The sequence below is a fragment of the Pseudorca crassidens genome, chromosome 6 (genome assembly GCF_039906515.1).
Source record: "Pseudorca crassidens isolate mPseCra1 chromosome 6, mPseCra1.hap1, whole genome shotgun sequence".
NCBI classification, from domain to species: Eukaryota; Metazoa; Chordata; class Mammalia; order Artiodactyla; family Delphinidae; genus Pseudorca; species Pseudorca crassidens.
In genome coordinates, this window is record NC_090301.1 from 70317001 (window position 1) to 71292175 (window position 975175).

Genomic DNA, 975175 nt, shown 5'->3' on the forward strand with positions numbered 1-975175 from the left:
CACCGAAAGCTTTAAAAGTGTTCACAGCTTTTGACCCAGTAAGTCAACTTTGGGAAATTTTCCTAATAATCAGAGAACGTCACAAAGACATGGTTATGGATGTTCACCCAACATTTATTTATATTATAAAAAATTGGAAATTGCCTAAATGTCCACAGAAGCTGGGACTGCTGGGTAATATACTGTTTCCATCATATAATATGATGGATATAATCCAGTCATTAAAAACATCATGTTCTTGAAGCATACTTAAAGATATTGAAAGAACATCATGATAAATGGTAAACAAAAAAAATCAGATCTACAGAATATTATGTATGATATAATCCCAATTTGTAAGAAAACTATATACAGATCTAGAAAGAAGATTATAAAGATAGAGAAATGTTAACCATTGTTATTTCTGGGTAGTGCCATTATGATCCAATTTTACTTTCTTTACACTTGGCTGTGTTTTCCAAATTTCTACCATGAACTTATATAACAGAAATATGCAAAACAAAAATTTTATTGAAAATATAGTTTGGATGGACCTTTAAAAGAATTTATAGCCCCATTCTTTAGACAGAGGAACATTTGTCTCAAACAGGGAAAAATACCTAGACTTTTTGCCCTCCAGAGGGACTTGAAAAGAGGGACAAAGCACCTTGGACAGACCTGATGGAAATGCCCTTACTCAATATAAGTGAGGCTCTTAGGTCACAACACAGAAGAGTAAACATCTTAAAAGTGCACAGGGGTGGGAATATCTGAGCCCAAGACAGAAAACCAAGTTGGAAAAGCATTAAGTTTAGATGCTAAGCATTATTTCTAAACTACTAGCCTTGGTGTCTAAGCCTACACATTTCTGAAGTTTATAGAGAGCCTTTAAATGTCAGCATCATTTTTAGCCCAGAGCTCTTTTCTTACACAACATCTAAAAATATCTATTAGTTTAAATTGTCAGCATGTAAAACATTTGCTATGACTTTTTCTCATCATATCACTCAAATCATGTCAGAGCTAGAAAGAAAAATAAAAGCCTGGTATAATCTGGCAGTTACTAATATTATTCGATGAGGTTTTCATGGGAATATTTAATAGCAAATTAATAATACTATTTATAATCATAAGCAGCCTAACCAAACAGCACTATCTACTGCACATTTCCCCTTAGATGTCCCATAAGCACTTCAAAATTACAATGTCCCAAACTAAAGTCATAATCTTCCCCATTATCGTTTATACCCTCTGAACTCTCCATCTCTCTACCAGTATCTATTTAGTTACCTAAACCATGAATTTATCCTCTAATTTCTAGGTTTCTGGCCTGGATTACTCTAAAAGTATCTAAACGGCCTCTCTAAATCTAGGCTTGACCACTTCTGATCCATTCTCCATTCTGCAGATGAAGCGAATGCTCTGAAAAGGAAATCAGATTATGTTATTTCTTGTTTATAAGCCTTTTTTGGAGTCCCGTTGCCTTCAGGTCCAAATGTAAGCTTGGCCTTCAAGACTCTACCTGATCTCTATTCTGCTTACATCTTTAGCCTCAATGCTTTCTAGTTCCTCAGACATGCCATGCTCTCAATTGCCACAGGACTGGCTCCTTCTCAACTTTTAGGACCCAGCTCGATGTTGCCTTTTTTGGGACTCAAGGCTGGTTGGGTGCCCCATCCAAGGAGCTTCCCTGGCACCGTGATATAACACTCTATGTTGTAATTGCCTGTTTACTTGTGTTTCTTCTCTCTTAAAACTGTAAGTTCCTGGAGAAGAGAGGTTAGGTCCTGTCCACTATTATATCCTCAGCATCGATCACAGTGTCTGTCACCATCTTCAATTACAAAAGAATCCTCCCTCTTTTCATGTCATTAACAACATGGGAATTGGAGCAGAGAAGATTGCCTACCCAACATTCATGCCGCACACCCCACTCTTACCCCCATCCCTGCCCTGTCTCCACTCCTAATCTCCTTTTTTCACAGCAGAACCCAGATTGTGTCCACATAGCCATCCTCCAAGTGTTTCAGGGGAAGCAACTCCATGGCTGATTTGTCTCTGATAATTATGTTAATCTCCTTCTCCTTGCCATTGATTTAAGAATGGCCACATGACCCAGTTCTGGTCAAGGAGGTTTGAGGAGTAGTCTGATGAGAGCTTCTGTGAAAGTTTCCTTGCTTCTTAGAAAGAGACCAGTAAGAGATGGTTCATTTTATTCTCCTTGATATTTTTATGACTAAAACCGCTGTAGCCCTCGTGTTCCCATGAAAGGAACCAGCCTGGGAACAAAGCTGACACGTTAGCAATGACTGCATGAGAAGTAGACGGATTTGAGCTTCTTTTGGCATAACTGAGCCATTGATCATACTACCTGGAGCCCCCCAAGCTCCAGACTTCTTACGTGGGGCAACAAATTTCTTCATTGTTCAAATAAATGAGTTGGGGATCTCTGTTATTTGTAGCCAAGTATACAAGAAATGATTCAAAGATGAATTATAAATAGGCCTCTTCCCACTAAGAATTATTATCCTGGTATAAAAAAGTAAGCTTTGCTCTATTCAGAAGTATAACACTAGACTTAATATAATTGTACAATTGTCAGATCTGGAATGGCAAATTATTATTAAAGGGAAATTATTATTATTGTTGTTGATAAATTGGCATATATCTTATTTACATGCTCTCATCAGGTTGATTGGCGGTTTATGTAGTACCCAAAGGAAAACATGACATTTGAGTTTGGGGAATTTGAAGTGACAGAGAAACCAGACTTTGAATTTTAAGTTGCTGAAGTCAGTCTTAACAGAGTTGGATAAGTCATAACCTGACTATAAAAATTAAATTAAATTTAATTTAAAAAGCAACTTTTAAAATATTTTAGTATCTCATTCCTTTATTGAGGTAGAGGTAGCCATAAAGTCTACTAGATGCCAACAATTGTAGGAAAATTGGAAAATACCAACAAATGTAAAAGAGAAAGTAAAAAGTAGCATATAAATTTATTATACAGAGCTAACTAATTTTATTCTTTGATGTATTCTTCAAATCTTTTAAAACTCAACTATGTAAATATAAATGAATATATATTTATTCTTTATATATACTCATATATGAAAACATATATGAGCACATACATAGAGTTGAACCATGAACATTAATATTTCACTTAATATTTTTATGAACTTTTTTCATGCAATTATTTACTTGTCAAAATTATGTTTTTAAATGGTTATATAATACTCTATCACCTAGACAGACATGTCATCATTTGTTGGCATCACTCTCTTTGGTTGGCTATTTCAAGGGTTTCTTAAGATTTTTAAGAAAATGTGAAAGCCAATAATTTGGGTACAAATCTTGGACTATGTCTTTAGGGTAAATTTTAATTTATACTGGTCTGTCTTTGGGCCATCTATTCTGTTTCACTGATTTTCTGCATACTCTTATATTAGTCAGGATCACTTTTAAAAAATTATTTTATTTTATAATATATGTCAGTTTCTAATAGAACAAGTTTACCCCAAAGAAATCTTCTAAGTATATTTCTTATTCCCATGTTTTTTCTTCTAGATAATTTTTAAAAAATTGGCCAAAATTCCAAAAAATCTTATTGGACTTTTGATTAAATTGTATTAAACCTATATATTGACTTGGTGATAATTAACATCTCCACAATATTGAATCTTCTTATCTCATTTCCTCATACATCTCTCTATTTATTGAGGCTTCTTTTTATGTCTCTCAGAAATATCTGCAGTTTCCCCTGCTTAATACTCTTTAAGTATTTTTCTTCAAATGATTTTCTTTAAAATTTTTTTTTTTTGCAATTGTAGATCTGTGGACAAAATCCTTAAAAGTATCTTACTGAAACCTCTGCCATTTTATTGTCAGGCTATTTTTCTTTCTTTTTTCTTTTGGCCGCACTGCACAATTTGTGGGATCTTAGTTCCCCGACCAGGGGTTGAACCCGGGCCCTTGACAGTGAAAGCACAGAGTCCTAACCACTGGGCTGCCAGGGAATTCCACAGGCTATTTTTCTTGAGATGTTCACTTTGGTATTTTCTGGTAACAAAATGTAACTTCCACTATGTATGAGACAGGAATCAGAGCATGCTCTGAGTCCCAGTTCTACCACTAATGGTAACAATATATGTCATTTCTTATCTCATTTTATAATTCTGAGTTTATAAATATATAATATGCCTGTGGAACATATGCCATTTAAAATTTTAATTATTCCTTTAAAAAAATTAAAACTACACTCTAAAAAAGGTAAGTTATAAAGCAACAGAATTTTTTTCTTTTCTTCTTTCTATATAAAGCAATATAAGACCAGTTACATTTGCTTTTAGAGACTTGATGGCACACATAATTATGCAGAACTAATTAATTCAAAATCTGTTTATCAACAGTAGTCTGTAGGTACAGCATTTTCTCCCAGAGGCATTAACAAAGGCTTATCACCTGCTCTCTTGTTGCAGTTTGTCTCAAAGGCAAATCAATACAAAAAATATAAAAATGCTACTCCCAGAACTAACACTTCCAACAACTTACAAGAACTTTTAGTATCTGATACCAATTAGTTTTCTTAGCTTAAATTAAAAGTTTTATTTAGCAATGAAATGTGTCAAAATAATAAGAATTTTAAGGTATAATAAAGTTTTCCCCAAGATTTTTTTTAAAATTTAGGTTATATATAATTATTACATTTTTTCAGGATAAATAATTGTAACAGATGGTTGAGGACAAGAGGTTATAAAAGAAAGCTATTATATGCTTTATAGATTAAACAATATAGTGTTCCTTGCCCATACCCACATATACATGCATATAGAAATAAAAGTATCTATATCATGGGCAATATCTTCCTTGATATAAGATTAGCACAACAGCAGAAATGAGTTGTCAATGAGTGTATGTGTCTGGTTTTTCATAGGTTTTTCTGATCAATTAGATTCCCTCAAACTGTATTCCAATTACAATGTTTCTGGATGTTCATTTGATAGGGAGAATGCTAGTTAGAATAAAATGTGTCTTGGGTTAGAGAGCCAGTATTTATTTATTTAAAAAAAGGAAAATGAATTTCAGGAATTGAAATTCTCCTCTCCCTCTGTTTTTTTAAGGTGTGTTTGTCTTTTGAAAAATGAAAAGTGCTTCCTGTAAAGTAAGTTAACTTTCGGATAACGGGAACTTGTTTTTATAGTTGGCTTTGCAGGCTTGGGGAAAGGGTTCACATAAAGTTCTTGCTCACTAACTTCAGGATGCCTGTGGTTTGGACCCTTGGTCTTATCCTTCTTGCAACACGACTCAAGAAACTGTTAGGAGTTTCCGTCTGCCAGGTCCCAAATAAACGAGAATCCTGTTACATACCAAACCGGGCACCTGCACCTCATGGTTGAGATTGTTCAAGTAGCGAGTATCCTGTATTGATGAGATGCAGTTGTACCAGGGAATGGGCATGAGTTCCGACCCCCTTGAGAGGGCTGCATTGTTAGCTAGGCATAAACGCTGAAGCCGCCTCAGAACTGATGGCTTCCTTGAGCTGAGAGGGTCAGTGTCCACTCAACTTCATCTGTCACTGTGACCATGCCTGTCCCAAGTATCTAGGGACGGGGACATTAGGAGCTGTCCCCAGGAGTCATGAGACCTCTACTACATGTTATTTGTATACTGTGCTGTTACTTGTTCTGATGCTTTCTTAAAACAAAGTAAATCTGGAAATGGGTGAAGTCTTCTGTGTCTCATGAGTTTTTTAAGTTGAACCCAAGTCAAACAGAGTGAGTGTTGAAAAGGCAAATTACCAGAGCAAGAAATTATCCTCTGTATTCTGCCTGAATCCTTTCATCCCCAATCCCTAAAGTCCCAAGTGTCTACAGAGAGGAAAAACCTACTTAATTAATGGGTAGGTGGATTCTCATTATAATTTAACAGAAATGTCCCTCCCCGCCTTAGCTTAGCATCTTCAAATACTGAATTGCCAGTGACTCAATGATTTTTGGAGATTGTAGAAAGTTTAATAAAGAAAGAGTCTAAAAAAGGGGGTATAAACTCTATGACAAAATGGCGTGCAAATATTAGCCCCAGATTCAGTTTCTCTCAATCTCACACTAAAATGTCTATGAAACATTGACAAAAAGACAATACCTCACATTACCTCATGCAAAAAACCTAAAACTGACAGATAATCTATTGCTAAAACGTGTGAAGAATTTACCCATTATCACAAGCCACATAAATTGAAAAAAACAATTTGTGACCTAACTAACCTTTGCCTCCTGCAATAGAATAGTACAGCTAAGCTGAAAGAAGGTAAAAAGCAATGTGTTTTTCCACTGACCTCAGGTGAATTGATCTGGGGTTTAGAACAACTGGGAAAAAATGGACAGCATAAGTGCTTTTTGAGGCATACATTTTTCCTTCATTCCCACTTGCTACATCAGTTCATAAACATCCTGGAAGGAAATGGGATTGGTGGTATGTCATTGCATCTAGGGAGGTCCGACCCTCACACACAAAGCATGGTAGTTGTGTAAGGTACTTAAGGGCAAGACAGACTTGCCACTTATCAGCTGGGTGACTTTGGGCAGTTTATTTAACCTGTCTTTACTCAATTTCCTCATTTGGGGTTGCTATATGTATTAAATGAGATAATGAATGTAGAGCTCAAAGCACAGGGCCTGGTATGATGCTTTGTTCAATAGAAGGTAGATATTATTTTTATTATGACAAAGAAGGGCAGAAAATGGGAAAGTTTGAACAGTTCTAGGAAGTGTGTATGTGTGTGTATTGTAGATTTGGCTATGTTTTAAGCCCTCTCTATGTTCAGTGTGTCAAAGAGTCTAGCCGTGGGATGAGCGTGGTTCTCCCTCAGTCTAGCACCGTCACACAAGTTGAATATCTGTCAGACATCGGCCATGGCCAGGCACTGTTCACATCAGCCACATCTCTAGCTACATAGTCAATGAGGGGATCATACCAATGCCCAAGTGGATAGGATTGTGCAAGCTACACAGCTTGTCTTTTGGCAAAAGACAAGCATGAACGCTACAACAAAAAAATTAACATGGGTTTTGGGTCTATGAAAAAAATACTGCAAGAAGAAAAAGGTTTGGAAGCCTAAGTAATACGTAAGAAGACATGGCGTCTATGAAACAGCAGAACTGGTTAGCCAATCCCTTAATCACTAAAGAGTTTAGTACCTCGTTCACCCTCTTCATCTCTACCTTGCAGTGTACCAACATTTTGAGTGCCTTCAGCCTTTTGTGGGTGACCCACCTGTTATGGGCTGAATTGTGTCCTCCCAAAATTCATATGTTGAAGTCCAAACTTCTGGTATGTCAGAATATGATTATATTTGACGATGGGGTCTTTAAAGAGTAATTAAGGTAAATACAGATCATTGAGATGGGCCCTAATCCAGTATGACTGGTGTCCTTACAAGAAGAGGAGATTAGGACGTAGACATGCACAGAAGAAAGGCGATATGAGAGCATTGGGAGAAAAACAGCCACATAAAAGTTGAGGAGAGAGGCCTCAGAAGAAACCAACCCTACTGACACCTTGTTCTTGGATTTCTAGCCTCTAGAGCTATGAGGAAATAAATTTCTGCTGTTTAAGCCACCCAGTCTTCGTGCTTTGTAATGGCAGCCTTAGTAAACTAATACATCATCCAGTTGCCTGGACTCTTGGTTTTTTTTGTGGTACGCGGGCCTCTCCCTGTTGTGGCCTCTCCCGCTGCGAAGCACAGGCTCCGGACACGCAGGCTCAGTGGCCATGGCTCAAGGGCCCAGCCGCTCCGCAGCATGTGGGACCTTCCCAGACCGGGGCACGAACCCGTGTCCCCTGCATCGGCAGGCGGACTCTCAACCACTGCGCCAGCAGGGAAGCCCTGGACTCTTGGTTTTTAAAACTTTTTCATCTCCAGGAACCTTCACTTTTGCTCCTCATCAACACTCCCTCCCAACCCCCCAGGTCAGCACCCTGATGTTGTCATCATCCAGAACTGCTAACTTCTGAAATACTATATTCAAGCCTGTACTGTACTGTTTACCAATCCCTGACTGTAATTACATGGCCTTGCAACTTCATGCTAGGCTATTCCCACCTAATCCATTCTTTAATCACATTGAAATTCCCAGATAAACCCCACTTCCTTCCCTCCAATTCCCTTCCTTCTTCCTCCTTCTCCGCTTAATCTAGATGGTTTATCACTTCATCCTATGTCTTGTCAATATCTTCAAACTTCTATTTTCCTTCCATTGCAACAGCCTTGCAAAATCCCCACCCAGCTGTCCTGGCCGTGTCCATATAGCATTTCTGAGCACGGCTGAAGGAAACCACACAACCCCACCGTGTCTGCTGAGCCACAGTGAAGTCATATAGGCCCTCAGCACTGCCCGTCGTCTCTCTCCTTCCCCACAGCCACTATTTCAAACTTCCTCTCTTCTCTTCTTCAAAACCCAGACTTCCCCACTTCCACCCTCGCTACCGGCAGATGACTTCACTTCCTATTTTGTAGGGGAAATTGAGGTCACGGGAGAGAAATTTCCCCACATTCCGTCAGCAAACCTGCAAACTTCCCAACATTCTCAGCACTTTCTTACCTCATTTTACAGAGGAAGATGTGCTCCTCTTCGCTAAAGTTAACGCCTTAACAGCTGCTAGGAATTTCATTCCTCACAGTTCCTCCAAGCCTCACTCTTTTCATCCTTCTTTATTTCTCTTTCATGTCTAATTCTCTCTCCCCTCTCTCCCCTATTTGTTCTTTCTGCTCACCATCTACATAGTCTCAAATATATCAATAGACCCTGCTGCTACTCCCGGGCATGTGCCTCATGCCTCAGTATGCTGGGACAAAACAAAAGCAAAACGTTGGGGTGAGCCCCACTTGTTTGTAAAAATTTTGAAGCATTCAAAGCAGTAACCCAACGGTTCATACTGAGCTGAATTTTTATTCACGAGTGAAAGAAATGAAAGGATTTTCCTCATGTGTTGGGAGGCTCAGAAAATACACCACAGGTAATAAGAATAAGAATAATAAATGATGGGGATGATATAGTAGCAAACAGAATTTACTTGGTGTCAGGCATCGTACTAAATGCCTTCCATATTTCAACTCATCTAATGCTCAGTAAACCTCTGAGGAAGGTACTATTTTTCTCCTATTGGAGAGCTCAGAAAATAAACCACACCTAACAACAATACCAACAAAAGCAAATATTTACATGGCATTTACTATTATAAGTGCTTTACATGAATAACTCATTTATTCCTTATCCTAACCCTGTAAGAGCCGTACTATGACTCTCTCTGCTTTACAGAGTGAGCTTTCCAAGGTCATGCGGTTGGTAAGTGGTAGAGGTAGGATTTGAACCCAAGCACTTTCGACATTCTCTACATGCTCCTCAAATTTACTTTAAAAAATTATTTTGTAAGGGATCCAAAAGCAAATCAAAATTGAGAACTGAAGGAGAACATCGTAAAATAAAAAGATCATGACTAATGTATGTCCTGTGAGTGAAAGCTCTAGTACTTTCTCGTTTTAAGTACTGGCTCCACCCTACCAGCTCTGTGACCTGAAGCAAGTTGCTTAACCTTCGTATGTCTCGATTTTCTTTTTTATTGAAGGATAGTTGATTTACAATGTTGTGTTAATTTCTGCTGTACAGCAAAGTGATTCAGTTATACATATATATGCATTCTTCTTTTTTTTTTTTTTCGCTGTACGCGGGCCTCTCACTGTTGTGACCTCCCCCGTTGTGGAGCACAGGCTCCGGACGCGCAGACCCAGCGGCCATGGCTCACGGGCCCAGCCGCTCCGTGGCATGTGGGATTCTCCCGGACCGGGGCACGAACCGGTGACCCCTGCATTGGCAGGTGGACTCCCAACCACTGCGCCACCAGGGGAGCCCCATGTGAATTCTTAAAGTCAATCCTTCATTGACCAAGAAGGCTGGGTGGCTGGCTTGGTGCGATTATCTTTCTTCATTCATCCTCCTCAAACTGTCGGCCTAAAGCCTGACATTTCTTCATCAGAATCTACTTCTTAGGTTAATTCCAAATAATTTTATCTTCTCTTTTCAAATGTAAAGAAACATTAAGTATACTATAATTTTAGCGTGTTCATCTGATGGTTTTGGAGAGCTGGTTGTTGCAGGGCTCTTGAGGGTGGAAAAGTTGTTTTTGAAAGACTACAACCCCTTTCTATGAAGGGAAGAAAGATGGCTGAAGGTAAGTCATCTACTTCAATATATTGCCCAGAGTGGGTCCTGACTATGGGTATGGGGATTTACAGGGTTCTGCATCACGTATGGCTTTGCAGTTGCAAGCCTTGGAGAAGTCACAGGATCCATTCCTGTCCATTTTAGGAAACAGGCCCCAGGAGTCCCTGGTTTGGGATGCTTCCAGCACAAAACGACAAGGTGCGTGCTGAACTATGCTGCCCAGTACAAACAGAATTCTGCTTTTCTCTTCTGCTAGATGTCCAGGAACTAAAACACCTCTTCTCTTGAACATTTAAAAGTGCTTCCCATTATCTTTAAAAACATCTTAGAAAAATATATTCTAGGTTGTTTTCTAATTATGCAACAAAATCACTCCCAGTTCTGGTATGTTGGTTAAAAGTCAAAACAGCTTGTATTTGAATACAGCTACACACATTCAACATTCAAAAGCTGTTTTCGTCGTGATAATTAGACATTAAATTGTGATTTATATTGTTAAATACTGATTTGGAGTTAACTACGTAACGGTCTGGAAATTTAGAAGTATTGATACTTTAGGGTATTATGTTATAGTAAAGTATGCCTGTGATAGATCACAGTTTTTCTCCAAATTTAACAGATTATTTAAATTTTTATCTTAAGATATTTTGAATAGGTAAGATGTATATGTAATACAAATAGCTAAAGTTACAAAAGGATTTTTTCGTGGAAAGTGTTCCTCCCATCCTTGTTCCCTAATCCTTAAATTCCTCCCCCCAGAGATAACCACCTTTGTCAGTTTATTGTGTTTTCTTCCAAAGATATTCCATACTGCTATGAATTTTCAAATGTGTCTTTGTGAGTGTATTTGTTTGCTTTTACGCTTTGTTTTTCACTTAACAGTATATCTTGGAGACTGTTTCAGATCATTATATACAGATCTGCTTTATTCACTAACCAACTACATAGTATTCTATTGTATTGATCTATCATAATTTATTTACCTGGTTCTCTATCGATGGGTATTCATGTTGTTTCAAATCTTTTGTTTTATGGAGAGTCCTGGAAATAATATTCTTGTATTTAAGTCTTTCTATATATGTGTGATTTCACTGTAGGACGTAATTCTAGAAGTGGCATTGCCAGATCAAAGGCAGATTTTCTTAATGGAAATGTAATTAACATGAATTAAATTCTAAACTGTGACAGCATAAAATCGAAAAAGTTTTCTATCAAGGTGAAATATTTGTCCACTCTATTGTGCAACTCTGGGTTAGCAGTCAAATGAGACACAGTTCTGGACCTCAAGGGACTTAAATACTTTAGATGAAATGGCAGCCGTTTAGAAATCATGTATCTTGAAAACAATTCTTACATTATCCTTATAAGATTTGTTTATAAATAATAAAAGTGAATCTAAAAGAGATATTTAAATGTTCCTATGCACATGTCTGAACTATGAAAATTCCTTAACTGTGGAAAATTATTATAATATTTCTCCTTCAAAATGAAATGCATTTTCAAATAATGTTCTAGTAAAACTCTCACCAGGAATAATAATATTAAAACCTGCCTTGGAATTTTACAAAGTCAAAACAGTGATATGCTTTTGTAGGGGATCTCACTGAGAACTTCTTTTAACTAGAAAATTCCCTGCTCCACTGTTCCATACGTCCAAGAAGATACTGGACTCTTTAGAAAACCTTGCATGATTAGGGATGATTTAAAAAGTTTCATGGGCAAACCATCGCAATCCATTTCCTAGAGAAGAAAGGGTAGGGTTTCCCAGAGCAGCACCAGAAGAGTTAAACTATCACTCTTTCCTATTTCATATCATTTGTATAAAATTGCTAATGTCAAAAAGTGTTTTTTTTTTTTTTTTGCTAACAGTATAAAACTGAACATACTGTGAGACATAAGGTAGCAGGTGTCTTGGCTCTAAACTATCAAGTCTGTGGGCATTCTGTTGTAACAGGTGCTCTAAAAAATTTGAACAGATTTTAACAAGAGCTGTATGGGCTTTTTAATTAGCCTGGTTATTCGGCATGTGTAACAAGCATTAGGTATATGCTTAAAACATCATAGGGTCTAAAAAACAAATGCTTCACATAGTCACTCTCTCTTTCTGGCTTCTCTTTGCTTTCTGCTATTACATTTGACGTATGTGCTTCTTTTATCACAGAATTTCCCCCACCTGAAGGAGGAGTGTGACAAAAAACGACCATTAGTAACAGTAATAGAATAGGAGATCCAGACAACTGTCTGAATGTTACACAGATGCTCTGTGCCATTTTAGTAGAAATCAAGTTCCATACATATTAAGAAGCGGCCTAACCCTCCCTGGAATAGCCTGTTTTCATTCATATGTCTCATAACTTGACTATTAGCAGAAGGACTTTTCACTAATTTCTGCAATTTGAAAAGATGAGCTCTTACTTGGGACTCATGTTTAGGATTTTAGGGATAAATAATGACAAAACCAAACTCAATTTTATCTATATTTTAGTTCCTTTTCTAGGTCATCATGTTAACACAGATATTAATTCGATGAATTTCCTTTTGTTTTTATGTGCTACTGTTATATTTGATCTTTGGAATCCAACTTTGCAGCATTAGTTCATTTATTGAACAAATACTGAAAATCTATTATGTTGAGTGTGTGTGTAACATAGAGGAATAAAACAGAGTTCCCATGCTTAAGATACTTAAAATCTATATAAACTACAAAGCAGAATGTTTTCAAACACCTTAATTGTGCTGTGAACAGAGTACACTATAGGAATTGAAAGAATGGGGAGATTTATATTTGGTAAAACTGGGGAAAGTTTCATTGAAGCAGGTGACATTTGATGGTGGTCTTGAAAGTCAGAGAGAATTTTGAAGTCGTGATAAGGCTAGCATTTGGGGTAAGGCTACATTCCTGGCACATGCGAAAGCCTGTTATAGGTTTTTGACTCATTGATTACAAGTATTGCACGTGTTACTTTGATCAGTGTTTCATCTTTTAGATATACAGATGTCCTGTTTAGATTTGTTTTAATTAAGCAAATGAAAAGGTGCTAATGATTGGTTGCTTCCAGTGTGCCAGGTCCAGTGCTAGGGGTTTTACCCACTTTGCTGTAGCCAGTGAGATACCCCATGAGACATATCATTACAGTTGTTTAACAAGCGAGGATAAGTTACATAACTTATGTAAGGTCATGCGATAAGATGTGGTAGAGTCAAGATCTGGTGCCTAGGTACACACATTTCCCCACTGCACTGGACCACTTCCTCAGTTTTACAATTAGAAGGAAACTTGAGGGTCCTTCTTGTGGATATAATTCATGCATTTTCAATCTGGGCAAAATTTGGTTCTTAGGGGTTGTCTTAGTCAGGTTGCTCCAGGGAAACAGAACAAATGGATAGATAGAAAGACAGGTAGATAGATAGATAAGTAGATAGATAATTATAAAGGGAGATTTATTACAAGAGTTGCTTTACGTGATTATGGAGGTCAAGAAGTCCCACCATCTACTGTCTGAAAGCTGGAGAAACAGGAAAGCTAGTGATGTAACTTAGTCTTATTTTGAAAGCCTGGGAATTAGGAGCGTAAACGTATGAGGCAGGAGAAGATGACGTCCCAGCTCAAGTAAAAAGAACACATTCATCCTTCCTCTGCCTTTTTTGTTCTATTCGGACCCTCAGCAAGTTGGAGGACGCCCACCTGCATTGGTGAGGAGACCTTCCTTACTCAGCCTAAGGATTCAAGTACTAACCTTTTGCAGAAACACCCTCACAGATACACCACCAAATAATGTTTCACCAGCTATCTGGGCATCCTTAGCCCAGTCAAGTTCCCACATTAAAACTAATCAGCACAGGGGGCAAAAAGGGACTTTTTACGTAAAGCACAGATATACATACGGTACATACACTATATGCTGTATACGTGTGGTATCAACATTTTATGGTGGAAGGTGATTGGAGAAAAAAAGAGTCTAAAGAGGCTTCTTGTGGGGGGGGCTGTAGGGAGGTGATAATGAAAACAGGTTGAGAAACGCTGCTCTAACTCAAGCTCCCTCATTTTTCAGAGGACAGATAAGGAAAGTCAGAGAGTGAAAACAGCTGCCCAGTCACACAGCTAGTCGGTGATGTATGTGCATGTGTTTAGTTTTAAAAATCCACCATTCTTAGGAACAAAAAGGTCTAAGAACCATTTATCACAGCGCCAAGCTCAACGATCCCCTTACGATGTCCTTCCCTTTGACTTCACTCCTTTCTGGGTTTGTAGGTGGGCTTATTTACACCATCTCACCCTGAAGCAATAAATAACTAAATTTCAACTTCTTGGTGGTCAACGAGGAGTGGGCTGGCCCCGGGGGTAAGTCTGGACCCTAGAATGTACATCGTTCAAGCTACTGTGTTTTGGGAGTACTCATGGACTGTCTATTCCGACACCCCCAGAATAGCACCTAGTAGTGGGTGCTCATAATTATGAATGAATGTGTGAATACTGGCAGCAAAGGAAGAAAAAGGCTCAGAAAGACTGAGTACTGTGTGTCTTTTAAATTATTTAAGTATTAGTTAAACTCATTTCACACGGAAAGAAGCAACACCGACTCATTAGCCTGCTGTTGGACATCGGCTCATGCTAAACGTGGCTCGAGGTCTTAAAGAAAAGCCAGGCACTCAGCAGAGCTCTTATCTTGGGGTCAGGGCCTCTACTTCATCTCAAATTCTGTTATCGTCAGTGTGTGGGAAAGCAACACCCTTAGCTTGTTGGGCTCAGACAAGGGGTTTGGCAGTAAGGAATCAGTATTAATGCAGCTTTTAAACAGTTTAACTTACAGTCTTCCTACACATCAACACACAATTCATTACATTTGTTGAAGATGAAAGAAGGGATTCTTTTTTGAACCTACTGCACAAATGATTTATTACACTTAATGTTTGTATATGTGAGGCTTTCATATATTCCTCCTTTCCCCATAAGAGTGTAGTGAAATGTTTTCTTCCCACAATCTGCCTTTTTCATTAACCAATGTTATTACTTTTTTGGGTATCCTTCTAGAGTTTATTTATGTTTATAAAGCAAAAAACAAATTCTGTAACTATAAAGTGGCATTTTATGCACACTTTTTAACCTTGTGTTTGATTTTTTCAAGTAATTTATCTTGGAGATGGCTCTACATGGAGAACTTTCTATTTTTTTCTTAGCTGCATAATATTCCATTATATGGAGGTACTTTTATTTAACTGTATTCTTTTTTTTAAGAGTTTTAAAAAATTGAGGTACAACTGACATATAATATTATATTAGTTTCAGGTACACACATAATAATTTGATATTTGTATATACGGGCATACCCTGGAGATATTGTGGGTTTGATTCCAGACCACAACAATAAAGTGAATATTGCAATAAAGGGAGTCATACAAACTTTTTGGTTTCCCAGTGCATATAAAAGTTATGTTTATGCTATACTGTAGTCTATTAAGTGTGACATAGCATTATGTCTAAAAAAACAATGTATATACCTTAATTTAAAAATACTTTATGGCAAAAAAGATGCTAACCAACATTTTTGCCTTCAGAGAGTCGTAATCTTTTTGCAATAGGAACATCAAAGTTCGCTGATCACAGATCACCATAACGAATATGATAATAATGAAAATGCTTGAAATTTGCAAGAATTACCAAAATGACACAGAGACATGAAGTGAGCAAATGCTGCCGGAAAAATGGCGCGGATAGACTCACTCGATGCAGGGTTGGTGCAAACCTTCAATTTGTAGAAAAGAAAAAACAAAAGAAAACCCCACAGTACCTGCAAAGCACAATGAAGTGAAGCTCAATAAAATGAGGTATGTCTCTATTTGTCTTTCTCTGACTTATTTCACTTAACATAATGCCCTCAAGGTCTATTCATGTTGTCACAAATGGCAAGATTTCATTTTTTATGGCTGAATAATATTCCATTGCATATATTTATACCACATTTTCTTTATCCGTTCATTTGTCACAGAAGTGGGATTGCTGGATCAGTTCTATTTTGCTGGTAGTTCTAAATCTATTTTGCTGATTAATTCTAAATTGCTGGTAGTTCTGTTTTTCATCTTTTGAGGAAGCTTCAGACTGTTTCCACAATGGCTGCACCAATTTACATTGTCACCAACAGTACACAAGTGTTCCCTTTTCACATCCTCACCAACACTTGTTATTTCTTGTCTTTTTGATAATAGCCATCCTAATAGATGTGAGATATCTCAATGTGGTTTTGATTTGCATTCCCCTGATGATTAGTGATGTAACTGTATTCTTCTTGACTTTATGTTGTTTGAAATTTTGTGCTATTATATGTAATCTGCAAATAATATCATTTTTATACATATCATATTATATTTGTACAAGCCTATCTGTAGACTATATCTACCAGACATGAAAGTTGTCAGGACCTGGAGTGTATATATATTTATGGTGTTGATAGTTTTTGCTAACTTGACTTTTCTAGGAAGTGTACCCCAAATTATACTTATACCAGAAATGTTATGAGTGCCTGTTTCTTCATAACTTTGCCAAGAGTGTGTCAACAAAGTTTTTAATTTTTGCCATTCTGAGAAGCGGAAATGATATCTCAATGTAGGTTTAATTTTCATTGCTCTAAGTTTGAGAAACGTTGAGCTTTTTTTCATGTGTTATAGCCATTTAAAAAAAAACACGTGAATTGTCTGATCATTTTCTTTGCCATACTGAGTTTCTGGTCTTTTTTTCTCATTGATTTCTAGAAGCTCTTTATTTATTGTAAAGACTGTCTGATATGAGTTTACAGATGTGCCACTGACAACAGTGATTTTGAATATTGAATAGTTAAACATAAAATTTTATTTTAAGATTTTGTTAGCATGATAAAAAAGATTGCTTAACATAATTCATCACACACTATTTAATTTCTCATATTAAAAAGCCTAAATAAAGTGCCTAAATAAATCAGACACTCACAAAAATAATCACATCTATGAGAAAGATGTGGCACTCCATTTAGCATTACCGTATTTGCTCTGCCTCAGGTAAAGAAGCCTGTTCAGAATACCAGCTACTTGTGCTGGGGTAGAGGTAGTTTTGTCATTTATTTGGCAAATGCTCCTTAACAAATAAATGACAGATCTAGGGACGCCTGCTTTTTATAATCACTGCCAAGTGACCAAGAAACGTGAGAAGGTTATGTTCAGAACTTGGCAGAATATCTAGCATTCAGGGCTTTAAAAGTATTTATTTATTGTGTTTAAAAATTCTCACTGTAGTTACTAGAATAGAAAGGATTTCCATTCTTGGCTGGTATTCATAGGGCTCAGTTAAAACCACAGAAGCTGGCAGAAGTTTCCCTGTCTGGCTTATCTTTATGTATTACATTGAGTTGTATGAAATTGCCATTTTATAGAATAAAAAAGGTTGACTATCGGCAATTTCACGTGTTTCAAAATATATCTGAAAGCCTGATGCAGTTAGAGAAGATTTAGCTCTCACAGCAAGATGTCACAACTTTCTACGCTCTCGGCTGACTAGAGTTCCTAGTATCCTCCCAGGTCTATGTGCAGGAAGTTGTCTGATATTTGACGCGCTCCTGGGGGAAGCTAGAGCTGCAGTATTCAGAAGCCACCACAAGAGGGGGCATTTCTCTCGGAAATGTGAAGGTTCTGACTGGCTTTCAGAATAAGTAATAGTAGAGGCAGGCTGGGGGTGTGCCAACAGGGCGGCAATAAACATTGCGTGGGAGAGGGAACAGGGGTGGGCAGTGACTACACGTTAGGTCACTGTCTAGCTCAGAGGAAACCCCAGCAGTTTTCTATCTGGCAACCTAGAGAATAATGAGAACAGGCAAGCCAAAAAGAGTCGGGACCACAGCAATAGCAGGTCCTCCTTAGGTGGCCTAATTGCTAATCTGGTAACCAGAATCAAAACATCAAAAATGACAAGCAGAGGGGCTTCCCTGGTGGCGCAGTGGTTGGGAGTCCGCCTGCCGATGCAGGGGACGCCGGTTCGTGCCCCGGTCCGGGAAGATCCCATATGCCGCGGAGCGGCTGGGCCCGTGAGCCATGGCCGCTGAGCCTGCGCGTCCGGAGCCTGTGCTCCGCAACGGGAGAGGCCACAACAGTGAGAGGCCCGCGTACCGCAAACAAACAACAACAAAAATGACAAGCAGAAAGGGTTGAAGGCTTATCTCACACACATTAGAAATAGCCGCTGCTTGGAAAAAGCTCAGGATGACGTAAGAGATACACTGCGCTGGCCTGTTGCACAGCCTGTCCTGTCTGAGATTCTCATCGCCTTGCTGAAAGTACAGGACACACTGGAAACAGGCCCCTTTGCACGGATGTCACATAGGCCCTTACACTAGGCATATGATGCAAAAAGTATTTTCTTTTTTATCAGCACAGCTGTTCAGATTGTGGAGCCCTTGTTTAACAAGAGGCTTGTCCTTTGTTTGGCTCAGGAAGTTTGCTTTAAATGAGAGAGATACAGGCTGCTCATTTCCTTGGGAAATAACACATGGCAAGTGGGTGCCGACCAAGGGGAGTCCCGTCTACCAGGACTGGTTGGCTTTTACAGTCACATCCCCAGTAGACAAACATCGCAACAGCCAAGCCCCCTAAATGAGAACATCAAGTGACCCTAAAGAAGTTGCTCAACTAGACTCATTCTTATTAGAAAAACTAAGAAACAGGAAAAAGAGAGAGAATTAATGCAAGTTATGGCATCTTCTTCTGACGTCCTGACTGATGGCAATCCTGGCCAGCCTTCACCGCCCAGCATCTGAGGTCAATTAGAATTCAGGGTTCTTGCATACAGCTAGTGAATCGGTAGAATTTGATCGAGAGATAATAAACAGGTGACGATTTCTTTTCTGTACTTCCCTTTCCCCCTATCCACACAAATATCCAAGTTAACTGGAATCATTTGCTGGGATTCTTTTGTGGTTTGTTGGGAGTCTGTCTCCTCCAGCTCCCAGATAAGCCGTTGTGCTTTTCAATTGTTACTCTGAGACAGAAATATGGTTGTTCTGTTAGAACATTCGAGCTCCCGCTTGTTACTGTGGAGAGGCATGAAAATGGCTGTTTGATCCATCACAGCAAGTGCGAGCTGCCCTATCTCACGCTAAAAGGAAGCAATTTACCGGGAATGCTGGTGCCAGATTAAGATTCTCAGCGCATTGCAAGTGAATTACCACATCTATAATTTTCAAGAAGAAAAGAAAACAACGAAAACACAAAGCCAAGAAATGTAAGAAGGGGGATACTGGGCCAAGCTTTGGCAAGAGACACATAATTCACTTCTGAGCTAATCGCTGGCTAGACTGCCCTGTTTCATTTCTAAAACAAAATGATTTTGCAGGTGAGCTGTGTGTAAGAAATTGTCAATCACCCTTGGGGCTGTTTTGAGTTCTTAGAGCCCAAAGATGAGTAATATTCAGAGAACAGGTTTTGCAGATTTTGTGTGTATGTTCTAGAAAAATACACGTGGAGGGAAACATTTTAATACACTGATGTGGAATAATAAATCTCTGTAAATGTGTGTTTAAAACAATGAATTCAAGGGGATAGTTCTTAGGGAGCTCTACTACATAGAGCTTATGAAGTGCATCCCAGATATTAATTGCAATAAATATGGAGATGTAGAGGAAAGAGACAATTTCTGTTGGGGGAAAGTGGGTGGGACGCAGCTGGTGTCTTCTTCCAGCTCAGACCCCTTGGAATATGAGCTGTGGCTTCCCTCTCCCTACAAGTCCCACTGTAATTCCTAGAGCAAAGCAAGGGAAAGGAGATGAGGATTGAAAGAAGCGGCAAGGAGCATTTATTAGGGTACAGAGACGGTGGGGTGACAGCAAGACACCCTTGGAATAGTCCGGAGGCTTTCATTTTAATCCTTTTTTGGGAGATCACTCTGACCACAGCTGTTCATGATGCTATCCTATTAGCAAAGGGGAAGAGGCAGTGCTTCTGGGATAAAGACCCAGCTGGGGCCAGAGGGCTAGCAAGTTAGAGTACAGGTGGTTTGGATCAACAGGTGCTTTCTGTTATTGTGATTCAGCCCTCGCCTGCAGTCAGGTCCAGCCAGACCTGCTGTAAGTGCTGTAAGCATTCATCGCTGAGAGGGAAATAGAACATCTGGACTGCTCTTTGTTTTTCTTACCTTGCTCTTACATTTCACAGTGACCTTTTGTTCTAGTTCCCTTCAAATGGAAACAAGTTTTAGTTCAGGGCATTTCTCTGCCTTATTTGTATTTCACAGGAATGTGGGCTTTCTTACAAGGAACTCAAGAGTATTCGAAATTCTAGGTCTTCTTGATGAGGATAAGCCAGCTGTGACGTTATATGCATTTTCCCAAGAGGACTTGTAGAAAATGGGAAATGGGTGTGTTCTTCACGCTCCTATAACTCGTGGTGGGATCCCCATAAGGCTCAGATTCTTATTAAGTTTCTAGACGGGAGGCAGCTTAGACCTTAGCATCTTGTTCATTCTCTCTGCTGAGGAGGTGATGATCCTCTTGCATGCTTATGAAGAATGCGCGGAGGCACAGGATAGAAACGGAACAGAGGCCCTAGATGACTGCAAGTGTATCTTTGCATCTCTAAGTGAATTCCAAGGCCTAAAAATGAGTCCTATTCTGGAAGAGAGCTACCTAATGGAACTCTTATGAGAATCCCAGGTTTCATCCTCAAGGGTCAGGCCAGTGGCGTTTCTCGCCATGGACCTGTATCACCGAGACTGTGCTTGTCTTTGAGGGCCAGATCCTAAAATCAGGACATGCCATTGTGCCATGACAGCAGCACAGCCACACATGCATGTTGATGGCTGCTCTGTGGAGAGACCTTGTGTATATTCAAGGGGGCTTCACTTTCTGTATCTTTCCCAACATTCCCCGTATTAATCCTGGCAATTGCTTTGCATTGATAAGGCAGTTTTTTAGCATCCTTCCACCACCTATTTTCTAAATATTTTGGAATTCTAGCCTGATGCTAAGTTTCTGCCCCAGGAAGAGGAAAGACTGGAAAATTTGAGTTCTCACAAAATTTCTAAGGATGAGGAGAATATATTTCCATGAAGATAGAATTCTTCTTTGGGGGCTTTTGTCAGGCTAGAAGATTGTTCTCCCTCCTGGGGGGAACCAGAGATTCATGGGGGCATGGGGATGCTTTCCAACATCATAGGTACAAAGATGGTGGTTCCTTTAAGACCTAGAGAGTTCCAGGAGGAATCTGAGCTAATGAATCTTCCAGGTCACCTTCTCTAACAAAAACCTAGAACAAGAACAGAGCCTGGAGCTTTCCCTGCTTGGTGGCCAGTGTCTGAGCTCCGGCCTCTGTGTGTTCTGAGGTGAAGCCACTGCAACCCATGTCCTACCTGGCTGGACTAATTCCAGGGCAACTACTCGTCTCAAACTATGTCCAACCTCCTTTGACTTATGCCAGACCCCTGTGCCACCCTTAACCAGCTTCAATTCCTGTCTAACCCCATTGCCTGCCTCAAGCTGTTTGCTAGCAGTTTGCTTCCCTTAAACACGCTCCTATTTCTTTTGCTGTGGTACACACACATCTTGTTCAATGTCAGGAAAGATGACATTTGAAAATCAAAACCTAAAATCTGATGGCCTAGGCGGGGCTCCTTGTTCTAGGCGGGAGCAATAAGCTTAGCTGAGCAGCTGAGAATCCAAGGTGTGAACAAGGTTGGGATGGCAGGTGGGGTCAGAGTGGGTCACAGCTCAACGCTAACATTAGCCACCTTGAGCAAGTGTCCTAATGGCCTCAGGGGAAGTTCCTAGGAGTTAGGGCTTTATCTGGAGCCTGAGGCAGAAGGAGCCTTTTATTCCCAGTCTCTGGCTTATCCTGAAGTCCTCAAAGAACTTCCAGGACAAGTGTGGTTCCTGGGAGAAGGAATCCTAGAGTTCTTAGCTTCTGTGTCTAAATGGGGGTCAAGTCAGCTCTTCGCTGTGTCATGCTTCTGTGGAGTCTGATCTCTCTCAGGAGAATGCACGCCCTGACCCCTTCCTGAAGGGGCAACTAGCATTTATTAAGCCCGTACTAAAATGCAGGCACACTTAGGTGTTTTGTGTAGGCTGCTTCCTCGAATTCAATTCTACAGCATTGCGTGAATGTGTGTCATCATCACCATTTGACTGCTAAGGAAATTGAGGCTCAGTGAGGAAAAATAACTCACCCAGGATCACACAGGCAATAAGAAGTGGAGCTTGGTTTGAATCCAGGTCTGCGGGCCTCCGAAGCCTGTAACTGCTCTACAGAACAGGAAGAGAAGTTCCTGTAAGGAGACCTTGACTTGGTAGCAGTATTGATACCAGAAAGGGGGATGTTTTGTTTTGTCGTTTTAATGTACATACACGTTAAACACACAGAATTCCCCTAAACAGTGAAATCTATTAGTGAATTTCGAACATTTCATTTTGAAAGGATCAAGGTATGCCACTCTACAGGAAAGTGCCTTATTGCACAAAGCAAATGACAGCTTGCCACTTTTGCATGTCTGTCTTCTTGACGACGCTCAAGAATGGTTTTTCTTTATTTAATTACTTCCAGTCCTTTTCTTTGAGTTGCTTTATCCTTCGTTTCCCCACACGACCATCTTCATTAAGCTTTCCCTATGTGATCATACCTTTGCATAAATTCTTTGGAATCCACGGTTTTCACCACAATGATATTTTATTCTGGAAACAGAGAGATAACACAAGCAATCTCGGATTCCAGAAGAGGCTTTGAAAATACTGGAAAGTAAAAGCAGCAGCTCAAAAAGAACTTCATCACAAACTGCCCCACCCCCTTCTTCCACTTCACAGCAGCCTCCTCTGCTGGTGACCTCGCTGGCAGGAGCCGGTGCTGGCCCCCCTTCTGCCGTGGACCCTAATCGCATTTAGTCCATTAATGATCCGTTCGTTTCTTCTCCTCCTGCTTCCACAAAAGGAAATGCATTATTCATTGATAACCTTTCTCCTCTCTCCTTTTGTGTTTTATCAATACTGCAGACTACTGGAGTTTTATGTTGTCTCACAGAGTATGATACTGGCTCTTCTAGTGGCTCTGATGTGAAATGACTCCATTGTCATCAGATATTAACGGGGCTCGAGACTACATTTGGCAGCAGCTCTCGGTTTCTTTTTGAGCTCCAGTCGACCTTCCAAATGGCTCTCAACTGACACACTTCAGCAGAAAGCTGGCTGAACCTCTGTTCTGTTCACCTGGGGATATGCCACTTGCCTCTTGTTTATCTAACAAATATCCTACCAGATACTGAAACCTCCTTTGGAATTACAGGGGCCATGAGCACATCTTCTCTCCGTACTATCTTAGCTCATCAGCACCAACAAAATAAGGCTGAGTCCTAAGAGTTACAACCGTATCATTACTTGGTTGGGTCTGTTCTACACTATTTGAGGACTAGGGTCCTTGGAGTATGGACTCCAGTGTCTTTTTTCATACCCATAAAACCCTGTTTAAAATGGTTGCTCCTTCTTCTGCAGGGCCAAACGTGGCTATTTAATTGAAATGAGTAAAAATTAAAATTTCAGTTACCCTAGCCACAGTTCCAGAGCTCAGTGGCCACGTGTGGCTAGTGGCTACCGCGTGGGAGGGCACAGTGGACATTTCCACCGCTTCAGAAAGTTCTAGTAAATAGCACCGGTCTAATATTAATAAGAATTAACATTTTTGAGTATGTGTTACGTGCCAGACACTGTTCTCAGTACCTTAGAGGGATTCATTTTTTTACACCTCATCACAAACCTATGAGTTAAGTACTATTATTTGTCCTGTTTCTAGATGAGCAAACCTAGAGACAGAGAGATTATTGATATCATAAAGCCTTGCGCATCTGCTGCTAATATGCGGAACAGACAAGACAACCCAGGTACTCTGGCTTCAGACCCCAGGCTCTCCACCTTCTGGATGAATTGTTTCTCACCCTATATGCACTAGGAAGAGACTGAGCCCCGCACCACCTTTGATTTAAATAAATGCTTTTATTTAAAAAGAATGAAAGACTATTAATCTAGTAATCATCACTTCTCTGCCCTCCCCAGACCCCACCCTGTTCTCAGCAGATGGTTGACCTTCCATTGTTCAAAGAGGAATGAGGCAGAATCCCTGGCTCCCCCGCCTCTTTCCTTACTGCTTGAACGTCACCCCATTTCTTCATCAATTTCTGTCTTCTTCCCTGTCGTCTTTTCCCAGGAAAGGCAAATTCCTTTACTGGCCTGCTTGATCTCATCCTTTCCCATCTCAGAACTCAACTGCCTTTATTTACTCTCTTTCTCATCAGCTTCTGCTTTTCTTTCCTGTTAAGTTTCTTTGTCTTTGCAGAAAACATATGAAGTATTCTCTTTCCCACTCTTTTATTCAAACAGGCCAATCTGTCTCCTTCCTAGTCCTTCAAGACTCACGTGGCAGTCCCTGTCCAGGGGGTCCTTTGGCACCATCTCCTCCCTTGTCCCAGACCAGGCTAAGCCCCTCCCCGGTGCTCCCACAGCTTTCCACCTACCTTGATCGCCGTCCTTACCACACTGTGTTGAGCAACGTATGTAAATTTCTAGTTTATCCACTAAATTGTTTACTGCTTGAGCATAGGATCAAGTTCTAATCATCTGTGGATTTCGCCCATGACCACAAGGGCGCAAGGTAGGCACTAGAGACTAAACACTGATTGGAGTATAACCATTTGTTCTAAAAAGAAAAAAAAAAGCAACAAACACCTAAACACATCAACGTTCTTTTGACTCTATTCCTCCTCAGATATTGGCTTCTGGTGTTTTACCCTTAAACTTCTTGAATCATTTATCTACAATCCTTATTCATTACCAATTAGTCTTTATCTCCTTGCAGTTTGGCCCCTGTGTCCATTGAAAAAAAAACGACCTCCTAAACACAGATGCAATCTGTGCCTTGATAATACATTTTTTGAAATTTGCAATATTTGATATTGATGACCCTTCCATGAAATCCCCTTCTGCCTTGAGTTCTGTTCTTTTCAGCATTTGGACTCTTCTTACTTCTTTGGTGAAATCACTTCTTGGTCCCAGTCTTCTTGGCTAGCTTCTACCCTTCCACCATTCATTAATTATGGATGTTCCTTAAGCTTTAGGATATTCTCTCTCTCCCTTTGTGATGTCATAAATCTCTATGATTTCAGTAATTTTCTCCATGGAATGTTTCTTGCATTTATGTTCCAATCATGTCTTTTCTTGGCATCTTTATTTTATGTCCTGCTGGTTCTTGAAATTTAACACCTGCAAACTAAGTTAATCACTTTTGCTGTTAAACTTGTTCCTCCTCCTGACTTTCCAAATTCTTCCACTGGCATCACTGGATCACGTTATCGTATCTTAAACTCATCTCTGACTCCTCCTATATCTCCAGTCCCCTATACCCAATAAGTCATTGTATCCTATTGAGTTTTCCTTTGAAATTGCTCTCACTTCTTCTGTTCCTTTCACACGCCTTTCACATGGCTGTCTTCCTAATCAAGACCCCTATTTAGCTCTTGGCTGTATTATTGCAGTGATCTTTGAGCATCTAGCCTCCCCCGCCTTCTTTCACACCCCTGCCGGAGTAATCTTCCCAAACAACTCTGATTATGTGTGATTATGTCTTTTCTTTATTCAAAATATCTTTAACAACAGCTCCATGCCTATTTAATAAATTCCTTATCATTTCCTTCATAGTTGAGGACCACATATCACAATTTTCCTTTTCATTTTTATCTTCCACTGTTCTCTTGCATATACCCTGAATCTCTTGTTGTTACCCAATACAAGTCATAGTCTTTCCCCTCTACAGTTTTGTATATATTCTCCTTTCTGCTTACGTTACCTTTGCCCACATTCCCCCTCTTCTCCACCTCCAGCTCTACTTAGTAAAGAACTTTAGTTTCAATGCCCCATTCAAATGCCAGCTGCTCCATGAATTCTTTCCTGATGCCTTTAGCCAGGAATGCTTTCTCTTGCTCTAACACCCCACAGCATCTCTGGACCATTAAAGACACACTGCCTTGAATTTGTCACCTGATTGCATCATCTACGAGATGCTAGCTCCCTGAGTATGAATGCATGTCTAATTCATCTTCATATTCCTCAAAATATTTTGCAAAGGGCAGATGCTGAGTCAATATTTGTTGATTATGGGCAGCACCCAGCTTTTCTTACTCTGTTCCTTTTGTCCAGTGTGTAGCATTAGCATCTGCGCTAGAGAACTTCAGCAGGAGTGAAAGAAGAAATGAAAAACTGTTACTTAAATAATGGGAAGAAGCTCTGTGGTGTATCTGTCACTTAATCTCTCAAATTCATTTTGGAAGATAACGAAGTATAGATAATAAAGAATAGCCAGGACATGGAAACAACCTAAGTGTTCATCGACAGATGAATGGATAAAGAAGATGTGGCATATATATAAAATGAATATTACTCAGCCATAAAAAGAAACGAAACTGAGTTATTTGTAGTGAGGTGGATGGACCTAGAGTCTGTCACACAGAGTGAAGTAACTCAGAAAGAGAAAAACAAATACCATATGCTAACACATATATATACAGAATCTAAAAAAAAAAGGTTCTGAAGAACCTAGGGGCAGGACAGGAATAAAGACACAGATGTAGAGAATGGACTTGAGGACACGGGGAGAGGAAAGGATAAGCTGGGATGAAATGGGAGAGTAGCATGGACATATATACACTACCAAATGTAAGGTAGATAGCTAGTGGGAAGCAGCCGCACAGCACAGGGAGATCAGCTCGGTGCTTTGTGACCACCTAGAGGGGTGGAATGCGGAGGGTGGAAGGGAGATGCAAGAGGGAGGGGATATGGGGATATATGTATACATATAGCTGATTCACTTTGTTATACAGCAGAAACTAACACACCATTTTAAAGCAATTATACTCCAATAAAGATAGTATAAAAAAAAAGGATAGAGGAGAGGAGAGTTAAATTTCGATCGCAACCTCATCACTAGTGTTTCTGTAACATGCACATGTTCCTTCCATTCCTTAGTTTCTTCAATGGGATCAGCATCTCTGTGCTACCTCAAAGGGGCCATTACCAAAACAAAAGGGTTCATATGCATGATAGCAAATTACCTTGACACTTTGAAGTGTTAAGGCTCTGTGGCCATCACTCCAACCCTTTGTCCCCCTTCCTCTGAATTTCCATGACTCTTCTTGGATACCCCACTAACCGACACCTGTTGTACTTTTGAAAACAGGTCCACATCCTCATACCTGGAACCTGTGAATATTACACTATATGGTAAAAGAGTAAATGTTATCTTATAGGGTAAAGAATATGATTAAATTAAGGATCTTGAGAGAGACGTTTACCTTGAGTTAGCCTGGTGGGTACTAAATTCGATCACATATATCCTTGTAAGACAGACACACAGAGAAGAAGACATTCAGAGGTGAAGTCAATGTGATGATGGAGGAAGAGATTGGGGTGATGCAGTTAAAAGCTAAGGAACACTTAGGATTGCCAGCAGCTATCAGAAGCTAGGAGAGAGGCAGGCAAAGAATTCTACTCCAGAGGCCCTGCAGTGAGTGTGGGCTGCACCTTGATTCTGGACTTCTGGTTACCAGAACCAGAAGAGAATAAACTTCTGTTTCAAGACACCACATTTGTGGTAATTTTTATGGCAGATATAGGAAGCTAATATACTTATCCCATCCTGTGATACATCTTATCCCAATGTTTAATATTTGCATCCAGGTTTTGGTTTTCTTATGAGCTACTTGAGGAGTTGTTAACAACCACTGTATTTGAAACTTTTTCATTCAACAGTTGTGTATTGAGACTATTGGGTGTCAGGTACTGTTTTGAATCCCAAGGCTATGAAAACAATTCAGATCTCATTCCTGTCCTCAAGAAAGTCATAGATTTTAAGGAGGTAAGGAAGTCTAAGTGGGGAGAGGGGTAAAAAAGTCTTCTTGGAGGAAGTGACATTTAAACTGAGTTCTGAAAGTTGAATCGGGGTTAACTAGGCTGGGGGGTTAAGAGATAAAAACAACTTTAGGCAAAGAAGACCGTTTGAGCTGGGTCACAGATGCCATACTTCATGTTATGTGTTCACGTGTGAGAAACTACAGAGCTGCTGGAAACAGTGGGGTCAGAGGTAGGTGGGAACCAAAGCTGGAAAGTTTGGGAGAAGCTAGATGAAAGAGGGCTTCATATGCTAAGATGAAGGGGAGAAACCAACAGTTTTAATCTTAGTTAAATCATACAGAGTGGATAGGAGGTTTTAACCATATAGGTGGTACATAGGAGCTGTTCCCTGAATGCCTTTATATTAAAATGGACACAATTTATAATGAAAGCTATTAGCATTACTATGAAAAATATACTTTTTTTTTTTTTACTGAATGGTTGTCTGAACCTGTTGGTTATCATGTGTGAGAATGTAGTGAGGATAAATGTGAGGTAACTAAAATGTACAGATACATGTGTTTAAACATAGGACAGAACAATGAATATTTTACAACTTGCTACCTTCAGATCGCTGTTATGAGGTCCATAGAGCAAGTTTGTTCACTGTATGGGTACTGATTCAAAACCTCTTAGTAACAAGACAAAAACTTCAAATTCTCTCTATATGAGCACTTATTCTTGAGAGAAAGCAGGTGTCATTGTTTATCTGGTCTATTTACTGCAATGAAAGATGGAGACGTTGTTTAGGCAATGAGATGCAATACTGCTCTAACTAAGGTAGGTGAGCTGTCCCCACATGGTATGATTATGACTTACATGCTGTTAGTACCAAATTCCATGGAATCAGGATGGAGTGGAAAAGTAGGCATCAGGTGAGCTCGCTGTGCTGGCAAGATAGAAATAAATGAAATTAGGTGCTTACTATTACTGGTAAGATATGCAGAAATCTGCATATCTGATCTCTGATACTAGCTGAAATCAACTATGTCACACACACAGAAATTTGCTAATCCTGTCACATAAGTAGATTAGAAATATTCTACATGGAAAACACCTCCAAGTGGTCATTTTAAAGTGAAGTGAGTACGTTCCTGAGAATCGTTCACTATGTATGCATTGTCTTCTGCTTTGCCAGACACAAAGACAACACGATTTCAGCTTGTGAAGGGCTCAGAGTTTTGTTGGGAAAGAAAATGATAAGATATTTGACAAAAATACATAATTATATGAAGCATAGTGTGACATTTGGAAGTCCCTAAGTGGAAAACCCTGTTGGACAACCAGATTAAAAGGTGAAAGAGGTGGGACCTGGGTCTGACTCAGCCTTGGAGGACCAGCTTTGAGTTGGTATGGCAAGAGAAATCTTGAGTGGAGGGACAGTATCGGATTAATGACAAATGGGCATGTTATGGACTGAAGGTAGACAGGTTGGAGAGAGCAGTGGATACAGTGTTCAGAGCAATGGGATGTTTTGGGTATATAAGTTGAATCCAGTTTGCTAAAGGTCTTGAATTATTTTTCTATTGCTGTCATGACAAACTGTCACAAATTTAGCAGTTTTGTGTGACACAAAGTTATTATCTTGTGGTTTTGTAGGTCAGAAGTCCAGTGGGCTTGACTGGTTTCTCCCTTTTGAGCTCATATGGCCAAGGTTAAGGTCTGGTGTGGCTGGACTCTGGGGGAAAGCCCACTTCCAGGCTCACTCAGGTTGTGGGCAGAGTTAACCTCCTGTGGTTCTAGGACTGAGGTATCACTCTCCTTGCTGGCTGTTGGAGGGAAGCTGTCCTCAGCTTCTAGAGGCCACCTGCATTCTTTGCTTGTTGTCCCTTTCCTCCATCTTCAAAGCCGACAGTGGCAGTCTGAGTCTCTTTCACACCTTGAATCGCCCCTATGCCTCCCTCTTCTGCTATGTCTCTCTGATTCTTCTGCTTTCGTATTCCTCTTTTAAAGGCCCATATGATTGATTACATTGGGCCTAATCAGATAATCTCCTAAACTCCCTATTTTACGGTCTGTAATCTTAATTCCATATGCAAAGTCCCTTGTGCCATGTAAAGGAATACAGTGGGGTTCCAGGGATTGAGTGCGAAAGCTGAGGAGTTTGAATGGGATCCAAAAGGTAACTGAAAAGCACTGTAGGTCCTTAAACAGAGGAGACGTATGTGGGTACACAGGGCAGGCGGATGACGTGGCACTCCTTCAAACCAGTATTATTTAACTCTGCATGCAACATTAATGTAGAAGAGAGGCTGAGCAGAACATAGGGAAGGGAGGGGAAGAAGAACCACCGGTGGCTGTTTTTGGTCTCTCTTAGTTAGACCCAGGCAATTCTGCTTTGACCCAAACTTGTGAACTCCACTCCGTAAAAGAAAAGCCTTTAGAGTTAATTGTACTCACCCTCCTCAGAGGGTAGTTTATCTAACACTTCCGTTGGAGGAGGCTCATTCTCCCCCAGCCTCATGTGGTTAATCCAATTCTTCATTTGATATATGTATATGTGTAACTGAATCACTTTGCTGTACACCTGCAACTAACACAACATTGTAAATCAACGATACTTCAATTAAAGAAATGTGGAAGGAAAAAAATGTACAAGATTTTTCTTGAGAGCTCTAAGGTAAATACTGTCCATCTCATTACTTTTCCAGGGATGTCTGTGCCACCTGTTATCGGTTGACGCCTGAGGCAGCCACCCCTGTTGCACCCCTAGCCTTAAACTGGCTCTGGTGCCATCCATTCATTTACTCCCTCCTGAGCACTTACCTTGTGCGAGTACCATTCCGGGTGCTGAGGTTACAGCAGTGAACAAAGTCCCTTGTGCCCACAGCTTATCTCCGAGTAGGAGAAGACAGTCAAGAATCAAATGAATATGTATCAGAAGATATGCAGAAAGTGACTAGTAGGTTAGGAGGAGAGAGGATGCTGGAGGAAGATGTAAGGTGGCATTTGAGCAGACACTTGAAAGAAGTGAGGGCTTAACGTGGCTACCTGGGGCAGGAAGGTCTCAGGCAGAGGAAAGGGCAAGGGCAGTGACCCTGCGGCCAAGCAGAGGGAGCATATTTGGGCCACTCGCGGGAAGGAGGTGGGTCCGCATGGCTGCAGCAGCGAGAGTGAGTAGAGGAGGGTGTTGAGAAAGGAGGTCAGAGAGGTGTGAGCGCTGCCGCGGTAAAGTCATCTGTCACCCGTCTGCACTAAGCGCCATTCTAAACCAGGCCTGTACGCTCTTATATGCTGTTTACTCCAAGATTTCAGTGTGATTACTGTGCAGAAGGATTTATTTGTCTCAAGAAATTTGGACCAAAGAACAAAATAGCATATTTCAAGTTCTGGGTACGGATTGCTGTGAAAAATTAACTTGTTATGTGCATTTATTGACTATTGTTTATGACATAAACAAAGCTGCTCTTCTTTCTATAATAAGAAGAGTTGGTAAACTTGTACCTTTCTTATTTTCCGCCCTCAGCATTATTATACGATAAAGAGCCGAATATATAATACAGTGCCGAGAGGGTGATGAACAGGATTCAATCACACATTTAAATGAATGAAAAAAAACTCTGAACCGTGTCCAAGTTCTCCCATCTAAGCATCACTTAAGAATCTGTTTGTTCAGTTGAGCTTCGTCTCTGCAGCTGCCAAGCCACTTCAGTTCTGCCAGCTCGACTCTCCGATTGCAAAATAAAGGGTGGTCACTTAACCGTGGACGCGAAGAACACAAGTGTTCTGTGAAAAGAACGCCATGACGAGAAAACCTGATCATAGAAAACTGGAGGCTTCCCTCCTATGCACCCCCTTAGCCCAAGGGCAGTTGATTTCGAGGGGGCGTTCTCACCTTCCCCACATCTAAGCAGTCTTGGGCGGGGGGTGTGTGCTTTTGGAAGGTGGATGCACTTTGCCGCAGCTTACATTCATCAATATTTTTGTAGTATAATGGATTGTCAAAACAAATCTGTGTTTTCCATTTGTGTGTGCGTGAGTGTGTCACTACGCCTCTTAATCTTTTTGTCCATCTAGAGGTAGAGCACAAATAAGTCGCTTTCCTTGTTGTGAACTTTCCCGTATGGTATAGATCTGTGCCCAAGGGCGTCATGAAGAATAGGTAAATAGATAGATGGCCATACGATCTGGGGAAACAGCTCCTCTGTCTTTCTTTTCTTTTTTTTTTTTTAACATCTTTATTGGAGTATAATTACTTTACAATGGTGTGTTCCTCTCTCTTTACTTTAGTGGTTCTGTGTCTGTACTGAAAACCCGTTGTTGCTTTTAAACATTTTCAGTGGAAAATCCCCCCTGAAGCTTGGCATTAACTACATCATTGAAGCGTGGAGGGACAGTCAAGGTGGTCTTATTGACAACGCTGTTGTGCCTGTGAGAATATAGTGCGCGTTCTGAGCACAGGCACTGTTGCATGGCTTTTGAGTCAGGGAAGAGATAGACCTGGGTTGATGGCCATCCAGTCATATTAGCTGTGTGACCTTAGGTGAGTTCCTTAACATCACCGAGTCTCCATTCCTTAGTGTGTAAAATGAGGGAAATGATGCCTCCGTCCTAGGGTGGTTGTGAGAATGTAAATAAATTTCTCAGTGTAGTGCCTGCATCTGCTAAGGGCTCTATAAATGGTGGTCATTTTTATTATCATCATTTTTCTTTAGCTTATTTCATTTTGATGGCATAGCAGGTAGACTTGGCATAAAGCTTCCTGGCGAAGTCTTCCTGGTGCGTGGAAACGTAGGCCCCCGGAGGATAGCACATCAGACCCTGAAAGCCAACATACACCTTCCTTTGCATTTTTCACAATATTTTTCTCTCTTCAGGTAAACCTGGAGAAAACATTTTGCTGCTTGCTGCCTGAATTGGCCAGGAATTCTAGTTTCCAAGGAGATTGTAAATGGCTGTATCTGTGTATGCTGATTTGCCTCAACTTTAGAAGAATTCCTCAGGGAATTCTTCAAAGGAAGCAGAACATAATGGAAATGCTTTTTCTTTTTTTATAAGCCATAGAAAATTGTGTGTGTGTGTGTGTGTGTGTGTGTGTGTCCTTAGTGATCTAAAAGTTACTTGGAAGCGGTCAGGCAAAATGGAAAGATTTGCTAATGAAAGCCTTATCTCCCTATGATTGCAATTTTATATGTCCTTTCAAATTAATTTATCTGGGGTTTTGGCTATTTAGAAAAGCATTTAGTGCAATTTGGAATTGTAATTAGGATATTCTATACCATCTGCAGTGCTTGATGTAATTCTCTAGCTTCACTATGGTTACATCACAAAGGAGGCCGGAGCTGAAGTCTGTTTTTCTACTCTAGAAAACCCAAAAGCACCTGCATAGTGTCTGTCCTATATAGGGATTCAGTACTGGTTAATTGATAATAAAGGTTTCCTCCTGGTGCACAGTTTCCATTAGTGTTTGGGGTGAATAACTGTACATTAGTATTTGAAAAATTATGAGTGGCTGAGAAGAGGATGCAGCTTGCAAAAGCTCTCGGTTCTAATTCTAGATTGACAACAACGGCCCGTGTGACATTGACCCAGGCCTCTCATCCCTAAGTCTCTCTGTTTCCATTCAGTCAATTGTCAGATGGGATAATAAAATTGATATGACTTCTAGCCTTATAGGGAGAATTGTTGCTGTGCAGTTTTTTACATATCTAAATGCTGACAATTTAAATTAGAACCCAATGTTGTTCTTTTCACAGAACACTCATGTTGTTCCACATCCATGGTTAAGTGACCACCCTTTATTCTGCAATCAGAGAGTCGAGCTGGCAGAACTGAAGTGCCTTGGATCCAGGATTGATTGATCCATTCACCATTCAGCATGCATTTGTTCAGCACTGTGTGGCATAATGTGGTGTAAAGAATACGTGTTTTAGAGTTAAGAAAACTGGAGTTTGCATCCAGGCTCTCTTACTAGCTCTGTGATTTCAGTAAAATTACTTCACCTTTATGACATCTATGGCATGATGACATCTATGGACATAGGTTGCTCTGATGGATACCCAAGAATATGTAAGTGAAATGCTTGCACAGTGTATTGGTCTACAAACATAGCTTGCTTTCCACCTACTATGTACACCATGCATCCCATGCCAGGAGATTAACATAGTCCTTGTCCTCAAAAGAGTTTACAAAGTCTAGATGGGGGATACATAAAGAGGAATAATTATAACATTAAGAATAAGCAACAGCTGTCCTGGCTTATCATAAAATGGGTCTGTGGGGCTTCCCTGGTGGCGCAGTGGTTGAGAGTCCGCCTGCCGATGCAGGGGACGCGGGTTTGTGCCCCGGTCCGGGAAGATCCCACATGCCGCGGAGCGGCTGGGCCCGTGAGCCCTGGCCGCTGAGCCTGCATGTCCGGAGCCTGTGCTCCGCAACGGGAGAGGCCACAACAGTGAGAAGCCCGCATAGCGAAAAACAAAACAAAAACAACAACAACAACCAAAAAAATGGGTCTGTGGCTTGTTGGGGTGGAAAGAGCAGGGGGTAACCAGGGTTCAAGAAGAAAGTCTAAAGGAAACATGGCTGGCAGCCAACCTCAACTTCCTGGGCTGGAGCTACTCCTTTGCCAATGCCTTCTCCACCAATGGCTAAGTTGTAGTGAGACCAGAGAAGCTAAATCTTCATAGCTGTTTGCTATCAAGGAGATTATGTTTAGCTATATGTTAGTTGTGTTGGATTAAGTATTAGTAAAGAGTTTGTTTTCTCACCTACCCCTAAATTGATTAAATGACACATCAATGTGCTTCTAATTCCATTATCGTTCATATTTTTAATTCAGAATGTATGCAGTGGGCTGCGACTGCTGGGGGGTGTGTACCAGCCCCCACGAGCAGATTTGTTACCGCAGCATCTGCCACCCCAAATGCTAACTCCCAGGAACACCACTGCTTTGCAGTATGTTATATTTTACAAGACTTTGAGGAAAGAGAAACACAGAAAGATAGTGACAATCACTGTGGAGCTAGAGAGACAGAGACCATAAGGTTAGAGCTAAAACTTCTAAAAAGCAACTGGAGTGTTGGAGAAAAGGAACAGAGGGAAGAATTGAATATATTTACCAAGGAATTAATGAACAGGCTAAAGGTATTTATGTAGGCAGAGAGCATATGGAAAAGGGGGAAATGAATCATGGAAGAAGGCAGCCAGTGTTGCCGTACAATTTATTTCATCTTGAGACTTGTGTGTGTGTGTACATACACACATATGTGCACACACACAAGTTAACTTTTTTCACATATATGTGATTGGAGGAAGAAAAAGTTTCTAAGTCCAGTCCATACTATTGAGGGAGGAAAAATGTGTCTACCATGAGGTTGTGATGATGGTTAATGTTCTCTGTGGCACTATATCTAACCTATATCTTGTAGGGGAATTCTTCAGTAAATATGAAGAGAAAGCCATATAGCAAGGGGAGGGGTTGAAGAGAGCTGAGATCTGTATGAATATGGTAATCTCCTTCACTTCCTGGCACTTCTATTGCCCCCCACCCCCGCTTCCTGGATTCAGGACTTGCTGTCATGCCAAGTGATTGGTGGTGCCAAAGCCCAAATAGCTTCTGGTATCAGTGTCTCTTGCAAGGATTCCTGTAGAGGGAAATGAGGGGCTTTGAGAGATTGTAGGTTTTTGAGCGTATGGCATGACAGGTTTGTAAGCTTCTGCAGCTTGGGGCTAGAGAGGTCAGGAGGGGAAAACAAATGTGTCCCTAAGTATTTCTGATAAAGACTATCTTGTTTCGTTAAGTGAAAGTATAATGCTAAGGACAGAGTTAAGGGGAAAACTTGGAACAAGGGAGGGTGGGAAGAGGTAAAGCATACAGGAGGAGCCTGAGAATGAAACCAAAGAGAAAAATGCCAGGTCAGGCTCAGAGCAGTTGAATGAATAAGTGGCTGAACTGGAAGACGTAAGAAAAGGGTCCAAGAAGGTAGGTCTGCACGCAGCCAGAGGGTGGAACTGCCCTGCCAGTCTGCCAATGGGAACCAGCTGAAGCTAGAGCTGGGCAGCCAGCACAAGGCCAGGAGTCAGAATAGCAACACCTGTGTTCTCACTAGAGTGTGTTGCACCTGCAGGAACAAGGTCTGGAACCATACCTCCTGGCAGGGTGTCCTTTCCACGGCTACCTGAGCAAGCTTGTGTATCCATGCTATGCCCTGCTCAAACTTTGTATGTGGAAATGGTAATCCAGCAGAGAGCCTTGAAAAACTCTCCTGACTGTAATGAGTCCATAGCTAACACCCTCCAGATATAAAGGGAAAACATAATAAAAGAAAGAATTTACACCCGAGGAAGTAAAGAAGTAGCAAAAACTGTAAATATATTTAATAACCTTGAGGAGATAAAGGAGTGAAAGCATGTATAAAACAAGAACAAGAGCTTATGAAGTAAGAATAAGATTCTTATGAATCCAGAATAGAATATTATGGCAAAGAACCAATTTAATGAAAAATAAGGTTGTTGAAAGAACAAAACTAAACATAATGGACTGGACATAACTGAAGAGTGAATTAGTGAACCATAAAATTGAGCTGAAGAAAAACTAATGTTATCTAATATATATTGAGTGCTTACTATGTTCCAGGTATTATTCAAGCATTTACCATGTATTATCTCATTTAATTCTCACAAGAATTATATGTCCCCACTTTACTGATTAGGAAACCAAGACAAAGAGAAGATAAGTAATTTACCCAAAGTCATATAACTAGTCTTGAATTCAGGGAGAGCCCTTGTATTTAATCACTGCACTATAATACCAACTCTCAAAATTTCTCAAAATACAGCACAAAGAGATAAAGAGATGGAAAAAAAAAGTTAAGAGACAAGGAATAAATCCTAGCCCTCGTGAATAAAAATCTGCATTTTAACAAATCCCTGGTGATTCATGGGCACTTGAAAGATCTATAAGACTGCTTAAGGGACTTCCCTGGTGGCTCAGTGGTTAAGAATCCACCTGCCAATGCCAGGGATATGGTTCGATCCCTTGTCAGGGAAGATCCCATATGCCACAGAGCAACTAAGCCTGTGCGCCACAACTACTGAGCCTGCGCTCTAGAGCCCGTGAGCCACAACTACTGAAGCCCATGCGCCTAGGGCCGGTGCTCCACAACAAGAGAAGCCACTGCAGTGAGAAGCCCACGCACCGCAACGAAGAGTAGCCCTCACTAGCCACAACTAGAGAAAGCCGGCGTGTAGCAACAAAGACCCAACACAGCCAAAAAAAAAAAAAAAAAGACTGCTTAGGTAATTAGTCCCAGCTGGCAATGCTGAAACCAAAATACTTGGGCTGAGAAAAAAAATTTTCTTATTGAAGTTTCAAGAAGTCTGGGAGAAAAATCTGGAAACTTGAAAATCAAGTGGAACTCCTTACCAGATCATGTGTTAATTAATCAGAGGAGCACACATTCCCTAGCTTCTGTATATTTCAGTCTGTCCAAGTAGCTTTCTGATGCAAGAATAATAGTTCTTGTGAAACAAGAAAGAGGGATGAGTTTCCTCAGGCAGTTAGGTGTGAATGTATGGAAGTGGTGGTGGTGGTGGTGGTGGTGGTGGGGTGTGTGTGTGTGTGTGTGTGTGTGTGTGTGTGTGTGTGTGTAAGTAGATAAGGGTTGTGCCTCCTTTTGGCCTTGCTGATTGAGGTGTAGCTATCAGAGAACACATAAGGATTTACTTGTTTCTATCTCTTTCTAGACTGTGAGCACCTTAATAAGAAAAATGTTTTACTCTTCTTTGTATCTGTAAAGAATAGTACAGTGCCTAGAACATAGAAGCAGACATTTTGTTATTGTTAAATGCTTGAGTAAATTATTTTCAAGTCTTTTTTTTTTAAGGTAGTAATTAACAAAACTCTTCTTTCATCTCCTATTGGATGTTTCTCTGAACAATGGTTCAGATTCTGGGAGGATGGGCACACAAAAACATTTGACAAGGGGTTTTGAAACACTGTTGAGAAGTGCCTAGGGCAATTTAGCAAAATAGATTTCCTTTTGAGTGCCAACTCCAAATGATTGGTAGTGGTTGCCTGGAGCTGTGCTGAGAAGGATTCTGAGGCTGCATTTGGCCTCAGCAGGAAACAGCGCTATAATCAATTAGTGGTGGGTGCCGGGGCAAAGGGGTGGGAGGTAGCATCCTGTGACCCGCATTTGTCCTGGGGAGAATCCTATCTACCAGCCATCTCTGGAGCCAATCAAGGATGGAGTTGGAGGGGGATGGGCAGTCCTTTCACAGAGATCTTAAATACTGGGTTACCAAACTTTCAAAAGAGTACCTTTGTTTTGAGATGACAATGAGAAAGTCCTATTTGTACCAACGTGGACTTGGGGGCTTCTTAAACTGAACCACACCTCTTTATTCCAAATCCTAGAACCCAAGAGAGCCATAGCAGGACCAGCTGATCAGAAGACTCCCTGCTCCAGGGTATGTGAACTGGATTTCTGACCTCCCAAGATCTCTGTTGACAAGACAGGATTTCTCGAATGAATTTGTCACCATTTATTATGGGTGTAGAACTGAGGACAATTACCAATTGATCAGGGCTTTCGACATCTTGCTCAGTTCCTCATTTCTTCCCCATTTTTATGAAACTGACCCGGCATCTGGGGCTGAAACAGTTTTCAGGAAGTTGCTCCCCACCCCCCGCCATGTCCTGTCACCCTTGTCAAGCCATAGGATGTTATTACACCATGGATTTTACATGGACAGTTATTTTACTTTATTTTTGCTTTTTTTAAAAGTGTTTCTATTTCCCAAGATATTTTTGAATCTCTGATATTTTTCATCAAGGCAAAGTCTTTCTACAGGCAAATACTGGCTTACTGACAAAGAATTAAAGGGTCTGATGGTGCTAGACAAGGGGCTTAAAGAATGGAATTGTGGAATCAGAGGGCTATAATGAAATGATAACATGGCCCTCTTTGGATGAATTGCTGTACTGGAAAAATCATGAACTTTGATATCTGACAGCTTTAGGTAGAATTTTGACTTTCTGTTTTAAAATGTATGAATTTGAGAAAGTTACTCTTTCTTCACCTGTAAAATGTAGGTACCTTAATACCTCCCTCACAGTGCAGAGGGTATAAGTGACATAAGCCATTAGTCATATCTAAGCAAGAAATGTGAGTTTCTCTTCCTTCTATTATCTAGTTTCATTGCACATGACGGGCTGTTAGCAACCTTAATCTGAAAGGAGTCCAGACGAACATCCCATTAATGTTTTAGTGTTCAAACTCCCAACTAGGAAATTCTTCCTTACGGTAACTTGTTATCTAATCCAAATATTTCCTGTTTTAATTTATTCTGTAAAATGTGAAAAAAAACTGATTCTTATGCTGATCAGGCTGCCCCCCCCAAGGCTTAGATGTGGGGGCTGAAAACATAAAGTTTATGCAGGGTGGAGCCTAGTTGGTGCACTTTCTTTTGGTAGCAAGATAAACTACGCTTGTTTGCCGGGCTGGCGGAGGGAGGTGAAGTGCTTGATCCGGTCAGTAGCAGAGAAGACTTGCCTGTGATGCCCAGTTAAGGAAATCCTCCATGAAAAGACATGCCATGCAGACTTCAGCGCATGGCAGAGGTTATTACAGAGTCATCGTCACAAAGTTTGTAATAGTTAAGGATTTGGGAGCTGAGAGGTGGGGTATTTGGAGCAGGTTATAATGTACCAAGAATCATTTTGGTTTTGGTGGCAGCAAAAATGCTAGTGAGACCAAACTAGTCACAACTAACTCCAGAGGGTCCATTATTTGCAGGAAATAAGTTCCCACAAGAAAGCCTCAGTGCCAGTAGGGTGACAGTCACGAGCATTTCTATGTCTACTTCATTCCATGAACATCCAGAGACTCCAGCCTGTGGTCAAGATACTTGCTCATAGCTGGTTCATGGTCCTGACATTAAAGGGAAGAAAATATCTGAAAATCAAGAGGGGTATCCCCTAGATTAGTTAATGATGCCTCCTTTGGGGACCAAACCAAACAGTAAACAAAACAAAACGAGAACAAAAGCGCGAAACCCAGAAAATAGAGAAAAAGAAAAATTAGCATGGGTGTATCAAGGCTATATGAAACTCTGGAGCTTCCTGGAAAGGAAATGATGTGAAATATTACCAGCAAATTACTAGGTGGAATCTTTTTTTTTTTCTTATTGGAGTATAATTGCTTTACAATGGTGTGTTAGTTTCTGCTTTATAACAAAGTGAATCAGTTATACATAAACATATGTTCCCATATCTCTTCCCTCTTGCGTCTCCCTCCCTCCCACCCTCCCTATCCCACCCCTCCAGGCGGTCACAAAGCATGGAGCTGATCTCCCTGTGCTATGCAGCTGCTTCCCACTAGCTATCTACCTTAACTTTGGTAGTGTATATATGTCCATGCCTCTCTCTCGTTTTGTCACAGCTTACCCTTCCCCCTAGCTATCTACCTTACCTTTGGTAGTGTATATATGTCCATGCCTCTTTCTCGCTTTGTCACAGCTTACCCTTCCTCCTCCCCATATCCTCAAGTCCATGCTCTAGTAGGTCTGTGTCTTTATTACTGTCTTACCTCTAGGTTCTTCATGACATTTTTTCCCTTAAATTCCATATATATGTGTTAGCATACGGTATTTGTCTTTCTCTTTCTGACTTACTTCACTCTGTATGACAGACTCTAGGTCTATCCACCTCATTACAAATAGCTCAATTTCGTTTCTTTTTATGGCTGAGTAATATTCCATTGTATATATGTGCCACATCTTCTTTATCCATTCATCTGATGATGGACACTTAAGTTGTTTCCATCTCCGGGCTATTGTAAATAGAGCTGCAATGAACATTTTGATACATGACTCTTTTTGAATTATGGTTTTCTCAGGGTATATGCCCAGCAGTGGGATTGCTGGGTCATACGGTAGTTCTATTTGTAGTTTTTTAAGGAACCTCCATACTGTTCTCCACAGTGGCTGTATCAATTTACATTCCCACCAACAGTGCAAGAGTGTTCCCTTTTCTCCACACCCTCTCCAGCATTTATTGTTTCTAGATTTTTTGATGATGGCCATTCTAACTGGTGTGAGATGATATTTCATTGTAGTTTTGATTTGCATTTCTCTAATGATTAATGATGTTGAGCATTCTTTCATGTGTTTGTTGGCAGTCTGCATATCTTCTTTGGAGAAATGTTTATTTAGGTCTTCTGCCCATTTTTGGATTGGGTTGTTTGTATTTTTGTTATTGAGCTGCACGAGCTGCTTATAAATATTGGAGATTAATCCTTTGTCAGCTGCTGCATTTGCAAATATTTTCTCCCATTCTGAGGGTTGTCTTTTGGTCTTGTTTATGGTTTCTTTTGCTGTGCAAAAGCTTTTAAGTTTCATTAGGTCCCATTTGTTTATTTTTGTTTTTATTTCCATTTCTCTAGGGGGTAGGTCAAAAAGGATCTTGCTGTGATATATGTCATAGAGTGTTCTGCCTATGTTTTCCTCTAAGAGTTTGATAGTTTCTGGCCTTATATTTAGGTCTTTAATCCATTTTGAGCTTATTTTTGTGTATGGTGTTAGGGAATGATCTAATCTCATACTTTTACATGTACCTGTCCAGTTTTCCCAGCACCACTTATTGAAGAGGCTGTCCTTTCTCCACTGTACATTCCTGCCTCCTTTATCAAAGATAAGGTGACCATATGTGTGTGGGTTTGTCTCTGGGCTTTCTATCCTGTTCCATTGATCTATCTTTCTGTTTTTGTGCCATTAGCATACTGTCTTGATTACTGTAGCTTTGTAGTATACTCTGAAGTCAGGGAGCCTGATTCCTCCAGCTCCGTTTTTCATTCTCAAGATTGCTTTGGCTATTCAGGGTCTTTTGTGTTTCCATACAAATTGTGAAACTTTTTGTTCTAGTTCTGTGAAAAATGCCAGTGGTAGTTTGATAGTTATTGCATTGAATCTGTAGATTGCTTTGGGTAGTAGAGTCAATTTCACAATGTTGATTCTTCCAATCCAAGAACATGGTATATCTCTCCATCTATTTGTATCATCTTTAATTTCTTTCATCAGTGTCTTATACTTTTCTGCATACAGGTCTTTTGTCTCCTTAGGTAGGTTTATTCCTAGGTATTTTATTCTTATTGTTGCAGTGGTAAATGGGAGTGTTTTCTTGATTTCACTTTCAGATTTTTCATCATTAGTGTATAGAAATGCCAGAGATTTCTGTGCATTAATTTTGTATCCTGCTACTTTACCAAATTCATTGATTAGCTGTAGTAGCTTTCTGGTAGCATCTTTAGGATTCTCTATGTATAGTATCATTTCATCTGCAAACTGTGACAGCTTTACTTCTTCTTTTCCAATTTGGATTCCTTTTATTTCCTTTTCTTCTCTGATTGCTGTGGCTAAAACTTCCAAAACTATGTTGAATAAGAGTGGTGAGAGTGGGCAACCTTGTCTTATTCCTGATCTTAGTGGAAATGCTTTCAGTTTTTCACCATTGAGGATGATGTTGGCTGTGGGTTTGTCATATATGGCCTTTATTATGTTGAGGAAAGTTCCCTCTATGCCTACTTTCTGCAGGGTTTTTATCATAAATGGGTGTTGAATTTTGTCGAGAGCTTTCTCTACATCTATTGAGATGATCATATCGTTTTTCTCCTTCAATTTGTTAATATGGTGTATCACGTTGATTGATTTGCGTATATTGAAGAATCATTGCATTCCTGGAATAAACCCCACTTGGTCATGGTGTATGATCTGTTTAATGTGCTGTTGGATTCTGTTTGCTAGTATTTTGTTGAGGATTTTTGCATCTATGTTCATCAGTGATATTGGCCTATAGTTTTCTTTCTTTGTGACATCTTTGTCTGGTTTTGGTATCAGGGTGATGGTGGCCTCATAGAATGAGTTTTGGAGTGTTCCTCCCTCTGCTATATTTTGGAAGAGTTTGAGAAGGATAGGTGTTAGCTCTTCTCTAAATGTTTGATAGAATTCGCCTGTGAAGCCATCTGGTCCAGGGCTTTTGTTTGTTGGAAGATTTTTAATCACAGTTTCAATTTCACTGCTTGTGACTGGTCTGTTCATATTTTCTATTTCTTCCTGATTCAGTCTTGGCAGGTTGTGCATTTCTAAGAATTTGTCCATTTCTTCCAGGTTGTCCATTTTATTGGCATAGAGTTGCTTGTAGTAATCTCCCATGATCTTTTGTATTTCTGCAGTGTCAGTTGTTACTTCTCCTTTTTCATTTCTAATTCTATTGATTTGAGTCTTCTCCCTATTTTTCTTGATGCGTCTGGCTAATGGTTTATCAATTTTGTTTATCTTCTCATAGAACCAGCTTTTAGTTTTATTGATCTTTGCTATCGTTTCCTTCATTTCTTTTTCATTTATTTCTGATCTGATTTTTATGATTTCTTTCCTTCTGCTAACTTTGTGGGTTTTTTGTTCTTCTTTCTCTAATTGCTTTAGGTGCAAGGTTAGGTTGTTTATTCAAGATGTTTCTTGTTTCTTAAGGTAGGATTGTATTGTTATAAACTTCCCTCTTAGAACTGCTTTTGCTGCATCCCATAGATTTTGGGTCATCGTGTCTCCATTGTCATTTGTTTCTAGGTATTTTTTTATTTCCTCTTTGATTTCTTCAGTGATCACTTCGTTATTAAGTAGTGTATTGTTTAGCCTCCATGTGTTTGTATTTTTTACAGATCTTTTCCTGTAGTTGATATCTAGTCTCATAGCGTTGTGGTCGGAAAAGATACTTGATACAATTTCAATTTTCTTAAATTTACCAAGGCTTGATTTGTGACCCAAGATATGATCTATCCTGGAGAATGTTCCATGAGCACTTGAGAAAAATGTGTATTCTGTTGTTTTTGGATGGAATGTCCTATAAATATCAATTAAGTCCGTCTTGTTTAATGTATTATTTAAAGCTTTTGTTCCTTATTTATTTTCATTTTGGATGATCTGTCCATTGGTGAAAGTGGGGTGTTAAAGTCCCCTACTATGAATGTGTTACTGTCGATTTCCCCTTTTATGGCTGTTAGTATTTGCCTTATGTATTGAGGTGCTCCTATGTTGGGTGCATAAATATTTACAATTGTTATATCTTCTTCTTGGATCGATCCCTTGGTCATTATGTAGTGTCCTTCTTTGTCTCTTCTAATAGTCTTTATTTTAAAGTCTATTTTGTCTGATATGAGAATTGCTACTCCAGCTTTCTTTTGGTTTCCATTTGCATGGAATATCTTTTTCCATCCCCTTACTTTCAGTCTGTATGTGTCTTTAGGTCTGAAGTGGGTCTCTTGTAGACAGCAAATATATGGGTCTTGTTTTTGTATCCATTCAGCCAATCTGTGTCTTTTGGTGGGAGCATTTAGTCCATTTACATTTAAGGTAATTATTGATACGTATGTTCCTATTCCCATTTTCTTAATGGTTTTGGGTTCGTTATTGTAGGTCTTTTCCTTCTCTTGTGTTTCTTGCCTAGAGAAGTTCCTTTAGCAGTTGTTGTAAAGCTGGTTTGTTGGTGCTGAACTCTCTCAGCTTTTGCTTGTCTGTAAAGGTTTTAATTTCTCCATCAAATCTGAATGAGATCCTTGCTGGGTAGAATAATCTTGGTTGCAGGTTTTTCTCCTTCATCACTTTAAATATGTCCTGCCAGTCCCTTCTGGCTTGCAGAGTTTCTGCTGAAAGATCAGCTGTTAACCTTATGGGGATTCCCTTGTGTGTTATTTGTTGTTTTTCCCTTGCTGCTTTTAATATGTTTTCTTTGTATTTAATTTTTGACAGTTTGATTAATATGTGTCTTGGTGTATTTCTCCTTGGATTTATCCTGTATGGGACTCTCTGTGTTTCCTGGACTTGATTAACTATCTCCTTTCCCATATTAGGGAAGTTTTCAAGTATAATCTCTTCAAATATCTTCTCAGTCCCTTTCTTTTTCTCTTCTTCTCCTGGAACCCCTATAATTCGAATGTTGTTGCGTTTAATATTGTCCCAGAGGTCTCTGAGACTGTCCTCAGTCCTTTTCATTATTTTTTCTTTATTCTGCTCTGCAGTAGTTATTTCCACTATTTTATATTCCAGGTCACTTATCTGTTCTTCTGTCTCAGTTATTCTGCTATTGATCCCATCTAGAGTATTTTTCATTTCATTTATTGTGTTGTTCATCACTGTTTGTTTCATCTTTAGTTTTTCTAGGTCCTTGTAAATGTTTCTTGCATTTTGTCTATTCTATTTCCAAGATTTTGGATCATCTTTACTATCATTATTCTGAATTCTTTTTCAGGTAGACTGCCTATTTCCTCTTCATTTGTTAGGTCTGGTGGGTTTTTATCTTGCTCCTTCATCTGCTGTGTGCTTTTCTGTCTTCTCATTTTGCTTATCTTACTGTGTTTGGGGGTCTCCTTTTTTGCAGGCTGCAGGTTCGTAGTTCCCCTTGTTTTTGGTGTCTGTCCCCAGTGGCTAAGGTTGGTTCAGTGGGTTGTGTAGGCTTCCTGGTGGAGGGGAGTAGTGCCTGTGTTTTGGTGGATGAGGCTGGATCTTGTCTTTCTGGTGGGCAGGTCCACGTCTGCTGCTGTGTTTTGGGGTGTCTGTGGACTTATGATTTTAGGCAGCCTCCCTGCTAACGGGTGGGGTTGTGTTCCTGTGTTGCTAGTTGTTTGGCATAGGATGTCCAGCACTGTAGCTTGCTGGTCATTGAGTGAAGCTGGGTGCTGGTGTTGAGATGGAGATCTCTGGGAGATTTTCGCCGTTTGATATTATGTGGAGCTGGGAGGTCTCTTGTGGACCAGTGTCCTCAAGTTGGGTCTCCCACCTCAGAGGCACAGCACTGACTCCTGGCTGCAGCACCAAGAGCCTTTCATCCACACGGCTCAGGATAAAAGGGAGAAAAAGTAGAAAGAAAGAATTAGTAGAAGTAGAAAGAAAGAAAGAAAGAAAGAAAGAAAGAAAGAAAGAAAGGAGGGAGGGAGGGAGGGAGGAAGGAAGGAAGGAGGGAAGAAAGGAAAAAAGAAAGAAAGAAGATAAGGTAAAATAAAATAAAGATAAAATATAATAAAGTTATAAAAATAAAAAAATAATTATTAAGGAAAAAAACAACCCCCCCCCCAAAAACCAAAAAAAAACCAACCAAACAAACAAAAAACGCACGGATAGAACCCTAGGACAAATGGTGGGAGCAAAGGTATACAGACAAAATCTCACACAGAAGCATACACACACACACTCACAAAAAGAGGAAAAGGGGAAAAAATCATAAATCTTGCTATCAAAGTCCACCTCCTTAATTTGGGATGATTGGTTGTCTATTCATGTATTCCACAGATGCAGGGTACATCAAGTTGATTGTGGATCTTTAAACCGCTGCTTCTGAGGCTGCTGGGAGAGATTTCCCTTTCTCTTCTTTGCTCTCACAGCTCCCAGGGGCTCAGCTTTGGATTTGGCCCCGCCTGTGCGTGTAGGTTGCTGGAGGGCATCTGTTCTTCGCTCAGACAGGACGGGGTTAAAGGAGCCGCTGATTCGGGGGCTCTGGCTCACTCAGGCCGGGGAGGAGGGAGGGGCACGGAGTGCGGGGCGGGCCTGCGGCGGCAGAGGCGGGCGTGACGTTTCACCAGCCTGAGGCGCGCCGTGCGTTCTCCCGGGGAAGTTGTCCCTGGATCCCGGGACCCTGGCAGTGGCGGGCTGCACAGGCTCCCCGGAAGAGGGGTGTGGAGAGTGACCTGTGCTCGCACACAGGCCCCTTGGTGGCGGCAGCAGCAGCCTTAGCGTCTCCCACCTGTCTCTGGGGTCCGCGCTTTTAGCCGCGGCTCGCGCCTGTCTCTGGAACTCCTTTAAGCAGCGCTCTTAATCCCCTCTCCTCGCGCACCAGGAAACAAAGAGGTAGGAAAAAGTCTCTTGCCTCTTCGGCAGGTCCAGACTTTTCCCCGGGCTCCCTCCCGGCTAGCCGTGGCGCACTAACCCCCTTCAGGCTGTGTTCACGCCGCCAACCCCAGTCCTCTCCCTGCCTCTGACCGAATCCCGAGCCTCAGCTCCCAGCCCCACCCGCCCCGGCGGGTGAGCAGACAAGCCTCTCGGGCTGGTGAGTGCCGGTCGGCCCTGATCCTCTGTGCAGGAATCTCTTCGCTTTGCCCTCCACACCCCGGTGGCTGCGCTCTCCTCCGTGGCTCCGAAGCTTCCCGCCTCTGCCACCCGCAGTCTCCGCCCGCGAAGGGGTTTCCTAGTGTGTGGAAACTTTTCCTCCTTCACAGCTCCCACTGGTGCAGGTCCCGTCCTTATTCTTTTGTCTCTGTTTATTTTTTTCTTTTGCCCTACCCAGGTACGTGGGGGGGTTTCTTGCCTTTTGGGAGGTCTGAGGTCTTCTGCCCGCGTTCAGTAGGTGTTCTGTAGGAGTTGTTCCACGTGTAGATGTATTTCTGGTGTATCTGTGGGGAGGAAGGTGATATGCGTGTCTTACTCTTCCGCCATCTTCCTAGGTGGAATCTTTTGCCAGAGTTGGGGAGGGGACAGAACCAAGGAGGAATGAACTTCCTCTTTGTTAAGCGATCATTTCAAAGCTTAATTAGGCCTCCTTGACTCTGATTTCTTGGCTGTGGACAAGTTGTGTGGTGTTCACATTCTTTTCCCTGCTGCTGCCAAGCGTGCCCTGCACTGTGTCCTTAGGTGTCACCTGATGACATCCTGAACCTGAGACATCTGAGTTCACACTTGCTCAGACAGGACTACAGCCAAACCGGCTCAATCTAGACTGAATTTTCAATTGTCTCTTCAGAGCCTCAGTCCCCTGGATCAGGTACTGGCGATCTCTGTGCCTCTCCCAGTTATCTCAGGAGGCTATGTGCTGAAGGGCTTTCATAGAACGGTGGGTCTATCAGCGCCTCAGCTAAGCTAAGTAGGCGTCTCTGCTGGGTCCCTGTGATAACCCTCCTCCCCAGACATATGTACCTCAGTGACACACCACCAAGGGACAAGAGCAAATGGCCTCTCTCAATGTTTAGGGTATAAGGGCATAGTGGTGTTCGGGGCACAAGAATGGATAGGAAAATTTTCTTTTCATAAACCTCTCATGACTATAGAGGAATCAAATGGGTTTCGGAGTCAGGAAACTTGGGTTCTAATTTGGACTCTGCTTCTCACCTTCTTGAGAGCCTCATTTTCTTTAAGCACAAAAAGAAGAGATTGTTCTGGATGACCTGCAGGGTCTGTTGTAGCCTTAACTATATTTAATAATCTGTGAAAATGACTTGCAGTCATGAAGGAGGCTTTATTTTTATTTATTTATTTATTTTTGTTGTTGTACGCGGGCCTCTCATTGTTGTGGTCTCTCCCGTTGCAAAACACAGGCTCCGGACACGCAGCCTCAGCGGCCATGGCTCACGGGCCCAGCCGCTTCGCGGCATGTGGGATCTTCCCGGACCGGGGCACGAACCCACGTCCCCAGAATCGGCAGGCGGACTCTCAACCACTGCGCCACCAGGGAAGCCCATGAAGGGGGCTTTAGACGTTGCATTTACTCTTTCCTGCCCTTTGCCTTTTTTGAGTTCCCTGCTGTCTCCCTCCGCGGAATCCTCATGCACTTGACACAGCCCTCAGGACATTTATCACGTTCTACCTTACAGCAATTTGAATTCTTGTTGTCTAGTTTCCTATAGATTATAAACTTGGCAGTATCAGAGATGGCATTTTTTTTCACCTTGATTTTTCATCAAAGTACAAAGCACAGTGCCTGGCACGTAAATTCTTGGTGGGTTCTCAGTGTCCAGCGTAGGGGTCACGAAAAGCCAACACTGTCCCCATCAAGGCAAGTGCCTGGTGCCTGGGAATGATTCCCAGCTCTCTGTTAAGGTCACATGTCTCAGTCAATATTGCAGCCTTGGGTGATGAGTAATAGATGAAATCTTTCATTTCAGGTTGTGCGGGGTCAACTTGTATGTTTTGTGTTCTTCAGCTTTTCTTTGGATTACGGTCCTGGGATTTTTTTTTTTTTATCAACATTTTCCTCGTACTTTTTTTGCCCAGCACTATGGTACTAAAGTACCATACACTGACTGCTATAAACTCAGCAGTCTTGAAATTAGGGGGATTTGGTAGGAAAGATTTGAGGTTTAACTGAACAATGACTATTAAGGTGTCAAGTGTTTTCCTGGGAAGCCGTCACTTGATTAATGGATACAGAGACACATTTTCTCTTCTACTGTTTCCTACTCTGCTTTAAAGTCAAGAGACCAAAGCAATTTATAGTAGGTACAGTCTTCTCCTTTTGTTCTAAGTTTATCAGTGAATTTGTTGCCTACTTTGAACCCCTGTATGGCTAAGGAGACCTTAAACGGAAGGAGCTCTGGAATGCTAATATTCACATTCTCATTCTCCCAACTGTCTGAAGTCCTGCTGTTTAAATTTGTCCCCATGGCATCATTTTGATCATGGGTGACATCAGTGGGGAGCAAGACCTTAGGGTTCAATGCTGCTCAGCTTTGAGAAGGATACTAAAGAAATGCAAGCTGTGGCTGTAGTAGACATTTGTCATGATTTTTGACTGCCCAGTACCTGGACACTGTGCCTAAGTTTGGGGGAATTTTCATCCTATGAGGTAAAGTCTCTATTATCAAAGAAGGTGAAAATGCCAACTATTTGCTTTCCTGGCCTTCCTTACAGCAGAGTATGGGCAAGTGACATGGTGCTTTGGACTGAATGTATCTCCCGCAAAAACGTATGTTGAAGCCCTGACTCCCAATGTGATGGTATTTGGAGGTGGGGTCATTGGGAAGTAATTAGGTTTAGATGAGGTCCTGAGGGTGAGGTTCTTATGATGGGATCTTATAAGCGCCCTTATAAGAAGAGACCAGAGAACTTGTTGTCTCTCCCTCTCCACCTTGTGAGGTCACAGCAAGAAGGCAGCTGTTTGTAAGCCAGGAAGGAAGCCCTCAACAGAGACCAGATCTGCCAGCACTTTGGTTTTGAATTCTCTAACTTCCAAACGGCAAAAAATAAATGTTGATCTTTAAGCTACCCTGTCCATGGTATTTTCTTATAGCAGCCTAAGCAGACATAGCTACCTACCAGCTGGGTGTACTCACCCCTTTCTGAGAAACTGATGAAACAAAGAAACTCAGGAATACTCCTGTTTTATCCTAAGGGGGATGGTGGTCCCAGCAACAGGTATGCAGGCGTCTCTGCAGTGGTTCTGGCAACAGTTCTATTTGCAGTGTTTAGTGTCCAGCTGTGGGGCTGTTGGGGGTGTAAGTTGGGAGGTCTAGGTTCAGTGATGCTGCTAGTTTGTCTTCACAGGACCAACCAGTTCTGTGGTGTGAACAGGGCCTTGATCTTGCCTGCAAAGGCTCTGAGCCTAGTTTTCCAGCCCTCCTGGAGATTCTGTGAGCCACATAATACATTCGAATAAATTATTTTTCTGCTTTCATTAGCCAGAGTTGGTTTCTATGCTTGCATCTGAAAACCACCATCGATTCATTGGCCCATGCCCTCAGGAATTCATAGTCATTGTTGGGTCGGAGGTGACTAACACACGTGAAACATCTGGAATATATAAGATAAGGCCTCAGATTATGTCCACTACCTTGTGCTTTATACTTAAAATACTATAGGAATAGAGAATAGGAAGACAAAGTCTAATGTAATGATTTAGGCTCCAGATTAGATTCGGAAAGTCCCAATTCAGATGTCTTTAGGGGCCATGCCAGTAAAGTAAACGAATGCCGCAGGTGGGAGTTTGGAGAAAATTATATGAGATGATGTTTATAAAGCACAGTGTATTGTTTATAGTACATGTACAGAAGTGGTATCATAGTAATAACAACAAGGAGGGCCACAGCAATAAAAATAGCCAGTGCTTTCTGTGAGTCAGACTATATTCTGGTGCTTTATTCTTAGGGTGACTGTATGGCCAGTTGGCCCAGAAGAGCACTGGGGTATCCTGTTCATTTAGCCTTGATCTTCAAGTTTTCTTTTTTTTTAGCAGAATTTTATTCATAGTTGCGTTAAAATAAGTTGGAATAAGTTTCTCTTATTGCTTTGCCCACCCTACGATAGAATCAACCATGATAACCCATTTCTGTTTTGCAATCCCTTCAAGATACGATGTAAGTAACACTTACTTTTCATGATCTTCATTCAGAATGCTGTTAGAAAGAAGTGCCCCTGCGCAGGAGCAACTAGGGACAGCCAGCTCCTTCCAGGCTGGGTGGAGTTAGGAAGAGGAGTCCATTTGCTGTCCCTGCTGGCCGCTTGATGACCAGCCAGATGTGCCAAGGCCTGTGAGACACAGCCTGCAAGACAGCCTTTGGAGACAAATACGGGTAAGAAACTGATTAATGAATGTGAATAGATACCAAGAATGATTATTATGCTTATATTGTTTTTTTCAAATGTTTGGGAAACCACTATAAAAAGGTTCAAAAAATTTTTTGGCTTTAATGTATACTGAATTGTATTATTTTATTTTTGTGAAAAAAATGATTTCTGAAATAGGTTTTGAATAGAACTATTTTATAGATCCACCAATAAATTAAAAAATGTTGGTCAGTGAATATTTCAAAAATAATATATATTTTACTTAGTTTTAGGGCTCCTTTTCACTTTCAGAAATATATTTTTTTGACAAATTATAAGGTTACCTTCTTTATTTGTATTTACTATTTAATCTTCACAATAACACTCTGAAGTAGATTAAAAATTTTTTTTTCTGTTTACAGTTGAGAAAACTGTTACATACAGTAACATGTTGTTTAAAGCACTTAGCTAATCAGTAGCAAGCCAAGATTTCAAACTTGGGAATCTGGCTCCAGAGTTTTTGCTCACAACCATTACTCAAAAGTAGGTTTCACGGAAGATAGAGGATTCTAAACCAAAGATCTGCCCCCCCTCAAAGCTACTTAACTAGCATGTAACCTTGGGCAACTCACTTTCCCTCTCTGAGCCTCTGATTCTTTATATATAAAATGGAGGTGCTACTGCCTATCTCATAGAGTTGCTGGAAGTATTCAGTGAATTAACACATAAGAAAGGGCTTTTGTAAGCTGAAGATGCGGTACATAATTAAGACCATCATCTGTGGGCTTTTTCCATAAATCTAAGGCGGCATTGCATGGGCTGATGCCCTAAATAGGAAGTTGGTGGGCATCGTGGGGGACAGGCAACAACTTTCAGTTATTCCGATTTCTATCTCCAATTGAATAAATTGGAAGCTCACACTTCCAACACTGTGTGTAGAGAAACACAGCGTGGTCTTATATATCAAGGATCCTTACACTGGTAACATGCAGCATAAGTGTGTGTGGTTGAATTGTCCCGGATACACATAGAGTCATAGTGTCAAGGGATCCACAGGACTTACGATCTGTTCTGTTCCTTTGGAAGTGACTGCCAGCAAAGGAGAACCATTTCTGATTTGTGCCACTGATTTCTTAGACTCCTGCTGACTAAAACGTAGGTGGAAAGTGGAAAAAAACCCACGTCATTGTGTCTGGCTGATGGGCTACTTAATGATCCCACGAAGGGAATAAGATGATTTCCTGTGCTCAGGGCCATTGCTCATGTCTAACCACCATCCTCTGGACAACTACAGGAGTTCTAATTGCCTCGAGTTTGAACTCCTCTAACCCATTTCTTTTACAGCCGTTATATAGATTTTTCTGAAATGAAAATCTGATTATTACACAGCCCTACTTAACAATCCTTCAGTGACCTCCCTTGTCCTTAGGATAAAGTTTAAAACCCTCTGCGTGGTGGGGTAGACATCTACTATTTTTTCCTGCCCCACTCTCATTCCACATAACTTGGGTGGACTTGACTAAATTACACAAAGTAAGAGCGGGTACATGACCCAGGCCTGGCTTATTCTACAGGATCACTACTTCTATAAGATATTCTACAGATAACTGCTTCTATCAGAAGTTGTAGAGACTGGTTTAGGGATGGACATAGGATCCAAGCCAAGGAAAGCTGAAGAAATTCCTTCACTGATGACAGGATGAGGACATCAGCTAAGACCTATAACTAGCCATGCTGGAAAACTCAATTGCCTTTTGAACTTCCTAGTAACTGGAGCCATTCTATTCCAAATTTTGTTATTTAAGCTTTTTGAATTGATTTTCTATGACTTAAGAAGATTCTTGACTAACACACTAACATACGAAGTGCTTTATGGTCTGGGCTGTACTCTCTACCTAGAATGACTTTCACTGTCCTACTCTTCTTCATCCTCTTATCTCATTCTGTTCACCATTCAAAATACCACTGGAGAACGATATCTTCTCAGAAGTCTCTTCTGAAATCCCAGTCTGATTTAGTTGCTCCTTCCCAGTGTTTGCTCTCTAAGAACACATCACTCCACACTGTAACCACTGCTCTATTTTTGTCTTCCTTTTTCAGTTCAAGATTTCTTAGGGAAAGGGACTATATCTTATTTTACTGTGCATCCATACTTCTTAGGAGATTCAATAAATGCTTGTTGAATAAGTAGATACAATTGGGCTTCCCTGTGGTGCAGTGGTTGAGAGTCCGCCTGCCGATGCAGGGGACACGGGTTCGTGCCCCTGTCTGGGAGGATCCCACATGCCGTGGAGCGGCTGGGCCTGTGAGCCATGGCTGCTGAGCCTGCACGTCCGGAGCCTGTGCTCCGCCATGGGAGAGGCCACAACAGTGAGAGGCCCGCGTACCGAAAAAAAAAAAAAAAGATACAGCTCATACTTGGCTGAAATTTTCTCTAATCCAGATACTATTTAGAGCAAATGTCCCTTCAAATACCCAGATGCCTTAATACTCTATTATATTAAATTTACTTCCTCCCCAGGACATAGTTGTCTGCCCAGTAAGTCTGGGTGTAGGAGTCCGCATTACCCTCCAGACGGGTTTAAGCTAGGACGGACTCAGTGAGTTGCTGGCAGGAAATCTCAGAGTGGACCTTGACCAGTTGGCTTGGGAGTGGTTGGATTTGATGAGCTCAGGAAGATGATGCTATGATGAACACAGTACTTCTAGAGAGGTATTCACCTCCCACTCATTTTCAATCCACTCCCACTGGCCCCTTCCACCTCCACACAAACAGCTGTTGCTGAGTTCATCAATACATGATTGCCACAAATCCATAGACATATTTTGGTCCTTGTTTGACTTGCATTCTCATCAGTGTTTGCAATGCTGACTACTGCTGCCTATCGCAAACAATCTTGTCTTCTGTGACTCCCAGCTTTACACTTACTTTTCCAGGTGCTTTATTTCAGACTCTTTTTCAGGTTCATATCCCTTTACACAGACAGTTGGACACTTAAGCCTCAGTCCTGGCCTTCCTCTGTTGATATTTTCCGTTTTCTACCTACACGATCTCATCCACATCCAAGGCTTCATTTCTTCCCACCAAGTACGTGTCTCGTGAATTTGTGTCGCTAACCTAACTTTTCACTTAAGCATCAGACTTGTATGTATAATTGTTACCTAATAGCTCTACTCAGATGACACTTCACACTCAACATGACTAAAACCAAACTCTAGTTCTTCTGTCTCAAACTTAGTCCTCAATCTGTGTTCCCAGTCTCCATGAGGAGTGCCATAGTACATCCATTTATTCAAGCTAGAAACCCAGGTGTCATCTTTGATATCTTGTTCTCCCTGATATTCAATCCAGTTGAATTTATAGGATTAGTGTTTGAATCTTCTCATCTAGCCATATTTACTTTTTCCCCTACTAAAAGAGTCTCCTAAATAATTTCCCAGCTTACACTCCTTTCCCCCTCCAATCTTTTTTCCACCCTGTAATGATAGTGATCTTTTCAAAACATAAATTTGTTTTGTGTAAGAACTCTGTTTAAAAGCCTTTAATGACATCCCATTGCTCTTGGACAACAGTTAAGATTCTTTAACTTAACCCAAAGACCTTCCTTACATGGTCTGGCCTCTACCTGTATTTCCTACCTTATCTGTACCTGCATCTTTTGGTTTCTCTAGCGTTCTCTTTTTTAGGTCATACTGGCCCTCATTCAACCCTTCCTTTTGCTATGCTTCCTCCCAGTATAGGCATTTTTATGTGCTCCTTTCACTCCCTCCTTGATATTGTTAAGTTCCACTCATTTTTTAGATCTTATTCTAGTGGTCATTTCTTCAGGGGAGGCTTCTATGACATTCCATCCTAGGTTTCCTGTGTGCTCTCATAGTGCTAAGGACCCCTCCTTTACAGCACTAACTGCAGTGCTAACTTTGCCTATATTTGTACAATTATTAGATTATAGTCTGTCACTTCTACTAGACTGTTTGCCCCATGAAGGCAGGGCAATCTGACTTTGCTTACTTTTTTTTTTTTTCTGTTCATCAATTAGGTAATGCTACATAATAAACCACTCCAACATTTAACCATTGCATGAAAAAACGCTCAACATCACTAGCCATTTGGGAGATGAAAATCAAGATCACAATGAGATACCACTTTACACACCTTAACATGACTATAATTTAAAAAAATGGAAAATAGGTGTTGGCAAGCAGTAGAAACCCAGGCGTCAACTTCTAGTAGAGAAGTTGGAACCTTTGTATGTTGATTGTGGAAATGTAAAATGGTTCAACCACTGTGGAAAACAGTTTGATGTTTTCTCAAAAAGTTAAGCATATAATATATATAACCCTACAATTCCACACCTAGGAACATACACAGAAGAGCTGTACAAATACACGTACACACATGTTCACAGCATTCACAGCCGTCAAAAGGTGGAAACCGCTCAAATGTCCATCAACAGATAAATGGGTAAACACACTGGGGTATATACATACAATGGAATAATTCTCAGCCACAAAGAGGAATGAAGTACTGATGAATACTACTGATTAAGGATGAACTTGAAAACATCAGGCTGAGTGAAAGAAGCCAGACACAAAAATGGCACTTATTATATGATTCCATTTATGTGAAATATCTAGAATAGGTAAATCCACAGAGACAGAATGCACATTGGTGGTTGCCAGGGGCTGCAGGAAGGGGGAAATTGGAGTAGAAATTCCTTAATGGGTACAGTTTCCTTTTGGGGTGACAAAAATGTTTTAGAACTAGATAGAGGTGGTGGTTGCACAGCATTGTGAATATTCTAAATACTACTGAATCGTTCACTTTGAAATGGTTACTTTTATGTTACGTGAATTTCACCTCAAAAAATTATTTAAAAAAACAACATTAATCATTTATTATTTCACAAGACTCTGCATTGTCAGTTCTAGACTCAGTTCTATTAATCTGGGTGAGGCTCACTGATTTCAGATGGGCTCATGGGTGTGTCTTCAGTTAGTTGGGGGGTTGATTGGGGATTGGATGATCTTGTGACTTTGGCTTGGTTGACTTGGCTGTGCTCCATGGGGTCTCCCATTCTTCATCAGGTTACCCTGGGCTTATTCTCAAGGCAGAGACAGAGGTGAGGGGAGCAAGAACTCTTGAGATCTAAGCTCAGAATTAGCACATTCATTTCCTCTGCATTCAGTTGGTCAAAGCAAATTTCAAGGCCAGCTCAGACTCAAGGGGTGGGGAAATGAGCTATTGCTTTATGGAGACTGAAAAGTCAAAGTACAAGGAGTATGGATATAGAGGGAGTGGAGAATTGGGGCTGTTTTGCAACTGATCTACCATAGATTTTATCCTTATGCCTGGCACTTGGTGAGTACTCAACAAGTATTTGTTCAATTAATGAATAAGTCATTGAATTTAGACTGGAAGAGGACCTGGGGTCCCAATTTAACATCTGAGATTATGAGATTTCATGGACTGAAAGGAAAAGGAAAACAGGATTCCTTGAGGTATTTGAGAACTTCTCAGATGATTCTAACTTCTCTAATTATAAATCAGAAGACAACCACAACCTTGTAAGGAAGATGGAAAACCCCTTCATCATCCCCTCTGGCTAAGCTTCCGTCTTCCACTCCCTGTTTTGGTCAGGAATTAGAGGACTTTCTGTGTTAGAATTCTGAGCTAACACAAGTTTAGTAGCTATGCCAGCAGTGTGCTGGTAAACTGGTTCTCTTAAAAAAGGGGAAAAAAGCCTGATTTGTGGTGTTTGCTGATTTCCCTTCCACCATGGCCAATTTCAAGCTACCAGCTTAAGGTCACTGAATGCGGAGTTGGGAAAAAATACACACATCTGAGGCTTGAGAGTTGGTGGGAGCCAACTCCAGGATGCCACTGCTGTGCCTCCTTTGTTCAGAGCTCATCTGCACCTTGCCTGCCTTAGCTTCCACTCTCCCAGAACCATCGGAGTCAATGGTCTGCTAGAGTTTGTTGCCCCATCATTTAACGTGTTCCTTTCATTCCTTCACTCAACAGACAGTTATAGAGAAACTCTTATAAACTATTGTGTTAGTCTCTGGGGTTAAAATGATGAACAATACGATCATGGTGTCCACCTTCCTAGAGCTCCCACTCTCCCTAACTGAAGCAGTACTTCCAGAACCTCTCGAGGGAGTTCTCTATTTTTGATGTTTTGCCTAGTGATACCCTGAGAGGGTGTTAGAGTGGTAGCACCTCAGCCTAGACGAATAAGACCCCCAGTTTCTCTTCTCTCACGCACAACTGTCATTTACCACAGTCTTTCTGGACTACTTCTTTCTGGGTTGGAACCAAATATTCAATTAGAGCTCAACTATATAATTGAATTTTGATAGCATTGCTTCATCACAATCTGAAAAATGAGAGGTTATTTTAAAACCATACAGAACAGGAGAAATCAGAATGCATTTAATGGTTACTGTATCACATAATACTTAACATAATGTAATCAATACATAGCACTGTGTATAAATGAACCATTTAGGTTCTCACACATCTGAAGGAGAAAGAGGGCACCATTCCCAGAAGTGCCTTCTTTCCATTTGTTAAACCATAGTTCACACTTTTGGGGCATCAAAAATTCATTTAAAGCCAAATACTAAGGCTTGTGTTCTCCTTTTTATTTCTTTTCTTTACAGATGTACATAGTTTTCTTTTTGTGTACTATTAACCATGGACATATGTTTTTCATTTTACTACGTTGCTGACACTCAGGGTTTTATTTTTCTTCCACGGGAGGGGAGGGCTGGATTGGTGGGGACAATCAATATATAAAATATAACAGCTGTTGCAAAATATATATGTGTTTTTAGATGACTGACTGAAGTTCCTAACACAAATTATGCCTGAGTGAACAAAAGAAAAATTTATGATTTATTTATTGTGTCTAGGACCCAAACATAAAGCTTAGTATAATCAGTCATCTATAGCACTCATGGCTTTAATATTAATTGCACTTGGAAAAGCAGCAGAATAGCAACCTTTGGGTGGAACAGAGCAGCTGGGAGGCGTATTTTCAGAACACAAAGCCACCGGTTACCCTTGTTGTGTGTGGAGAGATGGATCTGAGAAACAGCTTATCCCAGGAAAATAATACACTCCACTCACCAGCCAAGGTCACAAAGCCAGGAGTCCTCCTGGAAAAGAGACTACTGCTGGGGCAATTTGGTTTAACAAACTGTTATTTCCTCATGCAAAATACACGGCCTTGCTGCCAAATCTCATGAGCATGTAAAGAAAAATAACCACTTGCCCAGTAACTCTGGGCACCAGTGTCATTGTGGGCTGTGAGTGATGGGTGGCAGTGAAGTCCTGTGGAGCGCCCCACCACCACCACCCCGGGACACAGAGTGGAAAGATCTGTGTTCTGCTAGATTCCATCAAAACTGGTGTGTGTCTTCCAACCAACTCATTGGCTGACCTCCCCTCTGGGAGGAGACTTAAGGAGAAGTGATAAAATGTTTCTACTTGACCTCCAACCCTCAGTTGGAGGTCTTGACATTGACTCTTAGCATCAGAATTAATTCCTCTTTGCTCCACGTTCCTGTAACACATTATTCTACTTTTAGTGGAACGTGCTCTCCATCCAGCCTGGACTGAGAGTCCCTGGGCGGGGGGGTGGAGACCATCCTGTTTCATCTTAATATTCTCTCTGCTCTTCATAGGTGCGGAGTGAACATCTGTTCAGTTGAAATGAGAGGGAATTAAGTTATTTCATAGACTTTATAGTCCCCCAGCTGATCACACATTTTCTCTTTAATTAATGGGACCTTTGATGGATTCCTACCTTGGCTACCTCTGGTACCCTTGTGTGTCCTGGGTCTTGGTCTCTTTCTGTAGGGAATAATCACACCTTCTCTATTTAACAGGATTTTTTTGTAACATCAAATATGAGAACATGTAGAATTCTGAAGATTTGGGAAAGGATTGAGCAATTGTATGTAGTCCTAAGTTTCCCGCAAGCTGAAAGCCCCTTACATCATCTCTGCCCGGTAGTAATTTGGCTTCTCCTGAGGGGCTGCTAGTGATCCCAGTGGCCAAGATGTTTCAGAGCCATAAAGTTAGGTCTGCAAACAATGTAAGTTTCTTTTTTGTTTGTTTCTCAATGATTGAACAGGAGGGTATTTCAAGTCCCCATTCTACCTAGTGACAGAAAAGTTAACCTAGTTAATTGGGTCTTAGTCATTTCAGGTTTTAAACTCAGCATTTCAGTCAAATTCATCTCTCTGGTGGCAGGCTTTAACGTCATAATATCAAGACATCTGAGAAGCGTCTGGTTCTGGAGAATGTACTGTGTTGGCACCCACTGCAATATACAATCCTGCCTGCTTCTTGGGCGGAGCCTCTTTTCACGTTGGTACCCACTACAATATCCGAGTCCCCATTTATCTCAGGTCATCAACCTGGACCAGTGGTTCTCAAACTTTTTGGTCTCAGAAGCCATTTATATTCTTAAAAATTATTGAAACCCCAAATAATTTTGTTCTTGTGGGTTATGTCTATCAAATTTATACTGGTAATTAAAACAGAAAATTTGGAAGTATTTAGTTCTTCATTCAAAAACTAGAAGTCATTCCATATTAACCTAAATGACATACTGTTTATGAAAATAACCACATTTTGCAAAATAAAAAAATAGTGAGAAGAGTAGCTTTTAAAAACATTTCTGCAAATCTCTTTAATATCTGGCTTCATAGAAGAGAGCTGGATTTTCATCTCTTACTGCATTCCATCTATGGTGATATGCTATTTTGGTTGAACCATGTAAAGACAATCTGGCCTCATTCAGATATATGTAGTTGACAGAGAGAGGAGTATATAACAGCTTTTTCAGATAACCATCCATATTCTTTTCAGTACTATACCAAAACTCAACAGGTGGTAGTGTCTCAAAGGTTAGTTGCAATGTGGAATCTGAAACCATAGCAATGAGCTTTTCATATTCTTCCACATTAAAATCCATTGCTCTGTTTGCACTCTGAATGGATCTTCTGCCTCTGTATGATTTCATAACATCATGCATTTGTCATTTGGAAAACTGATCAACTGAGTTAATCAGATCTTCTAAACGTTGATATATTTTAATATACAACATCAAAAACTCAGATTCAATGATATCATGACTTATTTAATAAGAAAACTCTAATTCCTGGAAAACCGTCAAGCTCACAGTGGTAGATACAAGTTTTCCAAAATTCTAATTTTTTTCTTGAATTGTATGATGGGCAACACATTCTGTTAATTTTTCTTTTTCAAGTACCAGGCTCACTTGGTTCATTTCCAAGAAAATACTCAAGTCTGTTAAATGCTCAAGTCTGAATAATCATAATTTATCTTTCAGTCTTTCAAGGAAATAGAAACGATGTTCCATGAAAAAGGCAGCTAGTTCAGCTGGCAACTCAGTTGCACCTATGCTGTTCCTGACACAACCATTGCGCTTTGAAATGCAGCAGAGGGGCTTTAGGCATAATTTCCATTTTACTACATGGGATATTAAACATACTTATACTCAAGGGACTAGATTTGATAAAATTAACAACTTGAGCTGTCTCATCAAGGACATTCTTCAGTGAAATTGGCATTAAAAAATACAAGTGTGCGGTGATGAAGACTACAAAGACAGCTAGTACCATTTGATGCCGCTGCCACGACTCGTGCTAAGGCACCAGGAATATAACTCAGTATATAGCTTTTGCATCATTAGTGCTAATGTCAACACAATTAAAAAGGCAAACAATGTCTTAGAATTATTATGAAAATAGTCTTAACCTCACGGATGCCCTGAAAGGGTCTCAGTGACCTCCGGCAATCTGTGGACTACACTTTGATAGATACTGCCCTAGACACAGAGTTCTCTTCATTCTTACAGAGGCTTCCATAGGTTTTTCAGCCTCCTGAGCTGTGTTCAAATGCTCGGCCTTGGGGGAAAGTGTTGGTTTGTACCCCATGTTTTGATGGGGACACTAGGAATCAGGCTCCTCCTGGTACAATCTCTGTTCCTTTGTTGCTGTTGTAGTGCAGGAACGCTGTGTAGATAGGTCATCAAAAGGCAGTCTTATCAACTCTCAGATCCCCAGCTTTGTGTATGAGTGCATTTTTTGGTTTGTTTGTTTTTTTATCAATTTCAGTACTTGGTGGGCATCCTATACCCTCTCAGGGACACTCATCAATATTCTAATACTGAGCCCAAATCTACTTCTCACTATATTCACACGCTGGTATCAATCCCATCTTTCAGATTTAAAAAGAACAATCCCATTTTCTTTTCTACATAAACGTCCTTTATGTAGAAGGACTTTTCTACATAAAAGTCCTTTTCAAAAGGTGTATCAAAACCTCTCTGTCACTTCTGTTCTCCAAAAACATGATATGATAGGAATGAGACAGACTTGGGTGTTAAGTGTTTGCATTGTGACCTTGCGCAAGTCACTTCATTTCTTTGATTTCAGGTTAATGATCTGTAAAATAAGGATAATAATTCTTTTTTTTAAATTAATTTTTATTGGAGTATAGTTGATTTACAGTGTTCTGTTAGTTTCTGCTGTAGAGCAAAGTGAATCAGTTATACATATACATATATCTACTCTTTTTTAGATTCTATTCCCATATAGGTCATTACAGAGTATTAAGTAGAGTTCCCTGTGCTATACAGTATGTTCTTATTAGTTATCTATTTTATATATAATAGTGTGTATATATCAATCTCAATCTCACAGTTTATCCCTCCCCCACTTTCCCCCTTGGTAACCATAAGTTTGTTTTCTACATCTGTGACTCTATTTCTGTTTTGTAAATAGGTTCATTTGTACCATTTTTTAAAATTCCACATATGAGCGATATCATACGATATTTGTCTTTCTCTGCCTGACTTGCTTCACTCAGTATGACACTCTCTACATCCATCCATGTTGCTGCAAATGGCGTTATTTCATTCTTTTTTATGGCTGAGTGATATAAGGATAATAATTCTTACCTCATAAGGTGTTTGGGGAATCTAAGGACATATGTGTTTAAAGAATCAAATTAAGCACATAGTAGGCATACAATAAATGTTATTTCTCTTCCTTTTTTAGAAAATGTCATAATTGCTCATAATTTCTCTCAGGATATAAATGTGTTCTGAAAATGTGACAATAATAAGGTATTATTAGTCATAACAGCACCACGACATCAATAATTTTAAGAATCGTTGCTGGACTTCCACCTTGGCTTTTAAAGTCTGTAAATCTGATCCTAAGAACTACCAGTTGTAGCTGCAGAACCCTGAACTGTTGTGGTATCTATAACAATAACTGTCAGTTTGGGGCTCCTTTTTTTTCTTGAAAGAGAGAATAAGGGGTTGTAGAAATAAGTGTTCAGGAACCTGAGATGGAAAACTTGATAACTACTCATACAGTGGTACTTTCTATAAGCAAAGGCAAGATGGATGCCTCATATTTCACAGAAGGAATTAAAGTTAAGGGGCAGATATAGAAAAAATCCCCTACTGAATCACTAAAGAGAATAAAATGGATCCGATGGTTTTCTATTTTTCTAACAAGCAGTGGACCAGTGACATGAAAGCTAGGATTCAAGAATATAGAACAATGATCTAATTACTAAGCTCTTGTAAACTTCAAGTTCATAAAACAAAATAGAGATGAGGAAATGTATCTCTAAAGGATATCATGGAGTCTTAGGAGATGTAAAGATCATTCATCTCTTCCAAGGCCAGTCTTGCCCGTAAATAGGGTGGTGATTGGCAAAGCCCTCTTATAGGTTTATAAATTCCAGGACACCCCATTTATCTGGAATTATGTTTCACAGGAATAAGCTGTTTCACAGAAATAAAAAATTTCAGATAATTAAATTATACCCCACCTGGAAGTAAGACTATTTTTTATTTTAAAATAGTGGTTTATAACCCAGGGTTCATGAATCAGTTCTAGGGAGTTTTTGAACTGCCTGAAATTCTATAGAAGATTTTGTGGGTTTTTTTCTCACATGCATTTTTCTGAAGACAGGATCCATAATTTTTCAAGTTCTTCAAAACTGATAAGAAAGAAACACCCCCCTCCCCGGCTTTTGTATACAGCAACTATTTGAAGATAATCTTTTCACAAAGTTTTCTTCTGGCAAAGTCTTTTTGCAGCTAGGAGAATGGAAGTGTGATATTCTGAGTGTAATGTTTTGTTGTAATACTGGTTTGCTAATAAAATAGTGAAATAAAAACAAACAAACAACAACAAAAAACCCCCCAAAATGGACTGTAATCCAAAAAACCCTAGGAACTACTGTTTTAAGCAATTCTTGAAGTAAAAATTTTCAAATTGATCTAACTTTCCTATTTTATTTGCTACCTATTGGGAAAATGACACATTTAGCGTTATTGTTCTTCTATTAATTTATCCTTGCTTTTTAATGGTATTTCTGTCTCCTTATTCCCTGATGCATCAGTTACCTTTTTCTTGTTACCAGAAAATTGGCTTCCAAGAATTTCTCCCTGCCTACTGCAAAGTGCTGGGAAATTAGACAACAGAGTTTGTTAGAATAATACTAAATAGGCTTTTAGTGAAAGTCTCTCCTATGAATAAAGTGTGCAGGTGTTAGTGCACAGACTATGGGGCATCTCTGTTTTTAAGTCAGGGACCAGCTTTGCATTTTTCCCATTCTTTACTTGTGGTCTAGATGACCACGTTGACCAGTTAATGATTACCTGATACTTGAGAGGTAGGTAAATATATTGTTTATACAGTATAGAGTTCAGTAGGATGTTATTAGGCTTTGTATTAGTCAGCTATTGCTACAATAATACCACATAACAAACCATCCCGCAGCTAAGTGACACACAACAATAGGCATTTGTTTTTCTTTGTTTGCAGGTCAGCTGGAGCTCTGTTAATCCAGGTGGGTTTAGTTGGGCTTGGTTCAAAATTCTGGATTGGATACAGGACTGCCCTAATATTTCTTCTTGGGCCAGGAGCTATTTGAACCCAAAGATAAGAGGACAAGAGGGATGAACATAGACGCAGGATGCCTCTTATGGCTTAGGCATGGCCCTGCCGTATTCTTACTTCCACCCACCCTCCATTGGCTGCAGCAAACCACATGGTCAAGGTCAACAACAATGGGGAAGGGTAATAAATATATATATCCTCCCAAAGAAAGCAAGTGAATATTTGCTTAACAATTACTTAATTGACCCCAAGCTGCCCCTTCTTATAAGTGAATTCATATTTTTTAAAAAAGAAAAATAACCACAGATCACCTTGCTATCATTTTAAAAAAGGCAGATTAAGCATCCTAGTAAGATTCCAAAATCTCCAGAAGGAAGAATTCTTTGATGTTGTTCATCCTAAGAGTATAGATAATGGAGCAAAAAAGACCCCCAAAACCCCAAACCAAACCGAAACAAAGAAGAAAAACCCCAAAACAAAACAAAAAAAATAAAAAGGAAAAAAAACAAACAGTTTAATAAGTAAAGGAAAAAATATTGCCAATATTCCCTCAGCCATGAAATTTCAAATCCAATTCTGAATCACAGTTTATGGATATTGTTGTCAAACAGCTTTCTTGAGCTCTCATGGTGCGGTAATCCCACAAGGGGCAGTTTGTTTGTCATTCCAGATCATACCATCTGCTCTTAGCAATGTCTATCTGAAGTCCCCTTCTTTCCCATTATGGCAGCATCTTTGTGTAAGTAGAGAAATTTCACCTTCATAACTTATTCATGGCTGGGATAAGGATCCAACCTTGGTGAGAATCACTGCAAAGCCCCATTATCAGTCCTTCTCACTTCCTTAGGGACAGCTCTCGTTCATTCTTCCCAAGGATCAATGAGAGTAGCTTTCCTTAATTTAGAACATCTGAATAGATTTAGTGGAGAAATGCTGACGTTTGTATGTACTTCCTGGCTTTTGATTATTTCTTGATGTAATTTTCTCTCTTAAAATGGGGACAACATGGCCCGTGTCTTTAAGATTTAATAAAACAACAAGCCAAGGGCAGGATGTGGAACAGCCTTGATGAGAAAGAGCACAGGGCTTGGCCTAAGTTGGCTAAGGTTTGAATTTGGAGGCCAATAACAAGCTGTGTATCCTTGGAAAAGTGACACGACTTCTCTGAGCCAAATCTCTAATGAGAATATACTACTACCTCTCTCACAGCGTGTCGTTAGTTGCACACAGATTAGTTCTCAGCTACCTGCAAAATGGAGAGTATTCATTGGTTTTCACGAGTAGGAGAAACAAAAAGAACTTTGATTCTAGAGAATTTGAAATCCGTGGATGAATCACCAGAATAAAATGAAGAGCACTCTTTCATTCTAATCTTGGATGACATCTCTACAAAATGAAAAGAGCAGAGAGAAGTGAGTTTCCAGACACCCAGATGTTATAACAATTGTTCACAGTCATTGAATTTTCACCTTTAAGTCTTACAAGTTTCAAAAAGGTTAATTCAGACAACATACTATTCCTTCTAGTGATAGATGGATGGGAGGGGTGGGAGATGGAGAAATAAAATAGCAAAGAAGCACAAATTTGCCACTATTTTCAAGTTTCTAAATACCAGCTTTTAATGGAGAGACTGTTTATCTTTGTCAAAGTAACTATTTCACTTCTGTACGGCAATGGAGAAAAAACTTGTAGACACAATACTAACTGTATTCCTGTTTAACGTTCAAAATAATTTTTGTCTAAAATGGATAATTCTGTAATAATAGTAGTAATGAACTACTTTTAAGGCTTATCATGTAAGGCACTATTCAAAAGGCTTCATCTGAATTATCTCTTAGATCTGCATGAGAATAAATATTAGACATTAATTTAAAATCGAGGCATTCAACACTAAAAAGTATTTAGAATACTCATACACTCACCTTCTAGAACCAAAAATTGTTTACTTTGGGTAGTAATCCTAGATAGGAAAATATACCAAAATATAGTCAAATAAAATAAGTGGAAGTGGAAATATATATACAACTCAGTGTCAAAACAACAAGGAATGGACTCTGGTCATCAGCATCTTACCTTTAGTTCCCTGAAAATATTTTTATTGGCTTAGAAAAGAATATATCTTGGGTGTATATTTAAAAATCAGAGACATCTTGAATTATCAAAGAAAACTTTACAGAACACTGAAACATACCAAAAATAGGCTGGGGGGAAGTTGAAAGGAAAGAAACATCTGATTGATGGTTAAATAACACAATGCTGTCACTTCCTTGGCAACTGAAGGACGTTTCTCCTTTGTGTCAAGAAACCTTTGCAGTATTTTCAACAATAAATTTGTTGGTTGAATGTGTAGCTGAAATTTTTCACTAGGGGGCAGCCTCTCACTGAAATGCAAGAGGATACTTTCTGCATCATCTGATTTCAGTAAGGAACTGGACCAGGGAGGCACACATTCTGGGTTCAGCCTCTAAAGGGAAATTTATGCGTCTGTAAAATGTTGAATCAGCACAGTCACTCAGTGGCAAGTAAAGGAAGGAAAAAGTCTTGCATAACATTAAAAGCCCAGCATCAATGGGTGCTTAGCTGTATGGACAGTGTGTGCTTTGAACACAAAACCTTTGCTGTGTGTGTGCTGAGCATTGGCAGCTGTCAGGAGTTTTAAGAGGGTCATAGTTTAGCCTCTTTTACAGATACACACACACGCACACTGAATTAAAAGCCACTGTGCAAGTAAACATTTTACAGTTGGGAAGGAATTGAAACAAGGATTGATTATTCCTTCACCTCTTAAAACCTAGGTTTAAACTGAGCAAAACACTGTGGCCAGGCTGCTGCTCCACCACTTCGTGACTTTTATATGACCCTTTCTACCCACCTATTGTTTTTCCTCTTTGCCACTCTTTCTCTTGCGTTTTATATTCCTCAAGTGATCTCACCTAACAAAATCAACAGCCCAGGTCCCGAGGAGATTCGTAACTGTGTTTTTTTAACCGGGTTCTGAATGGTCTCAGCATTACGCAGAGGCGATATTTGAAAGGTGATACTGCCCAGTTCCTCTGCAGCCAGCAGAGCTGCGGGTCCTATTGTGTGTGTGATTGTAAAGGCATCTGAGAGCCCTGACACCCCTGAGCAACTGGTGTGACCTTGTGTGGTCTGGGAACCGGGACAGAGCTAGGGTGGCCAGGCACATTGTCACCTAGGACCCTCAGGCAGCATAAGCTGGCCGTAGGGGTGCTTGTGGAAACTTGGGGACCACTCCCAGAAGCCTGCGTTGGAAATGGAGCTTTAAAATGAGAAAAGAAAAGGAATTCATTAGATTAGAGGTGGGCATCCACAGAAACTAAGGCCCACAGAATCGGTAATTTTGCAGTAAGCTGGAGGCTAGAACTTGTGGCAGTTAGAAAGCATGACGGGTGTGGGCTCTCTAGTCAGACCAGAGTTTGAATCCTAGCTCTGTCTACTACTGGCTGGATGACTTTGGGAAAGTTACTTAACTTCTTTGCGCCTCAGGTTCTTTTTGTATAAAATGAGTGCTTAGAATAGTGCCCGGAATGTAATGAGTTTCAATGAAAGTTAGCTATTATTATTATTGATGTTATATTATTGTTATTAGGATGCAGAGATGAGGGAAGAGGACTTCATGAAAAGTGTCAGTTTCCCCAGCTGTAAAACAGGGGTAACAGTAGAACCCACTTTATAGAGGTGTTGTAAGATTTAAATAAGCTACTATATGTGAAGTGCTTAGAATAGTACTTGGCAAATAGTAAGGGCTCAATAAAGTATTGTCATTGTTACTAGTAACCTGGATGGAGGTAACGCTACTTTCCACCCTAAAGAGCTGTACAGACATAGAGAGTGGACTTGGGGACACGGGGAGGGGGAAGGGTAAGCTGGGATGACGTGAGAGAGTGGCGTGGACATATATACACTAACAAATGTAAAATAGATAGCTAGTGGGAAGCAGCCGCATAGCACAGGGAGATCAGCTCGGTGCTTTGTGACCACCTAGAAGGGTGGGATAGGGAGGGTGGGAGGGAGGTGCAAGAGGGAGGGGATATGGGGATATATGTGTACATATAGCTGATTCACTTTGTTATACAGCAGAAACTGACACAACATTGTAAAGCAGTTTTACTCCAATAAAGATGTTAAAAAACAAACAAGAGCTATAGAGTTGTGTGAGGAACGCGTATGTATCTACTGCATCATCATCCCCCAGGATGCTCAATAAATGCCTATTCATTTTATTACTTAGCTTGATAATCCCGATACATGCTTAGTATCCATGCGTGTCAGAGGGAAAACTAATCTCAGTAATGGGGACCTAGAGTTTACATATAGTCATTCCTATAAAGCAGTGGGTCGATCATTTTATGTTCTGGGGCCTCTTTGATAATCTGAAGATATCTATGGATTCTTACCCCAGAGAAAAAGCATACACCTGCCCACCATATTGCCTACACATTCAGAGGCTTTGAAGCCTGTCTTAAAGCCCATCTAGGGATTCCATAGAAATGCATGAGCCCTGGGTGGGGGTGGGAGGGCAGGGGGCTAAGAATTCCTGCAATATACAGAAGAATAGAACTGGAAGGGATGATTCTTCGTACAGATTTCATCAGTAAGAATAGGGTTAGGAAGATGCCAAAAAAATCAGTACGTGCCCTTAACCCATGGTTCTCAAACTGTTGGTGGTGGAGGGAGAATAATGACCTGGATGCTTATTAAAATTAAGATTCTTGGCCTGTCCCGCCAGGTATTTTAGTTGTCTTAGGCTTACTAAGCCCAGAAAACTGAATTTTAACAGGCACCCGGTTGATTTTGATGTAGGAGGCCCTTAAAGCACACTTTGAAAACTATTTCCTGACTTTCGGTTGAACTTGTATCAAGTCTGAAAGACATTGGGTCTGGACTAAAGTAGAATTATTAAAAAAGAAAAAAAAAGAAATTGTTTCTATCTTAAACCTCAATACACTATTTATCTAAACTAAGCATTCCAGTTAGTTTAGAAGAGGAATGAAGGAGAGGAATAAAACTGCAGCTCTCTGGAAGGGTCTGGTAGGAGGTTTTGCTTGAGAGACACAAGTCATATCACCAAAAGATTAGATGACAGGCATTTTGGTGACCTCAATCCCATTCTCGTTACTAACATGGCTGCCTATCTTGGCTCCAATAAAGTTGACATGTCCTGTGTTATCTTGTATTTTGGGACATGAACTTATTTATTTCCTCCAACCATATTATCTGATTATGATTGCTTTTCTCAGCCAGGTGGCAAACTTGAGGTAAGGAACCATCCTTGATTATTTATCTCTATTCCTCCACCTAGATACCTGGTAGAGTGCTCAGTTGATACGTTTTATAGGCTCACTAACTGCCAAATTAACTTACGATATAATACGGTTGAAAGGCAATAACATGGATTTCATGACTGTAATTAACATGCTTCTAGGCATGGCCATGGAGAAGGGCTTCGTGGTAGAGTGAACTCAAAATCATTTTGATTACACTCCTCTCCTAGACACAATACAGAGGATGAAAACAAACTTGTTTAGGCTGCATCGCTGGCCGTTCTAATAGTGTTGGGAAACATTCTCTTTATATGGACCTGGTTTTTGTGGGCTCACTTTGTCTGACTTCTTGGATGTCCCCAAGGGCAGGGGTGGTGCCTCTTCCTTCCCTCTTGTTACACTGTCGACAATGTTAATGACGAGCTCAAGACAGAGCAAGGGCTGAGTAAATGTTGTCTTTTGACCCCCTGAGGCAGGTGGGGGACAATGACCTCCCTGGTTAGTGCAGAAACCCAGAGAGTATCTGCTGACTCAAAGCCATCAGCCTCCAAAAATCAGGTTTTCAGGGCCCAGAGATGAGACCAGATATTCACCTCAATAACACCAGTGTTTGTGGCTCTGGGTACAACTGATATTATAGAGATTATTTATATCTCAAACTGTTTTTACTTTTTAGAGTCACTGTCAAATGAGCCCCTTTTTTTGGTCACCCATATTCCTCTCTACCCAGTGTCCTCCTGTGGTAGAGGCCTCTTTGTAGGAATATTCTTGAACTACACGGCGCACCCACCACCAAGGCCCACCCACACTTGGGCAGATGTCTCCCTGGCCAGCACAATGATGGGTGCTGGAGCTACAGGCCCCTCTGCTCTTTTTTTTTTTTTTTTAATTCAATTTATTTAAGCTAAAAAAACAAAACCCAAAACAGTTCACCCATTTCTCTTCAAACTGCTATTTTAATACAACGAGAAGGACATGAGGGACATTTATACAAAAAAATTCTCAAGCATTTAGTACTGGGCCGTGTTTGAAATTCCCATAAACCTCATTACTTCTGAACCTCAAATGAAATTCTTTGCTCCTACCTGAATGCAATTGCCTGAGGACTTTAAAAAAAATTGTTTTAGATCCTTCTTTTGTTGGTGGCTATTTTTAAAATGGGCTTTAAAAAGTCTGGAGTCCTAGGAATTCTGCACAGAAATGTAGCCAAACAGAAAGGCAAAGTAACATACGGCAGTGTTTTAGGCAAATATATGATAACATAAGGACAGCTTAAAAAATGAACATTGGTGCTACCTGGCAGTGCACATCCTGTGTTTTATTAAACCCTGAACATCTGAAAAACAATTTTTAGCATTCATTACCTTTAACTCCCAGAAGAATCTGCCTTTCTAGAGAAAGGCACTTAGAACTGTCACTTAGAAGTGACAGACGACATCATCCTCAGGCCTGTGGGATCTGCTAGGAGCATTCAGCAACTGGAAAGGGAAGGATGAGGTGTTGCAAGTAATCAGGAAACTCAAACCATTTTGAAAAATGTGCAAAGATCAGCTGAGCTACTTTTACTGCCAAGAATTAAAGAATCTTTTTGAAAATGCGGTTCTGCATCAGTTATCATCTCAAGGGAATCCAGAGGGTTTTTAAACAAAAGAACACAAGTATAAACCTTACACAGATAACACATAGCACATGGCCATACAAGCCCCCCTAGAAATTCACTTTTTTTTAAAAAAATGACACCAATGAACCATTGAAGATGCTTAAAACAGGTTTATTGAATTGAATGGAAGTGAGCCATGGCTGCACAGCTCTTTTCCAAGGAGGTCATTTGTAGGAGTAAGGAGAAGGGCAACTTCAGACATTTGTTCCTGGTGAAGTCTAATTGTCAGTGTGCAAAACAGTCACCGGGAGGAAGCATCTATTGTTCCACGGAAGCTTGTGATCTTTCTGAAATGGGTGAAAATCAATGAGATTATAACAGAAATTTTAGCATTGCCCTTCTCAAACCTTACACTCTTCCCTCACTATTACAAGTCTTAGTAGAGGAATTGCTCAGTGGAACACACACAAGAGCAAGAAATGGAGACAGCTAAGCAGCATTTCTTTTATTCACATTTTTTTTTTTTTCAGTTGTGGGCGGGTGACTATTGTGTCAGTCAGGCTCCTCCCAGGAAACAGAAGGCACCCTCAGCCGGGAACAGGATTATGAGTCTGGGGAGAGCTGTAGGCATGGAAGAGGGGCTGCCACGAATGAAGCCACTGAGTGGGGAGAGGGGCAGGGGAATAGACATCAGTCTCTATCTCTGCCCTCTGAGCCCAGCTGGTGACTCCTAAGGGTCAGAACCCCCTGGGAGCCAGTGGGCCAGCTGATGGTGCAGTCCATCCAAGTCAGCCTCTCAGGGCAGAGGGCAAGGCAGAGAATAGGGTAGAACAGGCATGAGGAAAAATTAAAAAACGAACTGTTGTTCTCACACTTTGGAACAACAAACCATGACAGCAGAGCACAGTGTATATGTGCTATTTTTTTAAAAAGCAACTTAAATCAGATATTTATTCCCTTTCTTCACTATAAATCCTCATAATACATCTTCACTAACAACCCTGCCGAAGAATCCTAAAGCATGCAGGGTAGAACTTATCTCTTCCAGTTGCTTTACCTTTCTTCTACCACACGTGAGCAGAGCATGACGTGCATGGCCACGTTTTCAGACCTCCCTGTCTACCTGTTGGTCTTCTTTGATATGAATTCACTGCGAACAAAGACTGCAAAGCTGCACATTCTGGTCTTTGCTAGGCAATAAGCATGTACTCTGTAGTCATTGTTAACGACGCTAAGATCTTGCAACCAAAACTTGTTCATTGGTCCTTTATGTTAGTATCTCAGAGAGGATTATAATCTTGGACTTTGTGTAGGAAATAGGAACTGGGATTTCAAGGCTGCTGTGGAGGTAAACAGCTGGCTGGCTGGAAGAGGAATGAGAGAGTCACTAACTGTTCAACAAACATTCATGAAGCCCTGCTCAATGCTGGACAGTTTGCTAAGTCCAAGGAACACAAAGATATAAGACAAGGGAAACAGACAAGTCCTCCAAGGAATTGCAACTTAATGCGATTAGTGCTTTGATAGAGAACTGAATAATGCCCTGTGATATTAGGAAATGGAGCACCTGGGGAATCAAAGAAGGATTCACAGAAGAGATGATAAATGAACTGGATCATGGAAAAAGAGTAAGGATTTGCTAAGGGAAGGGCCTGGGTAAAGTCATGTTTTGGGCTAGTGTGGCTGTGACTGGTTGGGGTGGAGTGCTAGGAGAGAAGACCAGAGACCAAGCAACTGGGACTAGTTGGAAAAGGCTTCCTTATCTGCCATAATTTTGGAGTATCTTGAACAGTTAATTTAAACATAATACATAATGCATTCTTAATGTTAACCTCCAATCTCTCCTCATTTAGGAAATAAACATCTTTCATCTTCTTTGGTCATACTAGTCCATCATTCTTCTGTGCTCCATGCCAGTTTGCATAAGAATTTAGTGTTAATTTTGCAGAGAGTCAGTAACTGCTCAGTGTTTAGGCTTGGATCTAAGATTGGACTTAGTTAAGCCTTCGTGAATCATCTTTCCCTTGCTCAAGCTATTGCTGTCCCCAATTTACTATTGCACAGACTCAAGCAAGGCTGGAACTTAAGCAAGTTTGCTTTTTTGCAGAATATTCCCTGTAAATTGTAAGCTGCTATTGTCCAGGAAAGGTTTGTCTCTAGGTCGCTTTTTTTTTTTTTAAATAAATTTAGTTTATTTATTTATTTATTTTTGTCTGTGTTGGGTCTTCATTGCTGCACGTGGGCTTTCTCTAGTTGTGGCGAGCGGGAGCTACTCTTCGTTGTGGTGCGTGTGCTTCTCATTGCGGTGGCTTCTCTTGTTGCAGAGCATGGGCTCTAGGCGTGCGGGCTTCAGTAGTTGGGGTGCACGGGCTTAGTTGCTCTGCAGCATGTGGGATCTTCCTGGACCAGGGCTCGAACCTGTGTTCTCTGGATTGGCAGGCAGATTCTTAACCACTGCGCCACCAGGGGAGCCCTCTAGGTCGCTTTTACTTTTCTCTCTCTGGTTATGCTTTGATTTGTCTATAGGGACAGGCTGAGCGAAGAGGGAAGCTATATAAGCAGCTCATAATTTTGATGAAAAATAGAACAACTTTCAGATTGTTTAGTACCTGAAAGTAGAAGCCAATATTTCTGCTATTTTTTAGCCTTTTCACTTTATTAGGCTTTTGTGAATCACATGGCCTATAATTTTTTCTTAAACCATTTCATGCTCTATGATAGGTATGATAAGAATAACTTTATTTAAACTGGATTCAATTTTATTTCATAGCAAGCAAATACAAAAGAATCCTAAAGTACTTACTTAATTATTGCCCTTATTTATCCATTTTACTATAGTTATTGGCTAGCCATGAATAGGGAGGAAAAAAATTACCAACAATGGCTGGGAAAGGTGATAAATTCTAGCTGACTCTAAGTTTCTGTGATGAAGGGACAGGTTAAAGTGACCCTTGAATCATTACTAGTGGGAGTTACAAAATGGGGTCATAAAGTATTTCAGTGCAAGAATAACATTTAGGGGGCTTCCCTGGTGGCGCAGTGGTTGAGAGTCCGCCTGCCGATGCAGGGGACATGGGTTCGTGCCCCGGTCCGGGAAGATCCCACATGCCGCGGAGCGGCTAGGCCCGTGAGCCCTGGCCGCTGAGCCTGTGCGTCCGGAGCCTGTGCTCCATAACGGGAGAGGCCACAACAGTGAGAGGCCTGCGTACTGCAAACAAAACAAAACAAAACAAAACAACAAAATCTATGTGAATACACTGTTTGATTTCATTTTAATCCTCAAAAGCTTTTGTAATAAATCCTGGCAGTTATGTTTATCCCCATTTTATAGATGAGGAAAATGAATCCCATAGGGAATAAGTGACTTGGCTAAGGTTGCACAAGTGAATAGTGTGGTAGGAACTTGAACATTGTTCTTTTGACTCCAAGGCCCTTATGTTCTTCCCCTTGTATGTCATTGAATAAAGATGGAATTTCTGATCCACCAGAAAAAGGGTGTGAATGCTGAGCTATTGCTCCAGAGGTTATGTATTTGTCAGAACACTGTCGCACAGTCTCCTGGGGCTCCTGGTAACCAATGGTCCACAAGGGTGAGGGCACTGACTATATTAGACCGTGGTCTGAAGTAAAGAAACAGAGGAAGATTGGTGCCCAAACAAGGAAGCACATGAGCAAAAATCATGCTGGAGAAAGTTGTGATCCAGTTTAACAATTCAACACTTTTGAGCATGTGCTGTGTGCCAGGACCACTGCCAGGAGCTATTTCTGGCACAATTTCTGCTCTTGAGAATCTCACAGTTCGGAAGGGGAGATAATTAGAAGACAGTGTGACAAATGCAGTATGCAAAGGATGTTATGGGAGCCCACGGTTAGAAATCCATACTCCAGCTGGAGCTAAGGAACAAGACTGGGGGAGGGAATTAGGAAATGCTTCCCAGAGAAGGTTAAGTCTTGAGCAGAATCTTGAAGTAGAAGTAGGAGTTAATCAAGCAAAAGAAAGGGGAAGAAAGGACATTTCACCTAAAAAGACAAGGAGGTGAGTGAGGGCGTGGGAGATTCAGGTAATTGGTACATCCCTGGTGAGCTTGGGATGTGGAAGGAGATGAGGCTGGAGAGACAGGACCAGATAATGAAAAGTAGTGACTACCAGATTGACTAAGGAGTTTGTACTTCATTCTGCAGACCAGACAAGGGAAAGCGATTTCAGGTTTTGTTTTTAATTGAGACAAAATTCACATAACGTAAAACTAACCATTTTAAAGTGTACGTACAATTCAGTGGCATTTAGCGCATTTACAGTGTTGTGCACCGGCACCTCTATTTGGTTCCAAAACATATCATCATCCAAAAAAGAAACCCTGTACCCATTAAGCAGTCACTCTCTATTTGCCTTTCCCCCAGCCCCTGGCAACCAGTCATCTATTTTCTGTCTCTAAGGGTTTCACCTATTCTGGATATTTCATTGAAATGAAATCATTTATTATGGGATCTTATGTGTCCAGCTTCTTCCACTTAGTATAATGTTTTTGAGGCTCATCCATGTTGTAGTAAGTATCAGTACTTCATTCTTTCTATGGATGAATAATATTCCATTGTACGGATATATCACAACATACTTATTCAGTCATGACTTCATGGAAGTTTGGGTTATTTCCTCCTTTTGGCTATTGTGAATAGTGCTACAATGAACATTTATGTACAGGTTTTTGTTGGAATACCTGTTTTCAATTCTTTGAGTATATAATTAACAGTGGAAATCCCGGGTCATACAGTAATTCTATGCTTAATTTTTGAGGAATTGCCAAACTGTTTTCCACAACGATTGCACTATTTGACATTCCACCAGCAATGTGAGTAGGTTCCAGTTTTTTCCACAGCCACTCCAACACTTGTTATTTTCCATTAAAAAAAAATTATAACCATCCTACTGGGTGTGAAGTGGTGTCTTATTACAGTTTTGATTTGTATTTCCCTAGTGATCAGTGATGTTGAGCATCTTTTCATGTGCTTGTTGACCATTTGTATATCTTCTTTGGAGGATTGTCTATTCAAGTCCTTTACCTATATTTTAATTGGATTGCCTTCCTGTTGTTGAGTTGTTGGAGTTCTGTATATATTCTGGATGTTAGACTTTTATTTTTTAACATCTTTATTGGAGTATAATTGCTTTACAATGGTGTGTTAGTTTCTGCTTTATAACAATGTGAATCAGCTACACATACACATATATCCCTATATCTCCTCCCTCTTGTGTCTCCCTCCCACCCTCCCTATCCACCCCTCTAGGTGGTCACAAAGCACCAAGCTGATCTCCCTGTGCTATGCGGCTGCTTCCCACTAGCTATTTGTTTTACATTTGGTAGTGTATGTATGTCCGTGCCACTCTCTCACTTTGTCCCAGCTAACCCTTCCCCCTTCCCGTGTCCTCAAGTCCATTCTCTATATCTGCGTCTTTATTCCTGCCCTGCCCCTAGGTTCTTCAGAACCTTTTTTTTTTTTAGATTCCATATATAAACTGTGTTAACATACCGTATATGTTTTTAACTTTCTGACTTACTTCACTCTGTATGACAGACTCTACGTCCATCCACCTCACTACAAATAACTCAATTTCGTTTCTTTTATGGCTGAGTAATATTCCATCGTATATATGTGCCACATTTTCTTTATCCATTCATCTGTCGATGGAACTTATGTTGCTTCCATGTCCTGGCTATTGGAAATAGAGCTGCAGTGACCATTGTGGTACATGACTCTTTTTCAATTATGATTTTCTCAGGGTATATGCCCAGTAGTGGGATGGCTGGGTTGTATGGCAGTTCTATTTTTAGTTTTTTAAGGAACCTCCATACTGTTCTCCATAGTGGCTATATCGATTTACATTCCCCCAAACAGTGCAAGAGGGTTCTCTTTTCTCCACACCCTCTCCAGCATTTATTGTTTGTAGATTTTTTGATGATGGCCATTCTGATCTGTGTGAGGTGATACCTGATTGTAATTTTGATTTGCATTTCTCTAACAATTAGTGATGTTGAACATCCTTTCATGAGTTTGTTGGCAATCTGTATATCTTCTTAGGAGAAATGTTTATTTAGGTCTTCTGCCCATTTTTGGATTCGGTCGTTTGTTTTTTTGCTATTGAGCTGCATGAGCTGCTTGTAAATTTTGGAGATTAATCCTTTCTAAGTTGCTTCATTTGCAAACATTTTCTCCCATTCTGAGCGTTGTCTTTTGGTCTTGTTTATGGTTTCCTTTGCTGTGAAAAAGATTTAAGTTTCATTAGGTCCCGTTTGTTTATTTTTGTTCTTATTTCCATTTCTCTAGGAAGTGGGTCAAAAAGGATCTTGCTGTGATTTATGTCATAGAGTATTCTGCGTATGTTTTCCTCTAAGAGTTTTATAGTGTCTGGCCTTACATTTAGGTCTTTAATCTATTTTGACTTTATTTTTGTGTATGGTGTTAGAGAGTGTTCTAATTTCATTCTTTTACATGTGGCTGTCCAGTTTTCTCAGCACCACTTATTGAAGAGGCTCTCTTTTCTCCATTGTATATTCTTGCCTCCTTCATCAAAAATAATGTGACCATATGTGCGTGGGTTTATCTCTGGGCTTTCTATCCTGTTCCATTGATCTATATTTCTCTTTTTGTGCCATTACCATATTGTCTTGATTACTATAGCTTTGTGATATAGTCTGAAGTCTGGGAGCCCGATTCCTTCAGCTCCATTTTCCTTTCTCAAAATTGCTTTGGCTATTCGGGGTCTTTTGTGTTTCCATGCAAATTGTGAAATATTTTGTTCTAGTTCTGTGAAAAATGCCATTGGTAGTTTGAGAGGGATTCCATTGAATCTGTAGGTTGCTTTGGGTAATATAGTCATTTTCACAATATTGATTCTTCCAATCCAAGAACATGGTATATCTCTCCATCTGTTTGTATCATCTTTAATTTCTTTCATCAGTGTCTTATAGTTTTCTGAATACAGGTCTTTTGTCTTCCTAGGAAGGTTTATTCCTAGGTATTTTATTCTTTTTGTTGCAGTTGTAAATTGGAGTGCTTTCGTAATTTCTCTTTCACATTTTTCATCATTAGTGTATAGGAATGCAAGCGATTTCTGTGCATTAATTTTGTATCCTGCTACTTTACCAAATTCATTGATTAGCTCTAGTAGTTTTCTGGTAGCATCTTTAGGATCCTCTATGTATAGTATCATGTCATCTGCAAACAGTGACAGCTTTACTTCCTCTTTTCTGATTTGGATTCCTTTATTTCTTTTTTTTCTCTTATTGCTGTGGTGAAAACTTCCAAAACCATGTTGAATAATAGTGGTGAGTGGAAAACCTTGTCTTGTTCCTGATCTTAGAGGAAATGGTTTCAGTTTTTCACCATTGAGAACAATGTTGGCTGTGGTTTTGTCATATATTGCCTTTATTATGTTGAGGTGAGTTCCCTCTATGCCTACTTTCTGGAGGGTTTTTATCATAAATGGGTTCTGAATTTTGATGAAAGCTTTTTCTGCATCTATTGAAATGATCATATGGTTTTTTGCCTTCAGTTTGTTAACATGGTGTATCACATTGATTGATCTGCATATATTGACGAATCCTTGCATACCTGGGATAAACACCGCTTGATCATGGTGTATGATCCTTTTAATGTGCTGTTGGGTTCTGTTTGCTAGTATTTTGTTGAGGATTTTTGCATGTGTGTTCATCAGTGATATTGGCCTATAGTTTTCTTTCTTTGTGACATCTTTGTCTGGTTTTGGTATCAGGGTGATGGTGGCCTCGTAGAATGGGTTTGGGAGTGTTCCTCCCTCTGCTATATTTTGGAAGAGTTTGAGAAGGATAGATGTTAGCTCATCTCTAAATGTTTGATAGAAGTCAACTGTGAAGCCATCTGGTCCTGGACTTTTGTTTGTTGGAAGATTTTTAATCACAGTTTCAATTTCAGTCCTTGTGATTGGTCTGTTTATATTTTCTATTTCTTCCTAGTTCAGTCTCAGAAGGTTATGCTTTTCTAAGAATTTGTCCATTTCTTCCAGGTTGTCCCTTTTTTTGGCATATTGTTGCTTATAGTAATCTCTCCTGATCCTTTGTATTTCTGCAGTGTCAGTTGTTACTTCTCCTTTTTCATTTCTAATTCTATTGATTTGAGTCTTCTTCCTTTTTTTCTTGGTGAGTGTGGCTAATGGTTTATCAGTTTTGCTTATCTTCTCAAAGAACCAGGTCTTAGTTTTATTGTCCTTTGCTATTGTTTCCTTCATTTCTTTTTCATTTATTTCTGATCTGATCTTTATGATTTCTTTCCTTCTGCCAACTTTGGGTAATTTTTGCTCTTCTTTCTCTAATTGCTTTAGGTGTAAAGTTAGGTTGTTTATTTGAGATGTTTCTTGTTTCTTGAGGTAGGTTTGTATTGCTATAAACTTCCCTCTTAAAACTGCTTTTGCTGCATCCCATAGGTCTTGGATTGTCGTGTTTTCATTGTCATTTGTTTTTAGGTATTTTTTTATTTCCTCTTTGATTTCTTCAGTGATCTCTTGGTTATTTAGTAGTGTATTGTTTAGCCTCCATGTGTTTGTATTTTTTAAAGATTTTCCCCTGTAATTGATATCTATTCTCATAGTGTTGTGGTTGGAAAAGATACTTGATACAATTTCAGTTTTCTTAAATTTACCAAGGCTTGATTTGTGACCCAAGATATGATCTATCCTGGAGAATGTTCCATGAGCACTTGAGAAGAAAGTGTATTTTGTTGTTTTTGGATGGAATATCCTATAAATATAAGTTAAGTCCATCTTTTTTAATGTATCATTTAAAGCTTGTGTTTCCTTATTTATTTTCATTTTGGATGATCTGTGTTACTGTCGATTTCCATTTTATGGCTGTTAGCATTTGCCTTATGTATTGAGGTGCTCCTATGTTGGGTGCATAAATATTTACTATTGTTATATCTTCTTGGATTGATCCCTTGATCATTATGTAGTGTCCTTCTTTATCTCTTGTAATAGAGTCTTTATTTTAAAGTCTATTTTGTCTGGTATGGGAATTGCTACTCCAGCTTTCTTTTGATTTCCATTTGCATGGAATATGTTTTTCCATCCACTCTCTTTCAGTCTGTATGTGTCCCTAATTCTGAAGTGGATCTCTTGTAGATAGCATATATATGGGTCTTGTTTTTGTATCCATTCAGCCAGTCTATGTCTTTTGGTTGGAGCATTTAATCCATTTACATTTAAGGTTGTGATCGTTATATATGTTCCTATTACCATTTTCTTAATTGTTTTGGTTTTGTTATTGTAGGTCTTTTCCTTCTCTTGTGTTTCCTGCCTGGACTAGTTCCTTTAGCATTTGTTGTAAAGCTGGTTTGGCGGTGCTGAATTCTCTTAGCTTTTGCTTATCTGTAAAGATTTTAATTTCTCCATCAAATCTGAATGAGATCCTTGCTGGGTAGAATAATCTTGTTTGTAGGTTTTTCCCTTTCATCAGTTTAAGTATGTCCTGCCTTTCCTTTCTGGTTTGCAGAGTTTCTGCTGAAAGATCAGCTGTTAACCTTATGGGGATTCCCTTGTATGTTATTTGTTGTTTTTCCCTTGCTTCTTTTAATATTTTTCTTTGTATTTAATTTTTGATAGTTTGATTACTATGTCTCTTGGCATGTTTCTCCTTGCCTTTATTCTGTATGGGACTCTCTGCATTTCTTGGACTTGACTATTTCCTTTTCCATATTTGGGAAGTTTTCAACTATAATCTCTTCAAATATTTTCTCAGTTGCTTTCTTTTTCTCTTCTTCTTCTGGGACCCCTATTATTCGAATGTTGGTGCATATAATGTTGTCCCAGAGGTCTGTGAGACTGTCCTCAATTCTTTTCATTCTTTTTTCTTTATTCTGCTCTACTGTAGTTATTTCCACTATTTTATCTTCCAGGTCACTTATCTGTTCTTCTGCCTCAGTTATTCTGCTAGAGAATTTTTAATTTCATTTATTGTGTTGTTCATCATTGTTAGTTTGCTCTTTAGTTCTTCTAAGTCCTTGTTAAACATTTCTTGTATTTTCTGCATTTTATTTCCAAGATTTTGGATCATCTTTACTATCATTACTCTAAATTCTTTTTCAGGTCGACTGCCTAGTTCCTCTTCATTCGTTTTGTCTGATAGGTTTTTACCTTGCTCCTTCATCTGCTGTGTGTTTCTCTGTCTTCTCATTTTGCTTAACTTACTGTGTTTGTGGTCTCCTTTTTGTAGGCTGCAGGTTCATAGTTCCCATTGTTTTTGGTGTCTGCCCGCATGGGTAAGGTTGGTTCAGTGGGTTGTGTAGGCTTCCTGGTGGAGGGGACTGGTGCCTCTTTTCTGGTGGATGAGGCTGGATCTTGTCTTTGTGTTGGGCAGGACTTCATCTGGTGCTGTGTTTTGGGGTGTCTGTGACCTTATTATGATTTTAGGCAGCTTCTCTGCTAATGGGTGTGGTTGTGTTCCTGTCTTGATAGTTGTTTGGCATAGGGTATCCAGCACTGCAGCTTGCTGGTCGTTAAGTGGAGCTTGGTCTCAGTGTTGAGATGGAGATCTCTGAGAGAGCTTTCGCCTTTTGACATTACATGGAGCCGGGAGGTCTCTGGTGGACCAATGTCATGAACTCAGCTCTCCCAGCTCAGAGACACAGGCCTGACACCCGGCCAGAGCACCAAGACTCTGTCAGCTGCACAGCTCAGAAGAAAAGGGAGAAAAAATGAAAAAATGAAAAAATAAATAAAACAAAGTTATTAAAATAAAAAATTATTAAGAATAAAAAAAATTAAAAAGTAAGAAAAAAGAAAGAAGTGAGCAACCAAACCAAGAAATAAATCCAACAATGATAACAAGTGCTAAAAACTATACTAAACAAATAATATAAAATAAAAGGACAGACAGAACCCTAGGACAAATGGTAAAAGCAAAGCTATACAGACAAAATCACACAAAGAAGCATTCACATACACACTTACAAAAAGAGAAGAAGGAAAAAAAAACTATATTAAACAAAAAAAAGGAAGAGAGCAACCAAATCTATAAACAAATCAACCAATGATAATAGACTCTAAATACTAAACTAAGATAAACATAAAACCAGAAACAAATTAGATTCACAAAGCAAACCCCAAGTCTACAGTTGCTCCCAGCGTCCACCGCCTCAATTTTGGGATGATTTGTTGTCTATTCAGGTATTCCAGAGATGCAGCGTACATCAAATTGACTGTGGAGATGAATCCACTGCTCCTGTTGCTGCTGGGAGAAATTTCCCTTTCTCTTCTTTGTTCACACAGCTCCTGGGGTTCAGCTTTGTATTTGGACCTGCCTCTGCTTGTAGGTCGCCTGAGGGCATCTGTTCTTAGCTCAGACAGGACAGGGTTAAAGGAGCAGCTGATCTGGGGGCTCTGGGTCACTCAGGCCATGGGGAGGGAGGCGTATGGAATGTGGGGTGAGCCTGCGGTGGCTGAGGCCAGCGTGACGTTGCAATAGCCTGAGGTGCGCCGTGTGTTCTCCGGGGGAAGTTGTCCCTGGATCATGGGACCCTGGCAGTGGTGGGTTGCACAGGCTCCTGGCAGGGGAGGTGTGGATAGTGACCTGTGTTTGCACACAGGCTTCTTGGTGGCTGCAGTAGCAGCTTTAGCATTTCATGCCTGTCTCTGGTGTCCGCGCTGATAGCCATGGCTCACACCCATCTTTGGAGCTCGTTTAGGCGGTGCCCCTCTCCTGTGCACCCCGAAACAATGGTCTATTGCCTCTTAGGCGGGTCCAGACTTTTTCCCGGACTCCCTTCCAGCTAGCTGTGGCGCACTAGTCCCCTTCAGGCTGTGTTCATGCAGCCAACCCCAATCTTCTCCCTGGGATCTGACCTCTGAAGCCTGAGCCTCAGCTCACAGCCCTCACCCGTCCCGGTGGGTGAGCAGACAAGCCTCTCGGACTGGTGAGTGCTGGTGGGCACCGATCCTCTGTGCTGGAATCTCCCTGCTTTGCCCTCTGCACCCCTGTTGCTGTGCTCTCCTCCATGGCTCTGAAGCTTCCCCCTCCATCCCCCTGTCTCCTGCAGTGAAGGGGCTTCCTAGTGTGTGGAAACTTTTCCTCCTTCAAAGCTCCCTCCCAGAAGTGTAGGTCTTGTCCCTGTTCTTTTGTCTCTGTTTTTTCTTTTGCCCTACCTACCCAGGTATGTGGGGAGTTTCTTGCCTTTTGGGAAGACTGAGGTCTTCTGCCAGCATTCGCTAGGTGTTCTGTAGGAGTTGTTCCACATGTAGATGTATTTCTGATGTATTTGTGGGGAGGAAGGTGATCTCCACGTCTTACTCCTCTGCCATCTTGAATGTCTCTCCTAGATTCTTATTAGAGATAAGATTTGCAAATATTTTTTCCCATTCTGTGTGTTATCTTTTCACTGTCTTGATCTCTTCACCATCTCTTGATAGTGTCTTTTGATGTACAAACACTTTAAATTTGTAGAAAGTCCAATTACTTTTGTTATTGTTTTTGTTCTTTGGGCTTTTTGTGCCATATCTAAGATCTATTGCCAAATCCAAGGTCATTAAGAATTTTTCCTATGGTTTCTTCTAAGAATTTTATAGTTTCAGCTCTTACATTTAGGCCTTTGATCCATTTTACTTTTTGTATATGGTGTGAAGTGTATGTCCAACATCACTGTTTTACATGTGGATTTCCAGCTCTATCAGTATGATATTTTGAAGAGACTCTTTTTTTCCCATTGAATGGTCTTTCCACCCTTGTCAGAAATCAATTCACCATATATATTTATGTGTTTTTTCTTCACTCTCAATTCTAGTCCATTGATCATATGACTATCCTTACATCAATACCACACTGTTTTGATTATTGCTGCCTTTGTGGTAGTTTTGAAAGTGGGAAATATGAGTCCTTCAATTTTACTTTCTTTTTTGCAGATGCTTTTAGCTATTGCAATTCCATATATATTTTAAGGTCAGCTTTTTCATGTCTGCAAAAAATGCTATTGGGATTTTGATAAGGATTGCATTGAAACTGTTCATCAATTTTGTGACACATTTTTCTCCAGGTTTCCTTTAATTAATTCTTTGTCCATGATGTCCTTAATCTCTTTCAGTATATTTAAGATAGTAGATTGAAAGTCTTTGTCTAGTAAGTCCAATGTTTGTGCTTCCTTGGAGACAGTGTCTCTTAATTTTTCTCTTTTTTCCTCCCAGTGAATGGCCATACTTTCTGCCTCATACTTTTTTGTTGAAAACTGGACATTTTAAGTATTATAATGTGGCAACTCTGAAAGTCATACTCTCTCCCCTCTCTGGGCTTTGTTGATGCTGCTTGTTTTGGGTTATTGTTGTTTGCTTATTTAGTGGATTTCTAAACTATTTTTATAAAGTTTGTATTCTTTGTCATGTGTAGCTACTGAAATCTGTGTTCTATCAGCTTGGTGGTCACCCAGTGTTTTCCTTAAATGCCTGGAGGCAAAAAAGAAACAAACAAACAAACAAAAAACTCTTCCTGTCTTTGCAGATTGGCTCTGGTTGGGGGGTACTTAAAGAGTTAGCCATGCTATTTACAACTCTATCTTTTCCTGTTTGTTCTGAGTTTGAAGGTCAGTCAGAGGTGAAAGCTTAGGGTCTTCTCAGGACTTTTCTGAGCATTCATTCAGCTCTGGGAATGTGTGTGGTCTTTTCAATTCCCCAGTATATGTAGGAGCCTCTAAATTCCCTATCCTCCCCTGTATCTCCTTTCCTTATCTCTTCTTTCCCCAGGCTTTTCAGTTTGTCTGTTGTTTGTCCTGACCGTTATCCCTTGCCTCAGGCTCCTGTGGTCAATGCTTTTGCTTTTAAATGCTTTTGCTTTTAAATGCTTTTGGCAAATGCCACCTGGGGAAGTCACTCCAACATTTGGAATGCTCTGAGTAGAGCAAAACAAAGGCATGCCCTTGCATTGGTCCTTTAAGGAGCCACCAAAGAAGCTGAAACACACAACCACAATTCTTCCAGACTAATGTCTATATTGCTTCCTCTGCCACAAACAGCTTATATCAGAAGTGCATGCTACCATCTTCATGGCTGCTCTGGGGAATGAGGGGTGGTAGGTGGGCAATACAAAATATCACAGTGCTCTTACCACGGTGCAGCAGCTTCTTTTATCATTGTTTTTCCTAGTTGTTGTGAACATTTGACTAGATTCCAGTGTTTTGCAAAACTTGATTCTTACAGTTTGTGCCAGCTTCTTAGTTGCTTCTTTTTCTCTCATGTATTAAAATTTTTTTTTCATTTTGGTAAAACATATATAAATAAAGCTTGCTATTTAAACAAGTTTTTAGTGCACAATTCAGTGTCATTGAGTACATTCACAGTGTTGTGCAGCCAGCAGTATGTTAGTTGCTTTTATGAAGGGGTGGAGCTCTGGAATTTTCCACTCTGCCATTTTCAGTGATGTTATTTTCTACTTCAGGTTTTTGAGGAGGGAAATAGTGTGGCATGATGTGTGTTAGAAAAGTTAGAGGGTTAGTGACTAAAATTTTACTGATGATAAAAATATTTGTTAAGATGTAGGGTACACTGGACCTCTTGGTACTACTTTTTTCTACTTCCAGTGAATCTACAATTATTTCAAAGTAAAAAGTTAAAATATAATAAATAATGTATTTCAGGATCTTATATATATTTTAATTCAGATATATGAAGGGTAAAAGCTTAAATTCAAAATAGCAGATCAAACCAGAGGCAAAGAAGTACAAAGAGAAACAGTATACTATACATAGTTTCCAAGGAAATCCTGGGATCATGCTTGCCATTGCACAAAAGAGCAGTCAGGATAGAATCACACTGAGAACTGAACAAGTCTGAAAGAACATTTGGCTTGATTTGAAGGGAAAAAAAGACTGGGTTGGAATGAGTGTTAAAACAAGCTCTCACAGGACCAGGTTTGGCATCATGCAAACAAAATATAACTGAACAACAACAAAAACAAATTAGCAAGAACAAAGGAAGAAGAAACTAGACCTCAAAAATAAATATATGCTAGAGGAAAGGGATCAAAACCTACTCTAGGTATCATAGTATAAGAAAAAACTTTTTCCTTCTTATGTTCAGGAACTGAGCTCCTGCAAATTAAACTGACAAAAGACAGATTAACAGGAGAAAAGTCATACAAATTTTATTTGATGTTAATATTTTAATTTTTAGGTGTATATGGGGTTCTCACAGAAAAGGAAGTGAAAACCCAAAGACAAGGTTAGGCTTGAGAGCTTATATACCATTTTAACAAAAAGTGATGCATTTGCGGACAAGTGACAAGATGAAGGAAAAGTATTTGGGCTTCTAGGAGTGATAAATTGTGGGAAAATGAATATGTGGCAGGGGGAGAACTAATGGAAGATAAGGGTTATTTCAGTAAGCTTTATTTATGCAGGTTCAAGTCAGTGCTGTCCCCAGAGATGAGCTGCCTCCTCTTCCAGGTATTGGAGAGGAGAGAGGGGACACTTTCACAAAGGGAGATTTATACCCTGTCTTTAAGGCATAAAGGGGGGAGAGTAGAGAGTTTTTTCTGCATCTGTTATTTCCCAATTTCCTTCAGCTCAAAATAATCCTTACACATATTTTGTAGCATATTTTGGGGTGGAATATTCTGATCCCCTTCAGTACTTTAAGGAAAATGGAATTTAATACAGAGAATTAGATGCTCACAAAACCATTAGCAGAACAGAAGAGCAGGCTCTAGAGGGGGACAAGTAATGACTTCCGGAACACAAAGGATAGGACCCTTATGGGGTGCTGCACTCTCAATCACAAAGTACAAAATAGGGGTTAAGAAAGCCAGGATTAGGAAGACACAGATATTGCTATCAAAAATGCTTCTTGGGCTTCCCTGGTGGCACAGTGGTTGAGAGTCCGCCTGCCGACGCAGGGGACACGGGTTTGTACCCTGGTCCGGGAGGATACCACGTGCCGCGGAGCGGCTGGGCCCATGAGCCATGGCTGCTGAGCCTGCGTGTCCGGAGCCTGTGCTCTGCAACGGGAGAGGCCACAACAGTGAGAGGCCCGCGTACTGAAAAAAAAAAAAAAAAAAAATTGCTTCTTGACAGCCCCCAATAAAGTGTAGTGATCGGGCCTGGAACACGGAGTTTGACACCCACCACCCTTACAGCTCCTCCTGCCCCATGAAGCTGGAGACTGGACACTGGCATTTCCATGACAGTTTCCCAACAGCAACAAAAGGCACCGAGGTATAATAGTTCGTGCTTCATTTCCACCATCAAAATCTCATGCAAGTGCATCTAGTTGTGGAAATTTATTCACATCCAGGACCCTAGCTGCAAAACCGGGGAATGTACTTTTCGGCTTTGCAGCCTCTGCAGTAAAGAAACACACACAGGAAGGAAGTGGGAAGAATGTGAAGTGCTAATTGAGTACATTCAGCCCTGGTAGTTGAGATATTCCCTCTATTTTTATCTGTTCCTTTGACTGGCAGTTCTATTACACCAAAATCAGAATAAGAAAAAAAAAAAAAAACCCTAGAGATTATTTTATTCTAACTTTATAATTTTGCAGATGAGGAAACGGAGACCCAGAAAATTTAAATGACATGTTCCAGGTCTCACAGCTAATTAATGGCAAATCTTAATTCCTGGTCTAGGATCCTTTCCAGACATTTAATTTATTTATGTATACCCTCTTTTGTTCCAAAGAGAATTTTAAATGCCTTACTGATATAAAAAATATAGTAGAATAAAATTCTTAAAAAATAAGTGTTAAATACGAGACACACAGGGAGTGGAGGGGAGTCACTCCAAGGATCTGGGACTGCAGCAGGCAGGAGTAGATAATTTAGAGCTCTGAAGAGTAAGCAAAGACTCAGCTTGTGATTTGATCTAATTTTAAGGTGTTTGATTAATGAATTTGACCTCAAGTTTGGTATGTTTAAAAGGGTTTCTTTAATGTAAATTGGTGCAGCCACTACGGAAAGCAGTATGAAGAGTCCTTAAAAAACTAAAAATAGAACTACTATATGATCTAACAACCCCACTCCTGGGCATATATTTGGAGAAAACTCTAATTTGAAAAGATAAATGCATCCCAATGTTCATAACAGCACTATTTACAATAGCTAAGACATGGAAGTAACCTAAGTGTCCATCAGCAGATGAGTGGATAAAGAAGATGTCGTACATATATACAATGAAATATTACTCAGCCATAAAAAAGAATGAAATAATGCCATTTGCAGCAATGTGGTTGGACCTAGAGATTATCATACTAAGTGAAGTAAGTCAGACAGAGAAAGACAAATATCACATGGTATCACATATATGGAATCTCAAATATGATACAAATGAACTTATTTACGAAACAGAAACAGACTCACAGACACAGAAACAAACTTATGGTTACCAAAGGGGAAAGGTGGTGGGGGAGAGATAAATTAGGAGTTTGGGATTGGCAGATGCAAGCTACTATGTATAAAATAGATAAACAACAAGGTCCTACTCTATAGCACAGGGAACTACATTCAGTATGTTGAGAGTTCCTTTATATTTTACCAAACACACAAAAAGTTCCTCAGTCAAAGGGCCTTAAAAAGAATAGTGATTTCTTAAAAGCTATTTCTTCAAAACACAGGAAGCCCCAAAACTGAAGGGACCCAACGGGAAGTTTAGTTGGTTAAGACAGCACTGATTTGCTCTGCGGAAGGGATAACCCAAGCCCTAAAGGGATGGAGAAAAGATGTGTCTCATTAACATAGGTCAGCATTTCAGTCGGGGCTATCTGCGCATGTCAGAACAGTCAGCCAGTGGACGCAAAGATGATTTAGGGAGTGAGCGGATATGCAGTGCTGCAATTTGATTTCGTGATTAATTTAGAAAGTGGTAAATAAAAATTGCCTGTCAAGAGCCAAATATAGCAAAAATAGAATGAACACCAAGTATAACTTATTAGCTGTGTGCTTCTGTAAAATGTATTTTGGAAATTAATAACTCTTTTTTCTTCTTACCATCTAGCTCCTTTCCTCTGCAGTAAAAAAAAAAAAAAAAAAATTTTTTTTTTCCCAGAGCACAATTTGATGTTCTCTCCAACCTGTTCCTCTAATTGCAATTAAACCCTGGGGGAGTAATCTTTCCAAATGCCAGAAAATAAGTTAGTGCCCAAGGGAATGGCAAAGCTGGAAATGTGAGTAATCACCAGACCAGCTTTTTCTGCTCCAGTACAAAAGAAGTGTTGGGAAGATGGGATCAACCATGATTCCCAAACAGAAACCCCGGGTGTTCATTTCCCTACGAAAATAATTGTTCTACATTCTTTGGATCATTTGACAAACTGCTTCCTGATCTGTTGATTTACTGCCACACTGAAAGTAATAAGTCAATAATCAGCTTTGTTGAGAAAGCAGGGAAAAGTAGTGTTAGCTTAAGGAACCACATAAGACTTTAAAAAGGGAATTAAGTTTTGAAAGGAAAATATAATGCATTTGGGAGGGTCTTTTGGGACCAAAGAGACCACATAATAAAATTAGAAACTTACATCTGATTAGTTCCATGCCGGTCTCATTTGGCATAGGTTAATATTGCAGGCATGAAGCTAAGAGTTCACTGCGATACTGGAGCAGTGGTCCATGAGCCAGACAAGATGATCAGACATGGATGTCTGAGTGGGAGTGTTAGATTCACAGAAGAAATGGTGACATAAAGAAAGAAGTTGCTTTGGCATCAGAGAGACCTGACTCTGTGAATCCCAGTGGTCACTTACTAGCTGAGCTTGCCTGGGCAAGTTACTTAAACTCCTGACCCTCAGTTTCCTCGTTTGTGAAACTGGAATGACAATGTTTTCTTCACAGTGCTCTTATGAGGATAAGATATAATGTCTCAAAAGTGGTTGGTACCTTGTAGATAATAAATAGTAGCTATTATTGCTAACTAGGGGACTTTTGGATCCATGGGGCATAAATCAGGAAGGAAGAACATCAGGAAGCTGGTTTAAAAAAATTATAAGGTGATAGAGTAGTTTCTAAATTACAGAGAAACCAACAAGTTAAGAAAAGCACACGATAAGTAGTTAGAGTCACTGGAGGGAAGTCAATGATTTATTTGAGGAAAATGGTGTCCAGTTTATCAGTAGAAAGTTATTTGACCTTTGTGGGAAATGGGAGAAAAGTCAGGTCAAAATATAAAAATGCGGAAACCATTAAGTGAATGAAATGGAATGCTTGGTGGTATGTGAGGGAGGGTCGGTGTGAAATAAGTGGTCTTGATATAATTGGAGAAAGATGGGTAACAAATGGTGTATCTAGGCTAGAGTTCAGGGAGTTGTATCATTCTTTGTGAAATTACCATTGAAAAATACCATTAGAAATGACATCAGAATTTTTTCTAAGCAAGTATTCTCTCTGAAATCTCTGACGGCATGAATTTCATAATTATAAAATAATTAAAAACAACAAAAATAGAAAAAAAGCGCTTGACCAGTGCTGAAAATCAGTTTCCCAATGAAATTGGGGAAGCTGGAAAGTTAGGTCAGGTAAGAAATTAAAAACTTCTATTATCTACCCATCAGTTGTCAGGCTTCCTAATTCAGGCTGAAATGCAGAGATGAGATTTTAGGATGATACAAATGACTAATTCTAACAAAGTCAAATAACCCTGCACAACATAGAGTGTTTGCGTAATGAACAGGAACTGATTTAGTCAGGTCGTTATGAGTGATCCTTTATGTAATGACAGCAGAATCAATTCAACATTTTAGCGGGTAGGGCAAAGCCAAAATCACCCTTTTACATAAAATTCAAACACTAATTAGAAAACTTGGTAAATAGATTTTAAAGCAACATTAAAAAAAACCCTAAAGGCTGACTAAAAACATGATTATAAACACATGAAAATTATTTGCCAAAGATAAAATGTCCAGGTACTAGGGGTGAACTAGAAATTAAGTGACTAAATAATTCTAGAAGCACATGGCAAACTTTTCTGAAATTAGTAATACCAAGATTGTTTTTAGATACATCAAATCAGCAAGCTACATAACTATGAAAAAGTTATGTGTATGTATGGAAAAGAAAAAATGTAATCCAATTAATTCATTTATTCTTTTCTTTTTCTTGACTAGAAATGTGAACAGCACCTAAAAAGAAAAAAGAATTAATTCAGAAAAGACAGATTTTCTCCCTTTGCTCTTTATTACCTGAAGAAATTAGAAACACTCCAAATTTTTAATGAAACCCAATATTAAGGAAAACTGTTTGAAAAAGTTTCATAGCCTTTTTTTTTTTTTTCCCCAAACGAAGATGTTATGGAAAGATGTTAAGGCTGCATCCCACTTCCAAGTTAACTTCGGAAGCAGACAGTTGTGAGCTACTAAGAAAAAAGTCAGGATGAAGTTAAGATCACTGGGAATGGCTGATTCCCACCCAAGATCTTTGAATGAACTTTAGGTATATTCAGTATATATTCCCAGCTGTTAACTGAGCCACTGTGCCAGTAGATGGAGGGTTGCCCATGTGACTCTAAATGCTCTGCAGCCATGGTTGAACCTCCTGGTAAGTCTTTGGAATCTGTCATGAAAGACAGGAAGAACCATACCCTTCTTGGGGAGAAAGGCAACAATGTTAATATAAAGAAAACTGCCTGGGACTAATCTGCTAGATGTTTCTAGAAATAGTTTTATGGGATTTTTTTTTCAATCATGAAAGTAATATACTCTCATTGAAAAAAAAAACTGGGAAAAGCAGAAAAAGTATAAAGAAGAAAATAGAAATCAACTATCATCCCCCTACACAGCAATAACCATAGTAAAATTTTAAAGTATATTCTTACAGATTTTCCCCATATATATGTTCTCTGTCTTTCTGTACATTTTGTATAAAAATGAGATAGTACTATTTTGTAGTCTGTAGTTTTCACTTAGAAACATGAAATGCAAATCTATCCATGTCAATGAATATAGATACGTATCATTTTTAATGTTTGGATATTAGGTAGTTTAACTGATCTACCTTTTTGATAATTAGATTATGTTAGGTCACATAATTTAAATAAATATTTAATTTACTTTTAAAAACCAGTTCAAAATTTGGCTCTCAGTATGTTCTTTCGTGTATTAATCGATACAGATTTCTGAATCATAGTATACTCTCAGCCTATAGTATTATGCTCTGTGCAGCATCTAGCACACCAGAGATGATAGAGTATCTTTTTTCAGTTTTTTTTGAGAAACATACACCACTGTATAAGTTTAAGGCATGCAGCATGATGGTTTGATTTACATATATTGTGAAATGATTACCACAATATGTTCAGCTAACATCTACCTTCTCATATAGATATAATTTTTTAAAAAAAAGAAGAGAAAAGGAAAAATAAATTTTCCTTGTGATGAGAACTCTTAGGATTTACTTAACTTTCCTATATATCATATAGTGGTGTTAGCTATAGTCATCATGTTATACATTACATACCTAGTAATTACCTTATAACTGGAAATTTGTATCTTTTGATTACCTTCCTTCAATTCCTCCTGCCCCTCCCCTTCACAAGTCTGGTAATCACAAGTCTGATCTGTTTCTTTATGTGATTTTTTTTTAAATTTTAGATTCCACATATAAGCAAGATCATACACTATTTGTCTTTGAATTATTTCACTTAGCATAATGCCTTCAAGTTCCATCTATGCTGTTGCAAATGGCTGGATTTCCTCATTTTTTATGGCTGAATAATATCCCAGTGTATATATGCCACAACTTTATCCATTCATCCATCAATGGACACTTAGGTTTTTTCCGTGTCTTGGTTATTGTAAATAATGCTGCTATGAACATGGGGGTGCAAATCTCTTTTCAGTTTAGTGTTTTTGTTTCCTTTGAATATATTCTCAGAAGTGGAATTGCTGGATCATTAGGTAGTTCTAGTTTTAATTTTTTGAAGAACCTCCATACTGTTTTCCGCAGTGGCTGCCCCAATTTAAATACAGTCCCGCCAACAGTGAATGATAGAGTATTTAAGTCCATTAGCTGGAAGGGATTTTAGAACTTTGGCATTCAATATTTTACCATTAAAACAATGCTAAGCAGAATATACTTGCTTGGTTATCTCTTAGGGTGAATTCCTAGAAGTTAAATTTCAATCCCACAGGGGATGCACATTTTATGCCTTTTGATACAGACTGCTAAATAGACCTCTTGAAAGGTAAATCAGTTTACCCCCATGCCCCATTCCCGCACACCTTCCTCAATGTAGGAGAGCATTATTCTATTTAACGTTTACAAAGCTAATACGTTAAAAAATGGCATCCTACCCTAATTTGCAGTTCTTAAATTACTAATAAAGTTGAATATCTTCTTATACCTATATGTCTTTTTTTTTTCTTCAAGAAATTGTTGGTATATATTCTTTCTGTGAAATTTCTGAGGGGGTATTACATGGTGAAAACAATGGGAGAATCAACTGACAGTTTATTTGTAGAGAGATACCATGTTTCTTGGAGGGCAAGGACTTGTTGGTTATGAATTGGTCTTCTGGACTCACTGCTGACTTATGTTAAGGATTGGGCTGTAATTTGTAGGGAACGGCTTTTTGACATGAATTATCTGAAAAGGAAAGGGTACTAGAGACTTAAAATGCTAAGTTGTTGGACCTTGAGTACAGGAATATCTTTCAAGGCTGTGTGAAGAGATAGAAGAGTGGCAGCTCACTGTAAGTCTCACAGTGGTGGCTGGGAAATATTTACCTTATTAATTAGACTTTCAAAAACTTTTCACTTTTACTCGAAGTTTTGTTTTTTTTTTTAATTGCAGTGTAGTAGATTTACAACATTGTGTTGGTTTCAGGTGTAGAGCAGAGTGATTCCGTTGTTTTTCTTATTATATTCCATTATAGGTTATTATAAGACATTGAGTATAGTTCCCTGTGCTGTATAGTAAATCCTTGTTCCTTATCTATTTTACATGTAGTAGTTTTTATCTGCTAATCTCATACTCCTAATTTGTCCCTCCCCACATCCCTCTCCCCTTTGGTAACCATAAGTTTATTTTCTGTGTCTGTGAGTCTTTCTGTTTTGCATGTAGATTCATTTGTATTATTTTTAAGATTCTACATGTGATATCATATAGTATTTGTCTGTTTGACTTACTTCATTAAGTATAATATTCTTTAGGTCCATCCACGTTGTTGCAAATGGCAATATTTCATTCCTTTTATGGCTGAGTAATATTCCATTATATTTATTATTATATATTATATATAATGGTATTTTATATATATATATACATATATATGTGTATATATATGTATATATATATATATGCATATATAAAACATCTTCTTAAACCAGTCATCTGTTGCTGGGCACTTGGGTTATTTCCATGTCTTGGCTATTGCAAATAGTGCTGTTATGAACATTGGACTGCATGTATCTTTTCAAATTATAGTTTTTGTTTTTTTCACATATGTACCCAGGAGTGGGATTGCTGGATCATTTGGCAGCTTTATGTTTTTGTTTTTCAAGGAGCCTCCATACTGTTTTCCATAGTGGCTGCACACTTTTGCTCAAAATTTAAAAAGAAAAAAACTAATGATTTTTGGATTAAAAATTAATTTAGCATACAGTAAAATTGACATTTTTGGCCATGTATTTCCATGAATTTTAACACATGGGTAGATTTGTGTAACTACCACCACAATCAGGATGGGGAACAGTTCATTTCCCAGGAAACTCCCTTGTGCTAACGCTTTGTACTCACCTCTCCTCCCACCTCTAACCCCTGGCCACCACTGATCTGTTTTCTGTCACTTTAGTTTTGCTTTTTTGAGAGTGTCATATAAATGCAATCATGCAGTATGAAAATTTTGAGACTGGCTTCTTTCACCCTGCATAATGCCTTTCCGATTCATCCAAGTTTTATGTATCAATGGTTTGCTCCATTTGCTCCTTTTTATTTCTGAGTAATATTCCATTGTATGGGTGTACCACAGTTTGTTTATCTACTCACTTATTGAAAGACATTTGGTTCATTTCTAGTTTTCAGTGGTTATGAGTAGAATTGCTGTAAACACTTTTGTACTGGTTATTGTGTGAATGTAAGTTTTAATTTCTCTAGGGTAGATTATGTAAAAGTGGGATTTCTGGATGATGTGGTAAATTTATGTTTAACTTCATAAGAAACTGCCAAAAATCTTTTCCAGAGTGTCTGTATTATTTTTATATTTATACCAGCAATATATATGTGATCCAGTTTCTTCACATCCTTGTCAGCATTTGCTATTGTCAATATTTTTTATTTTAGCCATTTTAATAGGTGTATGGTGCTATCTCATCACGGGTTTAATTTGAATTTCCCTAGTGGCTAATAATGTTGGACATCTTTTCATTTGCTTATTTGCCATCCATATCTCCTCCCTCGCCAAGTATCTATTCAAGTCTTTTGCCCGTTTAAAGAACTGAGTTGTTTTCTTGCTTTTGAGTTTTGAGAATCCTTTGTAAATTCTGGATACAAGTCCTTTGTCGACTATGTGATTTGTGAATACTTTCTCCCAGTTTGTAGATTGTCTTTTCATTCTCTTAACAGTGTCTTTCACAGAGCAAAAGTTTTTAAATCTGATGAAGTCTCAGGATCAGTATTGAATACTCCATATGGAAGCTGGTTCATACTCAATCTCCCAATCTCCCCTTCATCTCATCCCCATATATTTGGTCTCCACATCCAATTCCCAGTACTCTCCTCTCACATCACTTGCTCAAAAAGTTCAAACTATTTACTATGTAATATAAATATATACTTCAGTTGCTTTTAAAATCAATTCAACATTTGGCATGTTCATTATGCACTTTCATTCATACATATTTCTGAGTCATTCTACCTGGAAGGTAGATATGTGGTCTTTTTCATCTTGCCCTGAGCCACACCTTCTGTATCAGAAGATGAGATTATAATCACTGGAAGGGATTTTAGAGCCCTGGTAGTAAACACGTAGTAAACATGTAGTCTGTGGGTCAGCAGCATCAGCATTACCTGGGAGCCTGTGAAAAATTCAGACTCTCAGACCCCACCCTGGGCCTAGGAGTTAGAATCTGCATTTTAATGAGATCCCCAGGTGCACATTAGCGTTTTCAAGCACAGCTGTACAGCTCATCTGGTTCTCATTCTTATTTTCCAAACAAAGAAACTGAGGTCTGGAGAGATCAAGGATGGCCCCGAGGCCAGCGGCAGCTGGTGCTAGAGCCAGGATGAGAACCTAGCCCTCTGACTTCAAAGCCAGTGTGTTCTGCACTGCCCCACCTGCCTCTGGCATTTTGGATGAAAGCGACCGCCTAAACTTCTCCTATCTCATCCTCAGCCATGCATGGAGCATCAGCATTTGTCTTGATATGGTCTTTCTCCAAAAAGTCTCCCTTTACTCCTTATTCCCCATATCCCCTAGATATATCTCACTTTCAAATTGCAGACTTTCAAATTTTTCTAATGAAATGAACTAAACACTCTTTTGGGGGAATAAAGTGATTTTTTCCCCTTGCATTTGTTTACTTCTCTGTAAGCTCCTGAGATGGCTAACATTGCTAGTTGTTAATCACACCATCTGTTCAAACAGCACTTCGAAATCATTTGATTCATACTTTTCTTTTTAAGGAATTTTTTTTCCAGAACAATATGTTTGTGTTACTCCCATCATTTGGCAATGCAGTATGAGCTATTTAAACTTTCCTATTTATTGTAAATGGCTTTTCGATCAGCAAATATTTTTTTAAATGTGCATACACCACACAAAAAAGCTGTGTCTACTGACTTTTCAAACATTGGAAACAGTAGAAAAATCTGTTCCAGTCTGTCTGCTGTCAAATTTTTAACCATCTGATTATATTTAAATGAAGTGTTTATGAGGATGATTTATCTGACCGACCCTGAGAAATTTTCCTCAATAGCCCTGAAGATGGCAGTGCTGTGCAATTTAGTACAACCCTTCACTTCTCCACCCCTCAAAAGGAATTTCTGGAATGGTACAAACCAGGGGAGGATTCGCTAAATCTGAACCTCCTAACAATTAGCGTAAACCTCTTCTGAACCCTGGGACAATTTGGTTTATTTTTTGGTCCTTTTGTTTTTGTGTAAAGTTGTACCCCATGCGTTTCCTGTTTCTAGCTGGGATCAGAAATGGAAATAGTTTAAATGTTATTCTCATATCACGGATAACCAGGAAGCGCCTATACAGTTTACTGAGAAGCTGGTTTTCACTGTTTTTTTTTTTTTTTTTTTTAATCCTAACAAAGGCTCAACCCAAGATAAGTGGGAGCTGAGAATATGGGAGGTTTTGAATTCCTACTGGGACCACAACTCTGGGAGCTTGCCTCTCCTGGTTTCCTCTCCTCAACAACAGAGGCCTGCCTTCTGGCATTCTTTAAATTTCATTAGCAGGGTCTGGAATATGGATTTGGAGGGACACATGCTCAAGCCCCAGGCAATATAAATTTCTGGGTCCTGTCATCGTTAAGGTGTGGGCACAAAAACAGAGGAGGATGGAAGTGTATAGATATATCCAACTTACTTTTGAGACTTTCAAAATTTGGTGACAATTCAACTAACCAGAAAACATTTATTGAAGGCTTAATTATGTGAAAGACATTATATTAACTGCTGTTTTAAAGAATAGCCAGCAATATTTATGTGCCATGAGCCAGCCCCTTGCCAAATGCTTTAGCACCTTTTCATTGAATCTTCACCAGAACTGTATGAGGCAGGTACTATACGCCTTTTTTTTTTTTTTAACATAAGGAAACTGAGGGACAGAGAGGTTAGGAAATGTGGCTCAGTTCACGCAACTTGTAAGTAGAATTGCTGAGATTCAAGTCAAGTCTACTAACCCCAGAGCCTGTGCAATCAGTTGCTGCCTTGTATTTTGATTCAGAGATGATGACATAGCATAGACATCAAGCTTTCAAGTTAGAATCAGACATATTTGGTACCCATTTAAGAATGCCAGAGAAAGGGAGACCTAGATCCCAGTAGCATTTTCCTTCTGCTTAAATGTGACACAGTTGTAAAGAAGCCAGGCCTCAGTGAATATGTCTGTCATTTGGGTGGGAAAGTGGCATGTGGAAATCCTTCCCCAAGGTGCAACAGCACACTGAAATGACCCAAGGTATCTTTTCCCATTGTGATCTATTCAAAGAATTTCTGGGGCAAAGATTTGCTAGTAAAACTAGGGAGACCAAGGATACCTGGTTGGGACTGTAGTTTTAGATCCACAATGATAAAACACACCATCATTTTCAAACTGTTTTTTCCCAGTATTTTGTACCATCTCACAAGCCCAGAGGACAACTCAAACTGGTTCTATTTAATCCCCTCCCAGTTCAAATGTAGGGACTTCTCTTTCATCTTTGTCATTAAAATCTAGATGTGTAGCTACAGGCTTTTTGGTGGGGCTAATGACGGACTCTGAGAGGGCTCATGCCAAGCAGTACTTTCCAGAACTTCTGCTGCCAGTGTCCTTGTCCCTGTGGTGAGGCACAGCCACCCCCCACCTCTGCAGGAGACCCTCCAACACCAGCAGCAATAAAATATTTTATCAGCAGAAGCAAGAATAACTACAATCCTGTGGAACGAAAACCACATTCACAGAAAGATAGATAAAATGAAAAGGCAGAGGACTATGTACCAGATGAAGGAACAAGATAAAACCCTAGAAAAACAACTAAATGAAGTGGAGATAGGCAACCTTCCAGAAAAAGAATTCAGAATAACGATAGTGTGGATGATCCAGGACCTCTGAAAAAGAATGGAGGCAAAGATCGAGCAGATGCAAGAAATGTTTAACAAAGACCTAGAAGATTTAAAGAACAAATACCTAGAAGAATCAAAGGAAAAACAAACAGAGATGAACAGTACAATAACTGAAATAAAAAATACACTAGAAGGAATCAATAGCAGAATAACTGAGGCAGAAGAATAGATAAGTGACCTGGAAGACAGAATAGTGGAATTCACTGCCATGGAACAGAATAAAGAAAAAAGAATGAAAAGAAATGAAGACAGCCTAAGAGACTTCTGGGACAACATTAAATGCACCAACATTCACATTATAGGGGTCCCAGAAGGAGAAGAGAGAGAGAAAGGACCTGAGAAAATATTTGAAGAGATTATTGTTGAAAACTTCCCTAACATGGGAAAGGAAATAGCCACCCAAGTCCAATAAGCACAGAGAATCCCAGGCAGGATAAACCCAAGGAGAAACATGCCGAGACATAGTAATCAAATTGACAAAAATTAAAGACAAAGAAAAATTATTAAAAGCAACAAGGGAAAAATAACAAATGACATACAAGGGAACTCCCATAAGGTTAACAGCTGATTTCTCAGCAGAAACTCTACAAGCCAGAAGGGAGTGGCACGATATATTTAAAGTGATGAAAGGGAAGAACGAAAAACCAAGATTAATCTATCCAGCAAGGATCTCACTCAGATTCGACAGAGAAATCAAAAGCTTCACAGGGCCTTCCCTGGTGGCCCAGTGGTTAAGAATCTGCCTGCCAATGTAGGGGACACGGGTTTGATCCCTGGTCCTGGAAGATCCTCCATACCGCGGAGCAACTAAGCCCATGCGTCACAACTACTAAGGCTGCGCTCTAGAGCCCGCGAGCCACAAATACTGAAGCCCGCACGGCTAGAGCCCATACTCACAGCAAGAGAAGCCACTGCAATGAGAAACCTGCATACCACAGCAAAGACCCAACACAGCCAAAAATAAATAAATAAATAAATAAAACAAAAATATTTAAAAGCTTTAAAGGCAAGCAAAAGCTAAGAGAATTCAGCACCACCAGACCAACCAGCTCTACAACAAATGCTAAAGGAACTTCTCTAAGTGGGAAACACAAGACAAGAAAAGGACCTACAAAAACAAACCCAAAACAATTAAGAAAATGGTAATAGGAACATACATATTGATAATTACCTTAAATGTGAATGGATTAAATGCTCCAACTAAAAGACACAGGCTCAGTGAATAGATACAAAAGCAAGACCCATATATATGCTGTCTACAAGAGACCCACTTCAGACCTAGGGACACATATAGACACAAAGTGAGGGGATGTAAAAAGATATTCCATGCAAATGGAAATCAAAAGAAAGCTGCAGTAGCAATACTCATATCAGATAAAATAGACTTTAAAATAAAGAATTTACAGGAGACAAGGAAGGGCACTACATACTGGTCAAGGGATCAATCCAAGAAGAAGATATAACAATTATAAATATATATGCACCCAACATAGGAGCACCTCAATACATAAGGCAACTGCTAACAGCTATAAAAGAAGAAATCGACAGTAACACAATAATAGTGGGGGACTTTAACACCTCACTTACACCAATGGACAGATCATCCAAACAGAAAATTAATAAGGAAACACAAGCTTTAAATGACAAAATAGACCAGAGAGATTTAATTGATATTTATAGGACATTCCATCCAAAAACAGCAGATTACACTTTCTTCTCAAGTGTGCATGGAACATTCTCCAGGATAGATCACATCTTGGGTCACAAATCAAGCCTCAGTAAATTTAAGAAAATTGAAATCATCTCAAGCATCTTTTCTGACCACAACTCTATGAGATTAGAAATGAATTACAGGGAAAAAAAACGTAAAAAACACAAACACTTTGAGGCTAAACAATACGTTACTAAATAACCAAGAGATCGCTGAAGAAATCAAAGAGGAAATCAGAAAATACCTAGAGACAAATGACAATGAAAACACGACAATCCAAAACGTATAGGATGCAGCAAAAGCAGTTCTAAGAGGGAAGTTTATAGCAATACAATCCTACATCAAGAAACAAGAAAAATCTCAAATAAACAATCTAACCTGACACCTAAAGGAACGAGAGAAAGAAGAACAAACAAACCCAAAAGTTAGTAGAAGGAAAGAAATCATAACGATCAGAGCAGAAATAAATGAAACTAGAAAAAAAGAAAACAATAGCAAAGATCAATAAAAATAAAAGCTGGTTCTTTGAGAAGATAAGCAAAATTGATAAACCTTTAGCCAGACTCATCAAGAAAAAGAGGGGGAGGATTCAGATCAATAAAATTAGAAATAAAAAAGGAAAAGCTACAAAGGAAATAAAATAAAAGGAAAAAAAATTAAAAAGGAGAAGCTGCAAAGCTACTGCAGAAATACAATGTATCATAAGAGACTACTACAAGCAACACTATGCCAATAAAATGGCCAACCTGGAAGAAATGGACAAATTCTCAGAAAGGTATAACCTTCCGAGACTGAACAAGGAAGAAATAGAAAATATGAACAGACCAATCACAAGAAATGAAATTGAAACTGTGATTAAAAATCTTCCAACAAACAAAAGTCCAGGACCAGATGGCTTCACAGGTGAATTCTATCAAACATTTAGAGAAGAGCTAACGCCCATCCTCCTCAAACTCTTCCAAAAAAATTGCAGAGGAAGGAACACTCCCAAACTCATTCTATGAGGCCACCATCACCCTGATATGAAAACCTGGACAAAGATACTACAAAAAAAGAAAATTACAGACCAATATCACTGATGAATATAGATGCAAAAATCCTCAACAAAAGACTAGCAAACAGAAACCGACAACACATTAAAAGGATCATACACCATGATTAAGTGGGATTTATCCCAGGGATGCGAAGATTCTTTAATATATGCAAATCAATCAATGTGACACCCATATTAAAAAATTGAAGAATAAAAATGCTATGATCATCTCAATAGATGCAGAAAAAGCTTTTGACAAAATTCAACACCCATTTATAATAAAAACTCTCCAGAAAGTGGGTATAGAGGGAACCTACCTCAACATAATAAAGGCCATATACAATAAACCCACAGCAAACATCATTCTCAATGATGAAAAACTGAAAGCATTTCCTCTAAGATCAGGAACAAGACAAGGTTTTCCACTTTCACCACTATTATTCAACAAAGTTTTGGAAGTCCTAGCCACAGCAATCAGAAGAGAAAAAGAAATAAAGGGAATACAAATTGGAGAAGAAGTAAAACTGTCATTGTTTGCAGATGACATGATACTATACATAGAGAATCCTAAAGAGGCCACCAGAAAACTATTAGAGCTAATCAATGAATCTGGTAAAGTTGCAGGATACAAAATTAATGCACAGAAATCTCTTGCATTCCTATACACTAACAATGAAAGATTAGAAAGGGAAACTAAGGAAACAATCCCATTCACCACTGCAACAAAAAGAATAGGATACCTAGGTATAAACCTACCTAAGGAGGTAAAAGACCTGTACTCAGAAAACTATAAGACACTGATGAAAGAAATCAAAGGTAACACAAACTTATGGAGAGATATACCATATTCTTAGATTGGAAGAATCAATATTGTGAAAATGACTATACTACCCAAAGCAATCTACAGATTCAACGCAATCCCTGTCAAATTACCAGTGGCATTTTTTACAGAACTAGAACAAAAAAATCTTAAAATTTGTATGGAGACAAAAAAGACCCTGAATAGCTAAAGCAATCTTGAGGGAAAAAAACAGAGCTGGAGGAATCAGACTCCCTGACTTCAGACTACACTGCAAAGCTACAGTAATCAAGAAAATATGGTGCTGGCACAAAAGCAGAAATATAGCTCAGTGGAACAGGATAGAAAGCCCAGAGATAAACCCACGCACCTATGGTCAACTAACCTATGACAAAGGAGGCAAGGATACACAATGGAGAAAAGACAGCCTCTTCAATAAGTGGTGCTGGGAAAAATGGACAGCTACAAGTAGAAGAATCATTTTAGGACACTTCCTAACACCATACACAAGAATAAACTCAAAATGGGCTAGAGACCTCAATGTAAGACTGGACACTATAAAACTCTTAGAGGAAAACGTAGGAAGAATACTCTTTGAGATAAATCACAACAAGATCTTTTTTGACCCACCTCCTAGAGTAATGGGAATAAAAACAAAAATAAACAAATGGGACCTAATGAAACTTAAAAGCTTTTGCACAGCAAAGGAAACTATATACAAGATGAAAAGACAACCCTCAGAATGGGAGAAAATATTTGCAAATGAAACAACAGACAAAGGATTAATCTCCAAAATATATAAACAGCTCATGTAGCTCAATATTAAAAAAAAAAAACCCAATCAAAAAATTGGCAGAAGATCTAAATAGACATTTCTCCAAAGAAGACATGCACATGGCAAAGAAGCACATGAAAAGCTGCTCAATATCACTAATATTTAGAGAAATGCAAATCAAAACTACAATGAGTTATCACCTCATACCAGTTAGAATGAGCACCATGAGAAAATCTACAAACAACAAATGCTGGAGAGGGTGTGGAGGAAAGGGAACCCTCTTGCACTGTTGGTGGGAATGTAAATTGATGCAGCCACTATGGAGAACAGTATGGAGGTTCCTTAAAAAACTAAACACAGAATTACCATATGACCCAGCAGTCCCACTACTAGGCATATACCCAGAGAAAACCATATTTCAAAAAGACATATGCACCCCAATGTTCATTGCAGCACTATTTACAATAGCCAGGTCATGGAAGCAACATAAATGCCCATCAACAGACGAATGGATAAAGAAGATGTGGTACATATATACAATGGAATATTACTCAGGCATAAAAAGAAACAAAATTGGGTAATTTGTAGAGATGTGGATGGACCTAGAGACTGTCATACAGAGTGAAGTAAGTCAGAAAGAGAAAAACAAATATCGTATATTAACGCATATATGTGGAATCTAGAAAAATGGTACAGATGAACCAGTTTGCAAGGCAGAAATAGAGACACAGTTGTAGAGAACAAACGTATGGATGACAAGGGGGGAAAGCAGAGGTGGTGGTGGGTTGAACTGGGAGATTGGGATTGACATATATACACTAATGTGTATAAAATAGATAACTAATAAGAACCTGCCGTATATTAAAAAAAAGACACACAGAAAATCTAGATGTATAGCATCCCATCTTCCTTCTCTGTGCTTATGAATGTCTTACAAGTTTGCCTAGGGCTGTCATTCTCAATGTGTCAGCCCTAAACCTGCAGCATCAGCATCCCTCCCTTGAGAACTTGTCAGAAATGAAAATTCTCAGGTCCTGCCCCAGACCTACTGCATCAGAAACCCTGGGAGTTGAGCCTGACCATTTGTGTTTTAACAAGGCTTCCAGGTGATTCTGATGCACATGAGTGTTTGAAAACTGCTAGACATGTAGATATCTACATGTAATTTGTAAAAATGAGATGGAGTTCAAGTGAGTCAATGGCCAAAGTGCTGAATGCTGTGGAAGAGAAGGTCTCACTAGTTGCCCGGGAAGCACAGGGAGGTCAGTCCTAAGGCTGGGCTGGCTGTTGAACTTGGTCAGCTCTTGTTCTTGAGGTCTTATTGGGTCCAGTGCCTTCTTCCAGTCCCTTTCTCTCACATCACTTCCCTCCCATCTATTATCCACTCCTTCTCCAAGCCTGGGGAATTCTTTTCTAGCTTTGAGAGGATGGAGAGATGGGAGGTGGAGGTATGCATGAGGACAGTTTCCTAGGAATCATCCTATTTTCTTCTGAATCTTTCATCTAGGCTTTTGAAAGTCAAAAGCCAGAAAAAGTCTCTTTTTTTTTTACTTTTCTGCAATCATATTCTTTTTCTCAAGAAATGAGCTTAGAACAGCTGGGATGGGAGGCAAACAGAGGTTAAGTAGGAAGAGAAATATATTGGTTAGTGTCTCAAAATTACAGCAACACACTAAAATGCAAACTCCTGGGTTATTCATATTTCTTCCTAAAATGCCTTGAGCAGACATCTCATCACACACAAATTAGAGATAGCTCTGGGTTGCCGAAAGTTATTTGAGAAGCTCCACCTACATCCTCAGTGGGACAATGCCTCCTCTATCAAGGATCAAGTGTAACTTAAATTTCTTCTTAGAAGTTTATTTTTATGAGTAAAGCTTAGCTCTATTTTTTGGGCATTCATTCCCTAGAATATAAACACTTCCTGGAGAATACGCCTTAGTTTGCCAGATGCTTGCCAGTAACGCCTTTCCTTTCTTTCCATCTCTCCTCTCTCTATTCCTCCCAAAGTGTTGATCTTACGTCTAAACTACTTTCAAATATTCACTGATCACTACAGCCAACATGGATCCCTCCCCTTTCTTACCACCCCAGGACTTAAACACGTTTAAGAATTTGTTCACTTTCAGTTTAGAAATCTCTTTCACACTGCCTTGTTTTATTTTGTTTCAAGTCAGATTGTTTCATGTGTAGACATTTTTTGTTTCCTCCAAAACATTATCTTATAGGAAATGGGAACCACTTCAGTTTGTGATGAAACTGCTTCCTCTATATGACTTCACTAGGATGTGAATCCTAGGTTATTATTTTATATTAAGATGGTGTTATATTATGGGACAGGTGTATATTTAGGACAGGTCACACCCATAACAGGGACCCAAGTGCAGCTGAAAAATAAGGTTTAGTCTAATATTTGTCACTTGGGGAAAGAACATATATATTAGATCAGCACTGATGGTATAGGAGAGAAGAGTGGAGTATTGCTTTGGTCTTGACTTTGAAGGAGGGATGTCAGAGATGTGTGTGTGTGTGTGTGTGTGTGTGTGTGTGTGTGTGTGTGTGTGTGTTGTGGTCGTGAAGCGTGTGAAGTGTGTTAAAGATAGTATCTGCCACATGGAGGTCTCTACTTAAGGTTGTTTTTGAATGATGCTCAGAGATTTCCTAGGGATCCACAGAAGAGCCTCCTGGGTCTCCCTTGGGGTACAGATAAGTAGTGAGTAAGAGCCTGGAAGAGTGTCCTCCACAGCACTTACTAGAGCAGCTCTGGGGTTTTCTGTTAAGGCTTTGTATAAGATTATGTTTGAAATACAGGTTTTCCTGCTGAAAAAAAATATTAGTGGAGAAAGCCAGTTTTCCTTGTAGTCTAGATTATTTTGATTACTGCATTCTCAATGTTTCTTTCCTTTGTTAATTCTTGGAATTTTGAAAACCTTCGTTGACAGTATCTCAGCTGGGGTATTGGAATAGTTTTGCTCACAATAAGGTCACTCTCAGAGATGACTATGGGGGAGATGGAGAAAACCCAGAGGGCAAGGCCTCCACAGGGAAGGTAAAACCTGGGAGGGGGGCAGAAATAGAGTCATGAATCTCCTTCTCCCCACCCTCCTCTGCACCCCCATTTCTTATTCCAATGCTATGGGAGTTTATTATGAAGATGCTTTTTTTTTTAAGTACATTCTTTTCTCCGAGTATCTAGTACAGTACTGGGCACTCAGTAGGTGCTCAATAAATACTTCTCAAATTGAATTAAATTAAGAACCTTGGGGCTGTTAAAAAAAAGAGAAGCTGAAGTCAAGGAGAGAATACAAAAAAGAGAAAGATCATTGAAGATGAACTAGTCTCTCTTTACAGATGGTTTCAAGGAAATACCAAGGTCAGAAATGAAAACCTACCTTCTATCCCAGCTGGATATGGCATTTGGCTTATCTTATTAAGGGCGATATTTTCAAGAATTGTAACACAAAATTGACAAAATGATGCCAAGCTGGGTCCCAGAATTTTGATTTTTGGCTTATTTGCAGGGAGTCAATCGGTGTGATTTCATTTCAGACTCTTTGCCTCTCAGACTGCTCCAGAAAACAGCCTTTAGGCTGTAATTTTATTTTATTTTTTTAAGCTTTAGGAAAATCTCTTCTGGCTTTTCTCAGTAAAGAAATAAAAAATGGAAAGGCATTTTGCAGCAGCAGCAGGACCGGCGGCGGCGGCAGCCACCACTGCCTCAGCTGCCGCCATGCTTCATAAAACTATCCCAAACGGGATGAGCACATTTAGCAGAATGATCAATCCGCTGCTGCCATATCACTTCTATTTATAATCTTGGCAGAGCTACAAATTTCAAGGGTTTTCGGAGACAGAGGGATTCTGCTACACGAAGTGATTTTAGCTCTCCTCTTTTCAGAGTTCGGATTCAGGGGGGTGGAATCTTCCAGCTTCTGAAGGAATTGACGTTCCTGCGGACCCCAACTAGCTTTCTGCTCCTGCTTACAGGCGATGACTTGTAATCCCGGCAAGGAAAAGGCTTGAAAGGATCTTTTCTCTAAGGTGCCTTTTTATTTTTTAAGGCATTTATAAGGTAGAGCTGTATTTCATGTATTTTTTAAAATGTTTATCCACAGATAATAACCTTAAATCACCTAAGGGTTTATCTCATGCATCTTTCCGCCTTTCCTCAAATTATTCATCCAATACTGGCCTCTCTGTTAATTAAATGCTATGTCTATGGGGGCATTTCCACTTGAATGATAATTAATCTGTTTTTTCCCAATCCAGCTGCCCATGAACTCTTGGTAGATAAATTGTTTTGTAGCACATATTTGTGGCTGGGCTTGGATAATGATTTCCTGCGGGACTTTAAAAAAAAAAAAAAGGTAAACATCATTCAAAGCATAAGATCTTTTCTCTACCTTTTTACAACTTGGGAACGTGGGTAGAGGAAGAGCACCGGTTTTGTAACGAAGAGCACCAAAGTACCATGGTGGAAACCCCATTGACCTTTTGGTTAATTTTCATAATGATTTGATATCCTTGCCTGTGTCCCTGGTGGCTTATAAGACATATGGTTTCTGAGACATGTATAACTTAAGAACGGGTTATTTATTTTGGGTTCCAAAGATATGTTAAAATGTGACAAACTTGCTTTTTAATGCACAGAGTCTTCTTTTTCATTTTAATATGCTACTAATACTTTTTGTGAGAGGCAGAATATGTCATTATGGTTAAAAGCTTAGGCTCTGAAATGTATGCTGCATTCAAATACTGATTTTACCACTTGGTGACTATGAGACCTTAGAAGAGTTTTTCACTTCTTTATCCCTTACATGTCTCATCTATAAAGTTGGAATAATGATAATTAACATCTCCCTTATAGGGCTATTGTGAGGATTAATAGCATTTTTTATGTAAAACAAAATAGAATGGTGCCTGGCACACACTAATCATTAGAGTAACTATTAACCAGTATTTTCAAAAGAAAATATTTTAGCATTAAAACAGATTTCCTGGAAAAATTGCAAAAACTTGTCTAGTTTTACACCACATTATCAATTAATTGATAAAAAATTCTCTGCAAGTGCAATTTTAGCTCCAGAACACGAAAACTTCAACAGATGGGTAGTGTGGGCATGAAATTTATAGTTTTAATGAATATGAACCTCAAAGAGAAGAGATATAAGTGTAAATAGCAAAACAGGGGGGAGAATTGCCCACCCAGGTACGTGAGTGTCTAAAAGTGAACTTTATCCTCACAGTAAAGGAAAAAGGAAGAAATGCCTTGGGATGAAACTCCCATCTGAGTACCTTGCTTACGTGAATCCTATTATTCCATTTATTCTGTTCAGACTTGTCCTCGCCTTACCCTGAGCAAATGTGTTATAAAAAATCATAGAGTTACAGCATCATTAATCATTAGAGAAATCAAAACTACAATGAGATATCATCTCACACCGGTCAGAATGGCCATCATCAAAAAATCTAGAAACAATAAATGCTGGAGAGGGTGTGGAGAAAAGGGAACACTCTTGCACTGTTGGTGGGAATGTAAATTGATACAGCCACTATGGAGAAGAGTATGGAGGTTCCTTAAAAAACTAAAAATAGAACTACCATACGACTCAGCAATCCCACTACTGGGCATATACCCTGAGCAAACCAAAATTCAAAAAGAGTCATGTACCAATATGTTCATGATGTTCAATATGCAGCTCTATTTACAATAGCCAGGACATGGAAGCAACCTAAGTGTTCATCAACAGACGAATGGATAAAGAAGATGTGGCGCATATATACAATGGAATATTACTCAGCCATAAAAAGAAACAAAATTGAGTTATTTGTAGTGAGGTGGATGGATGTAGAGTCTGTCATACAAAGTGAAGTAAGTCAGAAAGAGAAAAACAAATACCGTATGCTAACACATATATATATGGAATCTAAGAAAAAAAAAAAAAGGTCATGAAGAACCTAAGGGTAAGATGGGAATAAAGACACAGACCTACTAGAGAATGGACTTGAGGATACGGGGAGGGGGAAGGGTAAGCTGTGACAATGTGAGAGAGTGGCATGGACATATATACACTACCAAACGTAAAATAGATAGCTAGTGGGAAGCAGCTGCATAGCACAGGGAGATCAGCTCCGGGCTTTGTGACCACCTAGAGGGGTGGGATAGGGAGGGTGGGAGGGAGGGAGACGCAAGAGGGAAGATGTATGGGAACATATGTATATGTATAACTGATTCACTTTGTTATAAAGCAGAAACTAACACACCATTGTAAAGCAATTATACTCCAATAAAGATGTTTTAAAAAAAAATCATGGAGTTAGGAAAAAAAATTTAAAAATCGTTGGCCTTACAATGTCTTCTCCTGATTCAGCGTAAAATTAGCGAAAATGATATATCAAAACTTCACTACCTGATGCCAATTATGTTTAGAGAACTTTAATCTGGCTTGGTTCTTGATAATAGAATCTGAGTGGGGGAGTTTCCAAACCAAAACGTTAGCATAGTTGCATAATAAATAACTAGAAAGGAAGTCCATCATTTAGGGAAAACTTTCCGATTTAGAGAGAAGCATGTCAACTGGAATTTCTTTTGGAAGGAATTGTCTTCAGTGCCTTAGAAATGCTCTCAGATGGTCACTTTTTTAATGCTCCCAAATTTGCCTGAATTAGGAACCTACAGATGGGCTAGCTAATGTTTATCAAATACTTCTGGTACTTCCGCTGGACACTGTGTTAAGCACCTTCTATGCTGCTTTGCGTGATCCTCTTTGCAACTTTAATATTTTCCCGTTTTGAAGCAGAGGAAGCTGAAATTCAGACACACAATTGGGAAGCAGTAAATGGGATTCAAACCCAGGTAGTCCAACTTCAGTCTATGGGCTGTCGGTCTTAACCATTCTATTCTCTTCTGTGACCTCACATAAAGTGTTAAAAATACAAAAGTTGATAAGTACCTCTATAGCTTCATTTTAAGATCTAAAAAAAAAAATTTATCCTGTGAGATTTCCATAGATATTACAACAATGCTGACTATTAGACTAAAATGTCAAATAGAAAATATTGCAACATTGGAAAATAATAGGCTCCTCCCCCTATTACTGAGATCATTTTTTTTTCTATTGAAGAAGCGAACAAATCCCGCAGATAAAGCTTGTCCTAAAGGGAGGCATTTCATTGATATTAAGGCTCAACAGTAGCACCTGGAGAAATATCACAGTGAAACCGTTGCAGATGCTGGGCACTGCCCTGACCTGATATTTGAAACAGTGAGCTTCACAATCTGCCTAATAATTAAAGCAATTTATCTTCAGGTGGATCTAGGCCATTTTGTTATTTCAACATGAAACTCTTGGGGAATAGAGGTGACTGTAGAGATTCTCTATTGTGCAAACACTAATATGAAAAGTAAGTAGGTGACTCTTTGAGATGCCATCAGCTACTTGGCTATCAGAACTTTGGCTGCTAAAGTGATACCAATACCTCTGGCCAGAAAAGACCCAGACATTGGCAGCAAGGTAAGCGAAGCTTTGCCGCCAACTTGCAGGACCTAGAATGCAGACAAAATGACGATGCTTATACAAATCTTTACCTTGTCCAAAAAATTAAGAAACAAATATGATAAAACAGTGCCTATGAAGGAAGAATTCTGAAATTATATGGCACGCTATTTGAGTACAGGTTTGTTCTGTCCAATTCGATACCCAGGAGACAGTAGTATGTGGCTACTGAGCAATTGAAATGTGGTTACTCGAAATTGAGATGTGCTGCAATTACAAATATAAACCAGATTTAAAGACTTAGTATATAAAATAGCTCCAAAACTTTTTAATATTGATTATGCTTTGGAATAATATTTTTGATATACTGTCTTAAATAAAATATATTGTTAAATTCATCTATTTCTCCTTACTTTTAGAATATGGCTACCATAAAATTTAAATTGCATATGTGGCTCACATTGTATTTCTGACAGCAGTGCTGGTAGATAGTCTACACCAGAGGCAGCTGAGGAATGAGACAGCTTCATCCTTCATCATTTAGGAGCCAGCTGGAATATTTTGATGGCTGCACTATCTCCATTGGTTTTGTTTTGAATTTCATTAATTTCTGCTCTTATCTTCATTACATCCTTTCTTCTACTTTCTTTGGGCTTATTCTTTCTACCCCCTAACTGTCAATGGAAACTCTAGCTCATTTACGTTCAGTCTTTTGTGTTTTTAAGTAAATTCATTTAAGGCTAAAATATTGCTTTAGAAATATCTCCCAATTTTGGCATATAGCACTTTTATTACTGTACAGTTTAAATTTTTAAATAGTATTCTCATGTGGTTTTCTCTCTGACTACTAGATTATTTTATGATACAGAGATGTGGTATAGGTTCTTTGGTATTTCTTGAAATTTCCTTTGTGACCTGCTGTGTGGCCAGTTCTTCTGATAGTTCCATTTGTGCTTGAAAAGAATGTGTATTTTCCTTTTTCTATTCACTATGTGCAGGTTTCTACATATAGTTAAATCTTTTATGTTAGCTCTTTGGGTTGTTCAGATATTTAAAAATCCTTAATACTTTTTTTGTCTGCCTGATGTATCAGTTTCTGAGAGAGGTATGTGAAAATCTCCCACTGTGATTGTAGATTTGTCAATTCCTCCTTATAATTTTGTCATTTTTTTACTTTATGTATTTCACTGCTATGTTGCTAAGTGCATACAATTTCATGACTTTTATTTTCTTGTTGAGTTGTTCTTTTCATCTTATGAATCTACATTTCTGTCAATGCCTCTTGGCTTAAAACTCTATGCTGTTTGATTTGAATATTGCAACACCAACTATCCTTTTTTTATAAAGGTTATATATACTCCATTTATAATTATTATAAAATATTGGGTATATTCTGTACTGTATAATATATCCTTGTAGCTTACTTATTTTATTCACAGAATTTTGTACCTCTTAATCCCATACCCCTATCTTGCCCCTTCCCCCATCCTTCTTCCCACTGGAAACCATTAGTTTGTTCTCTATATCTGTGAGTCTGTTTTGGTTTTGTTATATTCATTCATTTGTTTTATTATTTAGATTTTACATTTAAGTGACATCATACAGTATTTGTGTTTCTCTGTCTGACTTATTTCACTAAGCATAATACCCTCCAAGTCGATCCATGTTGTTGCAAATGGTAACATTTCATTCTTTTTTATTGCTGAGTAGTATTCCACTGTGTGTGTGTGTGTGTGTGTGTGTGTGTGTGTGTGTGTGTGTGTATCACATCTTCTTTATTCATTCTTCTGATGATGGAAAGTTAGGTTCCTTCCATATCTTGGCTATTGTAAATAATGCTGCTATGAACATTGAGGTGCATGTGTCTTCTCAAGTTAATGCTTTCATTTTCTTTGGATATGTACCCCAGAGTGGAATTCTGGATTATGTGGTAGTTTTATTTTTAGTTTTTTCAGGAAGCTGCATACTGTTTTCCACAGTGGCTGTACCAATTTACATTCCTACCAACAGTACCCAAGGGTTCCCTTTTTTCCACATCCTTGCCAACATTTGTTATATGTGTTATTTTTGATGACAGCCATTCTGATAGGTGTAAGGCGATTGTGGTTTTGATTTGCATTTTCCTGATGATTAATGTTGTTGAGCATCCTTTCATGTGCCTCTTGGCCATCTATATGTCTTTTTTGGAAAAATGTCTATTCAGGTCTTCTGCCCATTTTTTTTTTAACATCTTTATTGGAGTATAATTGCTTTACAATGGTGTGTTAGTTTCTGCCTTATAACAAAGTGAATCAGTTATACATATACATATGTCCCCATATCTCTTCCCTCTTGCGTCTCCCTCCCACCCTCCCTATCCCACCCATCTAGGTGGTCACAAAGCACCGAGCTGATCTCCCTGTGCTATGCGGCTGCTTCCCACTAGCTATCTATTTTACGTTTGGTAGTGTATATATGTCCATGCCGCTCTCTCACTTTGTCACAGCTTACCCTCCCCGCTCCCCATATCCTCAAGTCCATTCTCTAGTAAGTCTGCATCTTTATTCCCATCTTGCCCCTAGGTTCTTCTGACCACATTTTTTTCTTTTTTTCTTTTTTTTTAGATTCCATATATATGTGTTAGCATACGGTATTTGTTTTTCTCTTTCTGAGTGCCCATTTTTTAATCAGGTTGTTTATTTTTTGTTTGTTTGTTTTTTGTTTTTGATGTTGAATTGTATGAGCTCTTTATGTATTTTGAATTTTAACCCCTTACTGATCATATCATTTGCAAATATGTTCTCCAAGTTAGTAGGTTGTCTTTTTGTTTTGTCTGTGGTTTCCTTTGCTGTGCAAAAGCCTTTAAGTTTAATTAAGTCCTGTGTGTTTATTTTTGCTTTTGTTTCCTTTGCCTTAGGACAGCGGTCCCCAACCTTTTTGACACCAGGAACCTGTTTTGTTGAAGACAATTTTTCCACACACAGGGAGTCGGGGAGGGGAATGGTTCAGGCAGTAATGCTAGTAATGGGGGGTATGGTTCAGGTGGTAATGAGGAGCAGCAGATGAAGCTTCGCTTGCTCACCTGCTGCTCACCTCCTGCTGTGTGGCCCAGTTCCTAACAGGCCATGGTCCGTGGCCCAGGGTTAGGGACTCTTGCCTTAGGGGACAGATTCAAAAAAAATATTGCTACAATTTATGTAAAAGAGTATTCTGCCTATGTTTTCTTCTAGGAGTTTTACGGTTTCTGGTCTTTCATGTATGTCTTCAATACCAGCTATCTTTTCATTAATGTTTACTTAGTGAGTATTTGTTCATCTCTTCCTGTATCATTACAGTTTGCTTATATCTCTTAAAAATTTTCTGGATGTTATTCTCTTTGTATAAAATCCATTTTGAGATGATTTTAATCTTCTTGTGTCTATTGTGATTATTAATGTATTAGTGCCTATTTGCACTATCTGGTTTTATGTTTCTGTGTTTTTTCTCTTTTCTTGATTTTTATTTAATTGACCAAATCTTCTTTATTCCTTTTACTTCCTCTCAACTCATTTGGTAATTACACATTTGGCTTTTATTCTTTTTAGTAGTATTCCTTAAGTTCTTAACATGTATACCTGACTTAACTAATATAAATTTATCCAAATTCTCTATCTTCCTCTTGAACAATATATTCCAAATTATCATCTAGTGTTTAATTTTTTCTTGCATCAAAGCCGCCATGTTAGTTAATATTATCATTGTTTTGTATCTGAAGTTCATTTAGATTTACAAACATGCTTACCAGCTTCTTTTCCTCATCATTATTTCCTGCATCCACTCTTTTCTTCTAGAGTTACTATTATTCTTGCTGAATGTTATTTAGTAATTTTTTTCAGTAAGCTTCTATGGGTAGTAAACTCTTTCAGTCTTTATATTTATTTCTCTTTATTTGACAGAGTTTAATTGGTAGATAGTAATTTTCCTTTACCACTTTGAAAATATTACTACTTCATTGCACTCCAGCAGCTTTTGTCACCAGTGAGACATCTTCTGTCGGTCTATGTTTTCTCTATGCACTCATGGAATGACATTTTGAACCCCTCTGCTTGTGCCTATTAAGTTCTATATCCGTTGAGGGTATAAACTATGAGCTGCTTTGGTTGAAGCTCCTATTCAATTCTCTGACTTTGTCTCCTTTTTTCATGCTCAGAGATTTCACACTCTGAATTTGAAATTTTACTGTGTGTCCAAATTTTGTCTTTTGTTTAATTTTTTCATGAGGGAGAGTCCTTCTCTGTCACTTTAGTCTGCCATATTGACTTGACAATCTTAGTGATCTGCTTATTACTCTACATCCCATAGTCTGTGGAGGTGCCAACCTGACAGAATGGTCTTGGCTCTAATGTCTGCAAGTTAGAGTCATGGAGAACTAATGCTAAAGATCTAGGACTCAGGGTACATAGACTTGCCAAGAACACTCATGATACCCTGCACCCCCATGTTCTGCACTCAGCCTCTTACTCCTGTGCTCCCTTCACCTTGGCAGTCTGCTCTCTTAGACAGAATTCCATTTCACATGCCCCGGGTCTGGCATTCCTATCACAGGCTCTACACTGGGTCCCTGGGACATGCTGTTTGACCCAGTGCTGGGCAGTAGTGTATTTATATCCCAGCTGTAGCCCTCTCTGTGCTGCCATAGACTGCTTGAAGTTTATCAGATGAGTCTGGTTCCAGTCTACTAAGCCTTCTATATTCAAGGACCTGACATCTCTGAGAGGTCCTGTTGAAGCCCTCAGCTCTAGTCCTGGAGAGAAGTGTCAGCAACCCCTTTATCTGGGGAAGCAGAGGGTGATAGGGACTCACAGCTCAGCTTTTGTCAGAGAAAACCTCGCAAAATTCCCTCTCTCTACTCTTTGCCCTTTCATAATCTTCCTATAGGCCATTAAATGAAATTTTCCGCACCACTTACTTTAACATTTTCACATGATTTCACTTCCTCATGCTTTTAATTCTCTCCTCTTTACTCATGCTAACCAATACTCTGGTGTTTTATATCTGGGTTCAGGTATCTATTAGATTTTGTTTATTCTAGTAACAGTAACTAGTGAGTTAGTAAGGATTTCTAAAATTTTTATCATTTTCATGAGATTTTCCTTTAATATTTGTTATTATGGAATATTTTCCTCTTCAGAAAAGTGGAAGTGTGTATGATCTGTGGTCATGTATGTGGAACATGGTAAAAAAAATTTGAGTGGAGATTTTTCTGGGAACAGAAATGACTTTTGTAGTGGTCATAAATGTTAATCTTCACTTTGATAGATTATCTTTCACATGGTAGGCACTACGTAAATATTATTGAATAAATGAGTGAGAAAGAAGCAATTCAAAATCTGTAACACCTGCCCTTGAATTACAGAAATACTGGAAAATGTTGAAGGGATTGTTACCTCTCACCTTTCAAAGAGGAACAAGAACTTTTTGGTGTGCTTTTTCTGAGTTCCAATAGCATTCTCTTTGGTGTTCTTAAAGCATTTTACCTCTGGTTGCTATGGTGGTTTATCTGCCATTATCTTTCCTGAATTTGTACTATTATCTTACTTTAAAATGCTTTTCAAGGATGCTTGCAGGTTACTTCGATATGGTGGGACTGGATGAAATTTAAGGTCTCTTACAACCTAGAGATTCTGTGATTTCTTTCAGAATTCTGACATCACCTATTCTCTTCTCACTAGTGGTCCAGCAGAGGTTCGTTATGCAGGGCAGAGCTTGTGAGCCCGTGGAGGGATTACTTACCCAGGCATCTTCACTGGCAATGATATACTGCCATATGGCTAAGCATAGCATACAGGTGTCACAGAGGAAATCTTCTAGAAGCTGTTATGGCTTCACAAAGCCAGTTCCCAACTTGCTTTGGAAAACTGTGTACTTCATAAGGAAAGCTAGATTTTGGTCTACTTGTGTTAAGGAACATGAATTATTTAGAATGATATGGGATATATCTACATGAAGGAACATTTTGTTTCTTTTTAGCATTAAGCATAGTAGTATATTGAAGAAAATATCAGGTATAGGCTTTTATATTTTAAAAATTACAGTTGTGTCTCTTGGTAGCCATGGGAGATTGGTTCTGGGAGCCCCCGTGGATGCTCAAGTTCCTTATAAAAGGTGGCATAGTATTTACATATAACCTACACACATCCTCTCGTATACTTAAACTCATCTCTAGACTGCTTATAGTACCTAATATGGTATAAGTGCTATGTAAACTGTTGTACATACAATGTAAATGCTATGTAAATAGTTGCTGGTGCAGCAAAAGTTTTACTTTTTGGAACTTTCTGGGGTTTTCTCCCCGAATATTTTTTATTTTTTGTTGGTTGAATCTGTGGATGTGGAACCTGTGGATACAGAGGGCCGACTGTATTCTCCCTGAGAGTTGACATTTTTGACCCAAGTTTGTTACAGCTTTCCATCTGTCTGCATATGGAAAAAAACACATGATAGTAATAGGACTTTTTTTTTTTTTTCTTTGCGGTATGTGGGCCTCTCACTGTTGTGGCCTCTCCCGTTCAGGAGCACAGGCTCCGGACGCGCAGGCTCAATGGCCATGGCTCACGGGCCCAGCCGCTCCGCGGCATGTGGGATCTTCCCGGACCGGGGCGCAAACCCGTGTGCCCTGCATCGTCAGGCAGACTCTCAACCACTGCGCCACCAGGAAGCCCAGTAATAGGACTTTTGAGTTCCATTTGTTAACTAATCAGTGACTGTATATCAACTTGTTTGAGTTCTTTGTGACTAATTTTCTCTATAATGAGGAGTGTGCTTTCTGTTCCACAAAGCTCTACGTATTATTTAGTGATAAAATGGGTTTTAAAAAGGCAATGTGTTTGAAGATAAGATAATGCTAAGAGGTATTATCTTTTCTCTTAGCTTCTATACATGTTTAAGTACTTGTGATTGAATTCAGTAAATAGGAAACAGTAATATGTACACCCACATTCTAAATGATTGAGAAATAATTTGATAAACAAGACCATATTTAGCAAAGCATTTTAATTTGAGGAAGAAACTGAACAAAGAAAATAAAAAGAACATCAATAATGCTGAACTTCAGTGAACTGTATTTGTTAGCACCTATATTGTTTTGCCAGTTAATAAAGAGATAATATCTTGTATTCTGCAGAATAACTGTTATCTATGTTTCCATTTGTGAATACATTCTACAAATATCATTCTGAATTCCTCAAAGCAGAGAGCGTTGATGCCAAATGATTGAGGGCACTAACCTTACCAGATCTATATGTATGTACACATATGGATGGATAAATGTATTTGGTTGTGGTACGTCTGAGACTGTTTGAGACCGGCTGCTGGGAATCAACAGTGAGTTGTATGTGTACACATTCGAATATAACTAGTAGAAGTAAGATGGGTTGAAGTGAAAACTATTCAAAAGAAAATCTCCTGGAATGAATTATGTTATGTAGTCTGGTAGAAGCAATTGAATAGATTGTGGCTTCTGAGAAAAATACAACAGAAATACTACAAGGAGATCCTCCCAAGGACATTTTAGTGACCTATGGTATGGAAGAGCTCACTATAAACAGACCTGCCAAGTAGCCTCTTCAACTTATGGTTCACATTTTCATAAGAAAGAGCCAGCTAGCTAGTCAAAAAAGGGTGGCAGTAATTGCATTCTCTGTCAGTGTGAGAATAAGACAATGAAAACTAGGATAACTTAAGAAAGGCAGAGCTCACTTTGCACATTCTGAAACCTCTTAGTTTGAAGTCAAAACTAAACATCTCGTTTCCTTTGGAAGCCAGAAACAAGCTTTTTTGTGTTTTTTTTTTTTCCTTTATAAAAGAGCATTATCTCCTTTAAAGAAAAATAAAGCAATGCTGTTTATGTGTTTAATGCTTAAAAAAAGAAAGGCTGGCAGTCGCCAGAATGATGGGACAATGGGTAAAGAGCAGACCCAAAGATTTCCTTCCCTCTCTGGGCCTCCACCTGCAGGTTTCCCCCAGAAAGAATGCAGACGCCAATCAGAGCTGGGGGGGGGGGTGGAGCTCTGGAAAGCTATCTCCTGCTCTTTCAGAGTTTGGATCCCAGGCGGTAGACTGACAGCCCCACTCTGGCCCACTGGCTATTTCTGGAAAGACTCCAGGAATCTCTTTAAGTCGCATTATTCACCAGCCAAAGATCTTGACAATAAATCTTTCCTTGACCTGGGGGCGGGGTGTAGAACCAGGAGTGAATTATCTGTAGGAACACAGACATTTCTGCCTGCCTTCTGAGAGGTGCTGTGCTTGAAATCCCAGCCACATTTTGGGGCCAAGCCCTGGTGATTCACCTGCCACCTCTGGGAAGAACATGGCCCAGTCTCCTCCCAGCATGGCCTGTTTATTCCAGAAGGAGCCACCATGTCTTCCTGGTTCAGCCAACCTTCCCTTACAAATCTACAAATCTGTTCTGTTTGGAGGAAAGCATTCTAGGCAGGCAAGGGACAAGAAAAATCACTGAGATTCTTGCTTCTCCGCATGAGGCTAAAAGTCTTCCACTGGCAGCAGGAGAATCGCCACTCCCAGCCTGGAGGGTTTTGCTCAGGTTGATTGCCAAATGCATGGGTGAAAAATAAAGTCACCTTACATGGTTTTTAAACCGAAGTAAAGTTTGTTATTTAAATACTAATGATGTTACTTCATTGTTATCTAAATAGAGTGATCGTAATTGAGATATTGTTAGCTGTCCTCATAAATACAGGGTTTAAGTATCTATCTTGGATGAGGAAGGAAATGGGGTTTTGTTTCCCAGAGGGAATATGGGGATGCAGTGAGGGGCAGTAGGAAAAACACTGGCCTTGGAGGTTGGTTTGGGTTTGAGAATAGGCCCAGCCACACCTGGGCTGTTTGGCTTTGGCCAAGTTACTTTCTGAGTAAACGTCCTGAACTCCATCCCTTCCTCTGTAAAATGGGGCTAATAATACCTAGGTCAGAGGGTTGCTGTGAAGTTGAAATAAATGAATCACCTAAGACAGGACCTGGTACATAGAAACTGGTCAAGAAATTGTGACTAAATACTATTAAGGTGGAAGACATAAAAGTGTTAAAAATACAAGGATTTAAATATCAACAGGTGTTATCAGGGCTATGAGATTATGAGAAACTTTCCATTTTCTCCTTTATTAAAAAACAAGATCAATGAAGTTTATGACACTGATTTTCTACATGTAGTGCATCTGTATTTATCTATGTCTATCCCTCTGTCTCTCTACCATGCATATATAGATTTGAATGCATGCATTATTTGGGCTGAAATGAGTTCTTCTCTGGAGATCTAACTGGGACACCAGCAATGACACTCCTGCATGCAGAGGGGACAGTGGTATGGGCTTCAGGGATCTTGAGACTGGTTGGGATATTCCCTCCAAGTTAGCTGAGGAGCTTTTGGCTTGGTTCAGTTTTTTCCTTCCTAAAACGCTGCGATCGGAGGGCATGATTATGAAAGTATGTGCTCTGAAGCGATGTGATTCTATTCGAGAGAACAAACAATCGCTTCTACCCTTCCAAATCCTACTCTCGAGTCCCTGGCTGGAGGGAGAATGTATACTTTGGACTGAGTTTCACATGGCGAAAATTATTCCTTGCAAATTTCCTGTCTCCAGGCTGATGGGAAAGGAAGAGGAAGATCTTGTAGTGTTACTCTGAAGTTTCTGATTCTCAGGGTCGTTCATAATCACACAGCTGTAACTGTAGGTATTTGGTCAATGAGTCTCCATATTGACATCTACCTGGTTAAGGTTGATTCTGCCCACTTTGTTAAGTGGATGCCTGCTCTGCTCTTCCACTGAACTAATAAATCATGAATACTTTCCTTAGCCATTTAAAAGTCATTTCCTCTCATTTTCCCTGGGCACCAGACGCAATCTTGTGTGTGTGTGTGTGTGCGTGCCTGTGTGTGTTTTGATTGCTGCCTTCAAAAATAGCATATGATAGCAAACAACTGCTTAGAGATTTTCAAGCCAAAATTTATCAACAACCTAAACTCTAGCAGTGTATTCATCAAAAGGCAAACATGTATACCTTGTATTACTTGACCTTTCCAAGTCACCTACTTCTTATTATATCTTTTATTTCATATTCAACTTCTTATTTGAAATTCAAACATCTTATTATAATCATGTGTGTGCTCTCTGAACTAAAGTGGAACATTCTAAAAACTGGTGTTTCACGTATAAAAATTGCCTTTACAATAATTCATCTATTCAACAAATATTTATTGAGTGCCAAGTGTAACACAGTTTTCTAGATCTTGCGGAAATATCAGTGAGCAAGGGAGAGGATAATGTCTGCCCTCATGGAGCTTAGAATTTGTGTGTCTGTGGGAGGGGAGGGAGGGAGACCAACAGACAACAAATAACTAACATTGTATATTAGGCTGTGATGGGTGTCATGGAGAAAAACCAGGGCAGGAGGTTGGCAGGTTCTAAGACTGTATGTGTGTCTTGCAGGGAAGGGGTTCAAATTTAATTAAGATTATCAGGCGAGACCCTGCTGTCAGGGTGACTTTCGAATAAAGATCTGAAGGAGGTAAGGGTGTGAGCATGAGGGTAACTGGTGAAAAAGCCTCCTACTGAGAAGGGCTGGCAAGTGCAAAGACCCCAAGGCTGGAGCTGCTTGGGCCAGTTGGGGAACAATGAAGCCCTCCATGTAGAATGGCATAAGTTAGGTAGGAGATAAGGTCGGAGAGAAAAGATAGCCAGGTTAGAAATACACAAGTATTCTAAAGAGGAGGAAATGACCAATTAGTATGATTATTGGGTACAGGGACAACATCCACAGACAAAACAGTTGAAAAACTCCTGCTCCTGGACTTGACATTCCAGTGAGGGGAGACAGTGCAAAAACCAAAGAAGTGAATTGGATAGTATGCTAGAAGGTGATCAGTGCAACGGGAAAGCAATGGACTGGGAATGCTGGAGTGGGGTGTGTGAGTTCTTAGTTACCTAAAACACTGTTCCTGAGAACAACCTTAGACTGTAAACTTCTCAAGACTGGAGGCTACACTGCTGGTTCTTTTATGTATTATCCAATTCTGAGCACATCGTGGGTAACTAATATAAAAATCATTACAACTCATCCTGCTAAATAATATTCATTCAACAAACATGTTTTGGTTACGTTCTGCATACCAGGGACTGGAATAGGTGAGCAAAAAGAGACATCACCTGGCTTCATGGAGTTTACAGTTTGATGGTGGGAATAACATCAAGCAAATAACCACATAAATATATGTAACCTTGTCATATTGCAATAGTGATGGTGCTATAAACAGAGGCATTCGATTTTAGGAAAGCATATAATATGGAGATGAGTGACAAAACATTGTTCTGCCTTCAATATTTTAGTAGTAACATTGGCTTTCCCAAGCAAATTGGCTTTTTTGTAGTGATGGTGAAATAGGAGCTAGAAATAGTGAAAATTTTTCTCATCCTGTTTAAAAATACATTGGAAACTACTCTTCTGAGAGGCAGTGATAGCGTCTCCAGAATTGCCTTGCAGAATTTGCTCAGTTGAAATCTGTCTGAACGTGATAGCTTCTTGCCAGTGTAGTTTGAACCACTTGGCAAAGAGGAGGTTCTAAGCTAAAGCTGGGTAACCTTGAGACATGTTCAGGAAAAGGCCACGGTTCGGTGGGTGTTCTTTAGGGTGAGGCCCTTAACAGATTCTGGAATGGACGTGAGATGCTAGTCAGGGTTCCGTTCTTTCTACGAGACCAGCAAGTCTGACTCCAACCCAATAACTCGCTTTAGATAAACCTTTTTTCAGCTTTGTTTGAAGGATGTGACTGTTGGTCATTCTTTACTGGCCATTACCTTAGATGGCTAGTGATATGGTCCAACCATTGAACCAGAAATACATTCGTTCACTAGCAGCAATGATGTATTTTTCTGCATGACGCCTGTCCTTGGCGAAGGGTGCTTCAGCTGCTCCCTTCGCTGCCTTGCTGTCAATTTGATAAACGGATAGGCTTCCTTCCCAGCAGGGTTGGTGTGGCTCCAAGTTGCAGGGCTGCCCTCTTCAGCCGCCTGCAGGCCATTGTTCCTGCCTCCTGCGAGCTCACAGAGCCCATTCCGGGTGCACCGGGTCATCCCCCAAAATGCTCAGGCTGACAGTGTCAGACCAGTACAAGGAGAAAATAAAGTTTTGTTCTGTTCTGTTAAATGTCTCTGCCAAACTCTACAAAGACATGCTGCCAGAAGAATAAAAGGAAAGTTAATTCTGTCCATTGCACAGAGCTATTTTGAAAATTTACTGCTGGCACCTTGCAGCAGATACATTTGTTTATTTTAGCTTTTCCTTCAGGCAATTTATGGAACTCAATGGTGATTCCTTCATGTGTTGGATTTTTAAAAGGGATAAAAGAGCAAAAGAGTGTATTGATGAGCACAGTTTTTTAGTGGTAAAGAGAGTGAAACAGGGTATGCCAGATCAGGAAGACCAAAGAAAGGTTAGCCAGAGAAAACCAGCCCTGTCCAAGCGTTTCTGCAGAATTGATAGCATGAGCTTTGGGGAACAGACACACTGTGGCTGGATGGTATTATTCCAGGTGCTTCTCTTACGTATATGCTCTTTTGTTCTCTACTTTAGGGAAAACCGTAACAGTAGTAGTTATACGTTATGGAGCACATCTTCCACAGTAATTATGTCCTCCCTCCACACTCCCAGTGATGCTTCTGTGGGGAAGGTGAGGATTTTACGAAAGGGGAAACTTAGGCTCAAGGAGATCCAGTCCCTGGGTCTAGTTTATACAGCTAATGGTGGTAGCAGGGATTTGTTCTAGAGCCTTGTTACTTAAAGAAGGAAATAAAATGTAAGGAAAATTACAATTTAAAATTTTAAAACTTAAAACATTTTTAAAAAGTAAGAAGTTGAAAATTTTCCATTGTGAAAAACAGAAGGCTTCGCTACAAAAATAAAGCATATTGAAAAAGCGGGAAGATAAAGCTTAAGCTAGGGGGAAGAAGCACAGATTTTTTTTTCTATCGTTATTATTTTTTAAACTCTATCTATGCCATATGTTATATATGCACTCTTTTGCTTGTATGTGTGTTTCATGATGACAAGAAATAACAGGTAAGGAAGAGAACAAATTGGTTTTTAATACTTACCCTATCCCTGGCACTGTGGTAGCACATGAAATAGGTACTTATGTTTTTAATATTAGACTTCTTCTATTTTAAGAATTTTCTTAACCATTATAAAAGTTAATGATACATCATCATTATAGCTAGATTTCTGTCCATTTTACGGATTTCAGTACTTACCATTATTTCTTATATACCATGTATTCCATTTCCTTGAGTTATTTTTGCAGTTTCCTCTGGTTAGAGATTTCCTGTTGTGGGACTTTCTGAGATCCCTACATATTTGAAAATGTCTGTCTCTTGCTGTCACACAAGGATAGGTTGGCTATAGAATCTTAGAGTCACATTCTTCTTGCTTGGAAACATTACTATTTTCTAGTTTTTAGTGTTACAGATGAGATTTTTCAATATCAGTCTGATTTCTTTTTCTTTTCCAGGTGGCCTGTTGTTATTAGTGTTATTTTCTGCCTGGAAGCTTGAAGAATTTTATTTTTATCCTTGGGCTTTAGAAAAATTACCAGGATATATTTAAGTTCTTGTACTTTTTCCCCCCAATATTCTACCCCAGCTCTAGGCTATTTCATTAGATATTCACAATAATACTCTTGGAGGTTGTCACAATAATACTTTGGGGGTTCTTCCAAAAAGCAGAGCCTGAGACAATGACTTAGTGTGGGTAGTTGATTTGGGGAAGTTATCACAGGGAACAAGACTGAGGGTGCTGGGAAGAGTGAAATGGGGGAGGAGGGAAAGCTAATCTCAGGGTACAGTATCGAGTTGGTTACCAACCTGGAGAACTAGGCCTCAATTTGCCTGGGTGCCTTTTGCGGAACTGTGTAGGCTCTGCCTCAGGCTTATCCACCTGAAACAGGAGAAGGAAACTATTTATCCACCAGCTTCCTTTCCCCCCTTGGCCAAAGGTTGCTCCAGAGGGTGTTAACTTCCTTGTATTTCCTGGTTGGAGCATTTATCTCCAGAATCTGGATCTCTTAGTTGCTTTACGTTTGTTAGGCTGTTTGCTGGAATTGCATGGAAGCATCAGGAGAAGCCCCAGTGAACATCCTAGGTTAGATCTGTATTCCTTCATGCCACCATTGTGTAGCAAATATCGAATTAAAAAAAGGTAAAAACATTTTTTATACAATTTTTAAAGGTGACTTTCCATTTACAGTTATTACAAAATATTGGCTCTATTCCTCGTGTTGTACAATACATCCTTGAGCCTCTCTTACACCCAGTAGTTTGTACCTCCCACTTCCCCACCCCTACGTGGCCTCTCCCCCTCCCCACTGGCAACCACTAGTTTGTTCTCTGTATCTGTGAGTCTGCTTCTTTTATGTTATGTTCACTAGTCTGTTGTATTTTTAGATTCCACATATCAGTGATATCATCCAGAAATACCAAATTTCTTGATGGTAATCAGAGTCAGTTGCCCTACCAGTGTGGGCAACTTCTTTTCCATTCTTTTCTTGTGGGTCCATCCATTTGAGAGGCCCCAAATGACAAAATACATAGTAGTCATAGCTTTAAATTCAGTGGAACTCTTTCTGCCTTTCTGTGTCTACCCTCCTCTTCACCCCTAGTGCCAGGACTCAGGGCTTTTTTTTTTTTTTTTTTTTTTTTGCGGTATGTGGGCCTCTCACTCTTGTGGCCTCTCCTGTCGCGGAGCACAGGCTCAGCAGCCATGGCTCACGGGCCCAGCCGCTCCGTGGCATGTGGGATCTTCCCGGACCGGGGCACGAACCCCCGTCCCCTGCATCGGCAGGCGGACTCTCAACCACTGTGCCACCAGGGAAGCCCTGGACTCAGGGCTTTTAATGCAGCAGAGCCTAAGGACCTAGGGACAGGAAGCACATATTCTGAAAGTGGGTCACTAGGAGTGGTAACGCAAGGGGAAAATCCTACTTCCACCTTCTGTTTTTCAGGCCCTTGTATTCTAGTTACATGTCACCACATGTTGGCTTCACTGCACATAGAGAATCCTGGAGGACAGCGTCCAACCTTGCTGGATGTGGTCCCCAAGCTGGCTTCCTAGCTGGGCACTTAATAGGTGATTCTATCATTCTACTAGACTGGCTTCTTCAGAGTGTTGTGGTGTATGGTAGGGTCTGAGGATTCTCTCTCCACCCACTCATTTCATTTACCTTCACTGTAAAACATGTCCCTTGATCTGAGGCAATGTCATTGGGATCCTATGTTGTAAACTGTACACTCTTCAAGCCCTCAGATGATGCTAGCTGAGAAGCCTTGGATAGGAAAAGCAAACTCATAATCAAAGCAAGTGTAAGGATGTATTACTGCCCTTCTAGGATGTCACCCACTTGTCACCACGTAGTTGACCTCCTTGAGAGATGTTTCTATATTGAGGCACCATATTGCAGACCTGCAGCTGGCATCTTAGGAGTTCAGCAGTGGCAGTAGTTACATCTGTCTTAGTGGGAGAGAGCCCATCCTTGCCCCCAAGGCTGCCTCATTCATGGGACTACTGTGGTAGCACTGGGGTGGCTGAGGTCAGAAGCTGACTGATATGCACTGGACAAGTGAGCCTATTCACCAGATTGTCCAGAACCTCTCTGAACACTCTAGAATGTTCCCGGTGGCCATTAACACAGGACACAAATACCCATATATGCTTTGGTCCCTCTGCCAAAGATTCATCCATAAACCTGTTTCTCAAACTTCCTTGTCTCTAAGCCTCTAATTGTGTTCGTTTCAGGATCTTGACCAATCAACAAAGCCCTCTGTCAGCCCACAAGGCTGTGTATATCTGTGTTTTAGGCAGTTTCTCCCTGCATACAAGGTATATAACCAAGTGTGTTGCTCAGAGTTATACCTGCTGGGAAAACTTCCCTTTTCCACTTACCTTCAAGGTCACCTTTGAGTGGGGCTGTATTGTGCATTTTCAGCTATCATAAATGCATTGCACGAATCCATCTGTGAACCAGGCTCAATATTTCCTCCTCTGTAAGTTGGTCATAGGGAAGCCTCCACGAGAGTGTGGGTGTAGCTGAAGGAAGGCATCAGTGCAACAGAGGAAAGTCATGAGGAACTCGAGGCCACATGCTTATGCAACTTACTTGTGCTCTCTGGACCTGCTCAATCCAGTCCTGCATGTAATGCACTATTTACGTCATACTGTGGTTTGCTCCTGTTCCTGGATAGCCTTATGACTTTGTGGATCTCATAATCCCACTCACCACAGGCAGCTCCAGGTGCTTAGTCACTCTTGATGTCCTAGTCTCTACTAGGGCTCAAAAGCATGCCAGGAGCTGCTTTCAAAATGGCGAGAAGTTCTATATCTTCGAAGGTTTGACCTTGCTCCAGAACCCAGGGTCTGTGCTGGGACTCTTATACTGAGGCTTTTCTTTTTTTTGAAAGAAAAATTTATTGTACATTTAACATAATACAGAATAGTGTTCCCTGAGATTGGGGAACAATACGATTACACGTGAACGCGTACACTTAAAGACAGTAAAGGATAACAGAATTGAGATCTCAAGATGGCCTTATTGTTCATCTAGCCTGATCCCTTCACTTTAAAAGAGACGTAAGACTGAGAGACTCAAAGTAGGGTATGTGCAACAAAACAACCTGGACCAGAACCTGACCCTTTGTCCAAGGTGCTTTTTCCTCCTCTACACAAAATGCATATGCGCATTGATGCAGCCATTCATTCATTCAACAGATATTTACTTAGTGCTACTATGAGGCAGAAACTGCAAGGTATGAGATAAATATCAGGAAGAATACTCCCTGTGTAGAAAAGGAAGCTCAAACTCAGTAGTCTTCAGGACTATGCAGATAAAAGTAGGCTGGGTGGATGTAAGACAGAGGAAATGGAGGTGCCCATGGCAGACTAGAGAGTGCATGCTCCTGCTAAAGGCATTCACTGGCTTCGTTTTTTGATGTTTAATTTAAACACTGTGCTGGTCCAATCAAATAGCGGAAAACATAATTGGATTTAGCCATTTGGTATCAGTTCTCAACCCCTAACTACAGTTACAGCTTTGATTTTGCTACCAGGGCTGAGATATCTGGGCTAACTCTGGTTCCTTAACATGATACAATGTATATGTAATTTAAGTATATTTGCGAAGAATTAAGTATAAATTCAGTTATTCATGAGCACTAATGGCTTCAACTAAAGCAGATCATTTTATTTTTAAACATGCAAACAAATCCATTCATCTAGATGCCAAATCTGTGTACAAGTAGATAAGATTTTCACTGTTTTTTCCAGAAAGGTCATATTGAGGTTTGACAGAGACTGTATACAGCGTCCTAATGCACTATCCATCTTCTAGGTCATACTGCCTGAGCATCAGGGCAGCTTGGACTGCAGTCTGGACCTGCTATAGGGTCCTTTCCTGTTCTGGGCAGCATATACCACACCTTGGTATATGGCAGCCTTTCAAGACACCAATAAATGGTTCACAGTGTATGACTGTGTATGGTGTGTGTTGACACCAGTATTCAAATAAGCCTGCCACGCGCAGTGCCTCTTTATTAGCGATAGGACGTGTGTAGGTCAACAATTTGTCATTTATATTAAAAAATTTCCCACATGTTCCCGTTCATTGGATCTTTAAAAACATCATCCCTGTGGTGGGTCCTTGAAACTTTGAGGGTTTTATCATCTACCGTCTAGCATGTATGTGTCTTACCAGGACAATCTAAATACTTGCTGCCTCCTGATCACCAGGTCCGATCACCATGGCACCATCAGCGTTGTCAACCAGCAATCATGCAGGTTCTGTGCAATATCAAGACGATCAAGGTCTCTGTGGACTATATTGTGACAGAGAACAGATTTAACCTGGTTCTGGGGTAAGACAGACAATGAATACTGTGGACTTTTCTACTTAACAGCAAACTGCTTTTGATCCTTATTATTTATGGGGATTGAGAAAAAAATACATTTTTCTGCTCAAAAGTGCCAGAAGCTGTGATAATCTGTTCTAGGAAAATACCACACCTGGTATAGCAGTTGTGATTGTGACGACCGCTTGTTTATGTTTATTTTGGTCCATCGTCATTCACCATGATCTCTGTCATTTTTGCAGTGGCCAAATAGGTGAACTGAAGGGGGTATCCTTGCATCCTCCAAATCTTTGATAGTGGTGCTAATTTCTGAAATTCCGTCTGTGACATAATACTGCAGATTTAGGGACTTCCTCTTGCCCCTTGCAAACACTGTTGCCCTTATACCTTTGGCCAAAGAACAAATCTTGATGGCACTGGGGGAATGGGCAATAACTGCACAGATGGTCTGTGGACCCATTGGACCACTCTGGGATGGATGTGGGCCGGGAGTCCACTCATTATCCGGCTTACATGAGCCTTCTCTAATGAAGGGTCCAGTGGCATTTTAGATTTCTTGCTATCAGAGTCAACTCAGACCCTGTGCCTAACAGTCCCTTGAATGGTCTGGGTATTCTTCTTTCCCCAGTACATACTTACTCTGGTAACTAATTTCAGATTCCTTTGGGAATCAGGGAATATTTACTACATATAATTACAGTGGTATTTCAGAATTCTTCCTTGAGGGGACCTAGCCTCTTCATTAGTCGGTGAGCTCTGGTTCTGAGACTGAGCTCAGGGTCTGAGAATTGATTTAGATCTAGAAAATGAGTGAGTGCATGATTTTTTCCATCATGGTGGCTGACACCAGTTTTTTGCTTGCTGAATTTCAATTTCTGGTTACACAGATGACACAGAACTCTAGTTGGCTGCCTATCCATCTTGCTCCCATGATCTATTAACAATTCCCACAGATCCCTATGGGTTAAGACACTCTGATTGTCACTCTGGCCTTGCTGTCCATTTCAATAATGATGTCCACCCTATTTCTGTAGAGACTAAATTGCCTCTGCTATTTTAGAATCCTATCAATTCCAGTAATATCAGGGAAACCAGTTCCAATATAGTATCTCTCACCATCAGTCAGCAGCTATAGCCAAGCTTCTCCACCATGTTGTGCTTCCCTTCATCATGCATTCTTTTTTTTTTTTTTTTTTTTGCCATACGCGGGCCTCTCACTGTTGTGGCCTCTCCCGTTGTGGAGCACAGGCTCCGGACGCGCAGGCTCAGTGGCCATGGCTCACGGGCCCAGCCGCTCCGTGGCATGTGGGATCCTCTGGGACCGGGGCACAAACCCGTGTCCCCTGCATCGGCAGGCGGACTCTCAACCACTGCGCCACCAGGGAAGCCCCCATGCATTCTTTACTGACTGAGTGGAAGAGTGTCTTTTGGGCCTCCTCAGAGATCATAGTCAGGTGGAGGTTTCTTTGATCTAACATAAATCTATTACAGCATTCCCATCTCTCTCTCTGAGCCTTTTGATCCTTTTCCCAAATACTCTGCCAAAGCATTTTTATACCTGATTTACTTTGGTCAGGTCCAAGCTTCAAAGAATGATCCCAGCAGTGTATTAGGACCAATTTTTTTTTTGTCCTTGCTAAGACATCGAACCCTCTATCATGGGAGAGTGTTCCAATGTCAATAAATTCTCCCCTCTCCAGCCTTACACTCTAACCTCATATATGAGTACCCTCAAGATCCACTTCTACACTTGTTCCCTTCGTTTCTGTATTGCAATTCTTTAGCTGTGCTGTTTCTTCCCGGAGCAAAGAGCATGTATCCCCCTGTGGTGGTGCTGTGACCTAAACATTCCTAGCATTACAGCTCTGACACCACAGGATAGAAACCAATGTTCTGCTATTATACACACACCTTATTAGTATAAATCTGCTGTATTCATGTATGCACTTATAGAGCAGAGAAATAACCTTCTGATGGGTCCAGTCCAGAGCGGTGAAGGGGACAGGGTCTGAACACGAGAGAAAGGAGTGTATCTTATGAGGCATCTTCCTCGGATGAGGTTTCTGTAGGGTCTCTCTGTCAGGGTTTCTCAACAGCAGCACTATTGGCATACGGGCTGGGCAATTCTTTCTTGTTGGGGACATCGCAGGTTGTTAACAGTGTCCCCGGCCGCTTTCTAGTAGATGCCAGTGGCACCTCCCTCCCACAGTTGTGATCACCAAATCTTCCCGGTGAGAACCACTGCTTGGATGATCGGACCCAGGCTCTTGCAGATGTCTCTTAGGTGATGGCAGGATTCCTCGGGGTGCGGGTGAGGTGAGGTGTCGTTGGTCTCTTCCTCTGCACGTGAGGTAGCTGCAGCAGTGGCTGGAGCAAAACTGTGGGCTAAGAAGATATAAGCTAGGACATAAAATATGTCTGACCTAAAGGTAGATCATATGTGCTCATTTCACAGAAGTGAACACTGAGGCTCAGGAAGGCAAAACAACTTAGGCTGATACATTTAAGTTTGATGCCCTGGGCATAAAGGTGAATAAGACACAATTCCTCTCCTCAAGGAATACTCGGTCCAGCAACTGTGAAGGATTATATAATTAATCATTGCACATAAGTTTTGATGAGGTCATATAACCAGCAATTAACAAAGCTGAAAACAGAATGAGGTAAAGCTGAAAACAGAGTGAGGTATATTCATGTTAGTACCATTTCGATATGCCTCAGGATTTTATTATATTTACTGCATGCTAGAATTTTTGCTAAATTATTTGTGTACCTGGTATCATTTAACATTCATAGAAATGTAACCAAGTAGGCAGTCTCGTTCCCATTTTTCAGATAATGAGGTGGCCCTTTTTTTATACACCTTCATGTGACCTAGACACATTACGCTTAAAGAGACGCTGCTCTGTAGAGGAGGATGACCTCAGACTGATAAAATCAATGCAGACAAGCACGGAGATGCAGGCACAAGATAATGCAGCCCTTGGCGGGACACAGCAGGACCCAATGACCCTTTGCATTAGGTCCATCTTCATCCTCCAACAGCGTGACTAATTAAGATATGGGCTGATACTAAGTAGCTCAGCTCTTTTTAACAGTGGCTTGTGAAACTGTGGAAACTATCTAAAAATATAGAACTACTGTGAGAGAAATAATGTTGTTACAAGGGAATTGATAACCAAGGATAATGGGAAGGGGAAGAAATAGCAAGTTGGAGCTAATTACCAGGGAAAGCCCCCTGACACTGAGAATGGTGGGCCAGGATAACAGTCTCCTGAGGGGAGTGGCAGAATCACCATCAGTTAGTACATTTAAAAATAGGCAACAGAGCTAGAAACAGGACTATTGGGAATGATCTTGCATTAGGCAGGAAGGGAGGTAATTGACTAAGTGACCTAATATTAAGAGCTTTCTTTCTCATGAATTTCTAGAATTCTAAAAAAAAAAAAAAATAAAACCTTATAGGCTGTGTACAGAAATGTGGGTACCTAATGACTGGAGATGCCTAAATATAGCCCCAAATTATTCATAAATGGAAAATGAGAGCAGCCGTGCCCCAGATGAAGCATAATAGGAGGGTCAGAGGAAATGTAGGAGCTGGACAGGGAAAGTGGAAGCATTGTCAGGAGTCAGATTTCTCTGATGCACGCACACAGGGCTGTGCCCAAGTATACATGGGCTGGGAGAAGACTGTATTCGTTAATTACTGAGAGGTGTCTTTTCCTTTCCTCTTTCAGTCCTACTTTCCCATGATGTCAGCTGGAGATTGCAAAGACCACCCTTTGTGGACTCCTATATCATCTATATCTTCCAAGTTGGAACTCTCCTTTCCTTAAAACTGATGATTGGCATGATCTCAAAGCACTGTTTCCCAATTCAAAGTCCAAAGCTTGACTCTCAGCCACTGGAGCCTTGCTAAAAGTGCAGATTTCAAGATCTCACTGCGGGCCCATGGCATCTAGATGTTTGTGAACATATGAATCTGCATTTTTAAAAAGTTTCCCTCGGTTAAGTCTTACATGCAGCATTAAGTTGGAGAAACTCTGCCTGGGGAAGGGCAGGCTGGCTAAACAAAAAGAAACCACAGGGAAGGGAAGTGCAGCCCAATCATCCTCCCCTCTTCCCTCATTTGCTTTCCCTGATTTTTCTTTACTCCCAACCAAAAGAGACCTCCTTAAACTTCCGTATCACTCTTGTACTTATAAGTATGTGTTTACACACCTATAATTTATATTTTACCTACTTTCAGAAAGACTTTAATATAATTTTCTTATATTTCTAATAGGCTGTCTATGATTTCTCTGCTTTGTATTTGTGGTACTGTTTTATTTATTTTTTTGCGGTAGGCGGGCCTCTCACTGTTGTGGCCTCTCCCGTCGCGGAGCACAGGCTCCAGACGCGCAGGCTCAGCGGCCATGGCTCACGGGCCCAGCCGCTCCGCAGCATGTGGGATCTTCCCAGACTGGGGCACGAACCCGTGTGCCCTGCATCGGCAGGCGGACTCTCAACCACTGCGCCACCAGGGAAGCCCTGTGGTACTGTTTTAACCCTCTAGAGGACAGGGATTAGGACTTAACCATCTTTCTATCCTTCGCCATTTTGTGGAAAAGAATAGATTTATTTTTCAATGCAGCTAGGCACATCTGCAAAAAGTAATAAAAATCAGGCTTGCATTAGAAACCCAGGGTGTGTCAGCTTTGCCAGTGTGAAAAGGCATAGTATGGAGGCTGGACACTGAGCTTGATGTCGAGACCTGGCTTTTGTTTCAGCTCCATCAACCATCACGTATGAACATTTCAGCCAGTCCTGCAGCCTCCCAGTTTATCTTCCTGTAAGCAGGGATAACAATCACTTTCTTACTTCTCTCACAAAGCAGCTGAGACAGTAAGCATGATAATATCACTATTTCATATCACTTTTCGCTTAGGAAAGCTAAAAACGACATCAACATTATCTGCATCATCATTTCACAATCTACAAACCATTGAACAGGAGTTCAGTCTGGGTTCCCCAGAGAAAATAATTTTCCCTCATCCCAGAACATGCAAGATAAAACAGTAAAAAACAAAGATTTCAGGAATTACATCTAGTTGAAATGTATATCAGTGGTCGGTCTTCTAATTCCCCAGATAATGCTAGATCTCGAGACAAGGAAAATAATTGACGTTGTTTAATTTTTGACATGCTACCTAATGAGCAGCTAAGCCATTTTCATAGAAGGTAAAATTACAGCACTGCTGCTGGTATGCGTCTCCTATATCTAAAGTTAATTGGATTTTCCATTATGATGAGGCTTGTTTTTTAGAACTGAATCTCTCAGTCTCTTCCAATTGCTCTGAGTTGGTGAGACAGGAGATATATAAGGCATGGATTGGGGAGGTATCTCACGAGGTCAAAGAATCCCTAGGATACTGAAGCATTACAGTGTGCAAGCAGGAGCTAGGATTTGTGTAGAATGTATGTCTTCTCAAAATGAAGTTTTTCAGGAGGGAAAATTGACTACTTGTTACTGTAGTCTCTCTCTCTCTCTCTCTCCTAGACAGTAATGTGTTTTAGCTCCATTAAGATATTGAGTGTTATCTGTGCAGACTGGAACAAAATAACCAGACCAACTTTTTTTTTCTTTCCCCTAGTCCAATTGATTGCTCTGCAGATTACGTAATTTAGCATCAGTTTGCTCTCTCTGGTGTTTTGAAACATGAAAAGAGCTTTCAAAGTGAGAGAACCGATTTGAAAAAAGCTTCAGCACCACTGTTGGGCCAGGAGACAATGGGGCTTTCCCAGTTGTGAAATGGCAACTCACACTGTCACCTTGAAAATCACAATGAACAAGCGTGTGGCTGCATATGCCAGCAACCTCAAAGAACCAGAGAATGGGTCTCTGGTGGGGTGAACAGCCAGCCCAGTGTGCTCAGGGCCCATGAAGTAGTCGGGAGAGTCACTTGCTCTAGGCTTCCACACAGGAAAGCACTTCTGTTTGAAGTTTTGACATTCTCTATGAAAAAAGACTACGTGTTAAGTACTTTCTGGTTGTATGACCTTATCGACAATTATGTGCAATTATTTATTATATACTATTGCACAGTTTGCTGGACTGAGAATTCCTTGAGGGAGAGTATTATGTCTTAATCACCTTTATGCCCAGTGCAGTGTATCAAACTTGTGCATCAACTTACGTTTTTAAAATATCTATTCGTTTGTGTTAAGGGCATTCATTTGTTAAGTCTGAACCCTGAAACTATGCTGAAGGAGGGCTGCACCTGGATGAGTTGAGCAAAGGTTGGCATGAGCCCTCGCATGGCTGAAGAATACTAGAGGAAGCAGCGAGTGCTGGGTGGAAAGAGTAAGGCTCAAGATGGAAAATCATGAACCAGACGATACTGACAAGGAGAACTTGATATCATAACCAGGAAAATGAACCAACTTCCGGAAGCAGAAAGGAATCTGCTTGAAAATGGATCAACATATATTGGACTTAATGCTGCTCTCTGTGGCCTAATAGCAAATGGTCTTTTTTGATGCATCTTACCTGTGACACAGGCTCCTGTAGCTGCTGGTTTACCAATGGCAGTGATCCCGTTTTTGATGGCACACGTATCTTACAAAGGTTTTGTGATTTGCGCAGCGAAACCTGTACCGTAACACATGGTGGATTGATTGGTCTTGTTTTTGGTGACCTGTACCCTGTTTTCTTGGCTGTCCCTTGTGAATGGTGGCCTAACCAGGTATAACTCAGCCCTGCTGCCCGAGAAAGGAAACAAATTACTGGATTAGGATGACTAAACATGTCTTTAGAAAGACGTTATTTCTAATTTTGCTCCAGACTGGGCTTGCAGCATACCTTGGGTCTAGACAATATAAACTACTTATAAAGGCACTTTAGACACCTGAACCTGGCCTAGAAATTCAGTAATTGTTAAACACATCTGTATACAAAAATAAAGATTGTAAAAATAACCTACATCTAAGTATGGATAAAGAGACATAATTTAAAAAAATATACCATAATTTTGTTAACCTTATTATGGTATTTCTTATATTTTTAAGTCACAAGGAGTCTAAAAATAAAGTGACATGGACCCTTCTAGAATTCCAACAACCCTGACCACACATGGAGCCGCTGCACCAACTGACATCAATGAGGAGAACGTTGATACAGGCTCTTGAAGATGGGAAGAAGCTGCGAGAGACAAATTAGGGGGACAGCTGGTGAAAGCCATGGATAGACTTAGCCAGATTCCAAAATGTTTTAAAAGCACTTCTCCAAATATCTGTCTTTTAATGTCCTAAAAAGAAAAATATTGCCTCCGTCTATGTCAACTTTTACGTTAAACTTAAGTATTTGTTCTACTGCTTTACGGAAGAAAGAATACAAGAACGTTGCCTGGCACTTGGATAACTTGAAACAATTAAATAGCAAATTGATGAAACTATAAACCTAATTGACAGTGGGCTCCAGACTGAGAATTGCAGTTCAATTCCAATTCTTTCATTGCAAAGCTTAGTTTAACCATGCAATAGCCACAAAACTTTTATTTAGATAGCACTTTACAGTTTATAAAGCATGCTCACACCTATTATCTCAAGCACCCCCAATAGAAGAATATTACATAATGGCTAGAGGGACACATTTGGCCTTCATTTTAAGGGGCAAAATTATCTTAGCCATATCTTTGGGGACTGATAATTCCACACTGCAGATGGAAGTCTGAAGGTAGAGACAAGAACCCCAAATCCTGTGGAATCTAGAAAAAGCCAGACTAACTATACAAATGTCAAGGTATACTCTGGTACCAGGTCTGTATGTACATACCTAATTTCAGCAAGCTCAAACAATTTGCCAAGGGCTGTCTGAACTCTGTGATTGTAATCTAGAAGTCAAAACTCAAAGCAAGAAGACAGGTGAGTTTCTACTTTCCCCACCCATCTCCTGGGTGGGTGGCACAATGATATGCCAGGCTGTGTGTTCTCTCCTCCCCACATCAGGGCCCACTTAGCATCACCCAATTGCAAACCGCTACTCTCAATTTTTAGGGAAACCAAATAGTTTAAACTTCTCTGCAAAGACAATACACTACTAGAAAAGTGTCTACTGTTTCCTTGGTATCTAGTAGATTAAAAGATACTCCCTGTCCCTTTAGCCTTGCATTTTTGGAAAGTTTCTCACTTCAGATTTGGAAAGCGACAGGGAGCTCTCAATAGTTTTTAAAAGTCTCAGACATAAGTTCTTGTGGCGACGGTACCTTCTAAGAGCCTCCGTCTTGCCTCCTGCACCTTTAGAGGTGCACCCACAACAAGGACATAACAAGTCCACTTTAACACTCTATTCCTTTTGGTCTCTAATAGGAAGTTAAATTAAGAATATTAAATCCCCGTTTTTTTCTTCAAGGAGTTTTATGGGTTCAGGTGTTATTTTTAAGTCTTTAATCCATTTTGAGTTTATTTTTGTATATGGTGTGAGAAAATGGTCTAGTTTCATTCTTTTACATGTAGCTGTCCTATTTTCCCAACACCGCTTATATATTACATCTTCTTTATCCATTCATCTGTTGATGGGCACTTGGGTTGCTTCTATATCTTGGCTATTGTAAATAATGCCGCTGTGAACATTGGGGTGCATGCATCATTTTGAATCAGTGTTTTCATTTTTCCTCAGATATACACCCAGGAGTGGAATTGCTGGATCACATAGTAGTTCTATTTTTAGTTTTTTGAGGAACCTCCATGATAAATAGATAAAGAAGAGTTCACATATATACATACACACACACATACGCATGTGTGTGTGTGTGTGTGTGTGTGTGTGTGTGTGTGTGTGTAATGGAATACTACTCAGCCAAAGGAAAAAAAAAAGAATGAAATTTTACTATTTGCAACATGAATGGACCTTGGAGGGCACTATGCTTAGTGAAATAAGTCAGAGAAAGACAAATACTGTATGTTATCACTTATATGTGGACTCGAAAAAGTAAAATAAATGAATGAATATAACAAAACAGAAACAGGCTCATCAATATAGAGAACAAACTAGTGTTTGCCATGGGGGAGGGGGGTTGGGGAATGGAGAAAATAGGTAAAGGGGATTAACAGGTAAAAACTACCAGTTATAAGATAAATAAGTCACGAGGATGTCATGTACAACACAGGGAATACAGTCAATAATATTATAAGAACTTTGGTGTGTAATCTATAGAAACATCGGATAACCATGTTGTACACCTGAAGGTAATATAAGATTGTAAGTCAACTATACTTCAATAAAAATGTTAAATCCCCTCTATGTACTCAAAATTTTGAGAAGTAACTTCAAGATGGCAGCATTAATGAGTCTGTTTTCCTCCCTTAGGTACCCAGATGTTGAACCTGGGCTACTTATAGTCTTACTTTAAATATTTGCTCCTTGAGTTTTTCTCACTCCTTTCTTATCTGTGATCTCACTGCCATGTCTTACCCTTCTCACATATCTGCTCTGGTCCTGGGTTGTCGTTCTCAGCCCTGATTTTACTTCCAGATCATCAGGCACTCTCTCAAATCTTACTAAAATGCCATGTCGTATTTCAACCACTTCCAGAAAGCCTTTCAACTAATCAAAAGGGAGAGGGTATTTTGTTCAAACCACACAATTTTTAAAATACACACCTGTCACTGTTCCTGCCTGCTTTGTTTTGGTGTAATGGAAATAGTGTACATGGGCCTAATTTTTATCTTTTTCATTAATAAAACTGATTCAATTACCATTGCTTTTCCCACCCTCAGTGAGTCTACATGAAGTAAACATCTTTTTGTTTTCCCAAGAGTATCTCAGTCTTCTTGGTTAAATATTCAAATTCTTATTCGCACCTCCAGATAACCACCATATGACAGGCAATACATAGTCATTTATTATCAGTGTTTATCAAATGTAATTATCAGTATATACTTGTTAGCAACCTCTTATCCTGTACAAGCCTCATCTAGCATCTTGTCCATACCTGAACCAATCTTAGCTAAAAGTAAGACATGGTGACCAAAAGCAAGGCCCAAAACTCTTGTCAAGAGTTTCTGATGCAACACAGCTCCCCTGGGAAGAAGAAGCATGAAGGACAATACAAAAGTAGTTCTAGAGCAAGAGCTCAATTGAACAATCAGAAAATAGGATGGTAGAAGGAGATGCTTTTAAAATACTTGAGGGAGAACCTAATTAATGTGGCATGGATATTTCATTACCTCAACCGGCCAACAGTTATTGAGCACCTAGGGATAAAGGTGAAAATGACATAATTCCTGTCCCCAAGGATATCACGTTTTAGTGGAAAAGACTGACATTGGAAAGAGAAATCTAGAACCTTCTAAGGCATTTCAGAAAACTATTGTTCTTCCTATTTTGCATGGAAAGAAACCAGCTAAATCTTAAGGACTCTGCGGATTACAAGACGAATACATAGGAACACATTGGCCAGAATTCACACGGAAAGCAGGAAGATGAAAGGGAAGTGGTTTCCGAAGTGCTTAAGAAGGAGAAATTAGTCACAGACTTCCTCTTATCCACGGGAGCTCCTCACAAGTTTCTGATAATATTCTTAATACATAAAGTTGCATTTTAGCCAGACAACTGGAAAATAATAATTTCTTGTGGACCAGCTGAGTATTTTCCATGAAAATTTAGTATGAAAAGAACATAACACAATCTCTAATTATTAAAGTGGTAAGAAAATAGTAAAGACTGGGTGTAGTGGTGGTTGTGCATATGTGTATGTGTGTGTGCACGCTTATGTGTGTATAATAAATCAGTATCCCATTTATTCTGAACATATCTCCATTTTGTTCCTATATCAAGTTATATGAACCCAGATTCTTGATCAAAAGAAGCCCTGACTAGATAAACATAAAAAACTATGTTGTAACATGTTACACGTTGCATTTGTTACTATGTTGTAACACTTTTTTTTCCCTGAGTATACCTTGATACTCCCTGGAGAAATGCATAGTCCCCAGGTGAGGTTCTCTGCTTTCCTAGGAGATTTCTCTAAATTGCAGTCTGATTTATCAAAAAAACAATATCTTAGGAACTTCCCTGGTGGCGCAGTGGTTAAGAATCCACCTGCTAATGCAGGGGACATGGGTTCAACCCCTGGTCCAGGAAGATCCCACATGCCGTGGAGCAACTAAGCCCATGTGCCACAACTACTGAGCCTGCGAGCCACAACTACTGAGCCCGCATGCCACAACTACTGAAGCCCACGCGCCACAACTACTGAAGCCCATGTGCCTAGAGCCCGTGCTCTGCAACAAGAGAAGCCACCGCAGTAAGTCTGTGCACCACAATGAAGAGTAGCCCCCACTTGCTGCAACTAGAGAAAGCCCGCATGCAGCAACGAAGACCCAACACAGCCAAAAATAAATAAATAAAAACAAAACAAAAAAACCAATATTTTAGTGTGTGTTCTAGAATTAGGAGTTCAAGTACATCAGCATGAAAGCTTTTGCATTTAATATCCTAAATTAAATAGATTATAAACTTAGAATAGTATTTCTCTGCCTTTCTTTTCCAGTTCATCCTCGAGCATAGTTAGTATTCACTTAGTATTTATGAGTGATAATCCCTAGCAGTGTGTGGCAAAGATTTGAATGTGATTTCACACAGACAAGAGTCATACATCATGCACACAGCATGTATACTATTTACCTGCTAAAGTAGTTTCTTGAATGGGGTATATATATTTGGAGAAAAGGCACTAGAACTCATTATCCTCAGCTGGCATTACCATTCTTTTTTTTCCTAATTATTTATTTATTTATTTATCAACGGCATTGTGTCTTCTTTGCTGTGCGCAGGCTTTCTGTAGTTGCAGTGAGTGGGGGCTACTCTTTGTTACAGTGCTTGGGCTTCTCACTGCGGTGGCTTCTCTTGTTGAGGAGCACAGGCTCTAGGCGCGCCGACTTAAGTAGTTGTGGCATGCAGGTTCTAGAGCGCAGGCTCAGTAGCTGTGGCGCACGGGCTTAGTTGCTCCGTGGCATGTGGGATCTTCCCGGACCAGGGATCGAACCCGTGTCCCCTGCATTGGCAGGCGGATTCTTAACCATCGCACCACCAGGGAAGTCCCCATCATTCATTTATTGATTCATTCAAATATTTATTGAGCTCCTGCTATGATCCAGATACTCTTTTTGCCTATCCAACAGCAATGTTCCCCTCCCTCCTCCCATATTTAGTCCTAATATCTACTCTTGCCCTACGTGGCTCAGCTGAAACCCAACTGGTTTAAAGCAATTTTGATTTCATTTCCCTTGCAAAAGGTTGTTTTCATAAAGCACTCAGCTTTCATAAAGCACTCAGTACTAATCTCAGCACTGGCCAACAGAAATTGAGAGGAAGTCTGTTTGGGGTGGGGGAAGCTTCTGAAAAAGGTTTCTTTGTGCTTAAGAGTTGCATGAGAAAAAGAAACTGTCTGTGATAATTTTATGTGTACACTTGGCTAGGCTATAGTACCCAGTTATTCAGTTAAACAGTCATCTAGGCGTTGCTGCGAAAGTATTTTGTAGATGTGGTTAGCATCTACAACCAGTTGATTTTAGGTAAAGAAAGTTATGCTTGATAATCTGAGTAGGCTTCCAATCAATTGAAAGATTTTACGAGCAAAACTGTTTCCCGGAGGAAGAAGACATTCTGCATTAAGCCTGCAGCAACAGCTCCTGTTTGAGAGTTTCCAGACTATCCTACAAATATTCCAGACTTGCCAGCCACCACAGTCACGTAAAACAATTATTTGAAATCTCTCTAGCTAGCTAGCTAGCCTTTTGGTTCTGTTTCTTGGAGAACCCTGGCTAGCACACTGTACTTTTTTTCAGTCTGGAAATTCAGATGAAAGAGTGAAAACATGGAAAGAACCTGGGTCTTCTCTAATGTGATTTAACTTCTGAGTTAATCAATCCTAGAGCCTCCCTTATTTGGGACTCCTTGTGATGAGAGAAAAGAAATCCTTTTATTCTTTAAGCCATTTCGAGTTGGGTTGTCTGTTACTTGAAGCTGGAAGCAACACACTAATACAGAAACCATCAGAAGACAATTAGTAAATAATAAAAATTAGTCAACTCCGGAGTGTTTAAGATAATGACATATTGGTATTTGGGTCATTTTCCTTCAGATAACAAAGAACTTACTTTCACTGGCTAGAAGGTCAGATTAATGAGCACATTTAAGATTCCAGAAACTAATAATGATCTCTCTATAGGTGTGATATAAAAGTGGGAACAGAGGTGCAGTGAAGAGATCTTCTCCTGTGGGGACAGGCTGTTTCATTCTATGGAAGAAATCTTGAAAACATTATTCATCTTCAGAAAATAGTACAACAGTGCTCACTCGTTTTGGAAATTATTGAATAACTACCTTATTCTTTATTTTACACTTTTGAGGCCCTTCCACAAAAGGATCATCTGCCTCAGTCCTTATTTTAATGTCCCATAACTGACTGTTTTAGTTCTATTTCACACTTGGGATTACAGCTACAGTTAAATTACAAACAGCTGTGGTTCCTGCCCCAAGAATATGTGTAGATGTGCATGAAATGCTTAATATCTTCCGCAGGGAACAGGTGTGCCGTGGGCAGTGTACACCGGAGCTAAATAAATTTACTCTTGGGCTCAAGCTATGTAATCTAGTTGCTAAGGTTTGGTTTTTGAGTTACACACGTAGGAAAAAAGGTATAGGACTGAAATGCTGAAAGACTTAAAAAGAGAAGCCTACATTTCCATGATGGCATTACCTTCACAAGCTAATCATTTCCTAAAAAAAATTCAGTTACTTTGAATAGCAACTACACAGATGTGCAAAACAGTAGGTGGGAGCCTGAGAGGAGTAACAGACAGAGATTTGCAGGGTTTTCTCCCCCAGGGACCCGCTCAGTATGCTGGAAGAACATTGCCACTGCATGCAATCTTCAAAACTTGTTTGAACTTTTGTAGGGTTTGGTTTTAAATGGAAGTTTAAAAGATAGCTTTTTAAAAGAAAGTTTTGTACTTTTTTAAAGTAACATGCTAGCCTTTACAACATACATTTAAACTGCACTCATTTTCCCTTTCTGTTCAGTAATAAAATGGTGCCTGTATTTACTGAGCACTTACCATGTGCTAAGACACAAAGAGGGAAAAACTGCAATGATTTCCAGTGCAACAGGATACTGTAAAAAAAATGAAAAACTCTTTCCTATGGAGTAACATTCTGCATCATTTCCTTAAACAAATGCACAAGGAAACATCACATTATGGCCAAAGTCTCTTTTCTTAGCTGATTCGGGTCCCACCAGAAGCAAAGTATGGTCTTAGGGCCCCTTTGAACTGTGCCAAGGCATGAGTCCTAGGAAAAAATGCAACTCCCAAGGCTCATACATCAGTCTTCAAGGTATACAGGTCACTTGGGAAGAGGATCAAATGCTTTCTTTCCTAGTGGGTTAGTTTGATCTTAGTCCTAAGATCCCCCCATCACAAAGGAGAACTTGATTAAGTTCTTTGAAATAACTTATTAACCTATATAGAAATTAACCTATCTACTTCAGGGTTCTCAAAATGTGGTCCATTGACCATGTGTATTAGAATCTGTGGGATACTCAGTGAAATGCCACATTGCTGGGCGTGTAGGACTTTCATGTCTAACAAGCTCCACAGGTGACTCTCACGTTCACTACTGAAGTTAACTACTAGATAACCACTGATGCTGGGACAGATACCTTCTCCACTGGATTCACTGACCCCGTACGTGGACCTAGATGGACCACATCAACCAGGATCTCTCCTTCTCTGCGTTCTGGTTGGCTCTGGCCAATGGACCTTGGAAACCTTAGAGGAAAGAATAGGCATGACAGAGGTATTGATTTCCTGGGCTTCCTCTGCTATGTTGCCTGCAGACCGCCTTCTGTAACCCCTAGGACTTTCTTTTTTCCCAATTCCTATCCTACAGTGACTCACACTTCTTGTCCATTTGGGCCCACATGTGGTAACATCTCCTCTTATGTTACTTGCCTTGGAGTACTGCTCTGCTCCCCTGACCCTGCTTGCTCTTTCAAAACAGTCCTTTTGTAATTAAACTCTCCTCCAATCTAATGTGAGTATGCCGTTTGCTTTCTCTAGGAATCTTGACTGAAACAGATATATCTAGTAATATTTTATAACTAATAATATTTTGTTTTGCAAACTGCACAAACTGTTTTTTGATCTTTACAACAAAATATGATGTAAGTAAAGCAGATTTTTTTCCTTTCAAATCACCATTTTATGAGTAAGAAAACTGAGGCTGAGAGAGGTTAAATATTTGTTAAAAGTTCACCCTTTTGGGGCTTCCCTGGTGGCGCAGTGGTTGGGGGTCTGCCTGCCGATGCAGGGGACACGGGTTCGTGCCCCGGTCCGGGAGGACCCCGCGTGCCGCGGAGCGGCTGGGCCCGTGAGCCGTGGCCACTGTGCCTGCGCGTCTGGAGCCTGTGCTCCGCGGCGGGAGAGGCCCAACGGTGAGAGGCCTGCAAAAAAGTTCACCCTGCTGGTCGGTGGGGGAACCAGAGAGCAAGTCTGGTTTGCTGACTGAATTTAGAGCTGTTTGCACGGCATCAGGCTGCTAGTCCCCTTCCTTCCCCACCACATGTCATATAACCTTATACCATTACCTGATACAAGTGCAATCAAAATGACATCTTTTAGGTAACAGTGAACAATGAAAGAAAGAATTCAGTGTAATCCATGTATTCATTTCAATTGAGGCTAAGACACAGACACCCAAAGAGTGGGAGAGGAATTTTCCCAGAGGAGGTGGGCTTCTCTGTAGTTGCACGTATGGTCATGTGTAGCCTGCTTTGAGAGAGCTTGGTCCTGAGGCTCTTTCCATGCAAAAGTGACTTACCCACCCCTTCCTGGGTCACCGTCTGGATTCTGAGGCAACCCTCTTACAGTGTCTCCAACACTTTTTCTCTGTATGTAGCTCTTCCTTTAGATTGGCAGCTCCCTCATGGCAGGAGTCTATTTAGTTCATTTGCTACTGTATCTCCAACTTCTTGCCTAGTTCGGGGAACACAGTCAGTGCTCAACAAGTACTTGTTAACTGAATAAAAGAGGAGCTATCTGTCCAGTGCATCCATATACCAGCATTATTATAAAATCTTGGAGTCACTTTCTCCTCTGGTCTTTCTTATCTTCTAATCTTGCCAGTTGCCAATTTCTGTTGATTCTCCTTTTAGAATCATTTTTAGATCTGTTTCTTCCTGTTGCCAATGCCGTATCCTAGTTCAGGTTCTTGATGCTTTTTTCCTTGGATTTGGTTGTAATAGTTTCCTAAAACTCCTTGCTTCTTGTTTTTGCCTGTACCAAGGTCCACTTAATCTTCAAGAGTCCAGCTCTGATCATCTCACTTCTCATCACAGGCTTCGGTAGCTTCAAAGCAGTGGTTTAGACACCATAGCTTATAGTTCCTGTGCTGCACCCCTGGCTCCATATTTATTTCCGCAACATCCTTCTACACACTCATGTTCTAGCCAACCCGGACTTGGTCCCATCTCTGTTACTCCTGGTTTCCTCTCCACTCCATGCTTTTGCTGGTACTTCTTTACTATCCGAAATACCTTTCTTTGTCTGGTATATCTGTCTACAAGGCTATGCTAAGAAGCTACTTCTTCCATGAAATTCTCCCGATTCTGCTCTTATTTTTCTTTTTTTGAAGTAATTTTTCCTGATTTGGAACTCCCATATCACCTTACCTGTATCTTTTTAGTGTGTAATACTTTCTATGCATCAGAATTATTTATGTTATCCCTCTACCCCTCATCTCTCTACAAGACAGTAAGGGCCTCAAGTTCAGGATGTGTATCTAAATTATCCTTGGATCTTCCTTATTATATACAATGCTTTGTACAAGGACATAGCAATAAATATTTATTGAATTACTGTGTAAAATTGCACAAGGAAAGCATGGACAAGAAATGGGACATCAGGATCAATTAAAGGTTAGTAGATGAGGTGATCCTGAAGACACGAAAAGAAATCTGAGGAATGTGTCACTGTAGCAGTGACATGGAAATAAAAGAAAGATGTGGACACCTGGAGAGGCCTTGCTTGCCTGAGTAAGAGATGAGAATAAGGGGTACTGGGCATCAGGAGAGAAGACCCTGAAGCTCAAGGGGAAAAGTGACTTGGACCAGAGGGTGATGGGCAGCCAGTGAAGGTGTCCTTCATAACAAAATGAAAGAAATCTTTGCAGTAGACAGAAGGACAGACAGGAAGGAAAGGAAGGGAGGAAGGAAGGATTACAACGTACTATAATTAGGTCCTGAATAAGACTGAAAACAGATATGGCAACCGAAAAATGGCTGGACTTGGGGACCGAGAATGAGTTGACACGTGTGGATGTTGGTGGGGTATGGAAAGAGAGGAATCAGAAGCAGGCAAATTTACATCAGAGTTAGATCGCTAGGCTGACCTTTGGGAAAAGCCTTTAATACCCAAGATGCTTTGGGGCTATTTATGTCAGGACTGTCTAGGAGCAGAACTGATTGTGTGTGTGTTGTGGGGAGGTCTGAGGTCGCCTCAGAACTGGAGAAGAGGTCAGGACAGATGTTCAGCTCTGGGAAAGGACTCTGAAAGCACTCATGGACTTCCCAGCAGCCTCTTCTTCCAGATATGATACGTTTTGGATAGCTATTCCAGATGGGAAATACTGATCCTATAATAAGCAGTTTGTCTAGGTTATACTTACAGTTCTATCTAGGTCACAGCAGAATTCCCTTACTGCATTTACACGCTGAATTTCTGATTCCAAAACAGAGAGGAAACTCCTGGATTCTTTTTCTAGGCTTTTAAATGCTTTACTGAACAAGTCTAATTGCTCAATTTCTCTGCCAGAATCTCATCACTGGTTAAATGAATTCAGTCATATTTACTTCAAAGTAATATTGTAAAGCTTAACTAATGAATATAATATTTATAAATCCTTGCAAAGAATTGTTTTCCTTCAAACCTTCAGGATGAAACCAAATTGAACTTGAGTCTTTTTGTGTCAATGGCTTTTCAAAGAGTCTCTTTTTCTTCCTGTGGAGAAATCAGCACGGACACTATTGGAATTTATCTAAACAAAGGAATGGGGGTATTTTCATCATTCCACAATAAAATGGAATTTTTCTTGCAGAGGAGCTGCTTTTCTATTCAGTGTTCAATTTTGACTTGATTCTACCTTCTCCCACTGCCTGTCAGTTATCTAGGGCTAGGGAGCATTTAGATATAAGTGGTGAGCAGAGTTTATCCAGGAAGACAGAATCAGGGCAAAGTCGCATATTACATTCATCTTTAAATTTCTGTTCCCTTGGCTGTCTGTGGCCTGTAACTATAGCTACATAGTCAAATATTGTTTTTTCCTATCTACCTCTCTTGGGGTACGTGGGTAAATGCCAAAGAGCAAAATAGCTGGAATAATTGTTTTGAGAAATCTCTCCACATTTAAAAAACCCGTTCATTGTATGGGGGCAGATGACAAATCTATGTAGAAATCTTGTTTGGTGCCCATACAAATATAACCCCACAGTTCTCTGTGGTATTTGGCCATCTCCTGTTTTTTAGTTTCAGGGTGAAACAAGGTTAGATAAATCACAGGCACCATTCTACTGGAGTCAAGATTACACCAGAGAAAGAAAGAGTTCATGAAGGTCGAGGTCAGGCTTATTGAAAACAGAAAGGGTGGTGAGCTCTAAAAACTGAAGCTTGGTTTTGGCAAAATTGTGAAGCAGGTAAAGATTGCCTTGGATATTCTCTCCTTTTTCCTCTCCCCGCATACCTCCACTCCTCTCCTCCGCCCAAAGCCCATTCTGCACATGGCTGTCTGGGCCTCTGTGCACTTAGCTTTCAATGGAACCTAAAGTTTTATTGCTACATACTGGCTGATGCTTGAGAGAGATGTAGGGAGGTAACTATGGCTTAGGCCTAGGCAGAGTCGACTTTGGGTGCATTATATAGATAAAAAGAGGGGAAATAGCTTTGGCCCAGTGAAGATGGGTTTGGGTGGGTGTAGAGGTCATTGCTGGAAGTGGGGTGAGGAGTGACTTTAAGACTCAAATGGTAAAATTTGTAGGTACCGGTACAAGCTAGTAAAAGAGCTGTTTCTGAACCCTTTAAATCATAGGGTTTGGAGTGTTGCCCACCCCACTTCTTCTGAAGGCAAAGAACAATAGATTGCTACAGCTGGGAGAAGTATCACTTGGTTGGTACAACCAATGGTCCTGGTACCCAGCCCAAGATACTACATTTAATTTTCAGAATTAAACCAAGTCTTCTCTAAGATTCAGAGTCAACTTAATGTTTTTCATATCTAGTTTCCAGCTGGAGCCAGAATTCTCACAGAAAACTACATTTTGAAACTCTCCAACCCAATTCTGCAGATGCCAGAATTGTGGATGACCGTTATTAAGGGTCCTGATGAACTTCATAAAAGCATCCACAGTTTTGGCTTCTTGTCCTGATAGCATTATAACTCCTTTTGATTTTCCATCTCTAGAACTTTTTAAAAGAATAATAGAGTGCAAAATAATTTTAAATTATACTATTTACGTTCCAAGAACTTATTCTGTGTGTAACTTATTGGCCCCTTTTGTAAGGAAAACATGTGGGTTTTTGCAGAGGATATGTATGGCTATATCATTATCACACTCTAAAGAATCATGGATTGAGAAAAGCTGAAAAGAAAAGAAGAAAAAATAAGTTTCTGTTTTTATCTTACAGGGCAAATAAATATTGGATTTCTCACAAGAGACCTATAAAATATTTTATAAGCAATAAATCCTTAATCTCCTGAGGAGACAGCATGCTAAATTGGGGTAGGAATCAGAGGGTAGTTCTTCCTCTGACTAGCTCTGTAATATTAGGTGAGTGTGGCGGGCACTAAATGCCATTCTTCCAGGCTAATAGCTCCTCTCATTTGTCAACTCATCCATAGGCTGACAAATCTCCACTTCCAGGAAGGCTGGGTTGCCCCTCACCCCCAAGGATGGAATCATGACTGGTCTAAGCCAGTCATAAAATATTCTTCTCCTTATCAATGAGTGGGTTGGTGGTGAGCATCTGATCCCTTTTGGTCAATAAGATGAAAGAGGAAGTCAGCTGGGGCCTCCCTTGGAAAACATTTCTTTGCACTTCAAGAAGAATACAAGAGACACCCTCATAACTAAGTGATCCAACCTAGTCACCAAAAAAGGGGCAAAGAGATATCATGAGTCTCCTAATGTGTTGCAATGTGGTATACATCCTTGGAAGCTATGAAGTTTTTTTTTTTTTTTTTGCGGTACGCGGGCCTCTCACTGTTGTGGCCTCTCCCGTTGCGGAGCACAGGCTCCGGGCGCGCAGGCTCAGCAGCCATGGCTCACGGGCCTAGCCGCTCCGCGGCACGTGGGATCTTCCCAGACCGGGGCGCGAACCCGTGTGCCCTGCATCGGCAGGTGGACTCTCAACCACTGTGCCACCAGGGAAGCTCTGAAGTATTCTTAATAAAAAATGTACAACTTGAGACGCTTCATGAGGAAGCAATCAAATCTGTATTATGGGACATTTTATTAGACAACTGGCTTGGACTCTCCAAGAATATCAAAGGCATTTCAAGAAATGGTAAAGTAACTATCCTACAGTATAGGATATCAAAGATACATGATCCATGGTTGAATCTTGGGTCAAAGGTGGAAAAAACTGCTCTGAAAGATGTTTTGAGACAAATGAGGAAATCTGAATATGGACTATACAATAGTATCCTGATTATATAGAAAAATGTTCTTTTTCTTAGAAGAGTTAGACTGAAAGATCTAGTGGTGAGAGAGAGAGAGAGAGAGAGCATGCAAATGGCAACAGTAAGTCAAGTGCTCCACAGACCAGTAACAACATCACCTGGGAGCTTGTTAGAAATGCACACTTCTGGGTCCCACCTAGAACGACTGAATCAGAATCTGAATTTTAACAAAATAGCTAGATGATTCCTTTTCACATTAAAGCTTAAAACCACTTCTATAGGGCATGTAGTCTAAACAGACAGCCATCATTTTTGTGTACATAAACACATGCATGAACCTGATCTGTCGACAGGAAGAGGAGAATAAAGCAGATGTGCCAAGAGAAGCAGAGGGGCAAAATCACAGAGCTCTAGACCCACAGTGAGGGCCCTCCGTGACTGTTGCGCAAAGTGGTGTAAAGCAACAACAGCCGATCATTAATACCTCTCGCAGTTCAGGGGTTAGCTGGTGGTTCTCCTTGTGTTCTTGGAGGGACAGTAGTCTTGCAGAAGGATCTTATGTCCCTGCCCAGGGTTGAACCTAGTTGCCAGTCCACCAGGGACTAGAGGCTAGAAGCAAAGTTTCCTGATTCTTACCCCATTTGAAAGCAAAAATGTTTCAAGGAGGTAAAAACTGCAAAACAGGTACAGTTTATTATTAGAGACACAGCACAACTTACGGGAGAGCATGTAGAGAGAAGCAGTTTATTTATTTAAAGCAGAAATACACACTCGGAGAGGAGTGCAGGTGTCCTGAGTGAGGAGTGCGTGAAGAGGTGATTTAAATCACTTCTATAGGACGGTCCTTCCAGGCCTTGTTTACATTTAGCCAGTTACCTTGTTTCTTTTTTCACACCTGAGTGGTCCTAGGACCCTCCCCAAGAGGCGTGTGCAACTTTTTTCTAGGAGGGATTCCAGCCCAGAGGCCTATGGGGTGGACTTGGAATCACATATTATGGGGTGGCGCTACCTCATTTTGACCCCCAAGGTCAAAATGCTCATGTGCAGACAGGGAGGTTTTCCTTGACCTCAGGAGTGGGCACCTTATCTCTTTACCTTAGCAGAGCTCAGCTTCTGCCACTAGCTTTGTCTTTGGAGTGCCTGGGTGAGAACAAAGCTTCAATTTTACTCCACTTGACAGACACCAGCTGCCTGGCCCAGGGGCCCATCTATCTCCTACCTCGTTTGGAGTCTCTCATGTGGTTGCAGTCAGACAGTACCCGTGGAATCATTTTAATGACTTCGGTCTCACATTTCTGGTTCCTGGGTTGGGAAGACTCAAACAGCTACAGGCTGGAACAGATGGGGTTCCTTGGGCATCTCTGTCTTCATGTGGCCTTTCTGAGTGGTCTTTCCCACATAAGCCTCAGGAGACCTGGACTTCTTACACTGAGGCTCGGGGTCATAAGGGCAAATTCCATGAGACACAGGTGGAAGCCACATCACCTTCTATGACATGGCTTTGCTTCCCGAGTCATGGCACTCTTCCACTATGGTCCTCTGTTAGTTGGGCAGTCACAAAAGCCTATAAGTTTCAAAAGAAGGGGTCATAGATTCCAACTCTTGGTGTAGGAATGGTAAGGTTCAGGAAGAGAATGTGGGGTATAAACTATTGTTGTGGCCATTTTGGAAAATACAGTCTGCCACAGAGAATAATCTCAGTTCTGGGCCATCAAGAGATGATGTCCAATTGTTCTGCCTTCTCTTGTTTTTGTTAGATACCTTGTCTTTTTCCAGAAGACTCACCTTTTCATTTTGTGTGTGTGCATGCCAGAGACGGTGGGCTTCTGTTACTTAGAATCAAAACAGCCTTGACTAATGGGTATAAGTAATGATTTCAGACATTCTTCTCTAGACACATCTGTCTTCATAATGAATCCATTTTAATCCTTATCTTATTCTAACAGGTCATGATTAGATTGCTGGGAAGCACAGATAATCTCTTTGACTGATACCTAGGAAAAAAATCAGTGCAATGTGATTGCCTGGTTGGTAGGATCCTTGCTACAGCAAGACAACTAGCAAAGCTGGCCAGGCTCACGTGGCAGACTCAGTAGCAAACACCGTGACTGATTCTGCAGCTAACAAACTGCTGCAGCAAACCCCTTGAGCAGTGCTTTTCTGGGTGTGGTTCAGGAATGGCATGCATCCCAGTGACCCGGGGAGCTTATTAAAATGCAGACTCCTGGGCTCTAACAAAATCACTAGTATATGGAGTCCAAGAACCTGCATTTTAAGAGCTCTTCCCTTAATCTGTGCTTCTCAAAACTTAATGTCAAAGTCCATCTGAGATGGGGAGTGAGGATGTGCCTTTTTAAGGTGCTCCCTGGAGATGCCGATGCTACTGGTCATCAGGCCACACTTTCAGTAACAAGACCTCAAAGTGTGGTCCCTGCATCAGGGAGCCTGTTAGAAATGCAGGTTCTTAGGCTGCACTCCAGACCTACTAAATCAGAAACGCTGGGGGTGAGACCCAGTAATTTATAGTTTAACAAGCCCTCCGGGTAATTCTGAAGCACACTCAAGTTTGAGAACCACTGCCCTGAGGAACACTTGATGGATGGAGAGCAGTGGTTCCCAAACATAGCTGATCAATCAGCTGGGGGTGAGAGTGAGACTCCAGGGGGTTTTGAGACCTGCTCAAGAGAACCTAATTCTATAGGTCTGGGCTGAGCCCAGTGTTTCTGAAGTCAGCCGTGGTGGGCAACCACATGCTTAGAGTGACCAGCAAGACAGTGATCCCTAAGAAAGGTGAATGCAGCCTGGGAGAGGAAGCCAAAGAGGAAGAAAGAGAGGGATCAATACGGGGAATTCAGTTCCTTAAGTAATTACTGTGTGACACGCCCTGGCTAAAGGTTTTTTACAATGTCACTGAATTCTCCAGACTGCCTCTACATGGCAAGTACTACTTACCTCCATTTGATAAATCAAAGACTAAAGATTCAGTTGGTAAATAATTTGTCTGAAGTCACACAGCTAGTAGTGAAACTGCAAATTAAAGCCAAGCCCCTTTTACTTTAAATCTTTTTCCATTTTACTCTGGAATTAAAAAAAGTCTTTATAAGGTGGCCAAAAGAAAGTCTGGAGATCAAGAAGAGGGGGTGGAAAGAGACCATGATGGTCAGTGAGTTATTTAATTAATGGTGTACATGTCAATTTCCCCACTAGACTGTGACCACATGGAAAGATCCATGCTGTCCTTTCTTTATTCTTTTATTCAGTCAACAAACATTTATTGAGACCCCACAATGTACTAGATGCTGTCCCAGGTGTTGAGGATAGATACAGTAGTGAAAAAAATGTCTTCTCAGTACTTACTAAAGCAGATGTCACACAATTAATGCTCTATAATTTTTGCCTTATGCATGATCTATGGATGGATAATCTAGAATTAAGTGTAGAATTAGTCATAGCTTAGCTATTGAGTCAATGTATTAACTAGGGTCTAATTACATAAGGTTCTAATTTCTTTCCCTATCCTGTTTTATTGGGGGGGAGGGAGGATATTGATGACAATTAATAACACAACCAGCAGACTAAGAAAGGGAATATATTACTTAGCAGCCATGAGAAAGGTCTTCTAAGGAAGAAAACTGAAATAAATTCAACTAAATTGCTATAAATGAGACTCAGGAATCAGCTAAAAATATCACTGATCTGAGTTTTCTTCTTGCCGCTGCTTACGTGAATAATGGAGATTGCTGAACATCTTTCAAGGGTTTCCTTCAAACATACTTTCCTGAAACTCTTTCCAGCAAATTTTTAATTGTTCCTAAAGTGAAATTAGGCATAGTAGTCAAGAACTTTTAAAATGAAGATATAATTAGGAGTCATGAGAAAATAAACGTATCGAATATGTTTAATTTTTAAAATAGTCTGTGAAAGAGTTCATTTGCCTTATTATTGTTGAAAATGAAATGCCTGAAGGGCACTGCTGGTTACAAAAATGTACCTTATCAGTTGGTAGTGGTTGATGTGGTCCTTGATAGTATTAAGAGCCTCCTCATCTGAAAAAGATAAAGGTGAACCATTGATATTCCAGCTGGATGTCTTAGAGTCTTACTCTATTCCTCCCTCAGGAAGCTCTTCAAAAAGAAATAGTGTTGCTATTGTTTAGATTTGAGAAGATTGAGAGGCAAACTATCAGCCACCTAAGAATCTTTGCAGCGTTTGTGATTTCTACCAACCATTCTCCAGGTAGGTTGTTTACAAAAACGTCAGCGTGCCAAGTGTACCTTCAGGAGGGGACCATAAGAGAAGGGATGGCATTTATAGGCGTTGGACATATACTACCCCATTTTAGAGTTAAGGGATCACCACACATGATAAGTCATGTTCTCAAGGCTACCCAGCTAATAAGTGTCCACCTAGGATTGCCTGACTCTTTAGCATGAGGCCAATATCTGAAGGAAGAATTTTTCAGAAAGAGAACTTGTTATGTTTGAATGAGATACCCAGGAAGATTATGTTAGTTTCTATTATTCAAAACTAGTAAAGGTTCGGGATTCCCTGGTGGCACAGTGGTTAAGAATCCGCCTGCCGATGCAAGGGACATGGGTTCGAGCCCTGGTCCGGGAAGATCCCACATTCTGTGGAGCAGCTAAGCCCATGCACCACAACTACTGGGCCTGTGCTCTAGAGCCCGCGAGCCACAACTACTGAGCCCGCATGCTCTAGACCCCGTGCTCCGCAACAAGAGAAGCCACTGCAATGAGAAGCCCCCGCACTGCAACTAAGAGTAGCCCCCGCTCGCCGCAACTAGAGAAAGCCTGTGTGCAGCAACGAAGACCCAACACAGCCAAAAGTAAATAAATAAATTTATATTAAAAAAAAGAAAACTAATAAAGGTTCTAATGGATCTGAAGTTGCTCTCTCCCCCTCTTCCTGAAAATGTAGAGAATGATAGAGATCAGACATTGGCACTGTTTCGTGTGCTATTTGGGACTGCAGACTGCTAAATGTGCTTCGTCCAGATCATCTGCTATGTGAAACCTTTCCTGACTTTCCTCTGTGCTCCCCCTGTGTTTACACAACTCCTGTAGACGTGTTTTTCTCATTAAAGTGTAGCTTCCTGAGAGCAGGATGGTACTTTCTTTATCCCTGCACCCCTGGCTGTTGGGGGAATGACTCAAAAGTTTGTTTTATGGAGGTACTTGGATTACCAACAAGCTCAATCTTCTGGTGGCAGATTAGCAACTTTAAAAAATTTATTGAGCACCTAATATATTCCAGGCAGTGTTCTAGGCACAGAGGACAAACCATCAGTGAAAAAACAGACAGTCTGTCCCAGGGCATCTTTGCTATAGTGCTCCAGGGGCACCAATCACACCACAGTCCACGTGACCAGTGCCGCCTGGGGTTGTGCCCCACAGTCCCCTGTTGTGCCCTTTTGCTCAAACTGCCACAAACCATAGGATTCCATATACCCTCATAAACCAACACGAAGTGTCTATGCAGGCAACATGAAGCCTGAGCACGTATTGACATTGCCCCATCCCATTTTTTAGATTCAGAACCATCAGACTGCACGAAGTTTAGTGAAGGCACCGGGGCTGGACAGGAGGATGTGTCCTTTCAGAGAATCGTCGTATTCAACACCTCAGCCCCCAGCCAAAGCATTGTCGTCTCAGGCAGGATAACTTTGTAACACTCCGAACTTGTAGCTGTTGTGTGTTTTCTTCCTTCTCTATGGTGCTCTAGAAAGGAGAGGACGCACCATCCAGCCCCCACGTCCACGGCGATGTGAGCCAGATGCAGAGCCTGTGCACCTACTCTTTCCTCCCTTGGCTTCTCTTTTGTTTGCGGTTCCTCCAAAAAATCTTTCATAAAATGTCTGAACATCGTAGGAGGTTTCTAGTGATGCATATACTTGTGCTTTCAAAACAACATTTCATCTCCTTGACTCACAGGCAGAGTGGAAAAAAAAACACACCAAAACAAACCCCTACACATTTGAAATAATCCACAAGGAAAGCCTGCATTGGAAATCATATTGCCATATAATTATCCTGTTTACAATCTCTCGTACATCTTTTCTCATAGAAAAATGCAGATTTGGAAACAAAGCAGGAAAAAGATGCCAGAAAACCCTGGCAAGGCTCTGACCACTGCCTGCTTAGGAATGGCTGTGGAGGGAGAGAAATGTGTTTGCAATTAGGGCTGCCCAGAGCAGGTCCGATTACATCTGCACGCAGCCAAGCCGGAGAGATTTCCAGAGTGAACTTGTCGCGTGGGCCTAAGTGGATACAAGGCAACTTAGGCTGGAGCCATTACAAGGAAACAAATGGGGCCTCCACCACCTGGTCTCGTGTTACCATTTTCTGGGCTCACTCCTGCCTCTTGAATGGCAAGGAACAAAATCACCATCATTTTAGGTTCTCTTATGTTACACTTCACAAGGTTTTCATGCATTTTTCAGCAATAGACTAAAAGGGCAGAAATAGAACGAGTGTTATGAAGTGGTTTCCGTGCTAGGTGTGATTGACAGAATGACCAGGGGATGTTAAAGAGATCCCAGCAAGACTGAAACAGCCAAAGGCTCACTGTCACCCCACCCTGCTTCAGGGAGCAGCATCCCTGCTTGCTTCCAGGCCCTAAAGGCACCCACTGCTGATTCTTTAGTCCCGAGCAGTCTGGGAGGACAGCTTAGCCCACTCTCAAGGGCAAAGTAAGGAATTCTTTGTAAAGAATTCAACGCTATCAGGGTCTCTCGCTTGCCACAATTTCCTAACACAAAAATGCCCCACCAAACCTGCTGCCACTCCCTCAAGTAAATGACAAAAACACACCACTTTGAGTTTCTCGTCGTGCCCTGATAGACCTGTTGGGTTTTGGTTTCATTGTGTGTATGCATGTGTGTGTGTATGTGTGTGTATGTTCTGTCCCACATATTCTGCATGAGACGGAAGGTAGGGTCTGACAGTCATTCACATATGTATCCTCTCCCCCCATTTCCCTGACCATGTCCTTGTTCCACGCCTTTTCAAATGCTTTTTAAACCTTTTTAATCAATTACAAGTTGTAATAATACTACTTCGTATGAAATCTTCACTTAGAGGTTCTTAAAGCTTTTTAAGACGTATTAATAATATCACACACACACTCCCACCTGCCTCCACACACCACCCCCCTACTACCACCACTACTGCCAACACAAAGATGAAGAAATTAAGACAGCAATTTTAAAAGGGTTAACATTTCTGTAATATTCCACCTTTTATTGCCAATTTACCAGAGCTGGTTCTTTAGTGAACAGAACCTATTTTAACTATCTACAGTCTGTTTCTACATACGAACAATTTTTGTAGACATTTTTCAGTCAGAAGGTCATTTTTATAAATGGTGTCTCTAATAGCATGCCCAGATAATACAGAACGCATTATATTGGGATATTTAAGAGTAGCAAGGCACTCTTTATAATTATTCTGGGACAGTAGCCATAAACTGGCACTGTCGTAGACAAATCAGTTTGTATGTTTTCCTTATTCTTAAGTGACTTGTCTGAATTTATGGATCTGTGGTCAAGAGTGCTCTCTGGATTGCAAAACTCTATTTTTTATACAATCTTGCCCTCGCCTGCGTCCTCATCTGACACGGTTGTCCAGAGCCCTTACCTAAACCTACAAAAGGGACATGATAAGGAGAGGTCCTGTGATTCTGAATCTGAGCCTCTGTATGTGTTTGGAGCACCCTCGTGATTTCTGTGGTGGTCTGGATTAAGCATCCTGGACAGTCTAGAAAAAAATTTCGAGAGGATGATTTTAGGGAGCTTTGTTATATTGGCACCAGAAAAGGGGACCTATTACAATCTGAAGGGCAGCAGAAATCCTTTATAAGCCAGCCCCAATCAAAAATTTTGAGATTTTGCTTCCATCCTCTAACCCTGTTTCCTGTTTTCTCAAATAAAATGGTCTTCAGGACTTTATATCTTGCTTTGGGCAGACACATTTTGCTGATGGAGTAAGAATTCCCAAGAGTCTAGCTGAAGGACAGGGGATTAGTATGCCCTTCTCTATCTTTCCAGATAACTGGAGCAGACTCTTTCTCATGTCAACACTTTTACATTTTAAGGTAAGGTCGTGGATAAAAATCTTCCTAAAATAGACAACAGGTTCTTGCCTTGTTAAACAGAGCAAGGAAAGTACAAGGCATATTTTCTTTTTCTTCCCAGGATATCTAATAGTGCTGTCAACCCTGGAGCACAGGGTTTGATTTTAAGTTTGTGTTATTTATAATTTATATCCTACTTACCCCTGAAAAGAACTCAAGGTAAAATACAATAAAACTGCACCCAGGTTAAGCTCTCTGACAAGTGTCTAGAGTTTAGATAGAATTTAGATTAAAGCCAGATGATATACTTTCAATATCAGACAGCAAAAGGGACATCTTGTTTTGAAAAACAAAGAAGTGGGCTTATCTATTCTCCCTTAGCTGGAGTTCTACCTCACATCGATATGGAGGTGGCCTAGGAGAGCAGTTTGCTAGAGCAGCTACAAAATGATCTACAGCTCATCCTATTTGAAACATCAGTGTCAGCGAACCCCAACAGCCACCCCAATAGCAAGAGGTCATATTCCCAGAACTCCCCATTTCCTGTCACTGATGTTGCCTCCATCTTCCTCTCAACCCTTGGCCCCTCTCATTCATCATCTTCTCCAAAACCTCCTACACATCTTCCTCAACTTATGATAGGGTTATATTCCAGTAAAACCACTGTAAGTTGAAAATATTGAATATAAGTCAAAAATGCATCTACTACAACTAACATCATAGCTGAGCCCAGCCTACCTTAAAGGCACTCAGAACACTTAAATTAGCCAACAGGTTGGCAAAATCATCTAACACAAAGCTTATTTTACAATAAAGTGTTGAATATCTCATGTACTTTATTGACTACTGTACAGAAAGTGTAAAACAATGCTTGTAATGCTCTTGATCACATGGCTGACTGGGAGCTGCCCCTGCCCAACCTCATGAGAGAGGATTATACCACATATCTCTATCCCAGGAAAAAATCAAAATTCAGAATTCAGAGTATGGTCTCTGAGCAAGGTGGATCATTTTGTGCATTTACCATCTTACCCGGACTCTCTAACTTGACAAACTGAGAACAGGAAAGGCACAGCTAATTGGCCGGCCATGAAAAACTGAGGAAGCAGACCAATACCTCAAGTCTCTATGATGTCCTTTCAAGCCGTGTGGCTGACAGGGTCTTGGTGCTCTGGCTGGGTGTCAGGCCTGAGCCTCTGAGGTGGGAGACCTGAGATCAGGACATTGGACCACCAGAGACCTTCCAGCCCCATGAAATATCAATCGGCAAGAGCTCTCCCAGAGATCTCCATCTCAACGCTAAGACTCAGCTCCACTCAGTGACCAGCAAGCTACAGTGCTGGACACTGCGTGCCAAACAACTAGCAAGGCAGGAACACCACCCCACCCATTAACAGAGAGCCTGCCTGAAATCATACTAAGTTCAAAGACACCCCAAAACACACTACCGGATGCAGTCCTCCCCACCAGAAAGACAAGATCCAGGCTTATCACCAGAATACAGACACCAGTCCTCTCTACCAGGAAGCTTACACAACCCATTGAACCAACTTTACCCACTGGGGGCAGACACCAAAAACAACAGGAACTACGGACCTGCAGCCTGCAAAAAGCAGACCCCAAATGCAGTAAGTTAAGCAAAATGGGAAGACAGAGAAATACACAGCAGATGAAGAAGCAAGGTAAATGAAACAAACAAATGAAGAGGAAATAGGCAGTCTACCTGAAAAAGAATTCAGATTAATGATAGTAAAGATGATCCAAAATCTTGGGAATAGAATGGAGAAAATACAAGAAATGTTTAACAAGGACCTAGAAGAACTAAAGAGCAAACAAACAGTGATGAACAACACAATAAATGAAATTTAAAATTCTCTAGAAGGAATGAATAGCAGAATAACTGAGGCAGAAGAAAGGATAAGTGACCTGGAAGATAAAATAGTGGAAATAACTACCGCAGAACAGAATAAAGAAAAAAGAATGAAAAGAATTGAGGACAGTCTCAGAGATTCTAGGACAACATTAAACGCACCAACATTTGAATTATAGGGGTCCCAGAAGAAAAGGGAAAAAGAAAGGGACTGAGAAAATATTTGAATAGATTAAACTTGAAAACTTCCCTAATACAGGAAAGGAGATAGTCAATCAAGTCCAGGAAGCATAGAGAGTCCCATACAGGATAAATCCAAGGAGAAACGTGCCAAGACACATATTAATCAAACTATCAAAAATTAAATACAAAGAAAAAATATTAAAACCAGCAAAGGAAAAGCAACAAATAATGTAAGGTTAATAGCTGATCTTTCAGTAGAAACTCTGCAAGCCAGAAGGGAAAGGCAGGACCTATTTAAAGTTATGAAAGGGAAAAACCTACAACCAAGATTACTCTACCCAGCAAGGATCTCATGCAGATTTGATGGAGAAATTAAACCTTTACAGACAAGCAAAAGCTAAGAGAATTCAGCACCACCAAACCAGCTTTACAACAAATGCTAAAAGAACTTCTCTAGGCAGGAAACACAAGAGAAGCAAAAGACCAACAATAACAAACCCAAAACAATTAAGAAAATGGTAATAACATACATATCGTTAACTACCTTAAATGTAAATGGATTAAATGCTTCAACCAAAACATAGACTGCCTGAATAGATACCAAAACAAGACCCGTATATATGCTGTCTACTAGAGACCCACTTCAGACCTAGGGACACATACAGACTGAAAGTGAGGAGAAGGAAAAAGATATTCCATGCAAATGGAAATCAAAAGAAAGCTGGACTCACACTCTCATATCAGACAAAATAGACTTTAAAATAAAGACTATTACAAGAGACAAAGAAGGACACTGCATAATGATCAAGGGATCAATCCAAGAAGAAGATATAAAAATAGTAAATATTGGGGCTTCCCTGGTGGTGCAGTGGTTGAGAGTCCACCTGCTGATGCAGGAGACACGGGTTTGTTGCCCGGTCCGGGAAGATCCCACATACTGCAGAGCAGCTGGGCCCGTGAACCATGGCCGCTAAGCCTGTGCGTCCGGAGCCTGAAAAAAAAGTAAATATTTATGCACCCAACATAGGAGCACCTCAATGCATAAGGCAAATGCTAACAGCCATAAAAGGGGAAATCAACAGTAATACAGCAATAATAGGGGACATTAACACCCCACTTTCCCCAATGGACAGATCATCCAAAATGAAAATAAATAAGGAACCACAAGCTTTAAATGATACATTAAACAAGATGGACTTAATTGATATTTATACAACATTCCATCTAAAAACAACAGAATAGTTTCTTCGCAAGTACTCATGGAACATTCTCCAAGACAGATAATATCTTGGGTCAAAAATCAAGCCTTAGTCCAACCACTATGCTATGAGACTAGATATCAATTACAGGAAAAAATATTTAAAGAATACAAAAACATGGAGGCCAAACAATATGCTACTAAATAACCAAGAGATGACTGAAGAAATCAAAGGGGAAATAAAAAAATACCTAGAAACAGATAACACTGAAAACATGGCAGCCCAAAACCTATGGGATGCAGCAAAAGCCGTTCTAAGAGGGAGTTTTACAGCAATACAATCCTACCTCAAGAAACAAGATAAATCTCAAAAAAGCAACTAAAACCTACACCTAAAGAAATTAGAGAAAGAAGAAAAAAAAAACAACCAAAGTTAGCAGAAGAAAAGAAATCATAAAGATCAGATCAGAAATAAATGAAAAAGAAATGAGGGAAACAATAGCAGAGATCAATGAAACTAAAAGCTGTTTTTGAGAAGATAAACAAAATTGATAAACCATTAGCCAGACTCATCAAGAAAAAAAGGGAGAAGACTCAAATCAACAGAATTGGAAATGAAAAAGGGGAGGTAATAACTGACACTGCAGAAATACAAAGAATCATGAGAGATTACTACAAGCAACTATATGGCAATAAAATGGACAACCTGGAAGAAATGGACAAATTCTTAGAAATGCACAACTTCCGAGACTGAACCAGGAAGAAACAGAAAATATAAACAGACCAATCACAAGCACTGAAATTGAAACTGTGCTTAAAAATCTTCCAACAAACAAAAGCCCAGGACCAGATGGCTTCACAGGCGAATTCTATCAAACATTTAGAGAAGAGCTAATACCTATCCTTCTCAAACTCTTCCAAAATGTAGCAGAGGGAGGAACACTCCCAAACTCATTCTACAAGGCCACCATCACGTTGATACCAAAACCAGACAAAGATGTCACAAAGAAAGAAAACTACAGGCCAATATCACTGATGAACATAGATGCAAAAATCCTCAACCAAATACTAGCAAACAGACTCCAACAGCATATTAAAAGGATCATACACCATGATCAAGTGGGGTTTATCCCAGGAATGCAAGGATTCTTCAATATATGAAAATCAATCACTGTGATACACCACATTAACAAATTGAAGGAGAAAAACCATATGATCATCTCAATAGATGCAGAAAAAGCTTTCGACACAATTCAACACCCATTTATGATAAAAACTCTCCAGAAAGTAGGCATAGAGGGAACCTACCTCAATATAATAAAGGCCATATATGACAAACCCACAGCCAACATCGTCCTCAATGGTGAAAAACTGAAAGCATTTCCACTAAGATCAGGAATAAGACAAGGTTGCCCACTCTCACCACTCTTATTCAACATAGTTTTGGAAGTTTTAGCCACAGCAATCAGAGAAGAAAAGGAAATAAAAGGAATCCAAATCGGAAAAGAAGAAGTAAAGCTGTCACAGTTTGCAGATGACATGATACTATACATAGAGAATCCTAAAGATGCTACCAGGAAACCACTAGAGCTAATCAATGAATTTGGTAAAGTAACAGGATACAAAATTAATGCACAGAAATCTCTTGCATTCCTATACACTAATAATGAAATATCTGAAAGAGAAATTAAGGAAACACTGCCATTTACCATTACAACAAAAAGAATAAAATACCTAGGAATAAACCTACCTAAGGAGACAAAAGACCTGTATGCAGAAAAGTATAAGACACTGATGAAAGAAATTAAAGATGATACAAACAGATGGAGAGATAAACCATGTTCTTAGACTGGAAGAATCAACATTGTGAAAATGACTATACTACCCAGGCAATCTACAGATTCAATGCAATACCTATCAAACTATAAATGGCATTTTTCACAGAACTAGAACAAAAAATTTCACAATTTGCATGGAAACACAGAAGACCCTGTATAGCTAAAGCAATCTTGAGAAAGAAAAACAGAGCTGGAGGAATCAGGCTCCCTGACTTCAGACTATACTGCAAATCTACAGTAATCAAGACAGTATGGTACTGGCCCAAAAACAGAAATATAGATCAATGGAACAGGATAGAAAGCCCAGAGATAAACCCATGCACATGTGTGCACCTTATCTTTGATGAAGTACGCAAGAATATACAATGGAGAAAAGTCAGTCTCTTCAATAAGTGGTGCTGGAAAAACTGGACAGCTACATGTAGAAGAATGAAATTAGAACACTCCTTAATACCATATACAAAAATAAACTCAAAATGGATTAAAGACCTAAGTGTAAGGCCAGACATTATAAAACTCTTAGAGGAAAACATAGGTAGAGCGCTCTATGACATAAATCACAGCAAGATCCTTTTTGACCCACCTACTAGAGAAATGGAAATTAAAACGAGAATAAACAAATGGGACCTAATGAAACTTAAAAGCTTTTGCACAGCAAAGGAAACCATAAGCAAGATGCAAAGGCAACCCTCAGAATGGAAGAAAATATTTGAAAGCGAAGAAACTGATGAAGGATTAATCTCCAAAATATACAAGCAGCTCATGCAGCTCGATATCAAAAAACAAACAACCCAATCAAAAAATGGGCAGAAGACCTAAATAGACGTTTCTCCAAAGAAGATATACAGATTGCCAACAGACACATGAAAGGATGCTTAACATCACTAATCATTAGAGAAATGTAAATCAGAACTGCAATAAGGTATCATCTCACACCTGTCAGAATGGCTATCATCAAAAAATGTACAAACAATAAACGCTGGAGAGGGTGTGGAGAAAAGAGAACCCTCTTGTACTGTCGGTGGGAATGTAAATCAATATAGCCACTATGTAGAACACTATGGAAGTTGCTTTAAAAACTAAAAATAGAACTACCATATGACCCAGCAATCCTACTACTGGACGTATACCCTGAGAAAGCCATAATTCAAAAAGACACATGCACCCCAATGTTCACTGCAGCACTATTTACAATAGCCAGGACATGGAAGCAACCTAAGTGTCCATCGACAGATGAGTGAATAAAGAAGATGTGGCACATATATACAATGGAATATTAAAAGAAACGACAAAGAAACGAAATTGAGTTATTTGTAGTGAGGTGGATGGACCTAGAGTCTATCATACAGAGTGAAGTAAGTCAGAAAGAGAAAAACAAATATCGTATGCTAACACATATATATGGAATCTAAAAAAAAAAAAAATGTTTCTGAAGAACCTAGGGGCAGGAGAGGAATAAAGACACAGACGTCGAGAATGGACTTGAGGATGCGGGGAGTGGGAAGGGTAAGCTGGGACGAAGTGAGAGAGTGGCATGGACATATATACACTATCAAATGTAAAATAGATAGCTAGTGGGAAGCAGCCGCATAGCACAGGGAGATCAGCTCGGTGCTTTGGGACCACCTAGAGGGGTGGGATAGGGAGGGTGGGAGGGAGACGCAAGGTGGGGGGGGATATGGGGATATATGTATACATACAGCTTAATCACTTTGTTATACAGCAGCAACTAACACAACATTGTAAAGCAATTATACTCCAATAAAGATGTTAAAAGAAAAAAAAAAACAAAGTATGGTTTCTACTGAATGCTTATCACTTTCCCACCATCATAAGGTGGAAAATCTGTAAGTTGAACCATAGTATGTCAGGGACCATGTGTATTCTATTACTACCTCTTCCATGATCCATCCTATGCCCCACGTCCTCCTAAACCAGACCTTAGGTAAACACCTCTACTTCCTCAATGTTTTCTTCTACCCAGAAGATGTATAACTAAATCCATTCTTGCTTCTAATAATGAAGAGGATGAGAGACAGTTATTTGAAGAGATTTGATTTGATTAAATAGATTCATGGATTAGTTTAGTGGATTTAGTCAATTTAATGGGTCAGAATCCACAAGAGAAAGTATTGGTGCTGTTAATGGGTTTTTAGGTTTATTTAGTAGTCTCTTTTTGCAAGAAAAAATTAATTGCTAATTACTCCAATTATGTGAGAGACAGTATGAGCATCACAGGTATGCATAATGATAAAGGGACTTGACCATAACCATCTGTGATCAGAAACTATGTAGACCCTCAGAACAACGACAATAACAACAATAACAACAACAAAATAGAAAATGGAGATTCATTCACAGGTAGCTGAACCAAAAAAGGGAGAACTGTTCATTCACAGCTGCTCAGCCCTGTCTCTGGATGTTATCATCCGTGTTGGTTTGGTTCCCTTCCTGTGAACCTGTTTGTCTTAGATTGACTCTAAAAATTTAAGTTTTCTAGTTCAGTTATGAATATTTAATGCTTATTACTAAGAACAACAACTTGCTTGAATTGGTCCATACTTAAAGCCACATATACTTATAGGAAAATTGTTTAGCAGGGCTCAAATTTTGTGTGAAGAACATTTTCAAGCTTGTATGTCTAACTTCAGGAAACTCCACAAGGATTGTGAAAGTTTTCACAGGTCTCTGTCATCTTGCTCCTGGGTCCTCCCTTCTTTTTGTGAGGGCAAAAGTAGGGAAGCAGCTCCCAGCTCAGTCCTAGGGTCCAGAATAATTGAAAACACTTTAGGGAAATAACAAACTGTTATTCTTCGAGAAAAGACTGGAGATTTCTCACATATGAGATATTTACATACTCAGTACCTTGTTAGTTACTCAATCTCCGTGATGGCTAGTTGAAAAGTGAAGCATTCTATAAATTAGAATAGCTTGAATTAGCTAGTAGGGGTGGTAGCAGGAGGGGAGGTACAGTTCAGTACTTCTAATATTCACTAGATTAAATCAGTCGAACAATATGGCATTTGCCCCCAGATGATGACTTTATATCTATTAATACAGCTGATGTAATTGCTTGAATGAAGTCTTTTTAAACTAGGTTATCATTTCATTACTATTTTATTAGGTACTAGGGCCATTGGTTGGTAGATACAATCCACATTAACTGAATACTGTGCTCTATGTTAAGGCAGCGTTTACAACGACAAAAAGAAATAGGTCTTACTGTCAAGTTGCTTATAGTCTAGCAAGAAGGTACGTGGCCAAGCAAACAAACACGGTAAGATAATTACTATAAAGGAGAGTCGGTTTTTGTAAGATCCCAGATAACTTACCTCTTCTTCTGTCTGAATTTGTGGTAGGTAAGTAAATAAAAGGGGTCAGATGGGAATCAAAAACAGGCTTTCTTGCTAATAATGTATTGGAGAATATGGCTTGAACCTCAGGCCACCAGGCTTTACTTTCCCCCAAACTGACCTTGTCCGTTGGTAAGCAAAGCAGCCGCTCTGGTTACTGCCGACAAGGCAACAGGAAGCAAAAAGGAGGATGTGGTTTGTTCGTGGGGAGTCAGGTCCAGGGAGCTATCAAGAGGCTGGGTCTCTAATGCGGATTATGGTCTTGTATCCAGTTTCACCAAATCAGGTAAGTCACTCCTCTTCTCATGCGAGTAGAGAGAAGGGATGGTAGGGTCCTCTAGTGCTATACCCTCCAAGGTCTCAAAACTTCCCAGATTTGAAAAGCTGGTCCTTTGGGTGGTATGCATATAGTCCTCTGCTTACCAAATGGGAAGGAGGGGTAAAGAAGCTGGTGTGCAGAAAATGCAAATGCAGAGGAAGCTTTCTTGCAAGTATCTTCCTGCTGACTCTGTAGGCTTTGGGAGAGAAGTTATGGGATGAAGTGGGTACACAATGCCTTTTCCAGATAGGAACCTATGGAAATCCTAGGCCCGCAGTTGTAAGGCAAATTGGAGGCCTTTGTTTGTCTGTACCCTCGATGGATGTTGTTGAGCATCTGTGCCTTCCATGCGTACAATTACTATAGCAGTGACTCTAGTAACTGATCGCACATTTCTGCACACGCAGTGTGATGCCTGACTCCTTCGTGGGGAAGATCTTCGTGATCTTTTTTGTGATAACCACGTAAAGAATTTTCTTCTAAAGAATGAAATCCTTTATATGTAATTTTAGATTGAAATGAAGTAATTTATCTGCAAAAGACTTTTGCATATGTGATAGAGGCTGCTCCAAAATAAGTAACAGATGTGTAGGGCGCCATTGAAACACAAATATGTGCCGGGCATTCTTTAAATATGAAAATTTCCCATTACAAAAGATGTGTCAGGAATTCAGCCTTTTATGTCTGTCTAGTTCTATTCAGTCATGAGCAAAATATGATAGAGAAATCCCCAACGCACATCTCAGCTGCAGTTTAGAAGGCAGTGGTCCAGATTGTCTCTTGGAAAATGCCAAATGTAAGCTCTGAAGCAAATGTAGGCTATAAATAAGTGATGATGGCCAAATATTAGGTAGAGCACTGCCCCAGATGCCCATGCCCCATTCTGACTCTCTGCTCCTTGACCATAGAAATTGTTTAGCTGGGAACTTGGGTCGCATGTGTGCTGAGGTCTTCAATGTATATTCCCAACCTTAACTAACTTGTTTATTGGCAAGAACAAATGTAACTGGTATTAGAATCAGACCTCAAAACAGACCAACTTTAGAAACAGGATGATTAGAAATGTTGAATACAGACATATTCACTGCCCTAGACATAAGACTTTAGAACCCTTTGTCCTTACAAAACTAAGTTTCTTTAATTTGCCTCTTCCAAAATCGTATAATGTATTGGTAGATGCACTCCTGAACATAAGCATATTTAGGGAATATGAAAACCTTATTATATTTTATCAGAACAGCTATACAACTTGCACAGATGTGCACTTGAATTAGTACTTTTCAAAATGAATTGAGAAAGCACAATTTTTGGAAGGAGTCAGCAAAACTTTATTTGCTCAAAATACCTGTAACAGGCATTTTATTTCCTCATTAAAATGTCTCTCCTTAGTCCTGTTTAGTGAAATGGTCTGCTACATGGCCTGCCCTGAAAGACTGAATGATAAATAAGCGAATTAGAATTTCTTCCTTGTTTATGTGAGAAAGAAACATCAGTGTCATCTCCACTAAAAGTCACCCAGAAAACTAAGAAACAATTTGAGATATTGCAGTTGCAGAATTAATTGTGTCATGTCTTTTCACTAAGTTGTCAGACTGTTCCAGCTTCCAGCGTGGTTTAATTTAGCAGCAATGCTACTCGGATGATAAGGATTAATTTACTGTGACCTATTTTTCTTTAACCTTTATATGACCTTAAAGCTTTTTGTTTTTAGGTCTCCCTTTTCTCCTTATTCTACTTGCCTTCTACCTTGCACAGCCATGAGTAACTTCAAAGCAGTTCTCTGTCTGATACTAGGTTTTATTGCATGGCGATTCATTCCACTACATAAAACACCATTTGCTTATAAACGTTCACCCCAAAAATAGGGGCAAAAGGAGTCATTAAAATTTTTCCTATGTTTTTCTTAGCAGGGAAATGTTTGGAAAAGGAAAAATGTGGATTCTTTACATGCAGTGGCATATTTTCTGTTGGCTATTTATAATTCACATTTCTCCCCATGTACTTGAGATAAAAGTCATTTTTAAAAATAGAGGCTGTAACTTTTAAAATTGAAATCAATAGTCAGAAATCTCTCCAGATAAATTAGGTAGACACTTCATTGCTTCTTATTCGAATTCTCTCACCATGACCCTGTTTATTTTTAATAAGTGCTGCAGGATGCTTTTCACAAGTCTCTCATTCTTTCAAAGCTTATTATTTTTAACACTATAAACACATCCACTCTAAATGTAATGATGACACACACAGAATCACACATGGGTTATATGAACAATCCCTAAGAACATGTTTAAAGATAACTTTAAATGAAATGCCTACATACATCCATATTTGCTAAGTTGTAGGTTAGTGAGTTGGGGAAAAAAAAACCAAAACAAAACAAGCACTTATAAACACTGAAAATAACACAAAGCCGTAGCCAGACTGAGTTTTGGACATGGATAATCAGAACAATCTGTAGCCCGTCTGTGGCTAATGGGATGTTTCTCCCAGCTTTGTCACCATGGCAAATACTTTATAATACACAAACATTTGTAGCGCTAAAAATCCACCCACTCTTGTTGAAAGATGGCCAGGTTTTGTAAAATTACATTCCAGCTAGTGCTACCCTGCTGCTTTTTAAGATAAGTTCTTTTTTGTTTGCCATTCATGTGCTTAACAAAGGACCAAAGGGAAAAAACATATATAGCACGTAAACACATATTGCACTTTCATAATTCAAGTACCTTATAAATATGTCAGTAGATTTTTGTGATGGCTAAATTTGGGGCAGAAGGAAGTCTATTTTGCAGGGGAGATGGTGGGGAGGGCAGATTAGGTCTTTAATCCTAATCCACAAACCCCATCATTCTCCCCAAATAAACATACAATCAAAGTTAAAAAAAAAAAACAAAACACCTTTGTGGAGCAAATATAGCTTCGAAGCAAGTCCCTTTGTCCCCTCAACAATTGGAGTGCTGCGTTTAAGCAACTCTGAAGCGTTTTGGATATGTCTTTATAGTGAATGCCACCAGGCCACTCTTCCATTGAATTCCAACTTTTTATAGGAGCGCCACATGCTTGGGCGAAGAACATACCTGCTTCCTTTCTGACCCTCCTCCTCTCTTGCCAAGACAGCAAAGTATAGCACATTTTCCAACTCATTCCTTTACTTAAAGGGAGGGGGAAAGAAAGCCTTGGTAACACTCCATTGCAGAGCCAGATTAGAGCGAACTGTCGTTCGGCGACGATGCCAAAAAAATTCAGAATGTGTGTGACTGGGGAAAAAAATGTAGGCAAAACAGTTTTTGCCACAAGTGGGTGGAAGAGGACAAGTCACAGTTTTCAAAGCATAACATAGGTGTGTAGTGCCAGAAAGGGCCAGTCCAAATATTTACATGCAATAGTGATATACGAGTAAAAGCTTAACAGCATGCTTGGGTTGGGGGAAGAGAGAACTCGAGTGTTACTGGAAGCTCTAGGCACAACACCGGGTTTGTTGGCGACCTGTTGGCGTTTTACAAGCCTGTTTATACTGTCTGTTACCACCCCATCATCCTGCTACATCATATGGTCTTTCCCAGAATCTCGCAGCATCAGACAGGGAAGCAGGAGAAGACAAGGGCGCCGATACATCACAATTATGAATATGCCTCCTTGAGGAGAGAAGCCCTCATAACAACTGTTAATTTTAATGATTATTAACCTTCCAAAAAAAACCATGAACGTTTATTACTAAAGACCAGTCTTTGTAGAATCAAAAGATGCCCTTAAATGTGGCAATTCAAAGTAGCAATTATTTGCTTTAGTTTTACTTTGGAAAGTGTTCGGATGCTAATTCACCATTTATTTGCATTATTCAGTCATTGCTACTGCTTAAGACAGTGGGTGCATGAGAGTATCAACCAACCTTGCGATCACGGTTTCCCCATATAAAATGCTGCATGTCAGACGTCAACCCTAAATGATTTTGACCGGCAGCACCTTTTTAACAAAAGAAGGAAATTATCTTTGATTTCACACTTATGGGTAAAGTTTTATACTAATAGTCGTTAGCATAATGAAGACTTCTTAGGCGAGATGATTTAGGAGTTGTTTTTTTTTCTCTTTTCAAGAAAAAATATGATAGTAAAACAGGAAGTAACTCTTGGTAAATAGCAACAATTTTGCTGTGAGTTTCAATATTTCTTTTATGGCCCACTACAAAACATCTATGTTCTTGATATTTCTAATAAGTTAAATACATACCCAAACTATATTCCAGGCAAATAACACCTGGTGATTTATGTTGCCTTTTTCAATAGCAGTTTTAACAGCTCTCAAACAGATAGAAATACCACCTTCTATTTTGTTTAAAGTTCATTTCCTGTCCCTAGGATATTCACTGACCTTTTAGTGTTGGCCCTTTTGCTTTTCACTTTTTCCGGTGAGTCTTACTCCAGTTCTCATTGACTTCATTCCATTCCTGACCTCTTTTCTCCTCAAGAAAATTAAATGCAGCCCAAAACATATTGGACCCCAATTAATTTTACAGCTCGTCTTACCTTCCTACTGTTTCATTCTCAGTTTGTTACAAGTCAACTGGCCGTGCTCATTCCATCTCTACAAACACATACATTCACAGACAAAACAAACTCAATTTAAATAGATTGATTTTTTTTTACATTTCTTAATTACCAAATTTAAAATCTCCTTAAGCTTATATCAGAAATTTCTTGCTAACCCTTACTTATATCAGCTTTATTCAATATCATTTAGTCTGGAAGCAATATCTGTTCTTATGGATATTTTTCTAACTATCATATTTTCATTAAAACCCACAATAGACTCTATTTTATCTTTTCCTTAGGGAACTGTGTTAAAGAAGAAGAATGCAAATAAAAAGAATGTTTTTATGGGACATGTCCTGGGATCATACAATGAGTGACTGTAAATAAGCCACATGCAATCCCCCGTTTCACCCAAAGTGTTGAAACGACGGAGCATTCTTATCTGTATGATGAGATAATTTGTAATCTTCTCTTTTTCCTTAGGGCAACTAAGTGCCCGTGTAAGCTTGTTTGCGCTTCTAGAAATGTCTTTAATATTTCCCTGAACTCCACCACAACATTTTCAGTGGAAAATGACTCTGTAGTTGCTTTCATCGTGTTAATTGAAATGAATTATTATACCAGGCAGAAAAAGCCTTTGTCTCTTCTACATTAGACTTGGCAGATATCTCCGATTTACCTGCAGTTGATTTACAAGAGCAAAATAATGCTTTAGAATTATTTAGTTACAAAAGGACTATGCATCTTAGCAAAAATGAAGTGAATGACAGAAAGGAAACCTGATGAAAATGATATAAGTTCATTCTTACATTTAAACAAATCAAGTAGGTATTAATTTGACACAGTTGTATGACATATTTTTAGCACTTTATGACAGTAAAGTCGTGGTTGATGAAGACACACCCCTCACCCATTCTACATTCATGAGCCTCTGGCCAAGGAATGTGCTTTTCTTTCCTCTCTGTTTTTCTTGTGATTTGTATTACTCTGAGAAAAATGAGGTTGTACAATTCTGTGGTTTGCATGGTGCTGTGGCTCTATTATAATACCTAACAATTTAAATACATAAAATTGCCTCCTAGATTCCTTAGTCTGAATTTGGGGCTAAAAATCATGGCCACTCTCCAAGTCCTGACCCCTTTTCCAGGCTAGCCTTTATCCAAGTGTTTCTCACTTTTTATGTTCCAAAGCCCCTCCAGATTCCCTCCTCCCAAAGCTCTCCTTCAAGTCCTCTGGATGGACTCTACTCTGAGAGTTTGGAAGTGTCAGGAGATAAATTTTGGGCAGCCAGTTGATAGTGGTGAGTGTTTCTTATTTTCCCTCCCTTGCGGGCTCCCCCCTGACTCTTTGTAAGACACTATCTGTGTCACCTCCCGCCCAGCAGCCCCTCAGAGAACCTCTTCCCAGGCTCCTCCCTTCCACTCCACATTCCTTTCATACCACTGCCACATTCGCTTCCCTGTCCAGGGCCCAGGTCAGCTTCACCCATTTAACAGCAGCTGCTCTGGGGAAGCACCCCATCAAGGTTCACAATATCCTGGAGTTTTCCAAACTCTTTCGATGCATTAGTGGCCTTGAAACCAATTTTGCAGGTCCCAATCCATTTACTATTTTTTACTTTTTATTTTGAAATTGTGGTAGATTCACAGGATATTGCAAACAAATATACAGAGAGGCCCCATGCACCCTTGACTGCCTTGCTCGCCGTTGACATCTTACGTAACTAGAGCACAATCTCCAAACCAGTAACTTGACATTGGTACAGTCCTCAGAGTTATTCAGATTACATTACATGTAATTACATTACAGACTTAGTAATACATGTACTTATCTGAGTGGATATATATACAGATCTATGCAATTTTATCACATTATGTAGATTCATGTAACTACTGACTCAATAAAAATAACTCCAGAAATAAAATGAGTCTAGAAAATATCACAGCTAGTAAAGGTAAGAGTTGCTCCATGAAGCTGTTGTTTCAGTTTTGTTTATATCTATATGCACACATATATAATATGCATTAGTACAAAATTATTGCATAACAGATATAAATATAATGTATAATACGAAATGTATTTCTTACAGTGGGTCATAATCAACACATTTTATTTCGTTTTATTTCATTTATTCTTTTAAGTTTTTTTTTTTTAAGAGTTTTTTGACGTGGACCATTTTTAAAGTCTTTATTGAATTTGTTACAATATTGCTTCTGTTTTATGTTTTGGTTTCTTGGCTGTGAGGCATGTGGGATCCTAGCTCCCCAACCAGGGATGGACCCTGAACCCCCTGCATTGGAAGGCAAAGTCTTAACCACTGGACTGCCAGGGAAAGTCCGCTCAACACATTTTAAAAGTCATTGTCCTTGACCCTTGCTGCTCAAAGTATGGTCTATGCACCAACAGCATCAGCTTTGGTGGAGCTTGTTAGAGATGCAGGTCTACCCCCGACCTACTGAATCAGAATCTGTATTTTAAAACAGGATGCCCAAATGATTTACATGTACATAGGAGACTGAGTGAAGCTATCATGGTAGGTAGCTTCACTGAGCCTTCAAGAGGGTAAAATACAATCTCTGCATTCCTTTGAGAGCTGGAGTGAGGGCAATGACCATTGCAAAGTTTGAATAGAGCCCTGGCATCACAGTTGTTTTCCCTTGCCTGCTTTAATAGGAGGTGACCCTTGTCAGAGTCCATAGGACATGGCTGCCCTAGAAATGATGACAGAGTTTACATCAGCCGAGTTCTTTATTCTTGCACGATTTTGTAATGTTTTCCATCAGCAGCCAGGGTACACACATAAAAAATTTGTGGTCCTTTTTATCTTCCACAAATAGTGATGTCTGGGTAAGGAGTTTAGCCCACAGTATTTTCTGCTTCAATAAAGGTGATTGGAAGCTCCCTGTGCCCTGCCTGCTTAGGGCTACCACCACACAGAATGTTCTTTTTTTCTTCGCTTTTCCAGGTAGGCAACTCAAAGAATACGCATGGGGTAAAAATAAGATGACCTTGACTCATTAAGATTAGAATCCTGTATTATGTGTCCGTGATTTCTGAGGTGCTTTTATTCTGTGAGCTTCATCATTCTTTATGAGATTAATAAAATTATTGAATATTACTTTTCTTAGTGTCTACGCTTTCAACTCAAAAATAACGTGTGTGATGGCAATTCCAAGGGCTCTCCAATATCCTGGTCTCTTTGTGGTGGGAAACTGGCGAGGGGTAAGGGTAAGGAGAAGGGAAGGGAGGTTTTCCAAGGACAGCAATCTAGCTCAGATTCATTCCAGCAACTCTGAAGTAAGGCTAATTAATGTAATTAACACATTTCAGGCAGAATAACCCACCCAAATATTAACAGAATGTCTTTCATAAAAAAAAGTGGTTCCATTGTTTTATTTCTGCTTGAGGAGGCGATATTATGAAAGAATGTGAAATCCTTTAATTAGGCACAATTTAAAAACCAGACAGAAAATTGAGATGCTGAGAATCCTACCTAGAGAAGCAATATTCATACTTGAGAGCATCAGACAATGCAGCACACACAGATGTTTTATAGTGAATTAAGATTATCTCATCACATCAGACGATTACTCTCTTATCACCACATTAAGATACACTTCGATCACAAGTTATAGCTTCATAATGAGATTAAAAGTCTATCCAAGTAGATGCCTCGAGCTAGATTTTAAGATGAAATTCTGAATTTGTTTTCCATTTTGGTACTTCCTGTATGCACATACATTTTACAGTTTGGAGAGAAAGGAGGTGGTAGGAGGGGGATGAAGTGAAAGCTGGATACTGAGGGAGTGCCATGAACATGGACTTGGGATTCTATGTTGCTCCTTGCAGCATAGGAGGAGCAACCTCCTCGTACCTATCTTGGGTCACTGGAAAGAACACTTGCCTGAGAATCACCAATTTTGGTTTCTACGCCTGACTTTGCAGTAATTACCAGAACTATCCTGAGTTAGTTTGTTCCCATTCTTGGCCCTGGTCTCTGTATATTCAAAACCAAAAGGTTGGACCCTACAGTCCCCAAATTTCTTTCCACTTCTGATATTTTATTTTAGGATTCTGCATTGTTACAAATAACGCAAAGAATAGAGAATTCTAGGATTTCAAGATCATCCAGGGCTTGAAGGACCCAATCTTGCTTGAAGACATCCAGCACTCACACCCTGAATTACTGGCCCATCAATGAACTGAATCTTCTATCCTGCTAAGCCCTATCCCACTGAAGCCCACATTTAATGCCTGGACTCCCAATTAGTGATTCAAAAGTCTTCACAACCTTGTAAATTATAAAATAAACACTTGCATGTCAACTACTACCTTCTCCACCCCCCAACACACACACACACACACACACACACACACACACACACACAGCACAATCTACTTGGGAGGTATTTAAACCCTCTTCCTTGTTCTCATCTCCCATCTTAATTTGAACTGTTAAATAAAATGGCTTAAGGCTTTAAACCCTTAACTGCTGGCAGAATTAACTAACTTCCAACTAGTCTCAAATGAGGGTAAGTAAACATGGGACTTAATTCTATTCTCACCTGTGCTGGTTGAGTTTTTCTTTTTCAGAAGATTTGTTCATGTTTTCCTCATCCACCACCCTCTCCCTCCACACACACTACACCTACAAATTAAGGTGGAATTTATGAGACTCTACTCAACTTAAAAGTGGCATCATCATAAATTAATGATATAATTATGATACTTGGGATAATCGTTGTGGACTTACTTGGAAAGAAAAGTATTTTAGGATTCTGCCTTCTCCTAAGAGATTGTAGCTTGTAAGTCACTCTTTAAAAGCTGTCAGAATTCATTGTCTTTTGCTGAAGACCCTGTACTAGGCTCTATTATACAATATTATGAACTCTGCGTGTCAACAGATAGCTGACAATGATGAACAGGAATGAGTATGTGAAATACCTGGCATCCTCAAGAGCCAAATATTACTCCTTCCTGATGCTGGAACCTTAACTCGAGTTTAGGGACGACCTGTTGCACCAGGCTGTTATGGCCCATTTTAAGAACTACAGATTATTCCCCAAGATAATTATGTGGTTACCAAAGGAGCTCACAAGTAAGCATGATATAACGGGGCTCTATGTACCTACTGTGTAACTTAAGAACTAGCAAAAAAAGGTGACAAGCAAAATCTGGTTATTAAGACAAGAGAGTAAGCTGAGAAAACAAAGTCAGTGTATCTGGCAGTACTGGCGGTTGGGGGAGAATAAATACCAAAATATTTCCTGCCTCCCTGTCTTAAACATACTTACTTATCACCACAGTTTGGAGCAGGGCAAGGGAAATGGGTATTGGGAAGGAAGAAAAAAGAGAACAAGAAAGCAGGAGGCTGATGGCAGGGAGGAGGGAAGAGGTTTTTAACCTTAAAAAGCAGAAGGCATAGTGTGTGTCTAAAAAAGAGAGAAAGAAAGCAGTGTTTCCTCTCTCCCACTCTACCCCAATGCCCTTGTCTTAGACTGCTTGAGTTGCTATAACAAAATACCGTAGACAGGGTGACAAACAACAAACTTTTATTTCTCCTAGTTTTGGAGACTGGGAAGTCCAGGATTGAGGCACTGGCAGATTCTGTTCCAGGTGAGGACCTGCTTCCAGGCTTGCAGATGGTTGCCTCCTCCTTGTGTGCACACAACCTCTTCTTTGTGTTCACATGGAAAGAGAGAGATCTCTCTGTCTTCCTCTTCTTATAAGGGCATCAATCCCATCAGGGGCCCCACCATCATGACCTCATCTAAACCTACTTACGTCTCAAAGTTCCCACCTCTAAATACCATCACACTGGGGATTTGAACTTCAACATATGAATATGGGGAGGACACAAAGATTCAGCCTATAACAGCCCTTTTTCATCCTAGGTATACAGCTCCACCCAGGGGAGCATGGAATATTTGCGGGGAAAGAGATGCCAGTCATATGAAACTCAAGGTTGGAAACAACTACTCTGATTTCCTGGTACATCCTTTAAAACAAGTCAAAGCTGGTAAGAATATTTATTCCTTAAAAATAGCTGTGATGTTAATTATAAGAGTGAATCATTTTGCTCACTCACTAATAGTTTCTACTTAGAAATATGATCAAGATGTGTTTGACTGAATGCTAAAAATTTGTAATTATAAAATATTCCAAGTATACAAGCATATTGAAAAGTAGACAAAATAATACAATGGACACCAATAAGTCAATCTGTAAATATAAAAGATGTTAGCATTGCTTCAGATCACCTTCTAGTCTTTAAAACATTTATTTTTTAAGATCCAGCTAATGTTCCACATCCTTCCATCCCTTTTTCCCACAGCCCAAGGCAAACACTGTCCTGAAACTGATGTGTGCAGTGGACACTTTGATCCTATCCCACATGTGATACCCCATCCTGATTGCCCTTCAGTAAAGGATTTGTTATTCCAGCTGTTGGGAGTGCTGTGGAAGAGACTCTCAGCTGACTGCCTTCCTTGGGGAGAGAGGGGACTGGGGAGGTAGGCAGAAGATGTAGGGTCTTGTAGGCTATGGTAAGATGCTTGGATTATTTTTTTCTAAATGCATTAACCATATTCTGTTCTTCTTGCTAAAGAAGTTGGTTTAGTTGTGAAACTCACCTGAAAATTTCATGTTCTAGCTCACAGATAAAGACTCACCTTTTAGCCTGAAATTTGAAGCCTTTTTGAGCTGCACACTCTTAACCTTTTCTACCTTATCACTCACTATCCTTGCCCCACATCTACATCTTCTGTCCAGTGGTCTGCTGGTTGTCCTCAGAAGACAACATTCCTCATCCTGCCTTTGCCCCCACCATTTCCATGGCTTGGTATACCCTTCTTCTTCCTACCAACGCCCCTTCCCCCTGCAAGACCTGGTGGAGGCCATCACTTCCATGAAGCCTTCCCTGACCACCCAAACTCTCAGTGATTTTCCCTCCTCTGGATCACCACTCTCATTTGCTATCTGTCTTACTGGGTTTTTTTTTTAGCAATTTCTAGTCTTAATGGAACCGGACAGGGATCAGTTTCTCTAAAGAGTCCACGCGGAGGCAACCTGGACTGACTGTAGTAGGTGAGTTCTATGACTGCTGGGGAAACAATTGACTTAAATACTGTAAGAATGAGGTGAGTTGAGATAGATAGACCAAGGTAAGGACAGAGGCAGATAAGGTTTTTACACCCCTAGAAGGGATGCAGGAACAATAGTCAGTGTCCCTTCTTTGAGAATGATCTGTTAAGAGAGTGTTGAAGTCTCAGAATGGTCCTACCACAGAAATAGAGGCATAGACAGCGTCCAGACTGTTCCTCCTGCTTTACTCATGAATCACTTAGTTGTGCTAACTCACCCCAACCAACTGGTCCGCCAGTACTCTCTGCAGCCTTCCTAGAACAATGCTAGCAATCCAGCCTCTTTCTACTTTGGGTCCTGGGCTAGTAGTGAGAAATCAATGATGGGTTAGTTCCACTTGGAAGAGTAGGTGAATGGTGAAATTTACCACATCACTGAGAATGAGGCTACCAAACATGTAGCCTAAGAGAGGTAAAAAGTCCAGAATAATCTCTCTCAAAGAGTCAATACAGTGAGCCTGGCACTCTTGGGCCATGTGTTCAGGTTTAGTCATTCATTCATTTATTTATTCAACTGGCTTTATTAAGTACTTACCATGTCCCAGTCACTGTACTAGGTGCTAGGGACCCAAGAGGAATATTATTCTATGTGCTCCCCTAAGCTGAAGCTTACTGCTAAAAGGGCTAGGCTTTCTTCACATATACTGCAAATGTGTCTGCACATTTGCTGCTGGGATTTGGTTCTAGCCTCTCTTTCTATTGGACAGACTCTGTGTTTCTGGCAATACCCATTCTGCTGCTCTAAGTTTTCTGTGGTCCTGCGCAGGTTCTCTTGGTGCTCTAAACCTAAGTTAGTCCCTTTTCTCTGGTTGTCACTGTGGAAAAATCATATAAACCCTCTTCACAGAAAAGTAGCTTCCAGTTTGGGGTATAAGATGAAAAACAGACCTTCCTCTTTTCCACTGGGCAGATGTGATTATCGTGACATTTCTTAGTGCTATTAAACACCACCTGCTTGGTGAGCACATTAGCATTTTAAGTATATTTTCTGTTGTAGAGGATATTAAATCTGAGATATGATACAGGGATTTGTGTTTGTTTTCTACATTTTCTCTAGATAGCCAAAAATTATAATCATGAGGAAGAAAAACTTTATACTTAAAATCATATCCCATTAAACTAGGCAGTCAGAAGGATGAAATATCACCCACAAAACCTTCTAAAAACTGATGAAAGCTAAATGACAAAGTATTTCAATAAGAATATCAGAGAGAACAGTAATTTCATTACTTCCAATTAGGATAAATGGAACGAGGCAGTTTCAACCTGAAGAGAATGAATATGGGCTGTCTGATCACAAGGAAACTGCCTCTTGGAAATAGGTCCTGGCAAAAAAGATTAAAGAAAAGATCTTGTCTTTGGCTTTCAAAATATAAGATCTGCACTGTTTGCTGTCATGTAGAGTGGTAATGGTTATACTAGCAATACACATCATAGATATAAAATTATATTGATGGGGAGAAAAAACTTAAAAACAGAGAAGTAGCAAAGTGCATGTAATCCCCCAACCCCTCAATTATTCCACAGCACATTCCTGGCAGGAATATTCTGTCTCCACCACGGAAAAGGTCCCAGCAGAGCAGGGCCTGCTTTGACCAACAGTCAGAGAGGTTTCCAAGAACAAAAATGAGTCCCACCCTATGCACTAGTACTTATTTGTAGGTTAGCCTAGGAGGGGTTGGGGACATCTAATTTTTCTAAGTTGCAATAAATATATCAAGGGACCTCTAGGCACAAGAAGCCCTCAGGAGTATGCACATTGGACCCTGGGAACACCCTGCCTACCAAGAGTGTTGACATCAACCAAAGGCTTTGCTAACCCTCTGCATACTGGCTTAGTCTGGCTAAGCCAGCTCTCAGCTAAACTACTGAAATAAAGGAGGAGGTAAACTTCTAAGGCCATCTACATTTCTTGCTCATCAGTGGGGAAAAGGATTAGGAAAAACAACTAAAGAGAAAAATTATCTTTATTTGTGATTTATAAAGATCTCTGGCACCTTACAGTAGGTTATTTTGCCAACTGAAATGAAATCTTAATAATCACTCTGAGGAAATCAGAAAATCATTGCATTTAAAGTTTGAAAGGAAAATGTGCCTTGAAAGTTAGATACAGTGTTTTGTTCTGGAGAAAGTATAGACTTATCTCCACTGGCACCATTTGCTTGCATTCCAGGGTAGTGAAGAAAAGGTAGACACCTTTCCCTCTCCCCTCCATAGAAGATTTTGTTTACATTCCAGAGTGAAGGTCTTTCTCCCTCTCTAGAAAGGAGAATAAACAGATGTGTGAGCAACCTATAAAAGCTCTGAGTTTCATAACTTGAGGGTTCCTCTCCTATGGTGCAATTCTATTGCATGTACAGAGTGACATCAAGCCCTCATTGAGTTGTTCCATGTTGACTGGAGCTCACAGCTAGATGCTCAGTGAATAATAAATGGTTTGTTCTCTGGTCCAGAGATCTTGTGTTTCCTGTAAAAAAGATATGTAGCTATGTATGTGTGCATATATACCATGTGTTACACACACACACACACACACACACACACACACACACACGCACCCATGTCCATATTACCCTAAAAGGACATCACCATCAGCTCTTAATTAGAAAGAATGACAATCCTCAAAGATAAAGTGCCTCATAAATTGAAATAAGCAGATGGCCTATTCCCTGCTGTAATGGTTAATTGTATGTGTCAACTTGACTGGTCCATAGGGTGCCCAGATATTGGATCAAACATTATTCTGAGTTTTGCTATGAGGATGTTTTTGGATGAGATTAACATTTAAATCACTAGACTAAGTAAAGCAGATTGCCCTTTCTAATGTGGGTGGGCTTCATCCAATCAGTGGAAGACCTAAATAGAATAAAAAGGTTGACCCCATGCAAGAGAGAATTATTCCTGCCTGACTGCCTTAAAACTGGGACACTGGCCATTTTTTTCTGCTTTTGCTCTGAAACATTTGCTCTCTGGGTTTTGAGTCTACCAGCCTTTGTGTTAGAACTACACTATGGGTTCCCCTGGTTCTCAGGACTTTGGACTCACGCTGGAACAAAACCATAAGCTCTCCTTGGTTTCCAGCTTGCCAATTCACCCTGCAGATTTTAGGATTTGCCAGCCTCCATAAATGTGTGAGCCAAGTCTTTAAAATAAATCTCTATATATGTACATATCCTATTGGTTCTGTTTCTCTAGAGAACCCTAACACAACTGCCTTGAAATAAAATAAATCCAATCAGCAGCAGGCTCACTTGCTTTATGTTTATGATGTTTCCACTTCCACATACATCTAGGGATTAAGGAACACATACAAATACTAGAATCCACAAGGAAGTTGCTTGTTCCCCTAAGCTTGTCTATACCTCTTTGAATAGTCCTTCATTAAAACCTCTCTATTTGAACCATTTGGGATACATTCTTTTAGGCCATGATACACCCCACTGTAGAATTCAATGCCACTGTTAAAAAGAATTATATATATATATATATATATATATATATATATGAATGAATGTTCTAACAAATTCACAAAGACAAGAGTGTTGCTTTCGGTTAGAATGTAAAAGTCACAAGAAAATTTCACTTCCATTCTAACAATGAATAAAAACCTAAGAAGGTCAAATTATCTATACAGTCATAAATTTTCTTGAAGCTCTCTGAGGGCTGAAGTCTCAGAGACAGCACACATGAATACACATGAATTGTTTCACCTTTGGCAGAGCATGGGCAGAAAAGGTAGCCACCGTAGAAATGAATTAGAAGAAATCAGCAAAAATTTTTACGAATTTTTAAAGGCAAATGTGCATCAACATATCAAATTAGAATACATGAAAGCCCCAGACACAAGGGAGCTCATATTCAGTTTCAAGTTCTTCTCCACAGGCCTCCTCTGTGAGCTCCTGAGAAAGACTGGGGGATAGAGGAAGAGGCTAGAGAAAGCCCTTCTCAGTGGCATAAATTTGCAGGATGTGACTGGTTGCTGTTGGGGAAACCAGCCATGAAACACCACCCATTTTCCTGTACCCTTCCTTCACATGAAACAAAAGCCTTAAGTCACTGGATTTAAGCAGCAAAAACTCTTGACTCCAAAGCCTCTGGGGGACAGATAGAAATAAAACACATCTGCTTCTAGGGGTGGGGAAGGATACTCTTTCCCAACCTGAGTAACCAGCTAAAGAGCCATTGCTTCTGGGAAAAAGGTAAAAGAAAAAGTCTCTTGCCTCTGACATAGTAAAGAGGAAGGAAAAAAAAAAAAAAAGGGAAACCAACCTCTTGGACCTAGGATTCTGAACCAATACAAAGCAGAAGTCTTCTACTGCTAGGGAAGGGCAGGAAACTCTCTGCTTCTCAAGACACACCATATATACAAGACAGAGTTTTGCTCAATGTTACCCCAAAAGCCTAGGTTGACTGGTCTTAATACAGAGGCTAAAACAGCAACACCTAAAATTTCCCCACTGACCTTACTCTGAGCCTGGTACTGAGTGACATGCAGCAGTAGTCTACTGGAGAGAGGCAAGAATGTGCAGAAGGACCCTATTCTGTGGTGCAGACATGCAAAGACTGCTAAAAGCTAAGGGTGGAATAGGAACACTGAGAAAAGCCCTCCAGCCCTCAGGACCTCACACTAAGCCCAAGATAACAGCAGCCTGTGGGAGGAATTTGAAGCCTGCAGTAAACTCATAGTAGCAATGGTCACAATAAAACCCCAAAGAGCTCAATTGTTTGCTTGAGTGACTCAACTCTTACATTAGAGTCTGGAAGAGAATGAGATGTGGACATTTTCAGACATAAATACTATTTTCCTCAGTCTCTACTGTATTTTTACATATGATATCCAACATCCGATCAACAATTACAAGACCCATTTAAAAGCAACAAAAAACAGGACCCACTGTCCACAGATAAAAAAATCAAGACAATCATACTCAGAGATAACCAGAATGTTGGAATTATTTATTAGATTGGAACTTTAAAATATCAATAATTAATATAGAAGGATCTAGTGGGAAAAGTGGACAATATATTGATGGGAAATTTCAGTAGAGAGATGAAGTTATTAAAAATGTTAAATGAAATAAAAAAACATGATATTAGAGATGAAGAATTCCTTTAATGAGTTTAAAATCAGATTGGACACTGCTGTGGATAGTATCATTGAATCTGAAGATAAGCCAATAAAAATTATCCAAGATGAAAAACAAAGAGATAAAATTGTGAAAAAAAGAGATAAGATTATCGAAAAACTCAAGTAGAATATCAAATAGTCTAACATAAATGTAATTTGAGTTCCAGAAGAAAAAAGAGAGAACTGGGCAACAGAAACATTTGTAGAGATAATAATCAAGAATTTTCCAAAATTAATAAAAGACAACAAATCACAGATCTAAGAACCCAAAGATAAACACAAATACACATACACCTCTAGAAACATCAGTCAAACTGCTGAAAATCAAAGATAAAGGAAAAAATATTGCAGGAAAACAGAGAAAAAAGAAAAATTACATACAGAGGAACAAAGAATTACAGCAGACTTCTTGTCAAAGACTTTGCAAGATAGAAGGCAATGGAGGAACATCTTTCAAGGGCTGAAGAGAAAAAAAATCCTATCCACAATTCTATAGCCAGCAAAAATATCTTTCAAAAATGAAAGTCAGATAAAGATTTTTTTCAGATAAGCAAAAACTAAGAACATTCATTGTCAGTAGTCTTTTAGTACAAGAAATGTTACAGGAAGTTCTTTAGGTAGAATGAAAATTATACAGTACCAGATAGGATGTTGTATTGACTTAAAGAAGTAAAGATTACAAAATTTTAGATCTACATAAGAAGTAAAGGATTAAAAAAAGCAAAGGATTAGAAAAAAACACCTAGACCAGAACATAGGCAGAACACTCTGACATAAATCATAATGATAGTTTTTTGGATCTGTCTCCTAAGGCAAAATAAATAAAAGCAAAAATAAACAAATGGGACATCATTAAATGTAAAATCTTTTATACAGCAAAGGAAACTATCAACAAAACAAAAAGACAACCTATGGAATGGGAGAAATATTTGAAAATGATATGACTGACAAGGGGGTAATATTCAAAATATAACTCAATATGAAAAAAGAAAACCAATTAAAAAAATGGGTAGAAGACCTGAATGGATTCCAAAGAAGACGTACAGATGGCCAACAAGTACATGAAAAGATGTTTAACATTGCTAATTATTAGAGAAATACAAATCAAAACAATAATGAGATATCACCTCACACCTGTCAGAATGATTATAATCAAAAAATCTACAAATAACAAATGTCAGTGAGGATGTGGAGAAAAGGGAACCCTTGTATATTGTTAGTGGGAATTTAAGTTGGTGCAGCCACTATGGGAAACAATAGGGAGCTTCCTCAAAAAACTAAAAACAGAACTGACATATGATTCAGCAGCTCCACTCCTGGGGATTCATCTGGAAAAAATGAAAACACTAATTGGGAAAGATATATGCACCTCAATGATCATAGCAGTATTATTTATAGTTGCCAAGATATGGAAGCAACCCAAGTGTTCATCAACAGATGAATGGATGAAGCAAATGCAGTATATATATATGGCTGGGATATTACTCAGCCATAAAAAAGAATGAAATTCTGCCATTTGCAGCAACATGGTGGACCTAGAGAATATAATGCTTAGTGAAATGTCAGACAAAGAAAAATACTATATGATATCACTCACATGTGGAAAAACAAACAAATGTATATAGCAAAACAGAAACAGACCCACAGATATAGAAAACGAACTATTGGTTACCAGTAGGGAGAGGAAAGGCGAGAGGGGCAAGATAGGGGTATGAGATTAAGAGATACAAACTACTGTGTACACGATAGATAAGCAGCAAGGCTATATTGTATACACAGGGAATTATAGCCATTACCTTGTAATAAATTTTAATAGTATAATCTGTAAAAAATACTGAATCACTATGCTGTACACCTGAAACTAATATAGTATTGTAAATCAACTATACTTCAATAAAAAATTTAGATCTACATAAAGAAGTAAAGTGTTAAAAAAAAGCAAAGGATAAAAAAGGGTAAAAATAAGAGCAAATATAAAAAACATTTCTTCTTAATTTTAATCAACTTAAAAGATAATTGTCTAAGATAGGAGTTAGCAAACTTTTTCTTAAAGGACCAGACAGTAAATACTTTAGACTTGAAGGCCATAAAAGTCTCTGTTGTAACTATTCAAGTCTGATGCTATAGCATGAAAGCAGACATGGACAATGTGTAAATGAATGAGTGGGCAGTAATACCATAACAATTTATTTACAGAAACATGTGACTGGCTTACACGTCATAGTTTGCTGACACCTAGTCTAAAGCAAAAACAGTAACAATTTATTGTTAAGTTATAATTTATGTAGAATTGAAATATATGACAAAAATAGCATGAAGAATGGAAAGGAGAAAAAGGATGTATGCTGCTTAAGGCTCTAATATTATACTGGAAGTGGTGTAATATCATTTAAAGATAAACTGTGACAAGTTAAAAATGTATATTGTAAGCCCTACAGCAACCACCAGAAAAATTGAAAAAGAAGTATAGTTTATGAGCATATAATGTAAATCAAATTGAATAATAAAAAAGATCCAGTAGAAGGCAGAAAAAGATGGACAAAGGAATAAAGAGCAGATGACACTAGTAACTGGCAAGTTTATAGATTTAAATGCAACTCTATCAATAATTGCATTAAATATAAATGGTCTGGGTCTTCCCTGGTGGCGCAGTGGTTGGGAGTCCGCCTGCCGATGCAGGGGACGCGGGTTCGTGCCCCGGTCCGGGAAGATCCCATATGCCGCGAAGCGGCTGGGCCCGTGAGCCATGCCCGCTGAGCCTGCGCGTCCGGAGCCTGTGCTCCGCAATGGGAGAGGCCACAACAGTGAGAGGCCCGCGTACCGCCAAAAAAAAAACCCAAAAAACAAACAACAACAAAAACTCAGGTCAGTGTGACTAGAAAGCCAGTGTTTTTGACCCTGATTTTATACTGGTGAAATGTCAAGCATGATGTGAGAATAATAATAATCCCTTTCTGAATTTAAAATGTGACATCATTTGTACATCAGACCATTCAGCCTGCCCTAGCTCCATCTAGCTGCAAGAGCTAAACTTTCCACCTGAAAGGTAAGGTCTGGAATTGCCCTACTGTCCAAGGCCAGAATTCCCAGGTGAGTCCCTTGGCCGCTGCTCCCAGGACCTCAGCACCAACCCCACACAGGTCCCTGGAATGTTGCGTGAGGTCACCTGCCCGAGCATGAGCACAGAGGGGCAGAAGCTCCATCTTTTTTCTTTTTTTTTTTTTGACCATGGCAAAACCTTCCTCATCATTTTATTTTACTTTTTAAAATTTAATTTATTTATTTTTTATACAGCAGGTTCTTGTTAGTTATCTATTTATACATATTAGTGTATATATGTCAATCTCTCCATCTTTTCTGTTCTTCTTCCTGCCTCTGCCGCCCACCCCTACAAGCTCTACTATCTCGTATATTGGTATCGAATCAGGTCTCACCAATGGTAACTATAGCCCTTAAGTGCTGTGTTTCATGTTTCTTAGTGGGGCATCTGGTCCTAGTACCCTTAACTCTGACAGCTAACCCTCTTCCTCAGGTCTATTAGAAAATCCCATTACGTCTAGGGTTGGCAGATAACACAAAAGATACCCAGTTAAGTTTGAGTATCATACAAACAAGTGATTTTTTTAGCATGTGTCCCAAATAATGCATGGGACATACCTACACTAAAATTTATTTGTTATTTATCTGATATTCTAATTTAACAGGGTGTCCTGTATTTTTATTTGCTAAATCTGGCATCCCTAGCATGTTTAGTCACCAGGATTGGGCAGGTCTGTGCATCACTGTGGGCAAAAGGAGATGAAAATTCCAAACTCTTGTCATAGCAGAATACATACAATAACAGTTCTAACAGAAAAGTTTTCTTTAAAAGAATTTTCTTGTTTCTTTTATAAGAAACTTATTTCTTTTATAAGAAAGTTTCTTTTATAAACTTTTATAAGCATCAGTGAAATTTGGCTTAATTATCTTGAAGTGACAAAACATGCCACAATTTGTCTCTCTCCTTTATGCCTTGATGACACTCATAGTAAAATTGTTTTACTATATCAGAGATGCTTTCCTTGCGTTTTTCTCTCTGACTGAAACCTCAGATGAGGTTTTCTTTTCTTTTTTTTAAACGCTATGATACATAGAACTAGAGGGTAAAGAAGAAAAGTCCTTGACAGTGCCATTATCAAAATAAAGCATAATGTTTATAATAATATAAAATAGTAGTAGTGGAATTTATTGTCCAGGAATGCCAAGAGATTTTAGAGCACTTTACTAATTTGCCCAACATTCCTTTGAAGGGATTATCATTGTCTGGATTTTCCAGATAGGAAAATGTAAGAGAAGATAATTACCTTCTTTGTCCAAACAAGAAATTTGGGACACCATGTGTGGGCCATGAGCTCATTCCAACCTCCCCTGTCCCAGTGACTTAACTCAAGGCCCTCCAGTATTGTAAATCCTGGTCCAAGTGCCTAGAGTTACTAAACAGTTAAAGGAGCCAAAAATTAAAAACTGAAGAAAATTCTGAAAGGTGTCAAGTAACTCAATCAAGTTCCCAAGGGGAGGAGGGAAAGAGTGAGGAGAGCAAATTCAGCACTTCCTCAAAGCTCCAATGTAAAATGTGCCTTGCCCTCAAGTGACTCGTGAAAAATAAAATTAAATCTGATATATGTAAGCTGGCTTTGGTTATTCAGGCTGGATAAATTGAGACTTGTTTTTCCTGACACTCTATTTCTCCGTCTATTACAGGGCTGCTAATGTACACATATTCAGTATGTGAGGTTGTTCCCAAATGTCATCCAAACATATCTATTTGCCTCCGTGGGTTATATGACTTAAATTAGTCTTCATCCCATCAATCTCTGAGATCATCGAAGAATTGCTTAAACTCTGGGTGTGGCTTTTGCCAAGCATGAAGCAGGGTCACAGACAGAGCACTGCATGTGTGTCTGGGGTTGCAGGGGTACCTCGGGAGAGACAGCCGCCTTCATTCTGCTTGGCTAGGTGGCAGGTGGTTGGAACATCCACACTGGGTTTGATAATGTGATCATGTGACTACTTCTATGTTCTAAAGTGCAAACATCCCTAAGTCTGTAAGTGGCACATAATGTTTCACCATGAATTGGGGCTTTCATCAGAGAGCAAATGACCCAAATTGGCATGTTTGTGAGCTTTTCCATCTACACTAGCCCTTTAATGAAGGAGGCCTTTGGAGGCGCTGAGGGAGGAGGGTTGATGATGGAGGAGCGCGCCTCAGACAATTTACTGTGTAAGCACGAGTCTTTGCAGCAGGATCCCTGCATGAGAATTACCCTTAGACCGAGTAAATCTAGAGATTAGTCTGGAGTCTCTTTTGTGCACTAAAATGCAGGGCGTTTTTTTCCATGCCTAAGCCCTTTCCTGAAAATAGGTTTCTAATATTATGTCTAAATTCCTTGTTCACTGAACCTACAAGGAACTTATGGAGCAATGGAATTAAAAGATTAAACTTCAAGCCACTTGTGCTAAGTCTTTAAATGCCTTAAGGAGTACAGTTTACACAGCAACCTGGTCTAGGCTTGGAGTTGCACGACAATTGCTTTTAGAGAGTCTTAGACGCTCAGGTATTCTGAGAATTTTTTCTTAACTGTTTTCCTACTGTAGCAATAGGCTCAGAGGCATTATAATTCCTCATGGTGCATGCAGTTGAACTGTATACATTTAAGATGTATATACATTTCTTTTTAAGCATTACTAAGTGACCTCATGATCTCAGCCTGGATATTAGGTCCTATTTAAACATCAGGTGCAGCTTCCTGAGTAATCTCCTTTCACAGCTTGTTAGAGCTGGACAGCACTTTAGAAATATATGCCAGCTTCTTTTTATAGATGAGAAAAATGAGGCCTAGAAAAATTATTAATATTAAAAGTATTAATTAGAAAAATATAATAATTATTATGCTGGAAACAGCTGTTGTTCATGCATTATTTCTTTCACTCCTCACTACCGGCCTGTGAGTTCTGCACTAATATTTTCCTTAATATGTACTTTTGTACCATCTCTCTTCCCCTTTGTCTGGTGGGAGGACATTGGTCCAGCATTCCTTCCCTCTTGCCCATACATCATCAATTATTAGCTGTCTATTAGATAACACCCATCAGAAGGCAAACATCGTGTTAGTTCTTCTCTCTTTAAAGACAGAACAACCAAATAAAACAACAACAAAGCCTTTTCCTACTCTGCTTCCCTTGCTGGCTACCATCCTCTTGCTTCGTTTTGCAGAAAAATGCTCTGAAACAGCACTTAGCTCAGCCGATTCCCCTCATCCCATTTCTCCTTTCCTTGACTCAGCCAGGTGTGTGCCCCCGCCCTCACTGAGCCCGTGCCCGTCACCCGTAACCTCCATGCTACTGAATCCATGGCCGATTTTTAGTCCTCTTCTTACCTGATGCTACCAGCAGCTTTCGACAAAGTTACTTTCTCCTCCCTGAATCAGTGATTTCCCAGACATCACACTTGATTTTCCTCCCACTCCCCTCTTACCACTATCCCTCAGCTTCTTTTCATGTTGGAATGTCCAGGGCTCAGACTTTAGTCCTGCTGGTTCTTCATCCACAAGTACTTCTCTGCCAATCTCATCCAGACACTTAGCTTTAAATGTTTAGTACCTATGCTTCATCTCCTCCGTTGGTCTTTCTAGATTCACTCTCCACCCTTTTCCACCCTGCTCTCCTGGAAGCGCACAGCAACATGCTCCCTTGACCTTTACTTTTCATTTGGGTCTTGGCCCATGGGAGGCACTGGCACGAGCTAGGACGGCAGAAGGGAAGCCAGGCTGGAATATGAATTCCCAGCCGGTTGCCACAGCTTGGCTGCGGTCCTCCACTGAAGGCCGTATCTCTTGTCAGGCTCTACTCTTTGCACAGCCACCCTCTTCAGACTGATGAGTGCTTCCTCCACTGGCCTCTTCACACCAGGGATGCTATCACCTTTGGAGTACTCTACCATTCCTTTTGTGTTTCCTAAATCCTGCCCACACTTTTATGAATGTTTCTCTTCTCAGTCATTCAGTTTGAATCTTCCTTCTATTTCCTGCCAGGATGCTGATTGATACATGATCTATTTGCTGACAGTTCCAAGACCGGCTCTCTTTCTCGAATATCAGACTCCTATATGCAGCTGCTTCCTCCCCATCTTTATTGTGTCCAAATCTAAACTCTGTGTTTTACTTTCAGACCTGTCCTACCTACAGCTTTCACCACCTAATTGATGACAACTCCACCTTTCCAACTGCTCTGACTAAACACCTTGACTCCTTTACTTCCCTACAACACCTTATCTAATACGTTAGGAATTTTTGCAGGTTCTTTCTTCTGAATGTATCTATAATCCTACCAGTTCTCATCATCTCTGGTCCTATCACCCTGTCCCAAGCCACCAGCATTTTTTGCTCTCATTTATGGCTATAACCACCTGCATTACTGCTGAAGCTTTCTTACTGGTCTCCCTTCTGTACCCTTATCACCAGTATTATTCCACAACAGAGCACGCCTCTCCTCTGCTCAAAGCCCTGCAATGGATCCTGTATCACTCAGTAAAAACTAAAGTTCTTCTCATTATCTGCAAGGCCACACATGAGGTGGCTACTTGATATCCCTCCGACTTTCCCAACTCCCATTCTGCTCTCTCACTCTGCTCCAGCCACATTGACTAGTCTGCTGCTGCTAGAACATGCCAGGCATGCTTCCACTTTAGGGAATTTGATTTGGCTGTTCTCACTCTTAGAATGCTCTTCCCTCTTATAACTATTTGGCTAATGCCTTCAAGTTTTTTCTCCAAAGTCCCCTACAAAATGAGGCCTGCTCTGACCATCCAATTTATACTACAACTTCTCTCCCTGTCAGCTCTCCCCTCACTCCGCTCCATTGTTTCCTCTTGTACAAAGCACGCATCATGCACTAAAATTCCCTATTATTTACTTAATATGTTTATTGTTTGCATCCTCCCCTCCCCTCCCTAGGGATGTGAGGCTGGATTTGCAGAGGGTCATGATAAAAGACTTCAGGATGAAGCCACTGAGCAGAAGGCAGGACCAAGAGATTAGGAAGAACTGGTGACGTCATTCCCTTTATTCTGGAGCCAGTGCAACTCTGGACTTTCAATTACATGAACCAAGAAATTCCCATTTTTGTTTATTGCTTTGAGTTGAAGTTTCTGTCACTTGAAACCAAAAGATTCCTTCCAGACTGATATATTGATTTAGGACAGACTCTCTAGGGGCCACAAGATAATGAAAAATAAAACTTCCCCTGGAGCTTTGCGTTGTTGTCTAAAGCCTGTTATCAAGTTGCTTGATCAAAGAAGCCAAGTTAGACAGAGTATCCAGGAAGCTAAGTTTAGGGCAATTAAAAAAATTTATTAAATAAACTATTTATTTTGGAGTAATTATGTATTTACAAAAAATTGCGAGGACATTAGAGAAAGTTCCCATCATGCCTTTGCCTGGTTTCCTTTACTGTTAACATCTCACATAACCATGGCACTTTTGTCAAGACAGTGATGTGTTGCTATTACCTAAATTACAGATTTCATTTGGAATTTCATTTCATTTCACGAGTTTCCCACTAATGTCCTTTCTCTGTTCCAGGATTCCATCTAGAATACCACATTGCATTTAGTTGTCATATCTTCTTAATCTCCTCTGGTCTGTGGCAGTTTCTCCATTTTCCCTTGTTTTTCATGACCTTGACAGTTTGAAGAGCACTGGTTTGTATCTTGTAAAATGACTTTCAATTTGAGTTTGTCTGATATTTTTCTCATGATTAGAATAGGTTGATGGGTTTGGGGGAAGAATACTACAGAGATGAAGTAAGGTAAAATGCTAACAGAGTTGATTAGATGATGAGGAAATGAATGCACAGTGCATACCACTGAGTTAAGGAGGCCTCTGAGTGTGGAATATGGTGGTCCTCCTAGGGCTGGCTGTCATTCAGAATCATACTGCATTGAATAATAAGCATGGAGGGCTTCCCTGGTGGCGCAGTGGTTGAGAGTCCGCCTGCCGATGCAGGGGACACGGGTTCGTGCCCCGTTCCGGGAAGATCCCACATGCGGCAGAGCGGCTGGGCCCGTGAGCTGTGGCCGCTGAGCCTGCGCGTCCGGAGCCTGTGCTCCGCAACGGGAGAGGCCACAACAGTGAGAGGCCTGCGTACCACAAAAAAAAAAATAATAATAATAAGCATGGAGCTCTTTGTATTTCAAGGAGACAAAGGTCTGCAGTGATTTGCTATGAATCTTTTTATAATCATGGTAAATTTGAATGAGTTTTAACTTTCTGAAAATTCAAGACACAACGTTACTAATTCATTTCAGTAAGTGAAAAACCAAGCCTTCCCAAACGGAAATAGGAAGGAAGGGCCCCATTACTCCATCTTAGTTCCATGAGAAAGACCCCTTCATTCTGCAGGGACCTCTCTGCTATATGAATCCTATGACTGGATTTATGCCTGTGCCTCCAAATTATTTTCATAAAATGCTTCAGTACTGCTGTAGACTGAGTGTTTATGCCCCCACCCAATTCTAACCCTCAATGTCAGAGCATTAGGAGGTGGGGCCTTTGGGAGGTTATTAGGTCGTAAGGGTGGAGCTGTAATGAGTGGGATTAGTGCCCTTGTAAAAGAGACCCCAGAGAGCTCCCTCACTCCCTTGCACCATATGAGGACAGAAAGAGAAGATGGCTGACTTTGAACCAGGAAGCAGATTCTCACCAGACACTGAATCTGTCAGCAGCTTGATCTTGGAGTTCCCAGCCTCCAGAACTGTGAAAATAAATTTCTGTTGTTTATAAGCCACCCCGTCTATGGTTATTTGTTATAGCAGCCAGAATGTACTAAGACAAGCAGTCGTGACCAAATTTTCACACACACACACACACACACACACACTGATCAAAAAATTATTCAAACAGAAATGCATTATTCAGTCATCTTGTTATATTTCCAGGATATAGTAACTAGATTATTCACTTCCTCCTCTCTACTAATCCATCAATTATCGGTATAGTTATTGAATTCACTGAGCAAAGCAATGGACCAAGTCAATAGAAGAGAAACCAAGGATTCAGCCCTAATCCAAATGCCTTATGTCCTAACACAGATATTTATCATTCACACATCCAAATTAGGTCATGCGTGTGAAATGCTGTAAGGTATATGTAACAAGCCTGAAAATTTAACTTTCAAATAAATTGTTCTGCTGAACACTCATTAGAAAAAAAATATTTTCTGAATCCCCTCACCCACTACTCAGCTATTGTTCCTGAGGTATGGTGAATTTCCCTTAACTCCAGTTAGAAGCAATTATCTTTTATCATTATTTTTTGATTCTAGGATTGGAAGGTAGAATTTTCTAGAAAGAATTTGTCTTTCCTTAACACACATGTGCATTTAGAGGATCTAGGTAAAGGATTTCAAAATTGTGGTCCATTGATTACAAGTATTTTTGGTTTGGTCTGAAGGGAATTTTTAAATATCTTGAAATAATCACTAACTTTTGAAACTTGGGAGAATTTCTCTAAAAGAGTATACTGTTGGCTTCTCTTGTTGAACCAAAAGACTTGGTATTGTGGAATGGTGCCTGCATCCTATAGACAGGGTATGTAGCCCCTAACTTGTGTGTCTTACACCTGGCCGTCTTACACCTGGCCAGCTTACACCTTATTTGCTTTGGTCAACAAATGTCTGGTCAACAGAAATTACAATTCCTGGTCTATGCTTTTCCAGATAATTAAGGTGGATTGTCTGGAAGAGCCAAGGGAATAGAGGTTTGTGCTTGGAGGGTCAAGAAGGGAATGATTTAACCCCAATGGAGTTGCATCTTCTGGGAATGGAATAGGGATAAAGGGAGAGTGGTAAAGAGCCTTCTGGAAGGCACTTGTCTGAGATGGCCAGATGCAGGAGGGGAAGGAGCCTGTCAGCCCTGTGAACTAACTGCTCTGCCTTTGTAAGAGTCTCCGGTAACTGAGCTTGCCATAAAGGACTAGAACCACTATAGAGCTTCCATCTTTTTCAGGGGCCTATAGAGCTGCCATCTTTTTGCAGGGGCCTCTGCAAAGTTCAAAGCAGCAGCAGCCTCCAAAACCTAAGACCAAGTCCTGCTCCTGCTTTCTAGGGCCTCATGCCCAAGAAAGAGAGGGAGTCCCCAGCCCATTGACACAGGAATGGGGCTTCCTGCCAATTTTTGTGGGCAGAGATTTGGAGTTAGATTTGACTAGATTTAGAAAAATAAAGAAATGCAACATTACCTTCATTCTGGGGTTCCGAACAACTTATTCCTTTGAATTTCAATGTAAAGGTTGCTTTTTTGTTAAGAGAGCCTAGATACTTGATTTAACAAGAAGCAAAGAAGTATAGTAAGATGATAGTAATTAAATTGATTAGGTTCAACTACATACACACTTGAGTTTATGTTCAAGAATAAGTGGTTGAACTAGATGGTCGCCAAACTCTTTCTTGGTTCTAAAATACAAAATATTGGTAATCTAAGGGAATATTCAGAATACAGTTGGTGAATGGAGGTTGAATTATACAGGCTGGCAGGTAGAATAATTTAGCAACCAGGCTCGTAGGATGGAGATGCAGATATCTATCTTCATTTTAAAGCCTCTGTCACTTAACAGACAAATACATTGCACGGCAAAGATTTAAATTTAATGGAAACGGTGATTCTTAAACCAAAATTGACAGTTTACTAAGTTAGAATTTACTACAGGCCTCTCTTTACAACTGTGAGTAATTTTATTTGTTTCTATCCTAGTAAACAGGTTTTATTTTCGTGCTCAGGCTCATGTGTACAACTGCCTTCTAGACATTTCCCCTGGCAAGTCCCATAGGCACTTTGGACTCAAGTGATCAAAATGTTCCCCAAACCCCAGTCTTCCCAAAGTGCCCCTCTTCTCTGTTCCCATTTACTAAGTTACCTGAAGTAGACACCTGGGAGCCACCATCCATCATCATAATCCCATATCTAGTTAGTGGCCAGGACTCTACATCCTTATCTCTTCATGGCTATGAAACTACCCTCTATCCTCTCAGATTCTCTTTTTTTCCAGACATTCATTATCTCTGGCCAGAACCATTGCAGCAGTCTCTTAACTAAATTTAACCTCCAGCTTTCAATTCTATTGACATCAGCACACTGCCTCCAGAATGACCTCATAATTCATTAAAGAATGCACTGAAGTACAGACACTTCGGAACGCAGTTCAGCAGTTTCTCACAAAGCTAGACATAGTCTTAGCGTACAATCTAGCGATTATGCCCTTAGGTGTTTATCCAGCTGATGCGAAAACGCACGTGAACATAAAACCCTGCACAAGAATGTTTATGGCAGCTTTATTCACAATAATCAAAAACTGGAAGTAATCAAGATGTCCTTTTACAGGTGTGGATAAATAAACTGTGGTACATCCATACAATGAAATATTCAGAGATAAAAAGGAATGAGCTTTTAAACGTTGCAAAGACATGGATAATCTTAAATGTATTTTGTTAAGTGAAAAAAGCCACTCTAAAAAGATTACATATCATATAATTTCATTTATATGACATTCTGGAAAAGGCAAAACTATAAAAATGATAAATAGTGTTTGTCAGGGGTTCGGGGTTTGGGAAGAGGAAAGACTCGAATAGGCGAAGCACAAGAGATATTTTAGGAGGGTGAAACCATTGTGTATAACAATGTAATGGTGGACATGTGACACTATGTATTTGTCAGAAGCCGTAGAATTTTATAGTGAACGAATATTAATCTACGCAAGTTTAAAAATCATTTAGGTGGTCAGGGAGGTCCCAGAATGGGACGCAGACTGTGACAAAAGAATCTAACTATATTACAAATATATGAAACAACTTCACTAACATGGGTGAAGGAAGAAGGTGCTGACTTCAGTAATTTTGGAAATGATTGAAATCTGTAAGATTAAAGGCAAAAGAAACTGTATATAAGCACTGTAATCTAGTTAATGAAGTTGTTTCCCATGGGTGTATGGGTTAACAATTCTGAATCCACTATATGTGTATAATGGAATTGAACAACTCTATAAGTGAATGGCATATGATGGGGGCCAGGTTTCTTGCAGTGTGAAGTTACAGTCCAACAAGGGGAGGAGGCTAGAATTGCTCTGTGGTAATGAATTAGAGTTGGAGACATGAGTATGAACTAATGTTTAGCTCCATATGTATACAGACAGTCACATAGAGAAATATTTATAGAAATGTTTATATATACACGTGAGTCAGTATGCAAACGTATTTCTTTGCTCTCTCAGCTGAGAGGGCCCAGAAGCAACGACCCCTCGGTAGCAATGAGCATATCTGATGCTCAGATCTTGGTTTCTAATCTGATTCTCCAATAAAAGGAACCAGGGGTCCTTGAAAAATAGCCAATTTTAGGACTGGGGTGGGAAGTATGCATGAGGAGCTTTCAATATGCCAGAAAGTAAAGAAGTGAGGGGGAATACACACACACACGAATGGGGGTATGTAAAAGGGACAGAGGGGCCATCTAAAAAAGCTCCCAACGGCCAAAGCTGGAAAAATTTGATCAAAAGATAAATAAAGTAGTATTGGAATTTAAAAGTATAAAATAAAAACCATGAATTAATACTGTTATAAATGAATGATTGAAGAAATAAATAAATGGACAGAATAGGCAAATGTCTCATGCAGAAAAAAAAAACCCATGTAATTTATATAGATACTCCAACCTCAAGAAGTTAGAACATAAATCCTTACTCCTTACATGTGGGCTGTGCAGTGACTTCCTCTCAAAATGCAAAGGACCAAAAAAGAAAAAAAAAAAAGAAGAGTCACTTTACAGTAGAGGAAGCTGACAAACATGACCTCAGCCAGGTGATCAAGGTCAACATCCACAGTGATGTCTTGTTGCTAGTATGTACCCTTGATATGATGTGATAAAAATGATTCTGTACTTGTGGTCTTCCTCCCCTAATCCCATAACCCCAGTTTAATCATCAGATGAATTGCAATTAGAGACATTCTACAAAATACCTCAACTGTACTCTTCAAAATCCTCAAGGTTACCAAAGGCAAGGAAAATCTGAGAAATACGGCCAAGAGGAGACCAGGGAGACATGATGACTAAATGTAATGTGATATCTTGGATGGGATCCTGGAACAGAAAAATAACGTTAGATAAAAATGAAAACTCTAAGTAATGTATGAGATTTACTTAATAATAATATATTGATATTTATTCATTTATTGTGATAAACCATACTAATATAAGATACTAATAATAAGAGAAATTGACTGTTGGGTATATGATAACTATTTTTGTAATTTTTCTGTAAATCTAAAACTGTTTTAGAATTAAAAATTTATTTAAAAAATGCAGTGTCTACAATGTGCTAGGCACTGGGAATACAGATAATAAATAGCTCCTGCACTTGTGGAAATTCTTGTCTGATTAGTGGGACAGACTTTAGTAAATAATCACATTAATAACTAATATTGTTAATTTTATAAAAGTTAATGATATTATATCCTAATGGAAGACTTAACCTAATCTGAGGGTCCTGTGAATTTTCCCAATAAAGTGACATTCAAACCAAGGTGGAGTTACCCAGTAGTGGGTGGGGAAGGGGCTGGAGAGAAGAAAAACACTAAAAACAGAGGAATAGCATGTGGCAAGGTCCCAAGGCAGGAGGAACTTCACATTTTAATGGAGCAAACATTGGGGTTTTGAGCTCAAGATGCGAGAGGGAAGAAAGAGAGAGAGAGATAACAGAAGCCAGATACTTGAGTGGTTTGTAACCTGGAATCCACAGACTCCCAATGGGCTGATGGGTAGGACTTTACATTTCAACAAAATTGTTTTGCTTTCTAACCCTATGTTCTTTTAAATTTTATGTATGTAAAAATATTATTCTGGGAAGGGTTCATAGCTTTTAACAGATTCCCAAAGGAGACCAACATGGCACCATGTTAAGGACATTAAATTTTATCCCAAGTAGAACAAGAAACCACTGAAACATTTTAAGCTGTTTAAAATCCTTCATTGATTAAACTCGTTTACAGGATAAAGTCCAAACTCCTTAGCAAGTCCTACAATGCTCTTCATGAAATGCTGATGACAGACTTCTTCAGCTATTTTTTTGTTCAACACTTGCTCCCCAATTATTCATCTTGTTCCACACTCAAATCCTACCAAACCTCCTGAGCTCATCAGGGAAGACCTGCTCTTTCCTGTCTTCTTACTTATTCTCATGCTGCTTTCTGTGCCTATAACAGTCTTTCTTATCTGCTCATGTTCTTAGACTTGGGACAACAATAACCTTCTCTATAAACCTTTGCCTGTATCCCCACATTGAAATGAAGCTCCCTTCCTCTGTGGCCCGTTAAATCCCAGGTGTGGTAGAAAGAATAAATGACCCCCCATATGTCCACAATTCTGGAACCTTTGAAATATGTTACCTTACATGGTGAAAGAGACTTTGCAGATGTGATTAAGTTAAAATTTTTGAAATAGGAAATTACCTGAATTATCTGATATGCTCCATGTAAGCACAGAGGGAAGCACGAATGTCAGAGTGAGAGATGTGACAATGCAATCAGAGGAGAAAGTGAGAGTTCAGGGAGAGAGAACAGATTTGAAGATGCTATACAGCTGGCTTTGAAGATGAAAGAAGGGACCCCAAGCAAGGAATGCAGGTGGCCCCTAGAAGCTGAAAAAGGCAAGGAAACAGATTCTCCTGTCAGAGCCTCTAGAAGGAATTCCTACCAACACAATGATTTTTGGACTACTGAGCTCCTGACCTGTAAGATGATAAATTTGTGTTAAGTCACTTAAATTTGTGGCAATCTGTTATAACAGTGACAATAAACTTAATACACTAGATATGCCTCTATCTGATTTCTCTAGTAGGTTACTAAATCTGTTTCTGCCCCCTAGCTGGCTCTTACATATTCAGTTACTTATTCAACAACAACAGTTGTGTGTTGTGGGCCTTCTTTGGGCTTGGTACTGTTCACAGTGCTGAAAATACAAAGGTGGACAAAAGAGATGAAGTCTCCGATCTCATGGAGATTACAACCCAATTTCTGGCACATAATGGGTTTTTAAAAACATATGTTGAATAAATCAATCAAGGCACTTGTATAATTATGAACATTATTAATATCGCTTTATTCAAGTAACAATTGTACTTCAAACAAACATACAAACAAACTCATAGAAAAAGATCAGATTTGTAGTTACCAGAAGAGGGGGTGGCAGAAATAGGGGGGAATTGGATGAAGATGATCAAAAGGTACAAACTCCCAGTTATGTGATAAATAAGTACTAAGAATATAATGTACAACATGATAAATAGAATTAGCACTGCTGTGTATTATGTATGAAAGTTAGTAAGAAAGTAAATCCTGTGTTCTCATCACAAGAAAAAGAAATTTCTATTTCTTTAAATTTGTATCTATACGAGATGATGGATGTTCACTAAACTTACTGTGGTAATCATTTCATGATGTATGTAAGTCAAATTATTATGCTGTATACCTTAAGCTGTATAAGTGTTGTATGTCAATTATATCTCAATGAAACTGGAAGAAAAAAGGAATAAGGAAAGCATGAGCCCATAAGAACAAGAGAAATGAAGACTTAACACTAGTGAACATGAGTTTTTTGTTTTTAATTTACTTTGCAATGGGAATGCAAATTACTATCTTTCCATCTAGTCCACATATACTAACCTAATCCATTATGTAACTTAGTTAATATACGCCAACCTAATTATGTCTATTCATAATTGAACAAAATTGCTGACTCCTAGGACTAGGCTATAAACAATTCTGCTTGGTCAGCCTGGGATCATAAGTCCTATTAGAGAAGCCTATAAGCTGCCGAGGCATCCAGGGTGCATGTGAGATTTAAAGCCGTCAAGGAGCAGATGGAGGTATGGTAGCTGATAGAGTGGGTGGAGGAGCCATGATTTATAGTGCTTACAGAGAGGAAGGCTGGAAGAAGAGATGGAATTGGCACCACAGAACCCGTGGGGAGCTCAGCATTTGGAGGCATCAGAGGAGGAGGTGAGGCCCCAGATGGAGCAAATGGGCCCTGAGTTAAAGACTATGTAAGAAGACTGTCACCCCCCAACACCAGCCAATCCGCATAGAGCACCAGATCGATGCTCTCCTATGCACTCCCGCCCTCTCCACACAGGAAAATACCAGAGCTTTATTCTCCAGAGCAGAGGCAGATTTACTGAGAAGGAAATAAAGCTTTAACTTCGAAGTCCCTCATCAGTGTGGGCCCCTTCTAAGAGAGAGAGTATGGAAGGGACCTTACGGTTTGTTCACATGGCCATGTATATTTTTGAAACTTTGCAAAAGTAAAACGTATTAACTACAATTATTGAAGACTGCTGTCTCTTTCCAATTCAAGTTTCTCTCCATCATACTCTCTTTAATTTCAGACAACTTTGGAGTGGCTATGGACGTTTTGGGGATACATATATGGGAAAGTTGAGCTGGACATGCGTTTAACTTGGATTTATTGGGATATATTTATATGGTTTGCAAGCATTTCTGTGTATAGCTAAAGTGTGTTAGTTTTCTCAGTGTAGAAGTGGCAATCCATTGTACCAAATACAACCCAGTGTACCAGCTAAATCTGCATTGTGACCCAAAGGTGCAGGGACAAAAGTCACACAATGGTATGAATGTGTCCTATGGTTCCCAGCACAAGGAATGATAAATAATGGAGAAAAAACAAGTTAGTCTATGGAAAATTCTTCCAATCATCAGACTTATAAATAGTAAGCAAAAGATTTGGTTCCCATCAATGTCTGGTTAAAATGGAAATTCTTTCTTGTCAGAAACATATTTGATAACGTAGCATGTGCAATTATAAATACACCATATATATTTTTATGTGAATCACACAAAATAGCATGAGTCAGAATTCCTGTGTGTGTGAACACAGACACATATACACACCGAGTGTGTTTGTGTGAACTCACATGATTTAGGCAACCCAATGGATCAAACTGCATTCAATGCAGAATGGTCTAAAACAACAAGTGGCTCTAGTGTCAACACTCATATATATTAGAAAATAAGACAAAATATGTAATATAGATATTTATCTAGAAACTGAAAGAAAATTTAGATAGACATTTAAAGGAATATGAAACAAAAGTGACATTGACAACTGACATTGGTAGAAATTATTCTGCGATGAAGAAGCAACTTGAAACAAGCAATTTTCAGGTTATACTAAGGCAATAATTCACTGAGAGAGAAAAGAATTTAAATGGAAATAATGGCTTTTGGATGAGAATCATAACACATTGGAAAAATTTTAATTTCTGGCTGTTTTGCATAAAATATTGACATTGTACAGGTAACGTGAAATTCATAAGATGCCATCATGATGCAGACACTGATGACATGCTGGTTAATGAATGTCATCAATTTAAAGATTTTTAAAGACTAGTTATTACACAAGACACCTTTAAATGCACTGAAATTTCTCATCTTATGTTGAAAGAAACGTGATAGACGCCTCCCCAAATTTGCCAGCAATCTTAATTTACATGACATCACCCATGAGTTGTGAAGCTGAAACACCTAAACCATCAATAGTTTAAAAAATATTCAATCAAGCTGGAGGAATTATTTTCCTAGTCTCTGTACAGAAATGATATTATGTGATTATTATATAAAGAGGCAAAGAGTCTGTAGCAAAACAAAATGTAGGAGAAAAGGTATTACATAGTGAATCAATTAAAACTGTGATGTTCCCAGATTTTGTGACATTTATGGAATTTGTCATCTTTTTCAAATGTACTATTTGTTGTAACTTTTTCTCATTATAAACAGTCACTTTCATACTAAATTTGGATTCAGGAGTTGGTATTCTTTTCATTCAAGAGAGTCCCATATTGTAACATCTTCAGGCTCCACAAAACTTACGTTGGTTGCTACTCAAGACATCCAGAAAGGGACAGACTTGAGGCTCACAAAGAGATGCAGGGCTGAGCAGAGGAGTAGCTGAAAGTCTGCAGACCTGCCTGTACGGACCTCTGCCCAGTCACCCATCAGGGAAGCTGCAAGTCTTATCTGCAAATGTGGCGCTCTATCTAGCTCTTTAATGTCATGATTAAGAAGGGGAAAAAAGTGAAATATGTAATAGAGAACTGAAGAGAACACAATGAGCACATGCAACCTAGACATCAAATATATTAACATTTCCCCTGTTCTCTTTGTATATATATTTTTTAAAGAAATAAAACATCACACTTACAATTGAAGGCCCCTTTGAAATCCTCCTTCTCTCACATCCCACATGCTAATTTTAGGAGTTCTTGTCGGATCTGCTTCTCAACTATATCCGCAATCTGGTCACTGCTATCGCCACATACCAGGCCACTGTCACCTCTCATGGAGACCAGAGGAACAAACAGCCTCATAACTGGTCTCTTTGCTTCCACTCTTACAGTTTTCTTATAGCACCATGATCTTTTAAAAACTTAAATTTTTATGTTTAAGTTAAAATTTTTAAGGTGCTCCATTACCTTATTTTAAAACCTTCCAGCACTTCTCTGTTGCAATGAAGAAAAACCCCACATTCCATAAGAGTCTTCATGAAGTGAGACCAGGAGCAGGCTTCTCACCACTTCTTCACCAGGCTCCAGTCACGGAGGTCATTTCAAACTGGCCAGACTGGTTCCACCTCCAGACCCTTCAGCCACTGTCCGGGTTTCAGCCTAGATGGCGCTTCCCTAGTACCTCTCCCCCGATTGCCATCAGAAGCAGCATATCCACTCTCATTCCTTTACACCATCTTGTTTTCTTCATAGACTTTTCATAATTTGTAATCATCTAATTTATTTACTGCTTGTGATTTTTTTTTTTTCGGTCTGTTTTTAACACTGAAAAGTAAGCTCCATGAAGGCAGGAGATTTGTTTCTTTTTACATTGCTATATTTCCAACAGCACCTGTTACACTGCAGGCAACCAATACATATTTGCACAATAAATTCAAATGAGACTCCACAACGACACTTCTGGATGTTAGCCAATAATGGAGCAATGACTTCAAAAATCTGAGAGAACATGATCTTCAACTTGGAATGCCAAATCATTAATAAAATCTGAGGGCAGAAAAGGACATTTCCGGACACGTGGAGACTCAGAAAATGTATACCCCATATCCCGTTCTTGAGAAGCTGGGCAGGTTCCAATGAAAAGAAGTCCTAAACTGAGCAAAAGGGTGACGTGGGATCCAGAACGCAGTGTATCAAACTTAAGAGCACAGGAAAGAGATGTTTCAGGATGACAGCTTAGCGGCAGGCAGAGGGAGCAACTGGTCCACAATGCAGCCAGAGGACAGAGGGTACCAGGAGGGCGCCACCAAGAAAAGGGCCATCTGATAAGAGAGGTCACTTGGAAAAACAAAGAAAACAAAACAAAAACGAGATAAATTGTCGAAAGGTACTATGTCGCTTCTGGAAAAGAATTTAAGACATAATATTTGCATATTCAGTTAAGAGAGCTAGATCCTGTTTATAGTACGAGGAAGAATGTCTAAAATCAACAAATTGAGGAGTAGCAGTGTGCAATTATTTGGAAATGAGAAGGTAACTCTCTGATGGAATAGCTACGAGAATAAAAAGTGGTTGCCTCTGATAAACTGAGCTGGGAAGTTAGGAAGTGTGGGGCTTGAAGAAAGGGATTGTTTTTCTTGTCAGTCTTTTAGTACTATCTGATCTATGACTTTGGTGAAAATAAAACTATCTAAAAAATTTTAAACTATAATTTCTTCTGATAATAATGATGACAACATCAAAACCGAACAATTCAGGCTTATACTGGCTCCATGGTCTATGAATTTAGAAAAACTGTCTTGCTATCCTGGAGATGTTTCTATCACATTTGTAAATTACATCCATTCATTCCTTTGGGAGCACAGTGGTTTAGATAACCTTAAATATTTAAAAGTCAAATTTTGTAATGTACTTTTCAGTGCTGCATAATTTAGAAATTATATAGCCATGCCAGGAGTGTGTGTGTGTGTGTGAGTGTGTGTGTGTGTGTATGTGTGTGTGAGAGATGTTTTCAAGAAATGTCAGTAGATATGGTCCAGAACAAGAGAAACTTGAATTCTTCCAATAGAATTCCCAATTGGCCTGCAGTGGTAATACTTATGAGATCAAAATTGTGCATGTGGTAATGTCTAAGACTTTGGAAAAAACCTTTTAAATATTAGCCAGACTCTTTGAAGTGAATTCAAATTACTGAAAAATAATTTACAAAGAATGTCCTTTTGGAAGTAGGGGTTTAGACAAGGGCAGGAATGGCTTTCATTTTCATGACTGTTTTTGGAGGTAAATAAGCATATTTTTAAATAAAATATGAAAAGATTATACTTGGAGTTTTTGTGCTTCTAATGGTAATGGGGAACAAAATAAAAATTTATAAAAAGCAGCAACTTTCAACTTCACTGTTGTCCAAACCAAACAGAACTTGAAATGTAAAAGTTTTGACATTCGTAAAATGAAAAATCTTTGTACTTTTGCATTTTCCTAAATAGTTTCCCATTGCTAACTCAATAGTCATTAGGAACACGATAGTAGGTTGCATCAATCATTTTCACTGTTACTGGACAATGCGACCTGGGTATATTCAACTATTTGTTAACTAGTTCTTCACCACATTAGTAGATTGAACTAACCTCCTTCTCCAGGGGAAGGAACCTGTTCTCGGATTTAAAAAGCCAGCAGCCTCTGATAGCACTCCCTTCCTTCCTGAGTCATTTTGCATGCAAACATCCTTGGCTTCTTCATCTAATGAGAAATCTACTTGGAAGATGAAAAATCATAATCACTATTTTGTGGAAAGCTGAGAAGCATGAGAATTCTGGTAGCTTCCTGTTTTTGAGGTGAGAAAAACAGAATGCCATAAGACTTTTTTTGTATGTGTTTTTTTTTTTTGACCACACGGCTTGCGAGATCTCAGTTCCCCAACGAGGAATTGAACCCGTGCCCTTGGCAGTGAGAGCACAGAGTCCTAACCACTGGACCACCAGGGAATTCCTATAAGACAGTTCTAGATGGGCAGGTAGGTGATCTGAAGGGCTCTATTGGCAGTGTTAGCTACTTATTAAGGCAGTTCTGGGAAAGGAAGCCATACCTGGTGCCACAGCCAGTAAAAACAAAACAAACTAGTTTTTGATCTTGGCAGAGTTTGGGATCCAGGCTGGTTCTAGGCAAGATCCTGAAACAGAAAATTCGTTGCATATGGCTCTTCACTTTTACTCACTCTCCCCTTACTCCCAACCCCGCTGGGTAATCTGTAAAGTTTTCAGATACCACTCTCCCAATCACAGTGAGCCTGCCCACTCATTAGCACAAGCCTGGAATCCAAGCTGGGTTCTTTTGTAGAGCTGGAGTTGCGGAGAGAGCCCCCTTTCTTCTTTGGTTGTGAAGCTTTAAGAAGGCAAGTTAGAGCTGACCGGGGCCATTGTCTGGCCTTTTGAGGACAGCCAGTTTGAGAGAATAAAGCCAAACTAGAACTTTCCAGAAAGTTAGAGAGAAAGGTGAGAGAGAGAGAGACCATGAGAGTGAGAGCGGTTGGGAGAGTTGAAGGAAAATGAGACAGTAGTAAGTGACTGCAGTGGAGTGCAGGATGTACTCCTGAGGCCAAGTCCATCTGTCTTTGGTTTGGTCAATAAAATCCCTCTTTTAATTTAAGATAGCTCAAGCTAGGTTTCAAATTGGGGTTGAAAGATGCAGCCAAGAGTACTGCCTTGAGGGACAGTAATGATCTCAAAGGGAATGAAAAAGTCAATGGTGGATTTTTAGATATTGTAGCAACACTTGGGCAGAGAACAGTTCGATGAGGGACCCTTCAGCTTTCCCCTATGACATACTGACACCCCTGTGGAAGGGAAAGTTAGCAGTGGCTGGCACTTTTAAAATATGTGTATTGAAGTATAAATGTTGTAAAACAAACCTCATATATTTAAATGCACAATTTAATGAGTTTCAGTATATTAATACACCCATGAAACCATCACAAAAAACAAAATAATGAACGTATCCATCACTCTCAGAAATTTCCATATGACCCTTTGTAATAGCTCTCTGGACCACATCCTAATCTCCCACCCCTATCCCAGGCAAACAGTATCTGCTTTCATATAAATGGCATTATACTATATATACTCTTTTATTATCTGTTTATTGAGGGTCCCAGCAAAATTTTTTTGTGTGATTTATCCACATTGCTGTCTGAATCCATGGGTCTTTTTTTTCATTGCTGAGAGTGTTCTATCATAGGGATATACTATAATTTGTATATCCTTTCACCTATTGAAGGATATTTGGATTGTTTCCACTTGTGGCAATTAAAAACAAAGCTGCTGGGCTTCCCTGGTGGCGCAGTGGTTGAGAGTCCGCCTGCCGATGCAGGGGACACGGGTTCGTGCCCCGGTCCGGGAAGATCCCTCATGCCGCGGAGCGGCTGGGCCCGTGAGCCATGGCCGCTGAGCCTGCGTGTCCGGAGCCTGTGCTCCGCAGCGGGATAGGCCACGGCAGTGAGAGGCCCGCATACCACAAACAAAACAAAACAAAAAAAAAACAAAGCTGCTATGAGCACTTGTGGACAAATTTTTGTATGGATGCATGTTTTCATTTCTCTTGGGTATATACAAAGGAACGGGAAAGCTAAGTTGTATATTAGATGTTATGTGTAACTTTGTAAGAAATTGCTGAACTGTTTTCCAGAATGACTGAACCATTCATTCCCACCGGTGGCATGTAAAAGTTCTAGTTGCTGTTCATTCTCACCTCCATTTGGTACTGTTTGTCTTTTAAGGAAGCCATTATAATGGGCATGTGTGATTTTTATTTTCGTTTCCTTAATGACTAATGATGTGGAGCATTTTTCATATACTTAAATGCCATCTATCAATACATATTTTTTTGATGAATTGTTGTCTGTTGAAATCTTTTACCCCTTAAAAAAATTCTAAAAGTTTTTAAAAATAGCTTTACTTAAGTTAAAATTTACCATAAAATTAATTTACCATACCATAAAATTCACCCACTGTAAGTATATGGATAAGTGATCTCTAAGTAACTTCATACTGTTGTGGAACCGTCATCACAATCCACTTTTAGAACATTTCCATTACATCAGAAAGCTCCCTCCCACAGGTGTGCAGTCAGTCCCAATGCCACTCCCAGGTAACGATAGATCTCTTTTTGTCTCTATAGATTCACTTTTTCTAGATATTTCGTATGAATGGAATAATAAAATAGTCTCTTGTATCTGGCTTCTTTCACTTGGAATGTTTCTGAGGCATATCCATGTTGTTGCATGTTCCAGTAGTTTGTTCCTTTTCATTGCTGAGTCGTATTCCATTATATGGATATACCACATTTTGTTTCTCTATTCATCTGACAATGGACACATAGATTGCTTCCAGTTTTTGACTACTATAAATAATGCTACTGTGAACATTCATGTATAAGTCTTTGTGTAAACATATACTTTCATTTCTCTTGGGTAGGTACTTAATAGAATTGTTGGGTTGCATGACAAGTATATATTTAACTTTTTAAGAAACTACAAAAATGCTTTTTAAAATGGCTCTTCCATCTCATGTACCCATCAACAAAATATGAGGGTTCCAGTTTCTTAGTTTCTTTCTATGGGATTCAAGTCAAACACCTTCCTATGCTGGTACATGTGACCATCTGCTCTGGAGGGCTGAACCAGGGATGGGCCCTTGGCCACTGGGGCCTATGACATGAAAGCTCTACCCATGAGGACTGATGGAAACCAACTGAGGGAAACTCTCTTGGGGAAATTTTGACAAGTGATTGATACAAATACATGGAGAAGGAAGCAGAGCTAGAGTGGGGCTTAGTGAACTGTTCCACGTAGGGAACCCTGAGAGAGCGTGGTCTGCCCTGGACCTTAATGGGTCTCCCCTCTGACCCAGCTTACCCTCCCCTCCATCTGAAATCCTTCCTCTGTGCCTTCTCAAGTCGCCCCTTAGGATCAAAAAGTTCTCCCGTTTCTCAGTCTCCTTGACATTTTTCTGTCTTCTTTAAAATCTGACTGTCCCTGTGAGATTGCTCTCAGATTGAGATTGCTTGTCTTCCCACAAACACATCCATCAAGGTTAAGAGGTAAAGTCGGTGCTCTCTCCTCTGCCTCATTGTCTTTCCTACACCAGTGCCTTTCTGCCCTAGACTAGATCTTCACTCCTTTGCTAACAAACAGACAAACGCCTGTTCCCATTAGACTCAGATCATTTGACCACAGCACTCTTTACCACACTCCTCATTTCTGTTATCCTCCTTATCTTTTTTCATTGAAAACCCACAGTTTAGTCTTCCTTGCCTCAAAGACTCTCCTCATATAAGCAGTCCACTCAAGTCCTTGTTTCTTAAGCCCTTGAACTCCTCATTTCCAATGGCTGTCTCCATCATTCCACTCCTGCCACTTCATCCTAAGTCACACTTTGAAACTTGTCAGCACTACTGCTCCACCTCTGAAATTACTGATTTGGACAGTCCCCTTTCTGACGACAACTTCCTAAACTTCCAACTTGTTTGGTAAAGTACACCCTTTGCCAGTGTTCTTTCACATCATCAGGGTTTCCCAAATATCGATAGCTATACTGCCTCTTCATCTATCAAACTCCTCTTGTCTTCACTTCCCTCTCTCTACAGCTCAGATCCATGTTCTATTTCAAACACTCTTTTTTTATGTATTATAATTTCCCATAACTTTTCCTTCCATCACTTTCAGCTTTAAAAAGAAAAAGCAATCTGAGGAGCTCCACCACACTTTCTCTTCACGTGTATACTCAGGCAATTGAGGGTGTAGGTATCACTATATATTCATGTCTCCAACTTAAACTGTGTTCCCAACACTGCATGGCTACACTTCTCTACCACTCTCTTCAACAACCATCCCAAAGTTCTACTTGCCTCTAACCTTTGACCACTCTCCAACAATATGTGCCTCCCTACTGTCAGCCTATGACTTTGCTTCCTGTATCATAGAGAAATTGGAAGCCTTTAGATACCAATTGCTGAATTACTAATCCACCAGATCTACAGCTCCATCTGTGAGGTTTTTTCATTCCCTTTGTTCTCTCCTATTACAGTGCATTACGCATCCTTTCCTCCGTAATTCCTTCTGTTCTCTGGACCTTACACATGGCTGCTTTATCAAGAACACTTCATTTTTCCTGTATCTCGTGTGTCTTTTTCTCTTTACTGGATTCTTCCCGGTATCATTTCAAAAGACTGTAAACTCTTCAGTCTTAAAGGAGAGCTTCCCTCTTTTTTCCCCTTAAAAACAAAAGCAAAAACAAAACAAACCCTTCAAAGAATCCTCCCTGGACACCACATTCTCCTCCAACTGCTGCCCTCTCTCTTCCTTTATCTTCAGAGCCAATGTCTTTAAAGAGTTGTCTTCAACCATCTATTCTGTCTTCTGTTCCCCCACCATGTCAGTAACATTGTGTTTATTAAGGTCACTAAGGAACTCTACATGGCTAAATCTAATGGATCCTTGAGGACTTTTCTTACCAGCCTTTCTGCTACCAGGTCCCTTACTTCTCTGGGCTTCAGGTGCCACACATTTAAACTGAAGAGCAGACTTTAATTATGTGAAAGTGGGGGTGGACCAGATGGCTTCTTGAGGTCCTTTTTAGTCCCTGGAATCCCTGGTTGCTGATTTTGAGTCACACACGAGTTAGCAGTCACATTTGTATGCATGGTTCAGCATTGCCATCTTTGAAGTGAGACATTTTCTCTTGCTGCCTAAATTACTTCTAGGTTATAAAATCACCTTTGGAAGCGATATTAACTCTTCCTGGCCTCCAGTCTGCTCTTTACTAATGACTGGATTTTCTAGAGAGGAATAACTAGTTAATTGAAATATGAAGTTGGCTCCTTCAGCATACAAAGAATTCCAGGCTATTTAAATTCACAGAAATAAAAGTTTGCTCACTGGTCAGAGCACTAAGGGGATAAATTTTTCTCTGCCTCAGAGACTAGAGCTATCAGGAAGACCTCTACGATGTTTATGCTGGCCTCAGTACTGTGACTGATACTTCTTTAGTCCTGGGACAGAAAAATAGTCTTATAAAAAGACTTGAGGGGGAAAATAAAGCAACATAAGTAGCAGAAAGAAAAAAAAATTTTTTTTTTTTGTATGCTAGACCACCCAATGTAGAAAGAGAATGGACCTAGAGCTAGAACTAGATTTGGTCCAATCACCAGTTTGCTCTGTGATACTGGGCAAGCCACCCCAAGTGCTCATCTGTAAAAATAGGGAAGTAAGATATTTACTGGGCCTCTCACCAAGCATGTGAGAATCAAGTGAGCTAAAGAGTAGAAAATACTCTAAAAAGTAGAAAGTGCTCTATAACTCATGACACTTACTAACAGAGAAATAACAATGTCCTAGTAGGAAAGGTCTATTGGAGCAAGGAATCACTGAATCCATTTGTAGTAGATAGGCATTAGATTAATACTTCGGTATACCCAGGTAACAGGATATTGATCTGCAGGGGGCAGTTTTAGGCAGGGAGAAGCAGATGAGAATTGTTGATTCCATTCTTCTCTCTGAATGTTGATCTTTTAGCTTACAGAATTTGAGCTACATATATGCTTGAAGGAGATGACTAATGAATTTTCAGCCCATAGAGATTCCATTTTGCAGGAGTTTTCCAAAGGGATTATTGCTTTAAAAAAAGGAACAACCCAGAAAGATAATACAAGTCTTAATGGAGCAAAGAAGAGATAATTTAGATTTGTTAATTCCTTCCAAATTTTAATGACTTGGGATAATATAGGCCTGTGTCTCACTGGTATGTGTCAGAGAAAAGATCTTTTCCCCCTTTCCTTAAGTTTCCGTTTCTAAAAGACACTAAATATAAGGGAGTTAGACAATCCCTCAGTCTATCTGATTTAAACTTATCTGAAAGATATTACTGTGAAAGTCAACCTACATATATTAAAGTGTGTGAATTTCACTTTCACATTATTGTCCCTTCTTACATAGTATTACACATGGAGTAGTTGTAATCTTCTTTTCCCTTATAAATCACCAAGGAAGACCCATGAGTTAGGTAAACTAGACACATTATTTTATGCAAAAAATTTTACCTTTCTCCCTCTACTATTCATGATCTGAATTAGGACCACTTAAAGGAATACTTTTTTTTTTTTTTTTTTTTTTTTTTTTTTGCTGTACGTGGGCCTCTCACTGTTGTGGCCTCTCCTGTTGTGGACCTCAGGCTCCGGACGCACAGGCTCAGTGGCCATGGCTCACAGGCCCAGCTGCTCCGTGGCATGTGGGATCCTCCCGGACCAGGGCACGAATCCGTGTCCCCTGCATCGGCAGGCGGACTCTAACCCACTGCACCACCAGGGAAGCCCCAAGGAATACTTTTTTACATATCTTCTTCCCCTTACTTAATTCCATGTACTCGTAGTTCCATAGATGCTGGTTTTCCATTTCCAGGTCATAATATTTCCTTTTAAGATAAAAAAATTTCAAATAAAAAAGTGGGTCAACTTAAAGAAAATAGTAAACACATAACATATATGTAGTAAGCAGAGAGAGCAAAAGTCATGAAGGTGGAGGGCAAGTGACTGAAATCTCAGAAACACTGCCTTATAGAATGTTTCTGACAGTTTATATATGGTATATTAATTTTCCTTTGATATTTCCTCAAAATTTAATAATCCCATAGGATAGCATGATGGTTTGGCATCAGATAGACATTGGTTCAAATCTCAGTCCTTCTCCTGTCTAGCTCTGTAACTTAGGGCAAGTTATTTAGCTCCTACCTGAGTTTTTGCATTTGTATCAATAAAATGGACATAACATTAGTTTACAAAATAGAATGGATTATGGTGATGACTGTGGACTGTCTCACTGTGTCCAGCACAAGACAGAGGTTAAAAAATTATAGCTATTATTACCAGAGAGGATAGATATTAAGCATCTCATTTTACAGATGAGAAAATTCAGACTCAGAGAAGTTATGTGACTACAGGATAAAGTTAAATATTACCTACTCTGGGTGCAATCATTTCTTGAGTACTGATTTAAATTTCCAAAACCACATTTCATCACATTCTTGATGAAAGAGTAGCTAGGAAGGTATACGCAAAGACTTTGACTCTATTACTGAGTTGGTGCAGCATTTTAATAAATAGCTAGTTCCCTTATGTAGATGGACGTTGGTACTAATGATGCTACATGCGTAAACTTGATTCTTGAGAGATCCTTTTCAATTTGCTTTTTTTCTGTGACTACAGAGTATAGTTATCACTCAACTAAGTGCTATTGATGACAATAATAGGGCACAACAATGAAAGCTATTCTTTACTATTAGAAAACAAAACTGAAAGTGGGAGCAATTTCATTTTTTTCCTTCAGTAGTATAGCCAGAGAAACACTGGTTTTAGGAGCACTGGTTTAGGTGCAGTCATGCACATATCAGGACTGGAGACCATGGCAAAAACAACGTTACCCGGAGTTACTATTATCTCATGAGGCTACCATATCGTACAGCCTCTCTGACCATACTAGAGTGGTGCATGAAACTGAACTCACTTTCTCTCGACAAGTGCAGAGCTGGCAATCTCTAAGTGCAAAATTATGTCATATAATTCTGGCATTTCTAGATTAAGAAATAAACTCTTAAGAAAAAAAAAAAAAACACTCCAGAACAGATTTAAGATCAGACTATGAATCAGGTGGAAAAAAATAAAATTAAGAGCTTGAAAATTCTGCTAGTGCATATGCAGTCGTAGGCACAGTCACCCCCTCTTTCCTCTAGATCACATAGTTAATGTGATCTGGACCATGTTTACTCAATAATTACACTCACCTGCTTCCCTAAGTGACCACATTACCTTATTATGGTACTTATCAGTATGCATATAAAGTACATTTCTCTGTTGACAGATTTATTTAACCCTTAAAATGAAGTTGCGATTGTCTTTGCATCACATTCTTTGTGAGCAATTCGGTAGCAATTCACAGTGTTCTTGTTACAGAGGTGATTATGCAGTTGCATAAAAATATTGACCAAGACTGTTCCATGTAGAAGTTCATAAAGATGAAAGTCTGAAAGTCGCAAAATGTCCTTAGTGTAAGTAGTTCAATTACCTCTGAAGGTAGAAGATTAAATCTATTTTTACATGAAATTTTGACAAACATATCTGTACTCTCTAGATTGCCTTTTATATGATTTGTGATCTGATTTCTTGACCAATTAGACATCGAAACGTGAAATGATCTTCATGAAAAATAGTGGTGATGTATTTGTTCAAAACTGCCTGAGATTGCTTAAAAAATAAGATGTCTGTCTATAAGAAACACATGATTCTAGGAGAGGGCTAGGATTCCCATGAAATGTTAATCTACTAAGAAGCCAAGACATTTGGTAAAAGCAGGGGTTTCAATGTTAAGAGTGAGGGCAAGTGGCAAGTTGCCAAGGAGAGATGGAACAGGTTCACAGAGATGTTTGTTGCAAGCATCTTGATTTGTGGCAAACTCATTTGCCTCAGGAAGTCACTGACAGTAGGGGCAGAGAGGGACTAGACGCCGCAGTTGTGTCTAGCACTGATCCAGACAAAACAGCAATCAAAACCCAGGAGCTGACATTCAATCATTAAAGATCCCAGCCATTTGTACAGTGCACCTAGCTGACACTCAAAACATCTCAAAGAAAGCAGGATCTCAATTTCTCAAGCAAGGAAATAGAAAACTGCAGTGTCTGAATGATTTTATCTAAGCTCAGATTGGAGCAGTAATAGCATTAAAATGGAATGGGTTTAATAATAAATCTTGGCAATATAACTGCGATCTACAGAGTAGTAAATTTTTCAAGTTCATTTGCTCTGCCTCCTTTTAGACAGTATACAAGTGTACTATGTATGCATAGACAATGATGCCATTATATTGTGGCAGTAGTGGAAGAAATGGTTATGGCATGATTAATTGTAGAACAGAATTACTTGACAGCAGAGCTGTCAAATATCAAAACACTGCCAGGTTTTTAAATGGACAAGTTGAGGAATGTATATTGTTGTTGCTATACCCGAATTTAAGTAAAATTTAACTCTTTATAGTAACTTCCTCCTTATCTGCACAATGTCAAATAAACAAAACAAAACAAAAAACTCCACAGAAATGTGAAATGCTTACATGTAGACAGGCATTCAAGACTGATGACTGATAAATAAATAAAGGTGCAGCATTTGTATGGCTCTTTGAAGATTGCAAAGAGCTTTCATGTACATTATTTTATTTAATCCTCATAACAACACTCTGAGACTGATTCAGAAGGCATTTCAATTCAATTTTCAGGGAGGCCTACTCTGGGCCAGGTTTTATGCTAGACACTTAAGATAAAAAGATAAATTAGATGACATTCTTGTAGCCAAGAAATTGAAAACTGAGGAAACTGAGTCTCGGAGAGATAGAGATGGTCTAGTAAATTTTTACTCCAAAGCCCCAAAATCTATACCTTTGCACTGAAAATCTGATGCTTTTATCTTTTTACCATGTACCTCTAAACAGAATGAGACCAAATTAGTCAAGAGAGAAACCTGTTTTTGTTGAAAGCTGGTTTCCAAGACACTCTAAATTTCCTACAGTGAAAGCAGCTTAGCAGATAACTCAATTCAAAGATCACTTGCTTATTAAAGCAAGGGTTTTAGACCACTAATTTTATTTCCTTTAGGAGTAGTGCTAAATAAACTTGCATTAAAATGGAGTGAACTGTCCAGCTTCGACATGTAAAGAGACTGGAAGACATCACTCCTAGCCTTACAACATGAAAAAGCTGTACAAACTGAAAATCAATGACTTCTTTTGGACATATCAGAGAACTAAGGTTGCAGGGCAAAAAGCCACCCGAAAATTTGGAGAGACTGGTACATCCAGAAAGACACAGCCAAGATCTGCTTACCCAGAGCAGAAGCCGCTAGAGCCATAAACTGGGAGGAACACTTAATGGTAACTTTCTTGAATCGCTGGAAGATGAATGTGGACCAGCTGAGACTTAAAAACTTCAGAAGACCCAGTTTTAAGAGTTGGGAGGAGTCACACTTTGATGGGTTTTACCTCTAGGAACCCCAACAGGTTCTTCCTGTGAAGATTGGAGAAAAAAATCCAATCTTTGTGGTTTTGGCAGTTAGGGGGTAAGTGTAACCCATTGGAAATATACCTAGGGGAAAAGTAACCATATAAGTCATGTGGATAGTATATATCCTTGATAAGGTGTGATGAGAGTGGCACTTTCCCTGGGTGCTCTTCCTCTTTCAAACACATAAGCCCAGTCTAATCATGAGAAAAACATTGAACAGACCTCAGTTGAGAGACATCTACAAAACACTTGCCCGGTACTCCTCAAAACTGTCAAAGTCATCAAATACAAAGAAAGTCTGAGAAACTGTCGATGTAAAGAGGAGCCTAAGGAGACGTGATGACTAAATGTAATGTGGTGTCCTGGATGGGATCCTGGAACCAAAAAATGTATTAGGTAAAAATTAAGAAAAACTGAATGTTTGGACGGAAAGTATGGACTTAGGTTAAAAACAATGTAATAATACTGGTTTATTTACTGTAACAAATGTACCTAACAATAGGAGACATTAGGTGTGGAGTATATGGGAAATTGCAGTATTATCTCTGTGACTTTTCTGATCACCCAAAACTATTTTTAAAATAATGTGGGAAAAAGTAAACAAACAGAATGAATTGGGTTTTCAAATAACTTCTTAAGCTCCATGGGAAATATCTATGTTGAGAAGTAGAACTGGTTATAATCATAGTAGAATTTTCTGTCTTGGGACATCTCCTCTTTGGCTTCTGTTTTGGATGAGACACCTAAGGAGTTATGAGGGAGAAAGTGGTCCCCCATTTGTCACCCAGATTGATGAATCACCCCTTGAGATCCTGGAGTGACAGATTTCGAAGTAGAAGGTGGTTATTGGAAATAAAATCTGTTACAAAGGAAACCAGCTTTTCCCTGACTTACAGAATGTGAACACTAGAAACGACCACAGATGCACTCAAGTCCAATTCTCTCACTTTACAGGTGACAAAATTGAGGCTCAGGAGGGGACGCATCCATCTTGGATCCAAGATTAGAACTCAGTTTCCTTTTGATGCTAATGTTTTAATGTGAAAAATTTCAAACATATAGTTAAAATAACGGTACGAAGGACACTCTGTACCCACCATTGGGCTAAATGATTAACCTTTTGTCATATTTGCTTCATGTATTTGCATACCATTTAAAAGTAATTTTTATACTTTGTGACACTACATCCCTAAATATTTCCTAAGAATATGTATTTCCTAAGAATGAACACTTTTTTTTTTTACTTGAAGTATAGTTGATTTAAAATACTATATTTGTTTCAGGTCCCATTTATTTGTTTGCTTTTATTTATTTCGTCTTAGGAGACAGATCCAAAAAATTATTGCTATGATTTACGTCAAATAGTGTTTTGCCTATATTTTCTTCTAGGAGCTTTATGGTTTCAGGTCTTACATTAGGTCTTTAATCAATTTTGAGTTTATTTTTGTATATGGTGTGAGGAAATGTTGTAATCTCATTCTTTTACACAAAGCTGTTAAGTTTCCCCAGCAACACTTACTGAAGAAACTGTCTTTTCTCCATTGTGTATTTTTGTCTCCTTTGTCACAGATTAATTGACCATAAGTGCATGGATTTATTTCTGGTCTCTCTATTCTGTTCCTCTGACCTATTTTTTTCTTTTTATATTTCTTTCTTTTTTTTTTTTCCCCCCCAAAACCACATTGTCTTGATTACTGTAGCTTTATAACAAGTCTTGAGGATAGGTAGTGTCAGCGCTCTAACTTTGTTCTTACCTTCAATATTGTCTTGGATATTCTGGGTCTTTTGCCTCTCCGTATAAACTTTAGATTCAGTTTGTCAATATCAACAAAATAACTTGTTGGGATTTTGATTGGGATTGTGTTGAGAATATAGATCAATTAGGGGAGAACTGACATTTTAATAATATTGAGTCTTCCTATCCATTAGCATGAAATGTTTCTCCATTTACTTAGTTTTTCTTTGACTTCATTCATCAGAGTTTATAGTTCTCCTCGTGCAGGTCATATTTTGTTAGATTTCTACCTAAGTATTACTGAAAGTATTCACTTTCAGATGCTAATGTAAATGATATTGTGTATTTAATTTCAAATTCCACTTGTTCATTGCTAGTTATAGGAAAGCAATTAACATTTGTATATTAACTTTGTAATCTGCAACCTTGCTTTAATCACTTATTAGTTCCAGGAAGTTTTTGGTTGATTCTTTCAGATTTTCTACATAGACAATCATGTTATCTGTGAACAAAGACAGATATATTTTTTCCTTCCAGATCTGTATACCTTTTATTTCCTTTTCTTGTCTTAGCATTAACAAAGACATCCAGTACAATGTTGACCAGGAGTGGTGAGAGGGAACATTCTTGTCTTGTACCTGATTTTAGTGGGAAAGCTCAAGTTTCTTGCCATTAAGAATGATATTAACTGAAAGTTTTTTGTAAATATTCTTTTTTTTTTTTGCCACACCTCGAGGCTTGTGGGATCTTAGTTCCCCAACCAGGGATTGAACCCAGGGCTGCAGCAGTGAAAGCGCCGAGTCCTAACCACCAGACCACCGGGGAAGTCCCATAAATATGATGAAATTGATGAAATTGTATTTTATTCCTAATGTACTGACAGGAATTTTTTTTTATCATGATTGAGTGTTGGGTTTTGCCAAATGCTTTGTCCTACATCTATTGTTATGATAGTATGATTTTTCTTTTTTAGCCTATTGATGTCATGGATTGATTCTTAATTGGTTTTTGAATGTTGAATCAGCCTTGCATACCTGGTATAAATCCCACTTGGTTTTAGCACATGATTCTTTTTATACATTGTTAGATTGATTTGTTAATATATTTTGAGTATTTTTGCATATATGTTCATGAGAGATGCAGGTTTGTACTTTTCTAGTAATGTCTGTTTGGTTTGATATTAAGGTAATGCAGATTTATAGAATGATTTAGGAAGTATTCCTTCTGCTTCTATGCTCTGAAAGAGATTGTATAGAATTGGTATAATCTATTCATTAAATGTTCGGTAGAATTCACTAATGAACCAATCATGCCTGGTAATTTGTATTATGGAAAGTTATCAATTCTTTTTTTCTTTTTTTAAATTGAAGTATAGTTGATTTACAATGCTCTGTTAGTTTTAGGTGTACAGTGGAAGGTTATCAATTATTGATTCAATTTATTTAATAGATACAGACCTATTCAAATTGTTTATTTCTTCTTGTGTGAGTTTTGGCAGATTGCATCTTTCAAGGAATTTGTCCATTTTATTTGGTTATCAAATTTGAGGACATAGAATTGTTCACAGTATTTATTATCTTTTTATGTTCATGGGATCTCATTCTGTCTCATTGTGGTTTTGATATTCATTTATCTAGTAATTAGTGACATTAAGAATCTTTTCATGTGCCTATTGGCCTTTAATGCATTTAAAAACATCAAATACCTGAATCTGGTCAAGAATTTAGCTCCTGCTATTGTGTGACCTAAGCACATGTTTAGTGTTCTAATGAGACTGTCAAACACTAGCTTTAATTCTAGGGAAGGAAGAGAATCTGACACATCACCACATGGCAGGTAGTTTACCTCCCTAATCCAGGCACTTACCATTCCACCAAGATGACCAGTCTATTGGGTTCAAATGTCTCCTTGAATATAAATATTTAATAAGTTAAAAACAGTGCAAACATTATATCCATAATCCTACTGTCACACTGAACAAAGACTTAGAAAATGCAGGAGCTCAGTCCATCACCAGAAAGAACCTCATCTTCTTTGGAACTGACTATGAATATATTCTAAGCCCATAGGATGGTTAAGAACAGTTCTTCCCTGCTAGCCTCAAGTAATCTTTTCATCGCATCAATATCAGAAAATCCCTCTGCTTCTTCCTTTCAACTCCTCTCTCAAGGGGTATCAGCTTTAATCTGCTCCAGTAACTCATGGTCAAGTCAGCAAGTTACACTTTGCCCTAATCTTCTCTCCTTCTCTCTCTCTCTCTCTGTCTCCCTCTCTCCCTCTCCTTCTTTCTCCCATCCCACCCATTTCTAGTGCATCATTGCTGTGGGCTATTACTCTCAAAGCTAAAAGAGGATAGACAGGAAGCCCCACGCTGCCACATTTAACTTATCTTAAAATAAATGTGCTCAGAAGAAAATAATGGAAACAAATTCTTGCCATGTTGATTCTGGGTTTCACAGAACCATTTCCCCACCCCCCCGCACCCATAGAACTATATTTAAAATAACTAGAATTATGCAATAAAAAAGTACTCTTTATCCTGAATATATGCAAAGTTCAAGGAACATCATTTATGAAATGACTGCTTTTGCAAAAATTTCATCTAAAAGATGAGATTTAGGAAGACAGCTGAATTCTTTCTCTCCTCCCACTTCATCCACATATAGAAGAACTTCAAGTGTTCCTAGATTCAAGTGTAAAAGAGGACAACTTCTTTCCTGTTTATTCACAAGGCAGAGGACCTGGGCTCTGATAAGGGCTGCACCTCCTGTCACTAGTGTGTCTCTTGCTTCCTTTGGAAACCACGCAACAAAGGAGATGACTATTTTCTAGCATTGCCTATATTTGAAGTATGACTTTACCTGGGGTGACTCTAACTTAGGTCTGAATCAACAAATATTTACCTTCTTTGAAACTATAATCTTCTTCATCTATTCAAGATACCCTACAATGACTTGTAAACATGTGCAAAACTATAGCAAAAACAAAAAGAAGATTGGGAAGAAGTTTACCATTCTGAGCATATGGTTCAACACAGAGTTTTCTGGAAACTGTTGGCATCAGATGAGATGACAATAATAGAATTTTCTGTATTGCGTGCAGGGCAAACCTGGTTTCGGAAGCAGCAATTGCACATGGAAGAAAATCTAGACAGGAATGATCACACCTGTCTGAGTCCACACTCTATCCCTTGACAGCTATGTGGTCCTGATCACATTACCTAACTTCTCTGAATCTGTTTCCCCAGCTGTGAATTGGAGATAGCATGGATTAAACGAAATGATTTAGATTACAGTGATCAAGTTTTAAGTTTCATACTGATGCATAAATGTGAAACAATAGTCAGCTTAATATATGTTGCTATTTTCCCCACTTTCTCCTTACTTCCTGTTCCAGGATAACTTATTAACTTGTAGAGTTGATAAGACGTTGCTGCAAAAGCCTGTAAGAATATGCTTATTCCCTACCCTTAGTTTGCTCATAGGCTTGTTTTCCAATTTGATAATTATGAGATTTGTATTAGTACATATGTACCTACTTGGTCTTCTTTATGACACTGGCTCACCCGTGTTAAGTAAATAGCTGATGTTTAAGTGTTGGATGCAGGGCTCATCAAGGGAGAGGCCTCAGGCCTGTCTTTATGAGTGCTCTGTCAGCCTAGCTACATTCCTGCTGATACACCAGCCAAATCAGCTGTGTTATTAAGATGCTGAGGGTCACAAAAGCGTTGTTTTTCTCTTTGATTGCACTTTACTTGTACTGTGTAGACAGTGACAATGGGAACAAGGAGTCAGATAATACCCATGACGTTTCTCCATCTGAAGCAGCCAAATGGAGCAGGCTTGTCTTGTAGGTGTAGGCACCTGAGTGCCTAGACAAGTCTACCTTTTGAGCACACAATAGCAGGGCAGAGTATTGCCTTTGTGCTCAATTCTAGGCTGCTCTGGGTCCAAGCCTTTGGGAATGTACACAATATTCTCAAGGCTGTTGAAAAGCCCACACAAAAGAGATGGATCTTCTATACCCTCATGATTGGCTTGGTGTATGCACCTTTTCTGGAAAGCCAAAGGAAATTCTCAGCCTCTGATTCCTGGTTAAGAAAACCCTCCCTCCGATTTGAGACTATCAGTTCATTAAATGTGACCAGAATGTGGGTAATGAATCATTTCATCAAGCATTCGGAAGCTATATATGCAAGAACCTGACTAAATATTTTGGTACCTACAGCGTGTAATGTATTTGTGTGCATGTGCATGTGTGTGTGTGTGTGTGTGTGTGAAAATCGTGACCTCTGGAGACTTTGTACAGAAGGAGAAAAATATTTTTCTTTTTTGCATACTGGTATGGAAGGAGTCCCACCTAAGAATTTAATTATGTTAGAATAGAAATTGGAATTTCAAAGTTTCTGTAGGTTCTTTGTGCTGCTGAATGGTAGAGATAATCACTGTTTTTCAGAGTTTCCCAATAGTTTTTGGAAATGAAAAGTAGATTGAAAACATATTGGAGGCTGAATGAGTGTAGAGACAGTTAAATATCTCTGTACAAAATATAAGTATATTAGAAAACTGTGAGCTGGCAGCTGGAATATCTCGACATGAAAAATAGAGTCCAGAAATGATGGCAAGCTCTGGCTTAAGGAATTCTGGCTAGTAAGGAATTCCCTCAGCAAAGAAAGAATGCTGACATTTTATGCCAGTGATGTCTAATATTAACTTTGAAGTCATTGCTTAGAATATACTATGCCAGTTCCCTCAAAGTTTAGTAAAAGCTTATTTACACACAAGTTTATGAGTGGTTCGCTAGGAAAATGAAGGACTCCACGTCATACCAACAAAAGAAGTGTGGTGGGGGAGGGAGTGATGGATGGAGGAGAAGGGATTCAGGTGACTTTCAGATCAGAGATCAAAATGTAATTTGAGAAATTAGAATCAGAGGTAATCAGGAAAAACAACAGGCTCCCAATAATCTTTAGAGATATTGGGGAGAAAGAGGGCAGTTTAAGCCACTTTATTTGAATATGAAAGACAAAAATAACTGCTGAAGCTGAGGACTTGGGGATGCCTGGGTGGTTACATTTGGGAGATACTAGAAATATATAAAATACATATATTCACAAACATTTTTCCACTATGTGCTTTTGCATTTGAAACAAAATATAGAAAGTAGGAATCTGGTCATATCCAACCCTATCAGGACCCCTTGATTTGTGATGTTATACCCTAAGAAGAGCATTGCCAGATCTTCTGGCCTATTCTTCAAACACTTCCTACCTAGAATCAGATTGCTTAAGGAATGCAATGGTAAATGATGTGGTTGCTGTGGTATGTTTCCGCCAGTGGGTTATGTTTCATGTATTGCAGCAATGGGGCCCACAGAGCTAATACCAGAAAACACAGTGGGTATTGGAACAAGACTGTTTCAGTGTCCAAAGAATTCACAGTATATTTGGAGAGAAAGCCGCCAAACACACACTTTATCATAATAAAATGTAATAAGTGCTATAATAGAGACACTGTACATACCTGGTGTTGTGGGCACACAGAGAAGGTAGTTTCCCCCGCTTCCTGGGGAGGACATAAGGAGAGAGCCTGAAGAAAGCATTCATCCACAAGACGATGTATGATCTGTGATTTAAGAGTGTCTACCCATAAGAAAAGGAAGAGTGGGGCAACCAAGGCTGAGAGAACAATATTGCACAAGGACTCAAGATGTCAAAGAGCTTATTTGGAGGACATGTAGATTGCATGGGGTTGCCCAGCAGGAAAATAGTGGAAAAATGGGCAGGAATCATATCATAATTTACTAGCCATGACAGGTTAAGAATTTGAACTTTAAGATTAACCACTTTTATTATTCCAAGACATACATAGGGATTAGTAAATTGGAGCAATCACCAGGGTCCTGTTTTGAAGGGGAGGGGACAGGTCTGTAATAGCTGGAAGAGCTAGAATAAAACTCAGTTGCTGCTGCCAACCTGTATATTCCTTTCAAACTTCTTAATTTCATCTCCTGACAGCGTGTTGCTCTTGACTATAATTCTTCCCTACATGATTAATACTACTAATTAAAGTTTTAAGCTCTAGGTTTTTCTTGGTCCATAACTTTGAACCAGATACCATCTGGGTAAAAATGTTATTTCAGGCAGAGACACCCAAACAGCATTGTTTGTTCCAAAACCTTCTACTCTAAACTACTTTCATTCTCAGCATCATTTTTTAACGACCTCATTTTTTTTTTAGTGCAGTTTCAGATTCATAGAAAAATTGAGAAGAATATTCAGAAACTTCCCATGTATCCCTGCCTCAAGTGCATAACCTCTCATTTTAGCAACATCTATCACCAAAGGCTACGTTTGTTATAGTTGATGAGCCTACATTGACACCTCACAATCACTTAACGTCCATGGTTTAACATAGGGCTCATTCTTGGTGGTGCACATTCTATGTGTTTAGACAAGTGTGTAATGACATGTATCCATCATTATAGTATCATACGAAGTATTTTCACTCCCCTAAAAATCGTTTGTGTTCTGCCTAATCATTCCTCCTCACTTTCTGCATTTCCTGGCAACCACTGATCTTTTTACTGTCTCTATAGTTTTGCCTTTATCAGAATGTCATATAGCTGGAGTCATACAGTATGTAGCCTTCTTGGATTGACTTCTTTCACATAGTAATATTCATTTAAAATTTTGTTATGTCTTTTCATGGATTAATAGCTCATGTTTTTTTAGCGCTGAATAATACTTCATTGTCTGATGGTTCAACATCTGAAAATCAATCACTGTGACTTACCACATTAACATAATGAAGGATAAAAATCATGTGATCACCTCAATAGATGCAGAAAAAGCATTTGTCAAAATTTAACATCCTTTCATGATAAAAACTCTGAACAAGCGGGTATCGAAGGAAGTACCTCAAAATAATAAAGGCCATATATGACATGCCCCACAGCTAATGTCATACTCAAAGGTAACAAACAGAAAGCTCTTCTTCTAAGATCAGGATCAAGACAAGAATGTCCACTCTCACCACTTTTATTCAGCATTGTACTGGAAGTCCTAGCCAGAGTAATTAGGTAAGAAAAACAAATGAAAGGCATCCAAATCAGAAAGGAAGAAATAAAGTTGTCACTATTTACAGATGTGAAAATTATTACACTATTTATAACTATTTATTACATATAAAAAAACCTAAAGAGTCTACCTAAAAACTGCTAGAAATGATAAACAAATTTAGTAAAGTTACAGGATACAAAATCAATATACTAAAATGCTTAGGAATAAATTTAACTAAGGAGTTGAAAAATCTTTACAAGAAAAACTATAAAATATTGATGAAAGAAAATGAAGAAGAAAAAATGGAAAGTTATTCCATGCTCTTGGATTGGAAGAATTAATATCGTTAAAATATCCATACTACCCAAAGCAATCTACAGACTCAATGCGTTCCTATCAAAATTCCAATGGCATTTTTCATGGAAATAGAACAAACAGTCCTAAAATTTGTGTGGTAACACAAAAGACCACAAATAACCAAAGCAATCTTGAAAAAGAACAAAGCTGGAGGCATCATACATCTTAATTTCAATTTCACTTTTGCATTATTATCCAAAGAAAACAAAATCATTATTTCAAAGAGAGATCTGAACTCCCATGTTTATTGCAGCATTATTCACAATAGCTAAGGTATGGAAACAACCTAAGGGCCTGTCAATGGATGAACAGATAAAGAAAATGTGATACTCTCTCTTTCTCTCTCTCTCTCTCTCTCACACACACACTCACACACACACACACACACACACACACATACACACACACACCCACACATATACACACACACACCACTGAAATATGATTCAGCCTTAAAAAAGAAGGAAATCTTGTCACTTGCAACAACATAAATGAACATGGAGGGCATTATGCTAAATGAAATAAATCAGAGAAAGACAAATACTACATGATACCAGTTCTATGTGGAACCTGAAAAAAGAAATGCCAAGTTGAACTCATAAAAACAAGAGTAGAATGGTCTTTTGCCTCCCCATACAAACTTTAGAATCAGTTTGTTAATAGCCATGAAATAACTTGTTGGAATTTTGATTGGGACTGCATTGAATCTATAGATTAAGTTGGGAAGAACTGACCTCTTGATGATATTAAGCCTATCTATCCATGAACATGAAACATCTCTCCATTTACTTAGTTCTTTGATTTCATTCAACAGAGTTTTCTAGTTTTCCTCATATAGATCTCATACATATTTTATTAGATTTACGTTAATTATTTCTCTACTTACATATATACACATATATATGATATATACATAATTAAATACATTGTTGTTATTACTAGTGTGAACAAACTACTACCTGTTAGATCAACTAAAAAGAAGGAAAACAAAAGTTTTAATTTTACATTTACCTTTACTTATTCCTTCTTTGATGTTCTTCCTTTCTTTATACAGAACCAAGTTTCTGACCTGTATTATTTTCCTTCTTGCTAAAGAACTACTTGTAACATTTCTTATAAGGCAGGTCTGGCAACAAATTCCCTCAATTTTTGTTTGCCTGAGAAAGTCTTTACTTCTCCTTCAATTTCGAAAGATAATTTCACAGGGTACAAAATCAAGGTTGGTGAATTTTTTTCTCTCAACACTTGAAATATTTCACTTCACTCTCTTCTTGCATGCATGGTTTTGAAGGAAGTTGAATGTAATTCTTATCTTCGTTCTGTTTTAGGTGAGGTGTTTCTTCTCTAGCTTCTTTCAGGATTTTTTCTTTATCTCTGATTTTCTGTAGTTTGAAAATGATGTGGCTACATGTATTTTGGGGCATTCATCTTGCTTGGTGTTCTCTTAGTTTCCTGGATCCATGATTTGACATCTGTCATTAATTTGGGGGAACTTCTCAGTCATTATTGTTTCAAATATTTCTTCTATTCCTTTCTCTCTTTTTTCTCCTTCTGATATTCATATTACACTTATGTTACACCTTTTATAGTTGTTCCACAGTCCTTGAATATTCTGTTCTGTTTTTATCTTCAGCCCTTGTTCTCTTTGCTTTTCAGTTTTGGAGGTTTCAGTTGAGATACCCTCAAACTCAGAGATTTTTTCCTCAGCCATGTCCCATCTACTAATAAACCCATCAATGGTATTATATCAATGTTTTGTTAAGGATTTTTGAATTCATATTCATGAGACATATTGGTCTGTAATTTTCTTTTCTTGTAATGCCCTTTTTTGGTTTTGGTATTAGGGTAATGCTGACCTCATAGGATGTATTTCCTCTGTTTGTATCCTCTAAAAGAGATTGTACAGAATTAGTAAAATCTTTCATAACTGCTTGGTAGAATTCACAAGTGAACCCATCAGGGTCTGGTTCTTTTTATTTTAGAAGGTTATTAATTATTGATTCAATCTCTTTATTGGATATAAGTTTATTCAGATTGCATATTTCTTCTTGTATAAGTTTGACAGATTGTGCCTTTCAAAATATTGTTTAAAATTTTTATTTCATCTTGGATATTAAATATGTGAGCACAGAGTTCTTTATAGTATTCCTCTATTATTCTTTTGTGTCCATGGAATTTGTAGTGATATCCCTCCCTTCATGTTTGATATTAATGATTTGTTCTTCTCCTTTTTAAAAATTAACTTGGCTAGAGACATTAGTTTTATTATTTCCAAATAACAAGCTTTTCATTCATTTATTTTCTCTTGATTTCCTGTTTTCAATTTCATTGATTTCTGCTTTTATTTTTATTATTTCTTTTCCACTGTTTACTTTGGATTTGATTTGCTCTTTTTCTAATTTCTTAAAGTGGAAGCTTAGATTATTGATTTTAGATCTTCCTTCCTTGCTCATATGTATATTAAATAGTATAGATTTCCCTTGAAGCACTGTTTTCTCTGCATCTCACAAATTTTCTTATGTGTTCATTTTCATTTAGTTCAAAGTATTTTTCATTTCTCGTAAGATTTCTCCTTTAACCCATGTTATTTAGAAATATGTTGTTTAGCCTCCAAGTGTTTAGAGATTTTCCAACTATCTTTCTATTATTGACTTCTAGTTTAATTCCATTGTGATATGAAAGCATACAGTGTATGATTCCTATTTTTTTAACTTGATAAGGTGTGTTTTATGTGCATATTTTAGAGATTTTTGTAAGACTGGTTATTTGGGGCGAGGGTATTGCTAAATATGTGAAAAATTGGTTAGACAATGCCTATTGACTGGAGTGTTTTACTAGTAAATCCTTGACATTTAATGTTCAATCTTAGACTTTATTCTGCAACACCACTTGTACCTATGGGTCAATCTGATGCTGTGTTTTGGCAACTTGTCCCTGCATCAAGTATTGATATATAGCTTTGACTGGTATTCCACTATTTTGGTCCAGGAAGTAGTATAAGGCATACACATTTTGGCTGGGTGCAGATTACTATGAGAACAGCTCTCCAGCCCCAGCATTGCAACAAGCCTACAATGCATCTTTTGAAGAAAAAAATTCCCCCTTTGCCATCACTGGTTGAGACAGGTCAGATCTGACATTGCCAAGGGAACCACCTGAGGGCTTTCCTCAACCCTCTGATGGTTGCTTGCTTCACAGAATTTTATCTGTAATTAAATCTATTTTGTCTAATTTAAGAACAGACTCTGGTAAAGATTATGGCTTTAGTGTAAAAGACAGGTAGAATTCTTTTTAATTGCAGACATTTTAGAGCTGTATAATCTTTTACTCTTACTTTGTTTAAGTTTTTCCAACTTGACTTTGGGTACTGCTTAATCTCTTTGTGTCCCAACATTTTAATTTTCTAAAGGGACAGCCAATTTCAAAAGCCTTTGAAAAAGAGTATATATTGTTTTAAAATATATCTTTTCGAGAGTATTTAAAATTTGGCTGAATTGTAATGAGATGAATTGGCTTAATGTCAGTGCCATAAATTCAGTTAACCTCAAAGTCACTAAATCTGATTTATAAAAAGAGCATAATTCTACATAAAAACGGTGTTTTATACTTCATTAGATTTGATTGATCTCAATCACTGTTATATATTTGCTACAGATTAGCTTAAACAGGATTTCAACTTTTTGGTGCTTCCAGCTTTATATTCCTTAGATTCTAACATATCTTCTTAATTACTTGCCTCCTGATAGATTAAAAATCCTTGTACATTGAAGAGATTAAATATTACTGTGCTTTTAAAGAGATTAGGTTCTCTCTGAGAGAGAAAAAATGGAACCATTGAAAAATGGAAGCTTATCACCCTGCCTGAAATATAATCCTATCCCTGTATAGGGAAGCATACAGAACAGTTCAGTGAACCTTCCCACAAATGGCATTTTCTTGCTTTCTATCATGCTGGAAAATAGAACATAAATTCATTTTTTGAATATCTGTATAGTTTTAGTGAGTTTGAGTCTAATGTGGAAGGTCCCTCAGAACTTACCTCAAGATTAGATTTAACTAGCTCAGAACTCAAGGCCTGAGAAAGAACAGGCTAATCTTTGGTGCAAACTTGAGGGAGCCAGAAAGGTCTCTTTTCACAGGCCATTACAGTAGCAATGACTTGATCACCATTTGCCTTTAGTGCCTTCAGAGACTGGGATCTTAACAATAAAACCATTTATATTCCTTTAATATACTGGTGGTCTCCTCCTTAAGAGCAGTGAGCATCTCACAATGCATATTTGTAAGATTGGTACATTTTCTCATGTCATTCCTTCTTAAATCCAGTCTCTTAGCACTCCTCACAAAATCCAATAAAATAGCTTTCTTGGATAAAAAATTTGGGGGAGAAAAAGGAGAGATTGTCAAATTAAGAACCTAACAATCAAACCACTTTAAAATCTTACGTCCTCCTTTGATGACTTTATTTTTTCCATTCCTGACCCTTTCTCCCAACACAGGAACATAAACAAACAAACCCTCCAAACTGGTAGGAGTTCCAGAAAAAAAGAAATATTCTAAAGCATAGAAGAGTGTAACAAAGGCAGTTAATGGTCCGCCTATACAAATTTCCCTCTTTTTCTGTGGTAATAAAATCTCTGATTTTTATCTGGGAACGTGGCTACTCAGAACAAAGATTATTTTCTCCAGCCTTGTTTTCATCTAAATGTGGCTGTGTGGCTACATTCTGGCCAGTGAGTGGTATGTGGCAGTGTCTTGTGGCAGCATCTGAGAACCTTTCTTAAAAGAAGCTAGTGTGTGTCTTTTGCCCTTTCTTCTTTATCCCGTACTATCTTCTAGATGGAATTCAGATGTCATGCCTGGACCTGATAAAACCAGGAAAGAACCTTGGTAATGGCACCTCTTTCTCTGAAGATCCCTTCTTTGAACTGCCTGTTACTAGAATTCCACATGAAGAAAAATCACCTTTTATTTTGTTTCAACTACTGTTTTTCAGGCACTTTTTACTTGCAGCCAAACCTACCTCTAACTAGTATTATATATTTAACATTTCTCATCCTTATTGGAAAGATTTTTCCCAAAGTTATTAATTACAACAAATATTTATTTCAATTACTGTAATTTGCAAATTAAAAGGTCAACAAATATTTGAAATGTCAGTCTTTTTTATTTTTGTGCACCAATAAGAAAATTTGCATTCTACACTCAAAATGTATTTGTATATAAATTATCATCTTTAAAATAATCTTGACAATCAGTTCTTCATCTTCTGAAATATCATTATTGATTTAAGGATGACCACACTGATACAAATGATCATTGTGAATCTAATAATACCTCACCCCAACTTTGTGGTCCAATTCTTCTGTGTCAGTATTATTATTTTTTGAAACATCTAAAAAATGATGGTGTTGTTTCTGGTTCTACATGAAAGAAGTTTGGAAGTCACCATTGCATCCTAACAACAAATAAAAAGTTGAATAGACTGAAAAATCAACAACATTTTTTGGGTTCATAAGAGATATGAAGACACAAGACAAATCGCTGCTCCTGATATTGAAGAGAAAGATAGGTAAATATGGGGAGTCACAGCTAACCAGGGCAGAGACTCACCAGAAACCATTATGGGAACCAGTGACCGGATAGGAAAACCTGAACGGTAATTTATAAATTTCTGGAGATTCGGTGTGGACCACTCTGACAATCAAAAACTCCAAGGAGACCCAGTCATAAGGTGGGGTTCCACAATACTGTGAGATTTACCTCTAGGAGTTTGAAAGGGTTCCCACAGTAAATATCAGAGGAAATTCCCCTTCAGCTTCTGACAGGGAGAGAAGAAGAGGAACTATTTGTAAATATGTCACAGCATGCTGTTTTTTCTTAAAAGTCTGCCCTTACGAGAAACTGGCTAACCAGAGCCTAACCTGCTGGGTATTATCAGAGCCGAGCAGAACTTGGGGAAGGGAAATAACCCAACTCAAGCCCACTCGAACCCCACTCCAGCCATCCCCTTGCAACTGAAGGAGGAAAAAAATCCTAAGAAACACTTGTGAATTTCATAGTGTGGAGGCATAAGCTCACTAAAAGGTCAAGACCTAATTATAGGACTGTAGAACACTTCCCTCTCTCCCACCTCTCAACACCACATTACTAAAGGCCTATTTACAGCAGGGTTTTTTTAAATCTAATACATCATGTCTGACTATCAAGAAAAAAATTACAAAGCATAACAAAAGGCAAATAACACAATTTGAAGAGACAGAATGAACATCGGAACAAGGGATATTGGAATTATCAAACTGGGAGTTTAAAACTACTGTGATTAATATGCTAAGGACTCTAATGGATAAAATATAAGGCATTCAAGAACATATGGCAAGGTAAACGGGGAGATGGAACTCCTAAGAAAACACTAAAAAGAAATGCTAGAGATAAAAAAACACTGTAACAGAAATGTATTGTATTAGCAAATAGAATCCAACAGTGTATAAAATGAAGTATACAGCACAACAAAGTGGGGGTTTATCTCAGATATGCAAAGTTGACTCAACATTTGAAAACCAATTAATGTAGTCCATATCAATAGGCTAGAGGAAAAAAAACACATGATAATATTAACAGATGCAGAAAAAGTATTTGACAAAATCCAACACCTGTTTATGATAAAAATTCTCAGCAAACTAAGAATAAAATGAAACTTCCACTACTAGATAAAAAAACATTTACATAAAACCTACAGCTAACATTATTCTTCATGGTGAGAAACTCAGACTTTCCTACTAAGATCAGGTTCAAGACAAAGATATCCCTTCTCACCATTCCTTTTCAATATTGTACTGGCATTCCTAACTGATGCAATAAGACAAGAAAAGGAAGTAAAGGGTACACAGATTTGGAAGGAAGAAATAAAACTGTTCCCAGATGATATAATATCTGTGTAGAAAATCTGAAAGAATTAAAAACTAATAAGATTTCAATTATAAGTGAAATCATAAATTAAAGATAATAATCTGGAACTAATAAGTGATCAAAACAAGGTTGTAGGATACAAGGTTAATATACAAAAGTCAATTTTTCTCCCACATACCAGAAATGGACAGGTGGAATTTGAAATTAAAAACACAATGCCATTTACATTAGCATCCTCAAAAATGAAATACTTGGGTATAAGTCTAGCAAAATTTGTGTAATATCTATATGAGGAAAACTATTAAACTCTGATGAAAGAAGAACTACATAAATGGAGAGATATTTCATGTTTATGGATAAGTAGACTCAATACCATTAAGATGTCAATTCTTCCCAACTTAATCTATAGATTCAGTGCCATCCCAATAAAAATCCCAGCAAGTTATTTTACAAATAGCAAAACACTGATTTTAAAGTTCATATGGAGAAGCAAAAGACCCAGAATTGGCAATACAATACAACTTCATGACTTACTAAAAAGATACAGTAATAGAAATAGACCCACACAAATATTGTCAACTAATCATTGACAAATGAGCAAAGGCAATACAATAGAGGAAAGATAGTCTTTTCAACAATGATGCTGTAACAACTGGACAAACACATGAAAAAAAATTGAATGTAGACATAGACCTTACACAATTTACAAAAATTAACTCCACATGGATCATAGACCTAAATGTAAAACTCTTAAAAGAGAACATAGGAGAAAACCTAGATGACCTTGTGTATGGTGATGACTCTTTAGGTAGAATACTAAGGCACAATCCATGAAAAAAACTATGTACACACCAAGAATGAACGCTAATGTAAACAATGAACTTTGGGTGATACTGATCGGTTAATGTAGGTTCATCAGTTGTAACAAGTGTACCACCCTGGTGTAGGATGGTGACAGTGGGGAAGACTGTGTGTAGGGGGCAAGGGAGTACATGGGAAATCTGTACCTTCTACTCAATTTTTCTGTGAACCTAAAACTGCTCTAAGAATTAAAGTCTATTTTAAAAAATAAATGACATAAAGAGATATTCCATACAGACACTAAGCATAAGAAAGCTGGTGTCACTATATTAATGTCAGAAAAATGTTGTCTTCAATATAGGGAGTATTACCATAGATACAGAGGGACATTTCATAATGATTAAGAAGTCAATTCCCCCCAAAAGCACAATGTACCTAAATGTATATGCATTTGATAATAGAACTCTAAAATATATGATGCAAAAACTAACAAAATTAAAGCAGAATATAGACATATCTACAATCCTCATCAGAGATTTAACTTCAGTTTATCAATAATTGAGGACATAAGTCAACCAAAAACAATCTGTAATAATGTGGAAAATTTGAACAACTATCGACCAATTTGTCCTCACTGACATTTATAAAATATTATAACCAATCACTGTAGAACATAGATTCTTCTCAAGCATATATGGGATTATCACCAAAATAGACCTCATGCTAAGTCATAAATCAGCAAGAGAATACAAATGTCCAATAAGTATGTGAAATGGTACATCAGAGAAATGCAAGTAAAATCATGAGATATAAATTCACATCCATTAGGAATGGCAAAAATTAGAAAGGCAGACAATATCAGATATTGGTGAGGAATTAGAACAATGAAAACTCTCACACGTTGTTGGTGGGAAGCAGCCCAGCAATGTATTTTAAAGGGAATCATGACCCTAAGAGACATATAAACTATTTTATAAAAATTATGTACAAGAATGTTCATAGTAGATTTTTGAAAATAATTTCCCCAAATTGGAAATAACCCCTTGACCATCAAAATGAGAATGGATAAGAAAACTGTGGTGTATTTATTGATACTTAATGGAATGCCACTCAGCAATGAAAACGAATGAATTTCTGATGCCTGGAATGGCATGGACAAATCACAAAAATATTACATTGGGCAAAAGCCAGAGAGAAAGAGTGCATATTTTATGATCCCATTTATTTAAAGTTCTAAGTAAACAAAACAAATTTGTGATCAGAACAAGGGTTGCCTCTCAGAAATAAGGGGACTTTCCAGATTATGGGTTGCACAGTATGATTATTTCTAACATCATTTAATTATACACTTAAATATATGCTTTTTCTTATATGTAAATCATATCTCAATAAAAAGGAGTATGTGTAGAAGGAAAAGATACTCTCACTTTATTAGAAAAGAAAAATGCATCCCTCCAATATCCTGACAGTTTGGCAGAAAGTCAAATCCATTTTCAAGTATTCTCTTTTTCTACAGAGAGATAACTAGAACAAATTATCTGATGGGTGCAGTGTTGAGAGAGTATTTGTTGATGTTGATACCAATTTATGATTTTGAAAATAGAAAGACTTGGTCTCAATTCATATCAAGATATAACTTTGGATTTTAAAAAAAAGGCAAAGTATATGTATTCTCTATACCTATTGCAGAAATAAAACTGGATAGGACTATTTCATAAGAGCACTATTAATTTTCAGTTTAATTTATGCTCCTAGCTTTTTAACCCCTTTGGCTTCTCTTGCAAAATCTATTAAGAAAGGAATTCCAAGGTCAAATTCTGTTTCTACCCTTACCCAGTGGAATGTTAAGAAACTTCATGGTTTGCCACAGGGCAACCAGCACAATGTAGAAAAAGAAAGCAGGATTCCTGGTACCCATTATGAATCTCCTCCTCTGCCTTAATCTTGTTCTAATACTTATTTATTTATTTATAAGTTCAGGAAGCTCTTATCCAAAGTCCCTTTACTAATTCATACATCAAGCAAGCATTTTTTATTCAATACCAAGGAAAAGTAATTATTTCTGAAAAATATTCAATGCCATTTCAATCAAATCCCTCTAACCTGTAAAATCCTGACAGTGTGTTTTAGAGAATTTGATGACTCTTTTTAAACTCTTTAGAAAGGAGGCTCTCAGATGTATTGCTGTGTTCACATATGTCCATGCATGAGTGAATAAAGCAATTAAGGTATCCTTAGGTAGTATGCTAAACCCTTACAGGGAGACTTTGTTAGAAAACTTGGCATCTGATGCCAAGGCTACTGATCTTGCTTCCTTATTTGTAACAAAGCATTTCGTTTCTAAAAATTATGCTTAGGAATTAATTTACCTTTTGCCAACTGATGAGTGAGGTTTATCTTAATTTGAATAAACCATAAATGTCCATTCATTAGTTATGATCCTTGTTACGGCAGGCTGCCAAGAAACAGCAGGTGTCTGGGCCAGAGTTTACTCAACTATAAGATGAACACTTTTCCTATGTTTGAAAGCTATGAATCCTCTTTTTGACTTTGGGCCAAATATTTAATGGCTCTGAGTCTTGGTTTTCTTGTCTGTAAAGAGGTTGATTATATGGAATGTATATTTTAGTTCTACAATTCTGTGGACATATGATTGATAGCAAAGGAAGAGATTATTGATAGCACTAGCACAGGACCTGACTCAAAACTCTGTGTAAACACAAAGTTAAAGCCAAAACAATGCCTGGGTGATGTATCAGAGTCTGATGTCAAACTATAAATGGAATTAGGAAAATGGTCCTCATCCTCAAGAAACTTACCTTCTACTTTGGGCCATAAGACAAACATAAAGAAGTAACAAATGGCAATGCATAATGAAGTGTAAGAATAAACATTACCTAAAATCTAAGGGTTGGAAGAGTGCATTGAGAGTGTAGCTTACAACTAACTACAACTAACAGTTCCATCGTCTCTTTCTTTGCCCATATACTTTATTTTTTTAAATATTTATTTATTGTAAAAAAAATCTTTATTGGAGTATAATTGCTTTACAATGGTGTGTTAGTTTCTGCTGTATAACTAAGTGAATCAGCTATACGTATACACATATCACCAATCTCCTCCCTCTTGCGTCTCCCACACCTCTAGTTTGACAAAAAGCACCAAGTTGATCTCCCTGTGCTATCTGGCTGCTTCCCACTAGCTATCTATTTTACATTTGGTAGGGCATATATGTCCATGTCACTCTCTCACTTTGTCCCAGCTTACCCTTCCCCCTCCCCGTGTCCTGAAGTCCATTATCTACAACTGCATCTTTATTCCTGCCCTGCCCCTAACTTCTTCAAAACCATTTTTTTCTTAGATTCCATATATATGTGTTAGCATATAGTATTTGTTTTTCTCTTCCTGACTTACTTCACTCTGCATGACAGACTCTAGGTCCATGCACGTCATTACAACTAACTCACTTTTGTTTCTTTTTATGGCTGAGTAATATTCCATTGTACATATGTGCTACGTCTTCTTTATCTATTCATCTGTCAATGGACACTTAGATTGCTTCTATGTCCTGGCTATTGTACATAGAGCTGCAATGAACATTGGGGTACATGACTTTTTTTCAATTATGGTTTTCTCAGGGTATATGCCCAGTAGAAGGATTGCTGGGGTGTCTGGTAGTTCTATTTTTTGTTTTTTATGGAACCTCCATAGTGGCTGTATCAATATACATTCCCACCAACAGTGCAAGAGGGTTCCCTTTTCTCAACCCTCTCCAGCATTTATTGTTCATAGATTATTTGATGATGGCCATTTTGACCAGTGTGAGGTGATACCTCATTGTAGTTTCGATTTGCATTTCTCTAATGATTAGTAATGTTGAGCATCCTTTCATGTGTTTCTTGACAATCTGTATATCTTTTTTGGAGACATGTCTATTTAGGTCTTCTGCCCAGTTTTGGATTGTGTTTTTTCTTTTTCTGATATTGAGCTGCACGAGCTGCTTGTATATTGTGGAGATTAATCCTTTGTCAGTTGCTTCACTTGGAAATATTTCTCCCATTCTGAGCGTTGTCTTTTGTCTTGTTTATGGTTTCCTTTGCTGTGCAAAAGCCTTTAAGTTTCATTAGGTCCCATTTGTTTATTTCTGTTTTTGTTTCCATTTCTCTAAGAGGTGGGCTAAAAAGGATCTTGCTCTGATTTATGTCATAGAGTGTTCTTCCTACGTTTTCTTCTAAGAGTTTTAAAGTGTCTAGCCTTACATTTAGGTCACTAATCCATTTTGAGTTTATTTTTGTGTATGGTGTAGGAATTGTTCTAATTTCATTCTTTTACATGAAACTGTCCACTTTTCCCAGCACCCCTTATTGAAGAGGCTGTCTTTTTTCCATTGTATATTCTTGCCTCCTTTTTCAAAGATAAGGTGCACATATGTGCGTGGGTTTATCTCTGGACTTTCTATCCGGTTCCATGGATCTATATTTTTGTTCTGTGCCAGTACCATACTGTCTTGATTACTATAGATTTGCAGTATAGTCTGAAGTCAGGGAGCCTGATTCCTCCAGATCCGTTTTTCTTTCTCAAGATAGTTTTGGCTATTTGGGGTCTTTTGTGTTTCCATACAAATTGTGAAATTTTTTGTTCTTGTTCTGTGAAAAATGACATTGGTAGTTTGATAGGGATTGCATTGAATCTGTAGATTGCTTTGGGTAGTATAGTCATTTTCACAATGTTGATTCTTCCAATCCAAGAATGTGGTATATCTCTCTGTTTGTATCATCTTTAATTTCTTTCATCAGTGTCTTACAGTTTTCTGCATACAGATCTTTTGTCCCCTTAGATAGGTTCACTCCTAGGTATTTTATTATTTTTGTTGCAGTGGTAAATGGGAGTGTTTCCGCAATTTCTCTTTCAGATTTTTCATTATTAGTGTATAGAAATGCAAGAGATTTCTGTGCATTAATTTTGTATCCTGCTACTTTACCAAATTCATTGATTAGCTGTAGTAGCTTTCTGGTAGCATCTTTAGGATTCTCTATGTATAGTATCATTTCATCTGCAAACTGTGACAGCTTTACTTCTTCTTTTCCGATTTGGATTCCTTTTATTTCCTTTTCTTCTCTGATTGCTGTGGCTAAAACTTCCAAAACTATGTTGAATAATAGTGGTGAGAGTGAGCAACCTTGTCTTGTTGCTGATCTTAGAGGAAATGGCTTCAGTTTTTCACCATTGAGAATGATGTTGGCTGTGGGTTTGTCATATTCGGCCTTTATTATGTTGAGGTAAGTTCCCTCTATGCCTACATTCTGGAGGGTTTTTATCATAAAAGGGTGTTGAATTCTGTCGAAAGCTTTTTCTGCATCTGTTGAGATGATCATATGGCTTTTACCCTTCAATTTGTTAATAAGGTGTATCACATTCATTGATTTGCATATATTGAAAAATCCTTGAATTCCTGGGATAAACCTCACTTGATTATGGTGTATGATCCTTTTAATGTGTTGCTGGATTCTGTTTGCTAGTATTTCATTGTGGCTTTTTGCATTTATGTTCTTCAGTGATATTGGCCCATAGTTTTCTTTTTGTGACATCTTTGCCTGGTTTTGGTATGAGGGTGATGGTGGCCTCGTAGAATGAGTTTGGGAGTGTTCCTCCCTCTGTTATATTTTGGAACAGTTTGAGGATAGGTGTTAGCTCTTCTCTAAATGTTTGATAGAATTCTCTTGTGAAGCCATCTGGTCCTGGGCTTTTGTTTGTTGGAAGATTTTTAATCACAGTTTCAATTTCAGTGCTTGTGATTGGTCTGTTTATATTTTCTATTTCTTCCTGGTTCAGTCTTGGAAGGTTGTGCTTTTCTAAGAATTTGTCCATTTCTTCCAGGTTGTCCATTTTATTGCCATATAGTTGCTTGTAGTAATCTCTCATGATCCTTTGTATTTCTGCAGTGTCAGTTGTTACTTCCCCTTTTTCATTTCTAATTCTATTCATTTGAGTCTTCTCCTTTTTTATCTTGATGAGTCTGGCTAATGGTTTATCAATTTTGTTTATCTTCTCAAAGAACCAGCTTTTAGTTTTACTCATCTTTGCCATTGTTTCCTTCATTTCTTTTTCATTTATTTCTGATCTGATCTTTATGATTTGTTTCCTTCTGCTAACTTTGGGGTTTTTTCATTCTTCTTTCTTTAATTGCTTTAGGTATAAGGTTAAGTTGTTTATTTGAGATGTTTCTTGTTTCTTGAGGTAGGATTGTATTGCTATAAACTTCCCTCTTAGAACTGCTTTTGCTGAATCCCATAGGTTTTGGGTAGTTGTGCTTTCATTGTCATTTGTTTCTAGGTATTTTATGATTTCCCCTTTGATTTCTTCAGTGATCTCTTGGTTGTTTAGTAGTGTATTGTTTAGCTTCCATGTGTTTGTATTTTTTATAGTTTTTTTCTGTAGTTGATATCTAGTCTCATAGCATTGTGGTTTGAAAAGATACTTGATATAATTTCAATTTTCTTAAATTTACCAAGGCTTCATTTGTGACCCAAGATATGATCTCTCCCGGAGAATGCTGCATGAGCATTTGAGAAGAAAATGTATTCTGTTATTTTTTGATAGAATGTTCTATAAATATCAGTTAAGTCCATTTTGTTTAATGTGTCTTTTAAAGCTTGTGTTTTCTTATTTATTTTCATTTTGGATGATCTGTCCATTGGGGAAAGTGGGGTGTTAAAGTCCCCTACTATTATTATGTTACTGTCAATTTCCCCTTTTATGGTTGTTAGCATTTGCCTTATGTGTTGAGGTGCTCCTTTGTTGGGTGCATAAATATTTACAATTGTTATATCTTCTTCTTAGATTGATCCCTTTATCATTATGTAGTGTCCTTCTTTGTCTCTTGTAATAGTCTTCATTTTCAAGTCTATTTTATCTGATATGAGAATTGCTACTGCAGCTTTCTTTTGATTCCCATTTGCATGGAATATCTTTTTCCATAGCCTCACTTTCAGTCTGTATATGTCTCTAGGTCTTTGGTGGGTCTCTCGTAGACAGCACATATATGGGTCTTGTTTTTGGTCTGGTGGGTTTTTACTTTGCTCCTTCATCTGCTGTGTGTTTCTCTGTTTTCTCATTTTTCTTAACTTACTGCATTTGGGGTCTCCTTTTCGCAGGCTGCAGGTCCGTAGTTCCTGTTGTTTTTGGTGTCTGCCCCCAGTGGGTAAGGTTAGTTCAGTGGGTTGTGTAGGCTTCCTGGTGGAGTGGACAGGTGCCTGTATTCTGGTGGATGAGGCTGGATCTTGTCTTTCTGGTGGGCGGGACTGCGTCCAGTAGTGTGTTTTGGGATGTCTGTGAACTTGTTATGATTTTAGGCAGCCTCTCTGGTAATAGGTGGGGTTGTGTTCCTGTCTTGCTAGCTGTTTGGCATGAGGTGTCCAACACTGTAGCTTGCTGGTTGTTGAGTGGAGCTGGTTCTTAGCATTGAGATGGAGATCTCTGGGGAAGCTTTCTTTGTTTGATATTATGTGGGGCTGGGAAGTCTCTGTTGGACCAATGTCCTGAACTTGGCTCTCCCACCTCAGAGGCACAGGCCTGACACCTGGCCGGAGCACTAAGACCCTGTCAGCCACATGGCTCAGAAGAAAAGGGAGAAAAAAAAGAAAGAAAAATAAAATAAAATAAAATAAAATAATTAAAATAAAAAATATATTATTAAAAAATTTTTTAAAGTAAAGAAAGAAAGAAGAGAGCAACCAAACCAATAAACAAATCCACCAATGATAACAAGCACTAAAAACTATACTAACAAAACCAAAAAAATCAAAAAACAAAATTGGACAGACAGAACCCTAGGACAAATGGTAAAAGCAAAGCTATACAGACACAATCACACAAAAAACTTACATATACACAATCAGAAAAAGTAAAAAAGGAAAAAAATATATATATATAAAAGTAAGAGAGCAATCAAATCAATAAACCAATCTACCAATGATTATAAGCTCTAAATACTAAGCCAATATAAGCATAAAACCAGAAACAAATTAGATGCAGAAATCAAACCCCAAGTCCACAGTTGCTCCCAAAGTCCACTGCCTCAATTTTGGGATGATTCGTTGTCTATTCAGGTATTCCACAGATGCAGGGTACATCAGGTTGATTGTAGGGATTTAATCTGCTGCTCCTGAGGCTGCTGGGAGAAATTTCCCTTTCTCTTCTTTGTTCGCACAGCTCCTGCGGTTTAGCTTTGGGTTTGACCCCACCTCTCTCTGTAGGTCACCTGAGGGCATCTGTTCCCCACCCAGACTGGATGGGATTAAAGTAGCAGCTGATGCATAGCACAGGGAGATCAGCTTGGTGGTTTGTGACTACCTAGAGGCGTGGGATAGGGAGTGTGGGAGCGAGATGCAAGAGGGAGGAGATATGGGGATGTATGTATATGTGTAGCTGATTCACTTTGTTATACAGCAGAAACTAACACACCATTGTAAAGCAAATATATTCCCATAAAGATGTTAAAACAGTAAAAATAAAGTAGCAGCTGATTAGGGGCCTCTGGCTCACTCAGGCCAGGAAAAGGGAGGGGTACGGATGAGGGGCGAGCCCACAGCGGCAGAGGCCTGCTTGACATTGCAACAGCCTGAGGTGCGCCATGTGTTCTCCCTGGGAAGTTGTCCCTGGATCATGGGACCCTGGCAGTGGCAGGCTGCACAGGCTCCCTGGAGGATAGGTGTGGATAGTGACCTGTGCTTGCACACAGGCTTCTTGGAGGCTGCAGTAGCAGCCTTAGCATTTCATGCCTGTCTCTGGTGTCTGCACCGATAGCCACAGCTCATGCCCATCTCTGGAGCTCCTTTAGGCGGTGCTCTGAATCCCCTCTCCTCGTGCACCCGAAAACAATGGTCTCTTGCCTCTTCGGCAGCTCCAGACTTTTTCCCGGACTCCCTCCCGGCTAGCTGTGGTGCACTAGCCCCCTTCAGGCTGTTCACGCAGCCAACACCAGTCCTCTCCCTGGGACCTCCGAAGCCCGAGCCTCAGCTCCCAGCCCCCGCCCGCCCAGGCAGGTGAGCAGACAAGCCTCTCGGGCTGGTGAGTAATGGTTGGCACCGATTCTCTGTGCGGGAATCTCTCCGCTTTGCCCTCTGCACCCCTGTTGCTCTCCTCGATGGCTCCGAAGCTTCCCACCCACCCTGTTGTATCCTCCAGTTAAGGGGTTTCCTAGTGTGTGCAAACTTTTCCTCCTTCACAGCTCCCTTCCAGAAGTGCAGGTCCTGTCCCTATTCTTTTGTCTCTGTTTTTTCTTTTTTCTTTTGCCCTACCCAGGTATGTAGGGAGTCTTTTTCCTTTTGGGAAGTCTGAGGTCTTCTGCCAGCATTCAGTAGGTGTTCTGTAGGGGTTGTTCCACATGTAGATGTATTTCTGATGTATTTTGGGGGAGGAAGGCGATCTCCACGTCTCACTCCTCCACCATCTTGAAGGCCCCCCCAACAGACTTTAATATAATGTGGAACAATGGATTCTCCAAAACCAAATAGAATTATGGTAACTAGAAAATACTGCAACCCAATATTCAATGACAATCCAAACTTTAAACTAATGTTCTACTAAGAGGAAGAATAATAGAAAGTAAGGGAGGATTATATTATATACCCTCAACATTTTCTTTTTTCTCAGCTTAGGAAATGGTGACTTACAAATACTGTTTTACTTTGTTGGTTTTGTTCTACAGCTGAGTGAAAGAGAAGTCATTAAAACATATTGGCATAACATGTAATATCTATTACCTGTGTGATTACATGGCAGAAAGATATGATAGCTTTTACAGAAGGTGCACAATTACAGTGAAGGAGAATGCCTTAATCCTTGTTACTGCTGCACTTTTGGTCAGTAGAATTCTGCATCTATTTTTGCTAATGTAAAACAATGTGAAAAATTCCTTGTTTTCAGTCATTTCAGAACACTCCTTTTTCCAATTTATCTTATATTTTGATGCTCTTTTTGTGCACACTCCTTTTGCCAATTTATCTTATATTTTGATGCTCTTTTTGTGCACAATCATGTTCATTTTTATTATTATCATTAGCCCTTTGACCTTTTTACTAGCATGAATGCTCAGGAATAAGTGCTTCTTGCCACACTTACAAAAAGGCATTTCATTTGACAATACTTTTAATTTGTTAAATTTGGAGTGCATTCTAATTTATTTCATATACATCTTCATCTGTCGGTGGAATCACTAATACGAAGCAAAGAAGTCTAAAAGCATCTTTCTGATTAGTGCTTAGAGTAGATTCTGCCTGTACAACAAAAGCTTTCTAAATCATTAGCGTTCTATTTAAGACATTTTCCTCTTCTAGTTGATTTGACTTCTTAGGCTGGTGGTCAGAAGATGAGAGAAAGTAAATTGAAATTTAAAAAAGCAAAGGTAACTGAAAAAAGAAAACTCACAATATATCTTTTAATTCTCTGGAAAAGGAAGTTCAAAAACTAAAGACATCATTTGTCTTTTTTGTTTCTTTTAAAAAATTTGGTGTGGTACCCAAAGTCTAGCATGATTTTTGATCCTACAGTGTTACAATGTATGTAGAAAGCACTTAGCTCAGAAATACCACCAATATAATAGATCCCAAATGCTTTCTTTTAAAATTCAGGTCAGGTTTTCTGAAATGGAAATGCACATGCAACTCATTTGTAAGACTGAACATACATCTTACACTATATACTGGCATTAAATTGAAACCTGAATGATGAGAAGTCATTTGTGTGGGCAGGAAGCCAAATCATTCCTGGAGTTCTACACGCAGGCAATAATTTACATCAACAGGTAGAAAACATGCTATGTGCTTTTGGTACAATGATGCCGAAGAGCTTGATGATGACTCATAACTCAACTATCATTTAAAAATGCTCAAAGATATGGGAAAATTGATGAGAACCTGCTCTTGTTTAAATTCAAAGGCAAAGGAGTCCTGGAGCTCTGACAAGGTGAATCATGGAACAGGACTAAAGATAGATATAGATAGATAGAGAGGGAGACAGAGAGATAGAGAGATAGATAGAGAGACAGAAAGAAAGAGAGAATACAATATTATGTTTTGAGTTTCACTTCTTTCTTATTTCTATTACCATAAGAGACTTGAAAGAAAAATTAATGACATCTGTTTTTTCTATTCATTTTCTCACAGATTTACATAATTTATTTAAGATAAATTTATTTAAGATAAATTAAATGACTTTTTAACCCTTTCCATTTTTGTCACTGTGATTGGCTCCATCAGTTTCCATTATCTCCTCCCTATTTCCCATGGAATTGTCAATCATGAACAGATGGATATAAGCCATTTCCCTTAAAATTAGTTATACCTATGTTCTGAACCAGCCAGTGGGGGCAAATAGACAGATTGAATAGATGAACAACCCCCAGCCTGTAGCCCTCCCACTTCCAGAACAGTCAGAATTCCAAAGACAATCCCCACACCACAATCACTGTAGGTTCATGGTTGAATACCACTTTTCCAGGTCCAAACTACTGGATTTTCCTGTATAACATGAAATGACCATTGATGTTCTTTTTCCTTGAACGCTGCCCAGAACATCTCTATACATATAATTCGTTTTTTGAAGAAAAAAAGGATTTCACCCTTTGTTCTCGTTAACCAACAGGAACTGAACAAATGCAGTCACTGGACACATCAAGAATGGCCACATCTAACCATGGCTTCAAATCTCACAGGTGTTTCCCATCCAACCACATTGCAAGGGTGCTGCCATTATTCCCAAGTAACTGTACATGTCAAAAAGTCATCCTGGGCTTCCCTGGTGGCGCAGTGGTTGAGAGTCCGCCTGCTGATGCAGGGGACACGGGTTCGTGCCCCGGTCCGGGAAGATCCCACATGCCGCGGAGGGGCTGGGCCAGTGAGCCATGGCCGCTGAGCCTGCGCGTCCGGAGCCTCTGCTCCGCAACGGGAGAGGCCACAGCAGTGAGAGGCCCGCGTACCGCAGAAAAAACAAAAACAAAAAAAAACAGTCATCCTGCCATAGTTTGGGTTCCAGGGTACACTGCAAAGTGAAATTAGGCACATTCCATCTTGGTGATACAACGTGTCTCCACTGCTGGTGTGGAGGGCTGTTTCTTCCCGAAGCTGGACTCAGAAATGTCTGAGTTTTGGGGACAGAGGATCTGGTCATTATTTTCTTGGCAGTGCTTACATCAGCTCTCATGTGACTGGAGGAAAGTTTAAATCTCGAATTCTGAAGAGTCTCAATAACATTACAAGTTTCAACAGGTGGTACTGTTCAAATATTCACACAAAGTGCTTCCTTTGTCATTAAAACCTAACCTGTAATCTCTCTGTAGTGAAACGGAGTATTGTTTTTAAAATGCTGGAGTGGATCACTCCTTTAGCTAGGACAAAGAGTGCTTTTTTCTGGTTGGGCATGGGAGGGTCCTTGAATAAATTTGGTAAACAATGACTTGTGAATAAGTAAAAACATGAACCACAGATGTTACTCAATTTTCATTGCCGGCAGGGTTTTACTCTCCTCTACAATGAGGGATAGCCCTACTCTTACAGAGAATACAGTCTGCACTGAAGTAGACTCCCAAACACTAACTTAGTACTATGTGATGGATGTATACGAGTGCTAATGAGAGGGAACGTCACATAGTGGTAAAGGATGCAACGACCCGGGTCTATACAGCAGCTCTGCCACTTACTGTCTGTGTGATCCTGAGCAACATATACAGCTTCTGCGTACCTCATTTTCCTCATATGTAAAATAGGCACAGTAACAATGCTCATCTTATACAGTTTTGTGAAATTAAATAACTTACCTCTTAGAAGAGTCCTTGGCACATAGAAAGCACTTGATAACTGTGAACTATTATTGCTATTACTATAATTACAGTGACAAGCTGGGGGAGTGATTCATCTTCCTGGGTAAAGGAAAGGAAACAGAATGAGAGAAAGTGGCAAAAAAAAAGCTGTCTTGGGCTTCCCTGGTGGCGCAGTGGTTGGGAGTCCGCCTGCCGATGCAGGGGACGCGGGTTCGTGCCCCGGTCCGGGAGGATCCCGCGTGCCGCGGAGCGGCTGGGCCCGTGAGCCATGGCCGCTGAGCCTGCGCATCCGGAGCCTGTGCTCCTCAGCGGGAGAGGTCGCGACGGTGGGGGCCTGTGTACCACCCCCGCAAAAAAAAAAAGCTGTCTTGAAGGTTGATTAGAAGTTTGCCAAGTAGACCAGACATTATTTAGGGATGGGGAGAACACTGTTAGGTCTGTAAACGACAGGACGTTTACAGACCTAACTCATTCAAAGGAACTTCACAAGTGATATATAATTATGAGCCTGCGGCTCTTATAACATGTAAAAAGTTGAGCCTTTCCAAAGGCAAGGACCTTGTGTTGGTCATCTTTATATTCACTTATACGTATTGAATAAAATCAATATAAGCTTCATATTCATATTATTTTAGCCATTTCCCCATGACATGCTTCCTGCCAGTAGCAAGCTGGAGTCACCTGCCTTCAGCTGTAGGCAAAATTCATCCTGACACGACTCTTTACTTCTCGTCTAATAATCCTGAACTCTGTGTGTTAGAACAATCATTCACTGTTGCTCAGGGAGTAATCGCTACACTATTATTTACTGCACAATCCTGATTGATGACATTTTTGACTGAGTCAGGCAAATATGCGTATTCAAGGGAATGGACTCAGGAAGTTACTGGAGAAGCTCTATAGAGGCCAGAAATTGGCTGACTTTGTAAAGTGCTGTGCAATACAAGAATTTATCATAAGCTAGAAGCATTTCTTTTGCCCAAGGAATATTTTCTTATTCCAAAGGGAATTTTGGCCTTAGAAAGATGGCCTTATAAAAATCATCCTTTGCGTGGTGGACGGCACACTCTGATACAATGGCTTCCATGAAATAAAGGATTATGACAGATTCATTTGTTTCTGCCTCAGCATTTAGCACTCCCCAGCTTCCCAACTATCCTGTCACACAGGGTTTGGGGTTCTAGGGTAGATAGATGCAGAAGAGTTGTACATGCTCCAAGTCTGAGAATGACTTGTGTAGTATAGAATGAAAGTTCTATTTCTCCTTCTTGTATGTCCTTTACTGCCTTTAGATCCTAGAACTTTTAATAACCAATCTATTCACATATTAGAGACTCATTTCTCTAATTTCATGAGATCTCTGAAATGTTTCCTGAAATATTAGCAGTTTCATTCACCCTGATCTGCCTGGTAGCAGGTAAAGCTAAATTGGCTTGTCTGGTTGTGGATATCCATATCCTGCACAAAAATTAATTGTAATAACTCATCTTTATACATCTCTATTTAAATTTTAAAAAGTTTTGATGTTTACAAGGGACTTTTCCAGAAGTAAGTCAACATATTGATTCCAAGGAATTAAGTGGTTGAGAAAAATAAGGCTGAGTAGGAATCTGGTTCTTTCCAAATAACTCCTTGGTGTACTCGTTTAATAAGTATGTATCATTGGTGAGGAAATAGAAAAACAATTGACCTTTACGGGATCCTAAGTAATAGATGTCTAAGTAATAGAGTCTTCTCTTTTAACTAATAATGAATCACTGATAAACACTCTTGGGATGTGTCTACAAAAAAGTGCCCTCTGTTTTTACCAATCTGTTTAATGTATAGCCTAATAGAAGACAGCTAGTTCTCACATCTGCTTCTGTGTTCAGTCTATTGCAATATCACACATGTAGTCCCTGGAAAACTCTGCTTGTGAGAGTCTAAAAGTGGAAAAGACAAAGAAGGTCCTAGTATGATTATAGGAATAATTTTGACTTTGCAGGCCCCTGCTCTTTTAGATTACCTGTTTCTTCTTGTGTCCATCTTTGTAAATTGTGTTATTCAAGAAATGTGTTCCTATAAGTTGTCAAATGTATTAGCATAAAGTTGTTTATAAAATTTCCTGATTATCTTTATATTATCAGTGGGATCTGTAAGATAGTGCCTGTTTCATTCCTGTCGTTAGTTATTTGGGTTTTCTCTCTTTTTATTAATCTGTCTACTTAAGGTTTTATCACTGTAATTTATTATTTTCAAAGCACTACTTTTTACTGAATGTTGGACATTATATATGATATGTTGTAGGGAGTCCAGATTATGATGTCTTCCTTTAAAGAGTGTTGAGTTTTGTTCCAGCAACTAATTAAATTACTTGTGGATCCTTTTGATCTTGTCAAGCTTAATGTTGTTCTTTGTTAGTTTCGGATCTATTTTGGTTTTGCCTTCACCCTATGGTGTAGCTCTTACTCTAGAGTATGGTGCAGCTCTTACTCTAGAGTATGGTGCATACCTGGAAGGTTTGGCCTTTCTAGGGTTTAAACTGAGTATCTGAGGAATTCAGTAAGATCTTTCCACTGTAGCTAGAGTGGAATTCCAACGTTATCTGGCACTGCATCACTTCTGATGTCTTCTTTAGCTGTCAGCCATGCAGGAGCTTCTCCCGGCTACCCCTCTTCCCCATGCAGCTCCTTCCTATCAGATACTCTTTTCTTCTTATTCCAGTTGCTTCAGCCACCCCAACTCTGACCCCAGCTTCTTTTTTTGTTCAGCAAAAGCTTTGCCTTTGGCAGCCTGTGCCAGCTGCTAAGTGTCTCCAGGCAGAAAGAAAGGACAACTTATGTATTTTTCTGCTCTCAAAGTTCACAATCCTGTGGTCCCTGAGTCCCAATTACTGAGAACACTTGCCTCATGAATATTGTCTCATTATTTATGGCGGGACAAGTCCAGTACAAGTTACTCTGGCATAACTGTAAGTAGAAGTCCCTGCATCCCTGTTTTTTTAAAAATTTTTATTGGAGTATAGTCAATTTACAAAGTTGTGTTAGTTTCAAGTGTACAACAAAGTGAATCAGTTATACATATACATATATACATTTTTCTTTTTAGATTCTTTTCCCATATAGGTTATTACAGAATACTGAGTAGAGTTCCCTGTGCTATACAGCAGGTTCATATTAGTTATCTATTTTATATATAGTAGTGTGTATATGTCAATCCCAGTCTCCCAGTTTATCCCTCCCTCCCTTATCCCCTGGTAACCATAAGTTTGTTTTCTACATCTGTGACTCTACTTCTGTTTTGTAAATAAGTTCATTTGTACCCTTTTTTCTTTTAGATTACACGTATGAGTGATATCACATGATATTTGTCTTTCTGTGTCTGACTTACTTTACTCAGTACAACAATCTCTAGGTCCATCCATGTTGCTGCAAATGGCATTATTTTGTTCTTTTTCATGGCTGAGTAATGTTCCATTGTATGTATGTACCACATCTTCTTTATCCATTCTTCTGTTGATGGACATTTAAGTTGTTTCCATGTCCTGGCTATTGTAAATAGTGCCGCAATGAACATTGGAACCTGCACACCTACTTTTTAAAAGTACTAGTTAGCAAATTAAATTTTTGGACTCAGCATCATCCTTTTATCACATGAATCAAGCTTCAAAATTCCAAGAAAATGAAATTTTCGGTGCTCAAACAATTAAAAGTAAGACAATAATACCACTTGACTTCTCTCACAGAATGATCAACACATAATAGAAGATTCCCAGATTTTTCCAGTCTTGAATCCTCTCGTATCTGATTGACTGTCTTAGAACTTTTTAGTAACTTCTATGAATGTTTTACATCCTCTCTCTGTTCAGTTAGTATTATTCTTCTCATACTCTCCTATATCTACTACCATATACTACCTTATACCTTCTGAATATTTTTCTTCTGATCATCCCTTTCTCTTGAATACCATTTTCTCCCTAAATTTGCCCATAACCTCTACTCTTGCCTATAATTATTTCAGAAAAAAATAAATATACATATGCACTCACAGTATGCCACGCCCTGTGCTAAGCATTGTAAACAAAGCAAAATACATTAAAGATAAGGTCCTTAGCTCTTATGGATCTTATATACTATAGAATATGTCTTAATTAAGGTTACCCTGAAAGCAGAGCATGAAGCAAAATCTTGAATACTGGTCACTGATGGTAAATTTGGAGGTGATCCCAGGAAACAGGGATGAGGGGGAGGAGAGTGCAAGATGGGAAAAGAGGACCAGCCAATATTAATGTTGCTGCTGTCATAACAAGGGCTTGACTTCTGCTGAGCTCTCCTGAGAAATTACAAAAGGCCTGCCAGACTGGTTCACTTGAAGACTAGGAGACTGAAGCATTCGATCACTTGTTCCCAACTCCCATTGGCTGTCCTTGTGCTTGGGTAGAGCAGGCGCCTAGGGGCCAAAGAAAACCCTGGGACAGGAAGTAGGAAAACAAGTGGAGTATGATGAGAAGGGTCACCATTAGGGAGGTAAGTCTGAGCTTGCAGGGAATTGTCTAATAGCTGCTGCAGTTGACATGAGGGTGGGTCACGGGATGTGACATGTGGCCCCTGAGGCAGCTGCCACAGGTGAATATATCTGAGCAAACACAGATAGACCCTGAAAAATATAAGTACTATGATAAAAAAAAGTGGCAATGTGATAGAGTGAATGGGTGGTATGTGAGTGTGTGCGTGCGCACAAGCTCAAGGTATAAGTTCATTTTGGGTGGTTTGGAAGGACTCTGGGGAGATGGCATTTGAGCTAATATCTAAGGAATAGGGAAGAGGCAGGGTGTAGAGGAAGAGGATTCTAGCCAGATAAAGAGCAAGTGCAAAGGTCCTAAGATGGCATGATCGTGGCTTGTTTAGGGAGCAAATGGCGGAGGCCTCCTGAGAGCAGAGCAAGATGGTAAGAGATGTAGGCAGGGACTAGATTAGATCACTCAGAGTCTGTGACGCCATGGTAAGGAGTTTGGAATTTATTCCAAGTCCCTTGGAAGACCATAGGAATATTTTATGCAAGGGAGTGATATTACCTTATTTTTGTTTTAAATGATACTGTGAGAACATAATGGTTCTGATTCATTCATGTTAAGTATTCCTGAAGATTTCTTTGCAGTTACAATAGCTAATGCTGGAAAATATGCCTTATTTTGGTTTTATCTTCAATTATATATAAATCACTGTCTTTGACTAAAATTCCAGTCCTTTACATTCCACTATAATCAAATTTAATGCTCATATTTCAGAGTTCATTGAGAAAGCAGCAATTGCAATTAATGGATGTCAGAATGTCCCAGCACTTCCAGCTGATGAAGATTCACTCATTGAAGTAAGTCATGAAAAAAGGGTAAAAATTCATCGTTCGAATGGTAACTCACCAAGAGTATTTAGGGCTATATTTATTTCTATTGGAAAGATGTTTCCTTAATTTCTCTTTCAGATTTTTCATCACTGGAGTATAGGAATGCAAGTGATTTCTGTGCATTAATTTTGTATCCTGCTACTTTACCAAATTCATTGATTAGCTCTAGTAGTTTTCTGGTAGCATCATAAGGATTCTTTATGTATAGTATCATGTCATCTGCAAACAGTGACAGTTTAACTTCTTCTTTTCTGATTTGGATTCCTTTTATTTCTTTTTCTTCTCCGATTATTGTGGCTGAATCTCCCAAAACTATGTTGAATAATAGTGGTGAGACTGGGCAACCTTGTCTTTTTCCTGATCTTAGTGGAAATGGTTTCAGTTTTTCACCATTGAGAATGATGTCGGCCGTGGGTTTGTCATATTCGGGCTTTAGTATGTTGAGGTAAGTTCCCTCTATTCCTACTTTCTGGAGGCTTTTTTTCATAAACGGGTGTTGAATTTTGTCGAAAGCTTTTTCTGCATCTATTGAGATGATCATATGTGTTTTTTCCTTCAGTTTGTTAATATGGTGTATCACATTGATTGATTTGCATACATTGAAGAATCCTAGCATTCCTGCGATAAACCCCACTTGATCATGGTGCATGATCCTTTTAATGTGCTGTTGTCTTCTGTGTACTAGTATTTTGTTGAAGATTTTAACATCTATCTTCATCAGTGATATTGGCCCGCGGTTTTCTTTCTTTGTGACATCTTTGTCTGGTTTTGGTGTCAGGGTGAGTGTGGCTTCGTAGAATGAGTTTAGGAGTATTCTTCCCTCTGCTATATTTTGGAAGAGTTTGAGAAGGATAGGTGTTAGCTCTTCTCTAAGTGTTTGATAGAATTCGCCTGGGAAGCCATCTGGTCCTGGGCTTTTGTTTGTTGGAAGATTTTTAATCACAGTCTCAATTCCAGTGCTTGTGTTTGCTCTGTTTGTATTTTCTATTTCTTCCTGGTTCAATCTCGGAAAGTTGTGCCTTTCTAAGAATGTGTTCATTTCTTCCAGGCTGTCCATTTTATTGGCATATAGTTGCTTGTACTAATCTCTCATGATCCTTTTTATTTTTGCAGTGTCAGTTGTTACTTCTCCTTTTTCATTTTTAATTCTATTGATTTGAGTCTTCTCCCTTTCTTTCTTCATGGGTCTGGCTAATGGTTTATCAATTTTGTTTATCTTCTCAAAGAACAAGCTTTTAGTTTTATTGCTCTTTGCTATTGTTTTCTTCATTTCTTTTTCATTTACTTCTGATCCTATCTTTGTGATTTCTTTCCCTCTACAAACTTTGGAGTTTTTTTATTCTTCTTTCTTTAATTGCTTTATGTGTAAGGTTAGGTTGTTTATTTGAGATGTTTCTTGTTTCTTGAGGTAGGATTGTATTGCTATAAACTTCCCTCTTAGAACTGCTTTTGCTGCATCTCATAGGTTTTGGATCTTCTAGTTTTCATTGTCATTTGTTTGTACGTATTTTTTAATTTCTTCTTTGATTTCTTCAGTAATCTCTTGGTTATTGAGTATCACACTGTTTAACCTCCAGGTATTTGTGTTTTTTGCAGTTTTTTCCCTGTAATTGATTTCCAATCTCATAGCATTGTGGTCAGAAAAGATGCTTGATACGATTTCAAGTTTCTTAAATTTCCCAAGGCTTGGTTTGTACCAAAGATGTGATCTATCCCGGAGACTGTTCTGTGTGCACGTGAGAAGAAAGTGTATTCTGCCACTTTTGGGTGGAATGCTCTATAAATATCAATTAGATCTAACTGGTCTATCATGTCGTTTAAAGCTTGTGTTTCCATATTTATTTTCTGTTTGGATGATCTGTCCATTGATGTAAGTGGGGTGTTAAATTCCCCTACTATTATTGTGTTAATGTCGATTTCTCCTTTCAGGATTGTTAGAATTTGCCTTATGTGTTGAGGTGCTCCTATGTTGGGTGCATATATATTTACAATTATTATATCTTCTTCTTGGATTGATCCCTTGATTGTTATGTAGTGTCCCTCCTTGTCTCCTGTAACATTCTTTATTTTAAAGTCTATTTTATCTGCTATGAGTATTGTTACTCCAGCTTTCTTTTGATTTCCATTTGCATGGAATGTCTTTTTCCATGCCCTCACTTTCAGTCTGTATGTGCCCCTAGGTCTGAAGTGAGTCTCTTGTAGGCAGCATATATATGGGTCACATTCTGCCAGTCTGTGTCTTCTGGTTGGGGCATTTAATCCATTTACATTCAAGGTTATTATTGGTCTGTATATGCCTATTACCATTTTCTTAATTATTTTGGGTTTGTTTTTGTGTGTCTTTTTCTTCTCTTGTGTTTCCCACTTAGAGATATTTCTTTAGCATTTGTTGTAAAGCTGGTTTGGTGGTGCTGAATTCTCTTAGCTTTTGTTTGTCTGTAAAGGTTTTGACTTCTCCATCGAATCTGAATGAGATCCTGGGTAGAGCAATCTTGGTTGTAGGTTTTTCTCTTTCATCACTTTAAGTATATCCTGCCACTCCTTTCTGGCCTGCAGAGTTTCCACTGAAAAATCAGCTGATAACCTTATGGGGATTCCTTTGTATGTTATTTTTTGTTTTTCCCTTGCTGCTTTTAATATTTTTTCTTTGAATTTAATATTTTAGTTTCATTAATATGTGTCTTGGTGTGTTTTTCCTAAGGTTTATCCTGTATGGGACTCTCTGTGCTTCCTGGACTTGGGCGACTATTTCCTTTCCCATGTTAGGGAAGTTTTCCATTATAATCTCTTCAAATATTTTCTCAGACCCTTTCTTTTACTCTTCTTCTTCTGGGACCCCTATAATTCTAATGTTGGTGAGTTTAGTGTTGTCCCAGAGATCTCTGTGATTTTCTTCAATTCTTTTCATTCTTTTTTCTTTATTCTGCTCATTGGCAGTCATTTCCACCATTTTGTCTTCCAGCTCACTTATTCGTTTTTCTGCCTCCATTATTCTGTTATTGATTCCTTCTAGTGTATTTTTCATTTCAGTTATTGTGTTGCTCATCTCTGTTTGTTTGTTCTTTAGTTTTTCTAGATCTTTATTAAACATTTCTTGTATTTTCTCAATCTGTGCTTCTATTCCATTTCCGAGATTCTGGATCATCTTTACTATCATTACTCTGAATTCTTTTTCAGGTAAACTTCCTATTTCCTCTTCATTTATTTGGTCTTGTAGGTTTTTACCTTGCTCCTTCATCTGTGACATATATTTTTGCTGTTTCTTTTCTTTTTTTTTTTTTTTATGAGTGGGATTGTGGTCTTGTTTTACTGGTTGTTTGGCCTGAGGCTTCCAGTACTGGAGTTTGTAGGCTGTTGGGTAGAGCTGGGTCTTGGTGCTGAGATGAGGAACTCAGACCTCACTCTGATGAATATTCCCTGGGGTCTGAGGTTCTCTGTTAGTCCAGTGGTTCAGACTTGGAGCTCCCACCACAGGAGCTTCCGCCCAATTGCAGGCTCGCAAATCAAGATCTCCCACAAGCCGCAAGTGGTGGGGAAAAAAAAAAAGAACAATAACAAAGTAAAAAATAAAATTAGACTAGGAAACTAACAGGTATGTTAGAAAGAATGTAAAAATAAAAATATAGATGAATTAACACCAGAAGATACATCAGTACCACAATAGTAAAAAAGAGGAGGCAGGAAAAGAAAAACAAGTGTGTGGGGGGAAGGCCTTGGCCGTGGAGAGTGGGGACTAAGCAAGGGTGAAGTTTGGACAGTGGGTGGGGCCAATGCTCAGGGCCCACAGGGCTGGAAAAGGCTCTGGGGACTGTGGGAGGTGAGACTTAGGCTCAAGGAACAGAAGGGGCCCAGGCGTGCCCCTGACTCCTGGTCTCAGAGGACAGGGCACCTCACCTGGGAGACCAGCAGGCTTCCTGGGCTCGAGTGGGTGGGGCAAACACCTTCCTCTCCTCTCCTGCTCCTCTGGTCTGGGGTCTGAAAGCGCCCCTCCCGCCTGCCTCTCCTGATCCCCCTGCCTCCCTCCTATGTCCCCAAGACCCATGCAGCCTGAAGGGGCCTTGGAGGGTGGGGCAATTGCCCTCTGCTCCTCTCCGGCTCCTCCTTGAGGGCCCCTCTTGCCTGCCTCCCCTGTTCTCCCCTCAGCCTCCCTCCTATGCCCCCAGGACCTAGGCAGCCTGGAGGGGGCTTTGGGTGGCGGGAACCAGCTTGAGAGCTCAGCAGGCTCCCAAGCCCAAGTGGATCAGGCCATCATCCTCTGCTCCTCTCCTGCTCTTCTTGGAGAGGCCCTCCCACCTGTCTCTCCTGATCTCCCTGGCCTCAAGGGGATCGATCTTGTCTGGCCTCCACTTCTCCTCCCTCCTTGGTCCCCCTACGTCCTACCACTTCACTCTGGGGTTCCTCGCATCTCCTTGGGGGTTAGAGTCCCCCACCAGTGGCCAACAGGTGGCCTAGTTGTGGGGAGATGCTAACTCTGCATCTTCCAGTGCCACCATCTTGACTCCTCCTTCATGTCTACTTTTTAAGATTGTTGATTTTTAAATCTTTATAAGTTTTATTAAATGTTAAGATATGAAATTCTGACATAAACTCTTTAGGTTAGTACAATTTGCTTTTTCACAATCAAATTATTTTTATTGGTGATCCCATGGTCTACCAAAAATTCTGAACTGGGACATGGAATACCCAGCTCTAATATTAATTTGTTCTGTGACAATGAATGATGGATCACAAAGTATTTATTAAGCATCTATTGTGTATGTGCCTTACATATTGTACTAGGAGTGATGAGTTACAAAAATAAAAGATCTGCTCATGCCCATAAGGACCAAAAAATATAGTCACTATCTCGAATTTCATTTGAAACGTTCAGAAAATATTGCATTAAACTCTGACACATTCGGGGTTTTTTTTGTTGTTGTTTTTTAAATAGAGTAGGCTTGGATGTAGCTCGGAAAAAATGTGTTCTACCTAAAACCGAACGTTAAGTGTTAAAAGTGGATTTAATATTTTTGAAAGCCATAAGTTATTTTTTCAAGGGTTAAGATTTTCCTGCATAATGGAATTCTCTTATTTAAGATATACTGCCCTGTTCCCCAGATATTCCATACTGATAACACTTAATAGTCCCTCTGTCTAAGGACACTTCTAATCCTAACACTTTCTCTAGAATTGCAGGTGACAGTGAAGACAATTTCATTTCCTGTGGTTAGTTCTCTCCTGATTGAGTGTTAAGTGTGATTCTGGTCTGACACATTCTCTTCCTGGGCTTGAAAAAGCATAAACTCAAGTGGTCAGAATGTCCAGAATCACGTATATCATTTTTATTCTTCTTATTTAAGTTTCAAGTGACATTTTGGCTTTGCAGTTTTCACTGTCTTCAAATATTTGTGATCCATTTTGGTTCCTTTGATTCATAAGTCGACATTCGAAAAGTTATAACCACTGATGTGGGTAACTTTGCCAACCTCAGAAGGAAGATTACTAGAAGAAATCTGTGACTAACAAGAAGTAGCCCTTTTATCTGTGAATTGAAATTGCCTCTTATAGGAAAAGTGATATATACCTTTGCATATGTCTACTGATCTTGATAAGTTTAAGAGAGGTTGTACTTCCTTTTATATTGCTATGCACTTCTCAGGGCTCAGGAGTTATTAGATAACTACTTCTAAATATATATGCTGGTAGTTGGTTAAGGTCATTGTACAGTTTTCTGTCACTATTTGGTAAATAACCTATTTTATAGACTACTTTAAAAGAGCCAGCTTACAACGATATTACCTACTTTTCATGTTAAGGTCAAACTTAAACCTTTCTGTATGCAAAAAGGGAAGTAGGTCAATGCATCTTTTATAGAGATAGAACTATGGTTTGAGTTTAGGGGTATAAAGAGAAATGAAAAAGTTCACTTTCAAGAAATACATCAGGAAGCACTCATCAAGCAGAAAAGACATGAGTTAGAAATAACTCTAATGCATTTTACATTGATCAGTCATTCACCTCTGTAACCTCCTAGCACTGTCAAGCCCAAAAACCTTTATGGTTATCAGGTAAGATACATTTACGTGGAAGGAACTAAAGATCACTTGAGAAAAATCAGAAGAAAAAAAGTATTTTGCTCTAAGCCAGATTGCAGAGATCTGTTGCCCTAGTTTCCCTCCTCCCAACACACACCCAAGTTAGAGTGAGTTTTATGAGAAGTAAAGAAGAAATGTCACTCTTAAAGCGACTCTTGGAGAAAACAATGCTAATTAGATCAAGAGGAGGGGGAAAACGGGGACTCACCCAGTGAGTAAAGAAAACTCGATGAAAGAGCTACCACTTTTTCTGTAGCTCTGTTTAGAATAGACTAAAATCTGGATTTCCAAGGGAAGCATTCCAATGATCAAGAAAACACAAAAGGATGAGGTCAGGAGAAAAGGAGAAGCTAATGAGCTAAGGGTTGGAAACAAATTTTAACAAGTGAGGATTAGGCCAATCTGTTTGCCTGAAAAGCTTGGCTGTTGGCTCCAATCACACGGATTGAGTGTCTGCTTTATCCATGCCATAATCAGACAAACACAAGTGCCTAAATATATTAACAAACAGACTCTAGCTGTCACAGGATTTTAAAATTTCCAGTTTGAAAATGCTTACACTTGTGATATTTATTCGACTCTGTAAACTTTTTGCAGGGTTGAAAGGCAGAACCATTTTTCTGTTACATCCTCCAGGAAGACACTAGTGTTAACATTCATTTAGGTTTAGCATTTCAGCACATGGTGCTTCCCTAGGCACAGTCCCAACCATGTGAGGACAACTGAATTCAGAAGCACATTCTAAAATCCTATTTTGTAGGATGATGAGGAGGAGAGGATATTAAGGACTAACAGCCTGCAACTTTCATGTGGGCTCCAGTTTCAGAGGGCTATGGTCTATGGTCCAGTCATTGGAAAGAAACACCTTAAGTAGAAATTTAGCTGCAATGCTGATCCTTATTTGGGATGGAATTAACAAAATTATAAATGTAATATGCAAAATCTGTTTCCAAGTCACATTAAATGCTTGGATTCCTGGCAGTGTGGGTATAATTCCTGGCATTGTGAATACATAATGCCATACATTTTCCTACAGTGTAAAAAAGTAATTTCCATATATGCTTGCAAAAGCATCTTTGATCATGGAGTGTACTGGCTTTCTTTTGGGATAATGTTAACATTTCAATTATGTATCAAGAGAAAAATTGTAAAATCTTAAAGTTTTTAAAAAAGTGAATGTATAGCACTTTTAGCACTATATATCATACACTCAAGGAAAATTGTACTTAAAGTCAATAATTTTTTTAAATGATTTCTCTATAGTTAAATAATTAGCAAACAGAACTTTATGTTCAGACCCAACCGAAATGGACAAATTCTATGAGAGAGCATATAATTTGCATTTAGGAATGAAAGCATCTTTTAAGATGTTTTTTAAAAAGACCAGAAAAGAGATTTGTAATTTTAAAAGTATATCATAAATGTACAAATCTTTGGAATGACACCATGGTGACTTAAAGAAAAGTTCCAGCAACATGACAGAATAAGTCAGAGCTTTATTGTTCAATTACAAACACATATATAAATGATGCATATATAACAATAACATAATGTTTAATTTTACACACCTGGGTTAAAAAGCAAGAAAATGACAGGTATAAGGGGGATATTGGAAATCAGAGTGGTAAATTCAGGAACTGGTACTGCAGCAACCAAGAGGAAAATTGTCAAGGTATACCTAAAAATGCTTTAATGCCTATATGGGTATAAAAGACATACCTTTGGGCTTAGGCAAGTTTGGGGAGCTAAAGCATAACATTCCTTTGTAAAGCTGGGATAATGGAAGAGCGTCCTCTCAGTGAAAGGGGGAACATAACAATTCTACCTCCTGGAACAAGAAAGCAAGAAGGCAACTTGTGTTTTTCTGGGATTCTGAGGAGGAAAAAAACCTCATCTATGAAAAAAACTCCAAGTCTGTCCAAATTTCTATTACCCATGGGTATGAACATGACTAATCTGAGAAATTAACAGTAAGACTGATTTCAGTTTGGTGAAATCCCTGGAGCACCCAGTAAAAACAAACACAAAATCATTCCAGTGTAGCACTTCCATAAGCGCAAGGACTCCAACAGGAAAACAAAACAAAACACACAGAGACAAGAACACTCTTTTGTTATAATGACCTTTCACATACAAACAAATAACAAGCCATGAGAGAAAGCAGCACACACAACATATATGAGGATTAGGTAACCTCTTCTTCCCCTAGTCAAACATGATGTAATAAAAACATCTGAAATAATCTATAAAACAAAATGAGTAGAGTAAAAAGAAAAAAAGGAATAGAAATAATCTCAAAGAATAGAACACAATAAGAATATATGGCAGATTTGGAAAAGAAAAATGTATATTTAGAAATGAAAAGAGTCCATGAAATTAAAATTCAATTGACATAAATAAAGATTAAACAATTTGAGAGAGGGTTAATAAACTGGAAAGGTGATCTAAGAAATTACCCCAATTGCCACACAGAGAGATAAGAAAAGTACAAAACAGAGGTTAGAAACATGGAGGATAGAGGAGCCAACATATGTTGAAACAGGAGTTCCAGAAGGAGAGAAAATAGAGAATGGGAAGATATCACATTCAAAGTGATATTCCCTGATAATTTTTCAGAGTTGATTGAAGATATGAATCCACAGATTTCAGAACATCAAAGACAATAAGCAAATCCTAAAAGCAACCAGAGAGAAAAGACAGATTATCTATAAAGGAAGAGTTAACTTTTAGAATGGAGAAAGGAGGATGGGATTGGAACAAGCATTTAGTTATATTTGTTAACATTTTATTTCTTTAAAAAATGACCTGGAGCAAATATAAAAACATTGATTATAGGGAAATCTGTGTGGTAAGTATAATGTGTCTGTTATATGTATTTTAGAATTAAAAATTAAAATATGAAAAGAAGAGGAGTACATAGTATTTATGGATAAAATACAGTTGTTTATCCCAATAACCTCTATCTTCCCTCCCCCCACCCAACACCATTTCTAGGTACTAACTCCCCCTAGCAGTAGTTCTAATTAGAGCTGAGAGAGCTTATACTGGTGTTCAACTTGGAAGAGGTTTAGCAATTACATTAATGGTGGCAATATCATTTAGATGAGGGATAAGCAAACTACAATCCTGAGACAGCTACCTGTTTTTACATACTTGTTTTTATTAGAGCACAGCCATGCCCATTTTTTTCAAGAGCTGCTTTGACTCTACAACAGTGGAGTTGTGTAGTTGCAAGTCTAAAATATTTAGTATTTAGCCCTTTAAGAAAAAGTTTAACCTGGCTTAAAAGTTCAACCTCTGGCTTAAAACATGATGCTTATTGTTATTTTCGTTTAACAAATTAGCAGTATATTTTTTAAATGAAGTCACAAATATTACATAGATTTGAAGGTAATAATTAACTAAGTTTAGTGGTCTTAGATTTGTACACAGGGGAAACTTGAGATAAAAATAAATACCAAGGAATTCTGAAGTATCTTTGAGTATTTATTTAGTTGAATTTTCTACTTCAACGTTCTCAATAATCAAGCAAAACCAGTTTGGGTACCATGAATGTTCAAATCAGTCATATAATTCTGCAATACAACCTAATTCATTTCTTGTGTATAGCACATTTCCCTTGTCTAGCCAGAGTTTCATTAATTTTGTATTAGCTTAGAAAGCAGAGAAGGAAAGTATTTGTCTGGGCCTGTACTTTTTAAAGATTCTCTTTCCCTACATATTTTAGTTTCCTATGGAAGGTCTGGAAGTACTGGCTCTTCATATAGTTAAGATGCCGGAAAATCATGTTATACTATTGCATATATATTATGATTTTTGAAGAGAATAACTCATCACTTAGTTATGGCTGGAACAATGACTGGATTTCTCACCTCAGTGTTTACTTAAACCTCAAGAAAAATTGTTTCTTTCAGTTGGAGAAAGTAGATTTTTTTTTCATTAAAGACTAGAGATTTTACTGATTTAATCACTTATGTCAATAAAAACTGTAACAATAGCTTCTTTAAAAACACAAGTTTCTACTTGCTGCAGATTCAACAAGGAAAATTACCCTGTCACGTCACTCCTTCAAGTCCCTTTGTCACCAGGCTCCACCTTTTCTCTCTGATCCTATTACATTATTTGGACTTGGTCTTCCCAATGACAGCCTACCCTGTCCCACACCACCCTTCCCACACATACAACTTTGTAGGCAGCACACGTTTGGTGCCTCTTTACATATCTTCCTGATGCCCAGCTCCAATCTCAGCGTCCTCTAGTTGTCATTTTATGAATGGATATTGAATTAACTAATTAAACTTTGACACTTTCGTATAACCTAGAATGATCTTGCCCTACTTGAATCCCTGTAGTTCTTCATTTTAAAAACAAACATAAAGAGCCCTGGATTATTTTCCATTTGCTATATGTAAATAAAATACTATGTCTCCAGTAAGACTGTAAACTCCTTCAAAGTCAGGGACAATGTTGTATGTGTCTTTTTATAAATGGCATCAAAAAGAATTGAGAGAGAGAAAGAGAGAGAGAGAAAAAGAGAGAAAGCCACCATGCACATCCCTTACAACATGGTGAAGAACCTAGTATCTGCTTTCATACTCATTGGCTTGCCTTTATATATATGTGTGTGTATATGTATATTTATATTATAAAATATTATACTATATATCATATTATATTTATAAAAATATACATTTCTTATATTTGCTATTCAAAGAAACAACTGCATGGTAAAAATAGTTGTTAAAAACACGACAGTGCATTAGTGAGATACAATATGAAATCCATGAGATGAATTTGTTAGGGTCAAAGAACTCTTTAAACCCAAATCAAGTGTAGAAAGGAGCAAAAAGCAAACAATGCAGTCCCACTCAGATTCCAAGTCCATTTTCCAAGATGATTTATAGTTGAATTTATCTTTTAAGGGCTTATAGAAGAATTGAGCCTGAGAATAGGCAGGAGTGCATAATTGTTCTTTTTCAGGCCAGAAACTATTTTTCTTTCACTTTGAAGGTTAAAGTCAGAATCAGTGGATTTGTAACTTACAACTTAAGCTTCCTTACTACTTTCCCTCCTCTACTTTTCATTTTATCCATCAGATTTTCTGAGATGTTCAAGTGGGTAATTTCCAAAGAATAACACTGACAGTCCCAAAGCCAGTAATAAATTGTAAAATTACTTTTTTTTATAGAAAGCTTACAGATTTTCACGAAGCTGTCTCATATGGTACTTTAAGACCATCTCCATCCCCTCTGCTCCCTATTCCTCTTCCTCCACCTTTGCATAGTTTTCTTGGCTCAGTTTTGACCTGTAACTGCCTTACAATGTAATAGCCATCAACACACAGTGGCTATGCTTGCCAGATAAATGGACCTGTGTGTTTCCCAACCTTTTTTTTTTTTACCAAATGTCCAGCAACTTTGCTTTGCCTTTGGGGCAGGTTATCAGGGGGAGGTGGCTGGTTCAAAGAAAGCCTGGAGATGAGAAAGATAACAATGCATATGCTTACAGTCTGGTACATATGCCTCCCTTCCCAGGACAAAAAGAAGCACACTCAAGAGTTTTCTTTAAAGAAAGAAGATGGGTGATACACTAATGGCAAAGCAAGTCTGTCCTCAAAGAACGGAACTGAATGAGACGTAGGCATTTTCCATGGAGTGTGACTCACCAGTGGTTCAGAGTGAAGGAAGAGTGTTGGAGAGAGAATAATAACCATAATTCAGACTGAGACCTTTATGAAGGCAAGAACCCTATTTTTTTCATCTTTGAGTCTCCAATAACTTATAAATATTTGTTGCATAAATATTTGTTGAATGATTAAATGAGTTTTACTCTCCCAGGCTTTCCTGGGCAACACCATTACTAAATTCTGTGAATATTTAAGTGACTGTATTAGAGGGGCTGTGCTGTATTGTGTGTGGGTGTACTGACATAGGGGTAGAATGGATGAAGAAATAAACGATTATGAATAGATATGTTTTGAAGTTGAAGCAATTTCAACGAGAGAGCACAGAAAATGATTATCTTTGATTATCAATCAATATATCTATCAAAAGATGGAAAGGTACATTTATTTATGCAGTCATTCAGTAAGAATTCAGTAAATAGTTCTTGTGTGCTTTAACCCTGAACTAGGTGTTGTGAATGATACAAATATAAGTCAAATGTCCAGCTGCCCCCATGGGTGATTTCTGTGGATATGTCACACCCACAGTTAGATGGCCCTCAGCACCTCTGACCATTGGCAAATAGAACCTCACACCGGTCAGAATGGCCATCATCAGAAAATCTACAAACAACAAATGCTGGAGAGGGTGTGGAGAAAAGGGGACCCTCCTGCATTGTTGCTGGGACTGTAAATTGATACAGCCACTATGGAGAACAGTATGGAGGTTCCTTAAAAAACTAAACATAGAATTACCATGTGACCCAGCAATCCCATTACTGGGCATATACCCAGAGAAAACCATAATTCAAAAAGACACATGCACCCCAAGGTTCATTGTAGCACTATTTACAACAGCCAGATCATGGAAGCAACCTAAATGCCCATTGACAGACGAAAAGATAAAGAAGATGTGGTACATACATACAATGGAATATTACTCAGCCGTAAAAAGGAACAAAATTGGATCATATGTAGAGACGTGGATGGATCTAGAGACTCTCATACAGAGTGAAGTAAGTCAGAAAGAAAAACAGATATCGTATATTAATGCATATATGTGGAATCTAGAAACATGGTACAGATGAACCAGTTTGCAAGGAAGAAATAGAGACACAGATGTAAAGAACAAACGTATGGACATGAAGGGTGGGGGGGAAGCAGGGTAGTGGTGGTGGTGGGATGAATTGGGAGATTGGGATTGACATATATACACTAATATGTATAAAATAGATAACTAATAAGAACCTCCTGTGTTAAAAAAAATCAAATTAAAAAAAAAAAAGGATCCACTCCCACTGAGCTCCTAAGTGAGCAATGGCAGGTTTACTGAAGGTCCCACAAGAGAGGCAGAGAAAGAGTCTATTGCACCTACCACAGCCCTCAGCTCGATCTATACCTCACTTGACATGGTTCCCCACCCCACCCCTTGCCCGCTTTTGGCTTCCCTTTCCATTATCCCAGCTCACAGTTTTGTGCCACTTCACTCCTCTTTCTCACAACTTCTCTGGAGCAAACATATTTTTTTTCTTGTCTCCTGGAAGAGCAGCTCCATCCTCAGTCTTTGGTGTCATCACTCACTGATGCTGAAGGCAGGATTCTTTTTTGTTTTTTGTTTTTTGTTTTTTTGCGGTACGCGGGCTGCTCACTGCCGTGGCCTCTCCCGTTGCGAAGCACAGGCTCCGGACGCGCAGGCTCAGTGGCCATGGCTCACGGGCCCAGCCACTCCACAGCATGTGGGATCTTCCCAGACCGGGGCACAAACCCGTGTCCCCTGCATCGGCAGGCAGACCCTCAACAACTGCGCCACCAGGGAAGCCCAAGGCAGGATTCTTGTACAACTTTTTCATATCTGTTTTAGTCTGGGTCTTTCTAGAAGCAGATTATGATTTTCAAAGATTCGGTGCAGTAGTTTATTTGGAAGGTATATCTAGAAAACACTGGTAGGGGAGACAGAGAGGCAGGGAAGTGTAGGTAGCTGCCATGGTCTGAATGTTTGTGTCCCCCACCCCAACCTCAAATTCATAAGTTGAAATTCTAACTCCCAGAGATGATGGTATTAGGAGGTGAGGCCTTTGGGAAGTGCTTAGGTCATGAGGGTGGAGCCCTCATAATTGGGATTAGTGTTCTTATCAAAGAGACCCCATAGAGATCTCTTGCCCCTACTTCCTTGTGTGGACACAGCAAGAAGGTGCTGGCTATGAACCAGAGAGAGAGCTCTCACCAGAACATGACCATGCTGGTGCCTTGATCTTGCACTTCCCAGCCTCCAGAACCCTGAGAAATAAATTTCTGCTGTTTAGAAGCCACCCAGACTATAGTATTTTGTTAGAGCAGTCCAAATGGATTAAGACAGCAGCCAATAAAATACGTAGTATCAGCTTACCCCTTGAGGCAACTGGAGCTTCATCTTGCTGGGATTTCTGGCAGCCAATATAGAATACCCACCTTAGAGTTATCTCACCAAAGGGTGAGGTATTTACACACAAATTCCATCAGTTATTGGTTGAGGGCTGCTTCCGGGTGGTGAGTATTTGTCTTCTGACATTTCTGGCCTGCCATGTGCACAGGCACAGGGGAACCCAACAGAGTAGGCACCAGCTGCCAAAGAAAGCCCTTAGGTGAGGAAATGAGATGCTGGGGTCTGGAAGCTGGGCCTGCATGCACACAATGGTGAATTCTGGGGATGTAGGAGCAGGGCACTACTGGCGTCTGTACAATATCATTAGACCAAGACAAATAAACATATTTTCCTTCTCTTAAGGAGTTTCCATTCTGGTTAGGGAGATACAGCATATATGTAAAGAGTTAAATTAGAATCCCAGATTATCTGTGGCAATGTCTTCAAGAATATGATACCCAGGGAACTTTTGTTCCACCAACAGCTGTTCAGGACCCACTACGTGTTGGAAACTGGGATAGTTGCTGGCGATAAAGGTACGTTCTCTGCCTTTAGGGGACCTGGAGTGAGAGGAGCAGAGGCAAGTGTTGTGATGCAGAAGGGCCGGCTCATTGGAATGAAGGGGAGGGGACAGAGACATCTTTGAGTGGCATTCTGAAAGGGGAGTGTAGGATTTAGGCATATAAGTGGTAAAGTCAGAGAAGAAAAAGAGAAGAAGGCTGACAGTCAGTGAGGGTGCCTCTGGAGGACACTAAACTGGCATAGCAGTGAGGTGGGTGTGGCCCAAGTCGTCTGTCATGTGGGCCCAGGATGAAGTGCACAGTAGCCCTTAAGACAGAGGATGGGTTGTTCTCTATTATTATTATCATCCCCCTTTGATCTTAACCAGGACCCACTTGTACCATAATAGAATTGACACATCTTCACCTCCTTGATTTCCTATTCACCAACTGGGAACAGATCCCTTGTTTCCATTGGAATTATTAACAGCGATAACAGCAGCTGATAACATTTATTGAGCAATGACTATGTGCCAGGCACCATGCTAGGTGCTTTATATGCATTCACTCATTTAATCCTCCCCTAAACCCAGAGAGGCAGCTATGATCTTTGAAGATAAGAAAGCTGAGGCAGTAACTTCCCCCAGATGACACAGAGTTGGATGTTGAAGCTGGGATCTGAATACAGAAGCCCAGCCCCAGAGCCTGCACTCACTTGGAGAGATTAGACACATTCAGCCCAGGTCTTCTAACTTTCCCAGACTATTTGGCGATAGAGATCAGGTGTGAGATCAGGTGGAGATCAGGTGTGTTTGAATGAGGATGTGTAGGAAGGTGTGCAATCCAATGCTTCTACCATCCTAAGAGGAATGAGGGGTTCAGGTTGATCCCAAGAGACTTTCAGACATGATACTCTTCACCCTATATTCATCACCTCCAATGTTTTCCCATGATGTAGAAGAAAAAAAAGTCACAAACGATTGCCTCTAGGGGATGCACATAGAGAAGCATAGTTCTACCATCTTACCTTGTGTTAGCAAATTTTGAGAGCCTCTCTGTCCTGACTCAGAGACCAAAATACAGCGCTAAAGTTGCAATGAAATAAACTTTTGTATCCCACCATGAAGTCCTAACCCTAAATGTGATGGTATTAGAAAGTGGGGCCTTTGGGAGGTGATTAGGTCATAAGGGTGGAGCCCTCATGAATGGAATTAGTGCTCTTATAAGAGTGACCCCACTCTTGCCCTTTTTATTTTTCTGCCATGTGAGAACAGTATGAGAAATCAGTGGTCTACCACATGGGAGTAGACTCTCACCAGAATTCAACCACACTGGCACCTTGATCTTGGACTTCCCAGCTTCCAGAACGGTGAGAAATCAACTTCTGTGGTTCATAAGCCACCCAGTCTATAATACTTTGCTTTAGCAATGTGAAATGACTAAGACAAGGGCTCTGAACGTAGTTTCACCTGAGAAAGTGCTGCTTCATTCTCTCTCTCCTCCTTGTCACGCTTAAGACGGGGAGGGCTGTGACACTCACACATTGTGGCAGTCTTTCTGTGGCATGGCCCTTCCCAGCTCAAGAGCCATGACTTTGGATTGGAGAAATGCCATTCTAGGCTTATCCTCCACCTTCCTGTAGTATTTTTCTTCTTTTTATGCAGCGACTTCCAGAATGTGCTGTTCCCTGGCACTTGTTTGATTTTCTCTCATTGGAGCCTTCTAAAAGATAGATGATAACATTATTTCTACTGAAATTGATATCCTCACTCTATCCTGGGAAACATATGATCCTCTCTCACCTCACATGACCCTGGAACTTGGCCTGCACTGATTAAAAAAAAAAAAAAATGCTAGGGAGTAGAGGCTCTTTTTTGCACTGTAAATTAAGCAAGTTAAAAATTCTGCCTCAACACTGTTTTGGGGAATATAGGAAGGTTATTACAAAGGGAGGAGGTAAAGAATTCCTCAGCATCTTTCTGATTATACATAGTAGAAATTATTTTCTCTGGATTGGAACAGCTCCCTTGGATACTTCCTGCACTTTCATATGGATACTGATTTATTTTTCTCTAAGTGAATTTAGGTAATGAGAAAGGGGCCTACTTGACATCTCCAGAGAATAAATCCTTCTAATTATCCACTAGAGAAGAGAAGCAGAAGGGCAGTCACAAAGCAAATACCTCCTAAAATATTTTAGAAATATGTCTCAAGTCCGAACCATGCAGAAAACTACTAAAAATTAGGAAATTACTTGTGCTGAATAATGTAGGATATTCCCGGTTATTCTAATAGTTGGTGGTAAATATATCAGTTGTTATCAGTCTTGATGACTGCTGGATGTGGGCAGTTTTTAAAAAGTTAAGACCTGAAGCTGAACCACCATTCCCTGTAGCTCAGGTCCCCAAGCGGACATTGGATAGTCACAGATAGATACACTGCATCCCCTCACCCAGCGTTTCCCTACCTCAGCACTATTGGCAGCTGAGTACTTCTTTTTTGTGGGGGCTATTCTGTGCATTGCAGGGTGCCTAGCAGCATCCCTGATCTCTACCCACTAGACGCCAGAAGCACCTCCTCCCTCCCCAAGTTGTGAAAATCAACAATGTCCTCAGTCATTGTCAAACATCTCCTGCGGGGCAAAGACACCCTCAGATGAGAACCCTGACCAGGAGAAACTTTGGACTCACCGCTCAAAGCCCTGGAACGCACCTATTTGCATATTGTCTATCATCGAATATGTCTTTAAGTCAAATTCATTTCCATCTTTTTGGGTATATTGCTTTCTGAATGTCTCAGCTGTATGATGCATTGTTTTACTTCAGTATATTCAGATGTTATTCTTCTTAATGCCTTCATTGCACTCTATTATATGAATATACCACAGCTTGTTTAACCAGTACATTATGCTATTTCTAATTTTTCATAATTACAAAGGATGTTGCAATTTATGTATTCCTTAAGTCAAGAAAATCTTTTTGAATGTCTAGCATTTCCATCAACTGTAATAGATGCTGGTGAATAAGGCAAAAAAACATGGACCTTGCCCTCATTCTGCTTACATTTTAGTAAGAAAGAAAACGTAAATATGTAAATAAAGTAATTGCAGGTCATATATAGATATATATTTAAAACAATTCAGTTAATAATAAATGCCATGAAGGAAATAAAAGGGGGAGACAGTGAGGAAGTGCTGAGGTCACTTTAAGTAGGGTGGTAGGGGAAGATTTCTCTGCGTAGGGGACTTTTATTGTTTTGTTTTGTTTTGCTGTACGCGGGCCTCTCACTGTTGTGGCCTCTCCCGTTGTGGAGCACAGGCTCCGGACGCTGCAGGCTCAGCGGCCATGGCTCACGGGCCCAGCCGCTCCGTGGCATGTGGGATCTTCCCGGACTGGGGCACGAACCCGTGTCCCCTGCATCGGCAGGTGGACTCTCAGCCACTGCGCCACCAGCGAAGCCCTGACTCTTTTTAATGAACATTTTATTGAAGTATAACATAACACAGAAATGTAAATAACTCATAAATGTACAGCATTGACTCCACAAAGTGAGCACGCCCAGCACCGAGATGAATCAACAAGATTACCGACTCTTCAGAAGTCCTTCTCATGCCCACTCAGGGTAACTGCTCTCTCGATTTCTACACCATAATTTCTTTGCCACTTTTTGAGCTTCATATAAATGGAATCATACAGCGTGTAACTCTTTTGTGGCTGCCTTTGTTAAACATTTCATTTGTGATAGTCTCCATAACTGCTGAATGTAGTAAAAACTAGTTTATTCTATTGTCTTTAGATGATTCAGTTTATTTGTCCACTCAATGAACAATGCATTGTTTTCAGATTTACACTATTACAAACAATACTGCTAAGAATATTCTTGGACATTTATTTTGGTGAACATATATATGAATTTATTTTGGGCATGTATTGAGCGGTAAAAATTGCTGGTCATAGGGTGTGCTTTATGTCCAAATTTATTAGATACTACAAAATTATTTGTCTACCAACAGTTTATGAGAGTTTCAGTTATTCATATCCTTATTAAGACTTGATATTACTGACCTTTTACGTTTTAGCCCTTGCAGTAGGTGTGAAGCCATTTCTCATTGTGTTTTTTTTTCATTTCCCTGATAACCAATGAGGTTAAATATCTTTCTTTATTACAGATTTATTGACATTTGTATATTCTCTTTTGAAACATACCTGTGTAAGTCTTTTGCATTTTTTTCTATTGGGTTGGTTTATTATATTTTTCTTACTGATTTGTTGGGGTTATCTTGTATTTATATGAGTTCTTTGTAAGTTTTATATGTTGAAAAGAATCTTCTCCCACTCTGTTCTTTGCCTTTTCACTCTCTTAATGCTGTCTTTGATTGGAGAGAAGTTTCTACTTTTAATGTAGGCCAATTTTTCAAATTGTTTCCTTATTGCTAGTACTTTGTGTCCTATTTTAAAAATCTTTCCCTTATGTTTTCTTCTAGGAGTTTTAGAGTTCCAAGTTATATGTTTACATAAGTCTTTAATCAATTTTGGGTAGATTTTTGTGTGTCTATTTTCATGTATAGTGTGATATAGGGGTCAAGATAAACTTTTTTCCTTTACAGATAGCCAGTTGATCTAGCATCATTTCTTGAAAAGACCATCCATTTCCCTCTGCACTGCAGTGTTACTTTTGTCATGAATCAGGCAATCATAATCAGGTGACATAAATGTGTAGTGTTGTTTCTGGAAATTCTATCCTGTTCTGTGGACTATTTGTTTCTTCCTGCTGCAATACCACACTGTCTTAATTTTGGTAACTTTACAATAACTCTTGATATCTGGCAGTGGAAGGCTTCCAGCTCTGTTTTTTTTTAAGACTGTCTTGGTAACTCTTGTCTCTTTGCATCTTATATAGATTTTAGAGTCAAATTGTCATTTTCACACACACACACACACACACACACACACACACACACACCTGCTGGAATTTTTATTGTGATTGCATTGAGATCAACTTGGGGGAAACGTGACACCAAGTCTTCCAATCCATGAAAATGGAGTACTGAATATGATAATACTTTTATACTCAACAAAGATTTCAGTCAAGGGCAGCTTTTGTAAGAAAAAGGTCTGTGCTGACTCTCTGATTTTTTGTTTCATTTTGTTTTGTTTTAAATAGAAAGGAATGTTTTTCAAGGCTTAACTGATCACCAGGAAGGTGCACTTGCAAAAATATCAATTAAGGTAACTCATAAAGATCTGGCCTTTAAAAAACCAGTAAAAATGTTAGGAAACTTCATCAAAATACAAATCAAAAGTATCAGTCTGTAGCTCTTCTTTCTGGAAATAGCTAGCCAGCAGAAAGTTACAAACATTTTCAGAAACGAAAACTTTTCTTTTTAACCTGTATGCTCTTTCCTGCCTTCCAAGGTAACACACACCTGTGCTGATCCAGCTTTTCCCCACCATTATGCCCAAACAGGAGACCATAGAAAAGTTTGTGTTTTCCTAGATGATACTCTTTATTAATAATTAACAATGTTTCTTGTGAATCATTTCACTCTTTTAAAAATGTTTCATTGACTAATAAAGTCAGCTTGTATAAAACAATTAGGTTTATACAGAGTTTTAGTGTTCTTCAAATGTTCTAGAAACTTGTTTTCTGTGTACATCCAGTACACAGATGGATCATTTAACCATCAAAAGTCATATCAAATATACATTACTATTTCATACAAAAGAAAAGGCTTAGGGAATTTATTATAATTTTAGTTTACAATTTTTTTCCTATTTAATCTGGTCATACATCCACCTAAATATTCACCAATGGTAAAAATGATCGATAAACATGTTGTTCATGATTAAATATTAAACATTTTGAAAATGACTATACCACCCAAAGCAATGTACGGATTCAATGCAATCCCTATCAAATTACCAATGGCAGTTTTCACAGAACTAGAACAAAAAATTTCACAATTTGTATGGAAACACAAAAGACCCCGAATAGCCAAAGCAATCTTGAGAAAGAAAAACAGAGCTGGAGGAATCAGGCTCCCTGACTTCAGACTATACTACAAAGCTACAGTAATCAAGACAGTATGTTACTGGCACAAAAACAGAAATACAGATCAATGGAACAGAATTGAAAGTACAGAGATAAATCCACACACATATGGGCACGTTATCTTTGATAAAGGATACAAGAATATACAATGGAGAAAAGACAGCCTCTTCAATAAGTGGTGCTGGGAAAACTGGACAGCTACATGTAAAAGAATGAAATTAGAACACTTCCTAACCCCACACACAAAAATAAATGCAAAATGGATTAAAGACCTAAATGTAAGGCCAGACACTATAAAACTCTTAGAGGAAAACATAGGAAGAACAGTTTATGACATAAATTACAAGATCCTTTTTGATCCACCTCCTAGAGAAATGGAAATAAAAACAAAAATAAACAAATGGGACCTAATGAAACTTAAAAGCTTCTTCACAGCAAAGGAAACCATAAACAAGACCAAAAGACAACCCTCAGAATGGAGAAAATATTTGCAAATGAAACAACTGACAAAGGATTAATCTCCAAAATATACAAGGAGCTCATGCAGCTCAGTATCAGAAAAAACCCAACCTGATCCAAAAATGGGCAGAAGACATAAATAAACTTTTCTCCAAAGAAGATATACAGATTGCCAACAAACCCGTGAAAGGATGTTCAACATCACTAATCATTAGAGAAATGCAAATCAAAGCTATATTGAGGTATCACCTCACACTGGTCAGAATGGCCATCATCAAAAAATCTACAAACAATAAATGCTGGAGAGAGTGTGGAGAAAAGGGAACCCTCTTGCACTCTTTGTGGGAATGTAAATCAATACAGCCACTATGGAGAATAGTATGGAGGTTCCTTAAAAAACTAAAAATAGAACTGCCATACGACCCAGCAATCCCACTACTGGGCATACACCCTGAGAAAACCATAACTGAAAAAGAGTCATGTACCACAATGTTCACTGCAGCTCTCTTTCCAATAACCAGGATATGGAAGCAACTTAAGTGCCCATCAACAGATGAATAGATAAAGAAGATGTGGCACATATATACGATGGAATATTACTCAGCCATAAAAAGAAACGAAATTGAGTTTTTTGTAGTGAGGTGGATGGACCTAGATTCTGTCACACAGAGTGAAGTAAGTCAGAAAGAGAAAAACATTTACCATATGTTAACATGGTTTATATATGGAATCTAAAAGAAAAAAATGGTTCTGAAGAACCTAAGGACAAGTCAGGAATAAAGACACAGATGTAGAGAATGGACTTGAGGACACGGGGAGGGGGAAGGGTAAGCTGGGACGAAGTGAGAGAGTGACATGGACATATATACACTACCAAATGTAAAATAGATAGCTAGTGGGAAGCAGCCACATAGCACAGGGAGATCAGCTCGGTGCTTTGTGACCACCTAGAGGGGTGGGATAGGGAGGGTTGGAGGGAGACACGACAGGGAGGGGATATGGGGATATAGGTATACATAGAGCTGATTCACTTTGTTATACAGCAGAAACTAACACAGTAATGTAAAACAATTATACTCCAATAAAGATGTTAAAAATTAATTAATTAATAAAAAGTATAAAAAGCAAACTCAAAAAAAAAAGATTTTCTTCTAATGCTCATGGGTGGTTCTAAGTCTTATCTGAAATAGTATGTCCAAGACCATTGCCAACATCTGTCATGTTGCCACGTGGATTTTTAGGTGTGAGTTTTGGGTCATTTTCCATTTGACAATGTAAAATGAGATGTTGTGTGCAGCTGTTTGATCCAAGATCGTCAGGTAGTCATGAGCTGTCAGAATCTGTGAACATTGGTTTCCGCAGGAACCAGAACCTATCTAGGGCATCATAGGCCACCATTTTTTTCCCTACTATAAAAAGCTATTTTTCTAATTGGGGTGTACTGTACATTGCACATGTTATCCTTGAAACTGTCTGCTGGTTGAGAAAGGGAAATGTTTTCACTCTTCTGAAAATTAAAAAATTTTATGATCATGGTACATGAGCCAGAAGCAGAAAGGAAATACTGTCATTATTTATTTAGTATTGACAAAACTTAGTGCTTGAAATACAACTCAGAGCATTAATCACACATCTAATGGGCTAAAAGCAATGAACAGTAAAAGTAGTAAAAGTAGAAAATCATCTGTCAGAAGTAATTTTGTTCAGAAAATTTACTGAAAATGAAATATAATTTTTCTTGATAACCTTCTCCAATGCCCTACTCTTACACTTTTCTTTTGTAATATTTAAGAATTTTAGCATATTTTAAACAAAGATTTAGAAAATACAAGTCATTAAGATAGAACTCGTAGGAAAAAACATCTTTCAACTTTGGGACCATTAAGCCATGATGTAGTTGAAAGGACCGTGAATCATCAGATTCATTCTCCTTTTCCAAAAATGAAGAAATTGAGCAGTATTAAGGGCTAGCTCTAAGTCATACTATTATTTGATGGTATAACCAAGACAGTATAGATTTGCTGTACACATGCTTATACACATGATCTTGGTGATGCCAGGGTGTTCCTGAGTCACTGCCCATGCAGCTTTGGAACTCTGTTCCCCAGTACCATGGTGTCTAGTACAATCGTCCCTCCATTATGCCAAAATAATGTTCTGCTATTCAGATAAATATTGCCTTACGTAAGTCAGAAATAATGAGTTCTGCTAACTCATGTACGCTTGTGTTCCAAATGTTTCCTTATATATAGTTTGTTGTTTTCTATGGGAAAATGAGTTCCCTTAATCTTTCCTGTCTCTAACATGCCCTTTCAAGAATGCTCGCTTCTCCTTTTTTTACCAAATCCTGCCTCTGTCTTAGTTAATGCTCTGTTTAAGGCTTGTCAAGGACCTAAAGCCTCCATAGGTTAATTATCCCTCACTCCTCACTTCTCACTCCAGTACTTCCTTCTTCTACCTCTCCTTCTTGTCTCATTCTCTAAATATGTATCCTTCCCTTAATACAACTTAAACTTATTATTTCATACGTTCATCATCTAGGATTTATTTTAGCTATAATTAATTAAAAGCCAAACTAACAGTGACTTAAACCATAAGGACATCTACTATTCACCAGAACAGAAGTCTGGAGGAAGGACTATGCCTGGGAGACAGCAGATCAAATTAGACCCAAAGCTGTTTTATGGTTTCAGTGGTGACAGAAACCAACCCGATTACTATCAGTCTGGGCTGAGCCAGTAATTGAAAACACCTAGCCGAAGTTGAAGACGTATGGGCAGAAGAAACCAGTGGGCATATCATGTCAGAATTGGGGATGACACATACCAACAATCTGTTAAGATAAGCTGTAACCAAGGACTTTGCAAAAACTAGGTCTTATAGAAATAACAGACAACAAATTTGTTTTCTGTGGAAGTCAGATGGAGTGTTGGGGGAAAAAAAGGGCTGTGACTTTAATGAGTAACTTTTATTTATTCATCCCACATTAAATTACTACCTGCTGTCTTCCAGCCAATCTAGACTTAGGAGCTCAGGATACTGATGATTAGAGACTATCCTTGTCCTCAAGTTCTTACTCTGGTTGAGAAGGTAGGCATGGAAATAATTACAATTCCATGTGATGACTGTTCTAATGGTCATATATAAAATGGTATGAAACCCACAACAGATCGCAAATAATTCTGCCTGAGAGTGTCAGGGAAGGCACCACTGAGGGGGTGACCTTTAAGCAGGAGAAGAGAAAAGTTCCAAAAACCAGAAGAACACACCAGAAACACGAATTCAGTGGTATGAAAAAACACAGCATTTTCAGTGAATAATGAGAAGGTGTACGTAGCTGGAATATATTGAGCATGTGGGCAAGATGAGCAATAGGAAGTTGAATCTAAAGAATATGGTCCAGTTAATCTACATTTGACGATTTTCAAGATCAGAGTAGAAGGTGATTGAGGGGTTAAAAGAACAGAGCGGATGCAGGTGAGAATAATTAAACTGACCAGCAGTGGGTATGGATATGGGGAAAGTGACATCAAATATGGGGGAGACTCAGGGCTGTAGGCGTTGATAAGTTCAAAGAATAAGTTTGGGACGGTTAAGTGGGAGAGAAGTGGTTCTGCAGGTTTGTTCAACTGTGGAATTCTGAAGTTTAAGATTTCAAATTTGAAGTCGTTCCAGAGGATAAGAACTAGTCCTTGACCTTGAAGACCAAAGTAACTAGTCTACAAGAGCTCTCATATGAGCCACGGGTCTTAGAGAAGTTGTCCACGTGGACTTTGTAATTACTCTCTTCAGTTGGGTTCCCCTTGAAGTAGATCCTAAGATAAGGATTTGAGTGCAAGAAGTTTATTTGGGAGGTGATCCCTGGAAGCAATGGTAGGAGAATGGGAGAAACAGAGGAAAAGGAAAGAAGCCAATATTAGAGTACATTATTCAGCAGGTTACTGCTATGGGCAACCGGGGCTCAATCCTTCTGGGTGATTCTAGGAGAGAGCACAGACAACCTGTCACAGTGATCCACACTCCCTCTAGTGGTTAGAAAGCTGGGGTACTTCTTTCCCTTTTGTCATTGACTGAGCACAGTTCCTGGCAACAGTAACTTCCTGGCACATCTGGCGCTAGGCTAGAGTCACAGGAGCCTGTCGTCAGCATTACCAGTGGATATGAGAGCAGTGAGTGCCAGGGCATAGAGTTGTGGCATTGACGGCACCTGCTGTGTTTACCCAAGATCATTTTAGGAGTTGAACTAGAGAGAAACTTAGTGAGCTGGGCACCAGAACCCTCCATCTAGCGTTGGGTGGGTAGCACAGAAGCTGGGAGATGAAGCAAGAGTCTAGAAAGCAGGTACTATTACAAATCACAAATCCACACACTGCTAGCAAATATTGAAAATGCTTGGCGAGAGAGCTGGAGTCCCTACTAAAAATTCCACTCAGTCAGGGGCTGCTGGGTGTCATGATAATTGCAGGTAAGAAATATACTTCTGGCTGACATGTTTTTATAATAGTGTGTCATGAAGTCAGTAGGTCACAGGCCCACCATTTCTTTCCTGTTGGCTGATGTTAGTTGATGTTAACAAGACAATAGAGTTACCCTTCTCAGAGATATCAAGAGCTAGCCTGAACAAGATGGCTTTAAGAGCACCCTCTTCTCTGCCGAAGCTCATCCTCCCAGCCGTGGCTCTGGTCGATTCCTCTCCTACCTTGGGACTCAGCCCCAGGGAGACGGTACTTCACCGTCAAGAAACATCATAGAGGAGTCCCTCATGAAAGTACTTCTCATGTGTCTACCAGACCCTTGTTAAATTAAGAAAAGACTCCACAGCTTGCTAATGGTTGCTTCTGCGTCCTAGGAACCGATCTCTTCTTTGGTGAAGGAATCTTCTAGAAAGCTAGACCTCTGTATTTTAGTAGCCCTTCTTTAATGTCTGTTACTTATTCTTTCTATTCTTATCATTTGCAGTTTGGAGCCATCAATCCCAGATCATAGATTTTAATAGACTTCTAGCGTTGTTTTCGTTTTTGTTTTTGCTTCCCCCAGGAAAATAGCTTTCCTTCTTTAATATTCAGCCTCCTTTTCTGTGTATATTGACAATCCCCATGTTACAGGAGTCATGTTCTTCAATGCATCATCAATGGAATTGCATAATATCAGTCCAACGTAATTCTGGTTTTGAGATACCGTGTTTTTAATTCTACCAAATTCTACCAAAGTTTTCTACTCCAAATTCCCAAGCTAAGCATCATAATCATTTCTTCATAGCTTAACACCACAATGCGTATAAATGTTTATTATTTAAATATGGTTTATTATTTAATAAAAATTTAAGTGCAGTCCCACATATTTAATCTCCCACTGTGTTGATGGATGTCAGTGGGTATATCTTTATCATTTATTTCCAAATCCTTTTGTCAACAGCAAAAGCCAATATATTTTTTAAATTCTCTATTTTTGTAACAGAGGAAGACTTCACTAAATTTTCATTTAGGTTAAGGGCACAAAAATAAGAAGCACACATTTACAAGATGAGGCTTAATAAGTGAGAGAAAGCAGGAGAGACTGTATTATTCCACGTTCTCCCAACACGAGACTGTGAAAATTTCTGCATCTGACAACCCCCATTATTTCTCAAAGATAGCTGTATAACAATATACACTTGTAGCTCAAGTATTACATAGTAATACATAACTTCGTATATTCATAGTTCAATAATTACATTCAATTGTAATTATATAAATGTATATCATCTCTTGCTCTACATCAAGCAATTTAACTACATAGCAGTGATGCTTGTTCTCCTTTTGGTTTTTCTGTTTACTTACAGAACCTGGATGGTGGACACAGGTGCTTCTTATGGACTGCTGGGCAACCTAAACATTAATAATGTTGTTTCCTTTAGGACGGAAGACAAGGAGAGAATGCTTAAGCTGGAAAACTGAAATTCTAGTCTAGCCTAAAGCCCAGTCACTGCTTCCAAAAGACAAATAAAGTTCTTCATCAAATTGTATGATAAGCATTCTTGCTCAACATCATTAATCATTAGAGAAATGCAAATCAAAACTGCAATGAGATATCATCTCACACCGGTCAGAATGGCCATCATCAAAAAATCTAGAAACAATAAATGCTGGAGAGGGTGTAGAGAAAGGGAACACTCTTGCACTGTTCCTGGGAATGTAAATTGATAGAGCCACTATGGAGAATAGTATGGACGTTCCTTAAAAAACTAAAAATAGAACTACCATGTGGCCCAGCAATCCCACTACTAGGCATACACCCTGAGAAAACCATAATTCAAAAAGAGTCATGTACCAAAATGTTCATTGCAGCTCTATTTACAATAGCCAGAACATGGAAGCAACCGAAGTGTCCATCAACAGATGAATGGATAAAGAAGATGTGGCACATATATACGATGGAATATTACTCAGTCATAAATAGGAACGAAACTGAGTTATTTGTAGTGAGGTGGATGGACCTAGAGTTTGCCATACAGAGTGAAGTAAGTCAGAAAGAGAAAAACGAATACCATATGCTAACATATATATGGAATCTAAAAAAAAAAATGGTCATGAGGAACCTAAGGGCAAGATGGGACTAAAGATTCAGACCTGGGCTTCCCTGGTGGCTCAGTGGTTGAGAGTCCGCCTGCCGATGCAGGGGACACGGGTTCGTGCCCCGGTCCGGGAGGATCCCACATGCCTTGGAGCGGCTGGGCCCGTGAGTCACGGCAGTGAGAGGCCCACACACCGCAAAAGAAAAAAAAGATTCAGACCTACTAGAGAATGGACTTGAGGATACGGGGAGGGGGAAGTGTAAGCTGTGACGAAGTGAGAGAGTGGCATAGACATATATACAGTACCAAACGTAAGGTAGATAGCTAGTGGGAAGCAGCCGCATAGCACAGGGAGATCAGCTCGGTGCTTTGTGACCACCTAGAGGGGTGGGATAGGGAGGGTGGGAGGGAGGGAAATGCAAGAGGGAAGAGATATGGGAACATATGTATATGTATAACTGATTCAGTTTGTTATAAAGCAGAAACTAACACACCATTGTAAAGCAATTATACTTCAATAAAGATGTTAAAAAAACAATTGTATGATAAGTATTCTTAAATACGAGGCAGCAAATTCTTTACTCTCAGTGCTGTCCCCTGAGAGGGTGTGGTCCTTGTTTGTGGGTCTATTTCAGGAATAAAGCTCTCTCATTCATTTACATACCAGTCATAATAAATTATATGTAGCACGCACGCTCTCAACTGAATCTTTGAGAATGAAACTTTTTTTTTTTTTTTTTTTTTTTTTTTTTTTTTGCGGTACACGGGCCTCTCACTGTTGGGGCCTCTCCCGTTACGGAACGCAGGCTCCGGACGCGCAGGCTCAGCGGCCATGGCTCACGGGCCCAGCCGCTCCGCGGCATGTGGGATCCTCCCGGACCGGGGCACGAACCTGCGTCCCCTGCACCGGCAGGCGGACCCCCAACCACTGCGCCACCAGCGAAGCCCGAGAATGAAACTTCTTAAAATAGCGAGGGAGAGTATATGGGGTTGCAATCCCCCCATAGGTGGGCACCTACATCATATCTTTAGGAGATACAGAGCCCACCTTTGTTCTGAAGTCCTGCTCAGCTTCCTTGATATGATACTCACAGCTCTATCCCACCAGTCTGCAGGAGCAGTCTGTTAGTGACCTTGCAGCTCCCCTGAGGGCCACTGCTTACCTGAACAACCCTTCAGAAAAATACACTCTTTCTACTTCCTAGGGTCATCTTTGACCTATGACTTCTTGGGACTCAGAATTCCTTGAATGAATAAATTTGTTAATGTTAATCCCTGATAACCAAATTGTAGCCATATAACAACTATACCTAAAATGCTAGCATAAGAGGTTAGACATTTACTCATGTGCTCTGGGGTGCCTGCCTCATCTCCCCTATTTTTAGAAGTGTAATCTTAGAAGTGGAGGGCAAAGGCTTACAGAAATGTTAAGGATTACTTAAACATATAAACACGTTGAGTGTTGAATGGGTCCCACACAAAAATTCGTTTTGGAAATCTTGTAAATTGTTAACCAGTGCAGCACTGTTTATAATATTTCCACACCTGACAACTGTGCAGCAATTGGACAAGGCAGCATCATTTCTATTCTTGCATTCCCCCAATGCCACACTTGGATTAACACAGCCTCTCAACATCAGCCGTGTTGGCGTTTAGGGTCAGGCAATTCTTCATTGTGGAGGCTGTCCTGTGCGTTGTAGGATGTTTAGCAGCGTCCCTAGTCTTCATCCTCTAAATACCAGTAGCTCCCCTAAATCGTGACAATTGCAACTGTCTCCAGACATTGTCAAATATCCCCTAGAGGGCAAAACTGTCCCCAGCTGAGAATCACTGGATTAATGGGAAAGTAGAAGGAAGCTACTCTTTTCATGTAAGTAATAAAACTCACACAGAACTCCTGCAGGAAATAAATTCATGCAGGAGAAAACAGGTTGGCCTTTTTATTTAGATGGCCTAAACACCCTCAGGCCATGTTCTAGATTGCTGCCTGGATGTTGACAGTGAAGTCCATTTTCTCAGTAAAAGGAACTGAAGGGGGAAAAAAAAGCCACTGGAATGATATACGATACGGGGCAGCACTATTGTCCATTGTGGGAATATTATATTATAAATGCTACCACATTAGTCAATAACCTACAAGAATTTTAAAACAAGTTTTTGTGTAGGACCCTTTCAACATTCAATGTTTTTTTTTAAATTCTACATAAGTGTCTTGGTTTAAAACCTCTACTCGCTTAAAATAAAAATGATTCTTTGGTACTGTTTTTCTAAGTAAAGATGCAAATCTGTCAACCACAGATCTAATCTAATTAAGTAATTCATCCTTTTTTTTTTTTAACCGGGAAATAGGCAGTGGGTTTTTCATTTCACTGTAACAGTCCCTGCAAATTTGAATGCTGTCGTATCTGTTGTCTCAGCCTGCAACTGTGCTTGCCAGTTAAGGTCACTTCAATGTGAATCGAACTGGAGGAATTCTGCTGTAGACATTTACAACAGTATCATTCTGTCACGGACATTTAAAACAGTATTTTTTTCACAGTCATTCCCCGCTGTCTCTTCTCCCCTCCCCCCAATATTCAAACATATGCTCAGTACTTTCAGGAAGGAAGGAAAGCAACCCAGGAGGTATAAAATGAACATGATTCAAATGTTTTGTCAGCTGGAGTCCTAGCCAGCAACGAGTTTTCACAAACTCTCGTACGTTATTCAAATTATCATAATATTATTCAAATAATCATAACACAGCATCGGGTCTTTGACCTATTAATTATCCTTTCATCCATTCCCTCCCTGCTGCCGAGTTAATTAGTCAGACGGTGGGGTCTCTGTTTTATGTACATTATCTCAACCACAGAAAGTCACAAAGTTGTATTAAGAACTGCAGTCGGAGTCATCCTTTAGTGTCCTAATAATCATGTATGCAAATTATTTTTAAATCTCTTTCTTCTTGCTAATAGCCTTGCTATTCAGAGGAGAGCTGGCTCCCCTGCATCCCTTTGCCACTGTGTGTGTATATATATATATATTTTTTTTTAAGAAGCAGTGAGTATTAGCCAGCCACCCAGCAGCCCAGATTGCATTCTTGCCCTAGTTTTCCCTCTCCTTGAAATAGAGGAAACCACTTCTTAGACATGTGGAATTCTCTTTATCCCGTTCTTTGTGCCCTAAAGCCATGATTAAGTGTCCTTGATTGGCACTGGCAGCGGAATATGGTCCTGTCCTCTGCTACACCAACACCACCGGGCTAATCCCCAGCAGTTCACAGAGTGGCTTCCTGAAATTCCTTTCTCGTGTACCAGTAAAGCTCACCCTATGACATCATTCTCAGTAAGTAAACATCGAGCCACATATTTCATGACAGAAATGCCACGAGGGTGCTAAAATATGTTTATACACCTCTAAACAAACAGAATGGATTTTCTGTCGAACTTTTTCTTTTTTAAGAACACAAGAGTCCCTTTCAGATTGGTAAGAAGATTATTTTTACGAATGCAAGATTAAAACCAGCACAGTTTTATTTTCCATTCTACCAGTGAAAGTTGAGTCAAGAAGACAGAAACTAGATATTTCAAATAGAGAAAATTTAATCTGATGAATGGATTATACATTGATGGAAGAGCTAAGAAACCAAATAACGAATGGAGGCAACCCAAAGATTAACAACAGCAGGAAGCCGCAAGCATCCCTAGGGAGGGGCTGGAGTACTAGAATCCAGAAGCCAGACCTCCAGCTGAAGCTAGAACCATAAAGGGTGCTGCCCAGGGGAGCAGGGACCACAGACAAATGCAGTCACTTCAGGAAACCACCCCATGAGGCAGAAATAGAAATAGAGGCTGCTCCCTTCCCCCTGCCATCTAATCTCTAATCAGGCCTCCACTGCTGGACGTTAGCTAGAGGCGCGGTGCAAGTAAGTTTGGGAAATATTATTTGCAGGAGAAGAGTGGAAGATGAATCTGGGTGTTGTATCCAGCTTCTCTTTCAATGATCGTTGAGTGAGTGCAGAGCTAATGAGCAACAGTTAAATGCCAGACCCATGAGGCCCATATACATGTGCTCATAGAATTAAGCCCCATCCGTCTAGAATTCAGGAGAACTCAAAAGAAGTTACTCCAGTTTAAATAATTAAAGAGTTAGCTAAGGAGGTTAAAGGAACAAACAAAAGAAACCATCTATTTCAAGTATTCTGGTATCACTGGGATGTTGTGGTTGACAGAATAATGACCCTAGAGAGACTTTGAGTTCTCATCACCAGAACTTGTGACTAAGTTACTTTATATGACAGGAAGGATTTTGCAGATGTGATCAAGGTTAACGGCCTTGGGATGGGGAGACACTCCTGGATTATCTGGGTGGGTCCAAGCTAATCATATGAATCCTTAAATTTGGAATCTTCCCCAGGTGTGAAGAGAGAGAGAAGGTGACAGGAAGAGGTGTCAGAGACTTGTGGAAACGACTCACCTGCTATTACTGGTTTTGAAAATGGAAGAAGGCAGCCAGGAACCAAGGGACATAGGTAGCCTCTAGAAGCCGGAAATGACAAGGAGATGGATTCTACCCACCCCACCTGCTGCCAGTTATCAATTTTCCCACTCCCTAGTCAATCTATCACTTCCATGAGTGTACAAACATGCTGGTATTTCTTCCACCTTATTAAAAAAAAACCTTCTTGTGACCGCAGTTCTCCAGTAGTTACTACCCTATTCCTTTTCTCCTCTTTGCAGCAAGTCCCTTAAAAGAATTTGTCTACACTTGTTCCATTTCATTCCACGTTTCCTATTCTCGCTTAAACCCACTCCAACCAGGTTAACTTCCCCTGCTACCCAGTGATGGTCAATTCTCAGTCCTCCCCTTACTTGATTTAGAGCAGCATTGGACACAGTTGATCATTCTCGCCTCCTTGATACATTTTTTGCACTTGCCTTCTAGAACACCAAGTTCTCTGTTTTCCATTCTACCTCAGTGGTCCTTCCTTTTGAGTCTCCTTCGTTTCTTGTTCCTCTTCTCCCTGACCTCTTATGTGGGTGCGTCCCAGAATTCAGACCTAGGCTCCCTTCCCTTCACTGTCAGCACCTGTTCCCTTGATGATCCTATCCTTTCTCGTGGATTTAAATACCATCTCTACTCTGATGATTCCCAGTCCAGGTTTATCTCCAGAACTATAGACCCAGATATCTAACTGCCGACTTGCCAGCTCCACTAGAATGTTTAATGGGGCATCTCAGCCTAACGTGTCCAAACTGAATTCAGATCCTCCCTCGAAATCTACTTCACCTCAGCCTTCCCCATCTCTGTTCGTAGTAACTCTACCCTTCTGTTAGCTCAGGTAAAAAATAAATAAAAAATTCGGACTCATCTTGGTTCCCATTTCTTTTTATACTCACACCTTCAGACTCTATCTCCAGAACATATACAGATCTCAAAATCAGTGAGCAGACCTAGCAACTACCTAACCAATTTTTCACTAAAGGAAACCAGGAATTCTCGGAGAAATGGCTGATTCTTGGGCTAGGGTTGAGGACATACAAAAATGAGCTGGATCCTCTTACTGTGTCAGAAGTGAGAAAGTGCTCAAAGTATGGTAGGGACGTGTCAGAAGGACACTGGTCCTGGTTTGAAAAGACACCCACTGGTGAAATCTGATATACTTTGTGCATCTGAATAAATGGGAATGTGTTATCTTATGTGGCAAAGGGGATTAAGGTTGCAGATAAAATTAAGGTTGCTAATTAACTGACCTTAAAAGAGAGAGCTTGTCCCTGTTTATCAGGGTGGGCTAATCTAATCACACGAGCTCTTAAAACAGAAAAACCTTTCCTGGTTGTGGTCAGAAAGAGATGTGACAACAAATGAAGGATAAGAGAGATGTGATATTGCTGGCTTTGAAGACGGAGGAAGGGGACTACGAGCCAAGAAATGTTGAGAAGCATCTGGAATTAAGGAAAAGGACTCACCCCTGGGGTCTGTCGATGCCTTGGTTTTAGGATCTGATTTTCGGAATGTAGAACTTCTAACCTACAGAGCTATCAGATAATAAATTTCAGTTACTTTAAACCACTAAATTTATGGTAATTTGTTAAAGCAGCAGTAGAAAATGTATACATAACTAAAAGGACTGTGACTCCTAATTCTCTATGCCGTGCTGTGCTTTTCTTCAGAGCCCTGAACCTTACCTGCCATTTTGCTATATATTTATTTGTTATTATTTGATATTTTCCCCCAGTTAGTTACAAAAGGCAAAGAGTTTGTCTGCCTTATTCACGGCTTTGTCCATAGTACCCAGAGCAGTACCTCAACAGAAAGAACACAATAAATGTTGGTTAAATAAATATTGAATTTGTGCATTTATGTTAATAAGGACAGTTATTCCTGTAATTGCTTATATGCTATCAACCTGAAATAGATTAGTTTTAGAATTTGCCAAAACACCATCAGTATACTCTACCTTAAACAATCCCTATAAGGGTGACTTTCACTTTCCCGTAATAAAACTCACAAAATAGCAATAAGTCAATGCACTCAGGGCGGTTTTTTTTTTTTTTTTTAGGACAACTCTCACTGATCAGCAGGAGGAACTCCTGAACCCACTTTAATAAATGGATAACATTTCACCAATTTCATATACTGTTTAGAGAACCTCCTCCAGCCATAAATCAGCTCTATGACCTAAGAACGGGGCAGGGAATTGTCAGAGTCCCTTTGCTGAGTAATTCCAGAAATGCCTTAAAGCTCAACAAAGGAGGGACCTGACATTAGAAAGCTGGAATTTATGACCTAAGGAAAAGCCCCAGTTGGGCAAAACAAAAAAATCAGGCTGAAAGCCTCAGGAGAACGTTTTAGTCTTTGCTTACAGAAGTCTTGAGACCTCTGCAGAAGACTTTTTTCAATGAAGCAAATGAATCCACTAAAATTCAGTCTAAATCGTAACTATGACTGCAAATCATCACCTTTGTCACAATTCTTTCTAATGTTCCAGAGGGTGATCATATAAACAAACTGCTGTAGGTCTGTTTGGTTGAAAGAGCAATGAAATGACATTCTCCTGAGGACTTGACAGAAACCTGTAGGTGCCAATGGTAAAGGGCTCAGGTCACTTTCCGTGACCTGCAGAGTGGCATGAACTGACTGGGTAAACACCAAGAAAGCTGAACACTCTTTTAAACATGGCAAGATGTTTTGGAATATAACTTTACCCAAGAAGCTATCTTAGATTCTTAATAAGGATGTATTTTTCCAAGATAAAAAACAAGAATGATTTCCTTTTATTTGAAAACCCATTATTTAGATTTATTACTTTCATCAAATGAAACAGTAAAAGATTTTGATCTATTGGTTCATCTTTTTTCTTTAGAGTAACATACCTTGGAGTCAGAGTTCCACTTAATTAAAATTGAGACTCTCCCTATTATTGCTGAAAAGCTTTGCAAGCTGTTCCGATCCAGACTGTAAGAGTTGTTCATCAAAACTGCACTAAATTTAGGATACATTCTTCATTGCTGGTTTGCTCAACTTTTATTTACACCCACATATAGGACACTATGTATATCTACTGGGTAAACTCAGATGTGGACAGGCTCAGGGAGACTTTAAAACAACTTAAAAAATTACATGAGGCTAATTCTTGGTTTAATAAATGGAAATGTTGGGTTGTAGGGCACTGAGCAATTAGAGATTTATTGGCCCATTTGTTCTCACAGTCAAAAGTTTTTCTTACATAAAAATGTTTTCTACAAAACAATTGTACTCTCATTAAACTTGGCTCTTCACATATCTACTTATGGTCTTATAGCTTTGGAGAATAAATCTTGTATTTGTAAATCAGGTGGATACTGTTTATTTAACTTTCATCAGTGACCTGTTTGAAAAACATAGGAAACTCATTGATTTAGCTGACGTAGTCACCTAGAGAAAAAATGTACTCCATAGTGGATGGGATTGGAATGCAAAATGACCTTGCTAAGTTAGAGAAGCAGATAGATCCAGGTAGAAAGACACTCAAAAATGATAAGCACAATGTGGAATCTAGAAAACAAAACAAATGAGCAAACATAACAAAACAGAAACAGACTCATAGATACTAGAGAACAAATTAGTGGTTGCCAGAGGGGCGGAGGGTGGGGAGGATAGGCGAAATAAGTAAAGATGGTTAAGAGGTACAAACTTCTAGTTATAAAAATAAGTCATGGGACTTATTTTTTACAGAATAGGGAATATAGTCAATAATATTGTAATAACTTTGGATGATGACAGATGGTAACTAGGCTTATAGTGGTGATCATTTTGTAATGTATAAAAATATAGAATCACTATGTTGTAGACCCGAAACTAACATAATATGTAAGTCAATTATACCTCATTTTAAAAAAAAGAAAGGCTGATAAGCACAACAATTAATTTAGATAAAACTAGAGCAAAAAAAAAAAAAAGTATGTTAGAAGAAAGAGACAAGCCTAAAAAATAAATGTGGGCTGTAAAGGACCTGAAATTTGTTGAACTGAAGCTAACTAAATAACAGAACAATTAATAAACTAAAGAAAGCACAATACATACCGCAGGTTTATGTCCACATGTGGTAGAAGAGTTAAAGATATAAAAATCTCTATAAGGGACTTCCCTGGTGGAGCAGTGGTTAAGAATCTGCCTGCCAATGCAGGGGACATGGGTTCAAGCCCTGGTCCGGGAAGATCCCACATGCAGTGGAGCAACTAAGCCCCTGCGCCACAACTACTGAGCCTGCGCTCTAGAGCATGTGAGCCACAACTACTGAAGCCCACGTGCCACAACGACTGAAGCCTGCACGCCTAGAGCCCATGCTCCACAACAAGAGAAGCCACCACAATGAGACGCCTGTGCACCATAACGAAGAGTAGCCCCCGCTCGCCGCAACTAGAGAAAGCCTGTGCGCAGCAATGAAGACCCAACACGGCCAAATTAATTAATTAATTTTAAAACATCTCTATAAGATTTAGAGAACCAAAAATTAGCGGGATGACAGTTTTTCAAGAATGTTGTTTTAAAAAAAAGGAGATATTAAAATATTAATTTATTGAGCACCTACAATATGTTGAATAATGGAAATATAAAAGTGTATTCTCATTTGCTCTCAAGGAGACAGGCGTCTAATAAGAGAAGTATAACTAAGCAGACAAATGAAACAGATTAGTGTTTTGATAGAAGATTGACATAATATTTAGCAATAATTTTTAAGCATGGCTTATAATAATAACAACGAAGAAGCTGAGGCACAGAGAGATAAGAGTTTTGTCCAGATTGGTAGGTGGTAGAGGCAGAAATTAAACCCAAGTAATCTGGTCCCGTAGCCATGTTCTTAACCTCTCTATACACTGCCCTCTGTCTAAGGGCACAAAAATTAATGGTTGTAAGAACAGTGAATTAGTCACTAGTCACTGCAAGTGTCTGACATCTAATACTCAAGTTTAGGAAGCCAATTCCTACTCGGACCTATACAAAAAAGCTAGCCAAGCTGGGACCCAGAAGTAAACAGGACAATTCCACAGGCAACATGGGACCCCACACTCAGAGGCTATCTTCCCTTGGTATCAGACACATTCGTTTTTTGGGGAGGGCAGTACAATATTAATTTTGGAGCAGAGAAGAATAGGGACTTACTTAAGTGACCCCAGGTAAAATAGGAGTACTTTATACTATGGATGGAAATAGAAATGGATAAAACAAGAGCCTCTGCCATCAGGCCAGGCTTTCTTGGAAACACATAGGAAGATGAACCCGCTAAGTCTCATGGAAGGACAGAATGTGTGGAGGGTCAGCCTCAGGGAGATTAACCAGCCAGGGAGTCCATATGTAGGGTGACTCTAGCAACTCCCTCAGCAGCAGGAATTGGTGGGGGTTTTGCCATCTGGGTGACTTGGCTCTTTGGGCTTCGTTTGCCCTGGTTCTCGTGCTGCCGGCCAACTAGCTCACCCTCTTTTCCCTTAATTCTGTCTTGCTGTCTCACTGTCTGTGCCAGCTCATAGATTCTGCTTCCTCATCACATCAACATATTTGTGGGCCTGACCACCTCAAACCTTAGCTTTTTAGCTCCTGCTTCTTCCCTCCATAAATCTCCTTTCAAGTGTTTTCCTGAAACAGGTGCTGATTGGCCAAGCTAATCTCCTCATCCTGATTTGAAGAGAGCTTTTCATACCAATTGACTCTGTAGGTTGTAGATCAACCTATTAAATGTCTAACTCTGCTTCAATTGGTTGTATTTATGGTGGTTGGAGAGGCTTGTAGGGAGACAAAGTAGAATGTGGGGAGGGCAAGCCTACCTGAGTCAGAAGTTGGCCGTTTCTGCTCAAGGAATGGTTTAGGACTGTTCATCCGGACAGGAACCAACATTTGTTGATCGTTAGGCTATGCTAAGTACAACACCCCACTTAATCTCACAACAACCCTAAGACGTAAGTATCATTGTCTCCATTTGCAGGTGATAAAAGAGGTTAAGTCACTGTCTGTGTGCAGAGCTTAGACTGGAATCAGGTTTGCCTGACTCCAAAGGCCTAGTTCCTCCCACAAGTTCACACTGCCCCCATCATTTCACCCCCACAGGCAAAAACCAAGAGGGTACTGAGGCACTATAAATAATTTTTTGAACCTTACTCTGGGAAGATAATCTATCAGATAAAATAGATACTCTCAAATATTCAGTTTCTTTGTTCCATAGAGAATTTTAAGAAAATAGTGGGCAACGAACGTTCTCATCTTGCCAGAATCAAATGTTACCCAAATGCAAATATCTGAACCAGATTTAAGAAAAGCAAACTTTTTAAAATGGTTTCTCTGGGCAAATCCCTTTGTGTAATGTACACTAACTCCTTTAATCCTCACAAGAACCCTACGAAGGAGGTACTTTACCACCTCCATATTCCAGATGGGAAAACTGAGGCAGTGTGAGGGGAAATACTTGCCCAAGGTCATTCAGCAGCAGAGCCAGGACCCAAATCCAGCCCACTTGGCTCCATAGCCCATGTAAACTAAGCTCTTCTACTGTTCTGCGGTCTTCTTTGGGCGTGCACAAAAATACTCACCTAGATGAGCATGTTTTAGCTGTCCTCTGAAGAAAGGAAAAAAGTTTCATTTTCTTAGATGCAATTTTTGATGTTCTGCTACAATAATAAAAAAGAGGTATAAATCTATCACAGGTAAAAGCCTGTCGAGATTTTTTAAAGCAGTTCATACAACAATCTTTGAATGATTGTTTAAGTCTCTCGAATTACCCTTCCATCTGTTTGGGACTGACATGTGAAGAGCTATGAGTCAGGAGGAAGTCTGTAAACAATACAGTATCAAGCATTAATTGTATCATTTACTCTTGAAAAAAATGATGGTTCCTGAATATTGAAGTGTTCTCGTTGTTGCTATAACAACTTCAGCTTGCTATTGTGACTTTCTCTATTCAAGGTGAATGCTTATGTTTACCAGAACTAAAGTTCAGGAGGTTTAGAAATATTATGTATCTGTAATGCATGTCACTTAGTCAATTCATTTGTAAAGGAAAATAATGAGCAACCGGCAGAAGGTAATAAATGACATTCCTGGAGAAATGAGCTCAGAGAAGTTCAGTATGAAACATGCTCTGAATAAAGCACGCCACTGACTGCAGCCGTGCCTCATTCCTACCACAACCTGGGCAGCATCTGAGCCAAGACTCAGTTGCTCAGGACCAGTTGTAAACCCACCACCCAGAACAATGCCTGGCACGGACATTTGCTGAATAAAATATAAGCAAGTGCTAGAACCCTCCCATTCAAGGCCACAGTCAGTCTTTGGTCTGTTTAGTTGATCTCCCACTGATATCAGGTAGAACACATGGTGCTTGCTTGATCTAGGATGTCAGGTTTTCTGGGTTTTTGAGTTCTTGCTTTAGTCCTGATTATCCTGCATAGAACATGTATACCCAGCAAGTAATTAAACCCTGCCGAACTGCTAATAGTCAAGGAAACAGAGACCGGCATTACAATTTAGAATTCAGAAAAAGTGATGAATTTTTGAAATTATAGAGCTTTTTAATCATTATTGCTACCTCCAAATACAAATGAGTCTGATCAGCAAGAATGCAAGGTGCAAGTCAAAGACATCTAAAAACCAAGAATACAGGCAGTGCGGAGACATTCTTCCTACAAAAGAAAATTTCTCCAGGTGCTGCCAAGCCATTCAAATAAGCCCATACCTTCCCATGCCCCTAGGTGAAATGTCAGCAGATGCTGGGGCAGGGGACAGACAGCTCCAAATTGACGAGAGGGAGTCTTGCTTTGTGATCCCTTGTGGATCCCTCACAAACCACACAGGTGGGGAAGAAAACAGCACCCCAAACTGCAGGCAGCAAGGCCTGCCAAACCCTGTGGGTATGGACAAAAAGAGCTGCTCCACCAGCCAGCACTGTCACTGTATCGTCAACCCTCCTGCCTCTTACACGCGTCGTGCTTGAGGGCAGGTGTCCAGGGCCATGCTCTGGAAAAAGCAGGGCACACCTGCCAACAGTTTTTGCCCTTTCTCTTCCTTCTACATCTCCTTCTCCACTATCAGCTCCTTTGCTGCCTCTCCACTGCCTCCTTCCCCGCCCCCCGCCCCCCGACATCCAGTAAAGCATGTAATAGTTCAGGATGTTTGGAGGTCATGAGAACAATATTAGAAAAGAGGGGTATACCAAAGAAATACACTAGTCAAATATCTTCCGTGAGTCTCTTGGAAGAAAAATATGGTAACTAGAAAATTATTTTTGGAGTGTCTAGAACCCGATTCTAAGATACCATAAGTTGTATGATGCATCATAGATTTAATAGTAGCTTTTCAGGAGGAAGAAGGCCCCCACATTAATTGTGTAAGTATATACTTTTAGTAACTGAAAAAGCATTTATACACCCAGATAATTATAGACTAACTTTCTGCTTCAGCGTAATGACCAAAGTTTGAGTCAAAGATTTGTTCGTACATGTAGCCTAAAGAGTCTTTGGATTCACGCTCGGCCCTTAACAGACATGACTGGCACCATAGTGACAAGATGTTTTGCATCACCAGTGCTCATTATTTTGGTTTCTTTAGCTCTTGAAGATTGACAGTATAATTCTGAGAGATATGGAAAATAGTAGACTTTCTTCTGAATTTCCTATTTGGTTAAACTAATAGCTTTATATTTTTCCTTCATTGAATTACACATCACTGGAAGTTAAACAGCTTTTCTTGAAAGTCAGCCTGAAGTTTTGACAGATATGTTACTCATAAGAGTTGAGCCTCTTCACAGCCCATCCTGGCATGGTGTCACCTTCAGGAGGAAAAGCAATTGTCATGTCCAGAAATAATGGAAAAGCAATTTAAACCTTTAGCACAATCTTTTAAAAATGCCAGAAGAGGATTTTATTCATATCACATAGAAAAATATATTCAAATATTCTTTCTCCATCTATGTTTTGGCTGTCCTCCTCTTTCTTCTCTCCCCTCCTGCTTTCTGGGTCTCTTTCTCTTTTCCTTAAGAAACCCTCTGCTTTTCCCAGTGTGAATTAGCCAAACTGGCTGTCTTCCTCTCACCCATGACCCAATTGCCACCACAAAGACTAGAAACCAATGGGATCAAGAGACTTCTCCCAGGCAGCAAGGGAGAGTCAAAGGCTTATATTGTCTTATCAAAGGTAGATATTTAGGACTTGAGTAATGATTCCCCAAAAACATCAAATGATGACCCCCACACTCTCCCAGCTTTGAAACATCTTGTTTATGCAGGATTTAGCAATTTCTTCTGCCTTAAATTGGATTGCCTGGTAGTTGCCAATCTTTTGTGTAAAAATAACAGGCAGCCAAGTGTAGTCATTTTATGAGCATTTGAAACAATAATCAATAAATTTAAGTTTAATTGTTAATTACTCAATGACTAATTTTGTACATTTTATACATTTGCAAATAATAACAACTACATCAAAACTTACTGATCTGCAGGCACCTGGCAATTTTCTCTTATCATTGGTTGCAAGAAGCATCTAAATTTCACTACGGTTATTTAGTTAAGAAAAGATGGTCTTTGGGGTACCCTAAGTCTCCTGTAGGTTATATATAATATTAAGAGGAAGTTGGTTATTAAGAGACTGAATCTATTCTGTTTTTCAAATTTTACCTAAAAATCATAAGACAGGACATTTCTAATAAGGTTAGTAAAATACTTAAACAACTGAGTATTTTTCTCCTATTTAAAAAATTAAAGTATAATTTACATACAGTATTATTCACCCCTTTACTGTACATTTCTGCAATTTTTGACAAACATATACAGTCACATAACCACCACCTCAATCAAAATATGAAAAAATCCTTATAATTTTGCCTTTTCCAGAGGGTCATACACAGGGAATCACACACTCTGCAGCTTTTTGCATTTGTCTTTCTTCACTTATCATTGGGCATTTGAGATCCATCCATGTCGTTGAGTGTATCAGTAGTTCGTTCCTTTTTATGACTGAGTAATATTCCATTGTAATGCACCACAGTCTGTTTTTCAGTTCCCCAGTTGAGGGATATTTGGACTGAGCAACTTTGTACTATTTGTTCTGCAAGGAGTGAGGTCCATGTTAACTGGACCATAAGTTTCAGACCCTAATTCTCAGCCCATGTGTCCCCATATAGCTTTTAGCTGGTCTAATATAATTCTAAATAGCTATCTTTCCATATTTCTCATTTGTTAGTTTTCTTTCACTGACTACATGTGTAGGGTTGTGAAGTGGAACAAAGTAAATAGAGGAAAGTACAGAATTTAGAATTTTAACTCCCTGACTTCAAATTTAATATTGAACAGGCTATTTAATCCCTCTAACTCTCAGTTTCCTGATTGTAAAAATGGAATTAGCACATCCACTCGCAGTCTTGTCGTAATGATGAAATGAGGTAATACGTCTGAAGGAATCAAGCAGAAGTCTTGGAACATAGAAAATAATAACATTAGCTCCCCATTGTGCCTCGGTCTGATTGTGTTGTTACTTTGAGATATTTATTTATGGATTAAAAGGTTTTTTGTTTGGGTTTTCTTTTCCTTCCTTGTCAGCTTCTCTTTCCCATGGTCTCTTTCAAGCAGGGAGTTGGCCGAAGGGTGATAAGTGGCAGAGCAGAACATTAAAGTCCTTGTAAGTCTTTCTCACACGTATTTCACTAAAAGCCACAGATTAAGTGCCTTGGAAGAAAGGATCTCCCCTCTGCTAGACAGTTCTGCCTGGGGGTGGGGGAGTGGCAGGAGGAGTGAAGGATAGATAGTGCAGAGGAGGTTGGGATGAGGGAGAAAAGTACATCCCATGAAGGTCACCAGGCTAGCAGCAAAACCCCACAGAGGAAGACCCCAAAGAGGAAAGGGAGCTGGGTGCACATTTGGCAAAATGGGACTTTAGGCAACTTTACCAAAAAATTTCTGTGCCCCAAGCTTGAGCCAGGATGCTATCTGGACCTGATGAAGCCATACAAACAAGGATGAGAGACATCTCAGCAGTATCCTGTGGGCACAATGACTGGAATAATATACATTGCACCCTCCCCGCCACCCAAGTGCTCTGTCAATTCCCAGAAACTTGGAACAATTCCAGGAACTAGCTGTGTGTGTGTGTGTGTGTGTGTGTGTGTGTGTGTGTGTGTGTGTGTGTGTGGTGGATTCCAACAAAGATTTAGAGGGTTTTTTTTTCCCCCTTTCTGCCAAACTAATAGAAAGGATGTTCAGAACTAGAAGTTGAGTAAGAAAGAGACAATGAAGAAACTTTTATGTCTTGCGTACCTGTGCTCATAACCAAGTACTGTTGTAATTACAGGGATAGAACACAGACATTACTACCCCCCTTATGTTCTTTCACACGTTTATCAAACTGTATCAGTGAGGGAACAGATTGGCTATGAGGTGCACAAGTACTATCATGAGGTAAGGTGGTCATAATCAAAGCCAATTTCTATAAGAAATGATGAAACTCTTATCATCCTAAATTAGCATTTCCAATAACCATTTCCTTATGAAGATACATTGCCAAAGTATACTGCCCTCATCCCTTGGAAAAGGAACACCTCTGGGAAATGCTACATTTTTTATAATTTCCATTCAGCCCAGACTAACACATGGAAAGTAAGACATTCTACCATGTGTATGATTAGTTGCTTCCCTGAGTATTTGCTGTCATTTCTACTCATTATTTACTCACTCATTCATTTGTTCATTCACTCACTCACCAAATGCCTAGCAGGTTCCAGACACTATGGTCAATACATTAACGTCATCTGGACATGTACAAAGTCTTTAAGTACTCTAATCTGCTTTTCCTTTATTCTTGACATGTGTCTGACCTCCATTTTCTGAGGATGAAAATCAGGCCCAGGGAACATGCCTAAGTCCCTGACAGAGTTCAAGGGTTCAGACTCCTTTCATTAAGAGAAAAGAATTCTAAATCGTCGGAGCCCCATTGTTAATCTACACTTTAGTAGGATTCCCAGAATCCTACTAAAGGCACTTTCAAAAAACAGAGTTTCTGCAATAATGGAAAGACGTACTGACACTGTCACTCTACTTATACTGTGAGAAGCCCCTGTAACAGCACAGGCTGAGAAGTCTGCTTGAATAAATTAAGAACCGCCCTGAAATAAAACCAACAATTCAAACATTTGAAAAGAAAAATGCTGCAAATATTTGGTGATGGTTTTCTCTAAATTAAAGACCCTTTTTATTTGCTGGTATCATGAATGATTAGAATAAGAAGTTTAAAATATCTAAGGAAGAGCTCTTGTTTTGAACTGTAAAATATATTTAGGGAGACACTTGAGCTTTGCACAATTCTGATCCTTTTTTTAATTTTGGATTTTTTGTAACCAAATCAAACTGACTCTGAAATTCTCAGGTTCTTGTTTATAAATTTGCCCAGAGAAGGTAAGTCTGAAATGTGTATTGCCATGTAGTAGTCATTTATACCAGTAAATTTTCCTAGCTGGAAGATAAAGGACCCAGAAACAAAAAGAAGGCTACTTTCAAAAAAAGCAATCTAAATAGGAATTGGCAAATACAAACTGGAAAATTTAATTCAAGTTTAAAAGTTGTAAGATATGAAAAGCAATGCAAGAACATTGAGAAATAGCTGAAAAAGAGATTAGACACGGAGCATACCTCAAGATTGGGACATCTTATCTATTATAGCACATCCCCACCCCCTCAACCCCTAACACAGAAAGTAATTTCTCTCTCCTGCTTATGGCCACACACAAGCATCAATCTAAGTAGCTGCTGGGATGGATCTTAGTGATAAAACAATCACAGAAACAATATAATAATGTAACTCGCTCTATTCTTCCAAAATCACAAGGAAAATAGGATCCGAGGTATGGAAACTTAGCCACGTAGCTCTTGTTCTCAGGCTTCTCATCTGTGAATCGAAGAAGTGTTGAACTTGATCTTATCTAAACTTTTATTCTATGCTTTTATTCAGTCCAAATCATTACTATGTTAGGGCATATTCCCTACACATGCTGAAGTAAACCCTCCTGGATTTAAGAAAAGTTTCCTGAAATTCAGAATTCCTCTGTTTAGTAGTTCTATCCTCCTAGACTCCTCGGGCCCCTTAGCCACGTAATCAAGTGCCAGCCCATGATGTTCAATATTAAGTGCACCTGAAGTCTTTAGAAAATAAATATTGTGACTCTGAGAAAATCCAAGGAAACTGTTTATAAAAATGCTCTGTTACAGTCCATTGATTGCATATATTTCAAGAAGAAAAACACCTTGACTTCATTAGGGAAAATGTCAAGAAAATTAATCAATTGTATTGATTTATATACACAGAAAGCTATAGATATATTGATGGTACATACAGTCATATAGATACACAGAAGACATATAGATTATATACTGTTCATAATAAGCCCATTTTAAATATAAAGACTTAGGTTAAAAGTAAAAGAATGGAGAAAGATATACCATGTAAACACTAAACTAAAAAAACTAGAATAGCTATAATAATTTCAGTCAAAGTAAATTTCAGAACAAGAAAGATTACTAGGGATAAAGGTGAGTTCTACACAATGACAAAGGAACCAATTCTCCCAGAAGACATAAAAATCTTAAATGTGTATTCGCCCAAAAATAGACTTTTATGATACATGAAGCAAAAGCCTGATATATCTGAAAGGAGAAATAGACAAATCCATAATTATAGTTGGAGATGTCAACACTCCTTTCTTGGGAATTCATAGAACAAGTAGATAGAAAATCAGTAAGAATAAACATGACCCAAACAGCACAATCAAGCAACTTGATGTAATTGATATTTCTAGAACATTTCACCTGACAACAGCAGATTACACATTCTTCTCAAGTGCACATGAGTTATTCTCTAGGGTGCACCATATTCTGGGCAATAACAAAACTTTGACACATTTAACAAATTAGAAATCATACAAAGGACATTCTTAGACCCCAATAAAATTAAACAAAACTGTACTAGGAAGATATCTGGAAAATTCCCAACTATTTGGAAATTAAAGAAAAAGCTTCTAGGGACTTCCTTCTTGGTGCAGTGGTTAAGAATCCGCCTGCCAATGCAGCGGACATGGGTTCAAGCCCTGGTCCGGGAAGATCCCACATGCTGTGGAGATACTAAACCTGTGAGCCACAACTACTGAGCCCCTGTGCCAAAACTACAGAAGCCCACACACCTAGAGCCCGTGCTCTGCAACAAGAGAAGCCACCACAATGAGAAGCCCGCAGACCGCAATGAAGAGTAGCCCCTGCTCACCACAACTAGAGAAAGCCCACGTGCAGCAAGACCCAACACAGCCAAAAATAAATAAATAAATTATTTTTTAAAAGAGAAAGCTTCTAAATAACAGAGGGGGTCAAAGAGAAACCTCAAGGGAAATTTTAAAATATTTTGAACCAAGTTAAAATACAAATATCAAAATTTGTGGGATGCAGCTAAGCAGTGCTTAGAGGGAAATTTGTAGCATTAAATGCATATATTAGAAAGCAAAAATAGCTAAAATAATTAATCTAAGCTTCCAACTTAAACTAGAAGGAAGAGCAAATGAAACCTAAACCAGGCACAAAGGAGAATATAATAAATATGAGAGCATAAATCAATGAAATTTCCCCTAAGATCAAGAGCAAGCCAAGGGTATTTACTTTTACCACTTCTATTCAGCTTTAAACAGGAGGTAGGGCCAGGGCAATTAGGCAAGGAAATGAAACAAAATAATCTAGCTTTGAAAGGAAGAAATAAAACTATATATCTTTGCAGATGACATGATTTGTACAAAGAAAGTCAAATGAATCCACTAAAAAGCTATTTAAGCATGTTTGTCAAAGTTGCAGAACACAAGTATCAATATACAAAAAATAATTGTATTTCCATGCACTAGCAATGAAAAATCCAAAAATGAAATTAGAAAAAAACTGTATTTATAAGGGCATCAAAAAGAATAAAATACTTAGGAATAAATTTAACAAAGAAATGTGAAACTTATACTCAAAACTACAAAACGTTGCTGGGAAAAGTTAGAGAAGACCTAAATTAATAGAAAGACACCCCAAGTTTATAGAAAGATTAATATTGCTAAGATGGCAATACTTCCCAAATAGATCTATAGACTAAATGTGATTTGTATCAAAATTCCAGCTGGATTTTGCAGATATTGACAGGCCAATCTTAAAATCATATGGAAACTCAAGGCACCTGGAATAGCCAAAACAATCTAGAGAAGGACCAACAAAGTTGGAGAACCCCGATTTCCCAATTTCAAATTTTAATGCAAAGCTATAGTAATCACGACTGTGTAGCACTGACACAAGGATGGTTGGTTTTCAACAAGGGTGCCAAGACAATTCAATCTTCAACAAATGGTGCTGGGACAACTGGGTAGCCACATACAAAAGAATGAAGTTGAATCTCTTTCTCACACCATACACAAAAATTAATTCAAAATGGGCCATATACTTAAATGTAAAAGCTAAAACTGTAAGATTCTTAAGAAAAATATGTGAGTAAATCTTCATAACTAAGTTAGGCAAGTCTTCTTAGATATGACACTGAAAGCACAAGAAACAAAAGAAAAAAATGACAAATTGTACTTCATCAAAATTAAAAGCTTTTGTACATGAAAGGACACTATTAATAAAGCGAAATGATGACTCATAGAACAGGAGAAAATGACTGCAAATCATATATCTGATAAGGGTCTAGTATCCAGGATATATAAAGAACTCTTACAACTCAATAATAAAAAGAAACATAACCCAATTAAAATTGGGCAAAAGACTTGAATAGACATTTCTCCAAAGATATACAAATGGCCCAACAAGCACATGAAAAGATGTTCAACATAATTGGTCATTAAGGAAATGCAAATTAAAACCAGAATGAGATATCATTTCATACCCACTAGGATGGCTTTAATAAAAAATGAACGAGGTACTGAAACACGCGACAACTTGGATGAACCTTGAAAACTCTATGCTAAGTAAAAGAAGACAGACGACAAAGGTCACGTATAATACGATCCCTTTTATTGATATATTCAGAATAGGCAAATCCATAGAGACAGAAAGTAGATTAGAGTTTACCAGCGGTTAAGAGGAGCTGGAAGTGAGGAGTGATTCCTTAACAAGTATGGGGTGTTTTATGGGGTGATGACAGTTTTGAAATTAGAAATAGCTGGTGGTTGCGCAACATTGCGAATATACTAAATATCACTGCATTGTACCATTAAAATGGTTAATTGTATGTCATGTGAATTTCACCTCAATTTAAAAAAATAAGACAAATTGCAGAGACACATACAGAATGAAACCATGGTGCGCTCAAAACAGTATATACGTTGCTTAGAAACACAGGTATCCCCTGACTTTCAAAAGTTCGCTTTCTAACACTTTGCTTTTACAAAAGACCTACATTAGTACCTGTATTTACTAACCAAAAGAAATCCAAAGAGGATTTTTGCTTTTAGGAAAAAGGCAAAAAGTGAAAATAGCATTCAGCGTTTGTTTTACAGGGAGCCATTGTAGAGGCATCAGCGCATCCCAAGCAGCGAGAGTGGCTCGGCCAAGCTCCTTCCCTGGGACTACACTCAGCATCTCAGCGTCAGACCACCAGAGCTTTAAACTGTGTGAGCATCTGTACTTTACCTTGATTTATTTTGTGCATCCATTAGCAAGATGTCCTAAGGTAATTTCTTCTTCACTTTACACCATTTCTGCTTGTGAAAGGTTTCATAGGAACGGCTCTACTTTCAGATAGTAGGAGGAAGCTGGTACATATATATTTGGTAAAAGTATAAATCTATGGGAAAGAAAAAATGACAAAAAGAGGATAGTAGTTACCTGGAGAAGGGTGGTGAGGGACTTCCCTGGTGGTCCAGTGGTAAAGAATCCACCTTACAGTTCAGGGGACGCAGGTTCGATCCCTGGTCGGGGAACTAAGATCCCACATGACACAGGGCAACTAAGCCTGAGCACTACAACTACTGAGCTCATGTGCCTCAACTAGAGAGCCCGCGTGGCACAAAACTACAGAGCACACATGCTCTGGAGCCCGCATGCCACAAATAGAGAGAGAATATCCACACGTCACAACTAGAGAGAAGCCCTGCGCCACAACAAAGAGCCCGCGCCGCAATGAAAGATCTCTCGTGCCACAACTAAGACCCAACGCAGCCAAAAATAATAATAAATAAATAAAATAAATAAATAATTTTTATAAAAGGGTGGTGACTATGTGGGTGTTTGTTGCATTATTCTTAATATCTTATTGTAAGTTAGAAATATTTAAAAACAAATACAGCTTAAGTAAGTCAACTTTTAAACTTTAAGTATAATATAGGCAAAAAAAAATTAGTGTAAAGTTTGATAAAGTTTCACAAACTCAATACAACTATATAACCAACTGCTAGGTCAAGAAACATAATACCACCAGCACTGCAGCACCCAACCCCTTGCAAGGGTTAAGCACTGTACTGACTTCCAACACCAGCCAAAGGAGTATATTTTTCATAATGAGCACCTCAAGTGTAAGAAAGGGGTGGGGATTTGGGATGGAAATTTTCTACTTGCATTTTACACCTTTCTATATTGTTTGAATTTTTGCCTTTATTTTTTTCATAACTCTATATGGACAAACCTCAATACCTTGACTGGAAGTTTTTCTTCCTGCTGATTCTTGATGATTTTATTTTATTTTTTTGTGGTGTGCGGGCCTCCCACTGCCGTGGCCTCTCCCGCTGTGGAGCACAGGCTCCGGATGCACAGGCTCAGCGGCCATGGCTCACGGGTCCAGCCGCTCCGCGGCACGTGGGATCCTCCCGGAACGGGGCACGAACCCGTGTCCCCTGCATCGGCAGGCAGACACTCAACCACTGAGCCACCAGGGAAGCCCCTCTTGATGATTTTTATCTCTACTTCACTCTGCTTCCCATTGCCCTTGCCACACCCCAAAACTTGTCATCACAAGGCATTGTACTCTCAAAATCAGAAGTGCCTTCATTCCAGGGTCTCATCACGGCCAATGCCTTGGTACTTCCATTTCCTAGGTTTTTAATCCCTTCTTTTTCCAGTCCATTAGTGCCTCTCCTAGACACACACACACACACACACACACACCCACACACACACACAAAGGCACACAGAGGAATGATGCTAGTTATTATTTCCCTAGTGACAGAAGAATAAACAAAAAGACAAATATGACGAACATTTTAATAAAGGTATGCCAGTCAGTTACCAAAGGAGTCTTCCTAGAGTAAATCCCATCCCCTTGAGGAGGGAATGTACTTCACCCTCTCTTCAAAATCAGTAGAACCCTATCAAAGTAAAATGATAGACTATACCTCGAGAAACCTCCCAGTAGCTGATGGCCTTGCCCAAACTCTTCAAATAAAATCATGGTGCCATGTTCTGAGATCTAAAGTATTTCTTTTTTATTTTTATTTTTTAACATCTTTATTGGAGTATAATTGCTTTACAAGGGTGTGTTAGTTTCTGCTGTATAACAAAGAGAATCAGCTATACGTATACCTATATCCCCATATCTCCTCCCTCTCGAATTTCCCTCCCACCCTCCCTATCCCAGCCCTCTAGGTGGTCACAAAGCACCGAGCTGATCTCCCTGTGCTATGCAGCTGCTTCCCACTAGCTATCTATTTTAAATTTGGTAGTGTATATATGTCCATGCCACTCTCTCACTTCGTCCCAGCTTACCCTTTCCCGTCCCCGTGCCCTCAAGTCCATTTTCTATCTATGTCTGCATCTTTATTCCTGTCCTGCCCCTAGGTTCTTCAGAACCTTTTTTTTTTTTAGATTCCATATACATGTGTTAGCATACGGTATTTGTTTTTCTCTTTCTGACTTACTTCACTCTGTATGACAGACTCTAGGTCCATCCACCTCACTACAAATAACTCAATTTTGTTTCTTTTTATGGCTGAGTAATATTCCATTGTATATATGTGCCACATCTTCTTTATCCATTCATGGACACTTAGGTTGCTTCCATGTCCTGGCTATTGTAAATAGAGCTGCAATGAACATTGTGGTACATGACTCTTTTTGAATTATGGTTTTCTCAGGGTATATGCCTAGTAGTGGGATTGCTGGGTCATATGGTAGTTCTATTTTTAGTTTTTTAAAGAACCTCCATACTGTTCTCCATAGTGGCTCTATCAATTTACATTCCCACCAACAGTGCAAGAGGGTTCCCTTTTCTCCACACCCTCTCCAGCATTTACTTTTTGTAGATTTTTTTTTATTTTTTGCAGTACACGGGCCTCTCACTGTTGTGGCTTCACCTGTTATGGAACACAGGCTCCAGACGCGCAGGCTCAGCGGACATGGCTCACAGGCCCAGCCACTCTGCAGCATGTGGGATCTTCCTGGACTGGGGCACAAACCCGTGTCCCCTGCATCGGCGGGCGGACCCTCAACCACTGTGCCACCAGGGAAGCCCTGTTTGTAGATTATTTGATGATGGCCATTCTGACCAGTGTGGCCAATATAGCTTTGATTTGCATTTCTCTAATGATTAGTGATGTTGAGCATCCTTTCATGTGATTGGTGGTTATGGATTTGGGGGTGGGAGGAATGGGCAAAGGTGATCAAAGGGTACAAAACAAACTTTCAGTTGTAAAATAAGTAAATTCTGGGGATCTATTGGGCAGCATGGTGACTATAGCTAACAATATTGTATACTTGCAAGTCACCAAGTTCTCACTACAAAAAAAAGGTAAATATGTGAGGTGATGGGTGTGTCAACTAACTTTATTGTGGTAATCATTTTGCAATATATATGTGTATCAAATCCTCACACTGTACGCCTTAAACTTACACAATGTTATATGCCAACTGTATCCCAATAAATCTGGCGGGAGGGAAGACTGTTCTCAGAACCATTTTTCCTGTCACTTACTCCTATACCAATTGGTGCCCTTTTTCTACAGGACCTTGGGTCTGTTCTGAGCCACACCGCTGTGTGGATGCCTTGAAGTGGGAGGGAGGGGAGGGTTTCTGACACATTCTGTGTCGTCTGAGTTTACATACCTAAACATCGGGGTCAAATGGTACCCAACTTGTAGATATACTGCAGGAAGACTTGGAGGATGGACACAGAGGTGTGGAGAAGGAACCAGGGTGGGAGCACACTGAATAAGCCTCTCGGGTCCTCCTGGTGGGAGGACCTCAGACACTGCCAGACCACCCAGCATTGCAAAGTCCTTCACACCTCGCCCCTAACCTTGGTCTGAACTACCACGCAGGGCAAGGGTCACGGCTTCCCCCGTCACACCCGCATTCCCTGATTTGCAATATTACCCACAGCCTCCATGTTGTCATTCAATTCAGAGAAAGCCTTTCAACAAGGCCACAAAGGTCAGAGAGATGACTTGAAACTCTGGGGAAGGCGGAGTTCCCATTTCCTGACTTAACATCTGCCACTCAGTCTGAGGCTCCCTTTCTTCCTCTTAGCTTTAGAGAACAAAAATTATTGAATAGCCCAGGGCTAAGGGTAGTGAACAATCTCATTACATCTTCTCTGCTATCTCTTCTCAGAATGCATTTCCTAGTCAATATTCTTGCAACAAATCATTTTTAATTTGAAAGTCACACTCCACCATAAAACATATACAAATATTAGGAGGTTAGGCAGGGAATTGCTATGCTAAGCATATTGTAAATACAAGAATTGTTTCCCTAATGCAAGAGGAATAAATTATCAATTTATCTTCCCATGGCTGTCTCATCTGGTTATAAATGATAGCAGAGCTTTAACTAAATATAAATATTTAAGTTCATTAAACAACTAAGATTTCATCCAAAAACAGAACCTTGGAAAGCTGAGACTTTTGTCACATCTCAGTAAATACAAATAGAGTACAAATTGATTTAAATTAAACAAAATCATATTTAAATGCTGCTTGAAAGTTGATTTAAAAAAATAAAGTAGGGCTTCCCCGGTGGCGCAGTGATTGAGAGTCCGCCTGCCGATGCAGGGGACACGGGTTCGTGCCCTCGTCTGGGAAGATCCCACATGCCGCGGAGCGGCTGGGCCCGTGAGCCATAGCCCCTGGGCCTGTGCGTCCAGAGCCTGTGCTCTGCAACGGGAGAGGCCACAACAGTGAGAGGCCCACATATCGCAAAAAAATAATAATAAAAAAAATAAAGTAAACTTAACAACTTGAACAAAGATGAAAATGACCTTTGACTTTTTTCTACTTAATTGCAATTAAGAATGAAAATAGTTATTTCCTTGCAAATAATTGCTAACATTCTATGGTGTTTAATTCTGCAAATTATTAATATTTGAATGCCATTTTCCATAGCCTAATTAGGAGGAATGAAATGTATTTTAGTGTTTATTTTCTGCATAGTTAGGGAAACTAGTCTGAAAGATACCCCACAAGTGAGTTTGGATAACGGGAAATCAGGGTCTTAAATTCTGAATATGAGTGTGGGTGTGAGTGTGTGTAAATGTACACTTTTATGTTAGGGGTGAGTGTGTATAAATAAATTATCTCTTCCTTCCCCTAAATTTACCTATAAGCCAACTGAGATCCAGAAAAGGCCAGTGGTTCTCACACAATGTACAACGTGGAACTCAGGTAGCCACTTCACAATGCAACTTTCATCATTCAGTTTTCTCTTAACCTCCTTTTATTTTTATTTCTACGTAACATTTAACATTTTTAATAAAAACAAAAGTGTCAACTCAAAGTCAAGTAGAATCCATGTGAAAAAAATCTAATACACTTTTGCTTCAATAAGTTATAGCTCCTTTGCCCTCAAATGAATATGTCAGTGATCAAGTTTTCATGGAAGCAACAAAACTCAATTCAGAGAGAGCCATATCTTATTTTGAACATCTTGAGAATGCTCCATGTGTATATGAAGTAAGAGGGTGGGAAGAACCTGGAGGTAGAACCTGACTGATAGCTGGAGGGTCTCAGGTGAGTCGTGGCCACCCCAGGTCTCAGATTTCCTGTCAATAAAATAAAAGGATAGACTAGAAAATACCAGGTGGGTTATTTACCCTAAGCCTTTATGAAAGGCTGCAAAATCAACCAGCAAGTATCAATTACAGTTGAGGAAGCAAAACTGAAGGATAAGAGACAGAGAAGCAGTCCTGGGTGTCAAGTATGAGGAATGAGGCGAGGCTATAAATGAGGTACCTCAGGCAGATGAGTCAAAGGGTCATGGAATGGATGGAGGGAACAGCTTTGGCAGAGAGAACAGGAGTTCTGGCTTTGTGTGGCCCTGGATGCGTAGCACAGAGGGCTCATAACATTCCTACCAATTCCCACATCCTCCTTGAAACCTCTGGCCAATGTAAACTGTAACAAAGTCTCCTAGTAACAGTAGGAAATGCTAACCTTAGGCTCCATTGATTCACACATAACATGCTGCCCTTGTCTTTGATCACTTTGTGTATTGGTTATATAACATTTTCTATGTGGATTTATATAACATTTTCTATGTGGATTTTTTTGTCTTTCCCAATTGGATTATGAGCAAATTACAAATAAAGGTTGTATTTTACACTAGGAAACTATTAGGGTACCTCATAAAGGTGTTTTATAATAGGCACTTAAGTATTTCTTTATAAATGACTAAATAGGTGAATGAAAGGAAGACAATTGCAAGACATAATTTAATGATTCATCCATTTAAAATCCAGTCATACTTTTATTGTGCACCTATTATGTGTCAACCATTGGCTTAGATGCAGGGGATAAAGAAATAAACCACAAAAGAAAAATCCCTATCCTAAGCATCTCACTCTATATGGAGCACATAGTCAAGCAAACATGCCATTATGATGCAATGTGACCAGGGTCATACCTGGAAGAAGTGGGAATGAAAAACTAGGAGTGCCCAGTTTCTTCCTGGGGAGACCAGATGCGGTTGTCAGGGAAGGCTGCACAGAGGAGGTACCTTTTTCTCCCTGAGTTTTGAGGTATAATTAGGAGTTTTCCAGAAGAAGGACAAGGAATGGAAAGAATTTCACAGTGTAGAAGTGTGTGATACAACCCATTAAGCATGTCTCTATTCCAGAATCCCTGTGTTTAAAGTGGTGAAAATGAAGTTGCAAAATAAACGACAGCCAATCTAGGAAGGGTCTTAGGTGCCATAATAAGAAAATCGTCATTTCACAGGGTGATGATTTCTAAACTTTTGAATTTTACAGACCAGTAAATTCCAAAGACATTTTAAGATGACCAAGTCTTTATTTTGTCTAATTGAGTCAGCTTTTCTCAAACTTACATTAACAAATACCAGCGTTTCATAAAGGAAAGGAAATTTTTGTTAATGCCAAAAAAAGTATAAAGGACATAATCCCAGAACAAGTTCTTTAAATGAGTAAATTTATTTCTATGAAAAAAATATCAGTAATTATCTTACTTCTCCTTTAACTTTGATGCATTAAAACTTTTATCACAGGTTGGTGCTCATTTCATGAGCTTGAATCCTAGAACCTCAGATGTAGCTAATGAGGAACTAAGGAAAAACTTCAAGAGAATTATACAAACTTCTTTGTTTCTAAATAAAAATAACTCGTATTCCATTTGGACCATTAGCCACGTGTTTCACACACACTTTAAAATTTCATATAATTGCGTGCTTCACTGTCTTAACAATGTGGGGACTGGGATGTCAAAGGGGCATTAATTGTGTGGTGATAGTTATATTGAGGGCAGCACACCCAAGGGAGCTCATATGTGGCTTCAGGTTTCACATTTGCTACTAAATTTCCTCACTGAGGCAGAGAAAGGCATTCCAGAAAGTCACCTCAGACTCCTCAGAGAATGCTATACTTAAATCATTCTGAAAATAACTTGAAAATATAACATTTTAAATAATTCGTAGACTAAAATCTGGATGATTATACTCCCAGATTAACTTGATTTGTTTATTGGTTTATTCATTTAGCCGATCAATTCCACAGAGGAGCCCAAGTAGCCGTACTTCAAGGGATCTTGTATTTTTATGATTAATGGTGACATGTAACCCCAAATCAAAGAAATGCTAAGTGATGGATGAAATTCTAAAGCTTTGCAAGTTCAGTCCACTTGGAATTCGCATCAAAATGTACAGAGGCGTATCCCAGGCTCACGCTGAAACTGCTAAATTGGGCAGTAAATCTCATGAGAGTTCAGCACATGAAATCCCTGGTATTTCCTGCTTTTAATTTGTCTAGAAATACTTCAAGGATAGCTTTTCTTATCATATTTCAGAACATGCCTTTGTAAAACAGAGACACATAGAAGAGATTTGCTTTGTGTTAATAAGGTTGCTTCAACTTTGGCTCACGATTTGTTGTTATTTTTTAATAAATTTATTTATTATTTGTTTTTGTTTTTGGCTGCGTTGGGTCTTCATTGCTGTTCGCGGGCTTTCTCTACTTGTGGTGAGCGGGGACTACTCTTCGTTGCGGTGTGCGGGCTTCTCATTGCAGTGGCTTCTCTAGTTGCGGAGCACGGGCTCTAGGCACGCAGCCTTCAGTAGTTGTGGCACGTGGGCTCAGTAGTTGTGGCACCCGAGCTCTAGATCACAGGCTCAGTAGTTGTGGCACATGGGCTTAGTTGCTCTGCGGCATGTGGGATCTTCCCGTACCAGGGCTCGAACCTGTGTCCCCTGCATTGGCAGGCGGATTCCTAACCTCTGTGCCACCAGGGAAGCCCCAGTTGTTATATTAAGGCCAATTCATGTATTCCTTAACCAAAGGGAAATGGAGACCTCCTCACAAACAGTTAGCTAGGTAAGACAATTAAAGACATTCTTTAATTTAAAAAGAAAATAAAACTATTCACAAATCCAAAGTTTTATCATATAACAGAAATTCATAGAGACAGAAACACCATTTTCAGTTGGAAGAACTAAGCAGTTAACCCCCAAAGTCACCAAGCTCTTCATATTCAGCTTACAATGTTTTTTAAAAAATCCTTCCCACCTCCTATTTTCCTTTCTCCATGTGGACACCTAAAATGTTGAAATTTATTGACTCTGCAACCCTTACCTGGTGTCCCAAGTGATATGTGCTCGTTTTTCTTTGTCCAGTGGTTTATTCCTTTGAAAGGAAACATGAGTAATCTGAAAACACACAAGGAGAGGCATGAGATGAGGAATGAATGACAAAGCACCTCAGCATTCATGTTGATAATGTGCTTGACTAATTAATAAACTTAACCCCCATTTTTTCAAACACTATTGGGGTATAACCTGGGATTTGGCAAACATGTGTTGTTTTTTCAGTAGTCACTGGTGCTAAGACTAACTTTGTTTACAAATTCTTTCCATCTGCCGTCTCTAATCTTAGAAAAGTTTTGAAAGCCAAAGTGTATTCTATCTATGCAACGGCTGTTTGGGGTTTTGAGGGAAATCTCATCTTCCTGTAATCACTGCTCCACCAAATCAATGATATATTTTCTCCATAAAACTAAATGCAATGATTATTTTTCTTAATGCTGTTATTCTTATCCCAATGGTCTTTTGACATTTGAATCCCAGATTGATCAGTTCTATAGGAAGTCATTTACTTTGATTTAGGGAATATAATGGATTGGATTACATGTGCCAAACTAAGTGACTACTTTCTCTGCCTAAGATCTATTTAACATAACAGCATAGTGGTTAAAGGGAAGCATTGCCAGTCACATATGAAATCTCTTAATTTTCCCTTCAGGTAAAACACTTGACTAACTCAAGAAGACTCTTAAATGATTTTCATCTTTTATAATACGAGAGCCCACATCCTCTGTCTGGGGATGAGAGGGGAGATTGGAGATACACACAAACACACAGGCACATAAATTTTTATAAGAGGATTGTGCTTTTGTTTTAGGCAAGCACACTAAGATACGTTCTATTTGTATAATGCAAAGTAATGCCTACGGCTCCACTTCTATCAGTTTTCTCTCCTACTCAACAAAGATTAAGCCTATAGTTCCTACTTTGCTCCAGCTTAAGCTGTTAAGGACTGAGACTTTCCCAAGGCACGAAACATCTTATTTTCATAGCCATTTCTGGTGCTCAGAGTAACTTGCCGGGCACGTCAGCATTCTGTGCTCTGCCTTTCAGCACCTTTGCTCTTTAGAGTTGAACCAAAAGATATGACAGTTTACTGAAAGCTAGACCTTGGCCCTAATTAATTTATTAACTGTTCTATGGAAAACAATTATGCCAGTCTCTTGTTGTCAAACAGTAAGTATCTCAGGGAAATAAGGATCTGGTTGTCTTCAGACAGGGGCAGTTTCATGTTCTGCGGGACCTGAAGCTGATACCATTTGGAAGGCCACTTTTAAGAAAAAAGAATATAAAATCACAAAATTAGGTACATTTTAGAATAAGAGAAGCAATCACAAGAAATCTGGAGAGTCTTGGAGATTTCTTGGGAGATCTCTTGCCAGAAATGCTTACATGAAAGACTTTCAGACTGCTCTCTGGCTGCTTCTTCCAAATTCAAACACAGCTAGCCGCTCCCAGCAACCTCTATAACTCTTGCAAGTGAGAGGCTCTTTATCTTTTTATGAAGAAATCATCAGAAATAATATATGATTGCTTGCAATTCTTCCTGACTTTTACAAGCTTTTGAATTTGGGGATGGGCCAAACTACTTGAATTGAGAACATTGACTATTAATGCCTCTTCAGCATTTTATGAGAATACAACCTACTGTAAGAAAAGGATGGTAGAAAATCTCTCTTGACAGGGCAGTTAACAGATTTTGCCTTCCCTACCAATAGAATATCCATGTTTGAATTTAATAACCAGTTTTTGGTGCTTAGCCATCTTTTGAGAGACAACCTTCCTGCTAGAGAGATTATAAAATTAGCAATTGCTTTACACCTAGTAATATGGTTTTATTATGAGAGTTTAGTGGTGGCTTCAATAAAGTCTGGCTCTGCTAGGCAAATACTACCACAAAGATGGACCTCTTTGATTCCAAAAGCTAAAATCTACCATTCTACAACCAAAGTTATATCTATCTATCTATCTATATACATATATACAGATATAGTTTCATAATTCTCCCCAACTTGTAACTGGCTTATAGCTACTTATTTCCACAGAGCAAGTCTCTCCATTTACTTACTCTGAAAAACGTTTTGTAAAATATTTATTTTGGAAGATATACCAAGAAGCTACAACTATCAATATCTGGGGACATAAAAAACTGTCGATGAGTATCAGATACAAATCATCGTAGCTTTATAAAAAAAGGACTGGATTTTGGAAACACATTTATCCATTTGTGCATTAGGGTAGATTCAAAATTGATTTTGATGAAGCCTCTTGGCTCTGCCCGTGAGAGTTCTCTGTATCATAGGTGACTATGAATGCAAGCATGTATCCTTGTGAAACCCTTAATTTTCATAGAAGTCTGCCCACCTCTACAACTCACACACACACACACACACACACACACACACACAGAAACTTGGCTGAATGTTAAGCCATATGGTTCTTCTCTTATATATAGTGTGACCAACTATAGCAGGTTGCCTGAGACTGTCATGGTTTTAGCACTAAAAGACCTGCATCTCAGAAAGCCCCTCTGTCCCGGGCAAACCAGGACAGTTAATTACCCTCCTTATATGACAACACAGACATGTTGTAAAATAAGTCCTCCTTGCTGCTAAAAAATCCAGATTGGAGATTAGATATTAAAAGTCCAGATTGGTGCTGGGTTCTTAGCCTAGAACTTCCAAACCCTTGGAAGTCCACAACTTCTTGAAATTGTAGTTAAAATTTGGTGCACCTGGGCATTTTCTGTTGGAAGACCTACAGTTTTCATCAGATTTTTAATGTAGTTCATCTAAAAAAATTAAAGAAATGGTGTCTGTGGAGGATTGCTCGAAAGATGTGTGACCCATTATTTGTCTAAATGCTCTGTTTTGCTTCATTGTGCTTTGGATGAGGTCATCAGTTATTAGAACAACCCAGGGATGTTTGCCTCTGTAAGGAAGCTAACAAGGACATTGTTTATTATGTCATATTGCCCCTTGTATAAGAAGCCTTGGAAGGAAATATTTGTCTTGTCTTGCTATCAAAATTCATTTTCTTCTTCTGAATGACTTTGCTTTTTCTCTTGTGGATAGATAACTGACCACATTTCCCTCTTTCTATTGTCTTCTAGACATCTTAGAAAGAAATGTAGGGTCTGCCCATAGAAAGTATATAGCACTTCATAGTATGGCTTTTTGTATTAAATACATCCCTGGTTCTATTTCCTGTACCTGACATTGTTTTCCCTTTGTCTCACCTACTTTTAATATTTATTATTCTACCAATTAGGAATTAGATTTGGCTGTGAGCATGAGAAATTCCTTAAATAGATGCTTAAACAAGTAGAGTCTTATTTTGCTCATATAAAAATAAATCTTTTGTTCAGGAGAGAAGGAGATTTTCCTTCCCACAATTGTTGTCTTGTGCTCTCAAGATGGCTATTCTACTCCGGAACTGAATCCTCATTCCAAAAATGAAGAAGAAACACAAATGTCAAAAGGCAGGTACCATTTCTGCTTATTTTCATTAGCCAGAACTTTATCATATGACCAACCCTACCTGGAAGGAACACTGGGAAATGAATTTGTTTTGCTGGGCGCATTGCCACATAAACAAAATCAGTGTTTGATTTAGAAAGCATAGGAAAATCACAACCAGCAGTGACCAACACAATTATCTTCTAGAATTTTCTGTTACCTTTATAAGCCACCTTAAGTCTCTTTGGGTCTGGAGGGTCGTAATAACAAATCAGATAAATCAAATTACAATAGGCTACTGCAAAAGTTTCTCAGATAGCTTCTGATAGGATATAATTACAACTCAGGTGTATGAGGTATAATTCCTGACTTATCTGACTTCTAAATCAAAAGCTAAACACTGTTTTATTGCTAGAATTTGGGGCACTCCAGCAAAATTTTATATAGAGTTCCTATACTTATTTAACTGTCAAAGAAAGGGACCCATTTCATCATTCATGTTGAGTATCTGCCTTATGCCAGGCACTGTACCGAGTTCTGGAAACTTGACAACTAAGAAGTTTCAGTCAGTTCCTAGCCCCAAGATGTACAGTTAAGGGCTTCCCTGGTGGCGCAGTGGTTGGGATTCCGCCTGCTGATGCAGGGGACGCGGGTTCATGCCCCGGTCCGGGAAGATCCCACATGCCGCGGAGCGGCTGGGCCCGTGAGCCATGGCCACTGAGCCTGCGCGTCTGGAGCCTGTGCTCCGCAACGGGAGAGGCCACAGCAGTGAGAGGCCCACGTACCGCAAAAAGAAAAAAGATGTACAGTTAAATAGAAAGATCAGGGAGCAAACCCACAATTGTGGCAGTGTTTGATAAGTGATACAGTGGGTGCACACACATGGCACTCTGAGAGCATGAGGAGGGACCATAAGCTGCCTGGGATGGGAAGAACAGGGGAGACATTCTGGAGGAAGTGACACTTGACCTGGAGGATGATTTGAATTAGCACATAGAAGTGGATTTCCAGGCTGATGGGCATAAGTGGAGGGGATTTCCAGGCTGATGGGGATTTCCAGGCTGACGTGCCTATGTGGAGAGGATGCAAGTAGCTCTGAAATATGCATGAGGCAAGAGTAAGAGATGATACAGAAGTGCTCCAGATGCCAAAAGACAGTACACTAAGCTAAGGAGTTTGGATTTTACACTACAGATAATGGAGAAAGTAGCAAAGATTTTTTTCTCTTATAGAAAGGAGTCACAACCATATCTGTGAATATTAAAAAGGCTACTATGCCAGCTGTGCACTTAATGGATTAGAGACAAGAAGGGTTGGGAGGTTGTTACAAAGGTTCAACCAAGAGAAGCTGAGAGGTTGAAGTAGGACAGTGTCTGCAGGTGGAGAGGAGGGAACAGAATTGAAAGCTGTTAGGATTTAGACTTCTCAGGACTTAGGACCGGATGACACAAAGTAGATGAGTGTTACTACGAGTTTAGAGTAATCCCACCTCCAGGTTCATGACTTTCTAAACCAGGCATCTTTGTCCAGGTTGATCTCATTTACCAGGAAAGAGAATACAAGGTAAAGAGCTGGCAGGGAAGGGTGGGATAGAGAGGAAATCTCAAAATATGGGTTTCAGAAAGAGAAGAGATGAATTCCACTTTTAATATGTTGGAGAAAGCTCTGAAAAACCCATTGGAATTGCCTAGAGATAGTCAGAGTTCCATTTCTTTCTGATTTCTCCAGGAACTTCCTATGGCAATTATCCCCTTCCTTCTTTATTTCCATCCTTACCTTCTCTGTAAGCTCCTTTCCTGTAGCTAGGAGCCACAGTCCCAGCATGGTTCCCATCCCCATCTCCAGCCTCACCTCAACCATTCTTTATTCTCTCTTTCTGTGCTCCAGCCACACTGCACTGCCATTTGGTTCCAGATATGCACCCTCCTACCTCAGGGCCTTTGCATAGGCTTTACACTATGCTTGAATGCTCTCTTCATTCCACTCTTCCTTCCACTTGGCTAACTCCTATGCATCCTTCCTTAAACACATAGGCAATCCTTGTTTTATAGTCTCAGAGCACCTGATATGCCATGGTTTATCTGATTATAATTGCTTAATTGTTTAGAATTAATATTTAGTGTCTGTTGCTCCTGGTGGACTTTCACTCCATGAGGGTCAGGGCCTTACATTGCACAGAGCTCAGCTAAAACATTCTGTAGGTACTTACTGATTAACTGGTGATGCACAAGTCTTTACCATCTTAAAAAACGAAAATAACTTCTTTCCAGCCCCACATTCATCTTTAGTCTCTTCCACCTATTTCTCCTTTGTTTACCATTGAGCATCTTGGAAGATGGTCTAGTGCTTGCCCTATGGGAGCTGGTACATCATGCAGAATAGGAGTTAGGCAGAGAAGACAAGCATAGACTAGGCAAAGAAAGTATGATAGAGGCCTGAACACTCCCCCAAACACAAAGAGTGTTCTACGTTCACTACTTTCATAACATCTTCTACCGTTTATTTTTCAACCCACAGCAATGTGACCTTGTATCCCTGTCCTTTCACTGAATCTTCTTGGGCAAATGTACTTGCTGAACTTCTCACCATGAAATCAGCCAACCGGGACTTCCCTGGTGGTGCAGTGGTTAGGAATCCTCCTGCCAGTGCAGGGGACCTGGGTTTGAGCCCTGGTCTGGGAAGATCCCACATGCCACGGAGCAACTAAGTCTGTGCGCCACAACTATTGAGCCCTCCTGCCACGACTACTGAAGATCACGTACCTACAGCCCATGCTCTGAAACAAAAGAAGCCACCGAATGAGAAGCCCTAAGAAGCCTGCACACTTCAACAAAGAGTAGCCCCTGCTCGCCTCAACTAGAGAAAGTCCGCATGCAGCAACGAAGACCCAACGCAGACAGAAATTTTAATTAATTAATTAAAAATAAATAAATCAGTCGATTGACTTTAAATTATTAAGTGGACCCTTCTGCAGGCCTTAACACTGGCTTCTCTAACACCACCTCCTCCTAGATCCCTCTTTCTCTGACATTCTCTCCCTTGCTCCTTCACTATCTTTGTTGCTTTGACCATCTAATAAATGTCAGCTTCTATCTTAGTCCCCTTAGATGCTCACTGTACAGTGGGACAATCTCACTCATCCTCAAGATTTTGGCTGCCATCCATAAAATTTCCCATGGGAAGTTCCCATGAAATATGGGTCCACACAGGGGTGAGGTAAGGGATGAGATTAAAAAAAGGTCGAGCTTAGATGGAGATAAATTTGTAGGGTGGAGGCTTAGGAGATTGCCTGGTGGCCTCTGCTCCTTAGTGAAGAAGATAGGAGGTCTTCTCTTGGGACTGAGTGGCAGATGTGGAATAATGGGGCAAGGGGTAATGATACAGTGATGAGATGGAAGAGAATTAAAGAAACAGCTGCCCTGGGGTGCATACTATTCAGCTGAAGTACTACTCAAGCGTGAGGAGGGTGGCCACCACTTGTCTGGGAGAGTTTTCTCTAGCGGTCCTGGGAGGCTGTGTGACTTAGTTGGAAGAGAAGCAAGAGCTGGACTCGCCAGGGCTGGGGGTTTGTATGCCAGGTTTTGAGAGCAAACAAGGGAAAAGGAAAATGACAACGCTGGGGAGAGGATAGGTGAGGATATGGAATGTAGAGCATTAGTTGCAGAGGTAGAAAGAGGAGCTAGGAAGGCACTAGTAGACTAAGAGAAAATTAATGACCAAGGAATGACTAACTCCTATCAACCTGAAGGCTGCCCTTGGTGGATTTATCTCCATAAATAAAGAAAAAAGAAGAGGCAGAAACTCTCTTCCTTTTCTGAATTTAGCTTTCTCTCTTTTCTTGCATGTCCTCCTTATACAGCAGAATCATAAGAACAATGATACCATGAGCACCGGCTTTTGAATCAAATACATAGGCTCCTCTACCTATCATGTGACCTTGGACAAGTTCTTTAACCTCTCTAAGACTAAATCTTCTCAGCTGGAAGCGATGATAATAACAGTTTTTCACATATAAGGTCGATGTGAGAAAATAGTGAGTCTATACATAACAAAGCTCAGAAAAGGATGTGGCATATAGTAAGTGCTCAATAAAAGCTAGCTCTTATTATAACTAACATCAGGAGAAATTAATATTTGCTAAGGATTACCTTCTGAACATGAATTTTTAGACAATATTTCTATTGCAAGTTGTAGATTTTAATGGGGATTTTCTACCCTGAGAGTATAGTATATCCTTTGCTGAATTTGCAGAATATTTGAATTGGCCCTGAGTCATTGCCCCAGTCTAGGTCTGAAATCTGTAATGCCCACTGGGCTTTTATTTCAACATTAGAATACAGAAAGCTTGAAATTTACAAGCTAGTAGAGAGACAAGCAACTCTATTCTGAAACCATACTTCCTCGCCCAGGGGTGACAATGTACATTCCTCATTTGTCAAATTAATGTCCCTGGCCTCCTGGCATCACTTCAGTGTGCCTTAAATTGGAGTTTTGGGTGGATAAGAATTGTCTTGAGCTAACTGCTTTTGTCAATCATTAGAACCAAGCAATTTCTGAATTTGCCACATCAGCATGACACTGTATTCAGTTGTCATTCTTCATAACCCAATGAACAGGAAGACAGTTACCAGGTTCACTTGGGAGCCAGGCAGAGCTAGTGTCTAATTCTGATTATGCTACTTACTGGCTTGTGATTTCAAGCAATTTGCTTCATCTCTGTGAGCTTCAGGGTACTCATCTGTAAAATGGGACGATAATAAGAGTGCCTACTTCATAGACTTCTGGTGACTATAAGTATATAATGAGATAAAGTATAAACACAATGTCTGGCACATAGTAATCAAAATATGTTAGCTATCAGCACTGTTTATTCATTTACATCAAGCCCATTCGTGTTGTTTTATCCACCCAAGTGAAAGACTGACTGAAAAAAACACTAGTTGAGTTACACGACCAGTCTTACCCGAAAAGAAGTACAGGTATCAATATTAGCCCTCAAGCGAAAGACTTCAGTAGTTTCCAGTGAATCATCGAAAAAGAACATCATTTTCAAACCAAGTATGAATAAAACGTAAAGGTGTCATTTTACATGGCTTCTCACGAACAAGGTGATGCCATTTCCATAAGTGGGTTCCGCAGTCTTTGCTGTGGTTGTGGCTGCCGTGGTATAAGTATTGCTGTTGACGTTCCATGTCTGCCCCACTATCTCCAGGAAAACAGTACAAGAATCCTGAGACCAGGTGGGGATCCAGAAAACAAGCCAATTCTGTCTCTACACTGGGGAACACCACCCTTTTTTTTGGTCATTTCGGTTTGGCAAAGATTTCTGGGTCTCTGTGGGCCAAGGCTGGGTAGGACAACATTAACTGATGAGTCCTGCAGCACTGAAATTGTTCTTTGGGGAGCAGAGTGACAGGCTTGCCATCCGTCTTCCCAGCCTGGACCTGGGAACTGATCCAACTTTAAAATATGACAAGGATATTCCCAAGCTGCAGCACTATAGCTGTTTAACAACTCTCAAGGACGAGCTCTTCTGCCTTGTAATTAACTGTAATCCCTCTTCTTGGGGATTAAACTGCTTTCCTTTGTTCTTTCCTCCAGTAGAGATGGAGGGCAGAAATCTGGGTGGGCATGAAGGAGAGTGAGGAGGGGTAGCATATCTTAATGACAGTCCATTTCTTAAATGTTATACTTCTAGAAATTCTCAAATCATAGTGCTTTTTTCCAAAATATAATTTTCTTGGTTTCTTATGATTTATTTTTAAAAAACAATTACACTTGGACTTCCCTGGTGGCTATAGATCTCACCTAACTAGATTCTGTGTATTGTTCTAAAAGGCAAAATTAGTGTTTGATGTGTGTAAGTAATTGCTCAACTTCACTGGTAGTAAATTTATAGTTGAGATTTAATGGATCAAATCACATTTGATAGCAACAGTAAAAAAATTTTGGTATTCTAAGAATCTGTTATTATCTCAGCTAAATAAAATATTTACATAGGCTGGTTTCTGCAGAGCACAAAGTTTTCATTGATGGCTGTTCCCTGTTTCTTCAAGCTCAGTAATACTCTAAGTGAGGCTACTCAACAGGAACCAAAGTTCCATTCATCATGCACATTTATTTAGTTCTATGGATTTAATTTCACATTTACATTGGCTTACTATAACTAAGCAGCAGAAATCCACCAAAAATTACTAAGACTTGGAAAAGAAAACTTCAACTCATAAACTAATATTTGGGTTAAAATCTAGGCAATCCTTTTCTAAATAGAAGAAATGGGAATCCTTTTACTGACACCACAAAACTCAACCATCCTTATTGCAAGATTTGGGAAAATTCTAGACTTAAAACACAGAGAGAAACAATCTACCTCAGAGTTCAAACACCTCCCTTCCACTTCCCTCTCCCGGAATAGTAAATTTAGTCCAGCAGCACTCAGTAAGAGAGCTAGGCCTCCCAAGGTCAAGGTGGAACATCTGCTTGACTACTAATGGGCTATCATTCATCCTGTTCGTTCTGTGTATATTACAGTTTTGCAAACCTTCAAGTGAGATAGACAGTTGAAAGAAAGGGGATTTCACGATCTTCCTCCAGAAAACTTATTGGAGTCTTGAACAAACTTTACTGTACCAGAGATCCTTCTTTGGATCTAAATCCTTTGAGCAACAGTTTAAACCATTTCTAATAAGTCACAGTAATAACCCTGAGGACAAATAAGCCACATCCTTCCTGTACCTTACAGCACAGCTCTCCTTTGCCTGTTTTCTTAAGTTCAATTTAGTTTAGGAAATAAGTCCTACTGTTTCTACTTCTATCAGGAAGACGTGATAAGTAGACTGGAAAGCAGAGCCAACGTTGCTGTGCAGACTCCAGTTGCTCACATCGCCAAGGGGCATACTCACCATCTAAAAATGTTTTTGCAAAAACATTTTACAATAGAAATTTCTAAGTGGTATATGCACACACTTTCCAATTTCTCCAGATAAATGGTTTTCACTTTCTTGTGTTCTTATCCAACCCTGGTCATAAGTGTGGCAAATGGTCTTATTTGAAAGTGACAGCAACAATATCTTCCATTCCACCTGCTCTTCTGCACGTGTCCTTGCCCCTTCCTCATCAAGGGGTAGAACCCCATTGCCCTCTCTTGAGTCAGGGCCAGCCTTGGTGACTCACTGATAGTCAATAGAACGAAGCAGAAGTGATGTTACACGACTTCTACAGCTGGACCACAACAGGTCATGCAGTGCACATCTGGTTCTCTTGGAATTCTCACCCTCCAGATGCTCCCTCAGAAGTTGCTCCTCTTACCCTCCATGTGGGAGCAAGCCCAAACTACATGTTAAGACCATGCATAGAACCTGTGGCTAATCATTCTGGCTGAGCACACCCTTTGTGTCCTTCCAGCCCACGTGGCAGGAATCTGAATGAAGACTCCAGATAATTTCAGGCACATCTGATCCAGTCACTCCTAGTCATTCAAGTTTTCCAAGGTGAGAACCCAGACACTGTGGAGCAAAGACAAGCCATCCCTGCTCGGCCCTGCCTAATTCCTGGCCAGAAGAATCTGTGGGCATGTTAAAATGATTGCTGTTTTGAAGCTTTGAGATATTTGCTACTCAGCAATAGATAACTGGACCAAAATGCATATGTGTTTTTCTTAGCTATAATTACAGAAGATGTATGATTTTAATGTGGATAACAGAGGAAGCTATACACATATGGAGGCAAAGCATAAGTGGGTAAACTCTGTACCTTCTCAATTTTGTTTTAAACCTAAAACTGCACTTTAAAATGTTTATATTTATTTTAGATCTCTTTTATTTTTACTCATTCCCTAATTTAGCACTCCTTTTTTACTATTAAAATCTATTTTTCTTCCTTTTCAGCTGTTTCCACTTTATTCATTTAGTCACAAGTATTCAATAAACACCTACTAGGTCGTATGTGCAGTGCTAGGCACCAGACAAACCTTCAAAAATGTGGGTCTAGGATCACGTCTGAAGCGTGGGGCTCAGTGCCCAGTCTGCTCCCACCTATACCAGGTTTATAGTGAAGTAAGATAAATATTAATATAAAAGATCGGTTATATTAAACTATAGGTCATGGATGAACAACTAGAAGCTTGAGAGTTATACAGGGAGAAGTAGAATCAGGAACATGGACTGAGCCCATGAACTCCTTCCCTCTGTGTGAGTTCTGGGTGTTCCTTTCTTTATCAGCGGACACTCATCCGCACTCCCTCCCTGTCTCTCCCAGAACTCCCTTGCCTCCAGGATTTAGATGGACTTAATTTCTCCTGATGAGATATATCATAAGTGATTCAGAAGGCTGAAGGGAAGAGCCCTGAGCTTAGCAGAGGTGACGTTTGCAGTGGTCCCCTGCCTTTCTCCAGAGAATCACCGGTCCTAATGCTCTGACCCTGCCAGACCCTATACCTACTCAGTGGCAGTTTTCTTCTATTCTGACCCCAGGTTTGGTAGTAACTTTCTGATTCCCTGAAAGCTGGTGAGGAACTTCAGGGCTGGCTGAATGCCTTCCTTGACCTTCCTGGGCCTTTGGTCTTCTGAACCTTTCAATGACGTTTCAAGCATCCAATTTCCTACAAAGTTTTCTTTTGTGGAGACTGAATATTCACTGATACACTGCTTCAGATTCCTGGAAACGACAGACAAGATATTTAAAAAATAATACTCATACAAGGGTCATCAGCAGACCAGAAAATTTGAGTTATACTTGAACTATGGCATGCAGATGAGATCAAATCTATAGAAAAACAAAACTGAAGGAAGCCATCATCTAAAAAACATGCATGAGAAGACTGCAGTGGAGGCGGCAGTTGTGCAGGGGAGGGAGATCCGAATTTAGATTCACTGGACACAGGGAGTGAGAAAATACATGGGACAATCATCAGGGTGATTGATAAGAGAGTTGGATTTGGTACCACTTGACTATCAGTCTCGCTTTTGTCTCCTGCTCTTGCTAAATCAGGTAACAGTAGTGGATATAACGGGCTAAAGCCATAAAAGTGGGCATGGAACATAAAGGGCAGATAACCAAGGTAACTGCTTGTCCCAAGGAGGAAATAGGTAGCCCCTACAAAGGCGACAAGCTACTAGTGCACTTTCACGTCAGCTGCTTCTGCCCTTAACCCACAATCATCAGTGGTAACATACAATAAGCAGAGCCAATATTCACAGAGCTGTAAACAGGGATTTTCAGATGCAAAGAAAAGCAGACAACCAAGAATCCCTTAAATATTTTAGGGAAGCCAATAAATGTCATAAAAGAGAGGGCCGAAACTCCATTAACAACTTATTCCAAAGAAAGAGGAGTTAATAGAGCAAAGAGGAGAATTTGACATAAGTAAATTTAGTGTCCGAGAGCTTTAAGAGGACAATGCATCTGTGAAAAAGAAAAAAAAACCTGGACATTCCCATAAATTAAATATTTCATTGATCATATTAAAAATACAATATTTAATCTAAATAGGAGAACATTCACAGCTAAAGGATAATTTGTTAATTTAGGAGGTCAATCCAGAAGGTCTCTCACAGTGCAGCTTAAAAGGACAAAGTTGTGGAAACATGAGAGCTTTGTGAGAGGCAAGTGACGGACTCTGAAGACCGACTCTATCTAATAGGAAATCCAGGAAGAGAATGGAGAGAATGGAGAGCAGGCTGGAGCGAGTAACCACTAAAATAAAATAAACTTTTAGCTTAAAGAGACTTGGTTTCTCAGACTTAAGCTATCACTGAAAGCTAAGCAGAAGAATTACAGAAATATAACACCTGGAAATATAGTGAAATTTCTAAGCTGCAGAGAAAATTCTCGAAGTTTTCAGGAAGAACAAAATATATCATTAAAAAAAATCAGATTGGTAGCAGATTTCTTACTGGCAATGCCAAATGTAAGAAAACAGTGAAGAGTTTTATCAAAGGTCTGAAGAAAATATTTTGAATCTAGGATCTTATATTTTAAAAGCAACTGTGGAATTGTTAATACCAAACAATGCCAGATGAAATGGAATTCTAGAAAAAACACATTTTTAAAGAATAGGGACGGGCTTCCCTGGTGGCGCAGTGGTTGAGAGTCCGCCTGCCGATGCGGGGCACACGGGTTCGTGCCCCAGTCCGGGAAGATCCCACATGCCGTGGAGCAGCTGGGCCCGTGAGCCATGGCCGCTGAGCCTGCGCGTCCGGAGCCTGTGCTCCACAACGGGAGAGGCCACAACAGTGAGAGGTCCACGTATCGCAAAAAAAAAAAAAAAAAGGAATAGGGAAATAAAGTTGTATTTTTCATTAATAAAACGTATGGTCAATCCAGAAACTTCACACAGCAAACATAAAACTTTAGCAATATAACACAAAATATGATAGAACTATAAGGAGAAATTAGTAAATACTCTATCATAACAAAGACTCTAGTATACCTCTCACAGATCAAAATACCAGGAGACTTATTATGTATTAAAGGACACAATCCACAGAGTGAAAAGACAATGTACAGAATGGGAGAAAATATTTGCAGATCATATATCTGATAAGGGTTAGTTAATATCCACAATATAAAAAGAACTCATAAAACTCAACAATAAAAAACCAAATAACCCAAGTTTTAAAAATGGACAAAGGATATTTCTCCAAAGACGATATAAAAATGGTCAACAATTGGGCTTCTCTGGTGGCGCAGTGGTTGAGAGTCCTCCTGCTGATGCAGGGGACACGGGTTCGTGCCTCGGTCCGGGAGGATTCCACATGCCGCAGAGCGGCTGGGCCCGTGAGCCACGGCTGCTGAGCCTGCGCGTCTGGAGCCGGTGCTCCGCAGCGGGAGAGCCCACAGCAGTGAGAGGCCCGCGTACAGGGAAAAAAAAAAAAAAAAAAAAGGTCAACAATAAGCGTATAAAAAGATGCTCAACCTTGCTAATCATTAGAGAAACACAAATTAAAACCACAGCACAACAAAATATCATGTCATACCTATTAGAACTGCTATAAAGGTGAGAAAATAATTGTTAATGACAATTGAAATCCTGTTCACTGTTGGTGGGAATGTAAAATGGCATAGCTGCTATGGAAAACAGTTCCTCAAAAAATTGAAAACAGAATTACCATATAAACTTGCAACCTGACTTCCGGGTATACTTGCAAAATAATTGAAAGCAGGATCTCAAAGACATATTTGTACTTCCATTTTCATAACAGCAAAACACATTAACAACCAAGAGATGGAAGCAATTCAAACGTCCATAGAAAGATAAAAGGATGAGCAAAAAGTGGTCTATACATACTATATAGCCTATTAGCCTTACAAAGGGAGGAAATTCTGACATGTGACAACATGGATTAACCTTGAGAACAGAATGCTAAGTGAATAAGCCAGGCACAAAAGGATGAATGTTGGAAGATTCCACATTTGTGAGGTACTAGAACACTCCGATTTATAAAGACAGGAAGTAGAATGGTTGTTGCTAGGGGAAAGAGAGGGACGGAGAGTTAGTATTTAAGGAGTATGGAGTTTCAGGTTGGGAAGATGAAAAAGTTCTGGAGATGGATGGGGGTTACGGTTGCACAACAGTGTGAATGTACTTACTATCACGGGATTGTATACTTTAAAATGGTAAATTTTAAGTTATGTATATTTTATCAGAACAAAAATAAATTTTTAAAAACGAAAAAGAAACCATGCATAAGGTTGGGAGCAGACAGAAACAGAAAAGATTGCCTTGCTTCCCAGGTTATAGTCCCACTGCTTCCTGGAATTCTAGATGGTGACACCTCACAGAGGTTCCTCCATGTCACAGGCTTCCACAGTAGAGTGGAAATAACATGGAAAGTCAAGGCAGAGAGAAGCCTAACATGATGTCTCCCCTAGTCTTGTTGAGAAGTAAAAGTTCCAGAGAAGCTCACCGGGTACCATATTTGAATTCTCCGCAGAGCATCTATAACTATCTATTACTTTTCCAGTTTATCTCTCTGTGGGTTTCTCATCTGGCCTTTTCCACCAGCTGGAATCTTGCTGAGCCTGGGCAGTTTACTGTCCCCAGTATTTAGAACAGTGCTGGCCCTGAATATGGGCTCCAGGAATATTTGTTGGATGAATAAACATCTTGAAAATGAATCTTTATGCATATATGCAAGCATTTCTGTAAGACAAATTCATGGAACTGTAACTGCTGGATCAAAGAGCCTATGCATCACACGTTTTGGTAGACATTAGCGTGGTCAGTGTGTCCGGACTGCTTGATGCGCTTGAAGTGGGCGCTGTGTCTGGAGACGTCAGTGCGTTTGGGCTCATCCATGCATCCCCAGATGGTTCCAGAGTGCAACCAAGATGAAGAACTACTGCTTTAGACACGTCTCTCTGTTGTCCCGCTATACAATACATTAAGGTTCAGCTGCGTATGGTTCCCACATAAATGCTCCAGCCAATTCCTCCCCAATTATCTAATCTAGTGATTCATGAAACCTGGAGTCTTTTATTTATAAATGTTGACAATGGCATGTAAGAAGTAGGGAATGATCGTTTGCAGAAATTGTGTAGCTATCTAATGTTTAATTAATCTTCTTGAAATAAAGTTCATAATTGGTATGATGTATAAAGTTAAACACATGTCACCCATTTTGGCCTTTAATTCCTTACACAGATATGTTTATATAGGAATTGTGTGTGCAACTGCGACTGTCTCAGAGAAAGCCTTTGGGTAAAATCTGATTATATGGTCCAAAACCTGAATTTAGTTATGGACAAAGGAATGCCTTTGAAAGCAACTTATTTTTGAACTTAGTAAGTGCATGACTCTGAAGAACAAAATTTTTAAATGCCTCAGTAATTAAATGGGTAAATAAATAACCAAAACATGTTAGTGTTTTATTAACAAATTTTAAGATGTGCAAGATGCAGTGTGTGTTATCCTAACGAAGAAAAAGTGGACCAGTTATAAAGAGACAAGTAGACACAGGGAATAAGGAGCCAAGATAAAATTTGTGAAAACTGGGATTTCCTGAAGAAGAAACTAGAGCTAAAAGACAGTGGCAATAGTAAAACAAAAATATGAGAAACTGTTCTTGAGGGAAACTGGTATATTCACACACACACACACACACACACACACACACATTTACACCTAAATAAATTCTGGGGGAAAAAACCTAGATTCAAAGGGAAAAAAATCCCACAATTTTCAAGCAACCAAAACTATATCAAGTTACATGCAAAGATAAAAATCAGCCTAGCTTCACACTTCTCTTCAACAAACATCATACAATTGTACTGTAAACCTTGAACTTTCAAGTTTGTCATTCATGTGTGTAGGCAATAGATATTTTCCTAGATACAAAATGGCTCAGAAAATATTTCACGCAGACTCTTCACCAAAAAGAATTGCTTGGAGATATATTCTAACTGACCAAGAGATTAACAAAATTAATATTTCTGGTTTTTAACCTATAAAGTGTACAATGATCAAAAAGTTGATAGTACACAATTTTGGCAAGGATGTGGTGAGAAACAGACACTTGTTTCTTATTTATGGGAGTGTGAATTGGTGCAAACTTTTAGAGGCAATTGGAAATGTCTAACAACATTTGAAATGTTTACCTCCTCTGTTTGCTAGCAAACTATAGTCTGCATAGAAGAGGAGGAATAGGATTGTCATGGCAACATCCCAGGGATAGCTGGGGACATCAGTAAAGATGGTGCTAGTTCTGCAAAACATTTGGTAGACTGTGGAGACAATGGGAGTTTCTTGACAACTACTTTGGTGCTGAGAATCCAACTGAGGAGACACAGAAGCTATGGCTTGTTGGGAAAGGTCAGAAAATAGTAGTGGGCTTGGAAAGCAATGAGAAGCCAAGCTTAACTGCCACCTCTTCTTCATGAAGGCCTTGAATCAGAGAGAGGACATGAAGAAAGCTATGTTGAATTAGTGAAATCCTATCATATGGGCATCAGAGATGGAAGGAGGGAGCCCTGACTAGGAAGAAGAGTACACGGTGGGCATTAAGGCTGTTTCCCTCACATCCATTTTCCTCTCTCCCAGTTTTAGTCAATCGCGGTGATTCCACATCTCTTGACTTTTTCAGGATCCAATAAGACATTGAGGACAGGGATTGGTTTAAGAATGTACATATGACCAATGAGAAGTAAGAGGAAGTTTGCTGGGGGCTTCTGAGAAAAGTTTCCTCCCAAGAGAAACCTCTGGAACACATCCTCAGTCTTGTGTCATATTTTCCAGAAGAAAATTTTACTTTCCATTTTGAACTCTCTTATATAGTTGGAAATTTTGTTACCATATGCTTATGCTAGTGACAGGAAATATTTTTATATATTGCAGTAAAATCTTTATAAATATTGCTGCAAAAGATTTTGTCATGGGAAAAATATACCACTTTTGATAAGAAATAAAACATATGTTCATGGAAATAAAGGGTATTTTTGGTTTATGAAATTATTAAATATGCTTTTATTTTATGGTCTTCCAAATTTTCTACACTGAAAATTGAAAGTAAAAAATAAGTGTTATTTTCAAAAAATGTTTATATCTTCTCAAGAATAACCAAAAGTTAGAATTCATCTGGCAGATCACATCAGAAAAATTGAAATATTTTGTAATGGCCCATGGCTTCCATGCTTAACTTCTCAAAGCTTCCCAAAACATATTATACCTTTGGGGATTAGGAGTTGACAGTTAGATCCATTTTTACTTTTCACTTTTCAGTACCTTAAATCTGGTATATTCAATGTGTACTGAGAGCTTTGGGCCATATACAAATACAGTATCCAGGAGCTTCTGTCCTGTTTAAAATCTAAATGGAAAAAAGTTGAAACCAGCACACATTCTGCTCTTCATTTAATTAATATCGAAGAATTTTTGTCATGATGTCTTTCTTTTGTCTTACTTGTTCATTTTTGTATGGAAAGGTACGTGTTAGTATTTTGGCCTTAAAATTTTGCCAGAGACAAGAGCCAGCAGCAATAATGACATAAAAGGCAATTGATTGTGGATTATTGTTTAGTTACGTCTTAGCATCACCCACCTGGATTGTATAAATCCAGTAGGAACTAAAGTAACCTTTCAGTTGAGGAGAGGAAATAAACTGTTAGGTACAAGATAGCAAAATATTTCAAGCCAAAAAGGAGGCTTGAAAGAGAACATGAAACAGGATAGGAGTAAAAGGAGGTGAATAGTGAGTCAATTAATTCTGTCATATTAGTTTTGGAGAGACCATTTGGAACTCGACCCAAAGCATCTGGTAAGTTACTCAAATTAAATAAACTAAAAACCAGGGGAGAAAATGTTTTTCACAAGATACAAACAGCTTTGACTCACTCTTTCCAAATATTCTTTCCAAATATCACCAATTCTAATAAAAGTTATTTGCTTCCTGAATGTTTGGAGGTCAATAGGGCAAAACATTTCTTGGTCACTTTGAAATAAACTGGCTCCTATATAATAAACCTTGGTTTTAAAGCCTCAAACTGTGAGTGTGGGTATCAGTAGCACCAATATGCAGGCTCAGATTCCAACCTAGATACGTGGGGAAATGATACAGGATGGAGAGGAAGAAAGACAGTGAAGTCATTGCTGGGGCAGAACCGCATCAGTCCCAGCAGCAGGTGCTGTCACAAAAGACTGGCGTCTAACAAAGTCCCAGCACTTAGCTCTGAGGGGTGGGGTCACAAAGGTGAAAAAAGAAGGGCTAGGAAGATCTAGAAAGGAAATAGACAAATAAAAGGAGGAAATAAAACACAGACAGGAAAGAGAGGAAAAGAGGAGCAAGAGAAAGAAAGAAAAAGGGAAAAGGAAGAAAGAAGAGGGAAGCGAGAGGGGAGAAAATAGGGCTGCACCTGACATTGAAAGCAGAGCCATGCACAGATCATTGATTCCTGAGCTAAATTATTGTTTGCTACTATTGTTATTTTAAGGCATTAAGTTTGGGGTGCTTTATTACTCAGCAATAGATAAATGGACCCCTAAGTGTGAAATAATTCTATTTTAAAATGTGTTATTACATAATGCACACCTCACTTTTAAAAATAAACTTTAAAAATAAGAATAAGCTATTTAAGCAAAAATTGAATTATGGCTCTTTCTACATGTACAGTAGGCTTAACTCTATTTAATAATTTAGTGTTTGAATTTAGTTAAATTTAATCGAATACTCACACTGATTAGGATGGCCAATTAAAAAAAAATAAAACAGAAAATAAGTGTTGGCGAGGATGTAGAGAAATTAGAATCTTTGTGTTTTGCCAGTATGGAAGTAAAATGGTGCAGTATGGTGGTTCCTCAAAAAATAAAAAATAGAACTACCATATGATCCAGCAATTCTATTTCTGGGTATATATCCAAAATAATTGGAAGCATAGTCTCGAAGAAATATATGCACACCCATGTTGATAGCAGCATTATTTACAATAGCCAAAAGGTGGAAGCAACCCAAGTGTCCACGGATGGATGAATGGACAAACAAAATGTGGTCTATACATACAATGGAATACCATTCCACCTCATAAAGGAAGGAAATATTTCACATGATACATGGATGAGCCTTGAGGACATTATACTAAGCGAAATAAGCCAGTTAGGAAAAGTGCGTGATTTCACTTACACGAGGTACCTAGAGTAGTAAAATTCATTAGAGACAGAAAGTAGAATGGCGGATGCCAGGGGCTGCAGGGAGGGAGGAACAGGGAATAGCCCTTTCTTGGCTCCATAATTCCAGAGTTTCCCCTAGTTTTATTCATTCTCTTATTATATAGACATAGCCAATATTTATTTATACAGTAAAATCTCCAGAATTTTCTCCTAAATTTGCATAAGCAAAATTATTCATCAAATTTGGCAGTATTATCATGAAATTTAATAATATTTAAGCCAAGAAACAGCCAAGCAAAAAGGGAATCTGACACTTATTTGCTGGTTCATTAACAATAATAATGCATTTCATAGCCAGTATATTGCGGCATGTAACATCTTTTTCAAGACTAATGGTCAAGGCTCTAGTCAGTGTTTATCAGTGTCTATCAGAGTTCAATTCTTGTAGTCAATTATAATTTTTTCATATTTTATATTTCAAGTTTGAAACACATACAAATTGTTTGACTCATACAGTTATGTTTGTAGATGTCATCCACTAATTTTTATGGCAGACAATTACAATTTTCAAAAATGTGAAACATGCTTTCTTCATCCTGTGCAGCAAATAGTTTTACATTGCTGAACAAATTGAAAATATCCTGCAACTACTCTGGATTATTAAGTTCAAAAAAGAAAATATTTTATCAGTATTTCTATAGGGAATTTGTAATTGTAATTTCACAAGCTACACACCCAACAGATGGACTACTTTTTTTTTTTTTTTTATTCCTAGAAGCAGAGATGATATTTGGGGAAAAAAGAGAAAAGTCACAGTAAAAAAAAAAATCAGTAAATTGTTTCATTAAAAAAAAATACTTGTCTAAAAAATAACTGAATAGAACTTAAAATTGTTCCCAATGCTTTTCATTTGTTACAATGGAAGGGAAGGTCACTCATATCAGAGCCACCTTCCTGATGACAGCACAGAATGAGAATATTTTGACCTAATAAGTTGTTGTTGACTTCTGCCTTCTGCCTTAATATTTGGGTATCACACACAGAAAGAAAAAAATAGAAAAGAATTTCTACTCAACATTCTCCCAAGTTAAGACTACCTTTCTATTAGGAATAATTTCTAGTTTTCTCAAGCAATTTTTAAAATAATAATGCTTTTTTTATTGTTTATATTACCATGACCCACATGGTTCATGTCCCAGAGCAGTGTTGTGGCTAAAACATATACAATCCTTGCAAGCAAACTGAATTTCATTTCAAAATATATCAGGTTCTTTTTTTATATTTCCTGAACTATGATGAGGATGCATGAGTCCCAGCAATTCTTCTTATAATTCTCTTTTTTTCTCCCTTCCTTTCTGTCACTATCACATATATGAACTATTATTCCAGAATCTTTCTCCTCCAATCCTCCCCCCCAATACTACACCCCCCAAATTTCTCCCCAAATGCCTTCAGCCTATATGACTTTTTTTTAAAACTATTTTCAACTTATCTTCCCTCTCCTAGCCTCTCATTATATAAATTGACACTAAATTGTTCCACATCTTCCCTTTATTCCCATCTCTCTCTCTCTCTCTCTCTCTCTCTCTCTCTCTCTCTCTCTCTCTCTCTCCCTGTTCTCCTATTCTCTCTCCAAAGCCAAGAGAACTGGCAAGACACTTTTGGGGGGGAAAAAATGACTGAGCAAAGCTGACAATCTCTTTTGCAGACAGGTTTTTAGTATGAAAGAGAAACTAAAAATCTGAAACACTAGTAATTTTTAGTCTGTTACAATCTAATAGATACAAAATTCACTGCCCCTCCAATAAAAATATAAAGCTGCTCAAGAAGTCTCTAAACTTAAAATCCTGAAGCCCTTCCTTCATCCAGACCCTAATTTTTAAGTAACATCAGCAGCAAAACCTACTGAATGTCCTCTCCACTTCTTTTCAAGTACCTCGGAGAGCTTAAAACCTAGTATGGTACTGGCACAAAAACAGATATACAGATCAATGGGACAGGATAGAAAGCCCAGAGATAAACCCATGCACATATGGTCACCTTACCTTTGATAAAGGAGGCAGGAATGTACAGTGGAGAAAAGACAGCCTCTTCAGTAAGTGGTGCTGGGAAAACTGGACAGGTACACGTAAAAGAATGAAATTAGAACACTCCTTAACACCATACACAGAAATAAACTCAAAATGGATTAAAGACCTAAATGTAAGGCCAGAGGCTATAAAACTCTTAGAGGAAAACATAGGCAGAACACTCTATGACATAAACACAGCAAGATCCTTTTTGACCTCCCTCCTAGAGAAATGGAAATAAAAACAAAAATAAACAAATGGGACCTAATGAAACTTCAAAGCTTTTGCACAGCAAAGGAAACCATAACCAAGACCAAAAGACAACCCTCAGAATGGGAGAAAATATTTGCAAATGAAGCAACTGACAAAGGATTCATCTCCAAGATTTACAAGCAGCTCATGCAGCTCAATAACAAAAAACAAACAAACAGCCCAATCCAAAAATGGGCAGAAGACCTAAATAGACATTTCTCCAAAGATGATATACAAATTTCCAACAAACACATGAAAGGATGCTCAACATCACTAATCATTAGAGAAATGCAAATCAAAACTACAATGAGGTATCACCTCACACAAGTCAGATGGCCATCATCAAAAAATCTAGAAACAATAAATACTGGAGAGGGTGTGGAGAAAAGGGAACCCTCTTGCACTGTTGGTGGGAATGTAAATTGTTACAGCCACTATGGAAGTTCCTTAAAAAACTAAAAATAGAACTACCATACAACCCAGCAATCCCACTACTGGGCATATACCCTGAGAAAACCATAATTCCAAAAGAGTCATGTACCACAATGTTCCCTGCAGCATTATTTACAATAGCCACGACGTGGAAGCAACCTAAGTGTCCATCGACAGGTGAATGGATAAAGATGTGGCACATATATACAATGGAATATTACTCAGCCATAAAAGGAAACGAAATTGAGTTATTTGTAGTGAGGTGGATGGACCTAGAGTCTGTCATACAGAGTGAAGTAAGTCAGAAAGAGAAAAACAAATACCGTATGCTAACACATATATATGGAATCTAAAAACAAAAACAAAACAAAACACAGTGGTTCTGATGGACCTAGTGGCAGGACAGGAATAAAGACGCAGACGTAGAGAATGGACTTGAGGACATAGGGAGGGGGAAGGGTAAGCTGGGACAAAGTGAGAGAGTGGTATGGACTAATATATACACTACCAAATGTAAAATAAATCGCTAGTGGGAAGCAGCTGCATAGCACAGGGAGATCAGCTCGGTGCTTTGTGTCCACCTGGAGGGGTGGGATAGGGAGGGAGGGAGGGAGATGCAAGAGGGAGGGGATATGGGATATATGTATATGTATAGCTGATTCATTTTGTTATACAGCAGAAACTAACACACCATTGTAAAGCAATTATACTCCAATAAAGATGTTTAAAAAAAAATAGAAGAAACGAGGGTTAGTGTGACTGTTTTTGCTCTACACATTTCTGCTTTGGAGAGCTGCGGTGATGTGGGTTGAAATTTTGGCCCTAAGGACCATGAAATTCCCACCCATGATATGAGTCCCAAGAAACATCTTTGCGCAACGAGTGTCTAAATCTTCATTTCCCCGTGCGGAATACACAGGCTGCTACACACTATGATGTAATCAGCTGCCTTTAGAAAAACAGGCACTTAGAATTCTAACATACTGGAACCACTGGTGTTGTTTTGAAAGTCACAGCAGGACCACACTTATACTTTAGGACGGCACTGAGTCCAGAGTCCTTTGTCTCTCCCTACAGCTCATCTCTTTGTACAAAGTAAACTTTTCTTCCTTCGGGCAAAAGGACATAGTGGGGGCTTCCCTGGTGGCGCAGTTGTTGAGGGTCCGCCTGCCTATGCGGGGAACGCGGGTTCGTGATCCGGTCCGGGAGGATCCCACGTGCCGCGGAGCGGCTGCGCCTGTGAGCCACGGCCGCTGGGCCTGCGCGTCCGGAGCCTGTTGCTCCGCAACGGGAGAGGCCGCAGCGGTGAGAGGCCCGAGTACGGCAAAAAAAAAAAAAAAAAAAGGACATAGGATGAGCTTTGGGCATGAAAGCACAGTTTTCTTGTCTCATGAATCAGTAAGTGACTTGGTTCCCGATTAGGTTCACCGCAGAACACAGACTGTAACAGGAACACAGAAAAGCTCTAAAAGCGGAGGGGAGAGATGCTGTTCTGTTCTGGAATATCTTTGCCAGAGTAACGTAAACCTTGTGAGTTTTCACAAGGAAATGAGTCACTTATTTCTGTTGGCTAAAACTCTGTTTTCTTTAATTTCATATTTTAGCTGTCTAATATATACCGAAAGGGCCCAGGGTTTCCAGTCTTCAGATGAAGATAACTTGTGAATTAAAAGCTCAACAGAGGGTTTGTGTGGTAATTAAACAGAACGGGATAAAAGGAACACTCAAGCAACCAGGAGCACATAGCAAAGGCAAGGGTGAGAGTGCTCAGACCTTCATCAGTTCTTCGAGGGGGGCGGTGGGGGAGTCCTGGGGTAGGGCCAGGGGCAGGCTCAGCACACGCGATAATTCAGAAGTAAACAACAACTAAAAATAAAATTTACCAAACCCAATTTGTTAAAAAATATAGTATACTCTGACAAAGTCAGGATGAGTTTGCTTTGAATTGTTGGAGTATTTATTTTAATGATTTTCTTTCTTTGGGATGGTTTAGCATTGGAAAGTATTAAAGCAGGAGTTGCAAATGCAAGTGTCCGCATGGCTCAGCCTGGCTATGGGTGACAGAGAGGCACAGGAACTGTGGCATTCTAGAAAAAACATTTGTGTGAGCCAGATTCAGCCTCTGGGGTTCTAGATTGGGACCTCCATTCTAGAGTGCCAAGGAACACAGTATTCTTCACTTTTATTGGAAGACTGGCTTTCTTTTAAATATATGCGCTGATTAAAATGTCAATATCCATTCAACCTTTTTTGTTTATACAACTGTGTATATTAAGCATCTAGTACTTGCTTTTAGGACTCAGGTGTAGTGCCTCTTCAGGTTCCCAAAATATATGGCCATTTTGTAGCACTCTGGCTATATTTTTCCTCCCTGCTTTCTTTGACACCTTTTTAAGCAAGTAGTCAGTACCCCATCTCTAATGCATTAGAGCCTCTTCCCCCTCCATCCCAGAATTGTACCCTCAACTGTCCACTTTACCGGAACTGTTGGCCTGCTAAGCACCATATCTAATGGACTTTTTTCAGTTCTTATTCCCTTTGGCCTCCCTGCTGTGTTAGGCATTATCAGAGCCACTCCTTGGTCATACTGCTCTCCTTCAACAGCTTCCCCCTCAACCACTTTTAATTTCCTTCTTCATCCTTTTGTCTTTCGATGAATTCCGTATCAAAATTTCCAAGTCTGATCTACCTTCCTAATTACCTCTGAACCTTTTCACTTGGTACACAATGTAGCACTCCAACACAATATTTTAAAAATCCATATACACGCTACTATATTTAAAATAGATAACCAACAAGGACCTACTATATAGCACAGGGAACTCTGCTCAATATTCTGTAATAACCTAAATGAGAAGAGAATTTGAAAAAGAATAGATACATGTATATGTATAACTGAATCACTTTGCTGTACACCCAAAACTAACACAACACAGTAAATCAACTATAGTCCAATATAAAATAAAAATTAAAAAAATAAAAATCCAACTCCCCCTCTTCTCCTCTAAACCAGTATCTCTTCCAAATGTCCTTATTTATTTCAATGGCACCATTATTCTCTCTCTGAGACAATCTCATATCCAGGAGAAGTCTTTGATTCTTCCCTTTCCTCCCTTTCTCCTACAGTTCTGATCAGTCACCATGTGTGCTGATTCTTGTGAAGTAATCTATTTTGTATCCACGCCTTCCTTTGCAATTCCACAGCCATGCCCTTGTCTAGAATCTTAGTTATCACTTCACATCTAATTTATTACAACAGTTTCCTAATTGGTCTCTGCCTGCAACCTCCCACTGCTGCAATCCACTACAGCTAGATATGCCTTATTTAAAAACTCCACTGTGCAGAGTTCATCCCGGCTCAGAGCTTACCCTGCCTATAAGAAGTTCGGGCGTCACAGTCTAGTGTTCAAGGTCTCCATCTCTTGCACCCTTACTTTATCTTCCTCACATCTCCCCATTTCTCCCACGAAGTCTTTCCCTCTGGTCTGATCTATGCCATCTCTCATTCTCTCCCCTTGTTCCTTTCTACTGCTCAAACAACACAGTTCATCCTAGAAAGGGTGCCCGTTCCCATTTTATTCCTACTCACTACCTTGATCCCCATCTCCTTGCTAAAGGCTTTCCTGATCATACAGACAGCTCCTGCCATATTTTTGTTGTACTTACTTAATTTTTCATGTGTTTGGGCTTTGTCCTCATCAAGAGTTCCTAGCCTTCTAAAGACAAGAAGTATGTCTCTGGTTCACATCTCCTGTAGTCACAGTGATACAGCCACAGAAGGTTTTCTATAATTATTTCATGAATAAGGATGGTAATTATCTTAATAATGTCATCCATAGCTACTAAGTTGTACGCTGAGTTGAATATTTTTAATACATTTTAATGAGTGTGTTTTGGGGATTTTCATAACTTCTTTTATAGACATCATTTGTTCATCTTTCATGCATGTCTGAAAGATTTAAGAATATTAATTAAATGTCTAATCAATCTGCATCATAATTAACATCATCCACATCCTTATTTGGAGTCCATGTTCATTCTCTTCCCCTTAGGTACATTTTTTTCTTTTTAGGGATTTTTTTTTCCTCCTATATATGTATTTATATTACATATGCTTTACTAAATCTCATTTTTATTATTTTTTAAACGATTATTTAATTTTTAGAATTCTAACTCAAAAAGTATAAAGTGTATATACTGTCCCACCTTTTCTGTTCCCTTTTCTTCCCAATGGGTCACCGTTTTATTAACTTCTCTTTTACTCTTTCTGAGAATTTTTAAGCATGTGCAAGTCAATATGGCTTCTTCTTTCCACCTACTTTTCCTCATTTTTTTTTAAAACATATTTTTCAGCACCTTGTTTTTTTCAATTTCCAATGTATCTTCAAGTCCAAAAAGTCTTCCAGATTCTTTTCAACAACTATCTGGCATTCCAAAATATGATGTATCATAATTTATTTAAGCAGTTCACCACTGATAGACATTTGGGTTGTTTCCAGTTATTTACTATTACACAAGGTGGCATGTATACTTTTATATAAACTTTTTGCACACATGCAAGTATATGAATGGGCTAACTTTAAAAAAATAGAAGTTCTGGATCTAAGGCTACATACATTTGCAATTTTGACAGATACTACCAATTATAATAAACTATTTAATACCCACACAAACAATGCCTAACAGTGCCTGTTTCTCCAAAGTCCTATCAATATAGTACATTATCAAACTTTTGGGGTTTTGCCAGTTTAATAGGTGAAAAATTGATTACAGATAGTTTTTTAAAAATCACCTATACTGTGGTGTAATTCATATAATAACATTCATTTTAAGTGTACAATTTGATGAGTTTTGGAAAATGTATGTGTTCCTATAACCACAACCACAAATATAATAAATACAGAGCATTTCTATCACACAAAAGAATTCCCTCATGCTCCTTGACAGCCAACACCTTACCCCCATCCCCAGCCCCTAACAACTAATTTGCTTTCAGTTACTGTAGTTTTGTCTTTTATAGAACTTCATATAAACTTTATGTAGTATATACTCTTTTTCTGTATTTTTTTCCCTTAGCAAAATGCTTCTGGGCATCATGCATGTGAGTGTACCAATCTTTCATTCTTCTCTGTTGCAGAGCAGTATTTCATTGTAAGGATAAACTAAAAGTCGTTTATCCACTTACCAGTTGATGGACATATTGGTTATTTCCAATTTGGAACTATTATTAATAAAGCCACCATGAATATTTGAATGTAAGTGTTTGTATGAAAATGTCTTTATTTCTTTGGATAAGTTACTAGAAGTGGTATTGCTGAGTTGTATGATGTGTATTTATAACATTACAAGAAACTGCCAAATTGTTGCTATACCATTTTTTATTCCCATCAACAATGTGTGAAAATTCCATTTGCACCATATTGTTACCAATACAAAATATTGCCAGTTCTTAACTGTAGTTATTTTAGTGGGTATGTAATGGTAATTGAGATTTTAATTTGCTTTTTCTTCATGACTAATGATGGTGAGCATCTTTTCATGTGCTTACCTGCTATTCATGTATCCTCTCTGGCGAAATGTCTATTCAAATATTTTGCCCAGTATTTATTATGTTGTTTTCCTATTATTGAGTGTAAATGATGTTCTTATATATTCTAGTTAAAGTCTATTATTAGACATATATGTTACAAATATTTTCTTCCAAGCTATGGCTTTCCTTTCGTTTTTTTTAGCAGAGTTTCTTGAAGAACAAAAGGTTTGAATTTTTATTTTAGCGAAGTCCAATGTGACCACCTATGACTTTATGATTTGCGCTAACAAATCTTGGCTTACCAAGGCCACATAGGTTTTCATCTATACTTTTTTCTAAAAGTTTATTAGCTTAGCTTTTATATTTCTATTATTCATTTTGAGTTAATTCTTGTGTATGATGTGAGGTAAGGGTTTTGTTTCATCTTTTTACATGTAGATATCCATTTGGTCTAGCACCATTTGTTGAAAAGACTATACTTCCCCTGTTGAATTACCTTGACACTTTGGTCAGAAATCAAATGCCATTACATGAAAGTTTATTTCTGGACACTCTTCTGTTCCATTGCTCTATGTGTCTATCTTTACACCAATGTTATACTGTCTTAATGACTTTACCTTTATATAGTAAGTCTTGAAGTCAGATTGTGTAAGTTTTATAATTTTGCTCTTCTTCAAAAGCATGTTGGTTATTCTAGATATTTTTTATTTCTACATACACTGTAGAATCACCTTGTCAATTTCATAAGTACTGCTGGAATTTTTACTGGGATCATGCTGAAATTATTTTTCTAATCCATATTGTCTTCTAGTCCATAAAGATGGACTTTCTTTTCATTTATTTAGATTTTTCTTTTCTGTCATCAGTGTTCTGCAGATTTTTGCACAGACCTTGAATATTTTTTCAAAACTTAATCCTAAATATTTCATATTTTAACACTCTAATGGCACTTTTAATTTCAATTGTTTAGCATAGAATTGCATAGAAATACATAGCATAGAAATAGATTTCAGTTTTTAATACTGATCTTATTGTGAGGTCTTGCTAAATTCACTTATTTTCTAAATAGTTGATCTTGTTATCTGGAAATACAAGTCCCTGATTTATGATGGTTCGACTTTCATCTCTCAACTTTACTATGGTGCAAAAGTAATAAGCATTCAGTAGAAACCATACTTGAAATTGTAAATTTTGATCTTTTCTGGGGTTAACAGTATGTGGTACCATACTCTCTTGTGACGCTGGGCAGTGGCAGCGAGCCACATCTCCCAGCCAGCCATGCAGTCACAAGAGTAAATCCCAACACATTTATAATCATTCTGTACCCACACTACCATTCTGTCTTTCACTCAGTACAGTACAGGCATACATCATTTTATCGTGCTTCACAGACGTTATTGTTGTTGTTGTTTTGTTTTGTTTTGTTTTACAGATTGAAGGCTCATGGCTACCGTGCATTGAACAAGTCTATTGGCTCCATTTTTTCCAACAGCATTAGCTCACTTTGTGTCTCGGTGTCACATTTTGATAATTCTCATGATACTTCAAACTTTCATTATTTTGTTACGTCATCTGAGATCAGTGATCTTTGATGTTACTATTGTAATTGTTTTGACATTTTTTAGCAATAAAGTATTTTTTATTAAAGCATATACGTTGGTTTTTTTAGACATAATGCTATTGCACACTTAATAGCCTATAGTATAGTGTAACCATAAATTTTATATGCACTGGGAAACAAAAAGACTCATATGATTCACTTTATTGCAATATATGCTTTATTATGGTGGTCTGGAACCAAACCAGCAATATCTCCGAGGTATGCCTGTGTTCAATAAATTACATGAGTACTTCAACACTCTATTATAAAATAGGCTTTGTGTTAGATGTTTTTGCCCAACTGTGGGCTAATGTAAGTGTTCTAAGCACACTTAAGGTAAGCTAAGTTAATCTATGATGTTTCATAGGTGAGGTGTATTAAATGCATTTTTGACTTAGGATATTTTCAACTTATGATGGGTTTACTGGGATGTAACCCTGTCATAAATTGAGGAAGATCTGCAGAATTTTAATTTTTTTATCTCTATGCCTTTTATTTATTTTCCTTGCCATATTGTACTAGCTAATATCTCCAGTATCATGTTGGGGAAAAATGGAGTTAACATTTTCTGCCTTGTTCCTGTTCTGAGAGAACCTGTAATTGTGAATTTATCTATTTCTCCTTTAAGTTCTATCAGTTTTCACTTCTTATCTTTTGAAGCACTGTTTTTAGGTACATGCACATTTAGAATTGTTTTGTTCTCTTGATAAACTGACATGTTTATCATTAAAGAAATATTCCTCTTTCCCTGTTATTGTTCCTTGTTGTAAATTCTACTGTTTGATATTAATAAAGCTACCCAAGATTTTTAATAAGTGTTTGCGAGGTATATTCTTTTTCATTTTTCTTACTTTTAATCTGTGTCTTTAAATTTATGGCTTTCTTATAAACAGCATACCTTTGGATCCTGCATTTTCAGCCTGTCTGACAGTCTCTGTATTTTAATTGGGGCATTTAGACTACTTACATTTGATGTGATTAACAACATGGTTGCGTTTAAATCTACTATTTTCCTACTTGTTTCTTTATGGTCCAGTCATTCTTTGTTTTCTCCCCACCACCAGCCCATTTCCTATCTTCTTTTAGGTTAACTAAGTGTTTTTTTATGGCCCCATTTTATCTCCGCTATTGACTTACTAGCTATATCTCTTTGTTTTATTATTTCAGTGATTGCCTTAGGGTTTGCAATTTACATCTTTAACTTATCACAGTCTGCTTTTAAATAACATTATACCATTTATAGGAGATTCGTTCAAGATGGTGGAGTAGAAGGACGTGTGCTCACTCCCTCTTGCTCACTCTCTCCTTCTCCCACCAGAATCACAACTAACTGCTGAATAATCATCGACAGGAAGACACTGTAACTCACCAAAAAAGATACCCCACATCCAAAGACAAAGGACACAATGAGACGGTAGGAGGGGCGCAATCACAATAAAATCAAATCCCATGAATGCTAGGTGGGTGACTCACAAACTGGAGGACACTTATACCATAGAAGCCCACCCACTGGAGTGAAGGTTCTGAGCCCCATGTCAGGCTTCCCAACCTGGGGGTCTGGCAACGGGAGGAGGAATTCCTAGAGAATCACACATTGAAGGCTAGCGGGATTTGATTGCAGGACTTCAACAGGACTGGATGAAACAGAGACTCCACTCTTGGAGGGCACACACAAAGTACTGTGTGCAATGGGACCCAGGGGAAAGAACAGTGACCCCATGGGAGACTGAACCAGACCTACCTGCTAGTGTTGGACAGTCTCCTGCAGAGGCAGGGGGTAGCTGTGGCTCATGGCAGGGACAAAGACACTGACAGCAGAAGTTCTGGGAAATACTCCTTGGAAGGAGCCCCACAGAGTCTGCAATTGGCCCCACCAAAGAGCTCCAGTTCTGGGTTGCCTCAAGCTAAACAACCAACAGGGAGGGAACCCAGCGTCACCCATCAGTAGACAAGTGGACTAAAGTTTTCCTGAGCTCTGCCCACCAGAGCAACACCCAGCTCTACCCACCACCAGTCCCTCCCATCAGGAAGCTTGCACAAGCCTCTTAGATAGCCTCATCCACCAGAGGGAAGACAGTAGAAGCAAGAAGAACTACAATTCTGCAGCCTCTGGGAGGAAAACCACATTCACAGAAAGATAGACAAAATGAAAAGGCAGAGGACTTTGTACCAGATGAAGGAACAAGATAAAACCCCAGAAAAACAACTAAATGAAGTGGAGATAGGCAACCTTCCAGAATAAGAATTCAGAATAATGATAGTGAAGATGATCCAGGACCTTGGGAAAAGAATGGAGGCAAAGATCGAGAAGATGCAAGAAATATTTAACAAAGACCTAGAAGAATTAAAGAAGAAACACCTAGAAGAATTAAAGAACAAACAAACAGAGATGAACAATACAATAACTGAAATGAAAAATAAAATAGAAGGAATCAATAGCAGAATCACTGAGGCAGAAGAACAGATAAGTGACCTGGAAGACAGAATGGTGGAATTCACTGCTGCAGAACAGAATAAAGAAAAAAGAATGAAAAGAAATCAACACAGCCTAAGAGAGCTCTGGGACAACATTAAATGCAACAATATTCGCATTGCTGGGGTCCCAAAAGGAGAAGAGAGAGAGAAAAGACCCAAGAAAATATTTGAAGAGATTAGAGTCAAAAACTTCCCTAACATGGGAAAGGAAATAGCCACCCAAGTCCAGGAAGCACAGAGAGTCACAGGCAGGATAAACCCAAGGAGGAATACACTGAGACACATAGTAATCAAACTAACAATAACTAAAGACAAAGAAAAATTATTGAAAGCAACAAGGGAAATAAAACATATAACATATAACAAATAACATACAAGGGAACTTCCATAAGGTTAACAGCTGATTTCTCAGCAGAAACTCTACAAGCCAGAAGGGAGTGGCATTATATATTAAAAATGATGAAATGGAAGAACATACAACCAAGATTGCTCTACCTGGCAAGGATCTCATTCAGATTTGATGGAGAAATCAAAAGCTTTACAGACAAGCAAAAACTAAGAGAATTCAGCACTACCAAACCAGCTCTAGAACAAATGCTAAAGGAACCTCTCTAAGTGGGAAACACAAGAAAAGACAAGGACCTACAAAAACAAACCCATAACAAATAAGAAAATGGTAATAGGAACATACATATCAATAATTACTTTAAATGTGAATGGATTAAAATCTCCATCCAAAAGACACAGGCTCGCTGAATGCATACTAAAACAAGACCCACATATATGCTGTCTACAAGAGACCCACTTCAGAGCTAGGGACACATACAGACTGAAAGTGAGGGAATGGAAAAAGATATTCTATGCAAATGGAAATGAAAAGAAAGCTGGAGTAGCAATATTCATATCAGATAAAATAGACATTAAAATAAAGAATGTTACAAGAGACAAGGAAGGACACTAAATAATGATCCAGGGATCAATCGAAGAAGAAGACATAACAACTATAAATATATATGCACCTAACATAGAAGCACCTCAATACATAAGGCAACTGCAAACAGTATAAAAGAGGGAATCAAGAGTGACACAATAATAGTGGGGGACTTTAACACTTCACTTAACCAATGGACAGATCATCCAGACAGAAAAATAATAAGGAAACACAAGCTTTAAATGACACAATAGATCAGATAGATTTAGTTGATATTTATAGGACATTCCATCCAAAAACAGCAGATTACACTTTCTTCTCAAATGTACACAGAACATTCTCCAGGATAGATCACATCTTGGGTCACAAATCAAGACTTGGTAAATTTAAGAAAATTGAAATCATATCAAGCATCTTTTCTGACCACAACACAATGAGATTAGAAATCAATTACAGGGAAAAAATGTAAAAAACACAAACACATGGAGGCTGAACAATACATTACTAAATAACCAAGAGATCACTGAAGAAATCAAAGAGGAAATCAAAAATACCTAGAGAAAAATTAGAGTGAAAACACGATGATCCAAAATGTTTGGGCTGCAGCAAAAGCAGTTCTAAGAGGGAAGCTTACAGCAATACAATCCTCAAGAAACAAGAAAAATCTCAAATAAACAATCTAACCTTACATCTAAAGGAGCTAGAGAAAGAAGAACCAAAAAAACCCCCAAAGTTAGTAGAAGGAAAGAAATCTTAGAGATCAGAGCAGAAATAAGTTAAATAGAAACAAAGAAAACAGTAGCAAAGATCATAAAATTAAAAGCTGGTTCTTTGAGAAGCTAAACAAAATTGATAAACTTTTAGCCAGACTCATCAAGAAAAAGAGGGAGAGCACTCAAATCAATAAAATTAGAAATGAAAAAGAAGTTACAACAGACACCACAGAAATACAAAGCATCATAAGAGACTACTACAAGAAACTCTATGCCAATAAAATGGACAACCTGGAAGAAATGGAAAAATTCTTAGAAAAGTATAACCTCTCAAGACTGAACCAGGAAGAATTAGAAAATATGAGCAGACCAATCACAAGTAATGAAATTGAAACTGTGATGAAAAATATTCCAACAAACAAAGCCCAGGACCAGATGGCTTCACAGGTGAATTCTATGAAACATTTAGAGAAGCGCTAACACCCATCCTTCTCAAACTCTTCCAAAAAGTTTCAGAGGAAGGAACACTCCCAAACTCATTCTATGAGGCCACCATCACCCTGATACCAAAAACAGACAGAGATACTACAAAAAAAGAAAGTTACAGACCAATATCACTGATGAATATAGATGCAAAAAATCCTCAACAAAATACTAGCAAACAGAATCCAACAACACATTAAAAGGATCATACACCATGATCAAGTGGGATTTATCCCAGGGATGCAAGGATTCTTCAATATATGCAAATCAATCAATATATACACCATATTAACAAATTGAAAAATAAAAACCATATGATCATCTCAATAGATGTAGAAAAATCTTTTGACAAAATTCAACACCCATTTATGATAAAAAAACTCTCCAGAAAGTGGGCATAGAAGCAACCTACCTCAACATAATAAAGGCCATATATGACAAACACACAACAAATATCATTCTCAACGATGAAAAACTGAAAGCATTTCCTCTAAGATCAGGAAAAAGACAAGGATGTCCACTCTTGACACTATTATTCAACATAGTTTTGGAAGTCCTAGCCATGGCAATCAGAGAAGAAAAGGAAATAAAAGGAATACAAATTGGAAAGCAAGAAGTAAAACTGTCACCTTTTGCAGATGACATAATACTATACATAAAGAATCCTAAAAATGCCACCAGAAAACTACTAGAGCTAATCAATGAATTTGGTAAAGTAGCAGGATACAAAATTAATGCACAGAAATCTCTTGCATTCCTATACACTAACATTGAAAGATCTGAAAGACAAATTAAGGAAACAATTCCATTCACCAGTGCAACAAAAAGAATAAAATACCTAGGAATAAACCTACCTAAGGAGGTAAAAGACCTGTACTCAGAAAATTATAAGACACTGAAGAAGAAATCAAAGATGACACAAACAGATGGAGAGATATACCATGTCCTTGGATTGGAAGAATCAATATTGTGAAAGTAACTATTACCCAAAGCAATCTACAGATTCACTGCAATCCCTGTCAAATTACCAGTGGCATTTTTTACAGAACTAGAACAAATCCTCTTAAAATTTGTATGGAGACACAAAAGACCCCCAATAGCCAAAGCATTCTTGAGGGAAAAAAACAGAGCTGGAGGAATCAGACTCCCTGACTTCAGACTATACTACAAAGCTACAGTAATCAAGACAATATGGTACTGGAACAAAAACAGAAATATAGATGAATGGAACAGGATAGAAAGCCCAGAGATAAACCTACACACCTATGGTCAACTAATCTATGACAAAGGAGGCAAGGATATATAATGGAGAAAAGACAGCCTCTTCAATAAGTGGTGCTGGGAAAACTGGAGAGCTACATGTAAAAGAATGAAATTAGAACACTCCCTAACACTATACTCAAATATAAACTCAAAAGGAATTAAAGACCTAAATATAAGAGCAGACCATGTTAGAGGAAAACATAGCAAGAACACTCTTTGACATAAATCACAGCAAGATCTTTTTTGATCCACCTCCTAGACTAATGGAAATAAAAACAAAAATAAGCAAATGGGACCATATGAAACTTAAAGTCATCTGCACAGCAAAGGATACTACAAACAAGATGAAAATATAACCCTCAGGATGGGAGAAAATATTTGCAAACAAATCAACGGACAAATGATTAATCTCCAAAATATATAAATAGCTCATGCAGCTCAATATTAAATAAACAAAGAATCCAATCAAAAAATGGGCAGAAGACCTAAATAGACATTTCTCCAAAGAAGACATACAGATGGCCAAGAAGCACATGAAAAGCTGCTCAACATCACTAATTATTAGAGAAATGTAAATCAAAACTACAATGAGTTATCACCTCACACCAGTTAGAATGGGTATCATCAGAAAATCTACAAACAACAAATGCTGGAGAAGGTGTGGAGAAAAAGGAACCCTCTCATACTGTTGGTAGGAATGTAAATTGATACAGCAACTATGGAGAACCATATGGAGGTTTCTTAAAAAACTAAAAATAGAATTACCATATGACCCAGCAATCCCACTACCGGGATTGAGAAAACTATATATATAGAGAGAGAAAACTATAATTCAAAAAGACACATGCAGCCCAGTGTTCATTGCAGCACTATTTACAATAGTCAGGTCATGGAAGCAACCTAAATGCCCATCTACAGATGAATGGATAAAGGAGATGTGGTACATATATACAATGGAATATTACTCAGCCATAAAAAGGAATGGAATTGAGTCATTTCCAGAGACATGGATGGACCTAGAGCCTGTCATACAGAGTGAACTAAGTCAGAAGGAGAAAAACAAATATTGTATATTAACACATATATGTGGAATCTAGAAAAATGATATCAATGAACCAGTTTACAAGGCAAAATAGCGATACAGATGTAAAGAGCAAACATATGGACACCAAGGGGGGAAAGTAGCGGGGGGTGGTAGTGGTAGGATGAATTAGGAGATTGGGATTGACATATATACACTAATATGTATAAAACAGATAACTAATAAGAACCTGCTGTATAAAAAATAAATAAATAAAATTCATATAATAAATAAATAAATAATATTATACCATTTATAGATCTATACTTCTGTTTCATCTTCTGTCCTTTGTGTCATTTTGTCATGCTTTTTACTACTACTTGTGCTTTAACCTCCACAATACATTGTTGATATTTTTGCTTTAAACAGATAATTAGCTTTTAAAGACATTTTAAAAGTAAGAAAAATATGCCTGTTATATCACCCATTTCTAGTGCTCATCATTTCTTTGCATAGATCCACATTTCCCTCTGGTATTGTTTCCCTTTTCCCTGATGATTTTTTTTAAAATATTTCTTGAAGTACAGATATGCTGATGATGAATTCCTTCAGCTTTTGTATGTCTAAATGTATTTTTTTACTTTTCATTTTGACTGGTTGAAGAATTCTATGTTGACAGGTTTCTTTTCTTTTTAGTACTTTAAAGATGTCTCTCTACTGTCTTCTGGCTTGCATAGCATCTGATAATAATGCTTCTATCATTCCTATCTTTGTTCCTCTGTGCATAATGTGTCTGTATTCTCTGTCTGCTTTTAAGATTGTTTTCTTTGGCAGTGGTTTTCAACAATTTGATTATGATGTGCTTTTTGCCTGGTTTTCTGTCCTGGTTTTAATCTGCTGGATTCACTGAGCTTTTATAAATATATGAGTTTGAGTTTTCATCAGTTTGGAAAGTTTTTGATCAATATTGTTTTAATATTTTTTCTACCTCCAATCCCTTTTTTGAGACTCTAAATAAATGTATATTAAACCAACAATAGTGTCCTATAAGTTATTGCTACCCAGGATTTTTTAAATCTTTTTTTTCCTCTGTGTGCTTCATTTCAGATAGTTTCTAATGCAATGTCTTCAAGTTTATTGATCTTTTATTCTACAGTTACTAATTGATATTAACCTCATCCAAGACATTTTCCATTTTGGATATGGAATTTTCATTTATTTGAAAACTATAAAATGTACTTTATACAAATACCTTTTTTTTTTGTCTTCTATTTCCCTTCTCATACTGTTTATGTTCTCTTAAACATGTGAAGCATATTTATAGTAGCCGTTTTAACATCCTTGCCTGCTAGTTCCATCATTTCTGTGTGTTTGTATTGAATAATTTTTTTCTGGTTATGGATCATATTGTCTGCATTTTTGCATCCCTGGTAGTTCTTTTTTGCCATGATGATTTTATGTTGTTTATTGCAGGATTTCTTATATTCCTTTAAATAATATTGTATTTTACTTTTATGCACAATTAAGTAATTTAAAATCAGTTGCATTATTTCAAGGTTTGCTTTTAAGCTTTGTTAGGATATGTTCGGATCAAATTTTAATCTAGGATCAATTTAGCTCTACTACTTACGATTACTTAACGTCCAAGTATTTGCTCTTTCACTCCGGCTGGTGTAAGCAAAAATTCCCAGGCTTGTGTGAGATCCTGGAATTTGTCTGCCAACTGACATCCAGTGGTTTGTAACTGAGCATGGTTTCCTTTCATACATATGTAGATTAGTGATGAGTAAAATACTCAAGGGACCCCACTGCAGATCTCCAGAACTCTCTCCCAGTATCTCCTTTGCAGTATCTGCCCCACAGTTTCTAGCCTTTAGTCTCCCTGAATCCCAATCTTTCTCCTCTTCTCAAGCAGAGAGCCTAGCTCTGTTAGGTTCCCTCTTTCTACACTGAAAACTCTCCAGGCACAGTAAGCTAGAGTAATTATAGGTCTAACTTTTGTTTGTTTGTTTGTTTGTTTAACTTTTCTCAAGGATCACAGACTCCAGCTGCTTGTTGTTCAATATCTGAAAATTATTGTCTCACATATTTTGTCTAGTTTTCTACTTTTTTAAGGCGTAAGATTAAATCTGGTCCTTCTTACTCTGTCTTGGCCACAGTCAGAATTTCCTATCAGTTTAATATGAATTTCTCTTACTATAAGTGAGGTTGAGTATCTCTTCGTGTGTTTAAGAAGAGGGTTTTGTATTTCTGTCTCGTGAGTGTTTTTATATCTTTCAGCTATTTTTATTGTGTTGTTGGTGCTTTCACCATTTTCAGTAATGTCGTTTAATGCTAGAATTCTACTTCACTGATTCCTTATAGTTCTAAAAATAGTTTTTCTTATTCATTGATATTTCAATAGCTCTTCCTAAAATAATTTGCAATGCTGTTCTACTGGTGTCTTCATTCCATTTTTGTAAACATCAATTAAACAAACATTTTGGGCTTCCCTGGTGGTGCAGTGGTTGAGAGTCCGCCTGCCGATGCAGGGAACACCGGTTCATGACCCGGTCCGGGAAGATCCCCCATGCCGCAGAGCGGCTGGGTCTGTGAGCCATGGCTGCTGAGCCTGCGCGTCCGGAGCCTGTGCTCCGCAACGGGAGAGGCCACAACAGTGAGAGGCCCGCGTACCGCAAACAAAAACAAAAACAAAACACACATTTTTAAACCATGTAAGGCCCATTTATATCTACTCTAGAGATTAAAAGGAGAATACCAAGCAAAAAAACACATTTTATAACCTTAAAGAGCTTATTATATAGATTGGGAGAAAATATTATACATATTTAAAGTTGAGAGGGGCACATAAAGCCAAAATTATAAATTGGGCTAAGATTAGTCGTGGAATTCTCTTGAAAAAGCTGCATCTTGAGCAATATTTTGAGCCAAATTTAAAATCCAAATATATTGGGAGAAAGCAGCAAGACGGGCTTTCCAGGGTTAATTGAAAAAAAAAAAAAGATTAGGAAAGAAGGAAAAGCCACAGAGATGGTCTCGGGGGGCTTCAGCCTCCACTGAAACCCCACTTTATATCCTGTCCTTTAGAAAAAAGTGACGGTCTTGAGAAGTAGAAATTCAAAGTCACAGAGGCCTGGGGGAGCTGGTCTCAGAGACTTGGAGGGAAACACAGCAGTGCCTCATAAGTAGATGAAAACTAGATTCACTAATTAATAACTTGTTTATATTTTTAATGATACTGGTGCATTTTAGGGTTATGTTTGTTAGTTCATCGCTGTCATGTTTAACTTAAGGAACATGAGGACTCAGTAACAGGTTTAACTGCTATTCCTCTTTCGTATAAAACTCTGATCATTCTTCTTACTACTGATCGTTAGGCTTCCCACCATAAAGGGATCGACCAATTTGTATTTCCAAACCCCATACTTGTCAGCATTCCTCTGACCACCTGGCTGTACTGAACTAGAAGCTTTCTCCTAAGTGATACCCTGGAAGACTTGGAGAGGGCGGTCCTGTCAAATCAGACTAAAGGCCCATGTGCAGACCCTTCACTGCATCTGTAACAGATGACTCTTAATCCCATTTTCAGGACTCTGTGGCTTTCCTTGTGAACCCTGTGTTGATACTCAAAGAGTACAGTGTCTCTCATTCGTATTTTCCTGGTCTTCTTCACAAATGCTACCATTAGAACGTTCCTACTCTTTCCCATTAATGGCTGAAACTCTTGAAAGCCTATTAGTGGAAAGGAAAATACCACATCATTGAAGAGCATCATTCACTTATGAATTCACCATAGGCCTTGAGGTTTTGCATAGTTCAAAACTTGGGGTCAATCCAATAGATAAATATGTGACAAAAAGGAAATACACCAGTGATAAGCTAGAAATATTAAAGACAACTGCCAAATTGACAAGGGAAATTTAAAAATGAAAAGTAACTTGGCCAAACACAAAAATAAGAAATAAAGGCATAACAAATTAAATTGTAAATATTAATTAAAATAGATATGATAAAACCAAGTATATCAATTATAACATTGAATGTGACTGGATTGAATTTTTATATTTAAAGACGGGTACCGTTACTTCGATATTTTTAAAAAAAATTTTTTTAAGCCTGAGCTATATATTGATTATAAGAAAAGTACTTTCAGGGCTTCCCTGGTGGCGCAGTGGTTGAGAGTCCACCTGCTGAGGCAGGGGACACGGGTTCGTGCCCCGGTCCGGGAGGATCCCACATGCCGCAGAGCGGCAGGGCCTGTGAGCCATGGCCGCTGAGCCTGCGCGTGCAGAGCCTGTGCTCCGCAACGGGAGAGGCCACAAAGGTGAGAGGCCCGCGTACAAAAGTACTTTCAACACTGGAAGTTTTTTTAAGGGCTAAATACAAAAGAGAGAACGAACTAATACTAGGCAATCACAAACAAAAATAAATAGCAGGGGAAATATTAATTTCATATAAGTTAAATTTCAGGTTCCAAGTATTAAACAAGATAAAGAGAGGGCATGATGATAAAAGTCATAAGACAAAATTCATCTTTCAAAGAGGATAATATTCACAGCTCTATATATGCAAAAGTGTATATAAACAAGAAAAAAATCTCCACAGTGGGAAAGGTTTAAATACCTCTTTCAGAAGTGGGCTGAAAAGTAATAATAAGAAGATGTAAGTAAGAAAAAAGGGATTAAATAATACAGTAAACAAATTCATTATAATGTAAGTAGAGATACTTCAAACAGACAATAGTCTTTTTCTTCCTACATGCCTGTGGCATATTTACAAAATCAGTTATGTAATGGCCACAAAAAGAGGTCCTTAGCAAAAATTTTAGAGTAGAGATTTTATAGGCCATATTCCATAATCATAATCCAATAAAATTAGAATAAATAATAAAAATACCCAAGCAATTCTACCTACTTGGAAATCAAGACCCATAACTCCTAAATAACACTTGGAACTAAAAGTGGCTACTAAAAATGGTATGAAATAGATACAAGAGACCCATCTATTACATGTACAAAGCCCTCTGTGAGGAGACAAAAAAATCATCCTTCATCCCATCTGTCATTTTCACCTTTAGCAAAGCAGTTACACTTACTCATCTTATATGATGGTGTGTGTCTGGGATTAATATTCGGGATTAATATTAATATTCAGTTTATTTATTTATATCATTGATTTGTTTCATTAAAAGTACATCAGGGATCCAAAAACAAATTAAATTGCCCAACTTTTTAAAAACATATAGAGCATGTCGTTAGTTTGGGTATTTTCAAATATGTACTTTTATACCGTTTATACATTGTTATTCACATTTATTCATATTAGAGTTAAGAATGCAAAACCTTAGGACAGGACACAAAACAGTGTCCAACATTAGCTGTTATTGGTTTAATACATGAGTTCCTACCTGCTCCATTCTGCCCTTTCCATAGCGCCATTTCCCATTCCTCTCAATGGGCTCCTGGAGCCAGAACTTGGACATCTTTCTCTGAAGCTAGAAATACTATAGAGAACTTTTTAGAGCATTTAGAGCTTTCCTTGTAGAGCTAGACCTTCCATGTTTCTGAATGTGCCTGCTTCCTTCCCTACCGCTCTCCAGGAGAAACACACAGCTGGTTCTTCTGTCCAGCTCACCTATAAATGATCAGGAAGTAGAAATACATGGCCCTCTGTTTCTCAGCAGGGTCAAATGCCTGCTCCAAGATCCTCAAGCATGTGGGCCTCATGGAAGTTACATTCTAAAAAGGGAGAAAGAAAGTAAACAAGTAAATCGAAAACAATATAACAGGGAGTGATAAATGCCATGGAAAACATAAAACAGGATATATCAATCAGGATCTGGGCAGGAAAGTGGTAGCCCAATAAACAATAGTCCAGAATTTAATCTCAGGAATTAGTTACGACATAGAAATGCTTAAAGAACAAACAGGTGACAACGAGGCAATTCAGAGATTTGCAATTTCCCCTCAGGTTACAGAATAAAAGCAAGAAGTGGTATTATTGAAGCCCAGGGGTCAAAGGACCATGAAACCCTGGAACAGTGGAAGAGAAGCAGTCATTTCTGGTGATGCCACCCCCAAAGAGAAAAGGGGAGAAATTTCCTGGGTTTTTCTCTCCCTTCCTTCCTTCTCCCCCAACACCCTCCCCCAAAGACTAATGTCTGTCTTGACCAAACTTAACTGGAAGTCAATTGGCACGGGAGGCTGGGAGATGTAATTTGCAAGGATCAATCTCCACAGTCCATAAAGACCAGGTGAAGGTGGGAAATGGGTCTGAGATGAAACAGACAAAACTCATTGAAAGGAGGATTTGGAGCGACAGACGATGTGTGGGGACAATTTCAGAAAGGATGGTTAGGAAAGACCTCCCTGAGGAGGTGATATTTGTACAGACACCTGAATGAAGGAAGAGCTTAGGGCATCTGAAGATCTGGAGAAACAGTGTTCCAAGTAGGGGGAAGAGCAAATGCAAAGACTATGAGAAGGAAACTAGCTCAGCGTGATCAAGGAGCAGTGAGGAAACCAGCGTGGGTGGAGCACACTGAGCAAAGGGTAAAAGGGCAGAAGAGGAGGTCGAGAGAGAGAGGAGAGGCCAGAGCATGCCGGGTCTTCTAGGTTAAAAACTTGGAGTTGGTGCTAAATGTGGAGGGAAACCATGGGAATGTTTGAGTAGTGCAGTGATGTGAACTGATCAACATTTTTGAGAGGCTCCACTTACCTTGACGTTAAAAGTAACCTCAGATGCTGAGCGTGCATGTGTTCCCATGAGTCTCTGCTGTGTTTCTGCCTCCTATCCTTCCCCTATGGTGCAGAATATCCCTCAGGACCCATCTGGGACTTGCAAATCTTGGTACAGCACATTTCCACTCTGGGCATAGTATAATTCTTTACAGAGCAGCACGGTCTTCTCCAACCATTCAGGCGGAAGCAGGCTTGAAGGGATGGTTCCTGAATTATCTATGTTTGCATTGGTACTAGGACTCTCTAGCAGTTGGCATCCAGACTATGAAAAGGTCAGGAATATTCTAAATGAAGAATACCACCCCAATCCCTTGGCACGAAATGTGAGATCATTTTCTTCCATGCAGGAATTCTAGCTATGAGGATTCACTGCTCTCTACAGAAAGTTAATTGAAGTAAAATATGAAGAAGTTTCATATGTCACAAAATATCGTTATCCTCATGATTTTTTCCAACATTTAATACTTTGTAAAAACCAGCCTTAGCACCATACAAAAACAAGCAATGGGTCATATTTGACCCATGGGCTTCAGGTTGCCAAACCCTGCTCTGGAGTAAAGTTCCCCAGTATACAAATCCTCCCCACAAAGCTTCCAGCAGCTTGTTGAAATATGAATGGAAAGCCAGAGATCACTCGCTGGTTGAGGGAAGTCTCTACTGGGAGGGTCAAAAACCAAAATAAAGAAATAGCAGGGAGGGCTTCCCTGGTGGCGCAGTGGTTGGGAATCTTCCTGCTAATGCACGGGACACGGGTTCGAGCCCTGGTCTGGGAGGATCCCACATGCCGCAGAGCAGCTAGGCCCGTGAGCCACAACTGCTGAGCCTGTGCGTCTGGAGCCTGTGCTCCGCAACAAGAGAGGCCGCGACAGTGAGAGGCCCGCGCACCGCGATGAAGAGTGGCCCCTGCTTGCCGCAACTAGAGAAAGCCCTCACACAGAAACGAAGACCCAACACAGCAAAAATAAATAAATTAAAAAAAAATAGAAATAGCAGGCAGTAAAGCCAATGCAGGGAGCAAGAAGAAACCCACACAAAGGCACACTGGTCCTAAAAGGGACTCATGGCATAAAAGAGGGGAGTGTCATGTACAAAGTATGCAGAGCCAGAATACCATTGGATTACTCAAGGTTAATTCTGGAAGCTAGAAAGCAACAGAGTAATTACTTGAAATTTTGAGCAAAAATAATTTCCAACCTAGTATTAATTCTCTCAATCAAGTATGAAGATAGAACAAAATCATTTAATCATTTTAGTGTCTTAGGAAACAGAGGATCTAATACAAAAAGAGAAGCAATAGAAATCTTCAGGATAACGGCAGAATAAAACCCCTGGCAGGATAACGGCAGAATAAAACCCCTGGCAACCTTCTATGTAGCAGGCCTTGAAACTCACCAGACCATATTGGAACATAAGCATGTATTAGTACTGGGGTCTCCACTTTTTGCAGAGAATGAGGGATGGATTAGTGATATGTATATAGACAACTAAGCCAACAAAACCCAAACAATTATTAACAAGATAAACGAGTCAAACTGGAAAGGAAATATAATAATAGTAGGCCACATGACTCAGCTGTGACTAAAAATCACATTCAGAGCAATATAAACACTGAATTTTGATCTAACTTGAAATTATGATATCATTCTATTCGGAAGATGGGGTGGGGCAGAGAAGAATTTAAGACGACTTAAATTCTCGTCTTCAACAGTAAACAGAAAGTCAGAAAATAACGTCTAAAACAGAAAAATCCAGTAAAAGTAGTATAAACTTGCAGTTTAGAAATATAGAGGAAATATAGAGAAATGAGAGAGGCCAACTAAAGGGGTTGAAGATAGTTACTGCTGGGACTGAGAATGAAGGGTAGGTAGGACACAGCTCTGTTATTTCTGGGTAGTTATGGTAAGAATTGTAGAATTATGACTTCTTAAACTATGCACATGGAAAACTCTGATGAAAATAAAAGTTCACATGTGTAAAAGATCATGTTGGCTGCTCTGTACAGAATTGATTGGAAGGAGTGTGTGAAAGCAGGAGGGCTGGTTAGGGGTTCTGTCTGGGCAGAAGATGGCAGCAGTGGAGGTAAGATTTGACAGACTTACAGTATTCTTCAGGGGCTGACACAACCACATTTAGTAATGCGTTGGCTACAAAGGCAAAAGAAACAGAGTTGTCCAAGACAAGTCCCAAGGTGCTGGCACGAGCAACACATGGCGGTACCATTTAATAAGTGAAATGTGTTCAAGTTGCGGATCATCTGAAACTTTGAGCTCGGATATGAGAAAATAACTTTCCAACACGGTGTTTTAATGGTGACCAGCTTCTCTGATTTTCAGAGGATTTTTTCCCTCATGTATGAATCTGCTTCTGGAAAACTCCTCCTGTGAGATGAAACTTCCCAAGGAGCAAGGTGAATCCCTTTGTCATTACTCAGAGACAACTGCATAAATGATATACCCTAGGGTTGTAGGCGTTCCACCTACACAATGCTGTCAACCTGCTTTCCACTTTCCACCAGCCCCCCTATTCACAAACTGTAAGGTAAAAGCCATAATGAGTGGCACTGATTTCTGAAAATATATTATTTTTTTTACTGAGCAGGTTGTCCCTGTTTTCATTTTGTTCAGCAGATTATTTGAGAGCAAACCTTCTATTAAAAACCTAATAAACTGATTGGAAACATTTAAACGTACTCCAAACCAAGCTGGAATCCCATACTCCCTAAAGTATTTGCATGGAGAAGAGCAGAATCTGTGGCAAATATTCATCTTAAGCAACCTGCTCAGAATTCCTTCTGGGGGGGGGGGGTGTGCATTTTGCATTCCTCAAATGCTCTCTGTTTACTCCCGAATCACATCAAAGTAACCAGATGCTGAGTCCCAAAACCCAGTGAAGACCAAAGGACATAGATTTAGATCAGTCTAGGAAAGGAAACCAAGGCGAAGAAGCTCCTTAGCCAGAAATCTTATGTAGAAAAACAGCCACATGAGAAAAAAAGAGCAAAGCAATTCAAAGCATCAAGTTGATGCCTTCCCAAAGGCAGCATGCACCTCCACACACGAGTTGCATCACTCCTGAGCAGGAATTGAGAGAAAAAGAGGTGGCACTGAGGTCAGAGTTGAGTTTTTTGTCAAGCTTTACTTTGTTTTGCTGACATGAGGGCTGTGTAGCTACTCTGGCTCCCACATGAAGGAATGCAGAGCCAATCCGCAAGCTGCATGGACAACATATGTCAGCAGCTTAACAGGTACCAGCCTGCCAGGTTTTTATTACTTCTTACACAAACAATTCTAAATACCGCAACTCTGGAGAAGTGATAAGCCCCAGTAGGTTAGGTTGGTTAGCATTCCTTTCCTTGCTTTCCTGAAAGCCTTTTCCACCAGCGCTTTGGCTTTCTGGGCTGGGCTCTGTATCAAGTCCCCCAACAAACAAAGATTCTTTCTTGCTCTACAATTAACTAGACAGTGTCTTTTTGTTAGGTGCTTCTCCATAGGTGTATTTTTATCTGAATTATCCAGTGAATTTTAGCACCTGGATAGACTTTATGTCTTCCTAAATCTACCAGATCAACGGTTTTTTCTAAATTTACCAGACACGTAGTTAAGCAATTCACCTTATCTTGTCTAGTTTCATCATTGTATCGGTGGGTTATTGTTCCTAATTGGCATACATCTTAGCCAAGAATGGGAAAAGGAGTGTGATAGGCACAACTTGCTACACACACACACACACACACACATATTCACATGCACATCCACAATACTTGCTGAAGCAAGTGAGACTCTTGTATTATAACGGTATTTTATTTTTTTTTTTATTGAAATATAGTTGATTTACATATTGTGTTAGTTTCAGGTGTACAGCAAACTGATTCGGTTATATATACACTATGTATATATATATTCTTTTTCAGATTCTTTTCCCTAATAGGTTATTACAAAAGTAGTGGTATTTTAAAGATGACTTTTCATTGAAAATGAGTCATTTTTATCAGCAGTCAAACAGCATAATTAATTTAGAATACTTTGATGATTAGCTTCAGAAATAATAACAGTGTTAAATTAAGAGGACTAGATAGTGTTAACTGAGGTCAAAATAGGCATTCAAAGGCCTGGGGTAATATGGGAGGACACATTTAAACTTATTCTGCTAAAAGATATTTGGGAATATCTTGGTAATTGACTAACTTTTGGTGTCACTTAGAAATTGGCTCAGTTTTTCCTTTTATCAAATGGCAAGAAGTCTTCCTACCAGCCTGATGGGACAGTGATAAAGATTTATGTACAGGAAGCTAATGAATTCCTTTTAATACCAATTATAAACTTCAAAATAAAGATGGGTATTATAACCTATGGAGCTAATTCTGCTAGGGCAAAGGTTATGTAGGTAATAGAAGACAGTATCCAAAACCACTAAATATACAAGTTTATTCAGAATACACATATATTTAATAATCATTGCTCAGATTATTAACTTCATCTTTTAGGTTGGTGCTTCCCCCAAATAGGCCAAAATCACCCAGGGATTTTTATTTTTATTTTTTTAAACAGCACTGATCTTTTTTTTTAATTTATTTATTTTATTTTTTGGCTGCGTTGGGTCTTTGTTGCTGTGCATAGGCTTTCTCTAGCTGCGGTGAGCAGGGGCTACTCTTTGTTGTGGAGCACGGGTTCTAGGGCTTGCGGGCCTCAGTAGTTGTGGAGCTCAGGCTCAGTAGTTGTGGCGCATGGGCCCAGCTGTTCCGAGGCATGTGGGATCCTCCCTGACCAGGGCTCAAACCCGTGTCCCCTGCACTGGCAGGCAGACCCCCAACCACTGCGCCACCAGGGAAACCCACCCAGGGATTTTTAAAAACCACCGATTCAAAAAAAAAAAAAAACAAAAAACCACTGATTCCCTGACCTTATTCCAGATGGCAATGTCCAGTAGTGAAGTCTGGGCGTGTATTTTTAAAATGAGTCTCACTGTGTCTGAGCCAGGTTTGGAATCACTGACTTAAGAAGGCCAAGATAGCTGGCTCATAACTTGTTGTGTCTGGTTACTTTGCCTGTCTTAAAAACCAATATACCTGTCATCTGGTGACCAGTAATGGATATGGTTGATTCAGTCAATTATTCATGCAAAAATTTCCTAAAACTGAATCTTGGAAAGACCCATTAATGGTTCCCATCACTGAAACACTGCAGTAAACACTACTCTCTTGATCTCTTTTTTCAGGCTCAGTCTGCTAAATTTAATTTACTGTCAGAACATAAGGAGACTGGGCAAATTGTACAAAAATCCACTGGATAATTTAATGTAGCCTTGTTAATAATTTTGTGGCTGGATAATAGTTTGATAGAGTATTTTATAAACCTTTCCAATTTATATTTTCCACTTTTTCCTTCCCCAATCTACCTGCATCAGGCTCTCTTCCATTGTTTGTGGTTTCATTGCCAAAGGAGGGATAGGGGTTTGGGGGGTGCACACAGAGAAAGACTCCATCTCTGATGTTTTTCCAAAGCTTAATCCCTTAGGGTAATTTATAAGACTTGAGGAAAAGGTAAAGGGGACACAATTTTGAAAGAAGAAACAGAGTAGTCTAGAAGAGCAGGCAGGAGAAGGGAGCTACCTTCCAAAATATTAAAAATCTCCCAGGGCTAGAAGAGGAAGTGAGGAAGTCTTACTCCTCTGGGCAGTGCCCCTAGGGTGAGTCAGAGCTGCAATGGTAGCCACTTGATGTACCAGGTAAAGAGATCAGAGGTCCCTGCCTCCTGAACAGTACCTGAACCCCAAGCATGGTATACAAACCGCAGGGACCACCAGGCCTTGGGAGTCAACAGGGAGAGTGGCCTGCTCAGCATTTATCTATGTGTCCAGAGGACCAGAAACCAGATGCCCTGCCATCCACATCAGCACCTTGCCTGGTATAAAGCCCTGTATCCATTCCTAACAAAGTACTACATACCATGTGACTTGGATCAGACCTTTATTGTCTTACAGCCCTGGAGGCTAGAAGTCCAAAATCAAGGTGTTGGTGGGGTCATGCTCCCTCTGAAACCTATAGGAATCACTCCCTGCTTCTTCTTACTTCCGGTGGCACTGGCAATCCTTGGTGTTCCTTGGTTTGTAAACTGCATCATTCCAATCTCTGCCTCCATCATCACATGGCTGTCTTCTCCCTGTGTGTCTTTGTCCTCTTCTCAAAAGGACACCAGTCGTATTGAATTAATGGCCCATCTGACTCCAATATAACTTCATCTTAACTAATTATATCTACAATAACCCTATTTCCAAGTAAGGTCACATTTTGAGGTACCGCAGGTTAGGACTTCAACATATCTCTTGGGGAGAAACAGTTTAATCCATAACAGGCTCCAACACCTCAACTGAAGCCCAGAGTGAGCAGGAACCCCAAGAATTCTCGAGGTGAAATTTTCCACTAACTGGTGGGATCAGGACTTCGATATCCAAGTAAACCAATCGAAAGAAAGTTAAAAGAAGAGGAAAAATATGTCTGGCGTACTTAAGTTTGTAGACTGAAAATCATGTGCACTATAATTTTCATTCAAATGTTTAATATGTATATAAAGTACTTAATATTTTAACAACCTGTCATGTATAATAGATCTGGTGCTTCTCTACAACAGCTCCCTAGCCCCACCCGCAGTTTTTCTGTTTAGCACAGTGAAAGTAACTGTCAAATATGAAATAAATAGATAAATAAGTGTATCATGGAAGATTCCAACAGAAAACATATAATTTCATACAATATCAAAACATACAATATCAGAAACCTGATATTTTCCTGTGAAGATATCAAAACTACTTATAATAAAGTCACTTTCTACTTTCTGAACCTGATGTTACTTTAAAAACAATGTCAAAGAAACTTAGCTTCATTGAGATCTTCTTATAATTTTCATAGTTACTTTTCCCATAGTTTATTTGATTTTTTTTCCCTCATACAAAACATAGATCACTGGGGAGTTGCAATCTCTCTAAAAATTCTAACTGCAGGTACAACATTTAAAGCTCATTTGATTAAAATCATTCCTTAGAACAGTGACTTTTTGAAAAGGTTAATTTTCTTCTAATGTAGTCAGATTTTAAAATCAGAATGCTAGTGCTCCAGTAGCTATATTTATTTCAGAAATATCAACCAAATATTCAGATGCTTATAACCAATGAAGAAAATAGTAGTTACAGAACCCATGTCACTCTTAAATTGTAGCAAAAAGAAGACCCAACATATTACACAGAAACGTTTTTAAAAGAAAGGAATTTGATTTAACTGACATAACATATTTAGTGACCTTGTTTCATGGATAAAAATAGGCAAACTTTCCCCCTGAGTCCTTCTCATCTTTTTGAGGAAGAAACATAGGATAAAGTCAGATGTTTGCATTGTTGGGTTTGAGCTCCTCTACAGGGGGCATTTAAAGCTTTTTCAGACCCCTTGAATTCAGAATAAAAGATTTATTTAAAAAAGAATATTCTGCGTGTGTGTGTGTGTGTGTGTGTGTGTGTGTGTTCAGCAAAAAAAAAAAAAAAAAAGTTTGAGCTAACCTCAATCCAAGAGACACAAACCCCCTGATCTCTTGCCATGAAGGAGTAATCACCTTTGATGTTACTCTAAAGGATTTCCAGCTGTTCAAAAGCAATTCAAGGCCATTAAACTCATTTTAAAAATTAAATACTTGTTTTTGAAATCATAAACATAGATGGAAACTACAACCCACAAATAGATATAAGTTTAATTTTTAATATCCGCTCAATTCATACTTACCCTACCACTATCTTCCACATATTTTAGTATCATTATGTTAGGACTTGAAATACTTTAGAATCACAGAAAAGCAAGTTTGAGGAAGTCATTTATTCTATTCCTCTTTCTTCAGACTTCAGTCTCCTTAAATTATCCTTAGATATTAAGGTTTTCTAAACCATTGGTATATGTGTTTCCTTCTGAGGGTGCAGGGTTTTGGGGGAACCAGGACAGGACATTTTAGAAGTCCTAGAAAATCCTCTCATTCTCAAATGTCGACTAGACAGAGAGATAAAAAGAAAGGAGCCCACAAAATTTGACCTTATTCTTGACAGAACACTGGAAGGAATGCCAGTGCCCCAGCCCTGACCTAATTCCATTTGGTTTAAAGAAATGGAAAAGATTGAAAGAGGAAATACTTAGTGCTCACAGGGGGGAAAAACAAACAAACAAACAAAACAGTATGCTGCTAAATCAGAACAGAGTTCCACAAGAACTAAATTATTATATTAGTTTGGTGACCAAGGCAATCCCCTTCAGCAAAGTAAAGAGACTCTAGAACCAAGCTTGAAAACTCTTATTTGCTCCAGTCTTACCCTGGTCATGACTATGGACTTGATTAAATGCCTGAGTTATAGACCAAAAAACCCTAAAGATGCTATAAGTATAAAAAAGGTGGTTGTGGCTAGTATACTATTCTTACAGTGAAGATAAGTTAAGAATTATGTGTATTTAGACTACCTTAATTTTTATCCAAACCTTCCTCAAACCTTTTTGAAATAAAAACTTTGGGAGGGGAGCATGATTAGATTAAAATTTTGAAAGAAAGACTGTGAGGGCAGATTCGGAAATGAACTTAAAATTATCCATATATCTATTTAATAAATATGTTAGACGTTAATGGCTTCTAGATACTATGCTAGGTGTTGGGCATACAAAGATGAAACCTGTCTTCAGAGAACTTAATTTAGTAGAATTTGGCAATAAAATGAAATGAAGTACTGATACCTACTACAATATGAATAAACATTGAAAACATACTAAGTGAAAGAAATCAATCACAAGAAAAACACACATTGTATAATTCCATTTATATGAAATGTCCAGAATAGATAAATATATACAGATACAAATTAGATTAGTGGTTGTAGGGACAGGGGGGAATGGAAAATGGGGAAATTCTGCTAATGGATAGAGGGTTTTATTTGGGAGTGATAGAATAGATTACAGCAATGGTTGCACAACTCTATGAAGATACTAAAAAACAGAATTGTACACTGAAATAGGTGAATTTTATGGTATTTAAATTGTCTCAATAAATGTTTTAAAAAATCAGACACAGATACATTCTTAAAACAGCATAAATAGCATAATTAACTATATGCTAAAAGTGATGAGAAAAATAATAGGATGTACTGAGAAAGGGGTAATTAATTTCAAACATAAGGCAGGAATAGGAAACATGTGAGATTGATAGCCACTAAATAATCAGTACATGTCATATAAGGACACTTCCTTGTGATTTATTCAAGAATAAACTCTACACAATGATATAATTCAGTATTTCAGAACTAATATGAAGTTAAAGATTCCCAGATAAAGATGGAAAACTGAACCCATGCAATTATCTCCAGCCACCACTAAAACTAAAATATGTTTTAAAAGTTAAGAAGTCACAAAGTTGAAGAAAAGACAAGAAGTGTTAACAATGGAGGAATGATGTCAACAAATTGTTGAACTTAACAGTAGCAACATTGAAAAATGGAGGACAATGAAGCAATGCTTTCAAAATTCTGAGGAATAGTGATTTCTAAATTAGAGTTCTATACCCAGCCAAGCTATCACTCAAGCTTGAAACTAGAAAAAGACATCTCAAAAATTGATTCTCACCATTCCTCTTCAGGAAGCTAATAAAGGATGTCCTTAAAAAAAAAAAGAGTAAAACAAGAAAGAGGAAAACATGAGATCCAACCTAAGAGAAAGATCAAGAGATTTCCATGATGCTAGCTGTTCAGGAAACTAAGAGAACAGCCAGTCCAGATAGGAACATGAAATTCAGGATTCCAAGAGAGAGTTACTGGGAGTGGAGTATGGTCAGGATTGAAACTGACAGATTATTTAATGTGTTTGACCACAGCAGAAAGGATTTTATAGTTTTTTAAACTAGAGATAGAAACAAAGATGATTTTAAAATGACAAAGTGAGACAATTATTAATTGTAAGAAAAACAAAAAGTCGTAAAGAGATTATAATCATAATACTGTTAGTAAATGGGGAACAATGCTTATATAAATATAGTAATATCAACTTGAATATTTACTTTGCCAAAAATTATAATTATTTTAAAAAGAGGAAGGTGAGAAATAACAGAAGTTGGGCATAAAAAGAGAGCTAAATTCTCATCTTGCAATAATTAAAAAGTCAAGTAACGCTATTTATAAATATTGAATTAAGTAGCTCAACAAACACCCACAAGACCTGAATGTGGTTGCCTCTGGGTAACGAAACTCAGGAAGAAGTGGAGCAGCAGACTGCCATTTTCCATCAGAAGTCTTGAAATAATATTTTATATTCCTAACTTTGTAAGTGTATTTCTTTCATAAAAATTCATATTTGAAAAATATACACTGCACTGAAAATACTGTCAAGTCAGAACATGTATAGTGAAGGGACATATTTTATTCTTCTTGAGGTTCCCAAGCTCAAACAGTGCCTTGAATATTTTAGGAACTCAATCGATACATGTTGTTTAATAATGACCACTCAAATGCTAGTTCAGTGGATTTAGCAATGGATCCCATGGCATATAATCTGAAAGCTAATTTTCTCTCTATAAAGAGGATCTAGAGGTCACAACATGCTATGCAGTCTTTTGTCTTGATACCGAAAAAAAAGGTTGGATAACAACTAGAGGAAAACAGGGCTGATCGTATTTATTGTACAATGCTTGGGAAACTGTAATGCTCAATCCATTAAACAATACCTTCCACTACCAGTCTAATTCAGAGGACCGATAATATGAGCCAAGTATTTCTAGTTTTTTACACTTTTTATGCCCTCTAGGAGTTTGTATCCTGTTTCCAAAACTTTCAAATGATTCTCTTCCTCCTTCAAAATCAGTTGATTTAAGATGTATTTGTTAAGAAGTTTTCAAAGATGGCAAATACATGGGAACCATGTCACCTATCCCCCATCCAAGGCAGGTATTGCCATCTGAAAGATATTCTCAGGTAGTGGAAATGGGCATGGCATTTTCAGGGGACAAGGAAGTTGATTGTCTAAACTGGAGCAGAAGTCTATATCTTAAGTAGTAGGAGATGAAAGTGACCACCAAAGCAGGAACGATGATGCTAAGACTTGGATATCTAGTTGAAGAATTTGAATATGATTCGTTGATAGTGGTAAAATTTTTTGAACCGGGAAACAGCCTAATAAATGATACGGCACACAGCAAAGAGTCTCTGAAATTCTAGCTATGAAAACATTCATTCAATAGATTGAGGAAATGAAGACAAGATGGAAAATAGAGAGATAATTAAGATGGAAGGGAAACAATTTGGTGAATTATTAGACGGAAAGATTAAGGAGAAGACAGTTTCGTAGATAATGAGTAACAATCATAATAAACTTTTTTAGCATTTATTAGGTTACCAGGGTGTTGTGCTAAGGTCTTTCCATATATTACTCATTAAATTCACTGAGGTAGACTTCACCATCGTTGCCCCATTCTCTAGTTGAGACAATATAAAGTAACTTGCACAGAGTCCCTCAACAAATAAGTTTAGATCCAAGATTTAAACCCAGTTCAATCCATCTGTTTCCTGGAATGGAGAACTTGGGAGGGAAGACTGGATATCCAAATGGAAATGACTAATAGGTAGATTAAAGAATGGAACAAATTTTTTTGTGAGTGGTTAAGGACCCTTGGAGGGATTCACTACCATTTTGATAAAAGTATTAATTTTGAAAATGGATGAGCACAGGGACAAGAACAAAGCCTTGAGTTAACGGCTAGAAGGAGAAAGGGGGCTCACCAAAGGAGAGAAGGAGGAGTTGCAGAGGAGGAGGAAAGAATTCCTTTACAGAGACAGAGCCTCGAACAAATTTTTAAGGCAAGATGATAATCAATAATACCAAATGCTCTAGAGAGATTTGATGGGGTAATAACTGAAGAAAAGGACAAAGGGCTGGTAGAGAAGCACAGAATAAATTATTTCAGTTGTTTGGTAGGAGTGGAAACCAGATTGCAAAGGCTTAATATGAAAATAGGTGATGAAGAAATTAACACAATTAATAAATATGTACTATCTGTTCAGGAATTTGGAAGGTGGCTGTGTTGATGCAGTACTGTGATAAGGTAATGAGGTGAAGTAAAGCTTTATGGTCCAAGGTAAGGAAAAACCTACTTTGTGAGAAGGTAGGAAGGAATAGTTAAAGGCAGAGAATAGGTAGGGTTTTTTTCATGAAGTCAATCTTAACTGTAAAGAATATACCTCCAAACACTGAGAAATCCATTAAATTTATCTCTGCAAATGTGGTAGTCAGCCAACATATCATTCCTTCAAGATAACCCTGGGCCTAAAGCCAAGTAAAGTGAATTCTTAAGATCAGTAAGAAGTGATGTGACTCTGACTCCCTGCTACTCATCTGGAAGAGAGATGCTTGCCAAGAGGGACCTTTTGAACATTCAGAGGAGGTAGCTGATTCTGCCAGCACAGGATCAAGGCCAGGAAGCTCACTCCTGGGATTGGAGCAAGGTCAGTGAGGAAACAAGTGTTAGGGGATAGAGGGGGGGTGGATCAGATGAAACACTCCAGAGGCAGACATTTCACAGACATTTGAGTGGGTGTCCATGTCATCACTTGGCAAATCTCACAACAGAGTCAAGACCCAGGTGGCAGTCTGTCTCCACTGAATAAGCAAGTGATTGCCTTTCCTGACAAACAGCCCTGCTATCAGTGCCCCTTATACTCATTAAACCAGTTGAAACAAAAGGACAAAAGCTTGTAATCAGCCTGAGGTGCCAATAGACGCACAAGCTAGTGTTTTCCAGATACCCAAACCTCCTACACACCCGTGAGGTAAGAGGGGAAACAAATTTGTATTTCTCCTTGGTCAATGCTGGAAGTGAAGGAATTGGGGGAACTCAAAGTCTCATACTCAGGGTTCCCAGTATGACACTAACAAAAGTGAGACAAGAATCCAACGTTCTTGCTTCCCCTGCTAGAAATATTTCTCATTAGCAACGCTAACTCTCTTCTCTCTCTAATGAGTGACACCCCCACCCCCGATGCAACCAATTTGGTTATTTGACATTTATTGTATTTTCAATTGAATCAGACACTACAAATCCAGAGTTAAATCCTTAGGCAGTAAGTATGTCCTTTCTAAGCAGGGTGGGTAAAAATCCTCACCTTTGAATGCCCAGAGCTAACGATTAACTTCCCATCTTTATGTCTACATCAAATCTGCCAAAAAGAAAAATCAAAAACATCCTCTCTGGAACACCAAATTCAAAAGCTGAAAAGCATCCTAAGAGTCAATCTCTATGCCCTATTCTTTGGCTGGCAGTTTAAAAACTGAATTTGCATAAATTCATAGCAGTCAGCCATCTCTTGTTGGTGAGGATAAAAAAGGTCTTTATATGCTGAAGGGGAAAGGGCTGGCCATGCTGCTACAAAGTCATGAAAAATGGTATGAGGGTGTGAGTAATGGAGTGCTTTAACTAGGAGCCCGGGAGTAATTTTTTGGGGGGCGGAGGGAGGCCTGAGCTGAGCGGCATGCAGGATCTTAGTTCCCAGACCAGAAATGGAACCCTTCCCTCCTGCAGTGGAAGTGCGGAGCCCTAACCACTGGACCACCAGCGAATTCCCTGGGGTGGGGGGCGGGTAATTTTAAGCATTGATAAGAGGCTAAAAAATGGTTAAGACTATTATCCACTGGCATATAGAGGGAAAGGGAAAAGAAGGTTGAAGTTCAAATGGGACATTTATCTGGAACTTACTGACCCTGGCCCAGGCTGAGGACCCCTCTGAACTTCTGGTAAGTTTTTTTACTTGCTTCCTTCACCAGCATAATATATCCCAGGCTGATAGGCACCCATGTAGCCTAATGCTAACATCTGTGCTGATTGGATGATGCCATATCATACCTCATTAAATATTTTAATATCACCCCTGGATATATCCAAAACTGGACTCATCATCTCCTCAAGTCATTTGTAAGAATTGTGTTATGTGGCAAGGAAGATAGGGCCCAAGAATAAGGCAGATTTCTAATTATCAGAATTTAACCATTCAATAATATTTACCAACCACCTCCTGTAGGTCATCACTCTGGATATTGGAAAAGAGTCTACATGTAAGTGAAATTCAGTATATTAACTGCCAAATCCAAATTTAGACAAGGTTCAGAAGAATCCAAAGGAAGGGATGGTCAACTCTACTACCCGGAGGTGTTACACTAGGTACATAGAGGAGATGACCCTCAAGCAGGTCCCTGAGGTAAGATTTTTCCCCAGCCATGTGGAGAGGGACCTTCAGAAGGAAAGCATAGCAAAGATGCTGAGGACAGGGTGGCTAGAGAATGCAAGGTGTTCACACACATTGCATGGCAGCAAGGGTGGCTGAGGGTGTAGCCATGAGACCAGGTGGTCGGGGCTGCATAAGCATCTCCAGCAGCTGGCTGGAAGTGGCCCTGGATATTCAAGCAGAGCTGGGCTTGAAGATCAAAATTAGGTGGGGTAGAAAGGAATGCAAGAGCTAAGATCTATGGAGGCATTTAACATCTTGAACCAATGAGGCTTTAAGTCCAAAATGGTCAGGAATTACTAATTCTAAAATCTTCATTTTGGGGGGAAATGTTAAATGTCAGATACCCAAGTAGTAACTGCAATAACATGTGATTATAGAAAGTCAGAAGTTATCTGTGTAAAAGGGGATCAGTCTAAATCAAAAAGCAACTTTGGGTGTAATAAAAATCAAAAGGGAAGAGGACAGGCAGCATCAACATATCTTATCATTTATTTTTCACAAGCAGATCCTCTAAGTTTCCAGAAACAGTGTGGATCACTTCAGAGTTACTATCTTGTTCGTAAACACATAGAAACGCATCACAGTGTAGTCTGACATCCTTTGCAAAAGATATGAACGGCCACTGTCTGTTAATAGTCTGCTTTTAAACTTTATTCCACTCATACGACTGAAGAGACTATAATGTATATAGGCTACGTTCAGAGAAACAAACTTCCTCACTGGCCCCCAAAATTTTGTTGCAAACGACACCAGGAATTTGGCACAGAGAGAAAGCAGGGTCAGGCTGCCTGATCAGGGCCGGCAGAGAAAATTCCTACGGCTTCCACTAGACAGAGTCTTGTTTCCGAGTGCCGCTGACCACAACTATGCGCTCTGCCTCCTCAGGAAGAGCACAGACAGCAAGTTTACTCTGCTTTGAAGGGCCCAGCCATAACCCCAACAGCTCCCCAGGACCGGAATCCCAGCTGGGATGCTCTGGGCTGCAAGGAACGGAAGAGCCAGCTGATAGTGATGGAAAAAAAAAGGGCATCTATCATTTCACAGAGCGATCAGTCTGGAAGCAGTGGCAGTTCCGCAACTGAAGCAAGAGCTCCATGAAGCCACCGAGACCCCAGCTTCTTTTCGTCTTTCTATTTGTTTTACTCAGACCTTGGGTTTTGTCCTCAGACTTTTTCTGTGGTGATTACAAGATGGCTGCCTCAGTCCCAGTGTATTCTGTCTTCACACAGTCACTCCCAAATGCAGAAGAAAGACAGATTTTCCATGCACCTCTTTTTATCTTAGAGGAAGACCTTTCTCAAAAGCTCCTTGTTGAATGACCTTCAGGTCCCTTAACGTGGGATTTGGGTACCTGCTCAATTCCTAGCTGTAGGCGAGGAAAGCAGTATTGATCATTTTCTTGTCTTTCACTCTTGCCTGTCAAAGTCTGACAGCAAGATAGATGTGGTGGCTGAGCAGGCAGCAGGAGCAGCTGCAGGGGGCAATTGGGTGGACAACCAGCAGTGCCACTGGCGGAAAGTTAACTGCTTTTAATGGCAGCTCCATTTAAACATAAACATTTAAAGTATGTTCCTTTGTACTTACAATAACATCCTTTACCAGCATGCATTGCTATGTTTGCACACTTAGGTAATAAATGAGGGAGGCATAGCTACCTTCCAGATGATGATGATGATGATGATGATGATGTTGATGGTGATGATGATGCTGAGTGTAAATGCACAAAATACTGACTGGCATTTGGAAAGTATTAGGCTTAGTGAAATAAGTCAGACAGAGAAAGACAAATACTGTATGATATCACTTATATGTGGAATCTAAAAAATAAAACAAACTAGTGAATATAACAAAGAGAAACAGACCCACAAATATAGAGAATAAACTAATGTTTACCATTGTGGGAGAGGGAAGGGGAGAGGGGGAAAAATAGAGGTAGGGGATTAAGAGGTACAAACTACTTTGTATAAAATAGGCTACAAGGATATATTATAGAGCCCAGGGAATATAGCCAATATTTATAATAACTGTGAATGGAATATAATCTTTAAAATTTGTGAATCACCATGTTGTACATCTGAAATATATATAATGTTGTACATCGACTACACCTCAATCAAAACAAAAAAGAAAGTATATTTCTAAGTAATGGTCAATAAAACTGGGAATTTCTGAATGGTTGTCATTGTTTTGGGGTTTGGTATTGGTTTTTTGCCTTAGATATCAATTCCTTCAGGATCTTATCCAGATATTTAAACCCTATGACTCAATGTCCCCATCTGTTAAAAATGGGTAACATTTGAAGACAGTAAATATATAAAATTTTTTAATGAATTCTTTTCTGATAATTATTTCTAAACTTGGATAAAGAAGAATTGATTATGTCAATGATTGGGCAGAGTTTGCCTGAGGGTTGGCTTGGGAGGGCCCCAGTTGGTCTTGGGAGAAAGGATATAATAATCAACACGCCATTTCACTGGGCTCTGTCAATATTTGTTAGATTTCCCAAAGCTACAGTACTGCCTATTAACAGTGCCTTTACACAAAAAAGCTAATCAACATTTTCAACAGGAAGACTGTGCTGGCATCCATAACCCACTTTTAAGATGAAAGATAAGCTTATAAGATAATTTGTTAACCTGTTTTAGGAATTTTGAAGCTACTCCAAATTATTTAATTGATAAATAGACCCATACAAGTAAATGGCCGTGAGGACATGTGACTTGACAGTCTGAAAAGCTTCCTCCCTATCCTCTATCTTACCCCAACTCACTCACAAATACTACTCCCTCTTCACAGGTGTTTAAAATTATCAGTGAACTCTTCCTCCTATGCGTGGAGGTGGTAGAAAGAGGGAAACTAAAAACTGCAGGAAATGGTCAAAATGCAAATTTTGTACGTGGGAAAATTATGAATAGCTATAGTTTTCTGTTATCACAATAGCCAAAAACAAGCCTTTGAGTGAATAAGACTGGGTTGGGGAGGGAAAGGGGGGCAGCACAGCTGGGGAAAGGGGGATGAGGGGTAAATGCTGAAAGTGAGGGAGAGGTTAGGTGAATGGGACAGGCAAGCTCAAGTGAGGGAAGAAGGTACCAGGAGGGTAACAACGACAATCGTGGTGATGCTAGCTTTAATTAGACACTGACAATGGCAGGTGCTATGGTAGTGATTTTCATGCATTGTTTCTGATCTCCATCATAACTTCAGGCAGATAGGATAAGGAAGCTCAGGGAGGTTAGGTGACTTGCCTGGCATCTAAAGCCAGCAATTGATGATCTCTGGATAGACTCCTGGGCTTTGGAATTAGAGAGACCCAAGTTCAAATCCTCTGTCTGTTTCTTACTAGATGTATAACTTGGTCAAGTAAGTTCCCTCTCTGTGTTTCTCTTTCCTCCTCTGGAAAATGGGGATAAGAAGATTTATTTAGTTTCTAGGATATTGTGAGATTGCAATATTATATATATAACTAGAGGTGTTTATCTTTGCCTAGTATGTAATATGTGTTAAATAGTAGTAGTATATGCTATTATTACTATTTGCACTAAGAAGGATGTCACCAAAACCAAAGCAACTTCTTCACAATTTTCCCCATATTTGCCCTGTTTCAGTGAGTCTATTTGGAATAGTGTACAGTGAGAAGTGCAAAATATGTGTATGATCGGGTCCTCACCCTCATTCAGCATTCACTCCTGCAATGGATGGTCATTCACTAAGAGAACCAGTCAACTTAATCTTTCTTGAAACAAAAAGCGTCCACCATTAAGCAAACACAAAAAGTGAAAAGCAAAGCCCACTAACAGCCCCTGCCTTGAGGAAGCATTTGCAGCCATGCGATAAATGCACATGAGAGGCGTGTTCTGCATGAGTAAAGTGTTATGGGAACAGAGAAGAGGAAACACCAGACACTCTAGTGAAGTCAGGGAAGACTTCACAGAGTTGCTGCTCACTCCTCCATGCCTTCTACGGTGATTTATTTCTCATGTTAAAGCACAATTTTTAAAAGTTTAGACAACACTCCAACTGCATAATGAATATGTGTCAAAGATTGTATTTAACTCATTCATTAATGAAGGAACCAGTTCATACATTCATAGGTGTTAAACCTGGTTCAAATAAGAATTGGAAGAGTAAGTGCTTATAGGCAATTTAATCAATAAAGGAATCTTAGGAAAGACTTGGTTACATACAAAACTGGCTCATGTCACTACTGGGTAATAATCTATAAGCTTTGGAATTATCTTTTGTTGCTGGGTGAAAATTATTTACATCTCTACCACACTTCCATGAGTGGTAGAAGGGAGAATTCCCTACTTTCCTAGCCTTACCACTTTCTGAAGAGCAGAAAGGAAAGGGTTAATTTCAATCATTCCATATTCTTTGGACTTTCCTTTAACAGTATTTTTTTTAATTAAATAAAATATGTTTAGAGAAATTAAGAATTATCCAGAGTCATATTTCTGATTATATAGCATCGGTTCTTGGGATGTTTATAGCGTTCACTGAAGGAAGAAACAAATTATTGATGCTTCACAAGCAGCAAGGTGTGGTGGAAAGGAGCTTGGCCTGGGACAAGTAAGGAAGCTGAATCTACCCAAGCTCTGCCACTAAATGGCTGGGTGACCTTTTGAAGGTCATTTCCCCTCTCTGAGCCTCAACCTCCTCATCTGAAAATGAGCAGGTTCACTAGATAGCAACTAAGGGAGCAGGTCTCAAACTTCAGTGAGCATCAGTATCACTGGGGGAAGCTTGGTAAAATGAATAAATAAAAATGCAGTTTCCCAGGCCCCACACCCAGAGATTCTGGATCAAAATCTAAAACTCAGATGATTCCAGGATTCTGCTGTGTTAGTGTGGTTTTATTTTACAGCACCCCAGGTGATGCTTAGAGGTCTCTTCCAGCTTTAACCGTCCATCCCTAGGTGCTCGGAGCCCAGAAGCCTCAGCTCAGCCGCCTGCTGGTTCTCTTGTCATGGGTATCCATGGGGATTTCATTTGTTACCTGTTTCCTTTGTTCCCTATTTCCTTTCAGGAAAGGATTAACAAACCGGCATTGGTACAGCTCCTGAAAATAATGTCCTGTTATCGCAGAGGACTTTTCTGAAAGGCTTTTAGGTTGTATATTGTTGAGCTCCAAGTTATTGTTTTACTTACATAAGACTTCTGAGTGGTAAATTGGTATATATGTTATTTCAATGTACTATTTTCTCAGCTAATATTATGGAAGGGTTTTTTTTTTTGAAATCTAATGCATTTCAAATCTGAGCATTTACAATTTTCTGAGAGCTAAAATTATAAACTGTCTTGAGTGGGTTTGCCTTTCATCTTCGGTTATATTTTTAAATTGATTCTTCTAATATAGCCATTCAGGTCATTTAAGTGTGTATTAGCAACATAAAAACATTAGTCTTAGACACAAATAAGCTTATATTTGTGGCCTAGAGTAAAACAAGTTTATTCATGTCATTTTGTGTTTCTGTTAAGAAGCTAACAATGACTTTCAGAGGACTTAACACAAGTAGAAACAAGATTTAAATTGCCCAAGAGATCAAGGAACCTCAGATTTTGTACCTTATATACACTAAGAACTTTCTTTATGATCAAAGAAAAGAGGAGAAAATTAATATCCCACTGTGTTAGCAGAGTATGTGTCAACACACACACACACACACACACACACACACACCAAAAAAAAAAAATTAGGGGAAAAAATAAGCTAATGATGCAAACTCAACGGATGTTTAAAACTTGCGAAAGCTTATTATTTTTCAAGGTGGAATTTGGGCTTTCTCTTACAGTCTAATACCTCCTGTTATGGCTGAAACAAGTGTACTTGGAATATCAAAGTAATAAAACAAGTAAATTAGCTCTTCATCTCCTAGGGAAGACTCAATTTCCCTAGATTTAGATGGATGGAAGGCAAACAGATAATCTACGTTAAGAAGTGAGTTATCTACCTACCTTCCATCCACCCTATGGTGGATCATTTCAACCAACTCCGAGGCTGCTTTGAGGAAATGTCCCCATCCACCACAACTCAAGGACCTCTCTATCTACTGTCACATAGTTCTAGCTAACAGTGAGCAAGATAACTTGCTTCAAGTAGAGCCCTCATCTCACCCAGAAAGCCTCCGTCTCAAATCTTTTCTTTCATATAACACCAATCTTCCATTTATCTGGAATTCTCTCTTACCTGCCTCACGCTGACATTATCCTCTTATACCTGTGCATGCACAGGATCTGTGGGTAAAGAAAGAAAAGCTTTCCTACCTATCTTCCCTTGTTCTCTTTACTGGAAAAAATTCTCTTAAGTCAATTGAAATAATTGCCCTTTAGTTGAAGGACATTCAACAATTTATCTAGGGAGACCTTCAAGATGGCGGAGGAGTAAGACATGGAGATCACCTTCCTCCCCACAAATACATCAAAAATACATCTACATGTGGAACAACTCCTACAGAACACCTACTGAATGCTGGCAGAAGACCTCAGACTTCCCAAAAGGCAAGAAACTCCCCACATACCTGGGTAGGGCAAAAGAAAAAAGAAAAAACAGAGACAAAAGAATAGGAATGGGACCTGCACCACCAGGAGGGAGCTGTGAAGGAGGAAAAGTTTCCACACACTAAGAAGCCCCTTCACTGGTGGAGATGGTGTGTGGGCGGGAGGGAAGCTTTGGAGCCACAGAGGAGAGCACAGCAACAGGGGTGCAGAGGGCAAAGCAGAGAGATTCCCGCACAGAGGATCAGTGCCGACCAGCACTCACCAGCCCGAGAGGCTTGTCTGCTCACCTGCCAGGGCGGGTGGGGGCTGGGAGCTGAAGCTCTGGCTTCAGAGGTCAGATCCCAGGGAGAGGACGGGGTTGGCTGCATGAACACAGCCTTAAGGGGGGCTAGTGTGCCACAGGTAGCTGTGAGGGACTCCAGGGAAAAGTCTGGAACCGCCTAAGAGGCAAGAGACCATTGTTTCCGGGTGAGAAAGGAGAGGAGATTCCTTCCCTGTCTGCCCACGGAAGGCAGAGCACCACATAAAAGAGCTCCAGAGACGGGCATGAGCCATGCCTATCAGCTCGGACACCAGAGACGGGCGTGAAAAGCTAAGGCTGCTGCTGCAGTCACCAAGAATCCTGTGTGCAAGCACAGGTCACTATCCACATCCCCCCTCCCGGGAGCCTGTGCAGCCTGCCACTGCCAGGGTCCCGTGATCCAGGGACAACTTCCCAGGGAGAACACATGGTGCGCCTCAGGCTGTTGCAACGTCATGCTGGCCTCTGCCGCCGCAGGCCTGGCCTGCATTCCAATTATAACTACCATACCCCTCCCTCCCGCTGGCCTGAGTGAGCCAGAGCCCCCTAATCAGCCGCTGCTTTAACTCCGTCCTGTCTGGGCAGGAACAGAAGCCTGAGGGCAACCTACACGCAGAGGCGTGGCCAAAACCAAAGCTGAACCCCAGGAGCTGTGCGAACAAAGAAGAGCAAGGGAAATCTCTCCCAGCAGCCTCAGGAGCAGTGGATTAAATCCCCACAATCAACTTGAGGTACTCTGCATCTGTGGAATACCTGAATAGACAACGAATCAACCCAAAATTGAGGCGGTAGACTATGTGAGCAACTGTAGACTTGGGGTTTGCTGTCTGCGACTGACTTGTTCTGATTTTTATGTTTATCTTAATATAGTTTTTAGCGTTTGTTATCATTGGTGGATTTGTTTATTGGTTTGGTTGCTCTCCTCTTTTTTTTATTTTAATATTTTTTGTTATTTTATTTTAATTATTTTATTTTTCTTTCTTTTTTTCTTCCTTTTCTCCTGAGCCATGTGGCTGACAGGGTATTGGTGCTCCAGCCTGGTGTCAGGCCTGACCCTCTGAGGTGGGAGAGCTGAATTCAGGACATTGGAACACCAGAGACCTCCCAGCCCCATGTAATATCAATCAGCAAGAGCTCTCCCAGAGATCTCTGTCTCAACACTAAGACCCAGCTCCACCCAATGGCCAGCAAGATCTAGAGCAGGACGCCCAATGCCAAACAACTAGCAAGACAGGAACACAACGCCACCCATTAACAGTGAGGCTGTCTAAAATCAGACTAAGTTCACAGACACCCCAAAACACACCACCAGACACGGTTCTGCCCACTAGAAAGACAAGATCCAGCCCCACCCACCAGAACATAGGCAACAGTCCCCTTCACCAGGAAGCCTACACAACCCACTGAACCAACCTTACCCACTGGGGCCAGATATCAAAAACAACAGGAACTATGAACCTACACCCTGTGAAAAGGAGACCCCCAAACACAGTAAGTTAAGCAAAATGAGAAGACATAGGAGTACACAGCAGATGAAGTAGCAAGGTAAAAACCTACCAGACCAAAAAAATGAAGAGGAAAAAGGCAGTCTACCTAAAAAAGAATTCAGAGTAATGATAGTAAAGATGATCCAACATCTTGGAAATAGAATGGAGAAAATACAAGAAGCATTTAACAAGGACCTAGAAGAACTAAACAGCAAACAAACTATGATGAACAACATAATAGATGAAATTAAAAATTCTAAGTGACCTGGAAGATAAAATAGTGGAAATAGCTATTGCAGAGCAGAATAAAGAAAAAAGAATGAAAAGAATTGTGGACAATCTCAGAGACTTCTGGGATAACACTAAACACACCAACATTTGAATTATAGGGGTCCCAGAGGAGGAAGAGAAAAAGAAATTTTCTGAGAAAATATTTGAAGAGATTATAGTTGAAAACTTCCCTAACATGGGAAAGGAAATAGTCAATCAAGTCCAGGAAGCATAGAGAGTCCCATACAACATAAATCTAAGGAGAAACACAGCAAGACACATATTAATCAAACTATCAAAAATTAAATACAAAGAAAAAATATTAAAAACAGCAAGGGAAAAACAACAAATAACATACAAGGGTATCTCCATAAGGTTAACAGCTGATATTTCAGCAGAAACTCTGCAAGCCAGAAGGGAGTGGCAGGACATACTTAAATTGATGAAAGGGGAAAACCTACAGCCAAGATTACTCTACCAGCAAGGATCTCATTCAGATTTGACAGAGAAATTTAAAACTTTACAAACAAGCAAAAGTTAAGAGAATTCAGCACCACCAAACCAGCTTTACAACAAATGCTAAAGGAACTTCTCTAGACAGGAAACACAAGAGAAGGAAAAGACCTACAATAACAAACCCAAAACAATTAAGAAAATGGTAATAGGAATATACATATCGATAATTACCTTAAATGTAAATGGATTAAACACTCCTACCAAAAGACAAAGATTGGCTGAATGGATACAAAAACAAGACCTGTATATATGCTGCCTACAGGAGACCCACTTCAGACCTAGGGACACATACAGACTGGAAGTGAGGAGATGGAAAAAGATATTCCACACAGATGGAACTCCAAACAAAGCTGGAGTAGCAATTCTCATATCAGACAAAATAGACTTTAAAATAAAGACTGTTACAAGAGACAAAGAAGGACACTATATAATGATCAAGGGATCAATCCAAGAAGAAGATATAACAATTGTAAATATTTATGCACCCAACATAGGAGCACCTCAATACATAAGGCAAATGCTAACAGCCATAAAAGGAGAAATCAACAGTAAGACAATCATAATAGGGTACTTTAACACCCCACCTTCACCAATGGAGAGATCATCCAAAATGAAAATAAATAAGTAAACACCAGCTTTAAATGACACATTTAAAGACAAGAGGGACTTAATTGACATTTATAGGACATTCCATCCCAAAACAACAGAATACAATTTCTTATCAAGTGCTCATGAAACATTCTCCAAGATAGATCATATCTTGGGTCACAAATCAAGCCTCGGTAAATTTAAGATAATTGAAATCAAGTACCTCTTCTGACCACAATGCTATAAGACTAGATATCAACTACAGGAAAAAAACTGTAAAAAATACAAACACATGGAGGCTAAACAATACATGACTAAATAACCAAGAGATCACTGAAGAAATCAAAGGGGAAATCAAAACACACCTCGAAACAAATGACAAGAAAACACGATGACCCAAAACCTATAAGATGCAGCAAAAGCAGTTCTAAGAGGGAAGTTTGTAGCAATACAATCCTACCTCAAGAAACAAGAAAAATCTCAAATAAACAACCTAACCTTACACCAAAAGCAATCAGAGAAAGAAGACCAAAAAACAAAAACCCCAAAGTTAGCAGAAAGAAAAAAATCATAAAGATCAGATCAGAAATAAATGAAAAAGAAATGAAGGACACAATAACAAAGATCAAAAAACTAAATGCTGGTTCTTTCAGATGATAACAAAATTGATACACCACTAGCCAGACTCATCAAGAAAAAAGGGATAAGACTCAAATCAACAGAATTAGAAATGAAAAAGGAGAAGTAACAACTGACATTGCAGAAATACAAAGAATCATGAGGGATTACTACAAGCAATTATATGGCAATAAAATGGACAACCTGGAAGAAATGGACAAATTCTTAGAAAAGCCCAACCTTCCAAGATTGAACCAGGAAGAAATACAAAATATAAGCAGACCAATCACAAGCACTGAAATTGAAACTCTGATTAAAAATCTTCCAACAAACAAAAGCCCAGGACCAGATGGCTTCACAGGTGAACTCTATCAAACATTTAGGGAAGAGCTAACACCTATCCTTCTCAAGTTCTTCCAAAATATAGCAGAGAGAGGAACACTCCCAAATTCATTCTATGAGGCCACCATCACCCTGATACCAAAACCAGACAAAGATGTCACAAAAAAAGAAAACTGCAGACCATCACTGATGAACATAGACGCAAAAATCCTCAACAAAATACTAGCAAACAGAATCCAACAGCACATTAAAAGGATCATACACCATGATCAACTGGGATTTATCCCAGGAATGCAAGGATTCTTTAATATACGCAAATCAATCAATGTGATACTCCGTATGAAAAAACTGAAGGATAAAAACCATATGATCATCTCAATAGATACAGAAAGAGCTTTTGACAAAATTCAACACCCATTTATGATAAAAACTCTCCAGAAAGTAGGCACAGAGGGAACTTACCCTCAAGGGGCAGGACAGGAATAAAGACGTAGATGTAGAGAATGAACTTGAGGACATGGGGAGGGGGAAGGGTAAGCTGGGATGAAGTGAGAGACTAGCATTGACATATATACACTACCAAATGTAAAATAGATAGCTCAGAGGGAAGCAGCTACATAGCTCAGGGAGATCAACTCCGTGCTTTGTGACCACCTAGAGGGGTGGGATAGGGAGGGTGGGAGGGAGATGCAAGACAGAGGAGATATGGGGATATATGTATACATATAGCTGATTCACTTTGCTATATAGCAGAAACTAACACAACATTGTAAAGGAATTATACTCCAATAAAGATGTTAAAAAAATTTATCAAAAAAAAATTTATCTAAGAGCTTCCTTGTAGTCTTTTAAAGTAAAGTTTGTGCCAAAATACAAATACCAAAACGTGAACAAATCGTAAGTGTGCAGAGCAAACGCACCCATGTAATTGGCACCAGGTCAAGAAAGAGAACATCATCACTATCCTAGAATCATCCTTGTGTCTGCTTTTAGTCATAACTCAAAGAAAACCACTCGCTTATTTCTAACACCATACATTAATTTTGCTTGTTTCTGAAATTTATACAAATCAATTTGTGTACTGTGTACTCTTCTCTGCCTTCTTTAGCTCAACATTATGTTTGTGAGATTCATTCATGTTGTTTGTGTGGCAATAGTTTTTTCATTTTCAATGCTAAATGTCACACCATTTTACAAATACACCACAATGTATTTATCTAGTCTACTTTTTTGAACATTTGGTTTATTTCTAGTTTGGAGCTATTATGAATTGTGTGCTTTGAACAATCTTATACATATTTTTTGGTGAACATATATGTTTTGGTGAACATATATGTGTTTCTCCCATATATATATATATATATATATATATATATATATATATATATATATATATATATAAGAGTGGGATTGCTGGACCAGCTTTAGTAGATGCTGCCAAATGACTTTCCAATTTACACTCCCACCACCAATTACTTTAAAACCTAATTGGAGTATATAGTATATATCATTACGGTTTTAATTTGCTTATCCCTCAAGTTCAATGAAGTTGAACATCTTTCTATATATTTATGGAAATTCAGATATCTACCTTTATCAAATGCATGTACAATTCTTTTGTCCATTTTCTTCAGGCTGCCTGCCTGAATTTTTCTTAAAGAACACCTACATTCTTGTAATAAACCTACTTGGCTTTATGGAAGTTTCCAGGTTGTATATCACTAGATTTGATTTGCTCTTTTGTTTAGGATTTTTGCTTCTAAATTCATGGAAGAGATTAGCTTATAATTTCTATTATCGTGAACTTTTCAGGTTTTAGTAGCACATTTATACTGGCCTCATAAAACATGTTGGAGAATGCTTTCTTTTTGTCTGTATTCTGGAAGAGTTTATAAAAGAGTGGTATTATTTCTCCCTTAAACGTTTAGGATAATTTATCAGCAAAGTGACCTAGGCCTAGAGTTTTCTTTGTGGAAAGGCTTTTAATAATGGATTTGATTTCTTTAATAAAATTAAAAGGTCCTTTATAACAGATTTAGTTGTTACATTTTTTGAGGAATTTATTGATTTCCTCTAAATTATTGAACTTATGGCATAATATTGTCTATACCATCCTAGCTTTATTTTTTCATATGTGCATGATCTTTAATGATACCTGCTTTTTATTCCTAATATTGATAATTTTTGTCTTCTCATTTTCATGAACAGTCTTGCTAGGGTTTAACAATTTAACCTATTTTTTCAAAGAACCAATTTCTAGCTTTGCTGAAATTGTTCTCTATTGTAAGTTTGTTTTCTATTTGACTGATCACTTGTTTTATCTTTCTTCTATTTTATTTGATTGCTGTTCTTTTTCTAGTTTCTTGAAAGGAAAGCTTAAACTATTCTTTTTCCGTCTTCTTTCCTAATCTGTGACTGTAAGTGCATCATACAAGTTTTGATAAATTGTATATTCCTTATCATTCAGTACACAGTATTTTCTAATTTTTTATATGTGACAACTTAGAAATACATTGTTTAATTCTTAAAAAGTTGGGAATTTTCTAATTAACTGATTTCTAAGTTAATTCCACCATGGTCAGAGAGCATATTCTAGATGACTGAATTTTTTAAATCTATTGAGGCTTGCTTAATGATGTGGCAAATGGACAATTTTGGCAAATGTTTTATTTGCACTTGAAAAAAGTGAGTATTCTGACGTTGTTTGGTGCATTGTTCTATAAATATGAATTAATCCAAGTTGGTTAATTTTATTGTTCAGAACTTCTATAACCTTACTGATTATTTTGTCTATACAATCACCTATTGGGAAAGGTGAGTTATGGATTTGATTGTGGATTTGTCTGTTTCTTCTTTTACTTCAATTTTTGCTTTATACATTTTGAAATTACATTACTAGGTGGCTACAGATTTAGAATTATGATATCTTCTGATGCATTTATCCCTTTTACATTATGAATCTATTTCTTTTGAACTGTTTGAACATTTCTTACATTAAAGTCTAGTTTGTCTGAAACTTATACCTTTCTTTTGGTTAGTGTTGATATATCTTTTTCCATCTTTTTAATTTTAACCTTTCTGTGTCCTTATATTTAAGGCATTTGTTTTAAAATTAATATTTAAAAAAATATTGTTGAGTTTGTTTTTTATCGTCTGAAATTCTTAAATTTTTTTGATAGCATTTAACCTTTTTTTATTTAATGTAATTATAATAAATTGGGGCTTACAGTTACCATTTTTCTGTTTGGTTTCTATTTGTCCTACCTGTTTTATTCTCCTTTTTCTCTCCTTTCCTGTCTTCTTTTAAAATAATCAAATCTATTTGTTGTTATTTCATTTTTCTCCGTGTTACCTTGTATTTATCCTTTCTTTTAATATTCTTTCAGTGGTAACCCTAGAGATTATAGCATGCATCATTGAGTTAGTACAATAAGATCAAATTATTTATTTTACAACTACCCTTTACAACACTAGTACTTAGAATACTTGAAGTCTATACAGCCCAGCCTCTCTTACCTTTTGCATTGTTATCATGCATTTTACTTTTACATATATTATAAACCTAGTAGATATTAGTATTAATGGTTTTTATAGTCAAGATTTATTTACCTTTACTCATGTATATACCTTTCTGTGTTCTTCATTCTTCCTTGCATTTCTGGTTTTCCTTCCGGAGGCATTTTTTTTTTTTTTTTTAGCTAAAATTTCATTCATAAAAACTCTCTTAATTTTTTAATGGATATCTACTACTAAAAAATTCTCTTTGTTGTGTTTCTCTAAAAATGTATTTATTTCAGCTTATTTTTGAAGAATATTTTTGTTGAACATAGAATCCTAAGTCTGAAGATATATATTTTTCATGACTTTGATGATGTCATTCTGTTGTCTTCTGGCCTCCATCATTTCTATGAAAACTCAGGTATAATTCTTCTTCTTGTTTCTTTGAAGATAATTAACCTATTTTTGGTGCTTTAAACTTTTTCTTATCATCTTTGGTTTTCAGGAGTTTTACTGTGACATACCTTGATGTGTTTTCCTCTTATTTACCCTGTTTGGATTTTAGGCACCTCTTAAATCTGTGTGTTTATCAGTTCGGGAGAATTTCTGACAAATGTATTTTCAAATAATGCTAGTGCTCTCACCTTTCTCTATACATTCAATTGACATATATGATAGAATTTTTTTTACTGTTTTGCATGTGTCTATAATTCTCTTTCCTATATTTTCCCTTCTTATTTCTCTCTGTGCTGCAATTTAGATATTTTTCTGTTGATATATCTTCCAGTCAACATGGCCATCTCTTCTGCTAAATCTGTTCTGCTGTGAAAATCATCTACTAGTTAATTGTTTTTCAATTCAGGAATTTCCCACTTAATTCTTTCTTACATAGATTCCAAGTCTTTGGTAAAATTTTTCATCTTTTCTGTTTTCTCTATCTTTTCTCTTTTTCTTTAACATCCTAATCATTTTTAAGATCCTTGTGTGCTAACACCAATACTTGCACCACCTGTAGGTCTGTTTCTGTTTTCTATTTTTCCTCTTGTTTTCAGTCATATGATTTTGTCTCAGTGTATACTCAGTAATTTGTTTTATAGAATACTAGAAAAATAAATAAATATACATGAGGAATATATATATATATATATAAATGGAGAGTGAGAGAATAGAGATTCCATATAATGTTAACTTCACTGAGAGAGTTTGACTTTCCTCTGCTAGGCAGAGAGAATGAGAACTGATCAACTTAATCCAATTAGGGAGTGAACTGAGGCTGGTTACAGGTTTGGTACAGCTCAGTCTATCTCTGGTTGACTTCAGTTCCTAAGACAGAGTCCTCTTCTGGATGCGTCCCAAATTTTAATCCTTATGTTTCAGCATGGCAAGACTGCTGAGAACTTATCTCTGCTTTTTGCAGGCTTTCTGCTTAGCTTCTTAGCCTTCTGAGCTACAAGAAGCTCAGAAGCTTGTTTTACTTTTAACAAATGTATTGAGCTGAAATCTGGCCTTAGGTCAATCTCAGTTTTCCATTCCATTCTTTTCTTAGTCATTCCCCCACTTTTGAAAAAAAATCTCTGCTGGTTTTTCTGTCCCCCTGCAGCAACCCTCCCTATGGATGACAAATTCCTGATTCTCAGCCCTGTTTCCCACTCCCAGAATCAGCAAATGCCCCCAGGGGGAAAAATGTAGACTATTGGTTGAAATTTATGAGGTTTTCCCCATTTTTGGAAAATTCCCTCCTTCCCCATTCCTGGTTGTTTCAACAGTTCTCCTATACCTTGAAACTGATTGTTTTATTTTTTGTTTGTTTGTTTTATCTAGCTTTTCTACTTTTTTCCAGCTAGTTTGCAACTCTGCTGCAAACTACTTCAACAGAAACAGAAGCAAAACTCTATATTGTTTTTAAAATTGGTTCTGGTTTGCTATGGAACAAAAGAGGAGCTACTGGAAGATACATCCTCTGGGGGTTCCTTGGGTGATGTTTTACTTATGTATCCACAAGTCAGAATAACTAGTTGTAACCACAACTCTTCAGTAACCTGCTGAATAAACAGAGACCAGCCATTCAACTTTCCCCATCTAATAAATGAGGACTTTATCTGCTTTTCTTATTTGATGGAGTTGTCATGAGAAAAAGTATTTATTTAAGCATTTTGGAAAGGTAAACATGATGTACATTAGGAATACAATCAGTTAGCTGTACATGATCAAATATTTGGTTTTTTTCTCTAGCTGTTCATTGGATGAACGTCTTTCTCTCCCAGCTAAACTGTTAACACTTCAAGGACAAGACCTATGTCCTCTGTTTCCATTTTATTTCCTGCAGTATCCAGTTTAGCATGATTCACAAAATAAGCATTGTTTTGAAAAAATGCCAATTTACCCTGTGTCTGCCCATGTTGAAGTATTCTGAAGTGCAGGCAATAAGCCTCATTTTGATCTTTTGCAATCTACGTTGGTAAAATCTCAGCTTAAGAGATTTTAGTGTTCTGTGCTGACTAATTTGGGGGACAAGTTTTGATAATTAGGTTTTCCTATTTCATCCTTTCAGTTAATAAAATCTTAGAGTAAGGAACTGTCAGTTGTATAGAGCAGATGACTCCATTTGCCTATAGTCATTAGACCTAACTAACTACCTTTTGCGGTAATAACTAGTATGTTGTAGAAATGGATCAACTCTGACAAAGATAGAGCACTTAAAGTGAAATGCTTCTGTCTGTCTGTCCACTTCCCACTCCACTGACTCTTCCTTTCATCTAAAAGCAAATGAAATCAGTTGTTTATTTCAAAATAGTCTTGAAAATCATTTAGGCATAATTAAAGTTTGCAATATCCTGTAAGTAAGTATTATCTTCTAATATTTTCTGCCAAGAATTGAATTTGCTAGGCATGACACAATTATTGCTGGCAGTAGATGTACCAAAACGTACCAACACCAGGGAATTACTAAATACCACAGCCCTCCTATGGAGCAAGTTGCATAAATATTTAATAGGAAATGCATGATGAATTTCTTGCATGATTATGCAGAAAAACATTTGGGAATGGTGGCAGCTGTTACATGAACTAAGCTCAGTCTCTTTTCCCCCATCGTTTTCGATCTTTATCAAATTCAATATTGTGCTTTAACTTCAGCAGTATCTCCAATGATGAGTATTGCAGACACCTGTCAACATTTTAGGAAATGTGTGACTCTTTACATATGCTGTGTGCATGTACCTGACAACTTTCAGTGGTGCAGTTGAGGGAACAACTGAGAGATTCTTGGATAATAAAAGGGCCATCAGGGAAATCTGACTCAAAAGAGAAGGTGAAAGAAGCTAAAAGAGTAACAGCTGCCACACTTACAGGTGTACAATCAAGTTTTCTCTGGTGACACTACATCTGTACCTAAGCCCCATGAAAATATATTCCATTCTAAATTTAGGTGGGTTTTTTTTTTCTTTTGGCAGATACTTCATGGTTTTAGTATCACAAAGATTTTATTCTCTTTATCCCTTTATTTTCCCCCAAATATGTACTTTTGTAGCAGTACATATTCCTTTAACATTTTTGAAGTTTCTGGCATATTCATAAGGTTGAAAGTTCATAACACAAAAGGAATTTTTTAATCAAGGGTTATAAACAAGAGATCATTCATCAAAATTGTGTGAGCAGTGAGGTCAGATCAACATATACTGAAAGCCAGTTGGTTTGGGTCCTCTGGAGTTTTAAAGGGCATCTCTTTGAAACAAAACCACTCTTTGGTTCCATTCAAACATCCTAATTCATAGTAGATCCTCAGCATCATGTCCTCAGGAAATGGGGGCTCCAGAAAAACCTCAGACTCCGGCATCTTCACAGATAGAACACAATATTATCAAATCACTGCAGAAGCTAAAACATGCTTTTGTTTTTTTTACAAAGTCCTGTGACCTTCTAATGAATTGCAGGTGACACAATGTCTCTGCCCCTTAAAGCAATTTAAAGAGTTGCCATTAAAGAGTTGGCACCCCATAAATTATCAAGTGATAATTATATTCTCGGCTTCAAAACAAGTAGAAAATCCTCCTTAACAACAAATTTGTTCCCCAAGTGTGGTAGTAAGATGAGTTGCACCTCTTAAAATGGTGACTTGATTTACTGCCTTCACATTTTGGAATCTATTTTGGGTAAGAACTCTTGGTCAGCCTGGGCAGAGACTCTGCAATCACAAAGAGAAATGCATCATCATTGAATTAAATATTTCTGTCGAGAGAAAGTTTAGACAAAAGACAGGATATCGTTAAAATTCCAAAGTTCCAGGATGTGCACCCAGGTTAAAAAATAATCATGAACAAGATTAGAAAGCAACTTTCTTCTTCAAAAGTTAAAATGTCACCATGAAGCAAGCCAGCTTATGTCCCAGCTTCCCTGAGAGTTTCCAGCTGGAATCCAAATGTCTAATATGTGAGCATTCTTTGACAAACCCACCAGAAAAAGCCATAGGATGTCTCTCCCACTATTGCGGATGTTCCGCGCTGTCCTCCAAAGCCCTTACAAACACAATATCCAGAATGGCCTTGAGCCTTTCAAAGCACATTCCCATGTCAGTGACTGAATGTCCATATTTACCCATCACAGAACCTTTATCAGTAACATAGTCCCTTGGGGATACAACTTACAGTGATCAGATTTACATCACCACCTCCTTCCATTTTGCCAAAGTCTAAATTCACAACCAGTTCTTGTGGAAAAAAAAAAAAAAGGAGAAAGGAAAACATCATATGCTAGAATCAGTCTGAATGTTCCATTTATCGTGGTCCATCTTTGGCAATCTTAGAATATTTATATACAGGCCAAAGTATGTAAATTCAAGAAGAAGGAAGCTAAAGGGCTTTTGCTGTTCTACAAAGAGATGACTGAAATCCATTTCAGTCTGACCATTAAAATATTACTTATATTGTATTAAAACTGTAATTTCATAGAAGGAGAGAGCATAATGGTGGTTGCCAGGGGCAGGGTGGCTGCAGGGGTTGCTATGGGAAGATGTTGGTCAAAGGGTACAAAGTATCAGTTATGCAAGATGAATAAATTCTGGAGAGCTAGTGTACAGCATAGCGACAGACTGAAATTTGCTAAGAAGGTGTGTTCTCACCACACACACAAAATCTTTAGTTATAAAGATAACAGTATAAACCTCAATTAGAGCTTTATTGTCTGGGTGATAGAGAGAGAATTCTACTTCTAATGGTCCAAAAAAGCCCTTTCCCTAACCCAGCATTATCGGTTATAGTCAATGAAAATGCCCCAAATATTTATACTAACTCATAAAGGAAAAAATAAGGAAATTGGCTTTACTTCTTTTTTATATCTTGCAGTTTAGTTCAGTGTTACTTCTCACATGAATGAAGATGAAAAAAAAAATCCTTCTAAATGAATAACATTGTTTAGAGCTAATGTGCGGCATTTTTATATTCGGAAACTGACTCGACCCAACTCAGACTTGCTCTAAAGGAATCACGTTCAAACCACCCGTTGGGAAGGGGCCAAAGCACAGCCACCAGCTTTCTGTTGCCTGAATCTTCTATTACATTGGCTCATTAAAACTCCTTGTTTATATTTGCATTTTACTGTTGAGCAATTTTACAACACAAAATACTGATAAGTTTGCAGACTGATCCTATGCATTATATTTAATCATAACTGCAATAAGGAAGACCATTGTATCATGCCTCTATCTCAAACCCACTGCAGTGATTTAAAATAGAATTCATACCTTACAATAGCTTTGGCACGTGTCCTCTCTGTCTCTCTTTTTTTGCAAGATTCTCTTGAAACCAAATAAAAAGCGTACGATAAACTTGGAGAGGTCCCCATTTTTTATTAGAATGTATGATTAGAACTAGGAAAAAGCCTTACCTGAAAGCAAACGTGTAGCAAGAGAGAGAAAGAGAGAGAGAGAAGGGATGAATACCATGAAAGGGTTAGCTGATTTCAATGGCTGCACCACAGGCCTTGTTTTAAACCATCTATCCTAGTGGGACCAAGAGGACCTCCATGTTGTTTCAGGTTGGTCTCCTGCATATTAAGGTTTATGTTATAGTTTAACAGAGCCCAGGCTTCAGTTTCAGGCATAAGTTACTAATTTTCTTATGCTAATGAAAACCACACATCAGCTCCTTGAAATTCCCAAAAGTAGCATCAGTTTTGCCACTAATTGCAGCCCTGCTGGGGTGGTGGAGGAAGAAGGGGAGTGATTACAATAGCAAGAGTTGGGACAGTGCCCTTCACCTCCCTGAGTGGTCCTCTAACTGAAAACATTTGAGACTTGCCCCTCCTGGCCTTGAGTTCTCATGAATTTTAAGAAATTGGACGCTCCCAGGAGCACCGGAGCATGATGAAATAATGGAACTCGGGCCTAGGAGATACGAAGAAGAAGGTCTGGCTCAAACTTCAAACCCCAGCGGAAGGGAATCTGAGACATAACTATTTGATCTTCTTTCTCAACCTGACAAGATATTTCTCTTCAGGGCCAAGGGCACTTATCCTGGCTTCTTCAACAACTGATACTTTATGCATGAGAACCTTGTAATGAATCTGACAAGCACAAATATAATCAATTTGTTTTCCATGAAACATAATTTTTCAAACAACCAGAGGATTTGGGAATGCTGAAAATTCTCCCTAAACTTTGGGGAAATCACCAGAGGACTTTTTCCTCCCCTGAAACCCATCTCGGGGCTTCCAAATCCTAGTTACCAATGCATACAAATCAGCTTTGTGCAATAAATGTTGTTCTATGGATAAAAATAGAAAAGCCGCAAAAAGGTTGAAGACCCCATTACACGCAATATCTCAACTTGTGCATATTCAAAACACACACGCTCTGTGGGTATTTCACTAAAATGATTTGCTGCAAAGCATGAACCAGGCAGGAAGCTGATGCACAATGAATTGATTTCCAAGTCTTATTTGTGGCCGATTTGAGGTTAGAGAGCATTTCTGTGCTGGGTGGAGTGGTAAAATGAATGTTTATTGTTTAGGATTTAAAAGGCCCATTATCATGCAGACTCAGTAAGGTTCTGCCCCACGAAACTGAGTGCTAGGCCAGCAGGCAACTGATTCAAGTGACAAGAGGTGAGCTGCAACAACCCTTCCATGTTAATAAAACATGTCCCAGCACTCGAAGGAATCCTAGCACAGTGTGAGAGCAGGTAGAACTTATTAATCAGAACTACTGTTAAGTCTAATTATAGGCTTCCCCCAAGTTACAAAATAAATGGATGCCTTGGCAATAAAGCAATTTTTTTGGTATATTGAATCCTGGATTTCTACTGAATCCTCTTATTGTAATTGAAAGTGAGTTTTGATTTTTTTTTAAATGTCTAGTCCTATTAGTAGGGACTGTGAGATATCTCCCTATTCAATTTCCCACTTTTAAACTTGTCATCTTTAGTTCTGGCTGAATTGCTTGTCCAGGAGTTAGGAACAGTGATGTCTGCTTGTGGTTTCTCCAGACTTTAGACATGAGATCTTAAGTAAGATGGTTTCCTCATCTGCCCAAAGGAAGGTGTTGGACAAGATCAATTGATGCAACATCTGAGAGCAGTGATTCTGGTGTTTACACATTCTCATTTCTCCCACTTCTTACACTGGTCCCTCTTGTCTCCTGTATTTATTCTTCCTGGTTCCCTGACCCGCTAATTGTGAGATCCCCCAAGCCTTTGTCCCTGACCTTCCTATTCAGTGTTTCTTCAGTGAGCACATTCACTTCCAAGGCTGTGTCTATCAATAATAGTACTGTAATATTAAATACTAGTGCTTGACATATGTCAGGCACTATTCTTTACAATTTTAAATTGTTTAATCCATACAACATCCCTATGGGATGAGGCAATTGAGGCATAAAAAAGATTAAGAAACCTGCTACGGATCACTTAAGTAGTAAATCCTGAACAAATGCCCACTGAATGCTTAGAGTTACCTGAGCAATTTCCATAATCCTGCACCACATCTCTTGGATATGAAACTATACCTCAGTTCAGTGCAGAACTTTTTTTTTTTTTTTTTTTTGGCTGCGTTGGGTCTTCGTTGCTGCGTGTGGGCTTTTCTCTAGTTGCGGCGAGTGGGAATTACTCTTCGTTTCGGTGCGTGGTCTTCTCACTGCGGTGGCTTCTCTTGTTGCAGAGCACGGGCTCTAGGCGTGCAGGCTTCAGTAGTTATGGCACACGGGCTCAGTAGTTGTGGCTCTTGGGCTCTAGAGCGCAGGTTCAGTAGTTGTGGCACAGGGCCTTAGTTGCTCCACTGTATGTGGGATCTTCCCCTACCAGGGATGGAACCCCTTGTCCCCTGCATTGGCAGGCGGATTCTTAACCACTGCGCCACCAGGAAAGTCCCAGCACAGAACATTTTTTTAATTAATAAACATTGATCATTTTTAGCAAAAAAAAAAAAAAATCATTTGATGCAACTGTTGAGGAATCTTAGACACCCGTGAGTATCTTATGAAAGCTCTAGCTCCTTTCCCCAGAAAAAAAAATGCATGTAAACACGTGCAGAGGACACGTGGCAAACAATATTAGCAATAAAGCAACAGAATCCTAGTCAAGAATCCCAGATCTTGAAAGCCCTGAACCAGACAATCTAAGGCAATTTAAGCTTTAAGACCTTCTATGATTTGGGTTTTTTGACCAGGTTCTATGTGGAGATAATGTTCTATAGACATCAGAGTTAGGTGCATTCCTAAGCTCTATTCTTTCTTTTTTTCTTACATCTTTATTGGAGTATAATTGCTTTACAATGTTTTGTTAGTTTCTGCCGTATAACAAAGTGAATCAGCTATATGTATACATATATCCCCTCCTTCTTGCATCTCCCTCCCACTCTCCCTCCCTATCCCACTTCTCTAGGTGGTCACAAAGCAGCGAGCTGATCTCTCTGTGCTATGCAGCTGCTTCCCACTAGCTTTCTGTTTTACATTTGGTAGTGTATATATGTCAATGCTACTCTCTCACTTCGTCCCAGCTTACCCTTCCCCCTCCCTGTGTCCTCAAGTCCATTCTCTACGTCTGCATCTTTATTCCTATTCCGAGCTCTATTCTTGACTGACCGAGATGGATGTTTTCCCCTTTCTTCATGTCAGCTGCCTCTACACAGTATGGGTGGGCATGGAGAGATTTTGCTTTAAGTTAACACGTATTCCAGTACATCAAGTACCAATGTGTACCACCATGAAATAAGCCCACCTACCTATATGACTAGATCAGAACTTCAAAGGATGTAAGTACAGGCAGTTTGCATTCAATAAAGGCTTACGGAGTGGTGTCACAGAGTCTGGATGTAATAGGACAGTGTTAGTTACACTGACCACCTTCCATTTCTGTATAGTGCCTGTGCTGATCTATGCTGTGGAGTTCTTTCTTCCACCATTTTGAAACCCAAGAAACAAAACATTGGACATCATACCTAAAATACTCTTTCAGGTTTTAAAATTATAGTGTAATATTCTTGAAAACCCTCATGCTTATCTGTGACACTCATCCTTGATACTATAATCCTTACCCTCAATTTACCCCTTAGACAAAGAATATCCCCGACTATCATAAGTGAGGATCAAGGGAGACAGGGAGACCGTCAGGATGAAGGTGAGGCTCAGGGGTGAAATGCGTGAAAAGGAGGGGTTGGTATTTGTAGTTAAGGACTTTTTATTTAAAGATCATTGAATCTACACATTTTTCCCTTAGTCCTCTTACCAAAATTTGAATTCCAGGAATTGGTTTTCCGTCTCTGTAAAATCCATGTATGTATAAAGAGATCTTTACCTACCCCCCAAAAAAACATGCTGAGGGAATCAGCCCAGAATTACTCTGGGAAATTTAATATGCCTAGTGAGGACACACAAAAAAGATAAAGTGGTAAATACTAAGTCAATCTGGGTCTGCTAAACATTGGAGCACTGCTATTAGTTCCAGTATTGATGTCACCAACCAAGTGACAGAGTGTTGTTGCAGTAGGAAAAGATATTTACAATACATAAAACCAAATCTATCCAGAATTTACCAAGATTTCTACAAATCAATAAGAAAAATATTGCCAACTCAGGAGAAAAAAGGGGAAGATACGTGAAGACACATTTCAAAAGAAAATATCCAATAGCCATATAAGAAAAAATACTTAATCTCATTAGTAAGAAAGCCATGTAAGAAGATATCCATTAGTAAGAAAGCCATGTAAGAAGATATCCAATAGCCATGTAAGACAAAATACTTAATCTCATTAGTCATCAAAAAATGCAAATTCCAATCTAATTAAATATCATTATCTACTAGAAGACAAAAATGGGAAAAGGCTGACAGTACCAAATGTTGTAAAGGTGTGAAGCAACTGGAACTTTCATATACTGTTTAGAGGAAAGTTGAAGATACCGGTAGTTGGACCCAGAAATTTCACTTCTGGGTAAGTACTCAAAAGAATTGCATGCACAGGTACACAAATATTACGTACGAAAGAATGTTCATAGTAGCATTAGTCATAATCATTCCAAACTAGAAACAGCCCAAATGTTCATCAGTAGTAGAATGGATAAACATATGTGAGTATATTCATACAATGGCATATCAGATGACAAACCACACTTACATGCAAAAAGCTAGTGAACTTCACAAACATTATGTTGGGCAAAAAAGCCAGACACAAAAGAATATAACTAGAAATCCATTTATATCAATTTCAAAAAGAGGCTAAGCTAATCTGTGACTTTAGAACTTAAGATGTGGTTACCTTTGGGGAAGATGGAAGGGATAGTGGTTAGGATGGGATCCAAGAGAGGAGTGATCCTATGAGTTTTCTGTTTCTCAATAAGAGTTTTGGCATGAGTTTCACCCATGCAATCATTTTGTGATAATTCACTGTGTACTGTTCTAAGCATATACTTTAAAATAAAAGTTAAAAGAGGGAGAGACCATATGTTTAGAGATGTAGACTGACTCCAAATGGTTGAAATATTGATTTCTCATTGACAAATTGTGTGACCTTGGGCAATGTATGTGATTTCCCTGAGCCTCAGTTTCTTTATCTTTTTTTTTCAATTTTTTTCTTTTATCTTTAAAAAGAAGATAATAATGCTTATTGGCTTTGCATTACTAAATGGGAAAATTCATGAAAATTATTTTGCACAGTATATGTTTGCCAATCTAGTCCATCTCCTCAGTTTACAAATGAACAAACCAAGAGACAGAGATGCGATGGACCCCTGAATTTAGGGATCCCTGAATTTAGGCTTATATTGGATAGCATTCACAGGCAAGGGCAGCTACTGTACTGTGAACTGAAAGTAAACACAAGATGCCCTTTGGGTTATCTTGTTTGCTTCTTCCATGGGTGTCAAGAACGCAAGATAAGGCAGAAATTTCTCCTTCACTCTGATCCTTCTTAGAGACACAGCCCAACCAGTCTCTGCAGAGTGGCTCTGAAAAAAGGATAACAAAATAAATCAAATAAGTAATTAATTCACTTCAACAAATATTTACTGAACACATACTATATGCCAGGTACCATTCAACACCTTAGAATTTCATCAGTAAACGAAAGAGACAAGTATCTGTCTTCCAATTTATTCTAGCAGACAGAGGGCAGAGAGAGAAGGAATGGGAGAGTTAAAATTAACATGATTAAATAATCTGTATTGTTTTTGAAGGTAATAGGTTCTTTTAAAACATAGGTTTTATTACTATTCAGATATGGTGAGACCAACAGATCAAGGTATGACTGCCATTGAAAAGGCAGTTGTTATACTCACGAGTCCCAAAAGGAGGGGACACACCACACCATGGCGGGGGTTGGGGGGGGGACACAAGGGGAAGCGCCAGGGTTAATCAGGAGAAGCAAGGGAAAAATGTGGGCAAAAGCCTTCATCGCAGTTTCTGCAGGAAATAACAGGGGAGACAGGTTAAGCAAGTTTAGGATTGACTACTTTGAATAATTTCAGCAGCTCCGAAGGTGTAAATGCCTGACCCTGGGATGATTAGGGTGTGGGAATATTGTCCCAGAGTGTAAGAGCTGTTTAACGCAGACAGTCGGGCATATGGGCTTCAGATTGGTTGACTTGCATATAAAAAGTACTTCCACAGGCCAATCAGTTACTATATTTAGGAATCAGCTAACCCTGGTAGGGACAGCCTCTCCAGGTCAGCAAGGCACCAGATGTCAAAACATCTGAAACATACGGTTAATACACTGCTCTGAAAAACAAAGATGGCAGGGGATAGGAAATAAGGGTGAGGAACCAAAACCATCACCAAATTTAGAATATTTACCAAACAAATCACGAAATGCATACCTGAATTTTTGTTGGACTAAGTTTATATGTTTCCTTTTGCTTTTTTATTCTGGTTCTTAGCTGTCCATGCAGAATTAACTCTCCCATAGAGGAAAAAACATCTCGCATACGAAAGTTCAATCATATTTTGTGATTTAAGAGCAATAATATAAAATAAAATAAGAGATTGTGGCTTGTAGTATCTATGTGCTCATGTAGCAGAGAAGCCATCCAGCCAGACATAAGCTTTAAGTCATCCCTCTGCCAGAACAGCTGCTCACTGAATGTTTACATTCTCTGCACTCAAATATTAATCTCATGGTCAGGTCAGCACCCCTACCTCAGGATCCATGTTTAGCTATAGCTCTATGAAAATATAGCAGAGAGATGACAGAACAACTTATTTTTACATACAGTTTGCTATACACAGTCCTAAGTAAAGAACAATGAAGGCCATACAATGATTCTGCCACCGATCTCTAGTCTCTCTTCACTGTAAAATAATTATCTTTAATCAGTGTGGTTAAGAGAATACTTCTGATCCAGGTCTATGCTTAATCATCTTCACTGTCAATCATCAAGAAATAGTAGCTCCTGAGTGACAGTGGTAGAGCAGACTTTGGTAAGGACAGGAAAGCAGAATGGAGAACAATTAAAAGCTGGCAAAGTAATAAATGAGAGTTATGATTAATCCAAGAAATAAATGACAAGAAGGAAAACACTTTGCAAACGTTTTTAAAACACTGTTATTTTACACATAATCAAAGCAATCACAACCTATTCTAAGCTCATAACACTTCTGAATAGATGGCGGCAGAGACTGGGGAGTTTTAAGAGGCCCCAGAGTGGTTAATGGGGGAATTAGCACAACTCAGAAAAGACATTAATTAGGTCAATCTGCAGTTTTGAAAAACTTTAGCACCTCTCCAGTGCTATTATTGAATTAATGACCACAGTTACTGAACAGTAGACAAAGACTAACACAAAAATTGGGGCTGTTGAAAGCCGGCTTTAAAAGGGAAGTCCAAAGAAAGAGCTGACAAAGTTACAAAACTACAATAAGAATTAATGGAAGTGTGTTTGTGAATTCTGAAAACAGATATATATGAAAGAATGAGTGTTTTATAAAGAATTCTTCAACACAACTTTTACAACTAAAGGGAAGACAAGGCCCAGTGATACTGAAACTAAAAAGAGAGATTACATGTGTAAATTGTCTAGAAATTTTACCTTGTGTAGAGAGTATGAATCTGCTCAATAGTACTTGGGAGCAAAAAGCATCCCAATAATTTATAGATCTTTAAATTAAATTAATACTAGCACCAAGTTCCCCTCATCAGAATGAAGTGTCCTATTTCAGGAGCCTCTCGTTCCAGCATTACAACATCCAAGGTGCCTATGTAATGGCTCAAAACAGGGAAAGGAGCTGTCCCTTAATTTCATGGTGCTTCTCAAGGCTGATGCTGCTCTACTACTTATAGTAATAAAGCCTGCTCCTCCACTATCTGTCAAGCAATCCTGCTCCAGAAAGGGCAGAGCTGTCCTCCCAGCAGTCCCCATCAATGACCACTAAAATCCTTGTAAGAATCCTATAATACTACTCTATAGGGTCTCATGAAGTAAGTGCAGAACTTTTACCAGATAGTACAAAATTTTGCAATCTGTATGCTACAAATGATACTCGATTTGCTATACAGATACCTGGAATTACATAATTCAAAATGCTACTTGTTCCAAAATACAGGATACCATAACCAACAAATTCTTCCAAATTTGAATGATCAGTCAAATTATTGTTGTTATACCACAATCAATAATCAATTATATATCAAGAATTTATGCTCTCTTTTATATGGAAAAATCAATGTCTTTGGCATAGGTTGCCAATCAGTTTAGGAGGATATAAAAATCAGAATTCATTGTCAAGAGCTAAAGCTTCTTCCTCTACACAAATAATCCCTGAAAGTGTTGTTAAGTAGCACGGCTTTAAAAAAAGAAGCAATGATTATTTTCCAGAAGAATGGTCAAGTTACCATAAAAGGGATCCTTTATGAATGACAAGGCATGTTGACTGACTTGAATTCCCCAGGATGGCTTTCCACTACCTCCATATCTATTTTAAGATTTGATATGTGGGATTCCATATAGTTAATCAATCAGAGAGGTTGATCAGCTGTAGCACATGGATCAGGGAAGTCTTCTGACACTAACATTTCCAGTAAAGTTTGCACAATATGGTCTGGAATCTGTAGAGAGTCAGGGCTGAGGACAAAGACATTTGACAATGTTCTTCCAGACTTACAAACAACACTGCAGTAATAAAGACTGGACAAAAGATTCTAAACTTCTTCAGAGGGACATAATTAAAGAGTTTGGTTCCTTTCTGAAAGAGAAGATAACAGAGACTTAACATCAACACAAATTTTAGAGGCACCTTTAGTGGTAATTATGTAAATTCTCAAGAGCAAGGGCTTTGTAATCAAGTTCTGTGTAGTTCTGCTTTACCAATTACACTGTTGTTGAATATAAGCAATCAGTGCTTTCTTGCTCTGGACACCAACACATTGATTACATGGTCAGGCAGATACAACAACTCAGGAATCACAAGCACCAATCCCTGAAGGATTTTGAATTCTAGCTTGGAATTGTATGAAGAAGACAGAAGGACTTACTGAAAATGACTAAACCACATGCAGTGTGAGAATTAGATTCCTTTTACTTCACACACTTGTATACAATAAACTATAAAGAATAAATAGTGATTCTGGAATCAATCTCCAGTTCTGCCTCACTGTGGAACTGATGACAAATCTTTAGCCAGAGTGATTAAGAGAATAATTCTGGTCCAGTTTGGATCCTCTTAAGAGCCTTGCATTGCTCTATTCCTACATTTTCTGATATGTGCTAGTCCGACAGTCTAGACAGTTCTTGAGCTGCAGCTCTTCGTCACCCTGAGATCTCTGTGCCTGGGGCAAACAGCATAAAAAGTGCTCTCACTTAAATAGAGACTCATAAAAATGTAGGTAAAACAAAAAGAGGGAGAGGGAAGAAGTTGGTTCCTCATGGGACACCACAGAGTCTCCACGCCTGTAGCCCACTGACCTGGAACTTTGTTCTCTCGCTCCATCTCCATTCTCAGTAGGGAGAGTTGCAAGAGACAAGAAAGAGAGCCTACATTTTTGCAGTATCTTTCAAAATTTGTATCTCGTTCTTGCCAAATTCTGCTGTGGAATCTGTATTCTCTGTGAAAAGGTAGCATTCTTCTTCAAGCCACAGCAATGGGGATAGTCATACCTCTCGAATTTAAAAAAATGGACACCATACTTTCTTTGTAATACTAATAAATATCCCTTACAATAACCAACCACAGGAATCCCAGCGGACCACTTCTCACCCAAAACTGTGAGGGTTACAACACTACAGATTCAAAAGTCTATGGGGGAGGGCTTCCCTGGTGGCGCAGTGGTTGAGAGTCCGCCTGCCGATGCAGGGGACACGGGTTTGTTCCCCGGTCCGGGAGGATCCCACATGCCACGGAGCGGCTGGGCCCGTGAGCCATGGCCACTGAGCCTGCACGTCCGGAGCCCGTGCTCCGCAACGGGAGAGGCCACGGCAGTGAGAGGCCCACGTACCGCAAAAAAAAAAAAAAAAAAAAAAAAAAAAAAGCTATGGAGTTTTTTAAAAAAAATTCAGAAAGTATCCTCGTGCTTGGAAATCCAAAGTTATTAGATTCCTTTTAATCTGTAAAATTGAGGAGCTCAAGGAGGTCCACATTCTTGCTTTCTTTGTAACCTGGGCCTATCACAGATTCCATTTTCTCTTTCTTGACCGGAATTCATGCTCGTTACTTCTGAAGGTGATCACTTTTTTTCCCCAACAGTTAAGTATTGTAATGACGTGAACCATCTAAAGTCTAGCCATGAGTTTGTCCTCTGTCAACTGCAAAAGTAAGGAATCACTGAAATGAGGTACCACATCTGAGTTCTAGAAATCAGTACCTGGTTGAGGCATTAAAGTGTCCAGGAGGGATGACTGGACATCTGCAGTATTTATATCCAAAATCTTGAGCAACGGCCATTATTGAAAAGACTAATTCCTCTCATAGAACAGTGAGGAGCTTCCTACCTCTCTGAACTGGGTTGGGGGCTGTTTAGGTGCCTCAGATCGTCATCATATAATTAGCCAATTCAAAGATTCCTTGTTGATTCAAGCTCTCATGATATTAGAGATTTGAAATTTTCAAAGAGAAATGGACAGAAGAAAGAAAAAGAATAATAATGTGTAATGACTATTTGCTCTGAGCTAGGCAATTTGCTAAGCATTTTATAAACACTGTGCCGTTTAATCCTTACTACAAAGCTAAGAGTAGGGATGACATTCCTAACACTCCACCATAATCCAACACTGGCACTGACAAATTAATTTAATGGGCACTTAACCAGTCATTATGTCATACCAGTATAAACTAGCTGAATAATCAATCACATTGTACAGGTGAGAAAACACAAGCTTAGTGAAACTAAGTAACCTGCCCAAGAGACACAGCTAGAAAATGGCAAAGTCAGGATTTGAACACAGATCTGCCTGATTCCAAAGTTTGAGATCCTTTTTTTTTTTTTTTTAACTATCCCATGCTTCTTCCTACTGACTACTCACAGCATAACCTGTGTGAGCATTGTTTTTATATTTTGTACATTATCTCCCGGAAAAACATTTTCAAGATCTCTCCATTTTCTATAGACTCTAAACTCCTTGGCTTTGGCCTCACAACTTCATAATCCAGTGGCCCCAATCTTGTACTTATACTCCAGTCAATCGAGGTACTTAAATATCCCCCAAATATACTTGGACTTTCCTTTTTTCTTTCCTTTGCTCATGCTTTGCTCAAATCAGAACTGTCCTCCAATCCTGAACCCCAACTGAAAGTCAGTACCTCTTTTGATGGTGAATGAAAAGCTGTCTCCTAAGGGAGGCATTTAATGTGCTCCCAGCCCCCTTGGGGCATGGGTTCTCACTGTTCTGCATACTCCCGTCTCTCAGCAATGCCTGAGCCAAGGCCAGCCTGTCTACCAGCTGATTAGCCACCAGTCAGATTCTTTCCCAAATATAGAGACTGTAGTCAAATCGTACTGAATACCAAGCCCAAAAGGTCCTGTCCAACTAAGGCTAGCAACACTGTAGAGCTGAGTGAATGTAGAGGGAGCCAGCAGAAACAGAGAGGGAACAAAGAAAAACACAGCTAAGAGGGACTGGAAATTGCTTCTACCACAGTTCATCTGCCTCAGGCCCCATTTTCCAGGAAGCCTGCAGTGCATTTTCATTCACGTGATCTTCATATTCCTTCAACAACCCCTTTTTTTTTTTTTTTTTTTTTTGCGGTACGCGGACCTCTCACTGTTGTGGCCTCTCCCGTTGCAGAGCACAGGCTCCGGACGCGCAGGCTCAGCGGCCATGGCTCACGGGCCCAGCCGCTCCGCGGCATGTGGGATCTTCCCGGACCGCGGCGCGAACCCGAGTCCCCTGCATCGGCAGGCGGACTCTCAACCACTGCGCCACCAGGGAAGCCCAACAACCCCTTTTTACCTGAGTTAGCTTGAGTAGGTCTCTTCTGGAAAACAAAGAGCCTTGCCTAGAGATCAGGTTTCTCTGCTCACTGCTCAAGATTTAAAATCTTCCTGGTTGGCATTCCCTAAACCTTTTTGATTTACACTTCAATTTTGGCACTATCCCACCTTCAATTACGTCAATTATGCATATATCTTTCTCCTCACTTTTCCCTCAGACCAAATTCATTCATCTTTCTTTCCCTTAGCACCCAGTAGAGTCTGGCACAGACTAGATTTTTAACAAACATTTATTAAACTGGGTAGTGCTTGGTGACGTCAATAATCATCAACTGTGCCTCGTGAAACTACGTTATTGACATACCATAAAAGGTGTTACCATCACTGCCACCCCACACATGGGGTGTCTGCTTCCTAAAAGGCGACAAAGAAGGAAAGGGTGGCAGAGATGTTTAGCTGACCCCCCTGCCACATGTACAGAGATCCTCTTTTACAGTGTACAGCTGTTGATGTTAAATGGCTTTCAAGCCAGGAACCATATTTCCCAGTCTTCTTTACGTGGTTAGTGTATAGTTCTTCCCCAAAGAATGTGAGCATAAGTGACAGAAGCCTCTTCCAGACCAAAGTGGTTAACAAGTGATAGTGAGGCCCATACAACATGGAAGAGCCTGGGTCTCTGAATAGTCCCACAGAAGCCTGCTGACCAGGAAACCTTTCAATGGACTATGACAGGAGCTAGACTTTTATTGGGTTGAACTCCTGGGATTTCAGGCATTCTCTGTTATAGCAACTGGTCTTAATAAGACAAACAAAGAAGAATACTGCCCCCATTTTCTCTTTAGAGCCGAAATATTCCATTTCTTCTAGTCTTTTGCTGTCTCTTACGGTATTGATTAGATTGACTGATTGACAAAGTTTCTTCATCACCATTTTTTAACCTTTAGTGGGTCTTCTTTACATTTATTTCTACATATCCCTGTATTATATTTTCTTGATGGTTACCAGGACATCTTAAGGGGATGAGGGTGAGTGAAGGGTAAGATGTGAAGCCAATGATTCCACTGAACTTGATGCAACTCCTGGGGCCCTTCAGTGGCATGTGGACAATTAAGATTACCTGACTCGAGGTGATCTGGAATACTAACACAGTTTCTGGATGTCAGTCTGATGAAAACAAACCTTCATCTCACAAAATCTTCAATCTGAGTCCTTGATTCATCAAGCAGAATGTGGATGTCTGCTCTTTTTTTTTTTTTTTAAGTCATTAATGTGTTGATTTTGATTCAACCAAACAGGCCTCACAAAAGGGTTTCATCTTGAACTTCATATACAGAGCAATCCTACAATATGTCATCAAAAACAATTTATAAAATTGTGGTTTTAAGACAGATGGCATAGCTCTGTAATGTAAGTAGTATGCAATAGGGCCCTTGTCGTGATGAAATTCCTTTCTGTGAAACTTAAGCCTTTGAATGATGATTAAGGGTACTGGAGAGAAGCATGCTTTGGATAAACTCCCAAGTTCATCAGATGCCTGACATGCATTGGCATGTGTCTGGATCCCACAGATCATTAGGAACAGAGTGTGCTTTGGTTCAGGGCCCTTATTTGGTTTAAAGTTAGGCCATAAAGAATAGCCCTTAGCATGTGAATCTAAGGAAACTCATTCATGGACATCTCACGCTATAATATGCCTCAAGATGACCCAGAGTCATGATTTTAAGCATTGACCAGGCTCAGCTTCTTGGATGAAGGCTGTATTCAAAAGTTTGCTGGCAACACTTGAGCATAGTAATATTAATTAACATTTATTAAGTTATGACTAGATAACAGACTTTGTGTTAAGCACTTCCCATTCATTATCTCTCTAATCCTCACAGTAACTGTATAAAGATGTCCTGTGGTCAGTTCCACTTCAGAGCTGAGAAAAGCAAAGCCTACAAAGGTAAATAATTTGTCCAAGGTCACAATATTAAGTCAGGACCAGAACTGTGGACTGGAACCAAAGCATTCGAAATCCAGTGCTTGCACTCTCTATTTTTATAATGTAACATTTTATTAATACAAAGCATTATGTATATGATAAAAAATTTTAATACAAAGAAGCACATATGAAAAGATTAAAATACCTACTATTTAGAAGTCATCGCCATAACATGTAGAGCAAATACTTCCAGATCTTATTCTATATACACATATTTATTTTTATCAAAATGAGATCATACTGTCATCTAGTTCAAAAACCTGCTTTTTGAGTCAACAAGCACTGCAGTAAATTTTCTTCTTATCTAATTCTGAGAACATATTCAAGTTTCCCCAATGACCCAACAATGTTCTTTACAGATGATTTATTTAAATGACTATCCATCCCAGGACCACGTACTGCAACTGTTTATGACTCAAGATTCTTTTAATATGGATTCTTTTAATTCTTTTTTTTTTAAATAACATTAATTTGTTGAAGAGACTAAGCCAGTTGTCCTATTAAATGTTCCGTCTTCTGGATTTGCCTCATGGTGTCATGTAGGTTGTTCCTTTATCCCTTGTTAGTTGTAAATGAGAGATCAGAGATAGTAACAAGAGCTGTAGCTTCAACCCAGAACCAGTTAGGGGTATATCATTAGATAAGATACTTAACTTTATTGAACCCTAGTTTTCTACCTGGCATGCAGCTCAAACTCAACAAATATTAGCTAGCATTAGAGCAACATTAGTCACACCAGGGTAGTACACAGTAAACCAAAATTTGTTTTTAAATCAGTGACAGTTGATGATTCATTGGTTGTGGGTAGAAAGAGAGCCTCTGATCAATATTAACCCTCATCATAATCTGTTTGCTTAAGGCAAGTGCTTAGTTTTTAAATTAATTCCACAATATTAGAGTATTTAGGACGGTATCTCAAATTTTTAAAGCACGTAGATTGAAAGAAAATTGGGAGTAGTGAGCACCTGTTGGACTGCTGCCTATCCCCTCTTCTCTAGAATCTGCCTGCCCCCCACTCCTTTACTGGTTGGGACCCCCAGCAGGCATGCCTGCACTACACAAATTTGGCCATAGCTGATTGGATGATGAGCAGATTCCCAACCAATCAGATTCTCCCTCCTGAGAGTATGAAATTGGGACTAGGCACTTCCAGGCTGATCTGGGCTATTCTGATGGAAGGAGAAGTTGTTATAACTTAAGAACTCTGGGTCAACCATCTTCTGCCACATACTTAGAGTAACAGCTAAAACTACTCTTCAGAATGGAAAAAAAAGGCAAATCTCCTGAAACAAAGACTAGAGATGAAGAATAAGACTTCCTAATTTTCCAGCCTATTTCTACTTTTTTGTTTCTAGTCTCTTCATGCAGTTAAGGTCTATGATATCCCTGAATCCTTATAATAATGTACCCTTTTTGTTTCATGGTTCCTGTCACTTGTAACCAAATGCAGCAATAAATGTCCTTGAGACTATTCACTAGCAAAGAGGCAGAAAATGAAGATGATATAAACTAATATGTTTATTTCAAAAGAATGTCTAAATTAACACAAATTTTCACTAACAAAAAAGATAATTTTTATGTGACATGGAAAAAGAGCCAAGATACAGAAAAATGTTCTAAGATACAAGATACCACTCAACCACTATGAAAGATAAAAATGTCAGTGCTTCAGATATAGACAATAGACTTGTGGTTGCCAAGGGGGAAGTGGGGTGGGGGAGGAATGGATTGGGAGTTTGGGATTAGCAGATGCAAACTATTATACATAAAATGGATAAACAACAAAGTCCTACTGTATAGTACAGGGAACAATATTCAATATCCCATGAATAAACCATAGTGGAAATGAATATGAAAAAGAAAATATATGTGTGTGTGTGTATAAATGAATCACTTTGCTGTACAGCAGAAATTAACACAACATTGTAACTCAACTATACTTCAATAAAATTTTTTTAAATGCCAGTGCTTAATATGGTAGAGTGAAGCCTACTAATGAGCCTTCTTAAAAATTGTTAGAGAATATAAACATCTAATAAGTAGTTACTTAAGCCAAGCACAAAGTTTCATATTTCTTAAAAGAAGCAGAATGGTAATTCTTCAAGGGAGGCAAATATCAAAAATATTTAATTCGGGCTTCCCTGGTGGCACAGTGGTTAAGAATCCACCTGCCAATGCAGGGGACACGGGTTCGAGCCCTGGTCTGGGAAGATCCCACACACCGCAGAGCAACTAGGTCCGTGAGCCACAATTACTGAGCCTGTGCTCTAGAGCCCACGAGCCATAACTACTGAGCCCGCATGCCGCAACTACTGGATCCTGTGTGCCTAGTGCCCGTGCTCCAAAACAGGAGAAGCCACCGAAACAACAAAGGGTAGCCCCTGCTCACCGCAACTAGAGAAAGCCCGCACACAGCAACGAAGACCCAACGCAGCCAAAAATAAATAAATAAAATAAATAATTTTTTAAAAGAATATTTAATTCATATTTTTCACTAAATACATAATATAGATAAAAAGCAAAATAGTACCAAAAATTTAATGACTTAGAGATTCCTGGGATGAAATTGTTTCTAACTGGGCATACATCTATAAACTTTCAAAATTTGGGATCTAATTCACTTTATCTTGTCTATCAAAGCATTATTCATAGTTGAGTGCTCATTAAGGGTTGCTTGTGGAAAGAAAGGAAATTTTCAGGCACCACAGTTTTAATTCTTGTATAATAGATGCCTTCTTGGAATACTACAATTTATAACAATCCCAAAAGCCTTTTGGGAGTTTCAGAATTAATAATAATAATTTTGGTTAAGTACCCAAATTATATTTTGAAAAGGTCTATTACTATAATTTTGGATAAAATGCCACATAAATGTATGAGAAGAGACGCTGCCCAAATTCAAGAAAACAGTTATTAGCAAAGCCACCCTAACAGTCATTCCTTTTCAACTATTTTCCTGAACTTGTGATTCTCCAAAATATTCATGGTATACTGTGGTAGATATGCCCACCAAGATAATTAGGAACAGATTAATTCAATGTGTTCATTCAATTTTTTAAAAAGTATCAAGTATCTACAATATGCCCAGCAAATATCCAAGGCACTAAAGTTATAGAAATAAGCAAAAGACACCAAATCCTTGCTCTCAGGGAAAACGGCAGGGGGAACAGATGTGCCAGAGAAAGGGTGATAATCAATACAAATAACCTAATAAAATAAATAAATCTATAAATAAATAAATAAAGTCAGGTAATAATATGCACTATGAAGAAAACAAGGCAAAGTAAAGCAGCAGATAGAGAGAGATGTGGAAGGGAAAAAACTCTATTTTCGTTATAGTGGTCAGGAAAGCTCTTCGTGATGAGGTAACATTTGAACAGAGATGTGAGAGATGAGTAAATAAATCATGTGGCTGTCTGGAGGAAAACTCTTTCAGGCAGAGTGAACAGCAAATGCGCAAGCCCTGAGGTAGAAACATTCCTGTCATGTTTTATGAATAGTAAAGGCAAACATGGCTGTGGTTGAGCACACAAGGGGAAGAGTGAAGAAAATGAGATCAGAGAAGTGTACGAGGAGCAAATTTTGGTGGTTTTAAATTTGTCTGAAGATTCTATGACACTCTCCCTTTCAATAACAGCCAGACTTAGTGACTTGGTTCTAATGAACAGGTTGTCACAGAAGGGATGTTATGTGACTTCTGAGGCTAGGTCATAAAAAGGACAGCTGGCACCTGCCCTCTCTCTTAAATCATTCATCCTGGAGTTTTGTGAAGACAATAAAGCAGCCTAGAGAGAAGCATGCCTGGGGAGGAACAGAGGCCTCCCACCAAGCACCAGCCTCACATGACAGGCATGAAGTGAACCTTCTCAGGAGCAGATTCTCCATCCTCAGTCAAGCCCTCAGATGACTGCAGCCCCATTTACCATCCTCCAACATCTTAACTACGACCTCAAGAAAGGCTCCAAGTCAGAACCACTCAACTAAAATGCTCTCAATTTCCTGACCCACAGAAACACTGAGAGATAATACATTTTTTTTTGTTTGAAGCCATTAAGTTTGGAAAGAATTTGTTATGCAACAATAAAAAATAATGCATAGATAATATAGGGTCTAGTAAGCAATAGTAAGGACTGCCATTTTTATTCTAAATGAGATACGGAGGCACTGGAGTGTTTAACACAGAAAAGGTACATGATCTGAAAAAAATCACCCTGGCTGCTCTGTGAATCTATCAATGCTAGAGAGGGAAATAGTGGAAGGAGATAATTGCAGGAGTCCAGATTAAGGAATATGTTGGCTTATATTAGAGCAGTAGCAATTCAAGAAGTAGAGAGGTATTTAACTTTCAGATAAATTCGAAAGTAGAGAGCTGATGGGATTAGTTAATGTAGTGTATGAGATAATGAAATGAGAAATGTGATTCCAACTTTTTGGGCTTCAGCATTCAGAAAAAAATGAAGTTGAACTTACTGGGATGAACAAACTAGGGGTATAACAAGTTTGGTATTTTGGTTTTGAGCATGTTAAAAATTAGATGATTATTAAACGTCATATGGAGATATTAAGAAGGCAATTGGATATGGAGTTTCAAGTTCAGGGAGAGGTTGGTTTTGAGGATATAAACTTATAAATCCTTGGCATATAGAAGTAAATAAGAGTCATAGACCTGGGTGAGCTGAATTAGCTAATGAGTGAGGGTGGAGAAGAGAGGAGGATCAGCTGCAAGCACTGGGCTATTGCTCTGTTTTGATGTCTGGAGAATAAGAAGGAATTATCAAAGGAGACTGAAAAGGAGTAACCAGTGATCTAGGAGAAAAGCATGTGGGAGAGATGTCCCAGAAACCACATGAAGAAAGATTCAAAATAGAGGGAAAGATTTACTGGATCAAATGCTGGTTGAGTAAAACGAAAAATTGTTATTGGGCTTAAAAATCTGGTTCTTTGATAAGCACTTTCAGTGGTGGAATGGGCATGCAAGCCCAAGTGGAGTAAGCTAAAGAGAATGGGAGTGTTAAGATGTATGTGGTATGCCCGAGAGCAACCACTAAGAAAATAACTAAAAAATACATTTTGTGGAAGTCATTAAAGGAATTAAAACATTACTCCAGAAATATTCACTTAATACAAAAGAAAGCAGTAAAGGAAGGACAGAACCAAAAAAAAAAAAAAAGATATGAGACATATAGAAAAGGAAAATTAAGATAGCAGATGTAAATTCAAATGTATCAATAATAATATTAAATGTGAATGAATTAAACAGTCTAATCAAAAGACAGAGATTGGATTATAAAAATAAAAAGATACCACAATATGCTGTCTGCTGGAGACATATATTAGATTCAAAGATACAAATAGATTGACAGTAAAAGGATGAAAAAATATATACCATGAAAATAGCAACCATTAGAGGGCTGGCAATACTAATATTAGAAAAGATGGACTTAAAAAATTGCTAGATATAAAGAGGAACCTTTTATATTTTAAAAAGGGATAAGTCATCAAGAAGATATAACAATTATAAACATATACACCAAAAAGGGCACCCAAATATACGAGGTAAGAACCAGAAGAATTGAAGGGAGAAACAGACAATTCAACAATAATAGCTGGTGACTTCAATACCCCACTTTCACACTGGATAGGACAGCTAGACAGATGATTAACAAGGAAATAGAAGACTTGAATGGCACTATAAACCAACTAAACCTAATAGACATCTATAGACCATTACATCCAACAACAGGAGTATATATGTTCTTCTCAAGTGCACATGAAATTTTCTCCACTTAGACCATGTATATTGGGCTATCAAAGAGCATCAACATATTTCTTTTTTTATATAAATTTATTTTATTTATTTATTTTTGGCTTCATTGGGTCTCCGTTTCTGCACTTGGACTTTCTCTAGTTTCAGGGAGCGGAGGCTACTCTTCATTGCAATGTGTGGGCTTCTCATCGCAGTGGCTTCTCTTTTTGCGGAGCACGGGCTCTAAGCATGCGGGCTTCAGTAGTTGTGGCTTGTGGGCTCTAGAACACAAGCTCAGTAGTTGTGGCATGAGGCTTAGTTGCTCCCTGGCACGTGGGATCTTCCAGGACCAGGGCTCAAACCCACGTCCCCTGCATTGGCAGGCAGATTCTTAACCACTGCGCCACCAGGGAAGCCCAACATCAACATATTTCAAAGGATTAAAACCATTCAAAGTATGTTCTCAAACCACCATGAAGTGAAATTAGAAATCACTAACAAAGAAATTTGGGAAATTCGCAAATATGTGGAAATTAGCAAATATGTGGAAATTAAACAGTACACTCCAAAATAATCGGTAGGTCAAAGGGAAAAAACACAAAGGGAATTTCATAAGAAATCACACAAAAAGTACTTTGAGATGAATAAAAATGAAGACACTACATATCAAAACCTATGGGATGTAGATAAAGCAGTGCTTAGAGGAAAATGTATCCTTGCAAATACCTACATTATTAAAGAAGAAAAATATTGAAGCAATAACTTAACATTCTATTTTAAAACACTGAGGGGAAAAAGAGCAAACTAAACCCCAAGGAAGCAAAAGGAAAGAAATAATAAAAATTAGAGCAGAGATTAGTGAAATGAGAATAGAAAAACAATAGAAACAATGATACCAAAAGTTGGTTCTTTGAAAAGAATAGAATTGTCAGATTATCTAGACTAACCAAGCAAAAAGAGAGAATATTCAAATTACTAAAATCAGGAACAAAAGAATGAACACTACAATAAGCAAAACTATAGGAATGAAAACTGAATTAGTGATTACCTAGGGCCTAGGGGTGACTTGGAGAAAATGAGGATTAACTGCTAATGGGTATAAGATTTCTTTTTGAAGTGACAAGAATGCTCTAGAATTGATTGTGGTGTTGGCTGACAACTTGATGAATATAGTAAAAATCACTGAATGCTTTAAATATGTGAATTGTAAAGTACATAAATTATATCTCAATAAAGCTGCAACTGACAGAAGGGAGAGAGAAAATGAGAGGAGAATTGTATTTTAATTAATGTTCCAACCGGTGGTAATGCAGGAGAGAAAGAGAGAGCACACTTACAAATAGGCAGTAGGTAATGAGATCCATTACAGAAGAGGAGTTGGTCTGATGTTAAAGTACAACCTTTAAGTTTGGCTCATCCATTGCAGTGGGACAGGCAGAGAGTATGTTCATAGAGGCACAGAGCTCGGAAGACTGGTACTGTGAGAATTCTTTGTGAAGGGAAAGAAAGAAGGAGAACCCAGGAGAATGAAAGAAACAGCAACAGGGAATCTGGGCAATGAGCCTGAGGGATCTGGATGAAGGAAACGGTACTGACAGGGATGCACCAACCACACAAGACTATTGCTCTTGGTAAAGTCCTCCCTGCCCCCAGATCCCTAGCGATTGTGCTTCACTCAGAGTAAGAAAATATATAAATAGGAGGTGGCCAAGTTCCCCAGCTCTAAGCAGTCAAGCCCCAAGGGTGGGGGCAGAGGTGAGATAAAGGCACTGCCACAATATGTCTCTAGCCCCATGACAATCTGACCGCATTTCACTCACTGTGGTTTTCCTGTCTCCTTGTCATGTCACCCACACTCTCCCCACCCAACCCCTATTCCTGCAGGTTTTATCTTAGATTTGTCCAGTTCAAACCTCCACTCGACGTTGACATCTCTCTGCAATGAACTCACTGTCTAACCCCTACTTGCCCCGACCTTGCTGCCCCTTCACAGATGCCTCCCTGCTCCTGGCTTCTGACCCCAGCCTGCCCCAGCCTTGATTTCCTCTTCCCAGTTTGGCTCTGAAAACTGCTAGTGATCTCACCCCACTGTGGAGCCTAGATAGGACCGTTGTGTTCTAAAAGGTCACCAGTCAATGGGGTGTTTGGAACTCAAAGAATTTCCCCATAGAAAAAAATTGTTATAAATAGTGGTATGGTTCCCAGGCCAGCCCACAAAGGCCTATTTAACCAACCATGATGCTGGCATAGCTGTCCTCAGCCATGGGGTCCCCTAAGTTTAATGAGGTTGACCCAGGGGGAAATAGGCAAGAGAGTGGAAGCCCCTGGCAATTTAACAGTTCCCATGAAAACGTGGAGGGGGAGATTACAGGAAGATGCTGAACAGAATCTCAGAGGGCAACCAAGCTGAGGTGAAGGTTACAGAGCAGAGGGCACCCCTGCTCAGAGAGGGCTCACAGAGTGGAACTATTGCCCACTGGGAAGAGTCCGGTGGCAGAGGAGCAGGGCCAGCCCTCTAGATTTTTCCTAAGCAGAATCACATCACAGCAGGTCTCCCCTTAACTTCGGAGTATCTGCCCTCCAGCTAACTCTGTCTCTTTCTACCCCTGGTCCTACTAAGTTCCTGATTCTTCTCTGGCCCTTTTGCCACCCACCTCATCCCGCTTACGGGAGGGCCCCCAACTGCTGGCTGTTCTCATGGTGAAACTGACTTTTCTTGGTTTGCTTGCTTTCTGGTTGAGTGAGTCATTTGTTTTGACTACCCCACATCCACCCCATTTCATATCCTTAGTTTCAGTAAATGCATCATGAGTTCCTTTAAGGGAATCCCTCTCTTCCGTTGATGCCAACTGGGGGATTCTAGATCAAAGTGCCATGTGCTCTCCTAGCCAAGGGAACCACAAGAGAGATCACTTGCTGTACCTTCAGTTCCTCTGGGCTATCTCACCTTCAATCTGCAAGCTCCTTTCTAGCCTTTCAGTGAATTGCTTTATGCTTGTGTCTGCCAGATTTGCAACCAACATCCTCCAATACACGCAGGATATCAGTGTTCTGTTCACGGCTTATTTTATACTTTCTAACACACTCCCTGAATACACACAGGATATCAGAGTGTTCTGTTCATTGCTTATTTTGTACTTTCTAACACACTCCCTGAATGCTTGCCTGTCATTTGGCCCCGGTTCAGGCCTCACGGCCTCTTTCAATTCCATATGTGCCCTGCTTGACTGGTACCCCCAAATCGCTGCTGCTGAGGACCCACTATGACCCCTACCATTGCTCTTCCGAGGAAGGTTTGGGTTAAAATGAAAGCAGCTATCCAGAAGATTGCTTCCTTAGCCCCGTCATGTCTTCCCCTTCCAACTACACATCCCAGTCCTCCAGGCCCACATGTCTCAGAATAAAATGAATAAAATGCAGATCCACATGCCCCAAACCCAGGAATTCTTTTTAGTAGGTGTAGCGTGAGGCCTAGGAATCTGCATCTCTACAAACACCCCAGGTGATCGAAAAGCACATGGTCTGGGAGATGCTGCTGAGTGGCAACTCCTGTCATTCCACACACCCATCAGCTTTGCCCTTCACAGGGGCAGCTCCAGCTGGTACCCTGGCAGTATCCTTCTGCCATGAAATCTCAAGGTTTTCAATAAATACTTCTTTTACTGTTCATGGATCGTGAGCTGGACACAAATAGAGAACAGGTAAGAGTTCTTGGCAAAAACTTACTTTAAAATTTCCATCCCCATGGATCAATTAGCAAATTTTAAAGTAAATTTTTGCCAAGTTGAATCTCGGTCAAAAAAAATTTTTGAGTGGTGAGGTGTGAGGCTGCATATTGATAAAGTTGCAGATACGCTGGTCAAAAGACACACACACACACTTACATCCATTCCCTTCTTGTCATCGTTTGACTACCCAAAGAATAAAAACTCTTGTGGACGATGAACTAGAAGCCATCCCAACCTACCTGATCAAGGAGAACAGAAATAAAAACTCAGAGCCTCAGATTCATAAGCACTCAGTGTGTTAAAACTGCCACAGACAAGGCTTTGTGTATGACTGTAAGGAAGAACCCCACATCAAAGGTGGGAAGAAGGACCACCACAGAGCACAAAGGATTTTCTAGCCCTTGTTTCTGTCCTTCCATGCAATGGAAAATTCTGGAAATGTTGGCAGCAAGACAAAGCAAATGGTCTTTCAGACTTTTGAAAAGTATTTTATTACATGCAGTCCTTAATGATATCTAGTAGTAATCGAAAACTAACACCCAAGGCCAACTCCACTGTGCATTTTATGATTATTAAATGATATGACATTCTCAGTGTCTGGGAACAGACATTTTTATATGGGAAGCGGCTGGGATTGCTAACTAAGAAGCTTGTTTTTCTTTGTTTCAACATTTTTGTCTCTGACTTCCTATCACTCCGGTCTTCCAAAAAAAAAAAAAAAAAACTATTTGTAGTAGCTGCTCTAGTTTCTGCCCTTAGAAATCTGCTCTATTTATTAACTACTCCTCCGGTGAAGAAATTCCACTGAAATTCCTTCAGGGCCTGGCTGCCTTTCAGCTTTTCTTTGCACATTCCTGCCTCTATGTATGTCACCATCTTAAATAGCTGAGCCTTCTGTGCTTTAATAAGGTCTCTCTATAATCTTTTTTTTTTTTTTAAGAACACAGACCTAGTTTTGCTAAGTTTCTGAAGACCTCAGATTGTAAAGCCCCCATAATACTCTAATTAATTTCTGTTCTACCTCATCTGTGTCCTCACTGGTCAGCTAATAACATAAGGACCAGAACTGACCTCATTACAATAACATCTTCCATTTCTTCTTACACATCATAATCGAAATGATTCCTCCAGGCTGGTATTTGAATTACATCCCTCCCACCCCGCTCCCACTCTCAACCCCCTGGAGGTGCCGTGTTAAAGATTTAGATGTGCATTCTTCATAGATTCCAATTTTCTGGGTTCCAAATCTGGGGTACTGAATTTTTTAAAAGACATATTCTTTTTCTTTCCTAAGTTCATGACATGTCCAAGCACTGCACTGCCTGCGTAAAAGAAAACTAAACATGGAAAAGCGTGGTTCTGATTATCAGGTGCCAGAATTCAGCACAAAGAAGGGGGGAAGGGGGAGAAAACTGCAAACATCCTATTGTCTTATGATAGGGGCTTCCTTGAAAAGAAACTTTCAGAAGCTCATGGAAAGAACATCCCACCCTTAGGGTATAAGCAGTCTGCTAATGTTGCATCTTGATTTTACCCACATCTAGGCTTTTTTTTTTTAACAACTTTATTGGAGTATAATTGCTTTACAATGGTGTGTTCTTTTTTGCTGTATAACAAAGTGAATCAGCTATACATATACATATATCCCCATATCTCCTCCCTCTTGCGTCTCCCTCCCATCTAGCTTTTAATGTGTGGTCCTATGAGAAAATCCCAGAACCCTCTCCACAAATTCAGATTAGTGAAGTATTTCCTAAATGCCTCTACCCACACCTCAATCTCCTTCTTAAATGACTTCCAGACTCTTAATTGTTAACTGCAGCAAAACCAGTATTGAAACAGGGAATTTACTGGTTCTTGTTGACGATTCCTGAGCAAGGTGAACATACCCTTGTCGCTTGTTGAGACACCTTCAATTTCCTACTCAAGCAGCCTTCTGACATCTCCCATTGAGCCCTGGTGCACCTGCAAGGCAGTGGGGCTCTGCATCTGCCATATATGTCGCACATGTTGCCATCTTAAATAGTAGTATGTTCAGTATTTACTCGGGGTTCCAGATGGCCCTCCTTTGTCTCCTTGCGCCAACTCTTTCAACTTTCTCCCTCCTGTGGATGAGATCTTCTTGCACCTGTACAGAAAATTCCCACTACCTGTGATTTTTAATTTATGGGTTTGCATAAGCATAAAGCCCTATAGGGCTTGGGCAGCACTATGGTCTTCTTGCTGAATCATGTTCTACAGTTTCCGTTCAGATGCAAACCATCTCTTAAATCATGTCATGTAAATGAAAACTGAATTTTAGAGAGAGAATTATTTAGACACTTGATTGGAAGCTAAGTTATGTTTGAAGATCTCCCTACAACATTGGGCAGTGGCAGCCAGGGTTTTTGTCACATAGCATGATTCCCCATCTGCTTTCAAACACGGCTCCCTTTTCTTTGAGGAGCTCTTATTCTGCCCATGAGCCTAGAGACAGAGCTTCACCACTACTCCTGAAACAGGGGCAGAAGTTCATGGGGACATCACAGGGTGCCATCAGCCCCCACCAAGCCGGGCCAATCAGAATCTTTCCCTGAAGGTAATACTCAGATGCTGGGTTCAAGAAGCCCTGTTGGTACAGGGTTTACATAAAATGGGACGATGCAGCCCTGGAGCAAGTGACGGCAATCTTCTCTGCCATATGGAGAGGACGAAGCTGCAAAATGAGGCCAAGAAGAGACAAGACTCAAAAGATGAGTTCATAATGCTTGTCCCTGAGGTTCTCATGCCTAAAGTTCTTCTGTGAACTACTGTGTCTTCTTGAGTTTCTTCTGTGAGCTCACTTCTGTGAGCCTCCAGGTCCTTAAGACCTGTGAGACCTAATATTTTATGCTTAAGATCATTTGGTTTCAGCCACTTGCAACCAAAAATGCTCTGACTAAGACCTCTTCCTTCGTGGGCTGTGCAAATATTCTAGAGACTGCATTGTCCACGAGGCCATTCTAAAACACATAAGAGAACACAGCTTTCATCTAACCAAGGCAAGCATGGAATAGGTTGAATACTGGTGGAGACATGGAAATGTTTGTTTCAAAAGTATTCAGAGCTTCCAGGTAAGGGAGTTAACCCCAAGATCAGCGACTACACAAAATGGCTGACGCAAAAAAGGGAAAGAGAGGGCGAGAGGCAGGTGCTGGAGTACATAAGAGTAAGTATAGAGCAGCCAAGACAAACAGATGAAGCTGAAAACCAGCTATGGGTTTAATCTGTAATAATAATAGTCATAGTACACATATCTCACAGAGTTAATGGAAGGACTCTAGGAGTTACTATATAAAAAGGGCTTTGAACAATACCTGAGACGTAGTAAGTGCTATAAAAGTGCCAGCCATTACCGTTATCATCCCAGCTGGAAATATTGGAGTGTGACTTGGCTATGAGGTAAGAGAACAGGCTAGATTTTCAAATTCTTTCCCAGAAGCAGCTTCTTATGGCACAATCTGTTAAGAGAACACTTGAACCCCAGACAGAGCTAGGAAAGATCAGGCACGTCTTTTCATTTCCCCGCCCCCATGCCTTAATACCCATCACACAGCCCTATCCTACCTCAGCGGATATTTCTGAAAAGAGTTTCAAACTTTTTTTTTTTTTATGGTACGCGGGCCTCTCAATGTTGTGGCCTCTCCCGTTGCGGCGCGCAGGCTCAGCGGCCATGGCTCACGGGCCCAGCCACTCCGCGGCACGTGGGATCTTCCCGGACCGGGACACGAACCCGTGTTCCCTGCATCGACAGGCGGACTCTCAACCGCTGCGCCACCAGGGAAGCCCGTTTCAAACTTTTTAACAGCAGGACTTTTTTGTTTCAAAGAAAATCTGAAACATAATTTCCCTCCAATATAAAAAATAGTAAATATTCTTTTTTTCTCCTCAGCATCCAATTTATTTCCAGGCTGTGTTTTGTTGGTTCACTGATTATTTTTTTCATACACTGGTTTTATAAAAACCAAGAAAATCTAGATTACCAGGGATAACTATTGCTAATGGTACTTTTTTTTTAAAGTAGCCTACCTTGCATTCTTGGGAAATGCTTCAAGTAAACAGAAATGGCAAAAGAAGTTTTATGCTGAAATCTGCACAAAAATGGTTTATGCTTGAGAAAGTTTTTTTTTATTATGAATTTCAGTTAAAACATATTTTAAATAAATTCTAATCCAATATTTACAGTGCCCTTAATTTACCTCTGTAAACTTATAGTAGGCAAAATTCTAACATGGCCTCCAAGATTTCTAGCCCCTGTTGCACACACTCTCTGTAATATAATCTCCTCCCATTTAGTGTAGGCAGAACCTGTGCCTATTATGGGATAGCACTCTTACAATTAGGTTAAATTATGTGGCAAAGGTGAAGGGATTTTTTTCGATGTAAATAAGGATCCTATTCTGTTGACAACGAGTTAATCAAAAGGAGGTTACCTTTGGTGGGCCTGACCTAATCAGGTGAGCCCTTAAAAGAAACTCAAAGAAGCAACTCTCTACTGGCCTTGAAAAAGTAAGCTGACATGTTGTGAGAGGGCTACCTGGCTAAGACATGAGGGTGGCCTCCAGAAGCTGAGAGTGACCCCCAGACAATTAACAGCAAGAAAATGGGGATGTGAGTCCCAAAATCACAAAATGGCTGAATTCTAGCAAAAAAGAAAAAAACACATGGAGCTTGGGAGAGAACCCTGAGCCTCAGATGAGATCACAGCCCCAACCAACACCTTGATTTCAGCCTTGAGAGACCCTGAGCAGAGGACCCAGTTAACCCATACGTAGATTTTTGATTTACAGAAATGGTGAGATAATCAACGAATTTATTCTAAGTCAGGTTTGTGCTCATTTGTTATGCAGCAATAACAAACTAATACAAACTCTATAGAAGACAGTATGTGCTAAATATTAGAGGATGCCCACCTGGTAGTCAGGGTATTCTAAGAGACTTTCCTGAGGAAAGGAGAAACCAAAAGCTTGGCAAAGCCAACACTGGAAGAAGAAAGCCTAAGGAACAAAGAGCAGTACTTATAGCCTAGGGAAGACATAAGTGGCTAGGAACCTAGCAGAGGTGTCAAAAATAACTTCTGTGAGTACATGGGAGGAAAAACACGGATATAAAACATGAAAGAGGACTACAAGATTATACATAACATTTATCGTTTTTATTCTGACGATTAAAATAATACATACTCATTGAAGAAAATTTAGAAATGAACAACAAAGAAAGTATAAAAGAAAAAATATATTTTTCACATACTTGTAAGCACATATATTTTGTATCTCGTTTTTTTTTTCTCACCTAATCCATCGGTATTATCCTGGGTTTATGTCATCTGCATTATTTTTAAAGGCTGCAGACTATTCTATCTCATGGTAATTGCTACAATTTATTTTACCGCTGCCCTATTGTTGGAAGTTAGAGCTTAAACTTTAAAATTAAATTTTAAATATTTATTCTGAACTTGGGAGAAACCTTCAAGCATCAAAACCTGTAGAAAATAGTATTCATTCGTAGAACTTCTTGCCCTGGCATTCAACTACATTTACCACTTTAAAACCATCCAAAATAAATCTAGTAGAGGTTCCTGCTGTGTAAAATCCTATCTTATCTTCAGAGCTCTCTCTGTCCTCAGGTATTCCTTTTGTTCAAACATGCTCTGGCTTGATCCAGATTACTTGTTCTCATTGCAATTTCCTCCCCCCGGGAATCTATTCTTTCCTGGCCTCTCTCCCTCTGTCTCCTTGGTAAACATTAAGGTATGATATGAGATTTGTTCTAATGTTTACTTTCTCCTTTACTAAAAAGCATATTCCGTCTCTGAGAAAGCCCTATTGTCACTATCACTAATAGCTCATTCCTTGTGCACATGTGAAATAGGCCCTACAAGCCTCCGGGCGATCCTTCCATGCTCCCACTGTATGACTTTCGTTTGTCATGTTTTCTTTGCCCTCTCTTAAATTGACTTTGCAATCTCCCCAGCTTGCCTCTATCTGTGCTGCCGTATGGTTACACTCAGCACAGAGAAGCTACAGGAGCTAGTGGTTAATGGTCTTGCATTCTGGCTCACCTTTGACGGGTGACCGGCATCCCCGATAGAAGAGGAGCTCCGTGAGGGAGATGCCTCGTGTCATGTCTCTGGGACATAACGTACATGGGTTTTAGAGTCAGACAGACCTGAGGTGAGGTGTCTGGGGGTGAGGTCTGGGTAGCGATACTGTTCCCAGGTGAAGCTAACGAGCAGCCAGGGTTGAGAACCCCTAGAGCAGCTGCTGCGTCGTGGTGAGACTGGAAGGACTTGACAAGGAATGAGGACCTCTTCCATGACTACCAGCGCTGTGCTCCTCTGTCTGCTGCTTTCACTCCTTTTCGGACTAATACTGAACTACCTCAACATCCTCTGGCTTCCACATAGGGCATCTTTGTGAGTTTTTCAGAAAGCTCTCATGCTTCCCCTCTCCCCTGCTGTGCGGATCCACTCCCCCTGACCCCCCTCGCCCCTCCTCAGCTCTCGCACTGGCATTTCAGCCTCCTCACTGTTAAGATTCCCTCAACCAGGGGCCCTCTCTCAGGTGGAGCAATAGCCGGCAGCCTCCAGTGTAATGATACTTGTGTGATTTTCCTTGGTGCATGGGAATCTCAGGTCAAACAGTGGCAGCTCTAGCTCCTCCATTGCCTTTGCCCTGCCATCCCTGTCCCATCCTCTTTTGCCCTGTTTGGAAGGGGACAGGTAAATCCATCTGGGGTCTTCCAACAGAATTGTGATGTCTACAGACAATATTAGACTCTCACCTATCCATTTAGCTTAGCAGAGGTTAGGTAGGAGGCACCAATAGCCCCCCTTTTGGTGGTGGTGTAGAATAACCTCAGGTGATGAACACTGAAATCCTAGTGCGTCCAACTCTCATTCTCCTTTCTCTTCCATAGTATTCTGCATACAGACTTACAATGGTTCAACTTACGATTTTTCAACTTCATGATGGTGCAAAAGTGATACACATTCAGTAGAAACTGTAATTCGAGTTGTGAATTTTAATCTTTTCCCGGGCTGGCGATACTCTCTTGTGATGCTGGGCAATGGCAGCCGCAGCTCCCAGGCAGCCGTGTGATCATGAGGGTAAACAACCGATACACTTAAAAGCAATCAGTACTTACACGACCAATCTGTTTCTCACTTTCAGTACAGTATTAAATAAATTACATGAGCTAGTCAACACTTTATTACAAAATAAGCTTCATGTGCGGTGGATTTTCCCAACTGTAGGCTGATGTAAGTGTTCTGAGCACGTGTAAGGTAAGCTAGACTGAGCTACGATATTCAGTAAGTTGGGTGTATTAAATGAATTTTCGACTCATATTTTCAACTTATGATGGGTTTATCAGGATGTAACTCCACTGTAAGTTGAAGAAGATCTGTATATAATCTGGTTTGGGTTTGGGGATAAGGCTGTTTTCATGGCCTTAGAATAAGCTCTGGGACAGCATATGGTACCAGTTTTTACCAGCTCTCCATAGAGTTCAAATCTAGCTGAACATTAGATTTACCTGGAGCACTTTTTAAAAAATATCTTATGTCTGCAAGTCCAGGTACTAGAGAGTTTTTTACAGTTGGTTTTGGGTAAATCTCAGGTTTTTGTGATTCTTTTTCCCCTTTTTAAGTATTTTGGGGGGAGGTGGTATTTTTTTTTTAATTTCCAGATCATTGTAGATTCATGTGCAATTGTAGGAAAGAATACAATTACTATTTATTTTTTATTATCTTACATAATGATTTAATTACGTAAGAGTACATAGGAGAGATTCTATGTACTCTTCACCCAGTTCTCCCTAGTGGTAACATCTTGCAACACTATAGCACAATGTCACGTCATGATATTGACAGTGATAACAGTCAAGGTACAGAGCGTTTTCATCAAGTTGCACAGGCAATAATCATTAATTTGTTCACTGTTTATGCAATTTTGTCATTTCAAGAATACTATAGAAATGAAATCATACCGTATGTTAAACATTTGGGGTTTATCAGCATAATTCTCTGGAGATTCATCAAGGTTGTTTCATGTATTGTGTATCAAGAGTTTGTTCCCTTTTTTTAAAATTATTAGTACTTGTATTTATTTATTTTTGGCTGCGTTGGGTCTTCATTGATGTGTGCGGGCTTTCTCTAGTTGCGTCAAGCGGGGGCTACTCTTCGTTGCGGTGCAGGGACTTCTCATGGCAGTGGCTTCTCTTGTTGCAGAGCACAGGCTCTAGGTGCATGGGCTTCAGTAGTTTTGGCACTCGGACTCAGTAGTTGTGGCTTGCAGGCTGTTGAGTGCAGGCTCAGGAATTGTGGTATACGGGCTTAGTTGCTCTGCGGCGTGTGCGGTCTTCCTAGACCACAGATCGAACCCGTGTCCCCTGCGTTGGCAGGTGGATTCCAACCACTGCACCGCCAGGGAAGTCCCATTCCCTTTTTATTGCTGAGTAGTAATCCATGTTATTGGTGTACCACAGTTCGTTTAACAACTCACTTCTTGAAGAAATTCTAGGTTGTTTGCAATTTGGGGCTATTACACATAAAACAGCTATGAACATTCATGGGCAGGTATTTGTGTGAACTTAAGTTTTCATTTCTCTGGGATAAATGCCCAAGAGTGCAATTGCTGTGTTGTATGATAGCTGCATGTTCAGTTTTATAAGAAATTGCATTCTTCATGGTCCAAGGTAGTTCTTGGTGATCACTGCCTGAATTGCAGATGACAGAAAGGAGGAAGGGTAAAAGGTCACTATTCTTTATGCATCTTCCCAGAAATTATAGACACACTTCCACGTATGTCTTACAGCAAACACTTAGTTATCTGACAATACCTAGCTACAAAAGAGTCTGGGAAATGTTATCTCATCTGACTGCACTGCCACTCTAAATGAAACCATGGTCCCATCTATCAGAGTCAACTAGATTATGCTGCAGGACCAAACAATCTCAGAGGCTTAACACAACAAAGGCTTATTTTCCTCTCCCATCACATGACCATCCTGGATTGCTAGGGCTCTGATCCATCGTGTCTTCACTCTGAAACCCAGAACCACTGTCAGAAACACTGACAGTCATCATAGGAGAGAAAGAGAGAGAGAGATGACATGAATCTCACTCTGGTTTTTAAAGTTCACATTTTATTGGCCACAGCAAGTCACATGGTCACTTCTAACTGCAAGGGGGCAAGGAAGTGGAATCTTACCATTTATCAAAAGGAGGAGAAACAGAAATGTTTTGTAAATATGACTGAAGACTTGCCACAGTTAATGGGGAAGAAGAGAATGGATGTTGGGATAGGAAGCAGTCTCTGCCACAAACACGATGTTCTATGTGTTTATAATGTCCTCTTGTAAACTGTTTATTTGTAACCTGCTTTTGCTCTATCTCTTGTACGTTGATGACCCTAGGGTTTTAATTGTCAGTGCCTAGATATGCTATGCTACTTCATTACACAGTATATATAATAATGAAGTTTGCTCTCCCTGGAATGTCCTTCCTCCATGTAACTCCAATGTTCTCAAGGCTCAATTTAGATTTCCTTAAGCCCCATGCCCTGTCCCACAGCACCTATCTATGTGTACCTATTAGGATTAGGTACAGCTGTGAGTAGCAGTTGCATAATCCTGACCTAGTAGGGCAGCTCTGCTCCACAAAATCATCGGGGATCCGGGTCCTTCTGTTTTGCACTGTCATGATTCACATGCCACCTCTTGTCAAATTGGTTGTTTCCAACAACTGTGTCTCTACTCCAGACAGTAGGAAGGATGAGAGGTCAAAGAATGGCACACAATTCCTTCCAAAGATTTTTCCTATTAGTTGCAAATGATACTTCCTCTTACATCCCATTAACCAGAACTTAGTCACCAAGCTATACTCTGCTGTAAGGGATTCTGGAAAAGTGTACATTTTCTGGCAAGGCATGTGTCTGGGTCAAAATCAAGGTTCTATTACTAATAAAGAAGACATGATATTGAGAGAGATTGAGGGATAAATAGCAGTCTCCACTGCAAAGATGAATATGAGTCCATTTTTTCATCCTCCTTTTCAGCCTTTATTCAATCAAAACTTATCTTTTGAGTTCCTACTGTCCAGCAATAAGCAACACAGGCATGGTTCCTACATTTATGAAGCTTTCAAACATTAAACAAATAACCACCCAGATGAATATATGATTACAACTTTTGATTAGCACAATAAAGGAAAATTTTGCTAAGAGACAGACTAATGGGGACGGGGATTGATTTAGATGGAAGGAGGGATTGGGCAAAGCCTTTTGAGGGTGGCAGGGAGAAGTATGGCTGGGGAGACTGGCACGAGAATTGGCTGGCAATGAATTGGGACCATTCCAGGAAGAGGGAGGAATATCTGTAAAGTTCTTGAGGCAAGAAGGAGCTTGGTGTATTTGAAAAACAGAAGGAAGGCCGGTGTGGTTGGAACCTGGTGAGGGATAGGGAGAGAGGTGTGAGATGCAGCTAGAAATGTAGACAGAGGCCACATCCCAAGATATTGCAGGTCATGCTAAGGATATGGGATTGTATTTCAAATACATTAGGAAGGCACTGGAGGATTTTAGGAAGCATGACATGATTACGAGGTATTAAGCACACAAGGAAGTTAGAAAATAGGGATTTCTTATTTTTCATGTGTTATATATCCCATACTTTGCACTGCTATTTTTATCATTCTTTGTATAATCATTTTTCTTTGAACATTTTTCCTTCTCCTATCCAGATTCATGCAGTAGTATTTGCATTCTTCTTAATTGGCCTTGTTAAAATTCATCATTGGTTTATTTATATTCTTTTCTAGGTCCCTGGTTTTCACTTGCTGTGCTCTAAAAGAGGCAGAAAAACAGAGACAGATTCATTCAAGAAAAAAAAAAAAAGGTTATTTAATGTATTGCAATTTAAGACCAATCCTCAGTCTTCCTCTTTATACAACTATTTTCGGCCCTATTTTGTGACTTCACAGGGCTGGTACAAACTATAAACTTCTAGATTCATCATTGGCTTGCATCTCCCCAAAGATGACATGGTAGGAAGGACACAGTGGAATTCTTATGGCTATTTCTCCTAGGCTTTAGCCCTGCTGTGGTTCCCAAATCCTGATTTGGATCTAGGCTCTTAACTCTTGGCAATGACATACTGTGGCATGATGGTTTCTGTGACCTCATTAGACTTATGCCCCCAGGCTTTCTCTACAAGCCTAGGCAGGGGCCCTGATGTTGGTCTGAGGGTCTTTAAGCATACAGTGTCCACTTTTTGGACATATTTTTATATTTTTAATATCTTTATATCTAGCCATCACAAGTCCAGGCAATAAAGGAAAATTGTATTAAGAGAGAGATTCACGGGGATGAGGGCTGATTCAGGTGGAAAAAAGGATCAAGGAAAGTCTATTGAAGGTGGTCGAGAGAAGTGTGGCTGGGTACCCAGTTCAGCAGGGTAGAGGGACATTAATCACGTACTTGTGTCAGCCCTGGGCTAGGTACTGGAATTCCAGGATACATTGTTTGAGGGAGTCAGGGAGGGACTCACATAAACACAGTCCTTTAACTGAGATTTGAGGCAAAGCAGAGGTAACCAGGTGAGTACAACATGGAGGGGCATTCTAGGGAGGAGGAATAGCATGGGTACAAGTATGTAGATAAGAGAGCAGAGCATAGCCTGTTGTAACATGTGGAGGTCACTGTACAGAGTGTAGGAAGCAGAGCATTGAGATGTGAGACTGACGAGTTGAATAGCACCTTGATATGGAGGGCCTTGCCTCCTGTACGTGATGAGAGCAATGAAAAGACTTTAAGCAGGAGATTGGGATAAGAAGCTCTGCATATCAGAACAAACTTTCTGAAAGTAATGTGGAAGAAAGATTTGAGGGCATGTGCCTGGAAGCAGGGAAGCCAGTTTTTGAAGTAACCTACATGAGAGTTGGTGAAAAACTGACCTTGTATAATAGTAATAAGATTCAAGTTATCGAGGAAGGCACAGCCAGGAAGGCAGAATGGACACATCTTGGGGAATAATTGGATGAGAGGTGTGAGTGACAGTCATGGGTCAAAGATGAGTCCTCAGTTGGTGGTTGGTGCTATTGAATGAGGCTAATCACTAAGTTAAGCAATACGGGGAGAAGAGCAAGTTTGGTAGAAAAGACGATGAGTTCATTTTCAGACACGTTGAGTCAACAGATTTGAATGGGTAGAAAGCATGTTGACTTTAGTTCCAACCTATTTCTATGTCATTGTTTCTTTACTGGATGTAAAGGTTAAAAGTGAAAGAGATTAGTAAAAAAGAAAGAGATCAGTGAAAGAGAAACTAGGATATAAGAGTAAGCTGACCCACGACTATAAAATTCATGGCTGGCCATTAATTTCATAAATATTTGCAGAATGTGTACAATCTCCAAAGTAGTATTCTATAGAAATTGTAAAGATCACTGAGATATATATATATATATATATGTGTGTGTGTGTATATATATATAAAACATAAGCTTAAAATGTAATAGAAATATAATACTAATATTCAATCAGCTATCATATGGGCTACAAAAATGGCAAAAACAAAATGCAAATGTGAAATATACCTTTATCCTTGATTACCTATAAGATCTAATAGTCATAATCTTACCTAAGTGATTAAACATTTCATCACATCCTGTCATGTTGTTTCCTGGTATGACACAGTATGAAAAATATGCCAAAAATTATTAACTTGAATTTAATCAAGCTTTTATACCTAAATTCCAGATTACAAAGTCCCTAAGTTTCAGAATAAACTTAGATGAGACTCCCTTAGATGTTCCACTATAGGGGGTGCGGGTTCAATCCCTGGTTGGGGAACTAAGATCTCGCATGCAGTGTGGTGTGGCCAAAAAAAGAAAGAAAGAAAGAATAAGTTTAGCAGCGCCAAAAAGAACAAAATCAGAAGAATCTAGAATGTAGAACATTCTGGAAGATAACTGATCTGGTATCCTCAATAAGTCAATGTAATAGAGGGAAAAATGGTGGAATTTTTCCAGGTTAAGAGAAACTACAATGATGGAATAATCAAATGTAATGAATGAATTTGATTGGATTTAGTTTGAAGAAATCACTATAAAAAGCATTTTGGAGACAAGTGGGGAAATGCTAATATGGACTGGAGTATTAGATGATATTAGAGAGGCTATTATAATTTTCTTAAGTGATAGTGGGTTGAGGTTAATAGAAAAATGTCCTTAGTTTTAGAAGAAGTGTATTGGAGAATTTGAAGCCTTTGTTTTTCAGAGTCAGGAAACAACTCACAAGAAAAGGAGTTCAAAAGAAGACATTCAATACAGGTAACCGGTTAAGAAGGTGTTGGAAGAGTTGAAAGGGCAAAGGACAAGGGGTTGACTTAGAGATTCACAAAAGAAGTCACTGCCAATTCAAAGGTGGTGTTACCAGAGCCCAGGAGTCAGGGCTGTCCCTGTGGGAATTGGCAGGGGCTCCCCAGGAAAGCCTGGACCATGGAGAAAGGAGCTGCTTGAAAAAAAATAAACAAAGACACCACCAAAGACACTTCCCAAAGTGCAGGGAGGGTGGTAGAGATATCCTGTCTTCGCCTCACTTCTTACCGGCCAATCTCCAGCCACTGCTTCTCATTGGCCAAAACCTAAGTATTACCCAGTTGTGAGGGAGTCTGGGAAATGTAGTTTGCAGGTACCAAGTCCCTGAGAGACAGAGCAATGCAGAGGAAGAACAAGAAATAGATGAAATAGACAAATGACTGGCCCAGGAGAGAATTGTCATGATGCTTGCTACTTATTTTCAAATAGTTCAGAAAACAAAATATATAGATATAAATACAAATAAAGCAAATATAATAAAGTGTTGAATTTAGGTGGTATATGGCTGTTTATTATACTATTCTTTCACTTTTTTTCTGTAATTTTGAAATTTTTCAGAATAAGAAGTTAGTGAAAAATCCATTTTAATACTTTGAAAGAAATACAAGGTCATGGCCAAGGGAATGGAGAGAAGAAATACTCAAAAGGAACTTGACAAATTTTCTCATTAAATTCTTATAACCAATATGGAAAAATGTGGGCCAGAGCAACATTTATCATTTTCTTCCACCACTACACATCTGAGAGTTGAGTTTTCTACTTCCCACTCGCCCAAGGACATATCCACTATTATTCCCATGCCAGTTATAACACCTTACCTTATTTATCATACTCAAGCAAGTTTGATAAAATGGAAGTGAATGAGAGGACTTTAATTTGATGACAATCTTTAATCTGCTGTTTTTTTTAAAGAAATAAATTAGTTTTGAAAACCTTACAGTGGATTGCAACACACCAGTATATTGCGACATTAGCACTGAGAAAGCTTCAGCTAGAAAAGTGGCATAATTATAAAGACACATACATGGTTGAACACTTCTATCCAAAGTTGTTGGTTACTGGATAGATGTCAGCCTGGAGGATGGCTCTGCATGATGCACCAGAGGGTCTGTCTTAGTTTGGCCCTGTCTAGTTTTACATTTTTAACCAGTATCTTGGATGAGAATTAGAAAACAAGCTGATTATAACTGCTGATGACATAAAACCTAGGGTGCGAGCTCATGATCCAGAAAGACCTGATCAATCAGAGTGATGAACCAATATAAAATGACATCTAGTAGATATATGTGACCAATCTTCTACTTGAAACCAGAAGAGCCAACTGATGGTGAGATGTTTTCTGTATATTGTATAATCGGAGAGTTTGTGTTCATTCTCTGGTGTTGTCACTAATGACCTGTATAAACTTGAGCAAGTTGCTTCCTGTCTCCTGAACTGCCTTAGTTTCTGCATCAGTAAATGGGAAGAGTAATACCGACTCATAGTAGCTTAAGTGAATTAATATATGTAAAACAGTTGAATAGTCCCTGGCACAGAGCAACAGAAACGATGTTAGTTGTTTTTAGTGACGTGTGTGTGGGAGTGCTGGTAGCAATATTACCTAGTAAATAGCTACGAAAATGATTTAGTGGTTGATATTACAGTCAACAGATTGCAGTTGTGGGACAGAGTTGCCAAAGTTGTCCGTGTCATTTAAGGCTTTATTTAATTAGAATCCCACTGTCTGAAATGAGGCTGATGAAAGTCCTGATTGAGATCGGGTGCCATGGCCACAAACTATCATAAACAAATTCGTGTCTGCTCGACACAGAACTGGAATGTAGGAACTGCTGACAGAGTTGGAGGTGTCAATATGTCTTTAGAAATTTAAAGAGCTGTGGAATAGAATTTTGAACTCATTTTGCATGTCCCCCATTGATTTCTCTAGAACCAGTGATTAAAATTACCATGACACAGATTCTGAGTCCACATAATGAAAACCCTCCTCGTGAACAGAGACATGGGGAGTTGCTTTGGGGTATGCTATGTTTCCTGTCTCTGCAATGATAAGGCATTATACATCAGGGTGACACCCTGGGAAGGGTGGAATGGGATTCAAACCCCAGATGGGTGATTGGATTAGGTGTTTTGTGAGACTGACCCCGAGAAATCCTGAGATTTTTATCCAGTGCAATCTGAAGATTCTAGATTTGTTTTTAATTGCATACTTAACTGCTTCCCAAACTGCTGCCTCTTAAGCTCTTATTGGGTTTTTTTAGGCAGTAGGCCAAAGGTCTGTACTTTTTTTTTTCCAACACTATATAGGTTAAATACTCAGTGTGCTCATTTTTAGGAAATGAAGTTGAAATGATTAAACAGGAAATATGCACTTAGCTCCTAACGTTAGCTGCCTCAAGACAAAATCAATTCCATTTCACATGGAATGCTATTGGAGAACTGTTTAGAAATATGTTGATATGAAAGAAATATTGAAGGTGACTACAGCAGGGACAGGAAATGAGAAACTTACAGATATCTTTAATACTAAAAGGCACTCTGTCTTTCCTGTCCTCAAAACCTTGAAGAAATCTTTAAGACGCTTTGTTCATTTAAGGCATAAATATGTTGTTGCTAAAAGCCAATGGCACCTGGGTAAAGAATCAAAGTTTTCTATACCAGTTCCTACAGAAATTCAGAAATTGGAATTCTGAAGATGTCCAAATTACTCACCAGAACTGACCCCATTAATAAGCAATGGGAGAGGGAAAAAAAAGAAGAAGAAAGATCTTGCCAGTTCTGGCACCTTTACGTGAACAAGCTATACCCTGCGTGGCCTCAGTTTTCAATCCATAAGCACTCTGTTTAAGCCTGAGAAGTAGCGTTCTCACATTATATGGAGCAGTGCCTCGTTTCTTTCTCAATAACTGGCTCTGCTGCTTGGCAAAGGGAACGTATTCCAACTCTGTCAGTGCAGTTGAGAGGTTTACACCAAATAATATGAGTTTTTCAAGTGGCACCCAGGCTTATGGGTGTTACTAAATAACCATAAAGTATGGTCAGTCACTGACCTCCAATCAAAGATAAAGATGGAAGCCTGAAATCTCAGTTGAATATGTTATATATTTACCCTGTGTTAGGTCTTACGTTTTACTCACAGGAAAAAAAGTTAAATATTTTAGAGGGTTACCTTGAGGGGAGGGGATATTTTTTAATCTCGAAGTTTTAGCAGACTATTCTTTCCAGATTTTACAACACAGAATAACACAGCTTCCAGAAATCAGTAAACCAATAAATAAAATTGAAGCCTGCAAAACTTTGTCTTGTAGCAGTTTAAAAATATGATGTTCTCTCATCAGAATTTGGATCCAGGGCTCACATTTTTCACCTCCATATCCAAAACTTTTTAGTTCAACACATCCTGGACCAGATATCTCAGATTCCTGATTAGAAAGTATCTATGCCTTCTAAGGGTATGGGCTGTTTTGTTTTGTTTTGTTTCACTAGGAATTCCATCAGAGGTGAGGTGGAAACAGTCCAAAACAAAAATACAAGCAGTATTAACAGAAATAAGATACTTTATATCACCAAGTGGATCTACTTTTTAGAATTTTTGTTTTTCTGAATAAAGTCACACACAATCCTAAGAAGTAAGTAGTGACCAGGATCTATTACAGCAAATAATTTTGCTATTGCATTATTTCAAATAGGGAAAATTTTGGAAACAGGTAAGTGAACAGCAATAAAGAAATTCATCTAAATCATTTTTATCAAGTGTATGTAATAACATCAAAAATTTTAGAGGCCACCTTGAAAACCCTTACCACCTCTTGAAAACCCTTTATCAAGTGTATGTAATAACATCAAAAATTTTAGAGGCCACCATGAAAACCCTTACCACCTCTTGAAAACCCTTTATCAAGTGTATGTAATAACATCAAAAATTTTAGAGGCCACCTTGAAAACCCTTACCACCTCTTAGCTTAAACCTTAAGGCAATAACACTGAGAAATTCTGAAACGGGTGGTTAACAACTTCAATCTTTGCTTTATCTATTAATGCATCAGCAGGTTTCTTTGATGGTAAATTATGAATGTAGACAAAGTGCAGGGCACAATGAAGAAAAAGCCCTCCAAAAAGGACATTTTTCTATCCCCAGAAAACCTTGCCAATAAAGTGCTAGTGAAAATTTTGCCTTCTTTTAATTAACCCTAGGTTTCCCTGTAAATATCACCACCCCCAAAGTTTTTAAAAATATTTGATAGAGAACAACTTATAATTCCCCAAAGTGACCATCCATAGATTTAAAACAGCCTACTCTTCTAGAGAAAAGAAGGGTCCTTATTTACCTCGGTTCTTTGTAATTTGCAAGAGTAGACACTCAATAAGTGCTGTGGAATAAATCAATGAAAAAACAAATGAATAAAAGAATATATGGGAGAAAAGTGAAAATACTAAATTATGAGAGGCTTAAAAAAACTGAATTTTCAAAAAGAAGAATCTTGCCGATGACCATAATGATTAATAAAGGCAAAGAGCTATCAAAGTCCCACATCATTTTATTTCATAGGTTTTCCGACTTCCCTTAAGTATATGCCTAACAAGCAAATACTCCTGTGTGTGTATAGTTGTTATGCAAAATCCTTACTTACAAGTTGCATAACCATAGAAAAGAAAATCTCTTGGAGACTCAATTTCTTCATCTGTTAAGTGGGAATGGCAAGTGTAATAAAGTTAAGTGATTCCTATTCATAAACCAGTTAGAAATGGACCTGGCATACAGAAAGCATTTAATAATTATTAGTTAAAATTTTGATTATTATCTTCATCATCCTCAATGGATTCATTAGATGCAGAGAAAGTAATAATAAATTACTTTCAAAAGATTTTAAAAATCAGATATTTTGTAAAAATGAGTTTAATTTACGTTAAACTCAAGTGCATAATAATGGGAAAGGGATGTAAAATTTTCCTCTCCTTAAGGGCAGAGTCCATGCAGCATTTAGCTTTATACGTCCAGCTGCATGTGACAAACTCGCTTATAGTCACAGGTCTGTGGCACTCAAGAACTGTTTGTGAAATGTATGAAAGAATCAATACATAATAGAACAAATTCTCCCCTGCCTTGCGCTTACCTCACCAACTCATGTGAGCTGTTCATGTGGATTTACTTTTATATACCTTTTTTAAACAACTTCAAGAATTTCAGTTCCACAGAGGAGAGCGCTGAGTCAGTTTTCTTGGCAGTAATGAGAAAAGGGGAATATGAGAGCTAGAATTAGAAGAGGAAGGTAATGTACATGGCAGAACTGGAATAGAGAGTTTTGCCATGAGGTTTTTTGCAGAGAAGAAGAAAAGAGTGTTGAGAGAAAGTAGACCTCACGTTTGGAGTTGCACAGGCGTGTCTGAAAGGAAAGCAAGAATGAGATACCACTAAAGGCAACGACAGACTTCATGAGCTTGGGCATGAATAAAGACTCTTGTCAAACTCACTGAACCTTCTTATCCACCACACAGCTCAAATCTTTTAATCCATCTTCTTGGCAATGCTATTGAAGAGGCACTGTTAGCCTCATTCGAAAGTGAAGACGCTGAGTCATAGAAAGGTTTAAAATCCGTCGAGGTCACAGGTAGCAAATGGCAAAGACAGGATTTGAACCCAGGCAAGCTGACTCCAGGGACTGTGTGCTTAAATACTGTACGATACTGTCCTCATGGCTAAATCTATATAACTCTCTGTACTGGGGCAGGGTATGAAATAGACTCAGTTGGCTATGTCATAAAGGTTAAATAAAAGGCAAATAAAGGTTTTTATACCCCGACATTTCTAATTATTCTTTACCTCTGGACCCAGAATGAAGAGAAAATAAAAACTGAGTCAAAAATTAGGAAGACATGGATTATTTGAAAGAAAGATGAGGAACAGGAAAGAAAAAGAAAAGGGGGAGAGGAAGCCTCTTTGTATAAAGGTTGTTCACAACAAAGACAAATTTAATAAGCATCTTATTGAAACATTAAAGGAGGAAGATTCTAAAGATTTCCCTAAAATAGCTTAAGGCAGTGAATGGAAATCAATTACACACTACTCAGTTTACACCCTGTAGCTGTTGTTTTCATCTGCCCGTGATGCATACTTCTCTTCTGAAAAGAACTCCCTGCTTTTCCTTTGAGAAATCATCTTCCTCGCCTCTCAGGGCAAATTTTGGTGGGAATGACTCCACACCCAGCATGGACCCATGATCCAGATCTGGCCACTAACAGTTCTGCATCCCTCTGATCAGTGTGTATGGGGAGTTTATCAGCCACGGGATTCATTGTTAGCCCTGGGAAAAGGAGGTATTCTCCCTAGGCATTGCCAAACTGATGTGCCCTGGACTTGGTAGTGGCCATCTTTTTGCACTACTGGCAAGGTCTACCTGAAATGAAAACAATGCAGGGGACAGACAAATGGAGAGGGACACAGATTCCTGAAGGTCTCATGTGTACACCTGATCCAAAGGAGACTACCAACTTGACTTTTCAATTACATAGGCCAATTTTTAAGTTAAGTCAGTTGGACTTGGCCTTCCACTACTTACAGCAGACAGAATTCAAACGAAAACACTAACATGAGACATGTTAAATGCCCAATGATAGTCTCTTTACTTAGTCAGATATCTTTAACTTTTAATTTTATGTTCACAGAAAGAAATGTGTAAAAGAATAGTTTCATATAGGACTTTAATCTCCAACTTCTTTATTCCTTTAAGTTCTAAAATTTCTTGCCTATGAATTTTCCTTCCATGGTGTTTTTAGGAACCTAAGCCTCACAGATGAGCTAGACTATCAGATAGCATATTACATACCTACTCATACAGCTGTTTTATTAAGATGTTATTAATAAATGCAAAAGGTCAAAGATTTTATTAAGAACTTTATATTATAGAATTCCTTAAGCACTGCATTAGATTATTTAGGAAATTTCTTTTTTGAAAAATTAACATACCCAATGGAAATCTGAAATTAAGGAATGCAAGTAGAACATTGGCCCTCAAATTTTAATATGCATAAGAATCACCTAGGAAGCTTGAAGTATTGAAGATTCCAGGTCCCATTAATTTATTTTTGGCTGCGTTGGGTCTTCGTTGCTGCACGCGGGCTTTCTCTAGTTGGGGCGAGCAGAGCCACTCTTCATTGCGGTCCACGGGCTTCTCACTGAGGTGGCCTCTCTTGCTGTGGAGCATGGGCTCTAGGCACGTGGGCTTCAGCAGTTGTGACTCGTGGGCTCTAGAGCACAGGCTCAGTAGTTGTGGCACACGGGCTTAGTTGCTCCGCGGCATATGGGATCTTCCCAGACCAGGGCTCGAACCGGTGTCCCTTGCATTGGCAGGCGGATTCTTAACCACTGTGCCACCAGGGAAATCCCTCTTGAGGTGATTCTGATGTAAGTAGTTTCAGACCAGCCTTGAGGAAGTCTTGAAGTTCTCATTGAGTTTCAGCGAAGATGCTAGTTTATAAATTATGGATCTGTGTCTCCAAAGACAGTCAAGGATCTTTAAGGATAAACCTGAAAATTTTCCTAATTATACTTCCTTATAGTCTGGTCAGCATTAAATGACATGGTGCATATAAAGGACTTCATAAAGTCAACATATGCTGAGAACAATTATTTTTAACATCCTTATTATAATGGAACTAAAAGACAACAGACTTAATGATCTTGGTATATTAAAAGTCCAGCTCTCTTCTCTATCTAAAAGCAGTAAGGTTCAAGAAGGTTAAATACTGTGCTGGTTTTTAAGCTTTTGTCTCTCAGTTCCAAACCTGGAATCTCTGGAATCAGAGGAAAATACATACCACATTTGTGGGTGCATCTCTGATCCATTTACCAAATAACTTGTAAGGCTACAAAGTTTGAACGGGTTCAGGCTAAGAACAGGCTCTGCAACAAGTCCAGTCTGCAGTGCAAACTGCTCTGTTTCTTGGACTTTAGAAGAAAAGACTCATAAACTCGTTTCACCCAACATCACCCGAGCAAAAGCCTCCAGACACCAAAAGTCTCTGGTTGCCTCTCACTTCTTTGCATATTTTTGCCTTTAACTCTTAGTTATCTTCTTCTTTCTTAGTTGGTTTAAGCCTCTAAATAGTTCACAGTCAACCCTGCCCTTTAATCACAGTACTCCTAAGGTCCTCATCCATCATGGTCACTAGATACAGGACTGATTATTCAGACACTGGCAAAGTTGAGTGATCTGTATGCAAATTAAGGGGAAATGCCACTTGATTATTTAAGGAAGATCCAAATAGGTTATGAGACACGCCTTCATGGCTCAGATTTGTAAGACTAGTATTTTGGTTTTGAAGTAGCATGCAAACTTTAGTAATAATCATTTTATAAATATTTGTCTGTGTTGCACATGCCAAAGGTATGATCTCCAGATTCTTAATTGTTGCTGTACAGCTGCTGTCATGCACGCAATTCAACAAGTGATCATCCAACAAAGAGAACAAGGAGGCCTGGTGATTAAAGAGATGAAAACAACTACCATTGAAAACGCAATATATGATAATAACCTCTCAATGAACAGTGCAGATCTGGACTAATCACATCCCCAGAAGATAACAGTCCATCTTTCAGAAAGGGAGTCTAATGAAGTGGAAAGAAAAAAAAAAAAGAATAAAAGCCCAGATGGTAGCTGTGAGGAAGTTTCTGAAATTTGAAGCAGAGACCATGATTTGAAAAACTGTACCAGGACTCACAAAACAGATAAACTATCCTAAACTATAACATGTAAGACTGGGACTTCCTTGGTGGCGCAGTGGTTAAGAATCCACCTGCCAATGCAGGGGACACGGGTTCGATCCCTGGTCTGGGAAGATCCCACATGCTGCAGAGCAAATAAGCCCGTGCACCACAACTACTGAGCCTCAGCTCTAGAGCCTGTGAGCCACAACTACTGAGCCCACACGCCACAACTACTGAAGCCCAGGTGCCTAGAGCCTGTGCTCCGCAACAAGAGAAGCCACCACAATGAGAAGCATACGCATTGCAACGAAGAGTAACCCCACTCGCCGCAACTAGAGAAAGCCTGCTTGCAGCAACGAAGGACCAGTGCAGCCAAACAATAAATTAAAATTTTTTTAAAAATATGTAAGACAAGCAATCTAAACTCATACTGTTTAACACAGCTCATTTAGAATCCTATGTTCCAAGATAAGACCGCTGATGAACTGATGCCATGATAACTGCATGGACTCCTGTGTTAAAGACATGACCACTGACTGTCCCAGCAAGTTGACTGCTTTACAAATTCTAACCAGTCCCTGACAAGACCATTCTGTGGCTAACTACAGCTCCCTAGACCCTATAAAATTTCCTTGATTTACCAATCGTGACACATCCCATGGTTCCTAATGTGTGCATTCACCCTTGAAGAAACAAGCTAATAAACATAACTTTGTGTTGCTGGTGATCTAGTGGGATATAACCCCATCACCCAGAAATGGCTGGTCTGATAGAACAGTAGAATGATGTGCTGAAGATTTAGTTACCACATCAGTTCCTGAAATATTTCATTTCTCCTTTACCGGCTACAGTATAAGCTTTGCTTCAGTGACCAATATGGTTGCTGTTTCTCCCAGAGCCAGATCAGATGGGTCCAAGAATCATCAAGGGGTATAAGTGGGAGTGGCTTCTTTCAATATTATAGCTGCTCAGAGATTATTTGATTCCTATTCTCCCAATTTTGAATTCTGCACTTTTGGAGGTCTTAGAGGAATGCCTCCACCAAGGGACACAACAATGATTCCACTGAATTGGAAGTTTGAGAATACTACATGGCCATTTTGAGTTCCTCACGCTACTGTATCAACAGCCAAAGAAAAAGGTCACTTATTGACTGGAGTGATTGATTCTAATTACCAAGAGGAAGTTAAGTTGGTGCTACACAATGGGGACGGAAGGACAATGTATGGAACCCAGATATTCTTTCAGGTGCCTCCTTGTATTTCCATTTGCAATAGGAAAAGTTTTTGGAAAACTGTAACAACGAAGAAAAGCTTGACCATTAAAGATTCAGACACTTTAAGAATGAAGATTTGTTTACCCCACCAAGTAAAGAACTTGGGACAGTCGAAGTACTGTCTGAGAGCAAAGAAAACATGAAATGTTTAGTAGGAAAAGGAAGTTATAATAGCACTTGTGAAACAAGGACTATAAAAACTATGTGTATTTTCTTCCTTGCTTGTTACATGAATATAAATAAATATATAATATTTTACATGATATATTATTGTACATTATTTTATTATCTTTTGTATTATTTATTATATAATATACTGTGTATTATAATATATATACTTGCACATATTAACAAATTTCTTTTTTCCTTTCTCCTCTTTATTTTGAAAAGATTATTGACAGTGATTAGCTTTAGAATATTAGTATGGGACTGGGAATTAATTTAAGGAGTAATCAATATCAGCTAGAGATGGATACCTTGATATTCCCCATAATAAATATTAAATATGTTAGGATATTATTTAATTTGGCTATTGTGACTTTATATCTCTCCCTTTTGAGGAGAAAGTCAAAACGACTTCTTCTGTATAAGGGGTAGTTGCATATATTTGTTATTGTTGTTGTATGGACATTCAAATATGTTTAGAAGGTTTTAAATGGTTGCTGAATAGCCCAGAATTTGGACTGTGCCCACTTTTCAGCTCTTACTTCTCAGCTCCAAACCCACCCTTCTATACTCTGCTTTGGAATCCTGTTGATAAAAATCTGCAAGCTGTATTCTCCTTTGCCAGCTGGCTCTTTGGTAGGTTCTATTAATAGAGGGCATTAGAGGGAAACAGGAAAGCTAAAGGAGGAAGAAAGGACTTATTTCCTCCTGTTTGCTTGCCCTTCCTCTCTGTGTTGCCCCAACAGTTGCCCTTCTTCCTGTCAGCAGCAGGTGGTTCTATCTGCCATGTTCTGGCGCTTCCAGAACCAGCCTCATTATACCCCCTCAAACATACCAGCTCCAGACAAGTAGTGCCACTTCTTCAGACTTGAATTTCAACCCCTCAGAGTCTCTATCCAATTTTCTGAGTGCTAATAATTCCAGACTCTTCTCTTTGTTCTTCCAGCCCCAGAGTGGTAGCTCTTCCTAACATTACTACCTCTGCCTCAATGCAGTGTCTTCCTTTTGCTTTTTGCAACCATTCAGCTAAGGTCCTAGATTAAATTTTCTCTGTTAAAATAACTAGCATAGTTTCTTTTAACTGATTGGACACTAAGAGATACAAATATAAACAGCACTGTTGGCTTAAAATGGTATTTAGTAAACAGAGTTCACCTACTTAATTAAGCTGAGAATTCCAATACTAAGAATATTCTACCTTTATAATACAGGTCAACAGGCCCTTATTCAAAGTTTTCAGGGCCAGAAATGTTTCAGGATTCAGAATATTCCAGATTTTAGAAAGGTAATAGTGTATCTATATGTGTACATATGTATATATAAAATTGTGTAATAACTCCAATGGGGTATGGGATACCTCATAACTAAACACTTGAGGGAAAAAATATTCCCTCAAATCATTTTAGGTCAGATTTTGCAACCAAATGAGTTACAAAAGGAACAACAACATCAAAAACAACTTGTGCTTTTTATAACTTTTTAACTTGGAGTTGTGGATAAACTGTTTTGCAATTGTATTAGGTAAAACTACCAAAAGACTAATCAAAGGACCAATTAGAAAAAAAGAAAACTAAGAATGAATTAAAGTGTTTTCAGGAAAACTCTGAGTAAATCTGGTAGGGAAGTGATGTCTGACTTGAACATATAGAGAAATTTCAGAGAAACAAAGAGAAAGCTTTTGAACAGACTGCTCTGGTAGGCTTCAGGAAAATATTGTCCCCAATTACCTGAAAGACAGTGAATCAGTTCTATGGTGAAAGGAAAACCTACTTTGACAGCAAACCATAAGGAGTCTGTATTTGAGACTTGGTTAATGAAGTTGCATGTAAAATTCAGACAGTGCAGTTCTACCAGAGGAATTGTGAAAGCAGTCTGTGGAACACAAGTCTTAACGTGCCAATTTGTTATTTGGTTTTTTTATGCATTGCAGTACATAATCAGAAAATGTGTGTGTGTGTGTGTGTGTGTGTGTGTGTGTGTGTATACATTGCTCATGATTTAAATATACCAAGCTAACTGCCAGAAGATCCCAAAAAAGAAACAAGTAAAATGATTGCTCTTGGGAAGTGGGAGTGAAGAAACTTGGGAAAGGGGCAGAGGGGTTTCTGGGGGTTTTTGTGTGTGTGTGTGTCTGATATATATATATTTTAAATATCTTTATTGGAGTATAATTGCTTTACAATGGTGTGTTAGTTTCTGCTGTATAACAAAGTGAATCAGCTGTATGTATACATATATCCCCTCCTTCTTGCATCTCCCTCCCACCCTCCCTATCCCACCCCTCTATGTGGTCACAAAGCACTGAGCTGAGCTCCCTGTGCTATGCGGCTGCTTCCCACTAGCTATCTGTTTTACATTTGGTAGTGTATATATGTCCACGCCACTCTCTCACTTTGTCCTAGCTTACCCTTCCCCCTCCCTGTGTCCTCAAGTCCATTCTCTATGTCTGTGTCTTTATTCCTATCCTGCCCCTAGGTTCTTCAGAACCATTTTTTTTTTTTAGATTCCATATATATGCGTTAGCATACGGTATTTGTTCTTCTCTTTCTGACTTCACCCTGTGTGACAGACTCTAAGTCCATCCACCTCACTACAAATAACTCAGTTTTGTTTCTTTTTATGGCTGAGTAATATTCCATTGTATATATGTGCCACATCTTCTTTATCCATTCATCTGTCGATGGACGCTTAGGTTGCTTCCATGTCTGGGCTATTGTAAATAGTGCTGTAATGAACATTGTGGTACATGACTGTTTTTGAATCATGGTTTTCTCAGGGTATATGCCCAGTAGTGGAATTGCTGGGTTGTATGGTAGTTCTATTTTTAGTTTATTAAGGAACTTCCATGCTGTTTTCCATAGTGGCTGCATCAATTTACATTCCCACCAACAGTGCAAGAGCCAGAGGGGTTTTTACTTAAACTTTTCTTACTTGATTTATAACTAGGTGATTATATTAATTTAATAAAAGACTTTTAATTGCTGCTGTAAAATATATAAACTTAAAATGAAACATGTCTCTGTGAGTTGTAATGAACAAGTCCTTAATTTACAGAAAATAAATACACAGTTTTGTGGTTTCTGAAAAGTGATTTATTTTTTTTAAGATTTTTTTTTATTTTTTAAATTTTTGGTTGCATCCGTTCTTAGTTGCAGCATGCGGGATCTTCACTGAGGCATACGGGATCTTTTGTTGCAGGGTGTGGGCTCTTGTGGCTTGGGGGCTTCTCTCTAGGTGTGGTGTGTGGCCTCCAGGGCACGTGTGCTCTGTAGTTTGTGACACGCAGGCTCTCTAGTTGAGGTGCACGAGCTCAGTAGTTGTGGTGCGTGGGCTTAGTTGCCCCACAGCATGTGGGATTTTAGTTCTCCAACCAGGGATCGAACCCATGTCCCCTGCATTGGTAGGCAGATTCTTTACCACTGGAGCATCAGGGGAGTCCCCTCTGAAAAGTGATTTAAATTTTGATTTAATAAAATAAATTTAAGTCAAATTGACTCAACTGCTAGCTCTAGATGACCTAGTAAAGACATTTTTACCCTTGCTTTCCTCCCTGAAACCAACCTCAACAATAAGAAGAATGATAAAAACAGGGACAAAAACTTCATCTCCAGTGAAGCTAGAAAATAATCACAGCCTCAGATCACAAACTATGAAAACCAGCTGCCAGAAGACAGCAGACTCTGGACCAAATTGAAAGGCGCTGGGAGAAAAGACATCAAACTGACAGATCTTGTGCAGTAGACCAAGTCCCCCAAAGCAGAAGGTGGCTCTGAAGGGCTCCATCAGTGATCCCTTGGCTAGAACAGCAAATTCTTGGAGTTTGCCCAGGAATATTGCTAACAGTAGGGGCTGTGGAGCTGAGTGAGAAACACCAAGATATGACATTTATACAAGAAGTCTGCCTGTGTGATTGGATAGAGAATAATGATAATGAGCAATGGGATTTTGTAGCAGGTGATCACAACACACTTTTATTTATTTTTATAAGCACTTAGTTCTTATACTTGCCAGGGACAGTTCAATGTGCCTTACAAATTTTAACCCACATAATCCTGATAGGCCTATGAGGCACGTACTATTATTATCACCATCCCTGTGTTACAAGTGAGGACACTGGGGCACCGAGCAGGTACGTGACTTGTCCAGGGCCACAGCTCGTAAGTGGCAGAGACTGAATTCAAACCTGAGCAGAATGTCTCCTGAATTCATGCTCATAACCATTACACACAAAAAACCTTTGTCGTTATTAAGAAGAAAGTCACCCTGCTCACCCAAGGAGGGTCCAGAAAATGCTGAAAACACTGGGAAGAGACACGTTCACAGGCAGGGCCCTTCACAGAGAGTGCTAGAAAGTTTTCTGAGGCTCTCAGAGGTTCCACGAACTTTAAGACTTCTCAGTGTACTGTTTCCTCAGCTTATTCCCCTAGGTTGAAACTGCCTGCTGCTCCTACTCACCCTCTGGGTCCCTTTCCTCCAAATTATTGAGGCCAAAGCTAGTTATGACCAGACTGTCCTCCTTCAAAGATGAGTAATAATCAGAAACAGAACTGTAAAACCAATGAGAAGGAAAGGAACAAAACAAAGACGACTGATTAGACTGTAGAAAGACATGGAAAGTGAGCAGCTGAAAGAAAAGAAAACCAATACAGAAAATAAGGAGGCGAAAAATGTACAGTTAACAATGCTTAAAATAGAGTCATGGATATGGAGGAAAAGGAAATATCACACACACACACACACACACACACACACACACACACACACAGCACATGTCCTGTCTCATACAGGACTGTGAGCCAGGGAGAAATCACACTAAACTAGAGATAATTAATGCCCATAGGTCAGTGTGCTGAGGAAAGAGTTGCCGAAGATTCTAAGATTTCTCAAATTATTGCTACCTCAGCTTAGTCCCCTGGCTCTTCCCTCACATTTCTCCTAAAAAAATAATTTATTCAGGAAGAATTCTCCTCATTTAGAAATCAGTAATTTTCAAAAACAGAATCAGCTTAGAATCTATGCAAAATCTGTACAAAAATAATTCAAGTAAAGAAGCTAACAAAAAGCAGATGAAGAACACACACAAATTTTTACCATAGAATGAGCAAAACAGTTCTCCATTAAATAAATGAGCTTAGAAGAAAACAATGGTCTTCATGCAACACGAAGTCAAAGCAGAAAGCTAACATTTACTGAATGATTAAGTTCCAGGCAATGAGCAAACGATTTATACTTAAATTATTAAAAAGATATTCTTGGGCTTCCCTGGTGGTGCAGTGGATAAGAATCTACCTGCCAATGCAGAGGACACAGGTTCAGTCCCTGGTCCCGGAAGATCCCACATGCTGCGGATCAACGAAGCCCGTGCGCCACAACTACTGAGCCTGCTCTCTAGAGCCCGCAAGCCACAACTACTGAAACCCACACGCCTAGAGCCCATGCTCCGCAACAAGAGAAGCCACCACAATGAGAAGCCCACGCACCGCAACAAAGAGTAGCCCCCGCTCGCTGCAACTAGAGAAAGCCCGCGCACAACAACGAAGACCCAACACAGCCATAAATTAATTAATTAATTAATTAAATTTTTAAAATTTTTTAATTAAAAAAAAGATAGTCTTGTGAGCCCAGATGGTAATAATAATAATAGCAAAATTACCTAGAAGGGTTAAAAAATTTTTAAAGGATAGCTTTGGATTTCTCTACAGCAGTGCTCAACTCTAGAAAACAATGGAGGAATTGCTACAAAGACTAGCAAAATAGCCAGGCAAACCTTCATTCAGGTATAAGAACAGCAGCTATTTTCCAACATGAAAGAATTTGAGAATATAGTTCATCTGAATCTTCTTAAATAAAATTTCGAGAAGAACTTCACTAAACAAGAGATAGAGAAAATGTTGTGAAAGTATTGGCTGTGCTCTTTAAGTTGACTCAAATTTAGGTCTAAGACTAAACAATGAAGTTACAAAATGAAATGTAAATGTTATGAACCAAGGCAATATAGAAATGATAATATTACTCAGTCTACAAGTTGCTGGGTAGAGATGTAATCAGCTTTCATGGAAAGGGTGCATGGTCAATTATACTGTTTGAAAACCAGTGAAGATTACAGTCAATAGTGATGAAAGATGGAATGCCTTCCCCCTAAGATTGAGAACAAAAGAAGGAAGTCTGCTTTCACCACTCCTGTGCAATATGGTGTTGAATGTTCTAACCAGAGCAATAAAGCAAGGGAAAGAAATTATGAAGCATACAGATTGGAAAGGAAGATGTGAAGCTGTTTTTATTTTCAGTCTACAATACCCCCTCCCCATAATCGGCAAAAAACTAAAAACTGCAAAACATTGATGAAGGAATTCAAAGACATAATAAATGGTTAGATATTCTATGTTCATGGGTCAGCAGATTCAGTACCATTAAGGTGTCATTTCTATTTAAATTCATCTGTAGATTCAATGCAATTCCCAATAAAAACCCCTGAAGACATTTTTGTAGATAACAACTGGTTTATTCTAAAATTTATATGAAAAAATCAAAGGTCCTAGAATAGCCAAAATGACTTCAAAAAAGAAAAACAAGGTTGAAGGACTCATACTATCTGATTTCAAGACTTATTATGAAGTTATTGTAAGAAAGGATGATATTGGCAAGAGTATACACATACAGATAATAGAACAGAATCGAAAGTCCAGAATTAGAGCCATGTATCTATGGTGAAATTTTGGCAAACCTGCCAAGGTAATTCAACAGAGAAAGGACAGACTTTTCAACAAATGGTGCTGGACAATTGGGCATCCATATGTTTTAAAAAACGAGCCTTGATCCATATCTCCAATCATATACAATAATTATTTCAAAATGAATCACAGACCTAAATGTAAAACTTAAAACCATAAACCTTGTAGGGACTTCCCTGTGGTTAAGAATAAACCTTGTAGGGACTTCCCAGTGGTTAAGAATCTGCCTGCCAATGCATGAGACAGGGGTTCACACCCTGGTCTGGAAAGATCCCACATGCTGCAGAGCAACTAAGCCCATGCGCCACAATTACTGAGCCTGCACTCTAGAGTCCGCAAGCCATAACTACTGAGCCCACGTGCTGCAACTACCGAAGCCTGCACACCTAGAGCCCATGCTCCGCAGCAAAAGAAGCCACCTCAAGGAGAAGCCCTCACGCTGCAACGACAGCAACGAAGACTGAACGCAGCCAAAAATAAATAAACAAACAAATAAATAAATTTATTTAAAAAAATAAAACCATAAACCTTCTAGAAAAAATATGAGAAAATCTTTGGAGCTTTGGCTAACAAATATTTCTTACCACACAAAAGGCACGAACCATAAAAGAAAAACTTCGGTAAGGTTGGGGCCATACCTCATACAATATACAAAAATTAACTTGAAATGAAACTTTGACCTAAATGTAAACCTAAAATTATTGACACAGATTCTTTGCTTGACCAAACTTTAGTCAGGCACCTTATCCTAAGCCCATTTATGCGCTCCTTATAATATTCAGTTTTAGTCATCTATGTCAGCCTAATCACAAGCCTTCACTATCAATATCCAATTACCTTCCATGTCTGATCAAGTTCTTTATCCTCCACCATCCCCTGGGTGAGGTGTGATCATCCTAGCTGTCTTCAGCAAGAATTCTGTTAGATCAGTTTAGCTAGACTCCCTCTTACCTCTGACATTTCCTCTTAGTAATTTTCCACCCACTACTCTCACCCTTGCTCCTTGGCTATAAATTCCCAATTGCCCATGCTGCATTTCAGAATTGAGCCCAGTTCTATTCTGAGGTCTCTCTTCCCCTCCTGCAATAGTCCTGAATGAAATCTGGTTTTACCTTTTTAACTACTCTCCAGCTATTATTTTTCTTTGACACTATAAAACTTTTAGGGAAAAAAAATCTTTGTGACATCAGGCTAGCAAATATTTCTTAAATAACACACCAAAGTCAAGTCATAAAATAAAAAACAATACAGACTAGTACCCAGAATATACAAAGACTTTCAAAATGCAATAATAAGAAAAAAACCAATTTTTTTAATGAGAAAATTTGAACAAACACTACCAAAGAAAGATTCAAATGGCAAACAAATATGTGAACGTATGTTTAATATTATTAGCCATTGGGAAAATTCAAATTAAAGACTCAATAATACACCATTACACACCTATTAGAATAGCTAAAATTTTAAAAAGTGACAATACCAAGTGTTGACAATGAAACAAAGCAATTGGATCCTCACATGTTTCTGTTGGAAATGTAAAACAATATAGTCGCTTTGGACAACAGTTTGACAGTTTCTTATAAGGTTAAACATATACTCAGCAATTCACTACTAGGTATTTATCGAAGGGAAATGAAAACATATGTCCACACAAATGCCTGTGTGCAAATGTTTAAAGCAGCTTTATTCATAATCCCTAAAAACTAGAAACAACCCAAATGTCTATTGACCTAGGAATGGATAAACATATTGTGACATATCCACACTTGGCAACATGAAAGAAGAAACTACTAACACATGCAACAATGTGGATGAAACTCAACATTATTGTGCTCAGTGAAAGAAGGCAGACACTAAAGATTACATAATGGATTACTCAATTTATGTGACATTCCTGAAAAGCAAAACCATAGGGATAAAAATCCGATCAGTGGTTACCAGACTCGGGATGGAGTAGGGGGTGTATTACAAAGGTCTACAGGGGAACTTTATGACGTGATGGAAATATGGTGTGATGGAAATATTCTACTATGTATTGATTGTCGTGGTGGTTTATATTACTGTATACATTTGTCAAAATTATCTAATTAATTTAAATTAGGAACTGGATGAAAGGTGTGTGGTAGTGGACTTAAACTAGTTTTCTTATTCATAGTCGGGAGGCAATGGGTAGTGTCAAAAGTTGACAAATCCAAAAATGGAAGCTTAAGTATATTATTAAAGGTTGTAGAGTCACCACTAAAGGGCTTAAAACACATTATAAACCTGCTGAACTATCAGAAGGAAAATACACATACATGTTTAATTTTAAAAGTATAGATAATTTAGCAAACTAGAAAATAAAGTAATAGCAGAAATTATAAAAAACAAGAGAACTAAGACCAAACATACCTACATAACAATATATGTAAATAGGAGAAAGCCACCTATTGAAAGAAAAAAATTCTCAGATATGTTTAGTTTAGAAAACTAACCAACTATTTGTTGCATGCAAGAGATATATTTAAAGATTAAATACTGGGCACACATATTAGGCAATTACTAAAACAGTAATTACATTATTAATATCAAACCATGTTGAACTCACAGAGAAAAGCATTAGATAAGACAAATAAGTTCATTTTATAATGATAAAAGTGTCAATCTAAATGAAGATCTATTGTGAATCATTAATGTCAAATATCCTGGCATGAAAAATTCTTAAAGGAAATACGGCATAAGATCAAGGAAAAATAGAGAGAAATACAGAAGTAACAAGAAAAATTCACTCATTCTCTTGACCCATGGCAGGTCAAGTAAACAGTAAAATGTAAAGATATAAGGTCAAATTCTGTAATTCATAGTCCCTCAAAAATTTTAATCTCTGTAAAGTATATTACACTCTTCACCTTAAAAGCAAAGAATACTCCATCTTTAAGTACCCAAAGTATATTCACAAAAATGTAGTTTATGTTGGACCACAAAATACTCTCAATATATTGCAACAACTAAAAATAGTAGAGATTATATTTTCAAATTACAGTGCAAAGAATGTAGAATTGAATTTTAATAGAAAATAAAATCCCCAACTGCCTAAAAATTAGGACTTTTTAAAAAGTTGACTTAAAGGCAATAGAAAATGAAATTGAAGGATATTTAGAAAATAATATTAATGTAAACACTATACATCAGAATCCAAGTATTATGGCTAAAAGCAATACTTTGAGGAAGAATTCAGAGCCTTAACCAAATTATAAACAAGAAAAAAAGAAAAGAAATGAGTTCATATTTAAAGCAAGAGGTAAGAAAAAAGAGTAAGAAAATAAATGTGAGAAAAGCAGAAAAAAAGAAATCAAACACAAAATCATATATGAATGATATTGAAAGAAAAAATATTAAGATAATAAACATAAGAATTAGTCACTTGAAAATATCAACAAAATGGATAAAATGGTAGCTTGTCTCATTTTTTAAAGGATGTGTAAGAAAAGCATAAACACGTAAAATTGGTAGTTAGACTGAGTTAAAAGGAAACCAAAATAATTATAAGAAAATGCTTTGCACAAAAGTATGCAAATATACATGAAAATCTAGATAAAATAAATCAGTCTCTAAAGAAATATAAATTACCAAAACTGACCCAAGAAAAGATTTTTTAAAACAAGCAGGCCAATTACCAGTAAAGAAATTGAGAAGGTTATCAAAGATTAACCCCTCACAAAAGCACCAGGTTCCATCAATCTCACTAATAACTTCATTCAAAACATCTAGGAATACATTATTTCAATCCTAAGTGGGCCCTGAGTGGGGGAAGAATAACACTGACATTGAATCTAACAAATAAAGTGCAAGAAAGGAAACTACAGAACAATATATAATTTATAAACAGTGCAGTAATTCCAAAAAGTATAAGAAAATTAATAGATCAACCCACAGTGATAAAATAGGGTTCCTTCTTTGGATGAAGGGATAGTACAAAACTGGAATATCTATCAAGATATTATTATCACATTTGTAGGTTAATGGGTTAAAGGAGAAATCCTATTTAATCATCTCAATAAATGGTGAGAAGCTATTTTGCAAAGTTGAATGTCCTTCCTTGGTTTAAAAATTATATACACACACACATATACATATATACATGATTATATTATGTACATATATGATTATACATATATATGATTATATACATATATTATATATAACATGATTATATTATATATATGATTATATATACATTTATACATATATGGTTATATATGTATTATATATACATGTATGATTATGATATACATATATGTGATTGTATATATATGATTTTACTCATATACATACAAACATATATATTTTAAAACTCACATATATTCATATATATTCACATATATGTATATGCACATATTGCATACATACATGTATATACATAACCAAAATCTAGCATCATACATAATGAAGAATCATTATAATTATTTCCATTACTGTAAGAAACAAGATGGATAATGACAGCCTGTATGAGCAGAGGGTTGGAGTGGGACATCAGGGGAAGCCCAGTGTCAACTGGTAATAATGAGAACAGTAGCAGAACAGGAAGGGGGACATTTCAGTGCCAGCTGGTACCTATGTCTCTCTCAAGGACAGTGCTGTAATGGGACAGCATAGACAGCCTGGCAGGATCAAGAAATTAGCTTCATACAAGTGACTGGACAAATAAATAAATACTCTAAGGATAATAGGAGACAGGGTACTCACTGATGGACAGAGGGAATACAAATATGGAAAAAATGAAAGTAGAATGAATCCTGTGGTATTGAATTAAAATTGGAGTTATGTGAACTCAGGAACATACGCATGTATAAAGATTTGTCCCTTTATCTCCTGCTGCTCCTACTAAGAATGTCTGGGAGCAGTAATACCCCAATAACTATGAGCATACTTTGCACACAAATCCTGATTTCCAAATCACATTTTCCACTAACAGGAGCCAGGACTTGGAGAAATGGCTAATTTCAGGGCAGGAAAGGTACAAGGTGAGCCTAGGCTACCCTGCTTTGCCAGAAAGTAGCAAAATATTCAAAGAGTGATGGGACATGTCAAAAGGACACAGAATGCAGCTTGAAGGAGCGTCTAATATCCAAATCTCGGACAATTTGAGCATCAAAATAAATAAAGATACAAGTTATTGAATAAAATAAGAGTCCCTCAATCCACGCTGACATAAATAAGTTAATAAATAAATAGGGAGAAGAGAAAAAGCTTTCTTACCCTAGAAAGTCAAAAAATAAATGTAAAATAAATGAAATCATTTGGCAACCATCAGAGCAATAATTCAGGTAAGAAATATCAATGGGTGCTAAAACAGTAGGTGAATGTAGAATGAAAACATGGAATATTTACCTGCTCTCAAAAGTGCCTCCTCACAATATATTTACTAATTACAAAGGAAAGAAAAGTAACTTAATAATAGACATATCTAGCAGTCACCTCTTAATTAAGTACTCAAAATTACTTAACCTCATGAGTAATGGTACAAATGGACTTGGTGTATCAGCTGAGAATATGCAGTGAGAACACTGCATCTCTTCTGTGATGTTCCTACGAAAGATACATAACCTGGGTCTTATCATAAAAAAAAATTGGACAAACCCAAATTGAGGCACATTCTAAAACACAAATGCCCTGTAATCTTCACAAATGTCAAAGGCATGGAACTCAAGGATAGATAGAGAAGGTGCTTCAGGTTGAAGGAGACTAGATAGACATGACAGCTACGTAACACATTATCCTGGAATGGATCCTCCTGCTGGAAAGGACGGTAATTATGGTAAGTTGATTCGGTTAAGTGTTGACAATCAGATTCCTTTATGTAAAAGCAGTTTTATTTTTCCCTTAGCAATTAGCAATAATTCGAATTCTCTCATTCCTTCTACGTTTATTAGCTGACACTCTTCCCCTTATCATCTTCTAAAAAGATATGGTAAATGGTAATTCTTTCCCTTTAATTTCAGATATTCAGAGTGAGGATTTAATGTAAAAGTCACCTTCAATGTGACAAATGAGACCTGTGCTCTCTCCTCTCTCTCATGATGAATTAATAACCAGTTACAGTTGATATTCTTTTTAATGCTAAAATTGTCCAAAATTTGGCCAATGGAAGAATCTTCAATCTGGCCCTTACATACTTTTGTCACAAGCCCATTGGGCTTTGAGCATTTCCTCTTGCTTTTTATGACTACAAGACATCCGAGGGTCTTCCCTGGTGGCGCAGTGGTTGAGAGTCCGCCTGCCGATGCAGGGGACACGGGTCCGTGCCCCGGTCTGGGAAGATCCCACATGTCGCGGAGCGGCTATGCCCGTGAGCCATGGCCGCTGAGCCTGCGCGTCCGGAGCCTGTGCTCTGCAATGGGAGAGGCCACAACAGTGAGAGGCCTGTGTACCGCAAAAAAAAAAAAGACATCCTAGGCTCACTTCATACTTTGAATGTCACATGACTAAGAATCAGCTATTTGTCCAAGGAGATGATTGCTTTAATCTCCAAGGTATTTAGAAACCAAGATGAAGATGTTAAGTATACCTGTTACTACTGGGGTGCTGTTGATTCTAGACAAATTCAATGGGTAAAGTTTAATATAAAATCAGGAGTTTTATATTATGTCCAATTCAGATTTAAATGTCAGCGCTCTTTTTCCTTTAACTGCTTTAATTTTCGATTTCTATCTCCTATTGTTTACATTAAAAATCTTGCTTCCTAAAAACATTAACAAATTGTCTTATTTTCTTTACTCTACTACACATAAAACAGTTTCAAAATTATAATAATAATATTACTATTAACAGTAAAACCACTGAGTTAAATTTACATTTTCTTTGCTGTTCTATTTGTCTTTAGGCTATCACACTACAAATGTCATCAGGGAAATGCAAATCAAAACTACAATGAGATACCACTTCATACCCACTAGAATGTCTATAATCAAAAAGACAGATAATAACAAGAGCTGGCCAGGATGTGGAGAAATTGTAACCCTCATACATTGCTGGTAGAAATTTAAAACGTTTCAGCCTCTTTGGAAAGCAGTCTCACAGTTCTTCAAATGTTTAAAGTAAGTTTACCATATTACGTGGCAGTTCTACTAGGTATATACCCAAGAGAACATATGAAAACATATGTCCACATAAAAACGGGTACATGTATGTTCATGATAGCCAAAAAGTGGAAACAATCCACTAATGAGTGAATAAATAAATGTATCATAAGGGAATATTATTATTATCATTTTTCAGCAATAAAAAGGAGTGAAGTACTATTATATGCTACAACTTAAATGAACCTCAAAAACATGATAAATGAAAGAACTCACACAAAAGACCACACATATTGCATGTTTCCATTCATGTGAAATGTCCAGGACAGGCAAATTTACAGAGATAGAAAGTAAGTTAGTGGTTGCCATTCAAAGGGGTGAGGGAACAGAAGAATGCCCAGGGACTGCTAATGGGTACATTTCTTCGGGGGTAATGAAAATGTTCCAAACTCACACTGAGGTAAGTGTTGCACCTATACATTTTAAGGTATATGAATTATATCTCAATAAAGATTTTTTTAAATGAAATTTCCTTATCCTGATAAAGGATATCCACAAGAATATCAGATAACAACTTATTAAATAGTAAAAGGCTGATTGCTTTTCCTTTATGATCAGGAATCAAAAAAGGATGTTTGCTCAAACTACTTCTTTTCAACATTATAGTGGAGGTCCTAGACAGTGCCATAAGGCAGACAAACAAATGTATAGATGATAGATAGATAGGTAGATAGATACATAGATACATAGATAAGTAAAGATTGAAAGGGGGGAAATAAAACGGCATAATCCTAAAAATTCTATGAAGTGAAGACTAAAACTAATAAGTGAATTTAGCAAGGTTGCTAAATGCAAAGCAAATATATAAAAATCAAATGTATATCAATACATAACCAATAAGCAATTAGAAAATGAAATTAAAAGAACGATTCCATTTACAATAGCATCCAAAAACATGAATCACCTAGAAATGCACTAACTAAAATATGTGTAATGTCTGTGCACTGAAAAATGCATAAAGAAATTAAAGATATCTATATAAATGGAGAGATATACTATGTTTCTATATTGAAAGACTCAGTATGGTTAGGATGTCATTTCTACTCAAATTGATCTACAGATTCAGTGCAATGTGAATCAAAATACCAGCAAGTGTTCTGTATAGAAATTGCAAAGATCTAGAAAAGATAGAACAATTTTTAAATAGAACAGAGTTGGAGAACTTATATATCTGAGCTCAATACTTATGATAAAGTTAAAGTAATTAAGTCTTACTATAAAGTAAAAGACAGTGTGGTATTGGCATAAGAAGAAAGGTATAAATAATGCAACAGAACTGAGAGGCTAGAAATAGACCCACACCTATATAGTAAATTGATTTTTGACAAACTTGCCAAGGTTACTCAATGTGAAAAGCAAAGCCTTTTCAAAAATGATGCTAGAACTGGATATTCATGTAAACAAAATTCAATCATAATATTTCCTTCACACTATATATACACACACAAAAAAATCTCTAAGTGGACTGTAGACCTAAAAATTAAAGCTAAAATTATAAAACTTTTAGATGAAAACATAAGGAGAATCTTTGCAATATTTTGGTAGGCAAACATTTCTTAGCTAGGACACAAAAACCATTAAACACAAAAGAAAAACTTGATAAACTGAACTTCATTAAACTTAGAACTTTAACTTTTCAAGAGATACCATTAAGAAATGAAAAGGCAAGTCACAGGCTGGGAGAAAATATTTCTTGAATCCAAAATATATGAAGAAAATATATAAAGAAATCTTATTTCTCAATAATAATTTTAAAAGTAATCAATTTTTTAAAAATGAGCAGAAAGGGCTTCTCTGGTGGCGCAGTGGTTGAGAGTCCGCCTGCCGATGCAGGGGACACGGGTTCGTGCCCAAGTCCGGGAAGATCCCGCATGCCGCGGAGCGGCTGGGCCTGTGAGCCATGGCCGCTGAGCCTGCGCGTGCGGAGCCTGTGCTCCGCAACGGGAGAGGCCACAACAGTGAAAGACCCGCGTAGCACAAAAAAAAAAAAAAAAAAAAAAATGAGCAGAAGATTTGATTAGCCACTTCACAAAAGCAGATATATAAATGACCATCAAGCACACGAATAGTCAACATCATTAGTTCCAAGGGAAATGCAAATTAGAACTAGAGTGAGATGCTGTGACACATCCAAATTAAAATGGCTGAAATTGAAGACTGAAAGAACTGAAGCACCAACATGTAATTCTCCTATTTTCCTGGCAGGAATGCAAAACGCTACAGCCACTTTGCAAACCCTTTGGCAGTTTCTTATAGAGCGAAACATACACTTACCATATGATCCAGCAATTCAACATCTAAATGTTTACTCACAAAAAATGAAAACATGGGCATGTGAATATATATAAATGCTCCTAGCACGTGGTTATGTCCACTTTGGGTAGAAGACGAAGTGACCCAAGATTAGAATATATATGATTCAGACAGTGACAAAAAGCCTAGTTTTTTGGCCAGAGGCCAAAATATGGTCAAATGGTCAGAGACCTTGAAAATGAAAATTTGAAAGATTTAAGTACAATGCAGTCTAAGGTAGAGGCATGTGGATAGACATGGGAGTGGGCCCAAAATGTGGAGATCTATGTATCAAATAACAGCACCCACCAGAGACCATCCACCAGAGAAGAGACACTAACCAAACGAGTTGACAAAATGACTTGGACCACTATCAGTCATTGACTCCATGGCCCTCCCATCCCCGAAGGACCAGTGATTTGTCCTACCACAAACAGACACACACTCTAGGTATGGGTTTGCCTTTCCTACCTCTAGGACCCCAACCAGAAACGCCATCTGTAGGCTAATCAAATGTTTGGTCCGCCAGCACAGGGTCCCACACAGACCAAGAGTCCATTTCACAGCAGAGAATTTGCCAATCTTCTAAGGCTATGGGATTCACTGTTTGTATCATATCCTGCATCACCCACAAGGAGCTGGCTTACTGGAAGGATTAGCTGCATAATAGTCTTTCAAAGTCACTCCCGAGTTCATGGTTTGTACCCACAAATCGGGTAGATCCATCCGTAAGTCAGGTTCAGGTTATTTCGTCTTCCATCAGCTGGTTGTAGCAAATTCCCGTATGGCCATACGTATGAGCTGAGGTACTTGTCCAGACATGGGGTCTGGGCTTTTGCTCACACAGCCCATTTGTGCGCTCTGGTCCTGCTTGTGTTCGGCCCCAGATGTATCGCTGTCATCTCATGTTGCATGGCTCTGAGGCCTGCCTGACCTTATGACTTGGAGGGACTAGCAAAATTCAGATCCTGAGAGGTGGGTCCAAGTGCATGGTCTCTTGGTCAGACACTCCATCTCTACCAGGGCTCAATTTTACCTTCAGTAAGATGACATTTTCAATTATTTCTATTTTTTCATAAAGAGGTTTTACTATGCAGTCTCCAGTGTCTGTTTCTGTGCATTACTGAAACAACATGCACAAAAGTTGAAAAGTGAAGATCAAACAATAGACACATTTTTTAGAGAGTGCTCATTCTCAGAAATCAAAAAATATCAAAATCCTAATCTCACCTTACCTGGAATCATAATCTTGTGCTTTGTTCTTGTTAATTTTGTTCTTGAAATTTAAAATATAGTTTAAGTTCAAATATGACCAAAGATTTCCATTTGGGGGACATGTTTTATGGTTTACATCTTTGTCTCTATTTTATTACGTACATGAGAGGTCTCGTGATTAATACCAGCACTTCGGTGTTTCATTAAAATTGGGGCAAAAATGAAAATAAAATAGTCAACTAACTGCCCGATTCAACTAATGGACAAAAATGACAAAGTTGCCAAAACTGAACTATTGATTAGCGCCCAGTATACCCACAGAAAAGCTTAATACTTATCAGCTAATGTACGAAACTCTAAATTCAGTATAAAGAAAGGTTGTAGGCATTTAAGCATGTATACATAAAGGTTGTCTAAAAAAATCAAACACAAAAATCTAGTACCACCTATATTAAATTGAATTTAAAATTAAAATTTAAATTGAATTACTACTCTAATAAAAATGGTATAGGACAAGCCATGAAGCCTACACACGAAAAGCCTTTCTAGGGGACAGAGGCTCTGAGTGATTTCTTACACACATGTACTCAGCACAGTGAATACTGTGGTGCCCCGCACAGATCCCTCAGGCCTCACCACTTCAGTGAGCTGCAGCACTTTTAACTGCTGAGTTCAACCTCATCTCTTGGCCAGAGGGTGCAAACATTGGAGCATGGAAAAATGAACACCCCTCCTCTACTTCCCTCTGAGCAGCCTTCAAACAATAACTGAGATAACAATTCGTTGGGATAATACTGGGACATGTCTTTTATGCCATGTTCCCGGTTTTCCCCATGGGATTAAACTCTAGTCACTGACAGTGCTTGATAATGAGCTCTTTCCTGGCTGCCTTCCCCCCACCCCATCCCAGTTGCCCCCTCCCCAACTACCATTTCCTGCACTTTCCATAGAAACTGTGTGCACTGGAATCCTCCATGCATGTTTTGCATCACTTGACTCCACCACTAACTGGAACAGCAGTTGGGTAATCCGTGACCTCTGAAGTGACCTGTTTTGAGACCTAGAGGAACACTGAATACTGAACAGACTGAAGAACCCAATCTTCTCTCAGGAAGTTTAAATGTGAAATGCTTGGAAAAAGAGTTGATCATAGAAGCAAAAACTCAGAGACACACTGGTGTGCAGTAAGATGATAAGAGTCAGAGGCACAAAACATCTTCAACTCTTGTGGGAATCAAGAATCAAGTTTTTTACCTGTGTTGAGGTTTCATGTTATCATGAATGAACCTAGAATTGAAACCAACATCTTCTGCCTTTAATTTATCTATTCAACTCCCAACATTTTCTTTTCTACAAGTCAACAATATCTTATATAAATTTCAAATATATTATTCAAGTGTCATTGTATCCCTAAAAATTTTAATTCTATACTTAATGTTCCAAAGGTTTAATAAAGTAGGTTAATCCTGGTACTTTGTCAATTACCCCAAAACGCCCTAAGCCAAAATTTTCCGTATTTTGAGACTTAAAAAGTATAATCTGGGACTTACCTGGTGGCACAGGGGTTAAGAATCCGCCTGCCAATGCAGGGGACATGGGTTCGAGCCCTTGTCCGAGAAGATCCCACATGCCGCGGAGCAACTAAGCCTGTGCCCCACAACTACTGAGCCTGTGCTCTAGAACCTGTGAGTCACAACTACTGAGCCCGCGTGCCACAACTACTGAAGCCGGCGCACCTAGAGCCCGTGCTCTGCAACAAGAGAAGCCACTGCAATGAGAAGCCTGTGCACCGCATGGAAGGGTAGCCCCCCCTCACCGCAACTAGAGAAAGCCCACGCACAGCAATGAAGACCCAACGCAGCCAAAAAAGAAAAAAAAAAGTATAATCTTCCTCTTCCTCTTGAAGTTTGCTTCTTTCACGTTTCTGTGAGTGTCAGTAAAAAAGTTCTTCAAAATATCAACATGTTGCTTCTGGTTAGAGGAGGTATAACTTACATCTTCCTCTGGAATCATAGCCCAGGTTGTAGCTAAAAAGACACTTCTGCAATGTGGGGCTGAAAGGAGATTTCCAGGATTGTACAAATGTTAAGATGTTTCTTAAAGCAATTTAAAAGGAAATGTACACCACTTTGCAGCCTTTTTGAACCTAATATAGATAACGATAATACATTAGAATTTTTAGGAATGTTTATAGCCTTAACTTGTGTTTTCCATACAGGAACTCACAAGATAAAAAGGACAGATGTTATTAACTTACACCTAAAAGAGAGGAAACAGAGATACAAAATAGTAACTTCAACAAGGTTTGAATGAATTGTTGGTACAGGACCTCAGCCTCCTGGCCTGGTACTCTTCGTCTTCCACAACTGAGGTTGGATTATCTGTAATCTATTTTATAATTGTCAGTCCCTTTAGGGCAGGTGTCGCATCTTCCAATTTTGTGGCTAAAAACAATGTGATACACATGCAATGCCCCAAATAGACATTCATTTTTGAGAATTTAAAATATTTCTCATAGGCCCAAAATATGTTAAATGTCTTTGAACAAGAAGTGATCCTTGAATCTCACATCAATTTTGATAGAGAGTGAATTTTGATTTTCTCAAGTTAGAAGTAATCCCAAGATGAGTCTCTATTCATATGTTCAATCTATTACTTTCTTTCAAAAACTAGGAAAGCAATCTTTCATTTTGAAAATGAAACAAGCCTTTAAAAATATCTAACTAATTCCAGCAGCATTGTGTCCCATTTTGAACCATAATTCTGTTAGGTTAATGAAGATAATAATAACTAGAAAGTAGTATTTTTAAAGTTATATTAAAGAAATGTGCAACATCATTTATTATAACTATAGTTTAGAGCTAACGTGTTCTATTTGAAACACGAAGTTGAAGTTTTCTTTTGGTACTTTTAAAGATCTAGCATTTTATTTCTATTCCCATTAAACAATGGAGAAGAAGTGGAATGATTTCTATCAGTGCTTCTTTTCAAGGAAAAAGTTTGTGAATTGAAGCAAAAGGCCTCCTCTACTCCTATTTCTTCATACTTATCTCAGGACGGAGACTTCTAGCTGAAGTGTAAGTTAGATGACCTTTATTTGTAGCTAAGCACAGAAGCTTAAGAATCTCCTAATTATACCTTGTGAAACAGTTCCAGAACCAGCTTCCAAGGAAGCTATTGGAGAGTCATTTCAATGACAGGGCAGTGGGAGCCAGCGCTCCCTTGAACAATAGCTGAATCTCCTCATTTCTCATGGAGGTTTATTGGCAGGTGCCACCGTCTGATATCTAGTCTCCAGATTCTATAATATTTATTGCTGAGATGCCAGCAATTTAAACTCTTTCCCAGGGCCCAAAGCTCTCCTTTGGTAAAATCCAGATTTCTTCTTATCTTAAATTTAGTCTGCGTATCTTTCTAGGCAGTGTTTCTCACCCTGTCTTCAGCAGATGAAGATTGCTTTCCCTTCCTCACCAAGGTCACCTTTAAAACCCCTGTGGAAATTTTTGCATGTGTTTTAGGTTTGGGCTGTCAAAGCATATTCCTCAGATCACAAATTATTCTTTTTTCCTTCTCCTACACAATTCCTAGAGCTCAGAACAAGCTGCATTTTGAGCTGAGAATTCTTGAATTAACATTGATTTTCAATATGGGCTTAGGATCTTGATAACTGAGAACAAATTCATTTGTGACGGTTATCAGCAACCTCTGACAATATTGTTTCTTGGAAAAGGCTGATGATAGCATATTTATATGTGAATCTGATTCATAAAATTCAGAACTTCTTGCCATGTGTATGTTTGCTTTACTTGAACATTAACTTGCTGGGTTGACAGAAATGAAATCTAAGGAACAAATCCTGGATTACTTAACCAATGGCTCTTGTTCAATTGCAGACACACACAGGAGAGATCAATAAATGAATGAGCAAATAATTACATAATTAGAAGAAGTCACTTAACCTCACCACCCTTTAAGTACATAATGTATCATAATGAACATTTATATAATAGTGTGTGTTGAACGTTAAGATGCCATTAAGATAGTATCGACAGTGGACATTGGTCATCTCTGTCTGGCATCCACCTCTCCTTCCTATCTTCCTAGTTTTTCTACTGACACCTTGTATTTCAGAAACGAAATGAGCAAGATCTCCTATCCTTCTCCCCATCACAGCCAGGGGATGGGCATATGACTGGCCTCTCCCTGGACTTTTAATGTTGAGTCAGGAATAAAATTATCTTGAGAGAGTTCAAGATTATCTCAAGAGCAGAAGCACATGAGCCAGATAATTCCCACAGCGTGATCTTCATCGTGGCTTCTGTTCCCTAGCTCTCAGACCCTGCTTTGATTCTTGCCCACTCTCTACACCTTGTTCTTAAGCTTTCCATTAATTCTCTGCACCCTGATATCCTTCCTCCCCCTCCCCCTCCCCTTCTTGCTCCTCCTCCTTTCCCTCCTCTTCCTTCTTCCCTCATTAATGAATGTTGAACTTTGTCAAATACTTTTTCTGCATCTATTGAGATGATCATGTGATTTTTATCCTTCATTCTGTTAATGTGGTGCATTGATTGATTTGCAGATATTGAGCCATCCTTGAATCTCTGGAATAAATCCCACTTGCTCATGGTGTATGATTCTTTTTATATATTATTGAGTTAAGTTTGCTAATATTTTGTTGAGAATTTTTGTTTCTATATTCATCAGAGATATTGCCTTGTAATTTTCTTTTTTTTTTTTTTTGTAGTGTCTTGGTCTGGTTTTGGTATCAGGGTAATGGTGGCCTCATAGAATAAATTTGGGATTGTTCCCCCCTCTTCAATTTTTTGGAGTGGTTCCAGAAGGATAGATATTAGCTTTTCTTTATTTGTTTGGTAAAATTCCCCTGTGATGCTGTCCAGTACTGGAATTCTGTTTACTGGGAGAATTTTTTATTATAGATTCAATTTCACTACTAGTGATTGGTCTGTTCAGATTATCTATTTCTTTCTGATTCAGTTTTAGGAGAGTGTATGTTTCTGGGAATTTATCCATTTCTACTAAGCTGTCTGATTTATTGGCATGTAACTGTTCATAGTATTCTTTCACAATTTTTTGTGTCTCTGTTATATTTATTGTCTTCTTTCTTTTTTTCATAATGAGCCTGGCTGAAGTCTTATCAATTTTGTTTATCTTTTCAAAAAACTAGCTCTTGGTTTCATTGATCTTTTCTTTTCTTTTTTTTGGTCTCTATTTTATTTATTTCCTTTCTTATCTTTATTATTTCCTTCCTTCTGTTGGCTTTGGGCTTTGTTCTTCTTTTTTCTAACTCCTTTAGATGGTAGGTTAGGTTGTTTGAGATTTTTCTTGTTTCTTGAGGTAGACCTGTATCACTATAAAATTCCCTCCTAGAACTGCTTTTGCTGTATCCCATGGATTTTGGAAAGCTGTGTTTTTATTTTCACTTGTCTTGAGGTCTTTTTCATTTCCTCTTTGATTTTTTTCATGATCCATTGTTTATTTTAATAATATGTTCTTTAGTCTCCACCCCTTGGTCCATTTTAAAGTCAGGTTTATCTTTTTATTGTTGAGTATGAGTTCTCTATATATTCTGGATACTAGATGTTTATCAGATAAATGGTTTGCAAACATTTTTGCCAATTCTGTGGGTTGTCTTTTCACTCTCTTGGTGGTGTTTGATGCATAAAAGTTTTTAATTTCAATGGAATCCAATTTGTTTATTTTTTTTGTTACTTGAGACTTGGTGTCTTATTTAAGAAGACCATTAAGTCTCAGATCATGAAGATTTACTCCCATGTTTTCTTCCAAGAGTTTTATAGTTTTAGCTCTTACATTTAGGTCTTTAATCCATTTTGAATTAATTTTTGTATATGTAGTGAGGTAAGGGTCCAACTTTATTCTTTTTCATGTGAATATCCAGTTGTCTTAGCACCATTTGTTGAAGAAACTATTTTTTCTTATTGAATGATCTTGACACCCTTGTCAATATCAACTGACCATAGATCCATGGGTTTATCTCTAAGACTCACAATTCTATTCCACTGATCTATATGTCTATCCCTATACGAGTATCACACTGTTTTGATTCCTGTAGCTTTGTAGTAAGTTTTAAGATCAGGAAATTGTGAGTCATTCAATCTTGTTCTTCTTTTTCAATATTGTTTTGGCTATTTAGGGCCCCTTGTAATTCCATGTGAATTTGAGTGTTGGCTTTCCCATTTCTGTAAAAATGCTATTGGAATTTCAATAGGCATTGCATTGAATCTGTAGTTTATTTTGGGTAGCGTTGTCGTTTTAACACTATTAAGTCTTCCAATCCACGATCATGTTATGTCTCCATTTGTTTAGGTCTTCCTTAATCTCTTTCAGCAATGTTTTGTAGTTTTCAGTGTACAAGTCGTTCACCTCCTTGGTTAAATTTATTCCTAAGTATTTTATTCTTTTGGATGCTATTGTAAATGGAATTGTATTCCTAATTTCTTTTTTGGATTGTTCATTGCTAGTGTATAAAAATACAACTGAATGGTTTGTGTCAATCTCATATCTTGCAACATTGGTGAATTTATTTATTAGTACTAATAGTTTTGAAGAATTCTTTAGGATTTTTTACATATAAGATTATGTCATATGAATAGATAATTTTACTTCTTTGCCATCTGGATGCTTTTTTTCCCATCTTCTTGCCTAATTACTGTAGTTAAAACTTCCAGTACAAAGTCAAATAGAAATAGCAAAAGCAGGTAACCTTGTCTTATTCCTGGTCTTAGGGAGAAAGCTTTCAGTCTTTTACCATTGAGTAGATGTTAGCTGTGGGTGTTTTGGGGTTTTTTTTGTTGTTTTCTGTTTGTTTGTTTGTTTTGCTGCACCCCACAGCTTGCAGGATCTTAGTTTCCTGACCAGTGATAGAAACCGGGCCCATGGCAGTGAAAGCACCAAATCCTAACCACTGGACCACCAGGGAATTCCCAGCTGTGGGTTTTTCATAAATTCCTTTTATCATATTATAGAAGTTCTAAGAAAAAAATTTTTGCAACCTAGAATTGAACACACAGCCCAGCTCTCAATCAGGGGTGAAAGCAGAATAAAAGACATTTTCAAACTTGCAAATTCTCAGAATATTTGCATGTCATCCATCTTTTCATAGGCAGTTGTTTGAAAATGTACTACAGTGAAACAAAGAAGCAAAGTAAACAAAGGGAAGATGTAGGATCCAAAAATAGTAGACCTATCCAATCCAAGAGCACAATAAAAGAAGTCTATAAAATGACTTCAACTCTAGAAAGCAACCAGTCCCCATTTTAATACTATTAAGATAAAAGGATCCCAAGAGGGATCTTTATGGTAATATTTGGAAGTAGGGTTAAGTATGAAAGTATTGGTCCACAAATGAAGAAACCAGTCAAATTAAAACAGAAAGTCAGTAGCCTTAAGGAAGAATGAAATTGATTCCAAGTAATAAAAAGAAAGAGACTGTTTAGATATACAGCGAGGAAGGCACCAAAAAAAAAAAAAAACTGTCTGGACGAGCATTATGAAGAAAACCAAACTGTGGAATGATTGTAAGTAATTGGTGGCATAAGACAGACACCTTTATTTGAACTTAACACAAGAAACTGTCCTTGGACTGGCACCAAAGTCATGAAATGTACCATCGGGACTACTCTAAGTGATCACTATTTACATACTCAAGATAATGTTAAAGCTGCTTATTGGTTTTCAGTGTTCATGAAAGAAATCAAAGGAAGGTTTAATTATGGTTATAGAAGAGAATGAAAATATAATGAACAGTCTGATGAAAAGACAAAAGAAATATTTTGGATTGTCCCTTGGACAAGGACTTTCTCCCAGCTGTCTCTTAGTCAGGTTGGGTTTTTTACGGTAATAGGCCTTCCAGATGTGTAGGAGGAAATGGCAGGTTTACAAGGCACTGTGAGGATTGCGAGCATGAAATCCTAAAAAGGATATGGAAGAAAACTTTACAAAAGCTTTGGTTTAAAAAAAGGAGGCTATCCTGTCATCCTTTAGGGAAGAAAGATAGAACAGGTGATAATTAGTATATTTGAGGTAGAGGAAAAGAAAGTTCCAAGAGAATTTGCCACATTACTCTGAATGTTCCATCACTATTTAACTAGTTTCTAGTTTTTGCCTGAAAACCGAGAATGATATATCACATCCAATTCATTTTAAGCATAAATTTGAATCCATGAATAAAGTTTTTCATTTTTGCAGACACCACACCCTTTTTCCGTCCTCCAGTTCTTTTCAGTTTTGTTCCATCAGACAATTATGCCATTATGCTCCATGGAAACCATTCCGTGCATTCTTGGCATTAGAAATTGGTCCTCTTGGTCTCTATAACTCCTACTAATATGAATGGGCATGACATCAGTATCAAAGAGTCATTTAGTTTGGCGTACAACATGAGATATTCTCATAATGAATTATTTTCTATGCATGTAAAATATACAATTCAAAGCTTACCCAGAATATAAATAGTTCCTGAACATATTCTGTCCTTTCTGAAAAGCAATGCTGTATTTATATGCATAAATCCCATGATTCCTTCTAGCCATTTTGGACATATTATATGTGACTTCACCAGAAAAGGAAAGTGGAAAGTTAAGCAATTATCCAGTGAATGTATTTAATGGAGACAGTCAGTCTGGGCCACGTAAGCAATAAAACATTTTCTCAGAATCCCTTTCTGAAACTTGAATTATCAATACAGGCACCTCAACCCCTCAGTTATTTGTGTATGTGCTGCGAAGTGTTTGGAATGGGGATATTAAATGGCAATATTTTGCCTATTTTCATAGAAAAAGAAGAAATTTACCCTGTTTAAATAAATTTTCAGAACTTTGGAGGTAGACATTGGCAAGTTTAATTCTTTTCAATGTAGTAAATTATAGATCATAAGCTCTAGCTGAATTATGAAAATTGTGGCTCTTCCTGTAGGCTCCTTCAAATACAACTTTATCTAGAAGTAGAATAAAAAGGAGAATAGATCCTGTAGAGATTTCAGAGACTTATCTTAACCTGCTTGTAACTTATAGTTAAGAACCTTGGGGCTCAGAGTACAAATGTGTAAAATACATAAATTAGCACCTTGAGTCAAAAACCAAGGTATGGGGGCTTCCCTGGTGGCGCAGTGGTTGAGAGTCCGCCTGCCGATGCAGGGGACACGGGTCCATGCCCCGGTCCGGGAGGATCCCACATGCTGCGGAGCGGCTGGACCCGTGAGCCATGGCCGCTGAGCCTGCGCGTCCGTAGGCTGTGCTCCGCAACGGGAGAGGCCACAACAGTGAGAGGCTCGCGTACCGCAAAAAAAAAAAAAAAAAAAAAGGTATGTTTTTAACCAGCACTGAAATATGGATAAGGTCTCCCTCCCACTCTTCTGCCCACTTAGGGTGGCCCCGCAGGAAACCAAGGGGCAGTGATGAAAATGTAATATATCATGATTGTTGTAGTAGTTTGACAGCTATAAAGACATCAAAAATCATAAAAAATTCATGTAAAGTTGGTGAATTTATAATAGATGTATATTATTATATATTATAATAAAATAGTAAAATGAAATATTTAAAATTTAAATGTATTATATTTAAATATCTCAAAAAAACAAATAAAAAATGTAAAAGAAGGGGTGAGAAAATTTGAAAATAATTAGCCATTAGAAGAGCTACATGGACCTTAAAATATTCCCTTTTCCCTCCTTCATTGTTTCTTTTTTCTTTTCTTTTTTAAAATTTATTTATTTATTTATTTTTGTCTGCGTTGGGTCCTCGTTGCTGCTCATGGGCTTTCTCTAGTTGTGGCGAGTGGGGGCTACTCTTCATTGCGGTGCAAGGACTTCTCATTGTGGTGGCTTCTCTTGCTGCGGAGCACGGGCTCTAGGCATGCGGGCTCAGTAGTTGTGACTCGCGGGCTCTAGAGTGCAGGCTCAGTAGTTGTGGCGCACAGGCTTAGTTGCTCCACGGCATTTAGGATCTTCCCAGACCAGTGATGGAACCTGTATCCCCTGCACTGGCAGGCGGATTCTTAACCACTGCACCACGAGGGAAGTCCATCCTTCATTGCTTCTTTTCTTCTGGTCCCTCTATATTCTTCTACAGTTTTTTCCCCATTCTTTAAAATTTTATTTCCATAACCCATGATTAGCGAATTATCTGGTAATTTTTAATCATAGAAAGTGACTATTACATGTGTGGTTGAGGAAGACAGCCTTTATGGAATCATGTGTTGCAGAGTTTCTCTTGGCTAGATAAACAAAGTTCTGTTAGGGTAACATGTGGACATAACTATGTTATCATAAGGACAGCTGCCAGGAAGGTAGAACCAAATTTGATGCTCAATCACAGCAACTCTATTAGCCCTTGAGGATGACATATTTGCTTTCTCTTCCTTTCCATGGTCTTGACTTTCTATATTAATTTCATCTTCCTTGTGATACATTTCTTCTTCTTCATGAACCGCCTAAATTCCTTTTGAGACAGAAAAGGAATATAAACAAGGGAAATAGAATTGTAATAATAATGATGATGCTTATGATAATGGGATTGTTCCTGTATATGGAAAGGACTGTGGTGGTTTGTACTCTGCTGACACTTCTTTTCCCAAAACACAGAGGTAAGTAATTAGTATTTCCCTGTACCAGTGTGTAATGGTCTGAAATTACAGAAAAAAAAGAAGAAATATGTTGTCATTTGTTCTTTACATACAGAAGAAGTTAAACTTACTGATGCACTTGTGAAAGCAACCTCATCTGAACTTCTAACTTGAGAACTTTTTCCACTCCTCTTCAGGAATGGTAATGTCCTGATATATGGGATGTTTTCTGTTTGCCCTTCCAAATCCACCATTCACCCTTCTCTTTTATAGACTGCATGATTGAGCATCTTTTCCTCTGATTCAACCAACGGGAAGCACAAGTAGGAGGGTGGAAAGGGGATAAAGTTGGATGGTTTTTCCCCCAGCTTTCTTTATGTCAGGTGAAATTCTCTTTCAAACCATACAGGTGCCTCCCTCCCCACCTACAGTTATAGCTACTGGCTCTAGATTCCATTGAGTACTTCCTTCCGTCTCCTGCAGTCCTAGTAAATACACCCTATAGGGTTTCACAGTCCCTGTTGGTTTCTCCCAATCCTGCTATAATGGGTTGAATGGTGGCCCCAAGAAAGATATTAAAAGATGTCCACATCTTAACCCCTTGTTTGGAAAAATGATCTTTGCAGATGTAATTAAGTTGAGGATCTTGAGATTAGGAGATCATCCTTGACTGTTTGGGTGGGCCCCAAATCCAACGACAAGTGTCCTTATGAAAGAAAGGCAAAGAGGAATTTGACACAGACAGAAGAGGAGAAGGCAACATAAAAACAGAGGCAGAGATTGGAGTGATGTAGCCACAGTCAAGGAAGCCAAAGAATGCCAATAATCAACAGAAGCAGGAAGAGGCCAGGAAGGATTCTCCTCTAGAGCCTCTGGAGGGAGTGCAGTCTGGCCAACACCTTGATTTTGGACTTCTGGTTTCCAGATTGGTGAGAGAATGAACTTCTGTTGTTTTGAGCCACCAAGTTAGTGGTAATTTGTTACAGTAGCTCTAGGAAACAAACACACCTGCCCATACCGTTGTAAAAAGACCCCCTTAAAACTCTTGCCATTTACCCAGTTTGCGTGTCTCACCTATCTCCTGCCAAGATCTGCTGGATGCATCTGACAATGAGTGAGTGTCTCATTATTTTACCTCTGAACTATAGGAATGCTCTGGTGACCTAAAAGAAAAACTAGCATTTCCTTTACTTATTCTTATTAAATAGTATTTAGCCTATATACACTGGTAACTTTTTATTCAGCATGAGGTAGACCTAGATGCATAAGGTACGTTATCAAGTCCCAAAAAGACCTTATTGTGGGGTTGTTTCTCCTGTAAGATAGTTCCGCAGTAAGGATGGTAGTTTTCAAAATGTTCTATGAAATGTCCTATGCAGTGGGAATTGATATCTGGAAGAAGAGACTGTAACTTAGTTTTATGACTATGACTTTTCATATCTAATTTCCAAAACCATGATCAAGAATAGAGTCACCAGGTGGCCTACCAAAACAACCCCTGTGGGAGAGATCAGGCCAAAAGATGGTTACATGAACGTTGTTTCTAGAGAAGTAAAGCCATGACACAGGCCAGGGAAAATTAATCAGAGAAGAACCCTAGGACAGCTCTTTGGGGAGCATCTATATTTAATGTGCAAAAGGTTGAAGAAGAGGCAGAAGAGTAGTTAGAAGCATAGAAGGAGAACCAGGAGAGTGAGGAGTTTCAAGGTACCTGAAAGCATGAAGTGTTTCTAAATCTGAACCTCAGGGGTTCAGAGGAATGAGCACTAAAAAAAGGCCATTAATTTGGAGACTTTCAGGAGAGTGCCTGGGACAAAAGCCAGACTGCAAGAGAAGGCTCTCCCAGCTACTGATAAGGGTCTACTGGGCTAGGTCAGTTTTCAAATACACAAAGAGCAACTATCTCATAGTGATGGCTCTCAACATTGGCTGTACATTCTCACCCGTAGGATGCTTTTAACTAATACCAACACTGGGGTCCCCTCCCAGACCAATCAAATCAGAATTGGGGGAACAGGAGTCCAGGTGATACCATTGCTTAAAAGCCCCGGCTTCTTCTAATGAGCATTCAAGATTAAGATTTACTGCTATGGAGGAGTCCACAGACTATAGCCCAGGCCCAAATCCAGCAGGCTGACCATTTTTATAAATAAAGTTTATCATGAAACAGATGCACCCATTGTCAGCTGGTATATTGTCAGTAGCTGCTTTCATGCTACAATGGCAGAGTCAAATAGTTGTAATGGAGACCACATTGCCCACATATATGAAAATATTAACTATCCGGTCCTTACAGAGAAAGTTTGAAGACTTGGTATAGAGTGGGGTTTCTCAACTTTGGCACTGTTGACATTTTTGACGGGATAATTCTTCATTGTGGGGAGCTGTCCTGTGCATCGTAGAAAGTATAACAGCATCCTTCGCCTTTAACCACTAGTAGCCAGTAGCACCCCCTCCCAGCCCCACTCCCCGCCAAGTCATGACCATCAAAACACCTCCACACATTCCTTAATGTCCCAGGGGGTGCAAAATTGCCCTGGTTGAGAACCACTGCTGTAGACTATCAAAGAATATGCAGTAAATTCTTGTTGTTCACAGCAGTTATGTTCTGTAAAGTCACTAAAAACACTGAATTAATGAATACTGAGCCATTGCTCCTAGGGGAAATACAGGGTTAGGTTCCTGTGAGCTTCTGGTCAGAACAAAATCAATACATATTCCTGTTTCATGTGTGTTTCTGTTTAAAGACAAAATATATATATGATTATACATATATAATAATATATATAATATCATATGTAATATAATGGTATATATACATATATAGACACATATATATATTACAAATAATTATTGACATATTTCTTTATAATAAAACACTAGACAAGATGGGTTTAACATTTTCATGACCCTAGGTAACATGAACGTAAATTCCTTTGTTTTCAGCCTCACAACAATCCATCATCTCATGAATCCACAAATACATTTTTGATCTTTTTTATAACTTCATCATGGACTATAGGTGTCACACTTTCTGGAGCAGCCTCATGTACAGATTGGTGGATTTCCTCTTCTTTTTTCTGAACGTACCATCTTGTTGATTCATTAACATTGAGCTCACAGCCAAAGCACTATAACTCATGCCTACACAAAGCATATTTTCTCCATAAGGAACATCACAGTTCAGTGTTTAAGGAACACACTAGACAGTACTTCACCACAACATTTGAGGCCATTTTAAACAGTGAAATCATCAACAAAGAGCACAAAAATGCAAAAATCATGGCAACAAATAGACTGCAAAAAGTACACCATTTACAATCTAAGAGCTGAAACAAGAAGACAGAGATCACCTTGCTCAACTTGAACTGAAAATGTGCCTGACAGGAGACTAAAATTCTTTGCTGCTTGGTGCATGTCCACAAATGCCACAAGAATTGGTTTTGGAATTACAAATAAATTTTAGTGCATAAACTAAACAGTAAGAGAATCAACTATATAAGATAACACTAAACTACCAGCATGTAAATCCCAACTTGGACAAGGACCATGGTTTATTTATCCTTACATAACAAATGCTTAACACATGGCTAGTATTCAATAGATATATGTCTAGCAAACTAATGAACATTAGAAAGAAAAAAGTATTCTAATCTGCTCATCGTTCTTTTAAAATGAAGTAATTCTTATAGCATGAAGACTATGGAGAATTTAAAGAAGATCTGGTGATTTTTACTGACTGTTCCAATGCTATCTGAAGAAGTTTGAAACTTGACAACTGGTTATCCAAATGTGGAGAACACAGGTGAAATTTGGAAGTGCACCATGGAGCAAGTAGAGAAGGTGACAAGTATAAATTTAAGGCAGTTTTCAGGTCCCCTTAAACTAAAGTGAGTTTGGAATATGGAACCCAATTCACCCTGACTTCTACTGACTGGTGAGGTCAGGCCAGCTCTGGGCATCTCAAGAAAGTCAGAGTTGCCTCTGTGACTCTTCATGACAGTTAACTTAAGATTCAATTAATCACAGAATAGTGGTAACTCTGCTCAGTAAAGGGTGAATTCTTTTCTTCATGTTTGCACATCTTCTACAAGTTTCTGCACTGTCTGGAATTTCTATGAAGAATTCCTATTCTCTGGGCAATCACTTCCAAACACTATTATTTTTGCCAATGTCCAAGATCAATATAATAATTGCAGCAATGAGATCTTACATTTTAAAATTAGTAATGATAGCTAACATATTATTATTTATTATTTACCAGGTAAATAATACTTAGTGATATAGACTTATGACATAAGTAATATTATAATAGTCATATGATATGAATAAATATATATTTATTCATATCCATTTAATATAACTTATATATAGGAAAAATTATTAGCCTCCTCATTATTTTTCCAGTTTTATTGAGATATAATTGACATACAGTACTGTATAAGATTAAGGTGTACAGCATAATGATTTTATCTTCCCCCATTTTATAATGAGGAAACTAAGGTACACAGAGGTCAAGTAACTTGCCCAGGGTCACACAGCAATTAAACAAGAGAACAAGGGTTCAAATCTATTTCCTAACTCCCATCCACCAAGCCATCTGCTATACAATATAAAGAGACTGCACAGTAGTTTGAAATGATCAGAAAATATATCTTTGGCTAAATTTTCTGAGTCTGTAGACATATTAACCACTCAGTAATATTTATTAGTCATAAACCTACTGAGCACTGGTAAAATACAAAATTTCATCGCACTTGTGGAGATTGTAAATTTTTACCAGTGCCTGATGAGAAAGACATCTTGTTTTCCACTTCTTTTTTCTTTTAATTTTGTTACCTGATTCAGACTGTTATCTTCTTTTTTGTCTTTCTTACTAATGTAATTTGCCTCAAAATTTGTTATAACATGAAAAATAAAATCATGCCTTTGTCATGGGGGTTTTATAATTCATGGGAAAAGATCAAGACAGCCTGTCAAAGTGATATTAACCGTTTTTTCGAAAATATGAAGATAAGACCTTAGAAAGCCCAGGAAATGCTGTAGCATGAGTGGAAAAAAACAATTGTTTCAATCAGGACATACTCTACTTTACTATACACAAATTAAGATGATTTAAGGGCAGGAGTAGCTGTATACAGTGACTGCCAGAGGAACCTAGAAAACACGTTCTGTTTTGACCATAACAAAATTAATCACGCGCAGAATGGCTGAATCTGATAAAGGATTCTTATCTAGCACATGTGGCTACTTATCAGCCTCGGTACCAAAAAAAGAAAGAAAGAATGCAGATGAAAGCAGACTGGATCAAGGCAGAGTATTCAATCTTTTTTACATTCTTCAAAATAGGAATTTTCTAAGAAAAATAAAATGAGGAAACCAGGCTTGTCAGAATGTTGATATCAGAGGAAGACAACTGATTTATTTTTGTAGAATAAATTTATAAAATAAATTAGCCGAAACTACAGCAATAATGCAGGATGCTTTAAGAAAGCATGTCGGGCTTCCCTGGTGGCGCAGTGGTTGAGAGTCCGCCTGCCGATGCAGGGGACGCGGGTTTGTGCCCCGGTCCGGGAAGATCCCACGTGCCGCAGAGCGGCTGGGCCCGTGAGCCATGGCCGCTGAGCCTGCGCGTCTGGAGCCTGTGCTCCGCAAAGGGAGAGGCCACAACAGTGAGAGGCCCGCGTACCGCAAAAAAAAAAAAAAAAAAAAAAAAAAAAAAAGGAAAGCATGTCCTCACCTATAAAGAAAGATTCCCCTGCAATATCAAACAAGCATTTGATTTTGGGAGGGGGATGAATGGGAAACATAAAAAAAAAAAAGGGATGTTGATCAGGTATGAGTTAGTCACTTCTATCCTTGACTAATCTTTCTCCTTTTACATCTCCTCAAAATTTTCATCTTCCTGATGTGCATAAGAACTAAATAAAATCTGATGGGAGGCAATTAGCAAAACACTAGCAGAATGGTAAATAGCGATTATTCCCCCAAAGCAATCTAACCTCATTGAACAAAAATAAAAGTGTAGAAGGAGGTGGAGTAGTTTTCATTATTGTGTATCTTAAATATAACCTTGTTCAAATATAATCTTGCTTAAATATAATCTAATCTCACTAAGCAAAAATGAAATCTTTTGGGGGGGTTGCGTGAAAGGTACATCATTTTCTCTCTTAGATGTAAGCATATGTTCCCAGTCAAATGTCTTAAGATTTTTAAGATTACGTAATTACACTTACAGAATTTGGGATTTTAGAAAACCCTATTTGCTAGTGCATATCCTAATCTTACAACATAATGTGACATTTTACTAGTCTATTTAAAGTCACAGACAATCTAAAATACATCTTATTTTCTATTTGATCCATTTTTATTATTTCCTTAATTTTAAATTTGTGGAAAATGTCTCTTGTATTAGATGGAAATTTGTAAGAAGTGCATGGAGGCCCTCTAATTGCGTGAAAAGCAAACCAAAAGTGTGGATTGGATTTGAAATGGGGTTATTGAGAAAGGAAGAATGCTCCCAGTCCCTGGGTCTTGTTAAAAATAGGGCAGACTCTCCTCTGTCTGGGCGGGTTTGGGTGTGGTCCCGACTGAAGGCAGGAGAGTGGACAAGAATAGATGACCGCACACTGTCCCTGACATCCTGAGGACACTAGGATCCTAGAAGCCCCTGGACTCAGCAGGGTGGGAGTAAATGAGAGAAAAACTCTTCTGAGTTTTTGTTGAACCACCAGAGCCTGAGATGTAAACACATCCTTCATTCCTGTAGGTTTCTGTAACTGGAAAACCCAAGAATATATGGGTAGCCTCTTTTTACCCAATCAATGCATTAGTCATGATGTGCTAGAAAGGATCTCAGAAAGTATTCACCCTTAGGCAGTTACAAAAGGGTGTAACTCTTAGTTTTAGGAAACTGAATCTCCTGGGGATCCAGGGGAGCGTATTATTTAAAGGAATTCTATATTGAGTCCTTTCCTTAAGAAAACACCCACCCTCTGTTTTGCTTTTTTTGTTTGTCCATAATTCTGGTTTTCCTAAAATGAGGTGTACTTGTGTGAGACTGTCTTAATTTTCACTACTACATTAAGAATTTTTTTAAAAGATTCAGTATTTATTGACTGTATCTTTATGTAGTTACTAAAATTATAACTATAAAAACTAAACAACTTGTGAAAATGTAAATGAAAAGTTGTATGAGAAAGGTAGAGCTTGAAATCGTGCATTTGCTAAAGATTTTACAACTATATAAACTATATTTACAACTATATTTACAACTATAGTTATATCTGAATTAAGATCAGAAGATGCTTTTATAAGATAAGGGTTGAGGGACTTCCCTGGTATTCTGGTGGTTAAAACTCCATGCTCCCAATGCAGGGGGCACAGGTTCAGTCCCTGGTCAGGGAACTAAGATCCCACATGCTGCATGGCGCAGGCAAAAAAATTTAAAAATTAAAAAAAAAAAAAGATAAAGATTGATAACAACACAATATTATAGAAAATTTATATAAATGTGCCTATTAATTTCAAATTAATTATAAAAGTAACTGAACCATTTATATGTTCCATTGGCTCTTTGCTTAAAGTGAAATATTGAGGCATAATGCATTGAGTATGAACTCCGTTCAAAACCTGATTCCTCCTCTCTGAAGCCTTGGGCAAGAGGTAACCTCACACAGTCTTTGTCTTCTTATCTGCAAATGCAAGGATAGTAACCTACAAAGCAGGGTGATAGAGAGGATTAAGTGAGAAAACATTTAGTAAATGGCTGACATTGTACAAGAGCTATGAAGTGTGAAAGGTCCACGGAAGTTAAATGTAAGCCTGACCTTCAGGAAGCCATAGAAAATGGCCATTTTTCAGGCTGGATCCTGGGGGGTCAGAGGTGCCCTGACCTAACCACACTTTGCCCATTCCCCACCAATGCCAATTACCCAGCAAGCAATCTAGTCTCCCTGCACAGCATTCATTAAGGGGTGTTCATTACCCTTTGAGTACATAAGAGATCTATCTTTCAAAAAGTTGGAATATTCTAATGATTCCACAGCAGTAAACACCACTGCCATGTAATCACATTACCCAGAAGTCTAACCTACTTCCTTCTAGACATCAGGGTGCAGGTACAGTCCTTCTGAATGCTCGATTCGATTTCCTCCTCCCCCTAGGCCAGACATCTCCCAAATACAAGGAAATCCATCTAAAGCATCTTGAAAGTGCAGCATTACTCACATTTCATTATCGTTGCTAAGTCAATCACAATATATGCCAAACACAGAAAGTCCTGACAAAGATTGGATGGCTTACAGTCACTGGCATTCTGCATTGTACCTGCAGGAAATGTAAATGACTGAGGTTTGTATGAACTGGGATTTAGTCCACCAAACAGTCTTGCTTATGCTCCACTATCCATTAAAGTGGGAAGGTTGCAAACATAAAAAGTTTCATGCAATCCGAGAAGTGTAAGTTGATGCGGAGTAATATCCCCGCAAAGTGCAGGTGGACAGCTTAGTGTCAATCTAAGAAATCTAGAAAACTACCACACAAGGGGTGAATTTTAGGTTCCCAATGTTGTTCAACATTCCTTATGAGTGACAAAATGGAATTGAGAAAATTCTCAATTCTGGTATGATAGCAAATATGACAAGATTATTAACACTTAAAAAAATATAAGAAAAAGATTGAAAGTGTTCTTTGTAAATTAGAGGTATGTGTAAACAAAGAATTTTGATCGAAAAGTACAAAGGCAACATTGATTAACACATACCTTGAAACTGAAATATTCTCTGGTGATGTAACAGGAGAAATAATCTAGACATAAAGGGGTTTGAGATTACAATGGAGCACAAGTTAAAGATACTGATAAATCAATAGTGCATTTGTCTTGTTTCTAGTTATAATAACAGAACAGGATACTATCTTCAAAGAAGGGTGGACTGTAAGAGCTTGGTAGAGCACACACTTCACTGAGCATAAGAAGACAGTGTTTTACTAGACTATCCAATTGAATCATGATGTAGTAAATTATGGGAGACCCAGAAAATGTATCTAAATTTTAGAAAATATTTAAAGGAAAGGTGAAAGGCCTGAAGTTATTTAGTCAATAAAAAAGATGCTGGAGAAGTTCTTTATATCACAGAGCAGTGACTAAACATTATCCGTCTTCCACAGGGCAGGATATGATTTCTTATGTCATAAATTATAATTTGAGCACCTAGAAAGTAGGGATTTCTTGATAATAAAATAACTAAACTGTTAAATAAGTTATTAAAGGGAGTTATGCGATCCTACAAAGTCTATGGGTCAATGATAAATGAGAAGCTCTGTATAATGTGAATAGCTTAATGCTTACACCCAAAGTGTTAGACCAGAGAATGTCTAGACGCTTTAGCCAAGTCCTGTATGCCATAGACATTTTGACTTAACTCCTCCCTTCAGTCTACTGCTCTTTTCTCTCTACAGGCTTTCCCTCTTGGTTTTGACCACAGCCCATATACAGTTGCTGACTCCAAGTCTATCTCCATCTCTGAGCTCTCCTCTTAACTCAGACCGACAGATACAAATACCTGCTGGACACATTCACTCACATTTTCACTGGCACCTTAAAATCAATCCCCTTTGCCCCAAATACTTTACATAAATGTTCACAACAGCACTACTCACAATAGCCAAAAGATGGAAACAGGCCAAATATTCATCGACGGATGAATGGATAAACAAATTGTGGTATACACATACAATGGAATGTTATTTAGCCATAAAAAGGGATGAAGTACTAATCCATGCTACAAAGTAGATGAACCACAAAAACATGCTTAGTGCAAGAAGCCAGGCAAGAAAGGTCACATGGTGTATAAATCTGTTTATATGAAATATCCAGAATTGGCAAATCCATATAAACAGAAAGCAGATTGCTGATTGCCAGAGGCTGGGAGGAGAGGGGAACGGGTAGGAATTGCTTAATGGGTAATTTTCTGAATTAACTTCCAGGCAGCACACAGTGTGTACTGTATGAGTAAGTAAGTAAAAGAGTACGTAGTAAGAATGTGTTCCTTTGAACTTTCTACATATGTTACTGTGGCAGTCAGACTCCAAGATGCCACTCCTTGTACTCACATTCTTGTCACATTGTAACTAGAATGTGTCAGAATTAGAATTGATAGTGTGCCACTTCTGAGATTTAGGTTATAATAGACACTACAGCCTCTACCTTGGTTGAGTTTCTCTCTCTCTTTCTCTCTCTCTCTCTCTATACACATGCACACACACACACACACACACACACACACACACACACACTATATATGTATATACAGTTGTCATGTCATTAGCAGAGCAGTCCGATACAAAGGCTCACATTGAGAGGAACTGAGGATGCCAGCCAATAGCCATAAGTGAGCTTGGAAGTGGATCCTCCAGCCCTTGACCTTCAGGTGACTACAGTCCCAGTAGACATCTAAATCTTATGAGAGACCCTGAGTCAGAATCATCCAGCTAAGCCACTCCCAAATTACCGACCCTCAGAAATCATGTGAAATGATGATTGTATGTTGTTTAAGTTGCTAAAGTTGGGATAATTTGTTAAGCAGCAATATATAACGAATATATACAACGATTACATTCAGCAGTAACCATGGCAATTGTTTGGAACTTACACCAACAAAAGACTTTTTTCAGGGAGGAGTGTTTTTATCACTAATACCACACTCCCTTATTGCCTACACCCAGAATGGACAGCTCTCATTGCTCTTATATATCCTGACTCTAGATTAAGCCGTTGTCATATCTTCCCTGGAATAACTGGAATATCTGATTCTAATCTCCCCCATTGCCATTGAATCTATCTACCATACTGATGACACTGTAATCTTTCTAATTGTAAATCTGACCTTGTAACTCAGATTACAACTCAGACTCTGTAAAACCCCTTAATAACTCCCTTATACCGGCAGAATAAAGCCCAAGTGATTTACTAGTTCATGTTGCCTATGCCAGAAATATTGGAAATGTCCACTTATTGCAGAGTAGTATTCTAATAAGGTTGTCATGATCTAGTCCCCACTTAGCCTTTCCAGCTTCAATCCCTACTCACCTCTGCATGTACTTGGAATTTAAATCATAACAAAAGATTTGTAGTTCTCCAACACTTTTGCATATACAAATATTTTGTCTAGAATTTTCAAATTCTCCTTCAACTCTACTCTTGCTTCGTTCCACTTGTATCCCTATTTACTTGGTGAATTATTTTTTTTCCTCACAAACTATAGCTAAAAGTGTCTCTTCTTAAAAAAGCTTCATTGGGGCTTCCCTGGTGGCTCAGTGGTTGAGAGTCCTCCTGCCGATGCAGGGGACACAGGTTCGTGCCCCGGTCCGGGAAGATCCCACACGCCGTGGAGCGGCTGGGCCTGTGGGCCATGGCCACTGAGCCTGCGCGTCCGGAGCCTGTGCTCCGCAACGGGAGAAACCACAACAATGAGAGGCCCGCGTACCGAAAAAAAAAAAAAAAAAGCTTCATTGGACATCCTCAGTCCAAATAAAGCGCTTCTTCCTTATCCAGGTTACCACACTCTATAGCAATCGTATGTTTACATGTCTGTTTTCACTACTAGACTGAGAACCACTTAAGGACAGGAACTATATTCAGTTTGCCTTTAGTGCCATGTTGATTAACACAGTATCAGGCTACCCAGGAGGCATGTGCTAAACAATGGAATTAATAAACATTGAAAATTAAAGCAGCAACAGCAACAAAAACTATCCAGTATCACAAAACCCTAACTCACATGCTATTGTAATTTTTACACAAGCATTTTCATATTTTTCTAGATAATAATTTTATATAAATTATCAATTTTTATTCCTAGCATTAGCACAGTTTAGTGTTCTGCATTTATTTTTCATTCTGGATACTTCTATTGCTATCTGTTCAAGTTCAGTAATCTTTTCTTCTTCATTGTCTAAGCTGCTGTTAATCTTTTCAAGTACATTTTTCATCTCAGGCATTGCTCCTTATAAATAAGTAGAGATCATAACCACAAGTTAAATATATAGCATAGTATGACTATCAACTAAAATCACCTTTTTCTTCCTTCCTTCCTTCTCTGTCATCCCATTAAAAAGAAATTTATCAGCATGAGTTCCTTTCAAGTTCACAGGCAATTTAGTTCATCACGCTAACGTTCCTGGTGATGATGTTGGTGGCACTATGGTGGAACAGGTGGTGAGGGTGATGGTAGGGGTAGGAAAAGGAAGAGGGAGAGGAGAGAAAGGAGAAGCTGAGGGCGAAGAAAAAGATGAGAGAAAGAAAGCGATCAAAGGGAGAGAGAAGAGAAGGAGGAAAGAAATATAAAGGAAACACAATCTAAGTGAGAAGGTAGTACTGAACAATATTTAAAAATAGGGCTTTTAGCATCAGCAGTCCTGGGGTTTTACCCTAGATTTTTAACTTACTATAAAGAACTACCTTAGTTAGGCCAATTACTGAATATCTCTTTTTTTTTAATATATAAAAGAATAGTAATTAATACTGTTATAGTGCTTATTTTGTGCCAGGCGCTAGTTTAAATGCTTTATGGATATCAACTCATTTAATCCTCTCATAAACCTCATTTTACACTTTTCCAGTCAGGGAGGGGAACAGCCAGCTTTAAACCTGGGCAGTCTGACTCTGGAGTCTGTGCCCTTAATAACAGCATCTACCTGGAACGATTTCAGTGAGGATCAAATGAGGTAACTTATGTGTGAGGTTTTTGTAAACTAAAAAGTAATTATGAGGAATTCTCTGGCGGTCTAGTGGTTAGGGCTCCATGCTTTCACCGCTGAAGGAGGGTTCCATCCCTGGTCGGGGACCTGAAATCCCGCAAGCCGCAGCCGTGGCCAAAAATAAATAAATAAACAAAAAGTATGATGTTAAAATAATTTCAAAGTAACTGTGATGGCAATGATGCTGATAAAATGTAGATAAGACTACAGGAAGTCTTAAGAACAAAAACAAAGTATTGCTAAAATTCAACTATAATTTAGATTCGGAAAATTTACAAGTGCTAAGGAAGCTAAAGATGATGCTTCCTTTATGTGTTTCCTTTCTTCCCCAGCTGTCTAATTCCACAGCACCGTCAAACAAATAGAATTACCAGTGCCTTCCCCCTTGACGTGGCTGATCACCTATAATGCCACAGAACCCACACCCTGGTAGATAAAAATTGATAGAATTTACAGTCTTAGGCTTCTATTTTTATCAAGTATTTCTATGTGGTCTTGAAACACATATTATATCTTTTCATTTCAGTACTGCATTGAAGACTGTATGTATGTATAGACATATATGTATATACATATATAATATATATACACACTGCTTGGTTAAATCTCAGCTTTTAGGACATTGTACCATCTCATTTAAAATGCTTTTTAGGGATTCCCTGGTGGCGCAGTGGTTGAGAGTCCGCCTGCCGATGCAGGGGACACGGGTTCGTGCCCTGGTCCGGGAAGATCCCACATGCCCCGGAGCGGCTGGACCCGTGAGCCATGGCCACTGAGCCTGCGCGTCTGGAGCCTGTGCTCCGCAACGGGAGAGGCCGCGGCAGTGAGAGGCCCGCGTACCACAAAAAAAAAAAAAAAAAAGAATATTTCATGAGCTCCTTCCCCCACATTTAATAAGGATAAAAAACACATTTTAAGGAATTTGTTATTGAAAAAAAAATTTAAGAGCAAGCTGATGTGGGTTTCTTAGAAAAATAGCTAATCCAGGTGCGAGCATGAGCTGTACAAGGACCCAGGACAATCTTACTATACTAGAAAGCAAAAAAATCTATCAAAGACTCTTGGGGTCTGGTATAAAAAAAAAAAAGCCACAAGAGACAATTTGAAGGGTTTCTCATTAGCTGAAAATGGGACAGTTTGAGCATCAACAAGAATAAGGATTGTGCTGGACTGGAACAAATCAAACATATAAAAATTCACAAGTTCAGGATGTTGTTACTTAAAGCTGGTTAGCTTTGGAGTTTCCTATGGCATCAACTCATTATTCTGAAACTTGGTAAATAGGGGGAAATTTATCCTGCTCTTCCTGTGCTAATTGTATTTCAAGTTAACCAAAGAATTGAAGAGAGAAAAATTCTTCTCCATAGACCATTTCCAACTAATAAGTAAAGAAGGAATGAAGAAACTATGAAAACCACAATTTTGTAACCCCTAATGAAATAATGGATTGAGGTAAGTTATGAATGACTATTAAAACCATGGAACTTTTTAGGGGATAAATCGAACTGATAATACCTGAACTTCTGATCAATCTTAACATCACTAAAATGAGACAACCAGATATTATATGTCTCTCTTGATGTGATGTGATGGATATCACATCACCTATGTGTTTTCAGCACCATCTATGAAGCGTTCTTTGCTAAAAACAGTGAACCAGCATGTAATTAAACCTCTAGAACTAACCATCAACTTTAAATGACACCATGAGGTTGCAGTCAGCCATGTGGGAAATTCTATAGGACAGATGATTTCTTTAACAAATAAACATCAATTTAGAAAGTAAGTGGGGGTGAACGTTTATATATTAAAAGAGGCTTAAGAGCTATATCAACCAAATTTAACATGTGGACATTGTTTCATCCTGATTTAAACAAATGAACTACAAAAAGCGATTTTTAGATAATTGGAGAAAAATGAACAAGAACTGGGTATTGATCTTAACAAATTGTCGTCAACTTTGTTAGAGGTGATCATGATATTGTGTTTTAAAAAGTTCTTACTTGTTAGAGGTAGATATCAAAAGTGTTGCAGGTGAAATGATACAATGTTTGGGATTTGCTTTAAAACACTCCAGAAAAATTAAAATGTGTGTGTGCATGTGTGAGAGAGAGAGAGCGAGAGTGAGGGAGAGAGAGCGAGAGGAAGAGAGAGAAACAAGAATGACAAAATGTTGATAAATTTTGGAGCTGGGTATTAGGAACAGAGGAATCATTATTCTCTCTGCTTTGGTATATGTTTGAAAATGATCATGAATAAAATTAAAAGCTGAGTTTTGTTTTTAAAATGTTTTAGTATGAAATACAGCAAACATACTAAAGTCTTGGAACCACTTAAAGAAAAGTATTGAAATATATTTTTATATATCCACAACCCAGTGCAAAACATGGAACATTACCATCTCTCCAAGTCCCCTTCCAACCCTCCGTGAACATCTCACTCTTCTCCCTCAGAGATAAACCACAATTCTGAATTTTATGTTATAATCCCTTTGTTTTTCCTTATAGTTTTAAAACAATTACTCATGTAACTATTCTTACACAACATACTGTTACGATATTTTTTTTCTGTTTTTCAACTTCATGCAAATAGAATCATGCTTTATGTTGACTTGCTTCTTGCAACATCAATTTTGAAATGATCCGTGTTGCCGCTTTTACCTATAGTTTATTCATTTTCACTGCTGCAAAATGTTCCATTGTTGGCATATACCACAGCCTTTTTATCCATTCTACACTTGGTAGACATTTAAGTTATTTTCTGTATATTATGAACACTCCTGTACATTTCTCTTGGTACACAGATAGACGGAATTCTCTGAGGTAGATGCCTACAATTACTGTGCTATAGCATACATGCAAATAAATTGGGAAATAGCAAACTGTTTTCTAAAGTGGTGAATGTACCAATTTACATTTCCTCCAGTAAGCAGTGTTTTTGAGATTTTCCCCTTTTCTACATCTTCACCTACTCTTAATATTTTCAGAGTTCTTAATTTTTGCCAATCTGGTGAGTATGAAATGGTATCTTATTAGTATTTTAATTTACATTTCCTTTATTACTAATGAGTATGAGTATCTCTTCATATGTTATAGGGACATTTGTGTTTCCTCCTCTCTGAAACACACACGTTTAATCTTTTATTCATGTTTTAACATGTTGTTTTTCTTTTTAAAATTGATTTCAGGGAGTTCTTTACATATTCTATTAGGCTTTTGTAGTTATATGGATTACAAATAACTATTTTGTGGCTTGCTTTTTCACTTTCTTTATAGAATCCTCTGATGAATTAGTGTTCTGAATTTTAATAGAGTCAAATTGATCAACCTTGTACTCTTGGTCACCTTATTAAAGAAATCTTTCCCTACTTCAGTGCTATCAAGATATTTCCTATATTATCTCCTAACAGCTTTGTAGTTTTGTTTTTTTACATCTAGGTCTTCGATTCATTTGAAATTCTTTCTTCCCCTTTTGTGAAACAGGGCTCCAATTTCATTTTTTCCATATGGATAGCCAATTGACCCAGAATCATTTATTGAAAAGCTCATTCTTTCTCCACTGCTCTGCAATACCACCGCAGTCATAAATCAAGTGTCTACATAATTGTGGGTGTGCTTCTGGGCTCTGTAAAACAGACTGAATTTTCATCATCCAGAAAAAAGTAGAACAGTCTGAGTTTGGTAATTTCTTTTATCAACTCAGGCCTAGAACTCCTGAGATGGTTCTTAACGTGTTCTCTTCCTTCCGTCACTCCTGTAAACCATCATTCCTAGTCCTCCTAGGTTCTTAACACAGGTTAGTGCACTTGGTTCTCTTATCAAATGCATTCAAGAGTCCCACACTGAAACAGTATAAAGAACTATTTTTAGATTCCCCTAGCTAGGCAATGGACCACCCTGACCTTCAGATTGACATTAACCTCAACAGGGCCCACCGTACAGCAGAAGCTCAGCTGTAGGATTTCACATGGGTTAACTGTTAATTTTTTTAAAAGAACGTGATTTGCCTCCTGGCACATCCAAAATATTCTCATATGAACTTACATTTGTTTTTTCAAATTGTATAATCTAGAAATTTGTCTAAATCATATAAAGATGATAAAGGTTTCATTTCACTATTGCATCATTTTAAAGTATCTTACTAAATCTTTTGAAATGTAATCAAATAAAAATGTAACTGACAAAATCATGCATTCCATTTCAGTTTGATTTACCTCTGTGCTATTATGAAAACAGACTCTCAGAAAACCAAAATGACAAAACAGAGTAATCAAGGTCTATTTAATAACAAATTAATTTTTCATTACATTTTATTAGATGCGCAACAACTCCAATTTGAAGGTGCTTTCTTACTTATCCTATTTGTACATTTTTGGTACTATCTCTTGTTGAGCTACAATATAAAAGTCTTCTACAGGCAGCTTCAGGGACCAATTAACTCCATTAAATTATATCCAGTTATGTAGTGAACTGAACCACTGCTGTCTGGGGCTGTCTGCAGCTGTGACAATTAGGAGATGGAGAGAGGCAGAAAGGGAGAGATTGATTTTAATATGTCACTGAAGCACACTGCAACAGCGTGTGTGACTTTCAAAATGGCCTTAAAATATTCCAAACTCAGGGAGTTTCCTTGTTCCTGAGTGGGAGTTGTCAGACTGTCTGGCAGCATTAGAAAGAGGCAGAGAAAAGCTGATGTCTATATTGTGTCCTCTAATAATAACATTCTGCCTCTTTGCGCCGTCTCCCCCTTAGAAAGATCCGTCTATTTGTTGTGAGGAGCGTGTGTGTTTGAGTGCTTTGCCTCCTCTTGTGCAGAGGGCATGATTTCATCTCTCATATCTCACCAAACTCACCAATCCGAAGGACACTAACCCTCCCAAGGTCACCTAGAAAATTAGTGTTGTGGCCTGGGGGGAACCGAACCCAGGTGTCCCCGCTCCAGCCTTGTGGTTGGGCACTAAATCATTTTCCTTCTCTTTGTGAAAAAAAAAAAAAAAATCATTGGGCGGGGGGGGGCGGGGGGCGGGAAGTGAGAGATGAATCAGATTTCCTCTTCTTTCCCCCTTACCTCCCCTCCCCCTTAAGGAGATAAAAACTCATGAAAGCAAACAAGGTGTCCACTCTGCAGTTCTTAAGTGCGTCCCCCCAAAGAAGGTGTCCACTCTGCAGTTCTTAAGCTGGGCCCCCCCCAATCTACCCCCCACCCTCCACCCCCAACACAAAGCGATTCGGGCTCCCAAGGCTTCTGCCCGTCAAGCCTGGGAGGTGAGGAGTGGTTAAAACTCAGCCCTCACCTCCAGCCGGTCCCGGCTCCGCGGCGCCCAAGCCCCGCCCCCGCCCGCCCTTCCCCCACGGCCTCGGCACGCCAGCCCCTCTCCCCTCTCCCAATCGGGCGCACCCACCCCAGATGCCGCCTGGCACCGAGCGCAGCCGCCGCCGCCGCCGCAGCAGCAGCACTTTCCACTTGTATTGATCACCTCCCGGCCCCGCTGAGCCTGCTCGCCGCAGCGGAGCGCGGCCAGCGCGCCAGCCCTTGGCAGCCCCGGAGCACTCGGGCTCCGGGAGGCAACTCCTTGCGAGCGCCCTGTCCGGGGTGCCCTCTGCGCTCTGCAGTGTCTTTCTGTCTGGGAGCAGAAGAAGGAGGAGGAGGAGAGGGAGGAGGAGGAGGAGGAGGAGGAGGACGTCTGGTCCGGGCTGAGAGGTGGAGCAGCGGCAGCAGCCGCCGCCGGAAAGGGAGAGGCAGGAGAGACCGAGACTTGGAAACCCCAAAGTACCCGCGACCCTGCACGGCAGGCTCCCTTCCAGCTTCATGGGCAAAGTGTGGAAACAGCAGATGTACCCTCAGTACGCCACCTACTACTACCCCCAGTATCTTCAAGCGAAGGTAAAGGGGCGCCGGGGGCGGGGGGCGCCGGGGGCGCGCGCGGCTCCGGTCCGGGAGGGGCACGCGGCGAACCCCCGCCGCCTCCGGTGGAGTTGATGGAAGGTTGCTAACTATAGCGCTGGCCTGGGCGAAGCCCGGCGGCGCGCGGGGCGGCGGCTGCCCGCGGAGCGGAGTGCTGGGATCGGGTTACAGAAAGCCGCGGGGGGAGAGACTAGACAGGAAAGAGCCGCCGGCCCCTTCCTGGCCCGGGAAGCGGGGAGGGTCGCGGGCCGAGCGGCGCCCCTCGCCGAGCCTTGGCTGCTCGGCCGCCGACGCCTGGGGCCCGCGGCAGCACCCGCTGGCGGCGCGGATCTTCGAGCCCTTCTCCTGGGCCTCGCCCGGCGAGCAGTAACTCTCGGCTTCCCTCGGAGTGCCGCGGAGCCTCCCGCCCCCCGAGGACGCCCCTCAGCCTCCCGCGCGCGAGACAACTGGGGCTCGAGGCTGGGGACGGGACTTTTTCCTCCCCGCCTCCGGCCCTGCGCGCCCGCCCCTCGCCTTGATCTTTGTGCGGTGTGGCACTTCACCTGGTTACTGATTTCTACTTTTACGCTGTTGTTTTGGGTAGAAAAGTGGTCAAAGTTCACTCAGCGTTCATTGATGTCCCTTTTAATCTTCCCTGTAGCTTCTGCAAAGGAGGGACAATGGGCAGATTTCGATGCAGAGAAAGAAGTGACTTAGTATTTAGTTTAGAGACATACTACCGTATATGTTTACCACAGATCGATTTCCAGTGGTGCTTTCTCAAAAACGGCCTTGGAGCACGCGTAGGTAACACAGCGGATGACATGTAGTCATACAAATTGCGACTGGCTTTCCAGGGACCCTGGGTACGTTGTTAGTGGGCCTATCCTATTTTGACAATAAGAATTTGATGCCTCCTGAACTCAGGAAAAAAAATATTGGGTCCGTGAAGAGTGAGGGTTTCACTGCTTTGGAAGCTTTTCCCCACAGTTTGGGAGGGCAAAAGTTGGATGCACCAGACTTCTTCAGCAATTAGCATCTCTTATCTTGACTCCTGGTGCCCTTCTAGATCACAAAAGATGCAGCCTCTGAACTTTCCTTGGGAGGTTGTAATCATGCCCTGCTTGCTGGCAGAGGGCATTTCTGGCCTGGTGCAGAGAATCTCTGATTCAACCTTGATAAGCTTTTCTTTCTTACAAGTGTGTGTGGTCCATGTTATGTACCTACATCATAGTTTTGTATGTGTCCACGTAAAAAGGACACTTGTTAGCATAGAGACCTGAAATTTCTTAGCCCTCAAGGGCCTCATTTTCACCCCCCTCCCCATTTTCATTTTACTTTGGGTCGCCACAAAGTGGCAAGATGGTAGCAGCAAGGGTACCCATCATTCATTCTTGTGTGGTCGCTGCTGTATTTGTTTTCAGGGAGTGAAGGGAGGTACCCGTGTTTTGGTGAGCTACACTGTAAATATAAGTTGTTCAAAGAAATTTTGAAGTGTAATCAATGCTCTACCTTTTAGATATCATATATGTTTAATGCACTTGTTTAAATTATGCAGCATTGGGTACCTAAAGGACAGCCTATTCAACACTTAACTATATGAATAATAAATAACATACACTCAGGTGAAAAAGAAAAAAAGGCCATGTTTCTACAGGCATATTCACCTTAGTAATTTTTATGTACCATTAGTAAGTTAGAAACCAAGTACGTAGCATTTAATATAGCTAATGCAATGCCATTTGGCTCTTTTTGCCCCGTAAATAATTGAAGAGAGAGACAAACGGCAAGAGCCTGCTCTAGTAATTAGGGTCGGATCCCAGAAAGCTTTAGGGCCCATTTTCTGAAAGTGTGCTTCCTGCATAAAGCATTTAATATTGATTTGTGTTACGGTAAATGACATTCTCAAAGCATATCTTGCTGTTTCGCCTATGAAATCTGAAATCCTATTATTCTGAATCTCTTTGTTTCCGGAGAAAGACACACATACTCACTTGACCTATATAACTTGGTATTAAAGTTTGATAATTAAATCTAAATTCCCTGTTGTAAAGTATCTTGATTATCTCAGGAAGAGGCATCTCCTAAAATGTAAAGCGACTAGATGCAGATTTTAGGTAGCATAGTTCAGAACACATAGCCCTTTTTGTCTCCCGTATCTCATCTTTCTCTTGGTCACATGGTATTGTGAGTCATTAAAAAAAATAGAGACCTGATTTGATTTGTAGTCAGTTTAAAAACAAGTGTTACCTAATCTACCTAAAGAGTTAGTAAACTGACGTAGAATCTGTTGTCTACAGTGACGATCCTTGCCTCTGTGTGTGTGTATTTTAACCTTCCTGAAATATGGGATAGAAAACATCACTGTTTAAAGTACAGTGATGTGTTTGCTAGACAGAGTTGTTTTGAAACTTCTGTGTGGAAGCTCTATCAAAAACTGAGGGATGGCACGATCGTTTACCAAGTGATATTTGACTTAAACTTGTGATCCAGAGATGGATGTGTTTTGAATGGAAAAAGAATAAACGGGTGGGATTTCTTTTCATTAGAAGGAATAGACACCAATGAAAATGGCACTTGAAAATGAGTTTTGTTGCCATGCCGTAAAAAGTTAACATATGTCAAATCATTCTTCGTATGTTAGTCATCCAGAGTCTTTTCAGAAAAATGTAGTAATTTTTCTCTATAAAAATATATTAGTTACTTCTGCATTCTGCTAACAGTCAACAACCAATGGAGCCTGTGGAGCTGGATTACAGTGTGTGACCATATTGGTATGCTTTGTGCTTTGACAGAAAAAGATAATTATTAGAAAAAGTAATACAGCTGCATTAGACATAAAGTAAAGTTGAGGATGTTATAGAAAGGCAGGACATGGGTGGAAATGAAGGAGACTGCGAAATTTTTATAATGCCTTAGCGTAGAGTAACAGAGATTGCAAGTAACCTGATTTTACACGCTTGTTGAGTTTTTTTGTATTTCTCCGTTAAGGGTGGTCTTATCACAGCAGGGTTCTCTTTATCACCTGACACATTCATTCTAAGATACAGGTTGATGTAGCTTCATAAATATAAGCACGTATTGTTCTAAAGGATTTTCTAAATTATTAAGTGACTTATGCCGTATTACTAAAAATTAAATTTGGTATCTACTTTTCAGATACACAGGAAAAATTCTGGTAACGTAACATTTTAATTAACATTTTGTGTGTAGACATTTTCACTTATTGCAAGGCAACCCTTGAATTCTGTTTGTTTCAAAGATATCATGATGTACATTACTGCCAATATGTGTATGCAAATATTTATGGACATCGAAATACTTATTCTAGTTCTTCTGAAGAAAGGGAAGTACAAAATGTTCTTTACATGGTTAGCTAATATTTCATACCAGCTACAAGCAGTTTGACACATTTGTGTCTTTATTCATAGTTATATTGTTTTGTGTACTAAAGAAATGTTCTACACTAGAGAAATGTTTGTTTCTAAAACAAATGTTTGTTTAAAAGCTATTTTTGTATAAGTGTATGCCAAAGAACATACCTGAACCTAGCTTCAAAATCTGAAAAATAATGAGTAATATAATTTGGTATTCTATTAATGAAGCTACTAGAAAAAAAGCAGCTTTTCTGAATTGAATTTTTGGGTGCATTAACATTTTGTTGAATTCCTTAACTTTTCCTTAGTCATAGTCAAATGAATATTGTATCAATCTGTTTCTCCAGGAATGAGAGATCATGATTTGATACGTGGAACTACTGAGTAGATTAAGGTGACTTGGAGGTACAGTGGCATGATATTAAAACTTGGGTTGCTCTGTGTCTTGAGAAGTAAGTACGTTTGTGAGATGAATAAAGTTTGCTTAAATGCATCAATACAGTAATACAATATTTTACGTGATGAATACACCTTATTTCCTTAAGTGAGCGGGGTATTGTGGCTGTCTGGAAGTGGTGTTGGAAGGCTCAAGAGCACGGAAATGCTAAAATCAAGATGCATTATGATGAAATATTGTAGCACCCTTCCCCTCGGACAGCCATTTCTTTTGAATTTCCATAATGCATCTTATTTCTTTATATGTTGGGAGACAAATCTTATGCTCCTAGAATGGAACAGGGAAAGATAAGTGAAGAGAAGTAGGAAAGTATTCAGTCATTTAGTATCAGTATAACTAGCTATACCTTACATGTTTGGCAATCTTGGCTTCCAATTTAAATTCAAATATGGGCAATTTCCATGTAATACACTTTCAGGAAAAACATTTTTTTAAGCTTTACTGATATATCTCTCAGACTTTGTATTTTGCTTAACGGTTTTTTGGAACTTTTAAATTACCCCAGCTTACTTAATGAGTACTGAAATTTTAATAAGTCGTAGGTCTTTACACTAAAGACAAAGGGACCTTTTTCCCTTTTCTTTTTACTAAAGAGGGAGTTGCCAGGAAATAAAATTCTTTTTTTTCCCCTATGTCTGCTTAACCAATAAAAATCATGTGAGGAAGATCTAGAATGGAGATAAAAATGATATGGACACCTAAATGTTGTTCATTCTTTTTAAAGATGAAGAATTTCTTGCCTAGTTTGTTTTTTATTGGATGCTCAGTTCCCTAAAGTTTATTTTCCCCAAGCATGGTGTCCTTATCCCATACTAAGTCTCTCTTCAAAGGCTATCAGCCCTCCCTATTTCCTTGCTTGATTTGCAGAACAGTAGGTGCTAAATAAATGCTTGTTAGTGACTATTATTATTCTGAATAAGTACATGCAAAATTTTTTTAGACAAGAAAAAAATTATAGACCAAAATCTACAAATATAATAACTCAGCCTGATTTTCTAATGAAATCTCAATATAGTTTGATTTGAACGTTAATTTATTTTGTTCCTATAATGAAAACTTCAAACATTTTATGAAGTGAGTAAGATCCCTAAGATGAATCACATATCAATTGATCCGTGTTTCATTTATGGAATCAAAAGTGCCTTTTTTTTTGGCAGTCTTTATTAAAGAATATGGTGCCAGAAAAAACAACTCACAATATTATATCAAAGAGGGAAATGTTACATGTGATGAATTGGTGACTCAGCCTGTCTTTGCCTCTTATTACTGGCCCCCACCAACAGGATTCAAACTTTTTTCTGCTTAATTTTCAAGAAAATCCTTATTTTTCAGAGTATTTCAGATGTGGTAAAAACATTTATTCATTTCATGGTTAATAACTAAAACATAAACTAGCATTAAGGTGTTCAGAATTATAATTATCTCTGTTACTGAGTGTTGTATAACCCTAATATGACATTCAGCCACCTAGCTTTTTATCTCATTCATTGGGTATTATAGGAATAAGCAGGAACATATCCAGTTGTTCTTAAGTGGAAGTGTTTTATTCAATGTAACATCGCTTATTTTAAAGAAAGTGTAGTAATGATATGTCAGTGATTTAAATGCAGTGCCGTAATATTTGGTACAAAACTAAACCATATATTCAAAATTGAACATTGGGCTTGGGGATGTTATGTGGAATGAATGTAAATGTTCTGGTTTCTCTGCTGTATCATTTTAACGAGTAAGTAGTAAAACCTGGTGGAACTCGGCTATTCCTCGGGAGAAGCAGCACTTGGATGATACAGACATTTACCACCGGGAGTTTCGTCAGATGGTACACAGCAAAATGTCTTCTTACATTGTGTGTGTCAAACACACATGCAAATTTGAGCATGCACACAAATTTGATAACAGAAACCAAATGATTTCTTAATCAAGTAGAAATGTGGGGAAAAGTGTAAAGAGAATGGTGACAGCCAAGCCAGCAAGCTAAATGTGTTTCTCACATATTTGAATTCCTTATTTTTGCTTAATGCATCTAGTCTCCTTAACATAATTATATGAATATTTAAAATTTTCAAACAAACATTGGAAAATAAGTGTGTCAAAGATGGTGAGAGAGAAAAAGGGGGCAGAAGTCAACATCTAGACCTCCTAGAGGAGAAAATGTTCAGTCTAAAACTGAACATCGTCATTCCCCATACATTGTCTTTTAGCTAATTCTTAAATGGATGCATTTACCATTTTAGAGGATGGAAAACAGTCTTCTGGATGACAGATATGAAAACCTAGATTCTAAAAGAGAGATTAGATGCTTATATCAACAGCTAACTTATAAAAACACACAAAATCAATGTCTGGTGGATGATTGCCTACAATGGCTGTAAATAACATCTGTATTCTGGAATTAGGCTAAATTTTAATCTGGTGTTTGTGGGAAATTGCTGAGGCTCATGAAGGGCTAAAATACTAACTAGGCGATCGTATTTCCTTAGTGACCCCAGAGCACCATTCTCTGCACTTGATATTAAGAAAGGTTAGGGAGTGTAATATCTGGTCCCTGCTCTCCAGCTGCCAGGGAAGACAGAATAGACACAATTCAAGACATAAGCAAAGAATATCTACAAAACAGTACACCCAGGAAGGCAGCATACCAACCAAGGGTCTGAGTGACAGGAAGGCACTCAGATCTATATGTGGGATGAAAAACAGTGCCATGTGTACTGTGAGAAAAAGTAAAGTGCTAATAGAAGTTCCAGTAAACCTGGGAATTTTAGAAAGAATTGGGCTTTAGATGAATGAATGAAAATTTCTTGAAATGATAATCACCATTGTTTTGTATATTTTCTGCTCTATAATCCTTTTATGACTACTTAGAGCTTTAAAGAATATCACCTTTTTGTACTTCATGTTAACTCCTTCTCCTCAAAGTTTCATATACAATTACCTTATTTTACATTATTATTTTTCCAGTTTTATGCTTATAAGTGTGCTATTAAACCCACCTATTAGGGTTGTGACAGGCCGAGAATATAATCCTTAAATGATGACATAATGGTTATATAGAAGTATTACATTTATTGTTTAAACCATTTGAAGTGATGTTTATTTCTCCTAATTTATTAGCCTTCTTTGGAGTTTTGTTATATTGCTAATTACATCTTTGTGTGCCTGCAATTTACATCTTGATAATGTGTCTATTGTGAGCTAGCATTTCTTCAGAAAAAAACAGATTTTTTTATTATTCCTGATCTTTCATGGTTATAGCTTTTTATTCTCTTTATTTGGTCATTATCTAGCTTTAATTCTTTTAAAATAAGCTGTTTACTCTGCAATGGAGCTAAGTCCTTCAGGAGTCATATTATCCTCTGGCCTCAGTGTGAGACACAGAACCGATCCCTCTGGCTACCCATTGAACAACAAGTGCTATTGGGCTGCTGGGTCCAGTAAAAGAGCAATTTCAGGGAAGGTTTTCGTGCAACAAAACTAGATCATTTCATTGATATGATAAATAATTTTTACTGATCTTGAAGGAAAAATGCATCATCTTCCCAGCTGTGCAAGTGGGTGGGCCTTCTTTACATGATACTAGTTTTGTTTTTTATAAGTGGAAAAATTTACTAATAAGAATGGGCAGAATTAGATGGATACATCATGGAATTCTGTGCTTTTTCTAAACTTGAGTTTCTTGGGGCGGGGAATCAAAGTTGCCGAAAAAGAATTTTAGATTATAAACTTACATTTCCATTATACTTAAGCCCCTCAAATGACACTATACTATTTCCCCTGTTTAACACTTTTTAAACATTATGACTTTGAGACTTATAATTGGGAGTATGTTTGTGCTGGAAAACCGCTTAAACCCTTCCTCACCTGTAGAATAGCAATGAAATATTTTCGCAGTTTGAAATAAAGTCTCAGATAAAATATTTGGTTACAAGGAAAAGTAAATCATATCAGAAATTTGTAATACCACCAACTTTACCCTTGTCTTCTCAACAATAACTTGGATTCATCACCGAACAGGTTTTTGACAAATGCAGACATTTACAGAAAGAAAAATTTGCCAGTTTTTATTTTCAGGTCATTAACTGAAATACTCCCCAAACCCTCTCTGCTTCCTACAGAGCACAGCTTTGATTAATTGCATTGCTTTAAAAATGGAAGCCTTAAAAAAAAATTGCTAATCTCAGTTCTTAGGTTTTATTCTACATGATTATTTGCATACCTTTATTAACAACAACAACACAGAAAGAACTGGCTAGCAGAGAAACTTCTATAGCTGAAATTCTATAGCTGGGCAAATGATATTTTTTAGAGCGCTATGTGATTTGTTCTGTGACTGGGTATACCTTATCTTACAAGCGAATTGTGTTTCCAGCAGGTTTTGTTCCAGAAAGTTCACTTATCAATTATTTAGAACTTGAAACTCATCTAGTATATTTCACATATAAATTGTTATCTTTAATGATAGGGTCTCCAGCCAACCCATAAGAGCCTGTGAAAGTAACCCAGTTTATAATTCACATACACTTGTTCTGTACTGGTCCTACCGTAGAACCAAATCATCACACGGGGACAATGTTTCTTGGAGGAGGGGGGTGAGTATTCAGAGTTGGAATTCGGGGAACCCATCTTGGCCCCCTTTAGGGGACTGAGGAGTTTTCCCTAACTCACCTGAGGGGGCAGTGGGAAGACGAGTTCCCTTAGTCCCTCAGAAGGGGCTTTGAGCTTCTAGGACTGAGGACCGGGTTTCAAGAAGAGATGGGAGGTGTGGCTTGTGGAGTCACGTGGGTCAGGGATTTGCGAAGCTGGGAGTTGTGGGTTCAGGAGCTTCTCGCTGAGTTAAGGCCCTGGGAGACGTCCTCGCTCCTCGCTCCTGAGACTAGCTCCCTGCTTACTTTTCTTTCCCTGTGTTGGCCTCACTGATAATCTCTTGTTCCCCTTCCTCCTAGCCCACCCTCAATTTTCATAAAGCAGTCCCCGGCTATCTAAGAAGTAGGGCTTTTCATCCCTAGCTCATCACTGACTAGATTACTACAGCCTCACAAGCTTTCCTTCTCTTCTCTAGCACGGAATCAAGCAAACAGCTCTTGAGCCTGGTAACAAGAAGGATATCAAAAGACAGAGAAAACATTGTCCAATACCATCACTTCTCTTATTTTCACCAAGTCCTGGTCCAACAATGGTTCATAACTCTTAGGGGAACCTCAAACCTTGAGAATCTGAAGGTGGCACATTCCCATTAACCTCAGATTTTTACTGAGACTCAGCCCGTAGAGCACAGGTTAAGAATCCTACCCTGAAAGGAGGGCAAAAATGGAACCAGCCTATGCTTTAGAACACAGCTCAGACCATAGATCCCTTGGTATTTTGTTTCTGGATTGCGGCTTGACTCTGGGGTGAAGAGCTAGACAAAGCCCAAGGGCCTGCAAAGGAGGAATGGCAAGGGTCCAGGGGGTTGGGCAATCTCAAAGCGTGCTTCCTCTTTCCCGTCTCCTTTTCCGCCACTCCTTCCTTCCCCTTTCTCCTCCATTCCTGCTTCTACCTTTTCTTCTTGCGCAGTAACAGTAGTGCCACTGTGGACTGGCTTCTGGCCAGCTACACGTGTGTGTGCCTAGTGGTGAATCTGCCAGGGTGACGGCTGCATACAAGCTAGTCCCACTGCGTCTGCCCAAGTCAGGGACCAAGTGGGTCTGACTTAATTTGGCTAAAAAAAAACTTTGCTACCTCTTAATGCTACAGATTATGATTAAGAATTTGCTAATTACAGTTCCCTCTTTGAATGGGATTTTCTTTCTGATTCCTTATCCAATTTTATATGGAAAATTTAAATAAAATTGTATTTGGTAATGTATAAGTGTTACAGAAGCACAGGCATGATGTAATACTTTGAACAAAAGAGAATATAATTAGCATAATAAAAAGTGTTTTGATGCCAAATGTGGGCTCTTAATGAGATTGGAACTTTAAATATGACATAGTGAAATGGTAAGCTGCATACAATTTTTCTGTACCCATAATAACATTTAAAATCATATGTAACCATTTTTTTCTGTTTCTTGAATATTTCACACAACTATTCTTTAAAAATAACCACGAAATATTGTGTTTTTCTGATTGGCAAAAGACTAAAAAAAGGTGTGTTTCTTACTTGGTAGTAGTTCCTCAGATTTTAATTTTAATAGCAAACATCTTAAATGTTGATTTCGATTGCTTTTTTTAAAGAGTAGATTATATCTTAACGTATAAATAGGACTTCAAATGACAGTGTTCTTTTCTACCCCTCTATCTCTGTCACCAAATTCAAATTCATGTCTCAGCAGTTCGGGATGTTCTTCGGTGCATATCCTTTGAGCCTTCAAAATTTGATTTGACTGTGTTCTGACGATAGCTTGTTCAGATAAGCACACGGTGATCGTCATCTGTGTGTCTGGGCCCTAATGAACATCTGCTTTCTAGGGCGCCACAGGAGCACCTTTCTTTGTTTCCTCTTCCTTTGCCTTTTTGATTTGAATCTTGTTAAACCCTGCAAATGGGGTTGTTTTTCAGTATGCAAATACTCCCATCTCCCTTTTTGGAAAAGAAAAAAAAGCGCCAGATATTTTAAACATGAACGCGTTGGGAATTTAAAAGGAGTCTGCAGGAAGCAAGTGCACAACTATAGTTCTACTCTTGACCACTCAGACATGTTGTACTAAAATCATCTAGCTGAGATCATAGAGTTGGAGCTACCTGGTGGGCAATTTAATTAAATTCAACAAACACTGAGCAGGCATTGTATTAGGCCCTGGAAGGTGCAAATATGTAAATGAGGCATGATTCCTGCCATTGTGGAACACGAGATAATTTTATTTACTTGTTTATTTAAAGTTTTTATTTTAGGTAGAACATATATATAGTATGGCGCACACATTTTAAATATGTAGATTGTTATGCTCATGTACTGGCCACCCAGGTCACTCTATGACATTTCCAGCACCCAGAAAGCACCCTCATGCCCCTTCTCACAGTTTCCTCCCCAGAGGTATCCGCTAGTCTTACTTCTATCTTTGTAGATTGGTTTTGCCTATTCTTGTACTTCATAAAAATGAAGTCCTGGGCTTCCCTGGTGGCGCAGTGGTTGAGAGTCCGCCTGCCGATGCAGGGGACACGGGTTCGTGCCCCGGTCCGGGAAGATCCCACATGGCGCGGAGCAGCTGGGCCCGTGAGCCATGGCCGCTGAGCCTGCGCGTCCGGAGCCTGTGCTCCGCAACGGGAGAGGCCACAACAGTGAGAGGCCCGTGTACCGCAAAAAAAAAAAAAAAATGTCCTGTCGTATGTATCCTTTTGTGTCTGGCCTCCTTAGCTCATCGATGTTTTGGTTTGATTCATCCATGTTCTTATGTGTAGCAGTCGATTCTTTTTTTAATGCTATGTAGTATTCTATTAGAGAATATATCATGATTCATTTATCTGTTCTACTATTAATGGGCATTTGGATTATTTCAATTTGGAGCTGTTATGAATAAAATTGCTGTAATTATTCTTGTTCACACCATTTGGTCAACATATGCATTTAGTCATAAGAGAGGAACTGGTAGGTCACATGATATGTGTATGTTCATCTAAAATGGTAGATATTACCATTTTCTAGTCCTACTGGCAAAGTGTGAGAAAGCTATTTGCTCTGTATGTCACTAACACTTGGTATTGTCGGTCTTTTTAATTTTAGCCCTTCTGGTGGGTGGTATCTCATTATGGTTTTAATTTGCATTTCCCTGATGATTAATGATGTTGAGCACTTTTTCATATATTTATTGGCCAATTGGATCTCCTCTTTCGTGAAGTGTCTTTCAGATATTTTGCTCACTTCTTAAACATAACAGCTTTATTGAATATAATTCACATAACATAAAACTCAACCTTTTGCTCGCTTTTTTAAAAAATATCTTTATTGGAGTATAATTGCTTTACAATGGTATGTTAGCTTCTGCTTTATAATAAAGTAAATCAGCTATGCATATACCTATAGCCCCATATCCCCTCCCTCTTGCATCTCCCTCCCACCCTCCCTATCCCACCCCTCTAGGTGGTCACAAAGCACCGAGCTGATCTTCCTTTGCTATGCGGCTGCTTCCCACTAGCTATCTATTTTACATTTAGTAGTATATATAAGTCCATGCACTCTCTCACTTCGTCCCAGCTTACCCTTCCCCCTCAAGTCTATTCTCTATGTCTGTGTCTTTATTCCTATCCTGCCCCTAGGTTCTTCAGAACCTTTTTTTTTTTTTTTTTTAGATTCCATGTATATGTGTTAGCATACAGCATTTGTTTTTCTCTTTCTGACTTACTTCACTCTGTGTGACAGACTCTAAGTCCATCCACCTCACTACAAATAACTCAATTTCGTTTCTTTTTATGGCTGAGTAATATTCCATTGTATATGTGCCACATCTTCTTTATCCATTCATCTGTCAATGGACACTTAGGTTGCTTCCATGTCCTGGCTATTGTAAATAGAGCTGCAATGAACGTTGTGGTACATGACTCTTTGAATTATGGTTTTCTCAGGGTATATGCCCAGTAGTGGGGTTGCTGGGTCATATGATAGTTCTATTTTTAGTTTTTTAAGGAACCTCCATACTGTTCTCCATAGTGGCTGTATCAATTTACATTCCCACCAACAGTGCAAGAGGGTTCCCTTTCTTGCTTTTTATATGGGGTTGTCCTTTTTATTGGTTGTAGGTTTTTAAATAAAGTCTGGATACAAATCGTTCATCAGATATATATGTGTGAGGGTATCTCCTCCCAGTTTTCAGTTTTCCCTTTCATTATCTGATTACTATCTTTTAATAAATAAAGTTCTTAATTTTAATGAAGTTCAGTTTATGATTTATGTTCACCACTTTTTGTGTCTGTTTTAGAAATCATTGCTTACTTTAAGGTCATGAAATTATATTCCTATATTTTCTTCCAGGAGCTGTATTTTATCTTTCACATTTAGCTCTGCAATCCATTTCTAATTAATTTTTGTGTTTGTGGATAGGGTCAAGATTCATTTCCCTCCCATATGAATATCTAACTGATCCAGCAGCATTTATTGAAAAGACATTTTCGTTTTCCCCTTTGAAGTTCAGTGCCGTCTTTGTTGTAAATCAGGTGACCACATTTACGTGTTTCTTTTTCTGGACTTTTTGTTTGGCTCTCTATGTATTCTTGTGTCAATACTACCTGGTCTTAATTACCAGAGCAATATATTAACTGTGTATTCTTCAAAGTGGCCTTAACTATTCTAGATCTTCTACCTTTTAAAATAAATTTTAGAATAAGCTTATCAATTTTCATAAAAAAAGAAATCTGATAGAATTTTTATTGGACTGACATTAAGTCTATACATCAATATCGGGAGAAATGATATCTTCCAGTCCTTCTTAATCCTCAGCAATTAAGTCAAGTTTGGGGTTTGAGTGGGGGTGGTGGTGGTAATTATTACATCACAAGTACATTTGGCAAAATCAGTTCTGATTTTCGAAAGATTTATCCAAATATATCATCTTTTTAATGTTACTCATTTATTAGAAAGATCCTTTATCCTATGATTTGCTTAAACCCTTAAATAAATTGCACTTTAAAGGATTATAAATAATCCATCTAAAAATTCAAGTTACACACCTCAGTGTTGGTTACTATGCAGAGAGAATGTCATTGTATATAGTTTCATGTAATCTGTAAGAAGGCTATCTCTTCTTATTTATTTATGAACTTACCACTTTTAAGTAACTGATAATAAAACACAATGGAAAATTATTGTTTTAAATGCTTATTTCTTAAATACAGCCAATGATTTCTTCAAAATTTATAGTATGATAGTTGGCACAGACTCTAAGAAAATAATTCTTTTGAAGGGCGAGAGAGAATATTCATCATCAGGTAAAAATTAATTTTGAAAAGTAGCTTATAACTGAAACTTCCCCCTTAAGAACAGATGCCATGCTTTTTGATTTTTCTTGAATGCATCTCAAAATGTAACTGTTTCTCCTTTATATTCTTTATTCTCCCTTTGAGGCTTCGTTTATTTGATGATGTGTCATCTAATCACCTTCTCTGATATAAGCATGATAATCAGCTGAAAATTAGTTTGTGTTTGGAGAATTTACTAACATCCCCTGTGATTTTTTTTTTTTTTAAATATACCCTGGATATTGTGAAAACAAAGTCTGGGAATAGCTGTGCTTAGAAAGCAATAGGACATGCTGCTCTATGGGCTTCTGTTCCTTCAAACTTTTTCTTAGATGCTCTAGAAATCTCATATATATATTTTTCATGCTTTATATTTAAGGTTTTTAAGCTTTGATTACTGCCGACTTCAGCCAGCCAAAAACAACTACATAGAACTTTCAAAGCTTATTAGTTCTGGCTAGGTTAGCTTGGGTTGAGTAGGAGGTTGAATAGGTGACTTCTGAAGTCCCTTTCAACTCTAAATTTTATGATTCTGGTAATGTATAACATCCAAGAATCACAGAATGTTAGAACTAGAAGGAACTTGAAGATAATCTGATCCAAGCCACTCACTTTCCAGATGAGGAAAGCTACCCAAAGTGAAGAGACAGGAGTAGAGTTCCAGAGCCAGGGGGTGGGGAGTAGCGGGTGGGGGGGGGGGGCGTGGGGGGCGTGGGGGGAGGGGGAGTGACAGGAGGGCCAGACCTCACGTGACTGGCCAGTGCTGTGATCTGAAGGAGGGAAGGAAGGAAGAAGGCAGGCCACACACAGCTTTAGCAGCTATTCTAGGAAACTTATCAGAGGTTGGACTGGGGTGTGAATGGGGCCAGCGTCACCAGCTGGTTTCTGACTGGAAACCAATCGTGGTCACCCTGCCGGCCAGACTCCTGCGCTTCCTTCCCCCAGAGCGGCCCCTTCTCCTGGTTTGCCACAACAGTGTCCAGATCTGATTCTGCTTTGTTCTGCTTTTAACCCTACAGGTTAGCTGGGTAGCGCTACCGTAGCTGGGCCCTGCTCATCCTCCATGGCTTCTGGCCCATTCAAGGCCTTGTCTCCTTCTGGATTCTTCCTTTACCACATTGCTAAGGGTCTTTGTTTTCATAGCCCTGGGTCTGGGGCCAAAGCCCTCTCACTTTTTCAGCACGCCTGGAGCCTTCCCACACTAGAAAGATACACTCCAATCTACTTCATTCTCGCTAAACTTTCTCTGTCCTGCCATCACTGCCTGCTGTAACCTGTTTGGTCACCAAAACAACAACAGTACAACCCAGAGAGGCTCTGATTAAGCACCTCCTTTCTTTGTTGAAGCCAACCCTCTCATTCAGCGCTCTGATGGGAACCACTTTCTTCCTAATGCCAAGCACTCCACATTAGTCTCTAGTATCTCTTGTTTTTTTCATGAGTTGTTTGAACATAGTTGACAGCCTTCTGCATTTATATAGGATCAGGTTTCAGGAGCTGCGTTTTAGTCAATTACGTGGAAGACCTCAGAGAAAGAAAACACACAGTAGGAGGCATCAACAGGTCCATTGTGCCACTTGGATACAGCTTTTCCCTCGTGCTGTTTGGATCATATACTCATTAAATACATTAGCTGGAAAGAACATGCCTGGCCATGTGCCTCACTTTAGGGAAATCAAATACAGGAGAAATTGGGATATAGTAAGCAAATAAGAGAGCATGATTTTCCCACAGTTTACAAAACGTTCTCCAGTGAAAACGCCTCCCTAAGTTCATTCACATATTTCTAAGTCTTTGACAGAAAGTGTAATTTAAAGTTGAGCCATCAGGAGCCATGGCCTATTAAAGAGTAATTAGATATTAAGAGAAATAGTTTGTGAAATAATTTCTTAAGTCAGTTGGAAAGGGTGAGTTTATTTTGTCATATTAGATTTACGACCAACTTCTGAGGAATGCATGATTGAGCAGAGGTACAGCTGTAGTAGCCTTTTGTGTGTGTTTTGTTTTGTTTCTCACTGCTTCAAAAACCCTCAGTGCTGATTGGTTCAAACCTTTTGGTTTTCCTCCTACTAGCGTGTGTAATCATGACTGGTAAACTCTGGAAGCCATGCCATGCACAGAAGGAAATGACAGAAAGGCCTGTGGGTGATTTAAAATCATCATATTAGGGCCTCTACATTATCTGTAAGGAAAACAAATTGTTTGTGGACCATTATTAGTTGATAAGGGTCACAGTCAAGGTTTCCAGGGTGGTGGTGTTTTTAAAGATTGGGGAGAGACGTGCCTTTTTAAAACATCTTAGGGTGCCTCTTTTACAGAGCAGTTGATTTCTTGGGCCAGAAAGTTCTCTCAGGTGGAGTGAGTGAATCATCTTTAAACAACATGTTGCAAAGCAAAATGAAACGAAACAAAAAAACACCATGTTGCTCCAACATATTTGGCTATTAATAATGTGTGTGTGTAAATTGCTCTGAGTCTCTCCCAAAACACAGCGGTAGCTTTGTGTTTGAATTTCCTTTACTTATTTAATTATTGCAGGACCTGCTTGACACTTTAGAAGTCATGTACATTGTTTGTCTAAGTTAAAAACATATGTATTCCATCAGAGTGACTTAAAAGAAAGTCAGGGTTCCAGTAAGCACAGGAGTAATTATTATCCTTAGAAACAGGGAATTTTTTTCTGATCCAAATTTACTTCCTAAACTAAATGTTTCTGTTTTTAGTAACCTTTTATCTAACTTTTTCAATATGTCAGGAAGCTTTTGAGCAAAGTTTACTCACATTTTAAAGAATGTACAGGCCTATTAAGGCAGATATATCCAGTTCTGCATTGGTTATTATATGCTCACTCTTGGGCAGCTGATAAAATCTCATTTTTAGGATGTTTAAAATATGGGGACATAAGAGTTTACTAATTTGATCTTTCCTCATTCCTTATTATATGTTAACTTTCACTAAGTGGAATTTCATTTAGACTATATGTAATACATTTACATTCTAATGTAATATAATTTACATGTTGGGAGATAAGATGGAACAAGTCAGAGAATATCAGGAAAGAAAAAGCATAGCATGAAGTTTTATGTGTATTTAAACTGAATTTAGTAACAGTTTAATGTATCATTTTGTTAACAGTAATTTGTGTGTATGTTGTCTCCTTTATAAGAATGGAAGATTCTTAAGACAAGAAATATACCTTGTTCATTTTTGTGCCTATTACAGTGCTCTGCACACAGTAGGTAGTTAAATAAATGTTTATTAAATTGAATCCATGTCTATTGTTTACTGATATGCTGAAGAGAATTAGGAAGCGCAGCCAGAATTCTTTAGGGGTGAAATGCTAATGCTTAAAATACACACATGATTAGGATAAAAACGGGTTTTTAGTCTAAATGACCTAAATAATTTTCTCAATCTGTAGCTTTATTATTAGACTCCTTGTTTGTGCCTAGAAGGCCATCACTGCTATTAAGCTAGTTTGTCACCGTCATATAAGCATTTCATGAAGTACAAAAACAAAATATTCAAGTTAAATGTAACAAATGTAATGTGTATAGAAATGAGAGGCCCGGGCTTCCCTGGTGGCGCAGTGGTTAAGAATCTGCCTGCCAATGCAGGGGACACGGGTTTGAGCCTTGGTCCGGGAAGATCCCACACGCCCGTGCGCCACAACTACTGAGCCTGTGCTCTAGAGCCTGCGAGCCACAACTATTGAAGCCCGTGAGCCACAACTACTAAAGCCCGCGCGCCTAGAGCCCATGCTCTGCAACAAGAGAAGCCACTGCAATGAGAAGCCTGTGCACCACAATGAAGAGTAGCCCCGCCTCGCCACAACTAGAGGAAGGCTGCGTGCAGCAACCGAGACCCAATGCAGCCAAAAATAATAAATAAATTAGATAAATAAATTAAAGAAAAAAGAAATGAGAGGCCCATTAAAATGAAAATTTTACTTGTAATTTTTTGAATAACATATGGATGGGGCATTATTATTGAAAAGCAATTAAATATTTTAAAAGGGCTACATTTCTAAGAACGATATTTTTTAGGATTAGCTGGAGGTCTCTAAGGGCCTAGAATTGTGTCTGGAAGGGTTTGTGATTATAGTTGTCAGGGTTTTGACAGGAAACGTATCGCATACTCAAACTCGGTATTCAAGAGATGTTTAATAAACAAGGATATTTACAAATGTGTTGGCAGGACTTAGGGAAACCAAAAAGGGATAATGACATGTTCTGAGGCCAGCAAAAGATGGGTATTTTTACTACACAGGGTCTGAAGGGCTAGAGGTGGGAGCAGTTCCCAGAACCTAGAAGGGTAACCCTGTGAAGAGGGCTGCCTGAGAGGAGCAGTGACCTTAGCTGAGGACCAAGGCCAACCTAGGCTGGGCAGACATCCCTCACTTTCCTCCCATTTTTGGATCTCCTGAGAGTGCCTCCAATTGGAAACCGTAGGAAGCTAGAGGGAGGAGGATCCCTCTGATGCAGGGCATTATGGGTCAGCTTTTCAGGGCACAGAATAGGGTAGAGAAGGTGGAGAGGCAAATGGAGGAATGGGGATTGGTAAATATTTGTCAAATAAATAAATGGCTGCTTACTACTTAATGAATAGCTTTCTTTTTCTTTAAATTAACAGTGCTACTTATTGCCTTCTTAAAAATCTGCATTATTCCTTGATTGAGATAAGCAGTATTTAGTAGAGTGCCTACTATGTGCAAAGCATTTTGCCAGGCCTGTTGCTATCAATAGCAGATGACTTTCTAAGAAAATTGTCTGCTAGTGGAGTTGTACCTTGCTTTACACAATAGATATTGAAAACAGCTAAACAAGCGTTGACATTAAATACTTTGAAATGACATTATAAAGTAATCCAAAGCACCTCATTTCAAGTAAATTTGGGAAGCTTGCTCTTTAAAGCAATCCTTTAGTGCAACTCTGTCCAGTAGAACTTTCCACAATTATGGGAATGTTCTATATCTGCACTGTCTGATGCAGTGTCCACTGGCCCCGTGGAGGCTACTAAGCACTTAACATTTGGCTTGTGTGACTGAGACGCTAAATTAAAAATGTTTAGCCACATGTGGCTAGTGGCTGTCATATTGGGCAATACAGCTGTAGTAAATTGTTAAGGAAGTATGGGCTACCTGATTTAATTTTTGTGTGAAATCCATTTTGAAGTAAGAAGTTGGATCCTGCATTTACAGATTTTCAGATTGCTGGTCTCCATGTATAGGAACCCTGCAAATACTGGTGACCAGAATGTAAAGGGAAAAGAAATCAAAAGCACCCAAGATGGAGTTGGTCCTAAAGCTTTTTGGCTAGTAAAAGTAAAGCAAAAGATGCAAAAACCCTTTTATGTTACATAGTATATGCTTTACAAATGTAGGTTATGTTTATTTAGACTGAGTTATGTTTAAAAATAGACCATTGTGTCCAGGTTTCTCATCATTAAAAAGTCTACTTCAATTACAAAACAATACATTTATTTCCATAATGTAGCTATTTTGTACCATACTAGTCGCTTCCATTCTTAGCCAATTGGTTACAAAGAAGATATTCAAAGAATGAAGCTAGGAAGTCTAGTATGTATCCAGCTAGAAGAAAATATGACTAATGATATATTAAAAGTGTATATATCTTCTCTTTAAATCTTGATATTTAGAGTTTCATTTTTTGTTTATTTTCTTGGGTTTACTGTGTATATATATATATTATATACATATAATATATCATATATATTCAACTTTATGATAAAATCTGAGATTTTTCTTGGCCATTTTTATAAAGTTTTCTTCTTTTTAGTCTGTCTTTAGAAGTCTGCATTACACTAAGTCCAGAATCTGAACAGACAATCACTTGAAGTTCATAATTATTCCATAAGGAAAAACAGATGATTACATCATGGGTATGACATATTACCTGTAATGCAACTGAAAATATTTTCAGGGCATTAAGTTCATGGATATTTGTTTTCTGATTATTCTTATTCTATTCAAGCCTACCTTTCGCCTGCCTTTTCCACATTGTGCTTTATTTGATTGGTCTTTAGTAGGCCATAAGAATTATATATGAGACTGTGCCTTTTAAAATGAACAAGGTCTAAGGTCATTAAGACAGATTTAAAAAATGACTCTTGCTGTACAAACTCAAGAATGTTTTTGTTTTGTTTATTGTGGTGACATATACATAACATAAAATTTACCATTTTAACTATTTTTAAGCATATAATTCCGTGGCACTAAGTCCATTCACATTGTTGTACAACTATCACCACTCAAGAACATTTTTCAGTCCCTAATATCGAGAGGTGACGTTTCCAGTTTCATGGAGATTTTTTTTTCTCTTCTAAAAAGAGCAACAAAATCACCCCCAAATTCTCGTTTGTGCCAGTAAGGAAACATCTGCTAAAATCCTATCAAATGGCATTGTAAAGTGGTATTAAATTAGCGTAGCTACTGTAAGCTTGTTCATCAATATACAAAAAGAAGTTGTTGAAGTAACCTTTAAAATGAAACGGCACTTTAAATAGGAAAATGCAGTTATTTGGCCTCTTTCCATTTCATTTTTGAAGGAATTTTGTCAGAAACCCAACAAACACTATAGACCAATGATATGGTGTGTGCTGAAGAAAGGCAGTGTGATTTAATGTATGGGATGTGTCACACTTTGTGACTCACCTTCCTTTAATGTATTTTTCAAGTTTGTATAATAACATCCATACTTAAGCTTCCTTTCTTTTATTCCTTTAGTTGAGTTCTTGAGATGATACTAACACAGTAATGAAATTTTAACTCACTTTTATGTGTGATAAAACGCATAATTGACTCATAATATTTTGGGAAATTATAAAAGATAAAACCAGCTTTCTTCCACAACATGAGTTCTGCCTACTTATCCTTTGCCGTAGTTACCAGGTAAACACTAATAAAACCAAAGGGGCCTCAAAAAAGTTTCTCACATCATTTGCATTGAAAATTCTTCATAGGACCTTTTAAAAATATTATCTGGGTAGGGGAAGGAAAGATTTACGTAATGGAAGAGAAGTCAAACTTTATTTGAATATAGAAAGAGAGTTGAAGGGGTAGAAATCTGTATTGCTGAGAAAGGAGTTTTCAGAGCAGACTGTTTCTGGTATTTTATACCAATTATGTGCAGCTATTGCTTTGAATAAATTTTGCTGCCCTGCTGAGATTTCCTTTTTACAAATCCTGGAGCAATTATAAGATGGAAGTCTGGAATGTATAAACAATGTCCTTTGAACAGTAAATGAGACTCATTCTTATAAAACTCAAGGGTAGGAATGTACTACCTTTTATTCTGTTTCTCTGCCTTTCCTTCCTCCGTAATCATTGCACAGAAACTTGTGTCTACTTTGAGTGGACAAAAACAGGAATTTTGACTAGAAGTTCTTTTAAAGTATCATTTCTATCAAACTAACAAAATCTCTCCATTGCTATAACACAATAAACAGTATACTTAATAACTGTTCAGTATAGCTATTGATTCTATATTTCTATATCTCCAACCTTAGCCCAACAAACTGTAATAGGTTACCTTTTTCTATAGACCTGGAAAACAAAGTACTGCTCCAAGTCAGTTTCATGGGGAGAAAAATGACACCCTTAGAGCATAACATTAGGCTGAGTTTCCAAATGTTAGCTTGTTTTATGTGACAAAGCAATCTGCACTAATCATGGCAAACAATATATCAAATCCTAAAGAGAAGTCAACTGTCACTTGGAATTAACTGTAAAAAGCCTGAACTCCATTATTTTGCTGAACTTACAGACCTTATACAATGTTTACAATAAGGTTTGGAGAGTTGCCTAGCGTTGGAATATATACAATTAAACAACACAGTGGAACGGCCCTTTTATGTCAGCACTGCTAAAAGACCGCCATTATGCTCACATGATAGTCATTCTTGGAACTCTTAACATAAACAGGAGTAGAGAACATTCATTTGTAATTCTGTCTAAGTGCATATGGGATTTTATTTTATTTTATTCACATAAACCCCCATGGAAACTAAAGATAGCAATAATAGAGGGATCACCGAGTGAGAATTATTTCTTTGTCAAAGAATGTCATACTTTTATTTTGTTTGCAGCTGAGCCTAAGTACTTAGGTCTTTGGACTTTTATGTAAGCTTCTGTAAACAAGGCAGATTGTGTTTAAATTGATTACAAAGTGAATTTATTTGTTTGAAGATACTTTTACACTAGAAATTAATACAAAATGCAGCTCCTGGTTCCCTCTTTCAGACATCTATCAAAAATAACCAATGTAAAGAGGCAACAGAATATCATAGATTAAAATGAAACCAAACATAGGCTGTGTTGAATCCACATCATGTTTCCTTGAAGTTAGATTAGGTCAATTTAATAGTTACAGCTAGACCAGAAGGGTTGATCCTTCAGTGCAACCACAAGAGGGAAAGATACACGACTGAAGCAATTTCTTGTTTTTGGAAAGTGGAAATATTTAAGATATTGATTTAAGTTCTGTCTCTCAGTAATATAAATATATATTTTTAATACATGTATTGGATTTTCCCTGTAGCATTTTTTTCCTATAGGCTTCCCGGGGATGTGTTTGGCTTTATAATTCTGAAAATTAGTTTACATTGATACCAAAATAAAGCATAGCTGTAATCACATGACTCAATATCAAGAGGAAGATTTTAGCTCAGTTTAGATCACTGGAGCCAGTGACTCCAGCTGTTTTTGCCTCTGTTTTCTAGTCTGTTGTCTAAAATTTGGGAATTTGTTAAGCATGTTTCCAGAGAGGTTTGAACTGCTTGACAGAAACCTGACCTGTTAAATGGCCAAAAAAAAAAGGACTGTCAACTTGTATATGAAAAGTTTGCAGGATATTTGAATGACTGAGTGTTAAAGCACCTCAGAACGTAAAAGGTTATCTGAAATATGATTGTTTCAGTAAAAAATGAAATGTTTGCCTCTCCCTAATCCTGGCCTGAAATTTGTAGATTAGAACCCTCAATACAGACCACTTTTTGTCCTTTACTTTCACTCGTAGTATGAATCCTTCTCTCCACTTCTCTAAATACTTGGTGGGCCTCCACTTATAATTAGAATAAGTGAAAGATTATATTGAATTAGACTAAGGATTTCCCAAACATGGTTTTGACCCTATTTGGACAGGGTCAACCAGATGCCCCAAGTATCCTTTAAATAACCAGTGAATCGATCATCTGTATGACTAGACTGTTCTTGCACCCATTTATGTGTTTAAGGACACTCAGAGCAATAGGATCCGCATACATTTGTGCAGTACTACTGGATTCCTTTTTTTTTTTCCCAAGAAAATACACATTTCAAATGTTTCCTCTGTTCCTTTCTTTTCATAATTTCAGGACTAACTTTGGTTTTGATTTTATAAACTTTAAAAATATCTCTTTCACATTAATATTTTTCCAGGATGAAGAATCCTAATTTTATATTTCTTTTCTTTGAATCATTTTAGTTGATAATGTAGTTTAGTTGTTTGGAAGGGCAATAATTACAACTTCACAGAGTGACCTAATGCACTTGAATTTTGTGCATAGTAACATTAGATTTTCGATTATATTTCTATTAAATAACTCGCCATGCCCAATGTTAATTGCTCCTTGGGGTTATGGTTCATGTTGAACTGCCACCTTTCAGGTGGTCCAAAATGACGCCCAGATACCGTTCCAGTTGCAGCTGGTAGTTTAGTGGGCTGTGTTAGTCTTACTGATGGATACTGAAGATCATCTGTCACCTTTTTGATTCACTTTCCCATTTTCTCAGCCTCATCAGCACAGTATGTGTCGTGATGAAAGGAAAGAGTGGTATATGCAGATGTGGCATTTCAATGCGTGCCACTTCTTTCAAATTTTATATAAAAATGTTAAGTTAAGCTGGACATGAGTCTGACAGAGACCATTCTTAGAACTTAAAAGAATTATGTCATGATTCTCATGTTGGTTTCTTGTTACATTTCCTTCCTTTCTAATGTTCATTGCACAGATACTCTTACGCAGGCATATGGAGGATTCACAGGTCGGAAGACATATCCCCACTCTTGGAGAGAGTACAGTACAACTAGGGGAAATAGTATGTAATTAATAGCCGTTAACAATTTGAGTTGAGGGCTGTGGATGGTATGAGGAGAGTGGTCTATGGGAAGGTGGAGAAATAGACTTCACTTCAGGATAAATCAAAAAACTCTCTGTGGATGGGGCAACATCTGTGCTCAGCTTTTGATAGCATGGTGATGATGATCAGTGGTGTCGGTGGCAGAATAACGTTGGTATGTTTGGGGCGGACTAGAAGAGCAGTGCAGAGAGCCTGGCATCCATGTAGGAAGACAGGCAAATGAAAAGGTCTTGCTTTATCCTTTGGGCAGTAGGGAGCGATTATAGGTTTTAAGCTGAGAAACAGCAACATTTCAGGGAAATTAATCCAGTAGATGCAAAACAAATGGGTTGGAAGTGAGGGGAACTCTAAGCGTCATAAGGCTTTTTCTGTATATATTTTAAAGTGGATTCTGTGGCTACTGTGTCAGAGATTTCTTGAAAACCCTAACTAAGAATATAGACAGTACCTAACGACGGTACTGTCTATATTCTTTCAAATATTCTTTCAGTGTTAAACAGTTCTTTTCACTACTGACCACAAAAATATTTAAGTGCAAAATCAAATGTGCCTGTGATATGTACAAAAGACATCTAGGCAAAGTGATTCTGTGTTTTTTCCTTAATTATTTGAATTTGGAATCCCACTTTATAAGACTCGAGTACTATGTAAATTCATCCTGCGCGACTGCAGGTATAGGCTATGAGAGAATTCATTGTAGTAAGGTAAATTGTTTTGAACAACAATAACAAAAATAATAGTGATAATGATTACAGCTAACATTTTTTGAATATTTACTATATGCCAGGCACTGTTCCAAGAAGTTTATGTGTATGCAAATCACAGTTGTTAAAATATAATATATAGTTAAGTATGAATGGGTCTCATATTAAACAATAGAAAAATGGGAAGAGAAAAACAAATTGGTGTGCTTGATAAATAGAACAAATTTGATCTATAAATATTGTCTCTTTTCATATAATCAAGAAAACACCCATGTACTAGGCCCTATGGGAACTGAATGATGTCACTGTTTTATACTGACAATTGAAAAAATCTATAATATAGTTAATTAACATATGCTAGAAAGTAAAAATAAATTGGGTGAACAGAATAATATTTGGGGAGTGTGATGTGGAGCTATTCCAAGCAGAATACCAGCTTGGATTTGTTTTTCTTTTACATCTACACCCGCACAACAGCCTTATGGATTTAAAAATAATTATGTGCAGTTTTATCGTCTTGGCGCTGGAGCACTGCACTCAGTGAAAATCATAGTTATCTGCGTTAGGAGGCTGCCGATGCAGCCCGAGCATCTTTTATTAAGACTCTTGTCTCATTCTGCCTTTCGGAAATGTATAGCCCCGCCCCGTTCATTCTTTTATCTATTCACTACGAGGTCAGCTTTTTGTCTCCTTAACTTTCTTCTTTTTTTTGAAATCTCTCTTTTACTCACTTGTGGAGTTACAGTACAGAATGTGTATCTCCTATAATTATATATCTTGTGACAACTCTCTTGTTGCTTCCCAAGAATAATTTCTGAGTTGTTTGCATAATCCTGTGCCTTGAGTGAGAGTTAGTCATAGGGATACCAATAAGGTCCTGAGAGAAAACAGAAGGGCCAGATATAAATGCTGAGATTAGTGGCTCCCTGAAGAAAAACACCCCGTGGGAAGGTGGGTACCAATGTGGGCAGTTAGAAAGCTTTGGATAGTGATTCTGGTGGAGGGTTGTCCAACGTGGAAGAAGCTGAAAACTACTAGAGAAATGACGAATTTAGAAAAGGCAGGACGTCCCCGGGGCCCCGAAGCCCTGAGTAGCCATCAGGGGCCACATAACTTGCATGGGCAGAGTCCAAGGAAGCCCGGAGTCAGGGCTATGGTGGGAGCAGGTACCCAGGGGATGAGAATCAGACCCAGGCAAGAACCTCTGGTTCTTTCACGTCCAGGGAGGCGGACAGAGAGGATTCTGGTTTAAGTTAAGGTTGAGAATGAGGGTAGATTTGGAAAAGAGACTGAAAATGCTATGGAAGAATGATCTATCTCTGTAGATGTCACTTATATGTGGAATCTTAAAAAAATGATACAAATGAACTTATTTACAAAACAGACATAGATTCACAGACTTAGAAAACAAACTTATGGTTACCAAAGGGAAAAGCGGTGTTGGGGGGTGGGATTTGGGATTAACAGATACACATTACAGTATATAAATAGATAAACAACAAGGACCTATTGTATAGCGCAGCAAACTATACTCAGTATCTTGTAATACCTGTAATGGAAAAGAATCTGAAAAATATACATATAAGTATAACTGAATCACTTTGCTGTTCACCTGAAGCATTGTAAATCAACTATACTTCAATTTAAAAAAAAAAAAGAATGATCTAATGTGTAAACATGAGCCAGGCCACGTGGAATTTGAGAGTATGTACCTGTAATATGTCTAATTTGTATGTAGTTTATTCCCTGAGATTCTCTTTAATGTTTGCTTGTGAACAGTTACCAAGTCAGTCATTTTGTCTATTTTAAATGACTTTCTGAACGTGTGGTACTTCAGAGTGGGGACAGAGGGCATTGTAAGAAGAGTACAAAGGCATGAAATCAAGTGGTTTTGTCTTAGGAGGAGAAACCTGTGTTCCTTCAAATGATGGTAACAGAACATTTCCCATGAAGTGGCATCAAACGAGACTTTTTGTTTAAGGGTCCCCAGGGTCTGGGTTTTGGCATGTATACATGTAATAATCCCAACACAGGTAAATACTGACTGTATCATGGTAAGGGCAGAACTAATGCTAACAAATAATTTTTTCAGTGGGCTGTTACTAAGCTAGCCCTGCTACCTCTTTTCATGCAAGAGTTCAAATTTCTCGTGGCCAATAAATTAGGTGTTCACTGTTCAAAGCTGAATTAATGCGTAGAAGTTGCTTCAATGATTTCTTACAGTTTTTTTAAAAAGGCTTAAGGATAAAGTTCCCTCCAACTTTCCTGCCCAAGATAGAAGTTAATGTGCCACAGCGGGCTTCCCTGGTGGCGCAGTGGTTAAGAATCCGCCTGCCAATGCAGGGGACACGGGTTCGAGCCCTGGTCCGGGGAGATCCCATATGCTGTGGAGCAACTAAGCCCGTGCACCACAACTACTCAGCCTGCACTCTAGAGCCCACGAGCCACAACTACTGAAGCCCGCACTCCTAGAGCCCGTGCTCTGCAACAAGAGAAGCCACCGCAATGAGAAGCCCATGCACTGCAATGAGGAGTAGCCCCTGCTCACCGCAACTAGAGAAAGCCCACGCGCAGCAACGAAGACCCAACACAGCCAAAAATAAATAAATAAAATAAATTTATATAAAAAAAAAGTTAATCATATTTACTTATGCTATATATTTTAACCAAATGATCAAAATTGCATGTCCCACATGCTGTACATAATACTGTTATTTTGTATGAGAGCTAATCAAAGTTATCAGAAAGTAGTTTATATATTTTTTGTTGAAATTGGAGGAATGAAAATAAGCTTACTTCTATTAAAGCTATTTATTTGTTTGTTTGTTTTTTATTGAAGTATAGTTGATGTACAGTGTTTCAGGTGTATGGCAAAAAAGCAGACTAAAGACAACCTTTCAATGCTAGACCATAAAAAAACAGACCCAAGAAAGGGGGGACCTGTGCATTTACTCCTCTGACAATTTTGGGACAGCACTCTAACCATTTTGGGACGTACTCTAACCATTTTGGCAAAACAATCCAAAAGTAAATCAGATAGAAACACGAATCTTTGTTCCCAGAGAGACTGTTAGTAAGCCGCTTGCAAGCATGGGTCGTGCCTTCAAATTGCTTTGAAACCTCTGTTATACATATAGTGGATACATACGAATAAATACTTGTCGAGTGACCCAGATCCATATATAATATCATCTTATTCTTTTTAAGAAAACAGCTACTGCATTTCCTTAATTCCAAGTGTACACATTTCCCCCCAATACTTAACCTTCCCTGAAATCAGAGTGCATTGTCTGGTTGGGGCATGTTTGAGGGGTTGCCAGCCTGGGTGAAAGTCCAGTTCTGGAGGGGATTTGTGGATTTGGGTTTACTTGTGATAGCCACCTGGGGACACTACCAATCTGAGCCCACTTGAAATTAAATCTGCTTGAGGTTTTGTTGTGCCACACTGGTTGTGTGGATATCGTACCAGCTGGTACTTAAAATTCTTGGAGGAGATTTTTTTTTCTTCTCTTCAGCTAGTCATGAGCTTGAGACATGCACATTTCCTTGCTGTATCTTTCAGTGCAGTAAGTTTATTTCTTGTTTGCCCTACTCCAGATAATGGGACCCCCTTGCTCTCCCCATTTTCTATAGAGTTCTTCTATCAGATTCCTCATTTTTTATTTCGAAGTGGTATGTAGAATAATGGTGTATCTTGTTGTTGATGGCATCTTAGGTTTCATGAAATACAGTATTTGTTCAGGTTGCAGTTATCCAGCTGATCCATGGCACTTGAAAGCCCAGACAGAGGTTCTGCTGATTGGCTGCTACTGGGGCCAGAAAGCTTATTTTGTGTAGAAGATGGTTACAATACCCTCGTGGATCTGAAGGTATGAGCCAATGTGGATGACAATTAATGTCTCAGTGTTAATTCTGCTAAGCCTCTTTGGGGTTTGGGAAACAAAATCCCACTGTACTTCATCATGGTTCCTTGCAGGTGGAACTCAAGTGATATAGTCCAGAATCCAAGAGGTCTTTAATCAAAAGCCCTCATTCTTCTCATTAGTTCTGACTACATACTCTTTCTTTTCCTTTATGGCTAAGTTTCCACTTTACAAACGTACTGGTCAGTTGCATCCTTTTGCATTTCTCATAGTAATTGATCCTTGCCCATTTTTCTGCTATCACATGTGCAGAGTAGAATGCCCTCCCAAATTGTAATCTCCACTTGTTAACAGACTGTTCATTTCTCTCCTTCATGATTGTTGCCAACACTTTCTAAATGCTTCTGTCCCAGGTGATTCTCTTCCTCTTTGGGAAAAGAGACAGGAGGAAGAGAATTAATATTTATTTATTGCCTACTATTGTCAGGTACTCTATGAAATTATTTTCTTTAATCCTGACAACAACCTGTGGAAGATAATTATTATTATCCCATTTTACGTAAGAGAAGACTGAGGTTCACAGAGGTGAAGCACCTGCCCGAGGCAATGCAGTAGGTAAGGAGTTGAGCCAGGATTTGAAACCTGCGTCAGACTTCAAAGCCAAACTATTTTCACTCTACTTCATCTTTTCATTTGAGGGCAGAGCTTCATGTAGGTTTTTTTGTTTTGGTTTTTCAGTTTCTCTTAGGCTCACTGAAGTGATTTATTCACAATAGAGATTGAATGCACATATAGAATTCCACTAAAGCAGGTGCTGCATCCGACTATATCATAGGTGTTGGCCCTGAAGCTCGAAATTTGGGCTTTTGTGTTGTGTGTGTGTGTTGCATACTTGTTAGATTTTGGTTACTGTGCTAACATTTGAGAAATGAGTGCTTTTACCTCAGATAAAAATAAAACTGAGCGCCTGCTAATCTAATTCTCAAATTTAAAAATCTCAAAATTAGTCTGATATCTGCTTTGGTGTCTCATGCTTCATATAGATATCTAATTTAGAGTTTTTACTCTTCATGATTTGACAAAGCATCAATTGAAAGCAAATAATATTTTATATTTACATTTAGCTATGTTCTGAGACGCTCTATAACTTACTACTGCATAATTTATTGAGTGAATTTAATGGCGTAAAATAATGATCTTAGAAACTTTTATTTTTAAAGGTATGATTGACAGACATAATGTAACTCACTGGGGATGGCAATAAATTGCAATAAGATTATAATCAAAGCACTTTGAGTGTGTATGTACCATATGATAATAATACATGGATATGCTTTAGGCTAACACAGACTTTTCTGCTAAGTGTGAGAATTACCTAGAGAGGGAGGTTTTATGGAAGCTAGGTGACATTCATAATTACTAGGTAAAGACAAATTCAGGAGTGTGTGTGTGTGTGTGTGTGTGTGTGTGTGTGTGTGTGTGTGTCCTCTTGTTTCCCACCGCTTGATCAGACCCAAGCATAACTTGGGTAATCTGAACTAGGCTTCTAATCTGATGGGTTCTACTGTGAACTTTGATGACTGATGAGCAGTCTCAGGAGAAGGCAATAGAGAGAGGAGAGAATTCTGTCCCACAGTCCTCACACTTGGTTCCTGAGGCAAGCCTGCTTTAATGATTTCTTGCTGGGATTCCTTCCTTTTTTTTTTTTTTTTTTTTTTTTGCGGTACGCGGGCCTCTCACTGTTGTGGCCTCTCCCGTTGCGGAGCACAGGCTCCGGACGCGCAGGCTCAGCGGCCATGGCCCACAGGCCCAGCCGCTCCGTGGCATGTGGGATCTTCCCGGACCGGGGCACGAACCCGTGTCCCCTGCATCGGCAGGCAGACTCTCAACCACTGCGCCACCAGGGAAGCCCGGGATTCCTTATTTCTGATACTGGCTATGATTGGTTAGTATCTGACTTTTTCTCACCCTTAGACCTGATCCCTCTTTGAAAGTAAATAATAGGGTCGCCTGACTACAGTTGTGAAGACTGACAGGTGATGACTGAAAAAGTGGTACCTTTCTCATCTTTATCAAATAAAAAAGGTTGAATGAAAAATGTAGTATCGAGTTTGGCAGGAGTAATAATGTTGGAGTTAGGCCACAATATTGGGACCTGATTTTTTCAGTGTAGGTGGTGATGTATGTTTGTTTTGCGAAGACTACGCAGCTACCTTAGAGAAAAACGAGAGACAAGACTTTGAGTTTTGAATTTCTACAGAGTTGAGTCATAAAGTGTTGGATGTGCTGTTGTAGTGTTGCAATGACTATGCCAAAGTCAAGTTTTACTGCCTCACATATTGTTGTCATTAGTAGTGACAGGCTGGCCAATTAATCTGTCTCTTTGGAGAAAGAAAGATTAACTTACTTGTCTTTTTGTCATTATGATTGTCTGTCTGATAATAACTCAACTTTGGAACATCTTCAGAACTCATTTGCTTCAATGCCCTTTGAAGAACTCTTGGCCAGAAGATAGTTAAAGATAAATATTGACAATTATATTTGTGGAACTGTAGTACTATGCTATTCTGTAAATAAGTACATTGCAATTACTCTTGGGAAAATTTAGACCTCATGGATATCCTTCCTTATTGTATATAGCAACCTACGGTGTGGAATGTGACACAATTCCTATTAAATAGGATGAGTCCATTCATGTGGGCCTTACAAGGGCAAGGATCTTTTCTTATTCTTCATATCCCAGAATTAATGACACGTTCAACAAATATTTGTTGAATGCATGAGTATATGGGCAATTGAATGATTTTAGAGAACATGTATGACTTTTAAATAAAAGGTATTTAAAGCTGTACTGTTTTAAAAAAACAACCTCCAGAAAGCTTCAGAGAATAAGAACCTGTATATCTACCTTAAAGTATTAATAATTATTAACACTTGCCATATATGCTTTACCTCCTTTTTTCTTCTTAATCGAAGAAATAAAATAGTGCCTTCACTCCTTCCTCAGAGGCACCTCTCACCATGAATGTTGAGACTATTCTTCATGTTTGTGTCCTTATACTTTTCCTACATTTATGTGTATCAATAAAACAATATATAGTAGAGGATTATTTTGTGTTTTTACATTTGCATTTATGATATCATGCTATGTGTATGATAGCGTATCATTCTGCAGTTTTGTTCATTCACAGGTTCCATTTATGAGAACTGTCGATGTTGATTACATATAGATCAGTTTTATTCATTTTATTGCTTAGTAGTTTTCTGTCTTATACATTAATTTGTCTACTCACTTTTTGATGCATATTTAGATTGTTGCAGGTTTTTTCACTGTTCTGGAAATGTCTCCACGAATATCTCTCTATGGGTCCCTTTGTTGCGCATGTGTGGGAGCTCCTCTGAGGCCTGTTTCTGGCGGGGGGGTGGGAGGTCTTGGTGTGTCCTGTGCTCTCTGAAAGGGCTGTCTTAATATATCCTGACACCAGTGTGCAGGAGAGTACCTTTCCTCCATATTCTTTCAAACAGGCTTTAGTATTTAGTTAGTAAAATATGCAAAATGGGTTCTTTCAAAGTTCACGGTAGATGGCTTAACGGTTACTTAATTTCGCAAAATTCAAATTCTTTTTCATAACCTTAGAGGAGAAGGAAGACAACATAGTAAACAAAGCCTTGTGAATGAAAAAAGGGAATAGCCAAGGAATAAAATAGGAGACATTAAGTTAAAAACCCTTTGGTTGCCCTTCATTGAAGGTTTCTGTTGAACCACACTGAAGTGCATCTCATTCTCAAAGGGGTGGTGACTAACCCCCTCCCCACTTCCCATGACAATCCTGGCTGAAAAGACTCCATAATAATCGTTTTTCAGCCCTAAACACTTGGTCTCGTAGCAGCCTGAACTGATGCTTTTGAGAGGCATGTTATAAAATGAAAGTAGATATCTAATGAGAGGTTCTGGATTAAGTAGCTTAAGTGAGTAAGAATCAGCTTTCACGGTGATTGGATTAACCATCCTGACCAATCTGAACATCTTTTTGAACCTCTTTTTTCTAGAAAAGATATCATCTCTTTTATGTGGAAACTACTATTAGCAGAAATGAAACCCTGGTTTTGTCTGAAAAAAAAAAGCATTATGACTAATTTTATGGATCAAGTTTTTTTTCTCTCAGCTCCTGTGTTCTGTTTTCTTCTCATTTCTGCAGGAAGAGCCCATTTCCTTGCCACGCTTTTGCCTTTAATGTATAAATAGCAAGTGTTAGATGGCCTTTACCTCAAATCCCTTCCATTCATCTCAGGTTCTCATTCTTCAGTTGAAATGGCCCGCTAAATCTGGCAAATGACCATGGTTAATATGTTCTTTACCTTTTGCCCAAATTCTCTGTTTCTCTTGCCAAATATTCTTATTGTTGAGAGTATCATTTCCACTTACCCAGTTCTAGAGTCTCCAAAATCACCTGGTTGTGAAGTTTTCCTCCTGGGTACCCTTCACTGCCCTTGCCATCAGAAAATCAGCCTTTTGTCTTTTGTCCCTTTCTCTCCTACCCTCATCTGACCGGTGTGAGATGTTAAATTCTAGATTAAAAGAAGGTCTCCTCGGGCCTCCCTGGTGGCGCAGTGGTTGAGAGTCCGCCTGCCGATGCAGGGGACACGGGTTCGTGCCCCGGTCCGGGAAGATCCCACATGCTGCAGAGCGGCTGGGCCCGTGGGCCATGGCTGCTGAGCCTGCGCGTCCGGAGCCTGTGCTCCGCAATGGGAGAGGCCTGTGTACCACACAAAAAAAGAAGGTCTCTTCAGGGCTACCTTGAGATGCCTGGGCAAAAGGCAGGCCTAAGAGTAGAGGACAGGAGTCATGTGCTTGTTTTTCCTATATAGTACTTAGCACGTTGTGAACTCAGTAAGTCTTAAGCACAAACTCTTTAGTGTCTGCTTGCCAGTTATTGTGATAAATGGCACAGAACAGATTGGTTTTCCTCAAAACACAGTATGCTTTCAGGCCACTTGAATACCCTCCCCCAGATGAAGTTGGTGCACATCCAAGTTTGGGGCCCATTGGGCTAAGCAGAAGAGAGCTGGGGAAGGAAATTGGTGGGGGCAGAGCACATAAAACAATACTAATAGCTGAAACAAAAATACTAACTGGTGTTATCTGTTGTTCAGGGTCATCTGCTCTGCTCCTTGCCTTCCGTTGCCATAGAAAACTGAAAATTGATTCAATTTATTAAATCAAGAAGATGACAATGGTGATTCCATTCAGCTGCCTATAAACCTGAGGGATTCTTTCACAGCTAAGCAAACAGCTACATGGCTAATGCCTAAAAGAAAATAAGCAGCAGGTCCAAGGGAAATTAAACTCTCTCCTTTCGCTGACTCCCTTTCTATTATATTCTACTGGAAACGTGTATCCGTGAAGAATTTCTGAGTCATTTGCTGTAGGCAAATACTTGTGTGGGCCTAATGGAGTATAGAGCAGTGAAAACAGAGGTCATAACTCAGGGAGGAGGGCGGGCAGTGGCGGTGATGGATGTGAACTAGGGCGGGGTGTCTTCTGCAGCCTTCGAGGCCCTGTTGCACTTGCCACGGTCCCAGAGCTCTTATAAAGCCACACCAGCCACAGGGGCTCTCCTTCCAGAGGTGATGGAGGTGCAGGCTCGGGCCCTTCAGCGACCACTGTGCTGACTTTACAGAAGAAAAAGGAAAGGGACAGGAAGTCACACCCTGCCCCACACATACTTGAATTGAGTGAAGTAAGTTCTAGAACTGCAGACGAGACCACAGCCACACTGCCTCTCTCTGAGGTTTGTAATGCCACCATTTACACTTTGTTCCTTCCGTCAGAGCATTGTCTTTGGTTCAAAAAAGAAGCACATTTTCTGAGAGGGATAATATTAAGCTTCATTGCTCATCTCACTCTTATTGTAGCAGACTGGATGAAGAACAAAGAGCAAAGAGCATGTCTATAGAAGAGCTATGGTCACCAGAGCGGGGGATGGGGGATGGTCATTCCTCAGGGAGCTTGGGGACCAGAGAGAAACCCACCCCCGCTCAGTGTGGTTGTCATATTAGTAAAATGAGGATAAGGTGAGTCAAGGGCAGCCTTCAAGGAGCAAAACAACCAAAGAGAAAAATACAGAAAAAGCAGTGGGTTGTCTGATGACCTGTGTTAGAAAGGGGAGTGAGCACTCTTGCAGCAGCAGCTCTGGGACTTCCTTCTCCTGGTACCTCACCAGCCCATGACCCGTGGCCAAACCCCAGTGACCTTAACCGAGACTCAGCCTCTCTGAGCTGCAGTGTCCTTATCAACGAGTTGTCCTTTCTGGAGCCTGGCTGTTGATTCCCTTACCTCCTGGTGACATGCTAAATGATGAAGGCCCCCAGATCTGGTCACCACCTTCTCCTCCTACCCCTCTCACTTTGTGCTTCTCAAAGTCATTAAGTGGCCTCAACTTCTAACCCCACAGAAAAGCCAATGCATCCCCAAACTGATGACCAGAAGCAGGACATTCACCTTGATTGCCTCGCCGCAGGTCAAGGATGGAACTTTTGGGGGCGGGGTAGGGTCATCACCTGCTTCAGGGAGATTCTCCCTCCTTTGGGCCCAGAGATTTGTTATAACTTATCTACAAGGTTAATGGATTTAATTGTGTGTTAGATTGTAAGTAAAGATTCTTCCCAGTTAATGATGCTGGTGTAGGAAAAGCTATAAATTCTCCCATGGCTCAGCAAGCTTAGGCTTGAAGCAAAATAGTGTTTAGACCTTTTCTCCTAATATATGCTTCTGTGCACATTGGGTTCAATCAATATTGACGAACGGGTCTCTTAGAAAGAAGATGGGTGCATTAGACCTTACCTCATCTATCCAGTAAGTCAGTTGTTGTGCTTCAAGTATTAGTATCAGGCACTCTTCTGAAACTTTACTTTCAAAGTAATAGAAAAGTGGAATAAATTATTTATTGAGAACTTTGGTCATGAAATGCCCTGGTCTCTTGAGGCAGTAAGATTAACCGTATAACACGTGAAATAATATACAAGTTGGTCCACAGTTAATAATGATTAATGAGTGGAAGAATGAGGAAAATGTTTTAAAATAGGTCAGAAATGTAGTGCTTATGTTGGTTCGTACTTCTGTTTGAAATTTTTAAAGATCGGTATATGTATCATTTTCAGTTATTTGAAATATGCCATTAAGAATTATGGATATAGAGTTTCCCCCAAATGCATTTAATCTTTTAAGCATTTGTACTATTACAGAGATCGTGGAGGATCCAATGAAAGCATTTTAAATGGAAACCTTATAAGAAGGAAGAATGGCAGCACTTTGAGTGGTGTCCTGTTTACTTTTCTAAGATGAAATGAAATGTCATGTATTTGGGAAGCCCACTACAGTTTTTTTTTTTCTAAGGGAGACAACAACTTTGTAACCCTAAGAAAGTAGATACTTATGGCAAATTGGAATAAACATGCCAGTGTTAGAAAGAAGACCAAGAAAGCTCGAATCTACCTGAATGGAAACTATCTAAAGTGCCATAGACACTCTATTAACAGGATTGTTTGGAACATGAATGCAGACCAACTGTAGGCCAAACAATCTCAAAATGTAATTGCATCCAAAAGCAATTAGACATGGTGGGTATTAGGTCTTGTCTCTGAAGCAGTCTCATAAAGGTGCTGCCTGAATTTCTAAGGAGCTCTGTAAGCTGGTACAGTTTTTGCCAGCGTGCCTCTGATTGGTGGTTAGAAAAGCGTCACAGCAGCACACAAAGGCTGTGTGAGTCTAAAGTGAATGAGACTTACAGATCTGCCCCAGCCAAGAATCCCTTTCTTCACAACTGTGCATGTAGTGTATATTATGGACCTTGTGCTTAAAACATTTCTCTGGAGATGTCTCTCTGTCTGAGTGTTTTGAGTCCCAGGACCCCAAGATGTGGCCAGCAGTTCTTACTTCCTTGCTTCTAAGGAAGTTCTTGGGGGTGTAGTTGCCATGTGAAGACCTCTCCACTTTGGGTAAAGACCCTGGTAACTTTAAATATTAGTAAATTGGGAAGAAAACATTCTTTAGTGTAATTTCACGTGTGAAACAACTTCAATGGAAAATTTCTTGATCCACTTTTTTTTTTTTTTTTTTTTTTTTTGTGGTACGTGGGCCTCTCACTGTTGTGGCCTCTCCCGTTGCGGAGCACAGGCTCCGGACGCGCAGGCTCAGCGGACATGGCCCACGGGCCCAGCCGCTCCGCGGCATGTGGGATCTTCCCGGACCGGGGCATGAACCCGTGTCCCCTGCATCAGCAGGCGGACTCTCAACCACTGCGCCACCAGGGAAGCCCTTGATCCACTTTTTAAATACTGATAATTTTAATGATCATTGTGAGTAAATGAAGGTACATGTTAATCCAATTACAATCACTGTACCTAAGTAAATATTCAGGCTTATGTACTATAGAAAGAGTCACTTCTACCCTGCCATCTAGTATAATATGTAGCACAGAGTATCTGTAGCAGAGTATCTACTTAATAAATATTGGTTAAAGAAATAAATGAATTGGGACAACCAGGCTGAAATAGAATTAGGTGTAAATAGGAGAGATAAGTGCCATTTATAGCATCCAAATAAGGTGTCTGAATATGGTCATCAGTAAAGCTTTAGCGTGATGATATGCAAAAATTAATGCTAACAATGTTTTTATTCTAAGAGATATTTAATGTGTATTAGAGAAACGTATATTTCTTTGCAAAGTTGTTTTACTCTTATGCAATTAATTGCTCGAAAGTGGTGGGTTGCACCCAGAAGTGTCAGGAAATCACTGAGGAAGTCACATGATGTGTCAAAAGTGTGACATTCAGGCCGGTACTGATTAATGCATAGGCAGCACTGCCCAGCTAGCTGATCAACTGTTGTATGTTGCCTACTTAGCAATCTCTGGTCTATGCTCTGAATCATGATTTCAATGTGTATTTGTGAAATTATTCAACACTTACCATACCTTAAAGGCATAAAGCAAATTGTGGCTATTTCTTGAGGCCATCGGTGCTGCAAGAAATGTTGTGCTCCCCTCCCCGCCCCACCCCCGCCCCACTTCTGTTTGTGGCAGTGAAGCTTAGGAATAAGAAAGACCATGTTCACATCAAAGCTCTGTTACTTATTTGCTGTGAAGGCCTAATATTTCTAATATAAACATATAATAGTTCTTAGCCTCAGTTTACCTCTCTGTAAAATGGGGCTACTACTACTAATTCACAGGATCGTTAGTCTTCTCAACCTCTGTTAAGTTACACAAAGTCCCTTGGAACTGGCCAGCTGAGGGGTGCTGGAAAGGAGGTGTAGTTGTCTTGGTTTGGCTGAATATCTCTATTATTGTTGAGAAAATAGCCCATGGAGGACAGTTGGAGGCTCAAGAGGAGGCTGGAGAAGCAAGAAGCAGCTGAGTTAGTGGAGAGGGAGTGTGAGAGGCAGATTCCTGCTAGAGCTCAGTACACTGACAGCAGCTAAACGTTACAGTTGGTAACTTGGCAATGAGGGACTAAACAGAACAGAAAAAACTGGAACAACTCAAAGAGGCTTCTGCTCCCATTTGGTATAGAAATGAATAGTCTTACATTTTTTAGTATCTCTTGAGGTTTGCTGTTAAGGTAAAACATGAGAGCTAATGTTCAAATTATGCTCAGTACATGGTGAATTATTAAGAGAACTTCATCTGTAGAGATGCTCAGGATATTGTGTTTAAGAAAGATAGAAAATCTAAACTATTACTTAGAAAATTTTTCATTAAAAGAGTTAATATAAAAATCTATAGTGTATCTTATTTAAACTCTTATCTAGATTAAAAGGAACACCAAACCTTACCTGGAATCCATTTGCAAAAAGCTCCGGTCAGATGGAGGTGGCCTGTCATTCACATTTTGGCTTCGTGATACTGGATTTAGCAACAGTTTCCTCATCTTTCAAATGGAAATAAAATTACCACCCACTTACAGCTGGTAAGAGCTTTAAAATCAGATAACCCCTGAAAAGCACTTAGCACAGTACCTAACACAAAGTATGTGCTAAACAGAGGTTAGCTTTTATGATTGGTGTTCTTACTATAAGTGTTACAATTACTATTTTACCATTTCAAGGTTCTTTTTCTGAAACTATTAAGACCCACTTCTTTTACATTAGCTGAAAGTCTTTGCTTTCTACTCCTTTGCTTGGTCTGGATTTCCTTTTGTTTCATTGATTTTCCAAACATTGTTTTGATATTGGGTAAATCACTGCCCATTAAAAGCTTGGGAAAGGAGGTTATATTGCATTGTGGGTGCTGGTTATAATTTTTCCTGTGCTCTCTTTCTTTTCTTGTGTTGGCTGGATGTTGGATATTTCTTTGGTGTCCTCTGCAGGCATGTTCATAGTTTTCTTTCCCAAGCTCTAAGTAGTGCCCATGGGACATTGTGGCTTGCCAGCCAAAATCCATGTATTGAAGTGTGCACATGTGTGTTCCTGTTAGTCTTTGTTCAACCTGCAACTATATTTCTCTTCTTCCTTCCTCTCCCTCTTTCTTTTTTTTTTTTTTTTTTTTTTTGTGGTACGAGGGCCTCTCACTGTTGTGGCCTCTCCCGCTGCGGAGCACAGGCTGCGGACACGCAGGCTCAGCGGCCATGGCTCACGGGCCCAGCCGCTCCGCGACATGTGGGATCTTCCCGGACCGGGGCACGAACCCACGTCCCCTGCATCGGCAGGCGGACTCCCAACCACTGTGCCACCAGGGAAACCCTCTCCCTCTTTCTGGCTGTAATATTTCTTTCAGTTTAACAAAATGTCACAAGAACATTCTAAAAATGATATTGTGCATTATCTCCTTTTTGTGACATAACGGTAACTTGAGTGAATTTGTTCTCAACAGAGAGAAGGAGTGTGACAATTCTAAACAAACAAAAGTAACAGCCTTTACTGTTTCTTATATGCGATTCATAAGGCCGCAGCTTAGGTAGAAAAGGCCAAGTCTTCAACTGAAGTTAAAATGAAAAATTTGAGTTTCAATCAACATTAGATACTAGTCTTTATCTTGACAAGAGGCTTTAAACTCTTTGGAAAGATAGCTCTGATTAAACATTTGTTGGCATGGGCAATGTGGCATTCCAGGAACCAGGATCTGTACTGTAACTTCGTATACGTGAAGTATATTTTCAGAGAAACAAGAGTTACAGGGATGGCTTGGGTTTAACTTCTGAGGATGATCAGAGACAAATATTTAACTGATGAATATAATATTTGATGGATGTTCAAATAACTATTATCCCAAATGTACTAGAAAATCAAATAAACTGAGAACTTTTCCTTCTCACTAGTAATTCTACCTAAAGGAATTTTAATTCCTCACTTCAGAGTGGTATTTTAAAAATGGAAATCTGATCCATTACCACCCACCCCTCCCAGCACTGCCCAAAATCTTTAATGGCTTTTGGGTGCCCTTAGAAGACAGTACAGTCTCTTCGATGGAACCACCACGTCTTAGAGGGTCTGGCCCACTGTGCTCCTGCTTCACTGGGTTCCTGGCTTACCGTCCTTCACTTTCTCAAATGCTCCACACTCCCTTCTGTCTCAGAGCCTTCCAGGACATTTCCCCTTTGGGAATTCTCTGTCTCCCATTCTTTACACGGTTTATTCCTCCTAAGCCTTCACTTCTCATTGTCACAATTACTTTCTTAGAGAGGGCTTTCCTGGTTCCCTGATTTAAATTAGAGCCTCAAAGTTGCTGTCTTACATGGCCTCCTGTTCTTTTCCCTCATGGCACTTATCACAGTCTGTAATTGTATATTTATTTGTGTTTCTTTAGCATCCATCTCACAAGTAGATTGTAAGCCGCATGAAGACAAGGATTCTGTTTTATTCACAGCTGTATACGTGGTACCTAGCCCGGTACCTGGCAGATAGTGAGCCCTGGATAACTGTGAGCTGAATTGATAAATATGTAAGATTGCAAGAGAAGGATAAACAATTGAAATGGTTTGCATGTGTCATCTTTGCTTCTTTTCTACCTCTAGCTTGCTGTAAACAATCTGCCTCTCATGAGATTTCCTCAAAGAAACCATTATAATATTGTTTTAATTTGAGTAGCAATGACGCAAACGTTTATTGAGTCACAAGCTGGGTGCTTCTGCACGCAAGGTAAATTAGACGTAGCTTCTACGTTAATGGAACTCGTAATATAAACCGAGAGATAAACATTTATCTAGCTCTCTGGAGGGCAATATGGGGAGAGTTCCCAAGGGCTTGTGTTTGGGGGAGAGGTGGACAGGATGGAAGAAACTTTCATAAAGGAGATGACATTGAAGCTCACTGAGTTTGGAAGCAGCTGTAGAATGTTTCTAGATGGAGAATGTTGAAAGGCTATTCTTGGTGGAAAACCTAAAATGGGCGAAGGCAGAGGGGCATCAAAGTACATGCTGTGAGAGGTTCTATGTGGCTGGGAGTGGGTGTGGAGAAGGGTGAGTATTGGAGGAGTGTGGCAGGAAATGACATCGGCAGGATACATTGGGTGTAGGTCCTGAATCATTGGGGTGATTTTGCTAAGAGGTTTGGATATTATTCTGTAGGCCATAAGAGGCCATGAAATGTTTAAAGCAGGTGAATGAGAGAGCAGATCTGTGTTTTAGAAACTTAATGCTGGAGTTCCTTCTGAAGACCTGTCCAAGAGAGCTGTTTTAATAGAGTGATGGCAATGTGTTACTGAGTGCGTGGGAAGGAACCGAAGGGGACAATGAATAATAACCAGGCTTTGCAGAAGCTAGGTTATAAGGGGAAGGAAAATAATGATGGGATCTCTTTTAAAAATCTTTCTTTTTAAAAAAATTATGAAAGTAATACGTGCTTAATAGAATTTGGAAAATACAGAAAGTTATTAAAAAAAAAAAAAGAAAGCAAAGATTATAGCATGGTTTTGGAAGGGAAAACAGAGTCAAGGGAAAATGTTCTTAGGGAAGCTTTTGGAAATGATCTGGAAGGATCTTCCCCTGTAGAGATGCCTTAGTTTGTTTTTTTCTTTTCTTTGCAGGTTCTAATTCTGTCCATCTAGAGGGGCCTTTTGGGTCTCAGGGCTTTTGCATATACTTGTTCCTCTGTCTGGAATAGCTTCTCTTGCTGTCCTCCCTTCCCCCCTTTGACTTAGTTAACTTACTTCTTCAGGCAAATAATAGTAATAGTGAGCATCATAATAATAGCCATAATTTAGAAACATATATTGATCACTTTTTAGATGCTGTTCAGTGGTTAGTGGTTTCATTTGTTATCTAGTTTAATCCTCACAAGAGTTCTATATGGTAGGTACTATTATTATCCCATTTTCTAAATGAAGATGCTAAGGCATGGCTAGATTAAGTGACTTGAACAAGTATAAATACCACTAGTTATTTCCTCAGGGAAGCTTTCCACACCCCCGACCGAGTTAGGAACCCCTAAATATGATCTCATAGCTCCTAATTTCTCCTGGGAGACTTTTATCACATTAGTACTCATTTGATAAATGTGGATCTCGCCTATTAGACTGTATGTCCCATGAGGGCACGTTCTATGTCTTGTTCCTGGCTGTACCCTCCAATGCTTAGCTCTGTGATTATGTGGCATATAGTAGGGTGCTCAGTTAACCAATCACTTGACACTAAAGATCGCTACTCTTGTAGTGAGGTCAGTCTAAGCCTGTGACGCTCTGACCTGCTAAAAGCACCTATACTGGAAAAGGGCCTGTTTCTTAGCTGGGCTCCATGACAGCCCTGGGGCCTTGAGATATGAGAACTTTGGAATTTCCTGGGGCTTAGATGCCTCTAGATCAAACTGTATATCTTTTTTTTCCATTTCCTCTCAGTTCCCTTTCTTCCATGGAGCAGTCTCGTAACTGATCTGATTTTCTAGGCCTTGAACTAGATCACATCTTCATTCAGGTCTAGACAACAGGGACTCCTGGCCTAGGTTGATACTCAGATTCTCTGAGCAGTTTCCTTTAAGGGTCTGAGTTTGCTTTTATTCATGTTTTATGCATCTGATTTTCACTGAACTTTTCAAGCTTTATAATTTAAAAAAATAATGAATTAGGTGGAGATTATAGAAAGATGATTTTTCAAGATAATGCATTAAAAGTTTCATTTTTATATTTTGTCAATGAATTGGCTTTAAATAGATTTGAAAATCACCAATAAAGAAACTGAGGTTTATTTAGTAAAAAAGGTAAATTATTGATTTTTTTACATTTTAATTCAAATGTAGGTTGCGCTGTACATTTTAAAGTAAATATATTTTTGGATTGATTTTGGACCTGCTGCTTTTTTATTCTATTTATCAAGCAATAAGAACTGTGAAGGCACTAGAATTTGAATACTCTCATTTCAGGAGGTTTTAACCTCTCAGGTATTTTGAGCACAGCAACCAACATCCACAGAGCAAATGTTTAAATTAGTTTTGACATAAATAAATTTAAGGATCCTGACTACTTCTTTAACAGTTAATACAAAGTGTCAAGAAAAGAAGCACACATTATGAATTTTTTCCCTAGTTTTAGACATTTAGTAGAGTTCTTTTTGTTTTGTTTTGTTTTTTCCCCCCTTAACAAAAAGTGGTCAGTAAGGCATTTAAGGCAGGTCAACTTGTTTCAAAATATTGTCTTGGGAACTACTTTAGTCTTTATCTTTGTCTTCCTGTTTATTTATAGACTGGAAAAGGAACACAGCCTTTCCTGCTTTTTCAGTTTCCTCATGATGATATCTCAGTTTGTACTGAATTAATCCAGAGGAAGAAGGCATTCTTTCTACCTCTACAGAAGAAACCACCTCTGTGAAAAGCTGGGGTTAGGGCTGTCAAAGTCAAGTGGTTTAGCGATTTCTACTAGTTGACTTTATTTAAAAGGTAACACAACTTTCAAAAAACTTCTTAGCCCTAAAATGTATTAGAGCTGGTATTATAGAAAGAATATAAGAATTGACAGTATTATAAAAAGATATAAAGATAGTAAGCCAGAGTAAAACTTAACTTTGTTGGCATTTCATGGCTGGTTGTGATATCAAATTTTGTTACTTTGGGTATGAAATGAAACTTAATAGAGCCTATGTTCTGATTACCCTATTAAAAAAGTATTTTACATTCATTCATTCAGCAGACACTTCCTAAGAGTGCTGAGTGTTAAGAATTCAGAGATAGGTACGACCTCATTATCAGACAGAGGGAGTCTGGGTCCATGAAGGATTGTGTGCAGTTCACTCACCCACCTTTAAACAATGCCCCCTCCAAAATAAAACTGGACTGTAATATAAATGAGAAATAAATTTTCATTGTGTTAAATCCCTAAAATTTGAAGGTTATTTTTTATAGCAGTTAATCTATACTGATTAATGTACTCGCTGTCTACTGTCAGAATACCTCCCCCTAGTAAGCATTAGTTAGTGAGAAGGGGAGGAAGAGTGTCCCAAGTGGAGAGTGGCATAGGGGAGAAAGAAAGGTTGGAACTTTCAGGAAGCAGTTTGGGGCTTCCCTGGTGGCGCAGTGGTTGAGAGTCCGCCTGCTGATGCAGGGGACACAGGTTCGTGCCCCGGTCCAGGAAGATCACACATGCCGCAGAGCGGCTGGGCCCGTGAGCCATGGCCGCTGAGCCTGCGCGTCTGGAGCCTGTGCTCCGCAACGGGAGAGGCCACAACAGTGAGAGGCCCGCGTACTGCAAAAAAAAAAAAAAAAAAAGAAACAGTTTCTCACAATAGAGATAATTTGTAGTCATAGTCATGCTTAGTGGGTTTTCCAACATACAAGGTCTCCAAAAGTTTGTGATTATAGACCCCTCTATTGATGGTAATGGACATTGAAAGAACATGAGCCAAGTGAAGGAACTGGGAATGTTTAGCCAGGAGGAGAGGGAACTTGAAAGACCATAATTAAAATTTTATGAAGGCAAACTACTTAGATTTGCCCCGATTTCAAGGTCAGGGAAATGTGTGATATAAGGGAGGGAAGAGAGGGAAGACTATACTTGCACAAGTGTCTCTACCCAGAGCTAACCATTTGGCACTTAATACATACTTTTTGTTGGAGCTGATGAATAGGCATTTTGTCCAGTTCACATGGCTAAATGACCTTGCCTTGATATCACTGAATCGTATCTCCAACAGAATGTCAACCCGCAACAACAAGGCAGTGGGGTGAAGGAAAAGACAGATACTATCTTCCTCTGAGATATTGGGGGAAGAAATTTTCCCTTACCTCCCTTATTTATCAGAGCCACATAGCTCAGCTGTTCCTCTGAAACTGTCAGGCTTTCTCACATTCCTGCCTCTGAGCTGATGGATGGGGACTGATGGATCTTGCTTCCCACATGTGCATTGTAGCAACACACAACTTTATTTAAAATACCATTAAGATGCAAACATATTATAGCTACTCTGAAGGCCTTCTCTTACAACATGAATTATTCAAGCAGCTTCTTAATAATTGCATTGATTTCCACAGTTAAAAACAGATCAGATTATGGAATCTGTTCAATACCACTTAAATGTTTATAGATGTTAGAGCTGACAAAGACCTTTTAGACACTGATAATTCCTTTCACTGGATCGGAATGCTAGAGATTTTGCTCTGTGATTATTTTTAATAAATCAGAAGCACTGTAACAGCAGCCATTAAGGTCTTCATTCTTATTCCATTTTATTCCCAGAGTCATTGCCTGAAAATCTAGTTATGCTAAAAATCTGAGCCAAAACTTTTACATTTATATTGATCAGAAGCTTTTATGTTTCTTTTGCAAAGATCAATATGGTAAACATGCCTTAACCTGCCTGTATCGATGCACGTATTTTAAAAATCTATGAATATTTATTGTGATAAAATCCAATGATTGCAGCTTCTCAGATGCTTTTAGTACCCTATGAAAGAGGGGCAAGTTAACTAGTATGAAAAGAAATTATAGGTGAAGCAAAAATTAGATCTTATGTTCTTTTTGATTTTCCCCTTATTTGGAAGTTTCTGGGAAGATGATTTCTGTAGTGTTTTAGTCTGTGCGGACTGCCACAACAAGGTACCATAGACTGCGTGGCTTAAAAACCAGAAATTAATTTTCTCACAGTTCTTGGAGGCTGCAAGTCAGAGGTCAGGGTGCTAGCATGGTTGGGTTCTGGCGAGAGCTCTTCTCTTTTCCTTTTTAAAATTTATTTTATTGAAGTACAGTTGATTTACAATGTTGTGTTAGTTTGTGGTCTACAGCAAAGTGATTCAGTTTCATATATATATATATTCTTTTTCATATTATTTTCCATTGTGGTTTATTACAGGATATTGAATATAGTTCCCTGTGCTATACAGTAGGACCTTGTTGTTTATCCATTCTATATATAATAGTTTGCATCTGCTAATCCCAAACTCCCAATCCATTCCTCCCCCACCCCCTCCCCCTTGGTAACCACAAATCTGTTTTCTATGGCTGTGAGTCTGTTTCTGTTTCATAGATAAGTTCATTTGTGTCATATTTTTAGGTTATACATATAAGTGATATCATATGGTATTTGTCTTTCTCTTTCTGACTTACTTTGCTTAGTATGATAATCTCTAGGTCCATCCATGTTGCTGCAAATGACATTATTTCATTCTTTTTTATGGCTGAGTAATAGTCCATTGTGTACATGTACCACATATTTATCCATTCATCTGTCAATGGACATTTAGGTTGTTTCTATGTCTTGGCTATTGTGAATAGTAGAGTTCTTTTCTTGATGTGCAGATGACTGCCTTCTTGCTATGAGCTCTCATGGTCAATCCTTGGTGCTCACAAGGCATGGAGAATAAAGCCACCAATCCTATCGGATTAGGATCCCACCTTTATAACCTCATTTAACCTTAATTTCTCCCTAAAAGCCCTATCTCTGAATACAATCACGTTGGAAGTTAGGGCTTCAATATAAGAATTTTGGGGGGACAAAATTCATTCCACAGCACATAGGCAGTGGACCCTGGAGTCAGATTGCTTGTGTTTAAATGTGACCTGGAGCAAGTTACTTAACCCTCTCTGTTTCTCAGTTTTGTATAAACTGAGGATAAAGAGTGATGATTTCATAGCTTTATCATGTTGAATAAATGAGTTAAAACATGAAAAGTACTTAGTGCGTGGCATATACTAAACATTCAATAAATGTTAGTTATTATTATTGAATATCTAACTAGGTATTTATGTCTCAGCTAATAAGACTTTTGTGATTTTATATATGTATTATCCAAGTATTCATGTTTACATATCAAATGATTACTAGCACTGGAAAGTCAAAGCATGCCTTGAAAATTTTCCCTCCGAAATTTGATAGATACTTAACTATAAGAGAATAAAGTATGTTTTATTTTATAAAATTCTTATAAAGAAGTTGTTCCTATCAGTGTTGATCTAGTCACTCCCTTTCTCCCTGTCTTATCCTGTCTCCCAGCGCTGGGGAATGTCTGCTCTGCAAACAGACTCAGGACCTTCTCTGTCTATAACCTAAAGATTTCAAGATGACACTGTAAAAACAAATAGCAAGGGTGGAGTAACTTTCCTAGTGACTGAAAAAGGAATTCTCTACTTTTCCTATTTTTCCACTTAAATCTTTTACACACACACACACACACACACACACACACACGTTCTCACTCACTTTCGTACACGTACAATAAAAAACAGAACACATGGTTGTATACCTTATTGCTGTGGAAATCAAGAAACTTCATCCATAACAAGAAATTCGATAATCTTTGGACTACCCTAAAGGGAATTTGGGGTAAAAGCATCCCCATTTAGTTATTGTCTTGGAAAGCTAAACAGAAAACAGTTGACAACTTACCAGTAGCTCTATAGGTAATATACGGTTGCCTAATTCATTGGCTAATATTCCATTTCCTGTGTTAGACTGAACACTGACTGGAATTTGAATTGAGTTAAAAGGGTAGAGAAAGTGCACTTAACTGATTCTCAAATAATAAATTATTTTTTAAGATTTGTAACACATGCCATCAGACAGTCTCCAATCCTTCATGGCTCTTTCTGAGTCTAGAGAAGGAGCTATGTTTTCTGTCAGCATCAGTCATTTCTATTTGGCAGGTAGGCTTAAAAACAAAAAGGAAGGAGAAAAAGCATGAAAGACAGTGCCCATGAGTTCTCTTTGCCCCCTTCCTAGCAAGCAGTTCTCTTTTCCTGCCTTCTGAGTCCATGTTGCAGGCGTTGGACCTAGAGCTTCCCTCCCTCTCCCATTTTGAGTCCATGAACAAGTCATGGATATATTACACTTATAAACGTTTCGTTCTAGACAGTTGTACTTACGAGTCAAATTACAAGACTTTCACTAAAATTGGAAACCTAAGAGTCTTTTTATATCTGAGCTCCTGCTTTAAAAAAAATTAAAGTGAAATATTTATGTAGTGCAATCTCTAGCTGCTGTAGGATGTACAGTTTAAGTGATCTATCTTTGTAATACTTTTCAGTGTTAGGATGGCCAGTTCTACTAGAATATTGAATGCAGTAGAAAATAAAATCAGCGTTGTATGGGCATGTACCACTTATATGCAAATTAAGGCATTTATAAATTATTTTTCATATGTACTGGGATGCAACTGTTTCGCAAACTATGGTCAAATATAGTGTCAAGAAACAGTCCTTTTGGGGGAAGAAAGTGAACTTTCACAGCTATCTCTGTACTACGGAATTAATTTGAACTGAACCGTAGACCCAAATATAAACTCAGAACCATAAATCTTCTAGAAGACATGGGAGGATGTCTTTGTGACCTCAGAGTATGCAAAGGTTTCTTGGATACCACACAAAAAAGCACATCATAAACTTTAAAAATTGATTAATTGGATATCATCAAAATTAAACATTTTTGTTCACCAAAATATACCTTTGAGAAAATGAATAGACAAGTACCACCTGGGAGAATATTTGCAACACATATATCTGACAAAGGACTTAAAAATACAAAACACATAGAGAATTTGTACAAATCTATAAGAAAAAGACACCCAATTAAAGACTCGAACAGGTATTGCACAAATTAAGATACATGAATGGCCAGTAAACTCAAAAAAGATGATCAGGATCGTCAGATGTCAGGGAAATACAAATTATAGCCACAATGAGATGCTATTTCACATCCACTGGAATAGCTGAAGTATAAAAGACTGCCAGTGCCAAATGTGGGGAAGGATATGGAGTACCTGGAATTCTCAGTCAATGGTGGGAGTATAAAAAGGTCTAACCACATTGGAGAAATGTTGGACAGTTTCTTACCTCTCACTGCTGTGGCCTCTCCCGCTGCGGAGCACAGGCTCCGGACGCGCAGGCTCAGCGGCCATGGCTCACGGGCCCAGCCGCTCCGCGGCATGTGGGATCTTCCCGGACCGGGGCACGAACCCGTGTCCCCTGCGTCGCCAGGCGGACTCTCAACCACTGCGCCACCAGGGAAGCCCCAGTTTCTTACTACTTTAAACAGACATTATATGACCTAGCAGTTCCACTCCTAGGTATTTACCAATGAGAAATAATAATATATGCCTACAGAAAGAATTGCATAAAAATCTTTGTAGCAGGCTGATTCATAAAGCCAAATGCTAGAAACAATCCAAATGTCCATGGAAAATGGATAAACAAATTCGTTTATAATGGAATACTACTCATCAACAAAAAACACTACTGATTTAAGCAACAATACTGGTGAATCTCAAAAACATGCTGAATGAAAGAAGCCTGTTGCAAAAAAAAAAAACCCTTATCCTATAATTTCATTTACATGAAATCCAAATACAGGCAAATCTAACCTATGGTGATAGACTTCAGATAGTGGATGGAGAGGGAGGTTGACAGGAAAGGGGCATGATGGAACTCCTGAGAGATGGAAATGACCTATGTCTTGTTTTGAATGGTGGTTACGCAACTGTATACAGTTGTCAGAACTCATGCACTAAACATTTAAGATCTGTGTATTATATCTCAATTTTGTTTAAAAAAAAAAAGAAGAATCTGTCTTCCTCTGTCAAAACTTTTGCAGACAGACGAATAATCCAAGATGGGAGCCTAGAGAATGTGAGAAAAGTTATATGTGAGATTTCTTGGAAGAAGAAGAAGCAATTGGCTGCCTCCAATGTGTACAAATATGTCTGTGCTACCAGAATCCCTCAAAAGAATGTTAGAAAGGAGGACCTGGAGTCAACAACCTACTGAGGAAATGGAAAGCGCAGCTTTCGGGTGCGAGCAGATGCTAGAGACATCACTGAAAAGGCCATTTTAGAGTGAACAGATTTTGGTGGGGGGGGGGAGTGGGGAAAGGGGGTGTTGCCAGCAGTAAAGATTGCGACTTTCGTGCTTCACCTAGAGGGGAAGGTGGTACATGGGGATCCTTCCAAGGATACTTCAGGTGTTCCTCGGCTTGGGAGTTGACTGACCGAAAGACCAGTTAGTCAGTCTACCTTGAAGGTGGAGCTGAGACATCCATCCTAAAGCCAGGGAAGCCGGATTGGTTTTAGGTGTCAGAACTGTGCCTTAGACGTGGTTTCTTAAGGCCAGGAATGTTGGGTTCCGTCCCAGGGAGGAGACCAGATCCATCTGGTCAACCTTCCTGACGGAGAAGGTGAATCCATTTATGTTCCCAGTTACCAGAGAGCATTGATCCTCCAAAGATTGCCTTTCGTCTGCATAAACAATGGGCTTTATATAACTTGATTCCCCTGCGGAATCCCTTAAAATGATCTCAAAGAGTATTCTTGACTTCTGAATGCTTTGACTGCTGCTGAAAAGCAAAAAGGACTTGATGGGGGATTCAGAGAGGGCATCAACATCAAAGAAACTTCTTCTTTTCCTGCAATGGTAGGAACAGCAGGAACCTAAGGCATTTCTTATCTCTTGTCCAGGTCCTGTCAAAAATCTCATCTGATCACAGTAGTAAAAGTGGTATGAACAGGGTGATTCTCCTGCGTTTTTGGAGTCAGGCTCTTGAAAACTGTTTTAGAGAAGTTTATCCTTAATCCGTTAAATAGAGAAGTATGTCATATTGCTATAATTGGAAGTTTGTTTTAGAAAAACTGGGAAGTATGACTTGAGTCCCTTAATAATCAGTGCCTCTGATTTTTCCTGAATGACAGAAATGTATGTTGCATGTGATACAGACTGTTCCTTTGTACCCATAGCCCTCACAGTTTGAATACTTCTTATGTTGTGTGTTCTAAAGATGCAAAAATGTTGTGAGATGATGTCCATCAAATACTTGGGAGATTGACTCAGAAGGAAGCATCATATTCATGAACTGCCTTCATATGGTTATAGGCATTTCAAGATTCGTTTTGTCAGCCACAAAATTGGTCATATTTCAGCATCTGTAACTCCTGCACTTACTGATAGAAAGATGAAGATTCTGTGCAGTGAGTACTGGATTGGAGTGTTGGCATTTCTGACAGAACTGACAGTTTTTCACATTGACTGAGACATTAGGTAGACTTTGCTTTCTGGATTATATTTCACTTTATTATGGATTATATACCATTCTTGCTAATTGTGCTAAACTGGGAGCAACTGCAAGAGAAATGAGAATAGTCCATGCTTTGCACCCGTCCCTCCCCCAGAGGACTTTTAGAAGGGCTCAGGTGGGAGCCACAAACTAGACAAAAAACTAAGGAGGTGGCAGTGGTAGAGCTGAATCAGGTGTCACTAAGGGTAACCATGAAGGTCTGGGATGATGGCCTTTAGGATAGTAGTTGCCAGTGTGCTGTTCTATTTTTGTGTAATTTCTTTTCCCCCTTAACATCACTCAGGGTTCAGTCTCAGTGGATTGGGAATGCTAAAGCAGGTTTTCCCTTGGAGAGTGTCCCCTTTAACATTTTAGACTCCTCCAGCTATTCAGGTTTTTTTTTCATGTCACTCATATTTATTTTGTCTATTAAAAATATTTTCCGGGCTTCCCTGGTGGTGCAGTGGTTGAGAGTCCGCCTGCTGATGCAGGGGACACAGGTTCGTGCCCCGGTCCGGGAGGATCCCACATGCCGCGGAGCGGCTAGGCCCGTGAGCCATGGCCGCTGAGCCTGCGCGTCCGGAGCCTGTGCTCCGCAACGGGAGAGGCCACAACAGTGAGAGGCCCGGGTACTGCAAAAAAAAAAAAAAAAAAAAAATTTCCCAGCATCATTTCATTCCAGGGAAACGAAGCAGTCTCCTCCACAATCGAACAAGATTAATGTGCAAACTTAGCACTTATCTACTTATGCTTTGCAATGATTTAAAGTTCTTATCCTATCGTTGAATTAAATATTCATGGTAAAAAAGAAAAGACAAGAAATAGAGTGGCGGCAGGGGTGAAATTCTAGGATGTACTTCAGAGACAGACAGCCGGCTGCTTGATTTCAGTTAATCTGGCTATTTTTCTTCATTACCCTTCAAAGTTCAGTTGAAAGGCCTTAGCTGAGGATTCTTTTGCTAAACACATTCTCTCAGATCAGTGTAAAAATGTATGCTATAGTTTTCCAGGAACCCAATACTCTGTTAGCTCCCATTTTATTTTACCTTCTTTTTGTTTGTGGTGGTAATAAGTATGAGACCAATGTAGCAGGAAACCATGGGGATAAGCTTTCTCTTTGGGTGAGCCTTTTCCATGGTAGTAATACCCTCAGAGATGCTCACATTCAGTCACGTTTGAGCTTAGGTGAAAATGGTCAACTCTACTTCCGAGTTATTCCCTTTATTCAGAATAAAAAGTAGAGGAAGCAAGTTTGGCAATGAAGTATGGAAGAGATAACTTAATAACTCAGCCCAAAACTGCATAGCTTAAAACAACAGTAATTTATTTTTTCTCATGATTGTGTGGCACAGGAATTTGGACAGGGTTGGCAGCTCTACGTGCTGTCAGCTGAGGTAGGGCACTGGACTGTATGCAGCTGGTGGCTGCGATGGGCTGGAAGGTTGTGAAGGTTTCACTTTTAAGAGCCAGCGCCTCTTGCTTTGCTCTTATTGTTTCTTCTCCACCTGGGTAGCTTGGCCTTTCTCACAGGACATAGTCTCAAGGTAGTTGGACTTCGCTCACATGGAGGCTCGCTTCCAAGAGGAAAGGTGGAAGCTACCAGGAACAGCATCACTTCCACCATGTTTTGTTGGTCAAGTTACATGTCAGCCCAGATTCTAGATGAAGCGAGACAAACTGCACCTCTTGATGGGTGGAGTGGCACTTGGAAAGCGAGGAATTGATGGTGGCTGTTTGGAGATTATCTGTACAGTTATTTACCTATGTAACTTAAAGAGAAGGGACAATGTTAGAAAATTGCTAATTTTATTTGTTCCAGTAAGGTGGACTGCTACGATGAAGATTATGAAAGCTTTCTTGACGGGTTGTTTCATAGAGATGACTTTATAAATCCAATAATGTTGATCGAAACTCCTCCCCCACCCCTGCATCCCCCTTAATTTGTCAGTGCTCATTAAGTAATAACTTGACTGTGTGATGGAACGTTTATTTACACACTGTAACTAAAACTTCGGGATGCTGTAATGAATGAATTCTTGATTCGCAGGAAATTTGGACAAAGAAGTTCAACTTAGTCTAGATCTGAAAATAATTCCAGATTTCCCATTATTGTACTCCAATGGACCTTAACTCTTCTTGTTTTTCCTCCTACTTCTGGAGGAGTAGCATATGTCCATTTGTTCACAGCCAGAGATGATCTTGAAAGTAAGTGCCTTTTTTAGAAGAAAAACTAAGGATACACTTCTAATATTAAAATCCTCCCAAATATAAAGATTAGTCTACAGCTTGGTGAATGTTAAAATCTGTTCCCGTTGCACTCCAATTATTAGACAGTAAAATGTATTGCATGATTATTGTGTACTAAATATTCTGAAGAAAGGGTCATAGAATAGGCGTAAGAAGATTGATGTTCTCGTCACCTTTGGCAAGTCACTGAACTTGGAGCCTTTTTCTTTTAATCCCAGTTCTTTCTTTTATTTTTTATGATTTAAAAAAATTGAAGTATAGTTAATCTACAATATTGTGTTAGTTTCAGGTGTATATTATTTTTCAGATTCTTTTCCATTATAGGTTATTACAGTATATTGAATATAGTTCCCTGTGCTATATAGGAGGACCTTGTTGTTCATCTATTTCATATATAGTAGTGTGTATATGTTAATCCCAAACTCCTAATTTATCTCTCCCCCCTACCATCCCCACTATCCCCTTTGGTAACCATAAGTTTGTTTTCTATTTCTGTGAGCCTATTTCTGTTCTGTAAATAAGTTGACTTATATCATTTTTTAAGGTCCACATATAAGTGATGTCATATGATATTTGTCTTCCTCTGTCTGACTTATTTCACTTAATATGATAATCTCTAGGTCCACCCATGTTGCTGCAAATGGCATTATTGCATTCTTTTTTTTAATGGCTGAGTAATATTCCATTGGGTATATATACCACATCTTCTTTATCCATTCACTTTTTGATGGGCATTTAGGTTGCTTCCATGTCTTGGCTATTGTAAATAGTGCTGCAGTGAACATTGGGGTGCATGTATCTTTTAGAATTAGAGTTTTCTCCAGATATGTAAGGCTTTTTCTTAATCTGTAAAATGAGGAGAATAATTCCTACTCTGCCTTCCTCAGAGAGTGTGAGATTTAAATGAATAAGAGTATTCAGGGCCACACATAAGGTATGATAACTGGTGATAAAAGAAGTGTTGGGATACCAAAAAATGAGAAAGAACTCAATTTAGAAAATATATGTATATATGTGTGTATTCCCTCCAAGGGGCTCAAGTCTCATTAGAGAGCATTTCCAGTAGAGTATCTAGTTAAAGCATAGAAATAGTTTAAGATAATCCCAATGATTTCCAGAGGGAGTTAGCAAGACCCTTTTTTTTTTTTTTCATTCTGTCTCACTCTTCTAGCTATGTAGAAAGTTTGGGTCAGGCTAAACTGCCCTAGCCAGAATACCAGTCCCTTTAAATGTTTAATTCCTATTAAAAGCTGGGTAACATGGCAGAACATTAACTACAGGAATCAGGACTGGGCTTGTCCTTTCTGCCCTGACATTCTGTGATTTCTGCCCTTCCTTGACAGTACTTTTACTTATATATGGTTAAAGATCCTTTTCATGATCAATTTAATAAGTATTTTAAAAGTTCATCAGATAATCATCAGATAAAAATAATTCTAGATTCCTGCTGGCCATAAAATAGTTGCCACATTTAACTGATGGTATATAGGCATACTTCATTTTGTTGCACTTGGCTTTATTGCACTCTACAGATATTGTGCTTCTTACAACTCAAAGGTTTGTGGCACCTCTGCATCGAGCAAGCCAATTTTCCAACAGCATTTTTCTCACTTCGTGTCTCTGTGTCACATTTTGGTAATTCTTGCAACATTTCTAACTTTTTCATTATTATTATATTTGTTATGGTGACCTGTGATGTGTGATCTTTGATGTTATTATTATAATTGTTTTGGGGCACCAAGAACCATGCCGAACTTATTCGTGTGTGTGATCTGCCTGCCCCACCAAGATAAAACAATAACCTGAGATAAAACAATTTTGAAATTAGGCCAATGAATAACCCTGCAATGACCTCTAAGTGTTCAAGTGAAAGTGTCACACATCTCTTATATTAAGTCAAAAACTGGAAATGATTAAGCTTAGTGAGGAAGGCATGTCATAAGCCAAGATAGGGCGAAAGTTGGCCTCTTGTGCCAAACAGCCACATTGTGAATGTAAAGGAAAAGTTCTTGAAGGAAATTAAAAGTGCTACTGCAGTTAACACATAGATGATAAGAAAGCAAACATCCTTATTGCAGATATAGTGAAAGTTTTAGTGGTCTGGACAGAAGATCAAACCAGCAGCACCATTCCCTTAAGCCAAAGACTAATGCAGAGCAAGGCTAACTCTCTTCAATTCTGTGAAGGCTGAGAGAGGTAAGGAAGCTGCTGAAGAAAATTTGAAGCTGGCGGAGGTTGTTTCATGAGGTTGAAGGAAAGAAGCCGTCTCCATAACATCAAAGTGCAAGGTGAAGCAGAAAGTACTAATGTAGAAGTTGTAGCAAGTTATCCAGAAGGTCTAGCTAAGATAATTAATGAAGATGGCTACACTAAACAGATTTTTCAATGTACACAAAACAGCCTTTTATTGGAAAAAGATGCCATCTAGGACTTTCATAGCTAGAGAGGAGAAGTCAGTGCCTGGCTTCAAAGCTTCAAAAGACAGCCTGACTCTGTTGTTAGGAGCTAATGCAGCTGGTGATTTTAAGTTGAAGCCAGTGCTCATTTACCATTTTGAAAATCCTCTCATAAGAATTATGCTGTATCTACTCTGCATATGCTCTATAAATGGAACAACAAAGCCTGGATGACAGCACATCTGTTTAAAACATGGTCTACTGAATATTTTAAGCCCACTGTTGAGACCTACTGCTCAGAAGAAAAGACTCCTTTCAAAGTAGTACTACTCATTGACAGTGTCCCTGTCACCCAAGAGCTCTGATGGAGATGTACAATGAAGTTAATGTTGTTTTCATGCCTGCTAGCACAACATCCATTCTGCAGCCCATGGATCAAGGAGTAATTACTTAAGAAAAACATTTTGTAAGGCTATAGCTGCCATAGTGATTTTTCTGATGGTTATGGGCAAAGTCAATTGAAAACCTTCTGGAAAGGATTCACCATTCTAGCTACCATTAAGAACATTTGTGGTTCATGGGAAGAGGTCAAAATATCCACGTTAACAGGAGGTTGGAAAAAGTTGATTCCAACTCTCATGGATGACTTGGAGGGGCTCAAGACCTCAGTAGAGGAAGTAACTGCAAATGTGGTAGAAGTAGAAAGAAAACCATAAGTGGAGCCTGAAGATGTGTCTGAATTGCTGCAATCCCATGATAAAATTTTAATTGATAAAGAGTTGTTTCTTATGGATGAGCAAGGAAAGTGGTTTCTTGAGATGGAATCTACTCCTGGTGAAGATGCTATAAAGATTGTTGAAACGACAACAAAGAATTTAGAATATTACTATTTGATAAAGCAGCAGGGTTTGGGAGGGTTGACTCCCATTTTGGAGGAAGTTCTACTATGGGTAAAGTGCTATCAAACAGCATTGCATGCTATAGAGAAGTCCTTTGTGAAAGGAAGAGCCAACCAATGTGGCAAACTTCATTGTTATCTTATTTTAAGAAATTGCCACAGTCACCCCAACCTTCAGCAACCACCACCCTGATCAGTCAGCAACCATCAACATCGAGGCAAGACCCTCCACCAGCAAAAAGATTATGACTCACTGAAGGCTCAGACGATGGTTAGCATTTGTTAGCGATGGAGCGTTTTTAGTTCTTTTTTTTTTTTTTTTTTTTTGTGGTACGCGGGCCTCTCACTGCTGTGGCCTGTCCCGTTGCGGAGCACAGGCTCCAGACGCGCAGGCTCAGCGGCCATGGCTCACGGGCCCAGCCGCTCCGCGGCATGTGGGATCTTCCCGGACCGGGGCACGAACCCGTGTTCCCTGCATCGGCAGGCGGACTCTCAACCACTGCACCACCAGGGAAGCCCAATGGAGCGTTTTTAAAATAAGGTATGTACATTGGTGTTTTAGACATAATGATTTTGCACATTTAATAGACTACTGGATAGTGTAAATATAACCTTTATATGCACTGGAATATTTGCTTTATTGTGGTGGGCTGGAGCCAAACTTGCAGTATCTCCAAGGTACGCGTGTACAATAGTTTGCTGCTTCTTTTTTCAGGGATCCAGTAAATTATAGGCCTGTGCTGTCGAATATGGTAGCCACTAGCCACATGGGACTATTTCCATTTAAATTTAAGTTAATTAAAATAAAAAATTCAGCTCCTCAGTCAACACTCAGCCGTATTTCAAGTGCTCACCAGCTACCGTATTGGACAGTACAGATGTAAAACATTTTCATCATTACAGAAGATTCTAATGGATGGCTCTATTAGAGACTATTTTCTAACCCATTTGTTGCTGTTTTTTCTTCCTGCTATCTCCCTCAAAGTCTTGCTCTTTCATGCTTGTTTGTTTCGAGTGAGCAATGGGAAAAAAAGAGATCAAACTCCTGTCCAATGTTTCTGTGTTTTAGTAGTGTTGATGAAATAGCTGGTAACTGAATGAGCTGAAACTATTGACTAGAGTAAGATTTTAGAAATACCTTTGAATTTAATTTATATGTAGCACCCAAAGAAGTGGTATAGAGGTGGCTATATTTGGTTTTTAAATGGACTAGTATCATGTCTTTGCTAAACACTTCTCATGAGCTAGTGACTACACTTTTCCTATTGAGTGTTGTTTCATTACCTGTAAAAATTTTGTTTCATTACAGACTCCTTCAGTAAGTGAAAATTAGGCCACTATGCTCATATCTAGGCCATTTCTCAGTTTAAACAAAATTTCTGATCCGAGATATGTTCGGATATTGATATATGCCAGTTAAAATATTGACTTTAAACAAAGAGGTCATAAAAAATATGTGATTAAAATGATTAGGAGTTGAATCCTTATCATATAACACAAAGTAAATGAGGGTTGCATAATTCTGTACTTAAGAGGTGCAGCTCCATTGCACAGGCATGTTCCTGGATATTCCAGACTGCTTTTAAATTATAGTGCTTCGTGTTGAGAGATTGATATTAAAATATACTTGGGAATTAAAATTCACTTATGATGAATAGTTGTTTAAAAAGCTTTAAGATAACACCGTGGAGGGCTTCCCTGGTGGCGCAGTGGTTGAGAGTCTGCCTGCCGATGCAGGGGACTCGGGTTTGTGCCACGGTCCGGGAAGATCCCATATGCCGCGGAGCGGCTGGGCCCGTGGGCCATGGCCGCTGAGCCTGCGCGTCCGGAGCCTGTGCTCTGCAATGGGAGAGGCCACAACAGCGAGAGGCCCGCGTACTGCAAAAAAAAAAAAAAAAAAAGATAACACCATGGAGACATGGTGTTAAAAAACAAGTCTTCAAAACGAAGCCACATTTCTTCAGATCAGAACCAGAAACATTTGTGTAAGCAGTATATTTACCAAATGGATCTCCAGTAATGGAAGCCCATTTTTCACTTTAACATGGATGTAATTTATGCAAAGACAGGCAACAAAATTATATCTTCTTGTTGCTTAATGTTTCCTACATGGACCAAATTTCGGTCGTTTTTTTATTGTGAAACCAAAAATAAAGTTTGCTGCTGAAAACTTGACTTCTGTGAACAGGCTCGTTTCAAGCATATTTTCCTATCTTCATATCCAGACCAGTGAGAATAGGTACTTACCCAGGAGATTCAGTCAGTTAGCCCGTAGCCATGAACCCCAGAAGGGAAGAGTAGTTTATCGCTCATCTAGTTGGACTTCCTACATGATGTGAATTGCTTGAGGATCGGGCAATGAGGGTGATGTCCCAGGTGTGAACCGGCTTTGTTCTAGGCAGCTGGGCAGGCTCCTTAGTAGCATATCTTTCCAGAATTCCAAATCATTAAATGAGATGCTTGTTTCCCAGTCGCTGTGTCATGACACACCAGTGAGTCACAAAAATTTCCCTGCAGTGTTGCAGCAAACCTAGCTTTCCCCAAAGCTCTGCTTCCTTCTTGGACACATTGCTACCAGGCTACCAGCATGGCCTGCACATTCTGTCCCCAGTCCCAAGGGTTTTACATTCTTTATGTCTGGATTTAGCTAAAGTCTTTTCTTGGCTAGGGTTGGTTTGCAGTTCCTAATCTGAATTCCTCCACCCATGCCAAGCTGTTTTTGCAAGGGGTTAAGCCAGTCTCTACACATAGGTCTAACAGTTTATCGTTCAAAATGACATTTCTTTGAGTTACTCATTGCCAGTGTCCTATGAAACCACCATTTCTTTTATTTCCTAGAACTGGGAAGGAATTTGAGACATCAGGTGAAAAGGAAGAGGGCAGAAAGAAAATTGTGGGGATGACAAACGCTTGTGAACTTGACTGTTTCTTATGGGCCAGAAAAACATTTGTGTCAGCCTTGCCCATTCTTAGAAGCCCTTTCAGAATGTTTTCCTCAAAGTTTTCTGTGGCCACTATGTGGTCAGTCTCCTTCTCCCTGTTCTCCTACTGTGTATTGTTTAGATCTCCGCCATATTGCTACTGATCAGGTTCTGCTTTGTCACTTGGTCGTTTGTGCATGTCTCTTATTGAAATAGTCACATTCTTCTTTTTATCTTCAGAAGCATCTATAATATGGTATGATATAATATAGTATAATATACGACATAAAATAACAATATATAAGTTTATACATAGATATATATTTTTTAAGTTCCTTAAATATAACAGATTCCTATTCAATACATAGTATTGAGTACTTACTCTACATTGTACAAGACACACTGGTGAAAAAACAATGAACAAAACAGGTATGACCCCTTCTCTCAAGGAGCTTCCATCAGAGCATGGACATTAAATAATAATTTAAATTGCAACTTGATGAGTCCAGAAAAGGAGATGTACAGTGTGCCCTATGTAAGATGATGTAACAGGAGGGCCTAGCCTCTTCCGGGGGTTGCAAGGGGGGATTTTCTGGTAGAAGTGCCTTGTGTGTTGTAAGCTGACACTTGAAGGATAAGTGGGAGTTAACCAGGCAGAGGTAGAGGAAGAGCATTCCATGCAGAGGGAACAGCATGTGTAAAGCACGTTGCTGGATAGGTTGCCTTGCAGATGTGAAGAACTGAAAGACCAGTGTACCTGGAACATAGTGGGTGAGGAAGAGAGTGGTGCTAGAGGGGTGGATAGGTATCAAATCTTGCAAGTATTTGTGGGCCATGTGTGGAGGGTTTGTTTCTTTACCCTAAAATCAAGAAATCACCACTGAAGGGTATAAAGCAGAAGATGCTTAATCCACATATTTATTCAGTTAAATCCTAACAGCCTTCAGCTTTCGGAACTTACACTGGCACTCGTTGTTCTCATTTGCACTTTTACTATCTGGAGAAAAGAGGAAGTAGTATGACATACAGGTAATTGGAACCTCTCTACCAAAAGATAATAAGATGCCTCCTCAAAAAGAAAGAACTACCAGTCTGGATCTAAAGCTTTTGAAATTTGAATTTTATTCTATCTTAGACGTGGACCACTCAGTTTATTCTGAAAACCTGATTTCTAGCAATCATCTTCTTCCCAGTTTATTCTTGGACTCTTGTCTCAGTGAATTAGACCATTCTTGAGTCCTGAGACCGTTCCCCCTGCCGCAATCCCCTGCCCCACCCTGCCCAAACACTTAGCCATTGAAGGGAAAAATCTCGACGGTTTTTCTCTTGCTGGAGCCGTGTGTCCATATCAATTATAAGCAGTCTCATGGAAAGCTTGGAGGAAGGAAAGGAGGGGAAGAGGCATCAAAGGACCTGGGGCTAGGCGCCCAATCATTATTTTGCTGAACTGGAGCTCAAACAGATAGGAGAGTTGCAAAATTTGTGAATGCAGTGAGAATAAGGAAGGCAAGAACTTTTACTTTTTTTTTTTTTTTTTGGAGATATAATTGACCTACAGCACTATGTTAGTTCCAGGTACACAACACAGTGATTCAGTAATTCTATACATGACAAAATGATCACCACAGAAGGCAAGAATTTTTAATGCGTGTTCTCAAATTTTAAAATCCAGCTTATTATATTGCTTGAAGATGCCAGTACTTTGTGCATAGAACCTTTAAATGATTAACGGTTCTTAAACATCACAACAAAGCTAGAGGTGTGCATAAAGAGGCATAGGTTCCGAAAGGTTATTTTTTGCTTTTTGAATCCTTAAGACTAGTAGAAATGAAAAAAAAAAAAGTTCAGATTAATCAGTTCTTACTAAAGAGAAGCACTGGAGAGAGTAGTTTTTAGTCAATTGCTTGATTATTTGATGATCACTACTAGATACAAAATAGAAAAATAGAGATACAGTGTTTTCTTATGAGAAACATATCTCTGAAATAATTTTGTATTTGCTTTTAAGCACTCTCAACTCTTGGACAGAGTATTTCACCTCTGACCCAGTTTCCCACTGCATGGTAGGGCTATAGGAGCCTATGGACGTGAAAGGCCTTTTAAAAACTATAGAGCACATACAAATGTATATACTAGTATTATTGTTCCAGTTATCTATTACTGAGGAACAAACCATCCTAAACTTAAAACAATGATTTATTATTTTGCACAATACCCTGGGTTGGCTGGGATCTGCTGGGTGGCTCCAGGTGACTTTGGGTCACTCATGCAGCTGCATGCAGTTGGGAACTGAGCTGTGGATAGAAGGTCTAAGATGAGTGCATTCACATGCCCCCCAGGTGTCTGGCTCTTGGCTGGAGTGCCTCTGTGCCCTTCACCTGGCTTCCCATTCTGCAAGACCTCTCTCTCCACGTGGTCTCTCTACCTGGGTGCAGACCAGCCCAGACTTCTTTATGTGGCATTTTGGCTGAAGTCTTCTTAAGTTACTCAGCAATGCTTTTACATTCTTCTGGTCCATTACAGGGCCAACCCACATTCAGTGGGAGGAAAAATAGATTCCAACTCTTGACCGAGCAGAGCAAACTCGCATTGGGAAAGCATACACAGACTGGGAGGGATTGTGGCAGCCATCTTTGGAAAATTCTATGACAATTATTAGGTAAAGCTTGATAAGTTAAAATATTCTACTCTCAATGAGTAAGCACTTAGAAACAAACTCTTGACTTACACTACTTCCAGAGATTAAAAAAATTTGTCATTTTTAATATGTATGCATAATAACCATCAAATATATTCACAGTAGTTATTCTAGTTGAAGGGGAAAATGTGTCCCCTAAAAACCCAATTCCTGATTTAGTCTCATTGTTTAATAACAAAGAAATATACTACAATCATACTTTTTATTGTTTCAGAAGTTAAACGCACTCTACCCGTTTACTGATACAAAGGAAATTTGGATCTCCCTCTAGTGGCAATAGGTTTTCTTTTCTTTTTTTTCAGAGCTTGCTTGAAACAGTAAGATGGCTGACATATATAACAGAACACAGTTTCAAAAATGACTGGTTTTCACCGAGATGGATGCTTTCTCCTGTGTGAGTTATGGTAGATTCTTTCATTTCTTATGAGAAATGTTCACCTTCCTAAGAAACAATCATCATATTATATGACAAAAAAAATTGAAAGGAGACTTCCTGTTAACTTTTAAAGTATAAAAACTGTTCCCGTCAATCAAGGTCTTAAGTGAAAATGATTACATTTTGACAACTAAAATAGCTTGATCCTTCACTGAAAAAATAAATTGGATTTTTAGTTTTTGTCTGAAGAATTATTTTTGGAGCCGATAAATGTATTTAATTGCAAAAATCTTTAGAAAGGGAGCAATAGGTAGTTATTGAAATGTGAAGCTTGAGAAACACTAATAGCCAAACCAAAAATAAATGAATAAAAATAAAAATAGAAGTGCCAAAGCCTTATGCTTTCCTCTAAAAAAAAGTTCAAGTTCGGATAGCTATCTCTATCATTGTATAAAAGGAAGCACCACGTCAAAGGGTGGGAATAGAAAAACAGCTACAGCGGAATTTGTAAATGAGGCTTTCCTATCCTCACCCCACCACCCAGGAGAGTTAATAATGTTCATTAAGTTAGTCTCTTATCTGTCCATTTACAGGCAGAGCTATTCTGATTCTTTAAGAAAGGACATTTTCTGTAATGCTATCAGAAAAGACATTCTTACAAAATGCTGTTTTCTCAACTATTTGCTGAAGCTGATCCAAGTTACTTATACTGCATTGTCTTGTGTGGCAGGCTGAAGCCCTCATCCCTCTCTTCTCCTTCCCACAAAGATAGCAGGATGGACAGGGATGGTAGGTAAGAATCCAGAGATTTTTTTTTTTCTTTTTTAATTTCCAGAAAGTAGAACCTAGGATTATCAGAAGAATTCCAGGATATTTTTTTGTTTGGGAGTAAACTATGAACCAGTAAGGTTTCATGAAAATAATTAAACCATCCAATGAAAATTTAGTGTTTCGTTCCAATACCTCTTTTCAGTTCGATGTGTATAGCCAAGTATGTGTCTCTTGTGGTCTCGATTACATCCGGTGTTTTTAGCTGGCAGCATTTCCTCTGTTGAGGCCCCACTTGATTTGCCAGGCTTCATTTCTGTGAATATAAAGAGAGAAAACCAAGTTGTATGAAAGAGTGAAATTTAAGAAAAAATTAAGTGTTAGGATAACATTGATTTTTGAAACAAAAAATGAGACACTAAATCTGTTATAAACAAACTGGTCTTCTGATTATGAAAAATATATAGGCTACAAAAGTACTTGGAAAGTCTTATAGCCATCTTTTAACCACCCTGTATGTTTTCTTTTGAATATTTATAAAAACCTAATTCAACTAACAAACAGAGACCAAAGAAGCCCCTCCTATGTAGTTAGTTGCACACATCTGGAATAATGAAAGTGAATTTGCAATTCTTAAAATGGTGTTTTCTTCCAGTTCTCATAGAAGTGTTTTTGGAGCAGTGGTCTATACTAACAGCTGTATTCAATCTTGAGTAAAAGTCACTTCCTGAAGAGAATGAAATTCAACTTAACATTCGAGCTTGCCCAGAACGTAATCCTGTGGGGCGGGTGTACTATGTGATTATGAAACTGGACATGGGCACCCTGCTGAGGTGATTTCTTGTAAATAGTACCCAACAGAAACCGTTAATCAGTGCCAGTGCTTTTAACTGAAGATTTAATCATCTAAAAGCATTGCTTATTCATTGTCAATTAAGACAAAACCATCTTAATTTTCAAGAATTTTATTCTTTGGTGTTTTGAAAATATAATTCCCTTCTGAAATTATATTTATATGGAATCTGTATCTTTATCTATCTACACATACTCATATATATAGATATGCATACCTACATATGTTTATATATATTTAGACTTCTCAGGTTTTTTAAATTGCTGTGTCATACTTGAGTTTCAGGCAAAGTTTATTTTTGATTTTTAAAATTCATTCATTCACTTACTGTAGTGAACCTAATTTAAATAGAATTTTTGTTCCTGGCCTCATAAGATTAGTTGATTACATATATAGATATGAGAGGTACAGTTTTAGCTATTTAATATCGAGTTTAAAAGTATCTTTTAGGTAGGTAGTACTGACTTTTACTCTCCTAAATATTGTACTTATTTAAAAGAAAGAAAATGTTGTATAACTTGGATATTGCTAAATCCTAATGGAATCATGGTTTAGATGGAAAAGTTTTTACTGAATCAGTTGTTTTCTTTATGGATCACTCTTTTGTTGTCTAAACAACGAATGCATAGTTTTCAATCAAGACTACCAAATTGAAATAAAGTCTAACACATTAAGCCAGAATTAACAAACAAACATATATAAAAATTCCAGCCTTCTCAATTTGTAGAAATCAAAACCATTTCCCGTTTTACTTTGGTAACAAAGAAGGAGCTAGGCTTTTTTCATTCCTTGACGAAATCTCTGAGTTGCTTTGAAGACCTTTGTTTATAATGGCTTAGTGCGTTCTTTTCTTCTTGACATGCTCCCCTCCCTCCAGTGAGATACTAATTAAAGAGAGGCCACTGTGACCCTAGATTGTTTAAAAGTCACCAGGAATGAGGCAGCAGCACAAATCTGGACAGGAAGTGCTCATTCCTAAAATACAACACAACCCTTAAGACCATCTTATCAAAAATCTGTTGGCTTCTAATAGCAAAAGAAAAAAAAAAATGCTTCCTTTGATTTAAAACATACACATTTAAAACCAAAACAGAATCTCTAAAACTTACTTAGACAAGACATCGTATATACAGTTTTTAGAAGAATTTGCAAAAAATAGCATTATCTCTTATATATTAGATGATAGTTTAGTTTAGAGACATTGAAATAGATAAACATTAAAAACATATTTTGAGGGCTTCCCTGGTGGCGCAGTGGTTGAGAGTCCACCTGCCGATGCAGGTGACACGGGTTCGTGCCCCGGTCCGGGAAGATCCCACATGCCGCGGAGCGGCTGGGCCCGTGAGCCATGGCCGCTGAGCCTGCGCGTCCGGAGCCTGTGCTCCGCAACGGGAGAGGCCACAACAATGAGAGGCCTGCGTACAGCAAAAAAAAAAAAAACAAACAAAAAACATACTTTGAGTTTGATGGAGAATAGTCTAATTTGTATGTGGGGTTTTTGTGGGGGGGGAGGAGCCTATATCTTGTCATTCCTTTGAAAGAATTTGAGACAGCTCAGATTGTATATGAGAAGCTTGGCTTTCTCATATGCAGAAAGTGGCAACACTTTAATAGGGATGATAAGAAAGATGAATATAGTACCAGCTGATCATGTAGGCAATTTTGTTAATACTAAATGATTTGAAAGAAATGGAAATAATTTAGTAACTTAAATAAGCAGGTGGTACTACCTGACATCAAATTATTTCCCTCTTGAAATGACTTGCTGTTGTTAAGTGCTAACTTTCAAGAAGAGTTTCTTATACAACTGTTAGTATTTGTTTAGCAAGATGCTTTTGATTGCACGTAATAGAGACCCACTACTGTTTGTGTTCATTAATGGGAGTGGGATTGTTCTGAGAATATATAGGGGAATCAGAATCTCTGTTATGAGACCAGACCTCAAGGGAACCCAGGAAGGCTGCCTTACCAGGCCTCGGGATTGGCAGGACCATAGTGGCCATGGGCCTTGTGGAGGCCAACTGGATGATTGTTCTCAGTTCAAGGCACAAATTAAACAGCAGGAGTTTTGAATTTTCCCTCTTGAGCTTCCATCATTTCTGTCTCCCAGTTGCTCTTTGTTTAGCTGCTGAGTCTAGCTCCTTTGTTTCTTGCTATCTGCTGGCAGCTCATTCCTCCACTCCTGTGAGTCTCAGTGTTGAGAATCCTTGCCCTGTGAGTCACTATTACAAGTGATGATTCCTCTGTCTCATTGTTTCTGTGTCTTCCCAACTTCAGCTTAGTCATGGCCCCTCAGCTGGCTCCTGGCCTCCCTCTCTGTGCACAGTACCTGACTGTTTGACTACAGTAGGCTCTCTGTAAGTATTGGTTGAATGAATAGATGAGGACTGTTAGGGAATTACCATCACCTTCTCTTTTAATCAAACTTTTAAGGAACTAATAAGATAGAAAATAACTAAAAGGCAGGTGGAAGAGAAAGGTTATTTTGAGAATTTTTAGAGACCTGATTGCGTTAAAAAGAATTCACTGTAGTAGTAGTAAGAAATTATTTGTTTCTGCAGGCACTGAAGAAGTGAATGTGTTTAAACTTGAAAGTCCAGACTATCCCATTGAAAGAAAGAAGTACCTTTAAAAATCTCCCACTTCATGCTGCACATTCAAGCAGCTATAGGTACTATCAGGAATGGAGATAATTTAACTTCAGGTGTCAGGAAATGAAGTACTCACTTTCTTGACCATATTCCACCCAGGAACCAAGATTAAGGTCTCTAATGTAGGTCTGAAGGCTTCTTTTGGCCTTCAGATCTGAATCTTTATTATTTGTCTGTGAAGAGATGATCAATTCCTGATTTTCTCAAGGCAACCGTCCCCTTTTATGCTTGTTTTTTAAGTCCTCTACCTTCCAATAGCTGCTCATCTTTTAGCTTTTGGTTGCTCAGGGTAAAAAAATAAACACCAGGACAGAGTTCTCAATTCTTTATTTCTTTGCTTGCTTTTTTTTTTTAATATGAAATTGAGGTTCTGAAGTTTATTTTATAAAATCTTTCCTAGATTTTGCCATTTGTATAATAGTATATGAGTAGATGATAGGCATAATTAGACCCAAATGAGTAATTATGTTTTTCATTTAAAAGTTTTCCTCTAACAACTGGGTTGAAGAAGAACCTGAAGAGCAGCTTAAGATTCAATAAAATAAATTAAAAAAGAAAAAAAAAAAAAGATTCAGTTGCTCAGCTTTCCCTGTTAGAGCGTGGCTATCCAAAGTTGCCAGTTAATGGGGCTTTCATTCCTCCTGCACTTTGGAAATGATCAGCATTCCCAAACACATTTGAGAGTATTTTCCCTCATTAGGGAATAAGTGCTTTTCAGATTCTGAGGACTTTCTGTGTGAAAACAAAAACAAAATAGATAATAAAAGTGCTACATGAGTATAGGGAAAATTTTCTCTTTAATTTTATGAAAATGATATATTTTTTCTTGGACTCATATGCCAATACATTTAAAATAACTTTTGTTTGTGGAGTTGCAACTGTGTGCAAGGCATTGAGCTAGACCCCTAGCTTTTAACAAGCGTACATATTCCAGTGAAATGCACAGATGGATATAACCAAAGTACACTACAAGTGGCCATAGTAGGGAGCATATAGATTTCAGTGGTAACACGAGAGAGAGAGAGAGAGAGAGAGAGAGAGAGAGAGAGAGAGAGAGAGAGAGAGAGAGAGAGAGAGAGAGAGAGAGAGGGAGAGAGGGAGAGAGAGGGAGAGAGGGGGTAGGGGGTTGGGGAGGGAGAGAGGGAGAGTGGGAGAGGGAAAGTGAGCACAGTGAATGCTGAGCAGGGAAGCAGAGGTTCAAGGCAGTTTGGACTATGGGTCTGGATCCCTGGAGAAAGAAAGAAGAATGCCAAGAAGTAATATATATATATTTGAGAAAGAACTGAGGAAAGTTCCTATAAATAATGTCAGATGATCTCTGTGTTATCATTTAGCAGTGAAGAGTGAGATTTAGAGTTTCAGGGAAAAAAAATTAAAGGTTTGGAATTAATTCTGGGGAGGATGGGGTAAGGAGCCCCTTGGAAATGAGTAAAGTGAACATTAAGCTTAAGTGATTTTTTGGTGAAGCCAATGAGCATGGTTATGATTTGCAGTCATTAGCAATGCAAGAGGAGGAACAGGAAAGTCTGATGGTGGAAAGTGCTTGCCTGTAAGACAGGACGAAAGGCTGTGGATGCTGGATACTGGAAAGAACGAACTTGGTGTCCCTGATTCGGGGCTCTAGATTAGTTAGGAAGTGAACTGTGGGGAGGAGGTGCTGTTGATAATGGTGGTGATGGTGTGGCCTGATGGAACAGAGGAATGGAAGGATAAAGAGAATGAAGGGGAAGCTTACATTTTCACATCTGGAATGGGAAGAATAATGGCGGTGTGGGGATTAATGAAACAATGCCTATAAAGTACTTATAACAATGTCTGGCATATATTATGCACTCAAAAATGCTCATACTGTTATCTTTATTAATGAGTGCAGAAGTGATGGAAGAATGGGCATTTCAGGACTTGATGGCATGTAATGGTGTTAGTCATTGAAGTCAGACAAATATGCAAGTTTTCTTGAAGTGGAGTTCAAGGACCTACCTCTAAGGTTGGGGTTTTAGGTTACATGATATCACCTAGGAAAAGCTCTTAGCTATGTGCAAAATGATCTTTATGTTGAAGGTAAATAAATGATAATAACTGATCTTTGTAATTTAACAAACTGAACTGTCTTATTTTCTTCTTCCCAAAACTCCATAATGGAAGTATTGTTACCTTTTCCCTTTTTACAGTTAAACAGATTTAGCTGAAGATTGCTAAGTTATCAAGTGGTAGAATTGTCTTTCAAACCTGGAAGTTTTTATTGAAAGCCCCTGCCTTGTCCTCTACTCCATACTAGAAACGGCAATGGCCGTCTGTAGGTGATATAACGAGACAGAGAGCATTTCTAGGGCTGTACTGTTTAGCATTGAAGAGGAACAAGGAAGAGGCAGATGCCTCTTGGTGTGGGGAAGACAGAAGAATCAACCATTGGAGTTTCACAAGAAGTCGTGTCATGAGGAGAAAGTAATTTTCAGCTGTGTTAGTCATTCTAAAATACATTTTGGTACCATGTTGGGTTTTAATAAAATACATCCTTACCTGGAAGACATTTCATCCGTCCCAAGCCCTCTTAGATCAGAGGCTGTAATTTTTATGTATCTTATAGTAAACCATTTTCTACTAGCAAAGCATTATATTCTATAATATATGTTATATAGACATATCTTTTATATCTATATAAATAGAGCTGAAGTTAAATGTGTATTTTTTCTGGGTTCCTGTAACTACTGTCTGGTTCATTCTTTATAACAGTGTTTTTCAGATAAGGATGGGAGTGTGTGTCCTCCTCATTTCTGACCTAGAATCATGTAGAAGTAAGCCGCAATGACTGATGGGAATATATAGTATTCCTCAGGTATGCTGGACTGGAAAAGAGACTGAGAACAACTGATTTATGGTGAAGCCAGGCCAATAAGTTCTTGCTGAGCTCTTACAGGATGCCTTTCGATGTAGTAAATAGTGGAGAGTACATGGTAAATCTTGGCCATGGTTTCATCAGTAGAGGAGTTTACAATGTAAAGACATTAGGTTGACCTAATTTAGGCATTAATACAGTCCTTAGAAAATGTAGTGAGAGGTCTTGGAAAATAGATGAAAGTAGGAAAAACTCAGAGGGGGTGGACCATGAGTTGTGATTTCAACAGAGTAAACAGAGGGAGGGATGAATGTGGTTTGGCTGATGGAAAAACAGAGGCTGTTTCCTGGCAAAACTCAGAGCCAGAAAAGAGTGAGTTCATCTGTAGCCAAAACACAAGTAGTAGCCGGAAGAGAGGTAAAGGGGGAAAGGAGTTAGAAAGAGTGCTTTACAAGTGATGTTCAGAAATTTGCACTTGATGTGGGAGTTTTAGGAAGCACGGTGATACGGCCAAAGAAGTCATAACAAATTATTTTAGAAGCAATGTACACAACAATTTGGAATAAATAAGGACTGGTTAGAGGGAGAAACAGAAGAGGTTCCAGCAGTTCTAGTTTAAGGAAACTAATACATAAAAGATATGGAAAAAGAAGAGTCAGTAAGGAACATAGAGGTGCTGCTAATTTAGAAATAGTGCATTTTCACTGTCGATTGTAGAAATTGGCTAAATCCTATGTTTAATCACTTGAAATTATATAGCATTTTCCAACAGATTTGCTGTCACCCTTGTACTGTTCAGACTGTAGCCTCATATCTCAACTATTTAAATGTTTTTCTTTTTTTAGAAGAAAAGAATAAAATGGACAAAGTAGTTATTTAAAAGAAAACTTTCTAGATGTTGGAGCACCAAGAATCAATTTGCCTTGGTTTCTGGAATCCTCTGAAAATCAACCTCACAAGGCTTTTAGTACACTGTATCATTTAAACATTCTTTAATTATGAAAATTTTCATATATACACTAAAGTAGAAAGAAGTAGCTTCAACAATTATGAACAATTTTCCCATTCTTATGTACTGATAGAATTTTTTTAAGTGTTATGTGATGGAATGAAACAATCTATATGATTTTCAGTTACAAGAGTTTGTACATCTAGTTTTTAAAAATATGGTAATAATCAAAACTTAAATTACGATTTTTTTTAAATAAAGGAGACAGATATAGAGATGGGAAAAAGTTTCTACAATGATTTGCAATATTTTGTAGCCTTCTTTACCTAAATGATATCTATGGTAAACAGCTTAAATGAATTCTAAAGCTTCTTAAAAGAGCCCCTAGATAGAATGTATTTTCAAATCACTCAAGAAATTATGAATTACAGAAGCTGGAAGGATATTCTTTAATACTGAAGAAGTTTGGCTACTCAATTCGAATTTATAATTTGTCATTGAATTAACATATCAAAATAATAAGCTTGTTTTACTTTTAGGACAGAATAATATCTGTTTCAATAGGACTTGCATGCATTTTGAAGGTATTGTTTATTTATTCATTAAACCAATATTTGAATGCCTAGTGTGTGCCATGCCCTGAGTTGGGGCTTGAGATATATTGGTGGTTTGACATGTTAATAATTTCTATAAGATACTATTCAGTGTGAAATCAATTATAATTTTCTCTTATAACAAGGGAAACATTACAGATAAATGAAATTCATAGATAATTTCCAACCTTCAGTTTGACCAACCTCGAGTCAGTTAATAAATTGACCAGTTTGTTTCACTTTTTCCTATTGGTTTTATCTTCACGTCAGCCATGAATAAAAGGAAAGCTGCATAAGGAAGGAGGAGGAAAAGAGACCAGTCAAGAGACCTGAACAAATATGAACCCTCAGATACCAACAAGTACTAATAGTCATTGCTCTATGTGTGAACCATTTACATCTTTTTCTGTAACTGGGTCATCTCACCTGCTAAGTTATTGCTTTTGATTCACTTTGTCATTTCATATCAATTTTAAGCGTTGTGATAACCATTTTAGATATATGTCTTTTTATCTGACTTCACATAAAAAAACTTTTATGATTCACATAAAAATTACTTTTCTGATCGGAAGTCCTAGGAAGACTGAGAACTGGTACTCCAGGCCCTGCAAAAAGGTAGAAATCTGTAAGACTCATAGGTTGGAATTGATGCCGTGTGCCAGAACAACACTGAGTGATCTTTTGAGAGTGCGTGTGTCCATGTGCATGCATTTGTGTGACTTAAAACTTGGTAAAGAAGTAACAGTCCAGGATGAATGTTCTCAAGTTATGTTCGTAACTGACAGCTTTAAAGCACTAATAACAGGAAGTGTGGAGTGGAGAGGCCTGATAAATATCTACAGGTTTAGGCTCCTCTCCCTGTAACCTTTCTTATCATATAAATGCACTGTATATCTAAAACACCACGGGTGTAACTTGAGGTGACTGTGAGGAAATGGCTGAGGAGGGAAGCTGACAGCTCAGTTTGCTCCTTTGTGAGATTACGGTAGAGTTTCTCATTCTGCCTTGTGGAGACTGTGCGCACTGGTATGATACAGTCAGATCTTGGAAGAACTGAGTGTGTGTCATTTACTTGTAATCACTCAGTAGCTCTGGGTTCTTTAGAAGATTAAAAATGAGTGTTTGAAAAATATATTTCTGGAGCCTAGGCTACGAATAAAAAGAACACGTGTGTGCGTTTGTACGCACTGTGCTCATGTACCTGTGTGCTCTACTACACAGATGCCAAGATGCACTCTTCTCACATTTCAGCATTGCTGAAATCAGAATGCATCTTTTAATTTATGATGTCCTATAATTACTGTTGTCCATTTTTTCAAATGTTAACATCTCAGTAATTGTCAAGCATATTATAATCAGTGGCATCTTAGATTGCACGACATACAGTTTATATCCAAATATTTATAGGAGACTGATCTCAGAGAGATTTGTAGGACATTTCTCTTTTCCCCAAAAAAGTAAAGCAAGAAGATTTATTCTGACAGTAATAGTTGAGGTCAAGAGAGAGAAACCATTTGATTGTGGAATACCATTTCCTTAATAAGTAACATACAAATGCAAAATGCAACATTCATTACAACACCTCTTAGGATCCCGAGTGATCTAAAGATTAGGACGCAAATTCACCATGTTTAATATAATCTGTAAAATGTAGTCTTTAAGATTTGATCGCTCCATTTCTTACATTCAACTCTTTCTAATTTCAAGTAATCATCATTTTGAAAAGAGGATGCAAATCATCATTTCTGTCATTTGTGTGTGTGTGTGTGTGTGTGTGTGTGTGTCTGTGTAAGAAAGCTACCATTCCTCATGCATTCATGCCTCCAAAAAAATTTACTGCGTGTAAGACAGTAGGTTAAGTAACTCATTAGAGATTTACAGACTGTTTAAGCACTCTTACAAGGTTGTTAAGGCTCAAAATAAGATGACTCCACCCTCACTTTTATGGGTTGGACAGTATAGAATACAGACGAAAGCTGTATGCAATCTATAGAAGAGAAAGACTCTAGTCCTGGGGTAGGAATAGGTTCAGATTTGGAGGCTGTTTAACAAAGAACCTTCTAATAGAAATGACTAAATATGGATAGATTGAATTTATTGTCGGTCGTGGTGTCCAAGGAGAGACAGTAGCATTCATTCTATTATTGTATTATTTCTTGAGTGATTATTATACGTCAGGCACGGGAACTGGCTTTTAATAATTCTTTCCAACCTTAAGGTTCAGCTTCATGACCCAGGTCAAGTCGTTTAACCTACCTGAGGCTTACTCTCCTGTTTAAAAAAAGTGGAGGATGCCTGCCCTGCCTCCTTCCCTGAGACTTTAATGAGATGTACAATAAAGCGTTTTATAAATTGTAACATTTTATAATATGCTATGATATAATATGATATATATGATAGGTCTGAAAAATGTCTTCAGCTATTATCTATTGCTTCCTCCTAGTGCTTCCTCCAACTTAGGAGAATTTAATAGATTTTAACATTCAATAATCCTTTAGTTGAAACTTCATCACATCTGCCACTAGATCAAATATTAGATTGGGAGGTGAAGGAAGGGTGGTGCTGGGAGGATCTGTTTAATGTGTTGTCAGCATTCTCGGAGTGTTCTTCATAGTTTGGAATTAGGAATTGCTGATGTCATGGTCAGTCACATTGTCATGACAATATCAGAATTTCCTCATTTGCCTTCTCTTCTCTTGGGGAGTATCAATTTGCCACAGGTCTGTCATCCGTTTGTCCCATGTGTTAAGTGTATTAGATAACCCAGAACTAGTCATTCTTAAAGACACTTCGGGTGGAGAATTTTTAAAAGCTCCTTATGTAGCCCACTGCAGTACTCTTAACTAAATATTCTACTGCTGGAAAGTTTGCTTTCATGTGTCCCCAACTGAATAGAAATTTACTTCTAATTCTGTATTTTGTTGTGTGAACCTTCACATTTATAATTCAGGGGAGAATAGAAAGCTTTTCAGCATCCTTATTTACTTAAAGGATGTTATTAATTATTCTGTTATCCTCCTCTTCAGGTGAAATAAACTAATGTAATGGTCAGCTTAGCAGCTAAAGAGAAAGGAAACTGTTTTGTTGGGGTTTTTTCTCTGTATTTTGAATGCTTTAAATCCTAATTTGTGCTCTGGATCCCAGGTTTTGCATAGACCTTAGTTATGTCTCCCAGACATTTAGGAATGTCTTATACCTTTTATCATTCTTGGCTTATACGAGTTTTGTTTGTCCAAGGTATAGTTAGTTGTTCAGTCTGTACTATCCAAATTTTCTAACAGTTAAATTTTACTCATGGAAAGGACACAGTTTTTCCAGGTTTGAATTTTGTTTTTCATGATTTAGAGGTTTGGTTTTTTTTTTGGCTCTAGTTTTCCAAAAATTCTGTTGATTTCCTAAGTACTTTTTGTCTCTTCCCAAGTCATGTAGCCAGAGGTGGATGTGATTAGCTGTTTCCACAGCACATCAGCCCTTCCCTTCCTTATCTCAGCTCTTATCCTTTATACATAGTTTGATCACTACAGTAGATGATTATGTTACTTCCGTCTCTTTAGATAAGCTGTAATTGCAAAAATCACTTAATATCTTTCATAATTTGTAATTTTACTGTAATTCATGGAAAACTCATTGAATTATCTCAAAGTATTTTGAAAAGAAGCACTTATTTTCTTATAGGCTTGCTAAAGGATGGAGAATAACAGCTCTAATACTATATTCCCACAGTCAAAGAATGTAGAGGATTGAGGCATCCATCCAGGTAAATTAGGAAAATAGTAATCCACAATAAATGCAAAATGGAGCTTCTCTTTCTCCTGGTTTCCCAGATAGTTGACTCTCCTTTATTTTGTTATAGAATTTGATCTACAGATACAAATTCAATATAGTGTAAACCAAACGAAAACAAAAATCTTGAATTTTTAATTCATATAGCTACCCCCAAGATTTTGGTTTTTGGAAAGAATAAGGACCCAAGTACTTATTTTTATAGAAAAACATAGGAAAAGAAGTTTAACGTACAGAGAACCACTATGCCAGAAATTTGAGTGAGATTTGAATTTTATTAACTATTTTGCAAGAACAAGGCTATAGCTAATTTATGAATAGATGATATCCAAAATTTTTTGAGTGTAAATTATTTGTTTGGAATTTAGAGGATGTTTTGCCACAGAGAGAAATATCCTAAATGATGAATAGGATGTTAGTTGTCCGATAAGCATGTATGAATCCCATAATTAAACTAATCTCTAATACGATTTTCCACTATTTTTTGAGTGAAATTATATTCTCAGTTTCAGTTCAGGATTCTGGAAATACCTTTCATCTAATCACCATCCCAGCTTTTAGAAGATAGTTCTTTCTGCTTCTCTCCCAACTTCATCCCACCAACTATCCCAGAAAATAAAGCTTGTGGTTGTAAGAGAGGAGTTATATTTTAGCAACTATCAGTTAAATGAGATTTAGGAGCTAGGTTGGGTCAGAATATGTATTTGTACTATTAACTATATGTTCTAATATTGGAAATTTTGCCTTTATAATCAACTGAATGGAAATTCAATGTAATTTCATATCTTTTTAAAAGTGACTCGCCCAAGGTCATATTCATGGTAACTGAAGCTCAGATACACACCCAGGATTGAGCTCCTATGTTTTTCCCTATGGGGTTTGGGCTTGAACCATAGATCATAGTAATAATAACGATCACGAGTGTCATTGGAGCTTGGAGACTTGGAGTCAGAGAGACCTAAGTTCAAACCTCAGCTCCATTGTGTATTGGATCTGTGGCCTTGGAAAGGTTGCTTAAGCCTCTGAGCCTCAGTTTTCTCTTCTATAAAATGGGCTAATCATTCTCTAATGGTGGGTATGTGTGTGTGTGTGTTGTGAGTGAATGGGGGGCAGGGGAGAGGAACCTGCTGAGAAATTGCCTAGAATATAGTAGTTACTCAATAAATGACAGGTATTTATTAGTCCATTCAGAGAAGCAGCAGCAGGGCAAAGCCTATTTCTTCTGTTTTGTTCACCAGGATAGGTTTAAGAATCATTAGAATGTTGCTTTTGGTAAGACTCATCAGAATTTGGCTTTGTTTATGTTGTTCTATATGCCTTCTAGGATTATAGCTATAGAGCTATAGTTTTATTACAGTGGTTTCATTTTTATATACATGTGATTTTATATGTATCCAGGGAGACTTTAGGTCTAGAACAAGAATTATAAAATTTAAAAAAACCAAAATAGTAAATAATAGAAAATATTGCTGCTCCTTTAGAAACAAGACACTTTATCAACTCTATTTTGTACCAGGAAAGAACAGAAATTTAAAGAATCTGCTGAGCTCATAATTTTTTTTTTCTTTTTCTGTTTTGCTGGGAGCTAGAGGCTTGCGAGCTTTTAAACATAGGTACTCTCAAATGTAAACAATTTTTTTAGCGTGAACTGTTTACACTAACCAATACTATGTGGTTGTATTTTATTCCTTAAAGATTGTAATGTGAAGTAATGTTGGGTGAATTCTTCCTCTTCATTCTTTTCTGTTTTTAATGTGATCCAAATAAAAATGGGTGCTTGAAATTATTTAGCAGTGATAGAGGGATAGACCCTGCTACAGGTCTATTCTTTTGTTGATAGAGGTGTTCTATTTTTATCTCATTGGACATCTTCTCTCCCCCTATTTTTTTCCCTTCTTTCAAAGCTTAGCTTTCCCACCACACTTTCTTTGTAGTAATTTTACTCAAAGGCTCCTCTCTTATATGAGGTTCAGTAATGCATGTGTTGGAATGGGGGCTCTCCTAGCCTTTTGATTTTGCTGCTGCCTTCAAGGAGCTCATTGATTAGTGATGATTTCAGCAGCAGTCACCCCAAATCTACGTCCTCTCTCATACCATCCATCTCTCTCCCGCTCTTTTTGTTTTTCTTCTCATCTTCACAGTGCTTCTTTCTGAATGTCCCTCAAACAAAACATTTATACAGCTGAGCTCCCCACACCCATGTTACATCCTGTATTGATCTCTCCCTGCAGTGGACTGGCATAGCACATGATTGTCTAGACCACTTGGCTGGCACTTATCACTTAATGCCTTGCATTTTTCGTGTCCAGCAACTCGGTGCTGTAGAGGTTACGAGTACTCACCTGGGAATTGTAGCATTATTTATAAGGCTTTTTTGAGTCCACAGCATTATAGTGTTGAAGGAGCACAGGACAGGGTCTTTTAACCCTAGCTAAGCCTAGGTTTAAACATTTACTTGCTACTTCCTTGCTCTATGGTTAAGTCAGTCAGTCTTAACTTGTTTTCCTCTCATCTGTAAATGAAGCCTAATAACCCTTCCAACCTCATAGCGTTGCTGTGAAAGTGAAATGAGATGTGAAATTTATAAATGAAAGTCTCATTTTCAGAATGTTTCTGTGGGACAAATATCTTCTCAATTCAAGAGTCTCAGATTGCAGTTATACAAACACTTGGGAGTAGCCAAGTCTCATCTGCTCTACAAGGCTGCAGGCTCCTGCATGTACGGATGGCTCCATCTTTATTATCCTCATTCATAGCCCCCTCCTGCCTCACAGTGTGATCTCTGATACCACTCACAGTCTTCCCATTCATACAGAAATGGCTCTGGTCCAACACACAACCTCTTTAAAGGAAACAGGACAAAAACAAATGTGGGAGAGAAACTTGAGTTCACCTAGCTCTTGAAACAGACCTTCTGTCAGACTTTTTTTTTTCTTAAACCTCTTAGAGTTAAGCCTTAGAAAGCGTCTTCATTCAGCCATTCAACACACGGTTCTCCTTACCTAAATTTGCTCTTTTTTTTACTTGTCAATTCCAACTACACCCTTGCTCCTGCTCTTGGATGGTCAGCCAGCCTTACTAACATCAGTTATTTACACAGTATACCCACTTAAGTCTACAAACCACCACTCTGAAACCTGGAGACACAATAATGACAGCTGCCATTTATTGAGTTTGGTACTTTTGTTGGAGTACCATAGATACACTTAAGACCGTCAGGGAGGAGTCTGGGACTCAGGGTAACTGACTTGCCCAAAGCCGTGTGGCTAGTAAGTGGAAAGCTGAAACGTGCAGCCACCAAATCTGTTGGGCTGTTTTAATTTTGTTCCTTAGATTGCAAAGCCCAGATTCACTTAAGCTCTCTGAGAAAGAGGGGTGGGGCTGGTTAAGTGTACACACGGAGGGGCTGTTGTCAGTCGCAAGAGCCAAAGCAGCTTCAGGGACTCCATCTCACGGCCAAGTGCTCACCCGCTCCTGGCATCTGCTTGCCTCTCCGCTTGCTGCCAGTCAGCTTCCTGTTACTCATAGTTTCTGCTTCCTCATAACCTTGCCTTGCATATGGTTTTGGCTTTTTGTGGCCTCAACTCTACCCCCTGGCACTCTTGCAGTTTCTGCCCCTTTCCTAACTGGAGTTTTCTGAATTAAATTCCCAAGGGTGAGGATCTGATTGGCTCCGCTCATTTTTTCAGTCCCAGCCATGTCATAGGTCACTGGCCTATCTGTGGATTGGCTGCCCCTGGGTCAGATTCCCACAACTTTACCCACCAGCTGAGCTGCGGGAGGAGGATGTTGTCTGACCGCCCAGGCAGCAGTCTCAGTTTCCCTTTCAGGAAGATGAGCATCTACAGGGCAGATTCCAAAGCCCTAATTCTTACCATGATAACTTGCAGTTTCTCTGGAATGTTTCCTTACTTTGTCTTAAAACATATTTGTTTCAAAGGTCAATAAACTTTCCCAGATGAATCTCACTAGGATCTATTCCTATAATCATTTATAACTAAGCACTTGTGAATATCTATAATTGAGTATATATACATATATGGTTTCATGTTTCTGTTATTTCTCTTAGGTTGGAATTCTTTGGGCTTTAGTGACTTTGTTACATTTTATATTTTATGGTCTTTGAGGGTGGAAAATCTATCTTCTCCTTTCTTTGCAATGCTTTACCTAGTTAAGTGCGTAGTACCTACCTAACTCTGGAACTTCTGAACCCTGGCTTGTAGACATTGTTTTTAAAAATATACACCTTGAGTTATCTCCTTTTATGTCATACACTATATAGAACACTTTGTTTTGTTGCTATTTAGATATCCTTTTTATTCTTAAAAATAGTCCTTTTAATATTTTTAGTATTCTTAGTATATTTTAGTATCTAGTATTAGAATTGCTCTTGTATTCCAATTTAAATTTTATTATCACTTAAAATCATGTCTTATCCCTGTAAAACAATTGCAGGGTATCAGATCAAGTCTTCCCATTCTAGAATAGCACAATATCCAAAGTATCATGACCTTAGAGAAGAGCCATAGAAAAATTAATCTATGCTGTTCTTTTGTGGTTTAGACTGTGGTTTCCTAAGAGACCAGTCATGACAAGTGAGGTTGTACATGGAATTTTTTCCATAGATGACAGGTTTGAACTGCTGGGGTCTTGGGCATTAAGTTCTCAGGAAAAGGCATCTATGACTTGAACAGTTCTACTTAAAACCTTATATTTTATACCTGTGGTAGATAACTTGTGGTAAAAGGTCCCTGTGAGAGGAGGCAGCAAAGGGGCAGCCCAAACAATCGTAAATGCATGCAGTAGCCCGAAATAGCATATATATTAACACAGAACTGAATGTTAGTTGTATTGTTTCTATTAAATCATTTTAAAGAACAAATACGTTTCTGTGAATGTTATCTAGCAAGTTCGTACTTGCCCATTGTGCACCTAGTACTGCACTTAGAGTAAGTTTGCTGCTGCTTTTTTTTTTTAATGAAGAGTTAAGAATTTTATATATATATATATATATATATATATATATAGTTTGTGTATATAGTTGTTTTCAATCAGGTGTGCTTGAGAATGTTGGGAGCCCTTCATCATATGGAGGTGGCTCCCTAGGTCAGCAGTAGGAAGGATATCTAGGATGGATATTTTTTAGTTCCTTGTTGCTGGAAACACCCTTGAATGGTCACAGCTTTGCTAGAAGACTCGGTTTCCATAGGGGACACTTTGTTTTCCTTATGGCAGCCAGAAGTTGAGAGCCTTCACTTCTTAGCCGAGTTAGGCTTTTTCATTATCATGGCAGATGGCCCTTTCCAGGAAGGCGTTAGAGGCCAGAGGCCAAGGAAGAACGCTGTAATATTGACCGCTTAGTGCGGTAATGTAACCCTGTAATAGTCACTGCTGAACAGGCCAGCTGTCCCAGTGGCCCATCCACAGACCGCGGGGCTCTTGCCGGTGGGACTTGCTGTAGAGGCCGTCTGCCTTGCACAGGTTCTAGGCTAGATACACTAACGAACGCAAAGGCGATCCAGAAAAAAAGGCGGGGGGCATCTTGAGTCGCCTTAATTTCAATTGAAAAACAAAGGAAACTACCTCCTCACTTTGTCCCTGTTTTGCAGTTTCTGTGTCCCTTCAATAGAACACATTTGTGTCGCATCTCATAATTAACATATAGAAGGATCACACACTTCCAGTTTTCGGGAAGGCTTACTAAACCGATGGATTGAAATGATTTTCGCTATTTGACTTTGGCATCTTGAAGGTAAGCTTGCCAACTCTGGCATAGGAATGAAGTACGAACTTTACCGTGCGTTTTTGCGGTTAGGGGGTGGGGAGTGGAGACATTTTCTCTGCTAAAATTTTAGCGTGCGAATTGGGGGAACGGGGATTTGCAGAGGTTTGATGGAAGGCTGGTTTGTTCGTTGAAGTAGGAGTGATTGCCCGCACCTTTTCTGGGGGAGTGGACGGTCGGGGGGATAGTTTGGAAGGGTGAAAGAGAAAAAGAAGACTTGGGACCAGTTCGCTTCCTACCCAGGTGTTAGCGTGATCCCCGGCGCGGTGCCCTGAAAAGGGGCTTCGAGCCCGGGTGCAAAGCTGCCGCGGGTGCTGAAGCCAAGAGCCGAGGGGGAAAAAAGAAAAGACGAGGGGGGTGGGTACTCCAAGGAATGTGCGGCATGCGGGGAGCTAGACCCAACCATTGCACCAGAGCGGGGGGGCCGGTGGCTCCCCGGGCCGCGCGGCCCCCGCTCCGGCCCCGAGCCCGGGAGGGAGCGCCCGGGGGCCAGCCGGCCGGCTGGGCGGCGGGCGCGGCGCCGGGCGGGAGGGCGGGGAGGCGCGGGTGGGCCTGGGCGCGGCGCGAGGCGGTGCGCGGCCGCCTCCCCGCCCCCGGCCGGCGCGCTCTCGGGGCGGTGGTTGAGGCCGCGGGAGGTGGGGACGCGGCGGCGCTGCTCCTCCGCTGCCGCCGGGAGAGTCCGCGGCGCCGCCAGCTCCGCGCGCGAACTCCCGTCCATGGCACGCAGGGCGGCGGCCGCCGGAGCTGCCAGAGTCCTGCCTGCCGCCGCCGCGCCGCACTTTTAGGAGAGTCCGGAGGTCGAGGGCGGAGGAGAAGTCAGCCCGGAGCTGCAGCCCCCGCCGGCCGCCGCCGCGCGGCGAGAGGGAGTTCCCAGAGCGGCCGCGGCCCCGGCCGGCCCCCTCCCTGCGCCCTCCCCCTCGCAGCGAGGCTGCCCCGCGCCCGCGCCCGCCGCCCGCGCCCGCCGCGATGATCTTCCCCAGCAGCAGCGGCAACCCTGGGGGCAGTAGCAGCTGCAGGACGCCCTATCGCAAGCAGGTGAGGCGGCGGCGGGGATGCCGCGGGGAGGCCGGCCGCCCCGCTCTACAAAGGGTGGCAGCGCTCGGCCGGACTCCGCGGTCGTCCTCGGAGGGACCGGGCCGGGCGGTGACCTTGTTTCGCAGGAGGCGGCCCGCGGGGACGGCTCGGGCCGGTGACCTTAGCCGGGGAGATGCCCTCGCCCCCTCCGGCCGGGCCGGGCGGGACGCGGAGGAAGGGGAAGGGGCGGCGGCGCGGCGAGAGCAGGAGCGCGCCGGGGGCTTCGCCCAGCTCTGCAACAAGTTTGGGTTTTTTTCCGGAAACCTCTGTGTGTGGAAGAGTACGATAATAAGTCTTAAGATTGGGATACAACAATCTTCACTTGGAACCTCAAAGAACCTGCCCGATTCGTACGAAACCCGGAAGACGTGTGTGTGTGTGTGTGTGTGTGTGTGTGTGTGTGTGTGTGTGTGTGTGTGTGTGTGTGTGTGTGTGTGTGTTCGCGCTCGCTCCCCCTCCCATTTATATATTAAAAAAAAAGAAAAGAAAGAAAAAGAAACAGGAACTTCTACTGTCACTTTCTCAAGGTTTTCAGTTTTCAGCAGCACAGGGAAATCCTGTGACATCCTAGTTGCAGAGATACTTGGATAAGCCTGAGTCATACACATGCCTTTTCCTATTTTAATACCGTTTCATACATTTTTTAACAGATTGAACTCCAAAGGCACTTTAGTGGTTAGATCAAAATCCCCTGCCGGGAAAAGGAGTGGAGCTGGAAGCTTATAGTCATGGCCTTTTGTTTTGTTTTTCATCTTTGTTTTTAAAAGAAGGTTACTGAAGCCATGTTGTGGTAAATCTCACGGAGGCTTTCAGCAGCAGCATTAACAAGACCTAGCTTTAAATTATGTAAAAAATGTGCAGGTCTGTTTAGAAAAGGTTAAACTGATTTAGAGGTCAGTGGCAAGATGCTTGTTGAGAAAACAAAAACACGATTGCAGATATTTTTCTTCCATTATCTCTTGTCTACATCCTTAGCCACTGAGACAAATCAATTAAGTTATTATCCCAATAATGATTCAATCAAACTGTATCCTTCCATGCAGACCATGGCTCTGTTAAGATCATGACAGATGACAGTGATGCCTGGTGGCTTTCCTAAAGGCGTTCACAGGATTATTGATTATGTTTAGTCCTTTTTGTTCTCAAAGTCATTTTGGGGGGTGGGGTAGGGAGGGCACTCTTACTATAAGTATATCTGAAAATGATGCTAATTTTCTGATACGATGACTGTCAAAAAGTATTGTTTTCTGGTGTTTGGTTCTTTCACTTGTTAGCTTTCCCTTACAAAGACAGTAAACACACCTGGTCTGTATGCCCTTGCTTTCCAAGTCAATGGAACTTTTACCTGGTTTAAGAAAAGCCCCTTCCTTTAATTTTTTTTTTAAAAAAAATCTGCATTTGTGACTTGGCTGAAGTATATACTAAAATTTGTCAAGATTCAGAAGCTGGCATCTCTAAAATCTCTTCATGTGGCCTCATTTAAAATAAATGCCCTCAGATCCAGTACACTTGCATCGACTTCATAAATGAAGCCAATTTACAATAAATATTCTCCTGAATCCTACCCCCGCCCCACCTCCCTCTACCTGAAAAGATGGCTAATTATGTAAGGGCCTTGTGTATTCATTTATTTGTTGTCGGAACCCGGTGGGGTGTTAGCTCTGAAATGGGGAAAAGGCTCTGAGGGCGAGGCCTTTTGCTGTGAGGGGCTGGAGGTTTTGTGTGTGGAGGGGGACAGCCTGCTGGTCTGGAGCACGCTGATAAGATGCTCTTCTTTTCACTAGGCTCTCCTTAGATTCAGAGACTAAAAGGGCTGACTGAATCAGAAAAACAAACAGACTTTCTTTTTTCTATAGGCGAAGAAAGAAATGAATGTGTAGGCATTATACAGACACAAGACCCCGGGTACCAGTGGTATTTGAGTCAAAGGTTTCTTTTGTTAGTATTTAGCCATTCACTGGGAAAGCACACTTCCAGCAAGGGGACCTGGTTACCATGAGTGACTTTGTGATCTCATCCTGGCTTAGTCTAAATGGGAAGTCTAATTAATGCTTTTTATAAGATTTTGTGACATTAAGCTTGCACCTTTCAGTTCACGTTAGTTGGTTCATTTTGATGAAAGAATAGGTCCATTTTAGGTTTATAAGGCAGTTTGATTTTAATCTAGAAATATATGATCAGCTGTTAGAGCTGATTTCAGATAGTTTGCCTGAAGAAAACACTGAATGCGAGGAATACTTAAAAATCACCTTTGGAAAAAAAAATAAGCTGGAGTCACACTTGTATTATACATATATATTAATAGTGGCAAACCATCACTGAGCATCTTATAGCCTGTGGGTTGCTGAGAACCACCCAGCTATAGGTGGGTTAACTCATTTAGTCATCTTGACAGCCCTGTGAGGTAGGTAATGGTAATATCTCCATTTTACAGTTAAGAAAACTGAGGCATAGATTAAGTACCGTACTCAGTCTGTATGACCCAAAGTGCAGAGCCAGGCTTTGGCAGTCAAGCTCTTAAGACAGCCACACTACGGCAGCTTGCTTATTACGTGCACATCTCAATGAAAACTCATCCAGAGCTTCTCTGCATCACTGCCCGTCACCCTTCTAGTCTCAAAAGTCTGGTTTAGGGATTCCTCCCACCTATCTGGGCCATGGACAGGTGCAGGGAGGTGGTGGTGAGGAAGGAGTTGCAGGTGAAGGAGGATGCTGTGAATGACATGGACGGTGGGTTCGTGATATTTGGGATCGGCATTGATGTTAAAGGATTGCTTTACAGAGTGATTGTACGATTTCTTCTTAAAACTTTACAAATATAGGAGTCAGCCAGTTTCAGTTAAACAGAGGTGGGTGGTGCTCATTCCCCTCCTGCCCCACGTTGTGTATCGAGGACGTCAAGGAGCACTGATCTCCGGCATCATTTAGGATTTTCCTGCATCACAGGCCTATGAGCATGTTAGAAATACATCTGCTCGGCTCAGGTCAGAGTAAGATGCTTTGAGTGGGTGATAACCTAGACAAAGATTGTTGGTTCTAGTCTCAGTGGAGAAATGTGTATGGCCTATGATTGTTGACTGTGACGTGCAGATGCAGGATATTCGTTAAGCAAATCCAGTCTGTATGAGAACACCGCCACAAGCAAAATGAAAGCCCTTTAGTAGGACTTCTGTAGTTGTGAAAATATTTTTAGTATGTCTCAAAAGAAAAAGTGCTTTCCTTTAATTAGAGAAGATAAATATTTCCATTTTATTTTGAATTCTTTTATTAGCTACTTTCCCCTTCCTGTTTCCTTACTTCCATTTCGGAACTGCTTTTCTTGAAGTAGTTGATTCAGTGATGTCATATACTTGGTTTTTACAAATTGAGGTGTGTAGCAAGTACTTTTTTGCCTAGTGGTTTGCAGTGGGGTCTTTGGGGTTGGGGAGTGCATATAAGAATTTTCGTGTGTGTGTGTGTGTGTGTGTGTGTGTGTGTTTCTTTTCAAATGATCTTGCCGACCAATAGCTGTACTTGTTAAGTGTTGCTAAAACTTTTGATGAGTGAAGTACTTATCTCCCCAGTTTAAATAGATTTACATAGTTTGCTGCTTTCTTGAAGATTAACTGGGTGTAGCTGCACGTGAAGAATTCAACAGTGATTCAGTGTTTGGCCTTGTTAGAGGATGACATACAAAGCTGTTGATTAATCCTCTTCAAGCAGTTTCTGTTCACAGCAATTTATGTGTAGTAGATTGGGTTTTGTTAAAGTTTGAAGATTAAAGTGTTCAGAGAAATGTTTAAATGAACACTGTCTGAGCCAGTCCCAATTTGTTGTCGTTTTAAAAGAAGGTAAACCTACTCAAGCCACGGAAATTGGAGGTTTAGGGGAAATTAGCAGAAAATTAAATTGGTATACATAAGAAGGTCTTGTCCTGTTTTGGGATTAGGCTATTTCAGTGTGTTTGTGATTCAGTGGTGCTTGCGCGTCAAGGTAACCGTTTGAAATATGTAACCATGGCCGTTTGAAAAGTACGGAATTCGCCATCATCAGTGATCGTCCAGTTTTTCCGCTAGGCATCCCTTTTGGCATCTCACTACATTTTCCATAGTTCGCTTCAGGTTTTGAACACGTTTCTCGTTTTTGTTCTTTCCTTCCTTTTAGAGACTGCTGTCAGCTGGGCTCATCATATATTGGTAATACTTTCTGAGCCCTTTCTTGGGGTGGGCGGGGACAGGGGCAGTCAGTCTTTCCAAGTTTCTGAGAATATATTTCCAAAGCACTCTGCCAATAAATAAATATTTAAAGATGTATATGATATCCCTTCCCAACCTCAGCTATATTTAATCTTCACAACATCCATATAAAGTGGGAAAAGTTCAGGAATTTTGAGGCAGTGAATTTAAATGGCCTAGTTGGTGAAAGCTCAGGTCTCTGGAGTCAAGGGTTCTGTCAGCTACCAGAAAAAAGAGAAGGAAGCTCGGTCCAGAACAGCTGTAGCCCCACTACACTTCCCTTTACTTGGCCTCCCAAAGACATGTGGCACACAGAGCATCCCAGATTTCAGCTTTGGGAATTGTAGCTTTGTAATTTATTAGTGTTTTTTGTTTGTTTCATAAAGGCCTTTGCTCTAGGGTTCTCAGATAGCGTGCGGGACACCAACTTAAATTGGAATTTCAGATAAACAATGAATAATATTTTAGTATAAGCACGTCCCAAATATTGTGCGGTACTGTGTGTTTTTATTTGCGAAATCCAGCAATCCTATCTGTGGGGAACCCAACTCACTTTTTAAAGCGAGTTATAAAAGAAATCGTAATTATAAACCATATTATTCCCGTGTTTTCCTCCAAAAATCTTGCCTCTTAGCATATTCCTTGAGCCCTGGTAACGCCGATTTCACATCTTAACTTCTTTAACCATCACTCAACCTAATTGAAAGAGACCCCGTCTTAAGTTCTGGCTCTGTGTCTTGCATGCTTTTTCACTTAACCTCCCAAAGCCTCACTTTCTGTTAAATAAAGATAATAGTGCCCACTCCACAGGGTTGTTGTTGTTAATCCTTCTAAGGTGTTATTATTATTAATGTCCCAACAGAGCAAGCAACAGCAGGTGGTCCTGGGAGGCTCTGTGTGATCCTGGGAGACCTTGACACAGCCTCTAAGAATGGACTTTGTTTAGAAAGTGGGGGCAGCCCCCAAAAGGGTAAGGATCTGGAGCTTGAAAACGAGACTGTCAACCACATATAAAAAAAAAAAAATCCAAAAAGAAATAGAAAAGAGCATCCCACCATATTTCAGAACAGTTGTTCCTGTATTATGCTCTTGTTAGCAGAGTTTGCCTTCCCTTTGGGGAAAGAAAGCCTTTCAACCCTCTGTTCTTTATTTTATGCAAATATATGATTGGAGAAGGAAAAAAAGAGCATTAATCACTCTTGTTGATGAAAAATGCTACCTTTTAATTTGCTCGAAAATGGACGGATTTGATTATTAGTATATGCGTGATGATTTCCTGAATTCTTTCCTTTGTCTTGTTGGTTTTCACAGATGCCATCTTTGCCTTTCTCAGAAAAATAAACATTGTTTTTCTCCTTGGACATCTGTAGGTGGTTGGTGGGTGTTTGTTTTTAAACTCGCATCTGTAGAGAATGCTTTGCTTTAATACATTCTAAAAGCTTAGTAAATTTTAAAATAGGATAGACATACCATGAGGAAGGAAGTCATAAGCTTTTCCTGAAATTAGGACAAGGTGAAAAAATTAAATGGAGCAGACTAAATTCTGTATTAAAATAATGAATCAATGTAGCTATTGTTGTTTAACGCCTATTAAATGGCAGCAGCCACAACAGAATTTGGTGTTAAACATAGCAGTGCTCTAATAGATAGAAATGTACTTTGACTCCACTTTATTCATTTAAACATACGGACTTACAAAGCAGTGTAACGTAAACTGGGGAAAATTGTATTTGCATTTGTTAATTGTGCATCCAATACAGCCTCAAAAAATGCATGAATAAAAAAAGACTGGAAGGAAATATGCCAAAATATTAAAAAGTGTTTTGCTCTGTTGGTAGATGGAATCACGAATGACTTATTTTTCATGATTCTCTTTACATTTATTTTTCGGCCTTCCAGTCCCCCTTGTTCCCCACCTGAACGTGCAGTCCCTTCGGTTATCAAGAAAAAGATAAAGTGAAAAGAATATAGAAAATTGTATTATTTTTAATGTTTAAAAATTGCAGTGAAAACCCAATTCTCATGTCATTGAGAATTTCAGCATAGCATGTAGGTGTTACTTGTTTCTGTGCCTGAGCTTTGAGATACAGTCCTTTACTATTCTTTATGAATTTCTGTTTTTATTTTTACTGCCAATTCCTGTATCACATTTTTGGAAATCACCTAGTTCTGACAGATAGTTTTTGTATGTATGAACTTAGTATTTTCCCATTTTATACATACTCGACAGGACTTCTGTACTTTTTAAAAAACATTTTTAAGACACCAACTTATATGCGTCAGCAAGGAGAAAATGTAGCTATATATATGGAATTTCATATGCTAAAGTATTTTTCACGGAAGGAGTTATTTTAAATATTGAAGAATTACCGCTGTTTTCTCTGTTGTCATTTGACTTACAGGTGCATTTAAATACAGCTGTTTGGTGGACAAATTCCCCTTCATATAATTTCTGTATTGAACGTGAAAAACAAAGACTGTTCTACCACTCATGTCATAATCCTTTGGATTTATTTTATTATGAATACTCATAGCTGCCTTCGTCACACACGTCCTTTTCATTGTAGCTTTTTGAAAGGGCAGTGGGGTGAGAGGCGTGGCTTCCTTACAGGCAGCTGTCATTTATAATGGGACAGTTTCTGTAAGAAACACACAGTACAGATCATGTCTGCACTTTAGAAGCTGTTGTTACTGTGTAACCCAGGGGGGATTTTCAGTATATCAGGGAGTTTTGGGTGTGCTCTGTAGAGGCTACAAGACTTCAGAGCGAAAGGAGGAGAGAGCACTGAAGGGAGGAAGAAAGAGGTGGGGGGGTCTGAGGGAGAGAGAGAGAGAGAGAGAGAGAGAAGGAAAGCAGTATTGCTTTGTTAGCTTCTCACTTTATTAGTTGACGCGCCACTTTACAAAATCTGTTTGTTTCGTTGTTTTGATGCCCTGTAGGTTGGGTGCGATATGTAGCCTCATTGTTTTGTATTATCTGAGATTCTTAGATCCCATTTTTTTCTGCATAGTATTCCCATCACCTAGAATTTCCTTTCAGCTCTGTTCTAAAACAAGATCTCTGTCTCTCCACTTCCAGGAACTGCCTAAAAAAACATCACCCTTTTGGAAGACCATTTATGATCAACCCAACCCTATGTATTCAGATATTCTAGAAACAATGTTGTCTTCACTTTCTCTGTCTGTATTCTCAGTTTTATAAGTCAAATGCCCAACAGGCCAGCTCCAAGGGAGTGGATATGTCCTTTTGTTTAACTGAAAGTTTAACAGCGACTCAGAAACATTGAGTCAAATAATTACTGAGTGTGTAGCATAAGTTAAGTTGGGAATGTCATTCTGGAGGAAGTAAACGGGTGACACGCAGAAGGTACACTGTTGCTCGTTAAGGGAGAGGCTGGGTGGGGGGAAGCCAGTTTAGCTAGCACCTCAAACAGCTGAGAGATGGTGAGGACCCAAAAGAAGGCAGTTACATTGTGGACAGGAGGAACAACCAAATTTTATAGATATTGGAGGACATAAAGCCCCTAAAATTGTATGTAAAATGTGGCGTACACCCGCTGTTTCCTGAGGAGACGTTCGTAGCTTTCATCAGTTTGCAGTTTGCCGAAGGGATTTGTGCCCTCCAAAAGAATTTATGACTGCATGTGGAAATGGAGGAGGACAACTTAAAGATGGTGCCAGGATTTCTAACTCAGGAGGCAGGTTGCCTCATGGAAGGTGACGTTTCAGGTGGAAGGAACATTACAGCAAAGATTTGAAGATAGAAGACATGGGCTTTTCTAGGGGAAGATTGAGAAATTCAGGTGAGCTGTACCGCAGGGTAGAGGTTGGAGGACAGAGCAGGGATAGGGTCAAGCTTGCTGAAGTGGATGCAAGGAGAGCCTGAGTTTAAAGGTGTTGTAATAGTTGAAGTAAAGCTGTGAAATGGAGTAACGGCAGTGTGAATGTATTAGATGGGGTGGATTCAAGTTATTGTACAGAGTTGGCGATTGCTTGGGTGGGGAGTGGACAGTGTTCGTAAAAAAAGAGTCCTAGGTCTCTTGTCTGAAATGATTGGAAAAATAAAAAGTTTCTGCAAAAGTACTTGCTCTGGTCTCAGTGATTAGGTGGAATCCAGCCATTCTCCTATAAGGATCATCTACATTTTTTTTAGGCGTTAAATTGGGGGCAGGGGAGTGCTAAATTCTACTGGTTTTCAAAGTCCAGACACCAAGAATACAAAAGGTCCTTCTGTATCCATGTTAGTCTCATAAGGAAGAATCGTCCAGCCCTGAAAGGCTAGTAGCACCCAGTGCGAACCACATGAAGTACTCTTTTTGGATCCAGGAGATTGTTGTAAATATTTTTTTTTACTGCCACCCTGGGATTGTCTTAAAGTCAGTATAGAGGCTGTGTCACATGGGTGTGTAGATTTCCATGTTTGGCCTGGATCCTCACATTCTTTGGAGTGGAGTACTTATCCAGCAGATCTTTTTCTTGATAGTATATGTCATCGATAACATCTGTAGTATAACAAGTGCATTGGTTATATTAAATACTCCCACCTCAACAGGAGTATGAAAGATGGCAGGTTGGATGGTGAACGGGTTAGAGAATTCACCCTACCACAGTAAATTAGTTTCTGAGGAAAAGCCATAAGCTTGGTTTGACCATTTTAATTTGGCCACGTGAATCACACATTACCACCCTTCCTACCAACCAAGTGCAGGCGGGAATTTCCAGCAAGAAATACAGAACTAGAGTTTTGGGCAAGAAGCTCAGGACCTCCTGCAACTTAACAGGTGGCACTTTGGGAACAGGTTAAAGCAGTTCAGGAAGACAAGGTGTCCAGAAGAATCTGGAGAGACCTGGGGAGCATAGATTCTATAGTGGGAAGGAGGAAGAGCCTTAGGCAAAGAAGGGGAAAGAAATGGCAAAATGCTGGGAGAATCAAGAGAGTATCACAGAAGCCCAAGAAGAGCAGAGTTTCTAGCAGAGCTGGTCAGCTCTGTTAAGTGTTGCCTAGAGGTTAAGGAAGGTAAAGGCGAAGTAGAGGCCATTGGAAATGTCCGTTGGGAGGTCTTTGAAAGTCTTTGAGACAGAAGTTTCAGTAGAGTAGTCTGTGTGTGGTGGGCAGGGAAGGGAGCAGGGGTGAACGTGGTAGAAAGTACATTCCAAAGGGTTTAAGGAATGCATGAGTGAAGAGGGTGTGTCTTTAGAAAAACTGGGTGTCAAAGGAAAGAGTCCCTTCAGACAATCTTGAGGCAAGATTATCTTAGCATCTGACTGGTTGTAGGTAGAGCAAGGTGATAGAAAACAGGGACTAGTTGGAACTAGGTCTTTTTTTTTTTAAAGAAAGATTGAGGTTAGTCTTACAGGAAAGGAGAGAGTTTCCTGACAGTGATACAGGAAGGAGGAGATTGATTATGCTAGAGATGTTAGGAGGAGGAAGGAGGCCAGTGAAGCTCAACCTTTTAAAAGCCTACATTTCAGTAAAGAGGTTAGGTCGTCTGTTACGATTTAAAAAAAAAAAAGAAAAGATTCTAGGCCTAAAGAGTGTGACAGAAGATTTGGAGTAATCGCTCTTGGGAATTTGGTGAGCATTCAAATAGAGACGAGTAAAAGGATGCCTAAGCTGTAGCGAGGGCCCCTGGGAGTGCAGAGGTCTGAGTTGGCAGGGTATTTTGACCCTTCTCCCACAGGAAATGAGGGAAAGCATCTGGGTAATGAATTTATGTAGGGTTTGGCATTGGTAAAGGGATTAGGTATGAAAATCGAGAGTATCCTGATGAACGTTAAGGAGACAGGTGAATATTACTCAGCCATAAAAAGAAACGAAATTGAGTTATTTGGAGTGAGGTGGATGGACCTAGAGTCTGTCATACGGAGTGAAGTAAGTCAGAAAGAGGAAAACAAATACCGTATGCTAACACATATATGGAATCTAAAAAAAAAAAAGGTTCTGATGAACCTAGGGGCAGGACAGGAATAAAGACACAGACGTAGAGAATGGACTTGAGGACACGGGGAGGGGGAAGGGTAAGCTGGGACGAAGTGAGAGAGTAACATTGACGTATAGACGCTACCAAATGTAAATAGATAGCTAGTGGGAAGCAGCCGCATAGCACAGGGAGATCAGCTCGGTGCTTTGTGACCACCTAGAGGGGTGGGATAGGGAGGGTGGGAGGGAGACGCAGAGGGAGGGGATATGGGGATATATGTATACATATAGTTGATTCACTTTGTTATACAGAAGAAACTAACACAACATTGTAAAGCAATTTTACTCCTATAAAGATGTTAAAAAAAAGACAGGTGAAATCAAGAGAGGCACTGAACTTTGAGAACAGGGAGGGTCCTGGAGATTCTGATGAGATAAAAAGGAAAGTCCCTGGGAGTGAGGGAAGGAGAGTGATCAGAGAGGAAACTCCATGGTCAAGATCTTGAAGGTGTAGTCGTTCCAGGATCTTAACCTTTTAGAGTTATTGGGATGATTAAATGAGATGATACAGATGTGTCTGCCTGGCATGCCAGAAATGCTCAAGTGGTGATAATTATTAAGATGTGGCTCTCATATAATTTATACCTCCCTATAACCATTGTTCAAATATTCATGTAAATCAAATCATATTTCAAACAGACTTCAACCACGAACCAAAATAATATATATTTTTTAACTGCACCACAAGCCCAAATTAAGTTTTGAAATATACTATCAAACTATTTCAGAACATCTTAAGTTGCTTTTAAAGAAAAAAAGGTAGACAGGGGTGTGGATCCCAGCTTCATCATTTATTAGTTCTATTACTGTGAACACATTTCTTAAATTTCCTGCATCTTGATTTCCTCAGTGACAAAACGAGATAAAATAATTAATGTTATTGAGATGATTGGATGAAGTCATATATGACAGCACTTGACTCATCATCTGTCACAGGTGCTCTGTCTGCTTCCCTTCTTCCTTGCGGTGTCACAGAACAAGTCAGTTCACACAAGAGGATCTCGGCGGATGGGTCACAAAATGATAATAGTGGTAGAAGATTGTGATTCTGTTCATGAGCAGAAAATACTTTGTTAGGAGAAAGCTCTAGAAGGGAAACTCAGTTCTCATTGATAAATGGAAATGATTCTTCCATTGTCCTTGACTTCCTAGAGTAAAAGATCAAGGAGTTAAAGTAAGATAAAGTGCTTTATGACAGACAAACACTACAGAGACGTTGTTATGGATTCTGAAATGGGTGCCCTTAAACTATTACATGAGTATTTTGTTTTCTTCAGCGTGTGATTTTAAGTTTATGAAGTCTATTGTTCAAAGCCACTTCTCCCAAATTGTGTTCACTAAGATCCTGGGGTTCTATTAAATGTTAAAAGTGTTCCAGGAATTGAAATATTCAGTGTTCAAAGAAACTTGGGAAACAACTACGAACTATATAGTATTGTTGTCTTAGAGAGTAACAGTGGAAATCGCATTTAAAAGTCTGAGAAATCCTGCAGTACAGACATTTGTCCAACTTTGTGTATCTCATTGTTTCCTAGAATTATTTGATCATGGTACCTAGAATATTTACTAGCTATATTCTGTGGAACAGTTTGGGAAACACTTATTTAAAGGAACCTTTTGCATTTTAGAGGTGGAAGGGACCTTAGAGATCATCTAGTCCAGCCCTTGTAATTTACCCCTAAGGAAATTATAATCCAGAGACATCGAACGATTTGTTCAAAATCTCACAGCTCAAAAAGCCTAGGTCTTCTGACCCTGAATCCTCCACCATTCTACCTTCAGAGTCTTGGCTTTTCCAAGTGTGGCACACCCTTGCACCAGTGTTTTCAGAATTGCTTTCATATGAGGTGTTTTATTATTCTCTGAACAACTAAGTCCTTAGGGATGGTATGTTGCATGTTACTTTCAGACAAAATAAATTATCTGCCAACTGTCATATGTTTTGTTTTTAACTTCTCCTCTTTTAAGGTTAGTTTTCCCACCTATTTTATTGTTTCTTAGAGCATTTATGAAATCTAGATTACTGACTTGGACAGTCAATCTAGTTTAAAATATCAGTGATCTAGAAAACCCACAGGTTCTAATTATTAATGGACATTCTTTTGCCCTCTAAATTTGTTTTGTCTTTTTCACCTAATTGGCTGTGGGTAGACAAATTTACATATGTTTAGCCCCTTCCTGCCTGACTTACTACAGCATGCAAAATTTGCTCTGTGGTTTCTAGAGTAAGTTCCTGTATAGAAGAAACCACAGTTTAGACTTTACATCCCTGCTGTGTGCTAAAGGCCCCTCTAGGACACACTGAAATGTGCTCTTAAAAAATCTGAATGACCAGTTCCTTGCCCTTTGTTACCATTAAGATATTTCAGGTACTAATAGTTCACTTGGATACTTTCTCTTTTTATGTATCTTAAGGTTAGTCTCAAGAAAAGTGGGTGGGTCCCTGTCAGAGACTCTCACTGATTCCTTCTGGTGTCTACAACGTGAAAATTTATTCTGAATGAATCCTGTGATGTGATAACTAGTGCTCTGGATGAAGTGATATGAAATAATGTCTGTTATGTCATGTGTATCACAAAAGAAGCATAGAATATTAGTGCTGAAAGAACCTTAAGAGATACACTTTTGTAAGTACTCATTTTAGAGTTGAGGATGTTTCAACATCACACAGCTTATTTGTAACAAAGCCAGGACTAGAACACATGTATCCAGGCCATAGTGGAGTTTGAACCTTTTCAAACAAATCCAGCTTGGATTATTATTCATTCAATCAATATTTTAGAGACCAGTATGGGCCAAGCACTGTGTTAGGCCCTGAAGGGAATAAGACATTGATGATTTTATTTCTCAGTGTTGTAGTGAAATAGGGGCTGTGGAGCAGGTGTATAAATAACTATACAAGGTAGACATGAATCAGTGGCTTAAGAGGTGTAGCTATTTAAGAAGTGCATGGTGTAAGAACATGTCTAACCTATAGCTATCATGCTCCGATTGACCTTAATTTAGATGATTTGACTTTTAGGTGCATTTGATTTGATTCCAGATAGAAACAACGTTCTCAATTGGCTGATCCATTTTGTCATTGTGTTGATTGTCACATTTGAGTTACCCTACCCTTTAATTGACTGTATTAAGCTGCTTATTAGGGCATAAAGCAGAGAAGAAACGGAAGTATGTCTTCCACATTCTTGGCATTAATTCATTGCCAAATTTAGTTTAGTTCTCTAAGAGGGGTGTGGAAGAGCTAGAGAGCACAAAGAGAAATTCAGGCAAAAATGGTACTATTTCAGTTTCTAAGAGGCTCTTCTTTTCATTGTTCACAAGTCAAAGGTATGAAGTAGGGTTGGAAAACATCACTTGTGGAGCTGGGATTGTTGACAATCAAGGGAAACAACAGATCAAGGTTTACCTAAAAATTGCTCGTACATTTCACAGACCACCTACGACTGGGGTCAGCATACGGTTGTCTGTGAAGGGCCCCATAGTAAATATTTTAGGCTTTGCAGGCCATAAGGGCTCTGTCACAATTACTTAGCACTACCTGTGGCTTCAAAGCGGCCATAGATAATGCATTGGGATAGGCTGTGTTCCAGTAAACTTTGTTTACAAAAGCAAGTGGCAAATGGGATTTGGCCTCTGGACAGTAGTTTGCTGTCCAGACCACCCCTGATTTATGGAATCCTTTATTCGTTGTCTCTTCTACCAAAAGGTGCACAGAACCAACTGAAAGAAAGTGATACTCAAACCAGATAGTAATGATACTTATTAGCACCATCAAAATAGAGTAGACAGAGAGTAAAACCAAGTGAGTGTAGGTTTGATTCTTAGCTTTGATCAGAAGGTTTTGGATTAAAGGCTCAATCTTTTTTTTTTTTTAAATAAATTTATTTATTTTTGGCTGAGTTGGGTCTTTGTTGTTGGGCGCGGGCTTTCTCTAGTTGCGTCAACCGGGGGCTACTCTTCGTTGTGGTACACGGGCTTCTCATTGCAGTGGCTTCTCTTGTTGCAGAGCACGGGCTCTAGGCACGCGGGCTCAGTAGTTGTGGCACGCGAGCTTCAGTAGTTGTGGCTCACGGGCTCTAGAGTGCAGGCTCCGTAGTTGTGGCACATGGGCTTAGTTGCTCCTCGGCATGTGGGATCTTCCCGGACCGGGGCTCGAACCCGTGTCCCGTGCATTGGCCACTGCACCACCAGAGAAGTCCTAAAGGCTCAATCTTGACCAGATATTTTGTTTGGTTGTATTCGGGGAGGCTTCCTTCATGTATCTATGTAATCAATACTACCTTGGTCTTTTTTTTTTTTTTTTTTTTGTATTTTGAATCCCTAAATCTTGGTCGTAATTCTGAAATGGTGAGACAAGAGAGCCGTGATAAAATAGAAATAGCATCCTAGGAGTAAAATGTTCATTTTTTTTTCTTTAAAAATATGTTTGGTGTAGTTTGCTAGGGCTGCCATAACAAAGTTCCATAAGCTGAGTTCTTAAACAGTAGAAATTCATTTTCTCACAGTTCTGGAAGATAGAAGTTGAAGACCAAGGTGTTGGCAGGGCCGTACTCCCTCTGAAGGTGTTAGGGAAGAACCTATTCAGGCCTCTCTCCTAACTCCCGTCTTCACATGACATTCTCCCTGTGTGGATGTCTGTCTCTGTGTCCAGATTTTGCCTTGTAATAAGGACACCAGCCATGTTAAGAGTCCACCCTAATGAACTCATCTTAACTCCATTACCTTTGTAAAGACTCTATCTCGAAATAAGGTCACGTTCTAAGATACTGGGGGTTAGGACTTCAGTGTATGTGGGGTTTTTTGGGGGGCGGGTGGGGGAGGACAAAATGCAACCCACAACAACCTGGTACCAGACATTCCTTCATCTTGAGTGAAGCTCATCAGTTGGGTACCCTGGTGGACCCCAAATAAAGCTAAAATGCTTCGTGACTCACTCGTGGTCACTTTGGCTTTCATAACCCAGGTGTTACACTGGTGGCCCTCTTGTGCATAGCATATAAGGAAATGTTTTATTTTGTTGTTGTTTTTCACCTGTAAGATAAAAGATACTTCTTTACAGAAATAGCTTAAACATGTAAATAGCTACGGATGCGTCCATTTCCAACCATAAACGTCAAGGACCTTGAGGAACTAACTGCTCTGTCCCTGATCTGCTTTGCTCAAGTCCATACCTGCCATTCCAGTCAAAAGTACTTTCCTTGCTTCTTGAAGTCTGTTTTTCCTTCCTCTCCTCCAGTCTTTTGTTAGGCTATCACAGATGGCCACGGAACTCCACACTGTCATCAGCAAGCTCACTTTCCTTTCTTCTGGAAGTTGAAGTTCAAGGTCTCCCTCTTCCAGGAAGATAATCTCTGTCATCTCCCTTTTCTGCAGCTTTTCTGCAGTTCCTGCTATTACATTAGAGCAGAATTTTGATGTGATGGTTTTCCATTGACCGCATCTCAGCTGGGATGTGTATGTGGTGGTGTGGAGAAGCAGTAATGCCCTTTATACTCAGAAAGGGATGAATCGCACCATTACCCATTAAGGCATCAGGTTACCTCTAGGGACTTGGAATGGAAGTGAGTTCCTGAAGTTATTAGGTAAGTCCTTCGGAACAGGAAGATTCTTGCCATTTTTAAGTTTGTTTTGAAAGCTATCATAGAGCTGTAGTTCTGTAAGAATGTGAAGCCGTATCAAAGCTTCTTGAGTCTTATACAAAAAATTTAAAGCTATTCATACATTCCATTAGAGGTGCCTCACTTTTGTTATTCTTTCACTTTTTCTTTCTTTCTCCGCCTCCCCTCTTTTTTTGACAGATACTAAGGGCACATCTTGATAGCACCAATTTTAAAAAAAAAACAACTAAATTAGTTATTTCTCTTTACCAAAGTATTCTTCATTATATATAATTGTTGCTTATTTGCGGAATTGTTCTAACTTTTTGTTTGGATGTGTTCCTCATTACCAGCTAGGTTGTTTTAAGATCTTTGAGCACTTGGAAACTATTTCTTTGCAGTATAATGTTTATGGTGCATAGTGTTTTATATACATATTTGGGGCACAGTATTTGCTGCTTTCATTTTCAGGTTTTCTTTAAAAATCCTATTTCCTTACTGCATTCAGGACATGGACTTGCTCATGCAGAATTTTTCAGAACTACCTCAGCGTGTGAAGTTAGGCATACTTATCAGTTATTATTTCGGCAAGAATGTATCAGTGACTGGCAGTGCTGTGTGTCGGGGAAGGTCCATTTCTGCCCAGAATGAGGTCATTGGGTTTATAAAAGCAGCCACTTTCTGAAGTTTGTTTGTTTTCTGCAAATAGTCACATAAACCAAAGTAAGGATTGAGACAATTTGTAAAATGAACACGTGTGGAATTGACTCCCTGACTCCGAATGGGAACAGAAAGATGTTGTCTCGTAACTGTCTAGGAGATGCACTGTGGAAGGCCTCGTCCCAGGGGTATCCTCTAAGCCGATGAGTTGACATTTCTTTGTACCCAGTGAAGTGTATGTAGAGCTGGGCATTGAACTCTCTATATGACTGTTAGTGAGAAGCCACGAAAACCTCTCACATCTGAGGGAGGGTTAGTAAGAAGTGTCAGATCAGGGAAGCAGAAATTGCTTGGATCAGCTGATGGAAAAGAGGATCTAGAGGGTGTGACTAGAGAGTGTGCAGTTTTAGAACCGGAGACGCCTTTTCCTGCCGGCAAGTCCAAGGATCCAGTGTCATTTGGAAGAGCTGAAAGATAAACCCTGTGGGGAGCAAGGGGACAAGATGGCGGCTGCTGTGCGAGTAGGATGGTCACAGCCAGGGTGCTGGGGCGTAAGTGGGTAGGGGCCTCAGTGCCCTGAAGACTCAGATTAGCTGTAGAGGCCATAGCGTAAACCTTCCAGAGTAGGAGGGACACCAAGGTCTCTGAGTCTCAGAGATGTGCTCTCTTTGTTCTCCTGTTTATGTTGGCATTTCCTGAAGTGTGGTCCCTGGACCAACGGCATCAGAATCTCCTGGGGTGCTTATTAAAAAGGTAAATTATTGGGTCCCGCTACCTCACTTTCTCAAACACTACAGGGGCATTTTAAGGTCTCTGGGTGACTTAGAAGCTCACTGAAATCTGAGGACCACTGGGTGAAATATTCCTCAGAAAAGCTCTGCCTGTGGGCATCTTCAGTGACGAAGAATGAGCTAGCTTATGAAGCAGTGATCCTTTAAGTCCAGGGGTGATGTAGGCATCATGTAAATGGTAAATGTAAATGGTGCCATGTAAATGTAAATGGTGCCAAGTAAGAGAATGACAGATGTATGAGTAACTGAGTCAAAACTGGGTCCAAAGAAAAATTGGGATATATCTCCCAAGGCTGACATCAGAAAAGCTAACAGCACATGTCCCTTGCAACCTGGGTTGGCCAGAGCACTGGACCAGCTGTGCTGATGCATTTGAGCCATTCTGCGTTCCTATAGAAAACTGGAAACGGTTTCAGAGGTCAGTCTGTAGAAGTGCTGAGCCAGCTAAGATGCCAGGGCCAGCCATGAACCTCAGGGACCAGATGAAAATCTTCAAAATCTAGTACACAGAAAGCTGTTTCTTTTTTTCCCCTGGTAAAATTTTTGCCAGGCATGTTTTTTAAGCAACTGCCTAGGGTGTATATGTGTGTTGGGGGGGTGGGAGGAGGTGCATATGCTGCTAGTTCTGTGTACTTGTTGGGGGAGAGGACATGGCAGGGAGGAGAGATCCCTGAGCATCTCATAGTCTACCTAACTGTATGTGTATGATGAGAGTGGGTTTCCATTTTATTTGCTTTGTTGACCTTTTTCTCAGCATCTCTCCCCTACGCACTGAGTGGGCAAGACTGCCATTGGCAGCAGGGATGAGAAAGGTTCCAGGTCTCACACCATTGCTGAGACACTCCCCTCCTCCACAGCTAGACAGCTGTCTAATCAGAAGCAAGCAAAGGACCAGCCCATCAGACAGTGGCACCTGGGTCCTTGCACTTCCACGTGCATCTTTTCTGCTTGCTTAGCCACAGCCCACAAACCTTGGCAGTTGCTGTTAATGTTAGGAAACGACATTTGGTCATTAAAAGCTCTTGCTAATAAAATTTAGAGATCTACCCGATTTTTATTCAGCCCTCTTAAGGGAATAGGGCAAAAAGAACCATTAAGAGAAAAAGAGTAGTTAGTGTAATCTCACTTGCCTCCGTGTTTTCCCCATCATTGCCACCTCCCCAGCCCCATTTCCTAAAGCCACGATTGGCAGTCTTTTGATATTTGTAACTTCGATATTGACAATCATATATAGCTCTGTCTCTAGCTAAGAGGGAAAAAGCAGCCCGGAAAGTCAAGAGGTGGGGGTAGTCTTAGGATTTGAAAAACCAGACAGTAAATATCCTGAGATAAAACTTGTTGAAAGCAGCAACTTGTACACCACGTAGAAAACATGCTTCTCAATTCTTCGGGTGACGTCCAGCTGGGAGGAATGGTGCACTACAGAGAATATCAATTAGCAGAAGGATACCAGTACACTGGAAGATAGGCACCAGTTAACAGAGGGTTAATGGGAATAATCATAAAATTGTGCCGTTCAGTTAAAAAAAAAATTCTGAGGGAAGTCGAATACGTCCAACTAGGTATGTGAAAAGAGCTGTGTGGTTGGTTTGACCCCAAATGAATTAGCCAGCTGATTAAGCTGCTTAGACTGTTGGTGTCGTTTTACCTACAATTAATAAAATTTGAGTATTTAGATTAAGAAATGAAGTCATCCTACTGCATGAGTATTAAAAGTTCTCATCCAAAAGTTCATCTGTAAGTTGAAATTTTAAAAATCAGAACACTTTTTTTTTTTTTCTCATAGAAACATTGTATTTGGTGAACTGGTTCCTAGGTTTGCCAGTTGAAATGTTATTAATAATAGCTGGATTCCTTGGTTAGCCCCAAAGCCCATGGTCTTCTAATGGAATTTTAGAAATGACGTTGCCACCTTCAGTTCTGAGTCTCTGTTGAACAAAGGGTTATCGTATGGTACATTCAGTAGAGGAAGAGAATGCCTTTCTCACTTCTAATAATCATAGTGAAAAACGTAAATTGAGTGGCCTTTTGCACTCTGCCTCCTCTCTCTCTGAAGGTTGAAGATAGCAAAAGTTAGGCACCTCTAATGGAACATATGCACATCTTTAAGTTCCCTTGTGATGCTCATCTCAACCGTTTTAGGTGATGACTGTTTTACCACATCAGATTCAAGAAGTTTGGGAATTTTAAAAGAGGGGCCCTAACCCAGATGCACCTCTAGTTGGAATTTTAAGTGTAAAACTCACCCAAATGAAAAGGCCCAGGGAATAGGAAAATTTTGGTTAGCCAGCCTTTCCAGGGAGCCTTTCCTGGGGAATCAGCTCCTCCAGTTTCCCTTGCCTTTCACAGCGTCTTCCACTTTTGAACCCACAGGGTCATTTTCATTTTCAGTTTTCTCCATTTTCTTCTTTACTGTGGCTTTGCAAAGGAGCCTCAGAGTAGGAGGAAGGGGGATTGAGAAGCTACTTACCTGTATAAGTCAGTTTCAAGCTTAGGACTGGTGGTGTGTGTACTGAGCAGAGCCCTCTTGGCCATCTGGGTACCAAGTTGCGAGAGGAACACTGAGAAGGAGGGACTCAAGTGTAGCTGGCAGTCATTAAGCGCTTCTTCCAAGCTTGGCATTTCACTAGGGGCCCAGCAGTGATTAGCTTGTGCTGCCTTCACAACTACTCTGTGAGCTGGCATAGACAGTGTCATCCTTACTTTACAGATGAAGAGATGAGATTCAGAGATAATTTGCCTTAGGTCAAGTTCAGTGGTAGATCTGAACTTGAGGCAGTCTGATTTCAGAATCCGTCCTTTCAACCGTAATTGCTTTACTACCTCCTTAGGAGTTGTCTAGGTCAAAGAAGTTGTTCGGTTATTGTTGCTTGTCGGGAGGTTTAAAGGAATACCTTTGGGGGGGGGTGATAGTTATCATTAAAGATTTAAATTTGGATAAAAGAAGGGGAGACTAGACTTGTATGCTGTGGCAACTAGAAGTGGTTTAGAAATAAACTGGGGCATCTGCTGTCTTGTAATGGCCCCCCACCTTCACCCCCCATCTCTATGCCATAGAGAGAAATCTTCCTTTGGATATGAGGTTGGACAAGATGACACATAAGTTTCTTTCTGGATATAATTATGGTTAATGAATTAATCTGTGTTATAGTGGGTACAGATGTAAAGTAATTCTCTGTACATGTTCTGATTACATAAGTAAGTTTAGGAGAAGTAAGGTTAGGAGGGTCAAAATGGGCCTTCAGAGAAAGTCACTGTAGTGGGTTGAATAGCGTGTCCCCAAATTCGTGTCTAACGAGAACTTCAGAATGTGACTTAATTTGGAAATAAGATCTTTGCAGATGTAATTAGTTAAGGGTCTTGAGATACAATCAGAGCAGAATTAGAGTGGGCCCTAAGTCCAGTGACCGGTGTCCTTCTAAGAAGAGGAGAGACACAGAGAGCTGACCACGTGAAGGCAGAGGCAGATTGAAATTACGCTACCTCGAGGCAAGAACTGCAGGAGCTGCCAGAAATTGGGAGAGCAGGAAGCAGCCTCCCTTAGAGCCGTCGGGGGAGCATTGCCCTGCTGACACCTGGATTGCCGACTTCTGGCCTCCCGGACTGTGAGGCAATAAACATCTGCTGTTGTAAGCCACTAGGTTTGTGGCGATTCGTTACAGCAGACTTAGGAAACGAATCCAGCCATTTCCCACTGTCTCCCCATTTATATGTTAACTTCGGTATAGCTTAATATACAAATGTACCATTATAGTTCCTATACAAATCTAAGTTTTAAATTTCCTGACAGAAACTAATGACATTTGAATTGTATTAGGATGGTGATACTTATATTTAATGAACTTTTTTTAAAGCGATGCAGTTCATTTCAAGGAGTAGCATTTTCTCTGTCTGTTTCTTCTAAAGCCATGCTGCATGCAGTTGAGGGGGCGGTGGGTGTGATTTGTGGTTCATCCGAGAGAATTTTATCAAAATACTCAGATGGCTCCATTAAGAAGTTAGTCCTCTAAATAACTCTCTGTCGTACACTTCTCTAAGGTTAAAAATCAGTTCAAAGGATTGGAGTGAAGGTGTCATTTTTCAATTGAGAGTCTACTGAAGCAACTCCTGGCAAGAATGAATAACAACTGCCTGACCAGATGTGGCCACTACCAAAGGCAGGAGGATCCCAGAGTGATTATACCTTCTTGAAGGTTTATAGTAATTCTGATTAATCTGTTTTGAAAAGAGAGAGACCCACATATCTCGGGTATCCAAAGGCAATACGATTAAAGTTATTAGGACCCATCTTTTTCTCTGAATTATAATTCTCACTATCAATCATAATTTGTCCAACATCCCTGGTGTTTTTGAAGTCTTAAACTAGGAATTTTAAAAGTCCACCTGTCATAGAGTTGGGAGATTGTTCCAGAGATGCTACAAGTCTGGAGAGGAAATATAATAGATTTCAGTGAAAATAGAGATCTTGTTTCAGCTACGAAAAGGGTATGATTGATGCATTTTGCCCCAGATATCAAACTCCTCTCTAAGACAGACCCTGCCATCATCCAGCCCTGGCCAACTCCTCTCACCTCTTTATACCCCAGAGCTGTTCAACATACAGCAGTTAAAGCCCTGCAGCAGTTGCATGGTTTCCAACATATGTCAGTCCATGTTTTTTCCCTCACCACGTACATAAAGTGCTTGGTCCAAGCTCTGTGCTGTACAGGGTGGGATAGTCAGGCAGGATGTGGTTACATGTCCTCAAGGGGCTTACAGGCCAGGGAAGCAGATTTATGCTTTAATTCAAATGTAGAAATAACCATGTTAGTAGGTGTTAAACTTTTGTTTAGATTAAAATACCACGTACTGAGAAGATCTAAAGGAAAGCATGTTGCCTGAGTGTTTTCTAGCGATATTCCTACACAGTCATGCTGTACTGTTGGGATCGGGGTAAAAGGGAACTTACCACTAAGTTCCACTGTTTTGCAACCAGTTTCTTGAGCCAAAAACCTTTTGGTTATGTTTTATTGATGGGTATTAGGAAGATTTTTAGTAACCATGACATAGGCAGAATATTCATGGTAAAGGTCATTTTTCTAAAAAAAGAGTCTTCAGGTAGAGCAACTGTGTATCAAATAAGACCCCCAATTCAGTGAAACTCAATGGCACACCCCTCCCTTAACGCCTACTTTCTCTTCCGCTTAGCTCCTAAAGAGGTTGTCAGGCAGACCGTATTTCACATCCAGACGGCCACCTCTTCAGTGATGTTGGGAAAATCTCTTAACTTCTGTTCTCTCAGCTGTAAAATGGTGAAAATCTACCTCCCTTATTGTGATTAAATGAAAGAATACATATAAAGCACCTAGCTTGGTACCAAAAGACACAATAAATGCTCAACAATGTTAGCGATCAGTACGGTGAATAACACTCAGTTCTCTAGAAAAAAATGTTTGCAGTAAGCTGTCATGGTTTAAAATGGTGTTCTCCCTCTAGCTGTTGCTTATTTCGCTCTTTTGAAAGATTGTCTAGGTACCTTTGATAGTAAAACGATCACAGATTACAGCCCCAACTAAAACAGGTAAACAAATGGCTAAGCCTGCTCCCCTCAATTAAAAGTATTATTCTTGACATCTTGTCTCTTTCTAGAAAGATAACTGCTAGCGAGCATTTGCACATCAGCTATTATCGCAAGCTATGTTTGGATTTTACAGTAAGAAAGAACGAAGATGAAGTTAGAGTCTCCGATGTAGGCGATGCAGGCAAAGTTTCCATGTGTATTTCTGGGGACAGCGGAGTGAGATAACCTGTCTAAGATTTTAATGGATAAATTCTGGCTTCAGTATTTATAATTTACATACTACCTTTTGAAAAATGTATTCAGGCAGGATTAAATTGTTTTTTAGATCTGCATCTCTTCCTAATTTGCTTGGTACTGGAAGTTCTCCTAAAAGTAGGATGATGGTGTAATTTGAATAATTCTTATGTAACTGGGAGCAGCTACTGGGTTGCAGAGACAAGCAGAGCAGGGGCTGACTGGCACCCTCCGTGCCTCGAGGTGAGGACCTCCTTCTCCAGCTTCCCTGGCTGGAGTGTAGAAAAGGCAGTTTGCCCATTCATTCCTAATTTTTCCCCCCATACTAGAAGTTACAGTGCCTGGTTCTGGTCTTTAAAAAAAAAAATCTACCATTCTTCTTAGTTCATTCTTTTGTTCTATGTCCCGATTTTTAAATTGGGCAGAGAGTACTGTTTTGAGATTAAATCTAGTCCAAAATGTAAAGGAAATATCCAAAGACTTGAATTTTAGGATTTTTTTTTTGACTTTTAGGATTTTTGATGTCTGTATGGAGAAATAGAAATTTTAAAACTGTTTTTGTCCGCCTCCTGCATTTTTTCTGTTTCAGCAAAATAGTTTGGTAACGCACAGGTTCCCTGAAGCATCCTTGCTGCTACTTCACATTCACACAATCCGGAGAGCGTAGGAGATCCTAGGTGGCTTGCAGGCCACACCTGGACCATTCCCGTCTGCTCTGTCAGGACAGGGGTTCACAGCAGTGTTTTTCCCTTTCCTGTGCCGGCAGTGCTCATTGGCTGCTTTGGTTTAGGTGGGGTGGGTGCAGAGAGCTGGCCCCTCATCACTGGTCATCGAGTGTAGAGTCTCCTGAAGCCAGTTTCCATTTAGGTACAATTGTCTTCACCACTGTGTTTCTTTGTCGATGGGTGGGAAGAGATGATGTCATTTTCTTGTGCATTTAGAAGGACAGAGATTTATGAAATCCAGTTTGGGTACCTGTCACTAATAAATTAAGTTAATCTGATCATGATTGAGAATGAAAGATTGCATGTTTGATTTCATGAAGCAAAGGTAAAGGATATTTTATATGCTACATAGTGAAACTAAATATAAGGAGAGGAAAAGGGGATGGAAAGGCTCAATGGAGCTGTGCTGCTGTGGGGTGTGTGACCCCCATACCCGACCCCCCAAATTCACAGAGGTTCCGGGTCTCCTTTCTACCGAGAGCTAGAACTTGAATCATACTGTCCCAGGTTTCTTGGAAAAGAAGGTCCCTCTGAAATTTTCAACTTTCAATCAGTTTCAGATGAAACTGATGCTTTGTGATGAGCAACAGAAAATAAAAGGTCTTCAGGAAGATGAATAGCTTCACTTTTTTTCTTCTTGAGCAACAATCCCTACTTTAAACAAAGAGTATTGTGAAATAATTTTTCTTTTGAAAAAGAAGTCCTGTCTGGCTTACATAAATACTGAAACTGTTTCCCAGATTCCACTTACTGCAGAATGAAGTTGTACGTTAGTTTATCTACTTCAGAAAAGATGAAGAGAGGAGTGAACCTTGCCAGCACTTGGGTTGGTTACCTTCCAAGGCACCCAGGTACTCCAAGGCTGATACCATCAGTCCTGAAGTGATTAGACAGCAGTAGTGCATGGGCTGGCTCCACAAGAGAGAGGAGAGTCTCTGGGCTGCTGTAAGCAGTGGATAGTCAGTCTAAATATACAAGAGAAATCCCACAGGGAAGAAAACTTGTTCCTGCAAAAAAAAAAAAAAAAAAAAAAAAAATGAAGAAATGCTTACCCAGGTCAAAAGAGGAACAGTTCTTTAAGTATACTGGTGAGCTACTGGGAGCAGGGTTCTCATAACTTTGGGGATTTCTGAAGGAAAACCAGCTCGTCTTAGAGAATGAATATGAGTATAGCCACTGTGAAGCTTTAGGATAAAAGCAGACACTGGAATACATGAAAGGAAAATCTTCCAAGTCTCTAAGTTTCTTTGTAAGGAAACTGAGGGTTGAAGTTTCTTGGTTTAAGTGAGTGAATTTGTGACATACATAGGGAGACTAGAGAGTGGGCGGACAATTCTAGAGACTTTTCAAAGGTTTCTAACCTAAGCTTATTAAATTGCCATTTGACCCCGAATGTACTTCTCTGACAGAAAGGCAACAAACTGCTATAATTAAGCTGTTTGATTTATGTATCTTCTTGTAGATGGTACAGATAGTGATTGTATTATTCACAAATTTTTAGTATAAACACAAAAATAGAGTGGTGGCACTCACAAGGATTTTTTAGGAAGTTTGAATTGTAAATTTTTTTTTTTTTTTTTGGTAAGCAGGAAATTGGATGTCTAGCATACACTTGGACATCCAAGCAAGCAGTCTAAAATATGAGGTATAAAAGAGGCAGTACAAAATACACACTTTTTCTATGATACCTTAACAAGACTAGCACATCAGTTTTCCTTTTTAAGACTCATTGAGAAAACTTGGCATGTACCATTATAATTGCTACAATCCTTGTAGCAAATAAGGGCTGGTGCCCTTTGACAGCACTGGTGGGAAGGGAGACCTAGTCCTGCCTTGAATTAGCTGTACGACATTGGACATATACATGCTTTGACTTCTTTGGGCCTCAGAGGGGTTTCCTGGAAAGTAAGGTATTGAATTAGATCAGTGTTTATCAACATTTTAAAAGTCAAGCCTTCTTGAGTGAAAATAAAAATACTGCCCCTATCTCCACTCCCCACCCATCTCTTAATATTCTTTTATACTTCCAGTTGAGAATTACGGGACTGCATGATCTCTGATGTCTCTCTCAGCTCTGGAAAGCAGATGAACAGAGGTTTTCATTTCATTTTATGGGTAGATGCACCTTGCTCCTTCTTAAAGTTGGAAAGGGCCCTTTCCAGAATTCATTGTCACTCACCAAGAGTATTTATTGCCCTGAGTCCTTCCTGCCTTATGCATGGGCAACACCCAGAAGCTTGCTAGAACTGCAGAATCTTGGCTCTACCCAAGTGGCTGAGTCAAAATCTGCATTTTAACAATGCAAGTGATTCCTGTGCGCATCAAATTTTGAGAAACGCAGCAGAGCACTGTTTTGTAACCTGCAAGTGGCAGCATTAGTGGGGTGTGGAATCAATTTAGTAGGCCACTACTAAGTCGCTACCAGCATTTCTTATTTAAGGAAATAGGCAAGAAAAGGTACTGTTAGGGTACATTGCATAGGGTAAAGGAAAATAACTTCTACGTCTTTGCCTGTATGTGTATACAGTGTTTCAATCTCAGGCAAAAAATTAATTTTTTAGGTGGATCTCAGGCAAAAAAAAAAAAAAAAAGCCACTGTGCTTTGTGTCTCAGAGACAGTGTGTCTCAGAGACAACCATCTGCTTAATCCCTTCTACTTACTCACAGACATTTACGTAGAAATACATACACAGAGATACATAATAAAAAGCTGTCCTACACTAATTATCCATATTGTGTCAGATGTAAACTGCTAAATTGTACCATGAAAAAGCAATAAATGTGATTATTAATTTTTTTGAGTTGTAGTAACTCAAAAATTTTTCCTGTTGAGGTTTTACTTTGGCTATATACAAATCACAGCACGGTCAGATATGATTTCATTTTTTGTATTATTATTATGGGAAGATTTCAAATACTTGTTCAGTTTCCTGAAAGTACAGATAATGCTTTTTTCTCCAGGGACTGATTTGTGAAACCCATAATGCTGCAAGCTTATTCACATGTCCCTTTGCATCTTGGGAAAAAAAAAATTGAATAAATTCATTTGGGGTTTTTTGGGGGTAAACTGGCTCATGTTTTTCTAACTTTATGTTTAGTTAATCACTTTACAGTACTTTCAATAAGTGTTATGTAGTGTAAAGAAAGTATATTTTTAAATAGGTAATTTCCACCCTGAGGACTTTGCAATCTCAGCAATAATTCTTTACTTACAAAAAATGCTAGAAAATACAAACTGTACTATACATAGAGTTTTAAAAACAGCTCATTAGAGAAATGCAAATCAAAACTACAATGAGATATCATCTCACACCGGTCAGAATGGCCATCATCAAAGAATCTAGAAACAATAAATGCTGGAGAGGGTGTGGAGAAAAGGGAGCCCTCCTGCACTGTTGGTGGGAATGTAAATTGATGCAGCCACTATGGAGAACAGTATGGAGGCTCCTTAAGAAACTACAAATAGAACTACCATACGACCCAGCAATCCCACTACTGGGCATATACCCTGAGAAAACCATAATTCAAAAAGAGTCATGTACCAAAATGTTCACTGCAGCTCTATTTACAATAGCCAGGAGATGGAAGCAACCAAAGTGTCCATCATCGGCTGAATGGATAAAGAAGATGTGGCACATATATACAATGAAATATTACTCAGCCATAAAAGAAACGAAATTGAGTTATTTGGAGTGAGGTGGATGGACCTAGAGTCTGTCATACAGAGTGAAGTAACTCAGAAAGAGAAAAACAAATACCGTATGCTAACACATAATGGAATCTAAGAAAAAAAAAAGTCATGAAGAACCTAGAGGCAAGATGGGAATAAAGACACAGACCTACTAGAGAATGGACTTGAGGATATGGGGAGGGGGAAGGGTAAGCTGGGACTAAGTGAGAGAGTGGCATGGACATATATATACTACCAAACATAAAATAGATAGCTAGTGGGAAGCAGCTGCATAGCACAGGGAGATCAGCTCGGTGCTTTGTGATCGCCTGGAGGGGTGGGATAGGGCAGGTGGGAGGGAGGGAGATGCAAGAGGGAAGAGAAACGGGAACATATGTATATGTATAACTGATTCACTTTGTTGTAAAGCAGAAACTAACACACCATTGTAAAGCAATTATACTCCAATAAAAATGTTAAAAAAACAAAAACAGCTGGAAGGAAGTTGACCATGCTGGTATCCTAACTCCATTGGGGTGAGGCAGGAAATTCAGGCTTTGCAGAGGTGTTCTGAGCTGTCATGATAAAGGTAATGCTGCACTTCCCTTAGGAAATTTCCTTTTTTCAATTTATTTTGAGTAAAAAGGAAGAGTTTGTTCTTGTCCCTTTGCAGGGCTCTATGTCAAGGAACAAAACAGGTGTGGATTTGAAAATTCTTCATTTGAGACCCAAAAAGAGAATAAAAACACTCTCTATGCACCTGCATTCAGAATCCAGGAGAGTAATCAATTTTGTACCAGGAGTTTGGCAGGATTTTCTGTTTACTGTGTTCCAATAGCTGGTTGTTATGAACTTTCTTTTAAGGTGGTTTTGGAGCTATTACATGGTCTTTTGATGTATAAGAGATTAAATAGAATGTGAAATGCAACTTTTTACTGATTACATGTTGAAACAGAAAGATGTGAAGCTGTTAACCAACAAAAAGTCTCAGTAGGTCCAAGTTATTCAGCTATAATATTTTCATCTGAAGACCACTCTGGCTCTAAGAACTCTGAATATTATATCTTTAAAAAAATTTTTTTTAAATTTGTTTCTTTAAACTTTAGTTGTACTTTTAGCATAGCTTCTGTATTTACTGTATTTCCTCACAAACATCTGTGGCTAAATAGGGACTCTGTGCTTGGCTTAAGTGGTATACGGAGGTGAGACCACAGTGCGACTCCTGTCTGTCTTCTAGCTGCGCATGTGATTGGGTGAGTCTTCTTTCTCGGGTCTGCTGATTCAACCTCTTACTCCATTCCTCTGGCTGTTGGTGCAGGTAGATAAGAGTACCCAGGGGCTTGGCTGGGTTTTGTCCTGATATGCCTTAGCTGGAGACAGCCAGAAGCATTATCCAGCCTTAGAATTCGGAAATGGAAGGGAGCTTAGAAATCACCCAGTCTAACCTGCTCATTTCCCAGGCGAGGACCTTGTGCTGCTCAGAAATGATGCTCCAGTTACTGGCCGAGGCAAGACTGGACTCCAGATATACAGATTTTTCCATTCAGTCATTTTTCTTTTGTATGTAGAGAGGAGGGGGGAGAATTTCCTTAGGTTTATGTCCCCCACAAGCTATGCTCTTCATTTATCATCTTAAAATTTTCTGTTCTCCCTGTGAGACTCTGAACAGTCATGTGTGACATTATATCGATATTCTATATCGATTTCTAGGTAATCCTCCTACCTTTCTAGTGTCATCCCCCCCACACACACCTTCTCCTCCCCAGACATCAGCTTGTCCTAGCATACCCTTGAGCCAACCAAGGGAAAAGACCAAGGAAAAGAGGTTGCTCTTTTCCCTGGCTTCATGAAGAATGATGCTTCCTATCTGTATCTTGGTCGGCTCTTCTCCTCTGCCCACACACCCACCCCTTTCAGGACTGCCTTTCCTCTGTTTTTAATGACTTGCCGTTAATATCCAGCTCCCTCAGCCATCTACTCCCTCAGTGAAGCCGCCTTCAACCTTTCTGTCCCAGGCCCTCTCATCCCTCTCATCTCATCTCAGGGATGAGCACTTGGTTGAACTCTTAACTACTTTTAGAAACCATACCATACCACACCATTTTACGTGATGCAATTAAGGGTAGATAAAGCCAGGAGCCCACTGTTAAAAGCTTTTCCTTCCTAATGAATGTGCTTTCTGGTAAGGAAGTTTTGAACCCGTTGCCTTAAGCCCCTCACTTACTTTCTTGGCCTTCCAGTTTTCCGGTGAATAACATACTTAATGCCTTCAGTGCGGAATCTTTATGTTGTTTTTTGTTTTGCTTTTAAAGATTTTTTTTTTTTTGATGTGGACCAATTTTAAAGTCCTTATTGAATTTGTTACAGTATTGCCTCTGTTTCATGTTTTGGTTTTTTTGGCCGCGAGACATGGGATCTTAGCTCTCCCACCAGGGATCGAGCCCACACCCCCTGCATTGGAAGGCGAAGTCTTAACCACTGGACTGCCAGGGAGGTCCCTGTTTTTTTGTTTTTTAAAGACTTTTTTTAAAGAGGAGTTTTAGGTTTACAACAAAACTGCGAGGGAGATACAGATTTCTCACCAACCCCGGGTCCCACACACTCATTCGCTTCCTCCGTTATCCGCATCACTCGCCGGAATGGTACATTTTAAAATTTCAGTGCACGTCTGAAATTTATTTTTTTTAATCTGATGGACTTAGGTAAAGAGATTTCTATGTAGAGATTGCAACTTTACATTTAAGGATGAGATTTGATAACTATCTTAGTGAATATTAATTACGAAGCCTTGGGAATTTTTAGTTTTAGATTTTTTAAATAGCCAACATAACAACATGGACCTCTCTGCTTCGACAGACAGAATCCAGCAAAAGAATACTGAATAACCTATTGCTCAGTTCCATAGTTTGAGGCTACAAAGTTTGTTTCCAAACAAGGAACAGTGACAATATGAGACCCAGTTCATTAACTAATTAGCTATGTGATTTTAAGCTTTGATATCCTGGCATCCAATGGGATTACCTGATATCTGCCCATTTGTCCTCCTTCCCACATGATGGGTAAGTAAGACCCTGCATGTGTGAAGGGGCACCATTGTTCTGGGCTAATGTCGGTGCTGTCCTTTCGCCTCCTGGCCTACCCGGAAGAACATCTGCTTCCTGGCCAGCTTCTCATCTCTCACTAACTCACCTCCCACTTCTCAGCTGTGTACTTTCCCAGCTCCCTGTGCCAGGAACTTTATCTTTCTCAGTTATTATTCCTAGCCCTTTTGGAGCCACTCAGATGTCTAAATGGAAACAAACCAACAAAAATGTTCTGACTGTGACAAAATTGGCCTATTCAGATGATCTGCCCCCCCCACCCCCGTTCCATAATTCCTCTAAATTATTAAATTTCCTTTGTATCTTGAAAGCTTTGGGAGAAGAACCAGTATATGGCGTTAGTTTGGTAGACAGTGCCTTTGTGTAGTACTCAGTTCACGCCAGGATTGATACTACACTATTTCCTGGAGAAATGATGATGTCCATGACTTCTGTCTGCTCTCAGGAGCAACTGTAATGATTATTTTGCTTCTGGATAAAGGAAATAGTTGATGTGGTAAACCTCCCTGCTGTTTGGTGGTGGGGTGTGTGTGTGTGTGTGTGTGTGTGTGTGTGTGTGTGTGTGTGTGTAGTAGGGGGTGGCAGGGTGGGGACAGGGATTATGGATTATAACCTTAAACTATGAGGATGACAGCCTTAAAGAAGACTTGAGGGTAATTAAAAGGCAGATACTAGGTTTCCCTTCCCTTCAAAGTATATTCTTAGGAAAGTTACTAAGTGAGGGGGTGAGGGAAGAACAGCTTCAGCTATAAGATTGGTCAGAGCACTATTCTTGAGCCTATTAGAAATAGGAAGGAAATAAGACAATAGAATTTATAGTGACAGGTCTTTGTTTTTTCATTGTTCTTTGCTGGATAGAAATCTACAACAATGTACATGATTACTAATATATTTTTAGTTCACACGTGGTTAATCCCGTTTTTAAAAGAGACTTAGATTTGCATTTATATAGAAGAGACTTCTTAATGTGCATTGGGGTGAGGGGTGATGTGACGGGGAGGGAAATAGATTTACCGTACGTGTAGTTGCGTGTCTGTCTTTTAGTGTAGGAGGTGAGTGGGCTTTCCTGGTGGGATGGAGGCATCAGAGCTGTCCACACAGGAAGTCTTCCCTGAGTGCTGTCCACACAGGAAGTCCTCCCTGATTGTGGTCCACACAGGAAGTCCTCCCTGAGTGTTGACAAGCCCTCTTCCTGCTGGTGCCCACACCCACTCCTGCAGGGAGTGCAGAGAGGCTCTGCGAACAGAGCCACCCATTTATTCACCACCAACTTTATTTTTCTATCACTTTAGGCATGCGAATTCAGCCTACTTAAATGTTATTGTGAAAACTGAATTAGCTTGTTTTCCCTGCCCTTGGATAGATAACTTGATAGGTATCTTGTTTACCTGACCTGAAGCAGTGAGATTAGGCCAGAGAAGGCTGAGCTACAGACTCCTAGGCTCTTGTGGGATGGGTCAGCACTTAGCTGTGGTCATTCAGCCACCCAGTTCCTTAAATAAATAGGTTGAATTTGTGAAAATTGTCCACATACTTCATCCAAGGGGTGGAAGGTGGGGAGTGTCTTTTCAAATTCTAGGGCAGCTTAGGGGTTTTTGAGAGGCAAAATGTAAAAGGACAACCAGTGATGAAAATGGAGTTTGGTAAAATATTGTCCACTTGTAAGCTTTTTTTTTCTTTCTTGCTTTTTTTTTAAGTCTGCGGTTCATGCCGTTGAGGCACTTGACTACAAAGTGTAATTGCTTTAAATTGATCAGGGTTCTGAAGTGTAGATAAAGACTTGTCAGTGTTTGCGTTTCAGTCTGGGAGTGAGGGTGCCATTCTCCACTGGTTAAGTGGAGCCTTCCTAAAATGGTGACTCTGATGCTCGGCTGTAACGTGCTGTAGCTTTCCAAAATTGTTTGCAGAATTCTTTTAATGAAAAGATTTATAAGGTCGAATTTTAAAAACTGACCTTTTTAAGGGTTTTGTTAAAAAAAAAAAAAGCACAAGTTGACTGTTGCTCATTAAATTAACTTAAAGGCACCTTGGAATTTTTTTCTTAAAAAAACTTAGCCACCAATGGTATTAAGTGTCATATTTCAGAAAAACTTCAATTTCATAATTTAAGTTGCAGGAAGAATGGGCACAGAAAAATGAAATAATATTAATAGTTCATTTAGGATATAGACAGTGTTTTGGGTGCCATTCAGAGTACAGATCAAGGGCTCTGGCTTTGTTGTCCAGCAGATCTGAGTTCAAATTGCAGCCCTGCCGCCTACTAAAAGTGTGACCATGGCACATTACTTAACGTCTCCTGAGACTCAGTTTCCTGATCTGCAAAATGGGAGAACAATAATGCATCTGTCTCGTTTGGATTAAGTAAGATGACGCATGGCACAGTGTCTGGCACATATGAAACATGCAGGATATGACAATAATCATTACCCTGCTCTTAACAGTTATCATTAACCCATTCTGAATATTTTGGAATAAACTCCTTTATTGTGTTTGCATTTTCTTCTTTGAACATGAGGAAGTCTTTATCAGGATTTAAATTTTTAATTTCAGTGAGTTCTAAAAACTCAATCTTTGATCTAAAATTTTCTGTACCAGAAAATGGAATATGGACAACTTGGACTAATTTAATGCTTCTTGTCTTTAGTCATCAACTATTTCTGAGAGTTGATAATAGGATTCATTTGAATTTAACCTTGGTCACCAGGACTCACCAGAGACCAGTCACCCTCCTCAGGATGCATTCGGGACCTCCCTTCTCCCAGGTGGGATCGGAATACTAGGAGATTTCTTTCCCCCAAAGAGTAGGTTAGAGAGAAAGTGGGGTGGCACAGACTGTATGTGCTCCCCACCTACTTCCAGCATGGGAAAATAGTGCTGTCATAAATATGGAGGCCGGTCGAAGATGCATTCCATCAGCTATGTAGATCACGGCTCTGCTTCTGCCAAATATAGATACATAAATAAAAGCCTGCTCCTTCACGTCCAGATAATTCACACATCCACATGTTTCTTTTCATTGGGTAAGTCTATGCCCGACACTCCACTTTCCACCCCAGAGAAGAGCAGAGGTGAGAGCTGAGGCAGACTTGGGATGCAGTCTTTCAGATGCCTGCTGGTTCACTTTCTTTGGGTGGTGTCATCCCACTGCAAGGTGGGCATGGACCCAAGCCACAGCTCCTGTCAGATCCCTGCAAGGCTTACCCAGGTGACCACGTTTCGTCCCCCGACTGCAGCGCTGAACACACCAGGTCCTATGGTGAAAAGCTGTGTTTGAGGCAAGCACAGGCTCTCGGATGTGAATCAGAGGCGAGTTAAGAAAAACTACAGTCTTGCCTAGATGTCTACAACTGTCAGTTCTTTGTGTAAATCGAAGGCTAGGGACAGGGTGGCAATATATGTGTTAACTTCCCAGCCCCTCTGTTCTTCACTGAAGTGAGAAATAGAGGGTGCCTTGTTGATGGCAGGTTGCAGCTAGCAGTTATATTGAGTGACTTTGGAGAAGGGACACAGACCTCTGTGTGGCACAGCTGGGAGGTCTGAGGTGCCAACAGTGGCAGAGCAGGAGAAGGGCTTAGTTTATACCTGGAAAGCTGTTTTTATCCCTTAGAGACAAACAGGGATGAGAGGAAAGGATTTGAGTTCAACTGCTTATTAAGGGCATAAATCAGATCGACTTGATAGGATATGATCTCAGACAGGTTTTGTTTGGATTAAGCTGTGCTGATGTTCCTGGTTCAAGTTCAGCCTTCATTTATACATTGACTGTTGTTAACCCTTCTTGCACCTCTCCTTTCTGAAAAAGAATCCCTTGAGATAAAGGGGTGTTTGGACTCTGATTTTAATTTAGCAAGGGCGCTGGGCAGTGAGAAGAACCATCTTCATAGTATAGGCCATGAAGAAATGGTTACATGTCTAGATTCATGAGGTGCCCAGTGCCTCAGGATACTGTGGGGTTAGGGTGGCCATGGCAGAAACTGGGTGCAGAGCCAGATAATCTGTCCTGGAAAGTTGAGTTTGCTGACAAGGTCAGCAAGGTTATATTTATTGCAGGGGGTCTACGTTTTGAACTTTCTAAAGTGGAATTTAATTGTGTCCTAGAGATGCCTCATTTTCTTGCTTATGGTAGTAAAAATCAAGCTGTAAGATTTGAAAAGTTTGTTGAATGTCTAGTGACTAATTTTACATCTTCAAACTGTTACTCAGTGTCAGTGATGCCCTTGGTTAGTCTATTTATTATTTAGAAGATGTGAAGTAAAAACAATTCCTGTCCTGGTGTGAAATGCAGAGCATTTGCTGTGAGGACACTTTGGGGTGTGCTGACTTCCATGTCAAACTGAACCATTTAACTTCCTCAAAGGTCATGTGTGTGGCATAGGGACAGAGAACTGTGGTTTCTTTCGATTGGTTAACAATTATCTGATGTGAGTACATTTTCAGACATTCTTCCTAGGTGGCTGCCGACTGAAACCACACCGAGCCTGGCTTGCAGGCTTTGTAAAAGTTACCTTGGCTGCTGCGAGGCCTGGGAAGGTTTCCAGCTTCTACACCATTCTCACAGGGGTTAAATTTCACAAGGTTAGCCAGAGCGAAAGGTAGCCGACCTGTGAATCTCATCCAGATGTCTCAAGGAAGCCATGGGCCTGTCTTAGAACTAGGTGAAGTCTTCCTTATTTGAGCCTCTTGACCGAACTCTAACCTTCTTACACTTGAAGAGTAATCTTTTTTTTTTAATCCCTAAGAATCATCTCAATAAAATTGTCAGCAAGTTTCAATCAAGTGTCCTTCAGAATTTGAAAACCTTTTCAAAAGTCCAGTGATTTCTAAATGACTGTAGATTAAAATGATATTATCAATAACTTTATGCAAGTTCGTTTTGAGTATCAGATGTGTTCCTTAAAGTATGTGAATAAAATCTTACAAAAACTTAGTCCTGTTTCAGGTGTAGGTAGAGAATATTCTGCTGAGTAAAATCCTATTATTCATGTTGAAGGAGAGGGTATTTTTGTAGAATGAACAGATCTTTTTTAAGGTGTAAATTAAAATCTGCGGTAAAGTAGCTGAAGATAAATCTGTATGCGTATCTTGGTAACTTCGTCTTGGTTGGGAGGTCATACAGCCTCTGAATCGGTTCTGTCTGGCGTTCTAACGCTGCCGTCTTTGTTTTCCAGCAGTCTCTGGTCCCAGCCCACCCCATGGCCCCTCCCAGCCCCAGCACCACCAGCAGTAATAACAACAGTAGTAGCAGTAGCAGCTCAGGATGGGATCAGCTAAGCAAAACGAACCTCTATATCCGGGGGCTGCCTCCCAACACCACAGACCAGGACCTGGTGAAGCTGTGTCAGCCGTAAGTAGAAGTTGTTCTTGTGTTTAGCTCCTAAATATCTCCTTGATCATATTACAGAGTGAGATAAATTGTGTTATAAGAGAGGTTTAGTACAAGACAAATCTGGGAATGCTCATTCTGGTCACAGTTGACAGGGTTCTAAGTTTTGAGTCCTTGGATGCTTTTTCAGTCAGCATTACGATCAACAGAATGCCTATATAATAAGATAAATTGGAGCATTTGCTCAGTAGAATTTGACTTTATTGGCGCATGAGAAGCAGGCTATGAATTGTTTAAAAACACGGCTGGTTCCTTTTTGAGGAGTGCTCATATTTTGTGGAAGCACCTCTCGGGGCCATTCTGTCTCATCATAAGAGAAACTTTCGTTGTCACCGTTTGTCAGAAAGGTAGTTACCGTCTAACTTAATCCTAAATGGGTATAAACGCTAATGCCAGGGGGGCAAAGGTAGTCTGTCTTCACTCACACCTGTAGTTTTGTGGTCTGGGTTGTTCACGCTCAGCTCTGGGCATTCTTTTTTTTTTTTAATTAATTAATTTATTTATTTATTTTTAGCTGTGTTGGGTCTTTGTTGCAGGCTTTCTCTAGTTGCGGCGAGCGGGGGCTACTCTTCGTTGCGGTGCGCGGGCTTCTCGTTGCAGTGGCTTCTCTTGTTGTGCAGCACGGGCTCTAGGCACGCGGGCTTCAGTAGTTGTGGCACGCGGGCTCAGTAGTTGTGGCATGCGGGCTCTAGAGCGCAGGCTCAGTAGTTGTGGCACACGGGCTTAGCTGCTCTGCGGCATGTGGGATCTTCCCGGACCAGGGCTCGAACCTGTGTCCCCTGCATTGGCAGGTGGATTCTCAACCACTGCACCACCAGGGAAGTCCTCAGTTCTGGGCGTTCTTATGCCCAAAGTTCCTATTCCTCTTCTCACTGCCCCCCGTGCTGTGTCCTGAGATGAAATGTGCATACGTGTATAACTTTGTTCCAAAGGAAATTTGCATTATATGCTTGTCGATAAATAGAATATAAGTATGCTACTTTGCTGCAATCACATTAACTAAGGAAGAAAGCACCAGTTTAAACCAAGGAGCCAGAAGCACTGTACATTGCAAAGATCACAGTGTAAAGACTAAAAGCCTCCAATCCCTTTAAGCTATAAAAGCCTACACGTACAACAGCCTCTTTTATTTTTCCAAAGACAATCATGGTCCCTCACAAACAGAACTTTATATAACTGTGGAAAAGGACGTCCACTAAAGAGTGTTTCCTGTTCCCTGAAAAGTATTTCCGTTTCTAAACATATGATTAATAGCATCTTATTTTTGTTGTACTGGGTAAAGTATAAATGTATTACTTCTTGCTTTAAGAAAAAAATTTTTTTCAAAACTTACTTGGGCAGCGTTTGCAAACTGGAACTAAAAGTAACATCTGGCCTTCCATCAGGAGCGCTGGTGGTTTTGCTCTGTCGTGTTTTTAGAGAGGAGGGTGGGACACTGGGAGGTGGTTCGTCAGCATCTGGAGAGCCTTCGGAAGGCCGCCACCCTCAGGACCCTCCCTCCGCCTTTCCCGTGTTACCCTTCTGATCAGCCCCTTTGGACTTTGTCTGCAGCCTTTGCTCCCGGGGCAGTGAAATAATGTCCTGTGCTAGGGATGACTTTGAAAGCAAGTCCAGCTCTTGGGGTTTGTCATGCCTGACCAGAGTCAGATGGAATTTTGCCAGGCACGCCCTGCCCCATTGCAGCTGTTCAAGACCACAAATAGGCCTTTTTGCTATCTTGTCTGCTGTTGACCTCTACGGGCATCTTCCTCTGCTTTTGCAACATAATTACAGGTAGATAGAGCACCTGAAGTCTAAGGAGCTAAAAATATAACTTTGTAGGACACAAAAGAATGGAATGAACCCTCACATCCTTGAGGTGTAAGAGAAGGGGAAAGGATTTCAGAAGACAAATTGTTCCTCAGCTAGTTTTGAATCCTGTAAGGTGAGTTGTAACATTAAGGGGATAGAGTTAAACAACCATAAAATAATAGAGTAATACCATGTTTTATATGCAGTAAATATGTATTTGAAAAATTAAACCAGCAGGTTTTTTTACTGAGTCAAATCATATTCCAAATGCAGCAGAAGAGCATTTGATCATCTTTCCTGAAAAATTCATTCCTTTGTTGTTGGTGGTCTCTTTGACATACGTGGATTTTCTCAGCATGTGTAGACATCAGTCTCTTTGCTGTTATCAATAGCAGCAATAATGGTTTGCCACTCACTCTCTCCCATCATTTGCAAAACCCCAGGTTTGATATTTAGCTCTGATGATAGTTTTCTTTATGTATTATACAGAGGCAAGACATACAGTAATAGAGAACTCTATGTCAATATCTGCTGAAAGCTTTGGTCCATTTAACACAGAGCATCTAATAAGTACCAGATTTGTCTGGTTGACAATTTTGTGTCTTAAAATGTGGAGAGAGCAAAAAGGAGCATTCCTGTTCCGGACTTAATTGTTTCCAGTAAAGAATAGCTAGTTGGCCACATGGAAGTGACAAGAACCTTATGGAAAAGTGACTCATCCTAGAGCTTAAAAAACTGGACATAATTAGAAATTTTTTAGAAAAGTTTCAGAAGCTTCTCAGCAAAGATAGGTGTAAATTCATAGCTCTAAAAATATATATATTTTAGAAATAAAAATTTAGCAGTGTAATTTACAAATTAACGTGAATTGTAGGAGGGGCAACAATTGAAACAAGTAATTTGGGTCTCTAGGGGACTTGGATATTTTAGAGGGTTATGTAACAGAAAAATGGAAAAAGATACCTAAGAATGTTTGCAACAGGGACTTGATAACATACAAACAATGCGTGAAACCTGAAGGCAAGAATGACATGAGGATTGTGAAAACCGGAGAGGGAGACAGAAAGTATTTTTAAAAAGCTATGTTTGGAGTAGAACATACAGATGCTATAATGTTAGAAGAAATGACAGTGAAAAAGCAGATGTCAACACAAGAGATGGCAGTGAAAAAGCAGCCTCAGCCCAAGTCAAAGAGGGACTTGGGACACTGGAAAGTGTAGGTCAACATGGCTGAGGGAAAGGGGGCTCACACTGGAGGGTGGTCAGTTTCGGTGACTTGAAGGACACTGGTCTGAAGGACTGGGCAGGGATGTGACAGTGGTGATGGTGGTCAGGTGATAGGGAATGAAAGGAGATCAATTTTCTAAGAGGATTTGATGAAAGAAGAAGCTGACCAGCTCTAGCGAACTTCCGCACTGTGATGTGTGTATATATAGGAAGTCTTGTTGGGGGGACCTCGTGACCACTCTGGCTGCTGCAGCTCTGCACCCTATTTCTAAAGTGTTATCTGCTCAAAAAGAAGACATCAGTCCAGTTAACCAGCACATTTAGGAAATGGAATGAGCTGGTGACAGAAAGGACTCATCTTTTACCCCCTGACCTTTAGATAATCTTCATTCTCCGCCTTCTCTAAAAGCAAGCCAAACAAAAAAGTTTGCCTGACTGTGTTGCCCTTCCAACTTCTCTGGCAGATTTTCTAGGCAGATGAGCCGACGGCTGTTGGTGCTGCCATTTTCTCACTACCTTAACCCTTTGCATTTTCCTTTCAAGTTTCAGCTGAAACTGCATGGCATCTTCCATCTCCCTTATTTCCTCTGGCTTGTTTTCACTGTTGTCCACATCTCAACTCCTTGCTCTTTTTTTTTTTTTGCAGTACGCCGGCCTCTCACTGCTGGGGCCTCTCCCGCTGCGGAGCACAGGCTCCAGACGCGCAGGCTCAGCGGCCATGGCTCACGGGCCCAGCCGCACCGCGGCATGTGGGACCTTCCCGGACCGGGGCACTAACCCGCGTCCCCCGCATCCGCAGGCGGACTCCCAACCACTGCGCCATCAGGGAAGCCCAACTCCTTGTTCTTTTGATTTAAGTTTTCTTGGCTTGTTCCTCTGCAGCCCCATCCTCTCAGAGGGTTAGTCTCCACTCTTTACAATTTTCTGCAGATTTTTCCACTTGAATATCTTACTAGCACCTCAGATTCAACACTATCTCCTTCCTCTCCAAACCGTCATTTTTCCACATTTACTCTCCCCAGGTTGAAGCTTTGGAGCAGTGTTGGCTATTTCCCATTATCCTCTTAGTCACCAAGCCCTGCGGCTTCTTCTTTGGCCTGTCTTCATTCTCAGAGCCGGAAGAATTGGGTGGTTCCTCCCTCCCTCCCTCCCTGAGGGGTGACAAGCGAGAACCGTTTGTTCCTGCTGCTGCCTCCCCTCGGGCGTCTCCGTTGCCCTTTCTTTTTTTTTTTTTTTTTTTTCTGCGGTACACGGGCCTCTCACTGCTGTGGCCTCTCCCGTTGCGGAGCACAGGCTCCGGATGTGCAGGCTCAGCAGCCATGGCTCACGGGCCCAGCCGCTCCGCGGCATGGGGGATCCTCCCGGACCGGGGCACGAACCCGCGTCCCCTGCATCAGCAGACGGACTCTCAACCACTGCACCACCAGGGAAGCCCCGTTGCCCTTTCTTCATTTTCCAAGGTCGAGTCTAAGCGCCCCCTGGCTCCTTCATGCGTGGACCACACTAACCTCTCCTTATTTATTTTTATGCATCCCCACCTCCCAGTCAGCATCTTACTTCCATACATTTCTGTTCTCCAAGGGCTTGTTATATAGCAGCATGTCTGTGACTGTGTGTAATGCTGACAGCATATCATCTTCACAGATTTCTTACCTACAGTATAAACTCATGGTGGTCAGGGTGGCAAGATTTTGGTGCCCCAGAGTTACCTACCACAGTGCTAGGCAAGTGCCTTATTCTCAGTCAGTAGCCTGTAAAAGGGGTCAAATAATGCTTATATCATGAGGTTGTGATTCACATTAAATCAAGTAATATAAGGAGAGGAGCTGGTCCACAGTCTAGGTCATTGAGCAAATATTAGTCTCCCCATGCCTGAGCCTTTACTCCTCAAAATCCTCCTCAAAATCCTAACTACTAGAATAAATTTAAGTTATATGTAATCCTACATTTTAAATTAAGGAGAAAATACCAGATTCTGATCCTGAAAGCTGGGAAAGCCAGAGAATAGGTTATATTAACATGAACCACCAGCCTTCTCTCCCTGAGGCGTTTTTTGGGGGGGACAAGGGGGGAGGGCCGGGGGGGTGGGGGGAGAAGCACTTCACTCACAAAAGACTAGTTTTATCCTCATGCCACTCACCCTGATTTATTCCTTGTCATAATACTGTAAAATCTTTTGTTGTGTCCCAACTAATTTTTCTGAAAATTTTAAAACAATATTTGGTCCAATAAAACTAAACAAACAAAAACAGTATTTGGGCGCAAGGTTTGGTCCATAGTTCTTCCTGGTTTGCAGTAGGAGCAAATATGTGGGTCTCTGTTGGCCAAGGATGGACATTTCTGTGATACTGACAGCACATGAAAAGGTCTGCATAACTCAGTGTATCAACAGCTTATTTTAAAGGAAAAAGTCTATTGATATTAAAACAAGATGAGGTATTTCTACTCCTCCCACCTTCTACAACCTTTTTCTCATTCCCAAACCAATCCTTGGTCAACAGTTTTTTGGGGTTTTTTTCCCCGTTCATTCAATAGATATCTAATTCATTTCAAAGTACAGTAAAACATGATTTTTATATAAATGTGAAATTAAATCTAGCCTATAATATTATAGCCTATTACTAATTAAAAGGAAATATTTTTGATATAGAATGTTTCCTTGGTTGTAATATCCAGTATATTTTCATTTCCTAGTGCTTTGTTTTCTGTTTTCTGCAAGTTTTCCTTATTCTTTTGAATATAATGCAACTCTTAAAAAGGTGAAGCGGAAAAGCAATGCAGATCAACAGAGGCAGACAGAAACAGCCAACCCTAATTTAAGACAGAATAAAGTAAATGTTATAATCAGTGCAGTGTTCTGGGAGGGGTCGGAGAAAGTCTTCGTTAACCTCGATACCAGGGGATAGCTTTCGGGGAGGAGATGATTCTCAACCTTAAAGGACAAGGTAGATTTCATGTGGGGTGGAAGTGATAGTGTCCTCCAGGCCTCCAAAAGGGCCCAAGAGATGTGAGCGTGCTTGGATGTTTAAGAAAGCACAAAGAACACTTCTTGGTGCGAAGCTGCCGTTCAGCAGTTGTTCGTTAGCCAGGGCTCCTGGTGCCCGGAGTGGAGAGTGTGGATGCAGAGCAAAGAGAGGCTGAGATGCAGTTTGGGAGCATATCGTTAGCACTTTGAATAATAAGCTGAAAAGTTTGGAGTCTGTTCTTTAGTTACAGAGAAGTTGGCCCGTGGAGTGGAAGAGAAGCATAATTCAGTGTTTTCTTTTTTTCTCAGAATGGTAATTACAACAGAAGTCAGAAGGTTGGCTTGGAGAAGAGGGCTGTCATAGGCTGAGCCGACGCGACCCTGAACCAGGGTGGTGATAGGCGATGGAGGGGAGAGGCACTGGGACGGCAGGGCGCCTTAGAGATAGGAATGCGGGGACTGAAGCATGATTAAAAATGACTGTAAGGTTTTAGCTTTGAATAAAGTGAAAATGTGAGTTGCACTAACTGAGAGAGAGTGCACAGGAAGGGCACAGACTCTCACTGATTCTCAAACCCTAAACTCCAGCCTCTCCCTGTGTTCCCCAGATGTGGCCATCCTTTTATTCATTCGTATAAGCCACAAACAGGGCCCACTGAACTAAATATTTTTCTGAAACCACTAGTTGTTTTGTTGAACACTGACTTTAAAAGAATAATTTAAGTTCTGACTATAGTAAAAAGTCAGGGCAACTGTTAGGAAAATGGACAACTTGAAATGATAAGGAATAATTCTTTATACATTTCCATTTATCTCTGTAACTCTAAAATTTCTTAAGCAGTTTATCTGCTGAAAGTTCTTTTTTCTCTACCCTGGAATAAAATAATCATTCCTTTTATTTCAAAATCAATAGGCTACTTTTAAGGTAAATTTGAAAGTGAAGGCATTCTAGTAAGATAAATACAGTTTTTTATGCTTAATTAATCAACCTTTAACCCTAATAGGAAGTTAAACCTTAAGTGTTTACCCTGAAAGTAACAAGGGCCTGACAGACCCACTATTAGGAAATCCCAGGTATATATGAAATCCTGTGGAATTTATATAAAGTTCAAGAAATGAGAGTAGCTTAAATTGAAAACAAAACAATGATCCTATGATGAAGCAGGAAAAATCACTCCACCCAAAAGTGATCTGATTCTCACTTTCAAATTGAAGAGAGACTTTAAAGCCAGGTAACCCAAGGCCATTCAGGTATCCCCAAATGACTCAGTCCAAGAAGCCTGAACATACCCTAAGTTATTAATACATTTACTTTAGGAAAGAAACACAGCCCACATGGATGTATGCTGGAGTATTCAGACAGCTGTACAAACATGAAAGACATGGACCAAAAGATTTTATTGCCTACATTCAGTATTATTCTAAAGCCAGACTTGTGAATCTTACAGACCCATAGCTCTTGATACAGTGTTAAATTAGAAGCTGACATATCTCTTTGAGGCATACTTTACCCTTCAAGTGACGTTTCTAGGCAAGTTGAAGTAGTGTCTTAGTGGTAGCGGCGGTGGTGGTCATGGTGTATTTAACTCACACACATCAACAATGAAAGACACACAGATTGTTTTTTCTTTGGTATCTACTACCTCTAGGATAATTGAAATTTGGACATACTGAGTTGTATTGTATTCCAAAGCCATTTGAGCTTTTAGGTTTTTTAAAATTGCATTTTACAAGGGTACTGAAAACTGTATCTAGCAAAATTTTATTAGGTTCCTTTGAAAGACAGTCAGAAAAAGAAAAGTTAACAGAAACATAGAGTGATAAAAAAAATAGTTCTCTCATTAAATGTGTGCCTTAACAAAAATGTTTTATTGACTGGAGTACTTAAAAAAAGCTCTCCCCAAAAGTGAAATTGAGTTAAGATGATGTTTGCCATAGATAATCATAGCAAATGCATGCCATTTTTCTTTCTGTTGCTATTATATAGCTCCTTGCGCATATATACATTTTATTTATATGGTAAATAATAGGATTTCTTTTAAGTTCCAAATGTTTTTGTTCTGTAAAGCAGCTAATTTTTATCCTCTCAATAATTCTTTCTTCATCGATCTAGAAGATTCTCAGAATATAAAATACTATTAGCAATAGTTTCTCGGACTTGGCTTCTTTTATTATTACTAGCATAAGAGGGTGGCACATAATAATTCAAAGAGGGCTTAGACCAAGAAAATTGGGCATTTTCTGAAGAGTGTGATCTAAGATGTGAAGTTTTCAGACTTCATCTCACTCTTTTAAAAAGGTGTGCCCATCTATTGCATCAAAATATTGAGTCATTAATTGTAATTTAACTCTTTCTTCATGGACAATATTCCAGTCAGGGTCTATATAGTCAAAGAGTAAAACAGGATGCATTAGACACTGGACAAGATATATATCATCTTTGTGATCTTTTTTTCCTCTAAAAATGGAACTCAAAGCAGATTTCAGAGTTTAGGAGCAACAGTGTGTATTTAACAGTGTGTATCTCCCTAGTCATCTCTTGGATAAGCTATATAAAATCGTTTATTTTCTTGTTCATGTTAATTGCTTCCTTTTCCTTCTTGGTATGAAAGAATTCTGGCACTTTAAGAAATACTTCGTGTGCAATAGAACTTTGACGTACCAAGATATAGTCTGAAGACTTTTGGAAATCCCAGAATTTCACAAAAATAATTTCAGCATCAAAAAAATTCTCCACAAATACCTGCTTTCCAGTAGAGAACCAGCTCTTTCTTAGACCTCTCTTTGCTCTTTATTTTTATCATTAGAACTATCAGTTGGCTTTTTTTAGGGGGTGGGCAGTTTTCAAAAATTAACACAACATTTAATCCCTTCTTGAGAGTTACTGCTACACAATTAGAGCAAAACCTTCTTGAAATATGGACCCTGGGTGATGGGCTACGCTTCTTCCCTGGCTGCGTGACTCACTTCCCTCTGTCTGAGTGCCCATGATTCAAATACATACCGCAGCAAAATTTTAAATTACTCCAGGTCAGAGACTTTCAGTGTCATCACAAGTAGTTGAAACCTCAAACATTAGTTATTGCCAAGTACCTACTGCATGTATGCATTGGATATTTTGGCAGAAAACCTCAATTATGTCTATTTTCTAATTTCTTCTCTGTGTAAAATCTGCTGGTAAGCATGGGTATTTAGAGATCTAGCCAAGCCTCCTTACTGTCAGTTGACCTTTTTCTTAAGGGTTTCGTTTTGTTATTCCTAGGCATGATTAAGAGCCTGCTTCCCTGTATTGCCCAAATACTGCACACACTGTTGGCAAACCAGTTTCAACGTTAGCCTTCGCAGAAGTTAATTGGGAAGCCAACACTGAAGATAATGGCCAGAATCACAAGAATTTTTTCAAGAGCATCCTCTCCTTCTCTGTGAGAGCAGATGGAGTTTACTTTATGTTCATCCCCTGTTCCTCTGTCTGAACCTTAGGTTTCTGTGGCAGCAGCTTGGGGGTGGTTAACCATTAAATGAAGTTGAAGGTATTATCAGGAATAAAAGCCTCAAGTCTATATTTGGCAATTGTGCTTGGTTTGACTTAGAATTTCCTTAATGGGATAGCATGAATATTAGAAATTTACAACCTCTCCCTTCGTCTTTCCCCATCTTCATTTTATAATAAATGTATGGAAAACATTTCTACATAATGTGTAAACACCTGAATAATGCCAGCAGCTAACCTTTGACAGATATTTCCTGTGTGCCAGGGACTGTGCCAGATGTTTTATTATTTAATCCTAAGAACAACTTTATGAGCAGTATTGTTATCCCCATTTTATTTTTTTAACTCCTTTTAAAAAATTAATTGATTAAAGTTAATTTTAATTAATTTTTTAAATTAATTTAAAAAATTTTAATTTAAATTATTTAAAATTTTAGAAAATATATATTCTTTTTTTCAGATTCTTTTCCATTATAGGTTATTACAAGATATTGACTATAGTTCCCTGTGCTATGCAGTAGGACCTTGTTGTTTATCTATTTTATATATGGTAGTGTGTATCTGTTAATTCCAAATTCCCAATTTATCCCTCCCCCTCAGTTTCCCCTTTGGTAACCATAAGCTTGCTTTCTATGTCTGTGAGTCTATTTCTGTTTTGTAAATAAGTTCATTTGTATCGTTTGTTAAGATTCCACCTGTAAGTGTTATTATTTGATGTTTGTCTTCTCTGTCTGACTGTTATCCTTATTTTAAAGATGGAGTTGAGAGAGGTTTCCTTCTCTTATTGCTCAGGATAATTCAGCTGATGATGGTAGAGCTGGGACTTGAGCTTGGACAGTCTGACTCTAGAGCCCATACTCCGAACCACTGTGCTTTCTACTTCCCCAAACATACTCTGAATGCCAGTTCATTATCTTCATCCTCCCTTCATCAGTGCCCACGTTCCTCTGTTTACCACAAGCTATAAAAAGACTCATTTCTCCAGGATCCTAAAAGAGATATTCAGCCATGATAGATTTAACAAGATTTTGTTAGAAAAATCAGCTTTCTTTAAGTCCCCTTGAGTAGCCAGCAGAATCAAAAGCTCAAGGGTAAAGGCGGGAGGATAGAGGAGGAACTCATCTTTCCTGACATCTCACAAAGTAATCCCTTCTAATGTAGCTGGTTATACACAACTCAGCTCCCGGTTAGCTGTCTAGTGTGCGGCTCCCCGAGATTACACAGTACAGAGAAGGTATGTCATTTGCTTGTTGCCTGAGGGGCTTAGTGCATTACAAAGAGAAACATTCTTTTAGGGATCCCCATCTAACAAATCCAAACAACAGTGCTTTACAGAACGGCCTAACATAGCATTCTAATTTTACCAGAAGTATAAATCTGATTAAAACATAAGACCAAACCTCTTCTGAGGAGAAATTAAAGTAGAAGTAAGTGAGTTGTTAAGCATCGTGCCTTTGATTTTGCTAGATACTGCACTGGGTAAGGCACATTTCCTGCCCTCAGGGAGGTTCTTGTCTTATATGGAAAATAAACTTCACGCATCATGTAGACCGGAATGTGGTGTTGTCATGTGAGAGACAGAAAGTGCTTTGGAGATTAGAAGATAGGGCGTGATTGCATATGATTGGGCGGGCATCAAGACAAGCTTGGCATTTGAATGAGTCTTCAGGAATGGGTGAGCAGCTCAAGCCCAGGTTTAAAGCCAGTACTAGCCTGGCTGCCTGCCTTGTCTCGTCTTCTCTAGGACCATATCATGGGGTTCTTTAATCCCAGAAGAAGGCTTGTACTTCACTGGGAGGAGAGTAGGTCCAAAGAGGAAGATGATTCGGTGAGTGTCAGATTTTGAGTGTAGGAAACTGGGAGTTTGGTACCATTAACAGATATAAGGATCAGGAGGAAGAGCTTGGTTTTTATTCTTGCCGGCAAATTCTCATCTACTCTCTGCGAATCCAAATTGAGTACCTGTCTGCTTTATGAATTTGTGTGCTTTTGATATGGCTATTAAGTGGAAAGAAACAACACGTCAGTTCCAGACTGATGCCTCTTCAGTGCAGAAGAGAGACGAGTCATTAAACCTGATTATTTGTCAGCTGGAATACTGTATATTGGAAACTCTCTGCCGATGTAGCCCTTATGGTCAACCATTCGATCTATATATTCCTCCAACATGTCATTATTTTCATCAATTTTTACAGTTCAGTTTTAGGGGCTGACACTTTTTAAAACGTTGCTTTTTGTTTAATAACATGCTCTGCAACTCCCTTGATAGGACCATTTGGCTTCAGACTGGGGACTTTTGAGAAGAGATTTTGTAAGAGAGCCATGGGACTGAGTGGGAGGAGAGGAGGACAAGTTTCCCTAAATGGGGTATCTAGAATTAGAGAGGAAGTGCACTCATAACACAAACAAACCTGGCCAAGTTCATGGCTGTGCCAGGGGACGTGGACTCTTGCTCCTCCTGGCTGTCCTGGCCGTCTGTGTCCTCACTGACCTGGCCACACCAGGCTGAAACTTGTCTACATTGGTTAAACTTGCTTATGGGACCAGGATCACTTGTCTTCCTCGTTTTCTCTTAATGCCATAACATCTTTCTGACTCTATTACTCAGACGTCTGTGAGGGAATCTGTATGAAAAACTAACATTTTCTGGATGACAGTAAGTCCCCTACGTACGAACCTTCAAGTTGCAAACTTTCAAAGATGCGAATGTGCCCTGGTACGCCAGCTGTTGTACCGTACTTTTCAAGGTACCGTACTGTAAGATTAAACATGTTTTACTTTTTGTGTTTGTTTTTTATGTATTATTTGTGTGAAAAGTGTTATAAACCTATTACAGTACAGTACTATATAGCTGATTGTGTTAGTTGGGTACCTAGGCTAACTTTGTTGGACTTACAAACGTGCTCTCAGAACGGAACTCATTCGTATGTAGGGGACTTACTGTATCAGCACGTACGTGCAGAGTTCCATCTTTCCGAAGGCCACTCTGGTAGCGTAAGGATTGTCTCTTTAAAGATGAAACAGAGAGGCAGTTATCTGTGATCCTAGGAACAAAGAGACCTCTGGCCCATTTGGATGGGAGCACTGATACTTTCCAAGGGTTTTTCCAAAATGTTTCAGCTTCACCCCCAAATCTAAGCCAAAAATTATGAAAATATTATTGTTACTGCCCATTTATAGGCTTAGGTTTTACTCCATTACGTAATCTACTTAAGTAACCCTGTGTAGTCTGTCTACTTAACTAGCTAGATAACATTTTGTTTCTTAAATTTTTCCTACTCTCTCTTTATTCATTATCTTTTTTGTTGTTGTTTCATACCATGCAATTTAGCTGTTAAAAGCCAAACCCATTTAATTTTGACTGAGATCTTTGAGGCCAAAGAATTTGAGCATTTATTTAACTAAAAAGTCTGTGGCACTTGTTTCATCTCCAGGCTGCATCACAGAACTTCACATTTCTTCTGGTTCAAGTGGCTGTGAATAAGGAGTGCTCACCAGAATCAAAATTTGCATGTCCAGGCCCTTCAGTAGATTCTGAGTCAGAAGATTCAGAGATACATACATATGGAGAGAGTCAGTGTAACCTGCAGTTGTACTAAAGAGCACAGGCTCTGGGTCCTTCCACCCGGCTCTGCCGCTTAATTGGGCAAATTTCTCAACCTTTCTGTGCCGCAGTTTCCTCACCTGTTATAGCACCTACAACACAGTGTTCTTGTGGGGACTAAACGGGTTAACAGATGTGGAGTGCTCAGAACATTTCCTGGCACGTATGAATGTTACTGCTGTCATTATGTATTTTTTAAAGCTCTCAGGAGGTTCTGATGTTCAATCCCTGTTACGAGCTACTGATTAGTCCCTTCATGTTATAATTGAGAAAGCTGCGGTTCAGAGAAGGTTAAGTGACCTTCTTGGAGTCAAAATTAGGAAGTGGCAGGCCTGGGAAAACATCCCGTCGTCTCCCCCACCACCCATATCTTGATTTCTCTCTTTACTTTTCAGGAGTGAATGAAACTGTACAGTCATCTCTGCCCTTAATCCTGAGTATGAAATATCTGTACTTCAGTTTCTTGCCAAAGAACTCAACTTTGTCCTCTCCACTGCAGCTCTTGTCAAAAGCTGTTGGAAGAAATCAGATTTATGAAAACTTGCCAGAAGGATTTGTAGTTCCTTTGTTCATCACAGAGCTTCCCAACCTTGTCATGGCACACACAGAAGAGGATACTGTTTGTATTCGATTATATTGGTATCAGATTAGATTAGACTGGTATATCGTCAGCTGGCAAGGCTGCTCAATGCTGGAAATGATGAGCCCCACCCAATCTCCAAAGGTTGACGGGATCAGTATCCCCCTATCTATAATAGGACTGCCCTAGCCAGAGGGGGTTTTGAAATTTTTTAGTAGAAAAGGCCTTCGGTCAAATGAAATTTTAAACAGAACTACCTATACAAATACTTCAAACCAGTACTTTTTTTAGTATGTATTTTATAAATGCAGATTTGTAACATTTATAAAATTCATCAGGGAGAACGATGAGGCAGTTTTGATGAACTCAGAAATTTGAGACTGGGGCTCCTGACGGTTGCAGAACAGTATCAGCAGCTTAACATCTGGAATATTTCTGTTTTCCATTTTGGTGGTATAGTATTAGGGAAAAATACTTAACATCTATAAGCAGTTGCAGAGGTATCAATCTTCTAAATCTTCTTAGTATCGTCTTGAATTAATCTGATCCAAAAGCTAGAAAGAGCCAGAAGTTTTTTGTCTTGACATTGAATTGTAATACAGCTGTTCGCATGCCTCGTGATAGGTATAAAGGTCAGACCAGGGGCACCTCAAAGTACGGTTGGGACCAGTCTTAATGATGTTACCTCGTTGTGATTCAGTGCTTATTACTGTACAGGTGGCTTAATAGTCATGGTCATGGTGAGGGTGTATGCCAACTAGTTGTACCTGCTCCTGGCCTGTCATTTGTTTGACTGTGATGTATGTGTAGGTTATTTGTACAATTTTATATGAATGGACGTGTGCAGGCTTGAATTTCCAGAATACCAACGCAGAATTAGAACTTTCCTAATCAGTGACTCATTTTTAAGAAGTTCAAATGTACAAGAAGAGATGGCAGGAGACACATTGACCCGGAGTCTGCCCTTGAGGAGACTTCATGTGTGAGGGTGGTTATCGGTGTGATAAAATGTATTGTGCTGTATATTTGCTTGCATTTCCTGTTTGGTTTTCTTGGTGGGGTTTTTGTGGGGGTTGTCTGGTGTTTTGTTTTTTGTATTTCAAGGCTAAGAAATGGAATTCCAAGAGAAAATTGGTAGAACTCCGAAAGCACCTCTTTAGAGCCCAACTTGATAACCACTGTTCCAGGGAGTGTGGATTTTATCCCTGGATGCTGCAGAGTCAGCAGAGAGTATAGTATGGTAACCACAGAGCCGTTTGCCCTGGTAGAATTGCACACGCCACCGGGGTCCTCGGGCGCCGTGCTGTCGTCTGACCTGGCTTTGCACCTAACTTGTGGCCTCAGGAAGACCTACAGGAGGAGGCTTCTTTTGGCCTCAGAGCTGGAACACACAGGACTTCTCCTGAGCCCTGGACTTGCTTTTACTGACAAACACTAGTTTTGTAACTGTTGTATTTCTTCTCATTTTGACTGCTAGGAAGTTCTAGGCCAAATTTGCATCCCCTGTTGGCAGTTCTGTGGGACTTCACTTTCTGGTTCGCAGGTCTGTGTAGTAACTCTCCTCCTGGGTTTATTTTCCCTTCACCTTGAGTTCCATATCTATTTCTATCTTGTGGTGTTACTTATATTTCTGCCAGCAGTCTCAAGCTTTTATGGAAAGAAATATAAATAAATGTTTCTCGTGCTCTCTATTTGACTACCCCTTTTAAAATCACAGTAGGTGAGACTTTGCTGGGTCATCTGCTTTTATCAGTTTGTACCACAATCATTCTTATCAAAGTGGCTCTCTCTAGAACGCTGGTATTTTTGACTATCCAATGGCATTTCCATTGGAAAGGAAAACCTCTTCATGGCCCTATAAAGACATAAAGACATAAGTGGATGCACAGCTGTTCCCTGATTGTCAGTAAACATTAAAATCAGCAAATACTCAAAATCCTGATTCCCAGCAACTCTTAGCTTGGTTGACATCTTTAAGGAAAAGGAAGGCTCTATTTTTTTGGCTGCGTTGGGTCTTCGTTGTGGTGCACAGGCTTCTCATTGCGGTGGCTTCTCTTGTTGCAGAGCACGGGCTCCAGGCATACGGACTTCAGTAGTTGTGGCTCGTGGGCTCTGGCATGCAGGCTCAGTAGTTGTGGCGCACGGGCTTAGTTGCTTCACAGCATGTGGGATCTTCCTGGGGCAGGGCTCCAATCCGTGTCCCCTGCACTGGCAGGTGGATTCTTTTTTTTTTTTTTTTTTTAATTTTAGAATTTTATTTATTTTTCTATACAGCAGGTCCTTATTAGTTATCCATTTTATACACATCAGTGTATACATGTCAATCCCAATCTCCCAATTCATCCCACCACCACCACCACCACCACCCCCCCCCCCACCACCACCCCCCGCCGCTTTCCCCCTTTGGCATCCATACATTTGTTCTCTACATCTGTGTCTCTATTTCTGCCCTGCAAACCAGTTCATCTGTACCATTTTTCTAGATTCTACATACATGCGTTAATATACAATATTTGGTTTTCTCTTTCTGACTTACTTCACTCTGTATGACAGTCTCTAGGTCCATCCATGTCTCTAGAAATGGCCCAATTTAGTTCCTTTTTATGGCTGAGTAATATTCCATTGTATGTATGTACCACATCTTCTTTATCCATTTATCTGTCGATGGGTATTTAGGTTGCTTCCACGACCTGGCTATTGTAAATAGTGCTGCAGTGAACATTGGGGTGCATGTGTCTTTTTGAATTATGGTTTTCTCAGGGGATATGCCCAGTAGTGGGATTGCTGGGTCATATGGTAATTCTATTTTTAGTTTTTTAAGGAACCTCCATACTGTTCTCCATAGTGGCTGTATCAATTTACATTCCCACCAACAGTGCAAGCGGGCTCCCTTTTCTCCACACCCTCTCCAGCATTTGTTGTTTGTAGATTTTCTGATGATGCCCATTCTAACTGGTGTGAGGTGGTACCTCATTGTAGTTTTGATTTGCATTTCTCTAATAATTAGAGATGTTGAGCAGCTTTTCATGTGCTGCTTTGCCATGTGTATGTCTTCTTTGGAGAAATGTCTATTTAGGTCTTCTGGCAGGCGATTCTTAACCACTGCGCCACCAGGGAAGTCCCAGGAAGGCTTTTTTAAACTGCTTTTCTTATACCCATTCTCACTTAGAATTCACTTTGGCCTTGAATTAATTGTCCCTCTTTTTAATGTTTGCAAACAGGAAACATTCAGAAACTTGACTGGATATGGATTTGAGCTGTAGAAGTTTATTTCACCTGTGTTTTGGCGGCTCAATAAATCACAGTTTAAAATACTTGATTCTGGCTTCTGAACCTCCTGTGGGCTATGCAGCTGCTTTATTCTCTATCTGCTACAAGTTCCTGATAAATTCCTAGGCTTGAGCTTGAAGGAACGTTCTTCTTTCAGAAGTAGGTCATCATGCCACAGTTAGTTTCCTCTCTCCCTCTCCTCTGCTTTCCTCTCTTTTCGGATGTCTCTTCTGACAGCACCAGCCTTTACTGGGCTTGCATAGACAGTAATGATATGTCGGTTATGAGTTTTTCAGGATTGGTTTTATTTCTTTATAGGGTTCATTTATACCCCAGTCTTACAACAGATGTTCCTCAACATGCAGTGTGGGATTATGTCCTGATAAACCCATTGTAAATTGAAAATATCCTGAGTCAAAAGCATTTGATACACCTAACCTACTGAGCATCATAGGTGAGCCCAGCTTACCTTAAATGTGCTCAGAACACCTTACATTAGCCTACAGTTGGGCAAAATCATTTAACACAAAGCCTGTTTTATAATAAAGTGCTGAATATCTCATGTAATTTATTGAATACTTCACTGAAAGTGGAAAACAGAATGGTTATAAGTGTATTAGGTGTTTACCCTTGTGATCGCGTGGCTGACCTGGAGCTTCAGCTGCTGCCCTGCATCATGAGAGAGTATCATACCACATATCACTAGCCTGGGAAAAGATCAAAACTCATAATTCAAAGTACAGTTTCTGCTGAATGCATATACCCCTTTTGCACCAGTCAAAAAAGTGTAAGTCGAGGGCTTCCCTGGTGGCGCAGTGGTTGAGGGTCCGCCTGCCGATGCAGGGGACACGGGTTCGTGTCCCGGTCCAGGAAGATCCCACATGCCGCGGAGCGGCTGGGCCCGTGAGCCATGGCCGCTGAACCTGCGCGTCCGGAGCCTGTGCTCCGCAGCGGGAGAGGCCACAACAGTGAGAGGCTCGCAAACCGCCAAAAAAAAAAAAAAAAAAAAAAAAGTGTAAGTCGAACCACTGTTAAGTCGAGGACTGTCTATATATAGATTCAGTGGTTTTCTGACCTCTGATACTTGCCAGACCAAGGTTTCCTCTGTGGGTCCACCACTTACAAATGTCCAGGAAGAATTTTAATACCACGTGGAAGAGAAATGACGAGATGACACTTCATAAATGACCTCAGACTGCAGCAAATCAGGCAACCCCTCACTCTCCACTTGTCTTGCTCTTGCTTTCTAAACCTTCCCAGCAGTACGATCTCAGGAGCACTGCTGCCACACGGGCACGGTTGCCAGGATGTGTCACAGTCCGAGCATGTCTTTTCACGTTATGGACCGATATGAGCCATAAAGATAAATATCTCTGGGCATGTTCCTAAAATCTGTGTACCCTGCTGCTGTCCACATGTGCACAAAATGTACAGGTCGGCCCTGTCTCCAAAGACACGGAACTCGGTCGTCCTGGCTTGCTGACCCCAAGTGGCTTTTTCACTTTACTCGTCATTTACAAGTCTTATGATGGCTGCAGGATCCTGTATTACCTGCCTCCCTCCCCCATTATTTTTCTGACCTTATCTCCCCTTATTCTCCTCTGCTGCTTTCCTCCAGCCATGGTGGACTCCTTGGTATTTCTAAAACGTACCGGGCCTGCTTCTGCCTTCCAGCCCTTCATTGGTTTTTCCTCCTCACATAACTGCCTTGCTCCTCCCCAGATCCTCCTGACTCACCTCCTTCAGGACTTTGCTCAGATGTCACCTTCTCAACAAGCCTACCCTGGCCACCTTTTTAAAAATTGTAATCTGCCTCCACTTTACCTTGGCATTTGATATCTCAATCCCCCTTGCCTTGTGCTAATTGTTATAATACCACCCTCTAACAGACTGTGTAATTTGCTTATTTTTGTTTTTTTCTTACAAGCAAATATCAGTGAATATTTCTGAATGAATGAATAAAATGCTCCTTTGTATGGCACAAAGGAGAGCTGAGGTATGTGTCCAAATCTCAGAGGCCTTGTTTTCTTTTCTTTTTTTAAATTTTACTTCTGTTTTTTTATTATCAGAGAAAAATATTTATTTCTTCCAGATAGCTATGACAGAACTAATAACTTTTACTATACATGAATTCATTAAAAATCTCCTTTTGAAACGTATTATTGCCAATAATTCAAAGTACAGTAGCAAAATAAATGGGCATTGGTTCTTAGAGGCCTTGTTTTCTTGATAGTCAAACTCAGGACCTATTCCTGGGGTGCATATTTGTCACACACACACTCACATTCATACTCACATTCGCTGGGATGAGCAACTAAAATATCAATTAATCTGGATTACCCAGTGCTGGGAAAGGCCATGGTGAAAATGAAGGCTTTAGAATTTGCCACAGGGAAAAACTTTATCCTCACCATGATATATATATATATTTATGTCTCATCCTGTATTTCACATCTCTTTATTGTTATTACGTGTATTTCTGTAGCATGTCAAATAGTTTTTATAATAAGGCTAAAATAAATCTAAAGAGAAATGGTAAATAAGTAGCCCAGCACTTTAAGTCTCCAGTTGCTCACTGGTAACATCAACAAATTGAACTGAGATGAGGAATAAAGCAAGTAAGCAGCAATGTACTGCCTCATTTCCTCTTCCCTGGCAGAATTTCTAATAAAGAGATGAGAACACTCTTTCCTGATGGGCCTGCCTGGTCCTCAGAATCCTTCCCTACACGACACAACCACTAGCAACTCTTCAGGGTTGGCATGTGAGATGAAAGCTATTTGAAACCCTTGACAGATTCCTTCCAGCTCTGTGATCTAAGAAAAGGGAGAAATAAAGGGTTACTCTTTGTCTTTCTAGGGACCTGGAACCTTGCTTGTTTCCATTTTTTGGGGTATTTAATATCCCTGCGTAAAACACATTAATAAGGCGGGAGCTTGTATCTCCAAGTAATCAATAACTGGGCTCTCTTCCAGTTTAGTCAGGAAATAGATGATATTAATTAAATTTTCTGATTATAGAGTTTTATATATTTTATCTGAATTGTCAATTTTCAACGCAACAGGTTACAAGGAAAGAAATACATTTTCTTATCATGATGCAGGTTACACTTAACCATTTCAGAGTTATCATTAGGGCCAATTATCATTGAAGTATGCTTGTGCCGAAGAGCTGCTTATGATAGATTTCTTGTCAATCAGGTGCTTGATCTCCAGGTAATTTGCTGTGTTTGATCAGTGCTGGTTGATAGTCATTAGACAAGCTCTTCAGGCTTAACCACTGATGAGAAGTCGGGCACTTGAAACAATTGACCTCTCTCAGTTAGCCATTTTGTTCCTGCCTCATTTTCCCTTTGTCCTGTGTTCCTTGCTGTTGATTTTGACCTTTATTTTATCTTGTAAGGTATGCCTTTTTATTAACTTCCTGAAGGCCTATCTAGAACAGGACAGCCAGTACCCATATTATACATATATGTATAGATGTATATGCATATATATACACATATATACACACAAGCATCTTATATGTTTGGATGCATAAATAGATGGATAAATGTCATTTTTACTCTTGTGAGTAAAATAATGAAAAACATCAACTAGAAATCTTTTTATTCCTCTGGTGAAGAGGATATTTTGAGTGAGTCACCTTTTGAAATGTCTTGTAGGAAACATTTGAGTGTCAAATGCATATACACCCTATTTTAAAGAAAAAACGTACCTAATATTGATTTTGGGTAGATTTATATAATGATTTCCCTTCATATTACATTTTCAGTGCGATAGATGGTATTCTTTAATTGGATCACAATTAGGAAAATGTGCTAAAGGTAATAAAATTAGAGAAAAGGACTGTGCAGGCCATTGTTCTGTTCTAGAATGGTCAAAGCTCAGGAATACTGCCCCTGACCATTCTCCACGCAATGGACGGTGTCTAATTTGTTACCATTTATTTTAGCCTCCTTTCTCAATGATGAACTCTAACTTATGATTAAGGTAATGAATATGAAAGCACTTTGTCAAGGATAAAACAGTCTATTCAAACATAAGATCAGGGATATCAGGACCTCTGCTGGTGTCCTGTTGGGCTAATTTGAGACATTGCCATGAAATGCAGCAAAATTCCTTAGTTTAGAAATGTTGTGATTCATGTGATAATGTAGGTGACAGTGCTTTCATATGGTGTTAAAGAGCAAGAAAAATGTTATTCTCAAAATTGTGTATTCTATGTACAAAATTAGTGGACAGACCTCTGAGGTGTATTCAGGGTTGGTTATTTATACAGTTAACTTGATGACCTCCAGTGAGGAAACAGATTAGTCCTTCTGCTGTCTTGGGTTCACCACCATTCTATTCCAAATAATTTTCCAGTTCTATAGTTTAAATTGGTCTCCTGCATCACGAAGTCCATTATTGTGACTATCCTCTTTTATCACTGGATAGCACATGGATGCTAAAAATGGGGATAAAAATAAGGTTTAAAAATGGTGTTTAAATAAAGAAGCGCACAGCATGGCATTATAACTATTATGTGAAAATTATTGTTCAAGAATCTTACATTTTTGCAGGGTTGTGTTCACTTTGGTGGTTATGTGTTTGAAATATCTTGTGAGCACCATGCCGGGTTGTTCATTGAATTTTTAAACCATTTGAATTATTACAGCTACAGAGGCAATAGAATATTGCTTGAGTATTCTAAACAATTAATTGCTGGGCCTTAGACAGATAAAAGATATCCATGGTCCCACCTTTGCATTAATAGTAAAAGTGATTTTATTCCTCTAGTTCAAAGTCATTCGTGTCTCTGATGTTCACTTCTTACATTTAAGTTAAAGCACAGACATTCTCTGAGAGCGGTTTTGCTCTTATTTTTTCACCGATGATAAGAAAAGATCTCTTTCTCATAGTACTTACAGAAAAAGAAGCAATGAATTTCCTTTTGTAACCATTATTTTGCAAAGTTTGCTTTAAAAAAAAAAAAGTAGTTCTGCATAATAATTACATTTAGTTTGAATTGATTAAGGGACCTAAATAAAAAATAAGAGTTCTCTGGTGTTTTTTGAAGGTAGCTTTAAGAAATTTTATTCAGAACTCTGTAGTGTTTAGAGGATTTTATTATTGGACACAAGACCATTAATTTCTGTTCCATGGTTCTTCCATCGCATTGTATTGCCTTTGAAGTCTTCACTTTTTTTTTTTCATTTTAATGAAACATTTAATCCTCTGTTAAACATATAAGTTTGCTTAGTTTGATATCTTATCCCTGTGGTTTCATTTCCACAGGCTAGCCCTTCTCTAACAATGACACACATTTGATTAGCACCTACATTTTACAAAACATTATTTTTATATATATGGTCTCAAATTTATTCTCCTCTTTTCCCCCAGTTTGCTGTTAAGGGATTTTCCTTGAGTCAGTTAGTTGGTAAGAATTAGAACATGGTTCTGTTTCCAAAACTTAGCTTTATTCATTGCCATTTATCTGTCCTAAACAGTGTGCTTGTGCAAACACATGCACTGACTGTCACTCTCTATTCTTGAAGTCTTCACTTTTAAGAATGGCTTAAAACAAAGGAAGTTTCAGTCACACCATTTATCATGGAGAGAGTTAATGTGTAACATCTCTTGCCTGCTGGCTGCTTTCACCCTAACCCCATTCCTGTGTTGGTTAATACAACTTTAGGAGGAAGGGACAGGGAACGGAAGCTAGCTCGAGCCAGTTTTACGACAGGTCAACTTAGGTTAAATTTAGAAAGAGACATAAAGGAGTTTTGGGTATTTTCTGTGATTTGTCTGTATTTTAAGGATATGATCTGATTCTCATTTTATATAATTTTGACCAACGAAGTTTTCATCTTAGGAAGACAGGAAAGCAGGGTCACTATTCTGAAAGAATGAATGATCAGGGTGGCTGAGGGCTGCATTCAGCACCTGGAGGGCCCCCTGGCTGCTGCCCATTCTGATTGGTCAGTGCCTGTGTCATACCAGCAGTTAAATATTTTTAGCATCACATCCGTGCTGGCATATCTGAGTTAAGGACTACATTCTTTTGTGTGCGTGTGTGCGGTACGCGGGCCTCTCACTGTTGTGGCCTCTCCCGTTGTGGAGCACAGGCTCCGGACGCGCAGGCTCAGCGGCCATGGCTCACGGGCCCAGCCGCTCCGCGGCATGTGGGATCCTCCCGGACCGGGGCACGAACCTGCGTCCCCTGCATCGGCAGGTGGACTCTCAACCACTGCGCCACCAGGGAGGGAAGCCCTAAAGACTACTTTTTGATGGTGAATAATGTTGTAGCTCATCTCTGACAAGAAGTGTAAAGACCCACACCAAAAGAGGTCAAAAGCTGCAGCTCTAATTAAATGTGTTTTCAGAATGGGCAGGCATGGGAGATAGTCCATGATTGAGAAGACTCTGAAGACTGGAGAAGGCTTCCCAGATTTGGGGAAATTTGTTTATCAAGTAATTCAGCAAATATCTATTGAGAGTGCTTGCCATGCCAGGTTCTGGGAGATCCAAGGTAAAGTTAATAACACAGTCCTTTACTCTGAACAGTCACTATCTGCTTAGGATACTAATTATGGTACCATATTTGACATAGCCTGGACTGTTAAAGTGATGTCCGTCCTTAAAGTTTTACACATGGCATTATGAGGGAAGATTATTCCTACCACCCACCGCCTCCTTCTGGAGTGAGAGTCAAAATATTTAACAATTGAAGCAGACTCTAACCAATGAGAATAAGCACTGGCAAACTGATTTATTTATGTTCTGCCCACCCATGGGGAACTTCTCTAATTTCCTAAGGGGATTTTAAGGACACGATATACCTGGGCTGTGTTCTCAAAGTATAAGTAAAAGACAGAAGACCTGATTTCAGGCCCTGGTCCTACCCGTTCCTAACAAGGGTTGGTTATAAGTCAGCCCTTAGGAATGCACTAAATATTTGAGTTTCAGTTTCTTCACCTTTAAAATGGAAATGATGTCATATGGAATGTGAATTTCTAACCCCTACTCCAAGTTTCCTAACTTTCCACAGGAATGAGCAATTTCAGTTCTCCCTTAAGAAATCTCCACAGTGTCCCCTAAAACAGGACTAGCTTCTCCATATGGGCTACTCTTCCTGCCTTTAAATGCTTATAACTCACTCTTCCCTCCCTCTTCCATATTTTTACCTGCTCTCTGTAAACTGATCATTTCTGGCGTAGCCCTCTTCTGAGCTGCTTGCTATCTTATGTTTCTGTTTACCAGCCTGTAAGACCTGACTGTCCTACAGGTTCCTCAGTTTAGCACTGTGGGTTTTACAAACTGAAGGGAAAGTTCAGTTCTTCTGAAATTACTGTGTAAACTTGGATGACTTTGCCTGAAACTTAGTCTCCCTTTTTGTAAAATAGGGGTAGAACACTAACATTCTAAGCTTATTTTTAGGAGAGAGAGAGAGATATTACCAAAGCTGTTATATAGACCATCTAACCCATGGACCCTCACAAATGGAAGTTTCTATTCATATGATCATTGTCATCATATTGTAAGGTAAGGATCAACGATGTATCACTAACCCAGTCAAGGGAATCTCTGCATACTAGGTTCAGTTTAATGAAGTTTTATTTGAGCATCTGCTGTGTGTCAGACACGGTGCTGAATGATAGGATACAAAGATGACGCTAAGCCGAACAGGCAGAGACCCCTGTAGCCCACGGCACCTAACACATACCCACCTGTATTATTATTATACCTCTCTAGTCTAGCAGCTGGGCTGAATGCTAACACACAGTAGGCACTCAGTAAATAGTTGTGAAATGTCATAGCTGTGAAACGTTTCGCCATTGCAATCTGATCTCTTCCTTTTGAATAGATTGTGTTGCATCTTCCTAGTACCCATCAGTGTTTCCATGTATTGTTAAGAGTCATAAATTAAAGTGCTCCTCAAGTCAGGCAAAGCATCTTAGATATGGAAAGGAATACGAAAACCTATCTGCCCCTGTTCTGCCTTTGAGTAAGGATTCATTGAAATTATCTCAGAAAGGTAAGTGTGTGATCTTAAGTTACAATTTCTAGAGGAGCAAACTGTTATCTTTTTAGTAATACCCGCTGCTCCACGCAGTATTGCTGCTTACAAGTTCCCCATTTTACCTACTTTATTGCCTGTTGTGAGGACTGTGAGATCATTAGTAATGAAAATATCAGAAATAGTTCAGTTTCACTGATTTCATTGACTTTTTGAAAATATAATTTTCAGGTTAAAAAAAAGACAATGTGCATTTAAATGGTAATAACTGGTTCCTTAATTCCAAGTTGTTCAAAGCATTTGGCCAACAAAGCATAGGACAGGAAATAGATATGTAGTTTTAAAACATACATCAGCAAGTCCTATAATATTGTTTTAAATGTCCATCTAATTTCAGTCAGTAAATCCAGTTTCTTTAGCTCATGTTCTTGTACATTGAAAAATATATAAAGAATTTGCTGAAAAAAAAGAAAAAAGAAGAATTCGCTGAATTAATAGCACACGGGAAAATTAGTATAGATACACCGTGGTCTCACCTTCCGGATGAATTATTTTTAGGCTTTAGAAAGGGGTTGAGTTATTATTTTTCTAATGTCAAAGCAAAAACCATAAGATAGTATTTTGCAATCACAGCTGCCTCACAAGAAGCCATTTTATATCATCCTTACTCATATATTCTCTGGTTGGTAATTAAATTTTACTCCAGGTGACACACAGCAGAGGTCAGAACTTCCTATAATGACAATAATGCACATTAATAACTGTGTGGTAGCCAGTAACACAACCCTTAATTAGAACCAGTAATCCGATAGGCTTCCTAATGAAACAGGAGGCCCCACTGAACTTGTTCTATTTCCATACTCAGACCTAGGACAGAGCCACTGCTAGGATTTGGCTATAATAAGCCAGTAAAATGTGGCCTAATGCTAACTAAAGTCAGATTGTTATTTTAGTGTGGATTTTACTTTTTTTTTTTTTAATGGATGACATTCAAAGAGCATTTCTGAAGTGCTGAACAGCTATTTTTTGAAGGTACAAGTAATGAAAACTCTTGATTTTACTTTTAAGAATATTCACTAGAAATAAGGATCTGTCTTGCCTAAAATTCCACAAAAAGAGAAATTCCTGGGCTTCCCTGGTGGCTCAGTGGTTGAGAGTCCGCCTGCCGATGCGGGGGACACAGGTTCGTGCCCCGGTCCGGGAAGATCCCGCATGCCGCGGAGCGGCTGGGCCCGTGAGCCATGGCCGCTGGGTCTGCGCGTCCGGAGCCTGTGCTCCACAACGGGAGAGGCCACAACAGTGAGAGGCCCGCGTATCGCAAAAAAAAAAAAGAGAGAAATTCCTAACCCTGTAAGAACTGTGCTATGTCCCTCCTTGCATATAGCACTTGACTGAAGTGAGCATTTTTAACCCAGGCAGTAATAGCCTTCTTCCTGACGTGGTGTATAATGGGAAAGTCACCGGGGATCATAGTTTGGTTTGGTCAGTAAGTTTCCATGAGGTGTGTTTTGTGCCATGATGGCTTCTTAGGTCCCTTATTCCAGTTCTTAGGAAATAATCATTTTTTCATATATCACTTGAAGATCCCCAGTTTGGATTGTAATAGGGTGATAACAATATAAAATTTTTCCTTAAAAAATTTTTTCTTCTGCACCAATAACTTGATATGTGCCCCTGAAGGACTCTGATACGAGCAGATGATACGGATGCTTCAGGGTGGAAGGAGTGTCTGACCCCTAAGAATATGCTCTATTCCTGCTCTAATGCTGATTTAACAATCTTAAGAGGAAACTTTATTGTGTGAGCATTGAAGTAAATAGGCAGCTGGAGCTATTAAAAAATGAATGTTATGGGTTTAAAAGAAACCTTTTTGGTTGGGTTTTCTTACTTTACATTACACATTTTGTAACTTTCAGTAACTATAAGGGATGTCTATTTAGACGTTTAAAACATATATAGGAACACAGCTCTCAGAGGACTTTTAAAAATTGAGATACAAATTGCATATAACATTGTATTACTTTTAAGTGTACAATATAACGATTTTATATATGTGTACATTGCAAAATGATTACCACAGTAAAAACGTTAATCACCACACATAGTTATAATTTTTTTCTTAGGACAGAACTTTGATGATCTACTCGCAGTAGCTTGCAGATATACAATATTATTAACTATAGTCACCATGCTGTCTGCACATTATATCCCCAGGACTTATTTGCCTCATAACTGGAAGTTTGTACCTTTTAACCACTTTCAGAAGAAGATTTTGCCTCCCAGTGTTTCATGATACTATGCCAAGCATTAGTAGAAGTCATTTTCTTCGAGGAGAAGTGGTCAGATGTTTAAGACAAATTTCTGTAAATGACAGTAATAAAACAGCTGCTCAGAACTCAGGATGTCTTAATTAGCCCTTTGAATAATTTGTTAGTGTCACTTGATTTCAGAGGCAGTTTTATCAGGTTCAAGATCAAACATTAGGATTGTGAAGTGAAACTTATTTATTATTGCTAGATAAAACAAATGATTTAAGGGCAGTCTCACCAGGTTTACTGAGCTTTTCTTTTGGAGAATAAGTTTTTTATTGAGTTTTCTCAATATTATTAGTAGACCATATTAAGTATTTTAATTTAGTTGTAAATGTTGGAAAACGTATAACTATATTGGAGGTAAAAGTTCAGCTTCAGGTCTTGCTCAAATTCATCTATCCTCTGAAATACTTATTGTGAGATTTGGAATGGAAGGGAAATTAAGACGGGAGATAAAATTATTTGGACATTTTAATGTATCTTGCTGGTTTAATTTAAAACAGAAAACAGATGGCGGTATAGCTCAGCTTTCCTATCCCCTCTGCATTTAGCGATACCCTTTTCTAGGCATCCCTTAGAACAGGGAAAATGTTCCCACGTACATCTAACTAATATGTCTCTTCTTGTGGCAGTGTCACTAGATTTATGGTTTGTGGGGTTTTTTCCTGGTTTCTTTCTCCACCCTTAACACTCCGCACCTCATAGTAAACATGGGGTTCGCCTGACACTTTGGGGGTGTCAAGAGGGAGACTTTCTCTTCTTGACAGTGGTACCAAGTTATCAGCTTCAGTGTCAGAGCACTGGGCCTCAGGGCTCCCTTCTGGGCAGAGAGAAGGTAATTTATGGCACTGAAGATATCAGTAAGAGGGTATTTATCACAGTGCCATTTGTAATATTAAAAAATTGGAAACAACTTGAATGTTCCAAAGTAATTAATGAATTTATAGTGTATCCATTAAAACTTGTTATCACTGTAGACCTTGTTTTTGTTTGTTTGTTTGTTTTTTAAACATCTTTATTGGAGTATAATTGCTTTACAATGGTGTGTTAGTTTCTGCTGTATAACAAAGTGAATCAGCTATACATATACATATATCCCCATTTCTCCTCCCTCTTGCGTCTCCCTCCAGATCTTGTTTTTGAAGAATATTTAATGACATGCACAAAACTCACAGAATATATTAAGTGAAAAAGATTTAATAGTTATATATTCAATATGATATCAATATTGTTAAAAAATTTTAATTGTCTATCCAGCCACTCACATACATTCATCTTTTAAAACTCTTCTAAGACAATTAACAATGTTTCCAATTTTATAAGCGCACCTGCCAGTTTTATAACCAAAAAAAGGCTGAAGATTTCACACAAGGATAAAAATGACAAAAATGAGAGTACACTATGAAAATGTTCCTGATCGTTGGATTAAGGATCATCATTCAGGGTGTGACACTCTCTGTGATAATAGTTGGGTAGTTGGGTATTTAATCACTCCTCTAACACTCGTATGTTGTAAAATAGCAAGTTTTTAAAAATGTATGTATTTTCGGACATACCTGTGAATATCCTAGTTTTCTAAAACATTAAATTGGAAATTTCACAGTTTCATTAAGGGATGGACATGTACTACTAATTTCTTTAGCTCTGACTTAGAAGTGTTTTGCTTTGTTTTCTGAATGGTGGTAACAGCCTACTTTTGTAACTTGGATCAGAAAATTCTGGCTGTCTCCATTTTTCACTGTTGATTTTTCACCTGCTTCAGATCTTTTCCAAGAGCTGTTCACTCCTCACACTCTCAAGCCTCCTATAATTTCTATCCTTGTTTCCGTAGAGAGCTTTCTTTCTTCCTTTTCCCTTATGTACCCTGAGGTCAGTTGGTGTGTTTTTGCTCTTACTAGATTACTCCTTGGGAAACCAGAAGTCAGTGTTGGGCCTCAGCGGACTATGTTTTGAGAAATTCTTCCTTCCAGCGTCTTCCAGAGTCTCACATCCACTATAGCAACATAGCCCAAAGATGTCCGTGTTTAAAGCTGTCAGTGGGATTCAGCAGAATTGGAGCTCGTTTCAGATGATTACTTCATGTGGCTATTTTACTATTTTGGCTGACATGCTTTAAATAGTGTTGGTCCATTAATAAATCACAGCAAAGGAAATGGCCTTTTTTAGTATTTTCTTAAAAATAGTATTTGATCATAAAGAAATGAAAAAGTATACAAAAGTTTAGAGAAGAAACTAAGAATCAAAAGTTAATCCCTCTGCTGAAGAACCCCTCTCCACAGTTTATTGGTTGATGCTTAAAATATGTCTATGTAGTTAACCTAAACTGGTTCATTAAGGTCTGAACAACAGAGGACCAAATTTACGTGGGCGAGAGAACGAGGGAGAGAATGATCGACTGAATGAATGAATGAATGATCAGAAGAGAATGACTCTTCTGAAGGACGGGACGTGGGGTTATGGGGCACCCTGAATAGTGTTGTGAACATTAGATGAGCACTAATGATGGTCCAAACATCACCAATCCAAGGATAAGATAAATACCTTTAAATATATTCATGTGTCATAAGAAAATACCTACAAACTAAGAACTAATCTAACATTTACAAACTATACCTTATTACAGTTTACTTTAGTTACAAAGGCTATTTCACACACACACACACATACATTTTGTAAATTGCATCACACACAGACACACACATATGTATAAAGACATGTGCATATTTGTGACCACCCAGAGGGGTGGGATAGGGAGGGTGGGAGGGAGATGCAAGAGGGAGGGGATATGGGGATATATGTAAACATATAGCTGATGCACTTTGTTATACAGCAGAAACTAACAGTACATTCATTGTAAAACAATTATACTCCAATAAAGATGTTAAAAAAAAAAAAGATGTGTGCATACACCCGGCATTATATATATATATATATATATATATATATATATATATATATATATATATATTCATTTTGCTGTTTGGGGCACTTTACTAAGAACCTTATTTTAGGACAGTCCACAGTATGTAATAAAACACCCTTGTGTTTCAGTTCCTGGCACTGTGGGGAAAATGAATTTACAGATACTGTTCCCAGAACTTCTAAATCACCACAAATAATTTTAGAGCATCAACATAGCTTTGACATCTGTTTGTTTCCAACTACACCAGAAACGCAGGAAAAACAATGGGTAACAAAATCATTGTTACCATAAACTTCAAAGGCTTAAAATAATTTGTTTTCCTGGAATTTTATGTTGAATATGATTAAAGTAACTTGGTCATCAATTTAGAATTTATGCTCAGATTGTAATGTTATTCATAACGAAAGTAAACTTATTTCAGTAGACTACAGTGAGATGTGTAATCAGTAGAGGAAAAAGGAAAGATAACTACCCACTTGGATAACGTAGCACAGAATTTTCCTCCAGAGTCTGCACAGCTGGCATCTTAGCCTTTTCTTTAACAAGTCCTCCCCTTGCGCTGAGGGCACAGGCAGGCCTAGTTCACTCCTGGCTTCCTATGTTATAGCTGGGTGATCCTGGGCGAGTTACTCTCCTTTCTGGCCTCAGTGTTCTCAGTCATAAAGTCAGGGAATTAAGTGAGATAACATATGAAAGTTCCTCCCCCAGGGCTTGGCACAAATAGGGTGTGGAACAAATATGGTTTCTTTGGTTCTTTCCCTTGCCTTCCCTTTTCTAAGTATAGAGTGGTTATTGGATATTCTTTTGTGCTTGCCCTATTGTCTGTGCCTTATGGCCACTACCTCTTCTTCTCTTTTTTCTTTTCTTTTCACAGTTAATTCATGTTAAATTAGTTCAAGCACTGCGTATTGAGCACCTACTATATGAAAGGCACTCGGGGTAGATAGTATAGGACATATGAATGAGTAAGGCATGGTTCCAAAAATAATAATAATAATAAGGCATGGTTCCTATCCTAAGCAAGATTATAATATGTATGAGAGAAAAAAGATGGATGGGTGGATGGATGGATGGATATATAAGATGTATTAACTGCTTTCCCAAAGTAGAAGGAATATCAGGTTTGGTTGGGGCAATGAATGAATTTAGTTTGAAGTTATTACACATTTTCATTTAGATCCTGTTTAGATGGAAAATAGAATGTACTGGAATGTTTCTTTGTAGCACATTTATAAAATTAAATTGAGTATTCGATATTGTTACAGTCATGTTATTGTAGCAAAGGAGAAAGGAAAAAGTGTGTGATTAATAAGTTCGTTATATCATTAGGTGGATTCTCTCAGCATTATTTATTATGTACCTTATAAAGATTTATAGAAAACATTTTATTAAATTTACCATGTATTTCTTCATATTAAGAACTGCCTTAACCTTGGAAACTTTAATTTCTAAGTTACATGTATATAACAGTTTCAGTTTTTGAAAATTTGGATTTCTCCATATTTTCTGCCTCGCCTCTCTGTAAGGAGGGCTGTCACCATTTTGCAGTATTTAAAAAGGATGGAGTTTTGGGTACTGATGCATTGAGCTCATTGCTCTCTCCAGAGCTTGCTATTCATGTCTGCTATTGTGTGCCGGCTGGGAAATTGTTCCCAGGACTCCCATACAATTGGGGATATTGGCATCTACATAAGAAATGCCTAGTTAGTGTGGGTATGGGACTGAAATCCATCTCAAAGTCAGTCACCAAGTTCTGTACCTGAGGAATTTCCTCCTCCCACAGAGGGTACCTTTTTTCAATTTGCGAGAAAGGTGTCTTCAAGGCTGGTGGTTGCCCTGGTTGCTCCCCTAACCTCGTGGTAGTAAATGGTTAAAATGTGATACCTGAGATAAGTAAGACCGACTGATGTCAGATTTAGTCGGTTCCTTGTTTCTAGACTGTGAGTAAATATGTGGTTACCCGCCCCCTTTTTTCTTAAAATGAGACTCATCAAACAAATGTACCATTCTGACATGCGATCCTGTCGTATGTTATTCATTCCACCCAAAGGACGTGACTAGAGCTCATTCAAAGCCCCAGGAGTTGGGCATGATGAGGGAAGAATTGTAGAATGTTCTGCTGTGTATGTGCCACAGGACTTATTTTATATGGTGAGAGTAACTATAAAATCTTACCAAGTAAGTCAAAAAGACAGTGCTGTCAGGACTTTTCAAGTATACCTTGCTGTTCATATATTCTCAAAGATTAGCCCCAAAAGGTGAAGGCATATTATCTCCCTTACAGCCAAGGTTAGAAAAATAACATTAGAAGTGCAAAAGTTGTATGATTGCCCTAATTTGTGCACACTCTAAAGCAACTACGGGGACTTCCCTGGCGGTCCAGTGGTTAAGCCTTTGCCTTCCAATGAGGGGGGTGTGGGTTCAGTCCCTGGTAGGGGAGCTAAAATCCCCATGCCTCATGGCCAAAAAAAACAAAACATAAAACGGAAGCAATATTGTAACAAATTCAATACTCTAAAAAAAAATTAATGAATAAAGCAGCTACCATAAGCAATCTAAAATAGTAGTTGCCAACTGCTGTAGCCATGATTTAAACGGTGCCAGGCTACCATCTCCCATGGCAAGGGAACTCTTAAACTGCAGGAGACACAGCAGCCCGTGAGCATCTAGGTCTGCACAGACAACACGAAGACCAGCAGCGACATGTGAATCTTGAGTGCTTGAAACATGCCTAGTCCAAATTGAGGTGGCTGGAGTGTAAAGTACACATGGGATTTCAGATACTTAGGAGAAAAAAATATTAAACATCTCACCATTTTTATATTGATTATATGCTGAATTGATGATATTTTGGATATGTAGGGTTAAAGAAAATATTAAAATTAATTTCCTGTTTCTTTTTACTTTTTAATGTGGTTACTACAAATTTAAGGTTACGTAGATGGGTCACATTTGTGGTTTGCATTCCACATATTTCTGTTGGACAGTGCTGGTCTAGGTATTTCAAGAGAAAAGATGGGGGGATGTGTCTGTGATTTCTTCATAGTCTGTATCTCACAAAATACTGGATCTCTTGTTCGCTCTGTCCCACAGGCATGGGCTGTCTCTGTAACAAGGACATACAGTATCATTGGTTACATGTCTTTTTCATCCCATGGCTGTTCTGCAGTTTACTGAGTATGTAGATTACTTACAATCATTCTGTGTCATCTCTGCCGCAGAATCTTTGTGCACAATCTTAGTAGTTTCCTTAGGAGAAATGGTTTTCAGCTTTTGCTCCACGTTGCCCTCCAAGTATTGGGTTTGGCCAAAAGGTTCATTTGGGTTTTTCCGTAACATCCTACAGGAAAACCCGAACGAACTTTTGGCCAACCCAATATGACCAGTTTGCTCTTAGCAGAGGTACATGCCTCTTCTGCCATTTTTCTCTCCAACCTGGGGATTTTCTTTTTTGTTGTTGTTATCTTTGCCAGTGTGACAGAGAGTGTGTGTTATCTCTATTAGAAAAGGAAAAACAACTAAATTTCACACTCTGACATGAGCTGCTCAGTGTAAAGTAACAGGAGAGTATGAGAAAGGACAGTGTATCCTTACCTGCTTTAGATAGAGGTTTGAGTTGATTTGTAGTCTCTGCAGAAGTGTATCAGACTGGGTGACCATTCCAAATTATATTTTGCATGACTATCCGGTCCTCTTTGCCAGCATGAAGACCTTAAGAAATAAATCATTTAACCTGGCATGGAGTACCTGGCAGGATGAGTCAGCCCATACATGTGCCCTCGAAATGAAAGGACACCAAGAGCAGTTAACATCACACATAGCTGTCCGAGTACATAATGAAGATCCTGGGGGAAAGCATCCTTCTTGACTGGGAAGTTTTTAATTGGCCTGGCTACCTGGGATACAGTTACATCAGGACCGCAAGTCCAATTAGCCAAGAGTTTACAAAAATCCATCCTGTGGCTTCTGCACTTGAGGAGAACAAATGAAAAAGAGCCCTGAACGCACACACTCTTCTGCTTTCCTTCTTTTCATTTGCTAAGTGTAGAACTGGTTTGTGTCAAGAAATTGATCGTCACTGTTGTCTCTGGCACATGACCATTTTTCACACACAAGTGGAATAGTTCCCTAGGAGGCTGCTGTCCTGTAATTGTCATGTCTCAGGTTTGCTGCGTGGTTGTAACAATAAGAGAGGCTCAGCCACTTGATGAATGGATGCTGCTAGACATCTGTGCTGCTTGCTCTCTCCCTGCTACTTTATATTCTGAGAAAAGCTTGACAGTACTGCAAATCCTTATAGGCCTTGGTTTTTTTCACTTGGTTGATTAGTTGGATAATAAAATACCTACATTAAAAAATATTTTTTAACGTTCCACACATTCTCTTATCCCCATTGCAGGTGGTGATAGGTCACGTGCCATTTGCTGAGCTTATGTGTGTAAATCATATGCTTTACATTCTAGACATTTCTTCCTCTTTCTTCTGCACAGGGGCTTGGGATAGAATTTAGTCCTCGTTACTTTGCTTTTTGTTATCTGATTAGCTGAAGGGATCTGACCCTTTCTTTCTGAGATAAATATCTTTTTGTTTTCCCCATTTCAGGATAAAGTCTTCAATATACATTATAGCTTTTTCATTTGGCTAAGAGACTATAATTTGGGGTTGTTTCCCACCACACCCCCCCCAATCGTCTCAAATCTCTACTTTTATTAGTATAAATTTTTAATTTGTGCTTTAAACTTAGCCTGGAAGGGTGACTAAAAAGATGAATTTTGGATTTAAACTTAGCCTGAAAGGGTGACTAAAAAGATGAATTTTGGATTTAAATGTTTGTGTTTCATTTCCCTAAAAGAAGATTGTGCTGCATTATTTCCTTGGCCCAACACACTCTTCATGGCTCAGGTCCAATCTTGGCTTTCTTTAGTAATGATCTCTTCCTGCTTTAGCCAACAAATTTCCTTAATACACATTTTCACTGAAGTGGCTGTTTAGCTGCAGGAGGAGCCTGACTCAGATTCATTTTAACTAAGCATCTACCAAAGAGCCTGGTTTCCTTTTCTGATTCCTTTATATTGGCTTGTCCTGGAAAGATGAGTCGCTTTCCCCGTCAATCTCAGTTTCCTACCTCTGTAGTACAAGACTGGTCTCCTTTGCCGGGTTGTCATGAGGCTTGGATGAGATATATGTGTGAAAGCCCTTAGAAAATGTCAAATGTGACAATTCTTTAAATGTTTATCCTGGAAATCAAGCACTTGTCATAGCTTCTCTCCTGGTTCTTATCTTAACTGTCTACATGTTCATCATACACTCGTTAGAAATACAAATTCTCCATTCATTAGCTGATTGTTTACTCAGAAATATTTTGTTGCGGACCTGAAGTACATTACTACATCTTCTTCTCCTTTTCTACAAAATCTCCTTGCGTAATGTTGTGTCAGAGAAATGGAAATCTTTAGGTACTGTAGATGAGTGCTCTGTGAGTAGTAATGGAGGATTCCTCATTGAGCAGGATGAAAATATTTTTAGAAGTGAGCCCACACAGTAATCATCATTGCCAACATGGATTTACAAATGTGGGCATCTCATTACACATGGTACTGGAATAGGTGCTTTACCCCTCCAGTTTTCATCTGTTTGAAATGAATGTACTTTCTATCTCTGTTTTCTTTAAGGTTCACCATTCAGGGTTCATGCTCGAGTTGCATGGTTTTGTTGTCGGTTTTAAAAATACTGGTTTGTTACTGTCTCCTGAATTTCCATTGCAGCTTCTAATTCTTCTGATTATTTCTTGTGTTTCATGTCCAGGCACTAGAAGGAAATTTAATTTTTCATTTACTGGACCTAAAAGTGCTTATTCCTGTCCACCAGTCATCCCCTGTTTCACTTGCCCTGCCTTCCGTCCCCATTGCCTTTGTAAATGAGGTGCATGGTTTGGGAAGGGCCTGGAGTCAGTTCTAGAAAGTGAGCTGCAGCTTCAAGCCATTCCCTGCTTCTTTCTGATTTCGGCTGTTTGTAAGAGGAAACAAGCAGGGGCTTGGAGCAATTAGTGAGCCCAGTGTAGGCCTGGGTGTCAAGGGGGCAATTATCACCTTCCTCTGGATACAGTTTGGAACTGGCTCTGGCCTGGTGGGGGCCACCCAGGTAAAAGAAAAACAAATATTTTGACAAGCTGAGCTTTGAACAGTTAAGTAGTGGGAAAGGGTACTTAATATTTACTTAGGACTTTGTCTTTATTTTACCTATGTGCTAAAACAGATACCATGTTCCTTACAAGGGAGTGGGAGTGTAGATTATTAGGATCATAATATAGATTATATGTAATACGTATTTGGCAAATAAGCTCAGGAGAGATAATCATGTCATATCCCTCACCTCTCCCGTATTCTCTCGTATTCCCTATTTTCACTCTCAGCTCAGAAAAAGCCCACCTGTCCTTCCCATCCCACCCACACCCAGTGGTGCCTGGGATGGGGTCTGGGAAGAGGGATTTCATCTCCATCTGGTTGCCTTTTATTTGCATCTCATGTTAATGCCAGAGATGTTGCACTTTAAAATATAAAGAGCTTTACACTTACCTAGAAAGAACTGTGTGTGTGTGGGACTGTGGGGGGGGGGGGGGGTGCGTGCGCACGTGCACACATAATGTATGTGTTTATATATATAAAACTGTGTTATGTGATAAACTTTCTGGTTACTTTCTTTAACACCATGTCTTCAGTGATTCTCTAATATCACTAGGATCTCAGCTAGTACCGCGATTTATTTATTTATTTTGCGGTACGCGGGCCTCTCACTGTTGGGGCCTCTCCCGTTACGGAGCACAGGCTCCGGACGCGCAGGCTTAGCGGCCATGGCTCACGGGCCCAGCCGCTCCGCGGCATGTGGGATCTTCCCGGACCGGGGCACGAACCCGTGTCCCCTGCATCGGCAGGCGGACTCTCAACCACTGCGCCACCAGGGAAGCCCAGTTTTTTAAAAGATGTTTTTGCCTTTATTCTTTTCGCTAATGATTCTGTGCATGTAACCATTATCCTTATTGACATTAATCTAACTGATCACCCAGGCCAGTCTTCTTTTCAAAGCAGGGGTACGAACCTCCCACTCACCAACTCCCTGTATTTTAGTGGTTCCCCAGATTTTTGGATTTTAAGGACCAATACACTAAACAAAAGTAATTAGGGTTAGGGATCTAGTATCTTCTTAAATTTTTATTTTGTCAGAAAGGACACAAACTAAAACAACGACCACCTTTCATCACTATTTCATAAAAATACCCAGGGGCTTCCTTGGTGGATCAGTGGTTAGGAATCCACCTGCCAGTGCAGGGGGACATGGGTTGGAGCCCAGGTCCGGGAAGATCCCACATGCCGCAGAGCAACTAAGCCTGTGTGCCACAACTACTGAGCCTGCTCTCTAGAGCCTGTGAGCCACAACTACTGAGCCCGCGTGCCACAACTACTGAAGCCCGCACGCCTAGAGCCCATGCTCCATAATAAGAGAAGCCACCACAATGAGAAGCCTGCGCACCTTAACAAAGGGTAGCCCCCGCTCGCCACAACTAGAGGAAGCCCGTGCGCAGCAACGAAGACCCAACACAGCCAAAAATTAGTTAATTAATTTTTTTAAATACCCAAAGTGTTTTATTTATTTTAATACCAGTGTTTATCTAATACCACTACTTATATAATACCAAAAGTGTGAGAAGTACATAATTTTAGATTAAAGTTAACTCTTTGAAAAATTCACTGCACTTGTTTTTCTGTTCACCGCCTGGCGATCATCTCTTCCTGAGTTGGTTTTTGTGAACACCTCCTATGCAGCCGTATCCCTGACCCAGGTCGCCTCCCAGCCCTGCTTGAACACTGCTCGTGGTGGCAAGCTCTCTACGATAGTTCTTAGACAGGATTTCTTTATAGTTTTTTCTTTTCCAGATGAGCATCTGCAAGGCTGTCAGCCATTCCTTCCTTGGAGGGTATGATTTCTAGACCTTTGTCTACCATTCTCACTCTTCTTCAGAAGAGCTCAGACTAGGTCAAAGGAGATGTTTAGAACAAATGCGTTCAATGTAGAAAGCACTCGATGAAAGCAGGCTGTTGTTATTCATCTATTCCTCCCCTCCTTTCTCCTGAATTTTGACTGTTTATCATTTGTCAGGCGCTATGCTGGGGCCTGACAAAGAGGAAGCAGTCCAAGGACGCATATCTAATGGGGCCGCAGACAGGGAGGTGATGCAGCCGCGCGCTGAGGGTGCACAGAGAGGCGGTGTTGACACACCGCCATGGGCAAGTGCAGAGGGAGCCCTTGGCTTGGTCAGGGAAGGTCAGAGAAGCCTTGCTCCTGCTGGAGAGGAGCATTAAACTGAGGCTTGCAGAATGACACTGAGTTTCCCAGGTGAAGTAACATCTTACAGGTCAGAAAATAAAGATGGATCAGGGCAGATGCAGGGACTTATATAGGATCTACAGGCAAGCTGGAGCCCTATGAGTTGCCTAGGGCTGCTGTTACAGAGTACCACAAACTGGGTAGCTTAAGATGACAAAATTTCACAGTTCTCAGGGCTAGAAATCCAAATTAAGGTGTCAACACAGCCATGTTCCCTGTGAAAGTTGTAGGGAGGATCCTTCCCAACCTCTTCCAGCTTGTGGTGGTTTGCCAGCAGTTCTGAGTGTTCTGACTTACAGCTGCATCTCTCTCCCCCACCCCTCCCCGGACTCTGTCTCAGTGTTCACATGGCGTTTGCCCTGTATCTCTGTGTCCAGATTTTCCTCTTATAAGGACAACTGTCACATTGGATGTAGGCCTACCCTAATGACCTTATCTTAATTTGATTATATCTGCAAAGACCCTATTTCCAAATCAGATCACATGCACGGGTACTGGAGCTTAGGACTTGGACATGTCTTTGCTGCGGCAGGGGAGCACAGTTCAAGCCATAGCAGTGGGTATCAGGGAATGGTGAGCCGGGGGCCCAAAAGCATAATTTCTTTCTATAGTCAGGATCATATATTTTCCTCAGTACAAACCTAAATCATTCAGAGAGCTTGAATTTGCTCCTAATCAAAAAATCCAGGTATTTTCATGAGAATAAACCAAGGCTTTCCCTAAATTTATACAGTCGATTTTTCCGCCCTTGTAACTTATATGTAAGACTTTTCCCTATTAAATATTATAGTGTTGGCTTTGGCCAAGAATTCATGCTGGCCTGTTGAAATAATTTCAAGTATTAATTCTGAATCTTACATTCACCATCCCCCCTAGCTTTGGGACATTTATGTATTTAATAAGTGAGCTATCAGTGACCTGATTTATGGCATATTTTTAAGTGTTGAAAAAGTGCTGGCCAAGAACAGGGCCTTGCGGCACATCCCTAGATGCTTCCTTCGTGCTGGCTGTGACCCTGACCATCTGACTAACTCAGTCACTTGTTTAGCTAGTTATCCACTCATCCAAACCACATTTCCCCTTCCCAGATATCCTCGTCTAATCCATGAGCAAATAATGATTTTTATTCAGCTGAAATCAAAATATACTACGTAGCATTTCCGAGCAACCTGACTTCCTCACCAACCCCCAAAGGAAGAAGGGCAAACGTTAATGTGCATGACTTGCCCTGAAGGACTTCACGGGTGCCTGTTCTTTTCACCAGTCTTGCTAACCTTCTATTTCACCAATCCATTCTGGAAATTTCACTTCAGATCAGCATTAGCCTTACTGCCTTTCATTTCTAGAATCTAGTTTTCTGTTCTTTTAAAGAATCAGAATGGTATTTTTCCTTTCCATTAGCACCTCTCCTATTATGCAGGTTTTCTCAAAACAACCAAGAGTGGAAACTCCTTCCTGATTAGGTCATGTAAATAAGAAGCACTTTTAGCCCCAGTCTTCATTCACAGCCCCCTTACTTGCATCTTCTGGAAAATGCAGTAAATTCAAGCTATCTTGAGAGTGAGGCATATTACCTTCATTTGAAATATGGTAATATTGTAAAACTGATACTAAAGTAACTTACAGCACATGACTCTCTTTGGTTCCCTTCTTTCTCATAAAGATAATTCCTCTCTGATTTTCTTAAATTTTAAGATTGTAAATTTTTAGAGCCATACTACTCTGTCTTTGGAATGATTGGTTATCTGCAGTGTCTAAGGACAGTCTTATTCAGAAGCAAACCAGTAGGAAGCCAGTGTGGGAGCCCTGTTTATCCTTTTCCATCAGATCCGCTCTTCAGAGACGTGACCACTGTCACAAGTGACCCTTGAACGAAATATCTAAGTTTAGAAACATCAACTGTGCTGGCAGGCTACATTAACATTCCCTTGCCTATCAGCTCAAGTGTATTTTTTTTTACTAACGATACATTTATATTATATCCCCAGATTTCTTAAGAGCTGAAGTGAGTAAAATAGATATCATTTTCCTTTTCATTCTGTTCTTCAGGCGGGCTTTTCAAGGTCATGGGGCAGTCAGGATTTGTTACTTAAAAAAAGGATGGCCTGACAGCATTTGGAAATTGATATGCTGGTGCCGTGTTCTGGATCAAAGCCAACATTAGTGTTCAGTGTAGGAAATGTCCAATTTGACGCTGTCCTTTTTTAGCTTGTGTCAGAATCAAGAGAAAGTTCTAGGTAATTTGCACACTCTGTTTTAATAGTTTCAGATAACTCTGTTTTGCTTCAGAGAGCATGTTTACTTTTACTCTCTGTCATGCTGTTCTTGTTTTGAATGAAGCAATCATTTATGGTTTTCGGTGTTGAAGTTTAGTGCATTTCAGTTTCTACAGACTCTGAAACAGTTCTCTGGCACTGTGTGTGTGTGTGTGTGTGTGTGTGTGTGTGTGTGTGTGTGTAAAAGCTTTCTAGTTTTGATTTCTTTGAAAAAGAGCAGAAATTTAGAGATAGTTGCAACAGGTCTAGGAACCAAAACTCTTCTCGGTGTTTTGGTTTTTTCCCCCCCAGCAACCTTTTACAGTTTCCTTTTTGGTAGCAATTTTTAATTCCATGTTAAACACCTAAATTACCTTGCTTCCCTCATTTGTTTTTTTAAGCTAAATTGGGATAAAATACAAGGCGCCATGTTCATTTTCCAAGGCAAAATGTAGTATTTCCCTGCTCCCTGCAACTGCCAACCTCCCTGAATTCCCCACACCAAACACTTTAAGGGGAAAAAAGGGTACTCCATGTTTATGTTTCATTCACTGAACCAATATATATTGAGGGGTTTCATTATGCAAAGATCTGTACTGAAAAGTAACCATAAAAATGGTAGGCCTGGGCTTCCCTGGTGGCGCAGTGGTTGAGAGTCCGCCTGCCGAGGCAGGGAACAACACGGGTTCGTGCCCCGGTCCGGGAAGATCCCACATGCCGCGGAGCGGCTGGGCCCGTGAGCCATGGCCGCTGAGCCTGCGCGTCCAGAGCCTGTGCTCCACAACGGGAGAGGTCACAGCAGTGAGAGGCCCGCGTACCGCAAAAAAAAAAAAAAAGGTAGGCCTACAGTTTCTCAACATTTTGTGACTTAGGACCATGTCATTATGAAGGTGAGGAGAGTAGTCTAGTGCTCTCCAATGGTTAGAATTGGAAGTGCTGTTATTCCAAAGAATTCTGGGGCCGGGGTGGGGGAGGCATGGAGAGAAAAGGTTAACATGTATTTGTTACCAGATATCTGTTATGCGCCAGCACTGTGCTGGCCCCCTAATAACGGTGCCGTGAGTTAGATGTTATCACGCCCTAGGTGATAGGTATGGTACAGATGGGGATGCTGAGGCCACACACCCACACCAGAAGCACAGAGCTGGTTATTGGCCGAATGAGCACTTGAAAAGAGCGCTCTCTCTCTCTCTCTCTCTCTCTCTCGATAACTCCATCTGCTTCCCCATATAATATTGTCTTCCTTCTCGTAAAGTACTAGATCATCCTGAAGGTGAGATTGTTAAAGCAAAGAAAATACATTACAGGTTTTGTTGGGAGAGGAAGAAAAATTTTTAAATGCTCTATCATTGTCAGTTCATAAATTCAACTCAGAAAGAAAAGACCACTTTATATAGTTAAATTGCCTTTGTTTTAAAAGTTAGACATTTATCAGTGTTTTGAGACTTTTCAGGACTCATTTTTATGTTAGATAATCTACGTTTTACTTGCAAAATTCTGGGTTCTATTTTCAGCAAGTATTATTTTCCTCTGACATATTAGTACTTGGGAGCACTAATTTGGTCCTGACCATCTGTGACTGCATCTGTAAGTGCTGCAGTACAGTGACTTGTGGCAAAAATACTTTCAGAAGATAGTGTCAGTGACCCTTTGTGTGCTGTGTGCTCTTTAAAAACCAGAAAATACTGTAAAGCTACTTTACCCTGATTGCAGACCATAATAGACTGGATACTAAGCTATAATAGCAGATCTATATAATAAATCAAGTGCTTTATAGTGTTCTTTTCGTTTAGAAGAGAGGTATAAGTTTTTCATAGAATATGGCAGAAAGTGCATCTTAGCCATTTCTAATGAGGTAGTTTTAATATTCATTCTATATGAATTATTTAGTTCAAGCCATACATGCAGTACACGGCATCAGTTGTTACTTTTGTATAGCATTTATAATAGATTAGCTGTGCCAGCAGGAATGTTGAAAAGACAGGGTAGCAGGAGTGGTTCTGCATTTAGTCAGAAGAGGTTATATGCATCCCCAAATCTGGGTGTAAATTACCAATTTTATTTGTGTTCTGAAAGAATGTGTTTATCTTAAAATTTCAGTGTTTTGAAAAACTAGATACGTAGATGTATATGTTTTCTCTTGAAAAACATGATACTTTGTCCCAAAGCTTCTGTCATTTATTCTCCAGCAGCTCACATGTCGTAAAGCAGCCCGTCTGGCCGAGGGCTGGACCACCTGAGGATGGTGTGCACTTCTGCTAAATTAATCTGCAGGCTCTGGGACTGGGGCTGACATTCACTGTCCTTTCCAGGGTAGTTCAGAAAAGTGAACCATGGTGATTCCTTTTCTCCATCTCCTCTGCCTTCACAGAGGCAAGCCACTAGCTTTCTATAACACAGATACAAATAACATAGGTTATTTTTCTCAGGTGTTAAGTTAGAGCATTTGAGGCTAGTTAGAAGAAGTCCTCTGTCTTAAAAACTTTCCTGTCTTTTAGAACCTTTCCATTCTTCTCCTAGCTCTCCTCAGTCCTCCATGGTAACTTCTTGAACTTGAGTGTTACTGCTTGAGTACGGAGAGCCAAAAAAATTAAATAGTAGTAATAAACAAAAAATGTGACATCTCTCTTTGCTAATTCTAGCCACAAGATTTTCATTAATCTTACTAAAATCCTGCTTTCATCATATCATTCCGCAGTTGCAAAACCTCCAGCCACGTTCTGTTCCCTGACTCCTTTTCCTAGAACCCGAGGCCCTCTAGGACCTTTTCAGACTTGATTTCCGATCTTCCCCACACAGCTTGCATTAGACACATTCTTCTGTTTATTGTCTTCCGTGGCCTACCTCAATTTCTGTTTTCCCCAAAGTCTTTCTTGCTGAACTTGACCTTCATCCTACGTTTATGCTCCTTTTATTTAGCATTCATCATACAGGATCTCAATATTCTTAATTATTTTTTAATATTAAAAATTTCTTACATTCCCCCCCCCTCACAATTATCCCCCTCAGCTGCAGGAATGGCATCTTACATACTTTTCATAGGCCTTGGATGGTGAAGGGCATGCTGGAGACGTGCTGTAAATATGTGAGGCTAGATTTGATTTCTTGGTCTGGCCTCCTTCTTGACTGTACTTGTCTTTCCTGCATTCCATTCACCTTCAGCACCAGGTTGGGTTTTGACCTTCAGGGCTGTAGCAGCTTTTCCTGCCAAGCATTTTCCTTCTTCCAACCCTGACTTCCATTCCAGCTGCATCAGGTGCAGCTTCCTGTTCTGTCCATATACCAGGAACTCTGTATGCACAAAGCACATCCAGCCGTACCGCACGAGTGGAAGGGGCAGTTAACGAATGTTAGGACAAATACCGTATGCTAACACATATATGGAATTTAAGAAAAAAAAATGTCATGAAGAACCTAGGGGTAAGACAGGAATAAAGACACAGACCTACTAGAGCATGGACTTGAGAATATGAGGAGGGGGAAGGGTAAGCTGTGACAAAGTGAGAGAGAGGCATGGACATATATACACTACCAAACGTAAAATAGATAGCTAGTGGGAAGCAGCCGCATGGCACAGGGAGATCAGCTCTGTGCTTTGTGATCGCCTGGAGGGGTGGGATAGGGAGGGTGGGAGGGAGGGAGACGCAAGAGGGAAGAGATATGGGAACATATGTATATGTATAACTGATTCACTTCGTTATACAGCAGAAACTAACACACCATTGTAAAGCAATTATACTCCAATAAAGATGTAAAAAAAAAAAAAAGTTAAGCCAAAATGACTGGAATTAAAAATGGAATATCTTTCTGTCCCTTTAATTTTTGTACATCTTAGAAGTCTTATAGAAACAGTGAAACTCTTCAAGGCCAAAAAGATGAAGTCTTAGAAAATCTGTCTGATATTGATTGCCTAATTTTAAAATTTCACATACATATACCTCATCCTCAAATGCTTACCACTTCCTGTACCAAGTAGATAAAGAAAATAGAATGAGCTGAATTATTCAAGGTACTGAGGATTCAGGATAACATGGGTAAATGACTCCTTCTGCTAGAAAGCAGAACTAGAGAGCTCTTTCAGGCCTCATTGTGCAGCAAACTTTTCTATTAGCAAAATGAATGTAATTTATACTTTCTTTTCCTTCCCCTATTCAACCACTGTTAGAAGACCTAAAGCAAATTGTAGGAAATCCCCTTTTCCTGGGAGGCCACTGGAAAGATAAAGTAGCAAAAAAAATCAAGTTAGAAAATGCATGTACGGTATCATCCGGGTGTGGGTGTATGTCTGTGAATTATTTTCCCTTTTCCCCCCACAAGTCCACAATAACAAAGGGCTCCTAGTTCCCAAATCCGTTCCCACCAAATAGATCCCTGCATTACTCCTTCTAAGCTTTAAAGCCAGCCATACCTCCTCTTCACTGATACATTTGTTCTCTTGGGCCTCTTATTCCAAATAGAACAATGTTGTCTACCCAGGAAGTCAGGGAACAACTTTCTGAATGTTGTCAGCATCTGTGTTAGAGGCTTTAGCAGTTCCAGGGTCTGCCCTCATCCTCATGCCACTTGTTTGGAACTGTGCAGATTCACAGTGGGAGCAGCTTTTTTTTTTTTTTTTTTTTTTTTTTTTTGCGTTACACGGGCCTCTCACTGTTGTGGCCTCTCCCATTGCGGAGCACAGGCTCCGGACGCGCAGGCTCAGCGGCCATGGCTCACGGGCCCAGCCGCTCCGCGGCATGTGGGATCTTCCTGGACTGGGGCACGACCGAACCCGTGTCCCCTGCATCGGCAGGCGGACTCTCAACCACTGCGCCACCAGGGAAGCCCTGGGAGCAGCTTTGAACCTCTGGAACAGTCTGTGGTTGGCGACCAGAGTTTCCACACTTGTCAGCGTGATTGGCCAAGCAAACTTCTGTCTCCCTTCTTTGCTGCTGTGTAACCTTTAGTGGGTCCCTTACTCACTCCGCTCCTTTGCTTCACAACTGCAAAGTGGGAATAAAACTTCACCTACTCAAAAGGTCACTGTGAAGATTAAAATAATTGACCTAAATCACATAAAACAGTGCCTGACATAACATAAAAACTGTATAGATGTAATCTGTTAACTTCTGTTATTCCCCTGAGTTAACTCACTAGGTCATAGGCTTTCCATTGTGGATACTGATTTGATAGCCCATAGAGGTTTGGTTTTTTCTCATTTCAGTCCCCTCTCCCTCCTTCTTGCTAATTATTGTCATTTGCAAGGGCACAGCCTCTCTCACAGTGGCAAGTTTCTTTGTCCTTCAAAGGCAGTTCAGCTATTAAAGCAAACAAAAGCAATCATCCTATATGCATGAGCAATATCCCACCCTTTTTCACATCGTTTTTTGTTTACATTATAGGTGTACACTTTTTCTTTCTTTTTTTTCCCACACACCCATTGCTTTTTTCAGTTTAATAAGTTTGTAAAATAAACTAACATAAACCTTGCCAATGACCCTATGGTGCCTTAACTGAGTTTCCAACTGGGATGACCAATACTAAAATAACTCATCAACCCTTACCGCCATCTGTTGGTGGTGGGTGGAATGGACTCTATTCTCCAGAGCCTTGGCTTGTAACTGGCCATGTTCAAAAGTTCCAAGTTCCCTAGTAGATGAGAGAGAGGAGAAAGAGACTGTGTGCGCGCCTGAGTGCCATGTGCAGACACTTGTACGTGCACACTGGACAAAATCTGTAAGGATGGGCTTCCCTGGTGGCGCAGTGGTTGAGAATCTGCCTGCCAATTCAGGGGACATGGGTTCAAGCCCTGGTCTGGGAAGATCCCACATGCCGCGGAGCAACTAGGCCCGTGAGCCACAACTACTGAGCCTGCGCGTCTGGAGCCTGTGCTCCGCAACAAGAGAAGCCGTGATAGTGAGAGGCCCACACACCGCGATGAGGAGTGGCCCGCGCTCGCCACAACTGGAGAAAGCCCTCACACAGAAACGAAGACCCAACACAGCCATAAATAAATAAATTTAAATTTTTTTAAAAAATCTATAAGGATACGCATCAATCCATTTAACATTTCGTATTCAGGACTTTAGGTGATTCTAATATTTCAGTCTGCTTTTCTGTGTCTTCTAATAACAAATACGCATTTCTCTTGTAATTATGGTAAATTTTCAAAAAGGTAGAATTAATGAAGGACTAAGTGGTGGGGGGCAGAGGAGAAAATGAAGCTTTATTTTAGTAAGTGCAAACTAAAATATGCTTAGATTTTATACTATAACAGATGAAAGAAGAAATGGAAATGGGGGAGAAATGACAAAAGCTGTGGTACAAACAAAAGAAACTTGGGTAGCTTCTAAGCGAAAGGTTTTATTAGCCAATAGGTTTAAATGTGAGATTTTTACTTGTTATCCTCTCCCTTTGAAATTCTCATTATTCTGTAGTCATGTCTCTTAATTACTCTTTATCCTTTTGCTGTCAGAGCTTCCTCTGGAGTGGATTAATCTACTCTCAGCAAAGAATATTATATTCCGGGTAGCCAGGACTGTGCGTCTGAGCCTTGTTACTTTAAGCTGGGTAAAATCCACAGAATCTTCATATTCACATTTTCCCCATTAAATCCTGCAGCTTGCTTTCCTGGGCATGCATCTCCTTGGTGTCCTTGGAGTGTGCATCCTGCCAGTGAGGAGGCCTGTTTTCTCCTAATAAATCCTATGTCCCTGTTACTTGACTTTTTTTTTTTTTTTTACAAATTAAGTTGCAGATAGGAACAAGGGGAGGTGAAAATCTAGTTGCTTTATGAGTTTCTATCCAGATATCTGTTACTCTTGCAGGCACTGCTGATCAACAATAGAATTAGACTAAATGTTAATCATCTGTAATGACTTCTCCCCCCCATCCCATCCCTTGCCTCACATTATTAAATCTTACTACAGATAAGACTAGCAGAGGGGAATTGCTCTGAAGCCTGCTGCCCCCTTTCCTGTTCCTTGAGGTGCCGTTTGCCAGACGGCTCGTCCCCATATTGTAGATCCTTTCTCATGTCATCAGAAGAACTTGTTCTGTGCTCCATTCCCAGAACATGGTGACTGCATCAGCCCCTGAGAAGCTAACTGAGTGAACAGCTCACAGAAAAAGATATTGTAGGAGAGGAAAAGGCTTCAAAACCCTGCCCCACCACCACGCCGGGTAACTCCAGAGAAGCATCTCACTGACCCTCTGATTGCATGGAGGCTAGTATGCAGTAGTACCACAGAGTGAAAACTGTTTTGACTTTCTGGGAAGTCATGGGCTTTCAGTGTTAATGCACAAATCATGATGAAAACCACAATAGAAAGTAAAACCGATAAATTTCAGACATATTTCTTCTCCTGCACACACCCCACATCCCTCCTTCAACCATGAACCACACACTTATTTCTTGTGTCTAAAACAAACAAACAAAAAACTTGCTTTGGTTTGAAAAATAAATCTATTCCAATCCCTTAATAGATCTTCCACTTTTTTCCTCACCTTTCATACTCTGAGTATGTAAAGGAAACATTGTTTCTCAAAATTATGTCATAGATAAATTGCAGTGAACACTTAAATTTAACTGTTTTTGAGCTTTGAGGTTTTAGGCGAGATCTTAGTCTCAAAATTTCTATGAGCTTTTGTTTTCCCATTAGCAAAAATGGGAATAATAACAGCTACCTCATAAGATTGTTGTGAAGTTAAATAAGACCATACATACAAAGTGCCTAGAAATTTAGGAACTGAGTAAATGTTATTCCCTTTCTGGTTTCTTATAAAATCGCCCACTAAATGGTTGAGGCTATTAGGGAGAGTTTCGTGGAAAAGTTAGTGTTACAACAGGTTCTTTAAGTTCAAGCATGGATAGAAGGGGGCAATGGAGAGATAAGAGAACCATGTTCCAAGTAATGCAGCAGACTGGGTTGGAAGGACCAGAGGGTAGAGGCAAGAACTATGATATGCCTTTTGTATAGGTGTAGGCACAGTGAAGGGAAGGAGTGAATATTACACACATGTCCGAGGCAAAACTCAGAAGAGTGATTGACTGACTGGATTCAGGAATGGCTGACTTGAAGATGTCTCAAGGACCACAGGCTTGGTGGAAGATTGGGAATGTGATGATGCTATTGAATGAAATGAGATATGAAGAGGAGACAAGGAAAATGCGTTTGAGGTTCTTTGGGGGTGGGATTTAGAGAATAGTGGACATGAGGTAACATCTAACTAGATATTTAAGTATCTTAGTAAGATACTAAGATAGTTAAGTAAAAAGAAGAAGACAAAAACTAAAGCTTTGGTTAGATTAAAAAAAAAAACAGGAAGGAGAAATGGGCTTCATCAAAGAAGATGTATAAGTTAAATCTGTGGTGCTGGATGCATTTCCTAGGAAAAGGAAGGGTTAAGGGGCTGATTATCAAATGTGATGAGAGTACTTGGTGAAGGAGAGAGAGGAGGAAGCTGAATGGGCCAAAAAAAACCACTGAAAGGGTGCCCAGAAAGGTAGGATGAGGTCCTGAGAGTGAAGGTCCTGGAAGCATAGGTGTGGAAATAAGGAGAAATGTCAGATGTAGCAAAGATCAAAGAGAACCCAAACCAGAGTGGAGTGTGGCGTGGATTGAGTCTAGTGCTCTCAGGAGCCTCTTCACTTTTCCTGCTTCCCACATCTTCCTCTCTCCATGTCTTCTTCCCCATGATTGTGGAGAGCAGAACCAGAAGGGTAGAAGGCCAGCCCCTGACCTTCTCTAAATTTGCTTTCTTCTGTTTGGTTTACAAAAGACCCTGAACTCTGTGACCGCAAGCAAAGTCTCTTAATCTCTCTGACTCCCAATCCCCTTATCCTACATTGGAGTCATACCAGTTTTCTTCTCTACTTTTGCAAAGGGCTGTGATAGGGATGCAGTCTAAAAGCGTTTTCAGCTAAAACTTGTGCAAAGGAGAGCGTGCTGGTACATATCAAGCTGTCCGTAACCTAGGTAGATAAATGGTTGCTATAAGGTGGTCTTTAAATCACTTATTGTTTCTGTTTTGCAGAGTTTAAAAAAATTTTTTTTTGTAAGCTTAATGACCTGTGTTAAGGTTGTTATAAATGCTCAAAATCTCTACAGGGAATTGAAGGTGTTTGTGTAGCCTTATGCCTCTTGGATGTAATTGTCATTTGAACCTTAAATTATCGTTACTTTCACGTGCCCAGTTAGTAATCATTTGATTACCTGATTACACAGAGTGAAGATTAACTGAGGGAGAGAGGTGGCCCAAGCCATTTGTTTCCTCTAGATAAGTATCTTTCAGCTTGTTCAATACATAAAATAGAAACCTGCAACATTTAGAATGTTTTAAAGTGCTGCACAGATACTTCCATTTTCTAAAACTTTTAAGAGTCTTTTTAGTCCTCAGCAGAAATCACGAGAAAGTAGTATTAGAGAAAATGTGAAATTTTTAAAGTAGATACATAGGAAAGTAAAATTTTGGAATTTGCCACATCTAAATGGGGAAATGTCTCAGATACCTCAAGTATGTTATGTGCATTCCCCAAAAACCTAGTAATTTTTAAGAGTTATTTTTCAAAGGTTTTTCTTCTCCGTTTTTAGAAGACAAACATAGCGGTGCTTTGCATTGTGGTCTGGTCACTGTGAAAGGATGTAGGTAGTACATATATTTCAACTCTGCTGCCCCTTTGTTTCTGATAGCAGTACCCTCAATTTTAATATTCTGAATTTTTTTCCTTCTTCTCCCAACTTCTGTTGTACATTAAGGAATTTGAACACATTTTTCATACAGACCCTCATAAAAGTAATGCTTAATTCCTGATTCATTGGTTTATATTTTTGCATTGCCTATTTCTTGCACACACATGCCCACACACACATTAGTGAGTACACCGTATAACTATTATTACAGCATTAAAAGAGGTCTTAATAAAGGTATTTATAAACAGTTGTCAAAATCTTAGGTAAAAAAGACCTGTTTTAAATAACACATCAAGTGTGTTAAAGATATATACACATACGCACCTTTCTGTGGTGATCTAGAGCCATGCAGAGCTGCCTGCAAAAGCAAAATGAATAGATAAGACCCAGGCAGCTTTCCCACCGTGATTAGTTCATAAAGGCTATGTTGATCTTAGTACTTTCCATTAACACTTCTGTAGCCTTGCCTTTGGGTTTGTATTTGACCACAGACATGGTGTTACTAGACGAAACTATTTTTATAGAGCTCATATTCCATTTTTTTGGTCCCAAGATCATCAGGTAAGTACCTGATTCCTCAAAGCTAAACATCAAACTGTAATCCAGAGATTCAAATGAGAGGCCTAGCTGTTACCCCTTTTTAGTTTAGTTTGTGTTTAGAATTCTCATTTCCCGTCCCCTAGTAAAGAACATTTTGTACTTGAAAGTTTGCAGTTGTTTGATAAGTGTGTGTGTTCTCTGGACTTAGACATTAATAAAGGTTCCTCAATTATAACTTCTTTTTTCTCTTTTTTTCCTTAGATATGGGAAAATTGTTTCCACGAAGGCAATTTTGGATAAGACAACGAACAAATGCAAAGGTATGTTTCGTTGGCTGTTGATTTGCTAAATCAGGGCTTTAGAAAAATAATGGAATTTTAAACTTGATCTTTGGTTTCAAAACTACCTCCATTTATTAAAATCCAAATCTTACATGTCACCCAGTTTCTGTCTTGCACAGTGTCGGCATATTGCTTGCGTTTGTCCCTGGTTGAGTTTTGGCTGGAAACCCAACAGCAGCTAGCCCTTTGCCAGAATCCCAGATTTGATGCCAGTAGAGTTAACATGCAAAATACCGGCTGGCATTTATCCCCTGCTCTTAAAAGGGGAGTAGAGTTAGAAAATAGCTTTTCTTTGCTGAGGCTGAGGAGATTAGAGCTGCTTACTGAAGACCATTGGACTGCACTAAAGAACTGAAAAGATTACATATTGTGCAAATTGGCTCTATTAATTAGAGTAGTTTTAAGCAGTACTTAATTACATGTTTCAATACTCCCAATTGTTCTCTGCTGAATGCCTGTTGACAATATTGGCAGCGGGGAGGAGAGAACCATTTTCACTGACCGAATTGTAATAGGGAGGGGAGGTCATACGCCCCTTTGAAATATGCTGCTGCATTAATTTGATGCACTGACCTTCAGTTTTCCGTGTAATTAGGATGAGCTCATGCGGCTCCATGAGCTGGAAGAGGAGGCGTCTGGAGTAGGCAGCACTGATGCTCTGTGGTTCTGACTTTTAATGATCCAGCATCTTAACAATAGGCATGTGATTTCTAGGAAAGGGGAAGAATGGAGTCAGCTGACTTTGAGTCTAACGACTGACCCCGTGAATTGAAATAAGGTTGACAGGAATAGGCAGAGAAGGCAAATCTCCTCATTAATTAGACCCCAATTTTTCAAGCAGTGGTGATGGCTGTGGCTTAGCACAATCTGAAAAAGGCAGAGAACATAAATGAAGCCTCTGGATGGTATGGTAGGGCCTCACCATAGAAGCCAGCCGTTTCCTTTAATCTGGACTTGAAGTGATTCATTGTATTTCTGTCTCTTCTTCAAAGCTCCTGAATTTAAAGGAGCTATTGTGGCAAATATCTAAGCCCATGTTTAGTCAACATGGCACATTCAGGCAGTTTTGCCTTAGGACGGTGAATAGAGCAATGCTTTACGTAGAGTGGTACTCAATTAATATTTTCAGTGAGTTAAACTGGAGAGAGTCAAATTGTAGACTGAAATGTCTACCCAGTTACCAGATTAGTCTTGTTTACCATATTTTAAAATGGGTGAGCAGGGACACAGAAAAAAACCTTTTGGTTTTATAACAAAAAAAAACCGGACTCTTGCAGGTATAAAACAGGAAGCTGATCTCAGCATTTGTTTCAAACCAAGAGAGAAATCACAGTAGACAAGTCGTTTTATAACCTTACCCTTCCTTTCTTCCTCCTCACCTCCCCAACCCCCTTACCCCAAAAAGAAGTCTTCGCAGCAGATCAGTGTGTTAAAAAAAGCACAGCTGCCCTAGTTACGTGAGAGAGAGGACCCAGAGGCCTCCCTGGGTGAATTCTCTGCCACACCTCTACACTGGACACGCTACTGTTATACACTCTTTTCCAGCAAGACCCTATTGCCTGGAAGCCAAAACTCCACAAAATGCTTAGCATGATCTGGAAAAGGTACAAGTAAAGAAATACTAAAGCTAAACTGAACATCATAATACAAACCCATGATATTTGGGAAGGGTCCGAAGATAAGTGGAGAGATTTTGGGGCCTTCTAAATAAGGATAAGAATAATTCAGCACTGGTTTTCAATACATGTCTCCTGTAGATGTTCTCCTAAATTGAGTCTCAGGAGAGACTGCCTTATGTCGGGGGTGGGGGGGTGGCGATGAGAGAAACCTTCTGAGTCTCTTTGTGTCACACAGGCCTCTCAGGAAGAAATAGCAACAGATATCTGGGGTGTGGGTGAGTGAGTGAGGGGGAGAGAGTAAGCAAGAATGGGTTTATAAAATTCTGGGAGGGAGAATGAAAGAGCTCCTGAAAAATAGTAATTTTAGGACAAATGAGAAAAAATAACACAGCATAGCTCATAATAAAGACAGATAACATGTTAGCCATGTTACAGATAACTTGAGAAGGTGGGTAGGTGGATGGATGGATGAATATAGGTAATGCTTAAGAGGTTATTAGTATAAATGGAAAGTGCTTGTGTTGTATACAGTTTTTTGAGAGTTGAACAGATCAAAGAATTTTATACCTGGAAATTAGAGACCTTATAGGTCATAGAACACTTTTTGGCACAAAACTTTTTTTTTTTTTTTTTTTGCGGTACGCGGGCCTCTCACCGTTGTGGCCTCTCCCACTGCAGAGCAGAGGCTCTGGACGCGCAGGCTCAGTGGCCATGGCTCACGGGTCCAGCCGCACCGCGGTATGTGGGATCTTCCCAGACCGGGGCACGAACCCGTGTCCCCTGCATCGGCAGGTGGACTCTCAACCACTGCGCCACCAGGGAAGCCCCACAAAACATATTTTGAAGCCTCTCTCCAGAAGACAGAATTAAGCTGAAGGAAATATTGCTCTGAATAACATGTTATCGTAGTTATTAAGTTTAAAAATTCACTATTCAGTTGCTCTTCTACCTTTCAATTTTTGTCAGTTTTTGGCCAAGAAAAGGTATTTAAATGCTTTTCAGCACTGGAATATATGGTAGTTCAGGACCAAAAAAAAAAAAAAAAGCTTACAGCGGATTGATTGTGACACCCGACTGGTTAATTATCAATGTTTACAGAGTTGCATATAAGACCAGAAAACACACACACACACACACACACACACACAGACATAAAATGGGTGAGGATAAGTCAGACCAAAGGGAAAATAGGGGTAAGAGCAGGAAACTCCATGTTACTATAGAAATAGCCCTGTATTTCTTAGTTGCCAAAGCAAAAATGAACATACCTATTCCCATGATTCAGTAATCACAATGTAGAATAAAATCCAAGAAGCAGGAATACCATAACTGTTCCTGGTCCTGAGACCTGAGAAGAATCCTCTTGGGGGTCCAGTGAGAGGGTGCTGTGTTACTTAGTTTATCCCACCTTCAGAAATATCTGTGTACATATTTATATAATGAAACCCATGGAACCTGTGAAACTCATTTATATACTCTTATACTTACTTGAAAGTAATATAATAGAGGAAATGAAAGAGCCCAGGGTTGCATGCTTACCTGTTATATTTGTTTTTCAGCAAATATTTAATGAAACAGCTATGTAGTAGACATTGGGCAAGGCCAGAAAAGGTTATAAACAGTTAACTAAAAATGCAACCATTATGGATTTTTCCTAATAAGGAAATAACAGATAAAATAATACTAATATTACCTGAATGAATATCAGTTTCAACTACATGAATATCAAACCTGAGATCTTCTGTTTATTGTAATTTATTGACAACAGCAAAATTAAGGAGGGTGTCTTAAATATCCATCAGTAGAAGTTACATCATTTCAGTGTAGTTGGGTGTTCATTTATGACCTGCTTAAATCGTATTTGGTAGTAAAATATGTATGAGAGTGAGAGAGTGAGTATGTGTGTGCCTGTGTGTACCTTCATAACGGGTTGCATGTTAGCATTAACGACAGATTTCTAAAAAAATTCCAAAATACGTTTAACCTGACTTCTAACCTGGCTGTTGAGTAGCGTTCTCTGCTTTTACTTGGGTCAGCCTCTTCTTTTTCTTTCCAACCTGGCTATTTCTCCATTCACTGTCAAAATCAGATTAGGCCTTATTCCAACCCAATTCCAAGTACTCGAAGGAAGCTGCTGCTTGTTTCAGCTTTGACACTTCTGTCTCCTAAAACATCTATTTCTGTAATCCATAGTCTAGTTCACTAGTTTTGTTACCAGGCAATATTTTTGGTATTAATACTGCACACTCACCTTTGGACTACTTCTGAAGTTTCTGTTTGGTCTTGTTGATGCATATATTTGCCTATTTTGACTTAGTTTCTTCCTGTGTAAACGACTGTAGCTTTATAATATCTGCAACTGAATGATAGGGCTGGCCCCTCTTCTCTGCAACCTCCAAACAGGGCTTTTCTTTTTCAAAATATTCTTCCTCATTTAAAATTAATTTGATGGGCTTCCCTGGTGGCGCAGTGGTTGAGAGTCCGCCTGCCGATGCAGGGGACAAGGGTTCGTGCCCCGGTCCGGGAAGATCCCACATGCCGCGGAGCGGCTGGGCCCGTGAGCCATGGCCGCTGAGCCTGCACGTCCGGAGCCTGTGCTCCGCAACGGGAGAGGCCACAACAGTGAGAGGCCCACGTACCGCAAAAAATAAATAAATAAATTAAGAAAATAAAATTAATTTGATAATAGGTTTGAATTCCAAGGAAATCTCTGTTGGTATTTTTGCCTGGTACCCTGATCTTTTAAACAGTGCGCTAAATAGAATTGACCCTTTTCTCATAACTTAAGAGTTACAGTGACAAATCAGTGACTGCCTGATGTAATGCAGTGATGCTTATGGATCAGTGAAGTTCATGGAGCTGTTTGCTCATATGCTGCTTGAAGGCCTGTTCTTTGTATAGTCTTCCTCTTTTCTTGATTGCTCTTCATTTTCACTAACAATTAGCATATGGATACCATCCATGTGATCATTTTGTAGCAGCCCTACCCTCAACCCGACCCTTTTTCCCCATTATTTCTTGCTTTTGATTTGTCGTGGCCAGGCAGAATAGCTGACCAGCTTATTTAAAATGTTTGAAAAGCTGTGGATAAATAAGCTTTGAACCAGGACCTCTCTTAGGAGGTTATTTATTTATTTGTTTTATTATGTTTTGTTTTTAGACTTTAGGACATGAACTGCTAAAACAGCTATTTTGGGTTTCTGGAGCCATCCCCCCCCCCCTTTATTTATTTTGAAGAGATCATGAGCTCTATTTTAGATAAATAATGATATTTTTAACCAAGTTCTAACATTTAGATTATTTTATATTGGGGGTATCCAGTGGTTGTACTTAACTTATTTGAAAAATAAAATGTAGTCTACAGAATAAACATACACTTGGAAGCTCTGTAGGATAGCACCATCTTTCTTACCAAATTATTAAAAATGCTACTTCTCTGAAGTTGATTTTTTTTTTCCTTTTTTTTTTTAAAATCTTGGTATAACTCAGATGTCTTTTTTTTTCTGCCAGTAAGTACAGGACACCTGAGAAAAAGATCTGGAAAAGGAAAAAAACTGTTTGTTTCTTCCTTTTTTTTTTAAACTTTGAAGGGAAAGTTGCCTAGCCCGTGATAGATGGGGAAGGACAGCTCAAGGAGGATGTTGCATTGCGGCTGTAAAGCTTGAGACATGTCAGAACGTCAGGGCTTTCATTTCTGTTGCCTGCATCAGAGACCAAATGGAGTCATCCTTTTCCTCTATGTAATCATAAAATAATGGCTTAAACACTAAGTGTGTTTTGCATTTCAGGTTATGGTTTTGTCGACTTTGACAGTCCTGCAGCAGCTCAGAAGGCTGTGTCTGCCCTGAAGGCAAGTGGGGTTCAAGCTCAAATGGCAAAGGTGAGTTGAGAGCCAGTACTCACTGCTCTGGTCTCTGGCTTTGGTTCTGAAGCTAGATACGTGGCTTTTCCTGTCACCATCCAAGTTCTTCCTTCCATCCCAGTGAGCCACAGTTACCTGTGGACACTTGTCCCGTGCCTTCGCATCCTCAATGGTAGCTATTGTGCCAAAGACTGTTCCTCATAAATTTATATGTGAAGAAGGGTTTTATAACTGTATAAAATTTTACATAGCAGATTATGTAACCCGCTAAGTAGATGGAGAAATAGCACCAGATTTTCTCAGGTAAGTGGGTACTTGTGGGCTGAAGCTCTGTACTGTATTTTTAAAAATAATTTTAAAATGTCAGTGCTTAAGGAATTAATACATTTTAGAAACACTTCCGAAGGTAATTGTGTATAGAATGTCATATTATGAAAGAATAACAAAATACAATCACATATGTATGCGTTGTACAAATATACTAGTAGTTTTAATGCAATGTAAGCTACAGATACTATTTCCTCTGTGTAAAAGTCAGTGATTTTTAGACATTGGTCATTTATGGATTATAAATCTTCTCTTTAGTGGTTCTGCAGTAGCTTTATTCAGGACTTGTTTTGATGAACTCTTAATCACTGAAGTGGTATTTATGCTCCAGTCTTATTGCCTAAATGTAAACTTGGCATACCTAGTGCCAAGTGCATACCTAGTGCCTAAAGTGCATTTATATCATACCTAGTGCCTAAAGTGCATTTATTAAGATACTCATACAATTATGTACATATTTTTTTATTTGTGGTTTTTGAATTGCTACAGAACATATTTTCAAGTTTGAAACTTGACAGTTTGATATCTTGTATATTCTTTTCAAAAGATCGATAATTTTATATTATCTAGTGTCTTGAAGTACAGAGGAAAGTAATTTTGTGCTGTCCTCTGCTGCTTCTGAAGAGTAGCATGTGGTCATTCCCTGAAGGGTATTCACATTTCCATAAGGAAAGAAGATTTATGGAAGTTAAAGAACCCTGGTTGAGACAAGTTACCTGCTAAGACCTTAAAGCTGTTGAAGGACATATATGCAGCTACCAGGATAGAGATTTACCTTGATTAAAAGATCAGCATGGGGCTTCCCTGGTGGTGCAGTGGTTGAGAGTCCACCTGCCGACACAGGGGACGAGGGTTTGTGCCCCGGTCCGGGAAGATCCCACGTGCCGCGGAGCGGCTGGGCCCGTGAGCCGTGGCCGCTGAGCCTGCGCGTCCGGAGCCTGTGCTCCGCAACGGGAGAGGCCACAACAGTGAGAGGCCCGCGTACCGCAAAAAAAAAAAAAAAAAAAAAATCAGCGTGAATAAAGATTTCAGGAATTGATGAAAGGGATCACCTTTCTAAAGTAATCCTTGACTTTTAATATTTTTAGACCTTTGGATTGAGTTGGACTTATTTCAGATGTTTTTAAACTCCAGAGGAAGAAGCTAAAATAAACAAACTGTAAATACTAAGCCGTGATTTTTAGATTACTTGTCCATAATATACAGCAGTTTCCTGTGGTATTGTTGAAAGACAGTGATTATGAGGCTTGAAATATATTTAATTGTGAGTATGCAATATCTAAGTTGTGTATGATTTACAGAATGTTTAATACGCCTATGTAAACAATGGGTAACCATACATTTTCTAAGCAGGACTTTTAAGGCACAGTTGGAAAAGGGCTCTATCTTTCCCTCTGTTCTGTCCATTTCCTCTACTCTGTGAAGCTCCTGTTTCTTCTTCTCATGGATAAAATCTAGGGCAGGTCCCATGACTTTTCTGGCTACTCTCGTAATTTTGAAAAGTTCCTTGAGTTGCTTCTTTCATTTCAGGTCTTTCTGGTTAATTTTTTTCAGTAGAATGCCCCTTAATTGTTTTCATATCCAAATTTCAGGGAACATAATTGTCTTTCAGTACATTTTCAGCCTTTCTATATGTATTTACACCAATCTCAGTACAATATTTTAAACAAGATGTTTAAGGGGGAAATCTCAGGTTATATTCCAAATACAGTTTGTAAATGTCAGAATTGTGTAGAGGTTTCGAGAACTCTGCTGAGAGTCAGCAAAAAGGGATGTGTGTCTTGGGTGCCGCTGGTGCTAAGAGAAATGACAACTTACAAAGCAGTTGTCTGCTAACAACCATATTGATAATTTGGTGATCAAGAAGTGATATTTTAGGGCTTCCCTGGTGGCGCAGTCGTTGAGAGTCCGCCTGCCGATGCAGGGGACATGGGTTCGTGCCCCAGTCCGGGAGGATCCCACATGCCGCGGAGCAGCTAGGCCCGTGAGAGGGAGAGGCCACAGCAGTGAGAGGCCTGTGTACTGCAAAAAACAAAAACAAAGTGATATTTTAAAAGTTTACATCCCAATATAACCATGTATTACGTGTATACAGACACACGTGCAGATGTGTAACAAATGTATTTAGTTGCATTTTAGGAAATTGGGGGTTGTGATTAATGGTAATACATTATACTTCTTACTTGAAATAATATGAAATAGGCTCTTGGTTAACATTTTGATGCTGAATGTCTGATTTTTTTTTTTTAAGAACACACTTCCAATGCTAAGTGTGTGATACCTATAATTGAAATGTCCAATCCTGTTTATTTGACAAAATTTTGAGTGCCGTATAATATTAAAACTTCTCCCTTCCCCCAGCTCTGGTCTGCTCTAAGTAGTAAGCTTGTCCTGGGATGGGAGCATGGTTAGTTTCTTTCCTATTTCCCAAATGTGTGTCTTTCCCACTCTTCCATAGCTAGCTGTGGTTTCTAACCCCTCCAAGGTTGGAGCAGTGGCAAAGGATGGGAAAGTTTCTTGACCTGACAATTATGTGATATGGTGTTGATTTCTCTGGGCAGACAGAGAACTGATGCTTTCCTTAGTAGAATGCTTTGCTCTCTCCCCTGTAGTTCCTTCAAGCTAGAGAAGACGTGTCCTCAGGCTGTTAGCCTCAGCTCCTGAGAATCTAAGGGTCTGCCTTCAGCCCCTTTCTTCTAGGGCCTTCTAATCCTTCAAGACAGCCTTCCTGGAAGGCTCTAACACAACCCTGGGCCAACTCTACCTGTGTGGCCCACATTGATGTGTTTGCCAGCTGTCTGTGGGAGACTAGTTACCTCCCAATTGCACTTATAGGCCCCTTCAACCAGCCTTTGCCTTTTAGATTCCTCAGGCGTAAGTCAGACATTGATTCATTGTATCCACCAAGCTCCAGAGGTCACAGACCATGCCTCCTGAGGGGTCTGTTGAAGCCCCTCTTGCTGGACTGGCAGTGATGGGGGAAGCAGCCCCTGTGGTGGGACTCAGAACGCATCAGCGGTTCTCTCCACATGCGTGTTCATTCCACCCTCTCCAGTCCCTCCCAGGCAGACGAGAGGTGGGTGGTCAGCTGAGCCTCTCAAGCCAGATCTCAGCCACTCCTATGCAGACTTTGTGTAGGTGGTCTGGTTTCTCACTCTGGCACGTGGGCATGCCTGAAACCCATTTTTTGGTGACTTCTGCTGAAACAAAGTTAGAAAGAGGGCTATTTTAACAACCTGCTCCAGGTACTACAGAGGCCTTTTTTAGAGCGGCCCCATGAACACTTACCTAGGCATCTTTTCAGTGCCGGTGATATTGAATAGCATAATATATTAAATATATCCTGTTTGAAGAAGTCTTTACAATGCATTTAGTCAGAACCGGACTGGGCATAGATTGGCACTGTACGTTGTGTCAACAGTGCACTTTGAATGCCAGCTTTCCCGTGGACTGTTAATGAGCACTGTTCAAAGACCTCCTTAGGTGGCTTGGACTGTAAATTGGCTAGGAAAAGTGATCCCTTCCTACATCATCTGTAGGGAGGGAACAATGCACGGGTTCAGAGAGGCTGGCAGTGTGCCAACATTCTGCACGGTGTGAATTTCTTCGGGTCTCTGTAGGATGACTGAGTTTCCTGGACCTGATTTCTTTTTTATTATATCATTAAAGTTACAAAAGGTATTTTGAATGCTATAGGGTCCATTGTTCTGTGCCACGGAACCATGGGTTTGAGTATCAGGAGTTGACTTACCCCCTTTATGCTGACTGGATAAAGGAGCATCTGGCATGTACCTTTTGTGGAGACAGTTTATAAAAGTTTAGGTCTGGCTCCCATGTTTGGGTGATAAGGGACCTGTCACTGTCCACTTTCCTCTAGTGAATTAATCTGGACACTATAAAGTTTTGAAAATTCACATTGCCACATATTAAAGGCTTGCTTTCTTACATAATCAGAAAAAATTAAGGGACATTCCACTAGGCGAGTCTGGGGAGTGGGGGAGAATATAATATTGTTTGACACTTTGACTACCGGAGTTGAAAAAGAACTCCACAGATACTCAAAACTGAATTATAAAGCTACAATTGGAGAGCGTTGGACAACAATGGTTGTTTCTTATACGTGTTTTAATTTCAGTGCCTTGCTTGGTACTTGGCCTATGGTAGATATCAAATGTTTGTTTTATTGATGATCAAAGAAGCCAATTAAGCAAGAGAAAAACTTCCCAGTTCGGGCAGATATGGAGAGATAGCAATGGGACATTTAAAAATTGTATTTATTGAGTCTATCGAGTGCCCTGATGAAATTTACCAAAGGTTTTCCAAAAGGCTCGAGGTTAAACTTGAGCCATGTATGTTAAACTTGGCATTTGTTTCAAATGTGTGCATTTTTCAAAATAAAAGACTCAATCTATGAAAAGAAGAAAAAAACCTCAGATAACGAGCTGAAAAGATATAAAACTCAAGTCAACATTGGTGATATCTGTTAATAGAGTGACTTCTGTAGGCCTTTCCGCAATACCTCTTTAAGACCTGCTGGGGGTCGGCGGATCGCCCTGTGTTATTTGCCTAGCTGTATGCTCGCACTTTTTTCAGTAAATAGGCAGTCAAAGGAGCAGGAATTTAATCGCCCTTCCACACAGAGGTCTACCATGCTTCAAGCAGTTTGCATTCACGTGCCCATAAGCAGCTATCTGCTGGTTGGTGAACCTACTCAGTACAAGAGAAAACAGATATCTGGTCTTCCTGCCAGGTCCCTTTCTTGAATTTTAGGAACCATTCCACACGCATAGGGAGGTTTTTGTTAATTTCTTTCAGATGATGACTGAGTGCTTTACACCATGAGGGACCTCCAAGCCCCACTTTTCTACTCAAGTGAACATTAGTGGCCATTTATCCCTCTCATGGCCAATGTGGGATCCAAGTGTTCTACCTGTTAAAGAAGCCATTGAACACTTTCCATGCCTAGGGATATAAAGAGGCCTGTTAGCCCCATTTTTATGTCTGACCACCCATAATTTACAGAAAAATTGTTTTTTGACATAGCATTGTATGTAATAAAACAGAGTTACGGTTGTCCCTGATTTTAAAGGGGCGAAATTACCCTTATTCAAGAACCACTCTCACGTAGTACAAGTACTGTATGTTCCGTTTACTAGGAATGTATGGTGATTAGAATGCATGGACCCTTTGGTGATCAGATATTCTTGTGGCCATTGCTGCCAGCTTGGAGTTGCTTCTCTTTTTTGTTTTGTTTTTTTTTTTTACTTGCAACTTTGTATGCAATGTGTGCAGGATAAGTTGACCATTTGAAAAGAAGGATAAATAATGTTTAGCCCTAGAGGTCATTCCAAATGAAGAGAGCTAGTTGACTGTTTGCTATTGAAAAAAAAGTGTTAAAATCACAGGAAATATCTACCTGTATTTAGTCTATCTTATCTCACTATTCATCATAGAGTGGGTTAGGAGCTCAATTTCCTGATTCTGATTTAGCACTTTTTATTATTTTTTTCTTCATTGGTAAACATTCAAGTTGAATTAACATTTTAAAGAATAACTTTTTTTTTTTTTTTTTTTTGCTGCATTGGGTCTTCATGCAGGCTTTCTCTAGTTGTGGCGAGCGGGGGCTACTCTTCGCTGCGGTGTGCGGGCTCCTCATTGCGGTGGCTTCTCTTGTTGTGGAGCGCATCGTCTAGGCACAGGGGCTTCAGTAGTTGTGGCACGCGGGCTCTAGAGTGCAGGCTCAGTAGTTGTGGCACACGGGCTTAGTTGCTCCGCAGCATGTGGGATCTTCCCGGACCAGGGCTCGAACCCGTGTCCTCTGCATTGGCAGGCAGATTATTAACCACTGTGCCACCAGGGAAGACCCAAGAATAACATTTTTATTAATAGTTTAATAGCAACTAAACCACAGATTTAGAAAGTACTTAGTTACCTACATTGTCAGCCCTTTTGAAAATACTTCGCAGATGACAAAGTCTATGAACATTCTTAAATATTCTTAAATGTTAGTCATTTAGATTTTAATAATTGTAACTCAAAAGGAAAGCTCACGGGCTTCCCTGGTGGCGCAGTGATTGAGAATCCGCCTGCCAATGCAGGGGACACGGATTCGAGCCCTGGTCTGGGAAGATCCCACATGCTGCGGAGCAGCTAAGCCCGTGCGCCACAACTACTGAAGCCCATGAGCCTAGAGCCCGTGCTCCGCAACAGGAGAGGCCACCGTAGTGAGAAGCCTGCGCACCGCAACAAAGAGCCCCTGCTCTCTGCAACTAGAGAAAGCCCACGTGCAGCAACGAAGACTCAACGCAGCCAAAAATAAAATAAATAAATTTATTTTAAAAAAAAGAAAGCTCACAATATTTATGATACATGTTCCTTATGTAACATTTTTTATGCCACATCTTTGTCCAAGGTGTGTTTTAATGCTCTTTAATTAGGGAGTTCCCAGCTTTATTCTGAATCTGACTAAGCATGATTCAGAAATCTTTCTAATAAGATAGACTTGATCACATCACTCCCTTGCTTCTGTGCCTCCAGAGGCTGCAGATTTTTTAGGGCGTGGCTTTCTAGCTGCAGCACAGGGACAAGGCTCCCCCTTCCTCCTCCTCCCCTCACCCAACAAAGTATAACGCCTGAAATCACAGGATAAACATGGCTTATCTTCCTGCAGTGTCAGTATGACTCGAAAGTATTAATTCAGAAATACTGTTTCCATATGAAACAAACTCAAATAGTTAGGGAGTAGATTGCAACATCTACGTGATTTTTTTTTTTTTTTTTTTTTAGATAAAATACAAGCCTTCAAGGAAATGTTGCAGCTCTGGCAAGGCTACTTTATCCTTTGCCCACACACTCTTCAGGATACATAGTCATTCTCTTTCGTGCTAGCATTGCTTAAGTGGAAAGGTTTAAGCAGTGATAACCGACAAAAAAAGTCATACTCCTTGGATAGCTTTTCACAGTCTGGTTTTCAGCCTCATGCCTTATGCTTGTTTCTCAAGTCTCAACTCAATGTCATGCCCTCTGTAAAGTGTTCCCTGATAAAGACAAGCTCCCCTATCTGTCCTCCCATTGTGATATGTATACATCTCTGTTACAGCATTCATTATATGTGTTTCTATCTCCCCAAACTATAAACGGCTAGAAGACAGACCTGGAGTCACAATTATTGTATAAGAGGGTCTGGGATGTACAGGATGCACTATAAATGTCATTGGGCTGTATTAGGCTACAGGACCCCTCAGTGTACCCACTTTCAGAGAGAAATAACCCTATCTGTGTTCACCAACTAAGGACCAGACTTCCACAGGAACAAATACAGTCTTGTGCACTCCAGGAAAGATTCAGGGACTTGGGAGGTTAGAGCCAACATGAGATAGTTAATTGAGGAGCTGCGGATTAATTGGGTGAGGTCAGGGAAGGTAGTGAATAAAGTGGAAATAAGGAATTAAAATTTTAGCTTGTAGTCCACCTGAGAAGAAATTGAAAAATTCAATACCAAAGACCATTTTGTTTTTCCCTTTATTCTGAAGCAATTTATCTATTACTGTCATGCATTTATTAAATCGCTTTACAATTTTTGTACATTAAAGATATGCTTTATGTAATTTTCAGTGGGAGGTTTTGCCGGGCATAAGGTAATCAGTGGTACCACCCTGACTTTATCTACTTTCAGACAGAAGCAAAGGTAGTTGCCATTTTTGTTTAGTCTGTCAAGGGTTAATGAAGTTAAGTTTCTGGCTTGCTACTGAGCACTTGAAATTTTTTAATTTTTTTCCTGGACACAACCGCACTGACACCCCTGAGAGTCTGGGCCACCCAGGTTGGGAGCTTCTGCTCCATACCTTTGGGACTGGCCTGGTAACAGACTGCCTTCTGTCAGAACCAGGAAGTCATAGGGACAGTACTTTCTGCCCATAGTTTCTCAGTCTTTGGTAACTTTAATTCTTGGGACTACCAGGGTATTTGCCATTCCCTAGGATACCAGATTGTTGTTTTAAATCTTAAAGGTCAGTTACTTTTACTTGCAGATCATCTGAAAGGAAAGGTTTTATTTCAGGTTTAATTAATGCCAGGATACATTTGAAAGTAGAGACTTTGTACGAATATGCGTATGTTTCACATATATTTTTAAAGTACTGTGCATTTTGGAAATTTAAATATAATGAGTGTGCTGTTCTGTTGCCTAAGGCTAAGACATCGGTTAATGACTTTGCTAATAGTGCTTGTTAAAGAAAAATCATAAACTTGCATAGTTCAATATGTAAAGATACAAGCGGTAGTAAGATCAAAGGAAAGCCTGTTTTAAAGTTAAGATCATCCTAATCTCACAGTTGCCGAGATGAGTTTTTACTTGGTCAGAAAATATTCCAGATAGCATATAAGCTTATTTCCTGATGATTTAACACCAGACTCAGTAAATATACATAGCTGTTACTGGTTCTCAGAAAACTCAGTTGCTATCTTTGGTTTCAGCTGATTTTACCTCAGCAGTGCAAAGGTGGGTGGGAAATGATCTAATTGCTGCTTTTCGAACTTTCATATGCATTTGTACTGCCTGGAGATCTTATTAAAATGCAGTTTCTGATTCTGTAGGTCTGGGTTGGGGCCTGGAATTCTACATTTCTGGTAAGCTTGCAGGTAATTCCATCCCTGCTGGCCCCTGGATCACTCTTAGAGTAGCAAAGATTTAGCAAAACCCCCTTCCCCCATCTACATTTGAGTTCAGCTTTATCCAGATTCTAAAACTTGTACTGCCTTGAGTCTGTCGTTTTGTATGACTTTGTGGGGTTTTGTTTTTGTTAATTTAGGAAGTCCTCTATTTCCCATTGGTGATCACAACTCAGAGGTAGTAATGACTCTGCTGTAGAGCAAAAGAAGGGAATTTGGGCAAAATCCCACTGGACTTTAGTTGACTTAGTCCAGAATCCGTCGTGTGTTTCTGGATTGAATTATTAGCAGTAACAGCCATTTGTGCAATAGTGTGCCCAAAATGGGCTCCTAAAAATAGTAGTGGAGGAGAGGTTATTTTGTAGAACACTGCAAACAGCTGAGAGTTTTGCTTCCATGAGGGCATCCTCTCCAACTCAGCGACTCCTGCCAGCGCTTCTGCTTCCAAACCTGCCAAGAATGGTTTGGTGGGGTCATGTCTGACCTGCACAGATTGTCCAAGCTTCAGACACTGTTTTCAAGTGTTCTTGGTGACTCGGGTGTTCTGTAGTTCCCATGATCTCACTTGCTAGTACTTTCAAAGGAACTGAGCTAAGAGAGTGGCCAAGTAAAAGTGTGTTCACATATCTCACCTTCTGCTGGAAATTAATAGACAGTTCTCTGTTCGGTTTTAGCAACAGGAACAAGATCCTACCAACTTGTATATTTCTAATTTGCCACTGTCCATGGATGAGCAAGAACTTGAAAATATGCTGAAACCATTTGGACAAGTTATTTCTACAAGGATACTACGTGATTCCAGTGGGACAAGTCGTGGTGTTGGCTTTGCTAGGTAAGCACGCTACCTGTCTTCTTGTCAACAACAGTAGCTCTGCTATATTTCCTGGAAAATAAAAATTGAGCAAGGAGAGAGAATTTAAGCCAGGGTTCTAGGAGCCAGTTGTACCATGAACTTAAATTATGCATAAAAAATCGTTTGCATTTTTCCAAATCTTTTGGAAGCTCATTAGGATTCTTGAACCTGAGGACACTAAATATTTGGTGACCTAGGGGAAGGAAATACCACATGAGCAGTAGTTCTGCAAGTATGTTTCCTTAATAATTTGACTAATTAGATCAAGATGCCTAAACTTCTTAAAAACAACAATCTCAGGCTCCTAAATTTTGTAAATAAATTGGTATTTTTGTCTCGTTAGATGGAACTTTGGTTCATCATCAATAAGGTCAGTGAATTCGATTTTTAAGTGAAATATTTCAAACGCTCAGAAAAGTACAACAGACACCTGTCTAACCCCCCCAAGTGTTACACAAATTGTAACATTTTACAGTTTTTGCCTAGATTTTTTTTTTTAAGAAGTAAAATGTTGCAGATATCTAAACTACCCTCATTCCTTCCATCTTATTTTTATCCCTTCCTCCCCAGAAAGGATACTTCCGTGTAATGGTTAGTTTGCTTCCTTTAAAAACCTTAAACAAAAGAAGCTTTGGTTTTTGACGTAGTTGCAATCTGAAAGCCTGCGTACAAAAACTGATTTTACATCATTTAGCAACCTATTAATACTGTGCAGTAACCGATAACGTCTACATGTCTTAAAGTATTGACTTTGGTTTTGGAGGGGAAATTGCTGACGTTTTACTTTCCTATACATTATCCTATTTGATGACAATCGCATCTACCTCAGGCCTGTGAGATCAACAAAGCAAGCACTTTTCACTCTTGCACATATAGGAAAATTGAGTTAAAGAAAGGACTTTACCATTGTCACAGGGCTGCCAAGCAATGAAGCAAGGTCTAGTACCTGGTTCTTCTGGCTTTCAGTCCATTACTCTTTCTGTTAGGCCAGATGATTTTATAATAAAACGAAGGTATTCTACAGGTGGAAAGTCACCAAGGCCAGCATCCCCAGTGTGCACTTCATGGGTTAAAAGGACCCAGGTGAAACAGTGAAAGGCCCAGCGCCATCTGAAAATCGTCCCTCTGTGGGTGTTCCTCTGAAAGCAGATCAAGGACTTTCATTTCTGTATCCAAAGATAGAACCCAATTAAATTCTATTGCTTTTAAAAACTATTAAAAACCACCCATTAAAACCAAGGTGCAACTCTTCTGGGCAGTCCAGGAGTGTAGTGCATTTTGAGCAGATTATTCAGTGTTTTTTCCATTAAAGAAAAATAAATCAAAATGATTTAATTCCCCTGAAAGGTTTCTCAGGCGTTCTTAGCCACCTGCAGATGTGGAATAAGTTGTTAGGCTCCATCCTTTAATTCCTCCTCTAAAGCCAAGATGACAAAGAAGGTACATAATTGACTTCACTAATTTAATTTTAAACTTCAAGCTAATGAGAAAAACTGGTAAGACACATCCTCTGATTAACACCTGTTCTTATCATGACTTTTGAGTCTGTCATTTTTTTGAATATGTAAAAGGAAAGACCATCTTTAAAATGACCAATATCCCAGCAGCACTAAATACACTAGTATTTTAAACTGGTATTTTTATTTTTAATTCACTATCATGACTAACAAAGCTATTGTGTATTGATTATCAGTTTTTCTACAAGTGGGAAAAAATTATACATTTCCTATGCTTGGTATTAAATACTCTTTGTATAATTTATTTCTTTTATGATTCTGAATGTACTGTGTGGTTATCAAGTTTTTGTTTTACTGTGGAAGCACACAAACAACAGTTAAATAAAAGATAGAATAAACCCACTTTTTCCTATCATTCACATTTTTGTTAGTTTTCATTTGTATCCAATAAACCTATAGGATTGTATTCATGTGTACAGGACAAAATGCAAACTAAGATATCTCTGACTATTTACGTGTTTTATTTTTATGTATAAATAGGATGGAATCAACAGAAAAGTGTGAAGCCGTTATTGGTCATTTTAATGGAAAATTCATTAAGACGCCACCCGGAGTTTCTGGTATGTTGTTTGTCTAAAATTGTATCAGTAGTCTTTTGTTTAGGATGTGGTGCCTCTTATATCAAGAACAAAAAACTCCTCATTTAGCTCTTTAAAATTTATTTCTTTGGATCTACAAATAAGACTTCAAAATTCACTTCTTCCAACTGTTTAAATATGAATGGAAGCATAGAGAAACAAACTTATGGTTACGGGGTGGGAGGGGGCATAAATTGGGAGACTGGGACTGACATATACACACTACTATATATAAAATAGATAACTAGTAAGGACGTACTCTATCGCACAGGGAACTCTTCTCAATACCCTGTAATGACCTATATGGGAAGAGAATCTAAAAAAGAGTGGATATATGTATATGTATAACTAATACAATTTTCTGTACAGCAGACACTAACACAGCATTGTAAAGCAACTATACTCTAATAAAAAATTCTTTTAAAATTCAAAAAAAATGAAACGTAAGCTTAGGGAAAAATAAAATATATATATATATATATATATATATATATACACACACACACACACACACACACACACACATGAATGGAAGCAGACCCAGTGGTAAGGAGGTGTGTGACTTGCAGAGCATTCAGAAGCCACTCCTCCTTGGATGAGGAAGCCATCCTCTAACTCACCTCATCACCATCCTCAATAAATATCCTGTCAGTCCTATCCGTTGAGGACTGTGGTACTTTCCACGCTGGCTCGCGCCTTCTTTCTGGAAGATGTCAGCATGTGTTACCCCTCCCCCTTACAGTGCCTGGACTCAACTTCTGTGGCCCCTCCATCCACTCCTCTGTGGCCACTTCCTCCCATTGCTCTGCCCCGTGTTGTCTTGACCAAGAAAACACCGCACCTCAGGAGCTTTTCATTCCAACGTTACAGCCCCTCTAGCTCCCACTAAACCTGGTCTGAAATACAGTGGGCTCCAGCTTGATCAGACCCTCAGCATCACTGGTCCTCCCTCGGCCTCTCACCCTTACCTAGATAGCAATTCTCAGTTTTCACCAGCCTGCTCAGCCCTCTCCCTAAACTGCTCCCACACCCCAATCCTAAGGAGATGACTTCACTTCCCTTTAATCAGGCTGTCCTGTCTTGCCCTTTCAACAGCTTCCTCTGCTGCCATTGGGTTACTGTCTGCATAGCGCCCTGAGGACACCCACCTGTACGGCAGCATTTAACATGTTTACACGTGTCAGTGCACTAAACTAAGCTCCTCGAAGGCAGAGGCTGTTTTCTTACCTTTCTGTGTTCATGCCTAGCTCAGTACTTGAACCGTACTGTTCAAGCACCAGTAACTGTTTGTTGGTTTTGCATAAATTTCACTTCACTATTCACCAAGACAACACTACCTATTTGCAAGCTAGCGTGCAAGCGGCTGACCACAAACTAGAAGACGTTTCCATTTGTGCGTGTGTAACTAGCGTTCAGTATTTATTCTTCTGTAGCTCCAAGGTTCCATCTTTAACTGGATGGCTGATGATTATGATTAGGGATCCACTTTACTTTTCTGTATCCAGGTGAGTCTCACTTCATAGAGAATCTGTATATAAGTGTGTGCGATACCACGGACTAACTGCATCCTTTAATACCAAAATCTGACAGCATACAGTTTGCATGGCTGTATGTGAGCTTGAGCTAGAGCATAAAATACAAGGTCTAGACGTACGCTCTTCCAAGGAACTCAGCCTTGTGAAAGAGCTTCCTTTTCTGTTTTTTAAGTCAGTTTTGTTGTTCCATCCACAACACTTGAGTTGAAAGAAAAAAAAAAGAAACGAGAGGGGAATATTTTTACCTTCCAACCAAGTAAAGACAAGGGAGAAATTTCATCGTGGGAGGCTTCTGCCAGCCTTGCCCCGCGGGGCCTTCCAAGGCCCCTGCACACAGCTGCCCCCCGTGTTCTCCTCGCTTTCCATGCCATCCTCAGCATGGGCAGAACCCCAGAGTATTATATAAGTCCCTTCGAAGGGCTGCTCACCCAACCCACCTGTGACCTCGTTACTTTCTCAGCTCATTCTTGCATGCAACAAGGAGATTTCGAGAAGGAAAAACACCCCAGCACACATTTGTTTTGATGTTGTATCAAAGATAAGATCTACCGGCTCCCTGAATGAAATAGATCTCAGGGTGTCACGAATTGAGGTTGGACAGTTTCCTTTTTTCTCCAAAGGACTTCATGGTTGTGTCATTTAACTGTTTTCTTTGAAGTAGGTTTGAAGACTCTTGGTCACACCCATTCTAGGAAGAAAAAGACCTTGTTTTCCAAACCACACGCAAATAATTGTAGGATTCTCTGCACCTTTGCAATGAATAGTTTCTTCCAAGTAGTGCTAAGGGTCAAAGCGAGCGTAAGAACCAGATGGGTTCCTTCTCCATGGAGAGCATCCGGGCAGGGAAGACAACCAGGACTTAACTTTATGCCATTTTCTGATGTTTGATGATCTCTCACATGTTTTAGTCTTGGTTCCCAACTAGACTGCATGTCCTTAGCGGCAAGGGTTGTGTTTTATATTGTGTTTTATATTGGCGGGAAGGGCTGTGTTTTATATTTTCATTTTGTGGTAGGCACCAAAAACCTGTGCATCACCCTATACCAGCAGAAGTCACCAAGCGGTTTCCAAGAGCATTTTTCACATAGAGCTCATCACAAGAATCGTGGCTATTTTGATGGCCGTTTTGTATAGCTTTTGCCTTTAAGTGAAGTCGAGCTACTTTTTGGCAAGAGCTTGAAACGTACAATGCGGGATTGGGAAGCATGCTATTCCAGTGAACCCAGCCTTTCCCCAAAACAAGTCTCCAGTGGACTTGAGAACCCACAACAGAATTTGAAACCATTTTCAACTTCTCTGGATTGTTTTTTTGTACACACGATACAAGAATTATCTTTGACTACCTGTCTGTTTATTAGATGCTGCTGTCTCCCTTCCAATTACCTGAATGGCTGCTGTGACATGGGTTTCCCCGTGGAATGCATATGATTATTGTCAGTAGAACCAGATGAAAAACAAAAATATTGTCAGGCAAGGGTAAATTGAATGGGCCTCCACTTTACTGTTTAAATAATGTAGGCTCATTGCTAGGCAGACGTAACATTTCATAAATACAGTCAGAGGATGGTTTATTTAATGATGCAAGTTGTTTAGCGGGCATAAGCAGAATTATCCAGGATGGTTTTGTGTCAGAGTACTCCGATTCTTGCACGACTGACGATTTGCCTGTGACACTGGAGCCAAGTATAGGAAGGAAACCTCCATTAGACACAGTCCCCAAAAGACACTTTCTTTTGAGGACTGAAAAGAAAACGCATCGCGTGAACAGTGCGACGAACAGTAAACTGAACGTAAACTCATCGCGTGGCGCTCTTAAGAAAGTCTCTAGATGGCAAAGCAGAGAGGTCAGCTGTGCACGTGAGTTGTCACTTCTCAGATGCCACCCATCCATCTGCCAACACACTCTCATACCGGGGTGATGTGGCTGGCTTCCCCCATGCCTGGCATACCCCACCCTGGCCTGGGGCCTGGTGCATAACGTAGTATACGTTTAGAGTTCCGTAAAGATCCACTATACCACGTCACGATTTTTTATACAATCTGCTTTCTGAAATCACTTTTTAAAAATCGTGTGCTTTTGTGTCTGATGTTACCACATTTTCAAAAAGGTTTTATCTTATGGCAGATTCTTCAAGTGTACATTATAGTTTGTGTTAAGAAAAAAAAAAAGTTGCTCAGAAGGCCGTTCCTTCTGTCCTTCCTCCCACTCAGTCTCTCATTTTTCTCTGAAAATGTTGAAATACTGTCCTTTGCTTGGATTTACCTTGATTTCGAGTGCTAGCTGGTTTGCAGAAAGTCAGATTTGCTTGGAAGGACCCCAACAAGGGTCAAAGAAGCAATGACTTCTTTGTGAGACAATCTAGGTGAATTCCACAGAGGTTTAAAATAAGTACGTCCCATTTGCTTGATAAAAATTCCATTATGGAGAAATAGGATGGTGGTGGTTTCCCGCACAGTGAACATTAGAAACGAGAGATGGGTAGAACTGACGTCCAAATTAGGAGACGTGCCCAAGGCAAAAACACTATCACTCATGGCCATGATTCAGGGATTTGTCTGAAAAATATTCTTCCAGTACCTTCCTGGAAGAGAGTACAGTCTCCAAGAAGACTAATGCACATGGCATGTTAGCTGGAACTCTCCTAGGGCTGCTTGCCCTGCACCCGTTGTTTCTGCCTCTGTGGGAGATGCGCACGACACACACACCCCGTGGATAAAGGCCACGTGTATATTCAGTGCTGCAGGAAGCAGTATGGTCACATCTCTCTTTCTGGACCTCTCCATGACGTGAATGGAGTCTGCCCTTGTGTGCTAAGGGCAGAGAGTTTTTAAAGAAAAGAAAGAAGTGTCTTTTCACTGGGTATGTGAGCGCCTTTGAGATGCCCAGTATGGTGCGGACATCATTCTGCCACATCGCCCAAAGCTTTGCCTGTGTCGTGGAGGAGCTCTGTCGTGTTGTGAAGTGCGTATGTGACTGCTGGCCTGCTCCATCCAAAGACCTCAGCTTGTTTTACGTCTACTTTATGTGTTACTTTGACTTTTCAGATTGGGTACATGCCCAGCAGGGCTTGAAAACCGCTCTTACATTCTGGAAAGTTCTGTGTATAGGTAAAATTATTAGGGCCTTGTCCTATGCCAGGAGGCAGAAAAGGTAATGTTTAGGGGAAAAGTTACAAACCTAGTAAAAAACCTGGAAATCTTTCAAGGGTTTTTATTGCCCGTTTCATTTCCCAAATGTTTGGCTTAAGCATTATTAACTCTGTTAAAAACAGAAACGTTTGGCAACTCTAGGACAAAAGAAATACGTGTGGAATGTTCCTGACCTTTAAGACAATGTGATCATACCTTCGGGATCGTGATGTGTTCATGTCTGTCTCACCCAGTATGTACAGTAGAGCAGAGTCTGAATGCATGTATTGTTGAGATGTTCCAGCCAAGGGCTGGAATCTTATGAGTAAATCATTGCCATGAAAGCAAAAGTGCTGGAACCATCCTGGGAGGCCAGTGGGGTGAGGGCTGTCTTGCAGATCCCAAACTCCAACTCATTCTCTACCAAGGAGGGAAGTCTGGTTTTTAAAAAGTGACAAGGGACCTCAACTAGAAGTGTGCCAGTGTTTGTTTTAGCTGAAGATCCTTTGAGTGCCCTGCCAGGCTTAGGAGGAGGCTACCTTCAGACAGCTGTTACCACCATGGATCACACCCAGCCTACAGCAGGCCCCTTCCAATCAGTTTTACACCTTTCCACTCTCAGGTTCTGCCAGAGAGGAACAATAAATAGTGGAGTAAGATTTTATAAAAGCATAAGGATCTTGGGTGGAAGATGTAGGTGTTACTATGAAAACAGTTTTCTAAAAGGCATTTGCCACTAACTTCATCCTTAACTACAGCTTGAACATTTCTTTATTCTATGTGAAGCCAAGGCAGCAACTATAGCCAGCTCTTAAATCTCACAGAATCAAATTCCAGGGAAAACAGGCCAGTCCCTAAAAATGTTTATAACTTCTGAACCGGAAGTTCCTCTCCCGAGAATTTATCTTGATAAGCCAAAGGTAAGAGGAGGGGCCATAGCTCAAAATTAGAGCTCCTCCTGTTGTCATAGTGATAAAATAATAGTAACTAATATTCATTGAACTGTTCTAGGCACTTTATATATGTTTATGTATGTTAATTGTAACAATCTTTTGTACAATCTTAAGTGCTCTTATTATCCCCATTTCCCAGATTATGAAACCAGAGACGTGCCTGGAGTCACTAGCTAGTAAATGGCAAAACCAAATTTCAAACCCAGGAGACTAATCTAGAGCCAGTATTCTAACCACCATAGAATCTGACTGCCAATATCGCGTGGGCACTGGAATCAAAGAGATAAAAAAGATAACACACACAGATGTTCATACGGTGTTACAAGAACAAAGAAACTATACATGATCCCTTTTCAAATAGAACATTATGTAACCATTAAAGAAAAGAAAAAATTCTATAACAAGGTAGAGAAAGGTCCACAATGTAAATGGTAGAAGAAAAGGCCCTATCATTGCAAAAATGAAAAATATAGACTTAGAAGAGTAGTAAATATAGAATATTAAAATATTTATGTTGGAGTGATGGGGAAGTATTGCGTTTTTGTTTTCTATTTAACCTGGCTTGAATGTTGTTTAACCATTATTTTACTGATAAGTAGAGCTGAGTGGGAGATGGAACTACTCTATCAGGGTCAGGAAAGGAGGAGAGATATAACCTAACAGAGCAGGCGTGGGAGGGTAGGCATCTGCAGAGAGAAGCCGGAGCTCTGCCCTGTGGTAAGAGGACCGCAGGGTTTGGTTAGAAACAAATAGGGGGCTGAAACAGGAAATGATGTCGTGCACACAAAGAAGGGATAGTATTTATTAGATCCTTAGGTTGAAATTTTTAAAAGAGCCCTGGATAGTTTCTTGCATGTCCTTAGTTGAGGGGTCTTGAAAGTAGCCAACAGTTTCAGAAAGGAAGCTAATTACGGTTGCTGAGTGGACCACTTTTCTACAACTGATAGAAAAGCTTCTCTCAAGGGCAGTTTATGTGTTAGAGACTGTTGATTGGGATAAAATACTGCATAGCTAGAAAAATGGGAGTTGGGGAGTAGCAGTTTCTCCAGCTGTTAGAACTTGGTGAGGAAAAGTTCCACTTTGTTACAAATACAAAGAACTCATAGCCCTCTGAGTGGTTGGGTTAGATAAGTGGGGAGGATGTCTGGGAGGTCTAGTCATGAACTACAGTGCTTAGTCAAAGCAGGCATTCTAGAAGTGATGCTTCACGGGGGTGTCTGGGGAAGACAGTTGAGCGCAAATTACTGTAGAGTTTGAGCTTCAGAAGGTGGATAGGGACACGACTTGGTAGGGATGTGCAGTGAGGCATCGTGGGCATCACCCCTATGGCTCCAGTCCCTTAGGAGGGACTGTTAGTGCCACCAATCAGGCATTGGTAAAAGATCGTCCCTGTCGAGGGCACATTGGAGAATCCAGTAAGGCAGTTACCTTAGATGGCTCTTAAGAGATGCCCCCCCAAAATATCAGATCAGTGCTTGCATGTGGCACTGCCTACTGAAGGCTCTACCACAGTAGTTAAGCTTCTGGAGGTACATGTTCTTGTTGGTTCTGACGAACAAGAAAATAACTTCTCTGTCTTGGCTAGTAAGGACGAGAATCTGACCTGAGAGATTTCACAAGACATCTGAGGCACACCCTTTACAAACCCCAAAGATCCTGATTCATTAAGGGAAATTCAGCCTAGAATACTTTGCATATTTGGCAGAATCAATCAATAAGGGGTAATTTTATGAAACATTATATCATAAATGTTTTTGTTAGAACTCTTTGCAATTATTGTTTTGCTCAATAAGGTGAAGAGTTACTAATCTAGAAAATTACCATATAGAGGATATAGGTTGATGGTTAGAAACTAATTTTTTTTTTTAAGGTTAATATACCCAAACTTACCTGTTGATCACACTCATATTACTAGTATTCAGGGCACGTCCTTCTCTGCGTGCCAGGCCTCCTCAATACCTCCCTTCTACAAAGAACAATCAAGGAGGCCACCTGAGGGATCTGTTCTGTAGGAAAAGCTGACATCACATAGCATCTCCCAGTCTTTAACCTGGAACCCTGGATATTAGGCTCCAAATGCAAACTAGAGACTATTCCCTGGTCGAGTAAGCCGCAGCATATGCCAGTCGAATAAGGAACTCTCATTTTGTAACAATCTTGCGCTCACTTAAAAATAAGTGGGCCATGACACAGATCTGGGTATGTAAGTTTGGTTTTCGATTCAAAAATCTAACTGAAGTCCTCTGACTCTTTCTCAGTCTAACGGTAACGTAAATGTCTTAAAGAAATCTTCACATAGTTGCTTTCATCGCACACATGATACAATCTTTGTAATCAATAGGTTATCAAGAATGCTTAGGATTAAGCTGTGTCTCATGTCATCCAAGTTCAAGGAGCGGCAGTGTAAAAGAAATATAGCTGTTCCTGTATCAGAAGTGTTTCACTTCTGCTGGCATTCTTATTAAAAACAAACATTTCAGTAAACAGTGCTCTGTCCCATAAATGGCTAAATGGCCTTATAAGATTGGGGATGCTCTCGTCCCCATTAGACTGCAAGAACTATGAAGTAAGACCCTGTTTTATTCACCACTGTATCCCTAGCTCTTCAGACTATATCTGGCACATAGTAGGCACTCGGTAAAACTTTCAGCTGCTAAACAGACCAGAGAAAATTGTAATAGAGGGAAGAAGCTGTTAGAATTTTATATTGCGTCACACACACAGAATAGTGGGGTATTCCTGTTCCCCAGAAGCAAGGAACCAACAGCTATCTAAAAACTGTGTCATTTCTACTGGTTATAATTCTTTAAAATAAGAAATTAATTTTCCTAAGATACGGGACACCTGCTAGTAGACAAACTGTTGTAACTACTTAACCTTTTTGGTTTTAGAGGAAGGAAAATATCTTAATGACAGCACAAAATCATGTAGCAAATGTAGTTCATTTTTGAAAGATTCAACTACATTCTGTTCCATTTGTTTCATTTTAAATGATATATTTGCAAACATGTCATCGCTCACTTTATGTTTACCTCCTCGTTACACCGTTTTTAGCAGGCTTGATTGTTGCCTGAAATTGCTTTTTCTTTGACGGAGCTTAGTGTAGATGAATGAAAATGTGTTGGAAGCACCTTCCCACGGATAGGGAAGGCCTGTTTGGCCTCTCAGCAAATGTGCAGCCCTGGCACTCGCCAGGGATGGCTACCCAGCTGCTTCCATTCACGCCTGCCCGGGCAGCCCCGGTGAACTTCCAGAATGAGTCCGACCTGGTCGCCTCCTTTCTCTGCTAATAGAGGAAAATGGTGCATTTGCATCACTTGCTGTGCCAAGTAAACTTTTTTTTAATTTGAATTTCAGTCTAGGAGCTCATCTTTATAATGCCTCTAGATAGAAGCAGTTCCCCAAAGTGAAGCCCCACAAAGTGTCAGCACCACAGAGTTTAATCTCTCTCTCTTGTTCCACAAGGTTATGGGGAGGCAGATTCCTAAAACCTCAGACATCATTGGAGAAAACATTTGATGCCATAAGGACCTTTCTAGGTCGGTGGAGAGTGAGATCTTGTTTCCAAGTTCTCAGTTTGTCCTTAGAAGTCAAGGATGAGGCATCCCCGGCCACGGCAGACAGGCATTCTCCTTCCTTCCACTTGAATGCTGTCTTCTCTCGGCCTTCATTTCCATCTGGCCCTGAACGGCCCACTTGTAGAGTTAAAAGCATCTTCAGGGGTTAGAAGGCTCTCTTGTTTCACTGCATCCATTTACTTTACCTTCTGTGATTGTTAGTGAAGGTGGAAATTTCCAAAAGTCAGTATCTTTTTTTTGAAAAGACAGAGAATGTAGTTTAGGAATGTAGGATTTGGCCCCTGTCCATCTTCCATCACACCCGGTTTGCCTTAAATGGAAGAATGGAAGTTCCTTGTTCTGGAAATCGGTGGGTGGGGGAGATGTAGGAGTCAGAAGGGAAGCCCGGGGCATCTCACCAGACACATGACAGTTTTGCTCTCACCTCCTGGCACCCGTAGTACTACAGCTGCCATTCAGAGAGCTCACGTGCCAGCCCGTCCCTCTGGAGTGGTTTACACCAGGGAGAGGAAAAAGGAGTGCCAAACCATGGCCCCGACAGCCTCGAGGAGGAATTGTAGTTGGGTTTTGGGTGCATTTCGTGTTTCGTCAGAGGAGTATTGAGAGGCACTGTTGCTCCCACCCTGTCATTAGCGGGCGGGTAATAGTGATATAAAATAAGAGGTGAATTAGGATAATAAGAGGCAAAGGAGAAAGGAATAAATTTTCCACAAGTAATATTTTTCTTTTCATGGTTATTGAACTTTGCAACAGAACTTGAAAGTAGTAATCATGGTTCCACAGTAGACAAAGGACAGAATGTGAGAGTCAGACAGGAAGGTGTGATTGTCTTTATTACATTAACTAGAAACATACAGAAACAAGCACAGCTTTGAGGAATACACTGCTATTTTCATTCAAGAAAAATTTTTTAAAAAAAAGGAGAAGTCATGGGTGGCCTACTCTGTTGTCGCCTTTTCTTTTCTTTTCTTTTTTTAACTAATGAATATGTATCCCTGGTAAGAGAGTCTGTGCATCTTATACATCTTTTGCTTTTCTTTGTTAGTTTCTTGGGATCATTTTTTTGAGGGAGATGCGTAGTAAAGCAACACCAAGTGGGATGATTAAAGGCCCAGAAAAAGCTTTAGATAGGGTGGGCAGGTGTTTTCAGCTTTCTCACAACAGCTGTCTTCCATGTTGTATCCCCAAAATAAACAAATAAGACCTATTTGTATTCATTCATTGATTCAGCCAAGATGTAGAGAGCGCCTGCAGCACGCCAGACACTTACTTGGGCACTGGGAATAACAGGGATGAACAGAAGCCACTGCTCCCACAGAGCTTCCACTCTAGAGGGGAAACAGACACCAAACAAGTAGCCACACTCACAAAGTGTGATAAATGCTCTGAATAAAAATACAGTGTGAGCAGTATAAAGGGGGGCTTGCTTTCTACTGGAGGAAGTGAAGACTGCTCTGAGGAATCGTGATGGAAAGCTATGGGAGCATTTTTAAGTGGTGGAGGGGTGGGTGACACAATCCTGTTCACATTTGAAGATTTACTGACATGGAATTAGAGAGGGCCCAGAGTGAAAAGAAGAGTATCTGCACCTAAAGAAGTACAGAAGTGAATCCAAAAATGCCTTTGCTTCCTCAAAATAGCTCTTGAAATGTTTCATTACGTTCTGGTTTGAACACCATAACTAATATATTTTCTGTACAGTATTTTTCACTAGTGGATCATCTCCTAAGGGTCTGAGTAAACTTTTGCCTTGAAGTATATTCTATCCATTCCCTTAGAGCACCAACACTGCTCCTATTAAAAAAGAAATTCAGGGACTTCCTGGTGGCGCAGTGGTTAAGAATCCGCCTGCCAATGCAGGGGACATAGGTTCGAGCCCTGGTCCGGGAAGATCCTACATGCCGCGGAGCAACTAAGCCCGTGTGCCACAACTACTGAGCCTGCGGTTTAGAGCCCGCAAGCCACGGCTACTGAGCCCGCGTGCCCCAGAGCCTGTGCTCTGCAACGAGAGAAGCCACTGCAATGAGAAGCCTGTGCACCGCGGCACTCGCCACAACTAGAGAAAGCCTGCACACAGCAATGAAGACCCAGCGCAGCCAAAAATAAACACACACACACACGTATATTTTTAAAAAAAGAAGAAATTCAGTTACGTTTTATGACTCGTACACACGTAAAATTTTGGTTTCCTGTTATTTTTCCCTGTTTACTCAGCTCCTACAGAACCTTTATTGTGTAAGTTTGCGGATGGAGGACAGAAGAAGAGACAGAACCCAAACAAATACATCCCTAATGGACGACCGTGGCATAGAGAAGGAGAGGTGAGACTTGTAAGTCCTCTCTTGAAACTTCCGTGGGGGTGTATGATCATGAAAGCTACGTGGATGGTTACACAAGCAGCATCTTGACTTGGCTGCCACGCTTCTAGAATAGGGGCCAGGATTAAAACTTTATAATGTCACATAAAACTCTTCCCGGTGGATACCGTGCTAAGAGTGGTGATTCTCCCGATGGACACATAGATGGTGGAAGCAGCTGTGTTTACCAGTTAGCTACATAAAAAGTAAAAGAGCATTTTAAATTGCTGTAAGAAATGCACGAGTGTTTTTCTCCTCTAATGTCACGGTTTCTTAGGTTTACGTTTTAAATTATTCAGAAATTACTTGAAATATTATTAAAATAAACAGTATGTTTGTCATTGAGGATTTTTTGCCTAATAATAATGGTCTTTAGGGAAAAAAGCTCAATTTCTTAATAAAAATGTTGGCCCATCATTCCCCCATATTTATCGTAAATGGATTGTTGTTTTTGTTTTTTAAAGTAACATACTGGTTCAAGAATGTCTGGGGAAGTGCCGTCCAGTAGAAATGTTCTAGAATCTGTACTGTCCAGTGATGATCACTAGCCGCTTAAGGCTATTTATTTGAGCACTTGGAATGTAGCTTGTATGGCAGAGGGACTCAACTTTTCATTTAATTTTAAATATAACAGCTGCCATATGGGCCAGTGCCGATCTACAGCTTAATTCTCGTGTTGAGTTTATAATTACATCTGTCTAACGGAAGCTCTCAATTTTATCAAATACTACTAAACTATCACTGTTTTATGTTGCCATGACTCTGAGAAATGGAATTTTTAATTTGTGCCTTTGCAGATGAATGTTTCTTTTTCTTTCCCATAGGCTGGAATGACACTTACTTATGACCCAACCACGGCTGCTATACAGAACGGGTATGTCATTAAGATAAATACATAATGGCTAGAGGGAAAATGTGAGAGTGGAAAATATCAGATGTTTGTTCCGTGAATGATTCTATTTAAAGGATTACTTAATAAAGCCTTTTGTGTTTGTTCTAGATTTTATCCTTCACCATACAGTATTGCTACCAACCGAATGATCACTCAAACTTCTATTACACCCTATATTGCATCTCCTGTATCTGCCTACCAGGTTTGTACCTTTAGGATTCATCAAGAGTACGACAACTTGCCGACCTTGAATCACTGCTATATTTTTATGTGTCTTAAAATTTTGAACATTTATAATGAAATTTTAAGTCAAATGTTATGCAGCTTGGATACCCAATTTAGAATCCGCTGCTTTTTATTTGACAGAGTGATTTACTTTTATGTTTAGGAGAATGTGCAACGAGGGGAAATGGTTGTCAGTGGTCACTCCTTGAAACGATAGCATTTTAGAATTGGGATGAACCCAAATACTTCCTCCACAACAGGCCCTGCTGCTGGACACCATGTGTCCCAGAAATTGAAACGGAAAGAGAATTGCTGTTAGGTAAAATACAGACTAGGTGTGCACCCTTGCCTTCGTTAATTTGTCAGCAGGAACCAACGAAAGAGCAAGTAAACATGTTAATAAATAAAAACGTGTCTCTGTTAGGTAACATGAAATGAGCAATGCAGTGAGATTTGAGGCCAAAAAAGAGAGGTGACTCCCTGTTTATGTTATTTTGTGAAGAGGCTTTACCCTAAACTCCCAACTTAGAACCAAGATCTCATTAAGCACCTTACTGTCGTGTTGATTTGGTTTTATTGCAGGGGTAGCTCCTGTTCTCATGAACCCCATGGTGGTACACATGTACTTGTCCTCCCATATCAGAGTGCCTCTCACAGGGTTGCCGCCTTGGCCCAGACAGGGGCACTCTAACGGAGTCAGTTACAGACATGGGAATACACTTTTGTTGACTGTTGAGATCCTGTGTGACTAAACTAAACTTCTGTGTATTCTTGTTTTTAAAATAATTGAGTTAGTTATTGGAGCCCTGGTTTCTGGGGGTAGGGGACAACAATAATAACTGTTATTTCACTTCTGTAAGCCTCAGTTTCCTCATCTTTAAAATGGGGATAATAATAGTTTCTGTCTCATACGCTTATGATAAGAACGAAATGAGATTATCTATGTAAAGAGCTCACCACAGTACCTGGCATATCGTTAGCACTCAGTAAATGTTAGCTATGATTATTATTATCATCCTTTACATCCAAGATTAACTGGCTGGTAAGAGTATATCCATTCTGCTTTTTTAAAATAATGGATTGGTCAATGTAAGCAATATCATAAAGGTGGTTCTGTCGAAAAGCATAAAAGTAGCTCTGGATAACAAAGAGGAGAGATTAAATGCACTAAAACTGAAGTTGTAAAGTAGCATTCACAGCCTCCCTCAGCTTCTAGGTTCTTTTCACTTCTTTTCTTTGAGTCGTCACTCATTTCCTTTTATCTCTCTGGGTTGTTAAGTTACTTAACGCTGGTGCTTCAGTTTGCTAGGCAGAGCACTCACTCATTTAATGCCTTTTTAATGATTCTGAACTTAAGATTTCTGTTTTCCTTTCCTGTATGAGATTCAATGAGATCTGCTCTAGTGCATTTTCCCTAATTAACAATTCCTATATCTGATGTTGAAAAGTAGTCTTCTTAACTATCTGAACTTGGAAACCTCTTTATGTATACCACTAAAAATAGAGACGAGTAAGCTTATCCTCAGACAAATGAAAGATTGTGCATATTAATCTGAATGTATGCAGCTGTAGATATTTACAGCTATGAACGCTTCTCCTCACCACCTCTTTTTCTCTCTTTAGTATAAAAGCAGTGAGCATTTTGGCCACAGAATTATTTCATAGAATAGAAAAAAATTAGGAGACCAGGGTTGTTAATAGATCTGATAGACTTAACTGGAAACAACTTTTCATTACAAAGGCCTGATTTCTTCTCCTAGGCAATCTGTGTTTCCCTAAAGTACATGTGGAAATTCATTCCAATTGCCTGGCACTCAGTGCCATTACCTTTTAGACTGATTCTTAACCCTATAAGTTCAGGAACCCAATGGGGTCAGCAAATGGGCTTTAAGTGATCTGTGATTCTCTTAAATTGTTTGCAGAATGTTGCTTGTATGTGTGCAGTCAGTTGGGGGGAAAAGGTCTATTTCCTTCATCAGGTTTTCAAAAGGATTCATGATCCAAAAGAGGACAAAGAACCAATGATAAAGAATTCACAGAACATAATTATTATTCCCATTTTATAGTTAGGGAAAATTGAGGAATAGAAGTTGACAGCAGCATATTTGTTGCTTAAGAAAGAAAATTGTATTAGATGTCATGGCTTCCTAACCCCATGATGATATAAGCTATTAGATTATTAGGACCACTGGAATTATACCCAAAATGGGTGCATCTGGCCCAAATTGGGGTCTATAACGGGAGCTGCTCGCCTCCCCGTGATTTATTCAGTGAAGGCCTTGCACTCCTGTTGGAGCAAGCCTTTCTCTGCTAAACCACTATATGCTCATACAATTGGATTTGAGAAATTGGCATCTGCAAGAAACCACCAATATCCCGTTGGGGAAAGGCTGCAGTCCAGATAACTGAAATGTTAACAAGGCAGAAGCACTTAACTTTGGTCTGCCTTAGGTGGCAAAGGAAACCAGAGAAAACAAGTATCGGGGCTCTGCTATCAAGGTAAATCATAATACATTCTTCCCCCATGACTCTTCCCCATATCCTCTCTGTAGAACCTCTGAAGTTAACAGTAGCAGATGAGATACAGGAGGGGTCTGTTCTCAAGAATTAGAGGCAAACTTATTTTGAAATCAAAGTCTTAGGAAAGCTCTGGGCATCAAGAAACGGGCTGATAGTCTTTCTCTGGGGTGGCAGAGACTACACATGCTTTCTTTCCTGCCACAGAACCTGACTCTCACGTCTTAGACTTCTCAATCCAGAGGGTCTACTGTATAGATGCCCTTTTGACTGTAGTTGTCAGGATCTAGTTACTGAAGTTTAATTTCCTAAATCTGGATTTCAGATTTTTATGTTTCACACTAACTAGAAATTGTTGACTGCCAGACAGATTTCTGAAATTTAATGTCCTGGGTATAAAAAGGGGGTTGAATTTTATTATTCTCTTTAAATAAGCACATACTTTAAGGATTAGTTTCTAATAAGATGTGCTGGAATTAATTCTCATTCCTCTGTATTCCTAAAGCACCTACCGTTCATATCTTGATTGTAATACTTTTCACTATTTCTTTGAGTTGTTTACTTGTTTATCTCCCTTGCTTAGACAGTAAATTTCTTGAGGGTGGGACCTATGTCTTCCTTTTTCTCTTTGGTGCTTGATACTCAGTAAATACTTTTTGAGTGGGCAAAGGGAACTTGGTTTTAAATAATCATTTCATCCTATTCAGAGTGACCAGTTTGTCAAGAACTCTAACTGCCTTAATCTTAATCTTTTTAATCATTGATAGTATTGTTTCCTTGTTTTCCTTCTGTAGATCTTAACCTGATTAAAAGAGCTCTAGAGAAATAGGTAGCACTCTAATGGAAATCAATGTTTCTTCCAAAATCCTTCCTTTTCCAGGTGCAAAGCCCTTCTTGGATGCAACCGCAACCGTATATCCTACAGCACCCCGTAAGTTTTTCATCTTAATGGCTTTGTAGTTTATAAGTAAGCTATGTATATGTTAAAAACCATTCTCTGGGTTTAAACCATTTGCCCAAAGATGGTGTAGGATTTGGGAGATTTTAAATATCAAATATGAGAATGAGTTCATTATAAAACTTTCACTCACCTTGTCTTAAAATAAATCGGTGGTTGACCTTAAGTCAAATTCGCAATCCATGAGAATTTAAACGTAGGAGATTGAATTTTTAAATTTTAAAGTTTTAAAATTGCTAAATTTTTAACCATACTTAGGATGAAATAGCTCTCACTTTTTACATTCTGTTTAATGCAAATATAAAGTGTTCAAAATTGACCTGGAGTTTTTCATTAGCGTTAGCCTCTCCATGGAAATTATAAAAAAAACCTAAAGTAGTAACACCGACTTTGGTGAATAACAAAGGTGATTTCTTTAGTGACACGAGCATGTGTTGTACGTATGTATATATTACATTTTTTTTAATTAAGTGAGTTACACTTCACCTTATTAGGTAGTATAGTTAATGTATTTTTCAGAGATACATAAAATCCAGTTTGTGGAATTAAAACATAGGTTTAAAAGTTGAAAAATAAAGGTGGAGAACAAAATCACAAAAGAGACTAAGAATGCCTAATGTAATAATCTAGATGCTTGCCATGAGGCGGCCACAAATTTGGCCTAAGCTTTCTAGTAACCAGTGCAAAACGGGAACCTTAATAAGCAATACAGTTCACAGTACTTATAAAACGGATCAGTTGCTTAGGAAAAGCACACTGTTCTTGGCCTTAAAATGAGATAGGAATTTCTCTCAGGACAACTTCCTAAAGAGGACACTATGCAGTGATAGACCAGGCATGTGAAACAGCAGAACAGGGACACATTCTGAACAGGAAGTTGCTGAGATGACTTTGAAGAAGCAGACAAAACATGTTTAGTTGATGACACAGGAGAAGAGCTCTCTGATGATATAGGTATGTGTGTTGTGTGTCTGTATAAACATACATACCTGTGTTTCTACACACACACATCTGCACACATACACCCACAAAGCCACACAAATGCCTATGGCAGTCTGCATCCCGGGTACTCTGTGCTGTCCTATTGGAGAATGCTGGAAATCAGCTCACTTTTCATTTGGGGGCTTCCTAGTACAGTAGCTCCTACAGATGAATGAGGGAGAGGAGCAGGAAGCTCCTTCTGCATATTCTGGGCTTTTGAGTCATTTCCATGATACCACACACTTTTTTTTTTTTTTTTTGCGGTACGTGGGACTCTCACTGTTGTGGCCTCTCCTGTTGCAGAGCACAGGCTCCGGACGCACAGGCTCAGCGGCCATGGTTCACGGGCGCAGCCGCTCCACGGCATGGGGGATCCTCCCAGACCGGGACATGAACCCGTGTCCCCTGCATCAGCAGGCGGACCCTCAACCACTGCGCCACCAGGGAAGCCCACCACACACTTTTTGATGATGCACATTAAAAATTTTAAAGGAAAAAATTTCTTAGGAAATATATTAATAACAAACTACTTCTGACATGAATCCATATCCTTTGTCGGGGGAGGGAGGGGTCAACTATTAGAGACAGAGGCAGGCACATCTCTGAGTTGAACAACTTTGTGACAGTAGTGGTGTGTGCAGAAGGCTCCTACCTTAGGATTCATTCCTTCTCCCCACCCAGATTTAGACTGCCTGCAACCAGCATTAACGCACCTGCACACCAATCTCTGCCCTCAATTGTGTATCAATTTATCAGTAAATAACAGTGTATTTAAGGGATGAGTCAGGTACAGTGATACCAAAAACCTAACATTAATATTTGTAGGGTGTATCAGAATAATTGCATCCTCAGGTAATCGGGTGATAGCAAAAGTGAGAGGAATGCTATAATCCATAAGAATATTACAATTGGATAAATTAGAGAAAATGCAAAAATCCAGAAATAGAACTAACTGAGCTTCATACACAATTAATGTACCATTAAGTAATCATTAAAAATGATGGGCTTCCCTGGTGGCGCAGTGGTTGAGAGTCCGCCTGCCGATGCAGGGGACACGGGTTCGTGCCCCGGTCCGGGAAGATCCCACATGCCGTGGAGCGGCTCGGCCCATGGGCCATGGCCACTGAGCCTGCGCGTCCAGAGCCTGCGTGTCCGGAGCCTGTGCTCTGCAACGGGAGAGGCCACAACAGTGAGAGGCCCGCGTACCGCAAAAAAAATAAAAAGATGATAATGACAGTAAGGTAAATATTTGTAATGGAATGTTAAGTTAAAAAGCAAAACCCAGGGGCTTCCCTGGTGGCACAGTGGTTAAGAATCCGCCTGCCAATGCAGGGGACACGGGTTCGAGCCCTGGTCCAGGAAGATCCCACATACCGCCAAGCAACTAAGCCCGTGAGCCACAACTGCTGAGCCCGTATGCCACAACTACTGAAGCCCATGCGCCTAGAGCCTGTGCTCCGCAGCAAGAGAAGCCACCATAGTGAGAAGCCCACGCGCTGCAACAAAGAGTAGCCCCCGCTCGCCGCAACTAGAGGAAGTCCGAGTGCAGCAACAAAGACCCAACACAGCCAAAAATAAATAAATTAATTAATTTAAAAAGGAAAACAAAAAAGAATCCATCTGCCAGTGCACGGGTTCAGGCCCTGGTCCGGGAAGATCCCACATGCCGCAGAGCAGCTAAGCCCATGCGCCACAACTACCGAGCCTGTGCTCTAGAGCCTGCGAGCCACAACTACTGAGCCCACATGCCTAGAGCCCGTGCTGTACAACAAGGGAAGCCACTGCAATGAGAAACCTGCGCACCACAACGGAAGAGTAGCCCCCGCTCGCCACAAGTAGAGAAAGCCCGTGTGCGGCAACGAAGACCCAACGCAACCATAAATAAATTAAATAAATAAATAAATAGAAGCAAAACCCAGGATATGAAATAGTTCATGTGCCCTGGTTGCAACTCTGTAAAAACATGCAGAGGCCAGAATCTGGACAGTGCTACCCTGACCATGCTAACAGCTGTGTATTAGAGACAGGCTGGGTTATACGGGTGATTTTTTTCACCCCTCCTCTCTGTTTTTAACTATATTTAATTTTAGTTTTGATGACCAGAATTTTTTCAAATGAAATCAAAGATTCTAAAATTGGATTATTAACCATATCTGAATCTGCTTCCCTCCCCTGGCACCAAATTGCAGTTGAAGGTTCTGAGAAACACGAGTGAATGAAGAATGTGATCTTGATACCAGCAGCCTGAACCTTGAATCAAATGACTATTTTTTTAACATTTTTGAACAAAACACTGTATTTGTAATATTCGATATAGTATATTGTTTTGTGGCTGCATGAAACATCAACTGTCATTTACTTTAAAAAAAAAATTAAGCATTTTGTAACCTTGGCCAGCCAAAAGTAGTTTGCATTTCCTGTCACACCCCGTAGTTCTCCTGTGGACTAGCTTGCTTTACAGTTAAGTGAAAGTAAAGGGAGAGGTATTTAATAGAAGGATTTCTGTGAAGTGGGTGCTCTTTTAAAAAGTCTCAGGAAACACAATCTAGACCATTTATAAGAAATCATGACACCATTTGCAAGTTTGAGGGGAGGTTATTTTAGCTTCATGTTCCTCAGTAAACTAAGGCATTTCCTTTGCAAAAGGTTGTTCCAGAATCTGCACTCCCTCCCTAAGTTTGTCTCACTTCCTCTGTCTCCGACTCCCCAGGGTGCCGTGTTAACTCCCTCAATGGAGCACACCATGTCACTACAGCCCGCATCTATGATCAGCCCTCTGGCCCAGCAGATGAGTCACCTGTCACTAGGCAGCACCGGAACAGTAGGTGGCAAATTAATATCATGTGTCTCAGCAAACAGAGGAGGGTAAATTAATGCAGCCTGTGTCTTCCTTGTCAATTATAGACTCTGTAATGTCAGAGATTATGTCTGATCCCCTCTCTCCTCCCACATTGCCTTTCACATAGTAAGTACTCAGATATTTCTTGATTAATTGATGAACTAAAAGTCTGTCCTCTGGGTATCTATCTGTCTCTCCTTTATCAGAATATAGTATCCATACAAGACCACTTCTAGCCCTAATGACTAATATCGTTCATTCACACTGGCAGACCTGGTCTCATGAAGCAAAAGATGAAGGTGATGCATGGTAGTCAAGGAGGCAGGGAATTTTTACTCACTTATTTCTTCTTGTATGGATTTTGGGGGCACTGAATCACAATCTTAGTATTGACTTATTTCCTCAAATCCAGGGACTCAGTTGGGAATTGGGGTTGAACTAATCCCAGATTCACTTCCAGGGTTGATATGTGTAGTGTTTAGATGGTCAGATGGCCAAAGGCTTTTAACTGAGACCATATCTATGGTAGCTTAAAAGAACAAAGGGTAGTATTTTCCTGGCTTACATTCCCAGCCAGCAGAAGCAGCTTCTAAAGGCTAAGCCAGGGCCACACACATCCAGTGAGAAACCTCTCCTGCCTTCAGAGAAGGATGGCTGTCGGCATCAGGAAAGCAAGGGTCCATTTCCCATTTTTCAGTGACCTGCTAAAGATGTAATAAGTCATTTACTTCTTGGGGCTCCACCTATGGAAACAATTCTAGATACTGGTTCAAGGGGCTGCTGGAAACTCATGAGGTCCTTTGAGGGAGAGACCTTCTTGAATAAAATAGCACGTTAGTGATGCTGAATTACCGAGGACGAGAAACTGTAGTGACCATCACCCATGGCTCGTCGTTGGCCATGCTAACTGTATTCTTCTTTCCAGTACATGCCTGCCACGTCAGCTGTGCAGGGGGCCTACCTGCCACAGTATACCCACGTGCAGACGCCGGCGGTTCCTGTGGAGGTTGGTATAGACTGTCCAGTGGCCGTTCTGGCAGTGAGTAATTTCAGAAATGGGTTAAATAGAACTCAAAGAAGAATCAATCGAAAGTCAAACATTTGCATAAAGAACCGAGTTGAGAGGGAGTCTATGCCTAGAGTTGTTTTCAACTATGAAATACTCTCTGCATACAAGTTAGTAAACAGCATCCAAGCCACACCCCCAAGACTCCCAGAAATACTGATATTTTCTAGGCTTGTAGCACATTTCATACCCCTCAAGGCTCTATCTTGTCTCCTGTAAAATGACGCTTACAGGCAAATTAAAACACAGGTTCTTGTCTCCTGTAAAATGACGCTTACAGGCAAATTAAAACACAGGTTCTTGATAAAGCTGGAATTTGCAATACTAGTACCAAAGATTATATCAGTAATAATAATTACAAAAATTAACTTGTTATCACTAAGATACTTGAAAAAAAATGTTTCAGAACTGTAACAGGGATGAGGAACACACCATACCTGTTTTTATAGAGACTTAGTAGAGCTAAATAACTCTTAGTTCTTGTTACGGAAGATACTGTTATGATATTGATATGGAAGAAGTCTGACATTTGAATTCAAGTTGGGCAGAAAGCATAGTGTTTTCCTGCAAAGTACCCTTGAAATTCCAAGGAAATTCATCAACCCAGTCCATCCCCCCCTGCTAGGCAGATCCCATAGGTTCCAATTCCAGAAACAACCCCAGGACTGTGGCTGGATTACAGGGGAGGTGGGATGTGTTTTATTTGCTTCTAAATGATTGAAATTTGTGCAGTTATTGATAGCCACAGTTACCAGAACCCCTTATCTGCAATGCTGGAACAAACAAATCTGAAACGAAAAATTTTCCTTGTAACTACTTTAGCAAAACACCTGACCTGTGACAGAACCCAAGCTGAACTGATGTAAGACAAGATCTTTACCCCATTTACACTGCATATTCATACCTTTCAGCACAGACCTATTCATGTGTTTGATTATGAGGTACAGCCCTAGACCCCACTGGGTATAGTCTCTGATATACAGCATATGCATACCATGTTTCAGATTCTAAAATCTGAAAATACTGAATTCCAAGTCACATCTGGCCCCCAAAGGGGAAGAGATTTGTTTGGTAAATTGCAGCTTGATATGAAGAGGCAACTCATAAAAGTTAAAGGAGGTTCTTTGGGTCTATCAGACATTTTAACTTCTTAGGGAAATAATTAACTTTGAAGGCTCTATATGACATTAAGAAAATCACTTTTAAGGAGTGCTTGTTTTTAAGATGTGGGACTCAGTCCAACCTGGGTAACAGAGTTTGGATTTCTTTGCTCACATGTCTCATCTGTTCTGCTTTGTTGTAGGAGGCGAGTGGTCAGCAGCAGGTGGCTGTAGAGACGTCTAATGACCATTCTCCATATACCTTTCAACCCAATAAGTAACTGTGAGGTATGAGAGAAAGGTCTCCATCACTATAGGGCTCAAGTCAAGAAAAGTCTATGATGCTTGTATCAAAATGGTACTTTAAACAACTCAGGTCTGGTCACACTGCTTCAGTCATGGCCAGGGAATCCAATGTTACTGGAATGTTAAAATCAGTGATTTGGGGCTTCCCTGGTGGCACAGTGGTTGAGAGTCCGCCTGCTGATGCAGGGGACCCGGGTTCGTGCCCCGGTCCGGGAAGATCCCACATGCCGCGGAGCGGCTGGGCCCGTGAGCCATGGCCGCTGGGCCTGCACGTCCGGAGCCTGTGCTCCGCAACGGGAGAGGCCACAACAGTGAGAGGCCCGCGTACTGCCAAAAAAAAAAAAAAAAAAAAAAATCAGTGATTTTGTGGATTTGTAGATGAGTATTCTGTCCAAAAAGAACAGTGCCTTATACTGAAGTCAAATGTATATTTATACTCTCTTCCTCCCTACCCACCCCCTGCCAAAAGATTGGTAACATAATCAGACAATGCCAGGTACCAAATTTGTCCTACAATACATTTATTTTTTTATATATTATATATATATATATAAAATATGTAATATATATATATTGTTTTAATGCTCACAAACTAAAGGAAATATAGCATAAGATTTTGCTTAATCTAGCACTACAAGATTAGCAGTATCTTGACTATGAATCTAATACAACTATCCTTAGATTGAGAGATTGCTCTCCCAGCTCCCACTTGGACCACGGATCTCAAAACTAGTCACTCTGCCATGCAGATTGCAGTAAAACAGCTCTGTGGAACTTACAACACCTGGGTTTCTGGATTGCTCTTGTGAAGTATGTTGCAGGTTCCAGATTTGAAAGGTGGACTCGGGACATAAAAAGTGACCTCAGTTCCAGAGTTTGCATTTACTGGCCTACCACCAGCGATGAGCAGAGCCTTTCTCAAACACATATCTTTAAAACAAGAAAGAAATGACAAATCTCTGGTATATTACACCAAATGTACAAAAGCATTTTTTTTTCTCTCTTCCAGATGTACAGAAGGGTGTGCTTAAACGAAGAAGGTTGTGAAGGCTGAACAATCATGGATTTTTCTGATCAATTGTGCTTTAGGAAATTATTGACAGTTTTGCACAGGTTCTTGAAAACGTTATTTATAATGAAATCAACTAAAACTATTTTTGCTATAAGTTCTATAAGGTGCATAAAACCCTTAAATTCATCTAGTAGCTGTTCCCCTGAACAGGTTTATTTTAGTAAAAAAAAAAAAGAAAAAGAAAAAGAAAAAAAAAACCAACAAAATACAAAAAGATTTTTATCAAATGTTATGATGCAAAAAAAGAAAAAAAAAGAAAAAAGGAAAAAAAAAAAAAGAAAACTTCAATTCTCTGGGTATGCACAAAGACCATGAAGACTTACCCAAGTGCATGACCGGATTCTTGTGGTTTTGTTCATTTTGTGTTTTCGTTTGTGTTTTTTTCAGCTGTATGAAATGGGCTTTCTGACGTTTAAATAGTCCAACTTCACCCCTGGTGTTCTGTGCTTGCAGTGTGAGTGTTGCAGCCAGTGTCTCTTTTCTTAGCTTTCCGTTTTCCTTTCCACGTAGTGTGAAGTGTCTTATCCTTTTCTATGAATTCCAATTTGCCTTAACTCTTTTGATGCTGTAGCTGTTTCAGTAAAAGTTAGTTCAAACTAATGATGTAGAATGCTTTGACCAAATGGGCTGGTCTATTATGCCTTGTTAAACAGCAGCATAGGGCTTTTAAAAGGTAGTCAATAAAAGTTGCTGAAATTTTGGCTTTTTTAAATATGTAGTAGGTGTTTTTAATGATTTTTCACATAATGTGTAAGGTAGTGAAATGCAAGAAGGGAAAACTGTTTTGTGTGAAACACATTTTCTGACTGGGGAACTTTTAATAGGGTAAATTGTTTGTAAGGCTGTACGCCAAGAGTTTCCTCTGATAGTTTGACTGATTTAGGATATCTGCTGTATGATGCAATGTAAAGTCTTTTTTGCCTTTTTTCAGGAAAAAAAAAAACAACTAACTTGATGTTCTAGATTTAGTGTAGGTAGCGTAGGGGCAGGGGGTGGGGGGAGGGGAGGGAGTCACCGAATGTTTTGTCCTTCCTTTATACTAACGATAGTGCTTTAGAATGAGAATGACGCCTGAGATCTGGCAAACCGAAAAAAACCACAGATGTTGCTATTGCAACGAAATGGGAAAAGTTAGAAGTAAGGATTTATCTTCAAACATAAGCTGAGATATGAATAGAAGCGAAACAATTGGCTACTAGCTCTCTCTATCACATAAATTTGAGAAACAAAAATTACTTGGCACTTTTAAAGGTAACTTCACCAAAGACCGAAGAGCCAGTAACCAGTAGCTCCAGCTTGTCTCAGCATCACATCTTCTGTGCTCTTTATTTTTGCCGGACCAGTTTGCGGTTAGGAGAATGTGCCTTTTTTGTACCTTTGGATTTAGGTTTTATAATTTTAATTGACGTATGGACACACACAAACAAACAAAAAAGCATGAAGGAAGATTTGGATCCAAGCAGTGCCACACTTTACATCATCACTACAAGTGTTAAGTGTAAAGAAAAACCAGTTTTGAAACTATGAAATTCCTGATTCATAAATACACAGTTATTTCTACTTTAGTACATATAAGATAATTCACTGTTATTAAAGCTCTTTTATTAAGACAATTGCATACGTTTGAAAAGCAATGGTAAATTAAGTTGTCTTCCAAAACTGTGTACTTGTCTGGTCAACTGTGTGTGATCAGTTATCTACCTCAGAGTCTATTTTCTTTTGTGCTGGGACAGGTTGCTGGCCCTCCCTGTTTCCACAGACCAAATCCTTCCTAGCTCAGGAGCTAGGCCTAAGCAGTTATTTCTTTCGAGTATTTTTTAGTTCTTAAAATTTATGCTTGTGTTTGATTATAGATGTCAGTGATATTTCATAGTTTCAAAAGTCCTTGCTGCTCTGAGAAGTGTAGATTCTAGTGAAAATTACATAGTCATAAGAGAAGTGTGTTTTTGTTTTTGTTTTTGTTTCCTTTTTTAAAGTTGTGGTATTATTGGTTCTATGCTCCCTGGAATATTACTGCTTTGTGAAAGTCCAGACTGAACGCAGCACCCTCTTTGTACCTAGTACATTATAAACCTGGGTCTCTCACTACTTGATATTTTTGCATTAGTTAAGACAGAAATTTGATAACTCAGAGGGGAGGGGAAATCTGCTGCTAGAAGTGTCTGAACTAAGTGCCATACTCGTCTGGGTAAGATTTGGGAAACATAACCTCTGTACATAAAAAAAGAAAAAAAACCAGTTAAACATCACATAGTAGACAGCCATTAAATTATAAAAAAAATTAATTTATGAAGAAAGACCTTTTGTACAGATTGAAAAAAAAAAGATTTTCATAGAGATATCTATATGATCAAGAGAGTTAATTTTTTATTTTTGTTTTACTAGTGCCACAAACTTGCCAGTGGTAACTTATTTGTCCGGTTCAAGATAACTCTGTAGTTTTCTTTCCTAGGACTTGTTGTTAAACGCCAAAAAGACATTTTTGAACTGTACATTTGATCAGATTGTTAGCTTTTTCTGTTTTATTTCTTTTGAGAACCTTTGAATAAAAAACATCTGAAATTTTATTTTCCCTGTCAATTTTTTTTAGATTAGATTCAATGTATATCAGAATTTCATTTCATTTCTGATGTCTTCTTTCAGCTCAATGGATTGGTTTGAAACTGAGTTGAAAATTATTTTCAGATTCAATATGTACTCGAAATATATTTCCTTTAAAAGAACTGGAAAAAACCTTCACACCCTGTTGTTTTTGGTTATTTCAGTTCATGTACAGGGACAAGCATTAGCTCACCATGTTTCCTCTCAGCAAAGTCCACCTTTGGTCTGTTCTTAAACACCAAAGAGCCAGGCCCCTCTCCTTCCTCCTTCCTTACTGCTACCTTTGGACTGTGGCACTGTCATTGCCCAGCAAGAAGGACAGAATAAAAACAGTGTCCCCATCTCTGGTAAACAAGCTCACGGGTAAGGATTTCAAGGTGATCTTATCCCTGCCTTGATGCCTCGGGCCTCCTTTAGTGACCTTGTTTGGCTGTTCCCAGTAGGAGGCTCTGGTGCAGCATTCAGGGGGCAGAGACAACAGCTTTCTTTCCCACACTGACATGCTTTATGGGAGGCTCTTAGTACAAGAAATTGACTCTTACCCAAGGTAAATGAAATGTTTCAGTGTAGTTGTAAAGGTTTCTTTTTCTGCTGCCCAGTGGCTCTGTCCTGATGAAAGGAGTGGGCGAGAAGGACATCCACAGCCTCCATTTCTGTATGCCTCCGCCGCAGTGTGGACGATGGGATCTGTGAATTAGATACATGGGGTTTAGAGCATTTACCTTGCCAGAGCCGAGAAAGCCCCAGTACTCACTGGCTCTATGAGAAAAGGGAACCCGGTCCTCTAATGATAACCAGTGCTTCAGAGAGAAAGATGTCGGGGCAGGAGCAGAGTGTAGCCTCACTGAGACACACGCAGGCTGCCAAGAATGTAAGCTATGGGGCCTCATGTTCTGTCCCAGCCTCACACTGTCCCCATGCTCCTTCATAGGACCACTGACCAGAGGCAGGTAAGAAATACTGCTGGGCACCTTAGGTTTTGTTAACCTTATTTTTGTTCTCTTATTTTAAGACGGCTTATGTCATTAGAGTCCTGGGACATCCGGGGGCTGTCGTTCACACAGAAACTGATAAACACTTTTTCAGAGCACCTTTTCTGTCTGTGCAACAGGGCTAAGCAAGCCAGAATGCTGATGGATAAAAAAGAGCTGTCACTCACACATAGAAAGAGGACCTGCGGCACCTTTGGGGATCAACCCCACCTTGCTAAAATGTTGTGGTTCCTCGGGTCATCATCAGGGGCCAGGACTCCCTCTTTGTCTGAGATGGCCTGGGTCCAAGGATCGGGGAGGAATTCTTGCCTGGAAAAGAGGGAGGAAGCTGGCAGCGACAACCGGGCGTGCATATTTCTCTCTCTGTATGGGCTGGGATGAGGGAGAGCAGTGGGTGGACAGGAGCCCCGTTTTCTCCCCACCACCCATGCCCTTCAAGAGCAGTGGCGGGAGGTACATCCGCTGGAACATGAATTCCGCCTCCTCTCAAATTTCACAGATGCTGGTTAAAAATTCACTAAGAGAAAGGTAGTGCCTCCCAGCCTGAGGAGGGGCTCAAAAATGTTCAGATCTGACAACGATCGTCTCATTCCACCAGAGTAGCCGGAGGAAAAGATGCAGCTGCCTTGGGAGAAAGGTCACAGACCTGTCACCACCACCTTCCTCCACCACCCCCAGCCCCCCCGCCCTTGCCTGAAAATCTTCAGAAGATGGCAAGTAGTTAGGAAAATTCAGCCCAGGGTTAAAGAAAAACTGGGCAGCTTCTTCCCCTGCAATAGCAATGTGATGAAATAAGCACCCCTCGGTAGTGGCGGGGAGCGGGGGAGGGGTGGCCGCAGGCAGCCCCGGCAGGTGGCGCTGGGGAGCAGGGCTGCGGGGCAACGCTCCCGGGGCCCAGCGCAGCGTCCTTGGTACGGCTGGGGAGGCGGTCCCGTGCGCCCATCCTTCCTGTGGATGACCTTGGCCAGGCGATGCAATTTCAGCCCTGTGGAATGGCTCCGGAGGAGTGTCTCCTGTCTTTGGACGTCCTGTCTTGACGCTCTGGGTCTTTTCAGGGCCCGGGAATGTTCTCACTTGAGCCACTAGAGGGAGGATTTTGTGGCTCTTCACCTGCAGCTGTGAGCCTGAAGGCAGGCGACCCGGGCCTCGCAGGAGGTGCTCCTGGTGGAAATCGAGGATCCCCAGGCACACACCTCTGGGGACAACAGGGTACTCGAACTGCGGGTTAGTAGTAAGAACGTTGCCCGATGCTGTAGCTCCCTCCTGAGAGCATTGTTGCTCAGACGGGTAGTAACTTATATGTGACTTTTAAGGCTCAAGGAAGGGCTTGGGGACAGGGAAGGAAGTCAAAAGCCTTGCCAGACTTCATGACTGCAGGCACAAGAAAGTGCTGGCAGGTCTCTGGGCTGCTCAGAATTGAAAACAGGTGGCTTTGGATTAAATACAAACTTTAATGCTATTATTCCTTTTGTGTGTGTGTGTGTGAGAGAGACTGAGATCTGATCTAGAATATTCCACTGCTCATTGACACAAAATATGGATCATAAACGAGACTACAGGTATCTCCTACCCTCTAGTATCCCAGAAACCACTTCCTCTCCTTGAATACCTCCAGTGACTGGGCACTTCTCACCTCTCTTGGCATCCTGTATCTTTTTTGGAACTGCTCTCAAACTTGCTTATGGAGTCAAATTTGCATCTTTGTCATTTCTACTTGTCAGCCTTAGTTCTGCCAACTGAGATGCCACAGAATAAGTCCGTCATTCCCATTCCTGAAAAGTCAAAAGCATAGTGACAGACGACACATCAGTGATTGCCAGGAGTTAAAGGGGACAGGAGGATGTGACCATAAAGGGGATAGCACAGGGGAGTTTGGGGAGAATGATGAAACTGTTCTATATCCTGATGGTGGTAGTTACACAAATCTATATTTGAGCTAAAATTCATAGAGCTGTATACCCAAAAATTCTATTTTAATGTACAGCCATTTATTCAAAAAACTTTTTTAAAAATGAGACAAGTCAGTCATTTCTCAAATGTGGAAAACTCCTGGCTCCACAAATCTTCTCTGGGTTGAACATTCCTTGTAGCTTTAACTGTTACTCATCAGCTCTGGCTCACCATCAGGTCACCCTCCAGATGCACCACAGGTGACTCAAGATAAAACCCAGAACCGCAGGAATAGCCTGGGCCTTCACCTGTCTCCCCGGCTCAGCCCCATCTGTCTGCTGGAGGTGAAATGGTCTCCTTATTGACGTCCCAGTTCTTAAAGCTTGTAGCCAATTAAAATCCCTATTCCTTTCTTTCTTTCTTTTTTCTTTTTTTTTGTCACAATGATGAATTATAATAGACATGCAATGGAATATTATGTAGCCATTTTTAAATGAAGACATTTTCACAGCATGAAAAATACTCAAGATATAAGGTGAACAAAACTCTCAGGCACAGAACTGTAGATATAGTATGCTTATAATTATGAAGCAGTATTTAAGTATAAAAGATGGGACTTCCCTGGTGGCGCTGTGGTTGAGAATCTGCCTGCTAATGCAGGGGATACGGGTTCGAGCCCTGGTTTGGGAGGATCCCACATGCTGCAGAGCAGCTGGGCCCGTGAGCCACAACTACTGAGCCTGCGCGTCTGGAGCCTGTGCTCCACAACAACAAAGGCCGCGATAGTGAGAGGCCCGCGCACCGCGATGAAGAGTGGCCCCTGCTTGCCACAACTAGAGAAAGCCCTCGCACAGAAACGAAGACGCAACACAGCAAAAATAAATTAATTAATAAACTCCTACCCCCAACATCTTAAAAAAAAAAAAAAAAGATGAGGAGGTACTTCAAAGTGCTTAGCTGTGTGTGTAAGGGTTATGGAACGTTTGTATTTTCTCAGTTATACTTTTCCAAATTTTTCTAGTTGTCTACAATGAAGACATTTTATAATCAGGAAAAAAAAGTTTTAAAAGAATGTTGTCAGATCATCCTAAAATTATGCGAGTTGCTATGTTCATTATATTCCAGTTCAGCACATTCAATTAATTTTTTTTTCCATTTAAAAGATACTGCACCAGACATCAGAAGACACAAAGAGGACATGATGTGGTCCCAGTCCTCAAGGAACATTCTTGTGAGGAGACGGTGTATAAATGACAATAGTTCAAGGAGAAGTAACAAAAGTGTGATCTAAATAAAGAGCTTTGGGAGTGCTGTGAGGGGCCCAGACGGCATAAACACTCTCCTGAGGTTCTTGTCATTTTCACATTACCAATCAGTTAGTTCCTTTCTTACTGATCAGAATTTACTCCAAAGCAGCCATTTCCTCACTAGTTCCTCTGTCTCCTGACAGACGAAATTGTCGGGCAGACAAATGAAGTCTTTGGTAGCTCTGTCCTTGCCAGAGACTTGGAGCAGATGTCCAAAGAGTTGACTTCTTTCGTCACTCCTGCTCTGAAAATATTGGGATGTGTAACAAGAAAGTGTCATCTTGTTTTGTTTTGTTTTGTTGTAAATAATCAGGGTGTAGGATACGTTTTCTTAATAATGTCATCTTCTTTAACCTACCTTGGTCAGATGATCTGCACACACCAGATTGTGGATTTGCAAACACCTGTGTAGTTTTCTGACTGCCTCTCCCGCAACCTCCACTATAGTCTTGAGAACTCATGTTTATTACTTTCTTCACAGAAGTCTAGCCAGCAATCTCATCATATCCACTTTGTTACACATTGCTTTGACATGTGCAGGAATAATACGTATATTATTTCCCTCAGCTTTCACTCTCCTAGCGATTCGTCTGTCTCTGTTTGTTTTACAAACCTTTATTTTTACAAAGGTTTGAAGCAACTTACCAGAAACACAGTAAGATAAATGTAAAAATCAGGGCTTGAGAAGTTAACAGTGAAAAGAGATAAAGAGAGCACAGAATGTAGCTCTGCAAGCCAGAAGGCCTCCATCATCCCTATACTTGAACCTCAATGATTTTGAGTTTCCTGGCAGCCAAGGTGAAAAGGGAGAAAGGTACATACATCTATAGCTTTTATTTTCAAAGGGAGCAAAGACTACCAGATCCTCTGGGAAAAGATAGTATTTACTAGATTTCGATAGGAACTCCTGCAGGCAGCACTGGACAGTGTCTTCCGCCACCTTTCTCTGCCAATACAATCACACTTTCCCAAGGTGGTTTCAGGTAGGGCCTCTGAATGAAAGTCAAGGACAGCATCCCAAATCACCACTCCATGAAAGTTACTCTGGAATGCTGTAGACTCGTAACAGATGTTTTCAGTTACGCCTCTTCTCAAATGTTCTTGGGCGGTATACTTCATCCCTCTCACCAAGCCTACTGCTCTACTTCTGAAGGACAAAAGTCTGTTTTGCAACGGCACAAACATTCTAGGTGCTCCTTCCACTTCCACATTCAGATCCTCAAAGGAAAACGAGGTGCCAGGCCCAAGTCATCCTGCGGCTTACTGAGCACTCCCAGTGATGCCTAAGGCCCTGTCCTATTTCTTCCATTCCACTGGAAGCAGCAGCTCGGGGGCAAGTGTCTGGGCTGGCTCGTTTGGTCAGACACTTGCTCCTCAGTGGCAAGACCTGTGAGCTGGGAAGCAGGATCATGGCACTTCCCATTACCTAATACTGCAGCTTTCCAGAGACTCTCAAAATTAATAATGCTTCTCTATTTTTTCATCAAAGGACCCTTGAGAGGTGAGGAGAAAGCGTAGGGAACTCCAGGGATGTCGAAGCACAGCTCTGTGTGGCCCACCATGAACACAAAATTTCTCATGTTTTCTCAATGGGAAGCTTGTGTTTACTTTATAACATCTTTCTCTTTTCCCCCGAAGTGGTTGTGCCTTTGAATTTATTTCTTAATTTTTTAAAAAGTTTTGAAACACAAAAATTGCAAGTACGGTACAAAAAAAAAAAAAAAACTTTTATCCTGATATATCTGAGAGCAAATTATCAACCCAAAGCTCCATGACCCTCTACAAACAAGGACATTCTCCCATATGACCACAATACAACCATCAAAATAAGGAAAGGCAGGCTGAAACATCACTGATTATTCCAGTAACGCCTTTGGAGTAAAAAGATCCAGTTCAAAACTCATGCATTGCCTTTAGTCGTCGTGTTCCTTTGGTCTCCTTCAGTCTAAAATATCTCCTCGGTCTTTAGTTGACTTTTGTGATTTGGACACAATTGAAGATTCCAGGCCAGTTATTTTGCAGAGTGTCCTCAGACTGGTTTGTTTGATGCTTCTGTGTGATTCTGCACCTTTTGCAGGAATATCACCAAAGAAGAGCTGTGTTCTCCTCGCTGCGTCCCGTCGGGAGGTGCGTGATTTCAATTTGTCTCATTATCAGTGATATTCCCTTTGATCACTTAATTAAGGTGGTGTCTGCCAGGCGTCTCCCCTGTAAAGTTACTCTTTCCCACTTTGCAGATATTAAGTAGTTTGTGGGGAGATGTTTTGGAACCATGAAAACGTGCTCAACTTCCTCAAACTCGAATTTATTCATTTACTTATTTCTATGAGTATGGACTCAGGGTGTCCTTTCTGTTCAATGGATGCGAATCCGTAATCGGTATTTGTTTTGATGCTCAAATTGTCCCTAACTTGGCCTGTGGGAACTCCTGCAAGCCACCTTCTGTGTTTTTAAAGGCGTATCCCCATTATTCTTCAAGAACCTCCCTGCTTGCTGGCCCCGCCAGATGTGCCAAGCTTGCCTTGTACTTTCCCTGTTCCAGTCCTAGATTCAGCCATTTCTCCAAAGAGTCCTGGTTCCTTTTAGCAGAGAACGGTGTTTAGAAGGTAAGGTTTGGGCACTAGATATACTCATTGCTACTGACATGTCACTGTTCTCCAGCCCCATCAGTAAATAGGGATAAGGAGTGTGTGTGTGGGTATAGGCGTGCAACACACACACTTACATCTGTATTTTCTCCATGATCTATACATATTGAAAAACATACATCTGCATCCATACCTCCAAGTCCTTTCCAACACGACAGCATTCATTTTCCCTTATTTGTAATTCTCTTTGCTGACACCAAGGAACCTGGCTCCCGACATCCTTGATCCTTGTACTCATTCGATCAGATCCCCTGTCTGTGACCAGCCTCCCATCTCTGACACCCCCTCAGCAGGACAGATGCCTCAGACTTACTCTCCTGCTTAGGCTCTCACACCTCAGTCTGCGTGGGAGTCTGGGATGGCGAGGAGGTTAATTCTCCTCCTACCCTGCCCAGAGGGAGATGAAACCTTTTGTCAGGGGACAGGGGTCATTCTGCCATAAGAGGGTGAGTGCTCTCCAGAGGAAGGGGGCCTTTTGTGATGCCGTAAATATGCCCCAAGAAGTCTGCTTTCCTCCCACTGTCAGATGGAATGCGGTCAAAGTTTTGAAACAGAAAGTTGAAGAACAGGAATGGTGTGGAAGTGGAAAACCCAAAAAGGAGACATAAAAAGAGACATGGAAGGATGGCAGAAAGAGGAGAAAGAAAGGAAGAAGAAAAGAGCAACTTAGAAAGGGACCTAGGTAGGAAAACGAATATTAGACAGTTTGAGTGGAAGAGATAAATAAGATAAAAGGAACTCCGTTGATTGACATCACTCTCGCAAAGCTGTCCCCCAAGGGCCTGGTAAACACGCTGGTCTCTCACAAGCTCTCAGCCACCAAATTTGGTGTGTATTAAATTAAAGAAACAGAGATGTTTCTAAGGTGCCTGCACTGACTTGCCATCTCTGAGGCCCCAAATCCAACATTTTGCAGAAACTCCAATGCAGCAGCCCCCTGATTTCCCCAGATGTTTTTCCAGCGCCTCGCAAGCGAATCTAGTCCAGCATCACAAAACGCGGGGTTACTTTCTTACCAAGTTGAACCATCTCGTTACCCATGAGTTAATTCTGAAGTCTCTGCAATAAATGCCTTTGAGTTTTTGAGAATAGAAAGAGCTACAGCCTTTTGTGGTCATGGAGAAAGAGTGAATTTACCGATCTAAACCGTCTCATGTCTCTTTTCCTCCAACTGGGCCTCCCTGCAGCAGCGGCCAGACTGATGTCTCCACTTCCCTGCCTCCAGTCTCACCTCATCCTACTGCAATCTGGGCTCTGCTGCCAGCTCTCCACTGCACCATTCCCATGCCGGCTGGACAGGGACCTCCGATTCCCAAGTCAGAGAACTCTCAATTCTGATCTGAATGAACTCTTGGCTGCATTTGTCACTGTTGACAGGCCTCCTCTTCTTGAAATTTCATTCCCCAGCTTGAAGTTCTTCCACAGCCCAAGTCTAAAATGCCTGGCTCCCCAAGGACCTCATTTCCACTGGCTTTGGGACCTCACCTCCAGCCACACCCCATCTTGAACTTTAAAATCTCAGAAGCGGGGCTTCCCTGGTGTCGCAGTGGTTGAGAGTCCGCCTGCTGATGCAGGGGACACGGGTTCCTGCCCTGGTCCGGGAAGATCCCACATGCCGCGGAGCGGCTGGGCCCGTGAGCCGTGGCCTCTGAGCCTGCGCGTCCGGAGCCTGTGCTCCGCAACGGGAGAGGCCACAACCGTGAGAGGCCCGCGTACCACAAAAAAGAAAAAAACAAAACAAAAAAAATCTCAGAAGCGTTCTGTACTCTGCACCTTTTTTTTTTTTTCAACTTAGCACCTTTGGTTTTATTTTTTTCAACCCAGATTAATCAAATTTTGCTTGAATTATCAGCTTTTCCTTAAGGGTAACCATGCATAATCACTATGAAACCTGCTGTGAAACTTCAGCATTCACATAGACAAACCATGAGTCGGAGAACTCATTTTGTTGCTATTAGCTTCAAATAAGTCAAAACCAAATCCTATCATATCAGGCCTGCAACAAAAGTCGCTGGGTTAAACCCCCTGCTTATCATCATACTATGAAAAAAAGAAGAATTGACATTTAACAGTCATCCCATCCTTTTAGCTTTGAGAACAGTACTGGAGGGATTTTCTGCTGTCTAAATTCAAGCTGGGATTTCAGAGTTAGCTTATTAGCACTTTGGGGAAAATCACGCTTTAATACGGTGGGAAGAGCAAACCTATCTATTGTTTCTATCCACTGTTTTCTATCAATGGATAGAAAACACAGCTGGTGATGTTTTAAATGAGAATCTTTGTGGTTTCTCACATGCCTAACCTGTATCACATTCTTGCTCAAAAAAGGGCCCCTGTTCCTTCCATCTGTCTTACCAGATTTTGGGTTTGGCTGCGCTGGCTGTGGACTCCCTGGCAATACCGACTCTGCTGACCGCTTTGGGCGCCGAACTCGGCCTCAAATCCAGTCGGCCTCAATCATCGCAAACAGTTGGCTGAGCCTTTGCTTAACGTCAGGCTCACTGGGGGCACGACAGGACTTCGTGTGCACTCTGATGTGTTCGGCCAATTTCGACTTATAAATGAAGGCCTTGCCGCAGTCTGCACAAGCGAACTGCCTGCCGGGCCTGTGGATGCGCTGGTGCCGAAGCATGTGGCCCCTTTCCCGGAAGTTTTTATCGCACTCGGGGTAGCGGAAAGGCCTCTCACCGGTGTGCAGGCCCTGGTGGCTGAGCAGCTGCGCCTTCAAGCGGAAGCTCTTGTCGCACTGGGAACACTGAAAGGGCTTCTCGCCTGTGTGCGTCCTGATGTGCTCCACGAGCCTGGACTCCTTGGCGAAGCCTTTGCCACACTCGCAGGAGAAGGGCATCCGGCCGCCGTGCAGCAGCCGGTGCGCCTTCACGTCGGCCTTCACGCAGTAGCTCTTGCCGCAGTCGGGGCACGGGAACGGCCTCTCCCCCGTGTGCAGGCGCTGGTGGCTCCGCAGCTGCCCCTTGAGACGGAAGCAGCGGCCGCAGTCGGGGCAGCCGAAGGGCCGCTCGCCGCTGTGCACGCGGAAGTGCTCGGCCAGTTTGGACGGCCGTGTGAAGCCCTTACCGCACTCCGCGCACTGGAAGGGCCGCTCGCGGCTGTGCGTGCGCTCCTGCGCCTTCAGGATGCCCTTCAAGTGGAAGCTCTTGCCGCACTCAGGGCAGCCGAAGGGCCGCTCTCCGCTGTGCACCCGCAGGTGCTCGCGCAGCTTGCACGGGTGGGCGAAGTCGCGGCCGCACTCGCCGCAGGAGAGCGGCCTCTCGCCGCCGTGCCTCCTCAGCCGGAAGCCAAGGCTGCTCGTCTGAGTGCAGCCGCCGGTGGAGCCTCAGCCGCCCGTGCTGGCGGGAGGCCCAGCCGCACTCGGCGCACCGGAAGGGCCGCTCTGCGCTGTGCACGTGGGTGTGGTCTGGAAGCCCGCACTGCGGGGAGGAGCGCCGGCCGCACGGGCCGCAGGAGGCCGGCCTCTCCGCGCCGGGGCCGGGCTCGAGAGCCTCCGGGCGTTCCTCGCCAGCCGGGCTCAGGCCCGGCTTCTCTCCCAAGCGCGGGAGCTCAGCCTGGTCGGAGGCGGCCCCGGCACCCTCTCTCCTGGAGCCGGGCCTCTCCCATCGCAGCCGGGGCACTTGGAAGGCCTCTGCCCCGAGAGCAGGTGGTGGGCGTACACTCGCTGCCCAGCAACTGGCTCTCTTCGGGGTGGACTGCCAGGGGTCTAAGCAAACACGACTTCCGGCGGAAGCCCCGCCCACATTCTGGACAGCGGAAGTGCTTCTGGCCCCGAGGGATGCTCAGCAGCTGTTGTGTGTCGGTTTGTTTGCGGAACTGATTCCAGGCCCTGTGTGGTGGGTCCTTCTGGCTCCCCTGGTGCTGCTCTGAGAGGTTCTTCCAAAAGCCTTCCCCACAGACGGGGCAAGGGTGCTGGAGGCCCTCCCCAGAGGTTTCCTGGAAGCCGGGGGGACCGAGAGTCCTGGGACTTACGATTGTGTCTCTTTGGGTGGGTTCCCTGGAGCTGTGGACTACTGGAACTAGAGCCCGAGTATCATGTCTTTGTGGATTCAGGAGGGCGACGACTTGGTCAGGCCTGAAGGAAACATCTTCACTTTTTCCCTTCACTTTTAATAAGGGTTCAGAGGAATGCTGGCTCTGAAGAGGATCTACTTGGAAATGGCAGTGGGCTTCTCCTGGTTTCACAGCTTGCTGGCTTCCCACAAACAGTTGTCCCTCAATAACTGGATCCAAATGCAAATCAGCAGAGGTGCAAACTATGTTTCCTGATTTCTGTGATTCTCCCCAGATCCTGAAGCGTTCTCTCCCCTTTTCAAGCCAGGATATTAGTTCTGGTTTGGGAAGTCCATCATCTAGAGAAACAAGAATCTCATAATTGGTTCTCATTACTTGCTTGTAAAGCTCCTTCTGCCATGGCTCTAGATCCCACCATTCTTGCTCGGAGAAATAAACGGCCACATCCTCAGAAGTCAGAGGTAACGGAGCCGGCTCGGCCATGGGCCCTCGCGGTCCCACCTGGCCCCGGACCGGGTTACAGCCAAGCCGGGAGTCCCGGCTGCCCGCGGCACCTTGCCTGCGACAGCGGCGGCTGCGGCCTCCCACCTCGCCGCTCCTCGCCGACCTCTGTACTCTGCACCTTTGCCCCTTCTTGTGTCGCTCCTAGGATGGTCTCCTCCACCTGGATGACTCCTATTTATCCTTTAAGAGTCAACTCAATACTTAAACTCCTTGAGAATAATTAGGCAATAAATAACTGCTTTCTTTTGAACTTTTTTTTCAGTTGTGAAATAAGCTTAGAAAAGTGCATAAACCATAGATGTACAGCTCAAAGTCTTGTAGCAAAATGAGTACCTGTACCTCCACCCGAGTTGAGAAATAGAACATGGCCCCCTCCCTAGATGCCCCGACAGCTGTGCCTCTTGACAGTCATCAACCCCTCCTTCAGCTCAGTAGGTAACACTCCACAGACTTTATGTTATTCACCTCCTTGCTTTTCTTTATGATTGTATCACCTAAATATGCTTCCCTAAAACCTAGAGTTTAGTTTTGTCCATATTTGAACTTTCTATAAGTGGAATCGTGCTTTCAATATTTCGTTGTGTCTGGCAGCTTTTGCTCAATATTATATCTTGAAGATTTAATCGTGCATTTTTGCTTAGCTGTAATTTATTTTTATCATTGCATAGTATTTCATTGTATAAATATACCAAAGTGTGTCTATTTTATTTTTGATAGACGTGGGAGTTCTTGACTATTCTGGACACGCTATGATGAAAATGCTCAGTGCATCTGTGCCTGTATTTCTGCAGGGTGTATGCCCAGGAGCGGAGTTGCTGGATCATGGGATATGCCTAGCTTCAGCTTTACAGGATAATGCCAAAATGTTTTCAAAGTGGTCATCACAGACCCTAAGGTTAAATGAAATACCTGTCTTTCGTGCAAAGAATACCTCTACTTGAGATTTAAAACAAAACAAAACAAAAACAAAAACAAAAACTAGTAGTAAGTGTCCAGTGGATGAGAGGTGAGTATTGACAAAGATAGCAGGGAGGATGAGGAGCCACAGCGGAGGGGTCTAGCCCTTACGGGAAGGGGAAGGGGCAGGGTCAAGGTGTAACCAGTGTACAGTCCCACGTAGACTTGTGCTGGCCTCCCAGGTAAACGCTGCAAAAGAGCTCCCCTCCTTTCTCTTGAAAAGAAGGAATGGGGCTTGACTAAGCAAGGATGCCATTCCTCGTCACGGTGCTCTGGTGCTGTGCATGTTGTTTCTGCGGTGTCCATGGACACCCAAAGCAGCTGTGGATCAGACCGGGTTGCTCCTGGGCCAGCCCCCCTCACCCTCCACCCTACTTCCCACTGGCTCCCACCCCTCAGCCTCAGGGATGCTTCTCCACTCCTGGCCCAGCAGTGGCTCTCATGGGTCTCTCCCAGTCTCAGCCCTTCCAGCCCAACAGCAGCCTCATGTTGCCACCACCTGATTGGGGTGTGGAATGTTCTCCTTCCACACCTTTCACTTCTCAATCACCGATAGCACTCAGCGATCACTGAGAGGGTAGGGCAGGTGGAGGTTGTTCCTCCGGGCATTATTCTGAAGCTGAGGCTGAGGGGGTACCCAGGTGTCCTCCTCTTCGCTGTATGGAGAAGTTGGGACCATGTCTTAGTCTTACTGGGTCCTTCCCTTTCCCCAGACCACTCCAGTGCCCAGCAGAGTTCCTCACACACAGCTACCTAACCTAAGTTGGTCACTTACCCAACCAGCAGCTTTCTAACAACTGGGGACACAGGAGATACACTGTTCCTAGAACTCCGTACTGCACCTACCAGAAAATGATCAAAATGACCATACAAATCTACAATGACTATGCTAATGGCGCCCCCGGAGTTGCGTAGAGCACAGCTTTCTCGCCGTAAGCCGCATTCTGGCTGATGGATAAATAAAATCTGATGCTTATATGCAAATCTCATGTTTGTCAGTAATCCCAAAGTCTTAAAATGGGGTTACCAGAGTGCTAACAAGGAACGATTATCTAAATGACATTAATGGCTCCCTTTAGGTGGAAGATCCACCAAGTTGTTATTTAGGTTCAAGTCAGCCAGAAAATGCCAGCAAAGGGGGGTTGATTGATTTAATAAAAGAGGCAGTGATAAATTCTTCTGTAGCTTAGTGATTCTTCCCATGTGAACTAGAGGGAAACCAGAGACGACATCAAAATCTATCCTTCCATTTCTTCATGATGAGGGGCTGGAACGAAGGGCCGTTGGCTTGTCGACTCTGAACCTGAGTCCGTGATAAGGGCGGCTCCCCAGGGTCCTGCAGGGGGTGCTTCGCTGAGGACGGTGAATGGTGAGCTCATAAAAGGACCGCTCAGTCCAGCTGAAGCCTCCTTTCTCCAATTTGCCCACAGGGATGTCTTTTTCTAATTTTTGCAAGGACTAGTGCTGTGTAAGATTTTCAAACTGTTTCCACAAACTCAAGCCTCGTAACAGCATTTCTGTGAAGCTAGCATCTCTTTTGCAATCCACAAGGCCAAACACCCTGGTTTATCTGGCTTCTTTCCTTCTTTCTATGTTAGATTATTTATAACACTATAGGTCAACGAAATCTCTGTTTTCTAAGTTCAGCGCTGCGAGCTGGGTGTTCTCTCTTTGCTCCTCCAGATTACTCTTTTTAACTCCTGTGTCTCAGGAGACTGACCTTCAGGATGGCATCAAGCTGGCTCCCTTGCCTCTGGCTTCCATCTGGAGTTGGCCAGTGTGAGGTACCTGCAACCAGTGGGCTGGAGGGATGATTAATCAAGGTTTATTGCCCAGGCTTCCTCCCTGTGGCCCGCAGATTGGCAGTGTCCCCATCACGGGTTGAATCGTGTCTCCCCTAAATCCATATGTGAAGGCCTGATCCCCAGGACCTCAGCATGTAACTGTATTTAGAAATAGGACCTTTAGAGAGGTAATTAAGTTAAAATGAGGTCATTAGGATGGGCCCTAATCAAACATGACTGATGTCTCTATAAGAAGAGATTTGGACACAGATACATGCACAAAGGGAAGACCATGTGAAGACACAGGGAGAAGACAGCCATCTATAAACCAAGAAGAGACACCTCAGAAGAAGCCAACACTGCCAACACCTTGATCTTGGACTTCTAGCCTCTAAAATTGTGAGAAAATAAATTTCCGTTGTTTAAGCTGCCCAATCATGGTACTTTGTTAGGGCCTTCTACCAAAATCACAGGTGCAGACCATGCTCCCTGTCCTAGAGCCACAGTTCTCCCCCTGGCTTGTGTTACTGCTCCCTCCCCGGACTCCAGGCTTAGGGGAAGGAAGAAAGGGCTCCCTGCTGTTGCTGCTCTATCGTGGCTGGTTTCCCTTTGCTTTTATTATGATATGATATAATAATATAATATAATATAATATAATATAATATAATATAATATACCGTCTTTATTAAACCCTCTTCAATTACCCCATTTGTGTGCATCAGCGGTTACTTGCCGGAGCTTAGACTCATCCACCTGTTTCTAGCAATTTGTCTGGGTTGTTCCTAAAATGTAATCCTACCCAGCAGACCCAGACCAGAACGGTTCATCAGGTGAGATGAACCCTCTGCCATCTTACCATGTGAAAAACATTTTCTGAAATTTCCAACGGTGACAAGAAGCTATTAGAATATGCAACTTAGTGGTGAGCTCTTCGTAAATAAAGATAAGAAATCGGTCTAGCCCAGGAAATGCTGACATCGTTGTAAGCAGGGACTGAGAAAGTGACTGTTCTGAAAAAGAAATTCATGCTATGGAGAGAACACTCTGGAAATGGATATTTAGAATTGTTTCCACCATTGTGTAAATCGTTTCTGAAAACAATGTTTTCTCTGTTAAAAATTCCGATAAATACACATTTTAAAAACTTGGAAGTAGGAGTTAAAGAAATTATTTAAAAACCTTTCAAATGTATAATTTCAGAGAGCTTTGAGCATATCTCTAGCTATCTGCTATCTGCAAAAATGGTGCTTCAATGAGGCTTCCTTTCTCTGACTTTCTCTGGGTTTGGCCAATTGGAAGCACTTTTTCATTAGATTATAAGAGCAACTGATTGACGCCAAAAAAAGATGGAAATTTATTAATAAACTTTCATCAGAATCTTTGCCTAGTTAGTGGATGTGGCCAAAAACATGTCAAGATGGAGTCATTACAGACAACAATGTGCTTCTTGCATATCTTTGTAGCATTGCTTTTAGACACAGTAGTCACTAATCAGGTACCAAAATAAACTGTGCTTAGAATCAGACTTTTGAATCAAATCACAAAGTGGTAATGCCCGCTTTTCGAGTGAAGCATATACATATAAAATGAGCATACAATGTGAATAGCTAATGAAAGCAAAAAGGGCTTTTTTTGCCATCCAGAAAACAATGCACTTAATATTGTCTCACCTTAAAAAGCATTCTCTTTGTTTTTAATTAATAATGTATTAGTTCAATAGTACATGTGTATCTATAAACAAATAACAGTATTGGGAGTCATCTTTTACTGATTCTGGTGAGTCATGCAAAACGTTGGAGACCACTGAACATTCAAGCATAAGGGGCTGCAAAATAAAACTCCACCGTATCTGGAATCTTAGAACCTCAGGTTCACAGTTCTATCTTGTTCAAACTGACTTCAAAGCCAGTGAAGGGGGAAAGCACAAAGGAATGCTGTGCCCGAGGGACAGCCAGCGCCACCCAGCCTCCCGCCCGAGGCAGGGGAGTCCGCTCCTGGGGTAGAACTGCCACCTCTCAGAGAGTTTGGAAGTATTTGGAATGTAGTGGGAGGCCCAAGGGACCACCCAGTAGTAAAAACCCGGAGGAAAGCCTTCCAAAAACAACAGGGGGTAGAATGAGGGTAGCTCCTCCCCACTTCCACCTCCTGGCCAGGCCCGGGCGGGAGCAGTCCATCTTCCTGCATTCCTGACTGTCACAGAGGCTACGAGCCTTGGAAATAATGCTGTCACAGTTGCAATGTTTGGAGGTGACAGGAAACATCCTAGTCGCGTCAGAGAAAATAGCCGTTTCGACTAGACTGCAGGAAAATGCCCCTGGCACTCAACTCAGCATGCCTTGTCTCCAGTGCCGCCAGCAAAACAAGAGCCCAGCTCCAGGCAGAGCTCTGGACCATATGTACATTTATTGCCTGGCCTTTCAGGGAAAAGGCTATGAAGATACATTGATGGAGTGGAGATGTCATTATGTGATTTTGAAATCAATGCCACTTCCCAGCTGTTTTTTGTTACTGTTTTTACAGGATGCCTCAGTGATTAAAATTAAAATGTGGTTACAGAACAAGGGACCCAGAGAGCTGTTCATTTCTCTGCATTCCTACAAATGCATCCTGCTGTTTCCAGCTTTTCTCCTTAAAGGCAGGGTGAATTTAAATCGCCTTCTCGGCACTGAAGGATGCACCAAAGCAGTTTCATCTCCCTGTAGAAGCCTCTAGAGGAGATTATCTGAATGCTTGAAGAAGCCGTTCGTCTTTACAGTTATCCCAAAGAAGTCAGGTGATGTTAACAAGACATTCTTTCTGCTCCCGACATTCAGAGTTGTAGCTTTGTGTCTTAGATGCTGGTGATTTGTCGTAGTTTTGTTTTTTAAGTCCATTCAGTGGTGGTCTGAGTAGAGATTAATGGGATTTTGTCATCTAAGTGAGGTGAGCTCATTCCTGAGTTTTGCTAAACTCTACTATTCAGCCTCGTGCTCAGCTCACAGGGGACCTTCTAAACCCCAAGAGCCTCCCGCTGAGTGGAAGCACAAACACTGCCCCGAGATGCTGCCATGTTACACGACTGTACCCTCCAAACTGGATTTTCCTTCTCTTCACTCCTACAGAGAATAAGGCCACGTGGTCCCAAATTATTTTCCAAGATGACCTTCTAAATGGATACCTGGGGCCTCCAAACTCCCTCCTACCGGGAGGTGTCTTTCATTTTCTCCACACACCATGCTCCAGCAAAACCAGACTTCTCACCTTGAAGAATGCAGCACATATTTTCATCCAATCGGCTTTTTTTTTTTTTTTTTTTTGCGGTATGCGGGCCTCTCACTGTTGTGGCCTCTCCCGTTGCGGAGCACAGGCTCCGGACGCACAGGCTCAGCGGCCATGGCTCACGGGCCCAGCCGCTCCGCGGCATGTGGGATCTTCCCGGACCGGGACACGAACCCTTGTCCCCTGCATCGGCAGGCGGACTCTCAACCACTGCGCCACCTGGGAAGCCCCAATCGGCTTTTTGAAGAATGAAGCTGAGACCTTGATCTACTGTGGTTTGCCTGCCCTGCTCTATAATGCCAACAGATTACTGGGCCTTGTGGCCACCTTGTCCTTCATGTTTTGTGGCCAGGGCCATTCCTGTCTTGGCTGGAGAGCTAAGAGTGGAATTTTAACTATGAATTTCCTTGTGTTTAATAGGCTCACGTCAAAAGGCCGCATTCTGCCTCAGATATGCATGAACAGCTTCCACTGGTGTTACTCATGTATCTCTGAGTTTAGTTAAAATACTCCAACACTTGGGCACTATTGAAAAACATTCTTGTTTAATTGCTTTAATGCGCATGTGGGAGGGTGAAACCGGCACGTGGAAATTAATCAAAACTTCACTCTGTTCTAGGTAATGTTTGTTTTTTTAAGGGAACAAAGCCATTTGGACAATCCCGCTAATCAATTCCATCATTGTACATACCAACCACGGGGCCCCTCCAAGCTGCTCTTGGAGGCCTCATTAGCCCAGACCCATCTGGTTATTTAAGGGGCAGCTGTGGTAGAATGAAGCACACCACAGGTCTGGACTCAAAATAGGCAAGATCAAATTCCAGCTCTGTTAATATTGTACCGACTTGGGCAAGTCACTTAGTCTTTCCCAGCATCTATTCATCTGTAGACTGTTGAATTTACAAGGTTATTGTATGAATTAAATAAATAATGGATGTTAAGTTATGGAGATAGTAAGGAGAGACTGACTGATGGTCAAACAATGGTAGAGCAAGCGTAGATTGGTATAACTCCTTTGGAAAGTAGTTGCAATGCATACCGATAACACTAAGCAGATAAAATTGTCTTCTTTGATCCAATAATTCTACATATGAGAATTTGTCATTGGAAATACAAAAAATAAATAAATAAAGGGAAATCTTTGTGTGTAAAGCTTTTCTTCATGGCATTTTCTTTTTATCATGGGAAATAAGTGGAAGCAACCTAGATTTTAAGTAATTAAGGAAATGTTTAAGTACATCATTACATGCTTAGATGATACTTAAATGATCACATACAGAATCATTGGTACCAAGAAAACATAAGCATTAAAAAGGACTGGAAGGAAATAGGACAAAATTTCCAACAATAATGGGTAGAAGAAAACCAGAAGATGCTTTGGATAAAAGCACTGTATGAACTTTTGCCCCTCTTTGCATTCATAATACCTTATACATAGATGACACTCTTTACATAGTAAATGATTTTTTTTTTAAGTATTATACCTTAGCTCCTAATTAACTAGAACACTCGGCTCAACTAGCTTTCCAATTAATCAAAGCTTTCCCTTAATTAGCCCTGCAAAATAGTTTTGAAATATTTTTTTCTGGTGGTTTGTTCTTACTTTTCCATCCAACTATCTGTAAGATCATAGATATTCAGGAACTAGCACATTGGCATTTGGTCAAATAGCAAAAGCTTGGATTCAGTCATTGAGTGTCACAAGGCGCAACATCAAAGGAATTTTCCAACATTGCTCCCCACATACAGCTGGGCCCATGTCACTTGATCCTAAAGAATGCCAAGCAGTGTGCAGCGGGTGGTGACCGCTCATGGCAGGGGAGCCAATGTATATGTTTCCCTCAGGAGGAAAATGGGTGCAAGCCTAAAAAGCCGGGGGGGTGGAACGGGGGACACTTTAAGTGTAGACAGCAGTTTTCAGAGAAAGTTCATCGGCATTATCATAGTGAGTTATGCACAAGGAGGGAATGCAATAAATAAAACCTCATTCATTTACAGAAATAGAACCAAAGCACCCAAAACAGGCAACTACATGAATATTCGGTTCTCGGAGCCACTGGAAGTAATATTTATTGCCTTCAGATGAGAACCACCTTTAGTGGCTTTCTTTTGAAATAGCATTATAAAATACCATTTTGTATTTCTAGCACATCCTATGGGCCTCTCTGTGGCTCCTTTGGGAACAGAGAGCCAGGCTCAGCATACAATGGAGTTGTCCACCTGGGAAATGGAAGCTAGCCTGTGTTGGGGCAGTCCAGGGAGGAAATGAATTTTGCAAAGAAGGAATAATATCTCTAGGGCAGAAATTAACTCAGTCCTTGAATTTCAAATAGAAGTGTTTCCTCGCTGCTGAGTTCACCTAAAGAGCAAAAGAACAAACTTGCACCTCAATTACAGGAAAGGAAAAGCCCCTTGAAGGCTCATGGGATCACAGAGGTTAGAAATGAACAGTACTAATACTCCACCACACACAAGACACACATAGATGAGGAGACAGTTGGAAGAGGTTAGAAATTTTTCAGAGATCACACAGCCAGTAAATGGTAGAGTCAGGATTCAAATCCAAGTCTCCTGGCTCTCTGCTGCTCTGGCTTCTACACTACTCAAATACCACAGGGCTTGCAATCTGCCAAACGACCACCAGTACTGTTCATCAGATGTTCAAGAAGCAGTGTAGCACCATGGTAAGTGCTTTGGAGTCAGACTGGAGTTTAAATCTTAACTCTGTCACTGACTAGTGTGTGACCTCGGGCAAGTCATCTCTCTGAACGTCAGGCTCATCTGTAAAGCAAGATCATTAACCCAGCCCCACAGTGTGGTGGGAAGAATTAAGTGAGATAATGCACCTCAAGCACTGAACAGGGGGTTTGAACCACCACGGGGACTCAATGAACAGTATCTGTCATTACTATCCTACCCCTGTCCTTGAAGGCAGACCCAAAGCCCTGAACAGTCAGCTCACCCACAGAGGAAGAATGTGGTCTAAACACTTCATCCTTCTTCACAAAAGCTGTATGGATGTCTCTTGTCCTCCTTTGTGCCCAGCAGGAATAAATCAAATCCAGTCTAGACCATTTAGTGCTTGTCACCATTTTTGATACTAAACTCATCAGTTTTTATTTTCATTTTCTAGTTTACCCAAACCAGCCATTTTTAGAGGCTAGCGACTTTAAACCAAGGTTGCCAATAAATTAGACTCATCTTGAAAACACCAGGATCCTTCTGAGGGAATATAAATATAAACACACACAATACAGGGAAAAAAAATTTTTAATTTATTTTTTATTGAAGTATAGTTGATTTACAATGTTGTGCTATCTCTGGTGTGCAGCAAAGTGATTCAGCCTTATATATATATATATATATATATATATATATATATATATATATGTATATACATATATTCTTTTTCATATCCTTTTCTATTATGGTTTATTACAGAATGTTGAATGTAGTTCCCTGTGCTATACAGTAGGACCTTGTTGTTTATCCATTCTATATGTAATAGTTTGCATCAGCTAACCCCAAACTCCCAATCCAACCCTCCCCAATCCCCCTCCCCCTTGGCAACCACAAGTCTGTTCTCTATGTCTCTGAGTCAATACAGGGAAATTTGATAGGAGTTTGGTCATCGGCTTGAATGCCAGCTCAACTCTAAATTTGCCCAGTACTATTTTGGGGTATTAAAATCTATATGTGCTTAATACCCCACCACCCTGCCGTCCATGAGGTTTGAATGTCCTTTATAGAATGAACTTGATCCTCCCGTCTTACTTTTGGTCTCTCTCCAGAGAAGCTAACACACTGGCATAGCTCTGCCATTTGTCAGCCAGAAGTCTGGTTACACATTTGCTCGTCAATCTAAACCTAACCTATTCTCATACAAGCACTTGGGTTTTCGTGTAAATCAACCAGACGTTCTGTCATTCACCAGCAATATCTCTCCATACTGTTCTATACCCATGTGCCTTCATGAACTAGTTCACTATGTTTGTGGAAGAAACATTCAAATGAATGTGCTTTTTCAGGAATAGTGACACCAGAATGTTATAAATCTGTTCATTACCACAACAAGGATAAGTGGTATTTCTGCCAAAGACTTTTGATAACGGGTGCAGTAATGCATCTCAGCACTTTCTGAGATTAAAGGTCTGCCCTGAGAGGTAAGTAGGATAATGCATGACTAACAAAAGCAAACCCAAATTTCGGAGCTAAGTTTTCCTTGTCAGTGTAACTGATCGTTTCGAGCAGACGCTGCCTTAGAAAGTTCATAATGTTATTTCTCTTCTCTTCATCTTAAAGTCCAGGTGAGGCTGACCCCATGGTTTGTAAAAGGGCAGATCCTTATTAACTTAGCATGCTTTATTGTGATGTTTCTTATATTGGAATTCACACGTTTTTAACAGTTGTGCTTCAAAAATCTGCTATGGTTTAAGGATAATATTTCACAGAATTATTAGTTCATCACTTATTAAAATACTTGGACATTCAGTTGATTAGTCTCTTAAGAAGCTTTTTAAGATATTTGTTTCTGATTAGAGTGATTAATTGTTAACATTTTTTTAAAAATAGGTGATTTGACTCTAGCCCTCACTAGCTCTTTTAGCATTTGCAAGAGGCACAAAGGAACTAAGGAACTGGAAATTTAAACAAGAAAAATAACAGTTCTCATTGACACCCGCTTTACGTTGGGCCAGTTAACTTCAATGTTTCTGGATTGTAAAATGGTGTTTAAATGTAGAGCTAGTTCATGAGAACTATGGAGAAAATGAAGGGGAAATCCTTCAATCTAGGATGTCTACAAAGAGCACGTTTTATTCCTACAAGTGTCTGAAAATGCCTTGTGTCATTACTATTCACTTTGAGCACTTGGAAGTATCAGTGCTGTAAAAAAAAATCCAGTATCTGTGAAAGGTTATTCATCCAAATAACATGTCCTCTAAAGTTAAAGCCTCAGATAGAGCTATGTCATATTGGCTTTCAAGATTCCTAAAATGGACAGAATATAGATTCTGGTCAGAGAGCAATGGCTGTCATTTACTGTTTTGGATTCGGAACAGGCTCAGTAGATCACAGTTAAAGTTTTGGGGTACAGGGTTTCAAGTCACTTGGTGATAGTATAAAGATTAGCGTCTACCTAAGTAAAATTCTGAGCCTCGGTGAAATGGAGAAACGTCTTCCTCCCCAGCCATCTCTCCTCTTCATTCCTTTCATTCTCATGGTAGCCTTTTTCCTCTATCTGACGTACTCCCTCTAGCGTTTCCTAGATGAAGTACAGAGCTAAAGCTCAATTTGCAAACAAAAAACATTATTGCAGTCTCACAATATTATCCCCAGTTACCATACACTAAATCAAACTTCCCACCAGATGTTTTGACGTGAACTTTAAGTGATTGCCAGAATTTTTCATCTGAGCGTCTCAAAGTTAGATTCTTGTATTCCAACTTCAGATCCCAAAAGGGGACATTGATTTCTACTCTGTTAAGGTTGGATTCCTTCCCTGCCTTTGAATCCTTATATTCTAATTTACTTTTATTGAAACATGTGGGGAGGCGGTAGGGAGAGTCGGGGGGAGATTCGGTACTGAACTAAAACATACAAGCAGGCATTTCTTCGACCTATTTTCCAGGGGTAGAACTTACACTGAATGCTTCTAAGTTACCCAAGAGGTTCAAGGTATTTTGACTCAAGAAAAAAGTGATGAATTTTTTTAAATGGGTTTACGGAAACCATGGGCATATTTTCCACCATAGAAGCCCTTAGTCAAACCAGAAAGAATAGCTACTTGGGAAATGTATTGCTTATGAGCACTTTTTCTTGACAGAGAAGAAAACCTGTCAGCTGCTGTTGCTGCTACTTTGGAAACCAGCCGCAGCTGATTGTGAGAACTAACTATAGGCCAAGGTCATCTGGGGATCCACACTGCTCACAGGAATGTCACCCACACCTTGCCGGCCAGTTCAGCCAGTCCAGCCCAGAGAGCTATTTTCAGCTGGCCCTCCCACAAGAAGGCCCTGGACTGTCCTTCATGCCACCGGCATCTAGTTTTATACTTAACTATTCTGAACCATAATCTGATCTCTTCTCTCCTTGACAACAGTCTACATTTTTGAGACCCCCATAGCAGGTTGATAGATACGTCAAATTTTAATATTAACACTGACCTTTTGCTTAAACAGTACAAAGCTCACCCACACAGATAACTCTACTATATCAAATTACTTCAACCGAGTGCCTGAGCAGGAGACCTCAGCCTTATTTAGCCTCCTTCATCTCTACAGCCATCCGCCACCTCCCATCACTGCCAGGCCTGGTCCATTCAGATTCCTAAGGATCTGTTGTTGATCCTCTCCCCTTCCATGTTTACTGTCATTACATTTCACCCACGTTTGCCTAGACTTCTGTAATAGCCTCCTAGCCAATCTCCCCGCCTCCAATTCACCAATATTCTACCCTTCGTTATCTTTCAAAATCACAAGTCAGAATGCATCACTCTTCTGTTTAAAATCCTTCCATGGTTCCTCATCACCTATGAGATAAAGCTACACACACATACACACACACACACACACACACACACACTCACACACACAGCTCACACAAACATTTTGGACTCTCCAGTTAGACTATGAGGCTTTTAAGGTAGGCACCTTTTATTATTGATTTTTGTGTTCCCATCATTTAGAGCCATACCTCAATTGAATCATAAATACATTTTGTTGTATTAATTAATAAAAATATAAATCTCATGAACAAATCAGCCAGTTGCCTTCAAGAAAGTATATCTGAATCCAAGGCCCATCTTAACCTATGCCCTTCACTAAACAGAACTTGACTTACCAGGTTTGAAGTTGGGTCGTAGTCTAAGGACCCATATCTGCATTACAGAAAAATGGATGCTTCTACCAAGAGATGACCTAGAAAAGTCTTGTGGGCTAGGGAATTAGGTCAGAGAAAAAGAGGTAGGAGCAAGATGTGTGGGGCTGGGGCTTGTCACCTGATGTGGACTGTCCAATCCTGGAAGACTTAGGAACCTAAGAGGCTGTTAAAATTGAGACAGACATCATGCATGTGTCTTATCCATGGAGTGCCTCTAACCTGTCTCTTCTTTACTTAACATCTCTGCACTCTCTGCTCATCTATGCAAGTTCCCAACTTGGGTCTCAGGTTTAACCTGGTAACCTTGACTTCAAGATCAATTACCAGCACAGTTTCTACCTTTGCCATTCTAGGTTCCCCCCATGCAGTTTTCCCCAAGATAATACTTCTTTAAGAGGTTTCCGAGGTTTAGTTAATCATGCCTATCGTGGTGACATTTGGCAACCACAGTTCATGACCCACGGTCTTCTTGGCATCTCCTTATCACACCAAGTATTGACTCTGCTTAAGTTCTGCTCAAAGCTCTGGCAGATGTTGAGCCCTCACCAGCTGAGAAAGATTGACTCCCAGAAAAATATGTCAACCATATAGTTCTTCACAAATCTGGCTAGCCTTCATATCCAAACCTCTCTAACTCTTCATCTATACAAACTCCCTATTTTTTCATTATATCATTAAAGAATAATTACTGAGCCTTTATTCGCCAGACCAGGGATGGAGACGGTGAACAACACAAACACAATCCTTCTCCTGCAAATCTTGCAATCCAGCCATCTCTCCATTGTCCCTTGAATCCTACCTTTATACAGGACTCTTCTGTTTGCATTGAATATGCTCCTACCTGCCATCCCTCTGGGCCTGTGTGAATGCTTGTAATTCATCAAGGCTCCATTCAAGTCTTCCCACCAATGTCCTGTGTAGCCTCTCTCTTACAGCGAAGTGGGTATTATGAACTGATTAAAGGACCATATCTAAGGATGCTGTGTGCAGAACCAATGCGGATCCTAAGGAGGCTTCTAGAAGTACCTCCAAGGGCTCCGTCATACCTATAATTTGTATCAGTTGGAGGTTTTGCTATACATAGAAAGTACATGCTTATTCCTTGTGTGAACAGCATGAAGTTGGATGGGAAGAATGATATCCAACCACAGACTCAAGATGTATTAGTCATCTCTTGCCACACAGCAAATCATACCATAACCGAGGGGCTTAAAACAACAAACATTTATTATCTCACAGTTTCTCTAGTGCAAAGAACTCAGACTATCCCTGTGAGCAAAGAGGGAAACCCCTCAGCCTTCATTGGGGAGCCTCCCATCCACTTGCGGGAAATGGAAGGACAAGATGAGCCTGAAGAAATCCAAGGAGAGAAATGGCAACATACTCCATGTCATGTGGGGGGAAGAACAGCGCTTTAGAAGTTTTTTAAAAAATTAATTAATTTTATTTTTGGCTGCACTGGGTATTCGTTGCTACGCGCGGGCTTTCTCTAGTTGCGGCGAGCAGGGGCTACTCTTCGTTGTGGTGCGCGGGCTTCTCTTGATGCAGAGCACGGGCTCCAGGTGCGCGGGCTTCAGTAGTTGCAGTACACGGGCTCAGTAGTTGTGACTCACGGGTTCTAGAGTGCGGGCTCAGTAGTTGTGGCGCATGGGCTCAGTTGCTCCGCGGCATGTGGGATCTTCCCGGACCAGAGCTTGAACCTGTGTCCCCTGAGTTGGCAGGCGGATTCTTAACCACTGCACCACCAGGGAAGTACAGAAGAATTTGAAAATATACTCTGGGCTCCCATTTTCACTTAGCAATAAGGCAACAGGGCCCTTAGTAAGCAGCTGCTCCCTTGTGATAACCCATAATCTCTAACTGGACTCAGTCCTCACACTGCCTTGTAGCATCTCCAATTGTCTCAATACTGAATCTGCTGTCGGTTGCCATTTCACTCGGCATTTACCCTATTGTCATCTTATAGAAGGGTTGAGGAAAATATCCCTGTCTCTTTTAAGAATGTGAAAACCGAAGATAGACCAACAGGGCTCTGACTTTGTGAGGGAAAGAATATTCTTCTGTATTAAATATACAAGGAAAACCGATGTGTATAAAAAAATTATCTTAAGATGCTATTATGAAACAGCTTCATTCATTCACTCATTCATTCATGTTGCCCCCCTGGCCCTGTTCTCATTTGAATTTTCCACTCTTCCAAGCAAAGTCTTTAATAACTTGTAGGATTTCACTTCTGGCTGCACCCTGCCCTTTGTAAAAGATGGGAGGTGGTGAGCGCTGCCAGCAAATATTTTATCGATTAACTGATAGGGTGGGTCATGTTTTTGGGAGAGAATAAATTTGAGGGCAAGGTACACCCTTCCTCATTTGGAGAATATTTTGTCGAACCCAAATGGCCAGTTCCTATCTCATCAGTGTATTTTAAGCAGGGACAGCTGGAGCTTACCGCCTGCATCCTGCCCAGCCTTTATTACTTCAATAAAGGCAGGAAACAGCAGGGCTCTGCACACAGCAGTCACAGACCCTCATCAGAGACAAACCACTGACATGGGCTCTTAATAAGAGCAGCCTCGCTGGCCCAGTGTTGGCTTTGGGGAGCCACATGCAGGCACACACCAAGGAGCGCTATCAGCATCCTTCTCCTTCCCTCCTTTGGGGGCCGAGGGCTGAGGAACAAACCTCCCTCCATTTTGTAACAAATGACCTATTTCAGTGAAATAAGAAAGGGAGGGCAGCCGTGCAGTCAGCCAGTCAGTTATATGCCACGTTGTAGCGATGTTAGTATTTCATGCCAGTAATTCTGTCTAACAGAAACTCATCTTGGCTTTTTCCCATTCCTTTTAGAAAGATTGCAGTTGTAAATCAGCAAGAGTGTCCTGGAGGCTGCTTCAGGTTGGCTGTCGGGAGCAGTCTAAGGGGAAGAATCTTCAGAATAATTTAGAATCTGAGTCTAAGAGGGAAGGTCAATTTTGCTATTTAGAATCGGAGCACTCTGCCAAACTTGGCTTCGAAGGGAGGCTTTAAATGTCAGCCTTGGAATTTGAATTTAGAATATCTAAAAACACAATTCATCCTTTCACCCCCATGTGGCTTAGTTCAGGTTCTCGGTTCTGACCTCTGAGCATCCTCTGAATTTGGGAGGCCACTCTAATAATAATCCATTTTGGATTGGTAAAATCCCTTTTTAGGTGTAAGAACAGTTTTATTTGTAGCTCCAAGAGGAAGATAGAGTGGGTGTCTTTCTGATCTGAAAGGCATTATGAACAGAAACTGAATTTGCTGGGAGAGTTCAGGTCTTGGCCTTACCTCTTTTTTTTAACCAGTCTCTTCTTATTTCCCTTTTTTCCCTACCCCGCAAGCCCCTGGCAGCCACATTTCTACCTCTGTCTTTATGAGTTTGACTTTTTTTTTTTTAAGAGTCCATGTATAAGAGATGCCTTGCAGTATTTGTCTTTTTCTGTCTGGCTTATTTCACTTAGCGTAACAGCCTCAAGGTCCATCCATGGTGTGGCCTATGGCAGAGTTCCTTCCTTCTCATAGCTGAATAATATTCCATTGTTTATATAGATCACATCTTCTTTGTCCATTTATCTATTGACAGACACTCGGGTTGTTTCCACATCTTGGCTATTGTGAATAATGCTGAAGTGAACACGGGGGGTGCAGATATCTTTTCGATGTCCTGTTTTCATTTCCTTTGGGTAAATATGTAGAAGTGGGATTTCTGTATTATAAGGTAATTCTATTTTTTATTTTTTTGATCTTACCTCTTAATAACAGTGTGGTCTTAGGCAAGTACCTTGACCTCTCTGGGCCTTTCCTTCTTTATCTCTAAAATTAAGAGACAGAGCTATTCAGAGGAATAAATGAGAAAGATTTTTTTTTAAGTGTTAAGAAAGTGGAGTTAGAAACTATGGTGCGGGGAGATAAATGGCTCAAGCCACTCAACTGGCAGCTGCAGAATAAAGGCTGGAATCTATGTTTCATGACCAGCACTCACCTAGCAGCAGCTGGTTTGTTAACTGAATGCAAACATGTCTCCCTCTGAGGTCAGTCCCTCTAAGCTAAGGAGGGATTGGTAAGAGGCACAAATTAAGTAGAGCACAGAAGGATGGATCAACTCACTTCCGAGGGCCCTCATGTGTAGACTGCAACTACTGCCAGATTTGTCTAACCCCTGGCAAGTCACAGACCAATGCATGATTTAGTAGGCATTCCTTGGTGGAAAGAATCTAATGCAGGAATTTATTATGGCCCCGTGGTTGGGAAGCATGAGTGAGGAGGGGACTGGGGGATGTGGAGACAATCCACACAAATAGACACAATCCCTAGATGTGGACTCCACTGCGACTCCTTGCCTGAAGCTCCTGCTCTGGCCCCGGCCCTGTATGCTATGAATACTTCCCCTCAGTAGGGTCACTACTGAATTACACAAGAGACATCTCTCCCCCGCCACCACTGCTATTGCACAATATTGCTCATTCTCTGTGGAGTTAAAGAGGAAAGACTGAGATCCCTGGAGACAAAAAACAACCCCCCTTCCATAAAAGCATCATTCTTGGCTAGCTCCACCCTCGCCTCTTCTTACAGAAGCCACTGGGAGAGAAAGAAAGACCTCAAGTAATATTTAACTCTGATCACACTGTTTGTTTTAATTATTAACATTTGGCAGCCAAAGGAAACAAACAACAGCACTTCATCCAGACACTTAAGAAAGAAAAAGGAACAGCTCATATCCTGGTCTTTATGTTTGAGCAATCGCTTTGAGTGGGCACATGCAGTCTTCATACATACCAGCAAATGCTCCAAAGTGGGATGACTGATTCATTCACTCTGCAAATATTTCTTGATCTGGCACTGTTCTAGGTGCCGGGAATATATCAGAGAACAAAACAGACAAGAATCCCTGTTCTTGTGGAGCTTATATTCTAGTGAGAGGTAGAGGAGGCTCATTTTTTTCTGGAAGTATAGTTGATTTACAATATTGTATTAGTTTCAGATGTACAGCAAAGTGAGTAATATATATCTATTCTTTTTCAGATTCTTTTCCATTATAGGTTATTACAAGATATTGACTATAGTTCCATATGCTCTACAGTAAATTCTTGTTGCTTATCGATTTTATATATGATTGTGTGTATCTGTTAATCCCATACCCCTAATTTATCCCTATCCCCCTTTCCCCTTCGGTAACCGTAGTTTTGTTTTCTATGTCTGTGAGGCTATTTCTGTTTTGTATATAGATTCATTTGTATTACTTTTTAGATTCCACATGTAAGTGATATCATATAATATTTGTCTTTCTGTGTCTGACTTACTTCACTTAGTATGATAGTCTCTAGGTCCATCCATGTTGCTGCAAATGGCATTATTTCATTCTTTTTTATGGTTGAGTAGTATTCCATTGTGTGTATGTACCACATCTTCTTTATCCATTCATCTGTCGATGGACATCAGGTTGCTTCCATGTCCTGGCTATTGTAAATAGTGCTGCTATGAACATTGGGGTGCATGTATCTTTTCAAATTAGAGTTTTTGTCTTTTCTGGATATATGCCCAGGAGTGGGATTGCTGGATCAAATGGTAGCTCTATTTTTAGTTTTTTAAGGAACCTCCATATTGTTTCCCTTAGTGGCTGCACCAACAGTGTAGGAGGGTTCCCTTTTCTCTACACCCGGTCCAGAATGTATTATTTGTAGACATACATATGGCCAATAGGCACATGAAAAGATGCTCAACATCGCTAATTATTAGAGAAATGCAAATCAAAACTACAGTGAGGTATCACCTCACACCAGTCAGAATGGCCATTATCAAAAAGTCTACAAATAACACATGCTGGAGAGGGGGCAAACATATAACAACACAACAAATAAGGAAATTATATAGTATGTTAGGAGGCAAGAGAAAAATATAGTAGGATAAGAGGAATAAGGAGTGTTGGGGGTGAGGAGTCCTATTTTACATGGGGTGGTCAATGTTGGCCTTAATAAGAGGGTGAAATTTTAACAAAGACCTAAAGAAAAGAAAAAGGCAGCCAAGTGGATATCTGGAAAGCAGTGCTATAGACAGATAAGAGTAGCCAGGGCAAAGGTCCTGAGGTAGAAGCTGAAGTGTTGGTAGAACATCAAAGAAGCTGGTTTGTCTGGAATGAAGTAGGTGAGGAGTAGAACAGAGGAAATGAAGTCACAGAGGAAATAGTGGCCAGATAAATGGAACCCCGTAGGCTCATATATAAACTTTGCTTTCCTTTAGAGAGATGGAGCCACTGGGGCCTTTGGAGAAGAGGTGTAACACTGCCTGCTTTGGGTTTTAATAGGATCCCACTCTGGCTCCTGTGTGGTGTCTTCATTAAATGCTCAGTTAAGGCCAGGGGTAGGGCCTTTGCCCACTTTTACCTCTTCTTCTCAAAGATGTTCCAAGTTGGTGGATTTCCATGCTGACACATCAGCATCCCCTGTGAACTGAGCTTTTCTGTGGCCTACGCCATGACTCCCCGCCCCCTGGAAGCACAGTCCCAGCATATTACATCCCAACATCACATGGAGATGGACAAAGAAAGGCAAGAATCTTCTCTTCCCCTCTGTTTGCCGACTTCTTAATAATTCCAGCTCCACCTAGCAAGATCCATTAGAGCTAATTAACGACCCTCCTTTCAGGAGGTGTCTCTTCATGATGATTAATTCTGGGTCAGAGACAGAAAGCTTGTTCCATTATAGTTCTTTTTAAAAAAATTATTATTATTCAGGCTTCTAATATTGGCATGAACTGCGGGTGAATTTCTGAAGTCATGTTACTTAGCTGTCACAACCAGTAATAGAAAAATTCAATTTATAAAGAATTAGGAGAGGCAGGAGAGGCATGCTCTTCGGTTTGGAACAAAGGAGATCAATCCTGACACAGTGGCAGCATGACATTCGTGGACTTTGAAGATTCCAGGCTTCCTCTTCATTAATTAGAGAGAATCAAGAGTACTGGTGGTTATTTGCAGAAATTGTGCTCTGCAAAAGCAGATGCCGACTCACTCCAGCCACTTCCAGCTGCAGCTCTGCATGATAATTAAACTGCGTGTCAGTCCGAAGCTCTATCTTGGCTGGCAAATAAACCCTGGGATAGCCACTGCCATCCCCCACTCCTCAGGTTTAGTGGGGGTCATGGGACTTCCTGGCACAGGGGCCCCAGGACGCTGACACTGTTCTGAATGGATTGCCCTGGATAAGTAGTGCTTTTAAATCCACATCAAGAAACATAAGATCAGCAAAGGAAACCATAAACAAGGCGAAAAGACAACCCTCAGAATGGGAGAAAATATTTGCAAATGAAGCAACTGACAAAGGATTAATCTCCAAAATTTACAAGCAGCTCGTGCAACTCAATATCAAAAAAACAAACAACCTAATCGAAAAATGGGCAGAAGACCTAAATAGACATTTTTCCAAAGAAGATATACAGACTGCCAACAAACACATGAAAGGATGCTCAACATCATTAATCATTAGAGAAATACAAATCGAAACTGCAATGAGGTATCACCTCACACCGGTCAGAATGGCCATCATCAAAAAAATCTACAAACGATAAATGCTGGAGAGGGTGTGGTGAAAGGGAACCCTCTTGCACTGCTGGTGGGAATGTGAATTGGTACAGCCACTATGGAGAACAGTATGGGGGTTCCTTAAAAAACTACAAATAGAACTACCACATGACACAGCAATCTCACTACTCAGGCATATACCCTGAGAAAACCATAATTCAAAAAGAGTCATGTACCGAAATATTCATTGCAGCTCTATTTACAATAGCCAGGACATGGAAGCAACCTAAGTGTCCATCCACGATGAATGGATAAAGAAGATGTGGCACATGTATACAATGGAATATTACTCAGCCATAAAAAGAAATGAAATTGAGTTATTTGTAGTGAGGTGGACGGACTTAGAGTCTGTCATACAGAGTGAAGTAAGTCAGAAAGAGAAAAGCAAATACCGTATGCTAACACATATATATGGAATCTAAAAAAAAAAAATGGTCATGAAGAACCTAGGGGCAGGACAGGAATAAAGACGCAGACGTAGAGAATGGACTTGAAGACACAGGCAGGGGGAAGGGCAAGCTGGGACAAAGTGAGAGAGTGGCATGGACATATATACACTACCAAATGTAAAATAGATAGCTAGTGGGAAGCAGCTGCATAGCACAGGGAGATCAGCTCGGTGCCTTGTGACCACCCAGAGGGGTGGGATAGGGAGGGTGGGAGGGAGGGAGATGCAAGAGGGAGGAGACATGGAGATATAGGTACCTGTATATCTGATTCACTTTGTTATAAAGCAGAAACTAACACACCATTGTAAAGCAATTATACTCCAATAAAGATATTAAAAAAAAATTTCCAAAAAAAAGAGAGGAAACGTAAGATCAAAGTTACCTACAATCTGCTCTTACAAAGTATATGTTTGGCGGGGTGGTGGGGGGGCGTCGAGGAAAGTTCAGGTCAAGGTCAGCTGGTGCACTTGGGTTGTTGCTGCTGTTACCATTGTTGTTACAGGGTTGAGTAATCAATTGTCTTAAAAAAGAACTTCAGGGCTTCCCTGGTGGCGCAGTGATTGAGAGTCCGCCTGCCGATGCAGGGGACAAGGGTTCGTGCCCCGGTCTGGGAAGATCCCACATGCCGCAGAGCGGCTGGGCCCATGAGCCATGGCCGCTGAGCCTGCGCGTCCGGATCCTGTGCTCCGCAACGGGAGAGGCCACAGCAGTGAGAGGCCCACATACAGCCAAAAAAAAGCAAAAACAAAAAACGGAGGGCTCCTCTCTGCCCCCTTCCCACCCCACCCTCCGAGAGAACCCCGATGAGGTTTGAGACATTTTCTCTCAGACTTTTCCTAGGCTTCAGGTTGCAGCCTTTGAATCCTCTTCTGATGAGCCAGATCCCGACGACTGGATACGACATCTTAGCACCTCCGCTGCTTCTCCTGTACCCCCAAGACTCCTTTTTGTCCTCAGTTTCTCTGCTTCCACAAGACTCAGTGGCAGATTTAACATAAGGGAATCCCGGTTTGGGAGTCTTGCCATTGGATTTGACTGCATGGACCGTCTAAGAATGCAGAGACTTTGGTTCTTATTTGTATGATCTTAGTGTTTCCACGCAGGAGACAAATGGTAAATCTGACAACCCCACTGTGGTGTTAGCAAGGCATCCCAACTCAATCTGTTGAGCCCAGTCTTTAATTTGACCACAGATACTGTTGGAAAGGAAGTAGAAGAGCATATGCATTATAAAAGCTGTCAGCCCTGTTGATGGGAACAGATGCCAGCGGTCTGCTCACATCCACTGGGGGAGGGGAAACAGGACGCAGTGCTGGTCTTCCAGAAATAGAAATGTAGTGAAGTTAGCCCGGGGCCTCCGGTACCCTCGGTAAGGCAGCAGGCAGAGCCTCGTCTCTAACCCGCCCTTTCAGGCATCAATTTCTTGGGGGGTTTATCCAGATGATTTCAGATCTCAAGCCGTGGAGGGCCTTGGGTATCTGATTGGCATTCAGGAGGAGCCACGGGTGGCGGGATGAGAGTGGCTTCCTGGCAGGCCTTTCCCCAAATACCCAGTTTGCTTTGCGTGGTTTGATATTTACTGGCATTAAGACCCTTTGGCCATTTCACAGTCCATTTATTTAAGGTATTTGAAACTCTCTCTGCAGAGCAGCTAAGGTTATAATATTAGCCTGGCTGACATCAGACCCTCTCTCGGGTTACCAAGGATATTCTGAACACTTAGAGGTTATCCAACTTTAAATAGCAGTAGCAAGTTTTGTCCACGTCTTGATTACAGCATTTATTACACTCCTTTGTAAACTATCTGTCTACCCGACTCTCTCCCCAACTAGAGAGTTACCTCCTGAGGGCAATGAATGTGTTTTAAGCATCTTGGTGCTGCCAGCTCTTAGCTGGACATGGGGTACAGGTTTCAGGCTAACTCTGTTTTAATGGGCTTTTATTATACAGTATTTGTTTGGTGGCAGGTTTTTTGGTGGTAGTGGTGGTGGCTGTTGGTTTCAATGAACATAATTTGACACAGGATGTAATGGTTAGTTTCGTGTGTCAACTTGCTAGACTATAGTACCCAGTGATTTAATCAGACACTAATGAGGTGTTTCTATCAAGATATTTTGTAGACGGAATTATCATCTACAGCCAGTTGACTTTAAATAAAAGAAATTGCTCTCAATAATGTGGGTAGACCTAGCCAACCAGCCTTAAGAGTAAAAACTGAGGTTTCCTGGAAAAGAAATTCTGACTTAGGACGGCAGCATCCAGTCCTGCTTGCGTTTCCAAGCCACCAGCCTGCCCTGTGGATTTGGACTAGCCAGCCTCCACAATTGTGTGAGCCAATTCCTTAATATAAGTATCTTTATATAAATAAATAAAATCTCCTATTGGTTCTGTTTCTCCAGAGAACCCTGACTGATACATATAATATACAGAAGTTCATGTAACACACAGCATTTATCTATCTATCTATCTATCTATCTATCTATCTATCTATCTATCTATTTGGGCCACTCGACAAATATTTTTTGAGTGCTTGCCATGCTTCAGGTATTGTGCTCAGCCCTAAGAATAATGGTAGGAAGAGACCGTCCCTGAATTCAAAAAATGGTTTGATTTAAGGCAAGTCCAGGGCTGTGCTGGAGGTTTCCTAAAGAAACAAACCCAGCCTAGAATCTGCAGGAACTGGACTCAGTGAGTCACCTGCAGCTGCCTTGGCCTGGGGCAGGGCCAGCCTGGACTGGCACAGAGCCAAGAGGGAACAAAACACATTTGCCTGGGCATCCAGGGCACCTGGTTTTGTGGTGCCAAAAAGGGAAAAAGAAAAGACACCAAGCCAGGGGGAGGGAGAGATGTTCTGGGTGGTTTTTCTTGCTACAGGCAACCTTGAGGCTGAAAAAACTTTCCTCCCTACAAGCACCAATTCCCAAGAATCTCCCTTCTTGCCGCGATGCAATGACCTCACTTCCTTTCCAGGAGCCCCGGGGATTTCTCATCAGCCCAGAAGCTTCCGGGAAGGGCTGGCTTTGGGCTCTGTCATTACACCTTTGGCCCAGAGGAACGGATGGCGGGGGGAGCAGAAAGAGCCTCAGCTCTTCGCAGCTTCTCCAAAAGTGGCACGTTTTAAATGAACCTTGGAAAGAATACGCAAGCCTGACGTTTATGAGTCTCAGTTAGAAGATGTAGGAGAAAGCAGAGTGAGCAGAAGACCAGCCAGAAAGTTCAGAGAAAAGGTGTTCAGAGGTGTGTTAGCCTTTCGATGAGCCAGGTCTTGCTCTGACCAGGTGTATGCCCTGCAAGCCCCAGGTCTCTCTCCACAGGGAGAACATGACACGTTTTTCCTCCTCCTCCTAGGGGCTAGTAGCAAGAAGCGAAAGCAAGGCTCAGATCAGGTATCACTGCTCCTGTGAGCAGTTCAGGGTTCAGGCAGTACTGAGTGAGCCCGCATAGCATTGTTTATGAATGAGAAAAAATGACACTTTCCTCAAGACACATGACTGTTGTCTGCCATAAAATGGTCTCCATCAATATACAAATCTCCGACGCAGAGGACTGAAAGATCACCTCTGGCGTTCTGCAAGGCACAACCATGCACCTGGCCCTGGGACCATCTAGGCTCCTTCTTGGGAGCTCTAGCCTCGAGCCATTGTGGTTTCCTTTACCTCAGGGAGCAGCTGTATTTGGGGACTTGCCCGATTTAACTAAGAGACATCCACAAGCCCAGATCTCTCCCTAAAGGGGACTCAATCCTCCACGGCTTTCCCTGAGGCTGAGGACGTCGGTGCTACCCACCTGGCAACCTGTGGTAGAATTTTCCAGGTTCCCACAATCATCTCACTCTTGCTTGCAAGTGCTTCTTTTATCTTCCCAGCATAGTTATTTATCTAAGAATCTCAAAAGACGTAATACTTCCTCGGCTGAAAAAGATGCTGCTAATTTTGATGGAGCCATGTCAGCCCAGGGTGAAGCCCCGAACGGTGACAGGCAGACAGGGTGTCCCCGTTCTGCTCCCTCTTCAGGGGCTCAGCCTGGGGATGCAAATGGTGGGTGAGTCACGCTCCGGACAAAGGCTGTGGCTGTGGACGAGCCTCTTAGACTCCACTGGCCTCCAGCGGCCTCAGTGCTGAGGACACAGGCCCAGAGATACCTTCCTCTCAGTTTTGACTTGATCAGCCTGGACCCTGTCACCGTTCTCCTTCTGAGAGAGAAAAAGGGCGCTCACCTGGTCTTCACCCCACACTCTCTTACCGATGCCCATTTATGTGATGTGAGGTGGAGGAGGATGCCTATCATAGCTCCAGAAAGACCCCACTCAGTGTTGAGGGGGCCCCTTTCTGCGAGTTCTGCAGGCAGGTCACCACCAAACTTCCCCTCTTTCCGGCTGAGTCTTTGATTATCCACAGTTCTCCCCTGTATTGTCTTCTATTCCTGGCCTGACAGGCTTCTCAGTAAAAGGAAAAGAAAAGCTACCCGGATGCATGTGTGCCCTTGGCACAATGCTGCCGCCTTCTCTCTCCAAATACGCCAAGCTGTTTTCTGTGCTTTCAACTCATTCCCAGGAGGTGCCTTTCCCCCAGGCTTCTGGAAGGAATTGCTGCAAAGGAGTAGCCACATGAAAGCCTTACCAAGTGGCTGGGAGAGCGCTAATGGGTCCCGGTACGATTTTTGAGCACCATCAGGAATGGAAAGGCAACAGCGAGGTGAATTGCTCGCTAACTGGGTGATTTGAGATGTCAATCAGAATTCCTGCTTCATAAAGTTTCTTGAGAACTTTAAATGAGATGAGGTACTTGAAGTGCTTGGTGCACAGTGGGTACAAAATGAGCACTGATTTCACTCTTAGCGCAGTTTCGTATAAAGCCGAGCGACAGAGAGGCCCGTGTGGCATGCGTCACTAGAGTGGGGGGGGGGGGCTAAAAGCAGGGTTCCTGGGGACAGAACCCTGAGCTCAAAGCTCTCGTCTGCCACTTAATAGTGGTGTGGACTGCGTAGATCTCTTAACCTCTCTGCATATTTCTTTTTTCTTTTTTTTTTTTGCGGTACGCGGGCCTCTCACTGTTGTGGCCTCTCCCGTTGCGGAGCACAGGCTCCGGACGCGCAGGCTCAGCGGCCATGGCTCACGGGCCCAGCCGCTCCACGGCATGTGGGATCTTCCCGGACCGGGGCACGAACCCGTGTCCCCTGCATCGGCAGGCGGACTCCCAACCACTGTGCCACCAGGGAAGCCCAACCTCTCTGCATTTTGTTTCCCCATCTGTGAAATGGGACCGATGGTGATAGTGCTTTCCTCACAAGAATTTTTGTGAGGATTAAGTGAATCCTAGAGCAGTGCCAGGTACGGAAGGAAGCATATACATACGTTGGTGGCTATTTTACTGTGTTATTACGCTCCTGATGATTATTCCATTGCTGTGTGTGCAGGAGTTGCCATGTCATCGCAGTTCATTCCTTATTTCACAAATATTCTTGCACGCATCCAAGATAACATTGTAAAATTATGTGCTGCAGGATTAAGTTTTTCAGGGTATTAATAGGTGCTTTGTGGGAAAAAAAGTAGTTCGGCAAATAAATATGTGATCCTTTGGCTTAATGATGCTAAACAGGTATTTTTACTGCGGGATTCACAGAACACTTAACATGCTGAACACACTCCAAGCAGAAACCTTTTCTCCCACAGTCCCTCCCAGGTCTGGTGTCACCAGAACACACTTTGAGAAGTGCTGGCCTAGGATCAGGTAAAAAATAAGTCAATAAGGGGCTTCCCTGGTGGCGCAGTGGTTGAGAGTCCGCCTGCCGATGCAGGGGACGCGGGTTCATGCCCCCGTCCGGGAAGATCCCACATGCTGCGGAGCGGCTGGGCCCGTGAGCCATGGCCGCTGAGCCTGCGCGTCCGGAGCCTGTGCTCCGCAACGGGAGACGCCACAACAGTGAGAGGCCCGCGTACTGCCAAAAAAAAAAAAAAAAAAAAAAAAAAAAGTCAATAAGCTTCTCTGGCTGTAAGTATAGCAAGTAGGGACATAAGAAAGGTGCTGTTGGAAACAGCAGAGAGTCGAAGCGTCAGGAAAAGCCAGGCTGGGAAGAACTTGGCAGAACTAGCCTGGGAAGGATGCTGGGAGTTAGCAACACCCAAAGATAAAGCAGGCTGTGTCTCAGAACAAGTAAAAGCTAAAAGTAAGGGGGACAAGAAGGTTGTGTGAGCTATCACTTCATTCTTTCTCCTAACTCCGAAATCAACTTTTTATTGAGCACATACTGTACCCCACACACTGTCCTTGAAGCGGAATGCCCTGCGTGCCTAGGAGGACGGCATACTCATGAATGGAGCCAGCAGGGAGGGAGACAGGCTCTATGGAAAGAGCAAAGGATAAAGAGCTCTGGGAGATTGGGAGGGGGACATGCTCCAGGTGGGGGTGGGGGTGGAGAAAGGCCTCCAAAAGGATGTTCTTTGAGCTGAGTCTAGAAAAATGCTTATTATGTCAGGCGGAAATGATAAGAGGGGTGTTTCAGGTATAAGAGGTTCCTTGAGCAAAAATGAAACAATACTGGTGGGATTCGGCGACAGATGCACCGTGAACTTGGTTAGGGTGTGTGGGGACAGGGCAGGGACAGCCACAAGTTCAGGCTGAAGAATATTGTCCAGACAAGATTGTGGAGTGCCATGAAGGCCACGCTTACATGCCTCATTCATTCATTCGTTCAGCAAATATTTATTGAGCACCTGCTATGGGCCAGGCACCATCCTAAGTGCTTAGGGGTAGAACAGTGACACAACAAAGCTCCTGTTCTCCTAGAACTTATAATCCTGGTGTGGAGAAAAACAGTAAACAAATAAACATATAACACAACATCAGGTAGCAATAGGTGCTATAAAGCAAAATAAAGCAAGACTGGAAAATAGAGAGTGAATGAGGTGCTCTTTTAGACGGAGTGGCCAGGGGTGGCTAAAAGGAGATGATACTTGAACAGAAACCTGACTGAATTCCTGAATGAAAAGAGGGGGTCAGCCAAGCAAAACAGAGGAATTATGTTCCCAGCAGAGGAGACAGTCAACACAGAGGTCCGAGGCAGTGGGTACATGGAGGGTCCTGGAGCAAGTCCCATGGGTGGCTGGAGTGGGCTGTGTGAGGGGACAGGAGGGAAGGACATCACTGAGGCCAGACGGGTCACTGCAAGAACCCTGTATTTTATTCAAGGTGTAAGGGGATCTTGGGCTTTATTTTTTGGTAATCGGGGTGTTGAAGGTCTTGGAGCAAAAGGGTGACAGAGTGATATGATGTGAGCTGTTTTAGGTCAGTGGTTTTCCAGTTTGAAGGGCAAGAAGAAATCTCACACAGAGACGTCATACTTCAGTCTGAAATCAAGGGACACTCCGGCTGAAGTGGGGATGGGAGTCCAGAGCCCCAACCACTGCCTACTTCTCTTGCCTTCCCCAGGGACCCCTTGGGACCCTCAGAACTTGATATCAGTGGGGTGGCTGGGCTAGGTGTGCGGAATGCCTATGAGCTACAGACACTGGAGGCAGGACAAGAGATTGAGGCTTCTGCAATAACCCGGAGGAGAGAGGCTGGGATCTTGGGCTGGAGTAAAGGGAGCAGAAATGGAGCAGAGTTGATGGAGTGAATCTGGTCTCTTCTGCTCACCCCTCTCAGCTAATGTGCTGCACATGCTGTGCACAGGTAAGAAATAAGCATATCCATGCCAAAGAGATGACCATCTTTGGGGTTTGGCAGGGATCATTTTTTACTGGATGAGTGGTCTGCACAGAGATGAGGGAAGCTGCAGAGTAATTTCTACTCGTTGGGAGGATACTATCAGCTCGTTGGAATGGTCTCCTCTCCCCTCGCCCCATATAAGGCAAATACTAAATATTGCCTCTTGGAGAAGTCAAAGATGACACAAACAGATGGAGAGATATAGCATGTTCTTGGATTGGAAGAATCAACGTTGTGAAAATGACTCTACTACCCAAAGCAATCTACAGATGCAATGCAATCCCTATCAAATTACCACTGGCATTTTTTACAGAACTAGAACAAAAAATCTTAAAAATTTGTATGGAGACACAAAAGACCCCGAATAGCCAAACCAGTCTTGAGGGAAAAAAACAGAGCTGGAGGAATCAGACACCCTGACTTCAGACTACATTGCAAAGCCACAGTAATCAAGACAATATGGTACTGGCACAAAAACAGAAATATAGATCAACAGAACAAGATAGAAAGCCCAGAGATAAGCCCAACCACCTATGGTCAACTAATCTATGACAAAGGAGGCAAGGATATACAATGGAGAAAAGACAGTCTCTTCAATAAGTGGTGCTGGAAAACTGGACAGCTACATGTAAATGAATGAAATTAGAACACTCCCTAACACCATACACAAAAATAAACTCAAAATGAATTAAAGAAGACCAGAGACTATAAAACTCTTAGAGGAAAACATAGGAAGAACACTCTTTGACATAAATCACAGCAAGATCTTTTTTGACCCGCCTCCTAGAGTAATGGAAATAAGAACAAAAATTAACAAATGGGACCTAATGAAACTTAAAAGCTTTTGCACAGCAGAGGAAACTATAAACAAGATAAAAAGACAACCCTCAGAATGGGAGAAAATATTTGCAAATGAATCAACAAAGGATTAATCTCCAAAATATGTAAACAGCTCATGTAGCTCAATATTTAAAAAACAAACAACCCAATCAAAAAATGGGCAGAAGGGCTTCCCTGTTGGCACAGTGGTTAAGAAGCCACCTGCCAATGCAGGGGACATGGGTTCGATCCCTGGTCTGGGAAGATCCCACATGCTGCGGAGCAACTAAGCCCGTGTGCCACAACTACTGAGCCTGAGCTCTAGAGCCCACAAGCCACAACTACTGAGCCCATGCACCACAACTACTGAAGCCTACACGCCTAGAGCCCGTGCTCAGCAACGAAAGAAGCCACGACAATGAGAAGCCTGCGCACTGCAATGAAGAGTAGCCCCTGCTCACCGCAACTAGAGAAAAGCCCATGCACAGCAATGAAGACCCAACACAGCCAAAAATAAAATTAATTAATTAATTATTTTAAAAATGGGCAGAAGACCTAAATAGACATTTCTCCAAAGAAGAAATACAGATGACCAAGGGGCACGTAAAAATCTGCTCAACATCACTAATTATTAGAGGAATGAAAATCAAAACTACAATGAGGTATCACCTCACACCAGTTAGCATGGGCATCATCAGAAAATCTACAAACAACAAATGCTGGAGAGGGTGTGGAGAAAAGGGAACCCTCTTGCACTGTTGGTGGGAATGTAAACTGATACAGCCACTATGGAGAACAGTATGGAAGTTCCTTAAAAAACTAAAAATAGAATTACCATATGACCCAGCAATCCCACTACTGGGCATATACCCAGAGAAAACCATAATTCAAAAGACACATGCACCCCAATGTTCATTGCAGCACTATTTACAATAGCCAGATCATGGAAGCAGCCTAAGTGTCCATCCACAGATGAATGAATAAAGAAGATGTGGCACATATATACAATGGAATATTACTCAGCCATAAAAAGGAATGAAATTGGGTCATTTGTAGAGACGTGGAGGACCTAGAGACTGTCATACAGAGTAAACTAAGTCAGAAAGAGAAAAACAAATATCGTATATTAACGCATATATGTGGAATCTAGAAAAATGGTACAGATGAACCGGTTTGCAAGGCAGAAGTATAGACACAAATGTAGAGAACAAACGTATGAACACTGGAGGTGGTGGTGGGATGAACTGGGAGATTGAGATTGACAAATATACACCAATATGTATAAAATTGATAACTAATAAGAACCTGCTCTATAAAAAAATAAAATAAAATAAAATTCAAATATTAAAAAAAAAAATTGCCTCTTGGGTTTTATTATCTTCCATTTCCCCATCATTTTTGCCAGCTTGGTTGGCCTCCTCCATCCTTCTTGACTACATCAGACATGCTCCTGCCTCAGGCCCTTTGCATCCATTGTCCTTTCTGCCTTGGAGGCTCCACTTCAGAAATCCGATCGACTGAGCCTTCACTGCCTTCAGGTTTCACTCAAATGTCACATCTCAATAAGGGCTTTCATGTCCACTCTACCTCCTTGACAATTCCTAGCTCCTTTCCCTGCTTTGTTTCCTTTATTCCTTAGCACTTTTTAGTGTCTAATGAACTCTATAGTTCATTTTTCAATATCATTTATTGTCTCTCTCCTCTTATTTAGGATATAAGCTCTCTGAGAGCAGGGACCTCTGCCTATTTAACGTCCCCAAGGCCAGCAGTAGTGTTTCGCATAATGGAAGTTTCATAGAGACTTATGGAGTGAAGGAAGGATTTTTCCTTGCATGAGTAACTGTCACAGGGTCTGGAACCAGTTAAATAATTTAATACAAAGGACTTGTTACTTATATATTTTTTAAGGCGGCAAAACACATTTATTGTGGGCCATGTGGTGATCATAAAATCATTATTTTATTCCCCGATTTGTTAAAAATACAAAACATATGCTAAACAAGGGGTATGTTAGTCCACTTGAGGATGTGAGACTTCTTTTGACAAACATTTCCCCAGAAATACCCCGTGGCCAGTATCGTGCTAGGCACTGGGGTGCAGTGATGAGTGAATTTGGTAAAACATTCAATTTCTTGAAGCAATTCTAAGATGCATAACCTACGTCTGCAACTCAGTCCCACAGAGTCACTGTACCCACAGACAGCCTCCAACTGACAAACAGGTTGCGTTCTTAAGACTCACTTTTAATACAACTGATAGAACTTGGAACAGATTATCTTATAGAACCTGCATGATCAATGGAGGAGAGATTCACAGGCTGGGCTACAAAATCGCATTTAAGAATAATGCAATTGACATACCATAAATTCAAGATGAAAAACTGTAGAAAAGTATTGTTGGATTACTAAACAAACTATAACTTGAGTTCGAAACTCTGTTGTTATGTATGTTGGGTGGCCACCCTTGAGAAAAGCACTCGAAGATGTTGAAGGAAATCTTTGGCTTCCTCAAGGGAAGCTGAATTCTGGATTTTAATTTGGTGACCTCACACTGGATGTCTCATCCTGAGCCAGTGCCCTGTTACCCCATTCCTCCCCTCTCTTGGCTTTTCCTTGGTCTTCCCTTTCCCTTTCCCTTTGGCTGGCTGTGTACATCTTTATTTATCTCTGTCTTCTCTCTCTGAAGTTTGATGCCTTTCCCACCTCTTTACTGAGCACACAGCCTTAGTAAAATCTCCCTTTTTTCCCCCTTACAATAGAAAAAGGGCCACAGGAAGAAAACCTATCAAGGTCACCCGTTTGGAAGGATGTGGTCTTTCATATGGATTCGAGAGAGAGAGACAGAGAGAGAGAGAGAGAGAGAGAGAGAGAGAGAGAGAAATGTTCTCCAGGTCCTTCAAAAACTGTGGCAAATTCAATACTTTGGGTGGTGTTTTGTTGTTTTTTGCTTTTCTGATTTCTTAAATTCATGTTATAAATAATCGTCATGACTTAGGTCAGGGGATAGAATCAAAAGAGTATGATGGTTTATATCTACTTTTCGCCTGCATAATGTTCAAGGCAATGTAATAATGTACTATGTTGTAATGGGGTTCAGCTCTTCTCAGGAAGAAAAGCTAAAGATGTCTTAGGTCCTCACTGCTTCCGCTCTCATAGAAAGAAACTTTTACGGGGACCAGGAGACACCTGGTCCTGTCGTTATCTAGGTGAGTCATAGGGTCAGTTTCCTAGGACTCCATTTCCTTATCTTTAAAATGTGGAGAGTAAATCTGTACTTCCGATTTCATTAGACTGTTGAGAGGAACAGACAGTCCAGTAGAAATGAAATTGCTCTTTAAGACTTGAAAACCCTAGAAGCCATGGTATTATAAATTATCAAAAAGTTAACTCTGGCTATCCCTGCAACGTTATGATAACCTGGATAATTTGGAAAGTCTCAACCTTCCTACCTCACCCAGGAAAGTCCCAGGTTTTACACAAGAAATTACTCAGGATCTGGTATTTGTTTTGGAACCATTATCAATAACACAAGCAGGCAGTTTAAGTCTTAAGTGCCATGAAATGTATTTGCAAAAGGAGGGGCCAGGAAAAATAAATGCTATATTGAGTGAATGCTAAATTTCATATCTGCATTTTTTTCTACTAACTGGGTTGGGCCGTTCCTACTTCAGAATTGGGAAGCAGGCACAAGCGTTTAGAATATGCCCTGGGTGAAAATCTTTCTGTGTCAACTGAATCTGCAGTTGAATCTCAGGAGCCTTTCTTCCCCCGGGGCCTGACTCAGGTGTCTAGAATGTATACTTGCTCATACATAACAGGAGTATTCAGGTTTGTGATTATTTTTCTCCACTGGGTTGTTTGGGGATTTCAGTTCACTCTGGGTAAATGATGAGTGTGTGTCCTTGTCGAATAGATGCTATGATGTATGAGAGCACTTCATTAGGACACAAGCCATTTGTACCATTTCCTAGCCAGCCAGAGACCAGTATGGGTACGGCATCTTTTGCTCTAAGACTCACACACCTGGCAGAGTGTTTCAGCTCATCAAGATCCTTTGTCGGAGGCAAACCTTGGTGCAGACAGAAGATACTGTGTGATGTTTTAAAGGATCAGTGGGCAGGGAATCAGGAGCCCAACATCCTTGTCCTGAGCAAGTGACAGTGTGACTGTGGATGAGCCCCTTGTCCTCTCTGTGCTTCAGTATCTCATCTATAAAGGGAGAGGACTCTTCCAGCTCTACAAATGTCAAGAGGCAAAGTCAGTGTTATAAGCACTACCTGTACAGTTTACCACACATCTCAACAGCTGGGCTTTACATATACGGGTAAATCAAGAGGTAGAAAACTGAGACCGAATGGACCAAATAGACCTAAGGCAGATTTTATAGGCCGTTTATAATGCTTATTAAAAGTTTTATTTTTTTGCAAATCTTTGAAAATCAGGAGACCTCCTATAAGAACCTAGATTTCTGGTTGCTCTTGAAAAATCAAAAGATCTGGCCACATAGGGCCCAGATTCCTAAATAGCAACCATTAGCTGTAGCTGAGAGGTGGCTGTTCCCTTTGGATCAGGCACATGCTCTTCATTTTGCCACAGTCCCTACCACTCTCTATTGCCACCGACACATGGTCTACCTTATGGTACCTTTCTGACGCCTGTAGACATTTGAAATAGTAATAGTTGCCCTAATATCTCTCCCTATCCCAGATGTATTAACTTCCACTTTCAGTACCTTTTCTAAAAGGAGATTTTCTGCAGACTGAGAGAGGGGGGAAGAGAGAGAGAGAGCTCATTAACACTCTGGCATAAAGTAAGTGAGCAGATCACTGCTCTCCAGACAGGAGGATCTCAGAGTCTTGGGGAGGAGGGAGAAGGGCTGAGAGGCCCAGGGTTACCTGTGGAAGGGCAAAGAGTTAGGTAGAGCAGCTCTTTACAATAGAAATATCATGCAAGCCACAAATGCAAGCCAGATATGCAACTGAAAATTTCTAGTAGCCACATTAGAAGGAAGTAAAAAGAAATAGGTGAAACATTTAACTGAACATACCCAAAGTATTTTCATTGCATCATGTAATCAATTTTAAAATTATTAATGAGAAGGACCTACTGTATAGTGCAGGGAAATATACTCAATATCTTATAATAACCTACAATGGAAAAGAATCTGAAAAAGATTATATACACACACACACACACACACACACACACATATATATATGTATAACTGAATCACTTAGCTGTGTACTTGAAACTAACACAACATTGTAAATTAACTATACTTCAATTTTAAAAAATTATTGAGATATTTTACAAATTTTTCACACTAAGTCTCCGAAATCCAGTGTATATTTTATACTTACATCTCTTCTTGGTTCAGACTAGCCACATTCCAAGTGTTTATAGCCACATGTGGGAGTGGCCACCATAGGGGACAGCACTGAGGCAAGGAACCCCCTTCCAATTGTTGCCCAGAGCTCTTGCTAGCTACCGAATGGGATTCAAAAGGGAACCTCATGTATGAGGGTTCACTATGCACTATACAAAATACAAATATGACTTGCTTTCTTTTAGTTTGTGTGTCTCACTAAAAAAGATAGCTAGAGCTAGGGAAACACCAGTGAAACGGTATTGCAACTGGTACCCAACTCTGTCTCCTACCATTGCATGTCCCTGGACTTAGTATTTTTTACCTTCAGTTTTCTCATCTCTAAAGATGAGATGTATTTACCTTAAAAGATTATTGAAAAATTCATGAGAGTGCTTTACAAACAGTAAATAGCTATACAGTTTTAATAAAAAGAAAAATAGCTATATTTTATTGAATGTTAGCCTCTGTGCTAACACTTTGCATGTCATTGTAATCTTTATAATACCCTTATCAAATGATATTATTATGCAGACTTTAAAAAGAAGAAACTGAAGTTTGTAGAAATTAAGTATCTGTGCAAAGTCACACAGGTAGTGAGTGGCAGAGCCAACCATGGCTTTGAAAATAGGCTGGATTATACTCACGGTATTACTCTAGTTAGAGAGAGAGCGGTGAGAGAGAGAAAGAATGAATCCTGCCTTTCACTTTCTTAAGTGTTTTCAAGGTGAAGAAACTGGGCTTTATAATTATATTCAAATCACACACGCAGCAAATTAATGGCCCTGGTAATTTAGAACTGAGCAATATCTAGGGTTGTCCTTCTGGTTTTAAGTCCACTGAATCTTCTGAGCCAAAGGAATCTCCTGATCTTTGAGATTATTTTTAACTCCAAAAATGAAGAGTTAACCCCTTTGAGGTGGAACCTCTTCAGTGGAGGAAATGAATGTGTAGGCCCGGCAGGTAAATTCATTATCACTTGTTGATTCTGCCTCTTCTTTGCTCAAGTGACTTCAATAATACCAGTCCATCCCAATTCTTCCTACTTCCCGGGAGGTGAGTTACCACTTCTATAATGAGATGATTTATCATCAACATTTCCAGCTCCAGCCTGACTTATGCAAATATAGATAAGAAAGATCACTGGTGATGAACTTCCTCCACAACTGCACGCAGACTCAGTGTGAGCTGAGGCATTATTGACTCCAAAATGATATTGTTTTTATCACAGCAAATGATGTGACTGGTGTTAGTCTACATTTTTTTCAATGCATCCCCACCAAACCTTCTCACCAGGTGGGCCCCTCTCCTGCACAAACACTAATCTTTCCCAGTGAGGTCCCCTTGTAGGCGCTGTTCCCACTGCCTGCAGTGCCATGTCCCTCAGTCTGTCTCATCCAAATAAGTCTGTCCTTCAAGGAGCACTCAGCTGAGGTCAGGGATCTGATGATTTCCAGTTGCATTGTTTCTATGTCATGACTTCCAAGCACATATTGCCTGTACCTCTCATTTTAGCCCATCTCATGCTCCACTGTGTTTTGTCACTGAAGTAGTTCGTGTGTATGTTTTTACCCAATGAGATGAAGATTCCTTGAAGACAGGCCCCTTGTATCTACAGTGTTTTACACTTCAGCAGCACCTGAAATATTTTATTTACTGACCCCCTGAATATACTTATTCTGTATAATGGTGCTGGGTTATAAGAGGTGTGTAAGATCTGCTGAATTAAATAAACTTTACATTAGGAAACTATGTAGAATAGTGAGTTCTTCCAGTGGTTACAAAGCTCTGCCATGATGTCAAGGTTCTTTTTGTGTGTGTGTGTGGTACGCGGGCCTCTCACTGTTGTGGCCTCTCCCGTTGCGGAGCACAGGCTCCGGACGCGAAGGCTCAGCGGCCATGGCTCACGGGCCCAGCCGCTCCGCGGCATGTGGGATCCTCCCGGACCGGGCACGGACCCATGTCCCCTGCATCAGCAGGAGGACTCTCAACCACTGTGCCACCAGGGAAGCCCTGTCAAGGTTCTTAATTGTCTCATTCTCCCTCCCTCTTTGCCCATCTCTTGAAGGTGAGATACTAAATCTTGTGGTATTTCCATTTTTTACATCTATTTAAGAGTACTTTGATAACGCTACTCCCCACTTACAATATGTGTTATTAATATCCTCCAGCAAAAGACTGAATTATCTTGTGAAATATATGATCAGAGTAACATGGAAAGCAATAAAATTGGTATGGATATAGAAAAACTTTGCTCCAGGTGAAATGGAAAAATGAATTGAAAACTATGACTCAGCCATCTGCATTTTTCCTGGTTTAACAAAACAGCACAGAATGTACAGTGGCCGTGAATAAACTATTAGTGCCCTTCCAGGTAATGAGTAACTGTGTGTGACTAAGACAGGATTAGGAGAAAGTCTCGGACCTTGGGAAAGAAAAAAAGTTCCCCTGACTAGCTAGGTAACTGGGTACTTCCAGTTCTGGGAAAGATGATCATATCAGAGGCTTTAGGGACATCAGTGTACTTGTTTGTCAATAAGAACCTGTAAGGAAAAGTTACTGTCTCTAATTAAAAAATAAGTACAGTGATAAAATTCAGGGATCTGTAAATTCCTTGAGGTCCAGGGGGCCCTTATTTCATTTACCCTTTTGTGGGGCTTTTCATATTTTCATTGAGTTGTGTTGTGAAGTCAGCAAACACCAGGACACAGGTAAAGCCAAATGTTCCTTTGGGGTCTGGGTTTTCAGGTCCTTGGAGAATAGACCGGGCTGGCAGCCTTCATGAGAACAGACACACGGGTTTACCTTTGAGTAATACAATTAAATTCCTGGGCGAAGACTGTTATCAGCAGTCCCTAAGCCCAGCCCAAACCCTGAACTCTCCCTCCAGCCATCATGGATATTTCAACAGGTAAACAGAACCACTGGCTCCTTTAACGCACTCTACCTGCGTGGGCTATGTTAAAGTTATTTGACTTTCTAGCCTCTGGAACTGGGGCTTTGGTTTGCTTTCAGAGAAAAAAAAAATTCAGAAACCAAATGATTTCTTCTAGCAGGTTCTCTTCTGAGAAGACAGAGAGAGAGAGAGAGAATGAGAGAGGGAGAGAGTGTGCTGGTGTCCCTTTTTGCTCTTACAGAATCAGCCGCCCTCCAGATACGTTGACAATCACCCAGGTCCAGTCCACCCATATTCCACGCTGTGAGGGGCTTCCCTTGCCAGTCTAGGAATCCTTCTGATGTTCCTCAGTTCCTCGCTCTCCATGAGTTGCTGATCTAAATAATCAGCAACTCATGTCAGCTCTACTTCCAAAGACCCCAAATCTGTTGGCTTTCCAGATCTGATTCAGTCACCCAATCACCATCCGATCCCATCTGTCCTCCCACATCAAACCCTGCCCCTTCTCCCTGCTCCACTAAAATCCATTCTTTCCCCAGCAGCCTAAGTTATCCTTTTAGAGCATAATCAGATGATGTGGCTCCCCTGTTTCCAACTCCAACTGTTTCCATTATGCCTAAAGCAAAATATGAATGTCTCTCCTGCCTTACAGAGCCATCTGCCATCTGGTCCTCTCGTGCAGACAGGACCGACCTCTTCTGGCACCACTGTCCCCTCCCTAGACACCCTAGATTCTTTCCATCACCAGATCCCACAGAGCTCGCCTCTGCCCACTTTCCTTTGCTGCTGCTCTGCCTGGAATCCTCTTTCCTCTGATCTCTGCATTGATGGTTCATCCTTCTTTCTAATCTCGATTTACTGTCATCTCCTCATGGAAGCCTCCCCTGGTGTCCCACTATACCAGAAGCTCCACGTCACCCTAAATCAATTCTCTGCAGAGCACTTATCATAATCTGATATTTTCTTATTTATCCCCTTAAATGTATTTAGCATTCATCTTTCTCCATTAGGATATTTTTTCTTACTCACCCTTATATCTCCAGTGTCTAGAACAGAGCCTGTCACATAGTAGGTGCTTAATATGTATTTTTTGAATGAATGACTACATAAGTAGTAAGTGTCATGGCCAATGGCCATTCTGTAATGGTATCTATTGAGCATCTACAGTAGGCAGGGTCGTAACCTCATATTATGATGACGTGGCCAGTTGCAACTTAGGTATAACTTTCTCCACGTTGTCTCATTTGATCCTCGTGGGAAACTGTGGGGAAATTAATGGAAAGGAATCACAGGCCCTTGCTGCCGTGAAGCTATAAGCTGCTTTCTAATGCCAGAAAAAGGAATATGCATGTTAGACATGTAGTGCTTTGCTTGTTAGAGGCTCAGCAGGACCCACTGAGCCTAAGTGGAGATCAGGTACATGAGACCAGGACCCACACATAGTTTCCAAGTATTTATTTGCACAGCTGAGCTGCATCATCTTGTTTTTCAGCTGAGGGAACAAGGAAGAGTTTAATGAATGAGGGATGGATACTAAGGGAGAAGTGGGGGAAAGAGGAAGGGTATGCAAGACAGGGAGGGAGGCCTAGCCGGGCTTGAGCCCTGAGGGAGGACAAGGCCAGAGCCAGAAGCTGAGGAGCTGTTGGCACGAGAGGGAGTTTTGGTTGCTCAGGCAGAAGCAGAGGGGCTTTGGGGTGCAGAATATAGAGAACGACACGGGGCAGGTGAGGGCGTCTTCCTTACCTCTGCAAGGAATGTGGCCTGGTCGCAGCATGAGGAGGGATCACAGGAGACACAGAGCCGGGGTGCTTGCAGGAGGTGCAGGGGCCAAGGCGCAGCTTTGTGGCACTGGAAATCAGGCCGAGTGAGGGCATTTCCATGGGGAATATCATGGCACTCTGCTCTGAGCAGCAACAGAGTCCCAGGTCCACTAAAAGTATCCCGAGGACACTGAAGAGGTCTGCATGGCCTTGGCACTGAAAGCTCACAGAGGCCCCAGCCAGCAGCTGTCCCCTGGGACAGGTAGGGCCAAAGCCAAGACTCGGATCCCCAGTAGAGGGGTTGGCACACAGGGTACCAGCAGAGTGGCAGTTTCCAGTGACCAACAAGCCATGACCATGCATGAACTGTAAACTGTTTTTTGAGCACACTCAATACATCCTGTGGACCCTCCCCAAATAAGTAAAGAGATTTTGAGAAAGGGGAGGCATGGAGGGCTGGCGTTATGGGCTGGCATTCAGCTAGCAAAATTTGAGTGAAAATGTGATTTAATTGGCCTCACAGGCTGGTGAGTCCCGGGGACATTTGGTTACATCCCTGCCAAGGAGCTCAGTAAACAGGTTCAGACCGACTCAATTGGGAGGCAATTAAGTACCAAGGCCAAGGGGGAGCCAGAGGCAATGATGGGCAGAACAACGGCCCTGTTGTGGCACCCAGCCCTCCGTGGGCTGCCAGGATGGCGCTCCAAGCCTGCCAGCTGCTCTACTTCTGCACTTAAAGAGACATTATTAATAACAAGAGCTAATTGTAATCATTTCTGCCCAAGGGCCACATTCTGCCTAAGTTTACAAACTATGGAAAAGAGTTTCCTGCCCTGCCATGGCACTGGTAACTCCCACAGAAAGTGCCCCAGATTGTCCAAAAGGGTTCCATTCAGATTGGGTCTGTGAAGTCACTTACTAAGGGGTTAACTATAAATGTATGTAATTGCCTTCCACGTCGCTAACAAAGAAACTCAGCTTTCTTCCTTAGGGGGCAGAGACCGGAACTTATGCGTTTTTAGTTTTTATTTATTTATTTTAACTTTTATTTTATATTGGAGCATAGTCGATTAACGATGTTGTGTTGGTTTCAGGTGTACAGCAAAGTGATTTAGTTTACATATACATGTATCTTGTTCTTTTCCAAATTCTTTTCCCATTTAGGTTATTACAGGCTATTGAGGAGAGTTTCCCTGTGCAATACAGTAGGTCCTTGTTCATTATCTTTTTTTTTTAAATAGATCTTTACTGGAGTATAATTGCTTCACAATACTGTGTTAGTTTCTGTTGTATAACAAAGTGAATCAGCCATATGCATACACATGTCCCCATATCCCCTCCCTCTTGGGCCTCCCTCCCACCCTCCCTACCCCACCCCTCCAGGTGGTCGCAAAGCACCGAGCGGATCTCCCTGTGCTAGGCGGCTGCTTCCCATTAGCTATCTGTTTTACATTTGGTGGTGTATATATGTCCATGCCACTCTAGACATAGAGAATGGACTTGAGGACACGAGGGGGAAGGAGGAAGCTGGGATGAAGTGGTTATCTATCTTAAATATAGCAGTGTATACATGTCAACCCAAACTCCCAATCTATCCCTCTCCCCACCCTTCCCCCCTGGTAACCATAAATTCGTTCTCTAAGTCTGTGAGTCTGTTTCTGTTCTGTAAATAAGTTCATTTGTATCATTTTCTTTTAAGAGTCTGCATATAAGCAATATCATATGATATTGCTTATGATATGATATGATATATCTTTCTCTGTCTGACTTACTTCACTTAATAGGATTTTGCATTTTTACATCTTCCGAAGCCTCACGGGGATCTTGCACAGAGTAGGTGCTGAACATCTGTTGCATGAAAGAAGCGAAAGCTAACAAGAATGGAGTGTTCTTTCTAACTTTGAAGTGCACCTCCAGAGGTAAAGCCCTGGAGTGTGGTGTGCAGGAGGCACGTCCCTAATGATATGGAGAGAGCCAGGTCCTTTCCCATCAACACCCCCAGGAAAAAGAAAACAATGCTACTTAAACAGAGCTGAATTCTAAGTACAATAAGAAGTTAATGCAACAACTCTACCTTTCGTGGTGGTCTAGCTGTCCCCACTCAAGAAAAGATTCCCACGTTTGGTTTTGTCCCATTGATGGGGAACCTCTGAGTGTGTATGTGTGGATACGGTCAGTGAGGTGTGTGCGCCCATGAGTGTTTGTGTGTAAGTTACCACAGGATAGAAATCAAGACAGCCTAGGGCCACAGTGGTGAGCCCTGCGAATGCCACTGCTAAGTTCATCAGTGGGCAGGGTGGACACTTAAAAGCTAGCCTAAAAGCAATGGGCTACTGCCATCATTGAGTAACCCAGAGACCTCTGAACGGTCAGAAAAGAAAGCCCTGGGTCAGTGTGGGGTAGAGCGGAGGGTTGGTTTTTGTGACTAAAGAGGATGAAAATGGTCATAGAGTGGCAGATGTCTGCTGCAGCTGAGTAAGGAGCTCACAGCTACACCTCACTTACCCCTCCTTAGATGGGCCTCCCTGGGGCCGCTCAGCAGACCAGCTGGTCACTTTGGTCCCACATGGAATCCAGGCAGCATGGCCACCAGCTCTGGGAAGTCTGCATGTCTCAGAGTTGACTTCACACATGGATCTCCCAGGGACTGTCAGGCGAAGGCCTTGGACTGCAGCATCTCGGGGCTCTCTGGTGCACTGCAATCATTATTGTTGCATCACTACAGCTGCTGTTACCAGGAAGGCAATGTATGCTTTAGGAAACATATCAGTCCTTGCAGGGTAGCCCTCCTTTTAAGAGTTCAGGCAATTCCAAGACCCTGACTTCAAATTCATATGACTTTTGGCAGCCATACATCCAGGTTTCCCAGAATACCCCCAACCTCTGATATCCCGCTCCCTTGCAGGCTGGGTAGACTTTGTGAATGCCGGCACTTCCTGTGGGTTGGGAATGTATAATTGCCCTAGTCAGATCACAAAACTAGCTTCTTTCCATCAGCTTTTCCTTCTGAAATAATGGGGATTTATCTGTCCCCACCACCTTCGGAGTTGAAGGTGAATCATCACGGAGGCTGGAGATGGCTATCCAGACCCTGAGGGCCTGGGTTAGGAATGAGAAGAGTGAGTCAGACACGACAGGAACAAGCCAGCTGTCCTTAGCCACCCTCTCGGAGCTGAGCCACGTTAAGCTTTAAAATAAATGGAATCCAGTTTTTCTCCCACCGCTGTTCACTTTTATTTATTACTACCCATTGAGCCAGACGCAGAATGGTCAAAACATTTCCAATGAAGCTGAATTTCAGGGTATTTACAGTCAGCCTGGAAGCAGGAGGAAGAGGGATTTATAGGTTTGTATTACCAGGCAGGCAATCTCCCAAGCCTCGGCATTTGGACTTGTTTTTAATTAAATAAATGTGCAGGCTTTAATCGGACTGGATCTCTGGAAACCTGGAGGATCTCCCAATAAATTGAGATAAGGTCCTTAACCCAGAGACATTTGCATCCCCTAGAGAATGCAGACAGGTGGGCGTTCCAGAAAGCGGGAAGGATGATTGCAGTGAAATACATTCCTGCGAGGTCAGAAAGGACTTGGCAGGTATGGGAGGTGCTGTCACATCTATGACTAGGCTAGAAGGGAAAGGTTCTTGCGGCATAATGAGTTTTTTCAGCAGTGGAGAGGCAGAAGCCATTGGTGATAAAAAGCATGGCTCATTCAGCTTGGGTTCACATCCCAAATATCTCCACCAAAGGTTGCTATCGGCAAACCTCAAATGGCCGCTGATTTAAAAGCCTTATCTGCATACATCGAATCTCACGTTACTCCTCTGCTCAAAACCCTCTAATGCTTTCTATCTCATCGAGAGGGAAACCCAAGTGCTCTCTCGGACCTTCAAGGTCTGGTCCCCTGCTAGCTCTCTGCCCCACCTCCATCACTCTCCCCGAACCCATGGCCCCAGCCCACCTGACGGTCCTGGCACACAGAGCGGCCTGCATGCTCCAGCCTCAAGGCCTTCGAACTTGTTCTTTCCTCCTGAAATGCCCCTGAATTAAGCAGGCATCTTCATCCAGTGCCTGAAACACTGTAAGCAACCTTTGGATTCTTCAATTAATCATGTCCGTCGACGTCAGGAGCACAGTCAACAACCTGGCCCTTCCCACAATTCTCAGCTGTCTGCAGATGACTGATCCTCCCAGCCTCTCTCTCTCAATCTATGAAATGGGAACAAGGACATTGTGAGGGACATGAGGGTTCTGCCTGCCCCCAGACCACTCCCAGCCACCTTCCGGGTGTCAACCTGGTCATCCCACCTAGAGCCAGGTGGGGCAGAAAGCAGGGGCTCGAGGCGGAGGGCAGGCCGGGTTAGGCCTGGAGCATCTTTCCACTCCCCTCCAGGCTCTGCTGAGGAGTCGGCAAGGACGGTTCAGGGAGGGAGCAGCGGGGCTGGGGCTCACCTCCTTCCCCATGCCACCAGTCTCAGCCTCACCCACAGCACAGGCCTCCACGTCAGACCTGCAGGAAACTCCCAGGCCTGGAGACGGTGGCTGGGAGGATAGACTGTTTGCATTGTTCTGCTTGTTTGGTTTGAAGAAGGGCCTTCCAGCTCTGAGGCTAAGCAAAACCACATCACCCTGGGCTGGCTTAATTCATGGAGGACCAAGATTTAAAGCCTCAGCTTCCTTCTCAAACACACAGGCCAAACACTTGGGAGCCCCCAGCAGATGCCAGCGCCTGCTCACTCCTGCCAGGCGTGCCCCCTGCCCCCGCCCCGGGCTCCTGGCTGTCCTGACTGCACACGCTCGTGCTCCATTTCTCTTCACATGAAGCAGAGAGAACTCTCAGGCAGGGCTGCAAAGCGCTTCCTGGGATGCCAGGTCCTGAACTCTCGACATGGCAGGTGTGGGCACCAGCAGCAGCTGGACAGGCCATCTCTCTGGCCCCAGACCGGGCTGCACTCATGCCATCGACACCACCCACTCCCTGGGCCTGCTACCCTGCACCCAGAGTGGCGGGAGAGGGGGGTGGGGAGAGCAGCCTTCTGAGTGATGACACAGGGGGATACAAAGGAGAGAAGTCCTCGCAAAAGTGAGCAAAAATGAGACCCCAAATGAGAGTTATGACCAGGGTGCTGGAGTTAAAAGGGGGTTCTGAATCCTGACTTGAATTCAATTATTATCAGCATGACATTGGGCAAGTTACTTAATGGCTCTTAATACCAAGCATCAGCTATCTTATTTATGAAAGGAAAGGAGGACAATATTTACCTCACTGTACCAGATGGAGTTCCAGCAGGAGACAGAAACTACACCAGTTATTTCAACAGAAAGAATGCACTATAAGAAATTGTTGACTGGGTACAAAGTTTCTACCTAGACGTCTGAGAGGGTAAAAAGATACTACAGTATCACTGAGGTAGCAACTGCAGGAAGTAGCTCCCACCCTTACGATTGGGAGAAAAAAAGGAGGGATCTGGAATTATTAATTTAGAAATTTAAGGAGGGTTCTCAAAGGGCCAAGACTCAGAGCTCTGAGGAGGGGCATTGCTGGGCTGACACTGGGGTCTCTGAGTGAGCGTGAGAAGGCTGGTTCTGCCTCCCGGTTCTGAGTGTTGAAAAAACAGCAAACTGTATTCAACCCTCATCATTGCAATGAGCTCCACTGCCGGGGCTGGGAGGTGCTCCTTGGGAGACTCTGGAACAGGAATCAGACAAGAAGAGGCAGGTCCCTTCTCCCTCCCCAAGCCTTGCAGCCTGCCTCCATGGCTCCTGTCGGCAGAGCCTAACACGAAGCAGCTGGCAAAGCAGAAATGTGGTTTGCAGAGTCCTGGTTTCAGCGTGGCAAAGCAGGGTCTAGAGGGCCGGGTCTGGAGTTCAGAGACATTAGTTTAACAAATGGCCCATTCACAGTTAGGATTAAATGAAAAAATGTACAGTCATCCCCCCCTTATTCTCAGTTTTGCTCTTCACAGTTTCAGTTACCCATGGTCAATCCCAGTCTGAAAACATTAGATGGAAAATTCCAGAAATAAGCCATTCCTCAGTTTTAAATTGTGTGCTCTTCTGGGTAGTGTGATGAAATCTCATTCTGTTCTGCTCTGTCCCCCCCAGGATGCGAATCATCCCTTTGTCCAGCACCTCCCAGCGGTTAGTCATTTATTAGCCATCTTGGTTATCAGATCAGATCAACTGTGGAGGTATCACAGTGCTTGTGTTCAAGTAACCCTTAGTTTACTTAATAATGGCCCCAAAACTCGAGAGTAGTGAACTGGCAATTCGGATACACCAAGGAGAAGCCGCAAAGTCCTTCCTCTAAGGGAAAAGGTGAAAGTTCTCAACTTAACAAGGAAAGAAAAAAAATCACATGCTGCGGTAGTTAGGATCTATGGTAAGAAGGAATCTTCTATCCATGAAATTGTGGAGAAGAAGAAACATTGTGCTAGTTTTATTGTCACACTTTAAACCGCAAAAGTTATGGCCACAGTGTGTAATAAGTGCTTAGTTAAGTCAGAAAATGCATTAAATTTGTACAAGATATTTTGAGAGAGAGACCACATGCACATAACTTTTACTGCAGTATATTGTTATAATTGTTCTATTTTGTTATTATTGTTGTTAATCTCTTACTGTGCCTAATTTATAAATTAAACTTTATCATATGTATATGTGTTTAGGAAAAAACACAGTATATATAGGGGTCAGTACTATCCGTGGTTTCAGGCATCCACTGGGGGTCTTGAAGTATATCCGCCATGGATAAGGGGGTCTACTGTATACAAGATGCTTAGCACAATGCCAGGCATAGTAGTTGCTAAGTAACTACTATTATCATTTATTATGATGATAGATAAGTGGGCTTGGCAATTAGATGGAGGATAAGCAGACTCTGTGATGAGTTGATACTGAGAGTGGAGATAATTTTGGATTCCGTTTTGGAAGGTTCACTGATTTCATGTGTAATATAAAGGACAAGAGTTACATCAAATAGCAGGAAGTCTGTAAGTCAGTCACATGCATTTGATCTCTAAAATGTCCATCCCTCTTCACTTGCAATGCCCTGCACTAGATCAGAGACCCTCACCTCTTGCCCAGCCTCATTAATGCCCTTCTCCCACCTCAAGTCCATCTAAATCATGGCTCTGGGTCCAACAGTCATTCTTACAGCACTGTTGTCATCTCAGTAGACTCCCAACGCCTGCAGATGAAAAGCCAAATTCCTGTGATTGACATTTAACACACTCAGTGATCTGGTGGGAGCCCCAGAAATACTACTTTCCATTGGATCTGGTGCTGCCCTCCCAATGTCAGGGTCAAATTAGAAAAGTGAGGAGTGGGAAGGAAGTCAGGTTTGGGCTGACACCCGAGGAATCTCCCTCTGGTTGCCCTAATGTCAGCTCTAATTCAGAATGTCAGAGGAGGACAACTTTAGTAAGTTCCTTGTCATTGCTGAGATGACATCCTAATGCCCGAAGCCCATGAGATGCTGCTCTGCTTTCCCTCATTAAATTAGCAAATCCCTTCTCCCTGTGTTCTCTTTAATGAAGTCTTCTTTTATTGTTATCTGCATCGTCAGCTAAGGCTAACATAAGCTAACAAATAATTCCAATTTAGAGGTTATTATACTAAGTGAAGTAAGTCAAACAGAGAAAGACAAATATTATATGATATCCCTTATATGTGGCATCTAAAACACAAAACAGATTATTTCAAAATAGAAACAGACTCACAGACGTAGAAAACAAACTTATAGTTACCAAAGGGGAAAGGGGAGGCTAAGTTTGGAGGAAAATTAAGTCATCTAGCTCCTTGTTACTATTCTTCCCCATATCAATTTGCCTTTTTAAATTTATATCCATTTCTCCAACAAGATGATAACCTGCTTTAGGGTGGGAATGTCTCATTAATTATCTGTTATAAAAGACCCTTGAGATATATTATCTCTAATTCTAACAACAACGTTTCTGGGTAGCAATTATTCTTCTTTTACCAGTGAGAAGATTAAGGGCTAGATAAGTCAAGTTATGAACCCAAGATTAAATAATCAGTAAATGAAAAAGCCAGGGTTTATTGAACACTTACTGTGTGCTTGAAATTGTGCTCGTTCTCACTTCGAAAAAAAAAAAAATAAGAAATACAATTTACTTAAAAAATAAATGCCACAACTTCAATATAGCTCATAACAAATCCCAAATGAGTAATGTATTTAGGACTATGGAAATTCATGTAAAGCAGGCATTGTGGCCAAGATACTTAGAAAGAGATTGGACTTGAGCTTGGGGATTAAGAATGCACAGGATACGTTCAATCTAAACAGATGTGGTGGATGAGTGCAGGCATTTGCAACAAGGGTAAGGGAGTGAGCAGAAATTGGTAAAACTGGGTTGCTTGGAAATAGGAAAAAACCTGTTTGGCAGAAGCCATAGTTTTCATAGGAGAGTCATGCACAGTAAGTTATAACAATAGATCAGGCCAAAGTTATGGAAGGCTTTGAATGTCAGGTTAAGGTATTTGGAATTTATTCTGTAGGTTATGGGGAATCACCAAAGATAGTTGACATACAAAAGTAGTGTTTTAGCCAGTTGTGTAATGGGTAAAGAGAGGAAAAAGGACTGGAAAATAAGAGATTACTGAAAGACATCATAAAGTGGATTAAAGATTATTTTAATCGCTTAGTCTAACTGAGAAGCCTGGAATAGGGATGCGCAGGTTTGGAGGGTGATGGAAATAATATTATTGGTACTGGAGTTATTACTGCTGTTTGTGGAGGTGGGAGTTGGCAATGTGAAATATAAATATTTTAAGCTGTTTGTTTAAAAACAGACAGTCCTGTTTTCCTGAAAACATGTATGGAAGTTAAGGGTATAAAAGCTAATGAAAATAATTCCTTGAAAGGCGGGGAGGGAGATTCTGTTCCCAGAGAGTTAAAAAGATTTATACCCACAATCCCATTCTACCTATCCTCTGCATGGTCTTCAGTGGTGTGCTTCTCATACAGACTCTTTAATTTGGCTTTTTTCTTTCATAAGGAAACCTACAGTTCAGCGAGCACCCACATGAGGCTAAATATGGGCTGCTTTCTACCTCATGGCTTCTGAATTCACGATACCTCTTCTTATCGATATTATCAGCACCTTTATTTTTTTCTATCCAATTCTTTGAAAAATAAAAGAGCCAAATTTACTTAATTTAACAAAATATTCAATTTGTTGCCCGAATGGGAATCAGTAGGTAGGGTAGGGATGTTATACCCACAATGAAGGTTGAATAAATGTTGAATTTAAGACGTATAGATCAATGCATTAATTATTTGCATACATTTCTTTAAAACTTTCTTTAAGAGCTTTTTGTTTTCCACCTTGGAATCATTGTTGGGACTCCTCTCTGGCCCCTCTCAAAACTCAGGGTCTCTCTTAACCTTGGAGCTCAGGAGGATCTGGAAGTATTGCCCTAACCAACATCAATGGTAGTCAAAATTGACCACGTAACTCCCAAATACTATACATTATTCAGGTCATGCTTGTTTTACCTTTCACAGGGCCAACTTATACATTTAATTGGGTGATCCAAGAACAACTGTGTGGCCTGCATCTGTATATCTGATGTCTCAATCTCATTTCAGGGATAAAGGGATGGAGAACATTTCAGTGGATTTTTGAAGGTCTAGAAAAAGGGTCTTCAGCCAGCATGACTAGTTTCCTTTCCTTCCTTAGGGGTTCTGAACTTTTTTGGTCTGACATGAACCTCTTTGACTATCTAATAAAACCTAAGGACCCCTTTTCAGAAAAAAAATGTCTGAAATAAAATACATACAATTAGAAAGCCAATTAGATTGAAAAATAGCTATCAAAATACTGAAAAACAAATTTTTGTTACAGTAACACACATACCTCTTTATTAACACTTTATCAAAGCCCAGTGGCAGGTCTAGTGACTACTGTGATTTGGACACAATGATAAGTGTTGACAACATTTTAAGATACCTGCAACAACTATAAAGTGATATGAAAAATATGTGTGATTCCTCTTGGTGAGAATTACAGGTACTGCTAATGACAGTGGTTTCTTGTCTACATTTATAATGAAGGAAATGTTTAATTTCAGTTTGTGATAGTGCAAATGATACAACTTATTTCCCCTTCCAAGGTCATGGACCACCCTCCCCCACCCCCCCGCAAAGGTGCTGTTAAAAGATAGACCTCAGGTGAAGAACACATATATTAAAGAATTGTTTCTAAGTAAAACATAAGTTATCAGCGCTCATGGGAGATTATCTGGATGCTTACTCAGCAATGTGGAGGTGACCCACTGTCGCTCTGGGAAGCTGCTCTGTAACTAGCACCGAGCATCATGCCTTACCCAGGGTAGATGCTCAGTACGAATCTAGTGACTGACCGAAGAAAGGGTCGGAGAGACAATGGAGTGGGGTTGGACTTGGCTTTCTAAAGGCCCTTCCTGCTGCCCTAACATTCTGAGACTGTGGCTCTCTGACAAATGCAGAAGGAATTCAGCGAAGTCAGCTCGGAGCCCTGTGGCTGCCAGAAGTGACCGCAGGAGACAGTGCAGGCAGGGTGGGGGGCGGGGGGTGGAGAAGCAACGCAATGCAGTGGGGTTGGAGTGAGTTGTAACTCTGTCCCCAAGATAAAGATCTAGATCAGAAAGTGGGGTTGCTGCATGCAATGACTGCAGAGGGTAACCAAAGGGCAGAGAAACAGCTGAGACTTTCCAGCTGTTTTTTCTGCTGCATGTCTATCAGCCTGGGCAACGGACAGGAAATTCATTCATCAGCACCCTGGCTCGTAATTCTCTTGAAGAGGAGATCATTTATAAGCTTAAAGTCCTTCAGTGTTTCTGACAAGTGTCATTAGCTAAAAAGTGTTGACTGAGGATGCCCCTCACTCCTTAGCGCATAGAAAACGTATACGAAAGGCTGAATTCAACCTTGTGAAGTTCCTGGCAGGGCTATATGTTAGAAACTAAGAAGACCATAATATGAAGCAATTATTAAGGATAATAATAGTCATATAAACTAGACATAGATGAATGAATTTATTTCAGTTGAGACATTTACCTAAGTTAACACTTTTGTAATGGGGGCCTCATATTGTGCAAAAGAGTAATAATAAAAAGGGCGGCTGTGTTTGAAACATGTCTAAGCCAGCATCAGGTATCTAATGTAATTTTATCTCATTTCATCTTCACAACAACGCTGTGTGCATTACCGGCTCCTATAGCGGTTTGAATGGTGGTCCCATCAAAAGATATGTCCACCCAGAATCTGTGATCTTATTTGGAAAAGGGTCTTTGCAGATGTAATTAAGTGAAGGAATTTGAGATGAGATTATCTTGGATTATTGGGTGGGCCCTAAATCCAATGACAAGCGTCTTCATAAGAAGAGGAAAAGACACAGAGAAGGAGAACACACAGAGGAGAAGGTCGTGTGAAGAGAAGGCATAGGAGTGATGAATCTACAAGTCAAGAAATGCCAAGGGTTGCTGGCCGCCACCAGAAGCGACGAGAGAGGCATGGAACGGACTCTCCCTCAGAGCCTCCAGAAGGAAGCAACCCTGCCAACGCCTTGATTTTGAACTTCTGACCTTTTGAACTGTGAGAAAATAAATTTCAGTTGTTTTAAGCCCCCTGGCTTCCTCCAGAATCTATCTACTCAAGGCTCTGAGAATCAGGGAGCTATTGTCCTATTACTGAAAACTGCCCACGTGACTATGGCCAGTCCCAGACTAGGGACACCTGGATCAGGTATGCTCACCTCTCTGCTGCCTGAGCTGACAAATAACTTAAGAAATTCGTGCTGAAATAATACTACTAGGGTAACAATAGACAAAGGATAACCACATGCCTGGAGTCAGACTGCCTAGATTTGAGGCCAACTTTTCCACTTAGTAACTATGAGACCATGGGTAAGTTATTCAGCCTCTCTCTGGGCCACATTTTTTCCTTTTGTATGATGGAGAGAATTCAAGAGGAGCCTGAGGAGACGTGACAACAGATGTGATGTGGTTTTCTGGATGGGATTTTTTTTTTTTTCAGATTCTTTTTCATTACACGTTATTACAAGATATTGAATATAGTTCCCTGTGCTATACAGTAGGTCCCTGTTTTTTATTCATGGATTGGATTCTTCAATCAAAAAAGGACATTAAGTAAAAACTAAGGAAATTTAAATAAAGTTTGGACTTCAGATAATAATAATGTATTGGTTTATTAACTGTAACAAATGTACTATACTAATGTAAGATGTTACTAATAGGGAAAAAGAGAGAAGACTGGTGTGAGGTATATGGGAACTCGCCGTACTAATCTAAAACTCTTCTAAAATATTAAATTAAATTAAATTAAAAGTAAATATTATTTTTTAAATGGGGAAAATTTCAGTACCTCACAGTGCGATAAAGATTTAGAACAGTGCTTGGCACATCGTAAGAGCCATCGTTAGCAATTATTGTTTTACAGTGAGTATCAAGACCGAGGAATTAGTATTTGCAGTGTTCCATGAAATAGGCTAAATAATTTTTTTAAAGTTAAGATGATGCTATATTTTTTAGATGCTATATATATATTTTTATAAATCAAGAACCTTTATTAAACAAACTTTTTAAAAAATTTATTTTATTTATTTATTTTTCCTGCATTGGGTCTTCATTGCTGCACACGGGTTTTCTCTAGTCGCAGAGAGCGGAGGCTACTCTTCCATGTGGTGCGCGGACTTCTCATTGCTTCTCTTGTTGCAGAGCATGGGCTCTAGGCGCACGGGCTTCAGTAGTTGTGGCATGTGGGCTCAGTAGTTGTGGCATGCGGGCTCAGTAGTTGTGGCTCACGGGCTCTAGAGAGCAGGCTCAGTAGTTGTGGTGCACGGGCTCAGTTGCTCTGCAGCATGTGGGATATTCCCGGCCCAGGGATCGAACCCATATCCCCTGCATTCGCAGGCCGATTCTTAACCACTGCACCACCAGGGAAGTCCTAGATGTTATATTTTGATGCTATATTTTTAGGGTAAGTTTGTCCAAAATCTGCTACTAGGTTCAATTTTTTTAAACACATACATTGTATTTTACCTTCTTTTTTGGCAAATCAAGCAGAATGAGTTACAATGACTCTGCTATTTTGACATTCCACAAGGTAGACAAATTATGTTTCTTATATATTCACTTAGATTCCCATCTCAATGAGAGAATAGCACTTTTATTGTTAAAGAAGGACATGAAACTGACCATTGTACGAAGAGAGGTTTTTCAGGAGAATGATGACATCAAGAGCAGAGATCCAGACTCAAGCAGACTGTTCCCACCTTGCCTGAAGCCATGTGTCCTAAGACCCTGAGAAAGCAGGAAAGAAACAGATTTGTAACAAATTGTCGCACGCTTTCTCACCTGAAGAGAAGCTTCCTACCCAAAGGAGAGGATGCTGTCGTCTTAAGGGAACTACTCTTCTAGACCTTCTGCAAGCAAGATGGGTTGGTTGATAGACAGACAGATGAGAGCTTGAAGATGAGCTCAACAGCTCAAAAAGGAATAGGCAAAGGGGTTGACTCATGCAGCAACGGGGTGCCCTCTGCCCAGGGGAGAGTGTATCATAGGACAGCAACATACAGCAGTGCTTGGAATCCATTTCACAAGGGAAGCTAGCCTAGCTTAAGACTGTAAGGTTTGGACTTTTAAGTAATCAAGGTCAAGACCTGGGTATGAGTTTAGCGATGAGTCATCACTACTCCAAGTACTTCATCTGAACTATCATCTAAATGGAACTGCCCTCTGGACTTCCCTCAGAAAAAAGAATTTTCTCCAAGAAGATCCATCTTGAAAGGTCTTTGAATTGGATAATGCATTCACAATGCAGCAGGAAACAAACGAATTCACATCAGAATTTTCTGAAGAAATCTGGTTACAATTTTTTTTTTTTTTACAATTTTTTAATTGATTCTGGGTCTCCTTGACAGCAGGATAGGCAAAAATTCATAAAACTTTCAGTACATCTGTACTCTCTTCAAGCACCCCTGAAACCATATCAGGTAGAAATGCTAATAAGTACATGGAGGAAAAAAGGCTTACTTTTTGTTTAATTGTTAAACAAAGGTAAGCCATTTTCTTCACTGTGGGGCTTCTAAGGGTGTTTAATAGATGAGTGTGTATCACCAATTTCTAATAGGGGAGATTTAATAGTCTATATTAACTAAACTATCAGAACATTTCACTTTTAGGGCAAGGAGTACAGTTTGGGAAATAATATTGATACATGATTATTATCTAAAGTCCATACTTGATTCAGTGCTCTTCCTCTAGGGACATACATAAAAATAAGTCATTCTGTAGGTTAACATTTAAGTCCTGTCTTCCTCACCCTTGATTGCCTGAAGTTTAGGCTCCAAACCATTTCTATAGATTATACCATGCAGCAAACGGCCAGTCATCCACCAAGGTCTGGACTGAGACCAGGGCTCACAGCTGCATTTTCCATGCTATTGGACACGACTCTACGGGTTTCCAAGATACCATAACTTCATCCATGTGTAAGGAATATTTGCCCCCCAGACCTCCCAAAATATATGCAACTAACAGCAGTTTTCTCCTGCCGAAATTTTTCACTATATGTGTTTGGGTCGGAACTTTAAAACTTTGAACTCGATATGAAGAAAATTCTTTTTTTTTTTTGGCTGCATTGGGTCAGTTGTGGCATGCGGGATCTTTTCCTTGTGGTGCAAGTTCTTCATTGCGGCGAGCGGGCTTCTCTCTAGTTGTGGTGTGTGGGTTTTCCCTCTCTAGTTGTGGCACACAGGCTCCAGGGTGCACGGGCTCTCTAGTTGATGTGCACGAGCTCAGTAGTTGTGGCGCATGAACTTAGTTACCCCCGGCATGTGGGATCTTAGTTCCCTGACCAGGGATTGAACCCACATCCCCTGCATTGCAAGGCGGATTGTTTACCACTGGACCACCAGGGAAGTCCCCAGAAAATTCTTAATGAATGTTGAAACTACGGTTGAGCCGTTCGCTGCACCAGGCACGGGTTGAAACCCTGTCACTCTCCCGTCAGTGACATCTGGAAGGGCCATCTGCAAACACAGTTTCACCCAGAGTGGTGCTGAGACGACAGGTCGCAGGACAGACGGGCGGCTGTCATACTCCCTCAAACTAGCCTCTCACATCTGACAGCTCATTGGAGCCACTTTTTGTCTGAAAGTAATTACACCCAGCAATATATAGGTTCATTGCTTCTGTTGTATAAAAATCCAACTTACCTTTTAATTAGATGCCAGCAGAGTTTGCTTTTAAAGGTTTTTCTTCTTTCACCTCTTCTAATCCGGTTAATTTTGCATAGCTTTTTAGAATAATTTACTGTTTGGTCTTTTTAACGGTTAGGGTGTTTGCATCACACTCAGTCCTTTTCCCTATCCGATTTTTATAAACGTACTGATAGGATTCAGTGAGTGGGCATCAGCCACAATCAGAGAGGTCCCTAAAATGGCAGTTGAAATAAACCATCCATGGACCTCCTCAAGGATATTCCTCAAACGTAATCATTGGTCACCATTTCCCCCAGCTTTTTAAAGAATAACAAGCTTCTTTAGTGTTGCGGCTTCATAAACTGCCTCTTTAAGGTGAAAAGAAGTCTGAAATCCTACTTTGCAAGATTCTTTTTTTAATGTATAATATGTCCATCTCACCTGCCTTCCTACAGTGGCCTAATGAGGAATATGTTTTGTTTTGTTTTGTTTGCGCTACGCGGGCCTCTCACTGCTGTGGCCACTCCCGCTGCGGAGCACAGGCTCTGGACGCGCAGGCTCAGCGGCCATGGCTCACGGGCCCAGCCGCTCCACGGCATGTGGGATCTTCCCAGACCGGGACACGAACCCGTGTCCCCTGCATTGGCAGGCGGACTCTCAACCACTGTGCCACCAGGGAAGCCCCAAGAATATGTTTTTTTTTAATCTGTTAGGACAGACTCTTTTGCTACTGAAGCTGACCCCAGTAGTCTACCTGTGCAGCCAGAGAGGGCTGCAGGACCACAGGGATACTGCAGGTTTTCTTTTGTTCCCGCAAACCAAGTCACGGTGAATTCCAGAATAGAAGATGCCAGCTAATCACACTTTCACTGGACTGAAGGAATGCTGACAACACAAACGTGTAGACGGTCTCACCCTAGAGCACTTCCTGCGTAGTTCTGGCCTTTGCTGTTCTGCCACAGAGCACCTTTTGCACGATTATCATTTCATGGGTTATGAGAGTTGACTAGCGCTCACTGTGACTCTTTTGATGGGCATGCACTAGACCACGTGTCTCTGACACACCTGGAGAAACCTGCTGGTGATGGTGGGGTTGCCACGTGGGAGCCTCCATTACTCTTGGAGTCATCCTTGAGCCCCCGCTTTCTCTCCTTCCCTACAAGCAATCCATTTGTAAATCCTGTCTTCCCTGGGAGTATATCCAGAAACCAATCACTTCTCACAACCTTCCTCGTCCAAGCCTTCATCTTTGGCCTCAAAAGTTGAAATGGCCTCTGATAGGTCTCCCTGCTTTATCCTTGCTGCTTCTAGAGTCTCCTCAGAGGGATCCTTTCAGAACATAAGCTATATCATCAGCCACTGAAACCCCATAAAAACTTCCCTTCACACTCAGAATACAAATCCAGAGTCCCGACCGTGGCCCATGGGGCTCTGGTGACAGCTCTTCACTGTCCCTGTGCCTCTCTGGCTGGTCCCCTGTTACCTCTTTGTGATCACCCGTCACTCCTCTCCAGTCTCACCGGCCACCTTGCCTTGCTTGTCCCCAGACACTCCTGCCAGGGGGACCTTGTACTCATGTCACCTTATCAGAGGCTTCCCTGGCCACCACACCCTGCTCACTCTCTGACCTCTTACCATTCTTTGTTTTGTTCAGCACAGATCACCATCTGACATCTTTATTTGTTTGGGTGTCTATTGTCTGTCTCTCCTACAGGAACACAAGCTCCACGAGGCAGAGACCTTGGTAGTTTTAATCAACAGTGTGTTCCCAGAACAGTGCCTGGCAAGTAGTAGGATCTCAGTAGATACTTCCTGAATGAGTGAGTGAGTGAATGAATGAATGAAGAATCAGAGCTTATTTTTGCTAATAATGTCCACCCCATGGCAACCCCAGACGTAAGAGATGGTGCTCATCAGAAAAAAAAGAAAAACTTTGCTTAAAACGAAGGAATCGGGTGAGACTGCTAGAGTTATCTTTTGAAAGGAAATGAGAAAAGAGTGCTCAGCAGTTTTGCAAGCTGTGAATGAGTGAATTACTCTGCAATCAACGTTTCTGTCTGTTCACATGGACTTCCTGCCATGACGTACCATTTGCTTCATAGATGGGGAAACGGGCAACGAAGAGAGAGTCGTTCTGAGAGTCAAAGCAGATTAAACTCATATTCTCTGATATTTTATGGAAAATCTCATCTGTGGATTTATTCCACAGCTCAAAGACAGAAGGAGCTCAGTTCTTTTAGGATTTCAAAATAAGTTCCCTAACAATTTCCTTGAGTACTTTTCCCAAGCAGGTCTGACGTACAAGATTGGCATCAGACTTGCCGAGGGAGAACCGTCCTCCTTTTCCTAGTAGGTGACTGACTCCTGCGCTCCAGAGTGAGGTGCAGGATGGCTGCCACCGGAGGCCCAGGAGTTAATCAATCCGGAGTCATCGCCGGCCCACAGGAAATGCCGGCCACCGCCCTCTCCTGGACACAAGGCCAGGCCCAGCACTGTCACCGTCCCCTGAAGGGCAACAGGTTTTGTTTCCTTTGCTTTTAAGTGATTTTACGTATGTAAATCAAAGGAGGAATAAGAAAAATGTTGTACAATCCAGGACCACATTTCTGTCTCGTTTTTGGTGGTGAATGGTCCACAGGATGAACAACAAGCAAACCAAAAAGGAGACAGCTGGATACAGAGCTGGAACAAGGGGTCTAGAGATGGAGAGACAGGCTTATCTAAATGTTCCTTGGGGAATTTAATTTCTTGCTGACAGCCGCTTTAGGATTCTCCAAACATCTCTTATGTACCAGGAGGCAGTTTGCACGGTGATGTGGAGCTCGGACTTGGGGGAGAAATCCGTCTCCAGGGCTCTGCTGCCTGAGCAGCGTTGCAACAGTGGGCAAGTTCCATAGCTTCTCCTGCCTCAGTTTCCTCATCTGGTAAATGGAGGTCAAACAGTTCCTACTTCTGAGGGGTATTGTGAGAATGAAATAGGTCAACACTAGGAAAATATTGAACAACGCCTGACACGAAGGAAGTGCCCAATAAAGCTATCTACAATAAACACAAATCCTGAGTGAAGTCAGATGGGGATTTACCATAAACAAACGGAGCCTCAGTCCCAGCCCCTAGCTTGCCCAGGTGCCTGGGAGCTGCAGGTGGCTCCAGGTGGGGATGGGAAGCCAGATTGCCACTAGGAAGCATTTCTGGGTAAGCATTTCTGGTTAATTTACCTAATGTGATATCAAGAAGAAAGGGCCTGGAAACTCTAAGGCTTCAGTAATTTGCTGTCATGGTTTTGTTTTATCTTTCCCCCTCTCTCTTTCTCACTTTAAATAAATATATACTTTTATATCCAATTTATTTCCCATTTGCATCCCTTTTCTTAAACAGGGTCCCCCAAATTATACAATCTTCAGGCCCTACCCAATCTGGATTCATTCCAGAATGGTATAATTAAATCTTCACCATAATCCTGAAAAGTGGATATTATCACTATTTCACAGACTAGAAATTAAAGTGCCGAGAGATACGTGCTATCCCCAAGGACATACAGTAGGAGTAGACTCAGATACTGTACACCAATATTCATAGCAGCATTATTCACAATAGTCAAAAGGTGAAAACACCCCAAATGTCCAGCGACAGATGAATGATAAATAAAATGTGGTATATCCACACAATGGAATATTGTTCAGCCTTAAAAAGGAATGGAATTCTGCTACAAGCTACAATGTAGATAAACTTTGAAAACATTATGCTAAGGGAAATAAGACAAAGAAAAAAGGCTTCATTGTATGATTCCACTTATATGAAGTACCTAGAACACTCAAATTCATAGAGACAGAAAGTAGAATGAATGGTAGTTTCCGGGGGATAGGGGGTGGGGGAAATGGGAACTTATTGCTTAATGGATACAGAGCTTTGGTTTGGAATGATGAAAAATTTCCAGAGATGGACAGTGAAGGTTGCACAACAATGTAAATGCACTTGATGCCAATGAACGATACACTTGAAAACAGGTATAATGATAAATTTTATGTTATGTATATTTTATCAAATTAAAAAAAGTAAACTCCAGACTAGAATGTAAGTCCCAGGCCACAAAAAATTTCTCTAGCACTTAGCGTGTTGTGGGCATTACACACTAAGGTGACAGGAAACTGTTACACATCCTTCTTTATTTTTATTATTATTATTTTTTTTGCGGTACGCGGGCCTCTCACTGTCGTGGCCTCTCTGGTTGTGGAGCACGGGCTCCGGACACGCAGGCTCAGCGGCCTTGGCTCACGGGCCCAGCCGCTCCGCGGCATGTGGGATCTTCCCGGACTGGGGTATGAACCCGCGTCCCCTGCATCGGCAGGCGGACTCTCAACCACTGTGCCACCAGGGAAGCCCCGCACATCCTTCTTTAAAAGAATTTTTCTGAAGATCTTGAAATGTGAAATGAAGGTGTCCACTTCCAGATTCTGTGCCCCCAAGTTACACACATCTGAGGTCAGCCATAGCATCCTGTGGACAGCCCGCCATGCAGTGTGTCACAAACACAGTTACAGCAGTGCCGGACACAAAGGGATAGCATTCATCTCTACGTTTCCTTTCAGCTACTCACCATGAAATGCTTCATAGAAAGACAACCGGAGGGAGACTTGTCACTGGTACTTGAAAGAAAGCTGGTAACATAGCAAGGCCATCCAAGAGCTGGCAGTCATCACTAAGGTCACTACAGTTCAAATTGGCTCCCAGCCAGGTTTACTCAGTGTTTGCTCTCCCAGGAGTGTTTTCAGGTGCCCTGGGGCTGGCCCAGCTGACCCTAGATGGTTATTCTCTGATGTGAATGATGGGCTGGGTCCGGGAGAGACCCAAGCCAAATACAGTGAGTCAGATGGGTTCCCGAGGTCAGGGTTCCACTGAAGACAATCTCAGAAGCAGAAGGCAGCTGAAGAGAGGAGTGCAGGCGACGTGGCTTCCCTGGGCTGTGTGGTGCTCTGCTATTCCACCCACGCCTCAGCTCAGACGTCTTGGCCCCCAGATGGAGTCAGAGTCCCCAGCTGGGGCTCTGAGCATTTGGGATGGTAGGATTCTATCCTATGGGCACAAGCAGCCTGTCTGAAAATCTAAACGGTGTGACTTAGGATCTCTCGATTTTCAGAAATACAGAGACACCCTCAACAACCCATAAGCAATAGGAATTTGTTCTAAGAATACACATTGTTCCAAGAGACGAGACCTGGGGAAACCCAGGAAGGGCCGCGCCTCAGAAAGATCCAATCTGGAAGGGCATTTGGAATCATGGCAGCTGTCGGCCTGGGCCGTGTTCCTTCCCCTCGGCAAAGTAAGTCTGTGGGTCTAACGCTAGTGTTTTCCATTCATGTGACTCAGGGGCCCTTCTCGGCTGCTCTGACTAGTGATACGCTCAACCCACCCCCTTGTCTACTCATTATAGACTTCCTCTGCCTCGGGCTTCTGTCTCCTCGTAGCTGCCGATTCTTCCTAGTATGGACTCACTCCAGAGGTCTCACTTTTCCTTCCACCTGAGGTCCTCTCTCTGCCAGCTTCAGCTCCCATTATTGAAGCCCAGTTTTAGTCTGTATTTCCCAGTTTAAATTCCATATATATACAGAAACAGAGGTAATTAATCTGGTTGGCTTGGCTAAGGGGACAGCGTTTTCCTTCGGGCGGGTTTATGCAGCGCTGGCCAGTTTATGGAACAAGTAGGGCTCCCTGCACCCCCAGGGGCATGGATGGGTACTTTCCAGGAGAGGGCACCAACACCACAGGAAGTATTCAGGAAGCCAGAATACTTCCCCTGCGCCGAATAACCCGCCATGGATTCTCCACGGTGGTGCCAAGATAAAAGCAGAGTGGATGGAGGTTTTCTTGTAGCGTTGTTCGACTTTGTTTGTTCTCTTCAGTTCTGCCCCTGTCCTCCACCCTGCATTTTAAGTCTTTACTCAGCTTCCTCACAACGCAAGCAGGGGACGTCTTTCCTCTCTCCTATCTGCACTCACTGCGTGTCTTCTAAAACCATTTATTCATTTACACATCTGTTTACTCAATATTCATGGAGTCGCTGCTTTGGCACAGGTAAAATACTAGACAGCCAAGACAAAAAATGTATCCATTTAGCTGATGAATATTAATTGACCACTTACAAAGTCTGGCATTATGCGACTTGCTGGGAATAGAAAGATAACTGAGACACTGTCCCTGCCTGAGACATAGTAAAGAATTCAATAAATATTTGTTGAATAAATCAGTGCCTTAAAGAACTTCACAGTCTACTGCGGGGGAGAGGCAAGGATCTTGGCAACTACAAGCAAATTGGAAAGGGCCATCCTGGGGAAAGTCCACAGGAAGGGAGGCCTGGCGAGACCAAAAAGGTCTCCCTAAGGGCGTTGATGTCTGTACTGAGACCTGGACAAGAGCTGAGTCAGCCAAGTGAGAAGAATGAGGAAGAAGCACACGCCTCCAGACAGCACAAATGGTGTGTGCTCAGCCTTGGAGGTAGGGGAGGGAGTGCACATCACAGGGGCTGTGACTGAGGACAGATAGGAAACAAAGCAGCACAACTAGGATTTTGGGGCTGGGGTGGAAGTCTGTACGTAGGCTAGTAAAACAACACACCCTTCCTACCCCTCTTTCCTTTTTTTTTTTTTTTTCTGCGGTATGCGGGCCTCTCACTCCTGTGGCCTCTTCCGCTGCGGAGCACAGGCTCCGGACGCGCAGGCCCAGCGGCCACGGCTCACGGGCCCAGCCGCTCCGCGGCATGTGGGATCCTCCCAGACCGGGGCACGAACCCGTGTTCCCTGCATCGGCAGGCGGACTCTCAACCACTGTGCCACCATGGAAGCCCCCCTCTTTCCTCTTGAACCCAGATTTATCATTTTTCATAGCCCTTAGGACAGCCTGATTTTAAGAATCTGTCTGTTCCCCAGCCTAGAATATATACTTCACAGGCCAAGAGCTTGGCTTTGTTCACTGACATATCCTCTGCTTCTAGAACAATACTTAACACAAAGTAGACGCTCAATAAATATTTATTGAATAATGGATGAATGAATGAATACATGAATGACAGCTAATACAGGATACCAGTATTAACCAGAGGTAATATGAGGGACACAGATATCTGTGCCTTAATCTTTCTTCTTCAACCTAAATCAACTGATTTCATATAACGTATTTTTCTCCCAAAAGGTATCCTCTCAAGTCTTTAATAATTCTGGTTTCTCTCTGAAGGATTCTTGCCGTGTTCTTGCAGATTCCTGTGTATGATGGAGTGCAAAATTGAACATAGCTTTCTGAGAAGAACCTGAGCAGACTATAATTAGTTTTCTCTCTTCACAAGTTTCACATGCTTGCCTAGAAATATACCTTTAAAAGATAATCTCCCAGGACATAAGCAAGCCACAAAGAAGCCTGTCTAAGGTCAAGCAGTTTGGAGAGCAACGAAATAAATATTTGTTTGCAGTATCTGCAAACCCCAAACACTGTCTGGAAAATATTAGGAAAAATTCATAATCAAACTCCTGAAATTAGCCATAGATTGTTGTATTTTAAAGTGTCACTTTTCTGTTCAACAAATAAATATCTTCTATGTGCCAAGTAGTGAGCTGGGAGCGGGGACCGTACATGAGAAAGAGAACTTGGTCGCTATGCGGAGGAGAGGGATTCAGTATCTTGGACTCCATTGTTTCTGTTTCCATTGTTATTGTCTGAGACTAATTTTGAAATATTATATTTTTTCTAATAATGCATTTAAATAGGAATTTTATACTTATGGAAAAATATCTTTCATCCAACTTAAAAAACAAGGGAACACAGTATTTTGCTTTCCCTAGACTGCCTTCTAAATTATAAAATAATGATTTTTATTTTTCAGAGTTCATCTCAATTCTCTGAAAGGATTTAACAATGGGACATAAAAATCTCAGGTATTTTCCTTTAGCTCATTTTTTAAACCCTCCTTATACATAACTTACATATTTGTGTTTTATTTATCATCTTTATTGTTTACCTTAAATTATAATTATTTTAGAAACAACTTTAGATCATATTTCAATTGCTCTTTTGACAGTTCATCGATCAATATTTTACTAAAGGTGTCAACTTTCTCTAGGATGCAGAGAGACTAATAGAATTTACACAAAAATTTCTACTGAATGAATTTTCCCCACCTTCTTGGTGATTGTACACCTGCCTTCCTTATAAGGAGAACAAGGAAGTAAATCATGCTGAAGTTGCTCTTAAGCACAGCTTTCCTTCTTTACCTGTCCAGGTAGCTTCTGTTTTCATTTCAGTCTTAATGAAAACTTTTTTATTTACATCTCAAGTTGCTTTTCAAAGCAGTGTAAGTAGTATTTACAATTTTACACTTCAAGAAAGAAAGACTTTTAACGATGTTCAGCTTTAGTCTTGTAATGTTGAAGGTAATTCATTTTTTAATCTGTCTGCACAGCGAGAACTGAAACGGATGGGGATTGAACTGCTTTGCCTGTTCTTTCTATTTCTAGGAAGGAATGATCACGTACAAGGTAAGACTTTAGCTCTCCAATATATTGCTTTCGTAGTGTGCTTGACAAACCTGCCGTGTGATTCAGAAACTAGATCAGAAGTCATTTTTTATTTGATCTGTTCAATTGCTCTTTTGCCATTGAACGAACACTTTAACAAATTACAGGCAGCCGCAAGGCTGTTCCCACAGCGAACGCTCCGGGCTTAAGATAAATAAATACAAAGGTTGCATGGGCACCTTAATGAGAGAATTAAACAGCACTACTGCACAAGAGGACTTCTTAATACTCTTGTGACAACCATTTTGGTAACTTTTCTAGCTACCTTATTATACAACAGGGCCTTCCACTTGAGAGTGATAATCTTGAGAGAGAAAAGGGACTTAGTTTTTAAATAAAAATACAGTACATTTAAGAGAGAAGCGTTCTTTAATGGGTACGAATAATTTTTAAAAAGTTAAAGGGGGATGATACTGAATGAGGACGATAAATATGATGATCCTGTATTTGTGAACGTTAAGATATTTTCATATTTTAAGAAAAAAGAGCGTGATTATTTTTGGCTTCTAAGACATGCCTGCTTTCAACGTGATAGATGTAAAATATGAAGTTTACTATGGATTGCTCTCGTCTTGAGGACTGATCTTTGAAGACTAAGAAATGAACTTTGGTATTGTTTTGTTCAAGTACCTTAAGAGCCATAGATCTCGTGAATGGAGTGGCAGAGAGTGTGCTGAATCCCTTGTGTTTTGCTGGGTTTAAAAACAGGTGGCTGTTCCATGGGGGATGCAGAGACCTGTGAGGACTGCTTACTCATCGGACCTCAGTGTGCCTGGTGTTCTCAGGAGGTAAAACAAATGACCTCAGCCTGTGTGTAAAAAGTGCACTTACATTTACAGTAATTCCATCCTTGAGTGTTCTGATAGCTTCCTGCTTTCTCTAGGGTTATAGAAGTAAAACAGATCAGGAAAGGAAAATGTAAGCGTTTGTGATTCCAAGTGTCCTTCGTGTGATTACATTCAAAAGCAATTTGAGGACAGAGTGAATGTCAAAGTGTTCTGAAATATACGTAACTCAAGATTCTTTATTTAACCTGATGCCTCCTCTGATGTTAAAGCCATTTCTAATTGCTTACATGTAAAATGCTGAGGCTCTGGGTAACCAGAGATCATGAAGTTGATAATTTTCAAACATACATTTGATTTCAATATCATAGTTGTATTCCATCTGTGGACCAGCATCCCTTCTGAATCATTACTAGGATCTGAGAGAAGTGTTCTAGGCTTGGGGTAAACTTTACTGTTCAGACATTATCCAGTTCTTTTAAAAACTATGCGAGCTTGGTGACTCTGTACCGCACTGATGACAAAACCCGAAACAGACATTCCTTATCTGATCAAACTGAAAACTACGTGAAGGTAGCAGAAGGGGATTGGGGAATGTATAACAAGCCATCCAGAATCAGTGTCTCCTGTGACACGACTAGGCAAACTGTAAATGATTCCTGGTAAGAAGGAGCTGCCTTAGCTCTTTCTGGAATGAAAGCAGTTCTCTGCTGAATCTCATAAAGAGAATCTAAACACAAATCCAACCATACGAATGCCAAGTTCAGCAAGAATTGAGTAGCATGTTCAAGGGGAACAAACCTGGTCGCCTAACTCAGGTCCAGGCTGTCACTGTTAAAACCCACATTTCGGTTACATGTGTCCGTGGAGGGGCTCGTAGACCGGAGCACAGACACAGCTCACTCCCCCGCTATCGCCTCTGCTGAGGGGGCTCAAGCAGAAGGGCAGACAGTTATGCCATTTGGAGCTCACGTATCAAAAGAAGGTTTGGGAATATACAAAGAGCGAAAACCCCACATTTTTTGACATTGACTCTCTGAAGAAGTCAATGTTAGTTTCATGATAGAGACATAAAACAACAAATCAGTCTAACAAAATACCCATCTCTAGAATTTTCACTTACGTTCTTCATTAGCACTTATTGAAGAGACGCTTTTAAGTTACTATGGATAGCTTTGCTTGTGGATAATACTCCGTAGTCAAATTTCCATCAAATTTGAAGGCCAGTTTATTCTGAGAGGTCACACTGATATAACAAATAGTAGAAGTTAGAAGTAGTGATATCAGTAGAGACAGCTGGAGCAAAAAGTAAATTAGGCTTCTGCTTAGAGCAGATAGTAAATAGGTTCCAGGGTTAACACTGCCTCTGACCTTTTGGCAGACAGAGTGATTACAGGTGGTAGCAGTGACACTGTGTTAAGAAGGATTCTGAGGTCTTGTCAAGCCACGGTTTGCTTTGGATGCATCATGGGAAGTTACAGAATTTGCTACCTCTCTCTAAGGCCTCAAATATACACATGGCTTGATGATAGATAACACATTATATTCTCAAAAAAATCAATTTCCAAAGAAATGTAACTTTCTTAGTTGGTGAAACAGGAAGAGTGGTTTAGAATTCTGAATGAGGAAAAACAATATGAGCTTGGTTTTCTTCTCTCCAAGTATGAGAATCAACGGGCCCCAAGATCAACCTTGCCCAGAGCCTCAGCTGCTCTAGAGCAGCCGTGGCTATTAGGTGAGATAGGTGTTTATCTCTCAACTGCATCTCTCTGTTCTGGGTGTTCCAGGGTTGGATGGCCACACTTCTGCCTGAAAACACTTCATCTCACTGCCTCCAGATACCCAGGTGGATCAGAGGGGAACTGGGAAACTCCTGAGTCCTACACAGAAAAGCAGTCTTTTACACAATTTCTCTTTCCCTTCCCTTCCCCACATCCAAATGTTGGAGAAATTTCTAAAAGACCTTAAACTGGAACACTTTAAGACCCTGAGTTTAAAGTCCCCAAGAGGTCAACTTTAGTGAAGTAATACTGTAATAGAAGGGTAAATATATCCATAAATTAAACTGGGACAGAGAGTAGATAGGGAGATGTCACAATCTTTGCCCTTTAGGAAGCCACAGAAAAAGCTCTTTGTCACTGGATTTGGTAATAGACACACTGAGAGTCTGGACAGTCCCAGGATTCCACAAACCTACAGGTTATCCTGAACAGATAATTCACACGATGATGTCAACTCTATGACCCAGCTATTTCAAGGATCTGGTCACAGCACAGGAAACGTTGTAAAGGAGTGAGCATTAAAAAAAAAAGAAAGAAAGAAAAGAAAAGAAAAGGAAAAAAATGAAAGCTGTTAAGTGAATTCTCTTGAATATAATTAAAGGAAATTCCAATTTTACTGGCAGAATTCTCTGGTTATTCTGCTATAACTTAAGACCTACAATCAATGTCAGGCATGTGGGGATATGGTATACTATGACAAGATGCCTAACTAGAAAGCAAGCAAAAAGTAATCATAAGAAATGTCTTCTTTTTTTGTCTTTATTGTCATCTTTTTCTCTTTATTTATTTATTTTTTTTTTTAGAATTTTACCCATCTATCTGGAGTTGGAGAAAGGTGTGATACTCCAGCAAATCTTTTAGCTAAAGGATGTCAACTAACCTTCATCGAAAACCCTGTCTCCCAAGTAGAAATACTTATAAATAAGCCTCTCAGTGTAGGCAGACAGAAAAATAGTTCCAGCATCGTTCAGATTGCCCCTCAAAACTTGGCTCTTAAACTGAGACCAGGTATGTTATGATTTATACACTCACTGGCTCATGTAAATAAATCTAACATCACATGTCGTAATACTGTTATTCCATTAATACACCTTGTACCATATTACATATCATTGTTTGTGATGACTCAGATTTCCCATTCTTAAGGAAATAGAGAGTTGCTAGGCTAACACTTTTCTTTATTCACATTGGTCACTTTGCACTCCAAATGTGTTACCAAAAAGAGCCTTATCTAATAGTAACCATCTGAATTACTCAAATGTTGCTAAGGCTTACCTCACATTTCTTCAAGGGTTGTAATGTAGCTTTAAACTCCTCTTTATTTTCTTCTTTTCTAAACCCACACACACACACAAAAAATTCAGCTTATCTTCCATCTAAATGGATGCTAGTTCTCCCAAGGAGATATAAAATATCCTAACTTTCACCTCCTTCAGTTACTCTAAATTCACGGCTGAAAGATTTTCATGGGTGTGTTCATGTATAAACTTTACCACACAGTGTATGAATTTGTAAGTATCTTCAGTAAGTTCTTATTGAAATGAAACAGCCAGGGATTGCCTAGTCACAAAGAAGTCTCCATGTGTTTTTATGATTTGCTTTTCTTGCGGGGGTGTCGCAGGCAGTGAACAGACTCTGCAAGTTCAAGTTCGCCAGACCGAGGATTACCCGGTGGACTTGTATTACCTCATGGACCTCTCGGCCTCCATGGATGATGACCTCAACACAATCAAAGAGCTAGGCTCCCTGCTTTCCAAGGAGATGTCTAAATTAACCAGCAACTTTAGACTGGGCTTCGGCTCTTTTGTAGAAAAACCCATCTCCCCTTTTATGAAAACAACACCAGAAGAAATCGCCAACCCTTGCAGGTAAGTAAATGATTTTCTGCCATCTTTGAACACTGATTTCCTGTAGAGCTGGCCCTGCTCTGAGCTGTAGGAGCTTGCTAAGTGCCTGGCAGTTCCCTCCCATCCGGTTGGATCTCTGCAGCTCTCAGTTGCCAAGAGCCAAGGGGAAGAGCCAAGGGGTTTTGGTTTTCAGAGCCAAGGGGAAGTCAACTTAATACCTGGTTCTAGCTTGGGTCCTCACAGCACCTGCAGCATCTGTCTCGCTGCGGAGGTCAGTCTGTGACAAATTTGGCTTTGTGCTCTGCAGACAAGCGGACCAAGTCTTTCACTGCAGGTTCCACTGGGCTGAGCCCTTCCCCAGCCCCTCAGAGGCCTTCTATCCTCAATGACCACCACTCTCTGAGGCTATTTGACAGTAACCCACACTTTCTCAGAGTATATGTCTCCACTCCAATGATTGCAGCCAAAATAACAGCTTTTGTAGCTACCTCTGATATACTTCGGGAGATGTGAATTTCTCTTATCGCTTGGAAAAGCCCTTTGTAGCCTTCACTGTTGTCAAATTCATTAGGAAATTAAGCAATGACTCCATTATAATATGCTCTGATCGGCTACTAAAACCATGTATTATCCAGGTGATGATCAAGGGCAAGTTGCTTTGAGATGACTTACCTGTACATATCAACGACATGGTCAAAATAAAATTATTTGATATCCTTCTATTGAAAAAGAGCTTCCATTTGCTCTGTGCCAGACCCTATGCTAAAGATTTTACATAGATGACCTCATTCAATCTTCATAATAGCTTCAGGTCAAAGCAGGCTTCATCATCCCTACACTCAGAGGAAGTAACAGAGGCTCTGAGAGGTTAGTAATTTGCCTGAGGCCACCTAACTAATCAGTGATCTGTACCAAGATCTGGGCTTGTCCAAAGCCAAGCCCTTTACTCCTATAAATATAGTATACACGTGAAATGGCTTTCCAAACGTACACTGACTTTGAACACTAGTATACACCCAAGGAATCAATCTCTATAGAAGACAGTTTTTATAGTATCGTTTTAAGACATTTCAATGCGGTTCCCAACTAGAATCTGACAGCAAAAAGAAAAAAAAAAAAAAAAATATATATATATATATATATTTTTTTTTTTTTTTTTTTTTTTTGCGGTACGCAGGCCTCTCACTGTTGTGGCCTCTCCCGTTGCGGAGCACAGGCTCCGGACGCGCAGGCTCAGCGGCCGTGGCTCACGGGCCTAGCCACTCCGCGGCATGTGGGATCTTCCCAGACCAGGGCACGAACCCGTGTCCCCTGCATCGGCAGGCGGACTCTCAACCACTGCGCCACCAGGGAAGCCCAAAAAATATTTTGACCTTGAAAAGAATTCATCACTGATTGCAACTCTTAGGAATTGTGTTTGGTTGCAAATATCAGAGATAATATCTGTTCCCAACCCCCCTTCTTGAGGTATAATTGACAGGTACTAAAATACACACAGCAGAAATGTTCAGTTTCATGAGTTTTGACAGTTGAATATACCAATGTAAGCACCACTTAAAACATGACATGGAACATTTCCATCACCACACAAAGTTTCCTTATGCCCCATTTCAGTCAGTTCTGCTTCCCCAGAGGCAACCACTTTCTGATTTCTATCAGTTAGATTGATTTTGCCTATTCTTGGATTTCATATGAATGGAAAAAATGGTATATACCTTTTGTGCCTGGCTCTTTTGCTCAACATAATGTTTTCGAGATTCTTCCCTGATTTTGTGTTCACCAGTAGTTTGTTCCTTTTTGTTTTAAGTAATAGTCCCTTGTATGAATTTATTATACTACACTTTATTTATTCATCTATTGATGGACATTTGGGTTGTTTCCCAATTTCTGGTGATCATGAAAAAATACTGCTATGATCATTTGCATATAAGTCTTTGTGTGGATGTATGTTTTTGTTTCTCTTGCATAGATACCTAGAATTAGAATTGCTGAATTGTATGATAAGTATAGTTTTAATTTTTTTAAGAAACCATCAAATTGTTTTCCAAAGTGCATGTACCATTCTGCATTTCCATCAGCAATGTGTGAGGGTTCCATTTATTTCAAATCCTTGTTAATACTTGGTAATTTCAGTCTTTTTAGTTTTAACCATTCTAATAGGTGTGTATCTCATTGTAGCTTTACTTTGCATTTCTCTAATGACAAATGATGTGGAACATCTTTTCATGTATTTTTTTCCCATTCTCATATCTTATTTTGTGAAGTATCTTTTCAAATATTTTTCCTATTTTTAAAAATTAGATTTTCTTCTTAATATTGTATTGTATAGGTTCTTTGCATATTTGGACAAAAGTTCTTTGTCAAATATATTTTGCAGATATATCCTCCCAGGCAGTGGATTGTATTTTTATTTTTCTATCAATGTCTTTGGTCAAGCAAGTTTTTAATTTCGATGAAGTCCAGTTAATCAATTTTTAGCTTTATGATTAGTGTATTTTTTTGTCCTGAGACATCTTTGCCTATCCTAATGTCTCAAAGATTCCTCCTCTGTTTTCTTCTAGAAGCTTTGTGGTTGAAGCTTTTACACTTAGGTCTATGATCTCAAATTAGCGTTTCTGTTTGGAATGAGGAAAATGTCTAGGTCTATCTTTTGTTTACATGCAACTATCCAATTGTTTCAGCACTATTTGTTAAGCAGGATTTTCCTTTCCCCATTGAATTATCTTGATGACTTTGTTAAAAAGCAATTGACTGTATGTGTGTCTAATTCTGGACGTTCTATTCTGTTCCATTGATCCCTTGAATACACCCATGTTACCAGGTAACCATTCATCTGCTCACTCATAATGTCACCTTAGGGAAACCGCTTCACTTCTCAGAGCTTTAGTTTGGAATAATAATACCGATCACACAGAGGGGTTGTAAGGAGTGGGTGAGGTAATGAAAGGAAGCATTTGATATTGGGCTTGACCATGAAGCTCTCAGTAGGTGGTAGCTACTATCAACACCAACAGAGTGGGGTAAAGGGAGGCCAGAGCACTGCCCAGGGTTCGGTGAACGGGAACCCAAAGGAGGATCACATATTTGAGCTCTTGAAAGGTCAGCATCTTCCTATTTCATAGAGGTTTTTCTTTTATTCTTGTTGGCAAAATTTACCATTAGCTAAAGTTATAAATAACGAGTTCTTTTTTGCTGCAACATTATATGTTTTCCTTTCTAATCACGCCCTTAATTCTCCCAGTTTCTCTGTCCAGATTCCACTCGCCACACATTTACACACCAAGAACCCAAACACCAAACACAGAAGTCAATCCTTTGATCAATTCAAACCTTATAATTATGGAATAAAATGTTCTTTAGTACAAAGGCAATGAGAGGTAAGAGAAAAGAGCATGGCGTTTTCCAGACCTGGGCTTAAATCATAACCTTGGAGCTCCCATCTCTTCATTTATAAATGAGGATAATAATATTCACTTCCTGGGCTAATCGTGAGAGCTGAATAGGCTCAGAACATAACAGACATTCAAAACCAGTTTTAATTTTTTTTCTCTCATTAATACTTATTTTCTCTAGTTATTTTTGTCTAATGGTCCTCAAACTTTTAGATCTCAGGACTCTCTTACACTCTTAAAAATTAAGACGTCCAAAAGAGCTTTATATCTATCAATATTCAGTGTCTTAGAATGTAAAACTAAGAAAATATAAAAATAATTATTTATCAATTTATTTAATAATTACAATGAAAAATACACTGCATATTACTATAATAACACACCTTTAGGAATAATAACTACATTTTCCAAAACAGAACAAAAGTTAACAAGATGAGTGGCACTATTTTACATTTTTACAAATCTCTTAAAATATCTGATTTAAAAGAAGACAACTGGCTTCTCATACCTGCTTCTCCATTTAATCTGTTGTAATACTTTGTTTTGGTTGAATTCCATGAAGAAAGTCAAACTTCACACAGATATATAGTTGGAAAAGGGAGAAGCAGTTAATAGATTTTTCCAATAACTGTAGACTTTCTTCTTTGATATTACATTCAAACTGTACAAGAGGTAAATTTATTTTCAATGTGGAATCTGAAAAAATATCAATGAACTTCATATTTTGTTACATTAAAAACCATTGGTCTGTTTTGCACTTTGAATCGCTCTTTTACTGGTGTGTGTGTGTGTGTGTGTGTGTTGTGTGTGTGTGTGCATGTGGTTTTGTAATATAACGCTTTGATCATTTGGAAAATGAAGTTTCAGTGAGTTATGTAGATCTGCCAAATTTCATGATATAATATCTAAAAAAATCATATTTGTTAATATCATCATTAATCCCATCAGATAAATCTTGAAGTATTGGGAAGCCGTTAAGCCATGGGTGGCAGATGATAATTTTCTGAAGTTCTAATTTTCTAGTTACTTCAGATTTCAGCATTGGCAACAAATACTGATAGTCGTTTTCCTGGAAGTAGCAGGCTTACTTTCTTCATTTTTAAGAATATGTCTGCCAAAAACTTAAGTTGGAATGATAGTTTGGCTTTCAGATCAAATGATTGTTCCATAAAATAGGCCAGTTCAGTTCAAACAACCGCAAGTGTTTTTCCACTATAAACATGTATTTCAATGTGCAGCAGTAATGCTGTATGCATATTCCCCATGTGGTCACACAGAAATATTTTTTAAAAACACGTATCCAAGGGTGTAGACTTAATAAAATTAATATCTTTTACTGCTTCGTCAAGGACAATCAAGTGAAACTAGCATTTAAAAAAAAATTATAAGGAATACTAGGCAGTTTGGTGCCACTGCCTTGATCTGTGCTAAGGCACCAGCAGTTTTATTCACCATTGCTTTGCATCATCAGTGAAAAGGACAAATAACATCTCTTATTATTATGAAATATGTTTGACCTGAAAAACTCTCTGAAAAGGTGTCAGGGACCTCTGTGGGTCTGCACACCACACTTTTAAAACCTCAGTTTTAATCTAGTCTCTAGTGCTTTTTGAAGTAGCTTGCGTTCTTTATCTTCGTTAGATGGAAAGTCACTAAAACTTCGTTTCACCACGTAAGAAGCCTGAATGGTTTACGTTTTTGAAAGAAGTTTCTCTTATGCTGCTCTCTAAGAAACATCAAGAAAAATCATATTTTCTCCATTTTCCTATTTGTAATGAATTGTAATATGCATTTAAAAATATTTAACAGCACAAAGATAAAATTTTCTCCATCGAACATTTTGAGGGATTTTTTTTTTAACATCATTTCACGTTTGATTTGGTGTTTTGTTTTATTTTTGAAGACTTGAAGTGAGGAATTCATTGTAGTTTTGCAAAAGAGATAACTGAACCATGAAATGCTTAGATTTCCTATATGTACACACAAAAAACCATATATGAGTATATAATGTAATTTTTAATAACAAGCCCAAGTGAGAATACAGACAAAAAGAAGAAAATGGAAATCATTTCTAATCCCACTCAAAAAAGATGGTGTTAACCTTTTAGTATATATCATTATAGTCTTACTTTATGAACTTTATTTAAAGTTTTAATAAAAATATAAGTAGCACTTTTTATATTGTGTTTTACAATTTTAAATTTGAATGCATTTTAAATGCAAATCTATTGTTGTCTAGGGACTCAAAATCAAGTTATTCAGCAATGAGTAGTTCCTTCAATTTCTATCTTAGAAAATAACAACCAAATATAAGCATTTGTTGGAGGAAGAACTTTGACCAAAATAGGCAGCCTCCAGTCAAAATTTTCTGGTGTGACCCAGCTCTGACATTCTGCTTTGTTTTAGCTTCATTCATCTCCCAGCACATGAATATGTTTATTGAATTAAATAAATGTATTCCCCTTTCCAAAAGATTAGAGTTCTAGTAAGAACTACATAGCAAATAATTCTAACCAACAAAAATGCAAATCTCTTACCGAAAGATAGGAATACTAGTTCTCTGGCTCCAGAAGATTCTCAAATGCCATTTTTGTACAGTGTGAACCAACACCCCCAAATAAAAGATTAAACGAAACATTTCCAAGACTAGTTGGGCTCCAGGGACAATGGTACACTTCACACAATTATATACTTTTTATAAAATACTTTTAATGTAATTTTTACAACAACCTTGTGAAGTAACTATTATTATCACCCTCATTCTAGATAGATAACTATTTAGTCTTTTTATTCTAAATCTAATGGCATTTTCTTCTACCCTGTAGCTGCTTTAAATACTACAGGAGCAATTAGGACAAATGCTACATTATTATCATTTAATAGGTTAACTTTTTTTTTTTAATTCCTCATTTCACATTTCAAAATACATTCATCTTTGAAGGGAAAAAATCGACTATATAAAAATTTTTAAGGTATATATCCAAAAACATTGTAAACAAAATTTAAAAACAAACTACAAAGACAAAAGTTTGATACTATTTAGAGATAGAGTTCTTAAAATCATTAGAAAATAAAAGATACCTCATTAAGAAAATGGGACATCTCAGACTGTACCATTCGGTGCTGGCCACCTTTAACCCCCCTTGTTCTGAAATCTGAGGACGCATCAGATTATGACCTACTTTTTGTGAAAGTCTACTGACAGGAAGTAAATGATTATCCTTGCAGACACCAGCATTCTGGTTCTGGCAGAGCTTCATTTCTCAGTGTAAACAAATCCACAGTCATTCTGACTTATATATATATAGTTGATTCTCATCATTTACAGAAGTCTTGTTCTGTAAATTCTCCTCAACAACTGCATTAGAGAATGCTCTCCTAGGGGAGACACAGGGTTAGGTTCCTACGAGCCTCTGGTCACGTTTCACCAACTGAGCAATACATAACTTTGTTTTCTGTGTGTTTCTATTTAAAGACATCTTATTTAATACATATTGTGGATTTATTAATGTTGAAATCGCAGCCAACAGCACTGTAACTCATGCCAGAATAAAGTTTAGCTAACATGTGTATTTTTCCCATAAGACACATCAAAGTCTTCCTGCACTTAGGAATACCAGACAGCACTTCAACACTACACTTGGGGGCCACTCTAAACAGCAAAATTACCCCAAAATCACAAAAATGCAAAAAAAAAAAACAAACCATGGCACCAGATAGACCACAAAAAGGACATTTGTTTACAGTATGACAGCTGGAACAAGAAGGCTGTCTTATTTGACCTCAGCTGGAAACATATGTATCATATCAGGTGACTCAACTTTTTTTTTTTTGGCTGTATTGGGTCTTCGTTGCTGTGCGTGGGCTTTTTCTAGTTGCGGTGAGCAGAGGCTACTCTTCCCCACGGTGCGTGGGCTTCTCATTGTGGTGGCTTCTCCTCTTGCGGAGCACGGGCTCCAGGTGCATGGACCTCAGTAGCTGTGCCCTGTGGACTCTAGAGCGCAGGCTCAGTAGTTGTGGCGCACGGGCTTGGTTGCTCCGCGACATGTGGGATCTTCCCGGACCAGGGCTCAAACCCATGTCCCCTGCGTTGGCAGTCAGATTCTTAACCACTGCGCCACCAGGGAAGCCCGACTCAGCTTTTTTGTCACTCTGTGCATGTACACGAATGACAGAGAAAGGACTGATTTGGGAGTTACAAATACATTTTAGCAATATGGATTTTCAAAGATATGGAATCTGTAAATAATGAGAATTGACTGTATACCTCAGGCAGATGACTATGGTGAAAAAGAGCCTACTCCTCAAAGATGCATCAGCTCCTTGTATGCTGACAAGACAGGCTGTTGAACTTGCAAAGATGCTCACCTAAGTCAGCCAGCTCTCCTCAGAAGCATACCACAGCCTCACTGGGGGCTACTCCTTTTTGTCTCTGTGCTTCTACACCTATGTTTCTCAAACTTTGGAATGCATCAGGAAGACTTGGCTCAACACAGGTCTCTGAGTCCACACCTAACATTTCCGATTCAGCAGGTCCGGAGTCATACCCCAGATTTTGCATTTATAACAAGTTCCCATGTGATGCTCACGTGGCTGGTCCAGGGACCACACTTTGAGAATCTCTGCTCTATGTTATTTATCTCTACTTTACAAAGGAAAACCTAAAGCTCAGAAGGGTTGAGTAACTTGCCCAAAGTCTCATGCACAGCTACTAGCTGGCTTTCAGAATAAAATGTGGCTGATTCAGGATTAGCAATTTCTGTTCTACTGTGATGTCTTTAGGGCAGATCTCATCCTAACATGGCATTTTCCTCACAGGTAAACTGTTTTTAGTGGTGGTTTTACCCCAGGCTTGTCCACAATAGTCTGTTCTATCACAATAAAGTTGGGCTCTAGAATCAAGAGCCTTGCTCTGATTTTCAGGCCCTGGGCAGGCAGGACTGAGCAGAGGACGGAGTAGACAGGTTCCTCTCTCAGTCTTGCTACAGGGAGACTCATCCTTGGTGACAGTTTAAGCTATCAAAATACAAAGGAATTGTTGTCATCATGTAAACTTAATGGTGGATTTTGGTTGAGAGGCAATAGAAGGTAGTGATTACACACACACACACACACACACACACACACACACACAAACACACACGGGGAGTCTGATCACCTGATTATCTGTTTTCTGTGTCTGAACCAATGCAAGACACACAGCAAGCTCTAAGTGTTAGCTAATGTGGCCAATTTGGAAGGGCTGGGTGGGAGATGATGAAAACAACCTTAACAGTGAGACTCACAGCCAAGTTACGGAGTCGGGCACTTTAGAAAAATGCATCTTCATTGAAGGAAATGCTGTTAGGCTATTAAACCCATTCATTGTGTGTTGCATCATATTTCAAGAACATTTTACATCTTCCTTTTGCAGTAGTATTCCATACATTTGTTTACCTACATTTGGATTCAAGCACATTTTGCCGTTGACAAATGATGCAGAAAGATTCAATGAAATTGTGAAGAATCAGAAAATTTCTGCTAATATTGACACCCCAGAAGGTGGATTTGATGCAATTATGCAAGCTGCTGTATGTAAGGTATGCTGAGGGGAGCAGTGTTTCATTCTGTTGACACAAATTTCATCTCTTGTGAACAAATCTCCTTTGAAAAGCTTAGCTAACTTTATCTTTCCTTTAATCACCATATTTCTACAACAGATACTTAAAATTTTGTACATTTTTTAATTCCATCATGTTGAAATGGGGACAATTTTTTATGCCTAATATTCAAATAGTCTAATAACATTGTAGTACAGTTGGGAAAAATTGGTTAAAAGAATAGTCATGTATGATTAATTTTCAAAGATCCAAATCATATTCATTAGTTTTTGAATCAACCATGGTGAAAAAAAAGAAAAAAACAAAGACAGCAATTAACGAAAAAAAAGTAAAAATGCTCTGATTCAGAATAAACGTCTACATATGATCAGCTATCTATTGTTTCGAACAACAAAATAAGCATCAGAAGCCACAGTGTCTCTACAACAATGCAAGAGTACCTCTCCTCCTTGACAATCAAACTCATACCCATGGGAACGATTCCCCTGTCTTCAGATGACAGTCTTCATGGAAAATATCAGGAAACAGATAGGGCCGAAGGTCCTAGAATGTGGGAGGGCCAAAGAATTAAGGAAGGAAGGAAAAAGATAAGGTACCATGGGGCAGCTACGATGAGCTTCTGTCCAACTAGTTCCTTGACTAATCTTAATTAAAGGGGAGAGCTCTGCAAAGAGACAGAAAACAGACCATCTTAATTAACAGTACTCTGCAGTCATACTTTGATAAGCAGTTTTTATCCTTGTATTATGTTTAGAATTTTTGGATGATATCAGTAGAAAGAGAAATAGGTGCCTACAGGTTGGGTGAAATTTTAATAAAACAGGCTTACTTCGGGTCCATTCTGTATTGCATTCTTACTAGCTCTGCTTCAGCTTGGATTTGGGATAATCTATGACCTCCCTCACTCCCTTCTGTCATTTTTCTGGTAAATTGAAAACTGGACAGTAAAAATAATTAACTGTGTAAATGTCAAGATCAACTGGATACTGATTGTAGTGGAACCATTTTTTCTGAAGCATAAATCATCTGAAAATGTAATCCAGGATAAAACAAAGGTCACAGAATTTCATGTTTTTAATATGTTAATATTACCAACTCACAATAGATGAAACAGTCTAAAATAGATCGAGCAGCAATATATATTTTAATAATCTGAATGTGTCCAAGCATAACTGATCCACTCTCAATAAACATCCGCCCCTCTCCCATACAAGCTAAATGCTTCTCTCTCACTGCAGGAAAAAATTGGCTGGCGTAATGACTCCCTCCATCTCCTGGTCTTTGTGAGCGATGCCGATTCTCATTTTGGAATGGACAGCAAACTGGCAGGCATCGTCATTCCTAACGATGGGCTCTGTCACTTGGACAGCAAGAATGAATACTCCATGTCAACAGTCTTGGTGTGTAACCTATACTCTACACTGTTTTCAGGGCTACAAGTAGGCGAACGGAGCAACAATTGCTGTAATACATAGCAGAGTAACCCACCCTTGGTAGAAGCAGTGAACATTTTCTGATTTGAGATTAACACATTGGCCTTTCTCCATCCTCATCGCCCTTAGAGGTCCCCTCGAGAGCACAGATGGGTGGTGGCGATGTGGGATAAGTTCAGATTTGCTATAGTACGAATGATCCCAGAACCTCCCCAATTTTTCAAAGAGCCCGAGGCCAGCAAAATATAATACAGTCAGCTCATTCTGTTTGAACCATAGCCCTGGAAAGGAAGGCTCAGACCAGAACAGTAGTCACCTAGGAGTTGTTTCAAATGATGGTCCCAGAGTCATGCTGCCTCCATAATTCCATGTTTTCATGGACCCTGGGACTCCCTGGGAAACCACTAGTCAGGTGCTGCTCGGTTGGTGCTTATTAAATCTGGCTTATTTTCGTCATTTAAAAAATGCTCGTGACATTCAAAAAAAAGAAAAAACACTTGACTTTTGTAAAACAAGGTAAAAATTTCAGAGCTCTTTTGATGTACATGATCTCATTTGATCCTCACCAGAACCCTATGTGTCTAATTGTTTCCCTTGAACAGAACGTGAGGCTGCCACGCTGGTGCATGTGTCCTTCCCTCTGTCTGCAATGCCCTTTCCTCCAAGGCTGCTGAGAAACTCTTACTGATCTTTTAAAACCCAGCTCGATCATGACTGCTCCGGGGACGGGGAGGACCCTGTCTGACCTCCACTGGGCCCCAAAGCGATCATCTCTCCCCTGGCTTTTATACATAGATGGCTTCTTGGCCATTGCCATATGAAAATGTGCTTGTTGGTTTCTGTCTGTCTTTAACATACATCCTCAGTACCAGAACTGGTTTATTATCTCTATTTGCTGACAGCACAGTGCCTGGAGCACACTAAAAATAGAATTGAATTATGAAGCAGAAACCTGGAAAGGTCATATTATCCCCATTTAACACTTGGGGAAAAAATGGTACAGAGAATTTAAGTGACTTTTGAAAATGACAATGCTGTAGAAGTGTGTGTAGGTGAGAGAAAGAAAGAGGGAAGAGAACCCAGGATTCTGATATCAGATTGGAAAAACTATCCTCTAAAAAGAAAAGACTTTAGTGAGATAATGTACAGAAACGCTTACTACAGCGTTGGCTATTAGTTTTAAAAATCTAATGGTTCATGAATTATCTGCTATCATTTCTTGACCTAAATTTCTAAACTTCAACATGGCTGTTTCTACCTAACTTTTGATCAATAGTGTTCACCAAATTTATATATTTTTAATTGTATCGGTTGTCCTTCCATATTAAAGGATTAGTGAGGGTAGCCACATTTTGTCTTTTAGCCAATGAGGGGTAATAAACCGTGAGAAGTGGATCCCTTTTTTGTTACTTTTTTCTTGCAACTATTCAAATGCCCCATAATAGACATCTCAGAAAAAAGCAAGATCACAGAAGCAAATACTGCCTGTTGCCTAATATGACCTTCTCCTGTAATACACGTTCAAGTGATTCTTATTAAGTTGCTACAATGCACAGAGCCGTGGGCTATTTCCCTGCCTGCAACATAGCCCCCGGGTCCTCTGAGCACTTTCTATGCTCTCAACACTGGGCCAGGCTCCTGGGGCCGCAAAATAACAGGACATGATCCCTGGCCTTGAGGAACTTAGAATATAATTGTGGGAATTAAACCAAAAGATCTGGATCAAATAGAAAACCATATTCACCCGCCTATGGAGGGCTACGTGGTACCATCCTGGCTACACAGGCACAGCAGTTGAAAGTTTGGAGAACATCTGGAGATAAGTAGGGACCAGCGTTGGAGGACCTCAGGCTTAAGGTTGAAGGATACTTAATATTTGGGCAATTGAAACACAGAAACTGAGAATGTCAGACTCAGAAAGCTTTATAGATAGTACCTGGATTCTGCTAATATCCACTAATAAAAATCCAAATGGGATAGAAAGCACGCATTACACAGCCAGATTTGCAGTTGGGTAACTGACCTGAGTATCTTAGGCAAAACTATACTTTTCCCTCAACTTTAATTTTGTGGCTGAAGACAAAAATATTCCGGAAGCGCTGAGAATATATGAACACACCACATTCGTGTGCAAGAAGGCTTATTCGTCAGTGTTCCTGCACTTTGGCTTACTGCAGTCATAAGCAACATGGTATTCTTAGTTCCCTTGTTTGCAGGCCACTCTCTCATTTGAGGGTTTTTTTACACATTATTCACATTTGGAGTCATACGCCAGGCAAATGTGCTCCAGGTTTTCCAGGCTTGGAAAGTAAAGGTCATCTGCAAATATGATAATTAATGACTTTATATTTTAAAGTACTTGTATCACTCAGGAATGAATGTATCAATGGAACAGAAGTAAATTGAATACAATGGCTTTTCAATTGCCCTGTAAAAATATTGCAGCATCCCATAAAACCAATTCGTGACATCAAAAAGGCAGTAAGACCAAATTGGAGAACTGGTACAGGAATATCTCAAGTCAGAGGGATTTAGGAGTGGCAGTGTGTGCTTCCTCAGCAGGTTGGTCCTTCCGCAACCCTCATCCCGCCCCATCCAATTCCAGTCAGAGTTTCAGAGCTGCAAGAGTCACCTCCCTCACCTTCATCATAGTCATGGTCCCTCTCTCAATTCTAACATTCCCTCCAATATTTACCTGCAGGCAAGTGGCACTTAGAAAAAGACATGTATCTCTACCCTTGAAAAGATGACACACTGTAAGTCTTTAGATAAATTTAGTGATCTCCTTGGAAGTGACAGATCATAATACACCACGTTGACAGGCACCGACTCTAAGGAATTAAATCAACTTACAATAGCTAGGAAACAATTACTAAACCAATTAAGAAAATAATGCTAATTGTGTATTTGTTTACTTGGAGTGATAGACACAGTAATGCCTGTGAGAATTGAAAATGCCAAACTCAGTAAGATATCTTTGAAAGAGATATTCCTTTATTTTACATATTTTTGTTAAGAAGATACTTAAAATCTTTGTGTTCAATTTTAGGAATATCCAACAATTGGACAACTCATTGATAAACTGGTGCAAAATAACGTATTATTGATCTTTGCTGTAACCCAAGAACAAGTTCATTTGTATGAGGTAAGCAAACATGATTTGGGAAATTCCTTCAGGGAGATTATTGGACATGAAACTTTAACTCTGAATTTAATACATGGGAGGCCAATAGGTAATCATTAACACGTACCAGATATACTGGACACTGGCAAAGTGGATTCAGTTACTGTTTGCAATTCAAATTATAAACACAGAGGTGCAGCAGAGAGTGGAGGACAGATATGGTGGGATAAGGAAGAAACAGTTATGGAAATGAAAAGTTGGAAGAGAGTCCCAATAAACACAGGACCACCTATCTAATGGAAAATCAATCTATCTTCCCTTGAGCTCTTTCATCTGATAAGGAGAGTTAACAGTGAGCAGAGAAAATTATGAGAATGGGAGGAGACTTGACTTAAATCTCTGACATTTGCAAATTCGATACATAGAAAATACACAAGTAGAGATACAACTCAAACTATTGAGAAGTGAAAAGTTGAAAGAAAAAAATTTGTTAAACGCTGGGCCAAAAGATAATTTCTCCCTTAAAGTAGTTGGATTTGCAGTTCAGGTTTTTGAATGGAAGCACGAATGGCAGAAAGGAAATTGTTTTGTTAGATGAAAAAAATGTTCATAAATCACTGCATACACAGTAAAACACATATTACAAGTGCAAAAGTTTTCTGTGGCTTCTTTCCAGCCTCAGAAAAACAATATGTCAAAATGCCATGCATTGGGGTACTAGCAAATGATCTATTACTCCTCATGGGCAGTTTCACAGAGGAGGAATCTCCAGCCTGAGTCCTAGAAAATGTTGAGAAAATATGTGTCCGTTAAATCGTCTGTACCTTCTATGCAGAAGCTTCAAATACTCCTAAATTCAAAGTCGGGTCTCCCATTCCTTTTGAAAGGACCTCTTAACTCGCTTGGTGAATTTACAGAGCTCAGGAAACACTGAGATTATTTCACAGAAGGCTTTGATTAAATGCCACTCACTGCTCAGGACGGTACAATCCATGAACTTGCATCAAGTTCTGTAGAAAGGATCCAGGAGGAGATCCTATCTTGCATTTTTAATGAGAGGAGGGTATTGTACTCCAGGTGAGACTGCCTTCTGCTGAAAACGAAGGAAGTCCCTTGCAATCTAGCTACATACTCGAGGGCTTTGTTCTACTCAGAGACCATGTGGGTTCACCTGATCTAGGCATTTTCTTAAGGCTTTTTAGTATGTGATACTCGTTTCCAGTGGTTTTAAGTAGTAGAGTTGCAGTAAAGATTTTTTAAAAGTACCCCAAATACAATAGTGAGTCTATTCTGCCTTTGATTCGTAAGGCTAGAGTGAGAGGACCCTGGGGGTCACCACACCTCCTCCAAAGCAAGGCTCCTTGTTTAGGTAGGGGAGGAGAAGTTGCACAAAGTTTTCTTAAAAGAGGGATCTGGGAAACACGATTGATGACCACGAATAGAGACACCCATAACTCACTTTGGTAATAGTCTTTAAGACACAACTCATTCAAATGCCTCCTCAAAATTGCTATTAAAAAGACAGAGCAAGGTGAAAAATAGCTCTGTGGCAAAACAGAATCTGTCAGATTTAAACAGGTTGCATCCACGGTTCCCTGTTGCAAAGGAAATGATCATTTCCAAGGAAAACACCAGATTAGAGCCTGCCTCTAACGTAACAGCAGGACATTTATTTTGCCTGCCTACTAATCTCATTAGGAGGTGAATTTATGTTCCGTTGTGACCTGTGGTTTTACCATCTAGGCTCCACTAAATTCAAAGGGACATTTGCAGGGAGCCATGCAGTGGACCAGGCCAGCAGCCCGCTCTGTGACTCTGATCCTTTCATTATTTTATTTTCATTCTGATGGACTCATCATTTCCTCTGCATTAGTGGGAGTAGACGGCAGCCTGGTCTAAAGATAATGACAGCAGCATTGCACTTCCCTGAAGGTTTTGCACAGCATGAAAATGCTGGTTTCTTGTTTTATTGATAATGGAAACTGAAAATAGACCAGTAATGGCTTGGGTTGCCTTTCCATTTAAATCTCTTAGAAGGAGCCCTATGTGTGCAGGAGCCCTATGTGACCTGATGTTTGGATAGCTGTGATAGAGGCAGCATAACGACCAAAGAATCACTGAAAAATAAAACCAGTGATAGGATAAATAAAGCAACTAAGTGGTTGGATCTAATGGAAATTCCAGGAGGCAAACTGTTTGCCCCAGTTCTGTGTTAAGCACAGTTATGTACACACACCCGGGACAGGAGCTAGGTCAGGTTCAATGGTGCCCATCTTGCAGCAAATAAAGAGTTATGTTGCCCGTTCATGGAACGCAAGAAAAAATGACTATTTTTTAAAATAATTTTGGTAAGATGCCTTGGACTGCCCAGGTGTGTATGTTGCCGTACTTTGTGGTAACAGAGATGAACAAACAATGGAAAGGCTACAGTGAGCAGTTTTGCCTCCTGTTCATTATGACTGCAGTGTGTGCCCCAGACTCCAGCAAACAGATGATTTTGAACAAACTTATTATCATGGATAGTTTCCTGTTTGTCCAATTACAGGGTTCAAAAGATAATGATAGATAATAGACTGAGTAGTAGGTAGTATATTACATTCAACTGCTAAATACCATTTTGAATCAGGATTCAATTACCCAAGCTTTAAAAAAAATTTTTTTTATCTCCTCTGCTGTTTTCAAATATTTACTGTTAATTTACATCAATTTAGTATCAGGCTACTAAGCCCCAACTGTCTAATTTGACTAGTCTTTCCTTGCTAATGAGAGACTGAGAGAAAAGCAATTAAATTAGCATTTTTTACTACATTGTCAAATCCTGTTATTAATCACCTGGGATTATTTGCAAGACTTTAAAATATCCCATTATCTTTCAAAATGTCTACCTCTGGCTGGAAAAGATGAGTTTTATGACGTTAATTGTTATTGTATATATATGTAATAATAATTGTATGACCTGGTGTTTATGATGTAATGTTGAAACACCACTTAGAAAGTAAACAAGATGTATTGGTAAAAGACACTTCACTAACATCTGTGGCCACTAATTGATGTCCCTGTGGTTATTAGGACAGAATGATGGGTCTAAAGCATGGGGACAGGGGCCCAAGCAGGTTGTTCTACCAACAAAAAGGCCCTCCCCTCTGGAGGTAAAAAATCTTCTATTATTAACTCTGTAAAGAGCATGGTGGGTCTCGCTCATCTTTCTGTTTAGGCCAATTCTCAATACAAAGTAGATTCTCAGTAAGTATTTGTTGAATGAATTAAAAAACAAAAAACTGCAATGCAAGCACTTCATTTTTTCTCAAATGGGCTTAAAGTTTCTAAATAGAGATTTGGAGTTTTGTGTGACAAATGCCTGTCAAGGTCAAGGGAGCCCATGTCCAAGAGCAGGTGGGGGAGCCTGACCTACCATTATGGTCTCCTGCAGCCTTGGCTGTTTCTTCTGCACTTGAATCCAGTTGGCACTAGAGAGGAAAGGAACACTCTGCCATCAGCCTTGGGATCACCCTGTTGGATAAGCTCCAGAGCCTTCTTCCTAGTCTGTAAAAGGAAAACCCGAGTGATTAACCACTTGACGGTCATTAATCCAAAAACAAAGGCTGCTGCAATATGCTATGAGCCTGATGTTTCAGAAGTGTGGCTTCTGAAATTGTCTACCATATACAAGTTTCAATTTTTCAGGAATCAAAAACCCAGTTTTTATTTCACCCTTTCTTTCCTTTTTCTCCTCATCTTTTGAGCTTTTCACCATAGCAAGGGAACTGAAAGGAGGCAGAGAAATTAGGGAGGAAGATAAAACAATAATTGGACCCTTTTGCTATTTGTAGCCTGTTCTATTATTGTTTTGCTTTATAATGTTTACTGTTGGAAAAGACCAAAACAATTTTTTCCAGTGAGAATCCCTTTATCTCTCGGTCGGTTTTTACTGAATAAAAGGACTGGAGTGGATGATCTCCAGCTTTGGTAGTCAATGATTCTGGACCTGGAGGGGGCGCAAATCACCATAAATTCCAATGATTTACACACGGATAAAGTATAGTTAGCTGTAATATAGCTAATTTTAGGGCACGGTCTAAAAAGTTGTTCTTTATCTATGAACTCCACCCTGTAATTATGGGAATTCCAAATTTATGCTTTTAATGAAAATAAAATCATGTAGGAATTAAAAAGAGAACTTCTGGATTACGAGGAACGTCCATGGAGTTAATAAATTGCTCTCAATTCAAGTGTAATGGAAAAGGATTTTGATTTCTCTTTATTCGCTGGTATCTGAGAATAAAGACCAAGGAGAGCCAGCTGCCTGCACTTTCCTCATTAATAAAAACACCTCTCAGAGAGGGAGATTTTGGAAAAAACAAACTCGTGTCCTCAGATTATCAGGGCAAAGTGGTTGGAAGTATTTTCCAGACTAATTAATAAACCATAAACACGAAAAATCATCAGTAGTTACCCCTTAGGTTACACAGAGTACTTTTCTTCTAAAGAACACAAGGACTCATCATCCAGAAAATAAGCACACAGAAAAAAAGATACAAATTTATAGTCAGGGTCTTAATGAGATGCCTTCTTAGGCCAACCCATGTAGAAATATAAAATGAGATTTCAGCAATACTAGGCCTAAATATTTCAAGATTTACAAAATACCCAGAATGTCTAACATCATTAGAACCAGGGTGCTATTGACCATAGTCTTCATTCATTCATTCATTTATCAAACATCCATGAGCCAGGCCAGGGTTGGTGACTAGAGAGAAGAAGACACAGTGTCTGCCTCAAGAGCATTAGCAGACTTGTAAGCCAATGATTTACCTAAAGGTTATGTTCTGGAGACCCCAAGGCAGAGTTTTCCTGAGGGGCCAGAGTTTTCACATCTGTCAATGTTTTTACTCTTTTCTATTCACCATTTTTATTAGAAGGGGCAGCAAATTAATTGGGAATCTTAAAACTACCTTCGATGCTGAGGGTATCCCAGTGCTGGCCCTTCACTTTATAGAGGTGGAAACTGAGGGCCAGAGAGAATCAGCAACTATGACCATGAGAATAATAGGGAAGGTTTGCTGAGGGCTTATTAGGTGGCAGCTGGGGTTAACTATTTTAACTCACTTTATCTTTTAATCTCGTTTTTAGCACCCCCAAAAATCCAAAAGCAAGTTGCATGTGAGAGCCAGGATTTGAGCCCAGACAGTTTGAGTCAACAGCCCCAAACAGTGAGTTGAGTCACAACTGAACTTGAGTTTCTGCAGTGAAAGAGCAGGCCCATTCCTAACCATTAGGCCAACAGAGAAGCAGCCTTTTCACAAAGTAACCGGCTTTTGAAAGTCACTGAACAGTAAGAGCACAGAGCCCACGGGAGCAGCAGAGCATTCCCTGCAAACGGCAGAGTCCTTCAAGGCCAGTAAACACTGGATTTTACTTACTCTTGCTGTTAACTTAGACAAATAGAGCCATCCGAATATGTGTGGACTTGAAAAGAGACACATCTGGATTCTGCCTTGTGTGATATTTAAGCCCTGAGCGGTAAGAACGGGTCCCACAGTTAGGTAGCTTATGCCATTGGCCAACCCACCAAAAATAGCTAGTCTCTAAGGTGACCGCTCTCGAGGTTTCGGCCAAAGGGGGAATAGGGGACACACGGTCTGACACAGGCTGTAGGCCTCTTATGATGATACCATTCAAGCACATGGAAAAATAGAGTAACGCAATGAACACCCACGTACCTCCTGCCCAGTTTTCTCCAATCTTAACACTTTGCTACTATATTTGCTTCCGATATTTTACAGAAATAAAACATTTCAGATCCAGTTGCCTGCTGTGTAACTGCCCACCTCCCTCTTTCCTTCCATAGAAGTAACCAGTATCCTGAACTTAGTGTTTATCATTCCCATGTTTATCATGTGAAGCATTAAAACATATGTCTACCCATAACTAATTACGTAGTTTGGGCTCACAAGTTTAATTTCATGCTGTATGTATTATTTCCATAGTTTGCTTTTGGACTCAATGTTATGTTTTGGGTTTTTTTTTTTAAATGATGGTAAAATATACCCAACATAAAATTTACCATTTTATAGGTTAAGCATATAGTTCTGTGGCATTAAGTACATTCACATTGTGGTGCTCAAAGTTGCGTTTTTGAGGCTTATCCGTGGAAACACTTAGAGCTCTTGTTTACTCTGTTCCACTGCTATACATATTTCATTACGTGTATTTACTGTAGCATGTTCATTTGTACCTGAGGGCTTCAGATCATTTCCAATCCTGCAGCATTACAATTGTTGCAGCCATGCACATCCTTGCAGGCATGTTCTCTGTTGAGGATCCATGTCTGGAAGTGAAGCCCCTGGGTCACAGGGGAGTGGCATCCTCAACCCCCCTGGGTGTATCCAAGTTGCTTTCCAAAGTGGTTGTATCACTTAGTTACTCTCCTACCAAAAACATGGGACTGTTGAAAAAAAAAACCCAAAAAACAAAAAAGAAAAACCACACATTAAATTACTCTTTTTCTGATGATAAAATTAATACATTATTTTAAAAAAAAGAGGGAGATACAGAAAAGCACAATGAAGAAAATAAAGATCACTCATAAACTCACTACTTAGGCACAGCTAACCATTCTTGACATTTTAGAATGTCTTCTCTTTTGTTTTTACGTGCATTTACATGTTTTAACATAATTGGTATCAGATTGTACATATTAAGTATGTTCAAATTTTTGGAATGTGTTTATATATTTACAGTCTTAAAAAGGCATAAAAATTAAGTTGCACTTAGTTATATGTCGAACAACCACTTTCATTAATAAGAATAGCATTAGATGAAATCAGGGTCATTCTGCAGAATTCTGAATCTGTGGTTGCCAGACTTAGAGGGTGTGTGTTTTAAAATAAAAGCAAACTTGCTGCCCACCCCTAGCAGCCCCAGAACATCTAGAATTACTACACCTTTACCTACCAGGTCACGTTTTTACATATTCCAATGATACTTGGTTACTTTTTTATACATTCATGCAACATGTTTAATAGGACCAACAAATTATTTCTAGTAACCCCTTTTCTTATCCCTGAAAGTGCCCTACTGGTGAGGACTCTGACATCTGTGAACAAACTCAGCTCCTTCAAAGGCTCTTCTCCATGCTGCAAAGTGCTCAAAGCTGTGTACCTACACTTCCCTTCCTAGGAGGGTCCACAGTGTGAGGGGACTCAGTTACCTATCTATCCCCAGAAGCCTTTCCTATGGCCGCAGGTGGCCACTCTCTATCTGTGAGGCTGGACCAAATTACAGCTATGATTAAAGGAAGCTCACCCCTTCTTGGACCAGCATGCAGAGTTTAACTGTACCTATGCATTCTCCACACGGCACAGCCTTTCACACAATTACAGAGGACATCAAGGCACAAGGGACAAGTTAAACTGACAGCTCCCAAACATAAGAGAAATTTGAGAGTATTATATGTTTTAACTTTATGGCTCATTATCTGAAAGAGCTCAAACTAGGCTACAGCGGGGCCACTGTTAGTTACAACATTGTTCAGTATCTTGTTGCCCTTACGGTCTTGAATCTTCAAAAAGTAATCAGAAAATTTTTGAAACAGAAAATTTTGTTGAGCTTGAACAATTTGGGCACATTTTATTCACTAATTCAGGGGTTGGCATACTTCTTCTATAGGGTTGCCAGATTTAGCACATAAAACTACAGGATGTCCAATTAAATTTGAATTTCTAAACAGCAAATAATTTTTTATGTTTTAGTATGTTCATGCAATATTTGGGCCACATACTAAAAGCTTTGAAAGAATTACTAAGAAAAATGGAACAGAGAGTACAGCAATGGGGAATAATGGAAGAGGAGAGTGTAAGACCTTACTTCCATAGGATCTTCAGGGAAGACCCTTTTTAAGAAGTGATGAATAAAGCAGCAACCTGAAGGTTAAGAGCAGTCAAGAGGAGAAGGAGTGTGCAAAGGCCCTGAGGTAGCAAAGTACTCAGTGCTCAGTGTGTTTGACAAACTGAAAAGAGGTTTGTCAGCCTGATGTGAGCTGGCGTAGAAGGGGATGGAGTGGGAAATGTAGGCTAAAACAAGACCCCCCGGTCTTAGTGCTATTCCATGGATAGAAGGCATTCAAAACCACCACTTTTGTTGTTGAGTAGAAAATAGATGTCACAGGTGTATGACAAACTGAGGACCCCATATGGGTTACAGGTGTATAGTTTTAAAAACATAACACCTTTATTTTCCAAATTGCCAGAGCTATTCCTGGAAGCATCCTCTTGACAACAAGAATGGTGTGGACCAGACATTCTTAAACTTTGGCGCTCATTAGAATCATCTAAGAAGCTTTCTAAAAAATCCAAGGCCCAGGTCACACCCTGATCCAATTAAATCAGTATCTCGGGGGCTGAGACCCAGGCATCAGTATTTCTAAAAATCTCCCTTGGTGTCTCCAAGCACCCAGGGAGGCTGTTAAAATATAGACTCTGATTTAGGAGGTCTGGGCTGAGGCCTGAGATTTTGCATTTTTTTCTTTTCTTTTTTTTTTATTGAGGTATAATTGACATATAACATTATGTTCGTTTTGTCTGTACAACATAACAATTCAATATTTGTATACACAGCCCAAAGAGATCACCACAATAAGTCTAGTTACCGCCTGGCATCACACTGTTGCAACATTTTTTTCTTGTGATGGGAACTTTTAAGATTTACTATCTTAGCAACTTTCAAATATGCAATACAGTATTATTAACTATAGTTACCATGCTGTACATTACGTCCCATGACTTATTTTATAACTGAAAGTTTATACCTTTGGATTCCTTCACTCATGTCACTCCCACTTCCTGCCCCCACCCTCACCTCCCCACCCCTGGCAACCACCAATCTGTTCCCTGAATCTATGAACTTGGCTTTTTTGTTTGTTTATTTTGTTCTGATTTGATTAGTTTTGTTTGTTTTTAGATTCCATGTGTAAGTGAAATCATATGGTATTTGTCTTTCTCTGTCTGACTTGTTTAACTTAGCATAATGCCCTCAAGGTCCATTCTTGTAGCAAATGGCAAGATTCCTTTCATTTTCATCACTGAGTAATATTCCATTGTATATGTATACAATGTCTTCTTTATCCATTCAGCCATTGATGGGCCCTTAGGTTGCTTCCATATCTTGGCTATTTGTAATAATGCGGCAATGAAAATGGAGTGCATGTATCTTTTCAAATTAGTGTTTTCATTTTCTTTGGATAAATACCCAGAAGTGGAATTGCTGGATCATATGATAGAAATAAACCTACTCATGTGTGGTCAATCAATCTATAATGAAGGAGGCAAGAATATACAATGGGAAAAGGACCATCTCTTCAATAAACGGTGCTGGGAAAACTGGACATCCACGTGTGAAAGGATGAAACTAGACCACTATCTTCCACAATACACAAAAATTAACTCAAAATGGATTAAAGACTTAAATGTAAAACCTAAGACTATAAAACTCCTAGAAGAAAACATAGGTGGTAAGCTCCTCTTGACATCAGTCTTGGCAGTAATTGTTTGGATCTGACTCCAAAGGCAAAGGCAAAGTCAACAAAAGTTAAACTGAATAAGTGGGACTACATCAAACTAAAACACCTCTGCACAGCAAGGGAAACCATCAACAAAATGAAAAGGCAACCAAAGAATAGGAGAAAATATTTGCAACCCGATAAAGGGTTAATAACCAAAATATACAAAAAATTATACAATTCAATAGTTTTAAAAACATCTGATTTTAAAATGGACAGGGGGCTTCCCTGGTGGCGCAGTAGTTGAGAATCTGCCTGCCAATGGAGGGGACATGGGTTCGTGCCCCAGTCCGGGAAGATCCCACATGCCGCGGAGCGGCTGGGCCCATGAGCCATGGCCGCTGAGCCTGCGCGTCCGGAGCCTGTGCTCCGCAACGGGAGAGGCCACAACAGTGAGAGGCCCGCGTACCACAAAAAAAAAAAAAAAAAAAAGGCAGGGTAATCTTATTAAGAGACGATCTGAAGTATCTTCAGGAACAAATACTCAGTGTAGACCCTTTGTTCTCAGCCTCCATTCTCCAGTGCCTCTCTGTGCAATTGTTTGTCTCAGAACAGTCACGCACGGTGGGCCATTTGTCTTCCCTTATCGCACTGTGACTGCTGCCGAGCACTCGTTCAGCTGTGCGCTGCAGCTTCTCGGCTGACAAGATAATTACATTCCAGGGCAGACTGGGAGAAAGACAGGGAGTGCTCAAGAGTTCCGAAGCCGACTACCTAGTCATCGCTGGTACAGACTTCAAGATCAAGCACCTGATCTAATTAGCACACCCCCATCGCTGCCGGTCTGACTGTGGAATGCTGACAATTAAAAGCCTGAAGGCAAAGCCGATATCAGGCAACCCAGAGACAGACATTCACGCTATCTAGTGCCAGAAACAATTACATATTCTTTTTGGAATCTTGGGAGTCCTAGTAACACAGTCAAGCCTGGGGGTAAACTTTTGCATAATATCGGGGGCCCTGCGTTTACCGATAATGAACAGGAGAATAAAACCTCACAAAAATGAAAGACCTCACGGGAAGAAAGCCTACTGATTACCTTCAGAAGGACTTATTTCAGCCAACCCAGCCGGCCCCCAGCTCTGGAAGAAGCACACTTCCTGACAAAAGCGGGCTTTCACCTGCAAAGAGCTGTTTTACTTTGACCAGATAAAAAGTACAGTACAGTCCCCCAGGAAAAAAAAAATGTTTTTGCCTCTATGGTTTCACGACTTCTTACGTTTCTTTCAAGATGTAGCCTTTCAATGTGAAAGTGATTACGGACACAAAGCTTTTTCTTCCTTTCTTTTTGCTTTGAGTAGGAAAGTGTTCTATAATCTCTAAACCCCTATATATATATAAATACCAGGCATTATTACCTTAACTTTCCAATGAGACCCCCCCCCACCCCGCCATGGCTGTTGGCATTTGCACAGTGAGCACGTAGAGCCCAGTGAGTGCTTGCTTTAAAGTCAAGACCTGTTTCTACCACTTATTAGCCCTGTGACCAGGCAAGGTACTCACTTTTCCAGGTAAAACGAAGGCTTAAAATCTTTAAAGGTTAGGGACTTCCCTGGTGGCACAGTGGTTAAGAATCCGCCTGCCAATGCAGGGGACACCGGTTCGAGCCCTGGTCCGGGAAGATCCCACATGCCGCAGAGCAACTAAGCCCGTGCATCACAACTACTGAGCCTGCGCTCTACAGCTACTGAAGCCCGTGCACCTAGAGCCTGTGCTCCGTAACAAGAGAAGTCACCACAATGAGAAGTCTGCACACAGCAACGAAGAGTAGCCCCCGCTCATCACAACTAGAGAAAAGCCTGCGTGCAGCAACGAAGACCCAATGCAGCCAAAAATAAGTAGAATAAATAAATCAAAAACTATATATCGGGCTTCCCTGGTGGTGCAGTGGTTGAGAGTCCGCCTGCCGATGCAGGGGACGCGGGTTCGTGCCCCGGTCCGGGAAGATCCCACATGCCCGCGGAGCGACTGGGCCCGTGAGCCATGGCCGCTGAGCCTGCGCGTCCGGAGCCTGTGCTTCGCAGCGGGAGAGGCCACAACAGTAAGAGGCCCGCGTACCACAAAAAAAAAAAAAAAAAAAAAAAAAAAAAATTTAGCAAAAAAATATTTAGTAAGTATAGTTAAAGAACAAGAACAGTGACGTTGGTTAATCATATAATGTTGAAAATAAACGGCGCTAAGCATAAAATCCCTCCACATCAGTGAGGCTCCATAGAAAGAGTTAAGCAAGCACAAAGCCTAAAGAGAAGAAGCAGGTTGCTCTAAATATTTGGTTTTACAAATTCTTTATTAAAATGCTACTAGCAGATATGCGGCCAGTTGACTTCCGACTTCCCCCCCTCTGACGAGGCACATGAGAAGTGTGGTCTGTGTAAAATGGTGGCTGACAGGTCTGAGGTGGCGAGGAACCCATGATGCTATAGCAGAAATGTCACCAGAGGAGGACATGAGGGCACGTTCGAGTCACCATCCAAGGCAAAAACCGAATCACAATGCCCAGCAAGGATACAGCCAATAATAAACTGTATCCCAGAACAGAGCCAGACTCTGAACCTGGAGGTGAGAGTGAACCCAACAGGAAGTGCAGTCAAAGCAGGAATGAAGGCCCCATCGGCAGCTGTCTCTTCCATGGGGAGAACAGCAGTATAGCACCAAGAGCAGCCTAGAGGCTGCCAAGGTCCTCAACCTGAGTCTCTTTAAAGAGAAAACCAACCAACAGCCGGTCTACGGCTACCTGGGGCTGCAGGTATGTGGGGCTGCGGCTCCCCTGCCCTCAGCCCAGCAGGGGTGCACCCCTGATTTCTGGCAGCCGGACGCCCAGAGGCCCTGAACTTAGAGACGCTCTCTGAGAGGAACCTGAAATGTGCAGGTGTGAATCCAGGTACTATCTTCTGAAGCCCTCGACGCCTGCCCGCTAAATCGCGGCCTGTCCACTTCTGATCCTCTAGCCTTGACAAACAGGAGATTTCTAGGGAGCAAATGCAGACTGTTGGACAAATACAAAATCTTTTTTGAGGTTGGGGCAATGTGAACGAAAAACTAGGCCTTGATGAAAGAAGTTAAGGAAATGAAGGTGAACAGAAAAAGCCAAGCTTGCAAACACGAGTGAGAAAAGCAACCTCAGAAACTCCTGGGTGGCATGGTGGGGAGGAAAGGGAGAAAATCCATAATTAAGATAATCCATGGACAGAGAACAGGGAACGTAAGCCCAAGAAATTCAAGTCCAAGCATAGGAGTTTGCATTTCTACTCAGCTCATGCCACGTCGCGTCTTCAGAGTTCATCATTTCTAATACCCAAGAGTTCTCTTTTCCGGTCACACTGCTATAATTGATCACACCCAGGCATGCAAAATCATCCTTTTTCTAACATTAAACATGTTTAATCAGGACAATTTATAATAACACTTTAGGGCTTTAGTGACAGAAATGAATTTGACACATGATATTTACAGTAATCATAATACTACAAGATTTAAAGTGTAATGTTTTTACAGTGTTAGATCAAGAAGCCAAATTGTCCATGTTCTTAGTTAGTTATTTGCAGTGCTTTTGGGGGGAATCAGCATCCAGAAATTAATTAATAGTCTTCCTCTCCACAATGGTCAGTGTCATCCTGGGTACTTCTCCTACATGCCAACTCCTTTGTACCCTCACTCTGGTGACGATCAACAAATGTGATTAATGTTAAACCACTCGTCCTAGTAGCCAAATGTCACACCACATGCAGGATCGTAATTATGCTTTAGGAATTAGATGGATTTGGCTTTGTTAACCAAGAATGAACCCAGAATCTGGAGGCCCCTTGAACCATTGCATCTGGAAAATACCCATTATGTCTTGGCCTGGGGGATATCAGGACATTTTTCAAGGATAGCAGTTTCATGCAAAGCTAAGGACCTTGAAATTCCTTTTCAAAAGGCTCTAAACCTTTCTTTGTCAAACTCTAAAGTTTCCCTCTGCCTTCTCTTCTGGAACCAGTCAAATTTACACACATTCCAGCTCCACTTGAGTGAAATTCAAGTTCCCATTTAGGTATTTGCTGTTAACCACAGCTCTCACGCTTCATGGCCCTTTTGACATGTGTTTATTTGAAAAGTGAGTCGATGAACCAGTGCCTTCCTCGTATTTGACAAGTTCTATCTGACTTGGGGACCCACCTCAATAGGCAGTGACGGAGGGGCCCAAAGTAACGGGAGGGATGTTACCTGGATTATTATCCACAGCCCCTTCAATAATAAAACACAGTGTCAAGGCGGATGGACGACTGACACTTTTTTAACAGTTCAGCTTTCCAGCAACTTCAAACTTAAACACAATTATGAATGGTGAAATAAGTAGAACATTGCAAAACTCACAAATTAAAACCAAAGCCCATTTTTCCATAAATGAGGAGTAGAAGGTTTGGATTTGAGCCGGGTGCCCACCTCTTGCAAGTGCCCGGGACCTCCCAAAACATGTTGGTGTTCCCACATCACCCTGGCTTCATTTGTTCCTCCCTTGGGTTCCCCTTATCCTGATTTATTTACTTACTATCATGATTATTAATTCTGATTTAGTTTTGTGCATTTTCTAAACTACTTAAATCTTCTTTGGAATAAGATAGGATATCGTTATGCTTGAACTTTAGGAGATGCCCTAAATTCTTCACTCAAAGCTTAGTTTTCTTTTTTTGCCTACAACTGTGATAAATTCGGTCATCGGATTTCACAATACGTGGAAACTTTAGAAGAGAACAGCTGACAGAATGAGTGATCGTTTCTTCTTGATGTAGCACGGCATATTAAGCCTACTGAATTGATGTTGGTGAATGCAACAGCAAATGAATAAATGAGTGAATCGGTAGGCGAGTGATACCTTACAGCTTAACAAGAGAAGACAGAAACTAAAAACAAATAAATGAAACGAAGCATAGCAGTTGGGGTCCACTTGGTAACGATGTGATCTATCTGCAAATTCTACGGATAGAAGCCTTTGACGATTATAGAGTTATAGTTAATATTGATATGTATGACTATTTCTTCAAGGAAAAAGTCAAGGTATGCTTGAATGTCTTTATTTGTGAAGACAAGAATGTGTCCTGTACGTTTTCGAAAACTTTCTGTTTGAAAATAAAGTTTTAAAACATAAAACTTAAGGAAGGGGTAATTTTCAGCTGTCTAGAAATTTGCCTTCTTTGAAACGCTTCAGTCCTTGGCCATGTTTGGTACCTGAAGGGATGAGCTAATATTGTGAGTTCTCCTCTGGTAGGAACGACATCTCAGGGGAAGCAACATAGGTGGAGAATGCAGATAGTTTAAAGGTAGGTGCTGATTCACAGGGTCATGATGTGTGGGGAGCGATCCCAACCAACCCCAGTACCATGCTGACATCCCTAAAAGTGTACTCATTACTGCTAGGAAAGGGGGAGTTAACAGCAAGCATCCAAACAGTTCACTCCTTTGCTCCACCAAGCGATTGACAATGATTGACAATTAAGACCTCTGGACTGAATGACCTGCAGGGCGACCTGAGGCAGTGAGGGACCCACGTGACCCAAACCTTAGTTTCTACAATGCTACAAAAAAGAGAAGACAGTTCCTGGTAGTATGCTCAGAACTTTTTAGACAAAGGATGCTCCACGAATGGAAGATGTTATATAAGTGTTATTTTTATTTGAGACTTGAGTCCCATTGTGATGTAAATCACAGCCCTAGACTAAGGCCACCACAGGGGCTGGATTTCCCCAGCAGCAGCTCTGACCTTTTCATTTTTCCACCTGAGCACGGGAAGCAGCACCAGACAGGGCTACAGTTTCAGGAGAAACACCCGTTTATTATCTGGAGCCTGTTTCTCCTGGCCAGTTAAAGAGAGGTGATCTCAACCAGCAGGTTGAACCCACACTTAATCCTTCTCAATTACAGTGAGCAAAGATTGACTTATTCTTTTTCATTTACAGAATTATGCAAAACTCATTCCTGGAGCTACAGTAGGGGTGCTACAGAAGGACTCTGGAAACATTCTCCAGCTGATCATCTCGGCTTATGAAGTATGATATTTCACTGCTGGGTTTTCTTTTTGCATTTCTTTGGTATTTAAAAACTAAGATATGTTTTAGGCTGTTAAATACACTCTCCTTTGTTGGTAGAGACAGTGCTTATCCAAAGAAAATCTCTCTGCATTAATGGATATAAAAAATTATATCCAAAACATAAATTTTGTTCACCTTATTTGCAGATATTCTTCCCGGAAGGTGGGGCAGAATGTAGAAAAATCATAAACCCGATCATAAAGGTTGTTTTTGTAGTAATAACCAACAACAGCACTGTCACCTGCAAAATTTTAATTCTACTGAAAAGGCTTCATGAGTCGTACAATTAAGCTTCCCTCTTCTCTGCCTGAAAAAAAATTAAGTTTAAATTGCCAACGAGTAACAGAGCTATGAGAACTAACTCCACAGGCTTAATGAGACTAAATCATAACTCAAGGGAAAAAACACCAAAGCACACCAGGAACCACTTTGTAGATTTTCTGCTTTTGAGAACCAAGGAAATTTTCCACTGGTTTTATGTCATATATGTACATAAATACATTTTTTTTCTTTTGCCTTGTCTTTGTAAATTAGTGCCTGAAGACAGAATTCTTCCCTTAAAATAAGATCCATACCTACAGGGTTGCTATGTTTTCTCTCTATGTCACCGTTTTATAACTCAATCAACAGTGGATGACCAGTTGCCAACTCTTTTTTATTTCGGTTCCTAAATATCATTATCATCCCCCCTTTTTGCCTTTACTTACAAAGAAACACACACACACACACACACACACACACACACACACACACACACACACAAAGATGAAGTTCTAAGTTAGGACTGGAATGAAAAAAATAAACTTTTATAAAGCAGTAAAGCTCTAATATTTGCTCCAAACAGAGTTACATAATAGCAGATGAATAAAATTCTAATTTTGATCCTTTAAAATGACAAATAAATGACCCATATGCACTCTATGCCAATACTTAGCATAGACTGAACCAGTGTTCCTTGACATTTCAGAATCATCTGGAAAGTTTTTTAAAAATAGCTGTGTCCAGATTCCTCTCACAGATGTCTTGGGAGAATTTTAAGGGAAGGAAGAGTCACGTATTTTGAGAACAAAACCCAGTGTTTTTGACATCACCCCACCAATTTTGAAACTCACCTTAATAGGGAAAAGCAAGTTATTTTTTTCTCGAATACATTTTCTCAAAGAAGAAAATACAGATGGTCCATTAAACTTATAGGATGAGAGGTTTTTTTAAAATTCATACCCTCAGAAACTTCAGTTTTCTTAGCTCACATAAAAATTTAATCACCATGCTAGTTCACGCTTGAAATTCTTCCAGACAGGAAAGCTTGTCAACAAAATACCATAAAAACCTTCCTCCCTCTTATGCAGTAAAGTTTTAATGTGTAGAATCAAGTAAAATCACATGGCAATTCTTCACTGAATTAGAACACGCTCAATTTTCTTTAACTCAGGACTCTCAAAAGTGCTGGCCACTAATATTTTCAAAGGAGTTAAGCGAAGTAGAAAACAGTGAATTGTCAAAAATATTTCTCCTCCTGTCTGACCAGCCCTGTCTGTGCCCCTGCTTGCTCTGTCAGAGTTTATGTCTCACTTTACATCTCCAATCACTCACATAATTTACAGAGTAGTTGAAATCAAGACATCAAACATTTGAAGTGAATCTTGTGTCTTCATTTTACTGTCTCAAAAATATGAAGTGTCTGTTATTCTTATATCAAACCATCTTGCTCTGGAGGTATGATTGAAACTCTATGAGTCACTGCGAGGTATGCAACAGATCTTGGCACTGGTTCAAATTACTTTTCTGTTGTGTTATCTTTTAAATGTATCCTAAAAGGACCTTAAAATATGGGGATCCATAGACTAGATTTCTTTCCAACCTATAAAAAAGAGAGAGAAGGAAAGAGACTATATTGAGAGAAAACATAAAACGCTTCTGACTTGTAGTGGGGCAGAGGCAAACAATTTGTGTATATGATTAGTGACGATAAACTTCAGCTCAGTATTTTACAGTGCTGTATTGACATTTAAAAAGCCTTAAATACCAGATGTGTATTCACCTGGCCATCATTCACTACTTTCCTTCCTTCCCTAACCACATAATAAAAGCTGCTGAAATACCCATACTCCCAAGGGTAAGGTCCTCTGTTGGCATTTAAGTTCCAGAAGGGAAGTGACTTGTTTTGTTTTGCTTGGTTCATAGTATATGCTCAATAAATGAATGAGTGAAAAGATGATACATACAAACAAACATTTACGTCTTTTCTTTGGGAAATTCACATTAAAATATTCCTGGTGAAATTTGCAATATGATATTCCAATTAGATCATTGCTGAGATTTCCTTCATTTTGGTTAGATTATGTCACTCACTACTCCTAATTGCTGTCATCTACAAACGTTCAGGTCATATCCCTCATTTCTCGTTTAGTTCACAGTGTCACTGTCTCCAACACCACTCTTGTCTTATTTCTTGATGATTTCAGCCCATATGTATACATATATATGATCCTTCCCATACCCTGGACTCTCAGTTTCTTGAACTCTGCTTCTGAAACGATTTTGTTCCCTTCCCTTTTAATTACCTCCTCATACCTTCACACTCTTGTCATACCTTAAACGTTATCATTGCCGATAGTCTCAGTTACATGCAATCCATTCTCTGCTCACCATTTCCAATCTTTTCACCTCACTCTTGCTAGTTCCCCTAATATTTCTTCCAACCCATCAGGATCTCCAATTAATTGACCCTGTCCTCTGTGTACAGTTCCTCATCCCCTTGATGTCCTCTCTCACCTGGCCCCTCAGCTTAAATTCAAACATTGTGGTCACTCCTTAGACACTCTCTCAATTCCCCTGCACCTTATCACTCCTTTGAGGTGGTTGGCCAATAGTGGTCCTGGTAAAATCCAACTGTCCACTCTGCACAGCTGAATGGGAATGGGAAAAACATACAATTATGCTACCGGATCTCACTTTAAATTCATGATCACAGACTTCAAGCTGGCCCTCAATGCTGCCCAGCAACCGTGCTATATTTCTCTAGTAAACATCCAAATGGAGAGATCTAGGAGTCAGTTGATATGTTAGTGGGCACATCAGCAGAGTAACCTGGACTCTCCCAAACATACTTCGCCGTAGTTTTCTGCTTCTCAACTCATGGTAATTCCATCCTTCATGTGGCTAGGACCAAAAAGCTTGAAACGATCCTTGACTCCCCCCTCTTTCTTTCACACTGTACATTTAATCCATCAGGAAATCTTGTTGACTCTACCTTCAAATTTATTTAGAGTTTGATCCAATTGCTGCGTCTACTGTCCTCACCCTAATTGGAGCCACCATCCTCATTCACCTGAATTATTGCAAAAGCCTCCTAAATGATATTTCCCGTTTCCACCTTTGGCTTCCTACAATCTGTTTTCAGCAAAACAGCCAGAAGTTTCATTAAACATGTTAAGTCAACTCCTATTACTCTTTTGTTGGTAACCCTAATTGCTTTCTCATTTTACGTAGAGTAAAAGCCGAGTTCTTTATAACAGCCTACGAGGACCCTATCAGGTCTGTTCCCCTCCACCCCATCACCTCTGACTTCACCTCGCGTTACTCTCCTCTAATTCTGCTCCAGTGCAGCAAACCTGCCCTCTTTGCTCTTCTGCTCCCAGAGCAAGGCAGACATGGTCCTGCCTTAGGGCCTTTGCATTGGCTGCACCCTTTTCCTGAAACACTCTGTTCACATATATCTGCGTGGCTAATTTCCTCTCACTTTCTTGAAATGTGACCCTCTTTTTTTTTTTTTTTTACATCTTTATTGGAGTATAATTGCTTTACAATGGTGTGTTAGTTTCTGCTTTATAACAAAGTGAATCAGTTATACATATACATATGTTCCCATATCTCTTCCCTCTTACGTCTCCCTCCCTCCTACCCTCCCTATCCCACCCCTCCAGGCGGTCACAAAGCACCAAGCTGATCTCCCTGTGCTATGCGGCTCTTCCCACTAGCTATCTACCTTACGTTTGGTAGTGTATATATGTCCATGCCTCTCTCTAGCTTTGTCACAGCTTACCCTTCCCCCTCCCCAATATCCTCAAGTCCATTCTCTAGTAGGTCTGTGTCTTTATTCCTGTCTTACCCCTAGGTTCTTCATGACATTTTTTTTTCTTAAATTCCATATATATGTGTTAGCATACGGTATTTGTCTTTCTCTTTCTGACTTACTTCACTCTGTATGACAGACTCTAGTTCTATCCACCTCATTACAAATAGCTCAATTTCGTTTCTTTTTATGGCTGAGTAATATTCCATTGTGTATATGTGCCACATCTTCTTTATCCATTCATGTGTCGATGGACACTTAGGTTGCTTCCATGTCCTGGCTATTGTAAATAGTGCTGCAATGAACATGGTAGTACATGTCTCTTTGTGGATTATGGTTTTCTCAGGGTATATGCCCAGTAGTGGGATTGCTGGGTCATATGGTAGTTCTATTTGTAGTTTTTAAAGGAACCTCCATACTGTTCTCCACAGTGGCTGTATCAATTTACATTCCCACCAGCAGTGCAAGAGTGTTCCCTTTTCTCCACACCCTCTCCAGCAATTATTGTTTCTAGATTTTTTGATGATGGCCATTCTGACCGGTGTGAGATGATACCTCATTGTAGTTTTGATTTGCATTTCTCTAATGATTAGTGATGTTGAGCATTCTTTCATGTGTTTGTTGGCAATCTGTATATCTTCTTTGGAGAAATGTCTATTTAGGTCTTCTGCCCATTTTTGGATTAGGTTGTTTGTTTTTTTATTATTGAGCTGCATGAGCTGCATGAGCTGCTTGTAAATTTTGGAGATGAATCCTTTGTCAGTTGCTTCATTTGCAAATATTTTCTCCCATTCTGAGGGTTGTCTTTTGGTCTTGTTTATGGTTTCCTTTGCTGTGCAAAAGCTTTGACGTTTCATTAGGTCCCATTTGTTTATTTTTGTTTTTATTTCCATTTCTCTAGGAGGTGGGTCAAAAAGGATCTTGCTGTGATTTATGTCATAGAGAAACAAGTGACTCTCTTAATGAATCCCACCCTGATCACTTTTTAAAAATTGTAGCCTATACCCCCTGCCCACACTCTCTTAATCTTCATTATCCCACCCTAACTTTTTTCCATAGCATTTATCACCTTCCTGGTACTACATAATTTTCTTATTTATTGTGTGGTTTCCTTTCTGTCTTCCCACACTATAGTATAAACTCAATCAAGGGGTAAGCTATTTTAGACGTTTTTGTTTCCCAAGCACCTAGAACAGTGTCTGGTACATAATGGACACTCAATAAATATTTTCTGAATGAATAAACTGGTAATGTAACTAGTTGAGATAAAACAGATTTAAAGGGTATATGTTAATGCTAAATTGGCAGAAATTGAAATCTTAAGACATGGTGGGAATAATCTTTAGGACTGGGAAACGACACTTTAATCTCTGACAAAGACTACATTCTGAAAAGTCAGCCTGTGCCCATCTATGGAAGGAGTGACCACGTGGGGCAAATAACAAAGCAGGGAAGAGGAGTGACTTAGAATTTACAGTCAGCACCTTAGAATTAGGAGGAAAGCAGGGTTATCGTACCATGCAGTTGGCAAAATTATATTTCAGGAAAGTTTGAAGCAGAATATGCTTTTAAAATTCTATCAATGGAATGGGTATAGGGACTCTATCAAATCCTTTTAGATGAAGTATAACTTACTTCATAGTATTTTACAATTTGTTTTTATTCTGTTTTTTAAAAATAATTTGGTTTTGAAATTAATTTGAAATTATTTGAAATTAATTTGGTTTTGAAGTCCCCCAAATACAAACTTCTATAAAAGAAAGAGAAATAAAGAAGGTCTGAATAATAACACTAGCTTTCCCCAAACAGCAGCTCTCCCTTCCCCTTCCTTGACATTCTTCCTCCTGGGAAACGTTGCCTCTACGTACCCCTCTGCCATCACCCACACGCCCTGTATCTAGTCTTCCCCTCTTCCAGCCCCGTCATCGCATATCCCAGCCACTGCATCCCTGCTCCTCACGCCTCAGGCGTGGTGAGTGCAGCAACATGCCAGCCTCCTTGACTTAAATCTTCCTGTCCCCTCCTCTGGCCTGTCCTGCACATGCCTTCCAGACAACCTCCCTGCAGCTGCCTTTTCAGTAAGTCAGGCCCCTGCTGAAAAGCTTCATGGAATATTTCCCGCAGGTGTTAACTCATCTCTCCAAACCTCAGGGTTCTTTGTGGTCTGGTGTCTCCCCGGACAGTAGGGGTGCAGGCTTGGGCTGAGCCCCTCTTTTCTCCATTCTGTCCCACTCCTGGCACTGAGCTTTCTCTCTTTTGGTCCCCTCGCCTGAAATACCATTGTCATCCCCTCCACACATCTAAATCCAACACAGCCATTAAGAACTAGTCTTCTAATACTTCAGTCTTCACTGACAGCCCTCTTTCCTGAACTCTCCCAAACCCTTATGTATTACACAATTTTTTTTTTCTAATTTAATGGTACATTGACTGACGTTGTACGTTAACTGCTTCACTTGGTTCCACCTAATTTTTTTCAGCAAGATGATCATCTCGAGGGCAGAAATCCTGTCTTATACCCATTCCCCCAGACCTGGCTCTATACTAAATGTACAATAGGGACTCTATAAATTCCAGCACTGATTTCAAGGCACAGTTTCTCTCACATTTTAACATCTCTAAAATTGGGATACATTTTATAATTAGTCATGTCTTACCAATGCTTTCAACAGAATGGAAGTCACAATGTAGTTTTCATGGTCTGCACATGTATAATCTTGGCAGTAACTGTATGTGTTATTGCCACTTCAATTCGTTAAGTACACTGTTGGTAGTGTCGAGTTCAATTGCTATTTTAAAATATCTTCCAGGTTTGCACTATGACTCGATACTGAAAAGTTATTGTTTGTGCAGAAATGTACCAAAACTGAATAAGAGGGAAACAAATACTGATATCAGTGAAGCAAATATTCATTGTTGGAGGAATGATCTGTATTCCTTATAAAGTAACAACCAGCTGCTTTATGGGACCTAAAAATGATGATATGTAGGATACAAGTAAAGCAAGCTATTGTTATATTTTGTTAATGAGATACAGCAAAAGATTTGCCTTTTATATGCCAAGCAATACAATTCAGGACTGGAGAAATTTTTCCAACCCTCAAAATGGATAAAATAATTTTTAAAGCAATGATAGACGGACAGGTTTGATTCATATGGAGTGCCAAACGATCTCGAGGTATTTTGTCATAGTTTACTTGTCATAAAATAATGGTGTATCTTAGAATTGATGGCATCTTAGATTCGATAAAATATGATGTGTGTGTGTGTGTGTGTGTATTGCTTGCTTTTTTGCTTGATTGGTGATATGGTGAATTCCTTTTAGACCCAATTTAATTTTTTTTATTTGTTGTTTAATGAACATGATTCACAGATTCTTCTCTTCTGGCTCTATTTTTTGGTTGTGACTTCATTCAACTCTTTATGTCTTATCTAAAGGAACTCCGGTCTGAGGTGGAGCTGGAGGTGTTAGGAGACACAGAAGGACTCAACCTGTCATTCACAGCTGTCTGTAATACTGGGACCCCCTTTCCACACCAAAAGAAATGCTCTCACATGAAGGTGGGAGACACAGTAAGTAGACGGCTCATAGGTCATCTGAAAAAACATCTAGATGATCTGTCAGAAGTTACCTTAGTGCACTGAAGCTAGACTTTTCCGTTCAAGAATTTCAAAAGCGATTTTCAAACGTTTCCTAATAAATGCTTTCGCAAAGCTGATCCCCAAGCAGCTTTGTTTCTTCCCATGCATATTGGTGGCTAGCAGAAGATAATTAGTATTTTCTTTTTTTCCAGGCTTCGTTCAACGTGACTGTGAGTATACCAAACTGTGAGAGAAGAAGCAGGCACATTGTCATAAAGCCTGTGGGGCTGGGGGACGCCCTGGAGATCCTTGTCAGTCCAGAATGCAGCTGTGACTGTCAGAAGGAAGTGGAGGTGAACAGCTCCAGATGCAGCAACGGAAACGGCTCCTTCCAGTGTGGAGTGTGCGCCTGCCACCCTGGCCACATGGGTCCTCACTGCGAGTGTGGGGAGGACATGCTGAGCACCGACTCCTGCAAGGAGGCCCCGGAACGCCCCGCGTGCAGCGGAAGAGGCGATTGCTACTGCGGGCAGTGCATCTGCCACTTGTCCCCCTATGGAGCCATTTATGGCCCTTACTGCCAGTGTGACAATTTCTCCTGCGTGAGACACAGAGGGCTGCTCTGTGGAGGTAGGCCATGTCCAAATCCACCTTACAGGGCGACCTTGTACGTATCAAGGAAGGGCTTTGCATCCTTTGCACCTTCCACAGCCACCTGGGCACAGCAGGTGCTCAATAAATGTTTGCTGATCAGTTGAGTGGGTTGACCTTTAGACTAAGGTAACTGACCTTCCCTTATGTTTTTGTCTGGCTCTGACATTCCCTAGGGGTGAGATCTCTGCCAGCTGAACTTACATCTCTATTATTATTTCCCTGGGAGTAAGTAGGTAAAAGGTGGATGCCTTCTCTTTGGTTATTACCCAGACGCCACAAAACTGCATGTAATCGAACTCCATTATCTTCCAGACTATTCTGGATCAGACTCTTGGTATCTGACTCAACTCTTAAATGCTTATTGCTTTGGAAAGATAAAAAGCCAGGCTACTTAAGGAGCATACTGCAAAGGACGAGGGACACAAAAATTCTAAATGCACTTTCAGGGCCTTCATTCACCCATGCATATTCATTAAACACCTGTTAGGTAACAGATACTAGGTTAGGCACAGGGTATAATAAAGATGAATAAGGACATATGTGAAGAGGGTTATGGAAAGGGTAAAAATGAAAAATCCTTGGAATTTTTTGAGACTGAGAAAAATTTTAAGTAGCAGAAATATTTATGTTCTAATATCCTTTGTAGAAGTAAAAATCACTTTAGTTTAAAGCTATATTACATATAACATGACTATTATAAAATCATTCTGAGAGATGCACATACGTATTTAAGTACAATCTAGTCAGACAAGAATTACAAATGTGTTAATTATACTTTTAAATGATACAGATTTGTGTTACAATTGAAATCGTAACCGACTGCTGAATTTAAGCTCATGGCTTTTTTTTTTCTTTTCACAGTGTGTGAGCAGATAGCTTTTCAAAACAGAAAGCCATTATCTTTACAGAAAACTAAGCAAGTTACGTTTTCAAACCACAGTGTCAGGAACATATAAAAGAGACTGATTTTCAGGGAAAAAGGCCTTTGAAAAACATCTGATACCCTTAGAAGTGCGCCTCCGTTTCATTTCTTGGCTTTTGCTGTTGCTGCCAATAGACTCCTCTGAGGCTGCCTTCTTTCTTCCCCACCAAAGAGTGAAAAGTTTAGCGTCTGTCCAGATTGAGACACATTTCTCTCTCCTTTCATTCAAAGGTGTTTTTCCTTATCTAATGGGTGTGTTTCCAAACCCACATTGGTCTTCTTTTCACACAATGCAGACAGAACACAGCCTGAAGCCAGAGGCCGTCACCAAGTCTCGAAAAGAATCTATTCAGCAGAACCCCAGATTGCATTTCTAATAGAAATCTTTAATAAAATATGTGTTTAAGACATTTGAAATTGCCTTTCCAAAAAAAAAAAAAAACTCCAAAGTGTAATCAAATACAGTATAACAGCAATTATGACCCCACCTGTATTTCACCCTTTAGATCTGAAGTCAGAGGTCTAAGGCTGTGTAAATCGATGGGTTATGTTCAACAACACAGTTCTTCCCATTTTTTGGTGGTGTTTCAGTTTATTTTGTGTCACGCATGCAGACAGACATAGATTCAGAGTCAACCTGATCTGTGTATTTGTAGTTCAGATGGTCTGACAATAGTGCCTCTCTTTGAATCAGATACAGTGATCGCTAAAGAAATTCTATTTAGAAAATACAATTTTTTTTCATTTGGACTCAGAAAACTTCACCAATGCCCATTTCCTTCATACATTGGGGTACTTTCCCATCCCCAACCATGACTGTTTCTCGAATGCTTTTTTATGTTCAGTAACATCTCAAAGGATGTTCCTCTATTATTAGTAACTTTCTCTTTTAAAAGGTATAACAAAAGTACAGTCATTCAAATTCAACGAAGAGCAATGGAGCACCTACTGTGTGCCTGGCATTGTGCTTAGTGTAGGGATAAAACTGATCCTGGCCTTGTGAACACACAAGCTATTGTTGCTGTTGTTTGTCACAGAGGCCTGACTATGCTACAGCCTCATTTCTCATGTAAATCTCACTTATTTTACAACCAACATACTCTGCAATGTGCTGCTTCTCTGAAGGGCCATTATCACAATGTTCTTTTCATGCACCTTCTTCCATCCATCTGTAAGCACTCGAAGATAGAGGGCTCCATTGATTTTTCCCTTGCCCAAATTCCATTAGTCATTTAAATTTTGATTCTAAGAGACTGGAAACTCTAACAGGCAAACAGCACTACAGAAAAAACTTCCTGCCATTGTGCACTGAGTTATCAGTCAATGGCATTCCAGAAAGATATCTCCCTCTCAAAAGAGCCTGATAATTTTTTCTTGACCTTTGGTTATCATCTTGCCTCTACATGAAGCCATTATGAAGTTGTGTTGTTGTTGTTATTGTTGTATGAACAGGTACCTTAGATAATCGGCTGTTTGTGGATATCGATTAACAACATGTGTGACTGGGTTAATGGTTCTGGAAGGCCCACAGAAAGGGAGGGTTTCTAAGTTCTGAAAGGAGCTCTTGGAAGGGTTTTCTAAAATTTCTGCCAAGGAATTCTTATATGCAGTGATACACTTGGGCATTCTCAAAGCCTTTGGAAGTGCACATTTCATTTGACAATATTTATATACCGTATACATTTTTCAGAATAAACTTCAATGTGGAAATCACCCCCCTATCATGAAAGTAAGTTTCCCCTCTTGCTGAGGAAGAAACAAAAAGCAATTGTACTTTAGAGGACAGCTTACATATAAAAATTAAATGAATGGTTTTGGCCTAAATAAACTAACTATTCTTAGCTTTGAATTAATTAGTTCAATTATGAGTTAAATAGGTTATGAAATGCAGTCTTAATGTCATGGATCCAGATAAATTTCAAGTCATCTTTCATTAGAGAAGTGTAAGTCTTTTTAGTATATATATGTACAAATTACTATATTACCCTCTCTATATAGATATAGATGATACAGATACAGATACAGATGTAGATATATAAATATAGATATAGATATAGATACAGGTACATATACACCAGGAGAAGTCAGAATCCAGCTTCAAAATCTTTGTGGTTTACCCTTTGTTCTGTGATTTCCTACTCCATGTCTCTTAAGGCCAGGTCATGAAGATAGAAAAGTAACGACCTTCTAGACCAAAGTTTACAAGAGAAAACCCAGAATGCTTCTTTCTACAATGAACATGGCAGCGTCTCCTACAAATGGAAACCTGCCTCACTTGTGATTTCTTTTACATCTGTTTGGTTTTCAGTATAATTACAGGAGTTTTAATACTGATGGATAATTTTGCTATCAGATTCTTCTTACTGGATAGTGTTTAGGAGTAATGATAATAACTTATATATTGCTTATTTATGGGCCAAGCACTGTTCTAAACATTGTTATATATTATCTCAGGTAATCATCATAACAATCTGATGAAGTAGTGCTATTAATAACCCCTCCTTACCAATGAGGAAACTGAGGCATAGAAAGGTTGAGTAATTTTCCCAACTTGTCCCAGCCCGTACCAGAGCCAGGACCCAAACATGTGCTGTCTGGCTCTACACCTGTGCACTCACCCACTATGTACTCAACCACCGCCACCATGCCCACATGCCTTTGGAATGTTGCCAAAGAGCAAAACTTGGGAGGCGATGGCTGGTACGCTTTTCCTTTTCTGAAGAAATGTGTCAGTTATGAAATTTGTAAGTAAATGCTGTTTGTTTGGAACAGCAAAAGCTAATTTAGGATCTTGGGCATGGCAGGCACCCAAAAAATATTATGAAAGAGCACACGAGCCCATTTACCTGAAACACTTTATTTAACATTTTACAGTAGTTCGGACGGTACTCTGTGGCCAGTTCTTCAGGAGCTCTTCAGGAGCCGCTCTTGTCTCTCAGCCTCTTCTGTGAGGATCCCTTTCTCTGATTACATCTTAAATGCTGATGCTCTCCAGGGATTTCCTCACTCTATCTGCTTGCCCTAGATGATCTCATCCACATCAGCTTCAACTGCCATCTGTCCCTGGTGGATTCCAAACCCCAAACTTCAGGGCTATATATACGTATTCAACCACCCATGGGTCCCTCAAACTCAACAGAACCAAAAATGAACTCATCGTCTTCCCCATCCTAAGCTGCTCTTTCTTCTCTGCCTCAGAACAATCTATTCATTTAACAATTAAGCACTCTCTGTGCCAGGCACTGGGGATAAGGCACCGCATGAGTTACTTCCATTCCAGGGCAGTTAACAGCAGCTCCATCCAGCTAGCAGCCCAGGGGGGTGACCTGGGGAGGATTCCATCCTCTCTCTTCCCCTCCCCCACCGCCCTGGGCACCCCATGCAGTGAATTTCACCTGAACCCTTTCCTCTGCATTCCCATGGACACTGTTCAGGGCCTCATATCTTCTTGCCTCTATTGCTGGGAGAACCTCCTTGCTTTTCGGTGTCTAGTTTGACTCTCTCTACTGATGCCAGGACATTTCTAGACACATATCTATCTCTTCAGGTCTCTCCCTTACTTAAAATTTCATAACTTTCAGGATAAAACCTCTTACTTTAGTCCATAAAGCTTTTCATGATGTGATTTCTGATTTTTGTTGACCTTTTCCTCCTATCCTCACGGACACCCCATACACACCTTTGGCTTTATTCATGTGACTTTACTATGGGTATTAAGCAGGTCACGTGATTACACACTTCTGTCATTTACCTATGCTTTTTTCTCTGCTTATAATGCACGTAACCCTCTTCTTCTATCCTTATCTTCCAAATTCAGCTCAAGCATCAGTTCCTCTGGAAACTTCCCCAAATCTCTTGTCTAATTTGGAAACTTCCTCTGTGTGTATAGCACTTATCACGTTGTACTTATTAGCAGTAGTATCTATTTGCCTGTCTCCTAGACTAAGCTATAAGCTCAGCCACCTTGTCTTATTTAATTTTGTATCCTCAAGCCTAAAACAATCTTTGGCACATGATATATGCTCAATTAAAATTTGTTAAATAAATGAATTTGTTGGGCGCTCACTGTATGCCTGTAGGACATCTAGTTGGTGAATACAAAGCTAGGAGATTTACACGTTATCTCATCTGACCACAACCATTGGAAGCAGCTTTTATTCCCTCTACTTTATAGATGAGGCTTTCATGATTACTCAGCTTGAGTGATGTAGAGGTGGGGTTACTAAAGTCTATCTTGTATGTCTATCCTATGGCATCTTAATTGAAAGCAAAAAATTTTAAAAACTACATATATATATATATACACACACACACACACAGTTGGCCCTTGAACAACACGGGTTTGAAGTGCGTGGGTCCACTTATGTGCAAGTTTTTTTTCAATAAATATATTGGAAAAATTTTTGGAGATTTGCAACAATTTGAACATACTCACAGATGAACTGCATAGCCAGAATTATCAAAAAAATATTTAGGCATGTCATGAATGCATACAGTATATATAGATACTAGTCTATTCTTACATAGGCATAAGGTGAGTGATATTTAATATAAAATTAATAATGTGTTAGTTTTCTTACTGTTTTATAACTTTGCTTTCAAAGCATTATATTACTGTACAGTATGCCTTTCTCATAATTGGACAAACTGCATATCAGCCTACCATTACAGGTAAGTGGTTTTTTAGAAAATGTAATCATGCTTCTATATGAATATGTCTATAATACTGTATGCCATAAACACTTTTAACAATTCATTCGTTGGTGTATAGGCTAGGCTACTGGGAAGCAATTATGTCAATTATACTAGGCTACCATAAAGCAATCATATTGCTGCTTCTTCATTATCAAGGCATGAATAGCTATACCTATAAATAAATATGAATTTCTTTTTCACATTATCTTTTCATTTTTGATGTCTAATGTTGGTAAGTTGTATAATATCTACAGCGTTATAAGACAATATTGATGTAGGTACTGCCAGATGATTCATCTTGTAAATTTACGGCATTGATAAATACAGTATGGTACTGTAAATGTATTTTCTCTTCCTTATGATTTTCTTAATAACATTTTCTTTTCTCTAGCTCACTTTATTGTAAGTATACAGTATATGATACGCATAACATACAAAATACGTGTTAATCAACTGTTTACTTTATCAGTGAGGCTTCCAGTCAACAGGAGGCTGTTAGTAGTTAAGAGTTGAGGGAGTCCAAAGTTATCCTCAGATTTTGGCCTGGGGGGAGGAGTGAGAGTGGGGCGGGGGCGGGGTGTGTCAGTGCCCCAACCCATGCGTTGTTCAAGCGCCAACTGTATATACACACACATACTTGCACACACACACCAAGTAGCTATTATAGGCTTCTGGACTATCTTATTTCATCTGGTTATAAATTCTGTTGGATATAACATCAGGCAATCAAGTTGGTTCAGTTAAGAGACCAGATCAATGAATATGCACAGTTCGCAAAATACGTGCCATAAAATCTATCTATGCTTACTCCCCCCCCGCCAGCACCCACACACACGCACTCACTTTTTTTCTCGTTTTTTTCTTGTCTTTTTGATGGTGTTCAAAGGCAAAGAGAAAAGATGGCCCCCAAGATCCAGAAGTGGCTTTAGCCCTAAGAAACCCAGGGCTTTGTTTTGCAGATAACGGCGACTGTGACTGCGGCGAGTGCGTGTGCAGGAGCGGCTGGACGGGCGAGTACTGTAACTGCACCACCAGCACGGAGCCCTGCATCTCCGAAGACGGGGCGCTTTGCAGCGGGCGAGGGGGCTGTGTGTGCGGCAAGTGCGTTTGCACGAACCCCGGAGCCTCGGGACCCACCTGCGAACGTTGTCCCACCTGTGGCGATCCCTGTAACTCTAAATGGTAATGTCTCTACGCTCACCAGTCCTTCCTGTCCATAGGGTTCATGGTGATCAAAGTTATAATGACGTTTTATACACTCAGACCTCAGATTGTTCTTGCTGGCTTTGGTCTCCAAGCCTCCATTAAAACACACAAACCTGCAGGGCCCCTGCGATCGTCAGCCTGGAACGTCAGCCTCTCCCTTGCCTCTCAGCGCTGATGATCCAGGACCACAAAGTCACATTTCTGCAAGAGAGCCTAGCCGGGAAGCTGAGCTGATGTCCCACGCTGATAACATCGACAGTCTCTCCCTTACAGTACCAACCACACATCAGGAATGCCCTGGGAGTAGACTGAGGACACTCACATTCAGTACTTTTTTAAGGGAAACAGACAAGCTTCTTTCTTATCTAGACGTTTATAGCCTGACCTTACTGATTCATTCCTATCTATAAACTCATAAAGGCAAAGAGGCAGAAAGATGATCTTGGCTTTCCATTCCTTCCCTCTTCTTTACCACTCATGCTCTTTGGCACCTTTCTTTGGTTGTCATTCTACACAGCTATTGTGACTGACACTTTCTTTTATACAATGTGAACAACAACAGCAACAAAACAACTGCATTGTTTTTATTTTCCAGTAAAAAAACAAAAAAAAGTTTCTTTGCTTGGCAGTTAACTTCTTAATGAAAGCGGGGCAACATTTGCAGGTTAAGTGAAGCAAATCTCCAAATTGGCTGTGTTAGGACATTGCAGGTATAATATATTATACAGCAAACGTGCTTAAGTAGTTCATACTTTCATTAACTCTGGTACCTAAAATGGGGACATGTGCATTTCCAATGTAAACAAAGTAAGAAAATCAATATCAATATTCACTCAGTGGTTGCTCACTATCCAAGGTGTCAGAACTTCTCTGTCACTGTGCCTGGACATATGCCAAGAGAAGCACGGGTGCAAGGTTAGACTTACTTGAATAGGATTTAATATAAAATGTCATTTCAAGGTATTTCTTCTATTATTTTTCTATTTTATCTTCTCTGTAAACATGATTCAATCTTCTTTGAAAAATTTTTTTATTTAACTATAGTTGATTTACAGTGTTGTGTTAGTTTTAGGTGTTCAGCTTCAGATTCTTTTCCATTATAGGTTATTACTAGATATTGAATATAGTTCCATGTGCTATACGGTAAATCCTTGTTGTTTTCTATTTTATATATAGTCGTGTGTGTATGTTAATTCCAACTTCCTAATGTATCTCTCCCCTTCCCCTTTCCCCTTTGGTAACCAGAAGTTTGTTTTCTTTGTCAAACATAATTCAATCTTAAATCTGGTTTATAAGACATGAAATTAATAGTCCAAGTAGTTTGAATTTGAGAAATCGGGTAGAGTGATCCCCTTGGTGTTTGTTAGTTTTGAGGTGAAACCGTTCTATTTATTCTTTCATGCACTTATTTATCAAATAGGTATTAAGTACTTACTATAAGCCAGGAATCATGTTAGGCCATAGACATACAGTGATACTGAAACAGTTACAGTTCCTGCTGTCACAGCTGCTGAGCATCTACTGGGAAAGACAGAACATTTTAAAAAGTAATTATAACGATATCTGGGCTAACAGTTACAATAAGGGATAGAGAGGGTGCAGTGGAACTCTATGGCAGGAGATAAAGCTACCAGACTAGCTCGGGCGGCCATCAGCGGGATGCACAGAGGTGTAGAGCCTTCAAGGGCTTTCGCAGTCTCAAGCAGCCCCACTGCAAAACCACTCCAAGTAAATATATAACCCAGATACGTGCCGTGTGCTTGCAGTGCAAAGATCACTTCCAGGTAAGACTGCTACCCCTACTCCACGTAGATTGCTGCTCCTAAACCCTTCCAGCAGAGGCATTCAGAAGCTTCCACTACGAGGGAACTAACTGATAAGGATCAGGGAAGGCTTGCCTAAGAAAGTGCTGTTTCAGCTGAGAGTTGGTGAGGCAGGGTGGGCGTGGGGAATGTTTCCAGCGCTTAGAGGAGCACACCTTTCCTGGGCCAGCATAATGTGTGCCCACAGTAAGAAAACTTGCAGCTTCGGGTTACTCCAAACACTATCCATCTGTAAAGTGATTGTCAGCACGGGATTAATTCAGGGTCTACGTTTACTCTCCTGTGTAGACATCATTAGAGTGGCTTAATTCCTGGGCTATGTTCTTGGAAATGCACTTTTCTATAAGTAGCAATCCTTTATTTAAAAACCTGCATTAATGAGGACCCAGGCTGTAGTCCTCAGCTTTTGAAAATACCCCTATCAAGGCTTGGACGCATTCAAAAGGGTTACAGAAAAGTGAATCTTTAAAATAGTCATTCAGGACATATGAGAATTCTTGGAATTCTTGTTAAAACACAGACCATTTCTATTAAGAAAGTCACACTTTGTCTAGTACCATAAACCCTTCCCAGGAAAATGTTTAATGAAAATATAGCTAAATCAAATACCAAAATAATTGGGTTTTTTGTTGTTGTTGGGGGAAAAAAAATTTTAATCTAACCAATCAGAAGCAATCAGTACAGATGAATGAGGATAGTAGCTATTATCAAGGCTGGCTCATGGAACACTGATTACTGCACGGAATTCAGAATAAAGGAGTTTCCTCTTGGACGTCACCCAACCATCTTTCTGAAAGTAACGAAACGCAATATCCTCTCTGAGACACTCCTATAGCCAGAACCATAGTAACAGCATTAAAGCAACATCCCAGCTGCGTATCTATTTTCCACCAACACAAACTGATCAACTCTGTTGAATAATGTTCACAGGAGCTGCATTGAATGCTACCTGTCTGCAGATGGCCAGGCCGGAGAAGACTGTGTTGACAAATGCAAATTAGCTGGTGCGACCATCAACGAAGAAGAAGGTTCTACTTGTTTGAAATTGCTTTCCTTTCCTTTGCACAGTTTTGGAGAGGCAGAAATTCGGTGGAGGGCTCTTCAGTAGCTCGACCTCATTTGTACTAGGGTGTTAATTCACTCGCATCCATTTCTAAGAGTAAATGCATTCCAGAAGGCTAAAGACTTGATGGTTTGGGAGACAAGCAATTTAAAGTCCCGGCTATGCTATTTGCTCTGTTGCAAATTCATCTCTGCTTAACACATGCAATTGGAGAGAATTCCAGAATGCTATATTTTTTTGAATTAGAAGAGTGGAAGATTGAAGAAATAGCTAAATGTTAACCTCCTAACCTGAAATCATCCTCTATCGTCCGATTATCTTATTTCACGATAGGACAAAGTAAGGTATAATATGGGTTTTCTGACAGCAACTCTCAGACACCAGGCAGTTTCTGGTTAGTGGCCATTTTTCCTGCCCTCCCCTGCATATGCTTTTACTCCCAGCTTTCCAAACATAGGCATTACATGGTCATCCTTAATTCCCTGTTGCCTTGGTCCCAAACTACGAGAAGGGCCTGTTACCTTTAACTGCTAAGCAAACTCTGCTCTTGCTTCCACCTGCCATTTTTGAAGTTACTTACTTAAAATCAGATTCTTTCTAATGGCAAGATGTTATCTCAAATCTGTAAATTGGTTGTATTTTTAGCTGGCAATGCATTTAAAAAATAACTTGTGAACTTTAAAACAAAGCCGATGACTGACTTCTCCCAAAGGGACCATCTGGGGGATTTGTTTTTCCATCATCACAAACTCCCTGCCTTACCCCTGCTGCTCAGGTAGGGACGTTGTTCTGCACGCCTCAGAGGCACCGCCACGGTGCATCTCAGGAGGAGTGGGATAACAGACGATCATTTATGACACTCTAGGATATGTATCTTGAATAGACAAAGCTAGAATACAGAAATTAATCCATTTCCAAAGTGAAATAAGTTAGTGATATTTATATTGTTTTGAAACTTACCAACATTGTTTTAAAATTGAGGTTTCTGACTGTGCACAGTTAAATAACCCTGTGTGGAGGGGCGTGATTAGTGCTCATGAAACCCCTTGCCTGTGCTTTTCTGGTGCCTCAGATAAATATGCCGAATAACCATAAATTGGACAAGACGGTATGTACCTTACACTAATACCGAAGGTGAGATGCAGTAGAAGCACCGAGTAAAGTGGGATTTGTAGCCTGTCCACATTAGTAACTCGTACAAAATCTCAGCATATCCTTCTGGCTTCATTTCACAGCACACAGTTGGGATGTTTACCAAGTGTTTTAAAGAAATGACTAAAAATTGCAGAAAATGCCCTGCAAATGACTAGAACTGAATTGACTAGCAGCGTGAGAAATCTAATGTGCTGAGGGGAAAAAAGAAGTAAACCTTGGAAACATGTAAATCATGAACAGGGAATTACTATATTTAAATACACAGTTTTCTGAGTATAGGTTATCAGAAATGCTTGGATTTGAGAGGAAGACAAGATTCTCAAGTGGCATTTAAAATTTTTGCATTATTGTTCTTGTATAATTGACTAAATTACCTTCAAAATAGGGGACTACAACTATTTCTAGCTCAGAAATCAAAAATAATAATTGGATTACCAGTACCGTTTAAAGCACTAATCTTGATGAATTCGAGAGAAAAACTATCTTTGTCAGCCTGTGAATTAAAAAAGTCACTCTTCTAATGGGCCTTTTTATAAGTCCTATTTCAAGTTACTCGTCCAGTTATGTTATTGATCATATTATCTTGAAATTATCACAACATATTTGCTCTTCCATGGGGTCTTTTATCAGCCCATTCTCCCCCTAATAAGGACATGGAGAGTAAAGTAAGATAACCATAAACTTCATAATCTGAAGAAATTATTCCTCACCTGTGCTGTGGTGACTTGTGTGAGTATTTCTAAGGACATATGGTTTAACTTTATTCACTCCATTTTACTGAAGTAGAAGTTTTTAATTTACCCCAATATTCATGTACTCAGAGCATTGTTACTCAAAGTGTGTTCCATGGAACACTAGTTCTGAAAGTGTTCAATGGACAAAAGCACCCATGGTCATATAAATTTTGTAAATAGGAAGCTAAGCTTTTTGTTTTCTTTGCAAGACTGAGAGTTGTCTTGTATATTAAGTTAAATGTGCATTGTGAATTTGCAGGAGAAGCAAAGGGAGGAATTAGAGTAAGGAGGGATTCTCAAACTTATTTGACCACAGAACTCTTTTTATTCCCCCCCTTGGGAAACTGTTTTCTCTGAGAACTACTGCCTCAGCCCCAAAGGCGAGGTCTTAAACACATGGTTATCTTGATTCAATGGTGCAGACAGTTTATATTTTCCACATCTTTTCTGGACCTTCCCAGACCCCAGCCTTTTCACCTCCATTCTCACATTTCTTCCTTTTCTAAGTATGATTTCACGGACTGCCTGAGATCTTATTTTCATCGTATTATTCTAGAACAGCACTGCTAGCACTCATAAAAGTGGGTAAAAAAGAAAGGTCCATTTCTAATGAACCAACAAAAGAAAACCTTAGCAGCTAATTATGCAAATCTCCAGCCCAAGCTGGACCTTTTCACTGCACATTCAATAATGCATTTTAATACCCAAACACTACAAAACAGGCTAAATCTAGAGTCATAACAGTCATGCAAAGGAGTGGTGAAGTAATTAAAGCAAGAAGGGAGTCGTGACTCAAAGGTCATATTAGCGGTTCCATTAAAACTTTAAAAATCCTGGCCAAGTAAATTAAGCCTCCCTGTGCTTCAGTGTAGCTCTTTAAGGGAAAATAAAAAAGCAGGATTAATATTACTGAAAGGAGTATTATGAGCTGTCCACATATTTTCTACCTGAGAATAAAATGTTCCATTAAGTAAGTTTGAGAGGAACAGGGAGGGTGTCCACTGTCACGGCAGAGACGGGGAGGGAAGGAAAAGAACACTCCAAAACAACAAAAAAAAGCATATTCCCGGAGACTTCATGAATCCTTGCTAACTGGGTGGTTTGGTAGGAGAATGTGTGGTGGAGGTCATCTAAAAATGACCAAAGTATGAATTATATATACAGTTCTGTTGCTGTCAAACACATGAAATATCACAAATTTCACTAATCAAATGCTGCCCAGAGGTGCCCAAACCTCTTCATCAGAATCACCTCCTTAAAAATACTGTTAACAATTCACTAAAATGCAAACTCCTGTCCTAACCACGGACTTCTCAACTCAGAAGAGCCAGGGTGGGTCCCTGGAATCCATCACTGCAGAACTCTGAGGTGATTTAGATGATGGTAAACATTTAGGACCAGCTGAGAATAATTTGTAATTAGATTTCTTAATATTCCTATGTAAATAGATGCTTCTAATGGATTCAAAGACAGTTTGTTCACTTAAATTTATCCTCTGAAATCTTATTAATAATGCCAAATGTTTTACTAGTCCCTGTTGTGATAGATAATACAGGCATGCTTCTTACGGACTCTGGCATGAGATGTTTAACTTAGAAATTAAATGCAAAAACAACTTAATTTTCTATCTTGCTATGGCGATAGCATTGTTGAACCAAAAAATAGACTATTACTTAATTTTTCTTTGTTAGAATCAGAGGAACACATGTAGATTCTGTTTTATTAAAATCTTTTTATGTTGAAGCTAATGAGAAAAGTTATAGGTCTAACAAGACTATGTCCAAGATTATCTGGGACAGTCCCAGTTTTGTATTCTGACCCACTGTGTCATAATATACTAATTTTGGATCATATGTCTTAAAATTTTAGGATAAGAGCAAAAGGTCATTCTATTTACAGGTTTCTGAAAAAAAGTGTTTGTAACAGTATCATTAAAAAAGTCTCTAACTTAGAAGATAAGAGAACTTTAAGCAAGTTTTTTGTTTTTTTAATTAGAAAACTCCTATGTAATTTTGGCATAGGTACCAGATCACTAAAATGGCTCATAAATAGTATTAGCATCTTAGACTGACCATTTTACTATATTATCAATTTCGGTCATGACATTCATTTTCTGCTTCTTGCCTAAGCTCAACATTTTTCTTCTACTTGGAAAAGAGGAAAACTGAATTTTTTTTAATTGAGAAAAGGGCTATACTGAGTGGTAGGCCCACTGTCATCCTGGTCTCCTTTTATTCTGGGATTTACCTTTATCCTGGTGGTCCCTGAGCTACATAACACTTCACTTTCCATTTCCTCATATTAATTTATATTTACTGTTTTGACAATACGTGGCCAACAATCTTGACTATGCCATTGCGGGAAAGACCCCTTTAGAAATACCACTATCAGTTTGGACTGTGTAGTCCCTTTCTGAAATATAATCTCAGCTTCCTCCCAGATGCTGTCAGCCAAGGAGAACGTATAGCTTCCTCATTACCATAATCAGAGCCATCCTATTCCCAAGACAGCTAAGGGTACCTGCCTTGAAGTACTTCATTCTACTGAAATCCTCCCACCATCATTTTGATGGGTGCATTCGATGGTCAGTCCTGACTGACCACAACTGGAACTGTTCTTCTGGAACAGGAGTAGAAACTAAAACCTCAGTGGATAGGGAAAATTCTATGTCTTTTCTATTCCTATTCTGTAATGTTGAAAATTCCTATTTGTATAATAAAACTCAGTGCTACTTTGCTTTAAAAAAAATCTCTTTTGGAATCTCATTTAACCTAATGAATGACTCTTTTATCTACAGATTTCTCAAAGGATAGTTCTGTTTCCTGTTCTCTGCGAGGAGAAAATGAATGTCTTATTACATTCCTAATAACTACAGATAACGAAGGGAAAACCATCATTCACAGCATTAATGAGAAAGGTGGGTGACATGCCTTCCCTTGCCAATGGTAAGAGATGTTACATGGGAGAGGAGAAAACAACCAGAAAGTTGCTCTGGGTAGCTTGCCAGGAAAGACATTTCCAAATTTTGATGGAGTGCCTCTACTTTCCCAGTGACTGAAAGATACCTGTTGAAAGGTTTGATATGTTCCAACGCCTCTTATTAAGACCAAAGAACAAGAGAAGTGTTTTTGTACCAATCCCTGAAAGCTGGCTGATGAATTGTAGAAAGGTGGACCAATTAAATGCAATGAAAGCAAAAGGTATGTTTTTAGGAAAGACTGACAGGGAAGAGAAGCATAGCAGTCTAAGAGAACGAGCTTTTTTTTTTTTTGCGGTTCGCGGGCCTCTCACTGTTGTGGCCTCTCCCGTTGCGGAGCATAGACTCCGGACGCGCAGGCTCAGCGGCCATGGCTCACGGGCCCAGCCGCTCCGCGTCATGGGGGATCTTCCCGGACCGGGGCACGAACCCGTGTCCCCCGCATCGGCAGGCGGACTCTCAGACACCAGGGAAGCCTGAGAATGAGCTTTGACTCAGGCAAACCTTGGCTCAAATCCTGCTCCACTACTTCCTTGACATTCTGGAAGATAATTGTCTCTCTGAGTCTCTATTTCCTCATCTGTAAAATGGGAAAAATAACAGTACTTTCTTCTAAGGGTTGATTCAATGATTAAATGAAATAATGCATGTAAAATATGTACCAGTTCATAACCTACCTAATGGGTCTTTAAATGATAATGCTGAGTCGGAAAGATGTGAACAGGCAAGGAAGGAAGGAAGTGATCTGTAAAGGAAGTCAGAGTCTGTGAGTTGCTTCTGTGAGTTTTTCTCCTTACCAATTCATGGAGTCAGCTTGGGACTCAGGAAACCCTCACATAAAAATCTCATCTTCAGTGAAGGGGAGAGAGAAACTTGTAGCAGGTAGAAAAGAAATTAGTGGGGAAGGTATTGATACTTTTGTTGAGAAGTTCTTAACTTTTAGTAAGTTTCACCGGGGGAGCTTGTTAAACCGCCAGCCTCCTGAGTCAGCAGGCTGGATGTGTGGCCCAGGACTCTGCATTTTAACACTTCTCCAGGCGCCTCTGATACAGGTGGCTTCCAGACCTCCTCTGAGTGACTCTGCCCTAAAAGCCCTGGCTGCCTTCTTAGATGCGCACAGGTGCCTCACCTTTTCTGTCTTCAGTTAATGATGTGTCCCTAAACCTTCCTGGCAGAAATGACAGCTGCATTAAATCAGACCTCTCCAGATCTTGTCAGCAGCCTCCTCCTCCTTCCCTCAAAAGCTTGAGGCCTAAGTTCCGGCCCAGACCATAGCAGCAAGGGCAGGCTAGAAGACAGATGTGTTCTGTTGTGTGTGCTGGTTTATCGGTGGGCTGACAAAGTATTAAGTCCTGAATTTGAAACCAAGAGTACCAAGCTGCCATCACTTAAGAGTGTGAAAAGCAATGACAAAATTACCAAAAAGTAAGTTCAAGACGTTATGAACTAACCAAGCAAACACGATTAGAAAAGTATCACATTGCAGTGCTGAGGGTCAGGGAGGGAGGGGTCGGCACAATGCAAGAGACAAGTGTATGATGGTGACCTTGCCACTCAGGTGGGCAGAGTGCACCAGGAGACTTGCTCTTGAAAAGCTTCTGTAAATTGACTTCTTTGAAATGCATATGTAAAGGGCGTTGTAGAGGTCATTAGTTAAGAAAATCTAAGGTGAATCCTGCTGTACGAGGAAGAAATACTTTACAGTACGAAAACCGGCCTCCTCATTATGTATTTCATTAAGTCAAATTCTTCAACTACACCCCCATCTTCTGTCTGTGACCATGGCAGTGGCTTTAGCCACTGAAATCAAAGCCATTCCTTATAATATTGATTCCATTGGAGAAGCAAGTTCCAAACAAAAATGAACTTCCAGAGTAAGTTCTGTTTTTAATACAGGGGGTTTTGTATCTAGATGGTTTCATTTTGATTTTTTTCTTGTGAAACATTTTGGTTGATAAATGCTTGCTCATTACTGAACTGTTGGGTTTTTCTTTATTCATCCACACAATATGAGTGGTACATCAACATGCCATCTTTCCGAGAGCCCTCAGATGCCCTGATATCTTTTTATTAAAGCTTTTTATTCTCCCTATGCTTTTGTAGCAGGGAATAGTGAGGGGAAAATGACCTCCCAGAAGTTTAACAGGAGTCACCTGACGGCTTCAAGGATGCTTCTTTCCTGGTAAATGTTCGAGCTCCTTGATAGGCCCGGAGCTTCCAGGGGCCCTGAGGACAGAGCCCGTCCCCAGGAATCTGTAGTCCCCTCTCACAGCTTTAAGACCAGAGGATCCCAGGGTAGCCGGTTGGAGGCAAGGAGAGAAAAGAGGCAAAATGAGAAAGGAGGATCTGAAGGTTAAGGATGCCCAGTATTCTTCAAACAAATAGAAAAAAAAAAAAAAACACCCAGTGAAGGGTCACCATCAGTGTGTGTGTGAACATAGGGAGAGCTTCACTCATCTTTTTTCCTTTTGGAGGAAATTTCAGCCACATTCCTGAGAGCCACAGTCAGTGAATGATAGTTGGGGAGCCTTCCTAGCAGGGATATGGGTGTGGATGTTACACCCACAGTTTCCAACTTGGAGATTCCAAGCCCTTGAGGTCTTGAGGATAGAAAAGCGAGAAGGGTGCATTTGTTGTAATAATAATAATAATAATAATAACAGCAGCTCTCATTTATTGAGCCCTTACTAATACCATATATCAGGTGTTATGCTATATGTTTTACATGTATTGGTTCATTTAACACCCTCAACAACCATATAAAGCAGGTATTGCTATTATTTCCATTTTGCAGGTAAGGAAATTGAGAAGTTAATAATTTGCTAGGTCCTGCAGCAATTAAGTACCAGCCCTGATTGGGGATCTCCGGCAGTTTGGCCCAGAGCCCGTGCTCTTAACTACTGTGCTATACTGCCTCTCACTGGCTGTACAAGCATCATAAATATCTGAATCCCCCAAATAGGTCAGATCAGCACTCCCCCATGTCAGATCAGCACTCTCCCATAGAAATGTTATGCAAACCACGTTGTAATTTTAAATTTTCTAGTAACCACATTAAAAAAACATAAAATAATTTTAATAATGTTTTCTTTAATCCATTGCATCCAAAATATTGCTATTTCAGTGTACAATCAATATAAAATTATTAACGAGATATTTTACTTTTTTCATATCAAGTCTTCAACATCTGTGTGTATTTCACACTTAACACAAAACCTAATTCTGAAAAGTCACATTTCTAGTGACTATTGAGCAATAGCCACATGTGGTAGCGCAACCAGATTGGCAGCATTAGAAACTCAGCGCCTTAGAATTAGGCGCAGCGCTGACCCAGACTCAATAGGCAACCCTGGACGGAGCACAGTGATGGAGAAAGCATCTTGCCCCACCTACAAATGTCTTTAGTCTGAGCATCTCAAGAAATACTAAAGAGAGTATGGAAAGTGGACATTTCTGTTGTGTAATACCTGCTCTGGAGCTTGGGCCAAAATCCTTTCTTGAGAAATGTTTAATTCCCAATGACTCTAAGTTCTTAAAATAATTATCTCCACCAGGCCATGGCTGTTTCTCCATCATTTATTTCCTACTGGAGAACTCTCCTAATTCATGTTCTGACTGCAGGGTCTCAGCAAGCTTCATCTTGCTTCAAGCAGGAACATCCTATGCCCCACCCCAGACATTTCAGTCAAAGATGTAGCCAGTATACATTCTCATTGACACAGGCCTGCCACTTTCTTTGCAGGAGTGTTGCTAACTTATTAGAAGCAGCCATGGTTCATTTGCTATGCTAGAAACAGTCTTTAGATCTTCATACTGTAGTACCTATTTTATTAGCTCCTTTACTTATTTCTGCATAATCTCCTTAAATGGTTTTTTGGCCAAAGCACAAAAGTGTGTGAGGCCAGGCATCATGCTGTTAGGGGGCCATTAATTCCGCTCAAATTCAGATCAGCTATAGATCTTACCTTGAAAGCGGCATGACTAGTCCTGTGTGTATAACCCTCCTTTTTAAATATCTAAAAGCAATAAGAGTTAGGATAAACTGAGCATGATTCATTTCCTCCCAAGTTACCATGGATTTGCCTCACTTCTTGCAGAGGGAAACAGATATTTAATGATAATTTCTGTGTGGGATTTTTTTCTCCCATGAAAGCAAAGGGGGAGCTTAATTATAATGTTTCATTAAGAAATGTATCATCTCCCAGGCATATTGCAAGTATTATTAGTCATTCTGCTGTCAATGAGAGAAGGTACTGAGTAATTGCAAAATTATATTACTATCATCAATAGAGTCAAAATAACATTTCATAGAATGTTCAAGTAGAAAGGATTATACAGAACACCTAATTCCTCAAACTTCCCTGAAGATAAGAATCACTTGGGATACTTTTAATAATAAAAAATTTACGGCTCCATCTAGACCCACCGAATCAGAATCTCAGGGGTTTGGTCTAGCAATTTCAGGGGTGGATTTAATAAGCATGGGCACCTGGGCTTAAATTTATCAGGAAGTTAAGGAAACGCTAAACTCCCACATCTTTGTTTTACAGATGAGGGCACTGGGGCTCAGGGAGATGGAGGGACTTGATGGTTTCAGGCAGCTACTGTCCATCAGATGGGAATGGAACCCATCTCTTCTGAACCCAGTCCAGAAATTTTCCAGGACACCAGGGCACTGCATTAGAGTTGAAATAAAACTGAAAGCCATGATTGTCTTCTGTCTATATATTAAAAAGCACAAGTAGTATATTTCCCAGGGGTAGGTTGTATTTAATATTGAGTATAATCTCAATATTAGTATTGAGTATAATCAATACTCAAAATTGAGTATAATCTCCTATATGGTTCAAGAAAATTCATGAAAAAGTGTGTGTGTGTGTTTGTGTGAACACGTTCCATTTCTGCTTTATCATATACCCAGAAGAGACCATCTTTAGTAAACTATAGTCTTTTTATTGATCCTTTAAATATTCCATGTGTGTTAATTGTCACTGTTTCGAATTCGAATTCTTTTTGAGTCAGCCATTCAAGTATCTATCCATTTGCTTTGAATAACCAAACTCTTACTTTATCTTTTGTTCTACTTTGAATGAATAGGGCTACCCTTCAACAAGCAACTCTTTTTTTTTTTTTTTAAATTCAGCAAAACAAAAGGTGTTACAGAAGGAGAAAAAGTATGGTTGGAAAATTTCATGAGAAGTGTTTTCACTATATCAGAACATTAATTGTACCACTTTCTTAATATAATTTTCTTTGCTTCCACAGACTGTCCAAAACCTCCGAATATTCCCATGATCATGTTGGGGGTTTCGCTGGCTATTCTTCTCATTGGAGTCGTCCTACTGTGCATTTGGAAGCTGCTGGTGTCATTTCATGATCGGAAAGAAGTTGCCAAATTTGAAACAGAAAGGTCAAAGGCCAAGTGGCAAACGGTATGTGCACACTTAGGGGCTACTCCTTTTCCTGTGTAAAAGATGGGATGTCGGCTTTCTTCTGAGCTGGGAGAGTTAGAACGTCATGCTCTTTCTCTACTCCTCTCATCACGTCCCCAACAGCTTACTTCTGTTCTGCTTTGGGGACAAAGGGACCTCTGTCCATTATCTGGGACCCAGATAGCCCTCACGGCATACATTTGTCTCTCAGTGCAATGAGGATTTCCCCTACTCTGAAGCGTCTCGTGAAACTCCTTATACTGTGTAGCTACTTAGAAACATCAAGGAAATGCCTTTTATTCTTTACCACCAGGAGGATCCCGCAGGTCCCATTTGATAAAGTATAGGTGCTGTATCTAAATATTTCCATAACTCGGTTGTTAGAGCTAATGGAATAATGTTCATGAGTAGTATGACAGTTCATGCCGATTTCCGTGGAAATACTTATGACTCATAATAAGTTACAAAGTCAAGAAGGCTTTAAATACTGTCCAGTTAGTTTTTCTGAAAAACATAAATTTTAAACAGCTACCTGAAAAAAAAACCCCAAAGTATCAACTTTTAAATATATGTACTCAATAAATGTAATTTATGTGTCTCCTCTTCACAGTAGGCAAACACAAAACAGGACTCCAATTTTCTGTGTTTCTTTTCCACAGGAGAGATAATTCCATTTCTAGAGGCCCACAGAAACAATTTCATGGTTTTAATTTCATCTCTCTCTCTCTAATGGTGTGTCCAGCTATCTGATAGCAATTGTCTTACATTGCTGATTCTAAAAACAGCGATATCACTGGAGGCAATACAGGCAAATACAATGCTCCTTTGGGTTCATCTCCCCAAGTAAATTGATGTTAACACTTTTTGCTCTAGGTCTATAATATCTTCAATACCTAAAGCAAATGGAATGTTCTGTTTTGGATAAATTTATCTTGATAAGGAATGTTTATATCTTGTGCAGTTATTTTGAAACAACTATAATATATGGTGCAGCACAATGGACAATGAAAGTTTTTATCTACTTTATCTTCCCATTAAAAATGCCTTTAGACAGAACAACCAAATGCAATGTATGGATCTTGTTTTGATCCTGATTTGAACACTCTAATATATATTTTTGGACAACTGGAAAAAAGTTAATACAGACTGGTTATTAGACTGATAGCTAGGAATTATGGTTAATTCAATTAGGTATGATAATGGCATGAGGCTTTGCTAGAAAATAATTAAGGTTTATAATGAAAAAGGAGTGAAGGCTGGGCTTGCTTTTAAATAATTCAGCCAAAAGAGAGAGAGAGAGGGATAGTTAAGCAAGTGTGGCAAAATCTTCATAACTATTGAATCTGGGTCTACAGAGGTTCCTGATACAGCCTTCCTCTTCTTCTGTGTGTGTGTGGAGTTTTCCTGATTAAACAAAACCCTTAGGAATGTCAAGTGAGGATTTGCAGTGAGGATATAAGGTATCCGTCTCTAACGAGGTAAAAATGTAACCTGACAGGTTAGTTTGGTGACTTAGAACCTAGTGCTATGAGGCCAAAGTGTTGGAGCAATTAACTTCACCTGACCCCCTGGCCACAGATGCTGTTATTAACTCTCATCCGCTGCCTGGCAGAGGTCAGAAGGCAACCAGGCAAAACAATCTGATTAGTGTGTACTCGTCAATCCCAAACTCCCAATCTATTCCTCCCCTACCCCACCCTTTCCCCTGGTAACCATAAGGTACACACTACTATAGATAAAACAGATCACCAACAAGGACCTACTGTATAGCGCAGGGAACTCGGCTCAATATTCTGTAATAACCTAAATGGGAAAAGAATTTGAAAAAGAAGCAAGCAAACAGACAAAAAACAATGTGATTCAGTTGGCGCAAAACACGATAGCAGCAATTAGTCCAACAACCCCCAGCCCAGTGAAGTAGTCTTGACACTTTCGAATGTAAGAAAACTGAGGCTCAGAGAGGTTAAGAGACTTCCCAAACTGTTGGTCCATAGTGGAGCTAAAATCCTAATTGCAGCCTCTTCTTCCAAGCACAGCCTTGACCCTCCTAGAAGGAAGAGGCAGGTGTTCGCAAACAAGCGCTTGGGCAATTATGTGATGTGTATCTACTAACCAGCATATTTTCATGTTCTCCTACAAAGGCATGAATACTGACAAATGATTAATATCTTTAAAATAACATTTTAATTAACAGTTAATTTCCCCTAAAACATGAATTGTTTTCCCTCAGGATGTAGAACATGACTGAAATTCAAATGCTGAATTTTTGCTGTCTCTTCACCTAAAATAGAACAAAAATATGCATTAAACAGATAAAAGCATAAAAGAAAAATATTATTCCCTGTTAAATTGAGTTTCTTTGAATAACAAGCGTTTGATGTTCTGGACTAGATAATGACTGGGTCATAATTATTCACTTGGATGCAAAAGAGGTTTAATTCAAATAACTCAATTCAAATTTCACTAATATGTCCTATTGGAAAAAAAAGAATATTGCTCAGTGCATCCATTTTGGGGTCCTCGATTTGATTTTGTTTTTATCTAAAACCTGTTTCTTCTTGAAGAACTGAATTTGGTCTTCAAACCCCTGGGGATCTCCGGGGACAGTAGTGGGACCTCTGACCCCTAGGCCCCCATTAGACTCTAAAGGTGACAGAGCTCAGGATGCGAAAGAGCTTTGTCCTTGCCTCCTGAAACATTTCCTTCATCGTAGCTGTGAAGAAAGGTTACCTTTTATTATGCTTTTAGATATTCTTTATGAAAACACAAAGGGAAGATATTTAAATCCATTTTTGATTCGACATTTTTTCTAGGATGACAAGTCATTAACTAGAGGCAAAAAATGTTCAGTCTGACATTCGTTGCAGTCATGGATTGATTTTGTACTGTGCTAAGCAAATCAGGTCTGCGTTTGGCAGTTAGGCAATCATTAAGGGAGCTGTGGGTCGTGACAGAGAGCTTTCTTAATACCACTTTTTCAAGCTCTAAAAATGTGCCATTGCCTTTGTAAAATCCACAGCCTAAATTAGCAACCCCCAGACTCCTGGGGGAATCAGCCTGGTCACCCCAGATGGTTGGGGGAAACCTGACCTTGTCTAAATAGTGCAAGAGTGCAGACCCACCCGAAATGGAGCCAGACCTGAACCTGTGTCTCAGCTGGAAATCCTAGGTAGGGAGGTTGCCACCTACGTGGCACTAGAGGAGGCTGTGTGGGACATTGCCACACTTTCACCTGCCAACAAAATCCTGTTTGAGCTCATTCTCCTAAGTTCTGATCATCAGCTGAGGACAGGAAAAAACACTACTGCCCCCTGACAATGTATACTTGCTGTTCCCCACTTTTAAGCTTCCACATTACCCTCCTACTGTGGTGGGATCTGCTTCATCCCTCAACCCTATTAGCATGCCCAGGCCCTATAACTAGCTTCTTAAGAGATGCTCCCCCCACCACTAATATTGTAGACCTTGATAAACAAAGTTGCTTCAAAACACAGAATGAAAACTGCATAATCAAAATTAAACATTCAACTAAATGTCCGCAAAATAGCATTGTGTATTCAGTCAATTGCAACTCAAGGCACCTCCTTTGTCGTGCATATAAATTATTTTTAGTGTGGGATGTTTGACGTGATCTGGGATGGGGCCCACAACAGAACTCCTAGTCCTACAAAGATCTTCCCTGACCCTGCTCACAGACTATTTACTCTTAACCGAGTGTCCTTTCTGTTTCCTAAGTCCCTCTATTCCTCCAGGACAGTACCCCACCCATCATTCCCAGCCTACACATTTTACTTTTTCCATCTTTCCTCTTCAGTTGAGTCCTTTATTCTTCTGTAGCCAACTTAAACTTAATAGCTTGCAATCTCTTAAAGTTAATAGAATTCTACTCATGATTTTTGTTTGTAAACAAGACTCCACTTGCATCTAAGACCACATAAGTCTGCCCTACACCCTCCAAATCTCAAGTTCTTATTGTAGTAGGACTAAGTAAGGACTGTAGGGTCCTTATGATTATCCAGGCTGACCTCAGGAGTAGAAGCAATATGGTGACTTGGCCTTCACTCATCATCCACCACCAGGTAACCTCTTCTATTTTTGCCTTCATTACTGAGATAGCATCTCTCTCCAAAGGCACATGGACAAAGGTAACGTGTTACTCAGTTAGAGGTCAGGCCACTGACTCTGGGCAATGTAGAAACAGGTGCAGTGTGGTTCCTCCTCACAATGAAGACACTGTAGCGAATCCAAGGGCAACAAGTGGGAGAGGCCAGGGAATGGTTTTCAGTTTTATTCAGTTCCTCTGAGAGGCAAGAGAAATGTACTGAGGAGACAAGTACAATTGTGTTTTTTTCAAACCTATGCCTAGAAATTGCTACCATCTCTGCAGTTCATGGGATAAGGAGACCAATGTATAACATTTAGTAATTTGGAAGGTTAGAGGTGGTACCCAGACTCCATAATACTCAGAAATGGGCTTGGAAATGTTGAGTCCCAAAGCCCTGGGGGGACATATCTTTAGTACCCTCTCTAGGACCTAAAAGAAAAGGAAATTCCAAATGTGAAGAAGAGTTATAAGTAAGTACTAATAAGGAGAGGCAGCATTTATTAAACACTTACTATGTGCCAGGCACCTGCTGAAGTACGTTACCTCGTCAACCTTGGGAAATGGGAGGGAAGAAACTGCTCCTCACCCAGACATTGTTCCTGCGTGGAACAATGAAACCAAAGGAGAGAAGTGGGAGGATCAGGCTGGGCATTTCTCCAAACACCTAGAGAGCTTTGGTCCTTCTGGTCCTGGTGACGGCACCTGGAAACACATCTACAGCCAAACAGCACAACTGAATTATCCAGGCTTTGGCACACAACCTTTCTATTGCCGCAAGGGCAAAGCTGTCTTGCCCAACCTGCCTTGGGACCTGTACTCCTTCATGAGCCCAGCGTCCCCCATGTCAGTCTCTTGTGACTCCCTCCTTCCCACACTGTTATTCTCTAGTAAGGAAAAGCCACTGAATTCTTTTACTATCCACATCAGGTGTTTGCTGTCCTGGGGATCTTTCTCTGCTTCTCTCAAGCAGCTAGCTGTCACTCTTTCTGAATTTTGGTCTCATTTTAGCAAGATTATTTGTGCCCTTGTTTGATGCCTCTCACCAGCAACACATTTCTTAAAGGCGGATACTATGTCGTTCATCTTTGTGTGCTTCTACCAGTTCACTTTTCCCATTTTTATTTTTTACATTTCACTTTTGGGTCCCCTATTGGTTCATTCTATTCATTCAATAAATTCCGAGTGCCTACTGTGAGCTAGCTTTCAGCTCTGATAAAACGGCAGTGACCAAAACAGCCAAAGTCTTGTTTTCTATCCACGATTTTAGTGCATTTCCAAAAAGGGTAAGATTTCTAGGTTGCACGCATAGGACTGGTTCTTCATAATAAAAAAAATAAAGATGTATACATTTTTAAATGCTAAAAATATGACATATCAAATTAATCAAAACTATTCAAATGCCTTTCAAGATTGAGCCTGACTCTCAACTTCCAATCTGTTATACACAATGAAATTATTTAGCTATATTAAAACCATGTAATAACATAATATACATACTTTCATTTGGACCTTTTTTTTTTTTTAGGGAACCAATCCACTGTACAGAGGCTCCACCAGTACCTTTAAAAATGTAACCTATAAACACAGGGAAAAACAAAAGGTAGACCTTTCCACGGATGGATAGAACTACTTTACGCACGGAAAAAGTCTGTTTCACTGATATGAAATGTTAATGCACTATTTAATTTTTCTTTCTTTGTTGTTTCAAAATGAGGTTGGTTTAAGATAATAATAGGTCATTTGGAGATCAGTCATTCTCTGTGTGAAGGTTAGAGACTATGTTGGCAGGTTCAAAATAATCAAGAAGAGAAATATCCTTAAAAAAGGGGTGACTTTGGGGATCATTTCAGGAATACTAACTCTGTTGCATTAATGCCTCAAAAAATCATCAAAATAATTCATGGGGGCCTGATTTGCATTTAAAAAATGTTTGAAATTAGAATCTCATTTCTTGCAGGAATACCTGACGTCTTTGTCTCAGCAAAGTCACAAAGTCCATATGCTCACATTATATACTCACATTTGCCAATGAATTCTAAACTTTTAGTAAATCTGCCCTTTCCTAAAGGAGGATTTTTTTTTAATTTATGAAAAAATGAGATGCTGACTTTTATTTCAGCCGTAGGATGCAATTCTTCCAAAAATATCCCACGTGTAAGAATGAAAATGAAGTGTTAATAATTTCTGCGGATTTGAATGTACCCAAAAGTCAAGTATTTTGTTTTACAGATGAAGAAGAAGTAATTTATAAATTAGGAAGTCACCCAATAAAAAACAAAAATAACAAGCCTATCATTAGATTATGTTTAATTACCTGAAAATAAACTTCTATACTCAGTTTCCCTATTGACCCTGAGTTTTCAAACTATTACTCCTTCTGTATTTCTCAACCCATTTTACTCAGTTTCACAGTCATGTAAACCCTGTAACTGTCATGTGAAAGTTTTAATTTCTTGTTTAAAAATTTACTTTAAATGGTTAGATAGCTTATTCAAAAAGAGCTCCAATAATATACAAAAGGACCATGGGTTAAACAGAATAAAATTGTTAGTGGTTTTAAATCAAACACATCAAGAGTACACAAGTCTCTCATGAGTAATAGGCTTATTTAAACCTATATTCTTTTCTCATTTGCATAACACAGCTTGCACATTTCAGTTGCATATGGTGAATATGTTACTTTAAAAAGTAAGATTTTACTTGCAAAATACATGTGAGTAATTAGGGATCCATAGGTTAATTGAAGAGATGAACTCTGTAGAATATTATTTTTTATAGTTAATACTGTTTTACAAAACACTTTCATCTCATTTGATCCTCACAAGGAAACTAAGCCTCAGAGAGTGGGTAGAACTGGTCCAGAACTGAGGTCTTCTAGGTCCAAGCCATTGCTTCTTCCCACAGGGTGAGACTGACTCTTGTCAGTGAAATGATAGAAAGATTTTGTTAAGTAAGTGATAACTACCATTTGTTTGATAATGTAGTGACTAAGCAAATAGCACTTAAACTACTGGAATGTAGGTGAGGTCTTGTGCTTTTGTGCAATGTTTATTACCTTTGAGTAAATTGTAATGTGAAGCCTTTTATTAGGTGAGTACTTCATTAGGTAATGGAGGCTTCACATTCATCCACTGAACTGGCACAGATTAATCTACAGTAAGTCTCTTCAATTCTATCAGTTAGCTTGGTACACATTTGATCACTTGGAGACTTTTTTTTTTTCAGGCTTCTAAATAACTCAGGTAAATTAGACACTTGGGTAGTATACAGTTATACTAAAAGAATTACTAATCACTTGGGAAACCTGAAGGGCTGATGTACCCATACGTTCCTGACTGAAGCTCAGGGTCAGTGGGAAATCTAGAGCAAGAAGGAAGTTGCAATACCAATGACACAATAGTGGTATTCATCTCTACATGTGATATTTTTGTATTATTATTGGAATGGGGTTTTAGAATATATAAATTTCCTTTGTGTATATATTGGGGAAGGTAGAAAAGAATCTGCTATTTCTCTGAATACTGTTTTGACCCAAGGCTGGACCTTGAAAAGGCCAAAACATTAACAGTAGTACTTCTGTTCACTGAAGAGTTATGTTACGTGATGATAAAATGGGTTTTTTGTAAGTTGTTTTATTGTATTTTGTGTTGACATAAATAAACATGGTAATTTAAACAATGAACTTTAGATGAATGGTAATTCCTTTTATTTACGTGACACAAAACCCTCTTCTTGGATTTCTGGATCCCTGGGTGACCTGTTCTGACCGCCTTGCTGGTCTCAGTCTGGGGCCAAGGAGAAGAGCAGAAAGAGACAGCCACCAAAGGCAGGAGACAGCAGGGCATGGACTGTAATTTGCTGCATGTTTACAATACTGAAATCACTAGGTTTTTAAACAGGCCTGGACATTACCTCACATTTTGTAAAATCAAGTTCTTTAGGGTAAGTGTTTTGGGCTGAACTGTGATTCTCACCCCAAAATTCACATTCTGAAGTATTAACCTTTAGTACCTCAGAATATGACTGCATTTGGAGATAAGAAATTTAAAGAGGTAGTTAAGTTACAATGAGGTAACCCTAATCCAGTATGATTGGTGTCCTTATAGGAAGAGATTAGGTCACAGACATGCAGGAAGGGAAGATCACATAAAGACACAGGGAGAAGACGGCTATCTACAGCCCAAGGAGAGAGACCTCAGAAGAACCTGCCAACAACTTGATCTTGGACTTCTGGCCTCCAGAATTGTGAGAAAATTAATTTCTTATTTTTAGGCTCCCCAGTCTGTGGTATTTTGTTATGGCAGCCCCAGCAAACTAATACAGTCAGGTAGTGCTAATCCATTTGTATTAGGTTGGCCAAAAAGTTCCTTTGGGTTTTTCTGTAAGATGCTATGCGAAAAACTCGAAAGAAATTTTTGGCCAACCCAATAGATTCCAGGATGCCATGTTCATTTTCCAAATCAGAAAAATTAAGCAGAGAAAGACCCACTGCTCACAAAAGGAGTCAGCTTAGAAAAAATCCTTTCCCTCAGAAAGACCCTCTCTTTACAAAAAGACAGGCGAAGTCAAGTCAAGAGTGCTAATATTCAGAAACAAGCTGTTTCTTGTAGACGAAAGGCCAGATGTCTGGAAATCCAGAAACTGCTTCCACTTTGAATAGCTCTGAGAAAGTCACTTTTCTCCTTAGTTTTTCCATCTGTTAGGTGGTGGCAGTTCCTGTCTTTTCTAGCACCTATAACAATCCCCAACACATAGCAGGGGCTCAATAAATTCATTCAATCTGTATTGTTGAGTACCTAATATATGCCAGACACATTTCTTATGAATATGGATTCAGCAATGAACAAAATAACCAATTCCTGTGCTCCCAAGTCGGGGAGAAGAAAATAAACAAATAACTATACACTATCAGGGTACTGGATCCAGTTTACACACATCCCAGATCCCCTTGTCTCCACCTGTTCCCTGGGTCTAAGCTGGGAGTTGCTCCAACACCTACTCACACAGTTCCCTTAGGGGTAGAGCCTCAACTTCCACCTAACTCCCCAGGGGTCGGGGGCCACAACAAGTCCTGTGCCCAAGTCCGGAGCGGCAGCTAAACCTGGGTAATTAAGAAAACAGAAATGTTAAAAGAAGAATGCAAGAATAAGTCGATCTGAGTTGAGCCATTAAGAGGAAGGGAAAGAAACAAAATGTTTACCCAGCTACATTTGGGGAAGAGGCAGGAAGTTTGGGGGGAAAGGGAAAAGAAAGTTTTTGGGACAGCTACGCTGGGCGATATTGAGAATGAGATACATGGGGGTGGGAGTGGCTGGCTGTTCATTTTAAATGTATTCATCCTTTGGGGCCTGCTGTTCCCCTGACAAAGGCATCCTGCAGGGCTCCAAGGCAAGAGTGAGACGGCCCAGCACCATGGGGATTTCAGCTGAGCCCACGTGGTGCATTTAATCTGGTTCAGGTTTAACCCTCCTCAACATCAGAAACAGTCGTGCCCTGAAATACTCTTGTGAAACCCCCCAAATGGAAGACCCCGAATCCTCCCAAAGCAAGCAAGAGTCCTCTGAATCACTCTCTTCGCCTCTCCACACCCATTTCTTCCAGCACTTCTTGAAGGGACATGATACGACAGAAGCGATCCCACCAATAATATTTTTAACTGCAGGAGAAAGTTGATCTCTCAAGAGGGTAAATTTATTTAAATGTTGTTCATAATGATTTTATATCAGCCTCATTTTATGGAAATCTAAATGGGAAAAAAATCTCATTATTCATTCCCCTTATTCAGAGGGAATGAAAAAACAGGGATTAAATGAAATGTGATAAATAGAAATTCTCCCTTTTATTAAATTTCATTATACAGCAGCAGACTCAAGCCAATACAGCTAAAAAGCAAGGGAACTTAAGTGATCGGGGCCTCTGTTAATAGCTGGACTAGGACGCTCTAGTACTAAATGAGTAGAGTTTTGCATGAGGCCAGGATGGTGGGCAGTGGTCAAATAGTCACTACTTGGGCCAACGTATGAATTCTTCTGAGCTGTGGACTGTAGGCTGTTAAACGTGGACTGTAGGCTGTTAAATGTGGGCTGTAGGCTGTTAAGTGTGGGCTGTAGGCTGTTAAGTGTGTGCTGTAGGCTGTTAAGTGTGTGCTGTAGGCTGTTAAATGTGGGCTGTGGGCTGTAGGCTGTTAAATGTTGACTGTAGGCTGTTAAGTGTGGGCTGTAGGCTGTTAAGTGTGGGCTGTGGGCTGTGGGCTGTGGGCTATAGGCTGTTAAATGTGGGCTGTAGGCTGTTAAGTGTGGGCTGTAGGCTGTTAAGTGTGGGCTGTAGGCTGTTAAATGTGGGCTGTGGGCTGTAGGCTGTTAACTGTGGGCTGTAGGCTGTTAAATGTGGGCTGTGGGCTGTTAAATGTGGACTGTAGGCTGTTAAATGTGGGCTGTGGGCGGCTGTTAAATGCGGGCTGTGGACTGTAGGCTGTTAAGTGTGGGCTGTAGGCTGTTAAGTGTGGGCTGTAGGCTGTTAAATGTGGGCTGTAGGCTGTTAAATGTGGGCTGTGGGCTGTAGGCTGTTAAGTGTGGGCTGTAGGCTGTTAAGTGTGGGCTGTGGGCTGTGGGCTGTAGGCTGTTAAATGTGGGCTGTAGGCTGTTAAGTGTGGGCTGTAGGCTGTTAAATGTGGGCTGTAGGCTGCTAAATGCCGCCTCCCTTGTGCTTTACAGGCATCCAAATGTGAATCACCCTAGGCTGAGCAAAGGGTCAAATATGTGATCTTCTGTTCTCTCCCACTTGGCTGCACAACCAGCAAAGAGGGAGCAGCACGGGCAACTTAGGAATTCTTCCTCTCTTAAGCTTGTCCCGGAGCTAGACCCTGGGAGAGACCAGGCCCTGGAAGGCACAGATTAGACTCACACATGCTCTTTGGTGTTGTGAACCACTTCAAGGCTTTACAAATCCCACAGAAGTTCTAGATCAGTTTGAAATTTCAATCTGATCTTTGAGATTTCTAGGTACACGTTTAATGAGGAGACTTACTGCTCAAACAGTATATGCATTTCTAGCCTGATATGTGTTTACATTCATGGTCCTTGTATAGTAGCCAACCCAGTTCCAGGTCAACATTGAAAGACAGTGCATGATGAAACGCCACTGTTTGTCAATAACTGACTGGGGAAAAAGTCGCTGTGTTTTTTTTTTCATCCAGCTGGCTTTGCTAGACCTAATATCAGTGTGTGTTTGTGTGCATATATACATACATATATATTTCTTCCTTACTCTAATAGATGTATCTTATTAGATACATCTATTATTTTAATGGAGGTATTTATTGTTTCTTATTTTAATAGGTGTAACTTACTAGTATTAAATAACTTACATTGTTAATAAAAATAGGTAACATCTACTGTTCCAAGAGCTTTTTATATGCTCATTTATACAGAGCTCACAACCATCCTTTGGAATGGTATTATTGGTATCTCCTGTTTTACAGATATTAAGTAACTTGCCCAGGTCACAAACTTAGCAAGCTTTGAAGCCAGGATTTGAACTCTGGATTTGGAATCCATGTTCTTAACCATCATGCTCTACTATCTTATAAATCACAGTTAAGGACATAATAATGATAAAAGCCACCATTCATTGATTATCTACCATAACCAGCATTATGTAAAGTATGTTATGTATCTTATTGTATTTAGGCTTGTATTGTTTTCCCCACTTTACTAAGAGGGAAACTGGCATTCAGAAAGCTGAGGGAAAAGAAACGAAATTGAGTTATTTGTAGTGAGGTGGATGGACCTAGAGTCTGTCATACAGAGTGAAGTAAGTCAGAAAGAGAAAAACAAATACCACATGCTAACACATATATATGGAATCTAAAAAAAAAAAATGGTTATGAAGAACCTAAGGGTAGGACAGGAATAAAGACGCAGATGTAGAGAATGGACTTGAGGACACGGGGAGGGGGAAGGGTAAGCTGGGGCAAAGTGAGAGAGCGGCATGGACATATATACAAGGGCAGGATTTTGACCTGAGCGCATCTCACTCTGAAGCCTCCGTCTTAATCACCATACTATCCTGAAGGTCAATGGCAGTGCTCACCTTTGGCTCTGCCCCTTCCTCTGTATGCCAAGAAAGGCGCAACTACTAATCTGCATCTGGTAGGATATGTCTTAGAGTTGCTTTCCCAGATGTAATCATGGATTTGCCCTGAACCACGTAGGCTTCCCTGCAGGGTTATGATCAATCTAGCTATAAAGTAAAGACCCTTTCAGGGCATCAGACTCTAACCAGCCAAGTTAGCCAGCCTGAGCATCAGTGTGGGGCGTGTCCAGCTCAGTTCTCTTTCTAGAGCCCTGCCTGTCACCCTTTAAGGCAGATACCTCAGCGGACTGCCACCATGCACACATGGGATCTTCACATTGTGAGTTCTGGCAGGAAAGTTTAGGATGTTTTGGAGGTAGGGATCTTGACATGTCAAGGAAACTTCTCTCAGCAGCAAAGACTTCTATATCCACAGGGGCGTTTTGTGGGACGCTGGTGTTTTATGCTAAGTGGGTGGACTTGGTTATCTGACTGGAGAGCCCCTGTCTTCCTACAAGTCCTTGCTGAGCACACACATTGCTCTCCTCACTGCCCCCCAGCCACCCTCGGGGCGGCTCCAGCAGAAGCCAATACCTGCAAGCCCTCATCTAGCACCTCAGAGAGGCCCAGCCTGGGCGGCAAGACAGAGAACTTGGAGGGAAAAGTGGACGAGTGCCCCCACTTTGCTAGCTAATTAATTAGAAAGGAGAGGCAGGAGTGGGGCTGGGTTGATGGTGATGGCAAAAGAAATCAGAAAATAGTAATGACTGTGGCAGGAATGGCTCTCCAGTATGCGTAATTAGGAAGCCCTTGTTGTGTTTGTTTGTTTCCCCAAACAAGCTAGTGGAGATACAAGTTGTGATTAGTCTTTGAAATACTAAAGGTGATGATTACCATTTGCTTAAAACTTCTTTTAAGAGTTCTTCTTAGGCTACAGTGTTTAAAGTGCTCAAATTAAAGTTGTAATCGCCTTTATGAAATGTCTTACAAAAAAACACTTCTTAATACTACTAATAAACTTAACAGTTATTTCATAATTCTCCCCTTTGATTAACAACTATTTTGTTTCATACTTTTTAAAAATAAAAACTATGCTTCTTTTATTTGTTTATTCATCTCCTGTAATAAATGACTATATTCTACTATATTCTCTACAAAATACTATTGGTTTTATAAACACTGCAGTGGGAAAATGAACATTTAAATTAAGCAGACTAGCTATTAAATGTATCTTGCATAGTTTTGGTATATTTTTTATTTTATTTTATTTTATTTATTTATTTATTTTTTTTGCGGTACACGGGCCTCTCACTGCTGTGGCCTCTCCCGTTGCGGAGCACAGGCTCCGGACGCGCAAGCTCAGCGGCCATGGCTCACGGGCCTAGCCGCTCCGTGGCATGTGGGATCTTCCCGGACCGGGGCACGAACCTGTGTCCCCTGCATCGGCAGGCGGACTCTCAACCATTGCGCCACCAGGGAAGCCCAGTTTTGGTATATTAAATGCTATTTCATTGATTTTAAGAAGTGTGTCAGATTTTGGAAACTCTCTTACTAAGAAGATGGAATTGGAGAAGAAAAATATAAATAAAAGAAGATTAAAAACACTGGGAATAATAAAAGAGATGAATTTGTCATAAAGGTAAGAAAATATATACAATGTTTTTCTTAGGCTTTCTTGGTCATGTTCAGTCATTATTTGGTTTATTCAGATCTAATATTAATTTTAAGAGATAACCAGCCCATGCTTTAATAAAACTCTATGATTAATTAAAAAACCTGAAAATGACTTCAGTTCCAGATGCACACAGGAAAGGACACATAGTAATTTTTTTTTTTTTTTTTTTTTTTTGCGGTACGCGGGCCTCTCACTGTTGTGGCCTCTCCCGTTGCGGAGCACAGGCTCCGGACGCGCAGGCTCAGCGGCCATGGCTCACGGGCCCAGCCGCTCCGCAGCATGTGGGATCCTCCCGGACCGGGGCAGGAACCCTCGGCCCCTGCATCGGCAGGCCGACTCCCATCCACTGCGCCACCAGGGAAGCCCGATACATAGTCATTTTTACCCTGCAGCTGCAAAGAAACTTTCTTGGCACACAAAGTTACCTTTTAATATCCTAGACTTAGATGTAGGCAGTAACAGGGTGTGAATATTTAATGTGTCTAACTTCACATACTGAGAAGTTCACAGGGAAGAGGTAACAATCTGACAGACACTCCTGTCCTCATCCGGCTTCTCTCTATCACTACTGCATGTATTCTCACCTATTTCCTAGGGTTGTTGTGAGAATTAAATGAAACTATATATTAAAGTACTTGACATATACACTCAGTAAATATGCAGGAAATGATAGCTGTGTTTATTAACTGAGGGCCTCCAATAATCCCTTCTGTCAAAAAGAGCAGAGTATCCAAGGTTGGCGTCTAGGTATGATTGGAGAAGTGGGGATATAAAGGGAAGAGGTCAAACGGAAGACAAATTTCAGAAAAACCATGGAGTACACGAAAAAGAATAACGTAGAAAAGTCTCTGATACCATGAGCTAGATAACTGAGAACAAGGGTCAAACTGTAAGAGGAGAATGCTGGTTCTGAGTATATGGGGTGACAGCTTCTTAAACCAGCCCTTAAAAGAATTCTGTGTAAACTGAAGTCTGACCTGCTAAACCCTGAGGCCTATTGTGAGGCCCCTTTGAAAACAGAGGGACACAGTAGAGAGGAGCTGCCTCCAAATGGCGAAAGAAAGACAGATGGTCTCTGTTGGTTGGGAAGGCAGAGCGTCCGGCTGTGGTGCAGAGGTGAGTGGCCATCATGGGACAGGTCCTGCTAGGGCTGCTTGTGGAGCAGAGCCCACAAGCTCAGGAGGGATCACACTGGGTGACGGGAGCCTCAGGGGGGGCCTGGAGGCACAGACTCAGCTCAGGCAGTGGAGTTGGAGTGATGTTCCGGGCCTGGGTGTGGTACCATGTAGGCAGCTGCCAGAAAGAGCACCACCAAGTTGCCATAGAGCATGGGACATGCCCCCTGGGGATCCCCAGATACTAGAGGTGAACATGAACCTCAGAAGAGGTCCCTTAAGTCTTCTAGGTACCATGATGAAAAATACCACCAGCGAAATTCAGGTCTCAATGTTAAAAAGACTTTATTCATAACCCACTGGGTGCTGACACTTGGAAGGGTTTGGGACTCAAAGGACAGACATATCTGCTACGGAGGTAGACAAAGGAAAAACAATTTCGAGCAACATTTCTCAAATTAACATTTGTACACCCGTAGAGGTCATTGCTCAGCTCTAAAAATAATTTCACAATAATGTATCTCACTTAGTCCTTTCCCTAGCCAGTCCCCCACGAGGGGCAGCCCAGAAAACAAATCGCAGGCTTTTCTGAGAAACAGGAAGGCAGTAGGGAAAATTGGGGGGTGGGAGACAGAGAGTAGAGGAATCACGTAGGTCGTGAGGACCTATAGGCAAAATTAAGAATTCCGATGGAAATAACAAGGCCGCAACGATTTATGATAAATAACGAACACAAGTAACAGATTTCAGATTTCAATTTTTAAGAAACTCAAGCTAACAAGCCAAGACCAGTTCAGATTTGGGCTTAACCTTTCTTGAAAATAGTTGCTCTTACTAATAAACTGGAATTTGCCTGAAGAGAGAGCACAGTCAGAACATAAAAGATGTAGTGAAAAGAGATGCAGATTTTCTGTAGCTCACGCAGGTGAGTCACACAACCCCCTCAGGGTGTACAATGAAAGGCAGAGGACCAGAGGAAAAACCCAAGGCAGAGTATTTCCTCACCCTGGAGGAAGTGGGATGGCATAGAAAGTACTGTCGAGCTGCCTGGGTGATTTGGTTTAAGCACAGCATCGCTTTATCCAGCCCCCAGAGGGCAAGTGTGCTGTCCCCAGAACGGGAAGTTAAATTACTCTGGAAATGACACTAGTGAAAATAAGCACAAATGGAGATGATTAACCCCTGTAGAAATAACCCAAGAGACCATCTTGGAATAAGTGACTCAGGAAAATGTGGATATCCATAAATAGAAATAAGACAACTAGAAAAGGGCTGGAATGTAATTTCTATAAGAAAGACCCAAGACAGTTGATGGTACTTTCTACTCTATGGTCTGAGGAAAGCAATGCTAATGGAAGGCAAATGGTTTTCATGGAGCCTAGGAAAAGAAAGGTGAAGAGAAGACCTGGTCAGTGTTTTTCCCGCACTGCCTAAGATGGACCGGAAGCTTCGGAAACAGGGATGCCCTGGCCTGGAAAGGGATGGCTGCTGGAGTGCAGATGGGATCCCTCATCAGGCTTCTCAGGGTGAATGCCTAGTGCAGCCCCTTGTCCTTCAAATACCATTTCTGTGAAATTGGATGGAAACCTCATGTCCCAATGTTAGAATCATTCATAAGACTATGGGTCTGAAGTATTCTCCTTAAATAAAACACAGACTTCTAAAAACTTTTTATTGGAGTATAGTTGATTTACAGTGTTGTGTTAGCCTCAGGTATATGGCAAAGTGAATCAGTTATACATATACCTATATCAACTCTTTTTTTTTTTAGATTCATATAGACCATTACAGAGTATTGAGTAGAGTTCCCTGTGCTATACAGCAGGTTCTTATTAGTTATCTATTTTATATATAGTAGTGTGTATATGTCAATCCCAATCTCCCAATTTATCCCTCCCCTACCTTATCCCCTAGTAACCATAAGCCTATCTTCCACATCTAAGACTCTACTTCTGTTTTGTATATAAGTTCATTTGTACCCTTAAAAACACAGACTTTTTAGCCCAGACACTTCAGTAACATGCTTCTAAGATTTTACATCTAACTTGGCTGCTCAGATTTGATTGGTTGGTTTGTTTTTCGTTTACTCATTGGTTCTGAAGTCTACTCATTCTAGCTAAGTGTGAAATGCATTACCGTATGTACTAATCACACACACACACCACACATACTCCTTGGGACAAAACCAAGCAGAGTCATAAGCCTTTGAAAAAAAATGTTATTTTACAGATTTCTAGAGTCCCTTATGTTAGTGTTTTCTTCCTGTCTCCTGCTTCCCCTCATCTAAAGGTCAAATGCAGATGTGAGAAAAAATATCCCTAAAAAAAAGACATTTCTGCTTTCAAAAAAAGACAGAGTAATGGGGACCAACCAGATTTACCTTGCCACCTGTATAAACAAAAACAAACAAATAAAATACATGAAACAATGGTTTTCAAGACAACGGACATCAGGCATTAAAGGGCAGTTATCCCTGAGATATAGGAAACAAACAAGGTGAGTCCCTGTTGGGCTGTATCCCTCAGGCTTGCAAGCCCTCTATTTGCCCAGCCTCAAGACTGAAGAAAGAGCCCAGAGTCAGCGACAGAGACATCAGTGGTTTAATGGATGGAGGGAATCTTACATGTCTGAAGCAAGGTCCTGGAGTGACACCCTACCCAGTGAGTCAGATGATGGGCAAGACAAGGCAGCAGTCTTTGCTACCTGCGGAGAGGGAGGTTACCAGTTATAACCGAAGTTGACGTCAGGTTGGCTCATCGGTTACCAGAGAAACGAGCAGAGGAGCACGCCTCTCAATGACCCTTTGACAAACTATCATATTGGAGAGAGTTCTGACCTAAAGATTAGAACAACCACTAGCTGGTGCCGGGGGCAAGTAGGTAGGCATTTACTGATTAGGCTCTATGATTAAAAGGGAAGGTCCGTCAGATGAATAGGGTATAGGTAAGGCAGACACTGCTCCAGCAGGGGATGTAAGGAAAGCAAGAGAACAGCCATCTTGGGTGGCCTGACCATACAGTCCTACAATTGTCCCAGCTTACTTAATTAACATTTCTAGAACACTCTAACCAGAAACAGAAGAAGACATGATCTTTTTAAGCACACATGAAATACTTAGCATAATTGCAGTGACGTGGATGGACCTAGAGACTGTCACACTGAGTGAAGTAAGACAGAGAAAGACAAATATAATATGATATCACTTATACGTGGAATCTAAAATAAATGGTACAAATGATCTTATTTACAAAACAGAAGTAGAGTCACAGATGTAGAAAACAAACTTATGGCTACCAAGGGGGAAAGGTGAGGCGGGGGAGGGATAAATTGGGAGATTGGGATTGACATATACACACTACTATATATAAAATAGATAACTAATAAGAACTTACTATATAGCACAGGGAACTCTACTCAATACTCTGTAATGGCCTGTATGGGAAAAGAATCTAAGAAATAGTGGATATATGTATGTGTGTAACTGATTCACTGTGCTGCACAGCAGAAACTATACTCCAATACAAATTAATTAAAAAAAATAATTACAGATGCTTACAACAGGTATGATATAAATAAACAAGGTACTATCATTTTCACACAAAAAAATATTTAGCATAATAGACCATACTCCTCCAGGCCATAAAACGAATCTCAATAAATTTAAAAGGACTTAAGTCATAAAGTGTCTTCTTCGACCAAGGAATTTCATTAGTAATTAATAGCAAAAAGATATCTGGACAATCCTCAGATATTTGGAAAGTAAATAACACACTTCTAAGTAACCCATGGTCAAAGAAGAACTCAAAATGAAAGTTAGAAAGGTTTTGAACTGAATGAAAGTACAATATACCAGAATACATAACATGCCACCAAAGCAGTAATTAGAGGGAATTTATAGCAATAAATGCTTATATTAGAAAACAAGAAAGGTCTCAAATCAATGACCTCAGGCTTCCACTTTAAGAAACTGAAAAAGAAGAAAAAAATAAAGCACAAGTAAGCAGAAGAAAGGAAATAATAAAGATCAAACTGAAAACCAATGAAATAGAAAACAGGAAAACAATAGAGGATATCAATACACCAAAAGCTTCTTTAAGGTAAATAAAATTGGTAAACCTTTAGCCAGATTGATGAGGGAAAGAAAAAGAGAGAACACAAGTTACCAATATCAGGAATGAGACTGGTGACATCACTATAGATTCTACAGATATTAAATGAATAAATAAGGGACTATTATGAACAACTTTATGCCTATAAATTTGAAAGCTTATATAAAATGGAAAAATTCCTTGAAAGACAAGAACTACCAAAGTTTGTTCAAGAAAAAAACATAGGTAACCCGAATTGCCTTATATCTGCAGAAGAAATTGAAATTATAATAAAAACCTTCTCACAAAGAAAACATCAGACCCAGATAGCATCACAGATGAATGCTACCAAATGCTTAAGGAAGAAAAAATACATACCAATTCTACCCAAACTCTTCCAGAAAATTGAAGAGAAGGGAATACTTCCCAAAGCATTCTTTGAGGCCAAAGCCAGATAAAACATTACAAGGAAAGAGAACTAAAGACCAATATCCTTCATAAACATAGACGGAAAAAATTCTAAACAAAATGTTAGCAAATTGAATCTCACAATATTTAAAATCAAATGGGCTTATTCACATGTAAACAAATGAAACTCATAGTAACAAATATTAACTCAAAATGGACCAGAGATCTAAAAGTAAAATATAAAGCATTTAGAAGAAAGCACAGAACATCATCATGACCTTGGATTAGGCAAAGATAACTAGATTTCAAAAGCATGATCCATAATAGAATAAACTGATAAAGTGAACTTTATCAGAATCTAAAATTTCTGCACTTCAAAAGACAATATTAAGAGAATGAAAAAATAAGCTACAGTCTGGGAAAAATATTTGCAAATTATATATCTGATAAAGAACTCATATCTACAACATATTAAAAACTCTCAAACCTCAGTAATAAAACAATCAAATAAAAAATGAGCAAAATATTTGAGCAGATACTCCACCGAAGAAGATATATGGTTATCAAATAAATACATGAAAAGATTTTCAACATCACTAGTCTTTAGGGAAATACAAATTTATTTATTTTTAATTGAGGTATAATTGACAAATAAAACTGTATCCATTTAAATTATACAATATATGTATACATTGTGAAATGATTGCTATGATAAAGTTAATTATCATATCCGTCACCTCACATAGTTACCTTTTTTTTTTGGTGAGGACACTTAAGATCTACTCTCTTAGCAAATTTCAATACATAACAATACATAAACTTATTAATTACATACAGCACCATGCTGTATGAGAAATGCAAATTTAAGCCACAATGAAATATCACTATACTCCTATTAGAATGGCTAAAATTTAAAAGACTGACCATACCAAGTGTTGACAAGAATATTAAATTCCAAGGGCTCCCATAAAAAAGTACTATAAATTAGGTGGCCTAAACAACAAGATTTATTGTATCACAGTTCTGGAGGCTAGAAGTCCAAAGTCAAAGTGTCAGAAGGTTGGTCCCTTCTGAGGGCTGTGAAGGAAAGATCTGTTCCACGCCCCTTTCCTAGCTTCTGATTGTTTTCTGGCATTCTTTGGCATTCCTTAGCTTGTAGATGTATCACCGTAATCTCTTCCTTCATCTTCACATGGGATTTTCCCTGTATGCATGCCGGTCTCTGTGTCCAAATGTCACGATGACCTCATCTTAACTTGATCACCTGTAAAAACCTCATTTCCAAATAAGGTCACAAGCACTGAGGATTAGGACTTTAACATCTTTTGGAAGGACAAAATTCAACCCATAACAGTGAGGAGGATATAGAGGAACTGGAACTCACATACTACTGGTGGGAAGGTAAAATGGTACAACCATTTTGGAAAACAATTTGGTAGTTTCTTAAAAAGTTAAATACAAGGCTTCCCTGGTGGCGCAGTGGTTGAGAGTCCACCTGCCGATGCAGGGGACACAGGTTTGTGCCCCGGTCCGGGAGGATCCCACACGCTGCGGAGCGGCTGGGCCCGTGAGCCATGGCCGCTGAGCCTGCGCGTCCGGAGCCTGTGCTCCGCAATGGGAGAGGCCAAAACAGTGAGAGGCCCGTGTACCGCAAAAAAAAAAAAAAAAAACCAAAAACGTTAAATACATAACTACTCTGTTATCCAGTTATTCTTCTTGTAGGTATTTACTCAAGAAAAATGAAAGGATGTGTCCACCTGAGGATTTATACATGAATGTTCTTCGCAATTTTATTTATAATAGCACAATACTGGAAACAATCCAAATATCTATCAGTAGGTAAATGGATAAACCGATTGTGGTATATCCATACAATGGAATATGACTCAGCAATAAAAAATAATTGAAATTTTAATGCATGCAACAATGTGGCTATATTTGCAAATAATGATATTGAGTGAAGAAACCAGACCCCCAAAAAAGCATATACTATATGATTTCATTTATATGAAATTCCGGAAATTTCAACCTAATCTATAGTGACAGAAAGCAGATCTATAGTTGACTAGGGCCTGGGATGGGGAGGAATAGAAGAGAGGGCTTACCAAGCGTCACAGTGGAATTAGTAAGGATGATGGATATGTTCACTGTCTTGATTATGATAACAGCTTCATGGGTGTAAAGATATGTCAAAAATTCTTAAATTGTACATTTTACATTTATGTAGTTTATTGTTTGTCAATTTCATCTCAATAAAGGTCTCCTATAATTTTCTAATTTTCACTGGATTCACTAGGAATATGTTAAAAATGTTATTTAGCCCATCAATCTTAGTTCAAAAGGCTGAGGTTTCTGGCCTTATATTAATAACTTGCTTTTTCTCTACTAATAAAATGAAAATAAAGCCACTATGCAGGAACAAAACTATATGTTGATTTAATACAGGAAAAATTAAGTTATATTCACAAATTCCTGGTCATTTAGCCAATCATATCTTCCCCTTTTACAAAATCCATACATTCGACAACACTATGACTCCTGTTTTAACTTAGAAAAATTGTTAAAGTATGGAAAAGCTATGCAGTATGCCTTGGAAGATTCTAGAAGCCGAGCAATATAAAACAGGTTTGCCACCTTCTCAGTGCTCTATTCACTTAGCTTTGCAGACCTTCTTCTCAGAAAGCTACTCTGGACTTTAATATTTAACTGGTTTAACCTAAGAAGGGCAGGTGAGGACTTTGTCTAGTTCCTTTTCATAGCCCCATGACTATCTCATGTCTATTTTTTCTTCCGCGCTGAGCTTTAACATTTTGAATTGTCTTAGAAATAAAACTTGACAAGTCTCCAACCCTCCAAGCACACATTATAAGACAAGTAGGAACACACCATAGAGTCTCTGCCCCTGATCCATTGGGATCATTTTCCCTCCTGCAGAATGGCTGTGGGTCCCAGAGTATCTGGGTGGCCCTGCTGGTGCGTGGCATTCGACTCACGTTATTTCTCATTTTACAACAACCCTGAATGGTAGGTTTTTATTGTAGGTTTTTGGTTTTTTTTTTTCAAAATTGTAATTAGGTATTACCAAATAAAGTAATAAACAACTTTTAAGAATGCAAAATAAAAGCACCTTATTTTAAAGGTGCAAAAGCAAGAAAATATGACATAAAATTATCCATTTTAAAATAGTCGTCTGTTTGATGGGTAAATGCCATTTCAAAACATTTTCAATAGAAAAATGATTTATAAATCAGTTTTCAGAAGATCAAAAAAAATCAATGTTTAATACCAACTTTAACTATAAATAAAAAGAATATTGTCACCTCTCCTGTTTTTGCTTCAACTTATATGTTCTGCTCTTTCCCTTTTGGAGAAAATATTGCATTGTAAGGCTGACCGTCTTTTTTTTTTTTTTTTTGCTGTACGCGGGCCTCTCACTGCCGTGGCCTCTCCCATTGCGGAGCACAGGCTCCGGACGCGCAGGCTCAGCGGCCATGGCTCACGGGCCTAGCCGCTCCGCGGCATGTGGGATCTTCCCAGACGTTCGTGCCCCCTGCATCGGCAGGCGGACTCTCAACCACTGCGCCAGCAGGGAAGCCCTGCTGGAAATTTTTATGGTAGGTTTTTTTTTATTTATATAGTGAGGAAACTCAGCAAGGTTATGTCATTTGACCAAAGGAACACAGCTGAGAAGTAATGGAAGAAGAATTTTTAACCCATTACCTCTCCCTGCTCTCTCTCTCTCCTCCTCCTCCCTTTACCTAGTCCTTCAACATGTGAACACACCCACAGACTCTGCTTCAATTTATCAGGGAATTCTTTAGATGAAATCAAAAGGTGCAGCCACCCCTCGATTTTGTTATTGTTTCTATTTAAAAGGCGCATTGGTGATTACAAAAACTACCTTACACACTTTTCTGAATATTAAATGGAATAGGATATCTAAATTGCTAGAAAATGATTAATAAATGGTAAAATAAATATTGATCCATCACCAGGCTTTCCCATTAAGTTCTGGAAAGTTATAGCCTGCAGGGTGACAACCAGAGATGCACAGCTGGAGAAGGCTCTTTGGTAGCACAAGTTTCCAAATGCGGCCCCTAGAGTCAGGCAGTCCCATAGCCCGTGACAGCCAGGCCAGGTCTCCCGGTCTGCTGTGGCTGCCCATACCTTGCTTCTCCCTCCCTGTGTGATTACAACACAGCCAAGTGGAAATGTTACATCTAAAACTCACCTCTCTCCCTGAACTGAGAGGTTTCTTGTTGGTTTCACTTTTTTTTCAAGTGCCAGACATTATCTCCTGCCCTCATCTATTCAGAATCCAATGCGCGTTCATGGGAGAAGCAAGATGTTCCCCACCCCAGCGGCACATTACAATCAATTTGGGAGCTTAAAAAAAAAGTACTGCTGCCTGGGTCCCATCCCCGACCCCTTGAGTCAGAATCACTGGGTGTAGGGGCCTCCGTATTGGTGCTTTTCAAAAGTTCTCCAGGGGACTCTGACCACAGTGAGGGCTGAGCACCACTGGGCCAGCTGGGTTTCAGAAAACATGTGACATGCTCTCCGGGGGGGTCTCCTCTTTCCTCTACAGATGGTGCCCCTTTGCCTGCTACCTCTGCACATCCTCTACGAGGTTACATGTGAGAAGCAGAAGGAGAGCATGAGTATGCAGAAATTAGGCTGTATGCTGACAGGGGAGACTTAAGATACCCTATGAAGACCCAGTCAAGACAGAGGCTCAGCTAAAACTTCCAAATGAGTGGAAATTTCTGGCTAAATACCACACACTGGGAAAGCCGTTAATTGAATTAAATTGATATAAATTGCTGTCTAGACTAAGGTGAAAAACTAGTTCATTAACTCATTATGGACATTGGCCCTTAGCCCAATGAATTTTCACTTGTTTTCACCCCTTAGTACTCCAGTCACTGTGGGTGTTATTAGTTAAAATACCATAGTACTGGTAAATCACTACATAAAGCAATATTTTGAACACATCCAGAAGTGTTTAATAAATGGCTGGGGGAAAGCTGCTGAAAGTACATATTAAATAGGTTAGAAAACTCATGTCTTATGTAAACCAATATTCTCTTTTATCTACAGTACAGTTTCCTCTTAATGAGATAGCTTATTATGTGAAGTTAATGAGCAGTTCAGGGTAGGGCTTTAACAGTAAGTCATTTAAGCTCTCTGTCCTCATCAGTATATAATGACTGTAATAATATCTACTTCACAGTGTAACTGTTGTGGGTATCATCTAATAATTGTAGTTACGTCTCATGAGCACTCACTACTTGCCAGGTTTTGGGTGTTTTGCATGTATTATGTTATGGGGTGGGCACTCATCGTGCTCCCTTTTACAGAAAGGAAAGAGAGGCTGGGCGAGGCACAGTGATTTGGTGTAGGTCACAGAGCAGACTCCCACCCAAGCAGACTTACCTCTTCACCACCACGCTGTGGCTACGGCAAGCACTCCAGAAATGGCAGCTCCTTGGAAGAAACACGGTCTATCGTATGGCTTTCTTCTCTACCCAGCAAGAGACCAAATCAATCCTCAGTCTTTGTTTGCCCCCCAGATATTTTTTTTATGTAAGTAATAACAATAATAAAAACTACCTTTGCTGAGTGTTTACTCTGCCAGTCACTGTTCTAAGCAGCTTCCAGGTATTTACTCTTTTAATCTCCATAACAGACCAATGAAATGGCACTATTATTGTTCCAAGTTTGCAGATGAGGCAACTAAGGCACCTGGAGATAAAACCTGCCCTGGTCATACAACCAGCAGATGACAAACCCAGGCTCTGAGACTGGCAGTGTGGCCCCAGAGCCCCCTCTGTCTGCCTCAGCTTGTCCACCTGTGATCATGGAGCCACGTCCTGTGAGATCCCCTCATCATCATCAACTTCTCTCCTGCCAATATCTTCAACTCCCTGTAGGTAATACTCTGATTGGGTGACATCAATCTGGATGAAGCCTGGTGTCCACCTTCTCCCTGCAGGTAGCTGGGCTACGGAGCATCATTAAGAAAACAAAAATCCACTCTAAAATCATAGTCCCTGACCACATCTGGGCCCCTGGTTATGCCCAGATTTCCGGCCACATTTCCCCAGCAGCTCTCTCTGAGGACGTCAGAGCCAGTCTCACCTCCTCTCCCCAGCTCCAGCTCTCCATTCATGCTCAGCAGATGAACGCCCCTGCTACTTCACAGAGAAACTAGAACTTAGCAGAGGAGAGAACTCTCAGCTCTACGTTCAGTTTACAGATTTACCTGTGTCTACAACCATTATTTCCTATATTCCTGCTATCAAGGGAGGCATCACCTTCCTTCCTAAAGTGAATCCTTTCACTTTTTGCTCTGGAAACTTCTTCCTTCTCGAGGACCTCACTCTGAATTTTCCAACAGTAAGTATCTTTGAATTCCCCCTCTCTGCTGGATCCTTCCCATCCGCATTTAGATGTGCTCAAGTCGCTCATCTAAAAAATAACAAAGTAGGGCTTCCCTGGTGGTGCAGTGGTTGAGAGTCGGCCTGCCGATGCAGGGGACACGGGTTCGTGCCCTGGTCCGGGAAGATCCCACATGCCGCGGAGCGGCTGGGCCCGTGAGCCATGGCCGCTGAGCCTGCGCGTCCGGAGCCTGTGCTCTGCAACGGGAGAGGCCACAACAGTGAGAGGCCCGCGTGCCGCAAAAAAAAAAAAATAATAATAATAATAAATAAATAATTTTAAAAAATTAAAAGTAACAAAAATAGCAGCAACTGGTTCACCCTCATCCGCAACCATATACGCACAGCCTGTGCAGCTATATGTCCTGCGCCCCACAGCCACCAGCAGCTGGGAAGAGTCGTCTTAGTCATCCCCAAACCACTGACGTGCCTTCTCCTCCAACCATTAGGAGCACTCTCCACAAGGTCATAATTTCCCTCCTCGTCCCCAAATCCAGTGCACAGTTCTGCCCTTACATCCATTGATCTCTCCAGAGAATATGGAGCTGTCAATGATTCTGTCCTTGAAACATTCTTCCCCAGCTTCCAGACACCTAACTCCTTCTCAGTCTGTTTCTCTAGCTATCCCCAAATGTTGTTCCCTATGATTATTTTCAGGCCTCTCCTCTTTTCTCTTGACCTACAACAACCACATCTACTCCCATGGTTTTAATGATCAACAACAGATAACTTCCAAATCTATGCTTTCTGACTTTAATACACATATATGGAACTGTCCCCTAGACATCTTCACCACCCTCTCAACGTATCCCAGACTGAAACCCTACTCCTTCCCCAAACTTTTTCTCAGAGGATGAAGCCACTAGGTTGCCATGCCAGAAATGGGACATCATTCTTGATGACTCTCTCTTTCTCCCCAACACACCCGCTCAAACACTAAGTCTTGTTGATCTGATCCTTCCTCTTATACATCTCACAAAGTGTGTTCACTTTCCCCAGTCTTCTACTGTCTCCTTTCTAGTCCAGACAAGAGCCACCTCTTTATCCAGGATCCTGCCGCAGCCTCTTAACCCTTATGAATTGCTCACCTCCAGTCCGTTCTCCATACTATGGCTGGAATGTTCTTTCTAAAATGTAACACATAAATCTGGTCACAATGAAACCCCCTAATGGCTCCCTGCTGGCTCTAGCATAAAGGTTTTTTAACATGATTTAAGACCTAATCTCAGCTTTCCTAGTTAGCCCTAATGTTCCTAGAACCTCCCACCTCAGTACCCAATATCCCTGCTAAAAGAACTTCTCAAACACCTCATGTCCACTCTTGCCTCTATTCCCTCTGTTTTGGAACATTTTTCTGCTCAGCTAAATCTCTCCTCTCCCATCAGCCCCTCATTCCCATTCCCAGGCAACCACTCACCTGCTTTTTGTCACCACATTTTAGTTTACAGTTTCCAGAATTTTATGGAAATTGAAGCATAAAGTATGTACTCTTTTTTGCCTAGCTCTTTCACTCAGCATAATTATTTCAACATGCAACCATGTTGTTACATTCATCAGCTGTTCCTTCCTTTTTATTGCTGAGTAGGGTTCCATTGCTTGGATATACCTAAATCTATCTATCTAATCATCCGTTGCTGGGTATCTGAGTTGTGTACACTTTCGGGCTATTACAAATAAAGCTGCTATGAACATTCGTGTACAAACTTCATATGGACATGTGTTTTCATTTTTCTTAAGTAAACACTTAAGGGTGGAATGGCTGGATCATATGGTTGTTGTACCGGATTGAATAGTGTCCCCCCAAAACCATGTCCACATGGAACCTCAGAATGTGACTTTATTCAGAAATAGGGTATATTCAGATGTAATTAGTTACAATCAGATCATACTGGATCAGAGTGGTCCCTAAATGCAATACTGATGTTTTTATAAGAGAGAGATGAAGGGAAGAAATCCATATGATGATGTACTACAAGCCAAGCGATGCTAAGGTTTGCCAGCAGCCACCAGAAGCTGGTTGAGAGGCAAGGAACAGACTGTCCCTCAGACCCTCAAGATGGAACCAATCCTGCCGACACTTTGATTTTGGACTTCTGGCATTCAAAATTGTGGGAGAACTAATTCCTGTTGTTTTAAGCCACCCAGTTTATGGCGCTTTGTCACGGCAGTTCTAGGAGACGAAGTAGTTATATGTTTTTTTTTAAAAACTTTTAAAAAGACTGTCAAACAATTTTCCAAAGTGTTTGCACCACTTTGCATTCCTATCAGCAGTGGGTAAGAGTTCCAATTTCTCCACATCCTTGCTCGCACTTAGCGTGGTCAGTCTTTCTAACTTTAACCATTCTAATAGATGTGTAGAAGTATATCACTGTGGTGTAAATTTGTATTTCCCTAATGTCTAATGGTCTTGGAGATCATTTCATGTATTTACTTGACATGTGTACATCTTCTCTGGTAAAGTGTCTACTCAAATCTTTTGCCCATTTGATATTTGGGTTTTTCTTATTATTGAGTTGGAGAGTTCCTTATATATTCCAGATACAAGTTCTTTATCAGGTATATGATGTGCAGATAATTTGTCCCAGTTGGTGGCTTTTCCTTTCATTCGCTTAAGCATATCTTTTGAAGTTAGCTAGCTATTCAAGGTGCCAATTTGGATGCCACTTTTTCTTCGCATCACTTTCTGTGAGCCTCAAGCTTTGATGAGTGGCCCTTCTAAGGACTTGTCAAGTCTCAGACACATTCTCATATCATGACATGCATTGTAATTGTTATGATATTAGTTTGTTATTGTAATTGCTTGTTTACCTATTTGTTTCTCCCCCAGACTCAGAACTCTGTGATCATGGTCAAGGACTCATCACACCCTGCTCTCTGCTGCATCCTCCACACCAGTACTGAGATGGACAGAACATGCTCACGTTCATAGTCACTGTCTGTCTCTCCAGACTCACTGTCCGTAGTTCTCCACCCTGCACTGTGTTCTGGAAAGCTGACTTCTGTGGACTCCTGGACCACTGACTACTGGCTGGGTCAGCCAATTGGAAGAGATCAGAGGGCAGGAGAAGAAGGAACAGGCTCTTCATTTTCTAAGCTTCCCCCCTGACAGGCTCCAGTTTGGTAACAATTGCTCTTCTCCTGTCCTGCCAGATGGCCCCTGTCGCAGAGGTACAGCTCTCATGAGGTCCCTATAACTGCTCCCTCCCAGGTTCCTTCAGGCCCCGATACAGTCATGACAGCTTCCAGCACTGGCTAGAACCTAGGTCTTTCCCTTCCTGTTTCGGTTCCCTTCACTCTGCCCATAACTTTGTAAATAGTGTTTCACTATAAACCACTATAAATCAGGGTCTCACCCTTTCTTGCGGCGACTCTGATTCCTACAGTGCTCGAAATACATTTGTTAATCTTGACCCTCACCATAACCCACACATTAAGTAAGTTTTAAATCCTGAATCTTCTTCACCATTTTCATTCAACATCATTCAGGTTTCTAATATTTTTCTAGAGTTTCAAATGACTCCATACACTCTATTCCTGTCCACCTCCTTCCTTCCTTCCCTCCTTCATTCACTCACTCAGCAGAGACTTTTGGAGAATTTACTAAGGGCCAGGAACTGCGCGGCCCTGGAGAATCAAAGAGAAGGAAAATGTAGTGGGTTCCTCAAGGAACCTACCTTCAGGTGAGAGCTATAAATAAAGAAGTAATTCTAATTCAAAATGATGGAAGATGTACAAGGCCTGCAGGTGCAGGTATTCTGGGCCGCAGGGGGCAGGAGACATCATTTCAGCAGGACAGAGGTCTGCAGAGCTCGCTCCTGAGCTCCCCTTTGCTCATTGCTGCCCTGCTTCCTCCCCACACCCTCACAGCTCCCATGAAAGGACATTGAAAATATGCTAGACTCTGTCCCAAGCACTGCACAATCTTATCTCATTTAATACAGCAGCAAATAGTACCATCTGCATCTTACACGGAAGGAAACTGAGGCTAAGGAGACTAAGTAACCGGCTGGTAAGTAGCAAAGCACCTACTTTCACCATCATACTACCCTACCTCCCGAATCTGAAACAGGCACAAGACCCGGGTATGGGGAAGGATCATTTTATTGAAGGTGTAAAAGATTTTGCCACAGATTTCCACCTCAAAGAGATGAAAACGAGCCCTTCTGGAATCTTCTAATCATTGAATAGGAAATTTGGTGTCAGGAAGCTGTCATCACCATTCTTCATTACGCTAATTGCTTTGAAGGTGAAATATGGCTGGTTTCTCCTCTTTATCCTGTTCATATTCATAGCTCTGCTACTTTGGAATATCATCTGCTCTGGGTCAGGGAAGGCTTTTTCCCCCCATTAGAGAGAGGATACAACTGAAGCCCATAGCAGATGGATGTCTCACCGGGATCCCACAGCCAGTGGGAGGCAGTCCTGTGTCCCAGTGACTGACCTCGTTTGCCAGGCTGCCCAGTAGCCACCCGTTGCTTCAGCCAGGCCCGCCTACTCACTCTCTCCCGTGCAAGCGTTTCTCACTCCAGACTTTGTATTTTCTCTCACGACTTCCTCCCATCCTAGAACAGCCTCTTCCTCCTAAATACCCTTCACCCCATCTGAACACATCTAGCCCTGCGCAATCACTCTAGCCCCTCGTGGCCTCTCCCACTTTTACGTTCACTGCACTGCACCTCACCAAAGATTAATATCAAGGCTGCACTTTCCTACTTAATTATGCCACTTGGATCGCGCTCAGCTGCCTCAATAGATGCCAGCCCACTCAGACAGGGCTGAACCATCTGTACTTTGGGGTAATTCCCATGACACATGATGTAGTGCTGAGTCACAGGAGAGATTTATAAGTACTTCATGACTGAGGTCTATATAGTCTCTTATGCTGAAAGCATCTTTTTCTGCATGTTTCAGGCAGGGATACTGACTTCTATATGTAATAATATGCTGTTGACTCAGGGCACACTTTGGAAGTTTTCACATTCTCTCAGCCACACCTCTTACTCCAGCCACCTCTGCAGCAGCCAGCCCTGCACAGGTTCCCTCTGGGGCAACGTGACAGCACCTCACCTCTGGCCATGCCATGCACCTGTTGCTGCCTGCCACAGGGCTTTCCGGTTGCCAAGGCACGGGACCAAGCTTGGAGCTTACCACTGCTATGGAAGTGTGCAGAGGAGTTAATAACCCTAGGACCACCTTCACTAGCAGAGATGGTCAGCCTAAGGATAATGTTTCCCCCTTTCCTCTTCTCCCCAGGACAGACAGTTCTGAGACCTTCCGAGGCTCCTGCAGGACTGAGCACATGTTGCTACGACAGTGGCCAAGGCAGTAGCTGTCCTTGCTTCCTTATTTCACTCTGATCTTCAATCCCACTCTCTGCCAGAGATCTCAACCCAGGCTCTGCTTTCTGGAGAACCAGGCTAAGACAGTTTTATTAGTCTGGTTGGGCTGACTCAACAAAATATCAGAGACAGGGTGGTTTAAACAACAGAAATGTATTTCTCACAGTTTTGGAGGCTAGAAAGTCCAAGATCAAGTTCCTGAAGGTTTTGGTTTTTGATGAGGTCTCTCTACCTGCCTTGCAGATGGTTACATTCTTGTTGTGTCCTCCATTCCTTAGTGCCTGGATGGAGAGATCTCTCTCTTCCTCTTCTTATAAAGCCGACCTTATCTAGGACCCCACATTCAAGACTTCATTTAAACTTGATTAACTCCTAAAATCCCTATATCCAAATACAACTACATTTGAGGGGTTAGGACTTCCACATATGATTGGGGAGCTGGTGGGACACAATTCAGTCTAAAACTGACAGTGTTACTCAAAACTATTGGTTTGGTCTTGGCCAACAGGCAGCTGAGAAAGGCAAGGTTCTCCAAGACCCCATCACCTTCCTTTTATTTTTTTAAAGCTCCCTTTTGCTTTCTTCCCTCCTCTTATGTTTTAATGACTAGCGTCATAAGCAATGTTTTGTTTAATGACTATTTAGGAAAGATCTTACATTAGCCTGTTCTCATAAATATTGAATGTTTCTAGTGTTCCGCCAGTTATTTGAACGACTACCCTTAGAAAGACTACATTCTAGTCAGGGCTTCCTAGTTTAGGGAGGAACTTTTGCCAAGTTAAGGAGTAACCTCTTCTTAGAGCAAATCATTTTGCCTTTCTGGACCGGTTTTCTAGGTATAAAGTGGGACAACGCGGTAACAGCTGTAACACAGGATAACCCAGCTATTTTGCTGGGTTAGGAGGATCCAAGGAGATGGAAGGGGGAGGTAGTTTTTAAATGGGAAAGGAGCTCAACAATGGAAGAAGCTTCAGCGTACTCTGGAGTGAGGAGGGTGGAGACCCCGGCGCACCCCCAGGGATCTCTGGGCTCCACATTCCAGGGGAGAGGAGGTCCAGAGCGCTCCCAGCGCGCCTGGGTCCACGGAGCAGCTCGGTTTCCTCTAAGCTGCCTGCTGCCAAACCCGCAGCGTTTACCATAATCCGGGTGCCTTGCAAACCCAGATGTCAGACTTCCCGTCCCAGAGATTCTCAACTCGCTCACCCCCAACTCCTATTTGGCCTCCGCAAGAAGGAGAGAGAAGGCTGGAAGCAGGAGGCGCGTGCACGGGGCAGCCTCACCCCTCCTCTCTCCCCACCCCAAAGGCAGGAATTTCTGGGATGGGCAGATGGTCCACACCCTCTTGCTCCCTCCCGCTCCAAGCCGGAGTGGGTAGGGCGGGGAAAATCTCCAGGACTTTTCCGCCTTCCAGCCCATAACCCCGAGTGTCCGCACACTGTGGCGACAGGGGTGACGGTGACGGAGTGGATCTCCGGGACGCAAGGGTGGCGAGGCCTGGGGGAGGGGTGGAGCGCGGAGGAGGCTGCGGTCCCGCCTCGCCCACCGCAGGGCCGGGCGCAGTGTCCAGCGAGCCCAGTGGTTAGCGATGGCGCTGCTGTCGCTGCTGCCACCGCTGCTGCCGCTGCTGCTGGCGGTGCCGGCGGGCTCCGCCGAGGCCGCGGCGGTGGCACTCACCCCCGAGCGGCTTCTCGAGTGGCAGGGTGAGTGTCCCCCGGCCCAGAGGGACCAGATGGGCACGTCGGGGGCGGGGGTGGGCAAGAGGAGGAAGGGGCGAAGCTGGGACGGGCGAGGGTGGCCAGGATTATACGGTGGCCCGCGTCTCTGCCGTCCGGAGAAAGCCCTGCGGATGGGCTAGTCCTGCACCGGGACAGGCCCTGCACCCCCTCCCCCGCCCCGCTTCCTCCAGGCTTCGGTCGGGGGCGCGGCGTGGGGCGGGGCCTCGGCTCGCAGGCGGTTTGACTCGGCTGCGGCCCGGCACAAGCTGCACGTAGGAGGGTAGGAGATGTTTCGAATGTAAACTTTCCTAGAGCGGTGTATTTGGGAGGACCATCTCTGGGATACATGACGGGAAAAAGATGTCCCATTTTGTCCCCTCCCAAAGCAAGCTCTCTGGGTGTACGCTGCCACCTGCGGAGTGGCCCCAGCCTGGCTTCTCCTCTCTGCCCCTTCGGGAAAGAAAACAATCTTCTCTGTTAACGCTTCTCAGACCAGATAGGGAAGAGGAGCCCCTGTGGCCCCAATGAACTTGTGAGCTGGAGCAAGTTACCCTCTTTGCTCTTCAGTTTCTCCCCTTTGAAAAATGGGGCCTGTGACAGACATAGGACCACTGAGGGTAAAATGGGATCCTTTGCAAGGCGCGCGGCAGGCCGGAGAGTGGAGAGTTCCTGCGGAGTTACCATGGCCATATACACGTGTACACGGGATCAATGGATCAAACATTTATCGAGCACCTACTGTACATAAAATTCATAAAGGGCTATGGACAGAGACAGAAAGAGAGATCACCGTTTTCGTAAATAACTGTATGGGCTGCCTCTGAGGCAAAGGAGCCAGCGTTCAAAAGCAAGCCCATGTGTGAAGGGAGGAAAGAGGTTGGGAGAAGCTAAATAAACCAGGAGAAGCCTCCAGGCAGCCTCCATACTCTCAGCCTTTGGGGATGAGCTTGGACAGAAGGAGTAAAACGTGTCACCAATGTCTGTGTTTATTTTTTTCCCCTCTCAACATATTATGTGTACATTTTGGAGGTAATCTTCTCTGGACTGTATTCTCTAGCATTCCTAGGAGGCTTTACCGGGGACAGGTTGAGCAATTCTTATTCTAAAGTGGCCGAAGGTCAGAGGCCTCTTACCTCCTTTGTCATTTCAATAAAAATGCTCCTGCAGAGGCGCCTGTGACCCCATGGGGGTGATCCGTCTTCACAAACAGTCGCTGTGCCACGCTTATTTCTTTACATTTTAAAATGTGGGTCTTGCCTGGGCACTAAATGTCTATCTAGAAGAGGGCAGCAGCCGGGAGGACAGAAGCTGGAACCTAGCCACACAGAGAGAATGCGCTGGTGTTCCTCTGAGCCAGGATTAGCACGGATGGGCTAATCGCTTCTATATGTAGCAGATCCAAATCCCGGCTGAGGTAGTTGCTAATCAGTGCCTTCTTTTTAATAGTCAAGGACACTATGACGTTAGAATCATCCACTACCTCCTGTCCACTCCAGGTGACAGTTTGCAAATCTGAAGGCATTTGACATAGTTGGCATAGAGATTCTTCAGATGTGAAAATGCTGCTCCTAATTTCTGAAGAGCACAGAGACTGTGTGACATTGACTGCTCCAGTCCTCACACAGGCTCCCCTCCTTGACTCCAAGCACTCACATCAGTGGAATTTCAAGTATAATCTAGATGGGTTTAAAATCAGGTTTTTCCTGTTTGTCCAAAGATGGAAAAACAAAATCTTAGCGTTAGAAGGGACCTGAGACATTGTCTAGTCCAGCCATCCATTTTTCAGATGTAGAAGCTGAAATACAGCAGTGTTTTTTAGCTGTGTTTGGGCTCCTACGTTTGCCCCTGTGTTCACTGGACTACATTAACTTACTCTTAGCCATGATTGGCATCCCCAGAGCAACCATGAGAAAATATGCACCTATGTCAGTTTCACATCCACTAATAAGGGATAGGTAGTAATACAAGGCAGATTATACATATAGTGTTTATCTTCTGAAAATTTCTTTGATATGTGTTACTGATTGATCTCTTATTTATTATATGCATCCCAGCCTTGAGAGGCAGATGATGGATAGTATTGTGCTGACTTTTCAGTCATTTACCAATAAATTTGTATTAAAAAATCAGTAGATACAGTGTCATATAGTAGTTAAGTTCATGGGCCCTGGAACCAGATTGTCTGGGCTCAAATCCTGGCTCTACCATTTATCAGCTGTGTGACCTTGGGCAAGTTACTTAAGCTCTCTGTGCCTCAGTTTCCTCATATGTAAAAAGGGAACTAATAATAGTACTTACCCAAGGATTGTCCTTTTGTTTCAGTATCACCACGGTGCCCTCTTCCTCTGGCCAGTCCAGACCATTTTGACGTGTTGACAACCCTGTAACAATTACTTCCCTGTGCACAGCACTGTACATGGCATGTCTGCAGCCTCTCTCCTACCTCGAGTTGCTATAGCAAGGGACCTCATTGTGGTTCTGAAATCTGAGCCCTTCATTCTAGCAAGTGCTAAAACTTGATAATTTCATTCAAGTACCCCAGATACTGGGAGGGTAGAGGGGAGATCAAGGAAGGGGACAGGGCATCCTGTGGAAAAGTGGGCATAGTCTCTGTGGAGGTTGCTAAAGGAAATGAACTGGGGGCAAGTAAAAGAGTTTTGAAGCGACGTTGAGGGCTGAAAATTATAAATGTGAAATGGCCCCAACCAACATAGTAAGAGAGCTTCCCCTACAGCACTCAGCTTCCCAGCAGCAGGGGTGGAGGGAGCCCATGGCTGTGTCAGTCCTCAGAGACGGTCAAGGTAGGCTCTTTTGAATGGCCAATGACCAAGGGAAGTGAGGGTGAAAGTAAGGAGATGAGAGAGACGGCAGAACAGGAAGGGTAGTGATTATACAATGGAAATAATGAATTTTGGAGGCGGGTCCATTCTCAGTAGTGACCAGGTCCAAGGTATTGCTGCAGAAGTGGTCACTAAAACAAGAACAAGTGAAAGAAGGTCCTCGGAGCAGAGGGGGTCAAGGAACCGAGTGTCCAGAGCAGTACAGACATATACGTCTGCAACAAAAGTTTCATTAAAAAACACCCTTACCTGATACGATGTGCTGCTACTTTTCTACTCTGTTCTACTCTATTTTGCTTTGTAATGTTCCACTCTATTTTGACTTCATGATGCATTAATGGGCCACAGCCTGCACTGAAGAAAACACCAGGCCAGAGTGTTGGGAGTGAAAGGCCTTGGGGTGGGGAGGCCAATGGAGTGTTCGCTGGAGTCACATAGTGAATGTGAGGAAGAGGTTCAGGGCGGTGCGCTCGGTATGGAGCAATGAAGAGAGGGTGCCACGAAGGAGAGGTTTCTGAAAGAGGGTGGTGAGAGCCACCCCCTGGAGGCAGCAGTGGGAAGGAGTCGTGACCCTGAGATTTTCCCCTTAGCTCCCATTTCTAATGCAAAGGTCAAAATGCCCCTCACCACAGCCAGCTGGGTGCTGTTAGTGCACACCCTTCCTTCACAGGTGAAGACAGGTTGAGTAACTTGCACCTACAGGAGCTTGTAGAGTAGGGATGTGAGCCGAATCCACAAGCACTAATGCAGAGGGCCCCTGTGTAGCCTTGCGACCTGATAAAATAGCTCATTCTTATCCCTCTGTTTGCTGGGAGCATGTGACTTGATCTTGTGACAGGAGGAACAGGAGGCCAGCCTCTTGCTCTCTTCAACTCCTCCTTTTCCAAACCTGTGCTTCCACATGTAGGGGTAAATATTTTCACAAAGCCGAAATGTGCAAAGCCATTGATTTTTTTCTAGGCAATTTATATATCCCTGGGCAATGAGCCATTCTCCTAATCTGGGGATTTGGAATTTAAGTAAAAGCATGATCAGCTCCTGATATAGCTGCCCTGCCTGGCCGTCAATCACTCCAACCCTCAGACTCTGTTTCTTCCATCTCCGTTCATCATCTTTCAGAAACTCTTCCACTTTATACTTTTCTCATCCCATTTTCTCTGACTGGCTTCTTTCCTCATGAGCCTTTGAGAGTCAGCATAGACTTCCAATTTTTCTGGTCCTTTTTACTCTTCCTCATTAGCTCCTAACCTCTTTTCCTATTATTGGTTGTCACAGTAACTGATACTACACCATGTGGGTTCCACGCCAATTACCAGAAAGGTTGAGCCATACAGAGTTTCGTTGTCCCCTCAGCTTCCCTTCCTTGAGCTAAGAGTTTGCTTATTTATATCAGGGTTTCTGAAGAAACAATTCTTTGTTCTGCCTCTTCTGAACTCATCCCTATGTGATGAATCTTCATATAATCTATCAAAGTAACGTATTTGAGACATTTATAGACCCTTGTCTCCATCTTCTTTTAGAAATTATCCTTGAAAGCCTTTTAGGAGATGTTCCAAAACAAAGCTAGGAACATAAATTATATTTTTTAATTGATCAGAGTGAAAAGAAATATTACAGTTCATAAAAGAAACAAACCCAAGAACACCTTATAAACACTACAGTGAGTCACTTAGGGTAGAATATTTTATAAAGTCATTCAAGAAAAATGGAGGAATTTTATGAGAATTCCTCTAAACTGGGTTCTGTGATACAGAGCTGAACAAAACAGAAAAGAGTTTTCTGCTTTCATGAGGGGCCACATGACTTTCTAATTGACTATACTTTCTAGACTACAACAGTTCCAAAGAAATATGCTAATGAAAAAATTTCATTATTTCTGGCTTTTTGCATCACGCTCTTGAGAAATTTCCTTTTCGGTTATGAAAATATAAACAGGAAATTCAAAGTAATTATTTAACTATAAACATTGGTCTTATTTTGCTGCTATTTTTCACTACCCATGTCCAAAGTTAAGATCTGTTTTTCTCTTACTAACATTTATAAAGGGGTCGTAGTGACTGAGGTAGTCCTTATCAAGATCCTATGAGGACAGCACTATCATTAATTAAGCCCATTGTGCAGATGGAGAAACTAAGGCAGATACTCTCAACCTCAAGCAGTTCTGCCCTAAAAGAAGTGCTCTGTGGTTTGCCAAGGTCTTTTTTCCACAGTGTTAGCCTTGGCCAGTTAACAGGGCAGTCTTTATGGGCGTGTGACCAGAACTGTCTCGTAGGGCTCCATGCTCAGCAGGGCCTTGCCCTTGAGGTTGAATGCTCTGTGGTTTGGGATCTTGGAATTCTTAGTAATTTTTTCTTTTTTTTTTTTTTTTTGGTACACGGGCCTCTCACTGTTGTGGCCTCTCCCGTTGTGGAGCACAGGCTCCGGACACGCAGGCTCAGCGGCCATGGCTCACAGGCCTAGCCGCTCTGCGGCATGTGGGATCCTCCCGGACCGGGGCACGAACCCGTGTCCCCTGCATCGGCAGGCGGACTCTCAACCACTGCGCCACCAGGGAAGCCCCTTAGTAATTTTTATTTCTGAATTTGTTCTTTGGGTATGAAATCCTGTGGGACAATGGAGCACAGACCAAGAGATTAAAGCTTCCAGTAAATCTCAGTCCCTCCTCACGTCACCTCCCCATTTTCCTTGGGTGGGTTTTCAGCCTGCCCGTCCATACTCCTGTGCTCCGTCCACCATGGCAACCAGGTTGCCTTGGGGCTGGGAAACTGGAGGCCCAGGGCCTGGGAGTGGATGGCCAGTGGTATCTGGGGGCAGGACAAGGCTGCTGTCCCCACCGGGTTGGCAGCACCATTGCATGTTCCGTGGGGACTGAGTGGGGACCTATCACCTGTCTCCAGTCCAGGTACTGAGTGTGTTCCCAGAGCTTTCTGCCACGGAGGTTGCAACCCCTCACAGGCCCACGGGAAGTGAAGATAGACTGGACTTCCCTGTCCCCTCCAGGGCCCTACATTTTCATTTTACTCTGGGCTCTGTGAATTACGTAGCTGAATAAGAAGCATGGGACTGTTATGAGTTGAATTGTGTCCCCTTCAAAATTAAGATGTTGAATTCATAACCCCCCAAATACCTCAGAATGAGGCCTCATTTGGAGACAGGGTCTTTTCAGATGTAATCAAATTACAATGAGGTGATTAGTGTGGGCCCTAATTTAATATGACTGATGTCCACCTAAGAAGGGAAAATTTGGACACAGAAATACGCATAGAGAGTAGATGATATGAAGAGACACAAGGAGAAGACAGCCGTCTACAAGCCAAGGAAAGGGGCCTGGAACAGATCCTTCCCTCACAGGCCTCCAAGGAGCCAACCCAGCCGACACCTTGAATTTTGACTTGTAACCTCCAGATCTGTGAGATAACACGTTTCTGTTTAAGCCACTCAGTTTGGTGGTACTTTGTGATGGCAACCTTAGCAAACAAGTACAAGGACTAACAATATATCTACCATTAAGAGTTGGATTGGTTGTGTTTTCTTTTTCTTTCTCTCTTTCTTTTAAATATTTATTTATTTATTTGGCTGCACCGGGTCCTAGTTGCGGCATGCTGGATCTTCATTGCCATGTGCAGGAGTTTCAGTTGCGGCACACAGGCTCTAGTACGCGGCATACGGGATCTAGTTCCCTGACCAGGGATAGAACCTGGGCGCCCTGCATTGGGAGTGCAGAGTCTTAACCACTGGATCACCAGGGAAGTCTCTTGGTTGTGTTTTCACTTCTGTCTCCCACTTAAGTAAATACATATTTTTCTTAAGTGAGTATACTCTCAAAGCGGATAAGATGGATAGCTCAGTGTAAACACTTCTGCTTTCAATAACCTCACGTCATTTCCAGGGTTGTTTGGTTGTTGGCTGAGTTGTTTTCTGCTTTTGTTTTGGTGACCCAGTCTTTGAATCATATCCCCCAGGGCTTCCACACGAAGGCATGTTGAGGGAAGTTTAACAATGTTCTGTCTTATTGTTTCTTGCCATAACATGGTCTTCTGTAGCAAGACTCCCTGGTGACTGAGATGGTATATTTTCAGCACAGTCTATAAGGTGTTAACAGAGCTGCTGTAAATAATGAGTTTTACACCAGCAATGTCTGAATGTCTGTTAGATACTTTCCAGTTAAATAAAGACAAAAATGATGGAGGAATAGACTAAAAGGAAGAAAAATGTTTTCAACTCAGTTTAAAAATTCACTGGTAAGATACAGAGACACAGCGAAGAACTTTGAAAGAGAGAAGATTTTCTGCAGAGGTCAGAAAATCTACCGCTAAATGTGATGGACGAAAGGGGAGGTGGGGAGGGAATGAGAGTGGCAGAGTGGCGAGAACAGTCTGGAAGGGTTAATCTACTTCACACAGGGGTTGGTGACAGGCAATTTGAATCCTGACAAAACTAGAGCCCGGTGGAGCAGATTAAGCCAGGTTTAATTTTTCCTGCATGTGAGAAAGTATTGTATGCCTCGTGGAACTTGGAGTGACGATTTTGGGAGATTAGAAAGAAAAGAGAAGAGAACATGTAAAAAGATTTAGCAAGAGGGGTCCCACGGGCCTGTGGAGGTGGTGATTATCCAGGTTCAGAAGCTGCAGGAGAATAAAGAAGGCTCAAAGTCAAGGACAATGCTAGGGCAGGGAAAGAGAAGAGGTTCTGAGACAGGACAAGGGCATATTTTAAAACATACTTAACTTTTTAGTTGATTATAGAAATCGATTGATAGGAAGCCACGGGCTTTGTTAAGTACTGTCAGATTGTCAAGAGATAAACACCAAATCTCAGCTGATCTGGGATAAAAATGCAAGTATTCATGCAGAGATGGCCAAGGAGGAGAGAACACACTTTTCACTTTGTTCTGTCCTTTCAAGTACAATGCACATGCTGCATACTGCAAACGTCAGAAATTCCTTGCTTATTGGTTTGGAAAGTCATATTAAGAATCCAGCTTCTCTGCATCGTTCAGCCATGAACGGGACTTGATTCAGCCCCACACAGCATCCCTTCCTGCTACAGAGTAATCTAAGTAAGGAAAACAATCAAATCTGAATCAGAGTCACCGGACAGGACAAACCTGAATTTGTGTAGCTGGAAAATGTCGATACATCTCAAGAGAAAAGCTGCTCAACTTTAGATTGGTTTCAGGGCAGAGATGCCCTCCCCATACTTCCTGGACCCTTTCCATGCCGAAACTGAGATACTGTCAGAAGAGCAAGGAACTGGACAGATTCAAGAGATGCTCCGGGGAAGGAAATGCGTGAGCCCAGCACCAGCTGTGTGGGTAGATGGAGTAGAAGAGGTTTAAACCCAGGACAATGGAGTAGGAGATTGAAATTGGAGTGCAGTTGGCAAGCTGTGGGCTTCCTATTAGGAAGCTTGTCTTAAACATTGCACTTGACGCGAACCATGCATTTGAGCGTTTCCTTCCAGTTCCCATAACATGGAAGGGCCCAGAGGCCGGTTTATACGTCGGTTGGATTAGGTGCCACCGTCATGGTGTTATTTATTAAACACCAGAAAACCCTTTGATTGCCTAAAATCCACCATAAAAAGAGGATTTCTTTAGGAATTGTTTCATTGTTTGTTTCAAGTGTTGTTTTTTTTTTAATCAAAAGAACATACATCTCACCAAGGCCTAACATTTCAAATCATATCTTATTTACGTAACACTTCATACCTCAGCCAGTTCTAAGAGGAGCTGTTTAAAGTATAAGGGGACACTAAAAGGTGGGTGGAAGTGATCAGAAGGGGTGCTGAGCATGAAATGGAAGGGCCTCAAGAGGAACTTCCTGCAGGGACCCCCAGTTGGCACTCTTCCGACTCTAATCGCAGCCCTAGGCTTTAGACTCCAACCTCATGGTATCTTAGGGATTGGCCGGCATCTGACAGTGTATCAGATTCCTGAAGCCAGAAAACAAGTCATTGCAACTACCTTTTCCAGAATCCTCCCATTCTATCGAATACCAAATCCTGTCATTTCTTCCCTCTTTGAATTCTCTCTCTAGTGACTAGAGTCTAACAATTCCCTTCCTTTCTCATCACCACCAGTTGAACGGACACCTCTGTCTCTCTTGCCGGATCAAAGCAATAGCCTTCAGACTGTTGGCCATTCTGCACGTGGGCTGTCTCAACCCAGCTAAGTGAGAACTCCTCCAGGGCAGGAACTTGGACATTTGTCTCATACCTCTACTCTCCTAAAACCATGCTGGGGACACAAAAATGCTCAATAAATGTTTTTATCGAATGATTTACCACCCTGATTCATCTTCCACACCACAGCCTCAGTCATGCCTTCTCTTGTTCCAAAAATTCCCTTTATCTGAATAATATACAAATTTTTGAATAAAATTTAAGCTTTTCATAAAATGGCCCCAAACCACCTCTTTCCAACTCTATATTCTACAACCACCAAACACTTTTAGAGAGTGAGGTACTCGTCACCCTAGAGCTAATTATTTTCATCACCTCTGAGCTTTCATGACTTTTGCTCTGTCCACAGTGCCCCCTGGCCCAACCCTTCACCTCTCTGCCTATACCTCCTGCACTACCTGAACTCTCCCTCTGTAATGAGGACAGGCACCCATGCTGGTCTAGTTCACCCATGTACCTCCATGTGCAACAAATATTAGGTCCCTATCAAATGTTTGTTGAATGAAAGTGTGTGTGTGTGTTCTTGTGAGAGAGTGACTGATTGATTGATTTCTCTGATCTTCTAGGCCAAAGTGACCCCTTCTAACTCCTGCCTTCCACCTTATTGTGCTTATACCTCTTACGTCAATATGTATTTTGGCATTAAGTTATAGCTCTTCCTGTACACTTCATGATGTACTCCCAGGGAGAACATCAGTTCCTTGAGGGCAAACACTATGGCACATATATCCTTCTATCTGCAGGGCTCCTAACACACCACCATAATAGGCGTTCAATTAATGTTTGTTTGAAATTTCAAGTCTCCCACTTCAAATTATTTGGCAACAATCTACAGCAGCTCATTTTCTGCTTTCTAGGTTATAAATGAATGGCTGTAAATAGAGTTAGACCTATATGGTTTTCACTAAGTATATCAATATAAAACTTCTAAGAAAAAAATGGATTTGGAAAAAGAAATGTGTAAGGATGATTCAGTTAAATGAGCTTTACAGTCCCATCCAGCGCTGAAGTTCATGGTTCTGGGTGTATGGGTAGGTAGTCTCCTGTGCCATGTCCATGTTCCTTCCAGTGCTCTTCTGCTGTCTCCTCCCTGGAAAATGGGCCAGTACGTGCACACACACACACACACACACACACACACACACACACTCTCCACCTAGAAAGGTCTGATGACACTGAGGCGCCGTGTCCACCTCACACATGACATCACTTGAAGATCCAGTCAAGTGTTTTAAATTCTAGTCTATTTTCTTTTTCTTATCTTTCATCCCTTGTTTTTAAGGGCTTATTTTAAGTGCAGTTACAACGTTTACTTTGGAACTGATGGAACTCCCTTCTTTTCATTAACTAGGAGACTTCCCATGATTCCAGAATGAATAGATATAGTTTTAAAGAACAGATATTTAGATAAATGATTCCTCTATCTCTGGTACCCTACACAGTGCCTTCCACATAGTCAGCAACCAGTGAATGCTTGTTCAATGAATGAATAAATACATAAATGAATAAAGAAATTCTCCTTCCATTCCTTAGAAATACATGTGATCTTGTGAGGCCAAAGGGTGGATCTAAAATCATCTTGTCTTGAAAGGAACTCAGAAGTAGAAAGTAGCGCCCCTATCTTCTATGGATTTTATTTTATTTTTTAAGGATGAAAATTAGTTTATAAGTTACTTCTAGTAAATCTATCCTTTTTCTCCTCCTAAACTTACAATTATTAAGGGAAGTATAATAGCATTTTACTGCAAAGAGATTTAGTAATTCTGGCAGTACTTCATTAATCACTTAATCAGTGTTCAAGAAGAACTGATGTCCTTGACATATATAATCAATCTTGATTCCTCCCACATTTGATCTTCATCCTTTTTGAAATCTGTCTACAGACACTAAGGATGGGTGGCTTATTTTCATCTTATGTTTTTGTTAGAGATGACTCATATGCACATATAATGATTATCTGAATATTGATACCTATATTGGGTTTCCTCATAGTCTATTTGAAAACAGTTGTTTTCTCTTCAGTGAATTTATGGAGATTAATGGTGCTAGGACCAGATTCTATTATAGCTTAATGGGAAAATGGGATTGGGCCGTTTTTTAGCTTAGTGTGACATATTATTCTTTTGGTGATGGCATGTTTATTGTTATTGGTAAGCCAGAGCTACTTGTTTATGATACATTCTGAGGAACTTTTCCAAAGACACATCCTAAAGGCAGCTGGGCTTAGAAATATGATAGCACCCTAAAACTGAGCAGCAGGGAATTAAGTTTGTCTAATATCTTCTGCTTTGGAAAGGTGTTTTTATGACCAGTGGTAGAACTACAAAAGCTCTGATTCTACCACTCCTTTTCTCTTAACACTTAATAATTTGGACATTTTAAAACATTATTTATTCATCTCAAATTTTAGTGATTTATAATTTCCATGTCCATTTACTTACAGACCACTCATTTACCCATCCATACACTGCTGGTTAACAACAAGCATTTCTGTCTTTCTTGTAAGAGAGCTGCAGCATAGACTTTACAGGTTGACAATGTGGAAGATGAATAGATGAAGACTCAATTCATAATCTCACAGGTATTTGAACAAATGAGACAAAAATTTTGTCACCTGGTTATTTGAGGAATATTTTTCCTCCATGAAAGGTGATAGCATGGTATTTCTGGATTGTTTAAAACTAAAAAGTCTACACCTACTATGTGCTGCAGAATCTAAAGTAAAAATGAGCTTTTGTGCTCATGTTACAAGTCTTTGGGGGTATGCTCAAATTAGTACTCTACAGGTGTTCAACCAGACCTACGGCTGGATCTGCAGACTAAGAATCAGGAAGCCAGAAAGATGGTAATGACAATAATAACAGCAACTCACATTTACTGAGTTCTTCCCGTGCCATGGTAGTGCATGTTGTGCTTTGCAAGGGTTATTTAATGGAATACGCTTAACATCCCTATGAGGTGAGTATCATACATATTCCTAGTTCAAAGAGGAAAGGCAAGGCTCACAGAGATCGAGAAATTTGCCCAAAGTTACAAGTCTGGTCTGTGGTGGATCTGCCTGATTCCAGAGCTCTCAACCCACCAGCCAGGTAGTCTACCCACCTATCTTAGGTGTAGGAACTGAGGCGCAGAGGGCTATGGTACAGCCAGTGAGTTGCAGAGCTGGATATATTTGAACATATATATTAGATAGAAGCTAAAGTACAGAACAATTATAGTAAAATAATTATCCTTCAGTGAAAAATTAATGGGACTCTGGGCTAGCTAGAAAGTTATTAGTAGATTACAACAGAAATTAAGGTTAACATTCTACCCAGGCATGAAAAGGTGAATAGGAGAGCTGGAGAGAAGGTTAATAATTATCAGAGTCCACACTGCTTTGGCGAGAGGTAGATTTGATCTTGAATGACTCTACTAATAACTACACAGACATGGGCTTCATTAGGAAAACAAATTTCCTGATCTAAATGAAATCTCCCTAAAACGGTTCATTCTCTGCCCCCTGCCCCCACTCCTTTCTCTTTTGTTCTGATGTATGGTGATCAAAGCAATTTTCTGACAACTATTACAACTCCTCAAATATAGGGTTATAAATAAGGTTATCAATTATTACATGAAGTATACTTCCATTAATACATTGACAATCTTTTTTCAACAGTGTCTTAAGCGATTTTGGTTATTGTAAATCAGTTCTTCTTGGCCTGAGCAACTTTAGAAAAACAAAAAGAACTTTTACCAAAATGAAACATTCCAGTGCATGAGGACGCTCATTCTGCAGTGTTCCCAACCTCTAGAAGGCTCTGCCTGTGTCTGCTATGCCCCTGCCACCGCACATGCCTGGCCCTAAATCACAGCTGTTTTAAGGGAACCTGATAATGTCCCTTTAGATTTTTGAAGAATGGACAGGAAGTAAGATGTGAGAGCAGAGCCTAGTGAATAGGAGAACAAAAGAGCTCTTGGACCTGACCAGACAGTCTGCGCTGAGTAACCCAGCAACCATGAGCCTAAGTAAGCAGCAGCTGCTGGCGTGTTTAATCAACATCAAACATTTACTGAACTTCCACGATGTGCTCAGGACACTCTGAACTTGGATAAAAGAAGTCAGACATGATTTCCACCTTCAAAAACCCTGTGGGAGGACATGTTCATAACTGTTGTGTAATAGATGCCTTCCAGGCCAGCGGCTTGAGGTAAAGTCAGGTAGTGGGCAGGTAGATACCAGTAAGTCCTGGCTGGGCCCTGCCAGCTTTTCCAAAGGAAACTCACCCAAATCTCTTCTTCTGGCTCCCAAAGATTAGAGGCTCAGGGGTATATCACAAAATGCCTCCTTCCTCCACATTCCCACGTGGCCTGTGTGGTCTCAATCCTGTCACAGTGCTCTTGCAACCTCTCGTGTACCTAGGTGAGGGGCCTCACCTAGTGTCCTGGACATCTGTCTGCTGTTGCCCAACAAGGGTGCTCCCAGGAAGAGTCCATCCCCACAGCGTATGTCCCCATCCTTCCACACCTGATGGACCCAGCACAGAAAACAAATGTGGAGAAGCATTTTTTCTCACCAGCATTGCGTCTTATATCAAGACGCAAAGCAGCCCTTGACTTCTATCCTTTAGGTTTTCTACTGAAATTTGATGGTGGAAATTTTCATTTCAGTGGCTCTTGATTCAGCTGCCGTATTCCTAACATTCAGGCACGTGTCTGAAGAAAACCAAAGTGTCACCATGCCTCTGGGCACCCAATGTCTCTCCCTTGCAGTGCTGAGTATTATCACCAGTCCCCGCTCTCTCTTCGGTTGTGGCGAGCTCCTTTTCTATCAGTACCATTCTGGAGTGAATTCACAAGCATCCCTTGTTACTGGAGGGCCAATGCTGTCTTAGACCAGAGGTTTTCCATTAGCTCTAATAAGTCCATGTATGCTTCCCAAGAACCTCCTTTGTTTTGGGCAAATCAAGCCCCTGTGGTGGACCCCACACATCAACTTCAGATCTGTTTGCGACAGCCGTCAGTGTGACATATCACAGCTCAGACATGCACACTGGGATCCTCCCGACACTGATTAATTATATATGAAGATTCTATACCATATCTTCTATTTTGCTGTTTTCAGATAAAGGGATCTTCATTATCCAAAGTGAGAACCTCGAGAAATGCATTCAAGCCGGCAAATCTACACTCACCCTGGAGAGTTGCAAACCACCCAACAAGTACATGCTGTGGAAGTGGGTTTCAAACCACCGCCTCTTTAACATCGGAGGCAGCGGCTGCCTGGGCCTGAATGTGTCTAATCCAGAGCAGCCACTGAGCATATACGAGTGTGATTCCACCCACATCTCCTTGAAGTGGCGCTGTAACAGGAAGATGATCACCGGCCCGCTCCAGTACATGGTCCAGGTGAAGCACGACAACACGCTTGTGGCCTCCTGGAAATATCTTCATAAGTGGGTTTCCTATATGTCAGGCGGTGGAGGCATTTGTGAATATCTGCACAAAGGTAAAAAAGAATTTCAACCAAAGTACGCATGAAATGATATGTTTAGCAAGTTTGCCCATAAGTAAAGATTTGTAAAATATATGAAAGAGGTGCACAGTACCTAGAACCTCCACGCACTTCTGCTAAATACAATTTAGTTGCTTACTCGCTTATTGTAAAAGGATCACTGGAGGGGGCTTCCCTGGTGGCGCAGTGGTTGGGAGTCCACCTGCCGGTGCGGGGGACACGGATTCGTGCCCCGGTCCGGGAAGATCCCACATGCCGCGGAGCGGCTGGGCCCGTGGGCCATGGCCGCTGAGCCTGCGCGCATCCGGAGCCTGTGCTCCGCAACGGGAGAGGCCGCAACATTGAGAGGCCCGCGTACCGCAAAAAAACAAAAGGATCACTGGAGTCTTGGAATGGGCTTGCTAAATTCTGCTAAAGAAACAGAACTGCGAATTTAAAGGTATTAGAGGAGAAAACACTTCAATAACTTTGGGAATCAATGGAAAGGAGAAAGAACAGGAGGACGAGGGAGAAAGAAAATAAAAATAGAAGGAAAAGATTTTTTGAAGTTAGACTTTCAGGATGAAAATAAGAGCCTCTCCCGTCAATATTTCTTTTATTGTAGAAACTTTGTCCCATGTGTGGAGTGTGTCTGCAGGGCACCTCAGTGCCTCCTAAGGCCTGGCTGGCATCCGTGTGGTGGTCATGTTACAAGGCATTTATTTATTTAATTTATTTTTTAAAAGATTTTTGACATGGACCATTTTTAAAGTCTTTATTGAATTTGTCACAATATTGCTTCTGTCTCATGTTTTGGTTTTTTGGCCCCGAGGCCTGTGGAATCTTAGCTCCCCGACCAGGGATCAAACCCACACCCCCTGCATTGGAAGGCGAAGTCTTAACCACTGGACCACCAGGGAAGTCCCGTGTTACAACGCATTTAAAGGCAGACTATTGTCAGGGGTTATTTGGTGTGTGCCGGGGAGTAGGAAAGCATGGTTTTGGTGGCAGGTAGGGGGAGGTGTTTTCATTTTCCATAGTTCTGTGATATGTGGTATTTTTAAACAGAGAAAGAAAGCAGCTTAGCTCTGAAATTCTGAAACCTCAAACCTGTTTGTCAGGTTTTGTTTTGTAGCTCTCTTCATTCATTCATCCACCCATTCACCGTCCATCACGCATCCATTGAACACTGACTGTTTCTGTGCCGGGCATCTGATTTACAAAGGCCAACAAGACAGGTGTGGTCCCTGCCCTCATGGTGCTCTGTAGAATTATGGCTTACTAAGAGCTTCTATTTCTAAGAATTCTAGGAAACAGAGCAAGGAGCTACCAAGACCTAAAGCAAGACTTTCTCCCGTACCTGCGAGAAATGAGTAAAGAGAGACAGCCAAGGGCAAGCCATTCTCAGGACTCACTACAATAAAGCAAGTGCTGCATACCAGCACACTGAATAATCTACAGTTCTAAGGAAGAACTTGGCATGTTGTTCCAGGTTAACATTTTAGCCATATGCCCACGCTCACAATGCATGCAGAGGAAGACTGAGTAGAAGGCAGAGGAAGGAAACAAGAGGATGTGTCCTGGTATACCAGTAGTTCCTAACAGCCTCAGCCTCTAGGGCTGGTGGTGTGGAGTGAGCTCAGGCAATACCCGCCCCCCACCAGCTGTGGGAGAGGGTGGGAATCTCCACAGCCAGCCCCTTCGCTCCAGGACCTACTGATTTAATTGAGGGTGGCCCTGATCTCCCTCACTATAGAAAGCCCCAGCTGAGTTATGAAAAGTTGTTGTTTTCTGCTTAAGGCCAAGGATGACTGATCATTGAAATACTCTGAGGGAGCAGCCAGCCGGCCACTCAGCAGGGCCATCTTTCTCCTAGACCACTGCAGGGGCCTCCAGCCGGGCATCCACTTTGTCTTCTCTCTGTGTACATTCTGTTTGCCACTGTGCACCCCGTGAGTCTTTAAAAATCGGATCATGTGACTTTCCCATTCAAAACCCACTGATGACTTCCCACCGCCTCCAGGGTAAAGGTCAAAGCCCATGATGTGGCAGAACCGGCCCTCTGTGAGCTGACACTCCAGTGCCTTCCTGGTTCTGCCTCACACGGGGCCTCCCTGCGCTTCCCCGTCGGCCCCTCACAGTTCTTGTCGCAGGTCCCTCGTGCTCCCCGGTACTTGCTGCTCCTTATGCCCCAAGAACTCTCTTCCAAAGACTTAAACCTCTTCCCCCAGTTCTTATTCAGAGAGGCCTGCCCTGACCACCTTATCAAAAATAGTGCCTCTACCCCTTCACACACACACACACACACACACACACACACACACACACACACACACAGAGTCATTCTGTTCTTACAGTATTTTGTTTTTCTTCATGGTACTTACCACTACCTGAAATTACATGTTTACTTGTATATTTGCCTTCTCTTTTTTTCTCCCCACTAGAAGAGAAGCTCCATATGAAAGCCAACTTTTACTCATTTGTTCACTATTACATCATATACCCAGTGCTGGACACATTAAATGCTCAACAGATGTCTGCTGAATGAATAAATTAATAAATGCCTATGAACCTCGACATTCAGATGCTGATGGCTGATGTATTTGGGGACTGGAAGATATTTTAAAGTGAAATCTCCAACTACATACAATATCTTGAAATAACCAATAATGGAAAAGAATCTGAAGCTGTATACCTGAAACTAACACAATACTGTAAATCAACTATAGTTAAATAAAAATAATAATAAATAGATAAATTTTTTCTTCTCATCCATTCACAAATATGTATGCTACTGTAGCAGTGCACCATAGTGAATAAACAAGGAGATAAACATACAAACAAACCATTTATCAGCATTTCCCCTGAACACAGCACTCAGCCTTGCACTTTTCCATATACTATACACTGAAGTCCTGAGGGTTCACTGTGGTAAAGCGAGGGCCTGGCCCAGTGTAGATTTTCAGTCAATAAAAAATGCATTCACTTTATGACAGTTTCCAAAGATAAAGCTGACATACTACTTATTTGCCTTTGTCCTTTTCTTTCTGCTAGATTTGTATACAATCAAAGGGAACGCCCACGGGACACCGTGTATGTTTCCCTTCCAGTATAACCGGCAGTGGCATCATGAATGTACCCGGGAAGGGCGGGAAGACAACTTGCTGTGGTGTGCCACGACCAGCCGATACGAAAGAGATGAGAAGTGGGGATTTTGCCCAGATCCCAGTAAGAATAAAATCTAGTCTTCTCCGTATGTCATGAAGGAGTCAAGGATGATTAGAAAGTTATTGTATCTAAAGGAAAGCACTGAGATTGATCTACTAAAATCTGAATAAGCTCTTTGATTCCATTTATCCAGGCTTTGATTTTGTGTTTGTTTTTGCCTTGAAAAGACAATTCTGATGTATATTCCTTTTTTTCCCTAAGTTTGAAAGATGTTAATTAGCCATTCCTCATTAAGTTCAGTACATAAGGATGCTTTAACCGGAATCATATTAGAATACTCTGTGATCTCATTAATCCCAGCTTCCAGGAAGGATACTTCAAAACAAACCTGAATGTGTATAAAGCTCAGTTATCCTTCCAATCCACTCCCTCTTATGAGCTGCCTTAACTTCTCCATGTCCTGACTGCTTGCTTTGCCCATTGTCACGTCCAGGCATCAGCTGGCCCTTGATGATCTTTTTAAAATCACAGTCGCCCTTGTTATTACTCGACAATGAGTTCTTGTCTTGATTCCCTTTCCTTGTTACTCGATTTCTAGCTATAACCTCAAAATCGTTTTCTCTACTTAACCCAATTTTCAAGGTCCAATGACAGCTGCAATGTTCTAATTTTTTTTTGTCAGTTAGTACTTTATTATTTTATTGTATTTTCATTTAGCTTAAAGGTTGCCAGTGGTTCTTAAGTATTGGGGGTTATTTATATATACCTTCTACTTTCTGTATTCAATTTCCTTCACCTTGGTTTCTGCAAGGCAGAGAATATAGCTTTTGCAATCTCTTCATCTTCCATGCCTACCTTCCCTCTGCATAGTTAACAAAATGCCACAAAGAAATGGAAACAAAAAGAAACTGAAGAGATTAACTCCAAAGAATCTGATTTATAAATTGCCTGTTGAATTGTTTTCTAATCTAAGAGCCAGTACAGCTTAGTGAATTAGAAAGAGTGTAGGTTTTGAAATCGGAAAGACGAAGGTTGGAGTCCTGTTTCTTCCCAACAATGAGATCCTGAGTCTCAGCTTCCTCATTATAAAATGGAGATAATAACAGTACCTATTCGGGTTATTGAGAGGATACAATTAGATGATGCATCTAAGCCACTTATCATAGTACCTGGTACTCACCAGGATTACCATCATCATCATCATCATCATATCATCATCAGGCCTAATTTATCCTTTCAGCATGTGCTTCTGAATCAATGATCCTACGTCTTTATTATCTGTCAACAGCACTAAGCTAAGCATAGCGTTAGGACTTAGGACCCTCTCTTCCAAGAACTTGGCCTCTAGATGGAATACAGGACAGACAGATTTGCTCCATGCCTGGAAATGCAGACTATATTTGACATGATGCTCTAGAATCACCTGGGGGATATTTTAAAACATATATCCTTGCCCAGTCCCGGAGATGCAGTGAGCGTTTTCATTTTTGACAAGTGGCCCAGGTGATCCTGTGGCAGATAATTCTTCATCAGATAATTCATAATATGCAGGTAGTTCTACACAACATACATCTATATACATGGGTGATATCAAGACATTTAGCAACCAGTCTAGTATGAGCTCTTGGCCAGTCCAAGTGGAGACCTTAATGTGGAGGTTAGGAGTCCCAGAGGCCCACTGCTGGTATTAACCCCGTATCTGCTGTAATGTGAGGGGATGCTGAGGCAGCAAGGGGCACTTGAGGAGCTCAGGACAGCAGCTCTTCACCAACCAGCATGAAAGTATTTCATCATTTATTGACTGTCAGATCATCAGCCTTCTCTATCTGAATCTGAATGTCTGTATGGAGGTGTATGTGCATGTAATCCCTACACTGCTCGGATTCTTGAGTCAGATGTCACATTATTTACATCATCTTCTCTTTCCATTTCTATCTCCAGTAGATGGCATTATTAAAAGTAAAGAAACCAATACTAATAAGATTAACATGTATTTCACATGGCCCTAATACTGTTTTAAACTACACTATTCTCCTTGAGATTCTTTGAAGGGCACTGTCACCATGCTCTGTCACTTTAGCCAGTTATGGTTTCCCAGGTGGAAGCCTGGGTTTAGTTGTGCCCAGGGCTTTTCAGTGCCTAGACTATCTATTTGTTCAGCTTCCTACAGTTCAGAAGCGTCCTCCACTTGACAGCTTGCCAGATTCCAACTCTCCTAACCTCTACCACAACCACCAGAGAGCATGTTTATTTGCGCAGTGCTAAATTACATGTCCAGTCTTCTTCCTTTCTTGTTACTTTTGGTTCCTGGTGGCCAACTTAAGTCAAAATGATGTGCCGGAGACTGGAATCTGAGCAAGCAGATAGTTCTTTCCATGGGGTCAACGAGTGGACAGAACAGAGAGGAGTGAGTAGATTAAAGCAAAGATTCACACTTCTGTATCTCATCTTCCTTACACAGAAATTTTTTAGTATCTCAATGTAGAATAATGCCCTTTTTAAAAAACGATTGTAAGTGATCACAATGTAAATTTAGTGCCAATAAACACATACAAAAACACACTAGCAGGGAGGGATATGATAAAACATCTGTCACTATAGATCTTCAGGAACAAGGATGATATAGAAGAATCTTTCTGGGTTTGTTTAGAGGCAATTCTGTGTCATACTATGTCCGTCCTGGTTGTGTGTCTTACACAGCTGGAGAGTTAGGCTTAGTTAGTTTGAGATATTTTTAGGGTACCAACCTCTGGGATGATCTGATTGCCCTGGAACCTTATTCACCTGATACAATTTTTATCAGTAACTTGAATGATGTAACAGAGCAGATAGGTACCAATATTGATGTATGACCGCCAACCTCGGCTTTGTCAGCAGTATTATTACGTGTCTCTTGTCATGCTGCTCTCTCACTCCCAGCAAGGGTCATACAAACCTCTCTACTCTCCCCTGACTTCTAACCCTGCCCTACATTCTCCTCCCCAACTCTTAAGAGATGACCTCAATCCCTACCTCTCAAAGAGAACAGGATCCATCAGAAGGGAAGTTTTGACAACTTCCTGCTCCCAAGCCTTTAAGCCTACCTGGGTTTGCACCCATCTCCTTTTTCTCCTTCCTGTGCAATAGTGTTCCTCCTCCTACCTAGGGCAAATCTCGCCATCTGGACTCTGGAGTCTCCCGTCCAATCCTCTCCAACTTCTATCTCAGTGTTTCTCAAAGTGTGGTTCCAGCAGCATCAGCATTCTCTGAGAACTTGCTAGAAATGCAAATTACCAGCCACATCCCAGACACCTATATCAGACATTCTAGAAGTGCAGCCCCAGCAATCTGTGTTTTAACAAGCCTTCTAGGTGATTCCAGTGCACACTCCTACTCTAACATAGATGAATGATGGATCCTTCTCATTAGCAGTTAAACCTACTCACGTCTTAAAATAACATCTTAAAATAATACAACTCCTTCATCTCCACTTCAGCCTCCTGAAAATACCTATCTCTCATCCCCTGCATAGACAGACTTCTCAAAAGAATTGTCTCCCCCGCCTCACCTTGCTTTCGTTCCTCAGAGCACTGTCTCTTCTTGGCTTCTATGAAGATGTATGCCTGACCTCCACTTCCACAAACCATTCATTTACTCTTTTCCACAAATATGTACTGAACACCGGCTATGCACCAAGCACTCAGCTGGGTGCTGTGATTATAACCACAAATGTGAAAGATGAAAGTCATGGTGCCTGCCCTAATGAAGTTCACATTCAAGTGAATGCTGCTGAAGGGCCTGATTTGACAAGGTCTGAAACTAAGTGTTTGCTGGATCTGGCGACATGGAGGTCATTGATGGCCTTGACAAGATATATACTCTAGTTACCAGATTGAGTGGGTTAAAGAGTAAATGGAAAAACAGAAGAGGAAGGAAGGAACACTTCCCAGTTCATTTTATGAGGCCAGTATTACCATGGTACTGAAACTAAAGACATCACAAGAAAAGAAAACTATAGACTAATATCTCTTATGAATATACATGCAAAAATCCTCAACAAAATACTAGCAAACAGAATCCAACGACATATAAAAAGAATTGTACACCATGACCAACTGGAACTTATCCCAAGAATGTAAGATTGGTTGAAAATCTGAAAATCAATTAATGTAATGCCTATATAAATAGGAGAAAGGACACACAATTATCTCAATAGGTGCAGAAAAACATTTGACAAAACATTACATCCTTTCATGAAAAAAACAAAACTAAACTAAAAACAGAAGAGAATGTCCTCAACCTGATAAAGGCCATCTCTGAAAAACCCACAGCCAGCATACTTAATGGTAGAAGACTAGATGCTTCCCCATAAGATCAGGAATAAGACAGACTATCCACTCTCAACACCTCTATTCAACATTGTACTGGATGTTCTAGCCTGGGCAAGTAGGCAAGAAAATTTAAGTCATCCAGATTGGAAAGGGGGTTGTAAAACTATCTCTATTTGCAGATGACATGATCCTGCATGCATAAAATTTTAAGTAATCCACTAAAAAACTACTACAACAAATAGACTCATTCACAGGATACAAGATCAATATATAAAAATCAATTGTACTTCAATACTGTAGCAAGGAACAATCCAGAAATTAAATTAAGAAAACAAATCAAAAAAGAGACAGACAGAAAACAAATCCATTTATTGTAACATCCAAAAGGATAAAATCCTTCGGAAAAATTTAACGAAAGACATGAAAAACTTCTCTCTAAAAACTACAAAATATTGTTGAAAGAAATTAAAGAAAATTAAATAAATGGAAAGACATTCCATGTTCATGTGATCAGAGGACTTAATATTGCTAAGATGGCACTACTACAGCAATCTTTATCAAAATCCTAGCTGACTCCTTTGCAGAAATTGACAGGCTCATCCTAAAATTCACATGGAAATTCAAAGGACCCAGAAGAGCCAAAATAATCATGAAAAGGAAGAACAAAGTTGGAGGACTTATACTTCTCATTTTCAAAACTTATGCAAAGTGACTGTAATCAAGACAATGTGATACTGTCAAAATGGAATAAAACTGAGAGGCCACACTTATGATTAACTGATTTTTGACAAGGATGCCAAGACAATTCAATGGGGAAACAATAGTCTTTTCAAAAAATGGTGCAGGGAAACTGGATTCCACATTCAAAATAATAAAATTAAACTCCTATCTCTCACTTTATAAAAAAATTAACTCAAAATAGATTTTTAAAACTTACATGGAAGAGATAAAACTATAAAACCCTTACAAGAATACATAGGGGTAAATCTTCATGATCTTGAAAATGCAATGAATTCTTATATATGACACCAAAATGCAAGCAACAAAAGAAAAAAATAGATAAGTTGAACTTTATCAAAATCAAAAATTTTTGTGTTTCAAAGGACACAATCAAGAAAGTGAAAAGACAACCCATGGAATGGGGTAAAAAATTTGCAAATCAGATATCTAATAAGGGACCTATATCTAGAATATATAAAGAACTCATAACTCAATAATAAAAAGACAAAAATCCCAATTTAAAAATGGGTAAAGTGTCTGAATAGACATTTCTCCAAAAATAGATTTACAAATAGCCAATAACCACATGAAAAGATGCTCAGTATCATTAGCCATCAGGGAAATTCAAACAAAAACTGCAGTGAGATACCACTTTACATCCCACAGCATGGCTAAAATCAAAGAGACAGACAATAACAAATGCTGACAAGGATATAGAGAAATTGGAACTCTTATCCACTGCTGAAAGGATTGTAAAAGGATACAGCTGCTTTGGAAAACAGTCTGTCAGTTCCTTAAAAGGTCAAACATTGGGTTACCATATGACCCCTAATTCTACTCCTAAGTATATATCCAGGAGAAATGAAAACATATACCTACACAAAAACCTTTACACAAATGCTTATAGCAACGTTATTTATAATAGCCAAAAAATAGAAACAACCCAAATGTCTACCTATTGATGAATGCATAAATAACATGTAGTATACCCAGTAGTATTTAATGGGATATTATTGGACAATGTAAAGAAATGAAGTACTGGTACATGCTACAACATGGATGACCATTGGAAACATTATGCTAAGTGAAAGAAGCCAGTCACAAAAAGATCACACACTGTATAATTCCACTTATATGAAATGTTCAGAATAAGCAAATCTATAGAGACAGACACTAGTTTAGTGGTTGCCTTGGGCTGGGGGTAGGGGTGAGGACTGAGGGAAAAATGGTAAGTGACTGCTAATGGGAATTGGGTTCCCACAAAAATGTTCTAAACTTGATTGTGTGATGGTTGCACAATGCTTTGAATATACTAAAAACCATTGAACTATATACTTTAAATGGGTGAGTTATATGGCATGTTAATTATATCTCAGTGAAATTGTTTTTTTTAAAGAGTAAATGAGAGATGAGAAATTGGAGACAGCATACGTATAAAAATATGTGATTAATGGGGGTAGAGAAAAGGTAGAGACTGCGATGGGGAGGCCAAGGGAGGGATTTTTTTTGTTTCTTGTTTTTGAAGGATGAGAGCTGCTAGGACACCTTTGAATGCTTCTGGAAAGGATCTAACAGAAAGAGGTTGAGGATGCAGGAAAGTGAAACAATTGGTGAAATAAATATGGTCTCTCAGAAGGCAGAAGGAAATAGGGTCCAGATCAAAGATGGACAGACTGACCTTTTATGGATGTAAAGACAACTCCATGGGAGGGAAGAAGGAGAGGATAGTACAGGTCCAAGAAGGTTGATGGATTAAGTGATGGGGAAAATGAGGAGAAACGAGTCCAGTGGCTGTGGACTTTCTCTGAAGAGGGGGAAGAGTGAGAGGTTTGAACAACAGGAAAGGTGTGAAATGAACATGGTGGCTGCTGGGAGAGCAAGCTTTTTAGGGAAAACCGGTAATGTTTCCAGGAAGTATTGGGGGTGGTTGATAATGAATCCATCGGATGACTTTTCTTGGCAGTGCTCATCTGTTGGGTGCAGGCATGGAGCAGGCAGATGATTGGGTCCCTCTGTTGGAACGTGCTCCATAAAGTCACTAATGGACTCAGTCCTCATCTTACTGAAAGATTCAACAACGTGTAACAAACTGACACCATCTTTTTCCTTGGGCTTCTGGGGCCCACACCTGCTAGTTTTCCTCTTTCCTTTGTGGCCACCACTTCTCAGCTTCCTTTGATAGCATAGTCTCCTCTGCCTAACTGCCTTTAAATTCTGGTGGTAAGCTTGGGAAATAACATGAAAAAGTTGGAACATGGTACCTGCTCTCCTGATACTTAATTTTATCAGGAAAAACAGACAATCAATAAGCAATCCCATAATGCGTCATTTAATCTCAACTGTGATCAGGCCTGCCAAGGAGCATGTAAAGCATTGGGGATGAACAGCAGAAAGTGCTGACTTGGTTTGGTATCCCTTTTACATGAGATTTACCAACAGAACACTTTTCAGGGAGCAGATATTCAATAACTATTTGCTAAGTGTATGAAAGACCAAAGAGAGAAAAATAGTAACTCTGTAGTCTGGAGTTGCTTCAATAGTATAAGAGTTCTTTTTTTTAAAAGAATTCAACCATTTTTTAAAGTGGCAGGAAAGATACACCTGGGACAATGACAAAGCTGTATACTTAGGGATGACAAAAAAGCCATATTAATAGAGAAGGAGAAATGGCTGCATCTCAGTCATAATCTATAATAAAATCAGTGTTGACATGAATATACTTCAGTTCATTAGAAGAAAGGTGTATTTTGAAAGGGAAAAAAATCACCATCATGCAAAAGATTTTTGGCAATCTTTCTTCAAACAGTAGGAGATGCAAAGATATATAGGATGGGCTTCCCTGGTGGCGCAGTGGTTGAGAGTCTGCCTGCCAATGCAGGGGACACGGGTTCGAGCCCTGGTCTGGGAAGATCCCACATGCCGCGGAGCAACTGGGCCCATGAGCCACAACTACTGAGCCTGTGCGTCTGGAGCCTGTGCTCCACAACAAGAGAGGCCGCGATAGTAAGAGGCCCACGCACCGCGATGCAGAGTGGCCCCCGCTCGCCACAACTGGAGAAAGCCCTCGCACAGAAACGAAGACCCAATGCAGCCAAAAGTAAAAATAAATAAATAAATAAAAAGATATATAGGACATAGCTGCTTCCTTCAAGGAGCTCAGAATTTAGCGACAGAAGAGATGATATAAAGACAACCAAAGATGCAAAGAAATATAACAATCTGATGGCATCCCTTAGACTAGAATTTTTCAAGAAAAAGTAAATGTACCAGCCTACAATTTTCAGTGGCTTAGAAGCAGAAGTTAGTTATGAATAAGCAAGAGGACTAAGAATAAATACACGCAAATGCCCCGGGCCAGGACGGGACCCTGTGGCAAGGGAGTTCCTGGGGAACAGTCTCTGAGGACAAGATGAGCATGCAGGAGGCCTCCTGGGGAGGAGTCTCAGGATCGATACACACGGAAACGAAGGGAAGAGAGCAGGATTGCACAGGACGGTGATGCAGGGCTGGTGACTCCCCACACTGACCCACAAGGAGTTCTCAGGCTGGATTTGCCCCTAGTTGGGGTGAGAGGAGGGGTCTTATAGCCCTGCACTGACCAGTCATGGTTTGCAGACTGCACTTAGGAAGGGAGAGTGGTATTGGGCAAGGAGCCTCTTCAGCCAAAGCAATCCTTGAAGAAGGCTTCATGTTGAGAGGTGTCTGCTGGCAGCTGGGGAAATTAGACCTTCGGTCCTGAAGGGAGATCAGAAGAACACATCACAGTGCCCAGGCCCAGGGTGGCACGTTCATTCCACTTGTTACCATGAAATCTTCAAATCGGATCCATGGAGTGACACGCAGCCCATCTAGAGAAGCAAAGAGAGGACTTGTGTCTGACGGCATAGAAATACAAATTCTTATATTTTAGTTACAACCAAATTTTAATGACAAATGGATTGCCTTGTTAGAAGAATATGGGCACCTTTTGCAAACATTTGACTGGGAGTTTCCTTTTGATTAAACTTAAGAACTGGCACACATAACACAAAGCCAGGGGAGATCTAACAAAACTGGGAACTGTAATTTGTAGCCCAGACAGGATCACCTGTAAGCCTCTCATCTTAACTGTTTAATGTATAGAATTCAGGAAGATTTCTGCAAAAGGCTGCTTTACGTAGCTTAATCCATGTCCTGTTGAAAGGGCAGGACCAACTGTTGGCAAAAATGGGAATGAGATCAACTGAAGTGTCCTCCGAACCTTTTCTTATCATGGCATGGCTTATCATGGAGGTAATTAGGACTTATTATCAAATCTTTACCCAAGGCAGTAGATGAGAGGTAGGTACCCTATACCCAGATCTCTCCTTTTGACATCCTTCTCCTATGTCCCTTTCTGACATCCTACTATCTTCTAGTAGCCGAAGGCTACTCATACCTGCTCTCCTTGGGAAGTGCTTCAAATGATTTCTTTCAAACCAGGGTTTCCCAGTGTTTGCTTTGTGAACCATTTGCATTAGAATCAGTAATACGTTAGAAAGTCAGCTTTCTGAATCCCACCCCGACCTTCCAATTCAAAATCTCTGAGACTGAGAACCAGGAACCTGTGGTTTTTTTTAAGAAGCTGGCTAAGTGATTTTTGTGCACACTGAAATTGTAAACACTCCTCTTTCATGGCCTCAGCTCTCACACAGGATGAACAGGGCTAAACTGATGTCTGATAATGCTTAGTGTGTTGTCCATCTCATGGATGGCATAGCTTTTTAACTGAAGATGGTCTCTAAGGGTTCAAACTCAATGGGGAAATTTCAGCCACCAGGGCAAGATGATCACTGAAGATGTCCTCCTCCCTTTCTCTTCCTCTTCCTACAGTTTTCCTTGGTGATAGACTTGTCTTCTTGGTGATAGATCCTCCTTCAATCTTGGATCCTTCTATAAATACACGTGTCAGTCAGGAAACTCTGTAGACGACCTTAGATTTATATAATAGCTTCTCCTTAACTAACTCCGTTCTGGGGAAGGCACATTGCAACCAGATATGAAAACAAACTTTCCACATTCCCAAGGGAGCCATCTAACTAAGTATTGTGGGGAAAAGAAAACAAACCAAAAAGATTTCATTGTCAAATAAGTTTGAAGTATACTGAATTAAAATGAAGCTGTTTCTTTATTAGAGAACTTCTCAGAGGCTTTAATATGTTGCTGTGTATTATGAATTCCCCGGAGGAGGCTACACATGCACTGTCCCAGCTTTTCTTGGAGAGCTCTTGAAGCTGTCATACTCTGTGGATTGCACTTCGGGAAAAGTTGTTCTAGATTTTAGCAGATTGTCTGCTCATCAGTTACACTCATGCTGTAGCGTGGTTCCCATTGTCTGAAATTCTTCGGCTGAGTTTGACTCCGGGTAATTTTTATGGCTGCTTAGGTTCACCTTAGGGTTTGAGTTAAAGCACCCAAAGTAGGTCTTCATTTGCTGTTATTTCAATAAACTTCAGATTTCAGAGCCACGTCTCATATTTTATTAAATTTACTTTTAAGCAAACTACACAATCCTTGGCCAATGTTTTGCAAGTGGATTTTGCTTCTCCTCCTTTTGACTGAGAGAACTTTCTTAAACTAAATATCAGTGTTCCTGTTCTCAATGTGTATTTGAAAACTTCTGTTCATTTTAGAGTCATGTTTCTACTGTATCCCTTTTATTCCATCTAGCATTTTGGTATTGGCAGGGAAAAGCTTTTTGAAACAATATTTGCATCTATCTCAGATAAATACTTCCGTTCACACAGCTTTCAGTATAAAGTTCTGACTTTAAAGAATTCAGATGTTATTTTCACAAATATCTATACTCCAATTGTATTTCCTTCTCTTAAAAATAGCTAATGTCATTTTCCCAGAAAGGATCAGAGCTTCTTTATTGATAATTTCTTGAACTTCCTTTCAATCTTGAACAGGTTTTACCATAAAGTGTTTACGGGAAAACAATGCAGATTTCATCATAAAGACCTAATCAAGAATAGATAAGGGCTCTGAAGAAGTTTTAGGAGTTGCAAGTTGGAATCATGCCATTCAAATTCATCTTAGAAATATATCGCCATATAAATAAAATCAGATTATAACGTTTTAATGGATTTTGTTTTCAGCATCTACAGAGGTGGGTTGTGACGCTGTCTGGGAGAAGGATCTCAATTCACACATTTGCTACCAATTCAATCTGCTTTCCTCCCTCTCCTGGAGCGAGGCACACTCTTCATGCCAGATGCAAGGAGGTGCTTTATTAAGTATTGCAGATGAGACTGAAGAAAATTTCATAAGGAGTAAGTAGGTGGATGATGCACATTGATGTCGGTACAATTAAAATGATTGGTCTTTACAGTTATGTCCATGTATGCCAAGATGCCTTCTGGAAAGAAAAGGTCCCTTGGAAAATATTTTTCTGTTATTAACATGGCCCAAACTCACACCCAGAATTTTGACCTGAACCCTGGGCCATTCCATTTGACACCTGGCCGTGCCTCTCTTATTTTCTCCCCCCTGGAAAAGAGAAGTTGAGGCTACAGCAAGGGACCCAGGAGAATTTTCAGCTCCAACAAGTGCATAGGGAGACTTCCAAACTTAAGTCCGAATTCCTGCTTTGCTGGGCAGCTTAGCCATTCCGTTTCCATTTATAAATAATTAAGCTGTTTACTAATTAAGCAGAATCTTGCCTGTCAGTCACTGTGTGTAGTAGGGTTTCCAGTGGATGCCAAAGAACTTAAAATTTAATTGGAAAAGCAAAAGCACATACATGTTAACTAATGCTGTAAAGTAATAACATAAACTGTCAAAAGACTGCTAAGGAGCTGGGTCTGATCTGTTTCACCTCTCACCTAAACTCTCTTTTTACTTCTCTTTTATAGATTAAATGTGTTTGTAGATGGGTACATGCAGCATTTAAAAATCTTTCTGAAACATTTGAAAGTGTCACAAAACTAGTCACTTTCATTAAAAGTTTCTGATGCTTTTTTTCCAAATTATATTACACATGTTTCCTCTAGAATAACAATAATAAAATTATTCTAGGATAATTTTAAAAGTTCAAGTATACAGAAAGAAAACCAAAGGAAAAACTCTCATAGTTCCACAATCCAGAGATAACCATGTTTCTTCTGCAAAAAAAACCCCATACAAATGCATGCATAATCCATAGTATCTATGAAAAATGCTATTGAATAAAAAGATGAGACGGTTGTTGCACAGAGGTTAGGAACAGGGGCCAAAGAGCCACCTGCATGGGTTTGAATCCCACCTCCATCACTTACTAGCAGTGCTAAAGAAGTAACTTAGGGCTTCCCTGGTGGCGCAGTGGTTGAGAGTCCGCCTGCAGATGCAGGGGACGCGGGTTCGTGCCCCGGTCCGGGAAGATCCCACATGCCGCGGAGCGGCTGGGCCCGTGAGCCGTGGCCGCTGAGCCTGCGCGTCCGGAGCCTGTGCTCCGCAACGGGAGAGGCCACAACAGTGCGAGGCCCGCGTACCGAAAAAAAAAAAAAAAAAAAAAAAAGAAAAAGTAACTTAACCTCTCTGTGCCTCAACTTCCCCCCTCTATCAAATGGAAATAATAACAATACCTACTTTTTGGTGGTGAAAATTACATATTATAGAACAGGTGAAAATTTAGAAAAGTGCCTGGCACACAAATCAAACACTCAGTATGTGTTAAACATTTAACAGCAACTACGCGCACAGTTTAGTAACATGCTTATATAATTTACCTGCATAGAATGAACATCTGTCCGTGTCTATAAATACAGATCTATATCATAGTTTTTAATGGTTACATAGTGATACAGGTTAGAGATAATATATTTAGCTAATCTCCAAATATTAGATAGGGATAGGTAGGTAAAATTCTTTATTTTGTTTTTATTTACTTATTTGTTGCTATGTAAAACCATCCCTCACATACCTTTGTGCATAGATCCCTGATTATTTCTCTCTAAGTTTGTAGAAGTGGATTCACTGGGTGGAAGAGGAAGCATATTTTAAGGCTTTTGAAAGTCATTAATAACTTCTAGAAGGATTGTAACAAATGCATGAACAGTATAGTTCTGCCCTTTTCCCCACAGACTTGCAAAAGTGGGAAATTATCACTGAAAGTGATCTGAGTGAGTCATATTGCAGGAAAACGCCCATTTCCAAAATCATTATTAGCCTGTAATGGTATTTATAGAAAATTTTGTGCACCATTTATGAATTACAATTGTTATCTATTTTGACTGCTGGGATCTTTAATAAGAGGGTTTGGACTTAATCAGACTTGGATAAAGATTAAAGGAATAAGATATGTCAGAGACTTTGATTTAAATACCACAATTTTATAATAAGATTTTGGGGATTGTTTAGATTGGGAAAACAGAAGAGTATTCATTAAGACAGAAGCTTGTTCTGACCAAGGTATTTTTTAATGTTGAAAATAGTCTACTGTTTCTTGTTAATCGCTGATGAACATTAACTATGGTATAAGGAATTATCTAAACTGCCACAAATGCCAGGAAATAGCCAAAGGAATTTCAGTTTGCATTTATTAGTATAGAATTGTGAGCCAATTTACTTGTAAAGCTAAATAGACTATTTTTGTACTTTTAAACACAGATTAGAAATTATACAATGATTTTTTAATATGTACTGTTAAAACAGTCACACAGAGGGTATTCAAAATAACTCTAAGGTAAGAATAATTAATACTTAAATATTTTAAGTAGATTACTTGAAAGCAGCACTTGGCACTTACCCCGATATGAAATGTGGAAATTTCTCCGTCTTGTCAATCCATCTTCCATTCTGCCTTCTGTCATGATGACACCAGTTAGATGATTTAATCAAATGGTGCTATTGGAAGGACTAACCAAATAGACATTAGGAAGAGACTTGTGTTTATGCCCCAGAAACTTGGAAAGGCAGAGCCCGTGAATGCTGTTCCTGTCCAGTGATTTCAGGGATCTCAAAATTATAAAGCACCTTTTTCTCTTTCCTTAAAGGTTTAGCTTCTTCCAGTTTTCCACTGTTGTTTCAAAATACCCAATCACAGAAGGTGCTGCAGCCTTGTGATGTGAATGCACTAATCTTTACAACCTTGGTGACCATACAATCGATCATCCAGACTGAGACCCTTTGAAGAGTAAAAGGTTCTGCCATCAATACTTATTCTGGAACTACCAGCATAAGCCATGAATTTTCCAGGCAAACTGGGACATACAGTCACCCTATTTATCACTCTTATCTGTGAGGGTCTCAGTCTCAGGCAGGGCCCCTGCATCTGGCTCAGAATAAATTGGGTTCTGAAGCAGATGAATCATAAGGGATCAATGCTGTCCTTTATAGATTAGAAGATTCAACGGCAACATTTGAAAGTGTCACAAAATTACTTTCACTAAAGTCTCTGACACTGTTTTTTCCCCAAATATTACAGCACGCGTGGTACATGTTTGTTGTAATTTTTTAAAGTTCAGGTGCACAAAAAGGAAAACCAAAGAAAAATTTCCCCTAATTCTACAATTTTGAGAAGCATATTTTTCTACACAAGCATGTCAAGGCACATGTTTCTACATAGCACTGATAACAAAATTGGAATTGAATTAAAACAGGAGGAGCCGAGGCACAATGGTTAGGAGAAGGGGCCTACAGAAAGCTTTCTCCCACACCAAGCTGAAGAAGCATTTGCACTGCTCATGGCCCCAACCTGCTATTTTTTTTTTAACATCTTTATTGGAGTATAATTGCTTTACAATGGTGTGTTAGTTTCTGCTTTATAACAAAGTGAATCAGCTATACATATACATATATCCCCATATCTCCTCCCTCTTGCGTCTCCCTCCCTCCCACCCTCCCTATCCCACCCCTCTAGGGGGTCACAGAGCACCGAGCTGATCTCCCCGTGCTATGTGGCTGCTTCCCACTAGCTATCTATTTTACGTTTGGTAGTGTATATATGTCCATGCCCACTTTGTCCCAGCTTACCCTTCCCCCTCCCCATATCCTCAAATCCATTCTCTAGTAGGTCTGTGTCTTTATTCCCATCCTGCCCCTAGATTCTTCATGACCATTTTTTTTTTTTAGATTCCATATATATGTGTTAGCATACAGTATTTGTTTTTCTCTTCCTGACTTAACTTCACTCTGTATGACAGACTCTAGGTCCATCCACCTCACTACAAATAACTCAATTTCGTTTCTTTTTATGGCTGAGTAATATTCCATTGTATATATGTGCCACATCGTCTTTATCCATTCATCTGTCGATGGACACTTAGGTTGCATCCATGTCCTGGCTATTGTAAATAGAGCTGCAGTGAACATTTTGGGACATGACTCTTTTTGAATTATGGTTTTCTCAGGGTATATGCTGTCCTTTATAGATTAGAAGATTCAACGGCAACATTGATTGTTGTGGGATTGCTGGGTCATATGGTAGTTCTATTTTTAGTTTTTTAAGGAACCTCCATACTGTTCTCCATAGTGGCTGTATCAATTTACATTCCCACCAACAGTGCAAGAGGGTTCCCTTTTCTCCACACCCTCTCCAGCATTCATTGTTTGTAAATTTTTTGATGATGGCCATTCTGACTGGTGTGAGATGGTACCTCATTGTAGTTTTGATTTGCATTTCTCTAATGGTTAATGATGTTGAGCATTCTTTCATGTATTTGTTGGTACTCTGTATATCTTCTTTGGAGAAATGTCTATTTAGGTCTTCTGCCCATTTTTGGATTGGCCAACCTGCTATTGATCCCTCTACATACCCTGGTCCCGTGGATTCTGCTCTCCTCTTGGCCAGACAACCCCCACTGGCTCTCGACTGGACAGCCCTTCCCCCATTTCTTTAGCATACCTTAAATTTGAGGGCTTGCCTCCCGGCACTAACAACACTTAATATGCCTTCTGCTTCCTAGCCAGACCCCTAAGGAAAAGGTCCTCTAAGTTGTTCAATTTTTTTAACTGTGAAATATTTCAAGAGTATTGACAAGTGTAAACATTACATCTCTGCACACACATACCCATTATAGAGATTTAATAGCATTTCTTCCTATTCCTCTTTCTCAGGGCCTGAGGTAGCCTGAGCTCAGTGTACTCGAGTCCTGAGCCTCCAGATTGAGGCCACCAGACACATGTGGCAAAAAAATAGGAAGACAGAGGGGCACTTTGTAGGACTGGCCCTGGGCACTTCCTCCTTCCCCCTCTAAAACCCTCAAGTGGGTAAGCTCACATGGGTCAGATGGTCTCAGATTTGAAACCATGAACTGTTGATGGATTGACGACCGTTGAGAGGCAGCATTCCTGTATGCTTAGATTAAACACTGCACAGTTGCTGTCAGCGAGCCTTTAGGAGACTGCCATGTTTCTCAGGCTGGCTTTTTTTACTCTGAAGCACCAGGGTGGTGTTTAGTGGCACTTAAACTCTTTTCTGCCATTGATGGAGTTAATTTATGACTCCATGCCCCAGGAACAGGAAAACAAGAAAGACGTGTAACATTGATATTTTTTTTGAAACTCCGTATTTCTCTTATTTCAGAGCACTTTGGCAATGAAGCAGTGGAAGTATGGATAGGTCTGAATCAGCTAGATGAAAATGCTGGTTGGCAGTGGTCGGATAGAACACCACTCAACTATCTGAACTGGAACCCAGGTACCTGCAGCGTTTTGTTTATCTTCAACAGGTGGCATCGTCCCATAGCCTAAAATAGCAATATTCCCACATATGTATACGACGTGTTATTGTGAAAGTGGCTTATAAACATTTTTAAAGCCTGATTGAATTTCTATAAGGCATGCTTTTCCAAACGAGAAAATGGAGGCCAAGAAGGTAAGCCAAGGGTGCATGAGGATTTGGGTCAAAACCAAGATTCTAATCAGTTGTTTTAAAAATAGCAACAGAGATAAGAAATTAAATCTCAGAAGTAGATGTTTATGTACAGATTGTTTTCGTATATTTTTTCCCACTCTCTCCTAGTCAATTTCCTCTCTCTTCAGTTAACCTTTGCCCTCCAAAGATATGATCAATTACTGTCTTACATCAGTATGTCTCGCACAAAAAAAGGAAAATTGGTTTTTCTTAGGGATTCTAAGTCAATTACATTAACTGTGTAATACAACGCACTCACATTATGTTTAAATGTGTTGTTTAAAAGATTGTTATAGTTGAATCTTGAATAACTAGAAAATATAATAAAGTACGATTGCATTTTGTGAAAAAAAATAGCAACAGATTGAAAAATATCTCTCTACCTTAAAACAATAAAATCAGCTGTTGCTATCTTTGGGAAATCATTTCATTGTCATGCCTGGACTTCAACTGCAAAATCATAAATATAACATCTTATAGGATTTACTACATATGCCAAAGAGAAGTGCTGTCTCCTTGATGCTAAAACTACATTTCAGTATATATTGAACTAACTGCTTTTGCTTCTAACATTAAGTACACACATATTGTATTTTCAGAAATAAATTTTGAGCCATTTGTTGAATATCACTGTGGAACTTTTAATGCATTTATGCCAAATGCCTGGAGAAGTCGGGATTGTGAGTCCACTTTGCCTTACATATGTAAAAAATATCTAAACCATACTGATCACGAAGTAGTTGGTGAGTGTTTTTATTTTAAGCTGTTTTTATAAGTAAGTTGCTTACTTGCCCTCTCAATATATTCAAAGTCCTTTATTTTTTGCTAATAATTTATAATTTAAACTTAGCTAAGGCTAGTTTTTATATGAATAAAAATGTGTAACAAGATAAGATCTGTTATTCCAAAGGTACCATGAATTTAATAAATGCATTTAGGTTTTTACTAAAAACTAAAGCAAAATAACCTAAGTATAGAAAACATTTTCTCCCTCTCTTTTTAAAAACTTTGCTTTCTTATTCATTTTGCCTTAGAACAACAAGATATGCTTCATTTTCTATTCTAGTTGAGTTTTATTTATTTATGGTTACCCTAGAAATTAAACATATGAATTAGAAAATAGTTTTATAAAATTATTTACTTCATTGATCTCCTATCATACTCTATATCTCTTGTTAGTAATACTTCCTCCTTGAAATAACAAACAAAATTTTAGGTGTACCTAAGACTTAAATACCACATAATTACAATCTAGTACCTGAAGCTCAGTTATTTCTATTCTTAAGATCTATTACTTCTTCTTAGTTTCTATGGAATTAATGTCTGAACTCAGGAAGTAGAGATAAAAACATAACCATTTTTAAAGAATCATTACCAGCATAATTAGAAACAACTCTACATTTAAAACAATAATCTGAATTATCTTTCTAAAATATTATCCCTTACAGTTAAGCTTTTATATTTTATTTTATTTTTTTATAGATTTATTTATTTTTTTGGGGGGGGGCTGCGTTGGGTCTTCGTTGCTGTGTGCGGGGTTTCTCAAGTTGCAGCGAGCAGGGGTTACTCTTCATCGACGTAGGCAGGCTTCTCATTGTGGTGGCTTCTCTTGTTGTGTAGCACAGACACGCGGGCTTCAGTAGTTGTGGCCTGCGGGCTCTAGAGCACAGGCTCAGTAGTTGTGGCTCACGGGCTTAGTTGCTCCGCGGCATGTGGGATTTTCCGGGACCAGGGATTGAATCCATATCCCTTGCATTGGTAGGCAGATTCTTAACCACTGCACCACCAGGGAAGTCCCCAATTAAGCTTTTTAATTTACGATATTATGTTATGTTAATTTACAATATTGTGTTAGTTTCAGGTGTACAGCAAAGTGATTTAGTTGTGTGTGTGTATATATATATATATATATATATATATATATATATTCTTTTTCAGCTTCTTTTCCATGATAGGTTATGACAAGATACTGAATATAGTTCCCTGTGCTATACAGTAGGTCCTTGCTGTTTATCTATTTTACATAGAGTAGTGTGTATCTGTTAATCCCAATCTTCAAATTTATCCCCCCCTTTCCCCTTTGATACCCATAAGTTTGTTTTCAATGTCTGTGAGTCTATTTCTCTTTTATAAGTAAGTTCACTTGTATCATTTTTTTAGATTCCACACATAAGTGATATCATATGATATTTGTCTTTGTCTGACTTACTTCATTTAGTATGAAAATTTCTAGGTCCATTCATGTTGCTACAGATGGCATTATCTCATTCTTTTTTATGGCTGAGTAGTACTCCATTGTGTATATGTACCATATCTTCTTTATCCATTCATGTGTCGATGGACATTTAGGTTGCTTCCATATCTTGGCTACTGTAAATAGTGCTGCTATGAACATTGGGATGAATGTATCTTTTTGAATTAGAGTTTTCATCTTTTCTGGAGTTTTCAGGAGTGGGATTGCAGGATCATATGGTAACTCTATTTTCAGCTTTTTAAGGAACCTCCTTACTGTTCTCTATAATGGTTGTACCAATTTATGTTCCTGCCAACAGTGTAGGAGGGTCCCCTTTTCTCCACACCCTCTTACAATTAAGCTTTAACTTTTATTTTCCTTTAAGTAGCTAAGCCTAAAGATATTGTAGAATATGGGGGTGAGGAGAAGAAGCATCTCATCATTTTTTTGCGTAGACATTTTTTCATTATGTCAAGAATGTGCTGACATTGCTATCACTGTTATTGTCCTGTCCCTCCCTCTTTTCCTTTCATTTTCCTGCCTCAATTTCTTCTGTCTTCATTTTTTTTCTTATGCCCTCCTGCACTGCCTCCTGCTATCCTTCTTTTCTTCAATTTTATTTGCTCTCCTGATCTATTAATTGAGGTCAGAAGACCAGAAATGATGGCAGTTAAGCTAAGTTTGTTTGGATTACTTGCTGTTGTTTCAGGTCCAAAAAATACTTTTGATGATCTAGTCCAGTGTCTTCCAACTGTGCATCCAGGGTCCCCAGTTTCTTTCCTTATCTCCACCCTTACGTCAATCAGAGAAGTTCCTCTTTTATCTTTTTATCTTACCTCTAGAGTGAAGTTTAGGGTTCATTTTTTCAAGGGGTCTGTGACTGTGTTTTTAGGTTGATATTATCTATCTATCTAAATGTTCTAACATTCATCCACTGTGATTCTAATAGCTGTCAGAGTCCTAGAAGTGATTTTAAAAGAATGTCTTGTTTCCCAAATTAGCAGTGAAGTTGTTTCTAACTAAGTTAGTGCTTAAGGGAGGCACCCAGTTGTGGTTAATAAAATAAAGTAAAAATGCTGTCATCAGGCTGGGGGCAAGTTCCTGGAAGAGGAGAGCCAAAGTTGGCATGCACACAGCTGCCTTCCCTGCCAGTGTTAAAGCATCGTGGCATTATTTTGCTGTAAGTCGAACCCAGAGTCCATATGAACACAGAGGGACATCAGAGGCACTAAGCCTGACCCCCAAAATAAAAGCTATCATCTCTGCTCTAGATAAAGCGCCCAGAATTTCAGATTCTTTTCAGCTGAGAATAACTATCTACCCCCTGCACCTAATACTGTATATAAAATCCTTTAAAAAGCATTTAAATTGTGTTCCATAATACTCCTTTTTTAGTGTAAAAAGGTTTTTTTAAATGGATAGCTCTAAATGCTAAATTTTATATCTAGCCCTGACTCTCACTTTGGTTGTATGACCTTTATCAAGTCTCCTTAACCTCTTTGTGCCTTAGATAGCTCATCTGGAAAATGAAGCACTGAGATCCATTAGATCCTAGTCCAGATCATAGATGGGATCCTTTTCAAGTCTGAAGATCTAGAATGCTATGATCTATATCTTATTGTATCATATGCTTGTTTTTCAAATTTAAAAAATAATCATATATTAATGGTGATTTATATTGGGGGTAATAAGTAATGTTAAAACAATTGTGGTAAATAACTTCGTTTTTTGTTGGTTCAAACAGAAAACGATGCTTGGAAATATTATGCTACCCACTGTGAGCCTGGCTGGAATCCCCACAATCGTAATTGCTATAAACTTCAGAAAGAAAAAAAGACCTGGAATGAAGCTTTGCATTCTTGCCAGTCCAATAACAGTGCATTAATAGACATAGATTCGTTAGCAGAAGTGGAGTTTCTTGTAACCCTCCTTGGAGATGGTGAGTGCCAAGTGTCTTTGGTTTAAGAAGTATGAAATTAATGGAGTAACTCTCTTTATTAGTGAAGTTGAAAAGAAATTAAGCTATTTAAAATTGATTCTTTATGGCACATGTATCTGAAATTTCCAAATAATACCCAGGAGTGAAAATTCACTGAATTTTTACAAAATACATATTCAGAAACTTTGTAACATCTCATAGATGCCAGATATATTACATGTTTTCATTTTTGGGTTTTTTTTTTTTAAGGGGGAAAGGTCATTTCCTGAAATTTCTAATTTAAAAAACCTGAACCTGTAATTTAGCATAATGAGCACTAGATAGCAGTAATGCGCTGTGGCCATGTAATCCAAGCAATAAAGGAAATTCCTTACAAAATTGATTATATTAAAATAACTTTAGCCAGTGAAAATGGGTAATTTATTTGGTGTGGTGTTTTTCAAGCTGTGTAGCATGCTCAGGGGTTCCAAGCTCTGAGGCCTCCACCCAGCTTTACCCACCAGAGCAGATCTCCCCCTACCTATGTCATATATGGACATAGAATTCTGCTGGAAAACATTGAAATCATTGACTGAGAGTAAATCTTTTTTTAGTGGAAAAATCCGGCGTCTACTCTATTTCAATGTTAGGTTTTAGTTTGGAGTGAAAACAAAACTCCTTCTGTCATTGTTCCTCACCCTTTGCATTTGGGATTGAAAGAATCCCGTGGCTGCCTCTGTGTCAGCGGGGCACTGGAACACTCTCCCAGCCATCGAGGGTCTTTTCTCCCTACCTAGACTGGCCAGCTTTATTTTATTTACTTTTCCAGCAACCCCACTGCTCCTATTCAATGTTTCTAAGAATTTCTGCTCCTTTTTTTTCCCTAGCCAAAAGAAAAAAAGTAAAGCTAGACATCATTAAAACGTTTTTTTTTAAGTGCCTTTTCTTAATTCGATTGACCTTCCTATTTTTCCTTTTTCGGGGTAGAAGAAAAACCAGACTTTGCAGATCTACTTTCCATACTGTAGCACGAACTAACTAGAGTCCTGGCAATCTGACTTGCTTAAGCTTTCTCCTTGCCCTGGCTTTCACTGACACTCTGCCTCACTTATAAGGCCTATGTTGAGCAGATCCAGATAGACTAAGGGGGGAAGGGTTTAAGCAGGTATTTTATACCAAAACTTAAACAGGTTTCATTCCAAGAAGAAACAAAGAAGGAATCACATGCAAAGTGGTATATATTGGTAATAGCCCCTCTGTGTTATCACCTTTGCAGATACTAGGATTCTTGTAAGTAATTTACATTTATCTCTTGCAGAAAATGCATCAGAAACATGGATTGGTTTAAGCAACAATAAAATTCCAGTTTCCTTTGAATGGTCTGATGGCTCCTCAGTCATCTTTACTAATTGGCACACACCTGAGCCCCAAATTTTTCCAAATACAAGCCAGCTATGTGTCTCAGCGGAGCAATCTGTAAGTTGATTCATTTGTTCAATGCTCACTTTGCTGGACTTGTACTGAGGGCCACCTGTGCCAGGGACTTGGGCTGTGGCAGACACCAAGACAGGCACAGTGCCTGCTCCTCCTGGCGCTTCCACGCTAAGCAGTAAAACATATACACACTAAAAACACATGGTAATTATAGTTGTGATAATAGCTCTGAGGACATAGGTTCAAGATGGTGAGAAACTTGGGTTGGGACAGCTACTTCAGACAAGACAGTCAAGGAGGGCTCTCTGAAGAGGTGACATTTAAGCTGGGACTTGAACAAAAAAAAAATCTCTTGAAGAGCAGGAGAACATTCCAGGCAGGGGGCAGCTGCCCAAAGGCAGGCCAAGGCTTGCCATGTTTGATAATCAAAAAGGAGACCAGGATGGTGTGGAGGTATGGACGGTGAAAGGTGGTAGGAGATGGGGCAGGAAGAATGCAAAAAATGTGAGGCTTATAGGCCTGGGATAGGACCCACTAAAGGGCTTCAAGTAGATGAAAGCATGATCTGATTTACATTTTAAGATCAACTGTGGCTGCTACATAGAGAATTGATTGGAGAGAAGAGAGTGGAAGCAGAGAAACCAGTTTGGAGGCTACTCCTGTGGTTGAATTAGAGTAGTGAATATGGAGACAAGAAGACAGATTCAAGGATCCTCTAGAAGACAGGAATTGTTGCTAAAGCAGACGTGGGGGTGAGAGACAGGTAGGTTTTGAGCACCACCATTTTGGTGGATGGGGGTGCCACTGACCACCCTGGTGAAGATGAGGGGAAGAACCAAGGAGTTCGGAAATTACTCTGGAAGGTGATGGTTTTTAAGCTCCATTATCTTCTTAACATAAAAGGATTTCAACACTGCATGTAACCTCTTTGAAAACTGCAAATCAATGGAAAACCTTGCTGTTTTCTTCACATGAATGTGATGGTCCCAGTGACCTTAACATTACACTTACCTTTATGTGCTAGTCTCTCATTTATCTAAAACCTCTGATTATACAGAATTTGTTTAATCCCAAGCCATTTGAAGGGTTTTTTTATATGTTTAGAATAGACAATCTCTTTGATCAGATAGCTACTGAGCTCACTGGTGAAGTTTTAGGAGGTTATTGGGATTTGGTAGGCATGCTTACTCTTTTAAGACACTGGGATACCATATCAAGTTCCCCCAAGAAGCAGTTTATTAAATGTTACTTAAGTAGCTTGACAAAGTGATTGTGCCAGCCAAACATGGGAAATGTCTAAGCACTTACTTTTTTTTTTTTTTTAAGCACTTACTTTTATGACACATTTCATTGTTTTATCTTTCAAGGCTGTCACAAATCCATGCAGTTACAATGATAGTGCTCAGGCAATGTCTCAGAGTCACACCTGAGGGGGAACAATGACCTCTCCAAATGTTTGTTTTGGGTGTTACTCTGCTGAAAACCACTGTAGTTTATTCTACAGTATTTGATGCTTTATTGGTTCATTAGTTTTGATATAATTAAGGTGATCTTAGTTTCCTATTGACATTCTCCTTTTTTATTTGACAGACATGGGTATTTCACTTAGCATATTCACAAAGCAGGAGCCAACATTTGGACCGAGAAGTTGTTTTTAAGAGAGTGAGGATAGGTATTAATATTATTGGATGTGTTAGGATGCTGCTGCTGTAAATGTGGTATTTTGTGGCCCCTTTTTAGCAACTCAGTAGCTCCTTAAACAGTAGATGCATAAAAAGTAACACTTATTACCTTAAAGTTGAACTCAATATGAATGTAATTATTATAATTAACTAGTTACCTAAACATGGTCGATACCTCAATTTGAATCTGAGAGGTTGGTAGCCATTCATCTGTCCATCCAATAGTTACTAAGCAATTACAGTGTGCCTGACAATATCCTATAACTGCATGGTTTTCTGGAGACTCCATGGGGATGGGCTACAAGGCTGCTCTTACAGGTGAAGGTGTCAGCCTCCTACATAGTATGTTTCTGAGGGTCATGGAAGAGCTCTCTACTCACCTAAAACCCTGCATGCCTGAGATACCTAAATTTTGAATTTGAATTGTGTGAAAATTTAAATTGTGTGGTTTTAGCCTAAAGGTCTGGTTTGTGTTAAAATAAAAAATCCTTTGGGAGGATAAAATTTTAATCAGTTAGCAGTTATTGTATTTCATCATCAATGAAGGATATGAGAACAGCCTTCATTAGAACTAGGAGAAGACATGAAGGTATCTGCCCGTCATATAAAGAGGAAATGGAGTGGGGCTTTGGAGAATTCGTGATGAAGAAGGGTACTGGGGGTTGAACATGAAATTCAGCTATGATAATGTTATCTCGGGTGATTCATGGTGCTTTCCAGGCATTTCCCCAGCATCGGGTTTATACAGCATCAGGTAAGCAGCAAAGCATTCAATTTAACACCTAGAAGTGATTGGAGAGAAGAAGCAGCATTCTCATTTGGTCAGGGGAATAGTTTCATATAAGTGGTTCTCAAAGTGTGGCCCCCAGACCAGCAGCATTCACATCAGCTAAAAACTTGTTAGAAATACAAATTCTCAGGTCCCACCTGACTTACTGAATGAGACACACGGATCCCAATCAACTGTGTTTTAGTAACCCCTCCAGGTGATTCCAGTGCACACAAAAGATTGAGAATCACTACTTATTCCATCTTTAACGAAATATTGAGAGCAGTTTAATGTAAAGCCAGACCTCCCACTCATATGTAGAGAATCAACCTTTTCTAACACAAGATCCTGACACATTACGCCCCCTTGAAACATGCATTATTAATCATATTTTAATTCAGAATTATTGACTTTGATTATCAGCATCAATAATGGAGTGTATTCATTCATCTTGTAATATTTTTCCTCTTAGGAGGGACACTGGAAAGTTAAAAATTGCAAAGAAACACTTTTTTACGTTTGTAAGAAAACAGGCCGTGTCCTTTCTGACACTGAATCAGGTTGCCAAAAGGTAAGAGCTGTGAACACTGCAGGGACTTCATAACCAGACTGATTTATCCACCATCAAATTAAAGTGAATCTCTCTCCCTCTCTTTCCTGCCTTGGCTTCCTCCTCTCTCTCTTTCCCCTCCTTCCCTTCCTTTCTTCTTTCCTTCCCTTCGTTTTTTTCTGAGTGGGCTCTTGTAACAAACCAAACAATTATCAGCTAGGGGCACATGAAAGATTTACAGCTCTTGGAAGGATTGTTGTCTTACCATCTATTTCCACCCAAGACTAGTTTTCTTTTGAGATAAGAAATGTAAATGATCCTGTTATACCATCTGTATAAACAATGCCTATCATGTGATACACTGTCTCACACGCGGTTTTCATTGTCTTCCAATGAAGACTGTCAGAGTGAAAGCAAATGCATTCCTTTGAGTCAGAGAGTGACCTTCTGCACCCAGAGTCTTGTTTTCCTTTTCACTTTTCTTAAACTTGAATATTTGAATAAAATACAACAACAAAGAGAAATGCATGTTTGCAACACATTTGTTATTTAGGAAAGGGATAATAAAAATACTTTGTATTTTAAGTAATAAACTATTTTTGGTACTTAAAGTACTATTTTCAGTACTAAAAATAATAAAAAAAACATACTTTAGGCTTAAACTTTAAAGGTAGAAAATAATCTGTCTTAAATTTCTTAAAATACATTCAATATTCTGCTGTGTTACAAAAAATTTATCTATCAGTGTCCTTAGCACATGCATTCCCTCTCTCTCTCTCATCACACACACACACACACACACACACCCCTAAAAATTTTGGATTTAACTATTGGAGATTTTTATGCTGTGTGAGTCTCAAAATGTTCACAAATCTTGTTTTTATGCAATTCTCTTTTAATTATTTTCTCTTCTAATCCAGTTACTTATGTTCCAATTAAACGATAACCCCTCTCTTCAGAAACTGCATTTGATTCATTCATCCATGTGTAAGCATATTAGTTACTCTTCACACTTTAGCTGAACAATACATGTGCCATAGCTGACACATGACCAGACGTCTTACCTAATGATTACATTTCCTGAATTAGTTATTACTGATCACTGATCTAATCTCTATCTGATCAGAAATATTGAAAAAAATCCATCCTACAGTGGCTTTCAAGGCAACCCAACATGTTTTATTTGTGTCAAAAGAGTAATTAACTTCTTACACAGCAGAAACAACTGATGTTCTATCTAAACTTTTGTATACTGCTTCCCTCTTTCTGACCAGCCTTATCAATATTTAAGGATTCTGGGTTCAGAGCCAGTTCTTTACTCTTATGGCGAAATTCCATTAATTTCTTTATGCATCTATGAATATGGTTTCGAAAGTTTCCTTTCTTTTAGCCATCTGCTTCAGTGCAATTCTCTAAACAGTCTGCACATGCAAAACCAACTTACAAAATAAGTCTGGATAATTTCAAAGCAGAAATTTTTTAAAATTTTATTTCCATCTGAGTCACTTTTGGGGGACTAGATAATATGAGCAACGTTTCAGTACTGTCACCATCATGATTTCATGTAAAATGAAATGGCATCTCATGTACAAAGGATATTCACAAATACAATCAATTATTCTTCCCGCTTTCATTGTGCGGACAAAGGCTTATAGTAGAGTCTTTGTTTTCCGGTTATTACTATGCCACATTTCCCCCTCTTTCCTTGAGCCTGTTCAAGTTCTTGGGTTTTTTGTTTTGCTAAGCAGCCTATGATCTAAAAACCACTAATGAAGAAGGAGTACTTTGTCAGAAAGGTCAAATTGTCAGCCTTCCTCCTCCTGTCCTTCCAAATACAAAAGCAGTCTAACCTCCCTGCCCCCTCTGGAGTGACCCACGGAGGGGTTCTGGCTGACACTGTCAATTACTCACACAGATAAGGCTGGGGAGAGAAGTTAAGGGAGTGAATTCAGAGCACATCCTGGCGGGCTGGATGTGGTGCTCCTGTGATCCACGTCTCATTTAATAATGTTTTGAACTAAAATAGCTTATTTCTAAAATAAGATTTTTCTCTAATTTACTGCAAGGTTGAGACATTTTCTGAGTAGTATAGCAGAAATCATTTTATATCTGATCAAAATCTGGCAAGTATTGGCATGACACAAAATGAAGTGTATTTTAAAACTGGTGAATACATAAAAATAGACTGATAGAAGTGATATGATTTTATAATATTGGAAGAGAAAGAACTAAAATAACTAAGTCGAAATATAGAAGACTAATGAACCCATGTCTCCTGTACTGTATGATTTTAAAGAATAGAGCCACCCTTCTTTGCTCCCAGGGCTTAGCCATACACGTTTGTCATTTTTTGCCTAGGTCCCAAAGCTTGTTTGCTTTCTCTCTAAAAGGCTAGCCAGTTGACTAAGGAGTAATCTTTACCAAAAAGTATATATATATATTTTAGCCAATTTCTATTTGGAAGCTTGACGATCCAGACAAAACCATTCTGGATTGCACCAAAATTAGGTTCCAGGCCAGTTTATCCACTAGTCTCTCACTTAGATTATCTATGTCCCTAATCTCAGTGGGATAACATGAAATAAGCAGTATGAAAGACCCTTAAACAACAACAACAACAACAACAACAAAAAAAACAGTACAGTGTTATCTAGATACTTATGTCCTCTTTGCTCATACTGAGTTCCTGGCTCTATTCTGGGGTCTCTGCCTGCATTTTCTCCCCTTGATTCTCAGAACAACCCCATGAATACTATTATTATCCATATTTACAGAGGAGAAAACTAAGACACATAGCGATTAAATAAGGTCACATGATGGTGGAGCCAGGATTCAAACCCATGCATTCTGTCCTTAAAGCCAACATGTTCAATTTTTACCATCCCATAGGAACCATTTACAGTAAATCTTATAAGTCTGAACAGAGAGAGAGAGAAGGAGAGAGAGAAAGAGGAAAGGAGAGAAGGAGAGATCTTGAGTGAATGTCCCTTTTCTTTAATTTGCTTTTAAGGTTTTGGGCTTAAAGATTTTAAATTAGTTAAAACATTTAGGTTTTAAGAATTAATTAAACAAATGCAGAAGTGGCGTAGCTAATGGTAGATAGAATAAATATAAATATATCAAGAGAAACATTCAAGTTTTGAGTTTTGAGTGGGTCAGAGAAGAAACTGGTAAATGAGAATACACCAAAAATATATATATTTTACTGTTTAACTAAATCAGATTGTGTCCTTAATTTTCATTTTCCTTGTTTAAGGGATGGGAGAGACATGGTGGATTCTGTTACAAAATTGACACCGTCCTTCGAAGCTTTGACCATGCCTCCAGTGGTTACTACTGTCCTCCTGCACTTGTAACCATTACAAACAGGTAAAATAGAAATTTTCTATCAGAAACATGCAGTGCTTTTTTGCCGTGAGGGTTCTTGGGATGATAAAATCTAGCCACAATCAGTAACTAGTGAAAATCTAAAGTGTACTGTACAACAGAGTATTAAGTTATTTAAATTATTGATTTAGATGAATTTAAACCATACAATGTTAATTTTTTTTTTTTTTTTTTTTTTGTGGTACGCGGGCCTCTCACTGTTGTGGCCTCTCCCGTTGCGGAGCACAGGCTCCGGACGCGCAGGCTCAGCGGCCATGGCTCACGGGCCCAGCCGCTCCGCGGCACGTGGGATCTTCCCGGACAGGGGCACAAACCCGTGTCCCCTGCATCGGCAGGCGGTCTCTCAACCACTGCGCCACCAGGGAAGCCCCTACAATGTTAATTTTAAATTGATTTTTGAGTAATAATAGTAAAATTTAAGATGTCTTTTATTTTCCATAAAGATTTCTTAATTACCTAGCTTTGCTAATATATTCAGTTGTAATGATATTTTATCTAAGTGCTTGCAATAGAAAAGAAATATGTTATTTAAATATGAAGTGTTTTTTAAATGTAATGTGTATGAGTCATGTGGAGTTTTTTTAGAACAAAAGTAAGTAAAACTAAACTGTGGAGGATTTTCAAATGCTTTCCCATTGCTTCTTAGGTCTACGTTTGTTTAGATTTAGATTTCTCTATGCACAGGTATCTTTACCATACAAACAGAGAAACTGTGCCCTTTTCATACTCCATACAGTTTGCAACATGTTACAGATGTGTAGCAAGGGATAAAAGTACCAACATCAGAAGAGACCTCAGTGTCCTTATCAATGCCAGGAGGACAGTGAGAGCTGAGAGACAGACTCCTCCAGGCTGAAGACAGAATCAAGGTAGAACTCTTCAGTGGTTCCGTGGAAAATTATACCCACAAAGCAAGTCACTTGCTTTTTTACCAAGGTCATTGCCTTTAAAAAAATCTGTTGAAGACCAGGAATCAGGACAACTGGTGCTATGGTTTTATCTAGAGACCCCTTCACATGCAGGTCTAACCTGTAGGAGGAATTCTGTGTGCTTTCTCTGCTCTCCCCACATGGGACGTCAACGTTCAAAGCTGCCAGTGTTTCCTTCCTCCTCTTACCTCTTACCTTCTGTCTCAGTCTTTCCTCCAAACAATGCACAGGAATGCACACACATACACACACACATACACACACACAGAGGGACAGATTGACTGCATTTGGCAAAATAAATTGCCGGGTGAAATATTTTATGCTCAAGAAACCCTTTCTTCGGGGCACAGCACCACTTCTGATGTATCTCAGTGTTGTTTTTAGTTCTCCTTTCTCCTTCCCAGAATAGCTACCAGGCAGAAGAAAGCCTTTATCCTCAGCCTTGTTCACCCACCCACAAGCTTTCGAGAGTACCTTGGGCTAGAAGTCCTCCAGTCAGTGAGTCAGCATTGGACTTTATTCAGGATCTTGACCAATGAAGATATGCTCTTTCGTTAATTATAATGTTTTTCACTGAAGAAGAAGGTCTAATTATTTCACCTGTTTTTACATCTTATTCTTTCTTTTTTTGTGTGTAATATTCATTGAGTGTCTATCACATACCTGGCACTGTGTTAACTACTTTTCATATGTTATCTGACTATGCAAAAATCAACAGTCAAGAGTTTATTAGAGGGACTTGCCTGGTGGTGCAGTGGTTAAGAATCTGCCTGCCAATGCAGGGGACACAGGTTCGAGCCCTGGCCCGGGAAGATCCCACATGCCACGGAGCAACTAAGCCCGTGTGCCACAACTACTGAGCCTGCACTCTAGAGCCCATGAGCCACAACTACTGAGCCCACGCACCACAACTACTGAAGCCTGTGCACTCTAGGGCCCATGCTCCACAACAAGAGAAGCCACCGCAATGAGAAGCCCACGCACTGCAAGGAAGACTAACCCCCGCTCACCGCAACTAGAGAAAGCCTGCGCACAGCAACGAAGACCCAACACAGCCAAAAAATAAATTAAAAAAAAAAGTTTATTAGAAAATTATTTATTGAATATCTATACTGTGAGAGGCATCATATTAAACACTGGCATGCTGTACAAAAAAAAAAAAATAAAAGGCATAGTGCAGTTGCCCAGGTACCACTTGCAGGCCAGCAGCAAAAGAGATAGAACATAAACGCATGAAACAAGTGAAGAAAGTGGAATAACACAATAAATGGACAAACTCAAAGTGACATTACAGATAACTCATAGTGCCAAAGTGACCCAAGTAAGGCAGAAACCTGTTAGAGTTCAAACACTTCATTTTCTAGGAATCCTTTGGGGACCTCATGCAAATGACAGCAAGTGTCTAGAAAACAACCTACTATGTTTCATTTCCCCCAAAACTGAATAAGAGAGTGTGCTGTGAATACTATAAATTTTTTTATAAACTCTATTCAGTAGCCAAAGCTGATGTGTAGTCCAACTCTAAAATAGATCTATAGCTTGGGTAAATTTGTTTTCATCCCCTCCTCGACCTCCTAGGCCCCCCAGGTGACCTTTTGCTGGCATGCTACTCAGTCACCAGTCAAGCCCCCGAGTACTACATGTTAGTCCCAGTGAGGCATCTCTCCCAGGCAGTTAACATGCATCAACACTGCCTTGCAAACATGTCTGCATCCAGAGCAATGACTCAAGACTGAGACATACAAGTTGAAGACAGGAAGTGTCCTAAGCTCTTGATTTTTATTCATTCGGACCTTATCAGATAAGAAACAAAGACCCACGGCATACTGTTCTTTGAGTGACAATTCACATTCGAGTATTTTTCAACAGCATCTTTTGTCTGAGAAGGTTGGGCAGTAGATGGACAGTCTCCTCAGATCCAGGAGTATCCACTAGCAACCTTGGTAATCATTTTCTTCCATTACTGATTTCCTGTTTGAGTTAAGACACCCCTGTCACTCACCAGTACCCAAGCTTGTAGCTGCTAATTGATTTTCTGCTCTTCTGCACAACTGAGCAACAGATTTTACGGGCACAATTAGAACCACCTGCTACAAATTACGTCCTTCTTTTGTTATGGGGCAACTGCTCCTGGCCTAGGACTTTTAACACTTTGTGGAAGAGAGAGGGGAAGAAAAACAAACCCTTATTCCCAAATAACAGAATTTTATTTGCTTGCTGTTAGAAAATTTTGTTAGGCCTGGCCACCTGCTTTCAGACAGAGCAGGAATGCAAAACTTGAGTTCCAGAGTTACTATGGATAATTGTCTAAATGCATGTATATCTAAACCTTCGATCAATCAGCCTTGGAATATTTGTACAAAATAATCCAAATGACATTCGATTTTGAGAATTTTGCCCGAAATGAGAAATGCTGCAATATCTCATTTTTTCCTAAGTTTAAACGTGCATTATTTGCAAGCATTTTTATAGCTCTGCCGTTTTCTTGCAACCATATCCCCTAAACACTTTTACAGTTAACTTTTTAATATTGTGGAAAAATATAATACATAACAAAATTATCATTTTAACCATTTTAAGTGTACAGTCCAGTGGCATTAAGTACATTCATATTATTGTACAAACATCACCACCCTCCAGCTCCAAAATATTTTTCATCTTCCCAAACTGAAATTCTGTATCCACTAAACACTAACTCCCCATTTCCCTTGCTCCCAGCTTTTGGCAACCACCATTCTACTTTCTGTGTCTGTGAAGTTGACTACTACAGTTACCTTATAACTAGGATCATACAGTAGTTGTCTATTGTGCCTAGTTTATTTCACTTATCCTGACGTCCTCTAGGTTAATCCATGTTGTAGCATGTGTCAGAATGTCCTTCCTTTTTTTTTTTTTTTTAAAGAAGATGTTGGGGGTAGGAGTTTTTATTAATTAATTAATTTATTTTTGCTGTGTTGGGTCTTCGTTTCTCTACGAGGGCTTTCTCTAGTTGTGGTAAGCGTGGGCCACTCTTCATCGCAGTGTGCGGGCCTCTCACTATCACGGCCTCTCTTGTTGCGGAGCACAGGCTCCAGACGCATAGGCTCAGTAGTTGTGGCTCACGGGCCTAGTTGCTCCACGGCATGTGGGATCCTCCCAGACCAGGGCTTGAACCCATGTCCCCTGCATTGGCAGGCAGATTCTCAACAACTGCGCCACCAGGGAAGCCCTGTCCTTCCTTTTTAAGGCTGAATAATATTCCATAGTATGGATATATGACATTTTGTTTATCCATTCATCTATTGATAGACACAAGATACTTCTGCCTTTTCGATATTGTGAATAATGCTGCTATGAATATGAATATCCAAATATCTTTCAAGTTCCTGCTTTCAATTATTTTGGGTACTATACCCAGAAGTGGAATTTCTGGATCATATAATAATTCTATTTTTAACTTTTTGAGGAAAAACCATACTGGTTTCCATAGGAGCTACAACATTTTACATTCCCACCAGTAGTGCACAAGGGCTCCAACTCCTCCACCTCCTAGCCAATGCTTGCTTATTTTCTGTTTTTACATATTAGCCATCCTATGGATGTGATGTGGTATCTTATTGTGGTTTTGATTTGCATTTTCCTAATGATTAGTGAGCTGAGCATCTTTTCATGTGCTTATTGGCATCTTTATATCTCCTTTGGAGAAACGTCTATTCAAGTCTTTTTCCCATTTTTGAACAGAAGTGTTTGTTTTCTGTCATTGAATTGTAGGAGTCTTTGTATATTCTGCATATTAATTGTTTATCAGATACATAATTTGCAAATACTATCTCCTATTCGTGGGTTGCCTTTCACTCTGTTGATAGTGTCCTTTGACGTGCAAAAGTTTTTAATTTTGATTAAGTCCAAGTTATCCTTTCTTATTTTTTTGCCGGTGCTTTTGGTGTTTTATCCAAGAAATCACTGCCACATTCAACGCCATGAAAAATTTCCCCTATGTTTTCTTCTAAGAGTGTTACAGTTTTAGCTCATATGTTTAGGTCTTTGATCCACTTTGTGTTAATTTTTGTAAATGGTGTAGGGTAAGAGTCCAGCTGCATTCTTTTGTAGGTGGATACTCACTTTTCACAACGTTATTATTGAAAAGACTGTCCTTTCCTCATTGAATGGTCTTGGCACCCTTGTGGAAAATCATTTGACCATATATGCAATGATTTATTTCTGAGTTCTCTATTCTATTCCATTGGTCTATATGTCTGTCTTTATGCCAGTATCACACTGTTTAGATTACTGTACTTTTTAGTAAGTTTTGAAATCAAGAAGTGTGAGACCTCCAACTTCGTTCTGCTTTTTCATGCTTGTTTTTGCTATTCAGGATGTCTTGAAATTCCGTATGAATTTTAAGATGAATTTTTCTACTTCTGCCAAAAAAAAATCACTGCGATTTTTACAGAGATTGCATTCAATCTGTCGATCACTTTGGGTAGTATGGACATTTTAACAATAAATCTTCCAATCCATGAATATGGGATGTCTTTCCATTTATTTGTGGCTTCTTTAATTTTATTTTTTTAACATCTTTATTGGAGTATAGTTGCTTTACAAACTTGTGTTAGTTTCTGCTGTATAACAAAGTGAATCAGCTGTATGTCTACATATATCCCCATGTCCCCTCCCTCTTGCGTCTCACTCCCACCCTCCCTATCCCACCCCTCTAGGTGGTCACAGAGCACAGAGTTGATCTCCCTGTGCTATGCAGCTGCTTCCCACTAGCTATCTATTTTACATTTGGTGGTGTATATATGTCAATGCTATTCTTTCACTTTGTCCCAGCTTACCCTTCCCCCTCCCCGTGTTCTCAAGTCCATTCTCTACATCTGTGTCTTTATTCCTGTCTTGCCCCAGGTTCATCAGAACCTTTTTTTTTGATTCCATATATATGTGTTAGCATATGGTATTTGTTATTCTCTTTCTGACTTACTTCACTCTGTATGACAGACTCTAGGTCCATCCACATCACTACAAATAACTCAATTTCGTTTCTTTTTATGGCTGAGTAAAGTGCCCCCTTACCTTTACTCTTGCCCCCTCCCAGCCAATCTCTCTTCCCTTCCCAAAGGTAACTGCCACTAAAAGTTTGCATTGCTCTTCCAGGTTTATTTCTTGTGTACATCTTAGATGTATTTTCTAATTCTATATTTTTCTTCTAGTCTTTTGAAAGAAACAATATCCAAAAAACTTAACATTTCTAGTTCTTGAGGAATACCGTCAGAAACTTCTTGCAGTAGTGGTCATGACACGCCTCCCATTTGAAAACTACTGATATTCTACTGCCATTCTTCATTTAAAAGAAAGCAATTTATCACTTTAATATTAGTTCAGCAATAGAGTTAGTTATTTGAAAATGGTATCAAAAGTGCTAACAAGTGTTTTATTGGGAGAAATACAATTGCAATTACTCAGCTCAAAGCTGAGTCCCTCCTAACCAAATCATGTATGTATATATATATATACATATATATATATATGTATATATATATATACACATACATACATACACATATTGTTTAAGTTGAAATGGCTCTCTAGTGAAGCTACTTCCAATGCATTACGTTTTTTCAGTCTCTGGTTTTAGGTACCGCAAACACAGTCATTAATTACTGATTTCTGCTAACTACTGTGTTATTCACAGACAAGAAACATCTTTTTTTTTTCAGCTACTTATATCACTGAGTAAACTGATGAAGAAATATAATGTTCAATTAGAGATTTAAGCATAAAATACCTTTTTCAAAGTGTGCATTTTTGAAATATAAAATATTTACTTTGAAATGAAAAAATGTGTCAAGTATGCCAAAAAATGCATTGCTATCTTCAAATTGCATTTTTTTTAATTAAAATTTAATGTTTAGCACCATAAGCAACAGATTCTTCTCAAACTGATAGAAGTTCAAGATACACTTGTTTTTTTCTGGTTTACATTGAAAATAAACATTTGATCGCTTGCCTTTTTAAAGGATTGATGGGAAATTTTTTTTTCTGATTTTTAAGAAGTATTCACCTACAGACTTTGATTTTATAAGTAGGTTATAAGCAAAATATTTTATCCTTTGTTTTTCTGAAGAATAACAATTTTTACTTCACTGAATTCCTCAAAAAATACATAAAAATATGTACATATGGTTATTGTTTGTTTCTTAAATCATAATAACATTTAAATTAAACAACATCAGTGAAACCAGACAAAAAATCCAGATATGAAACTCTGGAATATTCTCAAATGAAGAATTCTAAAACACAGGGCCAGAAAAGACTTTAAGAGGTCATCTGCTCTATTACTGTTAAGCCAGAGTTTTCACAACTCTTTAAGTGTTTGAAGCCAAACAGTGAGTGATAAAGAATATAAAAAGATCTCGTTTCTTTATCAGTTGGAAACAGACACTCAAGAGACTGCATGTTGTTATCCAGAGTTAATTTCTTAGAGTACATGGTTTAGAAAAAAGATATAGTTGCTGAATTTTGTTATTAACAATGCCATCTTCTAAACTGGACCAGGAAAAACTAGAGTCCTGTTTTTATCTGAAGGTTATAGGATTTAATGTATTAGTATTATATGTAACTGCTTAAAAGATATACTTGCCAATTCAAAAAGCAGATTTGTATTGTTTTGAGCAATGATAAATGGTTATAAAATAGCAAATCAGAGTGGACTAAATAAATCTAAAACCAACAGGGGACAAAAGCAAAGTGTTGTCATGAATAATGATACCAGAAGCCAAGCTCACAGACAACGTTATCTCTCCATTATCCAATAAATGCCATAGTACAAGGTAATGGAAGAACCAGTGATGTCCCCTGGGTTTAGAACCAGCACAGTGCCTAGTGGTCCTGACCGTAGCCTCCATGGTGCAGTGCCTTGCTGGCCTCCTAGCATTGTAGTTTCAGGCACCAGCTATGCATGATAATGATGCTACTCTGCCTCAGAGGGGAGAAGGAAAAATAGATCCTATGTTATAAGAGCATGGACCAGTGGAAGTGTAAGGAAACTTACACAGCATCTAGAGAGTATTTACTTTTATATACCTTCTTTTTTTATATATACCTTCTTTCTGAAGCATGTTTATGTAAGGTTCTGCCACTGCAATCTGATTTAAAAAGAACTTTTCTAATTTCAAATGTGTGCTATTTAGATTATCAATAGACTATCTGCAGAAAATATTCACTAAAGCATATGCTCTGCAAAGATGAGTATCATGGGTGCCTCATAAAACTAACTGTTGCTAGTGATGTTCATAAGGCAGTTAAAAAGTTTGCCTCTTTGTGTTCTTTTCTCTTTCTCTCCCCTATTTCCTTTGAGACGCCTCTATTCTTGAATGACCCCATTTCTTCTGCTTCCTTTAGCAAGTTAAAGATGCATGGTAATGAAAAAAAATCCAAAATCAGATGAAAAAGTCTAATTTGCTTTCTCCTTACGTTTCCTGGATAATTTCATCAGGTGTTTCCTTTCTTAATGACTCAGCGGGTCTGGCCAAAAGTTACCACTGTTTGAAAGGTGTTTCTTCAAAACTTTACATGTATTGAAAGTAAATTTTTCAAGATAGTTTCCAATTTAGCTTAAAATTTCAATGCTGGTTAAAGTTTAATACACGTTTCTGTTAGGTATTCATGTGGAAACATGTATACAAATTTTCTAGATTCTGCTTTCAATGCATTCATGTTGAAGAGGGAGCATTGCCAGCAGTCAATAAACACTAATTCATTCAGCCATTTGGGGAATATAGTGGGTGTACTTCTTTGGATTAGTTCCTAAGGTTTTAAATTTATCTTCAGTGAATATACACATCTGAACGCATTTGAATAAGCCAGTGACTCCATGTGCCTGTGAACAAACTGCTCTGGGAGACATAAAATTGCTACTCCAATTTCTGTTCCATTCTCACCAGGCAAGTGTGGTGGGTGGGCGCATGTGAACCCTGTGTCCGGCAGATGCTCATTCAGAAAAGCATAGGGTCCCTCCTCCTCTCTCTTCTCCACCTCCCCCACCGCCACCTCCCCACCACATGCACATTACAGCATGTGTGTGCTGTGTGGCCTAATTACACAATAGGGCATATGTTGCGCCAAGAAATGTATTGCTAGCTTTCTGGACTTTACTACCTACACTCCGAAACTGGAACCGGACTCTGTTCCTTGAAAGAATTGAGCACCACCTTTGAGGATCAAATTTTCCTCACTCATATATTTCTGGAAATTGCACTGATGTTTGGCATTTATTAGTAACATTCAGGGTCTTTGAGTATTTTTCTGTCCCATGTTCTAAAGAATTCATGAGAAATGCTTACATGGGTGCCATTCTGTGCACCTTATTATGTTTTAACGACATTTCTTTATTGCCCAGAAACTTACTATAATCATTTCCTTTTTCCCTTTTTCAGGTTTGAACAGGCTTTTATTACCAGTTTGATCAGTAGTGTGGTAAAAACGAAGGACACTTATTTTTGGATAGCTCTTCAAGATCAAAATGATACAGGAGAATACACTTGGAAGACGGCAGGGCAGAAGTCAGAGCCGGTGAAGTACACACACTGGAATGCACGTCAGCCCCGTGAGTAGAGGGCACTGTCACACCACTTCTCCCTCCTGTTTTCTTTGCCCCCAAATTCTATCAACCTCATGGTCCACCTCCTCTGATTCTTCCTTAGTGTTTTCTTAATGCATAAATCAACTAAAACAATTACCACCGGTTCTCAGCGGTGATATATGGCTAGCCATTTTTTAAAGTATAATTCATATGAGTCATTTGACGAGTTCAAGGTATAAATTCATTGCTCAAGACCACACATGCCTTTGTTAGCAGAAGTCCAGTTTCTCCCTCCTAAAGTCTTTTCCTCATCCACCCTCATTGTCCAAGAATCTCAGGGGCTTACTCAGTCCAGAATACTCTGTCATACTTCAAAGCAGAGTGAATGGGCACATTTGAGCATACCTAATCAGTTCACAGTCACTGCCATGTGACTTTGCTGTGGAATGTTACTTAGGTAACATTCTTGCTAGTCCATCTCCTCCATGGACTTCTGTGGTACCTTAGCCAGAATTTCAGAGTTACAGGTCTATTAATTCACCATCCTGTGCTCAGCTCTGGATCCCAAAGCATGAAACTGTGCCGGAGAAGCTAATGGTTTCAGCCATAATCTACACTAAAACCAGGCCCTGTGGACCAAGCTTTAGGCCCTTGTGTTAATCTTAGGTCACCAACCTAGATCCAACACACCTTTACCTCAGTGTGAACCCTGTTTGGATGCCTGGATCCCTTTATTTTTTTTTTAAAAAATAAATTTATTTATTTTATTTATTTATTTTTGGCTGCTTTGGGTATTTGCTGCTATGCACGGGATTTTTCTACTTGCAGCAAGTGGGGGCTACTCTTCGTTGTGGCTTGTGGGCTCTGGAGCACAGGCTCAGTAGTTGTGGTTCACAGGCTTAGTTGCTCTGTGGCATGTGGGATCTTCCCGGACCAGGGCTCGAACCCATGTCCCCTGCATTGGCAGGCAGATTCTTAACCACTGCACTGCCAGGGAAGCCCTTGGTCCCTTTCTTGCCTGGGGATCTCAATCAGGGCTACCCCAATAGACAATAGGCAATAGGTTATCTTTAAATTTGTATCTAGAGGAAATGGGTTAGAGGCCTCAAGCTCCTCCCTGAGGAAAGATAACTATTATTATAATATTATAATAATTGTTATCATATATCACATATATAACAATAATTAGAGAACTAAACACCAATTAAAATATATTTTTAGAGTGGTTCAAAAAATAAGACCCAAGTATATGTTGTCTAAAAAAACCCCACTTTAAATACAGACACCTATAGATTAAAAGTAAAGGGATAGAGAAAGATATCCATGTTAACATTAATCAAAAGAAAGCAGGAATAGCTATATTAATTTGACACAGAGCAGACTTCAGAATAAGAAAAATTTCCAGGGATAAAAATGGACATTACATAAAGATAAAAAAGTCAGCTCTAAAGAAGACATAACAATCCTTAATGTGCATGTACCTAACAACAGAGTATCAAAATATATGAGGGAAAAACTGATAGAACTCCAAGGAGAAATAGATGAATCTACTGTTATAGTTAGAGACTCTTAACACCCCTATGACAGAAATGGACAGATCCAGCAGACAGAAAATCAGTAAGGACAAAACTGAACTCAACAGCACTATCAATCAACTGGATATGATTGACATCTAGACTACTTCATCCAACAACAGCAACAGCAGATTACACATTCTTCTCAAGCTCATGTGGAACATCCACTGAGATAGACTACATTCTAGGCCATAAAACACACTTAACAAATTTAAAAGAAGTCATACAATGTCTGCTCTCAGATCACATGAAATTAAATAGAAATAAAGAACAGAAAGATAGCTGAGAAAATTCCAAAATATTTGGAGATTAAGCAGTACACTTCTAAATAACACATGGGTCAAAGAAGAAATCTCAAGAGAAAATTTTTTAACATTTTAAATTAAATGAAAATGAAAATACATTTATGAGATGAAGAGAAAGCAGGGCTTAGAGGGAAATTTATAGCACTGAATGCACATAACAGAAAAGAAGAAATATTTAAAATCAGTAATCTAAGCTTCCACCTTAGGAAACTAGAAAAAGAAGAGCATATTAAATTCAAAGTAAGTAGAAGAAAAGAAATAATAAGAATTAGAGCAGAAATCAATGAAATTGAAGACAGGAAATGAATAAAGAAAATCAATGAAACTAAAAGCTGGTTCTTTGAAAATATCAATGAAATTGATAAGCCTCTAGCCAGGCTCACTAAGAAAAAAGAGAGGAGACACAAGTTACTAATATCATAAATGAAAAAAAGGGACATCACTACAGATCCCATGGACATTAAAAGGATAAAAAAGGAATATTATGAGCAACTCTATATCCATAAATTTGACAACCTAGGTGAAATTGACCAATTCTTTGAAAGACACAATCTACCAAAACTCACACAAGAAGAAATAGACCCTCTGAATAAGCCTACATCTATTAAGAAATTGAATCAGTAATTCATAACTTTCCAAAACAGAAAGCAGCAGGCTCATATGGGTTCAACTGGTGAATTCTACCAAACATTTAAGGAAGAAATTATACCAGCTTTCTACAACTTCTTCCAGAAGTTAGAAGCAGAGGGATACTTTGTAACTCGTTCTATGAGGGCAACATTACCCTAATACCAAAGTCAGACAAGGACATTACAAGAAAAGAAAACTACAGACCACTATCTCTCATGAACATAGGCACAAAAAATCTTTAACAAAATATTAACAAATTGAATCCAACAATGTATAAAGAGGGTTACACACCTCAGTCAAGTGGAATTTACCCCAAGTATGCAAGGCTGGTTCAACATTTGAAAACTTATTAATGTTATCCATGACATCAATAGGCTAAAAAAGCAAAATCACATGATCGTATCAATAGATGCAGAAAAAAGCATCTGACAAAATTCAACACCCATTCATGTTAAAAACTGTTAGCAAACAAGGAATAGAGGGGAACTTCCTCAACTTGATAAAGAACGTCTACAGAAAACCCACAGTTATCATACTTAATGGTGAAAAACTAGCAGCTTCCCCACTAAGATCAGGAACAAGGCAAGGATGTTCCTTTTCAACACTCTTTTAAACATTGTACTAGAAGTCCTAGCTAATGCAATAAGACAAGAAAAGCAATTAAAAGGTACAGATTGGAAGAAAAAAATAAAACTTTGTTCACAGATGACATGATTGTTTATGTAGAAAATTAGAAAGAATCAAAAACAATTCCTGGAACTAATAAGCAATTATAGCAAGATTGCAGGATACAAGATTAATGCTCAAAAGTCAATTGCTTTTCTGTATACCAGCAATGAAAAGGGGAACTTTAAATTAAAAACATATTACATTAACACCCCTCAAAATGAAATTTTTAGATATAAATCTAACAATATATATAAGATCTATAGAGGAAAACTATAACCTTTAATGGCAGAAATCAAGAAGAACTAAATAAATAGAGAGAGATTCCATGTTCATAGGTAGACTCAGTATTGTCAAAATGTCACTACTACACAAATTGACCTACAGACTCAATGCTATCCCAATCAAAACACCAGCAAATTATTTTGTGGATATTGACAAACTGGTTCTAAAGCTTATAATGAGAAGCAAAAGACCCAGGATAACCAAATCAGTACTGAAGGAGAAGAACAAAGTCAGAGGATTGATACTACCTGACTTCAAGAGTTATTATAAATCTACAGCAATTAAGACAATATGGTTTTGGCAAGAAAAAAAAAGACAAATAAATCAATAAAAAAGTATAAAGAGCCTAGAAATAGACTGACACAAAAATAGTCAGCTGATCACTGAAAAAGAAGCAAAAACAATACAATAGAAAAAACTTTTTGACAAATGATGCGTGGCCAATTGCACATCCACATGCCAAAAAAAAAAAAAAAAAAAAAACTAGACACAGGGTTTACACCCTTAACAAAATTAACTCAAAATGGATCATAGCCCTAAATGTAAAACACAAAGCTTTGACATTCCCAGAAGAAAAGATAATAGAAAACCTACATGACCTTGGGTATGGTGATGACTTTTTAGATACAACACCAAAAGCAAAATCCATGAAATAAATAATTGATGAGCTAGATTTCATTAAAACTAAAACTTCATTAAAACTTGTGCTCTGAGAAAGATAATGTCAAGAGAATGAGAAGACAAGCCACAGAATGGGAGAAAATATTTGTAAAAATCATATCTGATAAAGAACTGTTATACAAAATATACAAGGAACTCTTAAAACTCAACAAGTAAACAAAAAACTCAATCTAAAAATGGACAAAAATCTTAAAGAAGATATATAGATGAAAAGTAAGCATATGAAAATATGTCGAACATCATATGTCATTAGGAAATTGCAAATTAAAACAACGAGATACTGCCACACACTTATTAGAATGACCAAAATCCAAAACACTGACAACACCAAATGCTGGCAATGATTTGGAGCAACAGGAGTGCTCATACATTGCTGGCAGGAATGCAAAATGGTATAGCCACTTTCAATGACAGGTTGGCATTTGCTTACAGAAGTAAACATACTCTTACCATACAATCCAACACTTACACTCCTTGGTGTTTACCCAAACAAATTGAAAACATGTCCACACAAAGACATGCATACGGATTTTTTTTATAGAAGCTTTATTCATACTTGCCAAAACTTACAAGCAATCAAGATTTCCTTTAGTAGATGAGTGAATAAACTGTGTTACATGCAGACAATGGAATATTATTCAGCGCTAAAAAGAAATGAGCTATCAAGTCGTGAAAAGACATGGAGGAAACTTAAATGTGTATTACTAAGTGAAAGAAGCCAATCTGAAAAGGCTGCATACTGTGTAACTCCAACCATATGACATTCTGGAAAAGTCAAAACTATGGAGACAGTAAAAAGATTAGTGGTTTCCAGGGGCTGGGGGAGGGAGGAGTTTATAGGCAGAGCACAGAGGATTTGGAGGGCGGTGAAACCATTCTATATGATACCACAATGGTGGATATATGTCATTGTACATTTGTCCAAACCCATAGAATGTACAACATCAAGAGCGGCCCCTAATGTAAACCATGGGCTTGGGGTGATAATGATGTGTCAATATAGGTTTTAACAAATGTACCATTCTTGTATGGGATGTCAGTAATAAGGTACGTGGGGCACAGGGTATAAGAGAAGTCTGTACCTTCTGCTAAATTTTTCTGTGAACCTAAAATGCTCTAAAATATATTGTTTATTTATTTATTTATTTTAAAATCTATGCTTTTAAAGGATGCATGCAAGGTGAAGTAAGACAAATTAGATTCTTTGTGTATAACCATCGGTTTAGGAAATTTGTATATAAACCGGTGACTGCATAGCTCTAAACAAGAAACATCACAATTCACTCAATAAACAACCTTCTCATTCTACAAATTTATGAATGTTATTAAAATGCAGAGAATAGTAAAGTTCCATGTCACACTATTACTGGAAAAAAAACCCAGGTATCATTTCTAATATACTTTGTAATTTTGTTAGGAGTGTCTACACCTGTCAAAATAAATTAATATATTTTGAGTAGACAAAGTTCTTAGTTTTTAATGTTATCTTCCTTGGGGCATATTTGAATGTCTAAAATTTGGAATTGAAGCAGAACTCCTTGTCATTCATAAGTTTCTGCTGTAATTTATTTGAGTGGCACTACTCTTTTTCTCTTTTCCCTGAAGCAAAAATAATACCGTGATGCTCAGTTTGGCTGCTCAGGCTGACTGACATTGAGTAAATTGTCTCTGAAAATGTAAATCTTTTTTTGAAGAAAATAGCAATATAAAAACCCCTGTGTTTCCTTTTTTCTTTTAAATTGCAGTTTGCAGAAACACCATCCTAAATGACATTTTTTTTTCCTGCCTGTCACAAAAGAATCCAATAGCTTGGTTCCCATGTCAGAACCTTAATCCAGCCCAGACTGACTACATAAATTGACCACTGAACAGGAAGCCTGCAGCTTTTTATAAACTCAGTGAAGACTCTGTCCTTATGTCATATCATCAAAATATTCAATCTGTGGTGGAATCATAGTCCTGCCATTTTTTCAACCTTATATTATGTTCACCAAATAGCATAATGAACCACCATATATACCCATCACCCAGTGTCATCAATAATCAACCCATGGTCAATCTTGTTTCATCTATACTCCCACCCACTCCTCCCATTTCCCATATTTTTTCATAGAAAATCCCAGATATCATATCATTTCATCCATAAATATTTCAGTGTTATCTCTAAAAGATAAAGACTCCTTTTTAGAAACATGACTATAATACAATTATCACAACTAAAAGTAATTAACTATAATTCCATAGCATCATAAATCTTCAGTTAATGCTCAAATTCCTAAATGATTCATAAACATTATATAATGTATTTTAGAGTTCTTCATTTGAATCAAGATCAAGAAAAGGTGCATGCACTGTAATTGGTTGGTATATCTCCTAAAGTCTGTTTTAATCTGTGTTTTCCTCTTCCTTGCCCACTGTCGTTTTTTAAAATTTTTATTTGTTGATGCAAATGTGTTTGTCCTGTAGAGCTTCCTTCAGTCTAGGTTTTATTATTATTTTTTTTTTGCGGTACGCGGACCTCTCACTGTTGTGGTCTCTCCCGTTGCGGAGCACAGGCTCCGGATGCGCAGGCCCAGGGGCCATGGCTCACGGGCCCAGCCGCTCCGCAGCATGTGGGATCTTTGCGGACCGAGGCACGAACCCGTGTCCCCTGCATCATCAGGTGGACTCTCAACCACTGCTCCACCAGGGAAGCCCCTAGGTTTTTTTTACTGTATCCCCACAACACATTAAAAATGTGTTACTCTTCTGGAAGAGGCCCACCTGCTATTCTAGGAAGTAACAGTTCACTAAAGAGTATATACTGCTTGTTGAGCTGGAAGAATAACAATATACTACCTTTGGTATAAAAAGCAAACATTTGAGTATTCTTTGCACTGAGTGTCACAGTGCTAATAAATGGAAGTCTTTAATATAAAAAAAAGTGACTCTATTCTTTTTATTTTTCATAAAATTGATATTTTTAAAATGACATTTTTAAAAAGCTGGAACCAGAGGCCTGATCTAAATCAGACTCTTATTTTTTTGGAAAGACCATTTCATAGATAGTTGTATGCTCCATATGGAGGCATATAATGTCCAGTTCTCTTACTATTTGCAATGTTAGAAGCCATTAATGATCGATGCCTAGATCCATGGATTCATTAGGGATTTCTTCATAGCTTCATAGCTGGGATATTTCTATAAAGAGATAATTTCCTGCTATCCTTACTAAAACAACAACAAAGAGACTATGGTACTTGGTATTTTAAGAGAAGTAACCATTCAGGTAAAACAGGAAAAACAGTTTTGATCCATACTAACTAGTGCCACTGATTAAAGGGAAAGATGGCAAATAGGGCCTTTCTCATTTAGGGAGAAGCTAATGCATTAGAAACCTAAATGTACTTTGTACTTAGATTAAGGATTCAATATAAATGGAGGCTGCTCTATGGTGAAAGAAAACAGGTTAGTCCATCCTTTAAGACATTCAAAAATACTCTTCCAAGTTATATTAGAGTTTCACAGTTATTTCATAGAGAAAATTTTGCATCCATCCGTAACTCAGGCTCTGTGACAAAAGGTTTGTGTTTCTAGATCTAGATAGCACTGTGAAAAAGGTATGTTTCACTCATGGGATAACTCCAGAGTATTTACCCTAATTGTCTCAAGTCAGTGGAAATCTTCTCTCAGTGACAAGGAAAATGGGATTGCTTAGTCAGATCTGTTTTCTTGAAACTGCCCTACACATGGAAAGGAGAACCATATCTAGCCAGCAGGTAGTTATCCATTTTAGGTCGCATCAGAGTACTGAAATGAACCAACACATAAATGAGGACAAACAGCCTCATTTCTGAGCACCCTTTGGGTATTTCCCATATCTTTTTATAAATATATAGGTAACTGTCATACACACTAAAATGTGGTAGTAGATCTTCAATGAAATGCTATGGTCTCACAAAGGAGAGAAGCATGACCAGGGGAAAGAGAGGGAGCTCCATAGAAATGGAGAAGCACAGTTAGAGGGGAAGATTCAAGCATTCATTCAACAGCTATTTATTGAATGTCCACCTCCTCTGTACCTTGACATTGTCTCATGGTAGACTCAGTTAAATATGGTTTCAAATTCCAGATAAAACCCTCAAGAACTACATGGCCCTAAGGCAAGTTACTACACCTCTGTGCCTTGGTTTTTCCATTAGTGAACTGTAGATGCTAATATCCACCTCAAAGAGGTTTTGAAGTTAAATAGGAAAAAGACCATATAAAATGCCTAACATGGTATCAGGCAGATAAGCAGAACTCCATGAAACCTCACCTTCCCCGACCCAAAGCTTCACTTTTCTCCACGGAGGAGAGGAGAGAGATGGAAGGTGGCTGGGGCAGAGGGCCTGAGATTAAGGATGTGAAAGTTGTTGCAGGGAAAGGGAAATGAGTAGACAGGCTCAAGTAAACTAATTGTCTAAAGGCCCAGTTATGATTCCCTCCTGCCCTGAGGCCACAAATAGATTTTGTTTGTTTTCAGGTATACGGCCAGAGAAGTGAAAGATGGAGGCTTTCCCAGGTTGGTTCAATTTACTATAAGGCTAGATAGCTTTACCAAACTGAAGAGACTAGACTAGTGAATTGGAATTTCTTAATTAACTGAAAGTGTTCCCATTTGTGTTTGATGGAGAGGGTAAAGGGGCGGGGATAGAGGGAGGCTAAGGCAGGTGAGGAGAATCAGTTCAAATGTGAGATTCACCGCTAAGGGATAGGATGACAGTTGCTCCTTTCCAGTGGGAAATGAGTTAATCAAATTGGAGAACAGTTTCTTGGGAGAAGAAACACCTCTGCTCTTTTCCACACCCGACCCTTATTATTTGGCTTCATAAGCATCCCCACAACATAAAATTATAAATTTGGTTTATATCTCCCTTAGCCCAGTCTCCCTTTATTATACCACTTTACTGCTTCTTTGAGGCTGAGACTCTAAAATTTAGGTCAAATGTTCCATTAAGTTAACCATTTTCGAATACCAATAACACTACTGCACACTTTTTATCTTCAGAGCAGTTCACAAACATCTTCTTCACTAATGAAGATGAGTTGAATATCTAGTGTCTAAAACCAAAGCTATTTAATCATTGTCTGATGTGGGAAAGTAAGACAAAATGCAAGAGCAACAAAAAAGTATATCGCATTTTAAACTTGCTGATTTGAGCTTTTTAAAAATTCTTTGAACATGCAGGCAGAACCTGTGCCACAAAATCCCAGCTTTTGTAATGAAAACAGTCAAAATAAGAATAGAAGCAACATCTTAGTGATGGTTTTAGCCCTTCATATCTTTCAGGGAGCTTTTTAATACATTATTTTATCAGATCTTCATGAAAATCCATAAGAAGAAAAGGAATTGTTGCCCCTATGTTTTAGACAAGGCTTTTTGTGATTTATGAACCTTGAGTTTCAAGTTACTAAGTATTTGTGCTGGGACTAGAACCCCAGAGTTCAGACCCCAAGTCAAAGGCTGCTGGGAAGGAAGGATGGAAGAGTCAGGTGGGAGTGTGTGTTTTTTCCTGCTCTTTCAACTAGAGCAATTTCATCCATATACATATTAGGCTTTCGGATTCCACATGGATTTCCACAGTTCAATTTCATTCGAATTTCATTACACAGAGCAGGCAGCATCTCCTCTGTTGTTCATGACTCAGCTAGATTGTGAGCTGCGTTCCACAATTACACTCAGCAGGCCTGCAGTGCTCCATTCACAGCAGGGGCAGTGGCATGCTATACTCTCTCCCCTGCTTGGCCCCCCAGACTCCACCTTGAACACTAACTAGCTCTTCTGGCCAGTGGAGCCAACTGATGGCCTTTGTGTGGCCCAACTCTCTCTGTTGACTTCCATTCCTTCTGCATGTCACACAATCATGTTTTCTTGTTTACCACTGGTCATTTTCATCTCCGTGGGTCTCTTTGACCATCAGCGTGCACACACACATACGACTGTGAGCTTCCTGCAGGTGTTTAACACGGGGTGTGCAACCAGGATTGTTGAAGACACAAACACTCGTGTTGTAGCTTCATTATTCTTTCTCCTTCTTCAAAAACTCTTTTCCATTCCTTCAGGAGGAATGTAAATCTTTGTACATCTTCCTCTGGCTCCTTCCTCCTCATTCCACTCCTCATTATCTCTCTCTTTAGTCTTTCTATCAGCATTAAACAACCAAAACATGGCTGGCAAGGATAATGTCAATTACCCTGTATCTACAGAAATTGAAGCCATTACTTCTGAAGGGAAATTAAGCAAGACAAATATCTAGTACCAAGTGACTACATTTTTTAAAGTGCCTTTAGGTCCAGAATCGTCACAAGTCTTTAGATGCTTCATCTATAATCACTTGCTTTTTTAAAAGCACTCCTTGAAAACTTTTCTCTCCTTTTCATCCTTCAAACTTCAGCTCAAATGTCATTTCCTGCAAATCCTTTATTGACATCCTGAGACTCCATCACTCCTTCTGAAGTCTCCCCACAGAAATTTTAACACACTTTTACCATAGCACTTAATCCATCATGTTTGCTGCCATTAATCGTTTATTTGTTTGTGTCTCACACTAAACTAAATGTTTTTTGTCCTTCTATCTCAAGCAGCTAGTAATATAAAGCCTAGCCTGGTACATAGATACAGATGCATAATTTTATTGTTGTTGTTGTTGTTGAATGTTGATTTAGTTAATTGAATGATTGCTCTGGATTGATGAAAAAGAAGCTCATTTTTACTCCATTTTTATTCTATTTTTGGAATGGGATTGTTTTCTACTAGTCACTGAAATTTGAAGTGCATTTTTTAGCTGTCTTATGAGTTGTACACATTTGATGACAAACTTGAGAATCTTAACATAGAAATTGCTTCTATGGAAAAATATGTTTCATCTTCCAAAATGTTCAAACATATGCAAAAGAATAAAATGGAATTTGTCCATAACTAAATGGTCTTTCCCTTTTCCCTGATGTCTGCCCCATCCCTGCCCCCAGAATTTCACCCCATTTAGAATATACCTCATTCTCTCCACTCTTCCATGGTGTACAGTTGAGTTTTCTGTTGTGTACCTTGCAGTCTGCTTTACTCCATCATTTATGTATTTTTTTCCTGTTGAATCTATTTCTCAGAGGATCAACTCCATGCATTTTCATTGTTAATTTTTCACAGTAGGGTTTCAAAGCACAGTGTACAGGGTAGGTATTCAATAAATGGTGAGTTAAATTTTCCTCTGCACAGTTAAAAAGCTCAATCATTCAAAGTAGAGGGATGTTGGCATTTGATGAGATATGGGGGATATTTCAGTCCCAAGTTGAAACAGCACCTAATTTCCCATAATTTGCCATCTGAGCTCAAAATGCCCCAATTTTAGGCTTCATATTCTCTCTTCTCTCACTTTGCCATCTACTATTCTCTTCTCCAGAGATGAAGAGAAATGAGACGATCACGCCAATAAAACATCCTTTTTCATCTTTATTGTTCTTGTCTGGATGCTTCATTATGAGATGTCAATTATTCAACACTCTAATGAGCTGTCTTCCAAGCACAAAACGTTCTAGTCATCTGGTATTAAAGTGTTGTTTTCTGCTTTTAGGCTACAGTGGTGGCTGTGTTGTCATTCGAGGAAGGAGTCCCCCTGGTCGCTGGGAAGTGAAGGACTGTAGACACTTTAAGGCAATGTCCCTGTGCAAGCAACCAGTGGAAAATCAGGAGAAACCTGAGCAAGAAGAGAGATGGCCCTTTTCCTCCTGCTATTTGGATTGGGAGTCAGAGCCTGGCCTGGCCAGTTGCTTCAAGGTAATACGAAAGTTACATGGGCATTCTCAATGGGACCAACATTATTCATACAGATTTACAGAGAGATAGATATAGAGTGAGATATAGATAGAGATATATAGATGTAGAGAGAGATACAGATATAGATATATACACATATGTGTGTGCGTGTTAGAAATAAATGTCTTTTTGCAAATCATCTTCAGAGCCTAGATTTAAATCAGTATCTACAATCTTCTTCTCAGAAATACGTTTTTGAAATATGATGTTTTTGTTTGGTGGTTTTGTCTTTGGTTCATTGTACAAATAGAGATTTCCAAAATCCTGGGAGAAAGTTCTTCTCCAGCACCTGGGCACATGAAGAGCAGAATGGAGACAGCCTCTACCTCTAGAAATATTGCAGTCTCATAGATGGCCTGAAACACCTGTAATACACCAAATTTAAATGTACACAGGTATAATCCTACATTAAATTCATGGAATAATAGGCCCAGAAGTGACCACACAGAGCAATAAGTTAAATCTTAGTAATGAGTAAACTGCGGCATGAAGTGAGATGAAGTGATTTGCCCAAGATCACAATTATTTATTGACAGAGTTGGAATAAACTGCGGTCTTGGGACTCCCAGTCCAGTGCTTCTTCTACTACACATCACCCTGATATGTCAACAAATATATGGTGTGTTTGATGGGCATAGCAGTAGGGCTTATGAATTTAAAGTGATTCGAGAAAAGGTTCCCAGCAGAGGTGGGTTTTGACATATAATTTAAAATATGGAAATGCTGTGTTGTGGTCCATGGGACTGGGAAGGTTATTCATCCTGGTCTCAGCAAATCAGAGCCTGGTGAAGCCCGGCCGCAGGGTGCCTGCCGGGCATTAGAGACTCAGCATAGTGTCAGGCAGTTAAAAATGAGAAGGGTGCAGAGGCCAGAATCTGAAGCTCCAGGTCTTCAGTTCCTCACCCTTGACCTTAAATGAAGTCAAAAGTATGCCTGCCATTTGACTGACTTCTTCCTGCTACTGTGAGGACAGCTGAGAAACAGGAAAGAATTTAGTCACAGCTAAGACCCAAAGACCCTAGAAATATACCCGCCCTAGGTCCCAGGTCTCATTTCTCATTTCTTTGCCTGGGTTAGCCAGATTCATTCAGCTATGGAATACTAGGTCTAATCCTAGCTCTGCTAGTTTGTGGCTGTGTGACCTGAAATTTGTAACCTCTCTTATCCTGACTGTCCTCATCTCTTGACAAACATTTTATTAAGGGACAAGCATATCCCAGTCACAGGAAATTTAGGAGGGGGAAAAAAAAGAGTTCTCAAGGAGGCAAAGAGTCCTCATCTGTTAAACCGAGCCTATCGTATCCTCCGCATGACTTTGTCATGAGAATCAAATGAGATAATGGTATTACAACAACTAGACACACTTTAGTTCAATAAATGTTATTTCTCCCTACTCGGTCAAGCTTTTAAAGTAGAATAATGACAACAATTATATTATTGTCATCTTCTTGTCCAGAATTAAACAGCCTCACCTTATTCATGACCATGTCAACTTTTTTTTCCTTTTACTACACAGGTATTTCATAGTGAAAAAGTTCTGACAAAAAGAACATGGAGAGAAGCTGAAGGATTTTGTGAAGAATTTGGAGCTCATCTTGCAAGCTTTGCCCACATCGAGGAAGAGAATTTTGTGAATGAGCTTTTACATTCAAAATTTAATCGGTAAATACTTGTTAATTTTGAAAAATTTCAGTCGCATATTTTGTCTCCAAGTAATGGCTTCTTAGGCATGAGTATCCCAAATATCGGGGGGTATTTGGGATATTCAAAATCACAAGTATTTAAGTCTAAAACCAACTAAACACTGGTTGTGAAAGAAAAATACACACTTACAGTTTTATATTTATATTGCACCCACTACTCATTCCATAAAACAAAGAACAAAGTGACGATTGTTTTGATATTTGAAATCTTTTCTCTGTACCTCAAATCAGAATTTTAGAGCTTTTCTGCCAAGTTCAGAAATTATCTAGCCCAGTGGTTTTCAAAGTGCTGTCTGAGGGTCCGGAGGGTCCTGAGCCCCCAGAGCAGGAGAGGCCAAGTGGGCAGAGCTCCTGGTTCCCTGCTCACTGACTCAGCAGGTCCAGCCAACTCCCCTTCTAGTTGTTTTGTATATAACATGAGTCCATGTGAGATTTGGTTTGAAAAAAAGAAAGTCCCACTAATTTTTTTTAAAAATTCCAATCCAACCTTCTAATTTTACCTCTGAGGAAACAAGCATTCACTTGTCTGCATCCATTTTGCAAGTTTACAGAATCTTGAATTTAACGAAGTTGGAAAATCAATCAAATTTAAATTTGAAGAAACTTAGGAGGTCTTGTGCTACCTCTGACCCAATACGGGAATTTCTTCTACTTACATTCCCGTGGTCATCTACTGTCTACATCAGGGGTCCCCAACCTCCGGGCCGCAGACCAATACCGGTCCGCAGTGTGTTAGGAACTGGGCCACACAGCAGGAAGTGAGCGGAAGAGCGAGCTAAGCTTCACCTGCCGCTGCCCATTGCTGGCATTACCGCCTGAACCGTCCCACCAATCCCCTCACCCCCGGCAGTGGAAAAACTGTCTTCCACGAAACCAATCGCTGGTGCAAAAATGCTGGGGACCACTGGTCTACATAATTCCTTTCAGTTTCAAAGTGCTCTTTACTTGGGATAAAACCCATTCCATCGTTGGAGGCTAGTTTCAAAGATCAACTTTCTAGTAAGCCAGATCAAGTCTACTCTATTTTCAAATATTTGAAAATAGCCATCATGTTCTCTTTTAGTAAGTCTTCTCATCCCTTGGCCTCTTTCTCTAGAATGTTCTTGTCGGTTAGCATGTATTTTGAGAATATCTTCTATGGAAGGGACCCTATTATATGCATGGGTGGCTGGAGAATGCAATAGATATGACAGACAAAATCCTGCCCCTGAGGATGTCGTGGTCTGGGGGCGGGGGCATGCCTCCATATATATGTAACACAAATATAATACCAGGTACTCTGTTCCAAGCTCTGGAAATCTGAAGTCTCAATGAAACACTTACCTGAATCTCACAGAAAATCCAGAACTACTTTTTGAGGAAAATCCTGGCCTTCCCCACAAGTTTCCTTTAGGACCCTCCCCTAAGAAGGTTAATATGTAACATCTATCAAATTATTCATCTCCAGCATCTATAAAAATGACCTCAAAGGTGGGAATATCTCCCAGTGTGTGTCTCATGAAGTACTCCAGGGGAAATAGGGGGATTTTGTGGTCAAATATGTTTGCAAAACAAGGCACGATCTTGGAAATTTGCCATATACTTTAGCATTGTAAAGGCTTCTAGAAGGAAGCAATTTCTTTGACTGCAAAACCCTTTTTTTTTTTGAGACCACTTACCAACATCCCATGGAACTGCTAGTCCCTGCAGGAAATGCTGGCCTGAGACCATGCTTCCCAAATCTGGCTGATTCTCACACTCACTTGGGAGACTTTTTCACACAGTGCCCTCTGGTCTCACGCCAGAGCCGCTGAGTCAGATTCTCTGAGGTTGAAGAAAAGTTCAAGAAGCTTCCTTGTCGATTGGTTTGCTAGTCTGGTGTGGGGCCTCAGATCCAAGGGAGATGTGATCGTCTCCACTTTTCTAAGTTGTAACTTGGCTTCATGACTTCAGCCCCTTGCAAAACATCCTTTCATACTTGCATATTGTGAGGTTTCCTATATGAAACAACACATGAAAACTGCTTCCAAGTTTGCTGTAACATCAAATTTCATTATAACACTTGTATTTATATAAATTCTCACACTTGGAATGTCAAGAATTTAGTGAATTTAGTGTCAAGTATCTATCAAATTATTGATCTTCGGCACTTAATCACGAAAGCTATATAACGTATGTTTTACTTTTTGTCCAGACTGCCAGGGAGTTCAGTCAAATCTCATGCTTAATTATACCAAATAAACCAGTTCTCATAGTTAGCATACATGCTTCTTCTCCTTCTTATGGCGCTGCTTTTCTATTTTATTATATTCATATTATATTATATTAATTAAAGTTACATAATTTTAGGAAAATGATGAAGAGAAAATAAGTACCAGTTCATCGTTTAGGAGCCAATATATAGCAGGAAACATGTAAAATTCTAAATTCAGTGAGGAAAGAAATAAAAAGCTCTCAAGGCAGGGAGAGTGACGTGAGTTTTCAGCCTGGCCATTAAGATTAATATGCCTGGTTTAACTTTAAGGCAGCATTCTCACCTTCCCACAACCTTAAATGTAAGTTATTATCATGGCAGTGCCCAATGCACCTCAGTGATTCTGACCTTTTCTAAGTCACATTTTACTTTCATTTGTATCATTCAGGCAAAGGAGCTCAAATATCTGAGAAGGGGATGCTTCAGAACAGGCTTGCTTCAGAACAGGCTTTCTTCCGTGCACTAAGGAAAATAAAGCATCTGTCATGACTTCTGAATCTTTTAACTCTTTAATTCTTCAAAATTATTCTCAGAAAATTATCTTAGTCAGATGATTCGTTGTATAATTAGGCTTTATTGCTTGATTTATTGAGTGCTCTCTGGTTTGACGCATTCGTCCTCAGCCTAATAGGAGGGAAGATGGTTCTCTGTGGGGCTTCTCACCAAGTCTAACCAGTGGTGACGGCTGAAGTTAATCTACCGTGCCTCAGACTGGTTTGCTGTGGAATTATTTACATTGGGACATTTAAAAAAAAAACCAAAAAAACAAATCTGCTGTGTACCTTTTATTAAATGGGGTGGTGGTGATTAACCTTCAGAGAATACATGAACATTTGACAAAAGAACAACAAATTAGAAGAGTAAAGTAGTATAAATAGTATAGTAAATTAGCAAATAAATAGTCCTCTAGGGAAAAGATGTTCCAAAAGTTCTTACCAACTTGCTTTCATGTGTTCTTGTCTTAATTGAAAGATATTGCCGTTCCTAATGAACATGCGAAAGCCATGTTCTCAATACGGGCTGACTGTTCCCCCAACTGCCCATCACCAATGAGCACACCATACAAACCAAGAGAAATGGGAAGTGAGATTAATCTTCTCTCAGTTCATTTTATAGCTCAGGTTTTGCTTACAGGAAATGTTCAATAAATGCTTGCTGACTTGACCAGTTTTGCCAGTAGCATCAGCTGTTCCCTACACAACTAAATACTTTAAAATATTTCTTGAACATTTTACATAATGTTGTGAATTCAACGGGAAGAGCCAAGTTTTTGTTTCCTCTCTTCATAGGACAGAAGAAAGGCAGTTCTGGATTGGATTTAACAAAAGAAACCCACTGAATGCTGGCTCTTGGGAGTGGTCTGATGGAACTCCTGTAAGTCTTTCCAAGCTAGAGAAAAGAAAATGAATTCAAAGCAGCTGGCCCTGGAACCACTTGGTAAACCAACCAAGAGAACCTGGAAAGAATGACCATCTTCCCCATGACCCAAACCTAAATCAAAAACTGCACCAGACCTTGGTACCAAAAGAGTTATTTCAGCAAGGTCTTGAGAAACCTTTGCTAGCCAGATAGTTCTAAAGCCAGCTATAAGATCTCATCCCAAAAAGGAATCAAATTCTCTGAAAAAGCCCCCAAAACCATCTCCCATGTGAAGAATCTCCAGCAGAGAAGCAACTGTTCTCTAAAATAATACCAGGCTTCCTTTGCACGCCCCCCCCCCACCTCTGCTGCAGAGCACCTGATTGTGTGAGTGTGGGACCCTTGTCTGTGTCACAGTGAAAAGAAACATTTTCAGTTTCTCTCACTCTAAAAGAACAGAAATGCCAGCCTAAGAAACAGCTCCTCCTTCCCAGACAAAGCAAGTTATTTGGAAGGGAAAAAAAAGACTTGCTTTTCATTCAGCCTCACGTGTAAAAAAAACCTCTATGAAGGAAAGAGGGAACTCACAATTACGTTTTGGGTTTTTTTTTTTCAGGTGCAATGAGGATTTCTCAGATTTTCCTCATAATAGGGAAAAAAACAGTAGCAGTATCCCAGATTAAAATGAGATCCATCTGAAGGCACATGCAAAATCAAGTTAGGCACATGCAAAATCAAGTGATTCAGTTTCACCTGTGAACTGGGGTTAGCAAGAGCCTGCAGTGAGCATTTAATGCAGCTCCTGTTCATTGAGCCCTAATTATGTTCTGAGCACTGAGCTGAGTGCACTCCTGCATGATCTCATTTCATCCTTACAGTGATTCAATACAGTGGGTATTAAAATGATTAAAGAGTTTGCCTAAAATAATACATAAGAGAGACAGTATTTGTACACAGGTTGTCTGCCTCCAAAGCCACAATATCATAATGTCTCCTCGTTGGCAAAACAGCGGCAGCCAAACTTTGAAATAGTAAAGATCAATAGAGAAAAGGGATCTATCTCTAGACCTGCTACCTAGATGGTGTTCAAATCTGTAGCAAGGGGTTTGCAGAAAAGCTACATGCTTATAGTGGGAATAAAAATAGTAAGAGTATGTTAGTTTAAAAAAATAACGATTCTACCCCAGTACTGCTTCTTTGAAAAGGGCATCAGGACAAGAGAACAGGAAGAGATCTTAGAGATCACCCAGCCCCACCCAACTGTTTTGCTGATGAAGAAACCAAGGCCCAGAGAGTGGAAGGGGCATAGCAGGGTCGACCTACCCCATAAATGGCAGCCACCACATGGCACAGTTGGGTGGTTAACATTAATACGGCACTTGGAGAATAAGATGTGGTACATAGAGGTTGAGAATGCGTTTTAGTAAAACAAACAAACAAACAAAAACTCATCAGTAATAGGAGAGGAATAGACAATTTGGTTCAGAATCAATGAGATTAAGCGATGAAGCAGTGGACTGAGTCCCTTGCCACTTCCCTCTGGACAAAATAAATATCAAACTCATGCCATTCTCTGAATCTGAGCTTATATATATTTAAGTTAGATGAATTGTTGCATGACCGTGTAGATGTTTGAGGAGTATAAATGGTTTCAAAACTCTCTTTTTTTCAAATTTTGTACCTCAGTTTTACTCACGGCCCATCCACTCTTCTATCAAGTAGTCATCAAATCATTGAGAAGGTTGAATCTCTAGTCACTACCCCGTTACGTGATCATTCCTGGAAAACACTGGATAGTTTCCTGATTAAAGCTAGGGTTGACTTAGAAGTCAGTGATTAGAGACTAAAAGCCTAGTATTTATGCAAAAGAATCTACATCAAAGGTGAGACTCGATTCTGAAAGATCCTTGAGCCTCTAAACAGTTTACCCAGGATCCCAGGGCTAGCCTAATCTTGCCAGTGAGAAAACAGTGCAAGTTCATCGGACTTGTTCCTTCTGGAGAAAAGAGTAGAATGCCTCTTAAAGAAAGAAAGAAAAAAAGGCATCTTCAAGAAAAAAAGGATAAAGCTTTGATTAGCTTGCTTTTCACAAATGTGGAACCACCTTTAACTGGCATCATAACCTACTTCCTCCAGAAGTCTATTGTGATTTATTTACAGGGATGTCTTTTTGATCTTTTGAAACTTTTTGCGGGAGATCGTTATTAAGGAATAATGAACTTCATCTGCTGCAGGTTGTCTCTTCATTTTTAGACAATAATTATTTTGGAGAAGATGCAAGAAACTGTGCTGTTTATAAGGCGAATAAAACGTTGCTACCCTCATACTGTGGTTCCAAACGTGAATGGATATGCAAAATTCCAAGAGGTAAAAATATTAATAAGATCTTTACTATTTGTTTGCGTTCTAATAATCTATAGCATTTTCCCAAGTGAACAGTTACAGAGGTCTAAAATTTAAGCACCCTGAAGCACAGTACCAACAGCCTTCATGATGAACCAAATTGTACTCTTTTAGCAAATAATGTATCATGGGGGAATGAGAAAAGGTGACACCAGTGCAGTACGCTAACTTAGGAGGAAATGAAAATAAATGCCTATGTTGTGGAATACTGTATTTTGCAAGTACAACCTGGAAGAAATGTCACTGTGACATTACAAGCAAACAAAATTACTTATCAAATGAGTAAGTGAAAGCACCTGGCACAGTGTGTGACACACAGTAGGCTCTCAACAAGTATTCACATCCTTTTCTCTTTAACCAGAGGTCTCTTTTGAGCTTCCTCTTCAAGTATGAGAACTTACCACTTTCCAAACAACACCTGGTTCTTAAATGATCTTTTAAAAAGCAAAGTCCAAAATATTGTGTTTAGACCTGAAGTAATTCAGAGATAGTACACCTATAAGTAAAGTTCACTCAAACCGGTTTGCTTTCACTCTGCAGATGTGAGACCCAAGATTCCACCCTGGTACCAGTATGGTAAGAATTATCCTGGCAGTTCTTGAATTTCTAATTCTGTGCTGTTTTGTAGCATTACTGTGTTATTACATAGCTCCAATCGAGTTTCTCTTTTCTTGTGTCAATTGAGAACTAATTTTTTCAAATTAACAAATTCATCATTAATAAATAATCAAACTAATAAATGTCACTAAATATTACTGAAGACATATCATAGCTTAACTCCATTTTCATGACACATGATTTAAAAATATGTATCTATCCCAGACTTTTGAATATACGTGAATGTTTCTTATATGAAATACACCAAGGAAAATAAGTAAATTGTATACTTATTTATGTGTGGGAGTGGGTGTATACACACACATTTTCTTAATGCTGAGTGACCAAATTACACATTTGGGGTCAATCATAGTATACCCTGTTTAAGTCTGTATTACATTGCTCAATAATTGTTGCCTCACCTGTGTTGCTTATTTTTCTTTCAGATGCACCCTGGCTCTTTTATCAGGATGCAGAGTACCTTTTTCATACCTCTGCCACGGAATGGTCCTCCTTTGAGTTTGTCTGTGGCTGGCTGCGCAGTGATATTCTCACTATTCATTCTGCACGTGAACAAGAATTCATCCACGGCAAAATAAGAGCGGTACTTAAATATGATTAAATATGAGAAACTCAGAGCTTAACTCCTTCTTCCGTCCTTGAGGGATTTTGTTTTTATATTACTTCAGACATTTATCTGTTTCATTAAAAGTTTTAGATTTTTAAGAACTGTTTTTCTTCCTGTCACAGAGATTTAGAGCAAATAATGGAAACACAGGTTTACGATGCTGGTCAGTCATTTCACTTCTCCTCATGCTTTTTTAGCAACAAAGGATGAGTAAATAGCATTTTATTGCTTTTGTGAGGTTCATTCCATCATTCAATGCATATTTATTGAGTCTACTCTTCTAGGGGCTGAGGCTCTATCAGTGATTAAAACAGACCAAAATTCCTGCCCACCTGGAGTTTTTAGTCTAGTCTGGGAAGGAAGACTGTAATCAATATAAATAAATAGAATTGCATAATATTTTAGAAAAAGATAAATGGATAAATGCCATGGAGGAAAATAAAGCACAAATGAGCGACAAAGAGTACTGGGAGGTGCATGGCTGTTTTAATGTTTCAAATTTGAGTACAAATTTGAAATATTGTACTCAAAAAGAGTACAATATTTTTTTAGACTCTATGCAGAAAATGGTAAGGAGTGGTTCTCCATTTCAACTTCAGATAGAGAAATCCTTTGAGAAGCTAGGCTTGTTAGAAAGCAGCATGCAAAATCCATTCAACAATGAATAGACTGCCAAGGAATAGTGTTGGTTTTCAGTGTATTTCTTCAGCAAGCATTTATTGAGCATTAGGTATGTCTCAGACATTGTGGTATTTGTCAAGGACACAAAAATAAAATACAGTCAGTGTCTTCAAAAAGCTGGAAATAACATGATGTAATAAGGGAAAAGGGAGCAGTATGTACAAATTACCAAGGGGGCACCAGGGAGGAAAAACCTCATTCCCAATTTTCCCTAGGAAATTGTTGAAGATAAGAAAGAGCCTTTTTTCTTTTCCCATAATTTAACATTAGTTCATGCTCTGCAGGAAGCCTTGGTTGCTCTATCATCTTTTCCTATGCTTGTAAGTTGACTATTAAAATGAAGCTCTGGATTAAAGCATCCTTGACTTGTAAGAGAAATGTCTCCCCTCACACCTCATTGGGCTTTCCTGTTTCTATAATTCTGTTTGATACACATACAGCCTGTGAAGTGCATGCAGGTTGGGACTACTACTGCATTTCGATGGAAAAGTCAAGAACCAGAGGAGTTAGGTGACAACTGCACGGCCTTACAGAGACTCAGTGGCAGACCAACCATGAGAACTGGATGTTCCCCAGTATTATTGGTTCACGCATTGTTTTACTTCTCTTCATCTCCTACAAATGGAACACTCAAGCCAAAACTGTAATATTAAGTATCAACAAATTACATATCATGACCTCGGAAAATACATTTGTTTCTTTAGCTAGACAGCAGACTCCTCACCCCTGGCGGCAATAACAAGAGATCATGTGAATGGCTAAAAACGAATCCATGGACATGCAAAGTGCACGTCCCAAAAGGAGCTGATATTTGGCCAATACTTACTGTAACAGTGTCAAGCATGGCTAAGTACTAACATTTAATGGCATTTAATCTTTCTAAGAACTCTCTGTGGGAAGTTCTATCGTCAGCATAATTTACAGATGAAGAAGCTAAGACTCCAAAGAGGTGAAGGAACTTTGTTACACAGCAGCTAAGTAGTGGAATTTGGAAGTGATCTCAGGTCATCTGACTCACAAGGTCATTTAAAAAAATGGCTGCAGGCAGCAGAACAGCATATTCATTACATTAAAATGCTAGTTCTAAAATCCATCCAAAAAAAGGAAACCCTTGTTCATTGTTGGTGGGAATGTAAGTTGGTGCAACCTCTACAGAAAATAGTATGGAGGTTCCTCAAAGAACTAAATCCAGCAATTCCACTCCTGGGTATATATCTGAAAGAAAAATGAAAACACTAATTCGAAAAGATACATGCACCCCAATGTTCATAGCAGCACTATTTACAGTAGCCAGGACATGGAAGCAACCTAAATGCCCATCAACAGAGGAATGGATAAAGAAGATGTAGCACATATATACAATGGAATATTAGTCATAAAAAAGAATGAAATTTTGCCATTTGCAACACGTATATGGACCTAGAGGGTATCATGCTTCGTGAAATGTCAGACAGAGAAAGATAAATACTGTGCGTTATCACTTATACGTGGAAGCTAAAAAACAAAACAAATGATTAATATAACGGAACAGAAACAAACTCACTGATACAGAAAACAAACTAGTGGTTATCAGTGGGGAGAGAAAAGGAGGACAAGATAGGGGTAGAGGATTAAGAGATATAACCTACTATGTATAAAATAAATAAGCTACAAGGATATACTGTACAGCATAGGCAAATATAGCCATTATTTTATAATAACTTTAAATGGGGTATAATCTATAAAAGTTTTGAATCACTATGTTGTATAGCTGAAACTAATATAATATTGTAAAACAACTATACCTCAACTTTTTAAAATTAATAAATAAAATAAAATAAAATCCCTCCCCAAAAGATGGCTGTCAGCTATGTCTCAGATATGCACAGTAAAGGGCTTCTTTGATCGTTCCAGCAGAGCTTAGCTCTTTTAGGAACCTCTGCAGGTCTTCTCTCTTAACCTTTCCCTTAATTCACTCTCCCAGTCTTTGGTTGTTGGGAAGTCAGTGGAAATGGCAGAGTTAGTACCTCCCATTGAAGGGAAGAGTAAAACCCCACAGGCTTAGACATTTGAAAAGGCATAGCCATTGCCATGATCTAGTTGAGGACTAGATCTAGTGATCTCAAACCAGACAAACCTTGTAGTGTCTTATATGGCAACATCATTACCAAACCTATGACCATATTAATAAAGAATGCCCTGTCAGTATTATGGGTGAGTGGCTGACTGATCTAACACTGCACTGTGCCACAGAAGAAAATCATCATAGGGAATGTGCAGACCAAGAACGGAGCAAGAAAGCCAAATGGGAAGGGTATCGATTTAGAAAAAAGAATGCTGTACATTTCGAAAGCAGTTCTTCCTCCTGCTTAGTTTATAGCAGTTAGGCAATGTTTGTTGGTGGTAGTGGTGGTATTTATGGTGACCATTTACATTTCTTAACTAAGAAATCCCATGTCTAAGAACATCTGGCTGGAATGAGTCAGTCCAGAAGTTCTGGATGAGGAACTAAACATGTAGAGGTCATACCACTCATTCTTGTGGCATGCTCATCCTATAGTTACAGGAAGAATAAGAATTAAATAATTAAATAGTTTTAAAGTTACATATGTATTGTATAGCTCCTCTAAGAAGAGTAGTAACTCAGAAATGTGAAAGACAAAGACAACATTCAGTTGGGGAGTAGAAGAACTAATTATTGAAAAAGAAAGCTGGATGCATTTTTTTAAATCTGAAGCAGAATTTTTTTAACAGAATATTTCCAGCTTGGAAAAGTGATGAGTCAGAATTTCCTCTTTGACTAACAGAAGACCACAAGGCATGATGCGAGGCAATTTTTGAGTACTAGTTTTTTGAGCCATCTTGTTGGTCAGATTAATGCCAAAAAAGTAAAAAAAATGAGCACTTTAGGCGTTGTTTGACATGAACTAGCATTTTTATGCTGTGTTGTACAATATTTGCATTTCAAAATTGCAATTTACTCTTACTTTTAAAATTTTATTTCAAAATATTTCTAACAAAAGTATATCAAATCTATTAGTCATCCTCAAAAATCTGGTGTTTTAAATCCTTAAAATAACTTGGTTTTGCTACTTTTATGGAAACATTTTAAGAGATGACAGGTTGTTCTTCCTTATACTGCTTAGTAGATTAATATATTGGCTATTGCTGTGGGTTATTTCTTTTTGGTGTGTTCTTCCATATGATGCTATCTATAATGACTGCTTTTCTGTAACAAAACATAATTGATACTATGAGGTACATGGTTGTATCACATTTTTTATACAAAAGAATACTAATGTCTTCTATTGTTGCGGTTTCATACCTAAACTGAAATTCACAACATCTATTTTTCACATTGGATTTTTCACTTTGGGTGTCTCTATCTTGTCCTATGAATTTCTGTTCCATATCACAACAGGTTGTGATGTGCCCTGTGGAGGATTACCGTGCTATAATCGAGGTAGTAATAAATATGCCACTTAAGATGCGGTAGTTATACTTCCTCTTTAGAGGTCCTTAATTGGGGCAGTGAACAATCGGGCCATGATTTCCACTCTTGTTGCACATAAGACCTCTTTAGATTGAATGAAATTGTTGTGGTTCTTCCACTGATTTCAAAGCCAGTCTCCATGGACCCATTCCAAAATCTGACAATAGGAGTCTAAATTCAGCATGTAAGAACACGTTCATGAAACAACAACTCAGGGATCCAAAATTATAGTTGCTCCATCTTGCATTATTTTCAAATTGCTGATATGGCAGACAGCCACACTGATTAAGGAGTAAAAATACCTGTGTATAAATTAGAATGTTAGAGAGCTTTTAGGTTCTGTTGTATGATGACCTGAAATTCACATGGAAAAATATTTATATATCTTAAAATGCATTCCCAAGTCTTTACAGAAGAAATGAAAGTGTAAATTTAAATGTACAATGCCTTCAAATTAACAGGATTTTAGCATAAAAAATTAAGTTACATTTCACACACAGCACACACACAATAAAGAATATTGATTTAAAGACCTTAGAGAAATCCCTAATGCCTGTTCTTCTTTTATAGTTAAAGAGGGAATTTCAATTTCCTGGGTCATAAGTCCAGTATTACATCTGCTCTAATGTGCATATGCATGTGCATGCCTATGGTGTTTCAAGTTTATTCTTTATTGTACTGGGATCTATGTAATAAATAATGGTGTAAATTCATAAAATATATAAAGGATAATTTTCTAGTTGTCAAACACTGGAAATACTGTAGTATTATTCTGTCCTATAATGCAGTTTCCATTTGAATGGGGAGGGTGCTAATACTTAGTTTAAAAACTTACCAATCAGACTAGTGCCTAAAATACAAATTATTTTTACTATTGAGGTCTTTGTGCCTTGAATTGTTTTTCAAGTAGGTGGCATGTATAGTAAACTTCTATAAATCACTGAGCGCATAAACCACTAAATTTTTAGTCAAAAAAGGAATCCACATTCTATTTTACTTTACAATATTACTTTTTAAATTCCTATTATGAGAGTTAAGAGAATTTACTTTTAAATATATATAGGAAACATTGTAACAAAGTTATGGCATGTTGTATGAAACCAAAATAGCTTTTAATATTTGATTCCAATTTTCTTACATAATGAGGAGGGAGTAGTTTAGAATAATGAAGTTTCAGGTCTTCTAAAGATGCTAGGCCTCAGTGTACTCTTCTTTAGATAACTGGGTAAAATACTGAAGAATAGAAAGCTATTAACAGTGACCCCATTAATCTTAATAGTGAAAAGGGAAAAAAAGTAGGATAAATGCTGACATTCTCTCTCTCTTTTTTAAATAGCTGTCAAAGTATGGTGTAAACTGGTGGATTGGACTTCGGGAAGAAAGAGTCAATGATGAATTTCGGTATGGACATTGATTCATTTGCATTTAACTTTGTTTAACAGGTTTTTATTTGCTGGACAAAAGTCCAGCACCAGATGGCTTCACAGGTGAGTTCTATCAAACATTTAGAGAAGAGCTAACACCCATCCTTCTCAAACTCTTCCAAAAAATTGCATAGGAAGGAACACTCCCAAACTCATTCTACGAGGCCACCATCACCCTGCTACCAAAACCAGACAAAGATACTACAAAAAAAAGAAAATTACAGACCAACATCATTAATGAATATAGATGCAAAAATCCTCAACAAAATACTAGCAAACATAATCCAACAAAACATGAAGAGGATCATACACCATGATCAAGTGGGATTTATCCCAGAGATGCAAGGGTTCCTCAATACATGCAAATCAATCAATGTGATACACCATATTAACAAACTGAAGAAGAAAAACCATATGATCATCTCAATAGATGCAGAAAAAGCTTTTGACAAAATTCAACACCGATTTATGATAAAAACTCTCCAGGAAGTGGGCATAGAGGGAACCTACTTCAGCATAATAAAGGCCATAAATGACAAACCCACAGCAAACATCATTATCAATGGTGAAAAACTGAAAGCATTTCCTCTAAGATCAGGAACAAGACAAGGATGTCCACTCTCACCACTATTATTCAACACGGTTTTGGAAGTCCTAGCCCCAGCCATCAGAGAAGAAAAAGAAATGAAAGGAATACAAACGGGAAAAGAAGAGGTAAAACTGTTACTGTTTGCAGATAATAAGATACTATACATAGAGAATCCTAAAGATGCCACCAGAAAACTACTAGAGCTAATCAATGAATTTGGTAAAGTAGCAGGATACAAAATTAATGCACAGAAATCTCTTGCATTCCTATACACTAATGATGAAAAATCTGTAAGAGAAATTAAGGAAACACTCCCATTTACTATTGCAATAAAAAGAATGAAATACCTAGGAATAAACCTACATAAGGAGACAAAAGACCTGTATGCAGAAAACTGTAAGACACCGATGAAAGAAATTAAAAATGATACCAACAGATGGAGAGATATACCATGTTTTGGATTGGAAGAACCAACATTGTGAAAATGACTATACTACCCAAAGCAATCTACAGATTCAATGCAATCCCTATCAAATTACCAATGGCATTTTTTACAGAACTAGAACAAAAAAATCTTAAAATTTGTATGGAGACACAAAGGACCCCGAATAGCAAAAGCAGTCTTGAGGGAAAAAAACGGACCTGGAGGAATCAGACTCCCTGACTTCAGACTATACTACAAAGCTACAGTAATCAAGACAATATGGTGCTGGCACAAAAACAGAAATATAGATCAATGGAACAGGATAGAAAGCCCAGAGATAAACCCACGCACCTACGGTCAACTAATCTATGACAAAGGAGGCAAGGATATACAATGGAGAAAAGGCAGTCTCTTCAATAAGTGGAGCTGGGAAAACTGGACAGCTACTTGTAAAAGAATGAAATTAGAACACTCCCTAATACCATACACAAAAATAAACTCAAAGTGGATTCGAGACCTAAATGTAAGACCGGACATTATAAAACTCTTAGAGGAAAACATAGGAAGAACACTCTTTGACATAAATCACAGCAAGATCTTTTTTGATCCACCTCCTAGAGTAATGGAAATAAAAACAAAAATAAACAATTGGGACCTAATGAAACTTCAAAGCTTTTGAACAGCAAAGGAAACCATAAACAAGACGAAAAGACAACCCTCAGAATGGGAGAAAATATTTGCTAACAAGTCAATGGAAAAAGGATTAATCTCCAAAATATATAAACAGCTCATGCAGCTCAATATTAAAAAAACAAACAACCCAATCCAAAAATGGGCAGAAGACCTAAATAGACATTTCTCCAAAGAAGACATACAGGTGGCCAAGAAGCACATGAAAAGCTGCTCAACATCACTAATTATTAGAGAAATGCAAATCAAAACTACAGTGAGGTATCACCTCACACCAATTAGAATGGGCATCATCAGAAAATCTACAAACAACAAGTTCTGGAGAGGGTGTGGAGAAAGAGAAACCTCTTGCACTGTCGGTGGGAATGTAAATTGATACAGCCATTATGCAGAACAGCTGGAGGTTCCTTAAAAAACTAAAAATAGAATTACCATATGACCCAGCAATCCCACTATTGGGCATATACCCTGAGAAAACCATAATTCAAAAAGACACATTCACCCCAATGTTCATTGCAGCACCATTGACAATAGCCAGGTCATGGAAGCAACCTAAATGCCCATCAACAGACGAATGGATAAAGGAAATGTGGTACATATATAGAATGGAATATTACTCAGCCATAGAAAGGAATGAAATTGGGTCATTTGTAGAGACGTGCATGGACCTAGAAACTGTCATACAGAGTGAAGTAAGTCAGAAAGAGAAAAACAAATATCGTATATTAATGCATTCATGTGGAACCTAGAAAATGGTACAGGTGAACCAGTTTCCAGGGCAGAAATAGGCACAGATGTAGAGAACAAACGTATGGACACCAAGGCGGGGAAATGGCAGGGGTGGTGGTGGTGGTGGTGTGATGAATTGGGAGATTGGGATTGACATGTTTACACTGATGTGTATAAAATGGATGACTAATAAGAACCTGCTGTATAAAAATAAAATTAAATTAAATTTTAAAAAATTTGTTGAATAGCCTTCAAACATTATCTTTAACTTACAAATTTTCATTTCCCTAACAACAGACATGAATTTATTTTTAATTTAATAAAATATTATGCCTTCAGTCCATATCCCAGAACTCCAAAAATGGTGTTGGAGATTGAACGTGCAGAATGAGAGAAGACCTTTAATTTTTTGATTTTCCTGCAGCTGGAGAGATGGATCACCAGTAATATACCAGAACTGGGACAAAGGAAAAGAAGAATCCATGATTAATCAGAGCCAGAGATGTGGCTTCATTTCATCCATAACAGGTTATTTTGTTCATCCACTTTTGGGTTTATAATACAAACATAATTTTCAGAAGACTTGAAGTCTCCTTGTCATTGCATTAGTTCAGTGAGAAGGTTTTGTTTGGTTATTTTGCTTTTCAACTGAGTGTGTTTAATTTTATCAGTCTTAAGTCTTAAGGATGACCATTCCTACAGTTTATTCCATGCATTCATGTTCTTGAAAATAATTTACATCCAGATAAGTCCTTCCTCTTGAACCAAAACTACCAAAAATGGGCCCACTGAAATGGGTTAAAAATTGCCTGACAAATACCATTCTCTGTGAAATTTCAACATGGGCCCATTTTTTAAAATCTCTTTGTAGGATCCAGTTTATAATTGGTCAGAACTTTAACCTCTGAAATTTACTTTCATTTTCCCATTTAAGAAAAATTTTCATTGAATTCAGTGTTCTTTTTTTAACACCAGGCATTAATTGCTGCCTGCCTTAGAACACCAACTCTTTGCCAGTTGGATTTAGAAGTACATGCACATTTAAGATGGGTTTTTAAATTCTATTCATCAATACAGTGTTATTGGGGTTGATTGTCCACTCATATCCATCTCGCTGTTTCTATCCAATAAAAGGTAATGATGTCCCTGACTCTAACAGATTCTCCCAAGTCAGGAGAGGGATAAACATGGAAAGCAATCTCTGATGTAAGGGCAGCTGCAGAGAAAGTTAAGAGAGGAAAAACCATGTTGTTAATCAGCTCGCTTTTGCCAGCAGGTGTCACAACAGCCTACAGAAAGGCTATTTGTGGTTCTGGAAGAATGGCAGCTAATCGGCATTGAAAATAGCATTCCGGCCCCTCCTTCAGAATGCCAATATCTTTTTGGCTTATACCCCTCACACTAGAAAACTGAATCTGCCCTTGCAATTTACATGCATCCTTGCCCTATTCTGGAATTTGTAACTTGAATGCTAATGAAATGCATTCTATAAACCTTTACTCTGAAAATATAGCTCTTCTAATTAAAAGAACATTTTCCAAGAGACTGAGGACTTCGGGCTATATTCCCGAGGGCATGTCTCTAAATGTGTGTGTTTTGTTTAAGGGTCAGGGTTCAGAAGTGCTTCTTCCTTAGAAGTTCCTGAGTTATTTTTTCTAAATTATTATATTTTTAATAATTATAAAGTAGAAATGATCATCTATTGTTTTAGAATTTTTTTATCTTGAGGTTGAATACTTTAAGTCAAAAATATTACTCTACAAAGTATTCTTTGGCTAACCAAGTCAAATATTCTTAAAACTTTCATCAGTTTTGTGATTGCAATCGCAGTATTTGTTTAGATTTTTTTTTTCTTTTGCATTTGCAAACTTTCTACGTTCTTAAATTAGAATTACTGATTTGGCACCTTGCCCAGTTGGCTCTTGTCACTAGAGAATTCTATGACTAGTAGTTAAATTTAGTTCAATTTCTAGATTTAACAAAGTCTGGTAAACCACAGCAGTCATAAAAAAAACAGTGACCAACAGAGAATGCCTACAAAGAGTCACCATTGTTTCTGGTCATTTCTAACCATTTTCTCTTCCAGGACTCTGGGCTAGTGAAGAGTGTTCAGTTTCTATGCCTAGCATCTGTAAGCGAAAAAAGTTTTGGATCATAGAGAAAGAGAAAGATACACCAAAAAAACATGGAACATGTCCCAAAGGATGGTTATATTTTGACTATAAGGTAAACTTGTTTTCAAAAAGTTGCTTTTGTTTCTCTTTTGTAGGTTTTAATTTTAGAAAGTAATCAAAAAGCAGGTGTGGCTTTGAAAAACTATGAGTTGTCCATCGGACCTGGAATTTTTTTGTCACAATTTTCAAGAGATTTGAGAAGTTTTCTATTTAGGGACAGATCTCTTGAAATTAAAAGGTTTTGTCAAAAACAGCCTTGACACCACCCTTCATACGTATACTCAGTTTTTGCTACTGACATTGTCATTCATTGCGCTGTATGACTGTTTCATTAGGTGGGATGTGGATGCGTGCACATGTGTGTGGGCGTGTGTGTGCGTGTGGGCATGTGGGGGGGGGGGCATGTGTATCTAGGCCCTGTTCCCAAATGAGCTGTCAGCTCCAGAGGGCCCAGACTGTCTTCTTCTTTTGTGTCTTCCCTGCCTGGAGCCCTCATAGAGCTCTATCCGCCTTGTCACCTGCCTGACTAATAACGTAGCTCCGTCAGCTGTGTCTTGAACCTCATATAGCTGGCACTTCCACGCAGAATTGGATTTTTTTTCTAAATGGCCAGTGGGGATACTGTAAACTAGATTTATTGTTTCTGATACTGTCTCCAATTAAGGCTGAGACTTCCCCTCTACTCCTTATGTTTTAAAATAAAATAACTTTATAAGCCTTAGGTGGAAGTAATTAAAATGTATCTCAAATTATAAATGTTTAACTCTTTGATAATTAAAAACTCAAACTGTGTCATAATTTCATATGCTAGTATGAAATTGCTCCTCCATCATGGACAATTTTCAGTCTATGTGTTTAGTTACATGGGTAGGGCATTGCCTCCCTTGTGATCTTCCTCTCATTGTTAATTTGTGAAATGGGGCCATTTGGACTTAATACACATTTATTGAGCACCCACTACATATCTGGCACTGATATTTTTAACTGTGTTAATATTCACATAATATAGAATTTACCATCTTGACCGTTTTTAAATGTATAGTGCAGTAGTATTAAGTATAATCACACTGCTGTGCAATGACTCTGCAAACGTTTTTCATCTTGTAAAACTGAAACTCTAAACCCATTAAACAACAACCCCTCATTCTCCCTCCCCACAGCCCCTGGCAACCACTATTCTACTTTGTCTCTATTAATTTGACTATTTCGGACACTGCATGTAAGTGGAATCATACAGTACTTGTCCTTTTGTAACTGGCTTATTTCACTTAGCACAGTGTCCTCCAGGCTCACCCATGTTGTAGCATGTGTCAGAATTTTCTTCCTTTTTAAGACTGAATAATATTCCATTATATGTACATAACACATTTTATTTTTCCATTTATCCATTGATGGACATTTGGGTTTCTTCTACCATGTAGCTAACTGTTTCTGCTGGCAATTTCATATATATATAATGAATATATATATATATATAATGAATATATATAATGAATATATATATATAATGAATATATATAATGAATATATATATTTCTTGTTTTATTGAATTTTTAAAATACACAGAATTGTTATCCCATCTTACCTATGAGAAGACTGAGTCTAATAAAATTGTGTGGTTTTTCTGAAACTTACAGCGAATAAGTGTCAGGCTGAGAATCAACCTTAAGTTTTTTGACCCTGAGTCTTGTCCCTTTCCTACAGCTGCCACTTCATATAAGAACTTAAGAATTACCAATCACCTTAGCTCTATGACACAATCAGTCCGGAGGCACTGTGAAATATTTTCTAAAATAATATAGTCATTCTCTAAAATGTTATATAGTATTGAGACACTATTTTTAATAGTTGATACCTTCAGTCTGCTTCTTATTTTCTCAAACCATAAACTCTTTCTACCAGTTGTAAATTATTTATACATTTCAATATGACAAACATAGCAAATAGTCAATAGAACTTGAGTATAACTAAGGTTTTTATTAAAACCTTTGACAATTAGCTTTTTATTGTGGTAAAATATGCATAACATAAAATATGCCATTTAAACCATTTACAAGTGTACAATTCAGTGGCATTAATTACATTCACAATGTTATCCAACCATCACTTCTATTTCCAAAACTTATCGTCATCCCAGACAGAAACTCTGTAATTGGTTAAGCAATAGCTCTCTATTCCCCATCCCCTCTAGCCCACAGTAAGCTCTAATCTATTTTCCATGTCTATGAATTTGCCTATTCTAGATAATTCATATAAATGAACTCATACAATATTTTCCTTTTGTGGCTGGCTTATTTCACTTAGCATAATGTTTTCAAGGTTTACCCATGTTATAGCATGTATCAGAACTTCATTCCTTTTTATGACTGAATAATATTCCATGCCACATTTTGTTTATCCATTCATCTGTTGATGGACTTTGGTTATTTCCACTTTTTAGCTATTGTGAATAAATCGGCTATGAACATTGGCACACAAGTATCTGTTGGAGTCCCTGCTTTCACTTCTTTGGGGTATATACCTAGGAGTGGAATTGCTATATCATATGCTAATTCTATGTTTAACTTTTTGAAGAACGAGCAAACTGTTTTCCACAGTGGCTGAACCGTTTTACAGTCCTGCCAACAGTGTATGCTAGCAATTTTTCCTCATCCTTGACAACACTTGTTGTTTTTGTTTTTGGCAACACTTGTTACTACCTGTCTTTTTGATTACTGCCAACACTAGAGACTAGTGTTATCTCACTAGATTTGGTTTTGATTTGCATTTCCCTAATGACTAATGATGTTGAGCATCTTCTCATGTGCTTATTGACCATTTGTATATTGTCTTTGGAAAAATGTCTATTCGACTCCTTTGCCCACTTTTTTATTTGGGTTATTTGTCTTTTTGCTATTGAGTTGTAGGAGTTCTTTATGTAAAACCCTTATCAGATATATGTTTTGTAGGTATCTTCTCTCATTCTTTAGGTTGTCTTTTTACTTTATTGATAATGTCCTTTGATGCACAAAAGTTTTTAATTTTAATGAAGTTCAATTTCTCTAATTTTTCTTCTGTTGCTCATGCTTTTGGTGTCATATCTAAGAATATGTTGCTAAATCCAAGTTCACAAATATTTACCTCGTGTTTTCTTCTAAGAGCTTTATGGTTTTAGCTCTTATATTTAGGTTTTGGTCCATTTTTAGTTAATTCTTATACCTGATAGTTTTTCACAACTATTAAAACAAGTGCATCCCATGTATAAAAAAGAATATTTTAAGGAAATTCATGACAAGTCATACCCTTGGCATTAGAGAAATAATTCTTAGAAACTTACAATGGGTGTTTTTGGTTTACCCTTGGCCATTGTCCTTTCCTTAAACTTTCTTATCTACACAGCTTAGCTATATTCCATGTTTCCTCCTGTGTAAACATGGGGAGTATGTACACATATGGGCATGGTAATAGTGATGGTGCAGCAGACCCAGGGCAAAAGAGCAAGTGAATGCTTCCTTTGAAAGAATAAGAAGGGGCATGAGTAAAGCATAGACACACACATGAGAGGAGAAGGGCTTTCTGAGGCTAACTATGGAGCAGGATTAAAACACCCTCATGTAGCTCAGAGGGTATTTTTAATTTTCATTGATAACTAGTAGCTAGATTAATGGTTCACAGCCCTGATCAAATATTTAGAATCACCAGGTGGGCTTTCTAAAAATTTCAAGGTGCAAGTGACATCCTAAAGATTCTGATTTAATTGATCTGCATGGGATCCAGGCATCAGTATTTTTTAAGAGCTCCCTTGGTTATTCTAATGTGCAGCCAATAATTGCCCAGCAATGCAACAGTTACACAACTTAGTCTTCTAATCATTCAGAGGATTTGATTGCTAAGGATAGGGTCACAGCAGGCTTCATGAGAGGGTGACCTTTTACAGAGTGAGATTTCAGGGTCCCCAAGTGTGTCTCCCCACCCACAGTGCTCTCCCCTGCATATTAATGGCTAAAATCCCACCACTGGAGTCTCATTCCTTTGCCTTAACACTTTCCATTACGTTTTTTAAGGGAAATATTTCTGAGATGGCCTCATCTGTCACCTACACTTTGGGATAAGTGGGTTTATCAGATCATTAGAAAAGGTGGGAATAGGAGGGTTAATAGTTGAGAGGAGTGGAAAGCCCAGTGGGCATAGTTCTGACTAACAAAAAAAAGCTACAGAAGGAGAACTGGGAGATAGCAACGACAGACATTACTCACTTCAGAATTATGAATAAGCGTCACTGTATTATGTTCCACTAAACTTTGCTTCTCATTTGTCAACTTCCTAGGACAAATTTTCATTGGTTATTTCTAAGAAAAAAATCCCACTTGGTTGACTCTTCACCTTTAAGAGTTTCAAAAATGAGATACCAGAAGTTAAGTGTCTTTTCTCATTTCTCATAAATTATTTTCCCCATGTTTGATGATGTAAAAGAGGTTTGACCAGGGATTGCCCCAGGAAGAGTGAGTCATCTAAGATACTTGTCACAGCAGAGTTGTATGTAAGAGGAAGAAATTCTCTGTGTATATTAGATTAACTCTTGTGCTTCTACTTATACATTTTTATTCAGGGACCTGGATTTAGTGCTGATGGCTGCTTTGCACCATCTAATTTTGGATTAGCCAATATTTGGTTTCATGCACGACATAGTTTTTCCTTAAAAAAAAAACAACACTCTCTCCTCTTTTAAATTATTGAAATTCTTAGCACTTTATTCATTCATTGCATTTAACTATGCTGGATATTGGCAACTCAATGGTGAGGAAAACAAATATAATCCCTTCTCTTTGGGAGCTTACAGACTAGAGGGGGAGAAAACATTAGCAAATCAATCAGGAAAATAACTCTAATTTACAACTGTGACACAAGCGATGGAGAGTTACACAGTTCCATAAAAGTATATAACAGGAGGACCTGACTGAGGTGGTCAGAAGGACAGGAAATATTAAAAGTAGGGGAAACTACATGTACTAAGGACCTGTGGTGAGAAGGAATGTGACATATTGAAGAAAGTAAAAGAAGCATTGAGAACTAGAATGTAGAAAGTGAGACAAAAGAAGTAGGCAAGGGCGATTATTGTGTTAAGAGTTTCTGGTTTTTATCCTAAGAGCAATAGGAAACCCTGAAGGGTTTTAACTAAAGAGGGATATGATCATCAGGGTTGAGTTTTGAAAAGAATCATTCAGGCTGCAGTACCAAAGATAGACTGGAGGAAGGCGAGGTTGAGGAAAGTAAGAGCAGTTAGAAAGATATTGCAATAGCCCAAGCAAGAGATAAGTCCTTTGGGCTTAGATGATGGTGGCAGAGACGGTGGGGTGGTGGGAATAGGGAGAGTGGTGAAGGTCTCAGAAATGAGATGTCCAAATGGTAGGACCGAAGGGGTGATGAAGGTGACTGAAGGGTGAGAAGATGCTCAGGTTTCAGATTTAGGTAAATGCATGACTGACTATGCCATTCAATGTCAGTAAGAACACTGAAAAAGGACCAAATTTGGGAGGAAGATCATGAATTCCATTTTCAATTATTGAACTGGAAATGACTTTGAGACAAAAGAGTTTTATATTCAAAACTCGTTTGGAATACAGTAAGGTATCCTTAATTCACAGTAATATCAGAGATGCATTAAACTTGATCACATTTTGCAAATCAGTAAGTAAATAAAAATTTAAAATTGAGGGTGTTGTACTCCATCTTGCTACTTTGCTTTAATTATTGACACAATTTCAAAGTGTGTTAGTAAACATGTTATATTTTTAGAAACAATGAAGTTGTGGCAATGGGGGTCTACACTCCCATACTCAAGCTGGTAAATCCTGGCTGAGGCAAACAGGGTGGGGGGTGGGGGCTGGGTGGGAAGCGGGGGTATGTGTGTGTGTTTTCTGGAGAGATTTATTGAGCTAAATGAAACAGTGAGGTTCATTGGTATTTATGAATGGTTCATTAGTGCAACTATCTGAACACAAGGTGAATTCGCATTAAATGATAAGACTTCCTAATAATTAGTATGCGCCACTCTTTGGAATTTGTAATTAGAGGAAAGAGGCAGAATGAAAGGAAATTGATAAAAGGGTAGTTGTTATAAAATTAAAACCCTTTAAAGCCAATTCCATTTCTTTGTGAAGCAAATAAGGTAAAGGGGATCAGAAGAAGAGAAAATGTACTTCCTCTCTTAGTTGGCAACTCAAATTCAGGCTAGATCAGAGTTTCTGGTTTTTATCCTAAGAACAGTGGAAAATCCCTGAAGGGTGACATGTTCGGAATTGGTTTCTGAAAAGAATTACCTGAGCAGTACTGACATCAGGGGCTGGATAATTCCTTGTTGTGAGGGACTGACCGGTGCATTATAGAATGTTCAGCAGCATCTCTGGTCTCAACTCGCTAGCTGCCAATAGCAGTCACCACCCCCTCCCCCCTTGGACTGTGACAACCAAAATGTCTCTAGACATTATGAAGATATCACCTGAGGAGCAAAATGGCCTTGTCTGAGAACCACTGGACTAAATCTAGAATCCTGAGAATGTCATTTGACAATCATTTCAGGGTCTATTGGCTTTTACTTTGTTGCATAAATATTTACTGAGGACCTTGTTTGTTTTGCTGTTCAAAGAGGAGCAACACTTAGTCCCTCTGCTTTGTAAGGAGTCTATGACGGTAGGGAAGGGATGGGGGACTGATAAACTTAGAAATTAAAGAAGGATGCAGAAGGATGTGCTCTCACGTGGCATGGAGGTTGCCACATTAGCCTAGAATAATCTTGTAGCTGGGATTTTCTCAGTGGCAGATCTCAAGATCAGACCTATCAATGACCAGGGTTGGCTATGTTCATTAATGAGAGAATAATCCACATGGAATATTTTTGGCATAAAGTCTCTCCTGACTTCTCTGGAACTTTGCCTGATCTGTTGCAGCCTTTCTCTTCTATCTTTCCCTCTCCCCTGACTCCATATAGCCCAACTAACATGATTAAATTTCACTGAGCTTGGTGAGGGGGTGATTTTCTTCAACTTGCCTGATCTGCCTAGCAGTTACCATTCCATATTTCTCATCCCATAATAAGTAACCCCTGCCACGCCATAGATATGATTCTCTCTCGAGTGAAAATCAACTCTCACTGCCAACCCCACAGCCTTCTTTCTGAGTTCCTTTTGACCTTGTTGGCATCCCTCCCCTTTGTTTCTCCTTCCTAGGTTTCCTTGGTCCTCCCTTGCTTTTCTTCCCACTGGGCTCATTTTTTTCTTTTCGGCCTCTTCCTCATTGACTTGTGGACCACACGGCTGACTCCAAGTATTTAGTGAATTTAAATACCTGATATGGTTTGATTCCTCAATATTCCTCTCTCACTTAAAGTGAGGAAGCGTATTTGTAAATAAAATGGAACAAATCTATTAACTACCACCAAAAGAAATATTTTCAAGATTAAATCCTCCACTGTAAACTCTGCAGTCAGGCTGGCTCCTTTTTAGAAGGAATGCTATTTTTCCTCGAGCTGAAGACATCGTTCTGACATCCTGCATCCTCTGTTCCCGCCCGATGCAAATGTACAAAAGGCACTGACTCACCCTGAAAGCTGGTCCTCTTTGTTTTTCTTTCACATCTCTGGAGCAGCTGGGGGGGGGGGGGGAAACAGTCATTTCTGTGCAAGAAAATTATAAAAAATTTTCAAAGCTGGTCCTCAGTATCTTTAGGAAACTTTTAATTCATTTAGGAAAATATGGAAATGAATGCTTTTTTGGACATTTTTATAGTGCCTTTTGATGAAAATCCCCAAGGACCCAAGCGATTGGAAGAACTGGACATCTGCTCAAGATTTTTGTGTTGAAGAAGGGGGGACACTTGTCGCCATTGAAAATGAGGTGGAACAAGGTAGAGTACTCAGTGTTCAATCAGGCAAAAATCACCATTTTTATTCAAGCGTCTGTTAAAATAGTCCTCCAAAATACTAACATTTCCAAATCAACATTTTAAGTGTTATATTGCTGGTGACACGTAAGTTTTCAGTCTGACCTATAAGGTTTATATCATGACATCTGTGAAAGTTAGTACACTCCATTGTTTACAAACTGCTGATTTTTGGGAGCCTTTTGTCTCACCAGGCGTAGTGGAAAGAATAAGGATATATTTATGATCGGCATTTCAAAATGGCTAAAATAATCTGAGGTATAGTCGATTATAATTGCATGGTATAATTTTTTAGATCCCTTTAGAGTTACCTACACACTTTCATTTGCTATTTAGGCAATAATCGTACACTTTAGTTAAGTATAATGGATAAACCCTCTTTTGTTTAGAAAGGCATTGAATGAACACTGGAAATTGTTTTACTAATGATATGATGAAATCCCAGGCTTAGCCAGCTAATTGCTGTCAATTTAAACTGAACAAAAGTGACAGAAACGGCATCATCTTAATAAGGACAAAGTAACAAATTCCTACAGTTGATTCGTAATTAAGTTTTGCTATCATTTAAATAAAATCATAGCTATAAACAGAATTTGATGATTACCCAAATGGTTTATATGGTATTAAATTTGATAATGTATTCTTATTTTTCAGCTTTCATTACTATGAATCTTTTTGGTCATACCACTAATGTGTGGATAGGGTTACAAAATGATGATTATGAAAAATGGCTAAATGGAAGGCCTGTGTCATATTCTAATTGGTCCCCATTTGATATAGTAAATGTAAGTTTTAAGATTTATTTTTTAGAAATCATTTTAGCAACAGATCCTATTTGAGACTTGTTTACTGAAATTTTTCTTTTTTTACTTCCTATATTTTGTAGGCATAAATTTTTATTAGTTGGTTGTTAATATATTAATTTTTAGTAATGTAATTCATATAATTGTCATGTGTTACATGAATATAATTTCTTTACTCATCACAATAATTATTTATTTTGTGGGTTATGAACTGATTTGTGTACAGGTTTATTAAATGCAAATAAAGGAATAATAGTGTTTGAATTTTTAAAATTATGTCCTTAATAAAAATATCAATGTTATAATAACGTTATATGTTACCATTTTTAAAAAAACATGTATTCTTTTGAAGATTCCAAGTCATAACACCACCGAAGTTCAAAAACGCATTCCTCTCTGTGCCTTGCTGTCAAATAACCCTAATTTTCACTTCACTGGAAAATGGTATTTTGAAGACTGTAGAGAAGAAGGCTATGGGTTTGTTTGTGAAAAAATGCAGGGTAAGAAATATTTGTTTTTTTATTCCTTTCATTTCCATGGCCCACCCTTCTCTTCCACACTTGTTTTACACACTGTATAAATGATAGTTTCATAGCTAAGTGCCAGCACTTATTTTTTAAGCTTTACATATATATGGTCACTTAATCTCCACTACCTCAGGGTTGTGCCCCCTAGGGGGGTTCTAAGGACTCCAGAGACCACTTGAGTGATGACCAAGTTTATGCATCCATCTTGGTCATATTAAAAGGCTTTACTGCTTGTTCTAGGATTATGTGTCTGTTCACATATTTTAAAAAAGACACTGAAAATATGTTGGAAGAGAGTCAAGGAAATAAACCAACTCAATACTTACTCCTTTCTTGGAACCCTAAAATGGTCTCTGTGGCTAAATATGGCAAACAGCACGTTTCTAGATATCAGAACCCCCAATGACTTCTGGTATGAAATACCAAAGCTATAGTATTACAGGTAGCCAGTGGGGGCATGAACAATGTGAATGCACTGTAAGTGACCTTGAGTAACAAAAATAAAAACAACAACAACAATAGCTCACATCTCATGCCTTTACTGAGTCCCAGGCTTCCCTAGAAGGCCATAATTTGTGTCTGGAGCTGTGTGGAATTCTAGGCAGCCTAGGCTACATATGCTTACTTGGAATATGAATTATACCTCTCAGTGTTGCATACATGTGAACTCTTTGATGATACTAAGTATCAACCCATCCTCAGAAAAGCCGTTCCTGAGAAATCCTCTTTCCTAGTTCACAGTTATCACTTTAGCATGGTAGTGGTCAGGAACTGAAAGATACCAGATCAGCTATAGCAAGAGTATTATGAGAAGAGCAGAGTCTCGTCAGAAAAGAAATAACATCAATACGTCATTACTTGTACACTTATGATGCGCCTGGCACTGTGCCTTGCTTTTTATAAGTATTGTGTCATAAAGTCCTCCCGACACGTCTATGAAGTAGGTAAAAGTCTCCGCATTTTACAGATGAGGAACTTGAGGCTTAGGAAAAATAAGTAACATACTCAAGTTCTCTCAAATACAATGATTCTATTCTAGGACCTTGATGTTGACCTCTTCTTGAAATGTACTCTCTGACCACTTTCTCTCTTTGATATTTTTGGGACTAACAATGTTTATGTTCTTTTGGAGATAGTATAGAGCAGTGGTGGTGGAGTTCAAATCCCACCTGGGTTCCTATTCCACCTCTATAAATAAACTGTCAGTCAAGTTTCTTATCTTCTCTGAACCTTGATTTCTGCATCTGTAAAATGGAATAATAACTATCTCACAGACTCTACATATATACAATGCTTAGCAAGTTCCTAGCATGTGTTTAACAAACAATTGTTGCTTTTGTTATTATTGTTTCTATTATATTATTATTCAACTACACAAGTTCTTGTAGTCTACAGTGAATATCCAAATTCTGACTCCTCTTCTTTGTGTGCCATGTGAGTATGTGTTTACATTGGGTTTCGAACCTAAAGTCTTTGATCTGCCTGAAAGAATAAAGATATCTGAATAAAAAGAGAGACAAGGGCAAAGTCAAGACCCCCAATTTTGAACTTGGTTTCCAGTGGATCTTTCTCAGGGCAGCAGATGGCAAAATCATAGTGCTCAAAATCACTTATGTTTTGAAACTTGATGAAATCAATAACATAGGGAGAAACTCATATATGTGAAAATACAGGGGCATGTCTTAGTGGGGAAAACCAGTTAAATTGGTATTTGGGTCACACATACAAAGAATTTCAGTTACTTTAATTTTAATAATTGTTATCATTTTTAAATGGCTACTTTGGTATTATGTTGGTTTTGTATAAATAACATTTAGTCTTGGTACATCAGCTGGCAAACAGACTTCTACAAAGAAAAACAGATGATGAAAGTGTGGTCCATCAAAATTTAATTGGTGAATAGATTAATTTTACTTTGGTTTTACAATATGTACTACTGCTATACTGAGGTAACAGTTTCAGGAAAAGTCAAAGCCTCACCCTGCCATTTTTATTTGGGAGAGTGTGACAAGAAGAGGAGAGGAGAGCAAGACGCAGCATTTATTGAGTGCCTGCTGTGTTCCACATCCTACAGTAGGTGCTCTATGTGCATATCTCCTTGAATTTTACCCACACGCCTCTAACGAAGGCCTTAGTAATCTCTTACAGAGCAGAAATTTAAAGTTTAGAGAGATTAACTAATTTGGCCATTTAGGGTCAGGACTGCGATCGAGTCCCAGGTCTTCGGACCTATCCACCATGCTCCTTTTCAACCCCAAACGTGATAAAAACCAGTATACAGAGAGAAATCCCAGCCACTTTGGATCAGACAGTTGAGAAATGCTTATCTTTTTTGTGTGTTTTAGGATGCCTAAACTCGGCCTAAAGATAGTACAGAACAAAAAGGCAAATGCACTTAGTAAAGAGGAAACATCTGTATGTAACACATGAGCTTGGTTCTCACTTGATCGCAGCCACTCATTTATACAAAGCACCAATGATCATGTGTGGGAAAACCTTGTCTTTTAATTTATAAATCTTGACTCTGATAGGTGACATATTAATAGTAATGGTTTCTAAGAACTGTATGTATTTCTAAGCATTAACTTATTTTTTAACTTCTCTTTAGAAATTATATATGTTAGCATTAAACATGATAGCAACTATCATACAGTCCCAAAAGTTTAATAAAGTATTATATTTGAGAATATGCACTTGTAAATTGTGTTTGCAAAGCAGTGTTTGACTACATTATATATGTTAATATTCTGTTAGTAAGTATTAAGTTCTGCCAGCGGCATGCGTTAGGCTGAGTGTACCTAGTAGAAGTAAGATTGCCTAAGGAGATCCTATCAGTTCCACCAAAAAGTGGTCAGTTTGACAAGGGATTGTCAAAACTGGGAAATCTAGAAATGATTCAATATATGTTTATATATATATTTAAAACTCATTCATTAAATTTCCTAAGTGTTTTCATTCTTTAGTATCACCTATGCTTACAGGTATTGTCTTCAGTTTGAAATAGTCAATTCTGGGAAGAAAAACTCTGATGTTAACGACAGCATGGGTCATTGTACAGGGATCCATGCTAAGCTTTGCCTCCCCCTTCTCATCCAGGTTCTACAAATAATTTTTATTGTTCTTTTTCTAGATACTTCTGGACACAGTATAAATACATCTGATATGTACCCAATCCCCAATACCTTAGAATATGGAAACAGAACTTACAAAATAATTAATGCAAATATGACTTGGTATACAGCACTAAAAACCTGCCTGATGCACGGAGCAGAACTGGTCAGCATTACAGACCAGTACCATCAGTCTTTCCTCACTGTTATCCTCAACCGGCTAGGACATGCCCACTGGATTGGACTGTTCACTGAAGATGTAGGTGTCCTAAAATCCCTTGGACAATCCTTGCATAATTAAGTTTCATATCTACATCCTTAGTGATATAGCCACTGAAATTAGCACAGAAAAAAAAAAGCCATGATATAACAGTAAATGTAACATTTAGGTAATTGGATTATACAATAACTACCGACCAACCTCATGAGCAGCATATAACTACAAAAGGTGTCCCTTTTTAGGGTAAACATCTACTTGCCTAATTTCTGGAAATTCATGCCCTTCAAAGTTTCTCTGAAGATGTCTGAAAAATTTCAGGATACTGACTTATATGTGCACTGGAATACATACTGAACTCAAGCACCTGCGTTTGGGTAATATGTTGCCTTTAAAGAATCCCCAAGAAAAATGAATCATGCTTCCTGCATAGAAATCTGGTTATTAATTAATTCAGTACCCCTTGGAATTTAACATGTGCGTTATTTTCCCCCTCTAGGGAAATGGTTTGGAAAGTAATATTTTTAATTTTTTTTAAATAAAAGTATTACACACTCAAATAGCGAAAAGTAAATCTATTCTATCCTGACCTCTAGTTCTACTCCTCAAAGTTAACCACCGTAAACAGTTTCTTGTGTGTCATTTAGAAAGTTTCTGTGTATGCATATATATATACACATGTAATGGATTAGTATGTATATTTTTTTAAAATATAAATGAGCTCATACTATATATACTGTCCTTAAGCTTGCTTTGAATTTAATATACGTTGTTCAGCTTTCTATGTCAACTCATAAAAATCTAATACATTTTTGAGACAGCAGCATATATGGATATACCACAATTTATTAAATCATTCTCATGTGAATGGACATTTGGGTGCTTCCCAGTTTTCACAACTCCAAACAATGCACAACAAATATCCTTGTACAAGTAGGATAAATCCCCAGGAATGAAGTTGCTAAGTACCCTTTATAAATTTTAACAAGGGATGGTGCCAGATTGCCCTCTAAAATTTTGTGCCAATTTACATGCTAACAACAGTGTATGATAGCATCTAGTTTTTTCATATCCTTGCCAACACTGGGTATGTCAAAATTTTAATCCTTGCCAGTAGGATAGGTGAAAGGATGGTATTTCATGGCTGTTTATTGTATTTTTGTATTACAGAATTTTTAACTTTATGTAGTCAATTTTGCTTTATGGCCTCTGGATTTTTTTTATCAGACTCGGAGAGATTTTTCCCATGTCAAGAGTATAAAATATTTAGCCAAGTTTTCTTTAGCACTTTTATGTTTTCAATTATATGTATGAATCTTTGATCAATCTTAAATTTATTTTGGTGTAAAGAACAAGATATTGATTCAACTTCACTCTGATTGCTTAGCAGGAAATTATGGTGGGAGGGAACCAAGGATTCCCCAAAACTAAAGAAGATATTGCTTATGGCAGATAGTCCTTTTTGTCAGGCCATTTCCACAAGCTGTCCTAGACTTCCTGAAATATAAGTCTAGATGTGGAAATATAAATCCATGCGTGAAGTGAGAGCTGCTCAGACAGCATTGGGTGATGTTGCCAGCATTCATGGCAAGGAAATGATGGCTCAGTTTCCCTCCACAGAATGGTCTTAATTTTGACTGGTCAGATGGCACCAAATCCTCCTTCACTTTTTGGAAAGACGATGAGTCATCCTTCCTGGGTGACTGTGTTTTCGCCGACACCAGTGGACACTGGAGTAGCACAGCCTGTGAGTCATATCTGCAAGGAGCCATTTGTCATGTGCCCACAGGTAGGTTCAATTCTATTCAACTCAAGAAATACTGTGAACCTACTGTATGCAAGGCACTGTGCTAAGCAAGAGCTGTGAGGGAAAGTAGTAAGAAGTATCTGCCCTCGAGAAGTATTCGGTCTGGTAGGTGATGTACAAATAAGTGTTACATGAGGCAGGGCTATCAAATGATATAAGAGCCATAGCAAGTGCTGTGGGGGGTTAGCAAGAAAATGGACACATCAGATCCACTCGGGGAAAAGCAAAAAGCCTTCTTGAAGGACAGGACTGTGGAGATTGGTCTTGAAGAATGGGTGTGATCAGGAAATGATGGGACATGGAGAGGCATTCTGAGCAGAAAAGCTTGGGCAGACATGGGAGGAAGAAAGGACTGGGCATGCAGCTGAGCAAAGCTGGTGTTGAGATTTTCCTGTATGGCAGGTTTTTGGTAAGAGAGAGGTAGGAAATCAGGTTAGAAACGTAGGTTAGGAGCATGTGTGGAGGACCTTGAATACCACTTAAGATTTATGTTTAAGTCAAAGATTAATAGGATTCTAGAGCATCATCATCACCATTATGGTAATAATATTTGTATTTATATTATATATGTATATATAAAACATGACAGTAATGATAATAGTATCTCATTACACTGAATGTTCACCTCGCCCAACCAGAAGAGCATTATTTTAAAGATGAAACTTAAACTCAGAACATTAAATAGCTTCCTGAAGATCTCACAGATGTCTGTCAACAGCACCAGGAGCAGAAGCCAAGTTTCCTTGATCTCTGATGTCGTGTTTATCCCATTAAATCAGGTCCCCTTTCCTTTGATTGCTATGGTGTACAAAAAGAAATTTCCTTAACACTAACTGGTTTCTTTTTAAATCTCTCATTTAGCAAGTGTGCATGTATTTACTTACTCTCTGGATACTATAAGTCAAATAGCACACATATTATGTAAGTTCAGCTCAAAACAATTCAGGACAAAAATATAAATGATAGCCTTATGTATTGGGAAAGCTAATTCTCCTTCTAAAACACCATGAAGTTATCCTTCTTTTTTTAATAACGCTACATTTATTGAGTGCTTAAGTGACAGGCACTAGCTCACCTAACTTCTTAAGTTGTAAGAAAGATGTTATTGTTAGCTCTCTTTTATGTGTGTGGGAGTGTGCGGAAGATAGGTAACATACCCACAGCCATGCACCTAGGATCTCAGTGTGGGTGCGTCTGACTCTCATGCTTGCCCTCTGAAACAAAGACTTCCCCCAATTCCCCTTAGTTATGTGTTGTATTATGTTATGTCATGATATGATATGTTGTTATGATATGATTTCTTATGTTATGATATGTTGTGTTATGTCATGATATGTTATACTATGTTATGTTATGATATATTATGTTATACTAATGTTATGTTATGATATGTTACTTTATTGAATGCTTTATTTTCTCTAAGTTGACTAGCAGGTAAGGATTTACTAAATCTTCAGCACTGAATGGAACACATTCTGTGCATTTGGAAGTGTCTTTTACCAACTTCATTCAGCTGCCAGTATTTCTCTGAATCACATCCCCCAGTTTTTCCAACCTTTAGGACACTAATTGTAAATATTAAAGATAACACCCAAACTAAACCTATGAAGCTATGCATTAATATACCCTGTTATGTGTAGGAAAAGATTATTTCTGCCAGACATGCTATAAGCCATTCCAGTTTTGTAATCATTTACATTAAACCCACTCTTTCAGAGTATTATCATGAAAATCTCATTATATATATTTATCTTGGTCTTTCATAGAATGTAATGCAATGTTTATCTCAATAAGTGAACCCAGTCACCACCCTGAAATCATAACTCACTTTGTTCATAGAAACAAGACCATTTGGATACCCAGAGTTGTGCTCAGAAACATCTATTCCCTGGATAAAATTCAAAAGTAATTGCTACAGTTTTTCTACCGTCTTAGACAGTACGAGTTTTGAGGCTGCTCACGAATTTTGCAAAAAGGAAGGTAATTCTTTTGCTGTGGTAAAATGCTTTCAATGTGTTCCTTCTTGACATTTCAGTAAACAATGTAGTTTTCTTCATTTGTCTGATTATTTAGTGATTTTAGAGGCAACAAAAAGAATTGAAAAAGTAAATATTATTGAATTTGTTTGTTTGGGGGATGGCTAAAATGTTCAATGTCCAGTATACAATTAAAAACCCAAGACAATATCTCAGGATACTGCACTTTCCCAAAAAAGTGTTCCCTTTGAATGAATTTGAATTATGAATCTTTAATGTTCCTGAAAATTAATATTCTATTCTTTAAGTACAAGCTTGTATCTTTTAATAAGTGTCATACTACTTTTAAAATTCTAATCAAAAATTACTTATTAACAATGGAAACTTTCACTTTTCAAAGCCTGAGCTTTTTAATTTTTTTATTGAAGTATAGTTGATTTACAATGTGTTAGTTTCTGGTGTACAGCAAAGTGATTCAGATATGGATAGATAGATAGTTAGATATATAGATATATATTCTTTTTCAGATTCCTTTCCATTATAGGATATTATAAGATATTGAATATAGTTCCCTGTGCAACACAGAAGGACCTTGTTGTTTATCTATTTTATACATAGTAGTATGTATCTGTTAATCCCAGGCTCCTATCTTATGCGTCCCCCAACTTTCCCCTTTGGTAACCATAAGTTTGTTTTCTATGTCTGTGAATCTGTTTCTGTTTTATAAATAAGTTCATTTGTTTCATGTTTTTAGATTCCACATATAAGTGATATCATATGATATTTGTCTTTTTCTGTCTGCCTTACTTCACTCAGTATGATAATCTCTAGGTTCATCCATGTTGCTGCAAATGGCATTATTTCATTCTTCTTTATGGCCAATATTCTATTGTGTATATATACCATATCTTCTTTATCCATTCATCTGTCGATGGACACTTTAGGTTGCTTCCATGTCTTGGCTATTGTAAATAGTGCTGCTATGAACGTTGGGGTGCCTGTATCTTTTCAAATTAAGAGTTTTCACCTTTTCTGGATATATGTCCAGGAATGGAATTGCAGGATCATATGGTAACTCTATTTTTCATTTTTAAAGGAACCTCCATACTGTTCTCCATAGTGGCTGCACAAATTCACATTCCCACCAACAGTGTAGGAGGGTTCCCTTTTCTCCACACCCTCTCCAGCATTTACTATTTGTAGACTTTTTGATGATGGCAATTCTGACTGGATAGCATCTCGATATTATTGAGATGATATCTCAGTATAATTTTGATTTGCATTTCTCTAATAATTAGCAATGTTGAGCATCTTTTCATGTGCCTGTTGGTCAGCTGTATGTCTTCTTCGGAGAAATGTCTAATTAGGTCTCCCGTCTATTTTTTGACTGGGTTGTGTTTTTTTTGATATTGAGCTATATGAGCCGTTTGTATATTTTGGAAACCAAGCCCTTGCTGGTCACACTGTTTCCAAATATTTTCTCCCATTCCATAGGCTGTCTTTTCGTTTTGTTTATGCACAATTTATAAGTTTAATTCGGTCTCATTTGTTTACTTTTGCTTTTATCTCTTTTGCTTTGGGAGACTGACCTAAGAAGACATTGCTATGATTTATGTCAGAGAATATTTTCCCTACATTCTCTTCTAGGAGTTTTATGGTGTCATGTCTTATATTAAATCTTTAAACCATTTTGAGTTTATTTTTGTGTATGGTGTGTGAAGGAGTGTTCTAACTTCATTGATTTACATGCATTAAAGCCTGAGCTTTATGAATTATGGTATAGAAGACATTATTTTAATTGTATTTACATGTAAACACAAATAGTTATTCATTTGCTGTTTGTCTCTTTTATAGGATCTAATCTTTTAACAATCAAAGATGAAGCTGAAAATTCATTTCTCCTAGATCAGCTTTTAGCTTTCAGTTCTTCTGTCAAGATGGTTTGGCTGAATGCTCAATTTGATGGTGACAGTAAGTGACTGGGTAGAGAAGAGGAGAGGGCATAAATAAATACACAATGGTCAAGGTTGATGGAAATGGCATCTGCAAACCAGAAAACTTTCCTTGGATACATTGCTGTTTAAAAAAATATCATAAATCCTAAAGCCATTTCTTCCAAAGACATCATTGCTAACCCCTTTCTATACCTTCTTGCCCTTTGAAATAATCCCAGAAAACCAAAAATGAAAACAAACAAGTTTATCTCATACTTAATCTTGCATTATGAAGATGCTTGGCTGGAACTTTGTGTTCACAGACTTAGTCATAGACATCAAACCATATTTACTTGAAAATACCCCAGGTTTCTAAATGTTATAAGAGCACAACAGAGTTATGGAAATATTTCAGTGATAAATAGTGCTAGTAGAACTGTTATTTGCTACTCATAAAAACCAGAGTTTGTAATCAGATGAGAGCATGCTATTCTTTTCTTTATGTAACTGATGGTTGTTGAAAGTACTTGTAAAGAAAATTACTTTAACTGGTATAGAGAACTTGTTACAGTGGTGTACCAAGGTAGAGGATGGGTCCATGCTGGCAAGGAAGAGTATTTCAATCACCGACATTGCTTAAAACTTCTAGCACAGGGTGATAATAAAAAGCTGACTGACTTATGCTTAGTTTTATTGTTTGTTTTAAATCCTTATCACCTACACATGGATGGATTCTACCACTGCCCCCACCCCTTGGTATACCACTGGCTTGCTTTTTAAAGAAGCTCATTGTACTCTGTGCTCATAAAGGACTGTTTGCAACTACTTGATTTCTAAGATATTCAATACACTGAAGTAATGAAGTTTTTTTTTCTTTAAGCTTTTAAGTTCAAACTACAAATTTTATTATTCTATCTATAAATCTAATAAATTTTAAGGGGCACTTTACAACAAAAAAGAAGCTCACTGTAAAATTATTTTAGAAAGTTATCTACTTTGTAATGATATAGCTGTTAGGACTTTAAATGATTTCTTTAAATTGTTTGTTATGACAGGGAATATTTCAAATTCAAACTGTTACATTAAGAAACATGATATCTTGAATGAACTAAATTAGAACAATATATCTAAAATAAAGAGAGTTGTTCACAAGGCAATTTCACTTATACCTACCTTTTGATGCTGAGTTCATGACTGTTAGTGCATCAGATAAGGAGAGAGTCTCATTAAATTTAGGGGCTGCTTTTTAAGGTTCATTCCAGACTTAGTATGTTTGATAACCATGCACATAATTCATGTTAGCATTTTTTCCACAGATGAAACCATAAAGTGGTTTGATGGAACTCTCGCAGACCAGTCAAACTGGGGTATTAGGAAGCCAGAGATGGACCACGTCAAACCCCATCTGTGTGTTGCCCTGAGGATTCCCGAAGGAGTGTGGCAGTTATCCTCATGTCAAGACAAAAAAGGATTTATATGTAAAATGGAAGCAGGTGGGTAGAGTTAGAAAGTAAATCTTCATTTTGCTTCTACCTTGACTAAAGTTGACCCACCTCCTTAGCACTTAAAGCTTTTAAAATCTAAGTATTCAGAGAGTATTCAGATAGATTCTAACATTGTCGTCTTGTTTTACATCAAACAAGTCGGAGAACATTTCAGCTCCTTCCTCTGATATGAAGGAAAAAAATCATTATAAATCAAATCAAAGACTATGACTTTCTTGTGTCACCCTAGCTGTTAACTTAATGGGCAAAAAAAGAAGTTCACCTCAAGCAAATAGAGCTGGGAATGTAAACCAGCAACCCTCATTCTGGCAGCTTCTACTCAGAATTTTAAGCTCCATCTTTGGTCCCAGGAAATATAATTCAGGTCTAGGTATCCTTGTTGTGGATAAGTAGATGCGATTCTCTACTGCAGGCCATAATATACTATAAAAGTCATATAACTTGATCTTGAGCTACATACTTAGGTTGTGGTGATTATAAATAATTTTAGAAATATAAGCCAGAAAATTCTAGTCCATTGCAAATAATAGAGCTTTCTAAGAGAAGACATTAACAAGGATCATTAACAGTGGGAAGGTGTTTATAGTAATCACAACAGTTTCTAGATGCAGGTATTAACAAAGAAGGAGGGATTGATATGGCCTGGGCTCCTGAAGACAACTTCATAGAGGGGATGAGTCTTTGGAATTGCAAAAGATAATGAGAATAGAGGAGGGAAGGAATATTGGATAAAAGGTCCAGAATGACTAAAGGCAGAAATTGAGAATGAGCTTCGACTGGACCACGTTAGGTGGTGTTGGGAATAAAACCGTATTACTGTAGGATCCATCCACAGAAAGTGCTGGGCTAAAGAGCTGAACTCCATGGTGAAGGATGCAGGGGACACCTACATGCTCTAGAGACACCAACAGTGGAGTCACACCCATCTGATGTAAAGGGAGACGGTTGTAATTTGAGTGATAGAACTGGAAACAAAAAAGGGAAGGTGGAAATGGGAAAAGAGAATCATCAGGCTTTGGTGACTGATTAGATATTGGGAATTAGAGCAAAAACTGGTAGGTGTGGGAACCAAACTTTGAAGCTCTGAAAGTGTAGATATCAACTCTGTGTGGAAACCATGACTAACCTATTAGTGTGGCCAAGCAACCGCTAGCATTCGACTATCAAGAACAAATCAGAAACATCTTATGTCTCTTCAGGACTTTAAAGCTTCCTGTACTACATAAGACACCTCTTTTATCCTACACAGCAACTTTCCAAGGCAGTGAAGCAGATACAGTATTCCCATGTTACAGATGAGAAAAGTACTTGTCCAAACTGAGGCTACATGGAGAACTACACTCCACATTTTCTGATTCCATATGCCCCTTCTATACCTGCCCGCTGCCTCCATCCTGAGAATGAATACTCGTTTAACAGTCTTTCTTTAAAAAGTATCTTTACACATACACAATACTACATGTTTTCAATAATATTATGCAAAATTATACAATATTATTTTAAAATTGCAAAATCGAGGTTTTTTTTTTTTTTTAAAGTGTATTTTTGCTATTGGTAATGTTGACATTTCTTTTAAGAGTGAATGAGCATAAGTAGTGCACTAAGGCACTTCCTCCACTCACAAATCCTTTACTGCTCTGCCTCTGGGTCATTCCCTACATATTTCTCTGGATCTTTGCTTAGAGCAAAAATAGCAGAGTTCAAACTTTGATATAGAGTCTACTTGGAAAAGATACATTCTTACAGTAGAAAATCCTCAAACAGGAACCCTCTTTTTGAATGGAGGAGCTATTATTCATTTCCCAAGATTCTTGAGATCTAAAAGGTGAGAAGGTCCTGATTATTTTAATCTTTGCAAAAAGCCAGGGAGGTTACCGTTGCTGGACCAACTCCACATCAGATCCCAACAAAACTGAGTTCCTTGCAGGCAGGGACTATATTTTACTCATATTTTTAATGCAGCACCGTGCTGAAACTGGATAGGGATTCTTCAGCTTAAAAAAAAAAAGCAGTGTATGTGTTTGTGAGCACTAATAATGATTATTATAAATCAGGGGTCAGCAAACTTCTCTTTAAAGGACCAAATAGTAAATATTTCAGGCTGTAGGAGCCATATGGTTTCTGTCACACTGCCTTTGCAGCACAAAAGCAGCCATAGACAATAGAGACATTATTAGTGTGGCTGAGTTCTAATAAAACGTCATTTGTAAAAACAGGTGCCCAGATTTGATCCATGGACCATTATTTGCTGAGCCCTGCTATAAGCAATGACATAACTTTGCTGATTAAAAGGAAATTTTCATCTCAGTATTTTTTGTATTTGGTTTTAGATATTCACACAGTAAAGGAGGATCCAGGAAAATGTAGGTTTAGAACAGTAGTGAAAGTTTTGATTTTTCATAGAAATAATAAAATGGAAAGTAACGGGCTTCCCTGGTGGCGCAGTGGTTGAGAGTCCGCCTGCTGATGCAGGGGACACGGGTTTGTGCCCCGGTCCGGGAGGATGCCACATGCTGCTGAGCGGCTGGGCCCGTGAGCCATGGCCGCTGAGCCTGCGCGTCTGGAGCCTGTGCTCCGCAACGGAAGAGGCCACAACGGTGAGAGGCCCGCATATCGCAAAAAAAAAAAAAAAAAGTAACTATGTGACAGTATCTATCTTACTACTTGTCATTGAAGTTTTCTTTTTTTCATCTTCTTTCAGGACCAAGTCACAGCATTATACCCCTTGCAGTAGCAGTGACACTGATAGTAATTCTGGCAATTTCCACACTTTCCTTCTGCATATACAAGCACAATAGTGGTATCTTCAGGAGACTTGCACAGTTTGGAAATCCTTACTATCCTGCAACCAACTTTAGTACAGTAAATTTAGAAGAAAATATTCTCATTTCTGATCTTGAGAAGAATGACCAATAATAATGAAGTGAGAGGATGCCACGGCCATGAGAATGAGTAAAGAAGAGTACTTTCCTTTACAGACCAGATGCCGCTCTAATGTGAATCGTGTCACCATTTTAATTATTCTTAAAATGATTACTGGTTTTGAATTGTAACCAAATCAGATAGGTGTTCATTTATTCATTTCCTCGAACTGTGATCTATTCTTTAAAAGGGGAGATTTTACAATGGCTATTCTTCAGAAAACAAAAACTATTAAAAGAAACTCCCAGATGAAAACTCTCAAACCAATGTGAATAATAGTTTTTGCATTAATATGCTTCTACCAAAAATTTTTGGGAATTTTAAAACTAATCTGATATCTATTCAGACATTTGCCAATACTCATTCCATTAAAAGAGAGAGGCAGAGAAAAGCAAAACAAATTTTAAAGTCCTACACTTGTATAAGAGAGGAAAAAAGAAAAGGCTTTTGAGAGGTTTCTTGTTGTTTTTTAATTTGATCAGTTTAACAGCAGGGTTTGGAAAACACTAATTTCTAAGCTTAAAACTCACAGGTTCTGGGCTCTATACTAGTATTTAGGGTGACATTCATTTTTATTAGTTCTGACTTCTCAAACTAAAGGAGAAGAAAAATAACCTTTCTTTAAGTAGTAAAAATCTTGGTTAGCAGCACAATTTCATAAGCAACCATGCAATGTGGCCTAAAATCATCAATTACTAAATGATGACAAAGTTGGATAGTTAAAAAATCTTATAGATAAGCTCAGAGGGACTTATTGTTATCCTAATACTGTTAAAATTCACAAGCTTTACCAAAGACTAAAGGTATAAAATGTATATATACCACTTCTAATAACCAAAAGATATAAATAACTTGAATTTAAAGGGGAAAAATGAAAGATGTGAATTACAGTTTCATCAGAACAAGACAAGTACTAAATAAATTACTCTTCAGCAGTAATCTAGATACCTTTGCTATATAAAGGAGTTTATTTGGGGAGTTCTATTGAGTAAACTAGGGTTTGGGGGAACCGACTCCATTTGCATTGGGCTAGTTCATGCAGTCAGGAAAAAATGATTAAAAGTATGATACTATCCATAAATTAAAACTCACAGATTTGATCTTCCTTCATTAATTTCTTATAAAGTAAAAGGACTTCATAATCAATGTTCAAAAGTTTACTCATTGCGTAAATGTTTACTGAGTTCCTGTTAAGAACCGAGAGCCATTCTAGAAATTGGAGGTATTGGGGCGAGCACTTATTTTTGAATGAAGGAAAACCTACAGTAAACCAGTAAAGAAATGCATAAGAAGAAAATATCAGGTGGTCATGAAAATTAAGTAAGGTTCTGTGATAGAGAGAAACTGGGGGAGTCTCCCTAGAGTGTGCATTTTAGTTATTACAACCAGCTGCCTCAAAACTGGTGACAAGTAGTCACAAGATGGAGCTTGGGAGAAAGTATGAATAAGTTTCTGAGTGGAAAACTATCATCATTAGAAATACGATTTGAAGAACGTGTCCTAAGAATGAAGTCCTTGCAGCCTAAAACAGTTAATACAGCTTCCAAAAGCAGCTCTTTGCTACTGCTGTGCAGTTTACACACTGAGACAATCTACTTCCATAATTTTGTTTGTTTGGGGACTTTATTTTTTTTTAAGATATTACATTATGTGACAGTTGTATATTTATAACTCAAAGGAAACATTGGCTTGGACTAACCAGATGTTATAAAAGCTCAATTTAATAATCTGTCAAGTGAAATTAAAGTTCTGTTCTTTTTAGTGGACTTGGTAAAAACTGCTAATCAATTATCCTTCCAGTCAAGGTATATTGAAGTTGAGTAGTCAGTCACACATAAAAATTTGACAAAGTATGTCATTAGTAAAGTGGTTCTGCAGGAAAAAAAAAAAACTGTATTGCTTGTCAGTGCTCTGTACTTTGATATTTAGTATTGAACCACATCCTAATGGACAGATCACGCGCTGCTTCCCATTACTGAAATTTCAGAAATAGGAATTACTGAAATACTCTGTTTTATTCACATACGTGCACTTTTAAAAACTTTCTTCCACAACTATTTTTAATCTGAGCTAGATTTCATGCTATACATGAAAAGAAAAAAGTAGTAGGGTCACAAACTCATTCACACGTAATTAATGTGCCCCCTCCAGAAAACAGTCAATTATTTTCTATAACTCTGAGTAATAGGAAATCTTGGATTTTTCCAACTGAAGGTATATTGCGCTCTTCCAATTCCAACAGTCTTCTTTCAGTTTAAATGTTTCTTCTATTGAAAGTTCCATTCCCTATCAAGGGTGCATTACATGGTCTCACTAGATAAACATTCAGTCTTCCGGAGTTTCCATTCCCTCCTCAAAATGGTGGTTGGATGTATGAGAACCTGTTGTGTCCTTGTGGTACTGTGGGGAGTAGGTGATAACTGACTGTGTCTGTGTTATCTGGTGTCCACTGATGGTAGCTGTCTGGCCCACACCTGGGAATTCTACTGGCGTCTCTATGAAGTCTGTATTTGGTGTAACCTGTAGTCTAGTCTCTTTGGACTGGCCCCATCCTGGCTTTCCCTGGCATTGCCTTATCCCTGGCTGTGACTCCCATTCAGTTCCGTACCTGGACATTACAGTTCTTGGCAATAAGGCCATGTCACCTCTGCAGCACTATCAGTTACTCCCTTGGTCAGGGGAGGCTTGATACTGGACCAAACAATCCCAAAATCTCATTGGCTTAACACAGCAAAGGTTTATTTTTCATCCACACTAACATGGGGTTGCAGGAAGACTTCAGTTATTCATTGGTCCAGGCTCCTCCTAAATAGTAGGTCCTCATCTCCTAAGGCCTTGGTTGCCTCAGTGGGTCCCCTACCTCTGCCTGACAGAAGAAGTTAGAGATCTATCTTCGATTAATTATGTAGCTTCCATGGGCTATTGAAATACATTCTCTAAGTTAACAGTCTTTAAATTGAGAATATGTACCCTGTGGATACATAAAGACTTCCAAGGGATACAGGGCCATGGATATATATATATATATATATTTTTTTTTTTTTAGCAGTACGCGGGCCTCTCACTGCTGTGGCCTCTCCCATTGCGGAGCACAGGCTCCGGACGCGCAGGCTCAGTGGCCATGGCTCACGGGCCCAGCCGCTCCGCGGCATGTGGGATCTTCCCGGACCGGGGCACGAACCCGTGTCCCCTGCATCGGCAGGCGCACTCCCAACCACTGCGCCACCAGGGAAGCCCCAATATTTTTAAGGAGCTCAGTTTCCAGACTCATTAACCTTTATATATATTCTTTCTTAGAATTGACTTGCCTGAGATCAAGGTGTCATGATGGTTCTTCTTTCCCATCTCTTTTTGCAGAAATGTCCTTTTTTACCTCAAAAAAAAAAAAAAAAGATGCCTTCTCTTGGTAAAATCCTCCATGGCACCAGACAAAGACAAAATTTCAAAATAATGATGTCAGTGAAATTTCTCACGTAAATTCTCACGTCTTCCTCTGTTTTCATACATTTTTCTGTTAAGGATGAAGTGGTGGATTAGAAAAGGGTTATTTTGCCCCATGTTAGGATAGTCTAAATATGCATTGTGTATGTGTGTGTGTGTGTATATATATATATATATATATATATATAAACTGCAGGAAAGATAACTGCCTTCCTTTGAGACTTTATCTCATCCAGCCCCTGTCTATTATGAGAGACTATTTCTGGAGAGAAAATCTAGGGAAAGCAAAGTAAAGACAGTGCAGCTATTGATAAGACCCTGAGGTGTTACCTTATCTGGGCTAAGAGCTCATGGCAAGACTTTGCGCTTTATTTATCTTAGATTTCTAACTGAGCTTTGGGGATGAGTATTATCATGCTTATTTGAATTGCAAAATGAAATCAGACTTTTTTTGAACATTGTCTTATTTGGATCATTTCTTTGACAATGAAGATTGGCTTTACCAATTAAGTTTTATGATGAACACTTTCATTCAATTGGATGAATTATATGTGCAACTCCAGTGTTCTGATTAAAACATGTATTCATATAAAGACATTTTAATAGAAAAGTAGTATCAACAAAAGTATGATGAAATTAACAATATTTTATTTTTCCAAACCTTATTTTGTATGCCAGGTAAAGCAAAGTGCCCGTAAGTGAAAGAGTAACAGGCAAAATTGATAGTCATTTTTAAAAGGAGTAGAGAACTCAAGTTTCTGGGTCTAGAAACACAACATGGCACTTCCGCTCACATATCATTGGCCAGAGTTATTCACAGGGTCCATCCTAACTGCAAGGAAGTCTGGGAGGTCTCCCAGTGTGCTCAGGAAGGAGAGGATAATGGACGACAGTGAGCACCAGCAATCTCTGCCAGATTTTCTCAGCACATATAGCTACAAAAGAAAGGGAGTGCGGGAATAGAATTCATGCTGAATCCTGGCT

General features: G+C 39.7%; 3 protein-coding genes, 3 long non-coding RNA genes and 2 pseudogenes across 20 annotated transcripts; 6 read left to right on the plus strand and 2 right to left on the minus strand.

The window, feature by feature from the left end:
- The first annotated feature begins 107045 nt into the window (after positions 1-107045).
- On the plus strand, positions 107046-191987 carry LOC137225863 (uncharacterized). Of its 2 annotated transcripts, none has more exons than XR_010944061.1 (3): positions 107046-107329; positions 176691-176815; positions 191058-191987. It is a non-coding gene; the product is annotated as an uncharacterized lncRNA (long non-coding RNA). The 2 variants fall into 2 exon arrangements; XR_010944060.1 differs by lacking the exon at positions 191058-191987 and adding an exon at positions 177131-177294.
- On the plus strand, positions 135064-135621 carry LOC137225862 (transmembrane protein 126A pseudogene; annotated as a pseudogene).
- A 286457-nt stretch (positions 191988-478444) lies between the features above and the next one.
- On the plus strand, positions 478445-691431 carry RBMS1 (RNA binding motif single stranded interacting protein 1). Of its 12 annotated transcripts, XM_067741773.1 has the most exons (16): positions 478446-478920; positions 559417-559559; positions 596367-596542; positions 647851-647909; positions 653338-653429; positions 663083-663240; positions 665259-665338; positions 676766-676881; positions 677733-677782; positions 677909-678002; positions 680477-680524; positions 681423-681473; positions 685192-685302; positions 686246-686359; positions 687690-687774; positions 688802-691431. In XM_067741773.1, exons 3-15 carry the CDS (start codon positions 596391-596393, stop codon positions 687765-687767), a joined length of 1203 nt encoding a protein of 400 aa, XP_067597874.1. In that variant the 5' UTR covers positions 478446-478920; positions 559417-559559; positions 596367-596390; the 3' UTR covers positions 687768-687774; positions 688802-691431. The 12 variants fall into 12 exon arrangements, with proteins under 12 accessions (XP_067597863.1, XP_067597874.1, XP_067597865.1 ...); XM_067741762.1 differs by lacking the exon at positions 559417-559559 and having other exon boundaries at positions 478445-478920; positions 596370-596542; XM_067741764.1 differs by lacking the exon at positions 559417-559559 and having other exon boundaries at positions 676766-676872.
- LOC137226610 (uncharacterized) lies at positions 690808-715740 on the minus strand. The gene is made up of 3 exons (XR_010944427.1): positions 715669-715740; positions 694091-694229; positions 690808-692152 (listed from the first exon to the last, which is right to left on the minus strand). It is a non-coding gene; the product is annotated as an uncharacterized lncRNA (long non-coding RNA).
- LOC137226608 (zinc finger protein 786 pseudogene) lies at positions 700083-702928 on the minus strand (annotated as a pseudogene).
- Positions 712594-857234, plus strand: ITGB6 (integrin subunit beta 6). Of its 3 annotated transcripts, none has more exons than XM_067741757.1 (18): positions 712594-712991; positions 765392-765443; positions 765629-765787; positions 765968-766043; positions 766791-766870; positions 769452-769656; positions 770270-770516; positions 779301-779466; positions 780726-780887; positions 783970-784065; positions 799537-799626; positions 807182-807316; positions 807538-807955; positions 814556-814778; positions 817556-817653; positions 822375-822494; positions 827820-827986; positions 856718-857234. In XM_067741757.1, exons 4-18 carry the CDS (start codon positions 765983-765985, stop codon positions 856817-856819), a joined length of 2370 nt encoding a protein of 789 aa, XP_067597858.1. In that variant the 5' UTR covers positions 712594-712991; positions 765392-765443; positions 765629-765787; positions 765968-765982; the 3' UTR covers positions 856820-857234. The 3 variants fall into 3 exon arrangements, with proteins under 3 accessions (XP_067597858.1, XP_067597859.1, XP_067597861.1); XM_067741760.1 differs by lacking the exon at positions 856718-857234 and adding an exon at positions 833617-835773 and having other exon boundaries at positions 712597-712991; XM_067741758.1 differs by lacking the exon at positions 765629-765787.
- Positions 857235-860559: 3325 nt separating this feature from the next.
- On the plus strand, positions 860560-972516 carry PLA2R1 (phospholipase A2 receptor 1). The gene is given in 30 exon segments (XM_067741774.1): positions 860560-860929; positions 875072-875455; positions 878495-878668; positions 889758-889931; positions 895163-895276; positions 896092-896235; positions 899470-899664; positions 900962-901119; positions 904001-904099; positions 907335-907447; positions 916809-916978; positions 928685-928887; positions 930443-930588; positions 934152-934236; positions 936456-936588; positions 937165-937200; positions 937668-937825; positions 943339-943403; positions 946283-946386; positions 947945-948084; positions 955796-955913; positions 956604-956734; positions 957105-957252; positions 960410-960648; positions 962227-962395; positions 964253-964393; positions 966244-966360; positions 967640-967816; positions 970530-970735; positions 970737-972516. Coding segments are annotated over 30 exon segments (4404 nt in total). The 5' UTR covers positions 860560-860814; the 3' UTR covers positions 970785-972516.
- On the plus strand, positions 948096-955667 carry LOC137226612 (uncharacterized). Its single transcript, XR_010944428.1, has 2 exons — positions 948096-949251; positions 952339-955667. It is a non-coding gene; the product is annotated as an uncharacterized lncRNA (long non-coding RNA).
- Positions 972517-975175: the final 2659 nt, after the last annotated feature.

What these genes read in the sequence shown, in the direction of transcription:
- RBMS1 (XM_067741761.1), top strand. Translation starts at nt 478,846, where the DNA reads ATGGGCAAAGTGTGGAAACAGCAGATGTACCCTCAGTACGCCACCTAC. An exon ending in CGTATATCCTACAGCACCCC is followed by an intron (nt 681,474 to 685,191) that starts GTAAGTTTTTCA and finishes CCGACTCCCCAG; the next exon opens with GGTGCCGTGTTAACTCCCTC. An exon ending in GTCCAGTGGCCGTTCTGGCA is followed by an intron (nt 686,360 to 687,689) that starts GTGAGTAATTTC and finishes GCTTTGTTGTAG; the next exon opens with GAGGCGAGTGGTCAGCAGCA.
- ITGB6 (XM_067741757.1), top strand. Translation starts at nt 765,983, where the DNA reads ATGGGGATTGAACTGCTTTGCCTGTTCTTTCTATTTCTAGGAAGGAAT. An exon ending in GGCTCTTAAACTGAGACCAG is followed by an intron (nt 769,657 to 770,269) that starts GTATGTTATGAT and finishes GGGGTGTCGCAG; the next exon opens with GCAGTGAACAGACTCTGCAA. An exon ending in ACTCCATGTCAACAGTCTTG is followed by an intron (nt 780,888 to 783,969) that starts GTGTGTAACCTA and finishes GTTCAATTTTAG; the next exon opens with GAATATCCAACAATTGGACA.